This window comes from Ostrinia nubilalis, chromosome 16 (genome assembly GCF_963855985.1).
Source record: "Ostrinia nubilalis chromosome 16, ilOstNubi1.1, whole genome shotgun sequence".
Taxonomy (NCBI): domain Eukaryota; kingdom Metazoa; phylum Arthropoda; class Insecta; order Lepidoptera; family Crambidae; genus Ostrinia; species Ostrinia nubilalis.
The window spans coordinates 736066-1888545 of NC_087103.1; the positions used below are offsets into that span (position 1 = coordinate 736066).

General features: G+C 38.4%; 38 protein-coding genes, 5 long non-coding RNA genes and 2 other non-coding genes across 51 annotated transcripts; 27 read left to right on the top strand and 18 right to left on the bottom strand.

Moving 5' to 3' along the window:
* Positions 1 to 536: 536 nt before the first annotated feature.
* Positions 537 to 14448, bottom strand: LOC135079074 (cytochrome b-c1 complex subunit 2, mitochondrial-like). Its single transcript, XM_063973684.1, has 8 exons — positions 14121 to 14448; positions 13279 to 13508; positions 12758 to 13046; positions 12327 to 12454; positions 2478 to 2650; positions 1918 to 2037; positions 916 to 1083; positions 537 to 666 (listed from the first exon to the last, which is right to left on the bottom strand). Exons 1-8 carry the CDS (start codon positions 14325 to 14327, stop codon positions 590 to 592), a joined length of 1392 nt encoding a protein of 463 aa, XP_063829754.1. The 5' UTR covers positions 14328 to 14448; the 3' UTR covers positions 537 to 589.
* A 3667-nt stretch (positions 14449 to 18115) lies between these two features.
* On the top strand, positions 18116 to 21445 carry LOC135079195 (kynureninase-like). The gene is made up of 2 exons (XM_063973780.1): positions 18116 to 18589; positions 18764 to 21445. The coding sequence occupies exons 1-2, from the start codon at positions 18189 to 18191 to the stop codon at positions 19608 to 19610; spliced, it is 1248 nt and encodes a 415-aa protein (XP_063829850.1). The 5' UTR covers positions 18116 to 18188; the 3' UTR covers positions 19611 to 21445.
* LOC135079495 (uncharacterized) lies at positions 19826 to 70175 on the bottom strand. The gene is made up of 22 exons (XM_063974151.1): positions 70031 to 70175; positions 69131 to 69341; positions 55360 to 55538; positions 55184 to 55303; positions 54823 to 54857; positions 54620 to 54704; positions 54456 to 54569; positions 54008 to 54259; positions 53471 to 53579; positions 53303 to 53433; positions 52600 to 52900; positions 52434 to 52552; positions 52270 to 52383; positions 50671 to 50796; positions 41283 to 41427; positions 39109 to 39200; positions 36935 to 37088; positions 34223 to 34418; positions 32226 to 32318; positions 30110 to 30238; positions 28604 to 28775; positions 19826 to 22197 (listed from the first exon to the last, which is right to left on the bottom strand). Coding segments are annotated over exons 1-22 (3024 nt in total). The 3' UTR covers positions 19826 to 22195.
* A 5191-nt stretch (positions 70176 to 75366) lies between these two features.
* Positions 75367 to 106424, top strand: LOC135079196 (uncharacterized). Of its 3 annotated transcripts, none has more exons than XM_063973782.1 (9): positions 75367 to 75727; positions 87045 to 87147; positions 88006 to 88279; positions 88685 to 88782; positions 89150 to 89396; positions 90736 to 90899; positions 92033 to 92222; positions 93417 to 95652; positions 106309 to 106424. In XM_063973782.1, exons 1-9 carry the CDS (start codon positions 75459 to 75461, stop codon positions 106340 to 106342), a joined length of 3615 nt encoding a protein of 1204 aa, XP_063829852.1. In that variant the 5' UTR covers positions 75367 to 75458; the 3' UTR covers positions 106343 to 106424. The 3 variants fall into 3 exon arrangements, with proteins under 3 accessions (XP_063829852.1, XP_063829854.1, XP_063829853.1); XM_063973784.1 differs by lacking the exon at positions 75367 to 75727 and adding an exon at positions 79281 to 79384; XM_063973783.1 differs by lacking the exon at positions 75367 to 75727 and adding an exon at positions 81764 to 82179.
* Positions 106425 to 119960: 13536 nt separating this feature from the next.
* Positions 119961 to 151035, top strand: LOC135079496 (myogenesis-regulating glycosidase). Its single transcript, XM_063974153.1, has 12 exons — positions 119961 to 120028; positions 121261 to 121611; positions 123712 to 124263; positions 135113 to 135210; positions 141400 to 141532; positions 143654 to 143876; positions 144815 to 144994; positions 145853 to 145903; positions 146179 to 146292; positions 146719 to 148130; positions 148969 to 149146; positions 149598 to 151035. The coding sequence occupies exons 3-12, from the start codon at positions 123730 to 123732 to the stop codon at positions 149738 to 149740; spliced, it is 3066 nt and encodes a 1021-aa protein (XP_063830223.1). The 5' UTR covers positions 119961 to 120028; positions 121261 to 121611; positions 123712 to 123729; the 3' UTR covers positions 149741 to 151035.
* A 274-nt stretch (positions 151036 to 151309) lies between these two features.
* Positions 151310 to 399126, bottom strand: LOC135079497 (microtubule-associated protein futsch-like). The gene is made up of 10 exons (XM_063974154.1): positions 398970 to 399126; positions 243291 to 243389; positions 216247 to 216419; positions 208677 to 208905; positions 196351 to 196509; positions 190164 to 190345; positions 186580 to 186751; positions 173347 to 185834; positions 155382 to 173304; positions 151310 to 155232 (listed from the first exon to the last, which is right to left on the bottom strand). Exons 1-10 carry the CDS (start codon positions 399124 to 399126, stop codon positions 155063 to 155065), a joined length of 31752 nt encoding a protein of 10583 aa, XP_063830224.1. The 3' UTR covers positions 151310 to 155062.
* On the top strand, positions 226750 to 227561 carry LOC135079075 (uncharacterized). Its single transcript, XR_010258722.1, has 3 exons — positions 226750 to 226807; positions 226915 to 227144; positions 227327 to 227561. It is a non-coding gene; the product is annotated as an uncharacterized LOC135079075 (long non-coding RNA).
* LOC135079076 (uncharacterized) lies at positions 246948 to 248856 on the top strand. The gene is made up of 3 exons (XR_010258723.1): positions 246948 to 247066; positions 247143 to 247278; positions 247481 to 248856. It is a non-coding gene; the product is annotated as an uncharacterized LOC135079076 (long non-coding RNA).
* A 49408-nt stretch (positions 399127 to 448534) lies between the features above and the next one.
* LOC135079227 (DDB1- and CUL4-associated factor 12 homolog) lies at positions 448535 to 459444 on the top strand. Its single transcript, XM_063973818.1, has 10 exons — positions 448535 to 448930; positions 449396 to 449552; positions 451554 to 451706; positions 452473 to 452594; positions 453046 to 453145; positions 453712 to 453862; positions 454276 to 454433; positions 455141 to 455297; positions 456064 to 456161; positions 458038 to 459444. The coding sequence occupies exons 1-10, from the start codon at positions 448833 to 448835 to the stop codon at positions 458188 to 458190; spliced, it is 1347 nt and encodes a 448-aa protein (XP_063829888.1). The 5' UTR covers positions 448535 to 448832; the 3' UTR covers positions 458191 to 459444.
* Positions 459445 to 462448: 3004 nt separating this feature from the next.
* Positions 462449 to 464290, bottom strand: LOC135079197 (programmed cell death protein 7-like). Its single transcript, XM_063973785.1, has 4 exons — positions 463697 to 464290; positions 463356 to 463542; positions 462984 to 463215; positions 462449 to 462718 (listed from the first exon to the last, which is right to left on the bottom strand). Exons 1-4 carry the CDS (start codon positions 464288 to 464290, stop codon positions 462634 to 462636), a joined length of 1098 nt encoding a protein of 365 aa, XP_063829855.1. The 3' UTR covers positions 462449 to 462633.
* A 37-nt stretch (positions 464291 to 464327) lies between these two features.
* Positions 464328 to 465095, bottom strand: LOC135079199 (tubulin-specific chaperone A). Its single transcript, XM_063973786.1, has 2 exons — positions 464825 to 465095; positions 464328 to 464472 (listed from the first exon to the last, which is right to left on the bottom strand). Exons 1-2 carry the CDS (start codon positions 465031 to 465033, stop codon positions 464337 to 464339), a joined length of 345 nt encoding a protein of 114 aa, XP_063829856.1. The 5' UTR covers positions 465034 to 465095; the 3' UTR covers positions 464328 to 464336.
* A 1652-nt stretch (positions 465096 to 466747) lies between these two features.
* On the top strand, positions 466748 to 471397 carry LOC135079077 (myogenesis-regulating glycosidase-like). Its single transcript, XM_063973685.1, has 9 exons — positions 466748 to 466849; positions 467386 to 467520; positions 468283 to 468450; positions 468526 to 469186; positions 469264 to 469456; positions 469554 to 469663; positions 469858 to 470113; positions 470545 to 470701; positions 471127 to 471397. The coding sequence occupies exons 1-9, from the start codon at positions 466825 to 466827 to the stop codon at positions 471312 to 471314; spliced, it is 1893 nt and encodes a 630-aa protein (XP_063829755.1). The 5' UTR covers positions 466748 to 466824; the 3' UTR covers positions 471315 to 471397.
* A 1342-nt stretch (positions 471398 to 472739) lies between these two features.
* On the top strand, positions 472740 to 480535 carry LOC135079200 (myogenesis-regulating glycosidase-like). Its single transcript, XM_063973787.1, has 9 exons — positions 472740 to 472837; positions 475283 to 475411; positions 476563 to 476769; positions 476996 to 477656; positions 477745 to 477937; positions 478061 to 478170; positions 478304 to 478577; positions 479620 to 479776; positions 480203 to 480535. The coding sequence occupies exons 1-9, from the start codon at positions 472813 to 472815 to the stop codon at positions 480469 to 480471; spliced, it is 2025 nt and encodes a 674-aa protein (XP_063829857.1). The 5' UTR covers positions 472740 to 472812; the 3' UTR covers positions 480472 to 480535.
* A 5053-nt stretch (positions 480536 to 485588) lies between these two features.
* LOC135079078 (myogenesis-regulating glycosidase-like) lies at positions 485589 to 491512 on the top strand. Its single transcript, XM_063973686.1, has 9 exons — positions 485589 to 485651; positions 487160 to 487285; positions 487707 to 487916; positions 488074 to 488734; positions 488872 to 489064; positions 489183 to 489292; positions 489727 to 489982; positions 490438 to 490594; positions 491113 to 491512. Exons 1-9 carry the CDS (start codon positions 485633 to 485635, stop codon positions 491298 to 491300), a joined length of 1920 nt encoding a protein of 639 aa, XP_063829756.1. The 5' UTR covers positions 485589 to 485632; the 3' UTR covers positions 491301 to 491512.
* A 540-nt stretch (positions 491513 to 492052) lies between these two features.
* LOC135079212 (nucleolar protein 6) lies at positions 492053 to 509185 on the bottom strand. The gene is made up of 15 exons (XM_063973801.1): positions 509067 to 509185; positions 507876 to 508953; positions 507607 to 507746; positions 507251 to 507381; positions 506867 to 507085; positions 506612 to 506716; positions 505379 to 505521; positions 502714 to 502890; positions 501263 to 501433; positions 499348 to 499648; positions 498687 to 498940; positions 497011 to 497225; positions 494878 to 495063; positions 493329 to 493430; positions 492053 to 492242 (listed from the first exon to the last, which is right to left on the bottom strand). The coding sequence occupies exons 1-15, from the start codon at positions 509076 to 509078 to the stop codon at positions 492111 to 492113; spliced, it is 3366 nt and encodes a 1121-aa protein (XP_063829871.1). The 5' UTR covers positions 509079 to 509185; the 3' UTR covers positions 492053 to 492110.
* A 573-nt stretch (positions 509186 to 509758) lies between these two features.
* LOC135079201 (probable isocitrate dehydrogenase [NAD] subunit alpha, mitochondrial) lies at positions 509759 to 533984 on the bottom strand. 3 transcript variants are annotated; one of them, XM_063973790.1, is made up of 7 exons: positions 533894 to 533984; positions 533391 to 533558; positions 532843 to 533021; positions 521729 to 521944; positions 518600 to 518735; positions 516504 to 516617; positions 509759 to 510447 (listed from the first exon to the last, which is right to left on the bottom strand). In XM_063973790.1, exons 1-7 carry the CDS (start codon positions 533918 to 533920, stop codon positions 510220 to 510222), a joined length of 1068 nt encoding a protein of 355 aa, XP_063829860.1. In that variant the 5' UTR covers positions 533921 to 533984; the 3' UTR covers positions 509759 to 510219. The 3 variants fall into 3 exon arrangements, with proteins under 3 accessions (XP_063829860.1, XP_063829858.1, XP_063829859.1); XM_063973788.1 differs by lacking the exon at positions 533894 to 533984 and adding an exon at positions 533637 to 533878; XM_063973789.1 differs by lacking the exons at positions 509759 to 510447; positions 533894 to 533984 and adding exons at positions 511819 to 512701; positions 533637 to 533884.
* On the top strand, positions 513426 to 514351 carry LOC135079203 (uncharacterized). The gene is made up of 2 exons (XR_010258757.1): positions 513426 to 513670; positions 514189 to 514351. It is a non-coding gene; the product is annotated as an uncharacterized LOC135079203 (long non-coding RNA).
* A 572-nt stretch (positions 533985 to 534556) lies between the features above and the next one.
* Positions 534557 to 537058, top strand: LOC135079204 (vacuolar protein sorting-associated protein 33B). The gene is made up of 2 exons (XM_063973791.1): positions 534557 to 534900; positions 535003 to 537058. Exons 1-2 carry the CDS (start codon positions 534743 to 534745, stop codon positions 536795 to 536797), a joined length of 1953 nt encoding a protein of 650 aa, XP_063829861.1. The 5' UTR covers positions 534557 to 534742; the 3' UTR covers positions 536798 to 537058.
* Positions 537059 to 537429: 371 nt separating this feature from the next.
* Positions 537430 to 560209, bottom strand: LOC135079205 (phosphatidylinositol 3-kinase catalytic subunit type 3). The gene is made up of 17 exons (XM_063973793.1): positions 560008 to 560209; positions 559724 to 559912; positions 558847 to 559003; positions 556283 to 556420; positions 555721 to 555843; positions 554351 to 554446; positions 553710 to 553882; positions 552633 to 552700; positions 547502 to 547607; positions 545961 to 546067; positions 545438 to 545548; positions 544335 to 544464; positions 542677 to 542867; positions 540828 to 541460; positions 539970 to 540183; positions 539330 to 539437; positions 537430 to 537872 (listed from the first exon to the last, which is right to left on the bottom strand). Exons 1-17 carry the CDS (start codon positions 560076 to 560078, stop codon positions 537749 to 537751), a joined length of 2739 nt encoding a protein of 912 aa, XP_063829863.1. The 5' UTR covers positions 560079 to 560209; the 3' UTR covers positions 537430 to 537748.
* Positions 560210 to 560492: 283 nt separating this feature from the next.
* Positions 560493 to 929889, top strand: LOC135079223 (uncharacterized). 2 transcript variants are annotated; one of them, XM_063973813.1, is made up of 5 exons: positions 560493 to 560674; positions 574434 to 574563; positions 663311 to 663365; positions 772140 to 772187; positions 929824 to 929889. In XM_063973813.1, exons 1-5 carry the CDS (start codon positions 560598 to 560600, stop codon positions 929859 to 929861), a joined length of 348 nt encoding a protein of 115 aa, XP_063829883.1. In that variant the 5' UTR covers positions 560493 to 560597; the 3' UTR covers positions 929862 to 929889. The 2 variants fall into 2 exon arrangements, with proteins under 2 accessions (XP_063829883.1, XP_063829884.1); XM_063973814.1 differs by lacking the exons at positions 663311 to 663365; positions 772140 to 772187; positions 929824 to 929889 and adding an exon at positions 585152 to 585294.
* Positions 599846 to 795950, bottom strand: LOC135079220 (adipokinetic hormone/corazonin-related peptide receptor variant I-like). Its single transcript, XM_063973808.1, has 9 exons — positions 795630 to 795950; positions 710619 to 710740; positions 694463 to 694568; positions 657833 to 658044; positions 620171 to 620176; positions 619819 to 619956; positions 603067 to 603257; positions 602304 to 602371; positions 599846 to 599947 (listed from the first exon to the last, which is right to left on the bottom strand). The coding sequence occupies exons 1-9, from the start codon at positions 795948 to 795950 to the stop codon at positions 599846 to 599848; spliced, it is 1266 nt and encodes a 421-aa protein (XP_063829878.1).
* On the top strand, positions 820001 to 834157 carry LOC135079217 (alpha-(1,3)-fucosyltransferase C-like). Its single transcript, XM_063973806.1, has 3 exons — positions 820001 to 821325; positions 831121 to 831249; positions 833046 to 834157. The coding sequence occupies exons 1-3, from the start codon at positions 820403 to 820405 to the stop codon at positions 833239 to 833241; spliced, it is 1248 nt and encodes a 415-aa protein (XP_063829876.1). The 5' UTR covers positions 820001 to 820402; the 3' UTR covers positions 833242 to 834157.
* On the bottom strand, positions 832029 to 832167 carry LOC135079586 (U4 spliceosomal RNA). Its single transcript, XR_010258827.1, has one exon. It is a non-coding gene; the product is annotated as a U4 spliceosomal RNA (small nuclear RNA).
* On the top strand, positions 834624 to 877181 carry LOC135079225 (AP-3 complex subunit beta-2). The gene is made up of 24 exons (XM_063973816.1): positions 834624 to 834668; positions 837983 to 838159; positions 838436 to 838543; positions 838949 to 839087; positions 839903 to 840063; positions 840424 to 840567; positions 841185 to 841290; positions 842382 to 842586; positions 844057 to 844166; positions 845978 to 846136; positions 847862 to 847970; positions 849164 to 849272; positions 850616 to 850727; positions 852979 to 853225; positions 859459 to 859583; positions 867229 to 867326; positions 868179 to 868238; positions 871119 to 871251; positions 871750 to 871921; positions 873015 to 873217; positions 874403 to 874541; positions 875228 to 875337; positions 876212 to 876315; positions 877018 to 877181. The coding sequence occupies exons 2-24, from the start codon at positions 838053 to 838055 to the stop codon at positions 877166 to 877168; spliced, it is 3111 nt and encodes a 1036-aa protein (XP_063829886.1). The 5' UTR covers positions 834624 to 834668; positions 837983 to 838052; the 3' UTR covers positions 877169 to 877181.
* Positions 853809 to 856803, bottom strand: LOC135079228 (uncharacterized). Of its 2 annotated transcripts, none has more exons than XR_010258758.1 (7): positions 856503 to 856803; positions 855697 to 855905; positions 855429 to 855617; positions 855065 to 855312; positions 854809 to 854980; positions 854440 to 854510; positions 853809 to 853919 (listed from the first exon to the last, which is right to left on the bottom strand). It is a non-coding gene; the product is annotated as an uncharacterized LOC135079228 (long non-coding RNA). The 2 variants fall into 2 exon arrangements; XR_010258759.1 differs by having other exon boundaries at positions 855697 to 855860; positions 856503 to 856802.
* On the top strand, positions 870556 to 870694 carry LOC135079585 (U4 spliceosomal RNA). Its single transcript, XR_010258826.1, has one exon. It is a non-coding gene; the product is annotated as a U4 spliceosomal RNA (small nuclear RNA).
* Positions 877740 to 878397, bottom strand: LOC135079230 (uncharacterized). The gene is made up of 2 exons (XR_010258760.1): positions 878198 to 878397; positions 877740 to 878022 (listed from the first exon to the last, which is right to left on the bottom strand). It is a non-coding gene; the product is annotated as an uncharacterized LOC135079230 (long non-coding RNA).
* Positions 883762 to 891645, bottom strand: LOC135079215 (putative nuclease HARBI1). The gene is made up of 5 exons (XM_063973804.1): positions 891245 to 891645; positions 890718 to 890914; positions 889943 to 890072; positions 888357 to 888498; positions 883762 to 885335 (listed from the first exon to the last, which is right to left on the bottom strand). Exons 1-5 carry the CDS (start codon positions 891626 to 891628, stop codon positions 884722 to 884724), a joined length of 1467 nt encoding a protein of 488 aa, XP_063829874.1. The 5' UTR covers positions 891629 to 891645; the 3' UTR covers positions 883762 to 884721.
* Positions 896932 to 905795, top strand: LOC135079206 (monocarboxylate transporter 14-like). Its single transcript, XM_063973794.1, has 6 exons — positions 896932 to 897110; positions 898703 to 899883; positions 899967 to 900503; positions 903442 to 903657; positions 903933 to 904218; positions 904882 to 905795. Exons 2-6 carry the CDS (start codon positions 898765 to 898767, stop codon positions 905046 to 905048), a joined length of 2325 nt encoding a protein of 774 aa, XP_063829864.1. The 5' UTR covers positions 896932 to 897110; positions 898703 to 898764; the 3' UTR covers positions 905049 to 905795.
* A 42657-nt stretch (positions 929890 to 972546) lies between the features above and the next one.
* On the top strand, positions 972547 to 976121 carry LOC135079207 (BTB/POZ domain-containing protein 1-like). The gene is made up of 4 exons (XM_063973795.1): positions 972547 to 973535; positions 973624 to 974077; positions 974180 to 974326; positions 975653 to 976121. Exons 1-4 carry the CDS (start codon positions 972775 to 972777, stop codon positions 975809 to 975811), a joined length of 1521 nt encoding a protein of 506 aa, XP_063829865.1. The 5' UTR covers positions 972547 to 972774; the 3' UTR covers positions 975812 to 976121.
* Positions 976122 to 981104: 4983 nt separating this feature from the next.
* On the bottom strand, positions 981105 to 994945 carry LOC135079216 (katanin p60 ATPase-containing subunit A-like 2). The gene is made up of 8 exons (XM_063973805.1): positions 994837 to 994945; positions 992819 to 992983; positions 987359 to 987556; positions 986745 to 986947; positions 985475 to 985658; positions 984216 to 984412; positions 982840 to 983087; positions 981105 to 982011 (listed from the first exon to the last, which is right to left on the bottom strand). The coding sequence occupies exons 1-8, from the start codon at positions 994882 to 994884 to the stop codon at positions 981881 to 981883; spliced, it is 1374 nt and encodes a 457-aa protein (XP_063829875.1). The 5' UTR covers positions 994885 to 994945; the 3' UTR covers positions 981105 to 981880.
* Positions 994946 to 1005735: 10790 nt separating this feature from the next.
* On the top strand, positions 1005736 to 1031383 carry LOC135079498 (uncharacterized). The gene is made up of 3 exons (XM_063974155.1): positions 1005736 to 1005802; positions 1029228 to 1029376; positions 1030998 to 1031383. The coding sequence occupies exons 1-3, from the start codon at positions 1005736 to 1005738 to the stop codon at positions 1031199 to 1031201; spliced, it is 420 nt and encodes a 139-aa protein (XP_063830225.1). The 3' UTR covers positions 1031202 to 1031383.
* A 3626-nt stretch (positions 1031384 to 1035009) lies between these two features.
* Positions 1035010 to 1035657, bottom strand: LOC135079224 (dolichol-phosphate mannosyltransferase subunit 3). Its single transcript, XM_063973815.1, has 2 exons — positions 1035504 to 1035657; positions 1035010 to 1035395 (listed from the first exon to the last, which is right to left on the bottom strand). The coding sequence occupies exon 2, from the start codon at positions 1035389 to 1035391 to the stop codon at positions 1035113 to 1035115; it is 279 nt and encodes a 92-aa protein (XP_063829885.1). The 5' UTR covers positions 1035392 to 1035395; positions 1035504 to 1035657; the 3' UTR covers positions 1035010 to 1035112.
* A 426-nt stretch (positions 1035658 to 1036083) lies between these two features.
* LOC135079208 (GTPase HRas) lies at positions 1036084 to 1039026 on the top strand. The gene is made up of 2 exons (XM_063973796.1): positions 1036084 to 1036735; positions 1038574 to 1039026. Exons 1-2 carry the CDS (start codon positions 1036340 to 1036342, stop codon positions 1038751 to 1038753), a joined length of 576 nt encoding a protein of 191 aa, XP_063829866.1. The 5' UTR covers positions 1036084 to 1036339; the 3' UTR covers positions 1038754 to 1039026.
* A 7352-nt stretch (positions 1039027 to 1046378) lies between these two features.
* On the top strand, positions 1046379 to 1048770 carry LOC135079214 (conserved oligomeric Golgi complex subunit 5). The gene has a single exon (XM_063973803.1). It carries the CDS (start codon positions 1046464 to 1046466, stop codon positions 1048702 to 1048704), a length of 2241 nt encoding a protein of 746 aa, XP_063829873.1. The 5' UTR covers positions 1046379 to 1046463; the 3' UTR covers positions 1048705 to 1048770.
* On the bottom strand, positions 1048705 to 1067891 carry LOC135079226 (lon protease homolog, mitochondrial). Its single transcript, XM_063973817.1, has 16 exons — positions 1067365 to 1067891; positions 1066805 to 1067066; positions 1065002 to 1065242; positions 1064576 to 1064705; positions 1064344 to 1064484; positions 1063864 to 1064027; positions 1063003 to 1063232; positions 1062321 to 1062513; positions 1057189 to 1057294; positions 1056667 to 1056748; positions 1056132 to 1056307; positions 1055349 to 1055514; positions 1054392 to 1054578; positions 1053480 to 1053669; positions 1050683 to 1050832; positions 1048705 to 1048826 (listed from the first exon to the last, which is right to left on the bottom strand). The coding sequence occupies exons 1-16, from the start codon at positions 1067767 to 1067769 to the stop codon at positions 1048785 to 1048787; spliced, it is 2865 nt and encodes a 954-aa protein (XP_063829887.1). The 5' UTR covers positions 1067770 to 1067891; the 3' UTR covers positions 1048705 to 1048784.
* Positions 1067892 to 1068043: 152 nt separating this feature from the next.
* LOC135079209 (tRNA (guanine(26)-N(2))-dimethyltransferase) lies at positions 1068044 to 1080568 on the top strand. The gene is made up of 10 exons (XM_063973797.1): positions 1068044 to 1068175; positions 1068421 to 1068660; positions 1068804 to 1068991; positions 1069455 to 1069683; positions 1071850 to 1071998; positions 1072376 to 1072544; positions 1073019 to 1073242; positions 1077609 to 1077746; positions 1078060 to 1078227; positions 1080412 to 1080568. Exons 1-10 carry the CDS (start codon positions 1068131 to 1068133, stop codon positions 1080548 to 1080550), a joined length of 1689 nt encoding a protein of 562 aa, XP_063829867.1. The 5' UTR covers positions 1068044 to 1068130; the 3' UTR covers positions 1080551 to 1080568.
* A 463-nt stretch (positions 1080569 to 1081031) lies between these two features.
* LOC135079218 (glycosylated lysosomal membrane protein A-like) lies at positions 1081032 to 1096617 on the top strand. The gene is made up of 8 exons (XM_063973807.1): positions 1081032 to 1081362; positions 1081803 to 1082051; positions 1083181 to 1083363; positions 1087472 to 1087702; positions 1088568 to 1088701; positions 1089497 to 1089634; positions 1090230 to 1090438; positions 1095733 to 1096617. Exons 1-7 carry the CDS (start codon positions 1081267 to 1081269, stop codon positions 1090399 to 1090401), a joined length of 1203 nt encoding a protein of 400 aa, XP_063829877.1. The 5' UTR covers positions 1081032 to 1081266; the 3' UTR covers positions 1090402 to 1090438; positions 1095733 to 1096617.
* A 2609-nt stretch (positions 1096618 to 1099226) lies between these two features.
* On the bottom strand, positions 1099227 to 1101450 carry LOC135079080 (m7GpppN-mRNA hydrolase). Its single transcript, XM_063973687.1, has 4 exons — positions 1101260 to 1101450; positions 1101016 to 1101178; positions 1100504 to 1100722; positions 1099227 to 1100243 (listed from the first exon to the last, which is right to left on the bottom strand). Exons 1-4 carry the CDS (start codon positions 1101337 to 1101339, stop codon positions 1099383 to 1099385), a joined length of 1323 nt encoding a protein of 440 aa, XP_063829757.1. The 5' UTR covers positions 1101340 to 1101450; the 3' UTR covers positions 1099227 to 1099382.
* Positions 1101451 to 1105600: 4150 nt separating this feature from the next.
* Positions 1105601 to 1106890, top strand: LOC135079222 (syntaxin-18). The gene is made up of 2 exons (XM_063973812.1): positions 1105601 to 1106455; positions 1106686 to 1106890. Exons 1-2 carry the CDS (start codon positions 1105655 to 1105657, stop codon positions 1106872 to 1106874), a joined length of 990 nt encoding a protein of 329 aa, XP_063829882.1. The 5' UTR covers positions 1105601 to 1105654; the 3' UTR covers positions 1106875 to 1106890.
* A 488-nt stretch (positions 1106891 to 1107378) lies between these two features.
* Positions 1107379 to 1109010, top strand: LOC135079211 (FAM172 family protein homolog CG10038). The gene is made up of 5 exons (XM_063973799.1): positions 1107379 to 1107699; positions 1107779 to 1108079; positions 1108200 to 1108554; positions 1108629 to 1108713; positions 1108814 to 1109010. Exons 1-5 carry the CDS (start codon positions 1107540 to 1107542, stop codon positions 1108894 to 1108896), a joined length of 984 nt encoding a protein of 327 aa, XP_063829869.1. The 5' UTR covers positions 1107379 to 1107539; the 3' UTR covers positions 1108897 to 1109010.
* LOC135079210 (RNA-binding protein NOB1) lies at positions 1108955 to 1110368 on the bottom strand. The gene has a single exon (XM_063973798.1). The coding sequence runs from the start codon at positions 1110279 to 1110281 to the stop codon at positions 1109016 to 1109018; it is 1266 nt and encodes a 421-aa protein (XP_063829868.1). The 5' UTR covers positions 1110282 to 1110368; the 3' UTR covers positions 1108955 to 1109015.
* A 1678-nt stretch (positions 1110369 to 1112046) lies between these two features.
* LOC135079499 (3'-5' RNA helicase YTHDC2-like) lies at positions 1112047 to 1134119 on the top strand. Its single transcript, XM_063974156.1, has 14 exons — positions 1112047 to 1112435; positions 1112675 to 1112901; positions 1114092 to 1114193; positions 1114808 to 1114954; positions 1116591 to 1116738; positions 1125116 to 1125263; positions 1125563 to 1125738; positions 1126284 to 1126420; positions 1127636 to 1127777; positions 1128285 to 1128561; positions 1129904 to 1130273; positions 1131283 to 1131873; positions 1133012 to 1133149; positions 1133952 to 1134119. Exons 1-14 carry the CDS (start codon positions 1112222 to 1112224, stop codon positions 1134117 to 1134119), a joined length of 2985 nt encoding a protein of 994 aa, XP_063830226.1. The 5' UTR covers positions 1112047 to 1112221.
* Positions 1134120 to 1135046: 927 nt separating this feature from the next.
* On the top strand, positions 1135047 to 1137603 carry LOC135079500 (3'-5' RNA helicase YTHDC2-like). The gene is made up of 4 exons (XM_063974157.1): positions 1135047 to 1135129; positions 1135757 to 1135917; positions 1137185 to 1137457; positions 1137539 to 1137603. Exons 1-4 carry the CDS (start codon positions 1135047 to 1135049, stop codon positions 1137601 to 1137603), a joined length of 582 nt encoding a protein of 193 aa, XP_063830227.1.
* Positions 1137604 to 1137842: 239 nt separating this feature from the next.
* On the top strand, positions 1137843 to 1142080 carry LOC135079501 (3'-5' RNA helicase YTHDC2-like). Its single transcript, XM_063974158.1, has 4 exons — positions 1137843 to 1137981; positions 1139308 to 1139633; positions 1140091 to 1140230; positions 1141912 to 1142080. The coding sequence occupies exons 1-4, from the start codon at positions 1137918 to 1137920 to the stop codon at positions 1142078 to 1142080; spliced, it is 699 nt and encodes a 232-aa protein (XP_063830228.1). The 5' UTR covers positions 1137843 to 1137917.
* Positions 1142081 to 1152480: the final 10400 nt, after the last annotated feature.

The window sequence follows — 1152480 nt, forward strand, 5'->3', positions numbered from 1 at the left end:
GACATTGACAGCGGGGCGCCACCGTCAATACCGAATCGCTGGTTCCGATTTTTGTCATGTTGGAAACCATAAAGTTGAACGATGGTAGCGCCCCCCTGTCATTGAGTTTGGCGGGACAGTTCAGCGTGGGTCATCTATAATCGGGGCTCAGGGCGCCTAGAAAAACGCTGCTTTTCAGGCAGCCTATAAATAAAACTATATATATAATCTAATGCTGGGCATATTACTAACTCACGCAATTTCGTTTAAAAGGCTACAGGCGCTTACAAAGTTTTAATTTTGATTGTCTTCTAGTGTCGTCTTGTTGGCTGTCCTATTAAATAAATAAAAGCGGAGAAATCTCTCCGCTCCGCCGCCGCTGTCAAATTCTATAGAAAAATTTGACGACCCGACATTTCTCCGCTCTGCTCCGTTTTGGTGGAAACCGGGGGAACTTGTTTAGGAAGAGATCCCACCTCAATGTCCATTATGACAAAAGAATAGGATAAAGAATAGGAAGGACTTTAGGATACAAAAATAATGACAAAGGTTTCGGTTAGCGATTCATTTTATTAAACTGTCATAAAAATATATAAATAATAGTAATAATTTAAAAACCACATAATAACTCTCGCCCTTCCGGTACTGCGCCTATGTCACCCACCACCGCCACTGACATACATCTACCTGAAAACGTATAGAGGGTAATGAGTAATAAACGAAAAAAGCCCAATGCCAGCCAGCAACAACTATGGCGATCCACTAGCAGTAGAAGTCAATTTTATGGTTGCTCACGCAAGCAAGTCTTCGAAAAATTCAATTACATGTAAAGACAGAAGTAATATTCTAAATGGAGCAGGATTTATAACAAAATTATATTCTAGATGATGACGATGAGACTCGTTTATTTAGTGATTTTCATTATTTTGTCCTTACTTTTACTGGACAGCACTTTAGCAGTCGCGCAGACCTCGTCCGCCGGTATGAGGTCGACCATGCACATGGAGTTCTTGGCGCTATCGATTTGCATATTGTTGGCCACCTGCAGCGCCAGGCCCTCGCTCACCTTCACGCAGTCCTCATCGTGAAGGGCAAGGCTTACCTCTGGGAAAAAATCATCATCAACAGGTCTTAATCTATTGCAGAAGGACAAACACTACACTTCCCATTCCCATGCTAAGTCATAATATTATACATCCACGGGAAGATTAGGATTGGTCCTATTTTACTCCGCCGAAACTACACGGCTAAAACGGAGAAAATTAAATTTATTAACTTGAATAACTGTGAACTAGAATAAAATGTCAGTCTTTCGATAGAGGATCATTTTCAGCGGTAGAATAATTAGTTTGCATCAACCACGTAATAAGTTTGGAGGATACCCAAATAGTAACAAAACAAACATTATGTTTTGCAAACTGTGATGCCTGTTATTCAAATGGAAGGCGGAAGGAACAAAACAACACGTAGGTAATATCAAAATATTTGCCCCGTTTATGAACGATTCGTGTGCTATAGCGAGATAACGATCATCATAATAACAACCCATCCCCGTAATATTGGTTTTAAATTGACAACTTTCCATTGCTATGTAGAAACCCAAAGAAACATTATCTGATGTTAGTTGTTTGATAAGTTTTCCACGATAAATTGCACGGTTAAGTGCCACATTTGCTAAAAATAATATTATAATAAGTGTGAATGAACCTAAGCTAGGTATTATATTAATTATTATACACTTATAATAAGGATTTGGTTACCTTTTTAACATATCATTATGCACCACATTTCCTACGGGCCCTGTGATTGCGCACCATAAATGAATAAATGAATCACCATAACGTCGCTGTGTGATTCCTTATCACACATTGGTATTGACTAGCAATGTGTCAATGATCTGCTGACAACTAAATAATTTATATTGCTCAAAGAACTCACTAAGCCGCTTCTTGCCCACTTCAATCTGCTTGAAGTCCAGATCTCCGACATTCACCAGGAACTCCGCTGCGCACAGGGCCGCCTGCTTGGCCGTACACGACCGGGTCTTTGCTAGGACACCTGTTTTTGTTTAGAAGTTATTAGGTACATAGGCGTTACAACAATCGATTATGTTCCCTTTCCCATCCCTACGTTCCTTCACTCCATCCGGGAAAAGGAAGAGAACGAAGACGAGAATGAAGATTCGAGAAAAGTAGCAACTCATTCATTCATTCTTCCCATTTGTTGATTTTGTTCGCAACCGGTAGGTTATGAATGAGGTTAGAAATGGTAATATAGAAAATGCATTAACGTTACTTTACGTAAAATCCACTATATGTTTAACAGTCTACTAGAACCATCATTAGGCAGTATTCTAGTAATGTACACAAACGAGTCAGATAAATCAAGTTTGCCTAAAGTAGCCTAGGTATGTAACTAATGAGCTTAACCAGGGCTAGGGCCAACAGTCCCCACCATGGTATTGTTCAGTAGATTGGAGACATAATGGTTGCACTAACCAAAGATTCCTTGATCGAAATAGGACAAATTGAAGGCCTTGTAGTCGGTGTAGATGTCGTTGCCGGCCATGAGCCCGAGCGGCGGCTGCGGCGTGCGGTCCATGTCGTGCTGGCCCAGCTGGATGTTGCCGGTGCCGCACGCCGCGGCTACTATCGAGTGCTTCAGCAGGCACCTGCCACAGGGGACACCATCGTTTCAGTTAAATGACGTCCACTGCTGGATAAGGCCCCCCAATAGGTGGACTGACGATCTGATGAAGGTCGGTAGGTACTTCCCACTTGGAGGTGGGCAGGACTAATCGTTATGAAAATCCTTGGGAGAGGCTTTTGTCCAGCAATGGACGTCATTTGGGGACACCATAATGCCGACATGTGATGGGACTTCATTCGTTCGTTTAAGCCAAATAACGTCCACTGCACAACGCGGTCCTGTCCTACCTTACCCGAGACCTTCATCAGGTCGTTGGTCCTGATGTTAGTTGTAAAGAAGTTAAGTAGGCAAGACGGCATAAGAACTCCTCGCCGTTCTCCTCCTGGAACTCCTGGTTCATCGCAATGATCACCTATACCTAATATGGATTGGTGATCAAAGTGGACTTCTTATCCATCCATGGGTGATCAAATGACACCAAAGTGTCGCCTGGAGTCCACTTTGATCACCTGGGTGACCTAATCCAGGAGATCTAAATGGAGTAGACCTCGCTAATGTACTACTTAGTTTCCAGTGGTTTTTCCCGACCGAACTTGAGTTCGCGCTTAACGTTTGTGTTGTGAGTGCGTGTGTAGGCACACTCGCACGCACTGTGTAACTAGCTAGGAGGTAATGTCAATGTCCCATGATAAGATAAGGGTCACACGCACGAGTAAAGAATTAATTCAGAAGGTTGTAAGCACTATTAAGTCTAAGCAAATAAAGAAATTTTTACTTTATCTAAAATGAAGGTTTAAATCTAACGCCTAACAAATAATAAAGTTAACATTGTGCCGTTCACTCGATCGGACGTGTCAGCGCTATGAAAATAAATATTTAATTTAACTATTCACTAGCAAAATCGCGACCTACATTAACGAAACTCGGAAGTGTTTTATCTGTGTCATTTATTTCTAATTGAACACTGAACTTATAATGATTTGTGTATATAGACTTGATAATATGGAAGGAAGTCCCTTCAACCGGAGTGCGCTCACGCAGCGCAGCCCTCCGCCCACGCCCTCGCAGCGCGCGCCGCCCGCCGCCCCTGTCATGGAACCACTCGAAGTGGTGGCCACTTCAGAACTCCAGAACTGGATGAAAAGCATCGAGCAGTGCCTGAATGAGGTGTGCATAATCTCATCGGAAGGAAAGCTCAACACTGACCAGAAACTGAGGATTAGTAACCTGTGCAGAAGGGTGAGCCATGGAACATCCCAAATGGCCGTACAATACCAGTCGCTAAAGCAAAAGGCCATTCAAGCTCATAGCAACATACAGGTCCTTAAAGAAAGTCAAGACATTTCACAGCAACTTCAAGACCTCAAGAAAAGCATAGAAGTGACCTCAAAACCTATCTCGGGAGCGTTTTCCTTTGCTGACATGGTTAAAAAGAGTCCTGTCAATCTTATTCAGCCCAAAAATTTCAGTTCTGTGGCGATTTACCCTGATGATAAAATGAAGTCAAGCGAGGAAACCAAGTCGCTAGTGCAAAAAATAATTAAGCCCGAAGAAATGAAATTGCACGTGAGAGGTCTACGGAAAACTAGAGATGGCGGCGTTATCATCAGCACCAACTCCAAAGACGACATCGAGAAGATAAAGCAGTCAACGCAATTAAGAACATCTGGCCTCATCATAGACGAGACGAAGAAACGGAAGCCTAGGATTATAGTACTGGGAGTTCCTGCTTCCATGGATGAAACTGAGGTATTTAAATGCATATACCTATTATTATTATTATTGTTACGTTTTCTTTATTTTTACTCGAAGTCCCTATGGTCTTCGGTTTTAACCATAACTCACGGGCTCATGCCAAGTGAGTTAAGTTTTCAGAATTGATAGCGGAGTTGGAGTCGTCCTGCATGAACTTTCTGACGATACGACAGGTGTTGAGAATCGCAGCCTTTTGCATAGTCATATAAATATTTTCTTTAATGTCTAAATTGCGTAGGGCAGTTACTTAGCAAGTGGTTTGGGATGACACCCGTGCTGGAGAGCACCAACGGTATAATGTATACTTTTTCCATTTTCCATATTTTCAAAATTTCTTCTTTGCTCGGTATATTTATGTATTTTTTCTGTTATGGTTTTATGCAAATTGTGTGTGTTGGGAACGGCTATGTCTATAATTATGTACTGTTTTATTTTGTTTGTCAATTAAGGTGATATCAGGTCTATTATTGTGTATAGTTCGATCGGTAAGTATGGCACCGTCAAAGTATATCTTGCAGGTGCTGCTCTCCAGCACTGGCTTTGGGCTGTATTCGTAATATGGCAGTGGTTTTCCGGCTAAAAGTTTATGTTTGAATGCTAGCTTCTGGTGTATAATGTTGCAAATTTGGTTATGACGATGGGTGTAATCTGTTTGAGTTAAATTTGGGCAAGCACTTGTGATGACGTGTTGGATTGTTTCCGACTGTCGGTTGCATTTGCGGCATTTATCAGTGGTAAGGTTTTTGTCTTTTATAATGTATTTTCTGTAATTGCGGGTATTTATGACTTGATCCTGAATTGCTATCATAAATCCTTCAGTTTCAGGAAAAAGAGCGCCTAGTTTTAACCACTTGTTGGAAGCAATACTATTTATGTGAGGTTGTTCAAGGTCGTGACGATGTCTACCGTGCAGTTCTTTTCGGCGCCATGCTGCTAGCTTATCCGCTTCTTGTTGTTTTTTGCTTAAAAACTCTTTATTGGTATCATGTAAGTCAAGTGGTGTATATTTATCATCTAAATCTGTTGCTGCTGAGTGTATTTGACTTGATGTTGATTTTGATAGGAAGAAACTCCTCATTCTCTCTATTTGTCCTTCCCATAATACCTTTAAATCTATTAGGCCTCTTCCCCCCTCTTCTCTTTTAAGTGTTGTTCTTTGTATTGCAGATTTAGGATGTAGGTAATTGTGCTTAGTAAGTGTAGTTCTTGTTTTAATTTCTAACTTATTGATGTCTGTTTTGGTCCATTTTATAATGCCGAATGAATATGTTAACACTGGTACCGCAAATGTATTTATGGCTTTAAAAAGGTTTTTAGCGTAAAGTTGTTTTTTGCATATCAAGTTAAGGCGTCGGAAATATTCAAGTGAGATCTTTTTTTATTTTAACGTGGTGAATTCCCTTATCTTGTTGAATGCCGAGGTATTTGTAAGTTTCTGTTTCGTCCATTGTTACAAATTTACTGGAGTCGTTGCTGTTACTTGTAGGCTTTACTTTACCTTTCACTACTCTGAGCTTTCTACACTTGTCAAGACCGAACGTCATATTAATGTCCTTGCTAAATTTTTCTGTTAACGCTATAAGGGTTTTCATGGATTGTTCTGTGTTTGAGAAGAGTTTGATGTCATCCATATACCTACATTAAATGAGATATGGATGTGGTGTTTGTTAGCTTGTAACCGTTATTTGAATTGTTTAGCAAGTTTGAGAGAGGGTTCAGAGCAAGACAAAACCATAGTGGGCTTAAAGAATCCCCTTGGAAAATGCCATTTTTGATAGAGATTTCTTCTGTGCTGATGGTGTTGCAATTGTTGTTTAAAAAGAGAGAGGTTTTCCAATCTGCCATGGAATTTTCCAAGAAGGTTATTACTGTTGGATTTACTTTATATATTTGCAAAACTCTAATTAACCAAGAATGCGGTACGCTGTCGAATGCCTTTTCAACCGACTTCAAAAAAGGAGGAGGTTCTCAATTCGACCCGTATGTTTTTTTTTTTTTTTTTTTTCTATGTTTGTTACGCGATAACTCCGCCAATTATGAACCGATTTGAACAAATCTTTTTTCGGCGTATAGGTAATACCTCAAGGGTGGTCCCATTTAAATTTAATAATAGAAAAAACAACCCCCAAGGGTGGAAAATTGGGGATGAACTTTTTTATACGCAATATCTCCGCCGATTATAAATCAATTTGAACGATTATTTTTTTGTTGAATAGGTATTATCAAAAGGGTGGTTTCATGCGAATTTGAAGAAAATATTTCACCCCTAAGGGTGGAAAATTGGGGATGAACTTTTTTATACGCAATATTTTTAATTTTTAGTTTTTTTTTGTGTTCACGCATTTGAAGTCGGTTTTATTTTTTTTAAAATGTAATTTTATTATAATCAATGTAGGTAATGTTAATATTTTTCTTTCGTTTGTGAGCATGTTTAACCTTTAACTATGGACGTCGGGTCTCAGAGGCCCACCCCCCTTTTCAATTTCTCGGTTTAAATACTTATCTTCCCGACACGTGCTGCTCTCGACCATCTCAGTAGCTTCAGTTTTAACTGTGTAAGGACCGAGGAGGCATAAAATCGCGTCTTCCGGCACTTATTACGTGAGTAATAACCATCCAAAATTTTATCGGGGTCTGGGAGACCCGATGACTATAATTTCCATACAAACATACTTGTATGGATGTGACTTGTCAACTATATTTTTTTTATAGTATATCATTATAATATGTTGTAAATTGTTTTAGTTTAAGAACAGATAATGGTAGAAAGTATCTGAGTACATCAGCTATATTATTAGCCCAACTATCTAAGTAATATTCCAGAAGTAAGGTTTTACTTGTAGACGATCCTTCTTTTGAGTTTAGATGTCTTAGAAGGTACCATTGCTGCCGATTCCGATTCTGATAGGTGTATATTTTGCCTATCAAAGCTCTCAAAGAAAGATGACACATGCCTGTAGAGATAATTTGTCTTTAGTGTTCTAGGCCACTGTTTATAATTTTTGTAAGTTTAACCCTTGTCAATTTTTTTATTTTATGTCTTTCAGAAATTCTGTTTATGTTTTTATGTTACACGGTTATTAATTAGCAAGGAAAAAAATATTAGTTTGATTTATTATTAATCGACTGTAATTAAGGAGCCTATATGTGATGCTAAGACAATTCACACTGAAAAACGTCTATGTTTTTTAAATTTGCCAAAAAATAATTAAATAATGATTAAAAATTGATTAATTTACTACTAGATCCTTTATTAATAGTTATTAGATATATATCAACTCTTTAATAAATTCAAATTGGTTCAGATATGAAATTATGAAGAATTTTAGATAGGGGTCTGTGAGACCCGACGTCCATGGGAGTGTGATTATTTTTTCACGACTATAGTTAAAGGTTAAGAATAATTGAATCAATAACTAGCTGTTCCTTGCAGCCCAGATGGTTTCGTCTGCAGCCTTTTTGTTCCTCGGACAGGATGTTGTTGTGTTCTATGTGTGTATTGAGTTTATTGGTGATACAAGATGTTATTAACTTATAAAGGGTTGGTAGGCACGTAATAGGTCTGTACTGTGAGGGGTCTTCCGTATTGCGGCTTTTTGGTAACATATAAGTGATTCCTTTGGTTAAAAACGCTGGCATGTCAGTTTCTTCCTTTATAACGTCAGTGATAGTGTTTCCTAAGATGTTATGTAGGTTGTTAAGTTTCTTATACCAGAAACAGTGAATTCCGTCAACCCCGGCAGCTCTCCAACTCTTCATTTTTCGCGTAACTGCCTGTATATCTTCTCCGTCGATGTCTTGGAACTCCATCTCTTCAATATCCTTCCATTTGTTTTCCTCCTCTCTAATCCAGTCCGCTTGGTTGTTATATTCTGCGTCGATTCCCCATATTTTCCCCCAGTCGTTTTTTAATTCGTCAGGAGAAGGGATTTTATTTTGTGTCTGTTCTGTATTTTCTCCGTCAGTAACTTTAGCTGATATTTTTCTGTAGAATATTTTTTCGTTTTTCAAAAATAATTGGTTATCTTCTTTGCGCTGTAATACTTTCTTATATCTTCTTAGTCTTTGTGCCTTAAGGGCTAACTTTTGTTTGAGTGTGTCAAGAAATTCTTCAGGTCTGCTGTTATTTTTTTCATGGGTAGAATGTATTTGATATTTTTGAAATTATTATGTCAACTCTTATACGCAGCTTATCGGATATGTTTTCATTCGCAATATATTCATTCTTAGTTTACTTATATCTCTTTAAATCCTAATTTGCCATGCTGGTTTTTTACATGATTGTTTATAGTTACGTTTGTGTCCTATTAGTGATTCAACTTTATGTCCAAGGTGTTTACAAATAACAAAAGCCGTGCAATATATTAAGGTATGTAGGTATGTGAGTTATGTTTGAGTCTGTGGAATAAAATTTGCTTAGAATGTGGTTGTTAAATATATACAGTATTTGATAGAGGTTTTTGTCTTCGCGTAGTTTTAGTAGTTTAGGTCTCGTAGTTGGGTCTGTTCCGGTATATTCTGTTAGAGCTGTTTGTAACTCGTCTGTCAACTTTTGATGTAGTGTATCTAGTTGGGTATCATTGCCACCATTTGCAGCTCTTTCTTCTTGTGTTATATTATGACTCGGAGAGTTTGGGGGAGACTGTGTATTAGGGAAATCTACATTTTGCATGTGTGTGTCCTGTGACGGAGAATTTGATGACGGATTTGCACGTGCTGTTCTAAGTGAGTTTAAAGGAAGGTTGTCTTCAAAGCTAGAGTCACGCGAATGTGCCAATATTGTGTTCATTTCAAGTTCAGGGGTTGATAGTAACTCTGCCTCTAATTCAAGCTGTTCTTTTACTTCTAATTTGATTTTTTCTATGGTGTCGTCGGAGAGTAATTTATTTCGGATTATAACTCTACGTTGATCTGCGATTCTTTGTCCCGAAACATCAAGATTGAGGTATTTAAGTCTAAACCTGTCGTATAAGTTTTTGCAGTACATGGTACGATCTGTCTCTAATTTTGTGATGTGATAGTATGTGCGCATGATGAAAGTATTTATTTCGTCATCCCATCTCATGCGCACTCTGGGTTTACCAGCCTTAGTGATTAGTGAGATTAGTGGCTCGTGCCTCTTGCGAAACATCTTCGGTTGGCGTTACTGAGCAATTATTTTGTTGCTGTGAGAATTGGGTGAATTCAGGTTTCCCACCTAAAGCAGGTCCCCCGGCAGAGGGCCGTCCACCTAAACCCCCGCCACCGATGGCTCGTATGCTGTGGCGCCCAGCATCGGCTACAGGCGCGCCCCGGCGATCGCCCCCGGGAAGCGGCATTATACGTTGACCTTTACTTCTTAACTCCATCTTGATGGGTTTGCCCTTGCCTTGTGTTAGCGTCATATTTATATTTATACAATAACTATTGTTATTTTATTAATTTTTAAATTGATTGTAACAATGAAGTAATAATTAACCTATTTTATTTAATTTATTTTATTTGATTTCCGTTTATGTTGGTTCAATTAACTAAAAATTCAAAATTCAAATTCAAATCTTTATTGCGTACTAAGTGACAATTATTGTAATGGTGGAAATTACATACACATGGGCTTAAGACTTAGTGACCTAGGAGGTATTGCAACAGAGTAGGTGGCTATATACATTCATTATACATAATATGAGAAGTAACATAACTAAAAAACATTGTTATTAGATACAGATTGATATTGTGCTGTGTACTATCCTTAAATAAATAAATAAATAAATAAATAAACATAATTGCATACTTCGATGCTAAAAAATAACAAAACAAGCAGATTACAAATTAAAGTATCTAGAGACATTTTCGGTGGTCAGTAGTTAGATATTCGTTAATTGAGTAGAAACATTTAGGTATTAAATATTGTCTCAGAGCTTTAGAAAAGCGTTTAATGTTAGGTTCGGTTTTTATGTGTTCAGGAAGTTTGTTGTATAGTTTCACTGACATGTAGTAGGGGCTGGTATTTAACATTTTTATTCTTGATTGAGGTAAGTAAAGTTTATCCTTATGTCTGGTATTTCTATTATGCGTGTCCTAGGATTGCAACAAATATGATTTTAATAACTACCGGTAATTTTATTAATATTTATTGTCGATTATAATGGTAAAATATAAAACTATTTTTAGAAATATTTTATTATAATTATACACTTTCTTTAGTTTTCAATCAATTTCTGTTACGAGTTGTTAATTTGACTACAATTACAAAAGCCAATCAGAGACGTCAGCCAATCGGAAGCGTCGACCAATCACAGCACACCGACTTGTGGTGGGGGTGATTGAGCGGGGCATTCGATAGCAGAGCGAGAGTCAGTCTTGATCGAGCGCTGAGCGGAGTAACAGTTAAGGACGAAATATTAATATTGTTTTACAATTTGTGTTGTGTGAAATATACTGTGAAAGTGCTGAAAAGTTATACGGAGTTTAATTTCCACTGACCTGACCCAATACTTGTTGGTCACCCGCATGGTAAATTCATTGCGAGTGTCCGCCCCCCACGTGGCTTAGCTGGTCGAGCTCGGACGAAAGGTTGGATTATTATTATTATACCATCAAAACCTAGCCGACAAACTTCAAAATACGTCACTGGAAGCGTTCATGTCCTCTATTAAGCTAAGCCATAAATCAGGGAGGAAAGACACCGAAACCTGTAATTATGTAATTGAAGTCACAGCTCAAATACGGAAGACCTTGATAGCAAATGACAGAGTTTTTGTGAACTGGTCATCGTGCCCTGTTAGAGACTTTACTCTAGTGACAAGGTGCTACAAGTGTCAGCAGTATGGACACGCTGCTAAGACCTGTCGTGAAGCTAATATCACTTGCGGCCACTGCGGAGAAGTGGGTCACGTATTAAAGGATTGCAATAAAAAAGATGAACCCTCAAAATGTGCGACCTGCTTGCACTTCAAAAAGCCCAACAATCACAAGACAGGTGATGCTGAGTGAAACTAGCAGAACAAAGATATATTAACACCATAGATTACGCAGGCGCCTAAGTAAGAGCGTCCCCTGCGAGTTTATGTTTGTCTTGATGTGTCAGTTTTATCATTAGCTAATTTACTACCTAGATTGTATAAATTAACTTTTACCATTAGTACCTACTAGAAGATAACTCCATAATTAATCATAGAGCTGTCCCACTAACCTTTTATCAAATCTACCTTAACAAACCGAATTGCATTTATGTAGGTATATCTAGAGTAAACATAAATAACTAGTATGATTTTTGCAACATTGAGCGTGACCCAGTTTATTATTTTTGTTTACGCAGACACTGTATGTTGGATGTTTTTAATAAAGTATGTAGAAAAAGCAATATTATGTAGCACATTGTATTGATTTTAAATCTTAAATGTAACTTGTGTAGATTTTAATTTTTAATTATATATTATTATGTATAAATATTAGATTATATATTTTGCTGGAAATAGTTCTATTAATAAAGTAATGTAAGCCTTTTTTGCCTGAGATACAGGAATTATAATTCTTAGTTCGGGCACGTTATGTACTTTTACCTATTATAGTTTAATATTAGCCTATTGTTAAAAACTGTCAATAAGTTATTCAATAAAGAATTTATTTATTTATATTATTTATTTAATCATTTGTTGCTTCGTCACGCAGACTTTTCTTTATAAATACGTCACACCAGTGTAAGGCGCTAAGTAGGTACCTACCTTCGTTCGTTCGTTCGTTTCAGCCAAATGACGTCCACTGCTGGACAAATGCCTCCTCCAAGGTTTTCCACAATGAACGGTCCTGCGCCGCCCGCATCCAGGCTCTTCCCGCGACCTTAACAAATCGTCGGTCCACCTAGCCTGCCTACGCTACGTCTTCCAGCCCTTGGTCACCACTCGAGAATTGAAGTGAGAAGTACCCGCCTATTCTAAGTAAGAAGGATTGAGGGTTGTCCTTACGAGATGTCGCAGCTGCTGCACCCGGGCACAGCGAGCGCGATCCACGTGTCGCTGCCGGAGCCCAGGTCGTGGTACTCGTAGCCACTCTTGGGGAACGTGGGAGGAGTGCACGGGTCGGGAGGCCGCTCCTATGGTACATACGAACTAGTTAATCTAATCCCAGAGGCGGTTTTCCATCTTCGAATCATTATGAGATCCAATTCTGAAATTCAGACTTAAGTAAATCCCATCGTCATTTCAGCCACAGGACGTCCACTGCTAGACGTAGGCCTCCCCTAATAATTAAACTCTAGGATGTGGAAAAATACGATTGAAATTATTATTCACACCTTGAAACTCAAGTGGATGAAGTTCTGAAGCAAGAGAGCGTAAATTGGCACTATTTTATTGCGGGCACCTATCTTAATGTTACCTAAGCTTGGAATACTTACTCGTCTCAACTCGATCCTCTCAGCCATCCTAAGGGTTTCTTCAAACGGCACTCCGACACTGCCGACCGAGCATCGCACCGATATGAAGTTCGTCTGCGCGAAGCACTGCAGCGTTTCCTGCGACATGCCGCCTATTCGCTCGTCCTCACAGAACACCGAATTAGCCAGAGGTCCCGCGAAGGCCGCTCGCTGGACCAAATCCATCACGATCTGCTCTGGATGCCGTCTCTCTAGGTCATCTCGGACTAATGGCTTTCGGTCGTCGATCTCCCATTGGTGGTAGCAACACCTTCAAAATTAAGGGTTTAAATAAAACTTCCGTGTTACACTGAAGGTGTGTGCAAACTATGCAAGCACGATCTCTTGATCTGAAACCGGCGTATCAATGGTAAAAAAGGAGATCAGAAAACTATTAAATTATTGAAAAAAAATATAGTAAGATTAGTAGCGACAGAGGCACGCTACTTAGTTCCCTTAGGTAAAGAAGCAGGTTCGAAACCCAATCACGTTAACTAATTTACCTTTGAGCGGCATCCAGCAAGACATTCTTCAGGTCAGGGAAGCAGGAGACGGGGCAGCGCAGCGTGTAGGCGATGGACTGGCGGTCGGAGGTGCAGGTGATGGCGGCGCCGCACTGCTGAAGGTAGCGCGCCTTCATGTACGCGGAGTAGCCGCAGCCCGAGCCCGAGGATAGTGCGCGGAGGAAGTGGCTGGCGCCGATTTGGTCGTCCCATTCGTAGCGGGAACCGGCCTTGCGCGGAAATTGGTGTTGATGAATTCAATTTTGACCATGGCAATCATAAATTATTTCCCTATACTTACAGGGTGGAAACGATAAGTGATCTCACCCGATTATTTCAACTACATATACTACAAGATATCGAAAAACTGGTTACTGATTACTGATCCTGAAAGTGCTTCACGAGCTCTTTCAAACGGTACCAATAACAGGTTACAGGATAAACTGGAACTATCTGAAAATGCAATGTTTTCAGCTTCCGTTTGATAGAGCTCGTGATGCACTTTCAGGATCAGTAGGTAACTAGTTTTTTGATATCTTTTATAGTTTAGAGATAATCGAGTGAGATCACTCATCGTTTCCACCCTGTGACCAGACCTTGATCCTATTAAAGGTGGTCTTCTAGAAAAAGGGAGCATTGAAACAACGGTGACTTTTATTTAGCCTAGGGCAAAAGAAAACCACAGTGAGACAGCTAGGTTATATGTTAACTGCTATTGTTGGTCGTTGAAAGGTATCCTCACCAAATGGTAGCTCTGACAAATTGATATCTCTCAGATTTTCGTATGCCTTTGGTGTCGCGGATCCCTAACTAAAAGGCATGACAATAAAGTGGAAATTCACCTGATACATGATAGTGCAAGCTCCGATCTGCGCGCCCAAAGGCTTCGCGGAGGCTACCTTGATGCCATTCATGAGGTCCGACCGCATCACCTCCATAGGCCCATAGTCGGGCTTGGGCCAGCAAACAGTCCGGTCATTCCTGCTCACAGATAGCCGCCTGGCCAGGAATCTCTTGTAAACGGGGGCGGTTACTTTGAGTTTGAGCATAGTTTGACATGCGACATGTGTTCGGGTGACAGTTCGTGGTGTTTTGATAATTTGACAGCATGATTGGATAAGTTTTTCTTTTGTTACAAAAAGTATGACATGCCTGACTTGGTACTTGTGGTGTTTCCTATATTTCATAATACTGATAATATTGGAAGGGTTTTGTCGAATAACCAAATTAAATGTTGAATCCCCATCTTTGTTTTCAAAAATACTTACTCTAAGATCTTAATTTTATCACGAATAAATACTCTTAATTTAATCATTTGACAAATTCGGCGGTTATTAAAAGCCTTCATAGCAACATTGTTATTCATAGCAAGTAAGTAGTTATCAAGTATTTATCTACTGCACTTGCACTTACATTTTTTACATGGTCAACAAAACTCGTCATTTGCGACGTACGTAACCGTAACATTAGAGGTACGATTTAGGCTAGGTAGACTTGAAGATTCTGATTCGATTACACAAGGAAACTACGAGCATGTTATTAAATTGTAACTTAAACATAAAAATTAACTACAATCACGATCAATTACTTGGCTGAGTTGCACCAACTTAATTTAACCGTAAGTAAGTAGGTACCTTTAAAATTAATAACCGATGATATAATTTGTTTGTATGGAATTTGACAAATTTTTGACATTTGTCAAAGTTAATTAAGATAAGATGGTGCAACCCAGCCTTAGTCGATATTTTTATGAAGTGCGGTAGGTAGACGTATGGATGCGACCATCCAAATGTTAAAAACATAATGACAAACTATAACTTTTATAGCGCGTAATATTTTATTATCACGTAGGAATACCTAGTAAGTATCCTTTAATAGATAAAATGTAGTGTTACCATAAATGTTTGTGAAAGTTGGAATAGACATGTTTACTATTAGAGGCTCTTTTAGGGGGTAAACTAAAAATGGCGAAAACCTTTCCCTGGTATAAGAGCAACATAATAGGTATTGCCAAAAACGTTCAAAGAAACCACTGGAGAGAACATTCTAAAGTTACTTCTAGGGATTTTTAAACCTTGCTCAAAAAGAACGCGCAATCCATTAATCTTCACCGTACAGCCAATACCTTTAATTGTGATCATTTTTTAATTCCCATATTCATGAAAAAAAGTTAAAGCATAGTTTTAGTAACAAAAATAAGGTTCGTTCGTTCGTTTCAGCCAAATGACGTCGTCCACCGCTGGACAAAGGCCCCCCCTAAGGATTTCCATAACGACCGGCATAGAGTTATTAACCTCTATGACGACCGGTCCTGCGCTGCATCCAGGCCATAGAGTTATATCCAGGCTCTTGCCGTAACCTTCTCCAGATCGTCGGTTCATCTAGTGGGAGGCCTGCCCACGCTACGTCTTTCGAAAAATAAGGTTCAACATTTGTGACTGTATGTCATCTATTGAATTGGGTCTGCCTGTAAAAATAGTACATGTGGAAATATAAAAAAAACACGGACAAAAAAAAGTATCTAATAAACGTATTAAGTATTTCTCAATATTAAGGCCGGGTAGCAGAGAAAATGGCGAAAATGAGGTTTTCATTTTTCATTTTTGAGGTACTAAACAGTAAAATTAAAGGCTAAGATTTTTATTGGGCATAGTTGAGGATATTTTCTAGGGCTATTAACGGATGGAAACACGATTTGATGAAGTTGACTCGATAGAATAAATTCCCAAAGTTACCTCTATTCGTTTTCTATTTATGGTTTTATTTTTAAAATAAGCGATTTGAGATTCTAAATCTTTTACTAAACTAAAGTTCAGAAATAACTTGAGGGCTTTTAACGGTTGAAATTTTTATATTGCGTCTTATTTAGTTACAATGTTAAAAAATGTGGAAAAAATCGTCCATGACGGCTTGGACAATCTCAATCAGTCGCGCGGTGGCGCTTACGGAGGACGGACGCGTGTCAGTTTTTTGGCCGTGACAGTTCGCGATTTGTCAATATTTTTGACAATGATGACTTTGATGAGTCACAGTATAATAATATCAGTGTTACTGGAGAAAGCTTAAATTTTTGATAATTAAAAATTATCAATTTTGTCTACCTATTGAAATTTAAATCGTTCGCATCCTTTTAAACGAAGACTCTACTCATGATACATAGTACATTCCTCAAATATGAGACAAAACCAATGAGTTAAAATTACATTTTAATAGTACTTACATACAATTGTCTTACACTCTTTAGAAGAGCACACTGACACAAATAAATAATAAAAAATACTGTCTAAGGTCTGTAGCTAAAGGTCTAAGCTGTAAGATGAATCTTCTAGCCAAAAAGATGGCAGATGCAGCAGATGTCAACGGATTTAAAACTGGAGTTCATATGACTCCTTGTAGACTTGAGTCTCTAGAGCGTCCCTTCCTCCACCATGCGTAAGAATTTTCACGAAAATACTGTCTAAGGTCTGTAGCTAAAGGTCTAAGCTGCAAGATAGAAAAATCTTCTAGCCAAAAAGATGGCAGATGCAGCAGATGTCAACGGATTTAAAACTGGAGTTCATGTGACTCCTTGTAGACTTGAGTGTCTAGAGCGTCCCTTCCTCCACCATGCGTAAAAGTTTTCCAAAAATACTGTCTGAGGTCTGTAATAAAAGTCTAAACTGCAAGATAGAAGAATATTTTAGCCAAAAACATGGCAGATGCAGCATATATCAACGGATTTAAGACTGGACTGGCACCACCTTGCAATGTCATCCTCTCATTGTTATCTGTAATGTAAATTATTTTTAAAATGTATTTAAAAAATAAAATTTTCGTTTTATTATTTCAATAATCTGACCTCTCAACTCAACTACACTACACAAACACCTTTGTTCGCAACTGTACTGACGAAACCTCGATATTATACCGTTCATTTAAGATGGCAAGCTTTTTGCTGCGGTAATGCACTCCAGGTAACCGTGTGTGATGCTTATTGCTCATACTGATTTTCGATACAGAGCCCCGTACATACGTTATACATAAATTATGGAAAGAAAACACCCAGACCAATACAAACAAATATGTATGCAATTTTAGTATGATATTTTTATTTATTAATAAACAAAAAGACTGAACAAAATTGATGCGTGTACTGATTAATGTAATTAACCACATGCAAAGCTTTGTGAATTGCAACAACTATAATTTATTATCCAAGCTCTAAATAATCGCTACTACGAGTAACTGATCATAAAATGTTTTTCCAATCGCTCAAGCTCCCGAGGATCTATCTACCGATAGGTCGGGTGACGTAATCTTGAAATTCTTTTAGCCGGCGCGGAACTTCCGGAAGGTCGGGTGACGCCACGCCTCTTTGAACCGTGTTTACTTTGGCAGTTATATTCTATATTTATTCGATTCTAAAATATATTCCCAAAAATTTTGAAAGTTTTTTTTAATTTGTATCACTTGGATATGATTTGTATTAGAAAGTGCTGTGAGTATGACGCTTGAACGGAAGGAAGTCAACCTAACCTAACCAACTGCGTATTTCTATACTGTGTAGCCGCGAGAGCTCTTTGGCGCGCTGTCTTCGGCGAAGTATTGCCCGCGCAGATTTTGACAGCGCGAAATACCTACTTTAGCAGAAATACCAAGCCTTAACAACTTTATAACTGTGCTGCGCGCTTACTGTCCAACTCGTTAACAACATTATAATATTTGCTATCACGAAATCTTGGTCACAGTTTCAGTTATTTGCGGGGGAGAAAACGTTGATTCTACGTAAGCTCTGTAAACATTTTAATATAAAAAGATCATAAACAGGTGATATAACACTGCTAGTGATATTTCCGCAACAGGTACTTATACTAGGAGGAACGAAGAAAATCTCATTAGCGCTGCGCATCGATCCAAAGCAACACACGACAATGGAAAAGCAATACAGTGATGGCTTGGACTACCCAAAGGAACTGGACAATAACGACAGATTGGGACACTTCAGACAACGGTTCTTTTTGAAGAAAGGAGTGATTTACATGTGTGGCAACTCCTTAGGGCTCGCCTCGAAGGACGCAGAAGCCATAATATTAATTCTGCTGGACAAATGGAAAGACCACGGCGTGAAGATTTGGAACGTTGACAACGGAAAATACTACATGTACTCCGAATGCCTTGCCAAGCTGATGGCGCCTTTAGTCGGGGCTGAAAAGGATGAAATCGCTTTCGCTGGGAGCACCACCACCAACATCCACCAAGCTGTTAGTACTCTTTACAAGCCCACTAAAGATAGATACAAAATTTTAGTAGACGACATTAACTTCCCAACAGTGTGCCTACCATGAGTTTACGTTAGGTGTGCTCGCTAGCGACTGCGTAAAAAAATGACATTTAAATGTATGACATATTGTGCAGCGCCCCTAGCGGCTACTTTCAAGAAATAAAATCTTCATAGAATTTTTTGACGTATTCGCTAGCGAGCTCACCTAACGTAAACTCATGGTAGGCACACTGATCGATACGCAATTGACAGTCAGGTCAGATTGAAGGGCTACGATCCCAAAGACGCTGTGAAAGTTGTTAAAAGTGTTGAAGGCAAGTTTTTGAACGAAGATCAAGTCATCGAAGCTATGACTGAAGATGTGGTACTGATTCTGCTGCCGACCGTCTATTACAGGACGGCTCAAGTGGTAGACATGGCAAAGATAACAGCCGCCGCTAAGAAAAGAGGAATAATTATTGGCTGGGATTTGAGTCACGCTGTGGGCGCCGTTGAAGTGGATCTCAAGTCTCTGGACGCTGATTTCGCTGTGTGGTGTACGTACAAGTACTTGAACGGTGGTCCCGGAGCGACTTCTGCTCTGTACGTGAACCGGCGGCATTTCCAGAAGGTTCCCGGATTGGCTGGGTGGTTCGGCAACAGGCACGAGACGCAGTTTCTTCTGCGGCAGGAGTTCGACCATCAGCCGGACGCCAGCGGTTGGCAGATCGGCACGCCCTCGCTGTTGGCCATGGCAGGCTTGGAGGCTTCATTGACCATGTTCAACGGCTATTTGATGTACCTTATTGAGAAGAAGCTTGTGGAGCATGGGTTTACGATAGGGAATAACAAAGAGGACAGTAAGAGAGGTGGCCACGTGTGTTTGGAGCACGACGAGGGGTACCGAATCAGCCTGGCCTTGAAGGCGCGCGGAGTGGTGCCGGACTTCAGGGACCCCAACGTGATCCGCCTGACCCCCACGGCTTTGTACACAAGTTACGCCGAGGTATACAATGTGGTGGATATTCTATTGGACATTATCAAAACTGAGAGTTACAAACAATTTAGTGTTAAGAGAAACTTGGTTGTATAACATTATGTATAATTTTTTTTGTATCATTTAACAAATGTAAAGCTTTAAGGTATAAAAATAATACTTATTTTATGTGATAGAGCAAAACAGAGCAATTAATATAATTAAATCATCATCAAATAGCTTTAAGTTGTTGTTCTTGCGAGGTTAAGTTTGATTATGTAATAAAGTTTATAATAAACGGTAACCGAGGAGGTTAAAATGAAAACAGCAAATATTTTGGTTTTCGTTATATTTTAATTTGAAAATAGGCTTAAACTATTTAACTCCAGCTGCAATGTGATTATAACTTAAATTCTTTCAATTTATCTCACTATTATCCAACGCATCTATTTAGACAGGTTTCTGATTTTGCTTTACGCACATCCAGTGCATTCTCTATTTCTCTCGCTGACATACCTTCGAAACTATTATTTATTTTACATCCAAAAGTGGTGAACCTTCGGAAAAAGCTTGGCTCTCAGAACCAAGACCTAATTTTGAAGGAAAAAACTAAACTGGATGCGAATATCACAAAATGCTTTTCTAATTCAGACACATAATTATTACACTATAATCACACCACAACTTTACATTTTATAAATAAAAAAATAATTATTATATAATAATATTGTAACAAATGTCAAAACGTCAATTTCAGCGTAGACCGACCGAAATATAAAATTCTGCTATTAAAAAAGAATCTAACAATGTTTTTTTGTGTAATTTTTCGTACTTACAACTTAGATGGACATAGCAAGGAAACCTAATATATTTAGACCTTAAACATTAAACATCTCTTCTATTTATTATTTACAGTAATTTACATCACAAGAGTAATGTTGTATGGTGGTCACAGCGATACAACATTGTTTTTTATATTATTTTTGCAATTATTCTAACGTAAGGAACTACAAGTAAGATCACGAGTCTGAAAACATCTTTCTTACAAAATAATACACAAATAGACATTTCGTATATTATATTTCAGTATCAAAACCATCCCAGTGTTTAACTACTGTCTGCTTATGATACTGAAATGTAATATACCGTAATCAACCAAGTTGGCACGTATTTTTCGAAATGCTACTACCTGAAGAAGCTTGAATGTAATCAAAAAATAAGAATGAAGTTTTCTGCTAATAAAATTACAGATTTTCTGAAAAGTGATCTTTTTGTTTAACAAATCAATCCATTTTCATTTATGTAGTGCTAATTCTAGTAACACAATATTCACAATAAAGTGCGCAGGTTTAAATATGTTTTGTCGTGATATTTTTAATTAACACTAACGACAACTAAAAATGCACGATAAATCTACAGGGTGTTTGGTAAATGGGTATATGAGCCGACACTAGCCCATGTTAACATGGGCATATAAATGTATGGTATGTATGTATGGTATATGTAATGGTATGGTGAAGTCAGAAAATTGATATCTTTATTTTTTATTTTTTTATTTTCATACAAATCGGATTTTATAAAATTTATTTTGTATGAAAATTAAAAAAATTAAAATGATGATATCAAATTTCTGACTTCACCATACCATTTATATGCCCATGTTAACATGGGCTAGTGTCGGCTCATATACCCATTTACCTAACACCCTGTATACACAAACAGTTCACTATCGCTGACGCTGAAATAGTCACAGTATCTGCACACTTTAGTGCTTATCGTGCATTTTATGCCTATTGCAGCTATCAGCCGGGAACTACAATGCACGTAATGTACTTTACTATAAAGACGATCAGTCTATAGCAAATATTGTACTTGGACAACAGAGGATTTGAATAGAAACCACACAAATTCCGTGCTCAATTTGATACCTCACGCTACTAATTTATTGTTTTTTAAAACAACGCAAAACAATTTCGATTAGTTTCAAAAGAAAACACTATTTAATTTTGCAGTTGTTACAAATTATTTTAGTAGCACACGCGTCTATAGATTACTGAAGATAAAGTAACGCCAAGTCTGAAATTTTTGAACGACAAATAGTGTCGCCAGTCCTCAAAACTAATGATTTCCCATCTTTGTAAAGCGGAACAGATTATTGACTGCTCACAAAAAAGCCAAAAGTCTCCATAATCTTATCTCTACGATCTCAATTTGAACTTTAACTTCCAGATGTTTGTTTTACTTTGCCATAGCACCGCATATTTTTGAAAATGTTTTTGTGTTATTCGTACCTTGCAGTTCATTTAATTTTCGTATTCAGTTACGCCTTAAAATGGCTGATTGTCTATGCTGATAATGCTGCTCAAAGACATCAAGTTCTCCAAAGGGCCAACATCGAAATCTCAATAAAAGCACTTTTCACTCAACACCTACGCTATAAGACTGTTCAGTCATGGGCATTAAAATGTAAATTCACTATGCATCATCTACAAAGCAAACTGAACCTTACCCATGACTGTATTAAGGTATTTTTGTTGAGATTTAAATAAGGATAGTCCCGGCAGGTTGGGAAGTGGTACCTCCGAAGCGTGTGCCGGCGGATCGGTTGAGCACAGAAGCGCGCGTCGCTCGCTGCCACCATACTCCTACTCGCTCACAGCGCATACTGAGTGACAGATGGTTGTGACACGCCAGTCTCGACTCTCTGCGGAAGATAATAAGGAATTAGTTATCGATTTTTTTATTACACGTGTGAAATGGCAATGCAATGCAATGTTGTTTTCTCACTGCACCTAAGTTAAATTATATTGTAACTGTATGTTTCCCAAAAATAAATAAATAAATAAATAAATGCCAGATTTTGTATGGAAAGTGGCGTCTTTTTTTTTTCGCGCGGCCATCGATTAAACTTTGTTTTTTGATTACAAAATAGTGTAATAAATCAAACTTACTATGGCATGTATACCCCTAAACTCAGTCTGAACTGAGTAACGAGCATAAGAAGTTTGATGATTTTCATACTAGATTTGCTTTTTGTGCGCAAGTTTTGTAAGAAAATGCAACAAAATATTGCGCTATTTTTTTATTGCGCTGATTCTGCTCCATACTGATGTCTGGAGCCTTTAATGGATGGTATTGTTTGTTTACACATACAATCTCACTATTTTGTTGCAATTTCTTACAAAACTTTGCGCGCAAAAAGCAAATCTAGTATGAAAATCATCAAACTTCTAATGCTCGTAACTCAGTTCAGACTGAGTTTAGAGGTATACATGTCATAGTAAGTTTGGTTTATTACACTATTTTGTAATCAAAAAACAAAGTTTAGTCGATGGCCGCGTGAAAAAAAAAAGACGCCAATTTCCGGCATTGTCTTTTCTGTAGCTATGATCCTATGTTAATTGCACGGACGCATGCACGCGTGTTTGTATAGAAAAATAGTATGGCTTAGGCTGAGTTGCACTTTACTTTAACTGGTTACAGTTAAAGTAAGGTTCCAACTCCTTGCCAGACCGTGTTTTTAGGATAGATGCCAAAGCCACGCTAATCGAAACTTCATGATTCACCAGCATTCTAACCCAACGTAAGTCTAACTTTAAGGTGGCTTTTTCTGTATATTCAATTAGACTGTAATTCTACTAACGTTATACCATTAAATCTGATTATTATGTATAATATTTGGACAATAATTAGAACTATTTTCCCCAACAGCCAGACAGTTTTGACAGTTCCAACTCCTTGCAGACAGTTTTTTTTAGGATAGCTGCCAAAGCCACGCTGACCCAAACTTCATGATTCACCAGCATTCTAACCCATATTGGAAGCATACGCTGACAAACTTTCAGCTTAATAAAATGACGTAGGTCTGGCGTTCACTAGCTCTTACGCCCGTATTCACAAACATTACTATGAGGCCTCACAGTGCGCGTGGACGCACAGGGTGACACACGAACCAATCACAGAGCTCTATTCAACGCTGTGCGTTCGATTTTCTTATTCATTTAAGCAAGTATCGTTTGTGAATACGGGCGTAAGTCTATTAGCTACGTGTGTCCACTGTCCTCAAACATGTGTATTGTGTACTGTATATGTTCCCATATTCAAAAATATCTGTAACATTTCTAATTTATCTACAAAGCATTCAGCCATGGTAAAGAAGCACGTGTACATATTTGCTTTGCATATCACGAGTATTCACTAAAATGCTGCTATTTTTTGTTTAAAAGTAGGCATTTCAATTATCTAAATTTGTCAACTAGCAACACGTCATTTATTTGTGATAGTGAAAAGATAAGATGGAAACATGCATACTATTAATAAGTACCAACATTTACAAACATTTTATTTTTAATGGTATTTCAAGTGAACAGTAGTGAGATAGGTCCGTAAAAATACATTCCTACATAATGAAAAAATAATATTTAACTTAGCAAAGTCTCTTAAATAACTACATTAATTCTTAATACTGCAGTGCAGTTCAGACAAACAACATTCGAATCAAGATAACCTTACACAATCCTACTATTATTATAAATGCGAATGTTTGGATGTCTGGATGGATGTATGTTTGTTACTCTTTCCCGCAAAAACGACTGAACGGATTTTGATAAAACTTTACAGTATTATTTTTTATAACCCGGAATAACATATAAGCTATAATTTATGACGATATGTGACAAACTAAATTTCACGCGGGTGAAGCCGCGGGCAAAAGCTAGTATTACATAATAATGAACATGATAATCTACAAAACAAAAGTGTGCCTTACTATAATGTTACATTGTGAATCCATTATGGGACCGCCCGGGCCCAAACGTAGTGCTCATACAAGCACTCTGCAACGGACAAAGTAATAAAACATAAACAGCGAGTTCTGTGTCAATATAAAAAAATCATAACCCTCCTTTTGCTTTGCCGTAGTCGGGTAAAAAATAAAGCAGATGGGTTCAGTTTAAAAGGAAAAATTAGGTATACTTTCGTTTAAGGATGGGTAGTTTGGGGTCATTGGACGAAATTCTATGTGCTCGGCGACCGGGCTTTAGTGTATTATTGTCAGTGCTGCGGCCTACGCAATACGCTAGCGCTACGGGCACGTGCAGGCGTGCTACGGGCCGCCCACGCTACGTACAGTTGTGGAGGCACCGAGGGCCAGTCGTCCATGGCGTCGCAGTACGCGCGGCTACAGTACGCTACAGTGCTACGGGCCGCCCACGCTACGTACAGTTGTGGAGCCGCACCGAGGGCCAGTCGTCCATGGCGTCGCAGTACGCGCGGCTACAGTACGCTACAGTGCTACGGGCCGCCCACGCTACGTACAGTTGTGGAGCCGCACCGAGGGCCAGTCGTCCATGGCGTCGCAGTACGCGCGGCTACAGTACGCTACAGTGCTACGGGCCGCCCACGCTACGTACAGTTGTGGAGGCACCGAGGGCCAGTCGTCCATGGCGTCGCAGTACGCGCGGCTACAGTACGCTACAGTGCTACGGGCCGCCCACGCTACGTACAGTTGTGGAGCCGCACCGAGGGCCAGTCGTCCATGGCGTCGCAGTACGCGCGGCTACAGTACGCTACAGTGCTACGGGCCGCCCACGCTACGTACAGTTGTGGAGCCGCACCGAGGGCCAGTCGTCCATGGCGTCGCAGTACGCGCGGCTACAGTACGCTACAGTGCTACGGGCCGCCCACGCTACGTACAGTTGTGCAGGCGCACCGAGGGCCAGTCGTCCATGGCGTCGCAGTACGCGCGGCTACAGTACGCTACAGTGCTACGGGCCGCCCACGCTACGTACAGTTGTGGAGCCGCACCGAGGGCCAGTCGTCCATGGCGTCGCAGTACGCGCGGCTACAGTACGCTACAGTGCTACGGGCCGCCCACGCTACGTACAGTTGTGGAGCCGCACCGAGGGCCAGTCGTCCATGGCGTCGCAGTACGCGCGGCTACAGTACGCTACAGTGCTACGGGCCGCCCACGCTACGTACAGTTGTGGAGCCGCACCGAGGGCCAGTCGTCCATGGCGTCGCAGTACGCGCGGCTACAGTACGCTACAGTGCTACGGGCCGCCCACGCTACGTACAGTTGTGGAGCCGCACCGAGGGCCAGTCGTCCATGGCGTCGCAGTACGCGCGGCTACAGTACGCTACAGTGCTACGGGCCGCCCACGCTACGTACAGTTGTGCAGGCGCACCGAGGGCCAGTCGTCCATGGCGTCGCAGTACGCGCGGCTACAGTACGCTACAGTGCTACGGGCCGCCCACGCTACGTACAGTTGTGGAGCCGCACCGAGGGCCAGTCGTCCATGGCGTCGCAGTACGCGCGGCTACAGTACGCTACAGTGCTACGGGCCGCCCACGCTACGTACAGTTGTGCAGGCGCACCGAGGGCCAGTCGTCCATGGCGTCGCAGTACGCGCGGCTACAGTACGCTACAGTGCTACGGGCCGCCCACGCTACGTACAGTTGTGGAGCCGCACCGAGGGCCAGTCGTCCATGGCGTCGCAGTACGCGCGGCTACAGTACGCTACAGTGCTACGGGCCGCCCACGCTACGTACAGTTGTGCAGGCGCACCGAGGGCCAGTCGTCCATGGCGTCGCAGTACGCGCGGCTACAGTACGCTACAGTGCTACGGGCCGCCCACGCTACGTACAGTTGTGGAGCCGCACCGAGGGCCAGTCGTCCATGGCGTCGCAGTACGCGCGGCTACAGTACGCTACAGTGCTACGGGCCGCCCACGCTACGTACAGTTGTGGAGCCGCACCGAGGGCCAGTCGTCCATGGCGTCGCAGTACGCGCGGCTACAGTACGCTACAGTGCTACGGGCCGCCCACGCTACGTACAGTTGTGCAGGCGCACCGAGGGCCAGTCGTCCATGGCGTCGCAGTACGCGCGGCTACAGTACGCTACAGTGCTACGGGCCGCCCACGCTACGTACAGTTGTGGAGGCACCGAGGGCCAGTCGTCCATGGCGTCGCAGTACGCGCGGCTACAGTACGCTACAGTGCTACGGGCCGCCCACGCTACGTACAGTTGTGGAGCCGCACCGAGGGCCAGTCGTCCATGGCGTCGCAGTACGCGCGGCTACAGTACGCTACAGTGCTACGGGCCGCCCACGCTACGTACAGTTGTGGAGGCACCGAGGGCCAGTCGTCCATGGCGTCGCAGTACGCGCGGCTACAGTACGCTACAGTGCTACGGGCCGCCCACGCTACGTACAGTTGTGCAGGCGCACCGAGGGCCAGTCGTCCATGGCGTCGCAGTACGCGCGGCTACAGTACGCTACAGTGCTACGGGCCGCCCACGCTACGTACAGTTGTGCAGGCGCACCGAGGGCCAGTCGTCCATGGCGTCGCAGTACGCGCGGCTACAGTACGCTACAGTGCTACGGGCCGCCCACGCTACGTACAGTTGTGGAGCCGCACCGAGGGCCAGTCGTCCATGGCGTCGCAGTACGCGCGGCTACAGTACGCTACAGTGCTACGGGCCGCCCACGCTACGTACAGTTGTGGAGCCGCACCGAGGGCCAGTCGTCCATGGCGTCGCAGTACGCGCGGCTACAGTACGCTACAGTGCTACGGGCCGCCCACGCTACGTACAGTTGTGGAGCCGCACCGAGGGCCAGTCGTCCATGGCGTCGCAGTACGCGCGGCTACAGTACGCTACAGTGCTACGGGCCGCCCACGCTACGTACAGTTGTGGAGCCGCACCGAGGGCCAGTCGTCCATGGCGTCGCAGTACGCGCGGCTACAGTACGCTACAGTGCTACGGGCCGCCCACGCTACGTACAGTTGTGCAGGCGCACCGAGGGCCAGTCGTCCATGGCGTCGCAGTACGCGCGGCTACAGTACGCTACAGTGCTACGGGCCGCCCACGCTACGTACAGTTGTGCAGGCGCACCGAGGGCCAGTCGTCCATGGCGTCGCAGTACGCGCGGCTACAGTACGCTACAGTGCTACGGGCCGCCCACGCTACGTACAGTTGTGCAGGCGCACCGAGGGCCAGTCGTCCATGGCGTCGCAGTACGCGCGGCTACAGTACGCTACAGTGCTACGGGCCGCCCACGCTACGTACAGTTGTGGAGCCGCACCGAGGGCCAGTCGTCCATGGCGTCGCAGTACGCGCGGCTACAGTACGCTACAGTGCTACGGGCCGCCCACGCTACGTACAGTTGTGGAGCCGCACCGAGGGCCAGTCGTCCATGGCGTCGCAGTACGCGCGGCTACAGTACGCTACAGTGCTACGGGCCGCCCACGCTACGTACAGTTGTGGAGCCGCACCGAGGGCCAGTCGTCCATGGCGTCGCAGTACGCGCGGCTACAGTACGCTACAGTGCTACGGGCCGCCCACGCTACGTACAGTTGTGGAGCCGCACCGAGGGCCAGTCGTCCATGGCGTCGCAGTACGCGCGGCTACAGTACGCTACAGTGCTACGGGCCGCCCACGCTACGTACAGTTGTGGAGCCGCACCGAGGGCCAGTCGTCCATGGCGTCGCAGTACGCGCGGCTACAGTACGCTACAGTGCTACGGGCCGCCCACGCTACGTACAGTTGTGGAGCCGCACCGAGGGCCAGTCGTCCATGGCGTCGCAGTACGCGCGGCTACAGTACGCTACAGTGCTACGGGCCGCCCACGCTACGTACAGTTGTGGAGCCGCACCGAGGGCCAGTCGTCCATGGCGTCGCAGTACGCGCGGCTACAGTACGCTACAGTGCTACGGGCCGCCCACGCTACGTACAGTTGTGGAGCCGCACCGAGGGCCAGTCGTCCATGGCGTCGCAGTACGCGCGGCTACAGTACGCTACAGTGCTACGGGCCGCCCACGCTACGTACAGTTGTGGAGCCGCACCGAGGGCCAGTCGTCCATGGCGTCGCAGTACGCGCGGCTACAGTACGCTACAGTGCTACGGGCCGCCCACGCTACGTACAGTTGTGGAGCCGCACCGAGGGCCAGTCGTCCATGGCGTCGCAGTACGCGCGGCTACAGTACGCTACAGTGCTACGGGCCGCCCACGCTACGTACAGTTGTGCAGGCGCACCGAGGGCCAGTCGTCCATGGCGTCGCAGTACGCGCGGCTACAGTACGCTACAGTGCTACGGGCCGCCCACGCTACGTACAGTTGTGCAGGCGCACCGAGGGCCAGTCGTCCATGGCGTCGCATCGCTCGCGCTCGTCGTGTCGTCGTTGCACGCGCGGCGCCTCGTTGCGGTGGACGCAGCCCTCGTGGATGTGGACTGACGTGATGTCGGAGCCGGGGATCTCGAACATCACTTCTAGTAGCAGGTTCTCCTGTAAGCAAAAAAAGAAATATGAGTTTCATGGTCCGTAAGATTTAGGGCCTAATGCTAAAACTTGCGTGGGTACATAGGGCGGACGCCAGGTCCTGACGTCCGACGCGGGCCAATCAAATCAAATCAAAATTATCTTTATTTGTTTAGACTAATTTAATTAGTAATTGCAAATCGTCAAATGCTCTTAAGGAGCCTATACATGTCTCATTCTTTTTTTTGCCCTACCAGCGCTTCGAGACAAACATTTGGCCACTATAGCTCACTATTATTTGTACCTTTAGTTATCTAGTACAGCACGCGGCATACGCCCTCTCCTCGATACGCATGTGGAAACCCGTCTCACGCATCTGCGCTACATTGGGTGCGCTGTTCATATTATTTTTGATGCGCCCATGCATTTGTCCTCAGAGCTTACGTGTTCAAGGTTAAGTCACACGTCTTCTATAGTTGAAAATTTCATCATGCCTTTCCATTAGGTAAGATGCAGGTCAAGAACTTCCTTATTGAAGCCACGATAGTCGAACGGGAAAGGGGTCGGACTAGACTCGAAACGGTTCGAACCCCGCTGCCGTTCGACTATTGCGGTGAGCCCACTCGTGACACAAGCATAATTTGGTAGTACGAGAGCCTAACAGGACTGTTAGGCCCAGAACACAAGGTGAAACGCAACTGCAAAGAAACCCTTTTGAAATTATTGATTTGAAACCAGTTTCAACCATTTTTCACACACGCTGCAACCACAATCATTTCGGTTTTCTTTGAGAACAGACGTTTGCTAAATGAGTTCTTCGAGAGCGAGAGTAGCTTGATAGTGTGTTATTATACAAGCAAGGATACTTTTCCACTTCTAACACAAATGTAATGTTTTTTTTGTTCGTCGTCAGCCATTTTTTAGAAAAGAAGCCAAATCCGATGAATGAAACGCAACGCGAATTTCCTGCACGACGGTTTCAATGCGACTGATTTGCAACGCGTTTCAAACCGGTTTCAAACTGGTCGCATCATGTGTGGTCTCTCAACGGAATCTATGGCAGAAACTTAGGCAGAACAGACGGTGAAACGCAACTGCAACTGCTAGTAACTTTTGAGTTGCATCTAAGTTTCTGCCATAGCGTCTGTTGAGAGACCACACATGACACGACCAGTTTGAAACTTTCAGTTTCATTTTAATTCATCAGAATCATCAGAAAGTTGCAGTTTCGTTGCAGTTGCGTTTCACCGTCTGTTCTGGGCCTTAGATGTAACTCAAAAGTAAATAGAAGTTGCAGTTTCGTTGCAGTTGCGTTTGACCGTGTGTTCTGGGCCTTAGTAATTTGTGTAATACAATCGTACCATGATGGCGCGCAGGCCGCGCGCGCCGGTCTTGCGCTCCATAGCGAGCGCGGCCACGGCTCGCAGGGCGTCCGCGCTGAACGACAGCTCGCACTTGTCCATCGCGAACAGCAGCTTGTACTGCGCCACCTGCAGGGAAACACATGTTCAGTGACAAGGTCAAAGTTGAATACAGTAGAATCTCGATTATCCGGACTCATTCTTCACGGTTTCTAATTACCGATTTTTGTATAGAATCAGAAATGAGGAGATCCGTAGGAGAACCAGAGTGACTGACATAGCCCGCAGAATCGCTAAAATCAAGTGGCAGTGGGCGGGGCACATAGCTCGAAGAGCTGATGGCCGCTGGGGCAGGAAAGTTCTTGAGTGGCGACCACGAGCTGGAAGACGTAGCGTGGGCAGGCCTCCCACTAGGTGGACCGACGATCTGGTGAAGGTCGCGGGAAGTACCTGGATGCAAGCGGCGCAGGACCGGTCTTTGTGGAAATCCTTGGGGGAGGCCTTTGTCCAGCAGTGGACGTCTTTCGGCTGAAACGACGTATAGAAAACACGCGCGGCACTTCACACTGACAACGCGTCCGCGCGCGTGATTTTTTATATGAAAATCACGCGCTCCGCGGCGGAGCGCGGCGCAGTGTGATAACCGCCTTAGGGTCTGGACCCATAAAAACGGAAGGCGCCGCCACCGTAATAAGGTCCGGACTTCGTCTTAGTTCATTGTTAAAAGAAATGGATTCATTCAATGTTCTAAAATGTTGATTTTTGACTCTAAATAATGTATTGAAAAGTCTTTCTATTGTAAAAACTTCATTATTGTTTGATTTTACTTTGAAATCGATTATCCAGATTTTCGATTATCCGGAACACCCCTGGTTTTAATTGGTCCGAATAATCGGGATTCTACTGTACTAAAGTCCAGTCGCCGAGCACACAGAATTCCGTCCAATGACCCCAAGCTACCCATCCTTATCATCAGCATCATCTCAGCCATAGACATAAAGACTGTGAAAATGCTTTATTGTGCCTTCGTGCGCAGTCATTTAGAGTATGCTTCGCAGGTGTGGAACCCAGCCTATGAAACATACGTAACAAGGTTGGAGTCTATACAGAGACGATTTTTACGGCATCTGCAATACAAATGCCGCGTCTTTATAGAAGACTACACACAGCGGTGCAGGCGCTTCCACTTTTTGCCATTATATATGCGAAGAGACTTAAACGACATCGCATTCCTACTAAAAATATTTCAAAATCATGTGGACTCCTCAGAGCTTTTAAGTCGTTTTCATATTAATACCCCCAAAAAAGTTACACGACACTTTAAAATATTGCAGGCACCCTTGACTCGGACCAACTATCGCAAAAATTCGTTTGTAATTAGAGTTCCTGATCGATTTAATTCTGTTTGTGATGACATGGAACTAGACTTGTTCAATACCCCTATCAACCAGTTTAAAACAAAATTTAATAATCTTTTCTTTGTTAGATAGTAGTTTGAACTTCATAAATTAACATCGTTCTCTGTCCGCAATAAAATTAATTAATTGTTTAACTATAGGTGGGAACTTTTAATTGGCCTTACTTTAATTATAAACATTACTTAATGTAACACTTAGCTGTAAGTTCTCCAAAAAATTGTAAAATAAAATAAAATAAATAAAATAGGACGTCCGCTGCTGATCATAGGCCTCCCCCAATGCTTTCCATGTTGCCCGGTTGGTAGCGGCCTGCCATCCTTATCGCTCACGCGTAATTATATTGCTGTCGCGCTCGCACACCCACTGCGGCCGCCCGTCGTACAGTCGTGACAGCAATATAATTACGCGCGAGCGATAAGGAGGGGTAGCTTAAGGTCATTGGACGAAATTATTTCTGTCTTTGTGGCATGTTAGCATAACCTGTATTCACGATATTTAGTACAGTCAGCGTCAAATAGTTCGTGACACCCAAAGTGGCCAAAAAGTTGACATCCTTATTCCAACTGTAAAAAAGATGTATTTATTTGTTATGTTACGAACTTATTGGCTACTTTGGGTGACTATTTGACGTTGACTGTACCTACCCTGGGAATTAGTGATTTTCAAAACAACCACCAGTAACGAAATAGTCAACTCACCATAGCGTTCTTGGGCTCCGTGAGTATCCGCACGAGCAGGTCCTGGTTGAGGCTGTGGAAAGGCACCAGCACCGGGAAGCGCCCCACGAACTCCTGCGAAAATGACACAGCGTATGTTAGCTACGTGCCAGGCACGTTGGTGGTTTAGGACTTTTTTTCATTTGCCCTACCTGTCTGTTTGTCTGTTAAAATGTCAAAAGTTTGTTCCAAACCGACACACGGTGTGTTGGCTACGAAAGAACTATTATTTGGTAGGCGTCGCACTCGTCATTTGTTTCTCGCGTTGGGTGAGTGCGTTAACAATATTACATTAACATTCCCTGCCTACAGGCTCGGGTCTGGAGACAGCCGCAAGCCAAGGGTGATCCAAGGCCATAGATGAGCGGTTTAGATACTATGGTGTGGATGTGTTATTAGCTGCAAAGATAAGCTATATCATTCTTTGACGGTCGCACACATGGTGGCAAAATATTTTACTCTTGAAATCTATCAGCTTGCTGTAAATTTTTTTTTTCTTGTGTTGACGTTTGTTAACGATATTCACAACACTTTTTCAGCCTACAGGTGTAGAGGGACGTATGAAGTCAATGGTCACTGACCGGGATTATGCCGAAGTCGATAAGATCGCGAACCTACTTCGTGCACAGCCCGAAGTCGCATTCGTATCTTGGCGTTGAGTGAGTGCGTTAACAGTATTTCATATACGTTCCCAGCATAAAGACCGCGGGTCCAGAGACTGCCGCAAGGCGACGGTAAGAGAGGGACAATTTAAAATGTGATCATAAAATGTTTGCATGTAAAATTATAAAATGAACAGGTTTAGTATTAAGTAACCATTTATATTATGTATATTGCACGCCATCTGCTTGGCAAATTATAGCTGAACAATTTTACGTTTAAATTTAAGATCCATCAATGTATGATATGTACCTACAATGAGGGCTATCGTTTTAGCGCTCACCAGTTAGCGCCACTGTAGAGTAAGGTCCTGTCACTTGCTAGTAGCGAAGACAGTGGCGCCAACTTGAGTGAGCGCTAAAGTGGTAGGAGGACTATCGCATTTCACTCATCAAGATGGCGCTACTGTAGAGTAAGGTCCTGTCAATCGCCAGGGGTGCCAACTGTTAAGTATAAAAACGATAGCCCTCATTGCAATAAACTAATTTGATTTGATTTGATTTGAGGGCGACTGACCGGGATCATGCCGAAGTCAATAAGATCGCGAACTTACTTCTTGCACAGCCCGACGTCGCGCTCGTATCTTGCGTTGAGTGAGTGCGTTAACAATATTTCATGTACGTTCCTAGCGACTGACCGGGATCATGCCGAAGTCGATGAGGTCGCGCGCTTACCTCTTGCACAGCCTGGCGTCGCACTCGTCTTGCGTTGAATGAGTGCGTTAACAATATATCATATACGTTTCCAGCATAAAGACCGCGGGTCCAGAGACTGCCGCAAGGCGACGGTAAGCGAGCGAGGGACAATTTAAAAATGTGATCATAAAATGTTTGCATGTAAAATTATAAAATGAACAGGTATTAGTATTAAGTAACCATTTATATGTATATTGCACGTCATCTGCTTGGCAAATTGTAGCTGAACAATTTTACATTTAAATTTAAGCTCCATCAATGTATGACATGTACCTACAATGAGGGCTATCGTTTTAGCGCTCACCAGTTAGCGCCACTGTAGAGTAAGGTCCTGTCACTTGCTAGTAGCGAAGACAGTGGCGCCAACTTGTGAGGATATTTGCACTTATCAAGATGGCGCCACTGTAGAGTAAGGTCCTGTCAATCGCCAGGGGTGCCAACTGTTAAGTATAAAAACGATAGCCCTCATTGCAATAAACTGATTTGATTTTAATTTGACTGACCGGGATCATGCCGAAGTCGATGAGGTCGCGCGCCTGCACCTTGCGCAGCCAGGCGTCGCGCTCGTATCTCGCGTTGAGTGAGTGCGTTAACAATATTTCATATACGTTCCTAACGACTGACCGGGATCATGCCGAAGTCGATGAGGTCGCGCGCCTGCACCTTGCGCAGCCAGGCGTCGCGCTCGTCGGCCTCGGCGGCGGCGGTGGCGTGCGGGGACGCGTCGGCGGCGGCGGCCTGCAGCGCGGCGCGCCGGCCCGAGCGCGAGTCCCACGCGCCGAAGCCGAGGTACTTCTCGTTGTTGCGCCGCTGCACTAGTCTGAGAAACAAACGGAACTTATTAGTGATTGACTAAGCTGTCTACGCGGGCAGCGGGAGTGGGCGGCTCTCGCGAGGCGCCACTTGGACCACCACCCTCCGCAAACGGCGCACCCTTGTATAGTCTGGTCTGTGAGCACGTAGAATTTTGTCCAATGACCCCAAGCTACCCATCTTTATCGCTCGCGCGTAACTATGTTGCTGTCGCGCTCGCACACTCACTGCGGCCGCCCGTCGCACAGTCGCGACAGCAATATAATTAAATGAATGACAAATTGTACAGCGCCCCTAGCGGCTATTTTCAAGAACTAAAATCTTCATAGATTTGGTCGCAGTCGCCTAGCGAGAACACCTAACGTAAACAAACACCTAAGGTAAAGCACACTGATGCACTATTTTACTACTATACTGCCCCTCAGCAGCTACAAATTCAGGAATAGAAATTGAACATCCATTATCCTTATAAATCGATGGTTACTAAAATCACTCTTTTTCTTGCTAGTGAATGTGCACGAGACTGGTACAATAGGTGGAGGAGTGTCTGGAGGGAGGGGGTGTCAGCAATGGCGATAAACCTGATGAATTGCGACATTTCATGGCTTTAACTGGTTTATTTTTTTATTCAGGTAAGTCACATAATCGTTTCAGCCAAATGACGTCCACTGCTGGACAAGGGCCTCCCCCAAGGTTTTCCACAATGAACGGTCCTGCGCTGCCCGCATCCAGGCTCTTCCCGCGACCTTTACCAGATCGTCGGTCCACCTAGTAAGTAGGAGGCCTGTCCACGCTACGTCTTCCAGCCCGTGGTCACCACTCGAGAAAGCAGCCCACATAGTTCGCAGAATTGCTGAAATCAAGTGGCAGTGGGCGGGGCATATAGCTCGTAGATACGATAACCGTTGGGGCAGGAAAGTTCTCCAATAGTCCCTTAAAGGCCTATTCAGACCTAAGCGGTATTCGCTACCGTCTGCGGCAGAAAAAACCCAGTGGGGTATTTATTTTTATTTTATTTTGTTTGGAAAACATACAGTGAAACAATAACAGATTATTAACCACTGCTTGAGAAACTATACACCATTTACATGTTTTCGCATATGTGTAACAATACAATTAAACAACAAAAGCCAATTCGCTTACATGAGAGTTATTTTTAAATTAAGATCTATACCTACATTAAACAGCTGATGAACCGTCGAACCAAGATTTAGCCAATGTGTCCCTAAAGAGATTTGGTTTCGAGTTAAACAAATCGAGTTCAGGAATGGTGACCAATTTGTTCACTTCACAGGCCGATCGCAAAAAGAATGAATTCTGTCTGTAGTTGGTACTGCAGCGGGGGATATTTAAATAAATAGGCAGCCTAACAGTTCTACTTGGAACTTTGAGACAGATTTTCGAGAGCAGTTCTGGAGAATCAATATAATTCTGTGCGATTTTTACTAAAAATATGAAAATCATCAAACTTCTAATGCTCGTAACTCAGTTCACACTGAGTTTAGAGGTATACATGTCATAGTAAGTTTGGTTTATTACACTATTTTGTAATCAAAAACCAAGGATTGGTCGATGGCCGCGCGAAAAAAAAAAGACGCCAATTTCCGGCATTGTCTTTTAACCAACTTAGACGTTTTATATTATTTCCTACTTACTCGTATTAATTTGTTGGACTTACACCCGACAATCTCTGTTACAAAAGTGATTTCTAGTCCCGTATGCGTCCTTTACGTCTAATGAATGCGTCTAATGAGTTTAGTCACCTAGTGTGCAGATGCCAATGAAGATTACGTAGGGGTACCGTATGTTTCAGAAACATCTAAATAAATCAAGCGATGACGAAAACAATATTTCCAATAAAGAGTGCCGAAGACTGGTGATGGGGGGATAGATGAGTGAGTATGCGTGAAAAGGGGCGTCTCTGTGGTACGGTGAAAAAATAAAATGATGCGCTATTATTGGATTTTTATCAGAGATCAAGCTGTGTAGTCCTGGATAACGTAAAAGTTGCGGTTGGAACCTAAATAGGTTTTGAATAGTCTATATCTCTATAATAGCGATCCTTTTCAACTAAAATAGGTAGTTTAGGACTTATTGGCGGGAATCTGAAGCGTCATGTTAGCGGTTTTGTTTTATTCAAATTCCAATTCGTGTTTAGGCGACTATTAATGTGTAATAATGGTGGGTTATTAACCATTGAGTATTCGTGAACGTGCATGAGTGTGGGCAAGTGAGGCAAAACAGTGCATCGTGATTCTTCGGGTTCTCACAAGTTGTCCATAGGAGGTCTCAGTAAAGCACCACAACTTTACTGAGACTCAAAGGGTGGGAAGGGGTATCATCTATCATTCTTCATTATATCATTACTTGATCTCATTTTGTAACTCGTATCACATAAATACTTGAAAATGGCACAAATCAAGTCGACCTCGACGTGTATTGCCAACATCATCAAAAGAAGAAGAAGAAGGTAGTTTAGTTTCACGCATCGACTAATTCAAAAGCAAAAGACTGTTTACCAACCTGTCGAGCCCGTTATAAGCGCCGCTGGCCACGAAGAGGATATTGGTGGTGTCGACCTGAACCGCGTCGCCGCGTAGTTTGCGCGAATTGCGCTCCGGCACCGACACCACTGCGCCTTCCAGCATCTTCAGCATGCCTTGCTGCACGCCCTCGCCTGGGGAAGGATATTAACATTGACATTTAGATAATAAGGTATAGCAAAAAGCTTTTTACATTATAAATAACTTGAAAAATTCGAACTGCCTAAGGCGGTCGCCCGGCAAGCGGAAGGTCGTGGGTTCAATTCCCGCCTTAGGCAGTTCGAATTTTTCAAGTTATTTATAATTTTCAAATTAGTTTGAGATGCGACTCTTAACGCTAAAAATTCAATAACTAAGCTTTTTACAGTCGAATTTTTTAGAATTCATCAGAAACTTAAACAAATATGGCCAACTGACGATAAAACATTTTTAATCTGTACACTAGTGAGGCGACAAAACCTCTCGTTAATCGCGAATTGAAATTATTGTAGTACTTACGTACATATAGAAAGAATTTATAACGCTTTAAAAAGCAGTGCATTAAATAAAATTAGTAGTACATTCAATGAAGAAAAAATACATTGTTGATTAAGACCCTATTTAAATCTTCTATTTAAATGCAATCAGTAATAAAAATGATTGAATAATTGAAATAAAATCGATTAAATTTACCGATTATTGTCTATGACTTACAGGTTACAACACTGATGTGTCAGAGACAACATGGAGATAACACATAATTTTAATTGTCAAGTCTATTTGACAAGTCTCACAAATTTTCATCGTCCACGTATTTTGCTAAAATAATTTGTTTCAAAGATTGATTTCAAACTTGTATTGATCGTGAGAATAAAGTTGGTTTCATGGGCTTGTGAATTAATGTGTATGGTATTATGAACACGTAAGTGATTATGGTGTATTTGTGTATGAAAGTGTTTGTTTACATCTCTGCTGGATTCTAAAAAATCGAGGTATATGTGCCTTCCGCGCCGGCCGCCACCCGATATGAGCACCCCTGCTAACGGTTTTTGGGGTCTAGAATGTTCAATCGACGCCGCGACGCATCGATCGCCACGCGTTTCACATAAAGGTCTGTTTGAGAATCGATGTTGTATGATCGTTACAAGCTGAAAGATAATAAGAGCTCATTCTAATTACTATGTTTGAAAGGTCAGCAGTGTATTTGCAAGACCGCACTAACTGTTGGTTATGTAGTTATTGACATTTTTATCCCAATGCAGTAGTCATACAATTTTCCGTGTGCGGTTCTGCAAACACTGGATGTTATATTGTTTTAAACTTTCATGGTCACTATTGGATTGACGACTAACATCCAGCTCTAAACGTCTTATTTACTAAAAGTCAATGATATTATAGAACTATAGATATGTTACGTTCATAGAAATTACGATTTTAATCCGTTCCGAGCTATTCCAAATTGCACACATTGACAAATGTAACTGATAAGTGAAACAAAAGATACGAAATAGTAGGCAAATGAAAGAGATAGCTATAGTTTTAACGATTCTGCACTAACTAATCTATGTCCGCAGCGCACGCATCCTTATCGCTCTAACGTCAAAACAAGATCGCTTTCTCTTTCTTAACTTGAACATGGCGCATGGCGTCTTGATTGTTTGCATAAATAATTGAAAATATAAATACTAAATAATTTTGCATAATCACATGTGGTAAGAGATCCCTTGTATTTTGTTTACTTTAGAGTCATAATTGGTACACTTTCGAAACACACACGATGGCATTTTTTATTTATTTTGGTAAGAATACAGGAACTTACGGTGTGGTACGCACGTGATTGCACGACGCAGGCCACACGCAAACTAAACACAAGACGTCCCAATTGGGACGTATTTGGGTATTCACCGCGCGAGCGCTTATAACATTATCTGCTTTTGTTTTTATATAATATCATTGCTAAAAGTCCTAAAAGAGTAGCAAGATAAAATCAAGTAAGTAATATTAGTAAAGACGTAGTGTGAGCAAGGCCCCCAATAGGTGGACCGATGATCTGATGAAGGTCGTAGGAAGTACCTAGATGGGGGCAACGCAGGACCGGTTGTTATGGAAATCTTTTTGGAGAGGCATTTGTCCAGCAGTGGACGTCATTTGGCTGAAACAAATTATGTGACTAACCTCCCACATCTCTGAGCTGATGTATTCCGGGCACGGCGCCTATTTTGTCTACTTCGTCCAGGAACACGATGCCTGTCTGTGCACGCTCAACACTGAGGAAGAAAATTTTAAATCATTTAAAAGTTGTTTATACTCGTCGATTATATTGATTAGTGCAGCTGCTCTCTCCCGAATCTGCGAATAAGCACTGCGATATTTTTTCCTGTTCATGGTAATTACACTTGAAAATTTTGACGGGTTCATCCAGTGTCTAAGTAGCTCAGATGGAAGAGCAGTCGCTCGGCAAGCGAAAGGTCGTGGGTTCAATTCTCGCCTTAAGGCCTATTCAAACCTGAGCGATATTCGCTGCCGCTATGGGTACAGGTACATACCGCGCGGGTTTCGCTCAGGTATTTAGTATCAAGTATCGCAGTTAGAGCGACCTGAGCGATATTCGCTGCCGCTGTGGGTAGAGGTACATACCACGCGGTAGCGAATACCGCTTAGGTCTGAACAGTATTATTACCGCATACCCACTGGGTTTTCTATGCCGCAGTCGGTAGTGAATACCGCTTAGGTCTGAATAGGCCTTTAGGCAGTTCGATTTTAGTAGTGTTGGCGTCCTGCAGCAGTTGAAAACAATGACGCTTGCTAAGTCTATTATAACTTTCAGCACCTCCCTATTTAAGACAAAGGTACACTCACTCCTCCATTTGCCTCTGGTGCATTAGAGACTTTTTTTTTATCCACAACGAGGAAGCTCTTGGCCTGTATCTCACCTGATGGTAAGTGATGATCAGGCCGAAGGTGGAAGCGAGCTTCCTCAACGGAATCCTCAACCACGGAGGAACTGGCTATCTTACCTTTAACTGCCGGAACACAACAATGCTGTTAACATTGTTGTTATGGCGACAGACTTAGGTAAGATGGTGGTAGCTAGCCAGGCGGACTTAGAACAAGCCCTAAGACCAACCAAACCGAACTGAAAAATCTGCCCCCACTGGGAATCGAACCCGGGACCTCTGCGTCTGAAGCAGGTGGTCTTAGGCCTCAGCCTCGAGTTTAGCGGGCAGCGGGGCGGGAGCGGCGGCGGCGCGGGAGCGGCAGGATCTTATGCGTAAAATCAAATAGACCGGTTCTCGAAAACAGCGGCGCGGCAGCGAGGCGGCAGCGGGCAACGAGCGGGCAGCGGCGCTTGAGCGGGCAACGAGCGGGCAGCGCACCCCTTCTTTTGCCCACAATAAATCGAGCGTTAGGAATAAATTTGAATCGAAATAAAATTGTCGCCGTTGTTCAAACATTTCGTTTGCGAATAAAAACAAATATCTCGACAACACAACCCCGAACACAACACTTCGCCGCTAAAGCGCCGCGCGAGCTGCCCGCTTGTTTCGAGAACGGGTCTGCGTTGCCCGCCCCGCTCCCGCGCCGCCGCCGCTCCCGCCCCGCTGCCCGCTAAACTCGAGGCTGAGGCCTTACCACTAGACCACAGAGGCGGTTAAGTTAGACCTGGTACTATAGTCTTTTTCACCTAAGATGATTCGTATGACGTTTCGAGTTTAAAAGTTATAGAGATGTCACATAACTAAACCATAGCGATTTATCTATCGATTTTTTTCTAAGAGTTAGTAAAACCTACTTTTAGAGAAATATTTTGTATAGGTGTTATTTAACAAAAAACATGTTTTTTTTAATTACAAATATTATTGTAACAATTTTTTATTGATAATATTCAAATTCCATGGACTTCGTGTTCAAAAAAACGATTCCTGGTTTTGTTTCTTTAAATTAAACTATTAATTTACTTTCAATGCGTTTATTAAAGTCAAGAATCGAAAAATATAGTTGATTTTTGTGATGTTTTTAATAACTAAGTATTCACTGCAATCGATTAATGAACCGCGGAAATAATCGATTTTGTTATACAACAAATACCCCAGCACTAAATCTATTCCGTTTCACACATTGCGTACATTAAATAAAAAATATTTTTACACCGTATTTAATTAAAATATAATCAATAGACTCAGATTTTACTATATATTTCAAGACAAGTAGTTATTTTTTTTTTATTATATTACTAATAAAATACAAATATTTTTTCAAAAATATTCTGCGTATGTAGTATGCGTAATATGGATAACTTTGAAGTGTCATATGGATCATCTTACGTGAAAAAGACTATAGTGACTCACTTGAAGTTGGCGTCCTGCAGCAGCTTGGCGATGACGCTCTCGATGTCCTCGCCGACGTAGCCGGCCTGCGTGAGCGTGGTGCAGTCGCAGATCGCGAACGGCACGTCCAGGCACTGCGCTATCGTCTGCGCCAGGAGCGTCTTGCCTGGAAACGATGAACTCATTAAAAAACCCATTAAAACTCATTTATTTCTGTAAATAGGCTTAAAAAAGCACTTTTACACGTCCCAGTATTAACCCTACCACTGCTTCAGGAACTTGGTTTTAAAAAAACGATGAAACTAGATTTGGCACCCGCAACGAAAGTTGGTAAAGTCCGACCACATAGAATTTCGTCCAATGACCCCAAGCTATTCATCCTTATCTCTCGCGTGTCATTATATTGCTGTCGCGACTGTGCGACGGGCGGCCGCAGTGAGTGTGCGAGTGCGACAGCAATATAATTAACACGCGAGCGATAAGGATGAATAGCTTGGGGTCATTGAACGAAATTCTATCTGCTCAGCGACCGGGCTTTAGTATGGATAGTTTCATCTAAGAAGACGCACCCCACCATTCTTCCGCTGATGTTTGAGTGTTATCGGTACACGCTAAATTATCCATGAGTGCACAAGCACACTACAATAATTACGCTCGGATTGCTCGGATCAAACTCCCCGCACCCCGCCCGCCACTCTCCTCGGCTAAAAATTGGTGGGGCGCGTCTTCGTGGATGACACGATCTATAGTTCCATAGTCCATACCACCAAAGGCACTGCGCTAGGAGCGTCTTGCCTGGAAGCGATGAGGCTCTTATCAACTTGGGTTTAAAAAACCATGAGTAGATTTGGCACCCACAACGAAAGTAGGTACTGATATATCGTCTATGCCAGAAGCGTCTTGCCTGGAAACTAAATCTCTTATTGGAACTAAATAACGTGTGTCTACAAATTGCTTAGCTTGGTAATCGTCGCCAAAGTATGAGTATTTATCAAGGTGAACTATACTACTATTATTTAATAAGTAAGGGAGACCGTGGAGAGTTGTCCCAGAGGAGAGTTATCATTAAGCCGATTTCTCGACGCCTATGACAGTTAAGCTGATAATTTCATGCAAACTGTAGTGTTGAAAGAATGCTAGCTCGATAAACAGTCTTAAGTTCGGAAAAAAATACTTAGTTACACCCGACCTCAGTTACAACTTTCCTTGGTCTTCCCTATAAGGAGTTAATGGGTGACTATACTCATAAAACACACGAATATTCACTAAAACCAAAGACTCTGCTTCAACTACAAAAAACGCCATCATATTACTATGCTCATTACAAAAAGCAGTTCCGGTTCATTCAACTGTCTCGAAAATATAAAATATAAAAAAAATGTGACTATACTAAAATGAAGAGCTCCTCTACATCTCAACTAAAGATAGTTGACGTTTTTTGTTAGTTTTTAGTGATACTCACGAGCAAGCAAGTCTAAAGTTGGACTTTAGATCTTTAGAATCATAAGTGCGCCGTAATGATTGGTTGGAAAACAATTGAAAAGATTTATGTTTCTGTAATCTTTAACAAGAACGTTAGCCTTTTGTTCATGAGAATCAACATCAGATCAATGACCCCAACACGTCGTGTCTGACATTTTAATTCTCACTTAGCTAACATGACACTTTGTTAGATTACCTTACTTAACATATTCAGTATTATTCAGTTATGACCATTTTCAATTTCACGCTCCATATCTAGCCCAATCAACGCTTATATTGTGAGCTGGTTACATAAAAAAATCAATTACATACATTACTCATACGTTGACCAGGGTCACAACAGAACCCTACAATGTATCCAAAAAGTAGGTTTTACTAATTACTTATTAAATTATCACTTTTGTTTAATCAAATTGTAGAATTCTCAGTAAATTAGTGAACTGTCATAATAATGAACACATACCTACGTTTTTGTGTTAAATAAATGAAATGGAAAGAATAATTTCAAAGAAATAGGTAGGTACACAATATCGAGGAGTCAGTAAAATATTTTCAATGTACATTTTTTTGTTTGTGAACCCTAGAACGTAAAAGATTGTTCGATTATTGGCAGCGAGTGTTACATGTGTTATGACTTTTATGCAACTATGGAGCGCACAACGCAACGCTCACTTCCTACGTCCGACTCGTAGGAAGCGTTACATGTGATTTTATTATTCAACAGTCTACGATTAAGATAAATAAATAAATAATTTTCATACAATCTTTACAATTATATTCTAAGAAAATCTGTTCTCAGCTGATGTTTCCTATTTTTTGCTCCAACAAGGGTCAAGTTAGTGGTAGGCACTAAGTAGTTTTCACAGACATAAATTCAGTTTTTATCGCATCATGATAAAAAGTGAGGAAGTGAATACTATCCAAATAAAATCTACCTCAGGCATAAAAGATGTGTTAAAACTTAAAAAGTAACTAGCTTCCTGCTTCACACCGCTGCACACTTTCATTACGTATTCAATTTACGACTGCTATTTACATTTTTAATTGGGTAAATTGTATCACACACAACAGCTCATCATACGTAACACGTTGACCTTTCCATCGCTCTTAGTACACACGTAATACAAATTATACAAACTACTATTGAATTAAAAACTTGATGTGTCGTTAAATTAAAGGTATCTTAAACAAGGATTCCTCTATTTTACTCTTATTCATTATCATCATCATTTCAGCCATAGGACGTCCACTGCTGAAAATGGGGCTACCCCAACGATTTTACCCTTAATAGTTTATTTACAACCAAAAGTATCCTTTGTATTATATCGCCGATTCCTAATCCAATCTATCCCAATCTACAGAAAATTGGGCTTATGTGACAACTGGAACAGGCGATGTTGTCCACTTATTATAAGTGTATCTAAAACCATGTCTCCAGCGCGTCTTTGCCCTACACAATCAACAAAAACATGTCAACATTCAACATTTTTTTGAAGATAATTTTTTTGAATGTTGACATGGAGACCCGTCTTAAAGGGGTACATTAGTCCGAACGAATTTGGAGATCTGGGCCAGCCGGCGGATTGGGTCCGAAAACGTAACAGATAGACAGATAAACACGCACTTATAACATTTTGATAATTACAGATTGCACAATGTAACGTTTGATAAGCGGTTATGTCACAGGCGCCACGAGGGAAAGCGGCAATTACAAGTCCGCGGTAACTCTGATGGCCATCGTCTCGCTCTCGATCCGAGTAAAAGTTGCTTTATGAGCATTGGAAAACCGCAGATTAGCGTTCGATGCCGGGATAAGACAGTCTAGAGTCTAGACTTTCATACAAGAATGTATTCCAAGTATTAGGATAAATAAAATATATTTAGAATGTAACTGCTACAAAATGTTCAAAATTATTACGTCGATTACAGCTCAATTGTGTTTAGAATAAATAAAAAAGCCAGTCCACAGCCGAAGCAATAAAATATTCAATTTACTTTAATATTTTTTTAAGTAATAATACAATTTATTGAAACAATTTTATAGCTACATTCCATTTCCATCAAAGAATATCGATTAATTTTACCCGACTACATTAATTAAATTGATGAATAACTACAGTTTTTTAATTCTGTTTCAATTAAAAAGTAGCTTGTAACAATTTTATTTCAAAGTAATTATCCTCCAGGCTAGTTCAGTGACTCGTCCCACAGCAGGTTCGTTCCACTGGGACGAAACACTGAATTCAAAAAAAAAATATTATTTTCGTTCTGGATTCGTCCCATTTAATTTATTCTTTGACATAATGAGATTTAGTACCGTCAGTAAGTCAATGAAATAAAAGAAAACATGAATTTGTTAACAATATCTGTATTTAAAAGAAAATCAACACGTGAATATACTCATAGATCAGCAAAATTTTTTAATAAATTAAATTTTAAATCATTGATAATACATGTTTGATTTAGTGATTCTTTAAGCTGTGATTTCTAATTAATACAAGTTGTAGTTAAGATTTTCTATGTTGATTTCCTTTTAAATACAGACATTGTTAACATTAATGTTTTCTTTTATTTCATTGACTTTCTGACGGTACTAAATCTCATTATGTTAAAGAATAAATTATATGGGACGAATCCAGAACGAAAATTTTTTTTTTTGAATTCAGTGTTTCGTCCCAGTGGGACGAAACTGTTGTGGGACGAATCACTGAACTAGCCATCCTCCAGAGCAATTAAACACAATCTTAATCATGAAATACAAGGGAATAAGAACGTTCATGGCAAGCTAGGACCAAAGAACCCCCCTTTAGAACTTAGTCTACATTCAGCTTTTTGCATTGAATAGATTTGCTATAATACTTAAAAATCAAATGATGGTATTGTAGAGACTACAACATTTTTGTTGTTAAATCGCATCTTTTGCCTAAACATAAGATGTCATAGTGCTGACCTTGATGTGCTGAACTTGATGTGCCGAACTCTGACGTCTGAATCTAATCACACCGTCAAAATATGAACAAAAGAGTTCAGAGAAGTCATTGCACCCAGAACCAACATACAATTATAATTTAAAATTGTCCAAGCCTGTATCGCATTAGATACTCTTTGTCCAACAATTGCCCAACTGGTTCTCAAAGGGTACACTAACTCACACGTGGTGCGCGCACGCGCATGCAAACTGCCTAATCTGGCTTAATTAAGTAAACGCATTCTAATGCCGAGTGCTTGTTGTTGGCATGCCCAATCTGAGACTGGGTATAGATTTGCACCTAAGAGTAGATGAATTTGAACGATTCATATTTTTCTTCATGGTGGACCGATGACCTCATAAAGGTAGCAGGCACTGGATGCAGGCCGCCACCAACCGATCATTGTGGGAGGTCATTAGGGGAGGTCTATGTTCAGCAGTGGACGTCCTATGGCTGAAATGATGATGGTGATATTTTATTAATTTTCTTCGATTTGTATGCGGAGGTAGATAGTAATCACCTTATGTATAATTTCCATTTCCTATGGTTAATTTCGTTGATTCGACGGTTTTGATTAACCAATCCGTATACTGGCTTTCCACACAAATCCCGGAAAATACGCCTAGAACTAATTTACTTTACAACATTTTTATTAGAACCGTCTTCTGTTTCTATAATGAGAACAACACCTGGTATTATTATACTTTATGAACAGTCACACGCTGTCTGGCTATGGTCTATCATATCGCTCAAAGACATCAGCATTAATTAATCAGGAAATAAAGACATATAAATCCACGTGATAAGTGATACCAGTAGTTAAACTTATCCGATTTATTTTAATTGGCCCTTTCTAACAATACAATTTTACAATTTGATAAGAATTGCTCAAATAAATTGTTCCTCTTTTAATGCAATTTATTTCACGACTTTGAACGGTTTTTTTTTATAGCATATGTGGAACGCATTTCGTGGGTATAAACAAACAAAGGACCGAACTCTAAACTGAAAGAAAAGGCTGTTGTCTCAGATAAAACCAGGCCATTATAAACACACTTTTATTTTTGAGTAAAATAAGTTTATATTTTTATTTTGTTTAGAGTTAAGTTTGCCTTAGTTTTAAAAAAAAATCTGTTTTATTGTAAATAAAGCTATTAACAGGCCATTATAAATAGATTTCGCAAGCTATAAATAAATACCTGATACAATGCTTGAATATTTGGCTAATAATGTCTTTGGTTAAACATATTACGAGCTTCTTTATAAAAGTTAACGATTGATATTATGGCGTCTCGCTTAACGATATCCTTTTAATGGTTACAACATCGCCATTCGAAAGCTACGGCTGTTCCTAAGTTATGAAATACGCTCACAATCGAAGTGATATGTGTTTACGCCTGACACTGGACAAGGCAGCATTGCGAGCTATAAAAGAGCTAAAGAGGAAATATTATTTCTGAGATAAAAGTTATGTAACGTAATTTGCATAAGTATGCCTTAATTTTAAATATCAAAAGTTATGTCTACCAACTTATTTATAGAATGTTTATGAGAGGACACAAAATAGATCCTTGAGGTGAGCCTTAATTAGAATTATGTGTTTGTTGCACTTTTAAAACGCATAAATTATTGATAAGCAGAATACTAAAAATGCTTATTTTAAAAATTTAATTCGGTAATTTATTCACATATTATACTTACCCACCTACTCGAATGCTTTTGGAAATTCCAAAACGTTTATCGGTAGTATGTAATTATTTGTACATTTTCGTTTGTTCATTATTGTCTTGTTAAGAATACCTCAATACTCTGTGCGTGACTTGTAATTAGGGTTTCTGCTCGAGCTTTCTCGAACTCGAGAAAACTCGAGAAATTTGGCTTCATTCGAGACGAGAAAAAAATTACCGGAGCTCGAGAATTCTCGAGTTTCGATTTTGAAGCTTTAATATTTTTAAAAGCCAATTTTCTTAGACAAAAGTAAGTTTTTAATTATTTAATAGGTTAACGTTGCGTTTAGACTGGCCTAGTCTTTCCTTTTTTTAACTAATTTGATTTGCAAGTAACGATCTTAACCGAAACTAATAACTATTACTAACACTAGATTAAGATTATCATGTTACTAACACATATGGATACGTAATGTCTGAAATAAACGTTTTATTATTATTATTATTATTATTAATAATGTTCACCTACGAGTATGCTATATTTTATTATGTTTGTATAACTGACTGATTTAAAGGCTGAATTTTTTTTGTTAACTGTTAGTTTAGTTACTCGTAAATACGTTTATTCAAGTCGTTATCTTTAAGTTTAAAAAGGACATCACCCATTTTGGTCCAAAATCAAAAGTGCCGGCCAAAAAATAAAAGTGCTGTATTCTGTCAGAATTCAGCACTTTTTATTTTATTGGCCGACATTTTTGATTTTGAACAAAAAATGTATGAATCGTCGATGAATTTTAGATCTCAAATACTCGACGCACAGTGGTGCTACAGCTTTGGTGCCATAGTAACAAATGCTAAGGCGGACGTATTCTGTCAGAATACAGCACTTTTTTTTTTATTGGCCGACACTTTTGATTTTGGACCAAAAATATATGAAACGTGGATGATGTCCTTTATTTAAAAGTTTTTTTTTTTGTTTGTAAATGTAGGTTTATTATCGTAATTTTTCAATTAATTTGGACTTGTGTTCTTTGGAAAGCAAGTGATTCAATTGGAGCTCCAGATATTTATGGTTATTAATCCTTAAAGTACACGCGACTTTATGACTTTTGTTCCTTTAGTTAATTACTAAGTTATAATTATCCTACTAATATTATAAATGCGAAAGTTTGTGTGGATGTCTGGATGTTTGTTACTCTTTCACGCAAAAACTACTGAACGGATTTTGTTGAAACTTTACAGTATTATTGATTATAACCCAGACACATTATAACATTAATAAAAACCCGTGTTTTTATTAAATTTCAACCGATTTCAACAGTTTTAATTAAAAGACTCGAGACCCGAGAAAACTCGAGACTTTGGCCTCGAGAATTCCCGAAACTCGAGAAAAAAAATAAGTCGAGAAATCAGAAACCCTACTTGTAATAATTACACATAATATATAGAACATGCAAGTAAACATCATCCTATTTGCTTAAACTTTGAGCATGCAAAGATTCAATTTGTTTTTTATAATACATGTTTTCATAACAAGTGTTTGTTTTTCAATTAATTATTACTACGTTTAAATTAACACATCCATGTAATTAAAAGGCGTCCGATTTCATTCTGAATTCATACTTGTAGCTATGGAACACGATCAGTAGTCGGCACCGAATTGATTATGTTAATTACGTATGAATTAAATACCGACTTGACATATAAAACTGGTTGCAAGTGCTTGTTACTCTCTACTTGTTCTTATTTCAATTTATAGTGCACTACTTTATGAAAGCCATCGAGACTAGTTGCGTCTAGACCAGTTTGAGCTGCATCGACTGCTTTTGCAGTGTCTTTAACATTTTGCAGTGTCTTTAACATTTTGCAGCTTACCGCAAACTTCGAAATGCCAGATGATGTTATTAAACACAATTACCTCTTTCTCAACCGGCGCATCTTTAAACGCACGGCACTATTAAAGATGACTTTAAAGGACATTTGGGTTGACTCATCGCTGATCAGTATCGTACGCGTTAAGAATTTAAGCACCCAATTTACATGAAACGTTAATAAAAATAATAAGATTATCTTGCAAGTCAACATAAAAGGGCATACAGTGACGAAACTGGAGATTTTTTGTCAAATTGGACCTTTTTATAATTTAATTGACACCTTGACTCCTTTCGTGATCGTAGCGTCTTTAAACCAGTCGCGTGCTTGGAAATCGAGCTCCTAGTATGTCGAGCTACAATTTACATAGCTATATTGTTAGGCAAATATATTTTTCCTTTGCCAACTACAAGTGTTCTACACCGGATCGAATCGCCAAATACAGAAAACACATGTGTTGCGACGAGCCGCAATGCAATTACAATATAATTAAAGTTTGTTGTCGAAGTGGGTTGCATGAATAAAGCGATGTGAATAATTATGCAATAGTCGAAACGCTTCAGGTCATTTTATGTCTAAGACTTGATTAGTCTATAGTTTTCTAAATTACTTTTGAGCAGATTGGGTTCATGTGTTCAATGTCCAATTTTATTTTAATATTCCTTGTCATGGATTGAAGTCATGAAACTAAATTCGGGCGATTTCCATTCATGTCGACGTTCGCGCGCGCGTAAACTGAATGTGTGATTGCACATTTAAAATGTCGAATATTGTTTACTGCCTTACAAAACAGTCCATTCAACATTACTTAAAAGTTTGTGTGTCAATAACCTTATAAGTACCCAGACAAATTAGAAGCGTTTTTATCGTGCATTGATATTTATCGGTTGCGAACTTGTCACGGATTAGAAAGATTAGAAATATTAGGATATCTTGAGTGACTTATCATAACGTCTGCTTGCCAAAATAATCTGTAATCATGCAAAAAAATATAGCGGCTGTGTAATGTTAAGTTAAAACAGTATTGTTTAGGTTGACAGTAATATCTTTTACTGCAAAAATATTACGATTTCATCGTACATTTTTTAAACTTAAAAATATTAGCAAATTCGATCGACTTGATCGACTTGGCATTAGCCAAAGTACTTAATTCTGTTACAATAAATGGTTTATGTTCCCAGTAAACATCTATCTTGCATAGTTGTAAAATAAAATCACTGGCAGTTTCATTATCTATTTCCGATTTTTATTAAAGCTTATTTTTAATTCGACAGTCTTCGAAGTCAGCCTATGCTTCATACATATGCCTATCCCAATTGGAACCCAAATCCAGGAGAGTTCACCTCTCCCCATTATACCACGGAAACATGCGTCACCTTATAAGACCACAAAACAAATAGGTTCATAATCAGCACTCACCGCATCCCGTAGGTCCCAACAGCAGCACGTTGCTCTTGTCAAGCCTCAGCTCGTGGTGTTGCCTCTCTAAGACCTCGGCGCCGCCTCCGCCGGTACTGGTCCCGTGGCTTATGTGCAGGAGGTCGGCTGAGAGAACAACAATACTTTTCATGACTGAGTTTGTTGTGGAGCTTCTTTTTAGCACTTGACAAAATAAATGTTTGTCTGGAAACGCTGGTACAGAAAAAAAGGAGGTCTGTTGAAGTAACAACATTACTTTTCATGACTGAGTTTGTTTTTGAGCCAAATGTTCGTCTCTAAACGCTGGTAGAGAAAAACAATCATGATGTAGCTCCATAGGGTAGCATTTATAGCAGATTAGAATTACGAAATAGCTCCAACGAACGAAGGAACTTTAAACAACAAAACGCGGAAGCAAAATGTTTTTAGAATTACACTGTCATACAACCGTGTCATAATAATATGTTTTAGCTAGGAGCACAGATTGAATTGCCTTTATGGAGGGTTATCTGCTTAATTTTGTCTAGGGAGCTGTTCTCCCAAGCAAAACATAGGATTTTTCTACTTTGAGCACCAGTCTTCCATACTTTTATGGAAAGTTAAAACGTACAAACATCTGCTTTATCCAGTACGCACGAAGATAATAGAAGTAGAGTAGTACAAAACCTGTTAGTAAATATGCAAAATCTCGTTCTCAACTAGCAGCCGCGATAAAAGCCGTCACTGAAGATAAAAAGAAGCCTAAAGACCTGAATCGTAAAGGTCGAATTGAAATCATTGAAGCCTGTCGCTGATCGGTTGGTCACGCTTTCACGGAATTTAATTTGAACAAAAGTTTTTGTAACTCTTTAATAAAACACTTTTCTTTACACTATCGAGCACGACGTAAACACAATATTGGCAAAACTACTCAATTTGTATGCCCCATCTAGATATTCAACCCAAGATTGTGTAGGGATGTCTAAAATTAAGAGGCTTCAGAAAACATTAAAAATGCTTTTATATCGGGTGACTATTGTTTTTACTTACCGGGATGTATTATTCCATTTAATTATACGCTACACAGCGTGATTTGTTAAGTACATGTTTAATTAAAATATGTAGTTACGATTGTAACATCCCATTAAATAGGCATAAAGTGTCCTGCTCTACCTTTTGAAAATCATGTTTTAATAACACGCTTTAAACAAATTCTAGAAAGTTAGACTGAACAATAGACTAGAAAAAAAACCTACTAATTATAAAAAATAAATAAATACTTTCTGTTATAATCTATTCTAACTACGAAACGATGAAGGTCGCGAGAAACGCGTGGATGCGGGCTCTAAGGATGGATCGCTGTGGAAATCCATGGAGGAAGGAGGTCTTTGTCCAGGACATAATAGGTGGAATACAATAGCTTGAAATGAGATCGAGACAAGTCATTCCTTGGAGGAAAGAGTTTTTAAAGAGAACAGCTCCTCAGAAGAAATAGTGATACCTCTGTGTGTGTGATGTAGATCCTCTTGAAGTGGTAGTACACCGCCACGACAGCACCTTGGCGTACTTCTGGCCACCACGTGCTCGTCCAGTACTCGAGTCATGAAGCGGAGTAGTTACCTCTGTGTGTGTGGTGCAGCGGGTGGTGCGCGTCAGCGGGCGCGCCGCTGGTGACGTTGTTGTAGATCCTCTTGTAGTGGTAGTACACCGCCACGACAGCACCTTGGCGCACTCCTGGCCACACGTGCTCAACCAGTACTCGAGTCATGAAGCGGAGTAGTTACCTCTGTGTGTGTGGTGCAGCGGGTGGTGCGCGTCAGCGGGCGCGCCGCTGGTGACGTTGTTGTAGATCCTCTTGTAGTGGTAGTACACCGCCACGACAGCACCTTGACGTACTCCTGGCCTACCACGTGCTTGATCAGTACTCGAGTCATGAAGCAGAGTAGTTACCTCTGTGTGTGTGGTGCAGCGGGTGGTGCGCGTCGGCAGCCGCTGGTGACGTTGTTGTAGATCCGCTTGTAGTGGTTGTACACCGCGACCGACAGCACCTTCTTGGCGTACTCCTGGCCACCACAGCTCGTCCAGTACTCGAGTCTTGAAGCGGAGTAGTTACCTCTGTGTGTGTGGTGCAGCGGGTGGTGCGCGTCGGCGGGCGCGCCGCTGGTGACGTTGTTGTAGATCCGCTTGTAGTGGTAGTACACCGCCACGACAGCACCTTGGCGTACTTCTGGCCACCACAGCTCGTCCAGTACTCGAGTCATGAAGCGGAGTAGTTACCTCTGTGTGTGTGGTGCAGCGGGTGGTGCGCGTCAGCGGGCGCGCCGCTGGTGACGTTGTTGTAGATCCTCTTGTAAAGCCTGGTCCGTGAGCACATAGAATCCCGTCCAATGACCCCAAGCTACCCATCCTTATCGCTCGCGCGTAATTATGTTGCTGTCGCGACTGTGCGACGGGCGCCCGCAGTGAGTGTGCGAGCGCGACAGCAACATAATTACGCGCGAGCGATAGGGATGGGTAGCTTGGGGTCATTGGACGGGATTCTACGTGCTCACGGACCAGGATTTAGTGGTAGTACACCGCCACGACAGCACCTTGGCGTACTCCTGGCCACACGTGCTCGACCAGTACTCGAGTCATGAAGCGGAGTAGTTACCTCTGTGTGTGTGGTGCAGCGGGTGGTGCGCGTCGGCGGGCGCGCCGCTGGTGACGTTGTTGTAGATCCTCTTGTAGTGGTTGTACACCGCGACCGACAGCACTTTCTTGGCGTACTCCTGGCCACCACGGCTCGTCCAGTACTCGAGTCATGAAGCGGAGTAGTTACCTCTGTGTGTGTGGTGCAGCGGGTGGTGCGCGTCTGCGGCCGCTGGTGACGTTGTTGTAGATCCTCTTGTAGTGGTAGTACACCGCCACGACAGCACCTTGACGTACTCCTGGCCTACCACGTGCTTGATCAGTACTCGAGTCATGAAGCGGAGTAGTTACCTCTGTGTGTGTGGTGCAGCGGGTGGTGTGCGTCAGCGGGCGCGCCGCTGGTGACTTGTTGTAGATCCGCTTGTAAAGCCTGGTCCGTGAGCACATAGAATCCCGTCCAATGACCCCAAGCTACCCATCCTTATCGCTCGCGCGTAATTATGTTGCTGTCGCGACTGTGCGACGGGCGCCCGCAGTGAGTGTGCGAGCGCGACAGCAACATAATTACGCGCGAGCGATAGGGATGGGTAGCTTGGGGTCATTGGACGGGATTCTACGTGCTCACGGACCAGGATTTAGTGGTAGTACACCGCCACGACAGCACCTTGGCGTACTATTGGCCACCACGCGCTCGTCCAGTACTCGAGTCATGAAGCGGAGTAGTTACCTCTGTGTGTGTGGTGCAGCGGGTGGTGCGCGTCTGCGGCCGCTGGTGACGTTGTTGTAGATCCTCTTGTAGTGGTTGTACACCGCCACGACAGCACCTTGGCGTACTCCTGGCCACCACGCGCTCGTTCAGTACTCGAGTCATGAAGCAGAGTAGTTACCTCTGTGTGTGTGATGTAGATCCTCATGTAGTGGTAGTACACAGCCACCACAGCACCTTGGCGTACTCCTGGCCACCACAGCTCGTCCAGTACTCGAGTCATGAAGCAGAGTAGTTACACTAGTTACCTCTGTGTGTGTGGTGTAGCGGGTGGTGCGCGTCTGCGGCCGCTGGTGACGTTGTTGTAGATCCTCTTGTAGTGGTAGTACACCGCCACGACAGCACCTTGGCGTACTTCTGGCCTACCACGTGCTTGATCAGTACTCGAGCCATGAAGCGGAGTAGTTACCTCTGTGTGTGTGGTGCAGCGGGTGGTGCGCGTCAGCGGGCGCGCCGCTGGTGACGTTGTTGTAGATCCTCTTGTAGTGGTAGTACACCGCCACGACAGCACCTTGGCGCACTCCTGGCCACACGTGCTCAACCAGTACTCGAGTCATGAAGCGGAGTAGTTACCTCTGTGTGTGTGGTGCAGCGGGTGGTGCGCGTCAGCGGGCGCGCCGCTGGTGACGTTGTTGTAGATCCTCTTGTAGTGGTAGTACTTTTTATTGTAAATTTTATGTTAAATGTTTTAAATAATTTCTTCCTGGTAATTATTATTATCGTATTGTGTCTGTGTTATTTATTATTAGTATTGGTTTATGTTCGTGTCCACGTACCCCGCGACTAATAGTTGCTGCGTATCCCTTCTGTGCTGTTTTAGTTTTAAATATAAATTAACATTATTTTCCTTTAACACCAGGCTCGCCGGTAGGGATGCGCAGTAGCTAATAGGGCTTCCTGCTGAAAATCAGTGTCGGGACATCCTATAAGGTGTCCCAACTAAAACTGAGCGGGCGCCCTATTAACATGCATTCGTCTCTTTCTTTTTAAATATGTTGTATTGTATTTTTTTTGTAATGTGTGTTAATAAAGTTATTTATTACTACTATTTATTATTACACCGCCACGACAGCACCTTGGCGCACTCCTGGCCACCACGGCTCGTTCAGTACTCGAGTCATGAAGCGGAGTAGTTACCTCTGTGTGTGTGGTGCAGCGGGTGGTGCGCGTCGGCGGGCGCGCCGCTGGTGACGTTGTTGTAGATCCTCTTGTAGTGGTTGTACACCGCGACCGACAACACCTTGGCGTACTCCTGGCCTACCACGTGCTTGATCAGTACTCGAGTCATGAAGCAGAGTAGTTACACTAGTTACCTCTGTGTGTGTGGTGCAGCGGGTGGTGCGCGTCAGCGGGCGCGCCGCTGGTGACGTTGTTGTAGATCCTCTTGTAGTGGTTGTACACCGCGACCGACAACACCTTCTTGGCGTACTCCTGGCCTACCACGTGCTTGTTCAGGTATTCGAATATCTTCTTCGGCGGCGGCGGGGGTTTCCTGGTGATGGGAAATTGGGGGTTATTTCAAAATAATTGACAAGAATTAAGATTCTGTTGACAAGACGCACAGATTTAAATAGCGGAAATTGGTTTCATTTGTTGTAAATTAACTTCAATATCCGTATAGGTTATCCGTCTATGTGGTATGAAATAAGACAGGTATAAAACTATACTAGAAACTTGGATTGGTGAGGTGTAGAGATTTAAAGCCCTTATTGGTTGCTTTAAAGCATCTTTTTCCACCAAGACGGAGCGGAAACTAGAAGTGGAAATAATGAAATCTGATTGTTTATTCAACACACTTATCTACTCCACTCCGCTTTGGTGGAAACTCGCCCTATCCATTTACAAGCTATCCAAAGAAATCATAGATCCCAAAGACTTGATGCTTGAAGTGCATGCATCACACGTGCAAGCCAGTAGCCGCGTAGTTGGATGAACGTGATTGCCGATATCGTTGTCACGTGCTGCACACGCCGCGGTGGGACGATGACATTATCTACAATGTAGATTCTATATCATCATACATAGCTAGATCGCCTGTTGAGCGTGGCGATTAAGGCAAATTAATCCTTTATTAATAGAAAGAAATCCTTTGGGCCTTTGTTCAGCAGTGGACGTCATTTAATAACAAAAATAGGCTAGGGTTGCAGTCATGACTACCTTAGGAAAAAAATCTATCTCAATTTTTTTTTCTCATTTTTCATTAAGTAGGTATTCATGACCATGTCCAACCTACGGACGCCGGCTTATCGTTGAATTTTGGGACAGTATGTCTTGTGATGTCTGAATCACTAGGGATAAAGATGTTGCCGATGTTGGTCGGCTTTATTTGCAAAAATGTTATGTGTGTGGTTCGAACTATATACTACATACTCGTAGACTGTCAACTTTGTAATCATATCGGAATGCGTTTAATTTAAGATAAAGTTAATATACATATACAGGGTGAGTGTGACTTTGTTGCCAAATTTTAGGAGCAACTCGTGATCAGTAACTTAAATCGATTTACGTTTTTTTTCACATTTCATTATTTCTATTCGCTGCCGTTTGCAAAACGTATGCCCCCGACGTAAATAAATTAAAGTAAAATAAAATAAATATTTGTTTAATATGTACTTGACGATTGCGGTGTTCTTCACCTAAAGATTAATTAGTTAATTACGTACAATAATGGCTTGAATTATATTGTGAAATTAATGTTAACCGTCATGGATAAATGGAAAAAATGTAGAGCTGTTAATTGCTATTGTATCCTCATCAAAACACTGAAAAAATTTTTCCCCTTTAATTGATATAATTAGTTCTGCCGTTTACAGTGATATAAATAATAAATCAGCGCTACGATTTAAGGAAAAAATACTGGTGCAAATTAATAATTGTGTTCTCGGCAGTCTAGCTGTTATTAACTAGACTAGCAAATATAAAAATCTAAAAAATAACACTTATAATTTTTTATCATACCGAAAAGTCAACATTTTGTTAGAATAGAAAGTGATCAAGCCAAAACTAAACACGCACTATTTTGTGAACGAACGAAGATACAATAGGGAAGTTACATCAGCGGTTACAGTATATTGCCTATGCTTTAGAAACCATTCTGCCAATACTCGTAGATAGTGTCGGAGCGGTGACTAAGGCCAAATCTAGCCTCATCATGTAACCGAGCTTACGCAATACGATCCGAGTGCATACGTATCCCTCCGCTTCGAATGGAAATTTACATTCACTGCAAACAGATTATCTGTATCTTTGTAAACATACAGGGTGTACAAGGAAGGGCAGTACATGAAAATGTAATGGGATGATGAAAAATTGGGATAAAATATATGGATATTTAAATGGGAGTTCTAATTAATAAAATTAAAAATTTTAGTATTTTCTTTTTCATTTTATGATTTGTGTGGGAACAACATACTAAATTAAATATTCTCGATTGTAATGATTGTTAACATGTGATATCGTCAGAATACAACTACACAGTTGGCCTTGACGTGTTTTCCATACAAGTGCAATGTCAATAATCACAATCACTTGTGTTGTTGTTGTAAATTCTCAAGGACTATTAATTAACCTGTTGTACACCCTATATCATTACAGACCAACAAAACCACCTTAAGAGGCTGCTACTTTTCAACCGACTTCAAAAAAAAGGAGGAGGTTCTCAATTCGACCCGTATGTTTTTTTTTTTTCTATGTTTGTTACGCGATAACTCCGCCAATTATGAACCGATTTGAAAAAATCTTTTTTCGGCGTATAGGTAATACCTCAAGGGTGGTCCCATTTAAATTTAATAATAGAAAAAACAACCCCCAAGGGTGGAAAATTGGGGATGAACTTTTTTATACGCAATATCTCCGCCGATTATAAATCAATTTGAACGATTATTTTTTTGTTGAATAGGTATTATCAAAAGGGTGGTTTCATGCGAATTTGAAGAAAATATTTCACCCCCAAGGGTGGAAAATTGGGGATGAACTTTTTTATACGCAATATTTTTAATTTTTAGTTTTTTTTTGTGTTCACGCATTTGAAGTCGGTTTTATTTTTTTAAAAAGTTAATTATTAAGATGTGTTAGATAAGTTATCTTCGCAATGACCTGGGATATAGCGTCTATTGTTTACAGACGCTATCTCACGGACGCGACAATATTGTATACATATTGTATACGTTTGATATGAAAGTAATATCTGACGCAGTAATTATTACATCACGATATTCGCAGAATACTTCAAATCGCATGATACTTATTCGGTTTGTATACTTATCTTTGTTTGGACGTATCAAAGATAAAAAACATTATCTAGAGTGAGATTATAGGGTTCGCTTGTTTATTTGTTTTCACAATAATTATACTTTTAGAGTAATGCGATTCGAGCAAAAATGCTGAAAGACAGAGCGTGAATTGAGCGTGCGAATAGTTTTCTCAGGAAAAGAGCGTCAAATTGACCAATCATATAAACATTTCAAAAGGGCAAGTATCATCATTATTACATGAACGACAAAAACATATTATGGTCGTCCATCATTTCCATAGGTAAGCAGAACACTTAACTACACGTTGTTAAAACTGCTACAAAATAAATATCCATGATACAAATCTAATCAGAACCGCAACGTGCATGCTTATAAAATGCCCCGCTGCACGCGGGCAAACTACATCAAGATAACAATAAGAGAAAACAACTTTGTTTAAATATCTATTAATATTTACAAACACGTAATCAGCAAGATTTACACTGAGTTGACACGTAAACAGCAATACGAATGTAGGTGGGTGCAATGCACGTAGGGAATGGACTGGTGTATAAATAAACACAACAGCTGATGTCTTAAATGAGATTCCATTCATTTACACGTGTTGGCAGATTTTATACACGAGTAAAAAAAGTTGCATTTTTTTGTTCGGATGTCGATTCGTCTATATTTGACGTACTATTAATTAACACTTTAAAAAGTCTAACACTACGTAAATTTTATCAACAAGAAATTTATAGTATTTAAAATGTCCAAAATAATACTTTAGGCCTGAGATTTTTGATCTAAGTTTTCCCACACGCGAAAACAGCGTGTTAACGATAGCAATCTCATCGCAGTCCGAGATCGTGGTGACGTCACGTGTTATGACACCAATGTCAAAGGTTCGCCGACCCCGCATTGATGTAATGTCCGAGCTATTCCCCACCTTTTGTAGGTTCATTATAATTTCAACGATTTATGCATTCTCAAGTTCGAAAACAAAGCTGTTATCGTAACTCAATCCAGAATTGCTATCTCTCAATAGTAGTGATTATGAGTTAATTTTACGAAATTCAAATTACTGATTCAATCAGCGAAAAAACGCTAGCTTTCCATTAATTAGTTTTTGGGACATGCACGCAATAAATATAGGGTGTGTTCCAGAAAATCTAATTTAAATTTTACACGAAACAGATTTTTTAATACAACAAAATAAACACAACGTTAGCTACGATTATGAAATACAAAAATTTAGATATTTTTAAAAGGCTACGTGATTACCCTAACTGACCTTTAAATTATGAATGACTTCAACGCCCTTTTCTGGTCATTGCCGTGTTAACTAAGATTTTATGTCAGTAGCTACAGTCATCCACCAGCACATTAGATTAAAGGTAGCAGCCTATTTGGGTAACAAGGTGGACCGACTACCGGATAAAGGTAGCAGGAAGGCGCTGGATGCAGGCCGCTACCAACCGTGCGATGTGGAAGTCATTGGGGGAGGTCTATGTTGAGCAGTGGACGTCCTGTGGCTGAAATAGTGATGATGATGATTTGGCTAATATCACATCTATTGCAACTCTACACATGATCCCACAGTATTTGGCTGTCGTCTCTACCGGTAGAGGAGTGACGTTTTAAAACACAATATCTACGACACGGTCAGAATAAATCAACGTTGAGATCACGCATACTTTATGTCAAGCACACTTTTAATGAGGTTTTAATGTTAAGAGACTGAACATTGATGAGGTTCAGTAGACTTCAAAGTAACGTCAGAAATTGTGCTTTGTGTGGGTAGTTGTGTTTAAGTTAGAGAGATATTAATTAGCCCTGTGACAGTTGGTTAATCAGTCATTTATAATCTCATCAATAATGGACCCAGAAAACAAATTAATGAGATGATCGCCCGACTGTCTGACATTGTTTTGACAGCTGTTGAAAAAGTTAAATGTAAAGGTGAAAAAGTACAATACATACTAACAAACATGTTATGATGATCACAAATATGCATGCATACAGCTACAGCGTCATAATTTTCGCAAACGCAAGTTCATCGAGTTGCAATTTAAGTAGGTATGCTGTTGCAATTGCGTCATAAGACGAACATGCGGGTTTGTTTACGTTCCATGGCAACATATTACATTCATGGTGATCACGTTTACAGAACCAAATGGGTTTATCATGGCGACTGCCCTCGAACTCACGTGGGCGGCCTTGCGACTCGCAATCCTGGGGGTCTAGCGAGTGCTTTATGATTAATTTATTTAATAGCTCGTACATGGAACATATCAAAACTACACCATTTCAACGTAGGCCATCTAAATCATATATTTGATATGCATTTACGAATCTTGAGTGATCGAGATTTAACTGCCTCATTTAAACCATTTGACAAGTGCTGATTGAAATTTAAATCTGCGCCAGGTTGAGGTCAGCTACAAATAAAACATGGAGTCAGATAGAGCCGATACTATCGAAATTGTTCTACTAAATTGATCCCTGCTTTGATGATACATGCCAAAGGTGGGTCCTACGTGACTGGCGAGTGAGAGAATTAGGCACAACAATGCTTTTACGAGCGCTTGCAACACACGATGCACATTTTCCTTTTGTCTGATGTTTTACGAGCATGACCTGTCCTTTTCGGCGACATGTTTGCATGATGCAATGACGGATTGTCGAGAATTTATAATAAAATAAATCCCTGTGTCAGATTTGTATTCTTGCGAACCGAGGTTCGAACGGATTACGAAATAATTTGAAGAAACAAAAGAGAATCTGGGCCATCGCAACACAAACCCTTGACTTTCGATAAATAATATTCTCTTTGTATACTACGATTCTCATATACTTTGATACTTTGATACTACGATTCTCATATACTTACAGAGAGGGAATCCTCCGAATCTCCGGATGATAAATGCTACACTGTATCAAATGAGCTGTCTAGGAGCGCTGATTTTACTCTAAATAATGTAGTAGTAGACCGCCAAGATGACGAAACTATAGCACAGCTGACATCAGAGCTTGGCGCCACGCAGAATGAGCTTGAACGTACAATATTGGAAAATAATAAATTGCACAGACAAATTAAACAGATGACAAATGAAATACAATTACTCAAAGAGTTATGCAAACAAACATCTGACAACTATTGTTTCCCCAATAGCTGTGATAGGAAAAAGAAGAGACATTCTATGTATATTGCGAGATCTTCTGACCAATCCTCGATGTTTACTCCTACTAGAACGTGTTCTGCAAACTCAAACAAGACCGATACTACCAGTCTTCAAAGCAGAATAACTGTGTTATTATCTGACTTAAAAACCGCGAAGGAGCAGATTAAAAGCCTAGAATTTGAAGTTAACAATCTTAAACGACAATTAAGCGAGAATCAGACATCTTTGAAGCACACAGATTCTATATCAAGCAACATAGAGCCACCAAAGACACCCAAAAAGATATGGCCAGGCAGCCAGATAACACAGTCATCTAAACGAACCATACTCATTTACGGATCCCAACAATGTGTTGGTTTGGCTTCTACCCTGATACAAGCAAGACAAAACTCGGAGTACACAAAGAATTGCGTATTATATAATTACCAAATAGTCGCTGAAACAAAACCATATGCATTGAGCAAAGATGTATTATTGCGAGAAGATAGGGGTACACATCTCAAACCTGGCGACAAACTAGTATTAAGCGTGGGAGAAAATGATTACAACCCGGAAATGACAGTATCGATACTTAGAGACATTATAGTAAAGTATAGTGATATAAGTATTATAATATTAAGCGTCTTAAAAAACCATAACTTAAATATTGCGCATCTGAATAACAAAATTAGAATGTTATGTAATAATTATAAAAATTGTCACTTCGTAGTTTGTAATCAATCTGGAAAAACATTTGACATTTGTGAATCTATTAATTATGTTATTGACTCTATTGACTATAATGATATGTACATCAGTCCTGGACAAGTAAGAAAACTGATATGTCGTAATAAACCAAACAAAACTAACGAAAAAATAGCTCTTAAGTACCCTAGAGGCACAATTCCCTACTACTTCGCACGTGAACACACTCAAATTACAGGCCCTGCCGGTGAGGACTCTATAAAAAATCATATTAATACCACAACTATAGAGAAAAGAGGCACTATTCCGTATTATTTTTCTAAAGTAAATAAAAAACAGACATTTTTTCGAGCCTAATAAATTACTGACTTATTTTAAAATTCTTCATCAAAATATTGCCAGTGTCTTATCTAAACAAGAAATTATAGAAATGACATTAGAAGAACTAAAAGAAGGTTCCGAAGAACCAGATGTACTCTGTTTCACGGAAACTTTCTTAAAATCTGGCCATGAGGATTATATAAAGTTCAATAATTATGAGATAGCAAGTAGCTTTTGCAGAAATAAAAGTAGGGGTGGATCTTGTATCTTCGTAAAAAAGGGCTTGATATTTAAAGAATTAACATTCCTTAAAAATCATGCATCTCAGAACCTATTTGAAATATGTGGTTTAGACATTCCTTCTATAAAATCGGCCATAATATGTATTTATAGAACTCCGTCTTCAGATCCGACTCTCTTCATAAAAAGACTAGAGTCTCTACTATTCGAAATGTTTAAAAAGAACAAGTTTAAAGGTAATGTGATTATAGTAGGTGATTTTAACATTAACATATTAAAACAAAATTCAATTACCAAATACTTTCAAGATGTATTATATAACTATAACCTAACAAATCATATCAATGTTCCTACACGGAAATCTTCGTGTATAGATCTTATTTTAAGTAACATAGTTAAAGCAAACGCTTCAGTACTGCCTCTGCACCTCTCGGACCATAATACAGCACAAATGATAAGCTTTCCCACTAAGTGTAAACAATTAAAACCGGCCTTTCATTACATTTATGTGAGAGACTACAGTCCTGAAAATATGAGTAAATTTGAAAAGTGTCTAGCTAGTCTCTCTTGGTCAAATGTATATGCAGAGACAGACTTTAACAAAGCTTTTAGTGAGTTCCACGAATTGTTTTGCCTACTTTATAAATTATGTTTTCCAAAAGTTAAAAAAAAGGTAAACAATATTAACAAAACGAGACATAATTGGATTAGTAATGGCCTTCGAGTTAGTTGCAAGAGAAAAAGATACTTACGTTACCAACATTACAAATATAAATCAAATTTAAGCAAAAATAAATACAAAATATACTCTAACATCCTACAAAAATGTATAACTAAATCAAGAAAGAATGCTAACATTAAATATATAAATAACAGCAATAATAAATGTAGAGCATCGTGGACTATAATTAAAAATGAAATAGGCAATAACATGAATCTAAATAGTATTGACAATATAAAAATTGATAATGTTATTATAACGGACCCTACAGACATTGCAAATGCATTTAATGGACATTTCATTAATTTGACTTCGAATATAAATAATAAACGTAATGTGTTAATTAATAACAAAAATAAACAAAGTAACTCAATATTTTTGAAACCTATGACACGTAAGGAAATTAAAAGTATAGTTATGTCCTTAAAAGGTACACAATCAGTGGGCTATGACGAAATTACTACAAAAATATTGAAAACTTGCATTGAAAAAATTATAGCAGTTGTGACTCATCTGGTAAACTTCTCATTTGAATCGGGAATTTTTCCAGAGGTGTTAAAATTATCTATCGTAAAGCCACTTCATAAAAAGGGGTGTAAAGAATGTGTTGACAATTATCGCCCGATCACCTTGATTTCAGTTTGGTCAAAATTATTTGAAAAGTGTATGCATGATAGACTCACAAACTTCATAACCAAATACAATTTAATCAACAGTGAACAGTACGGCTTTCAAAAATTGAAATCAACTTCTACAGCAATTTTTTCGCTAATGCATCATGTTTTAAATAGTGTGAATGACGATAAGTTGACTACTGCACTGTTTCTTGATTTGTCGAAAGCATTCGACCATATCTCCCATGAGAAACTACTTACCAAAATTCATGAAGTTGGCATTAGGGGGCCTGCGTACACATGGCTTGCATCATACTTATCAAACCGCAAACAGAAAGTAGTCATTAGCGGATTAACCAAAAATAAAGATCTTTTATTTTACTCGTCTGACGAAAGACAAAACAAGAGTGGAGTCCCACAAGGGAGTGTATTGGGACCCACCCTATTCTTATTATACATAAATAATTTATCTGACGTAACAAATCATAAATGTATTCTATTTGCTGATGACATTACAATAATTATAACCACTAACAAAAAAATAAATACAATTAAGGACCACGAAATTGACATAAACAATACTTTACATAATACTATCCAATGGCTTGACAACAATAATTTGACAATTAATCTGAATAAAACTAATTACATACAATTTAATCAATCCAAACACTTACAATATAATTTTAATTTAAATATAAATGTTGGAAATGTAGCAATCAAGAAGGCATCCGAAACAAAATTTTTAGGTATAACAATCGACCAAGACATTAATTGGAAGGCACATGTAGATGATCTCTGTATGAGAATCAATCGGTTTGTATATGCATTGAAACAAGTTAGGAAAGTGACTAATATATCAACAGCACTAGTGTCTTACCATGCCTATGTTGAATCGATTCTGCGCTACGGCCTCATAGCGTGGGGAAATAGTACAGATTTTAATAGAGCCTTCATCGCGCAAAAAAAATGTATTAGAGCTATAGCTGGGATACCATCCGACAAATCGTGTAGACCCTTATTTCTAGAGTTTGGTTTGTTACCATTACCGTCTTTGTATATTTTAGAAATATGTACTTTTGTCAAGAAACATTTTACGTTGTTCAAAAGAGTCTGCGATATAAATTTGCGAACCCGTAGAGACCCAGATAGACTTGTTCTGGAAGTCATACCTAGATCTGAGAAATATAACCGAAATTGTGTAGCAATGTGTGTTAGAATATATAATAAAATACCAAAAAGTATAAAAACATTAAATTCTAGCCAATTTTCAAATAAACTGCGTGGATGGCTTAAAAGTAAAAACTATTATAGTGTCACAGAGTTCCTTAATGACCGAGAGTTTTGAATATAATGATTATGTAACAATATTTAGCACTAATGTATGTACCTTTAACATGACTGGGTTTTTTGGCCCAAAATTAATATTTGCATGCTTCGTGTAAGCAAAACATGATTGAACATTTTTCTGTGTAACATCTGTATATACCGTGTTTTAAGCAAATAAATGTATTCTTATTCTTATTCTTATTCTTATTCTTTGTTTTTTTTTTTATCAATAACTCTTACATTTTACCCTGTATTTTTACTATAATAAATCGCCAATTTCCAATATCACAAAGACAAATAATTTATTATTTACCAAAGTATTAGCAAAAACTTTAAAACCTTTTTTAGCCATGATTTGCGGGAAATATTAAAAACAAAGTAAGGAAATTGTCTTTAGTCATATTAAACTGGTCTTGTATACCCAAGATGTGGCTTGTTTTTCTATAATCATTATACAAATCACCAAATAATCACAGGTATAACATTTCACATTCATAATAACCGGCTACGGGGTTTCCCCACGAGTTTGTGTGCCAAAATTATGGAACCGATTTAATGTTAAACACTCCAAACAATATTATGCTAAGCAAATATTTTTATCCTTTAATTAATACTTAAAGAAGACCCAAGGACTTCGGGACCAACAGCAAAAACACTGGCAAACTTGTTTTAACATCAAGCATTCAGAAAATAAAGCTTAAGTGCTCTGTAATGATCACAAATAAGATAATGCACGTCAATGACATTGGGAGATATTTAATGACAGAGTTTAAATATAAACAATTCGGTAAATATCTGCTCATAATTTGAAAGCTGAATTGCAAGGTGCTTCAGATGCATATTTTGAAAATCAAAAAGCAAAAAATGGGTCATATTTTCTTCTTGCACATTGCAGTTCATCGAAGGACAAATATTTCTTGTCAGAATTGCGTTGTATATGACTTTTTACAAAAGGATATAACAATATTTCGAGACCATAACGAACGATGTTGTTGACCGGCGTATGCTCATTATTATTAAAATTTTAAGAGAATCCGTTACGTAATATATGTTACGGAAGGCTTTTGTTTGGCTCTTACTTAAAACATAAACAGTTTAGATGCAATCAGATTTGGTGACGGGTCAATAACTCAATTTTTACTACCATACAGGGTATAAGACAGTGGTTACAGCGGACACTGAATTTTAGGTAATAATTACTATAGGTTCCTTGAAGACACCCGGAGTCCAGACAAAACAGCTGCTGCTGCTGCAAAGTTTTTTAAACTGAATTACGCACTACAAGGCAAAGTCGAGAAGTGCAGACTTTTCATAAATAATGGCTATTTGCTTCGATTTATTTAATACTAGCTTTCCGCCCGCGGCTTCGCCCGCGTGGAATTTTTCCTGTCACAGAAAAACTTTATCGCGCGCGTCCCTGTTTCAAAAACCGGGATAAAAACTATCCTATGTCCTTTCCCGGAACTCAAAATATCTCTATGCCAAATTTAATCAAAATCGGTTCAGTGGTTTAGGCGTGAAAGCGAGACAGACACAGAGTTACTTTCGCATGTATAATATTAGTAAGATGTATGGCGTGATTCTGATATGTACTTCAAATGTAGGATGTTTCAAGGGCTGTATCAGTATTATTAACACCCTGTATAACATTTACTGGGCTACCAAGGCGATAGGCATCATAAATATCGCAAGAGCTCAAAACATTGGCGAGATAAATAATGCGCCGTTTCTACGGGCTGTGAACGTTCACTTTCTCTTACGTAACCTCTATTTTGGGCAAAATTCACTTTTCGGTTTTTGCACAGCACACTTTGGACTTTAGTTATGAGATATTCAAATGTTATTATTATTATAATGACACCACAACAAGTTAGTTAAACAGTAGGTTCAATTTCCATGACATCTCTACAAAAGGTATGGTTTTATCTCTTGAGACTATCATTGAAATGTAAAATGATTCGTATTTCACGTATTACGTTCCACAAACCCAATTATTCACTACGAACTTTATTATAATTATGGTACACCGGGCTGACCCAGCAGATTATTATGCTTCTAAATCTAAGTACTTATTACTCAGTAGCTAAGGGTTACTTTTCCATCATTGTCCTTAAAAACAGATTTGCGGTCTCTACGTACAAGCTCTGCCTGTCTTTTTGAGCGAGTGGGTTACTGGATCTAGCTTAGACTTCTCGCAAACAAAACCAAAACAACACATAACAGTTACATGTGATGTTGAAACACAAATAATACGTTTGGTTTGGCGATAGAGGCCTTCGTGCGTTCACCGCAAAAATAAACGGAAAAGATAATAATGATAGCGTGCACAAACAATGGATAATAATTCTAAAGCATCAGGAAAGTATAGGCTAAAACTTTAGTATTATTTGTAAGGCCCAGAACAGACGGTGAAACGCAACTGCAACTTTGTGATGATTCTGATGATGAATGAAACTGAAAGTTTCAAACTGGTCGCGTCATGTGTGGTCTCTCAACGGACGCTATGGACGCTATGGCAGAAACTTAGATGCAACTCAAAAGTAACTAGCAGTTGCAGTTTCGTTGCAGTTGCGTTTCACCGTCTGTTCTGGGCCTAAGAGTTAGAACCTTTTAAAGATTCAAGATCATCATGAAATCCCTGAAGTTAATAGCCGGATAAATTGACATTGACCTATGATGCGCGTGTGCACTTGTGCTAAGTATTGTTTGCATGCAAAGTAGTATTCCGTGTGTGATGGCTAAATTCAACAACTGGACTTCAATGTAAACGATTCTAAAAATAAATGGTCAAACATCTGACATAGTAGAGTTGTCTGCACATCAGATTAAATAGGTATGATATTTTTAATGCAAAATAGCAACGTTATGTACTTAGTTGTAAAGTAAATAAAGTACTGCATTGTTTATATGATAACGAACTTACTGCAGAATTTTTTATCAGACGTTCAGGCAAATGTTGCAAGGTTATTATTTTAAGGCAGGAAGAATTTATTTGAATTACTTCCTGATTTGGATCAAAATAGGTCTCACGTTCACTCAATAAAATTACATTTACGCATGAAAATCTCATAGATTAAATTATCCACATATATTTGTCTAATACAGACTGTTTACTTCGCGCGATTTGCTCGTATTTAGATATTAGTGATTCAAATAGTTTTCTAGCTAGCTTACGCTCTACAGTAGTCGTACTGTGGTCGCGGAGAAAATTCGATAATCCCTCTCCAACGAGGATGAGTTTTTTTATTGGACACGTCACACGAGGCAAACGAACAAACGGATCACCTGATGGTAAGTTATTACCACAGCACAGCACCAGTAGCAGAAGCAGCAAGCCGTTATGAGAATTCCTCGCTGGAGACTAGAGATTTATCCCTACATCTACATCTCACACAGCATGTAGCATATCCAATTATCCACCTTAAAAGATTCAACCACACCAACTCATGCAAATCGCCATAGCAGGATCAAAGCGCCATCATAGGCCAATGACAGCCTAGGACGCGCGAACTGTCATAGGTCGCGCGACCTGTCATTGGCCTATTATTCACGTATTTTGACAGTCAAGATCTCGCTGACGTTCAGAAGTCGTCCTATTGAAAAACAGTTCTAAATCCGTATTCACAAGGGTCATTTTGATAGAACGATTACTCGATAGGATGGAACTCAGTGTTTTGTTGTCGTTGAAGTTTTGTTACGTGAATAAGGCTGCTGAACGCGTCGGTGTGGTTGAAGCTTTATAAGACTAATCCACATACCTGTAGAATCCAGACTTAGTGTCGGCGTTGTCCTTGATGCTCTTCTTGGTGTCGACCTCGCTGAGCACGACGAAGAAGTGGTGGCACTTGTCGCACTTGACGAAGCGCGTGGAGCTGACGAACGTCTCCACGTGCGTGCACGGGTCGCCGCACTTGGGGCACGTGAGCACGCCGCTGCCGGAGCCCGACTTCTTGCCGCCCGATGTCGTGCCTGGTTGAGACGTCTTTGGTTACCAATGGTATATTTTATAGGGTGGTTACAGAATATGACTGTTGCAGCAATTTTGCAGAATATGCCATTGAGATTTGAGAGCAACAACACCAACAATGACATTAAGGTTGGTGTCGATTCAACAACCGCCTATAAATACAGTCGATTTATTACGAAGGCATTCAATACGAGTATGATAATATGCAACAACTCAACCATCACAAGCACATCGCCGCAGCAATAGATGTACTGACTGTATGTAAAAAAACTGAAAATATTGTCATATTGGATTAATTCAGTTTTCAGTTGGCGCCAACTTGTGACTTGTGAGAGCTTCATCTTGTGACACGGCGGGACTATTCCCACCTCTTTTTCCCGCCGCTGCAACTCCTACGTAGCCAGGATCTACAGCTTACAGGACCCTTTTCTTGTGATAGTAGGTGTTTAATTCACGTATTTCTGCTCTCCGCTGCTCCGTGGGGCTCTTGCACAGCACCGCGCATAGCTCAGCGAGCCGTCGTGAGGTTCTCAAGTGGGAGCGGAGTCTTACCAGAGTTGACGGCATCCTTGGGGGGTGCGAGTAGGACGGGCCAGGGGGCTGCTCCGTGGGGCTCTTGCACAGCACCGCGCATAGCTCAGCGAGCGCGGCTGTTCCGTCGTGAGCTTCTCAAGTGGGAGCGGAGTCTTACCAGAGTTGACGGCATCCTTGGGAGGGTGCGAGTGCGGCGGGCCGGGCGGCTGCTCCGTGGGGCTCTTGCACAGCACCGCGCATAGCTCAGCGAGCCGTCGTGAGGTTCTCAAGTGGGAGTGGAGTCTTACCAGAGTTGACGGCATCCTTGGGAGGGTGCGAGTGCGGCGGGCCGGGCGGCTGCTCCGTGGGGCTCTTGCACAGCACCGCGCATAGCTCAGCGAGCCGTCGTGAGGTTCTCAAGTGGGAGTGGAGTCTTACCAGAGTTGACGGCATCCTTGGGAGGGTGCGAGTGCGGCGGGCCGGGCGGCTGCTCCGTGGGGCTCTTGCACAGCACCGCGCATAGCTCAGCGAGCCGTCGTGAGCTTCTCAAGTGGGAGCGGAGTCTTACCAGAGTTGACGGCATCCTTGGGAGGGTGCGAGTGCGGCGGGCCGGGCGGCTGCTCCGTGGGGCTCTTGCACAGCACCGCGCATAGCGTAGCGAGCGCGGGCTGTTCCGTCGTAAGCTTCTCAAGTGGGAGCGGAGTCTTACCAGAGTTGATGGCATCCTTGGGAGGGTGCGAGTAGAACGGGCCAGGCGGCTGCTCCGTAGGGCTCTTGCACAGCACCGCGCATAGCTCAGCGAGCCGTCGTGAGCTTCTCAAGTGGGAGCGGAGTCTTACCAGAGTTGACGGCATCCTTGGGAGGGTGCGAGTGCGGCGGGCCGGGCGGCTGCTCCGTGGGGCTCTTGCACAGCACCGCGCATAGCTCAGCGAGCCGTCGTGAGCTTCTCAAGTGGGAGCGGAGTCTTACCAGAGTTGACGGCATCCTTGGGAGGGTGCGAGTGCGGCGGGCCGGGCGGCTGCTCCGTGGGGCTCTTGCACAGCACCGCGCATAGCTCAGCGAGCCGTCGTGAGCTTCTCAAGTGGGAGCGGAGTCTTACCCGAGTTGACGGCATCCTTAGGGGGGTGCGAGTGCGGCGGGCCGGGCGGCTGCTCCGTGGGGCTCTTGCACAGCACCGCGCACGTGCTCAGCGAGCGCGGGCTGTTCCGTCGTAAGGTTCGGCATTGTTGCACTCCTGCTGGCAACACAGTTCATGTTAAATACAGACCATGTTTTAAGATAAATACTGCGGGGTTACTCCGAAAAACTTTATCCGAAGTTTCGAATGTTGCCGTCACTCTCATGCAAAGTGAGATACCAGCATGAGCGACGATGACAGAGAGACCCAAAACTACGTAAATAGCGTTTTGGAGTAGGGTAACTTATGTAGATGTAATAGTTTCGTTTTAAAAAAAAAATTAGATGTGGTGACGCTGGCGATTGCATAACCGAAATCTAGAAAGAAAGTGTGATTCTGTAGGTAAAAAATGGGCTATAGGGTTTCATTTCGTAATCATTATTATTTCAGCCAAAGGATGTTCACTTTTATTTTGTAATAAATAATCAACATCATTTCAGCCAAAGGACTTCTAATGCTGAAAATAGGCGCCCCCCGATGGTTTCCAGATTGGCCGGTTGTTGGTTTGGTAGTCTGCATACAGTGCTTTCTTGCAACCTTTATGGGGTCGTGAGTCCACTTTGGGTAGGCGTTAAATGTTATGTTTATTTTACTGGTGGCTAACTTCCAATGTTGTCTTCAATGAAAAGAATGATAGCCGATAGGAGAGCTACTTTATCAACTTTGCACCTCAATCATCTCATAAAACGGTGACTGGTTCAACAACAATTGTCTACTGGCTTTTCAAACACATTGTCACAGGCCACAATGACGCTTTCCTCCGAAGTGGAAACGCGTGACAATGCCATTGTTTGGCGACACTTTCGAATTCACTGAAGAAGAGTTATTGGGCCGTTTTGGAATTATGAACACGTGGGCCGGCCGGTAGTTTATGTAACGCAGTGGTCTTGTGAAATAATGGCATATTGGCTATGTTTACTAGAAGAGATATTAGCAACATTAGTTAACTTGTAAGATTTGGTTGACTGTGGAACTAGAGGTGTGCAAATCTAATTCGAAAACACAATCAGGATCATACTTATAGGACTTCCGAAAAGGACTTAATTATGCTACCTAATTGAAATTTTATTTCTCATTAATAACTGAACTTATAAGGATAACCTGAACAGATATTGATGCCGATAATCAAAACTTTTAATTTAAGGCCGGCAGGCATATCGAATCATACCTCACGTGTTGGTTCAAAGTTAACGAGAATTAACTTTCGCTTAAAACTTTACATCATTGCGAGCCTTTGCACACAGCTAGGACGAGAAGGGTGATTTTGTAAAATAATAAAGACATCTATGCATCTTATTATTTTAACCGCCAACGCAAAAAGGAGGATGTTTTATGCGGTAGTAGGGTTTTTTTGAATGAAAAAAAAATTACAGCCATGTTCTCGCTAAGTATTTCGACATACTGATATTGCCGTAAGTGTTGCAAATAATATCAATATTGAGCCGGAAACCTACAATGACAACAAACTGCGGGCCACAGCTCCAAACTGGTTGTTTTTACGCAACGCTCACTTATTTCTGTTTGTTGCGCACAAGTGGTCATTAATTAAATGTAGCTCTTTGCTTCACAAAGATCAATTTAAATCAAGGTTTGAACTTATGCCTGAAGTTCAAATGTATATAACTACGGTAAAGGTTGTGATATAAATAGTTAACAGAAAATACTATCCTTGAGGTCGCGGTCAAGATATTTTTAGCAACAAACAATGAACTAAGTACTTAAACTTGTTTCTCCTGATAGCATTAATATTAAGTTACGTGAGTTCTTACTAGTATCAGTTAAGTTATTTAAAGTTAAATAAATTTATAAAATACAAAAGAAACAGCATTTAAAAACACCTATTTCCTATGAATGTTTGTATGAAACCGGCTGTAAACAGTACACTTGTTATAACAATACAAGGTTGAAATAAAAATGTGCTAGGAGTTCAAGTTAAAAGTGTCATAAAAAAAATACCCTCTGTATTCTATCCATGTCAAGGCACATATTACACAATCCAGTTAAACTTAACCCTATTCGGGAGGATGGCAATTGTCAAAACCATGGCGTGCATTTACGACACTGTCTCGACGAATGGTAATGAGGGTTTGAACTTGGAGGTATGACTATGCACATTAGATTCTATTTAATCAAATCACGAGTATGTTTGTCTGTATCGGGATACTCCAATGTCATATACAGGGTGATCCAGACTAGATAAAAATAAAGGGACTTTGGTTGGGATTGGGAATCGTTTTTTTTTCTGGTAGGCCTTTTAGTTCCTTAATCCCCTTAAAAAACCTGTTCTTAAAAAAAAAATACATAATTCTTCGTCTATTAACTACCATCCTGTATGTTTTCTTACGCCAATAAGACATAAAAAAGCTCATAAGTGTAAAGTAAATCAACCACATTGGTACTCCTGACTGTAACATAAAATACTGTAGATAAACCAATAACTATGTACGATCATGTAATAATAACATTGAGATTGAGATGGTACCTACTTACATGTCAATATTAAAAATACAATACAATTTAATATTTTCATTATGTTTAATGTATAAAATACCTATCATTGTGTCAATAAACCTATTGTGACAATCAGCTGAACCTTGAGTTAATCAACATTATGTTAACATTTCAGTGCCTATTGGTACAATTAGCAATAATATATTTTTTAACTGTTTCATATTGTCCTGAATTGATAACAGCAGAAATAAAATAATTTCTTCTGGTGTATTGGATTGTTTTTTGATAGCGATCAGAACTTTCAGAGCAAATTTCTGGCTATAAACAGTGTTAAGTTTAGTTTTATATTAATAAGTTTTATGTCAAAATGCCTTATTTTTCAATACATATATTATATTTAGGAAACCAACAAAAATTTGATTAAATAAAAATAAAACTGAAACAAATTATTGGAATTCCGAAACTAAGCAATCAATTCACTCTAGGAAGCAAAATTATTCTTATCCCAAAACATTTCAAATCCCAAGTCTTAAAATGCATTTTATATTTTCTAATGTTACAATTTAATCTTGATACAAAAAAGTCATAACAAATACGTAACTTTAATACATTTTATTCTGTTAAAAACAAACTGGTCTTAAGGTTGTTGAATGTTTTTATTGTAATGTTTTTATTAATTACATTACAATAAAACATTTGGGCTTGGGACTTGGGCATTAAGGTTAGTTCGCTTCTTATTGGAATGTATTTGTTGCGTTCAAATTATTGTCTTATAAGGTATTTTGTCAGTTTTCAAAGTGTTACAGAGCTAAGACAACGTACCCTAAGGTAACGGAGGATGACCATGATGTGTCTATTTATTCATTAATGATATAAAGCCACTAAATATAGCTTTAATAGTAAATGAAAAGACTGTACCAGACATATGGAATAATGGGATAATAAGTAAAAGTATTAAGAGCTATAATTGAATAAAATAGAGCTATTATGATTCCAATAAGAAGCAACCTTTAAAGATCAGTGTCATGGCCATAATGCATGTTATAATGTAAGTTCTTGACCTTGCCGAGTACCTTAATGTCCCCTTGAATAGGACATGGTCAAATATTATACAGAACCGTATGGCAAAGGTGAATATTGTGGTATCATGTAATAATAATCATTGAAAGGGGCATACAAGATAAACTTTGGTGACGCTTTGTTATCAAACACAGATTGCACGTACAAATCTACGAGTAATGGGAACTGCGACACAAGATGTTGGCGGAAATCCAATACAACAACAAAAAAACAAGATGTGAATCGAAAACCACTCACCTGATGTCAAATGACAATTTCTCCTCGCGATCCTCCCCACAGAAACCAAACTCAATCGAACACTACTCATTATCACGCGCGATTACCAAGCACAAATAACATCAGCCCTCAGCGACCGACAAATGCTGCACGATCCAAATAGAAATTACAATAAGTCGCCGTAATGATAGTCGCAATTTTTATTGTATTTGTTTGTCAGTGAGAGGTTTCTGTCATGACGCAACACTTTTAGTCAACATCAACACCGCCACTATTCTTTAAAATTACACGATGTAAGTACGAAAACTGCACTTTCCTATTTTTTTTGTAATTTGATTTTTAAAAAACAAATTTATTTTCTGATTATTTGAGCGGCCATACTGATGTTCACAGCTGATTTTGATGTGAAAGAAGTTGAAATTTTCTCGTACCACGTTGTTTCAATACTCCTGACATCTAGTAACTAAACTCGAAAACTTTCGTGCTGTTTTATCATACATGTCTTTAACTTACTTTAAAAACATGCTAGATGGCGCTACTATAGAAGCCGATTCATTCGCTATCGAATAATGAATCCGATAAATTAAACACTGTTTAAATACAACACTATTTGTCATCGCCTGTAAAATGGCAACACAGTCTAGGAAATGTCAAAAGAAGTCTGTGGTAAACAGTGTCCAAAATGGCTGAGACAGAAACCGATAATAACAGTATTGTTAGATCCGAAAGAAATAATAAGAGCACAGTGGCTGCCAATGGACCGCGTCGAGTTACAATTTACAAAACCGATACTGGTTTCGGTTTCAATGTTCGCGGCCAAGTGTCTGAAGGGGGCCAGTTGAGATCGATCAATGGGGAGCTGTATGCTCCTCTGCAGCACGTAAGCGCTGTTTTGGAACAAGGAGCGGCTGAGCAGGCCGGCATCAGAAAGGGCGACAGGATCTTAGAGGTGTAAGTACCTAGAATAAGCATTTACTGCGGTGGTAGGGATGTGGCAGATGGTGGAGCCTCCCACAGGTTTTTCCCAGTATTGTTTGTGGTGCACCGCCTAGCAACGCTAACAGGGCATTCCAATAAGTTTTACAGCCGTTTTGTAGCTTGGTTGGTTTCCAGAAACGTTCCAACCGTTGAATTCGACTTCCCCTTGTATTCATTTACATAGCATGAATCACGCCAAACTTGTTTTGGTAGTGAATGAAAGTTTGCGAAGTTTTGAATTACGTATGCAGAGTTATGATGTGGTTCGCGCTACATTTCAGTTAGCTATACTATAGAACATATTTTTATGAAAGTACCTAGATCTTTCAGTGCATCTTGATTCTTATTTTTAAGTGTTGATCTCTTCTTTAATGCAGGATCCTAGTTTATTATACTTATGTAGCTATAGTGGTACATCTGAATTAAAACCAGTTCCGATTAATTCCTATGATGATTTAGATAGGTTTTTGTTTATTTTGAAATATATTTTTATATCTCACATTTTATGAAGTAACATGACCTCACATAGTTCAGTAAATAAAATTTATTATTATTTCTTTATTGGTCTATAATCTGGCTATAACTGGCTGTAGTACCATACATAATAGACTTATTTCTTAAAACTATTCTTAGATCAGTGTATGTATGGCCTATTTAATTATTGTATTCGCCACAATGAAGCCTGAAGACTACTTACACATAATATATTATGTAGATTGCATAAGTATGTTGGTAACATTGAGTTTAGCGATCCTATGGCTTCACCTCTTGGATGGCACATGGGTCAGGCCTAGTTGTATTTATGTAAATTTCTTTTAGTCTTGTCTCGTTCAAATACACTTGTTACATAATAGCAACCTGTATTGAATCTCATCCAATTGAAAAAAGAAGGTGAATAACAGAATTTGGAAATCTATCTAGGTAAATCTAGTATGGTTCATTTTAGGATTCAGTAAATCCAGTCCAATTTATAATCCACATAACTACTCCAATATGGGTTAAAATTAAAACAACAATGTATTATTATAACTTCACATTTTAAAAGACATTCATTAGTGGTGATAATTTAACCAATCTTCCATACATCATACAGGCATCAGCAAATTCTAATTTACATACTTAAGTAGGTAAGGTATTTTGAAATATTGATGCATGCAATATAAACTACAAGTAAGCTCTTTTATCAATTATTTCAACATGAATGAAATGAAATTGCAGTGTAATCCACTGTTGCTATCCATTTAAAAACCATAAAATTTTACCGCCTTTAACATAAGGTCATACTTTTATCTTAATAAATGTTACTTGAGAACGCGTCTATTTGTTCAATCAGATCTTGTAAATTTAAGCAATCACAATTTACAAAAATCTTATTCTTAGAATCTTCCAGAACTGGCTAGACCAAACCAAGTTTGCATGGTTTGGTCTACTCAGAGTACTGTTGTTTTTTATGTTTGAAAGTACTTTTTTACTGGAAATGTCGGTAGGCGGTGAGACTTATTTACTATCCCACCTACAACTAAGAAAAATATTTGTGTACCATTGCGACGCAAAATTAGATAACACTTTCCCAGACACAATAGAAATTTAATTGTTATGACAGATATAGCAGTTCACTGTCCAGGAAAGTGATAATCCGATGTACGCATTTAGTACAAGGAAAACTAAAGTATCAAGCTTAATCTCGTTGAAGAATCTGAGTGGTAGTACTTCCACCCTGTTCCTTATCACAAGTGTGCACTCGCATCGGGGTCAGAGCGGCAGCCGCATGCCGCGTGTTCCCACTGCAAGCGAGCAAGGTAGGGTCACACTTAGGCCTCAGCCTCGAACTTAGCGGGCAGCGGGGCGGCGGCGGCGGCGGCGCGGGAGCGGCAGGATCTTATGCGTAAAATCAAATAGACCGGTTCTCGAAAACAGCGGCGCGGCAGCGGCGCCGGAGCGGGCAACGAGCGGGCAGCGGCGAGGGAGTGGGCAACGAGCGGGCAGCGCACTCCTTCTTTTGCCCACAATAAATCGAGCGTTAGGAATAAATTTGAATCGAAATAAAATTGTCGCCGTTGTTCAGACATTTCGTTTGCGAATAAAAACAAATATCTCGACAACACAACCCCGAACACAACACTTCGCCGCTAAAGCGCCGCGCGAGCTGCCCGCTTGTTTCGAGAACGGGTCTGCGTTGCCCGCCCCGCTCCAGCGCCGCCGCCGCTCCCGCCCCGCTGCCCGCTAAGTTCGAGGCTGAGGCCTTAGATCTGGTGCAACAGGTGAGACACACGCCCGTATTCACAAACGATGCTTGCTTAAGTGATGCAAATCACACGCACAGCGTGAAATAGAGCTCTCTGATTGGTTCGTGTGTCACTCTGTGCGTCCACGCGTACTGTGAGACCTCTTAGTTTGTGAATACAGGCAATAGTGTTGTATGCCATGAATCTCTGAGAGATTCGCCTAATTTCTTAAGACATCTTCCGCGCGCAGACTAGTTTACAACTGCCATCATGCGTTTAAAAACCTGGCACATGTGAGGCGATGGGTATTCCTGTCATCTTGTACTGATAGGTGATCGGGTTTCTTCCCGTTCTACACCTTATAGTCGGCATCAAGTCAAACGCACACCACGCCACCAGAAAATTAACCTATTTCGTAATCATCTTTTATTGACATAGTAAGTTGCTTAATTGTCAAATCCAGAAGAGTCTAAATCATCAAAGACTGAGTACTAGCAACTGAGTCGATATTCCCTTCGGTCTCGGACTACCACTATGATACCACCAGCACAAATGGATTCGTTTTACCCTAAACACGACCATTACAGAAGCCTAGGCCCTAGACCTACGGTATAAAATTAAATATTCTATGTATGTTATACATTACCGAAAAATGCTTATTGGAATAACACGAAAGTGTACCCACTGCATCTGCGTGCGCTGCAACTTGAACGTTGCACAATCAATGCATTTTTTGTTGGTACACATTATCTCTGCTTCAATTAAACCTGCACACAATAGAGTACTAGATAATTAGATTATTACGTTTGTCAACCTACTTTGTAACACTGCGTGTAGAAAAGGTTTATGACATTGTGTTATTACCGTGCCAGAACTGCTACATACAATCATCTAGCTAGAATTGAAAGGCTAGTTTTAAAGATAACAAAGTACCTACCAACCTTGTGGGATCCAGAAGAGGGACTAAAGATATGTATGGGTTGTCTTAAGGACGATGAGGTCTAAAAAGGCTAAATACACGTACTTATCACAATATCATTAAAAAATCTACTGACGGGATAAGAGAGGCGCGTGTCCGTAACTGATTTTCGGGCCTCTACTAGCTCAAAAAATGCAAACAAAAATGTTCTTATTGCTCAAGAAAAAAATAGTAGGCAGCAAAAAAAAAGATCGTTGTTTCTCTTCTAGTTTATTTACCTTTCGTTTGTTTGTTGTGATGTTCAGCTCAATGACTTGTTATCGTAGGATAAAACTGTGCCTGTGGCTGACGATAGCTCAGTGCAAGACTGCCAGGTTATTGTCTGTGTGTTGAATAGTTAATCTCCAAGATGTTTAATAACATGCAATCGCTGTACGAGACGTCTGCCGTGTTCAATAGGGGATATAGTCTTCTTCCAGTCGAAAGGTTAGTATAGTAATGTAAAAATACACCAAGTTATTTTCCGGGATATTAGGATTGGAGGTGGTCGGGCTTTTGGTGAGTCGTATTTTATTTTGTCAGGAGAATATCTTGTCGCTTGTGAGTGCCTCTGGTCGATTATTTAGAGTCTACATGGAGGATACACGCATGCCTTCAGCCCTTCAAGCAACCCCTCATAATCCTACTATTATCTCCGACCGTCCGGGCTTGTACAAATATCAAAGCTGACCCTATTTTGTGCCCTAGCGCATGATATCATCAGATATTTATATTTTTTAAAACGTCAAGGTTTCAGATATTTGTCCGAACTTTTCTTCCCAGCTAGTCTTATCATATATTCGACTTTCAACAGTCCTTATTATTTATCCCCTTGGATCTGAATGATGCAATATCGTAACCTATTACATGAATGTATCAATCAAAAGGTGTCTCAATAAATCAAATTGATAACTTTGAGAGAGGTCGATCTATAGAGTTTTTGATAATAATTGTAATTTGTAATTGCAGATAGGCTTGAATAATTGTGTGACATATTATTTACTACTGACTGATGTCCAAGTTCAACGCATTCATAGAAGAACAAGAAGTCATGGCCTATTTTATGTCAGATATAACAAGTTGCAATTGCTATTATTTATTATGTTTATACGATCGCCGCGATCTAATGTACAGGCAGCGCCATCGCATAATCCAAATCTCTACTATGGTAAAACCGTGATGCAAGTGTTTGTTTATAAAATAAACTTATTTAAGCGCTTTGGCCAAATACGCTGAAACTACTCATAACACCACTTCGGAAATGTGTTTTGGTCTGTATACCTAATGACTTTATGTTCAGACATTTACACAACAAATCCAATTAGTATTAGAAAGTATCTAGGTATCTGCTAGAACCAGCAAGTACATAACCATTGGATAACATCTTTATTCATAACATAACCTGTTGCGGTTGTTGGACTTAACTTCATAGTATATCATGACCGAATATACTATATTATGCATTATACACGACCCGTGATTCGCTTTGTTCTAAATTACCGAACCAGATAACTGTTATCTGTATGGAAGTCGGTATTCGCGTTAAAGCAGACAAACCAAACCATTTTTCCTAATAATTAAATTAAATATTAAGTCACATAAACATATTATTTAGTTTTTATGATTACTTTCCATCATACAAATCCCATATGCGTGTAACGTCATTTGCCCAAAATACAGAGTTTCACAGCTCTAAGTGAGGTCATGTTTAACTGCGTGTGTAGGATTGGATCAATGAGCAACCAATTTAGATTTATTGATTTGCTCTCCCAATGCTTGTATCACACATTATTGAACTTTGTCTGTAGCTAGTGTGTTTTGGAAGACGCTCACATGAGCACTATTTGCTTGCAACACATTGAAAAATACTATGTTCAAAAGCAGTTACATATTTATAATGTACGCCCTACCTGCAACTTTAGTTCTCCAAGAAACTGCATACTTCCTGGCTCACAAAGGCAGTGTGTAGAGCAAACCGCAAACTAGAGCTTGAGAACTCGAGACCGATGTACACTTCATTTAAAATGTATAAGAATGTTTCTGGTAAGCCACGGCAGCTAGCTCGTCCCGTCACTCTTCGATGGTGCTGCAATATTAGTGCTCAAACTTCACACAGCTCTGATAGTTGGTGGTTTTTACCAAGTGAAAATGCTATATCTATCGGGTGTATGCTATATATATCGCCTCAAGCCATAGCAGCTTCGAACTGTAATGTATAGTCTGTTTTGCTGACCCTTACCTAACTATCTCTATCTGCTGGTCAGTATTATGACACGTTTAAGGTATGACGATGTATTACAAGTCCATTAGTCCACACAATGACATAATTGTAAATACATAACTTATCATATTCGCTTAAATAAATCCGGATATTGAATTCTTTGCTTGACCCAAAAACCCCGTAACCTGAAATCGATAAATTACAAATCAAATTGTAAGCTCGACATTAAACTTTCATCCAGTGACCTTGCCTTGAATTTTGGTAAATACGACAATTTTATAACCACAAAAGTGTTCCAATCAAGGAATGTGGATGGAATGAAAGGACATAGTAACTTCATAAAGGCTGTGTAATGTGTAAGTCATGAAGAAATGTGTCTAAAAACAATACTACGTACCTATTCGTGGTAAAATAATACGTCCATACTTTCCTAAGATATCAAAAGTACCTAGGTATATCCTGATTTATTATTAAACTGTATCAAATGCAACAACATCAACCAATTGCCGCCCTCCGAAACGTCGCAATAACTGACATTATCAATGTTTACATTGTCATTAGCCTCGTCTAATGCACATAATGTCATTACTAACCCGTAATGGTTGTACTGCACGCGTGTTTATATCTTTGGCCAAGTTTCGTTTGAGAGCTCATTCAGCTTGGCGCGTCCCGATCTGAAGATCGTCAGTTAACGTTGACGATATTTCGTTCGTAATGTGAATCTTGGAATTCTGGCCCTTTGTGAACTTATTAAACCGATTACGAAGAACAAGACAAAGGGCAGGAATTAAATAAACTTTAATAAAACTCCAGTCGTTGAGACTTGAGTTTTGGAGCTCGCGTCTTGTGCTTGTGTCAATGGTCAGTGAAGTGTACGAGAAGCTTGTGCGAACATGTCAGTTCAAAGGGGTGGCACCGGGAGCTTTCGTTATTGTTTTTATTACTGTCCCCGCACCGGTTTCGAGATTTACGACTTGGAGACGCCAGAGCAAGCGGAAGCAGCTGAGCAGGAAGAAGCTCGGTAAGGCAAATGCTAGATGATACCGTTTTTTCTGAAAATGAACCCTTCACAAACGTCTCAACTTTTCAGGATATAGCAAGATACTGAATGTGACTTGAGAAATACAGACGGTCTTCAAGAGTAAGAATTTGTTATCTCTTGACCTTGGTATCTTATACTTTCTCTCACCTCGTCTTATCACTTTAGAGGTGAATATACCTACTTATTTGTGCCGGGTTTCTTCTGATTGACAAGTTTCTTTATACCTTGGTGGTGTCAGATATCCTCAACGATCTCCACAAGAAATGTTAAGGTTAAACGTGACTATTCCCACCTCTCTTTCCCATCGCTGCTTGTGTAGCCAGGATCTACAGCTTGACCGCAATGACCGCCAATAAAAAACCCAACCAGTGAAGGTCAAGTTTATTATAATGTTAAGGATAAAGTGGAGTGGAGACATTGTTAACTTCAGATCCTTAATTTCGTTAAATACCATGTTGTAGAAATTGAGCATACTTCAAGAGTTATCATATAACTACATTCTTTTGTCTCTTTCTCAGCGGTTGAATGAGTTTTTCAGCTAAACCGTTAGGGGGCGTCCATTAATTACGTGAGACAATTTTGGCTATTTATTATATAATATAATTTAAAATTACGTGATATTTCTCGACACCCCCCCTCTCCCCCACGTGAGATTAAGTGAGGTTTTTCTAGACCCCCTCCCCCCTAAAAGTCTCACGTAATTAATGGACGCCCCCTTACCAGTAGCAAGCTGTATACGGGTGTTTCTCTGCTATTTGGAAAATCGTCCATACAAGACTGTCCTGAAGTAATTTTATTAAATGTTGAGAAATTTTGTTAACGAAATTCAGGGCAATAGTAATTTAAATACATATCTAAAAAAAGCCCACACATTTTCCCCTTAGTTTTTGAGTTATTGGCGATTTTTCGCAAAATTGCGACAGGGGAATGTTGCAACCACCCAGGGGAATGTATTATGGACAAAAACAATTAGTATTTTTCTTTGAATAAACAAACTCTTTATTTTTCTTTGCTATTATAAAAATATGTAAGTTTTTGAAACAAAAAATATTATTATTAAAACAAATATTACTAATTTATAATGACTTTTCTTAAGCCTAATAACAGTAGCATTAAACTTAACGAACAATTAAGTTTTAAGACTTAAATTGTATGACACTTAAGTCAGTCTTTATAATAATCAAAAATGTAGTATCCTGCCTTTTAAAACAGAACCAAAAAAATACAAAAAGTAATAAACAAAAAACATTATTACTGTTAATTTTTGTTTTTTGACCCCGTTTCTGGTGAATGTAATATTGAAACGCTATTCTTGTTATTTCGTGTTGGTTCAGATGATCTTAAAGGCGCCTGATGTTCTTCTGCGAAATCTTCTGAATCAGATGTAGGTATTTTCCCTTCCGAAATTATTTGTTCATTATCATCATCATCATTTCAGCCATAGGACGTCCACTGCTGAACATAGGCCTCCCTCAAAGACTTCCATGTTGATCGATTCGTAGCGGCCTGCGTCCAGCGCCTTCCTACTACCTTTATAATGTCGTCGGTCCACCTTGTGTACCGTAAAACGCAGCGTGGGACGTCCACGCGGCCTCCACTACAGAACCTTGCTGCCGATGGGCCATCAGTTCTGCGTACTATGTGCCTTCCTATTGCCACTTCAGCTTGCTAATCCGTCGGGCTATGTCACCGACTTTAGTTCGTTTACGGATCTCCTCATTTCTGATTCGATCTCGTAAAGAAACACAAATTATTTGTTATGTCTTCATGACTTTCTTTTTTGCACGAAACTTAGCACAGTGCTCCCTCCAAACCTTTTTTACAGCCTTATGCTCACGACAACTCATATCTTTAACTGATTTTATTTAAAGTTTTTCTTTTTTCTTCTTTTTTTCAATTTTTCTTTTAGGGTAATGTTTCAAGTCGATGATATCATAATTGCACAGCTATACGTTTTTGTTCTAGAAATTCTTCTCATGTTTCGCGTAGCTTCTTTTTCGGTGAAATTTTGAGATAATACCTACTAAAAAGACGTTATTTTAGTGGTCAAAACCTAGGAAAACAGTAGTATGAACAGTCCCCTGTGGTATGAACAGTACCCTGTGCTATGAAATGACAGGGGAATGTTCGCCAGGGGAATGTTATTTTTACGTGAATACTTCATAAAACATTACCATTTAAAAACATTAAAATAAACGCAACTTATGTGGCTACATACTAGAAGATTAATTAATTTAAACAAATTGTCGTTATTAAAACTCTTAAAATAGTAAAAAAAAGGCTCACCAGGGGAATGTTTTCACTGACGGCCGAGACGCGTGGTTCACCAGATGACGCAGTAGTAGCATTAAACAAAATAGCGGCTGCCCACTAGCTATACAACTGAACAACCTTAACACCTATTGCGTTCCGTTTTGCGATCTAAGTGCTTTGCGCCAAAACTAAATATGACTTTAAACCGGTTTTAAAATTTTAACAGGGGAATGTTTTAATAATTTGAGGACAGCATTCTCAGAAGGATATTTTGATTAAAATTATATTGTAAACATTGTTTGTGATGTATTAAGATGCTAACTGTTATTGTTAATGTATTTGGATATTTTTTATTCAAATATCAACAGCAATATAATAAACATTTGTAACAATATGTGTAATTCTGGAAAAGGGACGTACCAGGGGACTGTGATTTGAGACGTTTGAGGTTATTTATTCGAATATTCCATGATTAAATTACTAAATATGCTATGTCATGCTAAGAATACCTAATTCTATGTCGGTATTGATACAAAAACCTGAGAAATTTTAAGGTTTACTACATAAATTTAGCTTGGGACAGCGATTTTCCATTTAGTGGAGAAATGCCCATACCTACCTGAGAATGTAACAAAGCAATACTATTACTTTGAACTAAAATAAATGTGGGTCAGTATGACTTGACCCGAATTCCAGATAGTCGCGACCTACGGTAGTTAAACGTCGAGTTATATTCTGTGTTTGTTTAGTATGAAATTATCAATATCTGCATTAAATTCGAAAACATTTCAATACGAATCAAAGTAAACTAAGGAACAAAGAAATGGGCTTTTTATTGGTGTCCTTATCTAATAAAATTATATTGTTTTCTTATTTAACTAATGCGTTTATTGTTCTTTAAACAATAAGATAATTAAGTTATTTATTCGTCAGTTTATGGCGCATTAATTTATGATTATTAGATAAATAGTATCCTACTCCGTAGTCCGTTTAAGGAAGACTAGTTGCTATTCACCAAGATTAATTGGCTATAATAGTTAGTGGATGTGTTGGTTTTAAAAGACATGTTAACTATTGACTCTGGTCTAACTTAGGTATAATTTGGTGTAATTTGCCGCAAGTTATTATTTATGTTTCAGAAATCCCTCGAGTATTTACTATTGTTCGTAAAGTGCTCCATTAATTTGATCTTTATTTAAAGATCGCATAATTAACCATTACGTGTTGTTGTTTGTTTGCATGTTAATGACCCCAAACACTTATCTAACTCGTGTTTAGAGTAAGATGTAATTTACTATCAGCCAGTATGTCAAGTTTACATAATACGCAAACTGCAATCAAAGAAATTGTCACGATATAGGTATGCTAGTTTACAATCTACTACCGCTCTACATTTAACTAAATGTACATTGCCATCCATTAATTTCGTAACAAGCTGAAGGGAAGCTTTGCCAAGCTAAGGTGCCGTGGAATTAATAAAAGAAAAATGTCCTGAATAATAAACAGAAAATTTTAATATTGTCAACTCTTGCTTCGGAGGGTACCGTGACGGTCAGACTGAGTCAGCATCGTATCATCCTATCTCAAACATTAGCGTCATATCAGATTATTATTAAGACAAATAACAGGTTTTATCTTTGTGACTGGAATCTCTGATCACAGCTTGTTACATTTCCTCAAAGTTGAGCCCAATTTTCCTACTACGCCGCAGCTGGTTCACGTGTCTCACCGATCTTGACCCGAGCAGTTGGAGAGTCTCATAAACTATGATTCCAAACTATATTTAGTCGTGATGTACAACAGATTACTGGAACAACATGCGTCGGGCGTAAAGATAGATAACAGTTAGGTACTGGACGGTTATTGCGTTTCACTTTGTTCCTCACGTCAGCGGATGACGAAGGAGCAAATTCGAAGGCTGAGAAATCCTATGGCGATTATGTGTTGCTATATGCAGCATAAATTAGACACCAGAAAGAGGAACAACATTAAATTAAAATGCACAGTTAGGCCCAGAACAGACGGTGAAACGCAACTGCAACGAAACTGCAACTGCTAGTTACTTTTGAGTTGCATCTAAGTTTCTGCCATAGCGTCCGTTGAGAGACCACAAATGACGCGACCAGTTTGAAACTTTCAGTTTCAGTTTCATTTATAAGAATCATCAGAAAGTTGCAGTTTCGTTGCAGTTGCGTTTCACCGTCTGTTCTGGGCCTTATGGTTCATTATCATATCAGCCATAGGACGTCCATTTCTGAATCCCCAATGATTTCCATAATGTTCGGTTGGTAGCGCCCTGCATCCAGCGCTTTTCTGCTATGGTTACATTTAAGTTATGAGAGAAAAAGTAATTAAAACCAAATTCCACTTTAAACTGGTTTTAAAACCAACTGTATGTCTCCCTTTTTATCCCGAAAAATTACGAATTAGATCCTATCAAATATTATGTAGGTACTTAATTACAGTATTTTTAAAACGTATAGGTACAGAAGGGCGAGATTGTCCAACTATGATGCCCTTGACCATACTATTGATGTTTTACAAGCAGTCTACATAAGAATACTGTCTCATTTGTTGCTTGTTTGTTCCAGTAATGGCGTGAACGTGGAAGGCTCCACCCACAGGCAGGTGGTGGACCTAATCAAGTCGGGAGGCGACTGTCTCACGCTCACAGTCATATCTGTCACACAGAGGGTGAGTTACCGATAGTATTTCCTACAGGTAGAGCCCCCAAAAAGGTGCTTTTATGACGTAATTATAAAAACTAGGGTGAACTTTTCACCCTAGTCGTCATGACCTTTATGCAAGTTCAAATTAAAAAGATAATGCATGCACTGCCATATCAGTCTGGAAAATTCAGACAGATAAATATTTATCTATAAAATTTACTAGATAATTGATAGTCATAATAAAACAGCAGATATCGAAATTATTTGACCAGCTTAACATTTTGATGACATAATCAACAAATCAAAGTACAAAATTACTGTACCAATCATTACCACATTGATAAAAAATTTGGCCGACTCATGTTTCCACATTGGAATATTATATGCCTTTCAAACGGCTCCCGATTCCCGGACCTTTCTCCTACAATACAGGAGTTGTTGTTTCTGCATGATTATTACCGTTTATTATTGATTTTTTGGGCCTTCATTTGCGCCAGCTCGACCAGGTTTGATCTATTGTGGCAGCCCTTGTCTTTAGAGTTCACTGCTTAGTCCCGTTGAGTCTATAAATTTCCAGATTCTTATGTGATATCTGCTATCTCATCCGGCTGCATGATGTGTCGCCCGAGATGGATACTTCTTTTGCTCATAAGCGGGCCGCATGAGCAAAGAACATGCATGGCCGTTTTTTCTTCTGTATGTCAGAATCTGCACAGAGTTTCCTCGGTCATGTTCATGTTTGATTTGTGTTTGTTTAGTTTGCAGTGGCTGGTTAGTATTCTAGTCACTGCACAAGCTTTGTATCTTTTGAACTTTAGCAGTTCCTTAGTTACTTTGTTGCTTATTACCGTTTAGCAAACATCACTTGTTATCCTTAATCCAGGAAGCGGAACGCCTAGAGCCATGCGACGACGGCTCAGCCCCGGTAGGCGTCATCGGCGGCGCGGCGAATTCCCGCGCGACGGTCTACCAGCGCTACGACTACACCGACAAGCGGTCGCTGCCCGTTTCCATCCCGGACTACCGGTTGGTGATGGAGCGCAACACTGGCCGGTCCTACGTGGCCTTTAACGTGCATATGGCGGGAAGGCATTTGTGCAGTCGCCGGTATAGGGAGTTCGCGGCTCTGCATCAGCAGCTGAGGAAAGAGTTCTTAGGTATGTCAAAAACATACTTTTAGCTGTGGTTTTCTATGCCAAATTGACTTGGAAAACAGCACTGCTTAATGAGGGTTTTCGCGATTGAAAAATCCGCCAGATGGCAATACGTAGACGCGAGGTCCAAATGCTGCATGATTGGTTATTTTTGACATGACATTGACAGATATGTCAAAATACACCAATCACGCAGCATTTGGATCTCGCGTCTACGTATTGCCATCTGGCGGATTTTTCAATCGCGAAAACCCTCATTCCCGGCTACTTTACCAATGATTGATCTCATTCAAGGGGGTTCAACTACCATTGAACTTTTAATCACACCCAAGAATGCCTAACTTCATGCTTGACGTTGTCAAACTTAGTAAGCATATTCGAATAACCGCTATATTGTATCGTCAACAGGTTTCAATTTCCCAAAGCTACCAGGCAAATGGCCATTCACGCTAAGCGAACAGCAACTGGACGCCAGGAGAAGAGGTCTTGAACAGTATTTAGAAAAGGTAAGTTCTGTCACTAGTTAGGTGATGAAAATACTGCATGTAGCTTCCTCATTTTAGAAACGCAGATGAGATGTGTATTGAAATTGCTTATGGTTGAAATGTTTATGTACAGGCAACATAATCTCAATTGAAGTCTAACAAATGTAGTCACCACAACACTAGTGTCCATCCTGCTAATATACCTACTACAATTTCCTAAAAGACGCAGAAAAAAAATTGTGTCCCCTGCCTCAAGATCTCAAAACATGCTAAGATGTATTTAGCGAAACATGGACTTTATTTTATGTGACCTGTTTCTGGCAAATAAATTTTGAATTTGATATCCAGCTCTATCAAATTACTAATCTGTAAAAACCGTTTCTTCCAGGTGTGCGCCGTCCGCGTAATCGCCGAGTCAGACGCAGTCCAGGAGTTCCTAACCGACTCTGACGACTCGTCCAACCCCTCTCCAGTCGAACTCAAAGTGCTCCTACCAGACAAGGAAGTGGTGACGGTGTCGGTCCTCAAGTCTACCAATGCTGATGACGTGTACCGCGCGGTGTGCGAAAAGATTGGCCTGTCCAAGTCGCTGTATGACTACTTCTATTTATTCGAGATCGTCGAGTATAATTTTGGTAAGAACTTGTAATTTTTTTGTAGAGATGGAAAGAGTATGGTGTGTAAGCAGATTTGAGATGCTGTCTTTGACCAGCATGTGAGGTTGTCATAAATATAGCCAATGTGGACCGTTTTTAATAACTAAGTGTCAATTAAAATCGTCTATATCGTATATTATTATTTTCTACTACGTCTGTATTTACACTTAAAATTTATACGCGCACTATTATTATTATTTATGTATGTATATTTTATGCAGTATAGGTTAGTGTCCGTGACTCCCACTCGGCATGGGGCACACTGAAAACCAGCGTCGTGGCCTCCCTCACCGGGGGCCACGGCATATGCTGAGTGGGGTCCCATTGCGATGGGCATCGCTGTGCGACAGGGTGGCACTGCTTAGTTTACTTGCTCATTCATTGTATGTTTTATGTCACCTCTGTCTTATTTGCTTTTTTTTTATTTTACCTCTTTTGTCTTTTGTGATGTCCATGGCAATAAATGTTTCTTTCTTTCTTTCTTTAAAAAGTCATAAGTAATTTCTGGCATAATTTGAAAATAATTCCGACGAAATAGTGGTAAAAGTTCCGTGTTCTAATTCGTTGGTCTCCCACGAATGTCTCTAAGCGTTTGCGTGACGTCAAATTTTCTGACAAGTAACGCAACAGCAAAGTGGGGGTAACTGTACTTACCCGTAAAAAACGTTGCGTTGGCCTCTCAGCGACATTGCGCGGGCGTTGGCAACATACGGGACTATTCCCACCTCTCGTTTCCACCGCTGCAACTGCTGTGTAGCCAGGATCTACAGCTTGACCGCCATAAAAAACCCAACCAATGAAGGTCAAGTTTGTCCCGGGGGAAAGTTTAAACTGTCATTGGACCCGTAACGAAATTAATCAGAAGAACATAGGAGTTCGAAATTAAGGTTCGACTTCCCTCCCTTGCAAAGCGGATGACAGGTGACAAACAAAGGTATAATGACAGGTGACAAACCTTAAAGATATCCACCAGGGACAATAAATATCAATTAAGGGGGCTTATCTTATGAGCAATGAGGGCTATCGTTTTTATACTTAACAGTTGGTACCCCTGGCGATTGACAGGACCTTACTCTACAGTGGCGCCATCTTGATGAGTGCAAATGCGATAGTCCTCCTACCACTTTAGCGCTCACCAGTTGGTGCAACTGTCTTCGCTACTAGCAAGTGACAGGACCTTACTCTACAGTGGCGCTAACTGGTGAGCGCTAAAACGATAGCCCTCATTAGCGGGCGTTGGTAAATCAACGACGTTCGAAAGACGCTAGTGTTCAATTCCTTTTTTAGAAAGAAACCTAATTTTTATTTCGATCCTCAGAACGCAAACTCCAACCCAACGAGTGCCCTCACTCCCTCTACATCCAGAACTACTCGACGGCGTCGAGCTCGTGCCTGGCCATCCGCAAGTGGCTGTTCAACCCGGCGCGCGAGGTGCAAGTCGTCAGCGAAGACCCCAAGGCCGCTGCCTTCATCTTCTGGCAGGTGAGCCGAGCGAGTAAAGTCGAGAGAGCCCAGTAAAGAGGATGTCAATGAGGGCTATCGTTTTTATACTTAACAGTTGGCACCCCTGGCGATTGACAGGACCTTACTCTACAGTGGCGCCATCTTGATGAGTGCAAATGCGATAGTCCTCCTACCACTTTAGCGCTCACCAGTTGGTGCCACTGTCTTCGCTACTAGCAAGTGACAGGACCTTACTCTACAGTGGCGCTAACTGGTGAGCGCTAAAACGATAGCCCTCATTATTTGGTAAAAAATATCGTGACATGAAAAAAAAGTACTGATTTTAGTGACGAGGGTGACCGTGATTTACATCAGTTGGCGCCACTGAAAAAATCTTATTAGCTAATGGCGCCAACTGGGGAGTGAAAAAAAATACTATGACTATGTTTAAGCGTTCATCTCAGTTTCCGCCACTGCCAAAGTCACTAGGGAGTGGCAAGATTTCATTCGCTATTGGCGCCGGTCTATTAACGATTAAAAACTAAAACCAATCATTCAGTTTTTTGTGTCTAAAACACACACAGGTCGTATACAGAAGCCGATCTAATGCGCACTGGGGCTACCCGCTGAATACTAAGATCAGGTTTTGTCGCCACGCCCCGCGCGCTTCGGCTCGCTGTCGCCTGTACTAGTTCGCAGCGTCGTAAAGCCAGTGATGTACAGTCACGGAATGAAAATGTTCGTCAGTTTTCAAATTGATTCCTTCAACGAATCGCGAGCACATATTACCTTTTGAAACAGCTATGTTACAGAATAATCTCGAGAAAATAATCTTTAACTGATCGTCAGTAAAGTTCAAAATTATTCAGATCAAAGTTGTTTGACGATTTAACTTGTCAAGAAGATTATTATGATTGATAAACAAAAACTACATTTAGTAATATTGCACTGATGCATGATGGAATAGAAAAATAAACAAGCAAAACCTTATTCGTTAGCAAACGTCATATTTATTTAAATGTTAGCAGCACTGTTTCTTGCAATGTTATGGTTGGCAGGTTTGACTGTGGTTTGACTCTTACAGTACCTAGTGCAAGCGAAAACCGACACTAAGGTGACGAACCTTTTCATTCTGCGACTGTACATCAAAGTTTTTTCTTTGTCATTTTCAGGCAGTAGAGGACGTGAACCGTGGCGTGTGCGTAGCGGGCGCGCGTTTGTACCAACTGAAAGCGTTACAAGATGTCCGTCGCGCGGCCGACTATCTCGCTCTCGCTCGCACGCTGCCGGGCTACGGGGACATCGCCTTCCCTGTCGCGCGCACCGACTCGCGCGCCACGCCCGCCGTCGCCGTCACCGTGGGTGAGTGTGTTCGTTCGTTCGTTTCAGCCAAATGACGTCCACTGCTGGACAAAGGCCTCCCCCAAGGTTTTCCACAATGAACGGTCCTGCGCTGCCCGCATCCAGGCTCTTTCCGCGACCTTTACCAGATCGTCGGTCCACCTAGTAGGAGGCCTGCCCACGCTACGTCTTCCAGCCCGTGGTCGCCACTCGAGAACTTTCCTGCCCCAGCGGCCATCGTCTCTACGAGCTATGTGCCCCGCCCACTGCAACTTGATTTTAGCAATTCTGCGAGCTATGTCGGTTACTTTGGTTCTCCTGCGGATCTCCTCATTTCTGATTCGATCACGCAGGGAGGCTCCGAGCATAGCCCGCTCCATCGCCCTTTGGGTGACCTTGAGCCTTCTTATGAGGCCCATAGTAAGCGACCACGTCTCAGATCCGTATACCATCACTGGCAACACGCATTGGTCAAATACTTTCGACTTGAGACACTGCGGTGAGTGTGTACTGCAGTCTTTCCCAAAGTGGGCGATAACGCCCCCTTGTGGGCGCTGCAGGCTTAAAGGGGGGCGGTAAGAGACCCAGAAAAAAATCAGGACGTTGTGTAGAGGCTCCTCCTCACAAAGTGGGCAGTAGACTAAATAAGTTTGGGAACCGCTGGTGTACTGGCTGCACCAGCGGCGTACAGCTGGCGGACTACCGGCGCACAGCAGGCGGACTACTGGCGCACAGCAGGCGGACTACCGGCGCTCGCCGCACGCTGCCGGACTACGGGGACCTTGCCTTCCCCGTCGCTGATATATGATGTCCTCCTACTGCTTTGGCGTTCATCAATTGGCGTCACTGTTTTGCCATTAGCGACTAAGCTGCTGAGACCTTATTTTACAGTAGTGCCAACTGGCGACACAGTAGTCCTCATCAAATGTTAGAATTTTCCTCTACAGTGGCGTCAACTGTAGAGTACTAATATGGTAGCCCCTTATCACATGACGGGGTCTTATGCCCGTTTTCACTATCAATCTCTATTTTTTAAGTGAGACATAGGTCTCACATTATCATAGGATAACAAATATCAGGAATTTTGTTTAGATAGGGGTCACTTAAAAATTAGGGATTTATGGTGAAAACGGGATTTATTCTAACATTGGCGCCACAGTATCCGTCATTATTACGCAGTGTCTTGTTACCTTTATTAACACAATCATTTGACAGGTTGGAACGGGCTCAAGCTGTCCGCGTGGAGCGAGGAGGGCGGACACACACCGGAGGCTTCAGTGGAGGTGCGCTGGCGCAGCGTGCGCTCCTGGCGCGCCGACGACGACGCCGCCGCCCTGCGCCTGCTGTACTCGCGCCGCGACCAGCCGCCGCGCGCGCTCGCGCTCCACACGCCCGCGGTCAGTACACCTGCAGGCGACACACACCGGAGGCTTCAGTGGAGGTGCGCTGGCGCAGCGTGCGCTCCTGGCGCGCCGACGACGACGCCGCCGCCCTGCGCCTGCTGTACTCGCGCCGCGACCAGCCGCCGCGCGCGCTCGCGCTCCACACGCCCGCGGTCAGTACACCTGCAGGCGACACACACCGGAGGCTTCAGTGGAGGTGCGCTGGCGCAGCGTGCGCTCCTGGCGCGCCGACGACGACGCCGCCGCCCTGCGCCTGCTGTACTCGCGCCGCGACCAGCCGCCGCGCGCGCTCGCGCTCCACACGCCCGCGGTCAGTACACCTGCAGGCGACACACACCGGAGGCTTCAGTGGAGGTGCGCTGGCGCAGCGTGCGCTCCTGGCGCGCCGACGACGACGCCGCCGCCCTGCGCCTGCTGTACTCGCGCCGCGACCAGCCGCCGCGCGCGCTCGCGCTCCACACGCCCGCGGTCAGTACACCTGCAGGCGACACACACCGGAGGCTTCAGTGGAGGTGCGCTGGCGCAGCGTGCGCTCCTGGCGCGCCGACGACGACGCCGCCGCCCTGCGCCTGCTGTACTCGCGCCGCGACCAGCCGCCGCGCGCGCTCGCGCTCCACACGCCCGCGGTCAGTACACCTGCAGGCGACACACACCGGAGGCTTCAGTGGAGGTGCGCTGGCGCAGCGTGCGCTCCTGGCGCGCCGACGACGACGCCGCCGCCCTGCGCCTGCTGTACTCGCGCCGCGACCAGCCGCCGCGCGCGCTCGCGCTCCACACGCCCGCGGTCAGTACACCTGCAGGCGACACACACCGGAGGCTTCAGTGGAGGTGCGCTGGCGCAGCGTGCGCTCCTGGCGCGCCGACGACGACGCCGCCGCCCTGCGCCTGCTGTACTCGCGCCGCGACCAGCCGCCGCGCGCGCTCGCGCTCCACACGCCCGCGGTCAGTACACCTGCAGGCGACACACACCGGAGGCTTCAGTGGAGGTGCGCTGGCGCAGCGTGCGCTCCTGGCGCGCCGACGACGACGCCGCCGCCCTGCGCCTGCTGTACTCGCGCCGCGACCAGCCGCCGCGCGCGCTCGCGCTCCACACGCCCGCGGTCAGTACACCTGCAGGCGACACACACCGGAGGCTTCAGTGGAGGTGCGCTGGCGCAGCGTGCGCTCCTGGCGCGCCGACGACGACGCCGCCGCCCTGCGCCTGCTGTACTCGCGCCGCGACCAGCCGCCGCGCGCGCTCGCGCTCCACACGCCCGCGGTCAGTACACCTGCAGGCGACACACACCGGAGGCTTCAGTGGAGGTGCGCTGGCGCAGCGTGCGCTCCTGGCGCGCCGACGACGACGCCGCCGCCCTGCGCCTGCTGTACTCGCGCCGCGACCAGCCGCCGCGCGCGCTCGCGCTCCACACGCCCGCGGTCAGTACACCTGCAGGCGACACACACCGGAGGCTTCAGTGGAGGTGCGCTGGCGCAGCGTGCGCTCCTGGCGCGCCGACGACGACGCCGCCGCCCTGCGCCTGCTGTACTCGCGCCGCGACCAGCCGCCGCGCGCGCTCGCGCTCCACACGCCCGCGGTCAGTACACCTGCAGGCGACACACACCGGAGGCTTCAGTGGAGGTGCGCTGGCGCAGCGTGCGCTCCTGGCGCGCCGACGACGACGCCGCCGCCCTGCGCCTGCTGTACTCGCGCCGCGACCAGCCGCCGCGCGCGCTCGCGCTCCACACGCCCGCGGTCAGTACACCTGCAGGCGACACACACCGGAGGCTTCAGTGGAGGTGCGCTGGCGCAGCGTGCGCTCCTGGCGCGCCGACGACGACGCCGCCGCCCTGCGCCTGCTGTACTCGCGCCGCGACCAGCCGCCGCGCGCGCTCGCGCTCCACACGCCCGCGGTCAGTACACCTGCAGGCGACACACACCGGAGGCTTCAGTGGAGGTGCGCTGGCGCAGCGTGCGCTCCTGGCGCGCCGACGACGACGCCGCCGCCCTGCGCCTGCTGTACTCGCGCCGCGACCAGCCGCCGCGCGCGCTCGCGCTCCACACGCCCGCGGTCAGTACACGTGCAAAACCCACCACCACCCATGGTTCTTCCTGCCTCACGACGTACGGACTGTAATAGTATGCTATGCTTGCTGATGAGGGATGGGTTACTCCGAAGAGTGCTAAATAAAACCGACCCGTTTGAGTGCTGCTCATACACTGATTTATTACTGAGTGATTTTTACAGGCGTGAATTGAAACTAGGTCAAACCAAACTTATACGTAAAGTGTTTAACGCCTACTTAGCAATAAATGATTTAACTATATAAAAAGAAAATGTGCAAGTAATAATGTACGATAGCTCGTACACGGACCGAATCTCGAGAGAGCGCGCGGGTACTTGCTCTGGGCTCTTTCCCCGGGCGCTTTGCTTGACTCCCTACAAATTTCTCTTATCCATGTCCCTTCTCATTGTCAATTCTCCCCCTTCTGGGGCTTGACACCACAAATACGGTACTTCGCGTCGGGCTGCCGACGTTGATGAATGTCATCACTTCTTCTCATCGCGCGATCCAGTTACTGCGACTACTCGTGAGGTCCTGGTGATAAACAGGTCCTTGCTCGGCTCCCCGTATCGCATCCAGCATCTTCTGTCGAGCTTCGTCATATAGGTTACATTCCCAAAGCGCGTGGTCGCGGCTCTCTTCGACTTCCTCGCCGCATGGGCATAGTGCAGACACAGTACAGTACACGTGCAGGCGGGACACACCGGGCGCGTGCGTGCAGGCGGCGCGTGTGACTAAAGTCCGGTCGCCGAGCAGATAATCTCGTCCAATGACCCCAAGCTACCAATCCTTCTCGCTCGCGTGTAATTATATTGCTGTCGCTCTCGCACACTCACTGCAGCCGCCCGTCGCACAGTCGCGACAGTAATATAATTAAAAGCGAGCGATAAGGATGGGTAACTTAGGTCATTGAACGAAATTCTATCTGCTCGGCAACCAGACTTTACAGGACGCAGGGTTGTTTTGACGCCGAAGACCAGGTCAGCAAATGAAACACAGGACTCGATTCGAACGTGACAGCAACAGATTTATATCTTGGCTCTCGCCAGCTTTTCGTTTCAGCCAAATGACGTCTACTGCTAGACAAAGGCCTCCCCCAAAGATTTCTACAACGACCGATCCTGCGCTGCCCGTATCCAGGAACCTCTCGCGACCTTCACCAAATCCTCGGTCCAACTAGTGGGTGGCCTGCCCACACTACGTCTTCCGGCTCGTGGTCGCCACTCAAGAACTTTTCTGCCCCAACGGCCTTCTTTACAAGCTATGGTCGGTATATGTGTAACAAATACGAATATACACCGTGTTACTTTGCATTCTTGCCATATTCACAGAGATAAAAGTGGGGAACAATACCTATTATTTAAGATAAACAAGAGACTCCCATAAAGAAAGTACACTAAGATTTTAGTAAATTTGGTTTTTCAGTACAAATTGGAATAAACCCATTTTGTCTCGCACGTTCTACAGGTGCAAGTGGAATAAACCTAGTGGGCGTGGCCTAGTTCTTAATAATCTGTTGTTTTATAGCTCTGGGTACCAGCCTTTTTATCCAGTCATAATAATTATTTTAAAATACTCTTCAGTTGATTTCAGATTTTCCTTTCTAGGTACTTTACGGGCTTAGGACCGTCAAAAATACGTAATAATTATTAGGGTTTTAATTAATTTTAACATTGTAGCCTATTTTTACAAATTAATAAATTAAGTATGAAATGAAATCACCTTATTCACAATTAATTATTTATTTATAAGTTCCTACTTTCAAAGTTTACGTACTGCGAAGCAAGTGTTCAAAGTGTCCTCCTTTCTGATGAAGGCACAGTCTAGCACGGCGAAGCGTAGGTTTTTCGCTTTAGTTTTCGCAACACATAAACGTTTTGTCTCACAGTTTCACTAAAACAATCCTTTCATGTAACTCGTTTACACTGTTTATCTCTTCTGCGCATACCAGTCGTTTCAAGTCACTCCAAAAATCCATTTGTGTCAGGTCCGAGGATCGTGGTGGCCAAGCTACTGGACTACTCGTCCAATCCACTGTTCACCAAACGTATTATTCGCGCACTTGACGTCCTTATTGTGGGGGAGCACCATCCTGCTGGTAGTAGAGCATTTGGTGTAACGCTAAGGGTACGTCATCAAGCATTTCGTCTAAGACGTCTTGCAGACACTCCAAGCACCATTTTGATTAAATTATTCGTTGTTTGAATACACTTCAGACATTTTTGTATTATTTATAACGTGATTTGTGATTGATGGATTTCTCAGTTTTTTACAAGTGTCAAAAAGACATTTTAAAGACAATAGATTGCAATAGATATTTAAAAATACAATAAAAAGTAAAAAAGTCTTCATCGCCATCGCCAACAAGTGATGTGCATGCGTTACGATAATTAGTGATGTATTTAACAGATTGTCGATAAAATAAAATACAATAGATTAAAAAAAAATATTTTCGGGCATTATTTTTTAACGGATTTGTGTTCAGTATCAGTAATATAGTAACCTCTGTAAATATGGCAAGAATGCAAAGTAACACCCTGTATATATTTTTCTTTTTTTTAATCCACAACGAGGAAGCTCTTGGCTTGTATCTCACCTTATGGTAAGTGATGATCAGGCCGAAGGTGGAAGCGAGCTTCACCCGGAATCCTCAACCACAGAGGAACTGGCTATCTTACCACTAACTGCCGGAACACAACAATGCTGTTAACATTGTTGTTATGGCGACAGACTTAGGTAAGATAGTGGTAGCTAGCCAGGCGGACTTAGAACAAGCCCTACCACCTACCACCAACCAAACCGAACAGAAAAATCTGCTCCCACTGGGAATCGAACCCGGAAGCTCTGCGTCTGAAGCAGGTGGTCTCACCACTAGACCACAGAGGCGGTTAATTATTATGATAAGTTGACATAGTTACATATTTGCAGAGGAGTAGAGTAATTTACTCGTAAAAACTCTAACTAACCAAAACTAACTCTCGCAAACCATACAAACTAACTTAACTAAAAAGCGAAATATCACTCACTGCTAAATCACTAATTCTCAGAAACTGTAACACTTACAAACTTGAAATTTAGCAGGTAGGTTCCTTATAGGGTGTAGATATCCACTAAGAACGGATTTCACGTAACTCCACTCCATCCCTAAGGGAGTAAAACAGGGGGTTGCAAATAATTAACTCCATGCGTACGAATCGGGCGGCCACTAGTAAATAAATAAATAAATAGGCCTTTCGTACGCAATTCTTCGATACCCGACAACTTTTGTCTTTTACTCTACGGTCATAATTTCAACGCTTTGAATTTTGTTTTATCCATTACATAACTTGGAATTTGAAAGGTTGCAGGCTGAAATCACAAACTTGCATGACTCGCTTGAATCCATAACAGCTAAATATAATTCAGCCAGGGAACAAATTAACGAACATATCCTGGCAGCAAACAATCTCTTAGATATAGGAGATTTGAACACCATCATGTCCCTAGTACAGTGGATGTTGTTTGTAGGCCAATAACAACTAATCGAATTGACAAATTCAAGAAAAACATTTGTGATAGTATTGATAAACTTATAATAAATGACAATAATGTTGATCGAATGTATGAGGATCTATTCAGTGTAGTGAGTGATGAGTTCAAAACCACATTCCCACAGAAAAAGATCCGAATAAATTCGATAAAATGTAAATTTGACGACTGGGCTACAACCGGCATTCACAAGAGTAGAAATAAAATGTATGAATTATATAGACTTAAAGCTGATACGCAAGATCCGAATGTTATAGAATACGTTAAAAATTACTCGAAAATATTTAAAAAGGTTTGTGTGGCTGCTAAATCGAATCATCTTCGAGACATGATTTTAAATTCTAATAATAAAGCTAAGGCTACGTGGAACATAATAAATAAACAAACATGTAAAAATAAATCGAAGGATAACACCTTCTCACTGAAAGTCGGGAATGAAGTTATAAATTCAGATACAGATGTTGCAACCACATTTGAGACATTCTTCTCAAACATTGCGTCCGAAACAACTAAAGCATTAAATTCATCGCCAATTCTTGCAGAGTCTCTCTTAAAATCTAATGTCACCGAGTGCCAGAGTCTACTCCAGTTCAGGCATATAGATTGTAATACAGTAATTAAAACCTTCAGAGAATTGAATATGAAAAAAACCGAGGACCTTTGGGGAATCTCTGTCAGTATTATTGGGACAATTATTGACACCATAGCTCCTCACCTTGCATTCATTTTTAACACATGCATTGATCAAGGTTGCTTTCCTAGTTTAATGAAATTAAGTAAAATAATCCCATTGTTTAAGGCTGGTGATAAATGTGACCCCTCTAATTTTCGGCCGATTTCTATTTTACCAGTACTTAGCAAAATTTTTGAGAAAATTATATTTCATCAACTTCTTTCTCATTTTATTTTCAACAAATTACTTCACAATAAACAATTTGGTTTTACCAAAGGTAGAAGTACTACTGACGCTGGAGTAGCACTACTGAAACACGTCTTTGATGCTTGGGAGAGTAAAAAAGACGCTGTTGGTATTTTTTGTGACCTTTCAAAAGCGTTTGATTGTGTAGACCACCAAACCTTACTAAAAAAATTGCGACATTATGGTGTTTCGGATGAGGCACTTGATCTGTTGAACTCGTATCTCACAGGCAGAAAGCAAAAAGTTTGTATTAATGGAACTGAGTCTTCTGGAGCACCTCTTACCATGGGTGTGCCGCAGGGATCGATATTGGGACCTTTGCTATTTCTTATTTATATTAATGACCTTCCCTACTTTGTAAAAGATCTATGTGATATTGTGTTATTTGCTGATGACACATCTCTCATTTTCAAAGTTGATAGAGGTAAAGTAAACCTTGATGATATAAATGACACACTCTCACAGGTTTTGCATTGGTTTACTGTTAACAACTTATTGTTAAATGCAAACAAAACTAAGTGCATTAAATTTACCTTACCTAATGTGAGGCAGGTTCCCACACAATTGATGGTGAAGAATGAACCATTAAATAGCATAAGTTCCACAACATTCTTGGGAATCACTTTAGACTCTAAACTTCAGTGGGGTCCTCATATTGAAACCTTGTCAGCAAGGCTCAGTTCAGCTGCTTTTGCAGTGAGAAAGATAAGGCAATTAACTGACATTGAAACGGCAAGGCTAGTTTATTTTAGCTATTTTCATAGTATAATGTCATACGGCATATTGTTGTGGGGCTCAGCTGCGGACATTGAAACTGTGTTCGTTCTGCAGAAGAGAGCAGTGCGGGCCATTTATAACCTTGGACCCCGATTTTCCTTGAGAGAATTCTTTAAGGAGATTAATATACTGACAGTAGCTTCACAGTTCATTTATGAAAACCTTTTATATGTTCGCAAAAATATAGAGCAATTTACTAGAAAGAGTGATTTACACAAGTTCAATACAAGAAACAAAAATAAACTTGCCGTTCCAAATTTCAGACTGCACAAGATTGGTAATTCATTTATGGGGAAATGTATTAAACTTTTCAATAAATTACCACAAACTGTTGTAGAATTGCCCATTCATAAATTTAAAGCACATATCAAAAGCACCTTAATGAAAAAGGGCTACTATAAAGTTGATGATTATATAAAGGATAAAAATGTTTGGAATGTTTAACTGCCTAGCTCGCATTAATACTTATGACTATAATTTGTATATTTTAAAGACTGTAAAACCTTGAAAAGGAGGCTGACAATAGTGACTGAGTTTCTTGCGCTGCTTCTTCTCAGCACTGGCCCATTTATTGTCCCGAAGCAGTGGTAGGGTTAATATTGGGACGTGTAAAAGCGCTTTTTTAAAGCCTATTTGCAAAAATAAATGAATTTTATGAATTTTAATTTTAAATTTTAAATTTTTTATTTTAGGCAATCCTACTACGGATTTTAAATCTCTGCCAAACATAACAATGCAAAGTCAGCAACAAATTGATGGCGGCTTGCGGCCTTCAATGTCTTCAAAAACGGGACTGTTGAATGTACATAAATCAAGCAATGTAGTGTTGTTCTCAGATAGGCTAGGAGTTGGTTATGGCCCCATATTAAATAAAAAATTAGATTGTAAAATAATAAATAACTGTATGCCAGACGCATCTTATTGTCAATTAATGAATGGCATAAAAAATAGTAAACAATTACACAGTAATTCTGTTTTAGTTATAATGTTAGGAAACAGTCAGAATATAAATAGGAAAAATATTCTACATAATTTTTCCATGCTGGCCAGCCTTAATATTCATAAAATAATTATGTGTGCCCTGCCATACTGTAAAAATGGCTCCTCTGAAACTAATGAAAGTATTCACTTACTGAATACTTTATTATTTAATTTGACTGTTCGTCATAGCGACAAATTTGTCTATTTTGACACTAATAAATTTATTAATAATAAGTTCATAATGACAGGCAGCTCTTTACACCTGCCTCAAAGCATAAAATTAAAACTTGCTACATTGTTAGCTTATAATATTAAAGATAAAGATAAAGATAAAGATATTTATTTGCAAGAATAGGTAAGTACAGGTTATTGTTGATGTTACATGTATTAGGACTCTATTCTGTTAAAATATTTTAACATGCAAATTTACGGGTAAGGAATTCCCGAACACTGTAGAAACAAACAGTAGTCAGCCATTCCCGAAGCTTTTTCACCATCAATTTTGTAGGGCCATTTTTATATACATCAGGAATTTTGTTATACACCTCAATACACATGCAGTAACAATTTTTCTTAATAAGTGAAGTTCTTGGGCAAAAGGAAAGAGCTAGCCTATCTGAAGACCTTGTGTTTCTGGGGTACACTTCAGCCGCGGTTTGGAACAGTTCTGGATGTTGTCTTACAAACTTAAAGATTTCTAATATATACATTCCAGGTACAGGTATTAACTGTGTTATTAACACAAAACAAGTAAATTCCACTTTTGATATTATTAGTAGAAATACTAATACTAATATTTCTGTGACGACCACTGATTTAAACTGAGAGGGACGACAACAGACAGGTCTATTAAAGGATTTAATATTGTTCATCAAAATTTACAAGGCCTGGCTGGCAAAGAATTAGAACTAGAATTGTTTTTAAAAAAATACGATGTTCATGTATTATGTTTAACCGAACATTGGCTTAAAAATTATGAATTGATGTTTCATATAGGAAATTATAAAGTTTGTAGTTCGTTCACCAGGGAGTCTGCTATTAGAGGGGGGTCACTCATATTATTAAATAATCAATTTAAATACAAGGAAAGAAAAGACATTGTCTCACTCTCAGTCGAACGAACTATAGAACTTGCGTGTGCAGAGCTAGAGCAGTATATAATTGTAAGTGTGTACAAGCCCCCATCTGCAAATTACCAATTATTCGAATCCACTATGGAGGAGGTCTTAAAAAAGGTATTTAAATCAAATAAGAGAGTAGTTGTATGTGGAGATTTTAATATAGATTTATTAGATAATACTCAATATAAAATAAGATTCTTAAACCTTTTTAAATCTTTTAATTTATCACATCTTTTCAATGAGCCTACTAGAATCACTCCAACATCAGCTACTTGCTTAGATAACATTTTTTGTAACTGTGATACTCAAAGTAAATCAATAATTAATTGCCTTAGTTCAGATCATAGTGGACAATTGGCCACATTTGAACACCATCATGTCCCTAGTACAGTGGATGTTGTTTGTAGGCCAATAACAACTAACCGAATTGACAAATTTAAGAAAAATATTTGTGATGGTATTGATAAACTTATATTAGATGACAATAATGTCGATCAAATTTATGAGGATCTATTCAGTGTTGTGAGTGAGGAATTCAAAACCACATTCCCACAGAAAAAGATCCGAATAAATTCTGTTAAATGTAAATTTGATGACTGGGCTACAACTGGCATTCACAAGAGTAGAAATAAAATGTATGAATTATATAGTCTTAAAGCCGATACGCAAGATCTGAGTGTTATAGAATATGTTAAAAATTACTCAAAAATATTTAAAAAGGTTTGTTTGGCTGCTAAATCAAATCATCTTCGAAACATGATTTTAAATTCTAATAATAAAGCTAAGGCTACGTGGAACATAATAAATAAACAAACATGTAAAAATAAATCGAAGGATAACACTTTTTCACTGAAAATCGGAAACGAAATTATAAATTCCGATACAGAAGTTGCAACCACATTTGAGACATTCTTCTCCAATATTGCGTCTGAAACAACTAAAGAACTGAATTCATCACCAGTTCTTGCAGAGTCTCTTTTAAAATCTAATGTCACCGAGTGCCAGTGTCTGCTCCAGTTCAGGCATATAGATTGTAATACAATAATTAAAACCTTTAGAGAATTAAATATGAAAAAAACTGAGGACCTTTGGGGAATCTCCGTCAGTATAATTGGAACAATTATTGACACCATAGCTCCTCACCTTGCATTCATTTTTAATACATGTATTGATCAAGGTTGCTTTCCTAGCTTAATGAAGTTAAGTAAAATAATTCCATTGTTCAAGGCTGGTGACAAATGTGACCCCTCTAATTTTCGACCGATTTCTATTCTACCAGTACTTAGCAAAATTTTCGAGAAAATTATTTTCCACCAACTTCTATCTCACTTCATTTTTAACAAATTATTACACAATAAGCAATTTGGTTTTACGAAAGGTAGAAGTACTACTGACGCTGGGGTAGCACTATTGAAACACGTCTTTGATGCTTGGGAGAGTAAAAAGGACGCTGTTGGTATTTTCTGTGATCTTTCAAAAGCGTTTGATTGTGTAGACCACCAAACCTTACTAAACAAATTGCGACATTATGGTGTTTCGAATAAGTCACTTGATCTGCTGAACTCGTATCTCACAGGCAGAAAACAAAAAGTTTGTATTAACGGAACTGAGTCTTCTGGAGCACCTCTTACTATGGGTGTGCCGCAGGGATCAATATTGGGACCTTTGCTATTTCTTATTTACATTAATGACCTTCCTTACTTTGTAAAAGATCTGTGTGATATTGTGTTATTTGCTGATGACACATCTCTCATTTTCAAAGTTGATAGAGGTAAAGTAAATTTTGACGATATTAATAACACACTCTCACAGGTTCTACATTGGTTCACTGTTAACAACTTATTGTTAAATGCAAACAAAACTAAGTGCATTAAATTTACCTTACCTAATGTGAGGCAGGTTTCCACGCAATTAATGGTGAAGAATGAACCATTAAATAGCATAAATTCCACAACATTCCTGGGAATCACTTTAGATGCTAAACTTCAATGGGGTCCTCATATTGAAACTCTGTCAAAAAGGCTCAGTTCGGCTGCTTTTGCAGTGAGAAAGATAAGGCAATTAACTGACATTGAAACGGCAAGGCTAGTATATTTTAGCTATTTTCATAGTATAATGTCATACGGCATATTGTTGTGGGGCTCAGCCGCGGACATTGAAACTGTGTTTGTTCTGCAGAAGAGAGCAGTGCGGGCCATTTATAACCTTGGACCCCGATTTTCCTTGAAAGATTTTTTTAAGGAAATAAACATACTGACAGTAGCTTCACAGTTCATTTATGAAAACCTTTTATATGTCCGCAAAAATATAGAGCAATTCACGAAAAAGAGCGATTTGCATAACTTTAATACAAGAAACAAAAATAAACTTGCCGTTCCAAATTTCAGATTGCATAAGATTGGTAATTCATTTATGGGAAAATGTATTAAATTCTTTAATAAATTACCACAAACTGTTGTAGAACTACCCATTCATAAATTAAAAGCACATATTAAAAGTACCTTAATGAAAAAGGGCTACTATAAAGTCGATGATTATTTAAAAGATAAAAATGTTTGGGATACGTTACTGCCTAGCTCGCATAAATATTTATAACTTTGTACATTTTAAAGCATGTAAACCTTTGAAAAAGAGGCTGACAATAGTGACTGAGTTTCTTGCGCTGCTTCTTCTCAGCACTGGCCCATTTATTGTCCTGAAGCAGTGGTAGGGTTAATACTGGGACGTGTAAAAGTGCTTTTTTTAAGCCTATTTACAGAAATAAATGAGTTTTAATGAGTTTTAATGAGTTTTTTTACAACATTATTTGCGGCACATATCGGCTTCACGCTTTCACTCACAAATTCAACTAAACGGGCGCTTCCCCGTATCATTCACCAGTTGGCGCCACCGGGAAATAATATCCTGTCACTTGCCAGTGGCGCTAACTGGAACGAAAAAAAAAGATAGCTCCTCCTATCAATTCGCACAGTGTCATGACTTGCTTTGGCGCCAACTAGTGAGAAATTGTAAGAAAATAGAAAAAAATACTCAAGACTATGACTGCTCAGATAAGTCCCAACTTTCAAGTCTCTTACGCATCACAAACATAAAATCCATCATCAGTTCATCATTCATCATCATTATTTCAGCCACAGGACGTTCGCTGCTGAACTAACTCCCCCAATGATTTCCACATCGCCCGGTTGGTAGCAGCCTGCATCCAGCGCCCTCCTGCTACCTTTATGAAGTTGTCGGTCCACCTTGTAGGTGGACGTCCTACGCTGGGTTTTCCGGTGCATTATCAGTTGTCTCTGTATAATTGTGAAACTTAATAAATATTTTTTTTCTTACAGTATCAATTCTTATGCAACTGCATGGACAGAATAGCAGAAGAGGCGAACTGGGTCGACACCGGCGAATAAGCGTCTCTAGAAGTAAGCTCTCCCAATGTATTACACGCCGCCATTTTATGACAAAAGGAACTTTAAAACTCGTAATAGAATCCATTTTCGCTCCCACTTTTCCCATTTACATTACGATAATGTAGAGGCGATAATCGCTGGATATTATCATGTAAACGATTTTAACATTTCTAACAGAAAGCATGTTGTAATTTTAATTTAATGCAATTTTTTATTAGAGGAACGAAATTTAAGCGATTTAACTGTCGATTTTATATATTTTTTAGTCAAATGAACGATTTGAATTTTACGATTTATATTGGCAACACTTCACAAAATGGCGGCGTCTCTATTTACTGTTATTATGTATTTGGAACTGTCTGTGGACTCCGCTCTGTATGTATATATTAGTTTTGTAACAATCGCCATGCGTATCTTAGTGTCAATTACAATGGCGCGGCGATTTCAAACGTTAACATTCGCTTCGACTTAAAAACCTTAATTTATCAGGTAAATATTCCAAATTCCTTCACTGCCATTATATTTCTACATCTCATTTCTCAAACCTGCTTCATAAGTCTTGACAACTCCATTTTTTCCCTATAATTCTTCACAAAACGGTATCATAAGTCGAAGCGAAATTCATCTTTGCTTATGACTATAAGTAATTTACATGTACTTACGTTACTATAAGTAAAACATATGATCTTCTATTATATCAAAATGGTAAAATAATTTTACCTTCACATGTCTATCTTTACTGGTATCTAAAATACATAATATCGCAAGTTATAAATAAGGATAAAATAAACAAATGGGTAGTTCTACAAATCAGGGAATTTTACGGGGCTCAACTTGCAGCTCCTTAAATTACCAATTAATAGTTCTCGTTTTAGGGTATAATAAAGTTTAACTCACATAGTACTTGGTCACTGAATTTCAACACGTTTTAATAAAAACATCCCAGACAAAAATGGCTTCAAATGGGAAAAATTCTCATTTCCCTGTGGGGTGACATTCCAGAATTCATGATGTAAATCACAATAAAAAATATATAAAAATATAATTAGTCAAAAATAACATTGTATTGAAAGTAACCATTAGTGTATCTTTCATTTAACCTATATGGATTATGTTTGAATTCCCTATTTACATAATATTTTGATTGCTAAACAAAGGCGACACGAATTAAGTATCACTTCCCTGCCACCTATAAACACGTTAAAATCTGTAACAAAACAAAGGGTAAGCCACGTTGTCGTTCTTATGTATTTAAGTATGCAGTTAAGTTCGCCTAGTGAAACGTTTATTTCGACCAAATCGTCAGTCAGTTAGACGCAGCTACGCTGTTATCATCGTCTGTCGTGTCTGGGCCAGACAACTTCTCACTCATCTGTTACGTATTTATAACAGTATTATATATTATTTTAGGGCAATTATGAAACAATATTGTCAAACTCGCTTGCGTCCATTGACTGATAATATTAAATTTGATATGAAGTTTATATAGCTCATGATTTTGGCAAAATACATCAAAAATCTCACTTCCCTGTGTATCATTTCCCTGGGTTTACGAAGAAAATGGAAAAGTTAATATCGACTAACCAGCAAAACTTCATCAATCATCATCAACAGCCCTTTACAGTCCACTGCTGGACTATGAGCCTCCTCCACTATAGTGGAGGGTTTTGCCATAATGCCCACGCTTGGCAGGCGGGTTGGAGATCGCAGTTTAAAAAGATTTGTTTGTCAGAGAGCGCTGCTGCCCGTTCTCTGTCTGATGTGTAGTCCCTAAGTCGCCTCTTACGACACCCGCGGGAAGAGTAGGGGTTGGTGACAAATGTATTCTACTCTGCCGTCACCACACGGCTTGGCACGCAAACCTTACTGCCATATAAAGGCATTTTACAAATACACTAAGTGCAGGTAAATGCATACACTCCGTTGAAACTGGATACTCCATTTTGACTTGCTTGACTCTATACAAACTTTTAGCTGTTTTTGCAGTAACGTGTGCGAGCACTTCCAAATAGGCATCGTAAAATATTCTTCCATGAAAGCAGATGTTGATGACGCTTAAACTGAATCTGAAACTGAGACCAGTAATGCCTGCAATACCAGTATTTTGATTCATCAGACTTGGTTGACCTTACGAGTGTACTGGGACTGAATGAACATTGATGATCCTGATGGATTGCTGGAGATGCCGAAAATAGATACTAAAGAATTGTTTCCAGTCGAAGAAAAGCGTCGAGGAAAGAAGAGGAAGATAATAGAAGGAGATACGAATAGTAGGGAAAAGTCAAAGAGATCAGGTGACGGAAAAAGAAGCAACCTAAATGAGTTCCATGTTCAATTGATAGTGGACCTTTATGATGCACATAAAAGTATTTTTTATTATTCTTAGAATAAAGACTATAAACTCAAATGCATCTTTCAGTTAAATTTTCACTATCCTGTATATGTTCTCACTTCCCTGTCCATCGAAAATAGAAAAACCGCTATAAAATCAATATTTATCATAATTTTGTCTGGCCCGTTAAAAATTGAATATGTTGTAGTATATTCTCGGTCTTTAGTCACTGTTTATACTGATTACTAACAAAAACTTGAGATTCATTTTATGGTCCTAAATAATTCCACCGTGAGTAGAACTACCCAAATTACTGAGCCATTATAATATTAAGTTCAACGACAAATGCTTATCACTCAAACAAGTTCATGTAATAAATTATAAAATTGGCATCTCAAAAACATTATTTAGAATAAGTGTAAATCAATTATAATCAAATGTAAAATATACAATTAGGTATTCTTTTTCGAATAACCGCCTTTATAATCCTAATATATGATAATCAACTAGTATAATTATTATAAAACTTTTAGTCGTGATTGGGATTGTGGTAGCAAATGTTTAGTGTAATTGTTAGTACTATTCGCATTTTAGGAGATGGCAACATTTTATCAGTAAAATGTTGCCGTGTCAAAATGGTAGTTTTTATTTTCCTATAGTTAATATTTTCAGCTCTACTACATTCGCTTTCTAGCATCTATTTATAATTAAATTTAGATAAAATCAACATTTTTGTTTTTGTTGTTTGTGCGGTTTATACATTAATGTTGTTCACATATCCTGAAATACATTTCTTGTTGTGTATAATGTCCGTTCCGTGCACGGAAGCATTACGAGTGGTTAGTACAAATATCGTCTTTATAGCTTTTAGTGCGGACTTGATAGTGAAACTATCTAGTTCAGTGTTGCAATTCCTAGAAATATGTCGTGTAAAATTTTGTTGCATTTCGTTGTAACGGATAACAAATTATATTTTGGTTGAGATAGTAACGTTATTCCACTATTGTGAGCTGGTTTTACATAATGTTACACATGAACATAAAGCAATGAGAAAAATAATGTGATATTGTATTCTAAATATTATAATTTCTGTACTAATAATAAGACGTTTAACTATAAAACATTTTATTAATTTTTATTGATATCTGAAATTAAATCTATCAGATGTGCGATCTCTGTTAAGTCTTATAATATCGCCACTTGAAAACATCGATTTCAATTAAAAATTAACGTATAAAAAAATAACTTGATCTTAACACAGAAAAATATGAATTTAACGAAATAATACGTGGTTCTTGGATTTAATAATTTTATACATATTTATTTCAGCCAATTCTCATATTTAATTGTAAGTTTTAATTTCCGACTTGTTAAATCATAATGAAATAGAAAGCACTATTTAAGTAACAATAATTATTATACATTGCCTAATGTAAGGTGCCGTTCAGAACTCGAGAACTTGTTTTAGCATTGTTCAGTATTATTGCGAGATGATTCAAGTAATTGGTGCCATAACGCATCTATAAATTCACTGAAAATATTCACTAAACTATGTAACTTCATGTAATATTCCATAGTGGAGCTTCACGAAATTAGTAACTAACTGAATTTTAGTAGGGCGGCTACTAATTCAAACAAGACCAACAAGGTAAAAATTTCGCCCGTCAATATTGGTCAACTCCGTCGTAAAAGGAACCGTTATAAGGAGTTTTTATTCTTTATCTTAAATCAAGGCAGTAGGGTTCAAATTAAACGCGATTGTGTAAAATTTTCTAAAAAATATGTTAGCGCCATTTTGTCTGATATTTTTTCTTTTTAAAATGAAGTTACAAACAATACAATTCTAGATACAGTAGTCCACTCGCGTGCTGCTTCTATCATAATCCTTTATAGCGTTATTTTAGTCGTTAGACCCGTGTTATAGTTGTAAGATTTTTTATTGGCATGTTACTAGTGATGAACATCGCTTACAAATGATTTTATATATTGTGATTGTTTTGTGTACAGATATTTATGCTTTAGTCGTGCTCTACGCGTATACACTTGCAAGAAAACATTTTGGTGTGTCTGAGTCAAACGAGGCTCTAAGTTAAACAACTAGATGTAGGACAGATTCTGAAAATGCTAAAAGATTGGATGAAAAAGGATGGTTTCAGTTTTCTTGCAGGTTCTAAAGTTATAGTGCAGGGCTTTGTACCTAATACGAGTGTGAAAAATAACCCGGTCCCTGGACAAGTTTTAAATATGGAAGTAGTTAAGTAATAAATATTAAACAAACTTTTGTGTCGCAAAATCCTAGTTATAATGAAACAAATTGGAAGCTCCTTCCAAGTAATGAATTATGGAAATAAAGTTAGCATCCATTGTCCATGTCCAAGTGTAAATACAAAGCCCCATGAATCAAATTATACATGACAAATGCTGGTGACAAGTACTTAGTACCTATTTTATGTAATCGTTTATTTATCTGCTTTTATTGGATTGTAATTAACATATCGATGATATATGCCTGGAAAAATTGTTTTGTGTGTGCAATAAAATAATAAGATTGTTGCAAATGTCCAATACGAATTTTGTAAAAGGTCAACGTTAGCCGTGTCGTCTGTAGGTTAAGCATAAAGATCTAATTGTTTATTTTACTTGTTTTAATGTTTGAATAATATCATTATGATAATTTTATTAATTGAGGATTTGTACGCGCTGTTTTGGTAAATTTTGTACTCTTTCATTTAGTCGACATTAAGAACTTCTGAAGAATAGATTTATTAACCTTTATGAACCATTATCATCTCATATTATATGTCTGTTAGTGTCATAAAATGTATTAAGCGACATTCCATTCGTAGGTATCACCCACGCCGCACGAGTCGGTATGCGATAAGTAATATAGTATGTTGATCACAGTTGTGTGGACTAAATTCAGTATATTGTATAGGTTTTGCTTTAATAAATAAATATATTGTAATCTATTTTGGAGTTTTAATAACATCGGCACATTATTAGTAGCACACATTAGTTGAAAATAATTCTTGAAATAAAGTTGGTTTTTTAATCCTACATTATTTAAAGAATGGTTAAATTGATAAATCCAGCTCAAAATTGCTCCTGTTTGTGATATAATTAGCGTTTGACGTGTATCGCACTTTAAAAGTGACTGAAGTCTACGCTTACTCAATAGATTAGAACACCTTAGTGCTCTTGTCTTGAAGATATCGATACGAAATACTATACCGAATACAGATACGTACGTACTAAGTACAAGAACAAATACATCGGCCAGTAACTTGACCGGCTACTACTGCCACTAAGGATGCTCGTGGCGGCTACTCTTATTTTGAAGATATCGTATAGGTTATGTTTAGCCACTACCCCTGCATATTCCAACCTAGAGCGTTTTTTCGTCTTGGGTACCCACTTCTGAAAAAATCTCTACAGCCTCCTTTCTGTCTTTGGTAAATTACAGAGGGGCTGTGTTGACTACGGCGATTATCACACTGCACCGCGCTCCGCCGCGGTACGCGGGACGACAGATTTAATCATTATATGCAAGTACCTCAGTTTGTATAGAAAACACGCGCGGCACAACACACTGACAACGCGTTTGCGCACGGGATTCGTTATATCGTCAGTTGCAGGTTCACTTGGGGTAACTGACAAAATACAGTTTTTCAATAGAGCCGTTTAAAGTTTTTTTTCGTCTAAAATCGGACATAACTTTTTTCCTATTTAACCCTTTTTAGATCTGTTTTTACAGAAATGCTTAGAATTCTACGCGGTTTTAGATTAAATAAAAAGAATTATCTAATATATCTTAGTTAAGGAAATAAATTGCAGTTACACCAATGTATTTTTGTACTTTTGACAGTTACACTAATTTTACACCAAACTTTTGGAAAAAACATAGGTCAAATTGGTGTAAGTACTGCCAAATTTAAAATAATTTGATATATTTGCTGGGTTTTGTTTACTTAGTTGCTGTATAATTTATGTAAAAGTATTAAAAAATAAGAGAATTCATGAAAAAAATAACATTTTATCGTTTTCTTTATTTTTTTGTAATTTTATTAGAAGTAATTTTTATTTTATTCATTAAAAAATGTTAAAAAAAGCCACGAAAATGAAGAAAATATGTGTATTTAATTGTTTTAAGACAGAAATATTGAAATAACTAAAGTATTACTGTGAAACTAAGTAATTTGAATATTTTTTTAAGCTTTGACTTACCAATACCGTATTTAGCTCTACGGGGCAACTTAAACTGAAAACAAAATGGATTTAATTTCCCACCTCTTTATAGCAATGTTGAATTAAGGTCATGAGTACTACAACAGTAAAAGTAACAGAGTAACAACAGGTTAATGTTAGCAACGCGCAGTGACGCCTAGTTGGCTGGATAGTTTGCTCAATTTCAATTTTTTTTTTGTTGAGCTAACTTTAACTTCTTTAACTGATACTGCTGGTATAATAATAATGTAATATGCCTTAAAAGTTTCTAAATTCCTATTTTATTTCATGTTATAAACCTTAGCAAATCAGTGTAATTGCAAAGTTTTGTAGCAAATTTTTTACATTATTACAGATACACCAATTCAACCTGGTAAAATTATTACAATGTCAGTTACACCAAAATTGTGAAGGAAATCTGAAAAGTTCACACATGAAAATGTCCGTGTAATTGTAATTTTTTTAAAGCTAGAATTTTTTTACGTATACCATTCGAAAGAGCAGGAAAAACTAAGAAAAACTGTATATTTAACTCAAAAACCGTATTTTGTCAGTTACCCCAAGTGAACCTGCAACTGACGATACGTCGCCACGCACCGCGGCGGAGCGCGGTGCAGTTTGATAATCGCCTAAATAACCTATGCTGTATATGTTTGGGTTCACCACAAATAGTACAGTACATTAGTGTCCCTGTTTACACTTGGCTTGGCTACTCCTGGCTGCATTTAGTGGCAGCCACTGGCGGCGCAGTGTGCAGTACCACTAACGAACAGATTAGTACCTCTCGCGCCAGCAACTGTTCACGAGCGCTAAGCGGCCACTCACGCGCGTGCTATTAAGCGCTTGCTTATTTGCTATCATTACTTGAGAAGTGTTGGAATACAGTAGGTAGGGCGCATGCATACCACACAGAGTTGCGTATTGACATGAATACATCGAATCATGTCAAATTGTCAATACACAACTTGAGATATAGTACCTACATTACAAGGAGTAAATAACCTCCTCCTTTTTTGAAGTCGGTTAAAAAAGAAAATCCTGCGCTAAGTGTGCCGCAGCGATGGAAAAAAGCAGAGAGCTCAGTGTACACTGCTCTAAAAGATTGAAATTTTTTAATTAGAATCCAATTTGTTACTCAGTTTCCTTTTCAATTGTGGTCTACTTCAATGCCAAAAATAAACTGTCAGTAACAGAAAAATAAAATTTTAAAAATAACGGTATTTCACATCTCTCGGTCCATAAGTTTTAGAGAAGCATAATATTTAATAATATTTAACTTTTCACAGCTACAAGGCAGGGAAAATTTAGCAATTTTCGTTTGTTTACAAAATCTTTATTTGCCTCCTAATCGGCTCCGCTAAGCTTATCGTGTGCGCATCTTATCTTATCGCCAAGAAGTCCTTCGTCGGATAATACCGTAATTCGTTGTTCCGCTGTTGTTAACTATATGAGCTACAGTTAACATTAATGCTTCCTCTCCAGACGATCCGAGGATTCTGTTACGTCTGATACCTCATTTATTTCCACCGGCTACTTATCCCACTTATACATTGCCCTAGATTTTCTTCCGAGCGCGTAATGCGTGAACTGGAACGTTTGTGTCAAAATAATGAGGGTACTATGCGAAAAATGAAACAAATTCGGAGGTAGATTAAGAATTAGAGACGTCATTGCATACTTTTGTCGTACCGACCGATCTTCTGAAAGAATGTGGGTAAATGTAACTTCAAGGTTCGTAGTATTTTTAAAGTGCATAGCGTGAGTGTGACAAAATGAAAATTAATTGGAAATGTAAGAAACTTATTTGATTTACATTGTTTCGAGTGTTTTTACTCTTGTTTGTAATCGATATCTGATATAGAGGCACTTGTTGAAGTGGTATAAGGCAATCATATGCTTGATTTGTTCGAGTAGACCATCGGCGTGATATGCAAAATCATTGAAATCTACATAATAATTAACAGTAACAAGGTAAATCTTGTCTTGCGCGTCTGTGCGTTAAATACTATTATTTTACTAGGCGATTATAAAACAAGGTGTTAATAAATTATTGTGAAAAGGCGTCGATGGATTTTTGTGATGGCGCAGATTCACTGCAGGAAATTGACCGAGACGAAGCGCGAACACTCACACCGAAGTATGGGCGACGCACGGCGAAACTAACTGAAGTGCGTGTTTACACTATATGTCTCGATCAATTTTCCGCATAGTGGACCTGCGAATTTCAAAGGTCCAGCAGACTCCACATGTTTTTAAGTTGTTAGTACATAATGAAAATTAAATGTTTTTGTTTAAGATTTGTTGTTGTTGTATGTATGAAGATTGAAGAATCATGGATGGTGGTGGCGGAGTTCCTCTTCTTCAGGGCACCAACCATCACCCGAGCTCATACAAATCAAGACGTGGATTGTGGATGTTCACATGAAGGTAAGTGACTTACCATTATTTACGTAATTTTGCTAGCTTAACATTCTGAATTCCAATGAGTGTAGGTAAAGGCAATAAAAATTTGCTATTAAAATTGCCGACTGTTGCTTTGCTTTTAAATCAATGTTATTTTTTATAACTACCGGCTTGTATGTATAACTACTTATCTGTGTGTGCTTACGTTAAGCTAATTAAATATTTCTTGCAAAACTTACCGCGTGGAATTTAGTTTGTCACTGATCGTCATAAATTATAGCCTATATGTTATTCTGGGTTATAAACAATAATACTGCAAAGGTTCATCGAAATCCGTTCAGTAGTTTTTGCATGAAAGAGTAACAAACATGTTAACATCCAGACATCCATACAAACTTTCGCATTTATAATATTAGTAAGATTTTACTGGTAGTTATGTTGGTGCCTGTAATAGGTATTTACCTACTTTTGGTGAAATTATATGGACGAGAAAACAAACATACCGGCACGTAATAAGCAAAAAGATCCTTCAATTAACATTCACCAAGCAAAAAAGTTCGTGTTTCCCATCACGAGTGATCCTCATTACGTCATGTTGATATGTTAAAGATTTTTTGGTAAAGCGGCGAGTGCGTCTAATGTACCGAGGTTGATGTACCTGTTGGTAATCTCATAGTATAGTATAGTCTATGTGGCGTACGAACGAAGTGAAGTAAAGTAGCAGTTAATGGACAGCGCGCGCGCGATCAGCCCAGGCGCAGCAGTGAGGTCACGTGACATTTGGCGTGCTGGTTCGGGGGTTTATGGTGTTTGATTTTTTGCGAAAAGTAAGTCAAAATTCTTTGCATTTTTAATTTAGAATAAGCTTTGACTGGTGGTGCGCTTTGTGATGCCTAGGTTGTACCAAACAATGACGAAGTGAGAGAGTAGAAATTATTTTTTAAAGTTGACCGGTAAAATGTGTCAAAGAAATTCTGAATTTATAGTTAGTATATAATTATGTGCATATTTAACTAACTAAAAAGTGTTTCCTCAATAACGGATTTGGGAAATTATTTGTTATGCAAAACAAACATCTAGTTATATAGTTCCGCGTATTTACTGCTCTCTCTCTTTATCACCTAACGTATAAGTTTAACCAATAAAGGACATTTTTTCATTTTTATTGATTCAATACTCGTGATGTTAATTAGCAACCAATCAATCTAAAAAGTAAGTTAGCCCAGAATATGTCTTTCACGGTTCACTGTAGCTTTATCAAGAGCTCTTATTTAGTTGATCCCTTATTAAATCAGTTCAGATTTTTAGTTTTTTATTTTATGCATAACAAGCCACTCAAGTATGTGACCGCAATCGCACCTGGAGTTAAGTGAGATGCAGTCTAGGATGGTACATATCTGCCCTGTAAGTGACTATTCACTCGCTTCGATATCTTTAAAAACTTGTGCTTATAACTCATGACTTCTACGAGATTCGAGCGCGCTTCCTAGATAGCACCTTATTGCCAAATGTAGGTGTGCGGTGCACCTACATAGGATGAATGCCTATAAGTAGAGCTGTTTTTAACAGCATCTTTGACCATAATCTCTACCATCAGATCGTTCCATCCCGTTCAAGGGTCGTATTGTTTCCCCATTAGTATGCGCCGGCGCAGCGAGATCAGCTGATAGTGCACCCATCGGCACTAATCCGCGCCACATTTGCATTTCAATCGCTAATTAGATGCAACTGTTTATTATATTCTGCACTTAGCTAGGTATACATAAGCACCTGTGTCCTTACAGCTAGATCTCTATAGTACTCGTAGGCATACCTATAACACTGAACACTGTCTCAGTATTGAAATATAGACCCTAATCCATTGAAAATTTGACAACATGATGAGAGAGAGAGAAAAAAGCTCTTGATTTTTTGTGTATTCTCCGCGGTACAGCGATAAATTCTAGTAAAAAAAGCTGAGGAGAGTTAATTTAGAAAAAGTAGATAGGCTGTTAGTCAGGTAGTTTATAAAAATACCGAATTTTGAATAAAACGTAATTTGCATAAAAATCCCGTTAGGCATTGCTCTATCGGATTTAGAGATTATTCAAGATATTTATATTTAAGATATTCTAATTTAAATCAAATTCAGAAACGTTACTAAACATTTTTTCTGCAAAATTGCAGCTATTATTATTGCTCTGCATAATATGATGCGACTTGCACTAAATAACTCCGCTAGTATTAATACTTTAGTTAGATATTATAACAAAATAAACTAGTGCTTACTTTTATTTTTGTATAAGTACCTATTGAATTGTATTTACGCACACATAATATTCCAAGGAAGAGCGATGTCTCCTGGCACAGGCTTCTTTAAGCTTAAAAGGAGGCATCGATCACTATTATTATAAGCAAACCGCTGGTAAAAAAAAAAAAAAAAAAAAACAAATCAAACCAAGAATTAAACTATGATATTCTTATTGCAAAAATGTTTTGTCTTCAACTTTCATTATTTAAAAAACTTTTCGAACTACGCGTTAGTAACCAGCTAGGTATGTAAGTAGGAACTACTAGAAAAAATATTATGTATTCATACGTAATGCCTCTACAGCATTATTCTCTAAGGAGAGTCGTTCAGCTGATGTCCCTCTAACGACGCTAATGGCAACAGTTTAGCTGATCGCCGCCATTCGTCTAAACGCCTTTCAACTGCACTTATTGTGAGCTGCCTCGTGATTTCGTTTGTAATTTGTAAGTGCTTCACTGAAGGAGTCATTATTACTGGCAAGTGAAGTGGGGTACCTATTACATAAAAATAAAATAAAATTCATTTATTTTTGCAAATAGGCTTTAAAAAAGCACTTTTACACGTCCCAATATTAAACCTACCACTGCTTCGCTTGTATTTGAACTATCGATTAGGTGTGTTAGATTTTGAATGTTGAGTGAAAGGCATCAGTAATGTAATATCAGCCATCAGGAATACGAGTACGAAAGTACTATTTATTGTTTGTTTGTTTATTATGTTTTAACGTCTGAACTGGTGATCAATTTAAATGCATTTTGTTACTATAATAACGATCTGGTGAAGGTCGCGGAAAGAGCCTGGATGCGGGCCGCGCAGAATCGGTTGTCATGGAAATCCTTGGGGAGGCCTTTGTCCAGCAGTGGACGTTATTTGGCTGAAACGACGACCGAACGAATTTTGTTAGATACGTTCTTAAGTTGTATCCTTAAACCTACCTCCATATTATTATTTGATACAGCGACTCTTTCTACCCCATGTTTATTTATTTACTAGCTTTTGCCCGCGGCTTCACCCGCGTGAAATTAGTTTGTCACGAATCGTCATAAATTATAGCCTATATGTTATTCTGGGTTATAATCAATATTACTGCAAAGTTTCATCACAATCCGTCCAGTAGTTTCTGCGTGAAAGAGTAACAAACATCTTAGTAGGATAGTAGGATGTTTCACAATAACACTAAGTATACCTACTTCATGACTTAATTAGACATGATTTCAATTTCCATACTACAAATTACCTACAATAAATAATAATTACTTACCTTATTACTATTAACTAAGACTTGTACAATATGGAAAACAAAAAAAAGTCGCTCTACGCTATTCTTAAAACCGGTACAGATTAGAGCAAAAACTAGCCAGTTTACTTACTATTAATTTTTTACTCAAGTTAGTTGGTACGCAAATCGAGTCTCATAATCGAGTTTTATATTTAGCATTTACGAGGAAGGAAACATTATTTCCAATAATTATGTTCAGCTTTGTACGCTACATGTGGTTCAGTATATTTTAACTAAACAGTTATTTCTTCTAATTACAACACAACATTCAAAATGAAATCCATTAATTTTATTCCTGAGTAATTTTTGAAAAGAAAAAAATAGAAATAATTTATTGGTCATCGACATGTTATTATGTTTGTTAAATCAAAAAATTATTACTTATTGTAAGTGCTAAATAAACATTTATCTCATCGTTTTAAGAGTACTTTTCAATCTTTAGATAAACAATTGAAGTGTTTGTATTAAATACTCATAATAAGATTCTGTCTTGCTAAGGAAGCTCCAAAAAAGTTAGTGATGTCAGTTTAATTTGAGGATTTACTTATTTGGCAATACCTAATTGGTTGCTGTCATACAAACATAAGTAGGAGGTACTAACTACATAAATTAAGTCATGGTTCACGATCAAAGTAAATAAATATCCCAGACATCTTCTGCCTTCATTAATGTTGGTCAAGCTGAATCTAATTACTTATCTACTGCTTTTGTTTCTGAAAAGTTGAATTTTCAATGAAAGATTTCACCTGCTGAGTAGAGGTTTTCATCACAAGGTGAATCTAGCATTAACCTAAATGGGTTAAGAAATAAACATACAGGGTTAAATTTAAACATATAGTCTGAGTTATCAATGAACATGTTACTGTCTTTTAGTACATCAATACCAGATTAATCTAATGCCAATAATTATTTGTTATTTTGTAAATGGTTCACGAACGTGCCGAAGGACCCCTAAAATTCGACCAATAATGAGTAATGACTAATTTAACGCCAACTACAAAACTACAATAATTACATTTGTATTTTAGTTCAAAACAATTTGTCGCGAGAGTGGCACGTTGACTAGCGCTGCCCGCGGGTTCGCTTGTGTTTTAGTGTTCATGGAATGCATTGACGTTATAGTGTATGTTTTAATTAGAATGGATTGCATAGTTAATTTATCGGCATCACATAATTATTCAATATTGTGAAATAATAATACAAATTAATTTTCCTGCAATGCCGTATTTGATGTGTTTGTTTAAGATTAAGATATTATTATTTAGAATAAGAACATTGTTGTAGATTAAGATATTGTTCCGACATTTAAATCTGCAACTTCAAGCCATAGAACAGAAATATCATTAACATTTTTGTGAACCTTAGTGGTTTTCTAATTTGCTTTAATGAGCAACCTGCATTTTTTTGTTGTTGTTAATAATTTTTGGAAATCATATTGTGAAAAACTAAATCTACATGCGGATCGACTCAATGATCGGATAATTAGAATAATTACTGCTGTAGAGTAGGTTTCAAATCAAAACAATTTTTCTTTGCGTAATTTCAGTACATAAGTGGTCTTACAGAGATTTGGTAGGTTTCCCTAAAATTGATCCTCGAACTTGGAATAATTTCTTAGAATCCATAAAATTCCACAGCCTAAATGAATCACCGAATCATGTGAGTCTAAAATCTGATAATTAAAGTATCGTTAATGAAGTTAACACTCGTTTAACAACGTGCCAAATAGTCCATGATTCCGTGGTTAATGGTCGCGTGGTTACCATGCTGTGGATCTGACCTTGGTTATTGATTAATCGTTAATATTGAAAGTTTATTTATAATTTAGAGTATTGGTAGAGAATTCTAAAATCCAATAATTAATGTCAATAAAATTAAAATAAATTCAACACTGTTTTATTGACTTTGACTTTGTACCAAACTGGGAATATTTACAGAAAGTTATTTTTCCAATGTATTGTGTAAATCTATTCTCTTTCTGAAAATCTAATTCATAACCTACGAAAACATGAAAAAATCACAAAGTCATAGTATTAATAAAATAATCTGTCATTGACCAGTACTAAGCCGGAATGGGTACTCGTAAGTTTACTACAGGTATAATAAAATAATCCAGCACAATACTTCTTAACCGTGTATGTCAGTGCTCATTAAACTCTTGGATTAGTGCGATAACAGCTTAACTCCATCTTGCACGACTTATTATTGTCTAATAACTGGATTAAACGAGCGTTCAGCAATACACAATGCGTTAGTAAAAGTCAACTTTAACTCGGTTTACTTTTGTACCTATATTACTTGTTAGTTGGGGACTAGATGGGGCAGTGTAAAATGTCCAAGAATTATTTATTTTAGTTACTTGCCTAATACCCGGACGGCAACCCAAAACATCATTGTTGCATTATTATACGCGCTTAACATTAACCTAACCTTCAACCCAGACATTTAGAACGACTTTTTAAACGTGTTCCGATGATTTAATTCTCAACTAGCGGCAAAGAGTGGACCTCAGAAGTTGTAATATTTGCTGGATCATCTTAGATCCAAGATGAATCTGGAGTGTGGCGGGTGTGCGAGCGAGGACGTCAAGTGCTTCTGGCTGGTGTTCCACCTGGACTACTTGATATACGCCGTCCTGGTGCTCATCTTCATTGGACTCTTCGTCTACTTTATGATTCACTGATATGGGGCTGGCGCGAGTTCAAGGTATTTAAAAATTCTAAGTTAATGCATCGTGTTTGCGATAGTTTTAGTGTTGTCTCATTTGTGTAATGAAAATTGTGGGCTTACAAGTGTAATATTGATTAACTAGCGGCCGCCTGCGACTTCGTACGCGTGGATCCCGTTTTACCCCCTTCATCTATCTTACGCGGTTTAGATTTTTTCATACAAATGTTTTTTCCCGCTAACTCCCGTTCCCGTGAGAATTTTGCAATATCCTGTTGTAACTAAGCTTTAAATTTACTAAGGTACCTGCATGCCAAATTTCAAGCGTCTATCTTACGTGGCTTAGATTTTTTCATACAAATGTTTTTTCCGCTAACTCCCGTTCCCGTAAGAATTTTTCAATATCCTGTTATAACTAAGCTTTAAGTTTACTAAGGTACCTACATGCCAAATTTCAAGCGTCTAACTTAAGCGGTTTAGATTTTACATACAAAAGGATTTTCCCGCTAATTCCCGTTCCCGTGGGAATTCCTAAGTATCCTATAACCTGCCCAGGAGTATGAAGAATAAATGTACCAAGTTTCGTTAAAATCCGTTGAGTAGTTTTTGTTTCTATAAGGAACATACAGACAGACAGACAGACAGACAGACAGACAGTCAGACAGACAGACAAAAATTTTACTGATTGCATTTTTGGCATCAGTATCGATCACTAATCACCCCCTGATAGTTATTTTGAAAATATATTTCATGTACAGAATTGACCTCTCTACAGATTTATTATAAGTATAAGTAGATGTGTTAAACTTTACCATATTCATCAGTAAGTTAAAGGATAAATTGAATTATATTAAATATCTAAAATAATTTGTTAGTTTCCCTATTGTTTGTTTATGTTCAAACTTCGGTACGTGTCGAAAGTTTCATATTATATTACTTATAGACTCGTTGTTTATTGTGGAGTTTCTACTCGTCATTAGTATGCCTACATTCATGTATGGCCTAAATTAATTTACATTAGGGATTAAGCATGTTCAATGTAGAGTTCGAAAATCTTTTTTACTATTGACTCAATCACAACATTTTTTTAGTAAAAAAAACTCATTGGTTCAAATATACCGCCTTTGTAAGTAAGCTATGTTTACTACTACAAGTAGGTATACGGTATGCCGCTTTGAGACCGTGCGATCTTTGATGGTACGGCTTTAAACCAAAATATTTTGTTTATAGGTCATCATAACAGGTCAGTTGAAGTATTTTCCTGCGAAATTCCCACCATATAAATGAATGTTTGTGTAACTACAGTTTCATTTCGTTTCAATCGTGTTGAGTCCTAAAATGGTGTCGTCTTCTTCTTCTATTATGTTGATTTCAATAAAAAGCACCAAAGTTGTGATTAGTGTAGCTTAGACGAAGTAATTGCGTTTGTAGTTTGTACCAAGCTTACCTTATAAGCTACGCCATACAATTTCCACGTCGGACGTTATTCGCACACACAAAAATGTAAAGAGCAGTGCCGTTTAATCGCCGGTGATAATCTGTATCCAAACAAACCTCCGTCCGCACGACCTTGTAGTGTGCAGCGATCGCCGCCTCAGTGTGCATGCTGCCTTACTGGTAAGAACGCGGGAAAAGTTGAGACTGTGTTTGAAATCTTTTAGAAGTTAGTTGGTGGATTTGTGATTATTTTTTCTAAATGTGAGGTGTGCGGTAATAAAAGCCAATAACAGTAATCCTGTAGTTTATGTTGAAATGTTATATCGTGTCTGTAAGGAAACTGCAAGTGTAAGTACTTGCCTGGTTACTTCAGATTAATGTAAGGAAAATAAAAGTATTTAGAATGGTGCGATTCAGTAAAATAATTTCTAATGACTTATTGTTTTGAAAACAAACGCCAACACCGCAAAGTTTGTTAACCGTTGATTTATTGCACTTAATATTCAAGCAATCCTTTTAAAAATAATAAATCTTACTTAGAGAACAATGTAGTCGTTTACCTTCATGAATCACACCTTTACGAATATGGAGACACTAACCGGCTGGACGTCACAACACAAACGCCGGGGAACCACACTAGTCAGTGTTCTGCCACAAATCACACAGTAAAATGGTGCAATAAACCACTCTGTTTCTTTTCAGGCTACTATGAAATAGGACATGGAAGACGGACACCACAATGACCCATTCAAAGAGTTCGCAAAAGGCCTCAACTCACCTGAAATCAAATCGAACGCTAGCATACCATTCGTCGACGACTTTGTAGAACTAGACCACGTTCAGAATGAACCCGTCCGGCCGCAAAGACTTAAAGACCTCGAGAAGGGTTCCGAGCATAGAGATGGGAAAATCCACGCGGCAGATTTGGGAGCCATATGCTCGCCTAATAGCGATACCATAGTACTGGATACTCCTGAAGGAACTCTGTACATAACTTTAGATCCAGAATCGGCAAAGTCAAGTAGAGCAAGTCCGACTAGTCCAAGCACTCAGTCTACGGACTTGACTGATAGTTTAGCCAGTCCGAGCACTTCGAAAGCAGTTGGAGATGAATCGAGGGTGTTGGTAGAGAATGAAAGGGATGCGGAGCAGAGAAGAGCGAACTTACGGAGGAATTCAATATCGATGCCGACTCTACAGAACCTGGAGCAGGAGGTTTTGAGACAACAGTACATGCAGAATCCGCAAGATGAGGTAAGATTTGTTGATAATCTAGTTACAGCCTCTATTCTAAGTGTCGTTAAGTAAACTGACCTTGTCTGGGTTTATGACTAACTTATATTTATTGGTATTATAAAAGTTACTGCCCACTTTATGTTTAAGTATCTTTTTTAAACATTTTTAATCAAAATCAAGTCGCCGACTGTTAAAACAGACTATAATTCAATTCAGCGTATTTTCATCGATCATAGATTCTGTCCTTTAATTCATCATCATCATCAACAGCTCTTTACAGTCCACTGCTGGACTATGAGCCTCCTCCACTATAGTGGAGGGTTTTGCCATAATCTCCACGCTTGGCAGGCGGGTTGGAGATCGCAGTTTAAAAGATTCATGTTTTTCAGAGAGCGCTGCTGCCCGTTCTCTGTTTGATGTCTAGTCCCTAAGTCGCCTCTTACGACACACCCGTGGGAAGAGTAGGGGTTGGTGACAAATGTATTCTACTCTGCCGTCACCACACGGCTTTAATTAAATATTTGAATTCAACCAATCAACGACTTCATTCTGTGTTTGATGTTGGATTGAACCGTTTTGCAACAGATACTTACTTCGTCAATTTATATATCGTTATAAACAAACAATGACGATAATGTTTATAATGACGGTAAGCTTCTTAATATTACGGCAATAACTTCATTTGTAGCGGCATCTTTCAAGTAGTGACAATGTTCAATCAGAAATAAGTAACCTTTATCCCTGCCCTAATTAATAACAGCACTTGAAAGTATTGCTCTCTCCAATTGAGTATAATAATATATCAACAGCTAGATATCTTTAGATAACCGAATACAAGGATTCGACGGAGATTTGCTATCAACGCGTCACATGAATTTTATCATTTTTTAAATTTGATAATATGCCGGAAAGAAATTACTTAGTTTAATTCATATCGTGGGTGTCAATACTTGTGCATAGTAAGGGAAAGTCACGTGGTCGCGTGATAAAGGTGTTGACATACAATTTAATTAATATCTCGTATTCTCCCAGTGATTGCTTTTGAAGCAGTTCACGGAAACTGTTGTTACTGTTGAAGTAAATTACAAAGTTAATTTGAATAGATATTGCTTATCTGGTGTCGTCTACAAACATATCGTCCGGTGCCTTTATTTGAGGATTAAGGAAACCGCTATACACTGTGTCACTGTGTGCTTAGTGCTTGACCTTCCGAAGAAAATACTTAAGCTTCCAAAATGAGGGTAAGGAAAAAGCCTGATCTTCGTGTGAACATACCGTCATATCCTCACGATTATGTGGAAATGCCTCAAGAGACAAGACGTCTGATTCTGGAAGCTAATCGGACTCCAAACGACATAAGATTCATAGACGACGATGCAAGCCCTATAGATATTAACAACGGGCGAAGTCCTACATTTAGAGAAATGGATCATAGACCTGGTACACCTGTAGTGAAGATCGTGGGCCCACATGACATGGAGTTGAACGGTGATGTGAAGCAAACAAAGGGTAAAGCGGACTTAAACGAACCTGACAGTACTTCTGTTGCTAAGCCAATCCAAAGGTCTTCGATATCTGTGCCACATGGTTTGAAAGATTATGAATTGGAGGCTCTTAGAAAGAAACATGTTAGGGTAAGTGATTTCTTAAAACGGAATATTTATATGGATTACTGTTTTAAGTATTAGTCTTTAACTGCCAAGAAATTTATTTATTTATTTATTAAAAATAATAAAAAGGGGCCATTTACCAGTTAAATTGAAGAAAACGTTGCTGAACAAAGATTTAATTTCTTCTTTGTTTTTTTAAATTGGTACCGAATTTTTAGAATAATTAGTAAACACCTCAATCAAAATATTATTAAACTCCATAGGTACTCGATAAGTTATCAGTTTGATTCAGTCCACATTTTGCTGCACAACAATAATATTCGTAATTTAAAATCGTAAATTATAAGAACGCTAAATTATAAGACACTGTTTATGTATAAGTCCACTATTGCATGCCGTGGCAACCTATAATTAAGGCAGCCCTTAGATTAAGTTAAATACGTTGTAAATATTGATTGTCTTCCAGTGTATGTCTTGTTGGTTGTCCTATTAAATAAATAAATAAAACGCTAATAGGTAATACGTTTGTTTCTGAGGCTAATCTTTCAAAGTATTGATCCTATTATTAAACCAAATTAGACATTAAACTAAAAGTTCACTCTACAATAAATAAATTAACAAAACGATGATGACACATCAACAAAAACAATAGGTACCAAATTTCTACCTTAAGAATTGAAAATATTAAATTGTTCTCTTTAAATAAGTGGCCCAGACCACTCTTAATTACCTTAAAATAACAAGTTTTGTTAATATCTAACGATAACGGCTGTTAATAATGAAACGCCCCGGTATTGGGTCAAGTTCACATGGGGGTGGGGGGAACAGGCGACATTGGAAGGTCCCGCGCCATCTAAATTGTATAAAGACATCCTGCAGAGATGGGCAACAGTTGTGAATGTCGCCTGTTTAGTATATGGAAAAATTTATTTACGTTTTTTTTATCCACAACGAGGAAGCTCTTGGCCTGTATCTCACCTGATGGTAAGTGACGATCAGGCCGAAGGTAGAAGCGAGCTTCACCCGGAATCCTCAACCACGAAGGAACTGGCTATCTTACCTCCAACTGCCGGAATACAATAATGCTGTTAACATTGTTGTTATGGCGACAGACTTAGGTAAGATGGTGTTAGCTAACACGCCAGGCGGACTTAGAACAAGCCCTACCACCAACCAAACCGAATAAAAAATCTGCCCCCACTGGGAATCGAACCCGGAACCTCTGCGTCTGAAGCAGGTGGTCTTACCACTAGACCACAGAGGCGGTTACATACGTACGTACGTACGTACCGTACAAAAGTATAATTTTTCGAAATTCCATGATTCTGAAAGTCAAAACTGAAACCTGGGAACTGTTTAATTTATTTTAACTTTAATTGGAGCTATAAGAATCTATTATACCTAATAATTTATTTAACTGTAATAAAAAGACGGCACTATCTATACTAATATAATAAATGCGAAAGTAACTCTGTCTGTCTGTCTCTCTTTCACGCCTAAACCACTGAACCGATTTTGATGAAATTTGGTATAGAGATAGTTTGAGTCCCGGGAAAGGACATAGGATAGTTTTTATCCCGGTTTTTGAAACAGAGACGCGCGCGATAAAGTTTTTCTGTGACAGACAAAATTCCACGCGGGCGAAGCCGCGGCCGGAAAGCTAGTCAGGTCTATGTATAGTAAAATTTGTAATGCAGTAATTTTATTTTTTCAAATCAAATCTTAATCAAACTTGCTTGATTTATTAATTTTCTCAACTTATGTACACGCGCGTATAGAACCTGTGGTTTGTAAGTTACAGGCTACAGGCATAACATGTGTTTTAAAACTTATTATGGTGTAGGTGCGATTCGAAGCATTGTATGTAAAATAACACGAAGATTACCCGTGGCTTCCGCGCCAAGATTAACGTTTTGATAATATTCTTATCTTATGCAATGATAATGCTACCATTTGTCATTGGGAAAACATGAAATTTTATAAAATAAGGCTAGTCTTGCTTTGTGGATTGGAAGATAACGATGCATTTATTTACTGTAAGTAGGCAGTTATTGCATTTATTTAATACCAATGCATTTCAGTGAAACAAAGCTAAAGGTTGCCATGTATTTCGAAAAAAAAAAAACAGACCTTGCAGGCAGACGTAGTTTTTAGATAAAATAAAACACATTTTATTGCAATGCTCACCCCTGCCCTATTTGCGTACATCCAATCAGTTGATCGTGCCCGTGATCTTACATCTAGACCAGTCCGTTAAAATATTATGTGGACTCAATACTAAAACTCTTCCCAGAATCAAATACCTACCTGCATAAAATGTAATTTGCGCGAACCTTCTAAAAAAAGCCGATTGGGTGTCGAAGACAATTGACTATCGCAAAGAAATAACATAAACTGGGGACATTAACTTTAAAGAATTTGGAATTCGAATTCTTCAAAACAGAAGATAGCAGGGAAAACAATTGAGAATCGATTTGGAGCACCCATCTGGACGAAAAAAAAGAAGTTGAACATATTTTTCTCGAACACTCGATTCGAAAAAGGAAGAAATGGACAACGAAAGGAGGTTCAGTTCAATTGCTCATAAATTCAAGTATCGATCGCCGCTGTGGATCGAGTCGGATTCGGACAGCAAGAGCTCGGACAGTGGCGGCAGCGGCGGACTGTGCAACAGCGATGACAGCATCGGCTGCCGAAGTTCTTCTGACAGTTCCGGCAGCATCAACAACTTCTTGGACTCGAAGGTTTAATGCTTATTACTCCGGCTGCAACTATTCAAAATCGTATTCTGCATGCCTTTAAATCACGAAAATTTCTTCGGTTAGATTTTTTTACAAAATTTAATTTGGCATGCTAAATAAATTAATCTTGCATTATCATAGCTGATCCACTTGAGCTTGTCAATATTACGTATTTGTGGAGACTGGAGAGCCAAAGATGACGGATGGAATGCATTTGTAAATTTGATTTTAAACTACATAGTAACTTACTACTAACTTACTATCAGGTTTAACGACTGACATCAAATGAACTCTACTACATATGCTTGTGATAAGCTTGTTGCAATGTTTACTTATTTATACGTACAATGCTATAAAGGAAAAAATATCAGACTAACTTTTTCATAATTATTAAGCATCCTTATTGAAGTCCAAATCTATAAGAGTGACTCTAGAACTCCCTAAGACTCCCTTTTACTTTTTTAAAAGTGTTTTGTTTCCAAACCTCGTTGTTGAGAATATAGTAAAAATGCAACATGAACGTTTAAAATATTATGTAGTGGTGACTAGAAACCTGAACTCAAAAGCCTTTTCACATTTTCATTCCTAATTCATTAAGGCAAACAAAGCACGTAACGTTTCCTTGTAAAAAATTCATTGTGTGTTTTGTAAACATGTTTTTATCAAGTTATCTTGGAGGCATTCGCCTCAGTTCTCATAACAATACCCGAGTATGTTAGTCGGTCAGTCTTTAAATCAAGTGTAATTGTAGGGAAAATTTCGCAGTAGTTCCCTTTATTAGCGAGGGTTGTCACTTGATGTTTAATACTTCAAAAAATATATTTTACATTGTTACCATTATATTTACTACTACTCGTAGTAATTAGATATTGTGTGTAAAGCGCAAAATCTAATCATTGTTTGTCACGTTTAAAAGTAATGGTATTACTTCTTGCTTGAATTTACCTTCACCTCTACATTATTGTAATTCAAAGTTGTACATTATTTAAGTAAAAAAGTTAAAAGTGAATTTAAGTAAAAAAATATAATTCGGTTAAAACAACGCATTTTTGGGTGCCGCTCCTCAAAGGGTAAAAAGAAACTGTGAATACTGTTATGGCATTTTATAATTTATCAAATCTGTTTTTATTGAAAACGAGACGTATATTATGTAGTTTAAATATCCAATATGGATAGTCAAAGCTAATACCTATTTAGCGTAAACAAATATAATTTACCAGTAAATCTTAAACTTTATACCTAAGTTTACCATTGACTATTAAGCTAGAAGTATTAAATTTCGCTAGAAATGTGGTTTCACAACAAAAAAGTATTTTAAGTATGAAACAAGAGGAAAATAAAGTACAGAACCCTCAGTGCACCAGGCCTAAGCGCGTTTGACCGGTCTTAAAAAATACATTTGCATACTATGGTGGCCCTAATAAAGGCAGTTATTTTGATTAGACCACCATTTTCCTGATTGTTTTAGCATTTTTGTAGCCCAAGATTTGTTTTACTTATACGCTGCTGGACTAAAACCCCACTCATTATGTACATTAGGGCATGAATATCGGAATCTCGGAATCTCGTAATATCGGAATCTCGGAGTACGAGATCCGATATTACAATTCCGATATTGAGCGACCCAATATCGTAATATCGGAATCAGATAAAGGTTTTAATTGAGATTTTAAACAAAGCGTTTAAACGCGCCACAACCTGCCACAAAGCCCAAAGTACATGATTGGCAAAGACCAATGATTTTCTCATGTCTCTCACCATCACTTTTTGTCCCACTGCAAATATTTATGGTTAATTTTACTTGTTCTAAAAAATTTTAACACTTGCCGTACTTGGTCTTAGCAATGAAAAACGACATCTCAACTCCCTTCCAAACATTAATTGGACTATGGCCCGTTTGTTCTGCGTACCTACTATGTGCCCTGCCCATTGCCACTCAGCTTGCTAGTCCGTCAGACTATGTCAGCGACTTTAGTTTGTTAACGGAGCTTCTCATTTCTGATTAGATCTCGTAAAGAAACACCAAGCACAGCCTTCTTCATAGCACGCTGTGCAACTTTGAGAGCCTACGTTTCCGAACCGTATATCATCACTGGTTACACACACTGATTGAAGACTTTCGTCTTTAAGCACTGAGGTATTTTGGACAAAAAGATGTTGTGTAGTTTCCCGAACGCGGCCCAGCCGAGTAGGATTCGACGATTTACCTCTTTTTCGAAATTGCATCTATGATCATCTATGAAATTTAATAGCTGAATTGTTTGTCCGAGGTAGACATACTTGTCAACAATCTCAAGAATCGAGCTCCCAACCGAAAATACGGTAGGGCGCAACATGGTCATAAGCTTTGTTTTGTCCATGTTCATCCGAAGGCCTACCTGTTGGGAGGTTCAATTAAGGTCTTCGAGCATTGTGCCGAGGTCTTCCAGCGATTCCGCACTAGTACGCAAAGCTGACCTCCGATGGGGCAGCAAGGTTCTGGAGTGGAGGGCACGTACTGGAAATCGCAGAATAGGACTGCCATTCACAAGGTGGACCTCAGGCCGCTACCAACCAACCATTGTGAAAATTATTGGGGGAGGCCTATGTTCAGCAGTGCACGTCCTATGGCTGAAATGATGATGATGGCCCGTGGTTTTGTGAGTTGTACATCGATAATCAAAAAGGAACAAATTACAAGGATATTCAAGTTTTTTTACCACTACCTAAAATTTTTGTAACATTTGACTTGAATGACTCTACAAATCGTTCCGCCAGTATTGGTTGATGAAGTAAAAGTTTGTTTGATACCTGTTTTACAAAAACACTTAAATTCGTTGCTAGTCCATTGCCAATAGGCCAATGCCTATTATCAGTAACCAAATGCAATGGAATTGGATACCCATAACATACAAAAATGGTTTTAAATACTTCAATATTATAATTTTAAGAAGTGCTGTTTTGTACCAAATTAAAGATATTGATTAAAATCATTATTTTACTGTATACAATTAAGAAATGTTACGAAAATAATCAAATACGTATTCAATTTATATCACAAACTCAATTCCGATATTAATATCGGAATTCCGATATTGAGATCTAATATCGGAAATCAATATCGGAATTGAAAACCTTCCGATATTACATGCCCTAATGTACATCTATTCACTCCAGTAAGTAAACGGATCGGTGTTGTGTTAGCAAATTGAAGTGATCATGCCATGACAGTTCTCCAGCTGGTAGGTATTACAATATATCGTGACATTCGTGACTCTACTTGTGTCTCTTCTATTCTCCTTTTGCTATGGGGTTAGTCTTTTTTCTGCGTGGGAAAACTTATTTCTAAATACGAGTAAATTACAACTCTACCTACACTATCACCTGACTGTAATATGCCCTAAATAAGAAATGTTTCGTTTAGCAGTTGATATTCATTCCAAGTAAATGGTTCCTACTGACGTCACGACGTGTGCGGGTAATTTACCAGTTTCCACATTAGACAGTAAATTGTCCAATCTACATGAAAAACTTAAGGAAAGTGGGTTGAGGTCTTTTTCCTCAAAAATTTCCTGGGTTTGAGGTTTTTCGCTGAAGTGAATAGTAACCATGCGAACCCTACGGCAGACGGGTGGCAGACGTATCGTGATAACCTCTCAATTAATTAACGTGGGCCATTAATTACGGCTGCAAGTGCAGTGCAAGATGCGCGCGGGCAAACGCAGGAGCGACTGCATTCCTTTGACACAGGTTAGTGCTAATAAATCCTTTTTTGGCCCGTGGAAAAAAAAGGTGGAAGATGAAGATACTAAAATACTTGTAACACCTACTTGTAATAAATTCCCATGTTCGCAAAATAAATATATTTGATTTGATTCGGAAAAATAAAATTGTATGCGTGATAGAGGTTCGTAAAATTGCATAATGTTTAGGGTCGCACAGAGTCAGCGCTACCGAAGTCCGTAGCGTCGCGGCACGGACGCGCGTATTACTCGTCATTAAGAAGAAGAAAAAGTTAAAAAGTTGTATTATAAAACAACTATCTAATTCGATTCTATCTCAGTCTATAGATTCTGTCTTGTGATTGGTCTAAATAATATTGAAATATGTACTACCAATAAAAACGTCATAATTATTACTATGCATGATATTCAATCGGATTTTGAGCTTAATTTTGTAATACGCATTAGGTGTGGTATATCCTAACAGGCATGATTCTCCTGTAATCAATGTGAAATGTTTGTTAAAAATAATAGAGACTGATGTTCACGAGTCTGCTCATTTAGTTTTTGGTTTACACTGGACGTATTTTGATAAAAACTGTCTGTCTCTGGATATTACCTATAGGGATTGGCTACGATCGAGTCCTTTATATTTGTCCATAATTTCAGATTCGAATATCCACGCACTTTAAAAATATCATAAATATTTTTCAGGAAAAACGTCGTTAATTTTTGCACAGACTTTTTACTGTGCCCGTATCACATGGGCTTTAGATAATGTCACTCACTATGCTATAGCAAACATAGTAGCAATGACGCATAGTTCACGGTGTTCACCAAACAATGTTTTGAACAAATAGAGTAATAGTTGTTTGAACTGCCGCTGTTGTATGACAAATTGTATTACATTACAGTATCGATATGACGTTATCAACCATGTGATAATTCGTTGTTTCCCATACAAAGTTGGCTTAGGATCAATATGGTTCTTAGTTACCATTAGTTTGGCGCAGCGATCATTTTTTCACGTATTTTGACACAGTCAAAATCTCGTTGACCTTTAACAGTCGTCCTATTGAACAACAGTTCTAAATCCGTATTCACAAGGGTCATTTCGATAGAACGATTTCTCCATAGGATCGCAACTCAGCGATTTGTTGTCGTTTAAGTTTTGTTACGTGAATAAGGCTAGTCGCAGGTTCGATCCGCATCTAATACAAACTTTAGGTCTGAGTGTTTTGTACGTAATATAAACAATAGGTATTGCGTGACTTTATTTAAGTATTAAAATAAATAATCATTACTCACAAATAGCATTTCTCATAGGTGTTTGTGTTTTTTCATAGCCATAATAAAAACAAAGTTTATTTGTTAGAAAGGGTCGTGTAGGGTAATTATTACCAAAACCTTATTTATTATTTCATTGTTATTGATTTTATGTATTAATTAGGTATAATAACATGTTATTATGAGGAACATCCGTGTTGGGGTATTTATGTAAATAATTATTATTCTTTAATTGAAATAATAATAGTTTAAATTCGATATTATGTTTCTAAAGATATTGCTTTCTAGTGACAAAACTGCCATAATTGTGCTGTTCAAATTAGTTGTTGTCCTACTTATTTCATATAGTTAATGGCAAAAACATAATTTACTTCCTAAACACTTTGATACACTTCTGGACTTCTATTTGCAATAATGTTATTTGTTGCGTTCTATCATAATTTCCCATGAATATTTGAAAAACCATTTGTAACAAATTACAAATGAAGTAATTCATATTACAAATAAAAACTGATAGTAATTTTTTGTAACGTTTTTTGTAGGACCCTGTTTAATAGTAATTCACACGAACATCGTTTGTAGAGTTCCACTAAAAACTGATTTACGAACGAATCGGTTTTTAGTGGAACTCTTTGGTAATTCGAATTTCAAACACATCAAATGTGTGTTCAACTGGATTGCCGTGGGAACGAGCCCTTATACGAGTGTTACTTAAACCTAAACTAATGTGTATGTTATTGCAATATTTGCAGTGCAATAAACATTTCGGTCACTACATTTTGTTTTGTGTTCTCACGTAATTATATGCCTTTGTTTGTAGATCTTAACTATAGTAGAGATAACATTTAGTGTGGCGTGAATTGTTGGACTACACTAATGTGTTTCCGGACTGAAATTCATTCATTAATTGTTTTATTTTAATGAGAATAACTCGAAGTGGAAACAGTTTAGTTTGAATCATTGCATGTGACATACGAGTATTTAAGTGTAAATAAAATATAATAATTTAAAGTTATGTGAATAACTTGTGATATTGTGGAGATATGAATCTCAACACTTTAAAGATAATTCGTGTGGTTAGTTTATCTTTTTAACAAATTAAAAACATTTATTTAATTTTGACTAAGTATTTTTACTTTAGGATGAGACTGAATGAATAAAACTAAAGAAAATTGTTTAGATTAACGTAGATGGCGAGTTTTAAGAGCAAATAAAAGGCTCAGATAATGCTTAATTGATTTAAGTCTTGTAAATACCTATTTGGAAGTTGTTTAAAACATTTTTAACACAAATTTGCTCAATTTTTCGCATGTTTTCAACCTACCGTCCTTACCATTCCGAACTTGCACATCCGAATAATTTGACCGTCCTGGTAGCATTTCTGGAAATACCCTCGGGAAATATCACACTCTAGCTGTGGGTACTTCTTCGTTAGGCTTATTCCGGTGGTCAAAAAAATTGTCTTCTAACTTTCGCTACAATTAGCGATATAAAACTCTTATTTATGTCCATTTGTTGATTCTTCCAGATTCCCGAGCACCACCAGAGCTCGGCGTCAGGCTTCAGCGACGGCGAACCCACCTCCGGAGACAACAATGAGGCCCTCACCGATGACAACGCCACCAAGTGAGTACACTTTCTATAGTTCTGTATTATCTGCTGTTTTATACAGACGATAGCTTCCTCGTTGTAGATAAAAAAACATGCATGACTTACTTGACTATGAGGTCTCACAGTGCGCGTGGACGCACAGGGTGACACACGAACCAAAATCATAGATTTATTCAACTCTATTCAACGCTGTGCGTTCGATTTGCTGCTTCACATAAGCAAGAATCGTTTGTGAATACGGGCGTATGTCCCCTAGATAGGGCAGAGGGCGTCCACAACAGCTCTCCATCGCGTTCGATCTTGAACTTCGCGTTTGATCTCGCTCCAAGTCTTGCGGATTTTCTTCGATGACGACACGACAGAACATTGTTACAGAATTTAGCTTGATACGCTGTCGTTCGTACCTTATAGGGGCGTACTTTAGTGTAGTGTGGTCTCAAAACATTTTTGTTTTTCGTTTTTTGTGCGTAGGGCCTATGTACAGTAGTGAACGTTCTGTGGCTGAAATGATGATGATGATGAAAAAAAATTATGATCTATATTTAATGTAGGCCGGTAAAGCCAACATGGGAATGTAAGTAGCGCAATCTAATAGACAGACACATTATTATGACGGACAACCACATCGCACACGGTACCACGGTCACGCTCAGATGCTAAAAACACGAACGCCAAATTACCTTCTTTTGGTAGACGTTACGGCACCATTATGTGAACTTTAAACACATAAGTATAGGTAGATACCAACTAAGTCAAGTAGAACTATGTAAGTAGGTACATGGCTCTACATTTCATGCACGGACTATCGGACTAAAAATAAAACGTGTCTCTACTTAGGTAGCAAACTTAACCTTCACTGGTTGGGTTTTTATTGGCGGTCAAGCTGTAGTAGATGCTCTCTACACAGGAGTTGCAGCGGTGGGAACGAGAGGTGGAAATAATCCCGTACTTAGGCAGCAACTAGATCGGTAAAGCTAACCGGTATTTATTTTTCCCCATTTTAACATAGAAAAGGGACTATTCCCACGCTGCATCTCCTAAGTAGCCGGGATCTACAGCTTGACCGCCAGCTTTTCAACCTAGATGGACATAGCACATAGCTTGCAGAGCTGATGGTTGCTGGGGCAACAAAGTTCTCGAGTGGGGACCACGAGCCGGAACACAAAGAACACTAGGACCGACGATCTGGTGAAGGTCGCGGGAGATGCCTGGATACGTCTTTGTGGAAATCCTTGGGGGAGGCCTTTGTCCAGCAGTGGTCGTCATTCATCTAAAACGAAAGAACAAACGTGAGATAGGTGACCATATGACAGGGCCCTACGTAGACAATGGGCGCTTCCGAAGCGTTATTCGCGTGGTGGGCTCTGATTCGCCGGTCAAAGTTCCGCGGGCTAATAAGGAAGCGCGGTCGACGACCGGCGTTGCGAAATGCAGCGCATGCACAATCTGTAGGGCTACCGAGATGGTATAAGTAAATTAATTTAGTAACCTAGTCCCTAATGAGATTTCCAATTGTATGTAGCGTCTATCAATCAACCACTGTCCATCGTTCTTATTGACTAAACACACACTCCTTGACTTGCAACTTTAATTAAGTTTCGTCTCCTTTCTTCTTTCTGTTCAGAAGTCTATCATGAATAGGTACACACGCATCCTGCCAATTTGCGGGGGTGTGATTCTATAATAAGATTAAATTGAAATTAAATCACGATTTTCTACTACATTGACTTGTTACCACTACAAATTAAGATGTTACAGAGCTTAGGTCGATGTTTCGTTCAGCTTCGACTCTACTCCGCTATTTGTCCCAGAATTCAACCAACCTTTTGAACCTTCTTGGCAATATTTATCGCAGCAAAACATAAAGCATTTAATGCATAATGTGTACTCATGCAAGGCTGTAGCAGCCCTTAATAGAGTCACTCAGTCAGTCAGCGATTTAGCAATGATTTCGTATAACATACCAATCCCACGATTATTGTGTTACTTATCTCTTTCTGTTTCTTCTTCTATCGTGTGTTGCACGAGTTCACAATTTCTGATTTAATTGCAATGTCTTAGAAATTGTGGGTTTAATTCCCAAGTGTGTATCCCACACACTCTAAAAAGTTTCGATGCTGTCTGTTATAATGTAGCGCAACGTAATTACGTATGAGCAAATTATATGTAACTACCTTAATTTCGAACTCCTCCTATGTTCTTCTGATTAATTTCGTTGCGGGTCCAATGACAGTTTAACTTTCCCCCGGGACAAACTTGACCTTCATTGGTTGGGTTTTTGTGGCGGTCAAGCTGTAGATCCTGGCTACACAGGAGTTGCAGTGGTGGGAACGAGAGGTGGGAATAGTCCCGTATATGTAACTACGATTCAGTCGAAAAAATGCAAACGAGAGAGCAAAAATCTCAATTTTTCTTTTCATTTAGCATTGACATCGTTTGTGTGGTCTCTAACTCAACCCAAGCGGTGTGACGACACACAACAATTTGCATAGGGTGCAGTATACTTGCAATAAATAACCAATTGACACACATTGCACCCATTACGGTGTCAGCGGGCAAAGATCATGATTGTGATTTACGAGCGATCATCGGAGGGTCCTAGGCTAGGCTATTGAGCAATATATCTCATCTGTTTCAATTCTAGTCAATTTATAAGTTCCATAGTTGTAGTTTCTGATATTTGATGTTAGTTAATTACGTAAACGCCTGTTGTAGTTATTGAGGAATATTGCGCAACTGGGAGTTTGCTCACATTTTCTGAATAGGCGTTTTTAGTGTATAAGAGATGAGATTAGTAACATTGTAAATATATTATTTATTACTTACCTACTGGAATGGCTGGAATTGTTTTTAAAAAGGTGGAGGTGTTGTTTTACTACTTATTGTCAAATAAATTATGTATGCCCAATCTTAACCCTCTACCTTGGTACTATTACTTATTCTGTCTACATAGACATCCATTAATGTTAAATGATGCATTAGATCAGTAGTATTATGTCTATAAATATTAATTTATCGCTCAAGTTACCGGCACGTGTAATTAGATAATGGATAACTCTGCGAATCAGTCGTTAATAATTCCAACATAATTAAACTTTGAAATTCAAAGTGCATTAACGTGTGCGTCGGCACTCGGCAGTCAGTGCGTATGGTGATTACTACTTTGGTTACGTTACGTTTAGGTATAGACAAGTTTAAGTACTTACTTCTAGAAATGTGACGAAGAAAGATACACTTTACGTACAAAAAGGGTGCGAGTTATTCTAATAATGTTATAGTATTTCTATGTTGTACTTATCTGTTTTAATTAATCCCTTTCATCTGTTTTAAGTAACTGTCCTCTCTATAGGTTGTCTGGAAGAGATCGCTTCATAGCGATAAGACCGCCTAATTGTACCTTATGTGTTCCTTTTCTTTCTGTTTCTTTTTACAATGTGGTGTGCAATAAAGAGTATTTATTATTATTATTATTATTATTATTATATTTATATATATTATAAATACGAAAGTAACTCTGTCTGTCTATCTGTCTCTCTTTCACGCCTAAACCGATTTTGATTATATTTGGCATGGAGATAGTTTTAGTCCCGAGAAAGGACATAGGATAGTTTTTATTCCGGTTTTTGAAACAGGGACGCGCGCGATAAAGTTTTTCTGTGACAGACAAAATTCCACGCGGGCGGAGCCGCGGGCGGAAAGCTAGTTTATACTAATTTACAAAATCACGCGCGACTCCCGCACCATGACTAGAAAACCGATTGATATCCATAAATATCACGCAGTTGAGGCTCACACAATACCTGGTTTACTGCACTTTATCCTTTTAATCCTTTGTGCTTGAAATGTATTAGTAAATCTTTAAATTGACCGATATATCCTAACATATACATCACTCAGTGCCAGTTAAGGGTCACACAAAAACAGAAAACAAGACACGCACAGTAATCGCGTGCGCAACTCCTGCGCCGGCCAGTCGTCCGGCGCGCGCGTCTGCACTCCCGCGCTTTCCACTTTTCGCGCTACAGATCAGACATTTGATTTGATTAGATTCGATATATCACCATCGCCTGATCGAGATTTGATTGCACGAAACCGGGATTCGCGCCATAGACCAAACGACGGAACATTTGATTTGATTTGATCAGGCAGACCGAGATTTGTTACGGATTTGTTTCGGGATTTCTTGCAGCTTTGGATTTTTTTGGTGGGAAAAAGCTTTGTTGTGAGTATTTTTTTTATTAATATGCGTAAACGTTATTAAATCACCACTAAGTAGTGTCGCGACCTCGAACGGCGTGAAAATAGTTTGAATTTTCCCGTATGCAACTTTTTTCTTTACTGCTCCGCTCCTATTGGTTTTAGGGCTATACATAATATGTATAGCCTAAAGCCTCCTAGTATAAATTAATAATATAGATTTCAGTGAATATTCGTAAGTTAGGAATATAATTTTCATCCTCATCCTATCTGTTACATTGAATTTAATAAATACCAAACTCATAAACAAAGCAAATATTATAAAGCAATAGTGAATAAAATTAATGATGGTGATCTGATATTATCCCATAAACTTACAAGACAAACACAGGAAAAATTTAATATTAGGTATATGCCTTTCATCAAGGCACTCGTGTTGCTTATTTTTGTATTTCGACATCGTAAACCACTGTATTGCCTTCTTAAATTTTGTAAACTCCATCATCATCTCAAGTTCAAGATTATGAAATTTCGCGCGACGTAACTTATGCACTTTATTCACTTTGCCGCTTCCTCATTAGCACTGCGTACGAGTTGAAATTTCACACGATTTTGAACCTACTGCCTTTTGGAATTAGCATCAGGTATTAGCTGTGTGACTGCGACCTGCGTGGTACTTATCTTGAGGTCGGCTTCAAGATTAAGATATCACAGTTTTATTAAGATATTTAATATTTATTTGTTTTGGTTAACCGGCTAAATTGGTGTCTGTCTTCAATGACTCGGTAAAATTACGGGTATTTTACATTTGTGGTTGGATTTTTAAAGGAAAATAAATCTGCGCTTCTAGTTAGTGATCTCTTGATTATTACACATTATAGTAATAATATTTATCTTTATCCGCTTCATTGGATATATCTACAGTTCGATCGATGTCAATATTAATCAGCCTTAATTGCTTGTTAATTGCTGAACTCTCTGCGACTTACTTGGAAAATTAAACTAAGTATATAACTTATAAATTATGTAGAGACAACTAGGTACACTAAGAGTAAGGCGCACACCGTTGATTTTTAGTTGGCCGATAGTTGTGCCCGATTTCAAATTGTATGAAGAATCGGCCAAATCGAATCGGCGTAGTGTGCGCACGCCCATACATGCCCATACTGATCAACAGCCCGACTAAACTATCGGCTGACGAAAAATCAATGGTGTGCGCCTACTCTAAAACTTTACATACACGGTCAGTGGGTCTCAGTGTATGCACTGGACGACTCAATTATTGTGGATTCCGGCTGAGCCGAGTTCCGTTACCGCGTGTGTAGGTTCCAGGAATTGCGAAAAAATTGCTCTCATACCGTCGGGATGACTCACAAGGAATACTGGTGCTAGTGCTCATATTAAGTAGGTACAACAAATCGAGCAGTTATAACCTGTTCAATCTGTTCTGTAAAAAGTTGTATAGCTTATTAACTATTAAATTATCAAAGTTCGAAAGTGATGCCAACCTTACTACTTACTTACCCTTTACCTTCAACGTAAAAAAATCATCCATCCCTTTTAAGACTAGCTCTACATTTGAACTCAACTACACATCACGCATCATCATTCTGTTTGCATAAATTGGTAGGAAAATGTAGGTACAGATAGATTCAAACATTCTAGCATGACGTGACTACCCGATATTATCGTTATTATCTTGGCATTATATGTAACTCATTTAAATGACAATATTGTGTGTATGTTAAAGCGCTTAATTTTGAGGTTGAGGCTCTTGTTTCGTGTAGGTATGTGTGTAGGGAGCACGGCGTAAGACGATTAAAGGGCCACAAGAGTCATTTAAGACCATTAAAGGGCTGGCTACTTTCAGCATCGGCTATTAGCGATTTTGCGATTGCATAGATGCAGCATCACAACTTCGCGATTTCATGCGTTCGGAGGAAACACAAGCTTTTTAAGTCTAATACCAAAACAGAAATAACTTTTATAACTTTCGTCTGTCCACAGAGTCCCTCTCCGCTCGCCGCGGCGGCCGCGCCGACTCCGCTCGGAGTTCAGCATGGACGACGACGACTACTCGCCCAGCAACTCCGTCACGTCCGTCAACTCGCTCGCCAGCCTGCTGCGGGAGAAGCTGCAGGTCAGTACACGCTGCGGGATGTATGCTCCCACAGATCACAGAAACTAAAGGGAGATGTGACAAGGGACACCAAACTGTGAAATGGACTGTCGACTGCGGTGTTTCCGGACGGATACGACCTGCAAGCTTTCAGGAGGAGAGCGTATCTTCACCTTAAAGGCCGGCAACGCACCTGTAACGCCCCTGGGTGTCTATGGGCGACGGTAATCACTTACCATCAGGTAATCCATCTGCTCGTTTGCCTCCTGTCACATAAAAAAAGGGGGCGGGGCCGGTGTCGCAGCAATATTCCCAAAAACAGAACACATTGCTCCTGACAGCAATGATGACAGCAGCGACGTCATAATGTAAACAGTTTACATTGCTTGCGTAGTACTAAAGATATATTAGAACGTTGAGTACTGATACCGCAGTGGATAATGAGCACATATTTTGATTACTTTGTGTGTGTGAATTTCTAATGCAACTTTATGCGACACTAAGTTTCGAACTCAGCGCATTAGTTGGCATCTCTCTATATCTCTATGGTACCACACCACATTTACAACTACTGCGGTGCGATATACGGAACTCATTCCACCTCTATTTCCCACGACTGCGACTGTATAACGTTTTTCCGTGGGAGAGCCACGCTTCGGCATGAATGGGCCGGCTCGACCGGAGTGATACCACGGCCTCACAAAAAACCGGCGTGAAGCAGCGCTTGCGCTGTGTTTCGCCGAGTGAGTGAGGATACCGGAGGCCCAATTGGGGGGGAATGGGATTTAAAAGGTTGGCAGCGCACTTGTGACTTCACTGATGTTGCGGGTGTACATGGGCGACGGCAATTGCTTACCATCAGGTGATCCGTCTGCTCGTTTGCCTCCTATCACATAAAAAAAAAAAAAAAAAAAAAAAACCAAGATCTACAACTTGGCCTCCAATGAAACCAACTAATGAAAGGTGAGTAAGTAGTCCCGGGGGTTTTTAACCAATCAATGGTTTAGATAAATCAGGGGCTCCATCGAGTACTAAATAGTTACATTGTATTGGTCTCATTACTTAAACGACAAAAGTGTTAATTTGTCGATTACAACCTTCGTTCTGGCTTGTATTTTCTTCCCTTTTCCTCATCGTAATTAAGTAAATGAGGTTATTAAAGCAATTGCGAAATTAAGGAGAAATAATCTCAGCTCAGGTTGGTACATCAGCTTAGTGCAACAGCCGCTAGAACATTATGTGAACGTTTTGTTGGCAATAAATGACTTTTTGAAGGTGAAGGTCGCGGGAGGTGCCTGGATGCGAGCGGCGTAAGACCGGTCTTTGTGCAAATAATTGGGGGAGGCCTTTGTCTAGCAGTGGACGTCTTTCGGCTGAAAAGAACGAACGAAATGACTTTTTACATACTCACATAGAGCTCTTTGGCCCGCCATACACGGACAGCTTGAAGCAGCTAGTATCCGACAGCTTCAAGCTGCGACTGCATAGCAAACTACAGTACACTACGTACACACATACACGGAACCGCTCGAGCAGTTACAACTGTTTCCGTAGTTTGCTATGCAGTCGCAGCTTGAAGCTGGCGACACTAACTGCTTCAAGCTGTCCGTGTATAAAGTCTGTTCGCCGAGAGTTGATAAATATTATGAAATGTCTTGCAATAGCGACTGTCGCTTAATTATCGCATTCTGTATGGCGGGCGTCGTTTGTCACAACGCGCACTGAGTACCATGGTACGAGCCACGCAGCTGTCGTCAGCGCCCCGGCCGGCGGGCGGCGGCGGCCACAGCGTGACCACTTTTAGTAGATTTCTACTTTTATGGTAGATTTCAGGTAAAGAGAACGATGATTTAGTAGTGCGAAATCGTTTAGTAGATTTTGGTAGATAATTGGTATTTTTAGAACATTCTTATAAATGGTAGTCCAAAATTAAATTGTAACCGAGCCGAGAATCCAGGCCAAATAATCTACCAACTTTTTCATTATATCGACAAAAATATTTATAATGAGTTTAGAACCTCTGATATTTAATTTTTTTTATCAACTCTCGGCGAACAGACTTTAGCAGGCCTTTGATTAAATATTTTTGCTTCATCTCTGAATCGCTTCTAATAGACTAAGTTCATTATTTTTTCTACCCAGAGCATTCCCCAAAAGATCCGCAAGAAGCCGACCGACTACAAGCTGCGGGCCTTCGTGGGGCTGATGTTCTTAGCCGTAGCCTTCTTCGTGGGTTTCGCATATGTGCTGTATCACCAGCAAGCGCTGACCAAGGCGTACTTTACTAGCGTACAGTTCAATGAGCCAAAGAGGCTGGTCAGGATCTTTAACAGCGATGAGGTGGAGATACTGAAGGCTAGATTGGGTAAGTTTTATTATTAGGTCCTAAGTGCCTTTTTCCTGTGATGCAGATTTCAGATCAGATCCGTACGCGTGCCGTTATTAACATCACAGGAAAAGGGCGCTAATAATACTTGTGATCCTCTTTTGTGTAAAACAAGAAATAAATAAAAACTATTTTAATAAAAGACATCAGGCCTATGTTCAGCAGTGGACGTCCTATGGCTGAAATGATGATGATGATGATGAAAGGACATCAAAACCTTAATTTGAGTCTATGTTACATAGGATTACTGCCTTCAGCACATCAATTTACTGAACTGAGAGAATTACATTAAAAAAAAATCGATAATTCCCCACCATACCATACAATTTTCTGTAAATAATTAAAATAATTTAAGATTTCATGGTTTTCCTTTTTGTTAGAGAGATTTCATCCTTACACTTAACCCTAATGATCGATGCAATAAAAATATAGGCTGTAATTTTTAACAGATTTTAGTTGGTTTCATTCCCGGATGTGGCAAGCAATTTTTTTGGAAAGTTTTAAATGCAGTTCTTTTTCTTTTCAAAAATAAAGGAATGTTTTCTTTGAGTAAAATTCTCTATCTAGAGCAGTGGTTCTTAGCCTTTAAGTTACCAGGGACCATTTTACCAAATTTCTGTGATGTCAGGGACCACTTTTTTTTTCAAAATCCTATGAAATATCAATTTCTCGCCCACTGTGCGCCGTTTGCATTATGTTGACTCGACTCATCGAGATGTCTTCGTGGACCACTTGGAATGCCTCCAGGGACCACCAGTGGTCCGTGGACCACCGGTTAAGAACCACTGATCTAGAGTATTAAGAGTACTTTCCCTCCAGGTGGCATTACAAAACTTCACCCTGTACAGCTAGATGTATGACCTAATGGTAAGCTCTAGATGTACTGTAATGACCTAATAATGATAATTATTCACCAGCGGTGAGCATCCCCGGCAAAGGCGAGGTGTATCCGTGCCTGCCGGAGCACCACCGCAGCGACGGCTCCGTGTGCCTCGAGTGGTTAAGACACCTGCGTCTGTACCTCAGGAGCTTCCCTCATGACCCAGCAGTGGATAATACCACCTGCTACGAGGTCTACTGGAGATCTTTGAGTCATGGTAAGTGATAGCAGTATCTTCGTTGCTCTTCATCGTACCGGAGGCACCTGCGTCTGTACCTTCGAAGCTACCCAGCTGTGGACAACACTACTTTCTACGAGGTCTACTGGAAGTCTTTGAGCCATGGTAAGTAGCAGTATCTTCGTTGCTCTTCATCGTACCGGAGGCACCTGTGTCTGTACCTTCGAAGCTACCCAGCTGTGGACAACACTACTTGCTACGAGGTCTACTGGAAGTCTTTGAGTCACGGTAAGTAATAGCAGTAGTATCTTCGTCGCTCTTCATTGTACCGGAGGCACCTGTGTCTGTACCTCAGGAGATTCTTCTACGACCCTGCAGTCGATAACACCACCTGCTACGAGGTCTACTGGAAGTCTTTGAGTCATGGTAAGTGATAGCAGCATCTTCGTCGCTCTTCGTCGTACCGGAGGCACCTGCATCTGTACCTTCGAAGCTACCCAGCTGTGGACAACACTACTAGCTACGAGGTCTACTGGAAGAGTTTGAGCCATGGTAAGTAGTAGCTGTGTCTTCGTCGCTCTTCATCGTACCGGAGACACCTGCATCTGTACCTTCGAAGCTACCCGGCTGTGGACAACACTACTTGATACGAGGTCTATTGGAAGTCTTTGAGCCATGGTAAGTGATAGCAGTATCTTCTTCGCTCTTCATCGTACCGAAAGCACCTGCGTCTGTACCTCAGGAGTTTCCCCCACCACCCAGCGGTGGATAATACCACCTGCTACGAGGTCTACTGAAAGTCTTTGAGTCACGGTAAGTGATAGCAGTATCTTCGTCGCTCTTCGTCGTGCCGTAGGCACCTGCGTCTGTACCTCAGGGGATTCTTCTACGACCCAGAAGTCGACAACACCACCTGCTACGAGGTCTACTGGAAGTCTTTGAGTCACGGTAAGTGATAGCAGTATCTTCGTCGCTCTTCGTCGTGCCGGAGGCACCTGTGTCTGTACCTCAGGAGATTCTTCTACGACCCTGCAGTCGATAACACCACCTGCTACGAGGTCTACTGGAAGTCTTTGAGCCATGGTAAGTAATAGCAGTATCTTCGTCGCACTTCGTCGTGCCTGTGTCTGTACCTCAGGAGCTTCCCTCATGACCCAGCTGTGGACAACACTACTTGCTACGAGGTCTACTGGAAGTCTTTGAGCCATGGTAAGTGATAGCAGTATCTTCGTCGTCGTACCGGAGGCACCTGCGTCTGTACCTCAGGAGTTTCCCTCATGACCCAGCTGTTGATAATACCACCTGCTACGAGGTCTACTGGAAGTCTTTGAGTCACGGTAAGTGATAACAGTATCTTCGGCATGTCTCTCTTAAGGGTCATTGGCCTAGACTGCAGGGTGTTTGGTGGCCGCTAAGGAAGGACTACTCCCCTGAAGCCAGTCGTCGCTTGCTCAAATAACGAGCCACAGTCTGGGGCGGAGCCGCGAAAGAATGTCTAAGGCTAGGCGGCGAGTTATTACTCGCAGTTCCGTCCCAATGACTTTGGGAAGACACCGTCAGGTTTTAGTGAGTAAGCCCTGCCCATCTGGCAGGGAGAGCCTCACATAACCCACTGGTTCTCCCGGGCCATTGGATATACAATTTCATGCATTTCCTGACAAAAAGTATATTCTGCAGATAGATAGGTACTTGTTTAGAATTCTTTTTCTGTTGTCTTTTGGAACTGATGTCAAAACTGTTATTTATGTCTTTTCATGTTTCAGATGTTTCCCCCAACGACTGTTTCGATTGGAGCGACACCAAAGTGCACTGGTATGGCGGAGGACAGTCCATCAACGTTACTTGGCCCCTGAACAACGGCTCTATTGATTACACCCCTTTCGTCACCGGAGACATACATAAGGCACAGTGGGGTAATGTGCTGACTAGGTACTTAATCAACTCCAAAGGAGCAGCCCTCATCATTGATGAAGAAACCCCGCTGTACGTTTCTGTTAATGCGAAATCCAAAGAAATATGTCTCAAAGCTAAATATGATGAGTTCGCGTATGCTAACCGATTAACAGATTACGCTGAAATGAAATATAACATCTGTACCTCGAAAGACATGAAGTCCCTACATTCATCAATCCATAGCCACAGAAGTGCTCCGCTGTGGGACGGCCTAAAGCCTGCCGATATGCAAACTCTAGAGTTTCTGATCTCTGAACCTGTATGGCAAATTGCACCAAGATTCAAGCATGAACTTCAAGTTGAAACCATCTCCAAATATACTGAAGACGTCATAAATTTGGGTTTTCTAAAACAAGGGCACGTGCTCATCAACGAATTTTGGCAAAACGAAATCGGTGATCTGGCTGTAGATACGAGCAGATTTGAAACTTTAAACACTACAGTAGATAAACTGCACAGACGAGGTTTTAAAGTTGCATTTACTGTGCAGCCTTTTATAAGCACTGAGAGTGTGAACTTTGCAGAATGTGTTCAAAAGAGATTATTGATTAGTGAAAGAAATAGCGACAGAAGAATACCAGCACTAACGAGGTTCAAGTCATTGGCCAGTGCTGCTGTTTTGGACATAACGAATGAACGGTCCGTGCCATGGATTTTGAACAAATTGCAAACTGTGATCGACAAATACCACATAGATTCCTTTTACTTCGATCTCGGGTTAGCTTACGATTTACCTCATTACTATCAGTGCGAAAAGAAGTTAGTCAATCCGGATCAATATAAAACACACTTCACGAAGACTTTCGAGAAAACTTTGAGTGTGATAGGGGTGTCATCGGCGGTGTCTTTGCCGAGACCGCCGATATTTGTATCACTGCCGCCTTTAGAATCTACATGGGAAGCATTACGGCTGGTCATCCCTACAATGCTCACCTACGGGATTAATGGATTCCCGTTTATTATGCCAGGGGCTGTAGGCGGAGACATTTACTGGCCAGGTAGCGAGCAGTTCCTGCCTTCTCCAAAGGGGTCGATAGATTTGAATATAACCAACAGCACCCAAGACAATGGCATCGCTCTGCCGGAGAGGGAGCTGTACATGCGATGGCTACAGATGGCCACGTTCTTGCCAGTAATGAAATTTACCCACTTGCCGAGCAAATACAACGACGAACGCGTTTTGGAAATGGCGAAGAATTTGACGTCGCTAAGGCAGAAATTGGTGAGTAATTAAATCCTTATCAAGTTATACTATTTTTATGACCGTTTTTAACCGACTTCAAAAAAGGAGGAGGTTCTCAATTCGACCCGTATGTTTTTTTTTCTTTTATGTTTGTTACGCGATAACTCCGCCAATTATGAACCGATTTGAACAAATCTTTTTTCGGCGTATAGGTAATACCTCAAGGGTGGTCCCATTTAAATTTAATAATAGAAAAAACAACCCCCAAGGGTGGAAAATTGGGGATGAACTTTTTTATACGCAATATCTCCGCCGATTATAAATCAATTTGAACGATTATTTTTTTGTTGAATAGGTATTATCAAAAGGGTGGTTTCATGCGAATTTGAAGAAAATATTTCACCCCCAAGGGTGGAAAATTGGGGATGAACTTTTTTATACGCAATATTTTTAATTTTTAGTTTTTTTTGTGTTCACGCATTTGAAGTCGGTTTTATTTTTTTAAAAAGTTGATTATAGAGTAATGGCAATAATTTTAGTATTCAAAATGATTTCTTTTTGCAACAAACAACAGTTCAATATGACTAGCTTTATATAGATCGTTTCATCCACTCGGACGCGCCCCACCATTCTTCCGCTAATGTTTGAGTGTTATCGGTACACGCTAAATGATCCATGAGTGCACACGCATACTACAATAATGCCGCTCGGATTGCTCGGACAAACTCCCGCACCCCGCGCTTCCTTCGACCAAAAATTGGTGGGGCGCGTCTTCGTGGATGAAACGATGTATAATTTTGTATTTCTTTTATTTGCCTGTTTTATTTAGTTTGCAATAAAGAGATTATAATAGTCAATTAAAAATTATTCCTTGCAGGTCACGCCCCTTCTTTTGAAGTACAAGCGAGAGGCGCTAGAAGAGGGACTGCCTCTGATCCGACCTCTGTGGCTGGTGGCCGGTGGAGACGCCGCGCTCCTGGTTCAAGACGAGTTCGCTATTGGAGACGAGATCGTCGTGGCACCAGTACTGCATCAGGGACAGACTACTAGAGAAGGTAAAGAAAAGACAAAAAAAAACTAAAAATTAAAAAAAAGTTCTACCCTTGGGGGTGAAATATTTTCTTCAAATTCGCATGAAACCACCCTTTTGATAATACCTATTCAACAAAAAAATAATCGTTCAAATTGGTTCATAATCGGCGGAGATATTGCGTATAAAAAAGTTCATCCCCAATTTTTCACCCTTGGGGGTTGTTTTTTCTATTATTAAATTTAAATGGGGCCACCCTTGAGGTATTACCTATACGCCGAAAAAAGATTTGTTCAAATCGGTTCATAATTGGCGGAGTTATCGCGTAACAAACATAGAAAAAAAAAACATACGGGTCGAATTGAGAACCTCCTCCTTTTTTGAAGTCGGTTGAAAAGAGGGTATCAAAGTCAAGAGAGGAAGATGAGAGGGTATGTTTTTGTTCTTATACTTATTGTCTGTTATATTCCCTACAGTGTACCTTCCAGCTGGACTGTGGCAGGACGGAATCGACGGATCACTGCGGAAAGGCAACCGCTGGATGCACGAGTATAGAGTGCCAATCGACCGAGTCGCGTATTTCATCAGGAAACCCGACGATTTGAGGTTCAGAAGATAGTACACTATCGTTGGTCCATTGACGGACGTAATATTCACTGAGCTATGTTACGGCTTTTGTTTGGCTGTGGCGAGATATCATTTTTTTTCGATATCGGATACGGCCTCGACTACTTTCTTATCTCTTTTTACTTCTGAGTATCATTTATCGATAGTAAGTTGAGACGAGTTATTGGTAAGCTCAGATGTGACTATCCCAGTGCCATTCCAACTTTATTGTTATCATTCCATTGATATTGGTCTATTCTTATCACTAATATTTGACATAAAGATTCATGCTCTAACAGGAGTACTACCTGATGAGGAAGATAATTAAGAAATAACAAAAAAGTACAAAGTGATAAATACAAATAGTAAAAAGTAAGATAAAATATTATAACTTGAAATGCAAAAAATAAAATAAGTGATAAAACAAACATTGTAATTTAAATTATTAAATTAGGTACATAAAGAAATGATAGAGTTGCCAAAATCTATCAATTCTGATGATTTTAAGAACAAAAATAAACCGTTTCTTTTTTGTAGTAGTAATGAAAATAAATGGTGATGCTATTATAAGAATTAAGTGCAAGTGCAGAATAGAGTAGGTATTGTTGCGACCGTGAAAATAGGTAGCAATCAGTGTAAACTTGTAAGAAATACCAAAAACTTAGAAATGAAAAATTTTGATAGCGCAAATCTAAGACTTGTGCTTTTAATTTAGAAATTTTACTATCGCAGTGGTTCTAATTTTGCGCACTAATAACTTAATTTTGTTTATTACATTTTTTTTAAATCAATTAAAATTAAGGATACAAAATAATTGGTAAGTGACATCAATACAGTGAGTCTCAGATTTTATAACCCTGCGCATGTAAATATTTTTAAACACCGATGATTTAAGTATAACGAGCATCGTTATTACACAATCTAGTCCTTAATAAAGTAACACAATACATTAAAATTAATTTAAGTCTTTATTTCGTCGCTGAAAATGAAATTATATTATTATTGTTTGTTGTTGCTTCGTCGTGATAGTTTTGTGCTTCATGTGTCTTTATATTATGTAGTTTTATTGATTTGTATGAAGTATGAGTATGAAAGTACTAATAAGTATTATGTGTTTCGATTCAATAAAGATATTTTTGTCTAATAATTTTCTAAACTACCGATAGTATCTATTATTGCCTTCAGGTATTTTTTGTTGGTAGGTACATAATTGTGATTCAATTGAAATGTATATTTATTTTAATTAATTTTTGATTTAAAATTTGTGAATACCTAATAAAGTTGTTGGTAGGTACCAACCATGAGAAATGATAATATTATTTGGTGTGCGTGTTTGTTTGTTAGTCATTGCAAAATCAAGGAATAAAGTATTCACTACCGTTGTATTGTGGTGACTATTTATTTCTTATCCTTTATTATAATCTAGTTATATGTATGATAACTTTTTGCTAACTTTACATTATTTTCTGTACTTATTAACTTTAAATTTTTGCTTTGCTAATAATTTTCTATTGCCCTTGGTTTGCGATGATATTTTATCTAAGGTTTAAGGTCTCTAATTTCATCTAAAATAATAGAATGATAACGCTTTTAATATTTTTATTACTTTTAATGAGTCATACAATTTCATCAAACACGCTGAATGGAGAATAGCGACATGACTGATACAATGAATGTTTACTTTAATTTTACATAATACAGTAATCATTACAAATACCTAGATCCATTTAAAGGATAGCATCATTATTTAAATTATTAAACATATCCGTTAGAGCTAAGCCTAACAGCATATGGATTCCCGCGTATTGTGTATTCCTGACATTTTTATCAAAGACCAAACAAAATGTATTAATATTTAAATAAATAAAAACTATCGATCAGTCTTCCTAACCATTAAGCGTGTCTCATATTTTCCGAATAAATTAGGACGAATATGAACAAGTTTGAATTTAGTTAGTATCGGTGACATCCGATTGTCTTAAAAATTCGCTCCTATTTATACGGAAAATAGAATACGATCAATTATAACATACTTGCCTAGCACATCTGTTGTTAGCACCACAAAAGCTTATACACTGCGTTACACCTATCTACCGACCGACATCTTCAATCCCAATTTCATTCCAATGTTATGTAAATGAAACAGAACTAATTAACATATCATCGAAGTAAAATAATCCAACTCGTATTTTTAAGTAAAGATGTAATACGTGACTGCAAAAATTCATCAACGTATCGTTGAGCCAATGTTCACTTGAAAAGTTACTGAATAAGTTATATTCACTTTTATTAGTTACACTTTTCATTTGTTTATTCCTATAAAATTTTAAGGCGTGATTTGACAGTAATCATTCAAGGACACCAGATTAATGACTAGAACCTATTACATTTTTACTTTTAAGTGTAATGTTCTTGTAAGGGAAGTTTTAATTTTGTTCTTATTTTAAATGTTCTAAACCTATGTAATTTTTATCATCATGTATATTTCTTATAATGTAACCAATAGAAATTAATAATATTTCAAAATAATACTAACTCCTTAGACTCGGCCACTGCCGGAAGAATACACCATTTAATAATTTCAATAATGATTTATTTCTCAGAGCTATTGATGTTCACTAAGCTGATACAATTCTTAACTTTAATAACATTTTAATATTCCTAATAATATGCATTAATTAGAGTTCTAGCTATAAAATACAATAGTAAACTTTTGGGTCAGGCTTCAGAGCCAGCTAAGTCGTGGATGCTGGCTGAAATAAGAAGAAAGCCTATTTTAAAACCATTCAAAATATTCTCAAAGCTTCTTTTGTCCCAACCAATGTATCTTTCTGTAAGGAATGTCTAAGGAAGCCGCAAAAGCTGGAAGTGTTCACCTTAAAAATAAATGAGGCAGATTTTTTGCAGTCTAGTTCAGGATGTTAAGGTATCCAACCTCAGACGATGTAACTAAAACTGTTTATTGATAAAAATATCTTTGGCCACTAAATAGATAAGAAAATCAAGCGAGACAGTCTTTTGAAAGCTACATTGGTTTTGACTCCCATTTGGATCCAAGATTCATCTCCCTGTTTAGTCCCATCCACAATAACCTAAAGCATGAACTCACATATCGAAACATAATTATTTATTGTGCTCACATCAAACAACACACAGTAACACATACTATATCATATTAACTATAAAATAAATTCTCATTCGTACTTTTACAAAGTATTACATAAAAATAAATATATAGAATACCATATTTTATGTTATTTGTTAACATTTTTAGTTTATATTTTATGTTAATACATTGTGCTGGTGCTTTCAGATAATACGAAATGTATTCGCTATTTTAACTATATTTAGAAGGATGTTGGCAAAGAAAGCGATGATAGAAGTGATTAGACCGGCTTAACACTATGGATGACTTAAAATTAATTGACTCAAACCATCATTTTTCACATTTGGCAATAACTAAATAGACAAATAATCATTTAACCTGAGGAAAGCCCTGATCAGTAGGTATCTTACGCACTAGATGGTAAATTATATGATGAATCATCATTATCACATTCGCTCACATCATACGAACATAAGGATTTAATTGTAAAACAATCTTCTAATGGAGTACCTTTATCTATAATTACATGAGGACTGAGGTTCATTCAATTGGAAAATATTAGAAACGCTAGAACTCAATTCAAATAGGAACGAATAATTATTATGACTACAACGTCTTCATAAGTATTTGGGTCGTATCGACTAGAAATAAAAAACAACGTAATAACAGACAAAATAAAATGCCAAATATTTAGATAAACAACGCAGAGATTCAATAATCACTTGAGGATTTTAAATTTTTAAATAAGTAAAATTTATAACATGTATTAGAACTATGTTTTAGTAACTTCTGACGCAACAAGCAAATTCCAACTTAAACAAGGTAAATAGAGAGTTCAATTGTAATAATAGTTTTACTAAAACATTTATTTTAAATGGGTTTAAGCTCTCTATCGTTTTAGGCTCATTGGTAATCTAGAAAAACAGAGATCACTTCATTGAATATGAGAAACGATGGCTCGTCAAGCCCATGCATGTAGCTTGTCATTTCTATTCTTAGTTTAAAGACTTGTTACAATTAACAAAGTATTTTGAAGTGCAGGATTTTCATACTACTTTGAAAATTATATCAGATCCTTAAAATTAATTCTTTGTGCTTCCGATTGAACGTTCCATCGTTTTTTTATCCATTGCATGGAGGTAAGCTCGAGTTAAAATAAAAATTAACAATTACTTTATTTTCGCTGATCTTAAAGTACGTAATATTTACTTTATCAATCATTCACAACTTTGAACTCTTTATATTGAAAAGAGAAGTCATCTTTGTCGTTCTAGAGTCGTAACAAAAGTTGTAAGAATGTCACTCCTTACAATATCGATAAACTAGCGCAAGCTGCACTAGGCTGCGGAGCGACTTGATAATCTATAGGGGCGCCTTTTAAAGACTTTGTTAAATATACTTTAACATTTAAACTTTGACCATATAAAAGTACATCAGGTATTTTATATTAACACTTGTCATAGATTTCATTGACACAATGTCTACCGGAACCGTATTTAACACGTCCTTTAATACAAAGCTTCGCTAAAACAAACATGGCCGTGCTCGCAAAGTTTTGTACAATTCATCTATTCAAAATTTTACAATGCGATAGCAAAATAACTTTTCCAAAATTTAGATATTCGCATAAGCGGTGTTTTGGCTAAACAAAATGGACTGGTTACGCTAAATATTGTGTATAAAAGCACTACAGATTGTATAAGACCAAATTTTTTAAAACATCGTCAGAAATATATTTTAAATGGCATGTTCTATTTTATCAATGAATGCTACTAGAAAACAGTTTTAGAAAAAAATGGACGTTTTTGTTATTAGGTCGAGATTTTGGTTATTGACTTTTAAACTGGATGCGGTTAAGGACTTTGTCAGTTTGGGATCGCGTTGGGCCGCCGCGCCGCACACTCACAACACACCAGCACTTCGATCGGTTCGTATAACTCCTGATTCAAATTAACCTGATAATTAACTACGTTTTTATCAAACTCATTAGCAGTCTGTTAATTGCATTCAAATATCACAAAGTCTTTAAGTGTTTCTATTTGTAAACTATCTCATGCGAAGTAGTGCGCTCTGTGCAGCTGAGATGCTTCTGAATACTTTCATCTTTATCACAGCCTATTTTTTTTCCTACAACAATTAACGTTTTCTTCTTTCCCTCCTTTCAAAAGCATCTGTCGCTGGACGAGCGGCTCACTTCTTCGATGAGAAGGCCACAAATAGACCCGACACCTAGAACTCGAGTCTGTAGGCCGCACATGACGTCTCGTGATCTTGAAGGTTGATGGTGCATCGGGAAGCCGATGGCGATAGGTCGATCTTGTATTTCTCCAAAGCTTCCTCATTCTCAGTCACCCAGTAGCCAAGAACATCCGTGTCGTAAGTGGGAATAATAGTTACTTCTGCAACGAATAGAAAATTATGCGTTAATAATACGAAAGTAATAGTATAATAATGAAGATTATACTCGTATTGGTGGGAAAGTAATTCTATAATGTCTATTTTATTAGTGGATGCTGGATTTAAAATAAGAAAAGTAATTCTAACATACCTAAATCTTTATCTTCCCATGTTTTCTTGGCATCAAGAAGAGCATTATAAATTTCTTTTGAGGGCTCTGTTCCGGAGAATACATAGTATCTTGCCCGTACACGCTTGAAGAACTCTACGGCTGAGTAGTAAGAATTGCCATGGTGGGGGACGTAAGTCAGTTCCATATAAACCGGTGCTGGTGACTTCTTTTTGCTTGGCGACTCTGAAGCCCGATTCTTAGCTTCTTTGCTCTTTTCTTGGTTGATCTTATTTTTATTTAGGACAGTAGAACTAGGTGTTTGTTTCTTGGGAGTGCTTTTACCATCAGATTGAGTTGGTGGCATGATAGGACTTGGTAAGCCCAAAGGTTTACCCCAAGATTCAATAGGATCTTTAGCCTCAGTTTTACTGGTAACTACAGATCTCTCCGACCTAGATTCCAATTTGCTACTTGACGATGAAGCACTTGACTCCGAAACTTTCTTGGTCTCTGTTTTTAAGTCTTTCAGTGTTATTGTACTTTCTTCCATGACAGACTTCTGTTGACTCGTGCTAGATTGTCTTTGCTCGTCTAATTCGTATTTAGCCGTTATGTTCGATATGACCTGTGAGCCGCTAACTTTTTTGTGTTCCTCAATCGCTTTCTCAAACTGTTCGTCAGCTTCTTTCAAGAAAGTTGCATCAGAAATCTTACTACTATGTTCTACAAATTCTGATTTAAGTTTTTCTTGTGCTAAAAATTGTTCAGTCATTTTTGTTACTGGTACTTCAATTACACGAATTTCAGTCTTAACTTCAGAATGAGTTGAAGATGTGCACGAGTCATCTTCAGGCAGCTGTCCATAGATGGAGGTCGACATTGGATCTTTTGGAAGTGATTCAAAATCCTTTTCAAATAACATTTCTTGACTAGATTCGCGTTGCTGTGGTAACTTCGTAGAATCTAGTTCAAAGCTTAGATTGGATCTTGGGGAATGTGCTACTTGTGATTTTGTGCTGCTTGGACTTCCTTGACCGTCGTCGTCGCTATAATACATTCCACTGCTTTCTGTGCCCCAAATATGTGTTGCAGCCCGTGAGCCCCTGGAGCTGATATCTGACGGAGGTGTAGATATACCGGGATGATCAAAGTCATCACTAGCTGCGGATGAACTGCGCATATCTCCAGTTTTTGAGGAATGTTTTGAAAATGATTTCTCACTCTCGCCTCTATCTATAATTTCTTCAAACTCTTCTTTGAACTCTGAAATTGTGGTTTTAGTAGATTTTGTGGTTTTGGTGACTCCATCACTGCCTTTACTCACTGTTGTAGTCTCGACTGTTACTTTGATTTTTTCAGGGCTTATAACCTCTTTGGTGGTAACTACTGTTATTGTCTGAGTGATTTCGCTTTCACCTTCCTTGATAATTTTCGTAAACGTTTCAGTATCTGTTGTTATGTCCCCAACTGGTGAACGTTGCTTTTTAACTTTTTTCTCTAGCTTCGGCTCTTCTTTTTCTTCTAAGGGCAACTCATCGAGCTTTGGCTTCTCCTCTTGTACAGGTTGCTTCTCAATTTCTTCTAGCTCTTCAGGTGTCCAGTCGTCTAACCCAGTACCAATGGGTAAGTATGTAATTTGCGTGCGGACATCTTTCGTTGTTTCCACGGAGCCATCGTCCCTTTTATTTTCTGTCACTGTTTCAGTTACAGTTTTAACTGCGATTTCACTGGTTTCATTATTCTTTAGTTCTTCTTTAGTGACATAAGTTGTTACTGTTTGAGTAATTTTATCGCCTTGTTGAGTAACGATGTTTGTTTTCGTATCAACTGATGTTTTCACTTTCCCAGTAGAAGAAAGACCTTGTAAAGCAGCTTGTAAATTACTATCTGATGTTTTCTGGAATTCTGAAATTGTTATTTTGACATCTTTAGTGGTTTCTGTTGACCCATCAGGATATTCATCTACAGTTGTGGTTTCTACTGTTGTTCGAACTCGTTTAATATTTTTATCTGAACTAGCCAACGTTTCTTTCTTTGTTTTTGTTGTAATCGTACGCTTAATTTTAACCGTTCCCTGTTCAATAATTTCATTTTTAACATCAGAATCCTCAGTTGTATCTTCAACCACCTCAGTGTCAACGTATGTTTCAGGTGGTACGGTTTCATCTTCATGTTTTGGTGGTGTTCTTAAAAAGACATCCGCGATGGAAACTTGTTCGCTAGTTTTTGTAATGACTGTTCCATCAGGAAGTTCATCTTCAACAACAGTTTTAATGGTAGTCTTAATTTTCTTGGATGAAGTTTTGGTATTCTCTAATTCCTGTCTAGTAGTAGTAATAGTTGTTGTTCTTTTAATCGTCATATTGTTTTCCATGATGGTTTGTTTTTCTGAACTTGTCTGTTGATCTGGTTCACCAACTAGAGAATAGCCTTCTAAGTTTTCATCAAATACTTCTTCCTCATAATCTGCAACAGATACTTTTACATCCTTTGTTATTTCTGAGCGACCACCAGGTAACATGGTTTCAGTTTCAGTTTCAACAGTTGTTCTAATTTTCTTCTTTGAGCTTACAGCTGAAGATAATATCTCCTTTGTAGTAGTTGTTTTAATGATTTGATTTACTTTTTTGCCTTCAACCATCACAGTTTTCTCTTGAGTGTCAACATTAACAGTCTTGTCTTCCAGTTTTGTGAAATCTTTCAAGGTTTGAGCCTGAAAATAGTCTTCAACCTCAACATCGACTACTTTAGTGCTGGTGTCTACAGTAGTCGTAATTGACCCATCAGGGTACTTGTCTGAGGTGGTGACGACGGTGACAGTTTTAATTTTCTTTAAAGCGCCTTGTGAATCACAATATTTTGTTTTGATAATTCTTGTAACTATAGTTCTGGTAATAGTTATATCTTTCTCTTTGATTTCTTCAGTCTTACTGGTTTCACTTTCTTCCGGTTGACTTTCAATTAATTCTTTCAATGTTGTTTCTACTTCGGTACTTTCGCTAGATGGAATGTCATCAACTGAAACTTCATGACTTACTGGTGATGCTACCAAAGACTCTTGATGTTGTTCCATCATTAATTCATCTGTTAAAGATACCTTTTCACTTGTTTTTGTAACAATAGAACCATCGGGATATTCATCTTCAGTGACAATTGTTACAATGGTTTTTAATCGCCTAGTTTTCTTGCTAATGTTTTGGAACACATGCTTGGTCGTAGTTGTTGTAATTTTTCTTTTAATAACAATACCACCTTCATTAATAGACTCGTTTTGTACCTGTACATCTGTTTCTGGTTTTTCAGCTTCTTCGAAACCTTCTAAACTATCTTCTACTATATCAGAATCGTAATCGGATACGGTAACTTTCACATCTTTGACAACTTCGGTTATTCCATCGGGTCGTTTTGTTTCTGTTAATGTTTCAACTGTAGTTTTTAACTTCTTCTTTGTTTTATCAGTAGATGCAAATATTTCCTTGGTAGTCGTAGTTGTTATAATTTGGAGAACAATTTTACTTTCAACAATGCTTTTTTTCTCCTGTTTATCTACTTGTACTGATTTACCTTCTAGAATTGTAAATTCTGCTAGTTCAGATGTATCATTCACACTTTCTGTGTCTATGTCAGTTAATGTGATGCTAGTGTCAACTTTTGAACGTGATGATCCATCTGGATAGTTATCTGTTGTTGTCACTGTTGTCGTAGTCTTTAATTTCTTAGGATTACCGCTGTTATCTGCATATTTGATCTTAACAATTTTCGTTGTAATAACCCGTTTAATAATATAACTTTCCTGTTTAAGTTCTTCCGTTTGTGTAGTCACGGTTTCTTCTGGCTCACCATATTCTGTATACTCACTTAATGTACTTTCTAAGTTACTGCAAGAGTCAACTTCAACTTCTTCACTATGAACTTGAACATTTTTACCAACGGCAATTGTGCCATCTGGATATTCTTTAGATGTGATACGTTCAGTTGTTGTTTTTATCACTTTACGAGAATCACTTACATTCAACGTTTCTTGTCTTGTTATCACAGTGACAGTTTCAACTATGTCAACACCTTGCTCACGGTATACTCGTTTAGAGACATTGGAATCAATCACAGTATCTTCGATGTAATCATCGTCAACGTCTTCGCTTTCTTCAGCTCCATAAAGCGTCCTTGATTCGTGGTCTACTTTTGTTTCTTTGATATCTTTTTCATCCCCTATTTTTATTTCTTCTTCAGACTCATGGTCCACATATGAATCATGACTTTCTGAATATATTGACTTATCTATCGTGTCTTCAATATGATCGACGTCTTGAACATCTAGATGATCTAATGTTGACCCGCTGGGTGTACTTCTTACCTTTTCTAAAGATATTTCTAGGCCGTCTAATTCAACTTTAGAGTCTTTGCTGTATGTACTCAATTGAGAAGTGGATCTAAGGCTAGATGAACATTCAGAAAGCAATGTTTTTGTATCTTTTGTAGTAGTTGTTGAACCATCAGAACCTTTGCTTAAGGTTGTGGTTTCGATTGTAGTCTTAATGTTTTGCGGTGTACCATCTTCTCGAGATAATACTTCTTTAGTGGTTACTGTCGTTATGGTTTGTGTGACAACATTTTCACCCTCTTTTATTATTTTTGTAACTGTATCTGTTTCTGTCTTAAGCTTTCCCATATTTTGCATTAAAGCAAATAACTCAGAATCGCTTTCTCCATCCACAGTGTAGGATTTTTCAGATTTGGGAACTCTTTCTGTTGACGTCGATATTTTTTGTGTAAGAACATCGTCTCCAACGTGAACAACTTTAGTGATAGTCTCCTCACTGCCATCAGACTTATCATAGGTAACTTCACTTTGTACAGCCTCTCCGACTTTAACATCTTGAAAACTGCTAGGTGTCTTAGGTAATGGACTAACTGGCACAGTGGGTGGAGTTGATACTCTGTCAAATTCTGAACGAACAACTAGTGTTTCTAAGTCTTCAGTCTTGATTCCTTGCTGCACAGATTCTTCGTCAAATGCTTTATGTATTGACTCCATTAGGAATGCAGCGCTATCAGTTAATGTTTTTGCTACTGATTTTCCTTCAGACCTTGTGGTTTCATCAGTTTCAAGAATACTGTGAGCACCAGAATCAATCGATTCTGAAGTCTTTGAAAGTGAGTCTATTCCTTTTTCTTTTCGTATGTGAAAATCTAATTTCTTTTCGCCCTTTTCCGTACTTTCAAAACTATACTTCTCTTCTAAGCTAACTTCTTTAGAAACATCCTCAGAACTACTGTGCAGTATAGTTTGAGTAATGCTTTCTCTGTCTATGCCACTATCAGCTGTTGAAATTAATGATGCTTTGTCAGTTGACTCATGACTAGACTGTTTTTCTGTGATAGATCTTTTACTAATTTTATGTAATGTTTCTGATGTCTCAGATAAGCTTGTTTCCAACTTTGAGACATGTAACCTTTCATGTTTTAACATTTCTTCGGTTTGTTTCGTTAATTTTTTAAACGGTTGTTTATCTTGTGTTGTCTTGTCTTGTGTTTCATCAGATGGAGAGTGATCCTCACTAGTTGAATGGCCATTATCATAAATGTGGCCATTACTATATTCAACACTATGACTTTCCCTTGTTTCTTGTTTTGTGTGAGACGTTGACGAACTAGCCATTTGTTGTTTCAATGTCTTTACATCAATTTGTTTTAATTCATCGATTTGCTTTTTAGTTTCACTATGTGAGTCACCTGGGATTGTTGTAGGGAGTTTTGTAAGGTCTGCATCAGGTTTCAAAGATATATCCTTGTCTTTTCTCATGATTTCAGGTGCTTCACTCATTTCTTTAGCAATATGTTTGCCAATTTCAGACATTTCTAATACTGAAACAGACATTTGCTCCAAACTTTCTATAGTCTTTTGTTCTGTGGATGTTGAAGATTTTTCTTTTTTGATTTCTTGCACTGGGCTTGATTTTTTGAGAGCTGTCATAAGTGCCTCTTGTGCTGTAGCTTTTTCAATTAAGGACTCACTTTCAATTTGTTTTTCTTGACTTAGATCCTTTCCAAGAACTATTGAGTCTTTTAGTGGACTTGGTTCCTTGTCTAAAGCTGGCTTGTCTTCCTTGACTGGGCTTGGCTCCTTGTCAACAGCTGGCTTATCTTCTTTGACTGGAATTGGTTCCTTGTCTAGTGCTGACTTTTCTTCCTTGAATGGGCTTGGCTCCTTTAGAACGGGCAAGTCATCTTTGACTGGGCTTGGCTCTTTGTCCAAAGCGGGTTTCAAGTCCTCTTTGACATGGCTTGGCTCCTTGTCAAGAGCAGGCTTCAAGTCCTCTTTGACAGGGCTTGGCTCCTTGTCAAAAGCAGGCTTGTCTTCTTTGACTGGGCTTGACTTCTTCTCTAGAGCGGGCAAGTCATCTTTGATCAAGCCCAGGCTTGGCACCTTGTCTAGAGCGGGCTTCAAGTCCTCTTTGACTGGACTTGGCTCCTTGTCAAGAGCTGGCTTGTCTTCTTTGACTGGACTTGGCTCCATGTCAAGAGCTGGCTTGTCTTCTTTGACTGGGCTTGGCTCTTTGTCTAGAGCGGGCTTCAAGTCCTTTTTGACTGGGCTTGGCTCTTTGTCAAGAGCTGGCTTGTCTTCTTTGACTGGACTTGGCTCTTTACCCAAAGCGGGTTTTAATTCCTCTTTTACTGGGCTTGGCTCCTTGTCTAGTGCTGGCTTGTCTTCCTTGACTGGGCATGGCTCCTTTTCAAGAGCTGGCTTGTCTTCTTTGATTGGACTTGACTCTTTGACCAAAGTGGGTTTCCATTCTTCTTTGGCTGGACTTGGCTCTTTGTCTAGAGCGGGCTTCAAGTCCTCTTTGACTGGGCTTGGCTCCATGTCCAGAGCTGACTTGTCCTTGACTGGGCTTGGCTCCTTGTCGAGCGTAGGCTTTGTTTCTTCCTTGAGAAGGCTTGGTTCTTCATCAAAGGCTGGCTTTGAATCATCTTTCTTTGGGCTAGGCTCTTTATCTTGAGCAGGCGCCTTATCTAGAGCAGGCTTTGCTTCAGTGAGTGGGCTTGGTTCCTTGTCAATAGCTGACACCTCTTCGACCGAGATTGTCTCCTTATCAAGGACTGACTTAGCCTCATCTTTGATTGGGCTTGGTTCTTTGTCAAGAGCTGGCTTGTCTTCTTTGACTGGGCTTGGCTCCTTATCTAGAACGGGCTTTTCTTCTTTGACTGGACTTGGCTCCTTGTCTAGTGCTTGCTTGTCATCCTTGACTGGGCTTGGCTCCTTGTCCAGAGCGGGCTTCAAGTCCTCTTTGTCTGACCTTGGCTCCTTGTCCAGAGTTGGCTTGTCTTCCTTGACTGGGCTTGGCGCCTTGTCGAGCGTAAGCTTTGCCTCTTCCTTATGAAGGCTTGGTTCTTCATCAAGAGCTGGCTTGGTATCACCTTTGATTAGGCTAGGCTCTTTATCATGAGCAGGCGCCTTATCAAGAGCAGATTTTGCTTCTATGAGTGGACTTGGTTCCTTATAAACAGCTGATACCTCTTCGACGGGAATTATCTCCTTATCAAGGAACGACTTAGCGTCTTCTTTGATTGGGCTTGGTTCTTTGTCAAGGGCTGGCTTTGCCTCTTCCTTTAGTGGACTTGGTTCTCTTTCGAGGACTGGCTTTACTTCCTCTTTGACTGGGCTTGGTTCTTTGCCGAGAGCAGGCTTAACCTCTCCCTTGAGTGGGCTTGGTTCCTTGTCGAGAGCAGGCTTGGGCTCTTCCTTGAGTGGGCTTGGCTCCTTGTCTAGAGTTGGCTTAGCCTGTTCCTTGAGTGGGCTTGGTTCCTTGTCAAGAGCAGGCTTAGCGTCCTCTTTGGCTGGGGTTGGTTCTTTGTCGAGAGCAGGCTTGGGCTCTTCCTTGAGTGGGCTTGGCTCCTTGTCGAGAGCAGGCTTGGGCTCTTCCTTGAGTGGGCTTGGCTCCTTGTCGAGAGCAGGCTTGGGCTCTTCCTTGAGTGGGCTTGGTTCCTTGTCGAGAGCAGGCTTAGCGTCATCTTTGACCGGGGTTGGTTCTTTGTCGAGAGCAGGCTTAGCGTCATCTTTGACCGGGGTTGGTTCCTTGTCAAGTGCTGGCTTAGTCTCCTCTTTTACCGGGGTTGCTCCCTTGTCAAGGACGGGCTTAGCCTCTTCCTTAAGTGGACTTGGTTCTTTTTCGAGGAGTGGCTTTGCTTCGTCTTTGACTGGGCTTGGCTCTTTGTCTAGAGTTGGCTTAACCTCTTCCTTGAATGGGCTTGGTTCCTTGTCGAGAGCAGGCTTGGGCTCTTCCTTGAGTGGGCTTGGCTCTTTGTCTAGAGTTGGCTTAGCCTCTTCCTTGACTGGGCTTGGTTCCTTGTCGAGAGCAGGCTTAGCGTCCTCTTTGACCGGGGTTGGTTCTTTGTCGAGAGCAGGCTTTGCTTCTTCTTTGAGCAAGCTTGGTTCTTTGTCGAGGACCTGTTTGGCTACGTCCTTGACTGAGATTGGCTCCTTATCAAGGTCTGATTTTGCCTCTTCCTTCGTTGGACTTGGTTCCCTGTCAAGGGCTGGTTTAGCTTTCTCAGTGATCGGGCTGTGTTCCTTCTCTAGTTTTGACTTAGCGTCCTCTTTGAGTGGACTCGGTTCTGTATCAAGGGCTGGCGTAGTCTCCTCTTTGACCGGGGTTGGTTCCTTGTCAAGGACGGGCTTAGCCTCTTCCTTTAGTGGGCTTGGTTCTTTTTCGAGGACTGGTTTTGCTTCTTTGACTGGGCTTGGTTCCTTGTCGAGAGCTGGCTTAGTTTCCTCTTTGATTTGGCTTGGTTCCTTGCCAAGAACTGGTTTAGCGGCCTCTTTGACTGGGCTTGGTTCCTTGTCAAGAGCTGGTTTAGCTTCCTCTGTGATCGGGCTGTGTTCCTTCTCTAGTGTTGACTTAGCGTCCTCTTTGAATGGACTCGGTTCCGTTTCAAGGGCTGGCGTAGTCTCCTCTTTGACCGGGGTTGGTTCCTTGTCAAGGACGGGCTTAGCCTCTTCCTTTAGTGGGCTTGGTTCTTTTTCGAGGACTGACTTTGTTTCCTCTTTGACTGGGCTTGGTTCCTTGTCAAGGGCTGGCTTAACCTCTTCCTTGAGAGAGCTTGGTTTCTTGTCAAGGTCGGGCTTAGCCTCTTCCTTTATTGGACTTGGTTCTTTTTCGAGGACTGGCTTTGTTTCCTCTTTGACTGGGCTTGGTTCCTTGTCAAGGGCTGGCTTAACCTCTTCCTTGAGAGGGCTTGGTTCCTTGTCAAGGTCGGGCTTAGCCTCTTCCTTTATTGGACTTGGTTCTTTTTCGAGGACTGGCTTTGTTTCCTCTTTGACTGGGCTTGGTTCCTTGTCAAGGGCTGGCTTAACCTCTTCCTTGAGAGGGCTTGGTTCCTTGTCAAGGTCGGGCTTAGCCTCTTCCTTTATTGGACTTGGTTCTTTTTCGAGGACTGGCTTTGTTTCCTCTTTGACTGGGCTTGGTTCCTTGTCAAGGGCTGGCTTAACCTCTTCCTTGAGAGGGCTTGGTTCCTTGTCAAGGTCGGGCTTAGCCTCTTCCTTTATTGGACTTGGTTCTTTTTTGAGGACTGGCTTTGTTTCCTCTTTGACTGGGCTTGGTTCCTTGTCAAGGGCTGGCTTAACCTCTTCCTTGAGAGGGCTTGGTTCCTTGTCAAGGTCGGGCTTAGCCTCTTCCTTTATTGGACTTGGTTCTTTTTCGAGGACTGGCTTTGTTTCCTCTTTGACTGGGCTTGGTTCCTTGTCAAGGGCTGGCTTAACCTCTTCCTTGAGAGGGCTTGGTTCCTTGTCAAGGTCGGGCTTAGCCTCTTCCTTTATTGGACTTGGTTCTTTTTTGAGGACTGGCTTTGTTTCCTCTTTGACTGGGCTTGGTTCCTTGTCAAGGGCTGGCTTAACCTCTTCCTTGAGAGGGCTTGGTTCCTTGTCAAGGTCGGGCTTAGCCTCTTCCTTTATTGGACTTGGTTCTTTTTCGAGGACTGACTTTGTTTCCTCTTTGACTGGGCTTGGTTCCTTGTCAAGGGCTGGCTTAACCTCTTCCTTGAGAGAGCTTGGTTTCTTGTCAAGGTCGGGCTTAGCCTCTTCCTTTATTGGACTTGGTTCTTTTTCGAGGACTGGCTTTGTTTCCTCTTTGACTGGGCTTGGTTCCTTGTCAAGGGCTGGCTTAACCTCTTCCTTGAGAGGGCTTGGTTCCTTGTCAAGGTCGGGCTTAGCCTCTTCCTTTATTGGACTTGGTTCTTTTTCGAGGACTGGCTTTGTTTCCTCTTTGACTGGGCTTGGTTCCTTGTCAAGGGCTGGCTTAACCTCTTCCTTGAGAGGGCTTGGTTCCTTGTCAAGGTCGGCCTTAGCCTCTTCCTTTATTGGACTTGGTTCTTTTTCGAGGACTGGCTTTATTTCCTCTTTGACTGGGCTTGGTTCTTTGTCAAGGGCTGGCTTAACCTCTTCCTTGAGTGGGCTTGGCTCCTTGTCAAGAGCTGGCTTCAAGTCCTCTTTGACTGGGCTTGGTTCCTTGTCGAGAATAGGCTTAGCCTCTTCCTTGCCGAGCGCTGGTTTGGCCTCCTCTTTAACTGGACTTGGCTCCTTGTGATGGGCTGGCTCGGTTTCCACTTTGACTGGACTCGGTTCTTTGTCGATAACTGGCTTTGCCACTTCCTTGACTGGGCTTGGTTCTTTGTCGAGTGCGGGTTTGACCTCCTCTTTGATTGCGCTTGGTACTTTTTCAAGTGCTGATTTAACGTCCTCTCTGACTGGGCTTGGTTCTTTGTCAAAGGCTGGCTTAGCCTCTTCCTTTACTGGACTTGGCTCTTCTAAGGGTGGGCTTATTATTTCATCATCCATCGATATTAAAGTTTCGGGTATTTTTAGAGCCAATTCTTGAATGATACCTGACTTCATATCAAGGGTTTGTAATAACGTGGTTGGTTCTTTTCCAAGGGAAGGTTTACGTTCCTCCAAGATTAAACTATGATCTTCTGGTAGAGAAATCTTATGGTCATCCAAAACTGGACTTGCTGCCTTCTTAATGGGAGACTTGCGTTCTTCTAAAACTGGACTTTCTGCTGTCACAAGAGGAGATTTGCGGTCGTCCAAGACTGGGCTTGCTGCTTTCTCAAGAGATAGCTTACGGTCTTCGGGGAGCATGCTTGGTTCTTTCTCAAGGGAAACTTTTCGTTCTTCCAAGATAGGGCTTGCCGTTTTCTCAAGAGGAGACTTGATGTCATCTACAACCGGGCTTGGCTCTTTATCGAAGGGAGACTTGCGGTCATCTAAGAGTGGACTAGGTGCTTTTACAAGAGAAGGCTTGCGGTCATCCAAGACTGGACTAGGCCCTTTCTCAAGGGGAGACTTGCGATCTTCTAAGAATGGAGTAGGCTCTTTCTCAAGAGAAGGCTTGCGGTCATCTACAACCGGACTTGGCTCTTTATCTAGGGGAGACTTGCGGTCATCTAAGAGTGGAATAGTTGCTGTGTCAAGTGACTTAGCATCTTCTTTGACAATGCTTGGTTCCTTGTCAAGGGCTGAAAGGGCCTCAAGAGCTAGCTTCGAGACCTCTTTGACTGGGCTATGCTCTTTGTCAAGAGTTGGTTTCAAGTCCTCTTTAACTAGGCTTGGCTCCTTATCAAGCGCTGGCTTGACTTCCTCTTGAAGTAGACTTGGCTCCTTGTCGATGGGAGACTTGCGATCATCTAACAGTGGACTATGTGCTTTCTCAAGAGAAGGCTTGCGGTCATCCAATATTGGACTTGGTGCTTTGTCAAGGGCTGATGGGGCCTCAAGAGCTGGCTTCAAGACCTCTTTGAGTGGACTTAGCTCCTTGTCAAGAGCTAGTTTGTCTTCTTTGACTGGGCTTGGCTCCTTGTCAAGAGCTGGCATGTCTTCTTTGACTGGGCTTGACTCTTTGTCTAAAGCTGGCTTTAAGTCCTCTTTGACTGGGCTTGGCTCCTTATCTAGAGCTGGCTTTAAGTCCTCTTTGAGTGGACTTGGCTCCTTGTCCATAGATGGTTTAGCTTCTTCTTTAAGTGGGCTTGCTGCTTTCTCAAGAGAAGAATTGCGGTCATCCAAGACTGGAGCAGGCTCTTTCTCAAGGGGAGACTTGTGGTCATCTGTAACCAGACTTGGCTCTTTATCTAAAGGAGACTTGCGTTCATCCAAGATTGGACTAGGTGCTTTCTCAAGAGAAGGCTTGCGGTCATCTACGACCGGGCTTGGCTCTTTATCTAAGGGAGACTTACGGTCATCTAAGAGTGAACTAGGTACTTTCTCAAGAGAAGGCTTGCGGTCATCCAAGATTGGGCCTGCTGCTTTCTCAAGAGGAGACTGGCGGTCATCTACGACCGGACTTGGCTCTTTCTCTAACGGAGACTTGCGATCGTCTAAGAATGGACTAGGCGCTTTCTCAAGAGAAGGCTTGCGGTCATCCAAGACTGGAGTAGGCTCTTTCTCAAGTGGAGACTTACGGTCATCCATGATTGGGCTTGCTGCTTTCTCAAGAGAAGGCTTGCGGTCATCTACGACCGGGATTGGCTCTTTATCTAAGGGAGACTTACGGTCACCTAAAAGTGGACTAGGTGCTTTCTCAAGAGAAGGCTTGCGGTCATCCAAGATTGGGCTTGCTGCTGTGTCAAGTGACTTAGCATCTTTGACTATGCTTGGTTCCTTGTCAAGGGCCTCAAGAGCTGGCTTCAAGACTTCTTTGACTGGGCTTGGCTCTTTGTCAAGAATTGGCTTCAAGTCATCTTTAACTAGGCTTGGCTCCTTATCAAGCGCTGGCTTGACTTCCTCTTGAAGTGGACTTGGCTCCTTGTCGATGGGAGACTTGCGGTCGTCTAAGAGTGGACTAGGTGCTTTCTCAAGAGAAGGCTTGCGGTCATCCAATATTGGACTTGGTACTTTGTCAAGGGCTGATGGGGCCTCAAGAACTGGCTTCAAGACCTCTTTGAGTGGACTTAGCTCCTTGTCAAGAGCTGGCTTGTCTTCTTTGACTGGGCTTGGTGCCTTGTCTAAAGCTGGCTGCAAGTCCTCTTTGACTGGGCTTGGCTCCTTATCTAGAGCTGGCTTTAAGTCCTCTTTGAGTGGACTTGGCTCCTTGTCAATAGATGGTTTAGCTTCTTCTTTAACTGGGCTTGCTGATTTCTCAATAGAAGACTTGCTGTCATCTACAACCGTACTTGGCTCTTTATCTAAAGGAGACTTGCGGTCATCCAAGGTTGGGCTTGCTGCTTTCTCAAGAGAAGGCTTGCGGTCATCTACGACCGGGCTTGGCTCTTTATCTAAGGTAGACTTGCGGTCATCTAAGAGTGGAGTAGACTCTTTCTCAAGAGAAGGCTTGCGGTCATCTACGACCGGGCTTGGCTCTTTATCTAAGGGAGACTTGCGGTCATCTAAGAGTGGAGTAGGCTCTTTCTCAAGAGAAGGCTTGCGGTCATCTACGACCGGGCTTGGCTCTTTATCTAAGGGAGACTTGCGGTCATCTAAGAGTGGAGTAGACTCTTTCTCAAGAGAAGGCTTGCGGTCATCTACGACCGGGCTTGGCTCTTTATCTAAGGGAGACTTGCGATCGTCTAAGAGTGGACTAGGTGCTTTCTCAAGAGAAGGCTTGCGGTCATCCAATATTGGACTTTGTGCTGTGTCAAAGGACTTAGTATCTTCTTTGACTATGCTTAGTTCCTTGTCAAGGGCTGATGGGGCCTCAAGAGCTGGCTTCAAGTCCTCTTTAACTGGGCTTGGCTCCTTATCAAGCGCTGGCTTGACTTCCTCTTGAAGTGGACTTGGCTCCTTGTCTATAGATGGTTTAGCTTCTTCTTTAAGTGGGCTTGCTGCTTTCTCAAGAGAAGGCTTGCGGTCATCTACGACCGGGCTTGGCTCTTTATCTGAGGGAGTCTTGCGATCGTCTAAGAGTGGACTAGGCGCTTTCTCAAGAGAAGGTTTGCGGTCATCCAATATTGGACTTGGTGCTTTGTCAAGGGCTGATGGGGCCTCAAGAGCTGGCTTCAAGACCTCTTTGAGTGGACTCAGCTCCTTGTCAAGAGCTGGCTTGTCTTCTTTGACTGGGCTTGGCTCCTTGTCTAAAGCTGGCTTTAAGTCCTCTTTGACTGGGCTTGGCTCCTTATCTTGAGCTGGCTTTAAGTCCTCTTTGAGTGAACTTGGCTCCTTGTCAATAGATGGTTTAGCTTCTTTTTTAAGTGGGCTTGCTGCTTTCTCAAGAGAAGGTTTGCGGTCATCTACGACCGGGCTTGGCTCTTTATCTAAGGGAGACTTGCGATCGTCTAAGAGTGGACTAGACGCTTTCTCAAGAGAAGGCTTGCGGTCATCCAAGACTGGACTAGGCCCTTTCTCAAGGGGGGACTTGCGATCTTCTAAAAATGGAGTAGGCTCTTTCTCAAGAGAAGGCTTGCGGTCATCTACAACCGGTCTTGGCTCTTTATCGATGGGAGACTTGCGATCGTCCAATATTGGGCTTGGTGCTGTATCAAGTGACTTGGCATCTTCTTTGACAATGCTTGGTTCCTTGTCAAGGGCTGGTAGGGCCTCAAGAGCTAGCTTCGAGACCTCTTTGACTGGGCTTGGCTCTTTGTCAAGAATTGGCTTCAAGTCCTCTTTAACTAGGCTTGGCTCCTTATCATGCGCTGGCTTGACTTCCTCTTGAAGTGGACTTGGCTCCTTGTCGATGGGAGACTTGCGGTCATCTAAGAGTGAACTAGGTGCTTTCTCAAGGGAAGGCTTGCGGTCATCCAATATTGGACTTGGTGCTTTGTCAAGGGCTAATGGGGCCTCAAGAGCTGGCTTCAAGACCTCTTTGAGTGGACTTAGCTCCTTGTCTAGAGCTGGCTTGTCTTCTTTGACTGGGCTTGGCTCCTTGTCGATGGGAGACTTGCGGTCATCTAAGAGTGGACTAGGTGCTTTCTCAAGAGAAGGCTTGCGGTTATCCAATATTGGACTTGGTGCTTTGTCAAAGGCTGATAGGGCCTCAAGAGCTGGCTTCAAGACCTCTTTGAGTGGACTTAGCTCCTTGTCAATAGATGGTTTAGCTTCTTCTTTAAGTGGGCTTGCTGCTTTCTCAAGAGAAGGCTTGCGGTCATCCAAGATTGGAGTAGACTCTTTCTCAAGGGGAGACTTGCGGTCATCTGCAACCGGACTTGGCTCTTTATCTAAGGGAGACTTGCGGTCATCCAAGACTGGAGTAGGCTCTTTCTCAAGGGGATACTTGCGGTCATCTACAACCGGACTTGGCTCTTTATCTAAGGGAGACTTGCGGTCATCTAAGAGTGGACTAGGTGCTTTCTCAAGAGAAGGCTTGCGGTCATCCAATATTGGACTTGGTGCTTTGTCAAGGGCTGATGGGGCCTCAAGAGCTGGCTTCAAGACCTCTTTGAGTGGACTAAGCTCCTTGTCAAGAGCTGGTTTGTCTTCTTTGACTGGGCTTGGCTCCTTGTCGATGGGAGACTTGCGGTCATCTAAGAGTGAACTAGGTGCTTTCTCAAGAGAAGGTTTGCGGTCATCTAAGACTGGAGTAGGCTCTTTCTCAAGAGAAGGCTTGCGGTCATCTACAACCGGACTTGGCTCTTTATCTAAGGGAGACTTGCGATCGTCCAATATTGGGCTTGGTGCTGTATCAAGTGACTTGGCATCTTCTTTGACTATGCTTGGTTCCTTATCATGCGCTGGCTTGACTTCCTCTTGAAGTGGACTTGGCTCCTTGTCAATAGATGGTTTAGCTTCTTCTTTAAGTGGGCTTGCTGCTTTCTCAAGAGAAGGCTTGCGGTCATCCAAGACTGGAGTAAGTTCTTTCTCAAGGGGAGACTTGCGGTCATCTACAACCGGACTTGGCTCTTTATCTGAGGGAGACTTGCGGTCATCTAAGAGTGGACTAGGTGCTTTCTCAAGAGAAGGCTTGCGGTCATCCAATATTGGACTTGGTGCTTTGTCAAGGGCTGATGGGGCCTCAAGAGCTGGCTTCAAGACCTCTTTGAGTGGACTTAGCTCCTTGTCAAGAGCTGGTTTGTCTTCTTTGACTGGGCTTGGCTCCTTGTCGATGGGAGACTTGCGGTCATCTAAGAGTGGACTAGACGCTTTTTCAAGAGAAGGTTTGCGGTCATCCAAGGTTGGGCTTGCTGCTTTCTCAAGAGAAGGCTTGCGGTCATCTACAACTGGGCTTGGCTCTTTATGTAAGGGAGACTTACGGTCATCTAAGAGTGGAACAGGCGCTTTCTCAAGAGAAAGCTTGCGGTCATCCAAGACTGGAGTAGGTTCTTTCTCAAGGGGAGACTTACGGTCATCTACAACCGGACTTGGCTCTTTATCTAAGGGAGACTTGCGGTCATCCAATATTGGGCTTTGTGCTGTGTCAAGTGACTTAGCATCTTCTTTGACTATGCTTGGTTCCTTATCATGCGCTGGCTTGACTTCCTCTTGAAGTGGACTTGGCTCCTTGTCAATAGATGGTTTAGCTTCTTCTTTAAGTGGGCTTGCTGCTTTCTCAAGAGAAGGCTTGCGGTCATCCACAACTGGGCTTGGCTCTTTATGTAAGGGAGACTTACGGTCATCTAAGAGTGGAATAGGCGCTTTCTCAAGAGAAAGCTTTCGGTCATCCAAGACTGGAGTAGGCTCTTTCTCAAGGGGAGACTTATGGTCATCTGTAACCAGACTTGGTTCTTTATCTAAGGGAGACTTACGGTCATCTAAGAGTGGACTAGGTGCTTTCTCAAGAGAAGGCTTGCGGTCATCCAAGATTGGACTTGGTGCTTTGTCAAGGGCTGATGGGGCCTCAAGAGCTGGCTTTAAGACGTCTTTGAGTGGACTTAGCTCCTTGTCAAGAGCTGGCTTGTCTTCTTTGACTGGGCTTGGCTCCTTGTCGAGAGGTAGCTTGTCTTCTTTGACTGGGCTTGGCTCCTTGTCAAGAGCGGACTTCAAGTCTTCTTTAACTGGGCTTGGCTCCTTGTCAAGAGCGGGCTTCAAGTCCTCTTTGACTGGGCTTGGCTCCTTGTCGAGAGCTAGCTTGTCTTCTTTGACTGGGCTTGGCTCCTTGTCTAGAGCTGGTTTCAAATCCTCTTTGACTGGGCTTGGCTTGGTGTCCTCCTTGAGAGGGCTTGGTTCCTTCTCGAAGGCTGGTTCAGTCTCTTCTTTAGCTGGACTTGGTTCCTTCACGACGACCAGTTTAGCCTCCTCTTTAAGGGAAATTGCTTCCTTTTCAACAGCTGGCAGTTCTTTGACAGGGCTTGGTTTCTTGTCCAAAGCTAGCTTGTCTTCTTTGACTGGGCTTGGCTCCTTGTCCAGAACTAGCTTGTCTTCTTTAACTGGGCTTGGCTCCTTGTCAACAGCTGGCTCCAAGTCAAGGCTTGGCTTGGTGTCCTCCTTGAGAGGGCTAGGTTCCTTCTCGAAGGCTGAGTCAGCCTCCTCTTTTAGTGTTACTTTCTTTTCAACAACTGGCAGTTCTTTGACAGGGCTTGGTTCCCTGACAAAGGCTGGTTTAGTTTCTTCTGTGATTGGGCTTGGCTCTTTGTCAAGCACTTGTTTAGCTTTCTCTATGATTGGAGTTGGTTCTTTCTCGAGGGCTGGTTCAGCCTCGTCTTTTAGAGGGCTTGACTCCTTGTCAAGAGATGGCTTAACGTCCTCTATGACTGGTCTGGGTTCCTTCTCGACGACTGGTTTGGGCTCCTCCTTGAGTGGACTTGTTTCTTTTTCAATAGCTGGCACTACTTTAGCAGGGCTTGGTTCCCTATCAAGGGCTGGCTTTGCTTCCTGTTTGATAGGGCTTGGCTCTTTATCAAGAGATAGTTTAGCGTCGTCTAGGAATGGACTTGGTTCCTTGTCAAGTGTTGGTTTGGCCTCCTCTTTTACTGGGCTCGGTTCACTGTCAAGAGCTGGCTTAGCCACTTCTTTGATAGGGCTTGGTTCCTTGTCCAGAGATGGTTTAACATCTTCTTCGACTGAGCTCGGCTCCTTGTCCTGGGCTGGCTTGGTGTCCTCCTGGAAAAAGATTGAATCCATTTCGAAGGCTGGCCCAGTCACCTCTGTAACATGTCTTGGTTCCTTTACGACAGTTACTTTAGTCTCCTCTTTGAGTAGACTTGCTTCTTTTTCAATAGCTGGCACCTCTTTGACAGGGCTTGGTTCCGTGTCAAGGGCTGGTTTGGCTTCTTCTTTCACTGGACTCGATTCCCTGCCAAGAGATGGCTTTGCGTCCTCTTTGGCAGGACTTGGTTCCTTCTCAGTGTCCGGTTTGGCCTCCTCTTTGAGTGAAATTGCTTCCTTTGCAACAGTTGGCACTTCCTTAATAGGGCTTGGTTCCCCGTCAAGAGCTGGCTTGTCGTCCTTTTTGATCGAAGTTGGTGCTTTCTCGAGGACTTGTTTGACTTCATCTTTCAGAAGGTTTGGTTCCTTGTCAAGAGATGGCTTAGCATCGTCTAGGAGTAGACTTGGTTCCATGTCAAGCGTTGGTTTTGCATCTTCTTTTACTGGGCTGGGTTCCCTGTCAAGTGGCTTTATCACTTCTTTGAGTGGGCTTGGTTCCTTGTCAATAGATGGTTTAACATCCTCTTTGACTGGGCTTGGTTCTTTTTCGAGGGCTGGCTTAGCCTCTTCCTTGACTGGGCTTGGTACTTTGTCAAGTGCTAGTTTGGCTTCTTCTTTGATTGGGCTTGGCTCTTTATCAAGAGATGGTTTAGCGTCGTGTAGGAGTGAACTTGGTTCCTTGTCAAGTGTTGGTTTGGCCTCTGTTACTGGGCTTGGTTCACTGTCAAGAGCTGGCTTGGCCACTTCTTTGATAGGGCTTGGTTCCTTGTCCAGAGATGGTTTAACATCCTCTTCGACTGAGCTCGGCTCCTTGTCCTGGGCTGGCTTGGTGTCCTCTTGGAAAAAGATTGAATCCATTTCAAAGGCTGGTCCAGTCACCTCTGTAACATGTCTTGGTTCCTTTACGACAGTTACTTTAGTCTCCTCTTTGAGTAGACTTGCTTCTTTTTCAATAGCTGGCACCTCTTTGAAAGTGCTTGATTCCCTGTCAAGAGCTGGCTTGTCGTCCTTTTCGATTGGAGCTGGTTTTTTGTCGAGAGCTGGTTTGACATCGCCTTTCAGAGGGCTTGGTTCCTTGTCAAGAGATGGCTTAGCATCGTCTAAGAGTGGACTTGGTTTCATGTCAAGCGTTGGTTTTTCGTCTTCTTTCACTGGACTCGGTTCCCTGTCAAGAGGCTTAATCACTTCTTTGAGCGGGCTTGGTTCCTTTTCAAGAGATGGTTTACCATGCTCTTCTACTGGGCTTGATTCTTTTTCGAAGGCTGGCTTAGCCTCTTCCTTGACTGGGCTTGGGTCCTTTTGGAGAGCTGGTTTAGTTAGTTCTTTAGTAGGGCTTGGCTCTTTGTCAAGAGATGGCTTAGCGTCGTGTAGGAGTGAACTTGGTTCCTTGCCAAGCGTTGGTTTGGCCTCCTCTTTTACTGGGCTCGGTTCCCTGTCAACAGATGGCTTAGTGTCCTCCTTAACCGGGCTTGATTCCTTCTCGAGGGCTAGTTCCATTTCGAGAGCTGGTTCAGCCTCCTCTTTAGTTGGACTTGGTGCCTTTTCAAGGCCTGATTTACCCTCTTCTTTAAGTGGAATTGCATCCTTTTCATCAGCTAGCGGTTCTTTGATAGAGCTTGGTTCCCTTTCAAGGGCTGGCTTAGTATCTTCTTTGATTGGGCTTGGTTCCTTGTCAAGAGACGGCTTAGCAACCTCTTTAACTGGGCTGGGTACCTTGTCAAGCGCTTGTTTAGCTTCCTCTATTATTGGAGTTGGTTCTTTCTCGAGGGCTGGTTTGGCCTCGTCTTTTACAGGGCTTGGCTCCTTGTCAAGAGATGGCTTAGCATCCACTTGAACTGGGCTGGGTTCCTTCTCGGCGACTGGTTTGGGCTCCTCTTTGAGTGGACTTGTTTCCTTTTCACCAGCTGGTAGTTCTTTGACAGGGCTTGGTTCTGTATCAAGGGCTGGTTTAGTTTCATCTTTACCTGGGCTTGGTGCCTTGTCAAGATCTGGCTTTACTTCTTTGAGTGGGCTTGGTTCTTTGTCAAAGGCTGGCTTGACTTCTTCTTCGACTGGGCTTGGTTCCCTCTCATGATCTGGCTTGACTTTTTCTTTGAGCGGGCTTGGCTCCTTGTCAAGGGATGGTTTTACTTCTTTGATTGGGCTTGGCTCCTTATCAAGAGATGGCTTAGTCTCCTCCTTGTGTGGGCTTGGCACTGTCTTGACTTCTTCTTTGAGTATGCTTGGCTCCTTCTCAAGTGCTGGTTTAGTCTCCTCTTTGAGTGGGCTTAGCTCCTTGTCAAGGGCTGGCTTGACCTCCTCTTTAAGAGGACTGGGCTCCTTGTCAAGGGCTGGCTTGGACTCCTCCATGATCGGGCTTGGCTCCTTGTCAAGGGCGGGCTTGGCTTCCTCCTTAATCATGATTAGCTCCTTGTCAAGAGCTGACTTTACTTCTTTGAGTGGGCTTGGTTCTTTGTCGAAGACTGGCTTGACTTCTTCTTCGACTGGGCTTGGTTCTCTATCAAGATCTGGCTTGACTTCCTCTTTGAGTGGGCTTGGCTCCTTGTCAAGAGCTGATTTGGTGTCTTCCATGAGTGGACTAGGCTCCTTATCAAGAGATGGCTTAGTCTCCTCCTTGTGTGGGCTTGGCACTTGCTTGACTTCTTCTTTGAATGTACTTGGCTCCTTTTCAAGAGAAAGTATAGCATCCTCTTTGACTGGGCTTGGCTCCTTGTCAAGGGCTGGCTTGGTCTCCTCCAATATTAGACTTGGTTCCTTGTCGAGGGCTGGCTTGGCTTCCTCTTTTAGAGGACTGGGCTCCTTGTCATGGGCTGGCTTAGTCTCCTTCTTGATCGGGCTTGGCTCCTTGTCAAGGGCGGGCTTGGCTTCCTCCTTAATCATGATTAGCTCCTTGTCAAGAGCTGACTTTACTTCTTTGAGTGGGCTTGGTTCTTTGTCGAAGACTGGCTTGACTTCTTCTTCGACTGGGCTTGGTTCTCTATCAAGATCTGGCTTGACTTCTTCTTTGAGTGTGCTTGGCTTCTTTTCAAGGGCTGGCTTGATCTCCTCCATGATTGGACTTGGCTCCTTGTCAAGGGCTGGCTTGGTCTCCTCCATGATTGGACTTGGCTCCTTTTCAAGGGCTGGTTTAGTCTCCTCTTTGAGTGGTCTTAGCTCCTTGTCAAGGGCTGGCTTGGTCTCCTCTTTGACTGGACTTGGCGCCTTGTCGAGGGCTGGCTTGACCTCCTCTTTAAGAGGACTGGGCTCCTTGTCAAGGGCTGGCTTGGACTCCTCCATGATTGGGCTTGGCGCCTTCTCAAGGGCTGGCTTGGTATCTTCCATAGTTGGACTTGGCGCCTTGTCGACGGCTGGCTTGGCTTCCTCTTTGAGAAGACTGGGTTCCTTATCAAGAACTGGCACCACCACTTCTTTGAGTGGGCTTGGCTCCGTGTCGAGGACTGGCTCGTCTTCCTCTTTCAGAAGACTAGGCCCCTTGTCAAGTGCTGATTTGATCTCCTCCTTGATTGGGCTTGGCGCTTTGTCGAGTGCTGGTTTGGCTTCCTCTTTCAAAGGACTGGGCTCCTTGTCGAGGGCTGGCTTAGTCTTTTCCATAATTGGACTTGGCTCTTTGTCAAGGGCTGGCTTGGTCTCCTCCTTGATTGGACTTGGCGCCTTGTCGAGCGCTGGTTTGGCTTCCTCTTTCAGAGGACTGGGCTTCTTGTCAAGGGCTGGTTTAGTCTCCTCTTTGATTGGGCTTGGCGCTTTGTCGAGCGCTGGCTTAGCTTCCTCTTTGAGTGGGCTTGGTTCCTTCTCAAGAGATGGCTTGGTCTCGTCCTTGATTAGACTTGGTTCCTTGTCGAGGACTGGCTTGGCTTCATCTTTGAGGAGAGTGGGTTCCTTATCAAAGGCTGGTTTCACTACTTCTTTGAGTGGGCTAAGCTCTTTCTCAAGAGATGTCATAGCGTCTTCTTTGACTGGGATCGGTTCCTTATCAAGAGATGGTTTAGCGTCCTCCTTGAGAGGGCTAGGTTCCTTCTCAAAAGATGGTATATCATCCTCTTTGACCGGGCTTTGTGCCCGATCAAGATCTGGCTTTACTTCTTTGAGTGGGCTTGGCTCTTTGTCGAGGGCTGGCTTCTCTTCCTTTTTCAGAGAAATGGGCTCCTTCTCAAGTGCTGGTTTAGTCTCCTCCTTGATTGGACTTGGCGCCTTGTCGAGGACTGGCTTAGCTTCCTCTTTTAGAGGACTTGGCTCCTTCTCAAGAGACGGCTTGGTCTCGTCCTTGATTAGACTGGGCTCCTTGTCGAGGACTGGCTTGGCTTCGTCTTTGAGAAGAGTGAGTTCCTTATCAAAGGCTGGCTTCACTACTTCTTTGAGTGGGCTAAGCTCTTTCTCAAGAGATGGCACAGCGTCTTCTTTGACCGGGATTGGTTCCTTATCAAGAGACAGTTTAGCGTCCTCCTTGAGAGGGCTAGGTTCCTTCTCAAAAGATGGTATATCATCCTCTTTGACCGGGCTTTGTGCCCGATCAAGATCTGGCTTTACTTCTTTGAGTGGGCTTGGCTCTTTGTCGAGGGCTGGCTTCTCTTCCTTTTTCAGAGAAATGGGCTCCTTCTCAAGTGCTGGTTTAGTCTCCTCCTTGATTGGACTTGGCGCCTTGTCGAGGACTGGCTTAGCTTCCTCTTTTAGAGGACTTGGCTCCTTCTCAAGAGACGGCTTGGTCTCGTCCTTGATTAGACTGGGCTCCTTGTCGAGGACTGGCTTGGCTTCGTCTTTGAGAAGAGTGAGTTCCTTATCAAAGGCTGGCTTCACTACTTCTTTGAGTGGGCTAAGCTCTTTCTCAAGAGATGGCACAGCGTCTTCTTTGACCGGGATTGGTTCCTTATCAAGAGACAGTTTAGCGTCCTCCTTGAGAGGGCTAGGTTCCTTCTCAAAAGATGGTTTATCATCCTCTTTGGCCGGGCTTGGTGTCCGGCCAAGATCTGGCTTTACTTCTTTGAGTAGGCTTGGCTCCTTGTCGAGGGCTGGCTTGGTCTCCTCTTTGACTGGACTTGGCGCCTTGTCGAGGGCTGGCTTGGACTCCTCCATGATTGGGCTTGGCGCCTTCTCAAGGGCTGGCTTGGTCTCTTCCGTAGTTGGACTTGGCTCCTTGTCGAGGACTGGCTCGTCTTCCTCTTTCAGAAGACTAGGCTCCTTGTCAAGTGCTGATTTGATCTCCTCCTTGATTGGGCTTGGTGCCTTGTCAATAGCTCCCTTGGCTTCCTCTTTCAGAGGACTGTACTCTTTGTCAAGTGCTGGTTCGGTCTCCTCTTTCGGTGAGAGTGGCTCCTTGTCAAAGGCTGGCTTGGTCTCCTCCTTGATTGGACTTGGCGCCTTATCGAGGGCTGGCTTGGCTTCTTCTTTGAGAGGACTGGATTCCTTATCCAGGGCTGGCTTCACTACTTCTTTGAGAGGGCTAAGCTCCTTCTCAAGATATGGTTTATCATCCTCTTTGACCGGGCTTGATGTTCGGTCAAGATCTGGCTTTACTTCTTTGAGTGGGCTTGGCTCCTTATCGAGGGCTGGCTTCTCTTCCTCTATCAGAGGACTGGGCTCCTTGTCAAAGGCTGGCTTAGTTTCCTCCATGATTGGGCTTGGCGCCTTGTTGGGAGCTCCCTTGGCTTCTTCTTTCAGAGGACTGGGCTCCTTGTCAAGTGCTGATTTGATCTCCTCCTTGATTGTGCTTGGCGCCTTGTCAAGTGCTGGCTTAGCTTCCTCCTTGAGTGGACTTGGCTCCTTGTCAAGGACTGGCTTAGCTTCCTCTTTGAGTGAGCTTAGCTCCTTTTCTTTTATTGGGCTTGGCTCCTTGTCGGGAGCTGGCTTGGCTTCCTCCTTAAGTAGACTTGGCTTCTTGTCAAGGACTGGCTTGGTTTCCTCCTCGAGCGGACTGGGCTCCTTGTCAATGGCTGGCTTGGCTTCCTCTTTTAGTGGGCTTGGCTCTTTTTCTTTAATTGGGCTTGGCTCCTTGTCGAGAGTTGGCTTGGCTTCCTCCTTGAGCGTACTGGGCTCCTTGTCAAGGGCTGGCTTGGTCTCCTCCATGATTGGACTTGGCGCTTTGTCAAGGGCTGGCTTGGCTTCTTCTTTGAGAGGACTGGGTTCCTTATCAAGGGCTGGCTTGGTTTCCTCCTTGATTGGACTTGGCGCTTTGTCGAGCGATGGCTTAGCTTCCTCTTTTAGAGGACTTGGCTCCTTCTCAAGAGATGGCTTGGTCTCATCCTTGATTAGACTTGACTCCTTATCGAGGGCTGCCTCAGCTTCATCTTTGAGTAGGCTTGGCTCCTTTTCTTTCATTGGACTTGGCTCCTTGTCGATGATTGGCTTGGCTTCCTCCTTGAGCGGACTGGGCTCCTTTTCGAGGGCTGGCTTGGCTTCCTCTTTCAGAGGACTGGGCTCCTTGTCAACAGATGGCTTGGTCTCCTCCTTGATTGGGCTTGGCTCCTTGTCGTGAGCTGGCTTAGCTTCTTCTTTTAGTGGGCTTGGCTCCTTTTCTTTCATTGGGCTTGGCTCCTTGTCGAGAGCTGGCTTGGCTTCCTCCTTGATTGGGCTTGGCGCCTTGTCAAGCGCTAGCTTAGCTTCCTTCTTGAGCGGACTTGGCTCTTTGTCAAGGGCTGGCTTAGCTTCCTCTTTTAGTGGGCTTGGCTCTTTTTCTTTCATTGGGCTTGGCTCCTTGTCGAGAGCTGGCTTGGCTTCCTCCTTGAGTGGACTGGACTCCTTGTCAAGAGCTGGCTGAATTTCCTCCTTGAGAGGGCTTGGTTCCTTGTCCAGAGATATCTTGGCTTCCTCTTTTTCTTTAGCTGAATCTTTCACAGGACTTGGTGTCTTGTCAAGTTCAGTTTTTGCGTCTTTTTGTAATTCTGAAGTATCTTCAGGGCTTGGTTCCTGTTCTACAGAAGGTTCAGTTTTTATTATTTGTGGCATGTCCTTTGGTTTAGTCACTATTTCTGCAGTGACTTCTTTCACAGCAACTGGTTCAATGACTTCAGGTTGTTCAATGATTGACACAGTTTCCTTGTCGGGAGTCGTCTCTTTTTCTATTGCTTTTTCAATTGTTGGACTTGGAACCTTTCCAAGAACTGGCTCAATTTCTTCTAATATCACTTCTTTGACCACCATAGGCTCTGTCTCAAGGCTAAGGTCGAGTTTTTCCCCAGTAGTTTTTATTACTTTGCTTACAGTTTTTAAAATACTGTCTTCCCCTGTTAAAAGTTTATTTTGAAGAAGTGCAGTTGATTCTTCAAGAACCCTTGTTTCGATATCTTTTGTTGTTGTTGGTTCTTTTTTTGTTGTTTCGTCTGTTACAGAAGTAATATCTTTATCGTCAATCAGGTCTTTGTCAAGCAGTGCGCCTAATTTCTCAGTGGGCTTGATCTCGAAATCATTCTGACCTAAATCTTCTTTTATAACATTGAGTTCCTCGTTAAGTGAAAGAATATGTTCTGAAAGTTTTTCCGAAAAATATTCTTTAGTTAGACTTGTATCTTCAGGCGACATATCTTCATCTTTTGTCTTAATTGATTCTTTTCGAGTGCTTGCTTTTGAGTCAATATCTGTGACTGGACTGGGTATTTTATCCTTTGCTATTTTTTCTTCAACTTTCGCTGGTGGTATATCTTTTGACGTTGTTGATTTATCAAAGATAGATTTTATCCCTTCAAACTTCTTTGAAAAGAATGAAGTAGTTTTTTCCTTTATTTCACCAAATTTGTCTTGTTTTTCTTTAATAAGAGGTTCAGCTTTCAAATCTTTAATTTTTTCTTTTTCAATTGTTTCTTCAACCAATGATACAGACGACGTATCTTGATCAACAGGTTTAATCGTTGAAATTATTTCCTTTTCACTATCCTTTTTTGCCATGCTTTCGACAGACGTTGCAATTGTTTCAGAAAGGAGTTTCGATTCAATTGATTTTTCAGATAAAGGACTGACTTTTTCAATTATAGATAGTCTTTCACCGTCTTCTGTAGAAATTGATTCTTTTTCACTTTCGGGAGACTCTTGCTTCTCTTTCGGCACATTGGAGGTCTCGCCTATTTTTTCTCTTTCTGTTGTCAATACAAATTCTTTGTCCAGGCTAACCTCAGTAGGTTCGGAGTCAATATATTGTTCTGCTTTTATGTCTTTTTTCAGTTGTGCTTTCATTTCATCAAGTTTTTTAGTGATGGACTCAACTTCCTTGATGTCACTGGCCATCTGTTTTGATTCCAAAATTGAATCCTTCCGAGTATCAGTCAGTGTGTCTTCACCATCGATTTTTTTAAATGTTTGGTCCTGTTTAATTTCAATTATATCCTTTTCTAAACTTACTTGCATTTTATCAAGTTTGCTAGAAACCATACTCGTTATCTCTGTTAAGTCATGGCTGATCTTTTCAGCTCTGTCTTTCTTGTCATCAAAAGTTACATCTTTTAATATTAACCCCTCTTTAAGAGTAGTAATAGTATCCTTGTGTGACGTATCCATGTCAAGTTTTGATTCTTCTAATTTTGATGTAGAAATTTCATCAAATTTCTCAAGAACACTTTCTTCGTCACTGTCTTTTTCAGAAATCAGTTGTTTTTCACCTTCCTTAACAGAAAGTGGAACTGAATCTTTTTCAAAGCTAAGATCTTTCTGCAGGTCTTGATCAATTTGGGTTACATGGTCAACAACATCTGTCTGTTCCACTTCGTCAGTCAATTCAGGGCTAGGAACTTTTTCAGATGATACACGAGCTCCTATGCCATGACTTTCAAGTTCCACCTTTTCTGTTTTAGTATCAAAATCAATCGGAGATTTTGACACCGTGGAAACCATTTCTGCGAGTTGTTTCATCTGTTCCTCTTTCTCTGGTTTAGGTTCTTTGGGAAGAACTGTACTGAGAAGAGTGTCAGATTCTTTCTCTAGGCTTGGTTTTCTAACATCGATGGTGACGACTTTGTCATGAACTGATATTTGATCTAATTTTGTAGAGTCCTCCGTAGGCATTTTGTCTGTTGTTTGTAAGTCTTTTTTATGGATTGTTTCTTTTAAGTCCTCAACTTCAAAGGTAGTAGTCGATTTTAGTTTTTCCTCCTCTTGAGTTAGAACAGATTGCGAAAGTTCTTCTTTTCGTTTAAGGTCAGCAATCTTTTCTTCTAATTTTTCTAAAGTTTTGGCCGATTCATGGGTAATGCTTAATTTTTTTTCAGGTATTTTAATTTCGGTTATGTCGTCATGAGATGTCGGAATAACTTGTTCCGTTTTTGACACAGTAGCTTCGGTATCTTCTGCTACTATATCTTTGACCATCTCCTCTAATTCAGGTATTTCTTTTTCTTTATCCCCTTTTTCTAAAATTTCATCTTCTTTTTCGGACACGAATTTCTCTTCTATACCTTTTGCAACTGTCGCTTCTTGCACTTCTGATATTTGCTCCTTAATTTCTCGTTTACTTCGCTTACCCTCACTTAGCACCGTTTTATCTGAAACTTCACTGACATCTTCTGATGTAATTGACCGAACAGGTGATGCATCTTTTTGAATGTCAATTGTTGCGTGTTCAATTTTTTCCTCGAGTTCTGGTTTGACTTCTTTTGTTTCTTGTTTAGTGGTTTCCTGTTTTAACTCTTTTTCACTAGCTAAAAGCAGTTTAGTTGCTTCAATGGCAGTCGTGATAGTAACATCAGAGATCGTTGCTGTTTCAGGGGACTTTCGGAGATGAATGGGTGATTTCTCAGCCATTATTTCCTCGAGACTTTTTTCAGATTTGAGTACCTCAGCTACATCAGCAACAATCTTTTCAACGTCTATTGGACTTAGGGGAGGTTTTTCACCCGCTTCAAGTTTTCGCTCTTCTTCAATTTCCTTTTCAACATCCTCTGGAATCGAAGGTATTTTTTCAGGCATGCACGGTGCTTCTTCTACAATTATAATATCATCTTTAATAGGCGAATCAAGGGTTGTGATATGCGTTTCTCTTAATTGTTCTGTGTATTGACCATAGTTATAATCTACCTGGTCATATTCTTTTACAGTCTCTAATTCTTTTCCTGCCAATGTATGAGACATTTTCATTTGTTCGTGGTACATAGGAGATTCAGGCGCTGACCCTGGAGTGACAGTAACCAGTTTGGCATGAGATGCACGCTGGACAGTTTTCAGTACAACGTCATCTTCAATCGCTTTGGTTCCTTTATAAGAAACGGCTGCATCCTGGTCTGGAAGAGGCAAATCTTTAGGAACTTTAATTTCATGGACAAAACCAACATCTGGTTTTCGTTTAAAGATGTCTTCTTCAACTGGCGTTTTCTTTTCCTCGTATGTTCGGTAGTCTACTTCTTCATGAAGAGGTAAATCGGCGACCTCATCAGGGGTTTTAACGATTTCTCGGATCGGTGCTGGCTGTGTTTCTAACTTGAGACTCTTCTCTAATGTAGTCATTTTTTGAATGTCAAATGTTTGTGGTGGGACAATTTCTTTGGTTTCTTCTTGAATGTGTTTTTCTTCAATTTGTTGGTCTTCTTTTATATCATCAAGAGTAATCCGTTCATCTTCAGGTAATGTCGGTGCAGTAGTGGCACCTGATTCGATCGTTGTAGATATTTTTTCATCAGGTTGGGATTCTTGTACAATATTGAGTTCGAGTGAATCTTTTGGTTTCGGGGCTCCACTTTTACTGTCTGAAGTTTTCTTTTCACTACTTATGTCTTGTTTTTCTTCAACACTCACAGAATGCTCTTTTGATTCTATTTGCTTGGGTTCAGCCTCATGTTCAGGTTCTGGTATTTTGGGTTCATGTGCAATTTCGTCCTCTTTTACGGGTTCCTCTTTTTTCTTCTCAGACTCTTCCTTATCTTTGATGTGTTTTTGGAGTTCATCTCCTTGTTCATGACCACTTTCATGATCAACAATGGAATCCTCAGTATATTGATCCACTTCTTCCTTTTCTATTATTAAATATTCTTCTTCAAATTCAACGTCGGCAGTCGTTTCAGTCTTGGATTCATCTAGCATACAGGTAATCTTTTCAATATCAGAGCGACCCACATATTCAACCTTTTCTTCGGCTTCACTATCTCTATTAAATACTGCTTCGATTTCTCTAACAATTTCTTGTTCTTCTCTTTCGTCTAACTCCTGTTGTTTTATATCGTCAAGTGATTTCGAGGTGTCTTCGTCAGATTTTTTGGCATCTTTTAGAATGTCCTCATAATTTACTCTTTGTAAGCCTTTCAGCTTGGAAGTGTCGGCTTTAATCGCTTTCACAGACTTTGATGGACTCTTCATTGCTTTCAGTCCCTTCACTGGAGAAGCAAGTGGTCGTGGCCTTCTTGAGATAGGTTCTCTCTTTTTAGGCTCTTTTCTTTCAGGCGCTTTTTGTGCTAGATCCCTTTTTGGAGATGCCTGTTTATATTTTGATTCAGCAACTCTTCGATTACTCGCTTCTTTAGCGCTCTTAGCGGGAGTGCTCCCTGGGCTTAGTTTTCGTGTCTTTGCCTTAACTCGCTCTTTTGCAGAAGATTGAATAGCAGAAGTGGTCATTTTGGACTCAACTGTCTTCTTTGGTGTCGTCGGTGGAGATTTTTTGTCATCTGCAGCAGTTTTCTTTTCGACTGTGCTCGCTGCAGATTTTCTGTCTATTTTCTGGGAAGTTCTGTGACTAATTTTACTTCTTGTCATTGAGGACATTGATTCCGCTTTGATTCTGCTCTCTACCTTTTTCTTTGCTTCCGTTTTTGTCTTTTCTATCTCAGCCTTTTTGGTTTCAGTAGTTTTAGCTACAGAGTCTTTTGTGTCGTCAGTCTTATCAACCCGTTTAGTTTTCTTTTCGGTAACCTTTTTCTTAACCTCTTTCTTTTTAGGTAATCCATCTAAAACTGTGCTCTCGTATTGAGCAATTTTATCGTCTAGTTTAGTTTCTATCCTTGCCGTTATGGCATCTTGTAATACCGATTCAAGTTTTTTCTCCTCACCCTCAACTAGTTCACTGAGCAATTTATTGTCTATGATATTTTTAGAGTCCGTTTCGTCTTTTATAATGTCTTTTGGCGGAGGTTCGGGTTCAACCATTTTTTCTTCTTTCGCTTTTTCTGTGATGATACTTCGTTCTTTGCTTGTTTTCGAAACAGCGTGTTTGGTCGATTTTGTCGTGGTCACTGTGGTAGAGGTAGTCGTTGCGGTGATGGCTGGCAGCGCCGGCGCCATCTGTCGTCCCGTGCATGTTGGGTGTTGTAGGAACTCGAGATGTTTTAATTTCTCGAGTCCTTCGAATATTTTGTGTTGTGGTGTGGAACCAGGGAACATTATCCTGGTTATTGTCTCATCTGGGTTTGCTGGGCGCCACACGAGTAACGCACAAATAGACACTAGGTTAGGAATTGGAAAATTGAATTGTCCAGATACACTTGCACCTTCAAATAGTTTTTGTTCACTGTTATGCCACCTTTTTAGGAATTCACGAACGTGTTTCGAGTCCTTGGACGGATTCAGTACGTACATGTCAAGTGTCCCTGAAACAAAAAGAGAAAAGTTAGTTGCAGACGATCCTCAGGGACTAAATAGGAAATTTAAAAAAGCTAATCTCGCAGAAAATAACTGATAATGAGCATAATGATAAACGACGTAAGGTAAAATTTCAAAGTACAGGTAACTTTACACAAAAAAAGTTCTATGTGTTCTCTTACCATGTCCAACTTTGTGGTAAAGGTTGATGGGCTCGGGACCGCGGTAGCAGTGCTGCGGCTTGAGGTTGATGGAGCACTGATTTTTCGTCATCTCCAGCGCCTCCAGTATTAACAAAAAGACAGTGTGAATGTGTTCTTACCATGTCCAACATTGTGGTAAAGGTTGATGGGCTCGGGGTCGCGGTAGCAGTGCTGCGCCATAAGTTTAACGAGGTGCTATCATCTCCGACTCCTCAAGTTTCAACAGTTTGACCCCTCCAGTTTTAACAAGAGGACAATGTGAATATCTTCTTACCATGTCCAACTTTGTGGTAAAGGTTGATGGGCTCGGGGCCGCGGTAGCAGTGCTGCGGCTTGAGGTTGATGGGGCACTGATCCTTCATCATCTCCAGCGCCTCCAGTATTAACAAGAAGACAGTGTGTGTTCTTACCATGTCCAACTTTGTGGTAAAGGTTGATGGGCTTGGGGCCGCGGTAGCAGTGCTGCGGCACTATCCTTCATCATCTCCAGCGCCTACATATTTAACAAGTTCTACTACAGAGATCATGGTGGTCATGTACTTATTCTTACCATGTCCAACTTTGTGGTAAAGGTTGATGGGCTCGGGGCCGCGGTAGCAGTGCTGCGGCTTGAGGTTGAGGTGTCGCAGGTCCGCCATCATGTCCGACCCCTCCTGCAGGAGCGACACGAGCAGCGGGTCCGCGTCCTTGTCTCCGTCCGGGCTGGCTAGAGCGCGGCGCTCCTGGAAAACGACAACGATTTCTTTATTACTTTTTATCTAAATAAATATAATTCAAAGGTGACTGACTGACTGACATAGTGATCTATCAACGCACAGCCCAAACCAGTGGACGGATCGGGCTGAAATTTGACATGCAGGTAGATGTTCTGACGTAGGCATCCGCTACGAAAGGATCCACGCGTACGAAGTCGCCGCTAGTTTTATTCATAAGACACGATTTTAGGCAAGGAAACTTTTGATTCCGTTCCTTTCTGTACGTGTAAGCACGGTAATAATATCATACAGTATTGTAACTTCATATAAACGGACAAAACGCGAGCTTTCCTTCGAAATTCAAATCTCGGTATGCGCTCGACATGCAAAAGTCGGGGGTGTCGCGAATGTGCCACAGTAATAAACGGACGATGTGTTGTTTTTTAAACAGTAAGTGTTTTTTTTTATAAAAATAATTACAAGTACCTATTTATACAGGGTGTTAGGTAAATGGGTTTATAAGCCAACACTAGCCCATGTTAACATTTATGCATGTAAATGGTATGCTGAATTAGTCAGTGATATCATTTTATTAATTTTTAATTTTCATGCAAAATAAAATTTATAAAATCTGATTTGTACGAAAATTAAAATTATTAAAATGATGATAACAATTTTCTGACTTCACCATACCATTTATATGCACATGTTAATGGGCTAGTGTCCGCTTATAAACCCATTTACCTAACACCCTGTATAATAATCAAGCATATTGTACGCCTCAGTCGAGGCGCATACATTTTACAGTCGGTACTTTTTTACTAAATCTTAACACAAATATATTTTTTTAATTAAATGTACTAATGACAAGACAACATGCATTTTTATCCTATTTCATTCACATAGTATTTTGTTTGTCAAGATAAAATAAAAAATTACCATCACAAAATACATTCACAAAACTAGATAGAAATTCTAAGTAGGCAGATGTAATGAAAATAGGGTCTGCAGGTGGGCAGCCCTATCACATGTTGTCATACGGTGACGTACCGCGCGGCTGTTGACATTTATTTAAAAAATATGGCCGAGTTGGAATACTGTATAGATAGTATTACCGTGGTGTAAGGTTTACACCTTAGATATACCAGTGTCTGCTGTGTTATGAATAGTAAATAATGCTGATACTAAGCATCTTAATTAATCTGACGGATTAGCAAGCTGAAGTGGCAATGGGCAGGGCACATAGTAACGCAGAACTGACGGCCAGGGATGGGACAGAAAGGTTCTGGAGTGGAGGCCGCGTACCGGAAAACGCAGCGTGGGACGTCCACCCACAAGGTGGACCGACGACATCATAAAGGTAGCAGGAAGGCGCTGGACGCAGGCCGCTACCAACCGGGCAACATGGAAAGTATTGGGGGAGGCCTATGTTCAGCAGTGGACGTCCTATGGCTGAGATGATGAAGCATCTTAATAAGGTTTTTGCAACCATTTCAGTTTGGAGACATTTTACATCGTTTAGGTACGTATTTTACCTTAAAAATAACTCAAATTACCTACTCATATCTATCTATGTAAAAAGGTGGATAGACTAAATTAAACATTAAAAAAATATTTAAAAAATAACTAGGCTAGGAGTTTCTCCCATGACAATCAAAAAGTGGTAATCTCGATCGCGGGTAGGTAAGATTTAAAATATCCGAGTCGACATAGTAAAGTTAAGCAAAGTGTTTTTGTTAGAGATCATTTTGTGGATGTGTATTTATTATACTAAAAATCTATGAAACTTACGCCTACATGGATTTACACAACTTTTCACGTTAGGTTGAACATAAAGCACTGGAGACACAACGTCACTGCGCGTATTCTAGCACTTCTGTGCGCCCGCGCCGCCCGTGGAAACCGATACTGTTCGCTTGGCTGGACTCGCAGTATGCTTACTGATGTGCTAAGCAAATAGTTTGTGATACGACAAAGTAAGGCCTTTGGAAAATGATTTTCATCGATAATTTTTTTTAAGTAAACTCAAAATATATATTTTTTTAAATATCCACTATATTTCAAGCTTTTATTCAGTAGGTACTTAGGCCATTTCCAGGGCGCTTATACACGTCCCATAGAAGGTATTAGAGAGCATTTTTCCTAGACTAGATGGAGGAACTTACTTTAGTATTTAATTGTTCAAGTTTTTAATTTCAGAAGTAGGTAGGTACTCGTACCTACTTCAATTTCCTAGGTGAGTACAATAATTTAGTGTTATAATTTGTTACGGCAACATTCTTGCGGGACAGAGTTGAAGAATAAGACAAGCCAAATAATTAGAATGCTTTACATTTGGCTTTGCGTTGCATTATCAGCTAGGCAAAAGGTAAGTGAATACGAATAACAATCATAATAATACACATCAGATGTAATATTTAGTAAGGTTCAGTTTTTCTTTGCTTATAATTATTATTCCTCCATTAGCTAGCAAGTCAATGTAGCACCTGGACATGAGCTCCCCTGGCTTACCTGGAAGTCTTCAAATAGACTTCGGACGCAGGTTGGCCGTAGTAAGGACAATCTGGTCAGGTGGGGATTCTTGGATGGCTTAAACATGGAGTGCAGGTGCGGTTTTGCTCCCCAGTCGATGAAGCACCTGATGTCATGCCCTGAGTGCCCAAGCAACTGCACTCAGGAGGATTTGATGAGTGACAACGCCACTCTTGTGGCGGAGTTTTGGGCTGACACTGTGTAGGTTTGTTGTCGACACCAAAAGAAGAATGTAGCAAAGTATAATTGAATAGCTTTAGATAATAAGCTGGCCCTAAGGTTTTAGGATAGCAATGCTATTTCGATTTGCTCAACAAAATCGGTAAGACCTCACTAGCTAAGCCTACTCATTGACGAAGGCCTAGAGTACACGGTAAGCGCCAGTCGGGCGCGGCGGATATAGTTACGCGGCCTTCGGGGCCGTCGCGGCGGCGCCTGGCTGAATACGCTTATTTTTCGTAAATAACTACATAATATTGTGTAATAATAGGTAATGAAAGAGTATTTATTTTGGTTATCAACGAGATCTGCGTAAAGTTAAACCTTGATGTGCAAATACTAAAGTGACAATAGCCTAAGAATGGTGTCGGACTGGCCGAATTGGATTCCGTGGAACGCGCGTTCGAACCCCGCAGCTGGATTATTTTGATTAACCCATTCGTAATATAAAACATTTTAGCTTACCAGTGGTTAACGGGACTATAAGCAATTTGTATCAATATGTACGGCAGTGGTATGGACTTACTTCGAGGTTGAAAAAGAAGTGTCCAATCTGCGGGTAGACGTTAGCGCCCGCTCCCTACGTAGCACGGATATGTCAGCGACCGAGCAATTGTTGAGGCGCGTGAACAATTCATCAGTTTTATGGACTCACTTCGAGATTGCAGAAGAAATGAACAGCACTTACTTCGAGGTTACAAAAGAAGTGTCCAATCTGCGGGTAGACGTTAGCGCCCGCCTTCCTACGCAGTACCGACGACATGCCGGCCACCGAGCAGTTGTTGAGACGCGTGAATAGTACCGCGTCCAGACGATCCAGGTGCCTCGCGAAGTCCCACCAGCAGGCCTTGCGCGAGAAACCGCCGTCCACTGGAAAATTATTTAGTTTCGTTAAAGCCAATGGAATACACGATACACGTACAATTAGTTTGGTTAACACCAGCGATATGGAAAACCCTAGATAGGTACAAAATATCGGTCATATAATGTTCCAAAAGGAACAAGTACAGCCCGGTCGAGTTAACCTCACTGGAGTGCGACTCTCCTTTGCACTCACTCGCATACTTCCCCGCGTTCGCCCCGTCTGTATAAGAACGTCTACGTGACGTTACGGCTACCAGGTGCGCAGTTAAATCGGCTGGGTTGTATGTAGGTCGCAAGTACAAAATAATATTGCCGCACGTACAAAATTTTGGCTATAAACTGCCATAAAGTAGCAAGCAAGTACGTGCCTGCCTCAGAAAATAATAACAAATCATGTTTCAGTATTCAAATGTTATTAACATCATTGGTTAATAATACCATTAGACGCAGACAGTACAAGATCAGACGTTGTGAAATTCTAAGAGGCCTTTGTCCAGCAGTCAACGTCGTTTGCTTGAGATGAAAGCCCATTAGCACCCTCATTTCATTTTCCCAGTAAACCTACTTAATATGGTCTTATTTTACCCTAATTATAATGACAGTGGCTTCCTTATTTGATTACGCGCTTTGTTTGTTGCAGGAAAATATGAAAAGAACAGTATTTACTAAGTATGTAGTACCACGTAGTACGGTACACCCAAGTCCTTGTATTAAAATAAAACTAGTCTTTTGTGCATCAAATTCCGGGAAACTTGCTCAGTTATCCAAGTTACTCAAGACAAAAGAAGATTAAGCTAGCAAGTAACAAACTTCGTTGGCCTAATGGACCGAGAAGTTTGTGTAAATAAAGTCGCCTTAACTTTTCCACACGTGTTTTAGAAGCCCATATCGTCCCTGAAACTCTATATCAGCTTATATAACTTTATCATCTCCAGTATTCTCAGCCATAATACAGGGTTTCCCAAAAAGTAGTGTCAAGCCGAAACCCAGAGGTAGAGCATCACTAGAGCTACCCGAATCACCCCCATGTATGTTCCGCCTTTTTTGATAGTTTTCGAGTTATGATTGTTGTTTTCTATGCTTACGTACTTTTTTGGTTATTGTGACGCGAATAGTTAAGGTACATGCCTGATTTTTTTTATTATTATTAGATTAATACACATCCATAACACTAAAAACATAAAAAATCCTGATTATTCCTGATTGATGTAAAAAAAAAATTATAACTCGAAAAATATCAAAAGTCGTGGTGATTTGGGTAGTCCTAATGATGATCTACCTCTGGACTTCGGCTTGACACTATTTTTGGGACACCCTGTACAAAAGGCTTTCGGTTTTATCCTAATGGACTGTGAAAAATAAAAGACTGGAAACACGCAGTCCAATTCTACGGTTGGCACATTTGATCCCAATGTAAACAAAACGAGATAGAATCGAAAGCAAACACTCCGCCCAATAAGCGACTACACTTGATTAAAAAATAAATTGGAGTGTACGCTACCACATATCGTGTAATAACAGAAAACCTATATTTTTCCAAAGAACTCGCGGTATTTTGATTCATACGGTCAAATAAATGTTGTTTCGATCGACAAGCTAGCTAGCTTTATGAAACAAAAACATACCGGAAAAACTACGCTTTTTATTATTATTTTTTGTAAATAAAACACTTTAAATAATTTAGTCTTCAGTTTATAAAGCTCAAGTTGAAAATATTCAAAAATTTTCTAACCGACCCTTTTTCTTTGCGGTCCTGTGTATTTTTCAAATTCAAGCTGCTTAAAGTTTAAATTGCAAAACTCTTACTTAAAAGGTCCTAACTACTGTTTGATTGTGTATCACCACAATGATCTATCTTCTATATAAATAAAAATGAATTGCTGTTCGTTAGTCTGATTAAAACTCGAGAACGGCTGGGCCGATTGAGCTGATTTTGATTTTAAAAAATGTTTGTCGTAGTCCAGGGTAGGTCTAAATGGTGAGCAAATACGCGCGCGATATTGTTTTTCTGTGACAGACAAAATTCCACGCGGGCGAAGCCGCGGGCGGAAAGCTAGTTAGAAATAAAATATTTTAATTTTGAAAAAAGATCTGGCTGTTTTGTCCACACTATGGCAGTGTCCACTTCATGTTTGTACAAGTGATGTTTGCCCGCGAGTAGACAGGCCGCCTCGTCCATTTAGTTCAGAGCAAATCTAGGAATAATCCGTGTAAATACAGAGGTTTCGGTCGGTTTAAAAATACCAGTGTAGAATGGTAATTTGCGATTTGAACGGCTGAAATCCCTGGAGTTTAAAAGGTTTGATGGAGTGCTATGTAGTTTAGCATTGATTAATAATAATTAACGTATGACTAGTGTGTCTCTGGAGCCACGTAGAATGATTAATCGAGTCGGATTTGGGATGTTTAGGCTACCTAAATAAACTCCGACAAACGTTACTCCGACACTACTGAACATCGACATGAGTTTACTTCGACACTACATTACTCAGACAAATAATATTTATATCTGAATACGTAACAGCTTATTAGAATAGGTTTATTCGAATTTGTGAAAAGGAGTACTATCATTCATAATTACTTTAAAGACCTTATTAATTTTGCAGGAAGCCGCAGAAAACAAGCCGCTTCCATCTAGCCGATTTGGAAGTAATTGGCCTACTTACTTCAGCTGTACTGTACCTATATCTAAAATGATTGATGATGACATACGATGGCCTGTAACCTATATCATGCTTTGATTGTAATTAACAATCAATTGCAAAGCCTGCAACAGAACAGGTTGACACATATTGCGTGTCGCGTTGTTTACCGAGTGTCAGAGAGCTGTGTCACGCTGTCCGACACAATAGACGCCATCGAATAGCTTGCTTTCTGTTGCGGACGTGACGGGAATTGCAAAGCTAGTTTTGTTTGACTACAATGTATTTAACCACAACATAGTATTTACTATTTTATATACAAAGTAGTAGAACTTGAAATAACTGCTCATGCCGTTTATAACATTGCTTGTTCAATACTTATCTTGATTCGTTACAGTAATATTCTTCTAAAAATGTAAAGTAAGTAAGTAGGTACCTATAGTACAACTTCCAAATTGCCTAGGGACGAAAATATATTCATAATTACCTAAAAATAACTACATCACCTAATTGGCTTGAGGTAGTCTTTTCAGGTTTGTTTCAGCCTATTTTTGGTGAAATTTTTATTTTCTCTATTTTGCTTAAATCAGTTTATCAACTAAACAAAACCTTTCAAGTATTTTGTTAGATTGTATTTCTAAAGCAACCTCAGCAAGGTAATCTGTTTATTGTAAGGATTAGCATTGTATTAGCGAATTGTTCCGCACAGCGTCCAATAGAGCTTTTAGAGCTTCCAATTAGCTATGCCAACAAAGCTTGTTTATCGACCCCGTTCGAGCGAGCTTAATGTAAATAGAATATTCCTGGATTCAAGTTTTACGTAACGGTACCAGGTTTCAATATTGATGGGTTTAATGTGATCGGATTATAAAGTGTTAACAAAACGTTGATGCGATTAATTGGATGGATTTTTAAGGCTTGCGTTGCTTTTTAATCGACTTACGTGTTAAATGGATTTATGAAATAGTGATGAGTAATGATTGTGTATCCGAGTGATCATCATCATCATTTAAATGTAAACAATAATCGTCATTAATCTTTAAATCCCAACTATATATATTTATATATTATATATTTATATATTGTATATAATATATATATATTATATATATTTTATATATTTATATATCCCAATCCTAACTAATATATATATATATAATATTATAAATGCGAAAGTAACTCTGTCTGTCTGTCTGTCTGTTACGCTTTCCCGCTTAAACCTCGCAACCGATTTCGATGAAATTTGGCAGGGACATAGTTTGAGTCCCGGGAATGGACATAGGATAGTTTTTATCCCGGTTTTTGAAACAGGGACGCGCGCGATAAAGTTTTTCTGTGACAGACAAAATTCCACGCGGGCGAAGCCGCGGGCAGAAAGCTAGTTGACTATAAAAAGCTGCAGTAACAAAAAAATACAAAGAAAAGCAAAGAAAACAGTGTTAAAAACTGTACTGCTCGGTCTCATGCTGCGAGTATTTTTTATAAAAGTTGTTGACACAAACTTTGTACTTAACTGCTTAGCACCAGAATAATTCGATACCCACTTAACTAAGGCTAGTCTGTCAAGGGGCTTTTAGCTGAAGAAATCCAATATCTCGCTGGCACAATACCAAACACTTCAGCGAAGGCCGGCGGAGACATCAAGGCCCTTCGAGTTTATTTGTAAAAAAGTATTCTGCTCGTCTCTATTCAACACTGGAGCCTTAACCTCCTTTCGCTGGACTAAAGTTTAAAAGAATTTATGGCCAATATTCGTTCAATAGCAGCGAATAAAGTGGGCGTGTGGACTGTGGGTGTGTTATGCGCTCACTGATAAAATTCCTCGATCAAACGGTTTTCTTCAAAAATTTCATTACCATTATACCAGACACGGCGAAGTATAGAATAGCTAAAGCGATGGATCAGTATATTAAAGAATGTAACTTGTAGTCATCCGTGAATCGGGAGACATGTACTTTTCAGGTCGATTAAATGCATACATACATTTAATAATTGAATACTTTTCACACAAGTGTTGGCTTTTTCATAATCATAGATTTTATTCGACGTGAAAAGTACATTTCTCCCGATTCACAAAACATGGGTTTGTTACACAATCTAACAGATAAGTGTCGAAATTACGATGAGAACGAAGAAAATATGGAAAACTACATCAATCACCACTTCTTATTAACCGTTCTGATTGCGAATAACACAACAAATCTTGGCGCCACAAAAATAATGGGATCTCCCATCAAGATTCCTCGATAGCGTCAAAATCATAACCCAATTTGCTCTGATAGAGGGGAGGGATAATATTTCTTCTCCCATTCCCCCAAACCACTTGTCAAATGTAATTTGCCAGAGTAACGCCGTGTTCACACACGCCCGGAGCGTTGGCACAGATCCAACTTGCCACAATAAAGGCGTCCCGCAAAAATCTGCCTCGAGGCGTTCCGAAGTAACTTACGAGATTGCCCAGGCAATCTTTGGAACAGCCATGATTCAGCTCTTTATACATGATGTCCAATTTCTTTCCACCTAAATAGTGTTTCGTGAGGTTATTGCGTTTGTAACTTAGTTCTTGAATAGGCAACGGAAAAATAAAAGGCATTTACGAAACTTTGCTGGAAGCTGAAATTGTGCTGTTATTAGATACTTTTATTTTCTGTAGGGTACTATAAACAGCCTATCTTAGCCTGATAAGAATCTATGATTTGCATAAAAATATTCAACTTTGAAACGTGAAATTCTAGTCAGTCTTTACATTTCCACAAAACTTTACAGTTCATTGAACTTCAGTACTTTTAATATTATTCTGCGGAGTAAGCTATCTTACTTATCGTATCCCAAATTCGTCCTTCAAATAATTTGAGGGTTTCAAGAGATTGGCAGTGAAGATTTCCAGTTGAGCGGGCGTTGAGTTCCAGCCCCTATCTTTTCCCATCAGATAAGAGTTTGCGTTTTGTACTGGGTCTTCAATATTTGTGGACAACTACGTCTTCAAATTCGTATTTTTGTTTCTAGTTTGGTTGGGACCTCGGAGATTCAGTTAGATAAATATAATCCAAAAAATATTGTAAAATTGTCAGCTCATTCAGTCTAACTTTTTAGTGGTATCAGTCGTACGGTTTGATTGGTCCATTACAGTCCCTTCATGGAAGCTCATTAATTATTCTGACTTTTTAAAATGACCTCCCCAATTTGACTAGCTAGCTAAAAAAAATTCTATTTGCCCTTGGTAGATTAGAAAGGGTTCTCTTGAAGTCTCTAAAAGACCTAATGATGAAATACCCTTTAGTCGAGCAATCCTGTTGTAGATTGCTCCTGCAGTGGAGACTAAATGACCTGACGACAAAAGAAGAACTCTCTCCAAAGAAGTGGACTCACCGAGCATGTTGAATCCGTTGATGCCGAAGAGTGCGGCGTCCCCCTGTCCTCCAGGGAACACGTAGAGCGTGGGATGGCTGAAGCGAATGTTGCCCACCACGTCGCTGGAGACCAGCAGCTGGTCCAGGCTGGCTGGCACAATGTATGGGTCCAGGTATGCTGCGGAAGAAAGGAGACAATTAACAGGAGGTAAATCGTTCGTTCGTTTCAGCCGAAAGACGTCCACTGCTGGACAAAGGCCTCCCCCAAGGATTTCCACAAAGACCGGTCCTGCGCCGCTTGCATCCAGGTACCTCCCGCGACCTTCACCAGATCGTCGGTCCACCTAGTGGGAGGCCTGCCCACGCTACGTCTTCCAGCTCTCAGGAGGTAAATGTTAAGGTTTAAATGCTACGAGTCAAGTCATTAAAGAGTCTTTTATTAGTACAGCCTGGCTGGCACAATGTATGAGTCCAGGTATGCTGAAGAAAGGAAATTAGCAAGAGGTAAATGTCAATTTTTTGTATGCTATGACTAAAAGGAGTCATCAATAACATACTACATTAATATTGTGTTTTTCATCCACCATCATTGATTTGTAAATTGAGTTGAGGTCTAATGAAAGCAACAGGATTCGCTGTTTCGTCAAGTTTTGGATAATGGTTACTCATGATCTACAGTGAAAGAAGAAAGAGGTGGGTATAGACTCCCTAAGTACCTACCTATTAGAAAAGATAACAAATCGCTTAATTTATAAAGATTTATTGTAACACCGGCAAAGTTAGCGCGAACGGATTGTATGTTCATTGTGTGAATATACCATTGCAAATGGATTTGTCCCTGACCTTTACTTTTAAGGGGGATGCTATTAAAAGCACGCATAAATACTTAATGAGGACTAAGTTAATACACGTAAAAGTTTAGTATTACCTACATCAAAATATTGTTATAATGTTGATAAAGCAGCTAAAATAATATAGAATGCAACATAACTCTTTCCAATAAAAGCCCTCAAAAAAGACAAATTGTTTCCATAAAACCGTTCTCGCGGCCCATTTCGAGGGCTACCCTCACTTCAGGCAAGTGCCATTACCATACAAATCGACTCCGAGCATTTACAATTTAGATATAGCCGATGGTGTTTGATTTTAGCGAGGCATAAATTCTACTTAGACTTAATTAATTGTTTCAGTCTGTAACGCAAATAAATCTCTTTTAGGTAAACTTTATGTAACTAGTCTACGATGAGATAACGTTTTAGTGCTTTAATTTATTATGATTTAAGATAGCAGAATTTCGATTTTACCTACTTAGCTTTTGCTGTAAATTTTTTGCTTAAAATGCCGAGAAAACTAATTACTCCAGATAAGCAGAGAGTGTCTGGCTCGCTGAAAAATTATCTTCAAACTCCGTTTAGGAAAATAATAGCAGTTGAAATCGGTAGGTAGAGGTGAAGACGGTTTTAATAGTAAGTAGCTTACGGAGGAAAACTTTACGGAAGTGTTTCATATCAAAATAATCAAAATTGTGTCACAAAGGAAAAAGTTTAACAAGGTTTTTGGATATTAACAAACAGGATAAAATTTCTAGTTTTACTCGTATATCTATTAGATTAATGTCAGAGTTACATATTCGTCTATTACGAGTACTGCAAGTAAGTAAATCATTTATTAGCAGTTAACATTCTCGTCCATAATTGTTATACTAATTATAGCAAAAGAGAGACTGACGTAGCAATCACAGAAATCTAAAAATCTGATTACTAAATTAATTTTCCGTTGAAACAGGCATTGTCCCAGGTAATTGCAATATGCTTTATGTTACATTTATCCAGTTTGTTTCATAACTTCAGCCGGCCATTTTCAGTTAGCACTTAGGTGGGTAGGTACCTACTTCTTTCTTTTCGTTCCGTACCGACATAATTGGCACAAAGTTCGCCTGGGTAAAGGACGGGAGAATTGGTTCCTTTGATGGATGGCGCGAAGTTTCCTCGGAAAATTGTTTGCCACTTCTTATTTTAAGGGGAGCTGTTGCCGAGTGGCTGCCTTTGGGCATCTGGAGATTACCTCCGATGAAGGTAAATAGCCGTTAGTACCTATATTTGTAGAATCTGGAATTCTATGGAATTAAGCACATTCCTTTACTAAGTAAAGTATACCTAAGTACTTGGAGCTTTTTATGTTCAGTTTCGCAATTATGGACTGTAAGTACGTGCTGTACCTACTCTGAAACTGAAAACAATATGCATATGAACTCTGCAAACATTTTCTGTCCCGTAAGATATGCAAATGATGTGTGATTACTGTAGTTTGAGAATACTATTATCAAGTTATTATTGTGTTGTGTACCAAAGTAACAAAATAACTGTGTCTGTGTAATCTGCATAATATGACATTAAAAGCACCACAAACCACACATAAACTTTAATATAAAGCTACGTAGATACTTGGTATTTTCAATAAAGCCACCCTCGTAACATTATCTACAATATGGTCTTATAATACAGAAATTTATTTCAATATCATGCAGAATTCTCAGTAAAAAGTAAGTTTCGCATCAATTTGCATTTTTGAGCTAAAGTTCCTCCAATTTATGTATATTCCACTTTACCTTCAATTAGTTATGTAGGTGTGATCATTCATAACCACCATTTATCTCATCTATGAATTTAAAATTTAATAACAGCGCCTAAAGTTTGTTATCTGCAAAGGTACAATTTACATATTTTGCTAAGAAAACTGTGTCAGTCGATTTTGCTGTTCTACTAATTGCAACAGAAACTCATTAAGCTGGCCTATTACGGTAAGATCGATTAATTAGCAACTTAAATTGAAATGCTTCCAATATTCAACTCTAACCCCGACGTGGTAAAGTTAGGTTTCACTCGAAGGCCGCAGGAGGCAGCGGAGCTGAAGTATTGCAAGTTTGCAGGTCATTGATTAGGTCGAGGCAGGTTTCCTGATATATCTAGGTTAGGGAAATGGGTGTGCTGCCTTCGAGTTGGAAATTTACTTTATAACTTGCAATAAAGTGCTCTTTACACGATCGTCTAATTCTCATTAGTATTCAAATCAAATCATGCAAAGTTGGCTGAATGAAGCCCCTGGAACATCGCGATAGAAAATTCATATTATGCGCGCAGTTGGGTTTCAATACGGTACATAAAAGCGTATATTCTGCTTCATAAATGCTTACAAATGCTGCAGGTAATATGAACCGCATTGAAATAAGCACTCGTGAATACCGGGAGCGAACGTGCGCGATATTGTTAGCACAGGGAATTGTTACTTGAATTATTTTTCATAATAAACTCCCGTTTGAATGAAACTTAATTTCAATGCTCAGCTGAATAAAGAAATAATTTTATGAGCTTTTTACTTTGTCTGCTACTAATAAAACCTTAATGTTTGTGCTCAACGAATTGTGGGTTTATTAATGTTAAGTCGTTGGATCTAAAAAGAAGAAAACGAAGCTTTGAACTGAGTACGAAAGGTCGTGAAGATTTCATTTTAAAAATCCATTAAACATTCTGCAATTTTGTTTTACATTGTATACTTAGCTCATTCAATTAGGTCTGTAGACATCACAATAACTTTTACTTTAAAATAATGTATGCACCTTACAGTTTGTTAATAGCAATTTCTCACCCCTGAAAAACATGTAACACTAAAACCAAACAGGAATAAGCTAGCCTTAGTAGTTTAGATATTCTTCGAAATCTACATTAATACTGGAGCACTTTACAATGGTTTACTGTTCCCGAACTCGAACTAAGCGATGTATGGGACGAAAGCTGTGGAAGCAATTTCGAGTTGAGTGAACAACATTAAAGTTGCAGCCGCAGTATTGGAAACATCTTGTATTACCTGGGGCATGATTTAAAATACGATAGCAGAGTTCCAAAGGTTAGTGTACTCGTAAGTTTAAATTAAAACGCAGCGCTGACAGAAGTTAAAATTTGAGTTTGTTGTAAAGTGGTGGTACGGATTACGATTCTGTAAATTAACTAAGCACATTCATAATCGACAATTAATTTTAATACAGTTAATTAATTAAGATTAGGGGAAAGTAGTACGAGTTGATCCCCTGGGGTAAGATGATCTTTCGCGATTGTGCTGAAACCACTAACGTCATTTAGTTTCTTTCACAGGTAAAACATAGCTCTGGACACCTCCCCGCCTCAGTCAAATCGTAATGGTGGCGTGAGCGATACATCGAATTTGACGAGAAAAAAGAAAAATTGTGTACTTCTGATCTAAAATAGGCATGACTTTCAGCTTATGTTACTTTTATTCAAACAATGTTAAATGTAATTACTGTTGTCGTTGGGCTTTCTATTATGTTTAATTTTAATATTTTGGCCATAAAAACGTAGCTGCGTACTTGTAGATTATTTTAGCAAATATTTAACAAAAAGTGGGACTTGGGTCAAGATGATCCCTTCCTATATGTACAAGATGATCCCTGGGAATACAAACAAAAAAATCAATGGAGTAGGTAAAGGGAAGTGAAATAAAAGAAAGAGAACTTCATATAACTCACCTGAGTCTGAAGGAGATGATACTGAGTGGCTGTACTGAACAGAAAAGTTTTCAAGCGATACCAAGGGTGAAGGATGGATAAAATGTTATGCATGTGGAAAATGGGGCCAAAAAGCATGTGCTGGGGTAGAGAGTGATGAAGCAGGTGAATTTATTTGTGATATATTCAACACAGCTCCAGCCAAAAAGAGTTTCAATTATTTAAACGCTTTTTAGCAGGTACTAAGAAAGAATCAGTTATTTTCGTTATTTAATTCGTAAATGTTTTTCTTTTCTAACTTTTTAACGATTTGTTCGCATAATTAGGTACTCCGAAAGGAATATAACCAGAAAAGAATAGATCATAGAACAGAATCATAGGGATCATCTTACCCCTACCTGGGGGATCATCTTACCCACAGGGGTGTACAAGATGATCACTTTGTAAGGTTTTGCAAAAAATGAAATATTTTAATGAAACCTTAATTAATTTCTGGTTTTGAGTATAAGGAAAGTTGGATAGATAAATATACTAGTAGTAATCGTCTTTATTTTTGGTTTACCTTGAAAAATATGTATTTTACAGCGATTCCCGCTTAAGGGGATCATCTCGTACTACTTTCCCCTAATTTGATGAATTACTGTATTAAAACGAATACCTATTTATGTCGTATACAATGGACAACACGCATAAGTTGTAATATTAAGTTAAATTATGACTTAATTTAAAGTTTAGATCACACACATTACACTAGTTTTTATTTCACCTCAATCCATCCAGTATTACCGAAGATAGAGCCTCGAGAAGTTTACGGACATTTTAAAATTTTCAAAAATTTCCAATATTCGCGAGTGACGTCACAACATGATTTTGCAGCCCCCGCACGTTAACCCATTTACCACTTTTTGTCTTTTTCCAACTAAAATAAAATTTTACCTAACTGACAACTGTTGTTAGTCGTCATCGTTCAATCACATTTCAAACTAGGCGCTAAAAAAGTAACCATTATTATGCCACCTATTGCCAATTTTGTGCACTATGAAGCCATTTTTACATTTATGCACTTAAATATAAATTTTCTGGAATAATAACCAAGTTTGTGTCTCTGTGCTCAATAACGAGTAAATAGTCCAGTTATTTGTTAATTTTACTTGGAAAGTTTTCCGGAATTTTTGAAAATTGGTGAATAAATAGATTTCGCTATGTTCTTTCCGAATTTTGTGACCTCGTTTAATGTACCTGCTAAATTGCGAGTTCTTTTTTCTTTGATCATGGCAGGACACGCTGCCGGGTGTCCTAAATATGCTGAAGTATAAAAAAATTCGCGTTGCTGAAGTATACATTTTTTTTGTCTTGTTTGTTTCTACATTACATAATTGTATCCTACTAATATTATAAATGCGAAAGTTTGGATGTCTGGAAGTTTAAAATAAAGTAAAGTAATGTTTATTTGTCACCAACATAACAGATAATATTAATAAGATAAAAAACAATCAGGAAAAACAAAAAGTAAGAATGTTGGTGGGTTGATACCTGAACTAGGAAGATTCCTGTGTCTCAGGTTTGTTACTCTTTCACGCAAAAAGTGACCGACATAGCACGCAGAATTGCTAAAATCAAGTGGCAGTGGGCGGGACACATAGCTCGTAGAGACGATGGTCATTGGGGCAGAAAATTTCTTGAGTGGCGACCACGGCACGGGCTGGAAGACGTAGCGTGGGCAGGCCTCCTACTAGGTGGACCGACGATCTGGTAAAGGTCGCGAGAAGTACCTGAATGCGGGCAGCGCAGGACTTTTTATTATGAAAAACCCATGGAAAACCCAAAGGCCTCTCGCCTTTGTCCAGCAGTGGACGTCATTTGGCTGTAACGACAAAATAGGAAAGAATGTAATTATCAAAAATCTTCTCTAAGGCAGCATTTTTCCAATTTCGCAACGAGTGCGGCAATCATACTTAACTAACAGACTAACAGAGAGCATAGTGAAATCTATTTTAATCACCAATTTTCAAAACTCCCGGAACACTTTCCAGGTAACCACGTTAATTTGTACCAAACGACTGGACTATAATTTAATTGATCTAAAAATTTGGGTAGATCTTCTCAAAAACAAAAGAACTGGTGCTAAAAGGGTTAAGTGACGTTTTGACATTTGTAGAGGGCCTTGTAGAAGGGGAGGCTATGGTGCTGAATGTGGATTAACTCGAGTGTCATAGTAACTTATTAGGCTGCTAAGCTTGATGATAAAACGAAAAATATTTTATTCAATGTACATAGTCTGGTCATAAGTTCTGTCATATGATAATAACTTTTGAATTTTGAATGAAGGTTTCCAATACATTTTTTACTGAATTAGAATAAAAAAGAAAAAATGTGCGATAGTTCGAATTTTATTGTATGGGTAGTGGACGCATAAAGAACTGCAGTTGTCACGTTGCATTGGTGCTGCTACGCGCCAAAGCAGATTTTCGTTGTGCTGAAAAAATTTAGTTTATCTTTTCATTTAATGATAGGTATAGGTGTACCAGAATCTCATGGCAAACAAAAATATTGGAAAAGTGTGTCTCTCATATGGCAAATGTCTATGGCTTTATTGTCATCTGTCAAAGTAAATCAAGTGAACTGTCAGTCGCTGCAGAAATTTTGTAATCTCTTCATGCCTATTTGTTATTTTTGTGAAAAAGTCAAAAAAGCTCAAGCAAGTCATATTGTTTTCAATGTGTATTGTAAAATAAGGCATAATTCAAAGTCAATCTTTGATTTTAAAGCGCGTCGTTGAGTTGACAATAAGTTGGAGTGAAATTTGATACATTTAGTTTATTACCTAACTGCGTCAGAAGGAGGTTTTATTTAAATATTATTCTTATAATAGCTGCTTTATTGGGGGTTTCAGGTGTACCTCACAAATTGGTGCAGAGGAATGGTGAAAATGTTATGACCATGTAAATAAAATTGAAAAAGTTTTCATCAAGCAAGATGGAATAATTGAAATGCTGGAAGAGCAATTTACAATAAATACCTCTTTATCTTGATCATCTATTTAAGAAAAGTGGAATCCTTGGAATCGTTTTCTAGTTCTGAATGAAGTGATTAGTTATAAGTATGATACATAATAAAATTAGTTACATAAAGTAATATACGATTTACTAATTTTTCAAGATATTTTCCTATTATTATTAAGATAAGATAAGATAAGATAAGAAAAACTTTATTTGACACAAAAAGAAAAAAGAAAAAATAGAACACTGAAAAAATAAAAAATAGAATATTACTGATGGGATTGCTACCATGTACCTTAGTTTTGAGTTTCTGATATTTCGGAACTGTTGCAAGCGCCATGGTCACGGAGTAACTGAAGAAATTAAAACCAGACATCGTTTAGATGTGCGTTCAAAAGACCTGAGATTTTAAAAAATCCCACGTTTTGTTTAAACAGTAAGCGAAAAAAGTGACTTGAAAATGGAATACAAAATGATAAGGTATGGTAAATGATAAGTCTTTATCAATGAAGAAGCAGAAGTTCAATTTCATGTGTCCTCCATCTAGGCTAGTTTCCATCGTCACTCAAGGTTTGGCTGCGGTCTCAAATTTGGGCTTAATTGAGGTATTTTTCGGGTGAGAGGCATAAGAACTAATGCCGTTTTATATCAAAAATTCATACTTAGAGGTAGTCAACCAGGTACAAAGTATTTCCTTGTATGTTAGTCTACCACTCTTTAGTAAGTCCCGAAATCCCCGCTTCGGCTCCCCTACTAACCATTCTAACCATTGTACACAGATAATATCTTACATGCAGCTTTTCATGTTACTACGTCACATTTTCAAAATCCGCGCGGAAAATCGCTCCTAGCGGAAGAGCGCACTTTGAGCTTGAATATTTCAGTCATTTTTAAAGATATCAAAAAAGTAAAAATACAGTATTCATTCTAATTTTTTGTAGTTTTTTTTTGGCATCTTCAACAAAAATTGTGCGCCATGTCCATTGAGATTTGTTACCTTTCAATAAGTTTAATTATACCTACTATACTCTTTGCTTTAATATAAACAACGTATCTTGTTTACTTACATCTGTGAGGTTGTTTATTAATGTTTGCATTGTTATTCGATAGGGAGAGGGGGGCAGCTTTGGACAGGGGCAGCTTAGAACAAATGAATTTAAAAATCACTGGTTTAGGCTACAATGGTATAAATCATAATTTATATTGCCAGCACTGATGCGCATAGCCGTCACATCTCATTTTTAATATCTAACTGTAGGTTAACCGGCAAAAGTGGTTTTTTGTTTTTGACTGCCAATTTCGCACTTTTTTATTTTGGTTCTAAGGATTTTGTGGACGTAGTTTTATAAAATAGTGAGTGGTTTGTTTACTATATGGAAGTTTAAATAGTTTCAATGAAGATTTGATAAGAAATTGCGATATAAAAGTATGTTCCGTTATTAAATTTATGTTTTTTTCTGGAAATATACCCATGGGGCAGCTTTGAACGAAATGGTTGGGGCACCTTTGAACTTTATCAATTTTCTTTTTTAAGTGGTATTATGAAACCTTAAGTTTTCTAATACTTCGTAGAAGGATTTTACATAAAAAATAAGCAGATTGCTTTACTGTGACAGATAAAATTTTAAGCTGGGTGAAGTCCGGGCAAAAGCTAGTTTTAGTAGTTGATTGATATTTTTTAAATTATGCAGTTTTGTCTTTGATGTGTCATTAAACAGAAAGTTTATTAGTATTTAGTTAATTGATATATTATCTTATATTTACTTTTTTAAAATAATATCCCTAAGTTTTGTGTTACTTTGTACAGAGTGATGTAAAATAAAATAAACATGTTAAATTGATCCCAAATGACACTGATCATTTAAAATTTTGTTTATTAATTATTTTAAAAATACACATTCATAAATATTCAGTTTTATTTCATTGAAAAAAATACTAATTCAAAACTGCCCCAGGCGTGTTCAAGGCTGCCCCGACTACGGGGCAGTTTTGAACGTTTACAGGTCTGTGCAAAAATCTAAATATCTTAAGCGTTCATGAATAATTAAGAAGAACATCATTATTTTGTTGTGTGATAACCATGACCTCTATCTAGGAAGAAAAAATTAATGAAATCGTTCAAATTTGGAAGATATTTAATAAAGTATGAAAATTGTTCAAAGCTGCCCCCCTCTCCCCTACGTTATGTTTAATTGCTTTGGTAGCCGTGGAAACTCGTCTGAACATGTTTATGAAAGATTAGCTATTAAACCAAAGAAAATATTAATCTTCATACAACGCCCTCTAATTGTACTATAATTTTGTTTATTTCAGAGTACGCTTGCGCCGTCAATGACTACTTTTCATTTTAATTACATACATTTTCCCGATTACTTTATCGACTATTATCTAATGATTTCTTAATGAATTAAACATTTTTAACCAGAAATATATAAAACCAATGAAGGCTTAGACCGAGTAGTTCGAAAGTTTTGTGAAAATACAATCATCGTGTCCTGTATCCCCGTGATGCGTCTACCAACAACAAACGCTCAACTTTTGTATCCCGACAATTCCCAACTTCTGAGCGTCAAATTAACTCCCTGGAAATTCTCGCAGTTGGTAACAAGCCCGCCGTTGTACACCGACACCTAATCATGCGAAACAACTTTCCGTGACAAATGTCTGTGTAATTTGCAAATTGGTATGTTATACACACTTTGGGGAGCACTTATTTGTTTTAATAAACATTTTACATTTTATAGTGGCTAGGATTTTTATCATCATTAAGATCATCTTGCCCATTGATATGTCTTGCTCATTGATGGGTTGCTGCTTTGGTTTGAGCCTTATTTGAAGAATGAAAGAAAAAAATCCAAGATCACGTAAACAAACTGACGATGATGACGAAAATTGAGCATAGTAGACTGACGCATGCTACCTACTGGTTGAAATTTAATTGTATTATTATATTTTTAGTTAGAACAGTCAGGGTAATAAATCTATTCTTCTATGTAGTAGTTAGGTACTTATTCTGTGGTGTTGGTTCAAATACGAGAGCTATTTCAAAATTCAGTCTAAGACGCTAGTTTCGTAGTACGGAATTTACCACGACAAGCTACGAACGTCGTAGTCAACTCGTAGCCGTAGCAATTTGATTACGCCGCATACATTCCCGTACAGCATCGCTGTGCACGAGCGAAGCACAAGTGGATCGTTAGCTGCTACGAAAGTTTCTTGGCGCAATTAGAGGCTGTAGCTACGAGGAAGCTCTCCACTTGTAGCTGATTTGAATTTGAAAAGATGCTTTTCTTAGTTTTGCTTGTTCGTGATTGGGGCACTTACAACTTTGGTAGTTGTAAACTGTAGTATAAACATAGCTTAAACGTGTGATCGCTTATTTAAATTAATTTTTTTTCTTGTGTAATTGGCACAATGATACTAACTAATATTCCAAGACTTCAATACCGAGGAAAATTACGGTAGCTTTTCAAATCGTATAATATTAAAACGCGAGTTTTTATGTTCACCATCAATCAATCTTTAATTCTTAAGTGACATGACATTTCTAAGGCTTAACCGGTGTATTTTGTATGGAGTTCGACAGATTTCTGACGTTTGTCAAAGTTAAAGATAAAGATAAAGATATTTATTTACATAAACATGTGTGAAAACATATTACAAAGCAACATGATTTGGCCTTGCAGTTTTAACAGTTAAAGTAAGATGGTGCAACCCAGCCTAAGGCAACACATAACAGGAATTTAGTTTTCATAGGGGTCTTTTAAAAAATTTGGGATTGATGGACAAAACGGGCATACGCCTATTATTTTTAAGGTTTTCTTTTATATATTTCTAAAAGTTAAATTGGGTTGCTCTGAAGCGAGTATTTTTCAACATTGATTTTACCTACTATTTAAATATCGTCGAGTGTTCCCAACGACCTACATTCGTCGGCTTGTGAATTAAATATGGCGTCAATCTCTGAGTAGGATTTAATTACAGTCAGCAGCTCGGATTTCAATTCTTTAATTATATGTCGGCCGTTTGGTGTAGTGGTTCGAAACGGACTACTATTCCGGAGGTTGCGGGTTCGATTCCCGCACAGTACAAACATTTGTGTGCATGAATATATTTGTTTGTATTGGACTGGGTGTTTTCTATGTATAATATGTATGTATTTACAAAAAAAAAGTATTTAAGTATGGTTATATCCGTTGTCTAGTACCCATAGTACAAGCTTTGCTTAAGTAGTTTGGGACTAGCGGCGCAGTGTAAAATGTCCAAGGATATTTATTTATTTATTTTTTATGTGACTGAGTTATTAGTGACGCTGATATTAAGGACTAAAAGATTTGGAAGACTTTTGGTTCACTGGATTTTGATTTAGCATCTTTAAGATAGCAATAGGTCAAAAAGTGTCAAGTGGCAGTAGTAGACTAGGCACTTAGCTTTTAGCGCTGATGGCCGCTGAGGTAGAAAATTTATTGAGTGGCTACCATGGGCCGGAAGACATAGTGTGAGCAGCAGGCCCCCGTGGACCGACGATCTGGTGAAAGTCGCGGAAGTACCTGGACGCGGGCAGCGCCGGACCAATCGTTATGGCAATACATTAGGGTGGCTTTTGTCCAGCAGTGGACGTCATTTGGCTGAAACGAAGGTCAAAAATGTTCTTTTTTACTTACCGATAAAATCCTTTATGGCTTGCGAGCCAGAGTCCAAAATGTCCGTAGGGTTGACCCTAATCTTGCAGTGCTTGACGAAAGGCATATCTGGCAGCTTAGTCCCTTCATAGCTACCACTCATGGAGCAATACATATCAATCGAAATTGAGTCTAAAGTACTTACCGATAAAGTCCTTGATGGCTTGCGAGCCAGAGTCCAAAATGTCCGTAGGGTTGACCCTAATCTTGCAGTGCTTGATGAAGGGCATGTCGGGCAGCTTGGCCCAGTCGCCGCCGCCGCTCGTGGAGCAATGCACGTCGATCGAGATCGAGTTTTCGTACGCGCGAATCACGCGCTGCACTTCATTTTCTTGGTATGCGTCTGTAAAGTCTGCCAGGGAAAAGGTCCCGTCCTGTAACAAAGAGATTGGATTTGAGTATGTTTAAGTGTTTCTTTGGACACATTATGCGGTCTCCAAGGCATTGTCTGGAGAAACAAATTATCATGGGACAAATGGAAGGCAGACGCGCTCGGGGCCGGGCACCGACGAGATGGTCGGACGCGGTGAGGAAGACGGTGGGCGGGAGTTTGCATCGTGCGGTCCACACAGCTTATGACCGCAGCCTGTGGAGGAACACTATCTGTGGTCGCGATCCTCATCAGTGAGGGACCGAGGAAGATGAAGAAGAAGAAAGGTTACAGATCTTGATTGTCACACAAAGCAACCCAAAAATTATGCGCATTAAAACTGCAGAGAGTTTTTAAGTACCTATTGTCTTCTTGTCTTATTTCTACCAGGACTAAAGGTTGAAAAGAAATGAAAATAAATGAAATAGTTAATTCAGTACACAGGCCCTTTCCAGGGCACTTATACACGTCCCAAATATAGCTTGCCCTACCACCACTTCGGGACAACATGGGCTGGTGCTGAAAAGAAGTGGCGGAAGAAACTGAGGTTATCAACTTAAGTTTAGGTATTTTTTGCGTCTCTTACGTCCGCTTGCACAATAAGTTTAAATAATCTAGCGTACCTAAATAAGTTTTTTATCTAAGTATAGAAAAGAGCGTCACTTGCAAAGAATTAACATATTTTACCGCCTTTAAACAGCGACAAATAAATTGAATTGCGCGCCAACCCTACTCGGGTATGCAAACCGACAAAAGTTAGTAGGTCAAGCTTTTTATTGCTTCCTAAAAGGACTTCCGCCGTGTGAAAATACCACGCATTACGTTCTGCGAGGGACTTTTATCGCAAATACTTTCACAAGTGGGGACTGAGTTAAAGTTCGTACTCGTAACCCGAGTTTGAGTGGTGGAAAATAAAGGAAATGTCACTGACTTTTTATTTTATTGTAACTTTTTCTTATCTAAGAGTAGGTAGGCTAAAATGACGTCAACGTAGTTACGGGCTTACCACGTTGACGCCATTTTAGGTAGCACTGATTCAGTAGTCTGAAAAAGGCAATCCTTTTCTATGGTGCAAAACTTTAATTGACCACCATGACTCCTTAAAATCGACATTCATTATTTCTTCCAAATAACAGATTCATATGTATTTTGTGATCGATCAGGTTGATAGAAGCGTACAACTTAGGAATAATAAATCAATGATGAGACGATAAAATTTATCGTAGCTAATGGCTCATGACGTCACTCTGTCGTTGTTATCCCTATGACGTGGAGGTCCCATTTCCAAAAAGTGCCAAAGTTTTATATTGCCGTGGCTTTTTATCCAGAATGATTTTTATAATAAACGTCCAGTTTTTCAATAATCACCGTGCAAAATGAATCGCTTTATACGCGAGCGCACAAACAGCCCCACGTCAGCTTTATGCAAAAAAGCTCTAGTTTAATTAACCTCTCACGCGCCGAACAAATATTGGCAACGACGCAATATCAATATCGAATTATGAATTCAATTTTAATTTATCATCCGAAGCTCTGGAGCTTTCAGAGAGCTTGATTTATGAAAGTGCTTTTAGTGCTTACGCTGAATTAATGATGTTACGTTTTAAAAGTTGCTTTACTTAAGCTGAGATCGTTAGTGCTTTAAGCTGTGCAATGATAGTGCCTTTATTAATTGCTCATTAGATAGTCGCGACCTAAGGCTTTAAAAATAATGGGCGTAACTTTTTATGTTGACTAATCCAATTGCAATGTGAAAGTAATTTTAATAAATAAATAAGAAATATAGTAAAAATAATAAAATCTTTGTGAAAGTTCAAAAATTAAGTTCTAAAGAGTTGTGGTTTAACTTTTATAATAAGGAAAGTTATATTACGCCTCGTTAATGACCACATTTAGCACTTGGGGAAATTAACTGTCACTCTATATCACTTCCAGTGCTATGCATGCCCGGGTAAAACTTAATTACAAGCTTTTTTAGTTTTTTCCGTAAAGTACGAGCTAATTCTGTTGACCATAAAATTATTTAATTAAAAGTATGGTACTTTTTACTGCCCATCGTTAAGCGTTGTTCATTACACATTTACTTAAATGGTCTGAAACATTTTTTTTTTGTATAGTGAAGTATGAACTACTGAGTAGTTTTTCTTCAGATAAGTTTCTGTGATATTTAGGGAAAGATCTTTTTGAAAACTTTCTTTCTTATTGAAAGTAATCCTGAAGAGTGGAGGCAAGATATGATAAAAATCTTTCCCCGTATTATCTCAAGCTGTTCTTTCAATCATCTGGTGCCTATATATCAAAACCGAGATTCATGCGGGCGCCGTAAAGACAAACGGCCTCACCAGCAATAGGCTTGTTCTAAGGCCTATCTCGTCTCAGTAGACTCACCACACGTTGGAACTTATTTTGGATATAGTCTAGCTTATTCTATTATTGTTGAGAAAAATCAGACCCGTGATTTTATTTGGAAATGAGAATATGTGGAGAACATAATAACGTAGCCAGTGTAATGAAAATTTCGTGGAAACCGCTGAAGTCAGATGAAAATTAAGGCTTTGAGTATGCTCATTGATGTGTTCATCGAAGAATATACTCGTTTTATGGGAGGTGTGGGTAGCTATTATCCTACTAATATTATAAATGCGAAAGTTTGGATGTCTGGATGTCTGGATGTTTGTTACTTTTTCACGCAAAAAGTACTGAACGAATTTTGTTGAAACTTTACAGTATTATTGTTTATAACCCAGAATAACATAAAGGTTAATAATTTATGACGATCAAAATAAATTTCACGCGGGTGAAGCCGCGGGCAAAAGCTAGTGTAGACTATTTTCAACACAATCTTAGACTTCCATCACATAATTAGGAAATAAATTAGGTTTAGTTCAAAAATCTTCCTCTCTGTTTCTAAATAATTTTGGCGAAATTTAAATAACAGTGCCTGGGAGTACAAACGTTACATTTTCAGACTATAAATTCAAGATTTCAGCTGAGCGTTATGAAAATTCTAGAAAAAGGCCTTTTTCATGCGGCTTAAAATATGAATTATGGTCGCCCTACATCTCCGAGACGCTTGAAAAATGTCAAACGTAATCTTATTACGACGTCTAGATGTTTGCTATGTTCGCTAAAGTCTAAGTGTTTTTCTTGTTCCCATTTATTTTCTGTTAGGATTTCACTCGGCTTTTTATGGCCTTTAACTTTAAGTTGAGAAGCTTCGGTTATTATTGCGGTGAAGTTTATGTGTTGTTTAATGCTGCGGTGTTAATTATACAACTTGGAAATACGAGAGTAACTTTCAAAGTGTATTATAATAAGTTTGGCCGGCACCTGCTGCCGAAACTTTGGTAAAGCGAAGCCTTTAGTTTTTGTGGCTCATTATAATAATTGTACCATGAAAAGATGAATTAATGTAAGACTTGTGTGTAAATATTAATCTACTCGTAGTACTACCGTAAGACACCAAATCGAATTTGATATTGTTTAGGAACAAAATCTATTAGATTATACTCGTACGCAACTACAAATATTTTTTTTTATTCACAACGAGAAAGCTCTTGGCCTGTATCTCACCTGATGGTAAGTGACGATCAGGCCGAAGGTGGAAGCGAGCTTCACCCGGAATCCTCAACCACGGAGGAACTGGCTACCTTACCTCTAACTGCCGGAACATAAGTGTGTACCAGCTCATACAAAAGACTGTCTAAATATTTTATTACTCGTGTACTTATTTTTTCGAACAAATAACGCTGAGTTTAAAATAACGATGCCTTTGATGCCTATCTATAAAATATCGATACGTATATCGTTATTTTAAACGCATTGTGATCGAGTGGATGCGTCCCACGCCGCGAAACGGAAATTAAAATCGACGGGAGCGAGGGACCAGCACGCCGCGAGATTTATATGTATAACTTCAAAATTCAAATTAAAAACTACATTTTACTGGCAGCATATTGCAGTAAGACGGTTTTCATGTCTGTATTTTTTAAAGGTTAATTTATGCATATATGCATGTTTTGTTCTGTAAAAACATTATAAATTATGTATTTTGTAATACCAATAATTTTATACATTGGTCAATCTGGCAATGATTCTAACTACCTAATGAATCTAAAAGGCTGCAAAAAAATTATCTAACTCCTTGACTCCCAAAATATAAAATGACAAATCATTTTGTGACATTTTACACTACGATTATTTTACGATTGATGGGATAATTTAGCAATAACATAGCTTCCTATCTCTGATAACTTTAATAATATAATGTAAACTAATATTTTCCTAGATTAACTCATTAAAACACAGACACAAATAGAAATAAGTCCCACTTTAGTGTTTCCAATAACAACAACTCGTTACCCACTCCCGTCAGTCGACACGTTTCCCCGTCAATACAACGGGGACATTTCCCGCGACCCCGTTACCCCGGAAATTACCCACTGACTTACTAAATTGTCTCATCACTTTATGAAACTAGAACGATGTGTTTGTTAATTGCAAATGTGAGAAACGTAAACACACCTATTTTAGAAAAGATTAACTTTTTTTTTAAAATTGTTAGGGTCTTACTAGACGTTAGATATAAATTAAAGGCGGACTGTATTTCATAGGTGTAATGATTATAAATATATCGCTAGTTCGCGCCTACGTGGGAGGGCCGCGTCTGACACCGGTGACGGTCGTGAGGCTGAGTGGGCGTCGGGCACGTACGGAGTGTGCCGGCGCCTCGCGCGGAGACGATGATGGCCGATCGATGTCGAAGAAGCCCGAGGACCCGAGAAGCGCCAACAAAATATAACCGACTTCAAATGCGTGAACACAAAAAAAACTAAAAATTAAAAAAAATTTGATAATACCTATTCAACAAAAAAATAATCGTTCAAATTGGTTCATAATCGGCGGAGATATTGCGTATAAAAAAGTTCATCCCCAATTTTCCACCCTTGGGGGTGAAATATTTTCTTCAAATTCGCATGAAACCACCCTTTTGATAATACCTATTCAACAAAAAAATTATCGTTCAAATTGGTTTATAATCGGCGGAGATATTGCGTATAAAAAAGTTCATCCCCAATTTTCCACCCTTGGGGGTTGTTTTTTTTACTATTAAATTTAAATGGGACCACCCTTGAGGTATTACCTATACGCCGAAAAAAGATTTGTTCAAATCGGTTCATAATTGACGGAGTTATCGCGTAACAAACATAGAAAAAAAAAAACATACGGGTCGAATTGAGAACCTCCTCCTTTTTTTGAAGTCGGTTGAAAAGAAAGAAAAATTGTTTATTTGGTTCAAACATATTCAACACAATTTACAAGTATTTTAAAACAAATTACTTATTATTGCAAACAAGTAAGTGTCCTAATATAAACACACGAACATAAATACACAAACGTTCCCAGTATTCCCAATACCCACCGTCCGATCGTTTCCCAATATTTGTCATGATGAAAAATAAATAACTGGCGACGTGGCAGGGTTCATCGCGTTCTACATAATTTATTTGTAGTTAAAACACTTAACTGGAGGAAACCTAAAATCTATAGAGAGTAAGAGTCTCTTTACTGGGGTATTTAATGCATGAATGCTATGTTCTCAGAACATTGTGCTGAAATTGGAATCTTGTGGTTACCTACCTCTGGAACTGTTAATTTCGAACCACTTTCAGGAGTATTTACACTGAGTTCATTGAATTAACAATTTGTTTATCCAACAATTCGATTGGCAAATTAAATTAGCACCTTCTAAAAGTGGGTTTCATTAACATTCTGGTCGCACCAACAAAATGTAATTACACATTTTAAATTAAACTTCCAAATGAGCATCGAATCTCGTTACAGTACGGCGTCGACGAAATTAAACATTAATTTGTTCCCGCGTCAAAATATCCACCATTTTGAATCCCCGGTGAATGTTTTATTAGGCTGTCCTAGTGAGGTGGCAAGGGAATAAAATATACAGCCAGTAAAGACCCAGGAGACAGATCATTTTTAAAAATAAATTGCGTTAATAAACGTTTCTCAAGATAAATTGGTCAAATGAATGTAGTCGTATACTAAAGCCAGAAAAATAGGCTGTTAAATGAAACGCTATCAGGATCCGTTAAAAATTATGTAAGTAAAAATAAAAAGGATCAGGGCCCCAAGTCTGCTATTTTTAATGAAATGACATGCTATTGTTATTCCATTGAGATTCCATTACGATTCAATTGAGCCATTTGTAAATCAGGGGACTTGGGGCCCAGGACTCAATGTCTAATTACAACTTATATTATTTTTTGGGAGTTTTCTTTGGAAAACCTAACAGTTTAACTAAAGATAACAAATGTTAGACGTCAATTTTAACATAATAAAGAGAAAATAATCCTCTATTTTAGATTAAGCCTTCAGTACACTCAAGGATCAAATTTATTATTTACTGTTGAAGCGAAGGTCAAATCAGCAAGTTACTTACTATCCCATATTATTAATTCAGCGATTTGTGGTTCGACATAGACCCTCATCTTTGTTCCCTGGAGGTCTGCAGGAGTGACGCTGATAGGTCGTGCACGCCATTTGCCTTTCAAAGAAAACCACAAAATGGCTACCAGTTGAAGGGGACGCAAAGTGAACCGATTCAAATCAGTTTTAAAAAGGTTTGAAGGTTTTACTCATCAGAAACGTTCGAAAGTCATCAACTCAAAAATTCAAAAATAGATTGTCCTACTTAACAAAAGTGCTTGTTATAAAAACATTTCGAGAACAAAATAAGTAAAACGAAATAACAATGTTTAAAAATGTATTTGTCATTTGTCTGTTGTTAAAAAGGAGGCTACGGCATTTAACCCAAATAACTAGAATTTACCTACGCGTACCGTAATTTCATATTACTGGGCCGATCACCGTGAGTCTCATAAATAAAGCTCATATTATGAGCAGGGATGCTGTAATGGAAATTAATGAAGGAACTTTCAGGTCATGCCTCGTTACTGCGAGAGAATTTATCTAGCTACGATGGACACGAGTCGTTTGTTACAGAAAATAAAGGTTATTTTAAAAGATAACAGTTTTCGAATAACGTTGAGAGTTTGGGTAAAATGTTTCCGGTCAGGAATTTTACGTATCTAATTAAAAACGGAACTTTTGAACAAATTCCGGATATCAGATATAAAGAGCTACGTTCAGATACATACCATTGCTATAAAGCAAAGGTATGTAACGTATCCATGTGAATCTGTGCCCCGAACTCTACGTACCTACATACCAAGTAATTCAAAGTAAAGTCTGGTCGCCGAGCACATAGAATTTCGTCCAATGACCCCAAGCTGCTTGGCGACCGGACTATAGTGTTATGTCTACATACCTGCATGATCCAGGAGCCGTTCCCTGCGAAGGTGTATCCGGCGTGCACGAGGTGCCGGTGCCGCGTGAAGGAGCTGAGCAGGTTGCGCATGCACTGCATCAGCGTGTTCATCTGCGGGTGGATCAGGATCTCTGTCACGAGGTTCTCGGATGCGAACTGGATAAGGCGCTCGCCTGTGGACAAAAAAATTAAGATTAGTTGGAGGAAAGTGTTTTGGATTGTATAAAAAAGCTTTGCGTACCAACTGGGACATAGTTAGTTGTTTCATTGCAAATTTTAATAGCTTCAATCCTCATCTAGTGATTAATAAGTAGAAATACTAATTATTAGCTAGGACAGTATTATTTGATCGCGTCCTAAGTCAAAGACTACATTAATTGTCATGACTAATGATTTTATTTAGGTACATCAGTACCCGTTAAAGTGTAACCTCTGAAGCAGGTTTAACTTTCCCCCGGGACAAACTTGACCTTCATTGGTTAGGTTTTATTGGCGGTCAAGCTGTAGATCCTGGCTACATAGGAGTTGCAGTGGTGGGTAAGAGAGGTGGGAATAGTCCCGTAACCTTTGAATCTCAGCATCGTGTTTATATCTCATGGTTAAAGATGGCTCAAGTTTAGAAAGTTTAAATAAGGACACAAAACGTCACAACTGTTTACTTTTGTATCATTTAGGTTGGTGCTACAAGGATGAGAGTACAATTTGAGAACCACTAGCTCTACACAGATTCAGATGAGAGAGTATTGTTGTTTCAAATTACGTGTCCAACACATTCGTATTGTGGAAAGTAACGAATAAACCCATATTTCACGCGACCTCGCGGCAGCACTCCCGCTCATATGCCATTGTTCTCGCGGTAACAAGCGCCCAGACAATACTAATGACGCACACGGCTTTATTTGGGGATATGTACTTTGTACGGCTTCTTCCATCTGCTGGAAAGTTCCATGAAATGGAATTGCGAAGTTTTGTTTCAAGCTGAAGGAATCAACGGACGAAATGAAGCACAACCTTTGAGTGCATAATTCCGAAATAATATTTCTTATTGAAGATACTCGTATTTACTAACATAATATGAAATGGAATACTGGATGGACTATACGAGTGAAAGGTCATATTTTATGAAATGATATCACTGTCAAAAATAAAGAGTAGAATCATGAATATGTGACTAAAAAATGAGTCACCATCCCAAAACCGTCATTACTCCAGAGACGTGTCCCAAATATTCCCAATAAATATTTTCCCGACCTTTCCATGAAAAGGCAAAGGAAAAATGTAACATTAAGCCAAGTCAAGTGCATCTAAATCGCCTTTATCATATTATTGTTACCCTGAAATGTCTCAAGAGGCGCTGCGAGGACAATAAAATTTGGACCCTCCGCCGCCTGCGTACGACTCAGAATCAGTTCCGCATTGCGCCATTCGGCAGATACGAGTAATAACTACAGGGTTGATACTTTATTATTTTAGTCCTAACACTTAAAAAGTATTTAATGTGAAGAAAATTTGCGTAATTATAATTAGAGTTAATAAAGTTAACGACTCATTAGAAAGTTTTAAATGACAGATAAATTAAACGTTTAAAGTTCGAAGTTTTTTAATTAGTTTTGACTTGGGTCATTTGTGATTACTCGTAGGTCTTCGTTTGATTTTTTTTACTGTGAGGAATTATTTTCTTTTCAAATAAACGTAATGATAAAATATATTATGATTCAAGGAAGATATAGGTACGTCTTTATAACTATAGCTTGATTATATTGCGTCATTTCACCTTAGAATCATGTAGGATTCAATACATGTTACGTAAGTAAAAAATACCTAGCATAATTTCACTTTTTCATCGACAAAATAGAAAAAAGGGTTTTCTGGGTAATTTTACTTGGAATTTCAGCTGGCAACCCTGTCAAAAGAGAAACCTTTTATTATCCCCAAGCTTTATCAGCCTACAGTCGGTATTCCGCTATTACGACTCGAAATGTCGAAGATAGCTCTTATTTATGAACGATTCCGAGGAAATTTCGATCAATTTCGCTAATCAAACAACGCTTTTTGCCATTTCATTGGGTTGGAGACGAATGATTAGCATTACAAAATGGTCAAGGTCGACTGGAAAGACAAAGATGGGGTACAAATGTGTCTCAAAATTGGCGATGAGATGTTATGAAAGGTCATAGGTGTCTGTAATGACGCAATCAGACAAGTGGATTTTAAGCTGGGTTGCATAATCTTACTTTAACTTTAACAAACGTCTGTCAAACTTCATACAAAAACACCGGACATGATTATAGTCACAGTTAAAATGAAATGGTGCAACTCAGCCTTAAACTACGGTACGGTGTTCATTTTCAGTCAGTTTGATGTAATTTTTCGTTGCTATACTAGATGATTACCTACTCTTTAAGGGATACCTAAAAAGTTACCTATTTACAGTTTATGATGAAACGGACTTTACCCAAAGAGTCATGTCCATTGTCTTGTGTCTATACAAATTATGCTATTCACGATTAATAGAAAAGATAATAATTCAATTACTACGCTAAAATAAAAGTAACACAAAATGATTGAAATATTGTGTTACCTAAGTACCTAATGTTTTAATTTCGCTGCCTATAAAAATTTTTTTTATTAATATTTCATATTTTTTCAAATCATTGATTGACTGGTACATGACTATCCGTTTACGTTAAGTTTTTTTCCGTCTATAAAAACTGCTACAATAAATAAATTATGAATTTGTTTTTCATAAACTAAGATCACGTGAACACGAACGTTTTGTGGGTGGATTCCTGACGTTTATGGTTTATGTGTAGTTTATGGGGTCGTTAAAATATCGTTAACCGGTTTGATTTATAAACAAGCCTCGCAGGAATAAGGACTTCATGGTTAAATTTCATTAATTTACATTCTGTTCCTTATGTAAGTGCCCTAATTATTTTAATAGTAAATAAGGTCTTAAAATGTATTATTGTGTAACTTTGGTACATTAAACTATATTTTGGATATTTTAAGGGTCATTTACTATCTGCAAATAGAATTTTAAAAACAGCTTCCTAAATTATTTGTAGGCCGTTACTGTTTCATAGAACAACGTGGCCAATAAAATAACAAGTGATCAATCATCCTATATTTTGTGAGCAAAATTGTCTGGCTTCAAATTTTGGTGCACGCTAATTGATTTTTTCCAACCAAACGAAATTGAGGTAAAAATAGAGGAAAAATGGAGGCAAAAATAGTGGCATAAATGGAGATGAAAATGAATAGTTTTTGGCAGGTGAAACACAGTGGAAGTCATAGAGTAGCCTGCAATTATTAATGTGTAAAACGGGATCTATTTTAAATTGAAAATTTTATAGTGAATTTTTCGACTACTTTATACCTAACCAGTTGAATTAATTGGTATTAGTTAAGGCTTCATTTATTTTATTTTTAGGCTGCAGTACTAATTAGTTAAACCACTACTTCATAGTTGGTAGTCCATGGCTTTATGTGTAGGTACGTATGCAATGTACCTATGTTATTTTATTTATTATTTTTATTTTATTTTGTTCGGAAAACATACAGTGAAACAATAATAGATTAACCACTGACTAATAATAGATTAACATTCAATGATTCAAATCAATATTGATTAAAGTCAAAACTAAACCTAAAGTAACAGTTACAAACTACTAGCCGGCAAAATGATGGAGGTGTTGTATTCTACACAATTTGACAGCTGTCACTTCTCATTTTGAGATTGGGCCACTTTACATAAGGCTGTCCATTTGCATGAAAATGTCACGTCACATCGCATTTTCGCTGGCGTCATGCGGTTCAGGTAGCTGTAGTTATTATTATTCTGTGGCTGTAGCATCAATTTGCAGTGTCCACTGCTCTTGTGACCTAACACGCTTGTATAATTCTATTTTTTCGGGAAAACTCCATGTGGAAACCAGATAGGACGGAATATACGCAAAACAGAAAACAATGGATCCAAAAATGTCAAAGGCTTTCGCGGAATCTCTGTTTGAACTGAAATATCACATTTTTTCGTGACAACAGGGCGAGTCCACAAAGAAATTTGAAGCTTTTTACTTTAGATATTTTGATTATTACTTAACAAAAGTCTCAGTAAAAGATTCATGATTTGTAAAACAAATTGGAAGATTCGTAGAAAATCGAAAGTAAATCTATAAATCATACAACGAAACACGTGTATTGTGTATAAAATGTTTTACTTATACAAATAGTCTTTATTTACTTGAGCAATTTCATAACATTGTAAGGTTAAGTCAAGAACTGTTCATACTCAAAGGAATGCAAACAGAAGTGGCACAAATCTCACAAAGGCAACCTTTTAAAGTAACAAAATATTTACCGCGCGAGGCAAATCCAAAGTTACGGCCGTTAAGGCATGTTAAGTCCCCCACGCTACATTGTTATTGTGAGGCTCTTTTGTGATGTAGTGTAAGATTATGTTTTACTGCAAAATGGCATAAAAGGTTACCACAACTACAAATTTTTTATTTAACGACTTTAGCAATGCATCATTTATAAATTATAGATTTTATAAGATATTATTATTGTTAAAGTTGAATTGCATTTAATGCTACTATTAATAACAACATTCTAAAGATACGTTTACGTTAGTAATGATTTAATGCAAACTAAGTTATGTGCTTCATCGATTTTGATAAAAGAGTATTTTAATATTGACCATTGTATATAAACAAATGTTTGTACTAACTTTATTTTCAGAGGGAAAAAACCGTTTAAATTGTTCGTCTTTTCATCTTAAAAAGCTTTGTTCATCCGTAGGTATTTATTATATCATCCTCAAACGCAGAACCATTGGGTTTAGAAACAAAAGAGTTCAATCTGCGTTCGACCGTCCATTTCAAGTCCGCACTTCAATGGGGCGGATTATGGAGGAACGGCTGCGATCTGAACATCAATGGGCGCCATGGATTCAGTTCGCTCGAGTTTTTGCAGCCTTTTCAATTCGAGTATCGTTAGGGTTTTAAATTAGCTGCAGTGTGTGAAAATCACGGAAATAAATTGTGAACTGGTTCACTGGAAAGCTGGATTAGGTATAATAAGCGCTGCCTTAAAAAACAAGTTCACTTAGAAATATGTCTGTACTATACCGATCACATTAAATAATCTACTGTCTCAAGCTCAGGCGATTCATGAATATTTTAAATAGAACTACAAAAACATTGGCATAACTTTTGAAATTATTGAGTGACTAGCTTTTGCCCGCGGCTCCACCCGCGTGAAATTTAGATTGTCACAGATTATCATAAATTATAGCCTATAATATGTATGTTACTCTGGGTAACAAACAATAATACTGTAAAGTTTCATTAAAATCCGTTCAGTAGTTTCTGCGTGAAAGAGTAACAAACATTTTAACATCCAGACATTCATACAAACTTTCGCATTTATAATATTAGTAGGACTAGTAGGATTAAGGCGAGAGCTTTTTAAAACTAAACTATGACAGCAAACTCTTTTTATTTAATTGAGATGCAAACAATCTCTATACATTCCAATATATTTTGTCGGCCGTTTGGTGTAGTGGTTTCGATACGGACTACTATGCCGAGAGGTCTCGGGTTCGATTCCCGGCCGGGCAGAAATTGAAATGATGAATTTTGATTTCTGTGATGGGTCTGGGTGTTACTATGTATAATATGTATATATTTACAAAAAAAAAAACTGTTTAAGTATGTTTATATCCGTTGTCTAGTACCCATAGTACAAGCTTTGCTTAGTTTGGAACTAGAAGCGTAGCGTAAAATGTCCAAGGATATTTATTTATTTATATTTATATTAATTGAAATGAACTCTATTTGCTAATCCGCTGCAAGTAATCGAGCTATCCAATGAAAGCCGCGGCCTCGACGCTGCAAGCTTTTACAGTGAATGCAGGGATTGGATTTAGTCATTGTCTTCCTAAACTTTCAAAGCTCTGCCTGAAATGAGCTTTCGGATTTTGAAAGAGTGCTCATCACTTTAAGAGGATTTAATTTAAAGTTGAATGTTTTTAATACGTATGTTTTAAAATGCATGTGTATTTCTGGGAAGCTTTTTCTTACAAAACTCTTAAGCTGAGTTGCACCACCTAACTTTGACCGTAACTTTAACGATAACCGGTGTTTTTTGTATGAAGTTTGACAGATTTTTGACGTTTGTCAAAGTCAAAGAAAGATGGTGCAACCCAGCTTTAGTAGTCCAGTCAATGAATGCCTTAACGACGGTGTAGAGAGAAATCCATGGAACACAATTTCTGACCTCGGGACTTTATTTAGCCTAGTTAGGTGGTGAACATAGCAAAAGTCCCCGCCCTTAGCCCTTGAGCCGGCGGGGAGAGGGGGGTTTAAAGGTACCACTTTTCGGTTTTTCGCTTAATCCTCGGAAACTATGCGTCCTAGTGACATGACTACTATGAACCAAAAAAAGCTTATTCAATTTGCTACAGGTGAGACAGTCAAGTTTTTCTATATCTTGTATAGTTTTTGCGGCATCTGCTCTAGAAGGTCTGTAAAATTTTAAATTTTATTGTTGTCTTACATGTTCCTTTCAGGAGAAAATCGACTAAATCAACATTGAGCAAACATTATAGACATGCGGGAGCATGTTAAGCCTAGTTCCATGGAGGGGACTGCACCGTGCGTATATTTAGACGAACCAATTAGAGCCACTTTTGACTCCTCATCATTCAAAAACTACTGTGCATTAACACTTCAAATTTGGCTCATGTATTGAGACTTGCAAGATGTACATCAGCTTCAAATTTCATAAAAATACCTCAAACGGTTATTTAGGTATTGACGTTCAAAAATCGATATTTAGAGCACTACTATCTATCTATCACATGTGAAATGTTAAAATTTACTGGTTTTTTATTTGTTCCTTTGTATTTACATAACTACCTTTCTGGATGCCAAATTTGAACCTTCGAGGTCATCTGGAAGTGGTTAGAATTTGGTCTATAGGCCAGACATGTAGATTTTTGGACGTCAATATCTGAGTCGTCTAGTTTCAAAACCCGCGAAAACGCTCCTGCAACTAATTTCTGTTTATATCTCTAAATGATGCTACTGCAATTTTCTCATCATACTGTTCAATCATTTTCGATCAAAATACACTAAAAGACTACTAAACTAGCACTTAAAATTAGGTTTGTGTTACAAACTCCGCTAAAACGCCGTCCGTTTCTTTCAAAACCCTCTAAAAGTTGATTGACCAATGGTAGCAAGGTATTTTGGTCACGTGACTGCGAAATCAGTATGGAGATTTTTTTATAACGTGGTTGCTTCATAATTTGCTCTTATCAAATCCCGCTAAAATACAACATGTCCGTTTCAAATCCCATTAAAATCGAATGTTCGTAACAAAATACGCCAAAATGAAAATAGTTTTCATTATAATTCAAATTATATTTAATTTAAAGATAAATAGCAATTACTGTTAGTATTGCCAGATGACAATAATAATTCGTATCATTTTTTTTTGCCTAAGGCCAAAGCTATATGGATAAGCGGTTTTTTTCAATTTCTCGAAATCTTATCAAAATCGTTTTAGCGGGATTTGAAACTAGACACCTCATCTAAAGAACCGTTTGAGGCAGATTTATGAAATTTGAAACTGATGTATATCTTGTAAGTCTCAACACATGAGGCAAATTTTGAAGTGTTAATGCACAATAGTTTTTGAGTGCTGATGAGGACTCAAAAGTGGCTCAAAGTGATTCGTCTAAATATACGCACGGTGTAGTCCCCTCGCTGGAACTAGGCTTAACATGCTCCCGCATGTCTAGAATGATTGCTAAATGTTGATTTAGTCGATTTTCTCCTGATGGGAACATGTAAGACAAAAATAAAATTTCCAATATTACAGACCTTCTAGAGCAGATGCCGCGAAAACTATACAATTTATAGAAAAACTTGTCTATCTCATCTGTAGCAAATTGAATATGCTTTTTTTGGTTCAAAGTAGTCATGTCACTAGGACGCATAGTTTCCGAGGATTAAGCGAAAAACCGAAAAGTGGCACCTTTAAACCCCCCTCTCCCCGCCGGCTCAAGGGCTAAGGGCGGGGACTTTTGCTATGTTCACCTCTTAACTAGTCTAAATAAAGTCCTGAAGTCAGAAATTGTGTTCTACAGTTTTCCATCTATAATGCTTTATTGACTGGACTATAGAACGTAAAAAGTTTAACTATAAATAAATAACCGGTGTAGGTATATAACATGGGTTATCATTCCACAAATCTATGAAATTATCGAGTAAATTGCATAGAAAACACATCCAGACAGCCACGTGAGTGAACTAGGGACCTAACTTATACAGACCCCTAAATATCTATGCACTAACTTGGTTATTGACTCAAGAAGCGACTCTAATGCCTTTTCCAGCTTTTAGCATTCCCTCAGGAACGCTGGTGCATTAGAGCATGTCCAGGCAGTACGTGTACTATCATCCAGAGAACTCTGTTGTATGTTAATGTATGTGCATCTGTTATCCCAGTCACACACCAGTTACTAAGTTGAATTGCTATAATTTGACTTTGTGTTCAAGTGGCTATAGAATCTCTCTCGATGACAAGATCCTGAATTCGATTTCTACTGGGGAGATGATTAAAAACACATTTAAGCAACCATACTGTATGTTAGGTGTCGTATTTTGAAATAACAATATTCTATTCTTCATTATTTATTAAAATAATCCAGTTGCAAGCGTCGTTGCAATACAAGTCTCAGTTTAATTTGTTAATATCAATATTTGAACCAATCACAGGATATAATTTATGACCTGACTTTGACATTGACCAAGATGGAATCGAATTTAGAGCGCTTGTTTTGCAATACGTCTACCCTAAACAATATCATATAAGCCCTCAACGTATTTGCGCACCCACCTAGAAACATCCCCGATCTTATTACGATTTGGCAAATCCGCAATATCCCAAAACTGGTTTCGATGATTAAAACAATAACGCAATAGATTTATGTGGAAATAAATCCTTTTACACGGCCGATAATGGCAACACTGGGCCGCCATGTTGGAAGCAATTATTGTTTTTGCTGGATTCCGGTCGACAGCTGTTATCAGTTTAATTTATTAGATTGATAACGCTGTTTTGTGGAACAAAAACATTTTCTATAAATAATGCCCTTTTTATGAGATATCTCAGCTGTTTCTAATTTAGATACAAAATTTCGTACTAAGTGAGACAGATTGTTGTATTAAAAAGTTCTAGGCAGTAAATTAGGCTTACAAAGTTGGTTGTTTATTACACCAATTTGTACTGTATCTTCTAAATATAACAGCAAGGTATTTTTTTTGCAGATATTTCTCTCAAGATTTATTACTCACATTTTTAGGCATTCACATCGTAAATAACGATCATTTAAACCTCTATCCGAACCATATCCGAACTTCCTAACTAACTACAATAATATCAGTTTTCTCCTTGACTAATTATTCTAGGGATCTCTCTCTAATGCCTTCTGGAATGCTTTAATCTCATATGGGTTTATCAATCTAAATAATATGTACTATATATCTCAAATGTGACTGACCGACTGACATAGTGATCTATCAACGCACAGCCCAAACCACTGGACGAATCGGGCTGAAAGGACAATGTTCATTTCTGGCCTGGCGTGGACAAGCTGCTAATGAAAATATGAATTTGCCAAAAATTTTTAATTAATTTTTAAAGTATTTACTTAGTTTAACTTTGTATCAATTTGCCTTTATAAAAATCCAATTTAAATAGTACTTTATGTGATAATTACAACTTCCTGTCTTTAACACTCATTTCAGTGTTGCCAAAATGAATCTTATCGGTAAGAATCGATTCATATCGATTGTTGTTCGACTATGACAATTATTATTTTTTTAAATACGTATTCATTAAAATGACGTTTATAAAACATTTTTAATATTCTAATAACACTACCAAAAATATTTAAATTACTAAATGAAACCTTATTTCACACACACCTTATTATACACCTTATTTCGAGTCATCAAAAAATACAATCGATTTTTATATCGATTATTTTTATTCATCACCACATTATTAGCATGGCAACACTGAAAATATTGTCACAGCTGTTATCTGTCATTCGCTTTGTTTTGTATTTTTCATCGTGAGTGTTGTTTAGTTCTCAAAACCAAGTCTTTGCCAAAATAAAAGCAGAAGAGTGTTGTATAAGTTTCCCTTTTGACGTCTTTATTTTTTTGACCATGGTCCTCGATGCTTCCCTTCCCGATGACCCTGGCATACTCTCGAACTACGAATCTCACTCAACCAATGACCAATGGCTCACTTTCGGACATCGAACCTTGCCTAAACGCCGACCACGGCTTACGTATGGACTCCGACCCGAGCCCCAATGTTAACCCCAGCCCGATTTTGGATAATGCAACTAGCAATTCCTCAATCTCATGAAGAACCTATGATATGTATCAATTGTATAGCTGACATGATGCAGATAGGGCGACATAGCCTAGAACTTATTAAGTTCAGTTGGTTATAATGTCAGTGGATGACTCCTCAGCTGGTAAGTTATTGAATGAGCGTGTGGACTTGTTGAATACCTTTTACAATGTATTTGATCAACTACCTTCACCGTAGATTACCATAATCCTGAAAAAACTTTTTTTTTAGATTGATAACAGCAGTGTATGTTGTCACTCATGTTGGACCGTGGCCACGGTGTGGTTCTGCACCAATCAAGGACAAATAATATTTCAAATGAAGAAGCAACCACTAGCACTGGTCACAGTTAACGTGGATTGTCTTTGTTACAAATATGTTCCATAGACTGCATATTAACACGGAAAGAGAATCACATATTCGAAAATAATGTAATAATGGAACAGATTTCACCTCGTCAAGTAAGTTTTTTTATAATTATTTTCATTATATTTTATTAAAGACATTGGCTTGATATATTTGAACAAAGTGTATATTTTTTTCTATACAAATACTTCTTACTGATAGATAAAAATTGACATCACATCTCAATATCTTAAAGAATGAATTTTGAATGATACCATAATTAATTTCTTTGTTTCAGCTGCGGGGATCTGACCAAATATGTCATCCTTAAGTGGCAGTGAGCTGATCGAGCTGCTACACATGCTGTGGAGCCCCAACAAACACATGATGGGACGAGGATTCATTTGCCCTGATATTGGCCGAATAACAGTAGGTTGCTGTGCTCATGTTATGACAATTTTGTGGTTTTTGAGCTGGGCAAGGTATCAGGAACATGTATTTCCACCTGCCTAGTTCCTAGACAATATTTTATTGACCCAAGAGTCAGATTAAAATAATAATAATTAAAAAAAATGGTGTTTTATTTTGCTTCTAACCTTTCTAGTCTTAAGCAAAAAAAAATTTTTTTAAGGACTTGGATACAAAATGATATTTATATTCTGTTTCTTACTGGTATAGACTATTTAATAAATAAGAAATTACATGCTGTAATGTCTGTCCACCTCAGGCCAAAGGTCCCATACTAAGTGGGCATAACCCTTTGGCATGCAGGTAAGTAGATGTTATGACGTAGGCATCCGCTAAGAAAGGATTTTACGAAACTCTACCCCTAAGGGGGTAAAACGGGATCCACGCGTACGAAGTCGCGGGCGGCCGCTAGTTGTTCATAAATTGCCCGCTTCCGCCCTCACCATGCCCTCACCCGATAGCACCGCGAACAAACGCTCATCTCGTTAAGCGCGCGCGTCCAAGCGAAAACTGTGATAATTCCGCACCGCCAGCCCGCGATGTAGGTCACCCGAAAACTCGTTAGCGTTTAAGGCTGCGCACATAGTGGGCGGATATGCGTTTTTTGTAGGCTGTTAATACTTAACGACGTGTGGTTTTTCAAGATAGAAATAAATGTTCCGGTTTACGAACATAAATGTTGTTACGGTAACGTTATAAGTACGCAATGATCGTCGTGAGAACAAAGCTGCCGCGTCTCATTTTTCCTATATTAATACTTTTTGATTTCAACACTTAACTTCAGAGGGCTAGAGACTTAGGTAACAGTATTTTGAATTTGAATACCGACTCAGTTATTGTTGATTTGCAAGTCTGAAGCTGAAACATTGTAAGAACAGGTGGGGGAATAGTTTAATTCAACACTTATTTTTATTAAACCAATAAAGCAAATGCAAATATAGAAAACACACTAAATAGCAACCTACAAAATAGTATTTTTTTGACACCTGTAGATGATGACTACATTAAAAAAGTTATAATGACGTTAAAAAACACTCAGTCCGAAGGGTATGATGGTCTATGCACAAAAGTTCTAAAAATGTGTAAAGATGAACTTAGTCCTGTGTTGGTTTTTTTAGTTAACTTGTCATTACACACAGGACAATTTCCCGAAAAGCTAAAAATTTCCACCGTGAAACCATTATTCAAAAAGGGCGATAAAAAAGACATATCTAATTACAGACCAATAGCGATTCTCTCGGTTGTATCAAAGGTTTTTGAGAAAGTCATGCATAATCAGTTGACATCCTTTTTTAGTAAATTTGACATAATTAAAAAATACCAATACGGCTTTCAAAAAGATAAATCGACAACGCATGCGGCATTTGACTTAATAAATGATGTTTTACATAGTGTTAACATTAAAAACTACACAACAGCAATATTCTTAGATATGTCGAAAGCTTTCGACTGTGTATCTCACGACCAACTATTACTCAAACTTGAACGCAGCGGAATAAGGGGGCCTGCTTTAAATTGGCTAAAATCGTACCTTATTAAAAGAACACAATATGTAGAGATCACGCAACTGGATTCAAATTCAGTTGCTCAGACATATAAATCGGAACAAGAAATATATAAATTTGGTGTTCCACAAGGAAGTGTGCTCGGCCCGCTATTATTTATATTGTACATAAATGATTTGCCAAACGTAACGGAACAAAAGACTGTACTTTTTGCGGATGATGTATCGATTATAGTTACTACCGACAAGAACTGTTCACTAGATCAACATAAACATGACATCCTAAATGCAATGACATCAGTAATTGAATGGCTTGAAAAAAATAACCTTACAATAAATTTATCAAAAACTCATATGATCAATTTTAATAACTTCAAAAATCAAACAGTTGACATATATTTTAATGGACAAATTCTACGGAACGCGGATAATGTGACTTTCTTAGGCTTGATTTTAGATCCAAAATTAAATTGGGAAAACCAAATAGAGAAGGTTTGCAACAAAATAAACGGTTTCGCTTTTGCTTTATACAAATTGACTAAAGTTGCAAACATAAATACGGCCATTACTGCTTATTATGCGTATGTGGAGTCAGTTTTAAGATATGGTTTATTAATTTGGGGAAATGGAACTAACATAAAAAAACTATTCATCGCCCAAAAACGATGCATCAGGGCTATATGTAATATAGCACCTGATATATCTTGTTTGACATATTTCAAATCGCTTCAAATACTGACCCTACCATGCCTTTATATATTAGAAGTGAGTGTGTTTGTTAAAAAAAATAATCACAAGTTCTTACAAGCGAAACAATTATACCCAAGATCAACGCGAAATTGTCAGAGACTGGTGTTAGAAACAGTCCCAAAAACACGAAGATTTCAAAAAAATTGTTATGATATGTGCAAAACCATCTATAATAAATTACCATGCAACATTAGTGAACTACCGTTAAATAGTTTCAAAACAGAGTTGCGTAGATGGCTATTAGATAAAACTTTTTATTCAATTGGCGAATATTTGAAATTCAGGTTGTGATAAATATGGTTGATACACTGCTTGATAATCTTTATTACTATGCGCTTGTAAGTTACTACCTAGTTTGTAAGTGATAGAAGAATACCGGAAGAACTTAAGTACTCCAAAGCCCTATATTTAAAAGCAGATTGACTTGCTGGCTTTTGGACAAATGTTTTTATAGTTATAAGGAATATTTTAATTGGCGACATTGATATGTATTAATTTAATTTTAAATTGACATTTTCTTAATTATTTGACATACTATTGAATCCTGTAATTTTTGCACGTCTGCGAGCAGACTAAACACATGATCCTATTTAATATTGTCACCCTGTATAACTGTGTTTTTGGCAAATAAACGTTTTGAATTTTGAATTTTTTGAATTTTATAAGCTCTTTTCAGTACCTACAATTTAACTTAACTACATTTGCCAAATAGAGCTTGCTCTACCCTCACTTCAGTACGATATATCAATTGGTGAAAGTTATTTATTTCTTGGAAATATTGCCTATAAAAAGCACTTTTTCTTGGAATATTGCCTCTAAAAAGCGCTTTTGTAACTCAAACTCAACTAACTTTGAAAGTAGGTACGGCTGGTTAGAAATATTTAAGTCCGAAGTAGTTCGTAGAAAATATTTTCAAATCTACTTTATATTTCAGAACATTTGTTCAAGGCTCGCGGTAGCGTGCCGGCTGAAAGGCCATAAATATTGTAGCACTGCCCATTCAGTTGCTAACAGGCAACTTTGCAGGTATTTGTATTATTAACTTGGAGTCGATCCTAGAACCCAGGATAGACAGATCTGAATTATGCGTAGAAAGCGTTATTTATGTCAGATGATCGGGATTTTTTTAGGATTCTGTGAACTTGCTCTTTGTATTCTATCTAACTGCAGGTAGATTTGACGACAATCTCATCTATTAAGAGAATATTAATGGATACTAGCTGGTATACCTACAAGTAGTTTTTTTGCAAAAATACAAATGGTAAACTTAGGCTGACTTGCACCTCTTAACTTTAAGTAACTTTAACGATAACTGTTGTTTTTTGTGTGGAGTTTGACAGATTTTTGACGTTTGTTAAAATTAAAGTAAGATGGTGCAACCCAGCCTTAATGCTAAAAGAACTATCTGACAGCATCAATTGTGTCACGCAGAGAGCTATTTAGGTGAGTACAGTAAAGGTTACTTGAGAAGACCCAAGTCATATTGTTAAAGGAACTAAGAAATTATTTTGGCAATTTCGCCAGACTGTACAAGTGGTTTCATGACAAAATAATATGGAGTTCATGGACTAAGCCATAGAGCTTACTGAGCGTTTATGCAAAGCATGCACACTGCGGGCCACATCACAGTAACCGCAAGCCTTTGTCAAGCAAGACTTAGCAATGTGAAACCTTTTCTATTTATATATTGCACTAAAAACAGCTGCTCTCAAAGGACAAAAACTTTCATAGAAAGTAAAGATGGAATTTCCAAAAAATTTTTTACACATTATTTAATTTATATTTCGGTTTGGCAGTGAATAAAAAATTAAACTATGAAACAAGTAAATGAAAAGTTTGCTTGAAAGATAAGAAATGGTCAAGTGGATAGATATGTCATAAAAATTGTAAATTTTTTTGATTGATTTTTTTAATTTTTAAATACATATAAAATAACAATATTGTTGCTTTAACACATTATGTATTTGATGTCAATTTGTACTTAATTAAAAAGGCATTTTAATCGGATCGTGACGCCTGTTTCTGTCAGTCCGAGTGGTAAGTGACACATGTCACTAACTGTAACCACGCAAAGTGAACAACTAACATTAAAATTGTTATTTTAATAGGAACGTTTGTTTTAACCCACTTACTCCTACCAGGTGTTATAACACCGCTAAAAAGTAGTTCGGAATATCCTCAGATAAATTATAAAAATATCGAGAATTTGTTTACTGTTCCTTGTATTTTCTCTTCATTACGAATCAAGCTGTAATTGAGTATGTTCGATATCGCATATTTGCTTTATTTTGTTAGTTTTTTATTATTTTGAATTCTGTTATTTAGTTTTGTGCAAAAACGTCTAATAAATGGTAAGATATTTCATAAACTTGCTATTAATACCTCAGATTATACTAGTTATTATTTTATGTACTACTGTTTGCTACAAAACAATAAAAATATGTTTTTGAAAAGCTTTACATTTTTGAGACTTTTTATGACAAAATTACGATCGGTGTTTTAACACCTGGTCGCATAATCCACGTCTAACCTGTATATTCATTAAAAGTCTAGGCCACGATATAAAAGACCGCTGAGACTTCACGAAATTGTGGACGTATTAGAAAACATTGACGACGATGCTCAGATACCGAATCACATAGCAATTTTACCACCAGAAAATGCTAATGCAGAAGCAACGGATGAATATTCTGGTGAAGAAGACCACGTTACCTTACAAAATCTTCCAGGTTAGCCTGGTTCCGTTTATCTAACTATAACCTGGAAGATTTTGTCAGGTAATGTGGTCTTCTTCACCAGAATATTCATCCGTTGCTTCTGCATTGCTACTTATAGCGTGTAAGGTTCAGGTTCGCAACTTAGAGCCTAGGCAGAAGTACTGTACGACAATTTATTAGTCTTCTTCAGATAAAGATGATAACATCCCGCACTCTGATTTTTTTAAAAGTAAGACGATATGAATCTAATGATGCCTCCAATGCAGTTAGTTCTTCTGCCTTGAAAGTACCTACCGCAATCACAATTACAACAATACAATATAGTTCAAGTACCTTCTGTGAAAGTTCTGTGCCAAAATGTCTAAAATATACATGGCAAAGCAGTCATACTCCTAAAAAATATTTATGAAGAATGGCACCACAACCAGGGTCCAGCGCTTACATACAGGGGAGCTTACATCCCTCCCTGTGTACAACTTTACTTACGAGTACTACACGCAACTGACATGTAAAATTTGCAAGAAAAAATCAATTTGGTGTAAAAAATGCGCCACGTACTAAAGCATCCTAGGCTATGATTTATGTCTTACCATATACAGTAGCTCTGAATAAGATTTTGGTATTTTTTTAGTAAATGAGTATAACTTACAACTCCTTTTTAACTCTTAAACCTAACAAAATCATAGTATGTTTTTTTCTCATAGTAGTAGTTGTGGTAGTAGTCCATTCTCCGACCAGGTGTTTAAACACCACCCATTTTCCGGCTTTTCCAGTTGACCAAGAATTTTTCTAATATTTTTCTGTGGATACTTGACCTCTATTTAGAAACATACTAAAAATTTATAAAAATTGACAAGTATAAAAAGTTTCAGGAGTATCTGGGTTAATTAGCTTCCATGGACTCTCTAATTAAATCTCTAATTGATTTACGAATACAATGAAATATAATAAATATGTACTTGTAACTTGTATCTTGTATCATACTGGAACAAAGGATTGATTTTATTTGAAGTTAATTATGATTGATCCAAATACAAAGACAAAATGCTTGAGTTTGAATTGAGACTAATTTCACTTATATGGAGTGACTATTGAAGCTAAAATTAAGCACAATTTCACAGCAAACATTTATTTTTCGTGATTCAAATACTTTAAAACTTATATGAGTCGGATATTGCGGAAGAATATTCTACATACTGAAGTCCGAAAATTAAACTGACAAGCAAAACACGTATCAAATGTCAGTTTGAAAACACTCATTCTGCATTAACTAACAACTAGTAATTACTGAGCTATTCCCGCTCCGCTCTTTAACTTTGTTTAAGGCTTGGTATTTCTGCTAAAGTAGGTATTTCGCGCTGTCAAAATCTGCGCGCGCAATACTTCGCCGAAGACAGCGCGCCAAAGAGCTCTCGCAGCTACACAGTATAGAAATACGCAGTTTAGAAATACGCAGTTGGTTAGGTTAGGTTGACTTCCTTCCGTTCAAGCGTCACACTCACAGCACTTTCTAATACAAATCATATCCAAGTGATACAAATTAAAACAACTTTCAAAATTTTTGGGGATATATTTTGGAATCGAATAAATATAGAATATAACTGCCAAAGTAAACACGGTTCAAAGAGGCGTGGCGTCACCCGACCTTCCGGAAGTTCCGCGCCGGCTAGAAGAATTTCAAGATTACGTCACCCGACCTATAGGTAGATCCTCGAGAGCTTGAGCGATTGGAAAAACATTTTATGATCAGTTACTCGTAGTAGCGATTATTTAGAGCTTGGATAATAAATTATAGTTGTTGCAATTCACAAAGCTTTGCATGTGGTTCATCATCATCATTTCAGCCACAGGACGTCCACTGCTGAACATAGGCCTCCCCCAATGCTTTCCATGTTGATCGATTGGTAGCGGCCTGCGTCCAGCGCTTCCCTGCTACCTTTACGATGTCATCGGTCCACCTTGTAGGTGGACGTCCCACGCTGCGTTTTCCGGTAGCGGCCTCCATTCCAGAACATTTCTGCCCCATCGGCCGTCAGTTCTGCGTACTATGTGCCCTGCCCATTGCCACTTCAGCTTGCTAATCCGTCGGGCTATGTCAGCGACTTTGGTTCGTTTACGGATCTCCTCATTTCTGATTCGATCTCGCAAAAAAACACCAAGCATAGCCCTCTCCATAGCACGCTGTGCAACTTTGAGCTTCTGTATAAGGCCTATAGTGAGAGGCCACGTTTCCGAGTCATAAGTTATCACTGGTAACACACATTGGTTATATACTCATGTGGTTAATTACATTAATCAGTACACGCATCAATTTTGTTCAGTCTTTTTGTTTATTAATAAATAAAAATATCATACTAAAATTGCATACATATTTGTTTGTATTGGTCTGGGTGTTTTCTTTCCATAATTTATGTATAACGTATGTACGGGGCTCTGTATCGAAAATCACTATAAGCAATAAGCATCACACACGGTTACCTGGAGTGCATTACCGCAGCAAAAAGCTTGCCATCATGAACGGTATAATATCGAGGTTTCGTCAGTACAGTTGCGAACAAAGGTGTTTGTGTAGTGTAGTTGAGTTGAGAGGTCAGATTATTGAAATAATAAAACGAACATTTTATTTTTAAAATACATTTTAATAATAATTTACATTACAGATAACAATGAGAGGATGACATTGCAAGGTGGTGCCAGTCCAGTCTTAAATCCGTTGATATATGCTGCATCTGCCATGTTTTTGGCTATAAGATTCTTCTATCTTACGGCTTAGACCTTTAGCTACAGACCTTAGACAGTATTTTTGTGAAAATTCTTACGCATGGTGGAGGAAGGGACGCTCTAGACACTCAAGTCTACAAGGAGTCACATGAACTCCAGTTTTAAATCCGTTGACATCTGCTGCATCTGCCATCTTTTTGGCTAGAAGATTCTTCTATCTTGCAGCTTAGACCTTTAGCTACAGACCTTAGACAGTATTTTTGTGAAAATTCTTACGCATGGTGGAGGAAGGGACGCTCTAGAGACTCAAGTCTACAAGGAGTCATATGAACTCCAGTTTTTAATCCGTTGACATCTGCTGCATCTGCCATCTTTTTGGCTAGAAGATTCTTCTATCTTACAGCTTAGACCTTTAGCTACAGACCTTAGACAGTATTTTTTATTATTTATTTGTGTCAGTGTGCTCTTCTAAAGAGTGTAAGACGATTGTACGTAGGTACTATTAAAATGTAATTTTAACTCATTGGTTTTGTCTCATATTTGAGGAATGTACTATGTATCATGAGTAGAGTCTTCGTTTAAAAGGATGCGAACGATTTATATTTCAATAGGTAGACAAAATTGATAATTTTTAACTATCAAAAATTTAAGCTTTCTCCAGTAACACTGATATTATTATACTGTGACTCATCAAAGTCATCATTGTCAAAAATATTGACAAATCGCGAACTGTCACGGCCAAAAAACTGACACGCGTCCGTCCTCCGTAAGCGCCACCGCGCGACTGATTGAGATTGTCCAAGCCGTCATGGACGATTTTTTCCACATTTTTTAACATAGTAACTAAATAAGACGCAATATAAAAATTTCATCCGTTAAAAGCCCTCAAGTTATTTCTGAACTATAGTTTAGTAAAAGATTTTGAATCTCAAATCGCTTATTTTAAAAATAAAACCATAAATAGAAAACGAATAGAGGTAACTTTGGGAATTTATTCTATCGAGTCAACTTCATCAAATCGTGTTTCCATCCGTTAATAGCCCTCGAAAATATCCTCAACTATGCCCAATAAAAATCTTAGGCTTTAATTTTACTGTTTAGTACCTCAAAAATGAAAAATGAAAACCTCATTTTCGCCATTTTCTCTGCTACCCGGCCTTAACTTCCCGGTTAAAGTTCAGTCTAATTGCCAGTGTGTGACTGAGAGGACGGAAGTTCGAAATAACTACATTGCAGTACAAAAGCACAGCATTCGGATCATGTACAGTCGTCAGCTTCAAATATTTCGTAACACCCAAAGTGGCCACAAAGTTGACAACACAAACTTAATCCAATTGTGTCTAAGATATGTTTTTTTCTCTCTTCTTTTATTTGTTAATTTTCATTTGTTTTCGTTTCAAATAAAGGTTTTTCTATTCTATTCTTTTATTATACTAGCTTTCCGCGGCTTCGCGCGCGTGGACCCCTGAACCCTATGTTTTTCCAAAATAAAATTTAGCCTATGTTACTTGTGGATAACGTAGCTTTCGAATGGTGAAATATTTTTTTTAATCGGCCCAGTACTTTTTGAGCCTATTCATTACAAACATACAAACATACAAAAATAGGTAGGTACAAATCTTTCCTCTTTATAATATTAGTGTAGATATTATTATGTTGCAAACTTTTTGACTACTTTGGGTGTCACGAAATATTTGACGCTTACTGTTATTAATTTGTCATACTAACATAGACGCAAAAACATTTTGCGTATTAATTTTGTGTATGTACATACACGCACTGACATTTCTTCCCAATAAATTCTAACGTGGCATGATACACTCCGAAGGTGAAGGTCCGAACTCCAGTCTTAGAATGAATCATATTCATATTTTCCGAAGACTTTTACAAAAGATTGTAACTTCATAATAATGTAAAAATACACAACAATAATTTCAGAACTATTAACTCAGTGGAGATCTAACTTATGTCTTTATTTAATTAAAAATATTGCGACAAAGAGCCAAAGAATAGATGAGAGTGTAGAGCTCTGTAAAGCATTTTCCCGCACATTTTTTGTTCCATAAAACAAATTAGTGGACGGAAATTAAAGTCTCAGACAGCAGTTTAACATTTTATATCTTTGTTTACCAGCAATAAAGTAAATTGTTTCGTTTAAAGATGTTCATGTTTCTACAGATTACTTTGTCTAGTAAAGATACCTATACTCGTTATAGCTCTAGCGCTTCTCAGTCCGTGCCTGAGGTACCTATGTGAGCGACACGGAATGGGTGACATTGACATAATATTATGACGTGATAGAGCATATAAATCTGTGGGTCTAGTCAAAACGCACTTTAAAATCGCAAACCCATCGCAAACCAGTCGCAAACAAACAAACAAATCGCAAAAGAGGTCGATAACAAAAAAGGCTTAGTCAAACGGCAAAAAATCGAATCGCAAAGCCCTACCTATCGATAATCGAAAGACTGGATTGAAATTTCCCATACAAAGGCTTAGCCAACATGCATTTAAGACTCAATCAAAATCGAATCGAATCGCAACACCCGCCATTTTCATTGCGATTACTTAAACCCATGAAGCTAAAGATAAAAATGGAGGGCAGAGTTGGAACAAAAACTTGAGTCAAATACCTACTTATATCTATCTCGCTCTCTGCGGCCCTACCTCTCTTTTTAGTGTGAACTGTAGTATTGCTATCTTCTGATTTAAATCTCCTTGTAAATTCTTCGAAATAGCCAATTCACTAACCAAATCAGAAGTTAAACAAATAAATAATTAATATTTGAAACTAAGATTACCTAGTTAAATAAAAAATCACAAAATTGTCGGCCATTTAGGCTTAATGTGTTGGCGAATCAGGGAATTACAATCCCAATTCCTGGGTAATCGGTACCATGTGGCAACATCGCCCCAATCCGGCCCATCATGGCGGTTGTTTACTATTTTGTTTATTAAGCAGTTAATTTCGTTTGAGATTGTTTACAGGAAATAATCATTGTTTTATCACAAGAATTGGTGCAAAATTTTGTAGTGCGTGGTTGCGGTAGTACGTGGTGTCCTGGAAGTGACATAAGATTCCACGCGTAAGTGTTTATTTCGTGATTTCCGACATTGGATCATTGTAAACATTTTTCACATTTTTTACAGTAATTTCTTCCTAAAACGTTTTACCAGTAATTACACTTATCATTTTTAATGATACCTATGTCAAGAAATAAAGATTTTACATTGGTTTCATTGAATTTGAGCAATTTTATATTTTTTTTTTTATTTAGAAAGAGCGAGTCTGCCCACAGAGAGCGAGATAGTGATACTTAGTTTGTGCTTCAAGTAGGTATTCGGAGTGTGGCCTCCATTTTTATCTGTAGCTTCATGCTTAAACCCCGGTGATAAGCTTCGATTATATCGAAAACCAATAGGGTGAGTTGCACCACCTAACTTTGACCGTAACTATGACGTTAACCGGTGTTTTTTGTATGGAGTTTGACAGATTTTAGACGGTTGTCAAAGTTAAACTAAGATGGTGCAACCCACCCTAAGGCTGTTTTGACAAATCCGTATAGATGACCCACGCTGAACTGTCCCACCAAACTCAATGACAGGGGGGCGCTACCATCGTTCAACTATATGGTTTCCAACATGGCAAAAATCTGAACCAGCGATCCGGTATTGACGGTGGCGCCCCACTGTCAATGTCATCGACAGGACAGTCCAGTATTTTGGAACTATATCGCGATGTCGTTTTGACAGCTAATTTGACAGCGAAGCATAGACGTAAACAGAGAGCAGAAAGAAGGAAGAAACTAATTTAAAAAAAAAAAGCTAAAAAAAGTAAAAACAATCGCAAAGTCATAGACATTTTTTAACTTTTATTCGATTTTGAATGAACTTTTATGTCGCCGCGTCGTTGGTGGTTCAATGTGCATTTTGGCTGCCATTTTCCGATCGAATCGAATTACTGGTGACGCGGCGACTGACATTAGTGAAAACTTCCTATTGGTTTGCGATGGCATTTTGACTAGACCCACTGAAGATAATATCCAATGTAGATGAACTACACTGAACTAGCCCACCCGTGACATTGACAGGGGGCGCCACCGTCAATACCGGATCGCTGGTTCCGATTTTTGCCACGTTGGAAACACTAAAATGTCATTTGCAGGCGGGAACTGCCATCAAACGGGTTATAGATGACCCACGCTGAACTGTCCCACCAAACTCAAGGACAGGGGGGCGCTACCATCGTTCAACTATATGGTTTCCAACATGGCAAAAATCGGAACTAGCGATCCGGTATTGACGGTGGGGCCCCGCTGTCAATGTCATGGATAGGACAGTTCAGTATTTTGGAACTATACTTTTTCCGATTTTTGCCATTTGACGTTTCAAAATCGTTCAACTATAATTTGAAGTCTCGCTAACGTTGGACAACCTCCCATGCCGCTCCCATACCTCGGGCACTGATAGAATTAAACCCTAGAACTTTAGTATCTAGTGTGGTACAAACAATAGAGTACCTATCTATCTAGGTAAGCTCTCACAAATAACACTACCCAATTCCATCCAATTCAGCAAAGTATCACTGTAGCTACATTGAGGGTGGGTCTGCAGTATTTTATCTGTGCCTAGGCAACCTAAGGCGTGCCTGACCTCTGACCTGGACCTATTATGGGGAGGGCACCATTAGCAGTCTATTGATTGGGGCATGTAGGACAATAGAAGCACTATTGAGGCATTATTTCGACGTGATACACAGTGTATCTAATGACGTGACATTTATACACAAGCTACTTGCAAGCTTTTCTTAGTTTGGGACTAGAGACGCAGTATAAACGTCGAAGGATATAATTTATTTATTTATTATTTAGATTAATTATAACCTGTCTCCAGAATAATTACGTCGGACACTGGGATCTAAACTGGATAGAATTCGTTCGTTTATAGGCTATATTAAGATTGAACGTAGAAAGTAGGTAGTCTATTAAATTTTCGAATATTTTCTCTCTTCAAGTGGTCTATTTTTTCAAATAAGTATTTCCTCTCTTCACTCTACTTACAGTTCGAATTTACCACATTCTCCATCCCCAAAAATCCTCTCACGCCAGCCCCATTATTCTTAGTCCAACATGATCAGTGCATAAATCCAACCGCGCAACCTGGATGCAGGCCAGCTAATGCATTAGAGGCTGCACCAAACCACCGGGATTTAGATGAAAAGCGAGCACGACAAGGATAAAACGTGCCAGGATATGAAGTGGGTTGCCTGAAACATTTTCATCGTAAAGTTACTGAAAAATTACTGTTACTTTTTGGTTTTTAAGCTTTCAATTGACTGGTAAAATAGCGGAACTGTGCAATTTCTTAAATCATGTAATATTTTCCTTGGGGACGCTGCGAGCCGCCAGTCTGCTTGTGACCACGGCAGCAGCATAGCAGCCGAAATGTCAAGCCGTGAGTACATAATGTAACTCATTAATAAACGTCGCGTTAAGACTCGTGTCTTACTATTTTAATTCAGAAATGATAGTATTTTGCATGCTTCTTTTGGTAAGCATGTCATTAAATGTGTCTAGGTGGCTAAGTTTCTTCCGATGCTTTTTTCAGCACTGGCCTAGGTATATTTACTGTCCCGAAGCAGTGGTAGGGTTAAAGTAATACTTTGGTATTACTTTAACCCTACCACACCAAAGCCTATTGCAGCCTTTCTAGAAGCTTTACGACTTTACACAAGCTGTGAGATTTTGTCTTCTTATCATTCCAAATCGAAGTCAAATTATTCACAATTATGTTGAACGGTATTATCCAATATTTGCTGAACAGCTAGTTCTATCCAAAATTGAGGAAACAAAAGGTCCTGATGCCACAGTTTGCGAATCGACAGCGCTTATGTGACGTGAAACCATTGAGGATATATTGATGGCTCATACGTTTGTCCGATATCCGTCAACGCCATGATATGGCCCGAAATAGGGATGGGACAGTACGGATTCAGTTTGTGTTTTCGTTTTTATTTTAGTGAAAATTTGTGAATATTTAAATATAAATTATTTTTATTGTCTGGCATTGCATGTATCCTTACTAGTCCTATAAGGTTTGCACAGGAATCATAAAGTGAAAGAGATACATACATCTTTCTGAATAATAGTCCTCATTTTTTTTAAGTATTACAGTAAAACCTGTATAAATATTAGATGTAGAATTTTGGCAATTGATTATGATGCTATCGAGTGTTGATCGCATCACTAGGAGGTACAGGAGCTGTGATTAATGACGTGCCTGTCGATCGGCGAGGTACCTTTTCGTATTATTAATAATCATCAAATCAATCATCATCAAACATTGGGAACATCACATTTTATGTGACAGTAATAGATTTAAAATAAAAATCGATGTATGAAACGTAGGTTACTTTATTAGACTTCTTTTTATGATTGTCAAGTGAGAATAATTCAAGAGTTTCAAAACATCTGGTCTTTGCACACGTATTCACAAACATTACTATGAGGTCTCACAGTGCGCGTGGATGCACAGGGTGACACACCAACCAATCACAAAGCTCTATTCAACGCTGTGCGTTCGATTTGCTGCTTCACTTAAGCAAGCAAGCACAAGTACAGTCGTTGGCTGTCATCTATATTTCGTAGCCATCGCATTACGTTTATAACCTACTCAATGATTCCCTAAAGCTATTCGTTTAAACGCCAAAATTTTGAAGTGTTTCGCTTATTTAGTATTAATGCTAACCCAGATTCAAGTCCTCTAAGTAAAGGCTCATAATCTAAGAGAGTGCCTCGTAAAAGTGTCATAAAGTGGAGATTTTAAGCGAAGGAGCCTATTACCGCAACAAGGAAGATAAAAATGAGTTACGATTTGCCACCGCTAGGGGGTGCCTTGTAAATTCAGTAGGTAATGCAAAACATGCTGGTCAATATGTCAAGTTTTTTATACGCCCGTATTCACAAACATTACTATGAGGCCTCACAGTGCGCGTGGACGCACAGGGTGACACACGAACCAATCACAGAGCTCTATTCAACGCTATGCGTTCGAATTGCTGCGCTTGTTACTCTATCGCCCGTAATCACAAACGATGCCTCGTTTAGAGTATTTTGTAACTTTTTTACCTAAAAAGTTAGCTGGATTTTAATTTAATTTGCCTTTACCTAATCCTAAAATAAGCTACGAATTAGTAACTGTAATGTAAGGGATAAGTCGGCACAAACTTAAGCCGTAAATTAAGACCATGCTAAAGTGGAAGTTTTAATTTAAAACCTGTGGAAATTCCTTTTGGAAAATGTTCGCACTTAGGTAAATATCATTTTCGTTTTCTTGAGATTCTAGGGTCTGAAAATGCAGATTTTATCACGAGAGCTTCTTTTCCTTACTCTATGTTACGTAATTACTATTAGTAATCGTTACCTAATTAATTAGGTAATTAGTTACGTGATATTTGAATGTGTATGCGTATACGGTGATATTTGTATTTGTACTTTCATGTCGTAATAATCAACAAAAACAAAACCTAATACCCATACTAATACCTGTCCTTGTTCTACATATAAAATGAATTACCTACCTAGTTATGAAGGAGTTTGTGCATATTACTATCGCGTGATGTCCTAGGTTTAGACTTTGTCCTTGATGTGTGTACGAATTGTATATTACGTAGTCCTTGGACCAGTTCAACTTCGGTGTTTTGTTTTATGGTAAACTGAGTCTATAGTTTTATGTGCATGCACGAAAATTAAATTAGGTTAGAAAAAACATTGATAGAAAAATATATTATAAGGAATACCCTTTTAAAGCTGATGCTTTTACAATTAATTGGCAATTTTAATAATAAGTATCCGAAATTAACCTGACAAAGAATCTGTGAGGGAACTTCAAACTCCTCCTATGTTCTTCTGATTAATTTCGTACCGGTTCCAATGACAGTTTAACTTTCCCCTGGGACAAACTTGACTTTCACTGGTTGGGTTTTTATTGGCGGTCAAGCTGTAGATCCCTGTTACACAGACGTCTGTTATCACGTGATAACAGTCACATTTGTGAGAGTGACGTCATTCCTAAACATAAATGTACAAATAATGTGGACTCACCATATCTGGCCTCCTCCCCCTCGGGTGCCTGCGCCGTGAGGGTGGAGAGCTCCTTCTCCAGGTCCACCTGATGCTCGCCAGAGTCCCATGACAGCAGCCCTGCAACAAACAAACACGACCATTAGTTTATGCTAACATACTTTTTGTGGCTAAACCAAGTGGCTGTGGGCGGGACACATAGCTCGTAGAGACGATGGCCGTTGGGGCAGAAAAGTTCTCGAGTGGTGACTACGGGCTGGAAGACGCGTGGGCAGGCCTCCTACTAGGTGGACCGACGTTCTGGTAAAGATTGCGGGAAGAGCCTGGATGCGGGCAGCGCAGGACCGTATCATTGTGGAAAACCTTTGGGGAGGCCTTTGTCCAGCAGTGGAAGTCATTTTGCTGAAACGAACGAACGAACTTTTTGTGGCACTCCGATCTGAGGTGGAATTGTGTAAAGCAATCGTTATCATTTGACAGTTCATAACGTACGATTATTCTGTCAAACGCTTTGTTTAACTGACTTTAACGTACGTTATGAACTGTTAAATGATTACGATTGCTTTACACAATTCTACCTCAGAGCTCATCCTCTCAGCGCCGCTGGATTATAGCAGGCAACTGGCGTGAAACCGCCGATCAAGACAAACTTTGGTTCTCTGAATGAAACTTTTATTGTACTAATTTTGTACTTCATACGGAATAAAACTTTGCTTGTAAATTTCAGTACGTTAATTTTTCAGACACTTAAGTTAGCTTCTAACCTACGACATACAACCAAGTATTATACGAGACAGTAGGAACTCTGTTTTTTCTGTAGGTATGTTACTTTTTTAGGCACCCTCTAAAACAGCCTAGTATACGACCAACAAACTGTCGTGAGCATAATATCTTAGCATTACCTTAAATGGCTTTATGATGACAGTTAATATCCTTGAATGATACAACCTTGACCTTCTTCCTTGAAGCCGAACATAAAAAGGAAAATGATGTGATAAATAATAAAAATACTCGAACATTACTAGCAGGAAAAATCTCAGATATCACAAACATGTATAACAAAACAACCCTCTTCACGCAATTCCAAAGAAATATCGAGATACTTATTTTATTATATGGAGTTTGTGGAGTTACACATCATTGCTAATCCAATAATCATAGATAGAGATAAGTATGTACCTAGATAAAGAGAGAAGCATAGAGACAGAGTAGAAGAAAATTATTAATTATAAACCTCTGACACTGTGCCTATATTGATACGAGCTAAATAGTTGTTTAATTTAATTTCTAATAACTTTTGGGGATGTGTTTCAAGAATAAGAACGAATATAATATTGTAACAGCAGCAGCAACAGGACTCTAGGATCTAAGAAAAGCTCTAAAAGATATTGCAAAGACTAACTTTCTCTTTGTTCACAACAAAACAAAGTCAATATTGCAGAAATAGCACCGCGTTAATATTAACAGCGCTGGCGGCCAGATTCCTTCATTACTTCCTGAGTCCCGAGGGAAGGCTATAAATAATATAACAGTCCTTTATTTGATGGTGCTCATATTCTCTGTGTGCTGCAGTTGTAAACTATCTTGATATGAAAGCACAATCTAACTTTTCTAGAGAGGAATAAGACTTCTCCGCCAAGTAAGTTGATTGCAATCATGCTACGGTTACATAAGTTACTAGTATAAAAGATTTGCCGCAGTTCTTTATCAGTTCCAAGTTTCAATTGAACTAATTCAATTAGTCATGCTACATAAAAATTTCTATTAGTTATGCTTCAAGTCCTTGATCATAGAATTTATGAGCCAGTTTGGTGTCAAGGGGCTGTTTTTATCAATGTCACTCATAACACCATATTCATATTTGTTTTACAGCAATAGGAATGCGTGAATCCAAAACGTACAACGTTACTTATAAAGTAGAGCCGTAGACAACACAATATAAAGGACTAATTCAATTACATTAATTTAATCGGTTTCATAAAAACCCACTTTTCGGAATTATAAACTTCTACCATCGTAGAGCTGTCTGGTTTTTATAAGTTTATCTACTTTAAACCCTATAGTCTCTAGTGCCGTATGTGTTTACGCTTTGAAATTGCAATATTTAGTGTATGTAGTAGTGCCGTATATGTTTACGCTTTGATATTGCAATATTTTTACTATCGCCCACCAAAGGAAGCGGAAATAATCGCGGAAGCGCGACCGGTGTTTACGGAGCTATTTCAGCGCAATATCGGCCTCAACCACGATCTGTTTGTGTGCTTTCCCTGCTCAATTGGAAATCTGTGTCTTTGAAATGTGGTCTGATTGAAATTTGGCGACGAAATTGTCTGCAATGATATTGCAACATCTACAGGGTGTTAGGTAAATGGGTATATGAGCCGACACTAGCCCATGTTAACATGGGCATATAAATGGTATGGTGAAGTCAGAAATTTGATATCATGATTTTATTTTTTTAAATTTTCATACAAAATAAATTTTATAAAATCCCATTTGTATGAAAATTTAAATAATTAAAATGAAGATATAAATTTTCTGACTTCACCATACCATTTATATGCCCATGTTAACATGGGCTAGTGTCGGCTCATATACCCATTTACCTAACACCCTGTATACATACAGACCATGCAATTTATTTCTAGACGGGAGACAATTACTTTCATTTCAAACCTCATTTCAGGTTTCTTATCTGACTGTTAGTGAAATCAAGTGTTCTATCTTACAATTAATACTTCAGTGTTGTAAGATAGAAAATTTGTTGGATCTGGAATCATCAGACCGATCAAACACCTTCTATGAGACATTTTTGCTTAATAAAAAAATATCTCTACATTATTTAGGTACATAAATACTTGCTTTGTGAACTAAATTAATTATCAAATGGAAAAGACAATCTTAATTTACGAGAAGGTCTAGATTAGAAATTCTGTCGCTGGAAAAATAGTTTTTAGTTTATGGTTTTAATAGAAATAAAGTACCCTGCTTGTTTTAAAGAACTATTAAATTAATATTTAGTTAGAATTATTCCCTAGAATCCTCGATTGTTAGTTATTAAAGTTCCCAGACGAAAAACAGGCCGTCCTTATCCTTATTTTAATTTAGGTAGTCTGTTTTTATTAAGGCTCCTTGAACTTTGCCATACTCCACAGCCCAACTCATTATAAGTTGGGACGAAAATAAACTCAAAATGTTTATCTGAAGTATAAGGCTACGTAATTTATTATGCCGTATAAGTATTAAGTTTTCAGGCTGATAATTCTCAAAATAAAATGCTTATAGATAGGAACAAAAGCCTAAGAAAATGCCATCTCTATATTGTATATGATCATTGGTGACTTTGGCTAAAGAAACCCGGTACTTTCTTCTGATAAATATTTGATTATTGGAAAGAAAACAAAATCACTTGAGATCAACCAAATCCCATAGCAAAGGAATCCTTGGTTTCCATGATGACTGAAGACTTTTTAGCACGAACTTTATCATTAATCACTCATAAAAAAACAGATATTTATTCCTACTTTAAATAAATACAGGATACCGAATAAAGAGCGTACTGTTTGTTAATTTGATAACAAAACTAAAGTCGAATGATTGCAAATAGATTTTACATCATAATGACGGTTGTTTGAACAGCTGGAAATGTGTCCATTTGTAGCAGAAGAGGCAGCCGCCTTGAAGTTTTCGGACGTTATGGGTGAATAGTTTTTAGTGACAATGTTGAATTATTTAAAACTATGTGATTATAAACAATGGCACAAATGAGTGAACTTAGATTTTCATTTTCGAATCAGGTATGTAGTACTCGTATTTTCCATAATACACAAAAGTTATTTGAAAGTAAAGTAGATATTTATTTCTGATTCGTAGGTATTTGTCGTGATTGGAATCCTGAGCACATTGTTAAGCAATGGCCTGGGTATTGGCTTTCTACCCATTATTGTATCGGACGAAATAAATGGATCAAATCACAAACTCCTTGATGAACAATCTCTAAGTTACTTAGGTAAGTTTAACTACCCAATATAAAACCCTAATCACGCAATCAAAAACCGAAAACAGGAACTTTATAAAAGTTAGCGCCACCTCAAAAGAACATGAATAAAAGATCCGTGAAAAATGTTCACTTTCGCGAAAAACAAGGAATAATTAAAAACGAGATAAGAAACGCCCGTTGTCGCTGTAAGTGATATTAATTTTGCTTTCAGAGGCTGCTGGAGAGCTGGCTTTTATCGCATCAATCCTGATTATTCCTCTCACGATGCAAAAAAAGGGAAGAAAAGTGGCAAATATTGTGACGATAATGCCAGCCTTTCTGGGCTGGGTCTTGAGTTTCAACGCGGGGAAATTCTTCAGCCTTGTCATCATCAATGCTTTACATAACATATCACTGGGCGGAGCCGTCTCCATCAGCAGTACATTAATGTCAGAATTTTGCAGCTTCAAATATACAGGACTATTTTTCATGATAGAAATAGCGATGATATCTCTCGGTATATTACTGTGTCACGTCTGTAATGTATATTTTTGTTGTACTACAATTTCGTTATTCGGAATAGCATCTTCAGCAGTTGGTTTAATTGTGACGCAATTTTGGCTCGAAACTCCTTATCCACTGACAAACAAAGGCCAGCTGATCTCAAGAAAAGAAAATCACAAGCTAATAAATCCAAATGAAAACGTTTTCGACGAATTGGGCAATCTATTTTCGAAATGGAGAATACAGCAGTTGATACATTCGAAGCCGATAAGTATTAAGTTGCGAAAAAAGATAACTGAATATTTGAAATCATTATTGAAAGCAGATTCCCTTAAGCCGGTCTCAATCGTGCTACTGATGTCTAGTTTGGTTAGCTTTGGAGGAGAAGGGATTACAAGTTATTCCCTGAAAAACATTTTCAAGACGAATGGAAAGTATATTGGCACGATCGTCCTGGACGTTTTGACGTTAATTTGTTCTTTGACTGCTTGCGGTCTGCTCCAAATAGTTAAAAGGCAAAGTTTGTTTTTGTTTTCGGGTGCGTTTTCCGTCGTTATTTTGGGTTTGACATCTCTAATTTTGTTTTTGCAAACAGTGGAGTGGATTTCCAGAGACTGCTTCTGGTTGTTTGGCTTAGTGACAGGCCTTGTTATGTTTCTGTCGTTGGGCACAACTGTTATACCTTTTTCGGTTTTGGGAGAAATGTTTCCGTTTTCTTACAAAGGTATAGGTAGTTCTTTGACGTGTACGTATTTGTGGGCGTTAGGTAATAGTGTTTTAAGATCTGTGCCCTTATTTTGTAACATCCTAGGATTTTACGGAATAATATTGATAACTATTACAATTTTAGTTTTAGTTTTATTTGTTGTAAGTAAATTGGTCACTGAATCTGATCTTAGAATACAGTCGGATTCAGATCAACTTGCAAAATTGCGTAAAGATGAACTTTATTGTATATCAATAAAAGAAACACTCAAATCTCAACAAAGTGATACAATTCAAGTATTTATTGAAGTATAAATATTGTTATTAATAGTCCCGATAAATAACTTAAGTCTGTCTTTCGTGATAAGTGTTTAAACGATCTGAATAAAATAATGTTTATGTGACAAAAACTGATTATTTATTATATCAAAACAAGCAATAAACATTGTTAATAATATTTGCTGTAAAAGTTTGGTTTTATTATTTTTAATATTCAAAATATTTGCTTTAAGAAAAATATTATACTACCCATATTAAAACTTGATATTATTGAATAATTTTGCTGTCTTTAATGATACAATATTCCATTCACAAGTTTTACACATTATCTGGCACTTCTGGCAGTTGCTTCATTATTTTTCATTTTTTGATCAAATAATTTATTTTGGTTCTTCGTTATGTTACCCAAATATCTGTAACTATTTCAGGAACCGGTGAGCAAACCTAAGTGTTAGTTCAATCCTTTAATTGCATTACATTCAGAGACCTCATCTAATATCCATTAATTGTTTCCCAGGCTGCCAACGGAGTTCTATTCAAAGCCAACTTAGCGTTAGCTCAGGGAGCAATTAAGCCGATGGACGCCATCGGATCGTGGCTAAAGCTCAGTTACGTAATTCTTAGTTTAATTGGTTGCTTCAAATAAACCTCAATCTATTTTGAAAACGTGACATCAAATTCAAAATATTTATTAGCACGTAAGCATTTTTCACGTGTTTGTGCCCAACACGTTCCAAATATTAGCTGAGCCTACCACCACTTCAGGACAACATACCGGCTGCAAAACTAAGTAAAGTTACGTTCACCAGCGCCTCTTTTTGATTTGATTTGATTTGAACAATGCATTTATCTTAAGAGCCCAAGAACAGCAATGTTTTTTGCTGGTTCTTCAGGCCCAAGCTTTTCAGAAAGACCTAGACTTCTACGCTGTAAATACGAGAGTATTTTTAAGTACAGTGGGCCTGAAGACTGGCTTATTCCATACTAAATGTCAATTTAATCAGTGTTCAATACGCTTTTTTGTAATAAGACCCAGTCATCCAAAACTAGACTTAACGATTCCATACTATTCAAAATTCATGGTCCAATCTACAATGTTTGTTGCGAGTCCGCACTAATTCAAACGTAACTACAGATGTATACGTAAACTGGGTGACCCGAGCTGTATTCCCCATACAATTCCGCCAAAGCCGACACTCGCAAACGCTTCACATTAATTACTAATGCACTGGGCCTTAATTAATTTCCGTTTTAGCTGCCTTTGCAATATTCTAACGGAATCCCAGTCGGTTCGCTTTGACCCAAACCACATCCAATCAAAGCAGACAGCTCAATCAATTGTGTTTGCTCAACGGATTACACGTAGACCAAAATCGTCATCACTGCCTATCTGTCTACTGCTAAATTTCTCCTTTCTATTTTATTAAACCATTTCGGCACTTCTTTTACTACTTGCCTGTTCACAACTTGAATAAGTAAGTTGGTATCTATTCGACTCTCCATGTAGTTCAATAAAATGTTCATAAACATGCTACTTTTCTTGTCTCTCAACAAGCTCTAAGCAAAGTCACCATAACAACAGTTCTTAGAGTATAAGACAATACGAAGACCGAATTGCGTCAGCCCTGACGTATTTCGTCCACAAAACATGACGCAACTATCGTACCTACTTCAGTTCCACGTAATGGCGGATCTACGTCACCGCACCCGTCAGCTGTCACTTACATCACTTTGTGAGTTTGCTGTTCACTTTCCTCTGTGGTCAAACTCATTACTCTGTGAACAATTCGTTTTAGACCCGAATCTGTTTCGAATTGCTAAATTAGTTCGGTTGAATGAATTTATATTTTGCTTGGTCGTGACAAAGTGCGTACTAAAATATCTCGACAAAGTTTGCTGTTTCAAAGTTTTTTCAGGAAAATTATCTAATGAACGAGAAAATAGGATATCTTTTCCTAATGACTTGATTGTAACAAGCAACAGCGTAAAATTTTAACCAGAAATATCAAGATCATCACATATTTTATTAAAATTAACTTAAGCTCTACCTCTTGCCGTCTTCATTCGTCGTTCGTTCGTTCGTTTCAGCCGAAAGACGTCCACTGGACAAAGGATAGTCTTCATTAGTTGAAGATAAAAGTGCTGTGAGTTATTGTTTCAAAAAAAGAAGATATCGATATCAAAGTTATTATAAATTGGGACTCGATCAAAGTGTGGATGAATAACGATTAGTAATGGTTATTCATTGCCACTCAAATCAAGACCCTTAGACATGCTAACATTTTCTGTCTTGTCCTTTTTATGGCACTTTACTCGATTATTCATTATTCATGACTTTGAATTTAACATTACCTTAGGTTTAATACTTACTTAATTATTGTTAAAAACGTGATGTTACGAGTACCTATGATGTATATGAATAGAATGAATGACGTTTACGACGTGAAATTTTTGACGACGAAATCATCCTCACTGTTGTAAATACTTAGAAAATTTTGAATTTTTATAATATATTTTCCATTTTTTTTTCAGTTTCAGCTTCATGTTGGTAATATTTATTGTAACTTATGAAAGTATTTCATATGGTGAATTTGATGACATAATTTTCTGAAAATTATGTCAATTTCGAACTTCCCAACATGAATTTATTTACCTACGGCCCAGAACAGACGGTGAAACGCAACTGCAACGAAACTGCAACTTTCTGATGATTCTGATGAATGAAACTGAAACTGAAAGTTTCAAACTGGTCGCGTCATAGTGTGGTCTCTCAACGGACGCTATGGCAGAAACTTAGATGCAACTCAAAAGTAACTAGCAGTTGCAGTTTCGTTGCAGTTGCGTTTCACCGTCTGTTCTGGGCCTACGTGTACAAAGCTCAAATAAGTTTGCAATGAAGCTCACAACTCAAAGGGCCGAGTTATCACACAGCGTGGTCGGAAGTAGGCTAATTGGCCTGTGACTTGTTGCTACCAGTGCGGACTTGTTGAACATGCAGCTGATGGCCGCTAACTAGTTTGAACTAGTTCATGCAAATACTATGAAGGTACGAGGTAAATGCGCTATGTTGGATGTTTCAGGCTTTCAGAGCTTAAAGCTCGTAGCATTTCCTATTTTACCTGATGTCAAACTTTATGTCAGAGTCTGACAGTCAGACGTAACTTAGGTAGGTAGTCGAACTCAATATTATTTCTGAAGCACTTTGAACACTCCTCTTTTCGGCCATTCAGATTGATTCAGATATTGACTGAACAAATAATTACACGTTGATTTCAAAATATATGTGCATCTCACCTGGAGATCGAACCCAAGACATGTAGGAGAACGTTATTTAACAAATAACTTTATTCTCGGTATAATTTTACTAAAAACAAGTATAGCTAAAAAAAAAGAAAGAAAAAATATTTCAGTGTAAAAGGTGACATTTAAGTAAAAGTTCTAATTGATTAGCGATACAACCTTAATATCACTGATAGAGTCGCAAAAACATGACTTCACAATAAACGTATTAATCAAACCAAAAGCGAAACGTTTTTGCTGAAAATAAAACAGAAATATTCGACAATAGAGCAATCGACTGTGGTGTACCGAGACCGACGCGACAAACAACTCATACATCCATACGAATACCATCCATACATATCTGACCCCACATCACGAGCCATTTCGGCGACCAATACAATACATTCCAATAGGATTGGTCGCGAGGCTGCATTCCCAGTCAAATTCCAGCGATATCCACCACATTTTATAGTACATACCCTTCAATACAGTCAATAACGTAAAAGCATATATGACTGCTGACTGAGTTATGTTTAGGCGATGTTTAGGTCCCAAATAATCTAAATTTATGACGGAAAAAGTCATGTTTCGTAGATGTCAAACAGAAAATGCAAAAAAAATATTAACTCTAAAATCTCAACGAAATAATCCGATAACTTTCTCTGTGGGGCGCTTGTAAATTCAACATTCAGATGTATTTCTATTATGTACATTATACATATTTTAAATTGCTTGAGTGTAGTAAATAATTATTATTTCAACAGTTTAAACGGTTTTACAAACAACTTTAAATTATATTCTTGATGATAATTGATCTATCAAAGAAATGCAACGTGAAATAAACTGCGTCGCAAATAATATAAAATGAAACTAAAGATTTACTAGATGGCACAGCTGAGTGATTGAGAGATACATAAAAATCCATTACATGCGTGAGTTTACAACTTAAAATATAAATAAGGATCTGATATATTTAATCGTGGTTTTAATTTAAAAGGCCGATCGCTGTCATGTTGAAGAAAAAAGTCGAGTAGAAAAAACTTAAATCGCAAAATACTTATTACTGACGTAGTTTTCCTAACTGAAGTAGATAGAAAGTAGAAATAATTTGTTGTAATGAATGACGTAAATTACGAAGGATTAATTGACTGTTATAACATCATAATCGTTGCCTTTGTGAGATACTGATTATTATTTTTCCTCCTTTTTGCTAACGAGCCATTCCACGTTGCTTACGACTGCAGTTAAAGTTTACTCGCGTCAGTCCAATTAAATTAATCAGGTGAAAAAGTTAAAAAAGCAACTCCAATAAACCGGATTTCCCAGTAGGAGCCATTTGCATAACCATATTACGTAAAATGTTCGTAATAACTATAATTTTATAGCTACATAGTTCACGACACAGCCCTCGCGTGTGGGCACGGAGGATTAACAAAAACTAAGGAATTTTAACGGGCTCAAGGCAGAAACTACAGCGATCGATTTGACCGACAAATTCGACATTTACTGCATAAGCTACCATTGTAGAGTATCATAATCATTCAGTTCATAATACCTATAGAGTTGTCATTTTGCAGAAGTTTTCATTAGACGCTCTATTCAAATGTAAAATAATAAATAAACTCCAAATAGGACACAATGAGTGAGGCTGTAAGTGTGCGACATCAGAATCTACATACTTTTATTAAAAAAAGAAATATAACACACGCCTTAACACATAATTAAAGAATAATGATACTTGAAAAGCTAAAAGCACGAAAACATGGAAATAAACATAGCTCTAAATTCATAAATTATGGCTTCCACGTTTTAATTTTCATGTCCTGCTTAGGTATACTAGGTATCTCTCTCCTCATAAAACGAAGTTAGATTTTTTATCAAGTCAAATTTTAAAACAGCGACCAAATACACATAAGCTGACAAATGATGAAGTCTCATTCTAACCAAAAGTCTGTGTATCTGTTAACTAAATGTAAGGTATATTTTGAAAGCCAATTCTCAACTAACAGTGTGCAAAACAAACAAACATCAGCTAGCTCTAATTTTGGACTATCAATACACTGTGGAATTCTTAATTACCATCAAACATGCGACTAATAATTCCATGAAGGCCCACACCACCGATGTTTGACTGATCACTATTGACTGTGTTCGCCGAATAGCTTTACGTAAACCAGTTGTATAGTTTGTTGGCTTAGCGACGTGATTCAATTTTCTATTACCAGCTAGGATTGGCAGGCTTTGTAGAACGGAACGTTATTTTATGAGCTCTAGAGATGATTGTTTGTCATGTTTTGCTAAACAATAACGGTTGCTTGGGCCATAATAATTCCTACATTCATCTAGCTAGATATTTGCAACAGACTAGACGTTATTTTTATTTTATTTTATTTTATTTTTCTTTATTCATTATATATATATTATTTTATTTTATTATATTTCGTTATCTGGAAGTCCTCTGCCTTTAGACTAAAAGGACTGGATACAAATTCAGAGTTTTCATTTTCAAAATCATTATTTTAATCTCAAATGATTTGGAACAACTAAAGTCACAACTGGTTAGAATTTATAACCGGCCTTGCGCCTTTAGAATCAATCGTCATAATGTCTCCCTGGCCTATCAAAATTAAAAATTTATAAAATGTTTCTTTACGTTTTAAGTAGATATACTCGTCTGTAACTCATTATTTTAGAGATGTAAATAGTCCAAATGTAAACTATAAAAGGTTCTGGAATGGAGGCCGCGTACCGGAAAACGCAGCGTGGGACGTCCACCTACAAGGTGGACCGACGACATCGTAAAGGTAGCAGGGAAGCGCTGGACGCAGGCCGCTACCAATCGATCAACATGGAAAGCATTGGGGGAGGCCTATGTTCAGCAGTGGACGTCCTGTGGCTGAAATGATGATGATGATGAAACTATACGGAAATCTTTTGCTGACTGACGTCCGTACAAAACTTAATCACTATGGATTCATAACCTCAAGGTATTTGGCATGCCTTTTTGTCCTTCACGGTAAATAACTTCAAAAACACTGATTTATGATACCAAAAAAACTAACGGTTACATTGTAAATGTTGGTCATCGCGTTTACATGTTGCTGACATGCATGTGCAGAGCCGAAGCAAAAACGTCATTGCTGCAGACAAATAATGAAGCCGTCACGATATGCTGCGACAGGCGTTAAACGATTTCAGACGCTAATCGTTTGGTACGCTAAGGTACAGTAGGTCCATTGTTACGTGTAGTTAGAGTCAAAACTTTCAGCCTCTGTATTTTCTTTTAATTAGAACTGAAGATGACTCCTGCAGTCATTTACTTTCTGCTGCAGGACAACTCTCTCTTATTTATCATATGTAAATGGAGGTTTTGGCCTACGGAGTGTATGCCAAAACCTCCATGCTGGCTAGATGGGTTGAAAAGGCTTTATATTCGCATAATTAATTTGCGTTAGTTTCTTTGTGAATGCTACAATGTGACCTTGTTGGTGATTAAATAAATAAATAAATTTTTCTTCAATCGCAGTCGCTCAGTTGAATTTTGCGACATCCGCGGAAACTGAAAGTCCTGCTCTGTTTTTTTAATTATTTTGAATGTGTTACAATTAATTCTTGTTAAAGGTAACAGTTTTAACTAACTAGCAGTTCTACTGAAAGTACATCCATTGTGTCGCTACTACGTTCAATATTCATGCCCCTAACAGATTACCGTTCATGACTGCGCGCGATTAGTGCAACAAATCGTTTAATTGTGAATATTTTATTGCACTGCAATGCAATATCTACTCATGTAACAGTTGTGATTGTGGAATGCAAATATTTTTCATCTACAAGTACTTTTGAAGAGAGCTTTGTTGTTTTGGAATTTTACCATACCTAAGTGGTTGTCTGTGTCTATTTGCTTCTGATATTTGAGTCTAATTTTATCCTGAGAAGGGTCGAAGTCCCTGGGTGTAACTGTAGACTGTCTTGTGTTTTGGGACTTTGAAAATGTCAAGACTTTCCAATTATTTTCTCATTAATTATTATTATCTTTTTAAAATTCAAATTCAAATTCAAAATTCAAATATTTTATTCAGTACATAGGCCCTTTCCAGGGCACTTAAAGACGTCCAAATATAGCTTGCCCTACAACCACTTCGGAACAACATATGGGCTGGTGCGGAGAAGAAGTGGAGGAAGAAACTCAGTCACCTTTGTCATTGAGTTTTCTGCAACATCTTGACACAAAACTTCAAGAATAAAACTTATACTAATACTTGTACATTAACTTTATAAATTCGAGTAAAGGTAAAATATAACATTTACCTATGAAATTAATGTCTTACTCTCTGTAGTGCTCCAACTGCAATAACTCAAGAATTGCATTTGCTACGTTGTATGCGTTTGTACCATTTTGTGTACTTTGTGTAAACAAATTGGTTTCTCTTGAAATTCTATTTGAAAGAGCAGCTGCATGCTCATTCATATAGTCATGAGGAAACCCCATTTGCAATAAGAAACAGACGACATTACCTACTCGTACATTTACATAGCTGTCGCAAGGTTGCCCTCAAATTATGAATAAATAACTGAGTTTTCTTTGCAGCCCCTGTACTACAGAGAAAACGACCACTAATGGAGTTTCTGTCATTTTTTCATTTTAAAATATTACTCGATTAGTTATTTTATGAAGTGGTATATACTGCAACTTGGTAAAGATATAGTTTCTAAACAACGTAGAGTGCAAAAAGCTTTTAGTTTAATGAAAATATTAGTCATTTTTGCAGCAAATAAGTAGGTACATACTTTAATTTTTACTATGTCAATTTCTTATTCACAACGAAGAAGGCTAGTGTTTAATTTTAAATATGCTTTTCACTTAGCATTTTTCCAAAAGAATGGAATACTAAAAAGAATGAGTACTAAATCATCCATTTCTGCTCTAGAAATTGGATGCTTTTATGGACAAACATTTATGCTGATGTCACTAAGTTCACCGACCCCTATCTGTGTTGGGCGACCTAGTCAAAGGTCAACACCACTCCCTCCAGCCGCCCTCTTTCCGGAACCGTGCGAAAATACTAAATTAATGAATGTCCGATTCGACGCCATTTTGATTAAAGATATTTGAAGGCCTGGGTGAAATTTATTATGTTTTTAAAATGCTTGTCTAACCCATTAGTATCTTAGCATTCTTTAATATAACAAATTGTAACCTTAAGCATTTCATTGTAAGATAAGATAAGATAAGATAACATTGTAACGAAAATTCGTATCTAGCATGTTCGCTTCACGCATAAGAAAGCCCTTGAAGGGATTTAAATCGATTCTACCCACATAATAGTCAGCATTACATCAAAAAACTACACTCAGCTTAAAAGATAAAAGGGAAAATTGTGTTTCACATAAACTTTTCCAATAATATCTTTTAACAAACCATAATCTTTTTGGGCAAAGAGGATTACAGAATGGATATTTTTTATCCTATCACTGCAAAACAGTTTATGTCCCTTATGTTTTCTTTGTAGAGTAGCCGGTACTTTACCCTGTTATTCTTTTTATCTAAATGTCGTGGAATTTTCAGCCTCGATAAAAATAGGAAGGTTGTCCCTAACATAACCTTTTTTGCTTTTATATCACAAAAATAGGCTACCCCAATAGTCATTTTTAAATAGGAATAAAAAAAATATTTGTAAGTATATGGAGCTGTTTACATTAACTTTCCAGTTTTAAAAATTGATCACTTCTTGAAAAGGACTATGCATGTGAAGTAAAATTGAAAAAAATCTGGTTATCTGTGAGGGTAAAAACCGAGGCTACCTGCCACATAAATAGTTGTAAAGTCGTAAATTCCTAGATACCTTGTATGTATTCTCTTCTCCTTTTAACACTGTCATAAAACTGCGACATGTGTATATTTAACACTATTCTCAATAATACGAGTTACGAGTTCTATGATATTAGCAATACAAAGAAGAATAAGACATTCATTAAACTCTACGATAAAAAGTGCCTTTCAATATCTCACAAAAATCCGAGTACTACTTCAAAAATCCCTCATCATTATCATCATCATCATCATCATCATCATCATTTCAGCCATAGAACGTCCACTACTGAACATAGACCTCCCTCAATGATTTCCACAATGTCGGGTTGGTGGCGGCCTGCATCCAGCGCCTTCCTGCTCGTCAAAAATCCCTCAGGAGCGTGTATCCAACGTAAAATTGTATGTAACGTCAAATTAAATTGAAAAGCTTTTACAAACTGTAGCAGTTCCATTCCATTTTTATTGTCCATTTCCCGCGATATTACCTGAAACAAAAAAAGTAGAAATTAGCTTTTATTGCTTTTTAAACTGCAAGCTCGAGCGCGAGCTTTTGCATTGCGCCGGTGAAATCAACAAATATTAACTCAAGGGCAATGCAATTGTAAAATCACTTTCTGTTTCAACATTTGACTTTAAATTGTGTGTATTTTTTGGTTATGGTTAAAATCGGATTATATTTTGTTTCCTTTATTTGAAAATACGCTATGCTATGGTTGTAAATGTACAAGTGTAACTTTTTTAAATTATTGGATAAATTCGCATTCATCTTCTGTTTTGTACGGATACATACTACATAGTGTCTGAGTTTCTTGCGCTGCTTCTCCTCAGCACTGGCCCATTTATTGTCCTGAAGCAGTGATAGGGTTAATACTGGGCCGTGTAAAAGTGCTTTTTAAAAGCCTACTTGCATAAATAAACGAGTTTTTTTTTACATAAGTTTCATAATCTATAGTCAAAAAGATTTCTTTAACTATAGTAGATTTTCCGTAACTGGAGTACATATTTTGTACCCAAATTATCTAAGAATACATAACCACAGAATAATAATAAGTACTACCACAGAATAATAATAAGTACTACGTACAGAAGTTTTACTTCGCGAAATTATTTTAAAAAATGTATGCTCAATGTCATTAACAATATGGTGTAATTTAGCCTGTCTCAAGAGGCAAGCACCATTTTGTTGACAAAAGTCAGTGATCGGCACTGCGCCGAAGCTATAGGGCTGACTTCGGTAAAATGATGTGACGTGAGGTGCCAAACTGCGGAAAATGGCGGAGGAAATACATGATTTAGCATGAACTATCATGAATAATATTAACTACTTATTTACCTCTCAGAGTCTTGAGGCAACTTAAAAAAGTACATTCTGTGTTTTTATTATTATTTAGTTAAATACTGCACAGTATTTAGCACACCATTTTTTTTATTTTCTTCCATCATACACAAGAGTACGCGTACGTGAGTCAATGTTCGCTCGTATGTGAGGCCTTGTCGAATAGTATCCTGTAGGTGGGCCATCGTGCGTGTTTTGTTTTCGATGTAAACTCGCGGAGATGAACAGGCCTGGTACTACGTACAGAAGTTTTACTTCGCGAAGGTATTTAAAAAAATGTATGCTCAATGTTATTAACAATATGGTGTAATTTAGCCTGTCTCAAGAGTCAAGCACCATTTTGTTGACAAACGTCAGTGATCGGCACTGCGCCGAAGCTATAGGGCTGACTTCGGTAAAATGATGTGACATGAGGTGCCAAACTGCGGAAAATGGCGGAGGAAATACATGATTTAGCTTAGGATTTAGCATGAATTATCATGAATAATATTAACTACTTATTTACCTTTCAGTGTCTTGAGGCAACTAAAAAAAGTACATTCTGTGTTTTTATTATTATTTAGGCAGTTAAATACTGCACAGTATTTAGTACACCATTTTCTTTATTTTCTTCCATCATACACAAGAATACGCGTGCGTGAGTCAATGTTCGCTCGTATGTGAGGCCTTGTCGAATAGTATCCTGTAGTATCGTGCGTGTTTTGTTTTCGATATAAACTCGCGGAGATGAACAGGCCTGACATAACTAAGAAGTCAATACATTGACAAAAATGTTTGATGTAAGAAATTCATAATTTTTCAGTGAGGTTGAAAGAGAAAAGAAATAAAGTTAATTGGGTCCGCTCATACATTGCTTAAAAAGAAAATATTTTATCCCAGACTCTGTAAAGGTCAACATTACCGTAATCAAATTCTGAGAAAACACTTAATTGACTACACTTCAGTAATTAGATTGTTTTCCGGTTTGTTGCTCGGCTTCTGATCACTGGCCCATATAATTAGCCCTAAAGAAACACAAATACAGCCTTAATAATTTTATTCCACCAAAACGTGGAAACCAAAACGACCTCATAATGATAGCAGGAAGGCAATGGATGCAGGCCGCTACCACCCATTGTGGAAGTCATTGAGGGAGGCCTATGTTCAGTACTAGTGAACGTTCTGCGGCTGAAATGATGATGATGATGATGAACATTATGGAAGCAATAAGCTATTGAGTATTGAACGTAGAAATAACGGCATATCGCACTTATCTATCTATCTATATAAATAAAAATGAATTGATGTTCGTTAGTCTGATTAAAACTCGAGAACGGCTGGGCCGATTGAGCTGATTTTGGTTTTAAAATGTTTGTCGTAGTCCAGGGTAGGTCTAAACGGTGAGCAAATACGCGCGCGATATTGTTTTTCTGTGACAGACAAAACTCCACGCGGGCGAAGCCGCGGGCGGAAAGCTAGTTTCAAATATTTTTAAGTTATCCAAATCGAATTGCATAAAATTAGGTTTTAATCTACTCGAACGTTACTCACCAAATTAAAAATCCAGACAGCCTGTATTACGGTCTGCACAATAGCAGAATAATGGGACGTCCCAGTTAATCTCCCGTCCGTCCCATCAATGGGACACATTTAGCGCAATTAGTTTCAGACTCATTTCCATATATTTGAATACCTCGACTTGGAGTGACGTCACAAGTTGACGGTACACAAATGCGCCTTTGATTACTGTCACAGTTTCAACTTCGTTTAGCTCCAGACAAGTTTGATTTGAAGTTGGCGGGAATGCTGATTAGTTTCTAAATGTTCATTTAGTGAAGGGACACCTAGTAAGCATCCAGCACAGTTTCAGTTGAGTTTCACGTATCAAGATGTGACGCTTGCTATACAAAATACGATGAATGTGCTGAAGGAACTCTAGACGTAGGTTTAGCAACGCCAAACATCGTAACTTTAGTTGATGGGTCGCTGCATGCTATATTTTTTTGATTTTATATGAATCTCAAACTCTTATGTCCTGAAAATACCCATTTTTTTCTGGTTCTACCAGAAAAAAAACTGTAATGTTATTTTCCAAATTAATTACCTACATACAGAGTAATTCCATTATTATTCTGAAATTCACGAAATACCTATCATGTAAGCTGTGTCTGTATCAATCTAATTATTAATTCAAAATTACACTATTAATAATTTAACAACGTGAAACAATGTCGAATAGAAGCTACAGAAACGCAATATTCAGTGCTTAGTAATTTACAAGTTTACCCAACTTGATCTAATCAAGAACTTATAATTAATTCAGAGTGTAACTTGATTGACACTTGGTTTCTAATATTTAATTTAACATTGTTGTTAGAAGTAAGATTAGTAAACTCATTAGAGAATTTCATCGTCAAATCAGATTTCAACTATGATTAACGTTGTCACTAAACCCAGTTTACTAGAATTCGAATTATTAATCCCACCAAAAACATTCTGTAAAATACTAGCCAAGTCTCGATGGAGCTGCTTGTTTATCTCTAAAAAGTAATGAAATCTAGACAAAGTCGTGCCAAGTCTATGGTTCCTTACTGCGATTTCTTTATTATTATAGTTAATGTTGTGTGACTTGGCCGTTGAACATTCTTTATTAAGATAATCATACAATAAGTATTATTGAAATACGCAGCTTTATTAAGCCTACAATTGACTGGTTATTGAATCAACGTTTTCCAAGTGGCAATTTTCCATCGCCAATGGGTAGCGGTTCTGGCGACAGATTGGTGCAATGGTGTCATGGATTACCTGGTTTTGTACCCTTCAACGGCCAAGTCACACAACATTAACTATAATAATAAAGAAATCGCAGTAAGGAACCATAGACTTGGCACGACTTTGTCTAGATTTCATTACTTTTTAGAGATAAACAAGCAGCTCCATCGAGACTTGGCTAGTATTTTACAGAATGTTTTTGGTGGGATTTCACTTCTTTTTGTAGAAAGTGGCAAAATTATTTAACGTCGTCGTTTTATCGACATTTTTTACGATATTAAACACAAATAAACTCAACGACCTTTAAAATGGCCAACGAATCAGAATTGTTTTAATAACATAACCTTAGCGAACCTTACAATATAATAAACGAAATCAACGAAATGCAAATTACACAACATTCAACTTAATCGACGGGGGGCTCTAGAAAGGAAAAAAATCTGGACACCGCTTGCTAGTGCTAGCGCCATCTAGCGGTGAGCGATGCAGGCGAATACCACGGCGCGGTGCCGGAGTAGTATTTATTATGAATGTGGTGTTACTCCAGATCTTCGATTTTCCTAGTTTTTATAGTTTTCCCTTTATGTGGCCATTAAACCCTAACTCTGTACCAAATTTCAGCTCTCTGAGTTTATGGGAAGTACTAGTTCTATTTTGATGATTATCAGTGAGTGAGTGTCGTAAATGCGAAACTTTGCTTTCGCTTAACTTCGGAACTAAATGACCAACAGACTTGAAATTTTGGATTTTAAGTACGTGATTATAGCTTACTAGATGACAAAAATTTCTGCGTTCTGGTCTTATCCAGAGGTTCTCAAATAGGGGCCTGAAAATGCGGCGAAATGGTTCCAGTAAAGGATGGTACGGCAGTGTTTGCTTCGCGCTCGACTTGGCGGGGGCACTACCGTGCCCCCAGATATAGTATGAGAATAATAATACCAATACCTAATTATTTTACTTAGGTACGCCCGTATTCACAAACGATGCTTGCTTGAGTGAAGCAGCAAATCGACACAGCGCTGAGTAGAGCTCTGTGATTGGTTTGTGTGTCACCCTGTGCGTCCACGCGCACTGTGAGACCTCATAGTATTGTTTGTGAATACGGGCGTTAATGTTCTTGTAGTAAACTTATCTTTTAAAATTACCGCAGAATGTAAGTATTTATTTATTTTAATACCAATATGAATAATTAAACGTTCTTTATGTACATTATATTTGAGCTTTGTACATGAACTTCGAATAAAGCTCCATAATTAGTTGAATATTCATAAGAAGCCTCACGTAACGGCTTTAACTTAATGAAGCTTTGAGCTTTCATTTCGCGAAGAGCTTTCGCTAAGTTGCCTGTTTCGTAGACATTGTTACGAGTCAAGTGTCTGACGAAAGTGTTGGGAGTAATAAACAAAGTTAGCAAGTAATTAAAATCTATATTACATTCGATTCACGGTTCAATTTTGAATACCTTTAGTCGAAAACAGAGTTACCATTTGGAACGCTGTTTCAATGTGATGTTTAAAGTTTAGAATCATTATCGTTAAGTAAATTAGAATTGTACTGTAGTTCTTGTTAGTTAGAAAAATGGGACCCTATTGTAGGTACTCTATGTAGTGCACTAGAGAACGATCGAGTCGGAATTTTACCTATTTCATTGAAAAGTATCAGACAAACACTTTGACTTGGAGTTAAAAGGTTTTATTAAACCTTATTCTCAAATCGGACGTGCTGATTATTTCAAATGCAGTAGTACAGGAGTTAAATAACATTAATCTAAATGCAAGTCACGTCAAGGCGTGAACTTGGTCATGAAATCTTTATTTTCAATTTCGAGACTCTAAGTTGAAATACCAGGTGGGAATCACAGTCAAAATTATTTGTCCTTTATGCGATTCGAATATTACAGGCTCACATTAACCTTATTGTTTAAAAATTTGACTCAGTGCTTCTGAAGACACATTTCATAAATATTCGCATTTGTCCGATTGACCATGACAATTTCATAAAATTCGTCAAGGTTGACCTCGGTTAAAACCACATGATAGGGTGACGTAATGAAAAACAAACTCGCATCAAATCCCAGATCCAGGCAGAAGTAATAAATCCTACTATCAACAAACAGTGTGCACTCTGCGTCTAAAAAAATACCGTAAACTCAGTCACATTTTTGCAGTGTCTATTTTGATTTCGAGGTAGTACAATAGGATGTACGAATAAAACAAAAAGATGTAAAATGTAGGCGCACACTAGGCGACGTGCGACAGCGACAGACGCGGCGACTAGACGCGACTAGACGCGACGACTGGCTGCAGTCGACAATTTCATATATTTTGTTCAAAGCTTCGCACTCTATTGAGGTCCAAAAAAAAATTTTTTTATGCACAACAAGGCTGGCATTTGACCACAATCGCACCTGGTGTTAAGTGGGATACAGTCTAGAATGGTACATATCAGCTCTGTAAGTGCCTATTCACTCTTGCCTTGAAAAGGCCCGTATTATTATAGTCTTCGGGAAAGACAGCAGCAGGCAGCGAATTCCAGTCCCTAGCTGTTCGCATTATAAAAGAGTCCCTATATTGTTGACATTCCACCAGCTCGCACTAATAGTTTCAATAGTATGCTAACCTGCGTCTGGTTCCCCGGTGATAAATACAACGTGTTAGAGTAGGCGCACACCGTTGATTTTTCGTCGGCCGATAGTTTAGTCGGGCAGTTGATCAGTATGGGCATGTATGGGAGTGCACACACTACGCCGATTCGATTTGACCGATTCTTCATACAATTTAAAATCGGGCACAACTATCGGCCAACTAAAAATCGACGGTGTGCGCCTACTCTTAATGAAAAAGCGCAAAACCTCAGACACCCCAACTTATTTTTGTTATAAAAGAATTATGTAAATTATCAAAATTAACTTTCGCCGATTATTTACGAAGATATTCACTCTTTTTGTTTTAGCCCCGCGCACTTGTTATCTCATTTTGTTAAAAAAATTTTTGGTTAAAATTTGACCCTATTTTTTATTAGTGGAATCGATTCTACTCTCGATTCCAAACTAATTTCAGGTTTTGCGGTTTTTCATTAAAACGTTATATAAGAAAGCAGCCTGTCGTCGCGTTTAGTCGCCGAGCTGTCGCTGTCGCGTGTCGCCTAGTGTGCGCCTACACTTACTGTCCTCGTTGTGTTCGCTGAGAGACAGTCACAAATCCAATTCCGTCGCGTGCCGTATGTTAGGCATTATTATGCTAACGCCCGCTGATGGCGGCGCTTTTTTCTAACTTAACTCGACAGCGCAGATTTTTGCATAATTCAATATACGGGAAGACTATAAATGATCAGGGCTGCATGCTTTAATGTATTACGAAAATAATTATACCTTAGAATAAGTAAAGTTTCTTTGCCTTAATTGGTCCATAAAGGCTTCGTTTTTTTTAAGTTCTTCTTTGTTTTGGAAACGCTGTGATTTTCTCATGTTCCTACATAACACATGATTAATGTACTTACTTACTAGTTTTCTGAAAAGTATTGTGATATTACGCGTAGTAAAGAGAGTAGTACAGTTTACTCAAGAAAATAGAGTTTAGACAAAAAAAAAGTTTAGACAAAATGACAATGTTATTTCACAGTAGTTTTAAAAATACTGTTTGCTCTACTTTATAGAACGTCCTCTTTATTAAAATGCGACATCCCTGATGATACAGGGTGGTAATAAACCGGTGAATAACTAAAGTGTTGCGACACGAACACCGACAATTTCCTTCGCCCGAGGTTTAATTAATATGTACGATGTTTCAGGAAAATAACTGGAAATAACTGGACTTTATCAAAACAAACGAGCTTTGATATTCATTGCGAGTTGCGCACCGCGCAGTGTCGATTTGATAGCTTAGTTTTGCATTTTTAAACGGCTAGCTTTATCAATTTATGTTCAAAAGTTTTTTTTATGAATTTATATTGATTAAGGCTGGGTTGGACAAAGGCCTCTCCCAAGGTTGTCCATAATGAGCGGTCCTGCACTGCCCGCATCCAGGCTCTTGGGAGAGGCCTTTGTGTGGTGTGGACGTCATTATTTTGTCTGAAACGAACGAAGGCTGGGTTGCACCATCTTATTTTAACAAAGTCAAAGTCAAAATTTCTTTATTTGTTTGGACTAATAAATAGTTCTTACAAATCGTCATTTTGCTCTTAAGGAGCCTCTACATGTCTCATAATCTTTTTACCCTACCAGCGCTTCGAGACCAACATTTGGCAAGTGCTGAGAAGAAGCGCCGCAACAAACTCAGTCACCACTGTCTGCCGGTTAATATAAATAAATAGAAATAGTAGTAGTAGGTACATTCGATTCAGGAGCAGTTCACTGAATTTACCATGCATTCTTGTATGGTGTATCTTATAAGAATGGGTATACAAGATTGCGTGGTATATTAAACAAGGTAGTGACGTGCTAATATCTAGACTTACATAATTATTAAGATACTAGTAGAAATGACTCGCATACATAAATTTTAATAACTTGGATTGACCAGTCCCCGAAAGCAGCGCCTGTTCACAGACATGACGAGTGAACCAGCCATCGCTTCACTCGACCATATTAGAGGGAATGTAACGACCCGCCTCACTACGCCACCACCCCAGAGACATTTTAGTGAGAATGACAATTCCAAGTTATCTCTTTAAAATAAAAAACTAATAATAAAGCTAAGTAACAGTCCAGATTGAGAAGCATGACACTATAACATTTGAGAAATTATTATGAGTTTATACATTACTTTTCATTTTAATTCTTTTTAGTGTGAGCATGAGAGGACCATAATCCTACTCCCAGGATGACTTATCATTAAGAAAATCTCGAGTTGTATAATAGGCTTTTTTAAGCATGTGATCTTTAACTATATCTTTAAATTTATTATACGGTAGCTCTTTATATTTATCAGGGACTTTGTTATAAAAATGGATACCTTGTCCCATAAAAGAGGCAAACACTTTATTAAGTCTAAAAGCGGGTATAGCCAATTTATTTTTATTTCTAGTGTTAATTTGGTGAATATCACTTTTCTTTTTGAATTCAGTAATATTTTTTTGAATAAATAGAATACAGTTTAAGATGTATTGTGAAGCGGCCGTGAGAATGCCAACTGTGACAAATGTCAAAAATCTGTCAAACTCCACACAAAAAGCACCGGTTATCGTTATAGTTACCATTAAAGTTAGGTGGTGCAACCTCAGCCTTAGTGACTGTTTTGAGTGAAAAAAAAAAAACAAAAAAAAATTAACAATGCCTGTTAACAATATAACAACTAATTAAAGAAGTCAAGTCTTTCAATCTTATTCATGTTCATTTGGCTAGAAATTGACATTTGATTAATAAGTTAATTAGTAGTTCAGTATCTAATAATATTAAATTAAATGAACAATGTGACGAGCAAATTAGCTTGTTGATATTTTATTGATTACGAGCTGTCAAAGATAATATGTTTAGCTGTAGATGCCTGACTACCAACTAAAAAATAAAAATAACAAATTAAGTGCTTTTACATTATAATTCTGGCCTTTTCAAGGTGAGAGAGAATAGGCACTTACAGGGCGGATATGTACCGTCCTAGACTGCATATCACTTAACACGATTTACGACGACTTTAATGCATAAAAAAATCTTTTTTCATCTATATTTTATGTATAAAGAAATAAAATTTATTTAACTATAGGTACTGCACTGGTATCAAAAGTTTAAATATTCTTAAGTACGGTTGAGTCTTTTTCAGTGAATAAATACAAATTATACTAAGAAGCATAAACAAATATTTGGCTAAGGAAAAGCCCGTTGCTGCGCGGGTTAAATGATATTCAAATATTTTGTTCCTACAAAGGCTACTTTATTACTAATCTTAGCGGCTAATATTTATTCTCAGACAATATTATTATAACACACACCAGTATAACTGTGTTTAGTCTGTTGTAAAAAAATATGTTTAATGTCAGTGAATTTATGGAATAAAGCTAATAAAAAAATATTTAAGTATGAACTGCCGCTTGTCAATCTATTAGTTTTCCTAACAATCTGACATTAACATGATACAATACATGGTCATTTTTGACAGGTTTGACATCTGTCATTAATAACTTGTGACAGCTATAAGCCGCATTGGAATACAAAACTGGCACTAAAAAGTCAAATTCTTTAACGCAATCATAAAAATATAATACCTGAACTGTTGGTAAGTTATCGACATGTTAAGTACTGGTTGTCTCAAAGTTGCGCTACGTATGATAATGATAATGTTAGCATTACCACCCTGTACGAAGCACTTTCCCCATAAAACTTCCCGGTTTAATTGCTTCCCCGAACGCGGCAACATCTTATCAGGGAATATCTCACGATAAAGCACTGGTTCCCAAACTTATTTGAGAGGCGCCCCGTTTCGACCATACAAAAAATTCCGCGCCCCCCTCCTCCAGTCAATTCGATTATTTATTGGTCGTATCGAGCAGTCTGGAATGCATTCTCTCAGCGGTCGCAGGTTTTTTATACTTAAGTACACAGATGGCCCGCGGCCCCCTTTAAAGGTCTTTGCGCCCCCCACTTTGGGAACCAATGCGCTAAAGTATGGCTGGAAGCGCTTTTATATGAGTTTCCGCGAGAATGTGGTAAATATGATAATGAAAATGTTATTTCGTTGGTTTTGGGAAATATGAGGGTTTGCGCCAGCTGTTCATATTGAGAGAATTTCATATTTTGATGAAGAGGTTTCTCGTTAATAGTCCAATAGAATTAGCTTTTAAATCGGAAATAATTCCTACAAAAGATTTTATTGTTTTAATGGCTTCTTTGGTTGCCCATTAAGACTCTCCTAAGTTTTCGACTTCGACGGAGTTGTGCTTAAGTGGTGGGGGCCCCCGAAAGGGGCATTTTTTCGGTTTTCCGGTTATACCGCGTAAAGGACTTACCCTATCAAAAAGTGGTCTTCATGACGGTTGAAGGGCACTTAATCCTGCATTAAATAAGACCAAATTCATATGTTTTGGACAAACCGTTCTCGCGCTAAAGTTCGGCAAAGTAGAAAATATACGTATAATTAATGACCCTCTCCACGTCCAATGGTTTGTTACCCACAGGCTTCCAAGTCTTGAAAAGGGCCACCTCAACCAGTGTAACCCTTTCAAGGCTTACGAGCTTGATGCGCCTATCCTTGTTCGTCCCAGACGTTCCTTAACTGCGGTTGCTGCACCTCTTCTTGGCACTCACCTGAACGACTCTGTGTTACCTACTGTGGATGCCCCTCTTCCTTGTACCCTCCGTTTTGTTAAAATCTTTTAGACTGCTAACAATGTATGATACGTAGACTTTAAAGCTTTTTGTTGTGTCTTCTTTACTGGTAATTTCTTCGAGATTATAGGGGTTTATTCTTAACAAGCGGGAAGTGGTTTCATGTGCGAATCTTTGTGTGGTGAATCTAGGGCACTGAGTAAGTAGGTGTTCCCAGGTTTGCGGGGTTTGGTCGTCGCAGGGACAGCGGTCATCTGCGACGATATGGAATCAAACTCGGTGACCAAATCTTCTCTTTTTAGCTGCAGAGCTGGAGTACCCCAGGACTCTGTATTTGGTCCGATACTCTATAACATCTACTAGTAAAGTAGCCCAGACACCAGAGAGCTGCGGCCTTCCTCAAATGTAACTGTGATCTTAAAGTGACTAGACTTTTGCAATATCAGCTGCTTGGCTGACCAAGTGGCGCATGTAATTAAGCCCCGAAGTCTCACCATATTATCATTTAAGACGTGAAACTTATCCTCCGGCCAATCTAGACCTCGACACATTGCTGCAATCAACCTGCATTAAAATCCTGGACCGTAGGATGACATGGAAAGACCATAAATATAAATAAAACAGAACTGAATATACTATTCCACCGACTATGTGCCTCCAAAGAGCTCAAAAATACATGTTAAGGATACTTTTATCGGCACATTGGTACGCTCGCCTTTAGGAAATACACGAGAACCTGATCTCAGCCAATCCCGCTATCCAAATATCAAAGTATCTATGATCAAGAGAGCTAATTTACTAGCCAAGGGTAAACCACTGCTTTAGTGGCTCAAACCCCAACCAACTGCAAATCACCTGATTAGTCTTGACGACAGATACTAAAAAAGCAGATTTAAAAAAAAATACCTAATGAACAAAGGTCAAACAAGGTCACGCCGCCGACGCCGCCGCCGCCGAGGTCAAAAAGTCGGCGCGCCGCCGCCGGCCAATTTTATATCGGCGCCCACCTCTAATACGAGTATAGCTATCCGTAGGATCTAAGGTACTAGTAAAATTAGGTAAAAGAAGTTTCCTTTGACAAACCCTCGCCAAATTCCAAAAAAGCTACAAAAGTAAAAAGGTAACGCGATTAAGTTGGTCAGCAAAAAGGGTCATTCAAGCGAAAGTACCAATTTTCTAAATATCTCCCCTCACGCTCGCTTTGATCGCTTCTGCAAAAGACCTAAATATCTTATTAGCTACATCGAGAAAAGTACCTTAAGTACAAAACAAGAAAGTGGAAAGCGCCTTGTCGAAACGCTGGCATTTCAGGAACTTCAGCAAAAAACAGAATACATTGAAGCTTCAGAACTGTCCCAATAAAGAAGTTTCAACTTTAGGGAGCGATGAATAAAAGAACGTCGCGAGATATTTTATTCTGTGTAGTCGGAGCGAGCGGGGCCATAAAAAGTGATAGAGCGGAAGCGGGTTTATAGGCGAAATGTGAAATGCTGAATAGCACAGAATTGAATAGAATTGGTTGTATAAATTACGTGTGGGAAATAGAAAATTGTGACGGTTTAAAGGCGCTTACAATACCAATAGTAGGTACTTTAACGTAGTATTAGTGAATTGATATTGAATTAAATCTATATTATTTTCAGAAAGTGTCATAGACAGTATAGTCAGTTTCATTAAAAACACATTTTTATAGTGAGTTTCGAATATTTCTGTACTGTTGCATGCGCCAAAACACTGTATAAACGTTTTGGGTGACTACTTTTAATATGACCTACCTATTAGGTAATTTAAAAAATAGTATCTCTTTAAATATTAACAAGGTGCGTGAATTACTATCGTGACAAGAAGTAGTACAAAATCGTCACACTCGCTATTTTGTGTTATTATACAACTCACACTACCAAAAATAGCCTCAAGGTCACCGAATTTTCAGTCCCCCATTATTTCGTGGCCCAACAGGTTAAGACAGCTAAACTCTCCGCCTGTTTTTGCCGCTCCCCCTCGAGAATCTGGTGCTAACTGTGAGATGTTTAAATTACTCCCCGCCCGCAGAAATAATATTATTTAACGGAACACTGTCAAGGTCGGGGCTGGGAAGACGTATTTGAAATAATATCTACGAGAGTTGAGTTAGTAACGGAAAATTATAAATTATTTTTGAGTAACTTTTGAAATAATAACAGTTTTGAAATATTTTAAAAAATTTTTTATCTATCCATTCCCAGAAAATTAATTAAGGATATGCTTAGCGATATTAAAGGAAAGGAGTTTTCAGATGTTACCTAAAGCCTGGATATTCGGATGACTAATTATTTAATAGTTGATAAGTAGGTATTTTTGAAACCTAAGGACACATTTTTGGAAATCGAACGTTTACGTTTAACAATAAGTTACATAATTTTTCATCAATTCAGTGATTTACATTCACATTCATTCATTAATAGTAGCACAAATACTTAACTTTCGTAGGTACTTTATCAGTACCTAAGTTAATCATTATACTTTTTGAGTAGTAATTTCTTATCTAGCATTATTTAAATTCCCTAGTACCTACCTTTTGCCAAGTACATAATATCAAAAAGTGTTTTAATTCTGTCCTCATTAGGGAAACATTCAGCCATCCCGGACAGATCCTAATTAAGCCATTTAGTGCCTGTGGAGACAATTTAGGCCCTCGGACGTTCGGACGTCCGGTTGGGTCCTCGCAATATTACCTCTAGAACTTTCGGACATCACAAAATATAACAGAAGACAAACTCCATACTAAACGCGCTCGAGCCACGCACACATAGACACCGCTCTAGCAAGACTGTCTTGGACGAATGCGAGCGCGACGTGGCGCGACAGACGTTCGCCACACGTTCGCTGTGGTTCGCTTGAGTCACGCGCCGGTCAACCGCCTGTGATTATTTTGTTTTGCGAAATTGACGAAAATGAGTGAACAGAAAAAGTCGTATTATAATTGTTCGGTATTTGGTTGCTTAAACTCATCATTAAATACCGAATTTTCATTTTTTAAATTACCAGTTGATTCGGGGAGGTAAGTAAGTTATTTATTTAAATTTCAATTGAAATTGAAAGCCAACTCAATTATTAGGAATATCGAATTGTTTTAGAGAGGTTTTAGGAATTATTGGATAACTAGCTTTTGCCCGCGGCTTCACCCGCGGGATTTTTAGTTTTTCACAGATCGTCATAAATTATAGCCTATATGTAATTCAGGGTTATAAACAATAATACTGTAAAGTTACATCAAAATCCGTTCAGTGGTTTTTGCGTGAAAGAGCAACAAACATCCAGACATCCAAACTTTCGCATTTATAATATTATAGTTGGATAATAGTGTCAACCACTCAACTAAACACTAATTCCTTCTCGTGTATTTGTTTGCAAACTATTACTATAATAACGTACTAAATATAAATAAGTATACGTGGATATCTGTTATTGTCTTTCTTGCATAGTATTAAGAGTAACATTTTTCTATCATAACGAAATAAACGCAACACATGACAAGACAACCCTAGCGCGACGGCCGAGCGTGCGAGCGAGAGAGGTATGCAAAGCGAGGTACATACATGAGTTTACCTTTTGTTATATTTTGTGCGGACATCGTTAAAAATTTTGCTGAGAGGCGGATAATTATCGCGAATAAAATTTGGCTGTACCTTTTTAAATAAGTTCCATAAAAACTCTACGTACCATTGGACTGATATTTACCTACATAGGTAGAGCAATTTCATTAACATTATCTTATTTGTGCTAAAAGCCTAAGCTAACAAAATCTTTTTTATTCAGCTTTTTTGTTTCATTCAAGTTTTTAACAAAATTAACACGTTCAAAAAAAACATTTCCACACCACTCCAATCTCTCCATTCCAATTACAGACTAGGTATTTTTGTTCCTACTAATTGCGCTAATAGGCTTTACCAAAAGTACTCGCAATTAGAAAAGTTCTGTCATTCGCTAATTAGTAGCGAACATTAATAACCCAAATGAAAGGCTGATGAAGTCTGCGTAATTTCCATGGAATGAAAGGAAGAAAGAATTTATTATGTCCGAGAGATTTATTTCCTTTTTTAAGAGATTCTTTTTTAAAGCTGGAGTTGTGAAAATGTGACGTAATGAAATTAGAGCTGAAGTTTTCAGTTTAATTTTTCCTTGTACATATTTGCATAAAAGGTGGTTCCATATTTGGCACACACGATGGAAATTTTTCCTCGTACATACTTATTTGAACAAAAAGTTTCTAACATTGTTCCATATTTGGCACACCTTATGGCTGGCATTAAACATGTTAAATACGACTATGTATCATTATTATGATATAGATAGCATTTTATCATAATAGAGCATATTTCAGTATATGACCCGTGTAAGGTTGCCCGCTTTCACTGGCGAAATGACCTCATCAATATGATACGTGACCTAGTAGCGGTAATGTCACGAGGTAGAATATTTTTGCAAATACTAGACTAGTAGAGGTAGTAAATGTACAAACTTATTCATGTAGAAACATCATCAACGTATAAAGTATAATAGAAGTAGAATTAAATCAAAAAATATTTTACTTTTACAATATAGCTGAGACAAAAATAGTTTCCGAATAAATTACTTTAGTTACCTAAGTTAAGCCACACTACGTTCGATTCAGATAACTCACACTCAATATCTTAGCAAGCCTAATAAATGTTGAAAAGATAATAAATAAGGCAACTCAATATTCCCGAAATCCAGCCAATCCCACAGAACTCCATAATGGAACGGTATCAGTGCTTAAAGGAGGCAATCATTGGTTAACCCGTACCTAGGGTTGCCAAGTTCAAAAACACAAAAGCCGGACTCTGTGCTTCATTTGGCCTTTGGCCGGACATTTTACCACGAGCTCACGAGTGAGTACTATCATCATCGGTTGCCTATTGTGTAGCTCGACTTTCGGCTGGCACGGCAGCTACATAAAAAGCCTAACAAAAGCCAATATTTGGCCGGACAGCCCGGACAAGCCACTATTTGGCCGGACAAGACCGTAAAAAGCCAAACATGTCCGGCTAATGCCGGACACCTGGCAACCCTACCCGTACCGGCACTTATGACTCTATACGCGGCTAATGGCTACTTTCCATGTAAATGGGGATATGTGCAAATTCCAACTGGGATTTGGGATTGTGAATATTAAATACAGGAAAGAGGTGGATTTGAAGGCCTATATTTCTCTGGCATACGAATGGATGCTGGAAGTGTTATTGAAATTATAGTTATTGCTGTTCTGGTTCTGTATCTGTGCTGTTCACGTAACAAAACACTAAACAATATTCAAAATCTAGTCTCAATTTCACCTCAATGAAAATCAAATTTACGATATTGTTCTACAAATATTAAACAATTTTAGACGTCAAGTTCATATTACGCGATCTTAAGGGTGGATTCGACCAAACAAGAGTAAATATTAATCTCAGAATACATCGTCAGTTATTCGACAATTTCAATGTGCCAGTTATACCTGGATTTATTCTCGGATAAAAGTTTGGTCGAATCGGGCCTATACATACATATAAAATACTTTTCACATTGCATTTTTAAAAAATTGTCAATGGTTTTTCATTCATTAATCAAAAGTTATTTGTCTATTTTTTTTTCTTGGTGTGAATTTGGTTAAAATGCCTTTGATTCCATTCAAACTCTTTATTTGCTTTTAAATAGGGTACCTACATAAAAATATGTGATGTTTTATCAGAAGTGCAGTCCTATTTAGCCAATGTCAGTTAGCATGCAAATTATAAATTTTATTGGCCGTTTAATGATTGATTGATATTGTTTACTCGTGGCAACTATTTACGCGTTTTTTGTGTAGTGTGAGGACTTGAAAAAGTAATAAAGGAAGGCGTTTCCCCACACGTGGTCACCGATCAATAAGGCGACACGTTCCGTTGTGCGGGCAACCGACAAGCCGGCCGTTTTCGGCCATTGTTATACGACTCCTTAGAAACAAACCACGGCTTTGTTCATATTGATAAAGGTTACAAGTAAATAGCAAGCCCAGTCTATAAATTGTTATTTTCGAAATAAGTTCTTAGAAGTGAGAATAAAAGCCTGTATTTTATTTACAAGCGTACTCTGATATCTATATTTGAGAATATTTATGCCAAGTTAAAGAAAATACAAATTAATGGTCAAATTAAAACAGACTAAACTATTTATAAAAATAAAACGAAAAAAAATACTTTGATACCACGGGCTAAGTCAGGACAGCGCCATCTAGTTTTGAAAAAAGAGATTAACTTTTAATAATAAGAACGTCAATCGCAATGAAAGGGAACTCTTGCTTGAAACTTCCTTTCACAGAAACTTGTATTCAATCATTTCAAATCCTTTCAATGCTATGAAGAAATGGAATTTTATCGTTTATCTACATAGCGTTAAGTACAGTCGACAAAAATTAATAATATTTAATGTAGGGAATATTGAGTTTTTATGATAAGGATAATAAGATACCTACTTTTATAACACTTTTCCTTTTAAGACACGTATTTAAGAAACCTTCAGTCTTCACCTACATTTTACCTACCTTTATCAAAAGTTGTTCTACAGTGCACGAAAGATTGAAATTATCTAGTAAAGTATGAGTACTAGGGTGTCCCTTATTTTTCAAAGTTTTAAATTTGTAACGCATAGGTCTTAGTTTTGTTTGTTTGCCTCTAAAACACTCGGAAATAAATTTTTACCTTATTTGGAGTACGATAACCCGTGCCGACTTGCATCGAAACATGTTGCGCGGCAGTTGCGGTGCGTATTCGCGGTATTTGTCATTTGTTCTCAATTAATCTCGTGATTAACACCTATTGTTTGATATTTAGAAGATGGCTGTGGAATTAAGAAGCAATAAAAAAGTATTTTCTTAGTCGGGGACGTAAATTTATCAAATAATAGGCACAAAGTTACCGTTAATCGTCAAGTTTTTGCAGTATTTTTTAACATATTTTGCGAAGTTCATTAAATGTTATTGAAAGCTCTAATCTCATCATTCGGGAGTGTATTATATTTTGGGAAAAGCTATAAATCCTACCAGAGCCTAACTGTGTAAAAAAAACTTGTGTATCTTCACCATGCTTGGAGGGAGTTGCAACAAAAATTATTTAAAAAAATCAAGATTTATAAGCGCCGCGGTGAGGAGGATTTAAAAACAAATAAAATATTTTAACAAAAACAAATAAAACCAAGGCGTCCAGAGTATTAAGGTGTAGACAAAAAGTTAGTTAAGAAAGTAGAAAGTGCAAGACAAAGAAAAATAAATAAATAAAAAATAGAGCAAATATGTTTCGGAGGTTTATCGTCATCTCTTACTACGCAAGATTCTATACAAACGCAAGGACATCACGACCAGCTTACCAGCTCTGAGATAAGCCTTAAGGAACTCTTGACATCCACTTTCCAAAAGGTATATGAAAGTGTTGACAAATTGATTTCCAAAGCAGCCCTGAGCAAGTTTAGTCGACATCTTTGGTACTTCATATCAGAAGAAATTGCCGTTTTATCACTCTTTGATGATGAAGGTAATGAACAAACACCGTCAATATTGTATTAAAAGTACAAAGAGAGAGTATGTATGATTCTGGGAAGAGATACATTCCATCTGAAGAAGGTATGATTATTTCTATGGTAAATAGGACTTTGTACTAGTTTTTTATCCTGTTTTTAATGAATTGATAATAATAATGCCTTATTTATTGTTGCTGGAAAACCATTGAGTGGTTTTGTGTCTGTCAAGAGTATAAATTTATTTTCTAGATTGAAAATTGATAATAATTTCCCCCTGAGACACATTTCTATATGAGATGAAGATGTTGCCTATTTAAAGGCAAAAAAGTGCTTTCTTTAAGGGTAGTTAATGATACAGCTGAAAGAGCTATAAAGCTTATGCAAGATTTTCATGGTTTGATCACTGCAAAGGAACAGCAAAAGCTTTTTTTGCTACGCACAGTGTAGCGAAAATCAGGCCAATATTCAGGAGCATGGAAATCTGTATCCAGAATGTAAAAAAGGGTCCCTCAAAAGTAAAATATATTGTCTGATCTGTAATGTTATCTTCTTTTTATAAATATTTTATAAAAAATAAATATTTTAATTGATTTAGCTACTTAATAAAAGGGGTAAAACCAGCATTTTTCAAAATCTTCAGAGCTCGGTCGGCACGGGTTAATGTTGACGTAGGAAGATGAAATTTTGTATTTAAGTATGTCTGAGTAGTACGAAAAGAAATAGGGGGTATGCATATGAATATCTAAAAAATTTTTTTTTTCGGCCATATAAGGGACACCCTAATGAGTACTTAAAGCTTTTCGTTAAACTGTTTCATTTTTCATTCCATTCCAAATACATAAATCGAGCACTTTGCATTCGATACTTCTGTCATCGACTGTACGTACAAACGGTCGGCGCAATGAAAAACTTTCTGAAGGAACTTAAAAGCTCCGACAGAACATCGGCTCGCATTCAAACTTAAAACCACTTTAACTTTTATTTAACGTTCCTAGAAAATATTCTGGTCTTGAAGGCAATCTGTTCTGTTAGCTTTCTGATGGAAGAATGATTGCTTTGCTTTTCACGAAGAACATTGGCTAAAAATTAAATTTAACTTAGAAGATAAATGTTTTTTAAACCTAAACTCGTTGTACACACGCCCACACTGTTAACTATCTAATTCCGTTTTTGCTCTCGCTCTAATCAAATGGCGATTCTTTGCGATAGAACGAGATGACATGACTTTCAATGGGCAGTTAACACTGTTGGCGATAGTACGAAAGCCTAGGTATTGATTTTGCATAATTGATATCCTCGCATATAGCTTGCATAAAGTCTATGGAATACCGTTTTATAATATTGATTTAGTAAAACCACATCTCATCCTGATGGCTATACAAGAGGTCTACTTTATAGGTACCTTTACCAATTTGCTCTTCAAAGCATTGGGGGAGGCCTATGTTCAGCAGTGGACGTCCTATGGCTGAGATCATGATGATGATTTGCTCTAGGCCTAGGCGAAAACCACCGACTTTTAGTTGGCCGATAATTGGGCACGATTCTAATTTGTATGAAGAATCGGCCGATACCAAATCGGTGTAATGTGCGCAGTATCATACATCTCCATACTGATCAACAGCCCGACCCAACTATCGGCCAACTAAAAATCGGTGGTCTGCGCCTAGGCTGATAGTGCACGAGCAAATAAAGCCATTTGACAACAATTAGTTCACACTCGTAGTTCTTTGTCGACTTTTAACACATTGATACGAGAAGTTTTCGATATAATTGTTTTTTCACAGCAGCTTGGTTAATGCCAAATACCCAGTTTTATTGGGGACCGGTATTAACACCCGAGCACGGCTTAGCGGGCATACAGGCAATATGGCTCCGGATAGCCGGCATATATCAGCCATAGCCGCAATATCTGAGTTTTGAATACCGATGTGTCATTGAATAGGTTTCAGACTATATTGAAATTTTTATTTTCGAAACCTCAATAGTGGCCGAAGTTCAAACCAAAAATGTTCACAAAAAACTGTACAACACGCCTTTGAACAATACTGTTTTATAAGATCAGATTGTTTTTTTTATCTATAAATCAAAATTTTATTTTAATTCACATTTTATATAAAGCAAATAAAACAGTTGTTGCACGGTAATAAAATAATTAATGTCAAAGTCAAAATTTCTTTATTTGCATAGACTATTATTATTATTATATATAGTGCTTACAAATCGTCAATTATTTTGCTCTTAAGGTCGTTACATAGTATCATAGGTATTGTTGTCATCAGGTCATTAATATAGTCTCCGCTACAGGAATACAGCCTTCTCTAAATTACCAGAGGCAAATGGAGGAAAGAATAACATAACAAAAGCACTTTTTATAAGCCTACCAAAATAAAATAATTTGAATTTGAATAGTACAGAAATAAATACATTGGTACTTTCTCTCCACCGTTTCGATTTACCGACTCAATGTCCTATGTATTATCATCGCAATGGTCCCGAATACTTGGAATACTCGAGGTTACGGTTGGAATTCAATTGCCGATTGCGATTAGTTCGATGGTGGACCTAATGTTGTTGTTAATTGATATTTGCTTGGAAGTGAACGTGTTTACTAAAAGCTTGAGCGCATAATTGTATGGTACGGTTGGCAGAACATGACACTATTTACATGTGTATTGCAATATAACACCTTTACAACTAATATAGGGAGTTACGATCATGATATTGAAAACATTATGTGCAATTCCCTCCAATATTAATTCCTATTTTCTACGTTATTATAACAGTAACTTTTAATAGGTATAAAATTCAATGTAAGAGTAAATTGAATCATAATGGTTATCAGAACGTTTTGTTTTGAGACCGATATTTTGTTAACTTAGATTACCTACTTACCCAATACGATTGAATGGTTAATATTATAAAATATTTAAAATCACATAATAATTTTCTGTAACAACCTTATAAAAACCACTATTTTCGATTTAAAAATACACAAAACTTAACACTTCCAAATCCTGGCCAAAAGCTACAGTTTCAGACCGCGAGTGCAAACGAAAAAAAGTGCAACTTTTAAATTCAAAATTCGAGCTCCGAGTCTGACTCGTTACTGGCAAAGAGAGCCAGACAAGAGCCCGTGTTTGCCTGACCCGGATACCTAGATCTGGGGCTTGTGCCTTTGAAACGCTACGTGTATGTGGTTAAAAGATTATATTTTTAGAAAGAGAAGTGTTACGAATTTAAGTGCTGCTCTTTAGTGGCGTTCTGCCGTCAACTTTCTGTAATCTTTTGATGGCCTTTACACTCTTCAAGATAGAAATAAAACTTTAAAAGTGTTTTAGTGGGCAAAATATACCAAAAACAATAAATTAATTATTCATAAGATATAAATGATTATGATAAAAAGTTCTCTACTTTTAAGAGTGCATGATAATCAAAGGAAATTAATTTTAATGTATTTCTATGGCACTACATAAAATTAACGGTGTGTCAATGTTTTTCCGGTTCTTTTTTTTGTTTGCTAATATAATTTATTTGCACAGACTACACTTTCAAAAACGTATTTATATCAATTACTGCCTAACTTTGCAATCCTTGTTTTTGTCAATTACTCAAACTTGCGTTCTTACAGCCTAAACATGATTACCAACCCAAAGTTGGTCCCAAGATAAATCTTATCGTGAATAAAACGAAATAAAAACATATCTGCTGCTATGATAGATGGGCGCTGTCTTGTAAGATGAATTGCTAAGAACGTTTTTGCCCAAACCGAGAGACTCCGGGAATTTATGAGGACCTAGTTATGTGGGTATTTCGTGATCTTTGCATGAAATATAAGACGACAGTGACCCCTCGTCTCCTTAATGTGAAAGGTTTAGGGTTTTTGATAAGAGCTTTCAAGAAATAGATGTTTAGGTTTCAATTAGGAACGTTTCTTATATTTTTTCTGGCTTTCTTAATTGGAACTTAGTGGAATTGCTATGAAAGTAATAAATTTATGAGGCTCGCTAAGAGTCAAGCTTCTGTACTATTTTAGGAACACAAATAAGCAATTTCCTTTTTCGTATTTTTTTTCAAGAAATCAAATTATTGTTTTAATGAGCCTAAAAGCTTTTGTATTGTCGCATGTTGGTGGAATATTTTTATTTTTTGAGAAAATTCCTGTGTAGGAGTACATCATCTTGAGACAGGGAAAAAATTATTAATATGATTATTATTGAGAGTGTTGTAGGTAAGTAGGTATGCCATGAATATCTAGTCCTTGGTTTGATATTTTTTCTTGACCTACTGATACATTTCATCATCATCATCATCATCTCAGCCATAGGACGTCCACTGCTGAACATAAGCCTCCCCCAATGCCCTCCATGCTGCCCGGTTGGTAGCGGCCTGCGTCCAGCGCCTTCCTGCTACCTTTATGATGTTCTCGGTCCACCTTGTGGTACTGATACATTTAACATTTCCTTTCATCCCATAGCTGAACCCAAAATAAAATCATAAAGCACCCAATCCCAAGTTTTCTTTCGCCCAGCCTCCTCTACCGGGTCATCCCGACTCATCCTGGCGCGATTACACCCGTTATCCCCTAAGTCCCGATAATCCGGGAGTGGCGTCCTGCAGGATTGGGTTCATGCGGTAAATCCATTTATACTGATATGGTAATTTGGGTTCGGTCATACATTTGCCGGATGACAGGTTTGGACTTGATCAGTTTTTGGATAATCCTGTTTATGCTAACGAAAGGAACTTCGGATTTTGAGCTATTAGACTATTGATTTAGCCACAACAAAACACACTGATTTATTTGATACAATCAAAAGGTTTTAATCTAAATATCTATAACTCAAAGGTGACTGACTGACTGACATAGTGATCTATCAACGCACAGCCGAAACCACTGGACGGATCGGGCTGAAATTCGGCATTCATGTAGATGTTATGACTTAGGCTTCCGCTAAGAAAGGATTTTACGAAACTCCACCCCTAAGGGGGTAAAACGGGATCCACGCGTACGAAGTCGCGCGCGACCGCTAGTTTAAGATAATTATACACGTTTAGGTAAATGGTAAACTGGGTTATTTCACTAAATATTACATAATGATGTGACAATCAAACAACTGAATGTTTATAATAGCAATAAATTAGCTGCTCTCAACCACTAAAAGGAAAATGCTCTGTTAATATAAACATTACTCATAAGGTACTCGTTAAAAAATATTGACGTCAAAAACTAACGATCAAACAAAAACCAAACTGCTGCATTCACTTGCAATATTCCTGCCACGTCAGGTAATGCCTGAAATTTAAATTGAATAGAGTCGCGTTCGCCGGGCAAATTACCTCCACCCTTGTCGGGAACACGGTAAAAACAGCAAAACTTCCACCAAAACGCTGTACTAACAGCATTTTCATGCAAGTTAGCGGCAATTAAACCGTATGAAGCATTTTAATTTCAACGTCAAACGCGGTTTTGGGAAATAACGGAAAATTTTACAAAGATTCGCTGGGAGCGCGTTATTAACGGTGTTTTTTCTTTTGTTTTATGGTGCAGTTATTTTTTTTAATTTGAGTCAGGGTTTTATATGATGTTTTTAAATTCATAAATGCAGATTGCGATTTGTAAGCACCATTTAATAGTCCATGCGAGTAAAGAAATTTTGACTTTGCAGTCAGCTGACATAAGTCGTTAACATTTGACATATCGACATAAAGCCGCCGACACCAAGCCACCAGGCTGTCAGCGGGCTTGGAGTATAGAGTCCTTTACAGACAAAAAGAAATACAATAATGTATTAGCTTACAATGAAACCTTTTTCAGCTTTAAAATTACGTCAGCAATTTGTAACTGACCAGAAACCCTCGTCATCATCCCTTCAGCAATCAGGGTTCAGGGATTCCGTGAAATATTACCAATCGGCGGCTAGGAGTTACAAATGGCCAGGAGTGTCCGTGAACTAATGACCGGACAGAGGGTTTGCCTGGAATTGGAAAACGCTGGTCATTTGATTAATTTTGGTGTTGCGGTGAGCCGAAAATAGCTACACTTTAATTGTTTTCTAGGATTTCTTCGTTTATCTTATTTTATTGTTCGTTTATCAAGTAGTAGCTAGCAACTAAGCAACTAAAGTCAGACTTGTGAGTTACCATGGCCTTTAAGGAATCGATATCTTATGTAATTAAACCCGACAAACTTAAAAAGTGTAGATTTTCGTAAAAATAAAGTAACCGGTGTTTTTTGTAAGAAGTTTAACAGATTTTTGACGTTTGTCAAAGTTTAACTAAGAACTCAGTCTAAAAGTATAATAAATAAATAAATATCCTTGGACATTGTACACTGCGCTTCTAGTGCCAAACTAAGCAAAGCTTGTACTATGGGTACTAGACAACGGATATAAACATACTTAAATACTTTTTTTTTGTAAATACATACTAATTAAATTATACATAACCATAAAAAAACCCATCTTTATCTATGTAAAAACAATAAGAAAGAACACACATTAACATTGCGCACTTCAATCATTTAAGCTGTATTTAACACCAATCAAAGCTTTCTAGTCCAGTCAATAAAGCATTATAGATGGAAATCCATGGAACACAATTTCTGACTTCGGGACTTTATTTAGACTAGTTAGGAGGTGAACATAGCAAAAGTCCCCGCCCTTAGCCCTTGAGCTGGCGGGGTGAGAGGGGTTTAAAGGTACCACTTTTCGGTTTTTCGCTTAATCCTCGGAAACTATGCGTCCGAGTGACATGACTACTATGAACCAAAAAAAGCTTATTCAATTTGCTACAGGCGACATAGTCAAGTTTTTCTATATATTTTATAGTTTTTGGGGCATCTGCTCTAGAAGGTCTGTAATATTGGAAATTTTATTTTTGTCTTACATGTTTCCATCAGGAGAAAATCGACTAAATCAACATTGAGCAAATATTTTAGACATGCGGAAGCATGTTAAGCCCAGTTCCAGGGAGGGGACTGCACTGTGCGTACATTTAGGCGAATCAATTGGAGCCACTTTTGACTCCTCATCACTCAAAAACTACTGTGCATTAACGCTTAAAATTTGGCTCATGTGTTGAGACTTGCAAGATAAACATCAGGTTCAAATTTCATAAATATACCTCAAACGGTTCTTTAGGTATTGACGTCCCAAAATCTACATATCTGACCTATAAACCAAATTCTAACAACTTCCAGATGACCTTGAAGGTTCAAATTTGGCATCCAGATAGGTAGATGTGTAAATACAAAGGAGCAAATAAAAAAACAGTAAATTTTAACATTTCACAGGTGATAGACAGATTTTAGTTTTCAAAATGTCGATTTTTGAACTTCAATACCTAAATAACCGTTTGAGGTATATTTATGAAATTTGAAGCTGGTGTTTATCTTGCAAGTCTCAACACATGAGCCAAATTTGAAGTGTTAATGCACAGTAGTTTTTGAGTGATGAGGAGTCAAAAGTGGCTCCAATTGGGTCGTCTAAATATACGCACGGTGCAGTCCCCTCCCTGGAACTAGGCTTAACATGCTCCCGCATGTCTAAAATGTTTGCTTAATGTTGATTTAGTCGATTTTCTCCTGATGGGAACATGTAAGACAACAATAAAATTTCCAATATTACAGACCTTCTAGAGCAGATGCCGTGAAAACTATAAAAGATATAGAAAAACTTGACTGTCTCACCTGTAGCAAATTGAATAATCTTTTTTTGGTTCATAGTAGTCATGTCACTAGGACGTATAGTTTCCGAGGATTAAGCGAAAAACCGAAAATCAGTACCTTTAAACCCCCCTCTCCCCGCCGGCTCAAGGGCTAAGGGCGGGGACTTTTGCTATGTACACCTCCTAACTAGTCTAAATAAAGTCCCGAGGTCAGAAATTGTGTTCCACGGATTTCTCTCTACACCGTCGTTAAAGCATTCATTGACTGGACTATTCCTGAAAGTGCCTTTTCAATAAGATAATGGTGTGAACTTTGCCAAATAAAGACTAATCAAACGGATTCAATTGTCTGCAAAAGATTACACAAAGGTTGCTTCCAGAGAGGCTGGCTAAGTGATTGATTTCACGAGATACTTACATTTAGGTATCGGGACTATTTTTGGAAACCAATACTATAGAGATAAAATCACGCATTTTGAGCTCAAGTTCACGTTGAGGGTCTGTCATGTTATCTGTTAGTTTTTTCTTTACAAAATAATCTAGCAGTTATCTAGTATCTACTGAAATTGACAGTATTATAAACTGAAAAAAGTATTTTGAGAATATTAAACAATTTCATATGCTATGAAATGGACCTATCTTTCTTGATTGCCTAGCCTAGGCAAAAAAGAAACAATCAACATTTTATGATGAAAAGAAAGACAGAAAGAAAAACAATTACCATTCCCTATTTAACCCAAATAGAAAGGAGACAAAACAGTATTTTAGTTAACCCCCTCTATGTAACTGTCGTGAACTGTTTAACTTATAAATAAGGGATAACTCGTTAGCCGAGCTAAATGCCACCGCATTTCAGCTCCGTTTTTTGCCCGTGACCTTACTTTGTCCGACCGCTGAAAGGAAGCGTTCGTTCGTTCATTCATTCACTCCTACAAATGACTCACAATTTATCTTCAACACTCGCAAGACAATGCCGCTGGAAAATTCCCTTTTGTCCGCTAACGGGTGTAATTTGAGAGATTAATTTTGTCTTGGATAACGAAGAAACAGTTGTTGTTTGTTTAGTAGTCAACAACGACTTCCGAAAGTCTAGAAATTAAATTCAAAATAATAACAAAAGATTTTGATACTACTGACCTACCTACGCTTCAAATTCGACAATAAATAGAAGAATTTTTGAAGAATGACATTGTAATTGCCATTGCTTGTCTCGTGCCAAATAAAGATTTTTTATTATTATTTTATTATTATTGTAGGTAACGTTCTATCATTTATTTACGTACATACACACAATTATATTATTTCCAAAAGTCATTTCATGCTATTCGATACGATCAAATTGGTCAACTCGTATATTATGTATACGAGAACCTACCAGAATTGTATATTACATAATGGAAAAATAACAGTACAGAATCAGAATACTAATCTGGAAATCCCTTTTTTAATACATCTCGAACACACGCCCAAAGAGGCTGGCATTGAAACTGTTTTAATATAAAAGTACGTACTTTATATTTGATTCCTGATTTCCAGGCAGCTAAGAAAACGTCTCCCGGGAATTTATAGGATTTTCTGCGGAGGATTTTATTGAATAACCGATTGGGTCGCCCCAGGTGGGAGCGACGTGTAGTGTTGCCAGATTGATCGATATCAGCCTTAGAAAAAGTTATGTCGATGAGAAATGAAGATTTTTTTGGGAGTAGACTTTTTACGACGTTAAGCTACCACTTACGTATAAAAGTATTTTTAGTGATTGAAGAATTTTTAAACAAAGTATGAACTGGTGGAATGTGTGTAAGACTCGTCAACAGTTAAAAAAATTTGAAATGTGTCAGATATGCGTGTTTATTTATTTACTTTAAACCTAATAAGTATAGGTAGGTACTTGTCTTAGTTGACGGTTCAGATTTATCGATGTTATTTTCAGATAACGTTTGTTGGTAGTCAGATTATCGACACTATCCCAACTCTGTATGTGCGGTTAGAATTACGTTTTGTGCTTCGAAATACTTGTGCTTAACGGGATGGTAAGCCGAGCTCCACGTTTAAATTGTGTTAAGGAAATACGCGATATTTTTCTGGATATCAAATGTGTAGCGTTTATTCTCAAGGGCAACGCTTGACATTGGATTCTTTGATATGTGGCAGTCGTATTTGAGTTTATCATGAATACGCCGTAGGAGGAAAGTCGCGTATTTTAACCAAAATATTCTAAGAAGCTGCTTTATGTAGGAACTAACTATATCACTTTTGTAAGAACTAAATCAGTGACGATTTACCTTTGTTCTTCGAAGGGTAATTTAAGGCAGCGTGGGTTTAATTTTGCCATAGGTACGCTTCAATAAGAAGAACAAAATAATTTATAATAGAATGAAATAAAATACAGAATAGAGATATCCAAAGCTATCTTTTATAATAATATCTTTGTAAAGTCTTAGTCCGGAAAGTTAGTAGTTTGTACCATTACATACATATCTTAGAGAGTCCTAGACATAGGTACTCGTAAGTTTCCAAAAGACACACCCACTCTCACACAACTCGAAAGTTTCCGCCCTACAAACGCAGAGAACCGCCCAACAGTTACGTTCTGTAACAGACGTGACGACGCGTCCAAAGTGTGACAACTTCGTGACTGTGACAACTCCGTGATACCAACTTGTCACAACTTGGAACTTATTGTTCGAATATGAAGTTGCAGATCTTTGTTGGCACAGTGAGATAGAGTGAGTTACTTAGTGCTACCGCAGTCCTTTAGGTACCATTTTTCGTGAAAACTTGATAGAATACATTTAATCCGTCACAATACAGTTTTTTTTAGGTTTCTCATCATCAGCAACACCTTGTAGTGATCTCCAGTTGTTTCAGACTTTGCAAATAGGTATAAGTTATATTAATGATTGATCTATCTATCTTTAATAAAGTATTCTTAGACCTCACATAGCGTTATCTAGTCCCAAACTTGGCAAAGCTTGTATGAGTACCTACTACATTTTCCAGACAATACATAAATAACTTTTTTGTACTAGAAATCTCCAAAAGTAAATACTAAGCACCATCATAATTTGCGATCTGGGGGCACGGCAGTGCCCCCACCAAGTCGAGCAAAAAAGCGGCACGGCCGTACCATCCTTTTCTCGAAGCAATTCAGGCCATTTTCGACCGCCTGTAACTTCGTTGTGGATAAAACTAGAAGGCTGAATTTTCATTAGCTATGCAGGCATTGTAAAGACACGGTATATTTAAAATTTCATTCAATTTGAACCAGTAGTTTAAGAATTATAACGGGTCAAAGTTACTTAATTTTGTCACTCACTGACTCACTGACTCACCGATCATCAAAACTCTAAGGCACTTCTAGCTGACCTAGAAGCTTCAAATTTGGAATATAAGTAGTGTTTGGTGTATGAATCAAGGAAAAACTAAAATATTTGGGGGCACGGTAGCGCAACCGCCAAGTCGAGTAAAATTTTTCAATTTCGGTCCAGTTTTCTAGATACATAACTGCTGTCTACAAAATACAAAAAGAAATGAGATCCCATCAAAAACAATACTTGTCAAAAAAACCAAGTCTCGCAACTCAGTTGTTCTACGGTAAAAAGTTGTGAGATCCATGTAATAACAAGTCCAGGCCAGGAAATCTTTAACGTTTTACATAAATATATTGACTTGGCCATCGCATGAAAACACGTGTAAATTAAATTATTTAGTGCGATGGCCAAGTCAATAATTTATGTAAAACGTTAAAGATTTCCTGGCCTGGACTTGGTATTACATGGATCTCACAACTTTTTACCGTAGAACAACTGAGTTGCGAGACTTGGTTTTTTTGACAAGTATTGTTTTTGATGGGATATGTTTGTCTCGAAGCGCTGGTAGGGCCCAAAAGATAATGAGACATGTAAAGTGCCCCTCAAGGGCTACCTTTTTTACTGTATTTGACGTTCATGGTAAAAAATGAATAAAATATTTTTGATATGTTTTAAGTTTCCATTTCACGTCCATATTTAGCCCTGATTCTTTGCTACTTGCTTTGTAGAATCGAGTTCGGATATTAAGATGGATGGCTTTAAAAATCTTTTCTCGTTCGATACTGTAACAAATATCAGATTGAAAATAATGGCCGTGATAGCTCTGTTCGATGCGGCGATAAATCTACCAGATAATCTGTCCCGGTGACAGCAGAGATATAATAATGACTTACTATTTCTACCTTAAACAACAGTCTTCCAAAAGGAAGGATATTTTTTCCAGTGGAACAGTCTGTATTATTGTCACTTGAAGCATATTTTTTTGCAAAGACATTTCTAATTACGTATTATTTCAAACTAACGTTTTTCAAGTTAAGTTCTGCTTTACACTCTTATCTCAATCTTTTATCGATTTATAACCTCTTAGGACGGACATGCGAATATTATGTATGTAGGACTAATAAATAAAAGAAGGCCTAGCGCAGTTTGGAACATTTTATGTAGGTACTTTTGAAATAAATCCACATATCCATAGCTTCTGAAGCTCTACATAAACTACGTTAGTTAATAAAAACTGTAGACCGAAAACTATGCGGGGAACACTACTAAAATAAGTCCTTAAAATATACTCGAATGTTTATTCAATTATTTAATTTAGCCTTTATGAGAATATAACTCAGACAGTAAGCTTACATAAAGCGAAACACGATACAAAATTCAATTTTACCATTAATCAACTCTTGCTAACTATCGAATAACATTGTGAAACTACTTCAAATTCTATTCACATTTTGAATCGAAAGTTTTGCCCTCGAACCGTCTCGAAAGTCCCGGGATCGAGTCCCGGGTGGAGGGCACTTGTAGTTGCCGGTTGGAGTATCGCTATAACGACCTTGCTCGCTCCTTGTTACGTCATAACTAGCTAGGTATTGAGTTTTGCTTGAATAACGTTTGAACTGGGGAAGGCTTGAGAACCAACGTGCTTTGTGTTGAAAGTTTAAAGGTAAGTTTTTTCGGGAGTTTTAGTGTAGTTTTTTCTACAGGCTTATAATAATTTAAAAATCTTTTTCTATAGCTCTTTGTAAAATGACTCAAGCCTCTTTTTTGCAAGAGTCAATCGTTCCGAATCGTGTCTTTTACCAAGGAATTCACTGTTGATGAATAATAATGAAAGATAATGATTTCTTCCTCTTTTCCCTAGTTCTTTATCCCATTATTTGGTGTCGGCTCTCATTGTTCTGAGGCGCCAGGACAGTCATAGAAAATGATTATACAATCCAATATAAAAAAAATTCAAACTCAATAAATATAACTACGAGTAAATAAGTTATCCTTTGATCAATCAACGCGCAAAGTCCTATTACTTTTCCCATCGTCTGATACCCATAGAAAATGTCCAAGATTGTTTTTCTTCGATCAACAATACCAACCAGATATTGGGTCAGCGCAATAAAAAACCGAAATATTTACCGAAAGGTAAATAAGAGCGCATTTGTGAAGAATATCTAATTGGTATTGTTGATCGACGTTGTTTTTGTACAATTTCTACTACCAACATTACCTATATGTATCTATTCGTTTCTGTTTCCACCAATCCCAAGGCCACTTACCTATCAGCTATGACACATTGTTGTATGTCAAATATAACGCCCCAAGACAATGGCGGCCGTAAATCCACGTACCTGCAACAAATAGCAACATCGTTAACCACAATGTATGACATCTCACATTTATACACTTTGTTTCGAGGTATTGACTTATTTCTTATTTGTTTACGACTCGAATAAATGGTTACGAGTATAACAGATTGACAGTCATATTCGTAGTAAAAGGAAATTATATTTATATATTTTCAACAGTTTTTATACTACGTGTGTCACCTGAAAGTATCCTGAAAGTCAGATTCTAATACTTGTGTTGGAGTGTCAATAAATGAACGTAGAAATAAATTGAAATATTACATTGATAAGTACACTTATCTTGGAGGACCCCTACAAAGTATTAGAAGGAGAAGTACTTATGTTATTATTGTAATTTGTGCAATAAAATTATTTAAAAAACAGATCTATCAAACAGATCAGAACGGGTGCATATTTGTCAGAGGGGCACAAGCAGCTATCTGTCCATTTGTGTATCTCTTTCATTATGTACCTATGTCTTGCCTGCCTGTATGTCTTTCTTTCAAATAAAAACTTTTCTATTCTATCTACAAAAAAAGACACTGCTAAAACATGGTCTATTTATTGACTAACTGAGCTTTTATTGTAACACAGTGCAGCATATCAAGTGGTTCTCTAAAAGCTCGCTTAAATACACAGAAAGCTTAATTAAATGATCCCTGTACTTTTGTCACCGTTTCATTTGTAATTAACAGCAAAAGTACTAGCTTTGTTCAATAAATCGAGTCGGAGACCAAATAACAATTAAAACTGTCAGCCAATATTAATTACAGGCCGTCTTTGAATTCAGATTCATTTTCGCGCTGAATCTGAAATAATTAGTCCTACGAAGCAGACTGCCTCACTCACCGCACTGGCATGTCAGGCATTCGCTAAATTGGTGACAGGATACGACGGTTAAGGACGAAACCCCATACAAGCTAGGCTGAAATCGAACGAATACTAATAACGTCAAGCGAGAATAACGCTTCCCTTGCGACTTATGGTTATGAATTTCAGCGAATTTACTGTCGTAAACAGTTGAGTGATCAATAAAATTCCCGCATTGAGTTAAGGTTTTCTTTAAGAATCACAAGACAGTATTAAGCTTGAATTTATATCGAGTTTTAAGCATCACATTGATCATAATTAAAACATATTTGATAAAATGTGCTCCTTTGGACCCGCTTTGACTATTCTCAGGTAGCATACGTTCGTAAGTGAAATACCTAAGTACATTTTTTAAATCATTTTTTAAATTATTTGATGATATTAATCAAATAATCTTTGTCAAACTTAATAACAACTAATGATTTTCAACTATATCCCATTATCTTTTTAAAAATAGTATGTTTTTTTTAACTCATTAAGCTACGCACTCGCGTGGCACATCGCTCACAGTGTGGTCCCAGCCTTACAGTCTAACAGTGGCAACATTAGCGGCGACGTCATTGCGGATAAGTTACCTTGAACTTACGGCCGTGAAGCTATTTCGGTGTTAGTTTAGAAGAAAGAAAAAAACTGCTGTGAGTTTTCTTCGAGTAACGACATTGATTAATAAGCTAAATTCCTTTTGCACATAATCAAAAGGACAGAAAAGGTTTTTATTTAGTGCTTTCATTGGTATGATTTGACTCGAGATTTCATCATTGTATGTTTCATTCCGATGGTTTGAAACTGCTGTGTTACTGTGGCATCTTAATAAAATATGTAGGTAGTAGTAAAAGTTGCATTTACTTTGCGACAAAGATGTAGATTGTAGAATCGGATGTGCTTTCAAAGCTAATTATCACTTCTTCAAATCAAATCAAAAATAAAAAGCTATTTGCAACGTTTTAATGTAATATTCTGAATTTGCATAACAACCAGCTGATCGGCTTAACGTGCTCTAAAAATCCCCAGTTTATGCAAAATATGGAAGTTTTTTCAGACTGAAACAAAATGAATAATCAGTATAAAAGCTACCTGGAGGACAATGAATGCCTGAGGGCAGAGGTGTTCCCTCTATTGTAAGTTCTCAGTATTTCAGGTGCGGGATCATCCATTCAGAAGGTTCGGAATAAACGCTTTTTACAGAGCATTTTTCTCTAAACATTTTTACCGTGTATTTTAAATTTCATTCGAAATGTTTCCAGTTTGGGCGACTAACAAAGATAAATCTGAATACGAGTTTAAAGGGAACATGGTTTTTAAATCTGGTGTGAGATAGAAGTTTTAAAAAGTGTGACTCTATCATAGCATTTTTAAAACTCGTGGAATAAAATGTTATATTGATCATTTAAATTGTCTTATTACACAGATTTCCACTGCATTTCAAAATATTGTTCAAAAGTATGTGTTTTGTGAGCATAATTAGGCTAATTACCTACATATTTAATAGTGACTACCAGTGCGTGACTTCAAACTACTTATAGACGGTTACCTACTCTAGTTCAAAATATAAATGAATCTAAGTACCTAAGTGATCCCTTAATGTATAAAACAATGACATATTTCAGGCCAAAACACGCATATTATTTATTTATTTAATCCTGTATGTCAAATAACTTGAAACATAAAGCGAACATAATGCCTTAACGTCATCGTCAACGTCTAATAACCAAATACGGAAATACACATAAACTAACAAGTTCATGCCATATTAATATACCAATCCGAATTTTAGGCGGGTGTTCCGTTATTTATTAACGGTATTTTAGTGATTTCTCATTAACAGACTGTCCAATAATGAGTGCTCATGAGAATTTAGTTTACCTACGTTAATATCTTAAATCCTTATTCAAATATAAGGCTTTAGAAATAATTAAACGCGTGTTAACAGCCTAATCCTTGTTATAACTAGATGTCAGCAGCAGCCCTAACTTGAGGGCTCCGACGCCTTCAAACTGTCTCTTAGGGAACAGGCTAAGCTCCCAAAGCCTTGTCACTCGCAGGCGAAGCTCGAGGAGCTTGGGATAGTGGCTGAAGGCTGTATTGTATGTAATTTGAAAGTGGGTATAACTGGGTATATGACGCATATGTAAGTGAAGTTGTCTAAGTGAAATAGATTGTTTTCAACAATGTCTTCAGGGCACAAGCACCCTTATAAGGTTTTTAAACAAAGATATTAAAAGTACTTAGGTATTTATGTAATAAAATTAGAATTAAGCATTATATGTACCATCCTAGACTGCATCCCACTTAACATTAGGTGCGATTGTGGTCAAATAACTGCCTTGTTATGCATTAAAAAAAATCAACTGTAGTGTATTGGTAAAAAATAGTAGAATGATTTATGTTAAGCAGGGCCCTATGTCCACATATACCGATATACTTATAAAAGATTATAAAAGCTTCTAACAAACTAATACTGAAAATAAACATCCAATAACGGAAACTGTATGTGACAGACAGACACATTTATCGATAACCGCATGTTTACTGAAATGCTCGCATTTTAATTGGTGAAAACCCCATCCCGTATGAATATCCCAATCCGAATTTCAGAGCGGGCGTACCGTTATTCAGAAACGTTTTTTCGGTGATACGTTATTTTAATTAAGGCTTGGTATTTCTGCTAAAGTAGGTATTTCGCGCTGTCAAAATCTGCGCGCGCAATACTTCGCCGAAGACAGCGCGCCAAAGAGCTCTCGCGGCTACACAGTATAGAAATACGCAGTTTGGAAATACGCAGTTGGTTAGGTTAGGTTGACTTCCTTCCGTTCAAGCGTCACACTCACAGCACTTTCTAATACAAATCATATCCAAGTGATACAAATTAAAACAACGTTCAAAATTTTTGGGAATATATTTTAGAATCGAATAAACATAGAATATAACTGCCAAAGTAAACACGGTTCAAAGAGGCGTGGCGTCACCCGACCTTCCGGAAGTTCCGCGCCGGCTAAAAGAATTTCAAGATTACGTCACCCGACCTATCGGTAGATCCTCGGGAGCTTGAGCGATTGGAAAAACATTTTATGATCAGTTACTCGTAGTAGCGATTATTTAGAGCTTGGATAATAAATTATAGTTGTTGCAATTCACAAAGCTTTGCATGTGGTTAATTACATTAATCAGTACACGCATCAATTTTGTTCAGTCTTTTTGTTTATTAATAAATAAAAATATCATACTAAAATTGCATACATATTTGTTTGTATTGGTCTGGGTGTTTTCTTTCCATAATTTATGTATAACGTATGTACGGGGCTCTGTATCGAAAATCACTATGAGCAATAAGCATCACACACGGTTACCTGGCAATTGGCAATGTGAGCGCTTTGGATATAAATCTGTAAGCTCACTTGCATTTTAACTAAATAAATAAATAAATAAACCTGGAGTGAACTGAACCATCTTAAATGAACGGTATAATATCGAGGTTTCGTCAGTACAGTTGCGAGCAAAGGTGTTTGTGTAGTGTAGTTGAGTTGAGAGGTCAGATTATTGAAATAATAAAACGAACATTTTATTTTTTAAATACATTTTAAAAATAATTTACATTAGGTACAGATAACAATGAGAGGATGACATTGCAAGGTGGTGCCAGTCCAGTCTTAAATCCGTTGATATATGCTGCATCTGCCATGTTTTTGGCTAAAAGATTCTTCTATCTTGCAGTTTAGACTTTTATTACAGACCTCAGACAGTATTTTTGGAAAACTTTTACGCATGGTGGAGGAAGGGACGCTCTAGAGACTCAAGTCTAGAAGGAGTTACATGAACTCCAAATTTTAAATCCGTTGACATCTGCTGCATCTGCCATCTTTTTGGCTAGAAGATTCTTCTATCTTGCAGCTTAGACCTTTAGCTACAGACCTTAGACAGTATTTTTGAAACATTCTTACGCATGGTGGAGGAAGGGACGCTCTAGAGCAGTGGTTTTTAACCGGTGGTCCGCGGACCACTGGTGGTCCCTGGAGGCATTCCAAGTGGTCCACGATGTGCACTTGCACACCTTGGTCAAAACCACTTTTAACTGATTTTTGCAGTCAAACTGGTTTTGACCGATTATGAGGTGGTCCCTCCCTGGGATTGAAATCCTTCCTTTCCTCCTTTCATCCTTTCTGTCTTGTCCCTGGTGGACAAGACAGAAAGGACATCATCCATTTTGGTCCAAAATCAAAAGTGCCGGCCAAAAAATAAAAGTGCTGTATTCTGATAGAATACGTCCGCCTTAGCATTTATTACTATGGCACCAAAGCTGTAGCACCACTGTGCATCGTAGTATTTGAGTTCTAAAAATATATGAAACGACTGACTTTGATCTCAAATACTACGACGCACAATGGTGCTACAGCTTTGGTGTCATAGTAACAAATGCTAAGGCGGACGTATTCTGTCAGAATACAGCACTTTTTTTTATTGGCCGACATTTTTGATTTTGTTCAAAAAATGTATGAATCGTCGATGAATTTTAGATCTCAAATACTCGACGCATAGTGGTGCTACAGCTTTGGTGCCATAGTAACAAATGCTAAGGCGGACGTATTCTCTCAGAATACACCACTTTTTTTTTTTATTGGCCGACACTTTTGATTTTGAACAAAAAATGTATGAATAGTCGATGACTTTTAGATCTCAAATACTCGACGCACAGTGGAGCTACGGCTTTGGTGCCATAGTAACAAATGCTAAGGCAGACGTATTCTGTCAGAATACAGCACTTTTTTTTGTTGGCCGGCACTTTTGATTTTGGACCAAAAATATATGAAACGTGGATGATGTCCTTTGGTAAAATGGTTCCTCATTCGACTTAAAGGTTAAGAACCACTGCTCTAGAGACTCAAAACTACAAGGATACACATGAACTCCAGCTTTAAATCCGTTGATATCTGCTGCATCTGCCATGTTTTTGGCTATAACATTCTTCTATCTTACGGCTTAGACCTTTAGCTACAGACCTTAGACAGTATTTTTGTGAAAATTCTTACGCATGGTGGAGGAAGGGACACTCTAGACACTCAAGTCTACAAGGAGTCACATGAACTCCAGTTTTAAATCCGTTGACATCTGCTGCATCTGCCATCTTTTTGGCTAGAAGATTCTTCTATCTTACAGCTTAGACCTTTAGCTACAGACCTTAGACAGTATTTTTTATTATTTATTTGTGTCAGTGTGCTCTTCTAAAGAGTGTAAGACGATTGTATGTAGGTACTATTCAAATGTAATTTTAACTCATTGGTTTTGTCTCATATTTGAGGAATGTACTATGTATCATGAGTAGTCTTCGTTTAAAAGGATGCGAACGATTTAAATTTCAATAGGTAGACAAAATTTAATTGAATTTAAGCTTTCTCCAGTAACACTGATATTATTATACTGTGACTCATCAAAGTCATCATTGTCAAAAATATTGACAAATCGCGAACTGTCACGGCCAAAAAACTGACACGCGTCCGTCCTCCGTAAGCGCCACCGCGCGACTGATTGAGATTGTCCAAGCCGTCATGGACGATTTTTTCCACATTTTTTAACATAGTAACTAAATAAGACGCAATATAAAAATTTCATCCGTTAAAAGCCCTCAAGTTATTTCTGAACTTTAGTTTAGTAAAAGATTTAGAATCTCAAATCGCTTATTTTAAAAATAAAACCATAAATAGAAAATGAATAGAGGTAACTTTGGGAATTTATTCTATCGAGTCAACTTCATCAAATCGTGTTTCCATCCGTTAATAGCCCTAGAAAATATCCTCAACTATGCCCAATAAAAATCTTAGCCTTTAATTTTACTGTTTAGTACCTCAAAAATGAAAAATGAAAACCTCATTTTCGCCATTTTCTCTGCTACCCGGCCTTAACAATGAAGCATTATTTGCTTTGATACGATGGACATTTTGCATTTCGCGAAACAATATTCATAATAAATTCGTGGGAATATTCGATGACAGAAACGATTTAGTTTCAGTCTGTTGTTTTGTTTATTTATTTAACTATTTCATAGAATATTTATCAGGCAAAGAAGATCACCATTGTTGTGAATTTAAATTACGGTTGGTATGAATAAAGCGAAATGTTATTATTATTATGCACATATTAAATATTTATATTTCGTTTACGAACAAAGGCGCTTATTTTTATTTTCCTGAATAACCATTAGGGTACAAAAGCACAAAGCTCACCTATGATAAAATACTATAGCAGTAACAACAAAGCTTTTAAAATATTTTTATTTTGCGTTTCCAACCACTAAAGCTTTGCATTCATGGTAAATTAAACGATTGCGGTTAAGGTTTAAGCACGACCGAAAGCTCGCGGGCGCTTAACGAACTTTTTGTTCGCTGCAGTTCCTTGGTAACTAAAGCTCGACCTTCCAACAAAGCCTGTGGATTAGGGCGGTTCAAAGAAAAGAGCCAGCCTTCTCAAAACAGACTTGTTTTAACCGAAAAATATCTTAGATCCTCTATACTGTTCTCTTTAAATTAATTTTGTTACCGATGTTATGCGGCGCAGGACCGGTTTTTGTGGAAATCCTTGGGGGAGGCCTTTGTCCAGCAGTGGACGTCTTTCGGCTGAAACGAACGAACGAACCGATGTTATGATACCAAATTCATAGAGTCTTTTAACATTGACGTCCAATTGTACATACATACAATGACTTGCATGCACTAAGCATCCTCATAATAAATGCTATTCATACAAATAATATCTAATTGTACCGCACTAATAATCCTTCCTTTGATGCTAATTTAAAACATATGCAAGCTCGATTATTATTCACCAATTCCAAATAAAACTTCACATTATTTTATCGACTGCTTTGCAGGCCGCAATGGCGCAATAATTCCATAGCATAATAAATAAATCCAGAAACATTTTTTTCCAAAGCTTTTATTTAATCCACTTTGTACTTTGTTGAATCGACATTCAAGCAAAGTGGCATAATCTCTTTTCATTGTCGTAGGCTGAAGTTTCATACTCCGAACTTCCGACTTAGGCGTTCGATTCAACGGGATCGCCCATCGAGTTGGTTCAAAAGAAACTTCGTCGCTCTAATAAAATGGAAATTTCACAGATGCTGATGGGTCTTTGAATCTCAGAGATTGTTTTGACACTTCGCCTTTACCAGTAAATATAAAACAATTTAGCGCAGTTCACTTTAAAAGTGATTTAAAAAGGGTTTATTAAATGACCCGAAAAAAGCTATTGGGGACAATGAAAGAGTTTTTGTAATGGATCCTTTATCCTTTTCTTTTCCCAATGGAGGGGTTTAAAAAGATATTGTGAAGTAAAGCGCTTTTATGAATAGAAATCTATGTGCAAACATAATTTAATTCATTAAGTACGTAATACGGGCATGATGAAGTCCTTGCAACTGTTTGTCAATATTGGGCTTAAAGTCTAGCAGGTCATACCTATTGTTATGAAGTTATACCTATGACAGCTGGTGGCTATTCTATCACGAGCCTTCATTTGCCTTGCATTAGTTGCTATACCTGACTTAACAAATGAATGGTAAGAAGCTAAATATGTCTTCTCTTTCCTCTTTAATATTAACAAATATGATGAAAATAATAATTGAGTTCCTTTGTCACGATGATTGACATACTTTGTAATTTAAACTTTTCAATGTTTAATGTTTTGAGCTTATTTATTCAGAAAATATCTCCGGAAAGATGGACTTATTACAGCCGACATTCGCAAGTGTTTCTCTTTTATAAAATTACTTTACATGTTTCCAAGTAAATAAAACTCCATGGCACTCCCAATGTTTCCTAAAGGCATCGCAAAGTGCCTATCATGTTACTAAAATATTCAGCATTATATCAATGTCATTTTGATGTGGGTGCTGTCACAACTAAAAAAATAAAACCTGTCAAGGAAGAGATAAACTTTTCTATCTAAATAAATAATTACTTACTGCTAGAAAAAAGTTATATTTCAAGTTAATAATTATCATTACACCAAAGGGCAATCAATATAGCGGTCATATTATAGACTGGTCTAGATTTTTAATGAAAACGTCACTGGGCTGTTTTCATGCAATATTTCCAGACTCATAGCGCTGTTGGGCGGGCAGTTCTCTTATTATAGAAAACCTTGAACTACGTTTTATAAAAGTTAATAGCATAGCACGATATATTTATGTTTATAATAGTTAATAGCAAACAGTTTCAAATTACATAAAACATAAAAAAACGTTTAATTAATACTCAAAGACGTCTTTTTTCTGTCTCAAAATTAAGCACCATCAAGTGAAACAACGAATTACCTACTTACCTTCTCGAACGCGTACGACGTACGACGCTATTTAATCTCCCGTTACTCGTTAATAACGAATCGTTAATACCGGTACGACGGCAATTAATTCCGTTCAATGGACTACATTAATCAGAAATGGTGTTGGGATTGATTGCTGGGGACTGACGCGGCGCCTCACAACAGATTGTCCCGGGCATCAGTCAACGTAATACCTTGGTGGCTACATTAACTAATTGCTTAGTTAGTGCGCAAATTATAATAAATAATAAAGCTTTAGGGCAAATATTACTGTAATCGATGTAAGCTATCCGATATCCAAGGATGTGTAACTTAGTGTCTAATAGTCTTAAACGTTTATTGCATCATCATCATCTAATATTCATAAATACGCTCATAACTCGATACAAATTAAGAATTATATGACTTAGGCAGAATTTTAATACACACTGTTTTCTCAATTTTTTATTTTATTTGTAGGTATGTCAGGGCACTTATACACATTTTAATGTACGTTTATCTGTTACGCCACGTATTTTATGAGTTATTAATTAGATAAAAATGCAGAAAGCATTTTAAAGTGCCTTAATTGTAGTTTGTTTGAGGTAAACAGAATATTGTTTCCAATAACGACATCATCCGAGCTTTTACGCTTAAAGTGCTTTCCATCAAAGCGTTTATCGGACTATCTCGATCAGATCCATTAGAAATAATAAAGCCTGAAATAGTGTTATTTTCTACCTGACTCTGACGCCCGTATTCACAAACGATACTTGCTTAAGTGAAGTGCGTCCACGCGCACTGTGAGACCTCATAGTATTGTTTGTGAAAAAGGGGGTTAATCTCACATGTGTCGATACAGAGAATAGAGCACATTAAGGATGAGTTGCACCATCTTACTTTAACTTTGACAAACGTCCAAAATCCATACAAAAAGCACGGGTTATTGTTGAAGTTACGGTTAAAGAGTACAAGTAATTTGGTGCAACTTTTTTTTATGCATAACAAGGCAGGTATTTGACCACAATTGCACCTGATGTTAAGTGGGATGCAGTCTAGGATGGTACATATCTGCCCTGTAAGTGCCTATTCACTCTCGCCTTGAAAACGCCCGGATTATAGTCTTCGGGAAAGACAGCAGCAGGCAACGAATTCCAGTCCCTAGCTGTTCGCATTATAAAAGAGTCATCGAAACGCTTAGTGCGAAACTCAGTCTAAGTTGTCAGAAATGAAGGTTATTTTACTTAAAAACCAACTTGGGTCTGTCACTTTTGACATACTCAAGAAGCTCTCCGCGCAATCCATCCAAGATTCGGGGTCCGATGTGTTGAACTGTGCCATCTGCAGCCATGGGAAATTCTTGGCGGGCCCGTTGACATTGGTATTTTCATGAGCCATTTTAACGTTACGCTGTTTACACTCACACAATCACGAAGAATGTCAGAAAGTCTTTAATACGCTTTGCATTTACTATAACGATCGCTTTATGTCCAAATAACAAAAGCTTTCAAGATCAATTTGCAAATTCTGTGAAGTAAGTAAGTAAGAGTGATCTGATGGATCCCAGGTAATCCGAAACGAGATAAATTGACGCTGGAATTATATAGCTTTTCAGTATTAAGACGTTTTAGTTGCCTAAATGCGATGTTTATAGCATTATCTTCAGAAAAATAGATAGATTTTAGCTGTATTTCTACCTCGATTAAGTAGTTCTTAATGCTCCTCGCTCTGTCTAGATTGTTTGCATTAAATTAAATCTAATAATTTATCTATTTTTATGCTTTATACGTATGTAGCTTTATTTTAGGTAATAAGATACTATGTACTCCACATTTCAGCGAACAATGAGGAACAACGAAAAAATTTAATATTTTTTTTCACGAAAGCACGTTACCTATAAAGGCACTCCTTATGAGTTTCTTGGCAAGTAATATTATATCTTGGAGCTACCACTACTTTTAGGCTAAGAGTGAGTGCAAAAGATGTTTGTAAGAGGTAATCAACGAAATAATTGAAAATAATCCTAAAACTTTTCTTAATTGTAAGAAGAAATTGATGCATGTATACCAACTCTCACTTCTCTATGTGCCTAACACAATTTCTGCTCGCTTGTCTGTATGTCCCACCTATTGTACTGCAACCCTCGCTAGCGACATCTGTCGGTATAATTGAGCAGATCCACATTGTCGGTGCGCTTCAAGTAGCTTCTACAATGGGACACAATTCAACGAAGAAATATTGGATTTTTTAAAGTAGCTCAGTTTCAGGTTGAAGTGACGTATCCAGTAACTAGGTTACTGCATGCTTTTTAAAAGGAACTCTTTGTTTGTGCCGTCAATCTAAGTATGATCTCAGTTTCAGTTTAAAAAATGAAAATGAAATATTATTTTATTCAGCGACACAAAACAGCATCAAAAATATGAAACAAAAGTAAAACTAAATAGAGTAGGTAATGTGCGTGTCACCGAAACGGCCTCCACTCAGCATCATGCCGAGGTGTCGTAAGGGACACCACGACGCTGGTCTTCCGTGGATACTCGAAGGGCAAGAGGCACTGCTATAACACAGCAATACTACTCCGTTTTAGAGTTCTTCTTAGCACTTACCAAATCTGGGTTCGAAGCGCTGCCGGTGTGGCAAAAAGAATATGAGACATGTAAAAGCTCCTAAGAGCAAAACTTAATTTTTTTTTTCCACTTTAAGCATTTGACGATTTGTAACCTTTTAATAGTCATTCCAACCATAGAAAATTTTGACTGTGAGAACGCATACTGCACAGGCTAGTCAAGTCACCGACAATTATTGTCGATATAAATTAGATAGGTGTCTTTAAAATTATCGATTTCATTTTGTGATAAGTATCTGAAAGTACCTACAAAACACGACAAGTCATTTTATGAAATCAAAATAAAATCAAATGTCCCCTTAATTTTCTACAGGCACTAGAATGTCAATATTCTTTGACTGACATCTTTAGTGGGCGTTTTAATAACTCTACATCTCACATTCAAATTATTTATAGGCCGTCATAATTATTCCTGTTTTCAACAACTACGACATAATATGTCACCCGTATTAAATAAGTTATTTGCGATCAGAAATTCTCGAAACATCTTAAAATATTAATATATGCCTTCCTTGTCGTTAGGTTATAAAGTTAACCAGGCCGTAAATAATTTCTTTGCTATAATAAACTTTCTAGGTCACACGCTGACATTAAGTCAAAAGGGCGACAGTGCATCCGTCAGCAAAATACACTAGACCACAAAAATAAGGATCGGCTAGCAAATCTCAACTCAAAGGTGACTGACTGACTGACATTGTGATCTATCAACGCACAGCACAGCCCAAACCACTGGACGGATCGGGCTGAAATTTGGCATGCAGGTAGATGTTATGACGTAGGCATCCGCTAAGAAAGGATTTTACGAAACTCCACCCCTAAAGGGGTAAAACGGGATCCACGTGTACGAAGTCGCGGGCGGCCGCTAGTCTTCTATCACTTCAAAAGTAACTGACCTAATTTTATGAAACAAAACATACCGGAAAAACTATGCATTTTTATTCATTTTAGGTAAAAAGCTCGAATTTTTTTAATCTTTATTTCATAAAGCTAGGTCAGGTATTAAGGATTTTCTAACCAAACTCTTTTCCTTTGCGGTCCAGTATAATTTTCATACTAGTTTTCTTATTCTACTACTGACTCCAAAGTAAGCTATTTTCCCATTATTTCTACTGAGATGTTTGGCTCTAGTTTTCAGTCCAATAGAAAAAGTACCATAGTTATTTAGTACCTATTGAGATAAATAAAATTGGCATCGGAACCAGCTCTGAATGCCGAACTTAGCTCGTTAATATTGGAAACGAATTTATGGTCGCAACTTGCCAACCACAGACCCCTTTTAGGCAGTCCAGTAAGAGCTTAACGTTAATACCTACAAAAGTAAAAGGTACGATTTATGCGGCTTACTTCTGCGCGATTTACTTTCCGTTTTTCTACGGCATTAGTTGTAATTTATCAAAGGTTACGGATTGGTGAGGTAATTGTAAGAAAAACTAAGTTCAATGGGTCATAATGTGAAAGTGAAATAGATCGAAAAATAATTCGGTCAAAAAGTAACTCGATCATGAACAATGCACTCTACCGTTGACCTAAAGCTTACAGCTAACCCTCTTGACGCTCAATCGTCATCGTCTCACGATGATGATGTGATTGATTCTACTGATTTCAGACACAGTGACTGCTTTTGAAATATGAACATTAAACTCACGCAAAAATTGTTCAATGGTAATTTCAATACCAATATATCCTATATAAATAGCTACCGGTGCTGTCTTCTTAATTTGTCTGCACCCAGGCGACTAGATACATAACTGCCCCCACCCCCCACCCACCCTATGTTCTAGCTTCAGGGAACTAATAGCAATGGCTGCACTTCCCGGGAACCAATAAATATCCACGGCACTAAAGAACAATAAATAATTGGTGCGGCTCTAAAGTAGGAAGTAAGTGTATTGTTATAGTGGAAGTTTAAACGTCGTTTTAGTGGCATACGATAAGTAATAGAGCTTCATTTTGTTGGCGAATCAATAAAATACATGCATATTTTAAAATCATGTTCCGTTAATGTCCTGTTTCTTTCGACTTATTTCCATACTGCCCCTAGTGCTAAAAATGTTCCTACATGACGTAATATAGCGCACAAGTTTTTATGTACATAAATTAAAGGAAAGTTACCTACATCTCATAAGTCTCCACACTGTCAAGGCAAAAGCTAAAAGCTCCCCCGATCCCCATTCCCCAGTCAATTTTATAGGTCCCAGCATTTCCTATCGTTGGTCCCTTCTCGACCAATAAGCGAACCGCTGTGAAGACAAAATTAATATTAATTGAACCTCCAGCGACGATTGGCGCCTCCACAAGCTTGAGCAATAAATTCTAGACGAAAGAACTCGTTTCTTCTACTGATTACAATGTTCTAGCTCTGATTAGAGATTTCTTCTCTCAGATGTGGGATGAAATTGCGGTCCCTTTTTGTTCTTGGAGTCGTCTTGTACAAAGAGGGTCTAATTATTTGAGATTAGTTCTTTTTACTGAAAGTTTGTTGTTTTATGTTACTTTCTCAAGCAAGCGTCATTACAATTATCTCCTTCGAAAGTTTAACCTAGCGGTTACATAATGTATTCCTCAAAATATACATTTTCATTTTGCCACCAACATCATCAGGCCATTTATGCCCGTTTTCACCATCAATCCCTATTTTTTAAAGGTCTCCTATGGTAACACATAACAGGAATTTTGTTTATGAAAACTATATAAAATTAGGGATAAATGGTGAAAACGGGTATTAGTCTACTAAGCAGGAAGACCATCCTCACTAACTTATCTAATCAAAATTGATAGATCCCAAGGTGGGTGAAAAAGGTGGATTTGGATTTACACTTCCCACTGGTCAGACGGGTTAGGGAAGCCGGGTGTTCTGTTTTTGTCTTTATAACTAACTACCCTTAAATAGGTACTATAATTTGCTGAATAACTTAATGATTCAAAGCAAAGTGACTAAAGTTACTTCAAACATACTAATACAGTCAACAATACCATGTATTAAAACGCAAGAAGCGATCACGTGCCGTTTGCGCTGGTTTATTTTTGTGGAACAAGTAAATTATCGTAATATGTTCCCGAAGTCTTCATAGCCGCTCATAATCTTGGGGTGCAAGTCATAAGAAGTGTGGGTTTATAGGTCATAAGTTAGGTGAGTAAGAAGTAATCTAAACATGTATCGTGTGAGTTATAGAAGTAAGGATATTTTCAGTACAAACAAGTTATTACTGTACTGTACGGATTGAGGCTTACAAGTAATTTGTATTCTAATTTAGAAGGTAAATTAGGCAAAGTTAGCATATAATTTGCCTGAAGTTACACTGAACGGCTCCGTCAATGCAAACTTTGTACATAGAGGACAAGAATTTCATTTTGTAAAGTTAGTTGTAGTATCGTACTCCCATGTTGGTTTCAAAATTAATACCCAGTTAGAAAAGATTTTTATTAACTAGAGCGATTCATGTAAGAATGACACAGGGTTTCGCAGGTGATTTAATATCTCAAAAGTATTTTTAACTACCTTACAAGCTTACCAACCTACTCTACAGCCGACTAAATAAAATAATATGTCTGTCAAATACAGCAGGACGAAATAAATGTTTATGAAAATTACTTGCTTATCATGTTAGTTATATTCATTTTGACTCTCTGTACCAGTGACACAGAACCCAAATTCAAAGTAAACAAGAGGTTCCACTTGAATTCAGCTCAATCCGTATCATCGCCATTTCAATCCACCTTGTTGAGCGGATTACGCGCAACGAGGCGCCCGCGCATTATTTTTGATTCAATTACCTTCGGTGCCGAGTGCAGCAATTGTCTTATTTTCTAGTTTTTTCTTGAATTGAGATTGACAATTCGTGTGTGGAACATACAGTAACTATGACCTACTATTTTTGTCGAATTGTTTTCTACTAACACATACAACACACAGGTCAATACAATAAAACATAGGTCGCAATTTAGAGCATCAAATTATTGAAATTTTGGGTCTTTTCAGAATCCTTCTCATTTGTGTGCTAATAAGTAATGTTTCAGCCAAACCTGGATGCGGGCAGTGCAAGACCGGTCGTTGTTGAAATCCTTAGGGGATAAGTACCTTTGTCCAGCAGTGGACGTCATTTGGCTGAATGATAGGTAATTATAAATTAACAAAATTCAGGTTCGAAAGATGGGACGTCCTGCTCATGTAATTTACACTCGACATGCTGAAAACTAATTTACACACAAAGATAATTCCAATCAAAGGTTCTTTAAGTACATTATTCTTTGCCTATGAAACGCATCATGAGACGTGCGTCTGTCTGATGGTCTCTATTATACTTACAATACAAACGTGCGTTACCTTCCGTTTTATGCCTCAATATACCATTCTGCAAATTGAATTGTCTAAGTACATATTATACTCAATAAAACGCTAAGTTCCTATCGTGTGCACTACTTCTAAAGGTCCAAACCTAGGCTCAGACCGTAAACTTTACGGGCTTTTTACGACTTACGAACGTTCGCCTGATGCCGCAATACCGACTTTATGTTAACGTGTTAAGGTGCAATTCCCCGGATTGATGGCTTGAGCGAAGTTTATGTTGAGGACTGAGCTCGCTAAAGTATAGATCGAGTAAGGAATTATTCATAAGTTGTGTTAGCGAATGTATCGATATTTATTCTAAGTTGTGGTAAAGTAAATAATAAATATTTTTATTGGATGCTAAATGACATGCTTATTTATTCCAATTATGGCACTTTTACCTTATTTATTATCATCATCTTTTCAATGTGGGTTAGAGCAGCAAGGCAATTCTTGTCACAACTTCTAGAATATTGAGTCAGCAGCTAATAGAGACATTTCTGCTTGCTATGCACTGCCCAATTTGTCAGGCGAATACTGTAGCTTAATTTAGTATAGAATTTTCAACGTTAAGTATAGATTTACATTCGATATTCTGTGGTAGAGAACAGATATAAATTTAAGGGGGTCCTGCACAGAATCCTTAAAATTGACATTAAAGTAAACAACCACGTTGAGGTTTGAAGCAAAACTAATTTATTAATAGAAATACCAAACTACCTACATAGTTGTTTATAAAATTAATAATTCTCATACCCTTGGTTTTAATACATAACATACCTTCCCTTTATAAACGAAAATTAAGTATTATTACATAATCAACACAAAACTGAATCATAATAATTAGTATGAACTTAAATCAAATTAAACTCTTAATTACTAGGTACTCCAATTATATCTGGCCATAAATCAGAACTAGGTATAACTATTGGCTCTGGGGAAATTTGCCCAGAATTTGATTCAATGTCTGGTCGGTCCCATGATGGCCTAGGCTGATCATTAGGTTGTTCTTGTGCCGTTGTTCTTGCTAAAATCTGGTCAGCATGTCTTCTGTGTAATTGACCATCCTCCGTCCTTATCTTTATATGAACAAGGACCTTCAACCACATCTATAATGCCTTTAAGCCATTTTTCTCCAGGACCATAAGCTCTTATCAAAACCGGTTGGTTCACAGTAAAAATCCTTTTAGGTGGTGTTTGTGCTGCATTTTCCAGTTGTAAATCAGCCATGGTTTGAGTATTATCGGGATGAAGAGCAGAAACAGCCGTTTTATATCTACGTCCATTTAAAATCTCTGCTGGAGTTTTATTTGTACTACAGTTAGGTGTCGTACGCAAGTAATACAACGCTTTTGGTAGTTTTTCTGACCACGGCATATCGACCTCACCCATTTTCCTCAGCTTGTTCTTAAAGGTTTGGATAGCTCTTTCGATTTGACCATTAGTCGCCGGGTGGTATGGGGGCGAATACAGATGTTTTATTGAGTTTTTCTTAAGAAATATATTAAACTCCTCTGAACTAAAAGCCCGTCCATTATCAGACACCAACACATCCGGTAATCCTTGTGATGCAAAGATTTTTCTCAAAATTGCAATAACCGTTCCACTGCTCATAGATGAAACAATTTCAGCCTCCAACCATTTGCTGTGGCTATCTATTAGGACCAAAAAAGTTTTTCCTTGAAACGGACCTGCAAAATCCACGTGTACTCTGCTCCAGGGCTTTTCTGTAGGGATCCATACCTGTGGATCTCTAGGAGGATTGTTTCTTACGGCCTGACATTGCTCACACTCTGCCACTATTCTTTCTATCTCTCGGTCCATGTCAACCCACCACACATACCCTCTAGCAAATGCTTTCGTTTGCACGATACCCGCATGAGGAGTATGCAATAATTCCAAGACCTCTCGTTGGAGTGTCTTCGGTATAATGACCCTATTACTCCACAGTAAACAATCTTTACTGAGTGAAAGGGCCTCTCTGCGATTCCAAAATGGTTGTAAATTGGGATCTACATTAGCGCGGGGCCAACCATGGAGGACAAAAAATACTACTTTTTGCAGCAACGAGTCCTTCGCAGTCTCTTTGGAAATTTTCCTTGCATCCAAATCCCAGCCGATTGGACGCTCTTCTAATAACAAGACATCTCTTATGCAATCTTCCTTTATAGCAGATGTGTTTGGAGCATTCCAACGACTAAGAGCATCAGCATTTCCTATAGCTTTGCCAGGTCTGTACTTAATGGTATAGTCATAACACCCGAGTTTCAATGACCATCTCAACATCCTCGGTGAAATTTGGTCAGGAATTTGTTTTGTTGGGTTGAATAACCCCACTAAGGGTTTATGGTCGGTTACGATACAAAATTTTCGCCCAGCTAAATATTCATGGAACTTTGACAGACCAAACATAATAGCCAACGCCTCCTTGTCAATTTGGCCATATCGTCTCTCATGTGGCTGCAAAGTTCGAGATGCCATCATCACTGGTCGCTCTGTTCCATCGTCCATTATATGAGCAATGATAGCTCCTAATCCATATTCTGATGAATCACAAATAAGAATCAATTCACGAGTTAATTCATATCCGACCAATGTTAAATCCGAGGCAATAAGATCTTTCGCCTTCTTAAAGGCAGTCTCTTCTGCTTGTCCCCATGACCACGGAGTCTTGGTCTCCAGTAGCCGGTATAATGGCTCTAAGATGGTGGCTTTATCTGGTAAAAATTTATCATAAAAATTGTATAATCCCAGAAACGCACGAAGTGACTCCTTATTTGTCGGAGCCGGTTTATCTTTAATTTCCTTTACTTTTTCAGGGCACGGATGTAAACCTTCGGCATCAATCTTATGTCCCAGGAAACTAATACTGTCAGCCGCAAACACACATTTTTGCAGATTCAGACGAAAACCCATCCTATTTAATACGCTTAGCACCTCACGAAGTCTTTTATTGTGCTGATCCGCTGTGGTTCCTGTGACAGCCACGTCGTCCAACAGACAAGCAACGCCATCCATGCCTGCGAGCGCCGAAGACATCACCCGCTGAAATATTCCAGGTGCCGCGCTGACACCGAACGCCAGGCGATTCATTTTCATAAGTCCAATAGGTGTATTTAGTGTTAGTAGCTCTGCTGTCTGATCATCAACCTTTAATTGCGTATAGGCTTGTTTCAGGTCCAACTTGCTGAACAGTTTTCCACCACTGAGTTTGACAAAAGCTTCTGATGAGGTTGGTAACGGATAGCTGTCGCTATCTATGGCAGCATTCACTGTAGACCGGTAGTCACCACAGATGCGAAGTGAGCCATCCTCCTTTTTTACAATCCTTAATGGAGTGGCCCATTTTGAGTACTTGACCGGTGTTATAATTTCATCTTTGACCATCTTATTCAACTCGTCCGTAACTTGCTGTTTAAGTGGAAATGGGACTGGCCGGGCTCTCAAAAATTTTGGTACAGCATCAGAACGCAGTTTCAATGAAACTTCAGGGCCATTGTATCGTCCTAAGCCCTCCTTAAATAATTCTGGAAACTCTTGTTTAAAAGGTTCAATCTGTTCATTGGACCAACATAATCCCGCAACGTACACACCCAGGGGCTCGAACCAATTTCTCCCTAGCAAGCTGGGGCCTCGTCCAGAAACCACCATCAATTCGCATTGGGCTTCCTTGTTGCCTAATGTCGCCCGTACGTTTGCTACCCCAATAACATTCAGGGGTTCCCGAGTCCAAGTAACCAACTTCACATTGGTAGAATGCAGCGGTGGAGGTGTAGACCACAGTGTCTTATAGGTATCTTCTGATATAATCGTCCTAGAGGCGCCAGAGTCAATCTCCATTTTCAGATGCGCCCCATTGATGGTCAGCTCAGCTGTTATTTGTGGCTGATAATTTTCTGTGCAATTGTAGACACCATTCATATTCTCTGACGGTTCCCAAGTCTTATCGCTTACACCTTCCTCCTTAACTTGATGCACCTTCCTTGCTTTCTTATCACAAGCAGGCGATATGTGTCCAAAGCGCTTGCAATAAAAACATTTCGCTTTGGTGAAGGGGCATCGTTCTCCAGCCTTGTGTATACGGGCACAATGCACACACTCGTTGGACTTTATTCTACCAATCTCCATAGGTTCGGAAACATTGGACGGAGTTTGCTTCATTTCAGTACTGTTCTCCGGGTATAAATCAGGAAATGTCGCCTGGTAATTAAGACACGTCTGTAAGGCAATCTCGTACGTAATTTGCTTCGTCTTAAGTAAATCTCTTCTCAGGCGATCATCACGTATACCGAGCACTAATCTGTCCCTCAATTGACGTTTTAAGTCAACAAAATTGCAGCTGGCGGCAAGTAGGCTTATCGCTGCTACATAGTCCTGCACGCTTTCACTTTGTAATTGTACACGTTTGTGGAATTTTCCCGCTTGCAAAATTTCGTTAATTTCCGGTTCATAAAATTGGTCCAAAACACGTAAAATTTCCGTAAAAGTCACACTAGTTGGTCTATTGGGCACTAACAATGACGCAATTAATGCATAAGTGTCTTTTCCACACTGAGAAAGGAACAAAGAACGAGCTTTGTCACAATTCTTTTCGTCATAACCTGCCGCGTCCAAAGCACACAATAACTGTTCTTTATAATCACGCCACTTGTCACTTTTAGGATTAAACTGTCCAGGAAACACAATATTTGCAATATTAGATGCCATTGTCCACACAATTACAATTAATTTTCCAAGTCGCCAATAAAGTAAACAACCACGTTGAGGTTTGAAGCAAAACTAATTTATTAATAGAAATACCAAACTACCTACATAGTTGTTTATAAAATTAATAATTCTCATACCCTTGGTTTTAATACATAACAGACATATTTTTAAATCACGAGTGCTCTGCGATTAGTGACTTAAATACATCAAAGTAACTTGTGTAGGGTAGCCCAATCCTTGATCTAGGTCGCCGCCTTTTCGAAATTTTGAATAAATACGTAAAAAATTGATAAACAACATTTAAAATGCAGACATATGGAAAATTTATTTCTTCGAGAACTTTGTTAATTTAACGTATGAAGCAATAATTTTTATATGGAAATGTTTAAATTAATATTTTGAAGGTCGCCCCCTTTTTCGTTTTTGGTATTAATGCTTTAATATTAAGAATTTTTGATTTTCCCAAAAAAACTTTGCCATGAAGAAATCATCAGGCGTTTTGCTTTATCGTAGCTGTCAAGTGTCAAATGTGTGTTTGTCAATCCTTTACAGAGTAGTGTAGAGCGCAGAGCATGCAAATAGTATCTCTTTTGTTATGACTTCGATTGTTACGAAAAAATATTTTACTTATTTTATAGTTAATATGGCTAGAAAACCCTTGCAACCTTTCTTTGCCGTTCGTTCGTTTCAGCCGAAAGACGTCCACTGCTGGACAAAGGCCTCCCCCAAGGATTTCCACAAAGACCGGTACCACGCCGCTCGCATCCAGGTACCACCTGCGACCTTCACCAGATCGTCGGTCCACTTAGTAAGAGGCCTGCCCACGCTACGTCTTCCGGCTCGTGGTCGCCGCTCAAGAACATTCCTGCGCCAGCGGCCATCAGCTGTACGAGCTATGTGCCACGCCCGCTTTGGTTCTCCTACGGATCTCCTCATTTCTCCTCAAACGATCATAGCAAATGTTGTGATAGGGATAGAGACATGCGATTTTTGGTTTTACAAAGGTAATACGATAGAAAATAACATAAAGTAATAAAAACTACCTGTTATAGGGGCATTTTTTGGAGAAATTTATCAAATAACCAAAAGTACATGAATTTAAAAGCAGATTTTTTTCAAAAAGTATAATTTTTTTATTATTATTTTGTTGTCTTTTCCTGAGTATTTTATGTATTTTTTTAGTATCGCCTGTTATTTAGCATTATTACTGTTTTTATTTTATCAGGATATACCTCTTAGTGTAAAAGTTATTACGTTTTCTTTACAATAAGTATTCGGAAGGAAAAAAAATCTATAAAAAAAACCCTCTAAACATTTTTAACCTCTTTTTTGTCGATAAAAATAGGTTTAGTTTCACCTATTTTCATATGTGTACTTTATCGTGACTGACACACTGTATAAAGAAAGTATGCTAAATGAGTAACGCAAAACAATAAGCGAAGTGAGAAAAGAAAAGAGACTTTTGAACGAGGTTCTTTAGTAATAAAGTAATAAGTTAAAATTTTATTTATATTTTTCTTGCAATAAACTTTCATGTGTACTATCACTCCAGAGATGGGCGTTGTTTTACAAAACCACACCCTGTATACATGGGTAGAACGCAGCCGTAGGAAACTGCTCGTGTATATTTTGTAATACTCTTCGTAAATCTGCGACTACAGTACAAAGTAGACACGAATTTTGCGTACTGAATACAGTCGTGTTTAATTTTTATTGTGGATGCTCGCTTCTCCGTTTCAAACTATACCTACTACACCACTTACACTTGACAAGAGTGTGAAAAAGTTAGTTTGATACTTATTCAGTAAAATATGGAATTAGATTTAAGAGTATTTTTATTTCTTATTACTTAAATATATTTTATCGAATCAATATAAAACTAGATTTTTAACACTCTTGCGGGTAAGTGGTTTTTCAAAATAAACTGATTAGGTAGGATTAAATAAATAAATCGATAACATTTTTATTTAGAGTAGTAGGTACGCAGTATTTGCGTAACTGCTCATATAGTTTGGAAGAGTTTAGTAAAAAAAAGTTATTTCCAAACTATACTCGATTAGTTTCACACCCTTGCGTTCTGGCCATGTATAGAATGGAAAGACGCTACGTTAACAGCCTATTTGAATTGAACGTCTAGGAAAAATACTCTTTTACGAAACTTTTTTAACGCCTTTGTTCATCAGAAGAATCAATATTAGTTAGGATTTTTATTGTGTAAGAATTTTCGCAGCAATACCAACAAAAAATCAAATCCTTCCTTTTTCCTAATTAAAGTATTATAAACTCACGTTTTGTTTAGCAAAATTAGTGAAATGCGTGTTTTTACTCTGTATTGAGTCTCTTTTGTCTCTACTCTGTAAAGTAGTTTGTGTGCGATCGTGTTAGTTCGTTGCGCCACCGCTATCTCGGCTAGCAAATCGTAATTTTTCGTCGGCGCTGCACCCCCTTAAGCTCTTTAGCCTCTAAAACTTTTTATTTCAGCCTTAGTAAAGTGATCTGTAAATAGCTAAGTTCATCAACGGACCCGCATTTAACTAGAACTTTCAAAGTCACATAGAGGCCTATTTTGATGCCTCTTTTGTTTCTAGTTTAGTATTATTGGTTTTAAGATTAAAACCAATTTATAGACATGGATCGGCTATGCTTATTAGAATGCAAAAATATTGATAACTTTGATTAATATTTCAAAATTTAATTGAAAGGTGATAATTATTCTTAACTTAATATTTTACTGATACATGGATAAACTGGACATATCGACAAAATATTCAGAGACTTTGAATAGGTACCTAAGTTATTCATAGGTATTTTATGAAACCAGTGTCTACACAAGCCTTCACTATTTGATTCATCTTTCCAAGAAAGTATATGGACTTTAAATTCAGTCATACGAAAAATAAACTTTGAAATTCTATCAGCCAAAGTCAGTCGTACCAGCTTAGCGAAGTTTAATAAGCTAAGACTGTCGTATCACAACTCGGCATCTCTAGCGAGGAGCATGGAAAATATTCGATATTTCCAACTAGAATTTTAGTAACAAGGTTCTTTGAAGTAACTGACAGTTGTTAGTTTTCTTGAAATTTTTGTTACGTATTTCTCTTGGAAAATATCTGAGCCGCTTGTTGATATCCATATTAACTATTTATTACCCTGGCTTGTGTTATGAGATATGGTGTAATGAGCAATGACAGTACTTGAACTCAAAGGGGAATCAACATCTGAACTCAATACAACTGAATAAATAAACTTCAATGTGCTTATGCAATCAATTTGCACCATTGAAAGGTTCTAATGTATCTACCCTTCCTAGAAAAAATATTATTTCGAATTCGACATTCATCATTCAATACAAAATATGTTACATAAATCTCAACTGTGAATAGAAGCGTTGTTACTCTTAACGTTTCAAGATCGTATTTACGAGGACATAAATCGTCAGAATCTATTGCGATCGAAATCCTAGGCTGAGCCGAAATAAGGATAGTTTTATGGGACCAGTTCCTACATTTATTTTCGTTTGGATTTTTAGAGATAGATGTGAATACAATCTGGTCGTCGTTTCAGCCAAATGACGTCCACTGCTGGACAAAGGCCTCCCCCAAGGTTTTCCACAATGAACGGTCCTGCGCTGCCCGCATCCAGGCTCTTCCCGCGACCCTTACCAGATCGTCGGTCCACCTAGTAGGAGGCCTGCCCACGCTACGTTTTCCAGCCCGTGGTCGCCACTCGAGAACTTTCCTGCCCCAACGGCCATCGTCTCTACGAGCTATGTGCCCCGCCCACTGCCACTTGATTTTAGCAATTCTGCGAGCTATGTCGGTTACTTTGGTTCTCCTACGGATCTCCTCATTTCTGATTCGATCACGCAGGGAAACTCCGAGCATAGCCCGCTCCATCGCCCTTTGGGTGACCTTGAGCCTTCTTATGAGGCCCATAGTAAGCGACCACGTTTCGGATCCATATGTCAACACTGGCAACACACACTGCTCGAAGACTTTCGTCTTGAGACACTGCGGTATTTCGGACATGAGTATATGGCGAAGCTTCCCGAACGCTGCCCATCCGAGTTGGATTCGACGATTGACCTCTTTCTCGAAGTTGGACCTACCTAACTGGACTGTTTGTCCCAGGTATACATAATTGTCGACAACTTCGAGTGTAGAGTCTCCAACCTTCAGAGGAGTGGGTGCAACACGGACATTAGACATGATTTTTGTCTTGTCCATGTTCATTCTGAGGCCCACTTGTTGAGAGGTGTTAGGTTTTATTTAAGGAGAGCTAAGTTATTTTACACTATCACTACCTGAAGATTTTTTCGCCAGAATTTTCACTTGTTTTAAAAATCATTACCAAGAATTAGTACATCAATCACATCATGGTAAGGTAATTTAAGCTACGCCATTTATGTAGGGCAATTTAAGATTTTTATTATCACCACATTAAGTCTCTATGCATTGTGTTATTATAACACTTTTCGATAGAACAGCAAATTAATGCCATCTTCTTCTTCTTGTTGTATCGACAACAAACCTACACAGTGTCAGCCCGAAATTCCGCCACAAGAGTGGCCATAAATGCCATAAAATATTTGCAGTAGCTTATTGACATAGTTTTTAATAAGCCACAGTAAATACAACTCGGGTCAAATGAACCTAAGTAGCCCGTTTTAATAAAGCAAAAGCTAATAAAGAGCCACTTCGCACTCAGAGCCAGTCGAACAACAAAATGTTTAAACAACAGTTGTTTGTCAGTCAACAACAGTTTACGAGCTCAGATTAAAACTGGGGGCTAGGTCACAGTGTAGCTGTACATAGTAAGATGATGCTGTCCCTAAACTCTACTTAAGTTCTATTTCAACCAGCCTGTGTATCTATCTTTGTTACGCCAGAATCAATTTATTCTCACTAACTTACCACAACCAGTAAAATAAATTCTGCAATCCTTGGTTAAAGGTGCCTTTTTAGTTCTGATTTTAAAATTCATATGCCTTCTATTTATGAAAATCTTATACGACTAAACGTCTCAATAAAGCTTACCCTATCACTACTTTGTGACAAAAATTTGCTAAAAAGTAGTGACCGAAAAAACTCAGCCACCTTAGTCAGCCCTGTACTTGTTTACCTAATAAAAGAATCCAGAAGACGCTGGAATGTTATGTAACACATTGCTACATCCAGAAAATTCCAACCTACTGGTCTTTTTGCACTGTGGTTTAGCTAGAGAGCTAGACCTTTTAGATTTATTGCTTCAAACCAAGTTCTACTTTGACGATTGCTCGACTATTTCCAACGAGGATTCTGGTAATGGTTTTGGGCTCACTGCTTAGGACCTGTTTATTGCCAGGATTAAGATGACTTGCTTAGACTTTGCCGTTGGAATTGCAATTGCTTTAACTGTTTTAGAAATAATGAAGCTTCATTAACTTTTCTGCTCTATCACTTAAGTAAATAATTTCAACAAAACCTTCCTTACTTATCCCTCTTTATTGCCATAATTGAGTATAAATAAATAATTAATAAATAAATATCCTTGGACATTTTACACTGCGCCGCTAGCCCCAAACTAAGCAAAGCTTTTACTATGGGTACTAGACAACGGATATAAACATACTTAAACACTTTTTTTTTTGGAAATTAAAATTCATCATTTCAATTTCTGCCCGGCCGGGAATCGAACCCGGGACCCTCGCCATAGTAGTCCGTTCTGAACCACTACACCGAACAGGCGAAAATAGAAGATTACCGACCTAACCTAAAATTCTAATGGAACGTAAGTAGGTAGGTACTATAATAATAATAATAATAATAAAATGTTTATTTCAGACATTACATCCATATGTGTTAGTAACATGATAATCTTAATCTAGTGTTAGTAATATGCTAATGACAAGTAGGTAGATAATTATTTAGGTATACAATATGGCTTCCAGTGTGACTCCTGCGCTATAGGTATTCATAGCGAGTGACCGGAGCATGAAGCTGCAGCCAGCGGCGCATCAGCGGGGAGTCCCACCGGTCAGCCAGCGCGCGCAGAATGCTGTTCGAGCTGCCGCGCATCCGCGCCCACAGCGAGGCGCAGCGCTTTCTGATGATAGTGTAGAAACAATCAGTCTGCGCCTCAGCAAACATGGCTGATGCACTACAGTGTCGCGGCAGGCCGAACAACATCCTGAACGCGTTATTGTATTGGACGCGTAGTGCACTATAAGCCCGCTGCGTAAAGCTAGCCCATAGGCCGCACGTGTAGAACGATTGACAATATGCTTTATAAAGCGTCAGCTTGACTGGTTTACTACAACGTGCGAATCTACGAGCCAACATATTACAGCGAACACACAGAGCCCTACGCTCCCTCTCAATATCCACAGAGTCTGACAGGCTGTCAGTGACCCAGTGACCCAGATACTTAAATTGGTGAACTCTTTTTAGTTGTGAGCCTCCGAGAGTAACAGATGGTACATTCCGCTGACTCCCGGCCGCACCAGCTTGAAACAACATAAACTCACTTTTAAGCGAGTTGTATCTAAGCCCATGAGCCACCGCATACTCTTCACACATGTGTAGAAGTCTTCTTAATGCTCCAATCGACGGGCTCAGCAGCACCATATCGTCAGCATAACTAATGTTGTTTACACACACGCCACCTACATGGCATCCTATATATGTGCTGCTGAGCTCCCCGATCAGCCCGTTCATGTATAGGTTGAAGAGCTTGGGCGAGCTCAACCCTCCCTGTCTCACCCCACACTGCAACCCATACATGTCGGACCGCGAGCCAGCCCACTTTACACAATTATTCTGATTATCATACCAATATTTAAATATGGATATGATTTCAGTGGGCACATTAGTTTCACAATGCAGCTTATTCCATAATAAATTGTACGACACCAAATCGAATGCCTTCGATAAGTCCAAAAAACAAGCATAAACCGGGGTTTTTCTAGCTGTATAGTACTGCACAGTCTGCTTGAGACAGAAGATGGCACTCTCTGTGGACAGACCTGGTTTGAAACCAAACTGTGCATCGTGAAGCTCAATGTGCTCACCTAATCTTCTATCAAGCAGACTATCCAGCACTTTAGCTATAACCGTGGCTAAAGATATAGGCCTATAATTGGACAAATCTGAGGCATCCCCAGTTTTATTTTTTATAATAGGCACTACAACTGTGAACATCAACTCTTCCGGCAAGTAACAGTGACTTATGCAAAGATTAAAGAACATAGACAGAACTCGCGGCAAATGGACTCCCGCATACTTTAGATGCTCGATGCTGAGATCATCGTGACCAGGAGACTTACCTCTGACCATGTTTTTAATTATGGAGGCGACCTCTCGCGCTGAAAACCTGACAGACAAATCCTCGACACGACATCCAGCATCGAACACCCTAGACTCCTGAAGGAGAGGGGACTCCACTTTGAAGTGCTTCCGGAAGGCATTTGCTATGTCGGTTGGTTCGTACATACCGGCTACACTCGCCGGTAGACTCGGTTTCGGGTTCAATTTATTGGTATTTTTCCAAAATTTACTAAAGCATTTTTCAGTATGATTTTGAGCGATAATGTCCATCTTAATTTGTTGCTCATTGTTTTGACAATATTTTAATTTAGCTTTAAACAGTTTTTTAGAGTCACACATTTTATCATGAATAAAACCGTAATTGGGTTTACCATATTGTAACCAAGACTGATACCAAAACCGAGCCTCCCTGTGAGCAACACTCACATGTTTATTCCAACCAGTTATACATTTATGTCTTTTACGCTTTTTCTCCCTATAAGTACTCTCTGCTGATTCTTTTAAAACACATATAATATCATGGTACATTGACGTTAGTATTGTTCTATGGTCGATATTAGAACATGTTTTGTCGCCACATTTAGAAAAATCTGCAGGAAAATCTATTAGACGTAACCTACTATTACATGCGTCAAAATATCTCTTTATTTGGTCATTATCTCTTTCACCCCATTTAACTTTATTATAAGTTGATGTTGAGGTGACAACTTTTGACAAGATTTTATTTATATTACACTCAATTAACAAAGGATAATGATCTGACCAATATACATTATGATTTAAGACCGAGGCATTGACCACAGTATGCCTCGCGGCGCTAGTTACTATACAGTGATCGAGCCATCGGCGGGAACCGTGTGCCTCGCTCACATAAGTATAGGTATCAGTAGGTAAAAACTCCATGTCAATACACGACCACGATTGTTCAGTACAAAAGTTCAATAGTTCATGCGAAAACTGCTCACCAGGATGTGCATTGAAGTCCCCTAATACGAATACCGATTCTATATTGTTTGTTTCAACTAACGCACTTATTTCACCCATACACTCCGCGAAGTCCGTAAGATTAGCCGCCGAGTCAGTAGGCATGTACATGCATGCATGTACTATACTTTCGTATAAAAATAACAAGCTAGGAAAATTATATTCAATCACAAGAAATATGCCCCACACTCTTATATTACGATACGCAACCGTACTTCACTTTTATGTGTTAGGTATAATAACAACTCTGTACCAGATGGTGTACATGTTTATAAAGGAAAAAACCTACATCTCATATGTACTTAAGTATATTCTTACTATCAGGACCTGGCAGATGATGCTAGGTAGGAACTGCACATTCACATCAGGAACATTACTCAATATAAAAGTATTTTTGTTTGGTTTGAGTCCCAGATGCTGCATGTTTAGTTAGGCTTAAACGGACCAAATTGTCTGAGATTGTCCAATTATGAATCCGTGTCACGACACTTTAGGTCAATGTAATTTTATTTTAAGTTGACAGAAAGATTCTATACGCCCCACGCTATAATCCGTATTATCGAATTTTAAGGTTAAATTCGAACTTCGACATGATTTCGTTTTTCAAAGATGTCAAATTAAAACCAATAATAAAGTTATGCCCGTTATCACCATCAATCCCTAATTTTTAAGTGACCCCTATGAAAACAAAATTCCTGTTATGTGTTACTACTTACTTAAAAATTAGGGATTGATGTTGAAAACGGGCATTAGACACTTGATTCTTTGCTAAGTTTTACAGTCCCGATCAATAGCAGAAGAATCATCGAAATGCCCATGCGAACTCGTGTAACATCGTTGCAACTATGTAACGATTATTTACTACTAAAATACATACGTACGTTGCATTTCTTGTATTGTTTGTGCTACAAAATACTGAGGTAGAAGCACTTTATTCCAACGTATACAATGTTGCAGTACCGTAGGAAACCAATGAAATATTCAACTGTATGTCCGTGAATTTGTTACGTCGTAAATACAAGACATGCATTTCTAACGTAAGAGGTGCCATTTGACTAGACTTGGGGGATTTGGGAGTTCCCCTCGGGAAACTTGAAAGCTTTTAAAGGGAAGCAAGTTTAGGTAGAGATATATTGTTGCAGGTTAAGAATGTTATAAGAAGCTTAAGGACAAGGTGGACAGACGATATCATAAAGGTAAGGTAGCAGGAAAGCGCTGGACGCAGGCCGCTACCAACCGGGCAACATGGAAAGCATTGGGAGAGGACTATGTTCAGCAGTGGATGTCCTACGGCTGAGATGATGATGATGATGATGATGATCATGATGAAGAAGCTTAAGCAAATTCTAACCTGTCCAATGTCCATCATAATATGACTTAAGACGTCCGTGTACCTATTCTGTTTTGGTGTCATACAGCCTAGTAATTTCCCCAGAGTAGACCATCACTAATTTTAAGACTTTGCTCTACCTAAGCATTGTCCTGTGATAATACTCTTACTTGCTAATCAGTTACGGACATTTTTTGGGAAAAAGATATAGCCGTTTAATACAATCAAATATAGATATTGTGACATTTCGATACAGAAGATAAGCCGGCACCAGTCGAATGGGCCTAAGGTAAGTGCCCCCTACTTCGGTATATTAAGGCTCTTACGACTTTAACATTTTATTTAAAAATAACTAAGCATGATATCAGTATTAAAGCTTTTGTATGCTAAACTTTGGTCTTTTGACAGTAAGTTAATACATAATTTAAAGTTATAAAGTTTGAACTTTTTTTTATATTAATTGTTCTGCGGACCTCTAGTTTGGATCCTGTTTCGTGACAAAATTTTGCTCTGTTTCTAAGTTCGTGAACTCATGTCCCCTATTTCGGGATAAGGTTTTATGCATCCAGTTAGGATATTTTACTAATGATTAAGGGTTTAATAAATTTAAAAACGATAATAAAAATTTAGAATAAAATAATTATGTGAAATTGTCGATATTACTTACCTGAAATATTCATAAGAAATAATGTGAGTCTAGTATAATACAATTTTGATTTGTTATTTCTAACAATATGTGAAAATATTTATATACCCATTAGAAATGTAGGGGGGGGGGACTTAACCCCCGCCCCCCCCTTCGTACCCATAAAATTTTGATTTGTTATTTCTAGCGATATGTGAAAATATTTATATAACCATTAGAAATGTGGGGGGGACTTACCCCCTTCCTGCCTTCGTACCCATAAAATTTTGATTTGTAACACCCCCCCCCCCTTCTCCCCATAATCCCACCCCTGGAGCTGTTTCAAGTGAGGGTACCCCCCCCCCCCCCCCCTGAAAATTATCCCAAATACGCTAATGACTCATAATAAAAAGTAAATAATTAATTTCTTAGGTAGGTAAGTATTAAAAACTAAAAAATATGTCGATTTATTTGATGGTATGTGTCATAAAAGTACCTAACACCATACATTCATATATCACGAACTTCGAAAAAAGTAACAATAATACGGTATCTTGTTTCGTGATACTGATTATTCCACATTCCCCAAGTAAAATTCATGGATTATTATCAAAATGTGTCAATTAACTATTATCTATCTCATATACAATACAAATAAACAAAGATAAATAAAACAAATCGAAATAAAACCAAAATTATGCTGGTACTACTTATGCTAATTTATCTTAAAATTGGTCATATATGTGAACTTCAAACTCGTGCCATATAAATTCTAGTGAACGAAACATATACCGAATTTAGGTCATGAGAAACTTAAATAAATGCATTATTTGTTTCATAACTTACATTTAAATTATCATAAATAATTATTTAAAAACCAAGCATCAAAATGTTATCCATAATACCCTTGAATCGGTAGTGTCACGAAATAGGGGACACCCGAAAAATAATATGTACGCTATTTCGTGAGTCAATTAATCGCAATTTTAAAGGAATTCTACGTTTTCATATAACTTTTTTCTAAGCCAAATCAATTGTCAAGGAACACATGAAACCACTATTACAAGTTTTATTTAAATGGACGTTCCTTCGCCTTTTTATAAGCTTAAGAAGTTGGAGCGCTAACCTTACGGTGAGAGCAACCTTTGCACGCCGCACGGCTGTTTTTGGCTCTCTGAGAGTTTGAAGCTTCGTTTTGCTCTCATTTTTGGCGCCACAATATTGGTACTTGGTTTTTTAGATAGCTTAAATAATAGAGTTTTTGTAGTAATGAAGAATTTTTACAAATAATATTCCATTTGCTTATTATTAGAGCTAAAAAAAAATCTTACGAACTTACGTACTATCACGAACTAGTAGCCGTTTACCTTATATAATATATTCCAATAAAATGACATAACAAGACACTTATCGTCTAGACAAGGCAAAATATCTAAATTATGTAACGCCACAAACATGATACTTACACAGACGTAAATACAAACTGTTCTATACATAGCATGACTGCCTGCGATGAACATCAGCAAACGTTACAAATGACAACGCCGTAATAATACGTCGTTAAAACGCGATTTACGTACAAATATGTCAGCAGTTTGCAAACCGAAAAATACCGTGTACGTCCAACAGAAATCACGCATTTTTGCAAGCTTTACAATAATGCCTTTCAGAAGATCTTACAAAAAGGAACGATCATACGAAAAGATTTTAGAGTCTCGAGAGGCGATCAATTCTAATTCCTTCAATCAGTTTCAGCAAGGTTTCAGTGAAAATGTTTTGAGCAATGTGTATTTTAGAATTTTTTTTATGCATAACAAGGCAGTTATTTGACCACAATCGCACCTGATGTTAAGTGCGATGCAGTCTAGGATGGTACATATCTGCCCTGTAATCTCTGTTTATTCTGTGTGAAATTCTACACAAGCTACATTATGTAGAAACTATACTTTATTTCATTACTAGCGGCCCGCCCCGCTTTTCTCTTTTATAAATTATGCTTATTTAATACCTATAAACCTACCTCTTGAGTCACTCTATCTATTAAAATAAATATATGTCGGAGCGTCGGGCTCTCGGACGGCACCAGAAGGGTCTCTCATTGAATTCATACTATCTACCTATGTGGGCGTATAGGGAACACGTGCGAGTGGATACTAACACTAAATAATCACTGATTATAAACGACTAACTTCACTAGACTAGAATGTAAAGACTGGTTCGTAATTTAATCAATATTGTCCACAGTTAAATTTAACAGAAAGATCAAAGTTACTGAATTACTTTAACAAAGCTAGAGACGCCTAGACTTAATAAATTGGGAGCGATTGACGAATTTGTGAACCACGCCCAGTCAGCACCACGTCCAAAACCCGAATGTGCAATGACTCTAACACTGAGTCCCAAAATCTCTACGTTCCAGGGCTCTGTACCTGAAGTTTTTGTAAAGCTATTAATCCATCAATACTGCACTTGAACGGGTCCACAACTACGTCAGGCAACATGGAGATTTATGTCACCTTCGTTCCCAGGCGCGCACTTAACTCTGGCATAAGAGCTCTGGCGCTGCTTAAAATTCCATAGCAATAAACTAGCTAACACATTGAAAGTGTTGTGAGAACTATAACATTAAGTTATTTAATTTATTGCGCCCCGCGCGCCGACACGGCGATCCTGACTCTCACACGTCCTCGTGTGGATCAGCATTTAAGTCGTCATGTAATATGACAACCTCACTCATGTAACTTAAAGTACCGTTCGGCTATCCTACAATACCACTATGAGTAGGAAGGTACAATAAAATGTCAGTAAAATGTCAGGTCTCCACAGATTCAAATCAAAACTACAAAGTTTTCAACTCAGTCAAGAACAAATCTAGTTTCAACTAGAATCTTAAAGTTATTTCAACCAAAACTAAGGCCAAGGTTAACGTAACTAATACCCGCGACACACTGTCACGCACTATCGGAACGCATCCGACCATCGGAATCCCCATCCGATACCACCGGCACTCACGGCCAGTCACAATGGCACTCACGGCCAATCACCACGGCACTCACGGCCGATCACCATCGGTACTCACGACCGATCACAAAGGCACTCTCATGGCCTCACCATCGGTATTGATGACCGATCACAACGGCACTCTCATGGCCGATCACAAAGGCACTCCCATGGCCTCACCATCGGTATAAATGACCGAACACAACGGCACTCTCATGGCCGATCACAAAGGCACTCCCATGGCCTCATCATCGGTATAGATGACCGAACACAACGGCACTCTCATGGCCGATCACAAAGGCACTCTCATGGCCCCACCATCGGTACTCACGACCGATCAGCAGCTATCGAAACAAATTCAATCAACTGCCAAACCCATGACCTCATTACTCATCATCGCCGCGCAGTCTCCGACCAGCTAAACTGGGTTAGGAATATGACCTACGATCGACAACAAGACAAGGCCCTGAGTACTCTTAGTCATGTTAACCAGCCATAATTTTCTACAAAAGATACTACAACAATATCATCATTATTGCCACTATTCGTTTTCAAACTCATTAGCTCTCTTTCAATCTCATTAGCGCCGACAACGGCTAAACCTGACTATTTCTCGTTCTGTGGGGACGTAACACTAACACGTAACATTTCAGCATCACTCGATAGCAATGAACAACTGACTAATGATTTTAAAATCACATCGGTCATTACCTCAAATCAAAACAAATTAAATAATCTTATTGCATAATGTAAGTACCTACTCGTACATAAAGATAACACATTACTTACATAGGTTGTATAAGGCGTCACTAACCGTGTTATCATTAAAAATAATTCATACACGACCAGTCCTAGACTAAAATCAAAATAAAACATACTCTAATAAAAAAAATCATCATCAAAATTCAAATTCAAAATTTAGATAAAATCAAAATTTAATCAAAATCAAAATCTGATCAAGATCATAATTTAATCAAAGTCAAAATGTAATTAAAATCAAAATTTAAAATTTAATTAAAATTTAATCTGAACCAAAATTTAATTAAAATCAAATCAAAATTAAAAACAGAAAGGAATCAGAAAGTTTAGTACTTGCACCCAAACTTTAGGATAGGTACTGCTCATAAAAACCTATCAGTTTTTTGAGAGCGACAACTGATAAAAATGTAATTGAATCAAGAAATTGTTGAACTACACCATACTATTTTGGTATGTCTACAACAGAATCTATTTTTTCATAATTCTAGATTAGAATAAAGAAAAGGAAATGTCAAATCTAATATTAGTAATCCTAGTAGTCCTAAATACAAACTACTAACTTATTTTAAAATACTAACGATGTTAAACTCAATATCAATCATCAAGAATGAACCGAGTGTAATAACAATGTCAATATTTTTGAGAATACTTATGCATTTTCATTTTTACATTGCTTCTATTCAAATTCGTTATAACAACTAGAATTCAACGACCCTAAATAGGTAGTTACGATAGTTTGGGTCTAACATGAATCCAGATATCATGATTTTCTTATTTAAACAAAATCACTAACATTAATTTTGAAATCGTTCTTGGTTTTCTCAAATCTCTGTTTATTTTTACCTAAATACGAATTATACCATAGTCATTGTTTATTTATTAAATGTTTGGATTGGAACAGACTTGAAAATATGGCATAACTAATTAGAAACAATCTGATAGCACTAGAAATGTTCTAAAATAGCATCTTTTCGGTGCAGACATTCAGCAACTTGATTATTATCAAATTAAGTGTAGTCAAATTTATTGCGAGTATCTGTTAAAAAGTTGCAGTCAGAAACAAGTGTAAAATCGTAGCTAGCAAAAAATAATGAAATGTTTATGGTTAAGTAGGTAGGTAGGTACTTAACGATTGAATTCCTCCACATGAGACCCCAAAGCTCAAGTAGGTACTTCACTTTAGATTTTTTTTAAACGATCCCTTTTTTATTGATTCTTGGTTTCAAAGCTTTAGTGTTTTAAACAAGGTCTCTTTACAAAAAATCCCTTGTTCGATGGATTCCAAAAGAAGTATGACATCATTATGTCAGCACTATTATTATAAAATGGAATGTAGTTACTTACATTTCCTAGAGATTTGTAAAAATACAGAAAGTGAACTTCTCAAAGGATTGGAAACTGTATTGCGATTTTCATTAAATTCATAATAGCCAATATACAGGCAAACAGTAGGTACACGTTTAGTAATGACGTCTAATGTGACACCAAAATATTTCATACGCTGCCCATTTTTTTTGCATAAGGTGTTAAAATGCATCACGAAAAGTATTCGCTAGATGACAGTACTATTAGCGTATTACTTTTGCGTTGACACTAAAACATGCCTTTCCTTGTACCTAACAGTATGAAAAATCAAATGTAAGGCGTACTGAATTTATACGTGCACTGTGACTTCAGCAAATCAATATTAACACCCTCAGATCATAGAAGATCTGGGTTAACACCTAACATGTCTGTGGATGCTACTGTCCACGAAAGTGTTAAATCCGTCTATTATTATCATCATTAGTGTGGCAAACAATAAATGTATAGCTAGATAGATGAACAATTTCCTTATTTAAACTAGCAATAAAACAACAGTGGTGGTTGTTCACCCTTTAAGCATTATTAGAGCGTCTCTTCAGGGGGACACATGAGTCACTATTCTATTTGAGATTAGGTATCTCATATTTAATACACGTTTTATGACGATAAAACACAAATTCATTCTCCGCTCCACCATACCAGCGCTTTTAGATTAGGTCCTTCAATTCAGGTAATTGCACAACAATAATAGAACCAAAAATTTGGAAGGCGGAAAAGTAATCCTTTTAATAGTTTATAACTTTCAGTGGTAGTACCAAGTATTACTGGTATTATCATTATTCTTTAAATAAGTCAAATTAAATGATCTATGGCCGATCCAAAAAGATTCAGTTTAGTGAAAATATCAAAACTTTCAATTTTACCATTACTTAGAATACTTGTCTATTATAAAGTAGGTAGGATTTTTTTTATTAATCAATTTTATCCTTCATGTATTTTTGACACAGTAATCAGTATACATTTTATTTAAATTTTCATAGTATATCTGTTTCATTAACTTTAGCACGATCAGATGGTGTGCCTACTTCACACAAATTAACCATTCGTTATTTTTTTTAACATCTTTCGAGTTTACAACAGCCGGTGAAACTCGAGCAAAGTCAGGCAAAAAGTGGTAATAATTATTTTATTATTGCCTAACCACGTATCGTGTCAAAGCCATATTATTGAGTTACAATCTAAATCTTACGAACCATCTCAATGTACGAAAAATTACGATCAATAAATAATAAGTTACCACCACATAGTACCTATTTTCAGGAATCACACGAAAATCACAAAACAACGTATCAAATCAACAATCGATCACATAAGTATCAAAACAGACTTGAGACTACACATGCAAGTGACCACATACATTATGTGTCATCCAGAAATTGTATTAAAACATCATTTTCTCTATTCAAAGAAAAAGCAGTCTCAAAGTCAAAATAAAAATGGAACGACTGACCGTATGCAGCAATCTCCACCACCGTGCAGGGCCGGTGATGCTACTCAGCTCCTGATGATCGTACTTTACCAGAAGCTGCCGTCACCTGGACACGCGACAAACCACTCTGCAGGTGCAGAGGGTCCACGCCATTTCGCACTCGCGACGCGGAATCCCACTTCTGATGTCGGAGCGTCGGGCTCTCGGACGGCACCAGAAGGGTCTCTCATTGAATTCATACTATCTACCTATGTGGGCGTATAGGGAACACGTGCGAGTGGATACTAACACTAAATAATCACTGATTATAAACGACTAACTTCACTAGACTAGAATGTAAAGACTGGTTCGTAATTTAATCAATATTGTCCACAGTTAAATTTAACAGAAAGATCAAAGTTACTGAATTACTTTAACAAAGCTAGAGACGCCTAGACTTAATAAATTGGGAGCGATTGACGAATTTGTGAACCACGCCCAGTCAGCACCACGTCCAAAACCCGAATGTGCAATGACTCTAACACTGAGTCCCAAAATCTCTACGTTCCAGGGCTCTGTACCTGAAGTTTTTGTAAAGCTATTAATCCATCAATACTGCACTTGAACGGGTCCACAACTACGTCAGGCAACATGGAGATTTATGTCACCTTCGTTCCCAGGCGCGCACTTAACTCTGGCATAAGAGCTCTGGCGCTGCTTAAAATTCCATAGCAATAAACTAGGTAACACATTGAAAGTGTTGTGAGAACTATAACATTAAGTTATTTAATTTATTGCGCCCCGCGCGCCGACATATATATCTATCTATCTATAAAAAACGCATCAAAATCCGTTGCGTAGTTCTAAAGATCTAAGCATAGTACATAGGGGCAGACAGCGGAAAGCGACTTAATTGTTAGTGAAGCTTTCTCGGAACATCGGCATTAGAAGACCCCTAGCTATTCCGTCACATAAAACAAAGGCTTACACGAAATTATTGTTTAAAAAAATTAACATGATTACATAATCCCTTTTGAATAATGTTACCATATTCCTCAGGCCGCGTCCGCATATGTAACGGGCGTTTAACCTTGAAAATAACAACCATTTTGAATGTACCGCAAAAACCGTACGATGAAGCGATACAATTACTTTAATTTGAATACCGACCGTTCGTGATTAGTCCATTTATATTCAAAAACTCAATACAAAGCCGTTTGGCTGATAGGAAAGGGGTGATTCAAAAACACGCGATGCGTGTTAAAATTATACCTTTGAACCTCAACCTTTGTGTATTGAAATTAAAGGATGTTGCCCTTAACATGATGATAAGGAAATTTGCATGGTATTTGCACATTTGAAAAGGAAACTAGAACTGTAACTATTATTCAATTTTTTTATGCGGTCAAGGCAGGTATTTGACCACAATCGCACCTGGTGTTAAGTAAGATGCAGTCTAGGATGGTACATATCTGCCCTGCAAGTGCGCGTCTCGCCTTGAAAAGGTCCGGATTAAAGTGTTCAGGAAAGACAACAGCGAATTCCAGTCCCTAGCTGTTCGCTTAGTGCGAGCTGGTGGAATGTCGACAATGTAGGGATGTCACTGGTTGTGAGATGGTTACTCTGGTTTTTTCAACATTACTTGTCACAGAAGGTCCCGATTTAGTGATGAGATCAGATAATATATCTATCTTACACCCGTATTCACAAACGATGCTTACTTAAGTGAAGCAGCAAATCCAATGCACAGCGTTAAATAGAGCTCTGTGATTGGTTCGTGTGTGAACCTGTGCGTTCACGCGCACTGTGAGACCTCATAGTAGTGTTTGTGAATACGGGCGTAAATCTAGTACTAGGTACCTAAGTTAAGTAGTATATTTTATTTCAGTTTTCCTGGACTAAGTATTCCTATAAAAGGATACGTAGGTACGTTTTATTATACGAGAGAGCTGTCATAACATTATCTAATGCACCTCTTACGACTCTTTTATTACGTGCACATTCAGCTCTGACATACATCTTCGTTCTTAACTCAATCCAATATGAATGAAAATAGAGTGCACATAGTCACCGATACAGTAACTGCATATACTGCAATGGTAGCCGTGAGCGGGGCTACAGCGAAATTGGTTTTGCTTCATCCGACGCACACATGGAGGTGTTTACAGATACCCACGCGTCGTGGCACCCACACATGCAATTACAGCACAGCTGGACTGACAGTTGATTCTTGCATTGAAATTTTATTGGAGAAGTTTTCAGGTGCGAACAGCAGGTGAGAGAGACAGAGTGAGTTGAAATATAATTTATGAAAACCACAATAAATACAGTCAGTGTTACCGTATTTATCCGACTACGAAAAGGCTGAGTTCCACCACTTAACTTTATCCGTAGCTATAACGATGACAGGTGTTTTTGTATGGATTTTAACATATTTTTAACATCTGTTACAGTTAAAGTAAGATGGTGCAACCCAGCATTAAAAAAATAACATTTGAGCAAGCTCGCTCCACCGCACAGATTTTATCTGAATATCGATTTAGCTGAAAATTGTCAGGGAGGTAGTTTAGAGCCAGGAGAAGGACATAGGATACTTTTTATCCCGTTCGAAATAAAAAAAAGTCTGCTTATTTATTGCCATTAAGGCGGAACAAAGTTCGCCGGGTCAGCTAGTAATAAATAAATAAGATTGTGATCGATTCTGCCAATGTTGCTCACTGCAACTATTTCTACTTTTTCAGAAGCATTGTCCGCCCAAGGCGATAAAAATCAGTGTTCTGTTAAATGATTTATGTCAATATTAACAACCACCGTGATCGAAATCGCAATCACCAATTAAATGGTGTGTAAAACACTAATTCGCTATTAAATCAACTCAGCGTTGAAAAAATAAATTAAAATTATTGACATTGACAGCGTTAAAATGTTTAATGGGACAAAAAAGTGATGTATTCACGCGCGTCGTCAAGACTAAGGCTTGGTTCAGACGCAGCCATAGTTGAGCGGTTGTGCTGGGCAGTTCTCGTACATTTGCATAAAACTATACTATCGCCTCAGTGCCTTACCAATGAGAAAGCCTCGCCGAGAGACGCCTACTATGGTTTGGTCACGTCATAAGACGTCCCAAGACCATGCCGTAAAACAGGCCTTAACACTGCTAAGTAATAAGAAAGGTAGAGGACGCCCACTGGTCACCTGGCGGTCCACGGTAGCCTAGAACTTAGGGCGTGGCCTGACAAATATTTTGATAACCCAGGACAGACTATCCTGGCGCCTCAGAACAAGGAGAGCCGACCCCAAATAATGAGAAAAAGGGCTAGGGAAAAGAAGAAGAAGTTTCTTACCAATGAAAATCTCCCAGAAACCGCGCGGTTCTCGCGCGTGTCTGAACCAGGCCTAGTGGTGGGCGTCGCGTGCGCAGGGTCCGCGCGATGAAAGCAACTGATATGTCACGTGGTGCGGAGCTAGTGGCGGACGCGGATATATGGCGTGGGTTTATTATTAGATTGTAAGTAGGTAATTTAGGATTTGTAACAAGATTTTTGATACAAATACATAAACCTCAGTTTGTAAGTAGAATAGAATAGAATAGATTTAATTTGAAAGAAAGACATACAAGCAGGAAAGACATAGGTACGTAATGAAAGAGATACACAAATGGACAGATAGCTGCTTGTGCCCCTCTGACAAAAAGGCACCCGCTCAGCATACATCAAGACCGCGCCAGGGCTTGTCTCGAAACTGATTTTCAGCGGCCTTAAATATTAAGTAGGCAGCACATAAAGTAAATAAGTCTGGCAAACTGAACTAACTCCGATACGATAATATTGTTTGAATGTCAATAAGCACATCTCTGGTTGCAAAGTGAAACAATTTTGAAACATAAAAAGTAATCTCTATTCCAGTATTTTTTTTACTTACTTTAACTCACATTCTTCTACAGATAATCATCATTGCACTCGTACTTAACTATCTAAAGAACATAGGATTAGTTCTTACCTATTTATTGTTTGTGTGTTAATCTTTCTTAAAAAACAACTACTATTTTCCAAGTAATAAGTCTTGAAAATATGACAAGTTATGCGAATGGCTGCAGCAATATTTTTACACAAAAACCTCGTATCTGCCATGCAAGCCGCGTTCAACGCCAAATTGGAAATCGCTGTACTTTCGCACGGAATGTACGGAAAATAAGATTTGCATATATTTTCCGGGAAACGAAGCCTGAACGCTTTTTAGGGTATATCCGTATAGTTGGAATATCCGTATAGGTAGAGACGGGTGATGGAGGGTTAGGAAATTGGTTTACACGGCAGGCCTAGATCAGAATTATATTTGGACTGTAGTTTAGGTAGGGGAGAGTACGGGAAACTAGTTTTACAGTACACGAGATTGTTGCGACACATTATATTATGTTCAATTTTGAATATACATATTTCCGGTGGATCGACGACCTGCGAAGAAATCTGGGAAATTGGAAAAGGTAAAGTGGACTGTTTTGACCGAACTGGTAGAAGTTAACACTAGAGTGCTCGCGCGGGTGACATATGTCACCCAGGGTGTAAAATTTGTAAATATTTTTTCAAGGTATCGAGCTACAGTGCTGCCTTCTTAGGTATTCCTCGAGCATGTATTGTCGCACATGATAGTAGTAACGCCATCTTGCTAGACGCATCAATGTGAGTGCAGAAAACATTTAAAAAGTGTTTGGGTGACGCATGTCCCCCGCGCGAGCACTCGAGGAATTGTTTGAGATCTTATCATCGCGGTTTAAAATAAAGTTTACTTTCATGTAAGTTCAAAGTTATACTTTTTAACCATTTTTTAAACTTTTACAATAATTATATTGCTTTATAAGCATAAACTGATGCAAGAAAGTAGTTGTTTTAGATTGTAAGTAATGTAGTAATAATACACCTAGGTCTATAAAATTAAAAACCAGGATTCTTCTGGGGTTGCGAGAACACCAATTAGCACAAAACTTGCCAGTACTGTGGCAAAGGACGATGTGTTTATCGCACAAGAGCAAGAAATCGAAGCACTCGTAAGCAAATGTAACAAGTGGAATAGGCGTTTTTGTCCAGATCATCAAATCAAATCGTGCCCGAGTTGTGATCAAAATATCACAGAATAAGATCAATCTATTGATTAACTTTCTAATTAGGTGATATTTTTGCCAAAATAATGGGTCCAAGGACTATTTAAACGATTTTGGTCTCGTCGACTCTAAAATATTTGGAAAATATTGAAGTATTTATTTTGGTGTATAATATGAGTTCATGAAAGAATTACTCACTTTTTTTTAATTATTTAGTAAGAAATATTGTTTATGTTTAATATTATAAATTGTTTTACTTGTATTAATTAAGATTAGAAAAAATAAACCCATATCATAATGGGTGACATATGTGACCCGCGCGAGCACTCTAGGAGTATTTAGGGGCGCGAGCACTCTAGTGTTAAAGAAATTATTAGCAAATTCAATGAAACATAGCATACAAATACAAATTAGTGCGATTCCCAAGATTAGTATGATGGACCGACGATCTGGTGAGGGTTGTGGGAGGTGCCTGGATGCGAGCGGCGCAGGACCGGTCTTTGTGGAAATCCTTGGGGGAGGCCTTTGTCCAGCAGTGGACATCTTTCGGCTGAAACGAACGAACGATGATTCGTTAGTTATTTAAAGTTATTTAAAAAAAAACACATTTTTGTTCAACTGGATGGTGCTTACGTAGTAAAACATTTTACTAATGTGTGATGAATACTATAAATATATAACGTAACTATATAAACATATAAACAACCCAACACAATTGTCGGCTAATTATAGTATAAGTTTTTACACGATGTCAACAGCTAATTCGACACGCACGAATGCGTACGCGCACGACAAATTTCGCTTATACAGTCGGAAACACCATATTTATTGGAAAATAGCCCGTATTACAAGCATATAAGCTACAGTATTTACATTGATGTGCCACGTGCGTGCATATGCGCCATTTTCATTTGTTTGCGTAAACTTATACTTTATGGGCTTCGCTCTACCTGCGCTTGATCAAAATACTTTTATTAAGCAGTCCTGCAATCTTTGCAGTAATCTGCAATTCATTATGTATAATAATTATTCCAAATACTACACAAATAGGGTTGATTAGACAATACTGTGTTGAAATAAGACATTGCATAATTTCAATTTCAAAGCAATTAGAATTTAAACGGAAAGAAATCGAGTACGCGCAAAAAAGGCATTTTAAACTTACTTAGCAAATAATATTGGCTCAGTTATACTCGGATTGTCCCGTCAGTTCTCAGAATTAACTGCAACACCACTGAAGTGGCGCCACAAACGATACCAGGAAGATCTTTTTGAGAGATAGGTAATAATAATTTGTTAGTTACTTGATGACGGCTTGGCTCAGCTCAGTACGCCGATCATTCCGCCAGTTCTCAGGAACTGCAATATCACTGAAGTAGCGCCATGAACCTAATCACACTGAGAGACATAATTGAGTTTCTTGCGCTGCTTCTTCTCAGTACTGGCCTATTTATTGTCCCGATGCACTGGTAGGGTTACTGGGACGTGTAAAAGTGATTTTTAAAAGCCTACTACAAAAATAAATAAGTTTTATGAGTTTTTAGTTTTTTTAGAAAGATTTTTTTGACAGATAGCAATAATTTGTTATTTGATTGATGTTGTACATGCCTATTGTCAATCCCCAAGTTGAGTAGAGCCGGTGCTATGACTGCAAAAGCATCCACGTCTTGCGTATAAGTAAAATAACTAAGGGACTCAAACATCCAACCACTGGTTAATTCAAACCACAAACCACTTCTAAGTACGGGTGTTTTTGTTGATATCAAACGTCAGCAAGACTTCATATTTGTATGCTCTATCATATAGAGATATGGGATATCTATCATATAGAGACTATAGAGATAGTCATAATATGTCAATGCTACCCCTCCCGTGGAATGGAGGCCGCGTACCGGAAAACGCAGCGTGGGACGTCCACCCACAAGGTGGACCGACGACATCATAAAAGTAGCAGGGAAGCGCTGGACGCAGGCCGCTACCATCAACATGGAAAGCATTGGGGGAGGTCTATGTTCAGCAGTGGACGTCCTATGGCTAAAATGATGATGATGTTGATGACCCGTGCCGCTCCCATACCTCAAGCACTGAGTTAAGCACTAGCCTTATACTTCAAACCACTTCTAAGCCAAGATGCAAATTAAGCAAAACATCCTAGCCTCGGAACAAAACGAAGCAAGCCGTTCTAAATGCGGGCGTCGCGCTAATTTCGTCGAGTGCAACGCACGCGCAGCCGATCAATGTCAATGACCACGAGCGAAGGGCACGCCGAAATTTCAACTAGACACTATTAGGTCTCTAGTCTAGACACCTGAATACTGAAGCAATACAAACACCGGACTGTTACTTTGTTACTTATCATTTGCTTAATAACAATATTTTAGGCGTAAGATTACTTACGCGATCGTTTGTTTATACAACATTGTTTCGCAAACGTAACATTTTTGGCAAATATTATAAGCATTTACCTAGTAAAAGTCCCACAGTTTTATGTAGGTATATTAGTAGAAAAGAAAGTCAAAATTGAGATTCCTAATAAAATAACTTTAAACAATACCTATAGGTACCCCTGATGTTTTCCGAGAGAATAGGCAATCAATCATAAAGTATTCTTATTAAACCCATCATGTCATTTATTTTCTGCAAATAGGCTTCAATATCTGTACGAGATTAGAATGGCTCTCAAACAGCTGAAGAACAACAAGGCACCGGGTGATGATGGAATCACGGCTGAGCTTTTGAAGGCAGGCGGAACGCCGGTACTAAGGGCTCTTCAGAAGCTGTTCAATTCCGTCATCCTCGAAGGAAAAACGCCTACGACATGGCACAGAAGTGTGGTGGTACTCTTCTTCAAAAAAGGTGACAAAACCTTGTTGAAGAATTATAGACCCATCTCACTTCTGAGCCATGTCTACAAGCTGTTTTCGAGAGTCATTACGAATCGTCTCGCTCGCAGGCTCGACGACTTCCAGCCTCCCGAACAAGCCGGTTTCCGAAAAGGCTTTAGTACCATAGACCACATACATACGCTAAGGCAGATTATACAGAAGACCGAGGAGTATAATCAACCACTTTGCCTGGCGTTTGTGGATTATGAAAAAGCCTTCGATTCGGTCGAGACCTGGGCAGTGCTACAGTCTCTCCAAAGGTGCCAAATTGACTATCGATATATCGAAGTGTTAAGGGGTTTGTACAAAAACGCCACAATGTCGGTCCGCCTCCAGGATCGGGACTCGAAACCTATCCAGTTGCAGCGAGGGGTAAGACAGGGAGACGTCATATCTCCAAAACTGTTTACCACCGCCCTGGAAGATGTCTTCAAGCTTCTGGACTGGAACGGATTTGGCATAAATATCAACGGCGAGTACATCACCCACCTTCGATTCGCGGACGATATCGTAGTCATGGCTGAGACCTTGGAGGATCTAGGCACAATGCTCGATGGCCTCAGTAGAGCCTCTCAACAAGTGGGCCTCAGAATGAACATGGACAAGACAAAAATCATGTCTAATGTCCGTGTTGCACCCACTCCTCTGAAGGTTGGAGACTCTACACTCGAAGTTGTTGACAATTATGTATACCTGGGACAAACAGTCCAGTTAGGTAGGTCCAACTTCGAGAAAGAGGTCAATCGTCGAATCCAACTCGGATGGGCAGCGTTCGGGAAGCTTCGCCATATACTCACGTCCGAAATACCGCAGTGTCTTAAGTCGAAAGTATTTGACCAATGCGTGTTGCCAGTGATGGTATACGGATCTGAGACGTGGTCGCTTACTATGGGCCTCATAAGAAGGCTCAAGGTCACCCAAAGGGCGATGGAGCGGGCTATGCTCGGAGTTTCCCTGCGTGATCGAATCAGAAATGAGGAGATCCGCAGGAGAACCAAAGTAACCGACATAGCTCGCAGAATTGCTAAAATCAAGTGGCAGTGGGCGGGGCACATAGCTCGTAGAGACGATGGCCGTTGGGGCAGGAAAGTTCTCGAGTGGCGACCACGGGCTGGAAGACGTAGCGTGGGCAGGCCTCCTACTAGGTGGACCGACGATCTGGTAAAGGTCGCGGGAAGAGCCTGGATGCGGGCAGCGCAGGACCGTTCATTGTGGAAAACCTTGGGGGAGGCCTTTGTCCAGCAGTGGACGTCATTTGGCTGAAAAGAAAGAAGAAAGAAAGAAGAAAGGCTTCAATAAAGCGATTTTAAGTTATTTCTTCAGAAGGTGATACTTCATTAGAAACCAAGATAAATGTGTAACAATCAATCGAAATAGAAGCAACTGTCTATTTTTGTTAGATTCCCTTAGAACTGATTATGCAAAATACAACTTCGTATTAGAATCGGCTGCGGACGGCGGATCGAGAATAATTTTAGGTCCGAGATAGAATCACAGGCTTCAATCCAATTGCGAGGGATGGCGGAGCATGAAATTGAAATGCGAAATAGATTTATTATATGACTACGAAGAAGCCTCGAAAGTTTAAAAATACTTTATCAAAGTTCTAAGAGTACAAATTGACGAACTAAATAGGCATCTAAAGTTCTCATATTTCCTTTTCTCCAGGAAAGAAAAGCAGAATTAATATGTTCTGAAGAGTCGTGTCCTAACTTGGATAAAAAAGTCGATGGTAATAAGCCCCAAAACCATCGATTTAATATGACTAAGTATTAATTTCCATCTTAAGATCTTCATAATTAAGTTCTAACCGCTTACCTAAATCAATTTTCAGAGCAAAGTTACACGTACGTAAATCCATTAAACTTCTAATACCAGTGCATGCTCAACTTGTAGGAGGTCTATATTACTATGCCTTCAGCTTTCATACTATCGATTGTGTAATCCCCTCATCTGAGCCTCACTTTAGTTAATCCTCCAGAGTCTGCAATCAAGGAAGGCCAACCCTCCCCCACCCCCTCCCTCTCTAAATATAGGAACGACTTTGCAATTAAAAAGATTTTAGATGTCCCTCGATTTTGCTCCTTTTTGATTACGCAATCCATTTTACTGTTTTGACTGCAGACTTTTGCTGAAAAGAGTTTGGTATTTCGAAGTTTAATTAAAAGGATATCGGAAATCGATTCTTTGTGACATTTCAACTGTTATGTAAGCATTACGATTGATTATGCTGATTCCGATTCAGAAGTATGAATTGATCGGGATCAACTCAATTTGTTGACTCTTTGTCGTAGCGCCTATATTACTTAACAATTTAAGCTCGTGTTATAAAAAGCTAGTTAACTAATTCATTTAATTCATTTGTGTTGGTAAGTGTATGTACAGTCGCGGAATGAAAAGGTTCGTCACCTTAGTGTCGGTTTTCGCTTGCACTAGGTACTGTAAGAGTCAAACCTGCCAACATAACCGTGCAAGAAACAGTGCTGCTAACATTTAAATAAATATGACGTTTGCTAACGAATAAGGTTTTGCTTGTTTATTTTTCTATCCCATCAGTGCAATGTTACAAAATGTAGTTTTTTTTGTTTAATAGATAATGGCAGGTTGAACTAACAAGAAGGTTTTAGTTTATCAATCATATTAATCTTCTTGACAAGTTAAATCGTCAAACAACTTTGATCTGAATAATTTTGAACTTTACTGACGAACAGTTAAAAATTATTTTCTCTAACTCGAGATTATTCTGTAACATAGTTTCAAAAGGTAATATGTGCTCGCGATTCGTTGAAGGAATCAATTTGAAAACTGACGAACCTTTTCATTCCGTGACTGTACTACCAACTAAAGGACTCTTAATTTTTTTTAATTCCTCACATCCAAATTGTGACTAAATACACCCGGCATTTTACAGCTTTATCGACTTTGATAAACATTCTTCCATCATTTTGATGAGTCGTTGCAAGACTTTTAAGCAGTATTGACAGCCGAGTCTCACCCGAATTTCCTAATGACATAGATTTAAAACATAGGCCAATATTTGTTAGCAATTAATCTGGCCAATTTACTATAAATTATAGCGATTCCGTCATGTCTCCAAGCGCGCGCGCACCTGGCGTGCGTACTAATTGGGCAGCCGAAGAAAGCCACAAAAACCACTCGTGCGCATGCAAATTTTTTATACGTTTAAACATAAATTTTTTAGATAAATGTAACGCCACGGGCGCGTTGCAAAAACGCGTAAGTGCGGTAATGTCTTTTTGAAGTAATTAATCTTACATCGATCCAAGATTAGCGGAATAATGCTTACACGTTACTTTAGAAATCTGTAATAAGCAGGGATAATTGTGCATGTTTTTCTTGTTAGATTTTTAAAATTAACGTGTTGTAGGTATCTTTAGAACTGCTTGTAGTGTAGACGATTTATGTTTGTCATTATATGACAGGACATTGATTTTAATGTAAAATAGAAAAAAAAAACACTATAATTTTCAGATTTCCACTTTTCCTTCATAATAATTTATGAAAGTGAATTGACTTCGTGTTCTCACATCATAACTTAATTATACACATTGAAATCAATACCCCAATTAACATACATACTTATTTACTTACTGACGTAGGGTAAAGTTGCCTATATTGTACCAGTTAACGAACTTTACAAGCTGGCACAAAAACTATGTAACTTAAGAGCATTATATTACTAGAAATCAAAAGGTTGTTCTATTGGTGTTCATTTTTTATTACAAGAAAATGAGAAAATGTAATATGAAAAACAATAATCAAAGTTTTTAAAAAAGTCTAAAAAAGTACAATTTACGAAACCGGTTTCCTTAATTGTACCATAGGTATCCTAAATTGTACTTCATGACCGAAATGAGGTTCAAGTGCCCTTTATACACTGAAATCAGTCTTACTAATATATCTTTATAAAAATATTATTTTTAACGGGTTGAATATTAATAATGTAACTAATTAAAATAATCTAATCAACAACAAAACACTATGTAATAGATCGTTAATTCCCATGGATTTCTTTTCCAAACAGGCAAAGGCTTTAAGGCTTTTTCTAAGTCATCTTGCGTCCATTTATAATATTTTTTATCCCTTCCAGACATCTGAAAACATTTCAATATAGTTAACAATCGAGTTGAAGAACCACCATACACCTAAATTGTACCGGTACATATTAGGCGTACCCTACCTGGTACAAATTAGGCAACCCTAAGTTTTATTTTTATGTGAGCAGGTGCCATAACTTCAAGATGCTAAATATCAAAACTATATTCTCTGAAAAGTACACTAATATGCCTACTTTCCAAAAACATATATAACAGTTGCAGTGTACTTATCGTTGCCACAAGAAATCCTTAGGTAAACAACCATAAAATAAGAACAGGTCGCCGTAATAATTATTTTTATTTACTACACTTCACTCTGTTGTAACATCGAATCCAAAATGGCAGCGATTGCGTTATATTGGCAGCCTTAGATTTTAGTATTTTCAATTTAAAACTAAACATTACGGTTTGGTAGATTTTGAAGTGGTACAATTTACGAACCGGTACAATTTGAGCAACTCCACCCTATTTTGTATCAGCCTTCCCACGAAAACTGCAAGTACGTACCTGAAAACACAGAAGAATATTGTAAGCCAAAATCGCCAAGAAACACAAAAGTGCACTTTTGCCGTTCTCCACCACAGCCGTTAGCTAATTAATCAATTATGTTGCAATGCAGTATGCAAATCCAATAATTGCAACACTTGGAACAGGCCATCTGATAGGGCGCGCGGCCGAGCGTATAGGAAGATCAATAAAATTGACTAATGCCTAAGGGCTTCGAACACGGGGGCTAGTGGAGTGTGAAATTGAACACACATTCTTGCATTTAAGTTTGTAAGTTTGTAGAACTGGTATTATCACAAACGATGTGTCATTGTGGTCTTTAAGTTTTTTGGGACCTGTAGGTTTTAGCCTCACAATGGTAGCAGGAAGGCGCTGGATGCAGGCCGCTACTAACCGGTTATTATGGAAATCATTGGGGGAGGCCTATGTTCAGCAGTGGACGTCCTATGGCTGAAATGATGATGATGATGTTACTTGTAGAAAGTTCAACATTTGTGAGAAATACCGTCAGATTAGTTACCGTTTAAAAATCATGTTGTACTCGTAATGTGAGTTTAGAAACACTGTTAATGTAAATCTAAAACAATTTCACTTTACTCCAATTCTGCTAAAATTGATTGATCACCAGTTGTAAAACGTGTTATGTGTACCGAAAAAACCCTGTAGTGTAAAAGGTATTTCGTTACACGCAGCTAAAAATAGCGTAAGTAATTTAAACTGCCTTTTAATTGGCGTTGCCCATTAAGTTTACTCATAGCGTAATGAATGTAAGTGTACCTACGTTTGAGACACAACGGTATTTAACATTAAAAAGATAACTAGGTAAGTGAATAAAAAAAATTAGTATATTGTATTTTCAGCAGACATTCAAAATTTCGAACTTATTTCAGAGACTTGACTGCGAAACCTACGAAAACAAAATTAGGTAGGTAGGTACATATACGAAAATCCAATATCCCAAGACATAATACGAAACATAGATATGTTTTATATGTATATTAAAGATAGTTTGAAGATACAGTGCAGCAATTAGCTTCCACAAATCATTGCGGTATCGCGGCCGACGCGATATATCGGGAAAGTTCGCGAGTGGCAGACAGAGCGGCGCAAGACAATGAGGTACAAGTATCGAATCTTATGGTACTAAATCTTAGATACAATATGAATTGACAAGGCAAGAAAATCATACACCCACCCGCAACAAGTTACATTTAACGCATGACGACCATAATCACTCTGATAGAAAATGGACCTAATTCAATTCATGCAGAAGGGGAAAAAATGCGGTGAAAAACAAAGACTATCAGAAACTACATGTCATTAACCTCGTCTGTTGTAAGTAATAAAGATTTTAAATAAATAAATAAATAAACTACCATATTGTATCATCAAAAAACCACAAAAGACTGTGTACTGTACTACCTCTTATCGAAACGCTCTCAATTCTGTATTCCACGAAAACCCGGAATAAAGATGCATATTTCAAAGAGCTATTAATTTCACAATTGTGTTAATGGATATTTTATATTCATGATCAAAATAATGCCCCAAAAACTGCACGCAGGAAGATTTAATGAATGATTGTAAAAACCACTCTTGCAGCGGAGTTTTAGGCTGACACTGTATAGGTTTGTTGTCAACACGACAAGAAGAAGAAGATGATCAGAATATCCTCTAGATCAGGGGTGGCCAACTTGATTAGACATAAAGATCTAACGAAACCCTGGGTAATATAACACTTACATACTTCTTGAAATCTTAAATGAAATAGCATAGTTTACACAATCATGTAGTATTTTTTGCCTTGCCACGATCGACTGGACTAATAGTCGCGATCGACCGGTTGGCCACCCCTGCTCTAGATGTAGCTCACTCAAAAGTACCTACAGCTTTGAGCTATACTCGTAGTAGCGTTGGAAATAGCAAGTTACAAATCAGTGCCAGTATCGGAAGATGCGATCTATCGCGAAAGTTGCTCCAACTGATAGACAATGCTTTTGTTTGGAGCTTCACTGTAAATATAGTCCAGTCCAGTGGTAAATGGAACAATGCTAGTGTTCTGAAATATCTTACATTTGTGAGCAGAAAGTGTCAACGAAAATCTGAAGGAACATTTTCAGATATAGCCTTAAAGGAAATGTATAAAAATATTTGAGTTAAGGATTTTTCAATACTTGTTTGAAGAAACTGCCTACTCGTACTTGATTCAAGCTGTCTGTTTCCATAAATAGATTTAGAAAAAGATATCATTGGATTGAAGGAATGATTTAACTTGCTTGTTCCACAAGAAAATGTGTTTCCTGCTCTATTGAGCAAATCAAGTACTTAGTATGATGCCCCTGCTTTATTTCCTTTCACAAATAAGTAGAAACAGTGTGTAAGTATATTAGAAGTACTAAATAACAATTCTTTAATAAATAAGTCCCTTATTAACATTTTTAATTTGTTGTAATGACAGCAAAATATTTAGAAGAGATACTTGCTCATAGTTTCAGCTGGCTTAAGCTAGATAAAAAAAGATTGTCTACGCTTGACAATTAGAGCCACAATTACAGAAAGAAACTTATTTATGCAGCATGTCCAATTTTTTAATATTTTTTTCCGATCGCCCACAAACTTGCATCAGAAGTTTTTAACTCATAAAACTCATTTTATTTTTGCAAGTAGGCTTTTTAAAAGCACTTTTACACGTCCCAGTAATAACTCTGCTGCTTTGGGACAACAAATGGGCCAGAGAAGAAGCAGAAAAAACCTTGCCTTGGTCTGAAATTCCCAACCGCTATTCTCTAGTCAGTCGAGGCTGCACATTGTCCGCTGTCGATCCTATCTAGCGTTTATTTCCGACGTCAGACTGAGACAATAGTCGGGGGAGAAGCCTGTATGCAGTGTGCGGCATAAATAGTGCTTTATGGAAATAGAAGTGGGAAGCGTTTGAACAGATGTTAGTGCAGTCAACATTTGAATATGTGTAGTGTTGTGGTTTATTGCAAAATTGCACCTACTGAAGCTGTATCTGATATGGTACTATCTGATGTCACAATGATGTTTCAGAGTTAGATTAGGAAGGTTTTTAGTTAAGACAGGAATTTGTGATAATTTTCATTGATAGAACGCACTTGAAACTTAAGAGCTAAATGAATAAAATTAGCACAATATAACCTTTTTCTGTCTTTCATTAACAATTACACATTTTTCGAGATTATTGAATGTTTCTAGACAAAACTGGTTGTGTATTTTGAGTTAAAAATCATAGATTAATTAAATAACTAATACGAGAAAGTAGGGAGTTTTATGATGAAAAACATACCACTCGAATTGAGAATATCCTCCTTTTATTGAAGTCTGTTAAAAAGTCTCATTTCGGAATTACAAAAATCGTCTCATATTACAAAATCCCTACATATACTCGTACATAGAGTCAAGCTCAATCGATTTCCAGCTGAGCGATAAAATCTAGGCCTTATACCTCGACCTTATTAACCTAAATACTTAGAATAAAAAATCACCACAGGCAGAGCTTTTTACAAAAAAAATGTAACAAGGAGCTAGACGTCCTGTGACCTGGATTCTTATATTTCAGCCTCATCTGGCTATATTATATGTAGAAAGGGGCAAAGGATTTCACGCATGACGTAGTATATTATATGCTAATTTAGGTAAGAAACTCGAAAATATTATACGAAATATGTATGCTAAAAATATTTATAGCTAAGAAAGCTCTGGTACGAGTATTTCTATATTAAGAAAGAGTTATGTTATGTAACATCATGACGTCATAATAATATTAAGAGTAATCCAGCGAAGAAGCATCAGAAGAAGCCAAATCACAGCCATGGATTAAAATCTCTTACAGGTTGAGGTTCACATATACAATGTTTTGATAATAAATAAAAGTATTATTTAAATCTACAAACCGTCGTTTACTGAAAGATGGGTGGCAAAAACTATAATTCTATTATTACCACCTGTCTAATATTAATATAAAAATACTAACAACCCAGCAAATCTTAGTTATTATGTAAATAACTGGTAATTACAAGCAGCTGAGTAAATTGTCGCAATTACAGTAGACAGACGGTTAATTGAGGGCTGGTAATAATTGAAGATGTCGCTTGACCTATATTTCAAAACATTTCTTTTAGACTTTCTTTCAAGGACATGAAATCGATTTTACGGTCAATTATCCTCTATATTTAGACGTAACGGGCACTAGATAGAAAATATCCCTGTAAGAGCTTTTTATGTAAGAAAGTTACATTTTCAGAGACGGGCAACATAATTAGTACCTACCTAGTAAGAGTTTAGAAGCTTCTAAGTACCTTTATCATATTATTATTTTGATAAAACGACCGTAATCGTCTCCTACGACCTGTAGGCCTAAGATGCGCGCCATGGTAACTTTTATCGACGTCAAAATGTATGGGAAAAATCGATAAAATGGCGTGATAACCGCTTATCACGGTGCGCATCTTAGGCCTACAGGACAAATATCTAAGTATACTACACAGATTCCACATTCTTGACTTACAAAAAAATTTGAAACTTAGTTACCAAAAAGAAAGCGTTTAGCGAGTACAACTTGCATACTGCATTTAAGTTCTCGCTGCGAGCTTTCGCAAGCTGTCAAAGCTGCCGTGTTGGCGCTGAAGTTCATGGAACGCGCTTTTTTTGCTGAATACAAAGTTAAATTGCTTTCAGCTTAGTGTTTTCAGTGCTATTGAATTTCAGACAAATTGACGGCTGTCGGCATCAGCTCTTTAAGGTTTTTTTTCGTTTTAAGACTTAACGTGCAGAAACTTTATTCGGATAACTACTTTAAAAGTGCTTAATTGGCTGCTTGAAATAGAAATAGTTTTAACCTATGCTTTTGGCTGATAATTAAATCGAAGCCACGATAGCCGAACGGTGAAGGGGTCGGACTGGCCGACTCGTGATCCGTGGAACGCGGGTTCGGTCCCCGCCGCCGCTCGACTATTGTGGTGAGCTCACTCGTGACACAAGCATATTTAGCTTAGTACGAGGGGCTAACGGGAGTATTAGTAATTTGTGTAATAACAAATTACTAATAATCTTTAAAAAAAAAAAAAAAAATTATAAATTAATAATTACTGAAAACAAAAAGTACCTACCTAACAATTCTTTAAGCAATTACCTACTTTGTCCGGCAGTGGACGTCTTTCGGCTGAAACGAACGAACCTTGTTAAGACTATCCATTTCAAAATTACTTATTTCCCTTTTTTTGTGATATTTTCAAACCTTAATAAAAATACTCACTTTTCAGCTTCATTTATCTACGAATACTTCAAAAAAATTAAATTTAAAACTTTCTTCAATATAGGTACAGTCAAGGAATGAAAAGGTTCGTCAGTTTTCAAATTGATTCCTTCAACGAATCGCGAGCACATATTACCTTTTGAAACTATGTTACAGAATAATCTCGAGTTAGAGAAAATAATCTTTAACTGTTCATCAGTAAAGTTCAAAATTATTCAGATCAAAGTTGTTTGACGATTTATCTTGTCAAGAAGATTATTATGATTGATATGCTAAAACCTTCTTGTTGGTTCAACCTGCCATTATTATTTCTTTTAAATAAAAAAAACTATTGTCAATTGGTCAATGTCATCATTGCATTGCACTGATGGGATAGAAAAATAAACAAGCAAAACCTTATTCATCAGTAAACGTCATATTTATTTAAATGTTAGCAGCACTGTTTCTTGCACTGTTATGTTGGCAGGTTTGACTCTTACAGTACCTAGTGCAAGCGAAAACCGACACTAAGGTGACGAACCTTTTCATTCCTCGACTGTACATACGTGTTTAATTTAAAGACATATTTATAATGAGATTCTATCAGAAAATCAGTCCTCGTACGTTTCACGTAAAACGAGGTCGCTCCGCAAATGCTCGCAAGTGAAAAATTATGAATAAACGAACACAAAGCATCTTTGAGTCGCGGAAATGCGGATTCTTTGAATTTATACTGCTGCAATACAGTACACTGCAGATAGTTCTGTCAAAGGAAAAGGCGTACAAATGATATAAAATATGTCACATACGAGACGCTTAGCAATATAATAGCGAAGTTTCCTTCGTCGAAAACTTTTCTGAGTTATTTTGTGAAACGTAAGAATTTATGTTGAAAATATCCGCAAGCAAAACTCCTTTTACATGAGACTGTTTTACGTATTTTATATGTATTTTAATAAATAAGCACTTCATATGTTTGGTTTGGCCAATTGGCCATGTACTCGTAGCTTGGAATTGCAGCCAGCATTGGGCACCAAGACATATTGTTTGGACAGCGATTTCAGACATAATATTTTCATTTTATAAAGTAAATAGCATTAAATAGATTATTAAGTTATAAACTCAAATGTTTCAATTATAACATACAAAATCATTCTCAAACATGTAATTTACCTCAAGACGCCTTAAAATACTTCATAGCAAACTTATCTTCATAAAAATGTTGTAAAAAGTATAAATAAAGGTCTCAGTGCATCTTAACAAGTCGCTAGCTTTGTAAACTCCACAAAGTGTTATTAAAGCTCCTCTTAGAGCTTTTAGAATGGCTTTTAAGTTTCATTTAGCTATTATTTATATTCCAGTGGATCTTAAAGGGAGTGATTCTAAGAAACTGTACAATGGTCTGACAGTCTTGTTGTTTCTGGTTAACTGATGCGCGAAAAATTGTTAAACGCTAGAAACAAGTCTTGTTTTAAAGAGTGCTTTAAAATAAGGTCAAAACTTATTAAATTTACTTTATATTTTAAATTATCATTGAAGATAGAAAAGTTTTTTTAGTGTTCGTATTCGGGTAAACTAAAACGTGACGAATATTTAGGATATTTTTAAAATACAAGGTGTGAATTTATTGCCCGTCCAATAAATATCAAAGTTACTGAATTTTTAGGAATATTGATTGACGAAAACTGTAGTTGGAAATTGCACATAAACCAAGTATGCGATAAATTAAGTAGATTCGTATTTGCTCTGCGAAGGCTTAGAGAAACTGTTTCTGTAGAGGTTGCTTTAGAAGCATATCACGCATACGTCGTCTCTGTTTTACAATACGGCTTAATAATATGGGGGAACTCTACTGATATAGAAATAGCGTTTAAAATTCAAAAAAAATGTGTCAGAGCTTTAAGTGGCGCTGACTACATTGATCCCTGCAGACCATTGTTTAAACGTTTTAAACTTTTGACATTATCTTGCCTTTACATTAAACAAATTTGCTTGTTTGTAAGACAACATTCCCAATTTTTTTCTTTAAAACTGCCATTTGAAGGGAAATCTCTTCGAAAACGCCCTACAGGATTGCTTGAAGTCCCCTTGTGTAGACTAACGCTAAGTAATAAGAATGCATTTTAAATGGCGGTGAAAGTATATAATGCTTTACCCGAAGAAATTAGGACACTTGCAGGGCCTTTATATAAAACCAGATTGCATGCATGGTTATTAGAAAATACGTTCTATACTATGAATGAATATTTCAATCGAAAATGACATTTATTACTTATTTTTAATTATTCTTTTAATGGCATTATTTTTTTGTTTGATTTAATTATTTTGATTGTTTTGACATTGTTTTATTTTTTATATTTCTGACATATTTAATTATTTTCATGTAGTAAATGACATAATATTTGTAATTTATTCTTGTAGAAATTATTTAAATATTTGTACGCTGACTAATTATACAGCAAATTTTGGCGATCTACTTATACTAGTTTTAAGACCACTATGTTTACCCAAAATTGTGCAAATAAATATTTGAATTTGAATTTGAATTTGAAAACACTGCTATTTCAAATATTATTTTCTATTTTATTTTATTAATCACTAAGCTAGTTTATGGGAGTAATTTTACCTTCAGGATATTCTTAAATATTTTCCTCTTCCTTCAAGTTATTATGCATGTTTTTAAGAAAACATTAGACCATTGAGGAGGTCATAAAAAGGCGTACAAATCATAGTCGCCGGCGACACGGCATTAGCCGTGTTTCCCATTTGCCTGGGCACAAATTGCAAATTGCTGTAGTGATGTGACAAAATAAGTAAAACATCGATATTGATGCACCAAAAGGTTTAGATCGAATGAGTCTTTATCAAAGTTCCATCGTAGTGATTCGTGTTTTTTTTTCATACTTAGTACACAGGTACAACATTACTAAGACGTGATTTCTCCTTTCTTGTGAATATGTATACAATGACCAGAGAGATCCAATATAAAATTACGTTTCTTGTGTTCACTGTTCACGCTGTTTAATAAGTATAGCTGAGAAATACAAAATTTTTATTTCCAAGTATAAATTGAATGCTTTATTATGTTACATAGCGGTACATTGCATATTTATTAAAGTTTTGTCTTCCACTGAAGGAAGTCCTGATTTACACCTCTATCGATATTCCAAATATCGACAGAAGTGCACCCCTAGCAGCTGCAGGCCTCCGCGCGAAACAACGCCTAATGTGGTTAGTGACCTGCAGCACACGTCTATTAGCGCTAGTGACACCATTTCTACTGAATAACTTGAGCCCTTAAAAGTATAGGTTCGTTCGTTTCAGCCAAATGACGTCCACAGCTGGACAAAGGCCTCCCCCAAGGATTTCCACAATAAACGGTCCTACGCTACTCGCATCCAGGCTCTTCCCGCGACTTTTACCAGATCATCAGTCCACCAAAAGCATAGGTAAATAATATTATTTTGTACTCCTAAAATAATTCAGATTTAATTTGATAGATTTTCAAATGTTTCAGGAGGGATATAGGTTTCAGATATTAAAGTAAACTCCGAAGGCGAATAAAGCCGTAAAGGCGAATATCCTTTGTCTGAATAGTGTAGTGTCGAAGTAAAGACATGTCGATATTCAATAGTGTCGGAGTAACGTAATGTCGAAGTAACGTTTGTCGGAGTAGCATTTTATGGCTATTAAAGACCACCTAACTACGAGTTATATCTACTTACATTGACGAAATAGGTAATTGGCTGTCTAAAACAACTTGATAATTTTGACAGGTTAACCAATGTTTTTATAGTGGTTCCTTTGCAATCTGAGGACGTCGTCAGGCAGTAGTTTCTTTCCAATCCCGACTCTACCTTTTGTCAAATGACTATCTCTTTTTTGGAAAATCTAATATTTTACCCTTCAAAAGAAAATTTTATCGCACTCCCCCCATCTAGCAAATTGAGTTATCAAACAAAGCCATCTGTTAAAATTGACTACATTTCATCCAAAGATAAGATTTTTAGGCGGCCTAGATTTCAGCATTTTCAGCGATTTCATGGATTAGGACAGTTCGTGAAGATCCGTCGTTACTCATGTCTTGAATAGGCCTGTCTCAATCAATTAGGCCTCCAGACACGATCCAATTTGTCGAGGCCCTCAACGAGGGTAGAAAGGCAGAATTCATCACACGTCACTTAGAAATAAATCTGCAGTTAACGCTAAGAGAGTTAAACATTATTTAATGATGATGTCACTTTCAAGTATTGATTCGCTATGAATAAAATTAAACATCTGACATCAATTTGCCAATATTGTGATTTCGTACCAGCTAATAGTCCAGTCAATGAATGCCTTAACGACGGTGTAGAGAGAAATCCGTGGAACACAATTTCTGACCTCGGGACTTTATTTAGCCTAGTTAGGAGGTGAACATAGCAAAAGTCCCCGCCCTTAGCCCTTGAGCCGGCTGGGAGAGGGGGGTTTAAAGGTACCACTTTTCGGTTTTTCGCTTAATCCTCGGAAACTATGCGTCCTAGTGACATGACTACTATGAACCAAAAAAATCTTATTCAATTTGCTACAGGCGAGACCGTCAAGTTTTTCTATATCTTGTATAGTTTTTGCGGCATCTGCTCTAGAAGGTCTGTAAAATTGGAAATTTAATTTTTGTCTTACATGTTCCTATCAGGAGAAAATCGACTAAATCAACATTGAGCAAACACTATAGACATGTGGGAGCATGTTAAGCCTAGTTCCAGGGAGGGGACTGCACCGTGCGTATATTTATACGAACCAATTGGAGCCACTTTTGACTCCTCATCATTCAAAAAATACTGTGCATTAACTCTTCAAATTTGGCTTATGTATTGAAACTTGCAAGATATACATCAGCTTTAAATTTCATAAATATACCTCAAACGGTTATTTAGGTATTGACGTTCAAAAATCGACATTTAGAACACTAAAATCTATCTATCACCTGTGAAATGTTAAAATTTACTGGTTTTTTATTTGTTCCTTTGTATTTACATAACTACCTTTCTGGATGGATATAAAATCTTTCGATATAAAGTCTACTACTCTTTTTAATATTTGCACGCTTCCTAGTTTGAGCAAATTTCAGTGAAACCTACTAAATCTATGTAAGACCACTTATGTACCTGGAATTACGCAAATAAAGAAATTTGATTTGATTTGATTTGATTTGATTTGATGCCAAATTTGAACCTTCGAGGTCATCTGGAAGTGGTTAGAATTTGGTATATAGGTCAGACATGTAGATTTTTCGACGTCTATACCTAAAGAACCGTTTGAGGCATATTTATGAAATTTGAAGCTGATGTATATCTTGCAAGTCTCAACATATGAGCCAAATTTGAAGTGTTAAGGCTTGGTATTTCTGCTAAAGTAGGTATTTCGCGCTGTCAAAATCTGCGCGCGCAATACTTCGCCGAAGACAGCGCGCCAAAGAGCTCTCGCGGCTACACAGTATAGAAATACGCAGTTTAGAAATACGCAGTTGGTTAGGTTAGGTTGACTTCCTTCCGTTCAAGCGTCACACTCACAGCACTTTCTAATACAAATCATATCCAAGTGATTCAAATTAAAACAACTTTCAAAATTTTTGGGAATATATTTTAGAATCGAATAAATATAGAATATAACTGCCAAAGTAAACACGGTTCAAAGAGGCGTGGCGTCACCCGACCTTCCGGAAGTTCCGCGCCGGCTAAAAGAATTTCAAGATTACGTCACCCGACCTATCGGTAGATCCTCGGGAGCTTGAGCGATTGGAAAAACATTTTATGATCAGTTATGTTACTCGTAGTAGCGATTATTTAGAGCTTGGATAATAAATTATAGTTGTTGCAATTCACAAAGCTTTGCATGTGGTTAATTACATTAATCAGTACACGCATCAATTTTGTTCAGTCTTTTTGTTTATTAATAAATAAAAATATCATACTAAAACTGCATACATATTTGTTTGTATTGGTCTGGGTGTTTTCTTTCCATTATTTATGTATAACGTATGTACGGTTACCTGGAGTGCATTACCGCAGCAAAAAGCTTGCCATCTTCGTCAGTACAGTTGCGAACAAAGGTGTTTATGTAGTGTAGTTGAGTTGAGTGGTCAGATTATTGAAATAATAAAACGAACATTTTATTTTTTAAATACATTTTAAAAATAATTTACATTACAGATAACAATGAGAGGATGACATTGCAAGGTGGTGCCAGTCCAGTCTTAAATCCGTTGATATATGCTGCATCTGCCATGTTTTTGGCTAAAAGATTCTTCTATCTTGCAGTTTAGACTTTTATTACAGACCTCAGACAGTATTTTTGGAAAACTTTTACGCATGGTGGAGGAAGGGACGCTCTAGACACTCAAGTCTACAAGGAGTCACATGAACTCCAGTTTTAAATCCGTTGACATCTGCTGCATCTGCCATCTTTTTGGCTAGAAGGTTCTTCTATCTTGCAGCTTAGACATTTAGCTACAGACCTTAGACAGTATTTTTGTGAAAATTCTTACGCATGGTGGAGGAAGGGACGCTCTAGAGACTCAAGTCTACAAGGAGTCATATGAACTCCAGTTTTAAATCCGTTGACATCTGCTGCATCTGCCATCTTTTTGGCTAGAAGATTCTTCTATCTTACAGCTTAGACCTTTAGCTACAGACCTTAGACAGTATTTTTAGGGTTCCGTACCTCAAAAGGAAAAAACGGAACCCTTATAGGATCACTTTGTTGTCCGTCTGTCCGTCCGTCTGTCAAGACCCTTTATCTCAAGAACGCGTGAACGTATCAAGCTGAAATTCACATGAAATACTCAGGTCTATTGTCCCTTTAAGCTGTGAAAATATCAAACTTCTAAGCCAAGCCAATCAAAAGATACAGCCGATTATGTCGATATTTTCAACAAATTTTCGACACTCGCAAAGGAATCAAAACCTACAGGATACTTCCCGTAAACTCAGAATCTTGAAATTTGGCATAAAGCATTGTCATATAATGCAAATATAGGAAAAATTGCGAAAATTACATTTTTTTAGTTATATAATATAATAAAAATATTTTAATAAAATGAAACTTACTACCTTATTTCTCACGAACGAATAAAGGTATCAAATTGAAATTTATACCAAATACCTAGATCTATTGTCCCTTTAAGAAGTAAAAAAATCAAACTTCTAAGTTAACGCGATCATAAGATACAGCAGTTTATACCGACACCTTAGACGAATTTCCGTCACACGCTAGGGAATCAAAACCTACAAGGTACTTCCTGTGAACTCAGAATCTTGAAATTCGGCACGAAGCAACGTTATATATAGTGAAGATAAAGGAAAAATTGCGAAAATGATAAATTTGAAGTTATATAAAATTTAAAATATTATTTTTGCTTACATGACATAAAATATTTTTTTAATAATTATAAACTTACTACCTACCCTTTTTCACATGAACGCGTAGATATATTAAAGTTGAAATTCATATCAAACACTTCTTAAATCTAATTGCCTCTAAACTGTGAGAAATTCTAAATCAACGCAAAAATTCAAAACGCTGAGGTAGGTACCTACCTATAATGCAAATATAGGAAAAATAAATAAATAAAAAATAATCATACCGCATATTTTGAAATTCGCCACTACTCGCAACGGAATCAAGTAAGTAATTTGATTTAATACGTCATAAATTGTAAACCGCTACGTTTGTACGGCGGAACCCTCGGTGTGCGAGCCCGACTCGCACTTGGCCGGTTTTTTATTATTTATTTGTGTCAGTGTGCTCTTCTAAAGAGTGTAAGACGATTGTATGTAGGTACTATTAAAATGTAATTTTAACTCATTGGTTTTGTCTCATATTTGAGGAATGTACTATGTATCATGAGTAGAGTCTTCGTTTAAAAGGATGCGAACGATTTAAATTTCAATAGGTAGACAAAATTGATAATTTTTAATTATCAAAAATTTAAGCTTTCTCCAGTAACACTGATATTATTATACTGTGACTCATCAAAGTCATCATTGTCAAAAATATTGACAAATCGCGAACTGTCACGGCCAAAAAACTGACACGCGTCCGTCCTCCGTAAGCGCCACCGCGCGACTGATTGAGATTGTCCAAGCCGTCATGGACGATTTTTTCCACATTTTTTAACATAGTAACTAAATAAGACGCAATATAAAAATTTCATCCGTTAAAAGCCCTCAAGTTATTTCTGAACTTTAGTTTAGTAAAAGATTTAGAATCTCAAATCGCTTATTTTAAAAATAAAACCATAAATAGAAAACGAATAGAGGTAACTTTGGGAATTTATTCTATCGAGTCAACTTCATCAAATCGTGTTTCCATCCGTTAATAGCCCTAGAAAATATCCTCAACTATGCCCAATAAAAATCTTAGCCTTTAATTTTACTGTTTAGTACCTCAAAAATGAAAAATGAAAACCTCATTTTCGCCATTTTCTCTGCTACCCGGCCTTAATGCACAGTAGTTTTTGAGTGATGAGGAGTCGATAGTGGCTCAAAGTGGTTCGTCTAAATATACGCACGGTGCAGTCCCCTCTCTGGAACTAGGCTTAACATGCTCCCGCATGTCTAGAATGATTGCTCAATGTTGATTTAGTCGATTTTCTCCTGATGGGAACATGTAAGACAAAAATAAAATTTCCAATATTACAGACCTTCTAGAGCAGATGCCGCGAAAACTATACAATTTATCAAAAAAGCTGACTATCTCACCTGTAGCAAATTGAATATGCTTTTTTTGGTTCATAGTAGTCATGTCACTAGGACGCATAGTTTCCGAGGATTAAGCGAAAAACCGAAAAGTAGCACCTTTAAACCCCCCTCTCCCAGCCGGCTCAAGGGCTAAGGATGGGGACTTTTGCTATGTTCACCTCCTAACTAGTCTAAATAAAGTCCTGAAGTCAGAAATTGTGTTCTACAGTTTTCCATCTATAATGCTTTATTGACTGGACTATAATGCAAATGTTTTGTTCGTGATACACAATCATTCAAAATAGTCGACTGCTCTGATATGTACATTTTTTGTTGGAAGATAGCGCCTATTACAAGTAGAACTACGTGTCACAGAGTTTAGCTTAATTTACCGTCGTCCTGTAGAGTTCCAAAGTAATTACATTACAAAGCGATCTTGACGTGTGAAACCTGAACAATTAAATTCTAAGCTTTCAGACTTCAAACTAAGCTGACATCTGTCAACCGTTAAATGTCACGTCGTGACATATTATAACTCAAATGTCACGGCACCAACTGTACCAAACAAGTAATAACGTTAATCCTGATTTATCCTCAAACCGTGGTGACAACACAAACTAAGGCAATTCTGCTGCCGCGTCACCAGCGGAATTAGATCAGCGACAATTTGCCGCGTGCGTCACGACTGAGTTGCCGATGTCGCCCGACGTTGCCGGGTTGCTGGGAGTAGCACTAACAAATCAGCAGTGTGATTTGATTATGGTCGATGTTACGGTAGCGCGCTTTCAGTACCAATGTAGGTAGTAACATTCGTCAAAATGAAGGAGTTAAATTAAAGTGGTATTTTAAGACATGTTTAAGAAAAGTATGTTAACATCACCTTGTAAAACTGATGTAACTAACTATTGTATGTGTATTTTTCTGGAAGTCAAATTATTAGCTAACAATGAATAAAATGAAGCGAAAATCGCCAATGGTGTCGATGTCGGTGGCATAATCGAGATCCGAGGAACGCGGTTTTAAACTCCGCTGCCGCTGGACTTTTGTGATGAACGCACTCATAACAGATACAACCCACTCGTACCTCAAGGATATTTAGCTTACTAAGAAGGGTTAACGGAACTAATATTTTAAAGTTATCCAAAGAAAGTATTTTTTGAAAAAATTACATCATAATTGTAACATTGCTCCCTCCCAGTATGTTGCAAATCCGCAATTGACGAACTTAACTTGGTACCTAGTTAAGTGAGGCCTGGTGGCCAAGCGGCATGCGCGTACTACATTTTCAACATTTCAACATGAAAAGGTGTTCCCTTTGAGTGTAATACAACATTAACAAATGCCTAGTAACATAACGCACTAATTAATTCCTAATCCAACCCCAACCAGACGATGCGTCACCGCCACGTCATACTTAGGGCGGCTAGCACGCGAGGGTTACACTTACCTTATTGTATGTTATTATTAAAACAATTTGAACCTTGTCAGAGTAGGCATACGGATATGAACACGATATGAGAACTTGCAATTCGCGAAAAATTTTCACCACCCTATTAACCTATTATTTCTTACTAGCTTCGCTTTTAACTTCTATTTGTGATTGAATTTGGCCTTCACTGGTTGGGCTTTTATTGGCGGTCAAGCTGTAGGTAGACCCTGGCTACACAGGAGTTGCAGCGGTGGTAACGAGTGGGAATAAGTCGCGTTTCTGTCTGTGATCCTTGATTTAAAAATTCTTTCTTATTCCTCGTAAGGCCTTACAAACAACAATTCTAAAATTCAACATTCTAGGCCCAAAGGTTTGAGCTAAAGTGAGACAGTGAGTCAGGCCTTCTTTTTAAACTGTTCGCATAATAGTGCTGTAACTGGCCACCAAAATTTCACCGTCGAATGTCACAAATCAGTTATTCAGTTCGTGATGCGAATAATAATGCGATCATGCGATGGCCCGTTATGATGCGGGTCAATGAGATAATCGAAGCTATGATTCGTCACTTGGCGCTAAACAGGTGGGTGTGGTGCTAGTGTTAGCGCCAGAGACTGCAAAATCATGGTATTTCTTTTACCCAAGAATATTTGAAATAGATATAATGTCTAAAAGCAAACCCAGAGTCACCAATGCATCTATCATTAAAATAAATGAAGTTAGGAAACATACAATTGTTTATTTAGTTCATTCAGCAACTCAACAGCTATATTACATTTTTTAGAATATTTTTTCTTACAATGGTGGCTTGGTGGCACTTAAGCTAAAAAGAGTTCCATGACATGACATTAAAGAAATTGAAATAAAGTAAGTGATTGGTTCTATTCCTTAATTGTAGCAAAATAACATTAAGTAGCAAAACAAACGAAAGACTTCTGGTCCCCAAAAAAGGATATTAGTTAGTAGAAAATTTATAGAATTGAACTCGCTTGCAGTGAGGCCGATCCTTGTATTATAGGCCATCATTGCGATGCAATGGGTAACCTTGAACGTTCGTGACTCCAGCTTTAAACCGGTACCATTTCCAAAAAGTCATTACAACGATTACTGTATATACTTCTAAATGTATATAACTCAAAGGTGACTGACTGACTGACTAACTGACTGACTGACTGATATAGTGATCTATCAACGCACAGCCCAAACCACTGGATGGATCGGGCTGAAATTTGGCATGCAGGTAGATGTTATGACGTAGGCATCCGCTAAGAAAGGATTTTACGAAACTCCACCCCTAAGGGGGTAAAAATAATGGTATCCACGCCTACGAAGTCGCGGGCGGCCGCTAGTTAAGATATAAACAGTTTATTATAGTATGGTGGAAAAAACGATCTGTCAAACATCATAAAAAGTTTATTGTTTTCCTCGAAAAGACACAATGTTTTTGCAGATTATGCAAGGCTAACTCCTCAATAATTCATGCTAAAGTACCAAATGATGTCATTTTGTGTCTCCAAAAATATAAGGTGCATTTATAAAATAAAATTTCCGGTTTTTGATAAATTGATATACGAGTAAGATGCATACAATCATATTCTATCTATCAGAGTTACTACTATAAACTTGAATTAATACTTCGAAGAGCACGTTAAGCAACTTGGTCTGATTAAAAAAACTCCATAATAACCCTTCTTCTGACCCAGTCGGGTAAAAAACTAATTTATACAAGTAGGCTCTTAAAAAGCACTTTTACACGTCTCAGTATTAACCCTACCACTGCTTCAGAACAATAAATGGGCCAGTGCTGAGAAGAAGCAGCGCAAGAAACTCAGTACCTATTGTCAGCCTCTTTTTTAAGGGTTTTTAGTCATGTCGAACCCCTATGAGGGTTCATGAACTCTGACAATAAGCTGTGACCTTATCATCATCAGGTCATCTAGTATCCACTTCAGGAGCACGATCCACTCTAATCTTCTTCTTCTTCTTCTTTGCCTGGCCCATTCCCATTTTATTAGGGGTCGGCCCTCCGTATCATGCGTATCCAGACGGCTCGGTCCTGGGTCGTCTCATTGTTGACTTGGGCCTCTTTAAGGTCCTTATTTACTACGGACACCCAATGATCCTCTCTAATCTACCATAAGCAAAATAAATGTTGATTTAGCATATAGGTACTCCACAATGGCCAGACGTGCGGCTGATATAACTTTTTTCAGGTCATAAAATAAGAAGAAAACTTCAATATTCAAATACATTTCATCTCAACTCCAATAGGTGCAACTCGCAACAAATCCGGTAAGTATTGAGCGTCCCGGGACAAATCCGGTGATCCGGACGAAGTTGCCTTCAATAGTCTATTGGCAACGGCTCCAATTGCAAAAGTTCACGACTTATTGCATCCGGATCCGGATTTACGGCCGGAATATTTCAGCTCTAGGTGAGCGAGCTTTCGCTTATAAGACTATTTGAATAAGTATGGAAATGAATCTATTTTAGATGTATTAAAGTGGATAGCTCTTTTAATAAAAGTATCTAAGTATGGTGGAAAAATAAGTCTGTTTTATGAGTTACCTTTTCATGTTATATTTGAACCACGTACTAATTTGACATCTATTCTTAGACTAGCGACCGCGATTTCGTAGGCGTGGATCCCGTTTTTCCCCCTTAGGGTTGGAGTTTCGTAAAATCCTTTCTTAGCGGATGCCTACGTCATTACATCTACCTGTATGCCAAATTTCAGCCCGATTCGTCCAGTGGTTTATAGATCACTATGTCAGTCAGTCAGTCACCTTTGTAGGTATATTTAGATATTCTATTCTATCAGAAGGGTCTAAAATCTTCCTCAAGATATGTAAATCATTTTCATCACACCTTACTATCATTTAAAAGGAAAATTTTACACGAAATTAGTTTTACCAGAACCAATTTAACCTGCTAGTTTAAACAAGGCCTAAATTATTGAAATTATAATTGCTTTTCAGCGTGACGTAACGGCGTTCGTTACGTACGCGTTTCGCATAGTAATCGTAGTACTATCACAATAATTCATTGTCTATTGCCAACTGATAGTTATTAATTTGCGATCACAATGATAATGACGTAACCGCCAGTTCGTTCATCGTTTGAATTCAATTGGTGTTTACTGAAAACGCACTGTTTGCGCTAAACATTTTCTTGATGTATTTAATTAGGTATAGTTAACACATTTTATTCAAAACTCCTAACATAAAATCTCGTAGCAATGAATACTCTAAATTATGCACATGGCACGATTTGAATCCGCAAAATCTTTGTTATTCTGTAAGCGAAACACCAAACTACGAAGTTTTTATTCGAAGGTTATATCTATCGTACTTTACCGAGTGTAAATGTCTTCAAAATAACCTATGTATAACCTATAAGTCTCTAACGCATGTTGTTGTCACCTTTAATTAAGTTTGCATTTAACAAGTGTCATTATTTTAAGTTACTTTTGTGAACCTTGTTGGTGATGAAATAAATAAATAAAATAAATATTTTAAACCTACAACATGGAAATTGATTTCTGACAATGAAAACAGAGAATAATTCAAATTTTTATAAAAATATTTGTATGCAGCTACATTCAGCGTTCATTAATTCGGACTCCAATTACGAGTAAGTCTTCATTCATAAACATATCAACAATCACCCACTCATTAGTATTCCAACGAAATCGACAGCAGTTCCAAACACCGGCATCTCAATAAACAAAAGACATTAAATCTCATTCGCACCGCTCTAGCGACACTAAGGTCAGCGCAAGACGTGCGTGCGCGTCGACCGTTCTAACTTGACCCCCTTCTTCCAATAGCTTTACGGCGTTTTGCCGCAGTTTGTTAGCATAAAGAGGGGCAGGGTGGGTCATAGTTGAATGGCTGTTTTTGCAGACATGACTCATTCGGTGAGTCAAGCCTGTCTGGGGATACTCTGTAATTTCGGAGGCTCGATCGATCGGTGGAACGCTCCGCACGTAGAGTTGGGAAATTAAAATGTAGACTATTTTCATTTCAGCCCCTTTCAGGGAAAGCTTTTTATAATATAGAGGGGAAATTGAAAGGATATTCTCAACTGTATTACCGATATTCTGAAGTTTGAAAATTTGAGATAGTTTATGATTTCTGTAAAATTGGCGTTGCGCGGCTACAAAATTAAAAAATACGAGTAATTCTTCGTTTAGCTTTGTTTTCCTTGGTAACTTGCCATCTTACTAGTCAATACCTTACCTACATACTTAAAGGTGACTTCAAAACGGTTTTCTACATAATATCTTTTTAGTGTGATTTGTGAATTTCCATGTTAGGAAAACAAACTTTTTTTCCTACTTTGTGGTGCAGCAAGACCTAATCAATCGTGATCAATTAACCATTTAGCTGCAAATGTCTCTATTACAATAGAGATGAATCACAGATAAACGTCGCATTGTAAATCGTCATTAATTCTGAAATTGAAGTGATTAGATGATTCACTGCAATTGCAATTAAACGGGAGATCCGTTGTTACATCTTGATAAACAAGCTCTTATCAGTTCAAAGCAAAATATTTTCTGTCATGTTGCAGTTACAAGCTTCTTGGAATAATTGCGCTATTTTAAGATCACTAAAACAATATTTTTGCATAGTTTTTCAAGGCAATATAAAGTATGTTGACTTAGCGCCTTGGCAAAATCAACTAGCTAGTTAAACAATTTGATGTAAGCTCGTATTCTGTCAAATATTTAATTGTTGACATTAACCAATCACAGGTTTAATTATTTTTGAGTTTGAATCAAATTAAGATAAGTGTAGTTTCAACACACGCACCTGTAAATATTTTTGCCAGCATTTTATTAGGTGCTTAAATATTAGTGACTGAGTTTCTTGCGCTGCTTCTTCTCAGCACTGGCCCATTTATTGTCCCGAAGCAGTGGTAGGGTTAATATTGGGACGTGTAAAAGTGCTTTTTAAAAGCCTATTTGCAAAAATAAATGAGTTTTATGAGTTTTTATGAATTTTATGAGTTTTATTTAGACGAAAAAACTCAAGCCCATTTTGACCTTAATACTGACTTATTTATAAATAATAGCTGTCCTAACCCTTTCACTGTGCACTTATAAGACACAAAAGCATGACGTGACCATGTGGTGCACTGTGAACGTGTTAAAGACTCCTAATTTAACGAACTGCATACAACCGTTTCGCAAGTCGCGGTGGGCATGACGAAAGATCGGACACAGGCTGTCAACAGCACTCCAAGGTCTTCGCTCGTTTATATCAAGCCTTATTACTTATGAAATTGAGTAGCAGGTCTATTTATGCTGAGTTTGGGTGTGCAATTTCTCAGAACTTGACATATGTTTTTCTCAAGGTTTAGTTATGGCCAGAAGCAAGAAACATGGAAAGAACTCCGAGTCTTCATATTCATTTGCCTTTTGACCGTTATTTTAAATTTTATTCTAATTTTTAATTATACGACAGAACAAGGAGCATCAGGAAAACCGAAGTAGAATCCATTTAGACGTACCTACATCGGCTTTCTCTAGAAGTAACATGATGGTGAGGAAAACTGTTAGGCTGAGTTGCACCAGCTAACTTTGACCGTAACTGTAACGATAACCGGTGTTTTTTGTATGGAGTTTGACAGACTTTTGACATTTGTCAAAGTTAAGATGTTGCAACCCAGCCTCAGTAGAGTAAAGCCATGTGGTAGAGCCTCTTTATTTTCACACAAGTAAATTTAAGCAGGTAATAGAGTAACAGTAATGATGAAAATTGACTGAAACTGGAGCGTTTGAGTGATGTCAACATTATTTCAGTTTGCAATCGAAGATAAGTTGACTGAAATAGAGCCACAAAAAGTTATTGTTACTGATAGTTTATCGGTTTGCAATATTTCACACTAAGACGGAGAATTTGACCCATTGCACAGAAGAATAGATTCAAGCCTATAAGTCTACAATTGGCTTTTTTCATAAAAAGCATGAATTATTGATTTACATATTGATATGATTCAAGTAAAATCATAAATGAGGTTTCATAAAACGGCTCTTGCCTAAAGAAAACATGTGCCTAATTTCGAAATCACAATTCGATTTTGAATTACAAAACTCCATTAGGTAAATACCTGTATTTCCGTCATATTTTTGCCAATGCGAGTCGGATAACTCGATTCGACCACGAGTTTGATGGAATCGAGACATGAATAAGTAATCGGATGACGAATGCATCGAATATTAAATGGATTCCGAATTCCATTTTTGGGCAAATTTGAACAGAATAATGTTTTTAATTTCGTGCCGCATTCATTGGGTAGGCAGTGACTAGTGGTTCGGAAGCTCTTGGAAAACTTTTTTGTTGTTTGTATTATTAAATATCAAATAGGTATGTTCGCGTTTGATTCACTCAATTTTCCAGGCACATGAGTCGTACCGCTCCTAACATCAGTATTTCTGGATTTTTATTTCATGTGCTTTTGAGAGTATATAAGGGAGAGTCCGCTAATTTGGACCAGTTTTTTTCAATCCCATTTTACACATAGTTTTCTTTTGTTTTTGCTAATGTTCATGGTATATAATAAAAGATACATTATTCAACTTAGTATTTCATAAGTATTAATTAACATGATTGTTGTATATTTAGCACAAATCAACAAAGTACGAGTTCAGAGCTTCGGTCCAATTTAGCCAACCGGTTCGATAATTTGTACCACAGGGTTACTAAATTGGATTTCAATAAATTTCAAGCCTTTAAAAAAACTATGGCAAAATATTATACGATACATTCTTAACAAATTAGGAAACGAAGAGGAACAGTAGTTAATAACATAGACAATCGATATTGTTTTACACGTTATCACGATTTTGAGTACAAGTTTTGTAATTCCAATTATCGTAACGCACACTTGTACCTAATCTACTTTGCCAGTCTTTTGCTTTCATTTATTGTTAGTCAAACATAACTACGCTATTATAACTTCAAAATATGATTTACAAAAAAAAAATCAAAATCCTTTGGTAAAGTTCCATACAACTTGATGTGGTACAATTTAGCCGACTAGATGATAGTGCTTTTAAAAAATCGGTAAAAAATATAGCTTATAAATACCGAATAATGTTTCAAATAATTGTAATCCACACTAATTTACGCTTCTAAATAATATATTAGAAACACCCTGTGATTAAATTTAACAAAATTACAATCTAAACATGTATTGTCAAAAGTTACTTGAAAACAATGAAAAAATACTTTTCAAAATAAAACACACGTGTTTGTTGTCACGGCAAAAACCACATGGCCGATATTAATTGATTTTAGTTGTGTATCGCTGAGTGTTGCAATTACAGACATTCAATAAATACTTTACGAAATATGAGGGTGGTACAATTTACCCGGCGGTACAATATACCGAACTCTCCCCTATGTTACGGTCAAAGTGATAAATGTGAAAATTATGAATAATCGCCGGTTATTATGAATAATTACCGCATGATTTGGTAAATGTGATTAATATGAGGTCATTTATGTGTGTATAAAACTAAATAGGCGGCTTAGGGGTGGCCCAAGGGCCACCCACGCCGCACCTTAACCTATTTTTCACTTTAAATCAAAACATTATGTTATAGGTATCATGGAAAAGTAATATTATGCAAGAAACATTCCAAACTCATTATGCCAAATTATATTAATATATGATATCAAAAAGTTCAAAAGTTTGGCTGTACACGAGCACGTACACAAGATGTTGTTCTCTTTTATGAAATTTGTTAGTACTAAGGTTGAATTATTAAATAATCACTGTTAAATGTGATACATTTATCACTTTTACCGCGACTGTCGGTAATTATTCATAATAACCGGCGAGTATTCATAATTGTCACATTTATCACATTGACCGTAACATATACATTAGTCAGATTGCAATAACATAACCCATGAGTACATAGTGCAAGAGTAGTCCAACTCTTGTGGGCTTGACCACAAGTAGTACCTACAGGTAGTAAATACGAATAGCATAGGTATTTTATACATAATATTATGACATGGGCTAGCATTTGAGCTATTCTGTCCTTAAGAGTCCTTACCTAAGAAGTTTTTATGGATCCACTGAATATCTAATGCCGCTCTCCATGGACTAGCATTATGAATATTCCTGTTTATTAAAGTTTAATCTAGCGTTACTTTATTCTGTGTTAATTTCCTACTTTTTACTATACATTTACACTTAATAGTGTATTAATATGATATGTTGAATTAAAATAGGAACTTATGTAATGCTAATAACTTACACTATGATGTATTCGACCGGATCAACTGAATTTTTTCCGCATACATACCTGGAAAGAATAATAAATACATTTAGTAACTAATTATAACATGAATTTAAACATAACTACATATAATTACAACTTAATAAATTATTTAATTTAAAAGGGTGGTGCGAGTATAATTCATAATATCGGAATGACCACTTACATAACGGAACTTTAACGGTGTTTGATATTACATTAATTAAGTAATACAAATTATGATGAAGTTTTGAGAAATGTATCGAAGTGTAAAAGCTGGTAGGTAAATCCAAATCTGTATTAATTTAGATAAATGAAAAAGAAAACATTAATGTAATCAAGATAATTAATTACAATTGAATACACCACTATAGTGGAGGAGGCTCATAGTCCAGCAGTGGACTGTAAACGGCTGTTTATGAATACACTAGCGCCGCTTCGCAACTGCGGAATTCCAGCGAAACCTAAATTTTATTGCCTGACGCAGGATCGGCGCCGCCTGATCGATCGAGACCTGGGAAGCTGAGCTCTAGGCGCCTACAACAGCTAAGTTATAACAGCCAGTTGCTTACTTTATTTTTATTTTACTTTATTCAGAAAACCACAGCTCTTTATAATAATAATACAAACAGGTATTTTTGTTCTTACAGCCAATAATGAATTCTATATATTATTACAATCTCGTAAAAAACAGTCAAATTACAAATTAAAAAAATATGGTTCTAAAAGAGTACCAGCTAGGAAACTTCGAAGACGTAGGTAAATAATTATAGCTGTTCGTTAGACGAAGCTTTTTAGCCATAGAAAGTTATTTTTTATGGATATTAAATGTTGAAAATCCTATATTTCTCTGCTAAGACAAGGCCTACGTTCCCGCATTAAGTTTCTCCCATCATACCACTTTCGTTACGAAAGCTAAGCAAAAAGCAATCAAGAGTATCAAAATTGTAGAGACTGCGTAGTATCTCATGTATCAAAATGCTTATTAAGAATCAGGATAAAATGGCATTATGGCAAATGACATTCTAAGATACAGTTGACATACGATTTAAAAAAAAGACTGAAGATCAAAGTTTATTTTTCTAAAATCTTTGCTTTCTGCACTGGCTGCTTTCTTCAGCCTATATTTATATATTATACAAGCAGCATCTAGACTCCTAGCCTCACCTACTTCGCGAGGAATCAGTCGGGTGTTACGTCATCGATCAGATTAGTTTTAATTGCAATTAGTAGTTAGTACACTCAACCCAATAACAGATTACAGTTTGAAGAAATTTACAACGAATACCGTACTTACATATGTAGATAATGCTTTCATGGGATAATATGGGGATGCTAGGTATTTTATCTTAACAGTCCCTCACTTTCTCAATGACTTTAGGATTAAATTTCATGGAGTTTATACTAGTTATTATGACCGCAGTCTGTGAAGGATTTTACGAAACTCCACCCCTAAGGGGGTAAAACGGGATCCACGCGTACGAAGTTGCGGACGGCCGCTAGTAAGAAAATATATTTCTGATGAAGAAATTCTTCCTATAACACCTTACCAAACGAAATGACTCGTAAAAATCCTTGATTATCCATTTCGTGAATTCCCGACATAAAACCAGGATATGACTGGAGTTGGCCATCAACTGATTGTGACACGCGAGGTTTGACCAACTTTTATTAACGGCTCATTCGGGATTTACTGCGCTATATCTCTGCAGACGCGTTTATAATTGGGGCCAATGTTTGTTGACCGAAAGAGACAAAGCTGTTCCAAGCGTTAAGTTGGTAGAGCATTATCTCGCTCGCACAGGCCAAGGCTTGGATTGGATTATAAGATTAGGGCGTATTTGCAGGCTGGAGTCTGGTGATATTCCTACTGAGCTAAGCTATCGCATACTGGCCCAGCTGCGGTTCGAATCCCGCTGGTGACAAATGTTTATACCCAACCATGGACATATCTATTACTTATTCATTTTTATGAAATAATTTTAACTCCCACAAATAGTTCTTACAACGGATTGAAGTCATACTTGTCTCCTTTCCAGTTTTGGTTTCCTTTGTAATAAGATGAAGGTTAATTTATTTTTCTGCTTATGTATCAATTTTATTTGCTTATTAGCATTCATAATCATAGCATTCATGAGGTCGTCCATTCGTAGGTACTCCAATAACTTAAGAATTCATAACAAAATGCTACTTACCAAACATTCTGTACGAGAAAGTGAAAAGTACGTAATGATACTTGATAAATAACGCGGTAATGTATTAATTGTTTACTTAGCTTGTGTAATAAAAGTATGTAACTACCTAGTAGGTATGTATATTGAAAACATAAATACTTGAAGTACAGTCAACAGTGCATCAGTACATGCATGCTTATTCCAAAATTGTTTCTATTATAAGTAACATAAGATTCAGTGTTCAGCAAATGTGCTGAGTGCATTCAACAGCACATCAGACTATGCATATTTAATCCAAAATAGTACCTATCACAAGTACATAAGATACACAATGTTCAGCATGAAGCGCTGTCACCTGCACAATAGTAAAGCCAGCAGCTCACCTGCACCGTTCTCATTAACACCGCATTCAGTCTGCATCCATTCATTCATTCACTCACTCACTCAACCATTCAGACCGAGGATAATAACTTTCTATAGAACAATGCCGATTTAAATCCAACTACGTAATTAAAGTACGTTCTTTGTAAGAACGTTTGCGAGGATCAGAATCTTAGATAACATTTGTGATGCTGAAAACTCGCGTCTTTTACAATTTCATTTTAAGCCACATTTAGTATTGATCATGTCTTAAATTGCTCTGTAAGCTTACACAAGTGTTCTGTATTAATAAATTACTGCTAAGGTACCAACCGTGCAATGTGGAAGTCATTGGGGGATACCTATATACAGCAGTGGACGTTCTGTGGCTGAAATTATGATGATGATGATGATAAGGTATCAAATAAAAATACTTTTATATACCAATACTACCTGATAAATTGTTATCATGTTCGCTACTTCCAAATAAAGACATCTAACAGTCTATTGGCAAATCAATTGGTGTTCAATCGGCCTACTTTTCCCAATTAGTCTAAAAATAAATCTTTTCCTTTAATAGTCTTGTTAACCATGCACACGAATCCCAAGAACAATGCTAAAATAAATTATCAACAACTTTCGCTTTTATTTGGTTCGAAAACGACTCGACTTCGGCTCTTTATAAATATTGGTGAACCATGCGCGGGACCTTGGGCAAGATAGATGCAAGTGGGACTGATTCATTGTGCAGGAATAAGTGAAAAGATATTGCGATAAAAGAATAGTTATACAGCATTTTATTTCCACAACGAGGCAGCTCTTAGCCTACATCTCACTTGATTTTTGTTTGAAATTGATATTTAGGCTGAAGGTGGCATCGAGCTTCACCCAAAACCCTTAACCACAGAGGAATTGGCTATCTTACTTCCTTATCTGTAATGGTGATAGATTATGTAAAATGGTGGTAGCTGCCAGGCGGATTTAGAACAAGCTCTACCACCTACCGAAAAAAGCGTAAATTATTTTTATTTCAATTCCATTTGTCATGCCAATTACAAATACTTAAATGGTTTTTAACGAGCAGTAACCACTTACCACACCCGTCTCGTTTGCTTCTCTATGTATAATTTGGAGTAGAAAATTTTAACAATAAACCATATTGTTTGTAATGAAAGTATAGGGGTAGCTGGAACAATTTCCAGCAACTTGTGTATAGCCATGCCTTTAAGCTAGACCGCCCAAAAAGTGACAAGTGGAGGTTTTTTTAGGAGCTGATAGTGTTACTAATAGCATTATATGAAGGGTTTCTGGACCCTCAGATTTTGTCTGTCACATTGATATTCATATCAAATTGGCATAATTTCACAATGACAAAAATATGTGTGTTTATAGCAAGAAATTTTACCCGCTGATCGCTTCTGACTCAAACGTAGAGTCAGTCAGTGTGAAATGACGCAAGCGTCGATTTTTGCGCATTTTACGAGTCCAGACAAATTGCTAGACACGTTAGCTGCTAGCTGGAATTGCGATCTAACACCATCTTGGTAGATATTTTCGTCTCTATGTTAAATAAGAAATTGTGTCATAGGTAAGATAATTTTAATATCTGACGCTAGTGATGATAAATTCGTATGAAATGAGGAAGAATCTGAGCAAGAAAAGGTTGTTAGTCATTCCAGATTTGTGACACTTGAGCTGAAGGAATGTAGTGACTCAATTAAGAAATTTCACTTAAGAATTCTTGGTCAGTGAATCCCGTGATTGGTCTTAATATTTAAATTGAGCCAATTACTGAATCTATTTTCGACACTGGATTGAGTTTTTTGTGCACCGTTTTAAAGTAAGTGCCTAGACCTTAATAGGTTTTATTAGAGCGACATAACAGCAACAAAATAAAAACTACTAACTCTTAAACTTTGGCATTTGAACCTATTTCGAGCAATAAATATTGACCGCACTGACCAAATGAAGTACCTAGTACGAAACAACGGAACAGGAAGTTAAAAACTGTACAGTTTAGTGTTAATAAGTAAATTTTTGCAACAAAATGTATCTATGTGCTATCCATTGTGCATTGAAACAATGAAAGTGGGTGAATGTGGGCTGATAGATTTCTTCTAAACCGATAAAAGTAGTTACATAAACTGCATACAATTACCTATCGTTCTTCCAAACTGATGCAGTTTATCGTCAGTAGTTTTCGTCTACAGTTTATGTAACTGATCTTATCACGCACTGCCTTATGTAATAATAAGTACCTAATATACCAACTTTAAAACATAAAACCTATGTAAAATATGTTTTCCCTGATACAATATTATGACAGCTCTAAGAATAACATCAAGGCCGAAAACCTATCTGATATCGTCAACATATTTTTGCGATGAAATAATACTTTAAAACGTTCCAAGAAGGTATTTGCCAAAAAGTTCACATTAAAACAAAACCTTTTGAAGTCACAACAGCTTTTTACTCAGACAGTGTGCGAAATGACCTACTTAAAGTCAGACAATTAGCGTGCAATGTCTGGCAGCGACATGAAATGTATTCGGGTGTCTGACGGGGGAGCCCGATGATTCACCAGATTCGCCAGACAGACCCAACTAAAGCAGTATAATATCTATATAATAACTGGTTTGTTCGTCTGTGTCGCGGACGAATTGAAAAAACAACGTGTTTACACTATGCCCATAATAAGAAACTTGTATGTCAAACACAAATTGAGTATGGTAGGTCAAGCGTAAATGAATGTTTTTGGTGAGACAATAGTTAGATTTTTATTGTCATTATGAATGTTGATATGTAATTAAAAGCTAGAGATCCTACTAATATTATGCAATGAATTTGTGAGGATGGATAGATAAGTTGATGGGTGTTCGTTCAACCATTGAACCGATTTAGATGAAATTTGGCATAAGATATACTTTGAGATCTATGGAAAAACATAGGATAAGTTTTACCCAGGTTTTTGGAACGAGGCCGATTTATGCTTTCTGTGACAGACCGAAATTCACACCCGTGAAGCCTTGGACAAAATCTGGTTATTTATGAAGATACAATACCTATCCAAAATTCAAACACACAATTTACATAATATGATAAACTTCTGAATGAAAACGCCATAACTACAAAGTGTGGGCTCACAGAACAATCTAGACATTCAACGGAACGTCTAACTCTCCAATCTGTGCCCAGGCACAGAATGGAACACCTGTTACCAACGACGGCAGCCGCCATTACCCCGCGTAATCATCCGATGAGAGGTTTTTGTACGCGTTGTCTTTGAGGTCGAAACGCTCCGGCTCACAATCCACCCCCGTACCACGAACAAGTAAAAAGATACAGACGATGAAATAGTTAATATTTATACTAATACCAGCGGCCGCCCGCGACTTCGTGGATCTCGTTTTACCCCCTTAGGGGTTGAATTTTGCAAAATCCTGTGTTAGTGTGCCCGTACGTTTGCAAAATTTGAGACTCCTAGCACTTGTAGTTTCTGAGATTTCGTGATAAGTGAGTCAGTCAATCAGTGACCTTTCGCTTTTATGAATATAGATAAAGCTGAATAGTTTTCTTGTTTGTTTGCTTTGAATAGCCTATTTATCGAGGAAAGCTTTGGGCTATATAACATACAGCTACAGCTACAGCCAATAGGGCCGGAGCAATAAACAAAAATGTTGCAAAAACTGGAAATAAACATTATATCCAAATTATTTTCACGCGTAGGTGCGACCGCTACTTCGCAAAGCTAATAAAACTCTAGACAGAGAAAAAGGGAATTTAAATAGAACACGTAAAATGGTACGCGTGTAGACTCTACCAAATATGATATAGATTAAAAGAAATATGAAAGCAATGTGAAGCCTATAATAGAAAACATTCACAGAATATTAATCGTAGAAGGCAATTAAAGTGCTTCAGCTCGTGTTGCTAAGAAAGATCTTTAGACAACATATTATCAGCCACGCCCAAATCCCTTGAGAGCTGATATCTTTATACACTTGCGTCTTAAATACTCCTTATTGCCTTTTTTGTAACTAGTGGCCGCCCGCGACTTCGTACGCGTGGACCCCGTTTTATCCCTTTAGGAATTGAATTTTACAAAATCTTTTTTTTTTATGTGACAGGAGGCAAACGAGCAGACGGATCACGTAATGGTAAGTGATTACCGTCGCCCATAGACACCCTATCTTAGTGCGCACCTAAGTACGTTCTAAAAGGAACCCCCATGCAAAATTTGAGACTCCTAGCGCCTGAAATTTCGTGATGAATGAGTGATTGGTCAGTTACCTTTTACTTTTATAGATATAGATCTATCTCTAAACCGTAAAATATGGCATAAAAAATTGATAATTTGTTTTAGTTCCTTTATGGTCAAGTCAACAGTTTAAATTGCTTAAAATAAGTAAATGCACACGTTTCTCCAGTGTTAACATAGCCTGACCTCACTTGTCGTAGCTATTATTTTTCATGTTGACCCAAAAATCGTGTCACAATAAACAATCGGCGCGCGCGCAGCAAATGTTGACTGCAGCGGCCACGCAAACAAGTGAGATCATTCGCGGTCGCGACGTGTGCGCACGATAGCGAAAATATTTTTGCCTGGTTTTTGAATAGGTGTGATGATAAATGAAGTTTTTATTACTTATTTGGGATAATCTTTATTCATTCACGAATCTTTATTCATTCATAGGATGTCCACATTTGAATCTTAATTGTCGATAGGATATTTATATATCTTTAACACCATATAAAATGCTGCATAGGAGAACTTAATGCCATGAGGCGTTCTGAGCCATTAACCTTTCGGATAAGCAGTGGACACCCTAGTTAATTGACATACACTTTGAATTGTCAAGACGCGACTCTCCCTAAGATTTTGTACGGCAAAGGGGACCATGACCACCATGACGTCATGTATTATAATAATAGATGAGAATAATAATTACAATGCCATAGAAGCAGACACATAAAAATCAATTGTCTCGATCCGCCCGCGACGCATGCGTAAAAGGAAAGTATAAGTCCTAAGTCACGCACATAACTTTTTATTTGTCTCGTAGTCTGACTCAGCATCTATGTTCTTTTCCTAACCTTATCTTTGTTCTCAAGGTGAACTCTACATAAATCCTTAATCGCATAATTATGTCATGACACTTATGTCATTGTGATAATTTAGATAGAACAAAATATGATTTATTTATAAGTCTGCTTGTGACCACGGCTGCAGCATAGCAGCCGAAACGTCAAGCCGTGAGTACTCAATGTAACGCGTTCAGACCCGTGTCTTACTAATTTAATCACGGTAATCAGTAGTTTTTTTTGTTAAGTCAATAAATTGTCAAAAAATATTAAGTTTATAGGTAAGTATTTCTTTATGTTAGTAATTTTTAATTTTGTTTTTCTTTCTAGTTTTCTGAGGTGTGCATCTATCTATCTTAGTTGTATGATTTATATTTAATTAGCATTAATTAATAACTTATCCTTTCTCTCAAGAAAATATCCAAAACTTCTCCAATAAACCGGTTATCTTCCTTAAAAGTGTTACTAAAACCCTGTTATAAACAGAGCTGACTTCAATCCGGATAGCAATAAAACAGTTTGCAGAACGGCTATAGACGAGCTGGCAGCTTGCCAGGGTTCCGGGTTTGAGTCCTGACGAACGCACGCGGACACATTCAGCATACCACCAGTAAACTTCGAGTTAACACAATAAATAAATTGTTTACAATCACATAAGCGTTTAGTATGATTTTATTGTATGGCCTAGTGGTTTGCCTGCCGGATGTAGCAGATACAATCCCAGCAAAAAACAAATAAAATAAAAATACCTACTGCTGTATAAAATGTTGTTTTTGTTCGGGGCAAATGCATTATATTGCATACCTACCCTGCGGGGACAGTTTATATGATGGTAGTTTATGTGGGGCTCCCTTAGAATGATGAGGCATACCCACTAAAATAACCCTCGTGCTCCGTCGATTGCTTTGATGGGAAGAACTATGGTAATCCGGACAAAGCCTTCAAATACCACAGTGCACAGTGCACCTTCAAAACCATGCTACTTAAGCAAGTGTTCAACCTACGTTTAACTTTTTGTATAAGACTTATCAAAATCACAGAGTTCATATGAATAATTCAAGCATCTCTACAAGACCTATATTTCTGTTGAAAAGCTTAACAGTATTATGCTTCAAGAATAAAACAGTAGGTGTTTACGGGCATAATACAACAATAAACAATGAAACACTTAGCGCCCTGTCACGCGGGTAACGCCTGAAAACGTCGCTCTAAGCCCTGAATTCCCTTCAGGTGCAAATTTTAAGCCCTGGATAATAATCCATTCATTTATTTCACTGGGCCCTTAATGCTTCCAAAATTTATTACCGTGACGGCACGGTTTCGGAAGCCTGGGGACACTGCAGGCGAAACGTAAGATATTATAATTTATAGCCTTCGAGTTTGGTACCATCTTAATGGTTCGATTAATTTATTGCTAGCGAGTGTCACTCGCGTATGAACGATTCTATTTGCTTATCTCACTCGTATATCATCTCTAAAGATGGCAATAATTGTAATTTTCATTGAAGTAATTACAGTCGAGTAGATTTTATGATGAACTAATAGTAGAAGCATGGGCAAGCAATAACATAGATGATTTATTACTCGATTTTATGCTCACTTAATCTTATACATTTTATAGAGCAATGATTTCCGTTATTTTTTATTTAAAAGAAACTATAATGTTAACAATATACTAAGTTCATTAGACATTTATTGTTTCCTGTTATGGCTATCTTTCTTACTTGATCTGTTTTTTTTAAATGGTTTAAATAAAACACAGTACATTTTTTATCGCAGCACCATCGCTTATCGGTGTGGAATCGCCCGAAACGCTTCCCCTCCCTATTACCTTTTACGATTATTAAGCAATTTGTTTCAGTTAAATAGAAGTTAATAACCACAGAACAAAATTATCTTTATCCAGATCTGTCAAAGTTTGTGGCTCCAAGTTCCATTAATGTTGAATTTTCCAAGTTATTATTTTCGGAAACTCTCCTCATCAATTTAAGGATTATCATAATAAAGTGTCTTTATTAAACATCCCGTTTCAATCAATTCGAAATGGATTCCATTTTCGCTTACATTGTTCCATTTGTAGAATGAAGATGATGATTGTTGTAGGTTTTTTTACGAAAAATGTATGCTTTTAGGTAATCGATATACCTACATATAAAGTGTTTCAGAATAGTTAAATAAGATTATAAGGGCGTGATAAATATACATAATTAGATTTTTTCATCTTGCAAATTTTGCAACGTATAACTTAGAAGTTTATGAAAAACAAAACAAAATATTGACTCTACCTACTGCCACGTTAATCAACAAATTTAAATACACGCTCTACCAGTCCAGATCGCCATATTTTATAACAATACGCTGCGCACGCGTCGCTCGCACATTTCACGGCCCATGTAGCAAGCCGGTGCGGTCGCCGACGACTTATTTAAATGGCAATGCCGACTATAGAGTTATTACTGTTCATATTAACACTTTATTAAGGCACTCAACTGTATAGAAATACATTTTAAGTTTTTACTAAAAGATATTGTGCTGATTAAATAGATTATTTTTAATGTGATAAGGTTATGGTTTAAGTGGGGACAAATAAGGGTTGCACCATCTTACTTTGACTTTAACAAAAGTCAAAATGTCTTAAAGCTGTAGATCTACTACACAGGAGTTGCAGCGGTGGGAACGAGAGGTGGAAACAGTCCCGTCAAAAATCTGTCAAATTCCATACAAGAAACACCGGTTATCGTTATAGTTACGGTGCAACTCAGCCTAAAAGTTTTATTTAATTACCAATAAGGGAAATGGTCGTAGAAGCACTTAGTTTAAAGAGCCATTTGACAAATGAACCCTAGAAAAGGTAATATCATTAACCGGTGTGGAAAAGTTCTTGGAAATAATCATTACATGAATAGCAATAATAAAATACTCGTCAGACATATCTCTGAACAATAGTATTGCTCTATTCATAAAATTCCACGCGTTTGTGTGACCTTAAAGCAATTGTTTTGTGCAGTTATTTATTTATGTTACTTAAATAAATAAAGTTGATTGAAGTTCATTTACAACTCACTGCAAAACCTAACGCCCGTGTTGCTGCTTCACTTAAGAAAGCATCGAACACACAGCGTTGAATAGAGCTCTGTGATTGGTTTGTGTGTCACACTGGGCGTCCACGCGCACTGTGAGACCTCATAGTAATGTTTGTGAATATGAACGTAAGTGTAGATGTACTGGTAGAGTATTTTGACTACTTACCAACATGTAAAAGAATTCGATTTTTTTATTTAGTTTTCAAATAATTTGTAGGCAATTTAACAATGTTACTGACAGGTGTTAAGAAGTCAGCAACAGATCATCACTTATTAGTAAAGCAGTTGGTGACCCAGGTGTTACACAATAATAAATATCGCATTATTTTGTTAACGAATTTAATATAATTAGACATTTCCATGTCCAGAAATAATAAAAAAATTTGATAGGTAGGAAGTCCAACAGACAAAGTCTGGGGCAAAAGTACATTATTACATTCAATGACTACATTTTATTCCCACGGTTCTGCCTAGAGTCTAGACAAATCGCGATATTATCATCCAAACGAACTGCAATAAACAAAGAACAATAAACCTCAATATACTTATAAGACACGAAATGACACCAATTACACGTCTTAATTACAAGAATATATGTCATTATTAAACGAAATAAACTTTTAAATGCTTGCACCGAACGAGAGTAGAAAACATCTGGCTGATCATTATTTTGTGTCCATCCATCAATACTTTTACTGGCTTCTTAGATTAGCGTTTAGGCAAAAAATGACGGCTTTAATAGCCGTTGTTTGTATATTACATGACTCATATGAATCTGGCCATCAACTGAGTCTTATCGAATCAAATGTGACACAATAAAAAAATAATAACACGTTTTAATAAAAAGACAAACGCCCGCCGCGTATTCAGAAACATTACTTGAGGTCTCACAGTGTGCGTAAACGCACAGGGTGACATACGAACCAATCACAGAGCTCTATTCAACGCTGTGCATTAGATTTGCTGCTACAGTTAAGCAAGCATCGTTTGTGAATACATCTAGGTATTGAAAACAGATGAAAATTACATCTAAAACATCGAGGGTAGGTATGTACCAACCTAGACTACATCTCACATTTAATTAGGTATACCTAAATTACAGCCATAACTTGATAGTAATGCGTAAAAAATAATCAATAGTAGCCTTTATAATTGATTCGCAAAGAATTAAAAATCTCCAAGTTTTCGTATCAGGAATTGACAAAGGCTTAGTTTAGAAGATTGATCCCTTTAAGATTGCGTGGTGAACAACTTTATTCAAAGACTTCAGGCAAATACGAGATTACTTTGCGGGAGAAACAAAAGGTGCCTGAGCCGCCATTGCGTCTATTTCCTTGGAATGTCTATGCCTAAATTTCACCCAGAATTATCCAGATTAAATCTACCTATTTCCTTAAAATACCTGTGCCTAAAGTTCACCCAGGATTATCTGGAACCGTGTGGGCTGGGGCCCGTATTTACATCATAATCTATCGGCCGATTAAGCCGAATTTCAGCGAAGCCCTACGGTGGAGGCCGACTAATTGGATCGCGAGCGTGGTGTAATGTAGGGTTATTGTTTACATTTTACTATTAAATCTACCTTCTAGGGTAGATTGAAAAATAAATTGGACGCATGTTTAAAATGTCAAGGCATTGGTCAAGCGAAAAGAATCCCTATTTATTGGGCAAATAAGTACGAAAAGCTGGTCTCAAGAATAATGATATCATGATCAAGGTGTTTCAAATGACCAAAGCATCTCAAAAAAGCATAATACCTGCAAACGATAGAAGATCCCATAACCACATAATTTCCAATCTAGAGCAACTGCAGTATCGCCTTTTTTTATGTGACAGGAGGCAAACGATACAATGCCTCCTTAGCCTTAGTATGTTGCACCCTTTTTATACTTTTAATCACTCAAAAAAATGTATTTCTAAACCCTATTAACTTGTCCGAAGAAAAAACCGTAATTGTGCAGCTCGATCAGCTGTTCAAAGTCCCTTTGCGGTCTCTACCGCTAGATAATTAAGTTTTTCACTAACCCATGGATTTAAATACGCGAGCGCATCGCGGCATCGGCGCGGGCGCAGCCGAGTGAGCGGTAATTATCTTTTTGCTATCGCGCCATCGACGAGGTCTACATACGTCGCGCTATGTCGGGACAGGATGCTGCCAAACTGCAATAGCGTATTGTTTAAGACCCCTTTGTTACTAAAGTCTTATTTTTAACGCAATGGACATTCGGCTAAAAGTAGAACTATTAAGGCTGGGTTGCACCGTCTTCCTTTAACTTTGACAAACGTCAGAAATCTGTCAAACTCCATACAAAAAACACCGGTTATTGTAACGGTCAAAGTTAGGTGGTGCCTTTCAATGCATGCATTGACGCAAATAAATGTGCTTTTATTTGCTTAACCGGCGTTTTTGTATGGAGATTGACAGAATTTTAACGTTTGCCATAGTTAAAGTTAGAGCCTGTTTTCATGGAGACATCCCGTTGTTTTCAGGAACTGTTTTTTGCAAGACCCCGTTTAGTGACGTGTTATAATATTAACATTCACACGAATATCCCGTTTGCAGTGTCTCGCAAAAAACTAACAGTCGACTGACACACGACAGTTCAGTTTTACAAGACCCTGCATTACTAAGGCTGAGTTGCACCACCTGACTTTGACAGTAACTATAACGATAACCGATGTTTTTAGTTTGGAGTTGGACAGATATTTGACGTTTGTCAAAGTTAAAGTAAGATGGTGCAACCCAGCCTAATAGTCTTCCTTTTAATGTAATATAAATTCGGCTTCAAAGTAACACTATTAGCCTTTCACTGCATGCACTGACGCAAATAAATGTCTGTGCTATTTTATTGAACGTAGATTTAGTGGTTCGTGTTTGTATTGTTTATATTCATAGTCCAGTCATTTAAGCTTAAATTAGGTAAGAATCTCGGAATTCGAGATACCCAGCTGTAAGTCTGTAAATACTTGTATATTGACACCCTAAAAGTTGTCTCAAAACCTACATATGGTAGGGTGTAAGCAACTATTAAATTTTAAGGTCAAAGGTCACAAAAATCGGTTTTTTGCGCTTTTTTTGGAAATATCTCATTTCCTATGGGTTTTTTGCTATTTGTATTTATTATCAATATTGTAGAATACTAAATTCTCTACAAATTTTGTTTAAAAATTTTTTTATACGGTGAACCGTTTTCGAGATAGAGGGCGGAGAGCGCGCGGTCACTGCATCACTTCAGGTCAACTTAAGCGGTTTAGGTTTTTCATACAAAAGGATTTTCCCGCTAATTCCCGTGGGAATTTCGGTAATTACTTGTTGTAAATAAGCTTTAAGTTTACTAAGGTACCTACATGCCAAATTTCAAGCGTCTAACTTCCGTTAAGCGGACAGAATTCTATACATGAAATATATTTTCAAAATAACTATCAGGGGGTGATTAGTGATCGATACTGATGCCAAAAATGCAATCAGTAAAATTTTTGTCTGTCTGTCTGTCCGTCTGTATGTTCCTTATAGAAACAAAAACTACTCGACGGATTTTAACGAAACTTGGTACAATTATTCTTCATACACCTGGGCAGGTTATAGTTTACTTAGGAATTCCCACGGGAACAGGAATTAGCGGGAAAATCCTTTTGTATGAAAAATCTAAACGCTTAACGGAAGTTAGACGCTTGAAATTTGGCATGTAGGTACCTTAATAAACTCAAAGCTTAGTTACAACAAGGAATTCCCGAAATTCCCACAGGAATTAGCGGGAAAATCCTTTTGTATGAAAAATCTAAACCGCTTAAGTAGACCTGAAGTGATGCAGTGACCGCGCGCTCTCCGCCCTCTATCTCGAAAACGGTTCACCGTATAAAAAAAGTTTTTAAACAAAATTTGTAGAGAATTTAGTATTCTACAATATTGATAATAAATACAAATAGCAAAAAACCCATAGGAAATGAGATATTTCTAAAAAAAGCGCAAAAAACCGATTTTTGTGACCGTTGACCTTAATTTAATAGTTGCTTACACCCTACCATATGTAGGTTTTGAGACAACTTTTAGGGTGTCAATATACACGTATTTACAGACTTACAGCTGGGTATCTCGAATTCCGAGGTGAACTTACTATAATGACTGGACTATCAGTTGTTTGTTGACAGTGGAGCGTCGAATGGAAAATAATACTAATTGTAGAGGCTTTAATGATTAATTTTCATTAACTCTACAGAAAAGTAAGATTTAGAAACGTCATTAAACAATTTTGATTGTGACCTAATTAATCGTTTAATTCAACATTTATCACGACCGCTTCTAATAATGACTATCTACCTAGTAGATCATACAAATTAAGAAACAGAAAAAATGATGATCCTCTCGCGTAGTTTCTTTCTAAGAGAAGTTTGTTTTCGAGAGTCTTTATGAATCGTGCCGTTTGTCAGGTTTGACGACTTCCAGTACATAATTATTCTTTAAAAGAGCCAACTCGGCATGGAGTGGCCTTTATCACCATGGATCATGACATATGCTGTTTGGGGTCCCTTGTGCAGTGGGCATCATTTTTTTGAGAAGGTGGCACTTCTCAGTTCACTCTTGGTTTTTCTTTCTTACATCCTATGTGCCACTGTTATGTCTACAATGTACCTGTCTGTCATTGTATGATGTCCATTGTAATAAATATATCTTTCCTTCAATTATCATGACCTTCATATAACTCCTAATAGAGAAGAATGGTAAAGTAGGTCACTTTTACCGGACCCCTAATGCCAATTGTGCGCATGATTCACTGCGGCGGAAGCGCGCGCGTTTCCGCGGGGGCAACGCCTGACCTGCGCTATAAATACGGCCCGTTATGTCATAGTCAAAGTCAAGACTGTGCGATTCGATCATTCGGACCTACAAATGAATGCAATCGTAATCGATTATTGACAGATTTGATCGCCTAGTGAGTCGCCTTGAGTTAGCAGAATTTATGAAACTCCTGAACCCTTTTGTAGTTTGTGAGCAGACTTAATACGTCCATGGTCTTAATTACCATATACCGTATTGCTACCTATCTTACTGTGCTTTTGGTAAATAAACGTTTGTACTTGAACTACGAGAGACGCTGTGGTCAATTCAGTTTATTTAAGTTCCTTCTTATTTGCGTATTCTTTGCCTTAATCTGTATCCTGATCATGAGCTTTATCATCATCATCATGGACCTCTTAAAATGGGCATATTTTACCATACTTTGTTAACTGACATGCCACAAATTAAAAGTGAAGTGAAAGCTTTGATTAGTTTGTGTCAGTAATTCTTCATTTGCAATTGACTAAGATTTAACAGTCTATTCGAACTAAAACAGGCAATTTACAGGCTGAAGTGGTTTATGTTAGCTTAGAGAAACATGTATTTATGCTACTGTGTTAATTATAGTCTAGCTAATTAAAGGCTAGCCTCATGTATTTACCTATCCTAGATTAAAGCATAGTATAGCACAGCATCTACAGTGAGAGAAAATCGATTCTCATTTTCAAACTTCGTTTTTTTCTTTCGATAACGTTGAGGGTTCAGCTAAACTGTCCCCCGGGACTAAACTTCTCTTTAAGTTATTTGCAATAAGTTGTAGATCCTGTGGTGGGAATAACTAAAGGAAATTGTATAATAAATACACATTAAGTACTAACATCTATCTTCTATTATTAATATTAAATTGTTTCGACTAAAATGTTATTGTAAAATAAATAAGCGCCAGATAGTCGCCACACAACAATTCTGAGACTAAGATTAAATATATCCGATTTATTAGAAATGATTTAGTTGCAATTTATTTATATTAATCATAAATAAAACCGTTTGTATATGTGAGTATTTATTTATTGTTTTCTTTATTTGCCAGTAATGTAGGTAAACTTCTGTCGTAAAAATGAGAATATTAATTGTCATTGACGATCTTACTAGAAGATATAGCTACTACAAGATACCAGATAAATTATTGCGTGCTTATTTTATTTTTGTCTAATCTTAGTATTACATTTGCTGGCTTATCAAATCAATAATGTATGAATAAGGCAGTATACGAGCGACTAATTTTACGGTTTATATTTATACAATATACAAAACTAAAAATTATCTTCAGCGCAGCGTAGAACATCACAAGAGGCATAGAAAATTCTGTGTCAATGGTTTTCAGACTTATTTGTTTGCAATTTAGCTGGTTCCTTTTTTCGCGAATGATAATTGGCTTGATTTTAATTTATTCAAAACCCAAATACTCTTTACAGTCGTGCCTAAGATACCGAGATAGCCCGAAAACTGCATTAAATTGAATGCCTCGTAATAGGTATTTTAACACGTAGATTTTCTATTTTAACACATCAGGCAATAAATCAACGTAATTTATAGACTTGCGAACAAAAATAAGTACCTAGGTAGTACTAATTTTATTACGTTGACTTGCTTGCTTGCTCATGTAACCTCTTGTTCGTGAGTTTTTGTAATAAATCCATCCTTAGTAACTAATCTCTGGGATTACGATCTCATCTCAAGATTATACCGTGATAGGAAGCAACACTATTTATTTAAGAGGCGTCAATTTTATCCTAGGGTGCTCGACCTCTTCTTATCTTAAAATAACTAAAGTGTCACATGAAAATAAGACTAACGACGAAGAGAATTTTGCGGAAGTCTGTTGTGAGGGTACATGTGGAAAATCAACAATTTTAGGGAAAAATCGAACACTCGATATCATCTTCAGGTAAATCAGGACACTGATTTGTTAGTGACATCAAATGAAATTAAACTGACACGACTGACGTGTATCATGCGAGTTAGATCGCGCTACATCTTTGCTACAGTACCTACCCGCACGCAACTTCGACGAATATAGGGTTAGGTACGCTAGAGATTCCTCTCCGCTCCGCTCCGTACATTTCAGCTTCTCTCTACATTAGCGGAGTGCGTACCAAATATAGCAAGAAAGAGATGCTGTTTCTGAATCAAACGCAACAGTGTATCAAACTAATAATTAATATCTCACGCGAAAATGTGAAATCACTTAGGTACATATTTAAACATTATACTTAGGTGTATAAGAAAGAATTTCGTTATATTATTTTCACTAATTATCTGCTTAATTATCGTTTCCAATATTACCTAGTTATTACAAGTGATTGATCACCAAAACACTCATTTACTTTGTGTTACCAATTCAAATAGTTGTGTTACGTTCGCACAGACTATAAATTCATGAATCAAAAAGTAAATTATTGAAAGATTTATGAAAATATATGCGTTCAAATACATTTAGTACTTCCGTACGGATGTGCTAAAAACCTTTTGCCTGAACCGGGAAGAGAATTCGTTACACTCTTTAGTACTTAAAATATTGACTGTGTTCTTCCTAAAGAACAAATAGGTCATCGTGCTCTATCTACAACTGAATAAAATGCGTCCTTTTTGTTATTAGTCCCATTTCTATAACGTTTAAAACATTTTAGCTCTATCTTTCTTTACACACAGTACTTTCTTTACAGTAGGGTTTTGAGTGTAGTCGTGTAGAGCTTATGGCATGAACACAATCAAATTAAGTTCTCCTTTTATCTCTCTAGACTACAATTAAGGTAATAAACGTGTACGTGAGCCGTATTTCTCAATCTCCCAAAGGTTCTGTGTCCATTACACACGTCCGGCAATATTCTTGAAGGTCGATCTCGTGACCTTGACCTTTTGACCTTGGCATTGCTACATGTAGAGCTTTCGTGATAGGCCTTTTGTTCCCGATAAGATCTTTCTAGGCTCTTAGAACCATATTTTACGACTATCGGAAAGCATAGGTTTAATCGCCAAGATTTTTGTACAAGGGAGCGATTCTACCTCAAACATTGGTATTCTTAATTCAGACAATACTATTCTATTATAAGCAGGTCAATACTGTAATAAATTATGCTTTGACTTATTTATAGTCCTATTCTAGCCATAAACTCAGCTCGGCCTGATTTCAGATCTTATTTTCATTTGGAAGAATCCCAGAAAAATCCAGCTTCTTTCCATTCCAAACTTGGCTAATAAAAATACTGCATTGCGTCAGTGTTTGTTGAGTATTAAATTATCTTGACATCCTAACGCAAATGCAATAAAGAATTGTGTCTTTGCATTTTAGTGTCTCCGTGTGGATCTGATAGAGTCGCTCTAACCGCTGCCATTCTGCTTGTGAATGGCGTAAAAGTTGACCAAAGGTGTGACCATAAAATATATCCAATGTTATATTATGCGAAAATTCACCACTCCAACCAAACCTTCTGGGCATGTTTGGGGAGTTTTGGCACTCTCCTTTTGACTGTGGTAAATTAGACAAGGTCATACTTCTGCAGTAGAGGCTAAATGAACTAATAATAATGACGAATACTGATAGTCGTAAGACAATTTTGCCCTCACGAGCATGTCAAGATAAATACTATAATTATTGGCGCATTGGCTCAGTAATTGTTTTTATTCTTGACGTGTTGTTTTTGTTTGTATGTGCTTACTGTGTCAATAAAGTCTTATTAAATCTGTTTGCAAGACTAAGCATATTATGTAGTAATAAGTTACATAATAATGCTTACAGTGTTATAATTATTTCATTTGAAGTTGGCGCAGTTTCGTCGCCTATTGAAGGGTTTATAGATTTTAAACTTTATTATTATAAAGTTTTTTTTTTAATCCACTTAAGAATGTAAGGTTTTGTTGTGGTTTTGGTTTTTTGGTGTAGTGGTTCGAAACGGACTACTATTCCGGAGGTAGCGGGTTCGATTCCCGCACAGTACAAACATTGGTGTGCATGAACATATTTGTTTGTATTGGACTGGGTGTTTTCCATGTATAATAAGTATGTATATACAAAAAAAAGTATTTAAGTATGTTTATATCCGTTGTCTAGTACCCATAGTACAAGCTTTGCTTAGTTTGGGACTAGAAGCGCAGTGTAAAATGTCTAAGGATATTTTTTTTTTTTTTTTTTTATATTTTGTGATTTTAAGTTGCTCGCACTCTGCATAGCTTTCGATTAACTTGTAAAGTTTATCTGTGGAAACTGATTAGGCTACTGTACTGTTTTTATTTTTTAAGTTCACATGTATCAACTTAATAAAGAAAGATAAAAATAAAAAATAAAAAAAAATGTTTTCTATCTTTTCATGGTTCTAGAATATGCGAGACCGTGCGACAATGGACACTGTCGATAAAGCGCAGATAGCGATGCGCACGGTAATTGCGCACATGTACTTTCTTTCGAGCGCGCGCATGTGTGCAATATGTGTCAATCATTTACTTGCCTCGGATTAAAGAGTAGGTAAGTACTTATTAGTACTATAGTGGAGGAGGCTCATAGTCCAGCAGTGGACTGTAAAGGGCTGTTGATGATGATGATGATGAAGTACTTATTAGAGTTGCAGTATTTACCCTAATATGTTTTATAAAATAGCTATTTTAACTGGTAACTGTTGATAATAATTTATTAAATTGGCAGTAAGTTAAAGACGAAACAGACGTGTTATTATTAAGTGGATCCAACGTTACTGTCTGTGAGTTTATATCTACGTTAATAAACGAAATAATTTCTTTTAACCGTTAGATTGGGCAGATATAAAGAAAAATACCTAGTTACTTGTCTGCAATAGTACAAGGATTCTACTTCATTTTTCTAATGACTGAGTCGTGGTTTCGCTAATATTTATTTTACACGTTATAATGATTTCACTGTTACTACAACAATTGCCTGAAAAAAATGTGCGTTGATTGAAGTGCGTGTTATCAGATATATTTATAAACTTTAATATTTGAAAACATTTGTCTTTGCCAAAATATTCTTGTTAGTCTTTATGAAACCCAGAAGCCCTACCAGATATTACAAACCTAATACATAGTTGAATTAAGTACTTCTTTACCAAGTTACATACAAACTTCCTAAAAGATGCCTCTAGAAATGTTCGCTTCATCATTTACTGTCACACTGAAAAAGGTCTCACGATTTTATTCCTATAATCCTGTATGCCAATTTTTTGGGCGTGGCACAAATATCAGTATCGGAATACAGTCATAGCGTTAGCAATAAATTAAATACTCATACGGCTTGTTATTTTCAATATAATTTTGTTATTTTCCTTTACTCTATCTTTGTTAATCAAGATAACCACGACACGATACAACAACAATGAAACAAATGAGTCTACCGTTAATTCTATTTTTTCCAAATATTCTAGAGTAATCGAAATTTTCACAGAAAAATTCGCTAATCCAAATGCAATTTCAACAGTGTATTGATAATTAAGTAATGTTCGATTTAATTGAACAAGCGCGAGAGTTAAGCATAAGTCAACACCAATATAAATCTAGTTAATCACCATGTACTTGTCAATACCAATTTAAAATGTTAAGCAACTTTTTAGCGTTATTTATTTAGTATAAAATTGCTGCGTTAACTATAACGACTCTCTCGACGCAGTACAAAAAATCTTAGAATCAATGTTGCCGAAGTGTTAAACACGTAGAGAAAGTGTTATTTGCCGGTTTTGTCGATTGTATCGAAAATAAGCGAGCTATTCTTTAATGGAGCCTGTGCAGTGGCTGTGAAAAAATATTCTCACAATGGATGGATAGATGCGTTCCGTTTTACACAATGCGCTGTGATGTCACGCGGGAAGAATATAAATCAAGGTTGGAGAGGCAAACCTCTTTAGTGGCTTTTCTTTCAAATTGACTGGGGGGTAACGGATTTTCATGAACCAATTTTGTCGCGATTTTGTAGTACGACTATGTAACTTAATGTTATAGTAATTAAAATTTGAATTCAACAATCAATGTCTTGAATAAGTGTAGCTTTACACCTGTGTGTAGTTTCAGTCAAATTACCTACGCGGATATTACTCCGGACGTTAAAAAAGTAATGAATTCTACAATAATGATAATTGAAATAGTTGCAGCCGTTTTACTTCATGTTATGATCGTGTTAAGCATTTAAGTATTTATTCTGTAACGATACTGGTGGACTTTAAGTATTTTTTGCCTACAAACGGAAAACAGCTACCGTTTTGTAGTAAAAAAAGACTTATCAAAAGTCGAATAAAAAGATATTGACTCAGACGTTAACCGATCTTGCCCCCTTGAAGGGATAACAAGGATAACCCGATACAAAAGTCTAGCTTGACTCCCGGATTATTTTACTAAACGGCTAATTCAGTAATCTGACGTTATTAGGTTACGCCCGGCGACCGGCCTAACTTGCGAGGTTTCGGCGGCCATTGCGGGCAGCTGTCAAATTTAGGATGTTCGAAACTCAAAACGGTATTAGTTTTTAACCTGATTATGGCAAAGGAAGCGTTAGTTATACGGTTTGACCGGCGCGCCTTAATTGATTTTAAAATGAGGCGTCATTTCGTTGATGGATGTGATAAAAGGGAAATCCGTTTTTTAACAACTTGTCTTATAATATCTCGTTAATCTATGCAACTGGTTAACTTTAAAATATAAATCAATTCAGTTGCAAAATTAAAAAGGCCTGATAAACTGGTCCTATAAATAAATTGTGGGTAGATTCGTAGCAACCCATTTCTAATTGTGGTTAGATAGGTCCTCCGTAGTTTAAAGTGTTCCGAAACTCCGTCATTAAAAGTTTAGCATTATTTCGACCCAACCAGAGATAATTAAATTTATAGTTGTAATTATTTTGTCAGACGAATATTTGCAACGCAAATGTTTTGGTCCGTTGAAACTTTTATGGTCATAATAATATTAATAACTCAGGCAAGCTTAGAGATACAATTTACATTTTATTACTACTAAAGTACATTCTGTATTTACAAGTATAAGCCCGACCAGGAACATAAAAACCCTCGCCATGTTGCGGAAAACTAATGGTACTAATTTCTTTTAATGGCAACAGTAACTGAAAACTTCATTGATATGTCACCTTGCATGTCAGTCTATTGCTGTCAAAGTGTAAACAAAGTTTATTTTAAATGTGCGCAATTGGTTTTATGAATTAAATTGCTAAAATCTTTTTATAGTCGTGAAAGAAAAGTGGTTCACAATGTGTTAAAGTATTTTACGAAGAGAAATACTAAGGGTTCGGACAATATTTTCATTGAATAATGTTTCCGACAAAGGTTGTCAAATTGACTGACATGTTTATCGTATAGTACAGTCCACTATGAAAATTTGCTGTGGTTTGTTTCAACTACCTATTTTAAAATTTTTTGTCACTTTCTAAGTGTTGAATTTTATGGAATTGGGAAAGAAGTACCGAGTTTGAAGCGTTCTTGAGCAGACATTGCAGTTGAATATTCAAGTTCTGAATTTGATTATTGATGAATAATAAAATAAATTCTACTAGCTCGATTGATGGTTTCATTTAATTTATTTAAATCAGGTTACCTATAATAATATTTTTTCGTTAATTTATGAAAATATCAAATTAGCCCGTAATCCTGAATCCTGATACATAAAGTTAGCCCATTAATTTAACACAGGTACGACTGTACTCAGTGTTGCACTATCAAATGCAATTGACGCGCCTCTATAGTTTTTATGTTTCTGGTCAGGCTATACAAGTATTATGTGCTAGTTTTAGCACATAATACTTGTACTAAAGCAGAATGAAGACGAGTTTAACAGAAGACCAAAAATCATCATTTTATAAAATTAGTTATAAAGAAGGCCTATTTACTCTTCAGTTAGGAACAAATAGTGCCTTATTCCTCTTGTCCATACCTAATTCTTAAGTACTACGAGTAATTTTAAGTGAGGACTTGAGACGCCGCAGACCTATGATATGACTCTATCATTTATTTTTCAAGTAATTTACAAACAAACATCAACAATATACAATTTAAAATGTCCATTTTAATTGTCTTTGCCTACGCCAAGTAGGAACTGGAAGAAGAAATATACTCATATTCCACTTCTCCACGCGAAATCATCTTAAATCAATGTTTTAACAAGAATGGTGAGTTTCACCACCCAATATTTCAACAATAACTCTAAAACTGACCGTACTCGATCGCGGTTATTCTATAATTCAATAAATGTATTTAGTCGTGGTTTCACAATAATCATTTATTGAACTCAAGCTTACGACTAAACAAACTTCGTGGCAAACATTTATAGGAATTTACATATTTCAACATAGGCTAGCTCAAAATCGACCGTTCACGTTGGCGTCGCGCACCGGGAAGAAGGAAACTTCTCGAAGCTTCCGCGTGAGTCGCGAGACGCGCGGGGGGACTGCCTCGAGCCGATTGGCCGAGGAAAGGGCGCGGCACCATACATCCGCGTGATTCGCTATTAGACGAGATGGCGTGATAACACTAACGTTGCGTTGTTCGCGCGCGATAACGTTATAAACGTTATGAAATAGCGTTGCCGCGTTACAACCTCCCCCTCTAGTTCAGACGACGCAACGCGGTCTGGACTAGCTTAAAAGTTACGCGGCCTACCTCGCCTACGTTTCTCCCTAACAGGCGGATGGATGTGACCAACAAATGGAGTAAGTTGTGAGGCATAACACTTCCCTAACTTCGCTCCAGGCTCTCCCTTCAGGAGGTAAGTGCTGTCACTCAAGACCCTCGATACCTTATACGGGCCGTCACGCCTAAGGTTAAGCTTAGGGGTTTGATTTCGACCAGTGTCGTTCAAACCCTGGGTCTTCAGTAAGACCAAATCGCCCACCTTATAGTCTGGCGGCGGCCGACGCCCTTGGTCGGCATAGTTCCTCTCGGCGGCAGCCAGGAGGCGGCTAGGGTACTCAATAAGTCGCTCGTCCGGCCCCTCCCCCTGCTTCAAAGCTGCCCCGAGGCAATAACGACTGCTCTCGGTCCTCAGCTTCAGCTTCGTGGTCTCCTCGACACGCTTCAGCTCGGCGTCGGCGGTAGGGGTAAGTACACGATCCTGTACAAAAGCATACCGCCGGTCTGGTGTGTCGGCAAAACTCCACGCTGCCTGCTGGATATCAATGACAATACCTGCGTCTCTGATGAAATCACGTCCTAGAAGCGTCCTCGTATCGGCCCCAGGGATCACCAGGAATGTGGTAAATATCTTTCGACCTTGCAGGACGACAGTGACATCACCTGTAAGGACGTCGTGTACCTGTCGTGTTCCATCTGCTAACCCGATCAATCGTTGCGTCTCCGTGAAGCGTACGCCACCTGCCACCAACTTCCGGTACAACATCGGACTGGCTAGGCAGTCCGTAGCCCCTGTGTCCATGACAGCAACGCCGCTATGACCCAATATCTGGATACGGATCGTCGGTTTGAAGTGGTCGAAGTCAACTCCCGCTGTATAAAGAGTCAGACCAGGGAGGAAACATAAATCGTGAGGCTCGCCCTCCACCTGGGCGGAATTGAACTCACTAGTACCTAAAAAACTGGCTTTCGCCTCAAAATCGGCAATTTCTCGAAAATTGCGTAAAACATCGGGTGAGATAGGCATTTCACATCTATCTTGCACACAATTACCACTGTGACACATTTCGGATGCGTTACCCTGCATCCCAGAAAAGTCGCATTTGCCACCCTGTACTATGCCAGAAAAGTTCCGGTTACCACCCTGTGTGTCCGAAAAATTCCGGTTGCCACCCTGTGTTACAGGTGAACTGCGGTTACCATACCGCACTGAATTAACATTCCCGGGCTTACAATTTTTAGTGAACAAATACCCGGTTTCACCCCGTATTGTAAAAACATTCCCGTTTTCATCCTGCATGACGGGAATTTTACGTGATGAGTTACGACGAGTTTTCGTCTTGTTACGTGATGATAATAATGTTACGGGGGGTTTACAATTATTGTAAAAAGTACGACGGGACCCTAAAGTGTGGAGTTCCGATTGAGACTTCGGACTACACGTCTCACACTTCGATTTGATTACGCCTTGCTGGCCACATCCATAACACCGTATTGTACTATTATTACGCGAACTATTATTATTAAAATTACGTTCGGAGTTGTCTTTGCTCGTGGAAGTTTTGTTATTTCGCTCACAGTTACGACAATTATCTATTTGATGACCAAATACATTACAAAAAGAACAACGTAAACGATTACGTCCCTGTGTTTTTGCGTCATTTGAACTAGAGGGCGAGTGTGTAGGTGTGTTATCAGTTAGCGGAGAACTACTTACGGTTTTCTGGATGGAATAGGTACTTGTGGTGCCGCGTGGACCTTTACCTGAGTCCCCTTGCGTTACCTCGGCGATAGACTCCTCGATATCGCGGGCCCTATCCACCAACACGTCTAACGACACAACACTTTCGCGGGTTACGCGTTTACGCACTCGTCGGTCAAGTAGACCGTAAACAATGTCAATCTGCAGACACTCGTTCAGTTCATATGGAAGTTTAGCTATCAACGCTCTCGTCTTCGAGATAAACACGTCGCATCGTTGCTGTCCTTGCTCTTGCGCGAATATTTCGCGAAGGATTTTGTAGGCCGGTCGTGCGGCGCCGTACATGCCTCGTAGGCGCGCGACCGCGTCGTCCCAGGTGTAGACGGAGTTCTTGACCCCTCGCCACCACACAGCTGCATCATCCACCAGCAGGATGGGGAGGCCGCGCAGCGCGTGCTCGTCGCTCACGCTCAGGCACTCCTTGTATGTAGTGACGGCGTCCAGAAATGCTTCCAACTTGTCGGCGTCGTCCGCTCGCCCATCGAAGCGTGCCGTGCATTTTGCGAACGACCCGCCTCGGAACTGCGACTCGGATGTCGACATCGGTGGCGACTGGGGCGGTACTGCCGGCCCCGTGCTCGTCGTGCTCGTGGTGCTCAGCGTCGTCAGTAGGTTCTCGAAGAGGATGCGGTTGGCCTCCTGTTGGGACCGTGCGAAGGCCGACAGGAGGGAGGACACCTGCGACTCGGTCATGAACGGGCCCGCGGCGCTGCCGCCGGGCGCGGTCGGAGCCGCTGTCGCTTGCCGGTCGGCGCCGTGCTGAGCGACCCCTTGGTCGCCCGCGGCTGCCGATGCCGTTGCCGCCGAGTGGTCGTCATGGTCATCGCGGTTGCCTGCGACCCCACATTTGGATCGCGTCGCGGAAGCCATCGTCACTCGTAACAGTTCGAGATTGCACTGTTTTCACGCCGGTAAAAACAGGTTTCGACACGTTGCTGCACTCACGGTAGGTACTTTGCCGGTACTGTTCATAGGTTAAGGCCTCGAGTTGGGCGTCATTTTAGTCGTGGTTTCACAATATTCATTTATTGGAACATAAGCTTACGACTAAACAAACTTTTCGTGGCAAACAATCATGTGAATTTACATATTTCCACATATAAAATAGGCTAGCTCAAATTCGACCGTTCACGTTGGCGTCGCGCACCGGGAAGAAGGAAACTTCTCGAAGCTTCCGCGTGAGTCGCGAGACGCGCGGGGGGACTGCCTCGAGCCGATTGGCCGAGGAAAGGGCGCGGCACCATACATCCGCGTGATTCGCTATTAGACGAGATGGCGTGATAACACTAACGTTGCGTTGTTCGCGCGCGATAACGTTATAAACGTTATGAAATAGCGTTGCCGCGTTACATGTAGTTTTTACACACGCACTCAACCGGAACGCGAACGAAAGCCAGTCAATTAACATTGGTAAGACGAAACGTTTTTCGCGCGCATTCTCACAGCAGACGCGGACATTGTGCGCGGTGACGCAATTTTTTTATCTTATCGATGTGATCAAGGCAACTGTCTTTGCAGCCAGCATCCAAAATAAAGCGTTGTTTGTTTTAAAAATTGAATGACTGCATTGTAATAAAATGCAGCTTAAAAACGCAAGTATGTAGGAGAATGACGTATTGTTTTCTAATCTGTGTTTAAGTTTAAGGGTAGGCGCACACCGTTGATTTTTAGTTGGCCGATAGTTGTGCCCGATTTTAAATTGTATGAAGAATCGGCCAAATCGAATCGGCGTAGTGTGCGCACTCCCATACATGCCCATACTGATCAACTGCCCGACTAAACTATCGGCCGACGAAAAATCAACGGTGTGCGCCTACTCTTAGAGTGGGTTCTTAAGCATTTTCCGCGACTTCACTAGTGTTAGTTTGTCACAGAATTACTTATCCACCATGTATTTCCCCAATAACCAGAATAAAAACTAGCTATCCTATTTTTTTTTATGCAGAACAAGGCAAGGTGACCGCCATCGCACCTGATGTTAAGTGAGATGCAGTCTAGGATGGTACATAAATCTGCCCTGCAAGTGTCTATTCACTCTCGCCTTGTAATGGCCTGGATTATAAGGTTTTTCTCCTTCACAAATTATATAAACCTTCCACATTAATCACTTTATCTATTGGAGAAATCGCATAAAATCCGTTTGTCAGTTTTTGAGTGCATCTACTTAGTACCTAATAAGCAGTATTGCGGTAATTTAAATTATTTAATATTTAATAATATTCAGTTATTCAAATATAAAAGGAAATGATTCAATAACGGTATAACAATTGAAAAAAAACATTAACTAATTAATTACGAAAGTTGGCATAGAGCTACTAAAATATTGCGTGTTCTATGCAAATCCGTTAATATCTCCGAGCTAATTTAATATAATGCATGTAAAATGATTATAGAATTATCATTTTACTTGTAAATAGGAAAATTGGTAGGAAAAAGATATTAATGTTGTACAAGTCTGTCTAATGACGGCCTAGTAAAATAATTTGTAAAGGCAATTCCGTTTTTTCAAGTTATGTATAATTTTCAAATTTGTAAAGGGTCGTAAAGGTACGACCAAACTTTTTGGCCGATCGCCTGGCCGGCGAGAAACTTCTTTTTCTTTTTTTGCGCTTTTTATCGATTGTCACTTTTTTCTCTTCCTCTTGACTTTTTTTCACTGAACTAATGTAGGTACACACGGCCACACTGTTAACTATATATTTCCGTTTTTACTCTCGCTCTAATCAAATGATGTTTCTTAGCGATAGAACGAGACGACATGACAGGCAATGGATAGTTAACACTGTGGCCGATGGTACCTAATGTGATTTTTATTTTACAATATAATTTCATTTTATACCATAAAGCCTTTCAATTTATTAATCTCTCGTAGTGTCGGTGACATATTTCGTTCAAATGTTATCGTATATTGTCCAAAAATAAACCTATAAGAATACCAAGACTTATAAGTATTTTATGTTTGTGGCATAATATGTACTATGCATGACATAATATTTTATGAACTCGAACTCGAAATATAAAATCTTAAAAAATCTTTGCACAGCGCAATTTTCCGATCCTAATAACCTTTCGAAAGATTATGATGTTTAAGCTTTATTCTATAGCTTGATAAGTATAGTATGTCTGAAATCTAGAAATGGGTCATTCCATAAAAATCTGTATATTTTCGACGTCATTTTGTCCGTAACTTTTTTAAGATGCTTTTGAATACTTTATTAGTGTAAATTATTGTTTATTAATTAACTATGTTATGTCTAAAAGGGCCAGTCACTTTATGCTTTATTTTAGGAGAAATTATAATTTTCAATTTTTTCATACTACATTACTCCTATATGACTTCTCATAAAGTATAAAACTTTTAACCTTAACATTTATAGATAAGTTAATACACATAATGTAGTTGTTTTGTTATTATCACTATATAAAAACATCATTCCCTAACTAGTAATTTAGTCCCAAGTGCCGTTTAAAGCTAGGGCCTGACGCTCTAGGGACTGACGATTTGGAGTAAAACTTAACACAAATGCAGATTAACTTTATATTATAAGATGCTTAATACGATGTGCCGAAAATAGCCAAAAAACACACGCAAATACTATTAAATTATATACAATTTCTTATTATAATCAATAAAGCTACTCAACTAGGGACTGACGAAGTGACTGGATTAACACATGTTTCGGTAACAACTGGCACGTTTGCACTAATTCAAAAAACGGCTACCGCAAAGCCAGTATGGTCTGAGGATAACTTCGTATCGTACTTTAAACTCAACTAAATGTCATTCACTCTCTCAGATCATAGAAGGGAATAGATGTGAAACGGGGGCGTGGCGCGTGTCTCCGCGATATGCCCAGAAACGAACATCGGCCGCGACGCCAGGTTAGTCGCGATTCAGTCGTACTGAGGAAATGTTCTCCGATATTGTTGGATAATGCGTCGTAACGTGCAATAACATAAGTGAAACGAAGAACTACAGGAACAATGAAGTCATTTACCACATGTAAGTATTGCAAATCCATTGGTATTTTGCTTATAAATAAAAAAAACTAAACATTTTTACGAACGAATTCAGTGCCGTGACATTTACTGCGATATCGAAATTAGTGGTGATAAAAATTCAAACACGTTGTACATTGACGATTTAGTTAGCAACCACTTTATGTCATGCGTAACTACTGCGCAATGTATTTTATTTCTTCCGATATCCACTGACGCGTGAAAATACACAGTACGGCCGCATGTGCCGGTCGTAACATAGTGCAGGGCTCGTGTTCTAATACGGTTTCCTATTATCGATAAATAGAACAATAGAAGTAAATTATTATTTTCTATTTTCTAATTTTGAATGAAAAAATCATGAGTTGCTTGCGATTTTTAAGTTTTTACAAAAACAATAACAATAGTAGAAGGGATTAGTAACTGTCAACTATGTAATTACTATAAGAGCTAGTTGAAAGCCTAATATAGGCATTATTTTTGATAAACATAGGCGGTACGAATTTCGCCATAATTAAAAAGTTAATGCGCGATAGTAGTTAATAATAATTACAGTGATCCTGTTATTATTATTAAAGTAAATAATAATATATTACCAATATTGTAAATACTGGTAAAAATCGCAAGTACCTACTTAACCCATGACTTTTCATACAAACTTTGTCAGTCTATAACTTCTATACTCCATCGATAACGACATTGAGCTTTGGTTGGGGTAAATTAATATAAGGTAACTAACTTCATTTAGTCCCAATAATTGATTCTGAGTTTTTCGTCCATACAAAATGGAACTGACTCCTTTGTGCAAAAATCGTTAATAGGCCAGTAGAATTAAACACAAAAATTGATTAAATCGGAAATAATTCCTACAAAAGATTTTTTTGCTTTAATGGCTTCATTGGTTGCCCATTAAGACTCTCCTAAGTTTTCGACTTCGACGGAGTTGTGCTTAAGTGGTGTGGGCCCCCGAAAGCGGCGTTTTTTCGGTTTTCCGGTTATACCGCGTAAAGGACTTACCCTATCGAAAAGTGGTCTTTATGACGGTTAAAGGGCACTTAATCTTCCATTGAATAAGACCAAATTCATATGTTTTGGACAAACCGTTCTCGCGCTAAAGTTCGGCAAAGTAGAAAATATACGTATAATTAATCTCCCTCTCCACGTCCAATGGCTTGTTACCCACATGCTTCCAAGCCTTGTTAAGGGTCGCCTTAACCAGTGTAACCCTAACAAGGCTCACGAGTTTGATTCGCTTATCCTTGTTCGTCCCAGCCGTTCCTTAACTGCGGTTGCTGCACCTCTTCCTGACACTCTCCTGAACGACTCTGTGTTACCTAATGTGGCTGCCTCTCTTCCTTGTACCCTCCTGTACGATTGCATTGCTTAGCTATATGCCTGGTCCAAGGTTCGACGCCACAAAATCAACTTTGTACGCGTGAAAATAGTTTAAATACTATTTTCCGTGCTTGCAACATTTTTCTTTACTGCTTCGCCTCTATTAGTCGTAGAGTGATTGTATATATCCTATAGCCTTCCTCAATGTATGAGCTATTCAACACAAAAATAATGATTTCAATCAAACTAGTAATTCTTAAGATTAGCGCGTTTAAACAAACAAACAAAAAACTCTTCAGCGTTTTAATATGAACTCGTTGTTGTTGATTTTTGGCGTCGAACCTTAGACCAGGCATACGGCTAGGCAACGTAGTCATGCAGGAGGATACAAGGAAGAGGGGCAGCCACAGTAGGTAACACAGAGTCGTTCAGGTGAGTGCCAGGAAGAGGTGCAGCAACCGCAGTTAAGGAACGGCTGGGACGAACAAGGATAGGCGCATCAAGCTCGTAAGCCTTGATAGGGTTACACTGGTTGAGGTGGCCCTTTTCAAGACTTGGAAGCCTGTGGGTAACAAACCATTGGACGTGGAGAGGGTCATTAATTATACGTATATTTTCTACTTTGCCGAACTTTAGCGCGAGAACGGTTTGTCCAAAACATATGAATTTGGTCTTATTCAATGCAGGATTAAGTGCCCTTCAACCGTCATGAAGACCACTTTTTGATAGGGTAAGTCCTTTACGCGGTATAACCGGAAAACCGAAAAAATGCCTCTTTCGGGGGCCCCCACCACTTAAGCACAACTCCGTCGAAGTCGAAAACTTAAGAGAGTCTTAATGGGCAACCAATGAAGCCATTAAAACAATAAAATCTTTTGTAGGAATTATTTCCGATTTAAAAGCTAATTCTACTGGACTATAAAGAATATAAGAATAACGTATAATAATAAAAAGGTTTTCATACAAGCATTTTTTAAACCAATTTCGAGCCTTGCCCCCAGGATTTAAAGTATCGATATCTTATCGAATCCATTTTATCTTTCTTCTCTCTAATTGCTTTTTTCAAAGTGTGCGTCACGTCACGCGGCCATTGATTGGCCATAAGGCACGCCTTCTGGCCAATCACAGCACTTTTAAGCCGGTTGCACATGTTGTCGTAGACTCTCAGTCGCTTTGTTTTACACAGTTGAATGTGTGTGTGGGAGCTGTGGTGGGGGAAATGTGGGGACACTGGTTCTCGTTGTAGTTACGCGCGACTTCATATCTATTCTCTTTCTATGATCTGAGTTCACTCTAATTACATATTAAAGCGCAAAATTATAAAATCAGTGCGTGGAGAGGGAATGACGCTAAAAACTGTAGACTCTTTTTCAACTAAAGAAAATCAAATTATTGTTTATTGAAACCGCAAAATAATAATAGAATTTGGTGTAATATACATTTAAATAGATTATTCGTTAATTAAAACAAAGGATAAAGTTGATGTTTTTATAAATGTGGGTCCCAAAACACAAACTTTTGGAGTACGGACATGCCTAGGGAATGACGTTTTGGGTCATTCAAAAGGAATTTAAGATGTGTTAAAAATAGTTTCAAAAAATATAAATGGGTGATGAATAAAGCACATTGCGAGCTGTTATTTAACAATTTTGGAATAAAATATTAACAAATATTTCATGTGAAATGTGGCGCGGACTAAGAGTTGACATATTTTTGTGGAATGACCCAAATAGAATCATTAACCTTTGTAGGTATGCTTTGGATGTTATAATTTATCATTTAATATGTAAATTCATCATCATCATCATTTCAGCCATAGGACGTCCACTGCTGAACATAGGCCTCCCCCAATGATTTCCACAATGGCCGGTTGGTTGCGGCCTGCATTATGTAAATTATGATTGGTTAATTAAGAAAAACGGCTATTTGTTTTTTTATGTGGGTACTGCGGTATTCATAGAAATTGTGCGCGGACGCATAATAATAAATATTCTGACTACCTTCATTGCGCAAGATCGCCGTATTAACACTATTTCCATTATATTTACTGCATATTACTTAAAAATCAATTTCGTTATACGAATTTATTTTATAATTAGACTGAAACTAATATACTTTAGAATGTTATATTTTATCAGTTTTATATTTTTTTCTGTCAGTTTTGAAGATTTATTATGAACAATCGTTCGGAGAACCATTTGCGATTACAAAATAAACAAATAAAAATGTGATACTATATCAAATAATAACTGGCTGCTCCGGCATCGCTTCGTAAAGTTATTTCAGAGGATATTTATAGTTATAATACAAAACAATCTTTGAAAAAATAGAATTGACAAAAGTTACATTAAAATACGACAAATGAGTCGCTTGGCTGAAATGATTAATTACTTTTGCCTGAAAGTTAATGATCTTTCTACCTATTTGTTGGTAGTTTGCTCCTACAAAATATTTCCCTTACTTCCAAATATCATCAATATTGCTGCTACGTAATCATCATTGTATTCCTATTAAGTTATCATTTTGTTACCAGTTAAAGTAAGTAGGTAATAAGTAGTTCAAATAAAAGTGATAGAAACAAAACACAAACGTGTTTTAATCCGCACCCCAGCTGTATAATCTTTAGTAAATAAAAACAAAAAAGAATCGCTTTTCCGATAAAGTCCGATGAAGATAATAATGGGCGGAAAAACGGAAAAGTCCTTTTTCCTTTTCCTGTTCCAGCTGTTCGATAGAAACATAAGTATTTATCGGGTCCGCTAGTTTATGATATTTATTAACTGACAAATGTAGTAGTTATAAACAATTTCTACGTTTTATAAAGTGTGTAATCAACTGACTACTTTTATAGAACAAACCTATTATTTACTTTTTATAGCAATTAATAAACAAAATGACACCGGCTATTTACAAAATGTGAAATATTGTTTGTAGTAGGTCCCGCATTCGATTCCTGTCTCTATACGATGACAAATAAATAAATCCAGTATGATTAAATAGAAGAAAACTAATATTCCAATAAAGTAGTGCCGTATTCTTATAAGAACTCATTTTAGTTACGTTAATCAATATTGATTTAACTATGATATAAAGTTTAGTCAATAACCGGCGTCGCCGGTTCCAAGCCGGCTTACACCTTTCGGGAAACGCAAAATTACATGTTAACGAGAACCGTAATACATGTAATACATACAATACCCTTTTATTTGGGCTCTTAATGATGCATTACGTAATACACTGAAACATGTTAAGTGTTTTAAATCGCGTGAAATACACTGAAGTTTTGTATTTTTTACTTTAAACAACACGGCAATTACAGCGCGTAAGATAAGCAATCAAACTAATCATAATTTGAACAGATATCTTACAGTAAAGAAAGTAGAGCTCAAGTAATGATCTAATCCACAACGATCGGTTTTATGAATAATTTACTAAACAATAAAACTGAAACCGGAATACTTAACAGTGATAGAACCGCTGGACTTATAATATAATTACAACTCCCGTAGTTAATAACTGATAAAGCAAAAAATGCCGGCTTCTTATATGTAAAACGGCATGCTTAATAAGTTTAACACGCTCTCTCCTACGGCTAGCCATATTTAGAATTTGCCGTACCATTACTTTATTACTTAGCCGACTTGAAAATGTCACGGATGACGTAACAGGAAAACAACTGACCGCCGAAAAACTAATCTAATTACCCTACTACGTCATCGAGACATACTGAAGACGCCCGCATTATGATAATCACTCTGCGGAAAAATATATCCAGCACAATTTCTTGCGAGAAAGTCGGCGGAAAACGCCGGGTTGTTTTTTCGAGTTTGACAGGTGTCACAGCTGACGGCTTACCTTTGACAAGGCGCTGCAGGATGATCTCCTTGTGCTCGTGCGTGTGGGGTTCGCCGACGACCGCGAGGAGGTAACACCCCGTGAGCGGGCTCGGCGGCGGCACGGAGGCCGACACCTCCGTGCCCAGGGACAGGGACCGGTCCTCGTCGTGGTCCATCACGGACGGCGAGGCCGGCGCGACTACCGACGGTTCGCCCAGGGCAGCACTCGGAACCGACCGCTCAGATCGAGAACTGCGCTCGGAATGACTTGGATCGGCGAGGCGGTCGGAATGCGCGCGCAACGTTCCGAAATCGACCGCGAGCGCTGCGCGACGAGCCGCCGCGCCGGCGTCTGCCCGCTACCCCGAGTGGCTCCTTTCTCCCACCGCCCGCTGCCGCATTGGGGAAAAAGAGACGGGAGTCTTTAGGGCGTATACAGCCCCGAGTAGGCTGCCCGGCGCACACGTGATCTGCATTGCGTCTAAACAACCGGCAGGATAACCTCGTCTCAGCTGTTCGACACAGGGCTGCCACAATCGATAATGTTATAACTTGACGTATACGCGTTTTTGTTGTTGCTTTTTGTAAAGTCGATGACTTCGGCCAATTGTTGGACCGGCACGAAAACGAGTCACTTCTTTGATTGCGAGCGGCTATTGTCCACAAAAAAGAGTTTGGTGTTGGGCATTGTCTAAAAATAGCTATCAATCAGATCGGATTAAATGACATTGTGTTCTGGATTATTTTAAATGATAGCTGTAATCAATCAGATTAATAAATTACATTAACATTAAAGTATATGGCTTATTGCATACCTACATTATGCAATTTACACTTGAAGTATTTTTTATTTAAACATTTTCAGTTGGATTAAGTATGAGTACCTCGGGAAAAATACCAAACCGGCAAAAAAAACATGCCATTTTCTTACAAAATTAGAGCCTATCTACAAAAACAATACGGAAGGCTGAGGATCATCATCATCATCATCCTCATTTCAGCCATAGGACGTCCACTGCTGAACATAGGCCTCCCTTAATGCTTTCCACGTTGATCGATTGGTAGCGGATCATAGTATCAATATTTTCTTGCTGACTTATTTTTTCAATTTATCCAAAGGAAAATGGAATGGAACAAAAAGGAAAGGAAAATGCTCTAAGACGTTTTCCTTTAACCACAATGGTTAACGTCAAGTCAACTTTTCCTTTACCGCCTGACTTTAATAAAATAGTCACCACCTTAATAGACTGATCTATAAGTAAGTAAGTAAGTAATAAAGTCTTTATTGAAAACAACCCTGCTTGAACCACTGGGATGCTTAAGCTAAACTTATTACACTTTCCTGTGCGCCACTTGTCTTCTAATGGCATTTCCCCCTAAGAAAAGAGTTTAGTATTTTATGAAAGTAAATAAATGCTTTTCAACTACCGTCATTTTTATATTACTTAAATGGAAAACTTGGTTTCAAAATACAATTCATAAAGTTTTTCTCTATGTGGTACATTTAATTTTGATATTTACGTACATTTTGGTTTAACATTAAAAATTGTAAACTGTTATCGCGTTAATTCAACCTTATTGAAGTCTCTCATTGTGCTGTTTAATCTGTGGTTGGATAGCGAGTGGGAAAAAATTAACGCGCGCCATTTTTCTTTAAAAATTAATTTCAGATCATGCTAATGGCAGACTAATTTTCTTGGCAAGTGTTGAAAATAGTTTTGCATGAAATTTTTATGCAATGTTTTTATAATCTCGGTTCTATCTCCTCTTGACTATAATTAAATACTTAAGAACCAACATGGTAGGTACATTATCCTAATATGTTTTGAAACTCTTGCCATGTTGGACAATCCTATGAAAATAGGATATCAGTCCGTGATAGTTTTTTAAACTTGGCTATAAATTCCCATAAAATTATGCATCGTTTGTTACGATGCATAATTTAACATACGGGCATTGCTTCCTTGTGTAATAATAACACTAGCACCATTTTGAAGATTACGTACATCGATTACGTAAAGAAGTCCAAACAAAAACCTTGGCGTGACCTTCACGCCACGATAATGAAATGCCCTTGATACATATGAAACTAAAATAAACTGCCTAATGATATGGCAGCTAGCACCATAATCATTTTCCCTGAATAAAACTGAAAACACCCGTTCAGTCTTCTTGTAAATAACATTTTAAATATCTAGACTGAAAAAAAAATCTTTTGGAGAGTAATAATAGTTCAGCCAATTCCAAGACACAACTTCCCTAAGCTCTTATTATATAAAATTTTATCCCTGTAAACTTGTGCTTCTATGGGCTAACTATAGAATAAGTTTTTAAGTAGTTTGTGTTTGCCATGCCAAGTGAAATAATAATAAAAAGTATCTCAATTGACTAGAGGCGGTGTCAACAACATTTGAGTGCATTGGTGTGAACCCTATTCTAAATAATAATATTCGAAGGTAAGTTGGTTTTGTTTTAAACAAGCTTGGTGGGTAGTCCCGATTTATCTTCCGTATAGTTGACTAAACGTTTGCTACCGTTGCTTAGTCTGGGTTGCACCATCTTACTTTAACTTTAACAAACGTCAAAAATCTGTCATACTCCATACAAAATACACCGGTTATCGTCAAAATTACGGTCAAAGTTAGGTGGTGCAACTCAGCCTTAGTGTTATCGGCTTGAATTATTTTCACAGTGTTAGCAAGATTTTTGTGGTTATCAAATAAAACGTAAGATGTAAACCTAATTAACTGTGAAGTATACTGTTTATCAAGATAACTTATGGATTTCACAATTTGGATATAATATTTTTGATCATTATTTAGAGAGACTGGGAATAAACACTGTCTTTACTTGCCTTTAAAAAAACCTCTTTCGATCATTTTTCAGCTAAAATACACAGTCATAAAGTGGTCATAACAGTGTGTGCACACTGCATCATACAATAAACAATGATTAAGACCTTATAATCGTAGCATGACATAATTTCACCAAGCGATAAGGAAATTTTGGCCGGTATTTTCACTCTGTTGTTTTCTAAAATGTGAGATTGCCACACCTTAAAAGTATTTTAAGGCAACATAGTAGAATACATAAGTATGTTTTGTGAAAAACTCAATAGCAGACAACAAAAATCACAAACAACTCTGTAATGTATTCTCAAATCTAGCAAATTTCCCCAATAATTCCTCGACCGAAAATGTATGATTTGGAAGGCACTGGACATGCGATGTTTCCAGAAATCCTTCGTTTGTGGGTCGGATAATAGGTATCTGACAGAGCTGGCACTCTGCCCGCTTCGACCGGCCGTGACGTAGTGCGCTACGGTCGTAGGGTTGGTCTAGAAATCATAGAGGCTCGTAAATTGGACCAATGCTTCGTGTTTCCACCCTCTAGTCACGGATAGTGAATAATCGCCAAACAGCAGTCATGTGAATTAGCATCGGTAGTTATGGTGCCAATATTTGTCCGCGTTCCTTACTCCTTGTAGGGTATCCTGGTAAATCTGCCAGCTTACCTATACACCAACACCTTTATGACCTGTTGTTATTATAATTAGAATTGACAGATCTCAAATCAGATACAGATCTACTGACAAGGTGTACAGAATTGAAACGTTTGCCTCGACAGACGTAGTAGTTTGCGTTCTGGACTAATTACTAGCTGCAGTTGTGGGTTCGTAGTTCACGTTACGACTTAAGGACGTAGCACATTTATCAATCCGGAAAGGGATCGTAACGGTATCAACACGAGGCGATGAGTATTCTTTGTATGAAACTCCGTACTGCAACGCACACTTGGACGGCCGTTTGGTGTAGTGGTTCGAAACGGACTACTATTCCGGAGGCAGCGGGTTCGATTCCCGCACAGTACAAACAATTGTGTGCATGAACATATTTGTTTGTATTGGACTGGGTGTTTTCTATGTATAATAAGTATGTATTTACAAAAAAAAGTATTTAAGTATGCTTATATCCGTTGTCTAGTACCCATAGTACAAGCTTTGCTTAGTTTGGGACTAGAAGCGCAGTGTAAATGTCCAAGGATATTTATTATTATTATTTATTACCTACTTATTCGCACCGACACCTATACGCGGCAAACGACAGCGCGCGAAAGGCGATGACAGCTCGGGAAAGGCGATACGGCGTTGATCCCTTTCCGAGTTGATAAGTCTGCTATGACCTTTACTGCCCTCTGGCAACCCTGCTACAGTACGAAAATCTAAGTCCAACAGTCTGGCTAAGAAATACAAAGTGGTCCTGTTCGTACTGATTAAATTCGTTGCAGGTCTCAGGTATTTTCCCCCGGGATAGCATTAGTTTGGGATTACTTCACCGTTCAATCCTGGATTCATGATGCAACATAAGTTTAACAATTAACTTACCCTTTTCGCGAAATAGTTGTACTTACCTAAATTAATTTTGTACGTTACGAATTATCCTTAGAATGTTGAATGTGTAGTGGTGCATGGAATAGGTCTATTCACTGTGATCACCTGGATTAGATGTGTTTGAACTCCAGGCGACACTTTGGTGTCCTTTGATGACCTATGGATAAGACCTGGGTGATCAAAGTGGACCTCTTATCAGGCCTGTTCATCTCCGCGAGTTTACATTGAAAACAAAACACGCACGATGGCCCACCTACAGGATACTATTCGACAAGGCCTCACATACGAGCGAACATTGACTCACGCACGCGTATTCTTGTGTATGATGGAAGAAAATAAAGAAAATGGTGTACTAAATACTGTGCAGTATATAACTGCCTAAATAAAAATAAAAACACAGAATGTACTTTTTTAAGTTGCCTCAAGACACTGAGAGGTAAATAAGTAGTTAATATTATTCATGATAATTCATGCTAAATCATGTATTTCCTCCGCCATTTTCCGCAGTTTGGCACCTCACGTCACATCATTTTACCGAAGTCAGCCCTATAGCTTCGGCGCAGTGCCGATCACTGACGTTTGTCAACAAAATGGTGCTTGACTCTTGAGACAGGCTAAATTACACCATATTGTTAATGACATTGAGCATACATTTTTTTAAATACTTTCGCGAATAAAACTTCTGTACGTAGTACTTATTATTATTCTGTGTTCTTATCCATAGCTGAATAATGGATACCAGTGTCGCCTGGAGTCCATTTTGATCACCTAGGTGATCTAATCCAGATGATCAAAATGGAATAGACCATTGCAAACAGTCTATAATATCTACTTATAACTATTATGGCAACAGGCGTTATTTAAAAAAAACTACTCATATTAACGTTAGTAAAATAGGAGCTTGAACGTTACTACATAATTATAATTTCATTTTATTTATTTACGAGAGTTGTCCTAAGTTAGTAATTTATTGTTTTCTTTGATTTATAGGCGTGATTGTTAGTCCTAAAGTAGGTACTTTCATAGCATTGATGAAGAAGAAAGTTCCAGAAATATGGTTGTAGTTTGCTAATCTTGTATGAAATGAAACGAAGAGAAGAAACGAATTGCTTGTTTCTCAATAATTTTGGCAATAGTCACCAATGTTTATTTATTACAAAACTACAGATATTAAAAATCACTAAGTACATATTATAAAATAAAGCTTGTAACAAAGTCGTTTTCCTGTTTGTCTGTCTCTATCTTTAAAACAACGCAACGGATTTTGATGCGTTTTTTTTAAATACATAGAGTGATTCAAGAGGAAGGTTTTTAAGTTTATTGTACCTGTGCGAAAAGGGGCGTGTCGCTAGTACATTAATAAATTAGTACTTAAGTTAGTAATGTAGTTAAATTAAATGTTAAATACAGCCGCATAAATGCAAAACACCTAATGACTGAGCATCCGTGCCCGCCCGGGGGCGACGCATTGATGAAAACACTGATTACGTGCTGCAGTATTAGCAATTATGCATCTTCTGCTAGCTCTACCAGTTACATGGCGTTGTGTGTACTAAACAGAGTGAAGTAGTTGAGTTTTTTTTTAATTACGTTGTGACAATGTTAGGTATGTAACTTACACTTGAAAAACTTACGCCCGTATTCACAAACGATGCTTAGCAGTAACGCACAGCGTTGAATAGAGCTCTGTGCTGTGATTGATTTGTGTGTCACCCTGTGCGTCCACGCGCACTGTGAGACCTCATAGTAATGTTTGTGTATACAGAAGTTAGACTTACTGAAGGTTTACACACTGATTGATCATTGATAATTTCAGCGTTAGTGTAATTTCATAGTCTCTATTACCCACATTATCATGATAACGCAACTATTTTGGAAAGTAGTTAATGTGTTAAGCTAAGAACACACGTACCTAAATTTAAAATAACCCTCCTTCTGGCGCAGTCGGGTAAAAAGGAACGTGTAAATGCTCCCAACTCAGCATTACATAGAGTTTGCCATAATACTGTTTTTTTGTCTTACATGAATTACATTAACCATAAAATAACTAAGCAAAGCTTGTACTATGGGTACTAGATAACGGATATAAACATACTTAAATACTTTTTTTGCTTTGTTTTTTTTTCCTGGATCTTAAAACATTCAGCTAGGCTACAAAATTGCAAGCCACGCACTTGTTGACCACAACAGAACTCAACTTCTAAAATCCGGACTTATTAACTTAAGTGTTTAAGTAAAATGTATAAATCTTCTTCAGTGATAAAGTAGTAATCTGCATTGTGGCACCATACTTCTGGCATCGTGCATACGAACGGCCTTATAATTGTATGCAGCGACGTTTGTCTGTGATTTAAATCGTTTGCACTTTAGAGCGATATATCTTCTCCTGTTTTGCTTTCTATGCAACTGCAGGAAAATAGAAAGAAAATTAATAATAGCTGTTTTACATTCGATTGGCTTTAACCAGAAAATTTCATTAAATTTACCGCCTCTGTGGTCTAGTGGTAAGACCACCTGCTTCAGACGCAGAGGTCCCGGGTTCGATTCCCAGTGGGGGCAGTTTTTTCTGTTCGCCGTTCGAGTCCGCCTGACTAGCTACCACCATCTTACCTAATTCTATCGCCATAACAACAATGTTAACAGCATTGTTGTGTTCCGGCAGTTAGAGGTAAGATATCCAGTTCCTCCGTGGATGAGGAATCCGGAAGCTTGCTTCCACCTTCGGCCTGATCATCACTTACCATCAGGTGAGATTCGGGCCAAGAACTTCCTCGTTGTGGATAAAAAAATACATAAATTCACAACCATGCTTAGCACATTGATACTTAAATTAACCATGTATATTGTTATTAGACTGTGCGCCTTATTGTTACTGCTATTAAAAAACTGGCAACTTTCGCATGTAAATATTTTTTTTATCCTATTTTATTTTGCTGTTGTGTTTAAAATGCTCTTTAAAACTCCAGCTGAAGTAGCTTTAATTTAACACTTTTTTCTTCCATTTTAACAAAATATTAACGTTTCAGGTTGATTCAATCCAATCTTCGCTGCAATGTGATTCTACGATAATTGAAATGACTGGCTACCTTTATTAGGTAGCTAAGTTTTTAATAACTTTTTTGCCTCAATCGAATTAACAATTTCCAAGTTACAGGTCAAAGTTCTTTGCCGTTGATCCATAGAACCGTTAAAGAAACGATGTATAACAATATAAAAGAGCAATCCCGAACTGCTTGTTCCTTAACAAAACGTGTTTTTAAAAAAAATAACTAAAGCAAACCATAGAGCAAAAAAGTCCATCGACACACGCCTGCAAAAAAATAAACCTGCCAATCCAAACTCCTTTGACCAAACCTTTGACCTCCATTCCACGCCAGGCGTTCGAAATTTAAATTCAGCGTTATACCCGGCCGATTTGCGTGGTCTCCCGCCAACAAGGCAGCCGGTCGCGAGGTGCGTGCTCTCCCCACGGCCGGTATCGATCGCGTCGCAATGCGGTGGCACGCGACGCCTTAACAGCTGATTTCCTAACTCGCGGCTGTTTTATGACATAATTTGAGTTTAAGCTTGTGTAAGCCAGGAAAAATGTCCTGGAAATATTGCTTGATGAAGAAGAAAATGCAGCCATTATAATAAGCTGTGACCTGTGACGCTAGTAACGAGTTCCTTGGTAAGATGCAAGAAAACTGCATGCTTACTTTCAGTGAGATGGAGCCGGTCGCGGCGTTGAAAAACAGGATTTTTTTAAACCTACCAAAGTTTATATTTATTTTTATAAAAATAATACTTAGTATAACTTTAGTGATAATATTGATACGTAAAATAACATGTCGTCTACTAGGATCCCATAACCCAATCCCCCAGGGGATCCCCGTGAACTCTAAAATATAGGTTTAACTAATAAAATAGTTAAAAGGCCTATTTAACAGCAAATTGTTCCGAAAACTGTGATTCTGGAACAGATTTAAAACATTTTATCTCGGTAAGTATATTCAAAGACTAACAAACCATGTCCTTAATATTTATTTTGATAACCGTCAACTTTTATCTCTATGATGACCACAAAAGAAAGCACTCATGATATACAAAGACAATAGGGCCTTAAAGGTTTCAATTCAACGTCAATCTATTGTGCTATCTTCGCGTACAAAAGACTAATGCCCCCTCCCCCTATTATACGGGGTGCCCCCTTTATTATACAGGGTGTCCGATACTAACGGATGGCCCGTCAACCGCATATGGACGCTCGCGGAATATCCGATTTCATGGCCCGGAAAAATACAGATTTTCACTTGGCATATTCTTTGTACACTTCAAAGTGGTTGATGTGCACTGAGTTGTATATTGTAATGGTATGTTGTGATTTTAATGGTTTATGGTGAATACAGGCCGCTACCAACCGGCCAATCTTAAAATCATTGGCCTATGTTTAGTAGTGGACGTCCTGTGACTGCTATTTTACTAGTAGGTAAATCACAGTGCAGCGCAAAGAAAAAATGTTTTCTTGATATTCTTGCGTGTCGTTTCAAACAGACCTGACAAAAAAATACCAACCGAATTGAGAACCTCTTCCTTTTGTTGAAGTCGGTTAAAAATAGACTATGGAATATTAACTCTCTCGAACCACTGTAACAAAGACTTTCAATTCACGTTCTAAGAATCGAAAATATGAGCATTATTGGAAAACATAACCCTCCTTATGGTAAAAAATCAATCGTTTCGATAAGTGTATGATTAAGACCTGAACAAATAAGAGCAATTCTTATATGATGAGATGGCGGAATTGGTAAGACCCAAACTTCAGTTTAATGAGTCACCGATGCCCAAGTGCGGCTATAAAATTCTTGCTGGACAAGCAATTCGATAATATTATCTATCCATAAGTTAATAAAGTTTTAAAGAACATAAAGAATCACGATTTTCAGTTGGCTATAAAATAAGAACTTCAAACTACCAGTAACATAAAAATATTGAAAAAACCTGACATTAAAATTATTACGTTTCTTGCGCTTCTTCTTTTCATCACTGACCCACATTATTATCCATAATAAGTGGTAGAATTGAATGGAAATCTCAAAAGTGTAAAATTGAGGAGATGTCCACAGCCAACTTCCTTCATCATCATCATTTCAGCCACGGGACGTCCACTGCTGAACACAGACCTGCCCCAATGATTTCCAAATTGGCCGGTTGGTAGCGGCCTGCATAAAGCGCCTTCCTGCTACCCTTATGAGGTCTGTCCACCTTGTGAATGACACCTTACTTAATTTTAAGAAAATGTTTTTGTTTAATAAATTTTAAACTTTCGCGTTGCACACCACAACCGGTGCAACTCGGTCAAAACGTCAGGCAAATACAGGTAATATTTGAATGTTACCTATCCGCGTATGTTTTGATTATTCATACTCTTTCCCCTACTACTCGTGCTATAGGGTAATTCCAGGATACATGCCCCAGTGGGATAGGTGCCGCGATTTTAAGTACACTATGTTACAAGCAACTTACCCTAAAGTTATAGTACGTATAATAGAAAGGAACCTCCCCGTACCACTTTACGAATCGCAAACCATCAAAGAGTGCGTTCGTTTAGCCAGTGAGAGCAAAAATCTTCCGCGGCCAGACCTTATCGAGCGTCGAAATGATATTGGTAAGTATCTTATAATGGATAGTTTTTTTGTCAGTTGTAAAATGAAGCAGATTTTTATATAAATTGATAGACTATCTTATAAAATTATACGGGATAGCTATGTTTAATTCGATTTTTAGTGTTATTATATTTTTTATTAAAAAAGGCACCTATCCTATGCTAAAAGGATAGTTGCCTAATTTTTTTTGGGTATAGATGCCCTTTGGGTCACGTCCCATGCACCTAGGGGCATCTATCCTAACCTGCTCTTTTTGTCACAGGTAGCAAGTAAGAAGAAAAAAAGAATGTAGTACGGCTAACCTTAGGAAAGTAATAAATAGGGGGCCCTTCTGATCGAATAACCTTTTTACCTAAGGAGGGTTATGTTTTTCGGGTGGATCTATGTATTATTTCATTTTTAATTAATTCAATAACAAACAATCTTAAGTAATAATACTTGGCTTGTTTGATTTCAAAATGCATTTGATCCTTAGAATTCAAAAACCGTATTAACGAGTCATGTATCCCTGCATCAGGCATCTATCCTTTGAAGCAATCATACAGTGAGTCTTCTATCCCCCACATTAGGCGTCTATCCCACTTTTAAGAGGTCAATTAAAATGGTATTTACTCAGAATCGGTATAACTTAAACTAAAATAATTATAGTAATATCATAGACGAAAGACCAAAGTTTACAGATACTAACATCAAATTGTTGATAAAATCTGCTCGTTTGCCTCCTATCACATAAAAAAAAAAAAAAAAAAAAAACTTACTGACTGAGTTACAGAGTTGTTTCAAAAAGTAGGGCATCTATCCTGGACTTACCCTAGCAGTTAATGCCCAATACTATTCTAACAGCAATTTTATTGCCTCGATCTCGCCTCATTACGCCGAAACTTGGTCTTCCAAATTCCGCCATCGCCGGGGGCTGTTATTTGGCCCTTAATCGAACACTTAGCGGATTGTTCGACTTCATTCCGACTGGAACTTCGATAATTACAACGCTCATTTGTAAGGATATATTTTTAGAACGTGAATAATTACCTTGCGATCGTGAGTTGGTACAGAGAAGTCGATGTTTGGCTTACGGCACATAGAACTAGATACAACATAAGAATTAAAGAGCCAAAATGCTTAATTTGTTATTAACGTAAAACATTTTTTCTAATTATTGAGGTCATGTAAGTTACTAAGTGTAAGGCTGAGTTGCACCACCAATCTTTGAATGTAACTAGGTATAACGATAACTGGTGATTTTTGTATAAAGTTTGACAGATTTTTGACGTTTGTACAATCGAAGTAACATAAGTTCACCTTATGTACCAATTTTGTGGCATTAAATAAACGTTATGTACAGGCGACTTCACATAAAGTTCAAGAAATGTTCAAAATGGTGATGCGATTAAGTAACAAAAGTGTATAGACAGACTATGTAGAGTTTCACGAATCCATAAATATTTAAATTGTCTATCAATCCAAATAGGTGAATATAGTAATTATGACAACTTTTCTACAACATCTTTCTTTAGTAATGAAAATTGTTAAATCAAACGTTCGCTCAATCAATTTATTCTGGTAAAGCCAAGCAGCAATACTCGAAAATGCATATTCATATCCCATGAAGCACAGCATGAGCGAATATTATCTACTAAAGCGAGATATAATAATTAACCGCAATAATTCGCTTTTAATTCCCGCCGACATGCCCTCCGCGAATTACCTACAGAAGCACGGAGGCAGAAATGTGGTACAACGAGAGGAGTGGAGCGTTTTTGACCTAAATTGATAATAAAATTACACCGTGAAGTTTTGTGAAAAATGTATATCTTTTACATAATGTAACATAGGCTGAGTTGCACCACATAACTAAGGCTGAGTTGCATCTTACTCTAACTTTAACAAACGTCAAAAATGTGTCAAAGTCCATACAAAAAACACCGGTTATCGTTATAGTTACAGTTAAAGTTGGGTGGTGCAACTCAGCCTAATTAACGATAACCGGTGCTTTTTGTATGATAGTCTGGCAGATTTTGGACGTTTGTTAAAAATAAAATTAAAGTAAAATAGTGCAACCCAGCCTAAGTGTTTGTGCTTTTTGACTTTCAGTTACCGTCACTTACTTAGTCACAATAAAGATAGGCTCTACATAGATTTAGGTCCCATTTTTAAACGGCAGATAATTATATTTCTCTGAATACAGCCATGTGTTCGAGGATCCTTCGACAGTTTAATGCGGAAGTCTAAAGCATACCCACTCCTATAAATTTTACAACGTGACAATTCCCAACTAACTGTAGTGGAAATGGAACTCAAAAACTTACTCAAAAACCTAACCCCTTAACCACCTGACTGCGAAATTTTAACTAAAACTCAAAACAAAAACATTTATCTTTAGGCAACATCCAAATTCGTTCGTTCGTTCGTTTCAGCCAAATGACGTCCACTGCTAGACAAAGGGCCTCCCCCAAGGTTTTCCACAATGAACGGTCCTGCGCTGCCCTGTCCTGCGTGATCGAATCAGAAATGAGGAGATCCGCAGGAGAACCAAAGTAACCGACATAGCTCGCAGAATTGCTAAAATCAAGTGGCAGTGGACGGGGCACATAGCTCGTAGAGACGATGGCCGTTGGGGCAGGAAAGTTCTCGAGTGGCGACCACGGGCTGGAAGACGTAGCGTGGGCAGGCCTCCTACTAGGTGGACCGACGATCTGGTAAAGGTCGCGGGAAGAGCCAAATTTTCATATTTCCTCACAACTTAACCCAGGCCCTCTCGCCTGAGGGAAATTTAGCACTCAAGGAGGCCTCGCATGTACCGTCATCCAGTTAAATATTAATATAAGCGCTTACAGATAACTCGGGGCGTGTCGTGTGCTAAGAGTCTGCTGTAATTCCACAAAAAGACTTTATTTTAGGAAAAAAATTGAAAAAGTTGTTGGAAAATGTTGGAGAACTGGTTGTTGTGTAGGGAAATAATTTTTGTTTTATGACAATTTATTGAATACGGGGTGTAAAAAACGAGTTGGGAAATTTTTTCGGGAACGTGTTTCCTTTATAATGTAGCCAGAAAATACACAGACGAAAGTATAGCATTTTTTTAACTGTTAAGAGTTGTGTAAAAATAAATATGTATTTCCATGTTAGTGACGCGAATTTACTATCTAAGTTTTAGTCAGTGTGTTATTTACGCGATCATCCATACACTTAATTAAAAACTGGCGCGTTTTCGTTAAAGGTCGCATTATAATTTCATAAGTAGTAATTCCAGTCCAATTGATCATTGTATTGTTTTTAAATCACTTATTTTGTCTTATCAACATTATTACTAGAATATAGTTAAACAACACGTTTGTTTTTAATGTAGTTTCAAGTAATATTTCATAACTAAATGAGTGTATTATTTGTAAATTTATTCTGACCTTAAAATAATCTGAACCACCTTAACTAGGGAGAACATTTCTTGCGCTGCTTCTTCAAATTCAAATTATTAATTGCTCCATGTAGAGTTTTTTGAAGAAAACAATTTATTTTCTAGTCACCTATATTCTTCTGTCGGTACTCGCCAAGTCGTTAGCATAACAAGACGCGAAGCCTTTTCAGCTCCGCGGCATCAATTTGCGAGGTTAAGAACATTTTTACATTGCCTTCTGAGGATCTTTCCTCTTTGGCGGGAATGGTCGGTATTGGCCCAACGAGTCTTAAACGGGAATGGTTTCTATTCTGGCTCTTGTGATACAACCTTTGTACTCTTTGTGACTTGTGTACTTAAACTGATCGTAGATATTTAGTTGCAGTATGGTATGCTACAACTGAATCCGATTCTTTCTTAATTTTTATCATAGTAATATTATTTATTATTCGATCATAATATCCGATCATCCCCGGGTACCATCTCTACACCAGACTCTACATACCGCCATAGATGTCTGACATACTTGTACGAATAGCTCAATCGACTAGTGTGCTTACCATGAATTTACACGTTAGGTGTGCTCGCTAGCGAGTACTTAAAAGAAATCTATAAAGATTTTATTTTAGCCGCTAGGTGAGCTACACAATATGTCATACATTTAATGTAGTATATTTTTTTACGCAGTCGCTAGCGAACACACCTAAAGTAAACTCATGGTAAGCACACTGATGTCATAGCCAATCTGGGAACAAATACACATACCTACATAGTTATTTATCATCCACTTACAAGTTGCATTGCATGCAAGACAACCCAACCATGTCATAGCACTAAGCAGCAACAGCGTTAATATAGTAATCATTGTCTTTTTAAAAAGCAATATTCTCCTGAAACGACGGAGAGACTGGAAGTTCAGGGCCAGGTGGAAGGCAAGAGAGCACGCGGTCGATCGCCAACCCGCTGGATAGACACCATCACAAAGGCCACTGAGTCCACCATGGTCCAGTGTACTCGCGACGCCTCTAACCGTCAGAAATGGAAGCACATCGCCAGGAGAGCTACCCTCGGAGATGACATCACCCCACCATGGACCTCGTCAGCGCAACTACGACCACTCTGACAAGAGTGCTCGAATAAGAAGATTCTTCTTAAACAAAACTTTAAAGAACTCCAATAACCTGTCGTTGCTGCGCCCAAGACTATACCCGAGAATATACCGGATTGTTAGTGTGGAATCCAGTGCCATGTAGGAATTTAATAGCCATTTTTCCGCTTATTGTCGTGTCTATGGCCTCTAATTGTCTATTGTCGGATGCCTGGAATAGCAGGCTGAATTAAGTATCGTTGAAAGTGGTCAGAGCTAAGTAAACATTAATATCGGCTATGCCCGTCTCTGTCGCTCCTACCCGCATTGCGAGGTGTGTGAAGGAGACACAAAATCAAGTATATTGAGCATTATCGGTCTGAGAGACCCTAATAGATCGTTTCTATTGTATGATTTCGCGAATGGCACTTAATAAAACTTTTGAGAGAGAAGTTAATAAAGTTACGTACTTCGAATTCGTATAACCGAGATTATTACAAAACTATGAGGCTGAGCAAACATTTTGTATTTGAGTTTAAGGAAGGAGCCCTGGATTGAATTCTCGGTAGAGTTAATTTGAACAGGGCATCTAGAAAGTCGAGTTGAATTCAATTTCGTTATCGCTTCGGTACATCTATTTAGCGACTTATAAAAATGGTAAAGGATGTTTAACTTGTCACAAGCATGTCTTAGCGCTCTGAACATGGATCAATGTTACTACTCCTAATTTTGTGACATGGCGTTATTATTGGTTCATAATCATCATCTCAGCCATAGGACGTCCACTGCTGAACATAAATTACGGTTGTCCTCATGTAAATTGTAAGAATTAAATTGATTCCAGACCTAGCACTATATTTACTACAGGCCCTGCATACAAATATAGACTTTATGTCATAAGGAGAGGTAGGATCTTAAAACCCTTCACAGGGTCATAATATTGTGTAATGGCGAGGGCCCTTCAAGATATTACGAAGGTCGCCGGTGTCCTGTGTCTAACGACATCGGTGCGGCGTTCGTCTGCTCTCACGAACTGCCCTTTACACTTAAGTAGCGCAGAAAAGTATAAGCCAAGTTCTAGAATTTTTTTATAATTTACTAAGGAACTTATCCATCCTCACGTTCCTTCTGTTGTAGTTCAAGTAGTAAGAGCTACATTAGGCACAAATAAATATGACAAGGTACGAGTAATGGCAACAAGAAAAGAAGATGGTTTACCTAAGATATTTATTTATTTTATTTATTTATTTATTTGAACACCAACAAGGTTACATTGAGGCTTCACAAAAGTAACTATAAAAAATGACACTTGTTAAATGCAAACTTAATTATAGGTGAAAACATCATGCGTTAGAGACTAAAGCAACAGCAATTAGGGGTTAAAAACTGAAAATATTTAATATGGTGTAAAGAAGTCCCTATGCTTGTTCAAATCGGTGAGATTAATTACAAAACTTTTTTTCGCGTTTAGAGACATGCCGTTTACCGTTTACCTTATAAAATATAAGACTTAATACTACTTAAGATTAAAATTCTGTGAAAAGTCCACTTTTGCATGCCGTGGCAGCCTAAAATGAGGGTTTTCGCGATTGAAAAATCCGCCGGATGGCAATACGTAGACGCGAGGTCCAAATGCTGCATGATTGTTTTTGACATGACATTGACAGATATGTCAAAATCCACCAATCATGCAGCATTTGGACCTCGCCTCATTAAGATAGCACCTAGTCCTAAGACAAATTATGTATGTAAACCCCTTTGCTTGTATTTGTGTCTGTCTTGTTGGTTGTCCTAAATAAATAAAATAAAATAATTCGCGTTCATTTTGAAAATCTTAAGGCGCATCTTGGCTAATCTTGGCGCGTCTCTACCTTCGCCTAAAACAGACCTCTTGTAAAGGTCTAGCTATAAATCCAGGAGGAACTAGCCTTGAAATATTAGCGCTGCGGGGTGCTCCAAAAACAAGGGACCCCTTATGATATGACGAACAGGATCCACTTCGGGGGACAGTCTACTGCAAAATTAATAATTCCTCGTATGGACGCATAAATATTGCAACATCATCTAGTACACCCAAAAGCAAAACCTTTACTATACAAGATATAGTAGTACACTCATAATAACTATAACATACCAAGACAAATAGAAAAAATATCTTTTGCATAAAATTATATTTTGCGAGATCATATTGACAACTCTCTTATAATCAATAATGGAGAAGTCATCAACTAGGTACTAGGCAAATGACTGCTGACCATATTATTTTTTCACTACGTTGTCTTTATTTTTCTAATGATAGTGTTTATCTCTATAGTTTCTTATTATAAATTAGCTTTCCGCCCGCGGCTTCGCCCGCGTGGAATTTTGTCTGTCACAGAAAAACTTTATCGCGCGCGTCTCTGTTTCAAAAGCCGGGATAAAAACTACTTATTCGATGTCCTTTCCCGGGACTCAAACTATCTCTATGTCAAATTTCATCAAAATCGGTTCTGTGGTTTAGGCGTGAAAGCGTGAAAGCGAGACAGACAGACAGACAGACAGAGTTACTTTTGCATTTATAATAATAATATTAAGTATAGATTATGCAGAATGTAAATGAAGGTTCTGCTACTTATGAATGTAAACCTAAACCTAGAGGTTTTTACAGCTGACTGTATCTGCTGAAATAAAACCCAGTGCCAAGGCTTAATAGGCATCGCAAACAGAGCCCTGTCTCTCTCAGACCTTAACAAAGTGGAAGTACACGAAAGAGACAGCGTACTTTTGATATATTTCAAGCATTCTAGAGTTACGACTATGAGAATTTCCAGACTCGTTAAGCACATGATTGGAGTTTTAGTATTCTGAACGATCAAAATAAGTAGAATCAGCTTGAATCACCGACTGGTAGCTTTTAGTTAAATATAGGAAAGTTCAAATTAATCATCGAGCTTTTCATCAAATAAATACGCATTAACATCGATTTGTCAAACTTTATTATTACACCGTTAACCAATTTATTCCGTAGCGCATCTCTAAAAATGTAACTTTAACATTGAAAACCCATTTTTCATTTATCTGAAAGATTCAAAACAATGCAAAGAATCCAGTCATTTGCAATGTTTTTTAGTCCTCTGTTGATTAGGTATTATAAAATATGAGCGGGTGCTAGAAATGCGACTAGAGTCGGTTAATTAAGAAAACTGTAATAATGGTTATTAAAAAATTATTAACGCCGCGCTTATACTCTCTGGTGTTTAGTAACGAACTAGGGCATAGAACGGGACTTCTAAAACTGCGCAGTTATTGTCATAATGAAAAGTACCAATTAAAAAATATAAATAAGAAAATGACTACAGAAATTGTTTTTTTTAAATAAAAATTCTGAACGCAAACACTTTCAGTGTCAGTTCTGAGCTTTATTTAAACCCAATTATTAATAAAATACAATGATAATTTTATCGCTTTTTATACCCCACCTAGTGCGGGACGTAACTTTTAGTCATCTGGTGCACGGGGGGTTAATTAAAGGTGCCACTTTATTTTTGTTTAAAGAAAATAAAATAGTAATCAAAGATAAAAAATAATCTCCCTTTCAATATTAGATCCAGTTACTCTCATGTATCCGATCGTTCCTAAGAACGGCGCTGAAGTGCCGTCGGAAAGTTGGCTTGACCTTTGAGCCTCCGACCGCGGCTCAACAACTTCGACCAACATGTCGCAAAACTATTGTTGCGAACTTCCAAACTCATATTTAATTTCGCCTTTTGTGAAACTGAATGACAAATGTCGGCGCGTTTCGACCGCGACTCGAAGTTAGATTTTTCTTTTGAGCCAGACGAACCAACTTTATTGCTGTAATGAAGGAACTACGGTCTTGTATTTTGAGTTTCAAAGGGGTAGACTTGTAAATATAAATATTTGTTTGTACAGTACGTTTTATGTTGCTAGCATAAGAGTCCAACCTTAACTTCGAACTCTTCCTACGTTCTTCTGATTAATTTCGTTGCGGGTCCAATGACAGTTTAACTTTCCCCGGGACTAAGTTGACCTTCACTGGTTGGGTTTTTATTGGCGGTCAAGCAGAAGATCCTGCCTACACAGGAGTTGCAGCGGTGGGAACGAGAGGTGGGTATACGAGTAGTCCCGTAATAAAAGAGATGTACCTACCTGTGACCTTTGAAAGTAAACAACCCCCAATGTACCTTTGAAATTAGGTAAGTAATTGGGCAATCAAAAATCGCTAACTCGAATTCTCAGTGACAATTAAATCTAGTTATTGTAACCAAATACTCAACAAATGTCTAAAAAGTTGCCGTCTCTCTTACCTAATGATTAGAAAAAATATTATTGTCAACAAACTTACAAGTGGGTACAGCTACCTAGTTTCGAAAATAAATCAATTTCATCGGTATTTTCATGTCAAATGTATTTTTTAATCAAAATCTATACTAATATTACAATTGCGAAAGTAACTCTGTCTGTCTTCACGCCTAAACCACAGAACCGATTTTGATGAAATTTGGCACAGAGATAGTTTGAGTCCCGAGAAAGGATATTGGATAGTTTTTATCCCGGTTTTTGAAGCAGGGACGCGCGCGATAAAGTTTTTCTGTGACAGACAAATTTCCACGCGGGCGAAGCCGCGGGCGGAAAGCTAGTGTATTATAAAATACTTCTATGAAGCCAAAAAATGTTTGTCCGGGGTATTTCTGTCCGAATGAACACGCTGCGATATCAAAGGGCTGCTCGCTCGGGCGGACACCGGACGGCGCTGGTCGAATATCAAATTATTGAGCCACCTTTGAAATAGTAGCTCGTGTTGCCTTGGCAAAGGGATCATCGGTCTGTAGAGGCTGATAGAGTTTGATGGGTAAATAGTTTACAAATATGTGACGTTTCGTCCCTTTAGATAGGTACTTTTTGATTATCAAATAGTCTTTAAAAACTAAAGGGGGTTTGTCTTAGAGCGCATACCTACTTTAAAAATCACAAAAATAGATGATTGTTATATCAGTAATGTACATTATGTATTGAATATTTACAAAAACAAACATGTACCTACAACTTTTCACTCTGTCGTGCTAGCGTTATCAGCAATAACTCAATTTTTGGCAAGACTATATTACTAGTACAGCAGCACTGCCTCTAGGTTGGATTTCTCAAAAGAGCGGTCAGCAGAAACCGGGGACGCGCCCACCTAAATTATATTTTTACTATAAAAAATATTTATCACTAAAGGTACGAACATTACCTAATAGATGCTACTTCCACTAATCGATTCCAAGCCAATCGCTCATATGATTTGTTCATAAAATCAAGACATTAGGCTGGCCCCGAATTTTCAAACCAATTGCTGACATGATTTATTTACAAAATCATTAGGCTGGCCTCGAATTTTAGCGCTAATTAGCTTCCACAACATAAAATCATGTAACATACCCCCGTAATTCGAGAAACATAAGTAAACAGTTGCATAACCGGCGCCTCCAAGACGCCTCGGCGCGGCACCGAGCCAACTCCGCCGCTCCATCGGTAACGTACAACAAATCGGTATTGCTGCTTAGTATTCAGAAAAACACTTTTAGCGAAACGAATTTTTGCCGATTTTATAAATACTAAATTCGGTTTTTGCATTTCTGAGCTGTAAAGAGCGGGTAATCGGTATCATAAAATTGTTTTTTTATTTCATATTATAGAAGGGTATCGAAATGTAATGTTAATGAATGCGGTAAACAGAATAATCTAATCAGAGTTTTATGTATGAAGTTGAAGGGTATCTACATAATTTTAGAATACTTCCCGCAATATAATTCATACTCGCATTTATCAGACACAAAAAACTGCAAAATATTCATAATATTCTGTGTGTAGAGTTTTATAAGGACTCACACACTGCAAAAATAAAGAAACTAGGTACATCTAAAATTTACTTCCTGGTACCGTAAAAGAAGCTATAACGAGGATATTGCGAGCTTCCTTAAGTTTAAATTAATAATAAATAAATATCCTTGGACATTTTATTAATTAGGTAGGTAGTAGAACCGTAACTTTTATTTTACTTCATTTTTACATATCGATTTGCCATAAACCGGTATTTGGGAACAGCGCACCGGTTTAATTACATCACTAGCTGCCGTCACGCAGACTCGGGCTGTAACAGTCGTCCTGCGATGTTACGGAAAGAATTGCGCTTTAGCACAGTGTAAACAGGTTACAGAAGGCTTACTAGATTGAACTAATAAATTGTACTAGCACATTATTATTAAGTACTTAGCCCCAAACTAAGTAAGATATACAGTACATATGTTACTGTAAAAGCTCGAACTACGGTTAATCTTAAGATTTATGTGTAAGTCTTAGGATTTACCGACATGAGTTGGTAAATGTAAGTATTTCTGAAAATACGACGACTTTTTCGAGCTTTTACCATTCGAATTCAGTATATGTTAGGTTTTACCTCTGTCAGCTGGTAGATGTTGGTTTTAGGAATAAAACAATGAGTAATTCTTAATTACTTACTTTCATCAACTATCAGACAAAACAGGTACATAGTTAAAAAGGTATCATATGATAGTAATAAGCACAAACTAATACCATACCAACTTATTTAAATTATTTGCAATCATTTCTTTTTCTTGTGTTTTGGTGTTCTCATTTTTACTGTTTCCTTTTTTTATTCCTTCTGACTCATTACCAACGATATTGTTTTCGTAAAAGTTTACAGAAGTGGAAAAAATCTGAATTATAATAACCCAGCATTGATAGTAGCGCATATTTACCTGTAAATATAATATCTAGCCTATGTAGGAGACTGAAATTTTGTACTGCATGCATCCTACTAATATTATTTTAAACGTGAAAGGCTGCGCTCGTGTAATGCGTAGATAAGACCGATTGTTACCTGTCAAAAATGCTTCTTTTGTTTTTCAACATTTACCGTGCCATTAATGTAAATCCTAAAATTTACCAACGAAATGGTGGTAAGAGTTCGAATCGCAAACCTTTTGGGACATTTACCATTAGGAATTGGTAGATCTTAGATTTTACTGGAATATCTTAGGATTTACTGCAATTCGAGCTTTTACAGTAACACATACATTGGATTTGTTAAAAAATATCATTAAATATTTTTAAAAATAAATATTTATAACTTATAACTAGGTACATAAGATGCAACGGTGTTAGATAAGTATGCTTGATGCTCTATATTCTGGTGGCAATAAAGATAAACTTGCTCATAATATATTTGTTTTTTTTTTTTGCACAAGTCAAGTATTTGACTCTAAGCGCTGGTAGGACAAAAATAATGTGCCATGCAAAGGCTCTTTATGATCGTTTCACAATTTGTAAGATCTAATTTAATTTGCAGTCAAGACAAATGAAGGTGGTTTTGATTTTTATTTTTACCCACTCACTGAAACTCGTCTCCCAAGTGCTTTCACGAGACCGGGCTGACATTTGATCCCTATTCATCTTTACACATATATTGCTGGTACTTGAAAAGATATATTTCGCCAAACGATTACCAAATAAACCTACTCCCTCTACCTGTGTTGTAGCTTACTGTGATAGAACTAATGTAATTAAATTCTTTGACTTAGACAAGTCTTACTATAAAGGACACCAGCTAAGCTTAGATCTTTTACACTTGAACTGTGAGCTACACTTTATTATCTTTACTATCTACATTTTGTTCTAACTTAAATTTGTTTGAAAAATTTAATTTTATGGACGACTTACACTGAGTGTGAAATACCTATCTAATCTATATTTATAAAAGCGAAAGGTCACTGATTGACTGACTGACTCACTCACAAATCTTAGAAAGTACAAGTGCTAAGTCTCAAATTTTGCATGGGGGTTCCTTTTAGAACGTAGGTGCTCCCTAAGACGGGATTTTGCAAAACTCAACCCATAAGGGGGCAAAACGGGAACGTACGAAGTCGCGGGTAGCCACTAGTAGTAAATATCTAGTAGTTTCTTCGTATTTGACGAAAAGCATTAGGCTTTATTTGGATTACAAAAGCTGCAATAGTCTTGGGTTCGAATCCCGCAACAAACTATTCCACCCTGTTTACATTACAGCGAAAGTTTGAAACAAATAAGTAAAATACCCAACAACGATCTAAGTTTGAAAAGTTCAGTAATAATTTTATAAAACTAGCTTTTAAACTTCGTGGTGGTGGGTAGACTAAGCTCTAAATATTCCCCTGGGGTGTAAGAGCTAAAAATAATTTTAGTTACCTGACATCATGTCATAATGTTATGTAAGGTGGCAGGGAGGTATTACCACGAGTATGTATTAAAAGTACTAATTACTGCTCATTTTTATGAAAGCCCGTAAAAACTTTTCTAGAGCTTTCTAAAAGTTTAGTAAGGCCCAGTTTTTTGATTCATAGTTAAATTAACAAATTGTTAAATTTTGCTACTAATGGTTAAATATTAACAAAATGTTAACTAATAGTTAAAAAATGTACTAAAATTCAAGCTAACCATTGTTCGAAAAACATTTTTTTCTCATATTTAACCACTTGTCATTTGACATCTGTCAAATTTGACCATTGGTTATTTTAACTACGAATCAAAAAACCGGGCCTAAGTTAGCTAGAGTACCAAATAGTGACATGTCTTCTATATTTCGATTTAAGTAGCAACAAAATACGTAGGTAGGTAAGCAGCTCAAACAAAAAAACAGTTCTTAAGTACATTAATTTTTCAACTAATTAATGTTTATTTATACCGTTGAACAATACTGTCAACTCCTAACAGCTTGGAAATCGGAGGTAGGTAGGTATCGTCCGTTTCAGCCGAAAGACGTCCACTGCTGGACAAAGACCTCCCCCAAGGATTTCCACAAAGACCGGTCCTGCGCCGCACGCATCCAGGCAAGTAAGTATTAGATACGAGATATTTATATCTATTTTCATTTTTAACATTGCCTAACCTAAACTCTCTACAACACTACTAAAATAAACAACGAGCTGTAACATTATGTAATACTCAGCTCTGCAGTGGCCAGTTCCCTCAGTATTAGGCGAAAACATGCAAGCAAATGAGCGTAATGGCGTCACAAATAGCAAGCTACGTGCCGTCAGGTTATAAAGGAAAGAACTTGTCATTATTAAAGCTTTCCCTGAATGCAAGCTTTCGCGACGAAGTACCTGAAATATTCGTGAGTTTGCTGAAAAGGTTGGCTAAAGTAGGCTGAAAATGTGCATGTATCCAAAGTATTTAATTAGGTATGTTTATATCCGTTTATATCTTTGGGGGAGGCCTTTGTCCAGCTGTGGACTTCTTTCGGCTGAAACGAACGATATCCGTCGTCTAGTACCCATAGTACAAGCTTTGCTTAGTTTGGGACTAGAGGCGCAGTGTAAAATGTGCAAGGATATTTTTTTTTATTATTAACATTTTTGATCAAAATTATGACCCGAAATGACGTCATATATCGCACAAAGTTAATCAATACTGGTTACTCATTCTTTTGTAGGCGTCTCAATTTCAATATACATAATTAAAATGTTTTATTTCGATACGTGGTTTATTCATAAACTCGTTGATTTCAATTCCACTAATACACTCGAAAAACATAACCCTCCGCAGTCGGGTAAAAAGCAATTGAATTTACTATGCCTATAAAATACACTGATATTTTTATTATTCAAGACTGTAATTATTATTATTTTATTTCAACTAAAATACTAACCACCGCGGTAGGTACTACCTACTGTTATTCAAATCAAACCTTATTAAATCAAATACTGAATCAAATCAAATCGAATCGAATAACAAACAAAGATACAATACGCCAAATCTAAATACAATTTGAATTCAAATATACTCGTAGCTAAATAGATATTTATCAAGTAACACAATGTTATTAAATGTATTCTATGTACACATAGAAACTTCTAAATTATTGATAGTCTATACGTGCCTACAAAGCTCCGTGTAGCAGCCGCTACGCGCTACGAAAGCCTACGGCGTAGCTACGAATTGTAGCAGAATCGTAGTCTTTGAACTACGAATAAGGCAGCTTATTTTTAAAGCATTAGAATTCCTGGAATTCAATTGGACCAATTGTACCAATGGGACCAATTGGTACAAATCAGAATTTTTTACGAATTGAGACTCAAATGCTTCAAAAATCGACTCCAGACATAAAGATAAAACTACTGCACTAACAATAATAAACAAAAAAAGAATAAACTTTTGTAGCTGGCGCATTTTATGCAAAACAGAATAAAATTAAATCGCTATCAGGCGGTTGCTCTTCAAAGCTTTTTACTGGAACTTGTTTGAATGCATAGTTTTATTTTAAATGGAAAACCAGTGTATAATTTTGACTTGCAAGTTTTTTGGTTATTCTAAATTAGTATGTATACTTTCTCTTAAAGTGTGTAAGCGCTGACTTGGATCATGACTAGCTTTTGGATATACTAAAAACATCTTTTCTCACTAACCCTGGAAAATAGGTTCACTTTGATCGAGGTGTTCAAACTGGACCCTAAGCGACACTTTGGTGACTTTGATCACCAATGGATAAGAAGTCCACTTTAATAACCTAGGTGGATAGATTGGTGGTGAAAAGGGGCATAAGTGTTCTTATCCCGAACCTAACTTAGCATCATCATCATCATCACTAACAGCCTTTACAGTCCACTGCTGGACTATGAGCCTCCTCCACTATAGTGGAGAGTTTTGCCATAATCCCCACGCTTGGCAGGCGGGTTGGAGATCGCAGTTTAAAAGATTGATGTTTTTCAGAGAGCGCTGCTGCCCGTTCTCTGTTTGCTGTGTAGTCTCTAAGTCGCTTCTTACGACACCTACCTAACTTAGCATTTTTTTTTATTTTTTTTTATTTTATTTATTAGGACAACCAACAAGACAAACACGCATACATGAATGAAACTACTATAACTAAAAGTGCTTAAAACTAAGTGCTGTCTTAATTAAAGGCTGCCACGGCATGCAATGTGGACAGTTGCAAATATAAAAACTAATAGATAGTAGGTAACACAGTGAAAATTTGAAATGTAATGAACATTATGAATAAATTTCTTTTACATTATTTACGTATTTGCTGTGGCTGTAAGGGACCTTAGCACAGCGCGCCTGAATTTCAATGGCTTATGATAAAAAATGTCGACGTCACATGCTTTGCACAGTCTGTTGTACAATGCAATCACTCTTTATTCAAACTTTCTACTTCCATTGATCGCCCGATGAACCCGCCCAGCTCTTCCTAGGTCAGGTTATGTCACAAACCGTAGTTTTTGTATTCATACAAAAGTGTAGCTTTTAGCTGACTACCGTTGAGGCGGAAAGATCTTCCGGACACAAAACGTGTACCTACGTGACAGAAATACGAATGGAAGTGGACTGGATAGAATATGTGTCACTGCACGTTATCAACGTAAATAAAAGCTTAATCGATCGCTTAGCGAGACCACACACTTAAGTTGTAAGGATATTGAGATTTTGTCAAAATTTACGGCCGTTTGGTGTAGTGGTTCAGAACGGACTACTATGCCGAGAGGTCCCGGGTTCGATTCCCGGCCGGGCAGAAATTGAAATGATGAATTTTAATTTCTGTGACGGGTCTGGGTGTTACTATGTATAATATGTATGTATTTAAAAAAAAGTATATAAGTAGTATATCCGTTAAGCTAGCACCCATAACACAAGCATAATAATTGCTTACTTTGGGGCTAGATGGCGCTGTGTGAGATTGTCCAAAGATATTTATTTATTTACAGTTGTAAGGCTGAGTTGCACTAACTTACTTTAACCGTAACTATTAACACTAACAATAACCGGTGTTTTTTGTATGGAGATTGACAGATTTTTGATGTTTGTTAAATTTAAAGTAAGATGGTACAATTGCTGAGTGTACGAAGCCATGAACCATTGTCATGCTACTCGACGTAAAATTTACTTATTTTACTTTTGTATTATTATACGAATAAGAAATATGTAGCAATTGACTTTGTCGCGACATTGCTATTAAATAGTTTCTTTAGTCCTAATCAAATCTAAATTAACAATACGTTTCTTCGATAATTCGTCAAGAAATTCTGTATTCTCCTTCATCTACTTTGAGTGCGATAGTTAAACTTGAAAAGTGAATTAACTTCAACCAAATAATTAATCCCATCATGATTCTCACATCACGATAAGTGAACCGGGTGACGTCACCAATGAATTACCGCGTATCGCCCCACTCTTTCAAGGGCCATTTCACGACTTACATGCGTTTTTTCCTGGTTATATTGTCCTTGGCTAACGATGATGCCTTCGCAAAAGCCATCGGACCCTTATCACAGGCTCAACCGTCCATTCAGAAGAACACTAACAATGAAAATAGGATCACAAGCTTGAAAAATGAGATGTGGAGCGTATTCTGAAACGTATGAAACTCGATTCACGCTTGAGTAGAGCTTCAAGTCTGTTTAGGTTCACTTTGCTCAATCACAGGCTTTTATATGTAGACTACGCCCCTGCTTCGCACAGGTACAATGTATTATAGGTACTGAAAAACCTTCCTCTTGAATCACTCTATTAAAAAACCGCATCAAAATCCATTGCGTAGTTTTCAAGATCTAAGCATATATAGGGACAGACATTAAGAAAGCGACTTTGTTTTATATGTAGTGATGTATATGAGTCATTCCATAATACGCTCGTAAGAATCTTATGTGCAGTCACAATAAGATTAGCATGACAAACAAAGGTAGAAAAACTTGAAGAAAACTTATACACGACGGCCAGTGTGCTTTTACATTAAGACCTTAAAATCTGAGCTGTTGAGCTTCAATTCCCTACAATTTAAAACGAGTAGGTCCTTCTAAATTTTATAGAACCTAAGTACTCGTACTAACCCTAAACCATTCTCCCGTTATCGAGAAGTCTTGGTACCTAGGACTTTAACGAATGAAACCTAGGTCCGCTTGTGCATGTGAACTGTTCTTTTTGTGGAGGGACGAACTAAAAGGTCTTTCGGGGCACAGAGCGCGCGCACGTGATGCGGGTACAAAAGTAACACACTTGTTCGGGAGTGGACCCAATAACAACACGTGTGCTTAAAGAGGCGACATAATATGCTTCTTAGGAATATCCTTCCTACTAATATTATAAATGCGAAAGTTTGTCTGGATGTCTGGATGAAAAAAACCAGAATAACATTTATAGGCTACTAATATTATAAAGAGGTTAAGTTTGTGTGTTTGTATATTTGTTAAATTGTAAGGGGTAATCTCGGCATCTACTAAACCGATTTTAAAAATTCTTTCACCAATAGATAGCTACATTATTGCTGAGTGTCATAGGTTATATAAAATACCGAAAAATTTTACGAGGGCGAAGCCGTAGGCGGAAACCTAGTAGCCTATAATTTTTGATCATTTTCAAACAAACTCATGCGGGTAAAGCCGCGGGAAAAGCTAGTAAGTTTTAAATTGGTACACAAACACGCCATTCTTTATGTAAATACGTACAGTTTAATCACAGCTTAACGTTTCGGCTGTGTTACTATACAGATGTGGTCATAAGGTTGAGTCCGGTTGCTCTCAATTTAAATGAAATGAAACATTTATGTATGTTTAAAATCAAGTAAAAGTGGGCTTTATGAGTTATTAAATAATAACTCTCAAGTACAAAAAACATAAGCCTCCTTCTGGCGCAGTCGGGTAAATATACAGTCTTAACAGGTTCTTCTCACGCGAATCACACACTAAACATTTCTACACCACTCGTGTATTACTTACCTACTAAAACCTAAAAAATATTTCGTGATACATTCAACTTACAAGAAATACCATACATTTACACCTTTTTTGTTTAACTATGTGCTGCATGGAACATTTAACGGGAATCTAACCTAAATATAAGCTTAGTTATATTTTATAAGTTATATGTTATATTTTATAAGTAGTCTAGGAGCTTGATTCTTTTGCTCACTGGACATAAGCAGACACTCTTCTGTCCCAATAGCAATTATCCATCGATACATCAACTCAATATATCTATAGCTCAATCTTTTTGCAACTGTCCACATTGCATGCCGTGGCAGCCTTTAATTAAGACAACACTTAGTTCTAAGCACTTTTAGTCATAGTAAATCCATGTATGCGTGTTTGTCTAGTTGGTTGTCCTAATAAATAAAATAAAATAAAAATAGAATAGCTTTCCTCAGTTCAGTTTACAATAGCAGTCTAGCCCCCGGTTTCTAATTTGAGATTTTCAGCCCGAGCGTGCTGATTTTTACTTAAAAAATCAGGGGTAGGAGCTTGATTTCTAAGTTAAGGCCCTCGCCCACGGCGACTTTTTGTAGCAATGCAGTCGCGTTACTGTAGTACGTTAGTAGCGCGTTGGCATCACTTCTGTAGTGCGTTGCAAATGCGACTAACGCGTGCAGTCGCGCGTTTCGTAAAAGTCGCCGTAGGCGAGGGCCCTTAGGTTTAAATAAGTAATCTAGGAGCTCGGTTCCTTTGCTTACTCGATATAAGCAGGCACTCTCCTGTCCCAATAGCAATTACCCTGAGGTAGAGCAACTTTACCCACCTGGAGTTCGGGTAATTCATCCAATTGACGTCCCGGCACGTCCCTAGATCGCAAATGGAACGCAAATAGATCAACTACTGTTTATAATGTGTTATCTAAAAGTACCTAGATGATAGAGGCTAGGACATCAGTAAGGAATAAAGTACTCGAAGTTATTAACAATTTAAGCATTTAATTTCGCCAGTTTGCTTTAGACACAGTAATGCATACCGGGATTTAAAAAAAATAATTAAATCCTACCTTCACATAAAATAAGATTTTCAATGCGGACCACCCTAAATGCGGTTAAAAGGAAAAATAGTACTTACCGGTAACAGCTTCTGCATAATTTCGTCATCTTGTCTTCAGCAGGACTCAGTAAGCAGGACCTTAAAAAGACAAAGAAGCACTATTGAAACATATGAATAACAGATTACCTAACGAAATGACTAAAGAAGTATAATCAAAAACTATGTCTGAGGTCTGATGTTTACGACCGAATCACGCCACTTCATAGCCCCGGGGCAAAATTACAGCTCTTTCATAACATCACCAGCAATGGCGCTATAAAACTATTTGAGAACACCCACAGGCGGGTAGTTGCGTTAAATTACCACTTTTTTGGGGAATGAGGGCAGAGTTCACGCTGGTCGGGTTTTGGCCCGCTTCGGATGGGCGGGAGGCGAGGCCATGAAGTTTGCAAATAACAATTTATGTTTTAATAAACATACTCGTAATATCAAATATTCAACTGCCTTTGTAGTCTAAGATTACGTGTCTCAGACCCAGAGGTTCGTTCGTTCGTTCGTTTCAGCCAAATGAAGTCCGCTGCTGGACAAAGGCCTCCCCCAAGGTTTTCCACAAAGAACGGTCCTGCACTGCCCGCATCCAGGTTCTTCCCGCGACCTTCACCAGATCGTCGGTCCACCTAGTAGGAGGCCTGCCCACGCTACGTCCCCAGACCCAGAGGTCCAAGGTTTGATTTCATAAACTAAATTGGTGGGTTCAATTTTGTGCTGTTTAGTTGCTGTTAGTGCTCTTATGCCCGTGTTCACAAACATTACTATGAGGTTTCACAGTGCGCGTGGATGCACAGGGTCACACACGAACCAATCTCATATGTCTATTCAACGCTGTGCGTTCGATTTACTGCTTCACTTAAGCAAGCATCAAAGTCAAAGTCAAAATTTCTTTATTTGTATAGACTAATAAATAGTACTTACAAATCGTCAAATATTTTGCTCTTAAGGAGCCTCTACATATCTCATCGTTTGTGAATACGGGTGTAAGTCTCTCTTACCTAACCTCTAAGTCTGTAGCCATATCAATAATGTTAACCGCAGTTGAAGGTAAGATTCCTACTATGCCAATTCCTCTATGGTTCATCTCGCTTCCGACTTCTGTCTCATTATCAATGCCCATCAGGTAAGATGCAAGCAAGCGCTGGATAAAAACAAAAAAAACATCGGCTATTTCAACCCGCTCTCGCTCCTCCTCGCTCATTCTATGGCCCTATCCAATACCCGGCATATAGGCGGGCGGCACGCAACCGTTGTTACGCGATATATTTGGGTTATTAGGAATAGTCGCACCTTGTGACTGTTTGCTATAGTGTCAATTTGCAGGTTATACAACAATTCAGCGTGGATCGTTATACTTCTATTTATGAGTTTGATCGTTGATTAGAAAATGAACGGTTATAATGCAAAATTAGCGTTAAACAGCGAACGGTTATCAGCTTTTGGCTTAGTATCTAACTTTATTAATATTCGTACTCACAGTAATTATAGAATAAATCACAATTTCATTCTTCTGTGTTTCTTTCTCATATTATTTAGTTTTTTATTCCGTAATTTGTGTTATCTTCATTAAAATCTCTTTTTAAATAAATGACATCAGAGATTCCATTATATCTAAACGAGTACAAAAGATATTACTTTTCATTGCTTGAATATGCGCGCTTTTTAAAAAACATTTCCATACCTATCGTTATCTTGCCATTTTAATCTTTGAAAGCCTATTAGGTATATTAAAATTAAGTTTTAACAATGTGTACGTACATTGTACACATTGGAACTGTAGTTCTGCTCTATATTAGTGGCAATACTCGCCTTGTACAAATGTTTATGGGCGATAAAGAACGCTTGGCCAGCCTAGAGCTGTGATTTGTGGTACACAAGGCACCAGATGCGACCCCAACATGACATAGTAAGCTTAAATGAATAAGGATAATAATTGTGCTCACTTATAATGTGGTTAAAATAACAATAATTTATAGTACGAGCTGTTACGACAAAATTACGTAGCCCTAATAATTAAGCAGAGATTGAATAGAACTGAGATGTTGTTTAAAAGTACCTACATAACTTATAAAACAAAGGCGCTTTCCGCTATCTTCCTATGTATGCTTAGATCTTTGAAACTACGCAACGGATTTTGATACGGTTTTTTTTAACAGAAAAGAGTGATTCAAGAGGAAGGTCTTTATGTATACTTAGCACCCGTGCGAAGCTAGTCGCTAGTGGCTATAATTTATGCCGATCTGTGACACTAAATTTCAGGCGGGTGAAGATGCGGGCGGGCTCTACCTGTCTCCTACGTTTATACGTCTTGATTTATACTCGTAGATTGTTCATGTACCTAATTCTTGTTGCATCAAAATGATAAGAATTGAGAATGTTACTAGGTATGCAAAATCACTTGAAACCTATGTTACAGTTAAGCTTTTACATTTACAAATACATTAGTTTTTATTTCATTCAAAAATACCCAGTAGTTATGATTTTATAGTTTTTTTTTTTTTTTTTTTTTTTTTTTTTTTTTTTTTTTTTTTTTTGAAGGGACGCGCGCTGGTAGCTTGAGGAGCTTTTCCAGCTTCACCGGGCAGAGTGGCGAGTACAGAAGGTACTCTAGCCGTTTGGCGATCGTCGGTGCGCGTGCCGACGAGGCCGAGTGTGGGCTTCGCGAAGCGAAGCCCAGGCTCGTCCGCGTCGGTCGCAGACCGACGTTCGCGATCGGGCCGTATCGAGCGCATAAGGCGCCCGATCAGTGGCGAATGATTTTATAGGCATTCAAAGTTCGCTTAAATATTGAGTCCCGCCGACGGTCACGTGACCCCGTGTGACGTACATTTACAGCGTCCGCTCACTAGAAAACGGATATAAACATACTTAAATAATTTTTTTTTGTAAATACAAACTTATTATACATATTAACACCCAGACCCATCACAAAAATTAAAATTGAACCAAACCCAAACTTGATGCGATTGTGTCGTTTTATTGCGAATTACCTTCCAGCTCCATCATTAGACCCCGATTACTATATAGAATTAAAATACTCATCAATACAAAACGAACGAGCCCAAACTCGATGCATTTAAGTCGTTTTATTATAGAGTTCCTATGGCCACCTTCCAGCTCCATCATCAGATCAGCTCCATGTCATCATAATATTGCATGGTCATCCAAATCACATGTGTTTGCGAAATTTCAGCTTAATCGGTTGCCTGCAAGTGGGTCTTAATTCAGTTTGCAAGATTCCACCCATACAAATATGAGCCAGTCGTTGTAATATGACGTCACGCGCATAAAATGGCGGGCCGGCCGCCGCCCGCACTTTTAAAATTCAATATCTTGGAAACTAATTAACGTATCGAAATAATTCTTTCACGTGTATTTTTTATTTTTAACAGAGAATACAGAAAGCTAAAAAACAAAATTAGTGAACATTCTTCATTGGTAGAGAACACTTAGGCTGAGTTGCACCACCTAACTTTGACCGTAACTATGACTATAACCGGTGCTTTTTGTATGGAGTTTGACAGATTTTTGACGTTTGTCAAAGTTAAAGTAAAAAGGTGCAACCCAGCCTTAAAGTAACAGTAAAAGCGTTTTTTCAATTTCAAGCAGGTAGGTAAGTAATTTAATATTTGCCAAAAATTGTGACCTACAACGACTTGTGACCTTGCCCTTGTACCAAAGGGCACCTCGTTATAATTTAATAAATAAAATTAACTGCCATTACGCTCACCGGCTCATTTGTTAAATGATCGCTCCACGGCGATTGGGAAGCCATTTGCGCGAAATATCGTGATCGCGCCTTTAATGGGCTGGAGAAAATGTTTTATATCGCTTCGTGAAGCACCCTTCGTGCAAATTATGACTGAAATAAAGAAAAACTGGATTGGATGTTTTTAACATCGATACAAAATTGAAAAGAGGTTAAACAGGTACAGAATATTCGTTTTTATTAAGTGTTTGAATTGGTTTAATTCTTTTACAAAAGTACCAACTTATCTCTCAATGGGTAGGTAAATATTAGTACTAGTCTTTTAAACCTCTATGTCTTAATTCAACATATTTTATTTGATCAAGATTTTGAGGCAGTTTTCTTTTATAACTTAACCGTAGATAGACTAGTTCATCCCGCAGAAAATACTACCTAAACAGTTAAAATTTCATGAATATTGGTCATGAAATCTTAACTTTTTCCCAAATTAGGTTCAATTCCCGCCTTAGGCAGTTCGATTTTTTCATGTTATTTATAATTTTCAAATTAAGTTCAATTGCAAATAAAAAACAATGATCACAATCTATTCATTAGTTTCGCAAAAATATGTCAACCAGCGACCATTATATCCCTCACTATCAAAAATGTGAATATCTGAATACATTTAGCATTGAAAGCCATCGGATGTGTCCATTCGAGGCAATTTCCTCTTCAAGCCCAATTGGTCACAGCCTCCCCCAGGAAAATCCGAAAGCACACTAATAGGCACGGCTCAGGACACCTAAAAGACTGGCCACTGGGGGGACTATGATTTCTTAGTTTCTAGGACTGTCCTTCTTTGATTATTTGCACTTACATGCCGAAAAAATTGTGATTTTGCTGATGTTTGGTGTGATGAAAGATCATAGGCGAACCTAACTAAAGAGTCAGCTCTTGTTCAAGTCCAAACATTGTTCGGCGGGTGATTTAAGTACATACAAAAATAATAATAAATTATATTTTCTTGTAAGCATGTGTATATTAATGTCAAGTGTCATGGCCACAGGGTCATGCCTTTACTATCACACATTTCCATGTAGCACTTGTTATTGCGAAACAGCTTACTCCACGCCCTAGTGTTTACCAGAATTTATCAACTAAAAGCTCCTTCTAAATCCTAAACAGGTTCTACTTTACTTGAATCAGAAATGGAACCAAAACACTTAGATACTTTTTCAGAGCAATCCAGAATTCCTGAAAAGTCCTATTTTCAGCTATCCCGTGGCTCCAGTAGCGCTTCAATGAGTCCCGAATTGTTCCCGGACTTCTATTAAAAGTTGTAAAATTATGCGGCGTCCCATCCCAAATTAATTCCCTCAAATTTTTGGACCCTTATTTTTGCTTAGTTAGTTTGTATCTTCGCTGTAGCCCCAAGGAAAAGATTTACAATTTAGATTTATTGTGAGGAAAGAGCAAGAATACTCGTATTTTGGTAAACTTATTGGTGAAACAAATAAATAAATAAACAGATGGCAAAAATGAATGCTCAACACTTACCCTAGATTGCACCATATTACTTTACTTAAACAAACGTCAAAAATCTGTCAGACTCTATACAAAACCACAGTTTAAAGTTATATAGTTACAGTTAAAGTTAAGGTGGTGCAACTAAAGCTTAACCTTTGTGTTGAACTTATAAAGCACTAGCTGGGCCAGCGAATTTTGTACCGCCTATTTTCATCAGAAATAATGGAGGATTTTAATGGTGAAAGATTAAAATCATCCCAGTAGTTTCATTTGAAGCTTAATCAATACAATAAAACAATCAAATCTTTCCTCTTCATAATATTAGTGTAGACTAATAGTTTATTTTGGTTATCTTGTAAGACTCAAGTAAGTAATAGCTGAACGTTACCAAAAAATATTATAATCCCTATAGTTAACTACAAATATGCAAATACATAAAGTAGCAGTAATTCCTGAAACACTCATCTGGCTGGAGAAATTGTTATATGGCAACTATCGTGATTTCCCAAGCGGCGTAATCTACTTTTGACGGAACCGGCATATTTGCAAAAGACACGCATGATTACGCAATATAAAGTTTACTGTAGTTTATTCAAACATTTTTGCCCCAATCAATCTGTGGTCTTCGGTCTTATAATTTAGTAAAGAAAGACGAAATTTCAATCTAGTTTTTCAAAGAGATTTTGATTACTTTCCCAGACTTTCATTTGTCATTTTAATCCAGCCTCCTGACTAGAAACCTTCAAATTACTGTAAGAGCCAGAGTCACATTATAATGTAGTTAAACCTCCTGTGATTTCGAAGCAATTAAGCAACATCTTTTAAGGTCATAGTACACTTTTCTACCCGGAAAGGGATCAACACCGTATCGCTTGTCGCCGCGCTGTAAACTGAGGCGAGGCGTTTACGTTACGGTGCGGCTAAGTGTGCGTTGCAGTACGGAGTTTCGTACAAGAATACTGACCACCTCGAGTTGATACGGTTACGATCCGTTTCCGGGTTGATAAGTGTGTCATATCTTTAAGTTGGGAAAAATCACACATTAAAATTAAAGGTTTTTCGCTGAATGGATCCAAATGGTCGGCAGCTCTACATATTATGACGCCATGTAAAGCTTCATATCCGTAATTTTTCTTCATTTACAGATGATCTGTTACACAAGAATCGCCCTGTATTTAATCCATTAAATATCGGAGCAGTCACAAGTTCCCGGGTTGGCTCGGTTCCACACAACTTTCAACTATAAATTTCCGGGACATATTACATGATTACTTGTTAACAGAGAGCTGAGAACTTTGAACTTAAGTTTAGAGAGAACTAGACTTGAGTGCAGATTTTTTTTTTCAGTTTTTGTAGGTAGGTACATAGCTTTGGGATACATGAGTCTTTAGATAGGAATATAGCTAGCAAAAGGACGGGCATATTATAGTTCTTCTAATAACCAATATATCCTCAACTGATCGACTTTCAGTGATGAGGACGTTTGACCCATTGTTAGCCTATATCTCGACACAATAGCAACATTGTAATTTTGGCGGTAACTTATATTGCGGTAAAAATATATTATATATTGCTTATATTACATACAGATTTAGTTTTGACCTCTGCACGGCAGTAAGACATTTATAGGCTGTTATTTAATGTTATCCCAAAGTTATCCTTTTCTATTTAAAGGTTACTAATAATGTGTTGCAGAAAAAATATCTAAAACGTCCTCTAAAACGTAGTATGCTTGTGTTATTAGGTAGTAGATTTCAACAAAAGTCCACTAAAGGGGTGGAACTATCATTCCTAGAAACTGAGGCTATTGTCATAGCACTGCAGTGCCATTTCAAAATAATCACAGTACTTTAAATCTATTATTTTACACTAGAACTGTGTCAGCCGACAAAACTCCGTTATTGCAGATACTTACTAGGAAATATTTTTTTCATGAGCTCTTTTCTACATTGGCCACGTCCCAGTGGAGAGGATTTGTTCTTAAGATGGCCATAAAACTGAACAGGTTGCAGTCCGGTTGCAGGCAAGTAGGTCAAGGCTCTAAGAAGTAATCAAGTCTCTAGTAAGTTCTGCAGCTTAAACTTCGTAAATGAGACTCACTCAGTTCTTAGGTAAGGTTCAGAATTGGTAAAATTCTTATGCAGCTCACAGCAGTAGTAAAGCATCCGCCATTTAGTGGAGTGTAAATAAAAGAGTGTATTATGTATGGCGAAGCGCATAATGCAACACCTTATGCAGGTATATTTTTCTTTGGATAAGAATAACCTAACTTCTCAGAATTTTCCATCACAAATGTTTTTGAACGAATTACTTCAAAATATGTAATAATATACATATTTCCTTTTAAATCTTTATTTAGTTTAAAATTAGCAGTTTTCCAAAATCATCGAATCTATCTGTGACTGGGTTTTGAATATAACATAGTAATAATGAACCCTGCATATTATCTTTGTCAAAAACCCGACCATCTCACACTCACGATCTTTTCTTGACTCTTAAAATACTACAAATCACATTGACTGCAGTTAAGAGTGAACCATAATTTATGGGCTCTATAATACTTATCTAGAAGAAACTAGCTAACTAAAAGTTACTCAGAAGCTCAATAATACTAATTCAGCCGGCAATTTGGCAGACCGGGACGTGATTCCATGCCATATCCTAATAAGAAAGCAATAAAGCGCTGTAATTAGGTTATAGGCCATAAACCCAATGGAAAGATGTGCAGCAACCTTACTCAATGTGCGCTATCGTAATACTATCCAGAGGTTTTGTTTTGTTGGGTAAGTAAGTCGCGGGAGGTGCCTGGATGCGGGCGGCGCAGGATCGGTCTTTGTGTAAAACCTTAGAGGAGGCCTTTATCCAGCAGTAGACGTCTTTCGGCTGAAACGAAGGTAAGTAAGTACGTATACATAATCCTTAATTCGTACCACGCCCCTACAACGTTTGTATTGGATCATAATAGGTGAGCTGCCACGCCCTTGTTGTTTTAGCTCCCTTAAAAGTCTAAAGGCAATCAGAAAAGAAATTTTCAACTGAAAACTAATGATAAATATTTTCAATGTATTGCTCTTGGTTTCTATAAATAAATAGATAAATAGCTATCCCGATTACCAGTAGATTGGTCATAGAGTTTTGGCACCAATAAATAAGATTTGTATTGTTTTTGTTAATCCTTTGTGCTTATTTCCAAGTAAAGTATGGAGTAATTAAGTCTCTATTCTCGTAATTCTACCCTATTTTTAACGAATCTAACAAACCTACCTACGAGTACGCTATCATATTTTTTTCCAATATCAGTTTAAAAAAACCTTCTTCCACATAACGCCTACCGCATCTCTACCTACTGTCATACGTCTGTACAAATAGTAGAGAGTCCGTCCGAAACCATTGGCCTTGTCCCAAGTAATTTTTGCTTTTCTCTAGAACGTTCTTCAGGCGCCTTGCGTATATTTTTATTACGGTTAGTGGTAGGGCTTGTTCTAAGTCCGCCTGGCTAGCTACCACCATCTTATCTTAGTCTGTCGCCATAACAACAATGTTAATAGCATTGTTGTGTTCCGGCAGTTAGAGGTAAGATAGCCAGTTCCTCCGTGGTTGAGGATTGGTGTGAAGCTCGCTTGAAGCCAAGGGTGAAGCTCGCTTCCACCTACGGCCTGATCATCACTTACCATCAGGCCAAAAGCTTCCTCGTTGTGGATAAATTTTTTTGTAAAAGTAGAGTAAAATCTGAGAACTTATACTTCTTATACTTCTTCCTTTCATGTTCTCTAAAAGCTGTGTGACTAATGAATAGGTGTCCTGGATCGATAATAATTTATTTAAGAAATTGCCACTAAGAATATTTGGTCTTAGTTACAACATATTCCGAAATGCATCCGTATTTGAGGAAATTGAATCAAACTATACCAGTACATAGTGAATGGCAATTTCTACCTCACTGGAATCCAATCATCAATACCACAAATAGGTGTGATGTTATATCGTATCTAGCCGTCTCTTTCACTCTTTCCTGCAACCCGATGCTAAAAACAGAGATAGATAGAGTCGACTCGACTCGATTCGAAAGGTTTTAACCTATGGGAAATGGTTTATTTAATTACTGAGTTATAGACAGGGTTGGGTATGTACCTACATTAAATAAACACAGCCTTTCAGTGTTAACTTAGTTTGAGTTTGGGATTACGTAATTTAGTTTTCAATATTTATCGAGTCTAATTACGTTAGGGCTGAAAATGTTAGCTTAAATCTATACTTCTATACTAATATTATAAATACGAAAGTAACTCTGTCTGTCTCTCTTTCATGCCTAAACCACTGAACCGATTTTGATGAAATTTGGCATAGAGATAGTTTGAGTCCCGGGAAAGGACATAAGATATAGTTTTTATCCCGGTTTTTAAAACAGGGATGCGCGCGATAAAGTTTTTCTGTGACAGACAAAATTCCACGCGGGCGAAGCCGCAGGCGGAAAGCAAGTTAAGTATATTTTTAAGCTAATAGCCAAGCCAAGTAGCAGATAAAGATTTATTCAAGATAAATCATCCTATAGACACGCTATTAAGACTGGTATCTACTCGTGATAACGTTTATTATGCTACCCACCAAAAGATAATTGGCAATCTTGCAAAGAAAACACTGTCCACTTTCGTTGTATCTACGTATAGTGGCTAGAGATTGGGCTATCGACCGGGTGTTACAGAGTTCGATCTCAGTGATGCTAATTGAAAACTACTTGTGTATTATTTACCCGTTTAAATAGGATATAATGTAACACAATGCTAACAGCATTGTTGTACTTTGAGGTAAGATAGTCCTGTGGTTGAGGATTCCAGGCGAACCTCGCTTTTGACCGATCAGCACTATCCATCAGGTGAGATGCAGGCCAAGAGCTTCCTCATTCTAGATAATAACAAGGAGTATCTTATTCATATTAATTACTAGCGACCCGCCCCAGCTTCGCACGGGTGCTAAGTAAGTATACATATAAACCTTCCTCTTGAATCACTCAATCCATTAAAAAAAACGCATCAAATCATACATAGGGACAAACAGCGGAAAGTGACTTTGTTTTAAACTATTTATTGATTGTTAAATAACATTCCCTTACCATTATTTTATTTCCCACCCTGATTGATAACCCTCCAATGTTAGGGCCTAAAAACTAAAACTAAAAGAAACACGACACAACAAAGGGCGTTAAGATGCCCTTATCCAACAAAGCCCGAAGGTTGGAGGGCTGAGGGCTGCGGAACAAACGGCGGCATCGATTGGGCCTCACGCCATAGACAAGTCTTGACCTTTACGTTAGACATAGAGTAGTGAGAAGTAAACAACTTAATGATACCCGTAAATACTATTTTGGTAATATTCGCTAATAATGTGAAAATAACTATCTGTATGTTTGTTACGCTTTCATGGTCCTCTTTTTATAATTTGGTGAAAAATATTTCAGTTTTGGAAGAAGACCTATTTTGGCGTAAAAAATCTTGAAGGTGTGAAAGGGGATAGAAATATAAAGCTATCTTGATTAATAGTGTTTAGAATAGTGCGAGTGTACTATCATGTTGTTATTTAAATGGCTTTTTTAGAGATTAAAATACTGTGATACCCAAATATACATAGTTTTCTGCCTTTCAAAGGTACAGGTTAGAAAACAGATAGGTCAGAGGTGAGCTTATAAATGGATTGTGGGATAGTTAGGTAAATATCGTGTCTACGAACTACAAATCAATACGCAATACCTTCCTACAAAAAGTTTCGTTAGGTGCTCGTAGCAGTGTCTTACATTTAAAAGTGATAGCGAGTTAAAAAGAAAATAAAAGTTCTTAGGACTATACAGATTTAACACTCTCATAAATCACTCCTTAGTGTTAAATAAGTCGCCTGCGATATTTTTGTCCTTTTAGATACTACTTAGGTAGAGTAATAGGCCATATTTTGTTTCCCAAAAACTATTTTTGATTTGTGTTTTTTTTTTTAATGCACGCAGATAATATTAAAGTCATCAGTTGAGCGAAGTGATGTGTCTACGAACGCCCACGGCACGGACATCGAATATCCGAGTAGGTAATTATAGATTTTCTAAAACCACTTTCGTGAGGTGTCGCACCAAATACCTATTGATATGCACCAAGTATTATTTGTGAGTTCATGATGTTTGAATGTAGTTTGAATCGACCGAATCGACGTAAGGATCCGGTCGTAAATATGCCTTAACTGCTATTAAATTCCTGACAGGTACAAAAGCTGACAGAACATCATACTACCTATTACATTTTGGTGCAAAATAGCACTTATCTCAATAACCCACAGTGCATAATCTCCGACTGTAGGTAAATAACATAGAACATGCATTTGCGTAACTGCTAACCCCTATCCCATAACCCAGATTCCCCCCGAGCCCTTGCCCTCGGGGTCAACGACCGCAAGGTCACAGCTGATCATGCCGGTCGATGATGTCAGGTGTCAGGTCAGCGATGTATTGATTGGTTGCATCGTAAAAAATATAGGTCATCTCATCATTGCAACATTCAAAAAACCACTTCATTTTATTTCATCGTGGTCCTCTCGTGCATCTCAGTAACTCATTTACGTAAAGTTCTCGAGGTTTGGCATGAATATTTAACGTGGTGCCTAATATTTTAGTATCAACATCCACTTACATGTGCAAAAGTGTAAGTATTCATTAAAATCAGGCTATAAAGGCGAAGTTTGCTCATTACTCGCAATTAATTCTTACTTATTCTTACGTAGGGAACGTAATGTGGGGTAAAGCATTTTGTATCGGTTTATTGTAATTCTAATAATACTGGTTGTATATTACACATACATTTTGTAAATATCTTATCTTGGTTCTGGATTCGATTCTCATATAGATAGCAAACACATAGAGAAAAATCACTTTGTGTAGTAACAACCACATAATTAAATGTTGAAAGCTTTAACATGAAGAAATCTAACAGCGTTGAAAGCCACCATTCGTCGTGCTAGAGCCATTTTAGACACCCTAGGCTGTGGTAGAGCCAAAATATGTTTCACAAAAACAACAATAATTATAAAACTGTGTTAATAGTAAACATTGCACTGAAATAAGGTGTTCGCAGGTTAGACCTAATCTAAATAGATAAAATCCCAATAATTGTGATGAATCGGTCCTATCTCAATAAATCGAATCGCCCGTAACACCTCTAAGCTCGTAACGGCCGAGCAGCGCCGATAAAAACCGTTATTTACCGGTTATTCTTCGCATAACAACGCACTGTGTATTCCTTTGACATTACTGCTCCCAAAAAAACAACTTTCGACTCTATCTCTTACGACATAGCGACTATGTTGTACAAAGGACTTTAGTTACACATTTCTGTCTAATATCCGACCCAAAAACAACACTTCATATCGAATTTACTCTTCCGTGTTCACCGATATTTTGGAAGCGCCTCTAAAATTTTATGACTAAGTAGCAAGCCCTAGTAAAAAATAATATTTAGCGAATATTGAAAACTGGGCGATAGTAGTCTGCGTTTTAGTAATCAAGAGTATAGAGCCAAAATGAAGACTCTTGAAATGCCTGGATGCCGGCAGCGCAAGACCGTTCGTTAGGAAAATCCTTTGGGGATTTTCCGGGGGTATTGTCCAGCAGTGGACGTCATTCTGAAACGAACGAAGACTCTTGAAAATGCCATAAATGTATGAATCCGCAACAGTGCTGCTACTGCATTGCTTAGTAGCTCGGATTGTGCTCATCAGTTGTAAAAAAAATAAGTCAAATTGATCATTACGAATATAAACGTGCTGTTGTATGGTAGAATAAACGTTATGGTAGAAATAAACCAAAAAAATATACAGAACATAAACAATATTTTTCTCTCTTAGTCGTCTAGCTCTCTGATCCCAATATGGCTACCTAAAGATCTCCGGTCACCGTCCTATTAACTTTTCCACCCATCTAGCATCAGATTAGAGTCAACAAACTTCATATTATCGCTTAATAGGTTAGTACCGATACAAGATATATGAATTTAACCTAATTCCGACATACAGCAGTGCGGAGCTGGCTATCGTCCAAGTGACGAGTCCTTCAGGATCTCAGGAACAAACAACGCAGTGGACAGGCAAGGCTGGAAGAAATTTCTTGAAACCTTATACAGGGTCTTTTCGGTATAGCAAATACAGTGGACATCAGACTCATTTTTGTCGCAGAATTACTCCTTTCAGAATACTATGAGTTGTCAGTATGCCACAATGTTTAGCACAGTATGTACACACGACGTCACATGAAAGTTAACTGTGTAAAGTAGTATCTTATGTAACTATGTAGTTAGCAACGGAAATAAATAAAAAATATTCAAAAGGTAGTTTTTTAATAAAACAATTTTTATGCCAAGTGGGTCAAACTCAGCTTGTTAAAATGAATTAATCCACAGAACAAGTGAACGTAAAAAATTCAACCAATAAAACACGTCCAAACGATCGACTCTATCCATCATGACATAACTATTAGAGACCAACTTGAAATAATAAGGTAAAGATATAAAACACTGAAAGTAGAGTAAGCTGAACAAAATCAATAATAGTTAAGACTAAGTTCTAGAGAGAGATCTGTCAAACATCCATCTCTCTTATGACCAAAGATCTCCTAACTTAACCTTCTAGCAAACCTGAAAGTTAGAGGAACTCTATCCTTTTAAAGTCAAAACAATATCTATTAAGGAATTAAGATGTGCGTTAACAAGATTCCTGTGTCTTTTTAAAATCTTCAACTTCCGATTCAAAATTATGCGATCAATAAATATAATTGAGGGAAAATCCTTCCAAAAAATTTGAGATTTTTTAAGCACTTGTTATTTAGTTATGTTATGTAAACAGCCATGTTGAAACAACTTTTTGGTGTTATTATTGTGCTATCCCAGCATATTTCATCCTTTTGTCCCAAAAATGGGCCACGAATGCTAATAATGGCCGAATTTTAACGGCCGACTTTTTATGCAAATTTAATGCGAGACCTCTGGAGTCGAGGGTTTATTTTCATAATACGAATATTTAGGTTGTAGAACCTACTTAAATTTTTATCAAGTTTGGTAGGTAATTTATCAATGTATTGTTATCAATTTATGAAAGTTTTCAATAGAGACTTCTGTTACACAAATTCAGTCAATTCGTTCCTCAACTAATGGGAATCTCTTTCAACAAATCACCATAAATGTACCATTTTATTCATTTTACTTTACCTATTTATTGCTACTTACAACCGTTACTCTGTATTATATGTACTCAAATGCAGCCTACAGATATGGCCAACCTTTGGGCAAATCAGCAAAATTATACATTTCGAATTTTGGCTTCAAGCCAGCGACGAAACCAAGTCAACCTTTTTGTAGGCATTAGTGGCCCGTAGCCTAATCTTGAATGAACAACTTTATGGGCCCCAGAAAAAATGTAAACAACTTTGTTCATAAAAAACCTTTTGCCCTAAAAGGTTTAGGTTTGTAGTACCTACCTAACTTCAACACCTAAAACAACCGAGAAGTTTTAAAATGTTTTTTGAAAAAGCTTAAGCCTTGTGTGTTACCATTTGTCGTGTAAAAACATAGAACCTCCTCCTTTTTTGAAGTCTGTTAAAAATCTTAAGTTTGTATCGAAGTTAATATACAAAACATACATAAAATTACGCGTCCAATTTTTAAAAAAAAATTTTGGTCCTTTTTTTGGATTAATCTTTTTCGAATAAATTCAAATCACACTTCTGATATTGGACTCAGATCATTGGGGGAGGCCTATATTCATTCAGCAGTGGACGTCCTGTGGCTGAAATATTTTTTTATGACGATGAACACTGTTCTACTCTAATAAATAGGTACACAAGGATTCAACGGTATTTTCTATTGTTTTTTATCTATTTTATCATTTAAAATAGCCACAAAGTTCATCTCCCCTGGCCAGAGTGCGTGCCAACTCGTCGACAAGCGTTCAGCAGACTGAATGTAGACCATTGACGGCGCTACATCGATTCGATCTCGAACTTCGCAAACTCCTCGTCAGCGCTTTGTGAGTGGTTGAGACTGCCAAATAAAAATTCTACTAAATTCTAAAGTACATTCAATAAACACCTACTATCAGATTGAAAACTGCTGTTTGTTTCTAGCGTAAGCATTTTGTTAACGATAAACAAGTAGAGCCGAATTTTCAATCGCCGGTTAATTTGAACCTGAAAACATTGACGTTGGACATTTTGTAAAGATATACGAGTAAGTTTACCAAAACGTTAATTTGATTCTAAGGCTGGATTCCACTGTCAAACTCACAGATATAGATATACATATCTGTGGTCAAACTCCATACAAAAAGCACCGAAAATAGTTATATTCGTAGTTACCGTTTAAGTTACGTGGTGCAACTCAGCCTAAGTCTTAAATAGTACCTATACCTAGATATTCTTGTCTTTTATATCGGTTAGACATGTTGATACTAACAAGACCTACTAACACTAAGAATATTCTATTTGATTTGCAGTGGGTAAAGGCATAAGTAAAAATCCTAAACTATGTAGGTAAATACACATTATCCGAGGAAACGTATCCTAAATTGTATTTACCGCCAAGAAATACCTTCCCCGCATTTTATTTAGGTCGATCCGACCACATATATCTCTTTTATTTTTGTTTCGGCTAATGGACTTCCAATTAATAAATATTAATTTCGTTCCGGGAAGCGCTCTCCGCGTAAATAAGGCAGCCGGCGCCCTCTATCGGGCGTTTTCCGAGACATACATAATTAATACACTCGCTTTATATTTTCGTTTCAGAGATAACGGTAACTTTCTGGAACTCATTATGTGTTAAAGGGTTCTTGGAAGTGATTAATTCGATCCCTTTTTAATTTACAGAGATAATATTGTGCTAGATCATGAAAATTACGCATAAAAATTACATTTTGGTGGCCATGTTGTTGTACCTGATTACATATGGAATATTTGAGCTTTTCACATGAGGAAAACTAAATAAGTATCTACTATATTATATTAACAGGTTTATGGTAAGTATTTTATTTAAAGATCTATCTTTTCTAACTTAGACGAAGACTCAGACAGGATCTTTGTTAATTTAAAACTTCAGTATTCTAGCAAACTTATTAGTTATCTGTGATTCAGTTATATAAATACATTATTTTGAACATCGATAAACAAATCACCGTATTCTGTTCATTTGTAGCACAATTTAAAATTATTTTTACGTGATTACTTATTTAAATATTCCTCAATCGTTGCCACCTTCTAGCACACGATGTGAATTATTTGACTTTCCTATACAAATTAGTGCTGAATAAAACCCCAGGTCGTTTGAAGGAAACCTTGAAGCCCCTTGAACTTGTAGGAGCGAACACTATTGATGTGGGCAGTGCGCATGTCACGTTACTAACGTGGTCAAATGTTGGTTCCTTCGTGGCAGCTATTCGTCACTTCTGTGGTTTATGTAGACTGGGCTATGTAGACAGTTTGGTTAGGGGTTCGAATATCGGTAGGGGCAAATTTTAGTGAGATGACCTTAAGCATACATAGTTATCAACAAAGGAAGACCTACAAAATATACAAGTTCTGCTATAGGTAGAGCAAGTCAATTAGTTTGGGACGTGAAATAGGTACAGACTTATGACCTTAAAAAGGTTAGAAAAAGCTAGAAAACAATGAGTGCCTACTAGAACTGTATATTTTTTCAGCACCAACGTAAGACAAGTAATTACTTACATAATTTGGAGAGTCGTATTTTACTGATAAATTAGGTTACCACTCAAAATCATCCATAATAAAAATGGAGTAAACACAAACTTTAGCAAGTCTTCGATACCTACGTATTGGAAAAAATCGAACCCATAATATTTCGCCGTCACCCTAACGAGTTTTAAATGTACGTGTGTCTCAACATTAAAAGCATTTTATTTCCCGGAAAGTTAATTTCCGAGAAACAAATGGGGTCGCGTGCGGCGCGCAATCAGATGGACCGATGCAGTGGCCCGAATGTTTGTGTATGATGCATTGCCGTATCAACATCATACCTACAAGAATAACACAAACATGAGGTCTCACAGTGCGCGTGGATCCACATGGTGACACACGAAGCAATCACAGAGCTGTCTGTTCAACGCTGTGCGTTCGATTTGCTGCTTCACTTAAGCAAAAAAAAGATACTGACAATAGTGACCGAGTTCCTTGCGCTGCTTCTTCTCAGCACTGACCCATTTATTGTCCTGAAGCAGTGGTAGGGTTAATACTGGGACGTGTAAGTGCTTTATAAAAGCCTACTTGCATAAATAAATGAGTTTTATGAGTTTTTTTACAAGCATAATTAATTACTATGTCATCTTACAGTGCACGTGGAAGCACAGGGTCCCAAAAACCTATGCTTAGATAATACTTAGTGGCGGAGTGACACACAAGAACCAATCACAGAGCTCTATTCAACGCTATGCATTCGACTACGCATAGCGTTGCTGCTTCACAAGCTAGCATCGTCTGTGAATATGGATATAAAAACTCATCGAATTAAAGTCCTATAACTAACCTTCTAAAACTGGAACTACTTTTTCGCCACAGGACACAATGTTCCGCTAATATCACGTGCGCAGCTTTTACACGGTACTTTAACTGTAACAAACATCAAAAATCTGTTAAACTCCATACACAAAAACACCGGTTATGGATAGAGTTACAACTAAAGTAAGATGCAGCAGCATATAAACAATCTAGGGTTCTTTTCAGTCATTACACTTTTGACAGAATAGTCGTAGTTGTAGTCGTTATGAATGTGATTTGTTGTGAGCGGATGTTGCAATGCGATATCTCGCCATCTTTCCCTATTGGTAGATCACTCTAGGATTAGCGTAAATCTGTACCCATCTCAGTATCTTCCCACCAGTTCAGTAGCTCGGGAAAGACAAACAGCCATTGGCCTCACAATTAATCACAAGAAAATTAGATGAGTTCCAAGCTAAGGATCGTCATTTTACCAGTTGCAATGCAAAGCAAAAAGCAAATAATACTGAAGTCTGTTGATACCAACGAGCTAAAACGCAATCGGTGTTTCACACAAAAAAACTAGCAATGAAACCCAGTTTAATAGTTGCATAAACCTGCAATAACCTTAATGCATAGCTATGCATTATTGAAGTACAGTTTGCCATAATTTCCCGCTGGATACGAAGGAATAATTTCGTTACCCGCATAGCGCCGTGTCATCGGCCTCCATAGCTGCAGTGGCAATGAACTTACTGTTTTACATTTCAGCGTTTTTCACTTGCATAACACTAGCGTTTGCCCCCGGGTTCTGATTGTACGGTTTATTAGCAATCAGTCGGTCTTTGTACAACATAAACTTCACTTCGAGCAAGGAATGCAATCATGCTGCAGGGAATGAAGCATAGATGGATTCCTTAAGCAATTGCTCGTAATTTAAAGGGTATTCAACTTCAGAATTATCATGTTGTTCAAAACAAAGTTAGGTTAGATTTATTAATGAAATCTATTCAAGTAAGAAAGACATCGCGCAGGTGTCATAGAAGTCGTGAACTCACGCAAGCCGTAAAACAAAAAAATGTTGTTTAGTATGTAAGATTACTACTTATTCCGTTATTTAATAACGTACATGCATCGACAAAATAATAGAATTTAACTACTTTATTAAGTAACTCTACCATAATTAATTATTTTTAATCAGTACAATCACAGTTAGGTTATAAAAGACATTGCACTTGGCAACTTACCTGATTGAACCTCGCCACCCACGGCTCCGCCCGAGTGGAAACCTATTTGTACCACTTGAGGGCCATTACGTCCTTCCCTCGGCAAATAGAATACAAGTTATTGAGCTACAGGCGTAAATTGTCTGGAAACTGGAACGCAGTTACACAGCAAATGCAACCGAGTTTTAAAACCTACCTTCAACTCCGATTTGCGAGAATTTGTAACATCTCTACCTCCAAAAGTACAGAAAATTTTGAGAAATTGCTCATCAATGTTATGTAGGTAGTTGTTATGTGCTAAAATTTTACTGCAAAAATACCCGCAAGATAATAAAATCCAGACGTTACTTCGGACTTATCACGTTTTATGTTTGTTGGCAACATTTTTGATAGTTTCTCGTTAATGTAGACGAGAAGTTGAATTTTGAAACTTGATCACCATCATGCCATTAAGTAAGGAACTTTTATTAGTTAAAATATGATTAAAACTGGAGAACACCTTGATACCTACATAATATTAATAATAATAATATGTCACGCAAGCCTAAGTAGGTGATCGAGCCACATTATTTGTGCATGAAACATTGCTACTCATATTATGTCAGGCGCGTGCATACATTACATAACTAGATGTTAATTTAATAGTGTACTAAAACCTAGACAAACCATTTAGGGTTGGAGCCAAGGTCACTGGACGTCGCATTAAATAAAGGCAATTTGGGAATAAGCCAACTCCCTTGAACTGTGTCCACTTTTTGCCATTGTGACTAGCCGTTAGCTCGCTGCGTACCTACCGCAAACAACATAGCAATCAATAGGATGTGAAACATGAATGAAAGAACACATTTAATCTATTTGTTTTTGAGTTTTTAAGAAAGTGTGGCTATTAACTTAGGCGTATAGAGTCAGGAAATAAGGCACTAGGATAGATCTCCCAATCTAAGTCCTGTTTATGAAATAAATAATTCCGTTTTACTATTTAGTTTGGTTCTAAAATATTTGAAAAGCAACCAATTTATTATTAAAGCAACATAAAACAGAAACGAGTGTTTTGATTAACTACTTACATCGTGTTTTTATTGTAAAAAGTAAGGAATTAGGTATTTATTTTAAAACTATATGTAACAATGAATTAAAAACCTCTTACAAAAGTTTATTGGAATCGATAATCATTACCGGTTTCAATTGAATACGAATCGATTTATTATGTTACTAGTGTGTTACATGTTTTTTTTATATGGCAACATCGCATCATTGACTGACAGCCACACAGATTAGAGAGTATGTCTGACAGCCAGCTTTCCGTCAGTCACTCCGTCAGCGTAGTATTTTCATGCTAAAATTCAAGATTATTATTGGGATTTAGCGTAAATAAATCTTCAATGACCAAGTTTTCATGTTAACAAGTGTATCGCAAGTGCAAATAGTTAATGAGGCGGACGCAGGAAGCGTGCTATAGTTCGGACTCACTCATTGTAATGAAAAATGTCGACGCTGTATGGATCTACATACAACAGAACAAAACGAAAGTGACTAGTTGACCGTGTGTTGCTGGGTGATTATTCTCGTTCCTAGACCTAATTCCTGCCTTTAAAATGGCGCAGACCGTGAGGCGTGCCATTGAGGGCAGATACCCATCCTGTTACATACCAAGTAGAATAAAAGAAAGGCGAGCCAAAGCCAGGGCATTAAGGTAAGTTTTAAACTACTTCATCCAATTAAAACCGTGTTGTTATTCCCTACTCAGCATATGACCATGAAACTGCGCGTGGTGTATGCATTTATTTTTGCTGTGAAAATCCAGTGAGTTGTGTCCTCATTTCCATACAAAATTTCGTACATGTGTAAATCATCACTTTTAACACATTCGCGAATCAATGTGTGAGTAGAAAGTGGTTTTTATGTAATGAAACAAGGTTTTTTAATATGAAAAACATGTGCCAGCCTGCTAATAAAATATCAAAACACCATTGAATAGCAATTTTATTTCTACTCACAAAAGTATTCAGTATGGTATTTTAATAATCACTAATAAATTCAACTGTAATTCTAACATTTAAGTGAGTTGTTGTTGTTATAATTTGTTTTAAATATCAGAACCTGTAAGTTTATCTATTTATTCCATCAGTGATATAACGAAATTGTAATTTCCTTGCAGATTAGAACAACAAAGAAAGCCAGATAAGCCGGAGGACTTTGTGTGTTACTCGGACAGCGACAGCGAAGAGGAAACACCGGCACAACAACACCGAACTCTCTGCACCTCATATAATTTTGTGGATTATGTCCGCTCTAGGGAAATATTGGCTCCAGAGGTAATTAAAACTATCTAGAATTATAATTTAAACATATCTTCTTTCTAAACATAACTAATTTCATTTATTTAGTTTTAAGTTGTTTAATTGCAAACTTGTTTGTATCTTATCATTTGAAGATTTTTCTGAGTGAAGTCTCATGTTTTTAGATCATTTTAGACTTACCTCCTAGTCTGAGATTAACTAAATGATTTTTCATGTCATTGACCTGAATTTCTGAAGGAAAATCCTTTTTGTATGTTACTATTTACTTCAAGCAATCGATTCATACCAGGTACATTACAAAAAAAAAACTTGAACATGCATTAATATACATTTTAAGTAAAATTTTAAATAAAAAGAAGTATTCTATGTGGGACACAACATACTAACATTTTAAATCTTCTCTAAGATCAAATTGTAAAACTTTATCTTAGTATCTTATTTATTTCTATGAGATAAGAAATTAAACCAAACATTAAAATGTTAATTCCATCATGTCACAGCACAAAGTCAATAAAGAATTAGTAAAAGAGGTTCCTGCCTCGTCCATAGATGACTGATAAGTAGTGATAAGTTATAGATGCTACAAATAAACAAATAAAATTATACTGATAATTATTAGTCATTATGTGAATTAATGTTATTTATAAATAGCTATTTGTTTGTAAATAAATAAACTTAAAGTGACTAAACTGATACCATCTATTTCATCAGGAAATTTTGTTAAAAGTAGTATAAAATATGAATTGGTTTCTGAGATCTTTCCAAAATAAATTATTTTAGTACATTTACAAGAATGGATTACATTCAGAAACAACTGTTTTGGAAGCTTCTTTTAAGTATTAAATTAAAAACAATAATAAATAAGAAACTAAACAAAAATTTATGAATTAAAATAGATTTTGCTTTGAAATAAAAGAAGTTATGAACCCTATAAGATGCAGAAAACTCATAGATGAGCAGCCCAAAACAAGCTATAAATAGCTCCAGTATTTACCTTTCGCGCATTGCAAGGACGCAGCTTCGCTACATTGTTGCTAATCTTATCTGCTGCACTCACCCGATGCCCTCAATTTGACACCAACAATTATGCCCAAAACAAAGCAAGGTTACATTAATTATGCTATTATATCATGAATCATTAAACTATTCATCGACAATCAATAATTCTGAGTTTGTACCTATAGTGTTTGTTTTTTATTAGTGGAAAATTGATGTCCCCTGCTTGACACGCGAATTTTAATGCGTCATTTGATTGAAATCACGTACTCTCCATTGCTCTACCCAAATTACTAAAGCATAATATGAGAATCACAATTTTGTAACGTCTTGTATCGTTACAGACGTACATTAGTTTACGTTCTCAAATACTCAGTCAAATGTTGCACATATTGTATCGTAGCAGCCGCGCGCGCTCTAATACCCAATCGCAATGTAGCACGTGCTGTATCGTTGCAGCCGCGCTCGGTGGACCCGTCGTAGCGACGCGACGCATTCTGCCACACAATATTGTATTAGTTTACGACCCCACTGCAATGAAGCTTATGTAGCACGTGTTGTATCGTTGCAGCCGCGGTCGGTGGACCCGTCGTACGCGACGTGATACATTCTGCCTCACAATATTGTATTAGTTTACGACCCCACTGCAATGTAGCTTATGTAGCACGTGTTGTATCGTTGCAGCCTCGCTCGGTGGACCCGTCGTACGCGACGCGACACATGCTCACGCACGACATGTATTAGTTAACGCTCTCAAATACCCAATCGTAATGTAGCACGTGATGTATCGTTGCAGCCGCGCTCGGTGGACCCGTCGTAGCGACGCGACGCATTCTGCCACACAATATTGTATTAGTTTACGACCCCACTGCAATGTAGCTTATGTAGCACGTGTTGTATCGTTGCAGCCGCGGTCGGTGGACCCGTCGTTCGTGACGCAACACATGCTGACACACTACATGTATTAGTTAACGCTCTCAAATACCCAATCACAATGTAGCACGTGTTGTATCGTTGCAGCCTCGCTCGGTGGACCCGTCGTACGCGACGCGACACATGCTCACGCACGACATGTTCCGCGAGACGCCCGTCAACCTCGGCAACATGAACAAAGTGTTCTGCTCGCAGTGGCTCTCAGACAGGCAGGTCGTGTTCGGCACCAAGTGTAATAAGGTAAAATAAAATTTACTTTTTTGACTTTTCTGATCCACATTGACTGCTCTAAACCAGTTGTCCAGGATGGATGCAGTGCCTGATTCCCCTTAGATTGAGAATAGACAATATTGTGCTTTGTAATATGTATATCCAAAGATATTGTATCGCGGAAACGTTACTCATCATCACGCGCATAACAATATCGTTATCGCTATTTGATTATTATCTGTGGTGCGATCACTGCCGCCCCTATTTCGATCCGTAAAAGCGAGAACATCTCGCTCTCGCAACACGCAACTTTTCCCTGTTCGAGTGTTTAAGAAAAATTTGTTTGCCTCAAATATTTTCATATGGCTTAGGCCCAGTTTTATGATTCATAGTTAAAATTACAAATTGTTAAATTTTGCTACTAATGGTTAAATATTAACAAAATGTTAACTAATAGTTAAAAAATGTACTAAAAGTCAAGCTATAGATGACCCACGCTGAACTGTCCCACCAAACTCAATGACAGGGGGGCGCTACCATCGTTCAACTATATGGTTTCCAACATGGCAAAAATCTGAACCAGCGATCCGGTATTGACGGTGGCGCCCCACTGTCAATGTCATCGACAGGACAGTCCAGTATTTTGGAACTATAACCATTGTTCGAAAAACATTTTTTTCTGATATTTAACCACTTGTCATTTGACATCTGTCAAATTTGACCATTGGTTATTTTAACTACGAATCAAAAAACCGGGCCTTAGAAAACGACTTATTTATTTACTTGTAACCAACAGCTAATGGTATACGACGTACGAACGCGGTCGCTGGACGCCATCCCAACGCTGCGGCCGCGCGCGCCGTGGGCCGGGCCCGACCACCAGACTGGAATCCACGCGCTGCAGATCAACCCTTCCAGGTACATAGTGCTCTACTGTGGTTTTACCTAACTCTTCAGTCAGGGGGCTGACTTAGGCAAGTCAGTTTTTTTTGGACAGGGTGGGCTGGGTGTGCTTAGACACTTAGGGCTATATTTCACCGGGACACCATGGCGGCGCAACCAGTCGCCGGCTACCAACAAAATGTATACAGCTCTATAGAGAGTTACTCACCTGGTGTCCGTTTGGTTGCTCAAAGCTCTATACATTTTGTTGGTAGCGGCGACTGGTTGCGCCGCCATGGTGTCCCGGTGAAATATAGCCGTTAAGTGCGTAATATACGGCCGTTTTCGAGGGAAGTACCATTTCCAGGGTGGAGGAGGCTTACTCCCCTCCCCTTCCCCTCATCACTTTTGACAAAGCTACCATTCTTACGAACCTTGCTCTCCTACAAATATTAGACTAAAATGTATTTTTTGTATTTTGTTTCAGAACATTATTAGCCACCGGAGCGAGAAACTCGTGTGAACTAGCCATATACAGCCTGCCCACTCTCGACCCCGTGTGTGTGGGGGAAGCGCATAAAGACTGGGTAAGACACATCTCTGAATTTTATTTTTATTTTGTCCACATCAGGAATTAATCCTGTCTATAAATTGACCAAGTAAACTGTTGCAATATTTATGAAACAAACTCAGTTTTCCTATACCGAAAGCTATTGTTCTATTAGGGAGGGAACATGAGCCTTTTCCCTCTGGTAAATTTTTACTTTCATCTTCCTTCTTGGAGATTAAATGACTAGCCCCCATACACAAGTTATAAAATGTGAGTCTTACGCCCGTATTCACAAACGATGCTTGCTAAAGTGAAGCAGCAAATCGAACGCACAGCGTTGAATAGAGTTCTGTGATTGGTTTGTGTGTCACCCTGTGCGTCCACGCGCACTGTAAGACCTCATAGTAATGTTTGTGAATACGGGCGTTAATTTCGAAATTGTTATGCGGTTCCGGCGTTCTTTTATTTATTAACTTCACTCCTTGAAGAGCAAATCAGATATATTTGTTGCAAAATGGCATCAATACAACTAACAAGGCCACCACCATGTTTAAGTTAATGCAATCAAGTTCTGTATCTTTATTGTCTGATAATTCCATCCAGATCCTGGATATGTGCTGGCTGGACGACGAGTTCCTGGTGACGGGGTCGCGCGACTCCAAGCTGGCGTTGTGGCGCGCGCCCGATGTCGGGCCGCGATCCGCGCCGCAACACGATTATGTGGCCCCGCTCGCTATCAAGGAGTGCCGCTCCGGTAAAATAACAGCTAAAACCCAATTCATTAACAGGCAAAAAAAGAAGACAAGCGTTGCTAGTGGGCGCCTGTGAAATGAAGGTCACGTGACTCCCACCAGGTCTTTAGCTAATGTGGTGCCGCTCCAGTGAGATAACAGAGCTAAAACCCAATTCATTAACAGACAAAAAAAGAAGACAAGCGATGCCAGTGGGCGCCTGTGCACTGCAGGTCACGTGACTCACTTGGCTTAGTATCGATCGCCGTCAAGGAATGTAGCTCTGGTGAGATAACAGAGCTAAAACCCAATTCATTGACAGACAAGGAAAGTGTTTTTGTAGTCTTGAAATCGGTGCCTATTCTCTATGATTCGTGCAACCACATCTATCCAGTAGGCACAGTTATTTTAATCTATCTACATGTATCCGCTGCAGGCCAGAAGGTGCGCGCGCTGACGTTCAACAGCCGCTGGCGCGAGATCGCGGCGCTGACACTGAACGGCTACATCCACGTGTTCAGCGCCGAGAGCTTCCGCCAGAAGCTGTCGCGCAAGCTGCCCTCCTGCCAGGACCTCGTCTGCCTCGCCACGCAGGTACGTCAACGGGCTACATCAGTGGTTCTTAACCGATGGTCCGCGGACCACTGGTGGTCCCTGGAGGCATTCCAAGTGGTCCACGAAGACATCGTAATAAACAAGTGACGTGACGTGATGAGTCGAGTCAACACAATGCAAACGGCGCACAGTGGGCGAGAAATCGACCTCCCCTTTCATAGGATTTTGAAAAAAAAAAAAGTGGTCCCTGACAGACAGAAATTTAGTAAAACGGTCCCTCGTGATTTAAAGGTTAAGAACCACTGGGCTACATTATCCCCCTTACTTATAAAAGTTACACGCACGTTGAACAGTGTTTTAAAGTGACGTTTAGTATGGAAATGTCATTTTCTGTCACAAAACAGTGTTCAACTATTAAAGGAGTAAGCCTAAAGTTTCGAAAGACAGCCCGACCGCTGACACTGACACTGTGGTATTAGATTTCCATACCCTTTGGATGACACTCAAAACTCGATGTAGTTCAAACTTAGATTCCGGCCTGTGGTTGATTCATTTAAGTGCTTTGACCAATCACGAGCTCGAAAAAGAAAATGCTGCCATGCTCCCTTTACGATGGTACAATCCTTCTCTGGAGGTGTCCGTAAGAAGTACATTTGCCATTCGATTACACTATGGCTCACGAAATATTTAGTTATAATTTCGATGAATGTCATCATTTAGGATAAATATTGTCTATTTATACACAGGAAAGCGGCGTATACGCGATCGGTTGTAAATCCTACACGCTACTACTAGATTGCCGCACGCTACAGTCCGTGAAGAAGATCACGTCGCGCTACAACGGCTGCGGCATCCGCTCCGCCAGCTTCCGCGGCAACATGCTCACCATCGGCACGGGGCTGGGTACGTACACGCTACACGCGACGTCGTGTGCTCTACACGCTACAGATCACGTCACGCTACAACGGCTGCGGCATCCGCTCACCATCGGCACGGGGCTGGGTACGTACACGCTACACGCGACTACGTGTGCTCTACACGCTACAGATCACGTCGCGCTACAACGGCTGCGGCATCCGCTCACCATCGGCACGGGGCTGGGTACGTACACGCTACACGCGACTACATGTGCTCTACACGCTACACGCGACTACATGTATTGTGCTCTACACGCTACAGATCACGTCACGCTACAACATGTGCTCTATACGCTACACTATGTGGCCTACACGCTACTGAAGTAATATTTTTTTTGCAATTTATTATGCTTGTAAAAAGCTGAATATTTAGCAGAGTATAGGGAATGGGTCGCTTATATTATTTAATGATGATGATTAATAGTGACTGAGTTTCTTGCGCTGCTTCTTCTCAGCACTGGCCCATTTATTGTCCCGAAGCAGTGGTAGGGTTAATATTGGGACGTGTAAAAGCGCTTTTTAAAGCCTATTTGCAAAAATAAATGAATTTTATGAAAAGACGATCCAGGCCGTCCTAACTCGTCTGGCCAGCGTACAGAGTGTAGGCTCAAGCCTTCGTTGTCCAGGTGGACATCAAGACACGTTCCATTATAGTTTTTTTAACACATGATACTGTAAACAGTCACATACTAACGCAAACTGACAAGCGCTAACGTACACATCTATTATAATGATTTCATATTTATTTTCAGGTCTGCTAATGTTCTACGACCTGCGGGCAGGCAAATACCTAGAAAGCAATATCCATTCGTCCAAGACGGTCACACTAAGGGCTTCCAGAGGCTATGTAGTGAGTTGCTTCCATTTTTCTAAATATTTGTACGTTTTTAAGTTCTCCCAGATAAAAATGCGCTCCTAGATAAAAATGATTCTGATTTTGATAAAAGTTCATGCGCCGAGTTCAGGGATTCACTGAATATTATACTTTGATCAAATACATAAAACATATCAAAATCAGCTGCGATTGCTGAGGTGGTGCAACTCAGCATAAGTCTTTTTATTTTGTAAATTATACAAAGCTCTTGGCCTGCATCTTACAATGTTTACGCGCGTCAGAAGTCAGCGGGGTTACTCCGAAAAACTGTATCGGAAGTTTCGAATGTTGCCATCCCTCTCACGCATAGCGAGATGCCAGCATGAGCAGGCCTGTTCATCTCCGCGAGTTTACATCGAAAACAAAACACGCACGATGGCCCACCTACAGGATTCGACAAGGCCTCACATACGAGCGAACATTGACTCACGCACGCGTATTCTTGTGTATGATGGAAGAAAATAAAGAAAATGGTGTACTACTGTGCAGTATTTAAATGCAATAATAATAATAAAAACACAGTTTTTTTTATTTTTTTTATGCATAACAAGGCAGGTATTTGACACAGTATATATATGAGCTAAAGCAGTACGGAAACTGAGCCCTTTCGGCGAGTTAAATACCTACACTTCAACTGAGTGTTAGGGTTGGCACTCTTAATCTTTATAAAATTAATAAGGTTCTTACTTACTTATTTATTAAAACGTTAATTATACATAATCGAATAAATTGATTAAGTAGGTACTATTAGAGGCCGGTAGAAGATCTATTCTCATAAATAAAATACCGGATACTTACTTTCACATAGTACCTATTGCCTCATTTTAAATACAGTTCATCACTTAGTACAAAAGCGCGCGGAGCAAATTAATTACTTCTTCTTCTTCTTTTCGTGTCGACAACAAACCTACACAGTGTCAGCCCAAAACTCCGCCAAATTACTTTATCAAATAGAACACATAAATTGTTAAAAAGCGTAATTACGTAATTTAAAAAGAACTATTACAAAATCAGATGTAAGCACTTTATTTAAAAAGTAATATTTAATCATTTTTACAATTCAGAATTATTACGAAGTTTAAAAAATGAAAATTCTGGTTTTGAAGATCTGAGTTCAAGCAGCCGTATACTACGCAATACACTCGTGGCATGTTTTTAAAAATACAGCGGACAGCGCAAGCAATAAAATTATTATTAAAAAACACAACGCGCGCGACATCGCGACACTCGCGACGGATGGACTGCGAGGTTCGCTTAGAGCTCGTGTAAAGCGTGCGTCTGTGTGCGTGAGTCTGATTTCGAGCGTTTGTATGAAGCTTCCGTACTGTTTGATTTATCTACTGTGTATTTGACCACAATCGCACCTGATGTTAAGTGGGATGCAGTCTAGGATGGTACATATCTGCCCTGTAAGTGCCTATTCACTCTCGAATTCACTAGAATGTACTTTTTAAGTTGCCTCAAGACACTGAGAGGTAAATAAGTACCTAGTTAATATTATTCATGATAATTCATGCTAAATCATGTATTTTCCGCAGTTTGGCACCTCACGTGACATCATTTTACCGAAGTCAGCCCTATAGCTTCGGCGCAGTGCCGATCACTGACGTTTGTCAACAAAATGGTGCTTGACTCTTGAGACAGGCTAAATTACACCATATTGTTAATGACATTGAGCATACATTTTTTTAAATACCTTCGCGAAGTAAAACTTCTGTACGTAGTACTTATTTATTATTCTGTGGTAGTACTTATTATTATTTTGTGGCATGAGCGACGGTGACAGATAGAATTACGTAAACCGCGTATTTTTCTGTAACCTGTTAATAACGTGTCACGTGTGTTTCTCCAGTTTCCGGACCAAGAAGAGGACGGTTACAACCAAGTAAAGTACGTGCCAGCCATCTACACACACTGCTACGACCACTCTGGGACGCGAATCTTCACAGCCGGCGGCCCGCTACCCGCGACACTCGTCGGCAACTATGCTGGGCTATGGCAGTGAGCCCACCGCTGGCGTGTGGGCGTGGGCAACTAGACCACGCCCCATCCCGGCTGTGGGATGGAGTATGGAGGTTGATACCTAGTTAAAAACTTTATACTATACAGGGTGTTAGGTAAGTGGGTATATGAGCCGACACCAGCCCATGTTAACATGGGCATATTAATGGTATGGTGAAGTCAGAAAATTGATGTCTTCATTTTAATTATTTTAATTTTCATACAAATCGGATTTTATAAAATTTATTTTGTATGAAACATAAAAAAAAAAGATGATATAAAATTTCTGACTTCACCATACCTTTTATATGACCATGTTAACATGGGCTAGTGTCGGCTCAAATACCCATTTACCTAACACCCTGTATAAAAATTTGTACATAAATTAAGATCACAATCTATCCCAGCTGCCGGTCTCTGGTTTAGTGATTCCTAGTTTAAATGTTTGTTAAGATATAAAAAATAACGCCCAAACCCAACTGTGGGCAACTGGTGGGCTATAAATACTACACAAAATCGAAAAGTCGCAACCCCAGCTGTGGCTAAAGAACTAAGCTGGGCTAATTATTCTAGATTAAAACATTAAAACTAAACAGAATAAAGGAAAAAGACCACGCCCAATCCCAGCTGTCAGCTTTAAACAAAGCAAATAAATATCTATCTATCTAATCCCAACTCTGAGCAACTTTCGCAATGTATAGACATGTCAATATGTGTAATGAAGTAACTACGAATCGCATGTGCCTCAATGTCAAACACAAATGTTATTTTACTACTGTTAGTCATCGTTATAGTTTTCTGAAACTAACATCACATTTCGTGACTAGAAACATGATACATAACATCTGTAACACTACATTTAAATCACAACGATTATTGAAGAAAACTCAAGCAGAAAACCAGTTTTTGGTACCAATTTTATAAACCAGTCTCATCTAGTTAGATTTGTAGTTGAGTTACCAATTGTGTAAATGGGCGTGACTTAAGTAAGCCACGCCCATGTCTTATGAATCGGTGCGGTTTGCACTTGAAACTGATATAAAGCCTTTACTAGTTGAACCCGAGCACAACTTTTTATAAACCAATGTCCATAGACCACGCTAGAATTGTTTTAATGTAATAAAAATGTGTACGTTTTGAAACGTGCATGAGGGATAAATGTGAAAAAAGCAGTGTGGAAAACTTGACTAAAGGATTTGACGTAAACGTAATTAGCTAATAAATAAAAATTGGCAAATTTTGTGTGTATGAGTGTGTAATAAATCGATGGCTCCTACGTATAAGGGCGAAACTGCCGCTTACGCCTTTTTCCAATTATTTAAGCAATGATTTCACTTTGCTCTAATCTATAACATCAGTAAGAAAAAAAAAATTTTTTTTCCATTAGATACAAAATAAAATTTTAGGCAAATAGGCGTATGTGCAAAACTACGCCACGTATAAAGCCCAATCATACGATTCGTCAATCTATACGAGTAGTTGCTTACATAAACATATATTTTTTATCATCCAAATCTTAAATAAAGCCATGAAAATATTTAGCAAATTGTTTTATTTATAAATTATGACACATTATATAGTTATTTAATTTTTAGCGTTAAGAGTCGCATCTCAAACTAATTTGAAAATTATAAATAACTTGAAAAAATCGAACTGCCTAAGGCATCGTGGGTTCAATTCCCGCCTTAGGCAATTCGATTTTTTCAAGTTATTTATATTTTTTTTAAATATGACACATTATGTTAAAAGACCTAACTAAATCTCGAGCACAGTATATGGGCGTATTTGCGTTAAAACGTAAAACGGTACATTAAACGACTTTTTCTAACTGATTTATTATTGATATAGCACATGATAACAATTAAAATAATTACATGCATAAATAAAGAGAGTAATCGCTTAAAATATTATATTTACGTTGTCATTTAAGTCTCTTTACGTTGAACAATATACATGAAATTATAGAAATATGCCGACGTAAAAGGGCAATGCGTAAAATCTCAAAATATATAAGAAAAATATAAAAATTGATAACAGCAGTAGCAAAAGCATTACATGTTAAGGCTAAATGTGAAATTTCATTAAATTCGTTTTAGTAGGTCAGAAGATATGACCCAAAAATATGGTTCTGGCCACTAAAATGGCTCTCCTGTAAAATTTACTTTTTTCACTTACGCCAGTATACGTAGGAGCCATCGAAATGGGAAACTTACTTCCGAAACATTGAATTTACAAAAGCCAATATTTAATGTGTTAAAATTACGTCATATTTTACAGCTAGGTACATGGCTAAAACTATTTGTCATGAAAGATATTTTCTCGTGTTGATTTGTGCTCATCTTCCACTACAGTTTTGATATTATTGTTTTTACTCTAAAATATAACATAATCACCATTTTGAGTGGAATGTATTATAGGCCCAGCGAAAAGTTGTATGCTGTGTTTAGTTTTTTTGTACATAATTGTCTTTGTGGGTCTGAATAATTTGTGTAATTTGTCTTATTTTGACTTTTTTATACAAATAATATTTTCAGGTCGATTCAGTTTTAGGTTTTGTGGACATGGCCCTTCTAGATTTGTAAATAAATTATTTTGTGGTCACAAACAAGTTGTCAATTTATTTGTATAAAATTAAAAAGAAATATGTACATATTTATATTTGGATTGTTTGTATAAAATAACTTGTATCCATCGAAATTATTAACCAGTGGGCCTTTCTGATTTTTCCCCCAAGTATATCTACAGTTTTGAGCCCATCAAGTATGGGGATCTAGTGCAGCGACTAATAAAATTCGCTAATATCGACATTTCTATAGTCGATTAGAAAATTACCTTCATAAATCTCAAGTTCATAAATCCCATTATTTTTATCTAAAGTCCTCCATAAGTTTTTCTTCCTACAAACGTAGTTTCTTCGCTTCATAGGAATAAAGTTTATTTTTGTTTAATTATAAGTTAAGTCATTTTTGACGGAACTACGTTTGTATGGAAGCATATAGATCACGGTAACAACCGATCTAGTTAATTGCGCACTTGTCAGCCGTGACGTCAAACCAACGCTCTGGTACGGACTAGGCAAACGCGGGGAGGTGTGCGGATAAAGGAGAGTCGCATTCCAGTCAGGTGTGCAGTTATCTCAATCGGGTTGTATGGATGAAGTTAGGAAGTACGTAGCTTATTTTAATGTGGTGGTAACCGGCGCTTGCCGTCGTGCAATACTGTGTGGTGTTTGATTTAAGCCGTATTACCTCAGTGTGATGTACGGAGCGAGATTACTTGATACTTTTGATATTCAAGTGCGAGTGAGAGGAACAAGGTCGACATATACCTTGATACTTTTGATATTCAAGTGCGAGTGAGAGGAACAAGGTCGACATACGAACTACATATTTAAAAAGTGGAAATGGAAATCTGATTTATTCAATGGAACCATTACTTTCGGATTCTACAGAATGTATAAACTTGAGTTTTAATTTGTTTTAGCCTAACTTTAAAGTTCAAGCAAGCTATCTCGCTCCCGCGAAATCGTTTCAGCTCGGAATGACAACTAGCGAAGTTGACATTTTAAGTTGTCATTTCGAGAAGTGGACATTTTTCGCCTCGGTTGTCATTTTGAGAAGTTCATTCCGAGCTGAAACGCGCGAAATTTTGTGTTAGAATAATATAATCTTTGTATTACACATAGGTGATTCTACGACAAAGCTAGTTGTAACGAAACCATAGGTAAATTCTCCGAAAACTAGTTGTAAACCGCAAATTATAGTTGTAAGATGTGAGCGGGTGTGGTTTTTACGTGTAATTTCATACTGATAATCCAGAAATTGGACGCGACGAATAAAAGACTTGAATATGCCGACTTAAGATAGACTTTCATTGTAACCCTTCCCTAAATATAAATTTTTGACGAACAAAATAAACAGATCCTCTGGACAATATTACGCAAGAAGTAAAAATATGAGCACTATCCTACATTACCTTTGTTTTGAGATGATCTTAGATAAATTTCTATAATAATATAGAAAAAACGTTTACGATTTGTATAAAAAGTTTAATTAAGCATTATAAATGCAATTCAATTAATCACATCATTACAAAAAGGCCGCAGTTACATAAAATTGCAACTCAATTTTACCATAAAAATAATACTTTACAATCAATAGAGGATATCACCATTCAATCAATATTTTAACGAGTATAGAGAACCAAATGTAAAATAAAGGACACCTTAATAATTTATCTTTTGGACTTTGTCCTGATTGTCCTGAGCATGGGTCAAATCAACCATTGAAACTAGCAGGAAAATATAAGAAAGACCTCACCGCATACAATAAGCCTCCTTATAAAATCGTCAGACCATAGCGCAGGCGCTCGTTTTACTTCGCGCATACCAGTAAACAATTTGATTGTAATTTAAAGGGTGCTTGATGGCCAGTAGTAAATAGGGAATCTATGAGTCCGCTGGCTTCGCTGGCACCACCCAGCCAACAGGAAGAGGGGTCCCAGCACTATCCAGGAATTGATCCCATTGACATCTGGAAGGGTAAGGATACAAGGTAAATATGAAATTGATTCAGATTTAATTTCAATTTTAATATAAATGTCATAAAAAAAGCAAATTGTTACATAGCAGATGAAATAACACTCAGTGTTTCATCCCACAGGTACGAGTAGAAACGCGCAATATATCGCAACTTTTGCAACTATATCATGCCATGAAAATAATTACAGTGCAGTTTATGGTGCATTTCTTTTACCTTAAATATTTTATAACAAGAATAGCTAGAATAGCTATTTTACCTGACGGCAACAAATCTCTCCGCATGCCCATTGAAGTTCACTTGTGGGTTTGCAGTGGAGTCCCCAAAGAGAGCTCTTTTCCACTTTCTCAAATTAAAAGTCATTTGTTTCTCCATTTCGTTAGCTTTGGCGGCTTTTTGCTCATCACTATCTTGCTTCAGTTTATCACGGAGATCTTGTTCTTCCTTCTCATAACCGATTAGTTTTTGGCCCCAAAGCAACTTTAGTTTATCTGAAAGGTTTTAAAAACATTAAATAAATCCAAGTCAAACTACTAGGTGTACAAACTGTTCACAGTGTAGACTTGATCATACCAAAATCTTCCCACATGCAACACATTAAGAATCTTCAAATAAACAAGTAATTACTTACCAATTTTGCCATCAAATTCTTCTGCTTCTTTTTCTGAAACATTTTCCCCTCGTCCTTTGGCTGTGTTCATTCTTGCTTTGCGCAATTTTTTTAATGCATCCAGTTTTGTAATAAACTTCTTGGCATTATGTTTCTTCCGTAACACCTCTTTCAGGATAACATCTGCTTGAAGTTTTGCTTCTTCTTCCTAAAATATTATTTTAATTAAAATGATGATTATGTGGACGAAAATTCATCATTTAATTACTATTTGAGACCAAATTTTACATAGTAATAATAATGGCATTAAAAAGTTAAATTGATTATTTTATTTTGCACAATGAAATCAATTAATTACATACCTCTTTAGCCTTGATGACAGCATCCTTAATCTTCTGCAAGTTCTCATCAATCTTCCTCGATCTCTCTTCTAACTCTTTGATTCTCTCTTCTTTGGCCCTCTTTAGTTCTATGTTACGTCTCTTCAAGCGCTGTCTTTTAGCAGTTCTCTTTGCTATAGCCTTCCCTAGATTACTCGTGTAGGTAGTTTTAATTTCTGAAAGTGATTCTCTAACAAATGCCTTCTTCAACTTCACCTCTTCAAGTTCTGACCTCCATTCCTTATCTGAACAGGAGTCTATCTTGTCAGTTAGAAGATTTTCTCTATCTCTCAAGTCGTTCAAAGTCAAAATCAAGTCTCGAAGTTTATTACGGACTTCAGATATTGAGACTGTGTTTGTTTTTCTTTTTATTGGAACTTTTGGTAATTTTCTTTCCATCTCTCTGGCGCACTCATTATCTAACATTTCTAATGTGGGTGCAGACGGAGAAGGAGGCGGCATAAAAAATAATCGAGGGGGCGGCGGCGGCGGGGGCACCACACCCGGCGGCCTCATGGTTTGGAATGTATGGTGATTCCCACGAAAATTATTATAAAAGTGATGGTTATTCGACATGATTGCAAAAAATATATAATACGTAAAACTATATCAATAACTAGAATTATGACGAAACAGGCTCGGGCAGCTGGCACTCAGCGTCTTTCAACACTTGCTGTGCAGCAATATAATCTTCGTGCTCTTTGAGGTCCTGTTCTGTTTCAAGAGTATTTTTTAAGTCTGCAAATGCTTTGACAAGTCTGAAATTGATTAAAAAAGTTATTATTTACCGCATCAAACAATAAAAAATGAGTCATGAAAAGAGACTGGAAACTATTGTTTATAACATGATGACTCATGATGACAAACTTAGATCAATAATTAGTTAAAGATCCACTAATTTCCTCTACACTGATCAACTGAGTTTTTATCTTGACTTTATGTAAATTCCTTTTATTATTTGCAACAGTAAATAACATTTCAACCTTATAAAACCTAACCTAACCTCACAACATCTGCTGTAGCAACGAGAAATTACAATGGAAATACGCATTATAAAGCCAATTAATTAATGTACACTCATTAAACAGGTTAGAAACTTTAATAATTTACCTTCTTTGGCAGTCCGGGACCATCATCAGAGACTCTTGGAGCACTTCTTCTTGCTTTCTGATGTCATGTTCGTCTTTACCCTCGTCCTTCAACTTTTGTACCCTATTCTTCTGTTGCTCTGCCTCCTTTTCGTACACCACTTTCTCCTTGGCGATGCGCTTCACTACACCCGTCTTTATTTTAATTTGTCGAATTCTAGGATCTGCCATTGCAATTGCAAAGATAAATTGCCGCTTCGCTTCGTTCGTCCACTTTTGTTTTTTTACAGCAGAGTAGGCACAGATGACAGATGGTGCGACCAAACGTCAATGTCAAACACAGCAATTTTATTATTTGACCGTCCGGTCCGTATAACACACATGACTTTGAGCCAGAAAGCATTATTAACTGGAGGTGCTTTATTTAAATTACCCCTCCATTTTTAACCCCCGATGAAAAAACGACACGGGGTGTTTATTTCAGTGAATTCTATTATAAAACTAAATAACTCAAATAAATAGAATGAACCATCGACAAAAATATGAGCTCACTCTCCGCATTTGTTGGTATGCCTTCTCCATTGTAATTTTGATAAAATTACCCCTGAAATATACCCGCGAAAAAGTTTGAAATTTGAAAAACTTAAAACCTAGGCATAAAAGTTTTTCATTTTATGAATAGGTATTTCCTGTTGAATTACCTAATTTCAGTTTCTTGAAAGGCTTGAATTGCCAACTAAGTAAATGTAGTAGAGGGTCAATCTATGTAAGTACAGAGAGATTTTCTGTTCTAATTGCCTATGTAAGCCAGCTATTTTAATTAGTAAATACCTAATAGGTAGGTAGAAGATACCTTACGTAACTTTTAAGTATCTATAGATATTCCAAACTTGTATTATCAAAAACTACTCTTGAGATGGTATCTTATCGCCATGGTATTTTGTTAACAACAAGTTCCTATTTTGGTATTTAGTAACCGTTATTGTTTCAATTTATTTTAACACCACATCCCACGACTGTATTCGCATCTTATCCGTCTTTTGCTACTTGCTTGCTTGTTCTTTTCAAGCCAAGAAGTACTGCATCAAGCAAGACCATGATTTATGTTTTTATTCATTGGTCAAGTATACTCTAGCTAGAGTCTACTACCTACTTAGTACTGTACTGTAACATCTATGTAGCTAGGCTATACAACCAGTCAAAAAATAATTTTGTTTTTGTATTTACGAAAGACTAGCTTTTCAAAAGTGTGTACGATAAAGTGCCATCTAGAAAAGGTGTACCATTGCATAACTTTTTTAACATAACTAACACAGGATGTTTCACAATGCTTTTAATGGCTTCGATTTATTTTATTCTTTGTTTGAAATGCGGTAAAAACTTTGAGAAGGTTTGGACATAACTGAGACGAAATGCTACCTAAAGGCGAAAACGATCAAACGAAATGCTACCTATAGGCTACTGCTATGGGTGGGCGTGGGTCCCGTGTTCCCAACCCACATCACTCCTGATGCCATCGGCTGGTGTTTAGTAGGTAACTAGCGGGAGCCAGTAACATATCCCATAACTGTCTCCCCTGCTCTTCCCCTCCGCCCAGGTAGATGCAATTTTTATGTGCTACATTTTCCTGACGGGACAAAAGGAAACATGATCTCATTAAATGCAACTGGTAAAATACAACTATATGGCGATACCGGTGATCTCTCACTCTTGGCATTGGAGTACCGTGTATGATGGAAGTTTTAGTAGAATGTTCAAGTATAGACTGGAAGTCTCACATAACCAACGTCAATCACTCTACCTACGCGTAACTACGTGATTAGTGGATATCGTAGAAAACGGCGGCCACTTCTTTGTATGACTTAGCAAAAAACGAAACATAAAGCATCCCCCTCTATATTGTTTAGGGATTTAAAATAACATTTATCTGTCACTATCGATGTCCTCTGTCGGATAACCGACGATACAACGAGATAAATAGACGAATCACCAGAGCGCGCGCGCAGTGGCCGAGCGAGCGACATGAAGTGGTTCTTATTATTGGCAGGTAGGGTTAATTTCATCTTACATTACTTAATTATTTCATCATTAATTATGATCTAAATTCACCAACAAACGGTTTCAGTTACAGTATACCTAAGTATTTAAGTTGGTTTCAAAATTAATAGTACTGATGTTAATGAATTCGAGCGTCCGTCTCTTGAGCTTTTTTCTCGTCATGTTAAAATAACGGATTGACAAGTATATCCTACATTGATTAGTTGTTACAAATTACTATGAAATACTACAATTATAATCCATATCAATGACAGTTTATTTTCCCCTGGGACAAACTTGATTTACATGGGTTAGGGTTAGGTTTCTATTGGCGGTCAAGCTGTAGATCCTACAGTAAGTAGTTGTAACGGTGGGAACGAGAAGTGCGAATAGTTCCGTATAGATGCATGCCTGAATCCAAGTCTAAAATGTGCCCATCACACTACCTTTAACCCCAGCAGAATCCAAACTCACAACTACAGTTTGCAATAGTACCTAGTACAGGAACCAGATCAGACCCGTCAATCACACTTATCTTGTTCCCAGGAGTTTCGGTGGCGCTATGCGCGGTGGCGAAGCCCAACAAGGTGCCTGTAAAGTCGTCCGTGAAGGCCACCACGCGCGACTTCTTCCTCAATGAGAGGGAGACCGGCGGCCACTCCATGGTCGTGCTGACCAGTAGTAAGTATACCTACCTTTATTTATCAACATCATTGCAGCTTTACCGGCATGGGCTTTCAGCGCACAATTTTAGCGAGGTCACCTTAAAATTAATCCCAACTGTTCTACACAGGTTCATCGAACTCTACCTCTTTAATTAAATCCATATCATAGACAGACAAAAGGTAAAATCTATAAGTACGATAGATTTGACTGTAACATTTCTATCAGTACAAGAACTTTCTTAAAATGTAGGAAAAGTCCCATTGATTCTGAGCCTATTCTCACAGCAGCAATCAGGGTAGCAATACCACAACCTTTTTTACTTGATCTCTTTTACTGGGTCACCTGATTACACCAGTTAATTCTCGAAGGTAACCGAAATGTCATTTCAAATCACCAAGAGGTAAGATCAACAATATGATAGCAGTTACCTATTTAATCTCCCGCAGAGATGTCTGCCGGTACTTGAGAGATAAGATCTTTTTTGTTCACACCCGCAATGGTATTTACTATTTTATCAATAGAAAAAACCATTTGACGTGTAATATATCTATAAACACGTGATCGTCACATGTCTAGGTGACTATCTGATGATAGACCACCAAGTCACATCAAAATAATCTAGCAAGGACAACTCAGAGAATTTACTTCAATGGTATAATATCGTTAACATTACATTAACTGCATTATGTTTCCATCTTCTCCACTCAAGAAACATACCAAATTACAAATTCATGAAACATTAGAAGTTAACTGATAACATTAATGTTCTCTTTCCAGACAAGGGCAGCATCATCCTCGGGCACGTCGGCCGCAAGGCAGCCCTTCATGAAGAGGGCGTGACCTTCGACATGGAAGCGGCTCTCGATGAGGCCAGCGGCGGATGGAAGGTTTCCGTCTCCTGGGAAGGGCCCAGCGACAAAATCTTTGAGGACTGTTATAACTTCAGTAAGTTTTATTACAACTTGAGCAAAAACTACTATTTTCATAGAGATCTACAATTAATCAAACCTTTAATTACAGGACACAAAGAATGGTACGGAGGCCCTGAACAGAAAGAACAGATCTGGCCACTCCAGAAGAGCAAATTGGAAAAATACTCCATGATCTCCAAGGAGGACGACAACGCAGCCGTTTCTGAGAGATACTGGCTCAACTCCGCCGGTTACTACTTCTACGTTCACCCTGAAGCTCCTCTCTTCGTTGACTACCACAACGTAGAAGAAAACCATATCTGCTTCATCTCCGAAGTGACCGCTCCCTACTCAACCAAACGTACCCGTAACGTCTTGAAATACGACATCTGGTTCTTCGACGACCCAAAGATAGCTCATCAACACGCCGTCGACACGTACCTGGGCAAGCCCTCTGGTATTCCCGACTACAGAATGATCCAGTACCCAGTCTGGTCCACGTGGGCGAGATACTCCCGTGAAATCGACCAGGATCTGCTCTGGAAGTTCGCAAACGAAATCGTTGACAACGGGTACCCGAATGCCCAGTTCGAGATTGACGACTTATGGGAAATCTGCTACGGTTCTCTGACCGTTGACGAGAGGAAGCTCCCCGACTTGAAGCAACTGATTCAGGACATCAAGTCACTGGGCTTCAGAGTGACTATCTGGGTGCATCCGTTCATCAACAAGGATTGCGATCCCTGGTACTCGGAAGCTTTGGAGAAAGGGTAAGTTGTTTAGGACAGTTAATTTACCGTTTTCAATTCTATATTAAGGAGATCAATGCCTACAACAAACTTTCCAGATACCTGGTCTTGAATGAGGAAGGTAGCCCCGACACCTCGTGGTGGAACAACAACGGCTCCGTTCCCGGTTACATCGACTTCACCAACCCTGAAGCCTCTAACTGGTACACGCAGCGCGTCCAGAACCTCATCGACACATACGGCATTGACAGCTTGAAGTTTGACGCCGGAGAGTCCAGCTGGTCCCCTCAGGTAACGTGTCAAGAAAACTTTAACTTTATTGTGATTCCCGTTACTAGACTTTAATCTCTTGTTTCATAAAACGTGACTAAGTTTCTTCTCGTTTTAGGTCCCCGTTCAAGATGGCGACATCGACCTGCACCCCGGTCACATTGTGGCGGCGTACGTACGCGCCGTATCCCAGTTCGGGCCCATGATCGAAGTCAGGTCCGGAATGAGGTGAGCAACCCTGACTGTTGAATCATGAGGTCACCATAAGCACAGCTTATCTGGAAGGTCATTAGGCGACCCCCTCGGCCCTCATGCCTTACTTTAGCAAGCATGAAAAGTCTGTAATTTTATGATTCAAGTGTTTTTTATCCACAACAAGGAAGCTCTTGGCCTGCTTTAACTTTAACTTTTTTTTAACTTAGGACCCAAGACCTGCCCGTCTTCATCCGTATGGTCGACAAAGACACGTACTGGGGCTTCAACAACGGTCTCGCGACCCTTGTCACGACTCTCCTGCAGATGAACCTGAACGGCTACACGCTGGTGCTACCCGACATGATCGGAGGCAACGGGTACAACGACAAACCCAGCAAGGAGCTGTTCATAAGATGGCTGCAGGCTAATGTCTTCATGCCCACGCTGCAGTACTCCTTTGTGCCGTGGGACCATGACGAAGAGGTGAGCTTGAAGTCGGAAAATATCTTGAACATGTATCATTCATTGGTGAAGTTATAAGTTTTTATGAGAGTCCAAGGTTCAAAAGTTTTTCATCCTTGGCTTTGAGGGGGACCTCCCGATCCTCAATTCTTTAACTGATATTTTTGTGCCTGAACTGTTTTATAATTTTTCTTCGTTTCAATCAAATGACGTCCACTCTAGAACCAATACCTCCTCCAAGGGTTTCCACAATATTTCGTTAGTCCACCAAGTGGTAACTCTACCAACACTACGTTTTCCGGTCCGTCGTCGGCCGTCACCACTTGAGAACTTTTCCGCCACAACGGCTATCAGTTCTACGAGCTATGTGCCCTGCCCACAGCCACATAAGTGTGACAACTACTAATCCTTTCTTAGTTCGATGATCTAATATTCCATCTGTTTATTTCCAGACCGTAGAAATCTGCCGCAAGTTCACGCAGTTACACGCGGACTTCGCCGACGCGATCGCAGCCGCCATGGAAGCGTCAGTGCAGAATGGCACCCCTGTCAACGCGCCTATCTGGTGGCTGGACCCTACTGATGAAGACGCACTACCCATTTGGGACGGTAAGGAGATCAATAAACTGTCATCAAAACAGTTCTTTCACCTTTATTCTTTCATTAATGAAAAGCTTGCCTTTTCATTCCTTAAGATTTATGAATTTTGCAACACTGGCTAACATAGACAGTTATTAAAATTCTTCGGCTGGGCAAATGATTGAATGATGCGGCAAAGCGCCTGTCTATCATCTCAATCATGTCCTCAAGGGTTGAAGACCATGTCTGTAATATGGTATGGAAATAGCACTAACACTACGTTTACATGGTTTGGAAAACTAGTACTTCTTACGTTTTCCAAGTCTAATGCCCAGTAGTAACAGCCCACATAATAAAAAAAAATACCATTATAAGAAAACTGCCATTCCTCTGCACCAGTATTAAGAAAACTAGGAGAAAACCAATGCGTAAAAAATATAACCCCATCTTTCCAGAATTCCTGCTCGGAGAGAAGATCCTGGCTGCCCCAGTGATGGAAGAAGGCGCAGTCTCCCGCCACATCTACTTGCCCACTGGTCTCTGGAAAGACGGAGTCTCTGGCGAAAGCATCCAGGGTCCTATCTGGTTGATGGACTACCCTGCACCTCTTGACACCTTGCCTTATTTCGTTCTTGAAGACTAAGAAGCTGTGTCTACTCTTTTGGTTTTAATTGAGAGAGATGTTGTGTTGTGTTCTGTTGTGTAAATAAATAAGTTATTTATGAATTCTGTTCTTTTACTTGACGGCTAACACTGCAGAAAGAAACCTGAGAGTTATGGCTCGAATATTTCAACCATTATCACAATGATGATGAATAACAACAAATATGGGTTTTGATGATATCGGATAATAAATAGGTACAGGTTAGAATTTTGAGATTGTGTAGTAGTTAGTTAACAAAGAAAGCGAAATATTCTCATCTAAAAAGAAATTACATAAATGAACCCATGAAAATAGTGTAGAAAAACAGAAAAACATCAGAAAAACTAAAACTTGCCGGCTTAGAAATTGCACATGGATTCAATGTTGTGTTTTCCAATAAAATAAAATAAATAAATAAACCGCGATAAAACATTTTATTTGCCTTGGCCTAAAAAAGGCTTGCAGAGCTTTATTGGCGCCCAACGTGTGGTAGTGATAGACACAGACCAACAAAATGTTGAGTAGGTAGTAGTTTACTACTTTTAAAAAGAAGAAAATATCCAACAACGTAAATTAAGCTACTTTAAAGAAAATTGGATCTTTAAAAACTATAACTCTCTAAGGCCCAGTTTTTTTATTCATAGTTAAAATAACTAAAATTGTTAAATTTTGCTACTAATGGTTAAATGTTAACAAAATGTAAACTAATGGTTAAAAAATGTACTAAAAGTAATGCTAACCATTGTTCGAGGCCGATTGTTTGTTATTTTAACTATGAATCAAAAAACTAGGCCTAAGTATGTATTGTTAGTTAGCAGTTGGGAGTTCCTAATAGAAACAGATTAGGTTATCGCTGGCTGATTTGTACATTTTCGTTATCGATGTGGAACAATTGTGGCGCTAAATTTTGCCCAATGAGAGATTAAGCTAAAGGATATTCCCACAAATCTAGAGTTGGTATTCTAAAATTGGTACTTATTTTATTACAATATTGAATGACTGTAATGACATTCACTGAATCGTAAACTTTCTGAAAGTATTAATCTGCTGTTTAGATTCAATTCAGTTTGCAAATTCAGTTTGTGTCATCTATAGAACTAGTTTTGGATGAATTTGCAAATCATTCGAAATGAGAATAAGAAAATGACGAATTACGACGATTGTCAAAAAGATAAAGCCGTAGACTGCTACATATTCAAATAAATCTAGTCACTAGTAGACTGCTTCATTTAAAAAAGTCTAGTCACTATGACAAGCCACAAAAGCGTACCAGTAGTTAGGATTTCTAAAAGTACGCGTATTTCACAGCTATTTCTGTAGATCTAAGTGTTACAGGACGTCTTTTCGTACAAGAAGACAAATTTATCTAGGCAATCTCCAAGATACGGCTTAGCCCTTCAGATATATCACCGATCGATACGAGATGACAGCGTTATCGGAGTTGGAGTAGATCGATACCGGCACATAGCTCGACGGTGCGGCGGCGCAGTGCACGAAAATGGCTGTGTGGAGGTCTTTTTTAAGTGAGTCATTATTTATTTATTTATAATTATGTTTTATGTAAGTGGCCTTCCACAAAACATGGGCAGGCCTCCTACTAGGTGGACCAACGATCTGGTGAAGGTCGCGGGAAGAGCCTGGATGCGGGCAGCGCAGGACCGTTCATTTTGGAAAACTTTGGGGGAGGTCTTTGTCCAGCAGTGGACGTCATTTGGCTGAAACGAACGAACGAAGTGGCCTTCTAATAATCTCACTTCATCATAACAATAAGGACTTGTGAATTGCAAGATTAGAAAAAGGTGCCATCAAGGAATCTAAACGATTCAGCTCTACTTTTTAATACCGGATAGTTTAATAAGTGAACCCCTTTACTAACTACTATATCATTTTAAAAATTTCACTTTTATAGACGGATGAAAGTAAAATTAGGTCAAATTAGCGATTCTAAAACTTTTTGACCCTTAAAGCACAAAATAACTCGCATGTAGCAGCTCCTTTAAATACCCTCGAGTCCGTTAGACTTTATAAGCTACCTTGAGGTTTCCGAAGTTCTCAGGATCTTATATTGTTGACTAGATGATGTTCTAACCAGTACAAATATCAAAGTAGAAATACGGATCAAAGAATGTGGAAATTGCAGTCTTTAGTCAGAACATTAAAGGTTTGAATTGAACTTAAAATCATTTCAATAGCTATGTCCACATATCTAAGTGACACAGTTGACGAAGAGACACATTAAACCACCCTGTATATCGTATCGTAGATTGGTCCAAATGATAACCATATTGTTTTCGGATCTCAACGTCGTTGTTCCATTAACAGATTGCGTATCAACCACTCTTAGATTAAACGACGGTACCGACTATGACGCAACATCATCAATCACGTAGAGGATTTGTTTGTGAAAACAGAAGAATGGGATATCAACAAAACGTAATGTTTGTAATAAATAACTATCCCATCAAAAACAATACTTGTCAAAAAAACCAAGTCTCGCAACTCAGTTGTTCTACGGTAAAAAGTTGTGAGATCTATGTAATACCAAGTCGGTTATTAATTTATTCAGTCTCTACTTAAGCGATTCAGTCTTAAAAATCTTTAATGTTTTATATAAATATATTGACTTGGCCATCGCACTAAATAATTTAATTTACACGTGTTTTCATGCGATGGCCAAGTCAATATACTTATATAAAACATTAAAGATTTTTAAGACTGAATCGCTTAAGTAGAGACTGAATAAATTAATAACCGACTTGGTATTACATAGATCTCACAACTTTTTACCGTAGAACAACTGAGTTGCGAGACTTGGTTTTTTTGACAAGTATTGTTTTTGATGGGATCTCATTTCTTTTTGTATTTTGTAGACAGCAGTTATGTATCTAGAAAACTGGACCGAGATTTAAAAATTTTACTTGACTTGGCGGGGACACTACCATGCGCCATTATATTTATATGGTATTACAAAGTTATTTAAGTAAGTTTAAGTAAGTAGTTAAAAATTTATAAAACTGGACCGAAATTGAAAAATTTTGCTAGACTTAGCGGTTGCACTACCGTGCCCCCAAATATTTTAGTTTTTCAAATAAGAATAAGAATAAGAAAGTCTTTATTCAGCATAATTATAAATTAAGGTATACAAGGCAAGAGTAAGTACATAAAAAAAAAACAAAAACATAACAAACAATAAATAAAAACCTAATATGCTGAATAGGCGCCCGCGTATAGGCGTTTTCCTTGATTCATACACCAAACACTACTTATATTCCAAATTTGAAGCTTCTAGGTCTGCTAGAAGTGCCTTAGAATTTTGATGATCGGTGAGTCAGTCAGTCAGTCAGTGAGTGACAAAATTAAGAAACTTTGACCCGTTATAATTCTTAAACTACTGGTTCAAATTGAATGAAATTTAAAATATACCGTGTCTTTACAATGCCTGCATAGCTAATGAAAATTCTGCCTTCTAGTTTTATCCACAACGAAGTTACAGGCGGTCGAAAATGGCCTGAATTGCTTCGAGAAAAGGATGGTACGGCCGTGCCGCTTTTTTGCTCGACTTGGTGAGGGCACTGCCGTGCCCCCAGATTTCATGGTGTTGGAATTGAAATCCAGATCACCGACTTTCTGTACCGAAAACTTCTCATAATGCAAAGGGTTCATAGATGTGCCTCCTCTGCCTTTTCGGGCACCCAGTGCTCGGTTCGGGCATCTTTAAGGCTACATTAATGTCCCTTTACAAATATGTACTTAAAATGCCATAGTTTTTAGCTAGATGTGCCTTTATCTCTACATTACACATTGCTCTCAACCTGATAAAGCCAAAGAAACATTAGGTATGTTTCTTTCTTTTTGTACTTCAGACGATACGCTGAAGCCACACAAGTGTCTAAGCTCAATCGCAAGCACAGGATAAAAAACTCCAACTAAAAAAAATTAATCTAAACTGTAACTCTCTTTGCTTTCAGCGCTAATGACGCTGGCTGCGCGTGCGCACCCGGCTCTGATCCTGCCGGAGCACACGCGCGCCAATGATCTCACGCTGTCGCTGGAGCCCATGATCACCGGCGGGTTCGAAGTCATCTTGATCAATGAAGGTATTGTGCACATGCTCACCAAAACAATATTGATTAAGCTTAAAAAAAAGAAAAGACCTAAAAAGATTGAAGGTTTATTTCAAGCGAGATGAGAGGAAGCTCCGATGCTGCTGCACCAAATATCCAAACAATGGAGTACTCTAAGATCTTTTTAGTCAGACGACGGCCTTATTCCTACGATAGGAACAATAGTTTCCTCACGAAACACATGATCATATTGATCATAAATGCGAGTTCTAAGTCTAAGTGATCCTAATTTGTCGAAGCAAAACTTCTTCGCATGCCTATCTTGTAGAAGATTATTTCTTTATATCTTCACAAAAGAAATTCTCCCACGGAGACTAGTCAGTTTCTGATTTAGATCTACTAGGACAGTCTGTTTATATAAGCTCTATTACCGCAATCAAGATTCTAACACACTTCAGAATTAATTCCACCCCATTAAATTACCATGAACCGTTTATACATCATCTTAATACGCCAGAATAATAAAGCAAACATCGCAGCACAATCAAAAATTTACATAACAATGCAACAATGCCAACGATAAGGCATGGAAATCAATGGAATCATTGAAATGTGATGTAATCAGTTAGCCTTATTATAATTAAGTGCCAAGTTTTAGTACTCTAGAATAATAAAAACTAAAGTCGTACAATCGTACTTCTTACTACGTCAATAAAACAGCGAGCAGATTGTCGGTGAATTCAGGGCTATAAAAATGCAATCAATTTGCTGCAAGCTGCATTTCTTGTATAAAAACCAAATAACAGATTATCTGCCATTTAATAAGACTGGTGGTAACCCACTCCTAACACAGGTCATGGATTTAGCTTAGCTGGAGTAAATGAGAATATTAGTAGTGCTATACAAATTACTAATAAATAATCAATCATATAAAAAAAAATTGGGAGTCTGAAAAGCGATTCAGAGCATTAGACAAAGACTATGAAATTCTAGTAATATTGTGTTCAAGAATGACATAATATGTACCTATGTATGCAAACTGGGAGAGACTTAATATGGCTTTATAATATTCTCAATGCTGATTGCATGCATTAAAGATTGTTCCTTCAGTTGCGAATGATTATGGCGTTTACTTGAAACATTTTAAATGGCCCATCAAATTAACTGCTGTCATTAATCCCCAGATGACGAACGCAAAGTCCTCTCTCACATTGGTCGCACCCTCTTCGGGCCCTACACCATCGAGGACATCGAGGGCGGCGTGGAGGTCCACTTGGGCACCGCCAACCTGACCATCCACACGGTCTACGACCAGGCCACCAACGCGAGGGGCATCAAGTTCAACTGGGACGCGCCGGCGAATACCAGACTGGAAGACTGCATTGACTTTGGTTAATAATCTTGTGATTCTTCTATCATGTGTCAACTGAGGTCACAATCAGACTTCAAAGGACCTTCTAGCTTCAAACTGAAGACTTTCGTATTGAAAGATTTCAATCTCTGGCCACTAGATCGCTATTGCGTGTACAATACATGAACTTAATAAAGTACTAGCTTGTCTACCTTGTATTTTATGAATACTACAATTATTATATCTGCACTTTAATATTTTTCCAGGCAATAAGCAGTGGTATGGTGGCCCCATGCAGATCGACCAGCTGTACCCGATACAGAATGCTCCCCGCACCTACTCCGCTTACGTTTCCTCCGAGAACAACAACGGAGCTATCGTAGAGAGATACTGGCTCAACTCAGCTGGGGAATACGTCTACGTCCACCCAGAAGTCCCTCTATTTGTCGACTACAACAATTTACTAGCTAACCATCTCTGCTTCGGTGCCCAAATCATAGAACCCTACTCTACAAAGAGAGAACACACTCCTCTCTCGTATGACATTTGGCTACTGCCAGACGTGAAATCAGCACACAAGCACGCTGTCGCCAACTACTTGGGTCAACCTTCAGATGTCCCGGACTTCAGGATGGTCCAACACCCGATCTGGTCCACTTGGGCTCAATACTCGAGGGACATCAACGGGAGCAATCTCATTGAATTCGCTAACGAAATAAGGGAGCATGGATTCAACAACTCACAATTTGAAGTGGATGACCTATGGGAAGTGTGCTATGGATCTTTGACAGTAGATACCAACAAGTTCCCGAACTTCACTCATTTTGTGGAGGAGATTAAGGCTCTGGATTACCGAGTCACGCTTTGGGTGCATCCGTTTATCAATAAGGGCTGCGATCCTTGGTATACTGAAGCTTTAAGTAATGGGTGAGTATTTCTGCTTTCTTTTAGGAAATAACTAGATATTCATATTTTTTTCTGAGACTTCTGTGAAGACAAACATGATTTTTTTCAGATACTTAGTTTTAGATGAGGCTGGAAGCCCTGAGACCACCTGGTGGAATAACAACGGCACAGAAGCAGCTTACATAGACTTTACCAATCCTGCAGCAGCTGAGTGGTGGTATTTGAGGGTCAAGAGTCTCGCGGACACTTATGGCATTGACAGTTTCAAATTCGACGCTGGAGAGAGCAGTTTTGCACCTCAGGTAACTTAATATTCTACTTTAATTGGAGATATTTGAAATATGTTGCTTTAAAATCCATCCAAAATGTTCCTTTAAAATCTAATCCATATATTTTTCAAAGCATGTGCTAATAATATATTTCAGGTTTCACAACAGACTGGAGACATAGACTTACAGCCCCATCACATAGTAGAAACGTATGTGAGAACGTGCGCAAGATTCGGCGGTATGGTCGAAGTTCGAGCTGGCTTCAGGTAATAATTGAAGAAATACAAAAATACTCGTATATAGCTACTATATCTTAAAAGTAATAAACTCAAAAACTTTCTATGCTATGAATATTCTGATCATCTAACAAAACAATTGAACAACTCCTCTCTCCCTCAGAACTCAAGATCTGCCAATCTACGTGCGAATGGTAGACCGCGACTCTATCTGGGGCACCAACAACGGTCTGCCCACCATCGTCACTACCACCATCCAGATGAACCTGAACGGGTACACCCTGGTCCTACCAGACATGATTGGGGGCAACGGGTACAACCTAGACCACGAGCAAGCGGATTTACCCACCAAAGAACTGTTCATCCGATGGGTCCAAGCCAATACGTTTTTGCCGGTGATGCAGTTCTCCTTTGCACCATGGAACTTTGATAATGAGGTGAGAAACTAAAATGTAAATTAGCCTTGCACTTGCTTGTCCAGCAAACATGGGATAAGAGAAATTACTGACGTTTTCCTTTCTACTACAATCAAAGCAAATGAAATATACGTCCAATGTTCATCTTCACATAACTGTTTTGAAATTCAGTTTGTAACGGTGAATTCAGTGAATTTTCAAGTGTTTACAGATGTCTGACATGTGTGTCACAATGATTTCCATCTCTGAGTGACTAAAGAAAGATAAGATAGGTACTAGTATTTGTAGGCACTACCTATTTATCATAAAATTATCTAGTGCTCTTACTTTTGATGACAATGCAACAACAACAACAAACGAAACAATGTGAATCAATCGTTACTTGTTAAAAAATATGGAGAAATAAAATTTCATGGCAAAATCTTACCACTGCGCGCGCACACGATTGCTGTAAGAAAGACATCATGAGACAAACAAATTGAACAGCATAAAAACGTGTCAACTGCTAATGCCTACAAGTTCCGATCAAACGCATTACATTGTTGTTCTAATGCCGTAATTAGGTACATTCAATGTGATATCAATGCTGCATTCGGTTTTTATTTCAGCTAACATGAACGTAAACTCATTGAAGTATCGTTTACAAGCTAGTTCACATGCCAGTTACACCTTTTTATTCAATTTGGTTACAGTGATAATATCAAATGCCTAGTTAAGAAATATAAGTCCGCCTTTGAAGAATGATTTCTGAAAGATTGCTTATTTGTCTTACAATTATAAAGTGTTCAGAACCAGCTGAACCAGCCATGTTTTCACAATTTCATGTGACCACTATTTTCAATAACGTCTTTCTTTGTGACCTAATCAAAACTAATCTGGTGAAGGTCGCGGGAGGTGTCTGGATGAGAGCGGCGCAGGATCGGTCTTCGTGGAATTCCTTGGGGGAGGCCTTTGTCCAGCAGTGGACGTCTTTCGGCTGAAACGAACGAACGAATCAAAACGAGGCTCATTATTACAATGGATTTACTAATGTCTAGTCTAAAATATGCCCATTTGCTCACAGACGGTGGAGATCAGCAAAAAGTACACGGACCTACACGCGGCGTATGCGGAGAATATCTACGCAGCCATGGAGGCGTCGGTAAACCATGGTACACCGGTCAACGGACCGCTGTGGTGGATCGCCCCGGATGATGAAAAGACCTTGGTCATTTGGGATGGTAAGGAAACTAAAAACATAGACCCATCACACACACTACACATGGATAGCGCATTTAAAGAAGGCCAAATTGTTCTGGATTTCACAAATGAATTAAGTAGATCCCATCAATGACAGGCAGGTAGAGCTAAATCTACAGAGCGTGTATTTGATAAACATTCTGCTGTGTTGTGACAAATCACTAATGAGAAGAACTTTGTAAAAGCCACTATAAAAAATTGCCATTATAAATTGAGCACATATACTGGACGATAAATGTATGTTTAGGTACAAAACAAGTGACATGAGAATTTAAACCTTTAGAGAAAGAGAAAAAGGAAAACGAAGTTCAAGGTCATTCAGGCATATCAATGGCTGATCTGTGCGCAGTTGTATCAGTAAAGAGGTTGCTTTCCTACACTACAAACTATAGACCTTTTTCTTTCAGAATACCTCCTCGGCGAGGACATCATAGTGGCCCCTGTTTTCCAAGAAGGCGTCAGATCTCGCGACATCTACCTGCCCTCTGGCGTGTGGTTGGAAGAAGGAGACCCGACTAAGCTCCACGTGGGCCCCACCTGGTTGCACAGCCACCCCGCACCCTTGGACACCCTGCCATTCTTCGTGAGAGAGTCTCCAAGTCAAACAGGCGCTGCTGCAGCCCCTGCTATGTCTGTTCTGATGATTGTATTGTGTATTATTGTTGCTATGTTTTAAGTAAAACTTGATCAAGATTAGATTTAAGTAATTTATTGACGAATAAAGGTGTAATATTTGGAAATGCAGTTTTCCTTCAATTATTTTACTCGTCTATTGTTGAATATAAAGAACCATTCATTCATCTATTTGATTGCTAAGATCACGCATCACCTAATTACTTAGCATTCGTAAAAAATAGCTAAAGGTCACTGGTTTTAAAAGTGGGGGGTGTTGGGTGTTACTGTGTCAGATCTTCGTAAGACATAATTTAAATCAACGTCAGTAAAGACTTTCTCGTTTATCATTTAACGAATATGCTTAACGAGAAACTGGCACAACACTAACTACTATTTACGAGTACAAATGGAGATGTCAATGCGCACCATACCAAACTCTACACGAATTGTTTATTAAATTCTTTGGAATATCTATGACTTCTTTACTAACAAAAGTTTTGACACTGGGGTACATTAATGCTGTACATTACACAATGGGGGGCGCTAACCAAACTTTGAGAACCTATGTTTCAGACTTTCAAACACCTTGACATTGAGATAGGGATATCGACTCTATCACCGTCAGTAAACATAGTAATTAAAAGTAATCAACAATCGGTAATTAGAAGTGGTTACTAGAGTGTATCTGATTGATTGGAGGTACTATTAAGTAACATGAGCTGTAAACAATTAAGTAGACAATATCTACCTACTTGCCTGACGTAATTGATTACGTAGTACCTGCCTTCTAGAATACAAGAAAAGTCAGTTCAGGATATTTACAGGTAGATGGTCAAAAGGCATAAAACGCGGCGTCTCTACTTGCTCGGTAAAGTAAAACTGAAGTAAGCATAGATGGGTAAGGGTAAGGTTAGATAAATTGAAGGAGAACGAGAAAGCAATTTATCCATCTTGTAAGCAATTCCGTGCTATTGCTTCGTTAATAACGTAGTTCGTAGGGGAGAGCGAGGAGAGTTGTAACAGAGGAGAGTTAACACATTGACGATTTTTTGGAACTTATTAACTACTAACGAGTTCGTAACAGTGCGCGCTTTTTAGTTCATGTCTCGAGCTAACAAATCGTCTCCTCTACAACACCTAGTAAAAGAAACCAAGTTGCACAGACAATAACGTGACTATTCCTACCTCTCGTTCCCACCGCTGCAACTCCTGTGTAGCCAGGATCTACAGCTTGACCTCCAATAAAAACCCAATCAGTGAAGGTCAAGTATACCGAGGAAAGTTAAACTGTCATTAGACCCGCAACGAAATTAATCAGAACATAGAAGTATTTCGAAGTTAAGGTTCGACTTTTCTGTGCAAAGCAGATGAAAAAACAAAAGGTACACTTAACCTTTATACACGTAAGCTAACGACCGTGAAATTAAGTAGGTACACCTTAACGAGTGTCTAAATGAAACACGTCCGTTATCTTATGAATCTGTGTGTTTTTGTCGCCAATCTCCACTTCCTGCATAATGCATCGTTTACTCGCTGCATAGTTCTCGTTTGCATATTAATCTGCATCCGTGCCAATCATTATTAGCTTAACAATTAACAGTTCCGGGACAATAGGGAATTTGGGATGCTAATTAGACGGTGAAGAGCGAGCTTGACTAGATCTTAATGGTTCTGCAGCTATTATTTTAATAAAGAAAAAAGGGAATAGTAAATCAATTTCAATTAGTCGTGGATATTAGTTTCCGAATCCTGCGATTCTTGCAATCATTAATAATTACAAGAACTTAAATACTTCAGTATGAATAAAGAAAATTAATATCAAACAAGAGTCAAAGCTTAGGGGGAAGAGACAAGTGTTATTGATGTCATTATTACAAAAGAATATCAAACAAGAGTCAAAGCTTAGGGGGAAGAGACAAGTGTTATTGATGTCATTATTATGAAAGATATTGTTGCACATGCTCCTAGATTTAAAACCTTCTTTGCAAAAAAGCAATATGATAGGCGTTCTGTGTATCTCTATAATTTACTTAATAAGGAGATTAATATTTATGACAAAAATTACTTCGAGTGCAAGAAACTTTTAATGAAATGGCTGAAGCCAAAATCTTATGACGACATTGAGTCAATCTTAAGCTAAACTATTAAAAAATAAATAAAAATAAAACACACATGTACACATTCACACACACACACACACACACTCACATACACACACACACACACACACACACACACACTCACACATACACTCACTCACTCCGCGCGCGCCATCCCCCTTACTTTGTTACTACAGATATTATGATACTTAGTATACCTAGTTGATGTTATGTAGTATTAGTGCTTACTTTTATTTTTGTATAAGTACCTATTGAATTGTATTTACGCACACTTAATATTCCAAGGAAGAGCGATGTCTCCTGGCACAGGCTTCTTTAAGCTTAAAAGGAGGCATCGATCACTATTATTATAAGCAAACCGCTGGTAATGAAATAAAGATTTATTATTATTATTATGTTTGTACGCTTTGGAGCTCACGAGTCAAAAGTGGCCCGGTCCTTTATAAGGCTTGCGTGGGGATACAGATCCAACACGTAGAGGCCGTTTTAAGCGCAAAATAATCGACAAAAGTGAAAGTGGTGCACATGCTGGATCTAGTCTCTGACTATATCATGGGATGTAGCCAGAGACCATCCCCAGCCTGTGCACAGGAGCTATTGCAGTTATTGGAGAATGGACTAGGGTTATGGATGAAGGATGGATGGACTGGTTACTGGGCTATGGATGGAGACTACGGGACACCTGCCTGGTTCATAGTCTCGGACTGAAAAAATGGCAGGCGGTGACTAGCCAGCGACTAAATGGGCCCCCCCTGGCGTCATGGGTCGTATAGACCGGACTGAGGGGCAACATTGGCGTCTGCCAGCTCAGGGGTGTAGAGAGGTGTGCTGCGCTTTCTCCGAAGTTACTCGCGGCGTTATGCCCTTTAACTTCCACCCCTGGAACATATAGCTCTAGCGACTCCACTCTGGCCGGCCGGTTAAGGCAAGCCAGAGGTGAAAGTCCTGCAGACCCTCTCGGATTCCACTTCAGCAAGCCGAAGACGAGGGTCTTGACTGACTCTCGGGAGCACTCGGATTAACAACTGGCCCCGTGGTGTCGCTACTCACCAACAGCTCGCCACAAAGCTGCCCTGCGGGGCTTATTATTATTATTATTATTTTTCTTTTTACACTTATGTGTCTCAGCTTGAAGCTGGTATTTCAGGAATGCACGGGCCTAAGCCAAGTGCATTCCCAGTACTAGTGGTTTTAATTCGGTTGCTGTGGATGTTCATGGTCTTGAAGAAACTTGCGAACTATTCGGCAAGTATTTAAAATTACTGCTTTTTGGAGTGAAATGTATGTAGGTTTCGGGATGTTTAGGGTAGAAAGTGCCTGATGCAGCTGTTTAGGGATAACACCTGTGGTGGATAGTATTATAGGAACATTATTATTACAAGCAATAATAAATAATAAATCTAACAAGGAAAGAAAGCTGCATTCTTGAAGATAAGCAGAGATATTGATAAAGGACCTACTCCAACGATCATTTGCTTTGGTCATTTTAACATTATTAAAGCAAAAGTAGGTGGACCGACGACCTGATAAAGGTAGCAGGAAGGCGCTGGATGCAGGCCGCTACCAACCGTGCGATGTGGAAGTGATTGGGGGAGGCCTTTGTTCAGCAGTGGACGTCCTGTGGCTGAAATGATAATGATGATGAACTCTACCCAAATATTTGTGTATCAAAAGTTGTTACTAGGGATGTTTATGCCTATCCCTCAAAACCAGATTTGATAAATTCGGAGTTAATGGGAATCTGTAGAAGAATGCAGGCCGCTAGTGCCGCTACCAATCGGCCTTTGTGGAAATCATTAGGGGAGGCCTCTGTTCAGCAGTGGACGTCCTATGCTTGAAATGATGATGGAAAAGTACCTTTTGTCGGTAAAAGGTTTTCTCAAGTTAGGGATCTGAAACATAGATTCGTGACGGAAAGGTTGGTCTCGAGGTTAAATCTGATGTTTACATGTACTTGATTGAAACAAGCTACACTCTCTTTTTAATTTGCATCTAAACTAACGTCAAAAGCATATTTTCTTGATTCGTCGCGCCTAAACATTAAACAAACATGTTTACAAGGCATAAAGTGTTTTATCAACTCTGCTTGATATTAGATACAAGCGCCACTCGAGATTCTTCCGCCGAGGATGCGCGGGAGTGGATCGCAGAGAGTTTTTGCCGCCTATTGTTCAAGCCTGTGACTAATTTGTGACGTCGTTTATAGAGGGACTTCATACATACTGTGATCAAAAGCTGCTATGATTGTAATAAAATAAAATAATATACTTTTGGGATGATTCTACTAGGTACATTCTTGAAACAATTCACCTGCTAAAAATGAAAAACTGCAGGGTTTACATTTACATCTTGTGGCAATAGAAAACGGTGCTTGCTCTATCTTAGAGATCTTTTTATGCACATTAAACCATTAACTCAAATCGTCTCGTCGTCGTCTCAGCCAAATGACGTCCACTGCTGGACAAAGGCCTCCCCCAAAGTTTCAAATAGGTACCTCAATTTAACACTTAGGTACATTAACCGATTCAAGTCTGGTATCATTTAACGCACCCACATGACATGTTCCATACATCATCATTATTATCATCATCATCATCAGTTCATTCAGTCTCCACTGCAGGATCACGATTCACGACCCTCTCCAATTTACCAGAGGCAAATAGAGAATTTGGCCTGCACTCCCTACCCTGGCCAGACGGGTTGGGGTTCCATACCTACTTCTTTCCTCATCTTCGTCATCATCATCATTTCAGTCACAGAACGTCGACTGCTGAACATAGGCCTCCCCCAATGATTTCCACATCGCAGGGTTGGTAGCGGCCTGCATCCAGCGCCTTCCTGCTACCTTTGTCAGGTCGTCGGTCCACCTTGTGGGTGGACGTCTCACGCTACGTTTTCCGGTACGTACGGTACTTCTTTCCTATTTGTAAAGAAGATTTTACAATTTCGAGTGTCTAATTAATAATTGTAGACGTAAACACTTATTCTGCAATGAGCAGTCTCCCTTATCAACTGCACCAATTAAGAGGTGTGATAATGGGGCAGTTGTGCGGACATAATAAACGAGGAGGAACCCACAACCGCAGTCAGAGTGCGACCGCGATGGCCGTGTCACTCACATGTGAGTACTAGTGTAAAACATAACCCTCTTTTTGTTGCAGTCGAGTAATGAAAATATTTGTGCGGATAACTGGAAAACTATGTGCAAAGCAGAGTTTAGTGTTAAATATTTATCCAAAAAGATATTCCCCAAATACGTATTAATAAACAAAAATCCGGCCGTTTTCGGCAATAACGTATTTGAGTACTTATGAAATTATGTTAATTAATTTTAAATAATAATTAACTAATCATTACAATGAAAAAGGATATTGAATTTTGATAAAAGTAGGTACGGTGAAAGTTGCGTCACATAGAAAAGCACATAAAGCTCGGATGAAATCGCGGGTAATAGTTAGTTTAGTTACAGTACACTGTCGCACTGCAGTGACGACAGCGACTTAGCATGGTGTTTCACGAAAATAACCACCACACCAACTGTGGTTGCAGGTTCGAATTCTACCGAGCCAAGTTTTCAGTAGTGTGTAGAGCACAAGCAACATTTACAATTATAAAAACTCAAAAACGTACAACACGTGTGTTATAAAAATAGCATCATTTTATCACGGTGTCCAATAACAATTATTACCAGTCACACTATTATTGGTGATAAGCTCATTAATTTCGCTTGAATTTTAAATAAAAAATGTGCATTTTTTGCAAAAAAAAATATAGAACACGTTACGTAGATAAGATTTATTTACTAAATTTGCTTGGATAATATAATTCGGAAAATCATGGTACCGCATTTTCTGCTTTTCATTCTACTCCTACTCTGGTATAACGCCGCTATATTCCTCAAGGTACGTTTTTGACCCCACAGTGGATTTATCTACGCTATTTTAAGCTCTATCTATTTGAAAAAGCGGTCAAAATTAAATGCTTCAGTCATCTATCATAGTACATAATTTGTGTAACTTTTCCTATCATGCAAATGGGTATTAATTACAGCACAAACAAATGTCTAAGGCACAAAGAGTTAATGCGTTCGTGCGACGACTAAACTTGATTGCTTCAGAAAAACTACCGCGTAGAATAATAGGCCGGCCTGAAACGGTTATTATTATAATTATAGAGTAGCTGATGCATTTCAGAAATATCTATATCAATCATTATCGGTAGATACAATTCTGGGAATTTGTAGCAGTAAACAACTAGATGGGCAGGTTAATTGCATGGGATGAAGGAAAGAAAAATTTAAAGAAGGAATATTTTAATTACGAAACTTAACTTATCCTTAGATTTTTAGAGTACCATGGTAGAGTTTTACATGCATTTTTCCGGACTAGCTCGCGACACGCACATCACATAAAGCACATCCTTACATTTTTCGTTATGTCACAGTATAAGTAAGGTGTTATGTGTTGATATGGAACTACTTTACGAAATAAAATTAAGTCCGATAAATGTTGACTGTACAATATGATTCTTGCACAAGTTCCTACACAGGCGTTGCAGTTGTGAGAACAAGAGCTGCACGAATATATGTGCTTTTTGCCCAAATTCTTTAATTTTGATTTACATTTTCAGTGGTAGTAGTAGTCGCTTTGGCGGCGCGCGCGCTCGCCGTCGACGTCACCGTGCTAGACTCGCCGGGAGTCAAGGCTCGACTCCAGGACAACCCGTATGGCGGGCTCAACGTCGTGTTGGAACGGAGTAAGATTTACTTAAGATTTATTAACGAAAATGTAAAAAAAGCCAGAACTTTAAAAAGCATACGAAGGAGAATGCTGTTGCCAGTAATATGCCCAGAGGTTTAGTTGGTGGTAAAGGTTTATTTTAAGTCCGCCTGGCTAGCTACCAGTCTTTACTAAAGTCTGTCGCCGTTCCGGCTATTAGAGGTGAGATAGCTAAGTTGCTCTGTGGTTGAGGATTCCGGGTGAAGCTCGCTTCCACCTCCAGCCTGATCATCAATTTCCATAAGGTGAGATGTAGGCCAAGAGCTGCCTCGTTGTAGGATAATAGGCATCTGATTGTCACGATTTCAAGAAGAGTCAAGCACCACCGAGTGTAATAATAACTTTTTTAATTTTTTTGTCCACCAAAGTCTAACTCAATTTGTCCTATATTCCACCAGAGGGCATATCCGAGGTGATCACCGTGATCGGCCGGCACGCTGGCACCATCAAAGACGTGGTGCAGGACGGAGACATCGTCATCCAGTTCGCCAACGACACCACCGTGCGGATCAGCAACGAGGATATCGCGGGCGAGAGAAAGGGACAGGTCATCACCGTGACTTGGGAGGCGCCGAAGACTGTGAAGCTTGAGGACTGCGTCAATTTGGGTAAGAGATACAGAATACCTTATTCCAGAAACTTCCATATCGTTGTATCTTTGTAGTCTACTTTGTGGACAGAAAAAAATGTCAATGGCGGTTCATGTGATACATGCTCAGATAAAGTAATAAAGCAACATTCACCAGTAACAATATCCTCTTCCAGGTTCCAACAAATGGTACGGTGGTCCCCAACAAAAACGCCAGTATTGGCCAATCGAGCGTCTGATTCTTCCCGACTATTCCTACGTCACGAAAGAAGCAGATAACTGTGGTGTAGCGGAACCCTACTGGCTCAGCTCTGCTGGTCTCTTCTTCTACTTCGACAAGAAAGTCCCTCTCTTCGTCGACCAGAACAACCAGGACAAAAACGCTGCTTGCTTCAAAGCCCAAATCAAACCACCTTATTCGAGCAAGAGAGATCGCAATGACCTGATTTACGCAATTGGAATATTCGAAGATGTACGAAAGGCTCATGAATATGCCGTAGAAAGATACCTGGAGAAACCCACAGGAATTCCTGACGAAAAAATGATAACGTATCCAATCTGGTCTACTTGGGCGAGGTACAAGCGGGATGTTAACCACGACGTCGTGTTGAAGTTCGCAGACGAGATCTTGAAATACGATTTTCCTAACAGCCAGCTGGAGATCGACGATCTGTGGGAGACATGCTACGGTTCTCAGACGATTGATAAAGAGCGGTTCCCTAATATGAAAGGGACGGTAGATCAGTTGAAAGAGAAAGGCTTTAGAGTGACTATTTGGTCGCATCCGTTCATCAACAAAGGCTGTGAACCTTGGTATTCTGATGCTAAAGAAAAAGGGTAAGGAAATAATGTCATTTATAGTTACATTTAACAAAATATTTTTACATACAATATCATCCGCTACGTAGATCATCTGATTTAGCTTTAAATTCCTTATCTAGGAAGGAGAATCTTAACGAAGACTTATTTTCCAGCTATTTGGTATCCTCTGAATACGGGTCAGTGGAGACGAGCTGGTGGAACGACAACGAGACGACGACGGCCTACATTGACTTCACCAAGCCGGAAGTGAGGGAGTGGTTCTTGGAACGACTGAAGTCCCTCAAGGAATCCACGGGGCTTGACAGCTTCAAGTTCGACGCCGGAGAGTCGAGCTGGTCACCTCAGGTAGATTCCCTTGATTAATTTTTTTTTAACCAAAACGGGAAAACCCTTTGCCTAGATCTCGCTTCTAGATTTTTAAAAACCTACAACATTTTTTATCGTTAATTACTTTTTTTCTCAGATACCAGTCCTGAAAGGAGACATCAGAGATCAGCCTGGAGTCATTACTGCCGACTACGTGAGAGCAGTCTCAACCTTTGGTCCTATGGTGGAAGTCAGATCTGGATACAGGTAAGACACGAGTGGACATCCGGAAACATGAGTTAGGTACCTGATGTTAAACGATCACATTCATCACTGTCTATTGACAATAGTAGAAGAGTTACCAATGCAAAAAAAAATCCCAACTAATATTATAAATGCGAAAGTAACTCTGTCTGTCTGTCTGTCTGTCTGTCTGTCTGTCTGTTACGCTTTCCCGCTTAAACCTCGCAACCGATTTTGATGAAATTTGGCATAGAGATAGTTTGAGTCCCGGGAAAGAACATAGGATAGTTTTTATCCCGGTTTTTGAAACAGGGACGCGCGCGATAAAGTTTTTCTGTGACAGACAAAATTCCACGCGGGCGAAGCCGCGGGCGGAAAGCTAGTAAAAAATAATTGCTAACAGCAATTTACCAATATGATCTAACCCTGCAACGATTCTTACGTATTTTGTCTTCCAGAACCCAAAACCTGCCAATATTCGTGCGCATGATCGACAAGGACACGTATTGGACCTTCGAGAACGGGCTCCCGACCCTCGTGACCACGCTCCTGCAGATGAACATGAATGGCTACCCGCTGGTGCTGCCGGACATGATCGGAGGCAACGGGTACAACGAGCCGCCCAGCAAGGAGCTGTTCATACGCTGGCTGCAGGCGAATACGTTCATGCCTAGCTTGCAGTTCTCGTATGTGCCTTGGGACTTTGACAACGAAGTAAGTGATGTGACCAAAAGGATACATTTTTTTTAAAGATTAAGTTAAGATGAAGTCCCGTTAGCCCCTCGTGTTAAGCTAAATGAGCTTATGTTACGAGTGGGCTCACCACAATAGTCGAGCGGCGGTGGGATTCGAACCGCCACTCGACAATACAATTCTAGAGAAAGAACTGCTACTAGATGGAGAATAAGAGATCTTCTTGCAAACAAGCAGCAAACTATATCAGGCCGTTGTCGTGGAATTATTTCTTGCTAAAAATATTTATGTATCATAAGTTTCCGATCTTGAGGCTACTAGCGAATGGCCCAATGTTAGCGTGGCGGCATTGAACTGTCAATTCGAGAGCCAACAATTCCTAGCATGATTGATTTCTTTCTGATAAGAGAAGATCTACATCATCCAATGAAACGTCCGAGGGTTTTCCAATCTAATGCATTTATGTTCTTCCCCAGACGATCGCGTTAAGCAAGAAGTACGTAGACCTGCACGCGCAGTATGCACCGCAGATCATAGCGGCGTGCGCAAACGCAGTGGCCACGGGCGCGCCCGTCAACCCGCCTGTTTGGTGGATCGCGCCTGACGACAGCGAGGCTTATGATATCTGGGACCGTGAGTACACCAAGCTTCTGTAGTGGTTCCCTAGAGGCCATTGAAATGACTGACTGGAAGTCTGGCGATAATCTAGAAATAGAACAACTAGACCGACGGCTGAGCCTTGATAGCCTCAGTGATTTCCAGATTTTCACCATTACAAGAGATGACAGTCCACTGCTAGACGTAAGCCATAAAGCTGCTTATTATACAACCACTAGCAAAATTCTTGAGGTTGGCAGTCAAAAGCAATTAAACCTTGAAGAGTTCCAATCCTTTGCAATTTGCATGATGATCTACGAAGCAAGCATGCTTCATTTATGTACCGTGTGCCGAACTGTCCTATGGCCAAAATCCTGTCAACTTTGCGGTATCTATCCTATTTTGAAGGATTCTGTCATAATCAGACCAGTTCTATATCGTATTTTCAAAATAATCGTCATCATCACGTTATTTATAAGTCATTGAGGTAGCACGACCCTCTCTTCTACCAGAGTCAAATGAAGGATTATATTTTAAAATTGATCATTTTTCAGAATACATGCTCGGCGAGACGATCCTAGTAGCGCCAGTGCTAGAGAAGGGAGCGACGGAGCGCGACATCTACCTGCCGGCCGGCACTTGGCTAGCGCAGGGCGAGCCCGGCCGGCGCCACGCGGGCGGCGACTGGCTGCGCCGCTACCCCGCCAAGCTGCACGACCTGCCCTACTTTATTAAGGCGTAATGAGGGATAATATGTACCAGTAGTGTGGACTATAGGGACAGATGTATCAGTATTGCTTGTAATAAATTGTAGCGAATTTTATAAGAGCGTTTTTTTACTATTAGATAGTGTGAAGCGCTACCCCGCTAAGTTGCAATATCTACCCAACTATAACGCTTGATGTGAGCGAAAGAGAAAGATGTAATCTCTTCTATTGGCGGTTTTCGTAAACACTGTCTTACTAGCACTTAGTCCTGTAGTAACGGTAGATGTCGCGCTCTGTGGTACTCTTATCTAGGAAGGGAGCGACGGAGCGCGACATCTACCCGTCAGATTGTAATCTGACGGAATTCACAATTTTACGGTGACAGATACACAACACACAAGAGTAGAGGTCGAGCGCTAGCGCTACCCTGCCAAATTATAGCTACTGTACTTCGATCGTGACGTGGACGCGTTAGGGACAGATGTGCCAGTATTTCTTGTTATAAGCTGTAGTTATTCTCGCCTATGCGCGGTTTTTACGAAGACAATCCTATTCTAATTCTACGCCAGTGCCAGAAAAGGGAGCGACGGAGCATATAATAAATTGTAGTGAATTCAGAGCGTTTTTTGTCCAGTGAATTAAAATGATATTCTTAAACCCTTAATACTTGCTATGGAGGGTTTTTCTCCTTATCTCCGATCTGACAAGAATCACGAAAATTATTAACTTAGGCAGTCTATCGCGCGAAAAAGAGTTTAAAACTTGATAAAAATAAAATACCCAAGTATACTTATTATAAACTATATTTATAATACAATAAACATTACATTTACAATGTAAAATAACTAGTTAACAACAATATCCTTAACTAATCCCTCTCCTAGTATCCTGAAGTCTTCGACCAACGCTTCCACATTCACTTTGTACTTCGTTCCTCCTTTGGAAGTGACTGGTTTCAGCGCGTTCGCGTTCAGGAGCTAAAACAAAATAAAATTACGATAAAATAAAGCATTTGAAACCCTATTCTCTACTTATAACCGTTCGAGTTAACTGCACATCATCATCATCATGACTAAAGCCTGGTCCGTGAGCACGTAGAATTTTGTCCAATGACCCCAAGCTACCCATCCTTATCGCTCGCGCGTAATTATGTTGCTGTCGCGCTCGCACACTCACTGCGGGCGCGCGTCGCACAGTCGCGAGAGCAATATAATTACGCGCGAGCGATAAGGATGGGTAGCTTGGGGTCATTGGACAAAATTCTACGTGCTCACGCTCACCAGGCTTTATGCTCGGTGTTTCTTATCAACGATTTATTTATTAACTTATTCTTATTAACGATATCGAATCAGAAATGAGGAGATCCGTAAACGAACTAAAGTCGCTGACATTGCCCGACGGATTAGCAAGCTGAAGTGGCTATGGGCAGGGCGCATAGTACGCAGAACTGACGCCCGATGGGGCAGCAAGGTTCTGGAAACTGCACACCTCGCTGGAATCTGACTCTCCCTCCCTTGCCACGTTCTCCTCGTACCAGAGCGTCGATGTGACGTCACAACAGCCAGGTGCGCAGTTAATTCAACCGGGTTGTATACTACATACTAACTACTTCTATTTGTTCTAATGTATTGTAACTACTTTGATCGCCTGTTACTACTCCCAATTCTAGTAAATACTACCACACCTACAGCTATCTACCAAAACATAAATAATGAAATTACTAACCATTAAAAATAACTCACATAACTTCAAAAAACAAATTAAATGTTGCTAATAAATATAAAAAAAGATCCGCCCTAAAAGCATATTTTATGCAAACAAAAAATAATAAAGACGTCATGTTACTTCTTATTAATAAGGAAGATAATGAAAAGCGTAGCTTGAGTGAAAAATAAACACTAGAAACAGTAGAACAGCACAACTATTCTAACGCAGTTAGTAAATTTTAAAAAATTATCCCTCTCACGCAGAGCGACCTGTTTGCATGAAGAAGTGTCACTTTTCCTATTCTAACAGAAGCCATAATAAAAAGTTAGCTGCAAAAAACTTATAGTTAGACTTACTTGGAATTCTCTGGCGTCAGCAATGTCGGGCTTCCATAGAACCGCGATGACTTCTCCGCCGTATGAGTCGTGGAAGAACAACGCGAAGTCTCCGTACGCGCTCTGAAAAAGACAACGTTTCTTTAATTTTTTTTTCACAACGAGGAAGCTTTGGCCTGTATCTCACCTGATGGTAAGTGACGATCAGGCCGAAGGTGGAAGCGAGCTTCACCCGGAATCCTCAACCACGGAGGAACTGGCTATCTTACCTCTAACTGCCGAAACACAACAATGCTGTTATCTTTTACATGACGGAGAATACTTTAATCTTTAGAATCCCGTATATTGATTCGCAAAACGCTGGTGCAGCATAAAAGGTTAACGATCAAAGACAAAATAGAGTTTGTCTGCGGTTTGGACAACCCTTTACAACTTTTAACATTCCAAAAGAAGATTTACATAACATAAAAATTTTCATTCCGATGTGAAACAACATTTCAGTCAAGGATTGTCCACTGCTAAACATAGGCCTCCCTCAATGATCTCCATATTGCCCGGTTGGCAGCGGCCTGCATCCAGCGCCTTATGAGGTTGTCGGTTCACCTTGTGGGTGACGTCTCACGCTGCGTTTTCCAGCACGTGGCCTCCACTCCAGAACCTTGCTGCGCCATTGACCATCAGTTCTGCATACTACACTCGGCATCAAATAAATCGCACCTCCCGCGACAAGCACTTATCAAACGTATGCATCCCCACTTCCCACCAACATTGGTACCATTTGAAAGCCTAGTTCTAAACTTCATTTCATTAAAGGAAAGGTTTTTACCCCAAAATGTGTCTTTAGAAGGATCCAGAGTCACTTCTTCAAAAAATAGGTAGTTACGCTTAAGCAACTTTTATGGCTATAAATCTGTTAAATTGGGATTAATCGCTATCCATCTGTTAAAAAGGACACGTAAGATCATTATTTGGTTTTATAACCACAAAAATTGGTCTACTTGATCCCAGAGGTGAGCCCCAAGTGAGGCCTTTTTTCAAGTCACATTTATGGTACCTGTTAATTGTTTATAAAAAAATTAAATGTGTTTTTCTTTAAGTTTATTTATTGGGCTTTCAAATAACACCAATATTGTTGGGGCAACATGATTGTGTCAGAAGAAAATCTTTAAAGTTCGCGTCGCGGAAGGTGCGATTTATTTGATGTTGAGTGTATGTATATGCCCTGCCCACTGCCACTTCAGCTGTACTGTGGCCTAATTCACGTATTTTGAGAGTCAAGATCTCGCTGACGATGACGTTCAGAAGTCGTCCCATTGAAAAACAGTTCTAAATCCGTATTCACAAGGGTCATTTTGATACAACGACTACTCGATATGATCGCAACTCAGTGTTTTGTTGTCGTTGAAGTTTTGTTACGTCATCCCATTGAAAAACAGTTCTAAATCCATATTCACAAGGGTCATTTTGATAGAACGATTACTCGATATGCTCGCAACTCAGTGTTTTGTTGTCGTTCAAGTTTTGTTACTTGAATAAGGTTACTGACTCAGTATTAATGAACAGAACTCACCCTCAATTCCGCCAAGTATTTCTCAACCGGGTTGAACTCGACCACGGGTATGACTTCGGAGTCAGTGACGTCACCGACCGGGCGTAGTAACGCGGGCCGTTCTACGCGCTCGCTAGCGTATGGGACCAACTCTGAACGGAGGTGGATGATGACGTCATAGCCCGCTAGGGATGGCACGAAGGCACTCTGTGGAAAATTATTGTGTTAATTGATTTATTTGACACCATTTACCAAAGGAACTTTAGTTCGAAATTAATAACATTGAGTTGACAAAATAGTATCGGCTTTTTGTGACAGGTCATAAAAACTAGTTCGTTCGTTCGTTTCAGCCAAATGACGTCCACTGCTGGACAAAAGCCTTCTCCAAGGTTTTCCACAATGAACGGTCCTGCGCTTCCCGCATCCAGGCTCTTCCCGCGACCTTTACCAGATCGTCGGTCCACCTAGTACGTCACTCGAATTGGAGATAGGAAATATTCCCATCCCATTCCCAGATAGGAAACACACCCAAATTAGTATGCTTCTTTACAAATTAGGGCCTTGAGAAAGTGGGCTCGATTTGTGGGACTAATATCAATTAGTATGGAGAAGGTTCCATACAAATAACCTTTTGGTTCCATACAAAAAACTGTCCGAATCATCCTTTTTCGACCAAACTACTTTTATTTCCTATATTACTACACCAGAACCTTAATAAACTATTAAAACTCCTTACCAGTACATTATCCTTCATCTCGCTCAGCATGGCAGCATCGAAGTACTTCAGAGTACTCGCGCCAGTACTTGCGGACTCGCGCCAGTACTTGCGCACTCGGCGCGCTTGCGCTCCACACACTAGGCAAGTCTTCATCGTAGGCTGTTACTATGTGGATCTGAACCTCTATCAGTTACTTACCAGTGCGTTGTCCTTCATCTCGCTCAGCATGGCAGCATCGAAGTACTTCAGAGTACTGACGGCGAGCGTGCGGACTCGCGCCAGTACTTGCGGACTCGGCGCGCTTGCGCTCCACACGCTAGGCAAGTCTTCGTCGTAGGCTGTTACTATATGGATCTGAACCTTTATCAGTCTTCAGTTACTTACCAGTGCGTTATCCTTCATCTCGCTCAGCATAGCATCAAAGTACTTCAGAGTACTGACGGCGAGCGTGCGGACTCGCGCCAGTACTTGCGGACTCGGCGCGCTTGCGCTCCACACGCTAGGCAAGTCTTCGTCGTAGGCTGTTACTATATGGATCTGAACCTTTATCAGTCTTCAGTTACTTACCAGTGCGTTATCCTTCATCTCGCTCAGCATAGCATCAAAGTACTTCAGAGTACTGACGGCGAGCGTGCGGACTCGCGCCAGTACTTGCGGACTCGGCGCGCTTGCGCTCCACACGCTAGGCAAGTCTTCGTCGTAGGCTGTTACTATATGGATCTGAACCTTTATCAGTCTTCAGTTACTTACCAGTGCGTTATCCTTCATCTCGCTCAGCATGGCAGCATCAAAGTACTTCAGAGTACTTGCGGACTCGACGCGCTTGATCTCCACACGTTAGGTAAGTCTCCATTGAAAGCTGTTACTATGTGGATCAGAACCTTTATCAGTCTTCAGTTACTTACCAGTGCGTTGTCCTTCATCTCGCTCAGCATAGCAGCATCCAAGTACTTCAGAGTACTCGCGGCGAGCGTGCGGACTCGCGCCAGTACTTGCGGTAGGCAGGTCTTTGTCGTAGACTGTTACTATGTGTATCTGAACCTTTATAAAAGGCTTCAGTTACTTACCAGTGCGTTATCCTTCATCTCGCTCAGCATGGCAGCATCAAAGTACTTCAGAGTACTGACGGCGAGCGTGCGGACTCGCGCCAGTACTTGCGGACTCGGCGCGCTTGCGCTCCACACGCTAGGCAAGTCCCCGTCGTAGGCTGTTACTATGTGGATCTGAACCTTTATCAGTCTTCAGTTACTTACCAGTGCGTTATCCTTCATCTCGCTCAGCATAGCATCAAAGTACTTCAGAGTACTGACGGCGAGCGTGCGGACTCGCGCCAGTACTTGCGGACTCGGCGCGCTTGCGCTCCACACGCTAGGCAAGTCTCTATTGAAAGCTGTTACTATGTAGATCAGAACCTTTATCAGTCTTCAGTTACTTACCAGTGCGTTATCCTTCATCTCGCTCAGCATGGCAGCGTCAAAGTACTTCAGAGTACTGACGGCGAGCGTTCGGACTCGCGCCAGTACTTGCGGACTCGGCGCGCTAGCGCTCCACACACTAGGCAAGTCTCCGTCGTAGGCTGTTACTATGTGGATCTGAGGGGTTGCCGGTTCGCGGGCGGCGAATTTGCTTTCCAGCTCCATTATTTCTTCACCTGCAATGGTATTGAATGAATTAAACAATTAAGTTCAGTTATTGAGCTTCAGGGCCTGTAGAAGAGGAAGCAGTAATAAAAGGAGAACAACCACTTTCTATGAAGCGTTGGGCCCAGTACTAAGTTATTTGTACAGCTACAAATTTTATGTCGTTTTTATGCCTTCATAAACTAGTTTATTATTGTGTTTATTTGAGGTTGCTAACTAATGTCATTCTCGAGAAAACTAAATTAGAAAAAACTAGAAAAAATGTTACTTTTATACAAAATCCAGTCGTCAGTTACCCAAATCGCAAGCAGAATCCGTTAGAAATAGCATAAAATGTTATTAATCGATAGTTTTATTTCTTCTTCTTCTTTTAATTCGTTTTAATTCAATTCAACAAGCATTCGCAACAGTCTCATCCTTTAGATCCTTTAGACATACTCTCTAATCTGTGGTCTCATCTGTGATTCGCAAGTGACATTGCTGCATTGACAGATGACAAAACGAATTATTTTCATTCATTAATTCATTCAATCATTTTAGTTTTGTCATCTGTCAGTACAAACCTTCTTAAAGATCAAATACACTGAATTGTCCCACCCGTGACATTGACAGGGGGCGCCACCGTCAATACCGGATCGCTGGTTCCGATTTTTGCCATGTTAGAAACTATATAGTTGAACGATGGTGGCGCCCCCCTGTCAATGAGTTTGGTGGGACAGTATAGTGTATTAAGTCTTTAATCGATTGACTTTTAACGTTCCATTTTACGTTATCTTAGATTAAATCATTAATTCGTTTTTATTATTGTATACGACTTACGACATCAGTTAAAATTATCATTTTTATCGTAAAATACTCCCTAATGTATGCGTAATATAATATCAAAAACCTACCAATGTACAACTCTGTACAAACTTGGGCCCAAAATGGTTGTTCTCCTTTTACGTTCAAAAGGATATATTTTGTGATACCAACAGGTCCTAAGAGTGTAGTGTAGGGTTTTGAGCAAATGAAGTATGTATTGCACTTGAAACAACTAGTTTTATTGGGAAATCACAAAGATACCGTTTATACGGTTTGAGATTCGAACGCAGAGAGAAAAGACAGAGGCGCCACTATAGAAAGTAGCGGCCAAAAGTAAAACTACTTAGGTTCTTTATACATTGCAACTTTTTGCAGAGATTTCGTATCGTGACGCGAGTCAGTCTCGAAACAATATCGATACAGTACCTTTACGTTACCAAAAGCAACGATTAAGTCGCTACTTAACGCGTATCCTTTACCTTATTTATTATAGTTGACCTATGTCCATTTTCACTATCAATCTCTAATTTTTAAGTGACCCCTATGAAGAAAAAAATCCTGTTATGTGTTCCCATAAGGGTCACTTAAAAATTAGGGATTGATGGTGAAAACGGGCACAAATCAAACAAATAAGCATTTTCATAAACATTAAAAAAAGTTTGACTCACGTTTCATATCCTCATTGAAGTCTAAAACAATCATTTCCCTCGTCCAGTCCGTTTCGGCCACCAATCGCAACACCCTCAATAGCCCAATAGTGGGCATAGTGGGCGGGGTCAGCGGGTGGGCGTGGAGGAACACAGCTGCTACCAGTAGCTCGGCTAGAGTGGGGGGAAAGTGTGGAGGGGAGAGCAGGTGGCAACACAGCCAGCGCTTGAAGATGCATGTGCTGGGACCGAAGGCTGGGTGCTTTTGATGTAAGCTGTAAAGAAAGTGAATTGACGTAAGTTCAAGTTCCATTAGGTGCCTAAAGTAGGACATCATTTTTTCAAGGAAAAACAATTCTAAATATACCTACTTGAAACTATGTATACTAAAAAAATACCAATGAATGAAATTAAGAACAATAAACATTACATAGTTTAGGTTTTCTCTTCCGTTCCTTACTTATGTTTTGGTTAACTATCCTAACAAATAATACGGATCTATTTTCAAGTCGGACTTAGTTTATACAACAAGATAGCGTCGTGTTTCATGTGAGCTAGTTAAGTTTTATTTGTGTTATGATTTAATAGTTACTATAACAGTAAGAATTGTTGTATTCCATAAAAAGTTTCGCCAACAAGTCTTTACAACAAGGACTAAAAAAAACTATAAAACACCACATACCCATGCAAGGCTCCCCTCAAACGAGGCATAAGCACAGTCTCACACTGCAAACGAACGCTCTCCTCACTCTCCCGAAACTTGGCAACACCATTCTCCGTCTCTTTCCTCAGTAGCGTTATCTCTTTCGGATGCGCTATCTCCAGTCTGAACACCAGTCCGTTTTTCAACACGTCGACGTGGGTAGGATAGGCTTGGGTGGGGAGGGAATACTGCTTGTTCAAGCGATCGGCGATTTGCAGGTTGAAAGCCGCTTTTAGACAGCGGAAGGCTTGGATGTCGCCGGGCCATTTGCCGCTGTGCCCTGGAAAAAATAACGAAAATTAATTTACATTAGATAGTGAACATTTAGTATGGATGCAATGCTATTGAGATCGCCTCGATGATTTCGAATTTCAGTCTGTTCCGCGCGGATCAAATAAACAAAAGACAGTCGGCAAAACGGAAAATTTGACAAGTTGTAGATTCTGGCCTGCGCTACACCAGGCCTGTTCATCTCCGAGAGTTTACATCGAAAACAAAACACGCACGATGGCCCACCTACAGGATACTATTCGACAAGGCCTCACATACGAGCGAACATTGACTCACGCACGCGTATTCTTGTGTATGATGGAAGAAAATAAAGAAAATGGTGTACTAAATACTGTGCAGTATTTAACTGCCTAAATAATAATAAAAACACAGAATGTAATTTTTTAAGTTGCCTCAAGACACTGAGAGGTAAATAAGTATAGCCTGACCAGGAACATAAAAACCCTCGCCATGTTGCGGAAAATTAATGGTACTAATTTCTTTTAATGGCAACAGTAACTGAAAACTTCATTGACATGTCACCTTGCATGTCAGTCTATTGCTGTCAAAGTGTAAACAAACTTTATTTTAAATGTGCACAATTGATTTTGTGAATTAAATTGCTAAAATCTTTTTATAGTCGTGAAAGAAAATTGGTTCACAATGTATTAAAGTATTTGTCGAAGAGAAATACTAAGGGTTCGGACAATATTTTCATTAATAATGTTTCCGACAACGGTTGTCAAATTGACTGACATGTTTATCGTATAGTACAGTCAACTATGAAAATTAGCTGTGGTTTGTTTCAACTACCTATTTTAAAGTTTTTTGTCACTTTGTAAGTATTGAATTTTATGGAATTGGGAAAGAAGTACCGAGTTTGAAGCGTTCATGAGCAGACATTGTAGTTGAATATTCAAGTTCAGAATTTGATTATTGATGAATAATAATAAAATCCTACTTGCTCGATTGATGGTTTCATTTAATTTATTTAAACCAGTTTACCTATAATATAATATTTTTTTGTTAATTTATGAAAATATTAAATTAGCCTATAATCCTGAATCCTGATACATAAAGTTAGCCTATTAATTTAATACAGGTACGACTGTACCCAGTGTTGCACTATCAAATGCAATTGACGCGCCTCTATGCCAGGGTTTTTATGTTCCTGGTCAGGCTATAGTTAATATTATTCATGATAATTCATGCTAAATCATGTATTTCCTCCGCCATTTTCCGCAGTTTGGCACCTCACGTCACATCATTTTACCGAAGTCAGCCCTATAGCTTCGGCGCAGTGCCGATCACTGACGTTTGTCAACAAAATGGTGGTGACTCTTGAGACAGGCTAAATTACACCATATTGTTAATGACATTGAGTATACATTTTTTTAAATACCTTCGCGAAGTAAAACTTCTGTACGTAGTACTTATTATTATTCTGTGGCTACACTAAAAAGGACTTTATGAAATATATTATGATTAGGTGTAAATTGATTTACCTTGCTTGATAGCAACTTTGCTTTGACGTATTCTCAGCAAGTTTGGGATTTTTGTCCACGTTGAGCTAAAATACTTTTAGCCTTTCACCATTAGGTTCAAATTGACTTTATTGACTTACCCAGCTCAATCACAGCTTTGCATACAGGCGTATACTCAGGCACGACCCAAGTTCCGTCGTCTCTTACAATTTCCTTGACCAGGGCTGCGTTACCGCGCCGCCACGGTTTGTTCAGCGGAGCCCGAGGTAGTGCGGGCGTTGGCTCGCAGTAGCTGAATACCGGTGACACTCCTGCGCAGATGGTTTAATTAGGTTTATTGTGTACTAGCTTTTGCCCGCGGCTTCACCCGCGTTTGTCACATATCGTGTTAAATTATAGCCTATATGTTATTCTGGGTTATAAACAACAATACTGTAAAGTTTCATCAAAATCCGTTCAGTAGTTTTTGCGTGAAAGAGTAACAAACGTGTTGACATCCAGACATCAAGACATCCATACAAACTTTCGCATTTATAATATTAGTATTAAAATATTAAACTACTAGCGGCCGCCCGCGACTTCGTGCGCGTGGATGTCGTTTAACCCCCCCTTCATCTATCTTACGCGGTTCAGATTTTTTCATACAAATGTTTTTTCCCGCTAACTCCCGTTCCCGTGAGAATTTTGCAATATCCTGTTGTAACTAAGCTTTAAGTTTACTAAGGTACCTGCATGCCAAATTTCAAGAGTCTATCTTACGCGGTTTAGATTTTTTCATACAAATGTTTTTTCCCGCTTACTCCCGTTCCCGTGGGAATTTTGCAATATCCTGTTGCAAATAAGCTTTAAGTTTATTAAGGTACCTGCATGCCAAATTTCAAGAGTCTATCTTACGCGGTTTAGATTTTTCGTACAAAAGGATTTTCCCGCTAATTCCCGTTCCCGTGGGAATTCCTAAGTATCCTATAACCTGCCCAGGAGTATGAAGAATAATTGTACCGAGTTTCGTTAAAATCCGTCAAGTGGTTTTTGTTTCTATAAGGAACATACAGACAGACAGACAGACAGACAGACAGACAGACAGACAGACAAAAATTTTACTGATTGCATTTTTGTCATCAGTATCGATCACTAATCACCCCCTGATAGTTATTTTGAAAATATATTTCATGTACAGAATTGACCTCTCTACAGATTTATTATAAGTATAGATTAGTAGGATTGACAAGTTTTCAGAAAGAATTATCAATAAGATCTTGAAAAGTCGATTGCTTAGTTTTAAATATTATCTACTTTGAAGTTGTTAAAAAGTTAGTCAACTGAGTTGGAAAATTAATGACACTATTGATTTCTATTGTCCTACAAAATGTATAGTCCTCAAAAAGTAAATAAATTAATTTAAGTATAATATTTCATAGGTGGTATCATATTATGCCCTATTAATGATCCAAAAAGGTGGTGCCTAAGTAAGTCAAGAAGAGCACGATCTATCTATAGGAAAAAAGAGTTTTCGACTTTATAATAAGTAACTAAAGTTCAAGTTACGATGGCAAAATTATGGAATAAAGCCTAAAGGATTCAAGCCACTCACCATACACAGCGCTGACGTCCAAAGGCAGCTGTTGTAACTGCCTCAGGTCGCGCCTCAACTCATCCAACGCCTGGACCACGCCCACTGAAGCTTCTTCGGTCTGCGCGTTGTACTGCTTGCGGGAGACTAAGCTCTCTAGCGCTGACCCCACGTGGAATAGCTCCGAGGGCTTTATGTCTGGAAGGGAGTATGTATACAAGTCATTATCAGTGTCAGGTTACTCATTTGGTTGAAATGGTCCTTAAGCAGTGGTAGGGTTAATACTGGGACGTGTAAAAGTGCTTTTTAAAAGCCTACTTGCATAAATAAATGAGTTTTATAAGTTGTTTTTAGTTTTTATTCTTCACTGCAGAAGAATGACCCTCTTTCCCCAACCACCAGAACTCAGAAGCAAGTGAATGTATAACCAAAGGCATGGAATATAAATAAATTCTACTAAAAATAAAATGCATGTAAATAAATCCTCAATTAAGAAAATACACTGGTTACCAGGTCCAGCGAGTAATCTTTCTTTACCTGTTTAACTTTGGTTCACTATTTAGGATTTTATTGGCAATCAAGCTCATAGTCAAGCTATCTACAGCTTGTAGCAAATAGTTGGCCAACTTTGTGGTAATTGGTTTGGTTTTTATTACTGTACGTCCTGCAGTTGTAGTTGTGTAAACATAAACAAGCTGTAGGAATCGTTTAGCTACCCATTCTTACGTAAAAGAAGATGAAGTACAGACAGTAGTACTATCCATTTTTGTTGCAAGAAAAATAGCTCCTATTACAACTAGATAAGATCCTACAATGTTTAGACTGACGAACTTTATGTCGAGCAGATAGTCGACAATCTGCGCCGACTTGGCAGAACCAGAACGTTCTGAATGAAACACGCTTGCTGAAAGACAAGTCTTACCGAACTTGATGTTGAGCAGGTAGTCGACTCGTAGCGAGTCCGCGTCCCTTGATAAGAGCCATCTTGGAAGCGCCGCAGCTCCGACTTGGCGCCCTAGAACGTTCTGAATGAAACACGCTTGCTGAAAGACAAGTCTTACCGAACTTGATGTTGAGCAGGTAGTAAACAACACGCCTCCGTGATGGAGCCGTCTTGGAAGCGGCGAAGCTCCGACTTGGCGCCCTAGAACACTATGCTTGGACCACGCTTGCTGAAAGACTAATGTCTTACCGAACTTGACGTTGAGCAGGTAGTCGACTCGTAGCGAGTCCGCGTCCCATGATAAGAGCCATCTTGGGAGCGCCGCAGCTCCGACTTGGCGCCCCAGACCGTTCTGAATGAAACACGCTTGCTGAAAGACAAGTGTCTTACCGAACTTGATATTGAGCAGGTATTCCACAATCTGCGCGGTGACGGCGCGGCGCTCGGCCAGCGAGTCGGCGTCCCACACGCACGCCTCCGTGATGGAGCCGTCTTGGAAGCGACGCTGCTCCGACTTGGCGCCCTAGAACGTTCTTTCTTGGACCACGCTTGCTGAAAGACTAATGTCTTACCGAACTTGATGTTAATCAGGTAGTCGACTCGTAGCGAGTCCGCGTCCCATGATAAGAGCCATCTTGGGAGCGCCGCAGCTCCGACTTGGCGCCCATAACGTTCTGAATTCTGAATAAAACACGCTTGCTGAAAGACAAATGTCTTACCGAACTTGATGTTAATCAGGTAGTCGACTCGTAGCGAGTCCGCGTTACATGATAAGAGCCATCTTGGGAGCGCCGCAGCTCCGACTTGGCGCCCCAGAACGTTCTGAATGAAACACGCTTGCTGAAAGACAAGTCTTACCGAACTTGATGTTGAGCAGGTAGTCGACTCGTAGCGAGTCCGCGTCACATGATAAGAGCCATCTTGGAAGCGCCGCAGCTCCGACTTGGCGCCCCAGAAAATTCTGAATGAAACAAGCTTGCTGGAAGACAAGTCTTACCGAACTTGATGTTGAGCAGGTAGTCAACAATCTGCGCGATCACGCACGCCTTCGTGATGGAGCCGTCTTGGAAGCGCCATAGCTCTGACTTGACGCCCCAGAACACTTTGCTTGGGCCACGCTTGCTGAAAGACAAGTGTCTTACCGAACTTGACGTTGAGCAGGTAGTCAACAATCTGCGCGGTGAGGGCGCGGCGCTCGGCCAGCGAGTCGGCGTCCCACACGCACGCCTCCGTGATGGAGCCGTCTTGGAAGCGGCGCAGCTCCGACTTGGCGCCCCAGAACGTTCTGAATGAAACACGCTTGCTGAAAGACAAGTGTCTTACCGAACTTGACGTTGAGCAGGTAGTCGACTCTTAGCGAGTCCGCGTCCCATGATAAGAGCCATCTTGAGAGCGCCGCAGCTACGACTTGGCGCCCCAGAACGTTCTGAATGAAACACGCTTGCTGAAAGACAAGTGTCTTACCGAACTTGATGTTGATCAGGTAGTCGACTCGTAGCGAGTCCGCGTCACATGATAAGAGCCATCTTGGAAGCGCCGCAGCTACGACTTGGCGCCCCAGAACGTTCTGATGATACACGCTTGCTGAAAAACAAGTGTCTTACCGAACTTGATGTTGATCAGGTAGTCGACTCGTAGCGAGTCCGCGTCACATGATAAGAGCCGTCTTGGAAGCGACGCAACTCCGACTTGGCGCCCCAGAACACTTTGTTTGGACCACGCTTGCTGAAAGACAAGTCTTACCGAACTTGACGTTGAGCAAGTAGTCAACAATCTGCGCGGTGAGGGCGCGGCGCTCGGCCAGCGAGTCGGCGTCCCACACGCACGCCTCCGTGATGGAGCCGTCTTGGAAGCGGCGAAGCTCCGACTTGGCGCCCCAGAACGCTCTGAAAGAAACAACGCCAGTTGACACATCGATACATCATCTGCTAGGAGCTACAACCACAGAATAATAATAAGTACTACGTACAGAAGTTTTGCTTCGCGAAAGTATTTAAATAAATGTATGCTCAATGTCATTGGTGTAATTTAGCCTGTCTCAAGAGTCAAGCACCATTTTGTTGACAAACGTCAGTGATCGGCACTGCGCCGAAGCTATAGGGCTGACTTCGGTAAAATGATGTGACGTGAGGTGCCAAACTGCGGAAAATGCCGGAGGAAATACATGATTTAGCATGAATTATCATGAATAATATTAACTACATACTTATTTACCTCTCAGTGTCTTGAGGCAACTTAAAAAAGTACATTCTGTGTTTTTACACAGTATTTAGTACACCATTTTCTTTATTTTCTTCTATCATACACAAGAATACGCGTGCGTGAGTCAATGTTCGCTCGTATGTGAGGCCTTGTCGAATAGTATCCTGTAGGTGGGCCATCGTGCGTGTTTTGTTTTCGATGTAAACTCGCGGAGATGAACAGGCCTGCTACAACGTTGCCTTCATATGTCGTATCAAAATAAATCGATAGGTTTTTGAAAGCCACTCACGGCTGGCCTAGCTGACAGCATTGAATGGCTTTTTCAGTTTCACCAGACAATAGGTGCGCAACAAAGGATTCTCAACCTCTGCGCAGAAAAAAATGAAAAAATGTTTGGTTACTGCTTACACAACAAAAGTGACCACCGAACACTTTGGTTATGAGGAACAAAATGTTGTGTAAATTAAACAAATAATTCAGTAGTGAGCAGGACTTAGTTTGGTTATAGTTAACACTTAGTTCGGTGGTCACTTTTGTTGTGTAAGCAGTAACCAAACATTTTTTGCAGATAACGGACTCAAGACAAGCCATAGTGTCAGTTATTTTAGAAAACAGCCTTTGAAAATATTTATTAATAAATCCGATCTGCCACAGTTGGCAGATGCTAGTTAAAGTTGAAGAGAACTGCGCACGTGATATTGGCGGAACAGTGTGCCCTGTGGCGAAAATACACAAGTTCATCGCCATTAATAAAAAAATAAGAAGAGTACTTACCGAAACACCTCAGCCTCTGGTAGATTAGCTGGTGGACCTTTTTCAACAATATTCAAACAGTTTTCAGGGTCCAATATAAGGCCAAATGATAGTTGCTCCTTGTAGCTGAAAGATAACATAACTTTGAAATAGGTTTCACAATTTATTAAACAAAACTGGCTGACTACAATTAATTTTCTTCTGTACCAACTGTAATTTGTTGGTAGGAAATAAATACACATTTTTAATATTATTGGTGTAGATATTATTTCTTACCTTTCTTCTCGAGCTTTATCCTGTTTGGTCTTCACTGACCAAGAAAAATCTGCTTCCACCATTTGCAAGATGAGTTTCACTCTCTGGCCCAAGCCCTTAGCCAGTAATGCGTGCAATGAGTCTGTCACTAGAGCCAGTTCCTCCACTCCGTAGTTCAATCGGACTGGCTTTGGCAGTTTAGAGAGAACAGACTCTTTGAGTTTTTGAAAGTCCTTGAACCTAGAATAATTTGTATTTTTGTTGAAAAAATACTCCAAAAAATTTAAGTTAAAATTGAGTATCCAAAAAAGAGTAATGTTTATTTGATATTACTTTGATACTTTTCAGAGAAAATCACAATTATTAGATTTTTTTGTTCTCATTAACAGATTTGTGTTAACTCACAATAAGATATGATCGAACTGCAGTAGTGGTTTCACCGGAGTCATGAAAAGTGGCAGGAAACTGTTGATCTTTCCATTGTCTAGTATTTCTACAGCCAGCTCACTTTCTCTTCGGAGAGCATTGTATGTGCCCTGGAAAAGAATGTATTTACTTTATTTGTTGTAGTTTCATATAAAATATGTACTTAAAAACATCCATGGTAATAATGTAATGGTGATTAATTCTTCTCGACATGGCGCTTCTTATGTCGCGAATATTGCTCAGCAGACGCCTTTTCAGCATAGCTTGTAGGTTAATGTTATGAACTATATTTTTTAAGCTGAATTTTTTACCAATCATAAGAATGATTCTTTTACCTTGCACATCTGCCAGCAGACATTGTAATATCCAGTTTTGTCTATAAATACTACAGGAAAGTGTTGGTGGAACTCTTCAAGTGAAGGTGTGTCCTCACCCTTGTGTAGAGAAATACCTTTCACATCCCATTCTGATGATTCTGTAAAAAATTAATCACATTTTATCTGCTAGTTATAAAATCTTTAATGAAGAATTATTTATTACGCTAGTAATATTACTTGAATGGTATTTATTAAGTTTTGTTTAAAAAAATATTTCATTTACTTACTCAATGCAATCCACACATTCCTCACAATTTGGTAGCTGCTCATGATATTATTGATCCTTTTAATCTGCACCAAGTATGACACTAACAAACTGATGACATGTCCTGACACCTGCAGGTTCCTTTGACGTAACCAGATCTTAAGCAAAACCACCGCTTGTTTTAAATTTTCTCTATCCAATAAAGATTCCTTCAAAAACTCCTCATTGACGGAAGATGTGAGATCTTGTAACACACTACTGTTGTAGTATGGAGTTGGAGGACCAATCTCATTATTATCGGAACCTTCTTCAGAAAATAACCACGCTTCTCTCAAATTGTTACGTGCAGGACTGAATCTGTGCAACTTATACGCCTCTTCTTCACACAGCAAGTCAATACGTACAGTTAGATATTTGTTAAGTTTGCCAGATGGTGTTACATCTAACACTGGCTTAATTTCACTACCGAGTAAACATGTGTATTTTACTTCTTCAACGGATTCATGTTTTTTGATATGAGAAGCAATGAATGCCAAATATGCTGACCGCTTTTTGTGATATCTGTAGTTGATTGAATCATTTTTGGTATACGTGTCAGCTGGGACTGTAATCTGTACATTGACGCAGAGTTTCGAGTTTATCGCACATCCTATAGCGTAAGACCCAACAATTTTGACATCACTAAACTTGTAAAACCGGAACATACATTTTGTTTTGGACAGTTTATTGCCAATTGGTATTTTGACTTTTAGTGTTTTAGCAAGTGCCGACTCTGTCAGATCGTATTCTGTATCATTTTCTGGGATAGCCAATAAATGATTTTTGAACTCTGTGTACCATTCTTGGAATTTCTTCTCAGTTTTCTCCTTCACTTTGACTTCCTGGAGTATTTCTTCGACTTGTAGCCGAAACAAGTTAGAATTGAATAGATTCTCCGTCTCTTGAAGCCGATTCAGCTCGTTGGCGGTCGGCTGGCGGTACAAACTTTTAGTTTTCAATCGCTTTTTCGGTTCCTTGTTAGGAACAGCTGCTGCACGTTTCCCATTCTCATTGAGGACTTGGGAATCGATATCATCTTCTGACACCGAGTTTTTAGCGACCTAAAAAGTTTAAATTGAGATGTTAATTCAAAACCACCACGAACTTTTATTTGACTAGCAATCGGTCTAATAAATACATGGTTGTGACGAAAATACTATTTAATTTTACTTACTCTTTTGACCATTTTAGGAGTGGATTATTTTCACCATTTATATGGGAATTACACAGTTTTTATAGTAAAATTTTGGTTAGAAACTTGTAAACAACATGCACAAAATCACACGTGCAAATGACAACTGAAACTGGTTGACATTGACATTATTGACAGCCAAAGTGACAGTGACAATGACAGCATCGGTACGTTCCGAAATCACAAACACATAGCAATCACAGCTTTGATTTTTGCGAATAAGATAAAATTCGAAGTGAAGTTCGATCATTCATTATTAATAATGAATAGCTTCATTCAAATATAATTATCATCAGAATAGAGAGATAAGACAAGAGATGTGGTACGCGCGCTGCTACGCCGCTGCCCGCGAAATTCTGGCGGCCTGAATCTTTTTATTAGTAAGGCAAAGAATAATACGATAACTCGGTTCTCTTGCTTAACAGGAATTTGTTACATTTGTAAACTCGATAAGCTGCAAACCATCACTAGGGCGATATTTTTTTTTGGCTGCAGCTTTATGAAGAATAGCTTCCATTATTTTTGGGAGCCACAGGGCGCTCCCCTAAGACCAGGATTCTAGTCTGAGGAGCTCCCTAAACTGCCCAGTTTTCAAATAGGTACCTACTTGCTATGATTGGAGCTGTTTGCATGCATTCCGATTCCTAACAATTCACGGTAAAAATAAAACGCAATTTAATAAATAAATTATTTTATTAAAAAGAATCAACATAGCGTATTTGATGGTATTTTATCTAATCTAATAATTAGTATGGAACCGGTCTAATTGCGTTGTGAATTACCTAAAACTATCCTCATGGGTCATAAATACATGCGAAGTACTTATTTACAAAACGATTAATATAAAATAATCTCAAAATTGCAGATTTAAAAAGATCAGAAAGTCGGTTCCGGTCGTATGGTAAACAAAGTCGGTAACTATTTCCGATTGAGATGTACTTGGTACCTTATCTATTACAAATAGCTTTGGTACATAATTTTATTTACTAGGCATCACAAGCATTTTATGCACAATACCAATACTGTCCGAGTGACCACAATACATTTTCTAAATGTCATCGCTGGTTGCACTCGAAAAAAATACTGTTTATTTTTATATTCGAGGTTCAGAGGCGAAGGTCATCTTCTGTGCAGCCTAGTTGAGTTTGGAGATGATGGCGTTGGTGTATTCGCTGCATTTGCCGGTGCCTCCGAGGTCTCCGGTGAGGTTCTTTCCCTCCCTAAGGACTGTGTAGCAGGCGTTCTGGACGCGGTCGGCGTGGTCGTTCAGTTGAAGGTGCCTGAGCATCATGATGGCGGAGAGAAGCAGAGCGGTGGGGTTCGCCATGTCCTTGCCGGCGATGTCGGGGGCAGTGCCGTGCACCTGGGAAATAAGATAATTTTAATATATGGAAGTAAATTAGAAAGTAGACCAAATTTCTATCTATCTAACCTCGTTTGGCAAGTAAGAAAAGCACCACGTTGGGCGCCAAACAATGGAATGGACCATGAAAAAAACAACACAATGTAAGGGCTGTGGACCAGTCGCGCGCAGTCCTTCTAATGATAGATCCAGGTGCGATTGCGGTCAAATACCTGCCTTGTCTAGCATAAAAAAAAAAAAAAAAAAAAAAATATCAATGTGAAGTCTTTGAGTTGGAGTTATTTCTCATTCAAACAAAAACTACTTGCTGAATGGATTTGGATGCAACTTTAGTGTATCAGAATAACAATACATAGGTAGGATTAAAACAAACACCACGTCATTTTCGTATGCATTTAATCGGATTTTACTTATTTACATAAAATAAACATAAAAAATTCGTGTTCTACAGCGTTCTGTGTACTTGGACTATGTAAAATAAAAGGCGTTCCTACATTACGTTTTATTGTCAGATAATAATCTGGGCACATTAATACTTAATAATACGAATAAATACCACGTCAACATACTCAGGTAGATAAATGCAAAAAATCAAGCAAATACTACAATCACAAAATATGAGGAACTAAGCTTAATTATCACACAAAACTAAATTAAAAGTACATAATAATAAAATGCTGTTTTAAACATACGAAAAATGGTAAATACTGGTAACAGTTACTAGCACGCGTATACGAAAATACTCAAATAAAATGAAAATTGGAATGATTAAAAATATTCAAATAATATTGAGTGTTATGAAAATAATTCCTAATTAAAAATACATCACAAACAAACTATAAGCTAAATCATGATCTAATGGCATTTTATAATACCGAAATATAATGTAAATAAATGCGAAAAAGAAAAAGCATTTAATAAAGAAGTAAAATTAAGTACCTAGCTAGACAGAAATGAATTAAAATTTTTGATTGAAATTAATATTGTGATAATATGTAAATATCAACAAAGAATATGTTTCTCTCGAAACTTGTACTTTACATGTACTTTTGTTGTTTTGGCATGTTATTAAAAGCTACAATCACATTCCACAATAGTCTTTCACTATGTCTTTTGTGAAATATTACCATTTTTATCGCATTTTATTCATTAAACTTTTTTCAGTGAAGAAAGTTGTAACATAAATGCTTTAAATATGATAAGTTTACGTCTGCGATATATTTTGGTCACTTACAAAATAAAAGTAAAGGTTTAAGAAGTCTTGAAGCTAATTTAAACGAAAAGCTAATACTGATGGTAGATATTGTGGTCTTTTGCCACATAAGAAAGTCAGTGTAAAAATGTATAATACATAATACCACAGATCAGACGCACACTTATTCCAGGTGTACATACAAAGTTTCGAAAAAAAAACATAAATTGAAGAATGAAAATGAAACATTAACAGATCTATCTATGATCTACAGCTATCGGCGGAGTTTAAATAATATTTTTAAATAAAATATTAGTCATTTAAATAGATGTCCCGCATCTTTGGCTACCACTCGTGCGCAGATCCGAATCGTTCATCACAATAAATAAGGCTAGATCTAAGAACGCTTACGGTACGAAAATGTTACTTCATAGTCAACAATTTGATCTATCAATTTAACTAGTTGCAACAGTGGAGTTGTCCTCAAGAAATTGTCATCGCTCGCCAACATACAACTTGCCTTTCATTCCTTTACAAAAAAAAGTAATTACAGTAATTGACATTCTATTTCAAACTGGTTACTATGTTATTTAGGCCCTATATGAAGGATTATACTATTTGCAAGAGTTTATTTTCAGTTGAATGAACAAAGATAAACGTTGAGTATTTTTCAGAATCGATATCTAAATTCATCTATACAAGGCAGTGATTATTTACCCACCATATTTTGAATTAATCTTAAATATTTCATCTTACTAGCCTGTTGAGCCATCAAAATTGAACCTTTCCTACATTTGGCATGACTATCACACCCCGATGACAACTTCATACTCCTTATTGTAGATGCTTGATGATCTCATTTGTATACTCAGTGCAAGAGCTGGAGCCTCCGAGGTCTTCAGTGAGCACTCTTCCCTCCTTGAGGACGGCGAAGCAGGCAGCCTCAATGTTGCCGGCGTGGTCAAGGAGCCTCATGTGACGTAGCATCATGACCGCAGAGAGTAGAAGCGCGGTAGGGTTCGCTTTGTCCTGGCCGGCGATGGCTGGCGCGGTCCCGTGCACCTGGGGAAGCGTGCTATTAGTTGGATGCGGAATTTGGGTCGGGTCCTCGAATGAGTAGAAATGTTACGACTTTAAGGCTGGGTAACTTTGACAAACGTCAAAAATCTGTCAAACTCCATACAAAAAACGCCGGTTATCGTTATAGGTAGTTACTGCTAAAGTCAGGTGGTGCAACTCAGCCTAAATGTTACAAATTAATGAGTTGATCTTCTTCATGCTCTAAAACTAGCAGTCGTATCGTACAGTTTTACTCGTCTTAAAATATAGTACAGAAGAGAAACATCTGATTGTAGACTCATAAGTGCCACTTGTGGTCTAAACTGAATAAATATTTTTGATTTTGATTATATTTATTGTTTAGGCGCAAAATGACCAGACAGCAGTCTACCAATTTACAGAATGTTTATCAGCAAAAGGCAGTAGCATGAATAAAGACTTAGCAAGCCAAATATTCGCATACTAAGTGAAAAATAATTACCACCATAATTTTAATCTTTTACCTTGCATCAAGATGCAAGAGCAAGGACAAAATATAACCTTTCCGAGTGATTAATTCGTATACCATACGGTTGCTAGCTGTAGACAAAACAAGATATTTTTAAAATATTTTTTGGCAAAAATATTTATTTCAATAACTTCATCAAGGACCCAATTCAAATTGCAAATGATTTTGTTAAGATGTCAGAAAGAGTAAGAAAAGTGACACCTTCGATTTCAGGAAATTTTATTATTTCACTCAGAATACGGAACAAACCAGAAACCGTCAACGGGCGTAAATGTGTATTCATATAAATTACTCCAAATCGCACTAATTTGACTTTAGAGCAATTAGTCAATGGCCGGCGCGCGCATTGTTTACATATCCGTCAGATTGACACTTTATAATTAAATTATGCCGTCTTGTGCCGTTCCAACATGTAAGAATGCTACTGGAATTACGAAGAAAGTGCATGGGATCATGTTTTATCCGTAAGTAGCACATTTCCAATTCATTTTAATTAAATAATAATTTTTAAAAAAAATCACGGTTGTATTTTGTAAGTGTTGCCACAGGTCAACGGAATATTTTACCCTACTTTTTTATATTGAATTACATTTGTCTATAAAAAATTCACGCGTTAATTTTGTTAGCGTTACCACAGAATAATGGAATATTTTCCCCATCCTTTTTGTTTTAATTAGTTTTTAGTGTAATTTCATCCATGACATGACAACCTGATTAATTAAATTATAAGTGCCACTTGTGGTCTAAACTGAATAAATATTTTTGATTTTGATTTGATTTTAATATATTGAATTAATTTATCATATTACTCCCTAATAATGAGGAGATAATAAATTACTATCGTGAATTCCATACTTTCCCATTTATTCAAAAGTAAGGCATTGGTATCAACAGATCAGCAGCAGCAATATTTGTATATTTAATAATAATTTTAAGTAGTTAATTAATTATTGCTTACATACTTACTCTGATTTTCTTTCAGGATACACAGCCAGAGTTGCCTCGCAATCAAATTCAAGTATTGGTGATGTTTTTGATTTGGATTCTGTTTTTGACTCTAAGAAAAGTTAAACTAAAAGCACTACTGCGCCGTAAACAAATGTTTTGTTGTCGATATGTTTACATAATAAAGAACCTTAAGTTTCTTTTTTGTTTTACTTGGCATTCTAAAATTTATATTCGACTTTTGTAATTGACTTTTAAATAACATATTATACCTACATATAGTATATTACACTATTTAATAGAAATAAATAATCATCTACACTTAGTTACTTCGGAGTAAAAATTAAATTCATAGGTAGGTAGGTACTATCTATGCCTATGGCCAGTCATGTCGTCTCGTTCTATCGCAAAGAATCACCATTTGATAAGAGCGAGAGCAAAAACGGAAATGGATAGTTAACACTGTGGCCGTGTGTACTTATTTCACTTACTTATTTTTTACTTGTTTAACATCTCTTTAAAAAATTACATAATTTTACCCCAAAAATGGGGTGTCACACGGCGCTAGTAACACTAAAGGGGGTAGAGGGGCGCGGGAGGGGAAGTATTTTGGACACAAGTTGCCGCGTAGAAATGTTATCGAACACTCCTTCTGGTTTGTTCTGTATTCTGAGTTATTTCACTATAAACGAAGGTAGCACTTGTCTTAACATTTTAGAGACATGCTAAAACAGGAAGGACACATAAAATGTATAAATCACAAACATTAAAACAGAAATAATTAAATAGTAAATTTATAAACCACCCGTGTTTTTTGGAATATATTAGATACCATTACCTACACACACACATTTTTTTCATCTTTTCCACATTAATGAGTAAATAAATACCTATAAAATTGTTATGTTATTACTTTCAATGACTGGGAAGGCAAGCTTCCCTCAATAGTTAGGACACTATTGAGGGAAGCTTGCCTTCCCAAACCTCTCCAATGATCCATTTTCATGGTTAAATATAGTAAGTTAAATACATAATGTATATGGTAAAGAGTAAGAGGGTTACATCCACAAACAAGATTTTCCAGTGACACCATGCATATTATGTAAAAGAGTAAGTTTTCCATACTAATGACATAATGATGATCAAATTAGACACACAACATCCACACCTGGGTTAGTTTAAATAATCCTCGAATAGACTTACATAATATCACTGTTGAGCAGTTTGCACTAGTTGTAAAAAGATGTTCACTCAAGAGGCGAAAATAAATAAAAAACGATTTTAACTCCATTACCTAAAAGTGCTTCATACATGTGAATAGTATTTTTTTCGTGTGAAGATATTGGTACGTATATTAAGTAAATTGGAAACATGATAGTTTGTGCTGAGTGGAAATGTGTTTTTGTGATCAACAAAAGATAAGTTGTTATGAACTTGTTGGTGCTAATAGTTTTGTGCTGACAGCAAATAATACAATAAACTACTATTCGAATTGAATTTTTCGTCTAAAATAAGACGTCTACTGTTAATATTAAACATAGGCCTCCTAAAATGATTTCCAAATTGGCCAATTGGCGCCTTCCTAAATCTAAGCTATTTTTTTTTGCGAGTTTGTTCGAGTGTAGTTTGTTTGTATCCTGGAAATTCTAAAATGTTGTAACTCATACTTTATAGAAACAACCACTGGTAGTGTCATTAAGTTACAACAAAAATAAAAATATTCCTTACGCGATCATCAACCCCTCGTAGTACCATTGTCAGACAAGTTACTTCGCTCCGCAACACGATCACGCAATGCATCTGTTACGACTGTCACTCCTCACAGCCTATGACTTTATTACATTGGTCTATTCCGGTATCCTTCCGTTTGGCCAAATTACTTTTCGCAAAATTTCACTTCGCAAACAACTTATCGCCAAAGTTTCATTTCCCAAATAAACTTTTAGCAACTGTACTTTTCGCAACTAATTCATTTGGTCAAATTATCATTTGGCAAAATTTTACTTGGCAAATGTTTATATAGAATAGCCAAACAATAATTTGCTAAACAATAATATGCCAAAAACGACATTTGCGAATTAAAAGTTTGCAATAAGTTGTTTTGCCAAATGTTTGTTTTGAAAATTTGCGAAACGTTGTTTGCGATGTGATAATTTGGGAAACGTTTTTTGGCCAAACATTAGTAATCCGTCTATTCCACTTTGATCACCCATGGATAAGATGACCTGGGTGATCAAAGTGGACTCCAGTTAAATTATTATTTTAGTTTGGCGTCTACTTTGATCACATCGGCCTCGTCGTAACCCCATAGCCCTAATATCTATCTCGTATCTCCTTTGTCAGTATACTTACAGACTCGAAGAGCGCGCCGTTCTTGCCGATATTTCCGGACGGCGTGAGCCCGAGTCCGCCGATCAGGCCCGAGCACATGTCTGACATGATGTCTCCGTACAAGTTGGGCATCACCTGGAAAAGTATAAGGGGTAATGTTGAATAGGTACTCGTACTCTTCAACATAGCTCGCAGAATTGCTAAAATCAAGTGGCAGTGGGCGGGGCACATGGCTCGTAGAGACGATGGCCGTTGGGGCAGGAAAGTTCTCGAGTGGCGACCACGGGCTGGAAGACGTAGCGTGGGCAGGCCTCCTACTAGGTGGACCGACGATCTGGTAAAGGTCGCGGGAAGAGCCTGGATGCGGGCAGCGCAGGACCGTGCATTGTGGAAAACCTTGGAGGAGGCCTTTGTCCAGCAGTGGACGTCATTTGGCTGAAACGAACGAACACAAAAGAGAGAAATTTCGAAATCAATGCCATAGGAAAATATTTTTTTCAGTAATGAGGTGGCTACTTTATGAACCGTAATGTCGAAATGATGTTTATTTTCAATTTAACTGTTATTTAGATAGCCCCTGTTTTTGCTAGGGAATGTTCATTGTTCGCCGATGTTCATTCCACCGTTTTCACTTCACGCCTGACGTACGCGCATCACTAATGCCTCCAAACAGGAAGTGCAGTACCGCACTAGCGCGGCGCCGGCCATCTTTGAACTAACTCTCGAGCGCGACGCTCACTTTTTCCACTTTTGCTCTTTTTATAATGTAAAACCTTCAAACAAGAAGATTATAGACTAATCCTTACAAAAGGACTTTCATTTTAAATCCTACATTCATGTTAAATGCTCTAATAACCTTTGAATAAACCTGCAAAACGCAATTTATTATCTGTGCTTTAAGTACTAAAAGTAAATGAAATCCATATTATACAAAAAAAAAACCTATAACTATAGTAGACAAAAATAGCTAACTTTTATTTTCATATCAATTCGCGTAATGCGAAGCACTGGCAGCGTTCCAGTTGCAACAATGTTTTGGGGCGTTAGCGCGTTACGTATTCGAAGCCGTGACGTCACAGCGATACGCGTTATGTCAAGCTTCTAGTTATCAGCAAATAGGCCCACCTACATGACACGCGAGTTATCGCGTAGTTTACATTGAATTACTTTGGCAAATATAATTATGGATCATTTTTTACCAGTTCGTTTTCGGTGAATGAAAATCAAACTACGCCTCCGCAGACAGTGACTTTCTTCAAAACTGAAACTGAATTTTAGGCTCTCAGGGCCATTCCCAAAACGTTCCTCAATCAATGGGCGGTCACTCATAAAGGTTTTGAGTGAGTGACTCTTAGGCCCGCTATACACGGACCGCTTGAAACAGTCAGGTTCGACAGCTTCAAGCTGCGACTGCATAGTGAACTGCAGAGTTCTATGGACGCACATACACGTACCGCTCGAGCAGTTGCAACTGACTCGGCCGGCAATACCCTGACTGCTTCAAGCGGTCCATGTATTGCCGGCCTTAAAACCCTCGAATGACGTGCGACCTGGATAAGTTTGCGGGCACCGCAGGTGCGGTTCTGGAAGTCCCTGGGGAGCCCTTAGTCCAGCAGTAGCTCGTGACATCATTTGTCTCAAACGACGACGATGATCTGATTCGTTTCAGCCGAAAGACGTCCGCTGCTGGACAAAGGCCTCCCCCAAGGATTTCCACAAAGACCGGTCCTGCGCCGCTCGCATCCAGGCGCCTCCCGCGACCTTCACCAGATCGTCGGTCCACCTAGTGGGAGGCCTGCCTACGCTACGTCTTCCGGCTCGTGGTCGCCACTCAAGAACTTTCCTGCCCCAGCGGCCGTCAGCTCTACGAGCTATGTGCCCTGCCCACTGCCACTTGATTTTAGCGATTCTGCGAGCTATGTCAGTCACTCTGGTTCTCCTACGGATCTCCTCATTTCTGATTCGATCACGCAGGGAAACTCCGAGCATAGCACGCTCCATCGCCCTTTGGGTGACCTTGAGCCTTCTAATGAGGTCCATAGTAAGCGACCACGTCTCAGATCCGTATACCATCACTGGACAATGAAATTAAACTATAAATAAACTGTAACACTCACAAGCACGTCAAACTTGGCGGGGTCCTGCACCATGTTCAGGCAGACGGTGTCGAGGTAGCGCTCCTCGAACTTGATGTCGGGGTACTTGGTGGCCAGGTCGCGGCAGCAGCGTAGGAACAGACCGTCAGACATACGCCTGGGAACAACAGATTACTTTATTGTAGAGAAAATAAGTTTAAGGCCTCAGCCTCGAATTTAGCGGGCAGCGGCGCGGGAACGGGGCGGGCAACGCAGACCCGTTCTCGAAACAAGCGGGCAGCTCGCGCGGCGCTTTAGCGGCGAAGTGTTGTGTTCGGGGTTGTGTTGTCGAGATATTTGTTTTTATTCGCAAACGAAATGTCTAAACAACAGCGACAATTTTATTTCGATTCAAATTTATTCCTAACGCTCGATTTATTGTGGGCAAATGAAGGAGTGCGCTGCCCGCTCCCGCGCCGCTGCCCGCTCGTTACCCGCTTCCGCGCCGCTGTTTTCGAGAACAGGTCTATTTGATTTTACGCATAAGATCCTGCCGCTCCCGCGCCGCTACCGCCGCCGCCGCCGCTAAATTCGAGGCTGAGGTCTAAGAGAGATACCACATAGCGTCTAAGCCCGGTGCGGTGTGTTGCGGTATCGCAGCAGTGCCGCTCCGTAGGTCTACATCAATCTTTTCCAAAGTGGGGGAAAACGCCCCTTTGTGGGCGCTTAAAGAGGGGCGGTAAGAGACCCATAAAAAAATCGGGACGTTGTGTAGAGGCTTGGGAGGCGTCATCTACTAGGAGGACTCTTAGACATCGACTGAGCTCGACTCTTGACTACAAAAATGGGGGGCGCTAAAAAATAATTTATTCTCAAAGTGGGCAGTATACTAAATAAGTTTGGGAACCACTGGTCTACATAATCTGACGTGTCGCTGCGGTACCGCAACAACGCCCGTGCAACAACATCTCTCTAAGACAGGGATCTTCATAGATTGAAGTTTCCGATTGGTTGAAGTAAAAAAAAAATACCAAACACAAACCAGAATATTTTACTGAGATTTAATCGGGGTTGTCTTTCGTAATAAGGACCATAGTTTTAGTATAGGAGCAACTATTTAATTTACCAGTGACAAAATGAATAGGCCTACTTTTCCCAATGTGTTTGCCTGATGTTCGCATATTTGTGACACGCAATGATCACTATTTTAGAGATATACGTCATTTAAATAAAATAGCATTGTTTTGTTACATAAAAAAATAGTCGAAAACCTATACAGGAACAACTTTGTTAGCTTTACTAATTAAGACATTAACAATGGCTTCACCTTTTGGCAGCTCATTTTAACAATACATGCATAATGAATAAGAACACGCGTATTAGTACTTACTAGTTTTGTTATTGACAATGCCACATTTAGATGTATGGAAAAGTTACTGTTATTTCTTATGTAGTAAAGACTGAAATAGTTTGCCATGGTGACACGTGGAGCCTCATAGTACAAGAACGAGAGTAATTGACACCTCCTATTAGAACTAATAATGGAGTGTCATGCGATATCCTTTAGTAGACTGTTTAATGGGAATAGTTAACATACTACTAACTAAATTTTCCGCGAGTACTGTCCGTACTGCGTGTCGTTTTCAGTTCGATGTAATTGAAACTTTCTTGTCTATACACAAGCTAGTAAATATACCTTTATCACTTTAAGTTGTGTTGAGTGGCAAGTTGCACTGCCCTGCTGTTGTACTCACATGATGTCACTCTGCCCTGCTGTAATACTGACATGATGTCACACTGCCCTGCTGTAATACTCACATGATGTCACACTGCCCTGCTGTTGTACTCACATGATGTCACACTGCCCTACTGTAGTACTCACATGATGTCACACTGCCCTGTTGTTGTACTGACATTAAGTCACACTGCCCTGCTGTAGTACTGACATGATGTCACACTGCCCTGCTGTTCTACTGACATGAAGTCACACTGCCCTGCTGTAGTACTGACATAATGTCACACTGCCCTGCTGTTGTACTCACATGATGTCTCACTGCCCTGCTGTTGTACTCACATGATGTCTCACTGCCCTGCTTTGTACTCACATGATGTTACACTGCCCTGCTGTTGTACTCACATGATGTCTCACTGCCCTGCTTTGTACTCACATGATGTTACACTGCCCTGCTGTTGTACTCACATGATGTCACACTACCCAGCTATTGTCCTCACATGATGTCACACTGCCCTGCTGTTGTACTCACATGATGTTAGCCTTGTGCACAGCAGTGACCTTCTTCCTCTTGTTATCGCGCGCGAACTGGAACGCGAACTCGGCGACCCGCTTGCTGGCCTCCTCCGTGATGAGCTTCGTCACACTACCCAGCTGTTGGACTCACATGATGTTAGCCTTGTGCACAGCAGTGACCTTCTTCCTCTTGTTATCGCGCGCGAACTGGAACGCGAACTCGGCGACCCGCTTGCTGGCCTCCTCCGTGATGAGCTTGATGGACTGCACCACGCCGTCCAATCGCGTCACACTACCCTGCTGTTGTACTCACATGATGTCACACTGCCCTGCTGTTGTACCCACATGATGTCACACTACCCTGCTGTTGTACTCACATGATGTCACACTGCCCTGCTGTTGTACCCACATGATGTCACACTACCCTGCTGTTGTACTCACATGATGTCACACTGCCCTGCTGTTGTACCCACATGATGTCACACTACCCTGCTGTTGTACCCACATGATGTCACACTGCCCTGCTGTTGTACCCACATGATGTCACACTACCCTGCTGTTGTACTCACATGATGTCACACTACCCTGCTGTTGTACCCACATGATGTCACACTGCTCTGCTGTTGTACCCACATGATGTCACACTGCCCTGCTGTTGTACCCACATGATGTCACACTACCCTGCTGTTGTACCCACATGATGTCACACTGCCCTGCTGTTGTACTCATATGATGCCATGATGTCACACTGCCCTGCTGTAGTACTCACATGATGTCACACTGCCCTGCTGTTGGACTCACATGATGTCACACTGCCCTGCTGTAGTACTCGCATGATGTCACATTACCCAGCTATTGTACTCACATGATGTCACACTGCCCTGTTATTGGACTCACATGATGTCACACTACATTGTACTCACATGATGTTAGCCTTGTGCACAGCAGTGACCTTCTTCCTCTTGTTGTCGCGCGCGAACTGGAACGCGAACTCGGCGACCCGCTTGCTGGCCTCCTCCGTGATGAGCTTGATGGACTGCACCACGCCGTCCACGATTTCGTGCTCGATGCCGGAATACTCGCCCTCTGTGTTCTCTCGGATGGTGACCACGTCCACGTTGTCGTATAGCGTCTTGATGCTGTAAAAGAATGGTGTTAGATGTTTGTTGCTTGGTATATTTGGGAGGGGGCATGGTGCCCCCATGGACATGGTACGTCTTTAGAAACCTGCCTTATATTTCGTCCTTAAATCTAAAGTACCGAACGGTAATCATAATGTAAACGGTCCTTCTTTCTATGCAATAATTTAGAACCTCTCTGCGCGATCATCTGAGCTTAGCCTTAGTATCTAGGCGCGGGGATCCTACTGAGAAAAACAGAATCGTTAGAGATGTCAATATGTCCTCATGACTCGTGCGAGTTTCTATAAAATACATCTATTAAAGAGTGTGCAAGTCTCAAATCTACAATATTTCAAAGTCAAGGCATTGAATTCACCTTGATAATTCGTTTATCAACATTTTTTCTATTGAATCAATGCTATCATTTTATCCAAGATTACAGTTAATCCATGATTTTATATTTCAAGAAATTCCACAAATCACGTATTATTTTTATTATTGATTGATTAATATGACTACTAAAGGGATAAAGATAGAATGATAATTTGTGATACAATTAATTCCACCCAATTCCACCATGATTGAACTAAAAATCTGGGTTTTCTGATACAAAAGTTATCTCTAGGATAAATAAAGCAAATGAAAGGGGAAAAAAGTAACACATAGGCTTTGCCAGTACTTCAATGGACCTTGCAGCTTCAGCAAGATTTTTTCAGAGAAGTTGTCTCAAAACAATAGGTAATGTTGTACTTGAATTCAAATTATTTAGTTCAGTGTTTTTCAACCTTTTTCATGACACGATCCCCCTAGTATGAAAAAATATTTTGCGACCCCCCGACCATTCGGTATTTTTTCATGCATTTTATAATGTTACACAAAATGTTCTTCAATCCATACAACACTTATGCATTTAAACCTTTACTGTTCTAAAACACTGATTTAGATAGATTATATTAATCATTTTAGGGTACGTCACGTCATTCTTGCGCCGGCTGTATGCCAGGTGCTTTATACCTATGTCTAGCAGTGTTGATAACTTTAGGGCATTCGTTATGTTTTTTAACCATTTCAATATTTTTATAAGCAGGTGTGTTTTACGTGCATACGTACCTATATCTTAAGATTAGATAAACTATTCAATCGTATCCTTATCGTATACCTTATAATAATAATTCATTGAATTTATGACGAAACCAGACAAGTTTATCACGACTATGATTTTTCCATCAATCATATCAGACATTGGAATTTTGGGTTTTTTCGTTAAGCAAGAATTGCTAATATGACACTTAGTTATACAGCTGATTTTGACCTGTAATAGTTAGGGATAATGCTCAATATTCAATGTCAAGATCTGCCCCCTAGACAAGTGGCACTTTTTGATGAAATCGAAAATCGAATCCATCAAAACTCCATACTAAAAGGGCTTTTCGACCACCTTCGACTGTACGGCTAGCACGAAAAACTTTCTAGTTCGAATCGTTTACGTATTCGAATCGCCATCAAAAGATTTAGTACGAAAACTACAACAGTGCCCTTGTAAACTTGTCGTAAAGTGAACTTAGTATGAGAAATGGTTGCACGAAACTTATTTTGAGAATCAAAATTCGTCACGTTATCGTTTAATTCGAAGGTTGAGTATCGAATTTTACCGAATATGCAAACGATTCAAACTCGAAAGTTTTTCGTGCTAGCCGTACCTACTGGTTTGCGATTTTAAAGTGCAATTTGTCTAGAGCTAGACCCACTGATATCTTTATCGGTCATGACCTAAGCTCTAGAATATCTAACACTAAAATGCTACACATGTCACGTAGAGATATCAATACAAAGATAAAGAATGATCGTGTTGGACAACCTTGATCATGTGACACAAATCAATTCAAGCGCGCCGTGATAACGTATCGTAATAGCAAGCGTGCTACTACATACCTTTATTGATTCATTATCACAAGACTTTTAAGCCTACATCGAAACTTGATTGAATGATTTTGCAAAAAAACATTCTTGAACTTTTTTATTCAAAGGCATTTTTAGAAAGTAGACCAAAATAGACACAACTTTGAATCTATGCTGTACATTTCTACAATAATAGTGATCGACATTTCATACATAGAAACATTATATCCACAGTACATAGAGCTTGTCAAGTACTATTTCTATTCAGTTTATTATCATACTAATAGATAGCTGGCATAATGCGGGTAATTTAAAGTTGAAACCATTCAAGGTCGCGACCTTGGAACAGTATCAGCATATTGAAAATGGTAGCCTATACCTTATGATTCAAATATGGACACCTAAGGACTTAGTTTATGCACAAACTAGGCAATGTCTCATTAAAGGAAGGTCAGTCTGTCGGGCCATGATAGTCACAAATATTTACTTGAAATACAGCAAAGATAAATAAATAAGTCAGTATTTTTTCATTCAACATTAATGAAAATATCTACCAATATTTTTATGGTAATAAACTGAATGATAATGAGAACAAATGTTTAGATTAGCATTTCTTGTTATTTTAGGATAACAACATATGTTTTCAATGTTTAAACATGGGTAAGACTTGCAATAACACCTAGTTTAACTTACAAATAATAATTTGTACTAACAGTACTATGAGTTTTTATCAATTCATGAATGACTGGGTTTTTTGGCTTAAGGATTCATGACTCATAAGAAAGTTCTGTTTAAATTTTTTGTATATCAAAACTTTACAGACCTGACATTGTTCCTTAGACAAAATCCCTACAGGATCCCTGGAATTCTGTTTAATCAATTTCAATAGGTATAAAATAAATCAGTAAATATTAATAACCAAAACATTAAGTTATGTGGCAGTCTAGCTGAGTACATTTCTGATAATCTTAATTGATGAATGAGTAACTTGACTTGTGCACTCATTATCATGACATTATCAATGATTTATATTTTATAGCAATTTGTGTTATCATGAGTTATGTAACAATATTATGCCTAAAAAAACAAATTCCAATACAGTTTATGTACACAAAAATGACTAACAGATTTTTACATTCCGGAACAGACTGTTGTGGTGAGAACAATGCCACATCACTAATGTCGTGTCACCTCACTAGCGGATACGGAAGTGAACCCCTCTGCTGTCATGGAGGCGGGCCGGTGTGGTTGTGTATTATTGTAGAAAACGCAAACGCTAAATACAGTTTAATGCTGAAGAATTACTTCTTTCCTTGAACTCCCATATTCCACAATTGGTTATGGGCCCAGACACGCGTACGCGTGTTGGAGTTTAAGGGAAAGTGACTATAAAACTAGCATCTTTGTCTGAAGTGGCGCGGCGTGGGTTGGTGTGGGTAACCTGTTTTCACACGAGGTGGTGCGGAAATTAAGCTGTTGGGAAGGTTTCCGAAAATCAAGATCATGGAGGGTCGAGCGGAGCAGCGTATGATGCTGAATGGCAGAAATTGGGGGGCATGGAGGTTTCAACTGTCCGTGATACTAAGGGCTAAGAAGTTGTATGATGTGGTCATTGGCAGCGAGCTACTTAAGGAAGAGGATTCGAAAGAAAAACAAGCATGGTATGAAAAGGATTACAAAGCACAGGAGATCATTGTAACAAGAGTTGAGGAACAGGTTATGACGTACTTGTCGTCCTGTGTGACTAGCAGGGAAATGTGGCAAAGGTTATCTACCTTGTATGAGCCCTCATCGCAGGTCAGTGTGCATCTCGTACAACAACGTTTCTTTAACTTAACCTTTGAAGAACCAATGATGAACTTCATTTCAAAACTGGAAGAAATAGCTAACCAGCTAAGAACGTTGAACGAACCACCATCAGATAATATGATAATTACCAAGATTTTGATGTCTTTGCCAGAGAAATATAAACACTTTGTAAGTGCTTGGGAGTCGGTGCCTGCGTGTCAACAAAACCTAAAGGAACTAACCTCAAGATTATTGATTGAAGAAGAAAGAAATAACCAAGGGGAGTCTACATCATCTGCATTTGCGACCAGAACCAAATTCAAGGGAAATGGCAACAGTGATAGAAAGTGTTTTGTGTGCGGCAAAGTTGGACACATGAAGCGTGACTGTCATCAGAAAAAGTGCTATCGTTGTAACAAAACCGGCCATATGGCTGCTGAGTGTAACCAACAAGTAAAGTGTTATCAGTGCAACAAGTCTGGACATTTGGCTAAAAACTGTAATTTATCTCAAAATAAGTTTAAAAATGCATTCATAGTTCAAGAGCCTATATTACATATTAAAAATAATTTGGATTTCATAATGGATTCAGGGGCTAGCGAACATATGACATATAATAAAAGGTTTCTTCAGAATTTTTGTAAAATTGATAAAAAGGTAATAGTTGGGGATGGGAAAAGGTTAAATGTTGAAGGCATGGGGGACATACATTTGTTGGCTTACAATGGCTCAGAATACATACCTTCTGTCATGCATAATGTGTTATATGTGCCTGATTTAAATGTGAATTTATTTTCTTTGGTTAGTGCTGTTGACCATGGCTACATGTTATCATCAAGTGAAAACTATTGTAAATTTCTCAAAAATGGATCAGTTATGGCTCAAGCTAAACGTGTAGGAAGTTTGTATTTAATGGAATTTAAGATTGAAAGTAACTCTGATCAAAATGACTGTAATGCTTTATTAAGTTTGTCCACATGGCACGAAAGACTAGCCCATCAAAATTTTAAACATGTCAAGGAAATATTAAATAAAAATAGTGTCAAATATGAAGGGCAGATTGATCAATGTAGGTCTTGTATACAGGGAAAGCAACATAGGTTGCCTTTCTTTAGCAGTGAGAGCCGTGCTGAGCGACCAGGAGACTTGGTGCATGCAGACTTATGTGGCCCGATGGAGACAAGATCTTTAGGTGGGTCTTCATATTTTTTATTATTAAAGGATGACTACAGTAACTACAGGTTTGTGTATTTTCTTAAAAGTAAGTATGAGACGAAAGAGAGAATATGTGAGTTTCTTGAGCAATTTGAAAATGAGTTTGAATGCAAGGTGAAAAAGTTTAGATCGGATGGTGGTGGGGAATTTAAAAACAGGGAGTTGGAAGGGGTGTTTAAAAGGAAAGGAATTTTGCATGAATGTACTGTGGCGTATACTCCAGAACAAAACGGTAGAATAGAAAGAGAGATGCGAACAATTGTAGAATCAGCTAGAACTATGATCATAAATGCGGATGTCAGCAAGGAGTTGTGGGCTGAGGCTGTGAGTAATGCTGTGTACACAATAAATAGGACAGGTTGCAGTAGCCAGAAAGGTAAAACACCATATGAACTAATTTATAAACGAAGTTTTGACATCAATACATTAAGATCTTTTGGAACTGAAGTATACACTCACATCCCCAAACAAAGAAGGCTAAAGTGGGATTCAAAAGCAAAAATGGGTAGGTTTGTCGGCTATGGAATAAATACAAAAGGTTATAGGATTTGGTTTGAAAATAAGAGAGATGTTGAAACTCATAGAGATGTTGTTTTTGTGCTGGGAATGAAAAGAAATGAAGATATGGAAGATAACAGGATCAGTCAGAGGGAGGGTGACATAGAAGAGGTGTGCCATAGCGATGATGAGGAGAGAATGGGAGAAGAGAGCGAGAATATAGAGAATGATGAGGAAATGGAAGAGAAGGAATATGGAAATTTACCGGAAGAAATAACAAATGTTGATGAAGAACAAGAGAGAGAAAGAAGATCTGAAGTGGGTGCTGGTCAAAGGAGATATGTGGACAAGGACGAGGAATATGAATCAGAAGAATGGCATAGCCCAGATGAAGCAAGGTTGGAGGAAAGGAAAACAAGGAGTGGCAGAATAGTAAAAACCCCTCAAAGGTTGAGAGATTATGAGGTGGGATTGACGGCACAAGGAGAAGAAGACTTAACGTATGAAGAGGCAATAACTGGGAAGGATAGTAAGGAATGGTTGGAGGCGATAAATAGGGAGCTGCAAGCACTGAAAAGTAATAATACATGGATAGAAACGGATTTACCTAAAGGTCAGAAGACAATAGACAGCAAGTGGGTTTTTAAGGTGAAGAGAACTGAAGGTATCTATAAGGCAAGATTGGTCGCTAGGGGTTTTAAGCAAGACAGTAAGTTTGATCATTCTGAAATATATGCTCCAGTAGCCAAGCTACCAACTTTACGTATCTTGCTGGCTGTAACATGCAAGTATGGTTTAGATATACAGCAGATGGATGTGAAAAGCGCTTTCTTGTATGGAAATATAGAGGAAGAAGTATATTTGGAAAAACCAAAAGGTATGGAACAGGATGGAAAAGTATTAAAACTTCAAAAATCATTGTATGGACTGAAAAAGTCACCGAGATATTGGAATGAAAGGTTCAATAAATTAATGATACAGGAAGGGTTTCATCGTAGTAACTGTGACTATTGTTTATATTACATGCCAGGAAAAAGATTTTATGTACTATTATACGTAGACGATATACTTTTGATTTCAGAAAATAGTAAACAAATTGAGAAGCTAAAAGAAATACTTAAGGAAAACTTTGATATGAAGGACATGGAAGGAATTTCTAAGTATCTAGGAATCAACATTAAAAGGAATGAAAAGTCAATAGTAATTGATCAGATAGATTATTTGAAAGAAATTTTGAAGGAATACAAGATGGAAGAATGCAAGCCGGTTAGTACACCTATGGATCCTGGAATGAAAATTGAGAAACAAGATTATCAGAATGAAGAATTGACAAGAAAGTGTAGAAAGTTAGTTGGAAGTCTTATGTATGCTATGTTAGGTACTCGACCAGACTTGTGTTATGCTTTGGGTTATTTGAGTCGTTACCAAGGTTGTGCAAATGAGGATGTATGGAAGGGTTTAAAAAGGATTTTAAGATATATAAAAGGAACTTTACATATGAAATTGGTTTACAGTATGAACGGTGATGAATGTTTGGTTGGATACACAGATGCAGACTGGGCAGGAGATCAGGTTGACCGGAAGTCTACATCGGGTTACATAATGCAGTTGTATGGGTGCACGGTCTCATGGTCGTCCAGTAAACAACAGTGTGTATCATTATCTTCAACAGAAGCTGAGTATGTTGCTTTAGCTAACGGGATATCTGAGGGTTGTTGGATTATAAACTTGCTGACAGAAATTAATTTAAAGTGTAATCAAATTGTTATGTTTGAGGACAACCAATCTGCCATTCATATTGCAAAAAACCCTGAACAACATAAAAGATTGAAGCACATAGATTTGAAATATCATTATATTAGAGATAGAGTTGAAAAACAAATTGTTATTCTAAAATATATACAAAGTGAAAAACAAATTGCAGACATGTGTACTAAGCCTTTGGCTAAATCTAAATTTGAAAACTGTAGAAACAAGGTAGGATTTTGTAAGATGTAGTTTTACAAACTAGGCCCTGAGTTGCATCATCATTTACCTTTGGAATCATTTATTTGGAATTTGATACTTTAGTTATGGTTAGAGAGGTATGGTGCAGCCCGGGATGAGTTTTTTTTTTTGTAAGTGTATTAACATTTAAGTTAGTTTGAAACTTTAATTGTTTGTTGGAGATGTGTCATTGAGGAAGGGTGTTGTGGTGAGAACAATGCCACATCACTAATGTCGTGTCACCTCACTAGCGGATACGGAAGTGAACCCCTCTGCTGTCATGGAGGCGGGCCGGTGTGGTTGTGTATTATTGTAGAAAACGCAAACGCTAAATACAGTTTAATGCTGAAGAATTACTTCTTTCCTTGAACTCCCATATTCCACAATTCAGACTGGTTACATAACTCAATAAGTCAAACACTGTTTTAATAATAACCAATTAAAAATTATTTTATCTCATGACATAAAACTATTATTGAAGCATAATCCAAATACCACTATTTAAGTTTAGTGTTTGGACAAAGGATTTACCTAAAAAATATTGATTATGTTTATGTCAGTCATTAGGTAAATGTCTAAGTAAGTTTTGATATTATCCATAACAATATGATGTCTTCCTCAAATTAAAGTTATAAAATTCCTGATCTTGTGGACTTCTTTGTTGTGAAAGGTCTATCAGAAATGTACTTCAAAATTGAATCCTCACTTGACTCTGTATCTGACCACACACCAATTATAGCAACGTTTAGTACCTCAGTAATAACTAAAGAACCGATATCGACACTATTTAACCACAAAACCGACTGGGACTCATTTGCAAGATACATAGAACAGGAAATAGACTTGAAAGTTAAATTAAAAACAGCAGAGGATATAGAAGAAGCTGCCTTCTATATAACAAATCTCATCCAGGTCGCCGCGTGGCGTGCAACACCGGCCCTAAATAACCCTGCCCCAAAAAATAATATTCCACTTGAAATACGTAACAAGTTGGTAGAAAAAAGAAAACTACGAAGGCAATGGCAGACAGGTAGACATCATGGTGACAGAGCAAAATATAACAGAGCCTCCAGAGAGCTGAAAGAACTTATAAAAGAGAATCAAAATGAAGCATTCCAACATAAGCTGTCCAATTTATCCGCTTACAAAAAAGACGGCTACTCCCTTTGGAAAATAACTAAAAACTTCAAAAGACCACAAAATCACATTCCACCGATAAGAAAAAGTGCAGCTGAAGCGTGGGCCAGAAGCGGAAAAGAGAAAGCGGAGTTGTTTGCAGAACACCTCAGTCAAGTTTTCACTCCGAACGAGTCATCCTCTACAGAATTCGAAGCAGAAGTCGAAATGATGATCCAAAGTGATCAACAATTGACATTACCACTGGCTTTGGTGACTCCTAGGGAACTCAAAAGAACAATATTTAAACTAGCCAACAAAAAAGCACCAGGCTTCGATCTTATAACGGGGGAAATTCTCAAACAACTACCCAGAAAACCAATAGTATTTCTAACAATGCTATTCAATGCAATCCTCAGAATACACCATTTCCCAAACATCTGGAAGATATCTACCATATGCATGATTGCGAAGCCAGGAAAACCTCCAACTGAACCCAGTTCATATAGACCGATAAGTCTACTTCCAATCTTATCTAAGTTGTTCGAGAAGATGCTACTGTGGAGACTGAAGCCTATATTGGATGAGAATGGGATCATACCGGATCACCAGTTTGGGTTTCGGGAGAAACATGCTACTGTTGAGCAAGTGCACAGAGTGGTCCAAAAAATCAGGCAATCACTTGAGAAAAAAGAATACTGCTCTGCTGTATTCCTAGACATACAACAGGCATTCGACAAAGTCTGGCACAAGGGTCTACTATACAAACTAAAAACCCTACTACCGAACTCAATCTACATGATCCTAAAATCCTACCTGGAACAAAGAAGGTTTCAAGTAAAATATGAAGAAGAATTCTCCAAGCTGTGTGAAATCAGAGCCTCAGACCGAACTCAATCTACATGATCCTAAAATCCTACCTGGAACAAAGAAGGTTTCAAGTAAAATATGAAGAAGAATTCTCCAAGCTGTGTGAAATCAGAGCCTCAGACCGAACTCAATCTACATGATCCTAAAATCCTACCTGGAACAAAGAAGGTTTCAAGTAAAATATGAAGAAGAATTCTCCAAGCTGTGTGAAATCAGAGCCTCAGTACCGCAAGGATCAGTGCTGGGACCTGTCCTATACTCCATATATACGGCAGACCTGCCTGAGACACCTGATGTAGTGACGGCTACCTATGCAGACGACACCGCGTGCCTCTCAAGCGATACAGACCCGGAAAAGGCATCAACCAAATTGCAGACCCAGCTTAACAAAATAGACTTGTGGCTGAAAAAATGGAGAATCAGGCCCAGCGTAACTAAGTCCACACAAATAACCTTCACCCTTCGAAAAGGTGATTGTGCTCCTGTCACCTTGGAAGGCAAACCCTTGCCAACCAATAACACTGTGAAGTACCTGGGCTTGCACCTCGATAGAAGGCTAACCTGGGCAAATCATGTTAAAGCCAAGAGAACTGAAGCAAATATGCAACTCAGGAACCTGTCATGGCTGATAGGACGACAATCCCGACTCTCTATCAACAACAAACTGCTCGTCTACAAGTCTATTATCAAACCAATCTGGACCTACGGAATAGAACTCTGGGGATCTGCTAGCAACTCCAACCTGAAAATAATACAGAGATTCCAAAACATCGCATTGAGAACAGTCTCCAGCGCCCACTGGTTTGTGAGAAACGCAGAAATACACGAATACCTTGAGATGCCGACTGTAAAGGAGGAAGTGAGCAACTACAGCAAAAAGTACAGACAGAGACTCGACAGACATAGCAACGCGCTGGCCAAGAACCTGCTAATGGACGAAGATACAAAGCGCCTCAAGAGATGGCACATCCTCGAGCTCAGCGAGAGAAATTAGAGCTCTTACCAGTGATGGACTTTGCTATTCAATGGAATACCAGTCAAATAATCCGCTCCCAGAACACATCTAATTATGGCTATGGATGGCCGATCGTAGATAATAAGAGGAGAAAAAAAAAAAAAAAAAAAAAAAAAAATTAAAGTTATAATAACTAGCTATATAAAAAAGGTGCACTCTATTTTCTGATACCAAGCAATGGGTTTTTTTGCTCTCACACAAAAATAATTATCTGCATCAGCGCATCTTAATTATAAACATTTCAATGTCTGCAAAAACTCTCCTGCCATAAATGTCATAGTTCTCAACATAGGAGCAAAGAAAATTATATAAACTAGCGGCCGCCCGCGACTTCGTACGCGTGGATCCCGTTTTACCCCCTTAGGGGTCCGTTCCCATGGGAATTTCGGGAATTCCTTTCTTAGTGCACCTGTATGGTACCTAAGTTACGTCCCTTCCAAATTTCAAGTGCCTACGTTTATATGTCAGTCAGTTTCTCCTTTTATACATATATTTAGATTATTACTAAATGAATAATTTGTAAACTTACCCATCCAAGCTCTTGCAAGGCCTGACATTGGCGTACAGGTCGAACTCTTTACGTAGGGCCAAGTTCAGGGAGCGGTAGCCTTTACCCACGGGGGTCATGAGAGGGCCCTTCAGGCCAATCTTGTTTTCATTCACGGAGTCAATAGCCTTCTGGGGGATACCAAACTTGCCATCTGGACCCTAAAATTGTAGAGAAGTGTTAATAACAAATGAAGATAAGGTGATATTGTTGAGTGACCAAAAATAAACAAAAGAATGATAATAAATCTGCTATAGCTCAAATAATGCATGGTAATTTTAGATATAAGAATATTGTCATGTGTAATCCCTAAATAAAATATTCAAACAGGTTGAGAGAATCACTGCCTAATTTATTTAGTTCTACAATAGAAGATTGATGTTACATATGGAACTTAAATTTCCACAATAAAAACAATGTTTCTTGGCAGTGTATCAAATAAATAAATCACAAGCAGTAATATTAAGTTAATGTATCGTCACTTGTTTATAAAATAGTAAACAAAAGATACTAATGACGAAGGGACTTACCCTAACAGCCGTCACGTCAACCTCGTCCCATTCGATGGGGCACTTGGCGGCTTCGAATATTTTCTGAACCGCGACGGTGATCTCGGGACCGATGCCATGGCCGGGGATCAGCGTCACCCTCCGTACGCCCGTGCTGTACTGCGCCGCACCGCTTCGAGCCGCCGGGGTCTTCAAAATACAAAAAAAACTCCCCCTTAGATAACCTCAAACCACATCACCAATTAAACCAACAAAAATAATGTTAACCTCATTTTTAACGCCCTGTACCCCTCCGGCTTTAACACTCGCGCCAGGCTCGAACCACTTCAGCAAACCTTCTACTACTTTACTCTCACGAAAAGGCTTCAAAAGCACTTTTATGTAATTCTTCGACATAACTATAGTACGTCTATTTTTGGATGGTCAGAACAATAAGCTCTAATGACTATCAGGGCGAAATTAATAAGTGGCATGCAAAGGAAACAACGCGGGTATTGTGTAACACTGATTGATTATAAACTTACGATTTTCCTGATTAATCTCGCAGCCATTTCTTTAAATTTTTGCTACACGACGACGGATGATAATCTCCGCGGTGAAGGGCGGAGGGGGAGGAAATCATAGAGAAGGAGGAAATCACTCATCTGTGGAGGAAATTACGGCGCCCGCCACTACGACGCATGACCGGAAATAGATGTCAAGGACTATGTAAAATTAAAATTTATGAATTTTATTTTTGATTAAGCTTTTCTTGAAATCTTGTATGTTTTTACGTTTGATTTCATGGTGCACTAAACAAAGATATATTTTTAGTACATAATTATTTGGCAAAACTAAATTAGTCCAAAAATTAAATGCCTTAAAAAACAATGTCGAAATTATGACAGTTCCAAAGATACAAGAAATTAATCATGCCACAAAAAATGTATGAGACCATGAATGTGAACTATGAATATTGTTCTATGTTATGAATGACTAATGGCTCTTCCGATTAAGCCATGTGATTATAAATTATGTGAATAATTTATCTGCTTAGTCTTAGTTTACTAAATGGATTTAAGCATGATGAATAAACATTGAATAAACGAATGATTTCTCTACCGGTATAATACCGGTAGGTAATCATCAGAAGCATGTACAGCACAGCTGACAGCTGATCTTTCTGTCAGTGCTCGTCAGTCACAGAGAGCTGTCAGTGTCAAAGTCTTATTTTGTGTTGTATTCTCATTGCATTGCAAACACATTTTTTAAAGATTTCAAATGAACCCTTTAAAAACAGAGGGGAAAATTGTAATGTGTACTTATAATAATGTTCAAAGAGTTCTACAGTGTTTGAAATAAATAATCAATTTACACAATAAATCAAGATTACTATGGATCAACCACTTTCTCTGAAGTTGGCTTCTTTGAGCCTTATATCTCAATGTAAGCTACAGAGAATTCTTGCCCAGTGTGGAGATAAGAAAGACCTTATCATAGATCCTTCTCTTATCAAGCCTTTGGAGCGAATTTGTGGTGTAACTTGGCTCAGGTGGGCAAATAAATATTTTATGAATACATTACCATATCATTAAACATACCGTTTATTGCGTTAGTGTGTTATAGTGTATGTTCATGTTTTTTATTCTTTCAGGCAAAATGGAATCGATAAAATATACAAAATGGATCCACAACTGGGAACAACAGCCAACACAAATAGAGTTTACTTCATACCAGCCTGTACTCAAAAGTACAAGTGTGTATTGGACCAAATATCATCTCTCCTGAGTCAAAACTCTGCTCTAGCGGACTTGGAATGCTTCCACATAATAATAGTGCCCAAAGTATTATGTTCTTATGATTCTATACTTGAAAGTAAGGGTTTGTACGGCATTGTAAAGCTGCATACTTTTGCTTGGGAACTAATGGCATTAGATGAACAACTTCTAAGCTTGGAACTTCCATTTCTTTTCAAACAATTGTTTGTAGAACAGAACCATGCCCTACTCTCCAGTGTAGCCATGTCATTATGGAGCTTATTCCATGTAACTGGTAAACCTAAAATCATGTTTTCACTTGGGAAATTGTCTGCAAGTGTTTTAGATATGTTGGAAGTGTATAATGAAACCTATGCAAGAGACTTTCTAAGTTCAGAGAGTTCCGATGAAATTGGGGCTGTGATTTTGATTGACAGGAATCAGGATTACCCTTCAAGTCTCCTTACTCCAGCTACCTATAGTGGATTACTAAGTGAAATATTTAATATTAACTGTGCTCATTTAGATCTGAATGTAAAGGACACAAAGTATAAAAAGGGAAAGCTAGATTTTGGATTCCAAGAAAATAATTCAACAGATAAAAACCCTGTCATGACTTTAGATAGCTCTATAGACACTCTGTATGGAGAGATTAAACACAGGCATTTTTCTGAGGTTCTAAGTGTTCTCAGCTCTAAAGCAAAGTTACTGAAGAATGAGGACATCAAAGCTCTAGGCATTCAAGAAATGAAACATTATGTGGCAACCAAACTGCAGCAGGTTGCTTTATTCAAACAGAATCTAGTGAACCATGTATTAGCATGTGAGACTATTATCTCTGAAATGAGTAATAAATTCGAAAATCTGAAACTGACTGAAACTGAAATGTTAAATAATAGAAATAAGAAGTCCAACTTCACATTTGTTGATGAAAATTTTGGCACAGATATTCATATTTATAACAGTTTACGTCTAATGTGTTTGTTAAGTTTAACACAAGGGCTATCTTATGAGGAATACAACACTCTAGTGACCAAATACTTGCTTGCTTTTGGCTACAAGTTTTTGTATGTATTTAGTAACCTAGTCAATGCTGGCTTACTGATTCAGCCTTCTAGTATAAAATTATCTTTGAACATTTCCAATTTAGGCAACTTGAGTGATAGACTGCCTCGATGGCAGAGTGCATTTCAAGCTGCAGCAAATAAACTGAAACAGTTACCTTCACAACCAGATAAGGTTGGGAAGTCATCTCCTAGTTATGTATTCAATGGAGGTTACATCCCTTTAATAGCAGTGCTCTGCAATACTGTGTTATCCGCTGAATCATTATCAGAAGTCATCTCCAAATTGTCTGCGTTGTCAGACTTCAAAGTGGGTGGATGTATTGCTGCAAGGATGAAAGAAGGCATGGAAACACTTAATGAAAAATTGGAAAACATGAAAGTCAATACAGATTTAGAATTTGGTTGTAGAGATCCTAAGAGTATGTCAAAGGTTTTGAAAGCTGATCCCAATTTTGGGAATGCTTTTCCTCTGAAGCCCAAGAGTGTGTTTGTGTATGTGATTGGAGGGGTGAATTATGCCGAGATTGCTGCCTGTGATGTGGTGCAGACTACAACAGGCAGTAAGATTTACATAGCAAGTGATTGTGTTGCAAGTGGCAGTGATCTTATGTTTGCCAACACTTGAATGCTTGATGATTAATGTTGGTTCAAAGATGAGAATTTTGTAAATTCTTTATCACTTCAACTTATGTTTTAAATGTATGACTTGAAGTTATAATGACAGGAAATAAATGTAATATAAAATAACTCATATTTAAGGTTCAACAAAGTTGATATTTATTTGTCACATTTTATCTTTTGTGCAATGAATTACGCTAGATAAGCTATTACTTATGATATTTTGGAAGGAGCTTTTGAAATAAAACATAATTATGTCATATAAAAATACTTTTATTTAGAATCTTAAAAATACGTCGTAATTATATCACAGTACAAAATTTACTTCTCATTTTTGCCTATTGATTTATTCTGGGAGTAAGAAATATAAAATTTGATTTACTGATATTTTTTAAAACTGAAGAATGATATTAAAATTATTATGCAATTTCCGATTATTTAAATATTTTTTTCCTGTTTTCAGTCTACAGAAGCAATTGATTATAATGATAAACATTTTTGCTATTATAACTTATGAGGAAGCTACTATCTCTTCAATGGGCATTGGCAAATTTTGTAACTATCACAACGTCCTTAAAATAACGGTTCAAAAGGAGTAACCGTAAATCAGTCAATTTCCTAAAAACTAAAAAGAAGGGGTTTTACGAAATGTCATATTTTAGTTAAAAAACAAAAGATGGCGCCACGAATACTCGAAAATAAGTCGATTCATTTTGCCCATTGAAACTAAATGACTACTATAGTCTGGTCCATGAGCACGTAGAATTTTGTCAAATGACCCCAAGCTACCCATCCTTATCACTCGCGCGTAATTATGTTGCTGTCGCGCTCACACACTCACTGCGGGTGCCAGTCGCACAGTCGCGACAGCAATATAATTCCGCGCGAGCGATAAGGATGGGTAGCTAGGGGTCATTGGACAAAATTCTACGTGCTCACGGTCCGGGCTTTAGTGAGGTTACTTGCGCCAGTATTGCGCGAATTTGTGGAACTGTTCCACGAGGACCGCCATGACAGCCGTCACCGACATGTCTAGCAGGTTCTGGAGGTAGTGCACAGCTTCTTCGTCGCCCAAGTCCAGTCTGGAAGTGAAAATAGGATGCTAAGTTAGCTGGATTTTCATTTAGTGCCAGCCTAGGGCGATCAAGCGCAACGCAACAGAATTAATTACAAATCATTTGCGGTAAGGCAATAAGGTATCTTTCTGGCAAACGGTGTCATATTGATGCAAACTAATGCGTCAGTTTGAAATTTATAAGGCATATTCAACAGAACATCACACTACAATGTTTGTCCCAAAATCGCACATATTCTTTATTAGCCTTCAGCTTTGAAAGCCCATCTCGAAAAAATAAAACGAATGCTCGCGCGCTCGCCAATAGTTTTCGCCAGACAACCAGGCCCATGTTGATATAAAGTAAAGCCAGGAAAGTACCTGGATGCGAGCAGTGCAGGACCGGTCGTTATGAAAATTCTTGGGGGAGGCATTTGTCCAGCAGTGGACGTCATTTGGCTGAAACGACGCCGACGACAATGATGATCAGGCCCCTCTTTCCCACTGGGCACTTTGGGCACGTGCCCAGTGCCCCGCGACTGAGGGGGCCCCCATCTGGCTTAGTCATCAAAATGACAACTTCTCAAAATGACAACCGGGACGCAAAATGTCCACAAATAATCGAAATATCCGAAATAGACAATATTATTACGAGAAGTTGTCTTTTAGCGAAGTTGACATTATAAGAAGTTGTAATTTCGAGAAGTGGACATTTTGATGACTAAGCCCCCATCTGCTAATAAAACCTGTTTCCAGATGATAAGGGCCCCCCTTAATCCTTAAATGCCCAGGGCCCTTAGTAGGTTAAAGACGGCCCTGATTAGAGATGGGTTATACTAGGTAAATTTGATACTAGGTGCACCTATTCCTAGTATTTATTAATACTCGATCCAAATACCTATTCCACCTAGTACGTAGTAATTTAGCATACTTGACGCGACTAGTGCGGACTAATCCACGTAATATGACTTTAATATTTTTTTTTTTTAAAAGATACAACCGTAGTATGAATAATGCAATTTGAAATTGAATAATAATTCCTCCCTTCATACTTCAACAGGCTTAGGACTGTCAACTTAAAAGTTGGCGTATTTAAAAGATATCAATTTCATAAAAATATTTACATATTTTTTTCTTATTTACATGAATATGGTTTGACTACGTTTGTGTGCGTTTGCTTCGTCGCGCTCAAATTTGTTTGGTCAGACCGAGACGGAGTGAATCTCTACGTTCTCACATAAGCTTAGCGAGAAATACTAGGTGCGCGTAATACACGAATACGGATTACGCAATAATAACCTCTATTACTTTGATGGTAGGGTCGGAAATCGTGTAATTTATAAAATACTAGGTGGATCAAGTATTTAAAAAAATGGAATAGGTGCCGCCTAGTACTGTAAAATACCTAGTGTGTGGATCTGTTCTAGTAAATACGTCTCATCTCCCTGATGATGATGATTAAAGAACATGTGACGTCAGCATTACCTCAGCTTGTCCTGCACTTTCTTGACCGCCTTGTCGGGCTCCAGAGCGATGTCAGGCACCGACGCGTCCACCATCAGGGAAAACAGGTTCAGCATCAGGTTGGCATGTCTGCGGGAAAAAACAAAGTTTGGCGTTATCTTCGAATTATTCTTTGACTTAAGACTTGAATGCTACCATAAAACAAATAAATCCGATCTATTCCTTTCTATAATACCAAGAATATCCGTTTTACCCCAAACAAAATGGTCCTTCGAGCCGGATCTGAACCAGCTAGCCCCAAACAAAATACTTAAGACATTTCACACTGCAATCTGGTGAGTATTTTGCATTTAGCTTTCGCGCCGAATATAGAGAGATTAGGAAGGCCATAACGTATCCAGATTATTATAACATGAGGCCTAAAGTGATGCCTAGGCAGGTCGCCTAGTGTATCAACAAGAGCAATTAGTGAAAAAGTTTGTCAAACTTTTGGCCAATTTTAAGGGCGATAATTTTCTGATCCTCGCTCAGCACATCTTTTCGGACCGTATGCCAATATGATGTCCTATAACGTAGGCAATTTTGCAGCGGACTCACGGATTACTATAACAATTGAAGCCTATTGAGTTGACCTCAAGAGGGTTAGTTGTTAGTTAGTTACCTCCTCAGATGCAAGAAGGCTGTATAGCACTGCTTGCGGAACTCGTGGTAATGTTCGGAGTGGACGCCGCCCATAGCCTCCACCATTTCTTTGCTGAGCTTCATGGGAGGCGGGAGAGGCTTGGGGTCGCGGCCGAGGATGTAACCGAAGTCGATGTGGAATAATGCGCCCGCTTTGGTGAGTAATAAGTTGTCAAGGTGACGGTCGCCTACGCCTGAAAGGTATATTTATTTATTTATTTAAAGACTTTATTGCACACACAACAATGTTCCGTACAAAAAGGCGAGCTTAATGCCATACGTCATTCTCTACCAGCTGACCTTGAGTATATGTTGGAGACATTGAGACAAATCGATTTCATTACTACAGTGTTAAAAGAAAATGGTTAAAAATATTTCAAGTGATGTAAATTGTTCTTTTCACTTTCTACCAAAGTCACTATCAGAGGAAGATGGCTATTTTTCTAGTGTAGTTAGTCATGACCTGTGGCTAATTCAATCTATATCAGTAGGCCTAGGATGCGTGCCGCGATCAGCGTTTATCACGCTATTTTATAGATTTTACGTGGTAAGCCATTTGTCGTCTAAAATCATCGTTAAGATTTTATCACGGCGCACATCCTAGCCCGACAGGATGGGTGAGACAAACGCGTGGGTGGTTAACTTAAATCGACACTTAAAAATAACGCTGACGAATGGGAGTCATGAAGCTAGCGGGAATTTCTAGATGTAATGCAAAAGCTAGCTTTATGAAAATATTATAAGCCTATCTAAAATTGAACGATTTGAAAAAATACACCCTGCATTTTTATATTGTGATGATTTAACTTACTGCATTAAACAAGTTTTAACAACTCACCGAGCAAATAAGTGATCACGCAGTATCCTGCGCAGCTTCTAATATACGTGTCCATAGTCTCAGGTTTGATCCCGTACGGGGCGCCCTCGCACGGATTGTGTTTCCTGAAGAAGTTCTGTATACTGCCCTCTGTAGCTAACGCTTCGGCCACAGTTATTGACTCTATGAACTGTAGGAACCCGTGCTTTGAACTGGTCGCCAGGACTTTGTAAGGGGTCAGTTTTAGGTCCAGGTTTTCTCTTCTCAACAATTTGTCCATGAGAGTGATCATTTGGAGAATGAGTTGGTCCTGACGGAGGTCATCGCCGTGCTTGAATATCGCCTCGTATTCGACGCCTTCGGTGGTGAGGAAAGTGAGTTTGGAAGGCATTAGTGCAGATTTGAAGAGGCTGGCCTTTTTGGCTACTATTCCTTTGATGGTTACGTTTGGATCTAGGGGAAAGGGCATGGGCTCGAAGTTTGTGAAGTTGAACTTGAAGGCATCAGGGTCAGCTAGCAGTTGCTGTAAGCGTTCAGCCTTCTTGTTGCGGTTGCCGCTTTCGCGGGTCACGGTCTTGACTAGCTTGACGAGTTTGTCTATGAACACCTGTTGGCGAGCGAGGAAGTTGCGCGTGCGTTGAAGTTCCGCGTTGCCTGTTGAGGGAAAAGTTGAGGTGAGTATTTATTGCGCGTAATTTGTTAAAAAGCACGAACGATCAACAAAGTATACAACTTTATTGACTATTATAAACAGCAGTTTACCGAAAGATTTCAACCATTTGGCATCAAGCATATAAAATGTTATGGTGGCATTGGAATTCCATTTCTTTCTTGCGCCGCGGGCCGAGAAGGCTAGAGTCGTACAGGTCGTATCTTTAGCGTGCTGGTGGAAGAAAGCACGTATAGCGCGCATGCCACTGTCAACCTTACGCCGCGAAATTAAGGGCGAAAATCGTATCTTTGGCAAGCTGGAGTGAGAAGGCGCGCATGATGCGTAGTCACACGGCACGCTATTGTCAGCCTTACGCCGTATCCTTGTAATTTTATAGTGCCGCCTCTTTCTCTCTTACCTTTGGCCAGCTGGTGCGAGAAGGCGCGCATGACTCTCAGATACATAGCCCGCACAGCATGATCCTGCGCGGGCCGGTCCTCGCACTCGATGAGCAGGTACCAGTACAAGTCACGCCACTGTCAACCTTACGCCGCGGACTTAGGAGCTAGAGTCGTATCTTTGGCGAGCTGGTAGAAGCAAGCGTAGGTACAAGTGCGCACGCTAATGTCGGCCTTACGCTACCGACTTAAGGACGAGAATCGTACCTTTAGCGAGCTGGTGCGAGAAAGCGCGATAGCCGGCAAACCACTATCAGCCTTGCGCCACGGGGTTAAGGAAGAGAGTCATACTTAGCGAGCAGATGAGAGAAGGCGCGCGCGCGCAGTTCTATTGCGCGCAAGCCACTGTCAACCTTACGCTGTGGGCCGAGGGGCGAGTACTCTGAAAACCTGCGTGACCTTCTTCGAGTCGCACCCTATAACCTGTATGCCTTCTTCCGCCGTCTCTTTCTCTCTTACCTTTAGCCAGCTGGTGCGAGAAGGCGCGCATGACTCTCAGATACATAGCCCGTACAGCATGATCCTGCGCGGGCCGGTCCTCGCACTCGATGAGCAGGTACCAGTACAGGTAGCGCACGCCACTGTCAACCTTACGCCGCGGGCTTAGGAGCTAGAGTCGTATCTTTGACGAGCTGGTGAGAGAAGGCGCGATAGCCGGCACGCCACTGTCAGCCTTGCGCCGCAGACTTAGAGCCGAGAGTCGTATCCTGAAAACCTGCGTTGCCTTCTTCACGGCATATGCCGTCTCTTTCTGTCTTACCTTTGGCCAGCTGGTGCGAGAAGGCGCGCATGACTCTCAGATACATAGCCCGCACAGCATGATCCTGCGCGGGCCGGTCCTCGCACTCGATGAGCAGGTACCAGTAGAGGTAGTTGCCGACGACGCTGTTCCCGCAGGCGCGTTCGATCAGAAACGACGATAAGCTGAGGTGCTCCTCGCCGTCGGTCTCGCTGGAATAAATAAATAAATATCCTTAGACATTTTACACTGCGCTTCTAGTCCCAAACTAAGCAAAGCTTGTACTATGGGTAGGTACTAGACAACGGATATAAACATACTTAAATACTTTTTTTTTTGTAAATACATACTTATTATACATAGAAAACACCCAGTCCAATACAAACAAATATGTTCATGCACACAAATGTTTGTACTGTGCGGGAATCGAACCCGCTACCTCCGGAATAGTAGTCCGTTTCGAACCACTACACCAAAACGGCCGACAAAATAGATAATTTTGTTTATAATAAATAAAGTCTGAGTTTTTAAAGCAGGGGCCGGCAACCTTTTATAGAATAATAGGATAGGAGAGCCAAAAAATACAGTTTTGTTTGCAAAAAACAAAATCATTATTTTTATAATTAACTAGCTGACCCGGCAAACTCTGTTCCGCCTTAAAGGCAATAAATAAGCTATCGCAATGTTTCCTTATTTGCTCACCGTTTAGACCTACCCTGGACTACGACAAACATTTTAAAACCAAGATCAGCTCAATCGGCCCAGCCGTTCTCGAGTTTTAATCAGACTAACGAACAGCAATTCATTTTTATTTATATAGATAGATAGATTATGGGAGTAATGAGACACAACTTTACATTATAACTGTAGGGGCTGTGTGTCTTGTGTGCCTCTACAGTGTTGATGTTGGATGTAGTTGTAGTTTTATCTACGTCACGGGATGTGGTAATTAAAACTGTGTCCGATTCCGTAGAGAGCGTTTATTACACTGAATTGTAAGTAAGTTATAAAAATGAAGTAAAATGAACAGAAAGTAGGTCGTGCGCGCAGGCGCTATGTCAGCAGATTTACTGAACAACTTATATGCTATGTACTTGCTCGTACAATAACAGTCGCATGCGTCTAACTCGCGAGAATCGCTGGTTGCCGATTACTAAAGACGTGTTAAAACTTTGCATAGAACTAGATGTGCGTGACGTCATATGACACGCGCCCATGGCAACTCGTAATATATGGGACTCGGCGTATTGTTTTCTAATGTGTTGAGTGACGTCACGAAATTTTTTATGTCTGTAGAAAATCATTGAGTGATTTGATGATGCTAAATAAAAAACCTTACATATTTTCTATACAGTGAAACAGCAAATTGAAAAGTACAGTAAAAGTTACCAACTGAGACTGGATAGTCACAGAAACGAACTCGCCTCTCAACTGCAAGGAACTGGCAGTCTCCACTTTTCCAGACTGAAGAGACATAGCATTCAAAACCTAGCGAAAAGATTCGCAGTGAAAGAATAAGAGATGACTCACTGGACTAGTCTCTTACTGAACGCCTCAAGAACCGGATTGGAATCGGACAGATGATTGGATTATTGTTTCGCGGAAACAGATTGCCAAGTGATTAGAAAAGAAAAAAAAAATCTATTATTATGAAAGGAGGACTTTGATGTCAGACTCACGCGAAGATATTATTGTTGTCAGCCACACTGTTGTCGTTAGTGGCTTCCTCCGCCGGTGTCGCGTCATCCGTCCGCGCGTCTAGCGAGCGCCGACTTGTTACCGATGACGTCATCTCGCTGGATGTCAATACTGAAAGTCAAAGTCAAGTCAAAGTCAAAATTTCTTTATTTGTTTAGACTAATAAATAGTTCTTACAAATCGTCATTTTGCTCTTAAGCATCCTCTACATGTCTCATAATCTTTTTACCCTACCAGCGCTTCGAGACCAACATTTGGCAAGTGCTGAGAAGAAGCGCCGCAACAAACTCAGTCACCACTGTCTGCCGGTTAATATAAATAAAAAGAAAAAGCAGTAGTACGGTACATTTGATTCAGGAGTAGTTCATTGAATTTTGCACGAAAGAATAGATTTCAACAGTGTTATACAGGGTTCTTTGGTAGATGTCCAAACAAAAAGGTTGATTTTACTACTCAAATATATTTTTTCCTACAAGACTAATATCTAAATTCTAAAAAAAACTCTATTCTTAAAAAAGTATGGGAAGGTTCTTAGAAAAAGTGCTGATAGCAATTTTTATGGAAAGGTATTTTGTATATTTTTTTTAATTTTAACTTTATTCTTTTTCCCTAGTTGTTGCATTTGAGCAGTAGTATAATCATGCCCGTTTTCACCATCAATCCCTAGTTTTTAAGTGACCTCTTTGAAAACACAATTCCTGTTGTGTTACCATAGGGGTCACTTAAAAATTGGGGATTGATGGTGACAACTAGCACCATTTTTTATTTGACTACCAATGGAACATCTTGTATTCGGGTTTAAATGTATCAATTTTGATGTAGCCATAGGCGTCAAATAAATAAATTGTGTAAAGCCTGGTCTGTGAGCACGTAGAATTTTGTCCAATGACCCCAAGCTACCCATCCTTATAGCTCGTGCGTAATTATATTGCTGTCGCGACTGTGCGACGGGCGCCCGCAGTGAGTGTGCGAGCGCGACAGGAACATAATTACGCGCGAGAGATAAGGATGGGTAGCTTGGGGTCATTGGACAAAATTCTACGTGCTCACAGACCAGACTATAGAAATAACATCTTAACTGTACCTGAGGTGGACAGCAGGCTGGCCTGGCTGCCCCTGTGTCCGCTCTGCATGAGCTTTCCCTCTGCGTCTGAATATACCACGGCCGAGTCTTTGCCGCATACTCGCATGTACTCTGTTTTCAAAAGGAACACAGTTAAAGAAGACGTTAACCAGCGAATGAAATATTCCAAAATTTCCAAATGAGATTGGATCAATAAAGCCTTAAATTATATCTTGCCTGGAACTAGAGAGAGTATTATTTAATTTACCTATTTGTGTTGAGCGGCTATTCCAGTTCAATAAAGTCCTAGTATCACTGCGACCGGTATCGATCTATTGTGATCGCCGCTATTTTCCTTACAGTTCGCCTTCAAGTCCATAGGTACAAAAGATAAAGGTAACAATATCGCAAGCGGCCTGTCCAATAACAAAGTCTGACACTATGAATAATTCTTATAAATCTTGTGTGTCTTGCGCTGTTTTTTCTAAGTACTGGCACATACAATGTTGCGGTAGGGTTCATATGAAAAAAATATGTCACTTACCCTCATGTATCTCGGAGAAGTCCTCATACTTGAGGGCTTGCACCAATTGCAGTAGGTACAACAGTAGGTCTTCATCAGGGGCTTGTTTCAGGCGAGACACGGCGTATCTACAATAAAAAAGTCCCCACCATGTAAAATTTTATGCATGCAAATTATTTAAAAGCTCATCTACACTAAAATGTTCTTAGTCCAATCATTTAAGCTTAAATTAGGTAAGAATTCGGAATTCGAGATACCCAGCTGTAAGTCTGTAAATACTTGTATATTGACACCCAAAAAGTTGTCTCAAAACCTACATATGGTAGGGTGTAAGCAACTATTAAATTTTAAGGTCAAAGGTCACAAAAATCGCTTTTTTTGGAAATATCTCATTTCCTATGGTTTTTTTGCTATTTGTATTTATTATCAATATTGTAGAATAAAAATTTCTCTACAAATTTTGTTAAAAATTTTTTTTATACGGTGAACCGTTTTCGAGATAGAGGGCGGCCGCTAGTACTTATAATAAATCTGTAGAGGTCAATTCTGTACATGAAATATATTTTCAAAATAACTATCAGGGGGTGATTAGTAATCGATACTGATGCCAAAAATGCAATCAGTAAAATTTTTGTCTGTCTGTCTGTATGTTCCTTATAGAAACAAAAACTACTAGACGGATTTTAACGAAACTTGGTACAATTATTCTTCATACTCCTGGGCAGGTTATAGTATACTTAGGAATTCCCACGGGAACAGGAATTAGCGGGAAAATCCTTTTGTATCAAAAATCTAAACGCTTAACGGAAGTTAGACGCTTGAAATTTGGCATGTAGGTACCTTAGTAAAAGTAAACAGCAAGGAATTCCCGAAATTCCCACGGGAATTAGCGGGAAAATCCTTTTGTATGAAAAATCTAAACCGCTTAAGTTGACCTGAAGTGATGCAGTGACCGCGCGCTCTCCGCCCTCTATCTCGAAAACGGTTCACCGTATAAAAAAATTTTTTAAACAAAATTTGTAGAGAATTTAGTATTCTACAATATTGATAATACATACAAATAGCAAAGAACCCATAGGAAATAAGATATTTCTAAAAAAAGCGCAAAAAACCGATTTTTGTGACCGTTGACCTTGAAATTTAATAGTTGCTTACACCCTACCATATGTAGGTTTTGAGACAACTTTTATGGTGTCAATATACACGTATTTACAGACTTACAGCTGGGTATCTCGAATTCCGAGGTGAACTTACTATAATGACTGGACTATCTGGGATGAAATGGTCTTCAATGTATCCGAAGGAACGATAGACGGATTAGAAAAGAAAAGGATCTAGTTACAATAGTATTATTCTTACCAGTAGTTTCGAAAAGTATTAACCAAAAATTTCCACCAAACGTCACATCATATTTTGTTAAAATCGCATGCTAGACGCAAAATGTACGCCTGCTGTTAGATCCTAGGGTTTGACGGACGCCCTCAGCAAGCCAGATGCTATGTGATTTTGATGACAACATCACCACCATGAAATCGGTGGTGATGATACACAAAGATACGTACTTCCTGACAGCTGGATGCGTGAACTTGGGCGTGAGCAGCTCAAGGGCATCCTCCACGTCCATCGGCGTCCACTGCTTCATCATCGCCAGCGCCTGCCGCACCTCGCCTGCAAACAAACAATATTTACCATGTGAAGTGAGACATTGGCGGATTGTAAGCGTTTTCAGAGCGGAGCGGTGACGCAGCGAACACGCCGCGGCTGTGTTCAACGTTTCCGCCTAGAGTATTGGTTCCCAAACGTATTTGAGACGCGCCCCCTTTCGACCATACAACCCCCCCCCCCCCTGCTTCATTCAAGACTATTTATTGGTCGTATCGAGCAATCTGGAATGCAGCGGTCGCAGGTTACTTAAAGATTGCCCACGCCCCCTCCAATAAGTCTTTGCGCCCCCCACTTTGGGAATGGCCTAGTTTTCGCCTCGTGTTCGCTCTAAAAACGCTTGTAATGTGCCAGTTGTAAGGCCCTAAGACTTGGCTTCTACCAAAGAGGAAAGAATAGGAGATGTGTTTGAATAACCAATCAGATTTTTGACTGAGCGGACAGGTGTTATGGAAATAAAGAAATCTGATTGGTTATTCCAACGTTATCTCTCCTCTGCACTTTGGTAGAAACCGGACCTCGCGTATAACGGGACTATTCCCACCACTGCAACTCCTGTGTAGCCAGGATCTACAGCTTGACCGCAAATAAAAACCCAACTAAAGCCTGGTCCGTGAGCACGTAGAATTTTGTCCAATGACCCTAAGCTACCCATCCTTATCGCTCGCGCGTAATTATGTTGCTGTCGCGCTCGCACACTCACTGCGGGCGCCCGTCACACAGTCGCGACAGCAATATAATTACGCGCGAGCGATAAGGATGGGTAGCTTGGGGTCATTGCACAAAATTCTACGTGCTCACGGACCAGGCTTTAGTATAGGTCAAGTCTGGTTTGAGCGTGTAGAATAATTGCTCGTTTGCCTCCTATCACATAAAAAAAAAAAAAATACCGTCCTAAATGACGTCCACAGCTGGACAAAGGCATCCCCCAAAGATTTTCACATCGATCGGTTCTGTGTTGCCCGCATCCAGGTGCTTCCAGTGATCTCTATAGATATTATCGATCCAGAGTGCAAGGCAGGTATGGTTACGTAAAGGGTTGCCTTTGCAAATGGCAATTAGGTAATACGTGCCTGTACTATAATCCATTACAAGGACGTTCACTCATCACAGGTCATCCTGTACAAGAGACGAAGGCTTGAGCGCTGATGCTCACATATACTAGTAAAAATATCTGTCCCACCAAGTCGAGCAAAAAAGCGGCACGGCCGTACCATCCTTTTCTCGAAGCAATTCAGGCCATTTTCGACTGCCTGTAACTTCGTTGTGGAGAAAACTAGAAGGCTGAATTTTCATTAGCTATGCAGGCATTGTAAAGACACGGTATATTTAAAATTTCATTCAATTTGAACCAGTAGTTTAAGAATTATAACGGGTCAAAGTTACTTAATTTTGTCACTCACTGACTCACTGACTGACTCACCGATCATCAAAATTCTAAGGCACTTCTAGCAGACCTAGAAGCTTCAAATTTGGAATATAAGTAGTGTTTGGTGTATGAATCAAGGAAAAACTAAAATATTTGGGGGCACGGTAGTGCAACCGCCAAGTCGAGTAAAATTTTTCAATTTCGGTCCAGTTTTCTAGATACATAACTGCTGTCTAGAAAATACAAAAAGAAATGAGATTTGGGGGCACGGCAGTGCAACCGCCAAGTCGAGTAACATTTTTCAATTTCGGTCCAGTTTTCTAGATACATAACTGCTGTCTACAAAATACAAAAAGAAATGAGATCCCATCAAAAACAATACTTGTCACAAAAACCAAGTCTCGCAACTCAGTTGTTCTACGGTAAAAAGTTGTGAGATCCAAGTAATACCAAGTCCAGGCCAGGAAATCTTTAACGTTTTACATAAATATATTGACTTGGCCATTGCATGAAAACACGTGTAAATTAAATTATTTAGTTCAAGGTCTTTGATTGAACCAATTAATCGCAATCTGGCCGAAATAAAGAAGTCCAAACAAACCTAAATTGCATAAACAATTTCTATTCGTACAATTTTAGGCTTAATATTGATTTTATTAAATACTAGCTTTCCGCCCGCGGCTTCGCCCGCGTGGAATTTTGTCTGTCACAGAAACTTTATCGCGCGCGTCCCTGTTTCAAAAACCGGGATAAAAACTATCCTATGTCCTTTCCCAGGACTCAAACTATCTCTATGCTTTTCATCTAAATCGGTTCAGTGGTTTAGGCGTGAAAGCGAGACAGACAGACAGAGTTACTTTCGCATTTATAATATTAGTATAGATTTAAGGCTTAAATGTTGCTATCAATTGATAATATGTTACATAGTCTAAAAGCGGCTGCTAAAAATACTTATTTTAAAGAAAAGATCGCAATACCTCCATTTTCATTTTCGACACATTTATTCGTGTACAAAACCATACTGGCTGCAAATTCTGACACTAAAATTCACTTTCAAAACCATTTCACAGTTTAGGCACAAAATGAAATCTTCACACTTTATAATTTTCAAACACAATGCACTAAAAAGTATTTCACAGTTATTCACAACTTGATAATTTAAAAAATAATGCGCGAAAACGTCTCACAAATTACATCGTCGACACGCACGATTCTTCCAACTTCTGTCGAAAACTAACTTGAACTCAGTTTAAAACTACTTATCGGCTGTAAAACAAGTTTGCCGGCCCCATTCATTTCGGTTTAATGCAGTAATAACATACATATTCATAACTTTATGATTTACATTAGCGTAGTTTTTTATCATTATTATGTCAGCTTAGTATGTACTAAGCTAAGTAGTGAAAGGATTATGTTCTTAAGAGTTTCTGATAAACGTATGTAAGGTTGTCTGCACAGATTTTTATCAAGAATAGACCCGACCTCAATGTAGAGGCCAAATGTGATTAGGGCGATGATCTCTCATGGAGTGACATAGCCCGGAAGATGTCTATTGGCTTGTACCATTATAAATATTAGGGTACTGCAGAAGGTTTAAATAAAAAATATAAATATCTTCTTTATACACTCGCGAGCAAAAGTATGGAATCACCCCATTCATTTTGAGTAATCTTTTTAGCTAAACGACTATAATAAAGATGAACTTAAAAATGGTACCACTTTAAATTACAAACTTTAACTTGATACCATAGATGCATGATACCATAGTCATTGGATTCTTTAGATTGTTGGAAACAAAACACAAGAAAGAAAGAAAGAAAGAAAAAATATTTATTTGGTATCAAGAGGTGATTCCATACCTTTGCTCGTAAGTATAGTTAAGAAACATAATTTGTAACAGTTGAATTACTCTTGTAGTATTCTGATGATTCATTGGAAAACGTTTAAGTAACTAAGTACACAGGAATAGTTAATTAATTTATTAATCATCATCGACAAAATAATAATGCAATTCATCGAAAGGCGATAAAATTACTCGTTTGAATTAAAATGAAAATTATGAGATAGCCAAAAGTGACTACTAACTTAAATTGATGCACTAGAAAAACTAGTCATTGGCTTTGCAATTAAATAAAATCATACGTCCTCTAGTGTCAAGCGAATGACAAAAGTTTAGCAGGTAAGTGCTTAAAAAACTTGTAAAATGTGGTGTAGGACGTGTTAAAAAGAGAACTTAAAATTGCTGGAAGACCTTGAAGTCTGCCTGCAAGTAACATTTTTGATCATAAAGCGAAGTATTCGTTAGCCAATGGCTTTTTGAGTCTAATTAATTGATGATATGCATATTATGTTAACAATTTATGCCTATTATATTATTTAATGGCATTTAAATAATTTTGAAAATGTACAATGTGTGTGTTACTGTGTAAGTACTTTTGGTTTATGAATAGCTTAGCGACATTCACCGCTTGCGTCCACCAAACTTATGCAGTCGCTGCATTTTTTTTATGATTATTGTAGGTCAAGCTCTTGTTTGAATTTTGATTAACTTTTTTATCGTTAATATACTTGTAAAGAAAAACGAGTTCTTATATCTTTGTTCATACACCACAAATATTTATGTACCCTCGCAGGCCTAGTTTCTTCTGATTACTCTACTTTCAAATGTGTCCATAAGATGGACCGACGACATCATGAAGGTAGCAGGAAGGCGCTGGACGCAGGCCGCTACCAACCGGGCAACATGGAAAGCATTGGGGGAGGCCTATGTTCAGCAGTGGACGTCTTATGGCTGAGATGATGATGATGATGATGACTGTACTTTCACATCAATAGATAGAGAAAACACGTGCTTATACAAAACTTTAATCTAAGTTAGTAACAGCACTGTGTGTAGGTGTATTTAATATTCCCATTGATTTGGAAACGTGTGAAACAACCTACTTATTAACATAAAATAAGGCGGTATTAGTGACATGTTTATTAAAGTTCATCTGCATAATGTCCAAGTTAAATCTTTACTTGTAAAACAAGTTTTTCTTGGTGGAACCAGTTAGTTTTCCATTTTTATTGGTATTTCTTAAACCATTCAATATTTGGTTGGGTAACATAGTGCAATAAATACATGTTTTAAAATAATACTTATCTTAATTTTTAAGACGTATTATTTATTAGATTACCGTCGGAGAATTGGTCTAACATTTGACTATACACCTTAGAAATTAGAATATACTCAGTAACGGGACTATTCCCACATCTCGTTCCCACCACTGCAACTCCTGTGTAGCCAGGATCTACAGCTTGACCGCCACAATAACCCAACCAATGAAGGTCAAGTTTGTCCCGGGGGAAAGTTAAACTGTCATTGGACCCGCAACGAAATTAATTAGAAGAACATAGGAGGAGTTCGAAATTAAGGTGCGACTTCCCTTCATACTTCTCACAATATACTCAGTAATCACGAGATTACATTGATGATGAAAGCTTTGTTCATCATCATCATGATTTTAGTCACACGACGACTGAAGATAGAACATCCCTCAATGATTTCCAGATTGGCCAGTTGGTAGAGGCCTGCGTCCAGCACTTTATAAGGTCATCTGTCCACCTTGTGGGTGGACTCTTGTAGCTATGGCAATGTCCTAAAATAAACAATGACATACCTGGTCTGTTCCAATTGACGCATTCCAAAAACTTGGTGAGAGCCCGACGGTGTGATGTTAAATAGAATCTGCAACAATAATGTTAATGTCACAATCTTGAACAAAGCCTTAATAACGCGTTTATTTGAATTTTGTTATTTAGTTCTAGCTTACTTATTCCATATTTATAATTCACAAACTTTACACCTAAATATCTGAATTAAAGCGGAGCGTGGAAGACAATAACGATTAGTTATTAAAAAATTAAATTAATTTAGTTGTAAAAACGACACAATTACAGTTGAATTTAAATATCTAGAGCGCGAAAGAGAGACTAAAAAAAAATACAAAAGAAAAACAACAATCAGGAAAACAAAAGACGGATATACAGCTGAAGTTCTTGAGCGCGATAGAAAATACAGATTGAACATAAAAAACAAAAGATAACAATAAAACAAATGACGGATAAAAAAAGAAAGCACACCAAAACTTCCAGAGAGCATCCTGCATGGTCGCGCTCGCTGGCCGTGGGCTCACATAGTGTCCCCTCGGGGCTCGCATAGTGTTCCCGCGACATGTTTGGCTTTTTACGGTCTTGTCCGGCCTGTCCGGCTTTTGTTAGGCTTTTTTATTTGGCTGCCGTGCCAGGCGAAAGTCAAGCCACAGAATAATATGAAGCGCACGCATTATGATGTTGGGCAACCGATTGATAGTACATACTCACTAGTAGCATGAGTAGTAGCTATGACACTAATTGCACCCCCCTCCCCCCGTCACATGTCCGGCTTTTAGGGTTAAATGTCCGGCCAAATGAAGCACAGAGTCCGGCTTTTGTGGTTTTGGGGCTGGCAACACGTCATGTCCCCGCGGGCTCGCTTCGTATTTCGGCGGGCTTGCGTCGTGTCCCCGCGGGTCAGCTGTGGAGGACCACCTACCTGAATTTCCACAGCGCATCCTGGTCGGCGGCGGCTCGCGGTTGGCCTGGTGGTGCCGCCACGATAGCTGCGAGATGGTCACGCTCGCTAGCCGTGGGCTTGGCGTCGTGTCCCCATAGGCTGCCGTCGTGTCCCTACGGGCCAGCTGTGGAGGACAACCTACCTGAATTTCCAGAGCGCATCCTGGTCGGCGGCGGCGCGCGGTTGGCCTGGTGGTGCCGCCACGATAGCTGCGAGGTGGTCACGCTCGCTAGCCGTGGGCTTGGCGTCGCGCCCGCTGCCGCCCGCACGAAGCGACCGCGCTAAACGGTGTTGCTTCGCTTCTACTAGGTTCTCCTGATTGAGTAAGACAGATACATTATTGTCATACTTATTTCAGCCATTTAAAGTACACTGCTGGACGCCAAGAAATGTCACAAAAAACAGAAAGTTTTCTGCAGTCTTTTTTCATCTGCATTCTTCCCATCCATCGATCAAGGTGGGCGTCCTACTTAATAAGGATCACAATCTAATCTGTAGTTTTGGAGAAATGGGTAGACAAATACAAACACCTAAAAATTTTTGAATGGTTGGAAGATCATTACATATTCCTCATAGGTTCGAAAACATCGGATATTATTGGATAAATATCTTGATATTAACTTAATAATATTACTCAAATTACGAATATCCCCGAACTCTTTAATTCCAAAAATTACTGAGTAAGCATGCACTTTTTTAAAATTAAATTGAAGACAAACGTATAATCAGTCTCAAATAAAAAATAAAAAAAACCAAAAGAATAAAATATTATTTTGTACAAACCTGTCCTATCTCATAATCGGGGACAGTCACGATGTCGGCTTGCGCCCTAAACTGGTACATTTCGTCACCGTCTTGCTCGTAGTACACCACAGCATGCTGCAATATAAAACTCGGTCAGCTTCCATATTCGGTTCATAAATGGCTAATTAAAAACTACACCTTATTTGTCGTTCGCTTTTTTCATTATTGCTATTCCTGTCAAAGAATTGGGCCGTGGTTTTGAAATGGCCGAAAATGCATTTTTGTTTTTTGGTGCCATTTCTTTTCTACATAATTTAAGTATACAGTGTGTATATTATTTCGATGAGGTTTGCGATAACGATAATATTGTTTGATGTGATTTAGGTATAAACTTCTAATTAAGGCAAGTTTCAACAAGGTCTATTACATTTTGTTTCACACCAAATTAATGGTATGCCATACTTCCATATTCTTTACTTTATTATTTCATAGTGATTCTGCCTTTCCTTTCTTTGGAAGATGTTGATTGTTATTATTTAACTAAGAACCATAATAATAATATCTACATGTTATGATTCATTTAAAAGGGTTACAGGGTTATCAACTATCGTCACTCTTATGCTTGATATACGCCATATTGGGGATGCTGACGTCAGAACAGACACGCCCATCTCTGGAGCTATTTGTTTGGGTTCCTTGTTGAAATAACTTGAAATACAGTGAAACCTGGTTAAGTGAGACATGAAGGGACCTGCAATGTCGTTTCACTTATAGAGGTATTTCACTTACCCAGTGTCTCAGATATACAGGTATAAATAAATATCTGTCTCATTTACAGAGGGTTCCATTAATAGAGGTGAGAATACAGGTTATTTCAGTTATACAGGTGCGATCATTAAATTCGGCACAAACTTCTTCGCGTGTCTTCCCACTTTCATAAACGAATATTAACGTCAGTTTTTCACGTAATGATAACGATTGTAGCTTTCGTTTTGGCATTTTTCAAATAAACATCTGTATGATAGTAAAGCGAAACTAAAACTGAAGGTAATTGAAGCTCAAAATTTGACTTACGTACTTGGAATTACGTGGGGAATTTGTGGGTAGAATAAGAATGAGAAACAAACAATGTTATCTCAGTTACAGAGGTTTATGCATATAACATTTACTCGCTGTCTCAGTTATAGAGGTTACTATTATGATAAATCGAAAGAACAAATCGCAGATATAGAGGCTTACCTCGTCCCACTAACAGAGGTAATTCAGTGCCAAAGTTTTGGGACCTCAGCATGAGTTCCAGTTATGGAGGTTTCTCACTTATCCAGGTCCCACTTAACCAAGTTTCACTGTAGTACAAAAGCAACTCTAAAACTACAGCATTACGATCTAGTTTACCAAAAGATACTTACATTAATACCGTCAATTTGAACAGTGGGGAACTCGATCATCAGATACATGTAGTCGGAACTTCTCTTTTCTTTTTCATTGATCATCTCAATCTCTCTGAATGTCAATCTATCTAGCCAGTCCACCTGTTAATAAAATTTCAACTTTAGGTTCAAAGTGTTAAAGATTCTATTCCATGTCCAAGAATATAAAACAATCCTTCCAAATAGAAATGAATGAGAAAATGGTGAAATGGCAGGGGAGGTCATAACAAATGTGGTAATAGAAATTCTTTTTATTTTACTTGAGAAAACAAAACTATGAAGAAACACACAACAAGCATTTGTTTGTTGACAAACAAATGTTTCGATACTTTTGGACAATAGATATCGTGGAAAGTTACGATTTTTTTAGTACGAATGACCATGGTCCAGTCTCTGAATTGGCTCAAGTGTGCTCATTTACTCAAGTACGAATTTAATATGAAAGTTCATGAGCACGCTCAAGATCAAATTTTCAATTCAGAAACCGGGGGTAGATGAACTTTAGGGGGTCGTTTATTTCATGATATAAAAAGATTGTTACCTTCGGCATATGTCCATTCCTGTGCTTCTTGGCCAGCTTGGCCAGCCTCTGCATCTGCTCTTTGCCGCGGTCCGGCGCCTTGCCCGGGGTCTTCTCACTGCCTTCCACCCCCGGCCAAACCCGCAGGTCAAACATCCCCTTTTTGTGGACAAAGCGAAAACGAACCTTATTCAACCGAAACTTTAGAAACGAGAAGTACTTCTTCCATAACCTTCCGCTGCTGAACGAACCGCCCATTTTTGAATATGGAATCAAACATTTACAAAAAAGAAAAATTATTTCCAGCCAATGATATTAATTAAATTACAATGAAAAAGTTGAAAGCTAAACTTCACAGTGCACTAAGTCATTTTTTTGATGATAATTTCACAAAAACATTTGAAGATCACATAGGTATACATGGCTGTGTGTGTGAGACAAGACTGAAGGGGTAGAGATACTGGCAAATTCCAAATAGCTTTGTTGACAAGACGCTTATTTAAATGGCGTTTGCTTATGTATGCAGGCTCCGATACGGGGGTTCGAGAAATATTGCAGGTTATCAAAACATAAATATTTATGAATACAAAGTAAAGAAATAAAGGGAAAATATTAAACAGCGAATGCCTCAAGTTGATAGGATGTTGAGATAGGACAATTTTTTATATTTTTTCTGATGTACCCTTGATGAATTTTCGAAATAATATCGGGTTCGATTTCTGGATATATTTTCTTTCCGTTTGTTACTTATTCATCATTTCATATTTACTTAGCATCAATAATCTTTTAGTATTTTTTTTTTGTGATTATAAAATATCACAAAAAAATAATCTTTCTAGACAGATGACATCCGGCCACAAGCTGAAATAAACTGGATGCAAGTGGCCAGGGACAGAAGTCGGTGGAAGGTTAAAGAGAAGGCCTATTTCGGAACTTTCGAAGTCGAACCCCAAAGGCTGCTATAGATAGAAGATTTTTACACGTGTAAGTGTGTGGATAGTCCCCTTAGATCTTTGTACTTTATACACCGATCACGTAACGAGTTCAGCACGATCCAGAAGAGGTTATCTGAGCATCAGCTGATGACGCGGGAACATGCAATTCCTATTTACATCGAAATGCATTCTGCGCGTTTCCCTTTTATAATTGACGAGGTCAAGACCTCTCATTATATTAGGGGGATGTAATGCATTCAGAGATCAAGCTTCATTAGAATCAACATGATTACTCGTGTTCATAATGTTTGCATCAATTAATTATTAATGTAATTAATGTTCTATAAAAGAAATGATGATCACGCTAAGCTAAATAAATGCTTGTTTTAGGACCACCCACGAATGATGCGAATGATGGGATTCGAACTACTGACCCTCGAATCGGCAGTCCGACACCGTTGGCCTAATTTCGCGGCGATATTAAAATGAAAATTAATCTCGTGTAACAATACAGACTAATTTATTTATTTATTACCAGAAAAATGCATGCTTACAGAAAGGTCCATTTACCAGAGGCAAATAGATAATTTGGACTGCACTCTGCATGTTGGCCAGAGTTTGGGGATGCTTGAAATTCGCATATTTTGTCGCCATTTACGACATCCATCGCCAAATTAATATGTAAGTTATTCTTTACCAGGTGAAAGTTTAAAGATTTATTGTAAATTAAAGTAGGTAAATAAACTAAATAGCAAGATACTTATAAATTTTACAGTTTTCATTCATTAAGCCTAAATGTCTGCTGACAGTATTAAGCAAGGGTATGTCTCCTCTAAAGACACATTTTTTTAAACACTGCCTGTCTTGGGACAATAACATGGGCAGTGCTGAAAAAAAAGGACAAAAACTCAGGTCAGCTAATGGTCAAAAAGTTTTGAAAGGTTTAATTTTTTTTCCTATTCTTGTTAGCCAGGTAGTTGTCCCATGGTTTTTGTAAAATTGGTAATGAATTTTGCACTCTCAAAATGCTTGTTATAACAGGTATTTAATTTCTAAGATAGTTTGATGCCGAAGTATTACTCATTAACTGTATCTAATGGTCAAGTTAATTAATTAATAATGCTTGCTTAGTAACTAATACAAAGTTGTGGTAGGCAGGAAGGTCATACATACCAGAAGGTGAATTTAAATATGTACAACTAATTGAAAATAGATAACAAAGATCAAATAAGTATTTAGTAGTTGGTTGTACTGTCAACTGCATGCAAGTATGAATAATAACGTTAAACAAAAACTAATCCTTTGTCAATTTAATACTTACATTTACTATCAACAGTAACTTACCCATTTGGTATATTTTATGTCACCGTAAAATTGTGAATTCCGTCAGATTATAATCTGACGTAGTTAAATTACAATCTAACCTAACCTAACCCACTGTTAGTTTACAATCTAACGCGTTATATTGTAAACTGACAGAGTTCACAATTTCACGTTGACATATATATTTTTTTTCTATTTTAGTTATTAATTTGTATAAAAACCATGTAAGGCAATTAATACTACCATTTAGTATCAATATTTTGCTAATTCAAGTGTTACTTCTACGTATTTTAGTTCTTAAACAAAAAAATATTTCATTTCGCTTACCTGTCGCAGCATTCCATGTTTCCCGAACAGAGATATAGTTGTTCCGCCCACAACCATCACCTTGCCGGGCCCGGCACAGTCATAAATGGTCATCGCAAGTGTCGCATCGCGAGGCAGGTCGCTGAAGTACACCGGGAGAGTGACCCATTCGTTCCAGCTGAAATTAAATGAGTATGTATTGAATAAATAAATTTCTAAAAACAGAATTTCTTTCTAAATTACCTAAAACAAAGAAAGTCATGTTTCTCACATCATGACATGTCATGAAGAGTTTACAAAGAAGAGTCATGAATTATGAATTAGAAGGCAGTTTTTATGAACAATTATTACACACCCACCCAGGTGCAATAAATTTAAGAATCCTTATTATTTTACCTGATTAGTTTAGCTGTTAGGCAACAAGTCTTAAATAGAACATGCCAACAAACCACTGGCAACTACAAACATTAATTATGATTTAATTGCTTTCACCAACAACAGGAAATTCTTTATGCAGCTGTGTACTACTTTTTGGGTGCCCTATGCCCAAATTAAAACTATGGAAGATTTGAAATCAAATAATATTAAAATGTAGGTAGTTGTAAAACAATTTGGCTTTTTATGTAGCAAAGGGTTTTCAATAAAGACAATTTAGTTACTTTTGCCCTAACTTTTCACACCTGTATCAATATACACTGTAAAATAATGAGGTGGGTCTGTAGCAAATAAATGTTTTTTTTTGTAGAATACCTACCTACTTTGCTACCCACTAGTTGGTTATCAATACCCCTATTTACACAATTTATCGATTACTATTTACATACGCGAACAGAGACACGATAATATCACGTGAATAAGGTCCTTAGGAAAGAGAACATTAAATGAGTGAGAAACTTACTTCCATCTGTTGGTGAAGGCTTTATATGAGGTAGTGACAGGCAAGGCCAGCGGCACCCCATCACTGAGGACCTGGCACGTCACGTACAGGTCTGAGCAACCTTCTTGGTACAGTCCAGAAAACTTGAGCATAGGATCTTCAAGCAGCCTGTCATACTCAGGCTTTGCCCGCTTCCCTTCTAGTGTCCCACTGGAAACAAAAGTAAACATTCAACATGAGAAAAGAAACATTTGTTTAGATACAAACCACGAAATATGGAAGGAACAAAGAAAAATACCACGCACATTTTAATCTCGACTTTGTAGTCCAACGAAGAACTGTAGACGTAGTAAAACTTGTCGTCGATCTCGTTCATGGTGAAGTTTAGTTAAGAACTAACGATTTTTACTGGAAACCAAGGTTTTTTTGCATAATACCTCAAGTTTCAATTCGTTTTTCACAACTGTTTTGCAATTTAATTTTTGGATTGACAAGACAATCTTGACGTTTGTGCAGCTGACGCTGACGGTGACAGTTTTGTTTTTTTTTTTGCAACGCAGTCCGTTTTACGCTAGTTAAATATATTTAGTCGTTACAATGCAATAAAAATAATTTAACTCAAAAATAACGTAATTCTTCTTTTTGTAAAATGTTTAAATAATAATTTAGAGAAATCCAGAAAACTTAAGTTTAAACTTCATAAAAGTTATTTGTTTGTTTGTTGCTAGAATTCCGTTAAAAAAAAACAAAACAAACATTTAAAATTAAAAATGTCAAAAAAATATTGTCAATCAATCGAATTTCTGCGAATGAAAAAAATTTGTTTTTAAAACAAATTTAATTAATAATTAATTAAGTCTTTATTGAATTGAGTGTGCAGGAAAGAGTCACTAAAATGGCTGAAGATGAAGAGGCTGCTCCCGAAACCTTGGAAGAAGCAGGTGTGCTGGAGGCTGATGTTGGGGCGAGATTGTAAGCGTTTCCTTTATACTTATTTTCTTGGTATTATTCTGTTATTTTGTTCTACTGACATCACATTACCAGACGATTCATTAGAATCCAATAGCATCAACAGACCACAGAAAAAGTAAGTAAAGTAAGAGTAGGCGCACACCGTTGATTTTTAGTTGGCCGATAGTTGTGCCCGATTTTAATTTGTATATGAAGAATCGGCGTAGTGTGCGCACTCCCATACATGCCCATACTGATCAACTGCCCGACTAAACTATCGGCCGACGAAAAATCAACGGTGTGCGCCTACCTACTCTAAGCCTTCAAGATTTGAAACTATGTTTCTGTAACTATAGTTAAATACCCAAACATACCTAGGTACGTATATACCTACCTTACACAAAACATGGACGTTGTGCGCCAAGCCGCAGAAACCAGTTTACCCGCGAAACGAACGGCCACCTGTGCTCACGCGCATAGGCGCGGTGCGCGGTGTTCGTTTCTTTACCTACATTAAGTACCTAGGTCTTCACTATTTCAATTAATTTGCAGTTCACTGCTTTCACTATAACGATCTCCCGTTCTTTTGATTCAACTGACTTGTTTTTTCGAGCAGAATAGTATACGACACCCACAAGTTTAGTCTTGTCGCGATGGGAAGGCAAAAGTAGCAGTTTGAACTGTGTGAGCGTGTGGCTGAGTGTGTGTTTAGAGTAGAAAATAGAAGATAGATTTGTCCACGAATTGATTTGTTACAACAGTAGGAATACACAATGGCTCTTATTATTTCCTGACACAAGTGACAATTAACCAAACATTGTTTCCATAGCAACTTGAATTTACTTATAACGCCGCTTTGCTTGCCAGCTACATTAACATCTTCTCTCGGCGTGTATGCCTATAAGTTGCAAGGTCTTCACTAATGCCGGTCTAGCAATTGCCTTCGTAAACATATCTGCCAACTGCAGAGTACTCGGCTGAACCATTTAAGAACCTAGTAAGGGACATGTATTCAGATTTTCATTTTTTATCATAAAGCTACATAATATTAAGATACCTACCGAATACAAAGACAGAAATTGCGATCAAACAACTAGAAGCCTAAAGGGACTCCAAACCTAGTAACTGCACCACAAACCCAATTTGACCATTTTAAAAAACCAGTAAGTAACATAAACCATTTCGAAACCTAGTAAGTGCATGAACATACTAGGTTTTATAATGGGAAATGAAAATACGTGTCCACCCCCCTACCGACCATCACAAACCTAGCATCACTGGCAACACACACTGATCAAAGACTTTTGACTTGAGACACTGCGGTATTTCGGACGTGAGAATATCGCGAAACTTCCCGAAGGCTGCCCAGCCGAGTTGGATTCGACGATTGACCTCTTTCTCGAAGTTGGACCTACCTAACTGGACTGTTTGTGCCAGCTATACATAATTGTCAACAACTTCGAGTATAGTGTCTCCAACCTTCAGAGGAGTGGGCACAACACGGGCATTTGACATGATTTTTATCTATCTTGTCCATGTTCATTTTAAGACCCACTTGTTGAGAGGCTCTACTGAGGCCATCGAGCATTGTGCTTAGATCCTCTACGGTCTCAGCCATGACTACGATATCGTCCGCGAAACGAAGGTGGGTGATATTTATGCCGAATCCGCTCCAGTCCAGAAGCTTGAAAACATCTTCCAGGGCGGTGGTAAATAGTTTCGGACGTAGACATGGCTCAGAAGTGAGATAGGTCTATAGTTTTTAACAAGATTTTGTCGTCTTTTTTGAAGAAGAGTATCACCACACTTCTGTGCCATGCCATAGGCGTTTTTCCCTCGAGTATGACGGAATCGAACAGCCTCTGAAGATCCTTTTACCAGCGTTCCGCCTGCTTTCAGAAGCTCAGCCGTGATTCCATCATCACCCGGTGCCTTGTTGTTTTTCAGCTGTTTGAGAGCCATTCTAATCTCGTACAGACTGACGTCCGGGATATCTTCGATGTAGTGTCGGGTCAATCTAGCTCTTGGCTCTCCGGCTAGATTTGTGACAGGTGTACATACACTCGTAGTTGTCCGTAGAACTTCTCAACCTCTTCCAATAACTCAGGCCACAACGAGATGTCTCTGCCATCCTCGGTCTTCAGCTTGGTCAGTTGGCTTTGGCCAACAGACAGATCCCTTGCGAACACTTTAGAGCCTGGTAATTTGGTACGCTCAATCGCCTCATTAATACGATCTGTATTAAATTGGCGTAGGTCGTGAGTCAAAGACTTGGAGATCTGTCTGTTAAGATGCCGATACTGAGCAGCATCTTCAGAGGACTGCAGAACCAAGTTCCGTCTCTCTTCCATAAGTTTATAGGTGAGGTCAGAGATCTTTTTGGTTCTTTGAACGACGGGTTTTAAAGAACTTAAACCCAGTCGTTTGGACAATTTCCACGAACCTGTCATTGTATCCGTCCACATTTTCACAGTCTCCTAGGCATTCGAAACAATTTTGCAACTCCAGCTGAAAGGTTTCGGGGTTTTGGAGTTGGATGGGCGCTGGGTGGAGCGTAGACTTCATCAGTCGACGCCTCTCCAGCTTGGGTCTGATATTCAATGTGCCTCTTACCATTCGGTGATCACTTCCTGTTTTGACCGACCTATGGTAAGATTGAAATGGACCCTGACCCCAATAACCATTTTAAAACCTAGTAAGTACGCTCATACTAGGTTTGGATTCTGGTTTTTTCGAAGTAAAAAAAAAGAAAACCATTTGAGTGTTAGTAAGGGCCATAAAACTTGCTATTTAAAAGTTAATTAATTAATTTATTGTAAAATATATAGTTAAATTATTAAGCTTCAAAATAAACATCAAAAAGTTTTCAAAAGTTTGAGTATACTAGTATGGTAAACGAAAATGTGTTTTATCGCGCTCCTGTAAAATTTACTCCGCTGCTCTTACTAGGTTCTTAAATGGTTCAGCCGTACTGGTTACCTTCTTTATTTTTAGCTCCCCATTTGTCACGAGTTCACGAACAAAGAAATGTCGAATCCTGATATGCTTTGTCCTTTTGTGAAACTCTGGGTTCTCTGCTAACCTTATAGCCGCCTCATTATCCACCTTAAGTACTGGTGTTGAAACATCCCCATTCGTGATGTCCTTCATAAGTCGTGTCAGCCATATGCACTCTTTAGCTGCTTCACTTGCTGCCACGATTTCGGCTTCTGTGGTTGATATAGCCACGCTGGATTGTCGCTGACTCATCCATGATACAGCACCTCCTGCATAGATGCACAATACTCCTGAAGTTGACCTTCCAGTAATCATACAACCGCCATGGTCTGCATCAGAATAACTTTCTATCATACCTTTCTTATAATCTCGTTTGTAGATTATTCCAGTATCAGGAGCATACTGCAAGTATCGCATGATCCGCTTAACTCGCTTGCAGTCTTCCACTTTTGGATTCTCAAGGTTCCTAGATACGACACTAACAGCATATGCAATATCAGGTCTGGTCCCAACCATTAAGTAAGCTAATGCTCCAACTATCTGTCTGTAGTTCTTCAGAATCGCATCTACATCCTTCTCTGTGTTATCAGTATCCTTTACTATAGGAGTCATCACTGGTCGGCAGTCTTCCATACCAAACCGCTTTAACACTTTCTTTGTATAAGATGCCTGAGAAACCTTAGTACAATCTTCTCTGGTTTCAATCTCTAAACCAAGGAAAAATGACGCTGGTTTCGTAGTTATCTTAAAATAACCTCTCAAGTCACGCATAAACTCGCTAATGACCTTTTCATTTGTACCAGCAACAAGACCATCATCGACATACAGGGCGAGTATAATCCTTTCTCCATTACTCATGTTCCTCAAGAAAAGACAAGTGTCCGCTTCACTATTACGGAATCCCATTTTTCTCAGAACATCTACGATGCGTTTATTCCAGCATCGAGGTGCTTGTTTTAAGCCGTAGAGGCTCTTATTCAGTAAACAGACTCTATTCGTACCATCTTCAAAACCTTCTGGCTGCTTCATGAAGATTTCTTCTTCCAGGTCGCCATATAAAAATGCTGTAGAAACATCAAACTGTAACAGTGACAGACCTTCACTAGCTGCTGCACTTAACACAGCTCGAATTGTTCCCATTTTAGCAACTGGACTGAATGTCTGATCATAGTCCATACCCTTTTTCTGAGCAAATCCCTTGATCACTAACCTGGCCTTGTACTTATCTACTGAACCGTCAGCCTTCTGTTTAATTTTAAAAACCCATTTACTTGGAATTGCTTTTCTATTTCTAGGTAATTCAACTAAAGTCCAAGTCTTATTTTCCCTCAGTGAATTCATTTCACTTTGCATGGCTTTCTGCCATAAAACTCGATCTGAACTCTCAATAGCTTGACTGTATGAGGTAGGTTCACTACTGTTGTTCATGTTGTTCGCAAACTGCATCACAAAATCTTCGAATTTCTGAGGTGGCCTCAACTTAGAACGATCTCTCAGGACTCTACCACTATCATCAACTGATCTTTCGTCGTTCGCATCATGGTAAACTTGATCGCTATCATCATCAATTTCTTCCAATATTTCATGATGATCCTCGTCATTCTCTTCTTCATCATTCTCTTCCCCCCCTAATTCGAGATTTTCTTCAGTTCGACCAACATCTTCCTGAAACCTGTGCTCTCTTACATTTTCATCAAAATTATCAGAGTTTATTCTCAAATTTTCCTCCGGAGCTGTCACTGGACTCTTGGAACTGGATGGTGCCAATGAAATTTCAAATTCATTAAATCCTTCTTCATTGTCATCCTTCTCCAGGGAAGTTTCTAGAGGTTTTTCATCAAAGGTGACATCTCTAGACCTTATCAGACTATTGTTTTGTCTGTTCCACAGCCTGTAACCGTCATCGTTGTCATAACCGATAAGAATGCATTTTACCGCCTTTTTCTGCAACTTTTTTCGCTTTTCTTTCGGTACGTGCGCATAGCAAGTCGATCCGATAATCCTCAAATGCTTTATTCCGGGTTTTTTATTATACCAAAGCTCATATGGAGACTTGTTTTCCACACTCGGTCCTGTTCTATTTAAAATATATACAGCCGTCTGAACAAGTTCAGCCCATAGCATCTGAGGTAACTCCTCATGAGCATGCATCATCGATCTTGCACATTCAACGATAGTACGGTTATCTCGTTCACAACACCCATTTTGTTCTGGTGTGTAAGGCACAACCAGCCTTTGTTTTATGCCATATTTCTGCAAAATACTCCGAACTTTGTCATTATCAAACTCGCCGCCGTTGTCACTCAGAAGTTCCTTCACCGTATGCCCAGAAGTTCTACATTCTGTCAGCATCTGACTCAACTTCTCGTATACTTCTGACTTTTGCCGCAGAAAATATACATGACGGTATCCTGTAGCGTCATCTTTGAATAATAAAAAGTATCTGTATTTAGAAATACCCATTGGGAATGGTCCACAGACGTCTGTATGAATTCTTTCTCCTGGTGTCTTTGCTCTCTCACGCACTCCAAATTTTTGCCGATGTGCTTTCCCGAAGATACACCCTTCACACAACTCACCGTCTCCTGTGACCTTGATACCCAGATCACGTTCAAGAACCTTTCTTACGTGTCTTTTGTTCTGATGACCCATGCGTTCATGGTATACTTGTAACATGTTGTCTTCGTGTACCATATTGATTTTAGCATTTTCCTGAGGAATGGCTTTGAAGTCCAGCTTATACAGCCCTCCAAATCGCTGTCTCATTCCAGTAGCTGCAACTTTCCCATCAACTATGATTTGACAACTTGTAGTATTTGATTTGAAAATACTCCCAGGATTTCGATCCTGTGCAGCAAGTATTGAAAATAGATTCATTTTCACCTGGGGTACGTACCAAACTTCATTTAGTGTCGCCTCTTCTCGCTTACCATCAATTACAGCTGCGATTTTGACTGTTCCTTTACCTTCTGCACGGATTGCTGTTCCGTCTGCAGTTGTAACAGTATGAGAATCTCGTAACACATCAAAGCTTTGAAATAAATCTTTCCGCATTGTGACGTGATGCGTTGCGCCGTTGTCCACATACCAATTATTTTGGTCTATAGTGACATCCATGGAATAAAGCGGCAACATCATGCTCACTCCTGCATTTGTTTTCTTTTCAACATCACTTTGTCTCCTTGGGCAGTCCCTTTTCAAATGACCCACTTGCTTGCACTTGAAGCATTTCAATTTGCTTCCTTTGAAGTCTGTACCCTGTTCCTGACTTTGCTCTTTCCTCAAATCCTTTTTCTTGGATTTCAAAGCAAACGCCCCAGCACTAACTTCTCCTTCCTTGCTATTAAGTGCCTTTTCATGAAAACATAACTGACTTGTTATATTGCCAACCGTCCGGTCTTTGTTTGACATCAACAGCCAACTCGCCTTAAACGAAAAATAAGATTCAGGCAAGGTATCCAATATCTTGCAAATTAATAAAAGCTCTGGCAAATCAGCACCAGCTTCCACCTTTTTCAATTCTTGTCGCAATTGGAACCAAAGATTCTTTAATTTCGATATATGAGTCGCCATGTCATCAGAATCCGCCTTGGTATATCGGAAAAAATCCAGACACAAATCGTAAACTTTGTTGTCATTTACACCATCATACAGTTTGTGCAATTCTTCCCATACCTCCTTAGGTTTCGACAGTCTTATAACTTTGTCCAATGTCTCATCGCTTATATTATTTGTTATGAGAACTAGAGCTATGCTTTCCAATCTCCTGTGCTCTTTAACAGCAGCAATGTAAGTTGCCAACGACTCTGCCGCACCCGCTGCATCTCCCGCAGCTGCTTCAGTCTTACCGGCTCTACTGCTCTACCTTCAACTATATCCAATAGTCCGTCAATGCCCGATAGTACCGCGGACATCCGGTACCTCCATTGGACCCAGTTGTTGGTGTCCAACTTTGCAATTTGTACTCTCGTCAGATCCATCTTCTAACTCGAAAAATCTGGGCCCATAACCTGTGTGAGCGTGTGGCTGAGTGTGTGTTTAGAGTAGAAAATAGAAGATAGATTTGTCCACGAATTGATTTGTTACAACAGTAGGAATACACAATGGATAGCTCTTATTATTTCCTGACACAAGTGACAATTAACCAAACATTGTTTCCATAGCAACTTGAATTTACTTATAACGCCGCTTTGATTGCCAGCTACATTAACATGAACACTGTGGAGAAATCATAAGAAAACCAGATCATGAAGCCTTTGAGAGGCGTCTCCTAACGGTCTATTTGCTATATTACTCGCGTTATTTGAGCGCGCATTGAGGGACGTAAACTTTACATATTTACAACAAAAACATTCAATAATATACAGGGTGTCCCAAAAACAATGGATAACCCTGTAACCATCGATAGGCCTCGCCATGGTCTCCCTAACGTCCAATTTTGACCCCAGTAAAAATATCACCGTTTTCAAGATTTTTAAGTTTTTGTGCATTTTTAGAAAATTGCCACCTGCGATTACTTTTTCTCATGCCATTTCTACAAATGAGGATACTTTTCAATCTAGTTTTTTTCCTTATCACAAGGGATAGTTGGGCTATCAAAAGAAAAGATCAAAATTCAACAAACTAGTTTGAAAGTATGATAATTTTAAGAAATTGCAGAAGAGAAGGAAAAATTAATTCATTGTCTTGCACTTTTGATCAGCCATCGTGTAAAAAAAATGTAGGAAGACCATCGTGCCCATTACCTTAAAAACTTCCTTGGTTAATTGAGATTCTAAAAAGGTATCACAAGCCTATGTATCCTGTATTATTTTTATCTTATGGCTACTTGAATAGCAACTAGTATGAAAACTGCAAAAATGAGTTTTTCTCGTAATAGTTAAACTAGGACTGCATAAGTAGTGGCATTAAATACAAATGGATAATTATTAGCGTAGGAATTTAAATAAAGCAACATTTTATCAACATCATCATCATAATTTCAGCCGTAGGACGTCCACTGCTGAACATAGGCCTGTACCCTGCTTTTCATAATGACCGCTTGGTAGCGGCCTGTATACAGCACCTTCCTGCTTATCTTTAAGAGGTCGTCGGTCCACTTTGTAGGTGGACGTCCTACGATGCGCTCTCCGGTACGTAGCCTCCACTTGAACCCTGCTGCCTCAGTTTTGCGAACTACTGTGCCTTGCCCTTTGCCACTTCAGCTTGATGATCCGTCGGGCTATGTCAGCGACTTTAGTTCGTTTACAGGTCTCCTAATTTCTGATACGGTTTCGTAAAGAAACCCGAGCATAGACCCTTCCATAGCACGCTGTGCAAAAAATCCACGTTTCCAAGCCGTGTATCATCACGGGCATCTGTCTATAGGCACATTATAAGGTGTAAAACAAAAATTAAGTAATCACAAAAACGCAGAACGGACGGCCAATGGGGCAACAGGGTTCAAGTGGAGGCTACGTACCGGAAAGCGCATCGTAGGACGTCCACCTACAAAGTGGACCGACGACCTCATAAAGGTAAGCAGGAAGGTGCTAGATGCAGGCCGCTACCAAGCGGTCATTATGAAAATCATTGGGGTACAGGCCTATGTTCAGCAGTGGACGTCCTACGGCTGAAATGATGATGATGATGTTGATAAAATGTTGCTTTATTTAAATTCCTACGCTAATAATTATCCATTTGTATTTAATGCCACTATGCAGTCCTAGTTTAACTATTACGAGAAAAACTAATTTTTGCAGTTTTCATACTAGTTGCTATTCAAGTAGCCATAAGATAAAAATAATACAGGATACATAGGCTTGTGATACCTTTTTAGAATCTCAATTAACCAAGGAAGTTTTTAAGGTAATGGGCACGATGGTCTTCCTACATTTTTTTTACACGATGGCTGATCAAAAGTGCAAGACAATGAATTAATTTTTCCTTCTCTTCTGCAATTTCTTAAAATTATCATACTTTCAAACTAGTTTGTTGAATTTTGATCTTTTCTTTTGATAGCCCAACTATCCCTTGTGATAAGGAAAAAAACTAGATTGAAAAGTATCCTCATTTAATTTTGTAGAAATGGCATGAGAAAAAGTAATCGCAGGTGGCAATTTTCTAAAAATGCAAAAAAACTTAAAAATCTTGAAAACGGTGATATTTTTACTGGGGTCAAAATTGGACGTTAGGGAGACCATGGCGAGGCCTATCGATGGTTACAGGGTTATCCATTGTTTTTGGGACACCCTGTATGGTAGGTAACTATGTTTTCACATTGCCCCGGACCCAGCATGGGGCTGACACTGGAAAAACGCCAGTGTGAAGGGAAGGGTCATATAATTATGTGTTGATGAACGTGTACTGTGTTGACGTTACGAACCGGTTTCTACTTGGTCCGGCGTCGGGCCGGTGCCGGATAGTGCGTGTGTTGATGAGCCGGTTTCAACCCCGTCCGGTGGTCACAGAACATATTTATATTCTGTGGGTGCACTCACTTTCAGTCATAACACAACGCCCCGCCGACGCCAACTGGAGGACAAGAAGTTCTAAGGCCTCATAACACTTGGTTGTAGTCTCAGTTAGTGCATTTGATTATTTGGGTACCTGCGCCCCAATCGTTTAATGTTCTTGATTTAACTAAACCTACTGTCCCATACGACCTGGTACTATTATGGCGTTATCTTTGGAAACTTTGATTATTATTTTAGTGACATTGAAGTTGAAGTTGGTACATAAGGAGGTGAATTTTGCAAAATCCCGTCTTAGTGAGACCTACGTTCTAAATTAATGGAACCCGCATGCAAAATTTGAGACTCTTAGCACTTGTAGTTTCTGAGATTTCGTGATGAGTGAATGAGTGAGTCAGTGACCTGTCGCTTTTATAGATATAGACGTCTATAAATATGTGCCTAGGAAGGAACACTTTTAGTGGCTGTAACCGATATCGAGGGCTTAAGTAATTGTTCTCGGGAACACGAAATCCTGTTTCTCATTAGACAGTCGAATGATTTAAACCGGCTCACTCTGCTCTGTATCCTACCTTACTAATCCTGAGAGTGGATCTCAGAATGCGAACCTTTAACAAGGTTGAGGTTCGATGACGCGAGAATATTTGTAAGATACAGCTTAGGTACGCGTGTCTCTCGTAGATTAGGTAGATACGAGCCACACTTTACGTTGAGAGATTTTTTAGACTTAAAATACTTCTAGGCTAGGATAGGTAGGTGGATAGATATAGTACATAGTACCTAATAGTGGAGTGGAGGCCCACAAAGTGGACCAACGACATCATAAAGGTAGCAGGAAGGCGCTGGACGCAGGCCGCTACCAACCGGGCAACATGGAAAGCATTGGGGGAGGCGCTATGTTCAGCAGTGGACGTCCTATGGCTGAGGTGATGATGATGATGATGATGATGATGATGATGATGATGATCCTATTAGGTCTGGGAGACGGTGCGTAAAATGCATTCCGAATTTCCGACGTCCTAAAATTAAAGATTTGTCATTGCGTGAGCCGAGAATCATACTTTCTCAAGAAACAAAATAAAATTAAGTAGATTTTCTTTAAAAATAAGTTGGTAGGTACTTACATGAAAACCTTTAAGACATTTAAATTAAAATGGAATTACATTTTGCGGCAATACATTTTAAATAATTCAGTAAACTAAAAATTGAAATACGAGGATTCGTATTTCATTTTAGATACCTACATATTTTAAAAAATCTGAACGTCTTGCGATTCTTGATTTAAGTTCTCGGCAAACAACAACAAGCTTCAAGTGCAATACATTTTAAAAGTTAGTAAAGTTCACTAGAATTCACAAGTATTTATCAATGTTAAAATCTATCAAAGACTGCTGAATCAAGAATACCTGCATATCTTGAATATTAAAGGGATATTTTAGTATAATTTTAATTAAAAACAGAGTAAAAAAAACATTAAGAGACTATTGTTAGTTTATTGAACTTTATATTGCATGCGCTGAATAGGAAAGTATCTTCTAATCAAAGTGGCTAATGTTAATCTTTAGAGTAGGCGCACACCGTTGATTTTTCGTCGGCCGATAGTTTAGTCGGGCAGTTGATCAGTATGGTATGGGCATGTAAATGGGAGTGCGCTGCGCACACTACGCCGATTCGATTTGGCCGATTCTTCATACAAATTAAAATCGGGCACAACTACCTATCGGCCAACTAAAAATCAACGATGTGCGCCTACTCTTATGTTTTCGATATTCTTTCGTTTTGTGGAATAACCTAATACTTAGTACCTAATAATTGATTTTAATAATCAATGTCAGCAGAAAACATACAAATGTTTATTAAATTATGTATCCCTCGTGAGTAAATTTTAACAATTACTGAAAACAGGAAAAATTGTTGAATATTTTTTCGTGATCGTGCACTAAAAGGCTTGCTTTGATCCGGTGATCAAAGTAAGCAAGGGTTACTTTTGCGCGGTAAGGGTTTCTTTGAAATATTAAATTTCGCAGTAAATTGAAATAAATAAGTATTGTTATGCACTTGACAGAAGTAATTTAAAAGAACTTGCTTAAATTTTTCATGGGTAACCCAAGCATTTTGTGTATTTTTGACTTATCGAAATTATTGTAACGCTCAGACGTCAACAACATTTTTCCAAGGGGCTGCTGTGATGTACATTTCGAGGAAATGCGTTTCATCGTTACGTAGAACTCACTGTTCATCAGATCAGAAGATTAATGTCAAACGCAGATAAGCCCTTACTACGAACCAAGCCACAGAATTCAATTGGGTTGATGTGATTGGTCTAAAATTGAAATGCAACATGACAAAGGAAATTGAATTGAGTATTGAGATTTGTTTTTTAATTACGGAACTTAAAAACCTTGATTCTGAAAACGATCGAATGTGATCGAATTTAAATAAACACCGAGAATAACCTGAAGCCTGCAATTATAGGTGCAATTATGTCTAAAGAGTTATGGAAATCCAATCAATTATAAATTAGACCTTTCGCATTCCATTCGTAGGTTTTAATCTAGTTATTTATTTGCCCCCTTAGTAATTAAAATTACAGGCTCGCTGAACAGTGATTTATCTTGAATTTTAGTAACGGCATATCATTTTAAAACAGCGTTCAGCAAGTGTTTTACTTTCAGTAAGGGAGTTAGCCTTTAATTCCTTATACGTATAAACTTAATGCTTTAAGCTCTAGTTCTGAGTGTCGTCTCAGAATACGAACCTAAGTCTTACGTAAAAAGGCGGTATCTAGTGAATTAGGTTTGTAATATAATTCAAGCCAGTGTAAACAGAAGCCTAAAGGAGCAAATACGTACAATAAACATCGGATCTTTTTTATTACCGGATGTTTTGGGCCGGAATGCTTGAGGCAAAACCTCAATATACGGCGCGATCCTCCTGGCACGCATTTCACTGTGTCGGCCTTTTTATTTTTTGCTTATACAGACCTTATACTAATTAAGTAACATTAAAATGCTTTTATTTAATGGACTGTAAAAAGGTTTTTCCGATTTTAAACAATAGGGCCTTAAAAGATTCCCTTGATTGCTTTTGTGCTTAAAGCTCTCATCTAAGTGTTGAAGGTTTTATTTTCCAGGCCGCTTTTTGTTTCTCGTTAAAGCAAAAATGTTAATAAATTGAGTACTAACTACCGTCCTTTTACATTCAGTAATATTAAAAAAATATTGAGTAAAACATGGTCTTTCCAGAATGAAAACTTATTATTTTCGTTGTATATTTACCAGAACTTCATATTCGTGGGTTTTTAATTGAATGACGAAATGGTGAAAAAGGTTTCATTTGTGTATTCCCGAATTGATATTAATTAACATCTTCCACACTGTCCCAGAAAATTGTATCGTGATAAGAGAATAATTTTATTTTTAATAATTAAAAAGCTTTTCGGGGTTGTGTGGACTGTTCTGAAGACTTTATTCAGTTTAACTGTATTTTTAAAATTGTAACTGTAACAACACAACCTTCGTAGAGTAAACAAGATCCATGAGTTTAAATATTTTATTTTCCATCCATTTGATGTATGGGGAAAATTGATATGAAAGCGAATCAGCGATAATGATTAAATATTCAGTTAGGGAACATTAAAGAGAAGGAATCAGGGCTGATTTAAAATTTTATAACAATTTGTAAAAGGCTTTTAAAAAATAATTTACATAGCAATATAAAACGAAGATTGACAAAGGTACCTTGTTGATATCATTATCGAAATAATGTCATGGCATAAATTATCTAAAAAAATATGCTTGGCTTTTAAAAAATCTTTATTACGTACCAAATATTATAAAACAAAGATGATATCGTAAATGAATAATTCCATGGCATACATTACCTATCTAAAAGGCGTCTATCCATAGTAGAAGAAGTACCTACAGCTAAACAACGTAGCGTCTTATGTGCTTATGATAAAGACTGCTTCGAGCATGTGAAGTCTGATGTGCTGTTAACCCCTCTCGTGATGTTCGCAGAATACCAGTGGCTGTATCGTGCTTCTAAAATACCTTAACGACAAAGGCAGTTGGTTCCAAAACTAAATCACCGCACTGCAATTGGAGTACTTACTCTACTAGCTCCAATTGCAAGTACATTTCAATAACACTTACTAACAAAAAAAATCATGGCCTCACACTGAGCCGATACCATTTTGGTGTCGTCCTAATTTAGAGTTTTGTTTTAATCTAATTCAGTGCTGGCTGGATTTCTTTGTCCAGGTTTTTTTCATTTAAACCATTTTTTCTTTCTTTTTACAAGCTTTATTTAACATGCAAATGTTTCCACAGTGACCAGCAGCTGGCGGGCATCGACCCCAAGCTCAAGATCGATATGGACCCCTTCGCCCACCGCGACCTGCGGCCCGAGATGATGTTCATCCGCGAGGAGCTGCGGCAGGCCAAGTGGCAGACCCTGGCTGTAAGTAATCCTAGTTTTATGACCTTTCACCGGTTCTTGATAGTCCCTGATAACCCACTAATTATATCCAATGGTAATCATAGAACTCTAAAGTGTCGCCTATGGACACCCAGCTGATTTCACCCAGATGATAAAGTGAAAGATACCGGCTTTACATGTTCATGATAGACCCTGATAGCACAAGTATGTGAAAATAACGAGGTTTTCACCACTAACCGTCCAAGAATCATTGGTTCATTGCGTTTCCTGTAAAGGTAGATCCTGGATCTACAGTTTGACCTCCAGTGAAACTTAATAAGCTCTACCTTACCTTTCGGCCTGATTATCACTTTTCATCAAGTCTGCTGCACATACAGACCCAGAGCTTTTTGTTTTGGCGTGTGTTAATAAAGTCCCAACGTATATTGAAAGCTTCTCTTTTTCTCATCTGTCAGTTAAACTACTAAGCACAACTTTTCATTTCATAGATCTGATATAATATTAAGTCACTTCTCCTTCCACAATCCTTTTATTTGTTAGATATTTTGTTACGTCAGATAAATACGAGTATCAGGAACCGATGAAAATGGCCTTTAGTAATATTAAGCGCGTATCGTATCTAGTAGAAGCAAACCAAACCCTTTTCAAGTTTCTGCAAAGGTAAAATAGAAACTTGTAGGCACTTTAAATCTCTACGGAAATCAGCATTGTGTTCAGTCGTAGCTTCTCAACTAGCCCTAACTAGTAACTTGTTGGGGTAGTAAGAACCTTTAGTCGCACGTAGTAGTTAAGAAGTTTGGAAATTCTCAACACAGCTATAGACGAAACTCCATTACGAATGCGCTGACAGCTTTTAACTGTTGTAAACCCTTTTACTTATTTTTTTGCTGGCATATTTGGACTTTATTATGATAGCATAAGGTTTAAAATGAGCTATAAATTGCTTCTTGAAGGGTGAAATGTTGCCAAAACTGGGATTTCGAAGTTGCTACGTGTGTTTCGCGCCGCAGGCTCTTTCCTGATTAGGTACAGTAAAATTGTTTACGGAGTCTGTTACTGCCGAGCCGTGAGAAAACCCACGTGTGAAGGCTCTATCGTAGTCTACTTTAAAACTAGTTTGTTGAACCTATTTGATTTTACATTAAATTGTGTTAAAATCACATGAGTAAATGATGTGGTTAAAATTGTCGATCGGGCAATAGAAGATGAAGTAATTACCTACCTTCTTCAACTTTTTGGCCGATGTATAAAAACTGTAATATTGTTAGAACTTAGGTACGCTTGAAAGAAAAGCGTTATCTGTATAAAACATTTTTCACGACTTTCAGCGAGATGTAAGATTAAGAAAAGCACTTATTTATTGCTTTTAAAAAAATTGGACACTGATAACAAAATCAACCTGTTTAATACCTATATGTCACCGTAAAATTGTGAATTCCGTCAGATTATAATCTGACGTAGTTAAATTTATAGATTACAGGACCTCCTCCTAAAATATGATCTTTTCCGACAGTAAATAAAAGCAAACTAAAGTTGTTTATTTACTTGAGTTTTGTGCCGGACAAGCTTACTCAGTCAAACAAGCCTTTGTACCCTGGGCACGGGGCACACGAGTCGCCAATGCAAGGTGCAGTCGTAGATTAATTCATCCGTGTTGTAGGTACGTACAGTCTACAACACATTAGATTATACATTTTGCCCAAACATCTCCCCTAATATATTCCGCATAAGGTGCCACATTGTTTACCTTGATGTTCCGTCGTCGTACATTCGTGTTTGAAATGTTAACTCCAACATTACTACACTCGACACATTCCAGTTAAAGTTTGATTTTGCAGTGTACACATCCAACTGGTCGACTACGCTTGAAGGCCTGGTAAAATTGCAACTATCCGCCTCTTTCACTCATTCGATTTCCCTAATGAAAGGAAAGAAACAGCTGTTGCATGTCCAAATTAGTTTTACGGAGTTGGCAGTCATTCGCAATTCAGTAAATATTTAAACTAAAATGAAATAAAAGACTTTGATGCTCGTGTAACTAAGTTGAGTTCCCACTGCGTAAATTCTACTTCTGAAGTATGTGACCCTCCGAGAAGTTCGACAGAACCTAGTGTTAATTGCATAGAGAAGTCGTTTCGCACGTGTAACGCTGTATTTACACAAAATTTAAAAATTTACCTTATAGCTACGTACATGCTTTTAAAGCTTTAATGATTACAGGAGCTTAATCACAGATTGTTTTAAAAATAAAAATAATTCAGTTGTGCGTGCGTCGCGTTGTCATATTTCTCTTGTCCCGTCTCACTCAGATGTGGAATAAAGACCGATCACATCGGTTCCGATCTTACCGATCACATTCATTATTGTCAATATATTCCAGAAAATCCCAGCGTGGAGCACGAAGATTTAGGACTCCAATCCTAACGATACAAAAATGTGATGTAATGTAATCTAGTGCTGCAGAAGAACCATAGTTAAAACTTCTTAAACAAGTTTGAAGTTTGTATATTACTTAAAAAAATCCAATTGTAATTTATTAATGTCCGTAATAGGACCCTTAGACTTAGATGGCGGTTTCAAAACTTTTTGTCGACTTTGTGGCTTGTCTTGGGCTTGGATTGGATAGCTCCATTTGATTTATATTTGTTTTGACTTTCCTTAAGGTGAGCTTTGCGTTACAGATTAGTTTTCAGTTTGATCGGAATTTTCTAGTTAGCCCTGTCTCTTAAACTTTGTGACTTCCCTGCAGTTGTGGGCACAAGATAGTTTAGAACTTCTCAGGAACTAGATACACGGTGAACTTTTCGTATTTAAAATGTTCCATCTTCTCATGTTTGTAAGAAAAGCATTACTTTAAAGATTGTGCCTTAAATAGCTCTATGCAATTTATTTTCTGCTATAGCATTCCGCATACCTTGTTGGGAACTTTGTTGCTAGAAACTTCTATCTTCACTTAATTATGTTACGAGTACCTACTAGGTGCTTGAGGTATTCCTTGAAGCGCGCCCATTTTAAGGCGCACCTAATGAAGCGCAGCTAAAGTATTCTTCGAAGCGCACCTATGTTTACTAATAAAGATTTAAACTTAATGTTTACTAAGAATTCATCTTAAAAGTACCAGGGCAACATAACATAGGTGCGCTTCGAAGAACTCCTCAGACACATGAATAAGCACAAATCTCATTACAAAGAGTTTATTTAGTACCTATTGAGTTACAAAATGCGTTGCTTCAGTTGACTGAATTAGCTCGGGGTATTTGCTTTAGATACGTTGAAATAACATCAATTCCTATATTTGCCTTTCACTCGATATTCGGTCGGCACCTGTGTGATTTTGCCAATTAGTCAGATTAGATTGGCAACAAGTGCCAGTGTCGGCACATCATAAGCAAGAGGAAATCCATAAATTGGTTAATATAATTTGGCACTTGTAGTTGGAACAAAGTGAAGCTGCGTCTTGGGACCCAGATTGGCCTCGGATTTTTCCCGAAGTTTCCTTATGCTTGTGTTCCCTGAAAGGCAGATGTCAAAGACTGATATTATTATGTTACGCAACACTTCACGCTTTTCTTTCGTCTCATTTCGTTGTTTATTAGATTCAAAGTCCTCTGCGTTTTCCTTTTGCCTCGTGAAGTTGAGGGAGTAATTCACCAGCTCAGACCACATGCAGTAGGTACGAGTTGCTGTAAATCTAAATTAATCAACTCATCAACGACTGGAACAGTTGCTAAGACAAGTGTCTATTTAATAAATATACTAACATGGGACGAGTTGACGAATGAATTTTAAATTGATTTTCATTTTCTGCGACTCGTTCCAAATATGCTGTTATCATGTGGTACTCAGACCAATATTGAGGAATTTGTATTTGAAAAGAAAACTCATAAATTTTAATGTCGTTTTGACACCGGGTTCAGTATGTCTGACAGACAACATTCAAGTGTACGTGTGGGCTGTGGCTTTTAGTCAATACAAGGCTTCCAGCTAACCGTAAAATTATTGCCTCTGTCGAATTACTCGTCGCTTTCCGCCCGCGGCATCGCCCGCGTGGAATTTTGTCTGTCACCGAAAAACTTTATCGCGCGCGTCCCTGTTTCAAAAACCGGGATAAAAACTATCCTATGTCCTTGCCCGGGACTCAAACTATCTCTATGCCAAATTTCATCAAAATCGGTTCAGTGGTTTAGGCGTGAAAGAGAGACAGACAGACAGAGTTACTTTCGCATTTATAATATTAAAATATAGATTACGAGTACAATCACATCGGTAACACTAGAACACACAAACAACACATTAGGAGCGTACAAATAGTTATTAAGCAGTGCTACAAAAGCATGACCGCCTGAAAATTCAATAGTAATTTATTGATTACCTCATAAATACGTCAATAGTTAAGTAATTACATCTAGTATATTGTCATTTCATTATTCAGGACGTAAAGTCCATGTTTTGTTATTCGTGACATCATGTTTCACAAGCGTTGCACAATCAATAAATAGATTCCCATTAAATAAATACAAAATATTGACTACCTCTTTGGGTCTAGTGGGAAGACCACGTACCTGTCTTATACCCAGAGATTCCGGGTTCGACTCTCAGAGGGGGGCGAAGATTTCTACTCAAACCGAGACTCCGCCTGACTAGATACCTACTTTTTTTTTCGTCAGGAAATGCATGAAATTGCATACTTAGCAACTGGCCGGGGGAACCAGTCGGTTATGTGAGGCTCTCCTTGCCAGATGGCAAATTTTCCAGCTAAAAAGTTGTGGAATAGCAACTAAGAGATTTTCAGTGTTGCAACCAGATTTTGTAGATTCGTCTCCGACCCGAATAGCTATAATTTAAAAATTTCGGAAACTAATACAAAAAAGACTAAAGAAAATTGAAATGTTTAAAAAAACGAATTCAACTCAAGAGCCGAGCCCCATAATAACCCTTTATTAGGCAGCTAGACGTGTCGTTGTCCTATCCCCATCTTTCTGAAACAGTTATTACGAATACTTCTTCCTACAACTGGTTAATGCCCCTGCTTCGTTCCTTTGATAATACAATTTCTATTGTGATCATATTCCATTGTTAATTGTCATAGTTCGCCTCGTTTATTGTCTTATTCAGTTTATTCATTATTGGTATTTCCATTAAAATCCTATAAAGTAAGTGCCAAGTTGGAACAAATATACTTTGTTGCCGGGCTCCGTTTTCATGAACGTATCTTCGCCTTACTGTTATAGGGCAGTATAAAGTACGTTAATGGAACAATAAGAGCCAGGATGGTAGAACGGACTTAGCTACAAAGTCTTTAATAGCTACATCTTTCAGGAATCACTTTTTAGTCTGATGCCCGTTTTCACCATCAATCCCTCTGTTTTATATGACCCCTATCGTGGCTCCTAAAAGTAGTGACTTTGCTCTTAGTGAAAACTTTTCAGAATGGTCCTGTAGTTTTGAAAGTAACTTCTTGTTACATACTTAAAAGCTCTAAGACAAACCTAATAAAAATCTAACTAAACAATAGTGATGTCTTTTCACTTGTAAATATTTACCTTCTTGAACTCAGGACCTATCGTTTGTTGGAACTACTCTGAATGTACCTTCTTGAACCCAGGACCTATCGTTTGTTGGAACTACTCTGACCCACTGAACTACGGAGACAATGGTACTCCCATTTCCGTACAAGTACTTCTTCTCAGCACCAGCCCACCATATCACAGACCATATTATGTTGTCTGGAAGTGGTGGTAGGGTAAGCTATATTTGGGACGTGTAAAGGGTTTATGTACTGATGAACTATTTCACTTCATTTCAAGTCAAATTATTGAGATAATGAGCAATTGACGATGATGAGTTTTATTTGACCTGTTTTAGAATAACACCACAAAACACCTACGGCGACGCTAGTTAAGTCATTTCAGGTCCTTAATTAAAACAAATGAGTCTAGACGTATTAAGCTCAAGTTGCTTCATCCTCCTGACAGGGGATTCTAGGGCTTTCTATCGGATAGCTTGTGGATAGCTATTATACCTAGGCACCTTATCACAGTCTCGTTAGACCCGCCTATAGAAAGCTGTCTCTAGCTGGTATTAATGAAGGTGAAGGAATGAGGTGTACAGTAAAAAGGAATGGTTAGTAAAGTTATTCTTAAAATACAAGATGATTGTCGTCGTAAATGGTCGCGATATTTATGAAGGGCTAAGAAAACTCTTAAATCCAAACCACTTTACCAAACAAGTACTTAAAAATAAATATTTCAGATGCCTACAATGGGCATAACGGCTCTATAAGATACTTACTTACTGCTATCGTAATTTCAGTCTTACCCACCCTATAGTAGACGGAGAAAAATTATTGAAAACAAAAAAACTTTTACACATCTTGGGGAAAATACACCAGTTGGTAAGAAGCGCAATATCATCATGGCACTCTATCTATACTAATATTATAAATGCGAAAGTAACTCTGTCTGTGTCTCGCTTTCATGCTTAAACCACTGAACCGATTTTGATAAAATTTGGTATAGAGATAGTTTGAGTCCCGGGAAAGGACATAGGATAGTTTTTATCCCAGTTTTTGAAACAGGGACGCGCGCGATAAAGTTTTTCTGTGACAGACAAAATTCCACGCGGGCGAAGCCGCGGTCGGAAAGCTAGTGATTCATAAACTCACTTTTTTGTCTGAAACATATCTTACTGTTCCCGTTTACTGTCGCCAATCTATCAGTATTCGGCTCATGATTATACCGCACCTACGGATATTCTCAATCTAATGATTCCTTTGTAACGCCATGATAAATAAATACCGATCAATACCTAGTGGCATCTGCTTGACCATTCCTCGTCACAATCTTTTTATATTACTATAATCTTTATATTATCCATTTATAAGTAAAATAAATCTTGATGAAAACATGACAAGTATCCTAATAATTATGTACGTTCGTTCGTTCGTTTCAGCCGAAAGACGTCCACTGCTGGACAAAGGCCTCCCCCAAGGATTTCCACAAAGACCGGTCCTGCGCCGCTTGCATCCAGGTACTTCCCGCGACCTTTACCAGATCGTCGGTCCACCTAGTGGGAGGCCTGCCCACGCTACGTCTTCCAGCTCGTGGTCGCCACTCAAGAACTTTCCTGCCCCAGCGGCCATCAGCTCTTCGAGCTATGTGCCCCGCCCACTGCCACTTGATTTTAGCGATTCTGCGGGCTATGTCAGTCACTCTGGTTCTCCTACGGATCTCCTCATTTCTGATTCGATCACGCAGGGAAACTCCGAGCATAGCACGCTCCATCGCTCTTTGGGTGACCTTGAGCCTTCTTATGAGGCCCATAGTAAGCGACCACGTCTCAGAGCCATACACCATCACTGGCAACACACACTGGTCAAATACTTTTGTCTTGAGACACTGCGGTATTTCGGACGTGAGAATTTCGCGAAGCTTCCCGAACGCTGCCCAGCCGAGTTGGATTCGACGATTAACCTCTTTCTCGAAGTTGGACCTACCTAACTGGACTGTTTGTCCCAGGTATACATAATTGTCAACAAGTTCGAGTGTAGTGTCTCCAACCTTCAGAGGAGTGGGTACAACACGGGCATTTGACATAATTTTTGTCTTGTCCATGTTCATTTTAAGACCCACTTGTTGAGAGGCTCTACTGAGGCCATCGAGCATTGTGTTTAGGTCCTCCACGGTCTCAGCCATGACTACGATATCGTCCGCGAAACGAAGGTGTGTGATATACTCGCCGTTGATATTTATGCCGAATCCGCTCCAGTCCAGAAGCTTGAAAACATCTTCCAGGGCGGTGGTGAACAGTTTCGGAGATATGACATCTCCCTGTCTCACCCCTCGCTGCAACTGGATAGGTTTCGAGTTCTGATCCTGGAGGCGGACCGACATTGTGGCGTTTTCGTACAAGCCCTTCAGCGCTTCGATGTATCTATAGTCAATTTGGCACCGTTGGAGAGACTGTAGCACTGCCCAGGTCTCGATCGAGTCGAAGGCTTTTTCATAGTCCACAAACGCCAGACAAAGTGGCTGATTATACTCCTCGGTCTTCTGTATAATCTGCCGTAGCGTATGTATGTGGTCTATGGTACTAAAGCCTTTTCGGAAACCGGCTTGTTCGGGAGGCTGGAAGTCGTCGAGCCTGCGTGCGAGACGATTCGTGATGACTCTCGAAAACAGCTTGTAGACATGGCTCAGAAGTGAGATGGGTCTATAATTTTTCAACAAGGTTTTGTCGCCTTTTTTGAAAAAAAGTATCACCACACTTCTGTGCCATGCCGTAGGCGTTTTTCCCTCAAGTATGACGGAATCGAACAGCCTCTGAAGAGCCTTTAGTACCGGCGTTCCGCCTGCTTTCAGAAGCTCAGCCGTGATTCCATCATCACCCGGTGCCTTGTTGTTTTTCAGCTGTTTGAGAGCCATTCTAATCTCGTACAGGCTGACGTCCGGGATATCTTCGGTGTAGTGTCGGGTCAGTCTAGCTCTTGGGTCTTCGGCTAGATTTGTGACAGGTGTACGTACACTCGTGTATAATTGTCCGTAGAACTTCTCAACCTCTTCCAATAACTCAGGCCCCGACGAGATGTCTCTGCCATCCTCGGTCTTCAGCTTGGTCAGTTGACTTTGGCCAACAGACAGATCCCTAGCGAACACTTTAGAGCCTTTGTTACGCTCAATCGCCTCTTTAATACGATCTGTATTAAATTGGCGTAGATCGCGAGTCAAAGACTTGGAGATCTGTCTGTTAAGACGCCGATACTGAGCAGCATCTTCAGAGGACTGCAGAACCAAGTTTCGTCTCTCTTCCATAAGTTTATTGGTGAGGTCAGAGATCTTTTTGGTTCCTTTTGGACGACGGGTTTTAAAGAACTTAGACCCAGTCGTTTGGACAATTTCCACGAACCTGTCATTGTATTCGTCCACATTTTCGCAGTCTCCTAGGCATTCGAAACGATTTTGCAACTCGAGCTGAAAGCTTTCGGGGTTTTGGAGTTGGATGGGCGCTGGGCGGAGCGTAGACTTCATCAGTCGACGCCTCTCGAGCTTGGGTCTGATATTCAATGTGCCTCTTACCATTCGGTGATCGCTTCCTGTTTTGACCGAGTTGATCACAGAGACATCATTGAATATATGCTTCTTCGTCGACAAGATGAAGTCGATCTCATTTTTTATAGCGCCATTGGGATGCAGCCATGTCCACTTTCGCTGTTTTGGCTTCCTGAAGAAGGAGTTCATCATAAAGAGGCCCTCCCTCTCCATAAAGCCAGCCAGCAGTTGGCCACGTGCGTTCCTCTCTCCATACCCAAATTGCCCCACTTTCAGCTCATTATCGCTTCGTCTACCCAGCTTCGCGTTGAAGTCCCCCATCACAACGGTAAAATGGGACCGGGAGCTATGTATGGCTCTGGAAATATCCTCATACATAGTCTCCACTTCGTCGTCGGGGTGTTCCGTGGTCGGTGCGTATACCTGTATGACCTTCAGCGAATACCGTTTGGTGATTCTGAGTATAAGGTACGCTACCCTCGCCGAAACACTCTCGATCTGGACCACGTTGTTGACAAGGGACTTGTGGACGATAAACCCGACACCACCCTGGGACTGCTGGTCGCCCTCCCGGAAGTAGAGCAGGTTTCCGGATTTCAGGATTATGGTGTCCTCCCCCTCTCTTCGGACTTCGCATAATCCTACGATATCCCACCGCAACCTGCTCAGTTCTTCCTCGAGTTCGGCGAGCCTCACGTCAGTCCGCAGCGTGCGAGTGTTAAATGTTGCCAGGGCCAGAGGTCGTCGGGGTTGGTAGCCTGTCGGTACCCGGTGATTCTTAGCACCCCTCGCCCCACCGTTACCGTGACCGCTACCGTGGCCCGGGATAGTGGGGCCGCCGGGGACTAGGGGCCGTGTTTTTTTGTTCCTCTCCATGGGGGGGATTTGCCTTAATCGCCACGCTTGGCAGGCGGGTTGGCGATCGCAGTTTTTTATAAGGTTTCGCACGCAGACGCTGCTGCCCGTCCGGTGCTGCAGGGATTTTGTCGCCTCTTACGACACGCCTCCTGTTGGCGGTGGGGAAGAGTATTCTTTATGGCCGTCCCCACACGGCACAATTATGTACGTGTATGTCTAATTAAATTATAGTGATAGTAAATAAGAAACTAAATAATATGCTTTCATTGGCTCATTAAAACCGCTAATAACCTACACTTAGTCAAAGAGTTTACGCCCGTAAGTTCCGCAACGCTGCAAAAAAACTTATGAAAGTTTGTATGGGAAAATTGGGAAACGCACGTTATTGACCGCGACATTATCATCATCATCATCATCTCAGCCATAGGACGTCCACTGCTGAACATAGGCCTCCGCCAATGCTTTCCATGTTGATCGATTGGTAGCGGCCTGCGCCCAGCGCTACCCTGCTACTTTTATGATGTCATCGGTCCACCTTGTGGGTGGACGTCCCACGCTGCGTTTTCCGGTACGCGGCCTCCATTCCATTGACCGCGTGATGAGCGTTAAAGATTTTTGTGAAACAAAGTCTGGTAGACAATGCCTCGACAAGTAGATGTAGAATGCAATAAAATAGTTGAATTAAATTATGAACAATTTTACAGGTCCGTCGTACGGCTCTAAAGAAACTTCTTCTCAAAGATCTGATGCAAGAAGACTGTGAACTGAAGAATGTTGGCCTGTCGTACGACCCGCCCGACCCCTGAACCTTTAATTTTCAACTTTAATAATAAAGTTTTGCAATCTACAGCGGATGATTACTCGAGTCCTTGTAAATAATGCAAGGATTGCTAGATACTGTGATAACACTGCCAACAATTTAATTTAACTATAAGATTGACTGGCAAAGTTAAACGTCAAAACCGTTCAGGTCGACAAACTTCAACTAAGTCCAAAAAATAAGCTTCTTTTTCGGTATAAAAGTAGCAAAAATGGAAACAAAACAAAAAGAGCCAAAATAGGCTTAATTCGTGCCAAAAATGCTTCAATTCATCATACGCCGTGACACGGATATGAAAAACAAACATGACGCTGTTTTTAATAATAGAAAGAAAAATGTGAGTTGGATAGAACTAGTATATTTGGCAAATAAAACTTGAACAATATTATTACAATTACCGCAGTATGACAATACAGATTAGCACACATACACATACTTGCGTTATTGATTAGTTTTTTCGTTATCTAAGATAAGTATTTTTCATACAATATTTCACTCGTATTCGTTCGTAGGTTCGGTCATCTAAACCCTGTGACATTTATTTATATTACAGTCTCCTAAACATATTAAAATATTATTGTACATCTGCTACTGCCAATTTGCGAAGAAATTGACGTGTTGGATAGCAATTACTCTCTCATTTTTCTTTCATGCGTGGAATATTCCAGTAGAGCATAATATCAATAAAATGCGATAAGTCAAATTTCTCATTGCGTAGGTAATTAATTTGTACAATAATATAACGAAAGGTCGAGGTCTTGTTTATTAACAGATTCCTGTTTATGTAACATCTTGTTATAATCCAAATTGTTGGGGCTACCAAAAATTACGCGAACACAATTGAGAATGTTACTAGGTATGCAAAATCACTTGAAACCTATGTTACAGTTAAGCTTTTACATTTACAAATACATAAGTTTTTATTTCATTCAAAAATACCCAGTAGTTATGATTTTATAGGCATTCAAAGTTCGCTTAAATATTGAGTCCCGCCGACGGTCACGTGACCCCGTGTGACGTACATTCACAGCGTCCGCTCACTAGAAAACGGATATAAACATACTTAAATAATTTTTTTTTGTAAATACAAACTTATTATACATATTAACACCCAGACCCATCACAGAAATTTAAATTGAACCAAACCCAAACTTGATGCGATTGTGTCGTTTTATTGCGAATTACCTTCCAGCTCCATCATTAGACCCCGATTACTATATAGAATTAAAATACTCATCAATACAAAACGAACGAGCCCAAACTCGATGCATTTAAGTCGTTTTATTATAGAGTTCCTATGGCCACCTTCCAGCTCCATCGTCAGATCAGCTCCATGTCATCATAATATTGCATGGTCATCCAAATCACATGTGTTTGCGAAATTTCAGCTTAATCGGTTGCCTGGAAGTGGGTCTTAATTCAGTTTGCAAGATTCCACCCATACAAATATGAGCCAGTCGTTGTAATATGACGTCACGCGCATAAAATGGCGGGCCGGCCGCCGCCCGCACTTTTAAAATTCAATATCTTGGAAACTAATTAACGTATCGAAATAATTCTTTCACGTGTATTTTTTATTTTTAACAGAGAATACAGAAAGCTAAAAAACAAAATTAGTGAACATTCTTCATTGAAATTCTAGAAATTTTCGCCGCAGCTTTGGCATTTCTTCGAACTTATGGAAGTATTATCATACCTAGAAAAGTTATTTGTTTGATCTTTTTGTTAATAGAATAATCGCTTTAAAAGATAGGATTTGGAAAGGCGAAATTGAATGTTTCCCTGTTGCCACTTATAGGGCAACTAGTGATGCCAACAATTTGATACGTAATCCTCAAAGTATAATCATAATAACTTTCTTGCTACATGTGGTACAAATAAAGTGTCTGTTTAATAATTTTCTGCAGCTTAAATACACTTCAATTTTACGTGAAAAATCATCCCCGTAATGTGTTGGCTAATTTAGATAAATAATTGTTTGCTACCAAATATGTACTCGACCTTTAGATTCTATAGAATCTTGCGATCAAGCAATTAACTGATAAAATTTCTGATTCCTGGAAAATTTGGACATATTTTCCTACGGAAATTAACTCTAAATGATTTCCAAGTATTATAATTATTGTTGTATAGGTTCATTCATTCACCGTGCTTTGAATCCTTCAATACACGTGTTTAGGCTATAAAAACGAAATGTTATTGACTGACTGACTCACTCACTCATCACGGGGTCTCAGAAACTACAAGTGCTAGGAATCTTTTGTATGGGGGTTCCTTTTAGATCGTAGGTGCTCACTGAGAAGATTTTACGAAACTCCATCCTTAAAGTGGTAAAATGGGATCCACGCGTACGAACTCGCGGGCGACTGCTAGTGTTTAATACATGTAAGTAATGAGAAGTAAAGAAGTATAAAGGATTTCCTCTCCTTGATAACTAACAAAACAACTGACGACCTTAGTGAGATAGTCCTATCTCGCATCATATAATTATCTGCCTACATCTACATATACAGCAGTGTTTAGGATAAATGAGGCTTAGGCACTTGTTTCTTTATTCTGCTTAACATTTTGTATACTTTAGTATTTCCAAATATACACGTAACGTCACTATGCTTGTGCGAGTTTAATTATAATGGTTCTGATCGTTATTCCTTTAACCGTACCCGTTTCATCCCAATCTACGGCCGGCGGCTATTGTACATTCGAATGAAGCGTTACACGGCTGGATATCAATTAATTATTAAAACAAAGTCAATTTCGTAATTCAATGAACAAGGTCTCTTTCTCTCTCTACCATTAACAAGATAAGAGAGTCCGCTGCATATTGTCAGTTTGAAGTACCTTTTTGATAGTAGGTACAAACCAAGTTTTGTTGAAAATCAGTATTCTGTTAGATATTTTGTGAAACTAGGGTGACTAACTCTAAAATCTTTCCCTGCCTTAAGGTTTTAGATCATTATTACTTGAGTAATGTTGATCAAAATCAATATAATGCCACATAAGTTAGGCAAATGGGCTGGTTGACTAAATGAAAATAATGATGGTATCCGTCTATTTCGAAATTGTAACTCCAATACAACTTGCAACAAAAAAGGCAAGGTTTTATAACTGCACGTTAATAAAATTTGTCCATCCATTAAAAAGTTTGTCGGTAAATAATTATTTCGGCGAATAGTGCGAAATAAAATTGGAGACTCATATTTTCAGCGGGTGCCTCTAGGCCATTTGGTTAATTCATTGGAATAAAATCTAATCCGAACTTTTAAATACTGAGATACATATACGTACTTTTTATTTTTTAAAATATGCAGTTACACCATTTTCAAAAGAGCAGGCGTGTATCGATTAGGTACTTAGAGTAATTCCATGAACAAAATGTGCAAGTAAATTGACGGTTATTTTATAGTTGTTATTGTATGATATGATCGATGACGTCCTTTGCGAATTTTGCGGCACTCTTTCAGTCGTAATCGACCGAATGAGTTGCTGATTTATCAAAAACTTATGCCCGTTTTCACCATCAATCCCTAATTTTTAAGTGACCCCTATGAAAACAAAATTCGTGTTATGTGTCACTTAAAAATTAGGGATTGGTTTCTCATTTCAACACAGCAGGACCAGTATACTTAATTCTTTGTCTGAAAACGAATCGTGCGAAAACCAGAACCAGCTAAAACAAAATAAATAATCCTGACACGATTTTGTGCCAATTAAAGGCGTAAACGATACATCGCATGTCTCAATCCATCTAGAGGCTAAGCTCAAGGAAGGCCACAATTAAACTAAATAGATAAGAATTGGGCATACAGAATTCCCCAAAATAGTGTCAAAGTTCATTGTAACTGTGAAGTTTAGTAGCAGAAAGATTCTGGGGTGGGAACTTGTGTAAATATGTACTCTACAGTACATATTTACACAAGTACCAAACTTTATTTTGTGCTATGATCATTTTTGGACCAGAGAAAGATATACAGGACTTAAGAATTACTATTGATACACAATTTTGGGAATTAGTATGAAAATTATGTCTGCTATGTAGTCCAATGATAAGGTTCTATCTAACTAAACGAAGTTACTATCTTGGCACATAATTTTGAAATGAACGAAAAACCGATTTTGCCTAACAGAACATCGATTGAGGTCATACATTTTCATTAGGGGACATGATCCTTCGTTTTTAAACGGACATGTTATAAAGGAGAAATTCAGTATAAATGTAGGGCAAACATGAACGGCTGGGATTATTTGAAATGTTGGCTCTACAAAAGCCTCCTTTTCTCCTTTGCAAAAAGCGTTCGTTAGTTTTGGATGAAATGTTTCCACAATAATTGAATTATTTACAAAGCACGTGGATACCTTTTTTTTTTTATCATCCGTAAGGACAAAAGCTAGAGACAGCCTTTGAAGAAGGTAGGTATTTTTTTTTCATTTCTGCGCCCTGAAGCCTATCACGTGACGTAATTACAAAGTATTGGAGTAAAACTCGGAAGAAATGTGACACAGGCAGCATTAATATTTGAATGTAAAATGTCTTTGTACATTTTTCGACACGATTCCAGTTTCAGGTGAGCATTACCAGCATTACCCATGTCTGAATGTTTCCGTACCTCCGATGAAATAGTGCAGCTTGAAAAGTTAAAATGACATTGGGAACTTTTTGCCCCACTTTTCGAAAAGTAGCGGACACAAACGAAACCTATCACAGATGATACATACTAATATCCAATGAATTTCCGCGCATTTTTTTTTCTCTCTTATATGGGAATATTGAGAAAATGAATAAATAAATAAATAAATCTTTGGACAATTTCACACAGCGCCAGCTAGCCCCAAAGTAAGCAACTTAATGCTTGTGTTATGGGTGCTAAGCTTAACGGATATCCTACTTATATACTTTTTTTTTTTTTTTTTTAAATACATAAATATTATACATAGTCACACCCAGACCCGTCACAGAAATTAAAATTCATCATTTCAATTTCTGCCCGGCCGGGAATCGAACCCGGGACCTCTCGGCATAGTAGTCCGTTCTGAACCACTACACCAAACGGCCGACGAAGAAGTGAAGTTTTAATATTTTATTTTATTTTACATTTAGGTAACATTTTTGACGACCTCGGTGGCGGAGAGGCGCACACACCGGTTTTCAAGGTGTGCCGGGCCAATCCTGAGGTCCCGGGTTCGATTCCCGGCCGGGACAATATAGAAAACGATCTTTTCACATTGTCTCTGGTTTGGGTGTGTTGTGGTTCGTCGTTCCCGATTTCCATAACACAAATGCCTTAGCTACTTATTTTGGGTTGGAGTAATATATGAGATGTTGTCTAATATTAATTTAAGTATTTATAATATTTTATTTATTTATATTATTTTATTTACTTTTATTGGTTACTCTGCAATGCCAAACAACATAACATATAAAAATATCAAATCATTTTAGACAAATATATTTTATTTACGCGAAGCCGTGTGGTGACGGCAGAGTAGAATACATTTGTCACCAACCCCTACTCTTCCCGCGGGTGTCGTAAGAGGCGACTTAGGGACTACACATCAAACAGAGAATGGGCAGCAGCGCTCTCTGAAAAACATCAATCTTTTAAACTGCGATCTCCAACCCGCCTGCCTAGCGTGGAGATTATGGCAAAACCCTCCACTATAGTGGAGGAGGCTCATAGTCCAGCAGTGGACTGTAAAGGGCTGTTGATGATTTTATTTACATAGCGCTTTAAAATAAAAGCAAGTAGGTATAAAGCTTTGAAATAAAATACGTTTCATCTTTGTCCGCCGTGGGGCATTTTCTCATATTAAAGTTCCCAATGTCCTTTACAGGATAAAAAATGTGTTCAACTAAATTTTTTGGTTGAATTTGTATTTGCAAGGTTAAAGTTCGTAAAAAATTTTTCAATGCGTGGTTGGCTGAAAAACGATCAAAAGTGTCACGAATTAGATAGATATAAATCTCAGTCATTACATTTAATAACAGATAATAGTTCTACCCAGAAAGCTATTTTTTTTTAAGTTGTGTTTTTACCACCCGCACAGTGTGTTATGGGACTGTATAAACGGACATTCTCATTGATTTGATGAAACGTATAGAGCTCAGTTATACAAACATAATAGTAAAACTCCCGTTTGAAAATTCCACGTAGTTTTCGCGTTATAAAAATTCAAAGTTACCTATTTTTTTACTTCAAAATTATGCAAAAATATTCTCACTCGTTAACTAATAACATTTAATTCAGAATTGTTACAATACTTCATAGAGCTCTTAAAACTACACGTAATAAGCGTATTAAGTGTTTCTTAAACGCATTCAGTTAATTAGGAAAAATGATTTTAGTGATTTTTGTTTTTATTTTTTTTCTCAATTATACCTTAATATATGCAAACATTTTGAATTGCAAGATATAGTCTGATATTTAATCTTATTGTATTAATAAAATCAGCTTTAAACTCCGTGATATATTTAAGAAAAAACATAAAACGTCTTAATAAAATTTTTACGAGTCTAGGGTCGACAATTTTGGAAGGAATAATTCATGTCTAAAAAGTTTCAAATCCCGCCTGTTATGTGCATAGTGTTGAAGGTTCTAAAAAGTCACATTCACATTGTTTTTAACCGACTTCAAAAAAAGGAGGAGGTTCTCAAGTCGAGTTATTTTTCTTTTTTAACACTCTTATATTAACTTAAGTTGTATGTAAGTAACTAACTAAAAAAGTATGTAAACTAATCTAGGAAGTCGAAATTTATCCTACCTTTAATAATTTTCTCATCGATTTGAAACCTATGTAAATCGAATGTCAATACAATAATTTGGTACAATCGAGCTGATGATATTTAAACATCCAAAAGAAATATTGCTATTAAAAAGTGATGGGAAATTTACAATTCTATATTGCGCATATTTTCAATTTGATTTTCCTCAAATATATCACGGAATTTAAAGTTGATTTTTTTTATGCAATTAGACTAAATATCAGACTATATCTTGCACTTAAAAATGTTTGCATATATTAAGATATAATTGAGAAAAAAAATAAAAACAAAAATCACTAAAATCATTTTTCCTAATTAACTGAATGCGTTTACGAAGCACTTAATACGCTTATTACGTGTAGTTTTAAGATCTCTATGAAGTATTGTAACAATTCTGAATTAAATGTTATTAGTTAACGAGTGAGAATATTTTTGCATAATTTTGAAGTAAAAAAATAGGTAACTTTGAATTTTTATACCGCGAAAACTACGTGGAATTTTCAAACGGGAGTTTTACTATCATGTTTGTATAACTGAGCTCTATACGTTTCATCAAATCAATGAGAATGTCCGTTTATACAGTCCCATAACACACTGTGACCCGTGATGAAGAAGTGGGATAAAGGAAAAATATAAAAAAAATAAAGGAAAAATATCAACATACCGTACAGGAGCGATAGTTGTGAGGAAGTTTATTTGACATTATAGGTTAATTGACATTGAAATAATTGGTTTTTCTTGCTAATTCTCAACACTTGTTGGATCAAAACATAGATACATTGGCCCAATTTTAGGTAAACGTTCAAAGAAACATGTTACATAATGTAATACGCAATCTGCCGTACGGAACCCTCGTCAAACCGGAGACAAATTCCCAACCATTTGCGTACATTAACGTTCGAGCAGTTCCGTACTTCCGTGGATGCGCCGTTATTAAATGGCCTGTCCCGTGATTTGACAAAGAATAATGTGCACAGTATGTGTTACTTGTGCTGTTTGCTGTGGTTTAAATACCCACGGGCGAACAATACTGGATCAAGATTTAAATTTAAATAAATTGTGTTGCGTTCGTCACTGAAGAACAAGATATATGATCGAGCCAGTTGTGTGCTGTGGTTTTATACCCACACGGGTAAACAAAGCTCAAAACAGGATTTAAATTCGTCAGGATTTAAATTCTTAACGAATTTAAATCGGATTGGTTTAATTTCATTTTAAACTAATCACATTCTTTTAAGAATGTAGAGCTATACATACGGCCATTTTCGTAAGAAAGATATCACATAGTATCTAATAATCTAAAATAGTAGAGTCGAATGATGAGTCGCAATATTGTTTGTACTAGGTGAGTGTGTATAACAGCGTCAAGCAAACATAACTGTGATGATTCTCGGACTTATGCTCGTCAAAGGCCATCTCACGATCACTTGTGTTCTATATGAATGTCCAGTCTGGTAGTTTGCAACGGTGTAGCCACCCGGAAAATTCACCCTTGGGTGAAAACATCGAAGCGTATCGCGTATCTAAATCTAGAATTCTAGAGTCATCGTGAAGATAAGGTAGATGATGATAAAAATTACCTACCAAATAACTTAGTTATAATTGGCGTACCTACTTGACAAACTATTTTTATTATAATAATATTATAACTAACTATTTATTCAAGACAATAAATTAATAAAACATTGTGCGGCTGTTATGTTACGCTTCGTTTCACAAAACAAAATAACAATCTGATACAAATTTCATTTATTTACGTTGGCTACGGTGATTTCTCAGGATTACGTTTCCGCGTTCTCCTTAAAGAGGATTTTCTCGTCGCCACACTGTATTGGTCCAAATTCCACTAGAGCAGATAAAGGAAACCGTTTTATCACGTATTACCTCTATCACCTATTTTTGTACAGGGGACGTAATAATACAGCATCTGGCTAGAACTTTCCTTTATAAAGAAAGATACATAAGGCTGTAGCGTGTTGAATTGCATTGTAAGCTCTGTTTTGTGTCCTTACGCCCGGTTCACACGTCTCCGTTTTACTGTGCGTTTTATCGTGTGCGTTTTTTGTATGTATTACCACAGAATAATAATAAGTACTACGTACAGAAGTTTTACTTCGCGAAAGTATTTAAAAAAATGTATGCTCAATGTAATTAACAATATGGTGTAATTTAGCCTGTCTCAAGAGTCAAGCACCATTTTGTTGACAAACGTCAGTGATCGGCACTGCGCCGAAGCTATAGGGCTGACTTCGGTAAAATGATGTGACGTGAGGTGCCAAACTGCGGAAAATGGCGGAGGAAACACATGATTTAGAATGAATTATCATGAATAATATTAACTACTTATTTACCTCTCAGTGTCTTGAGGCAACTTAAAAAAGTACGTTCTGTGTTTTTATTATTATTTAGGCAGTTAAATACTGCACAGTATTTAGTACACCATTTTCTTTATTTTCTTCCATCATACACAAGAATACGCGTGCGTGACTCAATGTTCGCTCGTATGTGAGGCCTTGTCGATTAGTATCCTGTAGGTGGGCCATCGTGCGTGTTTTGTTTTCGATGTAAACTCGCGGAGATGAACAGGCCTGGTATTACTGTATACAGAATACTGTGTCATGTGTGAAGTCGCTCATACAACTACATACGCCATCGACGAAAAAAAAACGTACATGATAAAACGGAACAGTAAAACGGAGACATGTGTGAACCGGGCGTTAGTTGGATTTATTGATTCTTATTAGAAACACTAATAATCTGCCAGTGCATTTTTTGACGAGGAGCTCTTGGTTTGCATTTCACCTGATGGAAAGAGATAATATAAGCAGGCCGATGGTGGAAGTGAGCTTCACTCAGAAGCATTAATAAAATAATTAATTTTATTTCAAACAATTATCTACGTAAAATGTTATTTACACACGTTTCATGTTAACCTTAATCAAACAAGGCTTACTTAGGGTAAGGCCTTGGCTGTGTAGCTTAGGCCTAAGGCTTTATTGAGATCTGGATTTATTGCGCCTTTCTTTATCGGCGGACAGATGGGCAGTAATCGCAGTGGGCGTGACAAATGGGCTTGTCTTTGAACGCAAAGCAAAGAGACCTGGCCATAAAAATTACTGTTACGAATATAGTAAGTTAAACTTTTGCTTAGTCCAATACTACCTTGTAAATATTGATTTTGACAACCACCCTTTTGCAAAAGGTTTTGCAAAAGCATTTAATATGGCTGGTGTTGAAGAATTATGAATGCATCTACTTCTTGCCTATTTGAGACTGCATGTTTAGAGTGACAACGAACTGCATCAGATCCGATTCAGAGCATTATTAGTATTGAGTGGTTGCATAATAATGAGTTTCGTTTCACGGTAGTTCCAACCGAGTATTATAATGATTTGGCTTAAACTTTCAGGAATTCATGACGCAGCCTGGATTGATAGGCGGACATCGAAAATTCATTATAAGTTCCCTGCTTTTTGTGGACAAAGGGTTTGCTCTTTGAAGTTTGGGCATTTTGACTCATGATTGACGAGCATTATTTAGTTTATAAGTAGGATTATTATCGTCACATTATACACATATTTATGTTATGAAATTGTATAAATACTTACACTAACAGCTTACATTATCCGTGGTCGAACTGCTTGCTGCTTTGTTTCAATAATCTCAATTTTATTTACATATGTTATAGAATCGTCTCCACTGTATTTCACTAATCCTAAGACTGAAAACACGTTGTTTTTTTGCTTATTCAGCCTTATTACTGGACCTACTACAGATTGTGTAGTTTTATTTTGTGTGTGGTGATTAACTCAGGTTTTCTTATTTTATGTTCCTGGTATCCTTAACGCCGCTGGGCATTCGTGTACATACCTACTTATAAAAATTTTTTTGCAGATTTTTTTGTGTTTAATTGCCAAACTTCAGTAGGTACAGTGTTCAGAAAAGGGTAAAAAAATGTGGGTCAATGAAGTAAGTCGTTAAAATAATTCTTGCATTTATTTCCAAAAACATTTATGTAGCATAACATTTATTTGTCCCGTTACTTAAAACCGTTGTACGAACAAAAGTACAGTCGCGGAATGAAAAGGTTCGTCACCTTAGTGTCGGTTTTCGCTTGCACTAGGTACTGTAAGAGTCAAACCTGCCAACATAACAGTGCAAGAAACAGTGCTGCTAACATTTAAATAAATATGACGTTTGCTAACGAATAAGGTTTTGCTTGTTTATTTTTCTATCCCATCATCAGTGCAATGCAATGATGACATTGACCAATTGACAATAGTTTTTTTATTTTATAAGAAATAATAATGGCAGGTTGAACCAACAAGAAGGTTTTAGTTTAGCAATCATAATAATAATCTTGACAAGATAAATCGTCAAACAACTTTGATCTGAATAATTTTGAACTTTACTGACGAACAGTTAAAGATTATTTTCTATAACTCGAGATTATTCTGTAACATAGTTTCAAAAGGTAATATGTGCTCGCGATTCGTTGAAGGAATCAATTTGAAAACTGACGAACCTTTTCATTCCGTGACTGTACATCAAGCTACCTAACTTAATTTCTGATCAGGAAACGACTAAGATACAAATAAAATAAAAGATTTTACATTTCAAATATTCAGTTACATTTTCTTAATAACGTTATGCAATAATACGAGAAAAGAGAACTTCTTAACAATCCGAAAAGAAGAAAATTCATATTCATAGCTCGTATCTACATTATACAACGTTTCTAAGTAAACTGGGTCAGCTTAAACCATTAATTAACAAATTCATACACAAACAAAATAGCTTAGAGACAATAAATGTAGATCGAATACTTTTCACACCAAAATATTATTCTTACAGAGTAAAAAAACGATTGGTAGAGATGACAGAATATCAAGTTTAACACTGTGGAATCTTATGTAATTGAAACAGAGGCGGTTTTGCAAAAACAATGTCGGTTTGGTATTACGTTGTTGTCGGTACAAACAGGTAAACAAAAAAACAAATGAAGTGAATCCTGACGTCGCGATCCGTAATTGAAATTCACTGTTCGCTTTTTACGTTTTCCAATTTTTTCTTTGCCATACTTTTTTTAATCTATCATTTTCTGATGTCAATCATAACGCATTGTTTGCGAGACACACGTTCGTGGAATTGTGCGCTTCGATTATTGTATGAAACATTGCCATTTCTCAGAAAAAAAAGTTGGAGACTGACTAAGTGCCATTTTGTTGGATGACTTTCTATCGGCCTATTAATCCATGGGTGATCAAAGGACACCAAATTGTCGCTTGGAGTCCACTTTGATCACCTGGGTGATCAAAGCCAGGTGATCAAAGTGGAATAGACCTTTCTATCATCTTATAAAAAGTGTCATAATCCCGTTACAGTACTCTCTTGAAAATGTGTGTAAAATGCTAAAATTTTGTATTTAATAACTTATACCACGAAAATTCCTCGTAAAGCCATCCATCTCACTCTGATAGCAATCCGAATCTAACGTGTTCCATTAAAGGGGTGATTAAGCTGGCTCATTTGTCTATCGCAATGGCCGCTCTGCAGGGCTACCCCGAAACGCTGTTTACGTAGTTTTAGGTCTATCTGTCACCGTCGCACATGCTGGCATCTCGATTTGCGTGAGAAGGGTGGCAACATTCGAAACTTCGTAGGTATAACGTTTTTCGGAGTAACCCCGCTGCGTCGGTTTTCGCCCTAATGGCAGACGGCGCGGCGTGAAGGCATGGTCGCATTAATTCGTTTATAAAGCCATCTGCACGTTGCGAATGCTCTATACTAAATCCCGATTTTGCGAAGCTAAAATTATGGAAGTGTAATTATTACGTTACTAATTTCCAAAATATCTGGGGTAGAGCGGAGTAGGTATGGGGTTGGATCCTAATATAAATTTAAACAAAAGTATACGTAACTCCATTACATAGCTCGTAATTATTATTATAGAGCCAATACTGGTTAAAATAATAGCATCATTCGATGTATCGAAAAACTTAAAGAATAGGACCCAGAGATTTAAATCAGGCTCTACCATCTTCCAATCAACACCATTCAATAGTTTTGCTTTTAGACGCCAAATAAATACTACGCCAGTGTAAATTGGCCCTAGGCCTTTTAAGCTGCGTAATGAAGAACGAATTAGTCACTATCAGCTGAAACTAGCGCGGGTAGTGTTAACACGCCGTCTTTAAGCCAAATACAGCCATTTGCAAAATTATGTGTGAAGCTCTGTGTCAAAGGGCCTGTCTAACTAGTTGAAATTCAGATAGCTGAGTGGTAAAGTTTGTTTTGTTACCATTAATTTTACAAATCAAAATGTGCTAGTAAGAGATGAGGTGTTATAATGAATAAATGATTAAGAATAGGTTCAAAATGGCATCCGGGCAAGTATCTTAACTCATTTTACAGGATTGCGAAAAACATTTCAATGTTTATTGTCAAAACATTATCGAAAATTCACACGAATAAAAATGTATTCATACAAGACATTGATAAGACATAAATTATTAAATCTACGGTGAAAACACCCTCATAATGTATACGAAACTTTATCAAACATTACAAAGCAACCTCTTCAAGTTCCATTTGTATACCTAACTATCAATCGTTCGTCACAAAGCACCTTCCATGTAAATGTTTTCAACCACAATATATAAAGTTTCACTTTTTAGTTTTCACTATATTAAAAAATATTCTCTTTTAATAGAGGCAGGCGATAAGAGCACAGGTACTATGGGTAATTGAACGCGGCTCGGGTTTCACTGGATACCTATTTAGTTAAAACTTAATTGCACATAATATCAGGGCACAAAAGGTCTACAATATTATCAGTAACATCTTTACATACAAGGCTATTTACAACATAATGGCATAGAAGTTACCGACCTACAAAGAAGGGACTATTCCCATTTCTCGTTCCTTTCGCTGCAACCCCTGTGTAGCTAGAATCGACATCTTGACCGCCAATAAAACCCAATCAATTAAAGTCAAGTTTTTCCCAGGGGAAAGTTACATAGAAGGTGTGCTCTTTTCGTTTGCTTCACCACAAAAAGTCCAGAATCAAACGGTAACGCGAGGATAAACGCGAGTCTATAATTGCGCAGGCGCCGGTAGCTTGTCCCGGTAATACTCGTGCAGCACCCGGCAAAATCCACATGCTCTTTTCGTCCGCCTCACCACAGAAAGTCCACGATCAGACGCCAACCCTAGCCGCCTGTATCACTTCGTAGCTATAGTCTCGCGTTCGCTATATCTGCGAGGGCGCCGGCAGTTTTTCCCGGTAATACTCGTGCAGCACCCGGCAAAATTCACATGCTCTTTTCGTCCACCTCACCACAAAAGTCCACAATCAGACGCTAACCCTAGCCGCCTGTATCAATTTGTAGCGATACCCGCGCGCTCACTTTAACTGCGCGGGCGCCGGTAGCTTGTCCCGGTAACACTCGTGCAGCACCCGGCAAAATCCACATGCTCTTTTCGTCCGCCTCACCACAAAATAGTCCACAATCAGACGCTAACCCTAGCCGCCTGTATCACTTCGTAGCGGTACCCGCCCGCCCGCTATATCTGCGCGGGCGCCGGTAGCTTGTCCCGGTAATACTCGTGCAGCACCCGGCAAAATTCACATGCTCTTTTCGTCCACCTCACCACAAAAGTCCACAATCAGACGCTAACCCTAGCCGCCTGTATCACTTCGTAGCGATACCCTCCCGCCCGCTATATCTGCGCGGGCGCCGGCAGCTTGTCCCGGTAATACTCGTGCAGCACCCGGCAGCGCTCGTGTTGCGCGCAGAGCAGCCGCGGCGGCGGGTATCAGGCCGGCGCCCGGATGGGACGCGGGACGTCCCGCTCCGGGACGGTCGTTAGAGAGGTCTCGGCGAAACGCACGCCAAGCCGGGTTCGGACTCGGCCGTTCTGAAAACAGATTGTTATGATGTAAAGCCTGGTCCGTGAGGACGTAGAATCCCGTCCAATGACCCCAAGCTGCCCATCCTTGTCGCTCGCACGTAATTATGTTGCTGTCGCGCTCGCACACTCACTGCGGGCGCGCGTCGCACAGTCGCGACAGCAATATAATTACGCGCGAGCGATAAGGATGGGTAGCTTGGGGTCATTGGACGGGATTCTACGTGCTCACGGACCAGGCTTTAGTGCCTGCAAATTCTAATCATCAGGTTATTAACCTTTATTCCCATCTACCCCCTTCGGGCACTGCTACTCTACCCTGTCACAAGGTCTACCTTCCTTAATTTTACCAGAAGCTAATGGAGGGTTTGGCCTACGTCTTACGCTAAATAAATAAATTCTGATTTTATTTTCAAAGGACAAATGCTTGTGTCACGTATCAGTTTGGCTAGAGATTTTGTCCCATGACTTCAAGATTCTATTCATAATAACCAGCTTTCAAAAGTTTAAAATCCCGCTTTGATAAAAGTAAGTAGTGAATTCATCGTAGAGTCACATAAGCTCTGCTTAGTCAGGGACTAGATAATTACAGACATACTGAGCACATGCGACCATCGGTTTTGTGTGAAACGAGTGCCTTTTGGAAGGCAGATGATCTCATTAGTGTTCACTTGAGTAGGTATTATGGGCGTTCGCAGCGACAAGTAATGTCGTATAGTGATAAGGGATTTATTTTAAGGTTATGACCCCAAGACCCATTATAACAGGTCCGTTGTGATGTTCTTTAGGTACGCTATAGGTACAAACGTCATAGTTTATCTGACAGATAACTTCCTAATAGTCTATATCTGGCATTTTATCTGCAAAAGAGAAAGTTCTGTTTTATGACTCACTAGCTTTCCGCCCGCGGCTTCGCCCACGTGGAATTTTGTCTGTCACAGAAAAACTTTATCGCGCGCGTCCCTGTTTCAAAAACCGGGATAAAAACTATCCTATGTCCTTTCCCGGGACTCTCTATGCCTTTCATCAAAATCGCTTCAGTGGTTTAGGCGTGAAAGCAAGACATATAGACAGACAGACAGACAGACAGGCAGAATTACTTTCGCATTTATAATATTAGTAGGTATAGATTTCAGAGGGTTTTCGATTCATATCTAGAGCACCACGCCTAGTGTAAACTTTGTGTTTTTTAATAAGGGCTTGAAGCAACATGATTATTTAAAAAATACAGATGATTCAATACACGCTTTATGTTCCAGTCTCTGCTTGATTGTTATACCCATAAGATAGAAAAACCGTAAAGGACAATCGGATAGTTCTCTATGTTCCAGTAACAGCCCGTAACGTACGGGCGAAGCTTCAATTATTTGTGTAGGTCCCAGCCATTTCCCTTGATGTGTCTAGTGTGTAAAGAGGACGCCCATAAATAAGGGTATCCTGCAAACAATGTCCAACCTAGTCTGCCTCGCACTAAAACCACGGGTATAATGGGAACATGTCAAAAGTTGATCCCTTCCGTGGATCCTTTCTTATCACAAAAATGTTACACGCACCCCATTCGGAACACTAGAGTAGTGTGAGTTGTGGATGGACTTCGTGTCGTGGTTACCTAGTACAGTTATTTTGTAAATGTAAAGTTTTCAATCTAATTAAATATAGTTTTATACCGTTTCAAACGGGACTCTCCGTGCGTTTATTTTTTATTTATTGAATACAGAAAATAACGCAAAACTATTTCCCAAAGTTTCAAATATCTCGTTATAAGTCAGACATAAATAATTAAGAGTTTTGAATAAAATTAAGATACACTGAATTTTTAATTGAATACTTAACAGCATAGGCGATATAAATAATTCCAATTTAGTTTCAGAACTTTGAGCTAGGAGTTGATAACTTTTTTTTAAACAATGCTTTCTCGTTTTAAGTTGTTTAATGGTTAAACTTTAAGTGTGAATTTATTCCAACATTTTTCTCAAAGTTAAAAATTGGGTAATGACAGCTCGAATCCCAAGGAACTACATTTGAAGTAGACTCTCCTTTTTGAGGACAGATAAGTACTCTATCGCTGAATGTCGCGGAATGTTACTATTGTTTTTGCAAAAGCTGAAAAAATACCCCAATGTTATTTTTCCTCAAAGGATTCAAAGAATTTTTCCTCTACAAAAAGCGGTCAATGAAACAAATTCTTTTAACTGTTTTTTTATGTGTACGTACTCCCCTATTGTATACTTCCCACCCCAACTGTGGGGTACCTATTAATACCTAGTGGTGCAGTTCGTCCAGTAGTTCCAGTACGGATTGATGAAGGCGAATGGCCTGTACTTTTGTAAAATACTCACTTCAGTGTAATTAAATTAGGGTTTACCTTAAGAGGCGTCACCAGCGGTGTCTCAGGCGCCACGTTCTTTTTGGTAGAGCTTGATCCGGAGTTGCCTGAAAAAAATATTCAATTATTCATACGTTCATATTATGAAAGTTCGTACCTTGCATGAGTTACGAGGTTTTTATAATAAAAGTGTATTTGACTTTGATCGTGAGATACTTTAAAGCAGCGGGCGGAAAGTTAGTTAACAAAATAAAACGTTAGCAAATAATATAAATCTTCACTGGAATGTTTGCGTATGCATATTTGAATAGCAGAGAAGCGCTTCCTCGCGGTTCTTAACTTGAAATATTCATAATATTTTCTTTTTACCCACTTCCGCTTCCACTCATCCGCGTTCCAAAAATGTCTGAGACTTATTTGCTACTAATGAGAAGAAAGAAGGCATAAAGAAACTTGGTTACTATTGGCAGTATTTATGCCTTACTTGTAAACCCTCTTAAATATGCTTGTGATCCCAACAATAGTCGAGCGGCGGGATTCGAACACGCGTTCCTCGGATCACGAGTCTGCCAGTCCGATCCCTTCACCGTTCGGCTATCGTGGCTTCAATCAAAGTATTATTTGTATATTAAAAGGTACATGTTAACAGTGTATGGATGTCCAGGGTATACAATAAACCGCACACCAGTGGGTTCATGCAGGAATTGGAGACGGCCGTGGCGAACAGCAAGTCTTGCACGCGGAGCGCTCAATATTTAAGACTGGTTGTGTACCAGATTATTTAAGAGCCTCACGCACGCACCTATAGTGTCCGAGGCTGAAGTAGACCGGCAGCAGGTGTTCTTGAGGAACCGTCGCACGGCGCCGCGGATGTCCAAGGTATAGGAGCCGTACACCAGCGGGTTCATGCAGGAGTTGGAAACGGCCATGGCGAACAGCAGATCTTGCACTCGCACTGACACGCGCGTTGCGGACGGACGGTCTATCATGTACCTGGAACAATAGTGGAAATTAATATGGTTCATCATCATTTAGTCTCCACTGCAGAAGCATGATGATGTTTGATTTACCAGAGGCAAATAGAAAATTTGCCCTACACTTTACGGCTGCCAAATTAGTCGGGGAAGCAGAGCTTAAGTTTTTTTTGTTGTCTGACATGAAAAGGGAAGATTTTTAATATGTGTGTTAGAAAAATAATGAGGACATCGATTCAGCATTATTAGCGTAGACGAATAGAAGAATCCATAATTAATAACCAAACAAATCATTACATGTTCTAGTTTAGGCCGTTTTAAATGACTCGTTTAGTTATAGGAAACGGTAATCTTTTGTGTTCATATGAAGAATGAAGCAAATACAAATCAAATCATTTATTTGCATACGAGGTGAGAGTGTCATTTACCGGATGTTTACACCGGTCCGGTAACATAACAGAACCGGGGCCGTTGGCCGAAAGGTTATTCCTTTACCGGCGTAAGTTCTACATAAGCTGAGGTTGTGGACCGAAATCCTACCTCGATTAAAGCGTTGTCAATGGGGTCCAAAGCCTAGTCAACACTCTTAGAAATGAACACATATTCAATACGAATGTAAAGCCATTAAAACACAATTTAATGAGTTTCCTAATGTTTTCGTTTCCCTGAATCATTCTTTTGATTCTTGGGTCGTTATCAGCGCCCTGAAAACGATAAAGGGCCGGGACCCCTTATGGGGCTTTATCCTGAAGAATGTACCTACAGTTCATAAAGGAAGGCAGAATTGTTCCGGGAACCGATGAGGGTTTAATGAAGAACAATAAGGCATTTCATGTTCATTATTGGTTGAGACGAACAAATACCAAGTGCCTTAAGTACAAATCGTCGTTGCCTTATCTACTGAGATGCTACGACACCATGCTGAGTGGATACCTTTTCAGTATCATTGTAATTATCTACTCATTAAATAATGTTATGTATTGTTGTAAGTGTATTGTCGATGATACTGAATAAACATTTTTTCTTTCTTTCTTTCTTTAAATAAATGGTAATTATGTCTGTCATTGCAGACTATGACCTAATGTGCTATAATATGTCCGATATCTAATCACATTGCTCTAATTCTCTGTGGTTAGAACATCATTTATTTGCTATTTCAAAGCACGTGCCTACTTTGGTCTAATAGAGTTCATCTTATATTTAGTTAAGTATAAAATGAGTATATGAATATGTATAAAACTTGACAATAATTAACAAATTGAATCACGTTATCTACAAGACACGTGCCTGTGTTTCGGGGTTCAGCAGTCTTCAGGGGTGAAGGGGCGATGTACCCTTATATTAAAAAAAATATTGTATAAATTTTATGTGAACATTCCAAACTCTATTGAACACAACACAACACAATCACACAGTATTAATTATATTTAAACTTGTAAAACATTTGTAACTTATGGAATGTAACAAAATTATTGAGTATTGGAACCCATGACTTCTGATTACCCATGAGTTCCTAGTTGTGAATTACTTTATGATAAATAATTTCGCATACGAAATCACGCCTGACTATTCAATTGATTTAATTTTCCTTACGCCATTGCAGGGTAAATCCATTCAATATTATCGCATTGTGCACGGGATTCTTTTCGACATTTTCCTTGTGTATCGAAGATAGGTTATTTGAGACAACAATAATTGATGAGTTCTTGGTAAAAGTATAAGGTGATGGATCGGCAAGGAGTGGCGCCATTTTCACTAATTGCCTATACTTGAAGAACGTTCGACGCGTAGTTTGTTATTGGCAACTTTATTACCACAGTTGAATAGAATAGTAGGTAAATGAATTTAAAACTGGTATTTCAATGCACTGATTATGAGAATTTACTTGGCATATCATCACCTAGCCAAAAAGGTTTTTTCTTAAAATAATTATAAGCATGATGATTGTGAAAGGAAAATCGAACTCAGAAGGAATTTACTTGGCATCTTATCTCCTTACCAATAAACTTTATTTTAAAACGAATACAATCATGGTGATTGTGAAAGGGATCAAACGCAGCCTCTACCAAGTTTGATAAACCTGTATTGGTATTTGTAGAGATCTACTTTTGTTACTTTACTGTGGTTCTAACTGTTAGAATCTAACACCACTTCTAACACCACTTCCAACATAACTTGCACATCAAAGTAAAAATGTAAGTTTGAGTGTTGCCGAAGAACCTAATACTGTGGCAATACCTACACACACTTTTCTAACTAAATTATTAATTTTGGCAATTAATGGCTTTATTATTTACTAGATTTCCGCCCGCGGCTTCGCCCGCGTGGAATTTTGTATGCCACAGAAAAACTATCGCGCGCTTCCCTGTTTCAAAAACCGGGATAAAAACTATCCTATGTCCTTTCCCGGGACTCAATCGGTTCAGTGGTTTAGGCGTAAAAGCAAGACAGACAGATAGACAGACAGACAGAGTTACTTTCGCATTTATAATATTATTATAGAATAGTATAGATAATATTAATATAGATTTCACGACAAGAACTTAAAAATCCCAAAATGGTTCTCTACATTGCATTACTACTATAACTGTGAAATTAAAAAGTCCTCTGCTGGTTTTCCATTTCCTAGTGTTTATTATAAAGTAAATATACCATTTCCTAGTGTTTTATTATAAAGTAAAGTAAAAGTTTTACAGCGGTTCCCTTTACTGTAGGAAGCGGTTAAATAATCCACTGGGTGTTTACATAAGATACGGCTCAGGATGTTGACCAGACGGTCGGACCGTTAGAGGATGGTGGAAAGTCGAGATAATCTAAGCTAAACAGTAAGAATACCAAATAATATTAATAGGCAAATTCAAATTTTATATTGCTCCATGTTGGTGTATAACATGGGCAGTATCTACTTATAGATTTAGACGTTTTTTTTACGTTCAGCCTTAGAATAATTAATGTACTAGGGCACTATTTAAGTTGTGAGCCTCGACAACATAACGTGTTGTTAGACGATATCTGATACTTTTAATGAAAAGTTTGACATTTTTGACTACAATCTTATTAAAAACTTTTTATCATTTGAGCACGTTTTGTATTATTAACATTGAATTGAAAATTATCTTGACTACAAAACATGGAATTGACTTGCGGAAATTTTCGCGCTAAGATTTATTATGACTTTCGACGTGGTTAATCAATTTAAAACTGAAGCGGTCAGCTAAATTTCACATTTGGTGATAAAGATCTTTCCTTTACCATTGTAAAACGCTAGTTTAAGAAGTATAATATTGTATGTCATTGGCTCACCAGTGAACTTTGCGAAAGTCGTCCAAAATGACTACTAGTGGCGGAAAACATTGATGTTGTCAGAAAAATGGAAGAGAAACCTCGTCATGTGATATATCGTAGGATTGAGATAATCCTAGGCATTAATTCCACTAGCAGTAATAAAATATTGTATGACCATATTATGGTTAATACGTTTTTTTCTCGCTGGATGTCACTAAAATTTTTCAAACGCTCAATAGGTTGCTTGTGTCGTTTAGTCCTTGGAAATGTTTGATAAATATGTTTAAAAAGCTTTAAAAGCCGTTTTAAAAATTGTGACAGTTGGCGAATTAAGGATCTATGCATAATGATCCTGAAAATAAACAGCTATCGACTATGGAGGTGTTTTAAGATGAACCAATTCCAACAAAAGTCCCATACGCTCGGAACACTTTGAAACTTACGGTCGCCTATTTTCCAAAATATCCGATTATATGACAGAAACGTCACTAGAGAAATTTAGAATGGTTAATTCTTAATAGTAAACAGCCACTTTTTTTCCAAAAGTTTTCAGTTTAATAAGGGAAACTGACCAGCATAGTCGAATCGCCATTCGTGACGAAAATGTGAGCTTTTACACGTCTCGTCAAACAACTGACTATTTGAACACTCAAAATATGAAATAAACAGGTCCAACGCTACAAAATTCTTGCTTGGAATCTAAACACTTTTTTTGGTACCCATATATTAAAATTAAATGCGTGAACAGCGATTTATGTAGCCAGAAGCAACTGTCGGTGCGGTCAAAAACCATGCATTGGAGGTGCCTCAAGCCGAGTGGAAAAAATGCTATGAAAGTGTTTCAGACACATTAAAAATTACATAAATCATGAAAGACAATACCAATAAACGCAATCAATACCATTTTAATAATAAACTACTTTGTTTTCATAGTTAGGCTCACAACTTAAATAGTGCCCCACGTATGTTTGTAATTGTAATACGCATAATCTGCTAAAAGGATTTGGAAGATGTTGTTGCGTGTACTCGTGCATCAGAATATGTAAGTTTTATAGGCTTCTTTTCCTTGTAATCAAAGCGAAGGAAGTCGTGATAAAAAGAGGAAATTAATAAGCCAAATAATAACAAAGTGCCCATTTCTATGTGATAATATATTTTTTACATTATAAATTTTCCCGATAACAGAATACCTAAGGCTCTTGGCCTTTACTTATTTATAACAATTTATTTAAAACTACCACACGGTTTTGTTATGGTGCCTTGCTTTTCTCTCTAGAGTTTTCTTGCCTTGTCTCCTAAATAGTTTTATATCTGGCACTTAGCCAGAAGGATATCTTAGACTTGTCATGCTCACTAAAATGTCTCTGGGGTAGTGGCGTGTGAGGCGGGTCGTTACATTCCCTATAATATGGTCGAGTGAAGCGATGGCTGGTTCTCACGTCATGTCTGTGAACAGGCGCTGCCTTCGGGGACTGGTCAAGGAAAGATATACCTGACATAAAATATATATGTATCAAAACGCAACAATTAACCTAGAAATTAGCACGGCACTAAATAAATAAATAAATAAATAAATATATTCAAAACTGCCACGCGGTCTCGTGCTAGATGGGCGTCTTAAAGGCCACCTTCTATCAACGGGAGCGCGTGGTAAGTAACTTGCTTCTGAATGTATTGTAACTTCCTACTTTTTTATATTTTTAAGCCGGCAGACAGTGGTGACTGAGTTTGTTGCGGCGCTTCTTCTCAGCACTTGCCAAATGTTTGTCTCGAAGCGCTGGTAGGGCAAAAAAATAATGAGACATGTATAGGCTCCTTAAGAGCATTTGACGATTTGCAAGAACTAATTTAATTAGTCTAAACAAATAAAGAAAATTTTGATTTTGATACTGGAATTGATTCCAGATTAGTAAACAATTCGTACTGAGTTATCCTAGTTCAGAAGTGTCTTCCAGTAAACATAGGATGGGTGCCACGATACATATTTATCAAGGCATTTTGTCGATTTTAAACCATAAGCCCATACATTTGTCTTCTAAAATCTTCGAGAAGATTTATCACGACGCATCCTAGCCCGGCAGATTGAGCTAATTCGAGCCAGTCTAAGAACTTGTTAGTTTTCCGGCCGGAACTGCCATTAAGTGAACGCCTACGGCCCGGATACGGTTTCTGTCGAAACAAGCGAAGGCGAAGTGGGAAGTGGGAACGAACTCCTTTTAATGTCAATAGATATAAGTAATTAGGGACAAGTGGTAACCCATATTTTGGTATGACGTTCTGTTAAAGAAAATTGAGCTGCCGAAAAGTAGGATCATGTTAATATCTGGGGGCACGGCAGTGCCCCCGCCAAGTCGAGCGCGAAGTAAACACTGCCGTACCATCCTTTACTGGAACCATTTCGCCGCATTTTCAGGCCTCTATTTGAGAACCTCTGGATGAGACCAGAACACAGAAATTTTCGTCATCTAGTAAGCTATAATCACATACTTGAAATCCAAAATTTCAAGTCTGTAGGTCATTTAGTTCCGAAGTTAAGCGAAAGAAAAGTTTCGCATTTACGACACTCACTCACTCACTGATGATCATCAAAATAGAACTAGTACTTCCCATAAACTCAGAGAGCTGAAATTTGGTACAGAGTTAGGGTTTAATGGCCACATAAAGGGAAAACTATAAAAACTAGGAAATTGAATCTGGAGTAACACCACATTCATAATCAATACTACTCCGGCACCGTGGTGTTCGCCTGTATCGCTCACCGCTAGATGGCGCTAGCACTAGCAAGCGCAATTTGCATTTCGTTGATTTCGTTTATTATATTGTAAGGTTCGCTAAGGTTATGTTATTAAAACAATTCTGATTCGTTGTCCATTTTAAAGGTCGTTGAGTTTATTTGTGTTTAATATCGTAAAAAAATATCGATAAAACGACGAAGTTAAATAATTTTGCCACGTTCTACAAAAAGAAATGAAATCCCACCAAAAACATTCTGTAAAAAACTAGCCAAGTCTCGATGGAGCTGCTTGTTTATCTCTAAAAAGTAATGAAATCTAGACAAAATCGTGCCAAGTCTATGGTTCCTTACTGCGATTTCTTTATTATTATAGTTAATGTTGTGTGACTTGGCCGTTGAACAATCTTTATTAAGATAATCATACATAAGTATTATAAATACGCAGCTTTACTAAACCTACAATTGACTGGCTATTGTTGAATCAACGTTTTCCAAGTGGAAATTTTCCATCGTCAATGGGTAGCGGTTCTGGCAACAGATTGGTGCAATGGTGTCATGGAGCACCTGGTTTTGTCACCCTTCAACGGCCAAGTCACACAACATTAACTATAATAATAAAGAAATCACAGTAAGGAACCATAGACTTGGCACGATTTTGTCTAGATTTCATTACTTTTTAGAGATAAACAAGCAGCTCCATCGAGACTTGGCTAGTTTTTTACAGAATGTTTTTGGTGGGATCTGTATTAACATGATCCTACTTTTCGGCAGCTCAATTTTCTTTGCGATATAGAGAAGTATACAAAGTAAAAGAGAATTAAAAAAAAATGAAGCAATATCAAAATAACAGTCTCGTCCCAAAATTAGTCAAGCCTTAACGAGTTTCAAATTGGTCCAAACTGGAAGCGTAGGTGCCTACCAATTTTTACTTCGTACATTTGGAAGAAGAGTTAGTATTCTTAGAAATCAGGAGTGGAATTCTTTAAAAAAAACAAAACTTACAAACCGTTATTTATTAATTTTACTTAAAACAAAAATCACAATTTACACAACCAAAAATAACAATTTCCTTGATCAGAGAAACAGAATCAACTTATTTTACGTAACGCCTAGTATGCCTAACTATGAACTAAAACACTTCACCACCGATGTGCACGCTCCGAACGCTCGAAAAATAGTGCGCGCGCGGCGGCTTGGCACTCCTTTTATAAGCGGTCAGGCGGGTAGTTCGATCGCCTATAGGGGCGATTGCTTATACGGCCTCTCCTGACATAGTGTCGTCCTCGACACGAGCTTCATGTGTGACGGTTCGGCGCCGTCTAGATGTTCCAGTCTTCGTCCAGTAGGGGCATTGATGGTCCGGGCAAGCCGCTGGGACCAGCAACGTCAACAGCTTCGAGGTCTGGGTCTGCGTCCAAGGAAGGCATGGACAGACCAACCCCTGAAGGTGGCGTGCCGTCCAGTAGCGGCATTGATGGTCCGGGTAAGCCGCTGGGACCAGCAATGTCAGCAGCTTCGAGGTCTGGGTCTGCATCCAAGGAAGGCATGGGCAGACCAGCCCTCGAAGACGACGTGCTAACCTGAGGCTCACTTTCTTCTAGGTTTTCGTCTGAAAGCGGGATTAGGTTAATAATAATCTAGTCTAGTCTAGATTTCACACATTCAGTCTTACACATCAATCTCTCATCATCTCTCAATCAATTCAAAATTCATCTATCACACATTCTTACACCTAATCACACATACATCTCTCATTAAATAGTAACAGAGACGTCTCATAAAATGCATATCAAACCAATCCTAGGCCTTTACGGAACTTCAGTCAGATGACATCTGTAGCGTCGGTCGGTAAACCAACGCGCGGTGAACTGCTCTCATTATGTTGCACTGCCTTGCGTGATGCAACATGTAGATACCTGAAACTGAATAGGTTGACGCCAAGGCGAAGTACGCCTGAAGTCTATTACGGAACGCCAAGGCTACGTGGCCTGAAGTTCCTCTAACGAACGCCAAGACAACGTGTCTGTAGTTCAACGAACGCCAAGACAACGTGTCTGTAGTTCAATGAACGCCAGGGCAATTTGCCCGAAGTTCAGCTATAGAACGCCAAGGCATCTCTGCCTGAAGTTCAGCTATAGAACGCCAAGGCATCTCTGCCTGAAGTTCAGCTATGGAACGCCAAGGCATCTGCCTGAAGTTCAGCTATAGAACGCCAAGGCATCTGCCTGAAGTTCCCATAACGGACGCCAAGGCTACCAGCCTGAAGTCCTGAACAATGAACGCCAAGGCTTTAGTAAGCCTGAAGTTCAAGTAAAAAGAAAAACTCGTACATACCCTCGAAAAAGGCCGCACATGACTCCGGGCACCACTCGCCGCGCCAGGGCACCATGTACTGTGCCGCTGCTTGCGTGGTCTTCCCATAACTGCCACTGAGCAACTTGAGCTCGTACCGTCCATTCGGTAAAACCTTCATGACTCGATAAGGGCCTCGCATCCCCGGATCGAGTTTTCCTGTGGACTGGGAGTACTTGATGACGAACACCAGGTCATCGACTTTAAACTGGCGAGGTGGGCGCCTAAGTCGGTTAGCATATTCGTCTTGTCGTTGTTTGTTGGCAGCCATCAGCTCGCTAGCCCGGCTCCGGCAAAGCTCACGCCACGCTTCTCTGTTAGGGTTGGTACCCTCAACAGCAACGTCACGAACCAGGTTTTGGATAAGTGGCGTGGTTCCATCGGTGCCAATCATCAAGTTTAAGGGCGAAGCCTGGGTAGTTTTCTGCTTGGTAACGTTGACAACCAATTGCAGCTTCCACAAGGTTTCGGACCAGGAGGAGGCTTTGTGGTTCACCTCAATCCGCAGCATGTTAAGAATGGTGCGGATGTATCGTTCCGCCTGACCGTTCGCGTGGTGCATTTCCGGTGTAATGTAGTGCAAATCACTGCCTAACTCGGTTATCCAGGTCACAAATTCTCCGGACTCAAACATTCGTCCCCTATCGGTAACAATCAACTTTGGGACTCCAAATAACGATACCGCTTGCATAAAAGCCCGTTTAAGCTCACCGACGTCTTGGCGGTAGATTGGGTATAACAGGCAAAATTTAGTGGAGGCATCCACTATAACCAAAATGAACTTGTACCCATTAGACACAGGGAGAGGACCCAAAGCGTCCACGTGAATCGTATGGAAAGGGGAATCGGGTTTTTCCCAAGACGTTATGCTCTGATTTGGGGATCTCGGTACTCGTTTCTTGGAGATGCATACTAAACAGTGCGCTACGTATTTGTTTACGAACTGTCGGAGTCCCGGGAACCAGAAATGTTTAAGGATCAAGTCGAGAGTTTTGTCGGCATTAATATGCCCATGTTCGTCGTGAAATATTCTTAAAAGACTGAGCCTGTGCCCCTTGGGAATATAACATAGCAGACGAGCATCTTCGCCAACAGGAGAGTATTTGTAATACAAGAGGTCATTTTGCGTAACGTAACGTGTCGAGTCTAATTCGCCATCCCGCAACTGTTGTATCAACCCCTGTGTCTCATTATCCGCGGATTGTGCTATCTGAGCCCAATTACGCGGTCTTGAGACTTGGTTTGCTACAACAACTGAGGGGTTGCGGCTGAGGTAGTCGGCGTGTGGCATCATAATTCCCTTTCGATAGTCGATTGAAAAATTAAAATCTTGGAGGTAAATCCACCAACGCGCGACACGTGGCAGCAAGTCCTTTTTGCGCTCGGTGGCCTTCAAGGCATTACAGTCGGTAACTACTTTAAACTTTAGACCCACGAGGTAGTGTCGGAAGTGCTGCAGTGCCTTGACGACCGCCAGCGTTTCTAACTCGTATGAGTGGTATTTACTCTCGGCACCTTGAGTTGCCTTACTGAAGTATGCTACCACGTGCTTGCTACCGTCGCTGTGTGTTTGTAACAGGACCGCGCCATACCCGACGCTGCTCGCGTCCGTATGGACTTCAGTTGGTAACTGAGGATCGAAGACTGCAAGGACAGGTTTGTTAGTAAGGATGGTAATCAACGTCTGACGGACATTTTCCTGATCTGGGCCCCACTTAAACTCGACATCTTTTTTGGTCAAACGGGCAACACATGCAGTTAGTGAGGCATAGTTTTTAATGTAACGACGGAAGTACCCTGCGAGCCCCAGAAACTGGCGTACTTGTCGTACGTTTTGAGGAACAGGCGAGTTCGCAAGGGCCTCGACCTTTCGTGGACTCGGCCTAACCTGACCCTGACTCACTACTCTCCCAAGATATTCGACCTCTGTTGCCAGAAACGTACACTTCCGCAGATTTATGGAAAATCCAGCGGCAGTGAGCGTCTGCAGAACCTCTTTCAGAAGAGAAATACCCTCGGAGACGGTGGAGCTCATAATCAGTACGTCATCAACATAGACTAGCACTTGACCTGCCTCCACAAAGCGTTGCAAGGTCTTGTTGATGATGCGTTGATACACAATAGGTGAGTTCGTCAATCCGTAAGGCATTTTGACATATTCATAGTGCCCTTCCGGCGTAACGAACCCAGTGAGATGGATTGACTGCTCATTTATCGGTATCTGGTGAAAACCGGTGGCCATGTCTAGGCTGGTGAAGTATTTATAGTTCCCCAGCCGATCAATATGGTCATCGATCAGGGGTAGAGGATACCGATCCTTGAGCGTCAATCGATTCAATGCCCTGAAGTCAACGCACAGACGGTCCGAACCATCCTTTTTCTTTACGAGTATGATCGGACTCGCATACTCAGATTTGGATTCTCTGATGATTCCTTTGTCCAAGAGATCGTCGATTATTTGGCGAACTCGAAGCTTTTCATCGTAGGAAAGTTTATAAGGTCGGTAGACAACCGGCGCGGAGCTTGTCAATTTTATTTCCATCTCACCCGTATTGACCGTGGTGGTGGCGGTACCAGCGATGAAAAACTCCGAGAACTCTCTTATTACTCCCATTAAGGAGTCGTAATCGTTTCCCGTGAGCGGCGTGTTAATTTCGGGAGATGGTTGACTCTGAACCGCGTTAACTTGGACTGAGGAGTCGTCAGACCTTGCCAAAAACTGTCTGTCTTTCGTGCGAATATACACGATGCCGTCACGATTAAGTATATCCGTTCCTACAATTATGGGCGCGTTCATGCATGAAGAAGGAACTACGATTAAGTCTGCTTCGATTGAGACTTGACTAAACTCAAGAGTAACGGTCACGTACGAGTTAGCTATTATCTCCTTGTCGCTGACACCTTTTAAAACGCAATGAGTAGGTTTGGGTTGGCAGGAAAGGTATCTCAACACGTCGGATGAAATGAGTGACACGTTAAGCGCACCACTATCAATAATGGTATCCATGGGTATGCCATCGACTACAGCCACGACAACATCACTGGTACTTGAACATTTCAAATCGTTCTCCGCACAAAGGTTGACATTTCGTTCATTTCGTGGTTGAGAACGATTTTTGGCAAAACAACTGTCCTCGAGGTGACCTGACTTCTTACAAAAAGTACAAGTGATGCCGCCAGCAGCGGCCGAAGTGGAGGGCCTCTCCGTATTACGTTTCGCGTGACAGTGACGGCTGATATGACCCTTCCGGCCACATGTAAAGCACTTTTGCTCGTTTCGATTTAGAATAGGTTGGGATGGGCGCTTGCTTGACGTAGAAGCTTGAGCTTCAGGCCTAGTTCGAGTCGGTTTGGTGTAAATTGACAAAAACGATACTATTGTCTCAGGGTTCAAGTTAGCGTTTGCCGCGGCTGCTCTTATTTGGGGGTTATCAATACCACGAATCACTATCAAGGTCATAAGGTCATCACTTAAACCGTTAACTATCCGTAAACGCAATATCGTACGGCGCGCGTATTCTGCGTAAGTTACGTATCTATCCGACGTTGTATTCATCGCCTCAAACAGTATATTGGCGTAGTCCAATTTACGTGGACATAACGGCTTAAATTCGCGCTTAAAATGTGACCAGGTGCGCTCAGTGGTGACCCACTCGTTTAACCAAATCTTTGCGTCACCCTTGAGGCACGATCCAACACGCGAAAGACACTCGTGATCGCTCCAACCATTAGTCTCCTGGGCACGATCAACCTCTTCGCACCACACATCTATGTTGTGAATAGAGGGATCAAAATTTGAAATAAAATAGTTTTGTTGAGATCGTACTGGTTGCAGCGATCTAAGAGCATCCACAAGAGCCTTGGTTGGGTCGGTCATGCTCGATTCTAATTGATTTACTTGTGGTGTCGAAGTATTTGGCAAACTGTTAGTTGTTCGTGTCTCATGGGTACGTACCTCAGGGTCCGGTGTGCAGCACCTCGTCACATTTAATTGGGACGTATTCAACTCGCCCTCGATGGTATTGCTCGTGTTACGGGGATCACAACGCACTATCGTATCACCGGAGATGTCGGTTACGCGACTATTTTCGATTGAAGTTAAACGGTTCATTATTGAATTCAACGTGTTGTGAATCGAAACGTCCGTAACATTTTGCCTATTAGCGGAGCGGGACCTATCATCGCGACGATGACCACGACGTGACCGATCACGTCTTTCATCACGATCACGACTTTTACTGCGTGTCCTGGTACGACGCCGTGATCGTCGTTTTGGCGTTCTCAAACGACTGCGTGAGCGGTATCGCGACCTATCACTAGAGCGACTACGAGAACGGTGTCGCGATCTACGACTGGATCCGCCAGCCATAACCAAAACACACGAAAACTAACCCTTGCACTAGATTCTGTTCCTCTTTTCGTGGGCTTGAGGTTTTATTATCCCACTTCTGATCTTAGAAATCAGGAGTGGAATTCTTTAAAAAAAACAAAACTTACAAACCGTTATTTATTAATTTTACTTAAAACAAAAATCACAATTTACACAACCAAAAATAACAATTTCCTTGATCAGAGAAACAGAATCAACTTATTTTACGTAACGCCTAGTATGCCTAACTATGAACTAAAACACTTCACCACCGATGTGCACGCTCCGAACGCTCGAAAAATAGTGCGCGCGCGGCGGCTTGGCACTCCTTTTATAAGCGGTCAGGCGGGTAGTTCGATCGCCTATAGGGGCGATTGCTTATAGTATTATAAGTTTAGTTTAGTTATTATAAGATTTTTTTGCCGACGTTATGTTTACATGTTGATATTCGTACAAATATTTGTTTAGGAATTTGTGTACCTACCAACTCTTTGTGTGGTATCTTGTACGAATTATAGCGTCGGAAGCTTTAAAAATACATCTTCTGAGCAAAGTCGTTAAGACGCTTATAAATCTACGTTCGGAGTTCTCGTCGGGATTTATTTGACTCAAGGTTCAGAGGCTGAGTATTACGTAGAAGTTGTATTACATGACATACGGGGCGGAAAAGATAAGTGTAAGGCCCAGAACAGACGGTGAAACGAAACTGCAACGCAATTGAAAGTTTCAAACTGGTCGCATCATGTGTGGTCTCAACGGACGCTATGGCAGAAACTTAGATGCAACTCAAAAGTAACTAGCATTTGCAGTTTCGTTGCAGTTGCGTTTCATTGTCTGTTCTGGGCCTAACAAGGCGGATACAACGTTTCACACGTTCATTACAACAGCTAATATTATCAAACTAGACAGAAACCTAAATCAACGTGTAAAGCTAAAAAAATATAATTTCTGAGATGTTTTTGTGTAAATATTGTTATAATTACGGATTGGCATTAGAAATCTGGCACTGATTTCGAAATGAACCGATTATTCATTAAATAATTAATCGTTTTCAACGTTAATAGAATTAAGAAAATCGTAAATGTATTTGCTACTTATTAGAACTTAATATATTTAAATTAAGTCTTTTATTCCATTAATTTAATTTATGAGGTTGAATTTCGGAGTTGAAATACAATATTAGTAGTAATTTTATTATATTTGGAACCTAAATTTTGTATTTATTCAGCTTTCTAAGATTGTCCGCAGGGTCGTTGCGGGCAAATCAATGACCTCGTGTTAATTATAATTTTTATTTGTCTCTTTAAAGTAAAATAAGGTACCTAACTCAAAACTTTGCGAAAATAATAACGTCTTTAAAATACATAATGCATACTTAGAACAATCCACCTCAAAATTATTACTTTATTTTTGTTTAAAAATGGAGGTTAACGAAAAGGAATAATAAGATTTTTCACGTATGTAGCTCTATTATTAATTAATTTTATCGTTGACATGAGCAAGTTAATTAATCAGAGACTTATTACAAAATGGTAAATAATCTAATTTTAGATTTTGCGCTAATCTTAATTGACGTTCTATAAGCTCTACTAAATCTACTTACTTCTCGTCTGTGTTTAATTAACAAGTAATTAAAACAATTATCTAATAATTAATTGGTTTCTTCATCAGACTCTATGTTTCTGTGCAGCGCACATAAAGTGCCTAATTTAAAGAAAATTATTGCTCAGATAAATATTACTTAGGTACTTATTGCCTGTAGGTCCGTCTACGTGGATTTCAATCAGTCTTTACAGTTTAGTTAAGTTTTTATAGAACCTTTTAAAGAATTTTAATATCTAAAAACTAATTTCTCTAGATTGTTTTTCATTACGACCGTCAATTTGTAAAGTCGTTCTTTTAATAAACTTTTATAAAAAATACCTGTTTGTAATTGCATTTTTATCTAGTTCAAACAAATTATTAACAAGATGCCATAAAAATTTCAAACTATTTAAAACATATTTCGCTAAAAAATCCAAAGAAATGCAAATAACTTGAAAATATGATTTGTAACTCGTTTGAAATGCTTTTAGCGCGTGCAAATTATTTCTCACAGCTTCACTCTCGTTTCCTTTTACTACGTGTTATATAAAATGTTGAAATGGCTTCGTCTTGCCTGTTACACAATAAAAACTGAAATAATTCTACTCTCAGTACTTTCTTTTAACGAAAATATTAAAATAATGAAGTTCTGGTTTCAGATAGAGTACTCGGAATTATCCTATTCTTTAGATGGATAATTTGGAGATAAATATTCAAATTATTCAAAGTTCAGCTTTTGGGTAGGTACTTTATCTTTTGGCAGCATACTCAAAATGTTTTGAAACATTGTATTTAAGACTATAAGTTAATTTTGAGTCTCTAGACAACTACTTATTACATGCTTAAATTACTCTTTTTATTTTCTACTTTTTCTCTTATTCTCAGTCGTTACACTCTTGACAGCCTTGACTCTACGTCTTGCGGTCGTGGTCATCAGGAGTGTATTGTTTTGTTGTGGCGGATGTTGCTCACCTTACTCCTTATATGTTCTACTTGTACTTATATTCCACCAAATATTAGAAAATGTAACTCAAATCAAAACAAATGTGTAACGGCCCGTGAGAAGAGGCAAGAAAGTTGCGCAAGTCGCTCTGTGTGAAAGAAAATCACAAGCAATTTCAAAACGTTGTTCCCCACATAATAATGTAACGAGCACTTGACATAACAATGTTTCCCCGCCGCGTCAGCCGATGCCAGGGGCTTAATAGCGTGTCATGTTGTACTCGTAACACTGTTTCCTGGATATGCTTCTAATATCCGGATACTGGCTGGATGTCCTTTGCTTATGACAAAATAGATTTAAAATGTCTAAGCGGTGATTGAATATCTTTGCTAATTTGTAAACTAGGATCAGCCAAAAGGACCAGAATTGTTCCCACCTTAACACCACTGCGAAGTTTAAAATTTGTTTTGGGGGAAAGGGAAACTGCACTGAAGATAAGTTTTAAACTGAAAATTGTCATCAGTAACTCTGTAATTTTGACGCCTAAATAAGGCAAATCGTTGCCGCATTGATTTGGCCTTACCACCAATATCGAGGGTGGTAAGTTTTAAACTGAAAAACGCCATCAATAACGCTTTATTTTTGGCGCCCAACAAAAGCGAATGGCAGGCACATTTGTTTGGCTTTAAGCCATTTAAAGATCATCTTTATCACCATGAGAACGAAAGTCAAGAAAATAAAGTTTTTAACCGTCTCTGTGGTCTAGTGGTAAGACCTCCTTCAGACGCAGAGATTCCCAGCAGGGAATTTTTCTGTTCGGTTTGGTTGGTGGTAGGGCTTGTTCTAAGTCCGCCTGGCTAGCTACCACCATCTTACCTAAGTCTGTCGCCATAACACCAATGTTAACAGCATTGTTGTGTTCCGGCAGTTAGAGGTAAGATAGCCAGTTCCTCTGTGGTTGAGGATTCCGGGTGAAGCTCGTTTCCACCTTCAGCCTGATCATTACTTACCAACAGGTGAGATACAGGCCAAGAGCTTCCTCGTTGTGGAAAAAAAAAGTTTTAAGCACAGATCCGACCTTGCATGGAATACTGCTGCCACCTCTGGAATGGCTCTGCCACTGCTCTAGACTGCATCCCACTTAACATCAGGTGCGATTGTGGTCAAATAACTGGCTTGTTATGCATAAAAAAAAAACAGTTTTTGGGGACTGAGCCTGAAGTGTCACTTTTTTTTATCTTTATTTATTAACGAGGGTTTATTCACTTAGTGAATATGTCACCCTCATAGAGGCTTACTGAAGTGTCACTTACCACATGGCCATGGTAGCGTACGGCAGCCAGCACAGCGCGAACACGGCGACGATGGTGACGGTCATGCGCAGCGTGCGGCGGCGCGCGCGCTCCAGCACGCGGCGGCCCGAGCGGCGCAGGCGCACGTGCGCGATGCCGCTGCGCGCCGGGCACTTCTCTGGTGGCAATGGAAATAGAATACTATTAGGACAGAAAATAGACTTAAAATGGCTTAAACACAGAACCATAATACACAAGAAACGAGGGAACTGTAAAATGTCCCACACTGCTCCATCTAGCCACAAACAAAGTAAAGCTTTGTGACTACTCTTACTATGAAAGTGGATGTACCTACATAAAAAAATATAAACACGAGTGGCTATTATATAGAGAAAACTAATCAGAGACTCCAAACTAATACAAAGAGATGCGTAGGTAGATAAACACACCAAGCCAGCTGTCTTTCAGGAATTTGTCCGTGTGGGTGGATTGATAAAATCACAGCCCTAGTAAGACTTATTGAGAGCCGCCTTACGAGTGTGACACGACTGGATCCGAGCGTTCTATGCGCCTTCGGAGCACACTCTAATTTACTTAGTTCTTAAATAACCCGTCTGAACTAAAAATGATCATTTTTACATCTCTCATTATTTTCTGTCTAATTAAGTGTTGCATTTTATTTTTAACTTCACCCAAGGCAGCCTACGCCTACCTAATCCCAGTAACCGTTATACGTTATCAAACCAATTTAATGCATTTTGCGGGGCTGGATAATCCAATTAGGACGTTCAGTGGTGCTGCTTAATTGGAGATTATTACAGCCAACACAATACCCCCGCCCCGCCCCGTAAGGAATGCTCCTACATTTCCTATAGCTTGTAAGTACAAATTAATTATTATAATGAGGAAGACTACGAAGCGGTAGCGGCTGCATGTTGTCAGATGATTGTTATTACTCTGGAAGGTTGTGGCAAGGCAAAAAAACCCAAATAACTTGTTAGTAATTTATTATTGAGTGTAAACGCATTATGGAAATAAGTTCTGTTAATTGTGCAAAATCTAAAACGTTAAAATAAAGGTATCGTTAAAGCCAATGAGCTGCTGTCATAGTCCGCGCGCTTTTGGTGCTAAGTGATAAATTGTATTTAAAATGAGGCAATATAATGTGAAAGTTAAGTATCCAGTGTATTATTTATAAGAATAGATCTACCGGCCTCTAACAGTTCTTAAGTACTGATAAATATGGCATTAAAGATTAAATAAATTGTTTCCTTTACATTATGCTTCATACAGACACATAAATCCCATTAATCTTATTGCTATCACGCGCGTGTTATTTACATACAGGCTCTGTAAACAAGCGTCGCGCACGTATTGTTCGTTCATTACAAATGAGAGATGCTGAGAGCTTACAGTATCCGGGTTTTATTTCGGAAAACGAAATAAAAACAATCAAATTATTTTATTTTATTATTTTTGCACAAATCGATACCTCTGCTCAAAGGTCGTAAAGGACAAAGTACGACTTTTTACCCCGACTTTTCAGGAAAGCAAAAAACGTTTATATATTTTTTTATTTGACAGTAACTTTATTGTTTTTTGAGCTATTAAAATATTACTAAGAAAGAAAAGTGCTTAGAATTCACAGCATTTTCCGAGGAAGTATTGAAAAACTGGACTAGAGCTGTATTTACCGAGATAGATTTCCTTTACGCTCCTCAAATATTCGTCCTAGGCAAGTTACTCAGGACGTAGGTAAGTCTATTGAATTACCAATAGAAACTCCCATTACCCCTTATGTGTAAATGCTTGTGTTAGAAATAGATCTATCACAACACAATAGTTCAACGGACGACGGAGTTCGATTGAAACGAGACCCTGACAACCGCTATTGTCGTCAAAGTTTAATCGTATTAAGGTAAACGGCTACTAGTTCGTGATAGTACGTAAGTTCGTAAGTTTTTTTTCTAGCTCAAATAATAAGCAAATGGAATATTATTTATAAAAATTCTTCATTACTGCAAAAACTCAATTATTTAAGCTATCTAAAAAACCAAGTACCAACATTGTAGCGCCAAAAATGAGAGTAATACGAAGCTTCAAACTCTCAGAGAGCCAAAAACAGCCGTGCGGCTTGCAAAGGTTGCTCTCACCGTAAGGTTAGCGCTCCAACTTCTTAAGCTTATAAAAAGGCGAAGGAACGTCCATTTAAATAAAACTTGTAATAGTGGTTTCATGTGTTCCTTGACAATTGATTTGGCTTAGAAAAAAGTTATATGAAAACGTAGAATTCCTTTAAAATTGCGATTAATTGACTCACGAAATAGCGTACATATTATTTTTCGTGTGTCCCCTATTTCGTGACACTACCGATTCAAGGGTATTATGGATAACATTTTGATGCTTGGTTTTTAAATAATTATTTATGATAATTTAAATGTAAGTTATGAAACAAATAATGCATTTATTTAAGTTTCTCGTGACCTAAATTCGGTATAATGTTTCGTTCACTAGAATTTATATGAAACGAGTTTGAAGTTCACATATATGACCAATTTTAAGATAAATTAGCATAAGTAGTACCAGCATAATTTTGGTTTTATTTCGATTTGTTTTATTTATCTTTGTTTATTTGTATTGTATATGGGATAGATAATAGTTAATTGACACATTTTGACAATAATCCATGAATTTTACCTGGGGAATTTGGAATAATCAGTATCACGAAACAAGGAACCGTATTATTGTTACTTTTTTCCAAGTTCGTGATATATAAATGTATGGTGTTAGGTACTTTTATGACACACGCCATCAAAGAAATCGACATATTTTTTAGTTTTTAATACTTACCTACCTAGGAAATTAATTAATTACTTACTTTTATTATGAGTCATTGGCGTATCTGGGGTTATTTTCAGGGGGGGGGGGGGGGCTACCCTCACTTGAAACAGCTCCAGGGGTGGGATTATGGGGAGAAGGGTGGGGGATTACAAATCAAAATTTTATGGGTACGAAGTGGGGGGGGGGGTAAGTCCCCCCCACATTTCTAATGGTTATATAAATATTTTCATATATCGCTAGAAATAACAAATCAAAATTTTATGGGTACGAGACTTTCCCCCCCCCCCCCCCCCCCCCCCCTCTATATTTCTAATGGTTATATAAATATTTTCACATATTGTTAGAATTAACAAATCAAAATAATATACTAGACACATTATTTCTTATGAATATTTCAGGTAAGTAATATCGTCAATTTCACATAATTATTTTATTGTAAATTTTTATTATCGTTTTTAAATTTATTAAACCCTTAATCATTATTAAAATATCCTAACTGTATGCATAAAACCTTATCCCGAAATAGGGGACATGAGTTCACGAACTTAGAAACAGAGCAAAATTTTGTCACGAAACAGGATCCAAACAAGAGGTCCGCAGAACAATTAATATTAAAAAAAGTTCAAACTATATACCTAACTATAAATTATGTATTAACTTACTGTCAAAAGACCAAAGTTTAGCATACAAAAGCTTTCATACTGATATCATGCTTGGTTATTTTTAAATAAAATGTTAAAGTCGTAAGAGCCTTAATATACCGAAGTAGGGGGCACTTACCTTATTTAATTATAGGGCAATCACACAGGGATAGCTCACTTCGTTAGACAATTCACTCCGAGTCTCTGTGCCAGATGATTCTCTATTAAAATTTGTTGTCCGTTCAAAGCACTGTCGAATCACAACGCTCAGTCGAAACGATTTAGTTAGCATAGTAAGTAGGATATTATGTTTGTAAAGTTGACAATCGCAGTATACATTTGTGTTAGACTGAAGTTTTAGCTGGAGCCATGGTAGATTACACTGTTTTCTTCTTCTTCGTTTCAGCCAAATGACGTCCACTGCTTAACAAAGGCCAAGGATTTCCATAACTAGTTCAAGTTAGACCGACGATCTGGTGAAGGTCGCGGGAAGTATTAAGATGCGGGCAGATTACACTGTACAAAGTGCATAATAGGGTTTTTTTGTAATATGGCGAATATTAACTATGTAAATTAGTAAACTCGGGTTGCAATTTTAACTGACCTCACCATCCTGGTACGAATTTGGCGGCCTTATTAAAAAATCCGTTGCGCCCCCTGTAGGGAAATTAGGGAGTCCGGGCAAAGAGCTTTATTAACTCAAAAAAATATTCCGCGGCATAAGCTTATCATATTTGTGCAAAAATGTGTATTAAAAACCGGCAAAGTGCGAGTCGGACTCGTACAATGCGGGTTCCGTTCGAATGTTGAACCACTATTTCAACACGTTTCTTTTTATGATTGGGGACTTAATTTTATTTTTCTTTAAGGCTTGGTATTTCTGCTAAAGTAGGTATTTCGCGCTGTCAAAATCTGCGCGCGCAATACTTCGCCGAAGACAGCGCGCCAAAGAGCTCTCGCGGCTACACAGTATAGAAATACGCAGTTTAGAAATACGCAGTTGGTTAGGTTAGGTTGACTTCCTTCCGTTCAAGCGTCACACTCACAGCACTTTCTAATACAAATCATATCCAAGTGATACAAATTAAAACAACTTTCAAAATTTTTGGGAATATATTTTAGAATCGAATAAATTTAGATTAAAACTGCCAAAGTAAACACGGTTCAAAGAGGCGTGGCGTCACCCGACCTTCCGGGAGTTCCGCGCCGGCTAAAATAATTTCAAGATTACGTCACCCGACCTATCGGTAGATCCTCGGGAGCTTGAGCGATTGGAAAAACATTTTATGATCAGTTACTCGTAGTAGCGATTATTTAGAGCTTGGATAATAAATTATAGTTGTTGCAATTCACGAAACTTTGCATGAGGTTAATTACATTAATCAGTACACGCATCAATTTTGTTCAGTCTTTTTGTTTATTAATAAATAAAAATATCATACCAAAATTGCATACATATTTGTTTGTATTGGTCTGGGTGTTTTCTTTCCATAATTTATGTATAACGTATGTACGGGGCTCTGTATCGAAAATCACTATGAGCAATGAGCATCACACACGGTTACCTGGAGTGCATTACCGCAGCAATTTTTTTATAAATGTTGTGCTTTATAGAGTCGAGAGTATAGCAGATAATTAGTCCACCGTGAGCAGAAATTTGTCCACTAATAGCAAAATTCGTTCAAATTATAGTTTTAAAGTTATTAGGAAAAAACAGATTTTGCTGGGGTAACGTTTCAAACATTACCCTGGAATTATTTTTTTTTAAAGTCGTTCTATCCCAGAACCAAATACATGGATAGATAGCTCTTGTTACGTAGTAATTTGTCCACGAATAGCAAAATTTGTTCGTGTTCCGGTTCTCAAGCTATTTAGAATTTTGCTGGGGTAATGTTTTGTGATGTCCCAGATCTCGTAAATGGCTCAACGCAGAAGTTTGAAAAAAATACCAATGATAGACCTTGATATGTCCAAATTAGTTCAAACATTAGTCATTGATTTGAATGATAAACACCAGTGTAATTAAAAGATTTCGAAATTCAGATAAAACGGATTTGTGAGTAAACCAGTACTCTTACAATCGAATAAAAAGGTGTAGCATGTACCCTTGATACACCTTTATAACCACAGTAAATATAAATGATGTGGCTTTACGCAAAAGAGAGATTTCAAGAAATCAAATTTATTTTAACAGTCTTACTTTCGTGGCCGAATACGCGATTCCCTTATAACAAGGGAACATGGCATACAATGGACAAATTAAAATGTTCCTTGAATAAGCTATCCTGTTAATTTCAGCTTATTACTTATAAGCATACGACTTATAAGAAAGTTATCGAACTGCAAAAAAATATCAGGAATTCTTCTATAAGCCGACCAAATTATAAAGGTTACAAAAAAGCGACCATACATCAACTCCAGTTTTAAATCCGTTGACATCTGCTGCATCTGCCATCTTTTTGGTTAGAATATTCTTCCATCTTGCAGCGTAGACCTTTAGCTACAGACCTTAGACAGTATTTTTGTGAAAATTCTTACGGATGGTGGAGGAAGGGACGCTCTAGACACTCAAGTCTACAAGGAGTCACATCAACTCCAGTTTTAAATCCGTTGACATCTGCTGCATCTGCCATCTTTTTGGTTAGAAGATTCTTCCATCTTGCAGCGTAGACCTTTAGCTACAGACCTTAGACAGTATTTTTGTGAAAATTCTTACGCATGGTGGAGGAAGGGACGCTCTAGACACTCAAGTCTACAAGGAGTCACATGAACTCCAGTTTTAAATCCGTTGACATCTGCTGCATCTGCCATCTTTTTGGCTAGAAGATTCTTCTATCTGTTGTGTATGTGTGTGCGAGAGGGTGCCGAGCCGATATTCTACCGGGCGCGGCCGCTGCCATATGCGCTGCGCGAGCGCGTCGATGCGGAGCTGGACGCCATGCTGCGCGCTGGCGTCATCGAGCCCGTCGACCACTCCGACTGGGCCACGCCACTGGTCGTAGTACGCAAAAGCGATGGTAACGTAAGTGCGCCTATTAACGACCCCCCAAAATTTGTATTCTATTACCGCCCTATTTTTCTTTCTTTCATAAAATACATAATAAAAGGTTCCAGAAAACATGTTACCTAAAAAATATCTAGATATGTTTATTGACTATCAAAACGATTAAAGTTTGTGTTCGTAAATAACCAGTAAACGGAGTTATTTGACATTAAATGGGACGCGCCCGCAACAGACGCACTTTTCATACTGACGCGCTCCCAGCTACTTAAGGTGCACCTTGTTATTAATTAGCGATTTTAACACATTTAAAATGAGTATACCAACATGTTTTTGCATAACAATATTAATTCGTACTTTAGTTTCCTTAATAAACCCTCAATATAGCCCTCTCGCTGTATTTTTGTGGCTTAAATACAATTTTAAATAAGGGCGGTAATAGAAACACTTTTCATAATTTGGTTCCTAATAACGACCCATGGCGTTGTTAGAATTTTGATAAAAAAAATTATTTTAGTATTTATATCTTTAACTACGCATTTAACCTCCATTTTGTTGTCTTGATCGATTCATAAGAATATTTCACATAATTAAATCAATTAACGCCATACGTTAATTGTCATAGGTTTGGCATAAAACTGCAATGAACATTAAAGAATATCTCTAATAATGTATGACAATAGATTTTATAAAAACCTGTTAAATTCTAATTAGTACCTATTTAATATAAAATAAAACCTAATAAAAATGATACTTCACTGATCACGTCTTCATTAAAGTAGATATTTTAGCTGGTTACTGTTTTTTTTTACGGTCGCTAATAGAATAAAGTAATGTTCATACTTAATTCTATTACCGCCTCATAACTATAACGCCACCTGCGAAGACTTATAAGCCTTTATTTTGTATATAACTAACATTTATGACATGACACCAAACCAATCATGCGTTATCACAACTACTATGTAACTTTTTAAGATATTTTGAATAATAAAAAAATATTTAAAATAGTTATACAGACCGTGTCCATTGTCCATAGTTTAAATTAAAATACACAATTACACACAAGTAAAATCAAAAACATAAGTCAAAAAGTAATTGAAAATTATAGTCAAATTAAAAATAAAAATAAAATATTAAATTAATATTTAATTTTATTAAAACTCAAATATAGTTTAAATAATGACCCCCACTACTCACTAGAACACCGGGTACTGCGTAATCAAGTATAATAGAGGAATTTATTATTCTACTATTTTTGCTTGATTTATTTATTTATTTTCGAGAAGCGTGTCTTTTCTCTTTAAATAATAATAAAAAAAAATTGACTTGAAAAAAAAAACAAATTTAACTAAAACTAAAAGCAAAACAAATTTAACGTCAAAAAATCAAGTGGTTCCCGAGCCTCTGAGCGGGAATCGAACCCGTGCCTCTTGGAATATACCCAATTGAAGAGCAATATTCTGAGCGGTCGGTAATAGAAACAGAAAAAACGTTAATAGAAACACACCTCGTCTATAGGTCGGTAATAGAAACAACTGCTTTTTCAGATTAAATTGCTATTTATTAATTATTGTGTGATTGAATACTAATTTTTACTACTTGAATTCAAAGATTACTTCATCATTGTTATAAATAAATTAAAGTGTCTTTTCTATCACCACGTCTTATATCTAATTTTCTAAAGTTTATCCGAAATGAGCTTAAACTGGCGGTAATAGGCGCATTTACGTTAACTTAAGATTATGCGCAGATTATAAGGTAACACTTAACCAAGTTTTAGACGTCGATCGATTTCCGGTTCCTAAAATGGAAGATTTATTCAGTAATTTTAGTGGTAACTTGTTTTTTACTAAACTGGATCTTTCCCAAGCGTACAATCAGATCGTTTTATCCGAGAGTTCTAGGAAGTACACAGTCATAAACACACACAGGGGATTATTCAAATATTGTCGCTTAGTATACGGACTCGCCTCGAGTCCGGGAATTTTTCAGAAAATAATGGTTAATTTATTTAAAGACGTTCCTAACGTATTAATTTTTTACGACGATATTTTGATCAAAAATATTGATTTAAAAAGTCATTTACAGACAATTGAAGTAGTATTGAATATTTTAGAGAAAAATGGATTAAAAATAAAACAAAACAAATGTGACTTCTTAGCGAAAGAAGTTCGATATCTAGGTTTCATTATTGACAGGAATGGAGTTCGGGTGGACCCAGATAAAGTAAAAGCGATCTCGAACATGCCTCATCCCAATAACGTGACTGAGTTAAAATCATTTGTAGGGATGGTAAATTTTTATGGCAAGTTTATTAAAAATTTAAGTATGCACTTAGCCCCCCTATATGATCTTTTAAAAAAGGGTAGACATTGGAAATGGGGACACGAACAAAATAAAGCTTTTATACGAGTCAAAAGCTTTCTCTGTAGTACTAGGGCGTTAGTGCATTTTGACATGGAGCGCGAAACGGTGCTAACAGTAGACGCGAGCGCGCGCGGCATTGGCGCCGTGCTGGCGCAACGAGAGCCAGGTTGCGCGGCCGAGGAGCGGGTTGTCGCCTACGCCTCGCGTGCGCTCACCACACATGAATTACACTACAGCCAAATACATAAAGAGGCGTTAGCAATTATCTTTGCGGTCGATAAATTCCATAAATACTTATATGGAAGGAAATTCCTTCTCCGTACGGATCATAAACCACTGGTAAGCATATTCGGGCCCAACATCGGAATACCTACAGCAGCAGCTAGTCGGTTGCAACGCTGGGCCATTAAGTTGTCAGCTTACGATTTCACAATCGAATACATTCAGACTGATAAAAATACAGCTGATGTTCTTTCACGTTTGATTGAGTCGCAAAAAAGTGAAGTACTTTCCACAGAGACAGACTTGCCAGAGCAAACTTATTTGCATTTCTCCTCAGAAGCGCTGTTATTAGATTATAATGTGCTTAAAAGGGAGACTCTCAGCGATCCGATATTAAGTCGCGTCCTAAGTTATATAGTCGACGGCTGGCCATCAGATACCGAAATCAAGGAACTTAAACCTTATTATAACAGGAAAACCGAATTATATTGTGAATTAGGGTGTATATTATGGGGTCACCGTGTTGTAATACCGTACTCACTCAGGAAAAAGATAATTACGGAACTCCATGATCCACACATGGGTATTGTCAAAACAAAGGCCTTAGCACGTAGTTACGTGTGGTGGCCGGGAATTGACGAAGCGGTTGAGGTGGTATGCCGCGCGTGTTCGGTGTGTGCCGCCGTCGCCGACGCTCCACCTGCGCAGGCGCCCCGCTCCTGGCCTTGGCCATCGCGGCCGTGGTCCCGACTACACATGGATTTTTTAGGGCCTATACGTGGGTTAACGTATTTAGTGATAGTAGACTCGTGTTCTAAATGGATCGAAGCGATAAATATGACAAAGACAACGGCACGGGCAGTAATCTCAGTACTACGGAATTTGTGGTCTAAATTCGGGCTTCCTAAACAAACGGTCAGTGACAATGGACCACCATTTTCTAGTTCAGAGTTTCAGACTTTCCTTGCTCATAATGGAATAGAACATATTTTCTCTGCTCCCTACCACCCGGCCTCAAACGGTGCCGCAGAAAACGCGGTAAAAATTTGTAAGCGTGTGATTAAAAAGGCCTTTTTGCAAAACCAAGATGTAGAAGTAGCATTAAATAGGTTTCTGTTAGCTTATAGGAATACAGAGCACTCTTCTACAGGGGATAGTCCAGCTCGTATTTTACAAGGACGCAGCCTACGGATGAGGCTAGACAACGTAAAACCGGATAGAGAAAGCCGCGTGGGGGCTAGGCAAGCGCGCAGCGAGCAGCGCGCGGGGGGCGCACGCCGGCATTTCGCGCAAGGGGCGCAGGTGTGGTATCGTGACTACAGGGGCTCAGATAAATGGCTTGCGGGTACAGTTAGTAAACAATTGGGCAATACTGATTACTGTATTATGTCTAGTTTTGGAACCGAAATTCACAGACATGTTGATCAATTGAAACAAAGATTTACAAGTAACATAAGTAATAATATCGATGATAAAAAGGTAAACTTGGACACAGTTAAATCTAAGTTAGAGCTTAACAAACAATCTCGTAAATCGATGGCTATTCCGATGACCAGTGGTGAGGAACCGGCACAGTGTGTCGACGGTATTAATAATAAGTCTATCACGGAGTCTGAAAGCCCAGTTAAATCCTCGGAGGCAGCGGCAGCGGTTGCGTCTGGTGATGTTGCTCGTGTGAGCAGTCCCTCGTGTCAACCAAGTGTGTCGGTGGAAAGGGTCATAGGTGATGAAAGTGAAGTGGATCATTATAGCTCGGACTGTAATAGACCTCGAAGAATTCGTAAGCCACCAGTCCGCTATGGTTTTCAAGAGATAGATTAAGTACTTACTTAAGTAACATAATTATTAGGAAGTTGTGAAACGTCTTATTCACATTATCAATTATCTAAGAACTTATGTACCTAGTTTTAAGTTATTTGTATTGTATAAAATAAGGGTGGAGGTGTTGTGTATGTGTGTGCGGGCAGTCAGAATAAACCACGGTATCAAGCGCACGTCTTTTATTTAGCACTATCTTGCAGCTTAGACCTTTAGCTACAGACCTTAGACAGTATTTTTGAAACATTCTTACGCATGTTGGAGGAAGGGACGCTCTAGAGACTCAAGTCTACAAGGAGTCATATGAACTCCAGTTTTAAATCCGTTGACATCTGCTGCATCTGGCATCTTTTTGGCTAGAAGATTCTTCTATCTTACAGCTTAGACCTTTAGCTACAGACCTTAGACAGTATTTTTTATTATTTATTTGTGTCAGTGTGCTCTTCTAAAGAGTGTAAGACGATTGTATGTAGGTACTATTAAAATGAAATTTTATCTCATTGGTTTTGTCTCATATTTGAGTACTATGTATCATGAGTAGAGTCTTCGTTTAAAAGGATGCGAACGATTTAAATTTCAATAGGTAGACAAAATTGATAATTCTTAATTATCAAAAATTTAAGCTTTCTCCAGTAACACTGATATTATTATACTGTGACTCATCAAAGTCATCATTGTCAAAAATATTGACAAATCGCGAACTGTCACGGCCAAAAAACTGACACGCGTCCGTCCTCCGTAAGCGCCACCGCGCGACTGATTGAGATTGTTCAAGCCGTCATGGACGATTTTTTCCACATTTTTTAACATTGTAACTAAATAAGACGCAATATAAAAATTTCATCCGTTAAAAGCCCTCAAGTTATTTCTGAACTTTAGTTTAGTAAAAGATTTAGAATCTCAAATCGCTTATTTTAAAAATAAAACCATAAATAGAAAACGAATAGAGGTAACTTTGGGAATTTATTCTATCGAGTCAACTTCATCAAATCGTGTTTCCATCCGTTAATAGCCCTCGAAAATATCCTCAACTATGCCCAATAAAAATCTTAGCCTTTAATTTTACTGTTTAGTACCTCAAAAATGAAAAATGAAAACCTCATTTTCGCCATTTTCTCTGCTACCCGGCCTTAATTTTATTTATTTTTAGTGTAGCGATATACTCGTAGTATTAAATTTTTTTACCTACTTACTTACATCCCGCTACAGAAAAACGGTCTATAATAAAGTCCAGTTTTGTATGCACTGGGTACGGAACTCTATTGGGGAAGTATAAGGCTTAAACAAATATAGATTTTTTATTGCTTTCTGAAACGTAAAAATTCAGTTGAAAACACTGGACAGAGTTCAGTGGCGTGTACATTCACGGGAAACATGCATATTCTATCCAGAAATAAAAATACAGTACGAGTCTTGTTTTTGCGAATATTTTTGAGAATCTTGTTTTTGCGAATAACAATTTGAAAGTAGGTATACGGCCAGAAAACCTCTCCCTTCCTATACAGGGTGTCCCAGAATGGGTGAATCAAACTGCTACACGTACATTAATAGAGCTACCTCCCCGGTAGCTCTACTAATGTACTATCCCTAAAAAATATGAAAAAAATAAAACGCCTCAGGACAAAACTTTTTTTTTTAATTTCAGAATAAATCAGCTTTGCCTAAGTATCTGGCTATAATTGCTGCGTTTGGAGTTTATTTGTACTTTTGTCTTACTAATATTAATTGTACATGATCGCTTCGTTTATCTAAACAAACTTTTGAAAATAATGACTAGATTTCGAGTTTAGACTTAGAGCACTTTATTTAAAAAAAAAATCCGAACTCTAAAAATGTTTTTTTAATATTTATAGTACATTAGTACAGTTACCTCCCCTAGCAGTTTGGGTGATTCTGGGACACCCTGTATTTTAAACTTATCAAATTTCAACTCAACGGTGTATAGTATCAGGCTTTTGTTGTTGTTTCTTCTTCTGCTTTTAAATGGCAATCAAAACTCTATAAAAGGTAATAAACCTTTCATAGAGTTTTACATAGACTTTCATAGAGTTGAGTGCCAATGAAAGTGGAAATTGATATAACTCGAACAATGGAACAAAGGTGTTCTAGTTCTATTGTTTTTTCATGGAGTCCATGGATGGAGACATACAAGTAGGTACCTATTCCCGTAGACATCGGGTCTAGCGAGTTCATTGTACGAGGATTTTATTTAATCAGAAGTTCTTTTTAGCTTTTCACGCAGTTTCATCTGTGTGATTTTGGACTGTCGGTTTTATACATTTCACACCACGAATGATTCAACCCTTGGTATTAATAGCCCGAACAAGTTCCACTTCTTGTTCATCTCTGCAACTACTTTAGCCAGGATCTATGCTTGGTCGCCAATGAAGCCAATTACTTAAATAAAAAAAAGGTTATCAGTCTCAGGGGTTACTTTACTGTTTGGGACCCGCAACGAATTTATTCAGGAGAATATAAAAAGAGTTTGAAGTTAGGTACCTAATATCAAAATTCCTCAGACGTTAATATATTCTATTTTTTCACTAAGTAAGTACACCCAGTCTCAATAGGCATTTGAATCAGAAAAGCGCTCAATTTGTTGCTCGTTCAGGCGCGACTCTACGAAATCCTACCTGATTAAGTGCGTTTCAATTTGAGACGATCTTTAGTGGCTAAAGGACCGTATTACCAAACGATGCTTAAAACTCGAGTGTTTTTGTAATATCGACACAAATTACAGGATAGAAACTATAGCCCGGTGTATTAATTAGAATGCTAGGTACTTCATCTGCATCTCACCGCTGAAATTGAAAACAGTACTTTGACACAACAACTTGATACAGTCATAGATGGTTTTGGTCTCCTTTCAGATGTAGCGTTGTTATGAAGTGTGTGCCTCCATTGTGTGGCGTTTTCCCTTAGAGGCTTACTGACGGGCATTGTAAAAACAAGCTCCTTGTGCTTGACCGTATAGCAAACAGCGCTCGTTTTTGTTATTTGCCATAAGCTACTTTGCCACAAAGCCACAAGTGTAGGAAAAAAGCAACATGAGATAAATGTAGGTAAAGATTAACCTGGCTCTGTTCTTTCTTAAAATTATTACAAAAGATCGTATAGTTTTGTTTAAGTCCATGTGTTTTATGAGGCATTGGGATTGGGATCAAACATTGCATTTACATAAAAGTGCAAGTAGGTTCATCGAGGAAGAAACTTATATGTATAAGAAATACAAAATATGAATTCATGTTGACTCCACATTTTCCACAAAGCAGTTGTTGCTGTCATAACTACATTTGCTTCCTATAAATTGAACACGTTATATTTACATATTTTGAAAGTAGTTCAACAAATTCTATCTTTTAAAGTTAAAAATCTCACGAATATCAAACAGAATGTAAAATTCAGTTAAAGTGTTATTTCAAAGCAGAATTATTCAAAAGTAAAATGCGCAGTCCAAGTTACTGTTCAGGTTCAGTATGTTTTTTGTTTTATCTTTAAGTTTTATTTTATTTGTTTACATACAAAATAGATGGAAATTTCCAAATGTAAAGAATCAAAGACCTATAATGTCCGTGACTCCCACTCGGCATGGGACACACTGAAAACCAGTTTCGTGGCCTTCCTCACCGGGGGCCACGGCATATTTTATGCTGAGTGGGGTCACATTGCGATGGGCATCTCACTGTTGTGGCACTGCTCAGTTTACTTTCTCTTCCATTGTATGTTTTATGTGTTACCTCTGTCTTGATGTTTTTTTTTACCTCTTTTATCTTTTGTGATGTCCATGTCAATAAATGTTTCTTTCTTTCTTTTTTTCTATAATTTCCACCTTACTTACCGGATTACATTTCACTTAAAAAGCAAACTCCCGAGATAAGTATTATAATATTTCAGCAATTACCCGGGGCAGTTTTATTTTCCCAGGGTATAAAATATATACAGGATGTAACGGACAGGTTGGGAAAACTTTGACTGTGGAAAACGGAAACATTAAGTTTGTGTTTATTTAATTTTAATTTCCTTTTAAAAATTGCCCTTAAATATGACATTACTGCTATTAATTAAAAATAAATAATAAAATAATGTGGTGTTACGAAAAAAGAAGTGATGATAAGTAATGATATCAGGTACCTACTGTACCTACTTATTTGTTTATTTTAGTAAAAAAGTATTTCGTTTCAGTAACTGTATAGTGTATACCATGTTTTATGCAAATAAACAATTATTCTATTATATTCACTTTGGCAGTTTGTACTTACATACTTTACACCTTGTAACTTCAATTTATCATTGCGAATATAAATTAATACAAAAATACTCCGTTTCATTTTGCATATTTTATCTTCATAATAAATCGGTTATCTTTCTGTCGCTCTTCCTTATTTCCAAGTCGTAGTCAAGTTTTCAAGATAACAAATTGTATTGAAAGTTAAATAGGCGTGAATAAACAAAATGTCCACTCAAGATCTAAGATCTCGGCTGCCATTTTTCATTTCCCACCTCAAAGTAAATTTTCTGATAGGTACCTACTTAGAGTAGGCGCACACCGTTGATTTTTCGTCGGCCGATAGTTTAGTCGGGCAGTTGATCAGTATGGGCATGTATGGGAGTGCGCACACTACGCCGATTCGATTTGGCCGATTCTTCATACAATTTAAAATCGGGCACAACTTTCGGCCAACTAAAAAACAACGGTGTGCGCCTACTCTTACTGTTCACGGCTTTGGGTTCAAGCAACTGTAAGCATCTACACTCGCGAGCAAAAGTATGGAATCACTTACATGAAGTTGTTTCCACGCGATCTTGTGTACTAACGAATTTGTTAGTAACAAAAAAACTGGCACCATTTTAAAGATTAAACCTTAAACTTTAAATTGATACCAAATTCATTGAAATCACACCAGTATTTAAAAAGATATCCTGGTTAATGTGAAGAAGTAAGGAAAAAGACATGTATCAACTGTTTGATACGTCGCGAGTTGCGGCCTATTTACCCCCTATAAAAGCACGTGTTTTCGGATTTTTGCTTTCACACGTTGATTTTTACACATCTCTGCTTCTTTTGACACTTTACCTAGGATTCTACACCTTCAGATGCAGCACAAATCGTTGCACTATTGCAAGAAGAGCTCAGCCAGCGGGCTGTTGACGTCAGCTCCACATAAGCCAGTCCTGGGTTTCGAAAGTTTTAAGACGCTTTCGGGAGACTGGTGGCTTTATCCCGAGACCAAGTTTTGAACAGCGCTGGTGCACATCACAGAGGGATGACCGTTTTTTCATGTCAACCTCTCTATAAAATCGTCATTTAACTGGTATCGACGTCCAGCAAGAGCTCAGAAATGTTCGTAGGATAGCAAGTGGACAGTTCGTCTAAGATATAAGCAATAGAATTTGACTCCAAAAAAGCCTGCCACGGGCTCGAAACTGACGGCAGGTCACCGATAAGCACGCTTTCAATTTGCTCGTACACATCTCGATGGGAAGTCGAGCAAGCCACCCCTATAAGCCAGTGTTTCAGCGAACCAGCACTACACAAATCTCTCCCCAGGCCGCCTATAGACCCGACCTCTTCGACTGCTGCACTGCAAACACAGTCTGCATTCATCGGAGAACAAAACTCGCCTCCATTACTCGCCTTCCCATCAAAATAAGTGCGAGCTAATTGAAAGCGTGCTAGTCGGTGACTTGCCGTCAGTTTCGAGCCTGTGGCAGACCTTTTTGGAGTCAAATTCTATTACTCATATCTTAGACGAACTGTCCACTCACTAACAGCTATCCTACGAACATTTCTGAGCTCTTACTGGACGTCGATATCAGTCAAATAACGATTTCATAGAGAGTTTGACATGAAAAAACGGTCATCCCTCTGCGATGTGCACCAGCGCTGTTCAGAACTTGGTCTCGGGATAAAGCCACCAGTCTCCTGAAAGCGTATTAAAACTTTAGAAACACAAGACTGGCTTATGTGGAGCTGAAGTGCGACAGCCCTCTGGCTGAGCCCTTCTTGCAATAGTGCAACGATTTGTGCTGCTTCTGAAGGTGTAGAATCCTAGGTAAAGTGTCAAAAGAAGCGGAGATGTGTAAGGATCAACGTGTGAAAGCAAAAATCCGAAAACACGTGCTTTTATAGGGGGTAAATAGGCCGCAACTCACGACGTATCAAACAGTTGATACATGTCTTTTTCCTTACTTCTTCACATTAACCGGGATATCTTTTTAAATACTGGTGTGATTTCAATGAATTTGGTATCAATTTAAAGTTAAAAGTTTAATCTTTAAAATAGTGCCACTTTTTTTGTTACTAACAAATTCGTTAGTTCACAAGATCGCGTGGCAACAACTTCATGTAAGTGATTCCATACTTTTGCTCGCAAGTGTATGTTACTCTGTGTTATTGGTGATTTTTCAATATTGTAAGCCTGAAAATCTTGAGTGTGTTAGGATATTTATATGTACATACCTGATTTACATTAATATTTCATGGTAAATATGTATATTGTATAACTATAAATTGGTAGGGCAAGCTATATTTGGGACGTGTATAAGTGCCTTGAAAAAGGCTTTATACTGAATAAACTATTTGAATTTGAAATTGGATTTTTAATTTGGAACTTGCTTATTTATTAAATTACAGTATTATAGTCCTATATATTTCCACGGTATAATACGATATGATAGCAATATAACATAAAGTATTTATGCTAGATATTGCTTATTTTTATTCTTCTTTTTGTGGTAACTTAATTAATTAAAGAATCTGCTTTAATACATTAATATTTCCTAATTTACAAATGACTAATGCCCAAAAATCTAACAAGTGCGGTAACGATGGCGCGTGTCCGTAAATGAAATCGGCCATAATTTCATTACGATGTGATTTCGGTTGTCATTCCGACTGTCATTCAACGGTTTACCAAATTATCCGTTTAAACTCGTAATTCTATTGGTTACTTCTGTTCTACGTGACGTGAGTAGTGTTGTTATAATTATTTTGTATCAAATTAGATTCTGGTCTGTCAAAATTAAATATATCAAGTGAATTTTCAGTCTATTTTTCTATTACCTAATGAACGGGGTGCATGTTAAGGCGTTCAGATTGAGCCATATCAGATGCACGCATTAGGCAGTTCATTAAATCTGATCTAGGGATGTGTTTGTGACCACAGATGTGTCAATAAAGTTGGCACACCCTCAATTTACATATTTTTATGAGGTGTCATAGATTTGATTGATTTCAAGGCTACTAAAAATCTAATTTTATACTGGATTGAAATTTAATTACAATTACAAATTTTAACAACTTGTATAATATTGGAATTATTTATTAATTTTGTTCGGAAACCAGGGTTTGTTAGGTACTTACATAGCTGGGCACCGTTAATTAAATAGTTAACTTCGTTAATCGTTAAACCGTTAATAAAAAAAAATTAACTTCGTTAAACGTTACATTTAGCAAGATTTAACGCAAGTTAACGTTAATCGTTAATCCGTTAACACATTATAATAAAACGAAAAAAAAATATTGTATGCAAGGTTCAAATAATTTTGACAGACAGACAGTTTTTTTAGGATAGCTGCCAAAGCCACGATGACCCAAACTTCATAATCCACCAACATTCTAACCTATATTGGGAGCATATGCTGACAAACTTTCAGCTTTTATAAAATGACTTTGTTCTGGCGTTCACCAGCTCTTAGTCTATAGTATCTCAATATCAGAGCCTTGGTTCAATTACAATACAATTTAGCACCAATGAGCTCGAAAAGACAAATCCAACAATCCCAAACTCGATAAGTTTCCACCGTTTCGTTTAGGAATTTCTATGGCCACCTCCTGACTCCATCATCAGGGCCCTGGACATCATCTATGTAGTACTAAAGTGCTCGAAAAGACAAATCCAACGAACCCAAATTCGATGCAATTCCGCCGTTTCATTTAGGAGTTCCTATGGCCACCTCCTGACTCCATCATCAGACCAGCTCCACATGGTACCACAAAATTGCATTTTCATCGTACTTAACTGAAGAAACTTGCGGGTAAAGGCAATCGTAATAAAAGACTGCGAAAGAGGGTAGACCAATATGTCTGCCCATAACATCTCACAGCAAGTTTCTTCAGTTACTCCGTGACCATGGCGCTTGCAACAGTGCCGACATATCGAAAACTCAAAACTAAGGTACATGTTAGCAATAATTATGTTAGTGACCATGAAAGTTTAAAACAAGACATTTTCCTATGTTATGAATTATGATGTATAACAACATTCTTTATACACACCTAAAATGGGGTTACCTACACCATATCGAATTACAAATGATCGAAAATCAAAATATCGAATGCTCAAAATATCGAACGTTCAGAATATCGAATTTACAAATGATCGAACGATCAAAATATCGAATGATTAGAATATCTATTATTATTAATATTCTTTCTGGTTACAAAAACTGTTGTTTTGGGTTCAGGAAGTTCTGGAAGCCCGAACGCACTTGTCAGAACGCGTTTTTCTAGTGTTTTTCAGCGTGCCTGCTGTGTCTTTTTGGTAAATAGTAGGTACTGGATTAACGATTAACGGACTTAGGATCATTTAACGGAAGTTAACGAGTCCGTTAACATTTTTTAAAGTTAACTTAAAAGTTAATCCGTTAATAGAAATGTTAACTTCGTTAATTAACGATTAACGGATTAACGAGTTAATGCCCAGCTATGGGTACTTATTGGTGTTAACAATCTAACTCACACGTAAGACTGCATGAACTCGCCTCGGGCGCCACGCAAAGTTTTCGAAGTTCTGCCATAGTGTAGCCGATACCTTAATTATTAGTGTAACTAATTAACTATGCACCACTTTGAGTATCATCTTTATTAGTTTCCATTTAATAAGTAACGCGTGTAACACAAGCGCTACTCTTTTGAATTTTACGTAAAATGTAGACAATACTATTTATAAGCACTACAAAACAAAAATAACTTCAATATTATAAAAACGTGATTGAAAAATAGATACGCAAAGCCGTAATAAACAGACAACTCTTGTTTGGATCAGACAAATCTGATAATACTTATTGTTGTGCCAATTTGTATGGCTTTGAAGTACAAATCCAGAGATTTTTCCTCAAATACTGTTACTGTTCCACTTACTGGCTATTTAAGTAGTTAGGTATGTAACTTGTGTCAAAACTATTGAGAATATTAAATAATATCTTATGCTTATTTTCTGACCTGATGGTGTCTTAAAAACGTCCAATATTTATTATATTATAAATATTTCTTAAATAATACGAAATTATTTTCGATTCAAAAAAATCTTTTTGAACTGAGCTTTTTCAACGATGGAACTTTTGGAAGCGGATTAGCTTTTTTAGATGTCGATATTGGTGAAAAAAGTTGTTAGTAAGTGTCATGTATGGAGGGTAAACCTTAAACTTATTATAAATACTCCTGTATGATGTGTGGTTCGCCAGTTCACAAATAGACGTAATAGCAAACAGACCGTTGTTTCATTTTATCAGTGGCGACTGCGGGTGGACTTGAAAAAGTGACGCGACCGTTATATTTACTCGTAGTGTTACTTAATTTACTTGTGATTCGGAACTATGTCGAAATTGAGTGAATTCAACGTGAAGGACGGCAATTGGCAGTCGTATTGTGACAGACTGGATATGTATTTCAAAGTAAATAGTGTGAAAGACGATCTCAAATTACCGACGCTTATCGCATTCATGGGTGAGGAGGCGTATGAACTGCTAGTAAATCTATGCAGCCCGCGCAAACCAGCCGAAATGACATTGGAAGAGGTCAAGCAGGCGATGTTAAACCATCTACAACCCAGTCCATCGTTTTTAGCGGAAAGATACAAATTTCGACAAAGACGTCAATGTGTGGGTGAAAATATGGCAGTTTACGTGTCAGAACTAAAAAAACTGTCGCGTTATTGTGAATTCGGAACAAGCTTGGACGAGAATTTAAGGGACCAATTCGCGTGCGGAATAATGAGTGACGTCATCAGACAGCGGTTGTTTGCGGAGGGAAAAATTACGTTTGTAAAGGCAGTGTCAGTAGCGAACTCCATGGAAGCGGCGAAAAGAGATTCAGCAGCGGTGAGCATGCACAACGGCGGCGAGGGCGCATCGGCGTCGCGGGCTGCGGCTGCGCCCGGGGGCCGGACGGGGCCGGAGGCGGCGGGACGACGTAGTTCCGCGGGAATGGATTTAGCTGGGACACTAAACAAGCTACATCTACAGGGAGGATGTTTAGCATGCGGTGATTATAGGCATAAGAAAAATGACTGCAGATTTAAGACATACGAGTGCAGCCGTTGTAAAAAAGTGGGTCATCTAAGGCGGGTATGCCAACAGAATATAGATGCCCACGAGCCTAGAACTCGCAGAGGTAACTATCAAGGCGGACAATGGGGGCGCGGTGGCGTTCACGGCGGTAACGCCGGCAACCGCATCGAACGTTCCAGAGGCGGCCGCTCGGGGTCAAAGGTGAATCGGCTGGAAACTTATCGTGAGGAAGCGGACGAAGGCGGGGCTACATATAGCAGCGAAGACGACGGAAATGAAGAAGCAATTTATCAAATGTCCTTAAATCAGTACCGACCGGTGAGCATGACAATATGTGTTAATAATGTAAATTTGTCAATGGAAGTTGACACGGGTTCACCTTTATCTTGCATTTCATTTGATACATACAAATTATTTTTCCAACATTTGCCTATTCAAAAATGTGATTTATCGGTTAGATTCTATAATGGAAGTAAAGTTAAGCCGTTAGGTTATTTGGAGGTAACAGTAAATTATAACAAAACGTGTAGAAAGCTAGATTTGTACGTTTTTAATGATGGGGTTACATCGCTCCTGGGGCGTCAATGGATAGCTGAATTAAATATTGCTATACCAAGTATACCTATACAATGTAACTCTTTAAATAATAATTGTAATTTAAAGGAAGTAAAGGAATTGAACAATGTACAAAAAAATGTAATCGTTAATGATGTTGTCGATAGATATAAGGAGTTATTTGACGGCGGGTTGGGGTGCTTCAACGGGGGCCGGGCGACACTTCGCATCCGCGAGGGCGCCGCGCCCGTGTTCTGCCGCGCGCGCCCGCTGCCGTACGCGCTGCGCGCGCGCGTGGACGCCGAGCTGGACGCCATGCTGCGCGCCGGCGTCATCGAGCCCGTGGACTGCTCGGACTGGGCCACGCCGCTGGTAATTGTACATAAACCGGACGGCGCTTTACGTATCTGTGCTGATTATAAGGTGACGTTGAACAAAGTTTTAAAAGTAGATAAGTACCCTGTGCCTAAAATAGATGATTTGCTCACTAAATTAAGCGGTTATAACTATTTCACCAAGCTGGATTTATCTCAAGCTTACAATCAGGTATTGTTAGATGATACGAGTAATTTAACGGTGATAAATACTCATCGAGGTCTTTTTAAATATAATAGACTTGTTTACGGACTGTCGTCGAGTCCAGGAATATTTCAAAGAATTATGTCACAATTATTTGCCCACATGCCCAATGTCACTGTGTTTTTGGATGACATTTTAATAGGAGGTACATCTATTTCATCGAATTTGGAAACCCTAAATAATGTACTAAGAATATTGCAGGACCATGGTTTAAAATTAAAAAAACAGAAATGTGATTTCTTTAACAAAGAGGTAAAATATTTAGGTTTTATAATCAGTAATCAAGGGATTAAAGTTGATCCAGACAAAATTAAACCGATAATAAACCTTCTCCCACCGAGAAATGTTTCTGAACTTAAATCATTTCTAGGGATGATTAATTTCTACGGCAAATTTATAAAAAACTTAAGTTTTCATTTATCACCTTTATATGATTTGCTTAGGAAAGGAAAACATTGGCATTGGGAACATATTCATGATCGTTGCTTTAAGTTAGTAAAAAGGCTACTAATCGGCGCGGACGTGCTGGTGCACTACGACGAGTCGCGCGAGCTCGTGCTGACGTGCGACGCGAGCGCGCACGGGCTGGGCGCGGTGCTGGCGCAGCGCGGCGCGGGCGCCGAGCGGCCCGTGGCCTACGCCTCGCGGGCGCTCACCCGAGCCGAGATTAATTACAGCCAAATTCACAAGGAGGCCCTTGCTATAGTTTTTGCTGTAAAAAAATTTCATCAGTTCTTATATGGTAGACACTTCACTTTGCGGACGGACCATAAACCCCTTGTAAGCATTTTTGGCCCGGATACAGGTGTACCGAGCATGACGGCTAGTAGGTTGCAAAGGTGGGCGTTGTTATTGTCGGCCTACGATTTTTCTATCGAATATGTTAGCACTGATAACAATACGGCCGATGCATTATCGCGCATGTTGGAAAGTTACAAAGCGCTGAACGCGACTACTCACGAGTCAAACGAACCGGAACAGACTTATCTACATTTTGCTTCGGAAGCATTACTACTTAAATACGAGGATATCAGAGACGGGACTAGGAAAGATCCGATTCTAGGTCGCGTGTTAAGTTACATTAAAGACGGGTGGCCGAACGAAGTCGAAATTCGCGAGCTTCAACCTTATTACAATAGACGGAACGAGTTATACATAGAATTGGGTTGTCTTATGTGGGGGTATCGACTCGTGATTCCTAGCACTTGTCGGGATGACGTACTCAGAGAACTACACGACACACACATGGGCATCGTGCGGACGAAGAGCATCGCCCGCAGCTACGTGTGGTGGCCCGGCGTAGACGAGGCGGTGGAGGCGCTGTGCCGGGCGTGCGCCGTGTGCGCGGAGCAGGCGGCAGCGCCGGCGCAGCACGCGCCCGTGCCGTGGCCATGGCCGGCCCGCCCGTGGACGAGGCTACATGTAGATTTCTTAGGGCCAATTTGTGGCGAGAAATACTTAGTAGTTATAGACGCCTGTTCTAAATGGATCGAAATCTGCAAGATGCCTACTACGACTGCTAAAACGGTAATAAATAAATTACGGGAAATGTGGGCTCGTTTCGGTATCCCTAAACAACTCGTTAGCGATAACGGGCCCCCGTTCAGTAGCGACGAGTTTAATTATTTTTTAACAAACAATGGCGTAGAACACATCTTTTCTGCACCATACCACCCTGCTTCTAACGGTTTGGCTGAGAATGCTGTAAAAATATGTAAAAAGGTTATTAAAAAAGCGGTCGCACAGCGAGCAGACGTAGATGCGGCCTTACAACGTTTTTTATTAATTTATCGCACCACGGAACATAGTACGACCAAGGAAAGTCCAGCGCAAATATTACAAGGTAGATTATTGCGAACGAGACTCGACCGGCTGAAACCGCCGCGGGAGGAGCTAGTGGCGGCGGCGCAGCGCCGGCAGCAGCGCGCGGCGGGCGGCTCGTGGCGCGGCTTCCAGGCCGGCGACTCCGTCTGGGTGCGGGTGTATCATCCGCAGAGTAAGTGGGTAAGTGGTTTAACTATCGAAAAGTTAGGTAACACAGATTATAATGTAAAATTAGACGATGGCACAGTGGTACATAGGCACGCCGATCAAATGAGATTGAAATGTAAAGTAAATACGTCCCAAATGACTTCAACGGACCCTGTAAACGGCACAGGTACGAATGAAAAGGAAGAATTGAGTAATCTGAGGAAACCGGTTTTTTATCCAGCTGCGTGTCTCACACCGAGCGGTGGGCGGGTGACGTCGGTGGGGGGCGAGGGCAGTAGTCGGCCCACGGGCCCGGTCCCTGGCGAATGCGAAGTGTCTGGGTCGGAAGCAACTAGGTCTCAGGACCAGACCGGAGCACACACAGGTCCAACCCATGAACCCCTGCCCATCGCGAATGAGCCTCGTTACCCAATACGTACGCGTAGACCCCCAGAGCGATATGGATATTCATAATCCAATATAATAATACTTTATAACAGTATGTTGTTACTATATAGTATTGTATAATAATGAGTAGGTATCTACTACTTTAAGATTTCTTGTAAATATGATATATCTATGTTTGTACCTTTCCTAGGCTACCTATCTCCGTCCGATGTTAGGTAGGTAATTGTTAATAAAATTATTATATGAAACAAGGTTAAATTAAAATGTTATTTTTCATGAGTCATACTTATATGAATAAATATTTGTAGTAAAAAACCTGTTACATAATGTGTTATGCTCAGTTCATTGTTCATAGCATAATTTAGTTAGTAATTTAGTTATTTATTAATTTAGTTATTGGTTGAATTCGTTAGTTGAACTTCAATGTATTAAATAAGGGTGGAGGTGTCATGTATGGAGGGTAAACCTTAAACTTATTATAAATACTCCTGTATGATGTGTGGTTCGCCAGTTCACAAATAGACGTAATAGCAAACAGACCGTTGTTTCATTTTATCAGTAAGTAGGTATTTACATCGGGATTACCCTTTTCGGATCATCAAAGCTTTTCGAAGGCTGTGTAAATATAAGAATCGGGACATCGTGTGATGAGAGAGAACTCTACATCACTAGACAATCGAATTATTAACATTGTGCCATTACCCACATGTTAACGATCCACATTCCGCGCCGAATCGACTCATCATTCGGTTTCATTTCATTTACATTTCGATCAGCCAGGCCTAAGCTATGGAATTTGAGCCGCTACTCATTCTGGGCATGAAATGTTATTATGGCGAGTACCTACTTCAGCCACTAAATGATGGATGGATGAATAGATTTGAAAGGCATTGTGAGGTAAGTTGACTTGATAGGTAGAACTTGATTATTTGTTCTTCATACTTGTCTTCGGGATACTTATTGCATATTTAATTTCACTGATAGCTTTATCATGTTAACGAACACTTACTGATCGGTTAAATAACGGAAGGAACTCTAGATGCTTATTAGTCTCGTTTCAGAATCGTTTAGTATACTTGATAATGAGTGAGAGAGAATAGTATTTCATTTCTTGTTTCGACACAGTCTTTGAACTAAAAGTAAAGTTATTCTTTGTTTTGTTTTACGGAATGGTTCTACAAGCATAAAACAAATATTTATAAATAGATATTGAATTAGAGTATAAAAACAATCATCGGAAAATGACCGCTCTGGCAGGTACATTGTCATATGTAGATACGTAATATCGTCCGCCTCCTTCACGCGTTAAGCTCCGCGCACGAACGCGCACTAATAAGGTATTTGTCCGCAGGTTCCGCAACGCAGTTGCTATGGAACGGAATGTGATTGGTACGTACCAGGAATAAGGGACGTTTTCCACTGAAACGCAGACGAAGCGAGGTTTTTGATCCACAACGGAGAAGTTCTTGGCCAAAACCTGATGAAAAGTGATTATCAGGCCGGTGGAAGCGACCTTCACACGGAATCCTCAACCACAGAGGAACTAAATATCTTACCTTCAACGTCCAAAACACAACAATGCTGTTAACATTGTTATTATGGCGACAGACTTAGGTAATGCGTTATGCGTGGACACGAGACATATCCGGCAGATTTCGAGATGTTAGAGTGAGCAGGTCACCCACGAAATCGAAACGGAGCGCCACGTTTAATAAGACGGAGAGCAGACGTGTCATCATCATCATCATTTCAGCCACAGGACGTCCACTGCTGAACATAGGCCTCCCCCAATGACTTCCACATCGCACGGTTGGTAGCGGCCTGCATCCAGCGCCTTCCTGCTACGTTTATCAGATCGTCGGTCCATCTTGTGGGTGGACGTGTCTTGCTGTGTTTTCCGGTACATGAACTCCGGTCCTCCAAAACCTTGCTACCCCATTGGCCGTCAGTCAGTACTGCAGAGGAGACGTATAAAGAACGAAATCGTAATTGGTTTCGTTTCGGATTTGGTGGAAAACAGTCCTACCATACGGATGCGACCCACAGGAACATATTTTTTCCGAGAAACACTTACCACCCTAACTTGGGACACTTATTAGGAGCGTGTAAACCTTCATAGATAATCTTTTACTACTGAATTGTCAGATTCGGCCAGGAGTTACAGGGAATTCTGACGAAAATAGATTTATCTAAGTAGTCTGATTATATTTTTAGGACTATTATTTTTGGATTTATTAGGTTTTCATTTTCATCAGTTTTATTAATAAATTTCATGCTATGATAATCTTTATTTCATAAAAGTACTTTTGGTATTTTCTGTCAGGATTAAAAAGCTCTTAATATCAACAGAGATAAAATTATTAATAGAAACGAGTAAATTAGTAGAAAAAGTAAATGTTATCTAGTAGACGCCTACGACAAAAACAGTTTCCGAGTTGTAGCCATGTTTTTAGGGTACCGTATGTACGACATAACAAGAAACAGATGAACTTTTGAAGTCCTCCAGCTTGTAGAAGTCTAACTATAGACATTTGCGTCATAAGAACTTTGCGAAACTTTGTCAAAGTGAGGCTGGGTTGCGCGATCTTATTTCAGCAATATCAAAGTACTGGTTATGTAAAAAATAAGTTTTTTTTTTTTTTTTTTTTTATTTCCAGCCGAAATTACCGGAGTTTGGTTTTTGCAAGGTAATGGTATTTTAAATATGCAGACAAATGAATGTACATATTTAGAGAGTGCTGGTAGCTTCTCGCCAATGTATACGAGCAAACTTGTAGGCTCCATACTTTACACACATTTATGTACAAGGTTTAAAATTAACAAAATAAGTAAGATTGTTTTTTTTAGAGGTTTTTTTTTTTTTTTTTACATTTATTTATTTTTTTAATATATTATTTCTTAAGTACTATTGTATTCTTTTAAATTATTTACAATATATTTACACAGTTCTATGAATGATTTGATGGTGCTTTCCCTCTTTAACAGGTCCGATATTTCAAAAGGTTTTACTTTAAGGTACTGGCATATAGCCATATGTTGCACTCTTTGCCGGATAAAACGCGGACAGTCTTTGAGTAGATGGAGTATATCCTGGACAGCATTTGGATCGCAATTACATTTGTCGGTCTCAGCTATCTTGAACCGATGTGTAAAAAAAAAAAAAGTTGCAACATGTTTACCGACCATGGTAAAAATGAAGTCATAATTTTATGCTACTGTAACCACCTAATTCAACCCAAGCTTGAACGGTTAGCGCTATTGTTTACGTTTATTTGATTGCCAGATGCTATCAAATTATTGCTGAAGTGGCGTCACCGTGGCCAGTAGGTACGACCCGAGAAATTCTTGCTGAAAGTTTTTCTGAGAATTCTGAGATTTTAAAATGGTACAAAAGAGAGTACGACGATACAATAATCCATTTCCCTACACGCCGATTTTCCCTTTGGCTGTCTGTTCTACCGATAGACAACTATATCGATAAACTATGTTCTCTGTAGAATTGTTTCATTTCTGGTTCTATCGTTCTTGGAAATTGCGGGCGTTCAAGTCTCTCTGTCTTGAGCAACTTCCAATTGGCGTTTAATGCCGTTCCTCGAAGTGCTGTGAAGGAATACATCCGCAGTAATGCCTTTGACAGCATAGAGATTTAATACCTATGAGGAACTATTGCAGGAATTAATTGGTGCCTCGTATATATTACTCGTACATTAAAATAATTATTTATACGGAACGCTCTACATTCAAGTTACTGTTAGCAGAGCAGATAACTAGGTCTATTGTAGTATTCCGAAGTATTTTCAGTATTCAGCAGATAGTCTATTTCTGTTTATTTTACATTAGTTTAATAGTTTTATTAACATCCTCAATGTAATCGTAATTTATGATATTTTCTGTCTTCTATTTAAATAAACATGATAAAAATATTACGGATCAGGCCATATCAATTAAGAACGGGTCGCCTGATTTATGTAGTGATAATTTTATATACTTTTTTGTTGTGATCGTAATCGTCTAAACAGGTTTCTAAGAAAGAAAACTTTGAAAGATCCCTGTGAAAAAGTCGGATATTTGTATAATATAAAAGCGAATACTTACCTACTTCTTTGAAACTGTTTTCCTAGGATGTCTTTTATCCTAACGTACATCCGGTACATCATCATTTACTGTAGGTAACTCAATTTTGGGGCGGCTGTTACGGTGATTTACTAGAGCGCAAAAGCACTCCAGTTTGATTTCCGAGTCGTAAAGATTATTCTGAAGGTACCCTATTTATCAACAAGAGGTAAAGAAAAATATGTAGGTATGTGAATTTGGAATCTTTGCGTTAGTATTCATGATGTCATCCTAGCGATAGATATGTCGCAGTAAGATAGATAAAGCCGTAATATAGTTATATCCCTAGGGATATAATTATATACCGTAACATAGTTATAGGAAAGCGATTCATTACTATCTCACTAGGAATATAGTTATAAAACGGCCCAAGCTTAGTGATATAGTTATATTACTAGATTAAGTTTAGTGAAATAGCTTTCGGTGTGTGCGGCGCCTATACCAAATGAAAACTTGTCACTGAGAGAAATATGCCAAAAATTTACGTGTTTTGGTGGCCTGTAAAAATCGAACATACAGTGTTCTGCTAAAAGATGTCATGATTCCTCTTCTTGTCTGAACAAAAATTATAAAATACTTTTAAAGAAACCAAAGAGACCAAAGACCACATACATAGAAAGGCGATTCTTTCTCTAATGGACATGGCGCACAATTTTTGTTGAAGATGCCAAAACTAACTACAAAAAATTAGAATGAATAGAGTCATTCGGGGTAACAGCACGCGGTGGGTAAAAGTACGCGGTGGTCCGATCTCCGACAGGGGTGGGGGGACCGAGGTCTGTGTTTGTAAAATAGAGTGGCGCTACTGTCGCCATTTAGGAGCCACGCGCCGCGCCGACGCAATCTAAGTACTGGTCGCGACACGTCGCCGAATACTTGTAGCACGCTTAATTCGTTTAATTTTTATGGCACGGAAAAGTGTGCTGTAGTTAAATGGATAGCTCTGTGCCAGTAAGTATACTATATTTCTATTGTTCATTTAATGTAGTTTTGATCTAAGTTTATCATATTCGTAAAAAGTATTTAACGTGTGTGTTGTGACTGATTATTTGGTATATTTGCCGATTGGGGTAAGAGTACGAGATTAATAGTACGCACGCGTACGTTTACCCCCGTTGCGCACTTATACCCCAAATGAAATAAAAATATCAAAAATTGTTCAATCTTTCAGAATACCTACACCAAAATGCCGAGAAATTACATAAGGAATGCCCCTCAGCGGACCCTCATCTCATCTCAGATGACCAAATAATGAAGGCCAATTATTTTGATCTCAAAGTGTGACTATTGCCAATATAAATAATTTAAGACAAGATTCACATTATAATAGATACAGGGTGGAATTTTGTAATGCCACCTGGAGGGAAAGTACTCTTAGTAATGTAGAGGAATCGAACCAACTAAAATTTGTTAAAAATGACACCCTGTATTTTTATTGCATCGATCGTTAGGGTTAAGTTTATGGATGAAATCTCTCTAACAAACTTGCTTAAATTAAATGAAAGGAAAATCATGAAATCTTAAATTATTTTAATTATTTACAAAAAAATGTATGGTATGATAGTGAATTTTCGTAAAATTTTCAAAAATCTTTGAATGGAGTCTTTGTTTTCAAAAATTAAGGAATGTTTTATTTGAGTAAAATTTTCTATCTACAATATTAAGAGTACTTTCCCTCCAGGTGGCATTACAAAATTCCACCCTGTATAATACAAAGAGTTCTTATTTTTTTTAATGTTATAGTTCTTAAAATGTTATTTACAAGATTAAATAAATATTGATTATTGCCAATCTTAATTGTATTCTCTAAGAAATCTGAATGCGTACGTTTACCCCGCGTGCGTAACTTTACCCTAAGACTTGCGTAATTTTACCCACACATCGGGTCAAGAGTACGCATTGGAAAAGTTTTCAGTTAAGCCTATGTAGGGCTAAAACTAATTAATCTTGATGGAAATTTTTCTTAAATAGTGAAAATTTATTAAATATTTTACAGATTTAATATCATAACATGCCAATTATATAATTCTTTATAGGTCTGGGAGGCCGTCAAAAAAAAAGTGCGTGCTCTTGACCCGAATGACTCTACTGTATTTTTACTTTTTTGATATCTTTAAAAATGACTGAAATATTCAAGCTCAAAGTGCGCTCTTCCGCTAGGAGCGATTTTCCGCGCGGATTTTGAAAATGTGACGTAGTAACATGAAAAGCTGCATGTAAGATATTATCTGTGTACAATGGTTGGAATGGTTAGTAGGGGAGCCGAAGCGGGAATTTCGTGACTTACTAAAGAGTGGCAGACAATATACAAGGAAATACTTTGTACCTGGTTGAGTACCTATAAGTATGAATTTTTGATATAAAATGGCATTAGTTGTTATGCCTCTCACCCAAAAAGTACCTCAATTAAGCCCAAATTTGAGACGGCAGCCAAACTTTGAGTGACAATGGAAACTAGCCTAGATGGAGGACACATGAAATTGAACTTCTGCTTCTTCATTGATAAAGACTTATCATTTACCATACCTTATCATTTTGTATTCCATTTTCAAGTCACTTTTTTTTCGCTTACTGTTTAAACAAAACGTGGGATTTTTTTAAATCTCAGGTCTTTTGAACGCACATCTGAACGATGTCTGGTTTTAATTTCTTCAGTTACTCTGTGACCATAGCGCTTGCAACAGTGCCGAAATATTGGAAACTCAAAACTAAGGTACACGGTAGCAATCCCGTCAGTAATAATAATAGGAAAATGTCTTGAATAATAAGTAAATCGTATATTACTTTATGTAACTAATTTTATTATGTATCATAATTATAACTAATCACTTCATTCAGAACTACAAAACGATTCCAAGGATTCCTCTTTTCTTCAATAGATGATCAAGATAAAGAGGTATTTATTATAAATCTTGCGCTGCTTCTTCTCAGAATTTTAATTTTAATTTTAAACTAGCGGCCGCCCGCGACTTCGTACGCGTGGATCCCGTTTTACCCCCTTCATCTATCTTACGCGGTTTAGATTTTTTCATACCAATGTTTTTTCCTGCTAACTCCCGTTCCCGTGGGAATTTTGCAATATCCTGTTGTAACTAAGCTTTGAGTTTACTAAGGTACCTGCATGCCGAATTTCAAGCGTCTAACTTAAGCAGTTTAGATTTTTCATACAAAAGGATTTTCCCGCTAATTCCCGTGCCCGTGGGAATTCCTAAGTATCCTATAACCTGCCCAGGAGTACGAAGAATAATTGTACCAAGTTTCGTTAAAATCCGTCAAGTAGTTTTTGTTTCTATAAGGAACATACAGACAGACAGACAGACAGACAGACAGACAGACAGACCGACAGACAGATAAAAATTTGACTGATTGCATTTTTAGCATCAGTATCGATCACTAATCACCCCCTGATAGTTATTTTGAAAATAATTATATTTCATGTACAGAATTGACCTCTCTACAGATTTATTATAAGTATAGATTGCTCTTCCAGCATTTCAATTATTCTATCTTACTCGATGAAATCTTTTTCAATTTTATTTACATGGTCATAACATTTTCACCATTCCTCTGCACCAATTTGTGAGGTACACCTGAAACCCCCGATAAAGCAGCTATTATAAGAATAATATTTAAAAAACCCTCCTTCTGACGCAGTTAGGTAATAAACTAAATGTATCAAATTTCACTCCAACTTATTGTCAACTCAACGACGTGCTTTAAAATCAAAGATTGACTTTGAATTATGCCTTATTTTACAATACACATTGAAAACAATATGACTTGCTTGAGCTTTATTGACTTTTTCACAAAAATAACAAATAGGCATGAAGAGATTACAAAATTTCTGCAGCGACTGACAGTTCACTTGATTTACTTTGACAGGTGACAATAAAGCCATAGACATTTGCCACATGAAAGACACACTTTTCCAATATTTTTGTTTGCCATGAGATTCTGGTACACCTATACCTATCATTAAATGAAAAGATAAACAAAATTTTTTCAGTACAACGAAAATCTGTTTTGGCGCGTAGCCGCACCAATGCAACGTAAAAACTGCAGTTCGGACTTCTTTATGCGTCCACTACACATACAGTAAAATTCGAACCATCGCACATTTTTTCTTTTTTATTCTAATTCAGTAAAAAATGTTTTTGAAAACTTCATTCATAATTCAAAAGTTATTATCTTAAGACAGAACTTATGACCAGACTATGTACATTGAATAAAATATTTTTCGTTTTATCATCAAGCTTAGCAGCCTAATAAGTTACTATGACACTCGAGTTAATCCACATTCAGCACCATAGCCTCCCCTTCTACAAGGCCCTCTACAAATGTCTAAACGTCACTTAACCCTTTTAGCACCAGTTCTTTTGTTTTTGAGAAGATCTACCCAAATTTTTATGTCAATTAAATTATACTCCAGTCGTTTGGTACAAATTAATGTGGTTACTTGGAAAGTGTTCCGGGAGTTTTGAAAATTGGTGATTAAAATAGATTTTCCTATGCTCTCTGTTAGTCTGTTAGTTAAGTGTGATTGCCGCGCTCGTTGCGAAATTGGAAAAATGCTGCCTTAGAGAAGATTTTTGATAATTACATTCTTTCCTATTTTGTCGTTACAGCCAAATGACGTCCACTGCTGGACAAAGGCGAGAGGCCTTTGGGTTTTCCATGGGTTTTTCATAATGAAAAGTCCTGCGCTGCCCGCATTCAGGTACTTCTCGCGACCTTTACCAGATCGTCGGTCCACCTAGTAGGAGGCCTGCCCACGCTACGTCTTCCAGCCCGTGCCGTGGTCGCCACTCAAGAAATTTTCTGCCCCAATGGCCATCGTCTCTACGAGCTATGTATCCCGCCCACTGCCACTTGATTTTAGCAATTCTGCGTGCTATGTCGGTCACTTTGGTTCTCCTGCGGATCTCCTCATTTCTGATTCGATCACGCAGGAAAACCCCGAGCATAGCCCGCTCCATCACCCTTTGGGTGACCTTGAGCCTTCTTATAAGGCCTATAGTAAGCGACCACGTTTCAGATCCTTAAACTTTCCTATTTATTTCACGACTAGCTTTTGTCTTTGGTTTCACCCGCGTGAAATTTAGTGTCACAGATCGGCATAAATAATTTATTATAGCCTATATGTTAATCTGGATTACAAACAATAATATTGTACAGTTTCAACAAAATCCGTTGAGTACTTTTTGCGTGAAAGAGTAACAAACCTGAGACACAGGAATCTTCCTAGTTCAGGTATCAACCACCAACATTCTTACTTTTTGTTTTTCCTGATTGTTTGTTATCATGATATTATCTGTTATGTTGGTGAGAAATAAACATCACTTTACTTTATTTTAAACTTCCAGACATCCAGACATCCAAACTTTCGCATTTATAATATTAGTAGGATACAATTATGTAATGTAGAAACAAAAAAAAATGTATACTTCAGCAACGCGAATTTTTTTATACTTCAGCATATTTAGGACACCCGGTAGCGTGTCCTGCCATGATCAAAGAAAAAAGAACTCGCAATTTAGCAGGTACATTAAACGAGGTCACAAAGTTCGGAAAGAACATAGCGAAATCTATTTATTCACCAATTTTCAAAAATTCCGGAAAACTTTCCAAGTAAAATTAACAAATAACTGGACTATTTACTCGTTATTGAGCACAGAGACACAAACTTGGTTATTTTTCCAGAAAATTTATATTTAAGTGCATAAATGTAAAAATGGCTTCATAGTGCACAAAATTGGCAATAGGTGGCATAATAATGGTTACTTTTTTAGCGCCTAGTTTGAAATGTGATTGAACGATGACAACTAACAACAGTTGTCAGTTAGGTAGAATTTTATTTTAGTTGGAAAAAGACAAAAAGTGGTAAATGGGTTAACGTGCGGGGGCTGCAAAATCATGTTGTGACGTCACGCGCGAATAATGGAAATTTTTGAAAATTTTAAAATGTCCGTAAACTTCTCGAGGCTCTATCTTCGGTAATACTGGATGGATTGAGGTGAAATAAAAACTAGTGTAATGTGTGTGATCTAAACTTTAAATTAAGTCATAATTTAACTTAATATTACAACTTGTGCGTGTTGTCCATTAACTCAATAAAAAACGAAAAGAAATAGTGCCAGCTAAGTCTAGTGTTCCTGTAGTTTCATTTCTGTTTCCTTTTAATTATAAGTATTGTTTCTTAGTCCAAATACAAAGTTGATTGCCTAGTTACTTCAATGTGAGGTATGGTTTGATTCCATTTGTGATTGTGATGGAAGTTAGTTGTTCATGATATTTTGCCTATCATTCTATACTATAAACAGTGAAAGAAATAGAGCAGAATGAGTTATACCAAATTGTAACTATTTGTTGAAGAATCATTATGTGGCCTGCTCCAATTTGAAGTGGAGATACACCTATTTAACATATTAAAATATCTTCATTAATGTTCAGTGACTAAGTACTAAAGTAGGTACTAAATTGCTGAATGTTTAGCAAAATAGACTAGCAACCTAGTACACTAAAGTAAACAAAAACACGTTGCGGTTGGTGGTGCTTCACTAATCATTTATACTGAGCTCTGTGACCGCGTTCCAAGCGTCCTAATGTTTTTGCAGCTATAGAAAGTTCAAATTATATACAAATAGAAAGAGAAATTGGGAACGATTAATTTGCAGAAACTTTAGTGTCGAGTCAATCGACGGAGTGATTACTAATTTAGAGTATTTCGTTCATTAGAAAATACCCCACTCTGTGTAGTAATTACAGATTTAATTGAACTGTTTTTATCACGCAAATTGACTCCGATTTTCTTCAATTTTGGTAAGGATGAAGGCTTGAATCAACCTGATTTTATAACCAAGCACATAGGGGAATCTTTTTGCCTGTATCTCACCTATCTGACCTGATGATTTTATGAGACTAAATACGGCACTCTCCGGACAACGGCATCCTTCCATGGGTTTAAAAGGTTTTTTGAGTTTGGGTTGTTAGACTCCACTTAAGACATTCGTTTTTGAATTTAGCCTTTGGACAGTCCTGAAACAGCTCACCGTCCAGTTTCTTGCTGCTTCTGCGGATGTCTCTAAAGGAGAAGATATTTAGCACCTAGAGGAAATCTAGGAAAACTCACCATCCAGCTCTTTACTGCTCCTCCGGATCTCGCAGAAGATGCACACGTAGCAGACGGTGATGACCACCAGAGGCACGAAGTACATGGCGCAGAGGCAGAACACGGTGTAGGCCACCTTCTGCCGCTCGCTGCGGAACGCGTCGAACGCACTGCTCGAAGCCATGCGAGATAAAGATAACCAGTAGGACGAAGGAATTACGCTTCTAGAAAATTCTAGAACATCTCAACGTCCAGCTTCTAGCTGCTTCTTCTGTTCACGCAGATGATACATAAATATGTAGAACACCCTGATGACGATAGCATGATGTAGGAGAAGGAAGAAGAAATAATTTAGCTCCTAGAAAAGTTCTAGAACAACTCACCGTCCAGCTCCTTGCTGCTCCTTCGGATCTCGCAGAAGATGCACACGTAGCAGACGGTGATGACCACCAGAGGCACGAAGTACATGGCGCAGAGGCAGAACACGATGTAGGCCACCTCTTGCCGTTCGCTGCGGAACGCGTCGAATGAGACGCACTGTTCGAAGCGAAGAAGTTAAGCTTCTAAATAGATTCTAGAACTTACCGTCCAGTTTCTTGCTGCTGCTGCAAACATTCCTAGAAGTCTCGCGAAAAATACACACATAGCACAACGTAATGACGACCGGGGGCATGAAGAAAGGAGAAGAAATTTAGCACCTAGAGGATATCTAGGAAAACTCACCATCCAGCTCTTTGCTGCTCCTTCGGATCTCGCAGAAGATGCAAACATAGCAGACGGTAATGACCACCAGAGGCACGAAGTACATGGCGCAGAGGCAGAACACGGTGTAGGCCACCTCTTGCCGCTCGCTGCGGAACGCGTCGAATGAGACGCACTGTTCGAAGCGAAGAAATTAAGCTTCTAAATAGATTCTAGAACTTACCGTCCAGTTTCTTGCTGCTGCTGCAAACATTCCTAGAAGTCTCGCGAAAAATACACACATAGCACAACGTAATGACGACCGGGGGCATGAAGAAAGGAGAAGAAATTTAGCACCTAGAGCGAATTCTAGGAAAACTCACCGTCCAGCTCCTTGCTGCTCCTCCGGATCTCGCAGAAGATGCACACGTAGCAGACGGTGATGACGACCAGAGGCACGAAGTACATGGCGCAGAGGCAGAACACGGTGTAGGCCACCTCTTGCCGCTCGCTGCGGAACGCGTCGAATGAGACGCACTACTCGAAGTCATGCAAGATAATGATAACCAGTAGGACGAAGGAATTAAGCTTCTAGGAAATTTTAGAACAACTAACCGTCCAATTCCTTGCTGCTTCTTCGTGTTTCGCAGGAGATGCACACATAGAAATTCGTAATGACGACCAGGAGCATGAAGAAATGAGAAGGATTTGAGCACCTAGAGAAGTTTTAGAACAACTCATCTGCCAGCTCCTTGCTGCTCCTTCGGATCTCGCAGAAGATGCACAGGTAGCAGACAGTGATGACCACCAGAGGCACGAAGTACATGGCGCAGAGGCAGAACAAGGTGTAGGCCACCTCTTGCCGCTCGCTGCGAAATGCGTCGAATGAGACGCACTGCTCGAAGCGAAGAAGTTAAGCTTCTAAATAGATTCTAGAACTTACCGTCCAGTTTCTTGCTGCTGCTGCAAACATTCCTAGAAGTCTCGCGAAAAATACACACATAGCACAACGTAATGACGACCGGGGGCATGAAGAAAGGAGAAGGAATTTAGCACCTAGAGCGAATTCTAGGAAAACTCACCGTCCAGCTCCTTGCTGCTCCTCCGGATCTCGCAGAAGATGCACACGTAGCAGACGGTGATGACGACCAGAGGCACGAAGTACATGGCGCAGAGGCAGAACACGGTGTAGGCCACCTTCTGCCGCTCGCTGCGGAATGCGTCGAACGCACTGCTCGAAGCCATGCGAGATAAAGATAACCAGTAGGACGAAGGAATTACGCTTCTAGAAAATTCTAGAACATCTCAACGTCCAGCTTCTAGCTGCTTCTTCTGTTCACGCAGATGATACATAAATATGTAGAACACCCTGATGACGATAGCATGATGTAGGAGAAGGAAGAAGAAATAATTTAGCTCCTAGAAAAGTTCTAGAACAACTCACCGTCCAGCTCCTTGCTGCTCCTTCTGATCTCGCAGAAGATGCAAACATAGCAGACGGTGATGACCACCAGAGGCACGAAGTACATGGCGCAGAGGCAGAACACGGTGTAGGCCACCTCCTGCCGCTCGCTGCGGAACGCGTCGAATGAGACGCACTGCTCGAAGCCTGCCACGCGAGGGTGTCGCTTCACTCGGAACACGATGCTCTGTGGACAAGAAAGAATGTTAAATATTTTCATGCCAATCTAAAATTCAATCGAATCCTAATTATATTCAAATTCCGTCATACCACTAATTCTTTCTAGTGACCTGAATGGCTCTTTTCTAAGTACGTCCCAAATACAGATAACATCACTTCTAGACTAAAATTACGGTTGGTGCTGAGAAGTGAATCATTACAAAGATTGAAAATGTATTTTAGAAGCAGTTACATTTCAATTCACATGCGATATTCACAGAAGATTGAAAATGTATTTTAGAAGCATTTATATTTCAATTCGCATGCGATATTCACAGAAATCGAAATGAGATAATATTTCAATTTTAAAATACAGTGGGGGGGGGGACGGACGTCGAGGTGAGTTGTAACAGAGGAGAGTGTGACGTTGTTGATTTTTGGAAACCAATTAACTATCAACGAGCTCGCAACAGCGCGTATTTGTGAGCTCGAGAGTTGAACTAAACAACGGCCATTTTTACGAGCTCATCAGCAGATAAGTTACAAAAATTCGTCAATGTCACAAGTCTCCTCCAAGCTCTGTTACAACTCACCTCAGTTACAATTCATGGTAAAAACAGCGGTTTGATTGCGAATAGGTATGCAGGCCACGTCTCAAGCAAAGGCAGTTTTACAATAATGAAGTCACGTCAGCTGAGCCTAAAATTCAGTAATTCTTTTCCAATTGCTGCTAACTTGAGTGTATCGTCTTTCATCTCGTCGAAGGGTGTCTTACAAAGTCAACAGGGGACTAATTGAAGTAATTTTAGCAATGTTTACGTTCGTATTCGGCAACTCACAGAATGTACTTGTATTACCAAAAGTATTGTGCAGGCAAAAATTCATCACATTACAGAATAAAATAGATTCTACTGCGATGAAATAAGATAACACAATATTTAACTTGATGAGCTGTCGTTACAAGAGTGCGGCAGCTTAATACAAGCACTTTTCTGCCCTTGAATCAAATTAAAGCCTGTACTGTCGCCTAATAAAAAAAAATATCTAAAGTCATAATATACTTAAAGCATATCTATGTATAATGTACTTTTCAAATAAAGAAATAATGTACTTAAATAAGCTCTGAAGCACATAAGTAGTAACCTACTGTTTGTTAACGACACAAATAAAAATAAAATAAAAAAAGACATAAACTAAAAAAAAAACATTATCCCATCCAAAGGAATACTTAGTAATAGAATTTGCAATGCACGCTAACTAGCAACTAAAGCTTTCATTTGCAAAATACGGCACGTAGCTACAAAGTGTCGAGCGGTATTCAGCATTGAAGGCACGAGCTTTTGGGAGCTTTTCCATTACTTGACGCAGGCGTCGGGTGCAGCTTCGGCTTGTCGAGGATTTTGCACTTTGGCTTCCATGCCTTTTGACCTGCTAATGAAGACTCGCTGTTCTACGTGACTGTATGCTTCATGCTATACTAATTGCCTTGAATATACCTAATAGCAAAAATCCTACTTAATATTATAAATGCGAAAGTTAGGATGTCTGGATGTTTGTTACTCTTTCACGAAAAAACTACTGAACGGATTTTGATGAAACTTTACAGTATTCTTGTTTATAACCCAGAATAACATATAGGCTATAGTTTATGACGATCTGTGACAAACTAAATTTCACGCGGGTGAGGCCGCGGGCAGAAGCTAGTGTTAATATAGATTCATGTTATTCGAGTGAACAACTCATAAATGGAGGAGTTAGAAGGTAATATTACCTACTTTATATCAAATCAGCTGTAAAAAAAGCTTTAATCAAGCTGTAATTTAGCAACTTGTATTCTTTTCAAAATATGTACAATATTATTAATTTTAAGCTCATTTAAAAAGCGTCTATGTAGTTTAAATCTTAAATACCAAATTATTTTACGCCTCTCAGACCTTAATATACGTTATAATTACTCTTTAATAAAGAGTTTCGTATTTCTTAATTAGGTGTGTGTGGATCATGAATAAGGACTCGTGAATAATGTAAAGTAAATTATGTTAGTAAGTAAACAATCCTGAAAATCTAATATAAGTACACGATTATTTATTCATAATTTTTTTTTTTTTTAATTGTGAGGTTTTATTTTTATTCAAATCTAACAATAATCTATACATATATACAACAAAATGGTAACAAATAACTACTAAACTAAACTATAACTAAATAAAAAAAGAGTAAAAATTAAAATTATGTATATACCTACAAGCTTTATAAATAAAAAATTTCATCTAATTATTCATAATAAATTAGGCAGGCGGATCAGATAGGAAACATTAATAGGTAACTAGGTAAGTATCTTCTTTATACATATTAATTTTAGAACAGGTGTTGGCAAAGTAGGAAAAGTAGGACCAGTGCTTGTTACCTAAAGAAAATATAGTTGTATTTATCCTTACAGTATCGTATCTACACTGGAAGCACTCAAAGGAAATGTAACTGAGAGAAACGCCTAGTATGTTATTTCAGTATCTTAATGTATCTTGAACGCCTGTCTCAGGGTCCTTATAAAAAGAAGATATTAGGAAAAACTAGAGTAGATAGGTACTTTCATGAATTGTTGAATAAGATGTAGTACCTACCTACTAACTAAACATAAAATAACTGTATCGACGATTGAAACTTGAAACCCCCTCAAAGAGAGGTTTCTAAAATACTAGAACGCGTGTCCTTTCATTTCTATTTTAGGTGAAAATACCAATTTTCAAGTGCTTTATTAACGACTAACTTTTGCCCGCGGCTTCACCCGCGTGAAATTTAGTTTGTCACAGATCGTCACAAATTATAGCCTATATGTTATTCTGGGAATAAAAAATAATACTGTAAAGTTTTTTCAAAATCCGTTCAGTAGTTTTTGCATGAAAGAGTAACAAACATCCATCCAGACATCCAGACATCCCGATATCCAAACTTTCGCATTTATAATATTAGTAGGATTAACAGCGATTAACGGTGAATTTTGATACTGAATGGGAATTTCCCTTTTGGGATCTATCGTAATTAGCCCTGACACGAATCCGTCCTTAGTCTATGCCTTCCAAGACCTATAAATAAACTAAAAATTTAGCTCGACAGCTCCCAGAATTATCCTTATTTGTATTTAGTCAGTGAATTAATAGTGACAGTCCACTTTAGTGTCGGACTATCAGTTTTTATCAAATACGCTATTGTCAGCCTCTTTTTCAAGGGTTTAGTCTTGATGGTGTACCCTTTAAGTATCCGCGGAGTAAACCAACTGTTTTATTCTCTATTCGCTTTTTATCAGCTTATTTTTGTCGCCTACTTATATTAAACGAAGTCGTTTGAGAAATCTTGCTACTAAATATGCATGGGCTCGGTCTATCCCACTTTGATCAGTTAGTTACATGTAAAGTTGTTTAGTAATCTCCATGCCAGTATCATTTCAAGTGTTAACATATTGATACAAAACTAGTGAGCGCAAACTATTTAGCCCTTATTTTGCCAGAAGTCTCCAAAATGTGTTTAAGCACAGCATGTTTATCATCATGATCATCATTTCAGCCATAGGACATCCATTATGCCTCCTTCAATGACTTCCACATCGCACGGTTGGTGGCGGCCTGCATCCAGCGCCTTCCTGCTACCTTTATCAGCTCGTCGGTCCACCGTGTGGGTGGACAGCGTGTTTATAGACAATTATTTTTAAGGTTCATACAATATAGTGGCAATAAATGTGACCTTTATAAAGCTTACAACACAGTTACAGCCTTAACTTTGTGGCTCGACACACGTGTTGATCAAGGACAAGGTGAAGACGATATACTCCTTTTGTTTTACTACGCCAGTGGCATACGATCCAGACTTTCCTGATATCGCGTGTCACTTAACTTTCCTTGAAACGCCAACCAAGGTCCCGTTTGTAACTTGATATCTGAATCAGAGACTCAAGGTCTACCTGACGCGATGTTTTCTGTATATTTGACGCTGCCTTTAGTTTTAAATATCTATAGTATGCCAAGCATAAGGGTAAATATTTCTTTAAACTAAACATTGTGGTAATACCTAATAGTTTATCCGACTTATTTGTCTGGATATTGCTTTTAATAATTTTATTTCTAAAAGATTGTGTAGTTCAAAGATAGATAGATGCAAATAAACCATATGTTTATTTGCAAAACACACTGACACACAAGTAGCAAAAAGTAAGATTAATAAACACAGGAGTAGCAGGAAAGATATAGTACATTACAAAGAGTAAAAAAGAAAATCCTGCGCTAAGGTATGTGTGCCGCAGCGATGCAAAAAAGCAGAGAGCTCAGTGTAGACACTGCTCTAAAATGAGCAGAACACTTGATTTTCAGCTCTTGCTCTCAATGGTAGAGAATAAGGTGGTGAAAATGTTGTACTATTGTAAACCTACAGAAATATCAGAAATTAGGGAAATATAATAATTATAAATATTGTTCTTATATGGTTTATACATACTATACCTACTATCTGTCTATGAATAGGAGTATGAGACTTAATAGTGTAAAATGGAAAATTTAGTTAGTAGTTAAACATCACAACACGTTATTTAAAATCACAACACGTGTTTTCAATATCCAAGTTGCACTAAAACTAATTAACGATAAAACGTTACTCAGCTGGAAAACGCCCACTAATTTCGACTGTTTATTATTCATCCCACTCTAGTTCGACTGTTACGAGTAGAACTGTGGTTCAACTGGGAACTAAAAGCGTTTACGTAGTAAATATACACTCGAATCGAATTTATCGGGGTAACATTGAGGCGTTTCACGATTGTTGTTTTTGTCAACTTTATTGCCGTGGAAATAAAGGTCTAGCGTCTGGCCAATGGTTTGTAGAACATTTGTCAGCTTGAGTAAATATTATGTCCTATGTTTTGGATCACGTACCTAGTTCTAAAAAATTTCATCACCGTTTTTCTTTCTTTTGTTTAGTCGTTTCACGTGGAGTGTGCTCGATAAAGAAGTTTTTTTTAATGCATAATAAGGCAGTTATTTGACCACAATCGCACCTGATGTTTAAGTGGGATGCAGTCTTGGATGCTTTTTTAATGCTAGCTCCTTTATCTATTTTATTATTATACGCTATACTATTAGGTATCCTATGTAAAAATGGTGTCTGCATTAATTTTGCTAAGCCCAGAGGCGCCTGATAACGTATACTCACTTGTTATTTATTTCTTGTCGTAGGTATACACATAATTGTCACCATGTTGACCATAAGGTCAGAAGATGTTTTACAACTCCTTTATTTTTTATTTTCAGATCCATAGACGGCGAGCAAAAGCAAGAAAAGCAAGAAGAATATTGCCTGTTAAAGGTAGGTCCGACTTATATTTCATTGTATCGTATTCTATTGTCCCCAAGTCCTATTTTACCTTTAGCAAAACGTCACAATTTGGATAAAATTTTCATGTCTCTAAAATCACGTTTACCCCGCTATCGTTTTCAACTCTAATGCGATAAATTCGTAAAAATTATTGTAGTTATACGAAGTTCTATACTTATTCATGTGTGACAAGAGTATGTGTGAAGGACAGGTTGGGAAAACATGAAGGGTGGATTCAGACCTTATCGTTTGTCCTGATAAATATCTACTACCTAAGTGGATTTTAGATGTACTAACTCTTGTAATTTATCTAGTTTACATTATTGAAATTAACATAAGTGCATTAGGGATATAGCGATTTACCGAGGCTCTTGCCTTAGATCTACCTCAATTTCGAGTCTAATCAATTTGATTTGCATCACATTTGGTTACAAATTAAGCAAGACTGTTTAGGACTTTAAGCTAAATAATACTGTGATTCTCAGTAAGGATCTGCATACCTAAATTCCTAAATCAAATTAATCTCTGTCTCGTCTTAAAGAGAGTTCGACTCAAGTGCGGAAGTTACATTTGCTACGTCACAGACCCATCACTTCCAGATGACCTTTGAACCCAAAAATGTTTGATGTTTGATTCTCTGATATGGTCTCGACAAAAAAACCGGCCAAGTGCGTGTCGGACTCACGCACAAAGGGTTCCGTACCATTGATTTATGAAATTAAAATTATATTTTTTTCATTTAAGTTATTTGTATGAAAGATTACGCGGTAATAAGCGGTTTACGATTTACGAGGTATTAAAAAGAAACTACTTACTAGATCTCGTTCAAAACAATTTTCGTTGGTAGTTTTTATAGTAATGTACATCATATGTTTTTTTTAGATTTTTCATTTTCTTATTTTAGAAGTTAGAGGGGGGGACCAACTTTTTTCCACTTTGGAAGCGTCTGTCACGCAAACTATTCGGTTTAGAAAAAAAGTATTTTAGAAACCTCGATATCATTTTTGAAGACCTATCCCCCACACGTATGTGTTTGACGAAAAAAAAAATTTATGAGTATCAGTTCTAAGTATGGGGAGCCCCCAATATTTATTATTATTTTTTTATTTTTGCATCAAAATCTTAATGCGGTTCACAGAATACATCTACTTACCAAGTTTCAACAGTATAGCTCTTATAGTTTGGGAAAAAAATGGCTGTGACATACGGACGGACAGACGGACGGACGGACGGACAGACAGACAGACATGACGAATCTATAAGGGTTCCGTTTTTTGCCATTTGGCTACGGAACCCTAAAAGACGTTAGTAAATCCAGCTCTGAAGGGAAAAGAATACGTAATAAAACAAGGATAAATAAGTCTCCGTAGAAAACAGTCATGCGAGAATTATACCGGTTTAACATTACAACAACAAGCACGTAAAAAGGCTACTCAGATAATTTCCCGGTGAAATACAAGAACTTTAATCTTCTCTAGGACCTTTCTAGTAGTTAAGCCACTAGCTTTAACCCCTATATACATATACCTCTTCTTTGGTATTTTCTCAGAAATAAGGACTAGACTTGACTTTAAAAGGAAAGGAAAGTAAAATAAATTCTATTCCACCCAGAACTTTGTATTTCAAGTTCTTCAACTAATAGTTTTGTTGTTTGGTATCAAATTTCTGCAGAAGTTAGCAGGATAAGCTTCTAATTTTAGCTGCTTCAGAGCCAAACGTCCGTTTAGCTTTACAAATTCTTGTTTGACTTACGGACAGCATTTGCATCAGATAGCGAAACAATTTCTCGAGGATCAAGCTGGCTTATCCAATATCCATATAAAACTCTGTTTATTTAGGAGTTCTTCTTCTCAGCACTTGCCATGTATGTCTTGAAGCGCTGGCAGGGCCTATCTTATAATTGAATTGAATAAATTAACTTAATTTCATTTAGCTATGTTTTACAGTTACAGCCATTAAGGCCGGGTAGCAGAGAAAATGGCGAAAATGAGGTTTTCATTTTTCATTTTTGAGGTACTAAACAGTAAAATTAAAGGCTAAGATTTTTATTGGGCATAGTTGAGGATATTTTCTAGGGCTATTAACGGATGGAAACACGATTTGATGAAGTTGACTCGATAGAATAAATTCCCAAAGTTACCTCTATTCGTTTTCTATTTATGGTTTTATTTTTAAAATAAGCGATTTGAGATTCTAAATCTTTTACTAAACTAAAGTTCAGAAATAACTTGAGGGCTTTTAACGGATGAAATTTTTATATTGCGTCTTATTTAGTTACTATGTTAAAAAATGTGGAAAAAATCGTCCATGACGGCTTGGACAATCTCAATCAGTCGCGCGGTGGCGCTTACGGAGGACGGACGCGTGTCAGTCTTTTGGCCGTGACAGTTCGCGATTTGTCAATATTTTTGACAATGATGACTTTGATGAGTCACAGTATAATAATATCAGTGTTACTGGAGAAAGCTTAAATTTTTGATAATTAAAAATTATCAATTTTGTCTACCTATTGAAATTTAAATCGTTCGCATCCTTTTAAACGAAGACTCTACTCATGATACATAGTACATTCCTCAAATATGAGACAAAACCAATGAGTTAAAATTACATTTTAATAGTACCTACATACAATCGTCTTACACTCTTTAGAAGAGCACACTGACACAAATAAATAATAAAAAATACTGTCTAAGGTCTGTAGCTAAAGGTCTAAGCTGTAAGATAGAAGAATCTTCTAGCCAAAAAGATGGCAGATGCAGCAGATGTCAACGGATTTAAAACTGGAGTTCATATGACTCCTTGTAGACTTGAGTCTCTAAAGCGTCCCTTCCTCCACCATGCGTAAGAATTTTCACAAAAATACTGTCTAAGGTCTGTAGCTAAAGGTCTAAGCTGCAAGATAGAAGAATCTTCTAGCCAAATAGATGGCAGATGCAGCAGATGTCAACGGATTTAAAACTGGAGTTGATGTGACTCCTTGTAGACTTGAGTGTCTAGAGCGTCCCTTCCTCCACCATGCGTAAGAATTTTCACAAAAATACTGTCTAAGGTCTGTAGCTAAAGGTCTAAGCCGTAAGATAGAAGAATCTTATGGCCAAAAACATGGCAGATGCAGCAGATATCAACGGATTTAAAACTGGAGTTCATGTGTATCCTTGTAGTTTTGAGTTTCTAGAGCAGTGGTTCTTAACCTTTAAGTCATGAGGGACCATTTTACCAAATTTCTGTCTTGTCAGGGACCACCTCATAATCGGTCAAAACCAGTTTGACTGCAAAAATCAGTTAAAAGTGGTTTTGACCAAGGTGTGCAAGTGCACATCGTGGGCCACTTGGAATGCCTCCAGGGACCACCAGTGGTCCGCGGACCACCGGTTAAGAACCACTGCTCTAGAGCGTCCCTTCCTCCACCATGCGTAAGAATGTTTCAAAAATACTGTCTAAGGTCTGTAGCTAAAGGTCTAAGCTGCAAGATAGAAGAACATGCATTGTCAAAAGTTACTTGAAAACAATGAAAAAATACTTTTCAAAATAAAACACACGTGTTCGTTGTCACAGCAAAAACCACATGGCCGATATTAATTGAATTTAGTTGTGTATCGCTGAGTGTTGCAATTACAGACATTCAATAAATACTTTACGAAATATGAGGGTGGTACAATTTACCCGGCGGTACAATATACCGAACTCTCCCCTACATAAATTATGGAAAGAAAACACCCAGACCAATACAAACAAATATGTATGCAATTTTAGTATGATATTTTTATTTAATAATAAACAAAAAGACTGAACAAAATTGATGCGTGTACTGATTAATGTAATTAACCACATGCAAAGGTTTGTGAATTGCAACAACTATAAATAATTTATTATCCAAGCTCTAAATAATCGCTACTACGAGTAACTGATCATAAAATGTTTTTCCAATCGCTCAAGCTCCCGAGGATCTACCGATAGGTCGGGTGACGTAATCTTGAAATTCTTTTAGCCGGCGCGGAACTTCCGGATTGTCAGGTGACGCCACGCCTCTTTGAACCGTGTTTACTTTGGCAGTTATATTCTATATTTATTCGATTCTAAAATATATTCCCAAAAATTTTGAAAGTTGTTTTAATTTCTATCACTTGGATATGATTTGTATTATAGCCTGACCAGGAACATAAAAACCCTCGCCATGTTGCGGAAAACTAATGGTACTAATTTCTTTTAATGGCAACAGTAACTGAAAACTTCATTGACATGTCACCTTGCATGTCAGTCTATTGCTGTCAAAGTGTAAACAAACTTTATTTTAAATGTGCGCAATTGATTTTGTAAATGAAATTGCTAAAATCTTTTTATAGTCGTGAAAGAAAAGTGGTTCACAATGTGTTAAAGTATTTGTCGAAGAGAAATACCAAGGGTTCGGACAATATTTTCATTGAATAATGTTTCCAACAAAGGTTGTCAAATTGACTGACATGTTTATCGTATAGTACAGTCCACTATGAAAATTAGCTGTGGTTTGTTTCAACTACCTATTTTAAAGTTTTTTGTCACTTTCTAAGTGTTGAATTTTATGGAATTGGGAAAGAAGTACCGAGTTTGAAGCGTTCATGAGCAGACATTGCAGTTTAATATTCAAGTTCTGAATTTGATTATTGATGAATAATAAAATAAATCCTACTAGCTCGATTGATGGTTTCATTTAATTTATTTAAACCAGGTTACCTATAATAATATTTTTTCGTTAATTTATGAAAATATTAAATTAGCCCGTAATCCTGATACATAAAGTTAGCCTATTAATTTAACACAGGTACGACTGTACTCAGTGTTGCACTATCAAATGCAATTGAAGCGCCTCTATGCCAGGGTTTTTATGTTCCTGGTCAGGCTATAGAAAGTGCTGTGAGTGTGACGCTTGAACGGAAGGAAGTCAACCTAACCTAACCAACTGCGTATTTCTAAACTCCGTTTTTCTATACTGTGTAGCCGCGAGAGCTCTTTGGCGCGCTGTCTTCGGCGAAGTATTGCGCGCGCAGATTTTGACAGCGCGAAATACCTACTTTAGCAGAAATACCAAGCCTTAAACGTTCGCGTCGCGTAAATTATTTGGCAAGGTCTTTTCTAAGTAGTAATTAATTAGTTATGCCTACGTTTGTGGTTTAATTAATGGTCTAACCGTTCTAATAACTGGCCGATTTAAACAACTGCCAATGACAATTGCGGTGGTTTAACCGAAAATTGGAATTTCGTTTGATTTATTTTCGGAGCTTCCAGTGAAAATTATACTGTCTTCTTAAAAAACACAGCTGCGTGCTTACCATGAGTTTACGTTAGGTGTGCTCGCTAGCGAGTGCGTCAATAAATTCTATGAAGATTTTAGTTCTTGAAAGTAGCCGCTCTAGGGGCGCTGTACAATCTGTCATAATGTCATTTATTACGCAGTCGCTAGCGAGCACACCTGACGTAAACTCATGGTAAGCACACATATGTTAAGCGTAATTCGATAAAAAAAAGTCCTTCGAATACGAGAAAAAATATCAACAGGATAATATCTGAGATCCCAAGGAATTTATCAATCTCAAGTTTTGATTTATGAGAGCGCTGGTAATGCAATGCTTGGCGACCTCGTTCCATTTATTTAGTCATCGCCGGTATCGAGGGCGGATCTGGAAATATTTGACAAATCAGCGACACATTTTTATTTATTTTGTGTTTTCAGACGATAGGTATACATTGCGTTTCCTCAAACATTTGTGGCTTTGGCTATGAATACTTATGATCCGAAGTAAAAGTTCCTCCCGACTCCCTTAACTCCCGAACGCACAAACCGGTTTGAATGTAAGAAATTAATGTAGGCGTAGAGTTTGTGAAGTTATGGCGGGCAGAGCTGGAAGCTTGGCTCTACATGTGATTCGATAACTTTTTCATGGTGCGAACTATATCGTCTCTTCTCGGCAACATTTAACATCAAAATGTTTGTGGTGGGATAATACTTACTTTGACAAATGTAGTATCATTTCTGGACCCGCATATTCATACGTCATACATCAGAGGTGGAATTGTGTAAAGCATGTCATCATTTGACAGTTCATAACGTACGATAAAGTCAGTTAAACAAAGCGTTTGACAGAATAATCGTACGTTATGAACTGCCAAATGATAACGATTGCTTTACACAATTCCACCTCAGGTAATGTATGAAATATGCACAGACCCTGCCTGTCTGAGAAGAAACGCACTGACGAATTACTGGCATGTTTCCCCGTCAAGTCAACTTGTATGAAATGCTTAACCTCACTTATATGCAACATTCTATTTTATTGTGGCAATAGTGCTACACACGAGAAAATAGCTATACATTAAAATAATTCAAATCGTAATATTAGTTTAGATAGAATAACAAAACACGGAAACGTGTTGTTGACAGCTTGACAGTTTCGCGTCATTAGTCGCTAACACACATTTCCATCTTCCATTGTTTCAATGTGCTCACAAAAGTGAGTATACCTACATTGCATTATCCTCTGAGCTTTTGTAACTTAATGAAGTTCTTGTGCCGTATGTAAATATAATGAATCGCCTTTGTCGTCTGTCGTTATTTCTAGGTAAAGATGATAAATGGTGCCTATTTCATGTTACAAAAAAGCGTAAATATTTACATAGGAGGCATTTTTTGTCCACTATGAGGTGATGTAGAGTTATAGTGGTTAATAGAGCAACCTGGACCGGTCGTTGTGGCAATATTTGTAAAGCCTTTGTCAAGCAGTGGACGTTATTAGATTGAAACGAACTATAGTAACATGTTCGTTCGTTCGTTTCAGCCAAATGACGTCCACTGCTGGACAAAGGCCTCCTCCTAGGTTTTCCACAATGCACGGTCCTGCGCTGCCCGCATCCAGGCTCTTCCCGCGACCTTTACGAGATCGTCGGTCCGCCTAGTAGGAGGCCTGCCCACGCTACGTCTTCCAGCCCGTGGACGCCACTCGAGAACTTTTCTGCCCCAACGGCCATCGTCTCTACGAGCTATGTGCCCCGCCCACTGCCACTTGGTTTTAGCAATTCTGCGAGCTATGTCGGTCACTTTGGTTCTCCTGCGGATCTCCTCATTTCTGATTCGATCACGCAGGGAAACTCCAAGCATGGCCCGCTCCATCGCCCTTTGGGTGACCTTGAGCCTTCTTATGAGGCCCATAGTAAGCGACCACGTTTCAGATCCATAAATCAACACTGGCAACACACACCGCTCAAAGACTTTTGTCTTGAGACACTGCAGGTGGATAGTAACATGTAAAAGATTGAATGTAGATTCCCCTTAACATCTCCGCGAATCCTCGCCACATGGGGGGGAATCCCCCCACGTCATATTGAATTGACATGATTTGCTCTTACGTCTTGGCATTTAGATAGTCTTTGTAAAAAAAGTATTGTTAGTTGAATCTTTAGAGCTTTTGGTTTGAAAATTTTTCAAATTCAAATTATTTATTTGCAGAATGTGGTACATTAGATGTTACATAATGAAATGGAGCAGAACACATTCGCCAGATATGAACCAGCATGCAAATGTTTTACACAAGTCAATTTATTATTAATTAAAATTTAAATAACATCTACCTAATTTGCTTAGTCAGAATAATTCCTCCAGTCATAATATTCCTTAAGTGAATAAAAACAATTTGTATGTAACCAATTTGTCAACCCTATTTTCAATTCCCTACCATGTAGCAGCTTAATATAGTCAGGAAGATTATTAAATAGTTTAATGCACATGTTATATGCATTTCTTTTGTAGATATCGTAACGACATGGTGGTTGGTACAGGAGATTTACGTACTGCGCTCTTTGCGGTCGGACAGAGACCTCTGTTACTTTTTGAAAGTATTCTGGGTGTGATTTTACCATTAGACACGCCTTCAGTATATACATACAACTCAGCGGAAGAATTTCAGAAGAATCAGCTACGAAAAGCTACATAAATAAAAAAAAATCATTCTTGCTGAATTTCGTGCGACACATCAAGTGAAACACATGGTATCTTATTCAGATGTGATAATTATATTTATATATTTTTGTGACAAACAAAATCTGTGGGTTATGGTCTTCTATCAGTATTAAGATATTTCTGTTGCCAAGCGATATAAATCTTTAATGGAAATACTCAAAAACAGCTTGACCAATTCGGCTAAAATGTTCAAAGACGATTTGTTGAAGTACGAGAAAGGTTTGTATCAAGAGGAAAATTTGGAAATATTTGAAACTTGGTAAATCCTAATCGCCTTCCTCTCTATGGTATATGGAGTTTAAGTAAAAAAATAAGAATAAAATTACTGTGTAGGACTACTATTATTCATACCGAAGTGGTTAAAGCCTTAAGAACCTTTCAATTCTCCTTAGAAAGCCTCACGCATAATAAGGCTGTCAGACCTTATTACACGTACAATATTAAACATAGTTGAGTAAAAAAAGATTTTTTCATCCTCCATTTTAATGCTGAAATTGATCGCAGCCTTAGAATAATGAGACGTCAATATCAAAAGCCAGATTGAGTGAGTCGAGAATGACGTAAATCGTTTTATTAATAAAATTCTAAGAGCAGCCATTTATAATAAGACTAGCATGATTGTGGCATTAACTAACACCTATCATATTATTTTATTATAATGGTTTTTTGTCCCAACACCTCATGCCTAAAATAGGTGGGCCCAGAAGCGTTGAGTGGTTTTACAAAAGTTATGATGTAATGAAAGTAAATTTAACTCTTGCGTGACGTTTGTGTATGCCACTTAAGATGGCTTCTGCTCGATGTCAATGTGGATGGCCGCGATTTAAGGCCGTAGCACATTTATCAACCCGGAAAGGGATCGTAACCGTATCAACTCGAGCCGGTCAGTATTCTTTGTATGAAACTCCATACTTCAACGCACACTTATCCGCACCGTAACGTAAACGCCTCGCCTCGCGATTGACAACGCACGAAAGGCGATGTCAGCGATACCGTGTTGATCCCTTTCCGAATAATAAATTGATATGTCTACTACCTTTAGTAGTTGGCATGTTGTGTACATTCCTTTGTTCACTATAAAAGGCTGTAAAGGTTATCTTTTACAGCCTCCTCGCATACTGGATTAATTCGAAAACAAGCCTTAGGACCCATGAAAACAAAATTCTTGAAGAGTTTTTGTCCCTATTGGGCTCACTGTTCCAACATTTATCAACAAAAGGCCGGATGGCCAAGTTGTGTAATATCGAGAAGACGAAGAGTCTCGAATAAAAGGACAGTTATAGATTAAGTATAGTCTAAGATTCCCTTTTCTTACTTAAACACAGCTTCGAAGCGACCTTCGTCTGCTATAAATCTGTACGATTCGAAAGGTGTACGACAGAAAGGGTTCGAAATTCAAGTCGTTATTGCTTTTGTCTTTTACTACGGTGGGCCGAAGAACGAATTAAGTAGGTAGTTGACACCAAAAATTCCAAGACCTAAACTTTGAGCGTTAGCGTGCTAAAATAACACTTCGTTTTGGTCCTAAAACCGAGAAAACTTTAAATTAGCTGTAAAATTAGATTAGACGTCGTTGAAATTCCCTTTTTCAATACCAGAGCATCGATGTGACGTTACGGCTAGCAGGTGCGCAGTTAATTCGACAGGGTTGTAAAAACAATGAGGCCATAAGGAAGAGAAAATTTGCTACAAAAATGTACAATTTGATGTACTGTCGGCTGTATTTACATTCGGAAACATTTCCTGCAAAGTTCCTTGTTATTTGTAAGATTGACTTATAAATATTTATTCCAATACGTAGAGTCGTAGAGGTATTCAGGTGAACATGACTTATTTATCAGTACATAAACATATTCAAAGAAAAAACAGTAGAAAATGTTTCCGACAAGTTTGAAACTAACGCCTCCCTGGTGGTTCGTATAAAATATTAGACAGCACTAGTTTGCGGGTTCAATTTCCGCTGGGGGCACTTGTAAGGAGTTTGATTGTTTACGTTATGTTTATTTACGAGCATTTACATCTGACAACCTTTTATTTAGGTTATTCAAAATGTAGTTATTTACTTAGGCTGAGTCTAACCGATATTTTTGTATGGAGTTTGACTGTTTTTTGACGTTTGTCAAGATGGTGCAACCCAGCCTTAATGTAGCTTGACCTAGTTTAGTGTAGGTTTGGCTTCAAAGTTGGAACAATTGATTTGTTGTTTATATTTTCGTATTCGCAGTTCTTCCTGGAACATTGCAAGGCACACCTATGGGTCCCCTATTGCTAAACAATCACCACTGCTCTCGGACACAGATATTACATTAGAGAAGTGTCAGGAGACATACCTGCTTACCCTTCTAACCCTCAACTAGGTATAGCAAATATATTTTTCACTGGTTCTAGCCTTTATTTCAACTTAAAAAAGTTGAAAATAGGGTAGCAACTAGTGATGGGCCGACTATGGTCTTTGCCGACTAACCGACTAGCCGACTAATCGGTTTTCAAATTGCCGACTAGTCGGCCGACTAATCGGCAATGCCGATCATTCTAATACCTACTTGTCCGAAGAATAATATCTATATTTTCTCAAAGAAATATGAGTATCTAGATTTCTAAAGAGATAAATATAATTTCTTGAGAAATGAGATTTCTTTAATTATGAGAAAAAATAAAAAGCAACATTACAATCACCTAACAGTACCTAAGGTAGATGTCATAATTTTCGACGGCGGAGAGGTCAGAGGAGGTGACAATATGATCGCCTCCTGCTGGGCTAGGATGCGCACTGTGATATTATTCTTACTTATCGACGTCAAAATGTATGGGCAAAATTGCGCTTATCGCGGCACGCATAGTTCTTCACACTAAGGCGATCTCAGGGATTATTTATGTGGGTATTCCTCATCCATCTGATGAGAGGAGCTCCACATAATCTACCACTTCCCCGCAGGATAGGTATGCAATTCCATGCATTTTTTCTCCGAAAAAAGGTGTCATAATTTTTATATGGACAAATTACATAGGTAAACTTTACACATTTTTGATGATTTCCTGGTAATTTTAACTAATCTTAACTTTCTATGAATTTAAACTGATTGCCAAAATTTTAAATCAGGTGAAACCACTTTTTACTGATTTTTTGCAGTCAATTAAATCAGGTGAAACCACTTTTTACTGATTTTTTGCAGTCAAAAGTGGTTTAGATAAACGCCCTTGGTCTACCCCATAATCATCTTGGTGATTATGAGTTTTATTTCATTCACATATTTAATTTTGTAATGCGCCGATTATAATCGGCATATTTTGCCGAATAGTCGTCACTAGTCGGCCGACTACAAATGATGCCGAATAGTCGGCTTTCCCGACTAGTCGGCGACTAGTCGGCCCATCTCTAGTAGCAACCTTTCTACCAACAGGTGTTAACAGGAGTTAATAGCAAACCATTTTATTTTTGATCGCTACGTATGTACGTAGCAATGGTTAATTGGTCATTAAATTCCCACAAGTTGTAATTAAATTAGTGCCTGTTTTATTGAAACCATACTTGTAAGATTTATGATTAAGAGGTGGTTTAAGTGTGTAACTCAGAAATTATTGAGACGAATATAATTTCTGTCCGTGTTTTCTCTCGCATAGATCTCTCTGTCAGAGTATTCGTCAGGAAACATAAATGTCCCACGGGGGTAAGTAAAACAGACATTTTTCATTTGTGCAAATTAATCAAAGTTAAGTAGCAAAATAGATAAGAGTGAGTGAGATCCTTTTAATTCGGACTAAAAGCACTACTACTTTCATGATTTTTTTTGTCATGTTTTATTTTTTGTGTTTGAGTATCTATCATCAATATTTTTTATATCGTAATTGATTGTGAGCTAGTGTTGTGTTTTTGTAACGTTCAATATTTATAATTTAATTTCTTACTTTCATATCCTGCAGCTGTATAAATACCTAATTCAGAAGTTATTATGACTTTTAAACTCTGACTACAAGCATTATGTAATCAAACAGTAATGTGGCCTCAATTTTAACAGTCTTCTCGATAAAGGAAAATGAGTTCAGAATGGCTGGTTTATTTGTGGTGTCCTGAAATATGTTTACTTATTCGGGGCATAAGACAAAGTTAATCGAATCAACAAAAACTTAGTCAAGCAGCAAAATCAAACAATCGATTCATAGTAATAATCTTACTTTATCTATTTGAGAAAAGTTTTTTTGCCCAATAATCAGTAAGTAGTAATCTTATAGATCTGGCTTTTGTGATTTTTCTATCAATCGTTAAAAGCATGAAAGTTTTTATTATCATGATTAGATCGGTATAATAAGTACTAGAAATAAAAATAGGTCCGTCGAATCATTTTGTGACATTATTGGAGCTTCACAGCTCCAATCTGTTAGATAAGTATAGTTTGTCAAAATTGGATCAACAAATCATTTGTGCAACTTAATAAACAAACAGACAGTTACGCATTTGTAACTAGTTCTAATCCTTGCGGCTTGATGACATCTGACAGCAAAGTTGGCAACTTATCTTAGGGGGGTCCTTTGCTAATATTCGCAGAGGTTGACGGGACCACCCTTAAAGTTAAAGTTGTGACGCCCTGCTCTGGGATTTTGAGTCGTTTTGTCCTACTTTGGTTTCGTGGCTAAGTTTAAACTAGTTCAATGGCATGACAGTGACATTTGACAATATTTTTTGTTCTATTGCATGGGGTGCTAAGCTGAGTTTGTTCACAAACAAATGACTGTGGAGCGAAGAGGAAGAGGCGACAATAGCCAATTCTAGTTTAGAGGAACTTTAGTCAGATTCTCGTCGACTGAGGGACTATTCCTTTATTAGTCTTCTCTTTTTTCCTTTGATGAGCAATAGATTCAATCATACCCGCTAATTAAGCTATTACAAATGTAGTTACCTAATTTGATGTTAAGTCTAAGTCCTAAGTCGGCCGTTTGGTGTAGTGGTTCAGAACGGACTACTATGCCGAGAGGTCCCGGGTTCGATTCCCGGCCGGGCAGAAATTGAAATGATGAATTTTAATTTCTGTGACGGGTCTGGGTGTAAAATATTATGTATAATATGTAACTATGTATTTAATTAAAAGAAAAGTATATAAGTAGTATATCCGTTAAGCTAGCACCCATAACACAAGCATTGAGTTGCTTACTTTGGGGCTAGCTGGCGCTGTGTGAAATTGTCCAAAGATTTATAATATTATTATTATAATATTATTATTATTTTCACTTAGATATCTTTAAAAATCATGCAAATTAAGCACCTATGTTTATTAATAAAGAACCTCATTCTACTTAGTTTGGGGTCACTCGCTAAACGTCCTCGGTCAAAGTTAATATTAATTGCGCCACAGACTTCATCCACAAGGATTTAATTAAAAGCGGTAAGTATACATATAAAGATGATGAAGTTTCTCATGTGAAGCCAAGTTATTAATTTGCAGTAGGCACCATTTGCTGAAACATCTATTTTAATTACTGTGATGTTATGTTACGCGTTAAGTATTTGAATTTGTTACTTCATACTTCTACTTCTGAGGCAGCCACTTTAAAAAAATGTAATTTCATGTGCGACTAACAATAACTGCTAGGAAAGGAAGCTTGTGTATTAAAATATCCTATAAGAATTATCTGAAACAATGTAACCGGCACCATTGTCCACGGATCAGGCAAAAGTTTTACAAAGCGGGCTTAAGGAATGTTTAACAGGTTGTATTCATTGACTATATCCAGCCATTCATGAAGCTAACAATACGAACAAAGGGTGCTAGGAGTAGATTGGGATAGGAAGGTTAAAATTTATTAATATTTCGCTAAATAAGTGGTCTATTGGTAATGGTATCTGGGTGATCAACCCAGGTGATCAAAGTGGACTTCAAACGACAATTTGGTGTCCTTTGATCACCCATGGATAAGATGACCTGGGTGATCAAAGTGGACTCCAGTTTAATTAATATTTTAGTTTAAATGTGGATAAAAATAGACCATATAAGTATACGCTGCCGATAATGGGATATATTTCGCGGAAATAAGGTATGTACCGATCAACATGGAAAGCATTAGGCGAGGCTTATGTTCAGCAGTGGACGTCCTATGACGTCGGAAAATTTTTCAGGTTTGGCTTGACCTTTTTGTATTGACCGCACCTACATAATTCATTCAAACTTTATAGATGAGTGTTAGTATACACCCACGCTAAGTTGCGGGTCGTTTGTATAACATTACTTATTCCTTCTTCAAAGGCTTACGAGTCTAAGCCAAAAGTCAACGACCGGTCCTGTGCTGCCCGCATCCATAGTATTACCACAGATAATATAATACTCAATATCCTTCACATATTTTTGGTGCAGTTTCTCATCTCACAGCAATTAAATAATAGTCCTTGAATGTAGCGGTCACTATAAGATATATGGCTATATTCGTCAATATTGCATACTCGTAGTATTTACTAATTATGACCAACTTATAAACAATAAACAATCAGTGAATCTATACTACTGTGAATAAATTACGGCGTAAAGACATTTAACAAAATTAATATAATTGTGGCGGTTGATCTTATTCAAAGAAGTGTGACCACTAGTGGGATTCTCGGTTTCATTGCGGTAAACATAAGCCCTATTATCGCATAGACCTGATCTAAACGCCATCTACTGACTCAGACTCTTAATGTCAATAGTGAGTGCCAAATAAATGAGACAGTGCTGACATCTGTTGGAAATCTGTGAAACTAAAAATCACGATGCTTTTTACTTGACTCATAGTGATCATTGATTTCGTCACGTCAAGTAGCGTACATTTGGCGCAGCGGCAAATACTTCGCACTGGATAACCTGCAGAACCAGGGTTCGAGTCTCATCATCGACATAATTTTTTCTTGACAAATATTATTTACTAGCTTTCCGCCCGCGGCTTCGCCCGCGTGGAATTTTGTCTGTCACAGAAAAACTTTATCGCGCGCGTCCCTGTTTCAAAAACCGGGATAAAAACTATCCTATGTTCTTTCCCGGGACTCAAACTATCTCTATGCCAAATTTCATCAAAATCGGTTGCGAGGTTTAAGCGGGAAAGCGTAACAGACAGACAGACAGACAGACAGACAGACAGACAGAGTTACTTTCGCATTTATAATATTAGTTGGGATTAGAATCTTGACTTGCAATATTTTCATAAAAATGGACAACTACGGAAATATAAATACACAGAGACGAGGCACAAACTTGAACTTTAATGATAGTGAATTAGACATGGAGATGGATATGTCATACCAAAGTCTACCAACTGAGACTGGGCATAGGGACGAAATTAACGAAACAACGGCTGACGAAAAAATAAATAAACTGAAGATTGAACTACAGATTGCACATAACCAGGTTGACAACTTGATTCTGGAAAATGGTGTTCTAAATAAACAATTAACCGAGTACAAAAATAAGATAGAACGTTATAAATCGGTAGGCATCGGAATACCTTCAGTTAGTCAGCTTAGCCGAACACCAGTAAGATTTTACTCACCTCAATATAAACGGCGCTTTCAGTACACTGCCATGAAAGTTAGTATACCTAGAACATCTTTACGAGAACTAACTCAAAATGCTATTAGTTATAGTCCGTCAAAAGAAAATAGTGGAAATAAGGTGAATCCTGAAAGTACATACCTAACACACACCAGTATTAGTAACCCATCGCCGGGGGCGAAATCTCCAGAAATTGACACTCAAAAAATGAATAATAACAGCGTTGACATGGCCACCTTAATAGACTGTGGTAACAGAACGACCGCAAATACCTCAACTACAGATAGCCCGCGACAGCTGGCATACACCCAACCCCCTGAATTAAATCCCAACAGCAATATTGAGCAACCTACACCTAAACACCGCGTTATGCTGTTTGCTGATCAGGCTGGATACGGCATGAGGAAACTTCTACAAAACTACTTGGGAAGCAACTTTCTTGTAATGTCTTTTATTAAACCTAATGCTTTGATATGCGATATATTGAATTCATGTGAAAACTTCTGTAAAGATTTTAACGACTCTGACTTTGTGATTATTTTGGGAGGCTCTAATGACACAAGTCCATTGGAACTTCAATCAATTTTGTACTATAAATTAAATCAATTGAAACACACAAATGTTATAGTTGGTAAAGTCTATAAAAATAAATACTTGAATGTTCGAATGTTGAATGACTTATTGAGGCATACCTGTGACAATTGTTTAAATGCATCTTTTGTAAGACTTGACCAAATACACCAGAATGACATAGTACCTAGATTTGTAAATAAAGTAATAGCAAGTAGATTATTACACAAGGAAATGTTACATATAATTAATAAAATCAATTACTCGAATTATATTTCCAAATCGCGAATGATGAGCGAAAAACACGCATTACTAACCAGTGATAAGTACACGCAAACTGACATAGAAACTCCTGCTCAACTTTCTCACGCGAAAATTTTATCTGTAAATAACAATTCCACTGAAGCTGAGGAAGATTTTTTTCGTGAATCACCAAAATCCGATTTCAACACATCTGACTCAGAATATTCACCACACAAGTAACAGTTTTTGCGTGTATAATCATGTTTTGGTAATGCATCAAAATATTAATGGACTATTAAATAAGTCAGATATATTGAGTGTACATCTATCTAATACGGAGCAGGAAGGAAGGTTAATTGACGTGGTTTGCATAACAGAACATAATATGAAAGAGGATGATTATGAGTTTCTTAATATACCTAATTATACCCTTGCTGCAAGTTTCAGCAGAAATAGTCGTAGTGGTGGCTCCTGCATTCTGGTGAGAAACACTCACAAATTTTGTAATCTGGATGTCAAAGAGTTTAGCTTAAGTAATGTTATTGAAGGATGTGCCATTGAACTTCTAGATCACAAGATTGTAATAATATGTATCTACCGAATACCCAAAAACAACATCGACTCGATGACTTCATTTTTTAATGCCATAGAGGGAATTTTAACTAAATATAGCTACAATACAAACAAAAAAACAATATTGTGCGGTGATTTCAATATTGATATGTTGAAGCCCCTAAAATTTTCTACTCAGTTTCAGAGTCTGTTGTTGAACTATAACCTTAAACTATGCGTTCGACAACCCACACGGCTGGTGAGTGGTACCTGCATCGATAATATCGCACACAACATTCGAGGCAGTAAAGTAGAAGTTATAGAATTAGCTCTATCTGATCATACAGCACAAGTCATTAAGTGTCCTGTTAAGAGAACATGCTCTATTTCTCATTGGTTTACTGAGAGACGAGATTATAGTAAAGAAAATTTACTTAAATTTAAAAAGCACCTCCGGAGTCTATCTTTTCGTGACGTGTTTGAGTCTTCTAATGCTCCCGAAGCTTTTAAGGCATTTTATGATATCTTCAAGCTGTTGTATGATCTCTGTTTTCCGGTTGTTAGGTTTAGAAACTCAGTAACAAGAAAGCAGAGGTGGGTATCTGGCGGCATACGGAAGGTCTGTAGTCGCAAACGTGATATGTTATGGCATTATAGACTACATCCCAGTAAAGAAAACTTAAATAATTTTAAACAATACTCAAAAAGACTTAAAAAAATTATATCACTAACAAAAAAGGCACAAAACAATTATTACATAAATAACGCGAAAAATAAATCAAAAGCAACGTGGACAATCATAAACAAAGAAAAAAGACGCTTCCCTACCGAGAGTATTTCAATCAAGCAAAATGATCGAGTAATCAACGACCCAAAATTGGTAGCGGAAACTTTTAACAACCATTTCATAAACCAAGTTGCTCCTCTATGTAAGCCAAGTAATAAAATAATACATTGTGTCAACAACAAAAATAATAGATCCTTCTTTATGGTCCCAACTATCCCATACGACATCGGCGGTATTATAAAGTCTCTGAAAAACACTAATAGTTGTGGGTATGATGGGATTACTACCAAAGTCGTGAAATACGTTGCACCAACTATTGCATCCGTACTTAGTCACGTTATAAATTTATGCATTCAGAATGGATACTTTCCTAACGAACTGAAGATATCGGTCATTAAGCCTCTCTTTAAAAAAGACAATAAAATGGACATGAATAATTATAGACCTGTAGCCCTAATACCGATATTCTCTAAAATAATTGAAAAAGTAATTTTCAATAGATTAAACAACTTCTTTATTCAATATGATATATTTGCTAAAGAGCAATTTGGTTTCAGGAAAAACAAAGATATTAATATGGCAATATACAACTTGATTAACCAAGTACTTACTTGCATGGATAGGAAATTGCCCGTTACAGCAGTATATATGGACATGACTAAAGCCTTCGATCACGTGGATCATGTCATTTTGCTAAAAAAATTAGAGCTTTATGGTATAAGAGGTAATATGTTGGATTTTTTGACGTCTTATTTAACTAACAGATACCAAATAACCAGTATTACTAAAATTTGTCCTAAATTAAAAATAGAAAAATGTTTTTGTTCTGAAAGAAAACTGGTAAAGTATGGAGTCCCCCAAGGAAGTATCCTTGGACCATTACTTTTCTTGATTTACATTAATGACATGCCTAAAGTTACAGATTACTCAATGACCTTATTTGCTGACGATAGTACAATATTATTTACTGGAGATAAATTAGAATCCTACAAATCTGACATAAATATGACACTTTCCAATGTAATTGAATGGCTTATTTCAAATAATATTAAAATAAATTTAAGCAAGACGCATATCATGACATTTAAACAATACACAAATAAACTAAATCTGGACATTAAATTTAAACAAACAAAAATAGAAGAAACCGACAAAACAAAGTTCCTAGGTCTTTGGGTGGATAATAATTTGACATGGAAATTTCAGACAGAAACAGTGTGCAAAAAGCTAAACAAATATTCATATGCTTTATATAGACTTGCCCGACTCGTTAATCAACCCTACTTAATAAAAAGTACTTGGGAGTCACAGTAGATGAAAATATGTCGTTTAAAACCCACATCTCCAACCTTTCATCCCGCATTCGCAAAACTATATATATTATGAAAAACCTAAGGTACTCGGCTACTAAAGGTACTCTACTACTAGTATACAAGGCTCTCTGTCAATCACTATTAATGTACTGCATCAGAGCATGGGGTGGTGCCGGAAAAACCTTTATGATAGAACTAGAAAGAGCCCAACGGGCGGTAATTAAGGTAATGCTGCGCAAACCTTTCAAATTTAATACCAACCAATTATACAATGAAGCAAAAGTCCTAAGAGTAAGACAGCTGTACTTTTTAAAAGCAACAACCAGTATGCATAGCATTATTCTAAGGTCTCCTGAATACGAACAACTACTCAAACGGAGAATTTTTAAGATTCCAGTCCCAACGGTTCGAACTGCTTTTGCTAAACGCCACTCCTGCTTCCTTCTGCCTCATGTTTATAATAAAGTCTGTCGTAATATAAACATAAAAACACTTACAACACCAGGCGCAAAACGCGAACTCGAGTCATGGCTGCTAGGCCTTGATTATCTGGACACAGAAGCTTTACTTCCGCGCTGAGCCTCCATATAAATAACCTTAAACACACTACATAACATCACAGCACTTTACTCACACATTACACGCACATTACACACACAACACACACACTAGAGATGGGTTATACTAGGTAAATTTGATACTAGGTGCACCTATTCCTAGTATTTATTAATACTCGATCCAAATACCTATTCCATCTAGTACGTAGTAATTTAGCATACTTGACGCGACTAGTGCGGACTAATCCACGTAATATGTCTTTAAAATACAATTTTCTTTGAAAAGATACAACCGTAGTATGAATAATGCAATTTGAAATTGAATAATAATTCCTCCCTTCATACTTCAACAGGCTTAGGACTGTTAACTTAAAAGTTGGCGTATTTAAAAGATATCAATTTCATAAAAATATTTACATATTTTTTCTTATTTACATGAATATGGTTTGACTACGTTTGTGTGCGTTTGCTTCGTCGCGCTCAAATTTGTTTGGTCAGACAGAGACGGAGTGAATCTCTACGTTCGCACATAAGCTTAGCGAGAAATACTAGGTGCGCGTAATACACGACTACGGATTACGCAATAATAACCTCTATTACTATAACGATAGGGTCGGATTTCGTGTAATTTACAAAATACTAGGTGGATCAAGTATTTAAAAAATTAATAGGTGCCGCCTAGTACTGTAAAATACCTAGTGTGTGGATCTGTTCTAGTAAATACGTCTCATCTCTAACACACACACACACACACACACACACACACACACACACACACACACACACACACACATTACACACACTACCTCAGTTACTTTTTGTTTAGTTTTGTTTAGTCTAAGTTAAAAATATTCTAATTATCTTAAGAGTTTAATAACTGTTAATTGCCATGTACCGTGTGTCCTCACTATATTTTATCAACAATTGTTAACCTGTGTTACTTAAGGCTGCCGCGACACAAGCACAGCTTAGTGCAGCAGCCGCTAGATAAACAGACTGTAAATTTTTTTGCTGGCAAATAAAATACTTTTACTTTTTTTTTTTTTTTTTTTTTGTTTTAATAGCATACCACGCATATGTCGTATCAACGATCCGTTACGGAATCATCTTCTGGGGTAACTCCACGGATAGAGAAACAGTCTTCAGAGCACAAAAGAAATGTGTTCGAGCTCTGTGCAAATTGCGACCAACCGATAGTTGTCTACCACACTTTAGGTCATTGAAACTGCTGACTCTGCCGTGTATTTATATACAGGAAATCTGCCTTTTCGTTAAAAAGAACTTATCGTTATTTGAGACATTAAATAGTAAACGTCATAAAAACAAAATATGCTCGAAAACACATAAGACTGCTTTGTTCACGAAAAATGTCACGGGCATGGCACCACGTATTTTCAATAAGTTACCGGACAACATAAGGAATAAAGAAGAATTAATTTCCTTTAAAAATGCATTATTTCACTTTCTGGTTGAGAAGGCATACTACTCCATTAACGAATTCCTCCTGGACAATTTAAAAATGTGATCATAAAATGTTTGCATGTAAAATTATAAAATGAACAGGTATTAGTATTAAGTAACCATTTATACGTATATTGCACGCCATCTGCTTGGCAAATTGTAGCTGAACAATTTTACGTTTAAATTTAAGATCCATCAATGTATGATATGTACCTACAATTGCAATAAACTAATTTGATTTGATTTGATTTGATTTGATTTGTATTCATTAAGTTCTTCGTAATGGGTCCGTGTCCCACAAAAGCGTTTCGATTGGATTAATTCGTAGAAATTATAAATATCACTTTTATTTCCATCCATCCGTTACGTTGATTTATTGTAAAATGTAACCATTTGTAAAGATTTTGTGAGACTAGCATTGAATAATGTTCCTTGTGCAATTGAATTGAATGTAGCATAATAATGTAGACAGTTTTCAAAACCTCTGAGTTTTGTGAAATGTATATTCTTTGAAAGAATATTCGTTCGTGCCGTTTCTTCAAGTAAAGTTTTAGAAAATAAAGATAATGTTATGATTCTGGAGAAAATAGCATATTGCTTGTCTTCTGAAAATGAATAATAAAAGTTTTCTTAGAAGTTTTGAATCAAAATTCTAAAATGTTTTATAATATAATAACTTAACATTATTTTTCCAAAAGAATACCTACTTATTATGTTTTATCTGAAAAATAATATTCAATAGGTACCTACTCATTATTGCTCGAGCCAGAGAATTGAGTCTGGTACTTATATTCTTATAATGATTATATCGAGAAGTACCACTTAGGTCTTTATCGAAAAGCCAAGATAAGCATCGAAATCGGATATTTCGTTCATAAAGTGATATCCGATAATACTATACTAAACCCCTTCTTAAGTATTCAAGGGCGAAAGTTAGCGTAAAGGTGGGTACGGATTGCGCGTACCCTGGGACGCGTACTCAGTTTACACGCATCCGGAACGCCTAGTCCATGTATGTATGGACCGGTCCATGTTATTTATGGACTAGGCGTTCCGGATACGCGTAAACTGAGTACGCGTACCACGGTACGCGCAATCCGTACGCACCTTGAGTGCCCATAAAAGGGGTTTGTTGTACGCGAGCCTGAAAAATCCATTTTATAGCTTTGGCTGTTGACTGAAAAAAGACAGATAAGTATCAGTCCCGGATTGTCAGTGTCGAGACGTGACGAGTCCGGGACGAGAGTCGCACGCACTTTTCCCTTTGTTTCTTTTGTTTAATGTAAAGTGCAAAATAAATGGGAATGTAACTGTGAAAAAGTACAAAAAGTGCTCTATGGTGCTGAAAAATTGCCAAAAAGCAGTTTTCAGTATGAAATGAAATAAGCCCATATACCTATCTGGGGTGCTTAATCAATGCTCAGTAAAAAAAAAATGTGGAAACTATTGGAAGAAAAAATGTTTGTTTGCTAGATTATGCCAATAATATAAAAAAGTTTTACTGGAGCGTAGAAAAATAGGCCACCTTCTAATAAATTATAAGAATTTCTTGAAAATGCCCACAGTTAATTTTATTACGAATAACTGGAACTGGTCGCCACTCGAGAACTTTCCTGCCCCAACGGCCATCGTCTCTACGAGCTATGTGCCCCGCCCACTGCCACTTGATTTTAGCAATTCTGCGAGCTATGTCGGTTACTTTGGTTCTCCTACGGACTACGGGCTGGAAAACGTAGCGTGGGCAGGCCTCCTACTAGGTGGACCGACGATCTGGTAAAGGTCGCGGGAAGAGCCTGGATGCGGGCAGCGCAGGACCGTTCATTGTGGAAAACCTTGGGGGAGGCCTTTGTCCAGCAGTGGACGTCATTTGGCTGAAACGAAACGAAACGAACTGGAACTGTAAAAGGTAAGATAAGCGTCTAGACGGGGATGAGTGAGATAATATCTTTTTTTGTTGTACTTGATGGCTTTAAATTGCCCCGAATTCTATTTCCATCCACTTAATAGTGAAGTAGTTATAGCATTGAATTTTTTTGATAACTCTTTTGAAACTTTTGTAGAGTTTCTTTTTGCCTATGGAGACTAGATAATGAATTATATTTATACCTCTACATTAATATTACTATTAACATTTATTTATTTTACCATAAACTGTCGTTAAAATGTTAACAATATGAAACAATTCAATAGAGCTGCAAACATGTTTGCCAAACAGAATTGAATGCAAGCAAGTTGATTTAACCCTGGGCAGTGGCAGTATTCCCACCATATTGTGAATATTAAAGGTTCATGAACAATGAAATTGTGTATCCATTAAATGGTATTTGCTGATCTCTTGAACGAAGAAACCCTAACTATCGCATGAGCAAACTATTGTTTTCTATTGTCTGGATCTGCAGGTACTTGACAGGTTAAGTTTAACGTCTTGTCTCCAGATGTTTAATCCGTTGTCTAGAGGTGGTTAAATCAGCAAAATTTCTAAAGTGTCGATTCAATAACTCTAGTCCACCATGTCAGCTCGTTATCTCATAATTGCGCCAAGAAAGCAAAAAGGGTAATTAATGTACTACTAATCGCATAAATATTTTGATGACCTAGGTATTATTTCATATGCAAATAAGTCAGACAGTAAAGTAAAATTTAAATAGAAAATTATTATATTTCATAGAATTTTAATACTTGTATAGAATCTGGTTAGATTATGTTTTGGTTTGGACATGTATTAAGGTCGCAACATAATTGTCTGAAAATAAATTCAATTTCGTGCTTCGGACGACCAGACCACCTAACATGAAAAAGCACAATGCTGATATTTTTATACCAGCTGTGTACGCGCCAGCATTAAAACCTCATACATTTCAAACTCATGTCACACTATTCTATCACTCATTCTGACAGTCCTTTTTTCCTATCCTACCTCCCACCTTCAGTCTCGCTCTCGCATCGCAACGCGCCGCTTCGCCTACCTATCTGGGCGTTTATTACTAAATAAGTATCCAAAATAAACCAATTCAAATAAACACAAATCGCGCGCTAAACTCATCTCAATAAAATTCAAGTGTTTGTGAAAGTGAAAGAAGAACCAAGCTTGGACCGTCCTGTGGAGTCTGCTCAATCGAAGGTATCCCATCCCATTCCTATCCCAATCTCCTACAACTCCTTTCTGGTCCTACCGAGCCGCATGGTTCATTTCCTATCCTTTACACTTACATAAAATCACAACTACACATTTTCACGCATCCGTCATTTTGACAACCCTCTAGAAAATTCTAGAAAATTCGCTCGTGACACATTCTTTCTGGAAATTTCGATTCGTTTGACATTTGACACATTCTAGAAATTACTATTCGCTCAAACGTCAACTCGTTGTTTGTAAAACACGTAGGTATATTTTTTAAATTCAATCTTTAAAATTTTATTTCAATTCAATTTCAAATTCGCTTACATACGCTACGCATTTTATTTTCCTACTGGATTATAAATAAATACGCACAACTCAACTCATTTTTTAACGCTAGCTCTCGTGCGTGTGTTTGCTCACCTACAATACAATGGAGGGAGTAAAACGCAAAATTAATTTGCTTGAAGCTAAAAAAGAAGCGCTTTTTCAGAGGGTTCAGGAATTGTACGACCTCAGCCTAAAGGTCTCCGACCCTCAGATTGAACAAATTTTCATGTCTCGCATGCATTCGATTGAAAAAACAAGATCGGATTTTCTTGATACTATTGACGAACTTAATTTGTGTTATATGAAAAATGATGAGGAACTCAAACCTACATTTGCCGCACTCAACTCGTTTGACGATTTGTACTGTAACATCCTTTCGGTGCAAAGCTCCATCGCACAACTAAAGGCCAACACAGAGCGTCGCAAACAGGATTTCGTAAAAAAATTACCGCCTTTAGAACTAGTCTCTTTCGACGGAGCCCCTTCCAAGTGGCCCGTTTTCTACCAAAATTTTAAAACGCTTATTCATGAGAACACTGGTTTGTCTCCAGGTGAAAAGGCTCAATACCTTATAGGAAAACTTTCCGGAAAAGCACTTACAATTTGCTCGGGTATTCCACCTACTGGTGAGAACTATTACATAATTTGGAACAATCTATTAGAAAAATACCAAGACATAAGAGTACAAGCCTCTATGTATTTGGAACAGTTAATAAATTTCAAATCGCAATCTTTAGATGAATTTTTGGAACAGTATTGCTCAGCTGAAGCTGCCTTACGACGTTTACAGATTGATGACCTTTCCGATTTCATTTTGACTCATATTGCTCTCAGTAAATTAGACAAAGACACTCTAAATTTATTTGAACAATCCATTAAGCACGTAAAAATGCCTACGTTTAATGATCTCAAGACTTTTATAAAAGAACAGAATAAGATCCATTCTTTACGCTCATCTTTTACGCAGAATAAGCTGTACGTTAATAATAAAACGAATTTCGCATCGCAGTCTAAAAACTCGAAACCGACACAGTCGTTTGTTTCTAATACAGCTTCTGGAGTAAAACCCAATCAACATTACTTCCAATCTCAACCGAATTCGCAAGGCTCATACACTCCATCCTCTGTACGCAAGAATTGTCAACTTTGTAAGACGGAACCTGAACATGCCCTGTTCAAATGCAGTTATTTTCTCTCGAAAAATGCGCCAACTCGCCACTCTTTAGTTACTAAATGTAACTTTTGCCTCAATTGTTTAGGCTTTCATAACATTAAAGATTGCAGATCTCAAAATCGTTGCTCAGTTTGCCAACGGAAACATCACACTCTTATTCATATAGATAACTTTAACGTGAATAGACCTATGACGTCACAACAGCTTACTTGCAGCGCGACGCTTTCGCCGACCGACGCGTCCATGTCCGCGCCCGGTCCGGTCACGCCGCCGTTGCAATCGATGCCAACCAACAATGTATCTCTCTCTGCAGTCACGCCGTCGATCGCTGATGAATCTAGTACCACGGTCTTATTACCCACCGCGTCAGTGTATACTTATGACAATATTAAGACGTGTCAAAAATTACGCGTGTTTCTAGACACAGGTTCGATGAGCAACTTTATCACAAATAAATGTTGTGCGCGACTAAACTTAAAAGTCAATCCGCTACCTACCACTATTAAGGGCATAGGTCAGTCTGAAAGTGTGTCGCTAGGATATGTATCTTTCACAATTGCCTCACGCTTTGATCCCAGGTGTAAATACACTATTAACGCACGCGTCATTGATACAATAACCGATTATTTACCTAATGTAAAGGTTGACATAACCCAGTTATCACATTTACAAGGTCTTCCTATGGCTGATGACAGCTTCGATATCCCTGCTGAAATCGATTGTTTGTTAGGCAATGAGATATTCCCGCTTCTTTTAGGTAGTAATAAAATAACTTCACCGCAATCCTCTGTCATCGCTATCGAAACCACGCTCGGATATCTCGCTATGGGACGCGCTCAGTGCTACTCAGCTCATTCACGCAATGATAATAAAGCATTCTTTTGCAATGTAGACTCGCACTCATTAGAATCACTCACGCAACGCTTTTGGGAGCTTGAAAGTGTACCTACTAAGAGACACATCAGCCCTGACGACGAAATATGTGAAAACATTTTCCAATCAACTCATTCTCGCGACGACTCTGGGACTTATACAGTTTCTTTGCCATTTCAACTCGACCCATCAGAACTCGGCGATTCTTACTTTACTGCTAGGCGTCGCTTCTATAACTTAGAGAAAAAGTTAGACTCAACTCCGGGCTTACGCACTAACTATAATGAAAATATTCAAGACTGTATCGATCGCGGTTTTCTGTCAAAAGTCGAAAACGCATCGAATTCAGAGGAAAATACTCCAAATTATTATATACCTCATCATGCAGTATACCGACCAGATAAACTCACTTCAAAAACTCGAGTCGTTTTAGATGCAAGTTGTAAAACAACCTCTGGAAAGTCGTTAAATGATGTTCTTTACACTGGCCCAAACTTACAAAGTAATATTTTTGATCTTTTAATTAACTTACGCATTTTCTCAGTCGCTTTATCTGCTGATATTGAAAAGATGTATTTCTGTGTGAAGCTTGATCAAAATCACCACCCGTTTCAACGCATATTATTTCGATTTGATCCTGAATCACCGATTGATACTTATCAATACAATAGGGTTTCTTTTGGCGTTTCTAGCTCGCCTTACCTCGCTATGCGTGTCGTTCGCCAACTCGCTGAGGACGAGCGCGCGAATTATCCTATCGCCGCGTCTGAAGCTCAATCCTGTATGTATATGGACGATTATGTCTCATCGATGGACGGGTTAGAAAAAGCTGAACAATCTTACCATCAAATGGTTAAGATGTTCATGGCCGGGGGGTTTAAAATGGTTAAGTGGATCTCGAACAACCCTGAGCTTATAAATAAGATTCCCGATTCGCATAAAAATCCACAGCTCGTCGATTTTGACACTGACTCAGAAATTACGACAAAAATCATAGGCATGCAGTGGCTTCCTAATGATGACGTTTTTCTTTACAAAATTAACTCTACTAACACTGACCAATGCACAAAACGCACGATTCTTTCCGCAACCGCTAGATTATTCGACCCTTTGGGTTTGCTAGGCCCTGTGACAGCGTTTCTCAAACTCTTAATTCAAGAATGCTGGCAGCGCGACCTTGAATGGGATCAGCCAGTTCCAGACTCAATAAAAAATAAATGGAATCGGTTTGATAGTGAGATTAAATATTTATCGCAATTAAAAATATCTCGTCATATAGGAATCACCGCGGGTTGCCACGTCACTATCATGGGCTTCGCGGACGCCAGCGAAGTATGCTACGGAGCTGTGGTTTATGTGCGCGTGAGCTCTGATGCAGATTCACCCGGTGAAGTCTTTCTTATCGCATCCAAATCGCGCGTCGCGCCTTTAAAGAAAATATCTCTTGCGCGGCTTGAACTGTGCGCAGCGCTGCTCTTGACAAATCTTTTATTATCGGTTCGCGATAGTATAGAGAATCGTTATCCTGTTAACTCAATTTACGCATTTTCGGACTCGACTGTCACTCTCACGTGGATACATTCTCCCGCGTACAAATTTCACACATTTGTTGCGAATAGAATTACTGAAATTAATTCGAAACTCAACGCCAAAATTTGGTATCATGTTAATGGAAATGAAAATCCTGCAGATGTAATATCGCGACCTGTAACTCCTAAAGCATTATTAAATCAATTAAATTGGTTTCACTCTCCTCAATGGACAGCTCAGCCAATCTCGCAATGGCCTATCGAGCCATTTCAAGTTTCATCTAACAGTGTTCGACTGGAAGAGAAAACTATCGCTCTTGTTTCAGAGACAAGCTCTCAATCGAACTCTCACCCTTTCGATCGATTAATTGATCGCATTTCCACGTACCCAAAATTATTACGCGCTACTGTGTACGTGTTACGCTTCGCTAAAATACTACGTTCAAACGGAGTGGTTACATCCTCTGATTTAGAACTCGCTGAACTCTATTTAGTACGCCATATACAGGCACTATTTTTTACTCAAGATATGCATGCAATTAAAAATAATAAACCCTTTAACAAATCGCTTCTCAAACTTAACCCTTTCATTGACTCTGATAATATACTTCGTGTCGGAGGTCGACTCACTCACTCTCAACTCAACTATGGACAAAAGCATCCAATCATTCTATCGCCAAAACATCGCTTCACTCAACTTTTAGTTGATTACTTTCATGTATGTAATTTACATACTGGTCCTTCACTTCTACTCAGTCTGCTTAGACAGAAATTTTGGATACTTTCCGCACGTAACTTAGTACGTCAAAGAGTGCATCAATGCAATATCTGTTTTCGTTTAAACCCTAAATCTACAAACCCTCTTATGGGCGACTTGCCATCATTTCGCGTTTCAGAAGCTAAAGCCTTTGTTTATACATCGGTCGATTATGCAGGTCCCTTCTTTATTACTCACATTCGCCGCAGAGGTGTTAAAAGCCAGAAGGCTTATATTTGTTTATTTTGCTGTCTTACAACTAAGGCTCTACACATAGAGTTAGTTTCAGACTTAAGCTCTGATCTATTTCTCGCCGCTTTTCGTCGATTCATTTGTAGAAGAGGCCCCGTTTCCATGATATATAGCGACGGAGGTACTAACTTCATTGGCGCTAAACGCAAGCTTGACGAAATTTACGCTCTTTTGGAATCTGACTCTCACAAAAATTATTTAAGTTCACATTTGGCTGAACAACGCATTAAGTTTCTTCATAGTCCACCATATGGTCCGCACTTTAACGGCATCACAGAGATAAATGTTCGTTATGTAAAAACGCATCTTTATAAAGTTATTGGTCAAGTGTTAACATACGAAGAGTTCAACACTGTACTTGTACAAATAGAAGGCTTATTGAATAGTAGACCATTGTGTGTTCTTAGCTCTGACCCATCTGATATATCCGCTCTCACTCCCAATCACTTTCTCAATATAACTCCACTGAAATTCTTACCAGTAGAGGATGTCTCTGATATTTCTGACAATCGGTTAACGCGTTATCAGTTAGTCAATAAATTAGTGCAAAGCTTTTGGCGTCGCTGGAGTCAGGAGTATTTAACTTCTCTACAACGCCGTGAAAAGTGGAATACGGTGACCAAACCGATAGATGTGGGCTCTGTTGTTGTTATAAAAGATGACAATGCGCATCCTCTTTGTTGGCCATTGGGTGTGGTTGTGGAAGTATATCCCGGAAAGGACAAAATCATTCGCACCTTAAAGATTCGCACTGCAACCGGTACTTATGTTCGGCCTGTAGTTAGAGTTTGTCCTCTTCCTTTACAGTAACTCAAATAATGTTCTTAACTTTATTTTAACATTAACTTTAATTTAACACAACTTTAACGCTAATTTAACTCGTTTAGTTCTCTCTAACGCATGTTTTTTTACGTTTTTAACTTTTTTTTTACAAACGCTACTCAATCTAGAGGAAGACCTCTAGGCCGGGGGAGTTGTACGCGCCAGCATTAAAACCTCATACATTTCAAACTCATGTCACACTATTCTATCACTCATTCTGACAGTCCTTTTTTCCTATCCTACCTCCCACCTTCAGTCTCGCTCTCGCATCGCAACGCGCCGCTTCGCCTACCTATCTGGGCGTTTATTACTAAATAAGTATCCAAAATAAACCAATTCAAATAAACACAAATCGCGCGCTAAACTCATCTCAATAAAATTCAAGTGTTTGTGAAAGTGAAAGAAGAACCAAGCTTGGACCGTCCTGTGGAGTCTGCTCAATCGAAGGTATCCCATCCCATTCCTATCCCAATCTCCTACAAGCTGTCTATCACTACTTTGTATAAAACCAGACTCAGTTTAACTTGAAAAATAGCTACAGCACCTTTCTAGCGAATTCCAGAATTATAAAAATAGAAATATTTTATGAGATATCACAATGTTCTTATCGCATGTAGTTCCCGCTAACAAACCACTATTGTACGTGATTCGAGAATATATTTCTACAGTGACCTTTGGACTTTCATTCAGTAACCTTCTTAAGAGTCAAGTAACACCTTCATATAGCCCTCCAAGAAATACACCGGTGTTACAATGTTACAAGAGTTTTTTTTAATGTAAGACAAGGCAGGTATTTGACCGCAATTGCACCTGGTGTTAAGTGAGATGCAATCTAGGATGGTACATAATAATATCTGCCCTATAAGAGCCTATCCACTCTGGCCTTGATAAGGACAGCAACAGGCAGCGACTTCCAATCCCTAGTTGTTCGCATTATAAAAGAGTTATCGAAACGCTTAGTGCGAGCTGGTGTGATGTCGACAATGTAGGGAAGGTACTCTAACCTGTGTCGGGTTCCCCATAAAAAAAGCATTCATCATCATCATTATCATCATTTCAGCCACAGGACGTCCACTGCTGAACATAGGCCTCCCCCAATGACTTCCACATCGCACGGTTGGTAGCGGCCTGCATCCAGCGCCTTCCTGCTACCCTTATCAGGTCGTCGGTCCACCTTGTGGGTGGACGTCCCACGCTGCGTTTTCCGGTACGCGAAAAAAAACATGAATAATAAAGAAAAAGTTGACGGTACCTGCGGCAGGCTGCAAGCGAGGGCAGCTGCCCACGCGCAGTAGAGCATCTGCTTGCTGCGCCGCCGCGCCACCGGCAGCCGCAATGGGTATAGTACCGCGAAGAACCTGCAACAAATAAATAAAATGTACTATGCTGGCAACGCCTTTGTCCAGCAGTGGAAGTCATTTGGCTGAAACGAACGAACTTATGTGGACTTCTTTGATCGGCTAAAATCTCACTAATCCTACTAATATTATGAGTATCAATTTAAAAGTTTATGAGGATGGATTGATGTTTTGATTACTCTTTCACGTATCAATTACTGAACCGATTTAAATGAAATATTGTATAGGGATAGTTCAGGACCCAGGGAAAAATATAGGATGGCTTTTATTTAGGTAACCTGAATTAAGGGTTATTACACATATAAGCGGACCAGCATCACTGGCCACAGACGGGCGTAAAATAAAATTATGTAAATGAATATTCGGAAAAAAGCCGCTCGGTTTTGCCGCAATACAATGGTTGTCATGAAAATTAAAAACATTACGTAGAATTGTATTTTTATGTCCGCATTCTGATTTCAGTTTGGCATTTATTTGGAACTTTAAGGAACTTGTTTTTCCTTTTTATCAACCAACATAGACGTAGTTATGCTGGCGTACTCTGATGTTTTCGAATATAGTAAACTTTCATAAAAAATACGTCTAGTAAGTATGTAGTTTGTGTGAAGGGGCAGGAAACTTCCATTTTTTGTCACAACCTTTTGCTTCCTGTAAATCTGTTATAACGCAAAGTTTTCCCTCCACAAAGTCTGACACCAATAAAGTACGAAACTCAAAAAGAAACTCACATTTATTTTATATTATGTTGGCGAACAACTTAAGAACGTAAAAGGGTCAAAACCAATATCAGTGGGATGACGTAACCGCCCTTATTAACTTTTATTATGTTTACATTATACAGAGTGGTTAAATAGGTAGGTATAGTTGGACTAGTCCTTACTCCATTTTATTATTATCCTTTCGACGTTTACTATTATTATAGTTACGTCTAACTCTAATTGAGACCTACAGAGAATTTGGGTTGACCTCATCCTATCCTATTATAAGTAAGTAATTTAGTTATTCTGTTTGTGTAAATGAAGTCTCTCAAGTGGAGTTTTATTAAACTGAAATAGGTCTTTATTTAACTGAATTTTTCAACGATGATAGTCCAATGACAATAAATTATGAACGTGCGTATTGCAGAAAGAAATTCAAAACACCATTCAATTTCAAGCATTTATTGTTGTCTTGGATCAGTTGACTTTTAACTCCAATTAGGTCATTTAGGACAAAATCTACGGCTGAAGTTGTCTCAGGCTTTAGCGTTGTTTTGTAATACGAACCCTAAAGGTCCATAAGGTCACGAGACTCAACCTTCGCTTGCTAGAAGTTGGATCTTCTTACTGGGGCACCTTTTTTTGCTGCGAGCCAAGGCCATTCCAAAAGCTAATTTGAAATACCTAAGTTTTTATTTACTTAATTAACTATTCTGCACCCTATTTCAGGAGAAACATTGTGATATTGTAGAGGCATGATGGAAATAGACCTAAAAAAACAAGTTTATTTATAACAAATCTCGAAATAGGTCCAGTTTAATGGTAGGGTTAAAATTATACAGCGACGCCTATAAGCTTAATTGCCAGAAATGAACGGGTTTTATGACTATAGTGAGGGTTAATTGCACACGCAACATTCTCTGTGGCGAACATCCTTGCGTGACAGCTGTCGGTCGTGTCGTGCCCGACTCGACACGATATGGGTCATGTTTTAAAGCAATCATTCACGGACTGCATTCATGTGTGTGTACTAATGCGAGATTGGATGTTGAAGTAATATTTTGGTATATTGGATGGATCATATTCACTGTTCGTTCGTTCGTTTCATCCAAATGACGTCCACTGCTGGACAAAAACTTCCTCCAAGGTTTTTCACAATACACGGTCCTGCGCTGCCCGCATCCAGGCTCTTCCCGCGACCTTTACCAGATCGTCGGTCCACCTAGTAGGAGGCCTGCCCACGCTACGTCTTCCAGCCCGTGGTCGCCACTCTAGAACTTTCCTGCCCCAACGGCCATCGTCTCTACGAGCTATGTGCCCCGCCCACTGCCACTTGATTTTAGCAATTCTGCGAGCTGTGTCGGTCGCTTTGGTCACACAATTCACTGTTACCTACTAATAATAAAATACTATGTATGTAAATCGGTCCGAGGGCTTAGTGTGAGTTTACATCAAAAGTCCTCACTAGTGAGCGCATAAAAAATGACAATGTATGACGGTATAATCTTTAAATTTTTTTACGCACTCACTAGTGAGGACGGTTGATGTAGTGTAGTAAACTTACACTCACTCACTCACTACAAACGATTTGCCATTGACACCGCTCGAGCGCTCTGAACTCAACAGTGCGAAAGCCTCATTCAATAACAGTTCTTGGCCCGAAGTATTTTCAGCAAATCTTGGACTACAAGTATCGGGAATTTTCCAGATCCACTACAATTACTTAGGTCCCAGATAGTAGTCGTCGGAGGCATTACGCCATCTGCTTGTATAATTGGATTAGTAGCCGCCGGGACTTGGATGAATTTCGCTTGACAACGTATTTTATTGGTACAGAAAGAAATGCGAAGATTCCAGCTAATTACTGTGGCGATAAGTTTTTAATTAAACAAAAACTAATTTATCTGCTGGTCTAGACAAAGTGCAAATTTTAATCGCAAACCAGTCGAAAAGTGGTCGAAAAGCCCCTTTTTTGTATGGAGTTTTGACGGATTCGATTTTCGATTCGATCAAAAAGTGCGTTTTGTCTAGGGGGGCTGATGTTGTATTTCTTGTTCGTCTAAAGATCATAATGTTTTGTGAAATCATTAAGGTTATACTTCCAAAATTCATTACATAAAACCTCGGCACGATACTCATCTCCTGACATGACATATGTTGGCGACAGACCTTTTTTATATGCGTTTTTTGTATTTTTTCTTTTGGAATGTTTTTTATATTTTGACGCTTTGTTTTTTTACTTTTTTACGGCAGTTGTTCATTAAACACCATTAGACAAAGACGTGTTTCAATATAGTAAAAAGTGAACATCTCCAAATCAATCTATACAGTGTGAGTCACGTTAAAGTGTACATATGAAAATAGATGAAACTAGACCTATTTTTATCGACAAAAAAGAGGTCAAAAATTTTTTGAGATTTTTTTTTAATTTTTTATAGATTTTTTTTTCTTCCAATTACTTATTGTAAAGAAAACGTAATAACTTTTAAACTAAGCGATATATCCTGATAAAATAAAAACAGTAATAATGCTAAATAACAGGCGATACTAAAAAAATACATAAAATACACAAAAAAAATCAACAAATAATAAAAAATGATACTTTTTGAAAAAAATCTGCTTTTAAATTCGTGTTTTTTTGGTCATTTGATAAATTTCTCCAAAAAATGCCCCTATAACCAGTCGTTTTTATTACTTTGTATTATTCTCTATCGTATTACCTTCGTAAAACCAAAAATCGCATGTATCTATCCCTATCACAACATTTGCTATGATCGTTTGAACAAAGGCCTGCCACAACATTATTCTCCGCTACAGGTAGAGACAATTTTAATTTTAACTAAAATGCTTATTTTACTTCGAAATCTTTTGTTTTTATTTGAAATCTAACTTGTCTTTATCAAAATTACAAATTTAGAGCCATTTTCAGTTTCGTTGTTAACGAAGCTTTGAATGGCGCGCCCGGAGAGGCTTAGTTCAAACGATCATTGCAAACGTTGTGATAGGGATAGAGACGTGTGATTTTTGGTTTTACGAAGGTAATACGATAGAAAATAATACAAAGTAATAAAAAGGACCGGTTATAGGGGCATTTTTTGGAGAAATTTATCAAATAACCAAAAAAACACGAATTTAAAAGCAGATTTTTTTCAAAAACTATCTTTTTTTATTATTTGTTGGCCTTTTTTGTGTATTTTATGTATTTTTTTAGTATCGCCTGTTATTTAGCATTCTTACAGTTTTTATTTTATCAGGATATACCGCTTAGTTTAAAAGTTATTACGTTTTCTTTACAATAAGTAATTGGAAGAAAAAAAAATCTATAAAAAATTAAAAAAAAATCTCAAAAAATTTTTGACCTCTTTTTTGTCGATAAAAATAGGTCTAATTTTATCTATTTTCATATGTACACTTTAACGTGACTCACACTGTATATATAAAAGAAAGTCGTGTTAGTTACTCCACTTATAACTCAAGAACGGCTGAACCGATTTAGCTGAAAATTGTCAGGGAGGTAGTTTAGAGCCAGGAGAAGGACATAGGATACTTTTTATCCCGTTCGAAATAAAAAAAAAGTCTGCTTATTTATTGCCATTAAGGCGGAACAAAGTTCGCCGGGTCAGCTAGTTAAATATATATAGGTATAGTAACGGGCACACCCGGTGCCCAACAACATATCTGACGTTATTAATCTGTGACAAAAAGTTTAGTATTCGATTTTAAAAAAAAGGGTCATCAGGAATTTGGAGCAAAGGATTAAAATAACATTTGGTATTAGTTTCATAACTATGACCATAGTTTCACGTAACCCATCCACTGTCACTGAGAGAGACGGTTTTAGCCTGACATATTAAAATTGCTTTGCAGCCCAAGTTCGATTTGTGAATAGAACACACAGGTATTCGAAACACATGAAAGCGAATATCTACGAGTTTCTTTTTCAGTTGCATGTAGAGGTAAATTGCAATGGACTGACTTTTGGCAGAGTAAATACAAATGAGTAGGTCATCTTCATAGAAACGCCCGAGCGCGGTTTGTATGTGAGCGCGCCAATACGTATGCGGCGCGCACGTACACACTGACAAAATTTAGCGGTGAGTTGCCCCGAATTTTGTCAGTGAGTGCGTGCGCGCCGCATACGTATTGGCGCGCGCTCACATACAAACCGCGCTCGGTGCGTTTCTATGAAGATGGCCTACTCATTTGTATTTACTCTGCTTTTGGTGGTCGTCAAAGCGCTGTGTTACTCTAAAGGACGTCGCACACTTATCAACCCGGAAAAGGATCGTAACCGTATCAACTAGGGGCGGTCAGTAATATTTGTATGAAACTCCATACTGCAACGCACATTTATCCGCACCGTATAAACGCATCGCCACGTAATTGACAGCGCGCGAAAGGTGATGACAGATCGCGAAGGGCGATACGGTGTTGATCCCTTTCCGAGTTGATAAGGTCTGTTATGAGATTAATACTTAAGAGGTACACACATGACATGACGCAGGACGTGTTTTTAGTGTTCCGTACTCCAATAAAAAAACCTAACGTGATTAGTGATTCTGTCTGTCAAGGCGCTTTTTGGCTAAGTAAATAAGCAATTAAGAGCCATTTTACATTTTCGTGCGAATTTCTAAGATTTTGGAAGCATGAATTACTATCTTAAGCAACACCCAAAGATTATTTATTAACTGCGAAATATAGGTCAATCCTTGTTGTTGACCATTAATGTAACGGATTTACTAAAACTCTTTTGCTTAATTCGCAGTGCCCCATCTCCCACAACCATTTTACGGAAAAATTGCCGCAGACTCATTTTCAAAGTCCTGTATCTATTATTTATGCTCGTATAATAAACTTAAAAATATATAGTAATCATCGGACACATATTCTTGTAGTCCAATAATCAAACGGATTCTTGAATTTCATTACCATTATTGAGTAAAATCTAAAAATAATTTAGCAAATTTTTAAGATTTACGTCACATTTTGATCGTAATTTTTGGTTTAAATACACAGCAATATCAGCAATAAAAGTATCCCAGAATAAAGAATATTCATTGGAGAATTGATTTCTACAGTTATTGTTTAAATATTAGTAACCACTTTGTCAAAATATTGATGTGAATAACAGTATAAATTACAATGCTCAAGCCGACATCGATTAGTATGGCGCGAGCGCCCGTCAAGGCAGGACCTGTGTCATTTTTCCCGCCATGACGTTTACGTGCGTTCGTGTCGTGAAGCGGTGATTTATACGGCGACCAAATATTTTTGATGCTATGTCGAGAGGTCCCTGTTTCGAGTCGGCCGTTTGGTGTAGTGGTTCGAAACGGACTAATATGCCGAGAGGTCCCGGGTTCGATTCCCGGCTGAGCAGAAATTGAAATGATGAATTATAATTTCTTTGACGGGTCTGGGTATTTAATAAATAAATTATAAAAAGTATGTAAGTAGTATATCCAATAAGCTGGCTAGCACCCTTAACACAAGCATATTAGTTGCTTACTTTGGGACTAGATGGCGCTGTAAAATTGTCCAAAGATTTGTTTATTTATTTATCCGCTTTGAGTTTTGTTTCGTGAAGAAGAAAAAGAAGCGTTTTATCGAGAGAGTTTTGTTGTTAAATCTATACTCATAAAAGAGGAAAGATTTGTTTATTTGTTTGTTTGAAGGCAATAGGCTACGAAAAAAAAATCTTTCACGATTAGAATCCTAAATGTTTTCTATGTAGGTTATAAAATATTTTCAAAACTTTAGTCAAAATCTTCGATAATTTGACGTTTTAATAAATATTTTATTGTTTTCAATACGATTTCTTTACTAGTTTTTAGAAATTCTACGATTTAACTAGTGTTTATATTTTATGTATAATTTATTAACTTCTAAAATATATTCTCTATTGATAGATGACGCTTCGTATTTTATTAAAATTATTACATGACGAGGTTAAAAAGGTGTAGAATGTTATTTTGGATTTAACTTGCTTCCATAGAGATATAGAGAGATGCTAAGTAATGCGCTGAGTTCGAAACTCAGTGTCGCATTATAAATTCACACACACAAAGATATCAAAATATGTACTCATTATCCACTGCGATATCAGTATTCAATGTTCGAATAACCTTTAGTAGTATGCTAGCAATGTAAACTGTTTACATTATGCCGACGCTCCTGTCATCATTGCTTTCACAAGCAATATGTTCTGTTTTTGGGCATATTGTTGCGACACCGGCTCCGCCCCTTTGTCACTACAACAATAACTCATTACCCAGAATTTTTTTTGGGTGATAAAACTGTAGTGGTGTATATTGTTATTCTGGTCGACGCCAGGGATGGATGAGCGTCCGCTGTCGCCGGCGACAGGGTCTTCTGGTTTAGGTCTCAGGAAAAATGAAATCCACTCGTAGAAATTAATAAACTCAGTGTATTCCCGAGAATAATTACACACAGCACTAGTGCTCAGTTGAGAGAGACTCTAGAGACGTATTGGAACTGAGTGAACCAACAACGATCTTGCGATAGGAACATCCGACCCGAGTGATAGTTGAACACAGACTGACTGGCCTACCAGGCCTCTGTCACTCGCATATGCCGGCCGAGATAATTACCTACAGCGCGCGACAACTCTAAGTTGCAAATCAGTCAGGGCCGCCATGCGCCTGTGTACACACGCGTACATAAACACGCTCGGTCGATCATCGTCGCAATCAAGGTTTATTGTTCCAACAGCACTGTTTTTCCTCTTTACAATGGAAAATCGTAATATTTAGAAATAATAATTAACTGTAGTAATTTAATTTATTAAAAATTCCTGTTATTTTTAATTAACAAACAAATGTGTTACAGAAAATAACTTATCTACTAGACATGTATTATTTATGTGGTAACACATCCCACTACGTAATCCACAGTTGATATATGAAACCATGTAATATAGAGCGAGGCAATTATAATTTTAGCTAATAAAAACATTAACTTTACTTCACCGTGTCTTGTTTCCGACACTACACCTTTTAAAACGTTTGTCCAATTTCGAATTATCGCAACACTGAAGTTTATTAATAGGTACTTTGGAGATGGTACGATATACAAACACCACTAGATTAACGTTTACCAATCGTAAATACAATAAATGCTTCTTAAAATTAAGTTTTTATTTATTTTACTTTGCTTATACAACCCTGACGCTTGAGCTGCGAGGTAGATACATTCTGATCACAAAAAAATTGCGCTCTTATGAGCGTAGTATTACGGTGCCATTTCGAATGCACCAGGTTCGTTGGAAATTTTGCATTATTATTATTACCGTTAAAATGTCGGCATCTGATCAATTGCGATTTCTGTTGCTACTATTATGTATTCTGTGCTAATACTGCTGTACTGTACTGTAAAGTTTCATCAAACTCTGTTCAGTAGTGTTTGCGTGAAAGAGTAACATACATCCTGACATCCACACAAACTTTCGTATTTATAATATTAGTAAGACTAGTAAGAAGTAACATAGTAAGATGAATTATTTTAGTTATTTGTTTAATAACAATAATATTTATTTATTTATTTCTTAGCTCTGTCTGATAATGGATCTTGAGGAGTTGCAATGGCCACCTCCATTGCAACTCCGTAACAAAACAATAGAACCCTATGGAGTTTGGGCTTGTGTATTTCGCCTTAACGAATATTTCGTCGCTAAATGATATCCAGAGTCCGATGATGGAGCTGCAAGGGGGCAGATTTTTTTTCACTATGTTGACTGTCTTTATTTTGTACTTAATATAATATTTTACATATTATACCTATTCGTGTTTCATTATTAATCGAATTATAAAAATCTTTAAAAGACTAAATAAACTCTATTAAAATTTTAAATTAATTTATCAAGTTTATTAACCGTATTCTACCTTAAAATTAATTACTTATATCAAGTCTTAATACGGTCACGGTTCAAGATTTTTTTGTCCATTTCGGCGTTCTTTTTACTCTTTTGTTCGTTGCGTTGACAGTTTTCAGCTAAATTCGCGCGGAATATTTTTGTGAAATGGCTCTTAAGGCTTGGTATTTCTGCTAAAGTAGGTATTTCGCGCTGTCAAAATCTGCGCGCGCAATACTTCGCCGAAGACAGCGCGCCAAAGAGCTCTCGCGGCTACACAGTATAGAAATACGCAGTTTAGAATTACGCAGTTGGTTAGGTTAGGTTGACTTCCTTCCGTTCAAGCGTCACACTTACAGCACTTTCTAATACAAATCATATCCAAGTGATACAAATTAAAACAACTTTCAAAATTTTTGGGAATATATTTTAGAATCGAATAAATATAGAATATAACTGCCAAAGTAAACACGGTTCAAAGAGGCGTGGCGTCACCCGACCTTCCGGAAGTTCCGCGCCGGCTAAAAGAATTTCAAGATTACGTCACCCGACCTATCGGTAGATCCTCGGGAGCTTGAGCGATTGGAAAAACATTTTATGATCAGTTACTCGTAGTAGCGATTATTTAGAGCTTGGATAATAAATTATAGTTGTTGCAATTCACAAAGCTTTCGTTCGTTCGTTCGTTTCAGCCGAAAGACGTCCACTGCTGGACAAAGGCCTCCCCCAAGGATTTCCACAAAGACCGGTCCTGCGCCGCTTGCATCCAGGTACTTCCCGCGACCTTTACCAGATCGTCGGTCCACCTAGTGGGAGGCCTGCCCACGCTACGTCTTCCAGCTCGTGGTCGCCACTCAAGAACTTTCCTGCCCCAGCGGCCATCAGCTCTTCGAGCTATGTGCCCCGCCCACTGCCACTTGATTTTAGCGATTCTGCGGGCTATGTCAGTCACTCTGGTTCTCCTACGGATCTCCTCATTTCTGATTCGATCACGCAGGGAAACTCCACGCAACGCAGGGGAACACAAAGCTTTGCATGTGGTTAATTACATTAATCAGTACACGCATCAATTTTGTTCAGTCTTTTTGTTTATTAATAAATAAAAATATCATACTAAAATTGCATACATATTTGTTTGTATTGGTCTGGGTGTTTTCTTTCCATAATTTATGTATAACGTATGTACGGGGCTCTGTATCGAAAATCACTATGAGCAATAAGCATCACACACGGTTACCTGGAGTGCATTACCGCAGCAAAAAGCTTGCCATCTTAAATGAACGGTATATATCGAGGTTTCGTCAGTACAGTTGCGAACAAAGGTTTGTGTAGTGTAGTTGAGTTGAGAGATCAGATTATTGAAATAATAAAACGAACATTTAATTTTTTAAATACATTTTAAAAATAATTTACATTACAGATAACAATGAGAGGATGACATTGCAAGGTGGTGCCAGTCCAGTCTTAAATCCGTTGATATATGGTGCATCTGCCATGTTTTTGGCTAAAAGATTCTTCTATCTTGCAGCTTAGACTTTTATTACAGACCTTAGACAGTATTTTTGGAAAACTTTTACGCATGGTGGAGGAAGGGACGCTCTAGAGACTCAAGTCCAGAAGGAGTCACATGAACTCCAAGTTTTAAATCCCTTGACATCTGCTGCATCTGCCATCTTTTTGGCTAGAAGATTCTTCTATCTTGCAGCTTAGACCTTTAGCTACAGACCTTAGACAGTATTTTTGTGAAAATTCTTACGCATGGTGGAGGAAGGGACGCTCTAGAGACTCAAGTCTACAAGGAGTCATATGAACTCCAGTTTTAAATCCGTTGACATCTGCTGCATCTGCCATCTTTTTGGCTAGACGATTCTTCTATCTTACAGCTTAGACCTTTAGCTACAGACCTTAGACAGTATTTTTTATTATTTATTTGTATCAGTGTGCTCTTCTAAAGAGTGTAAGACCACAGAATATTAATAAGTACTACGCACAGAAGTTTTACTTCGCGAAGGTATTAAAAAAATGTATGCTCAACATCATTAACAATATGGTGTAATTTAGCCTGTCTCAAGAGTCAAGCACCATTTTGTTGACAAACGTCAGTGATCGGCACTGCGCCGAATCTATAGGGCTGACTTCGGTAAAATGATGTGACGTGAGGTGCCAAACTGTGGAAAATGGCGGAGGAAATACATGATTTAGCATGAATTATTATGAATACTATTAACTACTTATTTACCTCTCAGTGTCTTGAGGCAACTTAAAAAAGTACATTTTGTGTTTTTATTATTATTTAGGCAGTTAAATACTGCACAGTATTTAGTACACCATTTTCTTTATTTTCTTCCATCATACACAAGAATACGCGTGCGTGAGTCAATGTTCGCTCGTATGTGAGGCCTTGTCGAATAGTATCTTGTAGGTGGGCCATCGTACGTGTTTTGTTTTCGATGCAAACTCGCGGAGATGAACAGGCCTGGTAAGACGATTGTATGTAGGTAGGTACTATTAAAATGTAATTTTAACTCATTGGTTTTGTCTCATATTTGAGGAATGTACTATGTATCATGAGTAGAGTCTTCGTTTAAAAGGATGCGAACGATTTAAATTTCAATAGGTAGACAAAATTGATAATTTTTAATAATCAAAAATTTAAGCTTTCTCCAGTAACACTGATATTATTATACTGTGACTCATCAAAGTCATCATTGTCAAAAATATTGACAAATCGCGAACTGTCACGGCCAAAAAACTGACACGCGTCCGTCCTCCGTAAGCGCCACCGCGCGACTGATTGAGATTGTCCAAGCCGTCATGGACGATTTTTTCCACATTTTTTAACATAGTAACTAAATAAGACGCAAAATAAAAATTTCATCCGTTAAAAGCCCTCAAGTTATTTCTGAACTTTAATTTAGTAAAAGATTTAGAATCTCAAATCGCTTATTTTAAAAATAAAACCATAAATAGAAAACGAATAGAGGTAACTTTGGGAATTTATTCTATCGAGTCAACTTCATCAAATCGTGTTTCCATCCGTTAATAGCCCTAGAAAATATCCTCAACTATGCCCAAAAAAAATCTTAGCCTTTAATTTTACTGTTTAGTGCCTCAAAAATGAAAAATGAAAACCTTATTTTCGCCATTTTCTCTGCTACCCGGCCTTAAAGTAAAGAAACATGGGACTCAACGCGACATATTTGATATTAGGATGTAATGGAATGCGATAGTTTAAAATCATCATCAATCAAGGTACAATACAATTTGCCGTCACAAATGTCTAATAGATTTTGATAGAGAATTGAGAAACGATATTTGTAGAAGGGGGAGACTTCTTCTCGTACTTGACCGTTTTTTGAAGGTTGTTTATCGAAGTTGAGCTGTAAATGGATTTTAAGAATTTCATTTAAAAGGTATTACCTACCTAATGTTTTTTTATAATCTAAAATGTGGATACCGTCTACTTAATTTCGGAGACGTTAAAATATCAAAGGTGACATTCAAAAGTATCTAGAGACAGTAAAAATGCGATAATTGAATTTCGGAAAAAAAATTCCAATGTGCAAACCTTATGTGGATTTGACAGTTTTTTTTGTAAAAATCGTCGGTATCTATACTATAGATGACCCACGCTGAACTGTCCCACCAAACTCAGTGACAGGGGGGCGCTACCATCGTTCAACTATATGGTTTCCAACATCGCAAAAATCGGAACCAGCGATCCGGTATTGACGGTGGCGCCCCCGCCCCACTGTCAATGTCATGCATAGGACAGTTCAGTATTTTGGAACTATATCCCAATTGATATCAATTTCTTTGAACTTATCTGTCAGCGTACCTATTTGTCGATTTATTCTAGTCTATTACTTGTATTTCAAGTCTGCCTGTCAGGCACAGAGCACTAGCACATCAGACTATTTTTTCAAACGGCACGTAGATGTGTTTGTTTAGGTCGAGGTGATGTCCCATGAAGAGGCATGTCTGTGTACTTATCTTTGTGTACTTATCAATATTTCTAACCCGTGGGGAGTAGGCCAAATCTTAAATTTTGGTTGGCCTCTGGTAAATTGGAGAAGGTGGTACCTACTTACTTCTGCAGTGAAGACTAACGCCCGTGTAAATGTAAATTCATAGCTGGGCATTAATTCGTTAATCCGTTAATAGTTAATTAACGAAGTTAACATTTCTATTAACACTAGAAAGGCCGCCGTCCCATTTTTGTCCCACTCGTGAGTTTGATCGTCTCTAACTTTTTTATTTTTCAACGAAAGTCCATGAAAGTTTTTGACTTTTACTGATTTATTGAATTTTATCATTTTTTAATGTTTTTGATAATATAACATTAATATATTTTTTTTTAAAATCGGTTTTACCTAGAAGCGCCACTGGGTCATTTTTGTCCCACCCTAGCATTTGCCATAATAATTCGATGAAGAGTCCTTGTTTCTAGGAGATACGAAAGCGGAGAGGTGAGGAGAGTTTAGGTGACTCGTGACAATGCAGAAATGTAAATATATTGTACTAGTTTTTGCCTGTGACTTCACCCGTGAGAAATTAAGTTTATCATAGAAAGACCTAATTTCTTGACACTTATCGTTGCTTTTTGACCAAATAACTGAATATTATTGTAAATTATAGCCTATATTATGTTATTCTGAAGTATTAACAATAAAAATGCAAAGTTTTATTAAGATCGGCTTAGTATTTTTTGCGTAAAAGAGTGAAAAAACATCCATCGATCTAACCATGAATCCATACTCACTTAGTTCAAGTTCCAGGCATATATCCACCCATTCATTCTTCCTATCCATTCATCAGTCCATCCATCCTTCAATTCATCAATATTTATTAACTTTTACATTTATCATATTAGTAGGAAGGTGGCTTCTAGACATAAGACAGTTCATACATTGTATGATTTGATACATTTTTAAAATGTGTGACTTAAATTTTTTTTAATATTAAACGTACATACTTTTCATTGTAATTGGTAAAAAACTTCACTGTTTGTGTACAGATAACAGAAAAATAACCATACCTATAGAAATTCCTAAACACATAGTACACCATATAGACAAAAAACCATACAAAAAATCTTTGTGCAAAATGTGCACTATTATTTGTAAGATATTTATTTTTCCTTTTAAAATAATAATGACTAGTTAAAGTAGTAATTTCATTGTTTTAATACAGTATAACACCACGTAATATGCGACTATTTTTAAATGAAACCAAAAATATCTGACTTCTAATAATTGAAAATTAAAATTGAATACATTTATATTTTTAAAGGAATAAGTACATATTGATATAACTACCTACTAACCTTTTTTTTAAGGATACTACAAATAGTTTTAACCATAATATTCATGCCTGAAACTAAAAAATGTTACAAAATATATGCTGGGACAAAATTGACCCAGCGGCGCTTTTAGGGGGGTCGTAATCTTCGGCACTTCTAGTGTTAACGGATTAACTTTTAAGTTAACTCAAAAAAAATTTAACGGACTCGTTAACTTCCGTTAAATTATCCTAAGTCCGTTAATCGTTAATCCAGTACCTACTATTTACCAAAAAGATACAGCAGGCACGCTAAAAAACGCGTTCTGACAAACGTACGTTCGGGCTTCTAGAACTTCCAGAACCCAAAACAACAGTTTTTGTAACCACATCACCAACGCAACGATACAAAAAATTCAATTTTTTTATTTATTTACAACATAATTTAAGACCAGTTCTCCTCAACCGAATGAGCTGAAATTTGGTATACTTACTTATGTAAGTACGATGACAATGCAATGTTATGGTACCATTGAGCTGGTCTGATGATGGAGTCAGGAGGTGGCCATAGAAACTCCTAAATGAAACGGCGGAATCGCATCGAATTTGGGTTCGTTGGATTTGTCTTTTTGAGCACTTTAGTACTAGATGATGTCCAGGGTCCTGATGATGGAGTCAAGAGGTGGCCATAGGAAATTCCTAATCGAAACGGTGGAAACTTATCGAGTTTGGGTTTGTTGGATTTGTCTTTTCGAGCACTTTGGTGCTGAATTGTATTGTAATTGTACCAAGGTTCTGAGATTGAGATACCTACAACTAAAAAGTGTATAATAAAATTATAATTAAAAAAAACTTATTTTAAAACAAGCTTTTATTCTGAAATGCAGTTGTAGTAAAACGAAAAAAAAATTGACTTAACTACTTATGCAAGGTTCAAATAATTTCGAAAGCTTGTAGCGCAAACATAAAAGAGGAATAAATTCCATGCGCGATACAAGCTTTCGAAATTATTTGAACCTTGCATACAATATGCTTTTTAAACAGATACCTAATATAATTTTAAGCTGCATTTTACACTTAATTTTAAGCTGCATGTGTCAAATAAGGCTGTATGTTTCTTTAATAAAGATAAATAAAATAAAATAAATATACAGGCAATGAATTTTGCTTAGTTTAGGTATCATTAATTACTTTCGCACACTAACCTTAATTTTATTGAAACTAAACTTGTACGTGTTTAAGCTAAGTTTTTATACAGTATTAAATTTTATTCTTATTCTTATTTTTTCGTTTTATTATTACGTGTTAACGGATTAACGATTAACGTTAACTTGCGTTAAATCTTCCGAAATGTAACGTTTTAACGTTTAACGAAGTTAATTTTTTTAGTAACGGTTTAACGATTAACGAAGTTAACTATTTGATTAACGGTGCCCAGCTATGTGTAAATTCACAAACGATGCTTGCTTGAAACAAATTAATGATGTTTAAGCAGCAAATCAAACGCACAGCGTTGAATAGAGCTCTGTAATTGATTCGTGTGTCACCCTGTGCGTCCACGCGCACTATGAGACCACATAGTAATGTTTCAACCAGAGATGTAATGGATATCCGTAATCGTAACCGAATCTTTCGGATATCCGAAATAAAAAAATATCCGAAACCGTAACCGTAATCGATTCAAAAGTTTCGGATATAGGCAGTTTAAATTGTTTTTGTATAGCATCTTAAGTAAAGGCATAACAGGCTTATTTACCCTTATAATGCCATCTAGCATAAATTTTTATTTTTTATTACTTTGTATTCGATGTAAAGTGTAAGGTCATGAATGAACCGTGTTTGACGACTATTGCAAATTGCATTCTAAAGCACAGATATCCGTAACCGTAACCGAAACTTTCGGATATCCGAAATAAAAAAATATCCGTAACCGTAACCGAAACCGGTATAATATTAATCCTACATCCGTAACCGTGTCCATAACCGAAACTACATATCCATAACATCCCTAGTTTCAACGGGGAGAAGTCGATATTATTTCGAACTTCCCCTATAATCTAATTAAATTCGTTGCGGGTTCCAAGACAGTAGCTATCTCCCGGCATTAACCCAACCTTCACTGGCGGGGTCTCTGACATCCTGGTTATACAGGAGTTAGTTCCACTAACTAGTGTGGTGGGATAAGTCCCGTTGATGATGACTTACCTATCTATAGAGATGCAGACGAGGATGTTGGAAGACAGATAGAGCCCGAAGGCTCGCACCACCAGCAGTAGCTTGCAGAATAGGTTCCCAACCAGCCACGCGTTTGTGTACTTCCAGCCAATCTGCGAACAAAATAATACATTTTGGAACAGTTTGGAAAATAATTCAGCTCAAGTGATGAGGCCAAAGAGTTTGTTATCAAAACCTTATCTAGCAAGTTTTGCATTGTTTTACAATTGGTCTTTTGCTATTCCTGGTAGATATCTACGATAAAGCAATGACATACTATAAAAACATCTTATCAATAAAGAGATACTGTGGTGTCTCGCTGGACCTCAATTTTGCGTGTATTGTGGGCTTCGAGGAATCGTAGATATACCTAATTAATACTCGAGATTCGGGGTAAAAAACAAGTTGTATTACCATTGAGTTATAATGTACTACGTACTAGAGAAGACATGTCAACTAGACTGTTTCTGGCACGCAAACAGGTCCATGGACCGAAATTCAATTAGTATGTGCTCAGCGGTTGCTGTGACAACACGCTTGAGTGCAGTTTTGTTTTTTGAAATATGCCATCCTATAGACGAAAATACTGTTCAAATAACTCCAGATACATATTAAGTAAAAATCAAGGAATGACTTTTTACCATTAAGTTGTACATTTATGCACTTTAAAACACTAATTTAATTTTAATTTGTTAATTACAAGGCGTCACCGCGGCGGCAGCCATTTTACGAAAATTTCAAAGAATAAAAATCGCAGACTTGACACTGACGCATAAATTAGTATACGAAAGGAAGGTTAAATACAGCAATAAAAAGAATTTTTTAAAGATTATAAGCACTTTGTATTGCACAAATTACTAATAGTCCCGTCCAGCCCCTTGTGTTTAAGCTAAATAAGCTTGGGTTACGGGTGGGCTCACACAATAGTCGTGCGGCATCATGGATCAAACTTGTTTGAATCTCACTGCTGTTGTTCGTATGTGACTGGTTAGTTAGTAAATCACCCTAACTATTGACACCTAGCTCACGAGATAGGCTAAAATTATAATAATTGTACAGTGTGTCTGGTCACCAGTGTCCGACCCGTTAGGGCGCAATAATATGATCAATTTAATCGACAAATCCAGAATTAAAAAATTACAGCTATTTTATTTTTTTTAGTTTCTGAGTCCGGATGGATTCATTTATTTACCAAATCTACCGATGTACAGGACCTATGAGTATTTAAAAAGTGATTCGTTCGACAGCTGAAAAAGTAAGCAATACGTTGTCATCAAAAGCTTCCATTTAAATTTCTTAGAAACACTTGAACGTAAAAAAATGATGCTTCTTTTTAGATTTTTCAATGTTACAAAAAACTAGAAAGTTTTACATTTTTAGATGCACTAAGTCATTACCTAAAAACTGATATTCCTTGGCTTTAAATCAACTAGTCTAGGTGCTAGCTACACAGGAGATGCAGCGGTGAAAAGGAGAGGTGGGAATAGTCCCGTAACTTCTACCTCACAGCTATTATACGTGTACTCAACCACTGAGTTAGTTAACAATAGAGACAATAAAATAACTGAAAGTTTCTGACTTTCAGTTATTTTATTGGTTCTGGAATGAAGGCGTGGGTCATCCCTAGCTTTGTTCCTACCGTGACGAGTGGGAATTTTTCTAAAATCTCAAGATGGACTGACTGAAGATAGCAGGAAGACGCTGGGTGCAGGCCACTATCAACTGGGCGATGTGGAAATCATTAGAGGAGGCCTTTGTTCAGCAGTGGACGTCCAGTAGCTAAAATGATGATGACGATGTTTCCTTACAGTATCCAATTCAATAGGCAGAAACTAAACGTAAACGAAGTGTCGCCTCTGTAATGGTAGCATTATCTATAACTCATAATATTTCGTGCGCTGTTGGATAACAGTTTTAAACTAGAGATGGGTAATTTTTTTATCGAATTAGAAAATACCAGTTAACGATTCTCAAGGCGATTATCGATTACATTAGATTTTAATCGGGAAGAAAAATAATTAATGGCTTAAGCATCAGTATGAAGCCCATACGCACTTGTAGCACAAGTAACACGATTAGCCTCAGTCCCCTCAGTTGTGAATTCGGAATCGAAAGTTGTAATTTTTAAATCGCATCACAGAGTGAAGTAACTAACACCAAAAAACGGCAGAGCGAAGTGATTTCAAATGTTTCAACTGCTACGTTTTGTCACTTGTCTAGGAGGGCTAATTTTAGTCTAAGGGAGGGGAGCTTAGATTGCATTACAGGAAACGCACAATATAATAAAAGAAAATAATGTAAGTAGCTGAACCTTTTTGCTATTGAGCACCATGAAAATTTAACACAATTTAGCCGATTTCTTTATTTTCACAATCGATTCACAATGTCTATGATGAGGCGACCGCAGGAACGTCACTATTCGTGCAATCCTATCAATGAAGTTCGACATTTTCTGGTGCAGATTTTATCGCCCATGGACCTATAAAAAAAGTCGGACGGATTCTCATCAACAAAATACTGTGACATTAGGATATACCAGCTCGCCTGTACGTACAGGCCGGCACGCACACATTCATACCCTGATACACCACTTCGAGTGCAAACTTCACACAGTTGACACATTTACGCGGCGAAAAAAAAACACAAATACGACATGTCTTGCGTGGTGAAATTGTGTAAAAACCGTTCTGATCGAACGAACAAAAATCAAGGAATCACATTTCACAGGTAAACTAATAATCTAATCACTTATTTCCCCGATTTTATAAACATTAAAATATTAAAATCAAACGTCAATCACCCGACAAAATAATACGTCAAAGGCCAGTGTTCTCAGTTATTTACGTGGGAAAATTACCCGAAAAGTGGGAAATCTATAATTTTAAGACTTTTTAGGTGTTTATTACGCATACTATTGAAATAAAATAATTTATCATAATAACTGTGTTTTAATGGGATATATTTTCGTAGGCAGATTTGATCCTTCCCTAGGGGGTGGAACTGCGAAATTCAAATTTTCTTATATTTTTGCAAGTCAGTGTCAGGTTGTATGTTAAAATCTATCAGAGATAATAATATTGATGATACATAAGATTATGATTACGTAGGTACACAAGATTGATCATTTGTAACTGCGTGAATCGTACCTGACACTGACTTGCAAACAAAGTAAGAAAATTTGAAAATTTCGCGTCTTACTCAACGTATTCATCTTTCATCCTTTTCAAATGGCACGATATAATTTCGTTTACATTTCCAAGTAACATATCTGCCCATCTATGTTTTTCTTAAGATAAATGGGTAAAATGTTTTGGCTAACATGGCATCCCTAAATTCACTCACACAATAGACAAACGCCAAAATTTTGCGTCACAGTTTTGTTGTAGCGCGAGTTCCGTCCGCCTTTTTTTATAGGTCCATGTTATCGCCATAAATTATGAAACTTGATAGTCATGGATTTGACTGACAGCTGTCCGTCAAATTCCCGCCCCGCACCCCGCACTGTACATATTTTGTTCGCGATGTCTGTTCTATACGTAGTAATATTACTTCAATGTGTATTACTTACATTATTTACATTAACTTATATTATTATTCAAAATATACAAATTCGAGTCGTGAAAATTCATAAACTTACGTGAAAAACTGAGGGTCGTGCGAGAAGAAAAACAAAAGAGTGTCGATATTCGGCGATGAAAAAAGAACGCAGTTTTTCTTAGTGGCCAGCGTCGCGCGGCCAAGGAGGCCGTACCGAACATAATTATTATGGTTAAATTGATACCATGTAGCTGGGGATCGAATCCCAATAGTTATTACTTAATTATTCCTATCGTTGATTGACGCTTAAAGTAGTCATATACATAATAATATGATAAATGTATCCATGTTAATGTTTATATCATAACAACATGGATTTTCCTCGAGGATGTGGAAGTTATGTCTAACAATAATAAGAGTTTAAACGTGGCCGCGTGGGCGATTGTACAAACTTAGTAAGTAGGTAATTGGTGTTAAGTTGGAACAGCTTATTAAAATTATGAAAGAAAATTACACATTTCTTTCGAAACGTTTACTTAGTTCGTTACGTTGTTCTTTATTTTTGGATTTTCTTCACTAGGAAAACATTTAACTTTAAAGTTTGTTTAAACTTCAACTTTAATATAATTATTTTGTTCGTCTCGTACATACCTACATTAGTGATAAAAGTTTTACAACAAATAGAAATGTAGGCAGTTTTAGTTTGCAAGTAATGAATGTAAGTTTTGCAGACTTAAATGAGAATATTTAGTTGAAGCCAAAAGACAATGCCGGAAATTGGCGTCTTTTTTTTTCGCGCGGCCATCGACCAAACTTTGTTTTTTGATTACAAAATAGTGTAATAAACCAAACTTACTATGGCATGTATACCTCTAAACTCAGTCTGAACTGAGTTACGAGCATTAGAAGTTTGATGATTTTCATACTAGATTTGCTTTTTTCGCGCAAAGTTTTGTAAGAAATTGCAACAAAATAGTGAGATTGTATGTGTAAACAAACAATACCATCCATTAAAGGCTCCAGACATCAGTGTGGAGCAGAATCAGCGCAATAAAAAAATAGCGCAATATTTTGTTGCAATTTCTTACAAAACTTGCGCGCAAAAAGCAAATCTAGTATGTAAATCATCAAACTTCTAACGCTCGTAACTCAGTTCAGACTGAGTTTAGAGGTATACATGTCATAGTAAGTTTGGTTTATTACACTACTTTGTAATCAAAAAACAAAGTTTGGTCGATGGCCGCGCGAAAAAAAAAAAGACGCCACCTTCCATACAAAATCTGGCATTGCCATTTCACGCGTACAAAGTCGTAGGGAAAGGTAGTCTAAACTAATATTGTTAAGAGGAAAGATTTCATTGTATTGAATAGAACAAAAAAAACATTAGAGTCCCTACATTATCCCTGATGATACTTAGACTTTATATTTTCAGAAAGGTCGGTACCAAGTTCGCGGGGTGTGAAGTTTTTAAATTGGGATTTCTCGTCTCAACAGTAAATAAAAGCACCAGCCAGTTATATTATTTGACACAAAAACAGAATAAAAAACAGAACAAAGGGACTTAAAACTATACACGCATATTTTTGTGCCAAAAAGGCGCCCGCTCAGCATTAATCAAGCCACGCACCCGTGCATGCACGCGTGGCCCGACGCTGGTTTTCAGCGGTTTGTAGGTAATTGGATCACCAGCAGCTTGTTTCATTGCACAACTCCTGGCATCCCGGAAAGCTCTCTACGGCGGAGTGCAACGCGAGTTTTGCAATAAGCTGAGTAACCAAGTGCTTCGTATTGTATGAATAAACAGCGACTTCAGAAACTTAATTTGTTGAAGCTAAGTATTGGATTAAGTAGTAAGCTTTGGATTGATGTTTGCTTGCCAACACAAAAGATGTTTACGTTATATTAAGATTATTTAATGTATTATGTAAGTTAAATATGTTAAATTTTATGTTTGTTGTGAAGGCTGATTTACACGTATTAAGTAGTTAAGTAGGTAACTAAAATTTAACTTAATTTTAAATTATCAATTGCATGTAAACATAGAATTTAGAAGCAAGTTGCAAGTTTATTAAGTTAATTAAGTTAACATCTAACTTGTATTTGCACTTAAACATGCAATTTAATCACTTAAAATGAAGTAGAAATTTAGTTACCTACTTAACTAGGTACTTAATACGTGTACTTAAAATCAGCCTTTATTAATAAAAATCTGTGAACTTTTAAGTTGTTATCTTTGGATCAATACTTGAACACGAGCGTCCAACCAACCTCCAACATTAATAGTATTAAATTGATTGCAATTCTCGTCCCGCTAAACAAAACACGTGCCCATTCCGTTAATCCACTTAAGCAACTTGTATTCCATTGCGCAACGTTGTTGCGTACAACGCGGCAACGTCGGCAACGTTCGCAACGTTCCTGGAATAATGAGCGAGCTAATATGGAGCTTGGTGGAGTGCAGCGGGTTTCGGGAAATGTACGCTTGGTGATTTCGGCGTAATTATGCGCTTTCTATTGTTTGGTTGATTGAATTAATCAGTCCTGCTGAAATACCGGCCCGTATAATGATATTGTTTTCTTAACAAATGTTTGTGAAACCCTTTTGATGGTACCTATTTGCGTCTATCTGGTTGGTTGTTCTAAATAAATAAAAGAAACTCGAATCAAAAGTTTAGTGTACCTACTTTTTTGTCGCGCTCTAGCTTAATCTAAGATTCAATTAAGTGTTCTTATTAGGAGTTATTGGATGTGTAATTAATTATAGAGATACACATTTTCGTTTTTAGCTAGTAAGCTACTTGAATCAATTCTTAAGTGGGATTCCTTTCGTTTTGTTTTTGTTTTAGTGCGTGTCTATATTAAACTAGCGGCCGCCCGCGACTTCGTGCGCGTAGACCCTAGGGGTTGAATTTTGCGCGTCGTTGTGAGCACTCACGTTTTAAAAAGAACCCACCCCCATGCAAAATTGGAGACTCCTAGCACTTGATTGACTCTACATTTTAGTTAGAAAACGTATGGGAAAATGAAAAGGGCTATTTTTAAGGTTTCCCCGGAAATTATTCGAATTTTCCTCGTCGTAAAAACCTTTCTTGAACTTCAACGAACATTAAAAAAAAGAATTGGTAAAATTGGTCCAGGCTTTGTTGAGTTATGCGCTTACCAACACATTTTGCGATTCATTTTGATATTATTGTTGATTAGTACGTGGTGCTTAGTTCTTTCTTACCCAACTACAGAAAAGTGGGTTATGTTTCCTCAGTCGACCTGAAATGTTAGCCTACATTAAACTGGGCTTATGCTGAAGTCTGCGAGTTGGTTGCGTAATCGAATATTTCATATTAGCTTTGATATAACTATGTTTCAACTTCAACAACTAATTTAGATTTGCTTGAAAACTAGGAAGTTAAATTGCGCACGCAAATGTTTATAATTTCAAAACTAAGCACAATAAAATTGGTTTATGTAGGTACCTACCTAACGTATAACTATTAGTTTTATTTTATTTTAAAGACTAGTATTCATACTTCGTATACTGTATTTATTTTAACTGTGGAAACTTTGGTGATTTCTGTCCTATTTTTTGTGTGATTATTTGTACGGGACATTTTGAAACGGGATAATGTATCTAAAGAATTTTTATGGAGGCGTAATGGGTAATTTAATTTTTCATTTTAGAAGACATTCCAAACTTTTAATCAGTAGGTAAATATATTTTTTCAGTTAACTAGATGAGGATTCTTTCAAGTTTTTAAAATGCTATTAAAAATAGATTCGTCACCAAGATGTCAAAACTTGGGCAAGCCAATATTAAATTAAATTAATTAATAATATTATTTTGTCAATGAAGTTAATCAAATAACTTGGAAATAATTTAATTCATAATTCAGAAAATTTTTCATTGAAAACCTGTTGCTTTCAAGCTTTTTTATTTTTTGCTTTCATCTATTTCGCTACTTGTGATAATGAAATAAATCAATTCTACAAGATGAATTTTATTAAATTCGGAGCTTACATTGTGACTTTATTATCCAAAAAGCTTACTTGTGCTTACCTTGATTTGTAATTGAATAGATTTTTACTAGCTTTCCCTCTTTCTTTCCAAAACTGGTCAAATTTTGTCACTTTGCCAGAAACTTAACCAAAAAAACAAAATCCAAAGGAAATAATTTAATTATGCCACCAGCTCACATCAACTTCTCAAGGGAAATTACGCATTGTTGTTATATTCCATAAATAGCGCACATATTACAAAAATATATTCCATGTTTTGATCCGTCGTTATTATTATGTTATGATATTATGTCGTACCCATTTGAAATATTTGAGGAAAAAATATCTACTTTTTGGCACCTCGGAATATGTGGAGCGAGTTCCCTGTTGCTATAGGAATGTTTTGTTATAATACAATTATGTAGGCGTATGGTCCATACGGTATGGAAGATTATACAAAACATTGTTTTACTAGTAGGAGATTGGTATGAATTATTGTTATGGAGAAACAATGGGTAGGTAGTAACAGGGTTTTAAATGATGAATGACCTCAATATAATGTCCAAAGATACATAAACCTTTACAAAATTATTGGCTTAATTGATAACCGCCACAGAAACATCCGTGGTCTAGTCTAGTCTTAAATATTAGACTCCTCGATATTTAGGTCATAGGTTCCATTCTCTGATGGGGCATACAAATAGAATAACTAAGTATACACTGTCAACCTGATAATGAACATGATTGTCAGAAAAAAATGATGGGGTCAAACTTAGGTATACGGGCCTATGTTATGTATAAAGTATGGCACCGAAAATCATGGGAAGAAGACTGAAAGAAAATATGTCAAAAAATTCTCGGATGTAATTCTTAATTTACAGCCGACTTTAACCAAACCAACATTAGAGCAATAAAGAATTTGAATTTTCGTAAAAGAATTACCTACATCCGAGATAAATTATGTTATTGCACATTGTTGTTAGTTTTCACATTATTCTAGCTAAAGTCTCGATATCAAAAGGTTAAAGATGCCTTGTAGTTACTTTTTGTAAGAAATATGTAATTTTCCTTTAATCTGTTGTTTTTGCGGAATGGGCCAAAGGGAAAACATCAGTATTCGACTGATGTTTAAATGTTTTTAATAATTAATTCTTACTAGGGTAGTCTGATGGTCGTGTTAAGAGATTTTTTTATTATATTAAGAAGCGCAAGATTTTTAAAGCCTTTATAAAGGAAACATGAGCAAAATACAAGCGTGGGATGTATGGAATTAGCTGTGAGTGACGTCACCACAACACGTTTCGTTTCAGCGTGTTGAGTGATATTACGAAATTCCAAATAATAGGTATGTATTTTTGTCTTAGATATTTTAGAGAGTCTAAACACGCTAAATGTGTAAGTCAAAAACAAAAATAAATCAGAAGTAGTAGTAAATTTTTTATAGCCGGCTATAGTATTAAATATTTATACAGGGTATAATTAATACATAGGACAATCCCCCAAATATGGGAATTTCACCATGTAGGTATACTTTTTAACTCATCCTGATAACACGGGTTGGGAAACGGCAGGAAAATTTTATGTCGACGATTGAAATTCCTTAAGAAAGTTTTTAAAAGGGAATTTCAATCCTGCAGTAAATCTACGTAGTAAACGAGCGAAGGTTCTCGAAGCCGAGCCGATTAAAGTAGGATTGACTTGGAGTTTATTAGTTGAATCGACATCTGAATGTCCCAAGATACGCTTAGAATACGTGAAGCTCGTCTATTGCAGAGATGCGTTCTAGGGATGCGATAATTTTTGTTGGAGAAACGATATTCGAAAGTAAATGAAAATCTATAAGTACTCCTATACTAATACTCGTATTATAAATGCGAAAGTAACTCTGTCTGTCTGACTTGCTTTCACGCCTAAACCTCTGAAGCGATTTTTGATTAAGTTTGGCATAGAGATAGTTTGAGTCCCGGGAAAGGACATATGATAGTTTTGTCCCGGTTTTTGAAACAGGGACGCGCGCGATAACGTTTTTCTGTGACAGACAAAATTCCACGTGGGCGAAGCCACGGGCGGAAAGCTAGTATAAAATACTTTGTCTTAAATATTAAAAATCTCGAAAAATATGTTGCTAAGAATCTTGACTTGGTAAAAAAGATTTTTAATTTACCTTTCCGTCGCCCGCCAAGCGCAAATTAGTGAGTTCAATAACCACCTGGAAGAGTGATTTATTTTATACATAATATTTTAAAGCTTTTTCAATTTCCAACACAAATTGAAGTTTGAATGAAATAAATGTAGATTTTTTTATGGGACAAGATTATTTATTTATTTATTTAACTAGCTGACCCCGCGAACTCTGTTTCGCCTTAAAGGCAATAAATAAGCCATCGCAATTTTTCCTTATTTGCTCACCGTTTAGACCTACCCTGGACTACGACAAACATTTTAAACCCAAAATCAGCTCAATCGGCCCAGCCGTTCTCGAGTTTTAATAAGACTAACGAACTACAATTCATTTTTATTTATATAGATTAGGACAACCAACAAGACAGACACACATTCAAGCAGAGGGGTTTACATACATAATTTTGTCTTAGGACTAGGTGCTATCTTAATTACAGGCTGCCACGGCATGCAAAAGTGGACTTTGACAGAATGTGAAACTTAAACGTACAGCTGATTTTGACACAATATTCAATTTAATTTATTTCTATTATTATTAATAAGTATTTGTGGTTTCAGACTAGTTCAATCTGAAATCTTTCGATTTCAATCTGAAAATTGGACTTATCTACTTATACTTATCCTGAAAATCAGTTTTAAGACGCTTCTGCCAAAGGGTCATCCTATTCATTATGACCTTCTTAGGGGCCTCTTGGCAAAGATTCAATTAATCTTTTTAATTTCATTAGTCCCGATTATCGCTAAGCATTTTTCGCAGAAGGGCACACAAGCGTTGCAAATTTGTTTTGGTGTTTTTTTGAAAAAGTAATTTGGTGTTAAGTATTTTCTGTTTTCTGAAGAAATGGTCCGGATTGTCGCATTCTGTGAAAAGTAATATTTTGTGTTATTTTTGTTTATTTTCCGAAACGGAGCGGTTCGTCTTGTGTAAAGTAATTTATGTTATTTTTGTTTTTCAAAGAAACGGACCGGTGGGGTCCGTTTATAAATCTTAACAACCGGCTACTAATTGTGTGGAACAGAGTGATGCGGCTGGCAGAAAAGACACTTATTTGCATATAAATTCAATTTATAGTTATTTAATCATTCGCATCTCAAACTAATTTGAATAAATCGAATTGCCTAAGGCGGGAATTGAACCCACGCCTTTAAATTTATTGCGGAGTTAAAATTACAACCATAACAGTACGAAATAATGGTACGAAAAAGAGACCATAGAGAGGGGCCATAGAGTATAGAGCGTACCTGAGTTGCCAGATATAGTCTTAGCAACCGGTCGCCTTGCTGTTGTATTAGTACAATTAGCAACCGGTTGCTAAAATTCGTAATACGCCTGCGGATTGTCGAATTCCGCGCAATATTTTGTGTTATTTTCGTCTATTTTCTAAATAAACGGACCGGATCGCATCCCTGTCTCCGAACAGCCAATTTCACGGGTGACACGCCTATTCAGCTCGGATCAATTTGCGTGCCAGTATAATGGAGAGCGCAAATAAAATATTCAGAACGCAAACATCCAGACAATACTCGAGGCACGCTCGCGTTTCGTGTCGATTATTATTTACATATCGACGGCCGAAGTTGCAAACCTCGTAACTCTATTTTTTCATAAAATTTTATTTGTAACTCTGAACACATCCGTGGAAAACTCTTAGATAAGTTTAGTAAGCCGTTACAGCTTAAAATTATAAATTACTAACTTTTACCCGCGGCTTCGGCATAGTTCCTAACATTAGCGCGTTCAGTCAAACAACAACAACAATAAATACCTTACATATTAGTAAAGTATAGATAAAATCAAAACTAACCTTCATCCAAAAGTTTTTGTAGTGAAGTTTTTTGTTAAGATTATGAGGTTTGACACTTCAGCCGACGATATGTGTACTACTCTATACAAAATTTCCAGTAGCAATGGAAGATTAAAAGTAATATGGGGACGTGTTTAAGTGGTACTCAGATTATTTAACCTAGTAGGTATAGCGAAATATGATACAAAGCTGAAAAACAACCGCTTTCAAGAGCTCAGTTTTTTCAAATACCTATATGTATACAAAAATATTCTAACCATTTCGTATTTTTCGTTTGACGTATCCGCCAAAGGGGCACTGTATCTAATTGAATTTATATTTGCAGCCGGGAAGCCTTTTTAGATTGGCGCGAATTCGTTCAGTTAGAGAGGCCATTCACCGAAACAAAGGCTGAAATATGCGGAGCGTTCACCAACTGTGCTAAAGTGGCGAAATGCCGAATTCCCGACGCTTAGTCCGGAATCCCAACTTTTGGTAACATTTGATGAAAGAATAACTTTCGATTTGTTAAACGACCTATCATTTTGTTGAACAAATAGACGCTTAAAACTGTTTGGGATATTTTTAGATTATCTCATTTCTACGTTATCATCTAACTTCTACTATCGTTTTATAAAATCAAATTCTTTATTAGTATGTAGGTCCTTTTCAGGGCACTTATTAAATACGTCCGAAATATAGCTTGCCCTACCAGTACCACCACTTCAGAACAATATGTTGGTTGGTCTTGAGAACTAGCGGAAAAAAATCTTTTTGTGCCAAACTAACGCCCGTATTCACAAACATTACTATGAGGTCTCAAAGTGCGCGTGGACGCACAGGGTGACACATAAACCAACCACAGAGCTCTATTCAACGCTGTGCGTTCGATTTGTTGTATCACTTAAGCAAGCATCGTTTGTGAATACGGGCGTAAATGTTTTTGAGACAACCTTTTTTGCTCGAAGAGGGTTTTGCAAAAGCGCAATCTCAAGCTGCGGCTAAAAACGGGACTTACCCTCGTTACAAACGCTGTGATCCCTTTATACCCAGGATTTACAGCCTGACCGCCAAAAAAACCTCTACAGTATAGGTACTGTGAATTGCTAGACGATGGTCCCAAATAAAAGTACCTACTATTTGTTAAGAAAAGGGTAGCAGGCTAATAAAAATGTATCATATTAGTATAGAATATACTGTAATAGCTCCATAAACGCGGAGAGCACTGATGAGATGCGCTGAATTGTAGTAAAAGTTATGGAGTAAGTAGTTTGTGGGAGGTCTATAACCAGTAGGACGTTTGGGTAAACTCTACTGTGTAAAAATTTTGAGGAAATCTATCGAAAGAGTGTCTCTCTTCTAAAGGACTTTTTTGCAGAGTCATAGGTAATCCCATGGGTTTAATTTAGCAAGACAATAGTCAATACAGTGCCACGTGTAGGTGTGAGACAGCCCACGCTGAGTGCTTGCAAATGCATGTGCCGAGTACGTGCATTGTCATATATCCACCGTGGTCAGTCATCCATGTGCGGTATTGCTGCCATTGTTGGAAAATTAGGGCTTGTTCACAGGGAGTCATCCCATTTTTTGCAGGATCCCGTTTAGTAGTTATGTGTTTTAATATTAACGTTCCCACGAACATCCCGTTTGCAGTGTCCCGCAAATAACCGATTTGATCTAATTTGTAAATTCGAATTTCAAATACACATTATTGTGTTCACTCGACAGTCCAGTTATTATTGGATCCCGCAAAACTGGATTGCCGTGGGAACGAGCCCTTAGTGAAAATTAGAGATGTAAATTGACTGAATCTGACCGGTCACGATGGTCAAATACCATAAATGACCAGTCAAAAACGATCAAATTCAGTCAATTTGACTCGATATTACTGTACTACCATCGAATTATTTATTTATTTAGGTACCCAATTTCTATGCAATTTTAAAAATGAAGGAACGTTAATTTGTAATAAATTATGAGAGAATAAGACGTCATCAAAGTTGACGTGCGCAGCGATGCGACATTGCCATTCACCTATAATGCATGTGAGCGGGGTGCGAGGCAATTGCATAGGGAAAGAAAGAGAGCACAATAAATCATTACATAACACTTATTTTTTCCATTTAGAAGTTGTAGACTCACTGTAAAACGTTTAACTAAATCATTACAAACCACTTTTTTAATTCAATTATGATGTCGTAGACTTTTATCGATCACAAAATCTAAGAAAAACTTAAAAAAGTACTTAACTATTACTGAAATCAAATTGACCGAAATTGACCGTTTTTGACCAATTTGATCGTAAATGACAAATTCAGCCGCTTTGGTCATTTTCAACACTAGTGACGAGAGACGAAACGCTTTGTGATTTAGCCGAAAAATATTATCCCATCAAAAACAATACTTGTCAAAAAAACCAAGTCTCGCAACTCAGTTGTTCTACGGTAAAAAGTTGTGAGATCCATGTAATACCAAGTCCAGGCCAGGAAATCTTTAACGTTTTACATAAATATATTGACTTGGCCATCGCACTAAATAATTTAATTTACACGTGTTTTCATGCGATGGCCAAGTCAATATATTTATGTAAAACGTTAAAGATTTCCTGGCCTGGACTTGGTATTACATGGATCTCACAACTTTTTACCGTAGAACAACTGAGTTGCGAGACTTGGTTTTTTTGACAAGTATTGTTTTTGATGGGATCTCATTTCTTTTTGTATTTTGTAGACAGCAGTTATGTGTCTAGAAAACTGGACCGAAATTGAAAAATTTTACTCGACTTGGCGGTTGCACTACCGTGCCCCCAAATCTCATTTCTTTTTGTATTTTGTAGACAGCAGTTATGTATCTAGAAAACTGGACCGAAATTGAAAAATTTTACTCGACTTGGCGGTTGCACTACCGTGCCCCCAAATATTTTAGTTTTTCCTTGATTCATACACCAAACACTACTTATATTCCAAATTTGAAGCTTCTAGGTCTGCTAGAAGTGCCTTAGAGTTTTGATGATCGGTGAGTCAGTGAGTGACAAAATTAAGTAACTTTGACCCGTTATAATTCTTAAACTACTGGTTCAAATTGAATGGAATTTTAAATATACCGTGTCTTTACAATGCCTGCATAGCTAATGAAAATTCAGCCTTCTAGTTTTATCCACAACGAAGTTACAGGCAGTCGAAAATGGCCTGAATTGCTTCGAGAAAAGGATGGTACGGCCGTGCCGCTTTTTTGCTCGACTTGGTGGGGGCACTGCCGTGCCCCCAGATCTATGAAGTCAAGGTGTACGAAACTGTGAAATCGACGGGTCCCAAGAACAAAGTCGTATCTTCAAAGTTGTCTAGTTGCAGTTGGAAGCATTAAAGTTACGCATGTGAATTACGTATCAGAACATCATAATTTGAAGTAAATTATAGTAAAAAGTATTTGTTTCTTTTGTTTACTTGTTTTTGCTGTGTAGTGTTTTGTTTTAAATATGTATTTTATTTAAAATTGATTCTTATGTAACAGTAAGACTTTGTTTTCTGGAATATTATATTATAAACTCAGACTTAACTACATATGCGACTTTGTTTTATGGAATCTTTATAGTCACAAAAAGTAGTATGTGTACAAGAGACTATGTACATCGATATTGGCTCAATACCAAAGTCGTATGTGTTAAATCTAGGTATCGTTATCGTATCTAAATGTAGATGGTAAAAGGAAAACTATTTTAGACAATCATTTTTAGGGTTCCGTAGCCAAATGGCAAAAAACGGAACCCTTATAGATTCGTCATGTCTGTCTGTCTGTCCGTCTGTCCGTCCGTATGTCACAGCCTTTTTTTTCCGAAACTATAAGAGCTTTACTGTTGAAACTTGGTAGGTAGATGTATTCTGTGAACCGCATTAAGATTTTGATGTAAAAATAAAATAATAATAATAAATATTGGGGGCTCCCCATAGTCTCCATACTTAGAACTGAAACTCAAAATTTTTTTTTATCAAACACATACGTGTATGTGTAGTATCTATGGATAGGTCTTCAAAAATGTTATCGAGGTTTCAAAAATATTTTTTTTCTAAACCGAATAGTTTGCGTGACAGACGCTTCCAAAGTGGAAAAAAGTTGACTTATCCGTGGTAAATATATCGACAAATAACATTCGGTAGAAATAAAATTATGTTTTTCATCCCTAAAAATCCCTTATAAAATGTTAAACAAAACAAAAAGTTTCTAGTATCAAAATAAATTTGTTCTTTTACGTTTAAACATTAAGAACCCCGTCTTTGGGCCTGTTTTCCATACAAATAGCGTTAGTCTAAAATAATTAATGAACTTCATAAAACTATTTACTTATTTACAATCAAATATTAAAAATGAATGTTCGTACAGGCTTTGTAACAACATTCATTTTTTATGTCTAACTGAAACTAAATAAATAGTTTAATGAAGTTCAACATAATCACATTATAACGTCATCACTAAACCTTATAACAACGAAATTATTATCTAGTAGTAGTTTTTTTTTAATTGTATTTTAATCATTGCTTATAATCACTAATTTACTAACCTCTGCTTATTTATTTTACTCTACTTATTTGTTAGGTAATCAACAATTACGTATTTATTTACCTGTTTCTTTCATTAAAAAAAAAGTTAATTAGTGTATTATATACTCATCAATTTCACTACTCAAGTCGTCATCATTTGCATTGCTAGATTTGTAGGGTAAAGATCTAAAAAATACTGCATTAGTAGCATTTATAACACCCGTTTTGCACATGCTATCTAGATCATTATATTTATCTTTTGTTAATTTGAGTGGTGAAGAGTAAGCACGTTCCAAGACAGGTATTAAAGATGAGTTTCTTGTATCGTTCCGTATAACTAAGCATTCGTAAGATTCTTCATTTAAAGCATACTTAAAGTACAATTTATTTGGTTCAGATTTATCAACTAAAACTTCTTTAATTTTAGTCCACAATATGATCTTTTGTTTTATTAATTTTTTGTTCCATACTTTGTCATTCACATGAGTTTTAGAGCTAAAGAAGTTTTCCTGTACCATATCTTTGACTAAATATGGTTCACCATTTATTTTTGCCCATCGTACAAGCAGGCGCCATTCATCGGGAGTATAAATTGTTTTGGAGTGAGACGAGCGCTCTATGAGGGCGTGGGTTTCTGACGGTAACGGGGAGCTAGTATGGATGTCTCGTGTGTATGTAGATTCTGTATTATAGTCAAATATTATCCAATGTAAGTTCTAAATTGTACCTTACTTTAAGCGCTATCATATTACCAGTAAAAAAAACCTTTTAATTGTGTTTAATGCTGTTTTTTGTTTAGAACAAAGTCTCATGTAAACGTTTTTACAAAGAACAAAATCGTATTATCACATACGACTATATTTTTTTGTTAAATTTACGTTGAACAACATCGTATGTGCACATGCGTTTAAAAGTTTTAGGATAATTTTGGCTGAACAACAACCTAAGTGAAAATAAGAAGGTAAATTTATTTTTTATCGAAACGAGTTGTTCTTTTGTGGATTTTCTTAAGAATTAAATTACTACTTCAAATAATACAGAAACACATTTTTTTCAGTTATCGTAGAACAAAATATTTTAGTCACATACGTCGGCAATTTTAATGTGTGTCGTATTTTTCTTGCAATATTAAACAAAATGTAAAAAACACCTAGCCTATCTTTAAAAAGCGTCTGACTTGAAAATATTATACAAGTACTTACCCAGATTATTATTTGCTTTATTGTTATTTTCGTATGAAGTAGTATCACAACAATCATTTTTATCCATTTGTAGCGGTAAATCTAAAATTATTTTCTTTCTTGATGATGCAGACATCGTAAAACATATACTGTGACACTGAATTTACACTTTTTATCATTAATATGACTCAGAATAAAGAAATAGTTTTAACCTCCAAAATCGACCGTCACTGCGGAGTACAAACTCGTGTCTGATGTTACGAGATTGTTCGTCGGAATATATTTCAGATAAGGTGATGTTCAATTAGTTATTTCATAAAGTAAAAATGATATTTAAAAAATAATTACACATATATATAGCTACTGTGATACTTATTACATTTGATCAAAAAACTATAATTCGTCTTATAGTAACATACGTGTTCGTTCTACGGACCCGTCGAAATTGTCCAAGAACGATCAAGTCTCCACAACTTTATTTAGTTGATTGCGAGCGAACAAGAGAAGTGATTTTAAATCTGAACAGTTTGTCTAGAGTCTAGACATAAAAGTCTGTAGCATTTAAACCTAATGACAGTCCAGTGGTCGACGACAGCTAAGGAGCGAGCGCCACAAAAAATAGATTTTCTGCGGTAAGCGCTTATTTGGAAAAAGCAGTGCAATGCGCTTTTCACACGATATTTTTTTAATTTTGGAACGACAGCAACTTGATTTGTATGTCCAACCGGCTATGACGTCATATTTCAGGATACCAGGAGTGCAAGTGTGTTTTTGTTCCCCAGTCGACGAAGCACATGATATCGTGCCCTGTGTGCCCAAACAACTGCACGCAGTTTAATGAAGGCTACTGACAGCGCCACTCTTGTGACGGAGTTTGGGGCTGACACTGTGTAGGTTTGTTGTCGACACGACAGAAGAAGAATAATAACATGTTTGGCTGAAATGACTACGCTGTTGGTCTTATTCACAAAGCTTCTAAAATGATTAATTGGACCACTGTTAACTATCTAGCTTCAAATTGGAGCGATTTTCAATATTTATTGGACTACTTACTCCTGTTTACTGTAACTTAGCTCCAAATTTTAGTCTAGTAAAGCTAGTTTGACACTTTAGAACACAGACGTAGTAGGTAAATTAATTACTCCGCCGAGAGGGCCGTACCAAAGCGATTAAGGCTTAGCATTTCTAGGCTTTATTGATTATAATGATTGTTTAGGAAAGTGCCGAAAGTTACAATAATGAAGTTGTTTATCAGATCCGCCACCTTATTCGCTAAATTTTGGTTTCATACAAAAGCAGGCTAGACAGTGTGGTGCTCTTTTTATGGGACAGGAGGCTACTTAGCAAACGGTGACTCATGGTAAGTGATTTCCGCCGCTCATAGACACCAGCATGCATCGATATAATTAGTATTAGCACTAGATTTCGCGATCCGAACACTAAACTTGCTCTGTACAACTGAACTGTACTGCAATCCGTACACCTTTCTTTAGTGCAACTTTTACGTTTTAGTCGCGAGAAAACCATACTCTGTAAGCGATCTAGCCCTGCATGTTTGAAAAGTTTGGTTAGAACTAATGTTTAGCGCTGCAGCGAATTTAGTTTTAATTCTTTCCAAAATGGAGCAGGAACTTTTTTTACGATAGCTTCACTATTCTTTGAACTCTACCTATGCCACATGTGATAGTGTGGTGAATGAATAATGAAGGAATGACAGTTATAGCGCGACTAGACTATTTGTATGAGAGGAGATTAAGGCTGGGTTCCACCATCTTACTTTAACTTTGACAAACGTCAAAAATCTGTCAAACTCCATACAAAAAAAACATCGGTTATCGTTGTTACGGTCAAAGTTAGGTGGAGCAACTCAGCCTTAGCGTGTCATTTAGTGACTAATAATGATGTCATTATTACTGATCATAGTGTCGGGCCTGCTATTATATCTGATATCATTCTTTTGTAATAGATAAGCTATGGTGTTAGCTTTATTTATGAGCTTGTAGAAGCTTAATTGGAACGTGGCCTCCGCACGGCGGTGTCATAATTTTATATTAGAATATTTCGTAGGGTAAAAATAATGAGAAAATAATCTTTTACTTAGAAGAGATTGATATAATTTATGATAAAACACTTTGAATTTGTCTTTTGTTGTTTTTGTTTCATAATCATAACATCTGAAAATTAATTGCATTACAAAATTAATTACTATAGCTAAACTAGGTAACAAAGATTTGACTTGTATTTAATGAGGGATGTTAATGAAAGACTCCAATTACTGTGAATAATTACAAACCTATTATTTATTGAACCAATGCAACAGAACCGAGTGATAGCTCGATTAAGTTCACAAACTTAATTGAAAATAAATAAAGACAAGCTGCGAACGACTTGATTGTAAATTGCAATCGTTTGCAATTTGCAATCAACCTGGTGAGTTTAAGATTTGAATTGCACTTTTATTATTAAAATGTTTGTAGCGCGAATAGATTAATAGCTAAACATTAATTGCAAAACGTGTAATGTGCATACAAAGTGACATAATGAAGCCACTTTTGTCAAGTATTTTTGTAACTTTGCTTATTTCATTCTAGAGTCTCATCTCTACCTATTCATAAAATTATGTATTATTTAGGTATGTATTACTTATCAAGTAAATAAAGTTAATATTTGTTCTGACAGATCTAGTCTCTCGCGTAGGTATTACGACTTGTTGCCAATATTATGATCCATATAAATTGGTAATTACAGATGATACCTACCTCTTATTTTGTAAATATATATTGCTATCAAAATATATTTTAGCAATAAATCGTTGTCAAAACAACACTTATAATAGCCTTTATTTTGCTAGATAAATTAGTGTGATTGCTATAACAAATCCAAATGATTTTATTTACCTTGCACACAAACAGAAAGCTCGTGCGTGCCACCGAAGTTGGAGCAATAAAAAACGAAGCAGTGATTAACGGTCAATTACTTCAACAACCAGTTTTGAGTTTAAACTACAGGGGGTCATGCCACTGTGTTTACATGAGCATGATGTTGGTTTGTTGAATCAAATAAACTACTTTATCGTTCGTTTCAGCCAAATGACGTCCACTGCTGGACAAAGGCCTTCCCAAGGCTGTGGAACGAACGGTCCCGCGCTACCCGCATCCATGTTCTTCCCGCGACCTTCACCAGTACGGCTAGCATGAAAAACTTTCGAGTTCGAATCGTTTGCGTATTCGAATCGCCATCAAAAGATTTACCCCCTTACTAATAAAAAGTTACACAGTTGTTGATCACTGTTTTAGAATGACATTTCCATCCTAAATGTCACTTTAAAACACTGATCAACGAGCGTGTAAGTTTTATTAGTAAGTAAGGGGGTTAGTACGAAAACTACAACAGCGCCCTTGTGAACTTGTCGTAAAGTGAACTTAGTATGAGAAATAGTTGCACGAAACTTATTTTGAGAATCAAAATTGTCACGTTATCGTTTAATTCGAATTTTGTCGAATACGCGAACTTTAAATAATCTATAGTTTTAAGGTTAATTTGTATTTCTCTTGTAAGTGAATGTAATTATTTTAGAGAAATAAATGTCTTAAACCATAAACCATTCGAAGACGAAAGTTGTTCATACTAGAGGTACAGATCGTCGGTCCACCTAGTAGGGGGTCTGCGTAAGCTACGTCATCCAGCCCGTGGTCGCCGCTCGAGAACTTTTCTGCCCCAACGGCCATCGTCTCTACGAGCTATGTGTAAACTATACGTTATGGATTTTATAGCTAAACAACCATTATGATGAAATCATTCAGTCATCATGCTACTGACAACGCCACTCTTGTAGCGGAATTTTGGGCTGACACTGCAAGGTTTGTTGTCGACATGACAAGAAGAAGATCATTGCTTTTCTTTTTAAAAATCTCTAGATAAATATCAACATGAATTATAAATAACATAGAGTTTAAACTAACGGGGGTCATGCTACTGTTTTTACACGAGCACGGATGGTATGTTGAACCAAATTGACTAACCTTCCATATGCGTTTTTGTTTTGATTTGTTCACTATAGGATATTTTCTAAGGTGAGAAGCAGACCAATAGCTTCCTCGTTATAAAAGAGAATTGCATGTTTTTATTTCCCAAACTTTATTCATGAATTATCATATCATTCAACGCTTTTAAAAGCTCTAAAATACCTAAGATACAGACAGATGCATAATTATACGGAATCTCGTAACGTAAGCACATAATACGTTAACAGCTAGGGTAATTTATGTAATAGGTTTAGTTTTATGATATCCTAAAATAAGTAAGTAACTAATGTCATTAAGCCAGCTGTGCGTGGACCCGTGGTTTTGTTATTAAACTTTGTATCCCTTTATCCCACCTCGAAGAACGGGCAATGAAAATATATAAATATCCTTGGACATTTTACACTGGCCCTCTAGTCCCAAACTAAGTAAAGCTTGTACTCTGGGTACTAGACTAGACAACGGATATAAACACCAGTCCTTTTATTTGGTAGGTATATACACAAATAAAATATGAAAAAGCAAAAGGTTTGCTACATAAAAGTATGCTTACTAACCGCCATGTTGTTTAGAAGCTTATTTTAATAATTGATGATTACTTATCTACGAATTATATCACCAATTTTCAAGTACCATTGAAACGGGAGATTTTCATACAAAATTAAATTCTTCATGGTCCTATCCCATCATAAGTCAATCCGGTCGTTCGTTCAGAAACACGATTCCCATTATGGTGGTCAAACAATGAAATTGTTCTGCTCTGAGACCATAAAACCGCTCCGTGTAAATCCATACAATGATATCTAGGACAAGTCCTTTTAAACCATTAAACAAGATTGCTGCAATAAATACGTAGGTTGTGCTACTCGATTTACTATTTGATAACATTTTATGCTAGAATTAGAAATGTTTTCAACAAAATTATTTATCCTAAGTTTTTTTAAAACTTGATGTGGCTTATTAACGCTATACGAACTGTAGAATAACTAAATAGTGATATTACGAAAATAAGTGAAAAGTAGAGAAGAAAGTAAAAATAGTGGTGTCGAAACAACAACTGCTAGTTACTTACTACGAGTACTCGAGTATACTCCAACACCAAACGCTGACCAATATTGTTCAAATTTTGATATGCAATAGCGTGGTGTTGTAATTGTGTATACCAAGCGTTGGACTACTAATTTACGCCGCACCTGGACGCTCTTATAAATTACTAGCTGACCCGGCGAACTTTGTTCCGCCTTAATGGCAATAAATAAGCAGACTTTTTTTTTAATTTCGAACGGGATAAAAAGTATCCTATGTCCTTCTCCTGGCTCTGAACTACCTCCCTGACAATTTTCAGCTAAATCGGTTCAGCCGTTCTTGAGTTATAAGTGGTGTAACTAACACGACTTTCTTTTATATATGTTACGGCTAAAGATAGTTGTGAACATAAACTTAAGATTAGCCGGCTAAACTTAAGTTTATCTTCGAGAAGCAGCTAAAGTTCGATAACATGTTAGTTTGCGTCGTGATATTCCATCTTTAGCCAGCTAATGTGCACATTAGCCAAAACGAAACAGCTAAAAATCTATTCGATGGGCGCGCTAGGCCGGCGGAGGGCTTGAGGGGGCGGTGGGGAGACAACGCGCGCGCAGTTTTATTTTGTTTTATTTTGTAATTTTAAATACCAACAGAACATTCTGTAATGACCAAATGGTTCCTTATTATTTTATTTTAATGATTAGTTAGATATTGTTTTAAGTAATTAATATTTTGTTATTGTAATAATTGTAATTTTTAATACCTACATAGGCACATAAAAGTAAGTTTTCGTGTCGAAATAGTAAACATTATTACATTGTTTCCTTTTCCATTTACTTCTACATTTTTAGCCAAGGGCCTGCGGTTACACTTAAGTTTAGCCGGCTAAAGATAGAAGAAACTAACATTAACACCTCGTCGGAGATAAACTTAAGTTTAGCCGGCTAATCTTAAGTTTATATTCACACCTATGTTTAGCCGTAACATATTGTATAGATTAATGCCCCATTCCTCGCACAATCATAATAACATACACAGGCTAATTCAACCGCCTCGTGGTCTAGTAGTAAGACTATTAACTTCAGACCCAGAGGTCCCGGGTTCGATTCTCAGTGGGGGCAGATTGTTCTGTTTGGTTTAATTGGTGGTAGAGCTTATTCTTAGTCGGACTGGCTAACCACCATTGTCTTATCTAAGGCTGTCGCCATAACAACAATCTTAACAGCGTTATAATGTTGTGTTCCGGCAGTTGGAGGTAAGATAGAAAGTTCCTCTGTGGTTGATAATGTCGGGTGAAGCTTATTTTTACCTTCGCAGGGTGAGATGCAGTTCAAGAGTTTCCCGTTGCGGATAAAAAAAAGCTTACCGAGTCATACTAAAAATACAAAAAATAGATATCTGGGTTCCAAGAAAACTACCAGTAAGACGTACTCAGCCGCTAGCAATTCCCAAAGTTAACACAAATTATCGCCTCAACTCTTTTTTATTCGTGCGAGTAAATGTTTTAACGATATATCAAAAAATTATAGTGATCTAGAATTATTTCGAACGAAACCCACTACTATAAATAAATTATTCAATTCAAACTTTTTCGACTCCCACTCCAGCGGCGCTTAAAAAGTACTGTTGACTGTTAAGTTTTCACTTGTAAATTCTATAAATGTCTGCTATGGCATATTATGGTCTATTTGCATCTTAACTTCCATTTGCGATTACCTATAAATGGCTAAGCAGATACATAATTTAAGGTCCCATTATTTGTATTGTGTTGCTGTTGGTTTTCCGAATAAAATAAAATAAAAATAAATAAATAAAATACCTGTGAAACATATCACTATTACATCTGAGAATCCCAGCTCCTTCAGGACTAATTGAATACTACTTCAAAGATTTTGTACAAAATCCTTGATCGAGTTAATCTCGCACGAGTTACGAGTCTATTGTACGGCGCAAACGATTCATTCATTATTTGTTTTCATTTGATAGCGTTTTACTTGTAACGAGTTATTCGCAATTGATGGACGATTCCTGGAGGAACATTCTTGATGGCTTTTCCCTGAAAATGCTTCATGGCTGAGTTTTAAATTAGGCGATCCGTCGCTAAGCCACTGGCTTTATAGGTTACGAGAAAATATAATATTCTTAGAAATAACACCCGCTACGTCAGCGTGACGTCATATCGTTCGATCCTGTTGTCTCTGTCTTAGAGAGGGAAGGCACGAGAAACCGGCCGTCCCGCGCACCGCGACACTTTGCTCGAGCGCTTGGCTGTGACGGACGTTCCCTCGGTTCAGGGACTGTGATATTTGTGACCTCGATCATTATTTCTGCCATAGGCATATTTCTTTATTACGTTAATTTGATTTGTGGAATTATTGGTTTCGGTAATGTAATAAATCGATATCTGCTGGTGCCGTACATTACTTTTAAAAAAGCACTCTCACCTCTGATCCTTAAGATCAGAAGTGGGATTGACCACGCGTTCTAACCGTTTTTGCCATCTATTTTTGCCTTAGTTTGTGATTATCAGTGCAGTGTTAAAAGTTGAGATGACCAGGCGTTCGTCTAGATTAAAAAAAGAACGTGATTATTCTCGTAGACAGTGTCGTGATAAAAGTTAGTTAAACGTCGGGTTTGTTCGAATATCGAATGCCGCCGTTAAATGAACGTGTGCATCGATTGAGTATTGAGTATCGAGGTAGGTCACCTAGGCGATGTGTACGCACTCCGCGTCGTAATCCTATTGGGAATCGTGAATATTCACGTAGCCCTCATAGTGATTTTTGTAGGCGCTGTGACAGTTCGTACGGCCGCCGCCATAGCTCGCGCGACGATGTGTTTGGGAAAATTTCGTCGCGAATTGACTCGTTTGAGGGTGGATTGCAACTGTAAGTGACACCGTCCAATGTTTTTCTGGAGCTTGTTTGTGATGGAATCGTTACGTGTCTCATTTGCGGCAGTATGGGCCATAAAAAGGGTGGCACTGCCCAAAGGAAACTAAATACGGAGAGTGCGGTCCTACAGCGCGACGCGACTGCGAAACCGTCACCGTCGACACCGGATGATGGGAGGAGTAATAAATAGGCTTGTGTAGTACATGTACCATGTACTAATAGGAAGCAATTCCTTTAGTTCACTTTAGTACAGCTGATCACGAATAAATAGGTGTGAACGAGACGTTAAATTGGTGACAAGCGCGCGCGTGCGAGATGGATCCGGCTCTGTGAGTGTGTTGCGAGTATTTTGCGACATTGTACTTAAAGGTGATAGTAATAAAGACGTTTTTCGTCCGATCTGATTAAAAAAATCGGTGTACGAAAATGAACTAACTACATTTGACCAATTGTACTAGTTCGGAGCGATCCGTCACAGATCCGTTCAGTGTCCGAGTAAGAACAAGCCTAATAATAAATATTGCACGTTTTGTATTGGTCTTGTCGATTCTCGCTATCAAAAGCAGCGTTGGGGGATTCGAGTGGAAGGCGGTCTTCAAGTGTGTTTTTGCTTAGAGTCGAATCCCAGCTCAAGGGCATAATACCCGCAATATAAGTGTAAAAAGTACCCGTTAATATTTTGATTGACAACGGGTCGGACATTTCGTTAATGTCCTAATGAGTTTTGAAGCGTTTTAATTTTATTTTTATAATTCTTTCTTTCTTATTTTAATAGAATCCCGACTTATCGTGTGATGCGAGGAATCGGAAGTCAGGAGGTCGAATCAACTTCGTACCTACGTGACGACTTTTCAAAATCTTGTAAGCAACGCGATGGTTCTTGTAGTTTTCGTGATGGATCAAAAGACCATGTCTTGGTGAAAATTTTGGTTTGACCAAACAAAATAATTATGTAGTGGGTAACCTCCCCACGTCTTCGTCAGTAGTAGGTACTACCGTCGACTCCAAATCAAATCAAATCAAATCATTTATTGCATTACATGTGTGGTTTGACAATATCGCGCCCTGACCCTGAGTGTCGTGCGCTGCCTTTGCTGGATTTCGAGAGGTGCATTCCTGTGGATGCGGTGGCCCCGGGGGCGTGGAGCAGGAGCAGCAACTACCAGGAAGGACGTAGTGAACAGGAATATTGGTGCTTTGTCTGGTTTGCTACAAACAAGGTCCTGTAACTTTTGTCTTTCTTTTCTTATCTACCCTTGTATACTCACTGACATTGCCCGCGGGTGGCGTGACCGGAGGGAGCGGCGAGCGTTCGGCGAACGAACGAGCAATGTTCGGTTCGCGAGGGGACATCGAAGAAGACGATCCTGACGAATATGTGCATAATTTTTGATATTTGATGTGCAGAGGAAGGCCGAGCGTGTGTTTTGAAGTAAACGACGTGCTGCCCATACAAGTTTGAACGGGCGCTGGCGCATCACCACTATGACTTGGAGTTGCTGGCTGGGTCCTGCATCGAAAAACCCAGGAGGCCGCCGAGCACATGGGCTCGTGGCGCGGCGAGTGGACTCCAGGGGCTTGCGGAGCATTCTTGGAGGATGGCGAATCTTCACTTGACATGCAAATACGGCCTCTGTCAGTTTCTGGCTTTGTCCAGGCAGACGCTGACTGGTTTTTAATACCTGAAGCGTAGTGTTGACTTTGACATGCAAATACGGCCTCTGTCAGTTTCTGGCTTTGTCCAGGCAGACGCTGACTGGTTTTTAATACATGAAGCGTAGTGTTGACTTTGACAAGCAAATACGGCCTCTGTCAGTTTCTGGTTTTGTCCAGGCAGACGTTGATGGTTTTTAATACCTGATGCGTAGTGTTGATTTTGACATGCAAATACGGCCTCTGTCAGTTTCTGGCTCTGTCCAGGCAGACGTTGATGGTTTTTAATACCTGATGCCTAGTGTTGATTTTGACATGCAAATACGGCCTCTGTCAGTTTCTGGCTCTGTCCAGGCAGACGTTGATGGTTTTTAATACCAGATGCGTAGTTTTGATTTTGACATGCAAAGACGGCCTCTGTCAGTTTCTGGCTCTGTCCAGGCAGACGCCGCGGGTTTTTAATACCCAAGGTGTAGTGTTGGCATGCAAATATGGCCTCTGCTGACGGCGACGGGTTAGTAAGCACATTATGCAAACTTTGGGCCTCTTTTGTGCTTACTGTTCTAACTAATCTACGGATAATAGCATTCTGGAGCTATTATTCGTAGGACTAGTAATTTTCTTTCACTAATTGTTTTTATTTTATTATTCACTATCTGAGTTTAGTTAATTTGAATGAACGTCAGTTTGGGTCTCTTATCGCAATCCAGATGATTACCATGGAACCGACTAACATTTGTGAATTTTAACTTCAAGAAACGACGGTTTCACTTTGGTTCCTTGTAACTGTCATACATTGAACATTTATACCACTGACATTCCAGATGATTACCATGGAACCGACTAACATTTGTGAATTTTAACTTCAAGAAACGACGGTTTCACTTTGGTTCCTTGTAACTGTCATACATTGAACATATACCACTGACATTCCAGATGATAACCATGGAACCGAACATGGATGAACCAACCTGGTGAGGGTCAGCCTCAAGCTGCACCTCAGGGCTCCGAGCATCAGCTTCCTGCGGACCAGGGCTGCGATGACCAGCCTTTGGCGGGTCTGAGCTGCGCAGATCAGTTTTCAAACGTCTGGGAGGTTATGCTGCGCGCGGAAGAAGCCGTGGCTGATGGGGAGCAGGCAGCGGTCGAGGACGCCGCACGATCAGGAACGGCCGTCTTAGAAATAACACCCGCTACGTCAGCGTGACGTCATATCGTTCGATCCTGTTGTCTCTGTCTTAGAGAGGGAAGGCACGAGAAACCGGCCGTCCCGCGCACCGCGACACTTTGCTCGAGCGCTTGGCTGTGACGGACGTTCCCTCGGTTCAGGGACTGTGATATTTGTGACCTCGATCATTATTTCTGCCATAGGCATATTTCTTTATTACGTTAATTTGATTTGTGGAATTATTGGTTTCGGTAATGTAATAAATCGATATCTGCTGGTGCCGTACATTACTTTTAAAAAAGCACTCTCACCTCTGATCCTTAAGAATATTTTAAAGACCTCACCCAAAAAATACAAAAGGAACTCTCACAGTATTTTGTGTTTATACGAAGTCGCGGGCACGGCTAGTGAGCTGTGCCCACGACTTCGTACGCGTGAAAATTGTTTGAATAATATTTCCCGTTTTTCCAACATTTTTCTTCACTGCTCCTCTCCTATATATAGCCTAAAGCCTTCCTCGATACATGGGCTATCCAACACAAAAATATTTCAAATCGAATCAGTAGTTCCTGAGATTAGCGCGTTCAACAAAACAAACAAACTCTTCAGCTTTATAATATTAGTAAAAGTATAGATTAAAAACGGCATAATGTCAATATTTCCACGGAAATCCTTGGGGGAGGCCTTTGTCCCGCAGTGGACGTCTTTCGGCTGAAACGAACGAACGATTGAATGTCAATTAAAGTAAGGCAATAATAATCTTCGATCACCTGTTTCAAGACCTGCACGATGTTTAGTTATACTTGAGTGAGGAAATGGAAATCAAAGGCTGCAGGATATTAAACCGAGCGCTTGTCGCCGTCTTGTACGAGTGTGTCAGGGCTGAGGATATAGGTTTAGCATTATCCAATAAGGGAACGTAAACAGTTGATCGAAATGACTTTTACTCGCACAAACATTACACGAGGTGAATTTATAAAGTACGTCGTTGATTAAATGTCAGAGTAACGTTATCTTAACTACTTACCGTGTGTAACTACTAACAAAACTCGATTTTCAACTGTAGTATATACGTAATAAATAAATGCGCAAAGGAGTCACAAAAACTGCAGCATTAGAAATTGTAAAAATATTATTCTAGCCAGAAGTTGCAAATAGAGATTGTGAAAATATAGGTGTTGGTATACACACGCTATTTTTTCTCTATTCAACAAGTCATCAGTGCAAAATGCAAAAGTTTTAAATATCTTATGTCAGATTCTTTTATTTTGTCGCCAACTTATGAGCTTGCTTGCTTAAGAACTTATTGATTCCCTAATGATATGTTAATACATATTATTATCATAATAATAATAGGTAATCCTATACTAAACCATCTTGGACTGTGTAAGTAAACCACTGCCCGAGGGAATCAATTTTGTGGCTTAATTAAATCATAAATCACGTAACATGCGGTAGTAACACACCCAACATAGGGCGTTCGATTATGATATTAGGTATTTACTTTCCTGCCGACCTAGGATGCCCAACACGATAAAATGTTATTGTCGATTCTAGAAGACATATGTATGGGCTTATCGATAAAATGACTGGATAATATTATTATTGTGGCATCCATTCTAAGCTAGCTGCTCACAAACATATCATTTTTCAAACACTCGGCGACGTTACTTCAAGCAACAGCTTGTTACATGTATGCAATTTGATAAAATCAGGGTTTCTTGTGTCATGGCTTTGCGCTGTAGCATACTATATATTTTTATGACACGAAAAATGTAGTGCCAAAGGAAATTCAGTACTTATTTTTTACGTCCAAATCTTGATTCAAATAATTATAAATGATTACAAAAATTAAATGTTTCTAACACTTGGAAATGCTGCTTCAAGCAACAGCTAAATGTATGCAATTTGACATAATCAGTCTTCTTACCTACAACTTTGCGTTTGCCATGTCGCAAATTAGGTATTTCAAAAAGTTTATTTCAGAGAGCTGCAAGCAAGACAATCCACAGAAAAAGGAATTTTCAGTCTCTAGTCGCCCGTTTGGTGTAGTGGTTCAGAACGAACTACTATGCCGTGGTTCGATTCCCGGCCGGGCAGAAATTGAAATGATAAATTTTAATTTCTGGGATGAGTCTGGATGTTTTCTATGTATAATACAGTATAATATGTATGTATTTACAAAATAAAAAGTATTTAAGTATGTTTATATCCGCTTTTAGTACCCATAATATAAGCTTTGCTTAGTTTGGGACTAGAGGTGTAGTGTAAAATTAATGTCCAAGGATATTTATATTTATTAGTTTTTGTGTCAAAATTTTAGTTGAAATAATTATTATGAGAGTTTTCTATTAGTCATATAAAAATATTCATACTAAAAATACGGTGTTAATATAAAGTTCATGCTACCAATTTGGCCTTTGCTGGCAATTCCGTATTTTCGCTTTTGCGTAAAGCGAAGTGCCTATTCATAGCAGGTGTGCCAAGGGGCGGAGACCTAATTGAATATGCATTTCCAAAAGGGAACTTTGCGTATATTTTTACAAATATTTTTGTTAAATAAATGTTTTTCTGAACCGAGAAAGGGCTTATATCTGAGCAAAAATATTGTTTTTGACTTTAAGGATTGCATATTTTGTTAAGAAATAGAATATAGAAACGCTTTAACAAATATCAAGTTAAAATACTAGTAGAAAGGAACATTAAAAAAAAAATACGAAGTTTAGCCGTTAAAAATTGTAATTACCAGTGTGAATTTAGTCCAAGAAAGGTTGTTAGAAGTGTATCGAGACGGCCCCGAGCGTGTCTTGACATTGTTACCAGCGGTGCCCTTCAAAAAATATTTTAGTGAAAGGGATGAGAAGATCTTTTTCTGTGCCGAATCTCAGACTAATTAACTACACAATTATTCTGTGGTAAGCGTGTTAAATAAAGTAAGTTGTGTTAAAATTTTGCCTAAATTAATTTAAAATATAAAATCGACACAAATTACTCGTCCCAAATATAGTTTGCCCTTCCACAACTTCAGGACAACATATTTGAAGTTGACAAATGGCAGAAGAAACTAGACCACCTCTATCAGTTTCATAATACAGGAAATAATAATTTACAAGATTTATGTAATAAGGGCTGATGAAGTCTTTTCAATCTTGCCATTGAAATAAACTTAAAGTACCTACTCGTATCTATAGCAATCCGTTTTTCTTAAGGATTTTCTTCATCTGTAATTTTATTTAATTAGATCTACAAGAGCTCATGAAACCTCATACATTTGCTTCATTCGTGTGACCTATATTTATTTATCTACACCACTATAGATGGTTAGGTATTCAGTGTTTGATTCATACTAACTTTTCCTTCAAAGTACAATTTCTGGGGGCACGGCAGTGCCCCCACCAAGTCGAGCACGGCCGTACCATCCTTTTCTCGAAGCAATTCAGACCATTTTCGACCGCCTGTAACTTCGTTGTGGATAAAACTAGAAGGCTGAATTTTCATTAGCTATGCAGGCATTGTAAAGACACGGTATACTTAAAATTTCATTCAATTTGAACCAGTAGTTTAAGAATTATAACGGGTCAAAGTTACTTAATTTTGTCACTCACTGACTGACTGACTGACTCACCGATCATCAAAATTCTAAGGCACTTCTAGCAGACCTAGAAGCTTCAAATTTGGAATATAAGTAGTGTTTGGTGTATGAATCAAGGAAAAACTAAAATATTTGGGGGCACGGTAGTGCAACCGCCAAGTCGAGTAATTTTTTTTAATTTCGGTCCAGTTTTCTAGATACATAACTGCTGTCTACAAAATACAAAAAGAAATGAGATCCCATCAAAAACAATACTTGTCAAAAAAACCAAGTCTCGCAACTCAGTTGTTCTACGGTAAAAAGTTGTGAGATCCATGTAATACCAAGTCCAGGCCAGGAAATCTTTAACGTTTTACATAAATTATTGACTTGGCCATCGCATGAAAACACGTGTAAATTAAATTATTTAGTGAGAAAGTTTGTATTTTTCTTGTGATTACTTTCATGTGTACTACCAGTACACATGAAAGTAATCACAAGAAAAATACAAACAAAAATTTTAATTATTACTTTATTAGTAAAAAAAACCTTGTTCAAACGTCTCCTAAAACTTTCGTGACGGCGCTTCTTACCGCCCGCACCACCCCCGCGTACCCCGCTACAGCACCGAGCACATGCGGCCGCCACCCCGAGAGAGCGGGGAGACTGTCCGATAGCTCGCCCGCGTCATAATACCATTTTCCTGATTTCATGGATTTTCCAGGATTTTTTTTTTGCATCAGTGTACAAAACCAGTACAAAACCACACCCTGTATTTGGTAGTTTTTTGACAATTCTAAAAAGTAGCCTACTACCCGTTTTCACCATCAATCCTTCATTTTTAAGTGACCCCTATGGAAACAAAATTCCTGTTATTTGTTACTGTAGGAGTCACTTAAAAATTAGGGATTGATGGTGAAAACGGGCATACATCTTCTAAAATGTAGCCTACTTCTTTTATGACACTTGTTTACAATCCACTCTAAAACCATAACATAATACAAAATCTTTGAAAATTGAACTCAAAATCAAATCAAAATCAAAAATAATTTATTCAATTTTGACCACTAGTGGCACTTATGAACGTCAAAATACAGTAAAAAAAGGTAACCCTTAAGGGGCATACATGTCTCCTTATCTTTTGGGCCCTAAAAGCGCTTCGAGACATACATAATTATTTCTGTGTGCCCGAACCAAAGTTGCTTGTTTGTGTTTGAAAACTAGTCTCGTGACTGATTACTTTTATGCCAAACAACTTTCAGCTTTGTTTATTTGAGTTAGAGGTTTTAGAAACTAGCAAATATCCAAATAAAGTGGGTGGTAGGAAATGTCAACAATTCATTGTGTTTGCAAGAATACGTGTTTATTAAGACTCGGGTATATTAAGAAGGAATGTATGAAGTGGCAAACTTGCTCACTCTCTGAGCAGGAGCTTGCAACTTCGAACTATAAGACTAGGCGCAGACCACCGATTTTTAGTCGGCCGATAGTTGAACCCGATTTTAATTTGTATGAAGAATCGGCCAAATCAAATCGGCGTAATGTGCGCACTTCCATACATGCCCATACTGATCAACTGTGGAACGTCCTGATGGACGACTTGCTGCGATTGCCATTGCCAGGGGGGGTTAGCATGGTGGCTTACGCCGACGACGTCACCATTTTGATCGAGGCAAACTCGAGGGCTGCCATAGAAGCAGCGGCCGCCGAGACCTTAAGTCTGGTGACCGACTGGGGCGTCCGTAACAGACTGGGCTTTTCCCCTGCCAAGTCATCCACGATGACGATCAGGGGAAAACTCCAGAGACCCCCAGTCATTCGCTTCGGAGGTGCGTCGATCCGTTCAGTGAACGTTGCAACCGTGCTCGGCGTGGCAATCGACAGCAGTCTCCTGTTCTCGATGCATGCGCAAGGGATCGTAGATCGCGCGGCCAAATGCTTCGGGAAGATGTCGCGTGTGTCGGCGTCTTCCTGGGGCATTCGTTACCCAGGCCTTCGCATTTTGTACCAGGGCACTTTTGTTGCAACCCTTGCGTATGCAGCGGCATGCTGGTACGAGCGCCTCTCGGTGCAGTCCATGCGCACCACTATTCTCCGGGGGCAGCGGCCTGCACTGGTGCTACTGACCAAAGCTTATCGGTCGGTCAGCACAGCCGCGCTCCCGGTGCTTGCTGGCGTATTACCCGCGGACTTGGAGGTTTCCCGCGCTGGCATGACGGACGTGGCCCGCAGGGACACGCCCAGGGACGCGATGGGCAGACGGAAACGAGAAATTTTGGAGTCGGTGCTGGATACTTGGCAGACCAGATGGGAGGGGGAGACGAAGGGTCGCGAGCTCTTTCAATTCTTCCCCGACGTGGCTGGGAGACTCGGCATGCGCTGGGTCGTACCAGATTATGTTACTTCCCAGATACTTACGGGGCATGGGTGCTTTAACAAGCGCCTGTGCGATATGCGTCTCCGGACCGCCGCGGAATGCGAATGTGGGGAACGTGAAGAGGACAGGCACCACGTTCTGTGGTCCTGCCCTTTGTACGAAGACTTACGCCAAGCTCTGCTTCAGGGAATCGTGCTCGAGAGACCCGGACCTGCCTGGTACTCCGATCTCGTCTCTTCGGAGGCGAACTTCGCCCGGCTGCGCGAATTTGCGTACGGCTGGCATAGAAGGAGGACAGCTAGCGCTGCACGGCACCAGATGGTGTCATCCGTGCTGTGTACGTCAGGCCCCAGAAGGGGGAGAACTGCAACTTAGGGACAAGGACATAGAAAAATAACTTGTAGGGAGTCAAGAAGTGTGGCGCGGTGGAGTGCAATCTGCCGTAGGCAGCCGCAATTCCGCGCACACCTCCCGCGATTCGGCCAGTATAACCGCAAGGTTGGTATGGCCATGGGTGGTGGTGGGTTGATCAACTGCCCGACTAAACTATCGGCCGACATAAAATCGATGGTCTGCTTGCCCTAGGCGCAGACCATATACATATATGGATGGATAGACATAGCGAAATCAGGCACAACTATCGGCCAACTAAAAATCGGTAGTCAGCGCCTAGTTTAAACATCTAAAAGCTTTCCGGATTTTTCCTTTATGCGTTTTCTAGCACGGTACGACAGTGACAGATCGTATAAAAATTGACAAATCCTGTTACTGAGTAGACCCATAGGTTTAAGCTAGCCAGAACGTATTTTTAAAAACATCACAAATTCCTGAACGGCTTAAGAAGACGGATTGATCAAACTGTATATTAACACAACAACAAATAAACTAAACAAGAAAAGAAAAGGTCTCGAACGGCGAACTTTGACTAATTGACTGACACTGATCATCAGCGGTAGGTAGACTCATTCCCATGGTGCCCATCTGTATATGGCATCTGTAGGTGGCAGGAGGTAGAAGTTAGAACGGAGAACATTTCACAAAAATGACGCACTACAACCATATGAAGCGAGGGTGAAAAAATAGAAATAATAATAAAACGACATAAAATCACAAAATATAAAAAAGGTATCATAGAAAGCAAAGAGTTGGAGAAGATTAAATTGTCGTAAAACTAAGAAAATTCTTGATCAAGTCAACTTTCAAACAAAATGTAGTTTTTCAGTTTCCACAATGCTACCGATAAACCTATGTAGATACACATGTCGGGGTCGGGGTTAAAAAGGAATTTCAAATTGCATACCAAAACCTACAAATATCTGGATATCCACGATTGAGGCAAACTCGTGTGCGCCATGGAATTCCCGGAAGCGTTTGAACCAGAAAATAGTATTTCGCGTAGGTGTGTTGTTAATAACAACCTACAATTATTATTACGATACTTCAAACGTTCAGCAATACAGGGTGAATTTGCAATCAGTGTCCAAATTTTTTACGTAAAGAAAACATAATGATAATATTTTTAACGACTTCAAAAAAAGGAGAAGGTTCTCAATTCGAGTAATATGTTCGAGTAACTTTTCGCTAAAATAATTAAATATGAAAAACGATGCCACCGATGCGGCGCGTGGTTTCAAAATTGGACACGTGGATAGTTTACTTCGTTCATAGAAAAATAAGTACACACAAGTAACTGAACAGCTTGTGTAACTGAAAAGGTGCGCGAAAATAAGCCTTAACCCACGAATTAGATTTTCAATGTTATTTTTTGCGAAAAATACCACGATTAAAAATAATTAAGATATAGTAGTATTGTTAATTATAATAGAGCTTATTAAAAAAATTGGATATTATTTACAAAATCACTCTGTATAATTGTTTATACCGAAACCTATGAATGAGTTAGTGAACGCATGTTTTACGTAATTCTACACATACGCGTATTCTGTGACTGTAACTCATTGGTAATTTATTTATGTGGAAATATATTTGATTTGTTTTGTGATTATGTGGGAGACGAATCGAACGCCTCCTCACATTACTTTACCAGAAACAGAATTTAGACAAATCATAAGCGACTTTGAATAAACAAATATATTTACAATTGACTATATTACAAAAACATAAAAGAAAATAAAATTAACAATCCGAATAAAATCAAAAGAGCAAATCGCAGTGAAGTGTCAAAGATGACAATATAAAATCTTCTTTTTTATTGCCGGCCAGGAGCGCGCGGGACGGAGCGCCGCGGGCGGACCAATGAGTTTTCATTGTGGCGTACCTAGATCGCCACAGTACTCCCCCGCCAGACCGTAACTACGGTCGGTAGAAGTCTGGATACCTCACTATTCTGCCGCTGGAGGTCTGCCTGATATTTTCTTCATTGGCGTGTTGAATCTCGGCCTCTCTTGAATCCTGTGTTGCATATGCTGGCTTAAGTCTGTCTATAGAGACGTTCACCTCCTTTGTGTTGATGTCCAGAGTATAAAACTTTGGTTGTCTCTTGATCACTCTGAATGGACCAGCATATGGAGGCTCCAATGATGTTCTAAGGCGATCTTGCCGGACGAAAACATGCGAACTGGACTGAAGATCTCGTGGAATATAAAACGATGAAGTGGCATGCCATGAAGTTGGCCGAGGGGTGAGCTTGGCCATGTATGCGCGAAGCCGGGTTGCGTACTGCGTGACATCGGCAGTTTTGTAATCATCCCTCGGACTCAGGAACTGACCTGGGAGGCGAAGAGTTTCGCCATACACCAACTCAGCAGGGGATGATTGAAGATCCTCTTTAAAAGCGCTGCGCATGCCAATTAAGACCAACGGAAGAGCTTCATGCCACTGCGAAGGAGCATGGCACATGATCGCCGCCTTGAGTTGTCGATGTAGACGCTCGACGATGCCGTTCGCCGCAGGGTGGTAGGCGGTCGTGCGGAAGTGGTGCGCACCAACCATGGCAGCAAGGGCCTCGAAGAGGTGGCACTCAAATTGACGGCCGCGATCAGTGGTTATTCGCTCGGGACAGCCAAACCTGGCAATCCAACCCGACACGAGGGCGGCAGCGCAGCTCTCCGCAGTGATGTCCTGAAGTGGATATGCCTCAGGCCATCGGGTAAATCTGTCGATGACAGTAAGGCAGTACCTGAAATTAGAGGATGGAGGCAACGGCCCAATAATGTCGAGATGAATGTGAGTGAATCGTGAAGATGGTATGGGAAATGAAGAAAGTGGCGAATGAGTATGACGTGATACTTTACTTTTTTGGCAGCTGATGCATTGCCTAGCCCACTCTCTACAATCTTTGCGAATCCCTGGCCAAACAAAGCGTTGAGAGACCAGTCGCACCGTAGCTGAACTTCCGGGGTGATGAAGATTGTGCAGCATGTCAAAAACTTGTCTTCGGAAGTGAGGAGTGATAAATGGACGTGGAACAGTCATAGAAGTGTCGCAGTAAACAGGTATGTCACTGTACGTGGTCGGTATCTTTTGAAGCTTGAGGGAAGAACCGTGAAACAGCAGATCTTGCAGTTCAGGATCATTCTCCTGAGACTGCGCAAGTTTCTGGTAATCCAAAGATAATGTGATTTCTTCAACTCGGGAGAGGGCATCAGCGACAACGTTTTCAGGGCCAGGAATATATCGAAGATCAGTAGTGAACTGCGCAATAAAATCCAAGTATCGAAATTGCCTAGGTGAGCACTTATCTTTGGCTTGAGAAAAGGCAAAGGTTAGCGGCTTGTGGTCTGTGAACACTGAAAACGTTCGGGCCTCAACCATGTGCCGAAAGTATTTGATTGCCTCGTACACAGCTAACAACTCACGGTCGTAAGGGCTATACTTTGTCTGCGAAGGACTTAGCTTGTGCGAGTAGAAAGCCAGAGGCTGCCAACCATTTCCAGAACGTTGTTGTAGAACTGCTCCAATAGCCGACTCTGAAGCGTCGGTCACTATTGCGAGATCAGCTGCAGGATTGGGATGAGCAAGAAGTGCGGCTTGAGAGAGTGAAGATTTGCAGTTCTTGAAAGCCTCTTGCAGCTCGGGTGTCCACTCGACAGGGTGTGCGCCTTTGACCTTCGGACCAGCGAGTAAGGCGTTCAACGGTGCTTGAAAACGAGCTGCATTGGGAATGAAGCGACGGTAAAAATTCAACATTCCTAGAAAGCGTCGAAGTTCCTTCACAGTCTTAGGTGGTGAGAAATCCTGAATTGCTTTCACCTTAGTTTCAAGCGGTTTAGTGCCAGCAGCAGACACAGTGTAACCTAGGAATGTAACCTTGTCCTGTCCAAAAGTACACTTTTTGGTGTTCACCAAAACTCCATAACGCTTCAGACGCTCAAAAAGCTGACGCAGGTGGATTTTGTGCAGCTCTGCTGATGAGGAGAACACCAAAATGTCATCAAGGTACCCATAGCAGAAATCTAGACCTAGAAGGACTTCATCCATAAATCGCTGAAAAGTCTGTGCAGCGTTTCTCAAACCAAAAGTCATAAACGGGAATTCGTACAGGCCGAAAGGTGTTGTGATTGCGGTTTTTGGAATATCGTCAGGATTTACAGGAAGTTGATTGTACGCTTTGACAAGGTCGATCGTAGAAAAGATGGTACAACCCGCAAGCTGGTATGAAAAATCGTGAATGTGGCGAATTGGATATCGGTCCGGGATTGTTCTTGAATTAAGCGCTCTGTAGTCTCCACACGGTCTCCAACCATCGTCCTTCTTCTTCACCAGATGTAGAGCTGATGACCAAGCGCTTTCAGACCGTCTAGCCACACCGCTAGCTACCATGTCCTCGTACTCTTTCTTTGCAATCTGCATACGAACAGGATCGAGACGGCGAGGTCTGCATGAAACAGGTGGGCCGGGAGTAGTTCTGATAAAGTGCAGCGTATTGTGTTTGGGAGGAGAATGAATTCCAGCAGGACGAGTGATCTCCGGATACTCTGATAAAATCTGATGATATTCTGACTCGGAATTACTACCTGAAGGCACTTTGACAGAAGCGACGTCATCATTTCCAGACGAAAAAGCAGCTACCGAGAGCGATGTAACTCCGTCGACTAATCGCTTATTACGGCAATCGACAAGTAAGTTGTAGTAGCTAAGGAAGTCGACTCCGATAATGGGCTTGGAAACTTCGGCCACAATAAAATTCCATACAAAATCGCGTCGAAGCCCTAAGTTTAGCTGTAGTCTGATTGGACCGTACGTATGTATCACCGAATTATTAGCTGCAGCGAGGTCAAACGTCGTCTTAGTGCAGGGTGTCTTGACAAATGATCGTGGGAAAACACACAAGTCAGAACCAGTGTCCACTAGAAACTGCATTTTCGAAGCATGATCAGTTACAAATAGACGGCCTGTAGCAGAAGGGCAGTCGTTGGCCGCTACTTGCGACCGCCCTGACAGTTTTCCGCCTTGAAACTGCAGGGCTGCTTGCACTTGTTTGCCTTGACGCCGTAATTGAAGTGATAAAAGCAATGCGGGTGATCAGCAGGAGGTTGACGAGGTTTTGTTGATCTAGCACGAGATCGATCACAGCATTTTATACAAGGTTCAGACGGAAACCTTTCCTTTGCATTGATTCTGCTCGCCAAGGAAGCAACTTGGTCAGCCAGGATGTCAACTTGCTGCCTCGTGTCATCGGACGACGAAGAAGTTGAAGCCGTAGCCGCTGAGGCGCTAGCCAGCTGAGGAGTTACAGGTGCAATCTCGAAGACTCTATCGGCCAACTCACCGAGTTTGTCCGCAGGAAGATCTATTTGCGACGCTATAGCTGTCTGGATATTTAGAGGTAATCTGCTAGACCACAAGGTAATGAGGAAATCCATGGGGACCGTAGGGCCAGCCAAGCTCCGCAGGTGACGCAAGAACTGCGAGGGCGTCCGATCACCGAGCTCCTCGTGCGTCAATAGTTGCTTATAGCGTTTCTCCGGTGTCGGTGAGAGGCGTTTAATAAGTTCCTGCTTAAGTTTACCATACTTATTTTCAGCCGGGGGGTCAGTTATGATGTCTCGTACCTCAATTGCAAACTGACGGTCAAGTTGAGAAACGAGGTAATAGAATTTCGTTTGATCGCTGCTAATACCAGACACGGCGAACTGTGCTTCTAGTTGCGCAAACCATAACGCAGGCTCTTCGGGCCAGAAGGGCGGTATGCGAATTCCGACTTTGAAAACTTCTTCCTTAGAGTCGTTCATTTTGTAAAATAAAAATTATAAAAAATATTCACCGCTTGCAGCAAGCCCCAGCCTTATGTAGCAACGTAGTAGATCGTGACGACGAGAAGTAAGCAGGTAAGTCTTCCACGTTGTCAGCAGACCGAAACTTTTTTCTTGCGTCTTCTTGTATACGGGGTCACCAATATGTGGGAGACGAATCGAACGCCTCCTCACATTACTTTACCAGAAACAGAATTTAGACAAATCATAAGCGACTTTGAATAAACAAATATATTTACAATTGACTATATTACAAAAACATAAAAGAAAATAAAATTAACAATCCGAATAAAATCAAAAGAGCAAATCGCAGTGAAGTGTCAAAGATGACAATATAAAATCTTCTTTTTTATTGCCGGCCAGGAGCGCGCGGGACGGAGCGCCGCGGGCGGACCAATGAGTTTTCATTGTGGCGTACGTTGTTATTGAAGCTTGATTAGTACTATGAATTGGAACAAAGGGATATGATTATGATTGTATACAAACACTCGTACTAATAATATAATTTTTACATAATTATGTTCTGAATAATATGATTAGTTATTAGTTTATACAATGCAAGCAAAGTAAAGTTTCTAAATAATATTTTTATTTCAATAAATATCATCAAAGTTTTACTTAATGAAATTAATTCAAAATAAGCTGATCGTGAGCTCATTATGAACAAATTTATTAATAACAATGTTTGTTATGAAAAAGGTTTAAATCTTATTTCAAATTAGCTTACTTAAGAATCTAGTGAAACTTGTTAAATGAACTTAAACCAATAATTCTTCATTGTTATTAATAATTTCGCTTATTACTGGGCGTTTTGGCAATTAATTCACAAAAGGTATAATATTCTAGTGGACAGATTTCTGGGAAACTCGTTAACTCGCAATAGCTCTTAGTCAAACTGAGCTTCTGGGCCAGTAGTTCGCGAGAACTTCGTAAGTACAGTTTCTAGGTATCGAGAGTTTATATTCTTCCTTCCTGTGTAGTCTGGGAGAGATCGCTTCTTATGATAAGACCGCCTAATTGGGCCGTTTCTAATTTGCATCTCTTTTGTATGACTGTTTTGTGTAGTACAAATGCTACTTTGCTGCAAGGACCTTATGGCCTACTCAATTCACGTATTTTGACACAGTCAAAATCTCGTTGACATTTAGAAGTCGTCCTATTGAAAAACAGTTCTAAATCCGTATTCACAAGGGTCATTTCGATAGAACGATTACTCGATAGGATCGCAACTCAGCGATTTGTTGTCGTTGAAGTTTTCTATCTGCGACTTCGATTGCATTATTTTTATACCTACCTATAGTTTTTTGACCTTAATAACTTTACAGTTTCAAAATATTTATAATCAACTAACTTATTAAAACATACTTGTAAAATCTTCTAGCTGTATAAGCTACAGCCCGTAGCATACTACGGCTACGAGGACTACGAGTATTTATATGGCTACGTTTTGTTACGCTACGCGCTATGATGCTACGACGCTACGAATGCAGATTTTAAAATTCATTTGCGAATTACGCAAAACTGATGACTCGGCGAACTTCGTACCGCCAATAAAAGTAGTTTTAATTACGTTAAATAAATACACTAAAACATGAAAATACACATTAAACTGAAATTTTTAAAGAGAATTAAGCCTAAAAGGAGTCAATAACGATTTCAAATTTCTTTAACTTTAAAAATCAATTATTATCACTCCAAGTCTGCGCTTCCATTTTCTTGGGGTACTTAATAAATGAATAAATGAAATTACTAGCCAATTACAGTTCTAACATCTGTTCTGAGAATCGGTTTTATAGTACTTTGGAATTGTGTAACTCAATAACCATCTCGCTTTTAATATTCAGAACAATGAAGTAAGATTTAAAGTTACAATTACTTATTGCTGAAACGAACTCAAATTAATGTCGAACATGCTTATGTTCGTCGTTAAATAAATAATACTAGCTGTGCCCCGCGGTGTTACCCGCGGTAAAACGTATTATCCTATGTGTTAAATCCAGAGTGTCAGCCAACTCCAATTCCAAATTTTATTAAAATCGCTCCAGCCGTTTAGACGTGAAGAAGTAACAAACATACACACTCACAAACTTTAGCCTTTAGTATGATATTCCGGAGGTAAAAAAACCCACCTATTGACTCGAATATTATTTTACAGACATTTTTTATTTATGAGGACCAAATTTTAATGATGGTGAGCAATCTTGATTATAGGAAAGTCTCTCTCTCTAAAATAAAATATAAAGTATTTAGAAAAATATTGTAAATGCTTCTAAGTTACGGGAAAGTTTTTATACCTTTGACATTTTCTTAAGATTCTAATAGAAAATTCTTGTTGGAAAATAGAGAAGCTTATCTTAAGTTAGTAGTGAATAAATAAAAAGCGACAAACGAAATTCCCTAGCGGTCGTGTTGTTATAGGTACTTGTTTAAAATGGGCTAAATCTTGTTATTTCATTTATTTTTAAATCTTTATGTAATGTATATTCTTATAGTTGCCACACTGCGTGGGTTTTGTCGCAATCTAATATGTTATTGTCAACAATACACAAGTATATTTTTATTTTAAAAATCTAGTATAAACAAATGGATTGTGCTTTTTTCACAGAGCCATTGTAAGGCGCATCTATTTGCTGAATAATAATAAGAGTGAAGAAGTCTTCTGTTTAAAGTAGTAAAATATATTTAAATACTGTTTTATAGCAAAGAGAAAACATTTTCTTTAAAAATAAAAGCTGTTTTAATTTAAAACTGTCCTAAAAATTTAATCTCTTTAAAATCCAGGCTAATAGAATCTACTTTGCATGTCTTATTAATATGAATGCTAATAAGTGGCTGTCTCTACTGCTTTTAAATGTTTTTCTATCTAAAAAGCATTTTAAAAGTGAGTCAGAAGACTTTTCCTAGAAGTCCACTGATGGTATTTTTAATAAAAGTTGAATTAGATCCAGAAACCTCATTTTATAACGCACAAAGAAAACGCCTGGAAACTTCGCTTGTTGCGTAGTTATACTTAATTTTTTCCTCTGGATTTCAAAGGATTAGTATTTAATCCTTTGGTATCTTATTACTGAGCGATTGAATTTCAATGCTTTAGATTGTAGTAATGTGATAAGAAAATTAATTCCCGTTTTCATCATCAATCCCTAATTTTTAAGTGACCCCTATGATAACAGTTAACAGGAATTTGGTTTTCATAGGGATCACTTACTGGAATTGATGGTGAAAACGGGCATAAGGCTGGGTTGCTCCACCTAACTAACCGTAACTTTGACAATAACCGGTGTTTTTCTATGGAGTTAAGTAAGATGCTGCAACCCAGCCAAATCAACTGCCACTTGCCGGGCTAGATTGTGTGCCGTGATAAAATCTTATCGATGATTTTAGACGACAAATGTATGGGCTTATCGCGTAAAATCAATGACGTGCTAACAAAAGCTTGTCTCGGGGCGCATCCAAGATCTTACAATTTTATTTTATTTTATTTTTCTTTATTCAGAAAACCACAGCTCTTTATCTATATCTATACTTATAATAAGTCTGTAGAGAGGTCAATTCTGTACATGAAATATATTTTTAAAATAACTATCAGGGGGTGATTAGTGATCGATACTGATGCCAAAAATGCAATCAGTAAAATTTTTGTCTGTCTGTCTGTCTGTCTGTCTGTCTGTCTGTCTGTATGTTCCTTATAGAAACAAAAACTACTCGACGGATTTTAACGAAACTTGGCACAATTATTCTTCATACACCTGGGCAGGTTATAGGATACTTAGGAATTCCCACGGGAACGGGCATTAGCGGGAAAATCCTTTTGTATGAAATATCTAAACCGCTTAAGTTAGACGCTTGAAATTTAGCAAGCAGGTACCTTAGTAAACTTGAAGCTTAGTTATAACAGGATATTGCAAAATTCCTACGAGAACGGGAATTAGCGAGAAAAAACATTTGTAAGAAAAATCTAAACCGCTTAAGTTAGACGCTTGAAATTTGGCATGCAGGTCCCTTAGTAAACTTAAAGCTTAGTTACAACAGGATATTGCAAAATTCCAACGAGACGGGAGTTAGCGGGAAAAAACATTTGTATGAAAAAATCTAAACCGCGTAAGATAGATGAAGGGGGTAAAACGGGATCCACGCGTATGAAGTCGCGGGCGGCCGCTAGTAATAATAATACAAACAGGTATTTTTGTTCTTACAGCCAATAATGGATTCTATATATTATTACAATCTCGTATTATACAAAATACTCTCGTATTATACACTCGTAATCATACAAATCTGGTGATTCGTGTAACATCGGTTGTGGGTGGGACTGTTTGTTTATAAGTAGGTAGTTAGTAATATAGCACTACGAGCACACATTGATGATGTACAGATTAATTAAATATTAAAATTGAAAAACCAACTACAGGTATCTATAGACGAAATATTTTAGGCCCACATCACTTCAATGTCACCAATATTTAGTAACATAATAAATACTATAAATTATGTAGGTACCTACTATTTAGTTCTGTTGCTCGTAAAATGGTTAACATTTACACGTGTCGATATTACCGATATCATGAATAGATTATATACCTATTTATAAAATAAATACTCACCTAATTTACACATATCTATCTCAAGAAGCTTATAATATTAAACTTGAATATTAAACGTGAACTGATTGATTAGGTAGGTAAATACTTTAAGTCTTGTACTACTTTGAAAGACTACCTACCTCTCTTTCCGCTCCGATTTCAGTAAATCACTTGCCTCTTTTTATTATTTATTTTGTTTCTTTTATGTGCTTACTGTATCAATAAAGTCTTTCTATTCTATTCTAAATTTTCTCGTCAGATAGGTAATTACTATCTCTATCTATAAAAAAAGTAGGTAGATAGTATTATAAACCAGCGGCCGCCCGCGACTTCGTACGCGTGGATCTCGTTTTACCCCCTTAGGGGTGGAGTTTCGTAAAATCCGTTCTCAGTGTGAGTACCTACGTTCTAAAAGGAAACCCAATGCAAAATTTGAGAATCCTAACACTTGTATTTTGTGATGAGTGAGTGAGTCAGTCAATCAGTGACCTGTTGCTTTTATAAATATAGAATAAATAGTACCTCCTTATTTAGTTACATTCTAATGTTTTTCATTTATGTTATTATCCTTGAGAAGCTTTTTTCATGGAGTAAAATTCACGCACGGCCTCAGACCCTAAAAGCTTATATTATTCATTTCGCGCAAGTTTTTCAGTTCTACCCTCAACTTTATGTACGTGACAACATCAGACTTCTCGAATGAGAATGAGTGTAAATGGATAAAGTTGGTAAAATCCGCAACGGACTTTTTTACTTTTGTTGTGAACAACAAACATATACGAGTACATCTACATAAGTCTAAAGTTACACAATAATCGACGGCGAGTGCCAACATGAAGTCGTGAGTTCGTAGTTTCATCACATTTTAGGTTTTCGCTTCTGTCTAGACATTACCAAAAGTTTGTTTCCACGCGCTGGAGAAGAGTAGGTTATTCTTAATAATATTAAGTTTGATTTTGCATCATTTATAAAACTTAAAGCCCAACGTTGAAAGTGTCGGACTGTCCGACTCGAAATTCGAGGAACACTGTACCTCTAGCATGAACAACTTTCGTCTTCGAATCGTTTGCGTATTCGACATAATTCGATACTCAAACTTCGAATTAAAGGATAACGTGACAATTTTGATTCTCAAAATAAGTTTCGTGCAACCATTTCTCATACTAAGTTCACTTTACGACACGTTCACAAGGGCGCTGTTGTAGTTTTCGTACTAACTCTTTTGATGGCGATTCGAATACGCAAACGATTCGATGGCTAGACTAGTGATGAACTCACTCGTAAAACAAGCAGATTTAGCTTAGAACGAGGTGTTAAAGAAAAACTAATATTCTTAAAAAAATAACTATAGTCAGATATGCTGGCGACGTTACCTAGAAATAAGTACCTTAATGTTTTTGTCTTTGACTACCTGCGGTCGTAACTCTGGTTTCGGCTTTCTGTCGTGTTCGATTCATACCATAGAGCCAGAGCCGTAAACTTAAACCGTACCGTAATACCGAACGCCGATATATTTTACGACGTTTGCGTCGTTAACCTCAAGGTGGCGCTATAATGGATGTGCTTAGAGTAGAGACCTGTTTATACGCGGGTAGGTTTACTACGAAAATTTATCATTTTTAGCAAATATTGACAAAAGAATTGGCTTATTGACAAAATAATCTGGGGGCACGGCAGTGCCCCCACCAAGTCGAGCAAAAAAGCGGCACGGCCGTACCATCCTTTTCTCGAAGCAATTCAGGCCATTTTCGACTGCCTGTAACTTCGTTGTGGATAAAACTAGAAGGCTGAATTTTCATTAGCTATGCAGGCATTGTAAAGACACGGTATATTTAAAATTTCATTCAATTTGAACCAGTAGTTTAAGAATTATAACGGGTCAAAGTTACTTAATTTTGTCACTCACTGACTGACTCACTGATCATCAAAATTCTAAGGCACTTCTAGCAGACCTAGAAGCTTCAAATTTGGAATATAAGTAGTGTTTGGTGTATGAATCAAGGAAAAACTAAAATATTTGGGGGCACGGTAGTGCAACCGCCAAGTCGAGTAAAATTTTTCAATTTCGGTTCAGTTTTCTAGATACATAACTGCTGTCTACAAAATACAAAAAGAAATGAGATCCCATCAAAAACAATACTTGTCAAAAAAACCAAGTCTCGCAACTCAGTAGTTCTACGGTAAAAAGTTGTGAGATCCATGTAATACCAAGTCCAGGCCAGGAAATCTTTAACGTTTTACATAAATATATTGACTTGGCCATCGCATGAAAACACGTGTAAATTAAATTATTTAGTGCGATGGCCAAGTCAATAATTTATGTAAAACGTTAAAGATTTCCTGGCCTGGACTTGGTATTACATGGATCTCACAACTTTTTACCGTAGAACTACTGAGTTGCGAGACTTGGTTTTTTTGACAAGTATTGTTTTTGATGGGATTTATATAACATTAAAGATTTTACCGACATCAAATCCTAATATTTATGTAAAGTTCAATTTTAATAATAAACTGTATTGTAATTTTACATGCTATTTGTAACGGCGAAACATGTGCACTACAGAAATCTATAACATCTTTATATGCCATATTTTTAAGCATATAAAGATTCTGATTCTTATAATAATTTAATACGAGTTACAAGAAGTAAACTGCAGCCGACAGAATATTTGATCTTTCGATTACCTACCTTAGAGAAAAATACGGAAAATATACCTATTTCTTACTAAAGTTTCGCTAAAGTGATGTCTGTGAATCCGATTGATGTACGGACTACAGCACAACAATACCTTCATACAGTTTTAAAAATAATTAAATAAATAAATAATAAAATATTTATTTTCATGAAAAGCTAGGTACAATACAAGGCAGCAGTAGTTATTGCACTAGGCTCGCAGACCTGTATCGCAATAACTATAAGTGTAAGTGTAATTTAAACAATACTGTATACCATTTGGCGCGTTCAGTCGTACACTATCGAAACTTGAAGCAAGGGTAGGTTGCTCAGCTACCACGCATGAATGCATCGAAACAATCATTGCTTTACTCAAGTAAAGGGCTAGGCGAGCTGAGTGCTCTACCAAGGCCATCTCCATTCTCAACTAGTGTGAATTCCAAAAATAGATTCAAGCCTCTGTATGGTCGAAAATCAACTTGAATTGAGTTTTTTTGATCGTCGCATCGGACTGTACTTATTCTAAAAGAAAATTCAAGTAAGAATTTACGATAAAATACGAATCTCTGATTTTTTGGAATCATTTTCGCTTCATACCTATAACTTTTAAAATATCGGAAAATTTTCAGGAAATAAGGAAAATTAAATTAAGTAGAAAAATTACAGTAGGCGTGGGAATTCGTTAAATTAATATCACTAAAATAAATAATTATTTTAAGCGGTCCGAAGTTCGCAAAAGTAAATTCAATTCTTAAAATAAAGTCTTGTTCCATTTCCTTTCAAATAACTGTTACAACTGATTTTTCGCGTTGGTTTCTTTACATTTCTTTACACGAGCTACAAAAGTTTATAATGGATGGAACTAGAACTTGTCCTGGGTCTTGCTTAACCACCGACAAATCCGGACAGTAAAGGTTGTGTAGTCCTGAGGGAAATTTAAGCTGAAACTGATCAGGAGCACACTGAAGTTTGGAGTGCCACTAAAATAACGGATGTATTGACATATTTGTTACCTCACATATTGGAATGTGTTTTGACTCTATATGATGGGACACAGTTTAGTTTAGTTTCGCTATGACGTTGTAGGTTTTGTACACCATAAATATCATACAGTCATAAGTTTACTTATGAAAGTCGCCTATGAAGTCACCAGGTTTTCTATACATATTATTGTCACAATCTACATCTACTAGTCTATACTTCTATACTAATATTATAAATGCGAAAGTAACTCTGTCTGTCTGTCTCTCTTTCACACCTAAACCAACTGAACCGATTTTGATGAAATTTGGCATAGAGATAGTTTGAGTCCCGGGAAAGGACATAGGATAGTTTTTATCCCGGTTTTTGAAACAGGGACGCGCGCGATAAAGTTTTTCTGTGACAGACAAAGTTCCACGCGGGCGAAGCCGCGGGCGGAAAGCTAGTAGTAACTAGTTTAAACTTTTTAAACCCTTGAAAAAGAAGATGGCGATTGTGACTGAGTTTCTTGCGCTTTTTCTCAATATTGGCCCATTTATTATCCCGAAGAAGTGGTAGAGTTAAAGTAATACTGGGAGATATAAAAGCGCCTTTAAAAGCCTACCTGTAAAAAACAAATGAGTTTATGATATTTTTATGAGAAGGAGAAATTCTTTTTTGTCAAGAGCCTTCTGGATACACTTCAATTATGTCCCCGGAAACGCCCAGAATCAATTACTGTAAATAGCTACGGCGACAAAGAGGCTATGATAATTAATTGTAGTTTGGGTTGGGACGATTTATGCAAATGCTTGAGTTGTTTTGAGCAAGTCAGTTGTACACTCCTGTACAAATATTACAAGTATTACAACCAACGATCGTGGCGAGTTCTCAGAAATACAAATCTTTGAAATAAATACATAGAATGATTTTCTTTCGCCAATTCTTCTCAGAATGAAACCGACTTTATGTCCCGAAGTGGTGTTAGGGCAAGCTATATTTGGGACGTTTAAAAGTGCCCTGAAAGGGCTACCTACGTAAAGAATTTAAATTTATGTTTACTGATGTAAAGCAAGCTAATAAGGGCTTCTACGAGTATGTGTGTAAAAAAAGACATTGATTGGATCATTAACATCTCGTTTACCCCGTTTTTTCCAATAATAGGGACCCAATTTTTGTTTTTCATAAAATAGCTTACTGTAAGATTCCACTCGTTACTTGCCCTATACGTAAAGTGGGGGTGATTTTTTCTCCAATTTCTCAGGGATCTAAATTATTCAAAACCATTAGGAATGTGTGACTAAGGGTTTGTTGCGGTGCTTCTTCTCAGCACTTGCCAAATGTTGGTCTCGAAGCTCTGGTAGGGTAAAAAGATTATAAGACATGTAGAGGCTCCTTAAGAGCAAAATATTTGACGATTTGTAAGAACTATTTATTAGTCTATACAATTAAAGAAATTTTGACTTTGACTTTGGATTCGACCTAACAAGAATAAATATTAATCTCAGAATTAATCGTCAGTTTTGACATATTTCCCATACTGAAACCAGTCGTTATTTATACCAGGAGTTATTCTCGGATAAAAGTTTGGTCGAATAGGGCTTAAAAGACAAACGGCAGCTTTGAATGGCTCGTTTGTGTTATGTATTAAGTGTCATGAAATTCGCCTTTTCATTACCAGCAACTCCTACGCCAAAAACCTCCATCCATTCTGGACTTTATTCGTACGATCACAATGGTACCGTGTTACATAATTCATTTTATGCTTCATAAGCGCCCAATATATTGCTTACGTCATGAGATCTTTCATAAGGCCCATGTGAAGGAGTTTAATGTGTTGCTATTCTATAAAGTAGTCTTCTCTCCATATTTTTTACTAGCGGCGGCCCGCGACTTCGTACGCGTGGATCCCGTTTTACCCCCTTCATCTATCTTACGCGGTTTAGATTTTTTCATACAAATGTTTTTTCCGCTAACTCCCGTTCCCGTGGGAATTTTGCAATATCCTGTTGTAACTAAGCTTTAAGTTTATTAAGGTACCTGCATGCCAAATTTCAAGCGTCTTACTTGAGCGGTTTAGATTTTTCATAATAATAATAATAATAATAATAATCATTTATTCGCCTTAAATAGGTGGTTACAGAGTAGTTCTTATTTGATTACATATAATGTTACTTAAGACCTATTTAGTCATAGACTATGACATGCAAATATACAGAGTGGTTACAGAGTGAGAAAAATTAAATATAATGTCAATTATGATAAGTCAATAAATCCATGCATCAACCATATTATCCATACAACATTTCAAGTTATTCTTTGTACTTCAAGAATTCATCCACTGAATAAAACGTAATACAAAAGGATTTTCCCGCTAATTCCCGTTCCCGTGGGAATTTCGGGAATTCCTTTCTTAGTGCACCTCTACAGTACCTAAGCTACGTCCCTTCCATATTTCTAGTGCCTACGTTTAGCGGTTTAGACTGTGCGTTGATATGTCACTACGAGTAAGTCAGTCAGTTTCTCCTTTTATATGTTACATATACAGTGTGAGTCACGTTAAAGTGTACATATGAAAATAAATGAAACTACACCTACTTTTATCGACAAAAAAGAGGTCAAAAAATTTTTGAGATTTTTTTTATTTTATTTATATAATTTTTTTTCTTCCAATTACTTATTGTAAAGAAAACGTAATAACTTTTAAACTAAGCGGTATATCCTGATAAAATAAAAACAGTAATAATTATAAATAACAGGCAATACTAAAAAAATACATAAAATACACAAAAAAGGCCAACAAATAATAAAAAATGATACTTTTTGAAAAAAATCTGCTTTTAAATTCGTGTTTTTTTGGTTACTTGATAAATTTCTCCAAAAAATGCCTCTATAACCGGTAGTTTTTATTACTTTTCATTATTCTCTATCGTATTACCTTTGTAAAACCAAAAATCACATGTCTCTATTCCTATCACAACATTTGCTATGATCGTTTGAACAAAGGCCTGCCACAACATTATTCTCCGCTACAGGTAGAGACAATTTTAATTTTAACTAAAATGCTTATTTTACTTCGAAATCTTTTGTTTTTATTTGAAATCTAACTTGTCTTTATCAAAATTACAAATCTAGAGCCATTTTCAGTTTCGTTGTTAACGAAGCGTTGAATGGCGCGCCCCGAGAGGCTTAGTTCAAACGATCATTGCAAACGTTGTGATAGGGATAGAGACATGCAATTTTTGGTTTTACGAAAGTAATACGATAGAGAATAATATAAAGTAATAAAAACCACCGGTTATAGGGGCATTTTTTGGAGAAATTTATCAAATAACCAAAAAAACACGAATTTAAAAGCAGATTTTTTTCAAAAAGTATCATTTTTTATTATTTGTTGGCCTTTTTTGTGTATTTTATGTATTTTTTTAGTATCGCCTGTTATTTAGAATTATTACTGTTTTTATTTTTTCAGAATATACCTCTTAGTTTAAAAGTTATTACGTTTTCTTTACAATAAGTAATTGGAAGAAAAAAAAAATCTATAAAAAATAAAAAAAAAAACTCAATATTTTTTTAACCTCTTTTTTGTCGATAAAAATAGGTCTAGTTTCATCTATTTTCATATGTGCACTTTAACGTGACTCACACTGTATTTAGAAGATTAAACACATAACATTTTTTTTAGAACCCGCTTCATTCCGTGGCAATCTGAACTGAGTAATATTCTTCACTAAAGGGTTTTATTTGAGGAGCCGTCTAATAAAAAAATACTCTTTCGTGTTATTAAAATCCCAGGTTTATTCAAAATCCAAGTTTCATAAGAACTTTCATGAAACCATACAGTTGCGCAATATTTCCCCAAAACTCTTGGGAAAGAAATTTTCCCCTTAGATTTTACGTCACTTTTTCTAATAAAGGGAACCCTTAGCTGCGAACTAGTGTAGAGGGTGAATACTTTTCATAAGCGTGGTTGGCAAAAGAAACATTTGAATAAATAACGAAAAACATCATTGATGTTAGGATTTTGATAAAAGTATTTCCAATAATACATTTTTAAAATAACATTTTGTTTAAGGTATGGTACAATAAAAGTATCCTAATTTTACTGACTAACCTTTTCTAACATCATTAAAATATAATTATCCTTATTTGTGCACCTAAAATTACGTAAATTAAAATATATTTCCATTATTCTATTTTATTTTGATTTTTTTTATTCTGTTTTTCTACTAATGAAGATAATTAACTTCATGGTAAGTGTGTGTGCATGTGCATTATTTATTATCTACTGTGTCTGGAATAAAATCGTAGTCTTATACAACTTAATTCCGATCATAATTGTGCCCAAATAAAGTACCACGATTCACGATTGTTTTAAAGTCTACAAAGTTTCTAATATGAAGCAACATTTTGTAAAAAAAAAAAGTAGCAGAAAGCGAACCATACATTTATTTGTCGCGAACTCGGTAAGAAGGAGAAGACCGTAGTGTAAGATGTTAAGAAGATGATGATAACCAATAGTGGCTGAAAGAAAAAAGCTGCATATCATGCTTTGTGGCGTTCTTAGGTCCATGTTGATGAATGATCACCCAGCTAATTAGTAGTTTCAGAGGGGACTAGTCACTTACTCGACTAGTTGGTCTAGTCCGTAGTTACCCCATCACTAGTAGTGCCAGATCAGACCCCATGAGAAGCACTTTGACCGCTATACCTCCATTGTTAACAAAAAATGCTTTGTTATCATTGTTTTCTGAAGTGGCTGAATTAAGTGCCTCCTAAATTAAATTAGGCAGTTTGAACGCTTCGCGACCAGAAACTTGGAATAAAAACCTGCCAAGTGCGTGTCGTGTCACGCGCAGTGTAGGGTTCCGTAGTTGTCCGTCGTTATCAGTTGTCGGCCGTTTGGTGTAGTGGTTCAGAACGGACTACTATGACGAGAGGTCCCGGGTTCGATTCCCGGTCGGGCAGAAATTGAAATGATGAATTTTAATTTCTGTGACGGGTCAGGGTGTTTTCTATGTAGTTATAATATGTATGTATTTACAAAAAAAAAAGTATTTAAGTATGTTTATCCCGTCGTCTAGTACCCATAGTACAAGCTTTGCTTAGTTTGGGACTAGAGGCGCAGTGTAAAATGTCCAAGGATATTTATTTATTTATTATTATTTATTTTAATAAGTTTCTTCTAAGTAATTTTTAGCTACCCTAATAATTTTTTTTTCAAAATTTTATTTTACCATTCACAAAATTACAGCTCTCGGACAGACAGACGGACATATCGAAACTATAAGGGTTCCTTGTCAGGACTACGGAACCCTAAAAATGTGTAGAAAAAATGAAAGGAAACGCTGGTTACGAAATATTTGACCTTTATGCCAGCGGTTGCTAGGATTTCGCTTGTTAGCTTTGACTTTTAGGACCTTTGTAGATGTTATTTATTATTATAAACTAGCTTTTGCCCGCGGTTTCACCCGCGTGAAATTTAGTATGTCACAGCCTATATGTTAATCTGGGTTATAAACAGTAATACTGTAAAGTTTCAACAAAATCCGTTCAGTAGTTTTTGCGTGAAAGAGTAACAAACATCCAGACATCCAAACATCATGACATCCAAACTTTCGCATTTATAATATTAGTAGGATAGTAGGAAGTAGGATGAAGAGAGGAGAGATACTTTTTTGCGACTACGTTTATGTTGGTATTGTCAGGGTGCAGAAACATCAATTTTACAAACAAAACAAAAGTTTTGCAATACTAACATCATACTTCGTTCGTTCGTTCGTTCGTTTCAGCCAAATGACGTCCACAGCTGGACAAAGGCCTCCGCCAAAGTTTTCCACAATTAACCTTTACCAGATCGTCGATCCACCTAGTAGGAGGCCTGCCCACGCTACGTCTTCCAGCCCGTGGTCGCCACTCGAAAACTTTCCTGCCCCAACGGCCATCGTCTCTACGAGCTATGTGCCCCGCCCACTGCCAAATTTATTACTATGTACCTAGTCTGGTCATAAGTTCTGTCACATGATCATTACTTTTGAATTTTGAATGAAAGTCTCAAAAATATTTATTGAATTAGAATTTAGAATATTTAAAGAAATTAAAAATGTGCACTGTTTTGAATTTTATTTGTTTTTAAATATGTAGTGGACGCATAAAGAAGACCGAACAGCAGTCGTCACGCTGCATTGGTGCGGTTACGCGCCAAAGCAGATTTTCGATGTGCAGAAAAAATTCAATTAAATATCAATTTTACATTTATCGTTTCATCAAACGATATAATGAAGTTTTAAGTGTAGAAGACACAAAACAAAAGTAATTGTCCTTGCACGGTTAGGACTCCAGCAGTGTTAAAAGCTGCGAAGGCGCGAACTCAAAAAAATTCCATGCGTTAGCAGACTTTTCCTGCCCTAGACGTAGGCATAAGCAGAACCAGGGTGAAATTGATATTTATGAAGACTCAAGGCTTCAAACTTTTTTAATAAAAATCAAAAATCACTTGGATGCGCGTTTAAAAGACCTGAGATTGAAGAAATCCCACATTTTGCTCAAGCGGTACGCGGGAAAAAAGTACCTTGAATTTTTTTTTCAGATTTTGTTTTTTACCATGGAAGAGAGTTACAAAAAAACAAAATGGTAAGTTAGATGCGTACATCAATGAAGAAGCACCAGCTTAATTTCGGCTGTCCAGCTAGGCCAGCTTTTATCGCCACTCAAGGTTTGGAAACATGTCTCAAATTTGGGCTTTTTTGAGGTATTTTTTGCATGAAAGGCATAAAAACGAATGCCATTCTGTATCAAAATTCAGTTCTCACAAAGCTTATGGAACCTTTTTCACATATCATGCCCAATAACAGACACTGGGAGTTCCAGCAGGATTCTGAGCCAGCTCATAGAGCAAAAAACGCGCAAAACCCGCTCGTAGGGCGTAAAATTGACCTCAGCCGGCACGAAGTCTGGCCCTCATCCAGTCCAGACTCTAATCCGTTGGATTACAAAATATAGCAACATTTGGAGAGGAAGGCCTGCTCTATGCGTCATACTGTTTTGGAGTCCCTCAAGGCATCCTGTATTAAACCAGCCGCCGATATTGATACGAAACTCGCTCGTGTTTCTAGAGACCACTGACCCCGCAGTTTGAACCCTTGTATTCATAATTGCGAGGAAATCTATATACATAAAAATGAAACCCGTTTTCCGTTGTCACGACATAACATGAAAACGGCTTGACCGATTTGGCTGATTTTTTTTTTGTAGTTTTCTAATACTCTGTACAAGGTTTTTACGGAAAAAAATATAAAGAAAATCTCTACGCTAAGGCGGTACGAAGTTCGCCGGGTCAGCTAGTTTTAAATATTTTTTATAAGCATAAAATCTTTGTTTTAGTACCTTTCTATTGGTATATAAATGATTACCGTAAAAACAAATATAGTATCAATTATCTATACTAATATTATAAAGCTGAAGAGTTTGTTTGTTTGTTTGTTTGTTTGTTTGTTTGTTTGGTTGAACGCGCTAATCTCAGGAACTACTAGACCGATTTGAAAAATTCTTTTTGTGTTGGATAGCCCGTTAGTTCCTGAAGGCTTTAGGCTATTTATCATCAGGCTAAGACCAATAGGAGCGGAGCACCAATCAAGAATATTTCAAATCAGTGAATTTTTTCCTTTTGAGAGCTGACGCTGCGTAAACGGTTAAAGTTTCGCAAAAATCATGTATGACAGGATTGTTCCCCTTTAAAAGTTCTTTAAAAAAGTCCGCGGTAGCATATGTCTATCTTTTAAGGTTGGCTCATAGTAACCATTTTTATGCAAAAAAAATCTGTTTTAAAATAATGCATTATTTGCGAAGGTGTTTTTATAAACATGATATTAATCCTTATCCAAATAAATAAATTATTCACCACAAGTATTTAATTTTAAACATTCTTGCCCTTTACACCATTCGATTTCAATAAATATCTTAGGAGATATCGCAGTTTTAAAATCACATCGCAGCAAAATAATGATCAAGTACTACGCGCGCTACTGATGGATCAATGCACAGCCTAAACCGCTGATCGCAAAGACCTGAAACTTGGACGGTGTGTTCTTTGTATGACGTAAGCATCTGATAAGAAAAGATTTTCCAAAATTCTACCCCTAAGGAGCTAAAAAGGAGGGGCAAAGTTTGTATGAAATAACGAGATTCCTTCGTCCAATCTACTTAAAATTTTGCATAAGCATTCTATAACAGAATTAATGGAAGACGTGTTTCGTATTTTAGTGAAATGCACCCCCTAACTATGTTAAAAAGGGATAGAAAGTTATTTTAGTGGTGATTTGCTTCAAAGTTGATATTAATTACTCATTAGTGCATTTTTTTACAATCATGACGTCATGTTAACGACTACCATACTCTAGGGGCCTCCACTTAACCTCGGAGTGGGTGCCCGCTGCGTGCGCTCGCCCAACAATGCATAGTAATGCATGAAAGTCATGCCGCGGGCACCTGCTTGCGCTGTATACATAAACTCATTTTCGCGCGAGAGTTTTGGCGGAGGCCCTTGAGGTAGTGGGAGTAGTCTTGAGGAAAAGCTCCTTCTCCCACGGCCAGTGGCATGCTGGAAGCTTGGTGATTCTAGCACCCGTAGGAAAATATAAAAACAAGTTTACCAATAATACTGCGGTAGGTGTAGTTTTCGATTTCGTTGTAAAAAAATAATACCACCGAGTAACTTTCACCGGATCAAAGGCCGAGCTGCATATTCATACAATAGAAGAAAAAAATATTTTCATGTTTATTTAACCAGATTTTTATATTTTAAAAGTATTCAAACATTTAGATAATAACGTTAAAACATTTAAAAATAATCGTATGAGAACGTTTTCGACTTCTCCACGGACGAAGTCGCGGGCAAAAGCTATTCGTAAAATAATTAGACTAAATTATTAAAAGTGCCTACCCAAAGTCATTATTCCACGCGGACGAAGTCGCGGGCACAGCTAGTTTCACTATAAACATGTGACAGAACTTATGACCCGACTAAGTATAAAAGCCAAGGGTTTAACAATGGCATGTACTCGTAATTTGGAATTACCTAAATAAAGTAACTTTTTTTTTTTTTTCATTTATTTACCAAATAAAAAGAATTACAGACAAAATTTGTTTTGACAGCATTCAGGAAACCACTAAGGTTTGTGTTGATGCTGTTGCAGTTCTACATCGATACTTATGGTTACAATAATAATTACAATTAATTTACAATATTTTATGACTTTAATTAATCATCCCGAATCTAAACAATACCCGATATGTTGACATCTCATTTATTTCATATTCAGAAGCAAATGCGTAATAGGTATACGTACCTCAATATAGTAAGTAAGATTTACCAACAGACTTTCTCTACAATTAGGCCTTATTTATCGTTATCAAGTCACAAGGCAAGAAAGGTTAAGTAAATTAATAAGGGTAACTTTTAACTGCTGCGATTACGCAGGTAAAGGTAGACGTTCAGAAAATTCATATTACTTAAACGCACCTTCATTTTACTTAGGTAATTGTTACCAGTGTTACCTACATTTAACCGTTTAAAAATTCTACAAAACAGCCTTTCAGCCTTACTTATATTAGCATAAGAATTTTCACGCTTCCCGAGCCCGCTAGGGATTATATGGTGCGTGTAACTGGAGGTCAAAGTTCACAGACATACTGATAATAGTTGATAACAGTTCCTTTTACAGGCCTATATTTAGCTTTATTTGATTTGTGTCTGTAAACCCAGTTTCTCACGTGAGTTGACGTCAATCTGCTGTCAGATATCAGGTTTATGATACAAAGCTTTTTGATCTAGAGAATTAGTAACCCACCCACTTCTTCTTGTCTTCGTGTGTCGACAACAAACCTACACAGTGTCAGCCCAAAACTCCGCCACGAGTGTGGCGTTGTCAGTAGCCTTCATTAAATTTTCCTACATGTAGTTGTTTAGGCACATAGGGCACAACATCATGAGCTTCGTCAACTGGGGAACAAAACCTACCCACTAAAGTAATGAGATGTTAAATCGTATCCATAAGTTAGGCTCGGTGAAATCTGATTTATTCAAAACATATTTCCGCTCTGCCTTGGTGGAAACCGGGCCTTAAGAATCCGTTTCACTACTTGTTGATTAAGTCCCCGAAAGCTTACCTGTTCAACCAGGCTAGTGACAACATTTTATCGATGATTTTATATGACAAATGTATCGCGTAATATCAATAAAATAGCCTGATATATAAAAAAAAATATAAGCATATCGCGGCGCACATCCGAGGCCTACAGAACTTATCTACTTACCACTAACACTACAACTTCTCAGGTCAGTTCCTCAGAACTAGAACAGATTTTTTTTCAGATTTTGGTAGGTATTTGGATTTATTTGTTAGATAGTTCCTAGTATAGTCAAACAACTAAAATTAAATATGATGAAACTGGTTGTTCAGAAACTTTTTGGAATCTGATTAACTTTCATGTTACCTAGTCAAAGCTACCAAAATACTGATAGTCTTGTAAAAAAAATGCAATCTAAGGACCCTCGCCCACGGCGCATTTGCAACGCACTACAGAAGTGATGCCAACGCGCTACTAAAGCGCTACAGCAGCGCGGCTGCATCGCTACAAAAAGTCGCCGTGGGCAAGGGCCCTAAAAGCACATATAAATATTTTGATTTTTTTTTACATGACATGTTTACAAACTAAAACACCAATTTGCACTGAATGTTTTATTGGTGATCTTGGTTGGGGCCCTACGTAAATTGCGATCTTTCTATTTTTACCTATGTCGTTATGTCACTAAGACCTGTCTAGACAAAGTGACATCTGTCAAACGTAAGAAGGGGCCAACGATACACTCGTAGCTTAGGTAAGTAAATGAAGGCAATACAACACGTATAATAAGCATTGAAGTAATATTACTACGTACCTAGTACATTATAACTCAATGATAATAAGGAGGTTCTGTAAATAGAAACATGTAGTTGGCATTGTTTTTATACTCTTTGAAAAGATATTCAATATACGAATATTTTAAGTTTCATAGTCACTGATACTGCAGCTCTCAATTTACAACAGGAATTTACCGCTACATGGTACGAATACATTTTTTATTTTAAAAGCTTTTATAAATCTTTCTATCTTTGTCTCTATGTTTATCTATATAATACTTACTTAATAGGTACGATACTAGTTTCATTTAACCTATCAAGTGGCAATAACATTCATAAATAAAGAAAATGTAGTAAAAAGTCTCTTGTAGTGTTTTTACTTGCGTGCGACGTACGACGTGGAGGGAGATCGTGCGGAGAGTTGTATCCGCCTTTACAACCGATGTGAACAACGCCTCAACGTGACCACGACCGCTCTGCCAAGAGCGTAACGAATAAGAAGAAGAAGAAGCGACGTACAACGTACTTTACTTTTGCGTGCGAGGGCCTTTGTAAGACGTGTAATGACACGTCTAAGAAAGGCCCTCGCACGCATCATTGAAGTCTGACAATCAGGCTGATTCGAGCGAGCTAAGTCTTAAACAAACTGGAACTTCTTCAAAGTGTAAAGGCGCACTATGGGTTTGTTTCCACTGAAGGGGAGCGGAGAAAAGACGTACAAAAAACGACACGTCAAGCTATTGAATTTTCTTCGATTTTATTTTAAGAAGAAGCGACTACAGTCGACATGAAAAAATATTATTATTATATTTGAATTGCTCAAAATGTCTTTTAGTCAGCAGTTTCTCTGTAAAGATAATATTTATGAATTTGCCTTTAACTTATTTCAGTGCGCTTCGCTTCAACGAAAGCCCATCCAGTTGTATATTCAAGCTATCGAGTGAGCAAAAAGCGGAGGTTTTCCTTTTAAGAATATTCATCAAAGCCGATCCGAGCTCTCGAATGCTCGATTGACTGTCGAGAGCACAAAGAATACTATCGATTCAGCGGTGTAGACACAATGGAGTTTTTTTCGAGCCAAAAAGCGAGTCAGTTTAAAATAAAATCGGATATTGCTCACCTCTGTGTTACCTTTTGGTTACTAGGTCAAGTTTAGATCAAGTTTTTTTTATCCACAACGAGGAAGCTCTTAGCCTGTATCTCACCTGATGGTAAGTGATGATCAGGCCGAAAACGAACGTACGTTTTCGAGTTGCCGTGCCGTTATTCCGTGAGCTAGCGACCCTCATCCCACATGTAATTGATTTTAATTTTTCTTACATCTTTACTTTTCATTTCTCTTGAGCTTGCTACGCTTCTGCGACTGCTACTTCTTGTTGTAATGCTACTTCTTCTTTTCTCTGGCTTACATAAACAAAAATGTTGAAAACCCAACTCAAATTAAAAAATTACGACGAGAATACGAGATGTCTGAAAATGCTTTTTAAAAGCACAGCATTGGCTTCTTCGGTAAGCCCCTACTTTTCTGTCAAAAGGAAAAAGTGAGGTGGCCTTTTTATGTCTCACTGCCCCAGGTACAAATGACCTTTAAATTGTTGTTTAACCTCTAGTTAAAACATTACATTTGCAGTGGTTGTAAAACATTACTTTGCTCTGACATTTACAATTTAAATCCACGTAAACTGTCGCCTACAAAGCTCATTGGGTTCGCCGATAAATATTTAAGTTTATTTAACCTTTTGATGTCAACGGTGGCATGTTTGGATTAGTTCGGTAGTGGCGGGATGAAGCTAATGCAAGACTTTTTTTAGATATGACTAACTAGCTTTTGCCCGCGGTTTCATCCGCGTGAAATTTGTTTGTCACAGAAGATCGTCCTAAATTATGGCCTATATGTCTGGGTTATAAAGAATAACACTGTAAAGTTTCATCAAAATCCGTTTAGTACTTCTTGCGTGAAAGAGTAACAAACATGTTAACATCCAGACATCCATACAAACTTTCGCATTTATAATATTAGTAAGTTTAATTAATCCACTAGTTAACCTTTAAGAGTAGTATACAAGGTTGGAAACGATAATTGTTTTCATTTGAGAAAATTGCCTTAAGTGGAAGTTTTTCACATAATTTAAATCATGTCTTTTATAATTTAAAATTATTTATGAACACAAAAATCCGTAAAATATTATCTTATTCGTATCGTTTACAATACTTTAGTAAAGTAAGAATTGTTTAACTTACAAAATTACCTTGTCTACAGGTAAAAGTCATCCGACCACACAACAGACGCGTCTCCGTAGTTTTCAAGGTAAGTAACGTTTATTTCCATAAACTAATTATTTAAAGTAACTCAACAAAACTTAAATACTTGCCAAGAGTAACAATCTCGTCGAAATTGTTTTACTAGTAGAATCAATATCAATTTGTAATGTACACTTAGTTAAGTCGCTGATTGGTATTACAGAAAATATGATATTATTAAAAAGGAAAAGGTAATATTTATTGAGAAAATATTAACAGATAGCTAAAAAACACGAAGCCACATCGGATATTTGATTTAATAATTGCTTTTGGTTAACCCACGCGCAATTTATTATGTGTACTTTATCAAAGTGAAGGAAGAAAAATTGCGCGAGGGCCTGTGTACACTCGGGGGCAATTAATTTGAATCAGTGTACGTCTCTGTCCACGTGTAGGCATTATTACTTGGTCTCCGGGCTCATAATCATCAGAAAAATAATTTTATTTATTTGTGGTCCCGTCTGGCTGGCGTGGGGAATGTAGGTCAAAAAATCTACCATTAATACCGTACCGCGCGGGAATAACTTGACATCTCGACCTGCACTTTTTTTTTTTTATTAGCTTAAACGTTTCCTCTACCTTATACCCTTCTGGTATAAAAAACTCAACTCGAAATACCCAAAAATACTTGAAATACAGCTCTTGTTCATAAGTAAATATCTCTAATTTAGGCAATAAATATTTGACATAACGATATATCCAATTAATATTATTCGTACAAACATTTATATTTCGATTTATCAATGTATGTCAGAACATGTATTTGTTAATATCTCGACTTATACATTTATGGATTTTCGTTTTTAATTTGACAAAAACAGTTATCAAGTTATGATCCCCTCTGAGTACTAAACATATCCATGATATGTGGAGTTGTCTAGTTATGCACACTGTCAAGAGTTTGGATATTTGGAGTTATCCAGCTATTACATTCGTATAATCATATTTTTATATGTGTCATTAGCAGTTTTTTAAATATAACATTGTCAGGATTTCGAGTGTCTTTAAATATTTTTTACTTAGCAACCCCTGAAAATATATTTTTAATATATTTAAGCGTTAATTATTACTTTTATTACTATTTTCAATAGTTTAAAACTAAATTAACGTTTAAATAGCAAGTTGAAAGTAGAAGGATATGTTTAGTCAATAGGTAGGTACTATCTACTAATGTTTTTTCATAACAGACTAAGATTTCGTTTGACAACCGAATATAAGTAAAAAATCTAATAATAAACTTTTAGGTCAACTTTAAGTTCCGGATATTTTTATAGTCTATTGACATCAATGACAATAATTAGGAATAATGATGAGGTAAGTAGGGTCGATATGCCAGATCTCGTCCATTTAGTGAGTTGGTAGATTTGAGGAATAAAAATAATATACAATTTTTCGTAATCATTTTGAACGAAAAATTGTTGTCATTATGCTCCCTTTAGTCTTTATAAGTATAGTATTAAACTTGCTCTAAACCATTAGAAGTTTTAATATCTTTGTAATATTAATATAATATAGAAAAAATGCATTCAAAATCACTAATAATTAATAACAGCATGGAAATAAAAAAATATAGATAAAATCTTACTAATTGGTATTCAAAATATTTAGGTATCACACTTAATAATTATAAACATACATTTATATTTTAGTTTATTTCATTTTTTTAAATTTCAATAGTATGGCTCAATTTGCAATAATTATGGTCTCCTCTCTAGGCACAGTTTGCTTTTTAATATTATTTACAACGTCTGTATTTAAAAAAATGTCGTGATAATGTGGACGCAAATTGGCTATCACAAAGGGTAAGCTACATTTGGAGCGTGTATTAGCGTCCAGGAAAAGGCCTAAGTACTGAAAAAAATCTTTGTGTTCGATAAGTCATGTAAATAACGTTTTAAATAATATACAACATGCATTGTTTTGTATATTTTAATATCTTAGACCCAGTTAGACCAGACCGCGATCACTTCTGACGCAAAGTGGAAATTTCATTGTAGTAAATTCGCATCCACCTTATTTTAAGTGTCATTTAATAAAGTACAATCACCGATATCATTATCCGTATTGTATGGTTCATGGTTAAGACTTAGAGACTGCGGTAAATCCCAAACTAGACCTAAATATATTAAAAACTTACCTTGAAACGCGCACCTGCTCACGTGGGATTTATTTTTGGCAAAAACGGTAGCATGATATAAGATTTTTTAATGTGGGTTTACCTGTCATACATTCAGGGAATCATAGCAATAGCTTACGTTCTAGAGTGATCCATCATTTGGACGTGAACTGGACGGTGGACGCGAAAGGGCGTGTCGACCTTACGCAAAAATATATCTAGTTAATTTTAATTATTTTAAGCCTAATGGTAAGCCTAAAATAATTAAAATTAATTGTGCTTGTTATGAAGCATGGCTTTTGTTCTTTTATTTGTCTTTTTTTTTAATTTTAAGTAAACGTACAATTATCTGATCAAAAGCAATCATAATCTGCGATTATATTTGATTTTTCTAATAAATTTGTTACTATTTCATTGCAAAAGTGATAAAAATATGTTCTATTTTTATGTTTTGTTTTTTTACTTAAACTTCATTCAAAATAATTAACTTAAATCCAATTTTTACACCTTAAATGTTTGTTTTTCTTTGGTGAATAACTTGACAAGTCGTCGGTACACAACTTGACAAGTCTTTTTTTTAATAGATTAAGAAGATAATTTAATCAAATTCTTACGCCAATCGAAAGATACGCATCAAATTAGCTTATTTCAATCATAAAAATATCAATTATCATTAATTCCGATTTACCAGAGAACTCTAAACTTTAAAATCGCTCCCCTGAAAAGTACGCAAAAATGACATGTCAAGTTATTCCCGCGCGGTACGGAATATACCTCTGATAAATTGGAGAGTCAAATTACTTATTCTACAATCGTCACAATTCAATTAGTTTTGTTATACAGTGTGTCCGGGCATGTAATGATCAAACTTTAAGTGTGTGATCTATGAACAATTTTATCGATGAAAATACTTCAAATTTGGGGCTTGACCCATTTCTCGAAAAATAACAAGGATTTAAGTTTTTAATTTTTAGTTTTCACCTCTTCCTTCAAAAACAAGTGAAAGCGTGGGTAACTTAATAAGCAAAAATTTTATATCATGCGTTAGCCAATAAAATTATCTATTAGTAGAAGTAGAAAACAGACACAAGTTTCATACGTTTTAAGGGAGTAAGAATAGATTTAATCAGAAAAAAACATGACTTTTTTCACTTCTTTTTCAGTTTTTTTCCCACACGCAATTTATTATGTTTACTTTATCAAAGTGAAGGAAGAAAAATTGCGGGAGGGCCTGTGTACACTCGGGGGCAATTAATTTGAATCAGTGTACGTCTCTGTCCACGTGTAGGCATTATTACTTGGTCTCCGGGCTCATAATCATCAGAAAAATAATTTTATTTATTGTGGTCCCATCTGGCCGACGTGGGGAATGTAGGTCAAAAAATCTACCATTAATGATAAATTGGAGAGTCAAATTACTTATTCTACAATCGTCACAATTCAATTAGTTTTGTTATACATATAGGTGAGGTTTTATCACTAAAACAAGTAAAGACTGTAATTCGGACCTCATCAGTTCTCTTAGACAAATTCTTCCTCCAACCGCGAGTCACCAAACTTGACCCTCAGCTAGAGTTTACCATCGATCGAACCCAAAGTCGCTTGTTTCAAAGTAACGAAAAGTAAGATCAAATTTACCCTTAAGCAATTGTAATCACTTCCAAAAAGAACCGGACCTTGAGACGTATATTGATAACAGTGGAAAGAAGTCTTTTAAGTTTTTTTTTACCTTTCTAAATTGACACAGTTCGTAATTCTTGGTTGCTACGAGCATTTGTATTATACCATGTTCCTGTGCAAATAAATGAATTTGATTTGATTTTTTCAGCATTTTGCATTAAATTACTTTTTTTTTTGCTCCTCACTGTACTAGACTTTGCCTGAAACAATGTTAGATTTTTATTCTTATTGAGGATGGTCCCAGTCACCGGAAGAACATATTAAATTACATAGATCCGACAAAGGGAACCGCGGCTTCTTTCCAAAGCGGTCCCGATCGCCGGAAGACTCCCAATTTTAGGGTTCTGTTCAAATTTTGAAAAAAATAACTCGGAACGTTTAACAGAGGTTGATAATGTGTACATGAAAACTATATTGTTATAGTCATACAAATGAACTTGACAATCAGATTTAAAAATAGTCGGAAAGCTCCACTCGCTTTTTGATAGATATTTTGTCCCTAGTGAACTTGAGAAAGCAAAACTGTGTACCTACGCCATAAAAGTTTTCTAGTCATAATCTACCAACACTCTACAAGGACCGGGGTCATCGTCTTCCATCGTCTTTTCCCTCCATTCTCTCCATTTACGAGTGGAATTAGAAATAAATAAATGAAAAATGTGTTTATTGTGAAAACAAAGAAGCTTACAAATTGTACACCGAAGGCAATTGGACATGGCCTTACAACGCTTACTTATTTTCAGCATTGAAATGAGCAAAAATTCTTCAAGTTTAACACATAATGTAGCAAACCCTTCTGCACGGTCTATTTGGATACCCGAACCACGAAGCCTTAAAAATAATATAAAAATAATCATTATTTAATGAGTAAAGTTTGTTCAAATTCAGCTATTGGATTTCCAAAAAAGGATTCTGGTAAAATTTGATTTGAGTTGATGACCAACGATTTACCTACCCTGTAAAAATCCGTCAAACATAATAATTATCATAAATAATAACATATTCTATTATATCTCAGGTTTTTTCAGTCCACGCAAGATTTTAGAATTAATATTTTGTATTGCGCCTATATTATTACTAGCTTTCCGCCCGCGGCTTCGCCCGCGTGGAATTTTGTCTGTCACAGAAAAACTTTATCGCGCGCGTCCCTGTTTCAAAAACCGGGATAAAAACTATCCTATGTTCTTTCCTGGGACTCAAACTATCTCTATGCCAAATTTCATCAAAATCGGTTGCGAGGTTTAAGCGGGAAAGCGTAACAGACAGACAGACAGACAGACAGACAGACAGACAGACAGAGTTACTTTCGCATTTATAATATTAGTTGGGATAGTTGGGATTAGTTGGGATTATCTTTACTCCTCAAAATAAATCTATTTCTAAAACAAATACTTAACAAGCGGGTGTTTGTGCTTGACCCGGAGCGCAAATAATCATTTCCTAAATAAATCCAAATAAACATTATTTAACACCATTCCATCTGTTACAAACTTTCCCTTAAACTCGAAACTATTCCTTAGTCAGAAGGATCTAAAAATATCTACAAGTCTGAAAAAACTCTCCTTTGAAAAGGATTAAAAGTTAAAGTTTAAACACTGCACTGAAAAGTGCGCGGATATTGACATCTTTAAAGCATCCGACTCTCTATTTGGAAAGATTGACACGCGTATTCACAAACGATGCTTGCTTAAGTGAAGCAGCAAATCGAACACACAGCGTTGAATAGAGCTCTGTGATTGGTTCGTTTGTCTTCCTATGCGTACACGCGCACTGTGAGATCTCATAGTCATGTTTGTGAATACGGGCGTGAATCTTTCATCACGGTTAAAGAACACGGAAAACTACTCTGCGTCTGAAAATAAGAAAAGGCGTGTTCTACTTTTGCGCGCACTATTAGGTACGACTTAATGCTATTTATTTAAAAAGGTTTCGGTCACCGAAGAGGCAAGTGTTTGGGATGACTGGTTCTTTGTTTGTAGTGTGTGAAAAGGAATTATTCTATTCATTCAAAAGCGGTTTGACCGATTTAGTCACAGGACTCTTTGTGTGTGATTAGATAGGTGCGGTTACTGGCCAAAGAAAAGAGATTTTAATGAGTTGGAACCATTGACTGCATTTTTTTGTATAGGTATAAATATGTGTAAGTACAGTAAATAAACGGTTTAAGAACTTTATTTCTCATAAGAATTAACAATAATTCACTTCCTGAGAAACATTTCAATTTAAATTATTTAAACATAATGAGTGTACAACTAATTACAAACAAAATCAAGGTAACTATCAACATTAACCAAAAATAAAAATAATGTGACGGTACACAACAAAAAACTTCGAGCCAAAGCCACAGAATAAGTAATAGTACAGGTACAGAAGGATTACTCCGCAAGACGATTTAAATAAATGCGAGTCTTGCTGCGACGCGATACAGTGGAATTCAGCTCGCACAGCACTACGTACCTACAATTTTATTCACCTACAAGTTTTGTCTCTTTCTATCGCGTGCCTCTGAACTCTTCTTACGCTGTTAGGGTTGCTGTCTAGTGAAAAAAATAATTAATCTACTTATATGTCATGAGGTACGTACCTCATGACACGTATGTATGTAAGTACGCATTCATTATGGAAAAACTTGGGAGAGGCCTTTGGCCAGCAGTGGACGTCATTTGGCTAAAACGAACGAACGCATTCTGAGCAGTAGTCATGGTAGGCTAGGTTCCTATGCTATCCTAAGAATTATTGATTACCTACATGGCCAACATACCTTTCAGCATCTTTGGGAAGCGAAAAAAAAGATAAATCCGGTAGATTTCTTTTCGAATTTAAACACCCGAACGCCGCACAATATTTCTTTCTCTTTATGTCCATTTTTAAATAATACTTCGATCATAGAATTAGGTACTACAACGCACGCCAGCGTCCTGACGGGCGCGCGCGTGACACTCGACTGATAATATAATACCCGCCGGCGGGGCGCTTCGCTGTAGGTAATTATCGGATGTACCGCGCGGAGTGAGCCAGGCCTGCCAAAGCATAACGAGTCGCCACACGCCAGTCAACCACGGATGTAATGCGCACTGAGCGAACTTTGTAAATTGGATGCGGCATATTAAATGGATTGTAAAAATAATATGGTTGTATGCAATAAATGTAATTTTAATTGTGTATAGAGAATTTCACGTATTTGTATTAGATTAATTAATAAAATTTAATTGTTATAGATGCTTAATTTATTGTTAATAGTATATAATTAAATAAATATAAGTATAATAATACCTGTGTAAATTTTCTAGTAATATTTTGATACTAATATTTAGACGATATAGAGTAAAGCGTTCTTCAAAGAAAATCTTAAAAGAAAAACGTGTGAAACACAGCGGATTAGTTCGTGTAAATAGAAAATTTAATTTTAAAAGACCTTCGAATTATTCGCGAATACAAATACTAAAGTTCTAAATATAAAATTATATTCTATAGTTGGAATTTGACTTGGGACCGCAATAAGTATAATATGCGGCCATCTTAATTTAAATCTGCAGCGCCTTGAGGTCAAGTTGGCGACCGGTCGGCGGCGGCGACCTTTTCACAAAATGTTTTTTTCAGCATACTGAAAAAAAATCTCTAATACTTTTACATACATTCTTCGACATTTTTCATGAAAAACTCGTTGCGAATATTGGAAAATAGTTAGCAAAAATTGTTTGGTACAGTCGACAGCTCGTCAACGTAAACACTGTGGTATCTTACGTAGTTGCGATAAGGGCGACTTTGCAACGAAAATGTAAAGTCTGATGTGCTGTCGTCTGTACATACAATTTGTCGTTAATTCCATTTTATCTACTACCAATTTTACATTGTCGATTTCTCTTCAATTTCCAACTCAAAGGGTTCTAATTCGACTTCTAAATTACAATCTGGATTCATGATTACCGAAAAAGGTTGTTTGCTAAGAAAAAATTGGGCATTCGAAATAAGATATCAAGTTACGAGTGTACTTCGAGCGTTGATACTCAGCAAATTTAATTTACAATTATTATTTTATTTTCGTGTAAATGTACAAAATATGTTGGAGTCTCTTTCAATTTCTAACCTTGGGATCTATTATTCGGTTGCTGTCAGCCTTCTACAGTGCCAGCTTTAATCAAGTATGTCTAATTGTACACAAAAATGCCAATGTAATATTTTGACGCGCGTTATTTTTCGAGTAATTTTCAGTCACGTTATACGTTCGAATAGTAAAAGCTTTATTTCGTACTACATTTTGTTTGTGTAGAGATTGTATAAAGATAACTAACGTATTTTCTATCGGTGCTGGAGCTCTATATTTACCTTGAAGCGCTTTACGCTCTACGTTTATTTTGTCGAGCTAAAACGGTAAAAATGTAGCATTTTTCACGGGACGCTTTAAATCACTTCCAATGCTGTCGAGAGCCATGACAGGCACGCGTCAAACTGCGCTCCGTGCTTTATTCCAGTTAAAATATTTTGTACAAGAAGTTATTATAGTTGACCATGACCTACATCAAGTAAAAATAGTTTTAACAAATGCAATACATTTGATTCAGCAGACACGTTATTATTAAACGCTCGATTGAAGGTACATGTCTACAGTCTGTTTATGTAAATTGATCACGATACGAAAAGAACACCTAAAAGGGCAAGGCTTTTTCTTTTCAACCGACTTCAAAAAAAGGAGGAGGTTCTCAATTCGACCCGTATGTTTTTTTTTTCTATGTTTGTTACGCGATAACTCCGCCAATTATGAACCGATTTGAACAAATCTTTTTTCGGCGTATAGGTAATACCTCAAGGGTGGTCCCATTTAAATTTAATAATAAAAAAAATAACCCCCAAGGGTGGAAAATTGGGGATGAACTTTTTTATACGCAATATCTCCGCCGATTATGAACCATAGTTAACCATAGAACCATAAGGATTTAGTGACGTGAATGTAGGTAGTGTCTACCAAAATCTCTATCCATACTACTTACCATACTAAAAAGGATTAATTCTACTGCTCAAATGCATCAACTTTACCCAAGAGAAGGAAGTTCAAATCTTTCTAAAAAATATACATCCTGTATTATGTCAGCCTATTGCGAGTTTTCACCATCAATCCCTAATTTTTAAGTGACCCATATGAAAACAAAATTCCTGTTATGTGTTACCATAGGGGCCACTTAAAAATTAGGGATTGATGGTGAAAACGGGCATATGACATTTAAATTCAAGTCCGATCTTTACACGAGTAGGTCATATGTTAACGTTTAAATATCACATAAGTGACGAAACGCCCGCCCACAGGCACAAATAATTGACAAAGTTCAATAATACCCATACTTTATCGTAGGAAAATTGCCCGAATTCGCAACTGAGTGGGCATGGGCATCTACACGAGGGATCATCGAGTCGTTGGAATGTAATTGGAACTGTACAAACAAATTAAATTGACTTTTTCTATTTTCGAGTTGTTTACTTACTTTTCATGAAAAAATATTGCAAAATATTATTTGTATAGATAGTAGGTATGTGCGCTTAGTAGCATGCGTAGGTAAATATTGGTTTCATTGCTTATGTGTTTTGCTGGCTATTATTTACGATATAAAGAATTATATGAATATGAACAACGATATAGCTACATTAAAATCTTGTACATTAAACTGTTAGGTAAATATGATTTAAATTCAACTGTCATGTTTGTAGTATCATTAAATCAGTGCAGTAGTTTTAGCATGTCGAATTTACAAACATACTCCATAATTTGTTAAGTTTTGCGTTATCATATTAGGATACCTTGATGTAGCAACATTGCGCATTTCAAACTAACTACGGTTCATGTAAACAAGATTTGTACAAACGGCGCGGTACATGTAACTTCATTTGGCATCTTAAGGCTGACTTACACGTATTAAGTAGTTAAGTAGGTAAATAATTGTTTGCTTTAGGCTGAGTTGCACCACCTAACGTTGACGGTAACCTTAGTGATAACCGATGCTTTTTGTATGGAGTTTGACAGATTTTTGACGTTTGTTAAAAGTCAAAGTAAGATGGTGCAATCCAGCCTTAATTTTACGGGTAAGTTGGTGGGCGGGGCTTGTCATGTGACACATTTTGACAAGCAGTTTCATAGTAGGTAAATAAGAGCTTGAACTTTAAATACGTTTGGACATAGACTTAAAATTAAGTTAAAATTTAGATACTTAAATACTAAAGTACCTACTTACGGATATAAATTATTCAGAAATAATTCAGCAGGAAAGTTTTACTAAGTCCTATCTGCCAAGTAGGGTTTGATTATTGGATGAGAGAACTTGAAAATCTTTCATTGCTGCGGGAAAATTAGTCGACAATCGGATGAAGACCCGACTGAAAAATTAATTAACTTAAAATTTAATTCATAGGATCAATCGTAACTGATTGATATAAGATAGACATAAAACTCATTTTATTTTTGCAAGTAGGCTTTTAAAAAGCACTTTTTACACGTCCCAATATTAATTCTACCACTGCTTTGGGACAATAAATGAACCAGTGTTGAGAAGAACCAGCGTAAGATACTCAGTCACTATTGTCAGTGCAATTTAGTAATATTGTAACATAAAATAAAAACTAATAACCGTTCATTAATTTGCTTTCATTGTTGAATTTGTGTTGGCTCCATGAATTAACAAAAATATAAAGTTATTACGTAATAAAATACTGTATCATAATCTCAATATTTTTATTAACAACATGATTTAATTAAAATCTCATTTACGATATTAAAGATTTTCAGATATCTTTTTATTTTCTAGTTTTTCGTTTTTTGAGTAAACGTGAAAAAGTACAATTTTGGTTTGATCCGTTGAACCCTAAAAAAATATCGACGATATGTAAAACTCATTTAATCAAGTGTTTAACGAGATAAAAGGATGCAGTCGAACGAAACAGGCTATTGACGTTCTTTCTAATGAAACAAAGGATCATTTAAATACACGAAACAGGAAGAGAGTCCTGACTACATCAAAAAGGTCTGTTAAAGCTGCGCACAAATTCTTTACACATTTTCATTCTTTAAAATATTCTGTAGAGCTTCTTCACCTTAAAGATGTGAGAAGAATATTTTGAACTTATCTACTCAGCTTCTGTCCCATTTCGTCACCATTTCGAAAAATGAAATTTTGATGTTGATTTTCCAGATTTAGTATTGAAATAGGGCTCAAAATCTTTATGTCAATTTTTCAGTCGGTTAGGCAAACGGTTCGTCTAGAATATTCTGTCCAAAATATAATTATTAAACTAGTAACTTATGTTTCAAATTCAATTTGCTAAGACTTTAAACTTTTTAACAGGAATTTTGGTGGAGTCAGAGATATTTATACTCCGCTCCGTTTATTTTGACGCGACGCGCCTCGCAAATGTAGGTACTAAAACTTGGTGAAAGTTAGATTTTAGCACCATCTCCTTTTAAACATAAGTTTGATACTCTTACATTGTACAGATGGTAAAATAAGCATTATAGAATAAAATAAAGTAAACTTTCAGAACAACAGTCGTAAAAACCGTTACATTCTTTCACGTAGTTTTTATACTAATTTAGAGCTTATGTGATGGTAAATGAAAAAATATTCTGCATGATGGAAAACATGATAAGTTTGTTCAAAAATCAGGCATAAAATTCTATGATTTAATGTCTCAGTTTTTAGTATATCAATCCAAAATACTTTATGAAAACTACCTATACTGAATGGAAGCATATTAAACATGGAATTTCCGTTCAGTGTTTTCGAAGTGTATAGCAGTGGTTAAATATAAGTACTTCCAGTAGAAAACGCTGTTAACTTCTAGGTCTCTTCACAAAGTAACATGACAGATGTAAATTTCTTTGTCGTTGAACTACGTCCTTTTTACTTTGTTACATGAAGCTATCACAAAATAAAATGGAATATTCGTCACAACGAATTTTAATTTGTATACATGCACTGTTCTACCTGAAAAAAGTAGTAAGTCTAGGATGGTGCATCTGCCCTGTAAGTGCCTATTCACTCTCACCTTGAAAAGGCCTGGATTATAGTGTTCAGGAAAGACAGCAGCAAGTTATCAACTCAGAATGCGTATCGAGAATGAGGACAAAGAGATAGGTACCTACATACTGTGTACATCAAGCTACTAAACTTTAGTTCTTATATCATTGAAACAGATGCTATTTTGCAACAAAAACATTGTCTGATGTGCTGTCGAATGTACGTAAAAATAAGAAACTTTCTAAAGGAAGAATTAGGCCCAGAATAGCACTGGCACCAGTAATATTTCCATTCGCTTTCTACATTAGGGTTGCCGGTGTAGAAAATTACCCCGTATTAATTGAAAAGTTTTCAATTAAGATTCTTATCAGAAATCTTAAAGAAAATTAATATCACAAAAGTGTGAGTTTGTGTGGACTGAGGAACGTGCTTGTTTCGCTTTTGTTCAAAAACTATTCCAAAAGTTTTTCAATGTCCTGATATGTTTTGTACTCTCCCAGAAAATGTAAAAGAAAGAATTCTTCTCATTCTCATCTTCTTTATCTTTAGTCAGTCAATTTCAAGTAATATTGAACCAAAACTAGTTACTTTACATTCAAATAAATCTTAACTCTGTCTAGTAGTAAACTCAGAATGACTTACACAAGACCGTAGCGACTTACAGACTTGTGAATGATCACTATCGTATTCAAACTTGCAACAAAATTTACTCGGCGTGTAGTGAAACAGAAATACCAAGTCTAAATTCACGGACAATCTTTTGAGGAGTTGACATCCTTACCCAATATCCAGTTTCCAATATGGCATCGCAAATACGCTGTGGCTAATCCATGTTTTACTCTTTTGACTTAATATTCCAAGAACACAATAAAACTTAGCTAGAAGGATACCAGCGACTTCACTTATTGAACATGATACTCCGGCAAAACGGTTGGAGGCTATGGCGATGGCAATCCTACTGATTTCTACCAATCGCCATCGCGCAGGCTGCACGAATTGGTTTGCCGAACCTTAAATGGTTTGCCACACTTAATGCGTTCTGCGATCAGCGGTCAGGTCAAACTGAACGCAGTCCGCATCATGCATGAACAACATTGTCGGTGACAAATATCATACACCACCCCACGCACTCACACACAATGCTGGAAATATATTTCCATGGTTTGTATCCTGTTATGGAAGGCTCAAAAACAAAGTCATTGGTTTTCAACCGTTACCACCGTTACTTCACAGCATAAGGTTCAAATTGATGTGGTATCTGTGGATACCAGAGCCTGGTTAAGGGTTAATAATATAAAAGCATTTTTTATTTATCGTTTTAACTACACAATGTAAAACTTTAAGCATACTGGTCGTTCATATCATTAGGTCAAATAGCTTTACTAACTACTTTTACCCTCGTAAATACCCTTTTAAATGTTTTACTCCCTCGTTCATATAAATTAAAACTGTACGTTCAGACCGTTTAGTTTAACAGCTTTGTAGGACTGTCACTTTGGTCGTATGTTATGTTGGATGTGGCAGAAAGAGACGAAATGTTTTGGTTTTTATGACTCAGGGTAATATAACTATACTCCTATTAAACTATACTACATATTATGAGAATGTTCAAAATTAGGCTCTATTACTCGTAAGTTACCAAACTGTTATGGAAAACAATTACAACTACACTCAACATCAAATAAACCGCACCTTCCGCGACGCGAACTTTAAAGATTTTCTTCTGACACAATCATGGTACCCCAACAATATTGGTGTTATTTGAAAGCCCAATAAATATCCTTAAAGAAAAATACATTTCATTTCTAAATAAATGATTAACATATACCATAAATGTGACTTGAAAATAGACCTCACTTTGGGCTCACCTCTGGGATCAATTAGACCAATTTTTATGGTTATAAAACCAAATAAAGATCTCACGTGTCCTCTTAACAGATGGATAGCGATTAATCCCAACTTAACAGTTTTATAGTAATAAAAAATGGCTATAGCGTAACTACCTATTTTTTGAAGAAGTGTCTCTGGATCCTTGTAAAGACACATTTTAGGGGTAAAAACCTTTCCTTTAATGAAATGAAGTTTAGAACTAGGCTTTCAAATGGTACCAATGTTGGTGGGAAGTGGGGATGCATACGTTGGATAAGTGCTTGTCGCGGGAGGTGCGATTTATTTGATGCCGAGTGTATTTGAGTATTACATACCTATATTAATGTATCTTAATTTTTAGGTCAAAGTCATTATTATGTGTACAGTCGGCGTCAAATAGTTTGTGACACCCAATGTGGCCAAAAAAATGACAACACAACCTAATTAAAAATTGGAAAAAAGACGTGTTGCGAACTTTTTGGTTACTTTGAGTGTCACGAACTATTTGACGCTGACTGTATCTACTTGCGAAAAATTCTGTTTACATGTAAAGTTCCAAAATACTGAACTGTCCTATCGATGACATTGACAGTGGGGCGCCACCGTCAATACCGGATGGCTGGTTCCGATTTTTGCCATGTTGGAAACCATATAGTTGAACGATGGTAGCGCCCCCCTGTCATTGAGTTTGGTGGGACAGTTCAGCGTGGGTCATCTATAAGAGTATATTCGAAATAAGAAGAATGAAGAATAGAATGCCAATGTTCTTTCGACCTATTTTATGATAGAAAAAATATTGTCATTATGAGATGTAAACAATCTAGATCACTCCAGTGAGTTAGAAAATTAGGTACTTACAGCTGCCTCATTACACAGCCGCTTCGTGGCCTAAGGACAAAAGTGAGAACTAAATAAAAGAAATAACAATATCAAGTAATTCAATATAAATCTCAGCTATTTTTCTTTGAAAATATAAGAACGATATATCTTTTTATATACAGGGTGGCCCAGAACAAAATTCACTTTTGAAAATTCAATGAAACGAAAACTGTACATTTTTGTAGAACTTTAACTATTGAAATTTAAAGGAAATTTAGTGCAATTTATTTTAAAATTTACTTTCTTTTATAAATTTTATCGTACATTTTATATGATTCCCTTGACGTTTACAACATTCGGTCAACATACATCAAAATTTTGGAAAACTTTCGTTAGAGTTACCTTGAAATGGATTCATGATGAATGAATGCTGCAGAGTTTTTGGATTATGAGAGTATACTCTGCTAATAAGGTAACCCCATAAAAAGAAGTCTGCTGGAATGAGATTAGCGCTTCTTAGAGGCAGTGAGATTTCACCCCTGCTTAATTGGTTTGTTGCATTGAAAGGATGATTAATTTTTGAGAGCGCTATACTGGTAGGCTGAAAAGCTTTTTGATTTCAAAGTGGCAAGATTCGCAAGGCTATGACCGGAGCACTTGTTTTCATCAAGATGGGGCTACGTGTCACACTTCAAATGAGAGCATTTAGATGGTAAGAGACATGTTCCCACAAAAAAATAATTTCAGGCAGGGGTGACTCTCCTGGCCACCAGGAAGCCCTGATCTCACTCCAGAAAATTATTTTTTGTGGTGTTACATTAAGAATAGAGTATATACTTTTATAATCCAACAACCATGCAGCAACTGAAGCAGAGCATTCGGCAAAAAATTGAAAATAGGTTTCAAGGTAATTCTAACGAACGCATTTCAAGATTTTGATGAATGTTGATCGAATGTTGTAAGCGTCAAGGAAATCGCCTGGGCGATGTAATTTAATGAAAGTAAATTTAAAAATAAATTGCAATAGTTAAAGTTCTATAAAAATGTACAGTTTTTATTTCCTTGAATTTTCAAAAGTGAATTTTCTTCTGTGCCACCCTGTACCTAATTTATGAATAGAACCTTTGCCAGGTACCTACACTGTTAACCCCGAATACTTTTGTATATTTTTTTTTATATTTTCCTACCAACTTCGTACATTAGCACAGAATAAGTAATAGTACAACATTAGGCAGGCCTATTGAAGACTTTAGTCAATAGGCACTTCCCGGCAGGTAAGTATACACTCACTGAACTGAAAAAGAAACTTAACACCAAAATAAATTATACACCAAAAATATCAAACTGCGTAACTTATTTGGTTTCTTGTAACGTAAGTATTAAGTCTCATTTAAATAAAATTATACTTGGTCGTTTTACACAGCGCCGTTAAATCCCAAAGTAAATAAAGCTTGTACCACACTTTTACTGTGTTTACCAGACGGCTACAAACATACTCAAAGGGTTTTTTGCAAAAACGCATATTTACTACCCTAATGTAGTTAAATAAATTGATAGTAAAAATGATACCGTCAAACATCTACTACCCCTTTAAAAAAATTTAAGATCAATTAAGCTTGATACTGGCTACACTGGCCAGCCAGTGTTGCACCATCTTAATTTAACTTTGACAACGTCAAAAATCTGTCAAACTCCATGAAAAAAACACCGGTCATATTTACGGTTAAAGTTAGGTGATGCAACTTAGCCTAAGTGGTGAGCACTATAATGTAGAAGTCCTAACCTTCCTAAAACTTTTTGTCAAACCTCATCGTCCTATCACTACAACTGGTAATTTTAATCGTTAGACTCAATTTTCCAACAAATTTTTATACGCTGTAGCATTAGCATTTAATTTACTTGAAACGGGATGGTGGAGTTTTTTCTAAAATTTAATTACTAGCTATATGGCTGGCAAAAACTGTAACAAACAACCACATCTAAAGCACAAAATATAACAGAAGGTAAACTCATGCATGTACCTCGCTTTGCATACCTCTCTCGCTCGCACGCTCGGCCGTCGCGCCAGGGTTGTCTTGTCATGTGTTGTGTTTATTTCGTTATGATAGAAAAATGATACTCTTAATACTATGCAAGAAAGACAATAACAGACATCCACGTATACTTATTTATATTTAGTACGTTATTATAGTAATAGTTTGCAAACAAATACACGAGAAGGAAGTAGTATTTAGTTGAGTGGTTGACACTATTATCCAACTAATATTATAAATGCAAAAGTTTGGATGTCTGGATGTTTGTTGCTCTTTCACGCAAAAACTACTGAACGGATTTTGATGTAACTTTACAGTATTATTGTTTACTAGCTTTCCGCCCGCGGCTTCGCCCGCGTGGAATTTTGTCTGTCACAGAAAAACTTTATCGCGCGCGTCCCTGTTTCAAAAACCGGGATAAAAACTATCCTATGTTCTTTCCCGGGACTCAAACTATCTCTATGCCAAATTTCATCAAAATCGGTTGCGAGGTTTAAGCGGGAAAGCGTAACAGACAGACAGACAGACAGAGTTACTTTCGCATTTATAATATTAGTTGGGATTAGTTGGGATAACCCTGAATAACATATAAGCTATAATTTATGACGATCTGTGACAAACTAAATTTCACGCGGGTGAAGCCGCGGGCAAAAGCTAGTTATCCAATAATTCCTAAAACCTCTCGAAAACAATTCGATATTCCTAATAATTGAGTTGGCTTTCAATTTCAATTGAAATTCAAATAAATAACTTACTTACCTCCCCGAATCAACTGGTAATTTAAAAAATGAAAATTCGGTATTTAATGATGAGTTTAAGCAACCAAATACCGAACAATTATAATACAACTTTTTCTGTTCACTCATTTTCGTCAATTTCGCAAAACAAAATAATATCACAAGCGGTTGACCGACGCGTGACTCAAGCGAACCACAGCGAACGTGTGGCGAACGTCTGTCGCGCCACGTCGCGCTCGCATTCGTCCAAGACAGTCTTGCTAGGAGCGGTGTCTATGTGTGCGTGGCTCGAGCGCGTTTAGTATGGAGTTTGTCTTACTGTTATATTTTGTGTCTAAAGGTTAATTAATAGGCATTTTCCCGGAAGTGAAATCCGGAAATCCGTCAAATATTTGTTACCAAATTGCACATAGGTTTGTACTTTAAAATTGATAAAAATGTGTTTTTCCATATTATAATTTTCCATAACTGTGTTACTGAAACACTAATAAAATTCAATGAATAAAAAATCGTGACTAACGCCCGTATTTACAAACATTACTATGAGGTATCACAGTGCGCGTAGACGCACAGGGTGACACACGAACCAATCACAGTGCTCTATTCAACGCTGTGCGTTCGATTTGCTGCTTCACTTATGCAAGTATCGCTTGTGAATACGGGCGTAACACGTTTTCAAATGCGGATCATATAAATGCATAATACTACTCGTAATTTACCATTTGTGTGGTTTGTTGATTGTCCTTGATTAAGTAAAATAAATGAATTCATGCCTAACGGTCGATATTGGGATTACGAATACACTAATTTGTTATTTGCATTCATTTTCCAACTACTATGGATCGATTAATTTCATTAATGATGAATAATTATTGTTTCATTCAAATATATTTTACCAAACTTAACACGCACTCTTCATCTGTTTTGAACGTTGATGATGATTTTGAGTGAGACACACGTTACGTTACCTTTTCAGCATTCCATTTCACGTATATGTGTGATGTACTTTTGTTAAGTTGAATAAAGATTATTTATCTTTATCTTTTCTAAACACTCAATTTATAGTTTATAGTTTTATAGTTTATTCATTAAAATAATAGCATTATAAGAACTTATTATGCTAGAGTTTACATATACAATTTCATAGTCTTTTGTAGCCTGAGCTAGCACACGTTAAAGTTTAACAGTGTGTAACCTATCACAGGCTTGAATCTAATCATGCCTGTAGGTTCGTATTTGAGTATCATTCCATAATACGGGTATTCCATAACCTCTGAAAGAGGAATAATTAGCTCCAAATTAGCCTGAACACGTGTAGCTTGCTAATACGTCAATCACGTATTTATGAGGCCGAAAGTGCTAAGCCTTGTGAAGTATACGAGTATTTACTGTTCTAATTAATTGAAACTGCATGTATCAAACAAGGCTATGCTAAAATAAATAAAGATAAATCTCTTATAAATGCGAAAGTAACTCTGTCTGTTTGTCTGTATCGCTTTCACGCCTAAACCACTGAATCGATTTTGATGAAAGACATAGAGATAGTTACGAGTCCCGGGAAAGGACATAGGATAGTTTTGATCCCGGTTTTTGAAACAGGGACGCGCGCGATGTAGTTTTTCTGTCACAGTCAATTCCACGCGGGCGAAGCCGCGGTCAGAAAGCTAGTAAACAAACAAAATAAGGACTTGAAACTTTTTATTAGCGTATATTTTACCTGTATCTTTACTAACGAAAAGGAGCATAAAATATTCTGTACCTTTTGTCTTATGATGTTAATCTTCAAACAGTCTGAACTAGCTGATCAGATTCCCGAGGAAGTTATGTACATAATTGATACACGCACAGCGGCAGATCACTGGGAGATATTAATTAATAATGTATATCTTCTGCTGCCCGTGGAATACATAATGCTATGGCTTAAGATGTTTCCTGTGTACCTACCATGAGTTTACGTTAGGTGTGCTCGCTAGCGAGTACGTCAAAAATCTCTTTGAAGATTTTGTTTCTTGAAAGTAGCCGCTAGGGGCGCTGCACAATATGTCATACAATTAATGTTATTTTTTTACGCAGTCGCTAGCGAGCACACCTAACGTAAACTCATGGTAAGCACACTGATTACTGTTTCGATTTTAATATACATAGCTGTTGCCTACAGCTTTTACCCGTGTAGATTGGAGGTCGGAAAATACTTCCTTATCCTTTGGAGTCTGTATCTGTGCAATCTTAGATTAAAACAAAAAGGGAAGATACGGCATGTGCTTTCGTTGCTATGGAAAAAAAAGGGCCTGACGACATGGCGAACGTCCGTGTCAGTGATTGGAATTATATATTATTTACGTATTTTTTTATCTAAACAAATTAAACTTCTTTTTATTATTTATTTGTCTTTATGCTGTTTATAATGTCGAATTTAGAGCTTGTTACAAAACAGTTCCTTGTCTGGACTACGGAACCCTAAAAAGGACACTTACGAAAAAGAAGAAGGTTACGGGTTACGCATAAAAAACTATAAACCCATGAAATTGGGCACAATGTCTGTGACAAACTGATAACCATGCGGGTCAAGCCTACGAGAAGATGAAACTAAGTAACACACTTTTAAAATTTCAACTTTTCAAAAACACAAGTTTATACTTTCGACATAAAAAGAACTTGACAAAGAGTTTAATTTTGTATATCAGTTTCAAAGAAAGCAGAGGAAATTTCCTACAAAACGTTTTTTATTTTAAATCTTTACGAGTAGGCGCACACCGTTGATTTTTCGTCGGCCGATAGCTTATAGTCCAGTCATTATAGTAAGTTCACCTCGGAATTCGAGATACCCAGCTGTAAGTCTGTAAATACGTGTATATTGACACCCTAAAAGTTGTCTCAAAACCTACATATGGTAGGGTGTAAGCAACTATTAAATTTCAAGGTCAACGGTCACAAAAATCGGTTTTTTGCGCTTTTTTTAGAAATATCTCATTTCCTGTGGGTTTTTTGCTATTTGTATTTATTATCAATATTGTAGAATACTAAATTCTCTACAAATTTTGTTTAAAAACTTTTTTTATACGGTGAACCGTTTTCGAGATAGAGGGCGGAGAGCGCGCGGTCACTGCATCACTTCAGGTCTACTTAAGCGGTTTAGATTTTTCATACAAAAGGATTTTCCCGCTAATTCCTGTTCCCGTGGGAATTCCTAAGTATACTATAACCTGCCCAGGTGTATGAAGAATAATTGTACCAAGTTTCGTTAAAATCCGTCGAGTAGTTTTTGTTTCTATAAGGATCATACAGACGGACAGAATTCTATACATGAAATATATTTTCAAAATAACTATCAGGGGGTGATTAGTGATCGATACTGATGCCAAAAATGCAATCAGTAAAATTTTTGTCTGTCTGTCTGTCCGTCTGTATGTTCCTTATAGAAACAAAAACTACTCGACGGATTTTAACGAAACTTGGTACAATTATTCTTCATACACCTGGGCAGGTTATAGTTTACTTAGGTATTCCCACGGGAACAGGAATTAGCGGGAAAATCCTTTTGTATGAAAAATCTAAACGCTTAACGGAAGTTAGACGCTTGAAATTTGGCATGTAGGTACCTTAGTAAACTTAAAGCTTATTTACAACAAGTAATTACCGAAATTCCCACGGGAATTAGCGGGAAAATCCTTTTGTATGAAAAACCTAAACCGCTTAAGTTGACCTGAAGTGATGCAGTGACCGCGCGCTCTCCGCCCTCTATCTCGAAAACGGTTCACCGTATAAAAAAAGTTTTTAAACAAAATTTGTAGAGAATTTAGTATTCTACAATATTGATAATAAATACAAATAGCAAAAAACCCATAGGAAATGAGTTATTTCCAAAAAAAGCGCAAAAAACCGATTTTTGTGACCTTTGACCTTAAAATTTAATAGTTGCTTACACCCTACCATATGTAGGTTTTGAGACAACTTTTAGGGTGTCAATATACAAGTATTTACAGACTTACAGCTGGGTATCTCTAATTCCGAGATTCTTACCTAATTTAAGCTTAAATGACTGGACTATTAGTCGGGCAGTTGATCAGTATGGGCATGTTGGGAGTGCGCACACTACGCCGATTCGATTTGGCCGATTCTTCATACAAATTAAAATCGGGCACAACTATCGGCTAACTAAAAATCAACGGTGTGCGCCTACTCTAACTTTTACCTGCTTATTAATAAATAGTTACACCTACTCGTAGAATGAACACTGGATTATAATGACATTTCCATACTAAATGACAACTAAAGCCAGAGTTTAACTAGGGTGTAACTTTTATTAAAGGGGGTTATACTTAATTTAGAAAAATTGGTAATTTTAAAGTTGAAAACTTAGTTTTGCAGGTCAGTGTAGTTTATAAAAAGCTTTAGTTATTTTGAGATATTGGCTTCCGTGGCGTTTGACATCGATATATGACTGACGAAGACAACGTCGGGACTTGATACCCTTTATGTTTGTGGCGTAATGGATCTCAGTGAATAATGGATGTAACAGTAACCGCTCGGCTACGAGTTTGGCAGAACTTAGAACAGGACGTGAGATGTTTTTGTGTGGTTAGAATCCGTAATTAATAGTTTCTTGGTATTACTTGTATTGTTACACGAAAACACTTAATCACTGTAATAGACAATTTGACACCATTCCCCAATAATTCGAAATCACAACTTTTCTAAAAAGACACTTCATTCTGGTCTTAAAAACTTAATTAATTTTAAATTACCTGTAAACTACGATTTTTGGTCGCATTGTAATTGAAAAAAGTAGTTTAATTGAATTGACAAAATAGTTACGTCATTTGCTTGTAGTGCCATACAAAATCTATGGGAGAGATTAGTTTTGTCAGTTTTAAAAAGTACGTCAATGAAGGTTTTCGCGATTGAAAAATCCGCCAGATGGCAATACGTAGACGGGAGGTCCAAATGCTGCATGTTTGGTGGATTTTGACATATCTTTGACAGATATGTCAAAATCCACCAATCATGCAGCATTTGGCTCATACGGCAGCATACGCTCGGTTTGTAGGGAAGTTATTTTAGTAATGTTCCAGTTATACCAGGAGTTATTCTCGGATAAAAGTTTGGTCGAATCGGGCCTAAGCAGTTATTAAAAATTGCTATAGTCAGCAAGCAATGTTGTTAGTATCATTGCCATTTTCAGGAATACTTTTGAAATAAAGAGAGAGAGAGCAGCTTACAATACATAAAAACTGTAAGAGTATACTTATGTATGTATATGTACAAATGATAATATTCAGTCTATTCTTTATAGAAGTTAAATTCAAAAGAATTTTATTCATTATATTTACTAGACTAATCCCCGCTGACCCCATGTTTGTTAAACCCTTCTAATTAAATTTGCTAAGGCTTGGAGTGTGGTTGTCTCGTTGTTAATATAACTTAAACATAATTAATTAATAATCTAGTAAACCAGTTCTCTTAATTATATTAAAAACTACCTTCTGCTCTTGACTTTGTTCGCCTGGATTTTACTTTTTCACGTTAGAAAGTTAGATATTTTAAAGTATTTTTATAAGACAGTCTTACTCCATAACATTTAGTTTTATCCAAGTCAGTCTATCCATTTGGATGGAGACAAACGGAAAGAAAGTTTTAAAAATTAATAAAAGATTTATTTTTTACTTCATAGTCCTACAATTATAATTTGATTTCCAAACAAATACAAATTCAATTGAAATACAAATGGCAGAAAATGTGGTTAATAGAAAAACCACAACACTGTTTAGTATAAACTGCATAAGATTATATCAGGAATACCTAAGTTTAAACAAATATGTAATAAATACTGCTTCTAAACTCTAAAGAGTTTCCTACGATCTATGGTAAACCCTTTGATCACTCGAGTGTCTGTTAGTCTATAGTTTTTTTGTACATGCCAAACCATAAAAGGAATATCGAAAATAAAAGTGCGACTCCGATAACAGGCTGTGGGTGCTTAAGTATTAGGTTTAAAAAACTACGTTACATCAAGTATGTAAAGTTTAATTAACCAATTCCAATAGCGGATAAGTAAAGTTTAAAAACAATTATTAACTTCCGATTGAAATTAATATTGTCGACGCTTCTAAAATATCCTCATCGTGTTAAATAGATACATACAGGGCAGAATAAATGTTAAATAATAAAATTAGTAAACATTAAAAAAATACTTACCTCCAAAGGTATAACACCACAGGTGACGCAGACATCAGCGAGCGCCAGATGCGTCATCAGAAGGTCAATCCTGGACTTCCTCCGTCTAGTCCTGGCCAAGGTCAACAGCACTGCCAAGTTCCCGATCCCTCCAACAGCCAGGAGCACCCCATAAGTAGCCAAGACTGCAGTCTGGTCCCTAGGGATGGTCTCCTCAACAGCCAGGCTCAAGTTCTGAGCCGAAGTGGTGGTGACATCAAAGTAATCCCAGAACTTCTTGTCGATCTCTGAAGTGCTGGGTATCACCAGCCCGTCCTCATACTCAAACATGTTCAACACCATTTTGAAGAACTTTAAAGTCAGTCACATCATTCAAAACTTAATAAAAACACTCCATAAAGCAAGTTACATTTTAATTATAACACCCCGTCGTTTTTTCGTCGGGGGTTACAAACAACAACTTCCATCCATAAAAATCAAAAACACACTAAAGAAATGTACACTGTACAACACCAAGATATTTTTTACGTAAAAAACTTGGTTGTTTCAAATTAGAAAAACTTTTCGGTTTCACAAATTAGGGAAGGAAACACAATTTGTTAGCACAATTGAGATCAACGACTAATTTGTTCTCAAATAAAAATGAAAGAACAACTTCGAAAGTTTGTCGCGAGTCGCGAAGTTTTCCTGAAAAGCGACGCGTGTCGCTCCCCGAAGCTCGTAGCGGCGACTGACTACAGCCGACCGTAGGAACGTAGTCGCTACGAGGACTGCGAGTACCTGTAGCTTCGTAGCTCATTGAATCGTAGCAACCAGGACTTTATAATAAGATCGTTTTATTAAATGAATAATGGAGATTAATAATGAAATATTATATTCTTAATAATAGGTTTAAGTTGTTTAGCTGATATGCCTTTGTATTTGCGAACTGTTGCGCCTTTAATTAATTCTGTTATACTCGCTCGGGAGATTTCAATGGTGTCAGCCACTAATATTAAATCCTTTTTGTATGTACGAGTATGTAGGTAGGTACGAGAATTTTTAAATGAAAGAGATTTCCGTACAAAATTCAACATGCTTTTTATAAAATGAAAGAAACATTTTCGGCTAAACGTATATTAATTTTTGTGGTAATAAGCTAGGTATTTCTAGATAAGCTTTTAACTGTAACCCTTTCTTCTTCTTACTAAATTATGAAAGATATTCATATCTATTTTACCAAAAGCTGTAACAAAATCCCAATAGTTCTTTCTGAGATATAAACGCCATATTAAAAGCATAATCTCAATTTTAACTAGTATTTAAAGAAGGAATTTAATAATATCATGTGCATTCCTTTTTTATTAATATCCAATTTAAAATACATCATACAGTACGCTTCAAGCTCGCGTTTCCTTTAATAAAGGATTCTTTTTAACATTTTCATCACGCGTGTTCAAACATACATTTTATATTTCCTGTTTGAGCTAAAGATAAATGGATCTACTCGTATAAATTCTAAATTAACTCTGTGTATTTGTTTTTGTGTTTATTGCGTTTTTACGCGTAAAGTGCTGACCAAATGGATACGGTATAAAGGTAGTTTAAGACTTTTGATAAGGACATGGGATGGGATACCTAGTATCAGTCGTGGGAACTAGTATCAACCACGACATAGTACTGAGCGGACGCTCTTATAAATAATACTTTAATTTAGTTTAGACGTCCACCCACAAGGTGGACCGACGACATCATAAAGGTAGCAGGAAGGCGCTGGACGCAGGCCGCTACCAACCGGGTAACATGGAAAGCATTGGGGGAGGCCTATGTTCAGCAGTGGACGTCCTATGGCTGAGATGATGATGAGTTTATTTTTTGTAAAAAGTTAAGTAAAAGTAAAAGTTATCTCGAAGTAGAAAGTTTTTCGTGCTAGTGGTAGGCATGGCCCATACCAATAATTAATATGTAGGTATATCTATTCAGACAAAAAAAAACATGGACTCAAAATATGATGAAAGTTTGTTTACTAGAGTTAGAAGAAGTTGTAGAGTTAGAAGTTTGGCTCTACATGAGATCAGATAACTTTTTTACGGTGCAAAACGTATATTGAAATGTTTCTGGTAAGGAAGAACGAAACCTTGAAAATTTCGACGAGTTCATCTAAGTAGCTCAAAGGGAAGAGCAGTCCGGCAAGAGAAAGGTTGTGAGTTCGATTCCTGTCTTAGGTAGTTAGATTTTTCAAGTTGTTTATCCTAAAGTCTGGTCTGTGAGCACGTAGAATTTTGTCCAATGACCCCTAGCTACCCATCCTTATCGCTCGCGCGTATATGATGCTATCGCGCTCGCACACTCACTGCGGGTGCCAGTCGCACAGTCGCGACAGCAATATAATTTCGCGCGAGCGATAAGGATGGGTAGCTAGGGGTCATTGGACAAAATTCTACGTGCTCACGGACCGGGCTTTACTAATATTATAAATGCGAAAATTAGGATGTGTGGATGTTTGTTACTCTTTCACGCAAAAACTACTGAACGGATTTTGATGAAACTTTACAGTATTATTGTTTATAACCCAGAATAACATATAAGATATAATTTATGACGATCTGTGACAAACGAAATTTCACGCGGGTGAAGCTGCGGGCATAAGCTAGTTTATAATAAAGTACGAATCTGTTAACAAGCACTCGATAGAACCATGAGCCATTATAGCGAGCGGACCGAATTCACGCAGCCTTGACTAAAACCCCTCTACGTGTCTATGAACTTCGCCTCTCCGGTTTCAAAGCATGTACTTTACTTGTTTGTGATGGAGTTTTGATCAGCGTTATGAGTAGACCATAAGCTCTACCATGATTAGATGGAACTATTAAATTCATGTTACATTGTTTTACTGTAAATAATAAGGGACTTTGGATTTCAATTTCAGCTGTATTTGAATAACTAAACAAACTTTTTGAGTTATATTAACATTACATTCCATTGCGGTTTCAATTTATACAATATTCTGTACTTGACGCTTTTTAAATAGTATTTGGTGAAGTTGTATTTTCGATACTAAGCTGTGGCGATAAATGAGCAAAAATTGTTTGATCTTAAAATTTAAAATCGAATTCTCAAATAATGAAGCCAAAACTAATGAAAAACTTAAAGGTCAGATTCTTCAATAATAAATATAATACCTTTCGTCTTCAAAGAAGTTTGACATAATATTAACATTAAAAAGTAGTCCAAAAAACATTTTTTTATTTTAGAGGGTGGTTTTTTTACATAATTAATGTTTGTTAAGTTATCAAATACCAGCTCCAGCTTCACTAAAACATTGGCAAAACAGTATAAGTAATCTTTTAATTAAAACCATATCTAAATCCCCAGAGATTAGGGTAAACAAACGAGGCGGCTTTCATTTATACAAGTATAGACTAAGAGCTAGTGAACGCCAGGCCAACATACGCTGACAAACTTTCAGCTTTTATAAAATGACGTATCATTTTATAAAAGCTGAAAGTTTGTCAGCGTATGCTCCAATATAGGATATAATGTTGGTGAATTATGAAGTTTGGGTCATGGTGGCTTTGGGAGCTACTATTAAATCTGATTTTTATGTATAATACTAGCTGACCCGGCGAACTTTGTTCCGCCTTAATGGCATTACATAGCTGTCATTTGCGTTTTGTTATTCCAAGTCTGATTCTTTTTTGTTATACCACGTTTTATAGTGACTGACGTTTCATGTCAAGTCACACGGGAATGCTGTCGAACGGGATAAAAAGTATCCTATGTCCTTCTCCTGGCTCTAAACTACCTCCCTGACAATTTTCAGCTAAATCGGTTCAGCCGTTCTTGAGTTATAAGTGGAGTAACTAACACGACTTTCTTTTATATATACTTATATAAGATTTGGACAATAATTAGAAGTATTTTCCCCAACAGCCAGACAGTTCCAACTCCTTGCCAGACTGTTTTTTTAGGGTAGCTCCCAAAGCCACGATGACCCATACTTCATAATTCACCAAAATTATACCTATCCTATATTGGGAGCATACGCTGACAAACTTTCAGCTTTTATAAAATGACGTAGGTCTGGCGTTCACTAGCTCTTAGTCTAGTAGTGATTAAATCTAATGAGTTCAAAGCCTAGTTGGGACTAAATTAAGTCATTAAATACGTAAAGGATTTCATCTTTTGCCTTTTGACTCGTGACTCGTTAGATTTAATGACTAATTTTATTGAAGTAGGTAGATAGGCTTCACAAATTTCTTCGCTTGATAATTAAATCTAAACTAATAAGAGGAAAGACTTGATTGTTTCTTTGTACATTTTACATTAAATATACTCCGAAGCTACTGGACGATTAGAAAAAATAATTCACTATTAAATCCTACATTAACTACTGATGAACATAGGTGATAAATATTTCCAAAAAAGTTAGGGATACGTATGAAAACTTCGATTATGTAATGTTGAAATAAATTAAGTTTCTCCGCCATTTTTCGCAATTGACACCTCATGTCACACATTAATTGTCAGGGCGGCACGTAGTTCGCCGGGCCAGATAGTTGATAAAGTGTTACAGTAACTACTTTGAAAAATCGGTTTTCAGGACCGATCCCAACTATAGCTGGGGGGATTATTCCTGTATAACGGTTTGTAGTAAATCCACTTTTATTTATTGAGCTTATCTGAAAAGCTTTATAGCAAGAGCCTTGATAACAGGAACTCCAGTATCTACCATTTGCCTAATTGTATAAAAGCACTGGAAAACCCAGAATTCAAAACGAAGCTGATGTACTGGTTGATTCTGAAATATTTTACATCATTGACATATTATTGTAAGTTTTCTTAGTTTTTACTATTAAGTACTTCTGAACCACCTGTTAAAGCATTATTATTTCTTAGGCTGGGTTGCATCATCTTACATTAACTTTAACAAACGTCAAAAATCTGTCAAACTCCATACAAAAAGCACCGGATTTCGTTATAATTTCGGTTTCAGTTAAGTGGTGCAACTCAACCTAAGAGTTTACGGGAATATTAAATTGTTGTAGTGAATTTGTTTTAAAATTAAATCTCCAAATGCGATTTAAAAATGCGAGAGTTTGTTATGAATTCCCGCAAATGAACGTATGCAAATATTGTATTGCATGTTGACTTCGAGCGATAAACGCGTAGAGCATTCACATGCAAATGATGTGGTGTTGGATAATGCGACTTCTATTAATTTGTTTATATTGTATCACTTAATTTTATTCCTTAATCGGGTTATTCAGATTTGTAAATTTATTGTGAGCAATAAGTACCTATAATCTGGTCTGCGAGCACGTAGAATTTTGTCCAATGACCCCAAGCTACCCATCCTTATCGCTCGCGCGTAATTATATTGCTGTCGCGACTGTGCGACGTGCGGCCGCAGTGAGTGTGCGAGCAAATTCTACGTGCTCAGCACAGACCGGGCTTTAGACTAGGTTAAAAATCATCTCGACACTGGCTCATTTACTGTTCTGAAGCAGTGGTAGGGTTAATACTGGGACGTATAAAAGTGCGTTTTAAAAGCCTACTTGCAAAAATAAAATGAGTTTTATTTCAATTAACAATGTAGATCCTGAAATTAATATGGCTTTTTATACATGTACCTACTAAACATTTAAACGCTAGTTGTAAGCATATTATAGTCCAGTCAATAAAGCATTATAGATGGAAAACTGTAGAACACAATTTCTGACTTCAGGACTTTATTTAGACTAGTTAGGAGGTGAACATAACAAAAGTCCCCGCCCTTAAATAGCCCTTGAGCCGGCGGGGAGAGGGGGGTTTAAAAGTGCCACTTTTCGGTTTTTCGCTTAATCCTCGGAAACTATGCGTCCTAGTGACATGACTACTTTGAACCAAAAAAAGCATATTCAATTTGCTACAGGTGAGATAAACAAGTTTTTCTATAAATTGTATAGTTTTCGCGGCATCTGCTCTAGAAGGTCTGTAATATTGGAAATTTTATTTTTGTCTTACATGTTCCCATCAGGAGAAAATCGACTAAATCAACATTGAGCAATCATTCTAGATATGCGGGAGCATGTTAAGCCTAGTTCCTGCGAGGGGACTACACCGTGCGTATATTTAGAGGAATCACTTTGAGCCACTTTTGACTCCTCATCACTCAAAAACTACTGTGCATTAACACTTCAAATTTGGCTCATGTGTTGAGACTGGCAAGATATACATCAGTTTCAAATTTCATAAATATGCCTCAAACGGTTCTTTAGATATTGACGTCCAAAAATCTACATGTCTGACCTATAGACCAAATTCTAACCACTTCCAGATGACCTCGAAGGTTCAAATTTGGCATCCAGAAAGGTAGTTATGTAAATACAAAGGAACAAATAAAAAACCAGTAAATTTTAACATTTCACATGTGATAGATAGATTTTAGTGCTCTAAATATCGATTTTTGAACGTCAATACCTAAAGAACCGTTTGAGGCATATTTATGAAATTTGAAACTGATGTATATCTTGCAAGTCTCAACACATGAGCCAAATTTGAAGTGTTAATACACAGTAGTTTTTGAGTGATGAGGAGTCAAAAGTGGCTCAAAGTGATTCATCTAAATATACGCACGGTGTAGTCCCCTCGCAGGAACTAGGCTTAACATGCTCCCGCATATCTAGAATGATTGCTCAATGTTGATTTAGTCGATTTTCTCCTGATGGGAACATGTAAGACAAAAATAAAATTTCCAATATTACAGACCTTCTAGAGCAGATGCCGCGAAAACTATACAATTTATGGAAAAACTTGTCCATCTCACCTGTAGCAAATTGAATATGCTTTTTTTGGTTCAAAGTAGTCATGTCACTAGGACGCATAGTTTCCGAGGATTAAGCGAAAAACCGAAAAGTGGCACCTTTAAACCCCCCTCTCCCCGCCGGCTCAAGGGCTAAGGGCGGGGACTTTTGCTATGTTCACCACCTAACTAGGCTAAATAAAGTCCCGAGGTCAGAAATTGTGTTCCACGGATTTCTCTCTACACCGTCGTTAAGACATTCATTGACTGGACTAATAACATTTAACCAATACATTGTTTGAGATATTGAAATCATACGAACGATTTGCCGCGTGGGGCGTAATTTGTCATTATAAATAGAAAAAAAAAACAAAAATAATTATGTAACATTTGCTAAAGATACAGAAACTGTTTATCTTAACTGCAGAATTGTTAAGTAAGAAAGGTCGGTTGTTTGTTATTGTAAAAAGTTCGAAAACTTTTACTTTTCGATTCCTTCCTTTCGCTCGCGGTCGTTTACTTACATTGGCTCTATTTTAGAAAAAAGAAAGAAACAATAATTTATTAGGCACATAGAAAAAAAGAGAAACAATAAATTAACACTACAAAAAATAACAATAATAATACGTATTAGGTCTATAATATAAGGCGTTGTGCCAAAAAGGACGCCCACTCAGTATATCCAGCCAAGGTTTTTCCACTTTTATTAATATCTTAGGTAGGTACTATATCGGCAATAAGGTTTCCATATTACAGTTTCAGTATTTTAGTTTTTTATCCATCTCGACGTATTATTTATAGTTGGACATAACCAACTAGATTAAGTAACTTAACTATGTAAATGTTTGCTACTACGCACGTAATAAGTAGGTATGTGTCTTGCTTTGCAATCATCATCATCATCATCATCATTTCAGCCATAGGACGTCCACTGCTGAACATAGGCCTCCCCCAATGCTTTCCATGTTGATCGATTGGTAGCGGCCTGCGTCCAGCGCTTCCCTGCTACCTTTACGATGTCGTCGGTCCACCTTGTAGGTGGACGTGCTTTGCAATGCTAATCTAAAATTGTAATGCTCTACAAGTTCATCTTACACCTAGACTATTGTCTAAATATTTGTTTATTTATTTATTTATAAATAGAACGGTAGTACCAATATGTCATAATATAACTTGCTAGAGTTCCTTTTGGTCTTTCAGATTTATTTTCAGTCTCTTGCACAAGCTACATTTGATGTCCTCAATATCATCATACAACGTAAATAAAATAACGTAACAAATAATTCAGCCATTATCTTCCTTCCTTTTCTTCTATCCATTCTAATAATCCCAGCACCTTTTTAGTGCTCATAATTTAAAAACTTTGGCAAGGTTCGCGTGCCTATCTAAGTTTGTACTTTTTTTTACCGCAGGGCGCGCCACAACAAAGTCGCGTAATCCGAGTTGATTTAGAGCACTTTCACTTTCACTTTGGTTGATTTAGGGGACTTTAGCAGTGCGACAAACGCGCGACAGACACGCCGCTGTCGCGCTTCTGATCGCACTCCCGCGACAAACACTAACTGAAAAAACTTAACTATAAATTTTAATTTCTGTAGCTCAAAAATGTTTTGTATTCTCTGAAAAAATATATGTAATACTACCTTTTGCCCGCGGCTTCACCCGCGTGAAATTTAGTTTGTCACAGATCGTCATAAATTATAGCCTACTTATATGTTATTCTGGGTTATAAACAATAATACTGTAAAGTTTCATCAAAATCCGTTCAGTAGTTTTTGCGTGAAAAAGTAACAAACATCCAGACATCCTGACATCCAGACATCCAAACTTTCGCATTAAAATTTATAATATTATAGTAGGATTACTTATAATCCGTTATTTGGTGATATAGTACTTATTATTATTCTGTGGTAGTACTTATTATTATTCTGTGGTAGTACTTATTATTATTCTGTGGTGATATGTAACAAGTCAGGGCTGAAAACCGCTCATATACGCTTAGAGTAAAAATCCGACGAAAAGGCCGACGAAAAATCAACGGTGTGCGCCTACTCTTAACGTTGCGGTTACCATAGCAACCAGACAAGCATAATTAGCCCATTGACTAGGTTCTAACAACAGCACTTTGTGATAATTTTGTGACAAAAAGTAACCGATAACTGACTGATATTATAGAAGTTGGTAATAAATAAAGATGTTATTATTAAACTAGCACTTTCAGGAACTACTGGTCCGATTTGAAAAATTCTTTCGGTGTTAGAAAGACCATTTATAGAGGAAGGTTATAGGCTATATACCATCACGCTACGAGTAATAGACGCAGAGCAACAATGAAAAATGTTGCAAAAACGAGTTTTCACGCGTATGAAGTCGCGGGCACAGCTAGTTTAATTAGATATTGCACAGGCACGTGAATTTAAAAACTGTGGTATCTTATTTACTTGTAATAAAAAGGATTTCCAACTAAAATGATGTAGAGTAACCTCGTTTTGACGTATCGTATAAACTCACGGCACAAAGTTGAAAATGGTTGGGAAGTTAAGTCGACTTGTTGCTGAGATGTTTCAAAGCGCTTTCAGCGTAAACTCTACAAGTTACCAAGTTTAATCCGAGCCAATAAACTGAAAAACTGAGTATAGTGGTCTACACTAATATTATAAAGAGGAAAGATTTGTATTTTTGTATTGAATAGGCTCAGAAACTACCAGACCGGAAGAAGACTCGAAATTAGTTCACTAGCGAGCTAATCGAAACAAATCAAGTTGAAGGCACATACGAGATGAGCTTTTTTACTGTAATGATGAAGCTTTAAAGCTTAATATACGTTAAAGCTTTTAGCCCAGACAGGTTCTTATACTTTTTATTTAGAGCTAATGTAACCAGATCAAGTTGAAGGTACGAGATGAGCTTTTTTACTGCCACTAGCTGCAAGTAAGCTTACAGATAGCTTAAAATATTTATCTGTCATATAATGTTTCTTACAAACAAAAGAATGGTAATTTTATCCGCGGATATCTCTATCTGAGACCTTTGAAACCAAAGACTTTCTCAGTAAGTTCTAGATAAACTTTAGAACAGGCTTCGGTACTCCAAGTTAAATTCTGTGGCATATTACTACCTGTTCGCGCTAAGTTTGCCAGTCCGTGGAATGCGCGTCCCCTTCCCCAATCGCGATTAAACGCAATTAGTTAGTGATTAAACGCAATTAATATGTCTTATTTATTTTATTTATTATTTATTTATTTATTATCAGAAAATGTATGTTTACAGACAGGTCCAAAACACATACATATAATATAATTAATTTAACATTTAGTTGTATGTCATAAATTAGGATTACCATGTCAAATCAAATACAAAAATAAAATACATTATGGTCATTAAATACAAGTCATAGCTCCAGAAACAGGCGTCCAAGGAAGAACATAATGTAAAACAGTCAGGTCAACACAAATCATTGCAAAGTTAGAAATAAACATCAAAACAAGTCACACAATGTTAATTAAGTTCAAATGTCATTAATAAACGAAAAGGCTTTGTAACACAACTGCCCAAAACTGTCAGCAAATAGGTCGGTATTTTACGCAAATACACAATTTTTATCAATAATAATAAATAAATAAAAAATATTGTAAATATAGTTTGTTATAGTTATAGACGCTTCCCTTCGAGTAACGTCATATCGCCAGCGGCAAACTTAAAGCGAACGGATAGTATATGGTTGAGTAGGTTCCATTTTACAATAAAAAATAAAATCTGATGTTCTGTTGACTGTAGGTACATACGGCCACACTGTAAACTATCCATTTCCGTTTTAGCTCTCGCTCTCATCAAATGGTGATTCCTTGCGATAGAATGACACATGACAGATAATGGATAGTTAACACTGTTGCCGATGGTACCACCAGGCTTATTCATCTCCGCGAGTTTACATCGAAAACAAAACACGCACGATGGGCCACCTACAGGATACTATTCGACAAGGCCTCACATACGAGCGAACATTGACTCACGCACGCGTATTCTTGTGTATGATAGAAGAAAATAAAGAAAATGGTGTACTAAATACTGTGCAGTATTTAACTACTTAAATAATTATAAAAACACAGAATGTACTTTTTTAAGTTGCCTCAAGACACTGAGAGGTAAATAAGTAGTTAATATTTTTCATGATAATTCATGCTAAATCATGTATTTCCTCCGCCATTTTCCGCAGTTTGGCACCTCACGTCACATCATTTTACCGAAGTCAGCCCTATAGCCCCGGCGCAGTGTCGATCACTGACGTTTGTCAACAAAACGGTGCTTGACTCTTGAGACAAGCTAAATTACACCATATTGTTAATGACATTGAGCATACATTTTTTTAAATACCTTCGCGAAGTAAAACTTCTGTACGTAGTACTTATTATTATTCTGTGATGGTACCTACATATCGTCTCTAACGCCCGTATTCACGAACATTACTATAAGGTCTCACAGTGCGCATGGACGCATAGGGTCACACACGAACCAATCACAGAGCTCTATTCAACGCTGTGCGTTCAATTTGCTGCTTCACTTAACACTAGAAAGGCCGCCGTCCCATTTTTGTCCCACTTGCGAGTTTGATCGTCTCTAACTTATTTATTTTTTAACGAAAGTCCATGAAACTTTTTGACTTTTTCTGATTTATTGAGTTTTATCATTTTTTAATGTTTTTGATACTATAATATTAATAAAAAATATTTAAAAATCGGTTTTACCTAGAAGCGCCACTGGGTCAATTTTGTCCCACCCTGGTATTTGCAACAATAATTCGACGAAGAGTACTTGTTTCGAGGAGATACGAGAGTGGAGAGGTGAGGAGCGTTTAGGTGACTCATGACAATGCAGAAAAGTAAATATATTGTACTAATTTTTGCCTGTGACTTCACCCATGAGAAATTAATTTTATCATAGAAAGACCTAATTTCTTTACATTTATCGTTGTTATTTGACCAAATAACTGAACATTATTCTAAATTATAGCCTATATTATGTTATTCTGATGTATTAGCAATAAAACTGCAAAGTTTTATTAAGATCGGCTTAGTATTTTTTGCATAAAAGAGTGAAAAAACATCCATCGATCTAACCATGAATCCATACTCACTTAGTTCAAGTTCAAAGCATATATCCACCCATTCATCCTTCAAATCCATTCATCAGTCCATCCATCCTTCAATTCATCAATCTTTATTAACTTTTACATTTATAATATTAGAAGAATATCTGAATTTCATACATTGTATGATTTGATACATTTTTAAAATGTGTGACTTATACAATTTTGAAAATGAAACGTACATACTTTTCATTGTAACTGGTAAAAAACTTCACTGTGTGTGTACGGATAACAGAAAAATAACCATACCTATAGATATTCCTAAACACATAGTACACCAGAGAGACAAAAAAACCATACAAAAAAACTTTGTGCAAAATGTGCACTGATATTTTTAAGATATTTATTTTTCTTTCAAAAATAATAATGACTAGTTAAAGTAGTGATTTCATAATTTTAATACACATGTAATATGAGACTATTTTTATATGAAACCAAAAATATTTAACTTTTGATCATTCAAAATTAAAATTGAATACATTTATATTTTTAAAGAAATAAGTACATATTGATTTAATTATATAGATAAACCTTTTTTAAGGATACTACAAATAGTTTTAACCATAATGTTCATGTCTGAAACTAAAAAATGATACAAAATATATGCTGGGACAAAATCGACCCAGCGGCGCTTTTAGGGGGGTCGCAATCTTCGGCACTTCTAGTGTTAAGCCATCGTTTGTGAATACGGGTGTAATAGCACAGAATAATAATAGTCAGACGCGTAGAGTCAGCCCAAAGTATTAGGTTACACAGAAGGTTATTTACAAATCTATTTGTTTGTAAATAATATAGTCTGCTATAAATAATATACTATAGTGAAGGAGGCTCATAGTCCAGCAGTGGACTGTAAAGGGCTGATGATGATGATGAATATAGTCTGCAACGTTGCGAACTAAAAATAGTTTTCAGCAGTTATTTTATCAATAACTAGCATCCGTCAGCGCCTTAGTGCAACTCTATTTTAGCTCAAACTGCGTTTATTTCGGCTCAAACCGTTTGAGTTGCAAGCCCGCGGTAGTTTTAGTGGATTCAGATAAACTATTTGACTTGCAAATTCAGCAAATAACCAATTAACCAAATGTTACTCATTGTGATTACTTTTTAATTTGCCCAATAAATAAATGTTTGATTACAGATAGTTGATTTCGATAGTTATTAAAAACTAGCTGGGCAAATAATACTTTACTGCTACTGTTGACTGTAGAGTAATGTTATCCTAAAGCCTTCATCGAAAAATGGGCTATCCAACACAAAAATAATTGTTAAAATCGGACCAGAAGTGCCTGGTATTAGCGCATTCAAGCAAACGAACAAACTCTTCAGCGTTATAATGTTAGTAAGTATACAGGGTGACCCAGAATGGGTGAATCAAACTGCTAGGGGAGGTAGCTCTACTAATGTACTATCCCTAAAAAATATGAAAAAAAAATAAAGCGCATAAGAAAACAATTTTTTTTTAAAAGTGAAAATAAATCAGCTTTGCCTAAGTATCTGGCTATAATTGCTGCGTTTGGAGTTTTTTTTCTTACTAATATTAATTGTACATGATCGCTTCGTTTATCTGTAAACAAACTTTTGAAAAGAATGACTAGATTTCGAGTTTAGAGTACTTTTTTAGGGATAATAGGTACATTAGTAGAGCTACCTCCCCTAGCAGTTTGATTCACCCATTCTGGGACACCCTGTAGATTCAAATACTTTACAATAAGAAACTGCTACAGTTTACTGTTAGCTTGACGTGTACCGTTAGTACAATAGGTTAGGAACGAGCGTTGGGAATAGTTGATAATTACTGACTAATAAGGTATTTCCAACTATCTGTAGCCTTTGTTTCAGGCACTACACGTGTCTAATATCAATCGAGTTGTTGATTATGAACATACACACCGCCAACTTAGGTACTTTGAAAGTTGAAACAACCGATACAAACTTAATAGCATTGCAAATGCATACTAATTTATACATACCTCTAAAACATCCAGATCAATACAAGAAAATTCATCCTTATAGATTAATTTAGTCAATTTAAAAAATATGTGGGATTTCCATCTGACAACCGTATATTTCAATACATAAAATAGGTACCTATAATATTTTTAACTTTCACATTAGCATTTTTTCAACGTCGGGAAAATACCTTTTTAAAAGTTTTTGTGTTGCCAAATCTTGTTTTAGTGAGAATTTCAATACTTAATTTGAATTCAGCGTAATTCTATTTATTTTAACACTAGCTTAAACCTCGAGCTATATCATAAATTATTTTGTACAAATTAACATTTATTAGAAACTCGAGATTTTCGATTTGAGAGCTTAAATTTTGTAAATGGAATTCATAATAGAACAGAAAAACCTTTATTTGACACGAAAATACAAATGAACAAATAAAAGAAGAGAAAAAAAAACAAATAGTTGGTATTTTGTGCAATCGAACGTTGAAATAGAGTTAAATATAAATGAAAGACACATACGATATCTTTTTTGCCAAAACGAACCAAGATAGCAAGGGCGAACCACGGGCAAACAAATAGTTTTATACACTAACAAAATAATTGGAATTGATCTAGTAGAATTTATTACAAATTGGCTAAAGGCTTAACTGGAATAATCCTGAGTTCGTAAATTCGTAAGATTTTCATCAATAATTAAGCTATCCTAGTTTGATCGGTCTATTGTATTGTATCTTCGGATTCATTAATTTTAATGAGTCCAGCCACGTTTACAGAGTGAAACAAAACCTTGCTCTATAATTTACGATGACTTATTTATAGTGATCAAGATGGATATTCTATTTTACGGGTCAAAGAACAGAATATACATTTTCATTCCAAAATAGTCTACAACTACATAGGTACACATATTTTATACAAGAAATAACAAGATAGGTAAGTATTTTTAAATTTTAGTTTGTAAGTCATTTTAAGTTAAGGTAAGTACCTATGTAAGTATTAATCATCATCATCATCATCATTTCAGCCATAGGACGTCCACTGCTGAACATAGGCCTCCCCCAATGCTTTCCATGTTGATCGATTGGCAGCGGTCTGCGTCCAGCGCTTCCCTGCTACCTTTACGATGTCGTCGGTCCACCTTGTAGGTGGACGTCCCACGCTGCGTTTTCCGGTACGCGGCCTCCATTCCAGTTCAAAGTTGCACAGCGTGCTATGGAGAGGGCTATGCTTGGTGTTTCTTTGCGAGATCGAATCAGAAATGAGGAGATCCGTAAACGAACCAAAGTCGCTGACATAGTCCGACGGATTAGCAAGCTGAAGTGGCAATGGGCAGGGCACATAGTACGCAGAACTGACGGCCGATGGGGCAGAAAGGTTCTGGAAGTATTAATACTTACTTAAAATTGTTGGAATGTACGAATAGTATTTGGAAATGAAACAAAGTTTTACTGTCTTGTCGTCCATACCATTAATTAATAGTAGCCGCTAGGAATATTCTAAATGCGGTTAAATTACATATTATATCATCATCATCATCATTTTCCTAGAGAACAGGATTACAGTATGGTCAGTATAATGTATGGTAATTGAAATGAATACTATCATGTCGTTTCAAGAATTTTCAATGGAACGCAAATTAATTTCACGAATTAACTGAAATGGTATCCCAATTTGGCCAAATTATAACACAATACAAAGTAAATGTTTAACATTTATTAATAAAGCTGCTAATAACTTTGCTTGTTGGTTTATCCAGTAAAGGTTAATAATAATAAAGTTACGGACAGAATAAACATTTCGCTTCAAATCAAAAGGATATGGAAACAAATAACTTTGAATGCCAATTACTTATACATATAACAGTTGTTTATTTTATTCGAACTTTACTGCATTATTAAAGTAAATAAGAGCCTACTTTAATATTCGTTTAAATAAATCTAAAAAGACTAAAGGTCAGATGTATTTGTATAATTTTAATTTTGTTGGAAAGCAAACAGTACTGTTTTATTAAAGTAACAAAGTTGTATCTGCTTTGATCCAACGGCCATTTGAATATGTTATCACTCTTAAAGCAAATTTTATGTTTAAAATCTTTGCAAACCTATCACTTGCGAGTATGTTCAAAAATAAATAAGAAAAGTTTTATTTATTCTATTTTACTATGCGTCTGGAGATGAAGATCTGAGTACATTGAATATCATAGTGTGATATTAACTTTAAAGTTCCTGCTAGATTACGGCATCTCTCCTTAGCTTATTCACCTCCACCTGGAGCTTCAGCTCCACCTGGAGGGAAAGTACTCTTAACACTGTAGATAGAAAATTTTACTCAAAGAAAACATTCCTTTTTTTTTCAAAAGAAATAGAACTGTATTCAAAGATTTCAAAAAAATTGCTTGCCACACCCTGGAATCGAACTAACTAAAATCTGTTAAAAATTACACCCCGTATTTTTATTGCATCGATCGACAGGGTTAAGTTTAAGGATGAAATCTCTCTAACAAACTTGATAAATCAAATGAAAGGAAAACCATGAAATCTTAAATTATTTGAATTATTTACAGAAAACTGAACTGGTTGAATTTTTGAAAAATTTACGAAAATCTTTGAATGCAGTTTTCTTTCTTTCCAAAAATAAAGGAATGTTTTCATTGAGTAAAATTTTCTAAGTACAGTATTAAGAGTACTTTCCCTCCAGGTGGCATTACAAAATTCCACCCTGAAAGGAACTAAATGCTTATTACCTACTTAGAATAGAATAGAATAGAATAGAATAACGTTTATTTTGCTGCCACATGAATACACATCCCAACTAATATTATAAATGCGAAAGTAACTCTGTCTGTCTGTCTGTCTGTCTGTCTGTCTGTCTGTCTGTTACGCTTTCCCGCTTAAACCTCGCAACCGATTTTGATGAAATTTGGCATAGAGATAGTTTGAGTCCCGGGAAAGAACATAGGATAGTTTTTATCCCGGTTTTTGAAACAGGGACGCGCGCGATAAAGTTTTTCTGTGACAGACAAAATTCCACGCGGGCGAAGCCGCGGGCGGAAAGCTAGTACATACATAAAACAAACGGTCAACATTACAGAACCAGTCAAAAGAATGATAATTAAAATTAAAATTAATCGGGACAGTTACTTGGCGGCGCTGCAGCAGCAAAAAGGTCCCCGTCTCAGCATGTGTCAAGTGCATACCACATGACGCTGATTTTCAGACGGCGGCCGTGGTCTTACTGATTTGGTATCCATAAAGTTTCACAAATATTGGTAATTTGGCCTTCATGGGCGATCACATGACATAATGGCGGTGAAAGTATATAATGCTTTACCCGAAGAAATTAGGACACTTGCAGGGCCTTTATATAAAACCAGATTGCATGCATGGTTATTAGAAAATACGTTCTATACTATGAATGAATATTTCAATCGAAAATGACATTTATTACTTATTTTTAATTATTCTTTTAATGGCATTATTTTTTTGTTTGATTTAATTATTTTGATTGTTTTGACATTGTTTTATTTTTTATATTTCTGACATATTTAATTATTTTCATGTAGTAAATGACATAATATTTGTAATTTATTCTTGTAGAAATTATTTAAATATTTGTACGCTGACTAATTATACAGCAAATTTTGGCGATCTACTTATACTAGTTTTAAGACCACTATGTTTACCCAAAATTGTGCAAATAAATATTTGAATTTGAATTTGAATTTGAATTTGAATGAATGGTCGATTCTATTGGACAATCTGTCTATCTAGGTATATAAAGTATGTGATTTAGGAAAAATTGGATCGCTCTTCTTTTCCTTTGAGTGAACATCTATTTTTTCGCATTCTATTGTTACGGAAAATATCGAAATCTTTCAGCAATGAACACTATTGTGTCAAGATATCTAGTCAAGTTTGTGCGGCGAGAAGACTTTATAAAAAAACTACAACTTTAAACTTTCAATGATTTTAATGAAATTATAAAGTTCAGAAATTACAACTAGGTGTTCAGCGATTGAACGGTTCTAACCTAACTAGCCTAAGGTGCTTCGAAGTGGGAAGCCTAAAATATAATGTTTCATACCATCATCACGGGCTCCTTATATAGGGCTGATTATCGGTCCGGTGGCGTGAGGCGTCTACCGGGAACTGCCGGATGTTGATTTCGATTATAATATGTCTTTGTTCCCGACTCAGCAGTTTAGATTGTTACATTGTAATATAATATGCTTATTTCGTTATCTTATATGCCTATTTAGGTACTTGGATAATGCGTGATGGCATGTTGGATGACATAACTATCTTAGTATTCCACCTCGATACACAATTTTCAAGATGTGTGCAAAAATCATAAGTACTTAATCAAAAATAACGTTGTTTAGAGTTATACTAATTAAATTAGTTCTCTTAAGTCTTAGGTAGTTCTCTTCAGTCTCACCTTACTTTAACGGTAACTATAACCAAAACCAGTGATTTTTGTAGGTAGTTTTACAGACTTTTCACGATTTTTTAATAGTTAAAGTAAGATGGTGCAACCCAACCTTACAGTACAAGTCTAATAAAGGGTAATTTTAACAAAAAGAGCCACGGGAGGAGCATAGTATGTATTAAAATTATTAAATAACATTAATCACCCACAGCTGCGTTTGAGCTGGATTACATTCCAAGATATTACCCGAATTAGGCTTGGTTACAAACCCTTTCATGGATTACTAGTTTTCCGCCCGCGGCTTCGCCCGCGTGGAATTTTGTCTGTCACAGAAAAACTTTATCGCGCGCGTCCCTGTTTCAAAAACCGGGATAAAAACTATCCTATGTTCTTTCCCGGGACTCAAACTATCTCTATGCCAAATTTCATCAAAATCGGTTGCGAGGTTTAAGCGGGAAAGCGTAACAGACAGACAGACAGACAGACAGAGTTACTTTCGCATTTATAATATTAGTTGGGATACGGTAATCCCTTTCGATTCGCAAAGTGGGAAATGCGTAGTTTTATTATTAAAAAACTTTTCTTTATAAGGAGCTAAGAGCTTTATTCCCTTGGCTTGGTGGTTCTGAATTCGTTATCTAACGTGAAGTCGACGTAATTGTTCAAAAGAATTCATGAGATAATGATCATCTTCATTAACCATAAGCCGTAGGTATTAAGTTATTCCAATAACAATATTAGATAGAATGTCTACTACTTTGAATAAATAAGGCCTCCCCCAATTTGGAAGTGACCTGCATCCAACGCTTTTTCAATCTTTACTGTCCCACCACACTGTGCTTGCCGGAACGTGGTCTCCATGCCACATCGTCGTCAGTTCTATAAATGTTCTATGATGAGATGGTAGTCAAGGATTACATTGGTGGCAAAAATGATAACCGGTTTCTTACTTCAAACTCTACAAAATATGTCCTTCCCAGTAATGATAACTTTTCATTCGCTCACTGTTCCCGACATTGAAAACCAATGTCTTAAGCTATGTAAAGGGATGATAGCAAAGCGAGCATTATCTTTTATTTTACAGCGCTGTCTTCGCAAAATGGCCGCGGCGGCTAGAAACATTTTGGTTTTATTGACTCTCTGCCTTTAGAATTGAGCAATCCTGTGAATAAAATATGATGAAAATGGATTGAAATTGAGATTGAACTGTTTAGAATAGAACAGAATAGAATAGAATAGAATACCTTTATTCAGCATTAACATTTATGTGCATACATGTACAGAGGTTAAATTACTGAGCCATGCTGAAAAGGCGCCCGCTCAGTGAAAATCGTGACATGACACAAGTCGTCAAGTCACGAAGCTGGTTTTCAGCTGGTACCAACAATCAAAATCAAAAATATTTTTAAATATACATTGATAACAAAAAACTTTACGAAGAATACGAGTAAGGTTGAGTTGCACCATCTTACTTTAACCGTACTAGTAACAATAACCGGTGTTTTTGTATGGAAATATAATCTCTAAACATACTGACAAACTCATCATTGTCTATAATTTTGTTAAATATCAACATTTGAATTGCAATTCATATTTGTTTTGACTCTACCTACATTACTCGTTGGTTGGAGCCAGCTTAAATTTTTACACTTTGATTAACATTTGCCTTTTAAACTTGCCAGGCGTTACGACAAACGTAATGTTCAACATTATTATTATCAACCGACTTCAAAAAAAGGAGGAGGTTCTCAATTCGACCCGTATTTTTTGTAAACTGCTTTTACTGCAACCAGCTAGCGGGATTTACCACCGCATAATACGAAAACAAAAAAATAATGGTCACTGGCTGGAAATAATTGAAGCAGGGTTTTTCAGGGGAATTCAATTCAAACATAATAAATATAAAAATACAAATCATTCCTCTTTATTAAATCCGTTCGTTCGTTTCAGCCAAATGACGTCCACAGCTGGCAAAGGCCTCCCCCAAGGACTTCCATAACGACCAGTCCTGCGATGCCCGCATCCAGGCTCTTCCCGCGACCTTCACCAGATCGTCGGTTCACCTAGTGGGAGGCCTGCCCACGCTACGTCCTCCGGCCCGTGGTCGCTACTGGAGAATTTTTCTGCCCCAACTTTTCTTTATAATATTACCATATACTCGTAGATCAGACAATGATCTGAGTAATGTCAGCTTGACTAACCATGGTCCCGGCTAATGATGTCGGCTCCCCATTAAGTGGGGGCGTGTTGGGTCCCGCCGTATAGGGCGGGACGTCCGCGGAAGACGCCTTGGTCGTTTCCCAAGGCGCCGACCACTATGCGGCAGAGGGAACACCCCAGATTTTAGTGGGTTCGAGCCCCACATAACCTGCCGCTCGTAGGTACGGATAGGCCATTTTCCTGGGTAAAAAAAAAAGCTTGACTAACCACCGTGTTGTTAATTAATAGGCTCCGAAACTACAAGACCGATTTGAAAAATTCTTTCACCATTACAATTCCACATTATTCCTAAACATAGGTGGTAAGAAGTTCCCCATAGCAACTAGTTAAATGATAAAATAAAAATTCATAAAATTCATTAATTTTTGCAAACAGGCTTTAAAAAAGCGCTTTTACACGTCCCAATATTAACCCTACCACTGCTTCGGGACAATAAATGGGCCAGGTTAAACAATACAAACTCGGTACAAAAAATCAAAGACTTTCATCAGCTAGACAGATAGACGTTTAATAAAGTCCTTCTAAACACTTGACGTTGCCATGATATTAATGATAATATAATAATCTATCTTTATAAATAAAAATGAATTGCTGTTCGTTAGTCTGATTAAAACTCGAGAACGGCTGGGCCGATTGAGCTGATTTTGGTTTTAAAATGTTTGTCGTACTACAGGGTAGGTGTAAACGAAATAAATAACTTTATTAACATACATAACAATACAATCGTTCGTTCGTTCGTTTCGTTCGTTCCAAATGACGTCCACTGCTGGACAAAGGCCCCCAAGGTTTTCCACAATGAACGGTCCTGCGCTGCCCGCATCCAGGCTCTTCCCGCGACCTTTACCAGATCGTCGGTCCACCTAGTAGGAGGCCTGCCTAACAATACAATAGTTAAATTTAAAAGAAAGAGACAAATGCTTGTTAATAGGGCGCCCGCTCACTTTCAGCAGGTAGCCTTATTAGCTACTGCGCAAGCGCATCCCTACCGGCGAGTCTGGTGTTAAAGAAGAAGAGGAAAAGGAATTATTATTATGTTAATTTATATTTATAAATTAAAACAGCACAGAAGGGATACGCAACAACTATTAGTCGCGGGGTACGTGGATGTCGCAGTAAGATAGTTAGAGCCGTAATATAGTTATATCCCTAGGGATATAATTATATACCGTAACATAGTTATACGAAAGCGATTCATTACTATCTCACTAGGAATATAGTTATAAAACGGCCCAAGTTTCCACGATATACTTATATTACTAGATTAAGTTCAGTGTTATAACTATATTACGGCTATAACTATCTTACTGCGACATGGACACGAATATATTTTTCAAATACAAATTGTTTATTAATTTAAAACTAACTAATACATTAAAACACAGCCACAATACGAGATAGTTACAAGGAAGAAATTATTTAAAATCAATGAGTACCTACCTACAGGCCGAACTGATAAGGTTATTTATTTGTGTACCAGCTGGTATTGAGCTCTTTTATACGGGTGTTTTAATGAGAATGTAAAAAAAAATAAAGGAATTGCCTCACTTGCGGTCCGGTCAAAATGAATACAGCCCGCATCATATTATTATGAAAAACTTTGTCTCTATCTATATACAGGGTGTGTTTTATTAATGAAATATTTTAAATTTTCATGAAAAATCCATGAAATCAGGAAAATACTATTATTACGCGGACGAGCTGTCGAACAGTCCCCCCGCTCTCCCGGGGCCGCATGTGCTCGGTGGTGTAGCGGGGTACGCGGGGGTGGTGCGGGCGGTAACAAGCTCCATCTCGAAAGTTTTAGGAGACGTTTGAACAAGGTTTTTTACTAATTAAAGTAATAGTTAAAATTTTATTTATATTTTTCTTGTAATTACTTTCATGTGTACTATCATCCCTGAGATGCTCGTTGTTTTACAAAACCACACACTACTTATTTTTTTGTTATATTTTTGTTCTGTAATGCGAACAGGTACATAAAGTGCTTACAGGTTTGCACCATCATCATCATTTCAGCCACAGGACGTTCACTTTCTTTTCTTTCTTTCATTCCTTTACCAGGTCGTCGGTCCACCTTGTGGATGGACGTCCCACGATGCGTTTTCCGGACGTGGCCTCCACTCCAGGACCTTGCTGCCCCATTGGCCGTCAGTTCTGCGTACTACTTATGTGCATCATTCGTTACTAAGCACAAGAACTATAATAGAAAAGTAATGAAGAACAGCGAATAATTTTTTTACCACGCCGGGCGCCCTGTGATGATAGCGAAACGACCATGCTACTTATTTTGCTTTTTCACAATACGATTCATATAACCTATTAGGGTCTCGTCTTGGCAACATTATACATGAAAATGTTTTTGGTGGGATAAAATTACTATGATACAAGTTGCCAGTAGAAATATTAATACCTGTTCTCCGTTAAAATATCTGCAACACCGGTTGCATCTTTAAATATCACATGATCAGAACAACTCATGTGAATACGGTGAGACACCCTTTCGGCCTCATTTTACTTCTATTTGAATTTGCGTTTCACCCCCAAACTGAGCTTTACCCCCTTGTAATACGACCGTTAGAGTTTTTGTAAAGGTAGGTATTGCCAGAGCAAAACTGAACTCTGCCAAATTGTTTCCCGAAGATCTTAATGTCTTAACAGATGTTGGAACAGTAGGTCTACCATCATTTCTTAAACGTTCTGATTTCTGGTATGATTTATCTTACTTTGGTATTCGTGATAATTGTTTTACTGATGTCACTTATAAATATTGTAGTTTCACTTATTACTCCTCAAGATTTAAAAGCATTTTCCTAGAGTCTAAGCATGTTTCGTAATTGTTAAATAAAAGGTAGCATAACATGAGTTTAAAATGTTAAATTGTATTTACCTGAAAACGCAGCGTGTGATGTCCACCCACAATTTTCATGAACTTCCTTCCTCTTTTTAATACTGCGAGACCTTCACAACTTAGTCTTTGAATTTCAATTGAGCTACTCATTAATACTAATTAACAGAGTTATATTAGTGGCTTCTACGATTAAATTCTTCATTAAATGTTTTTTATTACATACGAATTGCTTAGAGACTACTACTCAATTAATTCGTTCAGTGTGATTAATTATACACTGCCCAGTTAAGTAGTAAATGCTGTTATTGGGGTACCGCAGCGTAATTGGAAAAATAAATTCCACCAAAAATATTTTGCCAAGACGGAAACAAACTCATTTCAGGGTCGCTTTATTTTTGTTTATTCAGAAAACTTTGTGAAAAACTTATCAGATTTTATGTAACTGCAGAGACCAAACTTCTAACTCTACAAGCCCTGACTAAACAGATTCTATATCTTAGTCAAAATATGTGGCACGGCCGTTTCATTATCGTCACAAATGATGGACGTAAGGAGGGTTAAGGTGAATTTGTTAACTGTTCATACTTTTCTGTTACACAGTAGTTCTTGTAATATCAAAACGGAAGATGTTATGAAAACTGAACCTCATTTATTCACTTTACACTTATTAACTTTTTTCAGGAAAATTCTGAAAAATAGGTTTAATGAAAGCAAGTTTCACTAATTAAGTTTATACGGGAGCCTCAGAGTGCAATTCTACTCGCACTTGACCGGTTTTTATTGGTTGAGTTGATAGCTGACTCATTCGAATGTTCATTACGAAACGAACATAATGTAACTGAAAAATAATTAGTAATTGCGAGTAGCTGTTGCACACAGCACGTGTTTCTACATGAACAGTCATGGAATTTGAACTATGACATGACGCGGTTACGAACGCGGGCGCTGCATACATTTTCAGGAAGGAAAGTGAAAGAGAAAATCAATCGAATTATACCTACATAATATTTAGTATAAATTTTGCAAAAATTGTGTTCGGTGACGCGGTTTCATTCCGTGAACTAATGAATGTGCCATTTAAACCCCCGATATCATGTCAGTGATAATGGAGATTATGCAAAAACAAATGTGACAGGTAGGCACGCTTGCGAAGCCAAGATTTTGCGTTAGTTTTCACTTTCGACAATAGTCTGCGCCAATCAGAGTCTACGTCGGATTACACACACGTGACGTAGACCTGATCTTAATCTGCATACCTTGCAAACACAAACAGTCTCCAATAACAGAGCATGCAACATAAACAAGCACACACTTTACCATTACCCGGACCCAAATTATCAAGCCCACAGATGTTTTTATCGCTTACAGTTAGATTTTATCTTATCAATGAAATAGAGTGCATGGTATCAGTTACGGCGCGGTGTCGAAGCTAGCATCATGTACCCGGGCCCGCGCCACCGCGGCGGCGTGCGGCTGTACTTCGCCGTCGTGCTCATCGTGGCCACCGTCGGCTTCATGTACGCCGTCCTCCCTACCAGGGTCACGTACGATTACACCAAGCAGATGGACAACATATTATTCCAGTTCAACGTCACACCACATCAACCAATGAAGTTCATTCTGCAGTGGGCACCGAGATATTCTCCATTCGACGTGATGCGAGAAGGCCAAGAAGCGTTTTTCAAGCTCGACTGCGAATACAAAAACTGCTTCGTGACAGACAACAAATCGTTTTTTGATGACATCAAAAATTTCGACGCCATCGCTTTCAGTGGCAACCACTTGCCGAATGCGAATGACCTGCCTGCGCAGAGGTCTGCCAGTCAGAAGTACATCTTCGGAGCGACGGAGTCGGCGCACAACTACCGGGTGTGCGACCCAGTGTTCGATGGGTTCTTCAACTGGACGTGGACTTACAGACTGGACTCGGACGTCCGGTGGGGATACATAACAATTTACGACTTGAACGGCAAGAAAGTAGGCCCCAAAAGGGATATGACGTGGCCAGAACTGGCACCAGTGAGTGATGAGTTTAAAAAGAAGTTGGACAGTAAAAGTAAAGTGGTGGCGTGGTTTGTGTCTCATTGCAACACGTTGAGCAAGAGAGAGAGTTTTGTGAGGCAGTTGCAGCGTGAAGCAAAGACTAAGTACGGTTGGACGGTGGACGTGTACGGTTCGTGCGGGACGCTGAAGTGTCCGAGACAAAGCAGTTCGCATTGCTTCGACATCCTCCAGAGGGATTACTACTTCTACCTGTCGTTCGAGAACTCTTTCGCGGAGGACTACGTGACGGAGAAGCTGCTGAACGCAATAAACAACGACGCTGTGCCGGTGGTATATGGAGGCGCTAACTATTCAAGGTGAGCGTTTCACGACAACACATTGATTCTCAACTTTTACCAGTAATCTTTATTCATTTTCTAGATGATACGAATCTCTTACAATAAAGAGAAGTCTTTGTAATCTATAGAATAGGGATTTTAATTGATAAAACCCAGTTACAAGTATGATGTTTGTAATGTCAGCTAACGTGCCGGATGGGCTTGCATCTTGTCAGGAATTACGTCACAGTGCGTGTCACTCGCACGAACCTGCCACACAGTGGTCCCGATTTAATAAAACATGGACATTGATGCTAGAGGCACGAAAATTTTTTTGATGGTTACTGCTATGATAACTAATAAGGCAAAAAAATATTACAATCCTACGACGTCTATTTCATAGTAAAAAAATATATATACATATTTTTTGTATGGAAGAAATTACGTTTCTGTCAATTTTTCGAAATTCTTTAACGATGTCAAGATGCCGATCACACATGTTATAAAACAAGTGATTCTGAGTATTTCATGCGAAGATACTTGTCACTTATCTCTGCGTACTTTTGAGTTATCGAGGGTTGAAAAATCGATTTTTTTGTATTAAATATTTCCACGAAAAATTGCCAGAATTACAATATGGTGTATAAGGGACACTTTTGATGACACATAGTATTTCCCTTTATTTTTTATTTTATTTTATTAAAAGCTGATGCATACGAGCGCGCGCGAGTGCGAGTCGTTGTTGTGTCATCAAAGGTGTCCCTTGTACACCATATTGTAATTTTGGCAATTTTTCGTGGAAATATTTAATATAAAAAAATCGATTTCTCAACCCTCGATAACTCAAAAGTACGCAGAGATAAGTGACAAGTATCTTCGCATGAAATACTCAGAATCACTTGTTTTATAACATGTGTGATCGGCATCTTGACATCGTTTAAGAATTTCGAAAAATTTACAGAAACGTAATTTCTTCCATACAAAAAATATCTACATATTTTTTTTTACTACGAAATAGACGTCGTAGGATTGTAATATTTTTTTTTGCCTTATTAGTTATCATAGCAGTAACCATCAAAAAAAATTCGTGCTTCTAGCATCAATGTCCATGTTTTATTAAATCGGGACCACCGTGTGCCAGTCCAGTCAACTATCATATAAGTAGTTCTTGTCATGCATCCTTTACCTGGTGAACCCCTGGGCGTTCAAGTGCCCCAGTTATTGAAACTTGCCTTAACGCATTGGCTGTAAAAACGAGACACAATCTGCGTCTACCGCTTGAAGTAATATTGGAAACGTGTTAATTGATACTGTACATATTGCGGTGTGAAGATAACCCAAATAAGTGCATGTTGTAGGTGAGGTTAGTTACTCATTATATTGAACTGAAAGAAGTGTATTGACACACTTTTTAGTTTATTACTGTCTGAATAATTCGTGCGATTTGTATAAAATTGGTTACTACTACCCGTCTCCTATAATAGCCGTATCTAACAGTAAGCAAGCTATGATTTTTCTTATCTTAATCTGATAACGTGACATAACATCATAACTGTGTAACAGTCTTGACGATTTGTAAGTATTAACGATTTACCTTTACGTCTAACTCAACAATAATCATGATTTTTCTACGAAACTATCATGATTTCAATTTCACCTGTTATCAGGTCCGGATGGTTGTGTCTTTTGTTATCAGCTAGTGTTTTGGACATTCGGACGTGGGATTAAAATCCCACCTTCCGCTAATGAGTCAAACTGACGTTTCAATATTATATTCACATAAATATTACCTACATGTTTCAGGCTAAATCATCGTTTTAACAGACACATCTTAAGCCTTGTTTACTGTTCCTCAAATGAAAATAGTTAATCACGTTTTCTCTATTTTGTTGCGGGACTACTCGACATAACTCGAACTTCACCAACTGTACAGAAGTTGCAGTGGTGAGAATAGTCCCAGGACAAGACACGCCATCTTTTAAAAGATACTGTCATGAGATAGGTACGCCAATGGAAGCGGAGCCTGCTATTAGTGCTGTGAAGTGTGAACGTGCGTTCATAACACCCGAATTTGGCCATACTGATAGTTGTTACTCCATCTAACTATAGAACAATTTTTAAAAATATTCATTTTAATAGAGCAATTTTATTATTAAACTAGCTTTTGTCCGCGGCTTCACCCGCGTGAAATTTAGTTTGTCACAGATCGTCATAATTTATAGCCTATATGTTATTCTGGGTTATAAACAATAATACTGTATAGTTTCATCAAAATCCGTTCAGTAGTTTTTGCGTGAAAGAGTAACAAACATCCAGACATCTAGACATCCACACAAACTTTCGCATTTATAATATTATTAGTAGGAAGTAGGATGAAAAAAAACTTCTCACTAAATAGGTTAATAATACAATAATAATTGTAATAAGCAAAAATAACAATAAACAACAGAACAAATTGTAATACAATAACTTATACTAAAGTTTTGTTGTTACCCAGTAACTTTAGTCAGTTACTTAGTTTAAATCTAGGACTTGCTGATAGTCTATTAGGGACTGGCTTATCTAACCGAGTTAACAGAGTTATTAGATAGGGTTAAACTGGTCGTTAAGCTGTTAGTTACGAGTATTTCATCAACCAAAACATTATACCTACAAGGTGGAAAAATTTAAGTGATCTCACTCGATTATTTCTAAACTATACAAGATATTGAAAAAGTGGTTACTGATCCTAAAAGTGCTTCAAGAGCTCTTTCAAACGGTACCAATAATAGGTTACAGAATAAACTGGTTCTATCTGAAAATTCAATGTTTCCAGCTTCGTCGATTATAAAAAAAAAAGTAAATCACCTAGATAGTCAAACTCTCGATAATAATTTACCAACACTAGTGTAGTGGTATGATACGGAGATGGAATGGAAGCGTCAAATGCTTGCTCATGACCGTTGTATGTCAGGGGGTAGTGTTACAAAACATGTGCTGGGATCTCTACATCTGTTTGTATATTTTATTTAAATATCACACTTATTGTAAATACATTAGAAGCTTAAATGTGCTGTCGTACCTAATATGCGTTTTGACATGTTCATAGTTATCAAAATATCCAATAGATAAGAGACGTGAACGAACTAAAATGAATCATGTTTGTTTGTATACAAAACCCATCTCACGCGATGAGAGCCATTTAATTTTGCCATTTTATGAAATAACTTGATATCCAACTGGATATCGTTATTATTCCTACAAGAACACCAAAAGTTTATTTTCAAATAACCAGTTGGTTATTTGAAAATAAACTTTTGGTGTTCTTTTGATCGAGACCCTGCAAATGCCTGCATGTAGATATTTTAAAAAGAAACGGTTTGTATTAGGTATAATGAAATATCGAGCTGCATTTGATTCTAATGTAGGTAAAAGCATAGTGTAAAAGTATTTTCCACGTCAACTTTTGAATCTGCCTTAAAAGTAGGTCCTCACATCAATATTGGCAGATACTTTTCTAACTGCTTCGCATTGTGAAAGTGGATGCAATTTGATGTTTGTGTACCAGTTAGTCTGAAGTTTAAACGTTAGCTTGAAGTTAGGCGGCGTTCCATCCTAAAGTTACCAGTTGCAACGATCTACCACTTTTCCTTAACTATCCAGGTTTAGTTCACAACGTGGTAGAAAATATTTCAATTCTAAAATACTTCGTCGTTTCAGCCGAAAGACGTCCACTGCTGGACAAAGGCCTCCCCCAAGGATTTCCACAAAGACAGGTCCTGCGACGCTCGCATCCAGGCACCTCACCTATATTAATTGTCAGAAACATCGTAGCAGGCTACAAAGGATTTGCAGCGATATAACGGGACTATTCCCACCTCTCGTTCCCACCACTGCAACTCCTGTGTAGCCAGGATCTACAGCTTGACCGCCACAAAAACCCAACCAATGAAGGTCAAGTTTGTCCCGTTGCAGCGATATAGAAACGAGAGGTGCTAATTCTTCGTACATTACAAACGTACGTTTTATCTCTTTTCTCTCCTCGAGTTATTTGAAAAAGTTCGCTTCCTATAAGAAAGCCCAAATAAAATTGTGCCATTTCAGTACTTTACTTCGTACAATAAAGAATGCTTATGAGTACCTAAATATGTATAGTGTGAACGAAAATCGTAACCTCTCCTTCTTTTCATAAAAAAAAACTCATAAAACTCGTTTATTTTTGCAAATAGGCTTTTAAAAAGCACTTTTACACGTCCCAATATTAGCCCTACCTTTCTAGGATACAAGAATGCATGGTAAATTCAGTGAACTGCTCCTGAATCGAATGTACCTACTACTACTATTTCTATTTAGGTATTTATATTAACCGGCAGACAGTGGTGACTGAGTTTGTTGCGGCGCTTCTTCTCAGCACTTGCCAAATGTTGGTCTCGAAGCGCTGGTAGGGTAAAAAGATTATGAGACATGTAGAGGCTCCTTAAGAGCATATGACGATTTGTAAGAACGATTTATTAGTCTAAACAAATAAAGAAATTTTGACTTTGACTTTGGGCTTATTTCCAACAGTGATTTTTTTTGACCTGAAAATCTCTCATTCTCATAGTCGACGATACCATCGATATGAAAGCAGCCTTATTTATAGCCAGCTTCTACAGTGAAGTATTTTATAACTGTTACTGCAAGCAAACTCCACCATCAGGTACTAACTCACTAAGTTGGATCGGAACCGAACATTTAAGTGCGTCTGATACTTTCCCCAACTTTACCTTTCATGAAATACATATTTCACTGAATTCTACTTCATGAAGTACAAGTTAAATACATACTCGTATATGTATACTAGCGGCCGCCCGCGAGGATCCCGTTTTACCCTCTTAGGGGTGGAGTTTCGTAAAATCCGTTCTTAGTGAGCACCTATGTTCTAAAAATAACCCCCCATCTCTATGCCAAATTTCATCAAAATCGGTTCAGTGGTTTAGGCGTGAAAGCGCCACAGACAGAGTTACTTTCACATTTATAATGTAGGGATTAGGGGCAGTGAACATTTCGGAATTAAGTAATCTCACTTTAAAACGACTAAAATGAGCTTTAAACTGAAAAGTCACGTTCCTTTGAAACCTTAAATCCTTATCGAGAACTTTGATAAGGATTTAGGCATAGCTGGGCATTAACTCGTTAATCCGTTAATCGTTAATTAACGAAGTTAACATTTCTATTAACGGATTAACTTTTAAGTTAACTTTAAAAAATGTTAACGGACTCGTTAACTTCCGTTAAATTATCCTAAGTCCGTTAATCGTTAATCCAGTACCTACTATTTACCAAAAAGATACAGCAGGCACGCTGAAAAACGCTAGAAAAACGCGTTCTGACAAGTACGTTCGTGCTTCCAGAACTTCCAGAACCCAAAACAACAGTTTTTGTAACTCACTCACTCAGATCACTAACGACACCTTGTTAGTAGGTATGTGTGGGACAACTCTTGCAACTGAATTTAATGCCAGTTTTCCTCAACCGATTGAGCTGAAAGGTATACTTATGTAAGTACGATGACAATGCAATCTTAAGGTACCATTGAGCTGGTCTGATGTATGATGGAGTCATGAGGTAGCCATAGGAACTCCTAAATGAAACGGCGGCATCACATCGAATTTGAGTTCGTTGGATTTGTCTTTTCGAGCACTTTAGTACTAGATGATGTCCAGGGTCCTGATGATGGAGTCAGGAGGTGACCATAGGAATTCCAAAACGAAACGGTGAAAAATTATCGAGTTTGAGTTTGCTGGATTTGTCTTTTCGAGCACTTTGGTGCTAAATTGTATTGTAATTGAACCAAGGCTCTGAGATTGAGATGTAGTATCTCAATTAGAGATGAAACGGATAGTTGTTTGGCCGGATACCGGATACCGGATATCCGGCCTGCAGCTAGGCCGGATAGCCGGATATCCGGCGGCCGGATAGTTGGCCCATTGTCTCGTTGCATGTCGTGACGAGTATAGTATAGCACAGGTGCTTCGAACGCGATCAGTGGGTCTATTACGAGCCCCGATGCAAAATAGTTCGTCTAGTACGAAAAACATGGAGAAAGATTTTTTCTTAATTAATTATTTTTGTCCAGTTACGTAAACATAAAAACTATTCTACCATCTCATGTTCGGTTACTTATGCACTATTTAATGTTGAAGCAATAAACTGTTTCAGCCTTTTAAGTTAAGAGATACCGTGCTTTTAAGTCGAGCAAATCGTAAGCAAAATAGTTCATATAGTTGTTAGTCGATGCAAAAGAGTTTGTCTATCATTGAGTTAAATATTTTTTACCCTTTTTTAAATTCAATTTTAAAAGTTTACGTTTGGAAAAGTAATTCTGAGTCATTTTTACAAGTGGGATAGTATAAATTTCTGAAAAGTTCTATTAATTTCTTCAGTTTTCAAGTAAAAATGGGTCGTGCGTGGCAAACCAGTGGGTAAAGAAGTAGTTTGTGGGATTGAAATGGGCAAATCAAGTTACCAAATCTCGAAAGACTTGACACTGCCCAGATCTACAGTGCAATCTATCATTCAGCACTATAAAAATAATAGAAATACTTCTTCCTTGAAGAAAACTGGCCGACCCCGTATCACCAGTGAAACAGAAAACAGAATTCTTAAGGAAATTGACAAAAAAAATCGCCGTGCTCGAGCTGGAGAAGTCACGGTGCAATGGAGACTTGATTGACAAAAATTTCTCAGTTGATACCTGCAAAGAGTGTTGAAAAGAATGGGCTACGGATTTTATACAGCTAAGGAGAAAGCCCTATGGACTGCCTTACAAAAGAAAAAGAGATTGAAGTTTGCTCGTGATCACTTAAATTGGACTTCTGAACAGTGGCGTAGCATCATATGGAGTGAAGAGTCCAAATTTGAAGTCACAGTGGGCGATGGAAGAAAAAAAGTGGTTCGAAATAAACATGAAGCATTTCATACCGATTGCATTAAACGAAAAGTTAAGTTTCCAGCGTCTCTTATGAGATGGGGCTGCATGTCTGCACAAGGTGTTGGTGGGATGCAGTTTGTGGATGGTTCCATCAATGCAACAAGATACCAAACTATTTTGGAAGAAAGTCTATTGTCCTCCATTCCGTTACTCAAACATCAAGATTCTTTCATTTTTTAACAAAACGGTGCTTCCTGACATACTGCAACGACAACAAAGACATGGCTGCTGTCAAAGAGCATCCCAACCATCGAATGGTCATTTAACAGCCCGGAATGATCGCCGATTGATACCCTATGGTGAAAAATGAAGAAAGTCCTTCGCACAAATCCACCAATATCGAAGACGGACTTGAAGGCTAAACTCTTGGCTGTGTGGGAGTCAATTACGACCGACGAGTGTGCAGCGTTGGTTGCGACCATTTCTCTTCGCATTAAAGCAGTAATTGAAAGCAAAGGCGACAGAACTAAGTGGTAGACGAACTATTTTGCTTGAGAGCCAATGGTAGACGAACATTTTTGCGTCATTTGTTTCAGTATATTTTTTTATTTATTTATGATAAGTAAGGTCATGAAAGATTTTGAGATACGTTAAAATAAACTTTGGAATGTTACTCAAATTGTGGTTTACTTTCTTCTTAACTTTCTTAATTACTTTACCCAAATTCATTTCACATTATTACATAATTATCTTATTTTTCATACTAGACGAACTATTTTGCATCGGGGCTCGTAGTAGAATAGACTAGTCACACTTTTGGAAAATTGAATCCGTCCGAATAGAATGTCAGATTTTGCCACTTGTCTAGGGGGCAGATCAATTCAATTTCGGCTGCAATCGTGAGTATGTGATTGAATAGCGAAAATTTAACTAGTTGCATCATGTCATCAGACCATCAATGAAAAAAAAATCGCCTATTTTATTTGGCAATATTTCGACATTAACAGATATTTACTATTTATCTATGTATTGGTCATTAGAGTGAATAGCCCAGAAAAATAAATTAGTTTTAAAAGGCCTTAATATGGCTTTTTTGTAACTTTTTGGACTTTAAATAAAAGCAGTCATTATTGTAAGCCATTTTATTGATATTTACCTCAAAGATTAATGTATTTCATTTTAATAATAGGAAATTGTCGTAGTTTTTTAATATCCGGTATCCGGCCGGATAGTGAGTTACTATCCGGTATCCGGCCGGATAGTAAATTAGGGCCGGATATCCGGCCTACCGGATAGTTGCCGGATATCCGTTTCATCTCTAATCTCAATCTCAGAGCAAAAAAGTATAAAATAAAATTATAATAATTAAAAAACTTTTTTAAAAACAAGTTTATATTCTGAAATGCAGTTGTACTAAAACGAAAAAAATAATTGTACTTATGCAAGGTTCAAATAATTTCGAAAGCTTGTAGCGCAAACATAAAAGAGGAATAAATTCCATGCGCGATACAAGCTTTTGAAATTATTTGAACCTTGCATATAATTATTTTTTTCGTTTTATTATCATGTGTTAACGGATTAACGATTAACGTTAACTTGCGTTAAATCTTGCGAAATGTAACGTTTTAACGTTTAACGAAGTTAATTTTTTTATTAACGGTTTAACGATTAACGAAGTTAACTATTTGATTAACGGTGCCCAGCTATGGATTTAGGCTTCAGTGGAATAGCAGCAAGTATGTAGAAATAGAACAGTCCTGTTGACCTGTTATTAAGGCCCAATGCAAATTACCAAAAGCTAAACTTAAGTGCAAATTAAAAGTGGTATAATGTTACTCGTACTTACATAATAATGCAGGAGGTACAAAAGACAACCTCGTAAGTCAAATGTTTACCAAAAACACTTTTTAATGTAGTAAATAAGAAAATCTCTCAACGCACATTTCAAGCTCACCTGTATTCGAATAGGAGTATTTTAGTGCCATATACCGGGTTTCATTGAAACCTCCCTGTAGAAGGATAAACTCGGCAAGACGGCTGATGACGTGTGAATTCTTGCTCTAAGAAAAACTTCGTTCAATACTAAATGCTTTTCTTTGTAATAAACATCAAAAACCGAGAAAATGTCTCATACAAAAATAAGTATTCAAGAGACGATTTTTTCTCTCCTGAAAAATTTTGTTTTCGGTACTCCCGAGTTTTTCACTCGTCAACGACGATATTATGTAGTTGTAATAGGATTAGGTGTTAATGTAACAGTTATTATGTAATATAGGTAATAATGACTTATCTCAGATAAGAGTTATTTTACACTTTCCTACTTATTTCTTTTCCCCGACACGTCTAACCAGATTGAGCAGTTTAGTTAAGAAACTAAGTAGGTTTTCCTCCTGCCGGGCTAGGACGCGCACCATAATACAATTTTATCGACGATTTTAGACGTCAATTGTATGAGCTTATTGTGCAAAATCGATAAAACGCCTCGATATAAGTTTATCGTCGCGCATCTTACTTAGAGCTACTGTACGGTTAGCACGAAAAATTTTCGACTTCTAATCGGTTGCGTATTCGAATCGCCATCAAAAGATTTAGTACGAAAACTGCAACAGCGCCCTTGTGAACGTATCGTAAAGTGAACTTAGTATGAGAAATGGTAGGTAGCAACGTCGTAACGCAACGAAACTAATTTAGGCAATCGAGATCGTTTCGTTATCGTTGAATTCGAAGGCCGCGATAAGTGGTTATCACGTAATTTTATCGATTTTGCTCATACATTTTAACGTCGATAAGAGTATATCACGGCACGCATCCTAGCCCGGCTGGGTATCGAATTTTGTCGAATACGCAAACGATTCGAAGACGAAAGATGTTGGTGCTGGAGGTAAGTACAGGTGTGGAGACTGAACGAACCTGATGATGATGAAAGGTTTGCTCTCTTGCAGGTTCCTCCCGCCCGGCAGTTACCTGGACGCGCGGGAGCTGGGGCCTGCGAAGCTAGCGGAGACCATGGACGCCATCTACAGGAACAAGACGCGGTACTACGAGTTCTTTAGATGGCAAAACCACTTCAGGTAATACTAAATTACACTCGGCGCTGGCTAGCCAGTTCCTTTGCTTGAACATGGCTTGACACGCTGCCGATCATTTTTATTAAGTACTGTCTGTAAATTAATTTTATCTATAAACTTTACATTAATAAAGCAATGATCAAAGTTACTGAATTTAACAAAGCTAAAGACGCCAAAATTAAATAAATTGGGAGTTGTGAACCACGTACAGTTGGATAGTCTTCATACAACCGCTTCGTCAAAAGTGAGTAAAAATCTTGTCATTACTGTCAAAACTCTGTTAATTTTTTTTTCAATAGTGAGAGATTTTTATCCATAATATTTAATTAAAATGATAAAGTTTGAAATTTTCAAGTGGACTGTGGAACAGAATGATGATGCACTAAAAGTTGCCTTACATTTCATGCGTGCGTAAGGCAAAAATAGCACTTATTACAACAACATTAAGACACCACTGTGGTTAGCTTGACGAGCTGTCGTCCCTGTCGGTACGCACATCATTTAATTTTTGTTCTTTCACTCCCACTCGTTCGCTAGTTATTTTACTATTGTGGTAGTAAGCTTAAGCTAAGCTTAGCTAGCATAACAAGTACGAGTAAGTAATCGTACGTAAGTAGATTCATAAACTACAAATAAGTAGGAACTCGTGCGTGGTTGATTATTAAATTATTTCCTGGAAAATACTGGAAATTGATTAACAACAGTGTACCTACCTACATACATTATAATATTCAGCAATACTAGTGATTATTTTTATCTTCAATTGATTAGGGGTATCTCGGGCCATTACAGCCGTTCAAAAATTGCCATAGCGGACGGTATTTCACGTCCACAAGGCGGGGTATTGGTAAAGTTTTCAACTAGCAATAATCGCACCTCGGATTAACCTCATTGGTTACGATATTGCCTCTGCGCAAAGTTAATTAAATGAAAAGTCCACGGAAGTCTTATAATCCGGAAAAAAACAAATGATACCGCGGGCTAAGTAAGGATAGCGCCATCTGTTGAAATTTTGGCGAAGTAACTAACGAAACGCCTGACATTGTACAAAAGCATCAACAAAAGGTTCACCCCAAACTTACTAGGGTAAACTGCCAGTCATTGGACACTTAAGAAAGTTATTTACTGAATTAAAAATAGCATTTCCATTTCAACAACTGAGAGATTCCGACTGATGGAGATAAAAGGCCGTTTTTTTGAATGAATATTCATTGTATTTGAAGGAATATTCATTTTAAGAAAATTCAAGGGTTCTTTTGTCCAATGACTGGCAGCGTCCAATGACTGTCGGTTTACCCTAGGGTGTTTGAGACTATTTTCAACCATGCAGATGGGGAGAAAAAAAAGGGTCGCGGTCGGATCTTTTGTTTACCAACCAAGCTTCTCAGGTCGTACTTTGTCTAAGCAACTTTAGCATGTTTTAACCTGTGATTAATAAAGCCCGAGGTATAAAAATACTGACATAAATTAATTTTATTTACAGAGTAACATCACCTTTTTTTTTAATCATGCGAATTATTATAACATTGTAATTTTACTAGCCCAGTAAAGATTCATTAGTTAAGACATTAAAAAAGCGATTTCGAAATCACAACCTTCTAGCTAGGCAATCTTTTCTAGGTGCAGTTTTTTTTAATACAATTTTATTTTTCACTCTTTTGCATCAACTCAGAAGTTCGGTTTTGTGAAGCAAAGCGTGACCAGTCTACCTAGAAGATTAATTTTTTTCACAAAAATCAGTCATTCAGTTAAAAAGTATTAAAGTACCTAAGTACTAAGGTATTTTCTTTTTTTTTCAGGTACAAAGAGACCTTCGAACCGGATGTGTGCAACCTATGCGCTGCACTGAACGACGCAGGCGCAGTGAGCCGGCGCACCGAGTACCAGCACTTCCGGCGCTGGTGGAACGACGAGCAGTGGAACGGGCAGGACTGTGGGCAGGACACTGACAACTCACTGCGCCGCGGCTCACTGTGGTCAATTTTCAAACTTTAGCGGTAGAAAATTCAACTTTATCAATGTGAAGTGGTAATCCGAAAAATAAACGATATTTCTATTTTAGGGTTAGTTGTTTACATTATAAAGAAATATCATCAGTGTACTCTTATCGGTTTCTAAGATTCATTAATTTAAAGTTAAATAATTATAATCTGTGTGTTGTAGTATTTCTATTTTAACATAGACGGATTTGTGCGAGTTTTCTTTTGTTATTTGCTAAATACTTACCTATCCAATAGTGAGTTGAGTTAGTAAAAAAATTAGTTAGTGATAACTGTGACAAGCACATAGATTATTGTATGATCTGGAAGACTACTTACATTAACTGTTCATATTTTCAGTTATTTATTTCTTTTACGTCTAAGTAAAATAGGATAAAATAAAAAATATTGTACAGGGTTCGGTGCTATTTTCCTGTAGTTTTAGTTTTATAATACCATTGTACTTGTAAATAACTCTTGTAGTGGCAGAGCAAACAAAAAAATGAGTTAAAACTAGGCTTTCTAAAGTGTACTTACCTACCTACTTATGTAGCAGTTTTACCGTGGCATAGCCACTATTAGACATAATAATGACAATTACTGTAAAATATTACGCTTTACGAAGTGGCTCATGTATGTACTTACCTACTTAATCTATTGATTTTTCTATTGTGGGTAGGTGCGAATAAGGTGGGAATGACACATTCTTTTATCAGTGAATACCTTCCTAAAGATAATGTTTTATTGATTGTTAGATTATAATAACTATTGTTATTTTATAGATAAAGCAAGTATTCTGTCGTGTTCGTTTGTATCATGTCATAGTCATTTGTTAACATGGCCATTTTAGTTTTAAGGTAAACCACGCCAATGTCCTATGAATAAAAATCGTTTTCTACATTTTTTTTTAAATAAAATGACTTAAAAAATCACCTTTTTGAATTAATAATATCCAACTACCCCCAAATTTATAAAAATGAATTTAATTATTTATACAACTCACTTATAATTTACTATAGAAATGAAATAAATTATTTACCTAAAAACAATCATCATTCATCACTTACACACCAAGGTTTCAAGGTGCATGGAGATGGATGTTTAAAGTACCCATCTTAGCTTGCATAGCAAATAAATAAAATTGTTTTGCATGGAGTCACAGAACAGAAACATTACCCTATCAACCTAACCGCTCCGAATAGGATTGATTTTTAAAATGGTTTTTGTAAGAAACGGAACGTATTTGACGCTAACACTGCAGTTAAGTCAGCCAATCGTGTTCGTTCCGCCCCCTCATACAATAGCAAGTCAACCAATACAAAACCAGGATTGTTATCAATCCCGCTTCTCATTGGTCATTCAACTTTGGATCCGTCAAAGCTGTCAAAATGGGTGAAAGTTAAAGGAATTTCGGAATTCGGATGATTTTTCTCCAACGTCAACATTAAAATCACAGATATGGATAGATGCAGCATGTGTCAAAAATTGTATGAAGCCGAGCGTGCCACTTTTTAAACGTCATTAGTGTCATTTTAGCGAATTTTAGTGATTGCCGCAACGTAAAAGTAATCGTATCATCGTACTGCATTTGCAAAGTCATCGAATGATATCGTGTGACTCGATTCGAAAATTAATTAATTCCGATAAAACTGATAATTTGTTAAAATACAAAACCAAAAACATCTTTATTTACCTTTTTAAAATAAATTAATTCTTACAAATCGTCAAATCTCGTTATTTTTGTTACCCTACCAGCGTTTCAAGACATAAATTTGTCAAGTGCATGAATACATGCATCAGTGTGTGTCTTATTGTTATGAGTAAGTACGGTTCCTTGGGATCGGTATGAGTGCACCACATACAGGGACCATGGTTTTAACTCTTAAGAGTACATCGCAGGATATGTATTAAAAACAATGCTACTTTATACTTCTTCTACTGCTACTTTATTCTGATTAATTATTTGTTACTTGTGCTGTTAATTACAATTCTCAATCCGTAAATAATTTCTTCTTTCTACCGTGTTCGTACTACTGTCCTCGTAAAATCATCGTAACCGATTGTTGTAATCGGATTACATGAACATCACTCGACCATGTATGTCCATTCGGACATATCGGAATGGCACGCTTTGACGATCAACTTGCTGTATCTGTTACGGCTAAAGATAGGTGTGAACATAAACTTAAGATTAGCCGGCTAAACTTAAGTTTATCTTCGACGTGGTGTTAATGTTAGTTTCTTCTATCTTTAGCCGGCTAAACTTAAGTGTAACCGCAGGCCCTTGGCTAAAAATGTAGAAGTAAATGGAAAAGGAAACAATGTAATAATGTTTACTATTTTGACACGAAAACTTACTTTTATGTGCCTATGTAGGTTTTCAAAATTACAATTATTACAATAACAAAATATTAATTACTTAAAACAATATCTACATAATAATAATTAAAATAAAACAATAAGAAACCATTTGGTCATTACAGAATCTTCTGTAGGTATATAATATTACAAAATAAAACAGCGCGCGCGTTGTCTCCCCACCGCCCCCTCAAGCCCTCCGCTGGCCTGGCGCGCCCATCGAATACATTTTTAGCCGTTTTGTTTTGGCTAATGTGCACTTTAGCCGGCTAAAGATGGAATATCACGACGCAAACTAACATGTTATCGAACTTTAGCTGCTTCTCAAAGATAAACTTAAGTTTAGCCGGCTAATCTTAAGTTTATGTTCACAACTATCTTTAGCCGTAACATATCTACTCTAATCCATATCTGTGATTTGCACAGATATGGATAGATGCAGCATGTGTCAAAAATTGTATGAAGCCGAGCGTGCCACTTTTTAAACGTCATTAGTGTCATTTTAGCGAATTTTAGTGATTGCCGCAACGTAAAAGTAATCGTATCAGGGTATTTCGCCGAAACAGTAAATTTTCTGTGTCCAGGCAGGCGAACACATGTTTTTTTATATCTATCTGTATAAAACTATTTTTATGGGAAAGTTCATCAAAAGTTTTATTTGTTTTTGCTATTACAATAGCAGAAACTACAAATAATACCGTAGAAAAACTTAATCAAAAGTCGTTTTTCTAATTTCCTTGTTATGTCCATTACTGTTGTTTGCCAAAATGAAGGCTCATTATAACAAATTGAAGCGTAATTTAATTCTAATAGCACTCTCTTTACATTTGAGAAACGTTTGGCTATCGGAAAATAAAAACTTTAAATGTCAAATACTTATAGGAAGAAAACAAAGTGAAGTTAAGTTCTTGTCCAGGTCAAAACTATAATTTCCCTGGGTCTTCGTTTCGACCATTGTTGTAACGAAACGAAAAAACTTAGAATGTAACGCACTGCACCACTACACTCGGCCATTTCGTCCCAAGAGGCCATTGAGGCAGGACAGTACGTCGTTGATCAGTTTCGCGACAAATCGCATAAATAGGTCCCTCCTTGGGTTTTTGTTTACTAAAAAGTCAATTTCTTTGGACGGTTTTTTGCAACTAAACAATGGATTAATTTTTTTGTTTATTTACACAAATGTAGTGTCTGTAGGGGTAAACCCATGATTTAAATAGTAAATGCATAGGGTAAATAGGTTTTTGTCTGTGGTGTCTTTTAGGCATAAATCTAATTTCTTTGGTCCTAATTTCCTTGTTTTCCGTGGCATAAAATGACCTAGGAAATTATAAAAGACCATTAATAATTCGGCGTAAAGTCAAATTTTGAGTATTTCTTTATTGGAATAAGTTTAAAATTTACATTTTAAGAAATAGGTATCAGAATAGATATAGAAAAACTTGTTTTTAACTTTTAACTCAATCTACTGCATTTATCTTCCTTAGTTGTGTAAAAAGGTCGTAATGATATTAATATTCATTGGCATGTTTGCTTGCGAAAGTACACAAAAATAGGTCGAACAAAAAAAAAGCAAACCACAGAAGAAAACTTAGAGAAAAAAATATTTATAATAATTTCCTTGGCTACCAAAAATTTATGACCTCATAACTTTGTTTCTAAAACGAATTATGACACCCCTTCTAGATATATTAGCTTAGTTTTTACTACTTAATGCAATGGGAAACTAAAAATAGTTAAAAACAAAAATAAAATTCGTGCCATGGAAATTAGGCAAAATTGACCATTTTTGGCGAAATACCCATCATCGTACTGCATTTGCAAAGTCATCGAATGATATCGTGTGACTCGATTCGAAAATTAATTAATTCCGATAAAACTGATAATTTGTTAAATACAAAACCAAAAACATCTTTATTTACCTTTTTAAAATAAATTAATTCCTACAAATCGTCAAATCTCGTTATTTTTTTTACCCTACCAGCGTTGCAAGACATAAATTTGTCAAGTGCATGAATACATGGATCAGTGTGTGTCTTATTGTTATGAGTAAGTACGGTTCCTTGGGATCGGTATGAGTGCACCACATACAGGGACCATGGTTTTAACTCTTAAGAGTACATCGCAGGATATGTATTAAAAACAATGCTACTTTATACTTCTTCTACTGCTACTTTATTCTAATTAATTATTTGTTACTTGTGCTGTTAATTACAATTCTCAATCCGTAAATAATTTCTTCTTTCTACCGTGTTCGTACTACTGTCCTCGTAAAACCATCGTAACCGATTGTTGTAATCGGATTACATGAACATCACTCGACCATGTATGTCCATTTGGACATATCGGAATGGCACGCTTTGACGATCAACTTGCTGTATCTACTCTAATCCATATCTGTGATTAAAATAGTGTTTTATTTAATTTCGTGGGAAAATTATATGAAAAATATATTTAGTTGAAGTGAACAAAATGACGAGCACGTCATCCTACAATAATGACAAAGTGGTCACAGGAGAAGTGGAATATCCAGCGACTGATCCGGCTTCTGGGGCATTTTTCCAACCAGATTACAAAAAGTAAGTGAAAATAACATTTTAACTAACAACTAAAGTGAATTTCCATAAATTCGTTTTTCCTTGTGATCTGTGTTATTAACCAAACAGATAAATAGATGGATAGTTGATGAATAGACTGATATTTTATAGTTCTTTACACAACATAAGTATTTCTAATGAAAAAACTCACAAAAGTACCTTAAATCACAATACTTTAAAACCTGCATGCCAATTTTAGAAGCAGTTATTGGTATTTATGTGAATCTTGGACATAAATGAACTAATTATTTGTTTTAGGAATGGTGACTTGAAAATAATGCTGGATGGGTCAAAAGACTCCTTGAAACTTGAGGCTATGAAACGGATCATTGGCATGATTGCTAAAGGAAGAGATGCTTCTGATTTGTAAGTACATACTTTAGGCTTTTTTATCAAGTAAAGTACATTTTCAGAGAGCAATTTACTGTTACGATTGTTGGTCATGGAATACTGAGATTCCAGACACAATTAAAATAGTAAGACATGGCCGCCGCCAGTCTGCTTGTGACCACGGCTGCAGCATTGCAGCTGAAAACTCCAAGCCGTGAGTGCATAATGTAACTCATTAATAAATGTCGCTTTAAGACCCGTGTCTTACTATTTTAATTGAAATGGAACGCGAAAATTTAAATTCTTATATTCCAGACACAAGTCGAAATTATTTGTGTCTTGTCCTGATCAGTGCTAAGGCATCCTTAAAATTGTTACTTAGACTGCCCAAAACAACAGTGAAATTAAGAATATAGTTATATCTTATTTTAATTATTTCAGATTCCCAGCAGTAGTGAAGAATGTGGTGTCAAAGAACATTGAAGTGAAAAAGCTGGTGTATGTGTACCTTGTCCGGTACGCAGAGGAGCAGCAGGACCTGGCACTCCTTTCCATCAGTACTTTCCAGAGGGCTCTAAAGGTATTTATTGGAGAGTTTCACTCTTTAAAAATAAATAAACATCTTCGATCCTATTCAAAGTATTATTTTTCAGAACGTGTGCATTTATCTATGTATAATTTAAGTAGCTTTATTTAATACTAAACATGTTGTGTAGCCTAATTTTTAGGGTTCTGTAGTCCTGAAAGGGAACCCTTATAGTTTTGATATATCTGTCTGTCTGTCCGTCCGAGGTTTTGCTTGGAAACTTGGCACTAGAGAGCTGTAATTTTGTAGAGGTATGTATATTAATCACGCCGATAAAACGGTAGCATATTTTTTTTTTTTTAATTTTTACGGTAGCTCCCCTACATGTAAAGTGGGGATGAATTTTTTTCTTCTTCTTTTACCCCATTGTTGGATAGGTCTTTTAAAATGGCTTAGAGGTTTCTAAGACCATTTTTCGATTTAGAGATCCGTTTGCAAAATGTTAAAGTTTAAAGTGCCAATTTTTGTTCGAGTAGGGCGTCCCCCCCTCTAAAAACTAAACTGTTGGCTTGAAAAATCTGAAAAAAATCATGATAATAGTACTTTTTATGAACTTTCAAGGAAAACTATAGCGGTTAAGATAGATAAGTTAGTTTAAGATTAATTGTTGTTTTACTCAAAAAATTCCTTAGAAGAAAAAAATTAATGCAACCTTCGCATGGAAGGTGTGCTTCTTATGTTCTCACTAACATGAAGATTTTACTGACTCGTGACTTTATTTTGTAATTTTCTAATTACAGTGATGTAGGGTACTATAATCGTTATTTTTTTATCAAATCTTTTTAAAATTGTCTAAATGATCAACTCAGGATCCAAACCAGCTGATTCGCGCGAGCGCTCTCCGCGTGCTGTCGTCCATTCGCGTGACGATGATCGTGCCCATCGTCATGCTGGCCATCCGAGACTCGGCCAGTGATATGAGCCCTTACGTCAGGAAAACGGCTGCTCACGCCATCCCTAAGTTATATAGGTAGGTGTAGTTTTAACTTTGATTAAAGAAATTTTAAAATTCTGTGATGAAATATACTGTTTGCAAAAGACTTTTTATATCTTTTTAAAGATATTAAAAGTGGTATGTTCTGGCCACTAATTCACCTGAAATTATTTGGTATGATCTTGAAAAATTATTTTGTATCATTCTAGAATATTAGCACATACATATAGTACACTATTTCTAAAAATAATGATTTGTAGAGCTACAAATAAATGATTGAAGGCACGAAGTTTAACCATTGAACATTCGATATCAGTAGTGGATAGGGGGCAAAGACTGTTTACCTTCTATGCGGCAATTACAGAAATGTTTCTTGTCACAATTTTTTTATTCCAGCATCGACCCCGACCAGAAGGAGGAGCTGGTGGCTATAATAGACAAGCTGCTGTCGGACAAGGCACCGCTCGTGGTAGGCTCGGCTGCTATGGCCTTCTCGGAGGTCTGTCCTGACAGGATGAGCCTCATCCACAGGAGTTACCGGTGAGTGACAGCAATAACCAGGGAACAAGGGCTACCAGCTAATCAATCCAGATTTGCAGATTAGGAGCTACTGGTGAGCGGCTACATCGATCCACAGATAAGGTACAGGCAAAAGCTTCTGTTGAAAGACCGCATGTTTTTAAAGAAAAGGAGGTGATAGTGACTGCATAATCCCAGAGTCAAAAAGCTATAGCATTGACCCTGGCAAAAGAAACTCTTGTGTCTCTGAGATAAGTTGGTACTGGTCGTTGACCATATTAACTTAGAGCAGTGGTTCTTAACCTTTATGTCTCGAGGGACCATTTTACCAAATTTCTGTCTTGTCAGGGACCACTTTTTTTTTTCAAAATTCTATGAAAGGGGAGGTCGATTTCTCGCCCACTGTGCGCCGTTTGCGTTGTGTTGACTCGACTCATCACGTCACTTGTTTCTTACGATGTCCTCGCGGACCACTTGGAATGCCTCCAGAGACCACCAGTGGTCCGCGGACCACCGGTTAAGAACCACTGATCTAGAGACAGCAAACGGTGAATTACATATTCGATCCATAGACAAGAGCTACCGGTTTGGCCTTATTTATTACTGTGATGTTCAAAAAAATATTTGTACACTTTCAGGAAACTGTGCTCACTGCTAGCCGATGTGGATGAATGGGGTCAACTGGCGCTGCTTAATGTCCTGACCGTATATGCCAAGACTTGCTTCCCTGATCCCAATAGCGAGGTAAGAAAAACTTTAAATATACCTATGCTTCTGTAAAAAATTGTAGAGCTTTATACAATAAGGCCTCAGCCTCGAGTTTAGCGGGCAGCGGGGCGGGAGCGGCGGCGGCGCGGGAGCGGCAGGATCTTATGCGTAGAATCAAATAGACCGGTTCTCGAAAACAGCGGCGCGGGAGCGGCGCCGGAGCGGGCAGCGGCGCAGGAGCGGGCAACGAGCGGGCAGCGCACTCCTTCTTTTGCCCACAATAAATCGAGCGTTAGGAATAGAATCGAAATAAAATTGTCGCCGTTGTTCAAACATTTCGTTTGCGAATAAAAACAAATATCTCGACAACACAACCCCGAACACAACACTTCGCCGCTAAAGCGCCGCGCGAGCTGCCCGCTTGTTTCGAGAACGGGTCTGCGTTGCCCGCCCCGCTCCCGCGCCGCCGCCGCTCCCGCCCCGCTGCCCGCTAAACTCGAGGCTGAGGCCTAAGGCTTGAAACAGACAACGATAATCGTGCTGTTGCAGTGTCGTACATTTTGCATCAAACCGTGATCGCATGATTACCGCCTCATTGCCTTAGCTATAAAGTGCGCAATTTTTTTACTAGTGCACGTAGAATTTTGTCCAATTATGTTACTATCGCGCTCGCACACTCACTGCGGGTGCCAGTCGCACAGTCGCGACAGAAATAAAATTACGCGCGAGCGATAAGGATGGGTAGGTAGGGGTCATTGGACAAAATTCTACGTGCTCACGGACCGGGTTTTAGACAAATTCGAGTTGATTTCGAGAATTCAAAAACGATCTACGAGTATACTCTCTAATCTACATTCAAACTGTAGATTAGAGAGTATACTCATAGATCGTTTCATCCACGAAGACACGCCCCACCATTCTTCCGCTAATTTTTGAGTGTTATCGGTACACACTAAATTATCCATGAGTGCACACGCACACTACAATGACGCTCGGATTGCTCGGATCAAACTCCCCGCACCCCGCGCTTCCCTCGACCAAAAATTGGTGGGCGCGTCTTCGTGGGTGAAACGATTTATAGATATAGATTTTGAGCTTCTTTTAATAATAATAATACCTTTGTCCAGAACTACTCAAGCGACAGCGACTCGGACAAGCCGTTCTACGATTCCGACAGCGATGAACCTACGTCTCCTAAGAGACACTCGGCACAGTCGCCAAGTCTAGACCCCGACCATCGTCTATTACTGCGGGCAGCCAAGCCTTTACTGCAGAGCAGGAATTCAGGCGTCGTCATGGCTGTAGCCCAGCTGTTCTACCACTGCGGCCCGGGTGAGTAGAGAGAGGGAGCCTGTGAGGCCACAGGCTCTGCAGAAATTCGGACGTCGTCATGGCTGTGGGGCAGCTGTTCTATCACTGCCGACCGGGTGAGTGTAGCGGGAGCCTGTGAGGCCACAGTCTAGATCCAGACCACCGCCTGTTGCTGCGGGCAGCCAAGCCTCTGCTGCAGAGCAGAAACTCAGGCGTTGTCATGGCTGTAGCCCAGCTGTTCTACCACTGCGGCCCGGGTGAGTAGCGAGAGGAAGCCTGTGAGGCCACAGTCTCTGCAGCACTTCGAGGGTCGTCATAGCTGTAGGCTACTACTATGTATAATATGTATGTTGTTCTACAACTGCCGCCCGGGTGAGTGCGATGAAAAGGAGCCTGTGAGGCTACAGTCTAAATCCAGACCACCGCCTGTTGCTGCGGGCAGCCAAGCCTCTGCTGCAGAGCAGAAACTCAGGCGTCGTCATGGCTGTAGCCCAGCTGTTCTACCACTGCGGCCCGGGTGAGTAGCGAGAGGGAGCCTGTGAGGCCACAGTCTCTGCAGCACTTCGGGCGTCGTCATTTCTGCGGGGCAGCTGTTCTACCACTGCCGCCCGGGTGAGTGTATCGGGAGCCTGTGAGACTACAGTCTAGATCCAGACCACCGCCTGTTGCTGCGGGCAACTATGCCTCTGCTGTAGAGCAGGAACTCGGGCGTTGTCATGGCTGTAGCCCAGCTGTTTTACTACTGCGGCCGGGTGAATGTAGCGGGAGCCTGTGAGGCTACAGTCCAGATACAAACCACTGCCCACTGGTCTACATCTAGACCACCATCTCCTGCTGCGAGCCAAGCCCATACTTCAGAGCAGGAACTGAGAGGGAGCCTGTGAGGCGACAGTCTAGATTTAAACCACTGTCCGCTGCTGTATTACAGATCTATTTAGCTGCTCACTAACGCCCGATTCCCATAATCGATCCTTGTCCAAATCCGGATTACAACTGTCAAATTGAATTCAGTTTTAGATTATACAGGGTGTTTGGTAAATGGGTATATGAGCCGACACTAGCCCATGTTAACATGGTCATATAAATGGTATGGTGAAGTCAGAAAATTGATATCTTCATTTTAAATATTTTATTTTTCATACAAATCGGATTTTATAAAATTTATTTTGTATGAAAATTAAAAAAACTAAAATGATGTTATCAAATTTCTGACTTCACCATACCATTTATATGCCCATGTTAACATGGGCTAGTATCGGCTCATATACCCATTTACCTAACACCCTGTATTTCCAAAATTTTCGATGCATTTACACTTTAATATTTAAATAGTCTTATAAACAATATAAAAATGTAAAAACATCAAAAACCGCAGTTATTTTGGCCAAAAACATATTAAAATTTGACAGTTGACAATCCAAATCCGTATAACTTGGATTAGGATTGAATATAGAAATCCAGCATAAATGTTTGTGTTAAATATCATTCCAGTGCAAGAGTTACCCCCAGTGGCAAAGGCTATGGTGCGGCTCTTACGAGCTCCTACCGAGGTGCAAAGCGTGGTCCTCAACTCCATCGCCTCGCTCACAGTTACTAAACCGGTAAGTGCCTCAGTAGCTTGCAATATGAGTTTGTGATATTGACAGTAAATACTAGCAGTCTAAAAAAACCGGCCAAGTGCGTGTCGGACTCACACACCAAGGGTTCCGTATTTATGAAAGTATTATTTTTTTTAATTTATTTGTATGAAAGATTACGCGGTAATAAGCGGTTTACGATTTACAAGGTATTAAAAAAAACTGCTTACTAGATCTCGTTCAAAACAATTTTCGTTGGTAGTTTTTATAGTAATATACATCATAATAATATGTTTTTTTTTTAGATTTTTCATTTTCTTATTTTAGAAGTTAGAGGGGGGGACCAACTTTTTTCCACTTTGGAAGCGTCTGTCACGCAAACTATTCGGTTTAGAAAAAAAATGTTTTAGAAACCTCGATATCATTTTTGAAGACCTATCCATAGATACCCCACACGTATGTGTTTGATGAAAAAAAAAAATTTGAGTTTCAGTTCTAAGTATGGAGAGCCCCCAATATTTATTATTATTTTTTTATTTTTGCATCAAAATCTTAATGCGGTTCACAGAATACATCTACTTACCAAGTTTCAACAGTATAGCCACAGAATAATAATAAGTACTACGTACAGAAGTTTTACTTCGCGAAGGTATTTAAAAAAAATGTATGCTCAATGTCATTAACAATATGGTGTAATTTAGCCTGTCTCAAGAGTCAAGCACCATTTTGTTGACAAATGTCAGTGATCGGCACTGCGCCGAAGCTATAGGGCTGACTTCGGTAAAATGATGTGACGTGAGGTGCCAAACTGCGGAAAATGGTTGAGGAAATACATGATTTAGCATGCATTATTATGAATAATATTAACTATTTATTTACCTCTCAGTGTCTTGAGGCAACTTAAAAAAGTACATTCTGTGTTTTTTATTTAGGCAGTTAAATACTGCACAGTATTTAGTACACCATTTTGTTTATTTTCTTCCATCATACACAAGAATACGCGTGCGTGAGTCAATGTTCGCTCGTATGTGAGGCCTTGTCCAATAGTATCCTGTAGGTGGGCCATCGTGCGTGTTTTGTTTTCGATGTAAACTCGCGGAGATGAACAGGCCTGCTAGCAGTCTAAAAAAACATCACAGACCATGAGAGAGACATTTAGGTGACTTAATAATTTCATACTATGTGACAGCGGAAGCCTCCCTTCACATTATAAAAACGCCGCTGCCGCGCTGCTGTCGTGCTTCTAACGCTCTAATGTAAAAGCGCTTTGAATGTTTTCTTTTTTTCAGTGGAAATTTTATTTATTTATTAAAAGAACAATCAACCAGAATTTACTCACCAGTAGCAAATAAGAGTACATAAAGAATTCCAACCAACTGTGTATTTATGTAGTAACCTATGATTGAACACAAGTGGAGTGGGGTAGTCACGCGAGAGCGGACCACTCAAAATCGTCGGTTACAGATTAGTTAGTGTATCATAATAGGCTAGTTTCCTAAAAAAAATAGTTTAGTCCGTCAATTTTGATATAAAAAATATTGAACACGTATATTTTGAATTGTCAATCAAACAAATAATTACAAAGTTATAATGCGTTGAAGTTCCGCGCGACGTCACAAAGTGCTGCACTTTTACGCACTCACTGACGTCACGGGCCTTTTCTTTAGTACTTTGGCACGCTTTATCTCTTTACATTAACTGACGGACTAATTAAAACTTGCTTTTTTACCTAGGAAACATCCCTATTTTAATGTGTGTCAATTTATTCTATTTCTGTACAAGATATGTTTCTACCTTTCCGATACAGTGTTAAAGTGTAAAATCATTCGTTCCAGGGTCTCTTCGAGCCGTTCCTGAAATCGTTCTTCGTGCGCAACTCCGACCCCACGCACATCAAGCTGCTTAAGCTGGAGATCCTCACCAACCTCGCCACCGAGTCCAGCGCACCAGTCGTGCTGAGGGAGTTCCAAACATACGTCACTTCCAGCGACAAGGTAGGATCAAAACGCGTTAAAAACATTAAAGCTAGCATCCTGAGACTTCTCTACACGTTTCCCTGTAAGTAGTCCTTCGCTTCGCTATTTTGGTCCTTCGAGCCGGATTTCAACTAGCTACCATTGTGGGGATGGTTTAGAATTTTTAAAGCCTTTGATTGGACCCGACCCACATCTAGCTGCTCAAGCTGAACATTCTCACCAACCTCGCCACCGAGTCCAGCGCTCCGGTCGTGTTACGGGAGTTCCAGACATACGTCACTTCTAGTGATAAGGTAGGAATGCTAATATTTCTGTTGGATATAAATCCAGTGTATAGGATAACCTGGGATTTTCTAGACACAAGGCCGGATTAGAAGCACCCGCAAGCATATATTGCGTCAATAATCAAAAACGAAAGAAAAATAAGAAAATACCTTAAGTCCTTCATTTAACAGACATTCTGGTCCTCCGAGCCGGATTTGAACTAGCTATCTAGTATATTCTAGGTCTGGAATATTCTAGTCTTTGTATGTTGGACCCCACCCACATTAAGCTGCTTAAACTGGAGATCCTCACCAACCTCGCCACCGAGTCCAGCGCTCCTGTCGTGTTAAGGGAATTCCAGACATACGTCACTTCTAGTGATAAGGTACGATTAAAAATTACTCTACACAATTTATTATAAATAATTCGCTTACTTTCTTGGTCCTTCGAGCCGGATTTTATCTAGCGACCTAGTGTAGAGACCTAGTCGCATGTCCGATCCGATGCACATCAAGCTGCTCTACACATTTCCATGTAAGTAGTCCTTAGCTTACCATTCATTCTGGTCCTTCGAGCCGGATTTCAATCAGCCAACAAGTGTAGAGACCTAGTTGCACGTCCGACCCGACCCTCATCAAGCTGCTCAAGCTGCTCAAGCTGCTCAAGCTGGAGATCCTCACCAAACTTGCCACGGAGTCCAGCGCTCCTGTAGTGTTACGGGAATTTCAGACATACGTCACTTCTAGTGATAAGGTAGGAATGCTAATATTTCTGTTGGATATAAATCCAGTGTATAGGATAACCTGGGAATTTCTAGCCACAAGGCCGGGTTAGAAGCACCCGCAAGCATATATTGCGTCAATAATCAAAAACGAAAGAAAAATAAGAAAATACCTTAAGTCCTTCATTTAACAGACATTCTGGTCCTCCGAGCCGGATTTGAACCAGCTATCTAGTATATTCTAGGTCTGGAATATTCTAGTCTTTATGTTGGACCCCACTCACATTAAGCTAGGTAGGATTAAAAGCAAGCAAATACCACGAAAATACACGGGAAAGTGTTTGATAAAAAACAAGTGCAACATCCTAGGACCTCTCCCTGTAAGTAGTTCTTCGCTCCGCTATTCTGGTCCTTCGAGCCGGATTTTAACAAGCGACTTAGTAGACATAGTCTAGAATTTTCTAGCCTTTTCATGTCGGACCCGACGCACATCAAGCTGCTCAAGCTGGAGATCCTCACCAACCTCGCCACCGAGTCCAGCGCTCCTGTGGTGTTAAGGAAATTCCAGACCTACGTCACTTCTAGTAATAAGGTTGGAATATTATCCGGCTCGAAGGACCATTGTTTTCATATTAGATACAGACTTGAGATACTTTCTATACTGGCTTTTGCCCGTGGCGGTTTGATCAATTAAAAGTCCGTTACTTTTAATTTATCAAACTAGAGGTCGATTTATTTTTTTAAATTTTTAATTTCAGGCATTTGCTGGAGCTACCATTCAAGCGATAGGCAGGTTAGCGGTTGCCATACACTCGGAAACTGAGACTTGCCTCAATGGACTTTTGCATCTGCTGTCTAGCAAAGATGGTAAATATAAACATAATTAAATGTGATAGGGATAGAGATATGCGATTTTTAGTTTTACAAATGTAATACGATAGAGAATAATACAAGGTAATAAAAACCATCTGTTCATCATTTCAGCCATAGGACATCCACTGCTGAACATAGGCCTCCCCCAATGCTTTCCATGTTGATCGATTGGTAGCGGCCTGCGTCCAGCGCTTTCCTGCTACCTTTACGATGTCGTCGGTCCACCTTGTAGGTCAGTGGTTCTTAACCGGTGGTCCGCGGACCACTGGTGGTCCCTGGAGTCATTACAAGTGGTCCACGAACACATCGTAATATTCGTAATAAACAAGTGATGTGACCTGATGAGTCGAGGCAACACAACGCAAACGGCGCACAGTGGGCGAGAAATTGACCTCCCCTTTCATAATATTTTCAAAAAAAAGTGGTCCCTGGCAAGACAGATTTTTTTTTAAATGGTCCCTCGTGACATAAAGGTTAAGAACCACTGTTGTAGGTGGACGTCCCACGCTGCGTTTTCCGGTACGCGGCCTCCATTCCAGCTATTCCAAAAACCACCTGTTATGGGGAAATTATTTGGAGAAAATTATCAAATAACCAAAAAAACACGAATTTAAAAGCAGATTTTTTCAAAAAGTATTATTTTTTATTATTTGTTAGCATATTCTGAGTATTTTATGTATTTTTTAGTATCGCCTGTTATTATAGCATTATTAATTACTGTTTTTTATTTTATCAGGATATACCTCTTAGTTTAAAAGTTATTACGTTTTCTTTACAATAAGTAATTAGAAGAAAAAAAAAATTCTATAAAAAAAAATTACCTCTTTTTTGTCGATAAAAATAGGTCTAAAGCCTGGTCCGTGAGCACGTAGAATCCCGTCCAATGACCCCAAGCTACCCATCCTTATCGCTCGCGTGTAATTATATTGCTGTCGCGACTGTGCGACGGGCGCCCGCAGTGAGTGTGTGAGCGCGACAGCAACATAATTACGTGCGGGCGACAAGGATGGGCAGCTTGGGGTCATTGGACGGGATTCTACGTGCTCACGGACCAGGCTTTAGTTTCATCTATTTTTATATGTGCACTTTATCGTGACTAACACTGTATTATTCTGTGATGTCACGACCTATGCGACGCTGACTGAACAGTGACGTGTATTGTAGTATTATTGTTACTTGGTATGCAGAGTGGGTGGTGTGTGAAGCGGTGGTGGTGGTGAAACGCGTGGTGGGCGGTGGAGCCGCGTCCGCCCGTGCTGCCGTCGCGCGCGCCGCCAAGCTGCTACGACAGGACAGGTTAGTGTTACCAGGCCTGTTCATCTCCGCGAGTTTACATCGAAAACAAAACACGCACGATGGCCCACCTACAGGATACTATTCGACAAGGCCTCACATACGAGCGAACATTGACTCACGCACGCGTATTCTTGTGTTTGACGGAAGAAAATAAAGAAAATGGTGTACTAAATACTGTGCAGTATTTAACTGCCTAAATAATAATAAAAACACAGAATGTACTTTTTTAAGTTGCCTCAAGACACTGAGAGGTAAATAAGTAGTTAATATTATTCATGATAATTCATGCTAAACCAAGTATTTCCTCCGCCATTTTCAGCAGTTTGGCACCTCACGTCACATCATTTTACCGAAGTCAGCCCTATAGCTTCGGCGCAGTGCCGATCACTGACGTTTGTCAACAAAATGGTGCTTGACTCTTGAGACAGGCTAAATTACACCATATTGTTAATGACATTGAGCATACATTTTTTTAAATACCTTCGCGAAGTAAAACTTCTGTACGTAGTATTTATTACAACCACAGAATAATCTGTGGTTGTACTTGTAATATCGCAGAAGATTTCAGGTTCGTTCTTTTCAGCCAAATAACATCCACTGTTAAACGGAGGATGGATTTCCACAACGACTGATCGTATACTGCCGGCATTCAGGTACTTCTCACGACTTTAACCAGATCATCGGTTCACCTAGTGAAAGACCTGCCCACACTACGTATTCTAGCCTGAAGTCGGTACTCGAAAACTTCATTTTTTTGGTGGAAACCCGCTACAGACCGTCGAAATTGACGTTGCAGCGACGATAATTCAGCGCCACTTTGACACTGTGAGGGCTGAGACTTTGAGGCTGGCAGAACATCGACTCTCGAAAGGGGTTGCTAATAGCATAAAATTAAATTAAAAATTTCAAAAACTCCAGACACAAAAAATAAACTCTAAAAATTAACAATATTTTACCATTTTATGGCGGCGGCCATTTTGGACCGATTTTCATCAAACATAGCTAAGAACACTTTCGACTAATTCACCTTTCAAACAAAAAAAACAAAATCAAAACCGGTTCACCCGTTCGGGAGCTATGATGCCACAGACAGACACACACACAGATAAAGCCCGGTCTCCGAGCACGTAGAATTTTGTCCAATGACCCCAAGCTACCCATCCTTATCGCTCGCGCGTAATTATGTTGCTGTCGCGCTCGCACACTCACTGCGGGCGCCCGTCGCACAGTCGCGACGGCAATATAATTACGCGGAAGCGATAAGGATGGGTAGCTTGGGGTCATTGGACGAAATTCTACGTGCTCACAGACCGGACTATACCTTGAAACGCTATATGTTTCAGGCTGGCTCCAGCCGCGCGCGCGGCGGCCGTGTGGCTGGTGGCGGAGCACGGCGCCAAGCACCCGCGCGCCGCCGCCATCTTGGCACACATGGCTGCCAACTTCGCCGACCAGGTGCGTTGCAAGGATTTTGGACCTTAAAACCAGGGATGTTATGGATATCCGTAACCGTAACTTTCGGATATCCGAAAAAAAAATCCGTAACCGTAACCAGTATAATATTATTCCTATATCCGTAACCGTATCCATAACCGGTACTACATATCCATGACAACCCTACAAAACGGAGAAATAATGACCGTTTTCAATGGCAATCTGAGTGACCCCTTTGAAAATAAAATTCCTGCTATGTCACTAATAGGGGTCACTTAAAAATTAGGGATTAATGGTGAAAACGGGCATAAGTATGTCTGTCTCTGGAAACCATATTCCCATTAAAGGCACAGGGAGATCAACTCATTGCATTTTTGCTTCAAAGGATGGTCCTACTAATTTCCTAGTCCAGGTGTTCTTGTTCTGTCACTTTCCTATTCCAGGACGAGCTAGTAAAACTACAGCTCCTATCCTTAGCTATGAAGCTATCAATCACCCGACCAAGCTGCCAGCCAGCCGCTACATCGTTTTACTAGCTCGCGAGCTATGACGTCAGGACAGAAACGTGTGCCATCATTGTGGTGGACTGCAGTGGACTGTATGCGTTTGTGTGTGTTCGAGAGCGCTGACCGGACGATGATGACTGCCGTTGAGAGCTTGCCCTTACTATGTCAGGCGTAGTAGGTGCTACTTGCAGGAATAAAACCACTATTTCACTTGCTGAGACTTCTCGCGTTTATTATTCGCTTCCTTTTCTCAGTTCTTGCTTCTTCAGATCACTTGTTGCTCGGAGCACGTGTTCTCTGAACTGAACACAACAACAACATCATATAAACTTAACTACCGGAGCGCCTCGCTCCGTATTTATAGGGCCCCGGGCTATATCCATCCCTTTCTCTCCCGATATTCCTGTCTCTGTCTCTCATGTTCTGGAACATAGTTCTGGAATGTTCGAAGCGAGAGGTCCGATGTTGCCGTCCCGTTTCTTTTTCTCTCGAATATTCCAGAAGTGTGTGGAAGAGTAATTGATGTGCAAGCGAGATGACAGATAATGTGAGAAAGAGATGGAATGTTATTTATCACTAATCGACTCTAATTGATTATTTTAGTACATTTTCTGATTGTTAACGTTGCTAATCAATTCTAATTAATGAATTAGCGCATTTTCTCGGTTGACGGCGCTAACAATCATTCAACCTAAAATATTTATTTGATTCAGGACGAACTAGTGAAGCTACCAGCTCTTTTCCCTAGCGGTTAAACTATCAATCACCAAACCAGACAAGCTTCCAGTTCGCTATAATAGTCTCGCTAGCTCGCTAGCTCGCGAGCTATGACGTCAGAGACCGAAACTTGTGCCATTATTCAACCCAAAATATTTATTTTCCAGGACGAGCTAGTAAAACTCCAGCTTCTCTCTCTAGCTGTCAAACTCTCGATCACCCAACCAGACACGCTTCCAGTCTGCCGGTACATCGTCTCGCTAGCTCGCTACGACGCGAGCTATGACGTCAGAGACCGAGTCTTACCATCATTCTACCCAAAAATGTTGTTTTCCAGGACGAGCTAGTAAAACTCCAGCTGCTCTCACTAGCTGTCAAACTCTCGATCACCCAACCAGACACGCTTCCAGTCTGCCGGTACATAGTCTCGCTAGCTCGCTACGACGCGAGCTATGACGTCAGAGACCGAGTCTTACCATCATTCTACCCAAAAATGTTGTTTTCCAGGACGAGCTAGTAAAACTTCAGCTCCTTTTCCTAGCTATAACGCTATCAATCACCCAACCAGAATTACCAGTCTGCCACCACATCGTCTCACTAGCTCGCGAGCTATGACGTTAGAGACCGAAACTTGTGCCATCATTCACCATCATCATCATTTCAGCCATAGGACGTCCACTGCTAAACATAGGCCTCCCCCAATGCTTTCCATGTTGATCGATTGGTAGCGGCCTACGTCCAGCGCTTCCCGCGCTACCTTATGATGTCGGTCCACCTTGTAGGTGGACGTCCCACGCTGGGTTTTCCGGTACGCGGCCTCCATTCCAGAACCTTGCTGCCCCATCGGCCGTCAGTTCTGCGTACTATGTGCCCTGCCCACTGCCACTTCAGCTTGCTAATCCGTCGGGCTATGTCAGCGACTTTAGTTCGTTCACGGAAATCCTCATTTCTGATTCGATCTCGTAAAGAAACATCGGGCATAGCCCTCTCCAAAGCACGCTGTGCAACTTTGAGTGCCATCATTCAACCCAAAATATTTATTTTTCCAGGACGAGCTAGTAAAACTCCAGCTGCTCTCACTAGCTGTCAAACTCTCGATCACCCAACCAGACACGCTTCCAGTCTGCCGGTACATAGTCTCTCTAGCTCGCTACGACGCGAGCTATGACGTCAGAGACCGAGCTAGGATGCTGCGGAGGTTCATCGAACCGCAGAACGGAAAACTGTTGGCTGCGTTCGCGGCTGAAATATTCCGCCCGGATAAGCCGAAGCCGACTGTGGAGAGTAGTTTTAAAGGTGAATGTTGCTTGATAAATGATCGTGTTTAAAGCCCGGACTGTGAGCACGTAGAATTTTGTCCAATGACCCCAAGCTACCCATCCTTATCGCTCACGCGTGATTATATTGCTGTCGCGACTGTGCAGCGGGCGCCCGCATTGAGTGTGCGAGCAAAATTCTACGTGCTCACAGACCAGGCTATACATTTTGTTTACTCATTCTGTCATTGCATTCCAGTCCATACGAAACTGATAATTAACTCTACTGCCCAGATAACAATTTAAACTTGAATCTGACTTGCAATAAGTTTGATGTATCAAAAATGAAGCTTTGTTTCAAATTTGCCATGGCAAGTATATAAACTTGAGGCAAGTTTAAATCAAACTTTCTAGTTTCCGAGCGACAAACTTGCATTAATGTGTTTCTATAAAGTATATGCAAGTTTGCCTTAACAAACTTGCATTATGTCTGCTTCTATAAATTATATGTAAGTTTGCCTTAACAAACTTGCATTATGTCTGCTTCTATAAATTATATGTAAGTTTGCCTTAACAAACTTGCAATGAATATGCATGTTTGACATTAAATAAAACAACAAACATAACATATATTTTTTTATTATTTATACTTTTATCTTATCTTACTTTAAATGAGAAAAAATCGGTTTCATGGTCGCCGCTATTGGTTTTTTTCTTTATTTTGTGTTTCTGCTCTGAAACAAAAAGAAACAAGTATATTTACCACAGGTTAAGACATTATTTTACATTTAATTGTATAAGTTTCTGTACTACTAACAAAATTATGAACTACGTCTGAAATAAATATATTTATAGTAATCCTTAAAAACAACTATAAGGGTAAGGGGTTATTAGTTAAAATTCTGAAAGGAGCACATCTAAAATTTGTAAATCACTAGGTACATAGTATAAAAGAAAGTCGCTGTCTGTCTGTCCCTTGTGTAATAATAATGTAATATATGTATAACTAGCGACCCGCCCCGGATTCGTATGGGGTTCTATTATATAACCTTTCTCATAAATCCCTCTAACTATTGTTGAAAACCGCATCAAAATCCGTTGCATAGTTTTAAAGATTTAAGCATATGTATATAGGAACAGACAGCGACAGCAACTTTGTTTTATACATATGTATAATACATGTACCCGTGTGAAGCCGGGGCGGGTCGCTAGTGTAAAATAAAATACATCTAATGTAAATAAATTAAATCTTACCTTCTTGAAAGTCTAACTTTAGCTTGATTTAGCCAATCACTTATAATTTCTTTTAGACTTTCTACATATTTCTGAAAAATAGAAATAGAAACAATTAACACTAACAAACACGAATGATTCAGAAAATAATAGTAGTAGGTATATTGAGAGATATACAGGTGTATCTAAATGAATTCATTGGCAACCTTGCAGGGGGAAGCTCAGACCATCATTATGAACAACTTTATTTTCGTGATCAGTTTTTGTATGAAAACAGGAAAAATTGGTCATAGGAAAAGTTCATAATGATGGTCTGAGCCACCCCCTGCAAGGTTGCCTATGAATTCATTTACACCCTGTATAAGTTTGTAATAAAATAAAGGTACTTACGAAAGATTAATTTATAGGTTTCTGTACTCATAAATGACTTTTTATTCGAATTTTTCATCTGTTTCCCAGTTAACGAATACAACTCGGCTACATCATCTAGAATTATTCGTCTCAACATATTAGTCGTAAGGCTTCTTACATTTCTGCCGCCAATACCAGACAAAAATGACATCTGAAATTTAATTAAAGTAGCATTAGAATGTTTTCATAGAATAATAAAATTTGCCCTGTGTTTAAGTATTTAATTTATACATACTATTGCCTGTATTCTTGTTTATTTTTAAATGGTCATCGAAATTATTAAAACTTGCAATATCTTTACTGGTAGACTTGCCAAAAGTTCTGAAAGACCTGCATTGTCATCTGTTGGTGAAAATGTTTCTTCGGACCTAGCTAACGGTAAATCCAATTTTCTATTGATTTCAGCCATTTGGTTAGCTAGGTCTGACACAATCTGAATCATATGACTCTGCTGTATAGCATATTGCTTGTTTGTAATGCACTCTGTAACAAATAAAAAAACATGGAAAAGTCATAACTAAAACAAGTGAAAATATGAAATTTTGTCGCATTGCATCTTTGACGAGAGAAGCTCATTGCATGTTATAAAAACCTGTTACCTGATTGGCAGTTAACAGCTTTGAGTTGTGTTTGCTTGGCCTCTTTAGAACCGGAGGTGACTGGGTAATTTACAGCAGACATTATGTCCACTGTCACTTCATTTGTAACATCATTTTCTGCTTCGTCTGAGTCCAAATTTCAGGTTTCTTCCGCTTTTTTTAAATGTAATCGCGCTTCGCCATAAGTTTCTGAAATAAATAAAAAAGTCTCACAATAGTAAAATCTAGTGATAACTTAGCAATACAAAAATAAAGAAAATTATTTTACCATAACTTTTAAGTATTTTTATTTGATATTGTGACCATGTTGCTTCAGGTGCAGGCATCTTCTTCAAGTTTGTTTTTGATTTCTTCAGTGCATACATTAGGGTAATAACAAGTGTTGGTATCTTAACCACTTTGATGAAACTATGCCAGGAGCATCATCTTCATCTAAAAATGTAACCAAAAAAAATTTTTTTGATTCCATTATGCAGTCTGAAACCAAATAACACTATTAATTATAATTATATTATATAATAATAGATAGGTATGTAGGAGGAAATTTATGTTACCTTTGCTAAGACATAACTAACAATTTTAAGAATTAAACGAGGTAGGATAAAAGTACATGATAAGGTGGATAGGATGTTTAGGGGGTATTTTATATTTACATTTACAATTTTGAAGTGCTATGAGTGTAGCATTTTCATAGCAACATGATAATTATTGAAAGGAAAATCTATGACTTTTCCATCACTGTACAGCAATTAATTTATTTTATTTGAGGATATTTGTTAATTTTAGACGTTCTATTTATGTATTATTTTCCAATTGCAGTGCAAGACAGGGTCCACGATGTACATTTACAACTTACAATAACACCTTTCTGTTACACATAATTAGATAATTAGAAATAGATATTGAGTAATATGCATAACTAAACAGGATCGAACATGCAGGAACTATTTAGGGTTAGGAACACTTGGAACACGTTGCCTGGGTTTGAAAGTAGGTAAATAAGGTTTAAGGGATAGATATGAACTACATATTATCATTAATTCTGTTTGTAAAAGTAAAAATAAATGAACTAACCTTTAATCTTCAGCACGTCACGCGTCCAATTCGCACAACAGAAGCGTTTATTAAATAAAACACCGTGCAAAACAAAAAAACTTGTAGGTTCTACGTTCTACCACTGATTTTGTGCACTGCAAAACACAAATTATAGAGTATGCTGCAAAAGTGCAAAACACTTGGCTGTTTTTTCTTCCGGAACCGGAAGTTTTTGTTTTCTTTTTTATGGCTTCGGGCGAGTGACGTTGGCGTATGACCACTAGTGATTATTTGCAGTGTTGCCAGTCGGGTCTTGTCAGAAATTACCAGAAATATAAAAAAATGTAACCTTTTTGAATAAAAAGTAACCTTCATACGGGGGGGGGGGGGGTGGGGGGGGGGGGTGGAGCGATTGTGTAAGGTTGTTCATGGATGGTTCATGTTTACCTAAATTCGAAATTTTGACCATTCCATGAAGACCGAAAAGTGACCGGTCGTATAAAACCGTTTCATGGATTTGCGTTTTATTATCAAAAAAACATTTGCTAAAACTCATTGTCTTTAACAAATAATAAATCAAATTCATGTTTAAATGCAGTTTATGACATAATTTTTAAATTGTCACTATTAATATTTTTACTGAATAACCTGTAAAAGTTAATTCTACAATTTCTGAAAAATCACCTAAAAGTAACCTTTTCATTAGTGTAACCAATGCAGTTCAAAATTAACCTAAAAGGTTACAAAAGTAACCTTCTGGCAACACTGATTATTTGCTCCATGCGTATGACAGTTTAACGCAAGTTTGTAACAAACAAAAAACAAACTTGATACTTCATCTTTGAAACATAGCGCAAAATGCAAACTTGCTTCAAAATTAAAAAAGCCTTGAAACATCATACCTAAATCAAAAAGCAATATTGCCACAAACTTGATTTGTCATATTTGACGTGACAATCTAATTTCAAATAAAAATCATGTTTGCAGCAAGTTCGCTTGCTATCTGGGTGTTGTTGTATTCCAGACCGTACGCACCTTATAATCGTAGCAATACCTTTATTCACCTCTGCTGTCGTTGCATTCCAGACTGTACGCAGTTCGCCGTAGGCACATTATCGCAGTACATCGGCAGGGATAACATTGTTTATATCCCTGTTGTTTCACTACGTTGTAGTTTCATTCCAGACTATACGCACCTGAGCACCTGATAATCGTAGCAATACCTTTTAATTACCTTGACCACAGAATAATAATAAGTACTACGTACAGAAGTTTTACTTCGCGAAGGTATTTAAAAAAATGTATGCTCAATGTCATTAACAATATGGTGTAATTTAGCTTGTCTCAAGAGTCAAGCAAGTTTTTTAGAAGTTTTGTTGACAAACGTCAGTGATCGGTACTGCGCCGAAGCTATAGGGCTGACTTCGGTAAAATGATGTGACGTGAGGTGCCAATCTGCAGAAAATGGCGGAGGAAATACATGAATTATCATGAATAATATTAACTACTTATTTACCTCTCAGTGTCTTCAGGCAACTTAAAAAAGTACATTCTGTGTTTTTATTATTATTTAGGCAGTTAAATACTGCACAGTATTTAGTACACCATTTTCTTTATTTTTTTCCATCATACACAAGAATACGCGTGCGTGAGTCAATGTTCGCTCGTATGTGAGGCCTTGTCGAATAGTACTCTTGTAGGGGGCAATCGTGCGTGTTTTGTTTTCGATGTAAACTCGCGGAGATGAACAGGCCTGCCTTGACTGTCAATGCCTTCAAATTCAAATTCTTTATTGCTCCAATGTTGGTATATAAAAGTTCTTACATAGACCCAAAACATGGACCCTGTATTGCAACATGAGATTAAATCTAATAAGTATTGTAATTTGCAGCATTGCAGGCTGTATGCACCTAACAATCGTAGTAATACCTGTGTTTAACTCTACTATCGTTGTATCACGGTAATACTAACTATACAGTATTCCAACTCGGCCATATTTTTTAAATAAATGTCAACAGCCCCGCGGTACGTCACGGTGTGACAACATGCGATAGGGCTGCTCACCTACAGTACCCATTCTAATTACATCTGTCTACTTAGAATTTCTATTTATGATTAAATATACTAAAATAATTTTGAAATGCAATAAAGAATTGAGTATTGAGTATTGAATCTACTAATCATAATGAGTACTTAATGACATGTTACTTTAATTTCAGGCGGGTGAAATCGTTGGCAAAAGCTGGTCTTATACAATATATAATTTTCATTTCAAATCAAACTGACTGAGAATGACCATTTCTGACAGTTACATTCATGACTAGTTTTTGACAAATTTGACCTATCACCTTAGTCATTTTCAACACTAGGCCATCGACGTCCGTTCGGCACATTCGCGGCATCCCTAATTTTTTCATCTCGACCGCGTCCCGGTTTTTGAAATTCGAAGGAAAGCTCGCGTTTCGTCGGCTTATATGAAGTTACAATACTGTATGATATTATTACCGTGGTTGTATTCCAGACCGTACGCAGTTCGCGGTAGGCAGACTATCGCATTACATCGGTAGCTCTAGCTTTAGCTTTGTTTATATCTCTGTTGTTTCACTACATCGTCATTGCATTCCAGACCGTACGCAACTGATAATTAACTCTAAAGCCTGATCCGTGAGCACGTAGAATTTTGTCCAATGACCCCAAGCTATCCATCCTTATCGCTCGCGCGTAATTATGTTGCTGTCGCGACTGTGCGACGGGCGCCCGCAGTGAGTGTGCGAGCGCGACAGCAACATAATTACGCGCGAGTGATAAGGATGGGTAGCTTGGGGTCATTGGACAAAATTCTACATGCTCACGGACCAGATTATAGCCCGGCTGATTTTATAAATTATGTGTGATTATTATTATACATTTTGTTTACTCATTCTGTCATTGTATTCCAGATCGTACGCCCCTTATAATCTTACCTTTATTCACCTCTGCTGTCACTGCATTCCAGACCGTACGCAGTTCGCGGTAGGCACACTGTCGCAGTACATCGGGTCGGCGGCCAGCGGGTACCGCGCGCTGCCCGCCGCGCCGCCCGCCGCGCTCGCCGCCGCCGCCCGCCAGCGGGACGAGCGAGCTGACCGCGCGCCGCCGCCGGACCGCGCCGAACCGCCGGTATGAGATACTACACTATGGTTTGTTTTAGTTGCCACCGCTGTGATTCTAACTTGCAACTTTGTCGCCTATAAAGACAACGCTTGGCGCCGCCGCCGGACCGGGCCGAGCTGCCGGTATGAGATACAACACACTACATTATGGTTTGCTCTGGTTGCCGCCACTGTGATTCCAGTGCTAGATCTAAGTACATCGATTTATATCAGTGCGATTTCGCTGCCTATAAAGAGCACACTTACCGCCGCCGCCCGCAAGCGCGCCGACGCTGAGGTCAGTAACCGGGCACCGCCGCCGGACCGCGCCGAGCCGCCGGTAAGTACCACTAATCTCATCTCTATAAATTCACTGCCACACAAAATCACGCTAAAGCCTGGTCCGTGAGCACGTAGAATTTTGTCCAATGACCTCAAGCTACGGTACCCATCCTTATCGTTCGCGCGTAATTATGTTGCTGTCGCGCTCGCACACTCACTGCGAGCGCCCGTCGCACAGTCACGACAGCAATATAATTACGCGCGAGCGATAAGGATCCTTGAATAAGCGATAAGGAAGCTTGGGGTCATTGGACAAAATTCTACGTGCTCACGGACCAGGCTTTAATAAAGAACACGCTCGCCGCGCCGACGCCGAGGTCGCTGACCGGGCGCCGCCGCCGGACGGCCGAGCCGCCAGTATGTGGTACAACACTACATTATGGTTTGCTCTTGTTGCCGCCACTGTGACTCCAGTGCAAGATCTAAGTACATCGATTTATATCTGTGCGATTTCGCTAAGATGGTTGATAGGGCGCCGCTGCCGGATCGAGCTGAGCCGCCGGTAAGTACCACTAATCTCACCTCTACAAATTCACCGTCACACGAAATCACGCTACCGGTGCAACACTACAACAACGCATTCCTCTGCAAGATCTACACCTACCTACATCAGTGCAACTTCGCTGCCTATAAATACCACACTCGCCGCCGCCGGTATGTAGTGCAACATTACCACTGTCACTGCATTCTCGACCGTACGCAGTTCGCGGTAGGCACACTGTCGCAGTACATCGGGTCGGCGGCCAGCGGGTACCGCGCGCTGCCCGCCGCGCCGCCCGCCGCGCTCGCCGCCGCCGCCCGCCAGCGGGACGAGCGAGCTGACCGCGCGCCGCCGCCGGACCGCGCCGAGCCGCCGGTATGTAGTATTAAAGGCCGGTCGATCTATTCTCATAAATAAAACACTGAATACTCAACTTTCACACTATATTGCCTTATTTTAAATAGAATTCATCATTTAGCACAAAAGCGCGCGGAGTCATCTCCACGCGTCCCGCTATTCTGACGTCTAATCCTGGTGTGACATTGATTGTCAATGTCACTATGACAGCATCTCATTGGCCACAACGATACCATTATTTTAACGTTTTAGATTTTTCATAATTAACAGTAGTGTAATATACCTAAATAAATAACTACCTAGCTACTGTTTTCTCTGATGCATGGACCGGCTATAAAGATGACGCTAACCGTCGCCGCGGTAAGTATCACTTCTATAAATTCGCCACACAAAATCATGCTGCAGATGCAACACCAATATGTAGTGCAGCACTATTGCTCTTTTGGTTGCAGCACTATTGGTTGCCGCCGCCTATAATAGCCGCCGGTAAGTATCACTAATGCCACTTCTATAATTGACCGCCACACAAAATCACGCTATCACTAAAGAACAGGGTGTTCTTTAGTGATATATTCTTTAGTGAGCCGCCGCCCGCGAGCGCGCTGACGAGCTCGCTGATGGAGCGCCGTCGCCGGTATGTGGTGCAACATTACTACTGTCACTGCATTCCAGACCGTACGCAGTTCGCGGTAGGCACACTGTCGCAGTACATCGGGTCGGCGGCCAGCGGGTACCGCGCGCTGCCCGCCGCGCCGCCCGCCGCGCTCGCCGCCGCCGCCCGCCAGCGGGACGAGCGAGCTGACCGCGCGCCGCCGCCGGACCGCGCCGAGCCGCCGGTATGTGGTACAATATAGTTTGTTTTAGTTGCCACCACTGTGATTTCAACTTACAACTTCTCAACACTATGCTATGGTTTGCTCTGGTTGCCGCCGCTGTGATTCCAACTTGCAACTTTGTCGCCTATAAAGACGACGCTTGCTGCCGCCGGACCGGCACCGGGCCGAACCGCCGGTATGTAGTGTAATATACCTAAATAAATAACTACCTAGATACTGTTTTCACGCTCCAAAGAATCTGGAAATTTATAGACTCAACGGGACTAAGCAGTGAACTCTAAAGACAAGGGCTGCCACAATAGATCAAACCTGGTCGAGTTGGCACAAGTAAAGGCCCAAAAACCGATAATAATAAATACTGTTTTCTCTGATGCATGAACCGACTATAAATATGACGCTATCGGGCTGATCGGGCGCCGCCGCCGTAAGTATCATTTCTATAAATTCGCCACACAAAATCACGCTACAGGTGCAACACTATTGCTCTGGTTGCCGCCGTCTATAAAGAGCACGCTCGCCGCCGCAACGAGCTCGCTGATAAAGCGCCGCCGCCGGATAGGGCCGAGCCGCCGGTAAATATCACTAATGCCACTTCTATAATTGACCGCCACACAAAATCACTAATAAAGAACACCCTTCGCCGCCGCCGCCCACGAGCGAGACGAACTCGCCGATAGGGCGCCGCCGCCGGTATGTAGTGCAACATTACTACTATCACTGCATTCTCGACCGTAAGCAGTTCGCGGTAAGTATCACTAATGCCACTTCTATAATTGACCGCCACACAAAATCACGCTATCACTAAAGAACAGGGTGTTCTTTAGTGATATATTCTTTAGTGAGCCGCCGCCCGCGAGCGCGCCGACGAGCTCGCTGATAGAGCGCCCCCGCCGGTAGGTGGTGCAACATTACTACTGTCACTGCATTCTCGACCGTACGCAGTTCGCGGTAGGCACACTGTCGCAGTACATCGGGTCGGCGGCCAGCGGGTACCGCGCGCTGCCCGCCGCGCCGCCCGCCGCGCTCGCCGCCGCCGCCCGCCAGCGGGACGAGCGAGCTGACCGCGCGCCGCCGCCGGACCGCGCCGAGCCGCCGGTATGACTGTAGTGTTCGTTCGTTCGTTTCAGCCGAAAGACGTCCACTGCTGGACAAAGGCCTCCCCCAAGGATTTCCACAAAGACCGGTCCTGCGCCGCTCGCATCCAGGCGCCTCCCGCGACCTTCACCAGATCGTGAATCGTGGCAGTGGGCGGGGCACATAGCTCGGAGAGCTGATGGCCGCTGAGGCAGGAAAGTTCTTGAGTGGCGACCACGAGCCGGAAGACGCGTGGGCAGGCCTCCCACTAGGTGGACCGACGATCTGGTATGTAGTGTAATATACCTAAATAAATAACTACCTAGCTACTGTTTTCTCTGATGCATGTACCGGCTATAAAGATGACGATAACCGCCGCCGCCGTAAGTATCACTTCTATAAATTCTATAAATGCTACAGATGCAACACTAATATGTAGTGCAGCACCATTGCTCTGGTTGCCGCCGCCTATAAAGACCACGCTCGGCGCCGCCGCCCGCGAGCGAGACGAACTCGCTGATAGGGCGCCGCCGCCGGACCGCGCCGAACCGCCGGTAAGTACCAGTCAAGTTAACTTTGCACCTGGCTGCCGTGACGTCACATCCACGCTCTAGTACGGACGCGGACGGGGCGAACGCGGGGAGGTGTACATGTCGCAGGCAAATTGTATGATTCCGCATTTTACAAACGGCGTCGTCAGTTTACAAACGCTCGCTGTTCTATGAAATGCCGAAGGCAAATTGGCGACTCGTTCAATTGATAAAATTTCGAATATGATTGTTGCAATAGGGTGACCATCATAAAACACATGTTGGACAAATCAGACTTAATTTCAGAAATCAGGTAGGTGTCTATTCAGGTAAGACAAACCTAAAATACTAGCTACTCCTAAAGTAATTAAAATATTTTCGTAATAAAAACAACACTAAACTAATTTAAACTATTGACGTACCTATAGGTAGGTACATAAAACTATGACATAAAATAAGTTTCGATAGTCAGTCCTTTAATTAAGTCTTACATTTTAATTATACCTAGAAGAAGTCTAGAAGAGAACACAATATTTTTTTAAACCAATAATATTCCGCAGCAGTCCTCCACCAGTCCGAGCACCAGATTCCATTGTCACCTTAGCTTTTTTTACGTGCCGGATAACCTCAAAAACTATTTCATTTTTCCATAGCTTTTTCACTGCTCCTATTTGTGAATCGTAAAATAGTTTTAATTCACTAAGTATAATAAATGTCTTTTTTTGTGAAAAGTCCTTTGAATACGTAGAATTTGCACTGTTTTTTGTATCACAACACCACGACTCGACGCCATTTTTCTTGTTTTGATTAGCAGCGCCTCGCGTGGTAAGAAAAAGAACTAAATACTTCAATTTGCCGCGGCATTTTGTAAACAGCAATTGAATTGGCTATCAAATGTTTTGGCATATTATAAAGTGCCCAGGCAATTTACATTTTGCCTTCGGCATTTCATAGAGCAGCGATCGTTTGTGAACTGACGACGCCGTTTGTAAAATGCGGAATCATACAATTTTCCTGCGACATACACACAATATCGCGCCACCGATGCAGCACTGCAACACTATTGTTTGCTCTGGTTGCCGCCGCCTACGAACGCACCGACGCAGTAATTGTTGATCGGGCGTCGTCGCCGTATAGGACTAAGCCACCGACAGGCCTGTTCATCTCCGCGAGTTTACATCGAAAACAAAACACGCACGATGGCCCACTTACAGGATACTATTCGACAAGGCCTCACATACGAGCGAACATTGACTCACTCACGCACGCGTATTCTTGTGTACGATGGAAGAAAATAAAGAAAATGGTGTACTAAATACTGTGCAGTATTTAACTGCCTAAATAATAATAAAAACACAGAATGTACTTTTTTAAGTTGCCTCAAGACACTGAGAGGTAAATAAGTAGTTAATATTATTCATGATAATTCATGCTAAATCATGTATTTCCTCCGCCATTTTCCGCAGTTTGGCACCTCACGTCACATCATTTAACCGAAGTCAGCCCTATAGCTTCGGCGCAGTGCCGATCACTGACGTTTGTCAACAAAATGGTGCTTGACTCTTGAGACAGGCTAAATTACACCATATTGTTAATTACATTGAGCATACATTTTTTTAAATACCTTCGCGAAGTAAAACTTCTGTACGTAGTACTTATTATTATTCTGTGCCACCGATATGTCGGTAAAGCTGTAAATTCTGAACAAGAGTTGCACTAGATCTGAACAAGAGATATTGATCACGCCGCAGCAAATCGGCCATCACCGTCAATACCAACCACGTTGGCCGCAGGATAGGGCTGAGCCGCCGTTATATACAGCAGTATTCTATTCACTATTCACACGAAGCTAAGTGCCAAGTAGAGCCAAGCCACTATTATGAGGCTACAGCTAGTCACCACTCACATAAAATTTTAGTTCAATTCGATTATTGCATGTCACATTAAAGTTTAAAATTAGGTAAGACGAACGAACGGTACAAACTTCACAAGCATGTGCCTACTGATGCTAATCCTATGGAAGCTAAAACTTGACCGCTAATAAAAATCCCAATATTGAGAGCAGTTTATCCTAACAAAAACTTTTGTCATATAAATGATGATGATGATGATCCATCCGACCGATTTCGGCCATGGCGACCACTCCGACTCCTAGCTGTCTTGGCGGCGCTGGTGTGCCCGAAGATGGCTTACGTAGCCCATTTTCGCGGTAAAATCCAATCTAACTTGCTTACAATTAATGCTACAAAAACAAACTACATAATATTCGCCGCTAAAAATAAAAAGATTGATAACTTCAATCCTTTGTCAATTGATGGACAGGAAATTAATAGGGTAGCTAAAGAAAAATACTTGGGCCTCGTGCTAGATGAAAAACTAACATGGGAATCGCACATTGAAAAAATTCGTAGTAAAGTCTCTTCGCTAACTGGTGCAATAAAAAACATAGTTAGATGTCTACCAACATATGTTAGATACACAATCTATAATTCCCTAGTAAAACCCCACCTAGACTACCTTGTAGAAATTTGGGGCTCAGCTAACAAAACAAACATACAAAGATTACAAATATCTCAAAATAAATTCATTAAAACCTTATTTCAGTATAATTATCGAACACCTACTACAGACGTATACAAAAAATCAAAATTAATGAATTTGACCCAAATTTATAAATTTAATACATGTCACCTCATAAGAAAAATTCTAACTAAAGATATTCACTCCACTTTGACATTTACCAAAAAAATCGAGTATCATAAACGTATGACCAGGCGAGCTAACAACATCTGCTTAATAGCCCCCAGAACAGGTTACGGGAAAAAAAGTATCCTATATGAAGGAGTCCAATATTACAATAAATTGCCCAGAGATATAAAGGACGCTAAATCACTACATACCTTTAAAAAGCTTTTAAAACATCACATATTGAATGCCTAAAAATAAATTAATTCAAATATATATATATATATATATATATATATATACATTATATTATTTACAAATTACAAACATAAAAAAAAAATTAAATAAATAATCAAATTTAAACAATAAAAAATAATAATAATAAAAATAATTAAAACCCGCCAATCATCATTATTAAGTTATAATTAATAAGATGAGTAAGTTAATTACAAATATGTACATTATATTATACTAATTAATTATAATAAATAATCAAATTTAAACAATAAAAAATAATAATAATAATAAAAATAATTAAAACCCGCCAATCATCATTATTAAGTTATAATTAATAAGATGAGTAAGTTAATTACAAATATGTACATTATATTATACTAATTAATTATAATAATACACTTATTAATACCAATTATAATATTAATAAATATAACGTCAAAAACTAACTATCATTTATCATAAAATCATTATAAAATATCAAATTTGTCAAATTATTATGAAAACAGCCTATAAGCCACTCGCTCAAATGTTAAATGTGTCCTATCCCGTACAAAACATGTTTTCAAATTGTACCTATTCATGCCCGCCGCCGCGCCGCGCAGTGACTTACTGGATGGCTTGTATTTTATTTGCACCTACCTGCTTTATAAAAATAAAAAATCACTTTTAATAGAACTGCTACGCTAAATCGTTTTTGTATTGTTTATTATTATTAAGACAAATTAATGTTTCTCTGTAAGTGATTGCATTGTAATCTTTTTGAGAAAATAAATATCTTTAACCACAAATCCCTCGCGCATTGAGGGCATCTGAGCACGCCGCCAACATAGTTATAGTGAATGGCGGCAGATGGACGGGCCTTCAAGTCATCGCGCTTCGCGTCGAGTTCAGTCGTACGCTGCACCTCGAACTCGTGGACTTGCCTCTTCACAATCTCCCGCCATTCTGGACGCTGTGCTGACGCTGTGAAGATAGACTTTCAACGAAAAACTAAAAAAAATCGAAGAAATAATAAATTATCATCGGTTGTTTAAAACAGTCACATTATACATATCAGAACATCCTTTAAACATACATATTTTTCGTTTTCAGAAGAATAAGAGCTTCTACTCGGAGCCCGAAAGCAGTTCCGGCTCGTCGTCATCGTCTTCATCCGGCTCCGACAGCTCCGAGGACTCGTCAGACGACGAGTGAGTGGCAACAATATCAATACTGACATTTACATCATATTATTATAGTCGAACAATTTATTGGGCACCACTCTTCAATAATTCTAAAGCACAACTTTGAAAAACGCACCTCATTCTGGTCTTAAAAACTTAATTATATTTAAATTACCTGTAAATTAAGATTTTTGTTTGCATTGTAATTGAAAAAAGTAGTTGAATTGAGTTTACAAAATAGTAACGTCACTTGGCTAGTACTGTCATACAAAATCTATGGGAGAGTTGTTTTGACAGTTTTAAAAAGTACGTCAATTGATGGTTGTGGCAAATACCCTATTCTGAATCGTTATAGTCTATCCAAAATAGCTTGATTAGAATGACAGCTGTCAAACGAATGTGACTAGTGCTGGGTATGTTTCGTACGGTTCACATAGATGTATCGATAAGTTTTCGAAAAAATGATATAAAAAAATGCACCCAATTTTTCTTCATAATTATCTTTATTCATAAAAATGACAATTATAATTTAAATTTAAAGACAGTAAAATTTAAAATTCATGTCGATAGATTTTTGCCACGTTGGCAAAAATCGGAACCAGCGATCCGGTATTGACAGTTGCGCCCCCCTGTCAATGTCCCGGGCGGGACAGTTCACTGTATTGCGTCTATAGCGCCCTCCTGTAAATGTCATAACTGATAATTTTATGGGACACTTCTCACACTTCAGTGTTATCCAACGCAACGTGGCAAAAATCGGAACTAATAACTGAGTATCGATAGTAGCGTCCTCCTGTCAATGTTATATTTGGGACACTTCAGTGTTGTCCAACTGTGTCACATTTATCACTATTAAAATGTCAATATTTCAATTTTCAGGGAAGAAAGTAACAACGAGGAAAAGAAACAAGTGACACCGAAGCAATCCAACAATTATAGGTAAGTCCACAAAGGGTTTAGTCCACTTTAGTTATGAACTTATACAGTCGTGGTCAACTAATTAGGGACAGATAGAATACTAAGCAATACTAAGTGTTCATATCCTATTATTGTGAGCTTCATTCAATATTACTGGCTGTTACTTTGTAAACATATTGACTATCAAGTACTCTATTTAACAGAATACAATAACAACAAAAAAACTTAGTAACTTAATAAAAAATCTTAATCAAATCACATGAATCGGTAATTATGGTACGGACGGTCTGGCCACCTAATTAGGGACGGTTAAGTTTTTCCTTCTAAATTAAAAATAAAAAGTAATAACTTCTATTCTGTTCATTTGTAATTTCGGCGTCAATTTGAAAAGCGATATTCTTATCTTGCGAGTTAAAAACTCATCAAATTATTAAAGGTAATGGGCTGAAAGAAAAGCAACAATGCGCTAAGTTATAATCAATCTTTATCAGTGTGGATGGCCATACCGGTAAATTGCAGATCATCTTAAATGTTCCAAAAACATGAATCTACGATGCAGTGGCTTATTTCAAAATCATGAAACCACAGAAAGTATGCCTAGAAGGAAGAAGCCAATAAAAACAACCCCACAAGATGGATCGCAGAATGGTCACTCTCGCAAAGAGAGACCCCTTTAAAGGTTTCGTTCTGATCAAGAGCGAGATTTTTGGACCAGAACCGACTGCTGGAGTATCTGCGAGGACCGTCGGAAGGCGACTGGTGAAGCTTGTAGGAAGAGTTCCTCGAAAAGTTCCACTACTGAAGATGGAACACAAAGAAGCAAGATTGGCGTTTGCAAGAAAGTATGGACATTAGGCTTTTGCTCAATGGATAAATGTGCTGTTTTCTGATGAAGTCAAGATAAATCTTATTTCATCCGATGACAGACAATACGTGCGACGACCTGTAAAGTCCTAAATGATACCAAAGTAAACGAAGAAGCAGGTGAAACATACAGGCGGCAAAATAAAAATATGGGACTGTTTTTCTGGACATAGAGTGTAACCTATAAAAAGAACTGAAGTTAAACTTCAGCAATTCCAATACAAATAAATATTGGAGAAAACGATGCTATCGTATGCTGAAGAAGTCTTACCAGTCTCATGAACATTTCAACACGATAACGACCCAAAACATACCGCGTACTCTGTTTAATAATTCCTAGCGCAACAGTCAGTGACGGTACTAGATTGGCCCAAAAACAACTCAGACTTAAGCCCTATAGAGCTTATGGTATGAAACGAAGGAAAAAGTTGCAGCTCAACGTACTGGCACTAAAAATCAGCATTTCGTGGCATTTAATGGTATTTGGAATAATATTTCTTTAGAAACCTGTAATGATTTGATTGCATCCATGCCGCGCCGATGTCAAATGGTTATAACCAACAAAACCAACCATATTGGTTATAAAAATACGTTTGATGATTTTGTTTTGTATTCTATATTTATTAATGAAAACTTTTTATGTAATAAACACTTAAATAATTTCCAATTTATTTACATTTACAGTGAAAGTGTTACGTGTCCCTAATTAGTTGTCCATCCCTAGGTCAATAAATGTGTAGGTGGCAATAATTTATTTATTTTAAAAATATTGATCGCAACTAGCTAGTTTCTTTTCTGGCCTTCAAATATTTAGAATACTAGCCAAATTACTTGTTATTAATAGACACAAGCTACAAAGCCTCGTGAAGATTTTTTTTTGGGACTGGAGAGACGGTCTTGTGTTTTAGTCATATAACGTCCCTAATTAGTTGACCACGACTGTATATTAACAAGTGCTGGAATATTAATAATTAAAAAAAAATAGTCTGGACTATAACTTTAAAAAAACTGCCATTAAATTCCATTAAAAAACATTTGTATTGGATTTTAATTCATTTTTTACAATGACAGCCGATTGTTCCTGGGGTCAGTAGTTTCTTTTATTATTATTTTTTATAGGACCAAAAACCAACCCAAAATCCAAAACAGTTTTTATTTTATGTCTACTATTATTATTTTTCACTATTTTGTTGTGCTTACAAAGTTACTCTTTAAGCTACATCAAATCTTTTCCTTTTTTAAAAATAAAGTTTATTATTATTATTTATTAAAGTTAATAATTTATCACAATAATTTTATTTATTTCGCTAGCAAAAATCCACTACCAATATGAGCTTGCTTTCAATCTTGCATTGCAAGTACTTGCAGAAGTTAGTTCGCCAAAACGCCAACAGATGTCACTATCCGTTTTTAGCTCGCGGTTTAGTTTGCTTTTTTCCAGACTTTAAGACCTCCGCGGAGTTTTCGTTTAGTTAACTTTGCGCAGAGGCAATATCGTAACCAATGAGGTTAATCCGAGGTGCGATTATTGCTAGTTGAAAACTTTACCAATACCCCGCCTTGTGGACGTGAAATACCGTCCGCTATGGCAATTTTTGAACGGCCGTAATGGCCTAAGAAACTTTCTATACTCTACTTCAACAGTATTCAGTACTGTATGAAATCTTTTCCTTTACGGTAATTTCGTTGGAAAGGTTATGTTTGTGTGTGGTTTCTTTACAAATGGTTAGAAATGCGAGCGAAATTATGTGAGTAATTTGTTTTTAATTTTTTTTTTCGGAAAGTAGGTAATAAATTAATCCAGTGACTGGCGGTGCTTACTCACAAAAGATGACCCCGTGCACTTTTTTTTTCAAGAGATTAAATAAAATAATAATTATTTATTTTTATTTATAACAAAAGATTGTGTGATATTTTTATTTGAGTATTTTGTAATAAAATAATAGTAATTTATTTATGTTAAAGTGTGAAAATTATAGCACATTGTATTACTTTCTCGGCGTGTCATTTATTCAGAAACTTACTGTAATTCGTCAGGTCGTCGAACTCGGGCACGTCGGACAGCGAGTCGGACAGTGAGTCGTCCGGCTCGGACAGCTCGGACGCCAGCTCCGGCGAGAGCAGTCCCGAGGAGACGCCCAAACAGAACGCGCAGAAAACTGATAAAAAGGTTGGGTGTAATTGATTTTGTTTCATTTGTTATAAGTTGATTTTTTTAACCCTTTTATAACGTTTTATAATAATTAAATAAATGCTATTGCGGTAATTAATAATTATTTCTAATACATTGCGAGCATTCTTTATTCTATGAAAAATCTTGATAACAGTTAAACATACTACCCTCACAGTTCACATTAAGAATTTAAGATTTTAAACTTTCGCGTTCCATTTCAACTAAAATAGAAAGACACGGGTCTTAACGCGACGTTTATTAATGAGTTACAGCAGACTGCTTGTGACCACGGCTGCAGCATCGCAGCCGAAACGTCAAGCCGTGAGTACATAATGTAACTCATTAATAAACGTCGCGTTAAGACCCGTGTCTTACTATTTTAGTTCACATTAACTTTTCTCGTTGCAACTTGCAACTGGAATTAATTATTGTTCTGTGCAGAATATCGTAACTTTGTATGTAATCTTGAGATTACATTTATATTTATTTTTTCAGCAAAAACCAGAACAAAAACCCGAAACACCATCCAGCGCAGAGCACAAGAATGAGAAATCCAACCTGGAGCTGCTTCTAGAGCTGGATGAAGTGGCCAGCAGCCTGCCCACCATGACGCCCACTTGCGGCGGCTTCCTGTCGCCCACTACGGCGGCCCCGGGCTTTCCAGAAGGTAAATTTTATTTCGATCGTTTGTTTCAGACATTATTAGGCGTCCAGTAGGCCTAAGATGCGCGCCGTGATAACTTTTATCGACGTCAAAATGTATGGGCAAAATCGATCAAATGGCGTGATAACCGCTTATCGCGCCGCGCATCTTAGGCCTACAGTAGGCTGAGTGTGAGTTTACATAAAACACGCGTGAGAGCACATTTAAAAAATGTATGAAAATTATAGTTTTTGAACGTTTCCCGCTAGGGGCGCTGTACAATCCGTCATACATTTGTCATTTTTTGAGCGCGTTTGATGTAAACACACTAGGCCCTCAGTACCAGCTATATTGTATAGTTTCTAATATTGTGTGGTTTGGAAGCTGGAAACATCGCGTTTACGAATAGATCCAGTTCTGTTTATCTGTAACCTATTTAATCTTCAGCTTGCTTAGATAGCATTACCAACATGATGCAATAAACATTTATGACTATGACTATGACAACACTCATCGATATTATCTCTTAAAATTGAATGACTAGCTTGCTATGCTTTTTATTTGGCGACATTGATTTACTATTAGTTTTATTATATCTAATTGACTTTTATTTATTAGAATTTATTAGTTTTGCATTTCTGCGAGCATGTTCTTACCATAATATTATTACTTTTTCTTACTGTTTTTGGCAAGTAACATTTGAACTTACCTCCCTAGGTGACGCTATAGTCCCCATAGGTCCTTCCTAGTCCCAGACGAGAGCGTAGAGCTTAAAAATTCATAATTCGAACTACACAACTTTTTTTGTTTATACCCGTCTCATAGTACAGTATATTTTAGAGCTGGAACTGCATTCAATAATTATTGAAGTATTAAATAATACTTATTACGTCGGCCATTTGGTGTAGTGGTTCTAAAACGGACTACAATGCCGAGAGGTCCCGGGTTCGATTGCCGACCGGGCAGAAATTGAAATGATGAATTTAAAAAAAGTATATTTAGTGTGTCCGTTAAGCTAGCCATACCCATAACACAAGCATATTAATTGCTTACTTAAGGCTAGAGTGCTGTGTGAAATTGTCCAAAGATATTATACAGGTATTACTTATTCCCGCAGGCGACGCCATAATCCCCGTGGGCCCCTTCCTAGTCCCAGAAGAGAGCGTGGAGCTGGTCCCACGCGTGGTGTGGCGTGGCGTGGGCGCCCAAAGGCGGTGGTCGCGCGCGCCGCATCTCTACTCACGGTCTATGTGCGCTGTGGAGATTACATTCACCAACTCTAGCAACCAGGAGGTCACGAATATCAGGGTTAATAAGAAGGTAAGGTGTTATTAATGTTACTCTTTATTTTATAAAAAAATCTTTATAAAATAAGTGATCATTCTACCGCCGCTATTTCGCCCGCCGCGCTTGTACTCACGATCCATGTGCGCTGTGGAGATTACATTCACCAACTCTAGCAACCAGGAGGTCACGAATATCAGGGTTAATAAGAAGGTAAGGTGTTATTAATGTAACTCTTTATATTATAAAAAATCTCTGTCAAATAAGTGATTAGTCTGCGCGTTGCACCTGTATTCAAGGTCGATGTGCGCTGTGGAGATTACCTTCACCAACTCTAGCAACCAGGAGGTCACGAATATCAGGGTTAATAAGAAGGTGAGGTGGTTTTAATATTACTTATTATTATATTCCTTGCACTTAATTTTATAAGGTTTTTTTTTTAATAAATGATGAGATTTAATTCCCAATTCATCCTATTTAAAATTCCGTGTCAGCTATGAAATTAACAGGAGGGCGCTACTATGATGATATGATGCGGGGTTATTAGTTCCAATTTTTGTCATGTGACGTTTCAGAATCGTTAAACTATAGTATTGTTCAACGATTCTGAAACATCAAGTGCCATAAATCAAAAATTAACTACCCAGTATTGATATTGGCGTCCATATTTATATGGTTGTCCAACGTGGCAAAAAACAAAATAATAATCCAATATAGATAGTAGCGCCCTCCTGACAATGTTAAAGCTGATAGACCTATAGTTCCAAAATACTGTACTGTCCTGTCCATGACATTGACAAAGGGGCGCCACCGTCAATACAGGATCGCTGGTTCCGATTTTTGCCAGGTTGGAAACTATAGAGTTGAACGATGGTAGCGCCCCCCTGTCAATGACTTTGGTGGGACAGTTCAGTGTAGTTCATCTATACATAATAATATGTTACTCATATAAGAGTATGCGCACACCGTTGATTTTTAGTTGGCCGATAGTTGTGCCCGATTTTAATTTGTATGAAGAATCGGCCAAATCGAATAGGCGTAGTGTGCGCACTCCCATACATGCCCATACTGATCAACTGCCCGATTAAACTATCGGCCGATAAAAAATCAACGGTTTGCGCCTACTCTAAAATGTGGCGCGTTGAGACTCGTGTTTCTCTATTTCATTGAGCTAGTGATGCCTTCAAATTTTACATTTATCTACTACTTGACTATTTCCAGACGCTGACGGGCTCGCGCGCCATCCACGACTTCGCGCCAATCCCATTACTGTCTTGCGGCGCGCAGGCAACCACCACTATGGGGGTAGACTTCGCAGACTCCATCCAGCCCGTCGAGTTCACCATCGTCAGCTCCGTTGGTGAGTAGATCCTTTCACTTTAAAGCCGTTTTTGATGTATATTCAGTTTATCACAGATCATTATAAATTTTAATATCATCATCAACAGCCCTTTACAGTTCACTGCTGGACTATGAGCCTCCTCCACTATAGTGGAGGGTTTTGCCATAATCCCCACGCTTGGCAGGCGGGTTGGAGATCGCAGTTTAAAAGATTGATGTTTGTCAGAGAGCGCTGCTGCCCGTTCTCTGTTTGATGTGTAGTCCCTAAGTCGCCTCACGACACCCGCGGGAAGAGTAGGGGTTGGTGACAAATGTATTCTACTCTGCCGTCACCACACGGCATTGAATTTTAATATAGCCTACATGTTTAATCATGAGGGTCAATAACCCTCTTCTTTACTTTACTCTCCTTTTCTTTATTTTTATTTTTGCAAAAGGAATGAAAGATGAACAAGGGCACGTGAGGAAAAATGAAAGTTGATCATAATGCATTTATTTATCATCACTTACTCTGTCTCACATTCTTCATTGAGGTATGCCTTGATTATTTAAATAATCAATAAATTACAAAAATGTGGTGTATTTTTACTTATAAAAATATTCTGCTTTCTGGAGTTATTTTAAGCAGTGGACTGCCATTATCTGAAGTCATCAATTTAATTATAACGTTACAGCACAGTGACATACATTTTCTCTTCGTATTAGGCGAGGTGTGTGCGTCGATCACGCCTCCGGTGGGCGAGCTGATGCGAGCCGTCGTCATGTCGGAGGCGCGCTGGGACGCCGAGCACAGGAAGCTGCGCGGCATGACCGAGGTACGCACTTCAGTAATGTCTGTAAATTAATTCCCAGCTGTCCCCAGACTATCCCAACTAATATTATAAATGCGAAAGTAACTCTGTCTGTCTGTCTGTCTGTTGCGCTTTCCCGCTTAAACCTCGCAACCGATTTTGATGAAATTTGGCATAGAGATAGTTTGAGTCCCGGAAAAGAACATAGGATAGTTTTTATCCCGGTTTTTGAAACAGGGACGCGCGCGATAAAGTTTTTCTGTGAAAAATTCCACGCGGGCGAAGCCGCGGGCGGAAAGCTAGTTAGATATATTATAATGTAATATTAGTTTTTAAAAAGTAAGTGCAGGCGACCGGCGCACCAGGCTAGACACTGGAAGTGTCTGGTCTGATGTGCCGGCGACTGTAGGAACCAATTTTGCATGTGTGTATTATTACTTAGTTAATATGTACAATAAGTTACACTTATAACAGTTAGCACGAGAACGACTGCCGACAAACTGTTAAGCAGTTTGGTAGATTAGTATTAAGTATAATCGATGTAACTTTTATGAGACAATAAATTAAAAAAAAAGTAGAGTTGATACTGATGGAGGCAGCTGGGAATAACCCCAAATTTGTTGTTATCATAGTCACGTCAGCTTCGCAGAACAGTGACGAAATCGAAATTCAAGTGAATACAAATGAAAATTGATATTATTTCCTATTTTAAACTAATTAAAGTTATCAATTTTGTGTATAAACAATAACGTCTAAATTTTAAAAGCTAGAAAAGAATGAGGGTTTGCATTTTTGTCACCGATAAACCGCCGACACAACTTCCAAACTTTTGTAAAAAGTTATGTAGGACTAATCACTAGAGTGGTCTTTGCTTTTTACAAATTACTTTTTTTTTCAGTGTGATAAGAAGGCAGCAAAATTAGAAGATGAAGAGTCAATTTGCAAAAAAGTTTTTGAGACAGCGAATTTGGCAGGAATTACTACGTGCGGCGAGTTTTTGAGGTAAGTTACTTCAAACATATTTTTTCTAACTAAAAGATGTGTCCTCGACCCAGATGCACATAACTAAAGCCTTGATCACACGTACCGAGTAATCGGGCGAGACCCACCCTCCCGCTGCCCCGCACTGTCTCGCTCGCTCACTCGGCAGGTCTGAACGTGCACTGCCTCGCCACTCGCCACTCGGCCAAATGATTGACGTCACGTCCACAGATTAGAGAAAAAGAAAAGTCTCAATAGAACTGAACTGACTGTGCTAATTTCAAAACACGTGTGAACAGCTACTCGTTTACATCACTGTCTCGACCGAGTAAACATTTTACTGTCTCGCCCGTTTACTCGGTATGTGTGGTACGTCAATCATTTGGCCGAGTGGCGAGTGGCGAGACAGTGCACGTGCAGACCTGCCGAGCGAGCGAGCGAGACAGTGCGGGGCAGCGGGAGGGTGGGTACTCGGCCTAGTAAGTTGAACGGGAGTCGAGCTACTGTCTTCTCGTCGCTTTGCTCGGCCGAGCACTCGGCGTAATGTTCATACACGCCGAGTACTCGGCCGACAGCACTGTCTCGCCCGATTACTCGGTACGTGTGATCAAGGCTTAAAGGTGAAACTCGAGCGGCATCATTATTAATTTCACCATTATGAAAGTGAAAAAAGTACTTACTTAATGCCACCAAAAACAAATTAAAACTCACGTCCTTCCCCAGATTTGCCGGCCGCATGATGAGCTCCCAAGAGCTAGTTCTCCTCTCGGTCCGGACGGAGCGCTCGTGCTGCCGCGTGGCGGCCAGCTGCGGCAACATGGCCGTCGCCGCGCTGCTGGCCGCCGACGTCGCGCAGGCCATGGACCGGCCCTAAAATACAATGGAGCTGGTACCAGGCCTGTTCATCTCCGCGAGTTTACATCGAAAACAAAACACGCACGATGGCCCACCTACAGGATACTATTCGACAAGGCCTCACATACGAGCGAACATTGACTCACGCACGCGTATTCTTGTGTATGATGGAAAAAAATAAAGAAAATGGTGTACTAAATACTGTGCAGTATTTAACTGCCTAAATAATAATAAAAACACAGAATGTACTTTTTTAAGTTGCCTCAAGACACTGAGAGGTAAATAAGTAGTTAATGTTATTCATGATAATTCATGCTAAATTAATCATGTATTTCCTCCGCCATTTTCTGCAGATTGGCACCTCACGTCACATCATTTTACCGAAGTCAGCCCTATTCGCTGGGTGCGAAGTACTAGGTGGGGGGGACATAATCTATCGCAGCGCTCATGGTGGTCAAAAGTAGAAATAATGTAAGCTCTGTCATCAGATGTATCTGTCAATGGCAAAGCGATTCTACATAATACATTTTAATATCATTAATTAATCGCATGAAAAGGGTCCTACTGGGAACTTAAATAAAAGAGTGGACTGTATTTCGATAGGGCTGGTTTAATAGCCGTTTACAATTTGGAAATAACTAAAATATACAACGTGGTAGTACAAAAATGAGTCACAGTAGTTGTTGTGCACAGATGTTTGCCTTATGATGAGAGCGTGAATTATTGAACTCTGCCCTTGTTTTGTTCTTAATTCTTCTACATCTCGGACTTGTCCAGCCAATACCAACAACTTTCCTTTAAATACGGTTTGTGGTTGGAATTTGATATTGTAACTCTCACAAACCCGGTCTTCAAAACGATACTCATTTCGATCTGAAAACGATATTTAATTTATTACTAGCGATACAGAAACATTTAAATATATTTACTGTTATATAATGAAACCGTTAAAGTAGCTTTTTCTTTTTGTTTTACTGTAAAACTACAACTATAAATGAAGTAAACAAACCCTGACACAATCAAAATTAAACACACTTTTTGGACTTACCTCATTTGATTTGAATGACCAAAATGATTTCAAAACCTTTTTTCCACCCAAATCGTGGTATCACAACAATTTATTAGTTGAAAATATTTGTTATTTTTTCATTTCGATATTTTTTCACAAATATACGACCTAAATGTCAATGTGACAGAACCCACAAAGTTGTAGACGCTAGTTGGCGCTGTAATCGTGCACGGAGCCAATAGCTTCGGCGCAGTACCGATCACTGACGTTTGTCAACAAAACTTCTGACAAACTTGCTTGACTCTTGAGACAGGCTAAATTACACCATATTGTTAATGACATTGAGCATACATTTTTTTAAATACCTTCGCGAAGTAAAACTTCTGTACGTAGTACTTATTATTATTCTGTGCTGGTACGCCGATGTAGACCTACAGAGCTATGCATTACGTGCGTTTTAATTTTTTTCACACTGAAAACACCAATCCGAGGTCCATCGTGCTATGGAATACGTATGTTTTAAGTTTTTTCGTGCCCCACTACTGACACTACAATCGAGACCTACTGTGGGCGTAGTGAGTTTACATCAAACGTATTCTAAATCGAATGCGTCATAAAGGCTACCTAAGTAAACTCCGACAAACTTTACTTCGACATTACGTTACTCCGACATTTCTGAATATCGACATGACTTTACTTCGACACTACACTACTCCGACAAAGGATATTCGCCTTTGTCTAAGTAGTGTAGTGTCGAAGTAAAGTCATGTCGATATTCAGTAGTGTCGGAGTAACGTAATGTCGAAGTAACGTTTGTCGGAGTTCAGTTTTTGAGCCCGTCATAAAATCTATGAAGATTTTAGTTCTTGAAAGTATCCCCTAGGGCCGGTGTACAATCGGTCATACATTTAATGTAATTTTTTTACGCAGTCGATATCTAATACGTGTGATGTAAATTCACACTAAGCCCCCTGGACAATCAAAGAAAAAAACATTTATTGAAAATTTGCAACAATGTAAAATATTTTTCAAAATAAATAAACATTTTAGCTTATCGTTGTCCTGATCCCCCCAATATTATGGAATTTAACATTGCGGTTCTTGAAAACGCATTTTTGTAATGAAAAATAAAAGTTCTCGTTTCTCACATTTGTATGTGAGATGTGCAGTTTTGTAACGGCAATTCTTAGTTAAACAGAAACATTTACCAACGTGGGAAACTGTAGTATCGGACCAGCCGAAATTCCTATCGACTTTTTAATATAACGCGATGATTATGTACATATAGCATTAATATCACCCACACTTTAATCGAACTTCTTTTGGAGAGCCCACATCCGCACAGTAAAAGTTGGAAAGATAGCAACGTGTAACAACATTATTAAAATACAATAATTGATTACCGTAAAACAGACGTCTTATACAATCTGGCGTTAGGCCTCAGCCTCGAATTTAGCGGGCAGCGGGGCGGGAGCGGGGCGGGCAACGCAGACCCGTTCTCGAAACAAGGCCTTATGATTTTCATGAGTCGCGATAGAATTGTTTTGTTTTTCTTTTTTGTAAATTTCGTTATTTTGTGTTTTTCCGATCCTTAACTTTTACTAGAGCAGATAAATTATACCAAATCTAGGAATTACCACTTTTAATAGTTCAATGAAAACGCTGTTGGTCCTCCGAAAAAGACGGTTGATAGAAGCATGGTATTAAAACGCGGCCTTTTGATGTGTCGTTTGATCATTCAGGGTAAAAGGCATAAATATGGCGTTAAATTATGTGTCCTCACAGACACTGGGTTGACGCAAAAATGCACATGTATTGCGGATCACATTATTATTATCCCTCAAAAGAAATGGTCATGATAATAAAGTAGTGATGATGGAGGATTATATTATTTTTTTCAGTGCAAATAAATCCAGTAATGTTCACTCGGTTCTTCCATTGACATCGTTACTAATTAGGTTGTTAAGTTTTATTTTAATAGCTATTGCGTCATTCCTTGTGTCTGTGATTTACATAATACTAAGTTCTAATATGTAATACATTTCATTTTCAATGTTAATAGTTTTCCAGAAGTTATAACAAATTCATTATTTATCAAAAACGCTATGAATGTATGCTCTGCTACCCAGCTAGGCCGTCAATTTGTCAAGTAAGAATTTATCAATATATCATTTATCACTTAGTAAACTATCATATTTAAGCCCACTTATCATCTATTTTATATGCAATCATATTGTCTTCGTATCTAGTCTTTATGAATCATAATAATGGGCAGTCAGTGGAATAAAATAATCTTGCACCTACGAACAAGCCTCATGAATACCTGAAGACTGGATCTGTTTATGACTGTCTTAATTTTATAGTCAAGTAATTTAGTTATCTTATTAATATTCTATTAAACATTATTATTCAATTTCTCTGTTTTATTTAATTAGTTTTTAATTAATTGTTGTAGTGACACATTACAAGAAAGTCTGTATGCCTCGATGAAATGAAAAACGATGTATGTTGTATAGATATATTTTATAATACATGATTCTCATTGTGATCTCCACTATTGTAGTGTTACTTTTGTCGCCAACATTCATGGGAAGGTCTGAGCCGGATTCGTAATATAAACGCGTAATTTTGAGTCACCAAGTCGACGCACTATGGATCGAAATTGCGATTTATGGACATAGCGATTTTTTTCACAATTTCTATTCGAAAAAATTACCTATCGATAGGTTACGTTATTCTGATGAATAAATGCTGCACAAGTTTTTCTCTAAAACCAATAGTTTGGCTGGGTAAAAATATTTTCCATTTTCGTTGTATGGAATGAAACATAAAGTGGTCGATTTCGACTAAGCCTTGACAGATCTTGCTTTGAAACTACTTGAGCCTTGTTTTATGGCTTGTTGACTATAATCCTACGCAATCAGCGCGTGCCCAAAGTTGCCCGTTCACAAGTTATGAGGTTCTGAATTTAAAAAAAAAGTAAGTAAAAGTGACTTTTTTTTGGAATATCTTTAAAGATTTAACGAAAATATAAAGATTCTATACGTTAATAATGTGAATTAACCTTAAATTACTGCTAAAAACACATTTTAATAAAATTAAAAGGAATAAAATCAGCGATATTTTTTTCACAATTTCTGTTTGAAAAAAATACCAATCGATAGGGTATGTTATTCTGATGAATAAATATTATGAAACGTTTTTCTCTAAAACCAATAGTTTGGCTGGAAAAAAATATTTTCCATTTTCGTTGTATGGAATGAAACATAAAGTGGTCGATTTCGACTAAGCCTTGACAGATTTTGCTTTGAATCTACTTGAGCCTTGATCTATGGCTTGTTGACTATAATCCTACACTAACAGCGCGCGCACAAAGTTGCCCGTTCAGAAGTTATGAGGTTCCGAAAAATGAAAATTAAAGTAAGTAAAAGTATCTTTTTTTGGGACATATCTTTAAAGATTCAACTAAAACATGAAAATTCTATACTTAAGTAATGTAATTAACCTTTCTCTTGTCGTCTTATCTAAAGAAAAGTCAATTTTACTTACTTTAATTTTAATTTTTCGGAATTTTAATTTTCGTTAAAATGGAAAATATTTTTTTCCAGCCAAACTATTGGTTTTAGAGAAAAACTTGTGCAGCATTTATTCATCAGAATAACGTAACCTATCTATAGGTAATTTTTTCAAATAGAAATTGTGAAAAAAATCGCAATGTCCATAATTCGCAATTTCGATCCATAGTGCGACGTAGGAAACTGCGCTAGAGTTTAGTCTTGTTACTCTAGCAATATAGGGACAGTCCCGAAAGTTAAATCGTCTGTTTCTGGAGCTTGTAATGCAATTACTTATACGTGTAAATAGTGCGAATCCAGCATATAATCGTATTTATCAGCATTTTACAAAAACGAGTGAAAAAGAAGATTCATTTGGCACAAGATTGGAGCAAATGAAAAAGAAATTGAAAAATGAGTAAATGAAAAACGGTTAAACTTATCCTAATACAGTCAACCATGTTTTGTAAATATGTAGTAGGGCAAGTGACCCGGTTGTGGCCACCGACCCCTTTGTGGCCATTTAGAACTTCAAATCGTTATAACTAAGGCAAAGACTAATATATTACTCTATGGTTTACGGGAATAAAAATATCTAATATTAGCAACACTGATAGCGTTAACAGCTTTGATGTGTCAAGCTTCACTTCAATCCAACAAGTCATTATTTTTTTAAAAGCGTTAATTGTTTTAAGTCTTAGCAAAAAGGCTAAGGCGAGCGGGTGAGTAAAAAATCATTATTTTTTAAATCCTTCTTATTTTTTTAAATGTTTATGTTAATCCTTAATAAAGAATACACTGTCTAAGTGGTACTAATGATATTTTATCGCTATTTGTTTATTAAGTGGGTTTATGAGAGGTGGCCACTAATGGAGCCAGAATGCATGAATTTTCCCATCTTTGGCCACATGACTGGCCAAAAGTGGTGCACGAAGAACCCCACTTTTGGCCATTTAGTTTTTATCGTGATTTTTCAATTTAATTACTTAGCTATTTTGATATAAGTAATCGATTCATTTTCAGAGTTACGATTATAATGCCTCCATCGAAACTAAATACTAAAAAAATCGGTGTTGTGAAAGAAAATTGTTCCAGTACTGTACTGGAACAATTTTCTTTCACAACACCACCATTGTTCCAGTACTGTACTGGAACAATTTTCTTTCACAACACCGATTTTTTTAGTATGTAAGTTTATGCGGTTAGTTACTAACCGCATAAACTTATACTATAGGTTAATGTTGATCTCCTTAATTGTAATTTCAATTCAAGCTGAGATATTATATTTCATACTAGCGGCCGCCCACGACTTCGTACGCGTGGATCCCGTTTTACCCCTTCATCTATCTTACGCGGTTTAGATTTTTTCGTACAAATGTTTTTTCCCGCTAACTCCCGTTCCCGTGGGAATTTTGCAATATCCTGTTGTAACTAAGCTTTAAGTTTACTAAGGTACCTGCATGCAAAATTTCAAGCGTCTAACTTAAGCGGTTTAGATTTTTCATACAAAAGGATTTTCTTGCGAATTCCCGTTCCCGTGGGAATTTCGGGAATTCCTTGTAACTAAGCTTTAAGTTTACTAAGGTACCTACATACCAAATTTCAAGCGTCTAACTTAATCAGTTTAGATTTTTCATACAAAAGGATTTTCCCGCTAATTCCTGTTCCCGTGGGAATTCCTAAGTATACTATAACCTGCCCAGGAGTATGAAAAATAATTGTAATAATTGTTAGTTTCGTTAAAATCCGTCGAGTAGTTTTTGTTTTTTTTTTGATGAATTTTGATGGCCAGAACTGGCACATGACTGTGGCCAGAAATGGGGTAAAGCTGGCCAAAAATGGCACAAATGCCCATTTCTTTTTCTTTTCTACGGGATTATTTTTCCATTGAATCATTATGAAAAAAAATGTATCCTTAGGCTACATCTAAATATATTTAATCACTTTTTACAAGAAATAAGTCCGTGATAACAAAAACTGTAAAATGATATAACCTCAAAGTCTAAAAAAATCTTAAAATGGCCAAAACCGGGTCACCTGCCCTATAAATTCAAATATTACTTTTACTAAGTATCCAAATTTATTTCATATACAACATAATGTTATGTAAATAATAATGAGATCATGTTAAACTTTTTCGGCGTAGATAGTGCAAGAAATCCTCATTATAAAAACATTGTTTTTTCCAAAATTCTGTTCTCTTTTTTATCAGTAAATGAAAAAACACGGTGTGCTATTATTTATATTTTTATAAATAAAAGGTAATGTCGATTATGAGATTCAACAAAAGCAAATTGCTGATAGATACCTACTACCAGTGAAGTTCATAGATAATAATTGTGATAAAAAACTATACAATTTCGTTTTTCCCGATTAAACTTACACGTCATTTCTGCTCGTACATTATTTACAAAAGCACCAATATTGCTTTCTGTTGTATAAAATAACACTGCCATTTTAGTTGTAACAAAGTTACTTACTATAACTACTTCCTAAATATAATTTGAGTATCAAACTACTCATGGCTGCCTTTACGATTTGAGTCAGTAACTTGAAATTTATTGATATTTAGACCAGTCAAAGGTTTCATACTGGTTCTGACACACTGGTACACAATTCATAACAAATTACTGACTCCAAATAAACGTCTGTTCATGAACTAAACCTATCTTACAAGGAAACCTATTTATTTACATCTAAATAGTTCCTCACGTTTCATAAACTCAGTGGCACAGATTATAACGCAACACTCACATCCCTTCGGCGCCACGATTCATACTGTATTTACTAAACGTGCACTGACACTGAGTACTCTATGGTCTAGATGTCTCTTATATTGGAGCTTCTGGGTTTGAGTCCCAGTTTGGCTAGGACATTTCAGGTTTTAATCAACCTGATTTTCTTAAGATTCTGTCATTCGGAGGCTACATACAGTTCGATTAAGCCATGTCAAGGCCTACAGTGGCTCATCAACTGATACCAGGTTGTACTCAAGCGCTGGAAGGTTGCCTACTGCGGATAGTGTCCCCAGCCAGGCATCGCCAAGTTGTAGTTTGTGGTGTGGACGCTAATTATACGCGGGCGCTTACTATCATCATGTAGCGGAGGCGGCTGGCTAGCGGTTGGCGGCGGCTGTTGTTGGTGCTGATGACCTTCTAGCAATCTATCCTTCTTGGACATCCGCTTCTTAGGCACAGAACACTCCGGCATGACTCTCCGCTCGTTCCACAGCCGCTCCGCTAGAGATAACCTCGCTTGGATACCAGCTGGATGCTCAACCTGCTTCCTTGGTATCGGGCCATTGGCCACCTTTTGTTTCATCGCTTCGAGACGCTCCTCAGTTTGTGTCATGGGCGGCACTGGTAACCCCCGCCCGTTACATATGTTATGTAACACACAGCAGGCCACCACGATCATAGTAACGGAAGGCGGTTCGATCTGTTTATTGCAAGTGGCCTGCAGACATTTCCACCGGCTCTTCAGCTGTTTTATTGTCTCGGTCACGGCTGAAAATGTCTGCGTGTGGAGGTTCGAGTAATACTTTTCCGGTGTGATGGGGGATTTCTTCGTCATTTTCGGTATCGGCGTCATGATGTACGGTTTCTGTGTGTAAAATGGGCCACCTGGAATAAACAGAATAACATATTTTATTTTAAGCTGCTACTTCTTATATTGTCCTTCATTTTAAACCAACTATCCTTGATCCAAAAGATAGCATCACTGGTAGTGTCGTCACCAGTGATCATGATGAGTGTCACCGTGACTTAATAAAAGCTAACTATAAAAATAATGTATTTTATTATACTGATTTATTGCACACAAATGTTAGAAATTGGTCCTAAATTATAAATATCACTCCTATTAGGTCTGTAAGAAAATGACTAGCTGGGAAAACACTCAGTCTGTGAAGTTATAGTCTGGTCTGCGAGCACGTAGAATTTTGTCCAATGACCCCAAGCAACCCATCTGTGCCATGTTGGGAGACCGTATGAATGAGACACGGGTTGTAGTTAGTCTCTGCTTTAAGTCTGTTTATTAATGTGAACTGCGCGACTATTTATACGATATAGATCAAAGGTAAATGACGTCACAGCATCAGCACTATACGTGATAAATGTGCTGACACTGTGAACGTGATCAAGATAAGATATGAAGAGATTAAGTATTGTGCATACCGGCACAGTACTCCCCCCCTTTAAATAAGAAATAAAAAAAATAATGCGCTAATTACAATAACATACAACAAACATAAATTATCTACGTTAATACAGGTTCAATGTTCAATCTCTACATACTTACATACAAGAAATAAAAATAATGCGCTAATTACTTATTACAAATTACAATAACTATCTACGTTATACAAATCATGTGGAAAAAAATAGTGAAATGTTTATAAAGATGAGAATATAACAAAATATAACCACTGGCTTCTTCCTTATCTGGCGTTTTCACAGTCGTGGGATGCCCTCGCGCAAGCTCGGCTTTACGCGATGGGTGCGCTGTAGTCACAGCGTTCATGCCTTGTGTCCTTGCACATTTCATAAGCGTTATCGGCTTCTGAAGACCAAAAGATAGGCGAATTATCATTCTTGAAATATTCAAAGTATTCAGTATTCAATTACAAAACAACTTCGATACGCGGCTGCGTAATTTTCTCAATTCCTTGACTGTGTTTCAATTCATCGATTGTTTTGATTTCTGCTCTGTTGGGCGATTCCTTGGCTCGTTATCGGATAACCTAAGAAATTATTCGCTCTGGAGGGACTCACATTTTTCTAAATGATTGAATTCCCAAGTTAAGAGTCAGCGTTTTCTCACCGTAAGTGTTTATCTTTGAACCATTCGTGGTATATAACATATTGCTCATTTGGCATTGTTGATTATTATCACTGATATGTTGCTCCCGTAACGATTAAAAACCTCATACCACTTTTTCAGTCGGTAACAATGAGGCGGTTAGACGGGTAGATAGCACAAAGGCCATGCTGGCTGTGCGATTTTTAGTTTCCTTGTTTCGTTTGTTTCCAAATACATGATTTTTCACATTTTTCTGCATACGTTGATACATATTATAATAACAAAATCTTCTTACTTGACTAGGCGACCTTGGCCTGTAACTGCTGCGTCGCAAATTTTCACGGTCATGGCACAATCATTATTTCAATTGCACATGTTATAGCTGTGTTAGCACATTTTCCATTGTTTGGTCTTGAATTTTGCTGATGTTGTAGTTGACTGTTGAACTGCTGAGACTTCATTATTTTTTGCATTCTCTAATATTTTATTAGCGATTTGATTCGTTTGAAGTTCCAAGACTGATTCCAGCTACACAGACGAGGTTGGTCCTTTTAGAAATCGGGAATACGGATGTGACAGGGGTACTGGCAGCGACTTCTCGTAGTGTTGTGTTGCACGACGTGTACGGAGTTGACATGATGACGATGATTGGTGTTGAAGTGACGTCACGGATTTGCTCTGCTCAATCGGGGTAGCCAATTTGATTCCAAGTCAGATGAAAGCTGGCGGAGGCTGATGCTGAAGATGGTGGTGGGTGATGGAGGTTACGTCTCACATCACGTTGGCTTGGTACGTTTATCTTCGTCGTCGTTCGTCAGGCTTCTTCGACTTCGTCGGGATCGTCAGGTTCTTCTTCTTCGTCGGGGTCACCAATTTGTGCCATGGTAGGGGACCGTATGAATGAGACACGGGTTGTAGTTAGTCTCTGCTTTAAGTCTGTTTATTAATGTGAACTGCGCGACTATTTATACGATATAGATCAAAGGTAAATGACGTCACAGCATCAGCACTATACGTGATAAATGTGCTGACACTGTGAACGTGATCAAGATAAGATATGAAGAGATTAAGTATTGTGCATACCGGCACACATCCTTATCGCTCGCGCATAGTAGCTTGGGGTCATTGGACAAAATTCTACGTGCTCACAGACCGGGCTTTAGATCCCATCACTCGTTAGTGGCTAAGACAGTGGCGCCAACTAGTGAGCGCTGAAGCGGTAGGACTAATGCATTTGCACCCACCAAGGTGGCGCCACTGAGAGTAAGTTCAACCACATCAACACGTACAGATCACCATAGGCGCGCCGGCGCGGTCATAGGCCAATGACAGGACAGGTCGCGTGACCCATGACAGTTCGCGTTAACTGTCATTGGCCTATGATCGTGCCGGAGATGGCGATCTGCACGCGTTGGTGTGGTTGAAGCTTTACTCTACAGTGGCGCCTTCCAAGTGAACGCAAATGCGATTTATTACTCACCAGTTAGCGCCACTGTCTTAGCAAGTGACCTTAGGTTAGGACCTTACTCTACAGTGGTTTCAAGTGATGAGCGCTAAAACCAGAGTAAATACAAATGAGTAGGTCATCTTCATAGAAACGCCCGAGCGCGGTTTGTATGTGAGCGCGCCAATACGTATGCGGCGCGCACGCACACACTGACAAAATTCGGAGCAACTCCCCGCTAATTTTTTTCAGTGTGTGCGTGCGCGCCGCATACATATTGGCGCGCGCTCACATATAAACCGCGCTGGGTGCGTTTCTATGAAGATGACCTACTCATTCGTATTTACTCTGCTAAAACAATAACCCTCTTCTTTGAACTTAATGTAAAAGCACAGCTTACCAATGAGCCAGCACTGCTCGCCGGCGTTGTTCAGGCTGTCAAGGTCGACGCGCACGGCGTGCCGGTTGAGCACGGCGTCGCAGGACAACGCGCCGCCCGCGCTCGCCTCCACGCTCAAGATGTTGCAGTCGCTGTCGCAGATCTGAGCACGTGTCAAATAGAATAGAATAACTTTATTCAGCATTAATATTTATGTGCATACATGTACAGAGGTTAAATTACTGAGCCATGCTGAAAAGGCGCCCGCTCAGCGAAAATCGTGACATGACACACACAAGTCGTCAAGTCACGAAGCTGGTTTTCAGCGATTCAAATCATTGGGTTACTCCACTTGTAGAATAAAGACCGGTCGCCGAGCACGTAGAATTTCGTCCAATGACCCCAAGCTACCCATCCTTATCGCTCGCGCACTCACTGCGGCCGCCAGTCGCACAGTCGCGACAGCAATATAATTACGTGCGAACGATAAGGATGGGCAGCTTGGAGTCATTGGACAAATTTTACGTGCTCGGCGACCGGACTTTAGAAAGAATAGAAAAATCTTTATTCGACACAAACAAACAAAAATAATAACAGAATGAACTATACAAATAAAGGTGGGTATTTTGTGCCAAAAAGGTCTTTTGACTTATAACTTATCTTCGCCTAATCCCCATTCAGTGCTATGAACTGAATGTGGCAGAAATTTTCCACCATTTATGGGGAGATAGGTAGGAGGTAATTACGGCCGTATTCACAAACATTACTATGAGGTCTCACAGTGCGCGTGGACGCACAGGATGATACACGAACCAATCACAGAGCTCTATTCAACGCTGTGCGTTATATTTGCTACTTCACTTAAGCAAGCATTGTTTGTGAATACGGGCATTAGTCTCTGTTGCAGGAGGACTACCTCTTCTAATTTACCAGAGTTAGGCTGTAGCTAGGCTACACTTCGGAGAATGTGCGAAAGAATTACACGAATTAATTCCACCAGCCCCCTTCCATCATCGGGGAACCAGACGCAGGTTAGCGTACCATCCCTATATTGTTGACATTCCACCAGCTCGCACTAAGCGTTTCGATGACTCTTTTATAATGCGAACAGCTAGGGACTGGAATTCGTTGCCTGCTGCTGTCTTTCCCGAAAACTATAATCCGGGCCTCTTCAAGGCGAGAGTGAATAAGCACTTACAGGGCAGATATGTACCATCCTAGACTGCATCCCACTTAACATCAGGTGCGATTGTGGTCAAATACCTGCCTTGTTATGCATAAAAAAAAAAAAAAAAAAAAGTTCAATGGACGATTTGAACTGCACGTAATATTTGGCGTAGATATCACACGACAGTATATCAATGACGTATTTCACATATTGAGTACTAACAGTTTGCTCTCTCTTGTTGGGTTTATATTAACAATCAAGCTGTAGATGCTGACTAAACAAGATTTGTAAAAGCAACTATAACATTGGCTACATTTAGAAGTAAAATGCACCGACAATCAACATAGTATCTAGATAGTATTGAGTGAGTTATCATTATTTTCACATCGTTTTTCAAACATCTTTCACTATTATTACTAGAATGAAGTAATCAACTTACAATCTGCACCTTCTTGGAGTGGTACGACTTATTGAAATGTGCCTTGCGGTCGTCGTTGGGTGGCATGATGGGCACGTGCGTGCAGTCAATGCAGCCTACCACGTTCGGGATGCCATACTTCATGTAGAACCTGAAAACATGTTTGTTACTGGCTTAGTGTGACACTGTAAGCCACCTTATGCTGAGACCAGAAGTTTGACAACAGCTTAATAATGATTGTTATGAATTTAAATAATAAAAATAATAATTAAACCTTTATTACCAAAGATTACAAAAGATTACAATATACAGCTTACTAGTAGTCCCCAAACTAAATGATGAATTATAAAAATGATTTCTAAAAAACTGACATTGAATAATAGGTAAAATAAGGCTGGGGTGCACCATCTTACACCGTTCAAAAACACTGGTTATTGTTATAGTTGTGGTGCAGCTCAGCCTTGTGAATTTTGCACAGCTTAAAATGTCGCACTAGCATCACCTACAAAAACTTCACAAGATAAATAAGAATAAGAAAAACTTTATTTGACACAAAAAGAAAAAATAAAAAACAGAACAAAGGGACTTAAAACTATACACGCATATTTTTGTGCCAAAAAGGCGCCCGCTCAGCATTAATCGAGCCACGCGTGCCCCGACGCTGGTATAATAAAATAAATCAGCAAAATATTGTTGCTGGTATAATAAAATAAATAAGCAAAATATTTTTGCTGACTAGGACTACTTTGGCTAAATAAAAAAAAACAAAAGATTTTTGACGCCAGCTGTGTTGTACCTTGCTTTTATTATATCTCTCTCGCCCCTCAAATGTGGAAAGTGGATGTATTTCTTGACGATGGTCGGATGGTTCATAGCTTCGGTGACCTGTTGCATTGCCGTTGCCACAAAGTATGCTGTGAGATTCGGGTCAATTTTTCCTCCAAATGACTTCTGGAACTTGCCTGTTGCATAAAAGGATAATGCTGCCAGTACCTGCAATTTACATCAATGGTGTTTAAGTATAAAACTATGTATTACATAAAGTTTTGATTTTTATGTTATTTGGTTTTATTCAGAAAACAAACAGATTACCTACAAATGAAAAAATAACAGCTTGTAAATAACATTTTGCCAACAATATATTTTTTATCATAAAGAAAAATCAATTTATTGTCATTAATCTGACCTTACGAATTGTAAACACTTGAGTAAATAAATAAAAAGCAAACCAAAAGTTTCGGAGCTAAATTGTTTGAAAATTATTAAGTTACAAAAAAAAATTAAGAAGTAGGTACACAAATTAATAAAGCTCTGGTCACTCACTTTGCTCTCCACTGAGAACTCAAGGGACTTCAAAGAGTCTGGCATGACAGGTGCCACCTCCTCTATCAGGTTACGAACTAGGTCTTTAGACAGTCTGTAAGTCTCAATGAACGTCTGGTCTGGCAAGTCGAAGGGATCAACCTCCTCCCGGGACCTCGAGGGCCTTTTCTCGGGGCTTCGCGCTTTCTCTACTGGTCGGGGCTCCTGTTGTTTTTGTGTATGAGAGGAATCCCATTTTAACAACTCAAATATCTCCGGCTCCTCATCCACGACCGAGATGTAGCCCTCCTCAGGCGGTTTCTCAGCCATCCGAGTGTATTTTTGATTACTTTCAAATAAAATAGACGCAGCTTGGGATATTTCGTTGTCAACAGAATATGACATTTTAAGGCAATGTTGCCAGATTAATGAAATAATTTATTCCTACCTTTCAAATTTGGTGTTGCTAGAATAAAGTTTTAAAATAATCTAATTCTAAGGGATGGTTGAAATTCTTGTGCTTTTCGAAGATTTCTATGGTTTCTTTTCTTTAACCAACTTTTCCAACTGTTGGAGATTACTTATGATCAAAGAAGTTACTAAGTATAATACTTTTTTAGTCATCGAACTTTTATTTTGGGAACACACTGCTCTACCACCTGCTTCAGACCCAGAGGTCCCGGATTCGAATATGAGATGAAGTACAATGAATTTCTTCGCTTTCTTTCCAAATATTTCAGGCCTACAAAAGTTCAAAACAGACTGGGAACAAAATAGTTAATTGAAAGTGTTTTGGTCCCAACTCAAAATCGAACCCTGAACCAACGAGTCGAGTTATTCAACCACCGATCCACTGAGACGATAGAAATGGTAAAGAATGCAAATACCTCCCCAATTAATTCGTGTTATGGCACACGAAATCCCTAAAATGTGCGGTATTGATCTATTGCCAAAGGACTGACGCGTTTACGAACAGACGTCAGCACATAGCTGTCGTAAAAATAGTCTTTATTGCAACTATATAAGATGCTAGTTTTCAGGTAGATGTGCGGTCGTCTGTTCATCGTGCCACATCGTCGCTCACGGTGAGATCACCGCATCGGCGCCAGCGTCTGTGGAGCGAGACATGAGCCCATTACGAGGCAGACGCCCAGACATAATAACGGTGCATCCATATCAGTTATTGGGGGACAATATTTGGCTAAATTAAAATTCCCTAAATATTTTCGGCCAATTCAAACGACTTTAGCTATAAGCTGAAGGACTGAGCATTTTAAGCTTCGGTGGTTAAGTCAAGTCAATCTTAGTGAGTTGGATTCTTTTAAGCTGGATATCTCGATTTCCAATCTGGGTAAACAGTGTTGAAGGAGTGAGTCAGTTTTGAAACTAGTCCGTCATTATCATCATTGCAACTAATGCCTATCTATCTAGGTACCTACTGCATGCAAGTCAAGGTAGGTATCGAAAAATGCCACCAAGCACTTTTTTCACTAATATCAACTCAAAAAGAATCCCGTCTATTCTAAAAGAGTCACTTACTTATGGCGCTAACGAATGTGTTAAGAAATTCGAAACTTTGCACAACTCTATTGATAATACGCTGCATTTTGGAAAGTAGATCAAAAAGAAGCGTCAGTGTAAATGCAGCTTAATGTATATTTTCGCCCTCACCCTCCGAAAATAACTGGAGGTCATTGACTGTCGATCATCTGTTGAGATTATTGCGTGCGTACGGCTAGTTCTTCATGGGAAATCTCCACTAGTCAACCATTGAGCTTCGCAGTGACGTATCGTAGGAGAAGCACCAATTCCGTCGAAACTTACGTCTTCTTGATGAAATTATTCCTTTGCTATAGAAGAGAGCCTTCGCAATGTGAACAATAATATTTTTTTATCATGATACCTAAGTTTATAAATCTTTTAACTTTTAGGCGATTATCACACTGCACCGCGCTCCGCCGCGGTCCGCGTGGCGACATTTAAAAAATCCCGCGCGCAAACGCGTTGTTAGTGTGTTGTGCTACGCGTGTTTTCTATACAAACTGAGGTACTTGCATACAATGATTAAATCTGTCGTCCCGCGTACCGTGGCGGAGTGCGGTGCAGTGTGATAATCGCCTTAGTTTAGGCATTATGAATTCTGGAATACTTACAAAATCATATTCAACGTTTTGTTACAATAACTGTTATCGAATTCTCAAGGTACCTTATCACGTTCCCTGTAAAGACTTTGGAGAAAATAATGATGTGATTATTCCCTATCAAAGTATAGAAAAACTAGAGCAACAAATTGAACCGGTAACGTTTGGCCTGACCGACAGCCGACAGGGTCACTCATAAATTGTCTCACAATAATTTAGAAAAATTCTAAATATAAGTAAAGTGAGTGATAATATTTACCTAACACAGTGGCGGGGCAAGACCTATGGGCAAGACAGATTTCGCGAGGCCTTGTTCTGTGGCGACCTGAAGACGGATTTTATGAAATAATAAAAAAAAACGGGTCACTGGTCTATTCATTGACAGTTTCTGATTTCTTGATTCAGTGATTATTTTTAAAGGAATTTTGCGCCAAAGAATAATGTTTGTCACTTAAAACCGTGTTGTTGCTTAATTTTGTGTCTGATTATGGCTGAATTTGTTTGGAAAAAAAAAATTTTTAACTACATTGTTTAGCTATCAATAATTTATATTTAATAGTCAATGTCTATTCGCGCATCGCTTGCAGATGGACGTGCCATCTGCTATTATTGTTTAATAATTATTACAATGCAGACAACAAAATCTGTGTTAAAATAAAACTGTGCCGGCGCATGCACTGTCATGCACTTATGTGACACACTTACCTAGTGCAGTGTTGTTAATTGAATTTTAATTAAAAATGGAAAGTCCCTTTAATCGAAGTACAATGACCAGCCGAAGCCCGCCTCCACCACAGAGAAGACCAACTGAAGAAGATTCTACTCCCGCGACATCAATAATTGAAGTTGTATCGACCGAAGAAATCCAGAAATGGATATCCTCCATTGAGAAATGCCTTAACGACATATGCTATACATCAGGAGAAGGTAAACTGAACACAGAACAGAAGCTGAGAATCAGCAACACAAGCAGAAACGTGTTGGGTGGTGTCTCTCAATTGGCTGTGCAATATCAGTCACTAAAACAGAAATGTATCTCAGCCCAATCAATGATCAAAACATTAATTGATCAAAAGGAGTCATCTACCGCACTAGGAGATCAGATCGAGGACCTAAAAGTATCTATTCGCTCTACCCCAAAGGTTGAACAACCGAATGTATCTTTTGCCGACGTGCTGAGAACCAGTAAGAGCTCTATAGTAAGACCACCAAGCACCAGTAACATTGCTATTTACCCAGCTAGCAAAGATAAGACCAGTAAAGAGACTAAGAAACTTATTCAGACCATCATCAAGCCGGAAGAATTAAAACTGCATATCCGAGGGATGAGAAAAACCAGAGGCGGGGGTATTATAATCAGCGCTGAAGGCAAAGATAACCTTGAAAAATTGAAAAAATCAGAACTGCTGAAAACATCAGGTCTCAACGTAGAAGAGACCACAAAACGAAGGCCCAAAGTGATTTTGTTAGGAGTGCCCACCAACACATCTGAGAAGGATGTTTTTGAATGTCTCTACGAGCAAAACATCTCGGGTAAATATCAACACATTGACCGCAATAAGTTCTTAAGTTCTATTAAACTAAGCCACAAAACTGGCAAAAAAGACGGGCCCTACTGCAACTATGTGCTAGAACTTACTTCAGAACTGCGAAAAATTTTCATAGACCAGGAGAGAGCATACATTAATTGGACCTCCTGTCCAGTTAGAGACTATACACTTGTTACAAGGTGTTACAAGTGTCATCAATATGGTCACTCAGCAAAATTCTGCAGAGAAACTGAATCCACTTGTGGACACTGTGGCTGCGCTGGACACACAATCAAGGAATGCTCAAAATTACTAGCACCTTCGACCTGTGCCACGTGCCGGCGCTTCAATAAACCAAGCCAGCACAATACGGGAGCAGAGAGCTGCCCTGCAAGAAAAATTGCTGAAGCAAGATACATGAGCTCAATTGATTATGAGGGCGCATAGGGCGCCGCAAAGGCCGTTTACTTAACGCAGTCCAAAGATGTGCAATTACACTCTTAGGAATATTTAGTTATGTGACTCGCGATCGTATTATTTGTTTACACACAGAAACTATTTCAATTGTAATAATTATTTATTTTAAGAGTAGGTCAATGTAAAAATAATGCTTAGTAAGTAAGTAGTTAAGTATAGCAGTAAATGTAACCTACTTATTCTGAGTTTGATAATCTATTCCAATATTGTATAGTCAGCACTTTTTAAACAGATACCTAAGATACAGGCAATAAATTTTGCTTAGTTTAGGTATCATTAATTACTTACGCACACTAACCTTAATTTTATCGAAACCAAACTTGTACGTGTTTAGGCTAAGTTTTTATACAGTAATAAATTTATTCTTAATGTTTCAAAATTTTTGATGCGCGAGGCCCCTTGTTCCGCGAGGCCGTAGGCGGTGGCCCACGTCGCCTACGCCTTACGCCGCCTCTGACCTAACACCCTGTATACGGACGGGGTCGGTGTTGCGGTATATGAGAAACGTAACATGTTGACGTTTTCAGCTTCTTGCACGTGTTTGTAAACGAGGCGACCACTACGAGACGTATCTAAATTTAAAATTTCATATTTACGATACTGGATATAAGGATCACTCACGTGTTTGTCTCGCGTGACTTTCATAAACTGGGGAATTATCTTGGAAGCTTCTACGAGAACACTTCGAAATGAAATTAGTTAAATGTACAAGCTACAGGATCGTGTGAAGACCCAATAAGTAAGGGCGATGAAAACTCTTTCAAATTAATTTAGATGGATGTAACTTATGGACTAGACTAAGATCAAGTCAGCTTCAAACAGTTAAAAGTAAAAAAACTGCCTCAAAATAATCTATGTTAATAGGTAACTGTACCTATATGGTCATTAGCGACCAGTTATTTAATGTATCTAATTGCTGACTAATTACTTACCTTAAGTGCATGTAATTTAGCATGTAGGTTTCTGGATAACCAGCTTTAAAATGTGTTAATTTACTATGTAAGTAATTGTCTAAACTTCAAAGCAGCATTCATATCTTTAAGATCATTTCTGCTGAATCATTTATTACATGCCTTCAATGGATCGTTTGTTTCCTTTTTAGAATCATTAATGATCGAAGTACGCACCTACATAGTGTTATGCACATGAACCAAACCATTTGCTCTATTACAGGAGTCGAACTCGCGACCTGTTTTGGCTCTATGGTTTGTAGCACTAATCACTAGAACAAGCAACTTATAACTATGGAAGGTTCATGTTCAAATGGATACCAAAAAGTCGATATCTAGCAATGTACCTAATCGCGATAACGCATTAAAAGATACAACAAGTACCTATAGCAACTACACTAACTAGATGGGTTGCGAAATATAGCACAACCAATTTACACGAATTAATTGGGAAGCCTGTACGTCACCCATTCATGACAAATTACAGATATTTCGGTCCGCGCGACCTATTTCACAAGTTAGAAATGCCGGTTATCAATACCTTATGCCATTTTGTATTTTTGGGTAACCTAACGGTGCGTTGATAATCGTGGCGCCGTAGAGTGTTGGGCCCAAGTGGCAGTGTGGGCAGCCCAGACAGTCTTGTTGCAAACGCGTTTGAGGCACGACGCGTTAACGCCTCGTCAAAGGTCGAAATGTAGTTTGTTTGATAACGCGAGGTTACTAGTCAATGCTCTTTTCGGTTGATCTTGAATGTGAGTGAGTGAGTGCAGTGTAGCTATTTATCTAGGTAGGTACAGTCGCTTACGCACTTTGGTTAGACATCTACAGCCGGCGTGCGATTTTTGTGTTGTTGTGGGACATTTGGTGGTGATTCATTCATTAGCCACGAGGGTTATAATAGAACGTCATAGTAAGGGTTTAGTATCTCCGGTTCTGTGCTAAGATATTATGTATTAGGTTCTGTGTTACAAATTGTTGTTGACTTTGGAGCTGAATATTTGCTATATTAAATGAAATATAAAAACTCACAGAAACTTGAATGTCTTTTTTTTATATAACGCACATCAAGTGCATCAAAAACAAAAACACTGATGTTTTGCTCTTGCAGATGTTCTTACAGTGTAGTTCTCAATTAAAACATTTTGAATGGCATACCTGGAGCAGTCCCTCCCTATTTTGAATGCCCCTTACTTATACGGGAGTTGAACCCCAGACAAACCCCAAGCGACAATGCTCTTTATCTTATTAATTAGAATCGACTGGTGACTTTTATATCAAATTCAGGAGACGTGCAACTCGTTAATGTATTAAATAAATAAAATAGTAGGTTTCATAATCATAATAATAAGTAATATATGAATGAATCAAAGCGTTTGTAAATTACTAGCTCGCGGAGTTCGATAGTTACAGCAAAGCTGAAGAATTTTAAACACGTGATTTAGTTATGTCACCGACTCTCCAATACTCATGTGTTCTGACTTAATATTTATAACAATCACGATGAGGTCAGGGATTGGCAGGCTATTTAGGTACCTTTTGCTGAACAATATGGGGCAAATCAAATCACTTAATAATGATTGTTATGCACCATTGTTGATATCTTTCGCTTCAAGGATGTAAGGCTTATATGCTCTTACGTATTTTCTATAAATACCTATTGAACAGAGGCTAAGGAGGGGATTTGTCTTTACAGTGGCCGAGTTTGATGTACCGTTGTTTATAAAGTCTCTTTACAGTCAAACACATCGCACGTGCACGTTTTTAAGTGTTACAACGTACTAATATCATACTTATCTTTTAAATAATTAGTTCTTATCACCAAATAATGTTGCTTTATCAAATAATGAGTGCTCTACAAGGCTCTACACAGTTTAAAACATACGCTCTGAAATGTATTTACGTTTCTATCAAGTAATAAGTAAATAAAGTAAGTAGGTTAGAGACATACGATTAATACCTATTGATATCATAATTTTAAAGAATCTTCAAGTTTTAATGACTAAAGAATGAATTCAAGTCTGTGATTGATCCAAATACTGAAATTCAACCAATTATCAGGTTCTAATCATTCCTGAGTCAATCAAGTTTGGGTTATTTCAGAATAAGAGATAATTTTTCCTACAAAAAATTAAAAGGCCCTCAACATTCGTGGGAGTCAATTAATCCCTTATTGATTGTTTCTACGAACCTATAATTGGAAGAAGCGTAGGCATCTTTGTAGATGCTAACGATGTTTTGAAGTTCGAATAAAATTTGGTTAAGTATAATAAGTAGGTCTATTTCGGGTTCCCATTACAAAAGATAAATTGGGCAGGAGAGTCGCGATCAAATGAGAAACTCCTCATCATTTATAGCTAATTAATTTCTTATTTGTTTCAGAATCTAACCAAATGTAATGCTATGAATTGTTTATTTACTGGATTATAAAGAAACAATAAGATATGGCCGACCTAAGCGAAGATAAGCCAAACAATAATCAAAATGGAAACAACACGACGATGCTCAGTGATATTGACGAAGATATAAACAAAATTAATTCATTGAAATCAAAAAGCAAAGAAATCGTAGCCCATTATGAAAAGACAAATGGGACGCCAAATTCACCTCCAGTTGAGAGGGTTAAGTTCCAAGGTCTAACTGAGAGCGACTTCGATAGCGACAGTTCAGACGAATCAGAATCTTTTGTAGCAAAATTGCCGCCGGTCCCTGACGGAGGATGGGGATGGGTGGTCGTGATCTCAGCATTCCTGGTATCAGCCTGTGCTGATGGCCTAAGTTTTTCCTATGGGCTTCTTCAAGAAGAATTCGCCAGATACTTTGACACCACCCAGTCCCAAGTATCCATGATCGGCAGCTTGTTCATAGCCACGCCGCTATTGGCTGGACCAATCATGAGCGCTTTAGTGGACAGATATGGATGCAGGTGGATGACGATGATAGCTGGGCTGTTATCTACAATAAGCTTTTTACTAGCTTCTGTATGCAATTCAATTGAAATGTTGTGCTTGACATTCGGTTTCATGAGCGGCTTAGCGATGGGCATACTGTACGTAACTGCAGTCGTGTCAGTCGCGTTTTGGTTTGATAAGAAGAGGAATTTGGCTGTGTCTTTAGCATCAAGCGGTATCGGTTTTGGCACATTGATTTATTCGCCGATGACGCATTATTTCCTACAAGTCTACGACTGGAGGAACACCGTTGTCCTACTCGCCGGCACGTTGCTGAACATGTGCGTTTGCGGTGCTTTAATGAGAACTCCTGAATGGCTGGAAATAAAGCAGAAGAGAGAACGTAGATTGTCAAGATCTAGACGCTCGTCGAGCGCGGGATCTCTCTCATCTCGGTCGCTCGGTGGAGAATCACTTTTCTTGACCAACGATGAACTGAAGTCGTTGCTAAAGAGCGGGAAAAGTCCCGAATATATTTTAGAAACGTTGGCAACATCGATTGCTGAAGCTGAGCAATTAGAAAACACAACACAGATGAACGCCGAGGCAACGCTTAGGCAGCGTATGCATTCTGCCATACATTTGCCCACATTTATACAACAAAACGAAAGGGTGAGTAACTAATGTTCTGCCGATGCTCCGAACTTTTGGATTTGAAAATTACAAATTTGCTTACATAATCGTTATTTTTTCAGGTTCCACCAGAGGTGATAGATAAATTAATGAAGAACAACAGGCTGTACAATATTATTTTGCAAAACTACCCAGATATTTTGACTAGGCGACACTCAGAAATTAATCTGAACGTGGAAGCTCCGCCAGCAGATGCGGTGACAGAGCCGGCCAAGTTGCCCGTGCAAGTGAAAATTAAAAAGCCAAAGGATATGACAGAATCCGATGTGAACAAATCTAGCGAGAAGATTGTGGAACATGAAGGCGAGCATAAGAAAACAAAAGACGCCAGTAAGAGTACCGTCAATGATACGAAACAAACTCCAAGAGCGAAAGAACATTCTCCGAAGAAGGAGGTCAGGGGGCAGTCCTCGAGCTGGCTCGTGAGACAGCTGTCCACTGACCACCACTACTTCAAAGACATGCCGCTGTACCGCAACACGATCATGTATCGCGGAACTATGATGAACATCCCCCGGTACAGGCTGAAAGCGTCATCTCTACCAGATATTTATAAAAACTCTATGTGGTCAATAGAATCAGAATCAGATGACGAGTGGGTAAGTACTTTATAGACATATTTTCCTCCAACGTTATCTTGCTTCTACAGCAACAGTTAGTTTCTTAGTTTACTTATACCTACGACTACTTCATTGCATGTTCCTAGCACGGTTTTCCTGCTAAATCATGTATTTTTAACCTGAACAACTTCATCGTAAATTATGGCATTATAGTCTATCCAACATAGCTTGATTAGAATGACAGCTGTCATCAAAAGTAACGACATAACTTTGTAGTAGCGATCAATGAGAGCTAAATATTGGCGGACAAGAAATAATTCACGTCTGACCTACAAACAATATTTTCGACGACAGTGCTTCCAATAAAAATGATAATTTCGTGTAAATGCAGCGTTAAATTACACCAATAAGTAGTAATTCGAAATTATAAAAATCAAGCTAGAGTATTAACGACGTCTCTACAAGGTTATCTCGAGTTACAAAAATGTTAGTGTTGGGACATATCGACAAATGTCATATTAAATTAAAACTATTTTTTAAACATATTTAACAAATTTTTTTTCTAACTAATTTTTTAACATATTTAAGTCAAGTTATACGTTTTTCTAAATGTTCACTATTAAAAACCAAAAAACATTTCATTCTTAAATAATCAAACATCGGAAATCAATCACCGGTAATTTTTTGGGTATTCATAGCACCGTTGCTCTAGAAGAGATGTCCACCGCCCTCTAGCGAGAGGAAAAAACCACTGAAGAACACTGATGATAATGACTACGACTTAGGTTGTACACCCTTGACATGAATTTTAAATTTTACTGTCTTTAAATTTAAATCATAATTGTCATTTTTATGAATAAAGATATATGAAGAAAAATTGGGTGCATTTTTTCATCTCATTTTTTCGAAAACTTATCGATACATCTATGTGAACCGTACGAAACATACCCATCACTAGTCACATTCGTTTGACAGCCGTCATTCTAATCAAGCTATATTGGATAGACTTTAATGACACATTTGTAAGATTGCTCATTGTTATGAGTAGGTATTTCTCAAAAAAAATGTACATTTTGAAAAAAAAAGTGTGCTTTGAAACAGTTCAAAAGTTTTATATTTATAAATCATCACACAAAAAAAACACACACACAATTTTGAAGGATGAATATTAATCTTTAAGATAACGAAGAATTATAGCTATAATCCTACTTATTACCAAATATTTAGATATTTTAAAAATAGTCCTTTTTTACCTTTCATACAAAAACCTGTTTGCCACCCTAGCTTTTTCATGTGTTTTTGTTTCATAAAATGCGATACGTAACTAAATTATTGTAAATTTCTTTGTATTATCGTTCTACAGTAATCGCAGTTTCTGTATCAAATTGATTTTTTATGGGGTGTCATAATGAATTGGCAATTTAAAGCAAAAAAACAAAATGAGTCGCTCTCATTTACTATTTCGTTATTTACTCTTTAGTTACGATTTATTTCTACTTTCCCATGGTTTCTGAACAATTCCGTATTTATTTTACACGGACAACAATAGCTGCACTCTGAATGGCTGTTGGCCTGACGTCTCCGCCATAACATCTATCGCGAAAATTAGTGAAAACGTGAGTGTTTTGTGGGATTACTTTTTCGTAACAGGCAGTAAAATCAGCGATTTTATATAGAACGGTAAGTCTTCATTTAACCATTTTTTGTAATACGTGTGGTACGAACATTTAGTAAGCTTTTATATTTGCTGTAACAAATTTTATCAAAAAAATACTTGTTTCTGATCTCATTTTGTCTAATATTTCGTTACGTTTTTTACGAATTTCGTTACGTTACGAAAAAGTACAACATAATGCTGAGTGTATACTGTTATTGCCTGACTAAGCATAGTAATATTAACTATTTAATTTATTTAAAAAAATATAGAGCGTCAATAACAAAAGGATTGGATACTATCTGCTTTACAGAAGTGCCACCAGCAAAAAATAATCAAATCATTTAGATTACGTTTTTATGTGATTACTTCTTTTGTTTTTTTAGGAATGCCACCAAAAACCAATGCCAAAAGGCAAAAAGCTTACAGAGAACGACTCAAAATGGATAAACATGATGGAACAAAAATAATTTTATTAAAATAGTATGAATGATTACTCCCTTATTTTATTTCTAACCCCTTAATATTACCCCATATTTGGGTGCATACTTACAAATATTTCGAATTGAATAAATTTAGAGCATTCACAATATTTCGCCAATGTATAACAAGCCTTATGGCCTTACTATTTCGTTACTACCGTTTCGTTACGTACATTTTTTTTGAGAAATACTCTTATAAATACCTACCATAATTATTCAAATTACCGGTTCAGTACACACAACATAAAAATATACAATTAGATAAGTAACTTAGGTAGGTACTTACGAGTACAAGATATCCAAAAGTGATTGCAGTGATTGTGAGAAAATCGTGTCTTATTGTAGCAAACGTTTTGATCACAATTTTATTGTTTAACAACCACATTTATTAAGCACTCGTAACACATGATTAACGAAACCGAATTATTTACTGTATTATTCAGACTACTAAACTATCGATTACCGCCATTTTAAATTGAAGAAATCTACCCCGGAAATTGCATTAAATGAAACTGTAAAATGACGTTAGTGACAGCACTGATAGCAAAGAAAATGAGTTGAATTTATTTATAAATATTCTTATACCCTACCTACCCACTCGCAAGGTTGTTTGTATGTTCCAATAAATATTTAATTCGGATTAATGTAAATTAATACAATTTCTAATCACCGTTTTTATCAAACCACAATGTAATAGCCTAGAACAGGTACCTACTACTATAGTACGACTATAATAATGAGTATTCCATACTACTACCACAGAATAAGTAATAGTACTATTACTAAGGATATTACAGATGAATAATATTATTTAACAAAATAACTTCATTTACCTTTCCAGAGATGGTACCACCGACTGTTCGAGGTGCTCAAAAAGAGCTTTAACTTCGAGATGTTCACGGAGTTCCACTTCTTCATGTTCAACCTTTCGGAGCTGATCCTCTCTGTGTGGTTCATCGTGCCCTACTTCTTCCTCAAGTCCTACATGACCTCCCAGAACATGGAGGGCGGGGAGGTCATGATCAGTATCATCGGTATTGCCAGCGCTATCGGAATCGTAAGTCGTTTTCACGTTCAAGGTTGAATTGATTCAAATGCATATGATTTATTTTTAGACCACCTGATCGATAGTGGACAATTATGTGTTATGTAAACTCAATCCAGAACAACCATAGCCCTAGCTAGGATATCAATGTTTTACTGATGCAATTTCGTTAGCGTTACCTGGGGACAGTAATGAGAACGTAATATCAATTAGAATAGTGTTCTAGATCTCTAAAATGAAAGAATATTAATTCGAACAGCAAATAAAAGTGCCTTACTTACTCACAGGTGGTGCTGGGCTGGTCAGGTGATCAAAAGTGGTTGAACGTGACGAAGACCTTCTCATTCTTCCTGATCCTGTGCGGAGCATCCGTGGCCGCGTATCCCTTCTTCATCCACAACTACTGGCTTCTGAGCATCAACTCGGCAGTCTTCGGCTTTTCCTTCGCCAGCTCGTATTCTTACTCGCCAGCGATCCTGATGAAGCTCATACCGTTAGAACATTTTACTGTGGCTTACGGACTGATATTGCTGGCTCAGGGTATCGGGCATCTAGTCGGACCGCCTTTAGGAGGTAAGTCATGGCTTGTAATTGATGAACTAAACATTACGACATTGTTGTCTAGAGATATGTATCTGAGTTGAATGATCACAACAGATTATACCTAAAAGTGAGCGTGGGAATTACCAGTTATAGCAAATTACTCATGATGACAACATACCTAGGAAACTACTTTGAATACTGTCTAACTCAGTACCTATATTTGTCCAACTAGTATTAAAAAACGCTGGCGAATATTTCTTACAAAGAGTTTTATGGAAACTTGGTTCTTTTCATGAAATGACCTCACAGCACGACATCAATCTAAATAGCCCCCATAGAATAATTAAGTCGCCGGTCGACGTAATAAGCTCCCACGAAATAATCGTCCCTTAGAACGCCGACTAATAGTATTCCATTGGAGCAATTGACATCTGACCTTCCACATTGATAGGCATGCATTCGAATATTCTGACCATGTCGTAGTGAGTATTAATTATGGTTTAATCGGTACGTTGATTAAATGTCATCACATTTTCCCTAACCGATCAGGAACATACAGGAAGTTTTAAACTGAGATTGTAAATCAAAATTTACAAATTAGAGTGCCTATTTTGAAATATGAAATAGGAATGAAATAAGATTACCTATTTAACTAAGGTGAATTAAATCGGTATTTATTTATTTACTTTCCAGGGCTGCTGTACGACGTAACTGGATCATGGGAGCTGACGTTCTATGTAGGGGGCCTGTGGGTGGCGGTGTCAGGCCTCTGCCTGGTGGTCATCGCGTGCACGAACAACCGTCGCTTCTGCGGACGCAAGCCGCTGCTCAACGATGCCCAGGCAACCACTGAAGTTTAAAAGAATTTGGATCTAATTGCTTGTGGGTGACGGCTGAAAATAGCCTCCACAGAGACCCGTTGACGTGGGATAATCCACGTGGTTTTGGGTGAATGGCAGTAGGCGCTACGTTAAGCGGCAGCTACTGACGTGCAGCGAAAATGTTAATCTTTTGGCTTGAAGTGGAAAAAGTACTACAAAGCAAAGATGAAGACTTCTATGTAGATTTCTAGTTCATGATATAAATATTAATATCTGCAGATGGATATATACGAGGCTTACGGTCTAGGGGGCACTTGCCATAAGTGACATATTATTTCACTGGTCGTCACTATTTATAGTCAATGGCGCCATACTTATATGGTCACAACGACTACGTAAACTATTAATTGTACCTATTTATGTGGCACTTATACCAAGCCAGCCTATGTAAGGGCAAAAACGTAGATGTATGTTGCTGTCACGACAACATTTATGAACATTTATATGCGGCACCCTCTACAAATATGTACAACCATAACGAAACTAAATTTTGCACAAAAACGTCCAATGAAAATAGGACTAAGATAAAGCTAGTCGGATGATTGACGAATTTAAATGTAGAGACATATTCAAACCCGAATAACATAAAATTTCAAGTTCAACTTGACTTAAAAGGGATGACCCACTAGAACAAAAACTTCTCCTGAAACTGCTGAATGTGTGAACCGGACAATGTCAATGTGCTACCAAAAAAACGAGAACCAAAGTGATAAAAATATAAGAAAAGACTACTAGTCATAGTCATATTCATTCTTATATAGTCATTCTGCGTTAAAAATATTGAATTACGCCATCCTGATTCAGATTCTGAATCATGTTGCACCAAACACTAAAGAACGTGATTTATCAGATTATCCTCTTCGGCCATAATCGTGCCAGGATGACGTCAGACCATTTTTACCTGAAGTGTTTATGGAATAAATATTTTATACGCTACCTCGAACCAAACTATGATTATGACCAACTGATGTTAAACAGTTTGCTCAACCTTTTGATGTTCTGTGTTGTAGATTTCTTGAATATAGATCTGACTCAGCTGCTTTTGTTTTCCTCTTACACCCTACACTTTATGTATCTACTGCAATATCTAAGCAACTTAATATGTATACAGGATGATAGTTTTGAACTGTGCAATATTTGGTACAGTCGTCACAAATGCTTAGAAAACGCTAAAAATAATCTGAATACGAACGTACTCGTATAACTCTACATACAAAACTAAGCTATTCTATGGCGGCAGATGGCGGCTCATATGCCTGTCTATAAAAGTATCACTTGCAGCCTTTCACGGTTGCCAAGCCGTAATGTTGTAATATTTGAATTAAGATTAGGACCGATGACATCTGCGTCTACGCATGGAACTGCGGCAACACAAACATCTAATGGACGTGTATTTCTGTGAATAAATGAATTTGAATTTGAATTTATCTGTGGTTCACAATAAACAATGTGATCACTTTGCAAATATTTATTTATACGTCACATGTCATAAATAATGATTACACATTGAAAGGAAGTCTTACATTTGTGAACGATAACACACAACATTTTAAGATGATAAAAAAGAGGCTATTTGAATATGCCCAAGGTATTAATTCCAAAATTATCCTCCTGTAAACACATCTTAGGGTCCAATTCTGTGAAGTAATAAGCAGGTAATCTTTGAAAAAACAAAAGAAAGTTTAACAGAACAGGGTTAAATACAAAACCATCGTAACTTTACAATGACAACTTTATTGTGAAGGGAACAACAATCGATGGGGAACAAATATCAACAACAACAGTACGTAACACATCAACTGGCTACTGTAAGCACTGAGGAGACCTTTAACGTACACCGCAGTTTGAGCTACTCAAATCATCATACTACAAACTATTACACTAATTAATAACTGATTGGATAGTTACAAAATATAATTAAATAATTTTTTTATTTGATGATACAAAAAATATAGTTTTCGATAATTTCACTACTAACCCAATAATATCACTAAAATATCTGAATATAGTAAAATACTCTATTAAATATGCATTATAGAATTTACGTGAAATAACGAATTAGTATATTTTTATTTGAATTCTTAATCTATGCATAGCCTTATATTGAAGGAGGCATGCTCTGACACAGTTCGATTTGAAGAAAACTGATTCTAGGTAATATTTGATAAGAGTCCATTTGTTAAATACATTTTCCACAGCCATTGATGCAAACGCTTGCATTTATAGTGTCGTGTATAACTAGTACTTAACAAACGTGAAAATAATTTATTTAATTAAATACTTAGTGTGTGACACCAAAGAAGCATTTTAACCGCACTGATAAATCAAACCTGTTAAACTACATTGTTTTCATCAAACTATTCTAAAAATAAATTATAAATTGTTTCGAGAAGCTCATAAAAATATTTAGGTATTTGTAAATAACAGAATTTAGTTTAAAAATTAACTTACTTACATGAAACTCTTATATTTTAATACTTCAAGGAATAATTTGTATTCTGGCATCATTTTAATACCAATTATAATCAAGAAGGACCTACTATGTACTTTATAACGTACCTAAATAGAAAAAATACAGCATACTCTTTGAATTTCATAAAATATCAATGCGGCATCTTTTTATAATTAGTCATTAATTATTTAACAGTCCTTTGAGAAATATTCGGTAAGTTAGTACAGATTTGTATAAGTTACAATATATTTTTGTTTTTTAAGGTTACAGCAAGATTACTTTTGTCAGTTATCCTACAACATGATATTCGAGTTGAGAGCAACCCTCGAGTTAAATATAACATTCAACAACTTCGTAATTATTATTTAATATTTAGAATTTGTGTGAAGAGGTAGTTCAAAGAGTTTTAACATTGATCATTACGTATTTTATATTCTTATTATAATTCATAAGAGACTTTCAAAGCGTAGTTAATATAATTTCATAAGTGTCTCATGATGTGGTAGAAATAAAGACTATTCAATAGAATTAACTTACTTTCTAAACTTGAAGGAATAAGATAGTACCAGCTAGACAGGGAAGACGTTATTAACATAATTAAGCAAGTTAGTTCGGGACTTAATTTAATTTTCAGCATCAATAACCTTAAAGGTGCACAATAAAATGAGCTAAGTGAAGAGTACTGAAAATTTCCTAATTCCGCAATAACTAATTTTACTCTAGATCAAGGCAATCGTACATTGAATCTATTATATTGCTATAGAGTTCTAGACGCCAGTACTTGGCGTCTTATGTAGTTTTCTGTCAAACTAGAGAGACATCGAGGATAGGGCCCTACTTTCACATTTACAACCGAGTCATGACTAATTTACGTCCTTAAATACACAATGTTATCTCTAGAAATTCTCTTCTAAATGTTAATTTGAGACTGTCAATTTTATTTTCAGCATCTTTTTCGCAACTTATCTTGAGAAGGTCTCACTGCCGTTTTATTAGGATATCCCTAAGACTCTGCCTTCATATTTTTTAAAATCAGTGACAGTCTCAAATCACATTTAGACGAGCACATTCATTTTAACACTAACATTAAATGACATAGAAAAGGATGTAGAAAAGACTTACAGACAAAACTATTCTCACTTGAAATCACTTTAGGTTACATCAGACGTGGTGGACAGCTGGAGAACCGAGGTCCTGTCGCGCGTCCAGCATAAAATGTTCTAAAGGCCGTTATAAACTGCGTTGGCGTATAGTCGTATACGTGGGACACTATTTAAGTTGTGAGCCTAACTATGAAAACAAAGTAGTTTATTATTAAAATGGTATTGATTCCGTTTATTGGTATTGTCTTTCATGATTTATGTACTTTTTAATGTGTCCGAAACACTTTTCATAGCATTTTTTCCACTCAGCTTGAGGCACCTCCAAAGCATGGTTTTTGACCGCACCGACAGTTGCTTCTGGCTACATAAATCGCTGTTCACGCATTTAATTTTAATATATGGGTACCAAAAGAAGTGTTTAGATTCCAAGCAAGAATTTTGTAGCGTTGGACCTGTTTATTTCATATTTTGAGTGTTCAAATAGTCAGTTGTTTGACGAGACGTGTAAAAGCTCACATTTTCGTCACGAATGGCGATTCGACTATGCTGGTCAGTTTCCCTTATTAAACTCAAGACTTTTGGAAAAAAAGTGGCTGTTTACTATTAAGAATAGTTAATTCTAAATTTCTCTAGTGACGTTTCTGTCATATAATCGGATATTTCTGAAAAATAGGCGACCGTAAGTTTCAAAGTGTTCCGAGCGCATGGGACTTTTGTTAGAATTGGTTCATCTTAAAACACCTCCATAGTCGATAGCTGTTTATTTTCAGGATCATTATGCATAGATCCTTAATTCGTCAACTGTCACAATTTCAAAAACGGCTTTTAAAGCTTTTTAAACATATTTATCAAACATTTCCAAGGACTAAACGACACAAGCGTCCTATAGAGCGTTTGAAAAATTTTGTGACATCCATAATATGGTCATACAAAATTTTATTACTGCTAGTGGAATTAATGCTTAGGATTATCTCAATCCTACGATATATCACATGACGAGGTTTCTCTTCCATTTTTCTGACAACATCAATGTTTTCCGCCACTATTAGTCATTTTGGACGACTTTCGCAAAGTTCACTGGTGAGCCAATGACATACAATATTATACTTCTTAAACTAGCGTTTTACAATGGTAAAGGACAGATCTTTATCACCAAAAGTGAAATTTAGCTGACCGCTTCAGTTTTGTATTGATTAACCACGTCGAAAATCATAATAAATCTTCGCGCGAAAATTTCCGCAAGTCAATTCCATGTTTTTGTAGTCAAGCTAATTTTCAATTCAATGTTAATAATACAAAACGTGCTCAAATAATAAAAAGTTTTGAATAAGGTAGTAGTCAAAAATGTCAAACTTTTCAGTAAAAGTATCAGATGTCGTCTAACAACACGTTATGTTGTCGAGGCTCACAACTTAAATAGTGCCCTAGTAGATAAAATGTAACCCTCAAACTGTTATAATTTCTATAGAATCGTAGATTTTCTCAAGAATCAGAAGCAATTCGCGAAAAATGCGCATTGCAATGTTCTCTGAATTCCTAATCCTTCAAAACTACGACTTCAGTCTTGTAATATGAAGCTCTTGTTATAGTAACTGAATATTAAAATATAGTTCGTATAAGGTAAATAATATTATATCTGTAACAGACAATGCGAATGTGATTCCAATTAGTCAATTAGTTTGACATAATTGAAGATATTATAGGCTTTATATGCACGTTGACGTTATTTAGAAGATTGCAAAAACGGCCTAATACGCGGTATAAACGCGCCAGTCTATAACGGCTTTAAGTCTCAAATAGTAACATTTACTCTAATACTGACGAGCTCGTCGTTACAGGGAAACTAAGCTACTGAAACAGTCCTTACAACGATCTCATTAAAGATATGCTCTATCTTAATCAACTCTCATAAAATTGGCTTTGCGCTTCTCAACTGCACGACACTTATCCTATAAGCCGATAGAGTAACAGGAAATATGTAAAGACGACGTATAAAAGCAGTCGAAATGACTTAACAACCATTAGTAACAGGTAACAACCACAAGAATTATATTTATAATATACAGTGTGTCCGGGCTTGTAGTGATCAAACTTTAATGGCGTAATCTATGGACAATTTTATCGATGAAAATACTTCAAATTTGTGGCTTGACCCATTTGTCGCAAAATTACGAGGATTTAAGTTTTTAATTTTTAGTTTTCACCTCTTCCTTCAAAAACAAGTGAAAACGTGGGTAACTTAACATTAATAAGCGAATATTTGATATCATGCGATAGTCAATAAAATTATCTATTAGTAGAAGTAGAAAACGGACACAAGTTTCATACATTTTATGGAAGTAAGAATGGATTGAATTAGAAAAAGACACTATTTTTCAACCGACTTCAAAAAAAAAGGAGGAGGTTCTCAATTCGACCCGTATGTTTTTTTTTTTTTTTTTTTTTTTTTTTTTTCTATGTTTGTTACGCGATAACTCCGCCAATTATGAACCGATTTGAACAAATCTTTTTTCGGCGTATAGGTAATACCTCAAGGGTGGTCCCATTTAAATTTAATAATAAAAAAAACAACCCCCAAGGGTGGAAAATTGGGGATGAACTTTTTTATACGCAATATCTCCGCCGATTATAAACCAATTTGAACGATTATTTTTTTGTTGAATAGGTATTATCAAAAGGGTGGTTTCATGCGAATTTGAAGAAAATATTTCAACCCCAAGGGTGGAAAATTGGGGATGAACTTTTTTATACGCAATATCTCCGCCGATTATGAACCAATTTTTTTTGGTCTCAGTGTACTGCCTACCTTCAGTGGTAACATCAAGATAATAATTAGTTAACTAAAAAGCAAGAAATAAGTTAAATTTTATAAAAAAAAATAAAACCGACTCCAAAAAACCTACACTAAAACGTAGAAAAATAATTACTAATTACCTACTTATTTATTAGGACGAATTATTAATATTTATGTAGGTATACCATGATTGATACTTTTGGAGTCGGTGCAGGCAAACTTTACATGTTTCATAATCTTGGCACCGACTCCAGAAGTATCAATCATGGTATACCTACATAAATATTAATAATTCGTCCTAATAAATAAGTAGGTAATTAGTAATTATTTTTCTACGTTTTAGTGTAGGTTTTTTGGAGTCGGTTTTATTTTTTTTTATAAAATTTAACTTATTTCACTTCTTTTTCAGTTATTTTCCAACACAAGAAAAACCAGGTCGTTAAAGTATGTTTTATTTGCATTGTATTATTAGTATTTGAGCTATTCTACAAAACGAATGTAAATTTATTAGTCTATGTCTATTAGTTTCGACGTAATTGTTGAACAAAGATACCCCTTCCTAGCCGGTTCCATAGCGCGTCGGAATAGGTTGTGTGATTCTTTCAGGCAGTGCATTTTCGCATGTTAGCAGCGAATAGCTCAAATACTAATAATACAATGCAAATAAGACATACATTAACGACCTGGTTTTTATTGTGTTGGAAAATAACTGAAAAAGAAGTGAAAAAAATCATGTCTTTTTCTAATGCAATCCATTCTTACTTCCATAAAATGTATGAAACTTGTGTCCGTTTTCTACTTCTACTAATAGATAATTTTATTGACTATCACATGATATCATATATTCGATTATTAATGTTAAGTTACCCACGTTTTCACTTGTTTTTGAAAGAAGAGGTGAAAACTAAAAATTGAAAACTTAAATCCTCGTAATTTTGCGACAAATGGGTCAAGCCACAAATTTGAAGTATTTTCATCGATAAAATTGTCCATAGATTACGCCATTAAAGTTTGATCACTACAAGCCCGGACACACTGTATTATGTATACTCACTGATTAAAATACATTATATTATCTGCTTTAGTGGGGTTGTTATTATAATTTCAATAAATAGCACTATTTCCCGGAAATAGAACGGAAATAATTTCCGTTCTCTTTTATGTGTTTATATTATGTATATCGATTGAATATAGTAAAGTAATATAGATTTAAAAGACACTGGATTCATAATATTTTGAAGTATATTAATTCTAATATAATATCATTTATACCTTATTCATTTATTTCTAAAAAGATACATAGACGCTATAATTTTAAAAATAAAATTTTACTATACTAATAGGTCAGAGACGTCTTATAACTGATTTTTTAAATATAACGATCAGGAATATAGCTATACCTTATTTACCTATATTTTAATAGAATTAGGTAACGAAAAACAATAGCATTTTATATTTTTCAACACATTTGTTAGTAAAGTGACTCTGAAAGAACTGTTTTTATCATAGTTTTCCTCACAAGTATGTTGAAAAATGTCTTAAGAGACCCGTGTGCATTGGAAATAATTCAATTTCGCCATTCTCAAATTGGGACTGCAACTTCCCCCTTGTATTAAGTAATATAGAATAGAATATCCAACTTAGCACACTTGCACCGTTAATAACGTACCTATCATTCTTAGACAAGGGTCTGTGTGCGGTATTTACAATACAATCTTATAAAAATATTTACAAAACCCAGGTGAGGAGATGAGTACTTAATTAAAATACTTTTTTAAGGAATAATGTGCTCAAGTGATATGTTTCAATGATTTACAATATCACTTAATTGACAACGAAGATAATATACAAAAATAGGGCCGTAAGGCATTTGTATAAAATCATTTATAATATTTTTGTAGTTAGTAAATATATTTTGTTACATAGGTACATTAAATAAACACTGAATGATAAGATACTAAAGCAGTTAGAAGCTCTTCAAAAATATTTTATGTGAAATTGATTTTATTTATTTTCAATCATTTCGAGCGAGTATCAGAATGAAATAACTAATAACTCAAGCTCTCTTTATCGTTTGGATAAAAACTAATTTAGGTCTGTACCCAAATAAATAAAGTCGACTTCTAAATATATTTTACCTTTTTGGCGAAGAGACTATAATACAAGCACGTGCCAATTTACTTTAGTTACTAGCTTATATTACGAAATAGATTAAATCCCTGAAATCGGGAATGTTGTAATCAACCATGAAGTCAATTTTATGTAGGTATGTATTTTCATTTGAATGAATCATGTAAAAATATTAATTTAATGCGTCGAATGCTACGCATTATGGCTTATTATTGAACCTGACAATGACGTTTGGTTAGGCATTTACACTGGCACTAAGACTAGGTGTCCGTTGGCTGCAAACTTTCGAAGCACGTAGCCGTGTCATAGTACTACGGTATGCCGTAGCAGATTGCAGTGCCGTAGCAGCTGCTTTAGAACGCAGCAGTTTTCGTAGCAACTTTATAATGCTGTAGCGGTGTTTCGTAGCAGCATAACGTCGTAGTGCGTGGTTCATCAAAATGTATTTATGGGTGCAAGCAAGCACTCCGTATCAAATCAAAATAATAAAATTCAGCGTCCAAAACCACGTGCATTAAAGTGGTTTACGTAACGCGCACTCTTTAGCGTACAGAAGTACTGTCCGTAGCAAAACAAAAAAAACTCTGCAACCAAAACCGCTACATATAACTTCACGTAACGTGTACGAAAGCACTGTCAGTAGCAAAACAAAAGAACAAAACTCAGCGTCCCAAACCGCGTGCAATAAAGTGCTTCAGATAACGCGCACTCCTTAGCCTACGGAGAGGCACGAAAGCACTGTTCGTAGTAAAACAAAAGAACAAAACTCAGCGTCCAAAACCGCGTGCAATAAAGTGGTTAACGTAACGCGTACTCCTTAGCGTACAGAAGTACTGTCCGTAGAAAACAAATGAACAAAACTCAGCGTCCAAAACCGCATGCAGTAAATTGCTTCACTTAACGCGCACTCCTTAGCGTTCAGAAGTGCTGTCCAGTGTCCATAGCAAAACAAGTGAACAAAACTCAGCGTCCAAAACCGCGTGCAACAGTGGTTGATGTAACGCGCTCTCCTTAGCGGTCGGGCCTCAAGGGCGCGAGGGCCGCAAAGCGAGGCACGAAAGCACTGTCCGCAGCAAAACAAAAGAACAAAACTCAGCGTCCAAAAACCGCGTGCAATAAAGAGTTTCACGTAACGCTCACTGCTGAACGACTTTCCGTAGCGTGCGACAAAGTGGTCGGTGTAACGCGCTCTCCTTAGCGGTCGGGCCTCAAGGGCGCGAGGGCCGCAAAGCGAGGCACGAAAGCACTGTCCGTAGCTTAACAAAAGAACAAAACTCAGCGTCCAAAAACCGCGTGCAATAAAAAGTTTCACGTAACGCTCACTGCTGAACGACTGTCCGTAGCGTGCGACAAAGTGGCCGATGTAACGCGCTCTCCTTAGCGGTCGGGCCTCAAGGGCGCGAGGGCCGCCAAGGAGGCGCGTCGACGCCGCTAGGAGGCCGGGGAGGCCGGCGCCTGCTGCAGCCCCGCGGTGGAGCCGCGAGCAGCGCGCGGCTCCAGCTCCAGGGAGAGCGTGTATTGGCGCTCTTCGGGAGGACTAGGGAGCGTCCAAAACCATGATACAGTACTTCACGCAACGCTCACTCTTGAATAACTGTCCATAGCAAACCAAATGAACAAAACTCAGCGTTCAAAAACCGCGTGCAATGTAGTAGTTGAGATAACGCGCTCGCCTTAGCGGTCAGAAGTACTGTCCATAGCAAATTAAGAACAAAACTCAGCGTCCAAAAGCGCGTGCAATAAATTGCTTCAGTGATTCGCACTGCTTGAAGTTCTTTCTGTAGCAAAACAAGAACAAAAAATTCAGCGTCCAAAACCGCGTGCAATAAATTGCTTCAGTGATTCGCACTCCTTGAAGTTCTTTCCGTAGCAAAACAAGAACAAAAAAATCAGCGTCCAAAACCGCGTGCAACAAAGTGGTTGTTGTAACGCGCTCTCCTTAGCGGTCGGGCCTCAAGGGCGCGAGGGCCGCCAAGGAGGCGCGTCGACGCCGCTAGGAGGCCGGGGAGGCCGGCGCCTGCTGCAGCCCCGCGGTGGAGCCGCGAGCAGCGCGCGGCTCCAGCTCCAGGGAGAGCGTGTATTGGCGCTCCTCGGCGATGACTAGAGAGCGTCCAAAATCGCGTACAATACAGTACTTTACGTAACGCTTACTCTTGAATAATTGTCCGTAGCAAATCAAATGAACAAAACACTTAGCGTGCAAAACCGCGTGCGATAAAGTGGTTTACGTAACGCGCACTCTTTAGCGTACAGAAGTACTGTCCATACCAAAACAACAAAAAAAAACAAAAATCAACGTTCAAAAACCGCGTGCAATAATTGCTTCACGTAACACGCACTCCTTAGTGTTCAGAAGTACTATCCGTAGCAAAACAAAAAAAAAAAACTCAGCGTCCAAACCGCGTGCAATAAATTGCTTCAGTGATTCGCACTCCTTGAAGTTCTTTCAGTCGCAAAACAAGAACAAAAAACTCAGCGTCCAAAACCGCGTGCAACAGTGGTTGATGTAACGCGCTCTCCTTAGTATTCAGAAGTACTGTCCGCAGCAAAACAAATGAACAAATTTCAGCGTCCAAAACCGCGTGCAACAGTGGTCGATGTAACGCGCTCTCCTTAGCGGTCGGGCCTCAAGGGCGCGAGGGCCGCCAAGGAGGCGCGTCGACGCCGCTAGGAGGCCGGGGAGGCCGGCGCCTGCTGCAGCCCCGCGGTGGAGCCGCGAGCAGCGCGCGGCTCCAGCTCCAGGGAGAGCGTGTATTGGCGCTCCTCGGGAGGACTAGGGAGCGTCCATAACCACGTACAATACAGTACATCATGTAACGCTCACTCCTTAACAACTGTCCGCAGCAAACTAAAAGAACAAAACTCAGCGTCCAAAAACCGCGGGCAATAAATTGCTTCACCTAACGCGCACTCCTTAGCGTTCAGAAGTACTGTCCAGTGTCCATAGCAAAATAAGTGAACAAAACTCAGCGTCCAAAACCGCGCGCAACAAAGTGGTTGGTGTAACGCGCTCTCCTTAGCGGTCGGGCCTCAAGGGCGCGAGGGCCGCCAAGGAGGCGCGTCGACGCCGCTAGGAGGCCGGGGAGGCCGGCGCCTGCTGCAGCCCCGCGGTGGAGCCGCGAGCAGCGCGCGGCTCCAGCTCCAGGGAGAGCGTGTATTGGCGCTCTTCGGGAGGACTAGGGAGCGTCCAAAACCACGTGCAATACAGTACTTTATGTAACGCTCACTCCTTAAAAATTGTCCGTAGCAAACTAAAAAAACGAAACTCAGCGTGCAAAACCGCGTGCGATAAAGTGGTTTACGTAACGCGCACTCTTAAGCGTACAGAAGTACTGCCCGTCCTAAAACAAAAGAACAAAACTCAGCGTCCAAAAACCGCGTGCAATAAAGTGGTTCACGTAACGCGTAGCGTTCAGAAGTACTGTCCAGTGTCCATAGCAAAACAAGAACAAAAAAACTCAGCGTCCAAAGCCGCGTGCGACAAAGTGGTCGATGTAACGCGCTCTCCTTAGCGGTCGGGCCTCAAGGGCGCGAGGGCCGCCAAGGAGGCGCGTCGACGCCGCTAGGAGGCCGGGGAGGCCGGCGCCTGCTGCAGCCCCGCGGTGGAGCCGCGAGCAGCGCGCGGCTCCAGCTCCAGGGAGAGCGTGTATTGGCGCTCCTCGGCGATGACTAGGGAGCGGTCCAGGAGGAACTCGCAAACCTACAAAACACAATCGTATACAGTAGACTATTTGACACCACCAATCTATTGACGTACTTTTTAAAACTGTCAAAATGTGACTCCCATAGATTTTGTAGGGAAATACTAGCCAGTGACGTCACTATTTAGCCAACTCAATTAAACTACTTTTCTCAATTACAATGGAACCAAAAATCTTAATTTACAGGTAATTTAAAATTAATTAAGTTTTTAAGACCAGAATAAATTGTCTTTTTAAAAAAGTTGTGATTTGAAATTATTGGGGAATGGTGTCAAATAGTGTAATTTCTTGTTAATTCAATATAGCAATTACTGGTGACTGTTCCTAAAATGAATGTAGAAACATTATCAAATTAAGAAACAAACAAGACATATTTAAGATTACCTTCGGTATGTGATCGATCTTGTAAGGAGTTTGCTGGAAGTTCCTGATTTCTCGAATGACGTGCGCAATCTGAAAAATATAATAATTCATATCAGTGTCCCCATCTCTCTTGAGGGTGAAAATGAGATCAAAAAATTAATTGTGCTAGAAATAACTTAAAATACTCACCATCCTCATCTTAGAGAAATTAAGTAGTCCATCAGGGGTGTAGTTTGATGTGCCTTCTTCAATAAAAGACAAATCTGACAGATACATGCCCAAATATGGTATGCATGGCGGATCACACCTGCAAAAGAACAAAGAATTTGTATTTCAACTGCACCTTAGTAATTTAATTAACAAAATCACAAATAAAACAAACCTATGTAGAGCATCCCTGAGGATCCTGAATCGACACTCGGATGATATTATTGTCTGCATCCTTTCAATTGTTTGCTTGCTCTGAAAGAAGAAGAAAATACGACTTCCTTAATAACTTTTATCAAGTTCCATCTTTAACATTTTACTAATATTTCGTTTGTATCAACAACAACATAAATTATCTTCAAAACACATTTTCATGACATTTAGCCTAAATATGGAAGGTATATTATAACTACTAATGGTAAATGGTGTATTATTAAAAGTTTACAGAAATACAGGGTGACAGGTAAAGCGATACATTCCTTGATAGGGGTTAAAGTAGAGCTTATTTGCAGTCATTTAAGTCATATGACACCATGTCCGAAACTTGTTCATTTCCAAGTTATTCAAGATTTAAGTATTTTTTAAAAAATCTCCAGTTTTTATGTTAAAATGTACCCTTGTAATGAAGAATACGGAATAATGTTAACTTTTTTGTTGTATTCGTATAGCTAAATAATAAGATTGACATTTTAAATTAAAATTTGCAAGAAAGAATCGTCATTACTCAAGTAAAAGCTAAAAAACCATGTATCATTTTGCAAAAAAAATATGTCTTGGGTAATTAAACGAAGAATTTCCAAGAAAAAATGTATGGAATGTTATGTACAAATTACAGAATTTAGTTCCTTGATTCATTAGCTATTCAAAAAGGTACAGGTGTTTAATAAAAACTACATAATTATTTTTTTATTTGAATTTAAACGTCTAGTAAAATACTTTCATAAAAAAATTAATAAATAAAAAAGTCACACTAACAACTATTCTTGGGTCTCAATAAATGAAAAACTTAGTAGGGTAAACCGTATAGCTATTGCCCACTTACGGATTTCAAACACATTGAGATGAAAAATTAAAGAAAGTATTTTAATTATCGACCATTTATGACTTTTTTCTTATAACTCAATAAACTGTTAAACAGAATATTAAGGCGATTAGAGTCCTCAATCCGCGCCAAATGGGCATTTTGTAAAGCCTACTCCTCTTTTACTGGTGGACAGAAATAGTTGAAAAAAATATATGTTATACAACAGTTCAAGGACTACATTTGTGACGTTTGAATTTTCGCTACGTCTCTTTGTTTTGGATTAAAAAAATAAATACGGGACATCGATTTTTTACTTAAATTCCCTACTCCTCCAAAACGGCTATGTTAATTTAAAAGATTTTTGCACGAATAGATTGGGAATTCTTTAATCTTTAAATGACACGTTGCGTTTTTCAATCGAACATTACTTTCATTCATAAATTTTACTTTTGATAAATTCCGAACGTTTTGCTGTTGAGGGGGCCTTCGCGGGGTGCGGCCGGCAGTCGGCCGCTGGCCTTCAGACGGGGAGGTTGTGTCACTTGCTGCAAACTGACATTAGCGATTAAAATGAATTTTTTCTTTGGCTAAGTTGCACCACCTGACGTGACCTAACTTTGACCGTAGCTCTGGCGATAACCGGTGTTTTTTGTATGGAGTTAAACAGACTTTTGACGCTTTTCAAAGTTGAAGTAAGATGGTGCAACCCAGCTTTTGTTCGACAATAGATTTTATGTCAGAATTGTTCATAGAGTACGTGCAGCCAGACAATACAATTGAATTATGACGCGCTCAGACGCTATTTTCTACCTGAATAGAATCTATTAGTGTAAAAAAACTATAATTGACTCCAAAACAACTGCACTAGATAAATACAAGTAGAAAAATTATTACGTTATTTATTTACTAGGCCTTTGCAATCAGTATCCAAATTAGGAGCTAGTCAGAATCTGTAACTTAGTCGATTTACGTGAAGAAAACAATTTATATTTTTCATACTTATTAGAATTAGATTTTAAATATGTTTCTTCGCGAAAATACCACAATTAAAAATAACACCTGTAACGGCCATAGACAATACTAGGTACTAATGCGTTCCAATAGGGATGATGACTGGGTAATGAAATCGAAATTTTATTTAGTCCGTCAGACAGATAAGTAGAAAATATTAGACTCATATTTTTTTAATTTTTTCCATAATCGAATAATTTATATTGAGTTGAAATGTCGTGTGACGTCACATTTGAGTAAAAATTCTACTCAAGCGTGGCGTATCGCGCCATTTCAACTCGATGTAGCACTGTTATTATTTAATTATGAAAGAAAATAAAAAATATGAGTCTAATATTTTCTAATTATGTGTCTGGCGGACAAATAATTGAATTTTTTTTTATGCATAACAAGGCAGGTATTTGACCACAATCGCACCTGATGTTAAGTGGGATGCAGTCTAGGATGGTACATATCTGCCCTGTAAGTGCTTATTCACTCTCGCCTTGAAGAGGCCCGGATTATAGTTTTCGGGAAAGACAGCAGCAGGCAACGAATTCCAGTCCCTAGCTGTTCGCATTATAAAAGAGTCATCGAAACGCTTAGTGCGAGCTGGTGGAATGTCAACAATATAGGGATGGTACGCTAACCTGCGTCTGGTTCCCCGATGATGGAAGGGGGCTGGTGGAATTAATTCGTTAAAAATTTTGTCATCTAGCCTAGGTTGTCGTCAGGAAGTTGGTCTAACTAATTCAGCTTGCAAGATTCCACCCGAACAAACATTTATGTAATTACCTACATACATCATAAATTGCAAGCTAAATAAAAGCTTGTAATAAAGTCGGGTTTGTTCAAATTTCGAGAACGACTGAACCGACAAAAGCATTAGAAAATTTACGAAAAATTAAATAAAATGTTATACCGTACAAAATGTTCATGGATTTTGTTATTTTTATTAAATACCTTTTACGCCTGAGTTAAATGACACCGACACCAAGGTTCATCAATTTAAGTTTAAAATAATAGGCAGTAATGTATGAAGAAAGAGCTTCTATTCTGTATCTACCTATGTAACCTATGCCCGTGTATTTTTGATCGGTGTCAAATCGGAGTTTTTGGTGCGGGGTACGCGGGTGTTGCTCGCGGCGTGAAGGTCAAACGCCCAAGGTCATTGAGGACTCTAATCGCCTTAACAGTTTTTAGTTAAACCTTACGTAACTTAGAAAATATTGAAATATATTTAAAATCTTCCAAAAAGTACAGTCATTGCCCATTTCTTACACTAATTGCCCACATCAAAGCACAGTAATTGCCCAGTATCTTACAACAAAATAATCAGTTTTAAAATGACAAAATAGGCTTTTAAATAAACAAAACAAAACATTAAACTTAAATTATAGTAGTACAGTCTTCAAAATTTTAAAATAAATTGCGTTTGGCCTTATTAACTATATTATCAAATATTTCTTGAGCTGATGTTGATAAGTCAGAATTGGTAGAGACAGAATCATCTACTTCAAAACAAAGATGACGCAAAAATTTGAATTTGATATGTATTTATTTTTTTATCTTCTTTGATATCAGTTCAAGTGGTTACTCAGTATGTTCAATTAGCTGTTGGTTATTCTTCCCTAAAGTTGTATCTATTTCCTTACAATTAACATTTTCACTAGTAGATTTAACGCAGGATTTTAATTTTTTGTATTTGCGTTTGAATATCAATTTTTTCAAGCCAAACCATATTTTTCAGCAATTTATCTTGTAGATAAATTGTTGGATACATCTTGTACAGCTTCGATCGCTTTTTGCAAATTTTCTATGCTATATTGAACTTTTGGAGTCTTTGGCATACTGAAAATGAAACATTAAAAGCCATTTCAATATTTATGCCTGTAATGTGCAAAACAAGTCTAGCAATGAGCAACTTAAACACTGCTGCTGCATGGTGGCAACACTCTAATAATAATTGCCCTGGGCAATAACTATACCTACATTAACATATGGCAATAACTGAAATGATGGTGGGCAATAACTAAAAATATACAGATTTACGTGCAGTGATTACCCACCGTTAAAATGACCGTTAGAAATCAAATTTTATCAGATATTTTCATTGATAATGGAGAAAACACTTATAATTTCATCATGACTATACACCATTAGTTGAATATTAAATAACTTGCAAAAAAAATTTAACCTCTAAGCAAGTAATTCCTTAGTAAAATTGTTAAAGTCTTAACCTGTTTAAGTAACATTTTCACCCGTCTTGATAAAATCCGCCTTAACTGTTTTTTTTTTAGTGTTTCCTATTGTAAATTTTAAATCTACTGTACATTGATCTCGGAGCCATCTACTTAATAAATTCAAATCTAACTAGAGTGATTCAAAGTCAGCACCTGACAATATTATTCTTAAAGCGGGCAATCACTACCAGTGGGCAATCACTCTCTGGTTTACCCTATTTTAATAATAATTGTATCACCTAATTTTATCTAGGTACATTATTTTAAGTCCTGCTCAAACTGTGAGCCCCGTCTTCTAATACAAGCTCGTAGTCTGTTTCTCACTTTTGTTTTTGTGACTCTTGTTGTCAAACTGCTGAATATCTTGAGCTGCCCTCTGAATGCGCTCACGAAGCTCTTGCTCGTTGTTTACGGGGGTTACATACAAGAGATACTTTCATGTGACCCCATAAATAAAAATCGCAAGAGGTCAGATCCGGACTTCTGGCTGGCCAAGAAATGGGTCCACCGCGCCCAATCCAACGAAGTGGATATTGTTGATCCATCCATTGGCGTACACTGAGACGAAAGTGTGCTGTGTGTGAAAGCTTCGTGAGCGCATTCAGAGGGCAGCTCAAGATATTCAGCAAAGTTTGACAACAAGAGTCACAAAAACAGAAGTGAGAAACAGACTACGGGCTTGTATTAGAAGACGGGGCTCACAGTTTGAGCAGGACTTAAAATAATGTACCTAGATAAAATTAGGTGATACAATTTTTATTAAAATACTAAGTTTTTCATTTATTGAGACCCAAGAATAGTTGTTAGTGTGACTTTTTTTTTATTATTTTTTTTATGAAAGTATTTTACTAGACGTTTAAATTCAAATAAAAAAATAATTATGTAGTTTTTATTAAACACCTGTACCTTTTTGAATAGTTAATGAATCAAGGAACTAAATTCTGTAATTTGTACACAACATTCCATACATTTTTTCTTGGAAATTCTTCGTTTAATTACCTAAAACATTTTTTTTTGCAAAATGATACATGGTTTTTTAGCTTTTACTTGAGTAATGACGATTCTTTCTTGCAAATTTTAATTTAAAATGTCAATCTTATTATTTAGCTATACGAATACAACAAAAAAGTTAACATTATTCCGTATTCTTCATTACAAGGGTACATTTTAACATAAAAACTGGAGATTTTAAAAAAAATACTTAAATCTTGAATAACTTGGAAATGAACAAGTTTCGGACATGGTGTCATATGACTTAAATGACTGCAAATAAGCTCTACTTTAACCCCTATCAAGGAATGTATCGCTTTACCTGTCACCCTGTATACTTGGATGATATTTTTATAAATTCGTTGAAATTCAACACTCACAGTTCTGGACACCTTCTCCCAAGTTTTCTTGAGTCGATACACGGACGTGTTAGACAGGGCAGCACAGACTTGCAGAACACCGTTAAAGTTATGCAGGCATCGGGCTATATCGGCTACTGCCGCCCATTTCTCAATCGCTGCCACTCGACCTTAAAATGTTAGGGTAATCGATTAAATAGTTGTTAATCTATCTCTAGCAATATTCTATCAATAAAACATTAAAATATCATCATACCAGCAAGTGTATATTTTTTCAAGATCTCAGATATGACCAGGTTGGAAATATGGTTGAAATGGGACGTCATCATCAAAATATGAGGAGCTCGCTCCGCTTTATCTGCCTTTGTCCATGCTTGACCCAAGAACTCTCTGAAACAAATACAAATATTTGCAGTAAAAAAAAAATACTCCTTCCGAACTCAAAATTTTAATAGTTATTAGAATATGAAGAGAACATACTCGCTATTTATTGAGCTGAAGATTTGGTAGTCCAAATAAGTCATCTGTTCAGCAATCTCCAGCGCAGACAGAGTTTCAACACTTTCCTTCGTTGGCACCTAAAAACAAAATTACAGTTACTTAGTTAAATCGTAACGTACCTATACGATCTTACGAACTTAAAGGTACAGTTACACAGTTATGCTCATTACTAGCACAACACCACGATACTATTTTTGAAATTGCTACTTAGTAGCATTGTGCGTTGAAACATGCATGTTTAATGCATGCTCAATTCGAGTTTTTCGACCACGCTTATTTTAAGCATGCTAATAAGCACGTCATTTTGTGAGTATGTGTAACTGTACCATGTATTATGTATGTATATGTACTTACATGAGGGGGAACAAATAATGCTTTCAAATCCACAGCTCGGTCTGGAGCGCGTTCTAACAGACGGAGCAGTTGCGCAGCTGCCTTATGCTCAGCAGGAAGCAGTCCAGGGCTCCCTTCGATCTCCTTCAAGAAGTCCATCGTCAGTCCTCGCAGCCGCTCGTCCGCCCAGAAGTCGTGAGAATGTTTGGAAATCCAGTGCCTAAAAACAAGATTTTTACTTTAAATGACTATTCTACAGTTAGCTATCCCCCGGGACCTCAACCTTCACTGTTTGGGTTTCATTGTAGGCGAAGCTGTAGATCCTGGCAATACTGGAGTTGCAATGGTGGAAAATTGTTGCGGGATAAGTTCCATTTATGACTAACTATATTCTAACGATTTCCTCTAATCAATTAGAGAGAGCCTTACTCCTGCAGTGGAGACCAGAGACTTGATGATGATGATAATTTAAAGACAACACATTTATTGTAACTAGGCGCCTGCCTACTGCCTAGTAAGGCAAATCCTTGAAACTAGAATTACTAAAAAGATTAAGTTTGAATCTAAATAAAACAAGTGTTACCTCAATACATTCAGGACCCGCATAGTAGCAGCTGTAGATATAACCGAATCCCGCCTGGTAGCTGGAGGTGACGTCGGCGGCGGAGACCTAGGATTCGACGACGCTGAGGTGGCTACCGCGAAGGCTACGGCGGCGGTCGAGGTACTGCTCCTAGACCGAAATATCCAGTTATTGGAAGAACGGCTGAAAGTGCTAGTCCTTTATAATGTTTGTCGTTATTTCAATATTAGTAATTTGTATTGCACATAATATTATTACTAATAGTTAACCCCTCGTACTAAGCTAAATATGCTTGTGTTACGAGTGGGTTCACCACAATAGTCGAACGATGGTATGGTTCGAACCAGCGTTCCTCGGATCTCGAGTCGCTCAGTCCGAAACCTCTCACCGTTCGTCTATCGTCATCATTATCTAGAATGAATAAATGGTTTATTACTATCTTGATAGAGAATAAAAAATATTTATTAGTGAAAATTTTAAAGATTTTTCCGAATTGAAGATCAGTAAAATTTTAAACTAAGTAGAATAAAAGACTATAATAGTAAAATTAAAGGATTGCTTAAATATAGACAGAAAATATGCATGCAAAAACTAAGTAAGTAGTGAAAATTTTGAAGGAAATAGATGCAGGAAGAAAATAATAAAATAATAAACAGGTTAAGAATGGAAATCAATGTTATGCCAATTTTATCGTTGTAGTTTAATTTAGATAATAAAACATGCATATAAAATATATATTTTATGTTAATTATACTAGTTATTGTTATTTACTCTCGCCACCACTTAAGTTTATATTTTTTATTCATCTAAATGAATAAATGGAATAAAATCATAAAAAACCATAAAACGTCTTGAAATGCGAATGTCCCAAAAGATGAAATATTTCAGAAATTACCCGAATTTACCAGTCAGTACTTTCAGGACAACTGCATTGCTCCCCGTTACAATCATAAACTAAATTCCAAGGCTAGTTTGCTAAAGGTCTAACACACAGATCTGTACAATATACATTGTTTTGGTATAATCGTTGGTAGTGTTGATGATGTCCAAATTCTGTTTCAGTCTATTTAGGTTGTAGGTATTGATAGAAAGGTGAGGTTTAGGCAATTCGTCGAGTGTAAGGCGTGCTTTATTCAAAAGGTAAGTTTAAAACAGTAGGTATCATCATGTCACAATCAAACGTGTTTGGCATTTTCGTGGTGTTGTTTGTGATCGGGCCATGTATGCGTTGTTCACACTGGGTTTGCACATTAACTCTTCAAAAGGGTATAAAAACGGATGAATGTTCTATTAAAGCGAAATATTATTCAAAAATACTCCTCTACGCCAACTCTACATTCTTTTTCTCTACGTCGTTTACCTTCACCAATCACTCACCACAACAGGTCTTTTCCAAAGCTGTTAAACGAATATTAATTAATAAAGAATATTTTGAAGACTGAAGCTAAAATTGGCGATAAATATTCTAAAAATACAACGAGGTCTTAAAATGACGAAAGATCTCGTGCAAAGCGTTTAAAATTTTAGTAAAATGATCAATATCATAATATAATTTGACATCATGAATAAGAATGGTGAGATACATGCCACAACACTGAGAATTGTGAGCTCCCACTTTTGTGCTAGATAAATTAGTGAATTCACTAATCGAACAATGATTTGAAGAGAATCAAAGACGATTAGTAAGTCGTCTAGATATGAAACATAATGTGTTACCTTCTGTGAGACTGCCTAAATGACGTGATGACTACACCTGCTTTGGGCTGGCTGGTTTCCCGGCGGTAGTTCTGAAATCGTGCACATAAATAGATATCAGTTTTGACGCTTTGAGAGATCCTAATTAGAAACACATGTCATACAAAGTGACGATATTCTGAACGCCAAGCCTTTCTAGATGGCGCTTTAAAACATACGCAGAGATTGATACAGAAAATGAAAGTTGGTGTAAGTTTGCAGACTAAATCAAACAGTATCAAAGCCTTCACTGCGGCGGCTGTTTGCCACGCCTGCTGTTTATTATCAGGCAGATCTTTGATCTTGTTTTACATGACCTAAAGGGTTTGATTGACTAAAGGTATAGTGGAATATCTTAAAAAAATAGTAGTATAATATCAATAGATCCGAAAATATAGAAAAAATATATAAAATACCAGGATAAAGTCGTACTGCGGGAATCTTCTTAACCTTCATAGGTCCTACTTTTGGGGTGCAACTAAAGGGAAAAGAGTGCGAAACCTTACTTGAGCCACCTGTGAAACCTGCGAGGTGACGGAGGAGCGCGGCTCCGAGCCGCCCCAGTAGCGGCGCCGCTCGCTGTTGATCGACGAGTTGGTGTAGCGGCGCTCACTATGGACATACGGTTAAATAAATTATAAATACTTGTAAAACAAGAACATTTTAAGTTTTATTGATGTTATCATTCACTTGGAACTTTCAACGGTTGAATTTTATGAATTCATTGGTTAAAAAACAAACTGATGCTTTGCAACCGCAATATTATTATGAGTGTGACTTCTCACCTTAACATCACTGTATAAAAGTTAACTACCGCTACTCAATATGGTGCAGCTCAGCTAACGAAGGTTTCTTGATGGTCGCCGTAATGCCGTTTATTGTTGTTCGGCTTGACATTGCATGCTCTCTTCTCTGATTTTTTCTTTGTTTATATTCACAAGTAAGTACTCCTTCCTACAAAACTTACCTGACTGACATCTTAAATGCTGTAGGGTGTCTTAGTTAGATGAAGGTGTCCGTCGTGGTGACTCTACTTTAGCTTGACATTACTACTTCTTCCCTTTTGAAACCAGCTCCCAAGCAGGTATAGGTTAGCTACCTGACCAGGTACTAATCGAGCAGTGTTGTCCCGTGAGAGATGAATCGGCACCGATGCGTTACCACCAACCGGTACAACCTAGAAAAATTTACCTGAGGCATCGCGCTCGCTGTTGAAAGTTTCCCGTAATTAACACCGTAATGCATCGTGTCTCGCATCCACCTAGGTAGTTATGAATTACCTACCTGACCTGTTTGTCACCATCTAACGTTGTCTCGTGAGTCAGCCCCGACGCGTTGCCACCAGCCGTCACAACCTAGAAAAACTGACCTGACTAACCGCCTATGCGCGTATCTGGCAGCGTAGGAGTCAGAGGCGTCTCGCACGCTGTTGAAAATTTCTCGTAATGAACACCGTAATGCATCGTTGCTTGACTTTCTGCTTGACACTGCTCCTCCACTCCTTTTGAAATCAGCACCCATCTGGGCAGCTATAAGTTACTTACCTGACCTGTCACCAATTTATGCCCGTGGATAGAGGAGTCAGCCCCGACGCGTTGCCACTTGCCACCAGCCGTCACAACCTAGAAAAACTGACCTGACTGACCGCCTATTCGCGTATTTGGCAGCGTTGGAGTCAGAGGCGTCTCGCACGCTGTTGAAAATTTCCCGTATGAACACCGTAATGCATCGTGGCTTGACTTTCTTGCTTAATATTGCTCCTCCACTCCCTTTGAAACCAGCATACTAGTTACCTATCCACTAGTTACCTACCTGACCTGACTGTCACCAATCTAACGTTGTCTCGTGAGTCAGCCCCGACGCGTTGCCACCAGCCGTCACAACCTAGAAAAACTGACCTGACTGACCGCCTATGCGTATCTAGCAGCGTAGGAGTCAGAGGCGTCGCTGTTGAAAGTTTCCCGTAATTAACACCGTAATGCATCGTGGCTTGACTTTCTGCTTGACACTGCTCCTCCACTCCTTTTGAAATCAGCACCCATCTAGGCAGCTATAAGTTACTTACCTGACCTGTCACCAATTTATGCCCGTCGATAGAGGAGTCAGCCCCGACGCGTTGCCACTTGCCACCAGCCGGTACAACCTAGAAAAACTGACCTGACTGACCGCCTATGCGCGTATCTGGCGGCGTTGGAGTCGGACGCCCGGCGCGGCTCGGCGGCGGAGGCGTCGCGGGCACTCGCGGCGGCGGCGGCGGCGTCGCGCGCGCTGTCGGAGCGCCGCCGGGCTTCGGCCGCGCCTCCCGCTCCCGCAGCGGAGGAAGGAGCGAGGCGCCGCGGACTCTCGGACATCGTGCGAACACGCTGCACATACTTTTCAACTTAGGACGGATTTTTTCGGATCGAAGAAACTTGTAGATCCTAACGTTTTGTAAATATTAAGACGTCTGCTGCAGGAAAACTGAATCTACTATAATGCTCTATTATGATGACTAAAGGGTAAAGCCTGGTCCGTGAGCACGTAGAATTTTGTCCAATGACCCCATGCTACCCATCCTTATCGCTCGCGCGATAAGGATGGGTAGCATGGGGCTTGCACACTCACTGCGGGCGCGCGTTGCACTGTCGCGACAGCAATATAATTACGCGCGAGCGATAAGGATGGGTAGCTTGGGGTCATTGGACAAAATTCTACGTGTTCACGGACTAGGCTTTATACGAATAAATGATTCCAGAATGTATTTTCGGGTCGCGCGCGCTGTCGGAGCGCCGCCGGGTTTCGGCCGCGCCCCCCGCTCCCGCAGCAGACGATGGAGCGAGGCGGCGCGGGCTCTCGGACATCGTGCGAACACGCTGCACATACTTTTCAACTTAGGACGGATTTTTCGGATCGAAGAAGCTTGCAGATCCTAACGTTTTGTAAATATTAAGACGTCTGATATTTACAGGAAAACTGAATCTACTATAATGCTCTATTATGATGACTAAAGGTATGCGAATAAATGATTCCAGAATGTATTTCGGGTATTTTCGGCGTCGCGCGCGCTGTCGGAGCGCCGCCGGGCTTCGGCCGCGCCCCCCGCCCCCGCAGCAGAGGAAGGAGCGAGGCGGCGCGGACTTTCGGACATCGTGCGAACACGCTGCACATACTTTTCAACTTAGGACGGATTTTTTCGGATCGAAGAATCTTGTAGATCCTAACGTTTTGTAAATATTAAGACGTCTGCTATTTTTTTTTTATGTGACAGGAGGCAAACGAGCAGACGGATCACCTAATGGTAAGTGATTACCGTCGCCCATAGACACCCGCAGACCCAGGGGCGTTACAGGTGCGTTGCCGGCCTTTAAGATGAAGATAAGCTCTCCTCTTGAAAGCTTGCAGGTCATATCCGTCCGGAAACACCGCAGACGACAGTCCATTCCACAGTTTGGTTGTACGGGGCAGGAAGTTTCTAGAGAAACGTACTGTTGTGGACTGCCAACCATCTAAGTGATGGGGGTGGAAGTGCTGTCGGGTAGATCGGTGGCGAAAAGTTTTACAGGAAATTTACAGGAAAACTGAATCTACTATAATGCTCTATTATGATGACTAAAGGTATGCGAATAAATGATTCCAGAATGTATTTCGGGTATTTTCGGCGTCGCGCGCGCTGTCGGAGCGCCGCCGGGCCTCGGCCGCGCCCCCCGCCCCCGCAGCGGAGGAAGGAGCGAGGCGGCGCGGACTCTCGGACATCGTGCGAACACGCTGCACATACTTTTCAACTTAGGACGGATTTTTTCGGATCGAAGAAACTTGTAGATCCTAACGTTTTGTAAATATTAAGACGTCTGCTGCAGGAAAATTGAATCTACATAATGCTCTACGGACATTGTGCGAACACGCTGCACATATTTTTCAACTTAGGACGAATTTTTTCGGCCGGTAGTCAGCTGAATTTTAATGCATCGAGGAAGCTTAGTTTTAGTATTTTACACACTGTAGTTCTTTTCAATGTGAGTAAGTTTTCTGAACACAAAAGTTTCACATAAATCTGGGTCTATGGTACTTGTTATGATAAGTTCATCTAAATAGGAAGCCAAAGACCTAGGTATTCAATAAGAATACAATACGATCAAAATACAATTTTAAATAAGCAACAACGCGATGTATCTCTATGATGGGTTACCTACTACTAATAATAGCAATCACGTCCAAAAGTTTCATAAAAGAGCTACAAGAACCCTAAATAGGTACCTCCGAGAACCGCTGCGAGATCTTGAACTTGTCGTCGATCTTGTACTTGTTCTTCTCCTGCTCCTCCTCCTTGTACTTGATGTCTTCGTCGCTCTGGTCAACCAGCTCGATGCTCTCGTCCTTCAAAAAAGTTATGATATCATCCATAAATTGAATCTTTGTGACTACTAGAACAGTCAAATATCACCAGTAATCACGAAATATTATGATGGTAGATGGAAGTGTATACCTGAATTTCTGCTTAGAATAGTGTCACGTGTCTTGTATATTCTTTTAAGTTAATCATAGGTTGACCTATCCTATCTGCATTTGGGGCTGCCATAAATAGTAAGGCAGTCTTAAAACTATTTCAACCGCACTGGATCCATAACAGATAAATAATATCACTGTCTTTTGCCGACCCCAAATAATGGGAAAAAGGGCTAGGAAAAAGAAGACTGTCTTTTACCTTCTTCACTTTCATTATGGCAGCAGCTGCGTCGTTGTCTTTGGTAGGGGACTTCCTCTCCGGCTTATTAGCTGTGTGTTCCGGACTCGCCTTCTTCGGACTCCCCACCAGAGTCACTGAGCTGATAGCCCCGGGAGAAGACGGTGATGTCCCTTAGATGAAACACACAATTAGGTCTATTTCTCAGCTGAAACTTGTAACAAACTTGACTTCTTCGAGAGAAATACAGCTTAATACAAAAGGCCTTATAAGCTAAGAAGAATATTCTTCAGATTTGCCAAAGCAATAAAAGTTTTTAATTTTTTGAATTGATTTTTGCCAAACCTTGAGTAAGAGGGTGTTAATCCAGGACGACCAAGTCGGAAATTGTGTTGAGCTGAGTGGATTTTAGCTATGGCCACGGAGGATCATTTTCTATAACATCTATCAACATCAAGTAGGCATTATCATAAATTTACCTTCTTTTCCTTTACCTTTCAAGGTCTCATTGCTCGACGACGTAGCCATGATCTTGGGGATTGTCAAATGGCTGTTATCTTCTTCCGGCTTCAGTAAGCGTGTTCATTACAAATTGAGTGATTAGTAAAATAAAAGCGACTATATAAATTAGTTTTAGCTTTAGCAAAAGATACCTTGCTAACTGAAGATGTTCTGCGCGATGGAGCCATCAAGTATGGTGACAACTTGTCGTCCTCCTCACCTAAAACGATTAATAAAATCAATCGAAATACGAGTTACAATATCTTCAAGGTACTCGTACATTATAAATATCAAAGCCTGTGGGCGTTTCATCAATAGCGATATGGAAGTTTTTATAGAAGAAGGCTGTTTGCCGAGAAGAAAATTTAGATCGACCATTGTGTAGTATTTAGGGTAAGAATGAATTCCTCTGCGAAAATATCCCCAAGCTATTTTTATTCAAGATGTCTTATAAGTCTTATGATCTTACTTTTTCGTGAAGTTCTCCAGAATCGTGACTGCCAATCTCTGTCACTGTATTCTGATCCATAACCTGCGAAATATTTACTCGTTTGTATTAGTTCTACAATAAAAATGAATGAATTGGACTAAGCTACAAGTATCATGTAGGTCTTTTCCTAGAGAAGATGCACCAAAGCAGAATAACTGATAAGTCTCAAACAAACAAAAATGTAACATAATAATTTCAAATCCACAGGCATTGAACATAAGATATTGCAGCACATCAAAAACTGTACACATATTAAAACCTAGTTGTCTACAAAATAAATGTAAAAAGCTGCGGCTACATAAACCCCATTTCAAGTCCGAACAACTCTTCAAAGCTGGATAACTATAATGGCACAGAATACGCAATCGAGCATAATTATGGTGAATATGCTGATGGATTCGGCACTTTTCCAAGTACCTCACAATTTTAATCCTCTTCTTCCGATCTCAGGTATACATTTGCAGCCTTGCATCACATAAACTCCTGACAACTCACCAGACACGGAGCTAGCCGCACTGGTTTTCCTGGTGGCATCAGGCGGTGGGGCTAGTTCCAACTCCTGCTGCGACTGCTCGTAGAACACTTGCTTGAGCGCCTCGAGCACCGTCACGCCGTCCGTGAACACGCGGTACGTTAGTAGGAACGTGTTGAGGAAGTCCACTGAGAGGAAGCGGAGATCTGGAAATGTGATGTTTTTATACGGGTGACCCATATAAGCCATAATGTAGTGTACTACACGATAAATGAGCTGTCTTAGCTCTTTTATGCTGAAATGCCCATTTTACTTAAGTACCTACTTCAAACTATTCTTGGAAAGTAAATCAGTAAATAGAGACTTTTAAATCAAATCAAATCAAATCAAATCAAATTCGTTTATTTGTGGAACATAGGTAAATAACATATTACAGGTGTTAAAAATGAAGTCGGTATCACTATGTTTGGCCCAAGGTCGGCGTACAAATTTACATAACATCATTGAGTCGTATTAGGTTAGTAGAAATTAAATTAAATAAAAAGTAAGTTAGTAATGTCCAATAAGTAACAATTTCATAAACATTTAAACATAAAAAAAAAGTCAAGAATCTTACAATTTGTCAGTTAAAAACTCTGTCAATGTATAGTAGGCTTTGCTTAATAATAAGGATAGCAGCTGCTTGCGAAATATCTGAATATTTGTGTCTTTTAGTGTCTGTGGTAATTTATTGTAAATTTTTGGAGCCATACTAAAGAAGCTTTTTTGTTTTAAAGCAGTTTTTGAGACAGGTGCACTTAAAATGTGACCATGACGTCTACTCTTTTTCAATTGCCCAAAGGATATTGTGGGAAACAAGTGTGGATTTCTCTAAATGTACACTACACAAGCTGACAAGAAATTATAGGCAATTTGAATGGCATTCACGCTAACGAGCGATAACATCACAGTCAATCAACTCCAATATTATCAAAGAGGAAATGATTTGAATAGATTGTCTCAGATATAGTCACAAGTTAACTTACCAGTGAGCCTCTGCAAAAGCCTTTGAGGAGTGGCAGACCGAATCTGTGGCACTTTGCACGAGTTTAACGTGCGGCTGAACCGGATATCCACGTCATCAGTGAAGAGGGCCCGGTCGGAGCGACACGCGGGTAAAGATGCAGAGGCGGCGCCGCAAGCCCCGCAAGCGCGGAGTAGCTCGGTTAGAGCAGCGCTTTCCATGCATTGGGCCAGCTCGCTGGTCCAAGCTGCTTTCTCTTCAAGAGTTGCAGCCACTAGAATAAAAAGATTTTGGCTTGGCACTTTCTCGTGCTGCAACTCTGAATGGGTCATTGTTTGTGAAACACCTTGGTGAAGATGCTTCACCAAAAATATTGAGAAGATAATATGAAGCAGATACTTATGGATTATCAGTTTCCCTTAACCCAGTTGTATGGAAAGGAACTCAAACTTACCCAAATGTGCACAAATCTGTTCGCCTTTGACTTCGACTAGAATTTTGAAGTCTTTCCCTTGGTAAGCGTCGCCTCCAGGTGATGAGCATACTGAGGTGTCTGCAAAACGTGATTCGTTTGAAATGTTACTTGACGCTTTTAAATGTATGGTTTTTTGTGTATATCTAAATATTACCATCATCGTCATGGTTAGACGGGTCCTCGACCAACAACGCATCGTGAAGAGGCAGTCTCCCTGCAGGAGGCAGGTGCAGCCTTCCTCCAGTAGCCCTGGTAGTCAGTAACAGGTGGTTGCTGAACAGAAAGGCTTGCCTAGCTTGAAGAGTGGCTCTGCGACCTTTGCCTACCACTTGAGAGAGCGTGCCTGCGAACAAATATTGATTAGTATCAAAAGTTTCAGGTAAGGTATTTTGTAAATATGAACATTTCTTATGTACCTTGCCGTATGAAGACCTGGTTGACGTCCAACAAAATATCACAACCTTCGATGATCATCCTTTCTACCGCCAAATTCTTCCTCAAGTTCTCAGTCTCGCTGACCTGTAAACGGATAAGCGATTTATATTCTGAGCTTAAATTGAACAAGGATAAAATATTTAAGAATGAATTTGTGATGATGTGGACAAATAAATTGGTGTCAGTAGATTATGGCCCATCATGTGTGACGGACTCATCATTTGGAAACCATGGACTAACTGTAGTCTGATTAATAAAATATTTGAACTTGAATTGAATTTGAAAAGAAAGACAAATGACTGGGAGAAAAAGTGGCTCTTTTATTCATACCAGAATTCCTAATCCATACCTCATCATGCATCTGCCTCGATAGCTCTTCAAGCTGCGCACGCGCGTGCTGCAGGCTGCGGCGCTCGACGTGGTCGTGCGGCGTGTGCGCCAGCAGCTCGTGGAGAGTTATTATGTATCGAGGAATCTGGACAGACCGTGGCGGATCAGACTTAGTACTACAGTAGATCCGCAGACATAATGTATCACGATTAGTTAGATTGTGCGTCACATCAACATCTGTTACCCCTAGGCCACAAGCATCATTCGCGAATACTTCGGTGCTTTTTTGTATAGCCGCAAGGACACCGCTGTCACTTGAATATTATAGCGATGTGTGTGGCCCAGGGGTAAGAAGCAACTGCAGTGTAATGTTATAGTTTGTTTGTTAGTTCGAGTACACAGTTCTTTATGAGCGACTTGCAGCAAATAAGTGATGCTCATTTACATTGGGTGGGCCAGCTCTTGGTACCATCTGGCACAAGATTACATCCAGTAAGCTAATAACACGACACCCATTCATACCTGGTTCATGGGGATCGCGAGGAAGGAGTCCAGGCCTAGGCTCTGGTAAGCCGGCTTAGTCTTCCACCGCTCCAGTAACTGAGCAAACAGCTGGCTATGTTTAAAATCCGTTATCACTGAGGCCGCGAACGCACTGTTAGTGCTAGCATAACGCCTAGTATCTAGCTAATCCACGTGCTAATAATAATGCTATGTGAATAGTGAAGGACCAAGCAAGATAATAATTAAAAGAATCTAAAAAATATGCGCCTCAAACACACTAACTGTTCACCTGGATCCAGGAGAGCTGAATAGATTCATTCCGTTTATGATCTAAATAACTCTACTGGGACTCGAACCTGGGACAACTTACAGCTGAGGAAACCGTATCGTGGCCGTCGATCGTGCCTTCAATTTCACATATTTATTTGGGCGTCGTCTCGCTAGACACTAAGCGCAGTAAGGCATTTGCCAGTGCGTTTCAAGGCCAGAAAAATCAATAGTAAAGGGGGTACATGCAAGGGTTTTTGCTTATTGGTGATTGAATTCAAAAATCCCATTGCGTGGTAAAACAAGACAAGACCCTGAGGAATGAATAAAAACTAGAGGCAGTCCGAATTAAAAAGCAAGATGATTAGTTGTAGATTTTTGCGCCTTGTGTACCTAAAACTACCGTTACCTGATGCATTGGGTAGGTGAGGAAGGTCTCCAAGCTTCGGCTCTGGCAGGCTGACTTGCTTTCCAGACGGGCCAGGAGCTGAGCGAACGGCTGGGTCTGCTTGCACTCCGTCAGCACTTGCAGCGAGTAGTGGTGGTTGCGCACGTACTCCTGGTAGATCGTCAGCATCGGGAGCAGCATGTCGAATAGGTCTCCTATATGCAGTACACTACTAAGTATTGGTTCACATTACAGTAATAAAAAATGAGTCCCTAAAAATGCTGCGTTTTAGAACCAAGCATATGCGTTTTAATCGTCATGACCCTAATGGTTTTCTTTCAGGTAGCATACATAGAAAATCAAACACGTCGATCATCGTTTGTCTAATGATTATAAACAATTCACCTAATACGAGTGTGGGCCAGGACTCCATTCTCGAGGTGAGCCCTTTGAAGAAGATCTGGTGCAAGAACAGCACCGTCTCGCTGTTCAGGAAGATGGAGTTCACATCCTCGTGGGTGCACGGCGGCTTCTTCGAGCTCGCCGCCATTTTGAACGGACGGAGGAAGCAGGTCACCTATGATCATGATAAAATATTATGAATACAATTTTAAACTGTAAGAAATAATTTTAGGCTGGGTTGCACCATCTTACTTTAACTTTAGCAAACGTCTAAAATCTGACAAAAACATCGGTTATCATTATAGTTACCGTCAAAGTAAGACGGTGCAACTCAGCCTTAAAGTCGTTTATTATTATACTGACCAGAATCTCCATCTGCTCAAGATATTCTTCTTCGGCTTCAACCATTTTGAAAACGAGGCTGCAATAATAAATCATTATGTAGAGAACAAGTCAAACACTCATTCATACTTCTAAGTTACATCAGGTAAAAATGTTTTTGTTTTTTACCTGTTCCTCTTCCTCATGCTCTCAGCATGAGGACTCTTGATGTACTGCTCAACAATCTGCTTCCATCGACGTCTGCACAACCATCCTCTAAAGAAGCTCTGGAAAATTACACAACATTGAAAACAACTTAGATACCTAATATTTTGTAGAAGCCTGTAAAATATTGGAATCTTGAAGACTTACCTGAACCTTTTTGATCTTCCTCAACTCAGCCGGGTCAATTTCTGGAGAGTCGGTAGGCGATAGACTCGTGGTGGAATCAGCACGAGTGCTCGGTTCATGTTCCTTTTTGTAAGTGCACAGCTAAAACAACCGAACAGAATATTTTTACAACCAATAGGTAATTCCGCACACAATGATTTTATTCGTTTCATCAAAAACAAGGCCCGCACAAAAGAGGATCTATCTGGGATTTCAGGGAATGCGATGTGGTTGGGGTCAATACAGTGCCTCAATGGCACTATGGCTTAAATTTTTATAATTCAGCTAAAATTAAATAGTAGTTCTGGATTATTGTAAATATGGTAATCCTCTGTCTGTTTTAAGGTGGTCTATAAATGAATGACATATGCTATCCCTAATAAGTGACCCCTATGGTAACACACATAACAGGAATTTTGTTTTCATAGGGGTCACTTAAAAATTAGGGATTGATGGTGAAAACGGACATTAGGGTCCTTCACTGCAAGCTGTAGGTATATGCAGGCTGTAACTAAAATGTAAACCTTTTAGTGAAACATTTCATCGCTGCAATGTGCATAACTAACCTCAGTCCGGAGCTTCTTGACTTCGTTGCTGAGTTCGTCACACTGCTGTGCGTACTGCCAACGCGAAGTCCGCTCGCTTTCCACCACCTGCAGGAGATGCAGCTGCTTTTGCTCTAGTTCTTCTTTCTGCAGCAGCAGTTTGTTGAAACTGGAACAAACAGATGACTGTAAACTATAGAAACGAAAAGGTACTATGTATGTTCTTTGAAGTTTATTTTTCTTACGACTTTATTTAACCCAAAAGCGCCACCTATCTTTAACTAAATGTAGACTTGGTAACCACCTACTGATATTCGTATTTTTGTCTAACAAGTAGGCTTAGGATTAACAATTCATTATTGTAACAGTTCATCTAATCAACTCTTGAAGATGTTGGAAGCAACTTGACAATTTTCGAAACATTTTGAGTTATAGCCTGACCAGGAACATAAAAACCCTCGCCATGTTGCGGAAAACTAATGGTACTAATTTCTTTTAATGGCAACAGTAACTGAAAACTTCATTGACATGTCACCTTGCATGTCAGTCTATTGCTGTCAAAGTGTAAACAAACTTTATTTAAAATGTGCGCAATTGATTTTGTGAATTAAATTGCTAAAATCTTTTTATAGTCGTGAAAGAAAAGTGGTTCGCAATGTGTTAAAGTATTTGTCGAAGAGAAATACTAAGGGTTCGGACAATATTTTCATTGAATAATGTTTCCGACAAAGGTTGTCAAATTGATTGACATGTTTATCGTATAGTACAGTCCACTATGAAAATTTGCTGTGGTTTGTTTCAACTACCTATTTTAAAGTTTTTTGTCACTTTCTAAGTGTTGAATTTTATGGAATTGGGAAAGAAGTACCGAGTTTGAAGCGTTCATGAGCAGACATTGCAGTTGAATATTCAAGTTCTGAATTTGATTATTGATGAAAAATAAAATAAATCGTACTAGCTCGATTAATGGTTTCATTTAATTTATTTAAACCAGGTTACCTATAATAATTTTTTTTCGTTAATTTATGAAAATAACAAATTAGCCCGTAATTCTGAATCCTGATACATAAAGTTAGTCTATTAATTTAACACAGGTACGACTGTACTCAGTGTTGCACTATCAAATGCAACTGACGCGCCTCTATGCCAAGGTTTTTATGTTCCTGGTCAGGCTATAGTTAAGTTACTTAAAAGTAAATTGGTGATATTACTTAAAAAGCGCCTTTAGAATAAATTTGTAATTAAGTAATATTGATATTCTTCCCATGGGCGCAGTTAAAACTTTTAAATGACGTTCAAGTAAGCCGCCTTTGATCCACCCCTATACAGTAACTTTGTATTGTGACGAGGAAATGAGTTTTCTTCTTGTATACATATCTTGTGTACATTTTTTGGTAGAAAGTAGGTACATATGACAATAACAAATAAGTATATTCTCACTACCATATTATATCACGTAGGTCACTTCGATCCGATTCCACCAAACTTTTATCCGAGAATAACTCCTGGTATAACTGGCACATTGACAGTTTCAGTACATGGCAAAACTGACGATTTATTCTGAGATTAATTTTTACTCTTGTTTGGTCGAATCCACCCTTAATAGGATAAGCAGAACTGCTTTTCTACATGGCACGATAAAGTTAAAGTCAGTCTATTTGCTAAAAGCTATGCAAGTTAACTAAGCTCAGTTTAGGGACGAGCTACGAGCTACCAACGTTATACGAACTAAAATGTCGAGCTTCATACTGTATTACGTGTAACAGGAAGGGAGGCCACAAAGTTTACTCGGCGCTTAACCGGGATTGGCAGGAGAGCTGTGAGAATAATGTTCACAGTTCAGTTACTTCGTAAAAATGGCGAAATTTTTCCTCACATAAGTATGGATGTACGCATAAGCCGATGCATATAAGCAGTTATGTTGTCAAACGCCTTTTACTGGCAGTTACTATCTCACGTGTGAAATAAAGAATAAATAAATTGATCTCTATAATTTATAACACATTAAAATAAAAAATAAATAAACAAATTGAACTCTATACCTAATTTATAACACATTTTGCGCGATGTAAATATCACTATTAGAAGGGTATTAAACTATCTTTCCATCTCCAACTACGAGTACCTATCTCCAGTTTTCCATTACACAAAATAACCTACCCCGAACTTCTCCTGTTTCTCCTGATTAAGTTCAAGAGTTCAAGTATGTTTTCTATAAAAAAAAACTAACTCATACGAATACGAGGTAAATGAGTTACGCCCGGGGTAAACTGTAAAAACCAAAATTAAATCACAAACATTATAATATTAAAAACCAGAGTAAGCATATTTGAAACGTGAACGCAATTCATCAGGCAGATTGTGCGGTTAATAACTATAAAAGCCCGGACACCGTCATTAATTACGTCCGTTTGTCGCTCGCCGTGATATTGGGTGAAATATTAATACTCCTCCAGGGAAAACAGAAACAGCAGGTTCACTCTATAATGTGGGGTCGTGAATTCAGTCCTCTGAGCACATAAGGATTGCAAGATTCAAAGTAGATTTAGCATTTAAGAACGTTAATAATGTCATGAAAATGATAACATTGATTACCGAGTCATATAAAATCTCTTTAATTCGACAATAAATACATTGAGGATACAACATTGATGATTTCAAAAAATTTTTTTATCATTGTATCCGTTTGTTCTAGATATCATTTTTCAGTTAGTTCGTGTAACTATTTTAATAAAATGTACCAACATCAGTATTTTGTTAGAACAAAAAACTATTAACCCTAACCTAATCCAACTTTTTTAAGAAAGGTAATGGAAACCAACAAAAAAGTGTAAAAGTTAAAGCCACTTTACTTTGATACCTAAAAGTCGATCAGAAACAAATGCGCAAAAACAATCAGCCTTATGAAAAGCCGAGGCCGAAACAAAACAAGGCGGCTCTGTCCACTCATAATTGGAAATTGAATTGCAAATCTTTTAAATGTTTGCGACAAACTCAATTTGCTGAATTGTGATCCAATCTGCTAACATAATGTCCGGAGAATGCTTCGATTTTTATTCAATTGAGTAAACCTTTTATTGGTCTATACAATTTGTTCATAGTGTTCCATTTAGGTACTCGTATGTACCATAATATTTACTTTCACAACTTTTCCATATAAAAGTTATTTATCATATCGTAGAATTTTATTGTTTTTAAGTAATTAAAATTAAATTACTCACCAATCAGGCAACACAAAAGAAAAGAATCCAACTTAATTTTCATTTCAGTGTGTTAATTTAACTTTTCCAATGCTACTAAATTAACTAAATTGCAAAACGACTTTAACTTCAATCGAATAAACAATTGACAATCAGTAACGTGTATGTTGCTTTTCCAATTTGCATTTTTTCTTTTCGGTTCGCCGCCGTTTATTCGCACCAGCCAGTACCTAGTAAACAAGGCGTTCGAATTAAAAACAAATAATGAAAACTCCTTTGTTTTATTAACTTTTTCGAATCGACAAAAGAGAAACATTATTATTATTCTTCTTTTGAACATTGTTGTTACTTCGTGTACGTTTTGTATTGACAACTCTTTAACAGCTTTTTTACGTTAATGCGACTACAAAACGTAATTAATGTTATAGGTTCATTGTATGTAGTGCAAAAGGATATAATTTGAAGGTTCAAGGCTGTTTATTGTTCGCTATTTAAAATAAACCCACTGAATAACCCAATAGTCCAACGTATCTGCAGTTAAAGAACTGTAGCTGTGCTGTTTAAAAAATTCTGCACCCTTCCGCTATTTGCCGCCTGACTCCACACCGCGCCGTCCCTAAAGCGTAGGGAGTTTAGTAGAGATGCCAGGTGTCCCGATTTACTCGGAATGTCCCAGATTTTAGGAAAATTGTTGTTTTAAGGAAAACCCGAATTGAGGAATTTACCTAAATTATAACCACTATCATTAGATCATAGTATACATATAGCCAGCGTTTTCCATTGGTTTGTTTGAAACTGCAATAATTTCGCTTTTTTTATTAATAACAGCAATCTTTTCAGCGATGAAACTAATTTACAAAACAAGTCTAGTATTTGACTCTTACATTTTTTTGCTTCGTTCTAAATGTACCAAATAATTTTACCCTTGTCCCAGTCGTTGCTTATTGGCAACACTACTGAGGCCATGGGGTAAATGTGTTATGTCCGCACGTGCACCGTTCGCAATAACAGGGTATTTGCGGAGCTCGTTCAAACGAAATTAAACTGCTGGCGGTACACGCCTACTGGTAGTCCTACCTGCAAAATGCCTGCCATGACTCTGTAAAGGCTGAAGCCGTAGTTTAATAAATATTTGATGCCTCAAAGACATAGTAGGTAGCTTGAGCATTAATTAAGGTCTAGAGGAATCCTTTGCATTTATCCCTTTGACAAAAAACCTCAAAAGAATAAATTAATATAAAAGATTACAAAATAATTTGTTTCAGTATTTTTCCATTAAAACGATTGGCACAGATTAAAGTGTGTACCTCCATGCTGCAACGCATCAGGCACGACCAACACATTTTATCCATCAAAAATACCGCTTGTTTATTCTAATTTTCAAATTCACAGATGGATTCAAGCATAACAGGATATGAAATTAGATAATCCGTGACCATTCGGCTGCTTTGTATTCGCATCGCGACTCGCTCGAGCGATGTTTGCGCTCGACGGCGCTTCCACCGTTTACCTGTGAGGCTGTGACGTACCTTTCTGAATTCAAATGCAGGGTTTTCGTACCACTGATATAAGGTCTTTGACAGGTATTTTGTTACAACCATTAGGATGCAAACAAGGTTTACGATAAGGAGCTATTGCACGGACGTTTCTTTTTTCATCATTTACTCGGATCGAGCGTAGTTAGCTCTATATTGCTCTGAATTCTGTTGTGATTTATTGTTGTGCATTAATTTATTAGTATTTTACTGCAATCACACGATGTTATGAGAAATGCAGTTTAAGATAGTATATTGAAAAACTCACTGTTTTCAAAGTGGTTAAAAATTGTAACAATTTGAGATTTTAATAAAATACTTGTAGGCCTGGAAAAATTAAGAGAAAATAATAAAAACGCATTCAGTACTCGTCGCACAGCATGTAACCTCGTATCCATTTCCCAAACTATTCCTCTACCTGAAACTTCGACATTGGTTACAGCAGCCCAACTTGGCGGAACTTTGAGACGTGGCTTACTTTGATTAAACGGAGGCACGCTTAATTGTTTGCCAAGTCTTGGGGCGACCAGTTGCGCGCTGTGATAAAATCTTATCGATCATTTTAGACGACAAATGTATGGGCTTATCGTGTAAAATCGATAAAACGGAGATTATCGCGGCGCGCATCCTAGGCCTGGGCGAAACAATCAGCGGGGTAGTGTGGCATTTAAAAGCTAAGAGCGGGGTAGTGTGGCTAAGCTTTTAACTTCAAATAGTGTGGACTGTAATTAAATAAAATGAAATATCGATCGAAGATGCGATTATATCTAACATGATACATTCTGCTTCTAAATGTGTCATTGCAGTCAATATGAAAGTCACTTCACGCACCGAAATATACGAGTAGTTAAATTGAATATAGACGGGTCTGACTGCAGCGACCTCTTCCCAAGTGATCTGTAAACGTTGCCAGCGGATAGGTAAGATTAGATAGATAAACTCACTCACACTACTCATATTTTTGTCAGCCGTTTGGTGTAGTGGTTCGAAACGGACTACTATTCCGGAGGTAGTATGTATCTTGAACATAAAATACAATCTGGCCGTTATAAATAATCTATAACCAACCTTTATTTGTAAACAGTTCTGCCAAATTAATAACAGTGCATGCAATAACAACAGATTCCCGGACCGAGATAGAGTCGGGAGTCCCGGGGAAGGACGGGGCGTCCCGGGACGGGTCAAGGGCGCCTCGCGGGGCCGAGCCTGTACCTGCACATTATTGACAAGTGAAGAGTCCCCGCAACCCTTTGTTTACCGCCTCAGAATCAACGGAGAACGGAAGGCTCTTTCAATAATCACACATTGTGTACTATAACCAGGCCTGTTCATCTCCGCGAGTTTACATCGAAAACAAAACAAGCACGATAGCACCCTACAGGATTATTATTCGACAAGCTGTCACATACATAGACTCACGCACGCGTATTCTTGTGTATGATGAAAAAAAAAAGAAAATGGTGTACTAAATACTGTGCAGTATTTAACTGTCTAAATAATAATCAAAACACAGAAAGTACATTTTTAAGTTGCCTGAAGACATTGAGAGGTAAATAGTGGTTAATATTATTCATGATAATTCATGCTAAATCATGTATTTCCTCCGCCATTTTCTGTAGTTTGGCACCCCACGTCACACATCATTTTCGCAGTACCGATCACTGACGTTTGTCAACAAAATGGTGCTTGACTCTTGGGACAAGCTAAATTACACCATATTGTTAATGACATTGAGCATTCTTTTTTTTTTTTTAAATACCTTCGCGAAGTAAACCTTCTGTACGTAGTACTTATTATTATTCTGTGCTATAACTAACACTTGCCCGCGGGTTTCTCTGCGGGAATTTTGCCTGATACACACAGATATTCTCTACAATCTAATTTTCTATTGCCGTACCTATTCATAAACTTTGAAATAAATTACCAAAATGATAAAATAATTGTCTGATTGATATCGATTGCACTAATAGTTATAAGTTGTAAGAGTTAATTTTAAGCACTCTACATTAAAACACGTAGATACAAAAGCACCGAATAGGTACGGTACTTTTTAAATCACTAAAGTAAGATCTCTAAGAAACACTTTATGATATTACTAGCGGCCCGCCCCGGCTTCGCAAGGTTGCAATGGAATTTCCCCGCTTTTCTTTTCTATAATTTTATGCCTATAAATTATAAACCTTCCTCTTGAGTCACTCTATTAAAAACCGTATCAAAATCTGTTCGTTCGTTCGTTCGTTTCAGCCAAAAGACGTCTGGACAAAGGCCACCCCCAAGGATTTGCACGAAGACCTATCCTGCGCCGCAAAATCTGTTGCGTAGTTTTAAAGAGCCAAGCATACAGGGACAGACAGCGAAAAGCAACTTTGTTTTATACTATGTAGTGAAGTTCGTCTCATTCTGATATACTCGTACCTATCTGTGCAGTAGAATAAATAAACAACAAATAAACTGCTTTAAATATAACCCCGGCCTAACCCCATTATGTGTAACCACGGTCCGTCCGTAGCGTGGAATCTTTCATTAAAGAGGAACCGAATTAGAAGCGTCCTTCACCCGTGGCCATCTAATTCGCAAATTAAAGTATTTTTATCAAAATATTTTGTAAAGAAAAGCTAGCGGATAAATTACTCTCATATCCAAGACGATTGGTGAAAAATATTTTTTAGACAACACCGATTGTCAAAAAAAATGATTTTTATATTGCGGTGGACACACTTTTAACACAATAGGTATATCCTTGTGTAATGAGGGTTTTCGCGATTGAAAAATTCGCCAGATGGCAATACGTAAACGGGAGGTCCAAATGCTGCATGATTGGTTATTTTTGACATGACATTGACAGATATGTCAAAATCCACCTCATTAACTTGCCTTCATATTAACCTACTAATATTATAAATCCGAAAGTTTGGATGGCTGGATGGATCACAGATCATAGAAGGGAAGGATGGATGTTTGTTACTCTTTCACGCAAAAACTACTGAAAGGATTTTGATGAAACTTTACAGTATTATTGATTATAACCCAGAATAACATATAGGCTACAATTTATGACGATTTGTGACAAACTAAATTTCACGCGGGTGAAGCCGCGGGCAAAAGCTAGTAGACAATAATATACCTAACTTTAATGATACTAAACTAAGTAAGTACTAATGAAAAAACAATGAGTACAATAAAATTCCTTACTCGTAACTGTTTTAATGTGACAAAACAATGGAAAAGGCTTTCAAATAAACAAAAAGTAACTTAGGAAGGCTTCACTTTCGAACACATCCGTCATTATGTTAAATTGAATGAAAGAAAAAAATTTAACTTTAACAACATTTTGAATGAACTTTGGCGAAATATTTAGGCAACCTTTGGAGAATATTTTTCTTATCTTTAAATACAAATTTGGTAAAGGATATTTTTCATCCCATAAGCAGATGGGCGAAGGATCTTAGAATATTACTTGGATGGCTCATAAATAATTTGCGGGAGAGCTCGGGTTCAAGGAACTGGGTTAAGGCCAGAGGAGCCAGAAAATGGCAATATGTGGTTGTTCGGGATAAATTTCAAATTGAGACCTCGCGGAATTATTCAATTCCAATCTGTGACCGACCGCAGTTGATGATCTCAATTCTCCTCACTATTTCTCGCACAATATCACGTTATATGTACAGGTACTTTGTATATTTTTACTTACTTAGGTATATTTTTGTCTAGTCAATAAATTCCTGCAACTACAAGTAACGCTCTATGTAGGTAATCTACCTAAAATAAAATCTGAATAAATAAAATTTTTTTTTTCCAATATTCCAATTTCTGCTGGAACGCAGTATTTGCACGAGCAATAAATGAATTACAGGTCAATTTTCCAATCGACCTAGATCACTAACTGGATCTAGATGCAACAGGAAGCATTTCCAATAACCGAGCTTCGTGATTTCCTGCAGCCAGTTGAGGAATAAATTCACGAGCGGATTTTCAGGGTACACTATTTACATAAAACTCGTCTTTTTTTCAGGCAAAACGATTTTCAAAGCACATCTATATTGTTAATAACATTAACAGTTTATTTGAATGGCATTCTTAGCTTGTTTGGTATGATCTTAGTCCGTACATTCTATTAGCATGAACATGTTTTGCAAAATTATATTCACGGGAAGTAAAGGCAACTAATAAATTGTATTAGCTCCCGTGTACCCAACTTACGTGCAAGCCAGCCAAGGCCGCTCTCCACGGTAATGATATAATAACGAACCACTGTTAGTAAATGCATAATCACTGACGTTAAAGAGAAAATTGTAATAGCCAGGTTTTGAAACGAAAATATGGGTTTGCATAAACAGTATTTTGCGTTTTACATAAGTGTATGTATGTGCCGTTTTCACTGGCAAGGCTATGGCCCTGAAAAGTATAGGCTTTTTAATGTTGAATATAATTTTAATAAATAAATTATTCAGTTCTAATTCGGTTCAAAAATATTAATTAGATAAGTACAGTTTGTATTATGCGAATAACTAGTAGCTATACTTGAATAGATTCATTTTAATAAACTAAAGTAGGACTAAAACCTGAAACAGCGCCAGCTGCGGTTGACGTCCGGTCAACAAACTAAAAAGGCTGCGTCAAACGTTTACAACACATACTCGTACAATAGTATGTTGTACTAGCTTTCGCCCGCGGCTTCACCCGCGTGAAATTTAGTTTGTAAATTATAGCCTATATGTTAATCTGGGTTATAAACAATAATACTGTAAAGTTTCAACAAAATCCGTTCAGTATTTTTTGCGTGAAAGAGTAACAAACATCCAGACATCCAGACATCTAGACATCCACACAAACTTTCGCATTTATTATATTAGTAGGATAGTTCCTGGATTGCAACACAATAGGTATGCCAGTAAACACGGTCACTAAATGAATAGCAACAGCCTTGGGTTCAATTCAAGTCTGCCCACGGTTGGTAACCAGAGAAAGGTCACACACTCAGGAGAAACATTAGCACTCGCAACTGGCTCATTAGATGCAGGCTCTCGCTAACCGACACCAAACTCAACCTTCTGTTCAATAAACGTATTTTTTCTACCCACTTGCTGCCCACCATAACTATAGATACTAGTTATATTCCCTTTAGTCTGAGATGAATAAATCTTATATACGGAAGTCCGCACGTCAAGGTAATGTTTAGGTGTCTTACATAGTCGTTGTAGTTGTTAATTTTCAGTATAATGTGTATGCCGATCCGCTTTCAACTGTACAAAATAAATATAAGTGATACAATCCAGGGTATCGATAGAAAGCTAATCTTTCAAGTCAAGAGTAATTAAAACAAAATTAAATTATTTATTTAATAATAGAAAACAGACTACCTACCTTTTGTCTAAATTAAGTCCATTTTAACTGGTGCAGTAATAAAGCAACGAAGTTATGCTCAACGAAATTAAAATGCGCATGTAGGTACACGTCCGCGCCGTTACGAAACGCTACGAGCTACGAGATGCTACGGACTACGCGCCATATTTTTTATTGATCGTAGTATGTACTCGCTATGTTTTTAAATCAGGGATGTTATGGATATCCGTAACCGTAACCGAAACTATCGGATATCCGAAATAAAAAAATATCCGTAGCCGTAACCGATTCAAAAGTTTCGGAAAAAGACGGAGTCTAAATCTTAATATTTTTATTTTTTTTACTTGTCTGGCTTTCCCTGACACCATCTAACATCCCCGTCTATTTTACTGTGGCTATGTGGGTCGCCGCGCAGTATCTTGCAATATGAATTTTACATTTTTTAAATTCTAATTCATATCCGTAACCGAAATTATCTGAAATTTTTGGATATTCCGAAATGATTTTATATTATCCGCAACCGTAACCGAAACTTCATATTCTTAACATCCCTGTTTTAAATTATAATGTAAAAGATGGACGCTCAGCTGAATGCCTATTAGGAAGATACTACAAGTTTTTTATCGCCAGTCAACACGACATTGAATGTGAACGTGACCATGACATATTGTGCTGTGTGTGACTACTATTTCTATGTACCTATTATACAAGAGTTCATGACATTCAACTATAGAATACCTAACACAATTTAGGTTCTACGACATTAAATAAATATCTACTCTAAGCGGATTAATGTAGTAATTTGAAAGTCTGTTTCTACTCGAACATTTCTCAGACTGAGACAGAACTCTCAATAAAGACAAAATCAAAATACTATCTATTAGGTACATTTACTGTTTGCTCCACTTGCATATAAATGCAAAACATCCCATAAATATTGTGTGTGAGCAAATTCACAAAACAAAGACATCACGCTTGATAAAACATTCATGATAACGGTCTCTTGCCCGTCGCATTGCTCCATGTTTATGTATAGAATTGACAAACATGTCTCTCAATCTAGAAAAGTCCATACTAAGAGATACTGTTCAAACAAAAACTTCTATTCGTTTGTTTACGAATACTGTGTACACACACGAAGAAATCCCAATCCACTGTACATATAATGGCATTGTTGATAGTATTTGACGTCCATTGTGATATAGGGTTTTGCATTCATGTATTTCATAGGTTAACCTTACCAAAAACATTACTATATTACATCTATAGGATTTTTAGATTGCCGCACTACGGGTGTTCAAAAAGTAATGAGAATGGGATATTTCTAGCCATACAAATTCAGAAAAAAATAGGTAGATAGCTTAACACTAGAAACTGGTAAAGAAATCATTTAAGTTCACCGTTGTGTTTAAGAATTACATTCACCTGAACACCAGTCTGCAATTCAATACGTGTAGAATTGCTCCAAATTGTAATATGAGGTATTTCTTTTAATTTCATATGATCCAATTCTTTCGTTATGTGGTATAGTGATGGAATACTGGTAAACGGATTTATTTGTGCTACGAGATGCTACGAGCTACGAATTTCCGGTGCGGTGCAGCGTTTGTTTGTATTGCAACAGCAGAAGTTTGCGGGGTTATAGTGCCTTCCTAACAAACGGTATTTAATGGGTACTATCTACATTGAAATCTGATGTCCCTACCCATAAAAAATCGCGACTAAGAAATCTGATAGCTCTTGCTTATGTGTATGAGTCAAAATGACTATTAAAAGACTAGATCTAGTTATTGAACATGAACGTACTCGTAGTAGTTGATATCGATTGGGCGTATTCCGATGCAGCTCATAAAAAATGCACTCGTTGTTTTATAATGCATTCGTTGTGGCATAAATCTATAAAGCAATCTAAATGTCGCCTAAAAATAGCTTAATAATTGTTACCTATCATACAGTTTCAAAATATGATTGCAGGTACACGACATGACCATTATTGATTTAAATGATTATATTCATTGTATAGCAACAAAACGGATTTGGAGTTGGTCTGAAAACGATTCTCGATCGTACAAAAGTATATTTAATTTGTTATCAAGATATAGCAGATAACTCATTCTAATTTCCTCCTTCCAGATGAATGGCTTCAATTCCAGAAACAACGATAGAAAGATGGGCACAGTAGAATCGGTCGCCGTGACAAGAATAGCGTTCAAGAAGTTGCGTCTTTGGGAGAAAAATCTTAGAAGACCGGCTTTTGCCCCTATTAATGAATCTAAAATTAGTAGCCATGACTTAAATGCATGTAATACGAGTAGGTATGTTCAAGTGATCATCAGCTACCTCTACCTACTTGGAGTTGTGGTTCACTCTGGTAAAAATATACATAACATAGAGAACTCTTTCAGACCACAAATCATATCTGGTATAGTAGTAACTAGTTCGGTAGTAACTTTCAGCTTAGAGGTAAGCGTAATACTTAGACTAAGAGCTGGTGAACGCCAGACCTATGTCATCTTATAAAAGCTTAAAGTTTGTCAGCGTATGCTCCCAATATAGGTCTGGCGTTCACCAGCTCTTAGTCTATAAGCTGTATATGTACACAGACAGATACAAGATGTTATAGACACCAAGTGAGCCCACTTCCTCCGGTGTCATGTGACCATCCCGGCAGCATCGCGTCGCCATAGTAACGGATTAGGGCCGCGCCGGCCGTGACCCAGTCCCGGCCGGAGACTTTATTTTAATTTGCATAAAGGCCTATTTACAACGCACGAGGACGGAAGATCGTGATCTGGAGCACCTGAGATGTTCCAATGTCGTTTATTTTTAAACGGTCCATTTGCGTAGATTTTCGTAAGCAAGAATTACCCTAATTTTTGACTGAAACATTTTTCCGTAGCTGTATAGACAGCTACGACGTAAATAGTTACGTCGACTTATTTATGGTTTCAAATGACGTCACAGTCCTGACAAGCTTTATAAGGCCTCCTAAAGAGACAGTCAGGCAGAGCACCGTGACAGACTCTTTCTAAAGCACGAAATCAAAATGCAAATGTTCGTATTATCAGGTTTATTCAAGACTAGCGGCCGCCCGCGATTTCGTACGCGTGGATCCCGCGAAAAACATCCTACTGTGATGTATACTAACAAAATGATTTTTTAATCTGTTTAAAAGCTCCTAGGCATTGAACCCCCCGAATCGCAAGTTTTCATCTCTCCGACCACTAAGCGACGAAGGCGTTCGGAGCAGGAAGAGCCGTTTCTGTTTCAATCTGAGAGTAATTAAATCTTACAATTAAAATTTGACCCAGTTTCCGGATTTTGATTAAACTGGTGTTACCCGGATAACTTTAATAAGCGGGACTGATGATGATTTATTGCTTTCATAAAAATAAGCCTACACTTATAATGTCAGTCGCCTAAACTTATAACTGTGGAGTACAAACAGTAGAACGCATAAAACCAGTGAAAATAATGTAAAGTATCATACATTATAACAATATTTTTGTAGAGTTTTTGCAATTCAATGATGGTTAAATTGATGTTAAATCTAAAAATTTATAGTTTTAACTCTACCTACTAAAATCATTTTATTTAGTAAACGGTTTACAACGTCAACTGCAGGTACGAAGGTAATAAGCACAAGTCATTATGGAGTATGAACACTGTGTAGCCATTTAGTTAAGATTTATCAGTTATTTAGTTAACATGTTATTATGGTGAAGTTCTAGTTACCTACTTTAGGGTTAGATAAGTATTTTGTGATATCCAGATCAAATAATTTCCATCAGGATTGTTGTAGAGTCCCTTTCGTGTCGTAACGTGTATATGTGTAATATGGTACAGCCCTAGGAAGCCTGGACTAAAGAGGCAGGCATGGAATAAATGACTATCAATGTAACTGTGCCTTTAGCGACGCAAAGTTATTTTTGTCGGCTCGTTTGTGACGCGAGAGGCCATTTGCGAGTCTGACGAGTGCCGTACAGTCTCATAATGAGCTGGCGCGATGCATATTGTAGGCATTGCAATACTAGACTCGTGCTTGGATTGTTTGTGAAGAGAAAAAAGGTTAAGTACTTTAGTTAGGTATTGTGAAACTTTTTAGAATCAAACATTAAGGACCTCATTAACAAAAGTTACACCCTAGTTGAACCCTGGCTTACGTTGTCATTTAGTATGGAAATGACATTTGAATCCAGAGTTCATACTAGGTTTAACTTCTTATTAGTAAGCGGGTAAGTGTAGATAATAATAGGCATATTCCAACTCCTTTTTTCTTAGAAAAACATCGTGCGTTTTACAATTCCTCTTCATAATTTCTTAACCGACCCTTACTATATTCTATTTATTTCTATTACTATGTAATGGCTTCGACAGGTAAGTAACACTAGCTTGTTATGTGGTAGACCACAAATTAACCGCCATCAACAGCACTACTGCAACTGGTATGCATTTGCACTGAAACTGTGTAGCCCTGCCTTTAATATTATGATGACTTGACTGTCCTATATTTTAACCCAGTATGTAAAAATTTAACAACACTGACGTCCACAGCGAATTCCAACTATCTACTATACGCATCATAAAAGATTTTACAAAACGATAGTCGGTAACTATACATACATTACTAGCTTTCCGCCCGCGGCTACGCCCGCGTGGACTACATTATATAGCCTATAGCGGACCCGCCTATTTTTTTCCAAAATATAATGCCTATGTTACTCGTGGATAATGTAGCTTTCGAATGGTGTAAGAATTTTTAAAAACGGTCCAGTAGTTTTTGAGTCTATTCATTACAACCAAACTAACAAAGTTTTCCTCTTTATAATATTAGTGTAGATAAATGTGGTATTCCGCAGTACGCCTTATGGCTCCAAGGTAGGAAGGTGATGGTAGTATTATGCTTTAATCTGAAGAATACACTCTACAAAGCAGAGTTTATCAAAAACCGACATTTAAATCAACGCCAGTCGCCAAAATTACTCGTATTAAGATTTTCTAATGTATAAAATAAGCTGGTCTAACCCCTTTGATTTTACTGCATAAATAATAACAATATTAGTACTAACAACCGCCTGAGTGGAAACAAACACAATATTAGTCTGAATTCGAAGTAACTACAAATCTGCAATTATAATTAGAGTAGCGTTAAGTAAATGTTGAGCCGCAAGCGAGGCGAATTGAATGTCCTTGAACATCATATTTAGGGTTCTGTTCCTAAGGGTACCACAACCACCGGAACCATTACTAAAGTCTGTAAGATAATACTTTAAACTTTCGCATATGTTTTGCCATTGCATAGCAGCAATCCTATCTTCTTACTATAATATTATAAATGCAAAAGTTTGTGTGGATGTCTGGTTGCTGTTACTCTTTCACGCAAAAACTACTGAACGGATTTTGATGAAACTTTACAGTATTATTGTTTATAACCGAGAATAATATATAGGCTATAATTTATGTCCATCTGTGACAAAATAAATTTCATGCGGGTGAAGCGGCGGGCAAAAGCTAGTGATATAATAAAGAGGAGCTCATACAAGAAACAAGGTACCTAGTGTGTTTATATTGTTACACACAGTAATAAATTATATCACAACACAACTTACTCCCTAACTTCGTCTAGCTAGACCATTAATTTATTACCGCTACAAAAAGTGAGTTAGATTTCTACAGGTAGAATAATTTATTTGATGTTTCATTTACGTTAAAAAATGAAGACAATACCGATTATGAGTATTTCAAATATTTTTTGGACAGAGAAACTCAGCAATAAACGATCGCTGTCAGTGCGATTATACTTAGAGTAGGGTAACCACACTGCACAGTGTGGTTAGGTAATGATGACCGGGACATTTTGCATCAGAAATGTTTAACAAAGCTGAAATATTAAATCCTACAACCTTTATTCATACAATTTTTTAACCAAAAAAGAAGGCTCATCAACACTTACGAGATGAACTAAATTACAGAATACATTTGGTAGGTCATATTCGCGATTAATTTCAAATTATGAAATGTACGAAATGAACAAAAACATTGCGAAATATGCACTTTTAATAAGCGACTTTATCAAATCAAATCAATCACAATTACGAGTATTTACAACCCTTAGGTATATGTATAGGGAAATGAAAACAAACCAATTACAATATCAAAACAAAAAATATATTTTTGCAACAAATACAATTTTAAAATTAAATTCCACTTTTTACTCGTATACGCTAAAATTCCAAACAATATTCTCGTTTACTCAAATCTTCAAAGCGTATCAGTATCCCTGAGACGACAGGGGAATTTGAGACAAAGGAATAGCTAAAAGGAGGTTCGACCCGAGCGAACAGCAAAAAGCACTCATACGGCACACACGAGATCGTAAGAATTATTTGATTGTTGTCATCGTGGGACAGCCGAGATTCTGTTTCGTATTTTAAGTCGCCTTTTATACTGTAGGAAAGAAAACTCGGTTGTTTTTCTTTGGTTCGTATGGCGCTTATAAGATTAAGGCGACAGAACGAAACTCAATACTCAATTCAATTTCAAGCATAGATTTTAGGACTGCAGTTAAACCAATCAGTTGAATTTAACATTAAGAGCAATTACAGAACAGAATCAATGACTTAAATTGAGTTTTGAGCATTGTTTTGCAATACGGATTTAAGTGTAATCCCACATCTTGTCGCTCCCATTATAACTGCTGTACAGTCAGGATATAGTTTGGTCTCCAGTATAACCCAATCAGTGAAAATTGAGAGGTCCTGGGGGATGCTTACTGCCATGCACCTCGCAACGGATTTATCCAAAAGAATAAACTTATAGAGATAGGCTCAATACTCAATGATAGTTCGTCTTGGATTTCTAAGTACCTTCATAAACACCGGCCATAAGACCGGCTCCGCGCCGTGATTATCCACATGAGAGATATTTATCTTGTTACGCTGTCCATTAGATATTGCAGAAATAACCTATTGATTTTTCTGGCTACAACCTTTTGTAGTGCAGCCATAATCTACTACAAGTGTCAAAGGTGAACGTTTTCACCGTGCAAAACTGTACATCAAACTATTTTTTTTTAAAACAGCACCTACATCAACAGATGCTAAATTGTGCTATCCGCCGTACATGCATGGATAGAGCCTAAACCAAAAGCCAAACAAAAAAAGACTTTTTGAACAGTATCAAGATATTAAAAAAATAAACCTAAGTACCAAACTAATTTTTTTATCCCGATTTACCAATTAAATCGCAGTGTCACGACTGCCAGTATTTAGCCACCGTGTTGTCACAAATGTTCACATCGCGTGATTGCGCTGACTGTCACGACATCATTCTGTGCCTGTTATACCCACTTTGTACGCTGTATGTACATGCGAACCTTCATTTCAGAAAGCTAACTCAACTTTTAAGTCAGCTTATGTACTTATCTAGGCAAAGACGATGGAACAACGAACAGGATTAAAATGGTGGAGATACCAATCTCCGTGCATTATGAATACAAAGCCTTTTGCTTTTCCCCCTTTACTAAGACGGAATCTCCTTACACCTGGTTACACAACAAAGTTGGATTCTCTTAAACAAAATTAATTCGCTTTCCAGCGACATAATGGTATTTTAAACGTATCTGTTATAATCTAACTGATGAAATGACAAAACATTTTCAGGTTCGAATCAATTTTACAATTAATAGAGATGACTATGTAACTAAGAGCAAGTCGACTCTTCGAGTTTGATATGAAATGCCTATGAAGAACCAGACGTCGCTTACCGTTATCTGTCCCTATTGCGTGCTTAGAACTTTAAAACTACGCAACGGATTTTGATACGGTTTTTTAATAGATAGAGTGATTCAAGAAGAGGCTTTACAATATGTAATACTTAGCACCCATGCGAAGCCGGGGTGGGTCGCTAGAATAATAAACTAAGGAAACTTACAGAACTACTGTAACGAAATGTCTATCACGATGTAGATAGCATATAACGAGCCATCTTCGCGTATCGCGAATATGATTTAACCCTTCGTGCATGGATATGCACGCTGAAAGTGCTGACACGCTCGTGTAGCGCACATGTAACAATGTCTCGCTGTGAGCCTATTTATAGAGGCTTAGGAAATTAATAGCGAGCCAAGCGGATGATGGGATGAGCCGATATGCTGTTTAATTAGCGGACATATTGTCTACATATTAATTAATTACACACATTTTGAATGACATATTCTGTATAACACAGTCATATTTCGTATTGTTAGGTTAAAAGTCAAAGTGTAGTTACGTCGCAGAATACCTTTTGCTGACTGGTAGTACACAATACATTCCTTCAGTTTCCTGTTTCATTTTCATCACGAAAATGACTAAAGAAATATAGGCAAGCCGAGTTGTTTTTTGTTACTGATTTTTTTATTGATAAAAACATTGATACGATACCGAAAGTAACTGAGTATCCTTTAGAAAGTCAAATAGTTATATGCAGTTAAAAATGAAAACTATCTCACCTCTCGTACACACTATGCAACTCTTACGTTGTTAGGATCCTCAGCAGCTCTTATAAAGCAACTAGAGAAGGTCAAATTCATTCCGAAAGAAATTAATTAGAAAAAATAGGCCACAGTCCTTGCTTCTCCTTTCGTGTTTGTAAAATAGTCTCTGTAACAACTACTTATGTATGATACCACAGTGTACTTTGTATGACTAGCGTCCACTCGCGACTCCGTACGCGTGGATCCTGTTTTACCCCCTTGTGGATTGAATTTTGCAAAATCCCGTCTTAGAGAGTACCTACGTTCTAAAAGGAACCCCCATGCAAAATTTGAGACTCTTAACACTTGTAGTTTCTGAGATTACGTGATGAGTGACTGAGTCAGTCAGTGACCTTTAAAATCCTTTCTTAGCGGATGCCTACACACATCTACCTGCATGCCAAATTTCAGCCCGATCCATCCAATGGTTTGGGCTGTGCCTTGATAGATCACTATGTCAGTCAGTCAGTCACCTTTGAGTTATATATATTTAGATAGCTTGAGATGCCGTCGTCTGTTGACAAAGAAACCTGGTTGTTGACTTACCTGGCCTCGCGGATGGCGTCGACCCAGTGCACGCAGTCCACCTCGGAAGCAGCTCGCAGCTCGTACTGCCGCTGGCTCTCGCGCCGGTACGAGATCGTGAAGCAGAACTGCCGGCAACGAGGGTGGGTTAGTGGTTTTAACATCGAGCTGACGAATTGAGTGTTGTTACTTGATCGGTATTGTATTTTTAATTATTGGCCTTGTTTCTTATTGTTAGGGTTCCCTTCCCAAAGAATAAAAACGGGACCCAATTACTAAGTTACTAATGCCCATTTTCACCATCAATCCCTAATTTTTAAGTGACCCCTATGAAAACAAAATTCCTGTTATGTGTTACCATTAGGGGTCACTTTGTATAGTCAATGTATACAAGTTAACATAGTACCTACGTAAACGTTTTTCTTCAAATAAATAAATGTGTCGTTCTTTCATTTTCCTTAAATAAGTCCTCCTAAATATAACGTAACATAATGGTACTGGCACAGAAATACAAAACAATTTTCCTGCATTTAAGAAAGCGAATTCTAACTTAATCCGATCCAAGCGAACATAAAAACCATAACAAAACAGATTCCGAAGTATTCTCAAGGAAACAATATAACAATAAAAACGGCATCAGGCAAGTTGCTTAATTCCTTCAGAAATTTTCAGAAGTTAGTAGGAAACTTCCGAGTTCAGTTTCAGATTTGGTTTTTCAAAGAGAATAAAGCAGTCATTTTGTTAAAATGAAATTTCTTTGTTTTGAATTAATAGTCACAGAATATTATTAAATATTAGTTGAAAAATAATGAAGAGCTCGTAAAGTATGGAATTATTTTGCCAGAATGGGCAAGTTCATCGACCTTTTCTTGAATTAATGATGTAAATTGATGTACAACCTGCTGTGAGGTTATTTTTTATTCATGTTACGAACTTGGTGGCCACAACTAGGCAAAGGTTTTACTAGATCTCTGCAACCAAGGTTATCCAATGTTCTATTGTATAAAATAACCTGCTGTCCCAATGTTTTTGTCCTAACATTAGACTCGTACATAAGCAATCAATCTGTATGAAACTTATAATCAGGGATATCAAGTTAAAAAGCTCTTTTTCTATCTCTTTCTCTGTGGGTTAGTTACATACTTTGACCATAATAAATGTCTATTTATTTATTTTATTTATTTATTTTATTTATTCATGAATAGAACGGTAGTATCGATTACACTATTCAAACAAGACGTAACAAAGTTCAGAATAACATTTAAGTAGGTACTTATAAACAATTTAACTTAACTTAATTTAGGAAAAGTACATAAATCTAAAGTCTGCCAAACTCCATACACAAAACACCGAGTATATTACGTTTAAAGGAAGGTGGTGCAACTCAGCCTTAGACTTTATATTTTAACAAATTAATTAGTTTTTAACTTAGATATAACATGTAAGTATTTAAATGTTATTTTGTACTTTGTTACGTTCTCTTGAATAGTGGAATTGGTACTACGGTTCTATTCAAAAATAAATAAATAAACATGTAATGTACTTACCGACGCATTCCTTTCCATAGGCGCCTTGCTGAGCCGCTCGCAGTAAGAGCCTTCCAGGAGCAATACTCCCGTAGGCCGCGTGTTGTTCTCCGACTCGTAGTAGAACAGCATGTTCTGAGAGAAAACGTGAGAGTTACTAAGGACCCAGTCTCCCTAGACAAGGGGCAAAAAAGTGGAAATGCCTTCACTCCGGCATCCAGCTAGCAAGAGTATGATATCGTCCAAAATTTTCGTGGCGCGCATCCTAGCTTGGCAGTGACGATTCGAACCACCATTTAGTGTTTGAAAACGAGCTTTGTATGAACGAAACGTCATTCGATTTAAATATAATGAGTCCTCTCACTTAATTCACGTGCTGGAGGTCCCATAGTTTCACTTTATTTTGAACTGGAAGTTTATTTTCTAACATAAAAATACTATACTCAGAAATTATCTATACGTTCAGAACTCAAGTTGAGACTGATGTCAACAACGGAACAGTTTCATAAATAAATGGTCCTAACAAAATACACATTTGTAACTGTATGCTTGATATTTCCAAGACATTACCCGATTTATTCGCCCTGTATCGTTGCGTTTGGCCCGCTGATCTGTCGGGCGGGCCCGCTGGGCGGTACATAAGTAATGAGCGGGCCTAAAGGCACGGGTCTGCGCTCGCTCTACAAGCGGAATAGGTAATCGCCCGCTCATGTTGTTGTTTCGAATTTCATTGCAGTGTTTGGAAGATGTTTTCAATTCGTTTTGGCAGGGACAAAAGATATAAGTTCGTACAAAAAGGACTTAATTATGTCTGATCTCATTAGGTAGGTAACGCATTTTCAAAATATTTTTTTATAAAATAAAAGATTTTGCGTAGAGTAACAATTTCCATTCTAAACTTCGTACTATACCTATGGCGAACTAGCTAAAATGCATGCACTCTTTTAATTTGAACCATTAAAAACAAACTATTTATTTGTTCAGCAATGAATGTTCCCATTAACTCCACATGAGATAACCATTACATTTTAGCATTCACAGTGCTTGGTCTAAATGAGTTCAGAAATCTAAACCCTATTTCATTTGATCAAAAAGTCGTTTAGAAATTAAAAAATTTCACACTTTTATTTATTCTGCTAGATTCAGAGCCGAGAGCCATGGAGTCCTCGAGTCTCTCTCGGGCCGTCACTCCGTTTAGTTACGATAAATTTATTTGATTTGATTTGGTAAGTACTCATACTTCAAGTCACGTAGCAGTGTAAGTTATGAAACTTGTTAACAACAATATTTTTTACTGAACTGTTATTAAAACATCAACGGATATGAAGATTTAACAACGTATTCTAATACATACTTATTTGTAGCAAGTTAATTAAAGTTAAACACAAACATAACCTAACATAACATAACCTAAAGAACCTTAAGCGATTCCAGCCATTTTCTAATATAAGTCAGTAAGTAAATCTGAAAATATAAAGTAGAAAACGTAATAAAACTTAATACACATTAATTAAAAATTACATACCTGATACAAGATGAACCATCGCAGCTGCCACTTGGTGTTGTCGGCGCTTCGCTTGTGCAAGTACCCCGCCTGGAACAAAGAACAAATTAGATCTACCCTCAATATCAATTTATCGTATGAATACGCAACAATTTCTATTTCATTCTCGCTTAGTATGTACGCTTATAACGATCGGTCCGCATTAGAGCACATTTGTATTTTGAGCACAAGCAATCGGAACAAATAGCGATTGCATGTGCCCGATACAAATAACCAAATATCTACTAAAGGTCTGGTTTAATTAAGTTTTATGATTCACCATTTTTTTTTCTGACTTGTGTTAATATTTGTGTATCTAATTTACCATGTACAGTCACGGAATGAAAAGGTTCGTCAGTTTTCAAATTGATTCCTTCAACGAATCGCGAGCACATATTACCTTTTGAAACTATGTTACAGAATAATCTCGAGTTAGAGAAAATAATCTTTAACTGTTCGTCAATAAAGTTCAAAATTATTCAGATCAAAGTTGTTTGACGATTTAACTTGTCAAGAAGATCATTATGATTGATAAACTAAAACCTTCTTGTTGGTTCAACCTGCCATTATCTATTGAAAAAAAAACTACATTTTGTAACAATATTGCACTGATGGGATAGAAAAATAAACAAGCAAAACCTCATTCGTTAGCAAACGTCATATTTATTTAAATGTTAGCAGCATTGTTTCTTGCACGGTTATGTTGGCAGGTTTGACTCTTACTTACAGTACCTAGTGCAAGCGAAAACCGACACTAAGGTGACGAACCTTTTCATTCCGCGACTGTACATATTTATTTACTTTTAGGTAACATAACATTTTAATTTGTTGAGGAACTCTATTGCCCGTATTCACAAACGATGCTTGCTTATGTGAAGCAACAAATCGAACGCACAGCGTTGAATAGAGCTCTGTGATTGGTTCGTGTGTCACCCTGTGCGTCCACGCGCACTGTGAGACCTCGTAGTAATGTTTGTGAGTACGGGCGTTAATGTGGTCGCGATTCTCATCAGTGAGAGACCGAGGAAGAAAAAGAAGGACATAATAGGCTAGTTTCCTAAAAAAAATTTTTTAGTCCGCCATGTTTAATATCAAAAAATATTGGACACATATATTTTTATTTGTCAATCTAACAAATAATTACATAGTTATGGTGCGTTGAAGTTCCGCGCGACGTAACTAAGTGCGGCACTTTTATGCACTCATTGACGTCACGGGCCTCTTCTTATGAACTTTGGCGCGCTTTATCTCTTTAAATTTTCATTAGTTTGAAAAAGTGAGAAATACGTGTAGAGTATTTTTTGATAAGCTAACTGACGGACTAATTAAAACTCTTGCTTTTTGACCCAGGAAACATCCCTATTCATTAATTTAACATTGTAACTAGGTAAACGCATTTTTTATTGATGCCCTTATTTCTGAAATTCGCGGTGTCACTATAGTCTCGCTGTACCAAACTCACTGATTACAAGAGTACTACCATTGCAATATTTTATTCATCTGACCCCAATGCTGTAGGAGCGTTGGTGCAAGTTTGCCTCTTAGCACTCAGGAGCCAGAGTACATATTCCTCCACCAGCCCCTCGTCCATTAAACTTGTAATTAGCTGCCTTCCGTTGAGATACATTGCGAAACCTGAAACTGAGGGTAACTAACTAACGGGGACTGATGTTGAATATGTACACTCTTTAAGTGAGATATGATCAACTATCATTTAGTTTTAAATCTACTCCACTTTATTTTCTGATTTAATATAATGAGTGGAGATTATTTATGAATACAGAAAGACACTGAACTTGAAGAAATGAATTAACTTTTTGAGTTTTTACTTTATAAGGCTTGATTATTTGTTTTATGATCGATTAAGATTATGTATGTACATACAATGTACCTACTTCTAAGGTCCGATTCAACCAAACTTTTATCCGAGAATAACTCCTGGTATAACTGGCACATTGACAGTTTGAGTATAGGAAATATGCCAAAATGTCGAATAACTGACGATTTATTCTGAGATTAAAATTTACTCTTGTTTGGTCGAATCCACCCTATGTAGTACTGTGTTTTCTTTTACAATGGACACCTCAACACGAAGACCGTCGTAACGCGTTTACCTCTTTTCTTCGAGCTACAGCAGTCGCCCGCCGTAGCTACAAGTTGCTACGAGCACTACGTAGCACAATTCTACGAGCACGTAATTTAACTCTCAAAAATAAAAATATTTTCACTGTGAAACCTGAATAAAAATAAAGCTATGTGTATCTGTTATTGGCATGACATACTAAGCTCCTTTAAATAAAGTTTGTAGCATTTTTTTTAATGTCATAATATGTTGTTGGTAATAATATACCTAAATACATAAAATAAAAATAAAATACAAGCACATAGTAACGACTACGGCTAGCAACTGCAATGCGTAATCAATGTCAATGTTATACATGATAACTTCGTACACGTGTTGCTTCGCGTGGGAGCGAGTGAATGTAGTACAGATGTTATTTACAGTGAAACTTACATACAAAGGTGCAGTTCATTTTCATGTAACATTCGTATAATATTTTACATGTTATTCTCAATACTCTTAATGAAAATAAAATAATATGAATAATTAACTTTTAAAAAAAATAAAACCGACTTCAAATGCGTGAACACAAAAAAAAACTAAAAATTAAAAATATTGCGTATAAAAAAGTTCATCCCCAATTTTCCACCCTTGGGGGTGAAATATTTTCTTCAAATTCGCATGAAACCACCCTTTTGATAATACCTATTCAACAAAAAAATAATCAGTCAAATTGATTTATAATCGGCGGAGATATTGCGTATAAAAAAGTTCATCCCCAATTTTCCACCCTTGGGGGTTGTTTTTTCTATTATTAAATTTAAATGGGACCACCCTTGAGGTATTACCTATACGCCGAAAAAAGATTTGTTCAAATCGGTTCATAATTGGCGGAGTTATCGCGTAACAAACATAGAAAAAAAAAAACATACGGGTCGAATTGAGAACCTCCTCCTTTTTTGAAGTCGGTTGATAAGGCATCTTGTAAATATAACCATCGTCATTATTTGTAAATATTGTCTCCCGTCAATGGCTTTTTCAGTTTGATCAAAGAACTCTCTCAAACCTCAACAATAGTAATTTAATAATAACTTAACACCCAATAAAAAAAAATTATTCTGGTAGCAAAATACCAGTTAAAAAAACTATTTTTCAGTTCCCCTGTCGCTCTTTTATGTACCTACCTACTAAGTAACTGGCCGTGTATTTCTTCTTTTCAACTATCTTTTAACTACCAATTAATGTCACCAGCCCATTACCACTTTGGCTTACTCCCTGAGCTTCATTTTTTTTTATTCCATGTTCTTATTGTATCTTCAATCGAGAGACATTCCGAGCATAACGATCTCATTCAATCTCATCAAGCCAGAGGGACAAAAACCGGGTCATTATAATATGGAATTTTGTAATGCCACCTGGGGGGAAAGTACTCTTAATATTGTAGAAGGAAAAAAATTCTCAAAGAAAACATTCCTTTATTTTTGAAAACAAATAGAACTGCATTCAAAGATTTCCAAAAAATATTTGCCACACCCGGGAATCGAACAAACTAAAATCTGTTAAAAATTACACCCTGTATTTTTATTGCATCGATCGTTAGGGTCAAGTATAAGGATGAAATCTCTCTAACAAACTTGATAAATGAAATGAAAGGAAATCCATAAAATCTTAAATTATTTTAATTATGTACAGAAATTGTATGGTATGGTAGTGAATTTTAGAAAAAAAATCGAAAATCTATGAATGCAGTTCTCTTTCTTTTCAAAAATAAAGGAATGTTTTCTTTCAGTAAAATTTTCTATCTGCAGTATTATGAGTACTTTCCCTCCAGGTGGCATTACAAAATTCCACCCTGTATTGTTCTGGCATTAACTGATCCTTGGACAAAAGCCAGGCCAACCTGTTGCAAGTGTGCTTGCGTGCTGAGTGCCCAGATCGAATTGATCCATGACCATTCTTTGTGAAGGACTAGGGTTCAACAGTTGGGAGGTAAACAATACCCTAGCGTTAGGGTCAACTACCTAATGCAGGATTCGTCGTGTTCTTTTAAAGATACGATTAACATTAAAATTTCTTAGCGATTAGAGTCGCTTCTCAAACTAAATTATAAATAAACAACTTGCAAAAATCGAACTGCCTTAGGCGGGTCTGCGAAAGGTTGTGATTTCAATTCCCGCCTGAGTTTTTTATTTAAAAAATGATTTATTGTGAGTAAACTAGGTACTCTAAACATTGAATTGATACTTTTCTGAAAGCTGAAAAATTAGGAATCATTAAAAAAACAAAGTGCTTGCTCAAAACTTACATAATCTCAGAAATAAACGGTCATTAGCAGCAGTATTTTTTATTTTTTGATTTCTCCCGAACTTCGCCGTAAGGTATTGGAAAAAAACTGTATGGAAGTTGGCGTACAAATTAGTAGAATAACTAACGAGTTTCATTTTCCAAGAAGTTACAAAAGTTATCAACTTTCTTTGCTGTTTTTTTTATTATTATTATTTAAAAATCAGCCTAAGAGCGCTGTAGGTATTTTTTTTTTATTTCTAAATTGTATTTAGATCATAAAGACAACAGAACATTAAAGACTTAGTGCATTGGTTTCCACTTATTTGAGACGCGCCCCCTTTCGTCGAATCGAGCAGTCTGGAATGCATTGCATCTCAGCGGTCGCAGGTTTCTTACAGATGGCCCGCGCCACCCTTTAAAGGTCTTTGCGCTTTGTTTGGGAAACAATGACAAGACTTAATGTATGTTACTGTGACATCCATAGAAGAGTTGACGAAGAGGATATTGGTAGCTGCTGAACAATTATAAAACCTCACTTTCAACGCTAGTGACAGTGAGTGAAGTATGTCGTAGGCTCCGTGCTTGCATACAAAATAATGGTAGGTAGGCAGTTTGAACAGGATTTGTAATGTTTTTTTTATGTAAGTGAGACTGAGTACGATTGTAATTAACACGAAAACCAAACTCGAAAAACTGACTTGAAAACCTAACACGAAAACCTTACTCGAAAACCCAACTCGAAAACCTAACTCGAAAAACTAAATCGAAAACCGAAAACCTAACTTTTAACGGTTATATGACGGTTGTGTGTTTTCTACTGTAGAGCACCGGTTATTTGAACATACGAGTATGGATAAATTATACTCAATAATTTATCTTTGCAGAGATTTAACCAAACGTTTTGATTTCAGGTAAATAATCAATTTAATTTAATTGCTTTTTCATTATCATCGAACGAAGTTAGTTTACATGAGTTACAATGCAATGGTTGGCAGACATCTTTGTTTCTATGAATCTTCTGTAGCCACTTAGCCAGGCACTTGGAAGTTTGACCTCTCCCTGCTCAGAGGTCGCAGACTAGTAGATTTTAAGTAATGTGTTATTTTGGGACTGGTTGTTGTGCAATTTCTTTTACGCGATGTAATTTCTGCCAATTTAATTTACCCACGCCACAGACCTACGCAGAAGATCAAAAGGACCAGCTAATTTTAAAAATGTGATGAATATAATGCTTTAATGATATTATCATTTGGGTACTTCTCATTTACACTCAAATTTGATGGTCACACAATAATAGTTCATGAACGGTATACGTTAGATCAATACCTTTGGAATCAGATGATAAAATATCTATTTAGCTACATACAAAATAAATTGTATCGTAATAGAAGCAAAAATAATACGAAAAAATCACATGAAACGATAAAAAACGGGGTCATTTTTCGCGTTCTCATCGTGTCACACCTTCGGTTGCAATGAAACATTTGGTTACTGCACTCACAATTTTCATTCAATTTGTGTGTAGCATATACTAAAATCATCGTAATTAAATATACTTTCCACACAATAGTCAAAAAAATATCTTCTTATAATTATTTTGAATTGAGAAAGCGAAATACGTTGGTCACACGATTTTAGGTACCTAAAATTTTGAGTAATAATACAAGATTGCCGTTAAACCGAACACCAGGAACCAATCACAGTGTTCTATTCGGTTAACGTCAGTCACGCTTCGACCATTGGGGAGGTGAGATAAGTCGATCGTCGCTCCGCGAAAAAAATACGTAGCTTTTTGTGATTGTCCATAGACGTACCGTCGCTTGCTTGAACAATATTTTCTACTTCTAAAATTTAAACAATTTAATTGAAACTTTGCCATTGAAAACTTAACATGTTAGACTTATTTGTGTAGTATTCGACTTGAACCGTTAAATTCAAATTTAAGGATAATTCATAAAAAACTAAAATTTTCGTCACCTTCGTGGCATCACCTTCGTGGTGTTTTATACACGAAGGTGTTTTAGGCCACGAAAGTGATTTCTTGCTTTGGTTTATTTTAAAATATAGTGACTGGTGTTTATGTTTTTACAATATTTTAATAACTAATAAATTATAGGTACGTGGTAAAGTAGAGAATCAGATCAGTACATCAATAAATAAATAAGGGCCTCGTATTTTTGTTGTCTGTCTGTATGACTGTATGTATGTCTGTATATGTGACTGTGTATCTGTTTGTAAGATAAATTTAATCTGAAGTTTGAGTTAAAAGTTGTACAACAAAAATACGAGGCCCTCTGGCCTAAATAAACAATATATTTTTGTTGAGGGACTGATAATCAGTTAGAGTTCTTTTTTATTGAGGTACTGATAATCCGTTTTTTGCTTCTTTAGCATTTCAGAATGCCACCAGTGTCACCCTTAAAACCAATTGCGTAGAATCTTGTAACTTAGTAGGTGACCTAATCGGTAAAATTTAATCTTGTATTTAAGTAGGTACCTATTTATATTATGTTATTGCTATTTATCTATGAAAATAAGACAAAATATATGTTTTATAAACACTTAAGAGTCATTTACAGTAGGAAAGTTTGAAAAAATTATTGCTGTGAAGTAAAGAATCACTTTCGTGGCATCAAAAAATTCAAAACGTTAAATCTTCCAAACGAGACTCACTATTTGACTGATTTACTGAGAATACAATCTTCACATCAAGCGCTACAATTTTTGTTTACAAAAAGCTGAAATAAGTTAGAAATAAAATTCGCCACGAAGGTGACGATGAGAACCGTGGCGATGAGAAATACCCATTTACGTAAAGATTTGATTAAATTATATTATATGAGTATTGCTCATTCGCCTCTTATTGCAACCTATTAAAATCAGGGACCGCTAAGCGAAAAGCGAAAAGACCGCCTAAATAGCAACTGTGGGTCATTCCATAAAAATCTGTATAATTTCGACGTCATTTTGTCCTAAACTTTTTTAAGATGCTTTTGAATACTTTATTAGTGTAAATTATAGTTTCTTTATTAATTATGTTATGTCTAAAAGGGCCAGTCAATTTATGCTTTATTTTAGGAGAAATTATAATTTTTCAATTTTTTCATACTACACTACTCTTTTAAGACTTTTAATAAAGTATAAAACTTTAACCTTAACATTTATAGATAAGTTAATATACTTAATGTAGTTGTTTTGTTATTATCGCTGTATAAAAAACGTCATTCCCTAACTACTAACTTAGTCCCTTGTGCCATTTAAAGCTAGGGCCTGACGGTCTAGGGACTGACGATTTGGAGTAAAACTAAACACAAATGAAGATTAACTTTATATTATAAGATGCTTAATACAATGTGCCGAAAATAGCCGAAAATCCACACGTAAATACTATTAAATTATATACAATTTCCTATTGTAATCAATAAAGCTACTCAACTAGGGACTGACGAAGTGACTGGATCAACACATGTTTCCATAGCAACTGGCACGTTTGCACTTATTCAAAAAACGGCTGCCGCAAAGCCAGTATGGTCTGAGGATAACTTCGTATCGTACTTTAAACTCAACTAAATGTCATTCTCTCTAAATACATATTAAAGCGCAAAATTATAAAATCAGTGCGTGGCGAGGGAATGACGCTAAAAGCTGTAGACACTTTTTCAACTTAAGAAAATCTAATTATTGTTTATTGAAACCGCAAAATATTAATAGAATTTGGTGTAATGTACGTTTAAATAGATTATTCGTTAATTAAAACAAAGGATCAAGTTGATGTTTCTATAAATATGGGTTCCAAAATACAAACTTTTGGAGTACGGACCTGCCTAGGGAATGACGTTTTGGGTCATTTAAAAGGAATTTAAGATTTTTTAAAAACAGTTCTAGAAAATATAAATGGGTGATGAATAAAACACATTGCGAGCTGTTATTTAACAATTTTTGAATAAAAGATTAACAAATATTCCATGTGAAATGTGGCGCTGACTAAGAGTTGACATATTTTTGTGGAATGACCCCAATGTATCTTATAATGGGTACAATTAGTAATCATTGTTTTAGTTATTTTTACCACAGTTTAGTACAATGTATTTACTGACCTATGGCCACTTCTAGTTCAACACTGCAACTCCTGTGTAGCCAGGATCATTTATGACCGCCAAAAAAAACTATTTAATCGCCCTAATAGTACAAAATATGTCAGTTTTCACTTAAATCGCTTCATGGAGATAGGTATGTACTTCGAGTAATACCAAGAACCGCTGGAGTCAAGTGATTTTGGAACTACAACTGTCACGTTTTGTAACTTGTCCTGTTCATTGTATGGACTTACCTGCGAGTGGTCATACTGAGCGCGGTCGGAGAGTGCGATGAGCTGCCCGTCGTTCACTCGGATGCTACGTTGGATCTTCGGGCTAAGCATCATGCCGCTAGAAACATAAAATTAATAGATGACCAGAACATGTATAATTGAAGATAAACTTTGAAACGGATGCGTCGTTTAAAATTACACAGGGTTTTCTCTTAACTCTATAATCATGTGGATCTTAACAGCAATGAAGCAAAGTTTATGTTTTAACTAATCCCATAAGTTAATAAAACACATAAGAATGTTACAAACTCCTTAGCTATTTGGAATTTGAATGCCTTAAAAATACGCCCCATTCTTATGTTTTATTAATACAACGAGGCCCCACATTAGGCACAAGGCGTATGCATATTATGTTAATTAATAAAATTGAAGGTTTTGTACTCTAATAATTTTACTTTCTTATCTCTACAATTTACTTATTGGGCGTACTGAAATGTTTTAGTACTTAAATAAATAATACCTAGCTACAGAATTTAATTGCATGTATTAAAAAAACTGCTTTACAATACTTACTACGTATTTAAATCATCACGGTGACAAACTGAGTAGTAAACATCACGCTAGTTCACATTTATAAAATTCACTTGAATTTTAAGTCCACCCATAACAAGCTTCTCATTGTCATCATTATTTAACATAAAAGTCACTTCCAAAGGCTTCATTAAATTTTAAAAAGACACTTTTAATGTTAGGAAAATGGCACTCACATAAGATAACCAATAAAATATGAATTTCATAGATTACCGAAAACCGTAAGTAAGCAGAAACTAAGTAAGCGCCTGTTGAATTAGTAAACGCAAAGTTACAGAAATACAATATCACGGATACAGTTTTGGCAGGCGAGTTTTGCAAATCTGAGTGAGAATACAGACTATGATTAACTATTTTCACTTCAGTCAGTCATGATTTGTATTGACTTGTGATTATTTTGGGAGTCCGGTGAAGGGTGTGCGGTGTCGGCCTGCAGACGGCGACCAGTCGACTGCCGGGCGAGCACCTGTAGCTGGATCGACCGTGGCGCGCGTGCGTGCCCTTGATGACGTGCGAAATTAGCCATAGACCTACGAAGGGTGATCTTGTAACCTTGCAAATAATATTAATATGCAACATTATTTGTACCCTCTTACGAAAATGAATTTAAAATATTTTGGAGCTTTTTTAAGTGGCCAAAATATGCATGCATAAACTTTCGTAAACTTAGTAGTTTTCTTAATATGTCTGACCCGTATTAATCTCAACTCTAGCTCTAGTATTTTCCCCCAACATGAAATAGGCAACGGTTTGAATCAACGCAAAAAGCCAGACGTGTCAGCTGTAAAACTACATAGGTCTTCGTCTGAGAGATACGCAGTGGCGGCCGCGGAGAGCGGTTGATCGTAAAGGTCAGTTTACACTAACCTTAAACTCGTACATTAAGGTAAATGCCCCCTACTTCGGTATATTAAGGCTCTTACGACTTTAACATTTTATTTAAAAATAACCAAGCATGATATCAGTATGAAAGCTTTTGTATGCTAAACTTTGGTCTTTTGACAGTAAGTTAATACATAATTTATAGTTATATAGTTTGAACTTTTTTTTATATTAATTGTTCTGCGGACCTCTTGTTTGGATCCTGTTTCGTGACAAAATTTTGCTCTGTTTCTAAGTTCGTGAACTCATGTCCCCTATTTCGGGATAAGGTTTTATGCATACAGTTAGGATATTTTAATAATGATTAAGGGTTTAATAAATTTAAAAACGATAATAAAAATTTACAATAAAATAATTATGTGAAATTGACGATATTACTTACCTGAAATATTCATAAGAAATAATGTGTCTAGTATAATATTTTGATTTGTTAATTCTAACAATCTGTGAAAATATTTATATAACCATTAGAAATATAGAGGGGAGGGGGACTTAACCCCCCCCCCCCCCTCGTACCCATAAAATTTTGATTTGTTATTTCTAGCGATATGTGAAAATATTTATATAACCATTAGAAATGTGGGGGGACTTACCCCCCCCCCTTCGTACCCATAAAATTTTGATTTGTACCCCCCCCCCCCCTTCTCCCCATAATCCCACCCCTGGAGCTGTTTCAAGTGAGGGTAGCGCCCCCCCCCCCCCCCTGAAAATAACCCCAGATACGCCAATGACTCATAATAAAAGTAAGTAATTAATTAATTTCTTAGGTAGGTAAGTATTAAAAACTAAAAAATATGTCGATTTCTTTGATGGTGTGTGTCATAAAAGTACCTAACACCATACATTTATATATCACGAACTTGGAAAAAAGTAACAATAATACGGTTCCTTGTTTCGTGATACTGATTATTCCAAATTCCCCAGGTAAAATTCATGGATTATTGTCAAAATGTGTCAATTAACTATTATCTATCCCATATACAATACAAATAAACAAAGATAAATAAAACAAATCGAAATAAAACCAAAATTATGCTGGTACTACTTATGCTAATTTATCTTAAAATTGGTCATATATGTGAACTTCAAACTCGTGTCATATAAATTCTAGTGAACGAAACATATACCGAATTTAGGTCACGAGAAACTTAAATAAATGCATTATTTGTTTCATAACTTACATTTCAATTATCATAAATAATTATTTAAAAACCAAGCATCAAAATGTTATCCATAATATCCTTGAATCGGTAGTGTCACGAAATAGGGGACACACGAAAAATAATATGTACGCTATTTCGTGAGTCAATTAATCGCAATTTTAAAGGAATTCTACGTTTTCATATAACTTTTTTCTAAGCCAAATCAATTGTCAAGGAACACATGAAACCACTATTACAAGTTTTATTTAAATGGACGTTCCTTCGCCTTTTTATAAGCTTAAGAAGTTGGAGCGCTAACCTTACGGTGAGAGCAACCTTTTCAAGCCGCACGGCTGTTTTTGGCTCTCTGAGAGTTTGAAGCTTCGTATTACTCTCATTTTTGGCGCCACAATGCTGGTACTTGGTTTTTTAGATAGCTTAAATAATAGAGTTTTTGCAGTAATGAAGAATTTTTATAAATAATATTTCATTTGCTTATTATTTGAGCTAGAAAAAAAACTTACGAACTTACGTACTATCACGAACTAGTAGCCGTTTACCTTAATTGCTCTCGGTTTGTTATTTTGTAATTAATAATTGTCATTGAACTTATAAAATTCCATGAAATAGATTTACATGAGGTGGTCTATTAGAATATCCACTATATTTAACGATATTTTATTTAGGGGTTCTGGGATACTTGCTCTAGACCTAAAAGGGCTTAGGAAGGTTTAGAAGACTCACCTTCTACGAAGACTTTTCGTACACTTTCTTTGCTCATGACTCAGGCACAGTTCTGGCGCGTCTTTTTGCGCATCTCTCATCGGGCCACCGCTTTAGGTGCACTTTATCTTCAGAGTTGCGGTGAGTGAAACTGTGAAATAAGATGGGATTTTACCCTATAAACTGCTTGTAATTCGAGGCAATAGACTGGTAAAGTGCTTATAAATGCTTTTGAAAAAACTCAATTGAAACAAAAATTGATCATTTCACTTTAAAATAAAAGGAAATTACCAGGGCAGGGTTCGTTAACAATATTAGCTGTTAACTTTATTAGTTTTCAAAATTGCCAAAGCCTATTGGCGCAGAATTTACACAGAACAAAAATCACAAAAACAAAACTGGAACTTTAGCCGCTTGTTGAGACAGGCGTAATTTTATGGGAATGGACTTATATCTTTACCTAGCTAGCTCAAACCAAAACTTCCCGCTCTTAGACCTTGATCTACCGGTAAACTAAGTTACCGGTAATATTATTAAAATACCGTTATTTCTATATTTGGCAACACTGAAGAACGCCGCAGTCAGCTGTCAAATGTCAACGTCGTTGTCACCCAAGCGTCAAAATTTTATCCAAACTTCATCTCGTGATAAACACAATTCGAAGCTGTTTTCATCATAAAATCAAGTCCTTTTCATTGTAATTCACTGCTTTTGTTCATTTAACTATTATTACAAACATCTACATCTATTTTTACCCACCAAACTAAGATATTGAGTGTCATCGTAGTGTGCTATGTTCAGAAGCTAAACAGTTATTAGTGCGTGTTATTATTATGGCATCCGGCTCGAAGAATGATATTGTGAATAGACTGTTGAACGTGAGGATGGAAGATGCGGAAGCCGCCGAGGAGAACCCGCCTCAGAACATGCTGCCGTCGAATCAGCTCGCGAGACAAATCGAGCAGATGCGCGGCGACGACAACGGCCAGCCGAGCGAGCCAGCGCCGTCCTCGTCCGCCATAGAGAACATGCCCACCAACAACTCGAGCGGCCGCCTCCACAACTGGCAAGCGACTAAAACCACCGTAAAAGAACGCTTATCCTTCTTATTTAATAACGAAATCCTGAGCGACGTCCACTTCATTGTTGGAAAAGACTCAAACCAGCAGGTCATCCCGGCGCACAAATTCGTGCTGTCGGTAGGCAGCGCCGTCTTTGACGCCATGTTCAATGGAGTCCTGGCAACCAAATCTCATGAAGTAGAGTTACCTGATGTTGAGCCAGCTGCTTTCTTACTTTTGTTAAAGTTCCTATATTCTGATGAGGTTAGGATCGGTCCTGAGAGTGTAATGACCACTTTGTATACTGCCAAGAAGTATGCAGTTGCAGCCCTAGAGGAGCACTGTGTAGACTTCCTGAAAAGCAACTTAGGCACAGATAATGCTTTCTTGCTCTTGACACAGGCTCGGTTATTTGATGAGCCCCAGCTAGCTGCTCTGTGCCTAGAAATGATTGACAAGAACACAACAGACGCACTCAACGCTGAGGGCTTCACTGATATTGATCAAGACACCTTAAACGCTGTGCTGGAGAGGTACATGTTGTAATAAAGTTTTTATTTACTTGTGGATTATGTTTAACGTTTTATTATTTTATTAACTCTAAATTATTTAATTTTACAGGGATACATTAAGAATCAGAGAGGCTAAAATATTCGCAGCAGTATTACGCTGGTCTGAAGCAGAATGCACCAGACGTCACTTGCCCGTGACCCCTATAAACCAACGGACTGTTCTTGGTCGTGCTTTCAACGCAATCAGATTTCCCCTGATGTCTGTTGAAGAATTTGCCATGGGGCCTGCACAAAGTGGCCTGCTAGATGACAGGGAAATAGTTCAATTGTTTCTTTATTTCACTGTGAACCCTAAACCAAATGTTGGGTTCCTGGACACACCGAGATGCTGCATGACTGGCAAAGAACTGACGGTGAACAGGTTTCCGCAAACTGAGTCTAGGTGGGGTTACAGTGGCACTAGTGATAGGATCAGATTCACGGTAGACCAAAGGATTTTTGTGGTAGGGTTTGGGCTGTATGGATCATATTTTGGACCGTCAGAATATGAAGTTCATCTACAGGTTTGTTTATTGCATTTTACAGACTTCATGTTGCTCAGGAAAAAAAACGTGGTATTTTTTGGTGTGCATGCTGCACATTATAAAGTTCTTTTGTCATTACAGATCATCCACTTGGCCACAAAGAAAGTGTGTGGGTCCAATACGACAACATTTTGCTGTGATGGCACTGATGACACCTTCAGGGCCATGTTTAAAGAGCCTGTCGAAATATTACCCAACACTTCCTACATAGCCAGTGCTAAACTCAAGGTATGTTCACAAAATATTTGTATTAAAACTTAATTCCGTAACAATTAATATCTCAATGGATTTATCTTAGGTTCATTATCTATTAATTAAGTAAGAACTTAATTGAAAGTAATTGTTTTAATGCTGTTAATAAAACTTGTTAAGACGGACTACATTGATCATCTTGCAACACTTGCAATAACTGTAATTACAAAACTAAAATTAAGTAAGTAATTGCATTGATATTGCAATAGTGATTAGTATCAAATTGGCCTTAATATTTATAAAATTGTAAAACAAAGCACTGTTAAAGTAGAACAATAATAATTACAGTGGTAAAATAATATTTATTTGGAGTTTATGAATCGGAGAGTTTGTTACATCATTTTGTGAGATGTTTCAGATTATATAAATACTCACAGTGCATCTTTTACAGGTTAAATTATTGTAATTATGTAAATATTGTTTCTTTTTCTTAATTTTGCGATTGTCCATTATGATACTGTACCCAATCTGTGTAGCAGCAGTAGAGTAGATTTACTGATTTTCTTTTCTGCAAACTAACATTTAATTAACTTCTTATTATTTTCATCCTTCAGTCACCTATATTTTCTTACTTTGCATGGAATTAGATTTTAGATTTCACAAACATTTAAAAAGCAGAGCATTAAGTAAAAAATATTATAAAGATCGCCCTGGGTCCATCCATGGCCATCTTTACCCATCTCATGCCGTTTTTTTTCTCTACCAGCGCTTCGAGACAAAGAATTGGCGGGAGAAATATGCCGAAACTGACAAGACGGTCCTCCATTTAAAAATTGAATTGTTAGTTGATAGGCTGAAAAAGAAGTAGGTATCATCATTTAGGAGCATGAAGTACCCGCGCATCTTATCTCCGCTTGTCTGTCTTGGCTTTAGGTCTTACTGAATGCTACAACCATGTCTAAATAGCATGACGACTGACTTGAAATGCTGATTCGCGTACATAATCTAAGGCGGGTTTTAGAATCGCGCTGACCGCTCACTGATCGTCGGCGCTGACAGATCAATATGTATGTAATTGAAGGGAACGTTCCTGAGTGACGCTGATCGTTCGGCGCCGACGCTTCATACATTTCGGCTGTCAGCTCTGACGGTCAGCGTGCGTCAGCGTGGCTCTAAAACCAGTCTTAAGTAATTTGAAAGGCATCAATATCATATTTAAAATTTGTCAAACAAAAATACGAAAAAAATGTGCAAGTAGTTAAAAAAAATTAAGGTTTTGGTTTCTTGTATCGATATTATCGCCTATGGCTCAATTTGGCAGTAAAGAGCACTAATTTGATTGTCTCTTGTTTTATTTTTCAGGGGACGGACTCGTACTACGGCACCAAAGGTCTCCGCCGTGTGCCTGTAGACTGCAACAACGGCGAAAAGGTCGTGTTTCAGTTCTCATACGCGGCTGGAAACAACAACGGCACCTCCGTCGAGGACGGCCAGATACCCGCCATCATATTCTACATTTGAGAAGCGCCTGTCTGCTGGCAACACCACAGGCATACTTTAAACAAACACAAACTTAAAATAAAACGGACTTAAGGTGTGGCTTACAAGTTTCGGCTTTCGGATCCGCGGGAAAATTGACTTTGGTGTGAGTGAGAATTTCTTGTAAATACGTTCGTGTATCTAACATTAATCGGTTTATACAACTATGCTTATCGATAAAATAGATAAATAGTTGGCGAGAGTCAGAAATTGTTGTAAATACATTCGTGGATATAATTATTAATCGATTTGTAAACTATGCTTATGGATCAATAGAAAATAGTTTTTTACACGATACTGCGTTTATAAAATTATTGAATCTAGTGTTGTGTATTTTTAAATGTGTCAGTAGGAAGTAGTATCAGGCCTGTTCATCTCCGCGAGTTTACATCGAAAACAAAACACGCACGATTGCCCCCTACAAGAGTACTATTCGACAAGGCCTCACATACGAGCGAACATTGACTCACGCACGCGTATTCTTGTGTATGATGGAAAAAAATAAAGAAAATGGTGTACTAAATACTGTGCAGTATTTAACTGCCTAAATAATAATAAAAACACAGAATGTACTTTTTTAAGTTGCCTCAAGACACTGAGAGGTAAATAAGTAGTTAATATTATTCATGATAATTCATGCTAAATCATGTATTTCCTCCGCCATTTTCTGCAGATTGGCACCTCACGTCACATCATTTTACCGAAGTCAGCCCTATAGCTTCGGCGCAGTACCGATCACTGACGTTTGTCAACAAAACTTCTGACAAACTTGCTTGACTCTTGAGACAAGCTAAATTACACCATATTGTTAATGACATTGAGCATACATTTTTTTAAACACCTTCGCGAAGTAAAACTTCTGTACGTAGTACTTATTATTATTCTGTGGTAGTATGTTAATTTAAAATTGAACTTAAGGCGAGGGAGGCTGAATTAAATAAATTTAATGTGACGTCACAAAGTAAGGATCACATTCTGCCCTCGCGCCCTGTGATTACTGTCCACGAAAAAGTGATTTTATCTGAATAATACGGTTTGCACTTAAAATAATGATAAAAATGAGTGATGCTAAAACTAACCATAAATACCTGCTGATAAAGGTATAAAATATAGAATTTAGTAAAGTAATAAAGCCCGGTCTGTGAGCACGTAGAATTTTGTCCAATGACCCCAAGCTACCCATCCTTATCGCTCGCGCGTAATTATATTGCTGTCGCGACTGTGCGACGGGCGCCCGCAGTGAGTGTGCGAGCGCAACATAATTACGCGCGAGCGATAAGGATGGGTAGCTTGGGGTCATTGGACAAAATTCTACGTCCTCACAGACCAGACTATAGTAGCATAATTGTGTATCTTGTATTATTAATAATAACCACGCGTATTGTATCTTTCTAGTTCTTTAATTAGGATCCATTAACTGGAACTTGTATTAGCCATAATTACTCAACTTTGGTTAAATAAATTGCTTTTGGTGTTTGAATAATAAACTGTAAAAATGCTTCCGCGACGTGTTTGTTGACACTGGAACATGGCACAAGAATGTCACAATATCACAATGGGTATATTATGTACCTTTAGGTTCCATGCACACCACGTTTTTCGCAATATTATCGCGCACACAGCGCTTTCCATATTCACGAAACGCGGGTCGACGGTGTTTTTGAGAAAAATGCGGCGTGCGTGGTTTTAAAAAACAGGAAAACCGCAGAAATATAAATGAAGTATGCATTGAAGTTCATCAACATGAGGCTAATTTCTGTAAAAATAATAATAGCTTTGGCCCATCGCCAACAATAATCAAAAAATATTTTTCATTACTTTTGAACCTCAAAGTATGATGCGACGATTCAGTCATTGTTAAATATTTGAAAGATTACTATTCTGCGGGTGTAGGAACTGAACATGTTTTTAGATTATCATCATTTCTTTAAATTAAAAAGATCACTAAAATAACACGTCATCTCATGACTTTTAACTGTATTAGGAAATAGATCTGAACAAGTAAATAATGTGTTTGTATTTGTAAACTAAACGCAATGTTCCTGTAGCCGTGATTTAAGTATTATACATATCAATATACAAGCTAATTTCAAAGGTAGGAAGGGCGCCATTACATTATAGCGAACACAGTAACAGCCTTAAGACCCGTATTACAAAATGGCACTTAAAAATCGACCCAAACCAAGCTTCGAAAAATTAAACTTCCCGCGAAACTGCCAGTAAAACCAGACAATAGGGCAACTTACGAACCAAACTCAACCATAGACTGTTTATAATACGGGCCTATGGGACTGTTACTGTCAGTATTGCTAGCTTAAGCCCAGCTCCACCTACAAAATGGCCATAGACAATCACATACAGCTGTAAAAGTGTTGCCTGTTTTCCCATAATAGTTAAGGACTTTGTCTGTGGAACCTTTTTAATAAAAAAATAAAACAAAAATACCACGGCTAATACCATGAAAAAAAAAGGTTCACAGAACAATAATGTGATGACTTTTTTACATGAATTAGAATTTTGAAATAAATATAGAAATTCACATACCCCTAGGCCACACTCCTCGGGATAACCCGAAGATTCGCGCTATCGAGATGTGTGTAGCCAAGTATTAGCGTATACTGCTGTCGCCCGAATGTTATCCGCGATGTGTGTGGCCCAGGCATTATCACTATCAGTCCAGTAACTCCTGTGTGTCATTTACATTCACTGAAAAATTGTTTTGTATTACAATATAATTAGTTTTCCCATAATAGTTAAGGACTTTGTCCGTGGAACCTTTAAAAAAAAAAAAAAACTTACCACGACTAATACCATGAAAAAAAAAGGTTCACAGAACAATAATGTGATGACTTTTTTACATGAATTAGAATTTTGAAATAAACATAGAAATTCACATACCCCTAGGCCACACTCCTCGGGATAACCCGAAGATTCGCGCTATCGAGATGTGTGTAGCCAAGTATTAGCGTATACTGCTGTCGCCCGAATGTTATCCGCGATGTGTGTGGCCCAGGCATTATCACTATCAGTCCAGTAACTCCTGTGTGTCATTTACATTCACTGAAAAATTGTTTTGTTTTGTCAATTTGTTTCAATATTCAAAGTTTAATTTAATTTTAATGTTATGTATTTCAAACACCTCCGAATGGCTACATAGTTTCTCGAATAACGATATGAATAAAATTAACGAATAGATTTTTACGCTTGTATCCCCGCTGACATTTATTTCGATACGCAACAATTTTCTTAATATGCATAAAACCGACCATGACGTATATTCGGTTGAATTTTGAATAATACTTACCTCCTTTAAATGTCTGGCTTCAAAAAGACTGCTTTAACCGATCTATCAGAGTCGACAGCACTACAAGGTCTACAAGATAATACTTTCTGTTGTAAAAGCACATGTATTACCACCACAGAAGATACACACTTGATGTGCTGTCGTCAGTTGATTGTTGGTAACTCATTAGTTAAATTTATTTTTGTCCTTTCTTTTTACTTAGTCTATTGTTATACTATTTTTTATTTTAAAATCAACGAGTTTAATTATTCTCTCATACATGTAGAGCTGTGATAACATGTTATTGAGCTGTGGAAAATGTAGATAGAATTTAGTAAGGGCATCTAAATAACAACACAAAAGGCAAGTGAATCTATAAATACGAAGCTGATATCGAATTTTCTCCTCCATATTCATAGCCAGCTTGACAATAATTAGACAGTGAACTCGGAATATCCCAAAGTCGATGTATTTTTACCCGACTGCGCCAGAAGGAGGTTTATGTTTTTTATTACAATACTTATAATGTTATAGTTCCACAGAGTTAGAATAATAAATTAAGTAGTACGATGAGAGGTCACTGTTTAGTTTTCGCCAATCTGTGACTAGCCTGTCCAAGATCCATTTGAGCTGATCTGAGGCATCCACTATTAGGGCGACTTTAAACTTTGCCTTTGATCAACAATGGCAACACTTATAGCCCGTTAGTCCTATAAAGGTGACAAAATCGATATCAGCTGAAATAACGATTCACTCCAATATTTACAGCTTAGGGTACGTTAACACAAAAATTCGTTATCACTCAAGTAACGATTAAAACGTATACGATAAAACTAAAGAACGGACTGTTGTGTAAACGTGCCCTAAATTCGATAGAATATTTTGATACATAGATAATATTCATATTTTTTTATTCCGTACTAATATTTAATAATATAATTCATAGAATAGTGGTCATGTGAGACCTACTGCCAAAGGTCTTGTTTTCGGTTCCACTGAATTTCTTTCTATGCCTTATTTTTCGAGCTTTAGTATAAGTCCGCCTTATTTTTAATTTTGGTGAAAAGTGTATTTTTCTTTCTCATTATTTCTTCACTCGGTGCCAAAAGTATAAAGAATTTTCAATTACAAGAATTTTGATTTTCGTTTTGGAAAAAATTGTGAAGATATACAAAATCATCGAATAAAATATTAAATTTAAATTCCATGTTTCGTTTCATTTTGTGACAGAAAAATTGGTAATATCTAGTCAAAATAAAAGCAATGTATTATCGCTATTAATGTGTTAAAGTAAGAAAGGTAGTTGCACAATTTCCAAAATTAATGTTTCTGAACAGAATATAGTTCAGAACAAAATCAGCCTTAAGACAAGGTGATTAAGTCTTAATTGGCTCCTTAGGGTAAGCAAAATGTTTGTAACAGAATCGTGACGAGGAGGAATTGAGCTCTGTATTGAATTCCTAAGCTTAAGATGTGTATTTTTAAAAGGAAATTTTGTATAGCAAGTGATGTTGGTTTAGATCATCAATAAACAGTAACAATATTATTAGCGTTTTATTGTCTTCACAAAATCAATCATAATCTAATATCATTAACACGAAAACTTCAAAATCATTCTAGAAAAAAAATCACTAGAGAAATCTGGACAATGTAATCCAGAGATCTTCTAAAGCCTCAAGGTTGGTTAATCTGTCTAGAGAGACAGTATAGCGTCCGTTTAGGCCCAGAACAGACAGTGAAACGCAACTGCAATGAAACTGCAACTGCTAGTTACTTTTGAGTTGCATCTAAGTTTCTGCCATAGCGTCCGTTGAGAGACCACACATGACGCGACCAGTTTGAAACTTTCAGTTTCATTCATAAGAATCATCAGAAACTTGCAGTTGCGTTTCACCGTCTGTTCTGGGCCTTATAGTTTTGTTTATTGGAGATCTCTAATCAAAAATTCAATGTCATACCACAGAATAATAATAAGTACTAGGTACGTACAGAAGTTTTACTTCGCGAAGTTATTTAAAAAAATGTATGCTCAATGTCATTAACAATATGGTGTAATTTAGCCTGTCTCAAGAGTCAAGCACCATTTTGTTGACAAACGTCAGTGATCGGCACTGCGCCGAAGCTTTAGGGCTGACTTCGGTAAAATGATGTGACGTGAGGTGCCAAACTGCGGAAAATGGCGGAGGAAATACATGATTTAGCATGAATTATCATGAATAATATTAACTACTTATTTACCTCTCAGTGTCTTGAGGCAACTTAAAAAGTACATTCTGTGTTTTTATTATTATTTAGGCAGTTAAATACTACACAGTATTTAGTACACCATTTTCTTTATTTTCTTCCATCATACACAAGAATACGCGTGCGTGAGTCAATGTTCGCTCGTATGTGAGGCCTTGTCGAATAGTATCCTGTAGGTGGGCCATCGTGCGTGTTTTGTTTTCGATGTAAACTCGCGGAGATGAACAGGCCTGGTCATACTTAGTTTATGGGAAATTATAATCATCATCTGGTCAATCAATCTTCAGTGTAGGAGCACGACCCTCTCTAACTTCCAAAGGCAAATAGATTTGGCCTACACTCCACGTGTCCAGGATGGCCAGAAGGGTTGGGGAGAAATATTATTTATTTCTAAATAATATCCTTGAACTAGGAGGCAAATACCTAATCGGACGGGACGAGGGTTTGATAAAATTTTCCGCCTCAAATAAATGAGTTGGTAATAGTAAATGGACTCTAAAATACCGCTTTCACTTCTTCCATCGCTAGGAGCAGCCCATCTCACTCTGCCACGCCTCGTGTCTCTTGGCCAAGTTCTTGGAGACCGGCTTGGTCTTCTCTATGGCTGTCAAAATATCGGACAAGTTCAGTCTGTCTTTGCGATTGGCTTGGGAACCTGAAACAAAAGGAAGCTCCGTCATGATTTATATAAATCTTGCATACCTACTTAGCGCTTAGGTAGGTCGATACATAACAGCTACATCAACAGATATACAGGGTGTCCCAGAATGGGTGAATCAAACTGCTAGGGGAGGTAACTCTACTAATGTACTATCCCTAAAAAATATACCTATGTATGTAGGTAGTTACTGTGTCAACTGTAACTTGTGCTTCATTCGGTGCTACAATTTTCAGAATCAAAATTTCCTGTCAAAAAAAAAACGTTTTCACGTTCAAGTGGAACTCCAACATATTGAAATTTACTTCGACATCGACCAATCAAAAAGGGTTGCCACTCCAATTATCCACCCGTGACTATTTTAGCTAAGTGGTAGAGCCTGAACTCGTCCTTTATACAAAAAGATAATAAATGCTTTCGCACTAATTATGTATTTTGCATGGACCTTCGTAAGTGGCGTCCTTGCATTCTACATTTGCGACGTTCGTTTTAGCAACATAGGCTTGGTTGTACCATCTTACTTTAACTTTGACAAACGTCAAAAATCTCTCAAACTCCATACAAAAAGCACCGGTTATCGTCATAGTTACTGTCAAAGTAAGATGGTGCAACCCACCCTAAGTAAATTTAGGTAAGTGTTTAATTTATACTTCAAATCGCTGGAGGACATCGTCTACGATGCTCTACCTCTACAAAATAATGAGGATTTTAGTTTTCTCATCTAAGCCGTTTGCGTCCAGCATTCAGAAGCTTTTCACAACCTCAACAGATTTCAAGGAAAAAAACAAATTAAAGACGGTTAATATCAAATATTGAAAAACCTACCTTTGACCACCATACTTGGCAGCATCTTCCGCACAGTGGACATTAAGGCCTCCTTGCACACCAGCTTGATGTCGCTTCCAGAATACCCCTCGGTCTTTGCGGCCAGTTCCTGGAAGTCCACCTTCGGGTACAGTTCTATGCTCTTCGAGTCGAGGAACTTCTCGAACAGTTCGGCGCGCGTTTTGAAGTCGGGCAGCGGTATGTAGATGCGTTTTTCCAGTCTTCTTAGCATAGCTGGATCGATCTCCCTGAAAATGGTGATTTGTAGAAAGTTTTCCATGTAAAAACCTTTGAAAGATAATAAGGTAGCTCAAAGTAAATCAAATCAAATATTTTAAATAATCAATTAAATATTGATTGATTTGATTTGATTTGATTTACATAATTCAATCAATACCTTAGGTTCTATCATCATTATGATAAATCATTGTTGCCGAAATGCTACTGAAATGGGTAGAGAAAATTACGTTGGAAATCTAATAATAATCTTTGTAGTTACCTATTAGTTAGTTAAACAAGATAAAAGTTTCCTAAAAACATTAAAATCCTCGTGTATAAAAACTAACAATTTGCAGTAGTTTTAGCATTATCTACGGTAGGTAGTGATGATTTCTCCATCCATACTTTTCTTGGCAATGCCGCGAAATGTGGTTGTTTATTTCTTCACGCTGCAGCAGCGAGCGCATCAAAGAGAATGGGTCAAGGCTGTTAGGCAATATTTACTGGATATTGTCGATTGAAAAATACTTGGAATATTGGGGTAGGAATTTTTATATTTGAATTACGTAGCTTACTATTTTGTTTCATATCTGCGTGTGTTTCATCAGGTATCTAGTTCGAAATATCCGAGAAACCTCTCGTCAAAACGCAGCATTAATTGCCGTTAAGAATATGTCTATTTAATTTAATTGTTCTATTGACATTCGGTAATTTGATTTAAATCTATTGTTTAATTTAATTGACTTAATTATTATATTGACATTGAATTTACTATTATTATATTGACATGCATGATGATAACCTATGTACTATTGTACAATTAGTCTTATAAGCGCTTTGAAATATATTCTGTTAGCTTGTAAGATGATTGAATAATAATAAATAAATAAATATCTGTCTGGTCTTTTGAAAAAGCATGTCACCTATTAATGTGGTCTGTTAATTATCGTACCTACCTAACTTGTTAGAGCACAGCGATGATTCATCATCATCAACGTCATCATTTCAGCCATAGGACGTCCACTGCTGAACATAGGCCTCCCCCAATGCTTGATCGATTGGTAGCGGCCTGCGTCCAGCGCTTCCCTGATCCAGCGATGATTACCTAATAGGATTTCGAAATTGAAACCCCTGAACCTTTATGAAGTTTTACCTACCACGGCATGTTCGAGTTTGCTAGTAGAAACACCACGCCTTCTCTCGCACTGATGCCGTCCAGCTCAGTCAAGAGTTGAACCTTCAACCGACGGGAGGCCTCGTGCTCCCCCGGCGCGGACCGGTCGGAGGCTATCGTCTCCACTTCATCCACGAAGATGATTGACGGGGAGTAGTAGGAGGCCATCTCGAAGAGCACCTAGAAAGAAAACACTAAGTAGAGCAGGAGTGTTAGCGAATAAGCAACACCGTAGGCTGCTGATATGTCGTGTCAAGATTGAAGTGTTGAAAAGGAACCAAAATTGCAAATCACGTAAATAATCTTTCCCACGACAATCCAGTTTTGTGAATCCCGTGAAACTGGCCGGAAATGCAAAAAAAATAAGTGTCTTATGCCCGTTTTCAACATCAATCCCTAATTTTTAAGTGACCCCTTTGAAAACAAAATCCCTGTAATGTTTTACCACAGGTGAAACGAGGTGAAATTACTGAGGCTTGATTTCCTCCTACGCTGACGTCGTCACCGATGTCAGCCTAAAAGGAAATCAAGCCTGAAGAATATCATGCCCCGCGCAGACGTCGTCCCAGGAACGCTCTCAGCGATCCAGACGACGACATCACCCTAGCCATCGAGGCCGCCCAACAGCTCGCGAAAACTAGCACCACTCCACTCCAACCGATCTACCGTCCTCGCCGGCGAGGACTCGCGCCGCGGTCCCCTTCGACCCGTCCCTTTTTCTCGCGGTATCGGCACGTGCCGGGCCGCTTCTCTCCCCAAACCTACGTTAGGCTACCGTCCCCCAGCAACGCCCTAGGCCGAGGTCCGAGTCCGAGCCCCACTCGGGGGCACCCTTAGGCTCGTTGCTTAAATTTTGAGGTTGAGAGCCATCAGCGCTCACCTATTGTCCGGTGAAGCTGAAAAAGCCGCTCACGGCTATCAGCATAGTCCGTCCGAAAAAAAAAAAAAGAATATCATGCGATTGAATTCTGTAATGATGTAACAACTCTACCTACCCTTTTCTGACGTGAAGTTCAGAGTAAGGCCTAGGTGTAGAAGTAGGCTTCTATTTGTTACCTACTTTAAATTAACTTGCGATTTTTTGACTGACTGTGCTGATAGCCGTGAGCGGTTTTCGCAGCTTCACTGGGGAATAGGTGAGCGCCGATGGCTCTCAACCTCAAAATTTAAGCAACAGGCTCTCAACCTCAAAATTTAAGTAACAATTAACTTCTGAAATCTTGTTTCTGTTGCAATAAGTACCTTAACCAGCTTCTCAGACTCCCCCCGCCACTTGTTGACGATGGTGCTGCAGGACACGTTGAAGAAGGTGCAGCAGCTCTCGCAGGCCACCGCACGCGCCAGCATCGTCTTCCCCGTGCCCGGGGGCCCGTGCAGCAGCACCCCTCGCCACGGCTCTAGAAGACCGGTGAACACTTCTGGATACCTGGGTATTAAAAATAAAAAATAAAATAAATATCCTTGGACATTTTACACTGCGCTTCTAGTCCCAAACTAAGCAAAGCTTGTACTATGGGTACTAGACAACGGATATAAACATACTTAGATACTTTTTTTTTGTAAATCTATATATATAAAAGAAAGTCGTGTTAGTTACTCCACTTATAACTCAAGAACGGCTGAACCGATTTAGCTGAAAATTGTCAGGGAGGTAGTTTAGAGCCAGGAGAAGGACATAGGATACTTTTTATCCCGTTCGAAATAAAAAAAAGTCTGCTTATTTATTGCCATTAAGGCGGAACAAAGTTCGCCGGGTCAGCTAGTTATACATAAAAAACACCCAGTCCAATACAAACAAATATGTTCATGCACACAAATGTTTGTACTGTGCGAGAATTGAACCCGCTACCTCCGGAATAGTAGTCCGTTTCGAACCACTACACCAAACGGCCGACGATTTAAGATATTTTATAGCCCCTCAATGACTTCCACATCGCACGGTTGGTATACCTGCATCCAACGCCTCCCTGCTACCTTTATCAGGTCTATGTTTAGCAGTGGACGTCCTGTGGCTGAAATGATGATGATGGTGATCAAGTAGCCATCAGATGAAGATTCGGAATCAATCGGACATGACGCATCCCAAGAACATATTTTTCCCACTACAGGTCACAGGTTAGAGAAAAGACATTATTTTCTCTAACAAGTAAAACCAGTCGAGTAAGGTCAGGTAGACCGAAAAAGACAGCATAAAGACCTTAGACAAGATTAGGTCAGACACTATCAGATCCTTAAGGATCCATTCGGAGGCATTGAAGACACACAGCCTACTTCAGTATAAGTAGCTAAGGTGAGTATCTATTAAAATATTTTTTGGAAATTGATTTGCACGTTCAAGGTATCAATGGATGACCTCACCAGTGGCGAATTTACAGTTTTGCCGCCCGTAGGCTAGGGTGGGGTTGGATCTTTATTTAACTTTTATCTGAAATCGTGTAAACGTCACCTGAACGCTGCCGCCCCTAGGCTGTGGCCTATACGCCCTATTGATAGATTCAGGACTGGACCTCACCTTACAGGATAGACGACGGACTCCACAAGCAAGCTCTTAGCCGAGGCCAGCCCCTTGATGTCATCCCAGGCGACGCCCGAAGGCCTGACGATGTCCTGGTACAACATCTCCACCAACTGCTTCTTGTCAGGCGACACGTTTGACATGAAGGCCGCCAGAGATTTTCTTTCTACCGCAGGTATGTTCATTTCTTGATTTACTTCCTAGGTGAGAAAATGGGCAGTATTATTTTATTGGTTTCTACAAAGAATATGAAAGCAAGTAAATACTTAAAGCCTTTAATTTGCTATGACTAACAAATTGGTCTTCTACTAAGTATGTATTTAAAATAGGACCTTTGCATTACTTATAACTTATACGGTGTCATGAAAGTAGTTTTATACACTCATAGTCATTTCTGTTTACGTATGTCCCCATAAAAATAATTTTCATTCTTAGATATACCAGTAAGATCACTAGGTCTTAGGTAGATAGAGTCTTAGGTCGACTTAGTAGTCGATCTAAAATGCTGCCGACCTTAAATTTTGCTGCAGATAAGTTTGACTTAGTAGTCAACCTTATTGGCAGGAAAATTGAACTACTTACTTACAAAAGAAAAACAAATTCTTCTTTACCCTAGTCAACTTGGTGACAGTAAATGTAGAAGGCAAGTCCGCCTCCTTCTCTCCACAGGGCTCCAGGAACACCGCCCTCTTGTCCTCTTGAGGGCGGCCCTTTCTGGTGGGCGGGCGGCGGAGGGCCGGCTTCTCCTCCACCTGGCGGAGGAACTGCGGCTGCTTGTTGAACCTGATCAGGTAGTAGCTGCAGTAATCCTGTGGGCAATACATAATATTTACAATGTCAGCTATTTTATCTGCTCTTTGTAACCGGCTGTGAGTTGATAATGGGGGCTAGTTTAATTGAAAAGATGACGCCCCTATTTATACTTACAAATCAACACAGAAAGTTGATGCTATTAATTCATGCATGATCATCATAAAAGGAATATTCTTAAGTACATCCAACCCTCTACCACAGATAGCATTGTAAAGTTTGTAGTAGTTGTTAGTAGCATTCGTCAATCAACTTATGTATCGGCAGTCGTAAAAAGTCCTAGAAGAACATATTGCATAAGTAAACATGCAAAAACTGCGATGCAATAATATACAGGGTGTTAGGTAAATGGGTATATGAGCCGACACTAGCCCATGTTAACATGGTCATATAAATGGTATGGTTAAGTCAGAAAATTGATATCTGCATTTTAATTATTTTAATTTTAATACAAATCGGATTTTAGTAAATTTATTTTGTATGAAAATTAAAAACATTAAAATGATGCTATCAAATTTCTGACTTCACTATACTATTTATATGACCATGTTAACATGGGCTAGTGTCGGCTCATATACCCATTTACCTAACATCCTGTATACCGAGAATAGCAAATATAAAAATAAATAAGCAATAACCAGCAACAGTTATTTAATATCAAAGCGTATGGATTTACGGTCGGCAGGTAGCGACGGTGGGCGGGCGTCAGTAGGGTTGCCATTTATTTTTGTTTCAAAATATAAAGTAAATTGATCGACTCAGTTCAGCAGTGGACGTCCTATGGCTGAAATGATGATGATGATAAAGTAAATCAAAGGTCGGAGAAGGAAAACAGAGAGTATTTACAAAAAATAAACAGTTTAGCTCTACATCGCGTACCTAAATGTAGTGTTGGGCGGACTTTTAAAAAAATCTATAGATAGGTAATGGTGATGCTTGCTGAAAACAGTATTTTGCCTACTTTATTTTTGTTCAACAGTAAAAAGTATAATTTAGTGAAAAACAGTATAATACTGTTCATAAAAATAGATAACTTTTAAAAAAAAATAAAACCGACTTCAAATGCGTGAACACAAATAATACCTATTCAACAAAAAAATAATCGTTCAAATTGGTTCATAATCGGCGGAGATATTGCGTATAAAAAAGTTCATCCTGAAATTTCCACCCTTGGGGGTGAAATATTTTCTTCAAATTCGCATGAAACCACCCTTTTGATAATACATATTCAACAAAAAAATAATCGTTCAAATTGGTTTATAATCGGCGGAGATATTGCGTATAAAAAAGTTCATCCCCAATTTTCCACCCTTGGGGGTTGTTTTTTTTATTATTAAATTTAAATGGGACCACCCCTGAGGTATTACCTAATAGCCGAAAAAAGGTTTGTTCAAATCGGTTCATAATTGGCGGAGTTATCGCGTAACAAACATAGAAAAAAAAAACATACGGGTCGAATTGAGAACCTCCTCCTTTTTTTTGAAGTCGGTTGAAAAACCGCCTCTGTGGTCTAGTGGTAAGACCACCTGCTTCAGACGCAGAGGTCCCGGGTTCGATTCCCAGTGGAGGCAGAATTTTCTGTTCGGTTTGGTTGGTGGTAGGGCTTGTTCTAAGTCCGCCTGGCTACCACCATCTTACCTAAGCCTGTCAAGTGTGCTGTTGTGTTCTGGCAGTTAGAGGTAAGATAGCCAAATCCTCCGTGGTTGAGGATTCCGGGTGAAGCTCGCTTCCACCTTCGGTCTGATCGTCATTTACCATCAGGTGAGATACAGGCCAAGAGCTTCCTCGTTGCGGATAAAAAAAACAGTGTACTTAGTTGGCAACAACCCTAGGCGACAGACACAGATTCTTGGCGCCCGCGCGTCTCCCGCACGACTTAGGCACAGCTCCAAATGCACATCACTCGAGACACACGTGAATTAGATATGCACAGAAGGCCTGACTCAAATAAATACCCGACTACGAATGTAACACATTTGAATAGTTTTTACATCATAGAAAACACCTAGGTGTAGACACAAATTATTAAGCACACAAATTATTGTGAACCCTGAACTTCTGGCAAAAAAAGAATAAGTACTTAATGCCAATTTTAAAACTGAGTACATCAAGTTTCCAATAGGCTACTCATGCAATCGTCACAGTAAAACACTATTTTTCTATGAATTTACAAAGAAAATCTAGATCCGTTGTTATGGTTTAAACTTTTTAACGTCGTACTTTAACTACTCTTCTAGCCGAGCCTTCAACCCGCATAAATTCACATTAAAAAAATGTCTAGACAAGTTTACACCTTTTGTATCTCCCTACGTTATGATAATAATATAGCCCACTATTCACTCTCTGTCATAAAATAAACGCGTTTCACAAAATGTGTGACTTTGATCAAGTCTAATATTATTTAATGTCATGGAAGCAATAAGCAGTCTATAAATATGTTGTAGGGATTACGTAGAAGATATTCCGCAATATATTTCAGTTGATGCGGTGCTGTGCGTCAGGGTAAGTAGGAAGCGTTTTTATAAACAACATGCTCGTAGCTGCTCATAGTAAATTACCTATATTTTTGTTGCTTGAAGAGATATCTTTCCCCAAAAGACTATCGCCCGTATTCACAAACATTACTATGAGGTCTCACAGAGCGCGTGGACGCACAGGGTCACACACGAACCAATCACAGAGCTCTATTCAACGCGGGGTCACTTAAAAATTAGGGATTGATGGTGAAAACGGGCATTAGTCAGTTAGTTTATCTCAAGTCTTGTATTATTGGAGAAAACTCATGTGGTTTTTAAAATGTATATTTTTATTATAGTCAAAGTCATAGATAAACACATCATTTAGCTAAAAGTCTGTCACAGAGTGACCTTCAATCGGAGGGCATGTTTTCTCATTTCCGATCCGCACATCAGCCTTCTCGATATGATCAAATGGCTTCTCATATCCTGTACTTTTGGCGTGGCTAGGACGACACTCAATCACGTGAGTGTGCCACTACCAATATTACTTAGGTAGCAGTTAAATGTCTGGTTGCTAATAAATAAGTAAGCGGAACCATAAAATAGCTAACGCCTGGAACTACGAGTGTCTATGGGCGACAGTAATCCCTTACCATCAGGTGATCCGTCTGCTCGTTTGCCCTCTGTCTCATAAAAAAAGGCTAGAGCTCAAAACTTTTTCCAAAACTGAAACTAATCAAGAGTATCGTAGCTCTGCAAATAATTAAAACCTTTGTACCCTAAACCGTACAGAAATGAAACTTATGAATGAATACTCTCAATTATAACAAATCATAAAAGTACCAAAATATTGAATCGATCGAAACCTAAAAACACTAGGACAAGGTCGAGCGTTGGCAGCATCGCGTATGGGGCTATGGGGCCGCCATCCTCGGTCCATGGGAGCTGGCGCCAGCCTGACCTACATACCCCGTGCCCCATAACTACTAGTTACTCGTACTTTCCTTAGCACATACTGGATTTATGCAAGCGAATCTACTTGGCACTTATCGTCCACTAACTTTTACTATGGGATTTTTTTTGACAAAACTATTAGAACCGAAAGGCTGAGTTGCACCACCGAGTTTGACAGATTTTCGACGTTTCTCAAAGTTAAAGTGAGATGATGCAACCCAGCCAAGTATTTTTATGTAATTTATTTAGCAGGATTTTGTACTAAATTATCCAAAACTCTCGCACACGATATTAATAAAATTGTAAAAGTAAGTTGAGGTGATTTAACTTTCCATTCATGACATCCAAAAAATAGCCCCCAAGATAATACTAATCTAGGTTACGAGAGGACTTTGACATACATTTTTACCCCAGTAAGGCCATTTAGGAAAACACGATACGCAGACAACTTAGATAAATGATTTTTCCCCGCTTTTACTTACCCACCTCCCAAATATTGGGGGGGTTATACAACTCATCGCCGACTCATTGTCTCGAGCCCAACTTCGAGGCTTTGTTTTTGCTGGGCTTTGTTAACAGGTGATAGTTAAACACAACCACTGTGAAAGAAAATACAGTAACTTTACCGCAATGTATTGTGCGTAATCTAAAAGCGGAAAAAAGTTAAACTAGACTTTTTGAAGTCCACAAGTTGTTGCGAGTAATAATTCGAAGACATATGCGGGTGCGCTAACTACTACATACAGGCTACTTGCAACTCCAGCTCATCTCTGCAACTCCCGTATGGTAGCTTAGCTTTAAAATAAAACGAACCAGGAAAGTTTCACTGTCCTCACTCGCATCGAAATTGTAATGAGAAGAAAAGAGGCTGAAAATGCGCTAATAATATAGTAGTATTTAGGAGACTTATGTAGTTAGTATTACAGAACTATCGATAGTTAGAACAAGCAAGTAAAATCAATAATGTACGTAATGTGAGTACCTAGGAGAGAATTGAGTAACGCCCGTTTCCTATATTCAATCCTTGTCCAAATCCGGATCACAACTGTCAAATTGAATTCAGTTTTAGATTATATTTCCAAAATTTTCGATGCATTTACACTTTAATATTGTTTAAATAGTCTTATCTTATTGTTTACAATATAAAAATGTAAAAACATAAAAAACCGCAGATATTTTGGTCAAAAACATATTAAAATTTGACAGTTGACAATCCAAATCCGTCCAATTTGGATTAGGATTGAATTTAGAAATCCAGCATTAGTCAACTCAGTTGGTTTTCTCCTTTAGATCAAACCTAAATCTCTACATGGCGAGTCAGCGACCCTGCCATCCGAAAATAGCGTAGTGCGGCTACTGTACACATCCCCTGTCTTGTATAGCCTTATCAACGTCAAACTAGCACGAAGTAGGGACAATAGACGCCGTGTGGTGGCATTCCTAAAGTTTCTAAGACTTACCTATGAGAAAAGTTTCAATAGGAGATCGAGTAGGCAATTTCCGAAACTTATTAAAGGAAGGATAGTGTTTCGCACAATTCGGCAATTAATTCTTATAGAAACTAATTACATTTTTGTTTTATGTATTAGGAAGAAGAATAAGATTAGATTAAAACATGGTAGGCTACTTACCGGGGAGTAGTTATTACCTAAAATACCTGAAGCAGAGCCTTGAAAAGCAGTCATAGTTGAAACTGGCTGCTTTTGAGTAGTAAGTAGTATTTAATAAGACTTAAAGTGAAACAGAAAATGAAAAGTTAGTCAAGCAGCCAGGCCATAGCCTAGTTTACAGTTCGCAAAAATGTTACATTTACCAGTAAACCTTAGAAACCATAACAACCTAGAATACCTGTAGTATGATGTCCAGGTCAATGTTGTCGCAGAGCTCGTATTCTCCGGTGAGGCCGGCCTCGGACGCCAAAGTCTCGGCCGCGTGCATGTAGCCTTCCTGCTTCAGGAACCCCAGCACCAGATACTTCAGGATCCGCTTCCTGGCCCGGAATAACGCCTCTTTCTATATAAAAAAATCTGAATTAACAGGTAGTTAAATTAGATTTAAGACTGTATCAAAACTAGAGTTCTATATCGAAGTCGATGAATTATGTTCTTTTATACGCAATTCAAGGCGATAATCAAACACATGCCTGATTTTCCTAAATAAATAAATAAATATTATCAGAGGTATATTTTAGATACTACGATATACGATATAAATGGAAGATATTGACCAAAACGATCGCCGAAGATACATAATAATCATTTATGAAACTTTCCGTTTTGTTGACTCATATTGGCCCTGTGCATAGTAGAGCAATAAACTAATTACAAACATGTTTGCAAGAATATAAAGCCTTTCCGTACTAAATGCAAATAGCATAAACAGTAACAGCCGCCGCCATCTGCCTTCGCGGCGCAAGCGGCGCTACGTAACACGCACCGCCCGAATCAGATGCTTATTTGTTGCCCTATAAACAAAGCACGCAGCCAAACGAAAGAATTATGCAAACTGGCCGAATGGCAGGGAGAAAGTAGGCTAATCGACCGTCGCAGGAGCAAAAAACGCCAGAACCCTGCAGTTTATAGCCGGGACATCGATGTAGACGTCACGCGGGCTGTAAAAACTTTAGTCTGACTCTACCTTTAAAGGGAAAATTTTTGATTCATCTGAATCAGGGATGTTATGGATATCCGTAACCGTAACCGAAACCGGTATAATATATTATTCCTATATCCGTAACCGTATCCATAACCGAAATTACATATCCATAACATCCCTAACTGAATTAAGACTCCGCATGCCACAAATAGGTATACCAGCATAAATCCTGGTAACTTTCATTTAATCTTTTTTTCACTGCTTTAATTGTGCTTTAAAGCTCACCTTCTTAGCTGCTTTGATTGTGGTCGAACTAAAGCACACTTTCATAGTAAACAAGTATTTAAAGACTGAAGAGACAAGGCGCGTACTTTATCCAGTAAAAAAATATACCAACCAAATTGAGAACCTCCTCCTTTTTGTTGAAGTCGGTTAAAAATTACAAAGTTGTTGTGTGAAAAAGTACGAAAAATGGGTATTCTGTGTACTCTATCATAAACGGACATAATAATGATCTACCATATGATAAAAAGTACTCCGTATCTGCCAACATAATTTTCAAAGGTCGACCAAAACACCGATCGCCAAGAAACAGTTTGTTTAATGACTTTATTAAACTTACATCAAGTTTACAACACATCTGAATAAATTTACATAAACCCGTATATTCCTTTAGCCATGGTTTAGTTTACGTAACAGATAATATACTTAATCCGGGATTATCTAGCTTAGAGAAAGTAAATACTATTTTATATCGACATCGTAAAAAGAAGGGACAGTTTTATACTTTCACGCTTAGAGGCTTTTTTCCAATATGTTAGGATCCAATAGACTTAACTTAAAACCAATATTTACTTGCGAAATAAGAAGGGTCTGTAAAGCCTATAAGAGATTTTAATCTGGGTAATATCGCAACAACGATAAGTTAAAGTAGGAATATTAAAAAAAGTTTTTAGTGTATCGCCAAATAATCTTATAGATAATAGGTAATGATCTGCTGATTAGAATCACCATCATCAATACTACAGGACATTTACTGCCATTAGAAGGGGGAGCCCTCTGCCACAGCAATCTGTACCCAGCACCTACCTAGTATCAGTTCAGCAAATCAGTACCATGCGAAATTGTACTAGCACTTTGCTTAGTTGCATTTTCAATAATTGCTATAAAATTATGCGAAAATATAAATCAAAGGAAATCACTTGAAGTTCTATTGGCATAAAGTTCTTGGCTCGAACTCCACAGTAAAATAAAATATAATCAAAACTCACAGTCTCTAGCTTCCTCATCTGGCTCATGGGTCGATTGATGCCGGCCATGGCACAACTTTCACTCACAAATAATTAAACAATTAATAAATTAACAAAAGTTACAATAAAAGCACCCGTCAATGTTTCATTGACAAAATTACTGTCAAGTAGTTGCTAGGGGTTGTTAACTCGTTGCTAGGCAACCTGTAAAAAGTTTTGAACCAAAAAGTTTATGATGGAGGGGTCAAAGTTTAACGATAACTTTATTTCATTATCTTTTCCCCGAACAATAATTTTGTATTTAATTTTAACAATTAATATCGGTAATTATTGTCTTCAATAAAGTACAAATTAGTCAAACAATAAATGTATTCGTAATTGCAAAGGGTTAATTTAGAAACTTATCTGTAAACTCGTAAAAAACCTAACTTTATTGTGTTTTTGCACAATTATTTACTGAGGGAAAGTTTGTTATTACTTGTTTGTTAGGCTAGCTAATTAGGGTTAGTTAAAATACGGGTCAAAGTTTTTAACTCGTATTTAAAACTTGTATCATTCATGTATTTTGGACGAAGATACTACTTTTTTTAAAATTAGCTACCGCAGATAACAACGAGGTTATTGTCTAATATTAATATTTACACCTTTCTATTTAAGACCTACCTGTATTACCTGAAAATGTATTTATTTTCTGTTCTGCGAGTCATTCCCGAGCAAACAAAGGCAGGCCCTACTCAGGCGGAATGACTCTGCAACGAGCAGAGAGCTTGACAACAAAATTACACCGAAAATACCTTTAAACGGTCTTCACCGAGCCTTTTATATGTCAACCCGATGAACTATGCATTAAACATCTCATACATAAACAGGTAACATGAATTGAATTTGAGTGAATATTTACGTAACAAGTTATGTAAGAATAGTCGTGTAAGAATAACCGACTGGGGTTGAAAGTAACAAAATCGTCATTTTCAACCACAGTCGTCATTTTCAGTCCATGTGCTAATGATTCTTGAAGGAATTGTAGCTTTTGTGGTAAATAAAAGAAATATTGAGGAATATAACTTTCTATTCGGTTTAGAGCGCACACAAATCACAGAGTTCAAAATGGCAGTAACAATAGTGTCAACATGAAAAAACTAAACGGATTTCCGTATTGCCAACATACACAATATAAAATGGTTGCGTTCCATTTATTCTAACACCCTCCCCTGGAACGTAACCCTATTTTAGTTACACAATACAAATGCTTATCAGCAGTAGTACCCTTAGTTAAATTATCAGCAATCATGTCTTCACCTTTAACATAACAAAATTTAACATTTAAATTATTAACATGATCCTTCAGAAAATGATAACGAATGTCTATATGCTTAGACCTAGGTAAGTAACAGTCATTCATAGATAACTTGATCGCACTCTGGTTGTCACTGAAGATGATGAGCGGGCTGTGCGGCGGCTGGCCGAGCTCGCCGTGCAGCTGCTGCAGCCACAACGCTTCCTGCGTCGCGGAGGACATCGACATGTACTCGGCCTCGGCTGTCGACAAGGCAACAGTCTGCTGTTTATGTGACCGCCAAGAGATGGCGCCACCCTGTAACATAAAAATGTAACCTGTGCACGATTTTCGGTCGCACACATCTCCTGCCCAATCTGCATCACAATATCCTGTGATTTTCTCATTACCATCTTTGGTGTAAATCAATTTCAAATCTTTTGTGCCCTGTAGATATCGAAATATTCTCTTCACTGCAGTCCAATGCGTAACCTTGGGATTGTTGTTGAATCTGCTCAGTGTGTTAACTGCAAATGATATATCAGGCCGGGTAACCTGAGCCAGATAAAGCAATGAACCAATAGCTTGTTGATATGGACAGTTTAACAATGCTTCTTGTTCTTCATTTTCATTAAATTTCATACCAACTTCAATAGGGGTTTTCACAGGTTTGCAGTCCGACATTCTGAATCTTGCTAACATTTCTTTAATATATTTCTTCTGATCTAATACAACATCACTTCCACACCTAGTGATGTGCATGCCCAAGCACTGGCTAGCTGGGCCTAGATCTTTCATTTCCAAGTGTTCTTTTAATTTTTCCTTAAATAACATCTTTGTAGACTCTTGAGCAGTAGTTAAATAAAATTAGATCATCAACCCAGACAGCTATAAATGTGTTCTGTTCTATATTGAAATAAACACATGGATCTGTTTTCGATTGTTGCATTCCCAACTCATGTAGGACTTTGTTAAGTTTGACATTCCAAAGCCTACTGGCCTGTTTTAGCCCATATATCGATTTATGTAGAATGCATACCTGAGATCCCTGTTTATACTGTTCTGGTTGCTCCATATAGATAGTTTTATCTATCTCTCCTTGCAAAAAGGCTGATACAGCATCCATTTGATCTATTTCCAGATTATATTTAGCTGCCAATGCAAACAAGTAGCGGATAGTGGTGTACCTGACAACTGGTGAGTATGTTTCTTCATAGTCTAATCCATTTCTCTGAGCATAGCCTTTTATTACAAGCCTAGCCTTGTAACTGGTGATATTTCCACTCTGGTCGGTTTTCGTTTTGAATACCCACTTATAGGGTAGAGCCTTTTTCCCCGGTGGAAGGTCTGTCAAACTCCAGGTTTCATTTTTCATTAAAGAATTGTATTCTTTATCCATTGCCTTCTTCCATTCTGTGGCTTGAGGTGATGACAGAGCCTCTTCAACCGTCTGTGGATCAGATGAGTCAGTGTACAAACACAAATAACTATTTTTGTCACTCTCTTCATTCCTTTGCCTCTGAGACCGCAATGATCTTACTGTGATGTTGCTGTTAACATCCTGCTGCCGTCTCACTGAACACGGTGGATGATAAGTTTCATCAGAATCTCCAACATCAGTTTCATACTCACTTGAGTCTTCATGGACATCCGAGTCATTGGGCTCCGGAGTGAGTATTTCGGGATCAGAACTGTCTTTGCTGCTCTCACTTTCCACTGTATCACAATCAACAGGGAGATTTGCATGTGTATTCACAGTTTCTATAAAAGTGACATCTCTACTTTTTACTATTTTCTTTGTTTCAGGGTCAAACAATCGGTAACCCTTCGAGTTTTCACAATAGCCAACTAGTATCATCCTTGATGATTTCTTGTCCCACTTTTGGCGTTTTTCTTTTGGAACATAGACCATAGCAACAGAGCCAAATATCTTCATGTGTGACAAGTTGGGTTTCCGTCCTTTCCAAATTTCAAAAGGAGTTTTACCTTTTAGTGCCTTTGTTGGTGACCGGTTGACAACATATGCTGCAGTTGCCACAGCTTCAGCCCACAAGCTCTTTTCCAAACCAGCATAAAATAGCATGCACCTCGCTCGCTCAACCAGGGTTCGGTTCATCCGTTCAGCGAGGCCGTTGTGCTGAGGCGTGTAGGGAGTGGACGTCTGGTGAACAATACCATGATTAGACAAAAACTTCTCAAAATTATGATTACAATATTCTTTGCCATTATCTGTGCGTATAATTTTGATTTTGTGGTCCAATTCATTCTCTACCTTTGACTTGAAATCCTTAAAGGTGTCCAGAACATTCATTTTATCTTTGAGGAAGTACAAATGGACTTTTCGGGTAAAGTCATCGATGAAAGTGATAAAGTATTTCATACCTCCATATGATATGTTCTCCATCGGGCCGCACAAATCAGAATGTATTAGTTCCAGTGGTCTTGTTGCTCTGGAACCAACATTTTTGAACGGCAGTCTGGCTTGTTTCCCTTCCAGACAGTGGGTACAGGTGACATTACTTACATTCTGAGTCAGAGTCACACCCTCAGCACAACCAGGCAGCTTCTTCACATCTGTAACATTCAGATGGCCCATACGTAAATGCCATAAGTAAACATTATTACAGTTTATGTCACTAGATGATAAGTGAGCCATTTCTCCGCTAGTGTCCATGATATACAAGTTGTTATTTAATGTTGCAGTACATATGATGTCTCCTTTGATGTTTCTAATAAAACATCCTCTGTTATCAAATGTAACATTAAATCCTCCTTTCACTATAGTGCTAACTGAGAGAAGATTAGCAGCTAGTCCAGGAACAAATAAAACATTTTTTACCTGAATTTTATGTTCCTTATTTACTTGAATATCTACACAACCAACTCCCTTGACAGCCAATGGTTCCCTGTTGGCAACTGTAATGTGTTTCACTGACGGCTCGGTGACATTGTACATCCAGCCCCCCTAGACAAAACGCACTTTTTGATCGAATCGAAAATCGAATCCGTCAAAACTCCATACAAAAAAGGGGCTTTTCGACCACTTTTCGACTGGTTTGCGATTATAATTTGCACTTTGTCTAGACCCACAGTCTTCTCTACTTGTCATGTGCATGGATGCACCGGAGTCAATCAACCATTTATCACTGTTGTCACCAATGGTAGCTGAAAAAGCTGCAACAAAACTAGAAGTTTCTCCTTTACTACTTGTAGTTGATGGTTTCTTTGGCTGCTTACAAAACTTTGCAAAATGTCCTTGTTTGTTGCAATTAAAACATCTCGGTCCTTTTGATTTAGGTGGCTGCTCGTTGCTCTTCGTTTTCTTGGAGTTTGTATAGAATGCAGTAGATGTTGATATTTTTATTTCCTGAATAAGTTTGGATTTCACCGTGTCAGCACTAATTACTATACCAGAACTCTCCAGCCCCATGATCATGGGCTTATATTCATCAGGCAGTCCAGCCAACATTAGGGTTCCGAGCCACTCATCGTTCACATCAAATCCTATGTTCCGCAGTTTGTGCGCTGTGGTCATTATCTTACTGACATAGGTTTCAACACTGTTACTCGATTCTAAAGTGGTGTTTATCAAGTCTTTAAGCAAACCAACTCTTCTTGTAAGGCCATTGTCATCAAAAGCTCTCTGTAAGCTATCCCACACCTGTTTTGCCGTTGAGCATTCCTGAACATGGACATAATTCTGGGGATCCAGTAGCAAAATTAGCTTGGCCTTCGCCTTGACATCCTTGGCAGCATCAACAGGTTTGTTATCAGGCGGTTCCACACAGCACCACAAATCCTCGTGCTCTAAATATGTTTTCATGCTGAATTTCCAGGTGGCAAAGTTCTCTCGCCCGATCAGCTTTTCGAGACTGAACATATTTGCACTCATCCTGACGCGTTTTCACCAGATTAAGCAAGCAAGCAAGCGTTTTTCTGCAAACACGTTGTTGTACATAACCTCAATTCGGACTTCAATTGGAATTTCACCGACTGATTGAAGATTTTCTGATTTCTTCCAGATTTACCACAACTACGCTCTGCTACCATGAAGGAATTGTAGCTTTTGTGGTAAATAAAAGAAATATTGAGGAATATAACTTTCTATTCGGTTTAGAGCGCACACAAATCACAGAGTTCAAAATGGCAGTAACAATAGTGTCAACATGAAAAAACTAAACGGATTTCCGTATTGCCAACATACACAATATAAAATGGTTGCGTTCCATTTATTCTAACAATTCTCGATCTATTTATTATATTAAAAACCCACTCTTATTTATGTATAGACATCATCAGGTTACATAATATATTCTACACATTGTTACAAGTTTCATATTATCCCATATTTTTTCTGAGAAGGTAAAGATAATATTCAAGTTTACAAAGTAGATTCTTAGAACATACGAATTCGCTAGCAAGTTTCACAGTTACTTTGAAAATCATTCTTAATATTTAGCATGGCTCTTCATTCAAACTTCCTCAAGATATCTTTTAATCAACTCCGCTCTACATTTCTCAATTTGTAAGATGTTTAATTTGCGCAATCAGCAATTAGAAGACTCGAGCCGTATCTCAGTACAATTTAAAGCTTTTTCATTAAAGAGAGAGGGCGCGGGTGTGCTGGGAGGCCTGAAATTCAGGAGAGCTGCCTCTATGTGTAATGAAAGGGCTGCGAGGGCCATTTGACAATGAGTGACAGTTACTTGTGCGGAAGAGGCCGGCTCACGTTTCTCTTTTTCGTTTATTTTTTCACAAACCTGATTATTTTGAAACTAGCATTCAACGCGGTTTCGCTTGAAATTTTTGAATACATTTATATGTTTTATTATATTAAAAGTGTAGTTAGGCAGAATTATAAGCGTACAAGAAGACAGATGCGGGTAGTAAAGTGCACCTTTGTTTTGTCATAGTTTTCTATAGTGATCTTTAGGTAAGTACCGTTATATGAATTGGTGCTTGAATAAGTAGAAAATATCGCCATTTTATAAATAACTAGCTGACCCGGCGAACTTTGTTCCGCCTTAGTGGCAATAAATAACGGGATAAAAAGTATCCTATGTCCTTCTCCTGGCTCTAAACTACCTCCCTGACAATTTTCAGCTAAATCGGTTCAGCCGTTCTTGAGTTATAAGTGGAGTAACTAACACGACTTTCTTTTATATAATAGATTGTTTCCAATCGCTAACTCGTTAAGTAAAACACTTAAGTTTCGTCTGCACTGCGTCTTACATAAGGCTGCGACCACAAGATAAACATTCGACTATAAAAGAAGGGATTTACGACCACTTTCGATTCGCAAAACCTGGGTTTGTTTTGAAACCGTAATAAAGTGAGATATACCAATCCCTGCTACGTCTCACTATTATAAAGGCTCACGTAGATTTTAACGAAAATAGTTTCAGAACTTTCCATCTGCATCATTGAGGTTACCGGTGACCAGAAGGCTGGGTTCTACCTTGGCCAGCGTCTTAGCCTCGCAATTCAACGCGGAAACGCTGCCAGCCTTCTGGGCACCGCTAACTTCACTGACGGATCTGGGGATACTGCTTAGGATAGCTTAAGTGTATTTTTTATTATACTTTTATTTTCTGTAAATATTACATTTGTATATGTATATATTGTTTTGAATTTTTAAGTTCATTGTAAATTAATTGTAAATGTAGGTCTATCATTATAAATTATGTATAGTCAATTTAGCAGTGTTTCAGATAAACTTGTATTTAAGCGTCTTGTACAGGACCCAACATTAGCTAGTATTAAGACAGCAGACAAACTTGTGATAAGAATAATTATCTAATTTACTATTTTCAGGAAGCGTATTGCTAACTCTGTGTAAGTTCGTTTGTGTGTGTCTGTCGCTTTCATTCGTGCAAAGCTCTCTAGTGTGGGTGAAGCTTAACACGGCATTAGACGTACAATATGGAACCTGACTGCAGATATATTTTCAGTCGTAACATATCTCAAGCTCTTACTTCCTAACTCGATGGCATTGATACAAAGTTTAGTCTAAGTTGGAGTTAACATAACATTATGTGCGAATCAATGTGCTAGTTCACTTTGACAAGGAGTTGTAAGTTAAAGATAATAGTTACTACGTAATGAGTAACTCAGAGAAACTCTCAATAACTTTGTTACCAACATATCTAGATAAAACATAATAAAGAGGAGATTATAGAAATAAAACTTTGCATCTTACCGTAAATCACAATAAAGTTGTGGCCAGTTTTATTACCGCAGGTTTTACAAAACCAATCTTTAATAAAATGTCATCATGTACTACATTAAGAAACTTAAAATCAAATGCATATAGCGTAAATTCACATATGGGAATAAACAAACTTACCCACTTAAAATGCTTATTAAACTTCCATTTCTGTTTGGTAGACAGCGGTTTCCAGTGACGAACCGCATAGTCCAAGAGCCTTAGTTTCTATTGGCGTTTGATACAGAGTAGAGTCCTGCAACAAAATTAAACGGAAATCTAAATTCATTTAGTAACCATTTTTTTAATGTGTAAGTATTGAACAACATGTTAAATCATGCTTTAAATCTGAAATCAATGTTAAACAAAAGGTTTTGCCTTATTTACTTAAAAACCTGTAGGTAACTATCATTTCAATAGTTTGCGTATCTATTTTCAGATAAAATAGCAAATTTTTGTGGATATATTATTTATGCATGTAATAAAATGTATCACGATCTCCTGCACTAGGTAGCCCTTCTCAAAGATATGACGACCTGGAGAGGCTGGAGATAACAAATACAACGTTGTCGGGAGTCACGATACCCACGCTTTACGGCTGCCCAGGGACACTGCTTAGGTCCTGAAGGAATTATACCTAAATAATAAGACTGCCTGTAAACTTAGCCGATATAAAATGGCCCTCCTGTTGTATTGGGTTTTCTTGGGGGAAATCAGTCGCGTAAAATGAGACTTTTTGCTTATTTATTATATTCATCTCTCACATCTTTTGAAGTAATGTGACTTGTTCCCACTAAGGGAGCGTATGAACCAAAAGCATATGTGTGCCAAGCATAAAAATGTAATATAGTACCAAATTAATAATTAACTTTCATAATGAAATTAAGAACCATCGGTTTTATAAAATGTTTCACTTGATAATTGTAGTTATTGTCCTTTGTTTTGGGACTAAACTAAAGTTTTATGAATAAAAATGCCAGCTTTATTGGTAGTCCTGAAAGATATCAGAAATACAAAAGTTATTTATGGATTCTCAACAGTGGCAGGTATTTTCTGTTCAAACACTCACCTAACATTGTAGACGGTTACAGTGAGAAATATTTTACACTCATATTTCACTAGGTGTTATTTGCGGTATTTGTGTCGCTATTTTGGTGGAGCACGGAAACAACAGAGCTCAAATGGTATTAATACTCACAATAGGGTAAAATTTACCAAATTTTATTTGTGGGAGAGGTTCTTCCCGATTTTTAGATAAAGAAGATTATTTCACCAATAGTAAAGCTATAATATCAAGGGCAAGCGGAGTATAGCATAGTGATTAAACTGATTAAGCAGCTTTTGACAAAAATTAAGCTGCTTTAAAGTACATAGTACTCTTTATTTATGAGTAAGTCCCTCAGAATAAAATAAATGCCTGCCACTGCTGTACCTATATAAATAAATAAATAAATAAATAAACCTTTATTGTCACCATAACAAAAAAAATACAACTTTAACACAGCTTAACTATTAAAAATAAGGTGACAAGGGCATATCCAGATGGCTTTATCACAAGAATATTAAATATCCCGAGGGATGAGAAGGGAGGCAAAGATTAAGATAAGTTCACGACGTACGCGCATATGAATTAGAACATAAACAAAAACCATACCTTAAATACTAGCTTATGCCCGCGGCTTCACCCGCGTGAAATTTAGTTCGTCACAATCGATCGTCATAAATTATAGCCTATATGTTATTCTGAGTTATAAACAATAATACTGTAAAGTTTCATCAATACCCGTTCAGTAGTTTTTGCGTGAAAGAGTAACAAACATCCAGACATCCATACAAACTTTCGCATTTATAATATTAGTAGGATTATTTCCACTTGTTTATTTGCTAAAAATAATGGCAGAATTGTTATTAAAAGGTTAGGGTTAATTACATTTAACATTATTATTTTCTGCATGGCCCAAAGGCTGACTGGAACAGAACGCAATATGGCATTAAGTTCGCCTTTTGAACTCTGTTATTATGTGCAATAATGTTGTAAATAATAAAAAATATACACGGTCATTATAAAACTATCTACTCCACTACATAACTTCGCAATCTATGAAGTCACTCCACGTTATTAAAAATCGCTAGAGAAAAACGCTTCGCTGTTCGGAATGGCTCATTAACTTTATCGGGTTTCACTTTAAACGTTGAATTAAACTAATGTCATTTCTAAGCAAGGTTAGATAGTTTCTAGAAAATACGATCTTATTTTAATTTAACTAGAAAGTCTATTAGTCCTGCATTCAGTCAACGGCGACGGATTTGAATCCTAGCTTAGTGAAATTTATTTTTATGATGTATCTCAATTAAATTAAACTCGAAACGAATAACGGCATGAACGAGAAGTGATCAGTTTCCTACTGCTTAAGCTTTCAAATAATATGTGTCTATATCTCTAAAAAGTTTAATTTTCAGGTTGAGTTTCAAAACATTTAATCTTAACAAAACATCACCAAGTCTGTACCTACCTGTAAGCTCACTTGCATTTTAATTAATAAATAAATAAAATAAAATCAGTAAACACCCTCCAGTGCTACGTTAACACCAATCACAGCATCTACCAACCAACATACAAAATTGTATTAGACCTACCTCAGGAACTGGCCGTGACTCTATGATCCGTTAACCCGCCGGCGCCTGTTAACCCTTCGGCGACAGGAGCGGACGCAGACGTCCCGCGATGCACACCTGAGCGGGCACGCGTGCAAATTGAATGCGGGAGCGTGCGGGTACAACAATGTCTTTGTCCAATGCTGCCAATCGACATAAAACAATCAAAGGTCCATTACGTCCCTGTTTGATTCATTTGTTTTCATGAGGTTCTTTCCATAATAAAATTATTCTATACACAGGTTATTACTAAACAGGTTGACATTGCTGCGATCTTTTTTTCGCATCTTACACTGTCTCCCATGGGCCAAAATTGTTTCCTCTACAAAATTCTTAGGATTCTAAGCTAACATAAAATTTGGTGTAGGTAACTATAATGATAAATTTTAGTAATTAACTTTTATTTAATGAATATTAAAACACATCTAATGTATAAGGCTGAGTTGCACCAATTTACTTCAAGCGTAATTATAACAAGAACATATGTTTTTTGTATGGAGTTTGACAGATTTTTTACGAAGTAAGATGTTGCAACCCAGTCTAAGTAATAATGACAAGTTTATCTGTTTCAGATGAACTTCTAATATTACTTCTCTCTGAACAAAAAAAATCACTTATCTGCTACGCAATGCGCTACGAACGCTACAGACAGTAACCCGTAGCACGTCGTCCCGTAGGCCCTAGGATAAGTAGCGGGCCAGTGTCGTAGCACATGGAAAAGCATCTTGAGCGCAGTGCCGCATTCGGGGGCGCGGGGAGGGCGGTGCGGCGGGCACCGGCAGTCATGCCTCGCGCGCCCGCTCCGGCCGCCGTGCTCGCCGCCGCGCTCGCACTGCTCGCCGCGCTCGTCGGTGAGTTCCAAATTCAAATCACCCGCGAACTTTGAAAATAGAAAACCAAACTTGACAGCAGTTCACTTTTTAATTTTTATTCCTTTTTTTATTGACGTGAAAGTTTCGTTCCACAAAAAAGGTCGGAATAACAAATGCTCAACATTTAGTTTGCCGAATCACCTAGATTTACAAAGGACGAGACGGTCGACCTATCTGCATAATAAATGCATTCAGTTAAACTTTACGGAGATGGAAAATGCAAGAAAACTCAACGCGGAAGTGGAAAGCGCTTGAACTGGATAGCGCAATGTTTCTTTCAGATTTTAAAGATAAACAGCACAATTCACTTCAATATTATGATTCGGTAAAGCTTTTTAAGTTTCTATCAATCAAATAGGAAAAATATCCAGTCGTCAATTGATTTTTAACTACAGGCTAGGACTTCAAAGTATGTAAGTAAAGTGAAATTATTTACTCTTGAAATGTTTTACATTCTAACAGGTATCGTAAATAGGTTAAATAAATTTTTAAACAAATGTTTTAAGTAATAAATACTTTATTATATCACAAGCTAAGACTACTTTTACTGAAACTTTTCGCCATGAATTTGTTTACGTACTCACAATAACCCAAAAAGCAGCAATCGTTTCTTATTTCTCAATATTTAAACTAGTTTTATCCCCATTCATTTATTCATTGTTAACAGCGAGTTGACCCCGGAACACAGTTCAATTGACACTGGTTGTGCTAAAAGTTACGCATTAGACCTGCACCGTACCGCATCGGCAAGATACATTCAAGCTACTAGTACTTTTGCGAACAACCCAACGTTGAATTATAAATACAATCTCAGTTATTTTAAACAGAAATTCTTTCTTCATAAAAATGAGGCTAAAACACCAGAATGTTTTTATTTTGTTGTACCCATATCATCCCATCAGCTGAATGGGTTGTTGTCGTAACAATGTTTGCTTAAATACGGAATACAGCAAGATCTTTGAAAGGAAGATGAGAACTTATAAAATTCTAGAATGAAGCTCGTATTTTGAAACAATATTCAAGTATAAAAGTACTCGTTGTGAGGTAAAATAATAAACTCATTCATGCCCCATGTCACAGTGGCGCTAACAAGAGTGACCTATTTTAACACAGCGAAGTTTTAGATTAGGTTTTTAAATTATTCCCAACTTTTAACAATATGAAGTTACTTCTTCCTAAGCTCATTATTTTTTCTAGTCTAATTATACTGCGCAATTTATTAAGGTAACAAGCTTTTAAGTGCATTTACTTCTTTTATTTTTTAAATATACTTAATTAGGGTTTTTGCGTATTTTCATGTGGATAATTTTAAGAAAGGAAAAGCAAATTATGTAGCTATAAAATGACGGCTTTTCTTGGTGATATTCAAGTTCAAAAATAACTGGGTCATCCATTTTTTTATTAGCTTTTGCTTGTGGCTTTGTCTGCGTGAGTTTCGGTCTATCACAGAAACCATCAGAATTCGAATCCATAACAGCAGGTGGGCACAGTCGCAATCCACTAGGCTCATCTCAGTCGTATTGTTTGTTTTATTTTTCTCTAAGTTTTACATTGAGTTGTGTACAATTCTACAATACGTCTGTCTGTCACTCAAAAAGCTTTTACAACTTAAAATGACTATATCCAAAGCAAAGTGGGCCAGTTGCGTACATTTCACAATGTTTCTCTCGTGATTTATGATGGCGTCTAGATTTCCCTTAGGTCCAAGGATAATGAAAACAAGGACATTAAGGATATACCCGGATAAATGTTTATTATGGGGGGTGGATACGTTTTTATCCACTAAGTTGGCCCCACTTCCACACAGGTGATTTTTTTTTTTCACAGTATTTATACCAAGATATTAGATCCCTATTAATTTCATCAAAATTTAATTTTTTCTTTGTTTGTTAGTAGGTTAAACGAACAAGTTGTAAAAAGGTAATAAGATAAACTATGTACTCGTAGGTACATATAAAATAGAGTCGCCTGTACCCCAGACTACAAATTTTTGTTGCAAAATCTTTATAACTAAGCCTTCGTCCGCGCATTATTTAATACTGCGCTGTACAAAAGTTAAACAATTTTAAGTTTTGAACTATTTAATATCGTAATTAAATACGCTATTATCGGCAAACTTCTTGCTGCACAGAATTTCAAACTTCCACTTTACTGAAAGAGATTGGCCGTTATCCTGGAGTCGCTCGCCAACACCGCTCGATTGTGAGCGAGCGATGACAATCCGCTCTTGAATTTATGGCCTTTTGTTCCCTGCTCTTTAGCCTCTTTATTCATAGGGCTAACAAATTACACGCCTGAGCGACGTGTGTTGGACAGAGGGGTGTTTTCGTTTAATTTGAAATGGTGCATAACAAGTGAAACTGAAAAACTGTAATGAATAAGGAATGACCGAAATTTTATACGCTTTAAAACGGCAATTATTTGTAAACGACATGTAGGATGTAACTTATGGAACTTAAGCCTCGGAAATAATTATACGTGAGTACTGCGCGAGAGTGACGTTTTCATCTAAAAACCTTAGTGCATCTGTAACCCCTAGGCCATACACATTGCGATAACCCGAAGATTCGCACTATCACGATGAGTGTAGTCAAGTATTCGCATTTAATGTACTTCGATGCTTTGTTGCATAGTCGCAAGACTTCGCTCCGCCTGTCAAATTAATGTCGCCCGAATGTTATCGCGATATGTGTAGCCCAAGGGTAATGAGCGCTCATGTCTTATACTCGTAGATTAGCATGAATAAGATTCATTATTGTTATAAAATAATGTCAAGCATTGTCATGAAACTACACGTTTATCGTATTCTTTAAATATTCTATGAAATAGAATGGGAATGCGATTCGTAAGTCGTAATACCTTTGTAGATCATAAAAATGCGCATATCTTTGAATGGATTCCACTTTGTCTTCGGCCCACATTACAAGTTCTACGTGTATCTGAATTTGAGGCGTCTAGTTTCAAATCCCGCTAAAACGATTTTGATAAGATTTCGAGAAATTGAAAAAAACCGCTTATCCATATAGCTTTGGCCTTAGGCAAAAAAATATATGATACGAATTATTATTGTCATCTGGCAATACTAACAGTAATTGCTATTCATCTATAAATTAAATATAATTTGAATTATAATGAAAACTATTTTCATTTTGGCGTACTTTGTTACGAACATTCGGTTTTAATGGGATTTGAAACGGACATGTTGTATTTTAGCGGGATTTGATAAGAACAAATTGTAATGCATGAATGGCGTTCTACAATAAAGTCTAATATTAAATAAACCAAAAAAATGATAAAATAAATAATTGTCCGTATTAATTTGTCCATTCTATAATATTCAAAACGATTGCACTTATTGGTTAGGTTATTAGATTAATAAAGTTTTATCGGGTTATTAAAAAAAAAACAATTAAATTATAGCATGTAAATAAGAAACTTTTATAAATTATTTCCTCAATCTCGTCTTTGCCTTTTTATAACATAATATTTATTCCTGGACATCTGGACATCAGGTGATCCATCTGCTCGTTTGCCTCCTGTCACATAAAAAAAACATCCCACAATATTTATTTATTTACTTCACTGACTGACTGTACAGGGATATAAACATACACACATACATACCTACCTACTCTGGAAACACATTACCCTTCTGCACTCGGGTAAAAAGTAACATACCTTTATAATTAAATTCGTCTAAAGGCATTGAGCTACTGAAGTTTCTATAATCCCACTAGTGATCACCAACACTTAATAGTAACAATAACCAACGACAGCTACTTGGTTAATTTTGCATAACACCATCAAAGCTGCTTCAAAAGTAGTTTTTTAACAAATTTCTCTTTCCGTTTCTGGCGCTCCTTGGTGCGTTTCCAGGCTATTTCATAACGTGGTTTCTTTCTTGCTTCTTTAGGGTTACATTTTTCCACGAACTGAGATAAATCTTCCATTATTTTGGATCAAAAACAATAAAAACCGCAGCAACCTTAAGCACGTTATGAAAAAAATCTCCATACTGATTTCGCAGTCACGTGACCAAAATACCGTGCTGCCATTGGTCAATCAACTTTTAGAGGGTTTTGAAAGAAACGGACGGCGTTTTAGCGGAGTTTGTAACACAAACCAAATTTTAAGTGCTAGTTTAGTAGTCTTTTAGCGAATTTTGATCGAAAATGATTGAACAGTATGATGAGAAAATTGCAGTAGCGTCATTTAGAGATATAAACAGAAATTCGTTGCAGGAGCGTTTTAGCGGGTTTTGAAACTAGACGACTCATTTATGACTTGTTAAACAAGTGCCTATCGATAGAATCTGTATATACAGGGTGTACAAGTAAAATAGAAGTTTTTGAGATTTCTGTGATAATCCGAGATCTTTGTGGTAGCGTCGCGCGGAAAAGTAAGTTCCTCTATAAAACATACACACACAATGTTAGCTTTATTCTACTATCATAGAGAGTAACAAATTTTTTTTTTTTTTTTTTTTTGGGAAACATACAGTTATACAACATAAACATACACATAACATAAACAGTTATCTGGGGGCACGGCAGTGCCCCCACCAAGTCGAGCAAAAAAGCGGCACGGGCCGTACCATCCTTTTCTCGAAGCAATTCAGGCCATTTTCGACCGCCTGTAACTTCGTTGTGGATAAAACTAGAAGGCTGAATTTTCATTAGCTATGCAGGCATTGTAAAGACACGGTATATTTAAAATTTCATTCAATTTGAACCAGTAGTTTAAGAATTATAGCGGGTCAAAGTTACTTAATTTTGTCACTCACTGACTCACCGATCATCAAAACTCTAAGGCACTTCTAGCAGACCTAGAAGCTTCAAATTTGGAATATAAGTAATGTTTGGTGTATGAATCAAGGAAAAACTAAAATATTTGGGGGCACGGTAGTGCAACCGCCAAGTCGAGTAAAATGTTTCAATTTCGGTCCAGTTTTCTAGATACATAACTGCTGTCTACAAAATACAAAAAGAAATGAGATCCCATCAAAAACAATACTTGTCAAAAAAACCAAGTCTCGCAACTCAGTTGTTCTACGGTAAAAAGTTGTGAGATCCATGTAATACCAAGTCCAGGCCAGGAAATCTTTAACGTTTTACATAAATATATTGACTTGGCCATCGCATGAAAACACGTGTAAATTAAATTATTTAGTGCGATGGCCAAGTCAATATATTTATGTAAAACGTTAAAGATTTCCTGGCCTGGACTTGGTATTACATGGATCTCACAACTTTTTACCGTAGAACAACTGAGTTGCGAGACTTGGTTTTTTTGACAAGTATTGTTTTTGATGGGTATAAATATACATAGTATTCTCGTTTTCTTTAATTGAAAAGTGACAATCGAACGGGTTTAAGAATACTTACAAATACCCAAGACGATGTCGTGCAGTGGTACAACAATCGCAACGAGTTGGTAATTGAATTTAGTTAATATTCTCGTAATATTGGATTAAACGTCCACTTGGCCTTGCGGAGTAACGACCTTCAACTCTTCGTGAAAACCACCATACATGCCATGGGTTATGGAACTCTTGGAATAAATGAAGGATTCCATAAAATACTTAACGTATTTTATTGTAGTACAAAAATGTCTCTTATGTCTTTATGTCGTTTATTTTTATGTCTTTAAGTAGATCTTTTTTCCCAATTTAAAATAAGGTAAAGTCGCTTAAAGTCGTACCTACATATTTTCACACTCACCAATATTTTCAAGGTCAATTTCAAATAGTTATTTATAAACCTAGAAAACCTCTTGAAAAGTCAACGCATGATATTGGAGTGTAAGGTATTGCAATAAAGTTGTAAGTCCCTTCACCGAGTTTTTTCACCCGTATTTCAATTCAACGGAGGTTAGTGGACACAACAATCCAAATGTTTGTACGTCCACGCGTATCGGCACGCGATTCCGATACAATCGATTTATTACGAGTACCTGACTATCTGTGACTGATTGATTTATCATTTTTAGGGTCCCGTTGTTAAGACAATTTTATTTTACCAATATAGGGTGTCGAACCCTTAATCGACATCGAATTATTTATTATTAGATATCAAAACTTAAAATAAAACGATATCAAAAATTTGTATCTCACTTATGTCCAAACCACGTAAATTGTATACTTATGATTAATTAAATGATTACTTCAAAATATTAATAAATTTTCAGTGCAAATTCTTGATTGTTTACTTCACAAACAAGGACCCCGAATTTCAGACGAGTTTGTACAGGGCTGACGTGTTAAACAAATATAAAGTAGATTAGTTATTATACAATTTGCAAATATAATAAACTCCCGTCCTTTTTATAACAGTGGCTGAAACATTATAGAGCTACAAATGTGTGCAGCAGGCTCACTATACCGTTATACCAGTGGTTAGTTACTTACGTATATTCTGAGGTAATAATAAATAAGTTGACTTAAAAAAAAAGTTCATTAACATAAGGAAGCTAAAAACAATGAATTTTTAGACAGATCCAGTTTATTCTGTAACCTATATTATACTGTTTGATAGAGATCGTGAAGCACTTTCGAGTGAGATCACTTATCGTTTCCACGCTGTATACATTTCTGTTACAAATTGACCCCTTTCTTTGAGATGCTGTATTTAGCTTAACATGAGGATTTTCGTCTATGGGGAGGTTGCTCTTACTGGATCTTTTTCTATTACGTCAACAAAAGTGTCAGTCCCTAATAAGCGCTTGGGGACCGCAATTATTTCGTTTCGACAGGACAACAATGACCTAATTATGCCTTACCGCCAAAACTTCCTTAATCAGATGGATTCTTTTGTTATAGTTGTTTTTTGTTTTAATTTCGAACATCCGAAAAGAGAAGGTGCCAGTACTTTATCGGTTAAACTAATGACATTATTAACTAACTAGCGGCCGCCCGCGACTTGGTACGCGTGGATCCCGTTTTACCCCCTTTATCTATCTTACGCGGTTTAGATTTTTTCATACAAATGTTTTTTCCCGCTAACTCCCGTTCCCGTGGGAATTTTGCAATATCCTGTTGTAACTAAGCTTTAAGTTTACTAAGATACCTGCATGCCAAAATTTCAAGCATCCAACTTAAGCGGTTTAGATTTTTTCATACAAATGTTTATACCCGCTAACTCCCGATCCCGTGGGAATTTTGCAATATCCTGTTGTAACTAAGCTTTAAGTTTACTAAGATACCTGCATGCCAAATTTCAAGCGTCTAACTTAAGCGGTTTAGATTTTTTCATACAAATGTTTTTTCCCGCTAACTCCCGTTCTCGCGGAAATTTTGCAATATCCTGTTGTAAATAAGCTTTAAGTTTACTAAGATACCTACATGCCAAATTTCAAGCGTATAACTTAAGCGGTTTAGATTTTTCACACAAAAGGATTTTCCCGCTAATTCCCGTTCCCGTGGGAATTCCTAAGTATACTATAACCTGCCCAGGAGTATGAAGAATAATTGTACCAAGTTTCGTTAAAATCCGTCGGGTAGTTTTTGTTTCTATAAGGAACATACAGACAGACAGACAGACAAAAATTTTACTGCTTGCATTTTTGGCATCAGTATCGATCACTAATCACCCCCTAATAGTTATTTTGAAAATATATTTCATGTACTGAATTGACCTCTCTACAGATTTATTATAAGTAGGGGGAGTCCGGGACAGTTTAGCAGGTGGGAGACAATAGCCACTGCTCATAGAATTTTTATGGAACTAAATATTGCGACGTAGCCACACTTCTTAGACTCCTTAGGTGCGTCCCACCTCGCTCACGCATTACCGTTGCGATTGATAGTTTGGTTTAGGAGTGACAAGTGATAACACATTTTCGAGCCCAAAAAGTAACTTTTTTCAATTTTCTATATTTGATTTCAGTTGTTTACTATGAATAGATTCCAGCATGTCATTTATATACATAGTAAATGTAATTATCCTAGTTCCATTTACGGTAGACAGTTTTTACTTAAGTGTTATAGTTTTTTATAAAAATGTAATAATGGACAGCTTGGCCTGGGGTGGGAGACATTAGCCTGGCATCGGGAGGAGACTTTACCCAGGGTAATCTGGTACTTTTATTGCAGATAATCATCCAAAATGCCTTTCCAATATAAAAAGGAACATCTAGAAATAGGAACCATTTAGATCTGTCAGTAATAAGAAATGCTATGGGTATGTAACATTGATAAAGGAAAATTAGAGGTGTTGCCCCAGTAGAAACTAGTTTATCCAGATCAACCAGTTTTAATAGAAAAAACGTTGCTGATTTTTTTCAAAACCTCAAAGAATTAAATTGTTACACATTTTCATTCAAGAAGATTAAATTTCTTTATAGTATTATAATTTTTAGTGATTATTTTGCTTATTTTTAAACCCGGGTAAAGGCTCCCTACTTGGGGGGTAAAGTCTCCCACCTAGGCGGGAGATATTAGCCAAATATCACTTTGGTTAAAATTGTTAATTACTCTTAAACTAATAATGATGTATTAAACTTTCTTAGAAGAAAATATAGCTAAATAATGTAGCTTAACATACAATTAATAAAAAATAGCGATTTGTAAGTATAGAAATATTTATGAGCATTTTAGTGGAAGGCGGGTAAACTCTCCCGGACTCCCCCTACAGTAAGTATACTTGAGACTACAATAGCCCAACTGTGAAAGAGTCGGACTGCTCATTGGAGAGTCAGTAGTTTGAGCCTCACCGTTCGCTGGAAAATTGTTGTGAACCCTCTCCTACCTAACACAAGCATAATTTTAACTTTTGCTAGAGCTTTTTTAACAGCTTACAAGATTACTTATAAGTAATTTGTGCAATACAAATTAATACTAAGCTATAAAAAAAATTAAAGTGAAGTTTGTTCGTTCATAATCAAATATGCTTATTTAAAAAAAATGTTTGTCCCTTTTGATGTACCCGAATAAACCTTCATATTGTTATTCTACGTGTAGAATGTAGATTACTAATGGTTAACAGACATCCTAAGAACACATGACAGGTACACAGACACGCGGTTTCCTAGACCCTGGAGTGAGTAGTGGAGGGTTTAGCCGTCAATCAGCCAGCCGGTAGCGCTAGTGCGCGATCAATCTCGCCTAAATCCCGAACGAAGAGAACAGCCAACTCAGTCGGAACAAACTGTAGTAACACAGCAGCATGAAAACTTTGTTTACTATAAAGTAAGAAATGTAGCTGTGTTCTGTATGTATCCATGCCCATTTAGGTGCCCATTTGATGCCCCATTGAGAACTCTTCTTTCATTTTTACTATAGGTAGGTACAGTTTAATTTTAATTTGTACTTAGTTCTTGTCGTAATATTTATTTTCATAAAGAAAATTATTATTTTTAAAATTACCTCCGTGTTTTATTAATTCACGTGTAATTATTGTTTCTTACTACGAAAAGACCAATACTTATGGATATACGTTCCGGTAGTGGATACCAATGTTTTTGAAGTAGGGCTTCAGACTTTTTCGTAGTATGTTTTAGAAATAACGCGTGTAAACTTTGGAGTGTCCGTTTTATTTAGGCTATGTATAAACGCTGCGCCATCCATCTCCTGTAGAAATGTCCTCGACTTTAGTTTTGAGCCGTAAAGTGGGAATTAATTAGCCTTGATTAATGTCCCATGCGGGCGTTTAGTGCCGCATTCATTCTCGTATTAACACTCAGTACTATGGCACCTAACATAATATAAGAGTGTGTCCCGGACTTGAGTTGGTTATGTATGTATAAAAATCGGCTTTATAAGCAAGCTAAGAAAACTAGTGTGAGATAACATAATAATATAGTACTCGTGGTTATCTCACATCCAATCACCTCCCGCGACCTTCACCAGATCGTCGGTCCACCTAGTGGGAGGCCTGCCCACCATCACAAGCTTTCTGGGTTTTTTGTTAAGAAATTGCAACATCGGCAACTATATTGGACAAGCATAAGACTTGATCCTGGTACATACAATTGACCATAAATAATAATTGAGAAGAAGACTATGAATTTATTCTTTGTAAGTTGCCTAAGCAGCTACGAAGAGAAGTTTATAGATAGAGCCAGTAACCCATTTACCTTCCCGTGTTATTGAATTTTCTTAGGCTGGGTTGCACCATTTTACATTGACTTTAACAAACGTCAAAATTCTGTCAAAATCCGTACAAAAAATACCGGGTTGTTATAGTTACAATCAAAGTAAGATGGTGTAGGTAACTCAGCCTTAGTAATACACATTCAGAAAAAGAGTAATAACTTCAAGGTCCTGAGGATTGGAAGTTGAAGTGATTATCCCTTTTTATTGCTATTAAAATACCTCAGCCCTCGCGAGCCTGCTCGTAAATCACGTCTGTCCTCCGAGTGAATTTTTTCCCACCTCATACGAGTATTCATATTTTTTTAAATAAAGGACGGTTACTTTGTGGAAATCATATTATTCAGCAATGAATGAATAGTGTATTTTTCAAATAAAACTAAAATGTTTTCGAAATTAAACTGTACGCGCAAAATGAATTGAATAACTTTACATTCTAGGAAATAAAATGTACCTACACCCACGTAGGTATACGAGTACCTACATGTAGAGCGTGGGCAAATGAAACTACAGCTGGCTAAAAAAGTGGTTTTTAACTAGTTTATTGATGTTTTCTGTTTAACTACTACAACTCTCATTCCTTTTTAAAAATCTCAAAAATCTGTCAAACTCCATTTTAGATAACTTTTAAGATACGCCACAAATGAACGTTGTATAAATAAACAAGTACTAGCCTCCTTATAAAATTTAATAAGAAAATATATTAAATTATTCTCTCGACAGTTTAGAAAACAATGAAGTAAAGCTTTAAGCCTTAAATGTGATAAATAATGTGCTCTACCGTAATGAATGTTTGCCGCGTGCAGAGGCGCAAGTCCTCTCTACTAGTATAACGGATTTTATGCTGAATAATTTTCATTTGAACCTCTTCTTTCGTATGCACAACGACACTAAACTATTACATTTTTATTGCAAGCAAAATAGCGCCTACATACCTGTCCCTGTAGTCCATTGATTAAAAAGTTTCACTCCCTCGATTCTGAGTTCCATTCCCAATTTGATTAGCACAATATGGTTGTTCGAAAATATATGTTTCAATGCTTTAGAACGCATACATTTGAGACAAAGTAAGACACGACTTGTGCCCTCAGGTGTAGGTTTCATACCTTAAATGAAATTATTAAATTGGTATATTTTTATTAAATTTTCGACGAAATCGACAATCGAGTATTGAACAATTGTCGATTTGATTGCTTTTGCGGCAACAATAGCCGACCACTAGCCTGAAGGTCGTACATTGTAATAAGATGAAATATTTGAGTTCCTAAATAAATATTTCTCTGAACCCAAAGTAAATTAGCCCAATTTAATTGAAAATTTTAAATTTCTTTACTTTCTTTACTGGGTAGGTAATTAGCTCTTACATTTTTACCACATGAGAATACCTAATGCACGCATTGTAACTCATAATCCTGAAACTGAAATCTTTTTGTTTTTTATACTTGGGAAGAGAGCCTAGTGATTAAACGTACTCGTATAACTTTTTAACTCAATACATATTAATACATAGTAATTAATATTTTGCACATATGTTATTTCCCGTGTTTCTCTATTTTAGTTGAAATGGAACGCGAACCTTTAAAATATTTATATCATAATTTGTTGGTGAAAGTACCTTTATAGTCTTTTTAAAGACGAACTTTCATTCACAACTTCTTTCAAGTTTTACGTCACGTCATGGTTCTTTATATCTCAGTATGCGGACATGAACGTCTAATGAATAATTCTTCTAGTCCACGTGCAGGAAGTAATTATTGATTATTGAGGTCTTTAATGGATATTGATCACAGTTTAAACCGGGTTGAATGATCTCCCTGGAAATGTCAGCCTGGCCATTAAAAATGTAGCATATCGAATAGATGTGTTTACTTGTTTACGACTCCACTCAACAAGTCGCTGTCGATCGCGACAAAGTGACGGCTCATGTCATGCATGAACATGTGAACTTCACCTAGTGAAAGTTCAGCTGTGTTGCTAAGTTTATAGGTGTTTACTTTAGCATGTTGGTTTGTTCGAGTTTAGAGTAATATTTTGCTCAATTCCATTTGGGTTTTTTTATAAACAAGGTACAGTTTTTCAGATTTTGCAATAAGTAGCAAGTAAATCCTCAAACTACCGTATATTGGTAGCATAAACTATCAAAAACAAGTTGCCTAAATACGTCTTAGGTAGACCAAGTAGTAGGTAGGATTTTACTAATAACCATAAGGCTCTTACCATTTTAGTTAAGGTAAAATTTTAACTTCTATTTAGATTTGATCAATGCCATGATTAATGAATTGTGACTCATTACCATAAGACGATTTTGGCTCCTAATTTAATGTTAAATATCATGTTCTTAATCGTTACGATAACCTGTGCTATAACTTTATATACAGGGTGGCCCAGAAGAAAGTTCACTTTTGAAAATGTAAGGAAACGAAAACTGTAAATTTTTGTAGAACTTTAACCATTGTAATTTAAAGGAAATTTCATGCAATTTATTTTTAAATTTACCTTATTTTTTAAATTTCATCGTACATGTGATTCCCTTGACGTTTACAACATTCAGTCAACATACATAAAAATTTTGGAAAACTTTCGTAAGAGTTACCTTGAAATGGATTCAGGATGGATGAATGCTGCAGTTTTTGGATTTTTAGAGTATACTCTGCTCATAATGTAACCCCACAAAAAGAAGTCTGCTGGAATGAGATTAGGGCTTCTTAGTGGCAACGAGAATTCACCCCTGCTTAATTGGTTTGTTGCATCGAAAGGATGAATAATTTTTGAGAGCGCTATACTGGCATGCTGAAAAGCTTTTTGATTTCAAAGTGGCAAGATTCGCAAGGCTATGACAGGAGCACTTAGTTTCATCAAGATTGGGCTACGTGTCACACCACTTCAAATGAAAGCATTTAGATGGTATGAGACCATGTTCCCACAAAAAAATAATTTTAGGCAGGGGTGACATCTCCTGGCCACCAGGAAGCCCTGATCTCACTCCAGAAAACTTCTTTTTGTGGTGTTATCTTAAGAATAGAGTATACTTTTATAATCCAACAACCATGCAGCAATTGAAGCTGAACATTCGGCAAAAAATGGAAAATAGGTTTCGAGGTAATTCTAACGAACGCATTTCAAAATTTTGATGTATGTTGATCGAATGTTGTAAGCGTCAAGGAAATCTCCTGGACAATGTAATTTAATAAAGGTAAATTTAAAAATAAATTTCATTTAATTTTCTTTGAATTGTAATGAATAAAGTTCTACAAAATTACACAGAATTTTTTTCCTTGAATTTTCAAAAGTGAATTTCTTTCTGGGCCACCCTGTATTTTGTTTTATTTTGGTTCACTAAGTTTGGTAGTTACCTACTGTGTTTAGTACGCCTGTACGCAATGATTGATGGGCAACAAATAAGTAAGTTGTAATTACATCGTGGAAAGTAGATACAAGTATTTCTGAGGGAAAATTGGACACGCAATAACTGTAATCAAACTGAAACTAACTAGGTATACGAAAGAATCCCCTAACTTATTAATAGGTTTTTCTTTTTTTTAAGTTAGGCTTCATGCGGTTTGCACTGGCCAGTGTCGTGTTAAGGTCATGAGTACTTTAAAAAAAGGGAAATGACGTGAAAAGAGTCCGAGGGATGTTTGCTTTTCATAAAAATAAAACAAAGAGTATTCTCGGTTTCCGACCTCCGTAAAAAGCCGCCACATCAAAGGCAAGTGGGCAAGTGGCTGGCGACAGCGCTGCGGCGCCCACCACAACAAAAACTTTTTCGGATTTCCTCCTTCCTTGCTGACGTTCCGTGTACTTTTCTTTTTTCTTTGTCTGACTGTACGTACATACTGAACTTGCATTATTATTCTTACTATCTTTCTTAGTTTTAAGTACCTAGTTTTCTCGTATGCTAAACTATAACTTTATCTATTTAGATATTTTATCTAAGACATATTGAACTGTTAAAAGTGTTTTTTTAAAACCAGCTTGCTATTTTTATTTCAATGCTTTCTGTTAACTTTCATAAAATTATTTGAGTATTTTAATAGCTCTATAATCATGTTAATCGTTTAATCCAGGTGATGTGGTTAAATTCCCATTTTTATGTACTTTTTTTCTTTTTGTTCTGACTCTACCATTCTCTCCGGCCCAATAAGTACCCTCGCTACGACTGCGGCGTGCTATAAAGTATAATTAGTGTACTGAACCTCTGAGAGGCCCTAAATCGCGGCGAGGAGGGTCAGTAATGACCTAATAAGACCTGACCGGCGTCAAACCGACACTTCATATTTCATATTTTTGTTGCTGCCCATGTGAGGTCCGGAGCAACACTGATATCATCCTAAATTAATGTAGGTAAGCAATATTATATGAGGTTGATAATATACAGAAAAAAGATTGTAGGTACTCAACAGATTCATATTTTCTTTATATTATTAAAATCATTTTTATAGAAATGTGAAAAGGGTACTAAGCAGATTCGAATGTTTATACACTATTGTTACAAGCACAAGTTCGACTATCAGCACAGGAGAAAGTGCGATTTTGCCCGCATAAATAGGTATTCTTCTCTAAGAGTACCTATAACTCGTTTACTTCCCTATCTTGACTAAACCATCAGACTTAATAGCCTTAATTTCATCTTTAAGCGTACTATCTCCATGAATCCAAAAACGTGTAACTGTATTACATAGCTAAATGCCTGGGCCCTGGATTTGCATTGCAAATGACTAGGCATTCCTCGTATGTTCGGAAGATGGGTTATACCGTTATACCGTTATTCCGTTATTACCGCACAGCCTAGCGCTCATTATTCACGAATCCATTAGGTCAATACATCGATTTTGAAGAGCTTTAAATTACAAGATCGTTCAGGTGCGGAAAAGCTTTTGTCAAAACCTTTAAACGTTCACAGTTTCAAGTCAAGAGAAGTCAGCTTCTGTAAACGTTCTATTGTCTGCCTGGGCATTTTCTAGAAAAGCTCCGCTTTTAGTTTTAACACCGTCTTCTTGTCACATTTTCTATTAACTTAGTATTATTTACTTATAGGTAACCGATTACAATAAAATTGTGTTTATGCCTACCAATTACAATTTAAGTCTTAATCGTTATCTTGCGAATATATTCCCTGGAACCTAGGTACACTTTACAATGTAGTCACAAACAAATAAACTCTACCGTATTTTAACCGTAACCATAATCTTTAAGTTCTTCTTTTTCTTTTTCTAAGTAGATATAACCCTCCTTCTGGCGCACTAGGGTAAAAAGATTACATTTAATTCATACGAGTAAATTAACTTCATTTGTTTTCCTTATAACCGTGTTCCTAGTGTTCCTACTACTAGTTATGTCCTCTTACGTTCCACGCGATAGATAAAAAACAATTTAATGGGGCTAAATTATATTACCTACGTTTTTATGACATGATGTACTTGGTCCAAAACTAATATTGTTCCAAATCACACAGCAAATCCTTCGTTGAAAGCACGCCACGGGTGGCCTTGCTTCCATTTGCACGGTTCTGCGCTTTCATAAATAATTAATTATGCTATTCATTGCTCGTCATAACGCTTCACACCTGTCCAGAACCCATGACCATGGTTAACTCATGCCTAGATAATGGCATAATTTTCCCCTTACTTAATTTTCATTGCCAGAGTAATTCGGTGAAACTATGGTGTAGTTATATTCCGAATGGCCACTATTATTTTGGTGCCAAATACATACCTAGTTTGTATGGTATCCATTGTTTGTATGATTCAAAACCAAAAGGACTCTCGTTTACGCTACAGTTAGGACTCATTTACGCTACGGACTACGAGCGTCAACTACGACATTTTTTCGTAGCACGCGCCCGCATCGATGACCCTCTACGGCGCTACGTGCTACGAAACCATCGTTTATTTTCTTTAAACTTTTGTGACGTAACAACTATTCGTAAAATATTAATTAAATTTGAGATAATTAATTGTGATCCAGAAAAGTACAGTCATCTAATCCCTTCGACCTTTTATTACCCGCTGTCATCCTTTTCAGACGTAGCGTGGAGCGCTTGGTCCAAAAACTTTATTTAACTGTAACTTGAATGAATGAAAATGTTTATTTGTAACAATATTAGTAAAGTACGCTGTTTTTATAAAGATCGAGTGTAAAAATCTGTTTAAACAAAGTCGCGATCGCGATAATCCTGTTGCATAATGAAGTAGGTATAATAATGTAAATAAGTTAATGTTTTTCAGCACTAAACTGTAGGATACTGATCGTACCTTCATTTCAGCATAATAATATGATCATAAAATGTGTTTTTATTGCGCTGGATTCGCAACGGGATATTTTTCAACATTAAGGAGTTTAAATTAAAGCTGTAGATTACGCTACGGCGGGATCTGAACAATGTAGTTTATTGCTCGCTGGAGTAAGGCTGCGTTCACACTAATGGCATAGCTTACGGTAATAAATCTGGGTAGGTGGTTCTAGTGAACTTACGATCCCCTTCAAGTAACCGCGAATTGAGAGTTTGAGACGCAATAGAAATCAATGTTACCGCGGGCTCATGCGACCGTTTAAAGTTCCACGGTTTACTTCTGCAGCTTCCTTATTGAGTTTATTGTCCGTGATGCATATCTTTTCATAAAGGTTCTAAACCTTTTGTTTGTCACCTGTTATCCGCTTTGCAACGGAGGAAGTCGAACCTTAACTTCGAACTCCTCCTATGTTCTTCTGATTAATTTCGTTGCGGGTGCAATGACAGTTTAACTTTCCCCCGGGACAAACTTGACCTTCACTGGTTGGGTTTTTATTGGCGGTCAAGCTGTAGATCCTGGCTACACAGGAGTTGCAGCGGTGGGAATAGTCCCGGCTTGCCTTATTTGAGTTTATCACTATTAACCACTATGGTTCATGGTTAATTTTAATTACGTAACCTTACAACCATTAACCGTACGTTTCTCATTTGTTGTGTAGTTACCCTTACTCGGCTCTCAAATGTCAACGTCAGCGACCAACTACTTTGTTACGGTGAATGCAACACATTAAATGAATTAACAGTTCTCATCCTCGGAACAGCTAGATACGAAATGCAGCTTTTGACCGATATTAAAATAAATTATTTGCGGATTGTGTTGTTTTATCCTACGTAAAAATTAAAAAATTAATGAAATCAATTTCTTCGAAAGACACTTAAATTTAAGACGCAGGGTAGAACCAAAATATTTGAATATTGGCAACTTAACCCTTTCAAATTGTTATCATTTCAAATTTTATTTATTATACCCACTAAAACATCTTCAAAGTCATAAAACAAGCACTTAAATATAACGAAATTATCGTCGACTTGGCACCGGCATCTACGCATAATTTGTTTCTCGAACTCGGTTGTTGAATGATTTGTGTAGGTAAATATCTAGAGACCTATTAGATTTGTAGAACCAGAATATCTACAATCATTTTATACACTCACTCGTTACTCGAATCTACAAAAAGTGACGTCAAAAACATAACTTTTTCTTTTAGTCTTGTCATTAAGTATTCTTCGTCCCAACGTTCTGCTCGTGCGTAACTGAACGTATGAATTACTTTAGTAACGTGATATTACAGAATAAATAACGAAAAATGCCCGTGTAGTGCTTTTGGCAGCCGCCATAGCCATACAAAGCGTGACGCGAATTTTACTCTCGCCCGAGTTTATTTTCATATTTGCCGAGTATCTTTAAAAATTATGGTAAATAATAAAATAAACGAGAAAAACTTCTGCCATGAACATTGTATTTGATATCGTTTTCGATTACTAGGAGGAATGTTCCGGTTAACTTTAATCTTACATCACACTTGGGCTCATGCCAGAGGTTGACTGCATGTGCAACGTGTTCTTGTCCTGGCCTAGTCGCCACTAGAGATGGGTAGTGGGTAAAAACCCATTTCACCCGATTGGGTTAAAACTGGGTGATTTGGGTAAAAACCCGGTTTTTACCCATTATCACCCATTCTGGTGGGTGAAAACAAAAATAGCGTTTTTTTTAAAGTGAGAAGTGGTATTTGTTGCTAAGGGGGCGTTCTAGTGTTACGTAATGCAATCTGGGGGGAGAGGAGGTCTTGAAAAACGTTACAATGCGTTACAGTGGCGGAAGGGCGGTTCGATTTCAAATTTTTAAGCAGAAGTACTTTGTAGTTGATGTTGTTATTTGTAACTTTATACCGTAATGTCATCAAAGAGAGAGTTTGGCATCTTTGGCATCCCCCTCCCCCCACCCCCCTCCATGTCCTTGCCATGATCACAAATTGTTGTGTTCCTACTAAATTTCTTCTAAATCGGTTCAACGATTCTTGAAATAACACCATTTTATAAAATAATTGGTCACATCATCATAACGTGATCAATTTTACGATTTGGCCACGATATAAATGCATATTAGTGTTAAATTTGACTTATTACTTATTAATCAATAAACTTAAATGAGAAAAATTCAATAAAAATAAAGAAAAGATACCAATTGAAATAATTATAAAATTATTTGTTTTCACCCGGTGTAAACACCCACGGGTGGAATGAAACGGGTTTTTATTGGGTTTTTACCCTCATGTGGGTTTTTACCCGGGTGGAAACCCATCTCTAGTCGCCACTGACTCTGTGAAGTATTTGGGTGTCATGATTGACTGCTGCCTCAACTTCCAACCCCACTTAAATCTTCTTGCTTCCAGGATAAGGAAACTAATATATATATTTAAAACATTACGCCATGTTGCTGGCTATAAGGTCTTAAGGACAATCTATTTGTCTCTTTGCCAATCCCTCCTAGGCTACTGTATCTCCTCTTGGGGTGGTGCTGCAAAAGCTCATTTATTGAGAGTGGAGAGGGCGCAGAGAGCGGTGCTCAAGGTTGGTGCATTCTTACCCATTCTACATCCCACAACAGAGGTATATAAACATTGGAAAGTGTTAACTGTCCGACAACTGTTTGTACTTGCTGTCATACTTCGCAAACACGCCCTCTTCCCATATAACCCGCTTCTTAACGCTGACAAACGCAGGAAGGGTACTGTATGCTCCACCGTCCAATTCCAAACAAAATTTGCCCACAGATTCTTTTGTTTTCTGGGAAACCGACTCTACAACAATGCTAATTCTACCCTCACCATCTACCCTCTTCTGCATCGTGAGTGTAAAAAGAAAGTTTCAGAGTGGCTCATGGACTTGAGCTATGATGAAACCGAAAAGCTAATAACAGTGTTAACATAAATACCAAAACAAATAGGAAATTGTTATTATTATGGTAGTATAGGTTAATATATTATTTACTTAACATTCTCTAAAGAAGCACTCACATTCACGCACACACACACACACACACACACACACACACACACACACACACACACACACATTTCTTGTAATTCTTGTAATTCTGATACGAGTAAGTTAATATTAAAGTGTAAAATTAAAGCTTATTAGTGACCTGAGGTGGTGGGAGCCTGATGACCTGTAATACAGGTATACTAAATACCTAGCATAGGCATCAGACTCACACAAGAATGAACATCAAACGTACTTATACATTCACTATGTAATTTTGTTCGATTTTTTGTGTGAGTAAAATAAAGATTTATTTATTATTTATTTATTTATTGGGTAACTTCACGTTTGTTCCAGGAATTGGGCTAAGTATAATTTATTCAGTCTCAATTTTCTTCGATACCTACCTAAAGAAAGAGTGAGATGTTTAACCTTAGTGAACGATTGATTTAAAAACATTCTGGGAGTGGGTAGTCAATGCGAAAAAACGCTCAACGGTTGGAATGTGCGGGTGTCAAAATGTCCATACGGACCGGCTGTTAGTGTGGCAAAAAGTATGAACGTCGAAATGAGCAATGGTTAAAATTATCTGAAGTTAAAATTGAATTTTTTTTTTTTTTTTTTGAATTTTTGAATTTTTATATTTATTGAACTTTCAAGTAAGTACAAGAATTCCTCTTATAAGTAAAGTGTAATTTACAATTAACATCTCAGATAAATAATGGATAAGTACTTACGTACCCACATAACTTAACAAGAGGTACACGTTGACAGCTGTACTAGTATAAACTGTGTCACAGCTGCCAGCGCTTTCCACCCTGTGTTATACTAATTAGGTCTTAGGTAATTAGGTCTTATTATTGAAAATTTGGATTGGATAAGAGAAATTACCACTATGTTATCATGTGTGTATGTGTGCGTGCGTGTGTGTGTGTGTGTGTGTGTGTGTGTGTGTGTGTGTGTGTGTGTGTGTGTGTGTGTGTGTGTGTGTGTGTGTGTGTGTGTGTGTGTGTATGCGTGTGTATTCGAAAATTAATAAGTGCAGATTATAGTCTTAAAGACCATAAATTATGGGTTTATGAGGGTTTCCTCTGTTTCTCTATAACTGAGACTCATCAACCACTTTCGAACCTGTTTGCATTTGTACGAGGGCAATGCAACGATGTCATTGATTTTATTGGCTTTGTTGTATAAGAGGCAGCTACAAACATAGTATTGAGATTTTGCAAGGGACGTTCTATGGGGTTCAATGGGGCAAATGCGCTTGTTTTTACGAGGTGGAATTTTCGAGGGATCTATGTCTTTGTGTTTCCGGAGAATTGCATACAAGATAAAAAGTTGTCTTACCGTAATGCCTTTGGATTCTTGATATAGAAGAGAAGTATTATATCGACGGGGCTTACCAAACATGACTTTTAAAATTGCCCTTTGAGCACGTTCCAAGGGAAGCATAGCAGTAATTCCTACACCACCCCAAACGACGATACAATACTGGAGTAAGCTCTGAGCAAGAGAATAATAAACGCACATTAGGGTATCACGGTCAGCCGAACCTCTGAGACATCTAAATATCGGAATTAATTTTCTAATGCGACTGATCAAATTGTCTATGTGGTAACTCCATTTTAGCAAACAATCAACAGTGAGTCCCAGATACTTTATTGTAGTAGTTCTTGGGAGTACAGGGCAGGCACAATCAATAAGGCGATCACACTGATGCGCACGCACACTATAATTTGCAGGTGGTTGCGTACAGGCGGTTAGTGAGAAGGTGATGTATTTAGTTTTATTTATATTTAAAGTTAATAAGTTAAGGTTAAGCCATTGCATTACATTACGAAGCGCCACTTCAGTATGAGAACGAGTCTCATCCCAGCTCTTTCCGTGTACAATTAACGCTGTATCATCAGCGTACGTGATGATTTTGCAGTTTAGGAGAGATTTTTGACACAGGCTATTAATATATACCAGAAATAGGGTAGGTCCCAAGACACTACCCTGCGGCACACCGAACGAGAGATGAGCTTCATTACTTGTGAAGTCGTTTATTTTAACATACTGCGTTCTGTCACCGAGATAACTACGAAAAATATCAAGTGCTACTCCCCGTACTCCAATCAATTCCATTTTATTAATCAGTAGAGGAATGTAATAAAAATGTCTTCGGGTTTATTCGAATAAGCGTCTTATTGTATAATAGCTAACGTGAACACGTGCTTAAATGCATCAAGGTAAAAATGTCAAAAAAAAACTTTATGACTGGACTACAAGAACATTGAACATTTTGACATTTAATTTTATTAATTTAATCATGAGCACAATATATCAGTTGATCATTTTGTCTATCACACCTTTTGTTGTACTTGTATTTTGTGATGTGTACCATTTGTCACTAAACCATTGTAACCATGGTACCTAATAATGTACATTTTGACACTGGGACTTTTTGACGTTTATACTTTTTGCCACACTAACAGCCGGTCCGTATGGACATTTTGACACCTGCACATTCCAGCCGTAGAGCGTTTTTTCGCATTGACTACCCACTCCCAGAATGTTTAAAAAATTCTTTTTGTCCGTTTGTTGCATATCACACTCTACTCGCAATGAAATCTGAACGATTATAAATTCATTACTTCTTTTGGAAGTTTACCACTGATTAATGATACAATACCGAACATCAAGTTTGCGAACTTCCTAAAACCAGAGCCGCCAACCCGCATTTTAAAGGTTGGAAGACTTTAGTTATTCATAATACCAAACTAAGACAAAGAAATTGTTTTCTCCAGAGGAAAAAACTTCTTGTGTAAAAGTGGCACCTATTTTACTGTATATTTTTCTAAAAGCTATTTAGGTACCTTACCTCTTACCAACCTACACAATAGTCAATAGCTTTATTGCGTCATGCTTATAACGATTTTAAATATGTAATATGTTACATAGAGTACTAGTTGTGTACGCGTGAAAAGCCCGTGTCACCTAGGGGTATGAAAAATAGTTTTCGTCCTATTCCCAGAGCTACTAAATATACTACTACTACTAGGTATACACAAAATTTCATTAGAATCGGTCAAGCCGTTTCATAGAACTTTTGTCACAAATACAAACACTGTGATAGAATTTAGTAGAGATTAACTTTACCTTTCTGGTTTAAAACAAACAAAAAACTATCGTTAAGCATTGTACTCGTGCAAGTAATTACAACTATGACTCGTCAAGTTCGGGTAACGGCGGCCGCCTCATTATGCTAACAAGGCAAGGCATATGCTAATGGGGGAGAAAAACACCACTTTCCTTTCACAATGTGTTTATTTTGATACTAAAAAGAGATAGATAATAAACTGAGTCGTGAGAACAGTTGGTAAATATGGGAAGAATACAGGGTGTAGGTACTACTTAAACGAAATAAATAAACAAGATGGATTTTCAGTTCCAGGGTGTATTATTTTCTTGGTAAATAAAATCAAAGCATGGAGTTACATACCTACCTACTTAAAACAATACTTTTAATGCAAATGGCAGTACATAGCATAATCTTAGAATCGATTGTTTTTTTTAATCCTAAGGTAAGAATGTCGTTTTAATGAATAATATTAAAAACTTTGGCAGTTATTTCAAAAGTACATTTACCTGGTTTTATTGCCTATAAAAACTCAAGAGCATTGTATAAAATAAAAATGTCCCGGTCGATATTTTAGACCGCTTTTACGTCAGACGTTATATGATTACAATAGAAATATAGAATGAAAATTATAGCGGTTTTGAAATATTTTTGGCATTTTAAAAATAAATTAGAGCTGTGAAATGAAGATGTAAAGAGATTTTTTGTGATAAATAAATTAACAAGTCCACACAGATGATCGTATTGTTTTCAACGAGAATTGGGTAGTTGACTGACACAGTTGCAAAATATCGAGAGAAGAGTTCAATTTCAAAAGCACACAAAAATATAATCTCAACTGACTGGTAGAGTCACCTACTCTATTGCTTTCACACTGACTCCTGGACTATCATCTAAAGTTATTTTTTCTGACCCACAGCTTGCGTGGAGGAAGAATGCATCGACTGGGAGGGCAAGTCCGTGCCCCACGGCCTGCTGTATGTGCCCGGGCCCGGAGTATGTTCCCTGTGCGTGTGCTACCACTCTGAGCCGATGTGGTGTAAAGCCATCTACTGCGACCCGCCGTATGTAAGTATTATCCAGTCTTGAAAACTAGTGTCGTGTTCACCGTGGGTCACGGAATATGCTTAGTGTCCCATTGCAATGGGCATACATGAGAACTGCTTGGTACACTTCTTTTTCTTTCAGCACAACATCGTTTGTCCATGTGCCTACCTTTCTATCTCTGTGTTATTTCGTTCGTTCGTTCGTTTCAGCCGAAAGACGTCCACTGCTGGACAAAGACCTCCCCCAAGGATTTCTGTGTTATTTGCTTTGTAATAAATGTTTCTTTCTTTCTATTATGGAGGTGGTTTCTTAATACGTGAGCATTTTGAAAGATCTAAGCATTTCTGAGGTGACTCTACTCTTGGGGTTTGTTTAAACCCCTAAATTAATACAATCAAGTCGCCTTCCGTATACTTATACCTACCAATAGCGAATATGTTGTGTTGTTTGAGCCCTAGACATACTGTTGTGTGAATACCATGGAGAGCATTCATCTGAATCGATGCACTTGAATGGTTCTGTTCTGTAAAGGTGTTATTATAGTTGTTGTAACGAACTGAACATCCTCGTGAGCGTTACGATAACCTCATAAAGCCTAGTGTAGATAGATGTGTTTAAAAATTGCTAGTTCAAATTGAAACTTATTTAGACCAACGACACAACAGGCAAGAAAAATGTACCAAATCTGGCTTCTTTTTACGGCCCTCATCCACAGGCCCTTCGCTTGTTTTGTCTCACTTTGTGCAGCGGCCATACTTATTTCACCCAACTTTCCAAGCTCGCGATTTCCAAGGCTGACATTCGTTATTTCACCGTGACAAGGACTTGACCTTGTTCCAGAACTGGGTTATTATGTTATTGGAATTATACCTGATTAGCCAAAAGAGTAGAGCATTTATGGTTGTTTTTTTTATTACACTTTCGGAGCTTATTCTCTTTTATGTAACAAGTAGGTATTCGCACTACACGTAATATTATTTTTATTCTATGAATCACCAAGCAATCTTTATTGTATTTGATTAATAGTTTCTAAGCATCTCTCTCCACTTAGGTACCTATGTAATTTAGGTAGGTAGGTATTTTACAAAAATTTTGTTCTATTTAGTATCTACCGCAGCGCAGCCATATGTTTGGTGCATCTAATGATGGGCGAGCGTTTGCCAAAGAGCCAGTTATGTATTTTTGATAATTACCATGATACACTCGCTGCCAAGTAGGCAATCGGGACATGACGCAAATACGTCGCACTAAAAATAGGGCGAGTTATGTCGACCTTATTTAGGGAAATAACTTAACAGTTATTAATTGACTACAGTTACGTTTTAATTACAGTTATGAACTCTAGCCATTGCCCAAAACTTTAAATGACATGATGATAGTAGGTATATCTGCCTATCTATGCACGATTGTGTATGGCTACAAGCATATAAGTAGGTATTGCTCAAATATACGTAGGATACATTCTAAATTATCGACTCTACTGCACTTTACTTGTTGGAAGTTATTGTATTTCACGTACCCCACTATGAAATAAGCGGCCGTAGTTTCGAATCCCGCAAAAGATAAACCGTCTATTTATAATGCTGGTAGTAGTGGTGATTAATAGTGTTTTATTAACATAAGTTAACCTATTCTTTTACAGTTCTGCAAGAACTTCAGGGTCGGCGAGCGATGCTGCGAGTTCGAGTGCCTGGACCCTCCCGGGGAGGACACGCGGTACCGGGAACGGCAGCGTCTCCGAGCCCTCATCCTGGCTGGAAACTCCTCGGCTCCCCACACGGGACCCTCCGTCAAGCTTAAAGCTGGCATCTCGCTCCTCGCTGTAGCAGTCGCTAGATTCGTATGAAATCCGACCACAGATTAGGTTGAACTAATTGGAAATGATTGAGCTAACTCCATTCGACGTTTGGTTCTCAGGCTACACTTTAAAACAAAGCTGATGTTAGTCTGTTAGCGTCGATTACCTTTTACAGATTGGGTAGCACGATCCAATGAACAGTTGTGACAAATATATTTCATTTAAATAGGAAACCTTTACTGCATCCAAATACTTAATTACCTCTAAATAGGTATTTAACTTACTCAATTTAGTAATACATAACACTTCAGTGCCATAATTTGTCTGTGAAGATGCTACGTATAGTCATACAAGTCGCCTAAGCAAAACACATGTTTGGACCAATTTTATGTAACAAGTAGCAATCGTTTGATTTGATGGATTAATTTTGTCTTTGTGTGTTTAGAGTCCAACTTCGTTCGTGTCGTAGTGTAGTCTATGTGCTGCTGTTCTCATCACGGTTATTGTAAAAATTGAGTTTATCGACAATAAAAATGTCTTGATCCACAAATGCAGTCCTAAAATATCTCAAAGACATTCTTACCTACATTTTTCAGTCTCTCTACATAAATTCCCTAGAACACTATCCAGTAATATCGTTATAAGATGTCGAAAACTCGTTTGAGCTAAACTATCACAAAATAAAGTCACCAAATCTTAAAATAGTCATTCTCATATTAATATATTCACACTTCTATAAATATTCACGTAGCTAGAACACTTTCGGAATTGTAGCTTTAAGTATATCATATCATCGGCTATTTAGTGTAATTACCTTCTAGTGCATTACTCTCATCGTGTCACGAGGACCTGTGCTGTGAGGACGTAGTCCCTGTACCCTAGACCTTCATATTTTATATTTAGGTAAAGCAAATGTACCTATATAGTTATAGAAGTCTCCAGTCGACTTCAGACGATAATAAAATATTGTAACTTTGTAGTATTACGTTTTAGGTAAAAATGTTAAGTAACTTGATGGTATTACTTTGACCAAAAATCTAATCATTTCATTAATTTGGGCTGATTTTCTCCACATTCGTAGAATAGATTTATGTTATAATAATAGTTTTGGCATAGAAAACGTGTAAAATGCCAGTATTCAAAGATTAACTGCGGTTGAAAATCGGACCCAATAAGAAAAAGAAAGGTCTCTATTTGATTTTTATAATAAAATTGCTACGAACTCTATAAAAGCGTGCACCTATAAATCATTGTTCATCTAACGCTAATTATACCATTGGCATGGCATTTTACGAAAAAATATACTTATTAAATAATTTTCCACACGTTACGTCGCGTGTACACGATCACCCGATACAGTAATATAGAGTCGCCTATTACGTGCTCAAAAATATTAATATTTACGCCTTCAACCCCTACAGGTCACGCTTACAATGTTCATAGATATAAAAATACCTAAAGGTGCATTGAGTTAAATTATCATTTGTTTTTAAGAATAAAAGGTAAATCCCCAATTTTTTAACATAATTAATCGGAACGCGAGTCACAAACAATAGATTTTTTGCGAGTATCGTTGTGTGACATACCGGCCTTCAAAGGCTTAAAATTAGATGCCCCTTATCACACGCTTGATCCACACAGTTGGGATGAGGTCTATACTAATTACTGAATTTATATGTTTTTTAATTAAATAGCCTTAAAAATCACTTCGGTGGTCTGTATGGAGCTCGTTGCGGTTTATTTTGTTTTATTTCTGTGGAATTGATTAAATTGATTTCATTCACGCATTATTTGCAGTCTTAGAAGTAGATAGATTATACGTGTAGGTAGTAAAATAAAGAGATTAAATTAAGATTAGGGGGGTCCTTAGGGTACGTTAAGGTGGAACCCGAGCGGTCGTCAAAGGGAACACGTATTTAGAGGAAGTAGGTGTTCGTAGTTGATAGCTACAGGACAGACAGTACCACTGCATAGGAGAGTTGGAGTGCTATTATGTCAGATATACCTATGAAATAAGTCCCCTCCATTTGCTAGGAGGTACCTACAAATTACAGAAAGCTAGGACGCCCTAGAGAAATGAGTAGGCTAGGTAAAATCCTTAGGAATATTGAATAATAGCGTCCAGTCTTTGATTTTACTAAATACTCGTAGTTACTCAAAGCGTCCAATTGCACACCTTTTATCTTCAATTAGTCTAACTTTGGCCCACTTGCTTAACGTCTCTCGAATCCAAACTGAGCATGTATAAAATCAACAAATTGAAGTCGATAAGTTTTTTTTTATAAAGATTTAAGAATCTTTAATTAGTACATACTTACTAGGTACTTAAATAATAAATGGAAAAGATGGTAACTAAGAAATTAAAGTGCAAGAGGACCTATTGAAAACCACCTGAATCTACATACTTTAAATAGATATAGACTTTGATTTCTAATTAAATACTAATATTAGGACGATTTTAAAACTTCGTCTGTCTATTGTGCCTATCGTAATAAAAGCTACGGCAAATAAAACTAAATGAACACTATGATTAAGTCTAGCTCAAATTATAATTCCTCAAAAATTTGTCTGCACTAATTCTAAACACTAATTTCTTGAATTTTGTTTCCTTTATCCATAATTATGTAGATAGTTTATGATATTTAATTAAATAATATTGTCAAGTAGGTTATTTCTAATGACGGTGATAATATCTCGAAATATAAATGTCGAGCCAATTAATGAGTATGACGGATAATAATGTTGCAGGCAATATTTTACTAGGCGTTGTATAACCAATACGCCACACGCGCGTTACGAGTAAATAAATAAATAAATACCGCAACCATATGAATGCAACTAGGATCTTTTTAAGACAAACTCGTAAATGGGAAATAAATTTTAAAGATTTCTACACAAGATCCATGAACTAGCTGACATGGCTAGACTGAGTTTACTAACTCTTAAGTTGTCTGCATGTCTCACATAAATCCAAATACTTCACAGACGTTAATTAGGTAGTTTGTAAATGTATATTGAAGGTAATATTGTAATTTAATATTTAAGTAAAACAGGTCTAAGAACTTCAATTTATTTATAATTTTTACTCCTAATAAATATTTTGTCTTTCTATGCTGTAAAAGACTTGCAATACTTTTAATATTTGAAACACATCTCACTTCCATGAATCTCTCAGATTTTTTCAACTGGTTTTTATAAAACTAATGAACTTTCTTGTGACAAATTATAAAAATTCTCTTGTTTGTGCAATAATTAAAACTTAAGAAAATAATAAATGTATGTGATATTTTGCTGGTTGTTATATATTTTGCAATTTGCATGATAATTATTAAGATAAACAGCTTTAATATTTAGGTATAAGATGCCATATGTATTTAAATGCCTATTCACTTGAAACAAAATTGGCAAAACTTACTAAACAAATATTACTTGTACCTTCTTGACACAGGTTTACATACTTATTTGATTCAAAAGAATTTTGAATATGAATGAGCCTTTGGAATTGGACCAATTGTGGAAAACTTCTGTTCATGCTAAAAAAAGAATCAAAATGAGTGTATAATAGTGATTTTCACTTTAAACTATTACATAAAATTATTTTATTGTATTTTGCTATGTCCAAAAAAACCCTTTACTTAATTATTTTACCAGGAAGCCCATTGTAACTGTAAATATACTATTGTTACTATGCATAATTATAAATTATGTACTTTTAAATTAGCTTAAAATAAACTTAATCACATACACCTTTGTTGTTTTACTCCTTTGATTATTAACCCCAAGTCATGTAACATAATAACACAGAAGGAATGTATTAATAATATCTACAAATGGTTTAGGTAAATTAAATATAAAATTGTTAAGGTAAATTAAATTATATTTATTCAAAATTTACATCATTCCGTAGTAACAACTACAGCAGTTTATCTTAAATATAATAGCTATGTAATTTAACAGAATCACCATTTAAGTCCTTTGTCAAGTAAATCCTTTCTTGCTTCTGCAATTTCGAGTTGAAGCTCTTTTGCCGCGTCCTCACAGTTGTTGAAAGTAAACACCCGGTATAAAACGACAGACGCCGCGTACAGCCCGAATAATATCACGAAGATCACGGGCGATACCAGAACCAAGTTCATATTGTTCTCAATGAGGGGATGTTTGACATAACCTCCGATGAGGGAATACCAGACGGCGAACACCGCTGATATCACAGAAATCCATTCCAATAACTTCGTCATGATTCTGTGGAGCAAAACATAAACTATATTAGTTAATATAAACATTTAACGAGCAAAAACTACATCAAAACGCAAGCGGCTAATTATGCAAGCCGATTTTTAGTGGGTTTACCTTGCCTTCGAAGTTTAGAGATACTTTTTCCAACGCACACGTTTCTATGTCTCTCTAAGTATTACAATTCGTGTGCCAGACACATGAAATTCGTCTGTAAATACTTAATTTAATTCAAAACAAAGTTCACAAAACACAGTTTTCTTCGCAAAACTGCCCCCCTAGACAAAACGCACTTTTTGATCGAATCGAAAATCGAATCTGTCAAAACTCCATACAAAAAAGGGGCTTTTCGACCACTTTTCGACTGGTTTGCGATCATAATTTGCACTTTGTCTAGACCCACTGTTGACGTGACATTTTTGACAGCTGTGGCGCACAGCTGTTGATGACAGATGAAGACTAAAACCGGTTGTGGCGTGTCGTGGCCATAGGTCTTGGCGGTAATATCGGTTTTTATAACTAGACTGGGAACAAATCAGTCAGTGTTGATGGTAGTGCCCTCAAGAGAAAGTGGTACATAGATCCCAAAAAATCTAGGAAAAAATCCATAAAAATAATTTATTTCAAAAATAAATAACAATAACGTTATCGACATAAAATATTCCTCCTTTTTCTGGTATTTCCGGTATGACGCATTATTCAATTTCGACTAAATTGGCAACACTGACCCTTGTGTCGTAAAAGGGTGAGTGAACCGCCTCATTGTTATTTATTGCATTTGTCTCTAATAATACATTAATTAGCCGTTTTACGGGTACAGGCAGTGCAATAACATAGGTCGCGACAGCCATGCCGATGTGAGTAATATACAAAAGGTGTGGCACGTCGCAGGGGCGTCGTTTCGTGGTGCAGTGACATCGTTGGTGTGAAAAATATTTTGCCTATCTCGTAAGATGACCGAATATAAGTTGGTGGTGGTAGGCGCCGGAGGCGTCGGTAAATCGGCATTGACTATACAACTCATACAGAATCATTTTGTGGACGAGTACGACCCTACTATAGAGGATTCGTATAGGAAACAAGTGGTGATAGACGGTGAGACGTGTCTGCTGGATATTTTGGACACGGCAGGGCAGGAGGAGTACTCGGCGATGCGGGACCAGTATATGCGCACGGGGGAAGGCTTCCTGCTGGTGTTCGCGGTCAACAGCGCCAAGAGCTTCGAGGACATCGGCTCGTACCGGGAGCAGATCAAGCGCGTCAAGGACGCCGAGGAGGTGCCCATGGTGCTGGTCGGCAACAAGTGCGACCTGCAGGCTTGGGCCGTCGACATGACGCAAGCGCGCGAGGTAACTTTGTTTACATTCACTATTACATAGTATGTAGGTAGGTACTAAGCTTGTGGTTATTTTCCAACAAAACATCAAAAAATACCATGAGTTTTCAATTCTTAAGTTTAGATAATGTGTGTCAATAACTTGTTTCTGAATCTAGTTGCTTACAATTTCTAGGTATTACAAAAAAGCATTTAGAAAGCCTTAAATGTGTAACCCCTTTCCAGGCGTACAGTATTGTCTTAAAATGTGTTATTTATTTCGTAGGTAGTAAATAAAAAGTTTTCATTTAAGTCAAACTTCAAATGTATTAATTATCCTAATAACTGTTTGTTTTTAATACTCAAATATTTCCGCCTACACACTAAAATAGTTATCCTTTGACCTTGGTTGCAGACCTGACGTAAATATGTAAAATGTAAACACAAATGTGGTGCTTGACAGGAAAACAAACAATATAAAGGGGAGATAGGAAAGGACTGATTTGTTTGCTTATGTATCAAGGAAGTAGTAACACAAAGTACATAATGTTTAAGATTTTATTGTTTATTTATTTCGTAAATTACATGTTTACAAATAATGGATATTACTAAATGACTCAAAGTATGATTGTGTATCAAAATAAAAGAATAAATAATGATCATTTTTTAAACTATTGAAATGATGATATTAAAATATTGTAGAGGGTAGTTTCATTTTAAGAAGTAAGATGTTCAAATGTGATTATTTTAAAAACTTCTTTCTATGTTAAGAAGTAGATTATTCCTGAATTCCACTATTTGTATTTACATTGGTTAATTGGTCTTTTTGCAGTACATCATTATGTAAAAAATGTAATATCGGGGGGTATGCCCCTGCCAAGTGGAGTTGTATTTTTACAGTGACCTAGAGAAATTATAGTGTTAGGAAACCAGTAGCAGTAGATTTGTATGTACGTACATTGTATAGTTTTTAGTATTACATATTTTCTTTATGAATATGAGATGTAATTTAAATTTAATTTATGCTGTTAGTTTGATGAATTAACAGTATGCAATTAATTTGTTGTTCGTATGTATGTTCTATTTTATGTAAGTTTGTTTTGTGACAATTATATAATTTATTTATTTATTTGTCATCACCATTATGGCCCACGAGAGACTTTAATTTAACTAATTAATGTTTGTTAATATTTAGCTGCCTCAGTGGCCAAAATTCTTATCTTACTATTTAAATACCATTAGTCCCAAGTATAATGTTGTAATGTAATGCTTTAGTACCTATTTCTACACTCAACATTTCCTGATTTCAAATAAGGAGCATGGGCATTTATGTAGCTGAATGGCCCCCAGTAATATTGGTTACTTTTTCTGATAATTCCACATTTAGGACATTTCGCGCGATTATTGATCGCATAGGATATAACAGAAGGCGAAAGGCAAATATTGCATCAATGTGATAAAAAAATATTAGTTACTACTTATTTACTATCTACATGATGTAACCAAACTAAAATACCAGCTAGCTTTTCACATCATTCAAAACGCGCCCATGCCGCTCAAAAGGACTAAGCAGCGCGGGAACTGCTGCTTATGATACTGATACTAATATAGCGTTCCAGCTGCTGCGAGGTCCAGTCGTCTATGTAACAGCACGCCAAAAGCTCGACCCTTGCGCTTAGGAAGCCTTAATAGGCATATGAAGTTATTAGAGATGACGACTTTCTTAGGAGCATACTTAGGATTCGACAATGCCCTACGTCTACAAAAATCTACTAACTCCTACTGCAAAAGTCTGGCAATGTCTAAGTCAGGAGGCCACTCAACTCGCAACAAATATCATGCAGAACTAAAGCAATAACTCATCGTTTTCAGGTGGCGCGGAGTTACGGCGTGCCTTTCGTGGAGACGTCGGCTAAGACGCGCATGGGCGTCGACGACGCTTTCTACACGCTCGTCCGCGAAATCCGCAAAGATAAAGACAGCCGCGGCAAGCGCAACCGGAGAGGGAACAAGATGCCGCGCGGCCGGTTCAATAAGTGCGCCCTCCTGTAAATAACGCGTCTAACATTGGCGAGCGTGGGCATTCCCATAATTGGATACGAAGCGAGCGGGCTGAGCCGAGCGAGCGAATCTAAAACATGCAACCTACGCCGATCGGCGTCGCCAATGGGCTTCAGCTCGCGCCAAAACTTTACGCGACTATTACTCGCTTCCAAAAGATACTCCTAATAACTTTTTAGTGTTACCCACATTTACTCATTGCTTACAACGAAAATAAAAACTGTTCTTGTGGGCCGAGTACTTGCCTGTAAGACAAGAATAACTCAGCAGATGGTCTTTATTTTCACATAACTTTGATGTCCATGAATAATCCCATGGTTCTAGTCCAAGAAATCAAATAATTTACCTACCATTTTGAAAAGATCCACTTATCCACTTTAGTGACATTTGGTTGGCTTGTCCTCAAAACGAATTCGATTCAAAGCATTGATTTAATGCTATTGCTGTGATACTGACCCAATCCTGTCTTCCAGTGGGAAAGAAGACGTGGTTTCCTCCATATAGCGATGTCTATCCACCAAACCCCATACATTGTTGCCATATTTATCATTGACGAGTCAATAGGAAATGTCCACGGTCGTCGATACCTAATCTTATGTATTATACAGCTAATGTATGTCGGTCCCACTTCGGTACTTCGGCCAATAATCTCATGTGCGAAGTGCTGGCGGGATGACACGGTACGGGCTCGTGAGTGATGCAAATCGAGATTGAGTTTTTGACTGCCTATAACTAGATCTGAAGAGCAGCTTCTTACTACCTTAATTCGTATTGAATTATAGATAGGAATCCAATGTACCTACATTTTGTATTCGGCCATAATTTAATTTTGTTTTGTTGTATATTTTTGTTGATGCGATTGTGAAACTTTTCTGGAGTGCCTAATTACTGGAACCAAGCGTCAATTCGTAGTTTCGTATTCAATAACGCGTCTCTAATTTGATTAGAGACAAGTCCTCGTGGTTACCAGATGAATCTCTGAGCTTATGACATATGAATTCTAAATAGCAGAATAACTTTTTTATTACTTGTTATACTTGTAAAATCTGTACAACGTACCGCAATCGACCGCGGAGGGCAAATATCTACAAAAATCGTCCTATAGAAAATATCTCCGCTCTTGTTAAGACACATGCCGGCGGCCGACTAAAATCATTGAATTTATCTATAAAAAGTGATAGTGTTGTTCACCTATAGGCATGAAAACTCAATCTCGTAACTCTCAAGGTGCTATTATAAATCATAGTACACTTGCAGTGGGACGCGCCCAGTTTGCCATAGTCTTTTTATAAATATTGATCAAGTGTCGTTACGGTGAGGAGTTTTTTCAGGTTTTTAGAATTAAGCTTGCTACACTCTAAACTACTCTAATATAGGTAGTTAGAAACAAAGTCTATTAAAACATAGCCAAAATCATGTTTTACCGATACTTATTCGCTTGAGTCCGTTTGATCGACCGTCATTGAACAATGGTTGTGCACAAATACAGTTTAAACTATTTCAAGTACAATTTTAATTGGTTGTTAGCGCTTTATAATGAGTGCATTACATCACATTGTTTAATTTTAAATAAATGATTATAATCCAACCACTCCAGGTCAAGTTAACTGACGGTTCTGCTCCGTTGCACAACGTAAGTTTTCGTTTAGAGTCGACTGTTCATTAGTTGAATTGAAGATTAAAGTCTCTGGTGAGAGGAACGTCGTTTTCTCCACTCGCCACGACCTATGGCCTGGCCTTATCTACTTGTTCCTAGCGCTGCAACGTTGATGAATCACAATCAATTAATATTTTGAGCTGCCCAGTTTATGTGACTCAACAAACATAATAACGCGAGCTACATCATGCTTATTTTAACTCTATTTTATATGTACGATTTGAATTCAAATATCGAAACTATATTAATCAGTCTGAATTTTGTATCATGAAACACGAGCGTGTTACTATCTGAGCAATGAGAATTTAAATATCAAATTATTTGTTATAATAGTGTATTGAATATTAAGATCATTGTTAAATGTTTTCTACTGTAGCTAATTTTACATGTAGAGGGAATTTTTCATAATATTTCTACCGCTATTAGTTCTAATATACAGGGTGACAGGTAAAGCGATACATTCCTTGAAATGGGTTAAAGTAGAGCTTATTTGCAGTCATTTAAGTCATATGACACCATGTCCGAAACTTGTTCATTTCCAAGTTATTCAAGATTTAAGTATTTTTTAAAAAAACTCCAGTTTTTATGTTAAAATGTACCCTTGTAATGAAGAATACGGAATAATGTTAACTTTTTTGTTGTATTCGTATAGCTAAATAATAAGATTGACATTTTAAATTAAAATTTGCAAGATAGAATCGTCATTACTTAAGTAAAAGCTAAAAAACCATGTATTATTTTGCAAAAAAAATATGTTTTAGGTAATTAAACGACGAATTTCCAAGAAAAAATTTATGGAATGTTGTGTACAAATTACAGAATTTAGTTCCTTGATTCATTAGCTATTCAAAAAGGTACAGGTGTTTAACAAACACTACTTAATTATTTTTTTATTTGAATTTAAACGTCTAGTAAGATACTTTCATAAAAAAATAAATAAATAAAAAAGTCACACTAACAACATAACTGTTCTTGGGTCTCAATAAATGAAAAACTTAGTATTTTAATAATAATTGTATCACCTAATTTTATCTAGGTACATTATTTTAAGTCCTGCTCAAACTGTGAGCCCCGTCTTCTAATACAAGCTCGTAGTCTGTTTCTCACTTTTGTTTTTGTGACTCTTGTTGTCAAACTGCTGAATATCTTGAGCTGCCCTCTGAATGCGCTCACGAAGCTCTTGCTCGTTGTTTACGGGGGTTACATACAAGAGATACTTCATGTGACCCCATAAATAAAAATCGCAAGGGGTCAGATCCGGACTTCTGGCTGGCCAAGGAATGGGTTCACCGCGCCCAATCCAACGAAGTGGATATTGTTGATCCATCCATTGGCGTACACTGAGCCGAAAGTGTGCTGTGTGTGTGAAAGCTTCGTGAGCGCATTCAGAGGGCACCTCAAGATATTCAGCAAAGTTTGACAACAAGAGTCACAAAAACAGAAGTGAGAAACAGACTACGAGCTTGTATTAGAAGACGGGGCTCACAGTTTGAGCAGGACTTAAAATAATGTACCTAAATAAAATTAGGTGATACAATTATTATTAAAATACTAAGTTTTTCATTTATTGAGACCCAAGAATAGTTGTAAGTGTGACTTTTTTATTTATTATTTTTTTATAAAAGTATCTTACTAGACGTTTAAATTCAAATAAAAAAATAATTATGTAGTGTTTGTTAAACACCTGTACCTTTTTGAATACCTAATGAATCAAGGAACTAAATTCTGTAATTTGTACACAACATTCCATAAATTTTTTCTTGGAAATTCGTCGTTTAATTACCTAAAACATATTTTTTTTGCAAAATAATACATGGTTGTTTAGCTTTTACTTGAGTAATGACGATTCTTTCTTGCAAATTTTAATTTAAAATGTCAATCTTATTATTCAGCTATACGAATACAACAAAAAAGTTAACATTATTCCGTATTCTTCATCACAAGGGTACATTTTAACATAAAAACTGGAGATTTTTTAAAAAATACTTAAATCTTGAATAACTTGGAAATGAACAAGTTTCGGACATGGTGTCATATGACTTAAATGACTTCAAATAAGCTCTACTTTAACCCCTTTCAAGGAATGTATCGCTTTACCTGTCACCCTGTAGACTGCTGAAGTGATCACACAGTTCTCATTACTTGGCCAAGTTTACTTCTTCATGTTGGAGTCAAGTTGGTGTGTATTTCATAATCTAATATACAGTATTCATATCCACAGACAAATAGGATTGTTTATAGGTACTAAATACTTTAATTAGTTGAAGAAAACGCAATCGATTTAGTGAGACTGTGCCTTTTGCGTATGGCATGCGTCGATCGATACATTGGCGTCTAATTTATTTACTAATAACATTTGATTCTATCTTTCTCACTCATCTTGGAATATTTGCATGAGTGAAAGAGATAGATAATGCCAAAATTGTTTCTCGATGCGTTTGCACAGTTGACGCACTGGTCCACAGTCTAACTTGTTGATTGTACTTCCTACTGTTTTGTAAGACATTTTGTATGCAACTGAACTTATGATTATTACTGTATTTATGTTAACAAACTAGCAGTAAGGTCTGATTGCTCTGGGTTATAAGTAAAACTCTGAAATGAAATATCGTTCCATCGCTTTCAGTATGAAGTTAATAGTGAAAAAATGATTTAAATCATGTAAGACATAGACCTTTCTTTAGTCTGTTATCAGAAACTTGGTACATATATAGCTAAGCATCAATTTTTTTCTGTCATAACTTAAGTGTATGAAAACTGTCTGCCCATTGGTGACTCCTTTCCCGACTACATAACCGAAAACTTATTCTTTTGTAATTTGGCACGATGTGACTTAAGTTACTATTTTATTGGAGAATAAAGTACAAAACTAATATCTCGTGTTGATCGGCCGATTGTTACCAATGTGAAGACACATGATCGCAGTATTCGTGTACAGTGAGCTGGATTTACGATTTAGATTGCTTTGGGATATGAACACTTCTACGTCATACCGGTACTGCATTTGCTTGCTTCTCATAGCGTCGTCTCGTTTTACCTTCGGAGTCGGATGCTTTACAAATTTAAGACACTTACTGAAAGTTGGTGGTTGTTGAAAAGCTACATTTATTCAAAAATTGTGTTTACTTCCGTCTGTAGAGAGCTTAAAATATTAATTGATCTGTAGTGTTTAAAAGGAGAGGGGAAAATAGTAGCCCGTTCTAACTCCGCCTCTGGGTAAAGTGAAATGACGCTATAGGTACGAAAGATGGAAAGAATCTAATACACTTTTCTAATGTCGAGTAAATGATGGGGTGGTTAAATGTACAAATAAACAATTAAAATCGTTTTTCAGCTCACTGTTATAACAAAAACCATCAAGTACCTATGAATTGAAATGTTTTTTTTACTTAAATAAATTATAACTTAAGTTTTAGAGGGTCATCAAGAGCGCCATTTATTCATATGGATTGTATAGAATTTATTTGCATCAATGTATTTGTGTCTGCTGTAAAACAATGAATATTTTGAACGAATTTTTACAATAATCATGGTTAAACAATAGTTTCTGTAGGTTTTAAGGTATTACTTTATAAATATTATTAATTGATTAGACGAAAAACATGTATAGTTAATTGCTTTCTAAGAGTTTATGAACGACAAAGCTGCCATGAAATCAATTCATCATCAAAAACTATATTTTGTTTGCCATAATATTTGACATTTGTTCATGTTTTAATTGGATTATTTATTTTTAGTTTCAATTTTAAATACTGCGACGAATGAGAAAATCACAAACATTTTATTGTAATAAAAATCAACTTTGATGCTAGTGCACAATTTTGTTGGAAATAGTAGGTATTTTCGATTAATTCTGTAACAGTATAGCACAAGAATGTGTGCTAATTGAAATAAATAAATTGATGAATCAACGCGTGAGTGTTTTTGTTGTTAATGCTATGTTATATTTTATTTTATTCGACGCAGACTCGATGTAGCCATAAATCACTTTGGAAACAAGAGGTGCACACGCGCAAATATTTCTTACACAACTCATTCCCACCTCTGTGTGACGTCACCCATAACCAGCATAAACTGTCCGAGAGGAAAAGAAGTTATACGCGGTCTTATTGCACCGTCAGCTATGAGCCTTTTGCGCCGAAAATAGTCAACTCATCAGAAATATTTCCTAAACTAAGTACACTGTATTGTTTCGAAAATCATCAACACCCTGTATTTTGTAGATTTTAGTTTTTTTTTTCACGACAGCACAGTGCCAAAGCCAATAATTAAAAAAACAAATGTATGTTTCTGACCACAGATATGGATTAGAGTAGATATAGTTCCAAAATCCTGTCGATGACATTGACAGTGGGGCGCCACCGTCAATACCGGATCGCTGGTTCAGATTTTTGCCATGTTGGAAACCATAATAGTTGAACGATGGTAGCGCCCCCCTGTCATTGAGTTTGGCGGGACAGTTCAGCGTGGGTCATCTATACAGCAAGTTGATCGTCAAAGCGTGCCATTCCGATATGTCCAAATGGACATACATGGTCGAGTGATGTTCATGTAATCCGATTACAACAATCGATTACGATGATTTTACGAGGACAGTAGTACGAACACGGTAGAAAGAAGAAATTATTTACGGATTGAGAATTGTAATTAACAGCACAAGTAACAAATAATTAATTAGAATAAAGTAGCAGTAGAAGAAGTATAAAGTAGCATTGTTTTTAATACATATCCTGCGATGTACTCTTAAGAGTTAAAACCATGGTCCCTGTATGTGGTGCACTCATACCGATCCCAAGGAACCGTACTTACTCATAACAATAAGACACACACTGATGCATGTATTCATGCACTTGACAAATTTATGTCTTGAAACGCTGGTAGGGTAAAAAAAAATAACGAGATTTGACGATTTGTAAGAATTAATTTATTTTAAAAAGATAAATTAAGATGTTTTTGGTTTTGTATTTAACAAATTATCAGTTTTATCAGAATTAATTAATTTTCGAATCGAGTCACACGATATCATTCGATGACTTTGCAAATGTAGTACGATGATACGATTACTTTTACGTTGCGGCAATCACTAAAATTCGCTAAAATGACACTAATGACGTTTAAAAAGTGGCACGCTCGGCTTCACAGATATGGATTAGAGTAGATACAGCAAGTTGATCGTCAAAGCGTGCCATTCCGATATGTCCAAATGGACATACATGGTCGAGTGATGTTCATGTAATCCGATTACAACAATCGGTTACGATGATTTTACGAGAACAGTAGTACGAACACGGTAGAAAGAAGATATTATTTACGGATTGAGAATTGTAATTAACAGCACAAGTAGCAAATAATTAATTAGAATAAAGTAGCAGTAGAAGAAGTATGAAGTAGCATTGTTTTTAATACATATCCTGCGATGTACTCTTAAGAGTTAAAACCATGGTCCCTGTATGTGGTGCACTCATACCGATCCCAAGGAACCGTACTTACTCATAACAATAAGACACACACTGATCCATTGTATTCATGCACTTGACAAATTTATGTCTTGAAACGCTGGTAGGGTAAAAAAAATATCGAGATTTGACGATTTGTAAGAATTACTTTATTTGAAAAAGGTAAATAAAGATGTTTTTGGTTTTGTATTTAACAAATTATCAGTTTTATCGGAATTAATTAATTTTCGAATCGAGTCACACGACATCTTTCGATGACTTTGCGAATGCAGTACGATGATACGATTACTTTTACGTTGCGGCAATCACTAAAATTCGCTAAAATGACACTAATGACGTTTAAAAAGTGGCACGCTCGGCTTCATACAATTTTTGACACATGCTGCTTGTATCCATATCTGTGCTCGGCTTCATACAATTTTTGACACATGCTGCATCTATCCATATCTGTTTCTGACACAATGACATGTCATGTTGACATCTGTGGTTGACATTGACAACAACATGCAATGACGTGGGTTCTTGTAGAAAAATGTAAACAAGTTAATTGTTATAAATTGCTGTATATTTGTGTTTATACCTGTAATTATGGATGCTAAAGACGTTTGCGTTGAAATAGAAAACGATGAGTTCTACAGTAAGTTCTTGGATGAGTCCATAAAACCCGTCATAACCGAAAACGTCTCCGTTACCGAACAAGTCACAAAACTTGCCTTGGGAATTGAAAAATTGGGAAAAAGCCTAGAGAAACAAGTCCTAGCTAAGCACAATGATCTCCTTACGCAGGCAAGTCACATTTCAGACCTAGAAACTACGTTGGAGTCAGTGCAATCCCAGGTCCAGAGCTTACTTCGCGGCGCCGAAAAACTCAAAGAAAGAGTGGACACGCCTTATTATGCTCTGGAAAACCAAACTAAAATGCTAGAACGAGTTCAAACTACTTGCAATTTGCTGAGACATAGCTCTAAAATATTGACCCTATGGAATAAACTTGAAAGCGTGAAAGATAACCCAGCCAAAGAAGCCATCATCCTCTTTGAACTGAACGAACTCATTGGCGACTATGATTTCGATGGCATAGAGCTGCTGCAAGATGTATTGCGAGAGGTGCAACACAGGAGGAAAACCTTGCTGGCTGATTCCACTGAAGCCCTCCAAACCAGTTTGTTGAGTGGAGATAAAACCAAACTCCTACAGTGTTTCAAAGTATTCCATAATTTGCAATGCACTGATGAGCAAATAAAAAACACAGTGCAAAGTATTCTGAATGACCTGAAGAAGGAAATTTCCACAGCACTCAATGTGCAAATGGTTTCAATTGAAGTCAAAAAGTCAAGCTCTGGGAGAATGGCACCAGGGAAAGCAAACATCATGAATGCACAAGATTTTAAAATAAAACTATGGGAAAACATTGAAAAACTCTTTAAAGTGGAGATTTATAATAGCTGCACTAAAGTTATTATGTTGCAGAATGTAATAAATGAGCTGCATGCCATAGGCAATTTCAGGAACATCGCTAAAAACTTTTGGTCTGATCTATTAGTCACCTTTGCAAGTGAATTGGAGAGAAGCCCACATAATGTGAGCCAGTCTATTGAGATTGACTTCCCTAAGCTCCTGAAATGTTTCAATGATTTGCTGTCAAGGTTAAAATGCAAGGACTTGGAAATGAACCGTACCAGTTTGACCAAATGGGAGAATTCATTTTTATCTAAATCCCTTGGAAAACTGTTGGAGCCAGTCAGAAGCATGTGGCATCTGAGCCAAGTCCCCAACATGGACCAAATAGACAATGCCATTAGAGTTATTGCTGAGGCACTGAGCATATCTCTTGGTGACAAGCAACTGAGCATAAGTTTAGCCAACAGTGTGGCAAAGTCAATAAAGCAAATGAACATGGAAACTGAACAGAGGCTGTCTATGGACAGTGATGTGGCCCAGATTATAGAATCACCTACAAGTACCCAGCAGAAGAATGCAGACCTCTGCAACTCACTCTACTACTTTTCCTCCCAAATAAAAAGAGTCCTTCTAAACATGAACTCAATCTTACCACCAGAGAGCATCCAGATCGTTCAGACCAGTTTGAAAGACATTTCAAGCATGCCAATACTGCAATTATTTGCAGAATCCATTAAAAACTCACTTTATATCATTTTGATGACAATGCATGATGAATCTGACTTGGTGAGAGCTGATGATCCAACAGGAAAGTCCTTATCTTGTTCTCCATACATGAAGGAGCTCCAACAATTTGTTTCTAGATGTAAAGACATTTACTTATCTATGTTTCATGAAAAACCTGCTTTGAATGAGTGTTGTATTAACATCTCAGTGGCCTGTGTGGAGCGCTTCATAGTTCATGTGTGCAACGTGAGACCCTTGAGTAAATATGGACGAGTGAAACTTCAGATTGACTGCAAGCACCTGGAAATTGCATTATCACCACTGATAAATGATGTGACTGAACTTGGTGATCATTACAGGCAATTGAAAGCCTTGAACTTAATTCTGGAGAGGACCCCTCAAGAAATTGCTAAGAGTCAGTCTGAGGGGGCTTGCCTGCCCTACTCCTTAGTCTCCATGTTCTTATTCTCTTACGCCGGGCCGCAGTTGCTCGCGCCTCACGCGTGCGCCGGGTGGAACATACAACAGCTAACACAGTGGTTGGATACTCATAAGAATGAAAAGGAAAGACTCGAATTTGTTGCTGGTGCTTTACAGAGATACCAAAACCATGTAAGACAAAATCAGATCCAGACCTATGATGAGGTATACCCAGTATTAGTGCAATTACTTGAAGATGGAAGGAAAAGTTTGAAAAAATAATTGTATTGTTAAGAGAAACATTGTATAGTTTCATCATTTTATTTAATAAAGTTATTTAACAGGTTACTGGGTCTTGTCTTCTAGCAGGACACAGCTGAACTGCTCGAGTCTATGTCTCCCATCTGTTGTAACACAAAACTAAATCAGTAACTGCACCTGTTATTTCTATTTTAATCTAACAAACCCTAAAATACAATGTAATACAGGAATTCTACAGGACTACAGGAATTCTAGTTCTACAGGAATAAAGAATAAAATGCTGTTTTATAAAAAAATCATTATATTTCTTAGAGATAATATAACAAGATACAACAATAAACTACAGCTATTATACATACTTTATACAACAACAATATTAATGTATTCTCTCAAGTCTTAACCTTACTAACAACTCACCCAAACACGCTACACTACTGAAGTCTTAAATGCAAGGATTTGGTAGTTTTTTTTACACTGGCAACTTTATACATTTGCATTTGCGAATTTTACAATAAACTGGCAGTGTTCCAGCAAGGCAAATTAAATTGAAGAATACTGCTCAGAAACTTTTTTTTTTTACTCTTACTAGTCTTGCCATTATCTAAAGCCTTTTTATAGTTGAAAATAAGTATTTATCATTAAAGTCGGATGGAGAAAAAACAGCAGTCGAACATAACATGTGATGTAATTTGCAAAACATCTCATCTGAATTTCACTATCAGTGCATTGATACAAAATGATAATTGGTATTAAATTCGAAACGCATCATTTGGTTTCTTACAAAAATAGTATAACAGCCTGATACCAACAATATCTTACATTGGATCAAATATTTTCTTAAATAAAACATGTTCGTTTAATTTCCCAATACAATACTCCACTAATTAATGTACTTGTGTGATAATTGAAGCTGTTACGCTAGCTACTTGTAAATAATAATTACACTATCTTACGCTAACTAAAAACAACAGTTAAACTTGATGTATTTTATATCATAACTTTACATTTAAAACAGTTTTTACAACCATCTGATTTATATAAAATAAGAGACTGTTTTAAATGTAAAATTTGAAATAAATAACATCAAAATAATTCAACTTTTTATTTTCCTATTCTCACCATAAATTCAAATAGCCCCTAAATGAGAGGATATTTTATAATTACAGACTTGAATCCAGATGATTGTCATATAGTTCCAAAATACTGGACTGTCCTGTCGATGACATTGACAGTGGGGCGCCACCGTCAATACCGGATCGCTGGTTCAGATTTTTGCCATGTTGGAAACCATATAGTTGAACGATGGTAGCGCCCCCCTGTCATTGAGTTTGGCGGGACAGTTCAGTGTGGGTCATCTATAAAAGAAATACTAGTATTATTCTGTGCTTTATAGGACATGTATGGCATAAGGTCACGCTGACGTATTTGGCGGCCATCGACAGACCTCTCGGATTTTGACATATCTGTCAATGTCATGTCAAAAATAACCAATCATGCAGCATTTGGACCTCGCGTCTACGTATTGCCATCTGGCGGATTTTTCAATCGCGAAAACCCTCATTGGACAACGTGGGAATTCCATTTGCCTGTAGTAATTTAAAGATGAAGATGCTCCTACATTGGAGACCAAATGACCTGACGAAGATGCTGATCGTCTGACACAATTGGAAGAAGTCTAAGGAACCCTCAGAGCACGTCGTCAGAACACCAGAAGAACGATCAAGGAACTGAGGGCCTAGTGTACATTAAACGCGCTCACTAGCAGAGTAAATACAAATGAGTAGGTCATCTTGCTTGGATAGTGTGTGCGTGCGAGCCGCATACGTATTGGCGCGCTCACATACAAACCGCGCCCGTGCGTTTCTATGAAGATGACCTACTCATTTGTATTTACTCTGTCACTAGTGAGCGCGTTTGATGTAAACCCACTGATTAGGGGCTATTTACTCTACGGTGGTTAATATAACCGATTGCGAGGCTGCGTGCTAAGATACTAAACCTTGTCTTCCGCGAAGGCGACCCTGAACACGTCATCGTAGTGGCTCACGAAGTGGATATCGATGTTGTCCTTTATGAATTGAGGCAGGTCGTCGAAGTCGCGCCGGTTCTCCTCTGGTAGGATCACGCAGCTCACTCCCACGCGTTTCGCCTGGGGTAGTAAGAAAAGAAAGGTTATGATTATGTGATAAGTGGATAGTTATTATGTGGATAGTTTCAAGTTATTATGTGAATAATATCTATAGTCTTTTTCACGTAAGATGATCCGTATGACACTTCAAGGTTATCCATATTACGCATACTACATATGCAGAATATTTTTGAAAAAATATTTGTATTTTATTAGCAATATAATAAAAAAAAATAACTACCTTGTCTTGAAATATATAGTAAAATCTGAGTCTATTGATTATATTTTAATTAAAAACGATGTAAAAATATTTTTTATTTAATGTACGCAATGTGTGAAACGGAATAGATTTAGTGCTGGGGTATTTCTTGTATAATAAAATCGATTATTTCCGCGGTTCATTAATCGATTGAAGTGAATACTTAGTTATTAAAAACATCACAAAAATCAACTATATTTTTCGATTATTGACTTTAATAAACGCATTAAAAATAAATTAATAGTTTTTTATTTAAAGAAACAGAACCAGTACTTTTTAGGAATCGTTTTTTCGAACACGAACCATGAAATTTGAATATTATCAATAAAAAATTGTTACAATAATATTTGTAATTAAAAAAACATGTTTTTTGTTAAATAACACCTATACAAAATATTTCTCTAAAAGTAGGTTTTACTAACTCTTCGAAAAAAATCGATAGATAAATCGCTATGGTTTAGTTATGTGACATCTCTAAATCTTTCAAACTCGAAACGTCATACGGATCATCTTAGGTGAAAAAGACTATAGTTATTATGTGAATAGTGTCTACTTATTATGTGAAGTGTGAAACTGTCCATTAATATGTATACAGGGAGTTTCTTGTAAGGTGTCAAGCCGAAGGCAGGTGATAGGTGAGGACTAGACCTATCGATTTCACCCCCATGTATGTTCTACGATTTTTCGTAGTTTAGAAGTTATCGTTAATATTGTGATTTTTTCAAATTTTATGGCCTAGTAGGCTTTAAATTTTTTTATCTTTTTTTGGGTCGACTTTTCTCAGATTTCTTTTTTTTGACAGATTCCCTATTAATTGCAGATGTTTGAAAAAAATAATCACCTTCCTATCTTTGATGCAAGATACAAATTTTTTGCCAGAAACATAAAAAATATGCTTTTAAAAAAAAAGAACTTCCATAGGTCCAAAATAATTTTAAAAACTGTGCAGTTTTCTGAACTTTCATAATGACACAAAAAAACATGTACTTAATAGGCCATTATTTTCTGTAATCGCTCCACTAAAGTGGTAAGTCGAAGATTCCGTTACATGTTTTTGACTTTCTTAGGACTAACTAATGTTTGCAATCCCCTAAGTTTACGTTACGTAGAACACAATAGAGACAATAACTGAACATTTTTTTATCCACAACGAGGAAGCTCTTGCCCTTCATCTGACCTGATGGAAACTGATGGATGATCAGCGAGCTTCACCCGGAATTCTAAACCATAGAGGAATTGGCTGTCCTAAATAGGTGGTCTTACCACTATACCACTAGACCACAGTGGTGATTGTTACTTTACGATTACCTACATAGTAGTGTGAGAGAAAGGGAAAGAGTTTGTGTGTGTGTGTGTATGTGTTTGACGACGTTTGTGTGTCGTTGACCTGAATGCACATTCGACAACGACGCCAAAAATTCTTCGTTTTACAAAAGCTTCTTCCTGCATTCTAATGTGGTTTTGTGCTTCAGTCAGCTTTTCAATATTTTCATATTCCCTGTTGTATACCAGATGAAGGGCAGGAGCTTCCTCGTTGTGGATAAAAAAATGTTCTGTTCAGTTATTGTCTCTAAATGTGTTCTACGTAACGTAAACTTAGGGGATTGCAAACATTAGTTAGTCCTAAGAAAGTCAAAAACATGTAACGGAATCTTCGACTTACCACTTTAGTGGAGCGATTACAGAAAATAATGGCCTATTAAGTACATGTTTTTTTGTGTTATTATGAAAGTTCAGAAAACTGCGCAGTTTTTAAAATTATTTTGGACCTATGGAAGTTCTTTTTTATTTTCAAACTTTTAATTTGAAAATTTTGTAATGTTCTGCTAAAAGCATATTTTTTATGTTACTAGCAAAAATTTTGTATCTTGCATCAAAGATAGAAAGGTGATTATTTTTTTCAAACATCTGCAATTAATAGGGAATCTGTCAAAAAAAAGAAATCTGAGAAAAGTCGACCCAAAAAAAAGATAAAAAAATTTAAAGCCTACTAGGTCATACAATTTGAAAAATCACAAAACTAACGATAACTTCTAAACTACGAAAAATCGTAGAACATACATAGGGGTGAAATCGATAGGTCTAGTAATCACCTATCACCTGCCTTCGGCTTGACACCTTACAAGAAACACCCTGTATAATGCCTAGTAATTTCGTGAATAGTATCTAGTTTTTATGTGGATGACGTGTAGTTATTATGTGAATAGTGTCTAGTTGTTAATGTGAATAGTGCCTAGTTATTATGTGAATAATGTCTAGTTATTGTGTGTATGAATAATGTCTAGTAATTATGTGAATAATTTTTAGTTATTGTGTGAATAGTGTCTAATTACTAAATAAAGTGTCTAGTTGCTTTGTGAATAGTGACTAGTTGCTATGTGAATAGTGTCCGGTCCCTATCCCACTCACCGCAATGATTTTCTCCTTGATGCCTCCTACAGGCAACACCTGCCCTGTGAGCGATATCTCCCCAGTCATGGCCAGGTTGTCCCGCACAGAGCGGCGCGTGGCCAGCGATATGAGTGCCGTCGTGATGGTGCAACCAGCGGAGGGCCCGTCTTTGGGCGTCGCGCCTTCGGGCACGTGGAGGTGGATGTGGCTGGAAGGTGTGGGAGATTAGATCTTATGTTGTTGGGCTTTACGCTCGTATTCACAAACGATGCTTGCTTAAGTGAAGCAGCAAATCGAACGCACAGCGTTGAACAGAGCTCTGTGATTGGTTCGAGTGTCACCCTGTGCGTCCACGCGCACTGTGAGACCTCATAGTAATGTTTGTGAATACGGGCGTTAGGCTGATCTTTGTTTACAGTTTTGGGTGTGATTGTCTGGAAATTTATTTAATAAGACTTCCAAAAGTCAATCACACAAAAGGGTAGTTGATATTACTAGAGGAAACCAAGATGTTGAGTTGAGCTGAGCATGAGCTGTCAAAACGAGATTTTAATTAAGTATCTATGACGTCACTGGTTAGTGAATTCAATTGACTATATTGTGGTGAGCTCAATGCACGCGAACTCCTTCATGACGTCACCTAGGTGACCCGTGAGCTCCAACGACCCGAACGGCGACTTGTCGTCAATCTCGGTTGCGTTTTATGGAGAGGGTCTCTGAAACGCTGTTAACGTATCTGACTCCATCACTCTTGCTGGCTTCTCGCTTTGTGTGAGAGGGATGGCAACATTCGAAACTTCGGATAACGTTTTTTGAAGTATCCTTGCTGTAGTTAAAGCCTGGTCCGTGAGCTTGGGGTCATTGGACGGGATTCTACGTGCTCACGGACCAGGCTTTAGCTATTAACTCTTAAATGCTAATGCCACCTACCTAGTATTGAGGAATCTGTTGTCAGGCTGTTTGCTCGCGAGGTAGTTGCGTGCGACAGTGAGAGCGATGCGCGCAGACTCCTTCATGACGTCACCGAGATGGCCGGTGAGCTCCAGAGACCCGAATGGCGACTTGTCGTCAGTTTCCGCGTTGCGTAGTGCCGTTTCTATGTATAGCGTGCTGCCGCCTGGTGGAAAGAGAGAAAATTGTTTTTGTAGGAACAAATAAAATAGTTTTACTATTTTCTATCTATTTTTGCAATAGAAATCATCACATGACTTCATCGTGAAGTAAGTAGCAAAACTACTATCATATCGTCGTCGTCGTTTCAGCCAAATGACGTCCACTGCTGGACAAAGGCCTCCTCCAAGGATTTCCACAATGCACGGTCCTGCGCTGCCCGCATCCACTGCGTAGAGACGATGGCCGTTGGGGCAGAAAAGTTCTCGAGTGGCGACCACGGACTGGAAGACGTAGCATGGGCAGGCCTCCTACCAGGTGGACCGACGATCTGGTAAAGGTCGCGGGAAGAGCCTGGACTATCATATACGTAGATAAAATAAATCGATTTTACGATGTCCTAAAGAAAGAAAAAAGGAGAACTATCAGACACCTTTCTTTAGCAAGCATAAGCCAAATCAGCAGCCAAATTGTGGGAGTAAATAAGGGCTAAGGCAAAAGGATTGTAGTTCCCACCATATTTTTAACCTTATTTCCTTGGCTTAAAGCCCAAAACAAAGAAAATCTTATCTTGCGATATCTCTAGATTACAGTCTGGTCTGCGAGCACGTAGAATTTTGTCCAATGACCCCAAGCTGCTCATCCTTACCGCTCGCGCGTAATTATATTGCTGTCGCGACTGTGCGACGGCCGCCCGCAGTGACTGGGGTAGCTTGGGGTCATTGGACAAAATTCTACGTGCTCACAGACCGGGCTTTAGAAGAACGTTTAACTCACCCATGGCGGTCCATGCCAGTCCCATGACGACTCCCGGGGGCGTGATCTCATACATGCGGTCATGTTTGAACGTCGGCTTGCCCACCAGCTCCGTCAAGTTATCGCCTGTCACCACCAGCTTATCTGTTTCTTGTTTAACTATCTTGTATGCTACTTTCCGCGCGATCTGTTGGACAACATCACTTATAAGTTCCGTATAGTTTTAAGGTTATTTTATTTTAATCTTTAATAACAAAATCTTATCAAATCACATTTCTAAAATACATAATTTCAAGCTGTTTTTGGCACACATAAGCCAGATTTCTAAATAATGAGGGTTTTCGCGATTGAAAAATCCGCCAGATGGCAATACGTAGACGCGAGGTCCAAATGCTGCATGATTGGTGGATTTTGACATATCTGTCAATGTCATGTCAAAAATAACCAATCATGCAGCATTTGGACCTCGCGTCTACGTATTACCATCTGGCGGATTTTTCAATCACGAAAACCCTCATTCTGAAAATTAAGCTGAATTTTCGAAATATCTTACCTCAAATAAATAGGTTCTAAGCAAGCATGACCCATAACAAATTTGAACATAACTGACTATCAGGTGAGATTGAGTGATACATAAAATGAGTTTTCTTTAGCCTCAAGTAATTTAATTTCCACAACAGAAGAACGACCTCTTTAATTTTACCAAAGGCAAATGTAGGATTCGGCCTACAGTCCCCACGCTGAGACGGGTTGGAGTTTCCTGAAAGATGTTGTTACTGACAGAACACAGAAATTTCCACCTACCTTCTCGATGTGTTTCTGCAAGTTCCTGACGCCGCTCTCGCGGCAGTAAGACTTGATGAGCGCGTGCAGGGAGTCGGCAGTCAAGTCGAGCTGCTCGTCAGTTAGACCGCAGTTCTTGCGAGCAGTCGGCACCAGATACTGTTGGGCTATGGCTAGCTTTTCTTCTGCTACGTAGCCTGGTTGGATTTAAATAATTTATAAAACAGTGTCAATTATCCTGATTGCTGACCATTTCTAACCACTAACTCTAGGCGCCTTCACATTAGAGGCGTAAGGAAGCGCCGCAGTGACGCCACTATGACACGCCACGCCACTTCTAGAAGCCCAACAGCCGCACGTCTTTGCCACGGCAGTTTGAAGGCGCCTAAGACATACTGGTACTGCACAATTGTTATGTGTATACTATAAAGGTGTTTCCTTTTCAAGTGAGCGTAGTTTTGGGGCGATACTGGTTGTATGTCTAAAAAGTCCTACAGAAATGCGGGAGAAAATTACTGTATGTTCTGTATCTACATTTTCCCTGTATTACACTCACCGGACATGTCGATGAGTTCCATACGATCGCGGAGTGGCTCGGGGATGTGTTCAACGACGTTTGCAGTGCAGATGAACAGTACCTTTCGAAAGAAGAGAACAAAACAATAGGTTAAATATCTCTAGTCATTCCAGAGTAATCATGAAGCTCTATTTTTTTATCAACTATCATATTACGGGAATATTCCCGCCTTTCGTTCCCACCACTGCAACTCATGTGTAGCCAGGATCTACAGCTTGACCACCAATTAAAAACCAATCAGTGAAGGCCAAGTTTGAACTATAATATCAAAACCCAAAATGTGACGTATTTGCAGAGGGGTGGAGTACGTTACTAGCAGAATGTCTGGGTTACTGTTAAAATAATCGCATCAGATTTATGTAGTTTTCCTAAGTTAAATAAATTGTTTATAAGTACTTAAATGTTATTCTGAACTTTGTTACGTCTTATTTGAATAGTGTAATTGGTACTACCGTTCAATTCATAAATAAATAAATAGGGCTCAAAGCTTTATCCACTCACCTTGGACAAATCGACTGGCACATCCAGATAGTGGTCGAGGAAATTAGCGTTCTGCTCAGGGTCTAACAATTCCAGTAGCGCGGAAGCCGGGTCGCCGTGTACGCCCCTGTGAATCAACAATTCATGCTTTACACAAAATACAATATTTATTTTGGAAAACCTTGGGGGGGCCAGGAAACGAACGAACGAACAAAATACAGATGGGTTCTATGTTGTAATATAGTTGTGATAAGTGCGATTTTGCAGCAAAAATTTACAGTCTAATGTGCTGTAACACAGTAGTACTGGAATGGGACATCTTCATAGCTTTAGCTAATACAGTCCTATTCAAATTGAAACTAGCGTCGCTCATATCTCGATTCTTTATTGCGTGAAGGTGCAAGATTTTTGATTCTTGAGACACGGGAAACGTGTCCGCACGTTTTGGAACATTTAATCCATAATTAGGCAGTCGATATAGAACACTGCACTGGGACATTACGTGAGAAAAATAAATATTATCAACACAATAGACAATTTGACACCATTCCCCAATAATTCGAAATCACAACTTTTCTAAAAAGACACTTCGTGCTGGTCTTAAAAATTTAATTAATTTAAAATTACCTGTAAATTACGATTTACGGCCGCATTGTAATTGAAAAAAGTAATAGTGACGTCACTTGCTTGTAGTGCCATACAAAATCTATGGGAGAGTTTCTTTTTGACAGTTTTAAAAAGTACGTCAATTGATTGGTGGTGTCAACACGTCTATAGTTCCAAAATACTGAACTGTCCTATCGGTGACATTGACAGCGGGGCGCCACCGTCAATACCGAATCGCTGGTTCAGATTTTTGCCATGTTGGAAACCATTAAGTTGAACGATGGTAGCGCCCCCCTGTCATTGAGTTTGGCGGGACAGTTCAGCGTGGGTCATCTATATTATGACAGAACTCACTTGCCAATCTTGTCGACCTCGTCAATAAGCACGAGCGGGTTCTCCGTATTAGTTTTCTTGAGGCACTGCACCAGCTTGCCGGGCATGGCGCCCACGTAGGTGCGGCGGTGGCCCTTGATCAGATCGTCCACATAAACCGTACTCACTTGCCAATTTTGTCGACCTAGTCAATCTGTCACCGTCGCGCATGGTGGTATTTAGCTTTGCGTAAGAGGGACGGCCATGGCAACCTTCGAAACTTCAGATAACGTTTTTCGGAGTAACTCCTAAATCTATGGGAACTGCTGTTTTATGACGTCAAAGGTCAGCGACTAATGTACTCACTTGCCAATCTTATCCACCTCGTCAATAAGCACGAGCGGGTTCTCCGTATTAGTTTTCTTGAGGCACTGCACCAGCTTGCCGGGCATGGCGCCCACGTAGGTGCGGCGGTGGCCCTTGATCAGATCGTCAACATAACCGTACTCACTTGCCAATCTTGTCGACCTCGTCAATCAGCACGAACGAAGACCATCTTGAGGCACCAGCTTGCCGGGCATGGATAATAATATGCAGTACCCCGAAACACTTTTTATGTAGTTTCAGGTTTATCTGTCACCATCGCGCATACTGGCATTTAGCTTTGCGTGAGAGGGATGGCAGCATTCGAAACTTCGGATAACGTATTTTGGAGTAACCCCAGTAGCGTAAATCTATAGGATATAGGGGAGCGGAACGGGAGGGTGATTTTATGACGTCAAAGGTCAGCGACTAATGTGCTTCAGGTTTGTATGCCATATGTCACGGCTGCCATACTGCTCTTATACCTCAGGCACTGACTCAGGCTGGACCTATAATACCGTACTCACTTGCCAATCTTGTCCACCTTGTCAATCTGTCACCGTCGCGCATGGTGGTATTTAGCTTTGCGTAAGAGGGACGGCCATGGCAACCTTCGAAACTTCGGATAACGTTTTTCGGAGTAACTCCTAAATCTATGGGAACTGCTGTTTTATGACGTCAAAGGTCAGTGACTAATGGTTTGTATGCCATATGTCACGGCTGCCATACTGCTCTTATACCTCAGGCACTGACTCAGGCTGGACCTATAATACCGTACTCACTTGCCAATCTTGTCGACCTCGTCAATAAGCACGAGCGGGTTCTCCGTATTAGTCTTCTTGAGGCACTGCACCAGCTTGCCGGGCATGGCGCCCACGTAGGTGCGGCGGTGGCCCTTGATCAGATCGTCAACATAAACCGTACTCACTTGCCAATCTTGTCGACCTCGTCAATCTGTCACCGTCGCGCATGGTGGTATTTAGCTTTGCGTGAGAGGGATGGCAGCATTCGAAACTTCGGATAACGTATTTTTGAGTAACCCCAGTAGGGTAAATCTATAGGATATAGTGGAGCGGAATGGGAGGGTGATTTAATGACGTCAAACGTCAGCGACTATTGTGCTTCAGGTTTGTATACCATATGTCACGGCTGCCATACTGCTCTTATACCTCAGGCACTGACTCAGGCTGGACCTCTAATACCGTACTCACTTGCCAATCTGTCACCGTTGTGCATGGTGGCATCTCGCTTTGCGTAAGAGGGACGGCTATGGCAACCTTCGAAACTTCGGATAACGTTTTTCGGAGTAACCCCGATAGCGTAACTACAAAAAAGATCATCAATACATCTCACTCACTTGCCAATCTTGTCGACCCGTCAATCTGTCACTGTCGCGCATGGTGGTATTTTTAGCTTTGCGTGAGAGGGATGGCAGCATTCTAAACTTCGGATAACGTTTTTCGGAGTAACTGTCAGCGACTAATGTAGGTACTCAGTACTCACTTGCCAATCTTGTCGACCTCGTCAATAAGCACGAGCGGGTTCTCCGTGTTGGTCTTCTTGAGGCACTGCACCAGCTTGCCGGGCATGGCGCCCACGTAGGTGCGGCGGTGGCCCTTGATCAGATCGTCAACATAAACTGTACTTACTTGCCAATCTTGTCGACCTCGTCAATCAGCACGTACGAAGACCATCTTGAGGCACTAGCAGCTTGCCGGGCATGGGTAATATGCAGTGTCCCGAAACACTTTTTACGTAGTTTCAGGTCTATCTGTCACCATCGCGCATACTGGCATTTAGCTTTGCGTGAGTGGGATGGCAGCTTTCGAAACTTCGGATAACGTATTTTTGAGTAACCCCAGTAGCGTAAATCTATAGGATATAGGAGAGCGGAACGGGAGGGTGATTTTATGACGTCAAATGTCAGCGACTATTGTGCTTCAGGTTTGTATGCCATATGTCACGGCTGCCATACTGCTCTTATACTTCAGGCACTGACTCAGGTTGGACCTATAATACCGTACTCACTTGCCAATCTTGTCGACCTCGTCAATCTGTCACCGTTGCGCATGGTGGCATCTCGCTTTGCGTAAGAGGGACGGCCATGGCAACCTTCGAAACTTCGGATAACATTTTTCGTAGTAACCCCGATAGCGTAACCACAGAATAATAATAAGTACTACGTACAGAAGTTTTACTTCGCGAGGGTATTTAAAAAAATGTATGCTCAATGTCATTAACAATATGGTGTAATTTAGCCTGTCTCAAGAGTCAAGCACCATTTTGTTGACAAACGTCAGTGATCGGCACTGCGCCGAAGCTATAGGGTTGACTTCGGTTAAATGATGTGACGTGAGGTGCCAAACTGCGGAAAATGGCGGAGGAAATACATGATTTAGCATGAATTATCATGAATAATATTAACTACTTATTTACCTCTCAGTGTCTTCAGGCAACTTTATACATTACATTCTGTGTTTTTATTATTATTTAGGCAGTTAAATACTGCACAGTATTTAGTACACCATTTTCTTCATTTTTTTTCCATCATACACAAGAATACGCGTGCGTGAGTCAATGTTCGCTCGTATGTGAGGCCTTGTCGAATAGTATCCTGTAGGTGGGCCATCGTGCGTGTTTTGTTTTCGATGTAAACTCGCGGAGATGAACAGGCCTGGCGTAACTATAAATATATCATCAATATGTCACACTCACTTGCCAATCTTATCGACCTCGTCAATAAGCACGAGCGGGTTTTCCGTATTAGTCTTCTTGAGGCACTGCACCAGCTTGCCGGGCATGGCGCCGACGTCAACCTAAACAGTACTTACTTGCCAATCTTGTCGACCTAGTCAATCAGCACGAACGAAGACCATCTTGAGGCACTAGCAGCTTGCCGGGCATGGGTAATATGCAATACCCCGAAACACTTTTTATGTAGTTTCAGGTCTATCTGTCACCATCGCGCATACTGGCATTTAGCTTTGCGTGAGAGGGATGGCAGCTTTCGAAACTTCGGATAACGTTTTTCGGAGTAACTCCTAAATCTATGGGAACTGCTGTTTTATGACGTCAAAGGTCAGCGACTAATGTACTCACTTGCCAATCTTGTCGACCTCGTCAATAAGCACGAGCGGGTTCTCCGTGTTGGTCTTCTTGAGGCACTGCACCAGCTTGCCGGGCATGGCGCCCACGTAGGTGCGGCGGTGGCCCTTGATCAGATCGTCAACATAAACCGTACTCACTTGCCAATCTTGTCGACCCGTCAATCTGTCACCGTCGCGCATGGTGGTATTTAGCTTTGCGTGAGAGGGATGGCAGCCTTCGAAACTTCGGATAACGTTTTTCGGAGTAACTCCTAAATCTATGGGAACTGCTGTTTTATGACGTCAAAGGTCAGCGACTAATAGTTTGTATGCCATATGTCACGGCTGCCATACTGCTCTTATACCTCAGGCGCTGACTCAGGCTGGACCTATAATACCGTACTCACTTGCCAATTTTGTCGACCTCGTCAATCTGTCACTGTCGCGCATGGTGGCATCTCGCTATGCGTAAGAGGGACGGCTATGGCAACCTTCGAAACTTCGGATAACGTTTTTCGGAGTAACCCCGATAATGACTACGACTTAGGTTGTACACCCTTGACATGAATTTTAAATTTTACTGTCTTTCAATTTAAATCATAATTGTCATTTTTATGAATAAAGATATGAAGAAAAATTGGGTGCATTTTTTTATATAATTTTTTCGAAAACTTATCGATACATCTATGTGAACCGTACGAAACATACCCAGCACTAGTCACATTCGTTTGACAGCCGTCATTCTAATCAAGCTATATTGGATAGACTATAATACATCACACTCACTTGCCAATCTTGTCGACCTCGTCAATAAGCACGAGCGGGTTCTCCGTATTAGTCTTCTTGAGGCACTGCACCAGCTTGCCGGGCATGGCGCCGACGTAGGTGCGGCGGTGGCCCTTGATCTCCGCCACATCCGTCATGCCGCCGACGGAGAAACGGAAGTATTGACGGTTTAGCGCGCGAGCGATGGAACGCGCTAGAAACATGTTCGATATGATGAAACTTATCATACTCATAATTTTTAAGTGACCCCTATGAAAATAAAATTCCTATTATGTGTTACCATAGGGGTCACTTAATTTGGGATTGATTGTGAAAACGGGCATTAAAAGCTTAATTAGTTTTCAATCAACAGTAAGCAGGCATACAAAATCTATGGAATCGCCTTTTTTCACAAAAAGGAGATACGTCACCGACTGTAATTTTTAGGTAGGTACTATTACTATACTACCTACTTTATAATGACGAATAAACTCTTATCGATGAGACAAGTGCCAAACTCATTCACTCAAAATGTGCTGCTTGTTTTCAGCACATTATTTCCTGAATGTAAAAAAAATATAGAACTCTTTAAAAGTCAATTTACTGAGTCACTATTTTTAAGAAGATTACTTTAAAAAGTTCTTCCAACAATAATATGAATCAATTTCACTTTTTCTTAACTAGTAAGTGTCATAAATCTTACCTATACTAGTTTTCCCCACTCCGGGCGGTCCATGGAAGCACAGGATCTTGCCCTGAGTGGTGCCTTTCAGCTGCGACACCGCTATGAACTCCAGGATCCTCTTCTTGATGTCTTCCATCCCGTAATGATCCTCGTCTAAGATTACTTGTGCGTCTTCTAACTTGAGGTTTTCTTCGGAGGTGATGCCCCATGGGAGGGACGTCAGCCAGTCAAGGTAGCAACGTGTGACGCTGAATGAAAGGAATTAGTTAAAACTCATTTATTTCTGTAAATAGGCTTAAAAAAAGCACTTTTACACGTCCCAGTATTAACCCTACCACTGCTTCAGGACAATAAATGGGCCAGTGCTGAGAAGAAGCAGCGCAAGAAACAAAAAAATCAAAATTAGAAATGAGCGGGAGCCTTATAGGCATTTTTGCATGTTAAGCTGCCAGTCTTTATGGTAGGACCAGGGCCATAGTAATTGGTGAAGCAACTGCATATAAGATAAATAATTACAAAAACATCAGGTGTTAATTAGAACATTTTAGGTATACGGTCCATAATGGATCCCTGAGGAACACCCAATTGTATTAGCATTTTTTGAGTGATAGTTATAATTCATTTTTACGATTTGGGTTCTGTTATTTTATTTATGTAAACTTTATTAAAGTTATCACACTTGTTTCGACCCTCGCCATTTTATCGAGCAAATGAAGGTCATGAACAAGGTCAAAGGCTTTGAATAAAATGCTTAGAGCGTATACAACTAATAATGATACTCGAAGAGATCACAAGAGTTCGCGAAGAGAGAAAATAAACAAAATTGCAATTTCTATTCATCAAAGATGAAGGAGGCTGCATTGGTTTGAAGATACTTACTTGAATTCCGAGCTGTGGCTCTCGAGAAAGTTGAGTTTGTTGAGCTCCTCATCGATGACGGTCTGCACCGCGGCCGGCACGGTCTTATCGGCGAGCCGCTCGCGGAACTTCTCGCCTATCGCGTCTTTGTCGTCCTTCTCTAGGCCTAACTCCTTTTTTATCACCTACAAGAAATATTGCATTAGATTGTTAACTGTTTGGCGAAAGATAAAAAGAGTGGGGACATTTTGAGCCACACTGTTCAATTGTTGTCTTCTCTTTATTTGCAACTATTCATTTGAATAAATGTGACATTGAAGTGATTAGTCTTGTAGATGGAAAGATGAAAAGGTTTGGGCATCTTTATTTAGTGGTTTTCTTTTCTTTTATTTTTGTCTAAATAGGCAACTTCTTTAATAATATGTAAAATTGAAAATACCTATCTAAGACTACTTGTTGAAACCTCATGAAAATATGTCAATGCCTAAATCATCAGATTACCTTGAGCTGTTCATGCAGTATGTACTTTCTGTGTTGCTGCTTGACTTTTTCTTCTACTTCTTTGCCTATCTTCTGTTGCAGTTTCGATAGTTCGTACTCTTTCTTCAGAAGGGAAAGAGACATCATCAGTCTTTTTGGAATCTGTAAAAAGATAATCATAGAAGGAATAATTATTAGAATTTTACACTTTTACTAGTTCCAGACTTGATAGTGTAAGATTTTTTATACATACGTCCATCTCTTCGAGAATAGCCTGCAGTTCTGTGGTTTCAGCGCCGGTAAGCGCGGCGCCCAGGTCACTTAGATACACCGGATTGTCTACTACCCTCTGACCTTGGGCTAGCATGTGGTGAAGAGATTCTCTGCAAGATAAATGCAATATTTGACGAAGTTCACACACCATTGGTAAAGGCTCTTTAGCAGTTTGGCATAAGAATTAATAATAAGCCTTTTATTTCCGAACATTTTTACATTTTACATTTAACACTTTCTGAATTTAGGATAACACTGATATAAACTTTCACAAAATGCCTAAAATTTCGGTGTGCCTATTGGCAAAGGCCTCCTCCAACTCCTTCCATTGCCCTCTGTCCTTCGCCACTCTCATCCATAGAGGTCATAAGAATTAAAGTATCTTAAAAATAATCAATATTCTCACCTGTACAAAGGATTTAAGTTAATGATATCCCTAATAGTCTTAATGACCTCCTGTGTCAGTGCCTTCACCTCTTCCGTTTGCTGGAACTTCTCGTGCATCATATTCTCAACCTTGACCATCATGACTTGGTCGGGGGCAGCTTTCTCTTTCTTTTCCGGCTTCTCCTTCTGTTCTGGCTCGGGCTCCGCCTTCTGTTTGCGCGTGTTGCGATACTTGCGCCGGCGCCGCTCGGCGTCTGACTCTTCACGCGTAACGTTAAACTCCATGTTAAAAAGTGGGAACTTCAACTTCATTTCTGAAATGATTATCGTATCATTTCAGAAGTGAAGGAAGATAAATGTGGTGGTAGACTATTATTGACATAAATTGCATGAATTTGAGACATGCACACTAGGGTGTCCCATAATTTTCAAAGTTTTAAATTTGTAACGCATAGGTCTTAGTTTTGTTCGTTTGCCTCTAAAACACTCAGAAATAAATTTTTACTTTATTTGGAGTACGATAACCCGTGCCGACTTGCATCGAAACATGTTGCGCGGCAGTAGCGGTGCGGCGGCGGTTAATCATCACGACCAACTTACCAGCTCTGATGAAAGCCTTAAGGAACTCTTGACATCCACTTTCCAAAAGGTATATGAGAGTGTTGACAAATTGATTTCCAAAGCAGCCTTGAGCAAGTTTAGTCAAAATCTTTGTTACTTCATGTCAGAAGAAATTGCCGTTTTATCACTCTTTGATGATGAAGGTAATGAACAAACACCGTCAATACTGTAGTAAAAGTACAAAAAGAGAGTATGTATGATTCTGGGAAGATATACATTCCATCTGAAGAAGGTATGATAATTTCTATGGTAAATAGGACTAGTACTAATTTTTTTATCATGTTTTTAATGAATTGATAATAATACTGCCTTATTTATTGTTGCTGGAAACCCATTGAGTGATTTAGTGTCTGTCAAGACTATACATTTATTTTTTCCATTGAAAATTGATAAGAATTTTCCCCTGAGACCCATTTCTAAATGAGATGAAGATGTTGCCTATTTAAAAGCAAAAAAGTGCTTTCTTTAAGGGTAGTTAATGATACAGCTGAGAGAGCTATAAAGCTTATGCAAGATATACATTGTTTGATCACTGCAAAGGAAGAGAAAAAGCTATTTTTGCTAGGCACAGTGTAGCAAAAATCAGGCCAATATTCAGGAGCATGGAAATCTGTATCCAGAATGTAAAAAAGGGACCCTCAAAGGTAAAATATATTGTCTGATATCTTCTTTATATAAATATTTTATAAAATTTAAATATTTTAATTGATTAAGCTACATAACCAAAGGGGTAAAACCAGCATTTTTCAAAATCTTCAGAGCTCAGTCGGCACGGGTTAATGTTGACGTAGGAAGATGAAATTTTGTATTTAACTAAGTCTGAGTAGTACTAAAAGAAATAGAGGGTATGCATTTCAATATCTAAAAAAAAATTTTTTTCGGCCATTTATGGGACACCCTAATGCACACACATTTTTTAACAATGCATAGGTGTCAAAATTTTGAACATGGTGTGAGTGTAGTGTTACATGCATACAAATTACATTTATAAGCATTTATTTATGGTTTGTGGTTTGAAAAGACATTGCATGCAAATGTAACATTAATCTGCACTGACTTATACTAGGTTTGCTTCAGAGAGTCAAGAAAAAAATAAGCAAATTTGGGTGATACAATATCTTAAGATCATATTCACACCCTAATACTTTTTTTTTTACTTTCGTGATAATGTAGCAATTTATCGATCAGCAACTAATCTTACCAGCAGGTCCAGTCTCAATTTCATCCTCAATGAACTGTCCAGTGATCTTTATCCTCCGGTGAGCCATCACCACCAAACGTAACTTGTAGTCCATGTCTTGCATTTCGTGGATTTGAGCAAACACACCCACTTGGTGCAAGTCATCCAGGTTTGACACAATGTCAGACTTCTCATCCTCTTTCTTACGTAAGAAGATGCCAACATAAGGTTGATTTAGCTTCACTTTTCTTCTTATGAGGTCAATTAAAGCTGGGTTTGATATCTGAAAAGCAGGTATAATGATTTACTAAAAGTGATAAATTATATTCTCATACTTAAATTATATTCTCATACTTTCTATAGAACAAAATGTTGGAACAAGTTGATAATGTTACCAAATGCTAGAGTAAGACCTGCTTGTCTTAAATCTACCAGTTGGTTTGGTAACATTTTAGTAGGGTTTTTCTTTTACAGCAGAAGAAACAATAACTTTATTAAAGGAAGAGAACATTTTAGATATAAAAAGAAGTATCTAATTTCTGATTTGTTTTACAGATTGATTCCCCAATCAATAGACTTACCTCAATCAATTTGATGAATCTGGGGAACACTGGGTTCCTGTTGATGGCGATAACTGGCACCTGTGGCCACACCTCGGGCACGGCCACCGTGGCCGGCAGCTGGCTCGAGAAAAGCGGAGTCTCATCTTTCACCTCAGGATCCTCTTCAGGCGGGTCATTCTTATTGTTCGTCGAAAATAACCTCGTACTCCCAACTTGTCGCGACCCCGACAAAAAACTACCACTGTAACTGCAAATCCGCTGCTCCCGGCCATAAATACTGGACCCCCCACTCAATATCTTCCTCTGAACGTCCACCGGCTTCTTGTGTGATGCAACTTTTGCAACATTACGAGCAAGTCTCGATGACTTCAACTTCGGGTTGAAAAATAACGTGTTCCTCAATAAAGCGTTCGCAGAATGCATTGCTAATTATTTGGTTTTACTCCCTACGGTTTTAAATGCCAAAGTCCATTGATAAATTAAAGTTTGTAACTGTAAAAAGGTTATTTTTCCAGATTCTTCAAGATATTGAGGCGACTGACAGTGACATCCTTTTGACACTAATGACTTTTATAGTGCTTGCATGATTCCTAGGGAGTGTTAGTACATAGCTCAATAAACTGAGCTCAAAACAAAACTGGTTGCCCCTCTGTTTCCGAACGAAGTCATGTTGTGTAATTTTTTTTTACATCTGATTGTCACTGTCAAAATTGACAAGTATTAAATGCATGTTGATGCAAAATCGGTGCAATTTTTCTCCTATTTGTATGGAAACTAAAATTTTATGTTCTTGAGAAGGAAAACAACAATATTTTATGTGTTCAGACATGTATGTATGGCTATTTATTTACATTTAAGCCCTATAATCTCATTACATATACCTAACCTAAAATAAATTGTTACAGCTTGTTTTTAATAAGTTTCACATTCTTTTTTTTACCAACAGTGGCACCAAAATCGCCTGCTTACCACGATTTTAGTCGTTATCATTATGATAACATGTTAACAACGACGATGTGTGTGATATCAGAAGTTCTATCCATGTAAACATAACACTTATTTTTTCAATTATAGATAGTTAAAACTATGGAAACTTCAGCTACTGAGCAAGTCACACTTAAAAAAATAATCGAGGGTCCTGCCGAAATACACCTTGTGTCAGATGGAGTGTTTTATAACCCAGTACAAGAGTTCAACCGGGACCTCAGTATAGCAGTGCTGAATGTATTTTTAGATGAGTATATTGCTGAAAAAACAGAGCTTTTTAAGAAAAGGAATAAGAATAAAAATGAAGGTGAAGATAGTCAACCCCAGGTAAGTTTAACATTACAACTTTTTAATTTTTAGGACATTATTATTAATTTTCTATTTATTATTTGTTTTCTCTACTCAAATTAGTAAGTAAGTAGTAAAACTTAATCATTTTATTGATGCCAGATTTTTTATTTGCTTTGTAGATCGAAGTAAACCTGCTAGAAGCTTTAGCGGCCACCGGGTTACGGAGTATTCGGTATGCTAAAGAGGTGCCCAAGCTCAACAAAGTAGTGGCCAATGACCTCAGCAAGACAGCTGTTGAGACTATGAAAGTCAACTTTGAAAAAAATCTGGTGGCTGATAAAGTGGAACCAAGTCTAGATGATGCTTGGTAAGTTTCACATCTAAACTAAAAATTCTAAATGCTTTTATTTTTCAAAAAACAATATCCAGAGCTCTACTTGATACCTTTCACGATTAGTTGTATCTTTTTTTGTTTGGGTTATGCTGTAACCAGAGGTAGTGCCCTATGACTAAGCCCTTCTGTTGTCCATCTGTTTTCCAAATTGTACTTCTATTTCTGCTACAAGGATGATTAAAAATAAAACAAAATCAAAAAACTTGCTTTTATTACATTTTGTCATTAAAAGTTCAACAATGTGATAAATGAACTGTTTTAACAAGTGATTTGACACTAGGATTGTAACAATAGAAGAAGTTTTTGTAAAAACATAATCATGGTTAATAGAATGGATGGAATTACCTAAATAGTGCCTACTCTTTTGTGTATTTTCCTTTTTTTTTCGTGTTTTGTATGGTGCACAATAAACTGTTTTATCCATCTATTGTTCCAGCATGCTAATGTACAAACACAAGCACCCGTCCTCGCGCTTCGCCGCCATCGACTTAGACCCGTACGGCTGTCCGTCTCCCTTCCTAGACGCTGCTGTTCAGAGCGTGCAAGATGGCGGTCTGCTACTGGTGACGGCGACGGATATGGCTGTCCTGGCTGGCAACTCGCCGGAGACATGCTACAGTAAATACGGTGCTATTAGCTTGAAGACAAAATGCTGCCATGAGATGGTGAGCTATTATGATAAACATAAATATTAAAATTTATTGTTCCATTTATTTAGCTAAGTTCATGTGTTTTTATATTGTGTAAAGCACAAATTAAAATTATAATTGGATGGTGCCTCTTAGTCAATAGATGTTTTAAAACTCGGTATCTAGCAAGTAAATCTTTGAGATAAAAAATATTTTAAGTTATGCCATCCTCCTACCAATTCTCCCGTTCATTTGATGCCTCACATCATTCATTTTAAAATAATATATTATTGGTCCTGTATTCTAGACCAGGGGGCTACACAGTGGTCCCGATTTAATAAAACATGGACATTGATGCTAGAGGCACGAAAATTTTTTTGATGGTTACTGCTATGATAACTAATAAGGCAAAAAAATATTACAATCCTATGACGTCTATTTCGTAGAAGTGATTCTGAGTATTTCATGCGAAGATACTTGTCACTTATCTCTGCGTACTTTTGAGTTATCGAGGGTTGAAAAATCTATTTTTTTATATTAAATATTTCCACGAAAAATTGCCAGAATTACAATATGGTGTATAAGGGACACTTTTGATGACACATAACAACGACTCGCACTCGCGCGCGCTCGTATGCATCAACTTTTACAAAAATAAAAAAAAAATTAAGGGAAATACTTAATACAACGTTGTATGTATAGGTCCGCTGGCCGTCAAAAAGTAGCTTATACGAGAGGTTGCCCAATTTACAATATGTCCATCATTGATAACTCACACAAATATCGTCTCTCTCTGAAGGATAACAAGTTTTTTTTGTTACCAGAAGCTCTTGATAGGATGGAAGCCCATAAATACTCTCTGAAGCGAGAATGAATCTCAAATTGCGATATTGCCATTTTGACAAATTACATGATATAACTAGCGCTAACGTTTATGTAAAAATATAGATTTAAACAATGTTTTTTACCGGGTTAACACAACGCATAGACAACGTTAATACTGAGGAAGACGCTCCAGTTGATGAGACTGCGGAAGTAGATGTGCAACCATCGACTTTTAGTATAAATAAAAAACCTTTTGAAGATTTATGCAAAATTCTTCTTTTGCAGAAGAACAGGGGCTCTCTAACACTTTTAGATCATTCTGAGGAGGAATTAGTTTACGCTTTATGTGCTAAACTGAAAGAGTCTAACAAAACGAAATTAGCGACTACCTATAATCAAAGAACTGTTCCAAAACGAAGAATAGTGTGAAATAGTAGACAATCTTTTAACTTAAAACTGTGTCTACCTGAAGATAAACGTTAGCGCTAGTTACATCATGTAATTTGTCAAAATGGCAATATCGCAATTTGAGATTCATTCTCGCTTCAGAGAGTATTTATGGGCTTCCATCCTATCAAGAGCTTCTGGAAACAAAAAAAACTTGTTATCCTTCAGAGAGAGACGATATTTGTGTGAGTTATCAATGATGGACATATTGTAAATTGGGCAACCTCTCGTATAAGCTACTTTTTGACGGCCAGCGGACCTATACATACAACGTTGTATTAAGTATTTCCCTTAATTTATTTTTTATTTTTGTAAAAGTTGATGCATACGAGCGCGCGCGAGTGCGAGTCGTTGTTATGTGTCATCAAAAGTGTCCCTTATACACCATATTGTAATTCTGGCAATTTTTCGTGGAACTATTTAATATAAAAAAATCGATTTTTCAACCCTCGATAACTCAAAAGTACGCAGAGATAAGTGACAAGTATCTTCGCATGAAATACTCAGAATCACTTGTTTTATAACATGTGTGACCGGCATCTTGACATCGTTAAAGAATTTCGAAAAATTGACAGAAACGTAATTTCTTCCATACAAAAAATATGTTTATATTTTTTTTTACTACGAAATAGACGTCATAGGATTGTAATATTTTTTTGCCTTATTAGTTATCATAGCAGTAACCATCAAAAAAATTTTCGTGCCTCTAGCATCAATGTCCATGTTTTATTAAATCGGGACCACCGTGGGCTACTCCGAAAAAATTGATCCGAAATTTCGAATGCTGCCATCCCTCTCACGCATAGCGAGATGCCAGCATGAGCGACGGTGACAGATAGACCCAAAAACTACGTAAACAGCGTTTCGGAGTAACCCACCAGATATCATGAAACTTCAGTGGCCTAAATGACCTGATGATGATGATTCCAGGCACTAAGAATACTACTCCAGTGCATAGAGTCTCACGCGAACCGGTACAGCCGCTACATAGAGCCGCTGCTCAGTATATCGGCTGATTTCTACATACGAGTGTTCGTCAAGGTGCACACTGGAGCTCTGCAATGCAAACAGACGACTAGGTTCGAAAGTTTTAACATTTTCATAGATATAATATTGTTGTGATCTTAACGCTGCATGTCCACGGGAGCGGAGCGGTAAGCAAGGTAAAAATCCATCAATAGAGTTGCCTAAAATCTATCTTATCTTTAGTGGATAGGGAGTTCCGAACTGGTAACAGGTTGGACGCCACGCGGCTCAACAGTAAAACAAAACTCGTAATACTCATTTTATTTTTGCAAGCAGGATTTTAAAACAATTCAAACAGCTCGTAGCTCGCTCCGCTTCAGTGGACAGGCCGCCTCAAAACTTTTAAAATTAACAAAGCAAAACAATATTTTTCTCTCTATTATTTAAATTAAAATGAACAGCACAAATCTAAAAGCATCCTTTCCAACAGCAAGCTAGGCATGGTGTACCACTGCAAAGGCTGCGACAACATGACGCTGCAACCGCTAGGGGACTTCAAACCCAACCCTACAGAGAAGCGGCCCGATCAGCAGAAAGCCGTGCTACCACCCGCGCCTACCGTGGGTGCCCATTGTGAGAACTGCAACCAGAGGCACAGTGTGAGTCACCAATATTTCAGCATAATACTGCTGCTCGTATTAAGCCTCCTAAGGAGAAGCACAAAAAAATCACCTGCTTATTTCATCCAGTTACTGTCAGCTATCTTTTTTTATGGTCAGTGCATCATTATTAATGTTAGTGTTTTTCAATGTGTAAGTACGACCGACTCAAAACCACTTTAGCTTACTACATTCTTGAACTAAACCCACTGCTTTCCGCGACATACATCACAAAAGGTCTTATGCCCGTTTTCACCATCAATCCCTAATATTTAAGTGACCCTTATGAACAGGAATGACACATAACAGGAATTTTGTTTTCAAAGGGTACACTTAAATAAAAATTAGGGATTTATAGTGAAAACGGGCATTAGTGATATTTTCTTGAATAAATTAACCCGTTAACGAATTACGAAAGTTTTTATCACAGTCCCCCAGTCCCATACAAGTTTTAATTTACTATTTCTTTCCCAGTTAGGAGGCCCAGTGTGGGCAGCGCCGATCCACAGCGAGCGATTCGTCACGGACGTCCTGACTCGCGTGGAGACCGACGACACCCTCGCACTGCGCACTAGTAACAGGATACTCGGCGTACTGTCTATGGTCCGCGAGGAGCTGCACGACGCGCCCTTCTACCACGCGCTGGACAAGATGTGCGGCCGCGTGCACGTCACCTGCATGCCCGCGCTGCTCATGCGGTCAGTAGCGCACAGTGGCCCCCGGGTGACCCACCCTAGCGCTGCCATCGCAGCCGGACACTCGGCGTACTGTCTATGGTCCGCGAGGAGCTGCACGACGCGCCCTTCTACCACGCGCTGGACAAGATGTGCGGCCGCGTGCACGTCACCTGCATGCCCGCGCTGCTCATGCGGTCAGTAGCGCACAGTGGCCCCCGGGTGACCCACCCTAGCGCTGCCATCGCAGCCGGACACTCGGCGTACTGTCTATGGTCCGCGAGGAGCTGCACGACGCGCCCTTCTACCACGCGCTGGACAAGATGTGCGGCCGCGTGCACGTCACCTGCATGCCCGCGCTGCTCATGCGGTCAGTAGCGCACAGTGGCCCCCGGGTGACCCACCCTAGCGCTGCCATCGCAGCCGGACACTCGGCGTACTGTCTATGGTCCGCGAGGAGCTGCACGACGCGCCCTTCTACCACGCGCTGGACAAGATGTGCGGCCGCGTGCACGTCACCTGCATGCCCGCGCTGCTCATGCGGTCAGTAGCGCACAGTGGCCCCCGGGTGACCCACCCTAGCGCTGCCATCGCAGCCGGACACTCGGCGTACTGTCTATGGTCCGCGAGGAGCTGCACGACGCGCCCTTCTACCACGCGCTGGACAAGATGTGCGGCCGCGTGCACGTCACCTGCATGCCCGCGCTGCTCATGCGGTCAGTAGCGCACAGTGGCCCCCGGGTGACCCACCCTAGCGCTGCCATCGCAGCCGGACACTCGGCGTACTGTCTATGGTCCGCGAGGAGCTGCACGACGCGCCCTTCTACCACGCGCTGGACAAGATGTGCGGCCGCGTGCACGTCACCTGCATGCCCGCGCTGCTCATGCGGTCAGTAGCGCACAGTGGCCCCCGGGTGACCCACCCTAGCGCTGCCATCGCAGCCGGACACTCGGCGTACTGTCTATGGTCCGCGAGGAGCTGCACGACGCGCCCTTCTACCACGCGCTGGACAAGATGTGCGGCCGCGTGCACGTCACCTGCATGCCCGCGCTGCTCATGCGGTCAGTAGCGCACAGTGGCCCCCGGGTGACCCACCCTAGCGCTGCCATCGCAGCCGGACACTCGGCGTACTGTCTATGGTCCGCGAGGAGCTGCACGACGCGCCCTTCTACCACGCGCTGGACAAGATGTGCGGCCGCGTGCACGTCACCTGCATGCCCGCGCTGCTCATGCGGTCAGTAGCGCACAGTGGCCCCCGGGTGACCCACCCTAGCGCTGCCATCGCAGCCGGACACTCGGCGTACTGTCTATGGTCCGCGAGGAGCTGCACGACGCGCCCTTCTACCACGCGCTGGACAAGATGTGCGGCCGCGTGCACGTCACCTGCATGCCCGCGCTGCTCATGCGGTCAGTAGCGCACAGTGGCCCCCGGGTGACCCACCCTAGCGCTGCCATCGCAGCCGGACACTCGGCGTACTGTCTATGGTCCGCGAGGAGCTGCACGACGCGCCCTTCTACCACGCGCTGGACAAGATGTGCGGCCGCGTGCACGTCACCTGCATGCCCGCGCTGCTCATGCGGTCAGTAGCGCACAGTGGCCCCCGGGTGACCCACCCTAGCGCTGCCATCGCAGCCGGACACTCGGCGTACTGTCTATGGTCCGCGAGGAGCTGCACGACGCGCCCTTCTACCACGCGCTGGACAAGATGTGCGGCCGCGTGCACGTCACCTGCATGCCCGCGCTGCTCATGCGGTCAGTAGCGCACAGTGGCCCCCGGGTGACCCACCCTAGCGCTGCCATCGCAGCCGGACACTCGGCGTACTGTCTATGGTCCGCGAGGAGCTGCACGACGCGCCCTTCTACCACGCGCTGGACAAGATGTGCGGCCGCGTGCACGTCACCTGCATGCCCGCGCTGCTCATGCGGTCAGTAGCGCACAGTGGCCCCCGGGTGACCCACCCTAGCGCTGCCATCGCAGCCGGACACTCGGCGTACTGTCTATGGTCCGCGAGGAGCTGCACGACGCGCCCTTCTACCACGCGCTGGACAAGATGTGCGGCCGCGTGCACGTCACCTGCATGCCCGCGCTGCTCATGCGGTCAGTAGCGCACAGTGGCCCCCGGGTGACCCACCCTAGCGCTGCCATCGCAGCCGGACACTCGGCGTACTGTCTATGGTCCGCGAGGAGCTGCACGACGCGCCCTTCTACCACGCGCTGGACAAGATGTGCGGCCGCGTGCACGTCACCTGCATGCCCGCGCTGCTCATGCGGTCAGTAGCGCACAGTGGCCCCCGGGTGACCCACCCTAGCGCTGCCATCGCAGCCGGACACTCGGCGTACTGTCTATGGTCCGCGAGGAGCTGCACGACGCGCCCTTCTACCACGCGCTGGACAAGATGTGCGGCCGCGTGCACGTCACCTGCATGCCCGCGCTGCTCATGCGGTCAGTAGCGCACAGTGGCCCCCGGGTGACCCACCCTAGCGCTGCCATCGCAGCCGGACACTCGGCGTACTGTCTATGGTCCGCGAGGAGCTGCACGACGCGCCCTTCTACCACGCGCTGGACAAGATGTGCGGCCGCGTGCACGTCACCTGCATGCCCGCGCTGCTCATGCGGTCAGTAGCGCACAGTGGCCCCCGGGTGACCCACCCTAGCGCTGCCATCGCAGCCGGACACTCGGCGTACTGTCTATGGTCCGCGAGGAGCTGCACGACGCGCCCTTCTACCACGCGCTGGACAAGATGTGCGGCCGCGTGCACGTCACCTGCATGCCCGCGCTGCTCATGCGGTCAGTAGCGCACAGTGGCCCCCGGGTGACCCACCCTAGCGCTGCCATCGCAGCCGGACACTCGGCGTACTGTCTATGGTCCGCGAGGAGCTGCACGACGCGCCCTTCTACCACGCGCTGGACAAGATGTGCGGCCGCGTGCACGTCACCTGCATGCCCGCGCTGCTCATGCGGTCAGTAGCGCACAGTGGCCCCCGGAGTGACCCATGCGGTCAGTAGGGCACAGTGTCCCCCGGGGAGTGACCCATGCGGTCAGTAGGGGTACAGTGTCCCCTGGGGAGTGATCCATGCGGTCAGTAGGGTACAGTGTCCCCTGGGGAGTGATCCATGCGGTCAGTAGGGGCACAGTGTCCCCTGGGGAGTGACCCATGCGGTCAGTAGGGTACAGTGTCCCCTCGGGGTAGTGACCCATGCGGTCAGTAGGGGTACAGTGTCCCCTGGGGAGTGACCCATGCGTTCAGTAGGAGCACAGTGTCCCATCGGGGAGTGACCCATGCGGTCAGTAGGGCACAGTGGCCCCCGGGTGACCCACCCTAGCGCTGCCATCGCAGCCGGACACTCGGCGTACTGTCTATGGTCCGCGAGGAGCTGCACGACGCGCCCTTCTACCACGCGCTGGACAAGATGTGCGGCCGCGTGCACGTCACCTGCATGCCCGCGCTGCTCATGCGGTCAGTAGCGCACAGTGGCCCCCGGGTGACCCACCCTAGCGCTGCCATCGCAGCCGGACACTCGGCGTACTGTCTATGGTCCGCGAGGAGCTGCACGACGCGCCCTTCTACCACGCGCTGGACAAGATGTGCGGCCGCGTGCACGTCACCTGCATGCCCGCGCTGCTCATGCGGTCAGTAGCGCACAGTGGCCCCTCGGGGTAGTGACCCATGCGGTCAGTAGGGTACAGTGTCCCCTCGGGGTAGTGACCCATGCGGTCAGTAGGGTACAGTGATAGGACTCCTATCGGGGAGTGACCCATGCTTTCAGTTTTGACAAGGGGCACAGTGTCCCTTCGGGAAATGACCGATGCGGTCAATAGGGGCACAGTGTCCCTTCGGGAAATGACCCATGCGGTCAATAGGTAGGGGCACAGTGTCCCGTCGGGGGGAGTGACCCTACGCGCTGTCACTCGCAGCTGGAGAAGAAGTCCACTAATAGACAGAGGCTCCTATCCCAAGGATTTCCAGAATGACCGGCCCTGCGCCATCCGCATCCAGGCCCCTCCCGCGACACACCAGATTGTTGGTCTACCTAATGGAGAGTCTGCCCACACTACGTTTTCGGGCCCGTGGTCGCCATTCGAAAACTTTTCTGCCCCAGCGGACTTCAGCAAGCGTCAGCTCTCCGAACTATGATAATACAAATATGGCACCCTATTTATTCATTACATTATATGAGGAGCCGTATTACGATGCCGACGTCAACGACGCGTGTATTGCCGCTGATACCTACATCAGCGTAGGAGGAAATCATGCCTTAAACTGTTCTCGTCACAAGTGCCCTGCTAATCTGTTGACACGCTGTCAAATATTTCTATTAAATACTCCGCCACGTATGTTCAACATGACAGTCCATATTCTAAAATGGCCAAAACTTCCCTCCAGGTCAGCGATCCTGAACGCAGGCTACAAGGTGTCGTATTCACACGCGTCGAAGCTGTCCGTCAAAAGTCCCGCGCCCGCGCGTCTGCTTTGGGACATCATCCGTGCCTGGGCAAAGGAACACCCCGTCAACCCCAAGAGGTGAGACCTAGCTCAGTTCCATGTTCCCAGTTGTCTCCTAAGACAAACTGGGAACATCCAGACTGATCGAACTTCTGTTTATTTGTACAGGGCTGTTGAAGGCTGTGGGCTTTAGTGCCAATACAAGTCGCGTAACGTGTATTGGAGTATTTTCATTTATAATGTATTGGAAAATTTTGAGTTCAATATCGTATTTGAGTAGTTTCGATAAGGTCTGAACAAAAGACACACCAACCATAGAGAGGTTATCTTTTACAAATATTTTAAACTGGCAACACTAACATATTTTGACAGCTAACCCAATTCCTTACAGAGTGGAAGCTGACCCGATAGCGAAGCACATCCTCTCTCATGAAATAACGCACACCATAGACTTCAGCGAGCGGCCCGATGCTAATCCGTGTAGCAGACGGGATGGTCGCCTGCGTTTCCAGTTTAACCCTGAACCGCATTGGGGGCCAGGTTCCCGCGCTGTCGTCAAGTAAGTAAACCCCACGCTGCACACTGGATCGAGCCCATACAAAGCGTTGGACATCGCTTCCTTACTCAGTGTTTTTAAAATAAAATGAGATTGCGTCAACGTAGTAACTTCAAATTTTTACAGTGTAAGGTTGACAAGTTTATCTTTCTAATGTGATAGATTTTACTTATTAGATGGCAATTAATATAAGTGAAAAAAAATCTTAAAATATAGTGATGAAAAACTTGTATTTATTGTTCAATTAAAAGCAAATACTCACTCATTTTGGTCTGTTTCCATATTTAAAGAGTAACATAGTCTAACAATACTCTAAATTTATTCTCATTAAGTGTTAAAATTATTAAAGAAATATTTTTGTAAACGCCTGATTTTTCATTGCACACAATCACTTTGTTCGATTTTGTCGAGCTTGTTTTCATATTCTGTTAACTGTTAGATACATAATCTAACAATACTCTAAATTTATTCTCATTAAGTGTTAAACTTATGAAAGAAATGTTTTTGCAAACGCCTGATTTTCCATTGCACACAATCACTTTGTTCGATTTTGTCGAGCTTGATTTTATATTCTGTTAGCTGTTAGATACATACTAATGCAATTTTATAGGGACTTAGCGGACTACAAAACTGACTCCAATCAACAGATTGCCTAAGCCAATCTACGTTTGTAGCTAAAAACTGGTGCTCATTATAATGACACTACTTCTTCTTGCGACAAACAATGTCAATGAAATTATTGTTTTTTTTTTATAGTTATCTGATAAATAAAATGTGTAACTCAGTACCTACCTAACACAATCATAAATGAAGAAAAAAATACATACAAAATGTATGTATGGTATGTACTAAATTCAACGACAATCTTTTGAGATGATGACAATATGATTTTTTTACTATATCTGTTTTATAGTATTTCTTTATGTTCATAAAGTATTAACTACGTTAGTACTTACCTCTGTTTATCTGAAGAGAGTGTATGCGAAAACAGCTCTAGTATCCTAGCTAAAGAACTAGCGCGATCTTTCATCGTGGTTTTTAATAATGCATACAAATCTCTATTTGACTTGAGGTTTTTCATTTTAATGAGTATTTTTACTGAATTGCACACGATAAACAACTCATAAACCAAAATAAACATCTTTGGTTTACCTGACATTATTTTAGTGTAACGAATTTTACCTAAGTTAATTTTGCTATGCGGAAAAATGAGGCGCTTTTATTTAGTTTTTTGTGATTTTCTCGAAAATAGGGATGAATAAGGGTCTAAAAACTGAGTAATAATATCGCCCACGTTGTCATCTATCATCTCTCATTCATGGTTTGTTAAAGATCGCCCAAGATGTCAACTAAAACACGCAGTTTTCATTAAAAAAAATACCTTTTAAAAATACGTCAAAATAGCCAAGCTAGAAGTTTTTTAGGCACTCATTTTAACACACAGATTAAGATAAAGGTATAAGATAATACATTAATAAGTAATAACATAAAACCAGTGAACGAAATTGGATAAATTGACAATACAAACAGAAGTCAGAAAATCCATGATTTTGACTTTGTTCACTTTACGGTCGCACCACATAACTATGATAGTAGATCATGACTTGATATTAGTGATATTTGATAGAATGAAGTCTCATCTTTCAATTTATATGCAAATCAATCTTGTTTTAAGTAGTTGCATTTAAAGCACCATGTCCAACACCTTGTATGGGCTCGATCCACCGTGCGCTGTACAAAATGGCGTCTAATGTCATTCCTATACAGGCTATTTTGCAACAAAAATATTGTCCAACTACAACGAACCGTCCCATCGGTGACATTGACAGGGGGCGCCACCGTCAATACCGGATCGCTGGTTCGATTTTTGACATGTTGGAAACTTATGTAGTTGAACGATGGTGGCGCCTCACTGTCAATGAGTTTGGTGGGACCGTTCAGTGTAGGTCATCTCTATGTATTCTGATGTGCTGTTGTCTTTAAATAGTAGGAAATTATAATATTTTAAACTATTATGTTGCATTTTTACTATAAAATTATCACTTCACGGGATTTATTGCAACAATATCTATTTTAACGGTAAATAAAATATTTACCCTCCCGACGTTTCGGCTCGGTTGCACGAGTCATGGTCGCGGGCAGACTGATATACCCAGGATTTCAATTAACCCTCTTTTTTTCTTCCAGTACTGGAGACAACAGGATGGAAAAGGCGAAACGGAACCAAAATAAATATACAAAAGATAAAGTTGCAAAGCGACAGCATTCGGAGAGTGATGAGGAAACTAGGAAGAAATGTAATGTTGACAATGAGAACAATGTGTAAAATAAATGTGAATATCGACATGTTGAGTATGATTTTTACCCATTTTTGCCCCATATAATAATAATTATGATACAGTTGTAAATGTTGTAATCAAAAGTTAGTAGCCAAGGTTTTATGTTAAGGTCGAGAGAAAGTAACATAGGTGGGCGAAACCACTAAATTATGCCTAAATCATAAGCTCTCCTAATAGAATCTGATTTAGCTTGCTAAAATTACAAATTCGCAAAACAAGAAGATAAACTTCAAGTTTATTAAGATAAAAACAAAGCCCTTCTTCTAGCGCAGTGGGGTAAAAAGACCACTCAAAAAAAATAGAAAGTAATTGTTTCTGAACGTTCCTATTACCAATGACAGCAGTCAAAACTGACACGAATTTTTGAACGCGACCTATTTATGCGCCCAAATTCAAGAGGTTACGGCGTATTTAAGTAACTTGTTCTGTTTCATCACTAATCGGTAAGGCTACTAGCGCCAGTGTCCTTATCAAATGTGTCTACTTTATTCTGTTGGTTATTAGTATTATGACGCAAAGGAACGGAAGAGTCGTGTTTTACTGGGAGAAATTAATCGAATTTATCTTTTACATTCAAGTGTTATCATTAAATTATTGCGGACGCTCGTAGACGCTGGAGTATTTATCGCACGTGCTTATGTGTTTATCTTTTTACTATTGAACTCTGTTAAATAACAACAGTATAAAAGTAGATAGTGGTTTTATGGAAAGAATAATGATTCCAACAACGATAAAAGCGTGTTTTCAGACTTTGTTCATTGTTGTCTTATCACAAATTGCAAATGGGCAAGATCGAAAGGTATGTATAAGTGATAAAAAGTACTTTTGAATTTTGTCAACCACCCCCTTTTTTATATATGAAAAAACCATTGTTACCAATAAATGGATTGTCAGCCTGATATTTATTGTTATTGTTATCAATCCCAACATCTTGTGAAAGATAAAAATGTTTTTATCTATAGACAAGGTCATATTATTAGAACAGGAGTCTGAAACATATGTTCTCATCCAAACAACATTCAGGCAAAAAATTTATTATTATATAATGTACAAAAAATACATAACCTTTTGTTTCTAATCCTAAATTACCTAGTTGTTTTTTATGTGTTCAATTACTTTCTTGAATTACTATATCTGAATGTTTTTTTCTATATCAAGCTCTTTCTTAAGTACTATTACTAATATATTAATCATTATAATCATGGCCATGTCATAATATCACCATAAAATTAATTTCAGATAACATACAAATTCAACCCAGGCTGCGATGCGTGTGTTGACGAAAACAACACCCTAGTGTACACACGAGCACAAGGCTCCCACGATACCGTCCACCAAATATGGGACTTCACAGCTGGATCCCCCACAGTGATCCTGTCCGTGGCCGGAGTCAATTCTACACTGAACATTACATGGGATGGCACTGTACCGTCCAGATTCAAGTTTTCTGAGACCCCAAAGTATAGTTTTGCAACTGCTATTGATAAGGTAAGAAAACACATAATATCTGGTCATTAGTTACCTTGAAAAAAAATCACCATTACAAAATTAAATACCTACTTATAATTTCAAAACAATAATCATTAGTGTATTAAAGTTATTAATTGACTTTAATTACACCAGCAGATTTAGAAAGGCTCATATTCCACAATAAGTCACTATTGGCTAATCCAAAAATATTACAGTTCCCTATAATCCCCAATGATAATAATCGCCTTTTGTACCGCATTTTTTGTGTGCAATAAAGATTTTAAATTAATAATGTAATTTATGACCCATATGCACCACATGACCTTGTAATAATAATAACTTTTAATGCACTCTCAAAAAGCATTATTATATTGAACTCCACTAGAGGGGAGTTATTGATGATGCATGAGAAATTGATATCACAAAGCAATAATATGATACAGTGACTAAAGTCGCCCATTGTGGTGATATTTGGTTGATCAAAATATGCGCGCCCGCCGTGAGTCACTGGGCCGACAACTGGCGTTTGCAGTAATCGGTGTTAGTGGGCTTAACCTAGTTCATTTTGATGTATTGTATCCTATTACCAATAGAATTGTACAATAATTGGAATAGGTATGATTTTTGCTGCTAGTATCAATGAATCCCCTAATTCCCATATAATCCAAGGCAGTCTTTTTCTAGCGCAACACACAGTCTTCCGCCGTGCCCGGCAATAGTCCCCCTAGCTAGTCAAAGTTACATTTTGAGTTGAGATAGATGCAATTTCGCGATCGCTTCACGGCGCGAAATAGTTACTTACGAACATGCAAAAAAAACAGCGAGCAATTTCGAAATTGTACTTTGTCTAGGGGTAGGCAGTCTATAGAAATGGTCATCAATCACATTCCCCGAAATAATGAGGGCTATCGTTTTAGCGCTCACCAGTTGGCGCCACTGTAGAGTAAGGTCCTGTCACTTGCTAGTAGCGAAGACAGTGGCGCCAGCTGGTGAGCGCGAAAGTGGTAGTAGGACTATCGCATTTGCACTCATCAAGATGGCGCCACTGTAGAGTAAGGTCCTGTGAATCGGAAGAGGTGCCAACTGTTAGGTAAAAAAACGATAGCCCTCATTATGTACCGTGTCATTTATTATTTACTCTTCCCAGATATACGAATACAACGACCTTCAAGACGCGGGGTACATAGACGCGCGTAGCTCGCGCCGGGTGGTGCCGCTGCGACATGTCTCGTGGCGGCTCGCGACCGACGTACGGACGGATGACGAGGTCATGGTGCTCATGAGGGGACACCTGAGGAGCGAGCACAGGCATGGAACGATCGATGTTAAGGTGAGACCTACGAAGCTCCGCACTGCAAATTATTAACATTAACGAGTCAAACTTATGGCGCGAGGGTTGCCAGGCGCCCGGCTTTAGCCGGACATGTTTGGCTTTTTAGGGTCTTGTCCGGCCAAATATTGCCTTGTCCGGCCTGTCCGGCTTTTGTTAGGCTTTTTATTTGGTTGCCACGCCAGGCGAAAGTCGAGCCACAGAATCATTTGAAGCGCATGCATCAGGATGTTGGTTAGCAACCAATGATGATGAGCCTCACTCATGAGCTGACACTAATTGCAAATTGCCGGCCAAATGAAACACAAAGTCCGGCTTTTGTGATTTTGGACCTGGCACCCCTAGGCGCGGAGATACTTTCTGTCGCCAAGTCCAAAAACCCAGAAGCCAGACTCAGTGCTTAATTTAGCCGGACATTTTACCCTAAAAGCCTTATGGGCTATATGTAAATGTGTGGGTTCCTCATACTTTAATCTTTCACCCCCTATTTTAGCTCTTCAAGGATTTTTTGAAATAAATAAAACGCACCCTTAATAATATAGGGGCACAACTCAAAATTTTTGGTTTTTTACTTTTTGTACTAGAGAGGCACATTTTCGTCAGTTCTACAAGATGGCTTTCACAGAAATCGAAAAAAATTATCAGATAAAAGAGTTCTACATTTTGTGCCCCTTCCATACTTTCGTCTATCTTCCCGCTAGAAGGGCTGAATCAGAGACATGCCGATATTTGTCGAATCCGGCCCCAGCGACTGTGGTTCAATTTGGAGTTGTGCCTTTGTGTGACAAACTTTTAAGTAAGTGTTAGTGAGCTAAGACTAATTAATTCCATATATTTCTAATAATATGTTACATTTTCATTTTTATTACATTGATAAAGTCCCGTTAATCATAGAAAATTATAAAATATAACTTTAACTTTAGTTAGGCGGACCATGGATGGGTGTTTGTAGTTAAATTTACAACTCTCCTATAAAAGTAATTTGCTTCTTGGTATTAATTTTCATACCTATTGGTTGATTAGGAGCTTATAGAATGTTTTATCGCGATGCTAAGAAATAAAGCGGTGGTTATGAAATACTTCCCGACAAATAAACTAATGATTAATAAAATAAGAGACATACCTACTCGGCTCGGGTTGGCTTTTTTCTTTGTTTATTTTATGAATAAACGCACTAGTCAGCCAAAAGGTGAATTACTTTAATATGATAGTGTTATAACTTTTAATTATATTATTCATTAATTTATTACGGTCACATAAATTGATGCTAGTTAATCACTCAGATTCTGAGGACTGAGGATACATCGAATTTATTTTAAAATTATCTTTTCACGTATTAAGTTACTACAATTTTACTGATCAGCTATTAGACCTTGAAATTTTCAGTTTGTCTAAATTTAAGTTCTAAAGTGCTTTTTGTCTTAAAAAATATGAGTTCGTAATGAAATCTTGATGTTAACACCACTAACAGTTTTTATTAATATGTGGCAAATATTGTACACAGAAGCAAAGAAAAAAGATCACGGAGTTTGTGATAACAAACCAAGCATACTTTGGGATACAAATTGTACAAAATAATAAATATTGGGTGTCCAATATCGTCGTAAACCTTGTGTACCTAGACTCTTTGCAATACTGAAGTCAAGCAGGACGTAAAGGGCTTCTATTTAGAGGGCCAAAGATATGTATTGAGCTTTCTAATCACTAAAATGATCAAAAGCAAAATGATGATGAGTACGGAAAAATTAAAAACAGCTATCTTCGATGGACTGCAAATCCGTGCTCTTATAAAAGACTGTATTTGTAAACCATATAACACAAATTGAATCTGAAGCATGGCTAAGGTGCTTTAGTAGTAAAATATTATTTGGGGAATGTTAGAACACCAGAATGGATATTCTTGTGTTCAAAATTGGTTGCTAAAATCCTTCAAAAATTACACACGCCAATTTGAGTATTAAATTGTATTTTTTACAATAGCCATTTGAACTGATTCCCACATAATGTGGGTGATTATAGTAAGGGACAAGGAGAACGGTTCCTTCCACCAGGACAGCAGGATAGTGGAAAAAAGATACCAAGGTACTGGCTGTTGGACTTTAATAAGTGATTATCCTGAACAAATCCATAACAGAAAACCTTACAGAAAAAGTTTTTGTAGGTTTTTTCTTGATTTGATGAAAAGCATATTTTTTATAGGGTAAGAGTCCCTATCTAAGTAAAAATATTTTGAATGCATAAAATTAGTATTTTCATGTCGTTTTTCTCAGAGAAATAGCTAATAGTCTTTATTTTAATCTAATTCGACATATCTAATAATTTTCTAGTATTCAGCACCCTACTCTTATACTGAATTGGCTATAAGCTACTATACCGCACAATAACTGTCCCCAATGTTATTGGGCGTAAATCAATATAAAAATCGAATAATACACTTATTTTTAAATATTAGAGAGCAATATTAGGGAATATGCCATATAAAACAATTCAGCCTAAGGATTAGATGGGCACAAGTACAAGTAATACCCAAAATCACAACAACAGAAATAGTAAAATAAAGGCCTAACTTTGAAATATTTTTTTAAACAATTTTTTTAAATACTCATAATCAATATTTTCAAAAATGTCTTATGTCAAATTATATAACAGATACCAGTGATGAAGTATGCTTAATTTCAAAGTTGTAGCTGATAAAATAAAGATTTTAGAGCCAATTATGTAAAAAACCGCGATCCGCCGATTGGTTTTTTGGCTTTTCCCAAAAAACTGAATTTTGGAGTTGTGCCCATTCATTATTAAGGGTGCGAAAAGTCCAATCTATCTCTCACATATTAGCACTGATGTTTTCTTTACATCACGTATTCGCGTAACAACCAGATAAAGAATCGTACAATTATATAAAAATAATATAATAAATCTGTAATAAGCGTACATAGTTACATAAACATTGCGATTGCATAAACATCTGTGTCAAGGCAGTCAAATGACCCCCGCCACGTGCAAGGGGGAATGGGCAAGATAGTGTTCATAAATGCCATTGTCCTTTACAAATCTTATGACTCGTCGTTTTTATTTAATTAATAATGATGAATAAACTTCACGCCAAAATGACTCATATTGTCACACATTCTTTGATGACTATACTGCAAATGATTGTATTATGAATGCAGTTAAAAATAATGCAAATATATTGCCTCTATATTTATTTCTAAAATTGTAAATTATGGTTAAATGTGGAAAGGAAAAATGCGTAGCTAAAATAAAAAGACAGGGGCAGTTTTACCACATTGGAAAAATGCTATTTAATGCCTGTTCAATTAAATAAATATACATTATTTATCATTCTCTTTGTTTTAGTCTACTTGAACAGAATGTACTGGAAATGTACTATATCAATTAATTAACAGACACATTTTGGCTAATAAGTTATTATCAATGCATGACGTGGTTCGTTGGCGTCTTTCTAAATAAAGTACATAAATTATGCAACCGGCTTGTGCATGCGTGCTAGAATCTATCCTTGAACAGATAAAAATCCTTCTAAATCTAAATTACCAATCATCGTCATCATTTCAGCCATATGACGTCCACTGCTGAACATAGGCCTCCCCCAATGATTTCTATATTGACCGGTTCGTAGCGGCCAACAAACATCCAGCGCCTTCCTGCTACCTTTATGATGTCGTTGGTCCCGGACGTCACATGCTGCGTTTTCCGGTACGCGGCCTCCACTCCAGAACCTTGCTGCCCCATTGGCCGTCAGTTCTGCGTATTATTATGTGCCTTGCCCATTGCCACTTCAGCTTGCTAATCCGTCGGGCTATGTCAGCGACTTTAGTTCGTCTACGGATCTCTTTATTTCTTTATGAAATCTATACTAATATTATAAAGAGGTAAAGTTTGTGTGTTTGTATATTTGTTAAAATGTAAGGGGTAATCTCGGGATCTACTGAACCGATTTCAAAAAATCTTTTACCAATAGAAAGCCACAGTCATAGGTTATATGTATAAAAAACCGAAAAATTCCACGCGGGCGAAGCCGCGGGCGGCAAGCCAGTTACTAATAAGAGTTATATTATGTTTCTGACTTATTTGTTTCCCTCCACAGCTAGATCTAATCCCGTTCAAGGACTACGCAGTGGACCTCCCTCATCTGATCCATACGGCTAACTCCACGCTCGCCGATATTAGCCTCGTGAACCTGACGGCGTCGCGAGACTACAATTCGTCACGGTTCGCGCTGCGAGTGTTACTGGCCAGTGTGGATGACAGTAACGATACGATGCGCTATGCTATGCGCAAGAGTCTGGATGACGAACACACGCCTGGGGTCTTTGAGGTAAGCTACTATAAGGATTTATCTACCAAAGATAGGCAGCTAGCAACCTTGCTTGTTGACGTCAGTATGTTAAACCTGACGGCATCGCGAGACTACAAACGCTTCGCGGTTCGCGCTGCGAGTGTTATTGGCCAGTGTGGATGACAGTAACGATACGATGCGCTATGCTATGCGCAAGAGTCTGGATGACGAACACACGCCTGGGGTGTTTGAGGTGAATTACTAGTTAGGACTTATCTTCCTGTAGAATATAACGATATAACATGACATACAGTAATAAACACAAAAAAAAATTAAGTTAAAATTTCAAGCTACGAGTAACTGCTCCCATGCAAACAATAACACCTATTTTTTGTCTCTTTAAAAGAAAATGGGTCTATGAAACCTATGACTCAGTTATTACAGCTCATCGAAGTGTGCCTTGGACTAAGCGGCGCCGTCTCATAAGACACCATGGTGGCGCCAACAACGGTCGTGTAACTTGTAAGCTACGAATGTACCAAATAGCAACATTTTCGGTTGCCAGCAATAAATTGGTTGCGCGACCATGTTGATACAATAGTCTGGTCTGTGAGCACGTAGAATTTTGTCCAATGACCCCAAGCTACCCATCCTTATCGCTCGCGCGTAATTATGTTGCTGTCGCACTCGCACACTCACTGCGGGCGCCCGCTGCACAGTCGCGACAGCAATATAATAATTACGCGCGAGCGATAAGGATGGGTAGCTTGGGGTCATTGGACAAAATTCTACGTGCTCACGGACCAGGCTTTAGTTGAGGTATACATTTATTGGCGAGCAGTGGCGCTACTATAGTGTCCTAAGAGTTATTTAGGCTTGTTCTAATTTCATCTTTCCCCTCTAGATAATAGAGATCAAATCTCCCGAGTCGGCTCGGAGCGGCGACGGCGGCTTCCTGCAGTTCCGGCCCGTGGCTTACACCACGCCAGAGCGCGGCGTCACCACCTCTACGATAGTGCACGTGTCCGCTTTCAACAGGTTCGGTTCTTTTACAAGTTCGTAGTTTCAGCCAAATGACGTCCACTGCTGGACAAAGGCCTCCCCCAAGGTTTTCCACAATGAACGGTCCTGCGCTGCCCGCATCCAGGCTCTTCCCGCGACCTTTACCAGATCGTCGGTCCACCTAGTAGGAGGCCTGCCCACGCTACGTCTTCCAGCCCGTGGTCGCCACTCGAGAACTTTCCTGCCCCAACGGCCATCGTCTCTACGAGCTATGTGCCCCGCCCACTGCCTCTTTTACAAGACAACTTTATATTTATTGCTTTTGTTAAAGCTTTTAGTGGTGATCATTTGTGGCTTGTGTTTAGGATAAAGACTATAAAGCCAATTGCATTCGGTGCACGGAAGTAGGTTCACCATAATAGTTCAGCATTCGTCGTCCGTCGAATCGGCGGTCCTATGCCGACTATACATTTTTAAAATTTTTTAGCCCCACTTGCCGTGGATGTCGTAATGTTTATATTTGTAAATTACTAATATTATTTTTTTATAAAAAAGGATAAATATGCAAACATAAGCTCTTCGCAACCCGTCTGGCCAGCATAGGGATTGTATGCCAAAATCCTTTTTTACATCTGGTATATTAGATAGGGTCGTCCATCTGCAAAGTAGACTAATGCCCGTTTTCACCATCAATCCCTAATTTTTAAGCGACCCCTATGAAAACAAAATGCCTGTTATGTGTTACCATGGGGGTCACTTAAAAATTAGGGATTGATGGTGAAAACGGCCATACTTAAGTAACCTGATGATATTTTTTATGTATTCGTACAGGACGTCAATCCCCAAAGGCAGCACGTTGGAGACGTTCTTCCGTCACGCCGATGCCAGCCGCCTGCTGCTGCAGGACTTGCTGGTGTCCTTCGGCGAGGCCGGCGACGGGTTCTACGAGAAGCACAACTACACTTCTTGGTAAGTGTTTTACCTTTTGAAGTTCCTTTTTAAACTTTTATATTTCTTGTCGTTAAAAACCAGTGTGTTACTACATGTAAATACATGTATATCACGGTTGGAATAGAGAGCCCTCTGGGTTCATAACTAGGGCCCTGTGAGCAAGAGAGACTCGGCTACTTTTAAAAAAATTGTATAAACCTACGATCCTGTAAATACGAATCGCTGAAAAGTTCTACATCGCTGAACTATTTTTTATTTTCTGGATATTGTATTTTTTTCTTTATTCATAAAACCACAGCTCTTTAAAATATAATTACAAAAAGGTATTTTTATAAATAGTAGCAATAATGCCCGCACTCTAATTTTTTTGTCTACTTGTCTACTAAATACATTACAAATAATACTGCAAATACTATTTAAAAGTCTTAGGTCTGACATGGCTATAAATGTTTGCGTGAAGGTCTTTCTCACTCTGACTTATGCCTCAAAGAGGTCACTTCTTAATGATAAAACCAAAAATTATTTGTCTTTTCGTCGCAATCTAATGTCGTTTCGATTTGTAATTTCTTTTGTGTCTATTTTAGTTTACAATAAAGTCCTATTTTCTATCTAGGTCGTTCACGGTGGGCTACGGCGCGCCTCCCCTAGAAGGCTTCTCGGCCTTCGTGATCGGCATCATCTGCGTGGGGTTAGGGCTGCCGGTGGCGCTGGCGGCGTCGGGCGCGGTTTATGCGCTGGTGCGCCGACGCCGCGCCGCGCCGCGCCGGTTGCTGGACGACGAATGACCTTATAGCTTCAGCGCGCTGAGGGAGCATGACTGATGTAAGTATTAGATTAAAGTCTGTTCGCCGAGAGCAGATAAAAAAAAATATCAGAGGTTCTAAACTCATTATAAATTGCGGCCCGCTAATTATTCTTGTCGATATAATGAAAAAGTTGGTAGATTATCATTATTATCTCTTTTAAATTTACGGGAATTATTCCGGTTAGGGCATACGTGGGGATACGGATCAAACACGTGGCGTCCATGTGTTGGATAAAAAGTATTTCATTATTATCAAGTGGCTTATAGTGTATCCCAATGTTGGGCAAAGCCCTACCCACTGTCATACCATTCATTTCGGTCTTATGTAAAATAAATCTATTCCGTTTCACACATTGCGGCCCGCCGGCCGGGGCGCTTGACGACAGCTGCGTGGCTCGTACCATGGTACTCAGTGCGCGTTGTGACAAACGACGCCCGCCATACAGAATGCGATAATTAAGCGACAGTCGCTATTGCAAGACATTTCATAATATTTATCAACTCTCGGCGAACAGACTTTAGATAGAAGCTATAGTAGGGTTCGAAATTATCAAGATAATTACGTTTCATGATAATTTTATCAACAGTATAAGAAGATTGTTGTCAAGTTATGCATATCGCTTAAATCTTGGAAAATTGATAAATATTTTGACGCTAGATAACTACTGATAATTGTAGAGCTAAATAGATAGGTTTTATAACTATCTATGTTGTATTGTTGATTAGCCCACCACTAGACGCAAGTGCGGAAATACACGTTCGGAAACTTCGAATACAGTTCATTTTTACGAGCGCATCTTTTTGTTATTATCAACCGATAATTATCCATCTTTTATTATCACGATAATTATCATGATAATTATCTCGAACCCTGAGCTATGCAATAGCAATATTTGGGATTGGTATCTAAGTTCAAATGAGTCGTTCTGTTCGTTATAAAAACCTTAAATTTTAATTTTAAGACGATATACTGACGACAACAAAGTCATCAGCAAAACACCGTGACATTTAATTTTGATACATTTAAAATAGCTCAGCCACAGATCCAAGAGCTAAGCTAACCCGATACTATACCGAGGATATCCCGGATATCAGCCTATACGAGATTAGGATGGCTCTCAAACAACTTAAGAACAACAAGGCACCGGGTGATGACGGAATAACCTCGGAGCTTCTGAACGCGGGTGGTACACCGATACTGAAGGTCCTTCAGAGGCTCTTTAACTCAGTTTTACTCGAGGGAATAACGCCAGAGGCATGGAACAGAAGCGTGGTGGTGCTTTTCTTCAAGAAAGGAGATAACACCTTACTGAAGAATTACAGACCCATCTCGCTTCTGAGCCATGTTTACAAGCTGTTTTCGAGTCATCACGAATCGTCTCGCACATAGGTTCGATGACTTCCAGCCTCCCGAACAAGCCGGTTTCCGGAAAGGTTATAGTACCATAGACCACATCCATACGCTGCGGCAGGTTATACAGAAGACTGAGGAGTATAACTTGCCACTATGCTTGGCGTTCGTGGACTATGAGAAGGCCTTTGATTCGATTGAGACGTGGGCAGTGCTGCAGTCTCTCCAGCGGTGCCGTATCGACTATCGGTACATCGAGGTACTAAAGTGCTTGTACAAAAACGCCACCATGTCGGTCCGAGTACAGGAGCAAAGCACGAGGGCGATTCCTCTACAGCGAGGCGTAAGACAGGGAGATGTTATATCTCCGAAACTCTTCACCGCGGCATTGGAAGACGCTTTCAAACTCCTGGAATGGAAAGGATACGGCATAAACGTTAACGGCGAGTACATCACTCACCTTCGGTTTGCCGACGATATCGTGGTCATGGCAGAATCGCTGGAGGACCTCGGCACCATGCTCGAAGACCTTAATCGAGTTTCCCAACAGGTAGGCCTTCGGATGAACATGGACAAAACGAAGCTTATGTCCAGAGGCGGCGTTAAGCGTGGGCGATGTGGGCCACCGCCTACGGCCTCGCTGTACAAGGGGCCTCGCGACTCAAAAATGTTTAAAGCGAGAATAAAACAAAAATAAGCCGTAATGGGTGCGACTCTGGATGGGTGTGACTCTGCAAAGTATATTATTTGTTATGGATGTGATTCTGGTTTGGTGGCATCTTGCCTAATGGCAAATCGCAAAAACTTCCCGATTAATCGGGACTATACGACGTTTACAGTTGATTTTCCAGAATATCGCAAATTCTTTGATACATAACGTTTGTACTGCCGGAATTCATTCTCCTCTGGAATGTCCCCAAAATTCCATTATTTTTGCCGTATCACTTACCGTTTTCGACATATCTGCGTGTGCAAATGACCTGCGCGTATCGATACGATTAATATTATAGGGAGTCCTTCGTACTTACATACAGGGTGACTGGAACTGAACCCGCCATAGCTAATACGCGTATAGACGAGGTCATTTGCTAATTATTGAACCTTACTTTCTATGACTAAAGTTTTATAGTTTAGGAGATATGACAATTTTTATACTTGTTTCAGATTTTCCCGAAATTTGACCTAAAAACTGCTTAATTTTTTTTTCTCGCATTATTTTAACCGTTTTTTTTATTTGATACTAATATCGAATAAACCTTTAGTCAAATAAAATAAATTTCAGATCTAGATAATGATTCAATAACTAGTTACGAGCCGCCAAAGTTCAACAAAAGTACAAACCACGATAAAAAATTCAAATTCGATTTCGATTTAAGAAATAACTAATGGTGATAATGGATTGCCAATGATCTTAAAAATATCTCTACCTTCTCTTCTTTCCAATGACATATCACACGTAGTAATTAGATATTGAAATTTATTAAAAATTCAAAGTTTATGGAAGAAAATGGAGTAATTTACGAAAATTATCCATACAAAGTTTCTTCAAACAACTCATATTTTCTGCTATACTCCTTTTCATAACTATTTTCGTGTTTTTTTTTAAATGAATTTAAAAATAATAATCACATTATAAAGAAAAAAAAAATAAAAAAATTCAAAATCAACTTTGTATGGATAATTTTTGTATTATTACTCCATTTTCTTCCATAAACTTTGAATTTTTGATAAATTTCAATATCCAATTACAACGTGTGATATATCATTGGAAAGAAGAGAAGCTGGAGATATTTTTAAGATTATTGGCAATCCATTACCACCATTAATTTTTGTTTCAATCGAATTTGAAGTAGAATTTTTTATCGTGGTTTGTACTTTTGTTGAACTTTGGCGGCTTGTAACTAGCTATTCAATCATTATCTGGATCAGAAATTTATTTTATTTGAATAAAGACATATTCGATATTAATATCAAATATAAAAAACTGTTGAAATCACGCCAGAAAAAAAAATTGAAGCAGTTTTTAGGTCAAATTTCGGAAAAATCCGAAAAAAGTATAAAAATTGACATATCTCCTAAACTATAAAACTTTAGCCATAGAAAGTAAGGTTCAATAATTAGCAAATGACCTCCTCTCACAGTGATCTGTGCCTCCTCTATACGCCTATTAGCTATGGCGGGTTCAGTTCCAGTCACCCTGTATATTATGAACCTCAAGATGTATAACTCAAAAACATTTTACGAAACTATTGAATAAATAATTGATTTTTTGCAATATTGCAAATATCATAGGACTCATTGTTAGTACTGCTAAAGTTCATCACCCCTTCAGGAAACCCCCAAAATTTCATTATTTTTGCCGTATCTCTTACAGTTTTCGAGATATTTGCATTTGCAACCAATTGTGCTGTATATATATACATGCATGTACATTGAAAATGTTTGATTTTCTCGTAATTCGTCAGTAACTCGTAAACTATCATAAATACGAAAAAAAACGTTAATAATCAATTTTGTAGACATTCCAATTTTTCACAAAAAAGTGTCATTACATTTTTCATTTCAGACAATAGTTTTTTAGTTATAACAAAAACAATGCTCTTTTCAATTGTTTAAACAATTTGCGAATAGCCGATAGTCTACACAAACTAATGGCCACGATTCCACCACGAGACAAACCTACTGTCAAAATTTTAAATCGATTGCTTCATTTCCCTATTAGTAATCGTTCGCCAAAATTTGAATCCGAACATCCATCCATCCATACACACACACACACACACATACATACATTTTTCTAAAAATAGCATATAATCATTTTAGTGACCCTAAAACGCGAAGATATCACAAAATTTTCACTTCCGACTTTTGGGGTGAAAACAATAACTTCCCCATATCGGGAAGTTAAAAATATAAATCAATTTTGTTGTGAAACATGTTTTCTTAGTCTGGCAACATTTGCCGCCGACCAGAGTGCGGGGAATCCCCGGTTTATTTGTTTACTTTAATAAAAACTTGGCAGTGTTAATTGTTTTGTTTGTTTTTATTATTTTATAAAATCCGTCTTCAGGTCGCCATAGAACAGGGCCTCGCGAAATCTGTCTTGCCCACATCAAATTTAGTTGTTGCCCCGCCACTGCTTATGTCGAACGTCCATGTTGCGCCCTACCCGGTGTCGGTTGGGAGCTCGATTCTTGAGATTGTTGACAAGTATGTCTACCTCGGACAAACGATCCAGCTAGGTAGGTCCAATTTCGAGAAGGAGGTCAATCGTCGAATCCAACTCGGCTGGGCAGCGTTCGGGAAACTACGCAACATCTTTTCGTCCAAAATACCCCAGTGCCTGAAGACGAAAGTCTACAACCAATGTGTGTTACCTGTGATGACTTATGGCTCGGAAACGTGGCCCCTCACTATAGGCCTTATACAGAAGCTCAAAGTTGCACAGCGTGCTATGGAGAGGGCTATGCTCGGTGTTTCTTTACGAGATCGAATCAGAAATGAGGAGATCCGTAAACGAACTAAAGTCGCTGACATAGCCCGACGGATCAGCAAGCTGAAGTGGCAGTGGGCTGGGCACATAGTACGCAGAACTGACGGCCGATGGGGCAGCAAGGTTCTGGAATGGAGGCCACGTACCGGAAAACGCAGCGTGGGACGTCCACCCACAAGGTGGACCGATGACCTGATAAAGGTAGCGGGAAGGCGCTGGATGCAGGCCGCTACCAACCGTGCGATGTGGAAGTCATTGGGGGAGGCCTATGTTCAGCAGTGGACGTCCTGTGGCTGAAATGATGATGATGAACATTTAAAATACACAAATACAACGTGCCTCTTGCCGCCAAATAATGAATCAGATTAACATTTTTAATATACAGTATTTTTAATTCGACTAAGTGCAGCACAAAAATAGACATTTCGAAAGACCCTTCAATAAAGAGCCAACGTTTTTCCTTACAGGTTTTCAGAGCCACCATCGCAAAGTCAACCAATAACATGTTACTGTAGGAAACCGATGCCTTCTTACAATTTTCCCAACATTTTACATCATGGATTCAATTGAAATCGTCCCGCCCGCGCCCTTAGAAAAATAAACTTTTAGCTTAGTTGTTCACAGAATACAGGTAATGATTGGCTCAAAGATGGACTGCGTATTGGTCTAAAACAGTGGTTCTTAACCGGTGGTCCGCGGACCACTGGTGGTCCCTGGAGGCATTCCAAGTGGTCCGCGAAAACATCGTAATAAACAAGTGACGTGACGTGATGAGTCGAGTCAACACAACGCAAACGGCGCACAGTGGGCGAGAAATCGACCTCCCCTTTCATAGGATTTTGAAAAAAAAGTGGTCCCTGACAAGACAGAAATTTGGTAAAATGGTCCCTCGTGACTTAAAGGTTAAGAACCACTGGTCTAAAAGGACCCCTACCAAAGTACATAATATATTGGGGAGGAACTTAAGAACCAATGGAAATGCAAGATAGACGCATGGCACCAAATTAATTATATTATTACGGTGTACATAATATTTGAATTGAGTTTGAGTTGGATGGTATTATTCATTTTTTGCAACTTAACTGCATCCTAAAATTTTATAGCACTTAACCAAAGTGTTCTCAATAACAACAAGAACCTTTTACATAACAGCGTCTTAGAGAGCACGATTTTAATTTTAATTGACCATAAACAAACCAGAGACAGTTTACGTTTGATTAGATATTCGTTTTAGTGAAATTTAAATTAATTTAGACTGTAATTCAATGATCTGTGTAATTTAAATATGAATATACAGGGTGATAGATTAAACGTAGAAATAACTTCTAGAGGTGATCCTAATTACTTTACTATGGAACCAATGGTTTTTTTAAATCCTGCTATTTCATACATTCTACTCGAGTAACCTTGATTTTGTTTGGGACAGGTATTTTTTTTTCACGGAAAAGAGTCCTGAAGTTTTTCTCGCGTTCCATCTATCACCCTATGTATAATTATACTAATTTATGTGTATGATGTATTTTGTAAGTGCTAACCAAACTTTTGTATTATGACGTTTAAAGTACTAAAATAGCTGCGGCTTAATATGTAATCAATAATCATTTTAAATCCTATGACTAATTAGTAAATACAAGCATTCATATAACAGCATTCCAATAAATGCCTTCAAAACATTTGTAACTCAATGCGTTACTAGAGTTAATTTAATGTTCAAAACCTCTTAAAGTGCCTGCACAGTGTGCGTAAAAAAGCAAAAATAAAGTCTTTATATGTATAAAATATTTCGAAAACAACATTTACATGAATTAATTGTGTAACTTATGCATATTGAATGTTAATTGATTGTTGTATGTTATAGTTAAATAATGTTAGCCTTTTTTACAATAAGCCCGACGGTACTACAGCATACAAACTTACCCTTGAACGTGAATGGCTATGCGTACGGATCGGATAATATAACCTGGTCGAGTTTACTGCACACCTATCAGCCGTGACGTCACATCGACGGTCTGATACGACTCTATTCTGGTTTGATTCTAACGAGGTGCGCAGTTATGCTCGATCGGGTTGTACGAGGGGCGGCTGAAAATTTCGCGGCCTAAGGTACTTAGCGATGAGTAATTAGCTTGTTACTCATATCACTAGTTGCGACACTCAGTAGTATTATAAAAAGCAATCACTAATTAAGTTTGCACTGATAGTTCAATTTCTATCGAACAAATGACATCACCCACCATGTCCGCCGAATCTGGAGATTTGCGGAATTTCGACACCGCGCGCCGCGGACATAATTCCTCGTAAAGAAGGAAAATAGACCGAAAGACATTTTTGAAGAGATGTCATTGGTTCTTCAGGATTCTGGACCTTCATATACTATGGTTAAAAAATGGGCCCGACTATTTCATCACGGACGAGAGACCTGTGAAAACGACCCCCGCCCTGTCACGATACTGAGTGAAGGAAACGTTCAAAAGTCGAAAAAATCGTTCCGGCTGACCAAAGAATTAAATCGTGGCAGATAGCTGAAAAATATTTCTTTGTGTTCGCGAGGCTTTTGTACAGAAATGACGGGGGAAACTGACACGCGGATTGCTCTTTCCGCAAGACAACGCGCCCGTTCACGCCGCACGTGTTGCGAGGCCAAGCCCTGAAAGACACCGGGTTCTCAGAGATTGACCACCCACCATATAGCCAAGACCTATTACCTAGCGATATTTTCCTGTTTTTCGATTTGAAAAAGGACTTACGGGGCCGGAGATATGCAGATGACAACGAAATTAAAGCTGCGGTTGGTCGTCATTTTGAAAAAAAATTTTTTGGGTGGGTAAAAGGCATTGTATGCGAGATTTAAGAAATGTATTTCTTTTGAGGGAGATTATATTACAAAATAAAAAATAGAAACCATTTATTTTATTTCATTAAGTACCTTAGGCCGCGAAATTATCAGCCGGCCCTCGTAGTGTTTCTTTCTTGATCTCATTTAACATAAGTCTGTGAATACAGGGTGGTTTGATCGACAACCTGTACCTGTCGAGCTAAAGGGCTATTTAGATATTGGGTTTATGTAATCTTTGCTTTATTGGTCGAGTATTAGAAAATGCGACGCGTTTCAGTATTTTATGCTAAATTACGTGTATGCAAATAGACGTCCTTCGATGCTGCATTATAATTAATTCATTGTTTTCTTTTGTAAATACAAATGTTTCTAGATAAATTTTATTTTTTAATAGTAGGTAAATTTGGTTCCTCAATATTGTTGGCATTGATCAAAGCCTTCATTAGCCATAGTTGGAAAGATATTTAAACGAAATAATCCTGATACTAAGATCTTAGTTTTAATGCGACGCCAAGACCAAGAGTTTTATTTTTAGAACAATTTGTATATTTTGTAAGTTATTTTAAGTTTTAATTTTATTAGCGCTATATTTTTGATGTGATATTAATTTCATTATGAGATTGTTTGTATGGATTACACAAATAAAATCATACTAATATTATTTTTTTTGTTTCTTTCAGTCTGCTAATCCGCAAAATCCGATATCCATCTGGTATTGGCCACCTTGTAGATATTTATGTGACAAACAGCTTGAAAATATGGAAACTTGTTTCAGATTCGATTCAACAATGCCATGTAAACAAATTCACAGTACTTATCCTTAATACATGTGACTGACTAGTGAGAGACAAGGACTTGCATCATTCCTTACTGTAACACTCCAGACACTAATTACAAGTTTACTACGCAGTTATTAATTAACGTACGATAGCCTGGCACGCGAAGTGCATAAATCAAAACGCACATGCAATTTGTGTCAGTTATTTTACTATCGTGCGCAGTTCTTGGGTTCAAATTCCGTTTTGAACATGATAAAGAAACTAGAATGAACTGCTTCCTAACTTTAATGAGGGTACTTTCCTTTATTATAGGGACTGTACCTGATTGAGATGAATAAAAGAATAGTTGATATCTAAGTAGTTTATTAGTATCGAAAAATATCAATACTTAAACAGTAATTTTGAATAACAAAACTTTTTTAAATTATTAAAGCCAATTGTTGAGTTCACAAACATCAATTGCTTTAGCATTTGAGGTAACCGCGCGGCACTCTGGCCTATTTCAGGTGAGGCAGTCCAGGATCGCGCGTCGGTCGAACTTGAAGTTGGCCCACGACGGCGCCACGAAGTTAAAGAACGCGTTATAATCGTCCGGGACCTCCGCATTAGGACTAGAATCTTTTTGCACGGGCGAAAAATTATTGGTATGAGTATTCTGCGGCGTAAACAGCTGGCGCTTCGAGTTTTTCTTATCCTTTTTATTACCACTTCCTTGGTTGTTGCCATTTTTAGAGGCACTGCCATGGTTGGGCTGACTGTGGCCGTGGCTTTGAGAGCCACTTTGAGTACTTGGGCCACTGCTATGAGAATGATTGTTGGCATGCACATTATTGCTGCTATTACTATTGTTGAGATGGCCATTGTTGTTAACATAAGCATTATTACTGTTAACATGGTTATTATTCTTCGGATATGTCTTCTGAGGGGTATTCTGCTGCTGATACTCTTGTATCTCATTTTGAAGCCCCTGAGAAATGGATTTCGTTTTAGTCTTGCTTGATGTAGACTCGATGTCGCCCATAGATTTGTGCCTTGTCCTTCGTGTACTATTATTAAACACTTTAGAATTACGTTCCGAGACCCAACGTCTCATGCGTTTCACAAACGGTAGCACCATAAAGAATGCATTCGGGCTGACCCCCATTTTGACTTTTGGAGTCATATCCTTCTTGTTTGATGGGAGATCGGCCAGTGGAAACCACTCGCAAGCTTTGATTTCATTCCTTGTTCGAGGCTGGAACTTAGTTTCGCGCGGGATGTAGCCAATGAGATACAAACGGACTATTTGATCGTGAATAATAGCCTCAATGTAGTCATTTTTGTTGATTAGTTTACTTATGTCAAAGCCAGTTTCTTCCAATACCTGCAAGACAAATTATATCAAATTAGTTTGATATGTTAAGAAGGAAAATCATATAAGTAGGATAATTTAGAATTCAATACAATCTAGAGCCTTACTCTTAATTTTAATAGAAACCTTCATAACTACTCCATTGTACAGTCAATAGCATGTCAGGCTATATTATGAGATACATAAGCATGTTAAGCTTCGTGCTGTCAACTGTACACTGGTGATAGCTAAATAAACCCAATTGTAAACAACTCATTTATTATGAAACCTACCTCTCTTGCGGCACACTTCCACGGCTCTTCGTCTTCGTTGACCTTGCCCTTGGGGAAGCCCCAGGAGGCCTTGGTCCAGTAGGATTGCACGAGCAGCACGTGCGTCAGGTCGGTGTCCAGCAGGATGGCCCCGTACGTGGGCACCTTCAACTTGTACTCCCTCCAGTTGTCCAGCACCGCGTCTAGGCTGCTTACGTGCTCTCGGAGTTGCGGGACGTGCTAGAAATAGACAAATAAGTTTCTTCTTAAAAAGATGTAGGTAATTATTATTTTTTTTTATTTAAAAATGCAGGTAGACACTAATTCAGTTAAGTACAGACGACAGCTGGACAAGCTAAACACTGTGGGTCCCTAACTAGTTGTAATATAGATGATATTTTACAAACAAAAATGGTATAAAATTTATGTTCTGTGGTCCCTAAGTCTTCCTTTCACAAACCGAAATAAAATCGCAATTCAATGCTGGTCGTCACAATAAAAAATTATAACAAAATAAACACTATGCTTCTTACTTGAAAAATATGTGCAGCAAACTCCCTGATACCACACGGGTTTAACTTTGTCGTCTCGTCAGTGCAGTAGTAGTCCAAATAAAACCAATGGGCGAGCTCGATTTGAAAACATATTCGCACGAGGTTCCCTCTGTCTTCAGGAGGGAGATTTATGATGAACCGGCTGAAGAAAACAAAATAATAAAGATTAAAATGTTTTGAAAACAAAGCACATTCATGCTCCAAATTCTTGCAGCAATCTTACCTGCACAAATCATCTAAAATATCAGTTGGTATAGAATGCTTTTGTTTGGGATGATTTGAACTAGGCCCAGTTGATCCCATGGTATTAATTTTGATGATTATGGACTAAAAAACTAATTAGAATAAATTTATTTACCGACAAATAATCAACTTTACTCCAGAAACGTCAAGAAAATGTCAAATTCACGAACGAACGGAACGAAATTGAACGAATGATGAATGTATTAGCGATGGGCGTTATTCGTTATCACGGGTTATTAAACGAGTGATCAGCCTGACCAGTGATCACTCGTTATCCAGAAACGCCTAAACTAGTTTTTTTCTTAACGTCATACAACGTTAGAATCTCTTCGTTATTCAACACAATTGTTTCCACAACGCTCTAAAGCTAAACTGAATTCACTCTTAAGCATACAACATAAGGTAGATGTTTGGTTGACATAAAAAATAACGTGTTTCCCGCTTCGTTATGACATATTTGAGGACAACGTCGTACATTGACGATTCTCAAACATATTTTTTGTAACCTAAAGGAGTAAAGCGAGTAATGTATGGTGTCGAACTAATAAGGATCGCAACGAAACGAGTGCGTGTGCGAGTGAGAAAGCCATAGGACGTTAACATAAGTGTGGATGAAATAGGTATAATGTTCGTCGTACGTTAGATATTCAATCGAATTTGAGTCTTATTTTCAAGGTCATAAGTTCCTAAATGCCTTGCAGCTAACCAAACACCTAACGTTATAATTATCACGCTTGCTTGAGAGTTGTGGAAATAACTTCGTTTAAAAAAAACTAGTTTTGAAAACGTTATTCGTGATTCGAAAACCGTCGCGTTTAGTTATTTCAAAAACCCATAACGACACATCTTTAGAATGTATGTACTAGAAAATAATCAGTCGGGGGGAGTAGGTAGGGTGAATGCGTGAATTCATTGCAACACTATTTCTTTCTTCTTGAAACGTTAAAATAAACTTGTCATAGCTGTCATTTTGTAAACCTTTGAAAAACCATAGAGAAAAGTAATACATAGGAAATAGAGAACCCTCTCTGTCAAATTTTTGAACCTACTAATTGACAGCCTGGTGTTAAATTCCCTGTACTTAACCTACGTACGTAACGCTCACATACATACATAGTCCACGCACACATACATACATAAAGTCCACGCACACATACACACAGTTCACGCACACATAGGCCCTCATAACCTTCAAAGAATTATTGTTTTTTTGATGTACAATGTAGAATTTTTTCAAATCCATTATTTTGAAAGTATTTATCTTTATGGTGTACGTATTGTATTATTTTCAAAACAATGGATTTGGAAAAATTCTACATTGCACATGGAAATGCAAATAAACAAAAACTTTTCAATTTAATAATTTTACTTTATTTATGAACACACATAATATTATACACCAAAAGCGTCTTTTCGCAAAGTTTTCAACAACACTAAAAAAGCATTTGCACTTTGAGAAAACTCAGATCACTTGTGAACATAACAGAAAGTTTCTTCGCGATTCACGAAGGAACGAACAAAACTCCGATGAACCAGAACAGCAGCAGGTACGAAGGAATGAACTTGAATTTGACTCGACTCTTCAATACTTTAATAGGGCCACAGAACTTATAAACGATGGCTAAGAAAACAAGAATGCATTCAACCCAATGATATTACAGAACTATAGATATGTTACGTTCATAGAAATTACGATTTTAATCCGTGCCGAGCTATTCCAAATTGCACACATTGACAAATGTAATTGATAAGTGAAACAAAAGATACGAAATAGCACGCAAATGAAAGAGATAGCTATAGTTTTAACGATTCTGCACTAACTAATCTATGTCCGCAGCGCACGCATCCTTATCGCTCTAACGTTAAAACAAGATCGCTTTCTCTTTCTTAACTTGAACATGGCGCATGGCGTCTTGATTGTTTGCATAAATAATTGAAAATATAAATACTAAATAATTTTGCATAATCACATGTGGTAAGAGATCCCTTGTATTTTGTTTACTTTAGAGTCATAATTGGTACACTTTCGAAACACACACGATGGCATTTTTTATTTATTTTGGTAAGAACACAGGAACTTACGGTGTGGTACGCACGCGATTGCGCACGACGCAGGCCACACGAAGACTAAACACAAGACGTCCCAATTGGGACGTATTTGAGTATTCACAGCGCGAGCGCTTATAACCTATCTGCTTTTGTTTTTATATAATATCATTGATTCAACCTAACAAAAACAACACCGGCCATTTTGGAGGAAAAACAAAGTTGCCATATGTTAAATAGTAATTTCTACTACTCTATTATGTAAATTATAACAAAAAATGTCACCGTTCAGTTTTAAATTAAAACAAATTAATTTCATTTTAAAAAAAGTTTTCACATTGTAATTAACAATATTCTGAAATATATTTTAATTAAGAAAAAAATGAAAATATGAAGGAAACAGGAGCAGCGACATCTAAAGCGTTTTAGGGTAGTTAAAAAGTATTGCTTCCTCATTGTTATAGCATTGCTGCAAAATCTGAAAAGCTTTTAAATATTTTAAGATGTGTTTCTGGAGTCTGGTGGGGTGCTCACCCAGCGTCATTAAGACTTTTATACAATGCTATTATAAGAAGTGTACTTGACTATGGCAGTTTCTATCTAGAGCCTTGTAATTTAGTTGGTTTAAGTAAATTGGATGCGATTCAATCTAAAGCGCTAAGGATTATAGCTGGTGCTATGCAATGCCTTGCAAGCTGAATGTGTTGAGCCCCCATTGAAATTACGCCGCCAATATTTATGTGACAAGTATCTTTTCCGTGTACTTCAATTTGCTGACCATCCTATATATAGCAAACTCAACAGACTTAATGATTTAATTGATACTTCCTCTTATTGGTCACGTAAATCTCCTCCTTGTGTGATTATTAGTTTTCGTAAATTTATATCAATCCAAGCCCCAGTCCACAGAACCTCCTTTCTTCCGATATTTTCTGTAAATTTTGAATCCCTTATTCTTACTCCGACAATTCATTTCAACCTAGACATACATAAGGATGACTACAATGCTAACATTAAGTTCAATCAGATCGTAGACGAACACTGGGGCGATTGGCATCATAATATCTATTGCGATGCATCTAAGCACTCTCCAACGGGTCATGTTGGCGTTGGCGCATACCATAAACAATATCATATTGTCCAGAAAATAAAACTCCGTCCAGAATCATCAGTCTTTACAGGAGAATGTTTTGGACTGTTTAAGGCTTTAGAGTATGCTCTCCTTATGAAATTAAACACAACTGTAATATTTTGTGACTCTAAAAGTGCTTTGCAGGCATTACATAAATTTCCATTTAAGAACAATACTAATTATCCTATTATTACAGAATGCAGGAAATTACTTCACAAATGTAGTCTTAACAGTCATTTAATTAATTTTGCGTGGATTCCTAGTCATACCAATATTCCAGGAAATGATAAAGCTGATAAGCTGGCCAATGAAGCGGTTGAGTGTGGAGATATACATCCGTACACAAATTATTGCCATGACTTAACGGCAGCCCTTCCCAAAGCTTATCTCAAATCTGCCTGGGATGAGAATTGGGAGTTCACTAGCCAATCTAAGGGGAAACATTACAAGCTCATTCAACCATCCATCCTTTGTAAACCATGGTTTGTTAAAATTAATCTTTCCAAAACAGTTACTACCATTTTAACTAGAATGCGACTTGGTCACGTGTGCACTCCAGCACACTTGGCTAAAATTCATGTACTTGATTATGATTCGTGCACTTGTGGTTCTGGCGTCGGAGACTTAAATCACATATTTTTTTACTGTTGCCTATATGATCGTTCCTCTTTTATTAGTTCTCTTTTAGCCATTAAAATTCCTTTTCCTACATCCATCACTTGCCTATTATATACCAATAACATTGATGTTTATAATATCCTAGCCGAATTTATTACCCATAATAATATAAAATTGTAAATAGTAATGTATATTGTACTTATGTAAATATTATTTTATTTTTATTATTTTGTACTTATATCACACCTAAATTGATCCTATGAAAACCATCCTTTGTTCCGTTTCCTTCCGTAATTGATTCGTTTCCCTACCTTTTAACTTTAACCCAATCCCACCCTGTCTAAACGCAATGTCCGCAAAACTTATGGCAAAACTGAACGCAAAAATCAAGAACCCCGTCGTGGCTAAACGCAATCCGCGAGAGCCATAAAGAAGAAAAAAAAAAAAAAAGTATTGGAATTTATCGACTGAAGTCGCTGTTTGGAAGCAAGTTTGATCGTAGTATGGAAGTTTCCGTACCCTGTGAAAAACTTCCAACACAGCGAATCAATCCGAAATATTTCGATTAATTCCGAAAAAATGGATATCACTCCATTATTTAAAGCGTGCATAAAAACCGTGAAAACACGAAACAAAGCTTTTGGCATCCATAGCCCCATAAGCGAAGACAAACAGCGAATACTGCGAACGAAACCTAAGAGTGCTTTTATGACTACAGCGAGGGACATAAATTCGCAAATAACAAGACTGCGCGACTTTCTGTTGGAGTACAGAGATAAATATTTAAGTTTTTTCGATAATGTTACTGGGGACGAGATGTCAGATTCGGAGAGGGACCAAATAGACGCGGGGGCACAGCGCATTATAAACACCTGTTCTCACTTGCTGAAAGAGTTCCGGAACGATAACCGCAAGGTGGCCGTGTCCCAGCAGATGCGGGACTACATGGACGGCGTGATGGATCTCATAGATATGTACTTAAAAGCTGTGTGTAAGATACACAGCGAGCTGAAGGCCCTGCGGGTGCAACGAGCGTTGGATGTACGCAAGTTATCGCGACTGGAACTGCCGCAAACTAAGTCTAACATTCCAAACCCTTTTGTAACAGAGAAAGATATTATAGTCAAAGAAAATATCAAAGAAGAAGAAGAAACAGCGGAAGTGGAAGAAACTGACAATGCTAAGAGAAGTCTGGATTTGTCAGAGAATGAAACTGCAGTGTTGGCAGATGAGGAGCAGCTGAGTGCAGAAGAGATGCAGATGTTTGAGGCAGAGAATGTGCAGCTTCTGAACGAACTGAACAACATGACTGAAGAAGTGCGGCAGATTGAGAGCAAAGTCTTGCATATAGCTGAATTACAAGAAGTTTTCACTGAAAAGGTAATGAAACACTATCTTGATTTTAATCTTTACATATTTTTATAAAAACCAAGTTTAGTTAGGGAAATCTTATAAAATGGGTTTTGTATCCAAAATTAATGAATTTAAATAAAAAGATTTTGTTAATTTCAGCCAAATGATGTCCACTGCTGGACAAAGGCCTCCCCCAAGGTTTAAATAAAAGGATAAAAGTTTAAAAGTATTTCAAGCTAGACGTTTTTATTTTACAGATTCTTCAGCAAGAGCAGGACATAGATAGGATATCCACAACAGTAGTAGGAGCCACAGAAAACGTCAAAGATGCTAATGAACAAATTAAGCAAGCCATTCAGAGGAACGCTGGTTTGCGCGTCTACATCCTGTTTGTTTTACTGGTTATGTCTTTCACACTTTTGTTCCTTGATTGGTACAATGATTAAACCTATATCAGTGAAATTACTTTTATTATTACTAACATGATGTATGATATTATATTAAGCGATAAAGATAATGTAATTGACTTGTATTGAGGTACTTTTGTAGTTTGGTGAATGAAATCCAATAAAAATCCAAAACTAACCATGATTTTGTTATGTAGGAATTGTTCATTCATTAGAAACTTTGATGTAGCGCTTTATTGAGTAGATTCCTGCAGTATTCTAGTCACTAGTGGAACAATGGTCTATCATAAGTAAGCACAAGAGGAGATACTTTTGAAAACGGGTAGATTATCCATTGTAAATTGAAAAAATTAAAAGTTTCTATCTGATTTTAAATTAAAATAGCTTCAAGGTATGCTTCTTTAGATGATTTCAGAAAGATCTCCACTTTGCTAATGAAACGAGGCTTAAATCACATCGTTCCATTGCCAAAATATTGTATAAAAAAGTACAAAGGCTGTCAATGTGACATTTTGGTTTTTTTTATCAGCTGTCAATGCTGTCATGCAACATGACAACCCGCACAACAACAAATTAATTGATTTGCGTATTTCTTTAAATTTTCCTGGTTTTAATCCCATTAATTCTATTCTCTGATAATTAAACTGATTTCTCATGATATATAAATTTATATCAGCACAGTTTTTAGGAGTAATATTGTGTTAATGCTTCGCAAACATATTAGTAAGTTGGGATTGTGTTGCCGCTCCGTTTATCCTATAAAACCGATTGTACCTCAAATAAATTACACTGCAAGTGCTACGACATTAAAGAATATGGAAGCTGTGAAAAGCATGAAGGATTTGGGTTATGCATTCAACAGTGGTAAGGATTTTCACTTAAAATAATACTAGCTAAGAATGGTCTGATGTTTTCATACAATCATACTTTACTTAAATTTTAGATGGGCAATTAAGAAAAATAGGTCCTGATGGCAAACCTAGTGAGGAGCCGTTTCAGTTTAACATCAGTGATCAACATCAAGAGTGTCAGGCTCACTATGAGGAGTTGGGTAGTGCCATCACTGAGCACATATACAGCCTCCTTGAAACCAAATATAATCTAGTTAGATTGCCTGTGCCCGTGGGCTCCACGCCGGCGACGGGCACCTTTATATTTGCATCCAAAGACTACAACCATAAGGATGTGCTCCTTGTTCTAATTAATGGATCAGGAGCAGTCAGAGCTGGGCAATGGGCTAGATCGTAAGTGTTCTAGATCAATACTTGTTTAAAATTTACTGGTAAAATAACTAGTACAATAGTTTTACTGAATTTAATGTCATCTACTGGAATTTGAGTTTTGTTTATTTTACAATTTTGCAGGCTAATCATCAACGAAAACCTAGAACAAGGAACTCAGATCCCTTACATTGAAAGAGCTATTGCCAAAGGCTATGGAGTTATGATTCTGAATACCAATGATAATTACCAAGCAGATGGGAAGAAGATACCACATAGCAGCAGTGCTGAAGAGCATGCTTACTATGTGTGGGAGACATACATATCTAAAGCCAAAGCAACTTCTGTAGTCATTGTAGCACACAGCTACGGAGGAGTGGTGACAGTCAGTCTAGCAGACCAGTTGAAAAGTGAATTTGAGAAGAGAGTCAAAGCCATAGCATTTACAGATTCTGTTCATGCATTCTCTCCAATAAAAATGCCCACATTTATGAAGGAGGTAACTACAGATTTTTATAGAAAGTTACTCAATGTTATTTTTTGAAGGAGCTTAACAATGTTTTATTATTTTAGATAACAAGAAACTGGATTTCCTCATCTGCACCACTGGACACACCTATGAAAACTCCTGAATTTGATTGCCCTAGGGTGTCTGCTGGTAAATATTTATCATATTCAGACACTTAACAGACTTGTCTTACATGGGTTACTTTTCAAAAGATTCACAGAACTCTAAAATGTGTTGTATTATGTTACAGGTCACCCAAGACATGAGATGTCCTCATGCTCATGCATCGAATCCGCCTTTATATTTGTTGAAGAGAAACTTACAAATAAGTAGTTATTTACAAGCACAATGTACACTGTTATTTACTGTAGGGTTGAATGATACGAATCACTGAATGTATAGTTGTTTTTAATAATAAGACAATAGATTCTATTTTACAATAATAAATAGTGTTATTTCTTCTTTCCCTTGGAGTAGTTTTTCATCCAGTATTTGACATCTTGTTTGTTGGCTCGGACTCCCAGAACCGCAGACTTTGAGTTGACATCTTTCATGACAAAAGGTGAGAAGCCAGCGATGTAGTCAGGGTCTAAGGCATTAGTTTTGCTCCTGGCCATTTTGGTTGCAAATCTTTTATGAATATGCTGGTCCTCAGTGAGGATTGGGTACTGGAAGTGCTGTCCACCTTTGGGTGTGGGCAAGCTGAATCTCTTCCCTCTTGCAGACAAGGGCTTACGACCATTGATGTGGATATGCTGGTTGCCATCATCATCTATGCTGACCCCCACTTTCTTCAGTGTGGCATGGCCACATTTGGGACAAAACAGTTTTGTCATCACACTGGTTGTCTTGAAACAGGTTGTGCAGCGAAAAATAAAGGTACGAAGCTGTTTGATTATCCTTCCATCTATAGCTGTAACATTTAAACCTATTTGTTTGAGGACATTCTGCATGGCGAAGTCTGAGGTGATACAGGCAACTTCTACAGCTTTATCTTCAAATTCTCCCATGTCCATTTCCTTCTTCTTTTCAGCCAGGTTGCCCGGGGTTATCCAGTCTCCTCCATCACTGTCAGAGTCTTCTTCTTCATTTGATTCATTCTCTTCTTCATCTGTATCTACCTTGACTATAAGGTTATCTACTTCTTCATCTTTCAAGTCGATATTTTGCATTTGCTCTGCAATTTTTTGTGCTAATTCATCAGTTTCTTCTGCAGTTTTGGACTGATTACCAACATCATCTGGTGTATTTGTATCGCTTTCAGTGACAGGCTCAGATTCATTGTCTGCATTGTTTTCACTGCTTTGAACTTCAGCAGTGTTCGGTGCACTTTCACTAGACTGGTTACCATTGTAGCCCCCTAGACCTGTTACCTTTATAGTCCGTTGCATTGTAGGCTCAGTTTTTAAGTGTTCCGTGCCAATCATTTCCTTTTCAAGTTGGTAAGTCAGTGCCATAACCTTTATGTCTGTTGCCGACAGGCTTGTGTAGTCTCCGGTTTTCTTGGAGAAATCTGTGACAAATTTGATATTTTCAGCAAACACATTCTTCACTTTCAAGTCGTACGGCAAGACAACAAGTTTTCTTCTCTGACGATCATTTGTAATTTCATCAATCACTTCCTGAATTGTGTAAACGTTCTCAGCTAGATCTTGTAAATTGGCTGCTTTAATAAAGGCCGTTGTATCAACAACTAAATGCTTAATTTTCTTCGACATTTTATGGATATAATTTTACTTAATTTGCATTGAAAATACAAGAAAAAATAAATCGCACGCACGTGTATTTGCGTGAGATTTTTTACATTTCACATCTGACAACTGTCAAATTCTGACAATCTTTTTTTTTTTTATATCACAGAAAACCAAACGGAATGATTAAGGTAATAGCACACCAATCAATTCGGAAAGGGAACCGTATCGCTTTTCGCCCCGCCAACTATTAGGCGTAAAGCTCAAACCGGGTCTCCATCTCCAGCGCTTGTTAAGTTTTGCTCTACACTCGTGTAGGGTAAAACACGCGCTAAAGACCCGGCTTAACGTTGACTACCCTTTGCGTTGAAAAAGGGAGAATACTGAACGAATAATGCGAGTTGATATCCGAATTCAAAGGTATGCGTCGACCTTAAACTTTTTTTTCACTCGCCGTTTTTTTACCTGTATTGGTTTACTTCCGGATCCGGACTGTCAGTTTGACGCTGACTGCAGCGTGACCACTTTCAGTAGATTTCTACTTTTTTGGTAGATTTGAGGCAAAGAGAACGATGATTTAGTAGTGCGAAATCGTTTAGTAGATTTTGGTAGATAATTGGTATTTTTAGAAAATTCTTATAAATGGTAGTCCAAAATTAAATTGTAAACGAGCCGAGAATCCAGGCCAAAAAAAAAGAACTTTAGGGTCCGTTTATGGTCACTTCTTCTTCTTCTTTTATTTTGGCGACGGCTTGGTTTTGAGAACCATGATTTCGCCAATGTCACGTAAACTATGGTCATTTTATGAAGGCGAACTAACTTGACAGTTCAATTCAATTCAATGCACACAAATGTTGCCACATATTGGCTAGTGTTGTTAATATCGACATCAAAAAATTCAAACGTTCAAACCAAGGGTTTATTTTTAAGAAGTACTTTTATTTATCAATGAAATTAAACTTTTAAAACTTGTATTATTAAATAGTACTAATTTTAAAAGTGTTATAATTATCTATATTAATATTATAAAGAGCGCTGGAAATTGCACAAATTTTAAACCTAAAGCATCCATGCTACAAGTAATGAACTAGATCTCGTTCAAAACAATTTTCGTTGGTAGTTTTTATAGTAATGTACATCATGTTTTTTTTAGATTTTTCATTTTCTTATTTTAGAAGTTAGAGGGGGGGGGGGGGGGGGGGTCCAACTTTTTTCCACTTTGGAAGCTTCTGTCACGCAAACTATTCGGTTTAGAAAAAAAATATTATAGAAACCTCGATATCATTTTTGAAGACCTATCCATATAGATTTTTGAGTTTCAGTTCTAAGTATGGGGAGCCCCCAATATTTATTATTATTTTTTTATTTTTGCATCAAAATCCTAATGCGGTTCACAGAATACATCTACTTACCAAGTTTCAACAGTATAGCTCTTATAGTTTCGGAAAAAAATGGCTGTGACATACGGACGGACAGACGGACGGACGGACAGACAGACATGACGAATCTATAAGTTCCGTAGCCAAATGGCAAAAAACGGAACCCTAAAAATGACAAAAAATTATATAAAAATGTTAAAAAAAAAGATTATTTATAATGATGATGATAAATAAATAAAAATACTATATTTTGTTCAAATTATATGTTTTACTTTATGTGCCAACCACCTGGATTAGATAGGTATTAGTGGTAGAATTTAAGTAGAATTTTAAATAGGTCTTGGTAGATTTTGGTAGATTTGAGCATCCTTTTTGGTAGATTGTCTGATGAAAAAGTGGTCACACTGGCTGACTGTCAGATTTTGACAGATAGAGGCAGAAGAAGAGAAGAGGTGATTTTTTGTTGGCCTTCTGATGAACGAATTGAGGCGATTGGCGATAATTTTAGTGTAAATAAAATTATCTAAGGAGTATGGTGATTACCAATATTCCTGGTTAGAAAAGACTAAAATTAGATCACGCTTCAACATGAGTTCGAAGAAAGGAAGGCGCCAATTAGGCAATAAACATTTTCCAATAGCCGAGTCAGTGAGTATAGCTCTGAAGATCCAACTGGATAAGTTCTTGAGCGATGAAAATGAGACTGAACTTAAGTTTCCGACGTTTCTGTCGGCTCAAGAGAGAGGCTTCATCCATGAGACAGTGGCGAAGTTGGGGTTGAAGTCAAAATCGCGCGGGAAAGGTAAATCTCTTGGCTTTGACTTTTAGTTTACAAACAATAACTCGAGCGTTTGCTGACATTATGTACAGTTAAATAACTGTTGCGCACAGAAATTTGTTTTATGCTTTAATTATCTCGTTATCTTTGTAGTTCAAACCAAATTTCTTGGCATTGTGCAATCTTCATAATCCAGAGTAGGCAAAATAGTTGTGCAATTAAAAGTAATACTAACTTTCTAACATGTTTCTTTTTATTTTAAGGTGTCAACCGCTACCTGACGATATACAAGCGTCTTGGCTCAACCATAATCCAGAATGATGCGAAACTCATCTTGGATTCCAACATGCGGTGTACCATAGCAGAGCTGTTCAATGCTTTCCCTATCACCAGCAAGGAGAAGGATGACCTGAGCTGTTGTCCGGAGAAGGAACGCAGCCCACAACTAGCTCATAAGACTCTTGGGCAGTTGAACAATGGAGTAGCTCAGGTATGGGAAGGCGTAATTTAATATTATTGTCATTGTACAGTAGAACCTCGATAAGATAAAGACCAAGGGAAACGTTAAATAATTTGAGTTATAGAGGTTTTTACTTACTAAGGGTTTAAGTTAAAGAGTTTTTATCGGTTTATATTTTTACTTACAGAGGTTCGATTAAGGGCTTTGTTTAAGACTATTAAAGATAGACGAGGTAGGTTAATTTACTTTATTTTACATTTAAAGGTAGGTATATTTATTGAAGTTTATTCTGCATAAAATTCTCAGCATATGTTAATGCTTTCAGTTTTCGTTTTGAATTCATTTTCACTCACAGTGTGTAAAGAGATGCTGCCGAAACGAAGGCTAAAAGATACTGACACAAACAAACAAATAAGTTACTGTACTTAAACTTTAGTCTATTGTTTACATTTTGAAGCCATTTGGTAAACACGTGTAAGCAATGGACAATAACAATGGTCTACAGGAAACCTTCTTTGATTGCACATTCGTCTCATTGACAGATGATTGAAGTTACAAAGGTCGTCGTCAGTACAACTTTGAGTTACTGAGGTGTGAAGCCCAAATTATTCGTTTAAGTTATAGAGGGTTCATATTTTAAGTAAAAGAGGTTTTGGACTCCGAGGGGAAGGGAACACAACATTTTATGAATTTATAGAGGTTATTACGTTATCGAGGTTTAAGTTATCAAGGTTCTACTGTATTAAGCATTGTTACAGTCAATAAATTAATTTTTACCTTGTAAGACTTATTGTTACATTTTATTGTCTTTCATAATTAGCTAAGTTGCAAATGGTATTATTTCATTAAAAAATGTAATTCTGCATCAAAAGAAGTATAGTTACCTCCAGACAATTTACTCCATTGTTGTAAGACATTGATAAAATATCATTTTTACTTAAAAACAATAATTTCTTGTAACCATAACAAAAAGTAACTGAAAGTAAGTTTTAAGAATTTTCTTGCATGCTACTTTTGTTTTTGCTGAATAAGATCTATGTATATGGAGTATTTTTTCAATACATTTACTAGATATCTACTGATTGATATTAAGAAATACTATCAAGTGAAATTCAGGGTATAAATTTTTCAAGTAATAGTAATTAATATTTTTGTATTCTTTTTATTTATAAGCTAATCATATTTGCTGACTATACAGAAACAAAAATATTTCTTTGTAGGTGCCAAATACTACATACAACCCAGACCTCATAAAGTTCAGGGAGAAACTGCCAGTGTACGAACAGAGGCAAGAACTACTCCATGCCATCACACACAACCAGGTAAGCATAGTTCCAGATACTTTTATCTTTTTGTGAACTCAAGTCAACTTTCACAAAAACATAAAACTTTCTACCTTGGTTATTGTGAACAAGTTCCTTAAAATGTTAAATAGTATAAAATTTATTGAATATTATGTCATACAATACAAGTAGACATGCTGCAACATTGGTCCTCATAGGGTCTGTTGGCTAAAAGTAATTTCTTCAAGTTTTATGGCTAATATTTTTTTTACAATAGAGCTTTTGTATCATCTAATGGTGAACTATCACCATTACTCATTGACATTCAGAACACCAGAAGAAATAATGAGGCATGCATGCATATTGTGGTGCAACTTCCATATTGTAATGTAGGCTGAAAAGTGACGTGAGTTTCATCTTCATTCAGCATGGCTTCCTCTAAGCATTATTGTCCTAAAGCAGTGGTAGTAGACTTTAGACTCGCGCTACAATCGCGCAGTTTCTAGGTGGTTCTCATTGCCGAGGCGGTAACCGAGCGTTATCGGTTTGATGCAAATGTGCGAGAACTGTCCAGCAACCATTGTTTCTGAACCAGACCTTAAGATTTTTTAATGATGAAAGTTTCTTTATTTATCCTTGATTTTTTCTCATAGGTTATAATAGTGGCGGGTGCCACCGGCTGCGGCAAAACGACGCAGCTGCCGCAACTGGTGTTAGAGCACTGCCAGGAGCACAAACAACCTGCGAGAATCTACTGCACGCAGCCGCGACGCATCTCTGCCGTGTCCGTCGCCGAGCGGGTGAGAGGCTGGCGGGGAGACGTGTCTGGCATAGAGACGTGTCTAGCACAGATACATGTCTAGCATAGATACACGTCTAGCATAGATACACTTCTAGCATAGATACATGTCTAGCAGGTGCAGTCCTGTTGTCCCCCCTGCTTGGCCCCCCTAGGGGAGCCAACAGGATTTCGAAATCCTGTTGTCCCCCCTGGCTAGGGGAGACAACAGGACTAGATTTTCAATCAATGATTTGAGGACTGTTGTCCCCCCCTGGCAAACATTGGGTATTTAGAAGCCATATATTTTTGTAACATTTAAGAAGTTCTGGAGTACCTGACTAAATGCCATATTGCCAAACTAAATACCTAAACGTAGGATGTCAAATAATAATTAACATTTAACGAAAAAAATATATTTCTGACTGTTCCAAAATCTCGGACTGGATTTTTAATCAATGATTTGAGGACTGTTGTCCCCCCTGACAAACATTATTTAAAAGCCATGTATTTTTATAACACAATTTGTAAAATACTGAATACCTACTTGACTGAATGCCAAATTCCCAAACTGAGTGAATACCTAAACGGACTCTACTCGTACGAAGTTGCGGGCGGCCGCTAGTTGAATCACTGAGCAATTAATTTGTTGAGAATTAATTATGATTAATTTAAAATTATGCAGTTTTAGTGTCCTACCTTCTAATATTATAAATGCGAAAATTTGTGAGTATGGAATAGTATAGATGTTTGATACTCTTTCACGTTAAAACTACTAAACGGATTTTTAGTCAACTTTACAGAAGACAATATTTTTTATACATGAGAATAGCATATACTTACTTAGCTTTTGTTTACAGCTTTGTCCACGTAAATTTTTTTCTGTCACAGAAAAAATATAGAGCGCATTCCTGTTTAAAAAACCGGGATAAAAACTGTCCAAAGTCCTTTCCTGGGACTCAAAACTATCTCTTTACCAAATATCAAAATCGGTTCAATGGTTTATGCGTGAATTCGTAACAGATAGACAGATAAAGTTTTTTTCGCATTTACTTGTATTATATTATTTAAAAGCAAGTAAAGCAGATTTTGGAATAGTCAGAAATATTACCGGTACCAACAACTTATATTTTTTTCGTTAAATGTTAATTATTATTTGACATCCTACGTTTAGGTATTTAGTTCGGCAATATGGCATTTAGTCAGGTACTCCAGAACTTCTTAAATGTTACAAAAATATATGGCTTCTAAATACCCAATGTTTGCCAGGGGGTGACAACAGTCCTCAAATCATTGATTGAAAATCTAGTCCTGTTGTCTCCCCTAGCCAGGGGGGACAACAGGATTTCGAAATCCTGTTGGCTCCCCCAGGGGGGCCAAGCAGGGGGGACAACAGGACTGCACCGTCTAGCATAGACACATGTCTAGCATAGATACACTTCTAACATAGAGACATGTCTCTGAGCAGGTGAGTGGCTAACTTAGATACTTGCAGCCAAGTGGGTGTGTAATTAAGCTTATAGATCATTTGCTGAGAGAGAGTGGCTTAGAATATCTGGTGTCGAGGCTAGCACAGAAAATCACCCGTTATCGCGAGTACTGTTGTAAAGATAAAGTGTTCGAGACATGTATTCAAACCACGCTTTAATTTCCCCCAGGTTGCATACGAGCGCATGGAGAAGATAGGCCAGTCCATCGGCTACCAGATCCGTTTAGAGTCGCGTGTGAGCCCCCGTACTGTGCTCACGTACTGTACCAACGGTGTACTGCTACGCACGCTTATGGGCGGCGACACCGCGCTCGCAGGTCAGTGACCCCGCAGGTGTGGGAGCTGTGGATTCCCGAGACAATCCTGACAGCTGAATGCCGACAACGTGATACCAGATAACTCGTCAACTCATGACAATTTATATCATTTGTCGGCCGTTTGGTGTAGTGGTTCAGAACGGACTACTATGCCGAGAGGTCCCGGGTTCGATTCCCGGCCGGGCAGAAATTGAAATGATGAATTTTGATTTCTGTGACGGGTCTGAGTGTTACTATGTATAGCCTGACCAGGAACATAAAAACCCTGGCATAGAGGCGCTTCAATTGCATTTGATAGTGCAACACTGAGTACAGTCGTACCTGTGTTAAATTAATAGGCTAACTTTATGTATCAGGATTCAGGATTACGGGCTAATTTGATATTTTCATAAATTAACGAGAAAATATTATTATAGGTAACCTGGTTTAAATAAATTAAATGAAACCATCAATCGAGCTAGTAGGATTTATTTTATTATTCATTCATAATCAAATTCAGAACTTGAATATTTAACTGCAATGTCTGCTCATGAACGCTTCAAACTCGGTACTTCTTTCCCAATTCCATAAAATTCAACACTTAGAAAGTGACAAAAAACTTTAAAATAGGTAGTTGAAACAAACCACGGCTAATTTTCATAGTGGACTGTACTATACGATAAACATGTCAGTCAATTTGACAACCTATGTTGGAAACATTATTCAATGAAAATATTGTCCGAACCCTTGGTATTTCTCTTCGACAAATACTTTAACACATTGTGTTAAGTCTATTAAATAACATAAATAAATAAATAAAGTACATAATTAAATTCATAGATATAATATACAATAATAATAAACATAATGTTTGTAATAGAAAATAATTTTACAAATTGTACGTACACCACATTAGTTAAGTTCAAAAGGTTGCCAATAGATGGCGCTGTGCTTCTTTAGATCGCGCAAGCGTTGTGTTTTTTCCGAACTACTTATACCTTTCTTACAAACATTAAATCGCCTCCGTTCTGAGATTGGAGTTTTATTTGAATTTCAACTCAAGGATTTTGGGATCCTGTACCGATATCGTACAAGGTCCTACGAGCCGAAGGACGGTTTTTGAGTGAACGCACAAGTCCTCCCTTGGAAATTGTATGCAAAGTATTAAGTGCCTAGTGAAGTGATCCAATGTATGGAGTCTCGAGCACCGCTGCCGCGCTGTACTACCTGGAAGCTGCCCCTACCGTACCGTGCTGTGTGAGCAACCATCGCCGGCGCTGGGAACTGGATGAGCGAGCAAGGAGCAGTAGCCGTAATCAGTGATAAGTAAAGTGCAAGTGAAACCGTGAGTACATTGACGTGTTACAAAGTGTTAAGTAAAGTAAATTGGACTTAGAATAAATCAGTAGATCTTGGACTTAGAATAATTCGCTTAAAAGTGACGAGACGGGGAATCCACGCCGGTTTTCATAGCGATTGCAAGCTTCAAAAGACTTAGAAAATTTACGCAACAATTGGACCGGACTTAGAATTTTCAACTCAACGTCTCAGTCACACCCCAACATCTGCACTTCGAGTTACAATCACTTCACTAGGATTACAACCAGAAATAACTTTATTTATTTTTCATAATGGATAAAGCCTTGCGTGTATTGATAGATTTAAAATCACAGATTGAGAAAGGATTTACCAACTACAAAAGGTCACCTAAAGATCGGATAACTGAGAACTACATTAGGGCGAGATTGGATATTCTAGATAAGCAGTATCAAGACTTTATAAAGAAACATGAAAGGCTAGTTGCAGATTTTACTACTGAAGATTTAAGTAAATCAAGTTACATACAGGATGATGCATTCGATAACGTTTTCGAGACATTTTTAGCTTATAAGGTTGAACTTCAGAATGTACTTTCAAAATTCGAGTCTAACAATGTTTCACCTGACAATAAAAATAATGATGGCCCTAAGGGGGAGTCTGTCTTACAATTACCTAAGATTCAGCTGCCCACTTTCAGCGGAAAGTACGTTGAATGGACGTCGTTTCGCGATTTGTTCACTTCCCTCGTACATAACAACGCGTCACTTGACGACGTTCAGAAATTGCATTATTTAAAGACACAATTGTCAGGTGAAGCAGATCAGCTCATACGCCATGTACCAATTACGCAGAATAACTATGTTAAATGTTGGAATATGTTAACAGATCGATATAATAACAAAAGATACATATCATTTTGCATTCTGAAACGTCTGTTCAGTCAACGCAATATTGTACAAGAGTCTTCTAGCGCCCTTAAAGAATTGTTAGATGTAACTACCGATTGTTTGCATGAATTAACAAATTTAGGTATTGACGTCACTTCCTGGGACGTTATTGTAATATACGTTGTAAGTATGAAGTTGGACGCCGAGTCGCGCAAGCAATGGGAGTTGCAGGTTAGTAGCACTTCCAATGATTTACCTACACTAACCCAATTCAAAGATTTCTTAGGTACTCGTTTCCGCGCTTTAGAGTTTGTTGAACCTAAAACCAAACCCAAGGCCACTCCTAATGTAGTTTCTAACCCGAAAGCTTTGCATACAACCACAAATATTTCATGCCCGCATTGTTCTGAAGAACACAAGTTGTATAATTGCAAGAAGTTTGCTAATGAGGATGTTGATAAACGTCGTAGCATTACCAACTCGTTGGGGCTATGTTTCAACTGCCTCGGATACAACCATTCGAGCAAGGTTTGTCGCTCGTTCACCAAATGCCGTATTTGCAAACGCAAACACCACAGCCTATTGCATCCCAAAAGCCAATCCGACACAACCACGACTACATTAACTGCTGCCCACAGCGCTGCCGATGTTGTGTCGAATAGCGAGGCCGTCACTAATATTGCCGCCCATTTTTCTAAAGGTACTACAGTCCACCAACAAGTTTTATTAGCAACAGCCCTTATTAAGGCTGAATCGAAAGATGGGTCGTCTCAAGTTTTGAGAGCGTTGTTGGATCAGGGGTCACAGGCCTCATTTATATCAGAAGCTGCCGTTCAATTGCTGCGGCTGAAAAAGACATCTACCCAAAGCGCCATATCAGGTTTAGGTGGGGGACAAGGTGATCTTACCTCTAAATATACGGTAATGCTCAACATTCAGTCCCGTTGTGACCCTACCTTTTCTATTCAGGTCAGAGCCCATGTACTCGGTACTCTTACGTCAGTTTTACCTGAAAGGAAATTTGCTTTAGTAGATTGGCCTGAGATCGCTAATATTGAATTAGCTGACCCGAACTTTAATTCCCCAAACAAAATTGACGTTTTGTTAGGAGCCGAGACTTATTGTCATATTTTAAAGGAGGGACTAATTAAAGCCCCGCAAGGCACGCCTATTGCCCAAGACACTTACCTTGGATGGATCCTCTCCGGAACAATTGAAGATTTGCGTAGGGAGTGTCATCACAATGTTATTGTCAGCATGCACACACAAGTTGAAGAAAATGACTTGCTGAAACGAATATGGGAGCTAGAACCAGAACCAGTTTCCCTCAAGAAGCGTCTAACGCAAGAAGAACAGGCTTGTGAAGACTACTACGATGCTACCACTCGAAGAGATGAGTCTGGCCGATACGTTGTGAATCTTCCTTTCCGATGCGCGGATCCTCCATGTAAGTATGGAAACTCGAAGAACATCGCCGTGAAGAGACTTCAAGGTCTTGAACGGAAGTTCTTGAAACACCCTGAAATTAAAAAACAATACACAGAGGTGATTAATGAGTACTTGACACTTGGGCACATGGAAAAGATCACAGATGAAACTCAAAGAAACAAACCTGATGCGGTATATCTGCCACATCATGCGGTGATTAGGGAGGATAAGAGCACTACCAAGTTGAGGGTGGTTTTTGATGCATCGTGTAAGGGAACGAACGGCCTTTCCTTGAACGATACCTTAATGGTAGGACCCACACTGCAAGCAGATTTACGACACATTATCATGAAGTGGCGCGTTCATCCTATATGCTTGTCTGCTGATGTTATTAAAATGTTCAGACAGGTAAAAGTTTCTGAAGAACACGTCGATTTTCAACGAATTGTGTGGAGAGAAAGACCGGAAGAGGAGATTGAAGATTATCGCATTTTGGTTGTGTCATTTGGTACCGGTTGTGCACCATACTTAGCGGTCAAAACAATGCAAAGAATTGCTTGTGATGAAGGCCATAAATATCCATTAGCCGCTGAGAGGATAAAATCAGATGTGTACATCGATGATGTCATGACAGGGTGTCAATCGGAAGCCGAAGCAATCGAAGTCTACAAGCAGTTAAACCAACTCCTAGCAAAGGGTGGTTTCAAATTGCAGAAATGGACAAGCAATTCTAACAAACTCTTAGAAGTTTTTAAAGAAGATACAGGAAGAGATGTAGAGATAAAGCAAGATCAAGTAACGAAAGTTTTAGGACTTACCTGGAACAGAACTACTGATGAATTTGATTACTCGGTGAAGCTGCCTCCGCGCGCCGCTACGTCCGCACCTGAAACAAAAAGAAAAATTATTTCCGAGATTTCACGTCTGTTTGACCCACTAGGTTGGATTGCACCATGCATAATTACCTCAAAGGTTTTCATTCAACGACTGTGGATCGCTGGAATGGGTTGGGATGATGAGCTGCCGCCGGAGCTTCTGAAACAGTGGGAATCATATCGCAGTGAATTAAACAAATTGATAAATTTTCACATACCGAGATGGGTTGACACCACGAATGACGCCAAGGTTGAACTACATGGATTCAGCGATGCTTCCAATATTGCTTACGCGGCCGTCATCTACATCCGTGTGATTGATCCAATCGGTAATGTTCAAACCCACTTAATTACTGCCAAGTCCAAAGTAGCACCGATAAAACAAGTATCCATTCCGCGACTCGAGTTGTGTGGTGCTGTCCTTGTGAGTAACTTGCTGGTTGAGGTAGCCGAAGTGCTGGGAGTACCGAAGTCTCGCCTACATGCGTGGACTGACTCTACAGTGGTGTTGGCATGGCTAAACGATCACCCAAGTCGATGGAAGACGTTTGTAGCCAACCGCACGTCGGAAATCCTCGGTCTTCTGGACAATTCACAGTGGTCTCATGTACAATCAAAGGACAACCCCGCCGATATTGCGTCGCGAGGCACTACTCCAACTGAGCTTTTACATAATCCTCTTTGGCTACAAGGACCAAGTTGGTTACGCGGCGAATCTTTGAATTACGGCAGACCTAGCTCTATAAACCACAACGACGAAGAAAAAGTAGTCCGCGTTCATGCGACGGCGATAACTCCCGAAGATGAAGATAATTGGTTGTGGGACAGATTTTCTTCGTTACGAAAGCTGGTCAGAGTAGTCGCTCTTTGCAAAAGGTTCATAAAAAGATGTCGCGAGCCCAAACTTAAGTTGTTACCTTACATTTCTGTGTCCGAAATAAAGGAGTCTCTACAGCTATGCATTCTGAAATGTCAAAAAACCTGGTTCCAAGATGACCTTCGAACTCTCCATTCAAAGGAAGAGGTTAGCAAGAGTAGTCCTCTTTCTTCGCTGTCGCCGTTTCTTCACGACGACGGAATTTTAAGAGTTGGTGGGAGAATTCGTCATTCCGAATTACCACCTGAAAGCAAGCACCCTATTGTTGTCCCAAATAAATCAAGGCTAGCTAAATTGTTAGTGGCTGATGCTCACGAACGAACGTTTCACGGCGGGCAACAATTGATGCTCCGGTTCTTACAGACTAAATATTGGATATTGAGGGTCAAAGGTTTAATAAGATCACACATTCACAACTGTGTTCCTTGTATCCGTTACGCAGGAGCTTCTCGAAATGCGTTAATGGGAGAGCTACCTTCTTGTCGAGTTACACCTAGTAAACCGTTTTTAAATGCAGGTGTCGACTTCGCAGGCCCCATAAACATTCGATTTTCCAAGGGGCGAGGACAAAAATCATACAAGGGATACATCTGTTTATTCGTTTGTATGGCCACCCGCGCCGTACACATCGAAGCCGTCTCGGATTTGACGTCAGCAGGGTTTCTCGCCGCCTTCAAAAGGTTTGTCGCCAGACGTGGCCATTGTAGCCACCTCTGGAGCGACAATGGCACGAATTTTGTGGGTGCTTCTCGCGAACTGCGTTGTCTGTTCGGGGATGAGAGGAGTCAGGTCGCTTGTGAAATAGCCGATGCTCTAGCAAACAACAACACTGACTGGCATTTCATCCCTCCTCATTCTCCAAATTTTGGAGGGTTATGGGAGGCAGGGATCAAAAGCGTAAAACACCATTTTAAACGTGTGATAGGAGATAGCACTCTCACTTTTGAAGAGATATGCACAGTATTAAGCCAAATAGAAGCGTGTCTTAATTCGAGACCGCTGTCTAAGGCCAGTTCTGAACCAGATGTAGCTCCGCTTACACCTGGTCATTTTCTGGTTGGGCAATCTCTTGTATTGCCCCCAGATTACAACTTTGAACAACATGTTCATCTCAGCACTTTAAGGCGCTGGCAGTTGACGCAAAGGATGGTGCAATGCTTCTGGCGACGGTGGTCGGCTGAATACCTGACAAACTTTTTTCAACGACATAAGTGGTCAGTACGCACACCAGGATTTAAATTAGGAGATGTAGTCCTGATTAAGGAAGATAATTTACCTCCGGCTAGGTGGTTGTATGGAAAGATTGTCGAATTGCACCCGGGTAGAGACAACATTACACGCGTGGTCTCACTTCGTTGTAAAAACTCCGTCATCAAGCGTCCAACTTCAAAGTTGTGTCTTTTACCTACAGCTGATTGTTAAATCTATTTAGAATTAGATAGATACTTGGAATGTCGATTTTATTGTGTTACTTTGTCCATACTTATTCCGTAGCCAAAGAAAAATGTATTGTTAAAAATTTAAAAATGTTGCTAATGTTTCCAATTCATTTTAGATGTTTACCATGAGCCTATTTAAAATGTTTAAATTTTGTAATTTGTAACTTACTATTCTCATGGTGGGCGGATTGTAAAGACTAGTCTTTGGTGGGCGGAATGTTAAGTCTATTAAATAACATAAATAAATAAATAAAGTACATAATTAAATTCATAGATATAATATACAATAATAATAAACATAATGTTTGTAATAGAAAATAATTTTACAAATTGTACGTACACCACATTAGTTAAGTTCAAAAGGTTGCCAATAGATGGCGCTGTGCTTCTTTAGATCGCGCAAGCGTTGTGTTTTTTCCGAACTACTTATACCTTTCTTACAAACATTAAATCGCCTCCGTTCTGAGATTGGAGTTTTATTTGAATTTCAACTCAAGGATTTTGGGATCCTGTACCGATATCGTACACATTGCGAACCACTTTTCTTTCACGACTATAAAAAGATTTTAGCAATTTCATTCACAAAATCAATTGCGCACATTTAAAATAAAGTTTGTTTACACTTTGACAGCAATAGACTGACATGCAAGGTGACATGTCAATGAAGTTTTCAGTTACTGTTGCCATTAAAAGAAATTAGTACCATTAGTTTTCCGCAACATGGCGAGGGTTTTTATGTTCCTGGTCAGGCTTTATGTATTTAAATGTAGTAGATCCGTTAAGGTAGCACCCACCACAATACAATACAAGCATATTAATTGCTTATTTTGGGGCTAAATAGCGCTGTGTGAAATTGTCCAAAGACATTTATTTATTTATACCGCAACGTTGGAAGATGTGTACCGGCCAAACGTTGCCCGGTTGGACGATGACGAACACTACCAGTCGCAACACAGTTTTTACTTAGCGGCGGGTAGGGGACGGAATCTGATACATTTTGCCACCCTCATTATTGCTTATTCAGTAGTACTTTTTACTATTAATATAATTTATGTAAAACTATATTGTGTAAACAAACAATGTACCTACACTTACTGATAAGTTATGTTTTTGTTGATTAGTTAGTAAGAATAATGGATGGCTCAATAAAAATATTTTTGATTTTGATTTTTGATTTATTTGTTGGTTCGTTTCGACCTCCCCCCCAAGGATTTCTATAACGACCGGTCCTGCGCTGCCCGCTTGCGTCCAGATACTACCCGTGACCTTCTTCACCGAGCACCGTATTAGATAAAAAAAAATCATAAACTTTAATTGAGAACCTTCTCCTTTTTTTGAAGTCGGTTAAAAAATACTCTTGTAAGTTAATATTGCTTGTCGTGACGGAACACGAAAGGTGGAGTAATTAAGCGGTCACATCACATTAGCGTTTAAAGTTTCGATTTTCAAACGTCTGCGATGCATGCGCCGCGTGAATCATGATCGCTGAAATAGCGTTGGGACGACGCTGTGTGATCAACTTATCATTTTGATAATGTAATGATTTGTAAAAATAAAACTTTCCTTGTCCAGGCGTGACGCACGTGTTCGTGGACGAAGTGCACGAGCGGGACAAGTTTAGCGACTTCTTGCTGATCGCGCTGCGGGACGCCCTTCCTCGGCAAAAGGACATGAAGCTCATCCTCATGTCTGCTACTATGGACACGCAGATATTCTCACGGTAAGTCACATTGAGCCTCTTTGTTCCTCTGTGGGAACAAAAGCGGAACAAGTTCAGCGACTTCCTGCTGATCGCGCTGTGTGTGGGACGCCCTGCCCCGGCAGAAGGACATGAAGCTCATCCTCATGTCTGCTACCATGGACACGCAGATTCTCGCGGTGAGTCACATTGAGAGCCTCTTTGTTCCTCTGTGGGAACAACAGCGGAACAAGTTTAGCGACTTCTTGCTCATCGCGCTGCGAGCCTTAGTGTGCCTTAGTTAAGCGACGAAAAGTATCAACATTCTTTATCTTCCTCAGGTACTTCAACAACTGCCCCGTGGTGACCATCCCGGGGCGTTTACACGAAGTCCAGCGGTACTACCTGGAAGATGTCCTGCGCATCACCAACTATAAGACCAAGCGCATGGCGCAGCTCGAGACCGAGCTCAAGGCCAAGCTCAAGGCTGGGAACAGCTACTGGTCGCACCTGGAAGGTATGTTTACTGTAGAAAAGTCTCTTAAGTCACAGGTTGAAGTCAAATTCAAATAGTTTATTCAGTACTTAGGCCCTTTCCAGAGCACTTATACGCGTACTAATGGTATGCTTCTGAGATGATGGGAATGCAAAAACAACATTATATAATTAGTAGTGGTGACTGCCGGAGTGTTTTTTCTATCAGACAGTTTCTCTGGAGCAGCATTGAGCCGAGTCGAGTGTTACAACTTGTTTCGTTGCGTTAGAGTTGCCCGATTTCATCATCGTAATTTTCTACATAAATATAACACTGTCCGCTTAAGAAACTCACGAAGCGATTTTCACCCATGCCCGCTGTGATGGAAAGTGCGTATTTTATTTCCAAACCCAAGAGATAGGAGTTCTATGCAGTTAAGCAGCTGCCGCGGTTGCTATTGTTGCCGGTGAAAACCGATTTGTTAGTTCTCTGCCTCAAGTTTATCATAGTTTGTGTAGTCGCATCTTTAGTGCAGCCGACTCTTTGGTTTCGATGTTCAGTGATTAAACCTTGTCTTACCTCTACAGGTCAGAAGCAGACCACGCCGGACAGTAGCAGTAATAGCAGCAAGGAGCCGGCGCGCGAAGAGAAAGAAGCATTGGAGCCGGCGCTGCAGGCAGACATGGACGAGTTCCTGGACGACTGCTTCAAGGACGGCAGCCTGGTGAGTGCCACTAGCAGCTAGGATCCAAGTGGGAGACACCAAGATGAAATGAAAATGAAAAATGTTTATTTCGTTAACAACAACAATTAATAGGATTTGAGGTGGACTCTTTCTTGTAAGTGCAATGGCGCCTGTGCCAGAAGGAGTCGCTCTCCCTTAACAAATTAACATTAAGTAACATTTTTTTTTATCATAACCAAAAAGTAACAAAATCACCACATATTTTAGGTTGCGTTTGGTGTGTGTGTGTGCTTGCGTATGTGTGTGTGTGTGTGTGTGTGTGTGCTTGCGCGTGTGCGTGTGTGAGTGTGTGTGTGTATGCTTGCGTGTGTGTGTGTGTGTGTATGTACATGATACAAGATGTGGTCTTCATTCGAGAATCATCTGACTATTACTCGTCGATTCTACTATAGATATGGCAAGCCCAATGCCACTTCGCTTGCTATCATCTTCGTCCTGAGCCTGCTTAGATGTTTTTGTCGGTTCTTCGACAGACATGGCCAGTCTAAGCTGTCTAAGGCCTGGTTTCCACCAAGGATCTCCGCCTTCTCAGGAGCGGAGAAGTGTTTGAATAACCAATCAGATTTCCCGGTTTCCTGAATAATAAAATCTGATGATGATTATGTTATATGGCGACCACTCCGACTCCTAGCTGTCTTGGCGGCGCTGGTGTGTCCGAAGATGGCTTACGTAGCCGATCTTCACGGCAAACCCCCGATGGCAAAGAAATCTGATTGGTCATGCAAGACATTCCTTTTACTTCATTTTACGCTTTTGTTATTATTTATTTCATTAGTGTCGACACCGCCTTCCCCTTCATTTGTTTTAAGTAACTGTCCTCTCTATAGGTTGTCTGGAAGAGATCGCTTCATAGCGATAAGACCGCCTAATTGTACCTTATGTGTTCCTTTTCTTTCTGTCCTTTTTATGTGGTGTGCAATAAAGAGTATTTATTATTATTCCTCTGCTTCACCTTGGTGGAAACCTGGCCTAATGGCACTTTTAACTCGCTGACAAAGAAATTTAATTTAGTGTAGTCCCTTAATGAGATCCCAATACATATTCTTGAGTTACATAGAGCAGGGGGAGCTTCCCCCTTCCATTTAGATTTTAGAAAGGCACATCAAGCTAAACACTGTGGCATTTTATCTAGTTGTAACAGTTGCTATTTTTCAACAAAACCGTATTGTCTGCTAACGTGTGTTTCTCCCGCAGGACTCATTCTGCCAAATCCTGTACATGTACCTGTCAGAAGGCGTGCACGTGGACTGCGCGCATTCGCGCTCGCGCCGAACCGGGCTTATGGCCGCCGCGCACCATGGCTTGGCTGAGACCGCCGCCAATATATTGCAGATCGGTAAGTTAGTGTACATTGTGGTACATGACACGTACATTGTGGTACATGACACGTACATTGTGGTACATGACACGTACAAGAGGTACATTATGGTACAAGACACGTGCATGCGGTACTTTGTGGTACATGACACGTACATGCGGTACATTGTGGTACATGTCGCCTACATGCGGTAAATTTTGTACATGACACGTACAAAAAGTACATTGTGGTACATGACACGTACAAGAGGTACACTAGGTACATGAGTCGACACTAGCCCATGTTAACATGTTCATATAAATGGTATGGTGAAGTCAGAAAATTGATATCATTTTATTTTTTTTAATTTTCATACAAAATAAATTTGATAAAATCCGATTTGTATGAAAATTAAAATGAAGATGTCAATTTTCTGACTTCAACATACCATTTATATGAACATGTTAACATGGGCTAGTGTCGGCTCATATACCCATTTACCTAACACCCTGTATAAATTATAATCTTTTGTTCGTATTCATTCAGGCGCGGACCCCACAATAAAAGACTCAAACGGCAAGACAGCGTTCGACTACGCGACAGAGAGCGGGCACACTGAGTGCGCTCAACTATTGGCCTCGTTCGACCACGCGGGCGAAGCCACCAAGGACGTCGAGGAGGAATCCGCGGCAGACGCCTTCGCTCTGGATGTATACCACCATGCCTTCTCCGAGGAGCTCATTGACCATGACCTGATGCTGGCTTTGGTGAAGCACATTCATTTGAACTTGCCGAAAGGCAGCATCCTGATTTTCCTGCCTGGGTAAGTTTAGTTCTTGTTGTGACCGGTTTCTGTTAGACGTAATAAAATAGTTCTTGATTAGAGATAACGTCTAACTAAGGCTTCTTATACACGAGCGGCTCATAGCTGACGGCAGTGGCAACTGCCGCCAAAAGGCGGCGACAGGTCGACGACTGCCGCCGACGAGTCGACAACTGCCGCCAAAAGTTGGCGACAGTTGATGTTGCCACTCCCGTTGGCTATGACCCGCTCGTGTATAAGAACACTTAGCAAACATAGTGAAGGATGACCCTTAGCCTGATAAATTGACAACCTCATAAACGCAGTGAGCAAAAGCAAACATCCTTGGGTCATAATAGGCTAGTTGCCTAAAAAAATTTTTTTAGTCCGTAATGTTTAATATCAAAAAATATTGGACACATATATTTTTATTTGTCAATCTAACAAATAATTACATAGTTATGGTGCGTTGAAGTTGCGCACGACGTCACAACGTGCGGCATTTTTAAGCAAGCGTTGACGTCACGGGCCTCTTCTTATGAACTTTGGGGCGCTTTATCTCTTTAAATTTTCATTAGTTTGAAAAAGTGAAAAATACGTGTAGAGTATTTTTTGATAAGTTAACTGACGGACTAATTAAAACTCTTGCTTTTTGACCCAGGCAACATCCCCATTGATCTAATACAATTTATTTTTGTCAAGTAACTAACTGCTAAAGTTCCCAGTTTAGCGCAAAAGTGCGTTTACCAACTCATCTTCAGATATCTTGCTCATCATTATCAGCTTATAGCAGTCCATAGTTGAGCATGTAGATGCCTCTAGATTCCACTTGCCGTATCTTGCTTGATCTTTCACAACTCCATATTCTACCTAACTTTCTTCTCAGTCGTTACACTTATGGCAGAGTGGTCGTGGTCCTCAGGAGTGTGGATTGTTGTGGGTGGATGTTGTTCGCCTTACAATATTAATGTCTTGCCATCTTTGCCTGTTACTGTGACGTACAATTAGCGTCAAATAGTTCGTTACACCCAAAGTAGCCAAAAACTTTGCAACACGTCTTCGTTACAATTGAAATAATGTTGTATCAACTCATCCTAGACTGCATCTCACTTAACACCAGGTGCGATTGCGGTCAAATACCTGCCTCGTCATGCATAAAAAAATCTTTTTGGCCACTTTGGGTGACACGAACTATTTGACACTGCTGTACACACGGCCACACTGTTAACTATCCATTTCCGTTTTTGCTCTCGCTCTCATCAAATGGTGATTCTTTGCGCTAGAACGAGACGACATGACAGGCAAAGGATAGTTAACACTGTTGCCGATGGTACCTAACTGGAGGCGTTCTATTTTGCATCAGATACGACGACATCGTAACCCTCCGCGATATGATAACCAGCGACACAGAGATGGCCACGCTGAAGTATCAGACCTTCACGCTGCACAGCAACATGCAGACCCTCGACCAGAAGAAGGTGTTCAACCCGCTGCCCGGCGCTCGCAAGGTCATCATCTCCACCAACATCGCCGAGACCTCCGTCACCATCGACGACGTGGTCTACGTGGTGGACTCCTGCAAGGTACGTGTCGCGGACCCACGTCACAGACAGACCGTCGACCAGAAGGTGTTCAACCCGCTGCCCGGCGCTCGCAAGGTCATCATCTCCACCAACATCGCCGAGACCTCCGTCACCATCGACGACGTGGTCTACGTGGTGGACTCCTGCAAGGTACGTGTCGCGGACCTACGTCACACACAGACCCTCGACCAGAAGGTGTTCAACCCGCTGCCCGGCTCATATTTGTCTCTATAACTTACTAGCGGCCGCCCGTGACTTCGTACGCGTGGATCCCGTTTTACCCCTTTCATCTATCTTACGCGGTTTAGATTTTTTCATACAAATCTTTTTTCCCGCTAACTCCCGTTCCCGTGGGAATTTTGCAATATCCTGTTGTAACTAAGCTTTAAGTTTACTAAGGTACCTGCATGCCAAATTTCAAGCGTCAAACTTAAAAGCGGTTTAGATTTTTCATACAAAAGGGTTTTTCCGCTAATTCCCGTTCCCGTGGGAATTTCGGGAATTCCTTTCTTAGTGCACCTCTGCGGTACTTAAGCTACGTCCCTTCCAAATTTCAAGTGCCTACGTTTAGTCGTTTAGGCTGTGCGTTGATATGTCACTAAATCAGTCAGTTTCTCCTTTTATACATATACTAGCTGACCCGGCGAACTTTGTTCCGCCTTAATGGCAATAAATAAGCAGACTTTTTTTTAATTTCGAACGGGATAAAAAGTATCCTATGTCCTTCTCCTGGCTCTAAACTACCTCCCTGACAATTTTCAGCTAAATCGGTTCAGTCGTTCTTGAGTTATAAGTGGTGTAACTAACACGACTTTCTTTTATACTCGTATATATAAGATTTAGATTTACTTGAGCTTCTTTTTGTCACAGATTGTGAACAACTATTGCGTAATTTTTGTCCTACAGGTTTAGCGCATACTGAGCGGCACGGGAGGGGTGACATTATATGCTAGACCTGTAGTATTTATATCGCATAGCAAGGACATTGCGTCACTGATGACACTCTTCAAGATGGTTCCGTCCTACAGAGCAGCGTTATGTTCTGTACACATGCTGAGCCATTATGCTTTAATAAATTCTGTCAAATATCTGCTAATATGATAAACTGTGTTTGAAACTAATAAATTATTTTTCTTTCAATTAAAATTGTCTCCACCAGGTGAAAGAAAAATACTACGAGTCCAGCGGCGGCGTGTGTTCCCTACAATGCGTGTGGACCTCTCGCGCGTGCTGCCAACAGCGCGCGGGCCGCGCCGGCCGCACGCGCCCCGGCCTGGCCTTCCACTTGTGCTCAAAACGACGTGCCCGAGCACTCCCTTTGCACGCCATACCAGAAATCCTCCGTGTGCCTTTGCAAGAGTTGTGCCTCCACACGAAACTATTGGCCCCGCCCAATACACCCATAGCTGACTTCCTATCACGAGCATTGGAACCCCCGTCGTTCTTAGCGGTGCGAAACGCGGTCGCCTTGCTCAAAACTCTCGGTGCGTTGACCCCTACTGAAGATCTAACCGAAATCGGGCAGCATTTATTGGACTTGACAGTGGAACCGCGTCTTGGAAAGATGTTGCTATACGCGTGTGTGCTAAAGTGCCTGGACCCAGTGTTGACGATTGTGTGTGCGCTGGCCAATCGGGAGCCCTTCCAGATATCAATGAGCCCTGAAACTAGGAAGAGAGGAAGTGTGTCAAGAAAGGAGTTCGCCGCTGATGCGTATTCTGACCATATGGCGCTGCTGAGAGCTTTTCAGGTGAGTAATTTTGAATCTTTATTTTAGTATTGAGTATGTGTTTTAAGCCAGTAATTGAAATCAGATTATTGTTCTGGATATGATTTAAATATTTCCAAGAAAGTTTAGATTTACGGATTGTAACACAAGACGTCCACTGCTGAGCATAAGCCTTCCCCCAATGACTTCCAGATTGACTGATTGGTAGCGATCATCCAACCTCTTTCTATTACCTTTATTAGGTCGTTCCACGCTACGTTTTCCAGTTTATAACGTCCACTCCAGGGGCAGCAAGGTTTGTCGCGGAAGTCTAATGCCCGTCAAACGATGCTTACTTAAGTGAAGCAGCAAATCGAACGCACAGCTTTGAATAGAGCTCTGTGATTGGTTCGTGTGTCACACTGTGCTTCCACGCGCACTGTGAGACCTCATAGTAATGTTTGTGAATACGAGCATAAGACTACGACCAGATACTCGCGACACCCCCACTCGGGCGTTGACGGAACGCCGCGGAGGTTTTAGTGGTTTACCCCGTCCTTTTCAGGACGGAGCAGCGTCGGGAATCCCACACACCACCCTGTCTCCCAGTAGTGGTGACGGTGCGTAAATCATTTCCTCCGCGACAAAATAAAGGGGACAGCAAGGTTCTGTAGTGGAGACTGGATTGTATCATCATTTCAGCCATAAGACGTCCACTGCTGAACATAGGCCTCCCCCAATGACTTCCACATCACACGGTTGGTAGCGGCCTGCATCCAGCGCCTTCCTGCTACCTTTATCAGGTCGTCGGTCCACCTTGTGGGTGGACGTCTCACGCTATGTTTTCCAGTACGTGGTCTCCATTCCAGAGGTAGCAAGGTTCTGTAAAGCCTGGTCCGTGAGCACGTAGAATCCCGTCCAATGACCCCAAGCTGCCCATTCTTGTCGCTCGCACGTAATTATGTTGCTGTCGCGCTCGCACACTCACTGCGGGCGCGCGTCGCACAGTCGCGACAGCAATATAATTACGCGCGAGCGATAAGGATGGGTAGCTTGGAGTCATTGGACGGGATTCTACGTGCTCACGGACCAGGCTTTAGTGTAAACCACGCACTGGATTGTAAGTAGATAAGAAAAAAATCTCATTTTTATGAATGAATGATTGTTTTTGTTGCTTTAGGCGTGGCAGGCGGCCCGAGCGGCGGGTACAGAGCGGGCCTTCTGCGCTCGCAACCTCATCTGCGGCGCCACCATGGAAATGATCGTCGGCCACCGCGCGCAACTTCTAGCCCAGCTACGGGCACTTTGCCTCGTCAAGGTAACTAAAAAATGAAATAAAATAATAAATCTTTATTTGGCACGGGACAAAAAAATGACAATTACAAGTGTAAAAAGGTACATAAAGAAGAAAAAAAAAATAAAACAAAAAACAGTAAAATAATCCAGCCATACCAGTAAAGATCCCGAGCCAAAAGGGCGCCCGCTCAGCGATACTCGGGACTTATGTGAAAGTCCCGACGCTGATTTTCAGCGAGTACCCTTCCCTAGCCTAACTACATTCTAAGCTCTCTTCTTTTTAGTAATTTCGCTCTTGGCAGAGCGGTCGTGGTCACGTTGAGGCGTTCACGTGGGTTGTAGGTAAATACAGCTCTTCGCACGATCTCCCACTATTTCTTTTTGTTGGCAGACTGCCTGGCGTAGTTACATACGCGGTTTTCTACTGCGGACTTTACTTTGTCAGTCTCATAGGTAACCTGCCACGCGATTGGGTTCCTTCAACCTTTCCCTCGACGACTTTATGGAGTTGTTAGTGATACCGAGCTCTTAAAGTATGGACACATTGTTATGGCACTCCGTTCGTGATATTCCGAACATCTTCATCCAGCATCACAAGCTTTTTCGTCGTCGCATTAATCGTCCAAGAGCGTCGTGATTGTTGGAAAGTTAGAAACTTTTTGGTTAAACGCAAGAATTTAACATTTGAATTTGGCACTACGCTGTCAATGTAAGGCTTCCAGGTTTCTGGATCAATCACTCGATCTCATGACGTCTCTGTGTGCTCTGAAATAAATCCGTTCTAAACGTGATAGTAACCTATTAATTCGTGTCATGTGTTGCAGGCGCGCGGCCCCGGCGATATCAAAGACGTGAACGTGAACTCGGAGCGCTGGCACGCGGTGAAGGCCGTCCTCGTGTCAGGCCTGTACCCGTGCCTGGCGCGCGTGGACCGCACGGCCGGCGGCCTGCGCACGAGCCGCGAGCCGCGCGTCGCCTTCCACCCCAGGTGACACACTAGGGGCGTCATGTACCCGTGCCTGGCGCGCGTGGACCGCACGGCCGGCGGCCTGCGCACGAGCCGCGAGCCGCGCGTCGCCTTCCACCCCAGGTGACACACTAGGGGCGTCATGTACCCGTGCCTGGCGCGCGTGGACCGCACGGCCGGCGGCCTGCGCACGAGCCGCGAGCCGCGCGTCGCCTTCCACCCCAGGTGACACACTAGCGGCGTCATGTACCCGTGCCTGGCGCGCGTGGACCGCACGGCCGGCGGCCTGCGCACGAGCCGCGAGCCGCGCGTCGCCTTCCACCCCAGGTGACACACTAGGGGCGTCATGTACCGTGCCTGGCGCGCGTGGACCGCACGGCCGGCGGCCTGCGCACGAGCCGCGAGCCGCGCGTCGCCTTCCACCCCAGGTGACACACTAGGGGCGTCATGTACCGTGCCTGGCGCGCGTGGACCGCACGGCCGGCGGCCTGCGCACGAGCCGCGAGCCGCGCGTCGCCTTCCACCCCAGGTGACACACTAGGGGCGTCATGTACCGTGCCTGGCGCGCGTGGACCGCACGGCCGGCGGCCTGCGCACGAGCCGCGAGCCGCGCGTCGCCTTCCACCCCAGGTGACACACTAGCGGCGTCATGTACCGTGCCTGGCGCGCGTGGACCGCACGGCCGGCGGCCTGCGCACGAGCCGCGAGCCGCGCGTCGCCTTCCACCCCAGGTGACACACTAGCGGCGTCATGTACCGTGCCTGGCGCGCGTGGACCGCACGGCCGGCGGCCTGCGCACGAGCCGCGAGCCGCGCGTCGCCTTCCACCCCAGGTGACACACTAGCGGCGTCATGTACCGTGCCTGGCGCGCGTGGACCGCACGGCCGGCGGCCTGCGCACGAGCCGCGAGCCGCGCGTCGCCTTCCACCCCAGGTGACACACTAGGGGCGTCATGTACCCGTGCCTGGCGCGCGTGGACCGCACGGCCGGCGGCCTGCGCACGAGCCGCGAGCCGCGCGTCGCCTTCCACCCCAGGTGACACACTAGGGGCGTCATGTACCGTGCCTGGCGCGGCGGCCTGCGCACCGATTAGATAACCACACATTTTTTTTGGTGGTGTTGCCAGCTCTACGTAATACATCAATTCTACGTAAATAAACATGTTTTTTGCTAGAAAAACTAAAGAAATGATCGCAAAACCTAATAAAAATCGAAAAAATCAAACTAATTAAAAAAACGTGTTTTTTTTAATCTGATTTAGTTTGATTAAAATAAAAAAAAAATTTTTTACCACCTTGTTCACAAGGGTCATTTCGATAGAACGATTACTCGATAGGATCGCAACTCAGCGATTTGTTGTCGTTGAAGTTTTGTTACGTGAATAAGGCTACAGGCTGCTTTGGCTTAGTCATCAAAATGACAACCGGGACGCAAAATGTCCACAAATAATCGAAATATCCAAAATAGACAATATTATTATGAGAAGTTGTCTTTTAGCGAAGTTGACATTTTAAGAAGTTGTAATTTCGAGAAGTGGACATTTTGCATCCCGGTTGTCATTTTGAGAAGTTGTCATTTTGATGACTAAGCCACTGCTTTTGGCTCCTCTAGAGAGGCTCGTGCTCGTCTCATGGAGACTGACAGCTGCTAATATTGTTGCAGTTCAACGTTACACCGTGGCGGCGGCGCGGCGAGCGCGAAAGCCGCGGTTCGCAGCCTGCCCGCCGACTGGGTGGCGTTCGAAGAGATCTCGCGCGCCGGCCGCTTCTGCTTCATCCGCTGCTGCACGCTCGTCACGCCGCTCACCGTGGCTCTGTTCGGAGGTGGGTGTTTATAGATATAGCACAGAATAATAATAAGTACTACGTACAGAAGTTTTACTTCGCGAAGGTATTTAAAAAAATGTATGCTCAATGTCATTAACAACATGGTGTAATTTAGCCTGTCTCAAGAGTCAAGCACCATTTTGTTGACAAACGTCAGTGATCGGCACTACGCCGAAGCTATAGGGCTGACTTCGGTAAAATGATGTGACGTGAGGTGCCAAACTGCGGAAAATGGCGGAGGAAATACATGATTTAGCATGAATTATGATGAATAATATTAACTACTTATTTACCTCTCAGTGTCTTGAGGCAACTTAAAAAAGTACATTATGTGTTTTTATTATTATTTAGGCAGTTAAATACTGCACAGTATTTAGTACACCATTTTCTTTATTTTCTTCCATCATACACAAGAATACGCGTGCGTGAGTCAATGTTCGCTCGTATGTGAGGCCTTGTCGAATAGTATCCTGTAGGTGGGCCATCGTGCGTGTTTTGTTTTCGATGTAAACTCGCGGAGATGAACAGGCCTGCTTCAACGAACATTTAAAAAAAAGAATTGGTAAAATTGGTCCAGGAGTTGTTGAGTTAGGCGCTTACCAACACATTTTGCGATTCATTTTTATATTATAGATAGCTTTCCGCCCGCGGCTTCGCCCGCGTGGAATTTTGTCTGTCACAGAAAAACTTTATCGCGCGCGTCCCTGTTTCAAAAACCGGGATAAAAACTATCCTATGTTCTTTCCCGGGACTCAAACTATCTCTATGCCAAATTTCATCAAAATCGGTTGCGAGGTTTAAGCGGGAAAGCGTAACAGACAGACAGACAGACAGAGTTACTTTCGCATTTATAATATTAGTTGGGATTAAAATAAAGTCGAGATAGTTACACCATTTGTATAGGCCTTGATTAATTAAAAATTAATCCTTAATTTTCCGCGTACGAAGTATAAGCACACCTCGCTGGAATGCGACTCTCCCTCCTACTTACTCGCGCACTTCCTCGTGTTTGCCCCGTCCGTACTAGAGCGTTGATGTGACGTCACGGCCGCCAGGTGCGAACTCAACACGAAAGGATTTTTTTTAAATGGCTTGCGCTGTGACAGAGTTAAGTAACTCGACCGAGTTGTATGATTCATATAGTCTTCGAGTCTTACTTATTCGAAATGTTCATTCTTCGCGGCTCTTTGACTATCTCCGAGCATTTTGCAATTTGATATTAAAATTAGATTTGAATAATTTATTACTTTGTTGTATCCGTCAGGTCCACTGCGTCTCCCAGCGGGTGCATTAACCCAGCGCGCCAACCCGCCGGGTTTATCCTCGGACTCAGACTCCGACGCTGACGCAGACGCCGCGCCCGACAGCGCCACGCTCACGCTTGACGATTGGACGGCCTTCGCGGCTGACGCTTCTGACGCCATCAGTGTATATTACTTGCGTCAGAAGCTGTGTGCCTTGGTTGTGAGGCGCATGTCGAACCCGGCAAGACCTACTACGCCTTTAGATGAACAGATCTTGGCTGCTGTGGTCCAAGGTACGTATTGCAATGTTTGACGACTGGACGGCCTTCGCGGCTGACGCTTCTGACGCCATCAGTGTATATTACTTACGTCAGAAGCTGTGCGCCTTGGTCGTGAGGCGCATGTCAAACCCGGCAAGACCTACTACACCGCTGGATGAGCAGATCTTGGCTGCCGTAGTTCAAGGTATGTAACATGTCACGCTCATAGTTGAAGACTGGACGGCTTTCGCGGCTGACGCTTCTGACGCCATCAGTGTATATTACTTACGTCAGAAGCTGTGTGCCTTGGTCGTTAGGCGCATGTCAAACCCGGCCAGACCTACTACGCCTTTGGATGAACAGATACTAGCTGCTGTGGTCCAAGGTATGTATCGTAACGTTTGACGATTGAACGGCTTTCGCGGCTGACGCTTCTGACGCCATCAGTGTATATTACTTACGTCAGAAGCTGTGTGCCTTGGTTGTGAGACGCATGTCAAACCCGGCAAGACCTACCACGCCTTTGGATGAACAGATCTTGGCTGCTGTGGTTCAAGGTATGTATACGCTCGACGACTGGACGTCCTTCGCGGCTGACGCTTCTGACGCCATCAGTGTATATTACTTACGTCAGAAGCTGTGCGCCTTGGTTGTGAGGCGCATGTCGAACCCGGCAAGACCTACCACACCTTTAGATGAATAGATCTTGGCTGCTGTGGTCCAAGGTATGTATCGTAACGTTTGACGATTGAACAGCTTTCGTAGCAAATGCTTCTGACGCTATGAGTGTATATTACTTACGTCAGAAGCTGTGCGCCTTGGTTGTGAGACGCATGTCGAATCCAGCAAGACCTGCTACACCGCTAAATGAACAGATCTTGGCTGCCGTAGTTCAAGGTATGTAACATGTCACACTCATAGTTGAAGACTGGACGGCCTTCGCGGCTGACGCTTCTGACGCCATCAGTGTATATTACTTACGTCAGAAGCTCTGTGCCTTGGTTGTGAGACGCATGTCGAATCCAGCAAGACCTACCACGCCTTTGGATGAGCAGATACTAGCTGCTGTGGTCCAAGGTATGTATACGCTTGACGACTGGACGGCTTTCGCGGCTGACGCTTCTGACGCCATCAGTGTTTACTACCTGCGTCAGAAGCTGTGTGCCTTGGTCGTGAGGCGCATGTCGAACCCGGCAAGACCTACTACGCCCTTGGATGAACAGATCTTGGCTGCTGTGGTTTAAGGTATGTATCGTAACGTTTGACGATTGAACAGCTTTCGTAGCAAATGCTTCTGACGCTATGAGTGTACATTACTTGCGTCAGAAGCTGTGTGCCTTGGTTGTGAGGCGCATGTCGAATCCAGCAAGTCCTACTACGCCTTTGGATGAACAAATTTTGGCTGCTGTGGTCCAAGGTATGTATAGGCTCGACGACTGGACGGACTTCGCGGCTGACGCTTCTTTTTTTTTTTTTTTATGTGATAGGAGGCAAACGAGCAGACGGATCACCTGACGCTATCAGTGTATTTACCTACGTCAGAAGCTGTGTGCCTTGGTCGTGAGACGCATGTCGAACCCGGCCAGACCTACTACGCCTTTGGATGAACAGATAATAACTGCTGTGGTCCAAGGTATGTATACGCTCGACGACTGGACGGCCTTCGCGGCTAACGCTTCTGACGCCATCAGTGTATATTACTTACGTCAGAAGCTGTGTGCCTTGGTTGTGAGGCGCATGTCGAGTGTGTGAAGTGACTTTTGGTTCATACATAGACTTACGATTAGGATCAATATCACCCAAGGGCCAAGAGATCCAGTCATAATGCTTTCTATTTTCTGGTTTTACTGGTACTTATGGATCAAAATCATCATTAATTCCAGTGCTAGGCGCCGAAGAGCGCAACGTGGGTCTCAGCCAGCCAGCCGGCATAGGACAACGGCCCAAACCGCTGACAGTAGAAGCGGGCGGCTGGCGGCGCGAGGAGCCCCACTCAGAATTCGCAGCGGCCCTGAATCGCGCTCGCGGGCCCGCCTGGCGCTCGGGGCCCGCGTCGCCGGAGGGCCCGGGGGCCCCGGGGCCCGCGGGGCCCGAGGCGCGGTACTTCCTGTCGCGGGTCGATGACCTGCACGCGCTGGAGACGGCGCAGGCGACTGGAGTGTATCCGTTCGCGCAGGCCACCGCTAAGAAGCTGCTGAAGGTTAAACAGGTGAGGATGGTCACTTTGTTTAATTTATATTGTTATTTTTAGTGTATTGATTCATGATATGATATTTTTATACGCATGTAATTGTTCAAAATGAAAATACTTTGCCACCGTAATCTAATTCATAGGCATGTACAAATATCATGGCGTTGTAGTCTCTATGAAATAAAGTCACGATAAACCGTGACCTTCAAGTGAACGATATGTAGGTCGTTACCTTGGTTCGTATAGAGATGATTTTTTTTTTACATTACATTTAATGAATGCCATTTCCATTACATGTCTATGTGATGTACAGTGATCTTCAGTCTCAATAATTAGTATCGAATGTTGCTTTACTAAACAGCCAATTTATTGACTGTGAATTTCAACTTAAGATTTCACACAAACGGTATTTTTTAGAGTGAAAGTTAGTTCAACTAATCAGTTAAACTGACTGTAAATGTCTATTTGCCACCAGGAGGGCTCGCGCGTGGTAGTGGTGTTTAGTTGCGCGCGCGCCGGTGCTTTGCTAGGCTGCGCGCGGCTACAGGACTCACCGCCGGCCTCGCTCGCGCTCGAGTGGCTGAGCACGCAGCACGTGCCGCACCACGCCATACGGTAAGCATATTTATTTATTTATTTGGTTCACCAATACATTGTTACACTAATACATTTTAGTTTATCAAATACAATTATTAGGACTAAGTGTACAACTATAAGTAGGTAAACACCACATGCATAAGTGAGTTGTTAAAGAGTGTAGGTATCTAAGTAAATTTTAATGCAACAATTAATAATGAATTATTTTTTTTATGATATGGATAAAAAGGGATTAAATTAAGCAAACTCTAACTGATGTATCTGACGCTTAATTTTGTGGATAGATGTGCAAAATAGGGAAAGTTGGTCGCAGTATTTATTATGAAGCTTACAGAGTCTCGAAACCGGGGAATTGGAACCTAGCACGGATTTTCGGAAAGGAGGACTTAATAGGTTTATAGGTTTCCTTGGGTATCTGAAGGGAATTCTAAAATTAAATTTCGACAGCAATTATATAAACTATATACATGACAGTTATCACGCCATGTGGAATGAATATTACAATTTACATAACAATTAATATGCAATTCGATACAGGCCATTGCCTGCGTCGTAAGTACGTCACGATATACACGATGGGAAACTATGCTATGTTGGGTATTTATTGGCGGTCTAATGGTAGATTCTGGCTACATAAGAGTTGCATTAGTGGGTGGGAACGAGAGGTGGGAATAGTCCTGTTTATATGGAGTTGTCATTTTACGCGTATGTGGCAGTATTACATGGCATGCTGGTATCACAGTGACATTTTATTAAAAAAGCTCAAAATTTTTATTTAAATAGAATGAATAATTGTACACAGTTTTGGCAATTAAGATTATATTATTTCATTTTATTTTATTGATTTTAGAAATTCAACACCTATTCGTTTAGAGGTTTAAGGCTGCGTTTCCACCAGAGATGTGCGAGAATGCGTAACGAGGGATGTGTTTGCAAAGAACCAATAGAATCGCTTAATTTAGTTCGCCTCGGTAAACACATCCCTCGCTACGCATCCTCGCACATCTCTAGTGAAAACGCAGCCGAAATCTATTCTCGGTACGGGTTCATATTCGACGGTCATTTCACTAAATACACTCGGCATCAAATAAATCGCACCTCCTGCGACAAGCACTCATCAAACGTATGCATCCCCACTTCCCACCACATTGGTACCATTTGAAAGCCTAGTTCTAAACTTCATTTCATTAAAGGAAAGGTTTTTACCCCAAAAATGTGTCTTTACAAGGATCCAGAGTCACTTCTTCAATAAATAGGTAGTTACGCTATAGCCATTTTTTATGACTATAAAACTGTTAAGTTGGGATTAATCGCTATCCATCTGTTAAAGAGGACACGTGTGATCATTATTTGGTTTTATAATCATAAAATTTGGTCTAATTGATCCCAGAGGTGAGCTCAAAGTGAGGTCTATTTTCAAGTCACATTTATGGTATATGTTAATCATTTATTTAGAAATGAAATGTATTTTTCTTTAAGTATATTTATTGGGCTTTCAAATAACACCAATTTTGTTGGGGTACCATAATTGTGTCAGAAGAAAATCTTTAAAGTTCGCGTCGCGGAAGGTGCGGTTTATTTGATGTCAAAGTCAAAGTCAAAGTCAAAATTTCTTTATTTGTTTAGACTAATAAATAGTTCTTACAAATCGTCATTGATGTTGAGTGTAGATAGGCTGTGTAACAAAACATTTTTACAGGCACATAACCAATTCTCTCGCGGGAGGCGCTCGCGCAGCCGGTGCCCGGGATGGCACAGAACTATGCTGTGCCGCCGCCCGCGCGCTGCTCGCCGCCGCGCCGCGCCGCCACCCGCGGCACACGCACCATCCGCACCAGCCCAGACCCATACAGAAGCACGAGCCGTGACACATCAGACAAGTACACCACCCGGGGGATACCACGCGTGGGGCGGCAGCTGGCGCGTGAGTCGCTTAAACCTCAAATTCCCTGAACGCGTCAAGATCTGTTGCTCTATTTCCACCACTGCGCCACGCACACCACCCCAGGCCCATACAAAAGCACGAGCCGTGACACACCACCAGACCACACCACCCGGGGGAAGTGCATAGAACGTATGGGGCAGCCGGCGCGTGAGACACTAATGCCCGTTTTCACCATCAATTCCTAATTTTTAAGTGTCCCCTATAAAAACAAAATGCCTGTTATGTTCTACCATAGGGGTCACTTAAAAATTAGGGATTGATGGTAAAAAACGGGCATATAACTCGACTTTGATGGCCCATGAGTCCTTCGTCACGTCAGTTTCTATCAAAACTGTGACACATCACCACACATCTGCTACACCACCCGGGACTAGTGCATCGGACGCATGGGGCAGCCGGAGCGTGAGTCGCTTTTAGGCCTCAAATTTGATGGCCCATGAGCCACCTTTGTCACTCAGTTTCGATCGAAATCCCTGAACGCGTCAGGATCTTTGTTACTTTGATAATTTTTTCCATCAGCACCTGGGATTATCCCAAATTTGAGATACTAGTTGAGTCGACTGCGTCACACCCGCGCCACCCGCACCACCCGCGCCCCATACAGAAGCACGAGCCGTGACACATCAGACAACTACACCACCCGGGGGATACCACGCGTGGGGCTGCAGCTGGCGCGTGAGTCGCTTAAGCCTCAAATTCCCTGAACGCGTCTGTATCTGTTGCTCCGTTGCGACACCTGCACCACCCCAGACCCATACAGAAGCACGAGCCGTGACACACCACGGAACTACACCACCCGGGGGATACCACGCGTGGGGCGGCAGCCGGCGCGTGAGACACTAATGCCCGTTTTCACCATCAATTCCTAATTTTTAAGTGTCCCCTATAAAAACAAACATGGACTCTTCGTGAAACCGAAAGGAAGAAGATTGACGCATTGGAGATGTGGTGCTGGAGACGGATGCTGGGAATATCGTGGACCGAGTTTCGTACCAATGACTCCATATTAAAAGAACTCGGCATCAGACAGCGCCTATCAACCACAGTACAGTCACGCATTTTAAACTTCTTCGGCCATGTATCTCGGCGCAGTAATGACTCCATAGAGCGTCTCGTAGTGCAGGGAAAAGTTGAGGGCACCAGACCACGTGGTAGATCACCAATGAGATGGACGGACCAGATCAAGGCCGCAACTAAGTGCTCGGTTAGCGAAAGTACCCGGAAAGCTGCAGTCCGCGAGGAATGGCGCCGTATTACGAGGAACATCACTCTGAATCGTGATTCAAGATGATGACCACGACCACTCTGACAAGAGTGTACCGACTGAGAAGAAGAAGATAAAAACAAAATGCCTGTTATGTGCTACCATAGGGGTCACTTAAAAATTAGGGATTGATGGTGAAAACGGGCATAAAACTCGACTTTGATGGCCCATGAGTCCTTCGTCACGTCAGTTTCTATCAAAACTGTGACACATCACCACACATCTGCTACACCACCCGGGACTAGTGCATCGGACGTATGGGGCACCTGGCGCGTGAGCCTCAAGTCTGGTGGCCCATGAGTCCTTTGTCAATCAGATTCGGTCGAATTCCCTGAATGCGACAGGATCTGTTACTGTATTTTCACCGCCGCCCGCGCGCTGCTCGCCGCCGCGCCGCGCCGGCACCCGCGGCACACGCACCATCCGCACCAGCCCAGACCCATACAGAAGCACGAGCCGTGACACATCAGACAACTACACCACCCGGGGAATACCACGCGTGGGGCGGCAGCAACCGGCGCGTAAGACACTAAGAGTGCATCGGGCAGCCGGCGCGTGAGTCGCTTAAGCCTCAAGTTTGATGACCTTCGTCACTCAGTTTCATCTTTGTTACTTTGATCATTATTTCCACCAGCACCCGGGATTATCACAAATTTCAGACACTCATTGAGTCGACTGCGGCACACGCACCATCCGCACCACCCCAGACCCATACAGAAGCACGAGCCGTGACACAACACGGAACTACACCACCCGGGCGTAGTGCATCGGTCGTATGGGGCAGCCGGCGCGTGAGACACTTAAGCCTCAAAATTAGTGGCCCATGAGTCCTTTGCTACTCAGTTTTGATCAAAACTGTGACACGTCACCACACATTTGCTACACCACCCGGGACTAGTGCATCGGACGCATGGGACAGCCGGAGCGTGAGTCGCTTTTAGGCCTCAAATTTGATGGCCCATGAGCTACCTTCGTCACTCAGTTTCGATCGAAATCCCTGAACACGTCAGGATCTTTGTTACTTTGATCATTATTTCCACCAGCACCCGGGATTATCACAAATTTCAGACACTAATTGAGTCGACTGCGTCACACCCGCGCCACCCGCACCACCCCAGACCCATACAGAAGCACGAGCCGTGACACATCAGACAAATAAACCACCCGGGGGTAGTGCATCGGACGTATGGGGCACCTGGACACCACCCGGGGGATACCACGCGTGGGGCTGCAGCTGGCGCGTGAGACCCTTTTAAGTCTCAAGTTACATAGCGCATGAGTTAGTGACCTTCGTCACTCAGTTTCGATCGAATTACCTGAACGCGTCAGGATATTATTATATATTACGCCTATATTTCCACCAACATCCGGGATTATCCCGAATTTGTAGCGGTTGAGTCAGCTGCGACACACGCACCATCCGCACCACCCCAGACCCATACAGAAGCACGAGCCGTGACACATCAGACAAGTACAACACCCGGGCGTAGTGCATCCGACGTATGGGGCAGCAGCAGCCGGCGCGTGAGATACTAACGCCCGTATTCACAAACATTACTATGAGGTCTCACAGTGCACGTGGACGCACAGGGTCACACACGAACCAATCACAGAGCTTTATTCAACGCTTTGCGTTCGATTTGCTGCTTCACTTAAGCAAGCATCGTTTGTGAATACGGGTGTTAGAGTGCATCGGACGCATGGGGCACCTGGACACCACCCGGGGGATACCACGCGAGGAGCAGCAGTTGGCGCGTGAGTCGCTTAAGTCTCAAATTCCCTGAACGCGTCAGAATCTTTGTTACTGTATTTAGCGGGATTATCCCGTATATGGGACAGCTAGCTATTAAGTTACCGTCACTACTCGCGCCCCATACAGAAGCACGAGCCGTGACACAACACGGAACTACACCACCCGGGGGATAACACGCGTGGGGCGGCAGCTGGCGCGTAAGACACTAAGAGTGCATCGGACGCATGGGGCAGCCGGCGCGTGAGTCGCTTAAGCCTCAAGTTTGATGACCTTCGTCACTCAGTTTCATCTTTGTTACTTTGATCATTATTTCCACCAGCACCCGGGATTATCACAAATTTCAGACACTAATTGAGTCGACTGCGTCACACCCGCGCCACCCACACCACCCGCGCCCCATACAGAAGCACGAGCCGTGACACAACACGGAACTACACCACCCGGGCGTAGTGCATCGGACGTATGGGGCAGCCGGCGCGTGAGACAAAGCCTCGACTTTGACGGCCCATGAGTCCTTCGTCACGTTAGATGTGTCACGGTTTTGATCGAATCAAAACCGTGACACATCTCCACACAACTACACTCGGGGATTACCACGCGTGAAGCTGGCTTGCAGCTGCTAGCACCTGGCGCGTGAGACACTTAAGCCTCAAATTCCCTGAACGCGTCAGGATCTGTTGCTCTATTTCCATCAGCACCCGGGACTATCCGATATTTGGAACAGCTAGCGAGTAACCATCACTACTCGCGCCTATACAGAAGCGCGAGCCGTGACACACCACCACGGAACTACACCACCCGGGAGTAGTTTTCCCCACCCTTTTAAGCTTCAAGTTTCATAACGCATGAGTGAGTGACCTTCGTCACTCAGTTACGTTTGAATTCCCTGAACGCGTCAGGATCCAGGTTACCCTATGAGTCCTTCGTCACTCAGATTCGATCGAAATCCCTGAACAAGTCAGGATCTTTGTTACTTTGATCATTGTTTCCATCAGCACCCGGGATTATCCCAAATTTGAGACACTACTTGAGTCGACTGCGTCGCACCCGCGCCACCCGCGCCCCATACAGAAGCACGAGCCGTGACACACCACCAGACCACACCACCCGGGGGATACCACGCGTGGGGCTGCAGCCGGCGCGTGAGACAAAGCCTCGACTTTGACGGCCCATGAGTCCTTCGTCACGTTAGATGTGTCATGGTTTTGATCGAATCAAAACCGTGACACATTTCAACACAACTACACCACTCGGGGATTACCACGCGTGAAGCTGGCTTGCAGCTGCTAGCACCTGGCGCGTCAGACACTTAAGCCTCAAATTCCCTGAACGCGTCAGGATCTGTTGCTCTATTTCCATCAGCACCCGGGACTATCCCGTATTTGGGACAGCTAGCGAGTTACCATCACTACTCGCGCCCCATTCAGAAGCACGAGCCGTGACACACGACTTCATCTTTAGAATAAAATATTTCATATTTCACATCATCAGACAAGTACACCACCCTGGGGTAGTGCATCGGACGTATGGGGCAACTAGCGCGTGAGACCCTTTTAAGCTCCAAGTTTCATAGCGCATGAGTGAGTGACCTTCGGCACTCAGTTTCGATCGAATTCCCTGAACGCGTCAGGATCCAGGTTACCCTATGAGTCCTTCGTCACTCAGATTCGATCGAAATCCCTGAATGCGTCAGGATCTTTGTTACTTTGATCATTGTTTCCACCAGCACCTGGGATTATCCCGTATTTGAGACAGCTAGCGGTTGAGTCGACTGCGTCACTCAGGTTTGCACCATCCGCGCCATACAGAAACACGAGCCGTGATACACCACGGAACCACACCACCCGGGAATAGTGCATCCGACGCATGGGGCACAGTCAACAGGTCCAAACTCATAGATTATAATATGCAACAACAGAAATTATGCTAGTGGTCTGATGTCATATAAACTAAATTGTGTGTGCAAACAGAATAGCTGCACGAATTCTTATAGTATTTAACTTTAGGCCAAAACAGGAAAACCTATAAAAAATCGTGCAGTTGCCACGTTTATGTCACGAAGACGCGAAATTTAAGCAGCTGTTTAGATGTTCTACTATTCTATTTCTCTTTTCTGTCTCTTACTATTTCTGTAATACTCTTTAAAACTATACATGCCTTTAGGTCCACATGCGGTACTTTCTTTTGATTATTAGTTTGAATGTTTATTTTAGGAACAACATGCAGGCATGTTACACTATATTAAAGTTTTAAGTAATAATATTTAAAATTAAAGCAGCTAAACATTTTATTTTATAGAAAATTAGGAAGTGGCACATGTGGATCTTACTTATACTCCTTCTTTATAATATTTCAATTGTTATATGTCGTACTTAGGTCGTTCATTTTCATTATATTTAATATTTATTAGCTAAACCAAGTTTTGAAGCCCCACTATTACAAACTGAAACTGTATCAGTATTTTTTAACTTTTTTAACCTGCAAAGATACTTACAATTTCCAGGTTTTTATGAATACACGAGTAGGTAATATATTTATACTAAATTCTTCCATTCTTCCAAAGCCAGCAAAATTGTGACTTATAGATAGGATGCTAAGTCCCAATATCCAGTGTGTGGAAGTCTTATCGTGGTGTCAGTATTTGGCCAGTTGTCTTAATCTAAGTAATTAATATAACTGCTTTAAATGTCGATCTATAACTCTCTTACTAAAGCCTGGTCCGTGAGCACGTAGAATCCCGTCCAATGACCCCAAGCTGCCCATCCTTGTCGCTCGCACGTAATTATGTTGCTGTCGCGCTCGCACACACTGCGGGCGCCCGTCGCACAGTCGCGACAGCAATATAATTACGCGCGAGCGATAAGGATGGGCAGCTTGGGGTCATTGGACGGGATTCTACGTGCTCACGGACCAGGCTTTAGTAAGAGAGTTATAGATCGACATTTAAAGCAGTTATAAGCAGTGAAGTATACATATAAAAGCAACTACAAACATTCCTGTTCTCATCATGGTAGGGAAGCTTTTTGGAAATCTAAATATCATATTAAGATAAGATAAGATAAGATAAATTTATTGAATAAAAACTTAGCCTAAATACAAGAAACTTAAATGGGACTATGAAATTATTTGGTTAGTAACAATATGTTAATTAGGGTAGTATACCTAAACTAAGCAAAAATGTTTGCCTGTGTTTTAGGTATCCATACTTATTATGTAAGTTAGTGCTTATTAAACAGATATTATAAATAATTACACCAAAACAATGTTGATAAAGGTAAAGGTTGACAATTTTGTTACATAAATAAAATTTTGCTGACAGAATGTTTATTTATAGCTAGCATACCTAAAGTAAGTAATTTAACTAATAACTATTAACAGGTTTTCTGTGTCATCATATGTTTTACCCTTGAGCCATTTCTGCAGTGCATATTTACATTCTTTGCTGTTCATTGGGTATATACAGAGATACTTGTTTATACTGTTGTACAAAAAGCTTCCTAGAAAACAAAAGAATTTGTGGGTATGCTGTCTGTTAAATCGCTCAGAGGGACATACGATGTCGGCGCGCCTTTTGTTGGCTTTGAGGTCGGGATTAAAGGGAGTTAGTGAGTGTTTTTTGAGGATTGTTAGTAATACGAAAAGTTGACGTACTGATAGAACGTCGCATTTCGTAAGAAGCTCTACTGTAGGGAAGCGTGTTGGTCGGAAAGTGCTTACTTTCAGAACAGCTCTTTGAGCTATTTCTAAGCGTATTAGTGTAGTTTTATGCGTGCCTCCCCAGGATGTAATACAGTAAGTAATTAATGACTGACATAGCGTGAGGTAGACAGTTTTGAGAAGAGGACCCTTAGCCACGTGTCTCAGATTTTTGAAGGCAAATATCAATTTTCTGACTCTAGATGTGAGAGCTTCGACGTGAGCTTTAAAGTTCAGGTGTTTGTCAATGATTAGACCTAAGTATTTCATATTATCAGTACTATTTAAATAAGGGCATGCACATGCTTGTTGAGAATTAGTGCAGGAATGGGCTTTAATGGAGTATAAGTTTGAGGTAGGCTGCGAGAAAGCATTGTAGGAGAATGTTATGAACTTAGTTTTATCTACATTAAGGGTTAGTAAGTTGTTTTTAAGCCACTGATTGACAGAGTCGAAACCGAGTTGAGCTTGTGCGAACGCGTCACTCCAGGTGTTTGCGCTAAACATTAGAGCTGTATCATCGGCGTACGATATTATTTTCCCTTTGTTGTCGGGAAGTGGAAGTAGGCATAGGTCATTGATATACGTGAGAAATAACAGCGGCCCCAGTATGCTACCCTGTGGAACCCCATATTCGACAGTTAACTCTTCACTCACTTCATCATCTATAATTACACGTTGAGTTCTTTCCGAAAGATAATCCTTGATTAGAGTATGAGGAATTCCTCTAATACCGAGGTCGTATAATTTCTTTAGAAGCATTGGTATCGAAATTGTATCGAAAGCTTTTGCAAGATCAAGGAAGATGACTAAGCATTTATTACCTGAGTCTAGTTGTCTCGCAATGTAATTGGTGAGCTCATGTACTGCGTCATCAGTAGACCTATTCGGTCTGAAACCGAATTGAGTGTCTGCCAAAAGTTTATTTTTTTCTAAATAATTTAAGAGTCTGTTATAAATAAGCCTTTCAAGGATCTTGGAAATGGATGGCAGTAAAGCTATTGGGCGGTAGTTATTCATACAGGTTTTATCTCCACTTTTATGTATGGGTCGTATTATTGCTTTCTTTAGTACGTTGGGAAAAATTCCTTTCGACATGCATTGATTGAAAAGATGTGTGAGCGGAGGAGTAAGTTGTTTTTTGAATTGTTTAATAAAAGAGCAGGGGATTTTGTCAATTCCTGACGCACAGTCATTCTTCAGCGTCATGATAATTTGCTCAACTTCGGCCTCGTCAGTGTTAAATAGGGCAAACGAGTGTAATGTTTGTAATTTGGAAGGGTTTTGCATAGAGGGAAAAAGTTGCGTGCAATTTAGTTTAGCTTTTTCAGCGAGATTTTTGCCTATATTAGTAAAGAACTTGTTTACACAATTTACGGATTGTGCAGCCGAGGCGGAATTCGTGATTAGTTGCCGAGCGGAAGATTTGGTGTTAGTAGTGTAGGTGATATTTTTGATGACTTTCCACAATTTCTTTTTGTCATGACCTGCTTTATGAATTTCGTCACGTTCATACTGACGCTTTAATTTTTTTAAAAGATTATTACAGAAATTTCTATACCTAAAATAAATTATTTTATGAGTTTCACTGTCTGGTGTTCTTGTGTATTTTTTATGAAGTTTGTCTCGATGTCTTATGCAGCGCAGAAGACCTGGAGTTATCCATGGTTTCTTAATTTTGGAACTACTGGTTGAATATACAGTCCGTGTATTTTGTACAATTATCTTTTTTAGTGAATTTATAAGATAATTGGCCGATGTATTGACGTCATCTGAACTGTAAAAAGGCGTTAAATCTAAGTTTTCAAGGTCATGGAGCGCTGATTGAGCACACATAGTTGATCGTTTCGGCATACTGTAAGATTTTTGGTAGCGCTTTTCTAAGCACAACAGCAAGGAATTGTGGTCGGTCAATGAGGAAGTTAGTACTAAAGTTTGTAGTGGGATGATACTTTTTGCTAATATATGGTCTAAGCAGTTACCCGACCTAGTGGGATGGAGATGAGTAGGTAGGAAACCTAGATAAGCTGCAAAGGTCAGGTATTCCTGTGACCTACTTTCGATATTGCCGAGTTTGATGTCGATATTTATATCGCCCATAATGAATACATTTTTAAAGTTTGATACTTGTTGTAAAATTTGATTCAATGACTGTAGGAAATTGGTAATATTATGATATGATGGTGAACGATATATAGCTACAATTGCCGTATCTGTCCCTATCTTTGCTATGAGACAATTTGCATCCACTATGTCGGGTTCCTCCACAGTGACCTTGCTCAAATTACTTTTAATGTACAGAGTTACGCCGTCGTTTTGTAAAATATTAGTTTTGTTAGTTACGTACGAATCATACCCTAGTAGCTGAGGAATTGGAGGGGAAGAGGTGAGCCAGCATTCAGTTAAGACTAACATGTCTATTTCCACATTAATTTGGCTAAGTATCGCTAACATTCCATTAAAGTTACAATTGATGCTACGAATATTCTGCATGAAAATGTTAAGACTACTTTTAATATTATTATTAGATAAATAGGACGAGCATGAATGTGGGTCACATACTATTGATTCAAATTCGTAAGAAGAGTCTATGTCCTTAATAAAATCAGGTGATATATTACCCATCCCTGTGCTTGTAGAACTGGTTGTGTGGCGCTCTAGGCGCCTCCATAGTCTATGGAATTCAGATATCGAGCCTCAGCAGTTTTCCGAGCGGGACATTGTTCATCTCCTGTTTTATGTTGGCTCGGTTTGTTGCTCGCACACACTGCGGGCGCCCGTCGCACAGTCGCGACAGCAATATAATTACGCGCGAGCGATAAGGATGGGCAGCTTGGGGTCATTGGACGGGATTCTACGTGCTCACGGACCAGGCTTTACACGAAAAATTTACAAACTTTTGTTGCAGCTCATTATAATGCTTGTAGACTCATAAACTGTATTTGTTTGATGAGATTTGTATCAACGAATCATTATACCCATAGTTTATGAGCTGTTAACTACTGTCCCATGCATTTCACATAAACAGTACAAGTAGGTATGGTTTTCACGTGTTATTAGGAGTAGTTATTGTTTGACAATATCTAGTTTATTTAGTTGTTGTGATGCTAACGACAATTATTAGTATACTATACTAATATGATATTTAGATTTCCAAAAAGCTTCCCTACCATGATGAGAACAGGAATGTTTGTAGTTGCTTTTATATGTATACTTCAATTTTATTATCATTTAAAAAAATAAGTGTTAGAGTAATGAATTTTATACTAACTATAGATTTGTTTTAAGTACCACTTAATTTTATTCTCCTAGACATTGATTTGCTCATATTTTTTATGTATATTTTAAGTTATTTTGGCTCCGATACTAGCTCTGAGATGCATAAATAAACATATTGTTTGATCGCTAGTTTTAACTTTAAAATTGTGAAAATAACACCATTAAAAGTAAAAGTGCAATAAAATTAAGACCAAATTATTTGCAATATTTTACCAGTGTCGCGTGATTATGGATGGTTGATGAGTTACAAGAATATTTAGTAGAATAACGTATATGTCCTGTTTTTACTATGCCCGTGACTCGGTGTTAGTAATACCGAGTTAGTTTTTAG

Excerpts from the sequence above, each read along its gene's own strand:
- LOC135079074 (XM_063973684.1), bottom strand. The coding sequence starts at position 14,327 with ATGCTCAAACTCAAAGTAACCGCCCCCGTTTACAAGAGATTCCTGGCC. Across the intron at positions 13,509-14,120 it reads CTTGCACTATCATGTATCAG|GCCGGTTCCCGCTACGAATG; the intron begins GTGAATTTCCAC and ends TTTCCGCGCAAG. Across the intron at positions 1,084-1,917 it reads AGTGGGCAAGAAGCGGCTTA|AGGTAAGCCTTGCCCTTCAC; the intron begins GTGAGTTCTTTG and ends ATTTTTTCCCAG.
- LOC135079195 (XM_063973780.1), top strand. The coding sequence starts at position 18,189 with ATGGAAAAGCAATACAGTGATGGCTTGGACTACCCAAAGGAACTGGAC. Across the intron at positions 18,590-18,763 it reads GACATTAACTTCCCAACAGT|GCACACTGATCGATACGCAA; the intron begins GTGCCTACCATG and ends AACTCATGGTAG.
- LOC135079495 (XM_063974151.1), bottom strand. The coding sequence starts at position 70,175 with ATGCCGTCAACTCTGGTAAGACTCCACTCCCACTTGAGAACCTCACGA. Across the intron at positions 54,858-55,183 it reads GCTGCACCACACACACAGAG|CACAGAAGGGATACGCAGCA; the intron begins GTAACTACTCCG and ends AAACTAAAACAG. Across the intron at positions 54,570-54,619 it reads GCTGCACCACACACACAGAG|GAGTGCGCCAAGGTGCTGTC; the intron begins GTAACTACTCCG and ends ACGTGTGGCCAG.
- LOC135079196 (XM_063973782.1), top strand. The coding sequence starts at position 75,459 with ATGGCTGAGACAGAAACCGATAATAACAGTATTGTTAGATCCGAAAGA. Across the intron at positions 87,148-88,005 it reads TCATATCTGTCACACAGAGG|GAAGCGGAACGCCTAGAGCC; the intron begins GTGAGTTACCGA and ends TCCTTAATCCAG. Across the intron at positions 95,653-106,308 it reads TCGCGCTCCACACGCCCGCG|TATCAATTCTTATGCAACTG; the intron begins GTCAGTACACGT and ends TTTTTCTTACAG.
- LOC135079496 (XM_063974153.1), top strand. The coding sequence starts at position 123,730 with ATGGAAGACGGACACCACAATGACCCATTCAAAGAGTTCGCAAAAGGC. Across the intron at positions 124,264-135,112 it reads TGCAGAATCCGCAAGATGAG|ATTCCCGAGCACCACCAGAG; the intron begins GTAAGATTTGTT and ends TGATTCTTCCAG. Across the intron at positions 148,131-148,968 it reads CGTCGCTAAGGCAGAAATTG|GTCACGCCCCTTCTTTTGAA; the intron begins GTGAGTAATTAA and ends TATTCCTTGCAG.
- LOC135079497 (XM_063974154.1), bottom strand. The coding sequence starts at position 399,126 with ATGGACCACGACGAGGACCGGTCCCTGTCCCTGGGCACGGAGGTGTCG. Across the intron at positions 190,346-196,350 it reads CAACGGATTCAACATGCTCG|TGGACGGCGGTTTCTCGCGC; the intron begins GTGAGTCCACTT and ends ATAATTTTCCAG. Across the intron at positions 186,752-190,163 it reads ACTTCTTTTGTAACCTCGAA|GAGCGCCGCGCTCTAGCCAG; the intron begins GTAAGTGCTGTT and ends GTCGTTTTCCAG.
- LOC135079227 (XM_063973818.1), top strand. The coding sequence starts at position 448,833 with ATGGCGCAGACCGTGAGGCGTGCCATTGAGGGCAGATACCCATCCTGT. Across the intron at positions 451,707-452,472 it reads TCGGCACCAAGTGTAATAAG|CTAATGGTATACGACGTACG; the intron begins GTAAAATAAAAT and ends TGTAACCAACAG. Across the intron at positions 453,146-453,711 it reads GGGAAGCGCATAAAGACTGG|ATCCTGGATATGTGCTGGCT; the intron begins GTAAGACACATC and ends AATTCCATCCAG.
- LOC135079197 (XM_063973785.1), bottom strand. The coding sequence starts at position 464,290 with ATGTCGAATAACCATCACTTTTATAATAATTTTCGTGGGAATCACCAT. Across the intron at positions 463,216-463,355 it reads AGAATTTGATGGCAAAATTG|ATAAACTAAAGTTGCTTTGG; the intron begins GTAAGTAATTAC and ends AAAACCTTTCAG. Across the intron at positions 462,719-462,983 it reads GAGAGATTTGTTGCCGTCAG|ATGTCAATGGGATCAATTCC; the intron begins GTAAAATAGCTA and ends TTACCCTTCCAG.
- LOC135079199 (XM_063973786.1), bottom strand. The coding sequence starts at position 465,033 with ATGGCAGATCCTAGAATTCGACAAATTAAAATAAAGACGGGTGTAGTG. Across the intron at positions 464,473-464,824 it reads GTCCCGGACTGCCAAAGAAG|ACTTGTCAAAGCATTTGCAG; the intron begins GTAAATTATTAA and ends AATCAATTTCAG.
- LOC135079077 (XM_063973685.1), top strand. The coding sequence starts at position 466,825 with ATGAAGTGGTTCTTATTATTGGCAG. Across the intron at positions 467,521-468,282 it reads CATGGTCGTGCTGACCAGTA|ACAAGGGCAGCATCATCCTC; the intron begins GTAAGTATACCT and ends TTCTCTTTCCAG. Across the intron at positions 470,114-470,544 it reads CGTGGGACCATGACGAAGAG|ACCGTAGAAATCTGCCGCAA; the intron begins GTGAGCTTGAAG and ends GTTTATTTCCAG.
- LOC135079200 (XM_063973787.1), top strand. The coding sequence starts at position 472,813 with ATGGCTGTGTGGAGGTCTTTTTTAA. Across the intron at positions 475,412-476,562 it reads AGTCATCTTGATCAATGAAG|ATGACGAACGCAAAGTCCTC; the intron begins GTATTGTGCACA and ends ATTAATCCCCAG. Across the intron at positions 476,770-476,995 it reads GGAAGACTGCATTGACTTTG|GCAATAAGCAGTGGTATGGT; the intron begins GTTAATAATCTT and ends ATATTTTTCCAG.
- LOC135079078 (XM_063973686.1), top strand. Across the intron at positions 487,286-487,706 it reads CAACGTCGTGTTGGAACGGA|AGGGCATATCCGAGGTGATC; the intron begins GTAAGATTTACT and ends ATATTCCACCAG. Across the intron at positions 489,293-489,726 it reads GAAGTCAGATCTGGATACAG|AACCCAAAACCTGCCAATAT; the intron begins GTAAGACACGAG and ends TTTGTCTTCCAG.
- LOC135079212 (XM_063973801.1), bottom strand. Across the intron at positions 505,522-506,611 it reads CCAGAGGCTGAGGTGTTTCG|AGCGTTCTGGGGCGCCAAGT; the intron begins GTAAGTACTCTT and ends TGTTTCTTTCAG. Across the intron at positions 499,649-501,262 it reads CAAAGCTGTGATTGAGCTGG|GGCACAGCGGCAAATGGCCC; the intron begins GTAAGTCAATAA and ends TATTTTTTCCAG.
- LOC135079201 (XM_063973788.1), bottom strand. The coding sequence starts at position 533,765 with ATGTCGAAGAATTACATAAAAGTGCTTTTGAAGCCTTTTCGTGAGAGT. Across the intron at positions 533,559-533,636 it reads TACAGGGCGTTAAAAATGAG|ACCCCGGCGGCTCGAAGCGG; the intron begins GTTAACATTATT and ends TGTATTTTGAAG. Across the intron at positions 533,022-533,390 it reads TTGACGTGACGGCTGTTAGG|GGTCCAGATGGCAAGTTTGG; the intron begins GTAAGTCCCTTC and ends CTACAATTTTAG.
- LOC135079204 (XM_063973791.1), top strand. The coding sequence starts at position 534,743 with ATGGATCAACCACTTTCTCTGAAGTTGGCTTCTTTGAGCCTTATATCT. Across the intron at positions 534,901-535,002 it reads TGTGGTGTAACTTGGCTCAG|GCAAAATGGAATCGATAAAA; the intron begins GTGGGCAAATAA and ends TTATTCTTTCAG.
- LOC135079205 (XM_063973793.1), bottom strand. The coding sequence starts at position 560,078 with ATGAACGAGATCGACGACAAGTTTTACTACGTCTACAGTTCTTCGTTG. Across the intron at positions 553,883-554,350 it reads CCGATTATGAGATAGGACAG|GAGAACCTAGTAGAAGCGAA; the intron begins GTTTGTACAAAA and ends TTACTCAATCAG. Across the intron at positions 540,184-540,827 it reads CGTGATCACTTATTTGCTCG|GCGTAGGCGACCGTCACCTT; the intron begins GTGAGTTGTTAA and ends TATACCTTTCAG.
- LOC135079223 (XM_063973813.1), top strand. The coding sequence starts at position 560,598 with ATGGCTGAAGATGAAGAGGCTGCTCCCGAAACCTTGGAAGAAGCAGGT. Across the intron at positions 574,564-663,310 it reads CCAAGTGGCAGACCCTGGCT|ATCCATAGACGGCGAGCAAA; the intron begins GTAAGTAATCCT and ends TTTTATTTTCAG. Across the intron at positions 772,188-929,823 it reads GCGTCTCCGTAGTTTTCAAG|GAGGCAAACGAGCAGACGGA; the intron begins GTAAGTAACGTT and ends TTTATGTGACAG.
- LOC135079220 (XM_063973808.1), bottom strand. The coding sequence starts at position 795,950 with ATGGTGTTGAACATGTTTGAGTATGAGGACGGGCTGGTGATACCCAGC. Across the intron at positions 694,569-710,618 it reads GTCTGCATCTCTATAGATAG|GTTCTTCGCGGTACTATACC; the intron begins GTAAGTCATCAT and ends TATTTGTTGCAG. Across the intron at positions 603,258-619,818 it reads TACGCTACCATGGCCATGTG|GTACATGATAGACCGTCCGT; the intron begins GTAAGTGACACT and ends CTATTGTTCCAG.
- LOC135079217 (XM_063973806.1), top strand. The coding sequence starts at position 820,403 with ATGTACCCGGGCCCGCGCCACCGCGGCGGCGTGCGGCTGTACTTCGCC. Across the intron at positions 821,326-831,120 it reads GGAGGCGCTAACTATTCAAG|GTTCCTCCCGCCCGGCAGTT; the intron begins GTGAGCGTTTCA and ends GCTCTCTTGCAG. Across the intron at positions 831,250-833,045 it reads AGATGGCAAAACCACTTCAG|GTACAAAGAGACCTTCGAAC; the intron begins GTAATACTAAAT and ends TTTTTTTTTCAG.
- LOC135079225 (XM_063973816.1), top strand. The coding sequence starts at position 838,053 with ATGACGAGCACGTCATCCTACAATAATGACAAAGTGGTCACAGGAGAA. Across the intron at positions 847,971-849,163 it reads TCTGCTGTCTAGCAAAGATG|AGTGGGTGGTGTGTGAAGCG; the intron begins GTAAATATAAAC and ends CTTGGTATGCAG. Across the intron at positions 850,728-852,978 it reads CTGCCAACTTCGCCGACCAG|GACGAGCTAGTAAAACTCCA; the intron begins GTGCGTTGCAAG and ends TTATTTTTCCAG.
- LOC135079215 (XM_063973804.1), bottom strand. The coding sequence starts at position 891,628 with ATGTCATATTCTGTTGACAACGAAATATCCCAAGCTGCGTCTATTTTA. Across the intron at positions 890,073-890,717 it reads AGAGATATAATAAAAGCAAG|GTTCTACATGAAGTATGGCA; the intron begins GTACAACACAGC and ends ACATGTTTTCAG. Across the intron at positions 885,336-888,356 it reads CGAGCAGTGCTGGCTCATTG|GTGGCCCATTTTACACACAG; the intron begins GTAAGCTGTGCT and ends TGTTTATTCCAG.
- LOC135079206 (XM_063973794.1), top strand. The coding sequence starts at position 898,765 with ATGGCCGACCTAAGCGAAGATAAGCCAAACAATAATCAAAATGGAAAC. Across the intron at positions 899,884-899,966 it reads TTATACAACAAAACGAAAGG|GTTCCACCAGAGGTGATAGA; the intron begins GTGAGTAACTAA and ends TTATTTTTTCAG. Across the intron at positions 904,219-904,881 it reads AGTCGGACCGCCTTTAGGAG|GGCTGCTGTACGACGTAACT; the intron begins GTAAGTCATGGC and ends TTTACTTTCCAG.
- LOC135079207 (XM_063973795.1), top strand. The coding sequence starts at position 972,775 with ATGGCATCCGGCTCGAAGAATGATATTGTGAATAGACTGTTGAACGTG. Across the intron at positions 974,078-974,179 it reads AATATGAAGTTCATCTACAG|ATCATCCACTTGGCCACAAA; the intron begins GTTTGTTTATTG and ends TTGTCATTACAG. Across the intron at positions 974,327-975,652 it reads TAGCCAGTGCTAAACTCAAG|GGGACGGACTCGTACTACGG; the intron begins GTATGTTCACAA and ends TTTATTTTTCAG.
- LOC135079216 (XM_063973805.1), bottom strand. The coding sequence starts at position 994,884 with ATGGCCGGCATCAATCGACCCATGAGCCAGATGAGGAAGCTAGAGACT. Across the intron at positions 992,984-994,836 it reads AGATGAGGAAGCTAGAGACT|AAAGAGGCGTTATTCCGGGC; the intron begins GTGAGTTTTGAT and ends TTTTTTATATAG. Across the intron at positions 986,948-987,358 it reads CTGTCACCAAGTTGACTAGG|GAAGTAAATCAAGAAATGAA; the intron begins GTAAAGAAGAAT and ends TTTCTCACCTAG.
- LOC135079498 (XM_063974155.1), top strand. The coding sequence starts at position 1,005,736 with ATGCCTCGCGCGCCCGCTCCGGCCGCCGTGCTCGCCGCCGCGCTCGCA. Across the intron at positions 1,005,803-1,029,227 it reads ACTGCTCGCCGCGCTCGTCG|CTTGCGTGGAGGAAGAATGC; the intron begins GTGAGTTCCAAA and ends TCTGACCCACAG. Across the intron at positions 1,029,377-1,030,997 it reads TCTACTGCGACCCGCCGTAT|TTCTGCAAGAACTTCAGGGT; the intron begins GTAAGTATTATC and ends ATTCTTTTACAG.
- LOC135079224 (XM_063973815.1), bottom strand. The coding sequence starts at position 1,035,391 with ATGACGAAGTTATTGGAATGGATTTCTGTGATATCAGCGGTGTTCGCC.
- LOC135079208 (XM_063973796.1), top strand. The coding sequence starts at position 1,036,340 with ATGACCGAATATAAGTTGGTGGTGGTAGGCGCCGGAGGCGTCGGTAAA. Across the intron at positions 1,036,736-1,038,573 it reads ACATGACGCAAGCGCGCGAG|GTGGCGCGGAGTTACGGCGT; the intron begins GTAACTTTGTTT and ends CATCGTTTTCAG.
- LOC135079214 (XM_063973803.1), top strand. The coding sequence starts at position 1,046,464 with ATGGATGCTAAAGACGTTTGCGTTGAAATAGAAAACGATGAGTTCTAC.
- LOC135079226 (XM_063973817.1), bottom strand. The coding sequence starts at position 1,067,769 with ATGCATTCTGCGAACGCTTTATTGAGGAACACGTTATTTTTCAACCCG. Across the intron at positions 1,064,485-1,064,575 it reads CTATTCTCGAAGAGATGGAC|ATTCCAAAAAGACTGATGAT; the intron begins GTATGTATAAAA and ends ATCTTTTTACAG. Across the intron at positions 1,055,515-1,056,131 it reads TGCAGAAACACATCGAGAAG|ATCGCGCGGAAAGTAGCATA; the intron begins GTAGGTGGAAAT and ends GTTGTCCAACAG.
- LOC135079209 (XM_063973797.1), top strand. The coding sequence starts at position 1,068,131 with ATGTTCTTGAGAAGGAAAACAACAATATTTTATGTGTTCAGACAT. Across the intron at positions 1,073,243-1,077,608 it reads ATGCCCGCGCTGCTCATGCG|GTCAGCGATCCTGAACGCAG; the intron begins GTCAGTAGCGCA and ends ACTTCCCTCCAG. Across the intron at positions 1,077,747-1,078,059 it reads CACCCCGTCAACCCCAAGAG|AGTGGAAGCTGACCCGATAG; the intron begins GTGAGACCTAGC and ends AATTCCTTACAG.
- LOC135079218 (XM_063973807.1), top strand. The coding sequence starts at position 1,081,267 with ATGGAAAGAATAATGATTCCAACAACGATAAAAGCGTGTTTTCAGACT. Across the intron at positions 1,083,364-1,087,471 it reads ATGGAACGATCGATGTTAAG|CTAGATCTAATCCCGTTCAA; the intron begins GTGAGACCTACG and ends TTCCCTCCACAG. Across the intron at positions 1,089,635-1,090,229 it reads AAGCACAACTACACTTCTTG|GTCGTTCACGGTGGGCTACG; the intron begins GTAAGTGTTTTA and ends TTTTCTATCTAG.
- LOC135079080 (XM_063973687.1), bottom strand. The coding sequence starts at position 1,101,339 with ATGGGATCAACTGGGCCTAGTTCAAATCATCCCAAACAAAAGCATTCT. Across the intron at positions 1,101,179-1,101,259 it reads ATTTTAGATGATTTGTGCAG|CCGGTTCATCATAAATCTCC; the intron begins GTAAGATTGCTG and ends TGTTTTCTTCAG. Across the intron at positions 1,100,244-1,100,503 it reads GGAAGTGTGCCGCAAGAGAG|GTATTGGAAGAAACTGGCTT; the intron begins GTAGGTTTCATA and ends TTTGTCTTGCAG.
- LOC135079222 (XM_063973812.1), top strand. The coding sequence starts at position 1,105,655 with ATGGATATCACTCCATTATTTAAAGCGTGCATAAAAACCGTGAAAACA. Across the intron at positions 1,106,456-1,106,685 it reads AAGAAGTTTTCACTGAAAAG|ATTCTTCAGCAAGAGCAGGA; the intron begins GTAATGAAACAC and ends TTTATTTTACAG.
- LOC135079211 (XM_063973799.1), top strand. The coding sequence starts at position 1,107,540 with ATGCTTCGCAAACATATTAGTAAGTTGGGATTGTGTTGCCGCTCCGTT. Across the intron at positions 1,108,080-1,108,199 it reads GCTGGGCAATGGGCTAGATC|GCTAATCATCAACGAAAACC; the intron begins GTAAGTGTTCTA and ends ACAATTTTGCAG. Across the intron at positions 1,108,714-1,108,813 it reads TTGCCCTAGGGTGTCTGCTG|GTCACCCAAGACATGAGATG; the intron begins GTAAATATTTAT and ends ATTATGTTACAG.
- LOC135079210 (XM_063973798.1), bottom strand. The coding sequence starts at position 1,110,281 with ATGTCGAAGAAAATTAAGCATTTAGTTGTTGATACAACGGCCTTTATT.
- LOC135079499 (XM_063974156.1), top strand. The coding sequence starts at position 1,112,222 with ATGAGTTCGAAGAAAGGAAGGCGCCAATTAGGCAATAAACATTTTCCA. Across the intron at positions 1,112,902-1,114,091 it reads TGAACAATGGAGTAGCTCAG|GTGCCAAATACTACATACAA; the intron begins GTATGGGAAGGC and ends ATTTCTTTGTAG. Across the intron at positions 1,114,955-1,116,590 it reads CCGTGTCCGTCGCCGAGCGG|GTTGCATACGAGCGCATGGA; the intron begins GTGAGAGGCTGG and ends AATTTCCCCCAG.
- LOC135079500 (XM_063974157.1), top strand. The coding sequence starts at position 1,135,047 with ATGTACCCGTGCCTGGCGCGCGTGGACCGCACGGCCGGCGGCCTGCGC. Across the intron at positions 1,135,130-1,135,756 it reads CGCGTCGCCTTCCACCCCAG|TTCAACGTTACACCGTGGCG; the intron begins GTGACACACTAG and ends ATATTGTTGCAG. Across the intron at positions 1,135,918-1,137,184 it reads CACCGTGGCTCTGTTCGGAG|GTCCACTGCGTCTCCCAGCG; the intron begins GTGGGTGTTTAT and ends TGTATCCGTCAG.
- LOC135079501 (XM_063974158.1), top strand. The coding sequence starts at position 1,137,918 with ATGTCAAACCCGGCAAGACCTACCACGCCTTTGGATGAACAGATCTTG. Across the intron at positions 1,137,982-1,139,307 it reads CTTGGCTGCTGTGGTTCAAG|TGCTAGGCGCCGAAGAGCGC; the intron begins GTATGTATACGC and ends CATTAATTCCAG. Across the intron at positions 1,140,231-1,141,911 it reads GTGCCGCACCACGCCATACG|GCACATAACCAATTCTCTCG; the intron begins GTAAGCATATTT and ends ACATTTTTACAG.